The following is a 1,003,811-nucleotide window of genomic DNA, read 5'->3' as shown; positions in this document are numbered from 1 at the left end:
TCAAACTTAATGCATTTGTTTGAAATGTGTTTGTTACATTTCTTATTGATAAGCAGTACCGAAATAACCCCACCTTACAACATTCAGCTAAACACATCTCCCCATTATTTTCATTTACCTATTTCTAGCCTTGAATAAATGTTTTCAAAATAGTGGGAAACCCTGGGACTGCTCATCAACAGTCAACCCTTCTCACCTTCTCTGAATCCTAGTATTTTGCACCCTAGAGCATCTTGTATCCTGTATATACGTGGTGCATTCGCAAAACACCATTAAGTATACACATAAGATAAATACATACTGATCCCAACCAGGAGATCCTTTCTATATTTATCGCTCCCTTTCCCCTCCTCTGACCCGCCAAACCCAATTTCCACATCCTCCACCCACCCCCAGCCCCTCTCCATTTACCTTGCACTCTTTATCACTTGCCGGCGCCATCCTGGTGCATCTCTGCCATGGCAATGGCCACCATGGAAAGGGAGAAGGGACTACATGTAGTTCCCTTCTCCCTAATCCATGGTGGCCATCTTGATTTGTAGTTCTTTTTTCAAGTTGAGAAATGGCACATGCGCAGTTTCTCAATTTAAATTTGCATCCCGGTACAACGTGCCTGGATGCTAATAGCAATAAACCCCTCTGGATGGGGGTTTTACTGGGGCAGATTTATCAGGGCAGGTAATTCCCAGGGGACAAGTTAGAAGCCAGAGCGAGAGCTTTTAACTCATTCGCAGAGCATTACCTGGCCCGGTAAACCCACGCCCATCAGGTTGTATTGCTAAATTAATAGACAGTATATATTTGTATTTTCATATCCCCCCACATACAAATGTCCCCATGGTCACTCGTGAACTGCTCTGACAAGGTAAGTAACCTGGCCTTGTCAGGTCGGGGTGGGAATCTCTCTCAGCCATGGGTAGGAGGCCTAACACGAGCCATCTAGAGCCAATTCTACCCTGAGGTGGACGGTGGCAGCAGAGAGGACCCCAAATCCTGCCCCACCCCTTGTGCCAGTATGTTTGTTTGCAGACCTTTGTCTCCAGCCTTGCCTCGGGTCTCAAAAACTGGCCAGTATCTCTTTTCATTTCCTGAGACCCACAGACGGTGCAAAATATCAACATATAAGGACAAGCAAGAAAATGCACATCAGAGCCCCCACGCACAATGGGAGAGAAGAGTGGCAAAGAGAAGCCACAATCCTGTCAAGACCTGATCACAGCAAGCACAGCAAAGCGAGAGAGAGAGATTTCAGCTGCAGTCACATACAAATTCAGCATAGAGCCTACTTCATGGGAAGAACAGAGTCTGCCAGCAAACCCACGTAATCAGTCACAGGTCCTCTTCAATACCAGGGACAATGACAGGGGATGGATCCATTCCATCCCCCCAAATGTACTAGGATACACCAAGGGAGCGAATCTCAAAACATGTACTTGAACATTGGCCTTCCTTGGCATCTATATTTGATATGCAGTGAGCCTGTGTGGAGAAAGTGGGCACGACTAAGCCCCTTCTTATGATTTTTTTTCTCACACATGCATGCCCCTGGTGGGGAACACAGGTCCGGATTGGCCAGGGGTAGAGTGCCAATCCACAAAGCGGAAGGGAACTTTAAGGAGGGGACAGGAAGCAGGAAGTGTGGCTTTTTTTTTCGATTGACATTAGAGATGAAGGTGGAGGACAACCAGGAGAACAGCAGGTGGAAAAAGGGTGTGGTGGCTCGTAGAGGAGATTTGTGGAGCAGATGTGGTACTGCCTTAAGAATGGAAGTGGTTCTGCAGGGTGAGTGCGTGTGTTTGTGTGATGAGAGAGCAGAGAGATTAGTATAAAGAGTGAATGTAAAATGAATGAATGGAACATGTGAAAGGAAGATGTTTAAGTAGCTAGCCGGAGAAGAGGTAGTAGTAGGAGGAGAGGAACGTAGGAGGAGAGTAGCAATGGTAGAGGGAGAGTAGTAATGTGGAAGAGGTGAGTAGTAGCGCGAAGGAGGAAGAGTGGAGTGGAGTGAGAGGAGAAGTAACATCAATGGGTGGAGGTAAGGCCAAGAGGAGTGAAACATTAAAGGGAAACCTGAAAAAAGGGAAGAGTGAGCAGGAAATGGTCAGTGTAGAGAGGCAGACGGTGAAAGTGGACATGCAAGAATAGCCTGACTCAAAGTAGAGTAAGCGCAAGGCTCTGAATCACTATTGGAAGATAACCTTTGCATAGAGCAGGGACAGTAAAGAAGTGACTGAGGGAGATTTGACAGTCAGTGTTTTAGAGTACCATCTGTAGCCTTAGATAGTTTTTAGACAGTATGCGTCAACATTCACTAGCATTCACTAGCACCAGCCAGGGAATATGGGGACCTGCTTTAGGGAGGAGGGTCAAATACAGATGAGAGATTGAGAGTGGGATGGCCTTGGACCCACAAAGAAAATAAAAAAGCCTTGAAATGTCTGGGTCACAAATATTCAATCTGGTAGGTACAGCTGTCCATTGGTATGAAATAGTTACATTTTTGGATGTTATAATAATATTGTTTCATGTTTATTTTCATTACAGATAACACCAGCAAACAGGCAGGTCCCACAAGGCATTGGGGGTTCCCAGATGCAACTTACCCTTTTGACCAACATGCCATAATGAAAATAATCCATGCCTTCTAAAGAATCCCCAGTAGTGCAGTGGTTAAGGTATGAGGTTACCCACTTCAAGGCCCAAGATTCAAACCTATTGTTTGGTAGGAGGCACTCAGGCAATTGATGAACGCTGTCCATTTGGAGGATGTAAGTTAAAGTTGCATTACTTTTTATTAACTCAGTGGGAGGCTGTAAAATATGTTGGTCCCACCTGGCATTGAGAGTTCCTAGATGCAATTTCATCCATCACCTCTTTGACCAACCTGTCAAAATGAAAACAGCTACTATTTGTAAAAGGTTTCCCAACAGAGCAGTGATATAAGCAATGCCTTTGCAATAGCAAGGTTGCAGATTCAAGCCTTTGTTGGAAAGGAGCCTTCCTGCACCCCCAAGCTCTTTAGAATTAGGCAAGACTTTGTTTGACTGTCTCTAGGCACTACAAGGGACCAGGGGGGAGGAGGAGCACTAGGAAAGCTCTCTCATGCAAATATAATCATATACACAGACAAGGGAATATACTAAAAGAAGATAGATATTATTTAAATATAAGGCACAATTAACTATTAGCTGAATACATATGTAAATGTCAAATCCTATGCAGTTCTAAAATCTCAAAACACGGTAGAGGCAAGCTCTCTGCCAGGAAGAATGCAGCCTGTGCTAAAAATAGAGTACAGGCTTCCACACAGTGTTCGTGCTAGCACTGCCAGCACAAAGGGACCCACCAGCTATTTGCTGTCTGGCAAAAGCCCATGCATGCTAAAATGGGATTTTACATGCTCAATGCACAACATGCGGAATTATGAAAACAAGGTTTAAAACAAATTACAGGACCACATAAAAACATGAGAAGGATGAGTGGAGTATGATAGAATGAATGAAAAGTAGTTGGAGAAATAGTTAGTTTTTCCTGGGGCTAGGCCTCAAGGTTTTTAAAAGTCTGCAGGGCTGCAGTGTATTTGTATGTAAGGTAGCAATATGTTAAATAGCATGTCCTGACAGAAATCGTTGACAATGAAGGAAGGAAGACTTTGCATCATCCCTTGTATGGAAGCAGGACGGTTTGGGATAAAGACATGCCCTTATCCAGTGACACAACTGCAGCAAGCCAGCAGTGTGTAAACCCCTTCCTTGCACCAGTTTGGGAGGAGAAAGGAACAGATGAGAGACAGAAGACCGTTAAGGGAGGAGAGTTCTTTGCCCCATCCTCATTTCTGTAAAGAATGAACTTGTTATCCTTGCAAGATAGACTCTTGGCCTTACTTCCCTAGAGGGGTGTAATTTACTCTGTTGTGCGCGCAATTAAGGGAACACCCTTATAATTAGGGATACCCTTATAATTAGGGCCTCCCTTACACTGGTTACCCCGATGTGATCTCAGTTTTGCGCCGTACGTTGTGAATCCCCAGGCCAGTCACCAGGAAAGAGCCATGCCCATCTATAGCGACCGCTCCCTTAAATCAAAAAACACGTGTATCCTGAGCGGTTTTAGTAGGAGCCATTTTAACAGAAATCCTCTCTGCTCACTAAAGCAGGGCGTGGCTCCAGAAAGAAAGACAGGCCAGCATTGGGGCTTCATAACAGAGAAAATTTGAGTAAACACGCATATGTGAGTATATTCTTGTAAGTGATAACAACAAGGGTATATGTATGTATGTTAGTATGGTGATGTCATGAAGTATGAGGTCAATGGAATAGATTGATTAGGACTTTTGGTGATGTGTTAAGGAATAGATTGAATAGGACGTTTGGTAATGTGTAATGGAATAGATTGAATAGGACTTTTGGTGATGTGTTATGGTATAGATTGGATTGTATTTCAGGTGATGTGTTGAGGAGCAGATTGGATAAGAGGTGGGTTATGTATTGAAATTGGCGCATATTTTTGTTTTTCAACATTTTATAATGGAAAAGGGGAGCCTCAGTGTATAAAAGACTGAGAGGAAAGGGAGCCTCAGTGTACAAAGACTGGGAAGTAAGGGATCCTCAGCCATAATAGGTTGAGAAGGTAGTACCATGCATTATTCTTTTATGACGATAAAAGCAATGGGATCCTCAGCATGTTAAAAATGCTGGGAAGGCAGTGTTACAAGGATATAAGGAAAAAAAGTTGTGTCTCGGTATAAGGAATGGGCCTGGACATTAGTCAACTATTTTTGTATGTTTTCTCTTGCTGTCTTTTGTGGTAAAAAAAGGAAGAAAGGTGGATGAGTCGCGGTGTTTGGGTGAAATCAAAGTGGGAAAAAAATAAAAAAGGGTGGGGGAAAAGTGGGTTGATCTGTATTTTTGTGTAACGAGCAGCAGAGTGTGCAGCATAGCAGTAAGGTTTATGTGCAACATTATGGGGGAAGAAACTCCATTAAAAGACATGCATACGGCCCCACCAGTGTATTGTGACAGGATAGATAAGCATCATAAACAATGGGTAGTGGAAACAAAGGAAGAGGGGCTGTCCTGCTCCTGGCCAGAGCAGGGCTCCCATAACAGACACATGCTAGAAAAAAATTCCATCTTTTTAGCAACAAAATATAAGGCGAAAGAAATTCTAAAAAAGAAACGAGATTCTAGATCTCTGCCAATTATTCGAGGGTATGGAAGATCAGGAAGATGAAAAAGTGATCCAACGTAAGGGGCTATACCCCAGGGGTTCACAAGTACATATAAACAACGAGTTAAGAGTGTTGCGGGAAAGGTTAATCAGGTTATAAGAACCTGAAGAAGTATCACCAGAAATAAGGGTACTGCTGCAGAAAATAGGGGATTTGAAGTCAGGAGATTTGTTGGTTAGATTGAACCCTGGGGCCATAAGAAACATTTGTGTTAAAAAAGATGATGGGGAGAGGGTATGGACAGTCCGGACAAGAAGTAGAACAAACAAGGGAAAATTAATGGGAAGATGAAGGTGGTAGGAATAATGAAGAGGCAGGGCTAGAAAGAAATGAAGGAGAGGAGGTGGCGAGAAACCCGTCCCCACCACAGGGGGCAGTGAGGAGGGACAGACCAAGAAATAGACCAGATTTAATGGTGGTAGTACAAGATCAGAAGAATACTAAAAATGGGTAGAAAACAAAATAGACATGCAGATGCCTCTTATACATAAAGGAGTAGGGATAACACAGTACGTGCCATGGCATCAAATGGACAAAAATAATTTGATTAAAGCTCTCCTCAGCTTACAGCTGGAGCCAGTAAATGGATCTATGAATTTGAAAAACAAACAGCAGGGGTAGCTTTAGCACAATGCTTACTAAAAGCAGACCCAGTAGCAGGGGTGTATTATTTAGTGACAAATTGTCTGTCTCTACACACCTAAAGCTACCATACCAATTTGCTAAATTTGTATGTGTTATATGTCTCTTCCCATGGGAGCAACAGAGCTCTTTGCTCCCCTATCCTCTACCATCAAGACCACAAGATATTTCTTTTTTTCCAAAATGTCCAGATAGATGGGGCAAGTATATACACTTTAGCAACACAGTAGAAGTGGTTACTGAATTGCTTAATTGGAGAGGCATGAAGATTTCCCAGGAATGTACACAAGCGACCCACCGTAGCGTGGGATCCCAAAACAATCAAGTGGGGTTAGTGTGGGTTCTTCACCCAAGAAAGTTTTTAAAATAATGTGTTCAAATGGTGCATTTTACAGCACACTTTCTCTGAAGAATTGGGGAAAAGCCTCACCGTTTATCAGCGATTCTGATGGGTAATAAACTAAAAAGATCCATTAAATAGCAAGTCACCAAAAGTGCAGAGGAGAAAGTTCCAACACATTTTCATGAGGTCTTTGCCAAAAATGTATGCCAGTATTATGCCAGTATAAAGAAACACTTTCATGCTGGGTCTGAACTAACATGTCTATGCTGGCTGCTCCAATATGTAACCTGTATGGCTACGTGATAACACTTTTCATTTTGACTTTTCCATAGTTCCAGAAACAAAAGAGTTAGACATGTCACAAAGCCTCTCGCATAGCAAATATATCTTCATGCATACAAACACACATACACAAAGAATGTGTTTTTCCTTGCCTGGGCTCAATAGGAAGACTCCTGCTGCATGCTACCACAATGGCCCTACAACTACCCCTCACACCACAAACAGTAATCGCCACAATACCTTCAACTCTCTCTTCCTAAATATCTTCCTTCTCAAGCTCTTCGCTCATCCGCCTCTAACTCCCTCAGTGTCAGTCGCTTCTCCAAGCAACGAGTTGGTGGCAGATTACTCTCTTCGGCTGGGGCCTCTCTCTGGAATAGCCTTCATGTCTCCCTGAAAATCGAGGAGAACCATCTCCGGTTCCGGAAGCACCTTGAAACCTTCCGCTTTGCCTCTGCTTTCTCTCCCCTCTCCCCTGCTGATTTCCTGACTGAAATTGCTCGGGTTACCTGGCCACCCTTTCTGATCTCTGGCCCAGGCCCCATCAATTGCCCACCTGCACTGCCTCCCTGGCAACCCTTGCACCTGGGGACCGTTGTTCTGTACCCCTACAGTCCCCCTACCAGCACTTTTGTCTGCTCTTCCTTGCACTTGCCAGCAGCTGGCCGTTTATTTATTTTCTTATTTATTCCACTTTTTCCCATGTACTGCACTTTCCCCTCTCCCTTCCCCCACACACTTTTCCTTTTCCCCCCTTCCCATGCACTTGCGGGATCTGAATGACACTTGGCCTAGTAGGATCGTCGTCTGTCCTCCCTTTGCTTCCCCCCCTTGCCTCGTCGCGCCTTGAAACACTTGTGTATAGGCGCGTTATAAATGCCATATCATATCATATCATATCATAATCAGGAAGCATGGAGAGCTTCCTGGTTCCTAACATGCACAGTAGAGCTAGAGCGCCACCATCGCACCACCCCAGGCCACAGAAATACATTTGGAGGTGCAGGAGCACCCTAAAGATAGTTCAACATGCAGCACTCTGGCCTGCACTCCAAATGAGCCATGCAAGGCTGTAGAAGCAAAACTCTCTGATTGGGCAGGCTTGCTGGGGTACTGTAATTTAATGACATGGAAGCCAGTCCAGGAGCGCTTCCTAAGCAGCTTAGGGAGTGCTCAGGTTTTTACTAGGCTTCTTTCCGCCGCCTCCATAATGGGTCATAGTTCGGTGCCTTGTCGTCAATTATGGACAAGCTTCCACTTCACAAATGGAACGGAAGATTGTCCAAAACATATTAGGATTTACCTACCTCGCTACAGAGGCTTTTAGGGCTTTCACTCTAGCAATTTGTGGAATATTTTGCAATAAATGGAGCACACATGAGGGCAGTAAAAGTAGCCAGCACTTTGTAGGATTTATGAAAGTGTGCTGTTACTTCTGGTTGGTGCATGTCCTAATAAATCAAACCAGTTTATAAATCCATTGAGATATTAATAAATCAAATCATGGTTGGTTGTCATTTAGCTTTTTTATTCCCGATTTAGTTATCATACAAAGTGCCAATTTGCACTTGCCCATTCTGCCGACATGTGTTTTGGCCAATACTTGGTCTTTCTCTAGGCAGGGCTAAATGGCATATAAGGTCATGCAGTATCTAACACTGCTTGGCTTGCTGTTCTGAATATAACCATCTGTAGTGTTCATACATCACTATTCTCAAATCGGCTTAATCCACAGTAGGGGGTTCACAAATTCTTACTCCATGGAGAAGTGCTTATATTATACAAAAAGAAGTTTAATAACTCACAAGTGCCTGTCTAAATAGATATCCTAACTGGCAATCAATACCATTCCATATTTTTTCAATGACATATACTTTACATTTTATTAATCACATATAGTGGAATTTTTAATAAAAACAATCATAAAAATGGTCATGTCACATAAAACAAATACAAAAGTAAAAAAGCAACACAAGTATATCTGTATAAGTGGGTCCTAATAATATGATTTCTCCAAGGTCAAAACAGTGTCAATAATTCACACGCAGAACCTCATGCCAAAAGCATATGGCTATTTTATATTCTTTAATGTATTCAATAGGTTCCCAACTTGCACAAGTTTCTGTCCCTTAAACACACAGAATGTAGGACATTCTTCAGGGGTATAAAATGTCTTGTGTCGATTCTATTCTAAGTATCTTCTAACAATGAGGGGATACCCTGTAGATCAAAAAAGGAGGCACTGATTAGAACCAAGTATCTCTATATTGGTCCCTTTACTTTAACCATTTCACAACTCTAGACCCTAAGGGTAAACAGTATATTTTTAATCACATACCTCTCTATCTCGTGGGATAATTGTCCCAGAGTCTCTTAAACCTTGAATGATTTTAAATTGACAGGTTCCAATTGATTTCGGAATGCTTGCCTATGTTTCCTCCCTACCTAGTGCTCAATAGGTAATCAGAACTAGATATTGCTAATGTCTAAAATGCCACCCCATCTCACCCATTTAAAAAAAGGAGAAGGGGAGAAGTCTTACCCAACGTTGGCTAGGTCATCAATTGTCCACTTTTGTAAGACACCTGCTGGATGTTACTGGTATAGAGTCACCCAATACAATTCAAAAAATGATGCTTGTTGTTATCTGCAAATTAAACAAACAGGCCACTGCATTTGTCAGCTTCAGTGCATACTGAGATAACCAACTACTAACGTGAATATCCAGAAATACACTTACTTGGGTATATGAATGGTTTTCCCCACTCTCTTCATCTGGTCCACCTAGTGAGATAATGTGCAATTCAGGCACAACCACTAATCTGTGGGTTTGTGAAGCCAAAAACAAAAAGCCAAAAAGACCCCACCTCTAGATCAGTGATCAAATGGGTATCCACACTGTCCTAATACACGTATCTTAAAGTGGCCTCTGAATACTCACTTGGGCCTTCCTTTCTCTATTAGCCAAACTCTCCTTACATGGAACTCCTTCTGTTTCTTGAAAAAACCTGCGATTGCAAAAGCAGCACTTTTCATGACGTCACCGGGTGATCGCTTCGTGACGTCTTCAGATGTACGTCAGGAAACGTCCGGGAACGTATGTCGCAATGGCGTGATCACGCTCCCATCTTTTAGAAACTTGGGAAACGTAGTCGAAACTCTGCCTAATAAAAAAATGTAATCACAACAAGGGACATACACCAAACTTCCCTACCAGGTACCATAATCTCGAATACATTTTAAAAGGTCCTGCTTCATTTCAATTCATATTGGATGCCGAAGTGGTCCTGTGTTCCAGCTCTCACTACATGTTGAAAATGAACCTAAATTCTATTTTAACCGTCCCAGGAGACCGAAGGGAGGGCCTACAAGCTTACTTTTTAATATAGGGTGCAATCTATGTTTTGTACAGGATCAACTCACTTGCAGTGCAGCTATTATCACTGTATGTTAAAAATCAACCCAGACTATGTTGGAACCATCCCAGGAGACTGAAAAGAGGGCATCCAGACTTACTTCTTAATCAGGGGTGCAATCTATGTTTTGTGCATAAACTACTAACTTGCAGTATGCAGCTATTGTCTCATGGATCTTCTCCATGTGGATCATGTATAGCATCTCTAGAGTGGAACCCATTGATCTCTCCTGATATAGATTATATATATGCATGCCCCCAAGTGGTGTAGGTTATTTATTGTAATGTAATGCAAGGGTATGTAGAGACAGGTTATTTTAAACATTACTTAATGGTCTACTCCTCATTGCCAATGATGCATAACAGGAGACTTGAGCTCGTCATAGATGAGCACACTGCAGACTCCTCGCTTCAATATCAAAGCTACATTACTTGCATCTCTATAGTGTATTAAACCAAACTATATACAAAATGTTTGTGCAATTCAGATATCTGCAAAAGGCCCAATGGAGTCAAATCAAGTCAAAACCATACCCCAATACATAAGGTACTGAATGGTGTTTACAACTCAGTTTATATTGCCCAAGGATGATCAAGCACCTCAAAGCTGTTCATGCATTGTGCTATTCCATCTACTCGTTAAGGCCTTGGATATGGCTTTTTGTCAACAAAATCAATTTGTGTTCCAAATGTAGCCGTTTTTTGTTAATCTCTATTTGAGAACAGCCCTTAATGTGTTTAAGGATCACCCATTCGAAATCATTACAGCCATGTTTCTTTTCCCAAAAATGTTTGACAAGGGGAGCATGTTCTACTTTGTTCTCTATACATTTTTTGTGCTCAATCATCTTTGTATTACATTTTCTGTGTGTCTTGCCTATATAGATGATCCGGCAGTGACATCTAATTAAGTAAATTACATTTGGCAGGGTTCCGTTTGATTCCTCTTTATCATGTCTTTAACCAGGTACACACATGAGGAAACATTCCCGCTCCTCCAACAGATTTACCAGTTAACCTATGAATTCAGGACTCAAAATAAGCCCTCAGAACAAATGTTCGTCCAGAAGTATGCGTTCCTTCAGAGAACGCTATGGGTTGCCCTGGAAACGCTGGCGCCCGTTGCATAAACGCATGCATTCAAGTTTATGGTGGCGCGTTGCGCGTGCAGTCAGCTGATTAGTCATTTAAACCCCACCCACTCTGCACAGCGCTCCTTCTGAATTTGTATTCTCAAAGCATTGCATCTTGTTACCTTGTTGTCCTGGTTTTCGATCCCCTGGTCCACCTTTCGACCTTCCTTGCCTCGTCTCCTGATATTGCTTAACTGGTTTGTTTGTTGCCAACTCAGAACGTTTACTGGACTGCCCCCCGCTTGAGTCCTCTACACCTGGCCTACCTGTTGCCGACTCGGAATGTTTACTGGACAGCCTCTGCTTGAGTCCTCTACACCTGGCCTGCCTGTTACCGACTCGTAACGCTTACTGGACTGCACCCGCCTAAGCCCTTTACTGCTTGCCTACCTGTTGCCGAACCGGAACGTTTACTGAACTGCATCCGCTTACGCCCTTCACAATTGTCCATCTGTTGCCAAACCGGAACATCCACGGAACTGCCCTCACCTCAACAAGCTACACCACGTTTGTCTGTTGCCAACACGGAACGCTTATCTGACTGCATACCTCCGCTGGATCATCCCGATCCCAGAAACCCTCTATTGTTCGTCACGCCTTCCCTTCTTCTCTTGTCTGAAGACTTTAAAGAACTCAAGGGACATTAGCGCAACGGCGCAAGGATCAAAGGCTTGTTTAGGTGTCCTCGTGCCGGCAGGAATAGTGAACAAGACTTTGTGCTCCCGGGATTAGCCCTCCATTACAGCAATCCCTTCTTCAGAAACACTCCAAGACACTCAACATCCTTCTATTGGTAAGCACAATTACTGCCTGGCTCTTGCTCGTCTCTACCTTGTTACCCTCAGTAATTGCTACCTCTCTTGTTCCAGGATACTCACCATTCTAGCCTGGGAATTCTCAGTCCAATGTTTCATTTTTACTTGTGAGTAACAGCTAATTATCTTGCCTAGTTATATCATTGTCTTGAGCTGTATACTAATCCTTGACTATTTTCTTTGCAGCCAGCTGTGTGGGTACCAGGGTGTTCCAAATATTTTCAGCCAATACTCACCTCAATCTGTCCTTTTGTACTCTTGAGAGGTATATTGTCAGAAAGACTCAATTGCTTCACGACGTGTCAACCCACCACTTCTGAATTTAGCCTTTGGGCCCTAACATATTCAGAATCCTTATAAAATGGAAGAAGCCGCTGAACATTTGGCGGCTTTGTCCAAAGTGGTGGCTGACCTCAGGGCCAACATGACAGCAGCACATGATGCTACTCAATATCGTATCAATGAGTTACATGCTGACTTGCAGTCAGGGGCTGGAACATCAAGTTCCGGTTCAGATACTGCTGCAGGAAGGGCTCAATCTAGAACTGAGTCAGGCCCTGTCTACATGGCAGCACAGTTTCCATTGGCCCCTCCAGAAAGGTTCTTAGGGGATCCTAAGACCTTTCAAACCTTCATTAATCAGTGCTGCTTACATTTTTTGTGTAGACCCACCTCTTTTCCAGATGCTGCTACAAAGGCAGCCTTTGTTTTGTCCAACCTCGGTGGCACTGCTGCAGTATGGGCCAATCCCCTACTGGAACAAAGCAGTCCGCTACTTTATGACAGTGAAGCACTGATTACGGCCATGACAAGTGTCTTTGATACAAGATATAAGTCATAGGCTACAGATCTGGAATTGCTTTCCTTGCAACAAAAAGATACTTCCCTTTTGGATTATTTGGCTAAGTTCAATCAGCTAGTCGCAGAAACCGATTGGCCAGATAAAAAGAAAGCGGCATTGTTTTATAAAGGTCTTTCGGAGAGTTTGAAGGACGTCTTAGAAACGGTACCGGTTGTGCCTAGTGGCTTCCCGGAGCTGATTGACCTTGTGTTGCAAATTGACGCTCGTAAGGCGGAACGAAAGGGCGAACAAAGAACAATCCTCGGTGTTCCTCCTGTGTTAACACCTGTCTCGACATCAGAGCCAATGCAGATTGGTGCCATTAGAGGCCCACTCACCCCCACAGAAAGAGTGCTTCGAAGAACCAATCATTTATGCTTCTACTGTGGGTCATCAGAACACTTTTTGAAACTTTGTCCCAAGAAACCCAAGAAGGCGGGAAACGCCAAAGCCCGACAATAGACGGGGTCTCTTTGTCGACTCAGGTTGTCATGGACCCCAGAGCCTCGGTGTCCTTCTCGGTTTTGGCTACCCTGTCCTATCCATCAAAGAAACCATGGTCTGTTGAACTCATTCTTGATTCAGGTGCAACAAGGAACTATATGGACGCTCAATATGTTCTTGATTATTCTATTCCATTGCTTTCAAAGAAAACGCCAGAATTAGTTAATGCAGTGGACGGTACATCGCTGATCTCCGGTCTGGTGACAGAACAAACCATTGACCTTGTGTTATCTTTTGGTACCACGCATTCCAAGGTAATCCATTTTGATGTCATTTCAGCTCTGCAATTCAAGCTTATACCGGGACTTCCTTGGTTAACCAAACACAACCCCGTCATTGATTGGGTGTCACGGTCTGTGGAATTTACCTCAGCTCAATTGCATGAGTCTTGTCGTGTATCTGAAGCTGACCCAGGAAACCCCAGTTCCATGATCCTGGATGCAGCCTTTACCATTGGGGCTATAACTACAGTGCTCCTTCCTAAGGAATATGATTCTTTTAGGGACATTTATGATTAAAAAAAGGCGGCAGAAAAACTACCTCCACATCATCCCTACGATTGCCCAATTGAGCTACTGGCTGAGGCCCGTATTCCTTCTGGCAGAACTTATTCACTTACGCAAAAGGAGGATATAGTTTTCAAAGAGTATTTGGATCAAGCACTAAGTACGGGATTCATTCGTCCTTCCAGGTCTCCAACTGCATCACATCTTTTATTGTTCCTAAAAAAGAGGGAGACCTACGTTCCTGTATTGATTACAGAGAACTGAATGCTATCACTGTCCGGAATCAGTATGCCATCCCCTTGATTTCAGTCCTGTTGGATCAACTGGGTTCCTCCAAGTTTTTTACCAAACTGGACTTAAGGGGCCTATAATCTGGTGAGAATCAGAAAAGGCGTTGAATGGAAGACAGCCTTCAAGACAAAATATGGTCTTTTTGAATATTTGGACATGCCATTCAGCTTATGTAATGCCCCTGCTACGTTCCAGTATTTCATCAATGATGTTTTCAAGGATTTACTGTACCGGTTCATGGTTGTCTATCTTGACGATATCCTCATTTATTCCTCTACCTACAAAGATCATGTTCAGCACGTCTCCACTGTTTTACAGAGATTGCGTGAAAACAATCTCTACACTAAATTTTTACTTGTGAGTAACAGCTAATTATCTTGCCTAGTTATATCATTGTCTTGAGCTGTATACTAATCCTTGACTGTTTTCTTTGCAGCCAGCTGTGTCGGTACCAGGGTGTACCAAATATTTTTGGGCAATACTCACCTCAATCTGTCCTTTTGTACTCTTGAGGGGTATATTTTCAGAAAGACTCAATGGGCCTCATTACGACCCTTGCGGTAATCTGCCGTCATTACCGCCATGGCGTAATGAACGTTAACGCCGTGGGACGATGGCGTAAAGTGCGCCACATTAGGACCCATCGCGCACGAGCATTACGCCATGGCGGTAATGTAAACAGCGCCATGGCGGTAATGCCCCCAAAACGGCACCTACCGGCATCGTATGCGGCGCAAGGTGCACCACCGCCACCGCCGTACATAGCGGTGACCGTAGTTAGCGGTCACCGCAATTAGCGGTGACCGTAGATAAGCGGAACCGGAAGTAGCGTCACCGCGGCGGAACGGGAAAGAGCACGGCGGCCATCTTTAAAAACACAATCCATTGCCATCCTCCGAAACCACTGGACATCCGAGCCTGAGACCCCGCCAATACCGTCTTCAACCTTCTACCTGCAGGAAGATGCCTAAAGTTTTGAAAAAAGCCTGTGACCGCCAGCGGCAAGACCGCTTCTCCAGAGAGGAGCTTACCATTCTAGCGGAGACCCTCCAGGAGAACGCTGCAGTGGTATTCTCCAACCAACTGACAAGACCGGCCATATCCAAGAAGAAGGCCATATGGGCACTGGTAGCTCAGCGGGTCAGTGCCGTGGGAACAACACCCCGCAATGTCAAACAGTGCCGCAAGCGGTGGGACGATCTCCGGCTCAGAGTCAGGAGCATACTATCAGCCAACATGAACCTGGCAATGGCAACTGGGGGAGGATCGGAGTCCCCTATAAAATTGCAGCCATGGGAGGAAATCTGTGCCTCCACAATCGGAATGCAGAGCATTGAAGGAGTAGGAGGAATGGAGAGAGGAGCCCCGACATCGGGCGATGCAGGTAGGTGGCTCAAATCAAGGCATGCAAATCTCACCTAAGTCCATTCATGTGAAGTACAATGTTGGCCCATAGTGTGAATGCAACACATCAGCAGGAGACTGCCCACAGATACATCCGATCTGCACCCTGTACACATGCAGCACGCACACCCTAACTGCAGGCACCCACATACCTCCATGCTACTTCCACACAAAAGGGAGACAACTTTTTTCCCCTGCATGAAATGTGCCACATGTACTAACTGATGAGATGCCAGTCGCCACAATGCCCGGCCAATGTCCGCAGACCCATCAATAACACTCTCCCTCCTCTGTCCCACCACAGGCTCAAATTCCGACCTTGAGGAAGAGGACACCACAGCCTCCACACCCACCAAGAGGGCCAGGCCAACTGTGCCAACGCCACAACCCTCCACCTCTGTCGTCCCGAGGAAAACACCACAGCAGGCAAAATCCCTGCAAGGGAAACAGGACAGGGCACAGACAGCCACCCCAGCAGGCAGTACAGCAGCAGCAGCAGCAGCAGACATCACACCAATCATGCCCACAGAAGCCACAGCCTCTGCTGCAAGCAGCACAATTGGGGAGAATGCTGCCATTGCTGCCTCCTCCGATAGCGAAGCAGGGATCTTTGAGGAGAGTGATGTCAGAAGCCCCACAGGCCACCCTCATTCCCCCTACCTGTCCCTAAGCAGCCCGCATGCGGATGCCACTCAGGGTCAGCCAGAGGATGACGATTGGCCAGCCACTCCATCCCCGCTGCAGGGGCAGATCAGCCCAATGGGAATACCACTGCCATTAGCCATGGGCCAGAATTCCAACCATTCTCTGGAGGCGATTGCCACCCGGCAGCAGCAACTTTCCTCGCTGCTCGAAGAACATGTTGCTGAATGTGGGGGGTCAAGTGCAGCAATGGATAAATGTGCTGAGACTGTGAAGGCAGCTATAGAGTCGTCCACAAAGGACATCTGCGCGGAACTAGCTGCTGTGCGGCACGCCATCACTGACCTTGTGCAGACAATACGGGCCATGCGTCCAAATGAGCAGGCAGGATCCTCCTCGGTTGCCAGCTCGACACCGAGCAGCCCCATCCGCCGATCGGGGAGGAACCTCCGCAGCACAGGCAGGGGTGCCCCGGGGGCCAGTGGAGGGGGCTGCCAATAGTGGCCGGACAGTGTAGGAATCCTACTACTGACACTGCTGCACAGACCAACTCACACCTTTGTTGGGATTCCAGGGGGGGGGGGAGGTGGGAGGTGGGAGGGGGTGTGTTGGGGTGTGCAGGGGGGTGGCGGGGTGGTGTGTTGGGGAGTTAAGGGGGGAGTTTGGGGGGGTGTGTGTGCAGGGGGGAGGTGGGAGGTGGGAGGGGGTGTGACACGACAGTTCATAGTTCAAATACACTTTTTCGTTTCAAAAAAGGAAATGTGTGGACATTTTCATTGCGTATGTGTGCTTTATTGGTGTCCAGTCCTCAGTGTGCATGCCCCAGAGTCACACAGTGCCCCAAGTGCAGTCTCCATGCGATGAACACCAGCCGTGTGTGCTAGAAGCAGTGGTTGATGATACTTTGGCGCATGGCACGCCCCTCCTGTGCATCGCCTCCTCCATGTGGTGGCGCCCCTTCTGCACCCTCCTCATCCTCATCCTCATCGTCAGGTGGTTGCAGTTCTGCGTCAGGGGGCAGGGGCACATTCCGTCTGACGCACATATTGTGCAGCATGACACATGCCATGACGATCTTTGCCACCTTCTCATGGCCATACAGGAGTGCCCCACCAGACCTGCTGAGGCTTCGGAATCGTGCCTTCAGGAGGCCGAATGTCTGCTCTATGACCACACGAGTACGTGTATGTGCACGGTTGTAGTCCTCCTCGTGCTGGTTCTGCGGGTTCCGGACTGGCGTGAGGAGCCACCTCTTCAGGGGGTAGGCTGCATCACCTGTATGTAGGCGAGAATGTATGTGTCAGTCATGTTGTCTGATCAGGAACATGATGTCCCACCATGGCTGGCATGGAACTGTTGCCTTGGCTCACTTCTACATGCACTAATTGATTCACACTATGCAACCAGTATATGCTCATTGCTGCCATGGCCTGTTTTGCATGCCATCACCCTATGTATGCAGAGGGGTTTTGTGCATTGTGAGTGGCCTTCCTCTGTATCCGTTCTCTGTGTTACTCACAGCCAGGTGGAGTATGCATCATCCCCCCCCCCCCTTTCAGCCAGGTGGAGTATGCATCATCCCCCCCCCCCTTTCAGCCAGGTGGAGTATGCATCATCCCCCCCCCCCTTTCAGCCAGGTGGAGTATGCATCATCCCCCCCCCCTTTCAGCCAGGTGGAGTATGCACTGGTACGTCATTCCCATGCCCACTTCCATGACATCGCACTCACCGAGTAGCCAGGATCTTGGGCCTGCATGTCGCTCCATGTAGCGTGGTATTGTGGAGTTCCTCAGGACCATGGAATCATGGGTTGATCCGGGGAATCGGGCACAACAATGTGTGATGATCTTGTTGGAGTCACAGACCATTTGCACGTTGACAGAGTGGAACTGTTTCCGGTTGCGGTACGGTACCTCCATGGCACGTGGAACCACCAATTCCACATGGGTGCAGTCGATGGCACCAATGCAACCGGGTATGCTGGCTAGTGCATGGAAACCCACTTTGGTGTTTGCAATCTCCTGGGCAGTCCGTGGTAATGAGATGTGGTCGTCTGTGTGCTTGAGGAGGGCATCGAGCACTTGGATGAGTGTTCGTGAGAATAATGGTTGTGAAATGCCATGCAGGTGCCCCACTGTGTGCTGGTAGGTGCCTGTGGCCAGGAAGTGGAGTACAGCCACTACCTTCAGTAGGGGGGGGATGGCGGTTGGACTTTCTATCATGCTGACGATGTCGTTGTGTGTCATGTCTACGATGGCGGTGATGGTGTCCCTGTCCAAACGGTACAGGGTGTGGATCTGCTCAGCAGTGAGGTTGTTTGGATTGGCTCTGATGCGTGGGATTGGGGGCTGCCTGCGTGGTGGCACTGGCTGTGCTGGTGGGGCTTGCTGGGCCTGCCTTGCCCTCCTTCTCCTCCTGCGTCTCCTCTGTGCTGCCTGTTGTTGTTGTTGTTGCTGTTGCTGTTGTAGTAGCACATGCATTGCTATCAGGTCCTCCAGCCCCAACATTGCTAGTCGTATTGGCATCATTGTGGAGTGTGACTGGGTGTGGGTAGGGGTGGGGTGTGCTCTTTTTATACTCCCCTGAGTCTGTATTGCCTTCACCTGTGCTGTTTCTGTGCACCTGTGGCAGCTGCATTCACTTGAATTGGCCCTTTACGGTTGGTTCGCGATGGCGTTATTTGCACCATGGCGGTAAGGTACTTAGCGGCCTCATTGATGGCGTTAGGTGCATGTCCGCTTGGGTCGGCATTTGCGTGCCTTTCCGCCATGGCGCTAAGTACGGTGTGGGCGGTCGCGTGCGCGCACCCTTAGCGCTGTTTGCGGCAGCGTTAACTACGATGCCGCTATTGGCATCGTAGTTAACGGTCACGGGTCATGATCGTACCTGGCGGAAAACGATGGCGGTAAGCATTTACCGCCATCGTTTTTCGCTTAGCGCCAGGGTCGTAATGAGGCCCAATTGCTTCACGACGTGTCAAGTCACCACTTCTGAATTTAGCCCTTGGGCCCTAACACATTACTAGTGTTGCAATTTGTCTGTTCACTGAGTTTACACACTATAGCAGAGCCCAGTTCTAGTTTTTGTTGTTTGGATCGCACATTACACAGTTGCCACACGGGCAATGACCTAATACCAGGGGGAGACCCCATAAATTGGTCTGTTGTTGGTTGCTCTTTTTGTTGACTACATCATTCCTCATGACTAGGTTTCGTACGGTGGTACTCTTCTTAAATGCTACAAGCGGTCTACCTGCTTTTTCATGATTTTTTATGATGATACTTTTAATTTTGTATGATAGATTGCTAAATGTTTTCACAAACACCAGGGCTGTCTCTTTTGTCTTTTCATCTCCTTGTATTTGTTTGTCCAATAGAGCTTCACAATTATTGTTAAACACTCTTTTGGCTGCTCTCTTAACCATGGGTACAGGGTACCCTCGATGTACCAATTTGTCAATAAGATTGTTTGCTCCATTTTCATAAGATTTGTTAGTACTGATGTTCTTCTTCAAACACAAAAATTGCCCAAAAGGCAAATTATTTTTCACATGCTGGGCATGATGACTGCTGAAGTGCAGTAATCCATTCTTATCAGTATCTTTAGTGTATGGCCTGGCTTCCTTGATCATGTTATATACAAATATCTAGATAGTGTACTTGTTCATTGCCGGTGTTGCTGGTGAACTTCAGACACCTATTGTGTTGATTCAACCAGTTCACAAAACCCTGTGCTTCTTCCTCATTACCATTCCAGGTGACGAAAGCGTCATCTATATAGCGCAGCCAGCATTCTATGCTGTCTTGAAATGGGTTCAAATTAGTGTACACTACCATTTCCTCAAACATGTTGACATATAGATTGGCCACATTGGGGGCCATAGCTGCCCACATTGCTGTTCCCTCAATGTGTTTATAGAATTGACCCATGAACTGAAAGAAGTTATTGGTAACCACCATTTCAGTGTACCATTTTATAAAGGAATTAGATACTGGATGCTGATCTTCTCTCATAAGTAGAGTCTCCTCCACTACCTCTAATGTTGCTAGTTGAGATATATTAGTATAAAGGGCTTGGATGGCTAAACACATCACAGAATTTCATTGGGATTGAATGCGTTGCCTTCAATCCTATTGATGGCATCTGTAGTGTCCTTTATATAGCTTTTCATGTTGGGAATAAAGGGTCTCAAATAGTAATCCACAAATTTGGAAAGGGGCTCCAACATGGAGTTAACTCCCGAGACAATGGGTCTCCCACAGGGTTTCACCAAATGTTTGTGTATCTTAGGGAGAATGTAGATTCTACCATTCTCTCTAATCAAGTACTCTCCTTCTTGTTTGCTAATCAAATGGAGGTCAACTGCTCCAGTGACCTTCTCCTTAATTATGAGGATCAAGTCATGACTAGGGTATTTGGCTATTTTCTGATAGCGACCCCCATCAGATAGGAGGTTCAGACATTCATCAATGTAATCAGTTCTGTTTAATATTACTATAGCACCACCTTTATCGGCTTGGCGAATAATGATCTTTTCATTGGTGCTGTGTGGGAGCGAGGGGCCAATGGAACAAGTGCCTCTAGTGGTGGGTATGCCCCTCGCCCTTATGCGATGTTAACTTTGGGTTACATTCGCGTAGATGGGACCACCGAGCAGGACACGGGGCATCCATTTTTTGTACCCCCTTTCGACTCCATCTTGGTGACCAGGACTCACTGCGATGGTACAAAATGCCTCTCTCCCTTTTCCCCGCCGCAGTATCTCGGAGCACATGGCCCCCACCCTCGTTCCCACTCCAACTGGAAGATTCCGCAGCTCCATTCTCACACTGAAGCCAGAGCTGCTTGCAACAAATAATAAATGTAACACATCCCTTTTCCTCTGACATCACTGTCCTGCATGTGAACCAAAAAGAGCCAAGCACATAGCTCGTCCATCTCCACAAAAGTGTCCTTGCCCTCTTACCCTTGCCAGTTGAAACTTATTGCCATTCTAACCCTGTGTCCTTGCAAGGCATTGCTTCCATGTGCCAGACTACCACCCATGCTATTAAGCCCACCCAACAGACCCCCAACTAACATTAGACCCCTGCTGCAGTATATCGTGCCCAATACTAACAAATGCCACATATCTGAGATTCTTGTGAGACTAACCCTATAGTTCAATGACAGTATTATAGTGGTCAAGGCCCGTAAACATGTGACCTGTATAACCCAAATGTTATAGATGATACAAACTCTTGAGTGATTTGTACAATGACATGATATACTACTGAGGGTCTTTTGATCAACCATTTTGTAGTGCATGCATTACTCAGAATGTATTTTCTTAGCTTAGCTTAGATAGTAACCACCGTGTTTCACAGCAACCTGACCTTCACCCATCCGGAGCACAGATGTCTGACATCAATCCTCCTGCCAACCAAGCAACCAACCCGGAGGAAGAGATGATGCCCACACCTAAGACACCACCCCGGCTGACCAATCCAGGTCCAATGTAGCATCATATGTTAAAAATGCCAATGTACTATATAAATGTGTTGTAACCTTGATGTGGTCAGAGAGCTCTCAGAGATCTAGATAAACCTTTCCTTGAACTCTCGCAGCCTGCTCTTTTGTGCCTTATTCCCTGTCCAGGCAGTGTCTGTATTGTTCATTTTTTACACGTATCGTCAGGGAGGGCACAAACAGTGCCTAGTGTTTTCAAGATCATTTGTTCTGATTTACTGAGGTTGGAGTAATGTGGAATTCCTTTAGATTCTAGAATGTTATCCTCCTCCATCACTTTTCTCTCAAAGAGCAAAGATTCTGGGGAATAGGTACTAGAAGGAGCACAGAATGTAGATGGATTTCTGAGCCCACTGCAGTTCTCCCCTTTGTTAAAAAGGCTATTGTAAAAAAACTCCCTTAGGTGTACTTTACGCATAAATTGGTTAAATTCCACCCTAAATTCAAAAGGGTTGTGGTACTTGGATATCACAAAATTGAGCCCCTTATTGAACACATCTTCTTCTTCTTCTTTGAATAAATGGAAAACAGAGAGATTTTCTACCAGCCCCTGTGTGTGTGTCTGCATCCGTGCTGGTGCCCATTGCCTCTGGTTTCTGCCCCTTCCTAAAAAAAAGAATGCCATTGGTTCTGACCCCTTCTGTTGTTGCCTCTAGGTCCTCTCCTTCGATTCATGTGAGTATCTCCACTAGCACTCTGGGCATTGACTTCTTGCTCATTGTATTCCTCATACTCAGTGGAACCCCCATCACTAGAGCTGTATGAGGTGTTGCGAAAACACACTCTACAATTTTTCTTCGAATTGGGTCTTGATTCTCCAAATTTGTAATCTTTATTAATGTAACCAAATGCTTTCTCATGTGTGAAGTTCTGTATATCTTTTTTCTTTCTTTTCACACGTTCTGAGATTGTTTCCATTTTTGGCATTAGCAATATCTAAGTCTGATTACATATTGTGCACTAGGTTGGGAGATAGGGGAAACAGAGGCAAGAATTCCGAAATCAATTGGAACCTGCCAATTATAAATCATTCAAGGTTTAAGAGACTCCGGGACAATTATCCCACGAAATAGAGAGGTATGTGATTAATAATATACTGTTTACTCTTGGGGGCTAGGGGTGCGAAATGGTTAAAGTAAAGTGACCAATATAGAGATACTTGGTACTACTCAGTGCCTCCTCTTTTGATCTAAGGGTATCCCCTCATTGTTAGAAGCTACTTTGAATAGAATCGACACAAGACATTTTATACCCCTGAAGAATGTCCTACATTCTGTGTGTTTAAGGGACAGACACTTGTGTAAGTTGGGAACCTATTGAATACATCAAAGAATATGAAATAGCCTGATTTGTTTTGTGGCATAAGGATCTGTGTGTTAATTATTGACACTGTTTTGACCTTGGAGAAATCATATTATTAGGACCCACTTATACAGATATTCTTGTGTTGCTTTTTTACTTTTGTATCTGTTTTATGTGATATGATCATTTTTTATGATTGTTTTTATTAAGAATTCCACTATATGTAATTAATAAAATTTAAAGTATATGTCAATGAAGAAATATTGAATGGTATTGATTGCCAGTCAGGATATCCATTTAGACAAGCATTTGTAAGTTACTAAACTTCTTTGCGTTAATACATCACACACTATATATACATATACAAAAACCAAAATAAAAAATTAGCGAGGAGCAAAATAAAAGGACATATTCATCAATTTAGCAAAGATGAAAGAGTATTAAAGAGGGTAGGGATGGGAGGGACTATTAAGGGGAAATTATAAAGATACAAATAAAAGAAAACAATATAGAAATAGTAAATGAAGATTACAGGAGATAAACATAATGATCAAGTTACATTCGCAATATACCCTTGAATGGTAAATTAGTAATTATCATATTCTATTGTGTGTATAGGGCCTAAACTATGTCCAACATACTATTTTAAATGTTTGGTGCATCCCGTGACCTCAAATGGTTATTTATAGAATCCGATTCATGGCTCAATGCCCTTTGTGACCGTGTTGTCCATATAAGCTATGGTATCTGTGCATGCCATTATCACCAGAGATCATATAGCACTACACCATCATGTCGAGTGTCATACTTATTGTTATTGAAAAGTTTAGTATCAGATCATTTAGACAATCTTAGATAAAGTGATGCTATAGATTTTATGAGTACCGCCTAAAGATATTGTGATTGTATCTATTTGCTAATTATAGTTATTCATTGGTAATCATTCATATTATTTATTAAATATGGCCTATTTATTTATTAAATATGGCCTCTTGCCAGTCCTGAACTAAAAGTGAATAGTGATGTGCTTCTATTGTTCACTAATCTAATTAAAAAGTGTGTTGCACAGAACTCAAATACATGTTTACAGATTATTCATATTGTTGCGTCACTGTGTGTGACGTATAATGGTAATAATTCACGATATTGATCATATGTGGCCTCTTAACAGTCCTAAACTGTATTAGATCAGCCATGATTCACATGACTTATTATATGAAGCCTCTTGCTGGTCCTATATTGTATGTGATTATCGATGTGCGTATCTATTCAGTGGTATAATTAAGTGAGTGCATGTTGCACAGACCACGGACACATGCTTACAGTGTGTTTATATTGTTAAGTCTTGATGCATGGCATAAATTGGTGATCATTCCAGATATGTGTTATGTAAGGCCTCTTGCCAGTCCTGAACTTTAACTGATTAACAATGTATTTAGTCAATTCAGTGGAAGAGCACAAGCATGTATTGCCATATGTCAAGTATTCTTCTTTATGTTAATTAGCAGTGATGAACCTCAAAACTGTAGGATTTCAATACCTCTTAACAAGTGGGTTTTGAGTGATTTTCCACAGGGAATGTTTTCATAATTTTGCAACAAATGGCTCATGATAATAGTAAACTCAGAGGGGGTGAGGGTTATCATCCCCCCAACCCCAAGGATTTCTTTGGGATTGTAATAGATGAATCATGTATACGCTTTTAAGAATCCAAGGCAAACGTCCCCTTTTTGCACCGCTCCTACACTAAGCCCGTGGTTAAAAAGGGTTTCTCTGCTTCCCTTACTTTGGACACTAATATGTCATGTCAAGCAGCAGGCATAGAGAAAATGACACCAATAGTACATCGGGGTAGTACTGCGATGAAGACGCCACATGAAGAGGCACAAGACTGAAAACAATGTGCTAGTTGTTATCTGTCACCAGTAAACAGAGACATGAAAAGCAAAGATGGACAAATGCTATGTTGTTGTTGTAGTGGTAGCAGGGGCAATGATTATAGACACGGAAGTAGATGGAATGAAAGAAACATTGTACCGCGATGGAAAATGGATGATCCTGGCAGAAGTTCTGAAGGAAGATTGTATAGCACGGATACATTGTGAAACGCGGGACAAAGAGAGAAAGGAAGCACTTCAAAAGGGAAGTTTAAACATGTGGAGTTATTTGCCGAATGAAAGCAAAAGAGGAGAAGCATGAAATAGAAGTTGCAGACCAGTACATCATTGCCAAGAGTGGGGGGAAACCATACTTATATAACACTGCAAAGGCTGCCTGTGAGCCGAGAGCGAAAACAGCTGAAGACGCCACCCTGAATACGCAAAACTGCCTTAGGCAGTCTAGGTGCCTGTGGCACGAGAAATATGAGTGTGGCAAACCCAAATCAGTTTCCAGGCAAACTCAAAGCTCAGCCTCGGGGCTGGGAAAATGCTCTGGGTCACAGTGGTGCCGAAGGGGCTGGAACAAAAGTCGTACCACGGAGCGGCTTAACCAGGCAGCGCTACTGTATACAAGCACAGCTGGAGGCCGAACCAGGCAGAGACAGTGCACAGAAAGTGAAATAAAAGGGGTGCTCTGGGGAAAAGGGTATAGAAGGCTAAATATGTGACAAGGAAGGCATTAAAAGAAGTGATCTAGACATTACAGCACACCTATCTTAACACTGATAGGAAAACAAAAACCTTTTAACAAACCACATGAAAGTTAAAGGCAGAACAAGTAAAGAGTGATGCTATAAATACTCAGGAGGTTAGTGAATCAAGTATTTCCAGGTCGAATGGTATAAGAATATAGTCCTTGACAGGAGGATACCAAGCCTGTAGCTTAAACTAAAGCCACAAATAAATAAACACGTGAAAAGAAGCGCACTATTTCTCATAGTAGTATGAGGGAGAGAGACTTATACAATTTGCAGGACACTGAAACCCCATTTGCCCGCACAAAACTGTTAACAAAGGAAAGACCAGGGGATTGTCCCTCCTGGCATTTTAAGATCCCAAACAGTGGAAAACCCAACAAGTAAGAGAGTCTTGCTTGTGACTTTGAGTAGCGTTGTTCTGAAACACGTTTGGGGTGCGTTGCTGTGCATACCAGGATATTGTGTGCATCGAACTGACAAGGGCAGTAGGAAAAACAGCCAAATACATATGATTTCCCTTTGTAGTATGTTTTGGAGCATGTGGAGTGTGAGGGTCATATTAGGGATTTGACACAGGACAGTGGCCATAATTGTGGACATCCTGACAAAGACTGATCCATTAGTTCTTTTTGTTGTGGCATGGAAACCCCTCATAGAGTTAGGGATAGTGAGACTTGTTTCCAAAACCTTTTATTATTTAAATAAAAAGCATTTGGGCAAACTATCTAGCTGTGTCTGTCGCCTTACTCTGACCCCTCTCATGTGGTGTCAGTAGAGGGATAAAGCCTGGCTGACCCAAACCAGGGATCCCACATGAGCTGTAAGCCAAAGACTGCTATGCTAGGAGAAGAGATGACTAACGTCTTCTTTTCCCGCAGTATATCGACTACCCAAAAAGAGAAAAACGAAGAATCCCACTATTGGGCAAAGACCACAATGGCAAAGTCAAAGTAAAAACCACAACTCCCAGAGATATCTTGACCCTAGGATGCGAGTCATCTTCAACATATTGTCCCCAAAGTCCAATAAGAAGAACCCTATAGGGGAACAGTTATGATCTCCTTTGCTCTTGGGGGTACACGCTCCCAGCCAGAGATAATTGTATCGCCTCTTTGGACATTCATGTACAGTCCTTACTAATTTGATCATCTATATTATGCCTCCTACGGGACAAGAACGAAAGAAGGGAGCAGATTCCTACTCCTCCTGTCTTGTGCAGATGAAATTAAGTTTGCCTTTTTGAACTTTTCGTCCACTCCAATTAAAATTGAAAGGGGTGACTTGATGGGACATTTGACATATCAAAATCTGTGGAACTTTTCAGCCATTTGAATCCAACAGGAGGAAACTAAGCTCAAACAAATAAATTCCGTCACCTGAAAATCGAGGTTGAACTAGATTCCAACATTGGTTCTCAACGGGCAAACAGGGACTCTGTCTGGGAAGAGAACAACCCTCCCTGTCTTTTTACATCCCAGCAAAGTATTGTATCATCGGATATAGAAACTCCCTTAGAAATGGGAGAAACTGAAAAGACCATTACATGCAAGAGAAGAGTAATCCCGTCCCCTAGACCGCAACACAAATGTTATTCTTGCAGAGGCTTTAGACTTCCCCCAAAGATTGTCCTTTGAATGTTATCCTTCCAACCTTGTTGGCTTAATCAGATAAGTCAAGAATGTTGAAAGCGGAAATAGGTGCAGAAATCCGAGTTCTTAACTTCTGATGATGAGGAAGAGGACAAAAAAGCTACTCGAAGGAACATTTTGAAATAAAACACCAGATAATGGATGATCCATTCAATGGATATCCCAGGCATCCATAAATGTAATTCCAATTTGACTTCCTTCACAATTTAATAGCATTTAGTTTGAATATTTTATTTTTTTATTTTTATTGTTTTATTCTTTGATTTTTTTATTGTATTTGGTTATAAACCTTTTACAAAATCAACATACCAATTTACATTAACTTAAAACATAATCACTCATATTAAATTTACATAATCATTTTGAAATAAAAATTTCGTAAAGAGAAAAAATAAAAATAAAAACAGCAAGTAAATAGAAAATAAGAAGGAGAAGGAAAAGGGCAGAAGAAAACAAGGAAAAGAAAAAGTCTGTAAAATGAAACAACCAGAGAGGAACAGAGAAGAAGCCTCCATAAGTCGACAGTCATCAAAATAAGAGCAGCAGTCATTAATAGCAGTAATTCACCCTGCAAATGGAACAACCAGGCACAACCTATCCTCAGTGGCTGCCTTTAGAACTCAGGCTTTTTGAAACACAATGTTGTTTCTTTCCAAAACCTGTATCACTGTGGTTGTCAGTACGCTATTTTGCCCGGAGATTAACCTGTCCCAAAACATATCAGGTAAGAAGCCCTCCTTGTGAACTCCAAACCTGGCAAACAATAAAAGCCTGGCCGGCCAGGTCACCTCACACTCCATCAGTAAGTGTTTAAGTGATTGGTTGGCTGGATTTTTACACACATTGCATAAGATATTAGTAGACTCCCCTAAGCCCCTTTTAGTCAGAACCTCCCCAGTGTGCACTATATTCAATCGTATTCTGAGGAAGTTTGTCCTAATCCTCCAGTCTGGGAACTTTGCAAGATATTTTGCTATGAACCCCTGCTTCTTTGCGATTTTCCGAAAAAGATTTACTGGCAATAGGGAGCGCATATTGTCGATTGTGGTGCTCCAATCCATCTCATCCAAAGGCTTTTTTGACTTCACCGGATTGTGAATTAAGGTCTCTATATCTGTATTTGCTTTAACCACCCCCCCTTTCGCCCTTTCTTCCAAGTTTGACAGCATTTTCGATTTCTTATCTTCTAAATAGGCTTTAACATCCACTTAAAATGTACTTTCCTGTGCGATAATAATGAGACAGAAAAGAGAGATCAACTTCCAGTCTGCTTGACTCTTTAATGATGGTAGGCCCAGTTCAAACCTAAGACTGGACATAGATAGACTCATAGGGAGACTGAGGACTTTCTTCCAAACAAGACCTTCTAGCCTTTGCCACGCTACATTCCACAGACAGGGTTTGGCCTCCAACCCATACAAGATAACAGGGATAACCTTTGCTGAGTAATACTTGATCAATTGGAGGATTGAGAATTTACAGTACTTTGTCAGCACCTTTTTCATCTGGTGTATTAATTGCGAGATCTTCATCTAACATCCTGCTCCACCCTGCATAATGATGGAGAGGCGTACACTTTATAAACCAGATAGATCAAATCTTCAACTCTTGGTATATGCTGCCCTCCCAACTCCCAATGGGTAAAGATCACCCTTTTATGGATATGTTTGAAGACAACTATTCTAGATTTTTTTGGGTTGATGGCAAGACCATTCTCCCTTGCATAACAGTCCAGTTTGTCCAGAAGGCGCTGCAGCTCTACTGCAGTTTTGTCCAGCAGGACCATATCATCAGCATAAGCCAGCCAGTGGATCTTAGATCGATTAATCACTGGGCTGGCCAATGCTGATGATTCCAGGAATGCCCCCATGTCCGCTAGGTACAAGTTGAAAAATAGGGGTGCACCTAGGCAACCCTGGTGGACACCCCGTTCCACCCTAGTGGATTCTGAAGGGTGTCCTTCATCATCCAGTCTCACTCTAACAGGGGTATCCTTATGGAGTTTAACCAGCATCGCCAGAATACCCTCTGGGATTTCCTAACTTCTAAGCTTTGACCATAGCCCATTTCTATTTACTTGGTCAAAAGCTTTAGTAAAATTAACACAGGCACCATAGAGTTGTTGTTCATCCGTGATCCTTGTTTTTTTGCTCAAGACATTCAGTACCAGCCCATTCAAAGCAGTAGAAGGCCCTCCTCTAAACCCCTTTTGATGTTTGGAAAGGATTTTCGCCTTCTTCACCCATCTGTCCAATTCCCCCAAGAGGGTCCTCCTAAAAAGTTTACTTTCAATGTCAAGGAGGGTGATCGGCCGATAGTTTATTGGTGACAACCGGTGCCCCCCTTGAACAGCGAAATAATAAACACAGTTTTCCATGAGGGTGGAAATCTTTGTCTCGCGAGGAGCTCTCTAAAAATCCAGAATAGTAATTTGGCCCATAGATATCGATTATTCTTTAGGACTTGGTAGGTTCGTCCATTTGGACCGGCTGTTTTCGAGGTTGAGATTTGCCAATCAATTCAACCAGAGACTGCTCATCGAATGGGAGACACCAGGTTACATCCTTCAATGGGCCGAATGTAGTCTCCAATGGGTTTTTAAAGCTGAGAGACAAATAGTCTATCCACCCCCTCTCCGGCACCAAATTGCACAGTGTGGTACCTGAATTACCCTCTAGTTGGTGGATGACCAACCAAAGGTTTCTAGAATCTTTGCTGCCTGTTAGTGCTGCCTGTTAGTTTTAGCATTAATTCACCGTCCTTTTGTAGTCGCAGCATCCTCCTACCCACTGACCATTGTTTATAAAGCTGCGACAGCCTTCTGGACTCCCGTCTATAATCCTCCCAACTTAGGTCTAGTCTCTTTATTTGTCTTAGTTTCTGATTCAACAGGTTTTTCCTGCATTGCTGCCTCCTCAAATGAATGCCGATGTTGTTGTTTTCTCCCCCTCCTCCCTCAGGCTGGCAGTTTTGCCACTGGATATGCTCCGGACTGTCCATTAAATAGTCATTAAGTACCCCCTCCTGCCTTTTGTACTTTGGCAAGCGGATTCTGCCATTCCTAATCATGTGGACTTGAACCTGTCTGTCTGGAAGCATGATGGCAAAGTCAGAAAAGGTCAGTTCTAACCTAGAGTGGTCACTCCCCCCATCCGACTTAATGTTCAAGGATACATCTCGTGTAAAAATATCTGCTGTCATAAAAATGTAATCCAGGGTTGAAGCAGAAGAGCCTCGGTGCCAGGTTGGGCCTGATGGAACATGCCCGGTAGACATCCATTTGTCATCTGCAGCCCCCACCCAGCCAGAAACTCCACCCAGATTTTCCCCTTTTCCGAGATTCTCTGGGATCTTTGATTCACTAGGTCCCTTGCCGATGAGACACATTGAGTATTTAAATCCCCTGTGAGTATCACTTGAACACCCCATAAAGCATTTTAATCTTTTCTAACAATATAGCGAGAGAATCCATAAAATCCTGAATTCTGGAACAGGCAGTTTTCCAATACACATTAACAAGGATCACGTAGAAAGCTGGCCTCTGGTGTTTTAGGGTTACCTTACTGGCTCAGATGCCCATTTTGTTTTTAAAGATCACTAAAGAGTCTCCAATCGTGGCATGTTAAAGCGCCATTAGCATCACCCCTGAAGACCTACCTTTGGATTTTTGGAGTGCAGGCAAGGAATATATTGTGTATCCTTCAATTTCAATCGGATTAACCAACCATGTTTCCTGTAAAATCAGGATGTCGGCATTTCGGAACAACTGATCTTTCATTTTTTTCGAGGTGAAAGTGTTGGGACCCCACATGTTTCAGCAGATCCGGGAGAGCCCTGTCTATCTAAAGAGATTGCGTATCCACACCCAGTCTCTGTAGAACTTGTGTTAAAATTTCCGGCAATAGGGAGAGGGCATTGTTTTGTGGGCTTTCTCCATTTTTCTTTTGCCTCCTAGATACAGCCTCACTCTTCATAGTTTCCCCAGATCCCATTCTGGCCTTAGGTGGCCATTCTGGAGCATAGAGGTTCAGCTTAGATGATTTTGATGGTGCTGTATGAGAAACTGAGAGACCCTGACTCTCCAACTCTCTTGCTGCCCCCATTATAGCTTCCAGGCCCTCTTGCGATGTAAGGCTCACTTCAACAAAATAGGGGTTCTGGACATTAGGGAACCGCACAGATTCAACATCCTGCGAATTTAAGAGGTAAAGATTTGCAACCTTCTTAAAGTACGACAGGATTAAACTTCTACAGAGGGACTTGTGTTTATTGTTCTTGGATGACGATGAGAGACAGATTTTTGCCATCGCAAAAGTTGAGATTTCTTCTTCTTCATTCCAATATTCGCCCACCAACTGTGTCAGACTTTGCTGGATCAGGGGCGCAGTGATTTCAGTCCCCCCAGCCTCTGCCAAACTTCCAACTCCATTATATTTCATGTCATCATGGAGTGCTTGCCTTGCCCAATTCTCACTTCTTCTAACATCGTGATTTTATCTGGCTCCCTATTTCGATGTTTCAGAAAGATTGGTGCTGTTTTCACAGATGCCCCCTGTACCTCAGTCGCCACTGCCCTGGAAAGAGTTCTTGTTATCACTGCAGGGCATTTATTCAACAAAAAGATTGGCGCTATTGGCAATTTGGGATTGGTTGGGACACTATAGTTTGCTGAACGATGGGGCTTCCTCATATCATTCTGGATCAGCTTCACCCCTTTTACTGATTTTTTGTTGGATTGCAGGTTATTATTATTGCTTCTCAGCTCTTGCCAATCCGTTTGAAGCCCCACACTTACATTGTTGATTTCAATCCCTTCCCGTGGTATGCCTTCACTGGGCAGCCCCTTAGCTTTCTGATTTTCCTTTCTTTTTTCGTGGTTCCCTTCTTTTAAAGCTTTTCCCTTGGGTTCCTTTCTAGTAGTAATTTTGGAGTTCAAGATGTCTTCTCCCACTGAGGTAACTGATGTTGTGGATCTCAAGAGTGACTTAAGGAAGGCGTTTGTTCCCATTTTTTATGTTTCAGTTTTTTTTTGCTTCTTTGTTATTTTAAACTCTTTCATAATTAGAAGAGAGTCTTTGTTCCTTGTTCTGCTCCTTGCTTCTCTCTTCCTTGCCCTCCTTCCTCCCTTGGTATGGAGGTGTCAAGTTTCTGTCCTGATTTGTGGAGCTAATTCCAAGTTCTGGGGGGGGAGCATCTGATGAAATCAACTCCACATCGGGATCCCCCTCTATTGCTCCCTCTGCCATGTTAGTTAATCTTCTAAATTCCTCTAGAGTTGACTCCGATAGGGGGGTGTCATCGAAGGATAGATTTAGCTCCTCCGCACTATCCCCTGTTATATCCGCCTTGCGACCTGCTACGCGGTGATGCAAGGCGCTCAATAAAGGCCCCGCCCTGCGCCGCAGAGGCAGTCCCGGGGCAAGGCAGCAACACCAAGGTGTCAGTGTCTTTCATGCTCCAGCCGGAGCTGCGCAGTGAGGACCACCCATGTGGGCCTACCTCTTCCTGATTCCCGGCGACGCCTCGGCCGGGACAGGGACACAACACTGGCGATGAAGGAAGCGAACACAACGGCACGCGTGCCGCCTCCAAACAGCTGTTGAAGCCTCGATCAACTGCGAAATGTTTGGAAACACGGTGGGGGGGCACACAAACCCCCACCCACCCAAAAAAAAAATATTTTCTTTTTAAAAAAACATTTTTTTCTTCTACATCATTCCTCCTACATCTCTCCTAATCCGCTTACAATATCGGATTGGCAACGCCACACAGCCATACGGAGCCGGAGGTCATCTACACCGTGCAGTAGGAACCTGGAAGGGGAGAAAGCACTCCATCGTGCCCAGCACGTGGAAACACGCAAAGAAGGCCGAAGACTCCCACAGCGGAACGCCAGGTGAGGCATCGACCCCCATACGTGACCAAGTGACTCTCAAACTTGGCGACAGGCATATGCACCCCCAGGCCCAGCACGCCATCCCGAATGGACGTAAAGCTGTCGGTGTCCACGCCACAAGCCCGCCCACAAGGTGGCTCATCAGTGACACTCTATCCTTTTGACCCATACACTGACCCATCATCAGTTGGCCGAAGATGGCAATTGTGGCTACAAAAGTTTGAGATGGCAATGGAGTGTAAAGACATTACCACTGCAAGGAAGATGAAGTCGCACCTATTGTTAAATGTGGGGGATGAAGTATTACAAATTTTCAATTCACTGACCATCGATGAAAGCCTTGATGTCTACCAGCAGACGAAGGACGCCCTAACGCCCCATTTTCTTCCCCAACTCAACCCAGATTACGAGACATTCATATTCTGCACAACACTCCAGCTGGAAGAGGAGACGCTAGATGCCTACCACACCAGACTACAGAAGCTGGTAATATCGTGTGAATTCACGGACATTGAGAAGGAAATCCGACGACAACTCATAAACAGAATCCAGTCAGAAAAACTGAGAAGGATGGTACTGAGCAAGAAGGGCATGTCCTTGACCCGAATCCTTGAACTGGGCCGCCAGAGGGAACTAGCACATGCCAGGACAGCACATATGGGCACGACCCTTCAGAAACCACAGCCAGCCCTAACTTCAGCCACCGTGGCCCAGATCACGAATCGCCAACCTACGAGGGATGAAACCGGTGGAATCTACACGCACCACAGATGGCAGCCCCGAACCCCGGGACCCACGGAATGTGGGTGGTGGTAGGGCCTCGCCACGGAACATGCAACTGCCCGGGTAAGGGAACGACATGCAGTGCATGTGGCAGGAAAGACCATTATGCCAAGGTATGCAGGTCGTCAGCCTTACAACAACAGACACCACAAGCATCCCAGGACAGGAGTGGGGGAAAGAAGAAAAAACAGGCCAAAGCCTGGCGGATCCAAACCACAAACTCTTCCACAGAGGAGGAAGGAGATGATGCAGCACAGCTCCAACAGGACTCCACGAATGAGCAGTGGAAGAGAGGAAGGAAAGTTTGCCTGGTGTCTGCCCTCAACCACAGAAACACTACGCCAAAGAGGAAACTTAGAAGACGAAAATGCCAGGTAGTGATCCAGGGCCAAAACATACTGATGACCATAGACACCGGGGCCTCTGTAAACGTGATGCCACTTACCACGTTCAAAACACTAGTGCCCCCACCGGACATGAAAGCAATAGACACGCTACTATTTGCATACGGATGCAAGACCCCACTGCCAATAGTAGGCAGGTTCCGTACCACCATCAGCCACAGCGAAAAGTCACTGCAATCAAAAATCTATGTGGTAAATGCGGGAATTAAATGCCTCCTAAGTGGAGATGCAGCAGAGGACTTAGGGCTGGTAAGCTTCATCTGTGAAGTGAACGACTCGCAAGAAGTCGAGAACTTGTTGGAGAAATACCCAACCTACTCAAGGGCATAGGATGCCTGAAAGGCAAATCGATGAAATTACACATCGATGAGTCAGTCCTACCAAGAGCTGTGCGACACAGAAGGACGCCCTTCCACATACGCAACCAAGTGGAAACGGAACTAAGGGCACTGGAGAAAGCAGGCATCATCGAGGAAGTGACGGGGCCCACGCTGTGGGTCTCTCCCATTGTCGTCACGAAAAAGCCAAAACAACCTGGGAAGGACAGAATATGCATGGACATGCACCTACCCAACGAAGCAATTAAGCGGGAGCACCTTATCACCCTGACTCTGGATGAGATAGTGGCAGACCTCACAGGGTCCAAGATATTCTCTAAGGTCGACCTGAATGCTGGTTATCACCAGCTGAAGCTGCACCGGGACACCCGGTACATAACGACATTTTCAACTCACATTGGCCTACACAGGTATAAGCGCCTGAGTTTTGGAATCTCCTCAGCCTCCGAAGTCTTCCAGCAAACAATACAGGAGGTGATCCGAGACATACCGGGAGTCTTAAATGTCAGTGACGACATACTGAACCATGCCAGCAACAAAGAGGAACACATGAGAAGGCTGCACATGCTACTCAACAGGTTGGAAAGCACAGGCCTGACTATACACAAAGAAAAATGTGAATTTCTGAAGGATGAAATCTCATTTTTTGGGTACACGTTCAATGGCACAGGCATCTCAGCAGACCCCCAAAAAGTGGTGGACATCCAAGCTGCCACACCCCCCACCACACCAACAGAGGTGTGCAGTTTCTTAGGCATGGCCACCTACTGTGGGAGGTTTATCCCGAATCTGGCCATGCTCTCGGAACCTCTGCGAGAACTCACAAAAGCCAACACGAAGTGGGAGTGGGGACCCGCCTTCCAAGAGGTGTTTGAACACATCAAAACGTCACTGTCAGCTGATACCACAATGGCTTATTACGACCCAGCACTTCCCACTGAATTGTACGTGGATGCTAGCCCCCTGGGCCTAGGGGCCATTCTTATACAGGTGACAAACACGGGATAGCAAATTCCGATTGCCTATGCCTCCAGGGCATTAACACCGACGGAGCAGCGATATTCCCATATCGAAAAAGAGGCGATAGCCGTACTATGGGGTTGCCGCCACTTCCACCTATATCTGTACGGTTGGAAATTTAAAACGTACACAGATCACAAACCGCTGATCCCCATCTTCACGGGCACATCATCTCACCCTCCTGCCCGGATTGCCAAGTGGTTATTGCACCTCCAGCAATATGACTTCAAGCTGGTGTACCAGCCTGGCAGCGGCAACCCGGCAGACTTCCTCCCAAGACACCCGAGAGCAGCAACACCAAAGGAAATCCACGTAGCAGAAGAGACGGAAGAGCACATCTGCCAGGTTGTACACGCTATGATGCCTCGAGCGATCAGCTTAGAGGACATGAAAGAGGCCATGCAAAGAGACCCATGCTGCGATCGGATAAAGGACACGATCATCTCAGGGGAATGGAGGTCGTTCCTGCGAAACATCCACAACAAAACAGCCGAAGCCAAAGAATTCCTCAATGGGATTTTCGTGGGCCGGCAGGACCTCTCCATCACGGAAGAAGGACTAATCCTACGAGGAACCCGAATCATAATACCCCTGAGCCTACAGGACAAGATCGTGGCCTTGGCACACGAGGGCCACCAGGGAGTGGTACGGACCAAAGCCCGTATAAGGCACCATGTGTGGTTGCCCCAGATTGATGGAAAGGTCGAAAGGCTGGTCAGCACATGCCTCCCATGCAAAATAACAGGGCCTCCGCCCGATCCGGAGCCAATCCAGGCGGCTGTGCAAGGATCCACCAGATGGGACACCATAAGCATAGAGTTTTGCAAAATAAAGGAAGGCACACACCTACTGGTGGCAATTGACGGCCACTCCAGGTACCCAGAGGTCGAGATCGTCAACTCCACAGCAGCGGACGTCATCATACCCGCGATCGAGAAAATGTTTTTTCTCGATCGCGGGTATGATCGCGGGCTAATTCCAAGTTCTGGGGGGGAGCATCTGATGAAATCAACTCCACATCGGGATCCCCCTCTATTGCTCCCTCTGCCATGTTAGTTAATCTTCTAAATTCCTCTAGAGTTGACTCCGATAGGTGGGTGTCATCGAAGGATAGATTTAGCTCCTCCGCACTATCCCCTGTTATATCCGCCTTGTGACCTGCTACGCGGTGACGCAAGGCGCTCAATAAAGGCCCCGCCCTGCACCGCAGAGGCAGTCCCGGGGCAAGGCAGCAACACCAAGGTGTCAGTGTCTTTCATGCTCCAGCCGGAGCTGCGCAGCGAGGCCCACCCATGTGAGCCTACCTCTTCCTGATTCCCGCCGACGCCTCGGCCGGGACAGGGACACAACACTGGCGATGAAGGAAGCGAACACAATGGCACGCGTGCCGCCTCCAAACAACTGTTGAAGCCTCGATCAACGGCAAAATGTTTGGAAACACGGTGGGGGGGGCACACAAACCCCCACCCACCCAAAAAAAAATATATTTTCTTTTTAAAAAAACATTTTTTTCTTCTACATCATTCCTCCTACATCTCTCCTAATCCGCTTACAACATCGGATTGGCAACGCCACACAGCCATACGGAGCCAGAGGTCATCTACACCGTGCAGTAGGAACCTGGAAGGGGAGAAAGCACTCCATCGTGCCCAGCACGTGGAAACACGCAAAGAAGGCCGAAGACTCCCACAGGGGAACGCCAGGTGAGGCATCGACCCCCATACGTGACCAAGTGACTCTCAAACTTGGCGACAGGCATATGCACCCCCAGGCCCAGCACGCCATCCCGAATGGACGTAAAGCTGTCGGTGTCCACGCCACAAGCCCGCCCACAAGGTGGCTCATCAGTGACACTCTATCCTTTTGACCCATACACTGACCCATCATCAGTTGGCCGAAGATGGCAATTGTGGCTACAAAAGTTTGAGATGGCAATGGAGTGTAAAGACATTACCACTGCAAGGAAGATGAAGTCGCACCTATTGTTAAATGTGGGGGATGAAGTATTACAAATTTTCAATTCACTGACCATCGATGAAAGCCTTGATGTCTACCAGCAGACGAAGGACGCCCTAACGGCCCATTTTCTTCCCCAACTCAACCCAGATTACGAGACATTCATATTCTGCACAACAATCCAGCTGGAAGAGGGGACGCTAGATGCCTACCACACCAGACTCCGGAAGCTGGTAAAATCGTGTGAATTCACGGACATTGAGAAGGAAATCCGACGACAACTCATAAACGGAATCCAGTCAGAAAAACTGAGAAGGATAGTACTGAGCAAGAAGGGCATGTCCTTGACCCGAATCCTTGAACTGGGCCGCCAGAGGGAACTAGCACACGCCAGGGCAGCACATATGGGCACGACCCTTCAGAAACTACAGCCAGCCCTAACTTCAGCCACCGTGGCCCAGATCACGAATCGCCAACCTACGAGGGATGAAACCGGTGGAAACTACACGCACCCCAGATGGCAGCCCCGAACCCCGGGACCCACGGAATGTGGGTGGTGGTAGGGCCTCGCCACGGAACATGCAACTGCCCGGCTAAGGGAACGACATGCAGTGCATGTGGCAGGAACGACCATTATACCAAGGTATGCAGGTCGTCAGGCTTACAACAACAGACACCACAAGCATCCCAGGACAGGAATGGGGGAAAGAAGAAAAAACAGGCCAAAGCCTGGCGGATCCAAACCACAAACTCTTCCACAGAGGAGGAAGGAGATGATGCAGCACAGCTCCAACAGGACTCCACGAATGAGCAGTGGAAGAGAGGAAGGAAAGTTTACCTGGTGTCTGCCCTCAACCACAGAAACACTACGCCAAAGAGGAAACTTAGAAGACGAAAATGCCAGGTAGTGATCCAGGGCCAAAACATACTGATGACCATAGACACCGGGGCCTCTGTAAACGTGATGCCATTGACCACGTTCAAAACACTAGTGCCCCCACCGGACATGAAAGCAATAGACACGCTACTATTTGCATACGGATGCAAGACCTCACTGCCAATAGTAGGCAGGTTCCGTACCACCATCAGCCACAGTGAAAAGTCACTGCAATCAAAAATCTATGTGGTAAATGCGGGAATTAAATGCCTCCTAAGTGGAGATGCAGCAGAGGACTTAGGGCTGGTAAGCTTCATCTGTGAAGTGAACGACTCGCAAGAAGTCGAGAACGTGTTGGAGAAATACTCAAACCTACTCAAGGGCATAGGATGCCTGAAAGGCAAATCGATGAAATTACACATCGATGAGTCAGTCCTACCAAGAGCTGTGCGACACAGAAGGACGCCCTTCCACATCCGCAACCAAGTGGAAACGGAACTAAGGGCACTGGAGAAAGCAGGCATCATCGAGGAAGTGACGGGGCCCACGCTGTGGGTCTCTTCCATGGTCGTCACGAAAAAGCCAAAACAACCTGGGAAGGTCAGAATATGCATGGACATGTGCCTACCCAACAAAGCAATTAAGCGGGAGCGCCTTATCACCCCAACTCTGGATGAGATAGTGGCAGACCTCACAGGGTCCAAAATATTCTCTAAGGTCGACCTGAATGCTGGTTATCACCAGCTGAAGCTACACCGGGACATCCGGTACATAACGACATTTTCAACTCACATTGGCCTACGCAGGTATAAGCGCCTGAGTTTTGGAATCTCCTCAGCCTCCGAAGTCTTCCAGCAAACAATACAGGAGGTGATCCGAGACATACCGGGAGTCTTAAATGTCATTGACGACATACTGAACCATGCCAGCAACAAAGAGGAACACATGAGAAGGCTGCACATGCTACTCAACAGGTTGGAAAGCGCAGGCCTGACAATACACAAAGAAAAATGTGAATTTCTGAAGGATGAAATCTCATTTTTTGGGTACACGTTCAATGGCACAGGCATCTCAGCAGACCCCCAAAAAGTGGTGGACATCCAAGCTGCCACACCCCCCACCACACCAACAGAGGTGTGCAGTTTCTTAGGCATGGCCACCGACTGTGGGAGGTTTATCCCGAATCTGGCCATGCTCTCGGAACCACTGCGAGAACTCACAAAAGCCAACACGAAGTGGGAGTGGGGACCCGCCTTCCAAGAGGCGTTTGAACACATCAAAACGTCACTGTCAGCTGATACCACAATGGCTTATTACGACCCAGCACTTCCCACTGAACTGTACGTGGATGCCAGCCACCTGGGCCTAGGGGCCATTCTTATACAGGTGACAAACACGGGATAGCAAATTCCGATTGCCTATGCCTCCAGGGCATTAACACCGACGGAGCAGCGATATTCCCATATCGAAAAAGAGGCGATAGCCGTACTATAGGGTTGCCGCCACTTCCACCTATATCTGTACGGTCGGAAATTTAAAACGTACACAGATCACAAACCGCTGATCCCCATCTTCACGGGCACATCATCTCACCCTCCTGCCCGGATTGCCAAGTGGTTATTGCACCTCCAGCAATATGACTTCAAGCTGGTGTACCAGCCTGGCAGCGGCAACCCGGCAGACTTCCTCCCAAGACACCCGAGAGCAGCAACACCAAAGGAAATCCACGTAGCAGAAGAGACGGAAGAGCACATCTGCCAGATTGTACATGCTATGATGCCTCGAGCGATCAGCTTAGAGGACATAAGAGAGGCCACGCAAAGAGACCCATGCTGCGATCGGATAAAGGACACGATCATCTCAGGGGAATGGAGGTCGTTCCTGCGAAACATCCACAAAAAAACAGCCGAAGCCAAAGAATTCCTCAATGGGATTTTCGTGGTCCGGCAGGACCTCTCCATCACGGAAGAAGGACTAACCCTACGAGGAACCCGAATCATAATACCCCTGAGCCTACAGGACAAGATCGTGGCCTTGGCACGCGAGGGCCACCAGGGAGTGGTACGGACCAAAGCCTGTATAAGGCACCATGTGTGGTTCCCCCAGATTGATGGAAAGGTCGAAAGGCTGGTCAGCACATGCCTCCCATGCAAAATAACAGGGCCTCCGCCCGATCCGGAGCCAATCCAGGCGGCTGTGCGAGGATCCACCAGATGGGACACCATAAGCATAGAGTTTTGCAAAATAAAGGAAGGCACACACCTACTGGTGGCAATTGACGGCCACTCCAGGTACCCAGAGGTCGAGATCGTCAACTCCACAGCAGCGGACGTCATCATACCCGCGATTGAGAAAATGTTTGCAACGCATGGGCTACCAAGAAGAATCAGGAGCGACAATGGTCCACCCTTCACGGGGGAAGAGTTAGAAAAATACCTTAAGGAGGTCAACATCTGATATCACCACATCATGCCGAGATGGCCGCAGGCAACCGGTGATGTGGAACGCTTCATGCGGACTATTAACAAGGTACTGCGCCTGCCGCGCATCAATTCCAGCCCATGGGTGGTGGACCTATACCGATTCCTACGGAACTACAGGTTCACACCCCACAGCACAACAGGGATACCGCCGGCAGACCTGATGTACGGCACACTCATCAATTCCTCCATACCACATCACCCGAGTAGGAGCCCAGACACGTTCAACCACGAGCGCACCGAATCAAGGAGGACAGGAGTCAACGCCCATATGAGCAACAAAAGGCGTGCCAAACAGAACGATCACCGAGTTAGTGATCATGTGGTCATGGTGAGGAACCCTTCCAAATCCAAACTAGACACCCGCCATGACGCAGCCCCGTGGACAATCAGTAGACGGCAGGGCACCATGATAACTGCAAAAAGGGGGCAAAGACAAGTGACAAGAAATGCGTCATGGTTCAAGGCTGTGCCAAGGAACTTGTGGACAGACGGCGAATGCCCCCCAGAAGAAGAAGATAATCCGTCGAGGGACGAGGGACAGCAAAGCCCACACAACGGAGAAAGCATGGACGAAGGAGCCGAGGAACCATGGAGTGAACCAGAACCAGGTGAGCAGGACAATGAAGGTGAGCAACCCGATGTGACACAGGGGGCCATGCCCAGGGGTGGAAGATATGGGTTAAGAACCACCACCCAGCCTCCAATCAGACTCAGAGACTATGAGTGGTAGAGAATCCCCATGAGAGACTTGATAAGAAGGGGTTAGCCCGTTGGCTGAGAAATGCATATTTGTTTGTTGTTCAGTTATAATAAAGGAGGAATGTTATATCCGCCTTGCGTCCCTCTACGCTGTGATGCAAGGTGCTCAATAAAGGCCCCGCCCCGTGCTGCGGAGGCAGTTCCGGGGCAAGGCAGCAACACAAAGGTGTCTTTCATGCTCCAGCCGGAGCTGCGCAGCGAGGCCCACCCACGCTGGCCTACCTCGCCCTGATTTCCGCCGTCGCCTCAGCCGGGACCAGGGACACAACATCCCCCTCTCCTCCTCCCTTTACTACTTGCAGCATTGTTTTCAATTGGTTCAAGAGATCCTGTAATAGGGTGGTGTTGAACTCTTCCTCCTTCCTCCTCGCAGCAAGGGACAGTTGAGTAGCTGACATATCCAATCTTTGTTTGGCTACTTCCAAGCGAAGATCCATCAGGGTGGGAACGAGGATGGAATTAATTGTGTTATTACATCCTACCAGAGATGAATCATAGTTTGCTGTTTCTTTTGTAAGTTCCAACAAAACCCCTGCTTGTGACTGGATATCTGCCTTTAATAATTCAAAGACAGACACCAGAGAATTCAAGACAAAATTGAGTGCTGATAGTGTGGCTTTGTTTTTTTGTGGCGCAGCCTGCGTGGTGAAATTGTTGGCAACTGGCGTGTCTCATCTAGGACTCCCTTAGGCCTTGCTTCTTCTGTTGGGTCCTCTTGGTCACCATTTCTAATCTCCAAACCATCATTCCTGGCAACCAAAACCTCCCTTTCCACTTATGTTTCAGTCAAGTGGGCAGATCGCCTTAGCTCCAAATTGTCCAAATTGTCTCATCCACTTGCCCCCTGCTGTGAGGTAGGTATCTGGTCAGGAGACCAGTGTTCTTGGTCGTTCACAATTTTGCTCCTTTTTTCCCAAAATGATTGTCAATTTTCCTTTGCATTTTCCTTGTGGTAACTGTATATTCAAGCCCTTGCTTCCAGGATTGCATAATTGGATTTCGCCCCTGGTCCAATGTCACATCTACCACAGGCGTGTGGGGCGATGATTGCATGTGGATTTGAGCTTGGATCTGCTGACCACCATTAACAACCAAATTAATATCAACATCCTGAGGGACCTGAGATACCTGTGGACCCATAGCCTAGGTGGACTCTATAAATGAACCATCCCACTCTGGGCATCTGATATCAGCCCTCATTAAAGTGCTGCGCAACTTCATTTTGGACTTTCCTGCACAGTATACATTAACTAATAGACAATTGTGTAAATTCCTTTTGCTTTGAGCAAATATGGATGGTGCACTTTCACTTTGTCTGTGACCTTTCCAGTCTTCTTTTGTCCCAGCTAATCACACAATCCAGTGACTGTATGTTATATCGGAGGACGTCGGTTTGGTGGCTACTGACATGGCTTATGCCTTCCTTCCACAATTCTACTGGCTCTTATAACAGAGTCCCAAGTGAAATCACATTTACGAGTATGGAAAAAAAAAAGGTCAACACACCAGCTGGAAGGACTGTTTGTGTGACAATGTAGCGGCATTAGAGGCCATCTTAAACCTATCTCGAGCAGGGTCAGGGGTACTCCTTAATTATTCAGTCTTGGTACCGTCATGGTCTCTCAGACCAGACGTGGCCTCAGCCCACTTGAAGCCTCCCTTCATCCGAACACTGCGCGGACTCACCGCTCACTTCAGCATACAAACCTCCTCCTCCTTCTGCTCCCACGCCAAGCACTCCCACATGTCACTGGGCGTTCGCTGAATGCTTCTTCCAACAAATCTTCTAATTCACTTCCACTTCCACTTCTCTCAAGCCCGCAGAGCATGAAGACAGGAAGACTCTTCCCCGACCCCGCGGTCTCTCTGCGGTATCAGACCCTTTTTGAAGGGCAGTAAACAGTAAAGCAAGACTTCTTTCACCGACCAGCAATAGAGTCTCTAGCAGGAAGACTCTTCTCCCTCCTCTGCGGCCGCTCCGCGGTATCAGACCCTTTTTGAAGGGCAGTAAACAGTAAAGCAGGACTTCCTTCACCGACCATCAATAGAGTCTCTAGCAGGAAGACTCTTCACCGGACTCTAAGGCCGCTCCGCTGTATGAGACACTTTTTGAAGGGCAGTAAATAGTAAAGCAGGACTTCCTTCTCCAACCAGCAATAGAGTCTCTAGCAGGAAGACTCTTCACCCAACTACGCGGCCGCCCCGCGGTATCAGAGCCTTTCTGAAGGGCAGTAAACAGTAAAGAAGGACTTCCTTCACCGACTAGCAATTTAGTCTCGAGCAGGAAGACTCCTCACCTGACTCTGACTTTAGTTTGAATTGAATATTAAATCACTTAGCACATTCTTTTAATGATTGTTTATCTTGCCGTGTGTAAAGGCTTAAACCTCATCAAGGTGACGTTAGATTAGAATAACTTACACCGCATTTGACTGCATTTAAAATTAAGTTGTTTTAGGACAATTGTAACACCATTTCAATGTAGTTTAGCGTCAAACCTGACACTGCATATTTTTGGACAATTTGTCAAAATTGGGAGTATAATGTGTTACTGCAAGTTTCTTTCATTCAGTCATTCAGATGTGCATCGGTCAACCAGGATCTCTATTTTCATTTCAGAATTTTCATTGTAGAAAATAGAGACTCACATGAGTAAGTTGACCAAAAACCAACAAACAAACACTGACAGGATCGCTTCATAAGTGGATAGTTGGATTTTTAAACAAGGGTCCACAATTTAGCGAGTGATAACCTTGCTCTCAGTTGAAAACCTGCTTGCAGAGTAATGATTTCCATTTCAAGGCCAAGAGTGCTTAATTTGACTGTTTTATTTTATTTTAGATGCAGTCTCGGTAACACCAGTCTCAGTGAAGGGTTTATTATACGAGTTGCCACAGGTTCAATGACACTGAAATCAGAAAAACCTTTTTCAAAGACTTTTCTAATCAAGTCAAGATGTTGAGCATGTATATCTTTCATGGATTGTGATTTCCATGATTAACTTTTCAGACTCGAAAAGTGACTCAGGACAGCCTTTTTTATTTGAGTCACCCATAAATTGAATTTCACTATAAATGCAGTAACTGACCCAATACATTATGTTATTGTTTTATCTTGCCCTTAGAGTTCAAGGTTAGAGCATTCAGGTTAGATGTCAAATCATTAAGAAAAGCCAAATCAGATAACAATTAATAGTCACTGAGTTGCTCAACTTGTTCCCATCTTCCTTCTAAAAACAGAATGATTTCAGGCAGGAGATTCAGAAATATTTGCAGCACGTTCCCCCTGCTTAACCATTAAACATCTGAATGTAAGAGTAAAGAACCATATTGAACATCCATTTCATCAAGAAGTTATTTGAAAAGTCTGTGTTTCAAAGACTCTACACAGAATTGACTATTCTCATAACTACACTCATGACATGCTGAAAATTGATTGCTTTTCAACACAGTGATTACTGGTGAACATTATAGTGATAACTCCTAAATTCTGAAAATTCTGGGCCTCTTCTGCAAAGACAAACAAACCCACTATATTGCTCTATCATAGCAGGTGCACTATCTGTTGTGATGGCCACACGTTTCTGTGATGATGATTTTAATGATTTTACATATGTCTTGAATGTCTGATATGTGTCTACTCCTCTTTTCTTTCATGTTAGAGGCACCGCTGCTAATATGTCTTCTCTCACATGGCTATCTTCAAACACCATTCTACTATAAATAAGGAAGGTATGGTATCAAAGTAAGACTGGCACAAGGGTGTTTATTGAACTTTTATCGAGGGTGTGAAAAACGCCCATCTAACCCTAAATCTACGATGGGAGCAAGCTACGACCATCAAATAATAATAATACAGTCCCAGTGGTGTCTATCGAAATAAAAAGGGCCTATACTAAAAAAAACTATTACCAATCCTTATGGCTATGCTACAAATAGTGTGGGATAATGTTCACAAAAAAGGTTTTCACAAAATGATAAATCAGGATGTTTTAGCCGATGGCCTCCCTTCCCCAGGTTTTTAGCACAGGACAAGGCGGGTCACTCAAGCCCAGCACACTCCTGGGCTTCTCTGGCATGAGGTCACAGTTCCTTTCACCAACACCAGGGCCTTCTGTGTCCAAGTCTCTTTTATGCAAAGTCTCTTGCCTCAGATGCCCTGTTCTACCAAAACAATAAAATGGTTCCTTTCTCAATATTCACGTCGGGCGATTTACTCTTCACCATGGATCCCCTCAGCCTTTCTCCAATCCTTCTTTCACCATTAGCCTCCCTTAGTCGTGTTCGGACCAACTTCAATTTGCAAGCATCCCTCAGTCGGGTTCACATTTGCTACAACAATTTTCTTGGGCCTGTTACTCTTCACCCAGGATACCCCTCTTCCGGGCTCTGACCCCTTTTCTACAATTAGTCCCCCTCAGCTGGGCTCAGACCAATTTCAGTTTACAACAATCGAAAACTTTCAAATATGCATGGGATTCAACATAACCCACTACAGGACCACTTCAATTTCACACTTCAATAATTCCACGCCGCTCAAAGGGTGGGGGGCACCAAACAGAGACCTTTGATAGAGCACCCGCATGGCACCGACCACTCTGTATCTAGTACCTATCTTGGTTCCACATCGTTCAATTGTATAGTAGTTATCTTTCTTCATACAATGTTGCTGCTTGCAACCTTGAGCACAACACAGTCCGGTCGGCTATCAGTTTCTCTAACTCACTGCCTGTGCCGAACTGAATGGTGTCACTTTACTGTTGGAGTCAAGGATGGTACCACAGCGGCGATTGCTTCTCCCAGCCCTGACTATCAGTGCGCGAGGACCCTGTGTACCTTTAACACACGCCACACCATTTGTCAGCTGCAAATCTCGGTCTTATGTTTCTTTTCCTTGAGGTTTATTGAAAGTCGCGGTTTTGGGTTGAAAAGGGCAAGGGTAATTCCCTTATTGTCATCCTCTCTGATCTTGCTGCCTTTCTCCTCGGTTTAAATTGCCCTCTCGGAATTGCTGATTCCTCATGCTTTTTGTCTTGCTTAGAGTGTGCTTTCGTGTTCCGCCCTTTATCGCTGTGGGGAAGTATGATGGAAGTCAGGTGTGTGTAATTAGCAGTAATTGCCTAACTCTGCCTGACTCTTGTGTTGGGACATGCCAGGTGTACGGCTCTGGTGTTAGTCTGTTGTTGCTCACGATTAACTACCTGTGAGAAAGTGTTTGTGTCGTAAAAGGGGGTAGGGTTGAGTTTTTAGGTATCCTACCGGGTAGGATGAGGAAAGAGTGTTATAAGGAAGGGTATAGCATAAACTGAAGGACAATCCCCAACTTTGATTAGGACTGGAGAAATTATCAATAATTACATACTCAGGGTTGTCCCAACCAGCAATTGCTTTATCTTAAAGATTAAATCTGTTTTTTTTTTGTACCACGTCTCATCCTTCCACTCCCCGAAGACCCCCATCCAGTTGATCCTCCTGCACTGGTCCACCCCAGGAACAGGTTCCAACAGTGATCTCAGATCCGTGGGGACTAGTGGGTGAGACACCTTCAGGTTTCTCACACTAGGCAGTATCTTCTACATTGGTTGATTCATCAAACTTCTGACTCATAAAATCAAATTATTCCATATCGCTCTTCAATGTCAACATCTTCTGACAGCACTTTGATTCTGTGTACCACCCTTTATCGCTGTGGGGAAGTATGATGGAAGTCAGGTGTGTGTAATTAGCAGTAATTGCCTAACACTGCCTGACTCTTGTGTTGGGACATGACAGGTGTACGGCTCTGGTGTTAGTCTGTTGTTGCTCACGATTAACTACCTGTGAGAAAGTGTTTGTGTCGTAAAAGGGGGCGGGGGGTTGAGTTTTTAGATATCCTACCTGGTAGGATGAGGAAAGAGTATTATAAGGAAGGGTATAGCATAAACTGAAGGACAATCCCCAACTTTGATTAGGACTGGAGAAATTATCAATAATTACATACTCAAGGTTGTCCCAACTAGCAATTGCTTTATCTTAAAGATTAAATCTGTTTTCTTTTTGTACCACGTCTCATCCTTCAGTGTCTCACTTCCACTCCCCGAAGACCCCCACCCAGTTGATCCTCCTGCACTGGTCCACCCCAGGAACAGGTTCCAACAGTGATCTCAGATCCGTGGGGACTAGTGGGTGAGACACCTTCAGGTTTCTCACACTAGGCAGTATCTTCTACATTGGTTGATTCATCAATCTTCTGACTCATAAAATCAAATTTTTCCATATCGCTCTTCAATGTCAACATCTTCTGACAGCACTTTGATTCTGTGTACCACAGACTTTCATGAGAGCTGAACATCTTTAATGTCAGATACTGTATCTGGGTACATTTTTTAGGCAGGGAACAGTGAATCTGCAATTTTGAAAATTGATTACTGAGTAGTCAAAGCTGTTTTAAGCTCATTAACTGCTACTCATCTTATATTACCTTCGGTCAGATAGTATGTGTCATATGACTTATGAACTGTGGTAAAATGCCTTTCCAAATTACATTTCTTGCCACTGAAACATTTGCTTGGCACATTAAACATAAAACTTCCCTTGTGAAACTTGTGAAGAAATATTGTTCTTCCCATTCATCCCTACATATATAGGCATATGTTCTTTATTTCTTCAGAGATGGGTAGGTAAAAGTAGAAGCCATTTTGTTTACCCAAACACTGAACTACTTCTATGTATGTAGTGAGTCCAAAGAAATACTATGGGGTTGTCTCCCGCTTCCTGCTCAGGACCTTTAGTTTGTGAGTACATTGATATGTTCTCTTTTTTTGAAAATATTTAGTTATTTATATAAAGGAAGAAACAGTGCTCTTTTGATCACAAAAGAACATGCAGTGGATAAGAAATCAGATTTGACAGGGAGCAGTGAGCTTCTTACATTGGGGTAAGTTTGAGTGTATTCTGATTAGATTGTAGAGGGGAATAAATGGAACAGTCAACAGGGCATATACATGGGTGGGCATACGTAGATTAAGGACACATACTTTGGACATTTTGGGCAGGTTCAATTGAATTCTCCTGCTCTTGATTCTTGCTCTTGTAAGCATGATTTAATGGCAGAAAGAGCGGTGTTTACTGAGGTTAAAAGTCAGCCGCAGACAAAAGAAATCAAAACTAAAACACTTCACTGCCTTCTATTCAATAATTTAATATATTCTAGAAAAAAAGACACTTAGCTCTGCAATCTACAGCAAGGCCTTTTTCTTCAAGATTCAGACGTAAAGGTGTGTTGGCTATTTAAGATCCTTCACCCTCTATTGTCTTCAATAGCAAGCCCTATTTTCTTTTACTTCCAATTAGAATATTTCAGCATTGTGAGGTAGATGGGCAGTTTTCATGGATTTATTTTTCTTTTTAGGGCCAGGCCAATGCACACAAAAACATGCAGTCCATGCAAAGCGACAAGTGCTTGGTGACCTAAGATGCACCCATGTCTCTGGCTACTTAATTTTGATTAATTTCAGCCAAACCATTCCATTAAGCAGAGGGGGACTGTTGTCTGTGTGGGCTCTCTGCGTTTTGGCATGTAAGCAAGTCAGGTTGATCGCACCTCAGTTTCAAAGCACTGCCCAGCTTGCCTTAACCAGCCAAACACTGGCCAAAGGCCAGAAAGGAGCTTCATATTGTGCAGACTGCTGCCCGCTTATTGATTGGAATGTAACATTCTGATATTTATGTTGGCAGTGATCACCTATGTATGACACTGATGCCTTAGTTCAAGTTTGGGTGCTCAGTGACACCCTTTGAACATCCCTGACTAGTTCATTAATATTGCATGGCGCTCATGGTGGTGGTAGGCACCAGTGACCTCTTGTCGCCAACCCCTCATCCCCCTTGGGTACTACCAAGTCAGTCACAAAAAGAACACATTGCCATTTGCGATTGTGGGACACTTTCATTAGTGCCCAAGCCACTTTTGTGTCTCAGTCCTACCCTACTCCAATATACAAAAGATGTGTGTGTGTGTGTGTGTGTAGAACTGTGGGTAATACAGTATGCGTGCTGTAGGTAATGTTATGCATGAGTTGCAAAATCCAATTATTAACAAGCCATTGGGTTATTTGTGTCAGAATGGGTACAAAGAATTTTGGACTGCAGATTAGAATGTATATTTTACCATTTCTGGACTGAGCTCTTAACTTGTCCAATTCAGGCCGGAGTAGCCTATCCAGTACTGATTTTCTATGCAATATTACAGGGCATGCGGTAGCGGCCTTGTAGTTATTGTTAAGTTGCTCAACCCATAGAAAGAGCACTTTTTGGGCGGTTTATAACTTTGTCCCCCCACTGGACGAATCCTATGGCTCCGTTAGATTGATCCTGCATATATATTTATTACAGGGCGGCGATAGTCTCCCTATAGTCAAGGTGAGTCGGACTCCCACAGGAACCACATCAACATTCTATTGTTAATAACTTTTGATTTGAGTAACGGAATTGATCGACATCTCGAAAGTGATTAAAAGAACGTGGGCCCCACCATGCTGCAAAGTTTCGTAAAGATTAGTTAAAAAGTAAGAACGTTATTAAGCATTAAAAACAATAATTTTCTACAAAAGTTGGGCCAACTTCCTATTAATAAAAATATAGATAAAAAGGTCAGTTTTTGCCAAAGTGTACAGCCCAAACAGCTGGACGGATTTGGACCAGGTCCAAAACAACTTGGGCACCAAGCATTGACTCGCGATACGTGCATGGTTTGGGGTTATTCCGTGCAATTGTTATTTAAATATTTGATGAGAAGGTGGTGCACCCTTCTCAAAAATAGATAGCTATATCTTGGGGATTTATCCATAGTTGGGGGGTTTCAGAAATGAAACGACCGCCATTTTGTTTTTCTCTCGATGCAAGAGATATCTGCAACTATAGCCGAGGATATAGGAAAAAAGCTATTTGCAGGTAAATAAAACATGCAAATGCCATCAGGGTAGAGGTGGGAGGCTAGCTAGAGGGCACTGATTGAAATTTGGGAGTTGGAGGGAGTCTGAGGAGTGAGTTTGCAATACAAAGCTTTCTGCAGCTTTGGCTATAGCCTCAAACAGCCGACATCTGAAAGCAAACTGTTTCACAGAAACAGCGTGTGTTGTGGGGGGAAAGGGAGATGGCAGGGTAGGTGAAAAGGCCATCTGGGGAGTGGAGGGAGCTGATATAGATGAGTGGGGCACTTGGTGAGGGCAGTAAAGCATTTTTTTCTGTCCGGTTTGCCAATATTCGCGGCTATATCCGGGGCTATAAAGGACTACATATACCCGCGAGTAAGAGTAGTTCCATGCCCACAGCTATATATTTCGGTGTGTCTGTTTTATTTATTTTTTAAAGTTTTTTATAGGTATAGTGATGTTGGGGGGTGACAAATCACTGGCCATGACCAAAGGCCATGGCCAGTGAAACGGTAGGTGTTTGTGAGTCTTACCTGTTTAGGCTGTGTGTTTTCAGGTATTCGTACATGTGAGAGTGTGGAGAAAAACAGAAGAAAATAGTTTAAAAAATAATACAAAAAGGAGCCACTGTACTCTAGTTTTAGATGCCCCATACACTGTAGTTTAGTCTGTGTATTGTCACTCATGCTATTATATCTTGTACCTACTAAATGTAAGGGACACACGTCGTATATTCCCCAAATCATTGCCTCCACAATGAATTAGTATGACGTCGGGGTGCCCTGTACTTCTCAGACTGAACAATTTTGGAAAAATTTGGAACCAACACATTCCCCGCAACCCAAACCACTCAATCTCTCGAATCAAGGTCCATGTTACTATTTAGTTTCTCACAAAAAGCTAGTAACCAAAACAGCCAACTGTCTCCGATCAGCCACACAGTTTTCAAACCAGCCATGATCTCTGCATCCTTTCTGTGTTGTAGGAAAATGATCCCTAGTTTGAATTTCTAGTAGTTTGTATGAGCAGGGTACGTATGATGTGTGTGTTTTGGAGTTTGTAATTTGTTGATGGTGCTGTTGTAATTATCCACAGCTATCCAGCAGCCATCCAGTGTGCGGCCTTGCTACCTGCAGGTAGTTGTGGTCCCCTGTGCAGCCGCGGATATATTAGGGCAAATGAAATGTCGTGTGTTTGTGGATGTGTGGTAGCCACGGCTATTCGACATTTTAGGTGGAGTAGCATTATAGATGCATTGAGTGTTTTGGGGAATAGGGAGAGAACATTGTAGTGAAGGAGGACCATGGGGAGAGGAGGGAGCCGGTGTGTGTGTTAGGGACACTTGCTTGGAGTTTCGCGGAGTGGAAATTCTTATTTTGATCTGTAGTTTTAGCAAATAGCTGCGGCTAACAACAAACGTCCATGAAGGACTTTTGTATAACCGTGTGTATAAAAATAATATCATGTCATCATTGTGGTCAAAGGTTGCGCAACAGGGGGCGCGAAGTTGAGGTGGCTTTAGCTGAATTTCAAGGGTTTTGTTGTGTTAAGTTCTCACCTTAACCTCCCTGCAGCTGAAGGTATTTGCTTGAATTTCAAAGGTTTTGTTACAATGTATTGCTCACCTTAACATCCCTAAAACTAAAGTGTATTCCTTGAATATGCAATATTTTCCATTCATGCACTCTCACACCTTCTCATCCTTGCTTACTCGCGCACCCTTCTCACACTTGCTCGCTCCTCGCTCTTAAACACTTCCATCTTCCTACACTCTTCATAATTTTCACAACTTCATTAATTCTCACTCACCCTTACATCAGCACATCCAGACCCCAGTTCGTTCTCACAAACGGTGCACATTAAACATAACACAGTTTAAAGCTGTACAGGGGCGTGGAGCAAACAGGAGAACTACCTGGCCTAATGGGTACGCTGGAACCCAAACGTGGCCCTTGAAAAATAAATCTAAGTGGCCCCACATTGTAGACAGCATGCGCATCAAGTAGCCTTCTCCAGGTACACACGATGCTTTATGTTGATAGATTCGTGTTCATTGAGAGATCATAGTAAATGCAAATACGAGAGCACAACCACATCACATAGCACCCAAACATCTTTACTATATCATTTGTACATGTATAATACGAGTGGCTTGCCACAATAAAAAACATACCCAAGCTGGCTTCAAAAATCTATGCCAGACTAGATACGAAATAATACTTATCATGCTTGCTATATCATAGATATCCAGGAAAGAAATGTCATGACACAGTACATATTACAGATGGATTGGCTGCAACAAAATGCCAGTCTCAACACATAATAATGTGTATCATGCTTGCTTTATCATAGATGCCCTGTAAAAGACATCATACCACAGTAAGAAAGGGCTAGACTGGCATTTTGATGCAGCACTTATCATACTTTCTATATCATCGAGGTGTGCGTGCGAGGCGCTGTGGGCATAGCGGACAGGCATGACACTTTTGACTGGCCATCTACAAGTTGCCCAGTAAAAAGTGTCATGTCTGCCCCTTGGACCATTAGTGCTTCGCAGGGACACATAATCACATTCAAACCTATTCACCCAGTAGTTATTCACCCATGCCTTCTCTCACATTCATTCAAATGTGCCGTGCAGCAAGAACATTTACACTGCATTCTACACACATGCACCTAGAACATTCACACACACTGCATTCTCATTGACACGACACGCACAATCACACCCTTACATACATACTCATCAACGCACGCATATGTACATGCACACATACACACATACATACATACATACATACATACAAATATGACATGCTCACAAACATAGTACACACATACAGACATACATACATACATACATTAAAAAAATCTTCCCTACCTGTTTCTTGCTGGACTCAATGCTCTGTCTGCCCTTCAGGCCTCGGATGCTGCGCACATGCAGACAGGAACCTGGAAGCAGGAAAGAGCTTCCGGAGTCCTGTCTGACATGTGCAGGGGTGCTAGAGGGGGAATGCTCTCTTGCCACGCCCCCAGCCAGTCGCAGTCAGCCCAGTCCAGCCCTAACCCCTGTGTTAGTCAGAGTGAGGACTGGACATGATGCAGCAGGGCCCACATAGGGGCAGGATGAAGTACCAAGTGCTGTCACAGATAACATTGGAGCAATACTGAACCTGACCCTCTCAGAGCACTGGTGAGCAACATAAAAAGGTGCTGCAAGAAACATGTTGCTCGTCAATGGGTTGGTGACCAATGGGCTTACCAATAGCAAGGTTGCTGGTTCAAACAGTGCTTTGGGTAGAAAATACAGACGCTTTTAATTAGAACTGTAATTTGGGAAGAAATATTATTAAATATTGTTTCAAATTTATTTTCTTTACAAATAAAACAGGAACAACAGATTCCCTGTCTGGCAATGCAAGTTCCTAGATGCAGCTTCATCCATCACAGATTTGACCAACATGGCAAAATGAAAATAGCTATCCATTTCAAAGGGAACGCTATTAGCCCAGTGGCTAGACCATGAGGGTACCAATAGCAAGGTTGTAGGTTCAAGCCTTGAATTGGGTTAACAATAGTCATAGCTGGTAGGTAGAGTTGTCCATTGGGAGAGAGATGAGTTGTATTTTTATTTTTCAATGCTTTTTTCTGCTATACAAATATTGTTTTACATTTATTTTCATTTCAAATAACTCAGAGAGATGCCACCAGATATTCCTAGATGCAACTTCATCCGCTATAGCTTTGACAGACATGTCATAATCAAACAAGCTACACTTTCAAAAGAGAGAACCATTAGAGAAGTGGTTAGAGAAAGTGCATACCTGCTGTAAAGTAACAGATTCAGGCCCTACGTTGGAATAACAATTCCCCAGCTGAAAAGCAGAAGTTTTTTTCTGTTATAAAAATATTGATTTATATTTATTTTCATTACGAATATCTCAGAAAGAGGCCAGTACATATATTGTTCCAACCTGGCATTGCTCATTCTCAGATATTACTTCATCCACTACCTCTTTGACCGACATGTCCTTTTGAAAAATGATCTGCTCAAAAGAGACACGGTAACACGGTGTTTAGATCCTGGGCTTACCTATAACAAGTTTGCAAGTTCATCCATGTATACTCAAGTTGATAAGTAGAGCTGTCCATTGAGAGAAAATAAGTTACATTTTTAAATGGTATTGTTTTTTACTGTTATAAATATATTGTCTCATGTTAATTTTCATTCCAAGCAACTCAGAGAGAGGCAAGCAAATATGTTGCTCCAACCTGGCACTGATCATTCCGAGAAACAATGTCAACCATTGCACCTATGACCAACATGCCATCATGAAAATGCTTTGCTTTCTAAAAGGATCTGCAGTAGATCAGAGGTTAGAGCATGGAATTAACAATACCAAGGTTAAAGTTTTGATTCTTTGTCAAGATGGAGGCGAGCAACCAAGAGTAGCTACTATACAAATATCGTTTTGTTTCTTTACTATTAACTCAGATAGAGACCAGAAGACATGGTGATCCCGCCTGGCATTAATAGTTCCCAGATGCAACTTCATCCATTACGGATTTGGTGTCATGTCATTGAAAAAGCTGTGCTGTCAAAAGGGAGGCCCAATAGCCCAGTGGTGCGAGCCTGGGTTTGCGTAAAGCAAGTTTGCAGGTTTCAGCCCTTTATTATGTAGAACATACACAAGCTGTTAAGTAGAGCTGCAAATTGGGAGCAAATAGTTTTAGAAAGGCCAGAAAGCATGTTGTTCCCACCTGGCACTGACAGTTCACAGATGTAACTTCAGCCATTGCCACTTTTAGCGACTTGTCATAATGAACACAAATCTATTTCTTTTTTATTTGTTTTATTTGTTATTGTTTAGTTGATAAAATCAACCTTTCAAATTATAAAACAATTTTGTGTATCATCTTATATTACATTATAACATCAACACATTCATACAACACAAGCCAAATAAAAAGGAAATGAAAAGTAAAAGGGAAAACCATATGCTATACTCCAAATAAATACATAATAAAACATAATTTCCTTAACTGTATAACAATCTGTATAACACACTGATATAATTTCTCTGTAAATTTACATACATCATTTCAATTTTAATTTCATATTTCTGGATATATTGCGTCCAAAAACTGTACTATTGCTACTTTCGTGGCCAATTTGCAACATGAAAAAATGCGGTGCCAAATTTCTGTCTGCACACACAAGTTTTGCTCTTCAAATATATTTTTAATATAGAATTTCCAATTGAATTCAATTGGGGACAGTAAACTATACAGTGTTCCAAGGTCTCTTTTTGGTTTGCATTGTTACAAAATCGACACAGATTTTGATCCTTTGAGATTTGTTTCCTTCCGGCCAGTACATCCAAAGTTGGCCATGGATTCAAGCGAAATCAGAGGTACTTATATCGCATCTTTGGTGAAGGGAATTTAACCAAATAGTCGGCAGTTGCTCTGTATGGTCGATGACCAAACAATTTACGGTTGAAATCTTTGTACTGCAAACATTTTAGATTCATTGACGCACCAGTCATGTTGATGGATCTTTAATTTTGCACAAACTTCATTGGCTAGAAGAAGTTCTAAATCAATCGAGGCGTCCGCCAGCGCATCCAAGGTGAATTTACACCATGTTTGTGAGAACAACTGATTCCGAGCCAACAAATGGTTAGGCATTATTCCTAATAGATTTGGATGATTTAAGGATAACAGGCATTTTCGCAGCAGAGCGCAATATTTCCAGATGACATAAGAATGCATTGATAGAAAACCCAATTCAAAGCAAATTAATGGTAATGGAGTGCACACAGGGAGATGTAAAACTTGCTTCCAGAAGAACGATTCCAGTTTTTCTCACCACATGGAATCTTTTGGTTTTGTGGCTTCCGTTCCATAAGTCAAAACCGGAATGACTTTTTGCTGATAAAAGGTCAGCACATGCTTTACTGAAAATTTGCCAAACTTTCCCATTAAGGTTTTCGCTTGTGAGACCAAAGAACGTAGTTTGCCTCTTAATTCTGGCTAGTAAAATGAATTTATCAAAGTGTCAGAAATCGTTATGCCCAAGTACCTGTATTGGGATACTTTTACGAGAACAACATTCTGTAAATTCCATTTAAATAATTTTACCTTTCTGCAAGAATTCCATTTGCATACCATCGTTTGAGTTTTAGCTGTATTAATTACTAGATGATTATCATTTACATAAGTTTCCAGACCATTTAATAAATTCTGCAATCCTACATGGGTTTTAGACACGAGCACTAGGTCATCTGCATATAACAGATAAGCGATTTTGTGATGACTCAGGCTCGGTGAGGCGCTCCTAATCTGACTGAGTGCCACTCCCAAGTCATATATGAACAGGTTAAATACTGTGGAGGCAAGTATACACCCTTGTTTTAAACCTCTATACATGGGGAATTTAGATGACATGTGTCCCCCCAATGATAATCTAACCTGCATAGTTGTATTTGTGTGTAAAAGAACAATTAGAGTCACAAGAGATCGAGGGCAATTGTATTTTACCAGTTTGTTGTACAAAAGAGTCCGATCAATGGAGTGGAACGCCACCCGGAAGTCGACAAAAGCCAGTTATAAAGTCTGCCTCCGGGAGGCGTAGTCTGATAGAAGCATGTTCAGAGTAATGATATTTGGTATGGTGCCCAAACCGGCAACAAAGCCTGACTGAAAGGGATCTTTATACTCTGCTTGACCAGACCAGATATTCAACTCTCTCAGGATTAAACTTGAAAAAAAATTCCCCGGCGCGTCTAATAACGCAATGGGTCTATAACTGGAGGGCTCTTTCCTGTCCCACTTTTTATAGATGGGGACTATAATGGAATGTTTCCATGTTGGTGGTAATATTTAAGTCTTATTGATGATAGAGAATATATCAAACAAAATTTGAGCCCAAATTTCCGGATGTTCTTTTAAAATTTTATTGGACAGCCCATCAGGACCGCAGGCTCTTGAATGACTAGCTTTTTTAATGTGTAGTCTGATGTCGTCCAAATCAAAATTTAAATAAAACTGTGTAGGAGTTTTTATAGATTCTAGGATTTGCCCCCGTCAGGGACCTTATAAGGATTTGTAAAGTGTTCAATTCAAGAGAGTTCTGACACTTCATTGGCTTGTATAGACACTTGAGAACCCACACTGGCTTGATTTAGTAAGGTCCACGTTTTTGCTACATTCTTACTTTGAACACCGCTTAATAATAGTTGACCATCTATATGGAATAGCTTGGCACGCCTAAACTTCAGCCAGTTCTTATATCTAGTTCTAATATTTGTTAGGGCTCTGTACCTAATCTCAATTGGTTGATTCATTGCTTCACGTTTCTGTGATCTATACAAGCATTTTCATAATTTTTATTCATGATCATACACATGCATTTTTTGTATACTATCACCCTGTTTGTTTGAGGTTAAGTTCAATTTCGTTTGGAAGGCTTGCATCATGTCTTAATAAAACACATTGTTAGTACCATTACTTGTACAGACTCTTAATGCTTCATGACTCAAACATGTGTAAAAATCACCCAAAGACTTCTCTGACCATCATAGTCTATTACAAGCGTTATTGAGTATAAGAAGACCTTGAGAGTGAGTATCTCTCTCCGGGGTAAGAACACTTTGGAACTGCCACTTGGCTGTTAATTGTTTGTGATCACTAGCTGTTGTTTTTCTTTTAAAGAAGACAAGCAGACCTGTGATTAGAACACAGGTTTACCAATAGCAAGGTTGAATCCCTTGACTGGGCAGGAAATACTTCAGCTGGTAGATAGAGCTGTTCATTGGGAGCGGAAAGGTAAAATGTTTAGCTTTTCACTGTTTTCATTACAAATAACTCATTGAGAGACAAGCAAGTATGTTGAACTTGCCTGGCATTGAGAGTTCCCAGATGCAACCTTGTCAATTACCCCTTTGACCAACATGTCATAATGAAAAAATCTACACTTCCTAATAGGATTCCAAGCAGCTCTATATTTAGAGCATGGGATTGCCTCTAACAATGTTTAAGATTCAAACCTCTCGTTTGGTAGAAAATACTAAAAAATCTGCAGAGTAGAGATACTAATTAGGAGGTAATAGGTTCAATTTCTATTTCTTTATGCTTTTTCTTTAAATAAAATATTGTTGCGTGTTTATTTTTGTTATAAATAACTCAGAGAGAGACCAGAAGATATGTTGTTCTGACTTGGCATTGTTAGTTCCCAGAAGCAACGTCAACCATTGCCACTTTGACCCCCATGTCATACTGAAAAATGCTATGTTTTCTCAAGGTAAACTTAGTACCACAGTGGTTAGAACCAGGCCTTGCCAATGCAAGGTTACAGGTTCAAGCTATGCATTGGTCAGCCAATACTCAAGCTGTCCATTGGGTGGAAATAGATGACATTTTTACTTTTTAATATTTTTTCTGTTATAACATTATTGTTGTTTGTTTTATTTCATTACAAATAACTCAGAGAGAGGCCAGAAGATATGTTTATACTACCTGCCATTACCAGTCTCTAGATGCATATTCATCAATGAAACCTTGGACGGCATGTCATTATGAAAAAACAATCCTGTCTAAAGTGAGCCACGGTAGCTCAGTCTCCAGAGCAAGGGTTTACCAATTGCAAGGTGACAGTGTAAGCTCCTCATTGTGTTGGAAATTCTCAAGCTAGAAGGTTGAGTTGTCACTTGGTCAAAAGTAGGTACTATCTGTAATGCTATTTACTGTTATAAAAACATTGTTTTATGCTTATTCCCATTACAAATAAGGCATAGAGTGCAGCAGATATGTTTATCCCAACTGGCACTGCTAGTCGCCAAATGCATCTTCATCCATTACAACTTTTAGAGACATGTCAAAGTGAAAAAACAATGATTTGTAAATGGAGACCAAGTAGCTCTGTGATTGGAACACAGGCTTCCCAATAGCAAGACTGCCAGTTCAAGCCATGCATTGCGTGGAAAATACACACACTGGATGTTGTGCTCACCATTGTTTGGAAACATATGCTTTTTTTTAAAGTTTTCAATATCTTTTTTTCTATAATACAATTATTGTTTGATGTTTATTTTCATAACAAATAACTCCGAAAAAACCCACCAGATATGTGTATCCCAACAGGCACTGCTCAATCCCAGATGCATCTTCATCCATTTAACCTTTGATCGACATGCCATAATAAAAAAACTATCCTTTCTAAAGTGAAGCTCAGTATTCAGAGGCTGTGTTTATCTATCACTAGGTTACAGAGTCAAACTCCTCATTGGGTATAAAATGCTCAAGCTGGTAAATTGCGCGGTCTACTGGGAAGAAATAGGTAACATTTATAATGCTTTTTACAGTTACAAAAACATTGATTCAGGTTTACTCCCATTACAAATAACTCAGAGAGCAGTTAATATGTTTACCCCAAGTTGCACTACTAATTCCCAGCTACACCTTCATCCATTACACCTAGATAGGCGTGTCATGATAACATAATAAAAAACGCAAGCCCTTCCAAAGTGCTACCCAGCGGTGAGGGCCTGTGGTTCAAACCTGTCTCTGCCTACAAATCCTCAAACTGGAAGGTACTCCACTCATGTGAAGTAGGATACAATTGCATGGTTTCCTGTTATAAAGCACTGTGTTATGTACATTCTCGTCACAAATAACTCATTATCCCAAGTGGCTAATTCCAAGAGGCATTTTGACCTACTAGACCTTTGGTAGACATATCATAATGAAACAAAGTACATTTTTGACTGTAAGACTCAGTAGCTCAGTGTTTGGGCATAGGTTTACCAATAGCAAAGTTGCACGGTCCAGCCCCTCATTGCTAGAAAACAGTCAAGATGCTAGGTTGAGGGGTCTATGTGGATGAAATAGGTTAACGTTTTAGTGTTAAATGCTTTTTACGTTCATGCAAACATTGTTATATGTGTATTTTCATTACAAATAACAGCGAATGTGCAGCATATATTTATTCCCAACTAACATTGATAGTTATCCTATGAATCATCATCCGTTACACTTGCGAGAGACATGGCATAATGAAAAGGCAATGTTTCCTTAAAGGCCACCCAGTAGCACAATGGTTAAAGCATTGGCTTACCAATAACAGGATTGAAGGTTCAAACCCCTTATTGGGTTGAACACGCTCAAGCTGGAAGTTTGAACAGTCCATTGGGTAGAAACAGGTTACATTAATAGTTTGTACTGCTTTTTACTATTATAAACACATTTAATGTTTATTTTCATTAAAAATGAGTTACAGAGAGAGCGAGAGAGACAGAGAGAGAGCAGGTTATCATGGGTCATATTAACACACTAAATATTTGAATGCCATTAAGAAGCTTTGTATATTATGCCTATAAAGTCTGTCTGGCAAAACAAATACAATTATGTATACAATTACAGCTAAACATATATAATTACATAATTCTGCATTTTATGTATCTCGCATACGCAATACTTGGTTTTCCATAAAGCAGGATGATCATCTGTCTACTAATGTCAATTTATTAATTTTCGTTTAATCGGTCTAATTATTAGACCTACACAAGTAAAACTCAGCCTGAGATCATCCATTTCTGTTAAGTCAAATTGTCCAATTCTGCTTTGTTAAAAGCCAAATGTGTTGTTCAGGAAAGGGCACGTGGATGCAAAAGCATGTAGTTAGAGGCTGTCCAGTCAAATGGTCGAATATATTTGATCGAATGACAAATTGGTCGAATCAATTTGGTCGAAAAAAAAAGGTCGAATTTTTTTTTAAAAGTATTTTTTTTTTGCTCTAGTATAGGTAAAAATAGGTTAAAAAAAAGTTGTTTTAACACCAAAAACATGGGTTAAAAAAAAAAAAAAAAAATTCGACCATTTTTTCCACCAAATTGATTCGACCATATTGTAATTCGATCAAATGCATTCGACCAAATGTCTGGTAACCTAGTTAGAGCAAAAGTCAGGTTGTCATAGAAATATCAGGGTGACTACAATACAGACTCGATCGGCTCTGACTAACATCTATAGACAGATTGAAGTATGTATCGCATCACATTGCCTCTGCCTTAAAGGCAATAAAACAGAGATTTTGATCTTTGGATCAAAGCAAGCCCGTGCAAACCTCAGCTCTGATTACACAAGCTTCCAATTTGGACAGAACTTTATCCCTGTCCAGAGTAAGATGAACACTTTAGGTATCCAATTGGAAGCGATGCTGAATTTGGATGCATATGTGAATTAACTTAAGTAAAAATTGCAGCTACCCCCTTAGTCTTCTTAAAAACATCCGCCCCTACATCTCGGAAGACAACTGTGCTTTCACTGCCCAAGCTACCATCTTATTTAGGCACCATTATTGAAACTCACTTCTAATCAGAGCCTCAGCAGCTAATCTAAGAAAATATTAAGTACTGCAAAACAATGGTGTACACATTGTGAAGAAAGTAACCAGGCATGAGAGCATCTCCAATCATATACGGGCTCTCCAATGCTTACACATGCGTTCATGGTGTTGCTCCCACCTATCTCAACGTACTGATACCAGAATACCGTCCAATCAGAACACTGCGATCGACCAACAAAAAGCAGACCATCTGCCAGAATTACAGGCAGATAAAAGCCTTGGTAGATCTTTCATGGTTAAAGCTGCTAAGTTTTGGAATACTCTACCCTCCACTCTGATAGCTGAACCCAATCCCCAAAGCTTCAGGAAATCTTTAAAGACCTTACTATTTAAGAAATGTTTCGGCTCCTGGCTAACCTGTCAATCCTTGTCCCGTTTTTTATGTATGTAATGGTGTTTTGTTCTTTTTGCGCCCAAATGGCGGCAGGCTTTTTCTGTGCATTATAAATAAATAAGTGGCGACGGTTGGTACAGTAACCGTCCAGAGCATTTGGGGCGGCTTTATAAGTGTACGCATGTGTAGAGGCAACCCATGCACATCTGCAACAGAGCACTGATGATTCCCCTCTCCTTGAACACATAAGGTCGGAGCTGCCCCTTTATGATCAAGTCCAGCATCCTGCAGAGAACATAATATGGTACAATACTGCTCCTGAGGAACATCCCTCCCCCCCGATCCAGTCAAGTGGAGGCAGAGAGGGTGGGACCAGACTTCCATGAGGGTCTCAATCACATTTCAGGGTCTCACCTCCCAAGTACAGGTTTGTGCCAGGATCTTCCGGTGACGCACCAAAGGGGCCCCTGCCTTTGGTCCAGGTCGAAGCCAAGGTTGCTCGCCTACTCTCATGGGGTTCGTGATACATGATCCACTGTCACACTAGTCCAGCAGAGGTTACAGGAGACCTTGTTGAAGAGAGGGAAGAGGACCCTCTAAGGGAAATGGGGTGGGCTGCAATTGAAGAATTGTATGCATAATAATTTGGGAGAAGGTTTAGGGGAAGGCGGACTGGCATTGGAATGGGACGAGGAAGAGAGGGCAGTGCAGCCTTGCGAGCAGTCAAAGCAGGCTGACAGATATACTGCTGGTTATGAGAAATGGCTTAAGGGAAAATAAAAGCATCTGAATTGTTGGAGCATTTTCCTTTCCAAGATGCTTGCTTTGCATAATTCAAACAAATTATTGGACATCAATACCCAGCATAAAGCTTTAAGAATTTGGCTGCATGATGTTACCTCCTTTTTTGAGGACATTTGTTTTGTAGTCACCTATCCCATAAATCTAGGTAGTGCAAACAAGGAAATTAAACAGAAGGCTCCTGTATGGGATAGAAATAATAACATGTTAAAATTAGGTCAGGAGGCTTCTTTTGCTAATCATGTTAAACAAAATTTATTGATTGATATTCCATGTAGCTATATTATTAAAATCAACAATGCCATAGTCAAAAGATTTATCCTTCAACTACGTTTAGAGCAGTTGCCTACAATGGTTCGCTTGGGTGCGTGGGCTCATATTTCTGGACATGAGTGATTATGCAGGATTTGTAAGATGGAAAAAGAGACTGCGAGACATTTGTTAACTGGTTGTCATAAAATGAAGGAGGTCTATGGAAGGGGCTACCACGGTTATATGAATATAGACAGTGATCAATCATGGGCATATATTTTTTCTGGTGAAAATCTTGTCTTGAATTTCAATGCATATTATGTGTGACCATTTTTGATGTCATAAACAAATTCACCCTTTGACTGTCTCTGAATCCCCGCCCCCATGCCCCCTTTGATTGTTTCTCTGAACCACCCCCCACTCCTGCCCCTTTGTTTTTTCTCAGACCCCCCACCTCCCTTTAAGTGTTTCCGGGCCCCCCCACCCGCGTACCCCATGTGAGTGTCTCTTTGCCCCCCACTGACACCCTGCTCACCTGTTAGTGCTGTGTGCCCCCCTACCCTTCACCTCCCCCTCCCTCTTTCTACCCTCCCCTTCTTCCCTTCCTTTCCCTCCTTCTGTCAAACTCCGGCACTACCCCAATTGCCGTCAGGCATAGTAATCGTAGCTGCCTGTTTTGAGCAGCCGCCTGCCCTCCACTCCTTCCTGTCCATCCCCTTGTCCTGTGAAAGATCGGCACTACACTAATTGCCGTCAGGCATAGTAATAGTAGCTGCCTGCCTTTTGCAGCCATCTTGTCCTCCCCTACCCCTCCCCCACCTTTTTCTTTTTATTTTACCACTTACTCTTATCATTTGTCCCTCGATCTCTGATAACAGCTTGTCTGTCTCCCCCTTCCCTCCTTGTCTTCTCCTCACTCTCCCTCCCCAGCACTACTTTCAATAGTCGTTGACATTTTTTAGATGGTCACTTTTACTGTTCCTCTCCTTACCCTTTCTCTCCACTCTCCTCACCTCCCCTCCACCCCCTCCTCTTGTCATTCATGCACTGCAACAATTGTCGTTAGGCATAGTAATGTTACTGCCAGTCTTGTCTCCTTTTTTCCTTCCTCTTCTCTCTCTTATTGCTCCATGCACTTGTACTATCTGGTATGATATGATAGTTATTTTTCACATTCTGATTTGTTTCAAGGACCTGTAAGAATGTAACTGTATTCTCCCATGTTCCCTCCCTCCTTGAAGCGCTTTGAAACACATTGTATAGGCGCTATACAAATAAGGCGCTATACAAATAACCAATCAAATCAAATCAGTGCTTGTACAACCATGTGCTCTCGCCTAGCCCTAATCGAGCTGCTTATGTTACATCATATTATTAGTAATCAATACTCAATTTTAAATCCGTAAAGTATTCACTTCAACAGTGTGGAAAAATGATTTCACACAGTTTATTTTTGTCATCAAGTGAGGCAGTGTTCATACACAGGTTTAGTATAGTCAGTGCATTTCGGGCCTAGTCCGTCTGCAGTGCTAAAACCCTGACTATAGCAAACAAGATAAAGGAGAAAAGATCAAATGGGAAAAAACAGAGTACAGCGCTTACCTAAACACCCTATTCATCAACTGTGTTTCCCGGGCCACGTATAAAACCAGTCTACAGGTGGCGGTCTTCCAGAAAAACATAGAGCAAAACGAAACGATTTGAAAAACACAGGCTTCCAAAATCCAAAGTTCTAAAACATAGTCCCCTCGTGTTTTCTATTTCACCTCTACTTCAGTATGTGCTCAAAACGAGCAGAAACTCGGAGCAGTGAAGACGACTGCCTTCATCATTTTTGATAAATACCATTACTGATTCTTAAAATGTATTTTAGCTGATTTTACATTATGAATTGTTACTTTTTTGGGTATATTTTTAATTGTTATTCGCTATGAATTTTTATAAAGGTGCATGAATTGTTGTTTGTTAAGATGTCTATTTTTTTGTGTTTAAAGGTGATATTTTAACGACAAACGCATAAATAAAATAAAAATTAAATCAAAGACAGCTGTGTCCATGCAATCAAGGGAGAGCAAAACAAAACCACGACTGAACCACATTACGGACTAGAGAAAGGGGGCGCCGGCGCATTCCTTTGTGCTCGCAGCTACAGCTACTGTGACTTATTATTGATGAAGCAGGGGATGTGTGGGAGCTCCAATAATCCCTTTTTGACTCTGGAAACCCGAGGATTCCTCCAGGGGGCAATGCTCTTGCAATGCTAAACCGCCTGGTATTCTTTATTAGCCGTTAAACGGCAAAGTGTGCTGCCCCCACCACCTCCGAAGCGAAGGGCCCACCTGCCAATGAGACAACTCAGAGGGCCTCATTACACGGTAGGCGGTAACCATGGCGCTATTAGCCCCATGGTTGCCGCCGGTATTTTACCGTGTCCGCCTTGGTGGATGGCGGAATTACCGCCCTACTCTAAGGTGAGCGGGGGCGGTAATTCCCCATTCACCAAGGCCCTTCCCCATTCCCATTTTTGCCCCCATTGGCAATAATGGGAATGGGGAGGGCGCTAATTACGATACCGCAAATTGCGGTACAGTAATTAGCACCAAGGACCCTTTGCGGGTTTGTTTTTTAACACCTACTAAAGCAGGCGTTAAAGTACCAACCCGCAAAGGGACCTCGTAATAAGGCGATAAGGGTTAACGGTCACCGGTAGCATTACCGGTGACCGTTAACCCTTACCGCCTTCCATGTAATGAGGCCCAGAGTTATTAAATATTGCCTTGCAGACTGCAAAGGGAAGACAACAGTGGCCCCAGAGGGAGATTCAAATGATTCATGGCAGAGGCCAAAACCGCCTTACGTAGTCATGGCAATGCATTGAGGATAGTGCTCCTTCATCAAGGAGCATACATTGCATTTATTTACTGGTATATAAAATTATTTTGGTTTTGTGATCATCCCCTTTCCAGATGCTTCTAGACATCCAGAAATCCAATTCTTCACTATTCTGCATTCTAATGCAGATCTAGGTCACACAACTCTTGTAGCACTCTATTGTGCATCCTAGCTCTCCCGCCCTACGGGCACAGGGACTATAGAGCTTACAGGTTGCAACAGTGACTTGTGTGAGGGGTCAGAAATGTGTGGCGGACAACTTTTAGATGATTTTTCAACAAATGCCATTTTATTAAATGATATGTTTCAATAAATGCCTCACTACCCTGACAAGGATTTCCCTGCCTAGAATAAACTGAAGGAAACACTCTAACAAAGGATATCTGGCTCTCACACTTGCACATAGAAAACACAAGCATGTATATGGCAATTCATAACAACATTGATTACAATGAATTGACAACCACAGTCTCTTCTTATAACCTGAGTGAATTCCCCTTCTTCAGGTTTTTAAGTGGACTTCGGTTTCAATGTTCCACAAAAAGAAACAAGGAAATACTGCTTTCTAACAAAGTTACAACACAGTTGTTTGCATGTGGTTTAAGTCAGGCACTCGTGGCTTTACCACTGGTAGAAGTCGCACTGTTGTCTTAGGGCAATGCCCGTGGCAGGGTGCACTCGGAGGGCGTGCCGATGCGTAGGCGCCGTTAAACATGCACTGGGCCAAGCAAGGGTTAATGGGATTGTGCGCTGCGTTCCAGGCTTTCCACTTGCTTGGTGCAGCATGCAGCGGCAACCGGCACTTATCTCAGTGGGAGGCAGAGGCCAGGACTTTACTGGGGCTGGGCCCCCTGCGCAACCCCCTGATCACCCGTGGCAGCTGAAGTGCTTGCTGGACTTATCTGAGGCATGCGAGGGGCATAGGAGGGGCCAGGCTCTCAATCCGGTGGGCTGTGGCCACTCGCGTGTGGGTTTGGTGCCATAGCTCCTGATGACACATCTTGCTAGCGTAAAGTCTTGAGCACAAGCTCTGTGCTCCCTGCTGCGTGCATGCGCAACGCATGACCACTCCCAACATGGCATGCATTCTGTAATTCTTAGCCCAGGGGAATGCAGTCCTGAGGTGTGTGCCCTGCAAAGAGGGCAAAGGAGTCTTTGTAATGGCCTGATGGGTTTTCTAGTCAGGCATACTTGCTTTGTTTGTCTTTTTCCTTTGCTTTCTGTTTCGAGAACACCCAAGGTGGCGTTTCCCAGTCCTTTTGGCCTTCTCATGCGCTCTCCCTGGCCTCGAGCCCTGACAGTGTGCGTGTGTGTGTTGGTCCATGGAGATGATTTATGATTTTGGCGAGTGGGGGGGTTGTACAACAAATGCATATAAAAATGCTTTGTTGCACAATCCCCCTACCCACCTGCCAAAATCAGTTCTCCTTCTGAGGCAATGTGGGGGCGAGGGGGTGAGGGGACAGGGATGGTATTTCTTTACTGGACATCTGTTATAGATGTCCAGTATTAAATACCATGCCTGCCCCCGGTACCTCCAGCGCCTCACATACACACATAATCTCATTGACGGGACGGGGATGGTATCTTTCTACTGGACATCTATTATAGATGTCCCGTAACAAAAAGCATGCCTGCTCACTGGGCCCCCCAGCACCAATTGCGAACTGTTTGGCTTTTTAACCAAAATCCAACATTTTAACTGATTATTTTGCAAAGAATTCCTAGGGAGAGAACCACCCCAAACCCCCATGATTGGTTCGGGGGCCCTCGATTTAGCATATCTGGGGAAAAATGTATGTCTATCCACTTTCAAATTCAGCCGTCACCACTGGCTGCTGGGACTGTGCTGGGACTGGGGTGAGGGCATTGGGGGACTGTGCTGGGAGCAGGATGGGAGGGAGCCATGGGATAGTGGTGGGAGCAGGGTGGAAAGAGCCCATGGACTTTGGTGGGAGCAGGGTGGGGACACCCCAGGGACTGGGCTAGGAGTGGGATGAGGGAGCCCATAGACTGTGATGGGAGCAGGTGGGGGAGCCCAGAAACTATACTGGGAGTACAGTGCGATGATGGCTTGCAATAGTTCATAGCCATTTGGACATACTGTCCATTTGCCATTTTTGAGCAGAGGGGCCCAGGCCCAAAATGTTTGAAGAACACTGGTTTACAGTCTGAAGACACAGGCAATTCACCCTGTGAAGAGACATAGCTTTCAGGAATATTCCGAATAACTGTGTTGTTTAAACCTGCATTGTAGTATGATTCTTGCATTGCCATCCCTCATGGCGCACCTTCTTTCAAGTAACTATCCTGACATTCTTTGTTATCCACAAGTATTCGATTGGGACCTCTCAAACTTTCAATAAGGTTGTGCATTCACATTCTAGCCCCTGGTGTGTCGTAGATTCATTGAGACACACAAATGCATCGGGCTCCTTCGTTTTCTGTCCCTTCCTGTGCTTCAATGCTACTGTAAACTGCCTTGTAAACGCAGGAATCGTAACATCCTTCTTTACTTGAAGCTCAACTGCATATGGCATTATTTGTGCACAATGGTATGCTTGCCTTTTATCCTCAAATTCAGCTGCTGCTCCACCCATTCTGGACCAAACTTTTTCATTCAAGAAATCTGAAACCATATCAATTCCCAGATAGAATCTGGCTTTGGTTCCACTTACAATCCATATGTTGTGATGAATGCTTTTGGACCCTGTTATTTTCAACATGCATATGCCCACAATTCTTCGTCCCAAATCAGGACCATGTAATCCGTATATTTGTTGATTTTTTTATTTTGAAACTTGGTATTTCTTCTCTGGCAAGCATTTGTTTGAACACTTTCTCATTTATGAAACTCCTCTCCTGTTCCAGGGCCAACAGTGCCTCAATCATTTCTGGTTACCATTCATGTGCATAAGTATGCCGGCCTGACCTTCCTTCATGTGTATTTCTGCAATGGTTGAAATGTACTTTTCCTGATCTTGCACTGAATCGTCACATTGTTCACAGTCTTCATCACTTAGATAGAACCGCAATATGTTTTAATCTATCTGTGCTTGCCAGTTCTTCTTGGGATTCAAGTGGATCTCTAATGACTGCTTTTCATTTTCTCCTTGCTTTCACCCTGGCATATAAGAATGACAGTAGGGACACAGCCATTTTAAAGATACACCTCCACTGCTCTCTCTGACCTAGTGATGGTGTGACATTCTTTTGCATTGCTAACCTGGCACACCACTTTTTGAGGCTTTAGGGGATGTTTGTCTAAAGACCACAGGATCCCATTTACCCCTTCAATCAGAGGTGACAGTCTCTTCAAACTATTTTTTCCTAATAGGAATGGGGTCTCCACAATGGGCGTGACCACCACTTCCTGCCTCAGTATATGCTTTCCTACTTTGATGTCAACTTCAGTGGAATGTATTAATACTCACTTTACTTCACTTGAGACTCTTGTGAACCCCACCCTTCTGGCCTGTCTGCACTCTGGGCTCCACTTGGCAGCTGCCCCCACCTTCCTTCCAGCTGCCAGTATCGCAGGACACCACGCTGCTCGGAACTTTGACGTTCTGCCAGCTACCCAGATATAGTCAGCTCTAAGACGACTCCCATCAAGTTTCAAGGTCTCAGTCTTTCGTTTGTGCTTGAAGCAACTCACTGAACAAGCCAGTTCTCACTCCATGCAAATAGAGGGAGCAAAAAGCTTTCTGGTAAGCCCCAAATCTCTCTCAAGATCCGGCAATAAACAGCCCCAGTCCTTGTTAGAAGTTAGAGGCCCTCATTACGAGTTCGGCGATAACCATGCCGCTATTGGCGGCAATCGCTTCGGGGTCGGGTCCTCGGAATGAGGACTTACCGGGCCATTCCGAGTTCGGAAGGCCCAGTAATTCCTCCCTCCGAGGACCCGGACACGGTCCTTCCCCATTCCCATTTCAGCCCCCATAGGGCTGAATGGGAATGTGAGAGGGAGCAAACAACGGGCCATTACGAGATGGCCCGTTGTTTGCTCCCTCTTCCCCTCGCGGGACCCGGTCAGCACATCTGGTTTTCCCAGGCGTGCTTACCGTGTCCCGCGAGGGGACCTCATAATGCGGCAGTACAGAGTGAACGGCGCTGGCACCTTTTACAGCGCCGTTCACTCCGTACCGCCAGGGTCGTAATGAGGCCCAGAATGTTTTAAAGCTCATTCCAGTTTTAAAGTTTCAGCCAGCCAAAGCCCAGCCACATACTCTGTCACAGCCCAAAGCGGAAACAACAAGAAAACCACTCCTTCCAGCTGACAGACCATTATAGGCACCTCTACAGAATCATCTCTTTCTCCTATATCGCATATGGATTGTGAGGAACCTTAGGGCGTCCTCACTAGTTTTCCCTCTGTATCCTCCTCTCAGGTTGCCAGTGAAAGGCCATCGCTTTTGGATCCTGACCCAGGGGGTGGATATGCGAGGGAGGATCACCTGAGTGGAGGGAACTTGGGGTGTGGGGAGAGGACGTCCTTAGGTGAGACATGGTATCTGTCAGTATTACGTACCAAGGATCAGGTTGCCAGGAGGCGATCTGATGAAAGTAGAGCTCAGATCCTGATTCAAGAAGGGCCGTCTCAATAGAGGGCAACCTTTCTCCTGAGGCACTGCGCCACCCGTAGAATAAAGATGGCACCACAGTGATTCAAGCGAAAGAGCAAGGTACTACCAGTACACGCCAAGTTGGGGAAGAAGAGATAAATCCGAGTTAATACAGAAAAAGGAAACAAGGAAAAAACAATGCCCACACAGAATACCGGGCTACCCTAACCTTGGTAATAATGTCCAGGTTCCAACTCCAGGTAAAGTGCAGAAGAGAACTTGCCAAAGTACTAGAAGAGAAAGACGGAATAGGACCAGACAGGAATTTCAGATTTAGGGAAGTTGATGTTAGTGGATTAGTAGGACCTATCAATGATGGATCGAGGACACTCTAGTGAGAAAAAAGGATGTCCAATGATGAAGAGCTGCATAGCGTCCATTTTAGTCCCATGCAAGAAGTTGATCCAAGGTAGGAAAGAAAAAAGGTACAATCCGCTACAGATGTTTCTTCAATAGAAATGAAAGAAATAATGAGTTGCAGGCAAGGTTCTTACCTGGAGTTACTTGGTGTTGGCAAGCAGGGGAGTAAGGGTTGCTAGTCCGTGGAACGTACTGGGGTTTGTAATTATCAAGAGTGAGAGGTAACAAGGGGTTAAGCAGAGGCAATCCGTAAATGTTCTGACGTCTGAATGGCAAAGGTTGACAACAAACAAGGAATTTCCACGAAGCAGTCCGTAAACCTTCCGAGGTCTGAGATGAGGGCTGAAAAAAATGAGGATTCCACAAGACAGTGTTCGTAAATGTTCCAAGGTCAAAGAGGAACCAGTAGACACAGAAACTAGAGGGAGCTTCTAGAATGGGAGTCAGAAGTTGGCATACTGACTTCTATCAGAAGCACCGCGATAAAGAAGGACAGGTTATACATTAGACTCGCAATCACATGCTCACAAGGTTCTGCGCATTAACCAACGTGATCAGTGTGGTTACCAAGTGGCTACTGTCTGCGTGTCTGGCACTGCAAGAGACGCCATGGTAACTGCCAGGGAAGCGGACAGAACGTAAGTTTGCCAATTGTTTGTCTAGTAAGAGAATGACGAGTCCTGTGAATCGTGACAGTATCCCCCCTCAAGGGACGACCTACCCCCTCGAGAGGCATGAAAATGGGCCAGAAGAAACAGAGCATGGAGGTTTCTAAGGGTTCCCAGGACCTGTCCCCCAGATCATATCCCTTCAAATCCACATAATAGTAGCGTCTGCCTCTCCTTAATTTAATATTGAGAATTGCCTGCACCTCGTATTAATCAGAAACATGTGCGGCAATAAAGGCTGGGCGAATAGTTAATCAAGTAGAAGGGGGACAGGTTTTCAACAAAGAAACATGAAACACTGGATGGTCCCAACAGTGCGCAGGTAAGTCCACATGGACAGCGACAGAGTTCAATACATGAAGAACAGAGTAAGGTCAACATACTGAGAAAGGAGTTTATGTTTACCTGGAATGTGCAGATTCTTGGTGGACAGCCATACCTTAGACCCAACCTGATAAAGGGGAGCCGGGAGATGATAGGCATCGACATATCTCTTTGCCTGATTTTGAGCCTGTACTAGATGGTCCCTGACATTAGCGTGAACGAATGCGAGGTCATGTATTCAGGCGTCCGCTTCTGGATTGTCTAAGGGGAGAAATGGGTCTAATGGAATCGACCTGGGTGTAACGCTTACCTTGTCTCTGCGGGAGCGTAAGTTGCCTGAAAACTCTATGGGCTGCAAATGCTGGATAAAGGGGGGGTCTCCCTGTGTCAATGAGAGATAAAAAGAACAATGAATGATTCTAATGTGAGCTCATAATTCTAAGGCTCTTCTCCACCCTCCTGCGCTCTCTTACAATAGTCTGGGTGCCCGCTTTCCTTCTCACCTGTGATTTTGGTTTAAGAAGCTCTCCGTCCTGCTATTGTGCAGGGGTGCGTTGGTAGGAAGGCAAAGAATTCTCCAGATTGAAGAGTGCTGAAGAACCTCTAAGGTGGCAAGTATCTTGAAGTTCAGAGCTTTGCTGTAATCTGATATTGTGTTCTAATCTCTGGGGGAAAATAGTGTCTGAGGGATGGATTCTCCTGTTAATGTTTGAAATCTCTCTCTCACTCTCTTTTGCAGTGTTAGCGAGGGAAAAAGTCACATGTGAGGATTCACAGGCGTTTTTAATAAACACCACCAAGTCTTGTTGCTGAGGTAAAGCTGCGCGTGTAACAAGGAGGGTGCGCGTTAAAACTTGGCTTCGTGGCCTGCTGCAGTTTTTTCGCTGCGTGGCCGAGTCTTAGAAAACTTGGAAAAAGTCTTAGGAGAATGTGGTAAGTAAGGGCGTAGTTTGTATTGTGCGCGGTCTGTGATTTAATATCTGTTTTAACTAAATACCTTGTCTTGCAGGTTGACGGAGTGTTGGAGGGCGAAGAATAATGTTGTGGTCTGTGATGCGGAACTCAGAGAGGAGCTCTACTTACTGAAAAACTGCTGCTGTGAGAATTCTTATCAGGTACGTAGAATCTTTAGTCTGTGTAGACATTCAGGTAACTCGATAAGTTCATAACATGACTTTTCTTTTGCTTTTTACAGGACTGTGATCAGAGCGCCAGTAAGCGTTGCACTGGAACCAACGCGAAGTGCGAGCTAAGGCGAAGGCGGGTCTTATATAGTTCTCCGATCCCAAATATTAGTTCCTTCATGCTATTCTGTCCGTGACCCACAAGGCAGCCATCTTAGAGGGAATCTTCTACCATTGAAGCTCTATCGGGGCCCACTGTGGATTCTGACACTGATGAATGGCAGGAATGTCTGGCACGCCATGCTATTAACCATCTAGTCACCGCATTTCTGCACAATGAACGGTTGTTAGCTTGCATAAATGGTTCCATCCTCTTGACCCTCGAGGTGATCATGACACTGGGATGTTGACTGTAGAGAGCAAAAAAAGGAGATGAACTGGTCGAAGAATGATGAGAGTTAATTTTGTATTTATTAATCTTCTTATTACATTTGTTATACGCCCAAACCTAGGGGTATCACGGCGTAGGTTACGAAAGCTTACATGTCTGGTTACATTGAAGGAAAAGTTACACAAATGGCAGACAGAAATACAGTACATTCCGAGGTAAGGGTAGGTCATTGGATATTTTAGGGAGCCAGAATCTACTCCAAGTAAGTTGACATGGGATTGCAGAGAGGTACTGGATCTAAGTCACTGGTCATAGTGATAGGGGCTGTCTTACTCTAGAATTTATTGAAAAGCTAGGTTTTTAATGTTTTTTTGAATCTTGGGTGGGATGGTACGTTTCGCAGTATCGCTAGGAGGGAGTTCCAGGATTTTGGGGCTAGGACCTGAAAACTGCTCCCCCCTGCCCTTGTGAGTTTAAACCGCGGGACACGGAATTGGGAACTGTTGTTGGATCTCAGTAATCTTGTTGAAGTACTCAGTGCAATTGTATTAGTGAGGTACGTAGGGTGAGTCTTGGCTAGGCATTTGTGTGTGATACGAAGTGTTTTGAAAAGTATTCTTGCTTTAATGGGCAGCCAGTGGACTTCCCTTCTTTGAGATATGGGGCCTCATTACGACCCTGGCGGATGGGTTTAACGGCGCCGGTAAAGGTGCCGGCGCCGTCAAACATGTTCCGCCCTATTACGAGGTTCCCTCGCGGAACCCAATCTGGACATCTGGTCAGACCAAGGGAGGTGTCTTGGTGAGAAATGGGGTCAGGCATGGGAGGGGGTGGTGTCGGTGGCAGCCTACCATGGCTAGACCGTCATTAAGGGGGAAGAATGTGCCCCAGGACTGGCATTCTGGGTGTGACGAGCTGGGTACGTCATGAGGGTAGTGAGGGTGGGGCAGATCTGTAAGAGACTGTCGGTCTGAAGGCGGACTAGTGGGGGCCCTAGCTAGATAGATTTAGTTAGGGGTAGGCCTGGAGCGAGAGTGGTGGTTGCGTGGGTGAAGGGTCCAGTGGGTACCAGGCCTATAGTTCTAGATCATTAGCGCGGTGCTAGATGGGTACAGACACAAAGGCATTAAAGCATTAGGTACATATGAATCACAATATCAGGCAGCATGAGCAAGCACGTGTTGGGCACAACACATAAGCATTGTAGCATCAGCTAAAAAATGGTCTCAGTGTCAGCTGGATTAAACATGCACAGATCATGAGGAGGCATCAGTTTCATGCATGATTCTAAAGTATTGTCATACTGCAGGTGTCGGGGGTGCAGTGTGCAAGCCTTGGGGGGGCTGGAGCACTATAGGCAGGCAGTACAAGTGTAAATAATGCCATACGGTGTAGCTTCATACATTTCTTAGAATTATAGCACTCAAAATTGTCGGCGCATAGTGCGGGTGCCGGGGATGCAGTGCGCAAGCCTTGGGGGGTCTTCTCACACTATAAGCAGGCAGTACAAGTGTAAATCATACCATACGGTGTAGCTTCATACATTTCCTAGAATTATAGCACTCAAAATCGTAGGAGATTAGATGATCGACTTAACAGTTCATAGCTAACACCAGGCTTCTGCAGGAAGCACCTGTGTGGAAGTTACATAGGCGAAGAGTGGAGGCTCTTAGATGGGGAGATGTGCACATCAGTCAGCGAGTTGTGGGCAGGCATTAAACACATTCATATGGAAGTACAACAAATATGGCTTTACAACTATTGATACAGAGGGAACCTATGAGCGTGCTAGGTTGTAAAGCATTTCGCAGCGTATGCAGACGCTTGGCAAAGTTTTGGTGTCGGTTGAATTAGTAAAGGATCAATGGGTCGTCACTCATTTCATATGTTTAAGTGACTGGAAGGCAAAGTACTGCACCGGTGCTCAAGGGTAACCACCCAAATAAAGTTAGGGGGTTTGGTGCGTAGGAAGACCGGCAGAGTAGTTGTTGTATGCAAATTCGCAGTGGGGAATAGGGACAGCCAGTTGTTCTGGAACTGCAGACAAAGGCACCAAAGGTACTGCTCGCTCGAGAGTGGCATTCAGTATGTCCATCTGTTTGGGGATGATAAGCACTTGAATATCTGTCCTCGATTCCAAAGGAAGACGTCAATGATTTCCAAAAATGTGAGCTAAACTGAGATCATCTATCCGAAACAATAACAGAAGGCAGGCCAAAAAAATGCAAAACATGCTTGATATACCAATTGGCCAGTACAGGAGCCGTGGGATGACCCACATATGGGACAAAAATGGCTAGTTTGGTGAAATAGTCTATCACGCCCCAAACGGTATCATGGTTTGATATGGATGGAAGTTCTACGATAAAGTCCATGTATATCATGTACCAAGATTTGTGTGGAATAGGAAGGGGGTGTAAGAGGCCCATAGGTTTGTTGGTTTGGCCTTTGCACTGAGCACAGATCGAGCATGTCTTATCATAGTCTATAACATCCCGTGACATGGTGGGCCACCAGCACCATCTCTGCAATAGTTCCAGTGTCTTTTGTCTGCCCGGGTGTACAACGAGAAGTGAATCATGACAACATTGCAGAGCAGATAACCGTGTCTCCTCGTTAGACATGTTAATTCGTTGCTGGATATAAGGAAGGTTCTGGATGATAGAGAGATCCAATTCCTCCAAATTAGCGGTGTTCTGAAGCACCCAATCTGTAATTTTTCTCAAAGTGAGCTCCATGGGGTACAGGCACAAATCACGTATTGTGGTAATAGAACATTGGTGTCCCCTTTATTAGGTCGGACATGATTCACCCAAGCGAGACAAGGAGTCAGCTTTGGAATGCAGTATAGCCGGCCTAAAGGTGATAGTGAAATCAAACAATGCTCAAAAAGAGTTCCAGCAAACCTGTCTAGCGTTGAGACACTTCAGAGATTTGAGGGCCAGGAGATTACGGTAGTCAGTGTATACAGAGACAGGATGATGGGCCCCATCAAGTGATGCCTCCATTCAGTAAAGGCATCCTTAATAGCCAAGAGTTCACAATCAGTCACAGAATAGTCACAGAATAGTTCCGTTCAGCGGGGGTATGTTTACGTGAATAATACGCCATGGGGTGAGTCTCCCCTGTCCCCGGACACCTCTGCGAAAGAACAACACCCAACGCAATACTAGAGGCATCAGCTTCCACAAGAAACGGTAGTCACAAATCTGGATGCTGTAAAGCATGGGCAGTGGTAAAAGCCAATCTAAGGGCCTCGAGGACCTTCTGAGCGGCATTGTTCCATTCAAAGGGTACTTTAGGGCTGGTAAGAGCAGTCCGAGGTGCCACAATAGCAGAAAACGAATCAATGAAACATCTGTAAAAGTTAGCAAACCCAAAAAAGGATTGTAATGGCTTCAGGGAACAGGCCACTCCAGGATGGCCTTTACTTTAGAACGATTCATTTTTACTCTGCTATCAGTTATATCGTACGCTAAGAACTCAACTGATGAGGCGTGAAAGACACATTTTTCTGCTTTAGCACAGGGGTGATTATCTCCTAATCTCTGAAGGACGGAACAAACGTGTATCCGATGGTTATTGTATGGATCAGAATAGATTAGTATGTCATCTAAGTCGACAAACACATAGTGATCTAACATATCCCTTAACACATCATTCATAAAGTGTTGGAAGGTGGCTGGGGCATTGCAAAGCCCGAAAGGCATTACTAAATATTCAAATAACCCATAACGGGTTTTGAAGGCAGTTTTCCATTCATCGCCCCTGCGTATCTGTACTGGGTTATAGGCCCCCCTGAGGTCCAATTTGGTGAAGATAACAGATGAACCCAGCTGGTCCAATAACACAGAGATGAGCGGCAAAGGGTACTGATTCTTGATGGCGACCACGTTAAGGGCCCTGTAGTCAATACAAGCCCTTAAGTCCCCTTCTTTCTTTGTTACAAAAAACAGAGGAGCAGATGCCGGGGATTGAGAGGGCCGTATAAAGCCATTTGCTAGTGATTTATCCAGTTATTCTTTCAGGATTTGATCTTCCCTGAGAGTAATTGAATAAATGCGACCGGTGGGAATCCTGGAACCAGGGAGAAGATTGATAGGTCAATCATAGGTACGATGGGAGGGGGGCAGCTGTTCAGCCTTTCCTTTATCAAACACATCAGAGAACTCTTCATACTCCTTAGGGATACCTGCAGTAGAAGCACTGGATATAGCACCAACGGAAGAGATGGAATCAAGGATGGCGACACTAGGTGTTTTAACAAATCAAGACTGGAATCATAACAATAACTGTTGCAATACTCTGACGTGAATGGGACCTGTGTTTCCCAATCCATATGGTGATTGTGCGCTTTCAACCAGGGGATACCCAATATCAGCTTATATTGGGGGGCCAAAATGAGGTCAAAGGAAATTCTCTCCATATGTCCAGAACCCATGGACATGGGAATAAACAATGTTTGTTCTGTGACAAGACCCAAGAGCAAAGCTGTGTCATCAACTGTATTAACCATTTCTGGTTGTTGTTTGGACTTATTAGTGGTGCCTATCTGTCGAGCAAAGTCAAAGTCAATATAATTTCATGTGGCCCCTGAATCAATGATGGCTTGAGCTTGTAAGAGAGTGTAATCAGACAACTGATGAGAAACCGACACATGAACCAAGGAATGATAAGACGAGAGGAGTCCAACAATTCACCACTTGACTGCAGGACTCCCTCTGCGGTCGAGTTTTGGTGTTTCCCTGTTTCCTTACAGGTTTCTTTGGACAGTCCCAAAGAAAAAGGTCAGGAGAAGCGCAATACATACATAGATTAGATTTCCATCTATGTATGTCCCTTTCAATACTAAACAAAGGGCCTCTAAGGGCACCTATTTGCATTGGTTCTGCACCGTTAGGTGAGGACTTAAGGGATTCAGTTTTGTGGGCTATGGATAGAGTGGTTATTTTTTCATTCCTCCTTTCCGACCTGTGGGCGTCAATTTGAAGGACCAAATCAAGCAATTCCGGAAAACCCACAGGAACCACAGGAAAGGTAGATAGAGCATCCTTCAAATCGTCAGATAGACCCTTGTAAAAGACTGCTGCTTTCTTTTCCTCAGGCCAACCAGTCTCTGCGGCCAATTGGTTAAACTTGGCAAAATAAGTAAAAAGAGAGAGATTAACTTGTTTTAAACCCAAAAACTGAAGGACAGTTGCTTGAGTCTTATAACGGGTATCAAAGACTTGATTCATAGAGGTAATAAGGAGATAGCTGTTAGATTCTAACAACAGATTAGCCCATGCAGCTATGGTGCCCCAAAGGTAAGAGGGCACAAAAGCTGCTTTTGTTGTTGAATCAGGGAAAGAGGCAGGGTGACACATTGAAAATGCAATTTGCATCGATTAATGAAGGTACAGTAATTCTTAGGATCACCCTGGAATCGTTCAGGTGGTGCTAATGGGAATTGTGTTAACATTAACATAGGAACTGGATTTTGTGCAGGGGCGGGATAAGTGGGTGCAGAAGCTGCAGGGGCCCCTGCATAATCAGCGCCTTGGGGTGGATATTCATACAAAGTGTCCAATCTATGACGGAGACCTGTATGAACATTTGTCATATCAGTTCTCAAAACAGCAACGAACTGTAACAAATTGGCCAGTGTGTCGGTAGTGTCCATGGCTTCTGATTCTGTCAGCATTACATAACAAGGAACAGGTTCCCAGGAGGAGATCAGATGAAAGTACAGCCCAGATCCTGATTTAAACCCAAGAAGGGTCTCCTCAATAGAGGGCGACCTTTCTCTTGAGACACTGTAACACCCATAGAAAAAAGATGAGCACTACAGTGATTCAAGGGAAAGAGCAAGTTACTACCAGTACACACCAAGCTGGGGAAGAAGAGATAAATCTGATTTAATACAGAAAAAGGAAACAAGGAAAGTCGAATGCCCACACAGAATACTAGGCTACACTAACCTTGGTAATAATGTCCAGGTCCCAACTCCAGGTAAAGTGCAGAAGAGAACTTGTCAAAGTACTAGAAGAGGAAGAGGGAATAGGAATGGACAGGAAGGTCAGATGGAGGCAAGTTGATGTTAGTGGATAAGCAGGACCTAACATCGACGGAACAAGGACAGTCTAACGAGAAAAAAGGATGTACAATGGGGAAGAGCTACATAGCATCTGTTTTAGTCTCATCCAAGAAGTTGATCCAAGGTGGGAAAGAAAAAAGGTACAATCCGCTATAGAGGATTCTTCAATAGAAATGAAAGAAATAATGAGTTCCAGGCAAGGTTCTTACCTGGAGTTACTTGGCAGTTGGCAAGCAGGGGAGTAAGCATTGGTAGTCCGTGGAACGTACTGGGGTCTGTAATTATTGAGAGCGAGAGGTAACAAGGGGTTAAGCAAAGGTAGTCCGTAAATGTTCCGAGGTCTGAATGGCGAAGGTTGACAACATACAAGAAATTTCCACAAGGCAGTGTCCATAAACGTTCCGAGAACGATGAGGAACCAGTAGACATAGAAACTAGAGGGAGCTTCTAGAACTGGAATCAGAGGTCGGTATACTGACTTCAATCAGAAGCACTGCGATGAAGAAGGGAAAGGTATACATAGGACTCTGAGAGCGCAATCACATGCTCATGTCGTTCTGCGCAGTAACCAAGGTGAACAGCATGGTTACAGCTTGGCTACCATCTGTATATATGGCGCCGCAAGAGACGCCATGCTAACCGCCAGGGAAGCAGTTGAAACTGAGGTTTGCCAACCGTTCGGCTAGTGAGAGAATGAGGAGTCCTACGAATCGTGACAGTATCCCCCATTCCCTTTTTATAATGAACCCTCTATCCCTAAAGCCTCTGTAGGCTACTGTCAGCCCTTTACCTTTTCTTGGCTCAAGAATGTCCCCCAGAAACACCACCTCAACACTGAGATGAGGAAGAGACCAACTAGGAAGACAAATCCTCATTTGGTTAAGAAAAACACCTATCAGCCTTATATTGTTAATACAAACACACATCAGTCAGGTACCAAGATGAGGCGGACACCACACAGAATAATACAGACCTCCTTTATTAATTCAAACATCCCCAAACACTGCTCTGGTACTGAGACAAAGAAAAGGGCTGTTGAGGTATAGAGGTGGAACAGCCAGGCACGTCAGGCATTGGACTTAAGGACCCACACCTCTAACAGATATACAAATGCTCACCACATGGAGCCAGAAGGAACGGGCTGGAGAGAAGGGAACTGTAGACACAGGAGTTGGGAGCCATGTCAAGCAGGAGAGAGAGACACTGAGGCAGAGGTCAGCCGTGAATGGGTCTGGTAGTCCTGCAACCCTCCTTATCGGGTACGCGCAGCAGGAGCTGTGGTACACCAAAGAATCCCAGCCGCCGCAGGAGAGGGAGAGGTGCTCTCTGTGGTTGCCACGAAGGAAAGGCAAAGCCTGTGGAAGCCGGAAAGTAAACAGAGGAGTGAAGATCTGCTGTGTGCAATCAGTGAGTGGAAACCAGGGAAACACTCATACCGGGGTGCTCAGGGAACTTGAAACAGGTACCTTTGAATACTGAATGAACTGAAAGTTATTGAAAATACTTTTGAATGCTGAAACAAGTACTTTTGAATACCGAACAAAATGAAAGTCAATATAGGCACTTTTGAATGCCACAGAGAGTAAAGACAAGTTTTGAGCACTCGTGAGTGGAGTGAAAGTAAGGTGGTGCATGTAGCAGATACCACAGAATGTATTGTCTGAGACACAGGTGGTGGCAAAGCCAAGAGGATACCAAGAATGGTATGAGATCAGAAACCGAGTATTGGCCATAGCGAAAAGAGTTCAAGGAACTGCAGGTTAAGAGGAAACCTGTATTAGCAAGAGGAAGAATGCAGAAATGTATGACAAAGTGCATCGTAGCCAATCAAGCAAAGGTAGCGTGACACTGATCAAAGAACAAAGCTTAACTGTCAAAAGGGAGCAGTGGCCAATTGTTGATGGAAAGCAGTCACAAAAGTGTATCAGTTGCGTGATCTGTAATGGGTGTACCATGTGGTCCGACAACTGCTCCTAGACTGAGTGCCCCCCTTCATGGAAAAGCCAATGAAAGTATCCATAAAGAATCTTGTGTTTTACAACATCCGTGTATGTGCTTTTGAAGTCAAGAAACAGAACTACTTATGTGAACCAGTGAAAAGTATTGATGTTAAAAGGAAGTGTCCCAAGGAACTGTGTTGTTTTTAAAAGCTGGAAGATTTGAACTCTTGGGGAAGGGAGCCTCAATATCTTGTGAACTGTTTTGAATTTGGGCAAGTGGAAGCTGATTACAAGAGCTGGAAGAAGCTCTGAACTTTATACACTATTAATTGTGATGCTGACATCCCTGCACATTGTATACAGTTATTTGTGAGGGAAAGTATAGGTTTTGGACACAGAGACATTTGATTTGGACTTCCTGACACAGACTATCCTTAGTTTTTCTCACGTAGGGCAATCCCACCTTAGCATAGCGCAAGTTAGGCCTTATTCCGTCCTGCCTTTTAAGTTAATAAAACTATTTGAGAACAAATCTTGAACCTGTTTTCTGTGTCTACTTCATGATGCCTTCTCAGGATCTTGAACATTTGTACCCACCTATCTGATGTTGTCAGCTGCTACCTCCTTCAAACTCCAGCCCCTTTTTTGTCTAAATCCTAACTTCAACATGTGACAGAGCCTTTGAGAATGTACCTGCCCTTCTTGCACCCATCTCATGTAATTTTCCCACCCAGCCCTAAGCAACCTTTTTGTATCATTCAGCACATCACCCGATAATGTAAGGTATTCCTTCCTTCCTCTTTTCTACTCAGAATAATGGCATGTGTCTTCAAGTCGCCTTTTTCGCAACCTCAGAGCACCAGCTCTGAATCTCACCTGCAAATGTAGTTTTCACTCTTCGCTTTATTCACTGAAACTGTCAAACCACAGCCAGCGTATTTGTTCATGCACCTGCTGCAATGTTAGTGTGTTGAGGCCTGCAGCTCACAAATCTAACCCCTACATCAGCTGTTTGGTTCAAAATCACACCCATTTTATTTCCTAATGCTACAGTGACCCCCTTTTTAGTAATTCATGTTACTAATAATTCATGTTAGTAACCCATGTATTACACTACAGAGCACATAGCATGTGCTGCACTATTAGTATATGTCTAAATGATTGGCACACAACCACCCTTAAAACACATACATTTCAGATTCCAGTGCAGTGATATATAAGATATTTCTTATTTAGGTTTACTGGGGAACATATATTAAACTATGAAAAAGGGTATTTAAAAGCAGATTTAAAAAATGATTTTTTTCCATAGGTTGATGTATAAAAGACACTTCTAAGTATCACACAATAGCACCCCTTTATTATGGACAACAGGCAGCAGTTCCACTATGACATCAACAGCAAGGCAATAGGCATCACTTCACAGGCAGCACTACCACTATGGTTCCCCAGCTACCTCTGAATGATTTGGAAGTAGGACCAGAGGCATATATTCTAGAGAAGGGGTGTGCAACATGCAGCTTTAGAGATGTATTGGACTACAACTCCCATTAACTCTCACCATTGACTATACTGGCTAGGGTTGATGGGAGTTGTTGCACATAACATCTGGAGAATCACATGTTGCAGACCCCTGTCCTAGAGAGTTGGGTTTCCCCAGGACGGAAATAGTGGGTCAGGAAGTTCTACACTGGGCATGCCATAGCTGTAGTCAAGATACTCTAAGGCAAATATGTGCCAATGGACTTCCTGACTCAGTCCAGTATTATCTGCAAGACCACACGGCAGTTCTTAATCTATGTTGAGGCTTTAAATAGCATATTACTGTTACTTTAGGGTGAACAGCACATATGACGGGAGCAGCTGCCCATGTGGGGTTATACCCCAACATTTTATGACACTACCAGGGATACAATGGCATTCTGGGAGCATCTGAGGCTGCACCTGACGAATGACACTCAATCCCTATTGGATTAGCCAGCGTTTCTTTGTATCCATATAGACCCATGTCTGCCAATGTGCTCTTAAAAGTAATGTTATTATTATTTGAAGGTTAAAAGTGATCTATTAGATTGAATTACTTTTTCACATTTTTGACAGACCTTATGACAGCATTTATATGTATGTTTTAATGTATTAACATGTTAACGAGTTTTCATGACTTTCATAACAAACAAACATAAAAGCACATATTGGTAACTCGTGTCTGAGTCCCAACCACTCTTCAACCTTTACCTGGCAGTCTAAACCTAGGACCACGCCCCACCCCCCATGAGGTGTTCCGTTGTTGGTTAGGGAACCAGGTAATTCCACCCCAAATATACTCACATGGCGATCACCAAAAACCTGCTCCATGAACGTCATATGGTTTAGAATGACTCTTCTGTTTCAACAATACCATCAGCGATGTCATGCATAGCTCCTGGCTATACTCCCCCTTTGTTGGGGGTATATCAAATTTCCAGCCCATCAGTACAAACTGCTTATCTGACATTGCTGCCCTGAATAGCACAATTGTTGTGGGTGTGATGTCCAGGAAGATGTCCTCCCCTATGAGTCATGTTCCAGTTCTAGCCTAAGCACTTCATTTAAAGGACCAGCCACCTCTCCTCTGAAGGAGTTCACCCTACTACATTCCCTTATTTGATATAACAGGTACCTTTTATATGTTTACATCACCAACAGGCATCTGAGTCACACATTCCCTCAGGTGTCCAGCAAACTCTTTTCAGCAGTTGTTCTACCTTGTCCTTTCTCCTCAACTCGTGGCATGTTCCGTCAAAGGCCTTCCCATCGCTCCACATTCATGTTTGTTTCTAGACTAGAGAACAAGCATCTATTTGTTTTGTTTTCCTAGTCTTGTCCCCTGTAAAATGTTATACGTTACAGAGCCCATGTAACCTTGTTGTTCCATTTGTAGTATAATGTCCCCCAGATCCATCTTTGCATTTGGGTACCAAGGTGCTTAATGCTGTTCTCAGAATATGTTACTCACTGTACATACAATCCTCCCGCCACCCTTCTATTTGCAACCTCTCAAATAGGATGCAGCCTCTCAAATGGGATCCATGCCCCGTCCTCCACAAGGCCTTCAAGCCATTTTATACCCTTGCCCAGATACCAAGTAAACCAGAATAGTATCTTCTTTTTTACCCTCATGCTGGGTTTGAACCATATGGAAGCATTATTTCTTTTAAACATGTCATGATCCATTATTCTCAACATTTCCCTTCAGCAATATCTAATGGGGGAATGATACTCTTCACTGCTCATGCCAATTCAGTGGATTCAGTTTCCAGAAAAGGCAGTATGTGTTTTGCAGTAAATGCTAGATGGTATGTGGTATAATTATGTATGTTCATCCCTCCATTTTCTGATGGTAACTACAACTTCCTCAGCACCAGCCTTGGTGGTTGTGTAAGATTATTTAGCATCTTTTTTTCATGCAGCACCACTGCATGGGTTTGGTGCATTGCTATAATGCGGTACAGCAAGGCATGTGTTACCAGTGTGACATGGACATGTAAATGAAAACAGGCTATTCAGTCAAAAACGATTTCTACATCTAAAATAATTTTTTTCACAGTTAAAAGCATATATTTTTTTTTCTCACCTGAAATTCCTCTGTTGCAGGAGACATATTTGAAGATTAATGAACTAACCTCATTAACAATACCAACATGATTCTAAATCATTAATAATATAATGTGTTCTCCAGTGCAAAATGAGATGGAAAAGACAGGCTCTGAAAGTCATTTTAAACGTGCATCCAGATTTTTTTCTCTTTGCTTCTATCTGTGCTCTGTCCACAGTATTTGCAGGAAGCAAAGACTCGAATAAACAGGAAATCAGTTTTGTTACAGTTGCAACTGTATAAGCCAAGCCATTGTTGAAAGTAGGAGTATAGGACATGATGAATTTTTATTGGATGCACGTCACATTAAGGGAGGTAACACAAGTTTTCCTGTAGAATCTCAGGGAAGAAGAGAGGGGGAAGACATTTTTACACAGCTCGGAGAAAGACCTGGCTGGTGGCTGGGGAGTTTCCTGATTGAAAAAGCAGATGCCAGTGCACTGCTGCAGAGACTGGGAATTCCAGTCAATAAGCCCCGGTTTGAGTGACGGCAGATGCTCGTCCTTGCTGGGGTGCTTTAAGAGGGAGCATTGAGCCACTACCAGAAGGCGACCAGCCGAAGAATTTCACATGCTGGACAGGCTTGGTAATTATATTGCAGAGTGCGGGGGCAGTGTGTATGTGTGCGAAACTATTCAGTCAGAGTAGAAGAGGGAATTCCAGTGTTTTATCAACATGTTTAATGTTGCAAATTGAATATGTTCTTGCCGCTCTCTTCTCATTTTGTTACAGATAATGTTGTTACTGTGCAATTTCCATGTATTTCTGTAAAAAGAGTAAGATCGTGTTGAAATGCAATTTTTTATAATACACAAAAATATCTGAAAGCAGACGGGTAGTGTGTTTTATTTTTCTCTTTTCTTTGTGCATCTACCATTATAGCACTGATAATATGGGAAGATGTTTAGACAGTGCATTTGTCATTTTTAAGGTAGCTAAAAATAAGACTTGGCGGTAGCTGTGTGCACGATCCCATTCCGTATATAAGTGTGTGTGTTTTCTGAACGGAACATAATAATAACATAATGAAATAGCCTGCTGCTGGAGGTACATGAGTCAGCAGAAAGCGAGGCCCTGGACATAGTTCACTGATGTAGGTAAATTGGTGATGAATACCACATGTTAGCTTGCTGTCGTAGATAAGTCAGTGAGAACAGCCCATGGTGGCACTCCAAATGAAAATGTGGTGTTCCTGAAATGTAAGCCTGAGGCCTCTCTAGTGATCAAACGAACAAACTAAACAAAAATAAGGGGTTCTGGATATTGGGGCCACATATAAAACAAAGGAATTATGCTCACCAGAAATACCACCAATAACGCCTACCAACATAATGTATACCACTAAATTATCTGTGTGCTGAAATAATGTATGTATACTGTAGTACTATATACCAAATCCAATCTGAATGCAAAGAGTGATTATTACTGAATTATTTTCATTTTGGCGGTAAGAAAATACTGCTATGCCCCAAATCTATACAAAATACCCAACAGTTTCCAGTCCAACAAGAAAGCTTGAATCAACTTGTCTAACTCACTGAGTATTACCTTGTCTGATGGGAGTGGGATCATCCCCAATACATAGTCAACTGCAGGGGCCACTGTTGTCTTTGCCCACAGTGATAAATTCAGCACTGTCCATCTTTTCAAATCTGATCTCTGTCTTGCCATCACCATGTGCATGTTCTAGAGAATCAGATGGGATTCCCCCCAGGAACCTGGTCTGGGACCCTTCTCATGTCACCTCTGCCAGGAGAAGGCAGATGCTCTCTAATTCTGACCCTGGGGGTGGTGTACTGTGGGAGGATCACATGAGGGGGGAATCAGACCGGGAAGACTGGGAGGAACCACTTTTTATCTGTCCCTGTAACTCCACCCTTCTGTCAACCAAACACAGAAAGAAAACTGAATTTCCCTAAAAAGGATCACATGTCACAGAATTCCTCTGGGACTGTGATGAAGGAGAGGGATGAAGAGGAAGGTAGATCTAAAGGTCAGGCAAGCAAGCCTAACAGCTTTTGGCATGGTCAGGCAATTAAGATGAAGGGCCTGCACCTGAAGCCAATCGACCTACCTGAGCATAAAAGGCTGCTGCAGGAGGGAGCATTAGCGAGAAGCTGGAGCAGGAGCTGGAAAGTCGGCAGTAGTAGCAGAAGAAGAGCACAAGGCTGTCTGTTCACGAGTAGGTGTGACCACAGAAGGGACGCTGGAGTGAAGGAAGAGCAGGTTTCACCTGCAGGCTCTGAGATGGTCTTGTGCTCACAAACCCTGTTTGGCTGCAGCTGCATTGGAAGAGACTGGAAGCACTTGGCAGTCTTTCCAGGTGCACCTAATTGCTGCGAACACAGAGCTGATACCGTGTGTTTTCCTGAGGCCTGTGTGTAGAGGCAAGCCGAGGGAAGTAGAAGAGAAGTAAACTCTCCCCTATCAAGGCCGGATTGGAGACACCATACAGTGGAGGGGTATGGGTCCTGAGAGGGCCTGTACCGGCGCTTCCTCCAGACAGACCCTTAATGGCATCCTCTTTGTTGTTCCCTCTCCAGGGCTAGAGACCCCCATATGGTCTCTGTTTTCTACCCTTTTTCCTCCTCTCCGATTAATGGTGGCACTCTTTGGGAGGTCCTCCTGGTCCAATTCCACTCCTCCAAGACCATCATTAATGTCTATCTGAAGGGCACCATCTTGGTCCAGGACTCTTAGCCCAATCTCCTCCTTTTTGATAGGTGTTTCTGACGTCTTATCAACTTCCTTCCTTCTCCTGCTATTCCTACCTACACCCCCCTGGCTCCTCCGCCACCTTCCTCTCCCGCTGCCTATCTGGCACCTTCCCCATCCTCTCCCTCTACTCTGCCATCTCCTTCTTCCTGCTCTGCCCAATCTCGGACCTTTCTACCACCTCCGCAGGGCACACCTCTTTCCTGTACCCCTCCAGAGAAGTCTTTGAAATGTGGCAATCTGCTCTATGTCGCTACTCTCAACTCTCGCTCTGCATCTCCTGACTCCTCAAAGAACTTAATCTGGATGTCCTCATTGGCACTGAGACATGATTCACGGCCAGCTCTGTTACGTGTTTTGACACCCTCCTCCCCGATGGTTACAAGATCCCTCTGAACTCAGAACTAACTATCCAGGAGGTGGAATAGCTCTCATCTTTCTGGAGTGGTTCTCTGCTTCTTTCATTCCTATGCAGGCCTACTCCTCCTTTGAATGCCTTGTCTGTAGACTCACTATCTCTCCTGGCCTCTCTCTGACTATGGCCACCATTTTACAGGCCACTGGGGCAGGTCGCCCACTTCCTCTCTGAGCAGGCTGAACTCTCCTCCTCTGTCCTTGCCTCTACCTCTCAACTTCTCCCCCTTCGAAACCTCAACATCCATCTGGATGCTTCTAATCCCTCTTCTGGGCTCTTTTGCAATCTCTACAACTCTCTCTCTTTCTATTCTACCCTCAGGCCCAACACACTCAGCAGGGCACACCCTGGATGTTCTCATCCCTTCTGACATCCCCCTCTCAAACCTCTCACCGCTCCTCTCTCTTGGACTGACCACCTTCTTCTCTCTTCCCACTTGACGCTCTCTGTCCCAGAGGTGAAGTTGATATCAGCACTTCCACCCATCTTCTCGGCCATCCATCCCATGAAGCGTGTGTCAGTGGAGGATATCGCTGCTACTTTCTCACCTCCTCCTATGACTGCAGCTGATTCACACTCTGACACAGCCCTCTCTATCCTGCATCTCTATATCACTAACACTCTTGATGACCTTGCCCCTGTCATGAGAGTCCGTCTAAAGCCCACATCCAAGTGAAATTCTTGGTGCAACTTCGACCTTGCCACCCTTAAACGCAAGTGCAGGTTGGCCAAGAGGAAGTGGGGGGCATCAGGCATATCCTCTGACAAGCTGGCCTGTGGCCTGTTCCAAAGGCAATACAGACTCTCTGTCCTGTCCAAGAAGAAAGCCAGCATCCAAGCCCACGTCTCTGCAGCCTCTAACCATGCTGCCAAACTCTTGAAAATCTGCAAGGAGCTGGCCAATCCTGCTGCAGTCTTCACCTCTCCTGTGCCCTCCCAGGCCTTCTGCATGGCACTGGCTTCTCACTTCAACACTAAAACTTAGGACATCCTGTACTGTCTCTCCTCTCCGTCTACCTCTCTCAGCCCCTTCCCCGCCACCTCTCCCTCTCCTCCTCCATTCTCCTCTTTCCACATGTTGACTCCAGATGATGTTTCTAGACAAGTCCAATCTATGAAATTATCATCCAAGCAGGTGCCCCCCTGCTCCTCTGGAATCATTAAGGACCACACTGACACCCTCACACCAGCCTTGACTGATTTCTGCAATAACTCTTTTGCCACTGGTACTTTCCCCTTCCCGCTAAAGCACTCCCTTGTGCACCCCTCCTGAAGAAACCTTCTGCTGACCCTTCCTCTCTGGCAAACTACCACCCGATTTCTATCACTCCTTTCCTGGGCAAAGCATGGAAACTGCTCTCCTGAACACCTGTGAAGACATGCTCTCTAATCCTGAGTCTAGCCTTCCTTCTGCCCTCATTCTCCTTGATCTTTCCTCTGCTTTCGACACCGACACGGTCAACTACACCATGCTGATCAATCGTCTCTGTGACAACCTGGGCATCACTGATCAGGCCTTAGCCTGGCTGACCTCCTTCCTCTCCCATCGACCCTCTGAGGTCCAACTGGGGTCCTTTCTCTCCACATGTGGTATTCCCCAGGGCTCTAACCTCTCACTGTGGCTCTTCAGCCACTACTTGGCTCCTCTGGCCTATCTCATCTCTACCTTCTCTCCTTACTTTCAGTGTTATGCGAATGACACTCCTCTCTCCTTCAGGCTCCCCTCAGCCTCCTCTCCTCTCTCGCTCATTCCTGACTATCCGCAATTTAGAAATGGTGTGTCTCTAACGATCTCTGCCTGAATGCCAGTAAGACCAAGAACCTTCTCATTGGGACCCCTGCTCCCGCTTTCCCTCTTTCACTCTGGCCGCCCTCCTTGGGCCCGCTACTTGCACCTTCCTGTGAGGCAACAAACCTTGGCTCCACCCTCTCCTCTCTTCGATTCCACCCTCTGCTTCTCTCCTCACATCACGGACGTCTCTAAGAAGTCCCACTATCAGCTGCACCTCCGCAGAAGTATTCTTCCTTTTCTCACTATCCCCCAGAAGCTCCTGTCTCCAGAGCCCTGGCTCTCTTTATGCTATACTGCTTTATTCTGCAACAGTCTCTTTCTAAATCTACCTGCTTCTACTCTTCGCACTCTGCAACTAATCCGGAACAGAACTGTGAGACTTGTCCTTGGCCAGAAGTCCAGGGATTGTATCTCTCCAGCTCTGAAATCCCTCCACTGGCTCCTGGTGGCTGCAAGGATCAAGTTCAAGACCCTCTGCATTGTCCACAAGGCTTTCTGGGGCCAAGGACCACACTACATCCAACTCTTTCTTCCAAAGTACTTTCCTTCTCGAGCCCTCCGCTCATCCACCACCAATTCTGTGAGGGTCAGATGCTTCTCCAAGCAGATTGTGGGGATAGATATCTCTCCTCGGCTGGTGCCTCCCTGCATCTCTCATACTGGAGCAGGACCACCTCAGGTTCCGGAAGCAACTCAAGACCTTCCTTTTCGCATCTGATTTCTCTCTCTCTTTCCCCTGCTGATTTTCTGTCTGCTGCACTAACTGCTTACCTGGCCTCCCTCTGAACCTTATGGGGACCAGAGTCATTCACAGTGTCGGGAGGATAGCTCAGGGGCAATGCACACGCCTTGGAAGCAAGACAACGTGGAGCAACACAGGTTCAATCCCTGGGTCTGCGATTACAAACCTCTGGGTATTAAGCGCGTTATAAATAAACAATTTTAACCAGTAGCCCCATGCACTGCCTCTGAGCCCTACACACTAGGGACTGTATCAGCAACCCTGCAGTCCCCTCCCTCCCTTCACTTACTTAGAACTGGGCACTATGGCGGCACTTACTTGAGCTTTGCTTGCACTCTCCCTATTCCCTCCCCCTGGCACTTCCCATCTCCCTTCCCCTCGCACTTGCACGATCTGAATGACACAAGGCCAAGTAAGATTGTTGGGTTTTTTTGTTGTTTTTTTCTTTGTTTTCTCCTTCGTTGTCTTGTCGCACCTAGAAGCACTTGTGTACAGGTGTGTTACAAATGACTTATATCATATCATCATAGAAGCAGTATCAGAAATCTGAAAGTTAGGAGGTGGAAGCAGCCCGCAACTGTTGTGATTTCAGAGCTGGTGAGTGAAGCTCCGCACTTCGAATCACTTTAAAATACCTTGCTGGTAACTGTAACCAGCATAGTTTATATTTGCGTAGTAGTGAAAGCGAGTGGAATCGTTCACAGTTGTGGGAAAGTCTTGATTGACTAAGGGAATTGTAGCGCATGCTTGTTCAGCATTAAGCAAAGTGCTTGAGTATGAAGAAATCTTTCCTATTCTCATTGTTACTCAATATTCATTACCGGAGAGATTGCGTGTCTCCTATTAAGTTGGAGAACATTATCGGTAATGGTTTGAGAAGCCGTAGTCGACTTTCCCAAAGTGGTACAAGGATATTTCATCAAAGAGAGGTTGCGCATAAGATATTTTGTTAACCGATACCTGCTAAAGCAGAATGCTGTTTAAATCAAAAGGGAACACAAGTTTATGAGTTGAAGTTCTTCATTAAAAGAAGATTGCGAACACCTAAATCTGCTTCTGAAGGGAAACCTGAATCTTGTAACACCCAGAATGAACTTTTTAATAATTACAGAAGTTGTTGAAGTCACAGAACTAACATTCATTGCCCGGGCCAGTAGAAAGGGCCTTCTCAAAGTTAAACCAGCAAAATTAAGACTTGATCACCATAGTTTTGTAGTTTTTGAAGTTACTATAAACCTAAGGTCCTCTGATACAAGAGTGACAAGGTTACCCATGGCTGGATGAGTGGCAATACAGCTTTGGGATAACTACTGGAAGCAGAAAGGTGTATCTGAAGCTGGGGAAGGGAGTTGGGTGATTGTTAACCAAATAAAATCTGTGAAGCTGAGACTGGTGGAGCAGAGAGAAGAAAACAGTCCAAAAGCTCAGACAGATTTCTGCGGTAGCTGCAAGGCGAGACTGAAAGTAAAGACAAAGAGGCTGCCTTTTCTGTTATTATAGAGTGAAGAGTGCCTTGCCAACCTGTAGAGTTCGAAGAGCCTTGTATGAAGTTGCCTGATACTTTTTTTAAGCAAGTTGCAGCAGAAGCAGTGGAACTGTGGTTGTTTATCATTTTGTCAGAATATTTTCAGTTGAATGAGGTTGAAGCAGTAGTAGACTGTGAAGCAAAGGAGCCTGCTTTCACACAGTACCATTTGTAAAGGCAACCTCCTTAGAAGAAGCAACCTGACAAATTGTATTCACAAGGCTGCAGAGGTTACAAAGAAATCATTTTTATTCAAGTTAAAGTGGCACTTTTGTTTTGACTTTTTCCATTTTATCGTGGAAGGAGGTTATCCAGGATCACCATTGGCACTGTGTTGTTTCTGGAACATGGAAAGAGGATCCTTTCAACAACCGAAGAAGGAACTGTTATCAGTGAATTTTTGTTTGGGTGAACTTTTGTTCATCTTAGACATGGCAGTATCACAGCAGTAATTGTGCTGGGATACCACCAACGCTATTAGCATTACCGCTACTCAGTCCAGCGCTGGATCCCGAGTAGTGGTAAGGCAGTAATTCCCCATTTTTCTTAGAGTAATTTTCGGTGCTAGTAAATCTCCAGCTTTCCGGCCAAACTCGGGATTGGGCGGAGCGGTAATGCAGCGGCAGTGTTACCGCCACATTTTTGCTGCTCCACCCAACCCCTGATGAGGCCCATAGAACTTATTTATTTCTATTTTCTAGAAAAAATTGACTTTGGACATTTCTGAGGGAACAGAATGTACCCAGGACAAGTAGAAATCATCCTAGACACTGGTTGTGTGGTAATCTTTTATTTATGTCATTTATGCTTTGTTTTAATTGTACTGTTGTTTAGAGTGAGGGCCGGTTTGTCATATGCTAGGGGTTTTCCCATAGACCATAGACTAGGTAGGGAATTCCCTGGTGGAGTAGGCTTAGTTAGGTTTCATGTGCACCTTTTTCTCTGGAATAAAACTATGCACAGTCGTCCGCCTCGCATTACTGACCCCTCACAATGTTCTCTTTCATCATTTCTTCCATGTCACTGGTGGGCCAAATAACCAGATATTTAATTTTCAACAGGCACCAGCAGAATCTGTATACAAAGGTGTCTTCTTCCTTGGAGGAGAGCGATGTCAGCATTGCCTCAGACTTCAGCCAGTTAAAGGATAGTTCCGGGACTTTTTTTTTATTGTCCCTACGGTTCGGCCATGTGTTTTTAAGCATAAATCGGTAGATCGTAGAAAACTTTCCTATGGACCTTACCCGACTTTTCGTCCATTAACGCACTCAAAATCATCCGCCATTTTCTGATAATCCTATCATTTCCCCCCATCGACCTGGCTCACCTGCTTTTGCGGCACTAAATCAAATCCCCCGCCCCTGAAACAGACTTTATCAAAACATTCATATTCCCCGCCTCTATCCGTGACGTGACTGTGCTGCGTAGGCAAACGCGCCCAGGCGTCTTCTACGCGACTCCACACAGAACCCGGAAACCAACACAGATCAGCTCACAACACAGCGCGCCACAATTCGGAATATGAAACTGTACTTTTAAATTAAACCGCAAGATTGTAAATTTGGTAAAGTACATTTATTTGACATCAAATGTTTAGAGAATATTCAGCGATTTGCATTTTTATTTGCTCACATTCCAAAAAGTTCGTTTTGAGGCACGCGATGTTCCTTTGCTGTACACAGGGTCTTACATCATCTCACAATACAGCGCCACAATTTGGAATATGAAACTGTGGTTTAAAAGCAAACGGCAAGATTGTACATTTGGCAAAGTACATTTATTGGACATCAAATGTTTAGAGAATATTCAGCGATTTGCATTTTTCTTTGCTCTCGATCCAAAATAGTTCGTCTTGAGGCAAGCGATGTTCGTGTGAAGTACACAGGGTGTTGGTTTACGATAAAATAAGCTCTTCGGTCGCACTGATAATCGCATGGCTGTTCCAACAACGAGGCACTAGGCCACCACAACGGTCTGTATGTTGCATCTAGCCGTTAGTACCGCGTAAGGGCATACTTGTACTTGGCGATCGTCCCATAAAATGGTCAGGGTGGTAACGTTGTTCACGCGGAGAAGCAACTGGCGGTTGTAAAAGCCATCCGCCGGTGTCTGGTACTCGTGACACATACAATAATGAAGGATGTACCTGTTTTAAAAACATAAAAAATTAAATTAGTCTCACCATCAGATCTTTATTAAAATTATTCATTTTATATATTAGGTCGGGAAATTATTTCATAGCTAGGACAGTGCAACTGGGTATTATACATCAAGGGGGGGCTGTAGGATACTGAGACAGTCCCCCAGTGCAGGGGTTGACAGGGAGGCAGTGCAGGTGGAGAGTGGAAGGGCCCAGGACCGAGGTCGCAGACAGTGGACCAGTTGTAGCAGGGGAGAGGGAGAGAGAAAGCAGAAGCAAAGAGGAAGGTTTTGAGGTGCTTCCGTAAAAGGAGATGGTTCTCCTCAAGATAGTGCGCGGTACAAAACAATATGCCACATAGAACGAACAAGTACAACTTAACCCGTCTTTAAAGCTACTGTATAGTAATTAAATTGCGGTATAAACTCATCTAAAGAGTTACTTACATTATATTTGCATTTTCCATTGTGTCTGTGCGTAGGGCAGCCCCGAAATACCACTCCTTCTATGCCGACGTTATTTCTTCTAATGAACGAACATTAAATGGCTTTCGTTTCTGAAATTATATTCATTATCGTTTCTTACGTTATTGCCCCACACCCCCAAAAAGAAGTCTTTCGGGATGGTCCCGGCCTGTCAAGGTCAAATAACAATAGAACCTTATACTGAGTCGTGGGCCATTCCGGCACCCGAGCAAAAAATCAAAGCAGCTGACCTTCACTTTGAACGAGCACACATTCCTAGTTAGCTACATTCAGTGTAAGGCCATCTCACATGACTTGAAATTTACACTCCATCTTTGCATTTTGGCTGCGTGCATTTGCAGCCCCAGCGAACCATAAATACGGAGACATTCTATATTTTTTGAAAAATGATTTATATTACTGTTTGGTTTAATTTAATGCGCAAATGAACAAGGGTGGAGAGACACATTGCATGTACACTGAGCAATCACTTTTATTTACACAATACATAGCTACACATATTCAATGGGCCTGCGACATGAGGAGACTCGAGAGAACAGACAATCAAATTACAATCATTTAAACCGTGATGTGTATTTCTCAATGAGCTCTGCTTTAGGTGGACATGGAACAGAGGCAATGTTGGGTGGCAATGCAGTTGTCCCCTGCACAGGTTCGTTCACAACTCCATGTATGTGCCTATCTAGGACATCAACAATAAGTCTCTCAATAAACTCATATTGCATATCCTCAAACACTGGTTTGATCACCCATTGTTTACTTCTTTTAGTGAAGGCCTTATTGTAGCGAAGCGTCCCTAAAGTTCCGGTCGTCCTACTTTGTTGACGGCCAACATTATGGTTATGTGCCAAGACCGCTAGAAGAGTCCGATTTATCATGCCCTCCATGCCAAAATGCAATCGTTTTGGCCTGTACTTTAGGCACATATTGTGGAACACCTCCAAATCTCCTGTGTGGCAGAATTCCGTGAGTCCCCTCAAATCTCTTGTTATAGTTTTATCAAATACAATCTTTTCAATGGCTTTGTGAGTGGGTGATGAAGGAATGAACCACTTCTTCTTCCGTGCCTCCTCTGTGGACAAATGGCCATGTTCACAATTGTGGAAATGTTGGTTTGTGGTCCAGCGGTGAACGTTGCTACAGTGTAGCATTACTGGCCGCCATTTTTCCAGTAGAATTTCCAACGACCCTCCACATGTTTTTGAGCTCCACCAAAGATGGTTGCTGATTGACTTGGACCACTGTGAAATACCTTGCATATCTTTTTTTTTACCTGCAGCCGACATTTTTTTATTGATTGTTTTTGCAAGATGCCAAACGTCAAATTGGTGATTTATATTTTTGTACTCTTCTCTCATTGTCTTGGCAATTGAAACGTGTCTGTCCGTGGCTATCAGGTCGATCACCATTCCCCGCGATTGTAGTTCTTGCAATGATGCTACAAAGCCAACTTTCTCCATGGCCACTGAGGATGTACTTTGTGACACCTGCACGACCACCGAACTCCCAATTTTCTTACTTTCCATGTCCTGAAAGTGGTAGGTGCAGTACTTGGCTGAAAATCCTGGGCTGTCGCACTGTCCATCACCGGCTAGCCTGAACCGTTTGCCTGCGAATGTACTATCAATAGACATTTTTTCCATTCTCCAAGCTTCGCTAATGGCTGGAAATAGATAATCGGTTTGGTATTTGTAGAACTGAGTTTTCGCAATGAAATGGATTCCCACAAACTGAAAGAAAGACTCTAACTTTGTAAAACTTGAACCACTAAAAAGTGCGGCCGCTGCACAAAGTAGATTGCCTGCTGGCAGTTGCCCCAGCATGGGTTGTGCAGACCATGAGAAAGGATGATATTTTGTACAGGTGGCATGTATTTTAAGGTTAGTGCCTCGAATTGCACGAGTCACATTAATCAATGGCTCCCCACATACTTCCCCACCAACCGAATGCCCACATTTCATCCGAATAATAATATCAATCAAACAACTATCGAATACAATGAATTTGGCCTCTTTCCTTATACTGTCACTCTGCATCCCAGCTGGTTCGGCCTGTAACGTTGAGGACATGTCACTCACATGAAAAGTAGAATCTCTGATATCGTCTTCCGCTATGTTCAGTGATATTGATGGTGTTTCATTGTCGTCCACTTCATTCTCTTCCATTGCAACATCTGTTCCTTCTCCGGCGATGGGTGAATAAAACAATTTCTTCAACTTTCTCGCGGTCTTAGTTTTTGCGGGTGTGGATTCTGTGAATTGATCTCCGACTGCATCCGAACTACCAGGAGGACATTCACTATCAATGGCTGGTGGTGGTATAGCTCCGTTGTCAATCACTTCACATTCTTCCCATTGGCACGATGCATCTCCAGTCTCAAGTCCCTGCCAAAAGGTTTGACAAGCAACATCTCTCGTTCGCTTCACTGTCTGTGTAGATCTAGTTCGTACACCCACTCGCAACTAGAGGACAGATTGGAAAAGGGATGTTCAGTTTAAACACAACTTACAGTATTGAACTATTAACAGTGAAAAACAACATAATATAGTGACCAGGACACTAACCTTCTTTTGCTTTCTTTTCTTTGAAACTTTCTTGCCTCGAACTTCAACATCAGGACGCTGTTGCTCCGACTCGTGTGTGCATGTCTCCACTTCCTCTTGCGCTGCAACGACTATATTTTCATGATAAGCACATCCATCACGCACTGACGCTCCATCGACTCCCTGAAACTTAGAACTTTCATTAGTATGTATAATAATATTGAAAACACAAAATGTACTTGGGGACCAATACCCACGTACATCTCAATAGCAAAACACGAATGAACGCTTTGTGTAGAACATTCAAACGACAATTATTCACGCATTGTTGATCTAGTTAGATGGAACTGTCAAGATCCATACCTCGGGCTCCTCATAGACTTCCATTGATGATATTATTGAAGATGATGCTTCAGTAACTCCCTGAAACACAGTAATTGCATTAGTATGGTTTTCTATTTTGTTAAAAAGAACATAAACTTTGTGCAGGCGTCAACGGCTCATCTAAATAGACCTGCACAAATGATCAGTTGTCTAAAATAAATAATGGATATCTAAATATGATTCGATTTGCTCGATCGTTGGAAGTGTCACCACCCAGAGATCTGCATCAACTACTAGGGGTGATGTTCTTGTAGAAGAAGCTCCGTCATCTCCCTGAAACATAGTACTTGCGTTAATAAAGAAGGAAGTATAGCGGATGTAATCACGTCATATGATCTCGCTTGATCGAACTGTCAGTATCCATACCTCGAAATGCATAAGAACATCAAGGGACGATGTAACTGCGGTGCACACTTCTGCAAGCTGTTGCGCCGACCCGTAACTGCATGCTCCCCCTTCTTCTTGGACTAATGCCCCATCGACTCCCTGAAACATAGGACTTTCATTAGTAATGAACACAATATTGAAAAAAGAAGACACATAGGAGGGCGACGACAGAAGGACATATCAATGGCTAAAAACGAAAGAAACATTGTGTGTAACAATCACGCTACAAGAATGCAAGATCTGATGATCTCCATCGATGGAACTGTCCGGAAACGTACCTCGAGCATCTGAGTGACATCAACGGTTGTCGTCAATGCGTTGGACTCCTCAGCATCTCCCTGAAAGACAGTACTTGCATTATTTTGGATAACAATAATTATAACTGAAAACAAAGACTAGAGGACGAGTACAAGGGTGTACCATTAGGTAAAATAATTAGACGATAAATTAAAACTATTGATTTACATGCCTAAAACAAGTCAGTGGCAGAATAGCTAAGTAAGATTACCCGATAGGCGCTTGAAGTGGCTGATGACTGCAATAACGACACGGATGGAGAATCTTCCGCCTTCATATTGAGTGGATACATAAATGGGGAAATTATTGTTAGCTAATGCTACACACTACCGCAAGGCCGAGAGATAAATACGTAAACTTGACTCACCAGTGGAGGGATGTGGACGAATAGAGTGGGAATAGGGGTTGAGAGCAATTTTCGCTTCGCTCGCGGTGTGTTCTTCCTTATTAGCAATGATGTGGAGTACATGTCTGAGCTAAAGTGCCTGCTGCAGATGCGGTATCGATCACCCCTCTTGTCCGCAAAGACTTCTAGGACTCTACTTTCAAGCTCAGACGGTGGATATCCGCAATATCGGACCCATTCTCTTATCTGATCTATTGTCTTAGGGAAAACATGCATTATAGTACCTTCAGATTTTTTATGGGTCTTCGAAGGGCAACCGCCAATGGAACAGGCAGGCATTGTGGAAAGTTCTGAAAAGTAAAGATCAACAATTCTATATGAATACCAATGTGTTAAAAAATTAAATGACACATAAAAGGTTCAATGCAAGGTTCGTTTTGGTTCTTGGAACTATACACGTTATTCACATGCGGATAAGTATTTGAATAACTTTAAAAAAATAGAAAAATAATTTGACTAAACTCAGAACATGTGACTAGTTCCTTGCATGTACTGTCTTGAACGAAAAGAAATTGGACGCAAAATGATTATGGTACATGGCCTTACCTTGACGAACAAACAGTTAGATGCAGGGATCAGAGTAGTTTCTTGTCGTAGAACAGGGAGCAGTTCACAGGTTGCAAACTGACGAGTTTCCTCGAAGTGGTCACGGAAGTTCACAGAGACGAAGAGCAGATAACCAGCACCTTCACGGGTTGACTAGCAAAGCGCAAAGAAGTTCTCATTAGAAATATGAAGTGGGTTATAAAGAATTCGAAACAGGGGTGTGTTTGTGAATGAATGACGTGTATATGTCGTGGCATTATGCGGTTTGCAGGGGGGCGTCCAGCGTGAGGGGGGATGCTTGGCAGGAGACACAGGGTCTGGAGGTAGACATGGGAACAACAACCCATGCTCTATAGACCACTTTGAAGTGTACATGGTCTTTGGCACCTCTTGGCCTTTATCGCTCCCTGACAGCTCCACTTGCTAGTGCAAGTACCCCGGTGCGAACTGCCTTTGATAGGGCGGGGGGTGGATTGGGGCGGTGGTCGTGCAGACAAGACTCGTTTGCCGCAGGGCCTCACCAAGGAGAGGCCATCTAACTGCATGTAAGAGGCAGGCTGCAGGATCTAGTACATGGAAGGCAGGGGGGTGAGTTTATAAATACCTCACCCTCCCAGGAGAATATATGGGTGCAGTTCACCCTGGAGACCCTGGATGCCTAGGCAGTTAGTCAGCAGCAGGCTGGCCTGTGGTGGCAAGGCGGCACGGGCCAGAGGGGGTCATCTCTGTACCCGGTGCCCAAAAGGATGATTTATTATGATCAACCATATTGATTATTTACCTATAACCATGTTTTGTATCAATAAAATCCAACGGCCTTTTATTGCCAACGCTTGAACAAAGTGGTGTGGTAAGTATTTTTGGGGGAGGAGGCAAGGCCGGGAGGCTTGATGCCAACCCGCAAAATAACATATGTATGTCTGCTGCATATGGGTTCAACGGTTATGTGGATTGAAGGTGGGCGGCCAGCGTGAGGGAGGATGCTGGCCGGAGACATTTGGTGTGACAAGACAAGGCACAGGAAGACTATTCAATGGAGACACACTAGATTCATTTAAAAAATCAAAACAACCATTGTTAAAATATATGTTGGGTTTTATTTTAGATCTTAATTTCAATTGAACATAAATGATAAACATTACACATTGTAAAGTTCCGGTTGCAGCACATCCAGGGAAAATCCGCGGTATTGTCCACTGTCGCTGGGGAAATGTTGTCTAATGGCAAGTACCGCACAGGCAGGTATTACTCTCCGAACGCGGTGTCCGAGCCTCCCGTGAAGCCACCAAGTGAAGCAACGATAGGCCACCAGCCTGTACCACCTGTGAAAATGAAAGATGCAAACTGTATTAAAATGACAAAACTTTCTTATCACTGTCGATTCAGGTAAAAAATGTCATTCTGCTTTGAAAAAAATTCTATCTAGAAAATGCACAATATGGAACCAATTTACATGCATTCGAATGATATGTAGATGTAATTGTATATGTGGGAGACGACCATGAAATAGTAGTGGCATCACTGACATCACAACCAGAGTATACTTACTCGTTACTCGGATTACGCGGACGAACAGTGCCGCGAAGTTCGTGCATAAGCACCATCATCATCCTCAACACGGTCCGTGAGAGGCAGGCTTCCCTGAATTCTGGCAGCTCGGTGATGCATTGCGGACTTGGCTCGCCTTCCGAAATGTAGGCCAAGCACCCGGAATTTTCACGGCAGCAGCAGTTCTCCTCCTCAGTTGGCATTAGCTCGCACCGATTGCACGTGCACCAGGTGGAGACGCCGTCCATGCGACATGGTCCAGGCTCTTCATCCGTTGACTGGTCCTCCCAACTGCCGTCCGAATCCCCATCGTTTTCGCGTGCTTGCCTTTCCAGTAGTTCTTCCTCGGTGTACTCGGGCTCGTAAATATACGGCATTATTGTAGCCATTGTGTGGTAAAGAAAGTAAAATAATTTACAGAGATGGTACAGGTGTTCACAAGGCCTAGAAGCGGCGAAGGTAGCTGACCAGAGCACAGAAACGAGTCACAGAATACTCAAAGTAACACAGAGAGAGTAATGGAATCGAAAATCTGCTGCTGTGTGTTGTGAAACGGTGTGTTTATACTTATTGAGGAAAGAGGCGTCCTGCCATTTCCATGGCGACACTTCAGTAGCTGAGGCGCAGCGATTGTTGACACGAAACGTGCTTTGGCGTTGGGAAATGGGCGGTACGCGTCTGCTGATGTCAGGCTCAGGGGCGGGGGATTTGATTTAGTGCCGCAAAAGCAGGTGAGCCAGGTCGATGGGGGGAAATGATAGGATTATCAGAAAATGGCGGCTGATTTCGAGTGCGTTAATGGACGAAAAGTCGGGTAAGGTCCATAGGAAAGTTTTCTACGATCTACCGATTTATGCTTAAAAACACAGGGCCGAACCGTAGGGACAATAAAAAAAAAGTCCCAGAACTATCCTTTAATTGTTTCATATCCTGAGACATTCCTGAAGCATTCAATCTTGTCTGTTTGTGCTGGGAGGGAAGGTGTCATATTTTGTAAGGGTAGCAGCAGGTCACCAGTAGCACAGAGCCATAGATTCTGCTCTACACCACCAAATTTCACCTCCATAACCCACTCATCTCCCCTTATTGTAATCACCTATGGCTCAATTGCAAGTACAAATAGAAATGGTGAGAGGGCATCCTAGTCTGTTCCCGCTTCCCAGGGTGAAAACCTTGGTGCATTGTCCCTTAGTCACCACTGAATTTATTGGCTTGGTATATAGCAGTCTGACCCATCCAGAAAATAGTAATCAAAACGATTCAGTCTCTGGAAAAGCAACATCCTGTCAATGCAGTTGAAGGCTTTTTCTGCATGTAAGGATAGTGCTGTAACCCCTGCATCAAGCAGCCAACCTTCTATCAGCATATCTATCTCCTTTTAGTCATAGCAGCATGCTGTCCCTTCAGGAAGCCCATCTGGTGAGAGTCCATCAGCCTCAGCAAGATCCCCTCTAGACGTCTTGCCAACACCCTTGCCAGTGTTTACTGTCTGTCTTAATACAATGTGAAGGCATCATGAAGAAGGGTAGACTACAGACTTAAATTTCAAACAAAAGATATTTATGAACTCAAATTTCAGGATGGTTGAAAGCCAAACGTGTCCAATGCTATGGTAGGATTTCCCTACCTGAATAAAACTAAGGAAAGTCTGCGTCAAAGAGTTCAACTTAAGAATCCATCTGTGTCCAAAACCTATCCTTGCCTCTCGCAACTAGAACCAATAAATGTGTAGGGATATTAAAGTCAAAAGAAACAGTGTTTAACATAAAGTTCTTAGCTTATTCCAGATCCCCTTCCCCAAGTATATGAAAGTTCTCCACAAGTATATGAAAGTTTCCATTAACAAAAGTCTCAAAGTTTACCTTCTCCAGTTCAAGGTGATATAGTTAAAAAACAATCCTTGGGGTTCCCTTCCCCAACCTTTAAGTTGCACAATCCAAACAAAAAGAGTCTCAGGATTTTGTTCCCAAGAGTAGAAATTTTATATCTCAAGCCTCAGGATTCCCTTCCCCAACACTTCACTTGCTTCAGTCTTTTCAAAAGTGATGCAGTGGATTTATTGGGCTTGCTTTGTGGTGTCCTTTAATTTCCACCATTTAGGGCTCAATGGTATAGGCGCAGTTATCAGACCGCACGGTCCACCCATCACAGGTCGCGCAACCAGGAACCCTGGTTTCCTTAGACCACATGCAGGTTTCTTGACACTGGCTCCTTTGTACCAAGTCACCTTCACTTGACTCCTTTTATAGGCCTCTTGGCTTTTGGGTGTACTCTCATATTCCTCTGGCTTCTCTTTGGTTGTCTCGTAGCTCTGCCACCATGTATCACACACCCCTTGTCAAGTTGTAGCTTTGCCACACGTTGCCACAATGCACTCAGTCATTACAGTTCATGGTTTAGGCTTCCTTTACCCTTTAATATATTCAGCTTTCAGGTTACATGTAACTCGTTGTGCAACATAGATTTGTTATGGTTAAATTTCAGTTCAGAGTTCAAAAGTGGTTTTATGTTGTTTAATTATATTCGGTTTGAACCGTACACATGTTTGCTTCGAAGCCAAATTATGAGTGAGTTTGATATTCAATATGTTAAAGTTTCATATAGTTCGGCATTCAAGATGTATTGGTTTTCTTTCAAAGTTAAGTTTTCATATAGTTCAGTATCCAATATGTGCTCAATTGTTTAAGTTCACCAGCTTCTTTTGGGTTTGTCTGATGGTTCCCGGGCTTCCTTTTAATCTGCCGAATCAGGGAAACCCACCAGTGCGAGCTTCACTTGCTCGCTGCATCGTTTCTCCTTCGCATCGGCACCTCCGATGCTTCTTTTCAGACGTTGCCAATGCCCTCAGGGTCATGCACACTCCAGCAGCTCCTGCTGCCTTTGCCGAGCATTTGAGGTCCAGGCTCAGGGAAATTACAAAGCCCATTCTCACCTAAGGTCCCACAGGTCCTCCGGGTCTTTTACGGGTGTCTTGGTTCTTCCTCCTAGACCACCATTGCTGCCTCCTCATAGGTCTCCTGCTGCTCCTCTGTGCTCTGGTCTCCCTGCTCCCCCACACTCTGGTCTCTCCATTGCTCTTTCTCCTTCTCTTTATACATCTGCAGCCCCTTGACTGGCTGCAGGTGTGAAAACCTAATTGGCCCTGTCTGACCATGATTAGAGGGACATGCCTGACCCTCACAGCTTGTTGCAGGCATCTTCTTCGTCCCAGTACCAAAGTGGTGAAAAGAGGTAATCTTTATCACTCTCAGTTGCGTCTTTTTCATCTCAGTACTGTCAGGTGTTGGATGTGGAAAGATAGGGGAAACTGGTTTGTGATAGCCCAAAAAAGTCGGGGGAGTTTTAGGTTGACTGTCACAATAGAAAGAAGGATACCATGTCTCGCCCAAGGGTACCCCACTCCCAATCCGTAAGGACCCTCCACTCAGGTGATCCTCCCTCCCTTTTCTGCCCCCAGGGTCAGGATCCAAGAGCGATGGCCTTTCCCTGTCCATCTGCGCAGAGGATCCAATGGAACTAGAAGTGAGAATACCCTCATGTTTATCACAACGGCTAACTGGCCTTTAGCTTACTAAGAGGGTGGATTTCTTATCCTTCTTCAGCAAGCCTGAGGGGCTGTTGTGTCATACTAATTGTGGGACCTGCCCTTCTTCCTGAGAAGCTTTGACCATATCTATGAGGAGACTGACCCCACTTTTTGGAACAGTCCTATAAGATTGCAGGGGTAGGCCGTCTGAGCCTGAGCATTTGTCAGTATTTAGGCTGTTTACTCCCTTATTCTACACAGAGAGTTCCACCTCGAGTGCCATCTTTTTCATCATCAACAGCTTCGGTAGAGTTGCAGTGCCAAAAAAGCTGTTCATGTCCTTATTATAGTCCTGTGTTTCTACAGTGTAAAGGTCTTCCTAGTATGCACAGAATTCCCGATTGTATGTCTGGATCATATGACACAGCCGCTGATATTTTCTCAAATGTACTTGTCGCCTAATCATTAATCATAATGCTCAGCCTGTCCACCAAGTCGGCTACACTTCCCCCATTCCTCAAAGTATGTGTAGAGTGTCCTAAAGAACACATATTCAGACATTAATTTGTTAAAGTCAGACTACTTCAGGGGTTTTCTCATTTTTTCTTCATTTAGGGATCTCACTAAATCATTCTCCAAAACCTTGACTTCACCCTCAAGTGTCTTAGTCTCTTGCGCCTTATCTTTTGTCTATTGCTGGTTAGACCAATCAGTAGGACATGCATGCTACATTCAAAAGCCTCCCATACTTTCAGATCCCTAACTCTAGATTTCTCTTTGATGCCCCAAAGTGCTCCACTTCCTTCACTATATATTCCTTCATCTCTTCATCTTCCAGTATAGATACATTAATTTTTCATGTCCATTTCCTTTTGAGTGGTAATCTAGGACTACCTGTAGTGTTCAGCGCAAGGTCCAAACAATGCATGTTACCTATTGCACTCCTTAGACAATGCTCAGTGGACCTCCTAGCCATTAGTATGTACTCTATTTGTGAATGTACGTCATGGGCATCTCAGTGGAATCTGTTGTCTCTACTGGTTGGGCGCTCCAAACTCCACAAATCTAACAGATGTAATTCTGAAGAGCCTTTAATGTCTCACAGTTCCAGTTCCTTTCAAATCGAGTTACCTCTTTACTTCTAACATTGGGCTCATCGCTTCCTTAAAATCTCCACTTGATTTGGATATCATTCCGAGAGAGGTCTTGTAAGTACTGTGCTACCCTCAAAAACATTCCCCTCCCCCACACAGCTGTTGGGGCGCAAATATTGTAGACTGTCACTACTGCATCAAACATTCTTAGCAGCAACAATATGATCCTCCCTCCCTTATCCTTATTATGGGCCTTCACCATTACTGGGAGGTTCTCCAGTAGTAGAACCACTGCCCACATGGACTTAGAATTGTCAGGTGATGCAAATACCTGGCCAACCCAGTCGTTGGCTTTCCCAAATACCTAGCCAACCCAGTCCTTGGCTTTCCCAAAGGCTTTTCATCTTTCAACTACCTCCTTTGGAAAGTCTGACAAAGACAGAAACGTGCATGCTTCTGTACAAACACTGATTAAATAGATTGTGTACAGACTTCATGGTCTCTGCGCGACTCCCCCATAGAAAAGGACAGCGAAAAAGACTAGCTGACCCTCAAAGAAGACCCATCACCCTAGTGTGTGGTGGTGTGCCTGTCTGTCTATAAGTGGATAGAATAAGAAAAAAGCATCTCCGAGTGGTGCAATTCAGTGGACACCTACCAATACAGTATCTTATTGTCGGCAGTGTGTCAAAACAGGAAATTCAATGTAAAATGGAAGATAGCGATAGACAATCAATATTGTTCATCGAGGGACAAGAGGGAACGAAAAATCAAAGCAAAAGTACAAAAATGATTTTAAAAAAGAGAGAAATGTAGTTTAAAAATAGGAACAAGGTTGAAGCAAATTAGTTTATTGGAATCGTGCATATGGTCCATACCATATGGTCCCTACCAGAATACCATTTGTTTGTATGTGGCAGCATTTATGCAAATTCCGCCGCAGGAAACTCTGACTCATGTAAATAAAAAAATGTCATAGTTCTTCTCCAGGTTTGCGAGGTCTGAGGGAGTCATAAGTCAGACCAATTCTCATGGCAGTTATCAAGAGATTTTATCATGAATACATCATTGGGCAATCAATACTTTCTTGACCCACTATCCAGCACTTTCCCCACGAGGACTGGAGCGTGTTTACATATTTGTACCAGTCCTTAAATATGTTGGGAAGGGTGCTTTGTTGGTGAAAGAAAATATCGTTTACCCAACAATATATCTTTTTTTCAGTGTTACATTCTCGTGCAACCCTCATAGCTCATCAGGCTCAGAACGAGTCACAAAGAGCGGGCCAGATTGCAGTGCCCAAGTTTGCATCCGCGTGGTACACCTCAGCCCACACCCTGCCCTACTGAACTGGTACACTGAGTATCATTAAAATGGATAGCATCTAGCATTAGAGCGGTTACAAACGGGAGGAATCTGGCATCAAGCGCAGTATTAAAAAAAAATTATAGTTATGTAAACGGAACTGTCAGTTGGAATAAACGCCTGGACCGTCCAACAAGCTAGAAACTGTGTAGGAGCAAGACATTGTAACTGACAGACTTTTCCGGGCAAAAACAGTTACCATCCCCCATTAAAATTCCCAACTAGCATTACTGCCCTCAAGGGGAGAGGACGGACTTCTGTCCCTTAGGGCTGTGCACAGTGGTTGCTATAGGGAGAGGGCCAGCGAGCAGGGCCTCCTCCCGCCTGATAGGGTCGTGACGTCAGCCGGCTGAATGCCTTTTGTGACACGGCCCTGCCCTAACGTATAAAGCAGGTGGTTGGGCGACAGCACTGGAAACAAGCACGGAAGCCAAAAGGGACCTGTTCTTGCGGCAGCGCTTTGTGTCCCGGAAACATGAACGACTCAAGGCCCTTCCTTATCACGAAGAGCAGGTGAGGAGGAATTGGGGAAGAGTTATTTCTACAAGGGCAATCGAATGATTGATAGGCTAAACAAGTGGGTTAATGTGAAGAGCCAATAGAGCAGCAGTGAGCGTGGCGAGATAACACTAGCAAAACTTTAAAAAGAGAACTCACCATATATTTTCATCGTTTGGTGAAGTTCTAACCTAGCTCACAATAGTTCACTTTTGAGAATAAAAAGTGTGCCACTTTTAATTTCTGCCTCGGAATTTATAAACCCAGAGATGTCAGGGAGAGGTGGAAGGTACAGTATACAGGGAGTCACCCACATATTTCATTGACTTTCCAGGCGGAAGTCAAAATATTTTATATAAGAAACGGGTCAAACCAATATTAGGGAAATATTTACAGAGTTCATGTGTTTTTCTTTTGCTCTGAACGAGTGCATTGTCATTATTGGTTTAAACAAATGCATCGAAAGTATAAAAAATTACAATACCTTGACAAGGAATGATTTTAATATCTATTTTAATGTGCACTACTATTACCGTTGATTCTTGACTATCTTATCTTACTAGTATTTGTAGAGCGCAGCGCACGCCCTGATGGCGCTAGAGCAACCTGCAGGTAGTCAGCAGTGGGAAGTTATTTAAATAGAAAGGTCTTCCAGAGACGACGGAACGAGAAGTGGTCCTCAGTAGCACGTAGTGCCAGTGGAAGTAGGTTCCAGTGGGGTAGCACAAATATGGGGCCCCACCTGCGAGCTCTGCAGAGGGCCCCCCCCCCAGCGCAGGAACAACTCAATGGTCGCGGCACACTCTGGGCTGTGAGATAAATATATATGTGTTTTAATGCAATATACAGCACACTTTCTGAGAAGAATTGGCTAAATACCTCCCTGCTAGAGCCCTTCTGTCGTTCTGCAGATTAGATGCTTTTCCAAGCAGAGAGACGGGGGTCGATCTCTCTCCTCCTTGGGTGCCTCCCTCTGGAATGGCCTTCCTGCCCCTCTCAGAATTGAGCCAGTTCTCCTTAAGTTCCGGAAGCTTTTCAAGACCTTTAATTTCTCTTCTTCCTTCCCTTTCCCCAGCTAAATTCTCCATCTGCCTGTTGACTGGCTGCCTGGTTCCTTCAGAGTCTTACAGGGCACTAGGCCCCCCTTATCCAGTCTACCCCTGCATTTGGCTCCCCTGCCCCCTCAACCTGCACTTGCCTTACGGGCCCCTCCCCCTGCACGAGCCTATTATTTTATTTTTTATTTTATTTATTTGCATTTATCAAGTGCGCTTGCAGCCCAGGAGGCATTGAGGCGCTGTTACAGATGATAAGCAGACTTGAGTTACAGGCGGGTGCCCAATGGGCTCATGGTTACACAGTAACAAACAAATATGCAGGGAATTGCTCAAACCAATTCGTGATAGATATTCCATGAGCTAAGTGCGAGATATGGGGCTGGAAGGGCTACAAGGGTGCAGGCCTAGCTGGGCCTGCACCCTTGTAGCCCTTCCAGCCCCTTATCTCGCACTTAGCTCATGGAACTTCCATCCCCTGCACTCTCTGCTTTCCCCTGGCACGGTTCCACCTGGCACTCGCTTTTTCTCATGGGTCTTTCCTCCCTGACCGGCACTTCCCCCTCCTCCCCTCTTTAATGCACTTGCACAATCCGAATGTCACAAGGCCTAGTAGGATAGTTTTTGTTTTGTCCACTCTGTTCCCACACCCTCTTGTCTTGTTGCGCCTCGAAACACAGTGGCCCTCATTCCGAGGTTGGTGGTAGTCATGGCGCTATTTGCGCCATGACTGCCACCAATAACGGGTCCGGCACCGGTATAGTTCAATGGGTAATTACCGGTATAGTCAGACCTTTGCGAGACCGGTAAGTCCCCATTGAAAATGCCATTCCCCATTCCCATTAGAGCCCCCAAAGGGCTCAATGGGAATGGGGAGGGCGCTAATAACGGGCTTGCGACTTGCAAGCCTGTTATTAGCGCCCTGGTCCCTTAATGGGTCCCGTCCAGAACGGCTGGTGAGACCTGCCGTTCCTGTTGGGACCCGCTAAGGGGCCTTGTAGTAGAGCGGTAAGGGATTACCGGCACCGGTCTCCTTACCGGTGCCCGGTTTCCCTTACCGCCCAACTTGGAATGAGGCCAATTGTGTATAGTCGCATTATAAATACCCAATAAATAAAAATTCAAAAAATCCAATACATGCAAGTCACCAACAGAGCACAGGAACATTAATGCTTTAATTGATGTAATGCTTTGCTATTAAAAATGCCATGCCACACTGAAAACATATCCAACCGGCTGCACAATATAGACCAGTTTAGACAAGTAATGGCATATCACAGTAAAGCATGCAAGGCCACATTTAGACATACCCAGAATGGTTGCACTAAAATGCTAGTCGAAGCAATAACACTTACCATGGTTGTTTTATCACAGATGCCCAGAAAAATATACAATGCCACAGTAAGAAACGTCTAGACTGGTAGCACCCAAATTCCATTCTACCAAGGTAACTACACCTAGCAGAACTGCTTTATCAGAGAGGCCCATTAAAAAAAAAAGTCAAACCAAACTAAGAAATGACTAGACTGGCTGCACCAAAATGCCTCTCTAGCCACCTATACCACATGTCATGCCTGCTTGGACTGGAAATGGATGACCATTAGGATTGAAAGCACAATCTCCACCCCACCCCAACACCCTGCCCCATCCCCCAACATCAAAATTTCACTGTTAGTACTTGCATTGAAATGCATACTTTCTTTTGGCAATTGAAATCATGATATAGGTTTGGTACTTGCATGCTAGGGGAGTAATCTGAAGGGTAAAGAGGAAGGAGACCACTCATTCTCACAGCAGTCCATAAGTGGTTGCTTTCAGACTTAAAGGAGAGAGTTAATTGTTTGTAACATTGAAGCTGCAATAGCATAGTCTCATTAGATGGCATAAAGAGGGTAGATGTCCTCACACACATAAGATTGCCCCTCCCCGCTGCCTGTGTAGTTAGCTCTCCTCCCAACATTTGAAGGGTTAGTCTCTTCAGCACAAGCACACACACCATTCACCATACACACATACGCACACACAGCCATTGGTACATTTAAGTGTCCACACTTTTCACCATACAGGTACACCCAGCAGCCACCCATACGTTTAAGTGTGCACCCTTTCACCATAAACTCACACAGGCACACCCAGGAAGCCACCCATACATCATGCACTTACTCATTCATGCACTTTACAATATATACATATATATGCACACTACATGCACACACACACATTCAAAGAAAATATATTTAACTTACCTTTAATCCGTTGGTCCAGGGAACAAGGCCTTCAGCTCCCTGCAGCAGCCAGGAACACATGTTCCCTTCATCTGCAGAGGATCTGGAGGGGAGCCCTATTACTTAAAAAAGAAATGATTTCTTTTTTAAGTAATTCTGACTTCATAAAGAAATTATTTCCATTAAGGGAATGGACCGTAACGGAAGTAATGTCTTTATGAAGGCAGAGTGACTACAAAAAGAAACTATTTATTTTTGAAATCCTACGTCTCACCAAACCCCATGACATGGAGACCTCCAGCTTGAAGCCTTCCATTTCATGGGCTGGGGTAAGCCCTCGGACTTCAAAATGAGTTTCTTTTTGTAGTCACTCTGCCTTCATAAAGAAATGATTTCTGTAGAAATAAGTTCTTTATGAAGGCAGAGTGACTTAAAAAAGAAGCAGTTCTTTAACTTTCTTTTTTCATGAGTGGGCCCACTCCCAGGACATTGGGTGGCAGAGCCCCCCGCAAAGTGGTGGCTGCAGGGTCCAGTGCAAGTTCCACTGCTTAGCTGCTGCCACAGACAAAGCACAATCACCCATCTGGGTAAGCCACACCCAAGGCACTTGGATGGTGAGGGATTGCTGAGATTGAAAAGGGCTACTAAGCACATAGGGGCAGAATTTAAGCTGAAGATGTTCTGCTCCAGAGCCATATGCACAAGGATTAAATTGAATTCTCTGAATAACAGGGAGCCACTGCAATTGTCTTAAGATGGGAGAAATGTGTATAGAAAAGGGTCTGAGTAACTAATCTGGCCGCTGCATTTTGCAGGAGTTGAAGACGGTGTAACAGATAAAGAGGATGGGCCAAGTATAAATAATTACAATAGTCAATGGTGCACAGCACTAGAGAGGCCACTGCCGAGTCATGCAAGCATAGGAATAAAGGGAAGAACCTTACGCAAGACCCTAAATTCGTAAGGCCGAGATTGACACACCAACGCGACCTGCACCTCACTGGAGAGAGAAGATGAAAGTTTGATACCTAAGTCTTTTGCTGATGACACAGGTGATGGAAAAGGACCCAGGGAAGGGGGCCAGTAGGAGGGGGTCCACAAAGAAGAAGCAGAGAGGTTCAACCACCAAGACCTCCATCTTGTCCCCATTCAGTCTTAACCAGTTTCACTCATCCAAAAGCCCACAGCCTCGAGGCACTCTCGCAGCTGAGAAGCTGGACCAGGATGAGATAGGTCCAGCCAAAAGATTATCTGAGTGTCATCAGTATACAAGCAGCACCGGAGGCCGTGTGAGTGGACGAGGCCAAACAGTGGTTGAATGTATATATTTAATAGGGTGGGGGACAGGGCAGACCCCCGAGGAACCGCACCAGACACGGGGATAGAAGAAGAACAAAAAGGGGGAGAGAGAGAGATTAAGTCCGCTCCAACAGAAAGGATTTAAACCAAATCTGTACATGCCTGGTAATTCCAGACCCTGCCAAGCAGTTGGCAGGATGGAGTGGTCGATGGTTTCAAATGCAGCCGACAGATCTAATAATATCAGTGCCCCCACTCCACCCTGATCAGTGAGGCACGTTAGGTCATCTACAACAGATACCGGCATGCTCTCTGTGCCCCACCCGAGGCGAATACCAGATTGAAAAGGTTCAAAGAAATGGGAAGATTCAAGAAATGAACTAAGAAGTAGAGAGATCAAGGGCTCGAACAATTTCATGAAAAACAGAAGTAAAGAAATAGGACAGAAATTAGCCAAGCCTGAGGGAGCTGTTATGTATATGCTTTGTGTGTGTTTATATTATGACTATAAGGAACACTCATGTAAGTTCCTATCTGCTGCAGGGATGAGGTCAGATGATTCCAGAGTGTACAATCCCCAGCGTTGTTATTGCTTGATAAACAGCAGTTGGCTGTGGGCTGCAAAGCTGGTTGGGGGTCTTTATCCTTGTGTCCTGTCTATGACATTATATTCAATAAAGTGATCGTCAAACATACCTGGTGTGGTTTGTGGCCCAACAATGGCGAAGAGGATGGGATGCTGAAACGAGTGGCATCCACCATCTGGTCCCAATTAGTGGATTTCCCCAGTGGTAGTGGTGAAAAAAGGGAATGGTGATCTGAGAGTTTGTGTTGACTTGAGAGAACTGAATCGGTGTGTGATAGCTAATCGACACCCACTTCCAAATATGGGGGAATTGTTAAGTCGAATTGGAAATGCGAAGTTCTTTGCAAAATTAGATATTTCGAGTGCGTATCACCAGATAAATTTGGATGTGGAGTCTCGCAAGCTTACAGCTTTTATTACGTATGAAGGGATCTATCAATTTCGCTGCATGCCGTTTGGTTTGATATCAGCTTCTTCTGTTTTTCAAAAAGTTATGGATAAGCTTCTGAAAGACGTGTGTGGTGTATGGTGTTTTCAAGACGATGTATTGATATGTGGGAAGAGCAAGGAAACATTAAAAGAAAGTGTTGAGGTGGTGCTGGAGATTTTCAAAAAAAGAGGTATAACGTTGAGAGGGGAGAAATGTGTTTTCTCAACCCGTGTGGTAGAATATTTGGGTCATGAAATATCAGAGGATGGGTTGAGGCCAAAAAGAGACTTGGTGGACGGGATTGTGAGAATGCAATCGCCGAGGAATAAAGCAGAATTGAAATCGTTTTTGGGTACTATTGAATTTTATCATCGTTTTGTAGAAAAATACGCTGATAGTGTGACTAGACTAAGGGCATTGTTAAAAAAGGGAGTAGAATTTGAATGGGACAAAGAATGTGAGAAGGAGTTCAGTGAAATTAAAATGAAAATTGATATGGCAAAACCCTTAGCTATGTTTGATACCGGAAAGAAGACCATTCTCTCCGTAGATGCAAGCGGTATGGGAATTGGTGTTGTGATGTCCCATTTGGGACCAGATGGTATTGAAGCAGTTGTGATGCATGCCTCTCCCGCATGTTGAAAGGTGCTGAACTCAACTATTCAGTTTTGGAAAAGGAGGCCTTAGCATGTCATTGGGGGATAGAGAAACTCAAAAATGTTGTGTGGGGTCAGGAATTTATCCTGAGAACCGATCATAAGCCCCTGAAGGCAATATTTGAAAGCAAGGGCCTTGATAAAGTCTCAAGAAGAGTTGCATGCTGGGTAACCAGACTACAATGTCATAAATTTGTCATAGAGGTAGCATCGGGCAAAGAGAATGTGCTGATCATGCATCTAGAGTAAGAAGAGAAGAAGCTAATGTAGATGATTATGACAAGTTTGTGGAGGTAAGAAATATGGTGTTTGCAACTGTAGAGGGTGGTATACAGTGAGAGGAATGGCTTTTTGTATTGGAGTCGAATGAAATGTGGAAACGCATAACGAGTTTTGTCAGAGAGGATTGGCCGGAGAAGAGGTTATTATCTGGTGAAGAGAGATCACTAGGGGAGGTGAGATTTGAGTTATCAGTGAAGGATGGGTTATTGTACCGGTGGGACAAGTTGGTTGTTCCTGGATGTTTATGGGAGAGATTGATAAACATTGCTCATCAAGGCCATATTGGAATATACAAAACTAAAGAAATAATAAAAGCTGACTATTGGTGGCCAGGTCTCGATCGAGAAATTGAGAGAAGAGTTGGGGAATGCCCCGATTGTATTAAATCAGGAAAAAAATTGTCAGCTGTGGCCCAGCCAGTGAGGAAAGTGCATGCACCTAATGGGGTATGGCAGGATCTTGAAATGGATGTTCTAGGCCCAGTTGATATGGGAAGGGGGCGAGGAAGATTTGTGATTGCTTTGGTAGATACATTTTCGAGGTGGACAGAGTTCAAAGTGATGAGGGAAGTAACATGCCAGAATATTGTGGGATTCTTAGAAGCGGTATTCGAGAGGGAAGGCTTGCCTAGGAGTGTTTGTATGGACAACGGTCCACAGTTTACTGGGAGATTATTTCAAGAGTATTTGAACAAGTGTGGAATAAGGCACAAAAGGACTGCACTCTATTATCCCCAAGGGAATGGCATGATTGAGAGAGTAAACAGGTGCATTATGGAAGGGATTAGAGGCGCAGGTGCATGTGGAATGGATAGGAAAGTTGCAGTAAAAGAACGCTTGTATGCCTTGCACATGGCACCATGTATTGAAACGGGAATCAGTCCATTTGAATTGATGAGAGGTCGAAAGAGTAATACCTTACTGTCTCCAGCATGGCTGGGTAGGGCGAGAGAAACGGATAATGTGGTGGATGATGTGAGGAAAAGGATGGGTGTCCGAAAAGATAAATGGGTCAAGAAGATAAATGAGAAGTTTCCTAGAAAAAGGATGATTGTTGAAGTATGGGATTTCATAAGGATAAGGAGGGCAGTGATTCCCAGAAAGGGTGAGCTTCTTTATTCAGACCTTGTTAGAGTTGCCCAGGTGTTTGAGAATGCTGTGAGACTAGAAAGTGGACAAATATGGAATATGTCCAGGGTTGCTAGGGTGAAGAAGTAAAACACATGTTGATTTAACTGTGGAGTGTTGGTTACATAGGGTGATGCTTAATATAGATACTATTTTTTTATACGTTACTGTCTACACTGCTTTCTGAACATATTTGTATTTTATTTGAGTAACAAATAACCAAAGTTTGATATTGCTTTAGATAAGGGAGGGGGGGGTGTTATGTATATGCTTTGTGTGTGTTTATATTATGACTGTAATGAACACTCATGTAAGTTCCTATCTGCTGCAGGGATGAGGTCAGATGATTCCAGAGTGTACAATCCCCAGCGTTGTTATTGCTTGATAAACAGCAGTTGGCTGTGGGCTGCAAAGCTGGTTGGGGGTCTTTATCCTTGTGTCCTGTCCATATATATACCCATGTATATATTCAATAAAGTAATCGTCAAATATACCTGGTGTGGTTTGTGGCCCAATAGGAGCCAATGAGGATTTCTTCAGGAGGGGGATTACCAGGGCGTGTTTACCATCAGAGTGGATGACACCTGTGCAGCAAGAGTGATTAACTGCCTAAGCAACCCACAGGGCAATGAATGGCATAACATCTTTACAGACGGCCAGAGGAACGGGATCGAGAAGGGAAGATTTTAATTTCCTAGTGTCCGACAGTATGTCCTCAGTAGAGAAGGACAGAGTGACCAGGAGGCAGCTAGGGCAGGTACAGAAGGGGCAGAGTCATATTTGCCAGTCTTTAGGTCAGACAGGAGGATTAGGTCACGAATGGATGCAATTTGTGTATGAGAACAGGTGGATAAACACAGCTCCTGTGATGAGGCAATCCCTGTCCGTTCAGCTAAGAGGGAGGAACGTGCGCAGAGAGCCTCAAACAGTTCCCTGGGTTAGTTGATGGGAGATTCAACTTTACCATAATAGCATGTTGATTGCCTTATAATATGCTGAGCGAAGCAGCATTCGGTCATCCAGATGGTACGACTTCTTCCACCTTCATTCAGCTTGCCTCCCCCGTAGCCTCATACATTTTAAGTCTTCATCGTGCCATTGTTCCGAGTCACAACCTCGCTGTTAACACCATTTAAGGGTTGCAAGACAGTCTGCTGTAGAGGAAAATAATAAGGCTAAAGAGGAAAAAGTCTGTTTGCAGTGCCGTGCACCCAGCAGAAATCTCATTTGCTACCTGAGCTGTTGTAACCGAGTGCCAATTGTGTTTCAAAGTCTTAGGTTTGGGATGAGCTACAACATTTAAATATGTATTGATCATGAAAGGGATAAAATAAGGTGGTTAGACCAGTGCAGCTGCTGAGCTGGAGATATAGTGACTGGATTATGAGATGCGAAGACTAAATCCAGAGTATTTCCCTTTCGGTGGGTAAGCCCAATAACAGATTGCTGGAGACTAAAGTCCCCCCGGTGACCCTCAAATTGAAATTCCCCACTATCACCTGACCAGTGTATTTAAGTTGGAGCTCTGCGGCCAGCTCAAAAAAAGCATCACAAAAAGAGGGGTCCTAGCAAGGTGGCCTATACACAGTTAAAACATAAACCGATACAGAGGAATGACCAAAAGGCGGACCAATACAGCTTCCACTTTTAATCCGTGATCAAGGGGTATGGCAATCGCAGGCAGAGTCAATTTATGGATTAGTGCAACTCAACCCCCAGGTTGAGCAGAGGCGTGATCTAACTGGATAATACTATAATTAGTCCGAAGAGCCTGCACCAAAATAGTGCCGTAATGGCTTGCTAACCAAGTGTCTGTGATGCAAGTCACATCAGGAAAAGAATCTGAAAGAAGATCCTGGCAATTTAGTGAATGCAGCACTAACAAGCGGGTGTTAAGCAGCAAGCATGATACATTGTTTTTTAATAACATATTTTATTTATTTTATAAACGTAAACATATACATACAAGTTAATAACAAGTCATCGCTCGGGCATACAGGCAATCACTAAGCATAGCTCTTCATGCACATTGCAAGTTTCAGAGTTTTAGGTCCTTCATGAAATGGGTTACTAGGCGTCCAAATTATACATTGTGCAGATGAGTCTTCGCAGGACTCCAAACGTTTATCAAGTCTATTCATGGGTTCGCAGATCCCTACGTGTCTTCCCATTTTTGCCAGATCTTGCGTGCTTTCCCTGTCAAGTCTATTCATGAGTTCGCAGAGCCCTACGTGTCTTCCCATTTTTGCCAGATCTTGCGTGCTTTCCCTGGGCACCCTCTGGTAGTGTATATTCTCATTTCCATTTGCACACAGATATCCACGTCTGTTATCCATTGGTCACATTGAGGGGATAAGGGTGAGCCCCACAATTGGGCCAGATTCCTCTTTATGAGTCCCGTGGTTGTTGCCAGCATGAGTTTCTCATATCGGGGGATGTCTAGGTCGTCATCCATCCCTAGTAATAACAATTTGGGGTCCATGGGCATTCGTCGGCCGATGACTGCCGATAACCTGTCACAACATTTCTGCCAGAAAATTTGGATTCGTGGGCATTCCCACAAGATGTGAAAAAAGGTCCCCCTCGCCTGTTGGCACCTTAGACAGTTGGGATCAGTTGCTCTCCCCCATTGATGTAAAGCTTCTCTCGGATAGTATACCCTGTGTAGAATTTTGAGTTGGATCAATCTGATTCTAGCCGAGATGGCAATTTCCCTCGGATACATGAGTGCTTTGATCCATTCTTCCGGTTGTATTGGTCCCACATCTCTTTCCCATTTTGCTTTCAGATCTGTAAGTTCCGTTGTGGCGAAAGAGGCTATTGCATTGTACATTGTGGAGGTTATTTTATTATCGATACGATCTACCACGATGTTTCTCTCAATTGGTGTGCAATCTGGAATGTTCGGTGGGTCGATCTCACATGTGATAAGTGCGTGATGTATTTGTCTGTAATGGAAGTGTTCTGTGGGGGGTAGGTTGAATTTGTCCTGCAGGGTCTGGAATGGTATTATTGCTCCATCTTGTATTATGTCTGCTAGCCTTGTTATCCCAGCTGATTCCCAGGTCGCCCATTTTGGGATTTTACTTAGCTCCGGCAGACGTTTGTTACGCCATAGGGGCTGTGCCAGCGTGAGTTTCCCATCCCATCCCAGGTGCTTGTGTGCATCTAGCCATATTTGCGTTCTATGTGCTCTAATCGTGTTGGGGATCATGCGTACCCTACTATTGTAGAGGGTCTCTAATGGGGTGAGCCCGGCACTCATCTGGCTATCCGCTTTAATATGTGGTAGTTCAGGGTTGTTATGCAGGATATCATTTATCACCGGCATCTGGGCTGCCCAATAATATGTTTGTAGGTGGGGCAGTCCTATACCTCCTTCCCATGCGGAACGTTGTAGGGTTTTGAGCGCGATCCGTGGATGCCCTCCACCCCAGAGGAGCTTTCTGAGAGTCTCATCTATTTTTAGGAATTCTATCTTGGGTACATACAGTGGGGCGTTTTGGAGGATGTACACGAATCGTGGCAGAGTGAGCATTTTAAACATTGCCGCCCTTCCTAGCAGGGTGAGGGGTAGGGTCATCCAGTGTTTCACATCATTCGCAAATCTATCTCTGATTGGATGGAGATTTTGGGGAACATATTGCGTGAGGTCCGTCGCAACCTGTACCCCAAGATATCTGAAATGCTCGGTTTCTACTCTATATGGGCAATTGTGTAGAGCTGTCGTATCAGTTCCTTGGATCGGAAAAAGGATGGATTTGTTATAGTTTACCCGTAGACCACTAAATGCTCCGTATCTATTTAGTATTTGGGTGACGATGGGGTATGATACTAGTGGATCACTCATGTAGATCAGTAAATCGTCGGCATAGAGGGAAACCCTATCCTCCCAATCTCGGGCCCACCGGAACCCCTTCCACAACTGTGATTCTCTCAGCATTATTGCCAGGGGCTCGATTGCCAGTGCAAATAGCATTGCCGAAAGGGGACAGCCCTGCCTGGTCCCTTTACCCAGGTTAATACTACGTGATGTCCACCCGTTTACCCTTATCTCAGCTGTCGGTGTGTTGTAGAGCAGCTTGACCCAGCCTATGAATTGCTCACCCAACCCCATTTTACCCATAATGCTCCACAAGGCCTCCCAGTGGACTGAATCGAAGGCTTTTTCGAAATCAATCGCGAGGAGTGCTAGTGCATCCCGCAGCGATGGAGACTTCTCAATGGCGGCATGTAGCCTGTGGATATTCATTCGTGTGGATCTCCGTGGCATAAAGCCACATTGGTCTGGATGGATAAGGGTGTGTATGACTGTCTGGAGCCTGTTAGCCAGTGTCTTGGCCAGTATCTTAGCTTCTATGTTTATAAGTGAGATCGGCCTGTAGGAGCTGCATATGTTTGCTGGTTTGCCTTCCTTATGTATCACCACTATAGTGGCCTTTCTCAGATCCGGGGGCAGAATTCCTTTACCTTTGGCATATAGGAACATTTTATGCATCTGTGGTACTATGTGCTCATTGCCGATCTTTTTCCAAGCTTCCACTGGGAAGCCGTTAGGCCCTGGGGTTTTCCCATTTTGGAGTTGGGATAGGGCTGTCGACAGTTCTTCCTCTGTAATCTCTGTTTCCAAACTCGCTCTTTGCGTATCGCTTAGGTGTGGAATGGTGAGTGTGTCCAGGATGCTGGGATCCAGTGCAGTCGTCGGGGGAGCGTACAATGCCTCATAGTACTCTGCAAAGGTTTCAGCAATGCTTGAGTCGGTATAGGTCTGTTCTGCATTCCTGGTAGTGATACATCTTATCTGGTGTTGACCCTCCTCTCTTTTTTCCAGCCACGCCAGCATTTTGCCGGCCTTGTCTCCAGTCTCGTATAGCCTGGTACGCATTGTCCTGTGTGCCTGTTTCGCACAGGTAAGTGTGACATCATGCAGCTTCTTTTGTGTCGCTTGTAGGGCTCTGTTGTCATCTGATGCGCCTGTGTTTATATATCGCACTTCAGCGTTTCTGACCTCTGTTTCAGCGTCTTCAACCTCCTTCCTGTGCGCTTTTTTGTGTGCAGCAGTCCAGCTCAGTACTACCCCTCTCAGGGTTGCTTTGTACGCCTCCCATATGGTTCCTAGGTCCTCTATCGAGTCCTGGTTTGTTTCGAAATATGAGACAGTGGCTTCCTGCATCTTTTCTACTAACTCTTTGAACCCTAAATAATACGAGTTCAGGCGCCAAGTCAGTGGAGGCCTGGGTCGTTCTGTTTCGAGTAGGATCTTCAGCGGTGAGTGGTCCGAGATCCCCCTGGGCTGGAGTGTTGCCTCCGTTACTTTATGTATGTCTACACCAGGGAGGAAGAAGTAGTCTAGTCTAGACAACGATGCATGCGCGCCTGAATGGAAAGAGTATTGTTTCTCCATCTGGTGCAGATCCCTCCATGCATCCTTCAGTCCCAATGCTGTGGCAAAGATGGCTAATTTCGTCGGTATCATCGGATTTCTCCCCCTGATATGTGTACGATCTAGATTAATGTCCATTACATCATTGAAGTCTCCACCTACAACTAGTATATCCGCGGTGTTGTTGGCTATGATCGGTGTGATGTCGTCGAGTAAGGTATTTGTGAGCGCCGGGGGAGCATAGACCGCCAGTATGGCAATGGTTTGATTCCATAGCGTTCCATTTATGTGGACAAATCTCCCTCCGGTGTCCTGGGTTATGTTGGATATCTCTATAGGGATTCTTTTGTGTATTAATATAAGCACACCTCTCGAGCCCATTGAGAAACCTGCATGTATTGCTGTACGGTATTTGGTTCTTTTGAAAAATTGGCATCTTGTGCCGGCCAAATGTGTCTCAGTAAGCAGTATTAGGTCCGGGTTGTTTCGATTCAGGTATTGTGTTACTAGTCTTCTCTTGATACTGCTTCCCAGGCCATTGACATTCCATGTCATGATGTTAAGTTTTTTGGTGTCTGTCCCTTTCGCACTCATTTCTTATCTTGTTCGTATGTCTGTGCCATTGGTAGCAGTTTAGACGAGAGGAGTCCTGCTCTATCGGTGTTTGGACTGCCCTGTTGTCTTCCCATTTCAGCGTGCTTGTCTAAGTCGTGCTTTCCTTGTTGCCAGCATAGAACGTGAACAAATCCCAACTTACCCCCCTCCCTATACTCCTTCCCCAACTGAAGCATCTGTCGCCCACACAACCAAACTTAATCAAACCGTTGAACTTGGGGTATCTCTTGTCACTGTGGCGGTGGAGGTGCCGTAGTGAAGAGTCCGTAACTTGCTTAGGCCGCCGTGGGTTGGTGGTACCACGGCGGGTGATTGCAGGGTCTGTTCTATACCGATTGCAATCGGGGGGGTGGCTTGCGTGATGTGTCTTAACGCAGCCGCCAGCCGTTCTGAGTAGTGTTCTTTCCTGCTCGTGCCTCCGTATGTTTGTCGGTTGTGTTTAGGCGTCGGCATTCTGTGCTATTTCTTCCATCGGTTGCTGTGGCGGCTCATTTGGTGGCCTGTTTGGTCGGGGTCTATTTCTACGGTTTTCCTGTCTTCTCCATGGGCCCCATTCACCTTCTAGGTTGCGTTCTGCCCAGCTCCATGCCTCTCTTGGATCAGTGAAATGCACAGTAGTGCCCTTATGAAAGATTTTTAGCTGGGCTGGGAATAGCAGACCATATTTCACATTCAGCCCTTGTAATCTCTTTTTGAGAGTGTCAAAGGATTGCCTTGCTCTTTGTACCTCTTTGGTGAAGTCGGGGAAGAAGGCTATCCTGGAGCCGTTATAGGTCATGGCTCCATTCGTCCTTGCCATGTGGAGTATCGCGTCGCGATCTCTGTAATTTAGGATCTTGGCTATTATCGCTCGTGGCGGTGCTCCGGGAGTTGGTCTGCCAGTTGGTATCCGGTGTGCCCGTTCAATTGAGAAGAAGTTTGAGAGAGATTTAGGAGCGAATAAATCGGCGAGCCATTGTTCGAGGAACAGCTCCATGCTGGGTCCTTCTTCTTTCTCTGGCAGGCCAAGGATGCGGATATTATTTCTTCTCGATCGGCCCTCTCCCTCTTCCACCCTCTCCTCCAGTAGTTTAATGCGACCTAGTGCTGCATTCATTTGCTGGCCCATGCCTCTCACATTGTCTTCTGCCACTGATATGCGCGCCTCCGCCTCCCCTGTACGAGATGATAATTTCTGCAGGTCATGGCGCAGCAGAGAAGCATGATACATTGTTAATTTGAGCCGCACTCCTGTGCCAGAATGTATTATTAGGCACTAACTGTAATAACAACTCCAGTGAAAAAGTTATAGAGGCAGTCTTGCATGTAGTGCACCAAGGAAGCGACCACAGTTGGTCCGCAGCACGGATGAGCAAAGACAGGCTTGCCTTTTGGGCGCCTTCGGCACATAAGGTGCGACTGTTGCGCTCCACTGCTGCGCTGTCTACCTTCTCGACACATAAATGCGTGTCAGAGAAGTCATGTGACCACCCTGCTGGCAGTGTGAGAAACCAGAAGGTGTCTCACCCGCTAGTCCCCGGGGTCTCTCTCTCAGGTGACCAGAGCATGGCCATCGCCTTTGGATCCAGACTCTGGGGGCAGACCAGTGCTGGAGGATCAAGAGGTCTTCAGGGAGTGGAGGTGGGACACCTGAAGGTGAGACGCGGTACCCCCACCCTGTTCCACCTTTAACTCCATCCTATCAGGTAGGATACCTAGGAACTCTACCCACGCCCTTCCCTACACGAACACTTTCACACAGACAGCCCGTTCTGGGAGAAAACAGACTCACACCCGAGAAATACACCTGACATGGCTCAAAACTGTGGTCAGGCAAAGCCAGACAAATACTGTTAACACCTGAATTCCATTAAGCTGCCCCACACAGATAAAAGGCGCAGCACAAGAACACACTTTGAGGGAGGCAAAGGACACAGAGGAACAGCATTTTCCAAATGGCAGCTGAATGAAGGGAGAAAGGCATCAAACCAAGATGGGAAAGCATGGAGGGAGATACCCTTGACCTTTCCAGTGGGAAACTGTTACTTTCCAGAAACCTTTCAATTAAATGGCATAAGGCCAGGAAACCAGGCCGAAGAACCATGCATTGTGTGTCAGACACCCGGGGCCCTCGTGCATGACTAGGTGAGTCATGGAGGAGCTGCATCCACTGTGGTACCATCCTTGGCTCTAGGAACAAAGCAGCACCAGAGAAATCAACACAGCAGGTGAGTTGGGGAGACCAATGCAAGACCGGTCTGTGTTGAAGTCAAGGTTGCAAGCGGCAACATTGTATGAAAAGTGAAGAATATTAATGCGTGTGATGAAAGACGCGAGTAAAGCTCAATTGCCGATGGATGTTTGAACTTTTAATGAAAATGAGAGAAGGTACGAGACAAAGTAACAGAGTGGTCCAGCATCGCAGGTGTGCTCACTCGAAGGTCTCTGTGTTATGTACCCAGCCAAGAAGTGGCAGAAATAAAAGTGATAAAGTGAAAATAATGAATGCAGTGAATCAAAGTGGTCCTGCAATAGTTTAAGAAAAACCCATTGCACAGTCGAAAGTCTTAGAGTTTTGATAACAAAAGGAAATCAAGATTATAAGGTCCGAGCTCGACTGAGGGAGACCATGGTCTAAGCCCGACTGAGGGAGACCAATTGTGAACTTGTGTTTAAAGTGGTCTGAGCCGACCGAGGGAGACCAACTGTGAACTTTTGAATGTGAAAATCCTGATGAGATAGGAACTTTGATAATTGCTTGTTACACCAGGCACTCTGCAATAAGAGACTTTTATTGGGAAAGAGACTTTGGCACAGAAGGACCAGATACTTATATTTTGAACTGCATCCCCATGGCAGAGAAGCCATAGTGTGTGCGAAGCTCAGGTGTGTCACCTTGTGTCAGGAAATGAGATCCACGTAGTCTAGAATACCTCCGTCCCCGACTACCAGTCAGAGAGATATGAATATACTCGCTGACTGGTCGTTGAGGCCACAGGTGGTGACAGGAACAGGAACCTCCAGAACCCGGAGGACTGTAAGGAAAAAGGTAGGTAAAGAATGTTAACCAAAACACCAACCTTATCTCCCACCTCCAAGAAAAGAAAACTTAAAGTGTCCTACCAGTAGATGTCTGCTGTTCCCTCCAGAAGTCAAGAAGAGGCTAATGTAATAGTACCCAAGATGATACTCACACCAGACAGCCATGGGAGCCCACCACAAGTACATTCTGATGGGGGGTAACTTGAAGGGAGACAGGAATAGGGCCAGAGCCAGGAGGGGTTAGGCAGGAAAGGTATCCAGAATCCAATGGCCAAGTGTTCCAAAAACCAAAAAGGAAGATCCAAAGGCAATCCAAGTCCGTAATCCAAGGTCAGAGCAGTTCAGAGTATCAGTACAGAATAAAGGTGCCAAATCCAAAGGGTAGTATCCAGCAGGAGTCCAAAGAACATAAGCCAAGGTCCAACATTTCAAGATAGAACCAGAAATGAGAACAAACGCCACACGCTGCAGGAAAAACAGCTGAGAAGCGTATTGCAGCGTATCAGGTATTCCTTTATACTTCCTGGTTTTAATCAGGTGAGTACGTAGGTAGCGTGCATAAGGAGACACGTGGTCGTAACCTATGGTGATGATTGGAGGCGTGGAAGGGATCAGTGAAGGCCCCGCCCCCAAACACGTGATCGCCTCTTTCGTCCCGGGGCAACTGTATGGATCGGCCGGTGCGCCCGCCGTAGTTGCCATGGAACCTGCCAGGATCGGAGCGGCCAGCGCCGCCAACCAAGACCCCCCCAGAAGTGCCCGGGACGCGAGCGTGACCCCACGCTGGAGCGGGGCGGGGCAAGTGCAGGCAACCTGGAAGGCTGTAAGTGCATGACACCTTGTCTCGTGCTGAAATCATGGGGAAGGGAGGCCAACTGCTTATCTATCCTGACATATTGTTTCTTGAACACTTTTCTTTTGCATACATCATTTTCCCACACCATTTGTATTTAGTAGTAAGGATTGGCATTAGTATAGGTCCTTTTATTGTTGATAGGAATATCAATTACTGGTACTCCACTGTGCCATCACCTGCATCTTCTTCAGGATCAGCATCAAACATTCACATATAAAATGAAACAATTCACCCCTGCCCATAGCCACCACTGATGCTGGGTCAGGTGCCCATCGAGTGGTGAAGAGTTCTCCAGCACTGTCTGGTTACTCTATGGCCATTCCCATCAATTGTGACTACCACTGCAGAGGTCTCCTGTATCTGAAACCACAGCTGGGAGTGTCCCACCTCAAATAACCCATGAGGGACACATAAAACCAAAAACACATCAAACTGATCATTTCTGAACCAATACTACCTGAAACTCTTCACCCATGGGTTGTGGTGACAGGCAGACACTGGCATAACGAATTGTGGAAGCCCTTATTTGCCTGATTTGCCATTCAAAAATGCGCCTGTGTCTTGTATTAAGAAATACGCAAAAGACCAGAATCTCAGAATCTATGCAACTGTGAGACCAGGTTTCCATCCAGCCCGCCATGAATAGTGGACGTACAAATGTGCCCCAGGATTGGACAGAATACATTTTAGTATGCAACAAATGCATGTCTACTGTTTTATTGTTGACAGACTCCACTAAGACTGTGTTATTATTATTTGATGGTTGTTTCTTGCGCCAATCCTTAGATTTAGGTTTAGATAGATGTTCAACCAACCCATTGAAGTTCAATAAACACCCTTGAACTGTGATCACTTGTGTCGGTCTTCACTGTTTAATACAATGCCTTCCTTACAGCAAACACAGAGAAAGGACTCCGCTCTCCGGCAGCGCAGAGAGAATGGATATAAGCAGCAACCAACAAACGTAAGTACAGGGAGTATGGCGGGAAGGGAATACAATCTAGAAACAATTATGGAGATTTAAAAGTCCACTCCAATGACAAATATACATTTAGAAATGTTAAATGCAGCAAACAGCAGCGCTCAGCAGCTACCTGCAGAGAAGCCAACTTCTGACTCAAATGCTTGTCGGAGAAGTCATGTGACTGCCCTGTCGGCAGACACGGAGAAAAGACTCCGCTGTCCAGCAGCGTAGAGAGAATGCATATAAGCAGCAACCAACTATGGTAAAGGGTGGGAGGGCAAACCAAGCAGAGCTCATGTTTAGACAATTAGTTAAGGAGGCATTGTCCCAGCGCTAAAATCATAATGACAAATGATAAAGGAGAAATGAAAATATTGATGTTGCACCTGCAATTCAGGATTAAAAGAAAATGTAGTGGGCTTTTACACAATGGGGCTATGTGAACAACCGTGTTTCCTTTCAATTAATGGTAATAATCATTTCAGCTAAATATGTGTCTTGAAATCAAATTAGCAGAAATGTACAGTTTGTAGGCTCGACAGCTGCACTGTCTTCCTTATTATCGAGGTGTATGGGCTCATGTGGGAAAATAATTAAACCATACCATTAAATGACTATCTATGCAAACTAGGCCTTACACATACGCTAATCATCTCCTCTAATACCAAACCCAAATCACAAACCATCATTCTGGGTGACTTCAACTTAGGCCTGAATGACCCACTCGACAACAACGCTCTATCGTTGGCTAACACCATGTCAGCTCTCGCTTTCTCGCACAAGATTCAGAATCCCACTCTTGTGAAAGGTTGCATACTCGACTGGCTTGCTGACATCAACTGCATTCCACCATCACATCTAACTCTCCCTGCCCCTGGTCTGATCACCAAGTTCAGCCCAAACAACCTTCCCACTCTAGCCCCAGAGGCTGCATCAAGAAACAAAAAGAACATCACAGCCAACGACCTGCTCCTACTTATGCAACCTGTCTTGGCAACACCTCCTGGTGTCAAAAAAGAACAGTGATAGGTCGACTACCCCTTCTTTAAGTCCCTGAGTAACACCAGGTGAAGTCCAAGGTAATCTAGTAAACTCTTAGAGTAATCATACCACAACTACTTGACTTTGAAATAACACTTCTTCACGGCACACATAGAAGGCACGTATAACAACTAGGAACTGACGGCAGGGTACTTTGAGCAGGTGAAAAACTCACATTAAAAGATGAAGTTAACAACGCATTGATAAAATCAAGTTGGTCTACCAGCATCACGTTACGGAGACAAGACAATAACGACTGGTCTCTAACAGACATCTAAGGTATGGCGAATGAACACACCTTATGAACTAAGCATCCGTTAAGGAGCCTGACGTTGTCAAGAACTGTCCTATTAAGATTCCTCCTAATACGTCCCGAAGAAATCTGAGTCATATACAGACTGCAATAGAAGCATTAGTAAACTTGGGAAAGTACAAACTACATGTTTGAAAAAACATGTTATCTTCTCCTGAAGGCAGCCAGTACCAACAAAACAAACTGCACTGTCAGAGTGAACCGTATGAGTTAGTAGGGCCGAAACATATGTCGACTTTATACTAGGAAATTGTTACCATCTTCCTAGTATAAAGTCGACATATGTTTCCTGTCTCTCAATCTATACCAAGAACACAAAAAGGGTACTTTAGTTGAATATACAACCTTATACCCTTTATCGACATTGTAGAACAACATAGAGAGGTTGCAAATATGTACTAAATGAATAAATTAACAGCTGCCTCTATAGACCTTTGTTGCATGCATGAATGCAGGAGGGATCAAGGCTATTGATCCCATAATTGGTGAATAAACTAGTTTTAGTGAACAGTATTTTATACTGCTTTTCCCTGTTTCGTTAAAAACGTATTTTGCATATCTTCATTTGTTTTCATTCACTATGGCAAATATGGTGTTTTTACACCATTTAGATTGTAAGTGGTTAGCACAGATTAGTTTGTTTTTAGTCTTTTGTATACAGGACTCACTAATAGTCCTTTTTAAGTTTTGCACAAGATGTATTAAAATAAATGAAAAGAGTTTACTAGATTACCTTGGACTTCACCTGGTGTTACTCAGGGACTAAAGGAAGGGGTAGTCGACCTATCACTGTTCTTTTTTGACATATAAGTCTCCCACTCGATAGAGTCGACCCCCCGATATAAAAAAACAGGGAGTACCCATTTTTTGCAATAACACCTACCGGTGACACTGCCGACCCTACCTCAATGCCAAACTCTACAATGACACAATTTTGGCAGCAGTAAACAAAATACCTCTGCTCGCGATCCGCAAAGCCAAACAACAGGCCCACCTTATTGGCTTGTTCACCCCTGAGTTCAAAGTTCTAAGATTGACTAAAAGAAAGGCAAAAACACTTTTGAAAAAATCACCCACATCAACAAACAAAAACATATTTGACACTGCCTCCAGGGAGTACAAAAAAACAAGTACTCCTCACTAAAGGCAAACTCTACAACAATAGAATATCCAAGGCCAGCTCCAACACTAAGGAACTATTCTTAATCCTTAAAGAGCTAGAAACCCCTATCTCACCACCAGAAAGCTGCAATAACGATACAATTTGGTGCAAGAACATCCAAAACGCTCTCCAAAACAAAATGATTTGCCTCCAAGCTACTATTGAAGCCAAAAAGAACAGCCTAGCCAACTCACACAAACCACCACCGCCATCCGAGTCAGCCACCAACCTTAACGAGCTCCCTCAATTCAAATTTATGGCGGTCACCATCCCAGAAGTCCTGAAAATCATCCTAAGCCCCAAACCCTCAAGGTGCCAAGGCGACCCCTGCCCACCTACATTCATTAAAGACTATGCACCCCATCACCAATCTTATCAACTCCTCATTCAAAAACAACTGCGTCCCCACGGTCCTCAAAAACGCGTGGGTACTACCACTAAAAAAAAGAAACACACTTGACCCTAACATTCCCACACACTTGACACTAACATTCGTACAAACTACCACCCAATAACAACTGTACCATTTCTCTTGAAAATTCTTGATAGAGTAGCATACTTGCAAATCCAGAAATACTTGGAAGCTAATAAGATCCTGGAGCTTTGCCAATCTGGGTTCCGCCCGAGACACTGGACGGAAACCTCACTACTGGATCTAAAAATCCAAGTGGATAACCTGAGGGACAAAGGGAAACTAGGTATTGGCCTGCTCCTAGACCTCTCCGCTGCATTTGATCTGGTAAACCATAATATTCTTTGTAAACACCTATCCTCAGCAGCAAACTTCTCTAACGCCACACAATGGATAAAATCCTTCCTCAGCGACAGAACTATGAAAGTCTTCTCCCCCAAAGCCGAAGCACCCCCCACCTTAGTCACATGTGGAGTACCACAAGGCTTGGGTGTGGGCCCCACTTTGTACAATATTTTCACAAAGCCACTCTTTGACCGTCTTGATGACCTGGGTGTCACCTACACCAACTACGCTGATGACACCCAGATCCTCATCCCAATATCTGGGGACCACAACGCTGACACAACCACCCTTAACGCCATTTACCACACCATCCAAGCATAGATGCTGCAGCACAGGCTATGCTTAAATGATGACAAGACGGAGCTGCTCATCATTGGTTCTCAATACAGAATCGTCAAAACTAAATGACCTCTTCAAGTCTTTCATAATTGACGGTAACACCATTAAAGTTACCAACAAGGTAAAAACACTTGGTTTCTATTTAGACTACTCACTCAATCTACATAGACAAGTAAACGCCACTACGTCAGCCACCTCATACACATGTAAACTCATCAGTGCTTGCAGAAATTTCATCACACCTGATAACTGTCTGACCTTAGCCAGAGCCTTAGTCCTCACACGCCGTGATTACTGTAACGCCTTATACGCCGGCACGAAGACCCAGAATATCCGGAAGCTTCAGGTTCCTCAAAACAACGCCCTCAGAACTGTGCTCAACCTCCCAAGATCAGCACACATATCAGCCATTAGACATCAGCAACACTGGCTATCAGTACAAGAACGCATCATGTTCAAATCACTCCACTTCTCCCACAAATGTCTTCACCAGATGGCCCCCGCTACCTATCCAACAATATCACATTGACACAATGCTCGAGACCAACCAGAGCTGCCTATCCACACTGCCTTGCCACTCCCAGGTTCAAGCTCTAAAATGCGGGTGGTTGCAGCTTCCCCAGAATTGCCAACAAACTCTAGAACGCGCTGCCGCTCCCACTCAGAGCGCAAGAATCACTCAGGATATTCCGGCAACAACTCAAAACGCATCTCTTCACACAAAGCCTGAGTAACTAACTACCCCCACCAGCCCATCTAACCACCACCTCCTCCTGGTTTTCCTTTAATCTGGCTTTATCTGTATTTCACTATGCCTTTGTTAACTACCTGTATTGTCATCACCGTGTAATATGTCTGTCTCATTTATGCTCCTTGTAACAAATCTAACCTTTCCACTATGTAAGAAAGCGCCCGGATGCCTTTGGGCTTGGCGTGCTATATAAGCTTCAAAATAAATAAAATAAATAAATGAACTATTTATTAATGTTGCATTTTTATTGTTTAAAGCACAGACCTAGTTCGAGAGCAGCGAACATTGTACAAAATGTGGCTAGCCAGCATTTGGGCTGCCATCTTTTCACAATAGCGCAGTACTGTGAGATCTGTGTGTGTGTCGGTATGTGCGTCCATTAGAATTAGTCTTTGGTCAGGTGTTCTTGAAAGAGCCATGTTCAAGATGTTAGATATGTGGAGCTTAGCCGCCAGGTACACTGGTGTGCTACTCATGACTGCTTTGTAGATGATACACGCAGTCTGGAACAGTATCCTGGCTTGGAGTGGAAGCCAATGTAGTTCACGTAGGATGGGGTAATTCGGTCAAATTTCCCTAATAAGACATGCTGCAGCATGGTGAACTGCTTTTAGGGGCACCAAGTAAGCAGCTGGGAGCCCTCTCAGGAGAGCATTTCCCCCATTGATGTGTGAGACCACAAGGGCCTGCACTACGGTCTGGATATCCTGCGGCTGGTTGAAGGGTTTGATTTTTCAAAGGGTAGAGATTCTGAGCCAGGCTATTTGGGCCTTCTTCGCTATGTGTTTTCTAAGAAACCAAAGGGTGTCTCAACGACCAGTGTCTGGGGATCTGTCATCCAGGTGGCCGGGGGGGGGGGCATTGCTATTGGATCCCGAGCCTGGGGGTGGACCAGTGCGGGGGGATCACCTGGATGAGGGATCCCAGGGGAGTGGTGCACCGAGAGGAGAGACACAGTATCCCTGTTCCCATTTTCCTGCAAAACCACCCTCATTCCATGTACTATATAGGAACATTACCCCCCCTTTTCCTTCACACACTCTGCTGCATGGCCAAAGCGTTTCAGGGAAAGACACACTCACATACGACCAGTCCATTTGAAATGTCGCAATGTTAGGGTAAGGCAGAGTCAGTCACTTAACCTTAATGACTCGCACCTGAATCCTGTTACTTTTCCCCCCTGGGATAAAAGGCAGAGCAGAAGGGCACCCGGAGAGCGAGGCAAAAAAGGCAAGCGAAGTGAACAAGACCAGCAGAACGGAAGGGCAGGAAATCCCAGGAAGGCAACACGACCATGGAAGCAGAACAGACGGAACCAGGAGGCGAATGAAAGGCTGTGGACCTACCAGCTGTGGGGAGAAGGTCACTGCAGAATCCTAAAGGGACAACTCCCTGCTGCTGCAGAAGGTCAAGGCAGTACCTCCTTTATGTGCAGTATGAGGACTTGAAAAGAGGCTAACATTGCTGGGCCAAAAGCCTTGCCTTGACGGAAGGTCTTGATAAACTATGTCAGCCGCTGCTGGTGAGTGGACATTCACATTTGAAGTACTCGTTGGGTTGTTGAGAAACCGCAAGCAAAAGCAAATTGTAGCAAGAAGGAAGAATGCTGAGATTGTATGTGTGAGAAAAGTCGCAAAACAAAATAACAGAGAAAGGAGGCGAATAGTCAAAGTGGCCATACAAGGTTAAAGTCAAGGGAACAAACCTCCCTGTACAGTTGAAAGTTTTTAACAAAAAGTGAAACGAAGTATAAAGCCAACCTAAGTGTCATGATGCCTACCCCCGGAGCACCAGGCCAGGCCCAGCACCCCCGGGAGCAGTCATCATGCCCCCAGGTAAAAGCCCAGCGGCCCCTTATAGGGGCTCTTTGGACTCTGTCCTGGCGCCTTTGGCGCCAGGCTCATGTTGGACATCAGTCCTGGTGCCATAGGCGCCAGGCTCATAAAGGAAAGTGTTTGGTGCACTTACCTGATGCAGACCATGCTGCATACTCACCTGATGCAGACCATGCTGCATGAAGACCCAAGCCAAATAAGGCTTAAGAGGGACTATTTTTCTGAAGGGACTATTTTGTTACTTGGGTGGGGCTGTGGAAGAATACTTACCTGGGACTTCTTCCAAGGCTATTTAAGCCACGCCATGGACAGCCACACTTGCTTCGCGTTGTTCTGCATCCCAGCAGCTGAACGCTCACAGTGTCTGCTCCTGCACCTGGACTCCAGCCACGCCCGCCTCGAACCTGGAACACCTGTAAGGAAAGAAGAGAAGAGAAAGGTGAAAACCAAGAACTTATTCAAACTTCTTACCTGCAACCGGAATCTTCACGCCAGCATTCTTGAAGAGAGACTTCCATTTAAAAGCATTGCGTTGCTTGCTGCAGTGCCGCGCTTCACTCACCTGTCCTCGAGACATCTCCCGGCTCCATCGCGGCTGTCAGCACCGGTCGCCACATCTCTGCACTTAGGGGAGAGAAGAAGAGACAAAAGGTGAGCAGAGGGAACACAGGAGGAAAGCCTAATTTTCAGCCATAATACTTACCGGCTTTTCGTGGTGAACCATTCCACATTTCGGGTCGGCGCCGCTTCTTTGGCAGGTACCGCACCCCGGCCCCTGTGGGGAAAGGACAAAAGACATTACTGGGGAATTATAAAGACATTTAGAGGGGTCGCCCTCATCACTAACTCACCTGATTTTACCGTCGGCAATTTAATCCCTCAACGCATCGCCTTCGTTCTGCACCTGAAATAAAGGACAGATCACAGGTTAGGAAGACAACATTAAAAGAGGCTCACACTTGAACTTTTGAATCTTCATACTTACGGCGTATCGCTCCGAAAAGTCAAGTGGATTTTGCCAGCCCCATTCTGAAAACCAGTGAAGTAACTGGACGAACGCGCGCCCCTGCACCAGAAGCAGGATGGAGAGTTCATCCTTCCAAACCATAAGGTGAGCTTAAACCGGGGGTTTTGGAGGAAGTCAGAGAAGAAATAAGGGGGGAAAAGGGGAAGCAAGCACACTATTCTGCAGACAGTTAATTCCCCTTTCTCATCTGCAGAAGGATATTCCTACGGGCCAGACAAGCAAGATTTGGGGTCCTGTTCAATCGGTGGTCCGAGTTCTGCGCTTCACGCTTGAAGAGGCCACAGCAACCCAGACTAGACCAGCGCCTCCGTGGGAGCCAGGTGAGCGTTACAGAACGCGAAGCCTTCCTACAAATTCCCACCCAGGCGCTATGGAAACTTCTGAGACTGACCAGTTGGCCCATCTACTGGGGGAATTACGGGCCGAAGTACACGCCGCTCGTCAAGAGACTAATGCTCTCAGGAGGGAAGTGATTGTAACAAAGGAAAGAGCTGATGACCTGGCTAGACAGCTTTTGCAAGGTCAAGCTGGACAAACTCCTTTACCCGGTTCCGGGGGGAACCCCGCTCCTGTGCTTTCCAGTAACCCGGTGCAGATTAATCTACCTGGAAACATGCCGCTGGCCCCACCCGAACGCTTTGCTGGGGACCCCAAACGATTTGCCGTATTCATGAATCAGTGTCGTTTGCATTTCCTATGCAGACCTGGGGCCTTCCCTAATGACCAGACCAAGGTAGCCTTTGTATTGTCATATCTCAGCAGCAGTGCTGCCGATTGGTCAGTTCCACTGGTAACTCAAGATGACCCGATTCTTCGTGATTTTCAAGGATTTCAAGCAAGCATGGAAAGGTTATTTGCTCGTCACTCCCAGGGGCAGGCTCTGGATGACGGACTTCTATCTCTGCGACAGGGCAATCAAGACCTCCTATCCTACATTGCAACCTTTAATAGACTAATTGTGGAAACTGGGTGGCCAGAGGATAAAAGAATCACGTTATTTTATCGAGGTCTACGCGGAGAACTTAAAGATGTCCTGGCCCAAGTTGTAAATCCGCCCCAAGAATGTTCAGAATATATAGACTTAGTGGTCCAATTGGATCACAGACTGCAAAACAGAAAAGCAGATGGGTCCAAGTTTGAGACCCGGGTGTTGGTCAAGACCCACGCTAACCTCAAGGGGGCTGAAGCCTCTGAGCCAATGCAAATCGGAGGGGTTAAAGGACCTCTAACTCAAAAGGAACGTGAAAGAAGACGGCAGATGCACTTATGTCTTTATTGTGGGTCCTCTGGACACTTTCTACGAGATTGCCCAGCAAAGCCACCCAAGAAGGTGGTAGGAGCCGCTGATAAAATCCATGAAAACTCTGTATCGGGAAACGACCACGCCCGACAAGCGTAGGGGTCCGCTTGCCGAGCTTGAATACGAACTCTCAGACCTCGCATTTCATTGCGCCAATGGTCCTCGTAGATCCAGAACAGCCTAAGCGGTTGCATGCAATAAAGGCATACATCGATAGTGAGGCTATAGGAAACTATGTGGATCGTGAATTGGTCTCCAGGATTAACCTCCCTCTGCGTCCTAAAACCAGCAAAGATGTCATCACCACAGTTGATGGAACTGAAATTGCCTCTGGACCGGTAACACATTCCACAGCTGAGATGACACTTGTAGGTCCGGACGGCCATCGGGAGGCAGTTGTGTTTGATGTAATCAAGGCTCCACAGTTTCAGGTTATTCTCGGAATCCCTTGGTTAGAGACACATAATCCTCGAATTGATTGGCGAGCGAAGAGAATAACCTTCCCGGAGTGTGCACAAACCTGCTACCCAGAAAATCTGAAGATCAGTCTAGCAACAGTAACCTCAGTCTCCATGCAACTACCTCCGAATACCAAGACTTTCAGGACGTCTTCCAAAAGGAACAGGCCAACACGTTACCTCCTCACAGATCGTACGATTGCCAAATCGATCTGGTGCCCGGTGCACAACCCCCTTGTAGCAGGATTTATGCCCTTACTGAACCGGAGAATCTGCATTTGAGACAATATTTAGATCAATACCTAGCCAATGGTTTCATTCGCCCGTCAAAGTCTCCGGCATCCTCGGCTTTGTTCTTCGTGCCAAAAAAAGAAGGTGACCTTAGAACTTGTATCGATTACCGCGCATTGAACCAGATAACTGTTAAAAATCGTTACCCACTGCCTTTGATCCCTGAACTCCTTGACCAGGTGAAGGACGCTTGCGTATACACCAAGTTAGATCTCCGGGGGGCTTATCATCTGGTATGAGTAAAAGAAGGCGACGAATGGAAAACGGCCTTCCGTACAAAATATGGACTATTCGAATACCAGGTGATGCCTTTCGAGTTGGGCAGCGCACCTGCTGCCTTCCAATTCTTCATGAACGATGTCCTTCGGGAACTCATCGATGTCTGTGTTGTCGTGTATATCGATGACATTCTGGTGTACTCCTCTTCGGAATCAGATCACAGAAAACATGTCAGGGCCGTCCTAGAGAAATTGCGCCAGCACAAACTGTTTGCAAAGCTGGAAAAATGCGTTTTCCATACCACCGAGGTTGAGTTTCTTAGATTCATCCTGACACCTAAAGGGGTCCGAATGGACTCACGGAAAGTGGATGCCATCCTCAAATGGCCATCACCTAGTTCGGTGAAAGGTGTCCAAAGCATGCTTGGTTTTGCCAATTTTTATCGCAGGTTTATCCCGGAATTTTCACGGGTGGTGCAACCCATCACTGCACTCTTGCGGAAAAATACACGTTTTGAATGGACCGAGGAGGCTGAACAGGCCTTTCAGGAATTGAAAGCTAAATTTACGTCTGCACCTATTCTGAAACACCCGCGTCCCGATCTCCCATATATAGTCGAAACCGACGCATCCAGCTTAGCCATGGGAGCTGTCCTGTCTCAGAGAGACCCCGAAACCAACCAACTGCACCCCGTAGCATTTTGGTCCAGAAAGTTCTCGCCGCCGGAGATAAATTATGCAATCACCGATAAGGAATTATTAGCCATTAAGTCCGCCTTTAAGGCTTGGCGGCATTATCTTCTTGGCGCCAGGCATACCATCACCGTGATCACTGATCACCGAAATTTACAATATTTAAAAACTGCCAAGGCTCAGTCTTCACGACAGCTCCGATGGGCATTGTTCTTTGCTGAGTTCGATTTTGTAATCACTTACCGTCCCGGCTGTAAGAATGGCAAAGCGGACGCGCTATCTTGAATTGGAATGGGAGAAATGGACACAAACTCAGAACCTGTGCCGATAATTCCCGAACAAAGAATTTTGGGGATAACCACTTTACAAACCCTTGAAGACATTCAAGCACGGGTAAAACAATTCCTGGACTCTTCAGCCTTGCAGGATTGGATCAAAAGGGGGTCTTACTTTTCAGTCAACGATGGCTTACCTTACTTCCAAGGACGCTTATTTTTTGCCAGAAAAGGAATTGCAAGAACTGGTTATTTCCTGTCATCATGATACTCTGATGGAAGGACATCCTGGCATTGCCAAAACAGAGGAAAAAATTAAACGACAATTCTGGTGGCCTTCCTGGCGAAAGGATATTAAATCTTTCGTGATGTCCTGTGGAGTTTGCCCCCAGAACAAAGGTCAAAAAACAAGACCCGCCGGTCTTCTTCAACCCTTAGACATTCCACCAGCACCTTGGCACACCTTGTCACTAGATTTTATCACGGACCTGCCCTCTTGTAATGGATACAATACTATTCTGGTTGTGGTGGATTTATTTTCCAAGATGGCCCATTTTATTCCGTTGAAAGGATTACCTTCAGCTTTTGTTCTTGCCAAGGAATTCCTCGAAAATATCATCCGTTTGCATGGATTCCCGTCCATACTAGTCTCCGATCGGGGAAGCCAGTTTATTTCTCATTTTTGGAAAAAGTGTTGTCAACTGGCACAAATCGACGTAAGACTCTCAACCAGCCACCACCCACAGACCGATGGTCAGACGGAGAGAACGAACCAGACTCTTGAACAATATCTACGATGTATGTTGCACCAATCGGAGGGTAATTGGAAGGATATTTTATGGGTATGGAATATGCATAAAATAACTCGATACACTCTGGAACTGGTCAGAGCCCCTTTTATACCCTATATGGACATCACCCTCGTACTTCAGACTTGGACTCACCTTTGAGCCTTGAAATGCCCGCAGTGGACCATTTGCATTCTACGATTACTCAAGCCTTCAAGGATGCAGCTGCACACTTACAACATGCGAAAGGAAATACAAAAAGAATGCGGATCTGCATCGAAGAGAGGCGCCTCCATACCAAATAGGGGATCAAGTATGGTTGGCTACCAAACGCTTATCGCTCAAGGGACCTCGGACTGTTAATCCAAGGTATTTAGGCCCTTACTCGATCAAAGCTATAATTAACCCAGTGGCAGTCAAGCTAGATCTACCAGCTAACATGCGGATTCACCCCGTTTTTCATCTGTCACTTTTGAAACCAGTGCAACCAGGAACCAGATTAATAAAGCCACCAGAACCAATCCAGATAGATGGGGAGCCCGAATTCGAGGTAAAGAACATTTTGGATTCTAAGATCTCAAAATCAAAACTTTTCTATCTAATTGATTGGAAGGGGTACGGGCCTCAGGAAAGGTCTTGGGAACCCAGCGACCACGTACATGCACCTCGGCTAGTTAAAAGGTTCCATCGGAATTTCCCAAACAAACCGAAACCTCCAGAGGGAACGACCTTGGGAGGGGCCTTGGGGGGGGAGTGCTGTCATGATGCCTACCCCCGGAGCACCAGGCCAGGCCCAGCACCCCCGGGAGCAGGCATCATGCCCCGGGTAAAAGCCCAGCGGCCCCTCATAGGGGCTCTTTGGACTCTGTCCTGGCGCCTTTGGTGCCAGGCTCATGTTGGACATCAGTCCTGGCGCCATAGGCGCCAGGCTCATAAAGGAAAGTGTTTGGTGCACTTACCTGATGCAGACCATGCTGCATACTCACCTGATGCAGACCATGCTGCATGAAGACCCAAGCCAAATGAGGCTTAAGAGGGACTATTTTTCTGAAGGGACTATTTTGTTACTTGGGTGGGGCTGTGGAAGAATACTTACCTGGGACTTCTTCCAAGGCTATTTAAGCCACGCCCGGACAGCCACACATGCTTCGCGTTGTTCTGCATCCCAGCAGCTGAACGCTCACCGTGTCTGCTCCTGCACCTGGACTCCAGCCACGCCCACCTCGAACCTGGAACACCTGTAAGGAAAGAAGAGAAGAGAAAGGTGAAAACCAAGAACTTATTCAAACTTCTTACCTGCATCCGGAATCTTCACGCCAGCATTCTTGAAGAGAGACTTCCATTTAAAAGCATTGCGTTGCTCGCTGCAGCGCCGCGCTTCACTCACCTGTCCTCGAGAAATCTCCCGGCTCCATCGCGGCTGTCAGCACCGGTCGCCACATCTCTGCACCTAGGGGAGAGAAGAAGAGACAAAAGGTGAGCAGAGGGAACACAGGAGGAAAGCCAAATTTTCAGCCATAATACTTACCGGCTTTTCGTGGTGAACCATTCCACATTTCGGGTCGGCGCCGCTTCTTTGGCAGGTACCGCACCCCGGCCCCTGTGGGGAAAGGACAAAAGACATTACTGGGGAATTATAAAGACATTTAGAGGGGTCGCCCTCATCACTAACTCACCTGATTTTACCGTCGGCAATTTAACCCCTCAACGCATCGCCTTCGTTCTGCACCTGAAATAAAGGACAGATCACAGGTTAGGAAGACAACATTAAAAGAGGCTCACACTTGAACTTTTGAATCTTCATACTTACGGCGTATCGCTCCGAAAAGTCAAGTGGATTTTGCCAGCGCCATTCTGAAAACCAGTGAAGTAACTGGACGCACGCGCGCCCCTGCACCAGAAGCAGGATGGAGAGTTCATCCTTCCAAACCATAAGGTGAGCTTAAACCGGGGGTTTTGGAGGAAGTCAGAGAAGAACGAAGGGGGGAAAAGGGGAAGCAAGCACACTATTCTGCAGACAGTTAATTCCCCTTTCTCATCTGCAGAAGGATATTCCTACGGTCCAGACAAGCAAGCTTTGGGGGTCCTGTTCAATCGGTGGTCCGAGTTCTGCGCTTCACGCTTGAAGAGGCCACAGCAATCCAGACTAGACCAGCGCCTCCGTGGGAGCCAGGTGAGCGTTACACTAAGGAATTATTAGGCCTGTGATGCTTACTGAGAACTGCAGATACCAGAAGGCATCGCGAAAGGAGGCAGTATGAACCTTTGAATTGTATACAGTATTGTGGGTTGTACGTAGGACCCGATCACCTTTCGCCTATCAGAAGACTCTGTATCGAACTGGCAAGTTCTTTGAAGTGAAGGTGTGAAAGATTGCAAAGTAACAAGTATTATGCTGGCAGTTTGAAGGCTCATGCCCGATCGAGGGAATCCAGAACTGCCTACATAGGAAGGTCTGAGCCCGAAGGAGGGGGACCTGAGTGAATCAGTGAAAGTGAACCAAATATTTGTTTAAAAAAACATTAAGAGCTCCTGAATGTTATAAGCTAGTAAAACTGGTAAAGTTAACTGAACTGTGATTTGAAGGCTACAGTGAACCCGACAGTGGGGTGCCAAGTGAAAGCAAAGGAAAGTGAATCCCACATTTTGATAAAGTGACTGAACAGTGGTGTAAAGACAAAAGTGAACCCAATGACGGTGTATCACAAGAAAGATGGGGAAGAGGGGAAGCCTGCATGGCGAGAGCTTGGGAAAAGTCTTGTGGCACCAAGCAAAAGACACTAATTCGCGGGATTCTGCTTTTCCTGAAGAAACTGCTTCCTGATACCTGTAGACTCAAGGGGTGCTCACAGTCATGCCACTGTTTCCCGCCGTGTCTCGTTATGTAACGTGGGGAAACAAGTGAATTAGTTCAGCAGTCCTGAACTACCTAAACCCTTTTGGACCTTTCAGTTTGAGCTACACTCTTTTGTTATACATATCATTGCCCCACACCCTTTTGTTATATAGAGTAAGGATTTGACAATAGGTTTATTAGTATAGGCCATTTTGTTTTGACACAACACCACTAGGACAGCATTTTCTTTACTTTGATAGTCGTAGCTTGCTCCCATCTTAGATTTATGTTTAGATTAGGCGTTTTTCTCACTGCTGTACTGTTCAATAAACACCCTTGTGTCTGTCGTACTTCTGATAACCAGGCCAGGCCTTCCTTACATATGGTGTCAGCAGTGGGATATGACTCAATTGAGAAAAATTGTGGGACCCTAAAGTTTCAGAAACTTAGTAGTCAAGCCTCCGATCCCTCAATTGTCACAACACAAGGGAGTTGATCAGATTTCACATTTGCAGCAGTAGAGAGTCCTCGATCCCTCCAGGAAAGAGAGGAATGGTGCCCACCGACTTGGTCCCGATACCCCCTGGTTGTTACATCAGGTTGGCTCTAAAGTCTGGCCTAGCCTGGACGTCTGGTATAGACATATTGGCCAGAGTCATAGACCCAGAATTTAGAGGGGACGTAAAGGTGTTGATTCAGAACCATGGGGAAACCCTGTTTGAAATAAAACCCGGAGATAAGATGACATTTGCAGCAGTAGGGAAGCCACGATCCCTCCAGGAAAGAGACGAATGGTGCCCACTGACTTGGTCCTGATTCCACCCTGGTTGTTACATCAGGTTGGCTCTGAAGTCTGGCTTAGCCTGGAAGTTTGGTATAGACATATTGGCCGGAGTCATAGACCGAGATTTTAGAGAGGACGTAAAGGTGTTGATTGAGAACCATAGGGAAAACATGTTTGAAATAAAACCCTGAGATGAGATAGCCCAGGGGATTCTTGAAAAAGCAGTGTTCCCACTGTATGAAAAAGTAAACCAGGTTGAGGAGACCGAAAGAGGGAACCAGGGCTTTGGGGAAGCAGATAAAACTGTAGACATCCAGAATTTCAGGGATGGTGAAACCACCCTCCTCCCGGATTTAGCATTTGTCCAACTAAACAATCCCATGCTCACTGAAGCTTTCCTACAGGCCCTACCCGAAGAACGACGGAGGAAAGGCAGCCCTTTCTTCTTCCTAAAGCAGGGGCTGTTATACAGAGCAGATACCACTATGAATGATCCTGTCTGAACCCAGTTGGTGATACCTAGGAGTCGCAAGAAAATTTACTGGAGATTGCCCACTCCCATCTGACAGGGGACATCTAGGGCAGGCTAAAACCCAAGCTCGTGTCGGGGGGAGATTCTGTTGGCCAGGCATTCATGCAGACGTGAAAAATGATATCTCAAATTGCAAAATTTGCCAAATAGCTAGTGCCCATATTCCCCTTTGAACTCTTTTCTCATAATAGAAATCCCCTTCTCCCGAGTTGGGATGGACATTGTGGGTCCTCTGGAAACATCCAAACTTGGAAATAAATACATCCTACTGATAATGGACTATGCCACTCTGTACACTGAGGTGTTCCCGATGAGAAACCACTCTACCCAGCAGATTTTAAAATATCTAATACCATTCTTTTTCTGAGTGGGCTTCCCCAAAGACATCCTGAATGATCAAGGATCCAACTTCATAAGCAAGTTAATGGGAGAAGTAAAAGAGTTGTTGCATATTACCACACTAAGAACCTTTGTCTACCATCCCCAGACTGACGGATAAGTATAAAGATTTAATAAAACCCTGAAAATGATATTTAAGAAATTAGTAGGCGAGGATGGAAAGGATTGGGATCGCATGATACCCTGGTCCCTGTTCGTCGTGAGGAAAACCCCTCAACCATCTACAGGGTTCTCTCCCTTTGAATTCCTCTATGGTAGAGAACCCTGAGATGTCTTGGATATGCTTAAAGAGACCTGGGAAGAAGCCACTATACCTCTATCGCAAGCAGCCACTCGTTTAAAGGAACATATGACCTTAGTCAGAACTCTGGTGCAAACCCATATGGAGAAGGCCCAAGCCCATCAAAAACAAGCATATGATAAGAAAGAAGATCTCCTCCTTCTCTGTAGGGCAGACGGTATTAGTTATTTTACCCACTTCAGAGGATAAGCTCATCTTGATGTGGCATGGTCCGTATGAAATCTTAGAACTTACAAGCACCTGCACATACAAAGTGGCACAACCGTATCAAAAAAGAAGACCCAGTTATACCACATTAACCTCCTCAAGGCGTGGAAGGAGAACCCAAAAACCACAACCTCCTCCATTCTAGCTTGCCGAGCCCTAGAGGAAGGAGATGATAGTGATCGTATTCCCCAAGATATATCTAAACAAAGACGGGGAGACTTAAAGGAACTTATTGAATCCTTCCCGAATGTATTTAGTGAAAAACCAGGTAGAGTCCAGGGCACATATCATTAAATCCGGACCTCTAGAGGAAGAATAGTCCATCTTAAGCCTTATCGACTCTCTGAGTCCCAGAGAAAGATAGTCAATGAAGGGGTAGAAGCTATGTTACAGGCCAATATCATAGAACCCTCCTAGTCCCTGGTCTTCCCCAATCATTCTAGTAACCCAGCCAGGTGAATCCTGTCAATTTTGTATTGACTTTCACCAAGTAAATACCATCTCAGTCTTTGATACCTATCCCATGCCAAGAATCAACGATCCGATCGACAGGCTGGGTAGTGCCTTCTTCTTATCTACACTGGATTTAACAAAAGGTTACTGGCAGGTGCAGTTGCATGCACCCGATAAAGAACAAAATGCTTTTTCCACCCCCATTGGATTGTTCCAATTTAAAGTTCTACCATGTGGACTCCATAGGGCTCCAGCAACCTTTGAAAGACTCATGGATACCATACTCAAACCATACTCCCATTTATGTGGAGCCTATATCGATGATATTGTCATCTATAGCCAGACCTGGGAAGAAACATCTTTGGCATCTCAATACAATCATGAGAGCCCTCCGATAGGAAGGACTCACAGCCAACCCAAAAAAATGCAGACTCACCCAGTCGGAAGTCAAATATCTAGGATTGTTTTGTGGGTAATTGCTGTGTCCAACCACAATGCAAAAAAGTAAAAGCAGTCTTAGATGCTCCTACTCCAAAAACCAAGAGAGATCTCAGAGCTTTCTTAGGCCTAATCAGGTATTGTCGAAAATTCATTCCGAAATGTTCAGATAAAACGGTCCGATTAACCGACAAACTTAAGAATGTGGGACTGCAAAAGGTCAGTTGGACCGATGATGATGACATTTGTTATGCCAACTTAAAACATGCTCTGTATCAAGCTCCTATCCTCAAAGTACCCGATTTCTCCTGAGAATTTATCCTACAAACCGATGCCTCCTTAACAGGTTTAGGAGCCATGTTATCCAATGGTTCCCCTGTGAAACAGAAACAGTCAAATTGCATAGGGAAAGGGTATGTGAGAAATGAAAGGGTGTCTTACCGACCAGTCCCTTGAGCTCTGTCATCCAGGCGGCCAGGGCACGGCCATCGCAGTTGTATCGAGACCCCGGGGGATGGACCAGTGCAGGAGGATCACCTGAATGAGGGGTCCCTGGGGAGTGGGAGTGGGGCACTCGGAGGAGAGGTGCAGTATCTGTGGTCCTATTTTCCTGTAGAACGCCCTCATTCCATGCACTATCTAGGAACTTTACTCCCCCCCCCTTTCCTTCACGCACTCTGCTGCATGGACAAAGCACTTCAGGGAAAGACAGACACACACAACTAGTCCGTTTGACATGTCCCAACATCACGGTCATGCACTTAACCTTAATGAGACAGAGCATGAGAGCACCCGGAGAGCAAGACCAGCAGAACGGAAAGAAAGGAAATCCCGGGAAGGCAACGCGACCATGGAAGCCGAACAGACGGGGCCAGGAGGTGTATAAAAGGCTGTGGTCCTACCAGCTGCGCAGTGAAAGTCGCTGCAGAATCACAGCAGTACCTCCTTCATGTGCAGTATGAGGACTTGAAAGGAGGCTAGCCGCGCTCTGCCAAAAGCTTTGACTTGACGGAAGGTCTTGATAAACTGTATCAACCGCTACCACTGAGTGAAATGGGAGACCGGCTTGTGTTGATAAATGAAACGGACATTAACGTTTGAAGTACTTGTTGGGTTGTTGAGAAACCGTGAGCGAAAGCACATTGTAGCAAGAAGGAAGAATATTTAGATTGTATGGGTGAGAAAAGCCACGAAAGAAAATAACCGAGAAAGGAGGCGAGTAGTCAAAGTGGTCATAGGAGGGTAAAGTCAAGGGTACAAGCCCCTTTCGTACAGTCGAAAGTCTTGGACAAAAAGTGAAACTAAGTATAAAGCCAACCTAAGGAATGATTAGTGCCGGTGAGATGGGGTTCCTAGTTAATTGTGAGCTCAGGTCCTTGGACATAAACAAACTGAATGAATAAGGAAGAAAATTGAAAAAGGTGGCACCGGTACAGAAGGGAACGCGGGTGCCCCTCTCCACCAAAGACTTAAGACTGTAAGGTTGTTCCCTAGCCCGTGCTATGCTCCAATGTAGAATAATTTGACGACAAATATTGGCTCCTGAATAAGTTTTGATGGGGAACAGTGTCAGAATTTATCAGTATTGTTGATGCTATACACAAATGATATTGAATCAAAAAAGAGCAACACTTTTTAGGTAGACAATTGGTTCCATACTGACCCAGTAAATGGTGATATAGTCTCACATTTGAAAAATAAATTAAGTAAATGTGTGTACCAATTTCATGGGTGGTTTTTATTGAAATGAAAAAGAAAATCAAAGCAAAAACAGAAAAATGCCTGTATGTGAGAGTACCTGTATTATAAATGTGCCATGTGCTGACACGTGTTTCAACCCAGGAAAGGGTCCTCCTCAGGGTATGCACTATTCAATTGCACTCTTAAAAGTTCAAATTGTACATCCACAAAACATATGTTTAATCTAGCCAATGATTCATTGTACTGTAAAGTCACCTTTGATAAACAATTGCAAACATAGCAACTTACAACTTTGAGAACTTAATAACCATCCACAAAACTAATAATTCTTTGATACAGTGATCCACTAATAGTTAACACTCATGTTGGAGAGTTCAGGGGTGTAATCTCTAAATACAAATAAGCGATTAATTATTGAGTCAATTGGCTTGTCTTAGTCCAAAGAAGCACTCCAAATCAACGTGTTCTCGTATTCTTGATTGATGAATTATTAAGAGCCACTTTGAATTAAGCACATCATTTCTGTTAATCCGTTACATAAGTCAACTGTCCGTGACAAGGCAGATAAAGCCCTAGAAACATGTTGCAAGGCTTTAACCTGGCATAGCTTTATTTCGTTTTTACTCCGTTCACGGTCAGAAAGGTTAATCACTAGGTTTTGAGAATGGGTTTAGGGACCAGATTTTTGGAGCGCGACCTGAGCAGTCTTGTGTTGGTGCTTGGTTGCATGCCCTTTGGTTTGCTCCACTTCCTCTTCCTTCTCTGATGATGTGGGGGTGGTTACGGTATTGCACGCTAAAGGGGCACAGAATCTTACTTGCTTCATCGTAGGGTTATGTGGTGGTAATTTCCCTTTTTTGTACTTTTTGATCTCTGCTAGAAAGCCTCTTCTATTGTGTTTCGACCTTGCTGAGTCAGTACAGGAAGCTATGCTACTGTCTATAGTGGTTCCATTATCTACTTCCGAGTCCATATCTTATGTTACTGGTGTACTCGTTGGTGTTTTGACTTGAGTGGTGTCTCCATCCATATAAATTCTGACACTGTTCACCAACAAACCTTATTTAGAAGCCAATATTTGTCGTCCAATTATTCTACAGTGGATCATAGCGCGGGCTAGGGAACAACCTTACAGTTCTAAGGAATGATTAGCCCTGTGATGATAACTAAGAACTGCAGGTACCAGAAGGCCTCAGGAGAGGAGGCCGTGATAAACCTTTGAACTGTAGTCAGTATTGTGGGTTGCACGTAGGATGGCAGCCATGAGAAAGAGAAGCCTGATTGTTGAAAGTAAATATACTTGCTACAGTATAACAGATTGTCCCGGCGAGACACGATCGCCTATCGGAAGTCTCTGTATCGAACTGGTAAGTTCTTTGAAGTGAAGGCATGAAAGATTGCAAAGTAACAAGTGTGATGCTGGCTCACGCCCAATTGAGGAAAGCCAGGACTGCCTACAGAGGAACGTCTGAGCCTGGAGGAGGGGGGCCTGAGTGAATTGTTGAAAGTGAGCCAAATATATGTTTAAAAAATCATTAAGAGCTCCTGAATGTTGTAACCTAGTAGAACTGGTAAAGTTAACTGAACTGTGATTTGAAGGCTACAGTCAACCGATGGAGGGAGGCTAAATGAAAGCAAGAGAAAGTGAATCCCGCATTTTGATACAGTGACTGAACAGGGGTGTAAAGACCAAGGTGACCAGAATAAATGGGTATCAGGAGAAAGCCGGGAAAGAGGGGAATCCTGTATGGTGAGAGCTTGGGAAAAGTGTTGTGGTGCCAAGCAAAAGACATTGATTCGAGGGATTCTGCCTTTTCTGAAGAAACTGCTTCCTGATGCCTATAGACTCAAGAGGTGCTCACAGTCATGCCACTGTTCCGCTTTGTCCCGTGATGTTACGTGGGGAAGGGAGTGCATTAGTTCAGCAGTCCTGAACTACCAAACCCTTTTGGACCTTTCAGTTTGGTTTTCTTTCTTTTTTATACATATCATTGCCCCACACCTTTTTGTTATATAGAGTAAGGATTTGTCAACAGGTTTATTAGTATAGGCCATTTTGTTTTGACACGACAACACTAGGACAGCAGGAGACCCGAGGCCGGGTATAATGCAACAAGTTCATTTGAACAGCATGGTGTCTGCCTGAGAGGTATGATATGATATATGGTAGGTTATTTATAATGCGCTTAATACCCAAAGGTTTCTAAGCGTGGACCCGGGGATCAAACTTGTGTTGCTCCGTGTTATCTTGCTTCCAAGGTGAGCAAGTTGCACCTGAGCTATCCTCCCAAGCCATAGGAGCTCCAGAGAATCCCATCCTGTCATCAAGGAGGGAGAGAAGGATGTGGTGGTCGACGGTGTTGAATGCAGCTGAGAGGTCAAGCAGCTGCATTCAACACGACGAGGAGGCATGAGTTGCCTGTATCTATGATTTGGAGGGCATCATCCACCACCTGGATGTTGGCTGTTTTGATGCTACACTTGGAGTGGAACCTTGACTGATAGTAATTTAGGAGGTGGAGTTGTTCGTTTCTGGCAAGTAGTTGTGTAGCAACTACTTTTTTGAAGAATTTGCCAATAAACAGGAGGTTTGTAATGGGCCGCTAGTTGGCTAGGTCATCTGGATCTAGGGTTGGTTTTTTCAAAAGAGGTCTTATGAGATCAGTTTTGAAGGTGTCCTTCTACGAGGGAGGCATTGATGATGGGGAGGATGCATTGTGCGCCAGGTCCGTCAATTGTTTAATGATGGAGGCCAGAATTATGTTGTCAGTGTAAGAAATACGTTTGAGGGAGGGAATCATTTTTAAGAGATCCCGGGGAAAGGGAGGAGAGAATTCAGTAGAGGGGCAGTGTGCATGTCTGGGTTCTAATGCTGTGAGATGTTAATTCGATGATCTCTTAGATTTGTCTATTTTTTCAATAAACAATGTGTTGATTCCATTGCATTTTTCCTGAGTTGGTGGAGTAGTAAGCAGCTTTGGCCTCTGTAATCAGAATCCTACGGTTTGTGTAGAGAGATTTGAGGTTGGTGAGGTCTCCCGAGTTATGGTTTTTGCGCTGAGCATTTGTTGGAGGCTATCTCATCCGTGTGAACTAGTCCTTGAGGCCTGAAGCTTTCGATTAGAGGAGGTAAGTATATGCAATCAGCATTATGCAATGACAGTTCGGTTAATGGGAGAGTTTTAACATTGATACTCATCATGGACAGTTGTTTTTTGGGCTCTTTCCTGAAATGGGTGAGGTCAGAGGCAGAGCGCAGCTCGATCAGAACTGAGTTCCAGATTCTAGTGGCGAACCTCAGAAGAATTGCTGATGTTTCCCATTTCCTACATTTTAGAGTTTCCAGGTGAAGTATGGCTTTGCTGTGCTTTCTACTTGGAGCATTGGGTTTAAGGACCTAGTTACATAGGCAAGCACCCTTGAAAACTCATTGGGTTTCAGATATGAGGTAATAGAGGGAAATCAGGATGGGAGTTCTATGGACATAACTGCAAGTGACAGAAAAGGCCAAAGCTGCTTCATGTTTGAAATATTTTAGAGGAGGTGAGATGGTTAAAGTCTTGTCAAAAGCACATTTCCAGAATCCAGTCATGACATTAGTATCTCCACAACTGTACGGTGATTTCCTTTTCGGGAAATTTCTCAAAATTCACAGTTAAACCCCTCTATTGACATAATAGTTACTTCTCTGACACGTGTGCTACGTTCAGGATAGGGATGTTTTCTAATGTTTTGATCCCACCTTGTACTCATACTGGAACTTTATATCTAATGATTAAAAGAATACATGGAGGGGTGTACATATGTATATCACTTGGAACATTACGCATCTGGCATTCTGGTATTTGTTTTTTTAGAAAATGTTTTTTTAAATATTTCAATAACTTGATCAATTTTGAATGAAAAAGGAAAGGTGTTATCCCCAGTGGCCTTCCAAAAATATTTACTCCCTAAAAACCAGAAACTACTCCACACAGAACAATATAGGGAGTACAAACACTCCAACAAAAAAGGGAATAGTTGAGACATAGTCCGCACAGCTCCAAAGACATTCAGATGTCTCCAGGCCCTGTCATGTATTCGCGGATCCCAACCTCTAACACCCCTGTTGGTGCAAGAGTGTGTGCAGGCAGGTCCCCTCCCTACCTAATGATGGTACATCCTACCACATGGGCGCAAGGACGGTGTGGGCGAAACAGCGGCTGCAGTGGAGGCCATGCGATGCAGGCCGTGTGGACAGTGCAACGCCAGCCTGTCAGTGCAGCAGTTGAAGGCGTCGGAGCCTGAATAAAGGCGTGTGCTGGTGCAGCAACCTAGAGAAGAGTGCAGCTCCGGCTGGACCGCTTAGTAAATAGGCCGGGGCTTAAAGCCCTTAGAAAGCCTCCCATAAGCCCTCCTGTGGTACACACCCTCGGCTCAGGTAAGTGAGTGGCTAGTGAGAGATGTACAATCCTCGGAAGGGGAGGGTTTTTTAAAAGGTAGTTTGGGAACTGTTTAGTGTGGGTTGTAGGCGTATAGAGGTCAGGATGTGGAAGGAGGAAGACCAAGAGATCAGTAGGAGGATAGAGGAAAGGCGAGTGGAGGTGGTTGGAGAGGGGGGCCCTGTGGAGTGGTTGTGCATGAGTGATAGGAGCGAGTGAACTAGTGGTTTATTAGGAGTAAAGAGCAGTGGTAGTGAAAGAAGTGGAGCGGTAGTGCAAGAGCGAGAAGTGGTAGTGGTGGGCAGTAGTTGTAGTGGTGGTAGTGAGTGGAAGTGAGAAGAGAGAGGAGAGGGGTTAGTAGTAATATAAGAGAAATAGTCCTGGTAGTAGCAGCGGAGAGTTAGTAGAGGTGGTAGCAGTAGAGGAGAGAGTAAGTAGTAGGAGAAGCAATGTCAAATGTAGTGGGTGGAAGTAGTAGGGGTAACAGTGGAGTGGTAGTATGGAGAAACTGTAGTGGAGTAGTCGTAGTGGCAAAGAGGTGAAGTGTTGGTAGCGGAGGGAGTTAGAAGTAGGAGTAGCATATGGTAGTGATAGTGAGAGGAGAGAGGGGAGATGTACTAGTAATAGAAGAGAAGTAGTAATGGTAGTAGCAGCAGAGAGGTAGAAGTGGTAGTGGTGGTGGTAGAGAGAGGGGAGAGGAAGTAATAAAAGCAAAGTCATAGTGGTAGAAGAGTGTAGTGGTTGAAAGTAGAGGTGGGAGTAGTAGCTGTAACAGCAGAGTGGTAGTAGTGGCAAGGAGGTGAAGTGGTAGCACATGGAGTTAGAAGTTGGAGTAGCATGGGGTAGTAGTAAGTAGTGGTAGTAGCGATTGGAGGAGTATAGAAGAGAGGATGTGAGAGGAAGAAAGAAAGTAACATCAAAGTTGGTAGGAAGGCAGAGTGTAACATCGGAGGGGTAGTAGAGTGGTCGGAAGAACTAAAATTCCTGAAATGTCTTTAACAGTGTGAACGAAAGCACTAGGCCTGAACTCACATAGAACACTAAGCAGGCTAGGAAATGGAAAGATAGAAGGCTCAGAGGGGGCTAGTTAGCCTGCATTTAGAAAAACCACTGAAGTTTAAAAAGGATATCCTGGTCTCCCACCCAGGCCTCCCTATCGCTGACACCTATACCAGTGCCACCTCTAGCCAATCCTTCACTGATATCCTCTTTGTCGTTCCCTCGCCAGACCTATGGACTCTTCATATGGTCTCTGTACTTTCTCCTTTCCATTCTTCTCCCATTAATGGTGGCACCCGTTGGGAGGCCATCCTGGCCTCCTTCCACTGCTCTAAGGTCATCATTAATGTCTACTTGAATGATACTGTCTTGGTCAAAGGCCCTCAGGCCAATCTTCTCCTCTTTGATAAATGCTTCCCACGCCTCATCAATTTCTTTCCTTCTCCTGCTGTCCCCTCTCTTACCTCCACAGCTTCCTTGCCTCACCCTGGTGTCTCCTCCTTGGCTACTTTGCCCTCTCTTCTTTCCTCTTCTACACCTCTGCAGGGCATACCCCTGATTTGTACCCCTCCCCGGAAGTCTTTCAAGGACGGCAGCCTTCTCCATATTGCCACTCTTAACTATTGCTCAGCTGTTAAACACTCCTCGGACATCTGCCGCCTCCTAGAGGAACTGGACCTCAATGTCCTCGGTCTCACCGAGACATGGTTCACGGCCAGATCTGTCACAAGATTTGAAACTCTCCTCCCTGATGGCTACAAGACCCTCTCCGCGCCCAGGTCCAACCGTTCCGGAGGGGGTGTAGACCTGATCTTCCCCAAGTGGATTCCTGCCTCTGTCATTCCTACGCAGGCCTACTCCTCTTTCGAATACCTCATCTGCAGGCTCTCTCTCTCCTAGCCATTACCTTACTGTGGCTACTATCTATCGGCCACCTGGTCAGATCTCCTCCTTCCTCTCTAAATGGGTGGACATTTCCTCTTCCCTCCTGGTCTCGACCACTCAACTACTCCTTCTTGGAGACTTTATCATTCACCTGGATGCTTCCTGTCCTTCCTCTGGACTCTTTCCAACCTCTGCGACTCTCTCTCACTCTTTATTCTTCCCTCTGGCCCGACTCACTCTGCAGGGCACACTCTGGATGTTCTGATCTCCTCCGACCTTCCCCTTTCTATCCCTCTCACCACTCCACTCTCCTGGAGTGATCACTTTCTCCTTTCCTCCCAGCTCACCATCTCTACCCCTCAGGCCAAGCCAACTCCAGCATTGCCACCCACCTTCTCGGTTATCCGACCCATGAAGCGTGTGTCAGTTGAGGCTTTTGCTGCCACTTTCTCACACCCTTTCCCCCTGTGGCTGACTCACACCCTTTCCATGCTCCACTCTGCTATATCTGATACTCTCGATGTTCTTACCTCTGTCATGAGGATCAGCTTGAAGCCCAAAGCCAAGTGCAATTCCTGGTACGACTCAGACCTCGTCACCCTCAAACGCAAGTGCAGGATGGCTGAGCATAAATGGCATGCTTCTGGTACATCTTCCGACAAACTGGCCTGCCGCCTTCACCAAAAGCAATACCGGCTCTCTGTCCGCAACAAGAGGAGAGCTCACATCCAAGCCTGCGTCTCTGTGGCATCTAACAACTCGGTCGAACTCCTTAAATTCTGCAAACTACTGGCCAATCCCGCTGCAGTCTCTACCTCTCCTGTCCCTTCCAGGCCCTCTGCACGGCTCTGGCTTCTCATTTCATCTCTAAAACTCAGGCCTGTCCTCTCTCCTCTTCCTCTCCTCCCTCTACTCCCTGCTCTTCCTCTGGCCCTTCTTCAGTCACCTCTCCTCCCTCCTTCTCTGCCTTTACCCTGTTCTCCCCAGATGAGGTTTCTAGAGAAGTCCTATCTATGAAAGTCTCATCAAAACAGGTTCATCCCTGTTCCTCCAAAACCATCAAGGACCACATTGACTCCCTGGCTCCTGCTCTGGCTGACTTCTGCAACCACTCCTTCACCACTGGAGTCTTCCCTTCCCCTTGAAGCACTCCCTTGTGCACCCTCTTCTCAAGAAACCCTCTGCCGACCCGTCCTGCCAGGCTAACTATCACCCAACCTCCATCACTCCTTTCCTGGACAAACTCCTGGAAAAGCTGGCCATCTCCCAGCTTAATCTTTACACTGAATCTGTTGATTGTCTTCATATCCATCAGTCTGGCTTCAGAGCTGCCAGAAGCATGGAAACTGCTCTCCTGAACATCCGTGAAGACCTGCTCTCCAACCTCGATTCCAACACCCCCTGTGTCCTCATCTTACTTGATCTCTCTTCTGCCTTTGACTTGGTCAACCATGCCAACCTACTCAACAGTCTCCGTGATGACCTGGGTATAACTGGTCAGGCCCTGGCGTGGCTGACTTCTTTCCTCTCTGATCGACCCTCCCAGGTCAAACTTGGGTCCTTCCTCTCCTCTATCTCTATCGCTACCTGTGGTGCACCCCAGGGGTCCAACCTCTCTCCCTGGCTGTTCAAACAATACCTGGCACTTCTTGGCCACCGCATTGCTGTTCTCTGCCCCCACTTTCAGTGCTGTGAGGATGACACTCAGCTCATTTTCAGGCTACCTTCAGTCACCTCTTCTCCCTTTCTCATCTCTGACTGTCGGTCTGCTATCCAGGAGTGGTGTGCTGCCAATGATCTCTGCCTTAATGCCAGTAAGACTGAGATTCTCCTCTTCGGCACATCTGCTCGCTCCTTTCATGTCACTCTCTGGCTGGCCTATCTTGGCCCTCCTCATGCTCCCACCTGCAAAGATAAAAACCCCATGGTCATTTTTAACTCCACTCTCTCATTCTCTCCTCACATCTCTTACGTCTCTAAGAAGTCACACTACCAGCTACACCTCCTCAGAGGCATTCTCCCTTTCCTCTCTTTCCCCCAGAAGCTCACTGTCTCCACAGCTCTGGTTGTCTCTAGGCTGGACTATTGCAACAGCCTCTTTCTAAATCTGCCTGCTTCTACTCTCCGCCCTCTGCAACTCATCCAGAACAGGAATGCGAGACTTGTCCTTGGCCTCAAGCCCAGGGATCGTATCTCTCCAGGACTGAAATCTCTGCACTGGCTCCCAGTGGCTGCGAGGATTAAGTTCAAAACCCTCTATATTGTCCACAATGACTTCTGGGGCCTGGGGCCTCAATACCTTCAACTCTCTCTTCCTAAATATCTTACTTCTTGAGCCCTTCACTCATCCGCCTCCAACTCCCTCAGGGTCAGTCGCTTCTCCAAGCAACGAGATGGTGGCAGATCTCTTTCTTCGGCAGGGGCCTCACTCTAGAACAGCCTCCCTGCCTCCCTAAAACTTGAGGAGAACCATCTCCGGTTCTGGAAGCACCTCTAAACCTTCCTCTTTGCTTCTGCTTTCTCTCCTCCTCTCCCCTGCTGAATTCCTGGCTGAAACTGCACTGGTTACCTGGCCACCCTCTGATCTCGGGCCCAGGTCCCCTCCCTCGCCAGTTGCACACCTGCACTGCCTCCCTGGCATCCCCTGCACTTGGGGACTGTTTTCTGTATCCCTACAGTCACCCACCAGCACTTGACACTTGATGTCTGCAGTTACCCTTGCACTTGCCACAAGCTGGCCATACTTCTCTTATTGTCTTTATTGATTCTTTCCCCTTGTACTACACTGTCCCCTACCCATCCCGCACTTTCCCCTTCCCCCTCCCCTGCACTTGCGCGATCTGAATGAGACCGGGCCTAGTAGGATCGCTGCCCGTCTTCCCTCTGTTCCCCCTCCCTTGCCGCTTCGCGCCTGGAAACACTTGTGTATAGGCACGTTATAAATGACATATTATATCATATCAGCATCAAGCAGAAACAGTAGATGTCTCCTGGTGGTAGCACTAACATCCATTATGGACGCCTGGCATAGGCAGTGGGGAAAACAAAGGGAAACAAGAGAGCAAGGGACAGCCAGGACGCCAATCAACCAGCAGCCCGAGGATACCAGGAGAAACCGAGGGGTTGACCTAACCTACGAGTATTTAAAAAAAGAAATAGGAAAACAAAAACCTTTGGAAGATATACAGGAGTCTGAAAAAAGTTCAGGTACTAGCAGTGCAGTGCCACATTAAGAAACTCTAGTGATCTGAAAAAAGCTTTACTCTAAATATGCATCTTAATTTGCATGGACTTCTAGGTGCACCGAAGTACTCTTCTAAATAGCCCCTTTGAAAACCATTTTACTCCCAATTATAAAAACTGAGGAATACAATATTTCCACTTAAAATCCTCATCTGGAGCTATGTTAACACCCATAAATTGCAGGCCATAATATTATTTCTATGTTGTATTTCCCTTCAATTATGGATTTTCAACCAATGAAAAGCATAAAATACATAAAAGACAATGCATATTAGTGGACCTACATTACCATTTGGGGTTCTGGCACATTTTGCTGTCCTGTACCATATGTGGTTTATTGTGACACTGGAATGCCAGAGTGGCTGTGCAGCATCAGTGTCCATGGTGGACCTTACATATATTTGGCAACCATTCTTCACCCCAGTTGTTTTCGCTTCACATTCCACAGTGCTGCTCCTTGCCATGTGTGCGGCAAACAGAACTGGTGTGCACTTCGGGGGCGAATCAGCTTTAAAAAGTAAAGGAAAGCCTACTTATCCCTAACTCTAAGAGGGGGGTTCCCTGCCTCACTGTAAATTGTAAGGGTCTTGTCTGGATGTCTGAAATCATAAAAGTCCAATGTCCTGTGTGCACAAAGTTCAATCTGTCCCGTACATCTAATTCTTAAGTAAGCTAACAGAAAAGGGGGAGGTTGGTCCAGAAGAATGATTCTCTTCTTCTGGACGTCTTGGAGGGGGTTGGTTCTCCTCAGCCTGCGTGAATGACTCCCTTCAGCAGGCAGAGATTATTCTCACTGGAGGTACTCATTGTCCTAGAATGCAAGGTTCACTGTTCCAACTAACACCAAGGATGGTTTCTAATCCTTTCTTCAGGATTGTATGCATTACAAAACAAAGTCCCCAATGCCAGGTGGGATGTCTCCCTTCCCCAGGTCTTTCTCAGGATGTCCAAGGTATAACACAAAGTTCTCAATGTCAGGTGGAAAGTCTCCCTTCCCCTGGCCTTTCTTGGGCTCTCAAAAGATGCAACACAATGTTCTCCCTGCCAGGGGGAATGTCTCCCTTCCCATGGCCTTCCTCAGGCTTTCAAGAGATGCAACACAATGTTCTCACAAAGACAACACCAGGGGGAATGTCTCCCTTCCTCTGGATTCTTACAGTATCCCACAAGTGCCAAGAGAATGCACCCCTTCTCTTGGCAGCACACAATGTCAGGCTTCTTAACACACTCCCCAACATCAGGCTTCTTAACACAGTTCATAATGCCAGGGGAATTACTTCCCCAGGGCTTTCCTTCCCAACTGTAAAGTCTCGTAGGCCCCAGACCTTTGCTTCTCTCTCTTTCTGCATGGGTTAACTTGGTTCACTTCCCTGCCAAGTATGATCCTTAGGAAACTACTCAATCCCTTATTCTCGTGGGAGTGGGTCCCAGACCCCTCTTCTTTATGTTTGGGTACATGGAGCCCTTTTCTCCCAAGTACCACCACAAGGAAGATGACTCGTCTGGTTCTCGTGTAGTGGGTCCCAGACCCCTCTTATTTGCTTTTGGGTACTTGGGGCCCTTTCCTTCCAAGTAGCACCACAAGGAAGATCACTCAAGTTACCTTTGTTTGGTGGGTCCCAGACCCCTAAGTTTCTCTTGTTATGGGACATACGTGGTTCACTAACCTGCCATGTACTGTGGCTATGAAGGTGCTGACTGCACCTTCTTGGTTTTACACCAGCCAGCCAAGTGCCCCCATTTGCTCTGGTCTATTTGGGAACTCTGCAGTATCAATCTTCCTCCGGGCAGCGCTGCCTTTCCTTCACACACTTCCCAGGCTTCAGGAATGCCGGTAGCTTCTCTTTGCCAGCTTGCTTTCTGGTCCTGGTCCTTCCTAGTCCCTTCTTGGCATCCTGGTCTGCTTCTTTCCACCTTGCTGCACCGGGCTGGCTCCTGCAGCTCCTCCAGGGAGGACTAGACAACTGCTTCCTGGGCCTCTCTTCCTTTTCTACTCTACATGGAACAATGTGCAGCCGGCGACAACTAGACTGCTCATTATGGTTCTTAGGAGTACACTATATGGTTCTGCACTTCCTCCTTGCCACAGTACTTTTAATCTTCATGTTCTCCTGCGAGTCAATGTAGTTCTTCTTCATCTCAGTACTTGACACTGAGGCTCTACCTAGGTAGTTCCTATTCTTCCCCGTCCCAGTACTTTCAAAGGGGACCAAGTACTTAAACCTACAAACATAGATAGGCGAGTCTGGTATCAAGGTGAAGTAGATAGATTAGGTGTGCATGTGGGATGGCGGGCTATAGTTAAAACACTGCGTTCTCACGGGATAGTCATCACTGGTCCAATGAGAAGGGGCTCTCCCTAAGGAAAAAGGGACGACATCCAAGGATTTGTCATATCACCCTTTCTCCACAGCTCCTTTTTGTTACATGTTCACTTTTAAATACAGCAACCTTCAACCTCCACCTGAGTCTATATCTTTCAAATCAGTAGGTAGCTTGCTCCAGGGTGTCCAGCTTACCACAATGGTGATGAGGGGGCAGAGCAAAAGGACATGAAGGAGAGATAAAAGCAATCCTCCCAAGTGACCAACAAGCAGCAGCAAGAAGACACATATGCAGACGTAAGCCAAGTGGAAACTAACCCCCATGCAGTACAAATATTCCAACGCTGTTCCTGTGCCGTCCAGATAAGCCCATACCATTACACTGAGGGCTTTCAATGTTACCCACAGACCTAGAAGCAACTAACAAACTTTAATCTTGATGTTGCCTTATTGCTGCAGCAGTTGACTTGTCTCACTAAACATTACATCAAAGTATTAACATACATTAGCAGGAATTCTGGAATAAGTATTTTTCAGAATTCTTTTTTTCTTCCACTTTTGCCAGCCAACACGTGTTTTACACTGGCTTGGCCTTTGTTAAGTCTCTAGACATTGTGTTGCATTACTTGTGTTAACAAAATTATCCTGAAATGTTCTCTTGATGCAAACATGAAACGGCCACATTGGCATACCCCTATATTTTCACCTTCATGCTCGAAGCATGAAATGTTGGCAGCACAGGAGCATATTCGGTCTATATCTGTGTTTCCGGAAACTAATTATACACAGTTTTGCAAAAATAGGCTTTTCATTTTTGCGTAATATGCTTCCTTACTCACTGGGAACTAAAGCACACCCAAGTGTTACTTGATCTTTTTTTGGGGTCCTATTAAGAAACCAAAGATTCCATGCCCCTCTCTCAAAAAATCTTTGGTTATCCATGTGTGAAATATTAATACCAAGTGTTCACCTTGCGTGGTCTTGCATGGTCTTCAGTCAGGTGGTTAATCCCTTGAAACAGGAACCCAAATGGAGTACTGTTTAATAATGTGTGTCCCCAACAAAACCTGGAATTCTCCTTATCACAAAACTCCTCCAGCAATTGTTCCTACATTCATGAATGGCAAATAATGTTCTTAAAAAGAAATACATTACTTTCTCCATCAAGACGCTTTGCTTTGTAAATGCATTGCTAAAGAGGTCAACAACTGATCTTTAAATCGGAAAACAAAACAAGTTTGTGAAATTTTGGCAAAAGATTGTGGATGAGCTTTGAATTTCTGAAATTCAAATGCAAATTCAAATAACACGAGCCAATGGCCTTCAATCAGCCTATCCATCACCTCATATTCATGCCATCCCTTCAAGAATCCCATCTGGTTTGAGTCCTCCATCCTCAGCAAGATCCCCTCCAGATGTCTCAACAACACCTTTGCCAGTATTTTACAGTCTGTGTTAATAAGGCTCCCCTGTACTGTGGGGTCCTTGTCCTTCTTTAGTGGGATCAAGATATTGCTGTGGTGTACCTATCTTGGAAGCTGCCCTTCTTCCTGTCATTCTTTGTACATATCTGTGAGCAGGCTGAACACACTTTTTGGGAAAGTCCTATACAATTGCAGGGGTGGGCCGTTCAAGCATGGGCATTTCTCATTATTTAGGCTATTTGCTGCCTCATTCACCTCTTTTTCAGAGAGTTCCATCTCAAACTCCATCTTTTCCGTCATCGGCAGTTTGATAGAGACACAGTGCCAAAAAAGCCCATCATGTATTAATTAATGGCTTGTGTATCCACAGTGTAAAGGTCTTCAGAGAAAGCATAGCATTCCTGATTCACTGTGTCTGGATTATATGACACTCTTCTGAACTTTTCTGAATTGCATTTATCGCCTCATCATTACACATAACCATCAGCCTTTGGGGTAACCGTGAGCTACACCTGCATGTTCTGCCCTCTCAGACATTCACTTTTTCAAGTAATACTTCTTTATGAGATCCCTAAATTTTCTTCACTTGGGCTTCTTTCTCATGAAATCCCTCTCCAGACCTTGGCTATTCCCTCAAATGGCTATCTATTGCACCTTTACCTATCACCTTTTGCTGAGTAGACCAATCAGTAGGCCACGCATCCTGCATTCTGAAGCCTCCCATACCGTCAGATCCCCAATCCCTCAATTTCTGTTTGAAACCATAAAGTGTTCAGCTTCCTTCACTCTCAGTTTCTTCATCTCATCCTCCAGTCTAGATACATTCATTTTCCAAGTGAATGACCTCTTGGGTGTGTAGTCCAGAGCTATGTCTGTCGTAATCAGGGCATGGTCTGAAATATGCATATTTCTTATCACACGCCCTACACAATTCTCAGTGACGCTCCCAGTTAGCATGTAATCTATTTGTGAATAAATGTCATGTGCATCTGAATGGAAACTGTAGTCTCTACTGGTTGAGTGCTCCAAACTCAACACATCTAACGGTTACATTATCAAAGCAGAGCCTTCAATATCTCACAGTCCCTGCTCCTTTAACATTGAGTTATCTTTTACTTCTGTCTAATTTAGGGTCCGTCATTATTTTTAAATCTCCCCCCACTAGGATATCATCCCCAGGGAGGTCTACTAAGTGCTGGGCTATTCCTACAAAAAACGTCTCCACGGTTGTTGTGGCATAAATATTACAGACTTTCATGATCACATCCAAGATTTTTAGCAGCACCAAAATGATTGTCCCTTCCTTGTCCTTATTAGATGCCGTCACCATTACTGGCAGGTTCTTACATAGTAAAATCACTTTGCACCTGTACTTAGAATTGTTAGTAGAGGCACATACCTGCCCAACACAGCCCTGTGATTATGGTAGAATGCCCACATCCATTCGCAGTCAGCCAAAGAATGACAGTGTTTTTTCCTCTTGACTGGTTTGTTAAGACCATTTATGTTCCAGTTCAAAGATACATTAATTTTATTAACATCTTAGTGAGGGAGGTTCCTCTTGGGTTCAAGAGCTGATTAGACATCCTCAGACATTCTGCTTCAGTGTGAAAAAGAGCCTGTGGAGACCCCTATGTCACCTAATAAAAATGTACTATGCACCTCAAACTTTCCCTAGCTAAATAGCCAACTGTACCTCCCTCCTGATCCTCCGTGATCACCCCAGTATAATCAGAAAGGGTTGTCTTCATGTCAGAGTCCACCTTCACTGTTTCAAAAACTACTTAAACCTTGAATTTACAAGACAACTTGCATCCTGTATCTTCCACCAATGCCACATAAACCTCCCCAGTGCCTCCTGTATTGACCAGTCATCAGTCTGCTACTCTACAGACTTTCGAGGAAAGGATCCACACCTCCAATGTGTGCGAGCCCAGCCATCAACTTGCGGCCATGTCATGATATAGCAGCAGTAACGGCCCAGGTGGCCGTTAAACCGCCCAGTTGTGGCAGTGCCATCTTGTCCCATGGTAGCCCCTAACAGCTTGAGAGCAATGAGTCAAAATACAAAACAAGTCCAGACCTTCATCTGGGTGGGGATCAACACCCTGGGCACCAATTACATTACCTATCAAGAAGAGAGTCTTCATCCAAGCCCGCCTCTCTGCGGTCTCCAACAACATGGCTGAACTCTTTAAAATCTGCTGGCCAATCCTTCTGCAGGCTCCACCTCTCCTGTTCCCTGCCAGGCCCTCTGTACAGCCCTGGCTTTTCACTTCACTACTAAAACTCAGGACATCCTCACTCTCCTCTTCCTCTCCCTCCAGTGCTCCCAGCTCCTCTCACGCCACCTCTCCCTTTCCTCCTTTCTCCTCTTTATTGCTGATAACACCTAACAATGTTTCTAGATAAGTCCGATCTATGAAAGTGTCATCCAAACAGGTCCTCTCCTGCTCCTCCAGAACCATCAAGGACCACATTGACACCCTTGCTTTAAGCTTGGACGATTTCTGCAGTCACTCTTTTGCCACTCGTGCTTTCCACTCTCTCCTCAAGCATTCCCTTGTGCACCCCCTCCTTAAAAAGCCTTGTGCCAATCCTACCTGTCTGGCTAACTATCGTCAGATCTCTATCACTCATTTCATGGGCAAACTGGCCATCTCCCAGCTTACTCTCGACACTGAAAATGTTGGCTGTCTCCATGATCACCAGTCTGGCTTCAGAGCAGCCAGAGACACAGAAACTGCTCTCCTGAACACCTGTGAAGTTCTGCTCTCCAATCTCGACACCAGCACCCCTTCTGTCCTCATCCTCTTTGAACTTTCCTCTGCTTTTGACATCACACCATCCTGATCTGACTCTGTGAGAACCTGTGCATCACAGATCAGGCCCTGGAGTGGCTGACCTCTTTCCTCCTGGACGGACCTGGGAGGGTCCTTTCTCTCTACCATGTCACTCTCTCCACATGTGGTGTTCCCCAGGGCTCTAGCTTCTCGCCCTGGCTCTTCAATCTCTACGTGGCCCCGCTGGCCCACCTTATCTCCACCTTCTGCCCTATCTTTCTGTGTTATACGGGTGACACACAGCCCTCGCTCCGGATCTCTACAGCCTCTTCTCCTCTCTTACATGTTCTAGACTGTCCATCTACTATTCAGGATTGGTGCGCCTCCAAAGAAATTTGCCTTAATGCCAGTAAGACAGATATCTTTCTCATTGGGACCCCTGCTGCCGCCTTCCTTCTCTTACTCTGGCCGCATTCCGTGGGCCTCTTCCTTCACCTTCCTGTGAGGCAAAAAACCTTGGTGTCATCTTCCACTCTCTCCTTCCAAGAAGACCCACTACCAGCTGCACCTCCTCAGAGGTACTCTTGCTTTTCTCACTTTCCCCCAGAAGCTCATTGCCTCTACTGTCCGCCCTCTGCAACTAATCCAGAACTGGACTGTGAGACACTGTATCTCTCCAGCCCTGACATCTCTCCACTGATTCCTGCTGGCTGCAAGGATCAAGTTCAAGACCCTCTGCATCGTCCGGAAGGCTTTCTGGGGCCCGGGCTCACACTACATTCAACACGTTCTTCCTAAATACCTTTTTTCTCGAGCCCTTCACTCTGCTGCCTCCAACTCTCTGAGGGTCAGACGCTTCACAAGGCAGTGAGTAGGGGGCAGATCACTTTCCTTTGCAGGTACCTCCCTCTGGAACGGCCTCCCTGCCCCTCTCAAACTTAAGCTGGATCACCTGAAGTTCCGGAAGCAGCTCAAACCCTTCCTTTTGTCCTCTGCTTCCTCTCCCTCCCTGCCCTGCTGACCTTCCTGTCTGCTTCACTGATTGGTTGCTTGCTTACCCTCAGATTCTCACTGGGTACCTGGCTTCTCTTGACCGGTCTCAGTCTCCTCTGCACTGCCTCTGGGCCTGTTGAGCACTAGGGACTGTGTTAAGAATGAGTTTCCAGACACGTTGCTTGTGAATGATCTAATCCTTTATGAAGATCATATGTATAGAAACGACCCCCAGCTAAGAGGCATCAGCCGCTCCCTTCTCATCAGCAACTGCTTCTCATCTCCTGCACATTCCCTTACAGAATCATATGATCTTACAGTGGTTCCATGGTTGCCATGTGACCAGGATCAGAACAAAGGCTACTAGCAAGAACTAATCATCAAAAGAGCTACTTACAAGATAAGAAATACATATATTTGTATAGTGTGGTGGTTAATGGTAAGCAACAGAATGAATGACATATAATAACTTAGCACAATAACTTATCATTCCTAACAGGCTGTAACTAGGGGCTGTAACTGTAACCTCTACATTCACCTGCCTCCTTGCACTTACCCAGAGCTGTGCTGTCCTGGCTGCACTTACTCAGGGCAATTTTGCCCTGATTGCACTTTCCCCTTGCCCCCTTGCACTTCCCCCGTCCCCTTCCCCTGCACTTTGCTTCACCGCACTTGCATGATCTGTATGACACAAAGCCTAGCATGATCGTTCTCTTGTCCTCCCTCTGTTCCCTCCCTTGTCATATCGCACCTAGAAACATGTGTACGGGCACGTTATAAATGAGTTATCAAACTCCCCGCAGCCAGGCAAGGGCTTTCTGCATGAACATTTCAGCCCCACACCATACTGAAGTCGTTCCCTGAGTATAGAGTCAAAAGGATAATAACAACATGTATTATTAGAGCACATACAACCGGGTTAAATGTGGCATCAAGCTCTATATAAATAAAATGTGATAGCAACCTGAGCTGTCAATTGGAATACACCTCTGGGCCATCCAACAAGTTAAAAACTGTATGAGCAGGACCATAGAACAGAACTACCAACAAACATTATGTTTCCAGGCAAACAGCTTCTTTCCACCCTAAAATGTCCCCAGGAGTGTGACATTCCTGCTCTCAAGGGTAGAGGACAGGCTTCCTCTACCCCTCAACCACACAGTGGTTTCTCTATGGAGAAGCACAGCAGGGCTCACTCAGGCTTGCTCTCTGCCTCCCTCCTGACATGGCTGTGATGTCAGCCGGCTGAATGCCTTTTGTGACATGGCCCTGACCCATGCATAAAGTAAGTAGTGGGGCGACAGCACTGGAAACAAGCACAGACAGCACAAGGGTACCTGTACTTGCTTGCGGCAGAGCTTTGTGGTCCAGGAAGATGAACGACTCAAGGCCCTTCCTTATCATGAAGAGCAGGTGAGAGGGTGAAGTGGGGAAGAGTTCCTTCTAAAATGGAGATTGGATGTTTTATAGGCCAAACAAATAGGTTAATGTGAAGAGATAAGAGCAGCAGTGGGTGTTAAAGGAGGGTTGAGTTGATACTAGCAAAACCTTAAACAAGAGAATTCCCCAATGTATTGTGCCATTCACCTTTTGGTGAGGTCCTAATCTATTTCAGAAATGGTTCCCTTTTGAGAATAGAAATGATTTTCTCCCAATCCCTCATAATTTATAAATCCTGCAGAGCCATTCTGTGCCTGTTTCCAGTCTGTTCTATATTTTAAATACAACTGGTCCCAAAACAAAGGCGCAATTGGGGGTGGCAGAGGAGATTCCAGGCAAAGGCAGGTGGAAGGAACAGTACACTGGGATACTTCTACATATTCCATTGACTTTCCAGGCAGCAGTCAAAATATTTTATAAAAGAAATGGGGTAAACCAACATTAGGGAAATATCTACAGAGTTTATTTTTTGTTGTTGTTGCTCTGAATAAGACCAATGTAGGTTTCAGAAATGCATCGAAAGTTTTAAAATAAATTACAATACCATGGCAAGGAATTATTTATTTTCACTATTATTAACATTGATTTCTGACTAGTAAAGGGTGGGAGGCGAAACAAAGTAGAACTCGTGTTTAGAGAATTAGTCGTCCCTATGCTGAAATTTAAATGACAATGATAAAGGAGTATGGAAAATATTGAGAGTACACCAGTGTTTAGTGGGCACTTGTAAATATCTTAAAAAGATGGATCTACATGATAAGATGTGTTTGCTTTTGTTTAAAGGTAACAATCTTTTCAGCTGAATAAATGTGTATTGACATGAAATTACTAGAAATGTACAGCATGCTAGTGCATACACGTGCATATAGGTGGCAGTAAACATGTCTAAACAAGGGTTCAGGAAAAGTGGGTAAAGGATGGTGGAGGGTCAAGGAGCATTCATGGACCTCTGCAATATCTTGCACCAGTCTTATGTGTAGAGTTTATTGGATCACCTCTGTTGATGATTGTGTTTTTTTTTTAAATTGTGAATCAGGACTTTTTGTATGGTCTACAAATATATGAAATACGTAGGCATTCACATGTGTAGACAGTCACCCGAGTGCACTTTAACAATCTATTGAAGGGTGAGCATGCAATAACGACCATGTGCATAAGTTGAATCTGGTAGGCGTTGCACATTCATACATTTGATATCCAAAGATATGTGTGTACTTATTAAGAGTGGTTTGACATTTGGCTACAGAGCTACAATTAACCAATATATATTAGGCGTTTGTTTTACAGGTTGTACACGAGGCACTTTAAATATCTGAATGGTAAATGTAGGCATCATATTTTGACAGCTGTTTCCAAATGGTTGGTTTTGGCGAGGTGAGTGTTGATGGCCTGGCACATTTATAGGTTTGCCAAAGGTTGGTGAATACAACAACTATTATCAATGTGCAGGGGCGCACTGGCCGACACGGAGCTCTGGAGATTCCCTCATAGGCCTCGGCACCCTGCGCCTCTGGTGTGGTTATCTATTTTATTTCCAAATGTTCTCATAATGTGTAATAAGGGGCACCCTTTGAAAATATTTCCAGGGCCTCTTTTGGTTACCAGTCCACCCCAGTCGAGGTGTGTGGGTTCATGTGGGAAAATAACTAACATTGTCTTTAAATGGGAATATGTCGGAGTAATCCTTGCACATATGCATGACCTAGTCTCTGAGGCCTAAAGTTTTCGATTGGAGGAGGTAAGTATTTTGAATCGGCCTTATGCATCCTTGAAAGTTCAGTTGATAGGAGAGCTTTAAAATTGCTACTTGTCAGGGACAGTAGTGTTTTGGGCTCTTTTGCTGAAATGGATGAGATGGGAGGCGGAGCGCAGCTTGATCAGAACTGCGTTCCAGATCCGAGGGGCGAACCAGGGAAGAATTGTTTCCCACATTTTAGAATTTCCAGGTGAAGTATGGCTTTGTGCTTTCTGCTTGGAGCATTGGGCTTAATGTGCTCATTACATAGACAAACACCCTTGAAGACCCAATGGGCTACAGCAGAAAGCCAGTAGAGGGGAATCAGGTTTGGAGTGATATGGACATAATTGCAAGCGACAGAAAAGGCCAAAGCTGCTACATGTTTCAAAGATTTTTGAGGGGAGCTTGTTGAAGACCTGCCAAAATCACATTTCTGGAAACCAGTCGTGACATTTGTATTAGTAGTTTGTGCACTACTTTATTTTCTTTTCGGGTAAGTTTCCAAAGTCCATTATTCACAGGAATAATGTTCTACCTCTCCGTTGACATACTAGATACTGTCTGACACGCTGTCATATGTTTAGGATAGAGATGTTTTCAGACGTTTAGATCTCTCCCTATACCCTCATACCTTCGAAGTTGGTATCTGATAATATAAGAATAAATGGAGGGGTGTACAAATGTATATGACTTCGAACCGCAGCTTGCACTCAGTAGTATTTTCTTTTTAGAAACGTTGTTTAAAATATTTGACTAACTTGATAAACTTTGAATTTAAAAAAGCAAAGCTTTCCCACCCCACCCTACAGATAAGCGGCGTACCCGAAATGTTACCTCCCTAAAAACATGCAACTACTCCCAAATGAAAAATATAGGGAGTAAAGATGCTGCAATAAAAATAGGCAACAGCTGACACTTAGGAGCCTGCACCCTCAGTCCACACGCACAGCTTCAATGATATGTTCTGATCAGTGGTACCAGCAGAGTAGAGCTACAAGAAGGAAATCCATTAATAATGTATGATCAGAAAAACCTTTATGGTAAAAAATCATCTTAATTTGCATGGGTCACTAAGTTTGTATATTGATCACACAATCATGTACTTGCCTAAAAAACCTTTGAAAATGAGACAATGTTTTAACACCCTAAAAAAAGGTTTAATTCCAATTGTAAAAAATGTAGTAAGAAACGTCCAATTCGGAGGAACCGCATTGTCCAGTTTGATAGCCAAACTATGGAACTCGTTACTGAAGCAAATAAGAATGACAGAAGATCACTTAGCCTTCAGAAAACGACTGAAAATCTGGCTACTAAATTCACTGAGACAAGCATAAAAACAGGCACTTCCACAACTCATACCCTCACCCAAGGCAATCATGGGACAGTACGGAACCCGGGAACCGACAATAAATAAAAAAAATAAGTCTACTAACTACTAACCACCTCCTGCTCCTCTCCCGCATGCCTTCCATGTACCACACACGCCCAAAATGTCTAGCCATACTAGACACAAAACACACAAGTCACACATCCGCCACGAGAACAGCTGCAAACACCCCAGAGAGTGGACGATACCCCTTCAGACACACCAAGACCAGTGTACTCAATCAAAGCACACTCAGATAAGCCGACATGCACAGACTAAAGTTTCTCCGGGTTCTGCAAGCATCAAAAGAAGAGCACAACCTCTATCCGATCCCTCTACCCTCACTAACCTATCCCACCCACTTTCTTACAGAACCAGTTGTCCGCTTGGAATCCATAAAAATGGTAGCAGTGCGCAATATAAATCAACATGACATAACATAACTTAAAGTTCTCATCTGGAGCCCTGGTTACTCACATGAATTACAAGCCATAATGTTATTTATATTGTGTATTCTCCTATCTATTCATTTTTAAGCAATGAAAATCATAAATGATGAAGCTTACTATTGGACCTACATTACCATCTGGGGGTTCAGGCAAATTTACCATACACTGTCCTATAACATTTGTGGTTTATGATGATACTGAATGCCTGGGTGGCAGTACAGCATCATAATACATCGTGATAAATATGGCAACCATTCTTCAACCAAGTTTTTTTCCCCTCGCATTGCACAGTGCTGCTCCTTGACGTGTAGGGCATGCAGAACTGGTGTGCACTTCGGACCACAACTCTGCAGTTAGTGGACGTGAACTGTTCCCATCCACGCATTTCCCCAAAGCTCTGTATTTTTGTATCTTTTTAAATAAAACAACCTTCAGCTTGCTCCTGGGCATCTTGCTTTCAATTCAGTAGGCAGCTTGCTATGGGGTGTCCAGCTTACCACAATAGCGACGAGGGTGGGGGGTCCACAAGTTCATGCACTGCAAAAGGACATGAAAGAAAAATAAAAGCAATCCTCCCAAGTGACCAACAAGCAGCAACAAGAAGACATATGCAGACAGGCAAGGATACAATAACCGCCATGCAAAGTACAAATATGCCAACGCTGTTCCTCCAGCATTCAAGTAAACCCCATACCATTATGCTAATGTATTCAATGTTCCCCACATACTGAGAAGCAACTAATACAATTTAATCTTAAAGTTGCTTTAATACTACAGCAGTTGGATTGTCTCCTTAAAGTTTCCATCAAATTGTCAGCAAATATTAATATGAATTTTGCAGTGAGTATTGTTCAGAACGATTCTTTATTGTCCTCCACTTTTGTCCGGCAGCACGTGTTTCATACCGGCTTGGTGCTTTTTCAAGTCGCCTGACATTGGTCTGTTGTGTTTTGTTAACAAAATGATCTTGAAGTGTTCCATGGACTCAAAAAATGACAAGCCCACCTGGCATAACTGTATTAGATCAAAGTGTTGACCTTCATGTTTTAGTGAGAAATGCTGGCAGCACAGATGGTAAAACCTGCAACCAAATTCAACAGCTCAATGAGCCTGTCCGATCCATGTCTATGTTTCCGGAAACTTAATGATTCAGTCATGCCAATAAGCATATTACACGAAAATGAAAACTGAGTTTTCGTGTTCGTGAGGCAAGCTTAATCACCTACTGGGAATTAAAGTACATCAACATTTTCTGAAAAAGAGGGTGAAAAATGGATGGTGCTTTAATTACCCATCTGGGAACCATTATTACAAAGTGTCCACAGAGCGCAAGTCAGCACAGTCAGGTGGCTAATCCCTTCAAATTGGAATCCAAATGAACTATGTTAAATGCCTTGAAATAGTCTCTTGTCAAGTTTCTGCTATTTCCGCTATATAAAGGGCTTTCCAGAGCATTCTCTAACACTGGGCCTCATTCCGAGTTTGGCAGAATTACCACCAAGATCAGTGACTGTGTCTGCCTCTTGGTCCTGTGGGTTTACCATGGGATTATAAATGGTCGCAGGGTGCTGTTAGTCCCCCTTTATGGAGTCAATGGATTTCATAGGATTTTTGGTTGAACTTCTGCCAGCGGTAATTCCATCGATTTTTGGTGGAAAAATTGAGGATTTTGGCAATGGAGTAAAAATGGTAACAGAATTACTGCCACTTTTTTACTAGACCGCTGAACTGTTAATGAGGCCCAGTGTCTTAAAAGTCTTTGCTGGTTGGTTTGCCTGACTCTAGGTTCCAGCCATGCAGTTAGCCGAATCCATGATATGGCTATGGATATGGATAATGACCAGGGGAATGAAGTATATTTATGAATCCAATCTGAATTACAATCTGAATTACAGATGCTCATTTTTTTATGATTTCAAGGCTGAATTTCCTTTTCGGATTTCCCATTAAATGAACCTATTAAGGCTGCATATTAGTACAATATGTTACTGACACATAGGTTAAGTAGTCCTTCAATTGTGAGTTAATGATGGCCTCATGCGTTTAGGGGTCATTGTTTGGGGGTGCCTACCTATCATGCAAAAGGGTTGGTGGAGGATTTGTATTAATTTCATGATCAAGTACTTAGATGTCTTTTGTGTGCTCTTCTACTGAGACGTTAGCGGATTAGCACCATAATGTACTCTCATCCCCTGATGGAGCTATGCCTGTATTTAATAATAGACAAAGGAGACTATGGGCCTCAATATGAGGTCAGTGGTGTGGTAAAAATAGGCGGGAATGCATTGGTATTTCCGTTACCGCTGCCTTCCCGCACTGCCAAACTACGAGATTGGCGTACGGTGTCAGATTTACTTCCAGCAAAAAGATGAAGGTAAATCTGACCCCCTATAACCAATTTTTTGTGCAATTACCATGGCGGAACTACTGCCGGTGGTAGTTCTGCCAAAAACCCCATGGAGTCCTATGGACTCAGAAAATGAGGATTTGCACCGCCAAGTCGCCACTTGTAATCCCGTGGTAAACCCATGGGACCAAGTGACAGTAACAGTAATCGATTTTGGCGTTAGTTCAGCGGAAGATTATAGTAGAGTGCCAAATTTATATGAGGTCCACAGATTCTTAGAACTATTAGTTGCCCAAATTAAATCAAGACCAAATGGCAATAGGTTCCCTTTTATTCAGATGACATCATTTGTGGGCATGTTCTCACAAAATGACAGATTTATTGAATGTAACTCAGACATTCTCTGCAGTGGCTGGTTTGAAATTGAATGCTGCAGATAAAGAAAATGTGAGTCAATGCACAGGAAATAGTGATTCCATCTACCCTTTGTACATGTGAACCAAAGAGTCTGATTGGATATTTGGCAACTATCACTAGGTGTGTATTACAAATCACGCAACACACAAGGATAGTTCAACACTTTCATTTGTTCTCTGCATGAGGGGGGTGAAAAATTACCTATCAGAGGAGCCAACCCAAAAATGGAGATTCTCAGATAAAAGTGTCAGGATCGAAGAATACATCAAAAGCGTACTTAATACCTCCTAATCCAGTATTGATTATAATCAACAAACAGCTATGGGGCATCGTACCCAGGAGAGTACCCCAGCACGCTTCTTTACTTGGCCTTGGCATATGATACAGTAGATGATCTGCCACCTGGGACTCTAAAACCGTGTGACATAATGCCTACTGGGGCAAGAACTTGCATTTTCCCCTTTTCGCTTGTGGTCCGATTGGGTTGAATTTTCTGACACCCATCTGGGTCCTTTTCAGTCTGCAGTAATTGTAACCTCTGTGAGGCAGGCATGGTAACACAAGTAAGGACACAGACCTAAAATGTACAAGTTTCAAAACCTTTATTAGGTTTGACTGGGTTGGAGAATTCCTAACTGGCCCTAATTCTATAATGGGAGTAATCTCAAACATCAAAGTAAAATAAAATGGTCCAGGTCAGTCAGTCAAACAAAGGAGAAAGTGTTTGTCATCAACCAATAATCATCCTAACGTTTCACAATAACTAGTTGTGGGAAAATGGATGAAAATAAAGTGTGTATTAAAAGAATGTCAGAATGGCAATGAAAGTGGTTCACTCCTCCATTCCCCAAGTTCAGCTCACTGCGGTTCTTACAAAGTCCCTTTAAGGTGGGTAGTGTGCACAGTTCAAGGATTTCCCATGAATCTGTTAGGCTTTCCTCGCCTATTACAATGTCAGTTCAATATGCATCACAGTTCTCTTCCGTGGATTCTCTCAGGCTTATCTCACCTGGCTTCATAATTGTCAAACAAACAAATATTGACAATGTTCCTTCTTAGTTACTTTTACAGGCTGCCCTTGCCTGTCTTCAAAAACATAAACGTGGCTGAAACACTTTCCAGCTAAACAGCTCAGTTTTTCAGAGCTCAGGGAAAACAATGTTCACCTGCCAGAGACATTTGCAACCGCATAGTATTATCACCCCCATGCGTGACAACTCCGACAGCAGAGTCATTATTATTATCGCCTTGCCCAAGACCTTCGCAACTGCACAGTATTCTCACCCCTATGCATGACCACTCAGACAATAGGGTTAGTTTCTTTTTATCCGTGCCTCTTGCACTTAGTTCGCAGAACGGGCCCTCTGCCACTCTGTTTCTCATTTCACGAAAGCATATACTTCATTAGGACAAGCCCATGGCCACTCTTCTTCGTTTCACATCTATGATATATGATAGTTTATTTATATAGCGCCTATACAGAATGTGTTTCAAAGCGTTTCAAGGCAAGGGAGGGAACAAAGGAAAATACAATGACATTCTTACAGGCCATGAACAGTAAGGATGTGAAATTGACTATCGTACTCAGCCTGACGACATTTCAGATAGTGCAAGAGCTAAGACATAGGGCCTCATAACACGGATGGCGGTAAGGGTTTACCGGTACCGGTATTTTACTGGTACCGGTAAATCCTTACCGCCTTACTACGAGGTCCCTTTGCGGGTTGGGGAATTTAACGCCTGGTTTTTGCAGGCGTTAAAAACCAACCCGCAAAGGGACCAGTGGAGCTAATTACGGTACCGCAATTTGCGGTACCGTAATTAGCGCCTTCCCCATTCCCATAGAGCCCTATGGGGTAAAAATGGGAATGGGGAAGGGCAATGGTGGAAGGGGGAATTACCGCCCTGCCAACCTTGGAATGGGGCGGTAATTCCCCTTTCCACCAAGGCGGTGCCGGTATTTTACCGGCATGAACCATGGCGCTAATAGCGCCATGGTTCACCGCCATCCGTGTAATGAGGCCCATAGAGTGGGAAGGAAATTGAAACAGACAGGCGACTACCGTACTAGGCCTGACAACATTTCTGGTAGAGCCAGAGGAAAACAAAAGGGAGAGGGGTGCAGAAAGGGAGGGGAGGCACAAAACAAGACACTAAGGGAAAGAGGGAGGAGACAGACAAGTTTGCTATCATAATAGGTCCAGGGACAATTCTGATAGAGTAAGTGCATGGAAGAAGGTAAGGGGAGGAGGGGAGGAGATAGGAAAAGGGAGAGGAGAGAACAGAGGGTAAGCAGTCAAAAAGAGTGGAGAAGCAAGAGGGGAAAGCTAATACAATTGCAGAAGTCAGTAGTAACACATAGGGCCTCATCACGAGTCTGGCTGTAACCCTTAAATGCGGCGATAGCGCTATTACCGCCGCATTTAGGGGTCCACCAGATCATGGCCTTGGCGGATTTCCCCCCAGCTCTGAGCTGGGGGAAATCCGCAGCAAATTTGCTGATTTTCGGCGCTATTACCCCTGGCAGATTTCAATAGCGCAAATTTTCCCTATTGGGCCCAATGAGGAATGAGGAATTCCCGAAATATGGAAATATGGGTAAACGTGAAGATTTGACAGAATCTTCTGAAATGGCCTTAACCAGTAGAGGGATAGGAAGTAACAAATAAACATGTGTAGTGGAGTTTGCGTCATTTGGGTGTATTTTAGAACGGTGGTGCAAGGAATGACAAGGGAGACACAGGAGAAATGTATTTTTTATGTGAGTTTTTGCTTAACCCAGAATAAGGTCTTTTGGTTTCAGAGCTCCATACAACACACACACTGCACGCTTATAAAATATAATTTCTAGAAACGCAGAAATTCGGTCGATTGCAATTCATTCATTTTACAACATTATGGTAATGCTTAATTAGATCAATAAAGCATTACTAGTTTGTGAAATTAATTTGACTATAAGAATTGTAATAAAATGTTCTATAAGCGTCTAATTTGTACACATTCTGTTGTACTGTGGACACCAAGTTTCCATTAAAAATGGGGCTGTGTGTAATAACCCAGAAGAGTTTTGAATCATGAGTTTACTGATGTGTAAGGTATATAAATTACAAATAAATATACTTGATAGTGGCAATCAAAAGTAAGAACACAGTATTATTCATTATTACAAATTGTAGTGTGATCCCACTCAGGAAGGGGAGAAAATTGCAGATGAAGAAAAGGGCAACATTCCATGGCAACCCTGGTTTGGCCCTGCAAGGACCACATATCCATGCTGCTCTACTCCACTTTGGTACCGGTAGGCACCATCGCTCCATGCTTGCCTGTGTTTACCTGCTCAGGTACATTCCTTGTCCTCTGCTGTTCTCCCATCACCATCCTCCAGCATACCCTCCTCTTCCTTGTAAGCACAGTAATGAAAGATCAGTAGAACCCCCAAGACAAGATAGTGAGTTTAAACACTTTATTCACTATAGCAGTATGGGCGGGGTTGACTTCTATCAGGCATAAAGGGACCAATCAAAAAATCATAGAGAATGCCGACAAGTGTCATGAGGGGTTAACGTAAAGGGAAACAAGGACCTGCCTGTGTAAATTCTGGTCTTCCCTAGTATTCACTAAAACACAGTCTCAAGGATATAGCAGATAGTATGCTTCTTGGTGCCAACTTACTGTCTCAAATATAGCAACTTCAATGCTTCTTGAAACAGTCTCATGGTCACAGTGCCCAGTTTAATTCATGGCTCGCAAACTATTGTCTCAGGGTTATAGCTCCCTGTTGCTTCTTGGATTTGATTATCAGGAAGCATTCTCCTTTGGGGTCAATTCGTTTTAGAGTTCTGGTCAGGGCCAGATAGTATCACCCTTTATTTGTCACACTGCTGGGTTGATGATAGTTTTTTTTTTAAAACTCTGACTTGGAAGTATTTCTTCTTTCTTAAGGAACAGGTCCAACTCAGGTATTGTTACCCTATTGAGGGCTCATGTTGATACTTTTGACACACCTACCAGCATGTTTTTCTTTCCCCTTTCATATGGCTTTATCAGACTTTTATTGTACAACCACCAACCAAAGGTTGCCCACCTGGGCCAAGGTTTCCCTTCACTTTGTCTTTGTCTTTGGTCTCATATAGCGTCTGGGATCTAGCTCTCAATGGTCTGTCTGGTTTCTTTCCTCTGAATATGGTCTACGCCAGTGGCTGAGATATAGCCCCCAAAGAGCCTGTTGCATTGCACTTCTCGTTTTCTCATCTCTACAAGGGTCTGAGATATGACTCTCAACAGGCTTTTGGTTTTCACTTTGTTAACCTTTTTGGTTCAGCCAATGCTTGGGATGTTGCTCTCAGCATGATTGTGGTTTTCTCTCATTCCATCTTTCATATGTCTGCCAGCATTTGGGGCATAGCCCTTGGCGCACGTGTGGTTTCCCCTGCCTATGGGGCTGAACTCAGACATTGTCTATGATCCATACAACCGTCAGTTGGCTCTTAATATTGTCCTCTTTCTAGATCTGGTCTCTGCTATTGTGTGGGATATAGACTGGAGAAGGCTGTAGGTAGTCTTACTCTGTCAGGGGCTCGAAGGGGGGCCAATAACCACAAACGTTGAGGATAAAAAAATATAAAAGAAGGAAAATTAGTCCTACAGACATGAAAGAAATGGCTATAAGCATAGCCTAGCAACAATGTCAGTGAGCAGAAAAGGGCAGAAGTCCAACTAAGTCCAACACATTTGATGTGGGGGGAGTTACTAATTGGTTGTTCCCCCTTCTATCTTGAACCGCTTACTGATTGGTTATTCCCTTTTCCTAATCTCCCTCTGACAGATATTTCCCCTAATCCTTTAAGTAACTCCCCTTGTATCTATCAATGTGCTACATGGTGGCGTCTGAAGACTTTAAGGGCCATTTGAAGTTAGAAGGAAGCAATGGCATGGCAGACATACACAGCTCTGCAGAGGGAGCTTAAATTCTGACTGCATTCAAATGTGCTGCCTGGGAGGTTGCCAGTGAGTTTTCTTTCCAGCTGATGCAGGAGCATGAAAAGTATGTGTTGTGCTGGCTCACGCGATTGGCCTTTACCCATCACAGACGCAATGCATTAGCCCCTCTCTGACTGTGCTACTCTCTTTTGTGCCCCTACGTCTGTTCAGCAAACACAGAGTTGCAGCAATGCCTAGCCTGCGAGATTGGAGGGTGAAGGACTGCCACATCAGAAGGAAGGTGTTTGCGGGAAATACAAGGCCACTCCCATTACTTGTTCTCCCTCACTAGCTGCGAGATAAGGGCCTACTCAGCATCAACCCTTGAGCTTAATTGACGAAAGGCCCACGAGACACAGGGAGAGGCTCCTGGTCATTCCCTGTGTACTTCCAGGTAGCACCTCACATGGGGAAGTCTGCACCCCTGGTTCCCATAGGCCACCTTAGGAATTCATCAAACCACCCTCTTCCAATTTTTCACCTTTGATAACCCTTCTCTGTTTGTGCTGCTCTTTTTTGGGCTGCGGCTGCTATTCAATAAAAACAGAGCTATATTAATACCTTGTGAATGGGGGGAGGACTGCCACATCAGAGGGAAGGTCTGTTTGGGGGGATTGAGGGCCATTCTCATTGGTCCTTTTACCTCTGGCTACTAGGAAGAGGCTGTGTGTCATTGTGCTTAGGGGACACAAATGCCTGGAGACTTAAGGAAGTGCCCTTGATCATCCTCTATGTTATTCCTCCAGGAAGCACTTCATGTAGTAGGTTCGCTTCCTGGTTCACCAGAGCTGTGCTCCCAAGTCCAAACTGAGGGCTGTGCAATGGGACCAGAACCTGATCCATATACCTATCATTCACCTGCAGGCAGCATGCACTCACAAACATAGACCCTCTCTGCTTCTCTCTCATCTCTCTTCCCAATGCTGAATCCGATCCTCTCCCCCTCTCCACGATGACACTTAGGTCACCCAACCTACATCCACTCCCTGAAGGAGCACCACCTCTTCCCCCTCCCCCCTCATACTCTTCTACTGAACTCAATCCGACTCTGGAATGACACATTTCTGTAATAAAACATCTTCCAACCAAACACTTTGACATCCACCCCTCCCAAATCTACCATGATGAGTCACTGAAACATGTATCCCCTGCATGACGCCTGTCATTCTCGCAGTTTTACACACTGGCTCTTCTACATTTACCTACTTCCGCCGCCTATCTAAGGAAGGCGTTAGCATTGGCCTCATGATCAATTAAGCCAGCCCATCTACCCCCTGGCTACCTCTGAATGTTCTTGAACACATTGCGGTTCAATTTCTTGCAACAGCTTGTACTATCAAATACTGCTCCTTGCACAATCCTGATCTCCACCTCAAATCTTTTTCTACTGAACTCCTAGAAGTACCCTGGGGGAAATCCACCTTCCCAGCAGCATGACCTACGCTTATGGTCTGCAACTGGACTCCACTCTCTGACTATTCTTTGGTTGTCCCTGTAAACTGTAATTCCATAATTGTGGCAATCCACTCAATCTCACGTTCCTCTCCTCACTCTATTTTTCTCACTCTGACTGCTCACCTTCTAAATTTCACGGCCTGTCCTTCCTCCAATGCCCACCTCTTCCCTTCAGGCTCTATCTACATCTCTTTCAGAGAGATGGCCCTAGCATCTCATTTTGAGCACCATTTCCCTAACCTCTATTATGGCTCTCCCCATCTGTCCAACAGCCAGGGATAACTGTGTGCCTCAACCTGTGGCACCACTGCAAAACCTACTCTTTACTTTTTAAGGAATCCCTCTGTATTCTCCCTACTGCAATTGTCAAGCCCAACTACACTATTACACTAACCATATTTCCTTTCCATACCCTCACAACACAAGCTACGACTTTCCAGGCAATACTTGTCCCCCACTCACTCTCAGCTGATGACTTTGCCAGCTACTTCTCTTCCTAAATTTCAAGTGCATGCGGCACCCTAGCTGTCCTTCCACATCTCCCACCTCTTTCCTTCCCTCTACCAACCCTTAATATCCCTCCTCAAATATAGCAGACTTTGCGCCCACCACCCAGGCTCTGCTGGCACTTACCTTAGAGTTGGCCAATCCCTACTGTACTCCTGCTGACCCTTCAAACCACATAGTTTTCATCCTTGACCTACTCCTACCCCTAACCCCTGCTCAAACCACTGTCATGCCTGCCGGACATACCTCTGGACCAGGAACAACTTCTCCATACAAGATGAGTTACGCCCATAGAACCAGTAGACCTTTTTACTCAAAATGGAGGTTGTTCGATACATTGCCCGGAAAACGACGTCTGCATTTTGCACGTCGTTAATTTTCACGTGACTTAGGTCCGTCACGTGTATCACGGCAGTGCATACATAAGCAGCGTGGAAACTCCATTCGCTGCTTCTGATTAAGTCAATTTTGGCGTTTGTAGCTGAACTCCGGACCTGCGTTCTCGCATTCCTTTCAGCAAACTTCTTTGGCCTAATTTGAGCTTGTTTTCCTCCACACGCTAATTCCTGAGCTGTGTGAATCATGTTTGCGTGCCAAATCTCCACGCGGACGCTGTCTGCAAGCGCGGCTGTCCTGAGCTGCGTGAAGCCTGTTCGCGTGCCAAATCTCCACGCGGACGCTGTCTGCAAGCGCGGCTGTCCTGGGCTGCGTGAAGCCTGTTCGCGTGCCAAAACTCCACGCGGACGCTGTCTGCAAGCGCGGCTGTCCTGAGCTGCGTGAAGCCTGTTCGCGTGCCAAATCTCCACGCGGACGCTGTCTGCAAGGGCGGCTGTCCTGAGCTGCGTGAATCCAGTTCGCGTGCCAAATCTCCACGGGGACGCTGTCTGCAAGCGCGGCTGTCCTGAGCTGCGTGAATCCAGTTCGCGTGCCAAATCTCCACGCGGACGCTGTCTGCAAGCGCGGCTGTCTTGAGCTGTGTGAATCCAGTTTGCGTGCCAAATCTCCAGGCAGACGCTGTCTTCAAGCGTGGCTGTCCAGGGCTGCGTGAATCCTGTTCGCGTGTCTAATTCTTCACGCGGATACGCTGTCTACAAGCGCGGCTGGCTTGGCTGCGTGTATGCTGTCGCATGCAATCCTGCACGTGTTTTTCTGAACTACTTCGAACTTTTGGTACCTGTGACAGTCAACAGGTGAGATTCTTATTTGTTGTTTGTGGGAAAGGAAGTATTTCATGAACTATTGGAAGGTGAATGTGCACAGTACATTGGACGCTATCCTGTGGTGCACCAACCCGGTATCTAGCGAGAGCCTCGTGCCGTTCGGGATAAGTCTCCCTTACTAATCTTCCCTTCCTTTGTCATTTGTTGAACTCTTGGGACTCTTCAAGAAACTGTCCTGGAATTCTTCAGTTTAGCCTTAAGGTCAGTGTTTGAATTAATCCCAATTCTGTGTTTTCTTAGTATTTAACTTGGGACAGTGTCTTATGATACTTATCTATTCTAGGCATACTTCCTGTACAATTCCCACGCCCTTTCCAGTGATCCATCTCTCTGCCTGTTTTATTCAGTCAGAGAGTTGTATCATTTGGAAGGTCTAATTTGACCTGCCTACAATCAAGTCGTGTGAAGATAGGATCCGGAAAAGCCCTACCAAATTGTATCCTTTTTGGTTACTGTATCCTTTTCAGTTGATACTTTGGTGATTTATGACAACCACACTTTGTTTTCATCCCAGCCTGTCTCAAGGGAGCAGCAATCATACCCATTTCGAAGCAAGTTACTGCTGTCCCCAACAACCCTGCCAACTATCGACCCTTCTCTTTCGCATCACTGACTACCTCAAGGCCAGCAGACACCGTGGGTGGCAGCACAGGTTGGGCAGAGCACAGTTCGGTTGAGGAGCATTTGGGAACAGAGTAGGGATACATTCAGATAGATTTGGGGTGGATAGATGCTAGGTCCTGGATGGATGTAAATACAAGAAGGAATTTGACTAGGGACCCATTTTGCAAAGATAGCCGCCTGGTGTGATGTCAGTGCACCTTCCATGACCACTCTACCCCTAGGAATTAAGAACATTCCAACAGTGACTGCTTTCATTACCCTTACAAAACAACTTCTCACACACCAAAAATCCCCAGACTCATGTACTACTCTCACCGACCACCACCAGTTATTCCTAATATACACCACTGCTTGCTGCATATCTGTATTTATGTCAATAATGTAGTCGCTCAAGATGTATTTCATGTCTGTCTCGTTCTATCGTCATTTACTGTTGTTTGAATCTCCTTGAAAACCACCATTCAGTTTAATGTATTAGCTCCTACATAAGGCACCCACCACAACATTTCCTATTCATAAAGTGCTGATGGGGAGTGTACAATTGGAGGTTTGAAGGCACCATGACAATGTAAATCACCCTGGAATGGGACTGCGGCGTCATGACAGTGTAAATCATCCTGGAATGGGACTGTGCCTGCCACCAGAACGCCCTTTGTACAGTGCTTCTTAGTGAAGCCCTTGTAATGTTCAATGAATACAAAAACAAAAAATGGGAAACTCTGGTAGGTATTCTTTTCCTAGGTAGATGGAAAGCCAGTGTGATGGGTCTGAGTCTCATCATGGCACTTGTATATGTATTGTACCCTTTCAATTTGAGCTGCACAAGCAAGGTTCTACAACCCAAGCTTGCTCTCCTCGATATTTGGGCTTTATTTGCGATTTTTCTATAAGGCATACTAAGGCTGTCATTCTAAAGGTATGCTAGGTTTGTGCAAACTGGGAGTGTATTGGGAATGTGAAACATTGAATGTACTAGGATTGTCAAATTCAGAATGTACTCAAATTGTGTAAAGTGGGAGTTTATATACTCTGTCAAACGTCGAAACAGTGTGTAGAATGGTTTTGTCTAATTGGGAGTGTATTGGCTTTTTCAAATAAGGAATACACTGGGATTGTATAATAAGTGTTTTGGGATTGCGTATATTGAGAATGTCCATCTGAAAGTGAATTTAAAATTTGGTATTATACTGGGGATACTGGGAATCGTGCAGTTGTCCAAAATAGGAATGCACTGATTTGTAAATTAGGTGTTTTCAGGGATTGTCATAATTGCAATATACGAGGATTGTGCAAACTGGGAATACAGTGGGAAGGATCAAATTGGCAATACACTGTGTTTGTGAAAACTCTGAATGTACTGGGATTGTCAAGCCAGGAGTACATTGTACTGGAATATCAACTGCGAATTTACTGAGTTTATACTTTGCAAACTGGGATTATAGTGAGGTTGCCTCTCTTGAAAAAAATGGGGTAAACCAAGTCCATATTTTAAGAGTTGTCAAACAAGGACCCAGGGATGTCAAACAGGGTGTTTGTTTATATTTTACAGCAGGACACAGGACACGAACATGCTCTCCTTTTCAATGCTGCTCTATCCGAATCAGCACTTGGGTATTTCCAAGACAAGTTAAAATAAACATTGTGCGGGTCATAAAGAATGACATTGCAGACAGTGCTTAATTTGTGAAAAAATAATTGCCAGCGCTCAAATATTTTCGATATTTGAGCCCTGGCACTTATTTTTTCAGCACAGGTGGCTTCCCGCTCACTGTTGCCCACCACCCATGGCTACTCCCCTCAGTGCCTTTAGTTCTGGGGTTAAAGCTGCAACTCCCACTGGCTCATTGAGGTTGCTGGATATACTGACTATGGCAGAAGTGCGATTTATAAATTCCAATCAACATAACATAATATTCTTGTGCTTTGATATGAGTCATTTGTTTAAATGTGTCTTTAAACACAATCATGTTTAACATTTTGCTCGGATTTTATAGGTGCTTCTTAGGTGACTGTTTCCAAAACAACACATCACAATTCAACTGAGTCTGAGACAATAAGTAAGGGGCTTAGAAATAAGTGCCAGAGCTGAGCCCTGGCAAACACCCGCACAAATTAAGCACTGTTAAAGATTAGCACAGTCTAATAACTTCAAACTATACCGCCCGTTCATCTTTTCTGCTGCACAAGAGCAGTTTGGTATTGTGCTGTGCTTTCATTGCTGCCCACATTTCGATTTCCTATTGCCCTTTTCCTTTATTCCTTTCCTTTATTCCTTGCGTAGGAAGTATTTTCCCCACCTTTGGGATACATTTCCCCAGCTTTGGATGTTCTAGTCCTCTTTTAGTTAATTTGTTTCTTGCCCTCTGCCTCCTGCTGTTTTTTCCTGCTTCCCTTAATATTTTCCTTTCCGCAGCCTTTTTATTTCTTGTTTACCCCTTGGCATAACATGGGGACTGTCTATAAGGTTTGAAAACCGCCTCAAGTTTATTTAGATTGGAGAGAAAATATGTATGTAGCTAATCTATCCTTGGTAATCTATCCCACCTAACCTATCTGATATATCAATATATATTTTAAAAGGCTGTGGAGGTCTGCGGCAATCGGTTGTATTAACACAAAGTCGCCACTAGATGGCGGTGCACTGGACCATGCATTCATTGCCAGTCACTGCACTGGCAGAACACAATATCCCATCAAGGACTCTCTGAGAGTGTGCATTTGGATAAGACGCTAAATTCATGAATGCAACCTGCAAGAAACTGCACATTTGGCAAATGAGTGCACTGTTGAAACACCATGCATTTGCAGATGCACACAATATGTGAAACTCCCTCTCAGACACCCACAAGGGTCTTGCGTCGGCAGAAGAGCGCCCTCTTATTCTAATCCTTCTCCCATCCCCCTTAGCCACAGGCCAACAATCGTCCAAAGGTTCTGATACAGCAGGCCCGACCAAGCTACCTCTGCTAGAAGGCATATAAACTCAGCCCACTATGCCTAAAGCCCACGATGGGCTGCAACATGATAACTGTACCCAGGGGTGTTTCTAGGTCTGGAAAAGACCTGGGGCTACGCTGATGTCAGAACTGTTGGGACCGGGGGCTAGCTAGCCTTTTGGCTGTAGCTCCTGAGATTCTATCCTGGGCTACAACCAAAAGACTAGGGGCTATAGCCACCTTAGCCCCCCCCCCCTAGCAACGCCTCTGACTGTACCACACACAATAGAAGAATAAAATCCTAGCATCCACATTGAAAATACATATAATCATTGCGATAATGTGGAATTTGCAAAATAGATGGCACAAACAATATTTAATGACCCGCACCTCTGGAAAAAACAGATACTTCAGAGATTCAAATAACCAACATGACAAATAAGAGGCTTAAAGTGACCTGGTAAAGAAGATAAGTCACTGTGGGATTTTGATGGCTCTGAAGAATGCGATCCATTCCACGATGTTGGTGAAACCGGTCGACCAACTATTGGGATATGCTTTAGAGGTTTTGGGTACCCTTTATAAAAGCAATTATAATGTACGTTTTAACTGTATAAAATAGCAGTCAGTTGACGGTGGAATACAGTTAAATAACCTGGGACTTTATGTCTCAGATCCAGAGTGAAAGCTCAGATAAAAGCAGATACCTGAAAGCAATGTCAGTGTCACTTTAAATGTAGCTGACCTATATATATATACAGACATATTTCAAACCACCTTTCACCCTGTTTGGGGACATTACGTGTCCACTATGTGGGGGCTTTTACACTAAATGGTCTATCATGAGGCAACGTGTGCAATAAAATGAACGGAATACAACTACTTGGAAACCCTTACAAATCAGCGAATATATTTTCTCGTTGGGTAGCAAGGGCTGTACTGCGTACAAGTTTAAACATATGAAACAAATACTTTGCTCCTCAGTGAGAATTAATAGGGGAAGGGTTGTGGAAGCAATCCTGAAAAGCTGTGAAAGTATGCAGCTGAACTTTACATGAGGCAGTATGTTCTGAAAATATCTAAACATATTAAGAGGAGTGCTGTAAGTCTGACTCCTGGTTTTCAGTTGGAGACCCCTAGAGCAGCAAAGCACAGAGAGTGGAGACAAGGGGGCAAACTCAGAAGAGGGTAAAATGAAACAATAACGTGAGTTGAAGGGTTGAACGACAGGTTTCTCATTGGTGGTCTTCAAAAACAAATAAACGAAATGTTTAAGAAACTGCATTCTGGGAATTGGAGTCTCACCGAGAATGCATTGTTTAGTGTGCTCCATCTAGTGGCGACTTTGTGTTAATACAACCGATTGCCACAGATACCCACAGCTTTTTTAAATATATATTGATGAATGAGAAAGATTGGATACAACTGCATTGTGCGAATTGGGAGTCCAAAGAATTCAGCGAATGAGAAAGAAGTTTGATACTAATATCAGTATGTATTGTGGGAGCTAGAGAATTGGAGTCAAATGTTCTGTCATTGGGCAAGGGATTCAATATAAGAGGATCATGCCACATTCTGGAAATTGGGAGTGGAAGCATTCGGTGAATGAGAAAGAGATTTGATACAAGACAAGAATGCTGCATTTCGGCAACAGAAAGCAAAGGTCCAACGTGTTTTACAAGAATATAACATTGCAATGAGAAAACTGCAGACCAAGCGTTCTGTGAATGAGCGTCGGAAGAATACAATACTTCATTCTGGGAACTGGTGAAAAAAAAAACAAAGAGATACTCAAGAACACAGCACTGCATTCTGGGAATTGAAGGCAAAGTCCCGAACCATTTTGTAAATGCTATACACGGGTACAACATTGCATTCTGTGAATTAAAAGCCAATATTCTCTGAGCAAGAAAGAAATTGTGCATATGAATAACAAAACATTCAGGCAACTTGACCAAAGCATTTTGTGAATGAGAAAGAGAATGAATTTACCTGAACAACAACTTATTCTGGAAACTGAAAGAACCTGTTGGGGGCTTTTGACTCCCACGAAGTAATGACACTGCCAAGACGATATTCACCTGTATTCAGGTCAAAGATAACACAAGGACCCCACTATTTCAGAGCTGCAGCACAAACTCCAGTCGTCTTCCAGGGTCTGCCCTTCCATTGGAACCTTCTTGTGCCTCCACATTCCAGTGTGAGCTCACAAGAGAGGATGTAACAGAAGAGTCATCCCAGCTGAGCAGCTGAAGGCTGCTGACTAGGCAAATGGCACTGAGAGTATGCATATGCAACCCCTGTTGTAGACGGTCTTGCTCAGCTACATAATCAGGGCAGTGTGGGAGTGTTAATCTTACTTGACTTCTGTGCCACCTTTAATCCGATCGACCACGGGGTCTTGCTAGGGATCTACGTGATCCGACCGCGGATTATTTTGCCACGGCCGGAAAGTTTGCATGAGACGTGTACGAACTACAAAAGGTTTGTACATTTCTCATACGAACACATGTTCAAAACCCCTACATACCCACACCCCCACCCACACCCTCAACACACCGCCACCCACACGCCCAACATAAACATACACGACTTACCTTCTCTTCACGCTGAGTCCGTGCAGCGCCAGTTCCCTTTCACTTCCGTGATCGGGAACCGGCGCCGCAGGGTTCTTTTCTTGTTTTCTTTTTTATTTGGGAGCTGCAGGGGTTTCCCCCGCAACCCCTGCTCACTGTACCACACAGTATAGTGAGTGGGGTGTTGCGGGGGACACCCCTGCAGTCTTTTTTTATACTTACCTACAATGCTACCACCAAAGGTTCAAACTTTTGGTGTTCGAACCTTTGGTGGTAGCATTTTTCAGACTTTTTGTATGGTCTGACCTTTTTTTTCGGTCCGATCGTACAATTCCCTTGCTAGACCGTCTCTCAGGGGCCAGCCTTTCAGGAGCAATTCTCCAATGGTTGACATCTTTCGTGCCTGGGCACTCACAATGTCTTTCTCTTGCACCTTTCTGCCCTGTCCCCATTGCCCTTCCCCAAGGGTCAGCCATCTCCCCAGTTCTTTTTAATATCTATATCCAGACCCTCACCAAATTCATTCTCTCCCATGGCTTCCACTACTACACGACACAGACGACACTGAAATTCTAGTTTGTCTTGATGTCTCTGGTCCTAAGACTGCTGCTAGGCTTAAGGCCTGTCTGGAGGCCGTGGGACTATGGATATGTAACAACTGGTTGAAGCTTAATGGTGAGAAAACAGGTGCTGGTGGTAGGCCCCCCTTCTACTTCGGTTCTCTGAACTCCCCAATTGTGGCCTCCATTTCTTGGCCCTTTCCGCTCTACTGTTCCAGGGGTTCAAATATCTGCCTCTCTCTCTGCTGAATCCCAGGTCATTGCAATTTGTCAAAAAAGTTTTTTTCATCTTAAAATTCTTCGTAAGGTTCTTGCTTTTCTGTCTCTCCCACCTGTAGCTGCATCACTAGTGCCATCTTCCTTGGACTACTGCAACTCTTTGCTCTTAGCCCAGCCAGTTTATCTGATTCGGCGGCTTCAGGGGTTACATAATTATGTGGCCAGAGTCACTACTTCTACGCCTAGGCTCATGCACGTTTCTCCCATTCTTCATCGTCTCCATTGGCTCCCGGTGGCCAAACAGATCCAGTTCAAATCTCTTTGCCTGGTCCATCGTGCCTTTATGGTCCTGGAGCTTAAAACCTACAAGCTAAGATGTCTCCATATGTCCCAGCTCGAACGCTTCATTCTGCGAATGCGTGTTTTGTTGTTACAATTTTGCTCGTATTGGCAGACATTCTATTTCTGTTGCCGCCACTCAATTTTGGAACTCCCTTCCTCTTGCGCTTCAGCCAACAAAGAATCATCCATCCTTTAGCCGTCTCCTCAAAACTCATATATTCTCGTTCCACCTTTTTGTCTCTTTCTCAGAGTTAGCGCCAACTTGCCCCTGAGTGTATGTGCACTTTATAATTAGTTTAACATTAACATATGAACACTAAGAAAACCTACTTGAAATGAAGGAGCGTGTTGGGCACAGGACTTTTTTGTCAATTGATTGCCAGCATACAGCATTCAGCCTATAACTTATGAGCCTCTCAATGTTCATATACTCCAAACACCTCATGCTATCCGTGTGATCATCTTAGGTGATCACACAGTCTGCCCATTTGCCTCCAAACCCGGGTCCAGGTCCGGTCTGACAGAATGGGGACTTACTGGGTCATTCCGACCTTGGAGGACCCGGTAAATCCCCATTCTGTAGACCATTCCCCATTCCCATTTGAGCCCCTATAGGGCTCAATGGGAATGGGGAAGGCGCTAATAACGGGCCTGCAAATTGCGGGCCCGTTATTAGCTCCAAGGTCCCTTAACGGGACCCGCAGAGAACTGCTGGTCAACCAGCCGTTCCTGCTGGGACCCGCTAAGGAACCTCGGAATAGGGCGGTAAGGGTTTACCGGCACCGGCATCATTACTGGTGACCGGTAACCCTTCCCGCCAACTCGGAATGAGGCCCTGTGTCTCAATCCCCTTACACAGTTTAGACATGTGTGCCAAGCACCTCACACTGGTTTATACTCAAGCCTCTCGATGTCAATGCATATGTTTAGAATGTGCGCCCATATGCTGCAGGCTCCTCACACTGCCATATGTTTTTACTGTATCCATGTGTGTTTCAAGCGTCTCATACATGAGCCTTAAGACCTTAGAAGGTCTATCTGTTCCAAATGTCCCACGCTGACAAACCATGTCCTCTGAGCTCTCCGGGTGCCACAAGATGCTCTCACTGCATGCCCAAATGTCACACATATTTTTTTTACACTATCTGTGTATGTTCTCCAAACCCATTGGTATTATAATAGTGGTCCTAATTGGCCAGTGGGATCCTTTTTACAAATGTGGTGGACCTGCCCGAAGGTCCATAATTTTTGGAAACAATGTTTAACTGTCATCAGAGAGATCACCCAAACGACACTTCCTCTGGAACCTGAACCTACCCTCCTGGAGACTCCTGTCCCAGGAATTTACCCACGATCCGGAGCAAAGTTACTAACTATCTCAATGTCTCCTAGCGGGTAGTAGTAGACTAATAGTAGTCGCCCGCACATGGAAATCTGTTGAGGGCCCTCTTATGCCCCTCTGATGGGTAAAAATCGGGGACTTTCTGATAGCGGAGAGGGTAACGGCAGCCAGAGCGGGTCTACTCCACCGCTTCCGGAACATCTGGGGACCAATAATTGACTCTTACCAGGAATTCCCGACCTTGACCTACAAACCACAACTTTCCAGGAGGATCCTCGAGGACGGTCTTGCTTCCTAGGTGCTGGGGGAATGAACGGAGGCTTTCGACACATACCCGGGATAAACAACTGTGTTGTTCTAAAAATAAACATATTTAAAAAAAATAGTGGTCCTAATTGACCTTCTGCACAATTGACCTTTACCTTCATTTTACTTTTAAATATATGTGTGGGGTGGGTTTGGTGTAATAAATAATATAATGGGATTTCGTAAGGGGTTTGCGGGGGGTTGCATTGAGTGGGGGGTTTACCCCTGCATATATGTCCTAATTGACCTTCATGTCCTAATTGACCTTCATTTCACGATCAACTGTGAAAAGGTAAATTCTCCCGCGATCAATTGTGAAAAGGTCAATTCATATACATCCAACCCATCACTGGTGGAGTGTCCCAAACTCTAAACACTGTCCACCACATGCCCCCAAGCATATGTCATAATCTGTACTTGTATTCCAGTCATTTAACACAGACTATCTCTGTGTGCCAAGCTTGCAATTAAGCTGTCAGTCCCTGTGCCCTACATCATCTCCAAGTGCCCCAAGCAGTGACTTGTCTTTTGTTCTGTGCAAACTCCGCTTATGTGTTCAACATCAAAATGCCACTGGGAGTCATTTCAAATGGAAATACAAAAACACGAAAAGGTAATCCAATACAAAATAAGGGGCATCAAAGTAGCACAGTGCAAAAAGAGAGGGTGTGAACAAGGGGTACTCCCCGGTTTAAAATCCTAACAATCCAAAGAAACCCGAAATGTAAAGGCACAGTACAAATGCACACAAAAAGATCACTGATAAAAAGACCTGAAACCCACCATACGCTGCTTTCACTGAGTGCCCATGTGCCCCAAATCATTCTCACTGTCGGTCCACACGCTGCTTTCACTGAGTGCCCATGTGCCCCAAATCATTCTCACTGTCGGTCCAGATGCCCTAAGCTTTTCACATTGTCTGGATGCATTCCCCCTTTGTTCCTTACACTATCTGCCCATGTTCCCCAAGCTCCCCATACTCCCATACTCTCTGTCCATGTACCCTTAGGTCCTCGGCAACTATCCAGAAGTAAGCAAGTACTCGCTCTACCGCTGTACTCGCACGAGTCCCTGAATTGGCCTCTTCACTCGCGCTATTTCCATGGTGTCGTTCTGAAGGTTTGCCTGCTTCTGTATGCCTGGAGCTGCTCTGACATTTTGCATTTCTCAGGGACCTTGGTGTCCATTTACTGAACGTTCTTACCCTGTTTTTTCTTATCCTTCAGGGATTCGCCAGTGGATTCGCCCAGTGACGAGGGGAATAGTCACGTACAAGGGAATAATCGCTCACACCATTCACCAGCTTTCATGGGATTCACCTTGATGAAAGTAAACAAGTAAGTGACGTCAAGCCTCAGTTGAGCACCTTCATGTCATAGGACCCATAAACGATGTTTCCTCAGCAAGGCAAGTACACTGGGCTACCACATCCAGAATAACAATGCAGCCATCACCAATATTGGATGGTATGCGGTGGCTGCAACCTTAAAACAAGTCGGCGCTCCTTGGTGTTGTAGTTTGCTGATGATTCCAAGACTGCTGCCAGAGAACGTTACCTTCATTCCCAGAAGTAGAGCTGGGTGTCAAGGGAAACCTGAGCATCTTCCTAGAAGGGCCTGCCTGAAGAGGCCTATGCCTGCCATTACATTGCATGCACACGTATACTCAAGGTGGAGACACTATCCCTGTGGATTAAACCACATATGTTATTAAGGCTGGGGTCAGGTAGAACACAATTCTTGCTGAGGACACCTTTAGACAAACCCTGGTCACTTTCAAGTGGGACTGGGCACCAGAATAAGGTATTTCTGTCCATTGGCTCTTCTGGGTGTCTACCTCATGCTCTTGTCACACCAAGAAACAACTTTTCTCTTGACAAAGGTATGCAGATTCCATAGGAAGCCCCAATCCAAATCCAGATTTCACAGCATCGCACCAATCCTGAGGTTCCACTGCTTTCTTTATATTGTTGGTGAGCAGAGGTGCATGGGGGGCAGGGGGGGGGGGAGGCCTGGCCCAGATTCTGGGAAAGCTGGTGCTTCTCTGCAAGGTTCGTAGATGGGAGTTGTGGGTGCACAGCAGAGGTGATGTCGGATTCCTCTGCACACGCCTGAATGGAGTGACAGCTGGAAAGGCCTAGTGCAAGCTAGTGGTTTCTTCGTATAAGCTCACAAGGGGCATGATGGATGCTTCACAAAATCATCTTCCATTGACAGGGGGCTGGGGTGGTGTGTGGAAAGCAACACATATTAAACTTAGGAAACTGTACCAATAATGCCATTTACTTGACCTATGAAGCGGACACAGCAAGCACCGTAGACAAAACAAGGAATCATTTCAGATTCTACCAGCTATAGATTCCGCATTGTTTGGGGACAATTGTGTGCTGTTAACTTCACAACCGCTTAAAGGTTGCACCTAGAAGATCTGCCCTAAGTTCCTATGTGGGTCTACAATGCCCCTGGTCTTGTCCACACTCTCCCGCCAGGGTTGTCACATGGTATGCTGCTCCTAGCCTGCCCATTGTGAGTCACAATGCTGATTTCGCTGCTCTGCTGGGCTGCAGATTAGGGAGGCATTACAGATAGTTCTAGCCATAGCTAGTCCTTGTGAATCACACCAGCACACCTGAATGAGAAAAATGCACATGGATTTCAGTACAGGTTATTAGCATGTGGTTGGCCATTTTACTATTTGATAAGTTGACGAGCCCAGTACTATCCGGAACTTTGAAGCGGAACGGGCCCGTCGGTGTTATTCAGTACAGTAAAATGCTCTCATTTTTGCAGTAAGACCATGAACTATTATCAGTCTGCGCTCAATGGAGTCGCACCACCATGCTAGACATAGGGCCTCATTAGGACCCTGGCGGAGAGGGTATTACGCCAGCGTAGTGCATGGCGTACCTCTCCGCCATACTACGAGTTCCCGTAGCGCCATGGAGGTTTTCTCCGCCTGGTTTTACCAGCCGGAGAAAACCATGGCGCTACGGGACCTCGTTGTTAATTACGCCACCGTATTTTACGGTGGCGTAATTAACTCCTTCCCCACTCCCATTATACCCTATGGGGCAAAAATGGGAATGGGGAAGGGCAGAATGGGGATTGGGGATTTACCGCTCCGCCGAGGTCGGAATGGGGCGGTAAATCCGCCAACCCCCATGGCGCTATCGGCGGCTTTCCGCCATGCTTCGCGGTGCATTTAGCACCGCGAAGTCCGCCTGGGTCGTAATGAGGCCCATAGTGTTGTCTTGCCAGCCACGGAGTTGGTGTAAAATAAAACAACAAAACCTTAAAGCACCTTTGCCACACTAAGCACCTGCTGCTTTTATGTTTTAGAAGCTTTGGTGATTTATTTATTTGGAGCGGTGTAAATGTTTCCCATAGATATGCTGGAGCAAATGCAATGACGGAGTTCAGAACAAACCAAGGAGTTTCCCCCCATTTTTCCTAAAACATAGTTTAAAATGTTGCATTCTACAGCACACATTCAGTAAAAAATGTGATAAAAATTCACACACTTTGCAATTGATTTTGTGAGGTAAGACACAAAGGGCCTCATTACGACCCTGGTGCTAAGTGGTTAACGGTGCTGTAAAAGGCTGCGGCGCCGTTAACCACTAAGCGCCTTACTACGAGGTCCCTTTGCGGGACCCGACCTTAACGGCTGGTCTACACCAGCCATTAAAGTAGGGACCCGCAAAGGGACCTTGGTGCTAAGGACGGTACCGCAATTTGCGGTACCGTACTTAGCGCCTTCCCCAGTCCCATTGAACCCTATGGGGCGAAAATGGGAATGGGGAAGGGCCATGGTTCAATGGGGAATTACCGCCCCGCCAACCTTGGAATGGGGTGGTAATTCCCCATTGAACCACGGCGGACCCGTTACAACACCGGCACCAACCATGGTGCTAATAGCGCCATGGTTTAGCGCCGGTGTTGTAATGAGTCCCAAAATTATCCAATCGATGCCAAGTTACCGACAGTGCACAGGAGCATTTTCCAACACATTTTCCTGATACATTTACCCAAAATACATGCCAGCATAAAAATAGGTGTATGCTGGCTGTGCCCGTTCATGCCCATTCTGGCTTCACCAAGATATGATATGATATGATAGTTTATTTATATAGCGCCTATACACAGTGTGTTTCAAAGCGCTTCAAGGCAAGGGAGGGAACAAGGGAAAATACAATGACATTCTTACAGGCCATGAGCAGTAAGAAGTGAAATTAACTATCGTACTCGGCCTGATGACATTTCAGATAGTGCAAGAGCTAAGACATAGATAAGGAAGGGAGGGGGAGAGTGGGAAGGAAATGGAAACAGACAGGCGACTACCATACTACGCCGGATGACATTTCTGTTAGAGCCGGTGAAAAACAAAAGGTGAGGGAGGGGGTGTAGAACAAAACAAGCGACTATCATACTTGGCCTGACAACATTTCAGATAGTGCTGGAGGAGGGGGGAGAGACAGTAAGGGGAGGGTGGGAGGAGACAGATGGGGTTGCTATCAAACTTGGTCCAGGGACAATTATGATAGAGTAAGTGCATAGAAGAAAGTAAGAGGAGGAGGGGAGGAGATAGTGAAAGGGAGAGGATGAGAGAACAGGGAGTAAGCAGTCAATAAGAGTGAAGAAGCAAGAGGGGAGAGCAAATACCATTACAGAAGTCAGAAGTAACACATATGGCCTCATTACAACTCTGGCGGTAGCCGTGCCCTTATTAAGGGCACGGCTGCCACCGCAGTTGCATTTTTTCCGGCACCCGCGTATGGGCAAGAACAGGGTCATGCCGAGCTTGGCGGACCCAGTAATTGCCCATTTTCAGGTGCCGAATCAAGGGCGTCCCGATCCCCATTCTGCCCCAGAGGGCTGAATTGGGATGGGGACGTCGGATGCACCGGCACATTCAGAGTTGTGCCGGTGCATCCGACGTGCTCTGCTCGCGGGTGCCGTTACACCCACCAGGAAAAACCTGGCGGGTGAAAATGCACCCGCAAGCAGAGCACGTAATATGGCGGTCCGGGAACTACGGTACAGGCATGCTTACCGGTACCGTAGTTTCCGGTCCGCCATGGCTGTAATGAGGCCCATAATGTTGCAGCCGGGATATAAGATGCAGATGGGAACAGCATGATTCAGGGCCACCATGAGGAAGTCCAGCATGAGAGCTGAGAAAGGGTGACGGGCCGTGAATCAATGAAGTCCATAAAAGTCAATCCAGCATTGTCCACAAGACGATAGTGGTGAAACCAGAATGTATCAGGACAGACTCCTGCAGAAGTAGGCTGGAGGGCAGGGGGGAGGCAGGGTAGAAGAATCAAGCAAAACAGGCAACACCTGTGTGCGAGAAAGGGGGGCACAAGGGAACATCACGGGGGACTGGAGTGGGTGGGGGTGGCCTGAGGGGACAGTCAGTATTCTCATATAAGAACACATTAATGTTTTCCTTACCAGCCATGCCAATAGTGATTCTGTAAACAAAAAACAGGTCCTTGCTGCCGCTGCCAGTATATTTGCATTTCTATTTTGTATTTGCATTTATTTGCAGAACAGGGATGTCAATTTCGATCACAAATGACTTACAGTAACACATTTACAGATGGCGGAAGCATTCTCACGAAGGGTTCCTGTACAATAGCACAAAGATGAGAACAAGTGGTGAGCTAGTTTATGAGGTTGTAAATAAGTGGCACCTATACCAGGGGCAAAGAAAAAAATATAAATAAGAAAACAGGTGACTTACAAAAGTGACATTAACCTATTAACCCATGGGGGAAAGTGCTTCAAACTAAAGAGGAATACTGTATAAGCACATGCCAACATCCCCCTGTAAGAACATACTCTTGTTTATTTCGCCAGTAAAAAATGCCATGCCACAGTAATAAACATGTTTATACTGACTATACATCTATGTAGGTCTGTATAGCCACGTAAGAAAACTTATCACATTGGCTTTACCCATGATGCCAGTTAAATTTGCAATATCATAGTAAGAAAACATGCCCATACTTGCTGCATAAAAGTAGGTTAGTATGGTCACGCAACAACATTCTTTATGTTGGCTTTCCCCTTGATTCCAACTAGAAAGACTGAGGTGAAAACCCTCACTATTTAACCACCACAATTTAAACAACGTGTCTAGTGACTATATAGTTGTAGTTCTGGCTTTGACAATATTTCATTACTTGCTTCTGAATGTGTTTTCAGCACAGTTGTATAAAATAGTGCAGTCAATACTGAGGGTTTTTACCTCAGTCTTTCTAGTCAGATTAATTGGTTTACCCAGGGCGTTGGGAACATGGTTGGCTAGCACCTCGAACATATAGTACTTTGTGAAGCCATCAATTGACCTATAGTTATTTGTCGTGGTGCTGACCCCTTTCACTTGGCTTTACCCTTGATGCCAGTAACGAATGCCATGCCACAGTAAGAAAGCATGTCCCGACTGGCTCCACCAGTGTAAGCCAGTAGGGCCACATAAGAAACACTCATTATGTTTGCATATCCCTCCATCCAGTAACAAATGCCACTGCACCAATGTGTAGGCCAACACCTATCCAATCATAAGCCTGTGCCTTCCCTGTCGTACACACAAGCAGGCACATTAATTCTGCACAAGCACACCCATGCTACATTTTCTCATTTACATGAGCTCCAAAACATAGTCTCATTCACGCAGGCACTCAAACAACATACACTGTATCACATTCACATGTGCACTTATAGACACAAACCTTTGCATGCATGCATACACAAATACATGCGTACATACATACATAAATGTATTTCTATTACCTAAAGCCCCAGTATGGACGTCAAAACACTGCTTCACGCTGCCTGCTAAGATGGTCCTTTGGTTCCCAGGCAGCATGCAACAGGAACAGTGGGTAGATCTATGTGGATTTGCACCAAGTAAGAAACAAGTTGGGCACAAAGCGTCACAGATGTGGCTTTTGTTGGTTTAGGGTAAATCAGTCCATTCGTTTTTAAATATTCAACAGAGAAGTTGGTGCCTCCATACCATTTTATATATCTCCTATGGTGCATTGCAGCAATTCTGGCTCTTCAGAAATGAGAAAGAGCCATCTTGTTTTTTCATCAATAATTGCCATTTTCACTGTCATTTTGTGATAAATGTTCAAAAGAACAGTGCAAATCATCTATATTCTGATGGCCGTCGCCCAGGAAAACCCTAAGAAGAAAAGAGAACGAAGAGAGGGCTCCCTAAAACTCTATTCAAAATGCATTCTAAAAAATCAAGTGAGTCCTTTCGCAATAGTATTTCAATTGCATGTAGGGGACGAACAACATTAATACCTATGTGATGTTGAGTCACCTACTTGCAATTGTAAACATGTACCAAACAGAGTTTAAAAGTGAAAAGTAAAACCACAGTACTCTACATTTTTATTATTTTAAAAAAAAAATAATGTAAATGCTGCCTGAAAATGATGCTTTGCAGACAGCATTTCCAATGGATTCCTATGGAATCTGCACCTTTGTCAAGAGATTAGCAATCCCATGCAGAATAATAAAGAAATCTTGCCAGCACAAGAGAAGAGAGATGAATTGCGGTGCCGGATCAGCCTGGGCTGTGGGCAGAGGGAGCTGGAAATGATGATGGCCTCAAACCCCACCTGGGGCCTAGCAGGAAGAAATCACTGGTCACCTGACGCTGCCACTGCTCATGGAAAGAAACTACCTGAGGGTTCCAGGTTCCACAAACCCAAAGAGCAGTAGGGCACTTTTTGCAGGAACTCCAGAAGCCACCTACATGCTTCACTTCCGGTTGTAGAACTTGCAGTAAGGGCAAAGATCGAAGCACAGACTGATAGCCTTTAACTTTGCTGTCAGCTTTACTCCAACAGAGCAGATCATTAATGGAGGCCCCGGGACACAGTGGCACACAACCCTGAATCTCTTAAACACAAGCGCAGCAAAGTTATCCCACTTAAGCATCCAATGGGAATACAGCTTCATAAATGCATTTTTTTCTTTTTTACTAAATATTTTCACAAACCCACTTTTACTTGAAAGGTTCATACAAAAAGTTTGAAAATACACATGTGTTGCATTTAAGTACCAAAAAATACCAACGAATTTCAACATCCCAAATGGGGATGAGGAAATTTGTTGCCGTTTTCTGTCACACGATAAATACTGCATAGGACACATCTGCAGTGTGTTTTTCAATGCTACAAACCTGTAACTGTTTGCATGCAATTTTCAAATAAGAGCTGGTAGAAGCCAATCTGCACAACTTCAAAGTATTCAGTGATAAACTTATACCATGGGAGTGCATTAAGGCATATTTAAGAGGAGCCATTCTAAGATGATAGGCAAAACGACAAGAATCTAAAAAAAAAGTCATAACATAACTGGGCGTGGGTATGGATATGGGTATCTAAAGTGCACAATCACTGAACAGTGACTAAAGATTGAAACAGGAGTACATTGCTCGGCCAGAATATGTACAGTTTCTGGTTGGAAAAAGGGAAGCTCATTCCATAATGTGGGGCCTCAAACTGAAATATCGACAACCTACGCAAGCTTGACAAAAAATGGCTATAGTCAGTGTCACAGGTTTCCCCTTTTCGCACCTGTTTTCTCTGTTTAGCGGAGTCCTTTGTCGGGGGTTTCCTCCGAGCAGTTCGGGTCTTGTACAAGCCCGCTTGGCCGTCTTCGGATTCCAGGATTCGTTCAGCTTCTTCGTCCGGGATCTAGGAATTTCAAGGAAGCTAGGAATGAAGGCAGCAGCCGGAGGCGGTCTGCGCGGAACGCGGAAGAACAGGATCAAGGAAGGTAGAAAGAAAGGGGAAGGAGGAAGGTCCGGGAACTGGGAAACAACACACTTCAGGAGAACAAACTACAGAGCACGTCAGGCCACAGCTATCAGTAGCGTTGAGACGCGCGGAACCGCAGGGGAGTGGCTAATTTATAGAACGTGCTGCATAGGACGTAAAGGTCGATAGACCGCGTTCCGTGTATACGGCCATGTTGGGTGTACTACAGCGAGTAACCCCGATGTGCCTGGGACCAGGAAGACCAGAAAGGGCGTGATCAACGGATCATGACAGTCAGTCGCAGATGATGGAATAACTTAAGACTACGTGAGGTGATCTATGAATGGCCCTATAGGTAATACAAAGGGGCATTTCTTTCAGACCGGGAAGTCAGAGATGTTTAGCCAATAATGGTCTTGAGAGTGTGCGCTGTGACAAGAAAAAGTGGCTAGCCTAGCTGTGGCATTCTGAATTATCTGCAGGCAGTAAATTATATGCTAAAAATAAGGAGTTATCATAGTCTAGACAAGCGGAGGCTGCAGTAGAATTCGCAATAGCTCTGAGATGCATGGGAAGATGGCCACAAACCTTTAAATATATTTTAAATTGCATTAAGCAACAGCTGGATAGAGCTCCTATTTGGAAACAGAGGGAGAAGTCCTGATTATTTTGAAAACCCAGGTGACACACCGTTGGTACAGGAATAGGTGCAAAAGTTAACTATGGGGGTCTGAACTGAGGGCACCACTGATCTAATCTGCTTTCCATTACAATCACCTGCACCTTGTCTGTGTTTTATCTTTACTCAGTGCACAGCCATCATCCACTCGTCTATATCATGAACTCATTTGGAGATGTTTGAGTGGCCGCCAGATCCCAACTAAGTCAGAGCAGGATCTGGATGTCATCAGCAAAAAGGCTGAAGATAAACAGACAATCAGACCAAGTGCAATGAGGGGGCAGAGAAGGGAACTAAGGCCATTGAGTTTGACAAAAAGAAGGAGCACGATCAGTACTGTGCTCCAAAGCCTTGTAAGACTAGAAATGCTCTGAAAAACACAATATAACAAGAGATGGAGTGAATCACAAAGACACAGGAATCAGATTTCAAAACAAAATGCACCTTTATTTATGCACGACATTAGTCACTAATCTCTAACAAGCAACACTTTTAGAGCAAGAGTGCATTTAGCAAATCCCAACCCTTCCAGCATTGGCTCTATCTACCCCCAGACAGCCAGCCTCCAAGACTAAAACTGTGAGACGATCTACCTTCTCTCTCAACCAGCTGTGAGACAGCCCCCTCGAGCTCGCTAAATCTAACCTACTGAACAGAACTGCAATCCACTGTTTATGCAGAGCAATGACGCATTCGCCAATCCCTGAAGAAGAAAGCTCTAATGCCTCCAAAAGCTCTAATGATAAGAGAGCAGAGACACGGTCGTCCTCGCCGGCTAGGCAGAGGTCAAGGATTGAGACCAGCACTGACTCTGTGCCATGTTAGGGGTGAACACCAGCCTAAAAAGAATGCAAAGCATCAGTGGATTTGATAAAATCCTAGAATCAGGAGCATCCACAAACTCTTATCACCTTGCCTATGTCCAGAAATCATGGGATCTCCCTAAAGTTAGCTAAGGGCAGTGGATCTAAAGATGTCTTTTTGGTAAAGGTAACTGGATAGTTGTTTTCCATGGTGCAAGAATCATCCCAGAGAGAAAAGATGAGTTCCAGAGAAGCAAACAGATGAGAAAAAAAACACAAATACCAAATAACCCACAGTAAAATGTGAAAGATATTGGGCCTCATTACGAGTTTGGCGGTAGCCATGCCGGTAAAAACAGCACGGCTGCCACCAAAGTCGTGAAATTACCGGCACCTGGCAATGGGGACATAGGGCTCAATGGGAATGGAGAGGTCGGATGCACCATTCATGAATGGTGCCGGTGCATCTGACGAGTTGTGCTTGCGGGTGCCGCTGTGCCCGCCAGGTCAGACCTGACGGCCAGAAAGCCACCCGCGAGCACAACTTGTAGTTTCCGGTAGCTTACCGGACCGGCAAACTTATAATGAGCCCCATTGTAAAGAAAACATCAATAGAGCAAAAACAAGGCAATGCTATAAAACGACTCACGTTGTATGCAAAACAAAATCAATAAATTAATCCAGCCTCAGCAGAAATTTACAAGGACAGTCATAAATGACATGACGTGACATGCGGAAATGAGCAATTCATCTTCATAATATGTATTTATAACATCTTTATGATGACACCTTAAAATGACACGTAGGTGCATGATTTCCACATCCTTGCCGTTTCAGGAGCAAGCGGGGCATTGAACAGGAAAGTTGCTGTTTCCCCGCTTAGTGCAGGGAATCCAACAGCATCTCAGCCACCTCACATTAGGGTCTGGACACAGGGGATGGATTCTATCTGCTGCTTTTTCATTTCAATAGAGCAGGTTGTGCCCATAGGGATCCTGTGTAATGATGGCTGCCTTGTGTACATGGTGGCTGAAATTACTAATCACTGCTCTGCAGGAACAGCTGTGATCCTAGTTAAGGCATTTACTGCATGAGGTGGATAAATGTATAGAATTCCATAGACAGCTCCGATTCCTATGCCATTATGCAGCCGTGATAAAGGATCACAATCAAACAGAACAGACGATGGGTAAGGTCCATGTGAGGGTCTGCCGCATTTCAAAGACTCATCAAAATGCGGCTCAAAAAGAGCCTGTTAGGGAATTTGAAGAAAAAGAAATTGACTATCAGTTGAAATGTATACATTCTTAAAGTAACTGGCAGGTTGTCGCAACACCAACTAGTAGCCATCCCTGGAAATTCACATCCCTTTCGTAGCCATAGAGCAAAGTGGTATAGTCAAACAACCATGAAATGCTTGAATTTCTGCTCCACGTGTGATTTCTGTCATTGTCTTCCAGGTTAGGCCATTCTATACATAACTTCATTAGCCCAAAACTGACAGCTCTCACAAATGCAAAATACACATGTGCATTTCATTAGAAAAGTATAAACGACAGCATTAAAAAAATTAGATTTTTGGAAGGGCATGAGCCATGGAACATGGAGGAACTCGGATTGTCTTCTGAAAGAAGTTTAAATGCTATATGATGTGGCTCCTGCCCAATAGCACTTTTGAACAACAACTTCTTAATATTATTCAAAACTCAATCCATGTCACTGAATCTCAATACCAATGAGAATATTAGGAGTTCAATGGCAAAGATTTATAAATAGAACACACACAATCGTGGTCCTTTGATATAAAGTGTTAATTGCATGCAACGGACCGACTATTTTAGCAGTTGGGTGGCTGTTAGGTCCCCTGCATACAATTATTAAAGGATAGTCCCGGGACTTTTTTTTTTATTGTCCCTACGGTTCGGCCATGTGTTTTTAAGCATAAATCGGTAGATCGTAGAAAACTTTCCTATGGACCTTACCCGACTTTTCGTCCATTAACGCACTCGAAATCAGCCGCCATTTTGTCATAATCCTATCATTTCCCCCCATCGACCTGGCTCACCTGCGTTTGCGGCACTAAATCATATCCCCCGCCCCTGAAACAGACTTTATCAAAACATTCATATTCCCCGCCTCTATCCGTGACGTGACTTTGCTGCGTAGGCAAACGCGCCCAGGCGTCTTCTACGCGACTCCACACAGAACCCGGAAACCAACACAGATCAGCTCACAACACAGCGCGCCACAATTCGGAATATGAAACTGTACTTTTAAATCAAACCGCAAGATTGTAAATTTGGTAAAGTACATTTATTTGACATCAAATGTTTAGAGAATATTCAGCGATTTGCATTTTTCTTTGCTCTCTATCCAAAATAGTTCGTCTTGAGGCAAGCGATGTTCATGTGCAGTACACAGGGTGTTGGTTTACGATAAAATAAGCTCTTATGGTCGCACTGATAATCGCATGGCTGTTCCAACAACGAGGCACTAGGCCACCACAACGGTATGTATGTTGCAATCTAGCCATTAGTACCGCGTAAGGGCATACTTGTACTTGGTGATCGTCCCATAAAATGGTCAGGGTGGTAACGTTGTTCACGCGGAGAAGCAACTGGCGGTTGTAAAAGCCATCCGCCGGTGTCTGGTACTCGTGACACATACAATAATGAAAGATGTACCTGTTTTAAAAACATAAAAAATGAAATTAGTCTCACCATCAGATCTTTATTAAAATTATTCATTTTATATATTAGGTCGGGAAATTATTTCATAGCTAGGACAGTGCAACTGGGTATTATACGTCATTTCCAGTAACCCACCCCCTCTCCTCCGCCTTTTTCAGAGCCGCCTGAGCGCCAGTGGACCACTTCGTCACTGATATGATATAATATGGCATTTGCAACGCGCCTATACACAAGTGTTTCAAGGCGTGGCGAGGCAGGGAGGGGGGGGAACAAGGAGAAGACAGACAACGATCCTACTAGGCCAGGTGTCATTCAGATCGCGCAAGTGCAGGGGTAGGGGGAAGGTAAAAGTGCAAGGGGAAGGGGAGGGGGGAAGTGGAGTACAAGGTAAGTAGCATAAAATAATAAATACATAGGGCCAGCTGGTGGCGAGTGCAAGGTAAGTGCAGAACAAGTGCTGGGAAGGGGGGGGGCTGTAGGATACTGAGACAGTCCCCCAGTGCAGGGGTTGACAGGGAGGCAGTGCAGGTGGAGAGTGGAAGGGCCCAGGACCGAGGTCGCAGACAGTGGACCAGTTGTAGCTGGGGAGAGGGAGAGAGAAACCAGAAGCAAAGAGGAAGGTTTTGAGGTGCTTCCGTAAAAGGAGATGGTTCTCCTCAAGATAGTGCGCGGTACAAAACAATATGCCACATAGAACGAACAAGTACAAATTAACCCGTCTTTAAAGCTACTGTATAGTAATTAAATTGCGGTATAAACTCATCTAAAGAGTTACTTACATTATATTTGCATTTTCCATTGTGTCTGTGCGTAGGGCAGCCCCAAAATACCACTCCTTCTATGCCGACGTTATTTCTTCTAATGAACGAACATTAAATGGCTTTCGTTTCTGAAATTATATTCATTATCGTTTCTTACGTTATTGCACCACACCCCCAAAAAGAAGTCTTTCGGGGTGGTCCCGGCCTGTCAAGGTCAAATAACAATAGAACCTTATACTGAGTCGTGGGCCATTCCGGCACCCGAGCAAAAAATCAAAGCAGCTGACCTTCACTTTGAACGAGCACACATTCCTAGTTAGCTACATTCAGTGTAAGGCCATCTCACAGGACTTGAAATTTACACTCCATCTTTGCATTTTGTCTGCGTGCATTTGCAGCCCCAGAGAACCATAAATACGGAGACATTCTATATTTTTTGAAAAATGATTTATATTACTGTTTGGTTTAATTTAATGCGCAAATGAACAAGGTTGGATAGACACATTGCATGTACACTGAGCAATCACTTTTATTTCCACAATACATAGCTACACATATTCAATGGGCCTGCGACATGAGGAGACTCCAGAGCAAAGTCACAGGTGACACCCGGGTGGTTCGCACTACTGCACGGTGAAGGGAGGGGCAAGGGTGGAGAGACACATTGCATGTACACTGAGCAATCACTTTTATTTACACATTACATAGATACACATATTCAATGGGCCTGCAACATGAGGAGACTCGAGAGAACAGACAATCAAATTACAATCATTTAAACCGTGATGTGTATTTCTCAATGAGCTCTGCTTTAGGTGGACATGGAACAGAGGCAATGTTGGGTGGCAATGCAGTTGTCCCCTGCACAGGTTCTTTCACAACTCCATGTATGTGCCTATCTAGGACATCAACAATAAGTCTCTCAATAAACTCATATTGCATATCCTCAAACACTGGTTTGATCACCCATTGTTTACTTCTTTTAGTGAAGGCCTTATTGTAGCGAAGCGTCCCTAAAGTTCCGGTCGTCCTACTTTGTTGACGGCCAACATTATGGTTATGTGCCAAGACCGCTAGAAGAGTCCGATTTATCATGCCCTCCATGCCAAAATGCAATCGTTTTGGCCTGTACTTTAGGCACATATTGTGGAACACCTCCAAATCTCCTGTGTGGCAGAATTCCGTGAGTCCCCTCAAATCTCTTGTTATAGTTTTATCAAATACAATCTTTTCAATGGCTTTGTGAGTGGGTGATGAAGGAATCAACCACTTCTTCTTCCGTGCCTCCTCTGTGGACAAATGGCCATGTTCACAATTGTGGAAATGTTGGTTTGTGGTCCAGCGGTGAACGTTGCTACAGTGTAGCATTACTGACCGCCATTTTTCCAGTAGAATTTCCAATGACCCTCCACATGTTTTTGAGCTCCACCAAAGATGGTTGCTGATTGACTTGCACCACTGTGAAATACCTTGCATATCTTTTTTTTTACCTGCAGCCGACATTTTTTTATTGATTGTTTTTGCAAGATGCCATACGTCAAATTGGTGATTTATATTTTTGTACTCTTCTCTCATTGTCTTGGCAATTGAAACGTGTCTGTCCGTGGCTATCAGGTCGATCACCATTCCCCGCGATTGTAGTTCTTGCAATGATGCTACAAAGCCAACTTTCTCCATGGCCACTGAGGATGTACTTTGTGACACCTGCACGACCACCGAACTCACAATTTTCTTACTTTCCATGTCCTGAAAGTGGTAGGTGCAGTACTTGGCTGAAAATCCTGGGCTGTCGCACTGTCCATCACCGGCTAGCCTGAACCGTTTGCCCGCGAATGTACTATCAATAGACATTTTTTCCATTCTCCAAGCTTCGCTAATGGCTGGAAATAGATAATCGGTTTGGTATTTGTAGAACTGAGTTTTCGCAATGAAATGGATTGCCACAAACTGAAAGAAATACTCTAACTTTTTAAAACTTGAACCACTAAAAAGTGTGGCCGCTGCACAAAGTAGATTGCCTGCTGGCAGTTGCCCCAGCATGGGTTGTGCAGACCATGAGAAAGGATGATATTTTGTACAGGTGGCATGTATTTTAAGGTTAGTGCCTCGAATTGCACGAGTCACATTAATCAATGGCTCCCCACATACTTCCCCACCAACCGAATGCCCACATTTCATCCTAATAATAATATCAATCAAACAACTATCGAATACAATGAATTTGGCCTCTTTCCTTATACTGTCACTCTGCATCCCAGCTGGTTCGGCCTGTAACGTTGAGGACATGTCACTCACATGAAAGGTAGAATCTCTGATATCGTCTTCCGCTATGTTCAGTGATATTGATGGTGTTTCATTGTCGTCCACTTCATTCTCTTCCATTGCAACATCTGTTCCTTCTCCGGCGATGGGTGAATAAAACAATTTCTTCAACTTTCTCGCGGTCTTAGTTTTTGCGGGTGTGGATTCTGTGAATTGATCTCCGACTGCATCCGAACTACCAGGAGGACATTCACTATCAATGGCTGGTGGTGGTATAGCTCCGTTGTCAATCACTTCATATTCTTCCCATTGGCACGATGCATCTCCAGTCTCAAGTCCCTGCCAAAAGGTTTGACAAGCAACATCTCTCGTTCGCTTCACTGTCTGTGTAGATCTAGTTCGTACACCCACTCGCAACTAGAGGACAGATTGGAAAAGGGATGTTCAGTTTAAACACAACTTACAGTATTGAACTATTAACAGTGAAAAACAACATAATATAGTGACCAGGACACTAACCTTCTTTTGCTTTCTTTTCTTTGAAACTTTCTTGCCTCGAACTTCAACATCAGGACGCTGTTGCTCCGACTCGACCGCAAGGGCTATATTTTCATGATAAGCACATCCATCACGCACTGACGCTCCATCGACTCCCTGAAACATAGAACTTTCATTAGTATGTATAATAATATTGAAAACACAAAATGTACTTGGGGACCAATACCCACCTACATCTCAATAGCAAAACACGAATGAACGCATTGTGTAGAACATTCAAACGACAATTATTCACGCATTGTTGATCTAGTTAGATGGAACTGTCAAGATCCATACCTCGGGCTCCGCATAGACTTCCATTGATGATATTATTGAAGATGACGCTTCATCAACTCCCTGAAACAGTAATTGCATTAGTATGGTTTTCTATTTTGTTAAAAAGAACATAAACTTTGTGCAGGCGTCAACGGCTCATCTAAATAGACCTGCACAAATGATCAGTTGTCTAAAATAAATAATGGATATCTAAATATGATTCGATTTGCTCGATCGTTGGAAGTGTCACCACCCAGAGATCTGCATCAACTACTAGGGGTGATGTTCTTGTAGAAGAAGCTCCGTCATCTCCCTAAAACATAGTACTTGCGTTAATAAAGAAGGAAGTATAGCGGATGTAATCACGTCATATGATCTCGCTTGATCGAACTGTCAGTATCCATACCTCGAAATGCATAAGAACATCAAGGGACGCTGTAACTGCGGTGCACACTTCTGCAAGCTGTTGCGCCGACCCGTAACTGCATGCTCCCCCTTCTTCTTGGACTAATGCTCCATCGACTCCCTGAAACATAGGACTTTCATTAGTAATGAACACAATATTGAAAAAAGAAGACACATAGGAGGGCGACGACAGAAGGACATATCAATGGCTAAAAACGAAAGAAACATTGTGTGTAACAATCACGCTACAAGAATGCAAGATCTGATGATCTCCATCGATGGAACTGTCCGGAAACGTACCTCGAGCATCTGAGTGACATCAACGGTTGTCGTCAGTGCGTTGGACTCCTCAGCATCTCCCTGAAAGACAGTACTTGCATTATTTTGGATAACAATAATTATAACTGAAAACAAAGAATAGAGGACGAGTACTAGGGTGTACCATTAGGTAAAATAATTACACGATAAATTAAAACTATTGATTTACATGCCTAAAACAAGTCAGTGGCAGAATAGCTAAGTAAGATTACCCGATAGGCGCTTGAAGTGGCTGATGACTGCAATAACGACACGGATGGAGAATCTTCCGCCTTCATATTGAGTGGATACATAAATGGGGAAATTATTGTTAGCTAATGCTACACACTACCGCAAGGCCGAGAGCTAAATCCGTAAACTTGACTCACCAGTGGAGGGATGTGGACGAATAGAGTGGGAATAGCGGTTGAGAGCAATTTTCGCTTCGCTCGCGGTGTGTTCTTCTTTATTAGCAATGATGTGGAGTACATGTCTGAGCTAAAGTGCCTGCTGCAGATGCGGTATCGATCACCCCTCTTGTCCGCAAAGACTTCTAGGACTCTACTTTCAAGCTCAGACGGTGGATATCCGCAATATCGGACCCATTCTCTTATCTGATCTATTGTTTTAGGGAAAACATGCATTATAGTACCTTCAGATTTTTTATGGGTCTTCGAAGGGCAACCGCCAATGGAACAGGCAGGCATTGTGGAAAGTTCTGAAAAGTAAAGATCAACAATTCTCTATGAATACCAATGTGTTAAAAAATTAAATGACACATAAAAGGTTCAATGCAAGGTTCGTTTTGGTTCTTGGAACTATACACGTTATTCACATGCGGATAAGTATTTGAATAAGTTTTAAAAAATAGAAAAATAATTTGACTAAACTCAGAACATGTGACTAGTTCCTTGCATGTACTGTCTTGAACGAAAAGAAAACATGGATGCAATTTGATGACTACTAGCAAATAGATATAAATTAAAATATTGGACGCAAAATGATTATGGTACATGGCCTTACCTTGACGAACAAACAGTTAGATGCAGGGATCAGAGTAGTTTCTTGTCGTAGAACAGGGAGCAGTTCACAGGTTGCAAACTGACGAGTTTGCTCGAAGTGGTCACGGAAGTTCACAGAGACGAAGAGCAGATAACCAGCACCTTCACGGGTTGACTAGCAAAGCGCAAAGAACTTCTCATTAGAAATATGAAGTGGGTTATAAAGAATTCGAAACAGGGGTGTGTTTGTGAATGAATGACGTGTATATGTCGTGGCATTATGCGGTTTGCAGGGGGGCGTCCAGCGTGAGGGGGGATGCTTGGCAGGAGACACGGGGTCTGGAGGTAGACATGGGAACAACAACCCATGCTCTATAGACCACTTTGAAGTGTACATGGTCTTTGGCACCTCTTGGCCTTTATCGCTCCCTGACAGCTCCACTTGCCAGCACAAGTACCCCGGTGCGAACTGCCTTTAATAGGGCAGGGGGGTGGATTGGGGCGGTGGTCGTGCAGACAAGACACAGGAAGACTCGTGAATGGAGACACACTTATGTGGATTGCAGGGGGGCGGCCAGCGTGAGGGGGGATGCTTGGCAGGAGACACGGGGTCTGGAGGTAGACATGGGAACAACAACCCATGCTCTATAGACCACTTTGAAGTGTACATGGTCTTTGGCACCTCTTGGCCTTTATCGCTCCCTGACAGCTCCACTTGCCAGCACAAGTACCCCGGTGCGAACTGCCTTTGATAGGGCGGGGGGGGGGGTGGATTGGGGCGGTGGTCGTGCAGACAAGACACAGGAAGACTCGTGAATGGAGACACACTTATGTGGATTGCAGGGGGGCGTCCAGCGTGAGGGGGGATGCTTGGCAGGAGACACGGGGTCTGGAGGTAGACATGGGAACAACAACCCATGCTCTATAGACCACTTTGAAGTGTACATGGTCTTTGGCACCTCTTGGCCTTTATCGCTCCCTGACAGCTCCACTTGCCAGCACAAGTACCCCGGTGCGAACTGCCTTTGATAGGGCGGGTGGTGGATTGGGGCGGTGGTCGTGCAGACAAGACTCGTTTGCCGCAGGGCCTCACCAAGGAGAGGCCATCTAACTGCATGTAAGAGGCAGGCTGCAGGATCTAATACTTGGAAGGCAGGGGGTTGAGTTTATAAATACCTCACCCTCCCAGGAGAATATATGGGTGCAGTTCACCCTGGAGACCCTGGATGCCTAGGCAGTTAGTCAGCAGCAGGCTGGCCTGTGGTGGCAAGGCGGCACGGGCCAGAGGGGGTCATCTCTGTACCCGGTGCCCAAAAGGATGATTTATTATGATCAACCATATTGATTATTTACCTATAACCATGTTTTGTATCAATAAAATCCAACGGCCTTTTATTGCCAACGCTTGAACAAAGTGGTGTGGTAAGTATTTTTGGGGGAGGAGGCAAGGCCGGGAGGCTTGATGCCAACCCGCAAAATAACATATGTATGTCTGCTGCATATGGGTTCAACGGTTATGTGGATTGAAGGTGGGCGGCCAGCGTGAGGGAGGATGCTGGCCGGAGACATGTGGTGTGACAAGAGAAGGCACAGGAAGACTATTCAATGGGGACACACTAGATTCATTTAAAAAATCAAAACAACCATTGTTAAAATATATGTTGGGTTTTATTTTAGATCTTAATTTCAATTGAACATAAATAATAAACATTACACATTGTAAAGTTCCGGTTGCAGCACATCCAGGGAAAATCTGCGGTATTGTCCACTGTCGCTGGGGAAATGTTGTCTAATGGCAAGTACCGCACAGGCAGGTATTACTCTCCGAACGCGGTGTCCGAGCCTCCCGTGAAGCCACCAAGTGAAGCAACGATAGGACACCAGCCTGTACCACCTGTGAAAAAGAAAGATACAAACTGTATTAAAATGACAAAACTTTCTTATCAATGTCGATTCAGGTAATAAATGTCATTCTGCTTTGAAAAAAATTCTATCTAGAAAATGCACAATATGGAACCAATTTACATGCGTTCGAATGATATGTAGATGTAATTTTATATGTGGGAGACGACCATGAAATAGTAGTGGCATCACTGACATCACAACCAGAGTATACTTACTCGTTACTCGGATTACGCGGACGAACAGTGCCGCGAAGTTCATGCATAAGCACCATCATCATCCTCAACACGGTCCGTGAGAGGCAGGCTTCCCTGAACTCTGGCAGCTCGGTGATGCATTGCGGACTTGGCTCGCCTTCCGAAATGTAGGCCAAGCACCCGGAATTTTCACGGCAGCAGCAGTTCTCCTCCTCAGTTGGCATTAGCTCGCACCGATTGCACGTGCACCAGGTGGAGACGCCGTCCATGCGACATGGTCCAGGCTCTTCATCCGTTGACTGGTCCTCCCAACTGCCGTCCGAATCCCCATCGTTTTCGCGTGCTTGCCTTTCCAGTAGTTCCTCCTCGGTGTACTCGGGCTCGTACATATACGGCATTATTGTAGCCATTGTGTGGTAAAGAAAGTAAAATAATTTACAGAGATGGTACAGGTGTTCACAAGGCCTAGAAGCGGCGAAGGTAGCTGACCAGAGCACAGAAACGAGTCACAGAATACTCAAAGTAACACAGAGAGAGTAATGGAATCGAAAATCTGCTGCTGTGTGTTGTGAAACGGTGTGTTTATACTTATTGAGGAAAGAGGCGTCCTGCCATTTCCATGGCGACACTTCATTAGCTGAGGCGCAGCGATTGTTGACACGAAACGTGCTTTGGCGTTGGGAAATGGGCGGTACGCGTCTGCTGATGTCAGGCTCAGGGGCGGGGGATTTGATTTAGTGCCGCAAACGCAGGTGAGCCAGGTCGATGGGGGGAAATGATAGGATTATGACAAAATGGCGGCTGATTTCGAGTGCGTTAATGGACGAAAAGTCGGGTAAGGTCCATAGGAAAGTTTTCTACGATCTACCGATTTATGCTTAAAAACACATGGCCGAACCGTAGGGACAATAAAAAAAAAGTCCCGGAACTATCCTTTAACTTTTACAAGACTGTTTCCAAAAGTAAAGAGTAAACAACCACAGTGGCCTTGTAGCTTTACCTTCATTATCCGTTTTGGAAAAGATGTAGTTGCTCCCTGCAATACGCATACTTCATGGAGTTTTATTTCTTTTACACCTAGACAAAAATCTCATGCCCTTTAACATTGGAGGAGAAAAGAAGGTACAGAAATCTTATTTCCGTTTATTCTATCATGATGGCATATGTTCCTTAGTGATTCAAAAGCATTAAAAAGTGTATCTAATGGTGAGAGATGTTTCTTGACCACTGAGAATTTAGAGGTGGCATTAGACCCGCCTAATATGGTGGGCCTCATTGGAACCTTACAATCACCTGACATCAACAATACATATCTAGTCGTGAATAACTGTACCGAAACTCAACATTTTGACATCTCAACTTCATTGCACTCCAGAGAAACTCAATAGATTTAAACAAAGAATAAATCATTGGCATTATGAAAAATCGACCCATTACAACAATGTCATTGCACCAGTGGTAAGGGTAGGGGAAACTATACATATATATTATAGTGAGTTGGTCTCCAACATATAGTTAAGATATATATTGAATTTCTTTCCATTTCCACCCTCATTCTGTTGTGTAAAATGACTGTACTGTGTACAGTAGAGGCTCAGATCACTTTTGCACACTTTTATTTAATGCACTTAAGGATCAAGTCTCATACTTTTACTCATTACAGGGGACAGGTGATCCCATTCCAATATCCCCATGAAAGACATTTTACTTTCTGTATTGATGTTTAAAAACTTCAGGGGGACTTTTCTTTACCTCCATCGCTTGGGTGGATGTAAACATTGGCTGATTTTTAGGGAGGTAGTCCACCTTGTAATATGATGGAATTTACTGGCTGTGGTACTCGATTGGAATGACCCTGGAAGTACATATCCTCATGCCTGTAATATGGTGGATCCTAACACAGGCCGTATTTTGCAAACACGGAAGTTGTAAAGAGATCCTTAACCTAAGCTTCAACTATGATGAATCCTATGGATCCCTCACCAAATCCCTGCTTAAAGTGTCCTCCCACGTGACCAGGGAAAGGCTGACGCTTCCTGATCCTGACCTTGGGGTGTTGCTCTGTGGGAGGATCACCTGGGAGGAGAAAAGGCTCAGGGAGGGAAGAGGAATCAGTGGGGTGAGACACAATATTTACCTTCCTCTAAGGAAGAGATATTACTACTCCCAAAATACCTAATGTCTTTTTGCCACAATAGCTGTTTCTCTCGTTGAACACCTTGGGTAAAATGAGCCAAAACTCCTGCGGTATAAAAGTGAATAAAACCCCTTCTCATGCCCATAGACATAGAGACTTCCCTAACTCCAAAGGGGGTAATGGAAAGACATCTGTGAATAATAATCGCCAAAAGCATAGAAACCCATATTCCTCCTTTCAAACAAGACTGGTAAATGATTTGTATGATATTCCTTCAATGAATGCTGTAGCGAATGGAAGACAAATCAGTAAAACAGAAAGAGATAGAAAAACTAACTTTGTTGACAAGGACTTCAAGTCCAATAATCCCCTCGGTACTCGGACGAGGAAGAGGGATGCAGAGGAACACCACTGTGGGAGTGGTCAACCAATTAGTATAGATGACCTACAACCGACGTGGACTCAGAGGCTTAAAAAGTCCCCTCAGGTGCAGGCAAGAGTAGTAGAGCAGCAGAAAAGGAAGAAACAGTGCAGGCCGCAGCTGCAACTGAGAGGCCAGAGATGGGAGAAGCATCAGTAGCAAGGCATGTGTGCCCTCTTTTAGAGTATCCAGGTGGCTGAGTTGCACCTGACCCTCTCCGGAGCAGTAGAAGCTCCATTTCCCAGTGCCCTGAGTGGAGGAGGAACATGGGAGGCTGTCCGCCGACTGCGAGGAGCCACAAGCACCAAAGACCAAGCAGAGCATGATCAAACGACTTACCCAGTGAGTACACAGCTTGCAAGTGACTCCAGAGCCCTCCAACACTGTTTGCGTGTTCATGGCAGGTAGTTTCACTCGCGTATGAGTGAAAGCAACAGTAACAATAATTTTGAATACCGAACTATATGAAACCAACAAAATGTATACCTGTTGAAGCAAAGTGACTGGGTAAATAAGCATATGAGATTGGGGAAAGCCCAAAAACTCTGTGGAAAAGTTTCAGAAGATCCAAAAGCTTACAGGCAATACCCAAGCCAATATAACAAACTCGTTAAAAGGCAAGAGGGGAATATTGGGAGGCGTAATGGTTGTAAGGCTTGCTGCTTATGTTCTATAAATCACCAACCATCAGGTGATAGAAACCTACATTGCCAAAGCCAGGATAGAAGACAAGTGAGACTATCTTTTGATCAATATTTGGTTGTTGTTGCAGAGGGGAAGAAAGGTGCAAACAGGGTGCCCTTCTGGAGACGGTTATCCAGAGGGAGAGGAGCATAGTTGCCAACGAGTCTGAAAGCGCACTAATGTGGTTCCTTGTTTCCCTGGCACTTGTTTAGCCAAAGAAGCCTTATGTAGTTGTTGTTATCCTAAGATGGAAGTTACGACTGACGCACTTTCTGTTATGTTTGGTGAATAAGTAGACGGGCAGGCGAGTATACCCAAATGGCAAGTAGTTGTTGCCTAAAATGGCCTGGCAAAGGAATAAACCAGGTAGTAATTGATACACATCCTGAAATGTGATTCCAATGGAGACAACTCATGTTAAATTGTGACATTTGAAGAATTGTGAAAACTTGTTGAGGAACAGTAACAATTCTTTTGAAACCAAAGTTGTGGCAAATCATCCTGACAAAGGGCCTCATTACACAGATGGCGGTGAACCATGGCGCTATTAGCGCCATGGTTCATGCCGGTAAAATACTGGCACCGCCTTGGTGGAAAGGGGAATTACTGCCCTATTCCAAGGTTGGTGGGGCGGTAATTCCCCCTTCCACCATTGCCCTTCCCCATTCACATTTTTGCCCCATAGGGCTCTATGGGAATGGGGAAGGTGCTAATTACGGTACCGCAAATTGCAGTACCGTAATTAGCTCCCTGCTCTCTTTGCGGGTTGGTTTTTAACACCTGCAAAAAGCAGGCGTTAAATTCCACAACCCACAAAGGGACCCCGTAGTCAGGCGGTAAGGATTTACCGGTACCGGTAAAATACCGGTACCAGTAAACCCTTACCGCCATCTGTGTAATGAGGCCCAAAGACTGTTGTTAATTATCTAAAGAATACAAGGTGAAACCTGTTCTTCAGGAGGAGATGAAACAGACTATTTCTTTGTGGTTTGTGAGAGAAGCTGCGAGAGAAAATAACTAAGAAAGGAGGCGAATAGTGAAAGTGGTCATACAAGGGGAAAATCAAGGGTGCAAACCCCCTCGTGTAGTCGAAAGTCTTTGACAAGAAGTGAAAAGAACTCTAGATACCAGAAGGCCTTGGGAGAGGAGGACGGTATAAAGCTTTGAACTGTATTCAGTATTGTGGGTTGCACATAGGATGGCAGCCATAAGAAAGAGAAACTTGATTGTGAAAAGTAAACGCACTTGGTGCAATATAACAGAGTGGGCGGCGAGACGCAATCGCCTATCGGAAGTCTCTGTATCGAACTGGCAAGTACGTAAAAGTGAAAGCATGAAAGATTGCAAAGAAACAAGTGTGAAGCTTGTGGTTTGACTGCACGCGCCCGACGGAAGGAGTCCAGTACTGCCTACCGAGGAAGTTCTGAGCCCGGAGGAGGGGGACCTGAGCGAACCAACTAATTGTTTAAAAAGATACTCAGAGTTTCGAATGCTATAAGCTAATAGAACTGGCAAAGTTAACTGAACTATGATTTGAATGAAGGCTACAGTGAACCCGATGGAGGGATGCCAAGTGAAAGCAAGGGAAGGTGAATCTGGCATTTTGATAGTGCCTGGACGTGAAAGTAAGGGAAGGTGAATCCTGCATCTTGATAAAGTGTTTGAACAGTGGGGTAAAGACAAAGGTGAAACCAACAAAGGGGTATCACGAGAAAGCCCCAGAAGAGGGGAATCCCGCATGATGAGAGCTTGGGAAAAGTCTTGCGCTGCTAGGCAAAAGACGTTGATTCTAAGGATCCTGCCTTTTCGGAAGAAACAGCTTCCTGATGCCTATAGACTCAAGGGGTGCTCAGTCATGCCACTGTTCCGCCTTGTCCCGTGATGCAACGTGGGGAAGGGAGTGTATTAGTTCAGCAGTCCTGAACAAAACCGAAACCCTTTTGGACATTTTAGTTTGCATTACACTCTTTTGTTATACATATCATTGTCCCACACACTTGTGTTATATAGAGTAAGGATGTGGCAATAGGTTTTTTAATACATGCCATTTTATTTTTACATGATACCACTTGGACATAGTTTTCTTTACTTTGATGGTCGTAACTTGCTCCCATCTTAGATTTAGGTTTAAATTAGGTGGTTGTCCACCCATGTACTGTTCAATAAACACCCTTGCGTTATACTGCTTGTGTCTGTCGTGCTTCTGATACCCGTGCCTTCCTTACACAATATATTCCACTTTTCACCGCAAGCACTGTCACTTCTCTTCATACAGTCGGATGACATTTGATATGGTCTTTTATGACACGGTTTCCAGTGTAGCATTGTGAGCATCATCCTAAAACACCATATACATGTAAATCATCGTGAAAAATAGAACATTGACGAAGGTGTACAAGAGGTGAATCACTGGCTGTTGAAATACTGAAGGCACAGATGAGAGTCCCAAATGGCATCCTGGTATACTGCAGCACTCCATCCGGGTTGATAAATGCTGTGAGTGGATAGGTGTAGACGCACCTCACCTAATTCTCAGGTCTAATTTTGTAAATAATTTAGCATTTGTTAATAGGAGTAACAATTATGTAATGTTTCACAAAGTAAACCATGCAGGGATGTTTGCATTCAGGTGTCTAAGGTCGACACAGTGGAGCAGACCCTTGCCATTTGGTCTGCGGATGAGCACCCCTGGGCTGCCTCACTGAATGGTCTTTACCGGGTTAATGATGCAGTAATCCATGATTATATAAAGTAGTTTTGACAGTTCTTTGCAAACTATGAGGGGCATGGGATGCACTTTGTGCTTGCTAAGCTTGCGCTTGATCTCAAAGAAGTAGGGTTTAAGCAGCCCTGCTCCGTGCCAGAATACTGAAGAATGTCTCTCAAAAATGTCCTGACAGAAGAGAAAAAACCTGTTCAGCTAAGCAGGAGTCAAGCTTGATGGCTAGCTACCCTTGTTCATCCCAGCCCAGAATGCAAGGGCCACGTCTGGACATGTGCAGCTTCCCTGAGGACCTGTATCCCATGAAGAGAAACAATCAATAAAATCGATTACATGAATATTGTGAACTTCATTGGCCAAGGAGGAATGTTAGGTGGGTGCAGAGAATGAAGTAATTCACTGAAAGCTTGAAGGAACATTGACTTGGGGACAATGGCGTGATCAATGCCAGAATTCGTCAATAGCTTGAGTGAAAAACGAATTGACCACCACAAAACAATACAGTTTCTATTTTTGTTGCTGATCCATTGGGCACATAAAGGAAAAGATTGTTCATGATGACAAAGCAGGTATCCTCATCTCAGTGGTCCTCTATGACAGTAGCTGTTTGTGAGCGTCTCATGAGGAGGACTGCAGCAGAAGGTCAATTTCTTCCACTGTGTGTGCGCTCTCAGTTGCAAGCAGGGTAAATCACATGATTGGCAATGTGTGACTGACTACCTCGTTAGAAATATTCACACCTCCCTTGAGAGGGAGCGTGATTCCAGGTGCCATTTGCATAGGCGCATGCTTGAACCCCATGTTACAGGACGTTTGGGGCCATTGGTGGATCAGCATTGTACGGTACACACTGCCTCAGTGGATACTCACTTTGTGGACTTCTTCATGCAACAATTGAATGTTCTACAGTCTTTCCAGTTTTGGTTCCTTGTTCCATCAATGAATCACTGTGTATCCACAAGTGTTCTTGCACTTTTGGGCCACAGCAATGTGGGATAAGTTGATATCTGATCAGCTGATTAGTGACAGCTCCAAACACATATGCTTCCCTACATAACATTCAATGCGTTTCAAGGCTTGGGCATGGGGAGAGTCAAAAGGTGGAGCCCTCAGAATGCTTTGCGTTTTGCTCAAAAGAGAATAGGCTTTGGCCTAACCCCCTAAATCAGTCAGTAAAAGTTCCCAATTTGTTGTGGGCTGGGCACAGACTCCCAATTTAGCAATACCATCTAGACACAACACAAATGTGTGCTTCCATTGCTCCCGGGATGCTTCAGAAAGGGAGCAGGAATGCTACATGGACCCTCTATCCACCTTACAACAGATAGGAACATAGCAATGGGAAGGGGCCACTTTTCCTCCCGTGGGTGCAGAGTTAAGTAATTAGGGCAGGGAATACAGCATCCATTAACACTACAGAGACGTCATGGGCTGACTGGCACCCTGTGCGGAGTTGAGCATTCATCAGTGCATTAACACATTGAAGCATGCCACTAGCCCCATGTCCTCAGGCAGTGTTTGGGATCCATCATTGTTTGTATTTACAAAGAATGTATATATGTATGTAGCTTGTTTGCAAGTGTTAGACAAATACTTGCTGTTGCTCAACTTAAGCTTTAGTGTTCAGGGATTCAACACAGTACTGAAAATTTAGGGGCAATGCACCAGTCACCTCTGTTTAAGTGTGTAATATCCTTACTTACTGAAGTATGGCATAACATGTTCTCGCTCTACTTCCATGGTAGAAGTCCTTGAGTATTGTGAAAAAGTCCCTTGCCTATCCTTGGCAACTCAAGGTGGTCTAAAGGGCCAGGCACTGCCCCAAGCTAGTGGATGAACCTCAAGGCCAGACCACTACATTTGGGTCCCTGCGCTAAGGCTGAGGGAATTCGTAGGAGCATACCCAGCTTTACAAGCCCCAGTGACCACTATGGTAGGGGGGTAAAGTTGAAAGCATGTGATGACACCCCTTACCAGAAAGACAACACCTTTAAGAGCCCTTCAAACCCACTAGCCCAAATCCTGTGTAGCAACTGATGCCTTCCCTTTTAAGCAAACAATGGTACAACATTTCAAAAACACTATGCTTGTTTGCAAGTGTTAGACAAATACTTGCTGTTGCTCAACTTAAGCTTTAGTGTTCAGGGATTCAACACAGTACTGAAAATTTAGGGGCAATGCACCAGTCACCTCTGTTTAAGTGTGTAATATCCTTACTTACTGAAGTATGGCATAACATGTTCTCGCTCTACTTCCATGGTAGAAGTCCTTGAGTATTGTGAAAAAGTCCCTTGCCTATCCTTGGCAACTCAAGGTGGTCTAAAGGGCCAGGCACTGCCCCAAGCTAGTGGATGAACCTCAAGGCCAGACCACTACATTTGGGTCCCTGCGCTAAGGCTGAGGGAATTCGTAGGAGCATACCCAGCTTTACAAGCCCCAGTGACCACTATGGTAGGGGGGTAAAGTTGAAAGCATGTGATGACACCCCTTACCAGAAAGACAACACCTTTAAGAGCCCTTCAAACCCACTAGCCCAAATCCTGTGTAGCAACTGATGCCTTCCCTTTTAAGCAAACAATGGTACAACATTTCAAAAACACTAATCACAAAGGAAACTATTTGAACATGACTGACTTGTGTAGACCACAGGAGCCCCGCAGATCCAAAGTTGTTCTTGCATACGCCGAATGTGACTTGCATTTCTCATGCGAGGAACAAAACAAACAAACAATGGCCGTGTTTCTGGATGCAACAGCGATATAAGCTGCAAATTCCCTGTGACAAAGGATTTACAGTTATACTCACCAGTTCCCCATGCTTACCAGAGGATTTTCAGAGTACCGAATTACATGCTGGGTAATCAGAAAGGCGCAGTTTGAAGCAGTCATTGGAAGCGGAAATGGCAGGGGGAAGCGGATGACACTTATCCTGGGAATTTCTGGAATCGAAGATGGTGATAGGCCTTAATGTGTTCTGGACACCGACTTTAGTGACCATGGAATGTTGAGGGCTTCCTTCTTACTAGAGTGCTGATTAGCTTCCGCTGATGGTCCTAGAGACCTATGGGTGAATAATGCGGGCAACAAGATATTATGGTCCTCGCAGAATCTTATCTGAGTTAACATTTCGCTTCAGGTGTTTATGATGTAGACTTCTTATGCTCTAACATTAGAAACCTTCACAGTAGGTCATTTTGAGCCTTTTGTGGCTGATCTCATCAATACGTCTGTGGGCTCTAGATCGAGATCTAAACAGTGCAATGTCTGAAATGTCCACATCTATGATGTGGAGGTAGCAGATATAAAGCTGGTGCTAAGAGCACCGATCAAGGCTATTAAAGTGAGCTGCTAAGAGCATTGCTGCTATTAAGAGGGTTACATTGGCCTACAGCTACTGGTTAAAGGGTCATAGAGAGGGACCCTGTTACAGCGGGACAACAAGGCTATATATAAAAAAATAAGAATACCCATGAGTTCTAGGATCTCATGAACAGGTGCCCCTCTCAAACACAAGACTTGCAAGTAATCGTATCAAAATGGAGAACCCATTCAGATTCAGAAGAATCTGAATGGGTTCTCCATTTTGATAAACAGTTTTGTGTTCCATCTCTCGACTGTGGAGGTCTGAGCCCCCCACTATAAAAAAGCTGACAACGCCTGGACTCTTTCTTTTGTTTTTCACCAGGTCACCATGGAGGGGATCTTAACAAAGATCAGATCCTTTCGTGCCCCTTGTTCAAAAGCTCCCGGGAAAACTGGTTTATTGTATTAGACTTGCTGTTTAAACATATACTGGCCACTAACATCTTTCCGGTTTCTTTGCAAGTGGCCCATGTGGTGCCCATGTACAAAAAGGGGTCCCTCTCAGATCTGTGTAATTATAGGCCAATAGCCATTCTGGATTCGGACAGCAAGTTCTTTGCGACCTTGCTGTTGGTTGAGCTGCAGTCCTGGGCCAGGTTGGCCAGTATTTTGAAGAAATGGCAGAGCGGCTTCCGTAAACATATGAGCACCTCGCTGAACGGAGTATTACTAAAATCTGTTCAATCTCTCATGTGGGCAAAAAAGTACAACTCTGTTTTTATAGTCACCATCCACTTATGTGCTGCATTTGATGCAGTCTGCAGAAGTCTAATCAAAACTGAACAACTGGGGAATTTCAAATGGTCTTCGTTTATTGATTGCTTTCCATGAACAGTCTGTATTCATGGTCAGATTTTTTTTATTTATTTATTTATTGTGCATTTGTTGACAGCCACATCAAGGGGTGTCAGACAGGGTGCATTTTGGGCCCCCTGTCTTTTCAACGTTTACATATCTGATGTGGAAGATTATCTACATCCGGGCAGCTATTGTCCCACCTAAACTGAATGATCTGAGAGTAACTTATTTAAGCTATGCCGATGATTTCTTATTATTTGACACCACAGAAATTGGCCTCCAAAGACAGTTGAAGGCTTTCGGCAGCTCTGTAGAGAGTCATGCATTAACCATAAACTCAAAGAAGACAAAGATTATGTACTGGTCATGGAGAAAGAATTCAACCACTTATCGATGGTGGGTAGAAGATGAACCCCTAGAACGGGTTGATCATTTTATCTACCTGGATTTACCGATCATGTCCCGGCCATGTAAAGTTCAGATTAGCCCGTGGCTGCAGGCTCGTTCCATTGGTTTAACAAATCAATTGATAAGAGTGGGCCTAAAATATGGCAAGTTCTCTCTATTGCAATCACTTCAATATACAGGAAAATGGTTTCCCCTTTGGCAGAGTGTCTGTATCAAGACCTGGAGTTTGCAATGGGGAGCGGAAGGGTGCCGCTTTCAAATGAAGTCTATGGGCCTCATTACGAGTCCGGTGGTAACCGAGGCGGTAAAACTGCCTGGTTACCGCCGGACTCGTATTACCATTCCGCCTCTGTGATTCCCGGAATTACCGGGGCATTACAACCCCGGTTTTCCGGGAATCACAGAGGCGGAATGGTGTTAATCCCCATTCCCATTGAGTCCTATGGAACTCAATGGGAATGGGGATCATGGAAACACCGGCAGCATCTCGTAATGCTGCCGGTGTTTCCTCGTCCGCCTGCAGGTGGGCGGTGTTAAACCCGCCAGGTCAAACCTGGCGGGAACATCACCTCCCGCCTGCAGGAGTCGGGATCAGGTGGTCCGGAAACAACGGTGGCAGCGGGTTTACCGCCACCGTTATTTCCGGACCGCCTGATTTGTAATGAGGCCCTATGTCTTGTGTGATTCGATCTTGGCTCAGCTGGGTGTCTCCAAAGATAATCTTGGGGAGGGACCCAGCTAGGGTAAAGACTGCACTCTTTCGCCAGGACTGGATTAAGATTGTTGAGCGCATGCACTCTTATGACTCCTTAAAACATTTGAATAGGGAACACAAGAATCACGGTGTGCTTGAGCCTTACCTGTCAATTTATCCCAGTCGTAGTGTGAGGAGGACCTTTATGCTGTTTCGACTCAATTTGCAACAGACGGCCAGTGCGTGGTTGCCATGGGTAACTCGTTTTTGTGGAAATAATGATGGGGTGTGTAGGGTATTTTGTGGAGATTTGGGGCCTGACGGTATTTTATTACCGCCGAAAAATAACTTAGCAATAATCACTCCTTGTATTCAGATTTGGCCATGTGCAACAATAGTACAGTGGACATGCACTATTTCAGCACCCAGGCATGCATATTTGGTATGCGTGGTTGGTAGGCGTGGTTGGTGGTATTTTGGTGAGCATTATTCCCTTGTTTTATTGGTGGCCCCAATGTCCAGAATCCCTTATCTTTGCTTAGATTTTTCGTGTAATCACTAGAGAGACCTCAGGCCTACATTTCAGGAATACCACATTTTCAGTGTTAGTGTTAGTGTTAGTGTGCCACCATGGGCAATCTCACTGACTTATTTACGACAGAGAGCTATATGCGGTAATTTTGTGGTAATTTCCACTACCTTATATACGGTAGGGTACTATGTCCAGAGAGTCTTTCCTCCCGTTGGCTCATGTACCTCCAACGAGCTATGCTACAGTCACTCACAACTGTTCATACTGAATCTGACATGCACACATCTGTCTTAAAATGACCATTGCATTGTTTAAAAATCTCCCCACATCGTCAGCATTGTAATGGTAAATAGTAAACACACCACCCGTCTGCTTTCAAATATTTTTCTGTATTATAAAAGTTGCATTTAAACACGATCTCATTCTTTACAGAAATAAATACAATAGCACAGTAACAGCTTTGTCTATGACACACTGCAAAGAGAGTGGCGGAGAACAGAACTCAAACTGCAACATTAGCATTTGATTAAGGCACGCACAGGAGTCTCCTTCCCTACACTGACTGCATATTTTCATACATACTCAGCTCCCACACTTCTGTAATTACCTTATCTCTTTAGTTGTCCTCTTTCTGAATGTGGCTCCCTTGAAGATTAACCCCAGTGAAAACGAACGCTTTTCGTTCTCAAACCGGGGTTATTATCTGGAATCCTCAGCTTTTGCAGATAGGAATGCCTCAGCCAGGGGAAAGGTCCTTCTTCCAGCTCTGCCAAATCTTGACTGCCTTTCTCCTTTCTCAAACTCCCCCCAGCAAAAGCCTGATCACTCCCTCTAGCATGATACTTGCTATGACGCTGCTCCAATCAGAATTAATCACGCCATCTCCTCCTTCTCTACACAATGGCTCATTTTTATAGTAATACTTTGTAACCAACTGATTTCCTGTCCTTTCGAGCCCATTTGCTTCCTGTAGTTATGTGGACAGGGCAGCAGAGAGAACAGAAAAAAAAATGGATGTGCGTTTAAAAGTTCACTTTCAGAATAGGCCTAATTCTGCAGTGGAGACACATTTTTATTAGTGGATTATGTTTCATTAGTCAGGTTAGTTATAAGTTATGTTAGTTGTTATTTTCAAATGTGTCTCTCGCACCATAGGCATTTCAGGTGAAAAATAGTGTGCATTTTTAAATGAGCACGTGTGCTTTTAACTGTAAAAATAGATTTGCATCTTATATGTTAAAATCGTTTTTGACTGAATAGCCTGTCTTTTCTTGTTAATCTGGTAACACATATAGCAATGCACCGCACCCTTGTGGTGGTGCTGCAAAAAAAAATTGCTACTTGTGCAGTAGTACTGTACTCTGTGCTGTTTGCTACCTGTGTAGTAGTGCTGTACTCTGTGCTGTAACACGCCAAATATCCTTACATACCCTCCTTTTGTTTTTAGAATTTGGCTACGATCCAAGCCAATTCCTAAAAACAAATTGTTCTTTCTTTTTTTCTTTTACAATATAGCAATCCAACAACATGAATATTCATGTGCATCAATGAAAAATTTGCAATCAACACAGTATTCATCTGAGTTCATTAGTTTACAAAATGTTCTACATTTGCCTTCTCAGTTGAAGTGGCATTACTTTAAGTTTAAATTTTCCAAGTCAATTAAAAACAAAGAAATAAAACAACTAACTAAAACAAATAATTAATATAACAAATTAAAATAAATAATTAAAATAATAAATACGTGGAACTCCATATGTCATCACTCTTGTCCGCTTCTGATATGTCCCGACCAGCGATGTTATTCGGTTCATTCGATTACACTTCCATCTTGGCAATCTTAGATCAATAGGAGTCATCCTTTTTAGCATTCTGGTTATCTTGTCTTCACCTCCACCTGGAGGCAGGCATCTTTTGGTCTTCATCCAGGGGACTCCAGGACTCCATCGTCTCTCCCGTGGGCTCTGATCCCGGAACCTCCGACCAAATAATGTTAATTGTCTAAATCAAAATAGAAAATAAACAAATTAAGTACATAGCATAATACTAACTTCATCCTTTTGCCAAAAATAAAACATGCTTGGTAAAAATATTTCATTTTTTTTATTATTTTTTTTTTTCTGAAATTAAACACAAGTTAAAAGAAAACAAGCAGATATTCAATATTTAACACACTTTCTCTCTGCACACCAACCATGAGCTTCCATTATATGTGCATTTATTTATTTATTTATATTATATATTTTTACATATATTACAGTGTTTATGTACCATCATAACAATCAACTTTTTTTAACTTCTTTGTCACTGCCTCCTGATTACACCCATTTATTTTCTCTTTTTGTGTTCAAGGGACTTTATCTTTTTCTACATGCTCAAGCTGCCTGATCTCATGGCTGGGATGGCATGGTTTGATTTGATTTACATGGACAAACTGCTCTATTGCTGTTTCACCTTCATTTTTCAAAATGTTATACACTACAGGAGAGACCTTATCTATAATTTGAAATGGCCCCTGCCAGGCTGCTAGAAATTTAGAATTTTTCTGTTTACTTTTTCCAAAATGAAACTTGTATACCTGATCCCCTACACTGTATTCCTTTACTGATGTCTTTTTATCATAATAAGACTTTTCACTGTCAGCAGCTCTTTCCAGATTTCTCTGCACAAAAGCAAATGCATGTTGCAAATGCTTCCTCAGTTCATCAATATATTCATGAACTGTGGATGCACTCACAAGGGTTTGCTCATGTGTTCTGTATAGTAGGTGTTGTGGTAACACCATTTTCCTACCTGTTAAGACCTCATGGGGGCTAACACCTGTTGCTTTGGCAGGAGTCGACCTGATTGCCATCAAAACCAATGGTAAACGCAAATCCCAGCTCGAACCTGCTTCTGCCACAAATGTCTTTAAAATATCCACAACAGACCTATTGCTTCTTTCAACTGTACCTGAAGACGCCGCCCGATATGCGATATGTAGTTTCCTTTTCACACCTAGTATTTGCCATACCTTACTCATTAGAGTACTTGTGAAATGACTTCCTCTGTCTGACTCAATTCTTTGTGGCAACCCAAACCTTGAGAACACATGGTTCACCAGCAATGTGGCTGCTGTTTGCGCACTACAATCTGGTGCAGGAATGCACTCAATCCACCTCGACATCAAACATACCACACTCAAAATATAACGGTGTCCCCTGCTCGACCTTTTTAAAGGACCTACATAGTCTATTTGCAAATCTGACCATGGGAGAGTTAGGCCTCTTTTCATCAATGGTGCTCTATGCATTGGTGAAGCAGGTTTAAATTGGGCGCATACTAGACATCCTCTAGTATATAATTCCACATCTTGGGACATATGTGGCCAGTAAGCATAATCTTTTAGTATTTCTAATGTTTTTTGTGAACCTCTATGGCCTGCAGTTATGGCATCATGTGCATGGTGTAGCATTAGTCCTCTGAATGAAAGGGGTACTACCCACTGTATTTGCCCTGTTATGGACTCTCTAACCATGAGTCCATCCTGTAATCTAATTCGTGTTTTGTTCTTTAATAGCACCCTCAACTCTTCTTTTCCCATACAGTCATTTTCTGTTAAAGGATTTTGTTCGGGATCTATCAAATGATTATAATAGATTCCCAAAATTTGATCATTCTTTTGTGCCTCAATCAAATCTTGGTCTGGCGTGTCATGACTCCACTGCACCACCGGTTGATCTACGTCCTTTGGTGCTTTAGAACGTGTGACTGCATCAATTTGTATTTCACCCATTAAATAATCAATAGGTAGCAATTCTCCCATCACAGCCCCAATCTTAGCCAGGTGGTCTGCCTTATCATTTCCCTCCTTATCCTCTCCTGGTGTTTTTAAATGCCCACAAATTTTTCTCCAGTATATTGTTAAATTATTTTCTGACACCAATTTGTCTATGGCTTGTATCATTTTTCCATGTTTAAGTGGCTTTTTGTTGTATGTAACCATGCCTCTTGCTTTCCAACCAGGCAAATACTCCACAAAGCTATTCCGTGCATAGTCAGAATCAGTCACCAGGACAATTTCACTGAACTTTTTATCAACTGCAGTAGCAATTGCTTTATAAATGGCTGCCAATTCCGCCACCTGACTGCTTCTATCTCCAATCCTCATCCCTATACTGGGAACGCCTTCACATTTCAACCAGACATTTCCTATTCCTGCCACTAATTGTTTATTATTGTCATTTTCAATGTGAAAAGCACAACCATCCACATATACAGTTGGCAAATCCTTGCATGTTTTTTCATCAAAAGCTTTGTGTGGTGATTGTTCAAATTCTTGCAAACTAGTTTCCACTTCCATTTCGTTTGTTATTTGTTCAGCTGCACAGTCATGTAAGTCAGCTAACCCTTGAGCAATTGGGCTCTTTTTATTTTGTCCATATCTCACTTCTACGGGAAAACCTTGTAATGCCAGCGTCCATGAAGTGATTCTGGATTGTGCTAGATTGCCTGATCTAATTCTTTTACTCTCTAAAAATTGCAAAGGTTGATGATTTGTTTCAATAATCACCTTTTCTCCCTGAACAATGGGGCGGAAATGTTGTAGCGCCCACACAGTGGTTAATAGGGCCTTTTCACATTCATTAAATTTCATTTCAACTTGGGAAAATGCCTTACTTGCATATGCAATGGTTTTGTGATTCAAATCGTGTTTTTGTGATAACACTGCTGACATACAATGTTCAGAAAAACCTATTTCTATAAAGAAATCCCTGTGCTTTATGGGGTATGCTAAACATGGTGCCTTTACAAGACATTCCTTTAATTTAGCCACTGCATCAGACTGCCCTCTTTCCCATTTCCAGGGAGTATTCAGTTTAAGCAGTTTAGTCAATGGTTGAGTGATTTCTGCATAATTTTCAATGAACTTTCTGTTATAGCCTGTCATCCCTAATAAACTTTTTACTCCTTTCACATTTTTAGGATCTTTTAATCTTTGTATGGCCTCTATTTTCTTCTTTTGTGGATTTAGCCCATGTTCAGTCACTTCATGCCCTAGAAAGTTCACTTTTTTCCTGCACCATTGTGCTTTTTGCAAAGATACTTTGGCGCCTGCTTTCTGTAATTGGCCAAGTACATGTCTTATTTCATCAAAATGGCTTTTCAGGCTTTCATTTTTTATCAGGACATCATCCACATAAACTATTGTTCCTCTTTCCGCTGCATCCGGCATGGCCTTTCTCAAAAATATGCCAAATTCACTCCCACTATTGATGTACCCGAACGGAACTCTAAGCCAGGCATATTGAGTCCTGTCAAATGTAAAGGAAAATAAATTCTGTATCTCCTCTGCCAATGGCATGCACCAATATCCAGAGGTGAGATCTAATGTGGTAAATACATTTGAACCATGTATCTGAGCTAGGCCCTGATCAATGAATGGCAGTGGCCATCTAGATATTGGTACTCTTTTATTCAACTCTCTCAAGTCTGCACACAGTCGCCATTGACCATTTGGTTTTAACACACCTAAAATAGGCGTATTGGATGTGCTATGAATGGGCCTGATTATTCCCCGTGATTCCAAATTTTTAATAATCTCAGCCAATGATTCTAAACATGCCAGCGGTAGTCTATACTGGCGTACAAACACTGGATTTCTGCTACAACCTTCTGGTAGTGTGGCCACATGTAAATCAGTTAAACCACAGTCATAAGCATCTTTTGCAAATACATCCTTAAACTCCATAAATATTTCCCTCAGGTTGTCCCTATCCTTATCGCTTTCACATGCATCCGCTAAGGAGACCTGCTCTTCTACCATTTTGGAAAATTCTGTAAAATCTTCTAGTGAGGGAATCTCAGCGCTTTCCTCTAACTGTGTGGCTGTGTCTTTTTGTAAAGCTGCCACTTTTAAATATTTTGGCATATCAGCTTCCACTTCAATGGGCTGATTTTCTGTTTCATTTTCATTTAAATTAAATATTATGCAATCCTCTTGATGGCAGCACACCGTCTCATTTGAATCATAAGGATACACAGAATGAATTTTAAATATTCCTTTGGGCTGAGAGTCCAGGTGTTCTGGCAACTCGCCCTTGGCATCTACATATTTTTCAGGAATATTCCCAATCACCATGTTATTTAAATCTGCCGTATAATGTGATTTTTGTATGGCCATTCCTAATGGGGAGTTTTCCTCTAAATGAATATCCTGACAACCTTTATTATTTACTATGATTTTTACAGATCCCTCACCAATGTCTACCAATGGAATGTATTCATAATCCAGGCCTTGCTGTTTTATGGATTCATTCAGGCATACAAATGCATCAGAGCCTTTGATCTGCTGTCCATTTTTGCATTTTAGTGTTATTGCAAATTGTTTTGTAAATGCAGGAATAATAGTATCTTTCCTCATTTGTAATTCGATTGCATAAGGAACCAGTTGTGCACAATGATAAGCCCTTCTTTTGTCTTCAAACTCAGGTGCCGGACCACCTAGGCGTGACCATATTTTTTTATTAAGGAAATCTAACACCATACACATTCTGTGCATGATGTCATTTCCCATGTAAAATTCATTTTGTGCTCCACTCACTATCCAGACATTATGGTAAATTGTTTTCTGCCCAATGCCAATTTTAAGCATGCATCTGCCTGCAATTCGGTTTTCAAAGTCTGGACTGTCCAACCCAGAAACATATTGGTTTTTAATCCTAAATTTCGGGATTTCTTCCCTTTCCATTATTTTTTGCAACAATTTCTCATTAATGAAACTCCTTCATGTTCAAGTGCTAAAGTGGCTTTTATTGTTTTAAAATAATCATTTATACCAACATGAACCCATGGTTGCTCATCTTCCATGTGTATTTCTGCCAGAGTGGTAATGTGTTTTTCTGAATCTGTTTTAGGAGCAATATTCTGTTTGCACGTTTTCTCTTTTAGATAAAAACATAATGTGTGCTCATCTATGGCAGTCTGCCAATCTTTCCTTGGGTCCAAGTATATTTGTACAGGTAGTTTTTCATTGTCGCTCTGCATTTTGTCTTGACACATTAATATGACAGTGACACTAGGTATGCAGCTATTCTGGAGATATACCTCCACAGCATCATTTGTTTTGGCAACGGTGTGACATTCATTTATATTGCTGTTTTGTGATTTTAGTTTCTTAGGCCTCAATGGTTTTTTGGTTAAGGACCACAGCACTCCATTCACCCCATCTATGAGAGGAGACAATCTTTTCAGGCAATCTGTCCCCATCAGAAATGGAATTTCACAAATAGATGTGATCAATACCTCTTGTTTCATTCTGTGCTTTCCTATTTTTATGTCAACCTCAGTTACACCTATGATGGGCACCTCCTCCCCATTAAAGTTATGCACTGGGCCTTGATTTTCCTTCACTGTGATCTGACTCTGTGGAGGCCTCCCTTCATTGATACTCTTTACCAGCTCCTTGGACATAATTGTGGCCTGTGCGCCAGTGTCAATCATAGCAAAGGTGTGGCATTGTTCTTCTACAGAGATGGGTGCATAATATCTGTCCTCAACTTCCTCTAATACACATAAGAAATGTGAATTCTTACTGATTTCAGGGCTCACCTTTCTCAGATCTTTTTCACTTTTGGCTAAGCACATTGGTAAATGAAAAGACATTTTTCCCTCCTTTTTACCCATTTCTGCGCGAGAGACTTTATTCATTTCTGCATGATCAGAGGTTTTTTTTGGAGTGTGGCCACTGTTCGCCCATCCATCTGGGTAACATCAGGGACCACATTACAATCCTCCAACTGAACATGTGTAACAACATCATTCAGCAATTTGTCATTTTTTAATTCTGTGCATTTGTAATCATTTAGTGTCAGACCAGCCCTTTCAGTCTCTTCAAAAATATGTGGCTCAAAGAATTCTTCAGGTGATTGACTTGTACCCTCCTTGTGAGTATTTCCTTTTTCTGTCTGTGTTTGGTCATTGTTTTGCTTGCCCAGGGAAGGAGCTATGGCATCCCCACTTACTCCCTGTTCACTGGTATTCCCCATGCATGAGTCATTTTTCTTAAATCTGTCCCTTTGTTCTTTTGGAATTCCTAATGTTTCTTTTTCATTTGTGCAAATCTTTACTGTTTTATTTAGCTCTAAGTTAAACCGTACCTCTTTTTTAGAAGTATTTGCACTTTCTGTCACAATTTCATTTACTGGTACTTTCATTTTTAATCCATTAGGCATCTCAGAGTCGTTATGCAAAATTATATTAGAGCAATCTGTCATCTTGGTACTGCAGTTATCATGAGTACTTAGTCACTTTTCGGAAGCCCCCCGGTCATTGCTATGGCCATCAGCCCCCTCTTTGGAAGGTTGTTTTTGCGCTGTATAGAGCTTTCCTATTTGCTCAGCTAACATTTTCACTTGGGCCTCAAGGCACTGGAACCTTTCCATCTCTCTAGGATCCTCTTTCTGTGGCCTAGGTCGATATTGGTTGCTTTCCCCCTGATTGGATCTATTCTGATACCTCTCAGGTGATTGATGTCGGTTGGGATGGTTTCTGAACTCTTGATTCATTTGTGGAGGGGAGCGGGTTGCACCCATCCTTTGATTATAGTCCCCTGGTGGGGAATCATTGTACTGGCGTGGACTGTAGTTCACGTTTTGCCTCATGTCCTGTCTCTCAGATTGTGGGTACTGGCCCCTATGTTGATTTCCATTATCAGTAAATCGATCCACATATCGGGGCCTATCCTGATTACCATATATCATGGTGCTGGGATCAAATCTGCTCTGTGTCCCCAATGACTGGTAGGGACCATCATTTCTTTGATCTTGATTTTGTCTCTGGTTATTGTTCATACCTGCCATATCAGGCCGATATCCTACCCGGGGTCTGTCCCCTAAATACCTAGGGCTGATGTAGCTCTCTCTATTACTAGGATCATGTGATTGGAACATTGGTACAGGAAATGGCGATCTTTGTTGATTACCCCTTTGTTCAGGTGTCACATTATTTTTACCTTGGCTTTGAGCAGACTCAAAGGACATTTTGGCTGACCTGATTTCCATTACTGTGGCTGAGGGTTCTTTAGATGTAGGTCTAGTATCTTTCATTTTATCACTTTCTCTACCCTGACAATAGAGTACCTCATATAGTTTTGTGCTTTGATGTACAATCCATTCAAGGGACTTGTCACGGTCAAATTCACGGACCAATTGGGATATGATGTCTTTCTGTAGCCCATAGAAGTATGCAGTTTTAAACTCATTGGAATTTGAGTCAAAAGATACATCAAAGCGAGAAAATGCTCTTTTTAAGTCTTGTAAAAATTGGCGAGGGGATATATTAGGTCCAGCAGTAATTGTGTACGCGACTTTCTTTGCCTCCTGCAATGACTGAAAAGGAGAAAAATGACGCCTAATTTCTTTTTCAAACTCCAGCCATGTCATATTCTGCTGTTCATTTAATCCCCTTATGATGCTGGCCGTCGGGGCATCTAAAGTTAAATGAAAATATTGTCTGTACTGTTCCTTAGGTATCTGGAGTGCTTTAAAAATGTCATGCACCGCTTCTAAGTGATCCTCAATGCAGCATTCACCTCCCTTTTTAAATGGTTTGATCAGGGCTTTAATGGATTTCATTATTTTTATGGGGCTACTTGTTGCAATGCATGGAATTGCACTATTTTGTGATTCAATTCTGTTTTCAGGTGTATGATATTGGTGGCTGCCCCCAATGGGAGTATCAAATCCCCCAAGGGCGCTGCAACCAAGTTCAGTCACCGGCCCAGTCACTGGAGCACTAGCTCTTTGGGCAGAGCTAGAATTCACCTCCACTCCATTGAATGTGGTACCCTGCCGCCTCTCCTGGGACCTGGGAATGCACATTTGCTGTTCTAAGTCCTTACACTTTTTAAGGAGTCTGGTTGCTTCATTTTGCAAATAATTATTTTCATCACTCATTTTATTAATCACCTCCTGCATTTCGCACATTTGCATTTGGCATTCATTGAACTCTTTATTTCTCTTGTCTCTTTCTTGGATCATTTTAATCATTTCTTGTTCTGCACTCTGGAGATCACCTTCTTTATCACAATGTTCTATTTGTAAAATCTGCATTTCTGAAACAACCTCATCTTTATCCTGCCTAATGTGATCCACTAAGGCTTTTAAGTGTGCCAGTTCTTGCTCACTATCTTCAAATTGTTTCTTGCTTTTGGATAACTGAGTATCAAAGTCTCTGCATTTTAATTGCATGTCTTTTTGGCATACATCCAATTCTGCTCTCAACATTTCCTGATTTTTACTTGCCCCCTCTAATTCAGTCTTTAACCTGTTAATTAGCTGAGTATCATTCTCTTGCATTCGCAGGGACTTGTTTAAAATAAACCATATTTTGCCGCATAGCCGTATTAAACAGTCTTTCTCTGCACTTTTATCGGCTGCATTCAATAATCTTGTAAGGCAGACCTGAATTATGCTGCCTTCTGCAAAAATATTGTCTAGTTTTTCTTTCTGCACCTCACCCTGAATGCGGTTACTCCATTCTAACGTGCTATTCGAAGACCAATTCCCATGTGCAAATAACTTTGCCTCTAAATATTGCACTAGATCTGAGAATGTGGTTTCCCTTTGTGACATTCTGAAATTCGTTTTTAGTGGCACACTGCTATTATAAAATGGGTTCCCTTTAATGTGCAAATGGCAGTGTGAGACATACTTGCCACGCCCAGTAGGTACTCTGATCACTTTCCCGGCCTGCAACGCACCATAAATATGTAGGGTATTTTGTGGAGATTTGGGCCCTGACGGTATTTTATTACCGCCGAAAAATAACTTAGCAATAATCACTCCTTGTATTCAGATTTGGCCATGTGCAACAATAGTACAGTGGACATGCACTATTTCAGCACCCAGGCATGCATATTTGGTATGCGTGGTTGGTAGGCGTGGTTGGTGGTATTTTGGTGAGCATTATTCCCTTGTTTTATTGGTGGCCCCAATGTCCAGAATCCCTTATCTTTGCTTAGATTTTTCGTGTAATCACTAGAGAGACCTCAGGCCTACATTTCAGGAATACCACATTTTCAGTGTTAGTGTTAGTGTTAGTGTGCCACCATGGGCAATCTCACTGACTTATTTACGACAGAGAGCTATATGCGGTAATTTTGTGGTAATTTCCACTACCTTATATACGGTAGGGAACTATGTCCAGAGAGTCTCTCCTCCCGTTGGCTCATGTACCTCCAACGAGCTATGCTACAGTCACTCACAACTGTTCATACTGAATCTGACATGCACACATCTGTCTTAAAATGACCATTGCATTGTTTAAAAATCTCCCCACATCGTCAGCATTGTAATGGTAAATAGTAAACACACCACCCGTCTGCTTTCAAATATTTTTCTGTATTATAAAAGTTGCATTTAAACACGATCTCATTCTTTACAGAAATAAATACAATAGCACAGTAACAGCTTTGTCTATGACACACTGCAAAGAGAGTGGCGGAGAACAGAACTCAAATTGCAACATTAGCATTTGATTAAGGCACGCACAGGAGTCTCCTTCCCTACACTGACTGCATATTTTCATACATACTCAGCTCCCACACTTCTGTAATTACCTTATCTCTTTAGTTGTCCTCTTTCTGAATGTGGCTCCCTTGAAGATTAACCCCAGTGAAAACGAACGCTTTTCGTTCTCAAACCGGGGTTATTATCTGGAATCCTCAGCTTTTGCAGATAGGAATGCCTCAGCCAGGGGAAAGGTCCTTCTTCCAGCTCTGCCAAATCTTGACTGCCTTTCTCCTTTCTCAAACTCCCCCCAGCAAAAGCCTGATCACTCCCTCTAGCATGATACTTGCTATGACGCTGCTCCAATCAGAATTAATCACGCCATCTCCTCCTTCTCTACACAATGGCTCATTTTTATAGTAATACTTTGTAACCAACTGATTTCCTGTCCTTTCGAGCCCATTTGCTTCCTGTAGTTATGTGGACAGGGCAGCAGAGAGAACAGAAAAAAAAATGGATGTGCGTTTAAAAGTTCACTTTCAGAATAGGCCTAATTCTGCAGTGGAGACACATTTTTATTAGTGGATTATGTTTCATTAGTCAGGTTAGTTATAAGTTATGTTAGTTGTTATTTTCAAATGTGTCTCTCGCACCATAGGCATTTCAGGTGAAAAATAGTGTGCATTTTTAAATGAGCACGTGTGCTTTTAACTGTAAAAATAGATTTGCATCTTATATGTTAAAATCGTTTTTGACTGAATAGCCTGTCTTTTCTTGTTAATCTGGTAACACATATAGCAATGCAACGCACCCTTGTGGTGGTGCTGCAAAAAAAAATTGCTACCTGTGCAGTAGTACTGTACTCTGTGCTGTTTGCTACCTGTGTAGTAGTGCTGTACTCTGTGCTGTAACACGCCAAATATCCTTACAGATGGAAAATCTTGAACACCTGATCTTGCTTTGCCCAGCGTTAATCAGAAATCGGGTATTATATTTCAGTAAGTTCTTTCACAGAATTCATGGTATGGGTGTTGGGAATCTACATCCTGATTTGTTATCTGGGTACACTACCAGTACAGTTGTTACTGTAGTGGGTTTTGTTAAGTCGCAACTTAGAAGGAATTTTGAAGGTTGCTTTTAGCTCTTTACTGGTACTTTGTACATAGTCTATTGAGGGTCTCTCAGAGTGCAAATCTTGCAGTGCTGTGTACTAGTGTGTCAGTTGTGCGTGTGCTAAAGAACTTATGATGAATTAATTTGTATGCATTTAATAGTTACGAAATAATTGTTTAAACTTTATATGTATTCTATGTATATTCTTTGTATTTTTAATTGTTTTTGTTAAAGGTTTAATTGCCAACAATTTTTAAAACTTAAAGAAAGATAGGCCTGAATGTAAGCTTAGTCCAACCCTTCCCAAACCACATGACCACCTACTCATGCCCAATCACAGACTAGCACAGCCCACACTACACATGTCCTTAAGCTACATCCAGAAGGAGGAGAGACCAGGCCAAAAAAAAGCCAGCAAGCTCATTTAAGGAGTGGAGTATGTTCAAGGAGGAGAATGGCAAGCGAGAGGTGGTCTGAGAGGAGTACTGGAGAACATTGGAGGTTGGATGGAGCGTATAATGGTTGTTGGAGTCAGACAGGTTACCATCTGGAAGAGAAAACTGTAGATTGGAGGGAGTATATCAAGAAGTTTTAAAGGAGAGATTGTAGGGGAGGCATGGTATCACAAGTATGACACTGGCATAATGGGTACAATTTGAAAAACCTTTATTGAAGTTTCTGGGTTTGGAAAAACTTCCACTTTGCCCTATAACTAGGATGGGAGTAGTCTGGACCATCAAACGATAAACAAAACAGTCGTACTGGAGTCTGTCAAATCAAAATGGACTATGCTAACAAAACCTAATGCCTGCCCTATCTCTTGTACAAAAAGTGTATAAATGAGAAATGTATGCAAAGGACAAATAAGTGTTCAAAACAATAAAGGTGGCTGAATCAGCTGTCCTCCCCACGTTAGACCACACAGAGTAAGGCGGTCCTTGTAGGATGACCTACTCCACCTCAGGTTTTCAGTACAATAAACAGTTCCGAAACATAGATCGAGGCCTGCCTGGCCTTCCACATAAAAGTCTCTCTTTCAGACCTCCAAATAATGTTTCAACACAAAGTTCACGTAGGTCCCCCTCTATCGGGCTCAGACCTCTTCAAACACAGGTCACATGGGACCCCCTGTGTCGGTCTCTGGCCTCTTCAAACACAGTTCACATGGGTCCCCTCAGGCTCAGACATCTTCAAACACAAAGTTCACATAGGTCCCCCTCTGTCGTGGTCAGACCTCTTCAGCACAAAGTTCAGCAAAACTTGAAAAGGGGCTCCATTTCCCAAGCGTATTACACTTCGGGTCTCCCTCAGCCATGCTCAAACCACTTTCTGGTGCCGAAGACTTTTGAATGTGCGTGGCTTTCTTTACAGACCTCCGCAGGACCACTTCGACTAAAGGTTCAAGATTCATCTTCCACTATCCCTTTCTCTAGGAGCTAATTCTGCTTACTTTGCTGTTGCACTTCATTTGCTTTATCGTTACAAACAGTGCACTTTTCACAGAGACTTTCAAGTGGGGTACCTCCTTTCACCGGACCACTCCGTTACTCAGTATAGCTGATTCTACAGCTATCTTTCCTTCAAAGTTCATTCACAGGTCTGCCTTTCTTCGCGTCTCATCCACATGCATGCAGCCTTCACTTGCGATATAATTTTAACACTTCAATGTTTCTTTAACACACACCGGTCTCTCAGGTCACTTGCCAACACACCGGCTGTGTGTGTTTCTTTCTTGGTTTTACGATTTCCAAATTCACAAGTCAAGGTTAGTACCACAGGATTGGCCTCACCTCCCCAACTCTGTTGTTCACCCGGGAGGGTCGCTGGTGCCCTTGAAACACAATGCAGCCTTCGCTTGCGGGACCTGGTCTTGTCCATGTTTTTTTCAAGGCCTGTCTAAGGCAACGACCTCCAGTAGGGAACTCTTGGGGTTTTTGACCCGCTGCTCTCGTCCCTTGGTCCGTCGCTCTGCTCCAGTAGGTGTGCCTTTGCCCCGGAGTCCTGTTTGTATTCGTGATCTGCCTTGCTCAGATTGTGTTTTTAGGTGTTGCCTTTTATCCGTGAGAGGAGAGGTAATTGGTCCTTAAAGTCAAGTTCCTGACTTTGCCTTACCCGATTAATGGGACATGTCCAGTACGATGTATGAGAGTAAGTCTTATTACTTTCAGTCATGCTCTTCCTTTGCCCAGTGTTTGTGTAAAAAGGGGTCGGGGGGAGTTTGGGACCTCAGAGAATCCTACAAAATAGGATGGGGTAGATGAACATAAAAGGGAGGAATACCACGTCTCACCATCGGCTGCCTCACCCCCACTCCCCGAAGACCCCTCACCAGGGTGATCCTCCTGCACTGGTCCACCCCCAGGAACTGGATCCAAAAGCAATGACTGTGTCCTGGCCAACCGGATGACAAGTCCCTGAGGACTAGCGGGTGAGACTCCCTTTGGTTTCTCACAAGATTCACTTGCAAGAGGCAAAGGATTTCCATCTGAATAGAGTTGTTTTGAGGAAATTCCTCATCAGAGGGAGAGATATTTGTATGAAAAGGAGTAGGGTCACCATTTCGAGCAAGTGCTGTTTGGAGAGAGAGCTCACCCTCTGAGAGTGATTCTTGCTGTGAGAAGGTGAAAGGATGCCAGATAGAGGGGGTGACCAAGTTGGCAAGTCTTTACGAGGATGAGAAGGGATAACATTAAGAGGGAGAGTTGTTGAGGTTGGAGAACAGTGATTGGAGGCAAAACAGGTGAGGAGGTTGTGGGAGGTGTAAGGATGCAGAAGTACAAGTGTGACACAGAGGTGGCATATTGGTTGTTATAGACTTTTTTTTTTACAACAACAAACGGAAAAGAAAGGCCTACTTACTATGAGGAGTTGCCCTACCTCAACAAAAATACTAAGGACCCAGTCAAGATGTCCGTAAAGTAAAATAGCCTCCATCCTGTGTTTAAACCTATTTCCGTCTCTTACACTTTCAAATTAACTAATGAAACCTGGATGTCTCAATCATCCAGGAGTCCCCTCTCACTCTGGATGTAGACTCCAAGGCACAGTTCTTGTAAAAACACTATATAGTTAAATGTTCACTGCTTTCAAACCAAATAAAAAAAACACTGGTCCTCAAAATCCTGGGAGGAACCTCTTCCTTGGATCGTGCTTCCACTTATGAACATAGCACATTTCCTCACATCTTCTGGAGGAATCCTTTTCCTCTGCCTGTAAACAAAAGTGAGCCTTTCCATTCTTTTATCAGGTCTGGTTCACTAACCTGCCAGGCCTGACTGTAGACTTTCTCAATGGTATATCAAGTCTGCCAGACTTGATTTCACAACGTTTTAGTCCCAAAGGAAGTTTGCTTTGTCACTGGTTTTTTGTTTTATCTTTTCTTCCATAGTCAGGGTCTCCCCGACTGCTTCTGAGCTCCAGCCCTCTGTTTGTAGGTATCCCTGCTCTTATGAGGATCTGGTTGGCCTTGTCTATTTCCATTTGGGTCCCAGACCTTGCTGCACGCTGGCAGGGCTTACCTGCTTTCATATGGGTCCCAGACCCTGTTGCTCTGTTTGTTTCTGTGGGATCCCATTCCCTGCTTTACCTAGTGTACACCTGGACAGACCTGTTATACTCTCCTGCCAAGTACTATCCCAGATAGGTGTACTCCTAATGTTCGTATCAGCTTGAATAATCTCTCTGACATCCCTCTGGGATCTTCAGCATGTGCTTATCTGGTTTACAAAGTACTTATCAAATTGTGTAATGCCGCTTTCATCCCCTTGTGCTCTTTGAGATGTATTTGCGTGGTTTACAACGTTTGTATCAAGTTGTATAATGTCTCTTGTATCCACTTGTGCTCTTTGGGATGTATGTGCGTGGTTTACAAAGTTTGTATCAAATTTTATAATGCATCTGGTATCCCCTTGTGCTTTTCGGGATATATTTATATGGCTTTTCAGCTCCTCTCGCTCCCTCAGTGCTGCAACCACCGGTCCAACCACTTCCCTACCTTTGAGAAGGCTTGGGGCAGTCTCTGGTCTCTTCGGGTGGTGAAGCAGAGCTTCTCTGCTGCCGTGCTCAGCGTTATACTTCTCCTCAGGGCACCGCAGCTCCAGATTCTCCCTAAAGTCTACGGCTGCCTGCGCCTTAGTTCTCAATTTGCTTTTGCCGGTCTGGTCTCCTTCCTCTCTGCACCAGCTAGGACCACCTCGCCTGGACCTGTCAGGTAGTCACAACTCTCTGTGTCTCGTCTCTCAGCCTTTTGGTCTCCTGCCATGGAACGAGCTTCTTGTTCCTTGCTCCTCGAGGGATGGCTCGACAGACCATTGAGTCCTTCTTTCCTTTTCAGGATTGGGTCTGCCTCGTGACAACTGTACCCCGTGTGTTGGTTCCGTAGTGGGCCTGTGCCTCCTTGCTCCATCTTCTCTGTCTCAGTATTCTTCTGCATTAAGCTTGGGTAAGTATCCCTCTTCCTCATCCCAGTCTGCTCAGCAATACCGTCTACTCTACAATAACATATAGATTTATGGGGGACCAGAGGGACCTGAGTTGGGGGATAAGGTGAGTGGGGACACCAAAGGGGTTAATGAATACTGTGTTCTCCCAGAGCCATTTGTCACCAGTCCCATGAAGGATTTCTCTCCCCATGAGGTCCACCCACTGAGGTCCGTCCACCTCCAGGGGGAATATCGGGTAGTGGCCTCAACTCCCTGCTCCATGGGAAGGTGCTTCCCCCATGGAAGAAGTGACAGTACCCTGAGATTCATCAGAGCATAACACTGTGGATAAGGACGGAGGAGAGCTAGAGGGGTAGATAAAGCTGCTGTACCTGAGAAGGTGACAGCAGAACCAGTTCCCCTACCACTCAGAGTCCGGGGAGGCCAAAAGGAGAACAAGTCAGTCTAGGTCAAAACTCTTCAGAGGTGGGATGAGGTACAAGATGGTGTAATTACACCAGAGATCAGGGTTTTTATAACAAATTCTCAGGAATAGGGGAGAGGAGGTCCCAAAGACCAGCTTCCTAGAAAACAGATGGTCAGGTCACAGCTACTCCTTCCTCTCCAAGATGCTGCGTATAGCAAAGCGATGTTGGGGAATATTCCCCACTACCTCGAACTTCTGGAGAAAACGTTTCTGCATTTCTAGGTCCTGGACCTACTGACCTTGTAGGTCCAGGCCCTAGACTCAGTGAGAGAATGTTTGTTGAAGAATTACAAGCAGATGCTGCAAGAAGATTAATTTTCCCAGTCTGCGGTGCGGTTCCTTAACAAAGGAGAGAACTTTAACCCCACTAAACTCCAGCAAACTTCTATTTTTCCTTCTTTCTACACTTTTCAGTCAGAGCTATTCCCTGTACTCTCCCTACCTGAAAACATATTGTTTGTTTGGCCAATAAAATATTTAAGTTACTCACATCAATTTGTCTTGTCTACGCTGTGTCACTGTGACACTTCCCACTGCTCATTCCCCTGGCATGGTAGAAGTCCCACACTCACTTAAGTGTAGTGTCATGTTCTCACTCACACTGCACATATTCTGTCGCGTTGTAGTGTGTACAATTCTCAGTCTTCTGAAACTCTAGAAGTCTCATGCTCACTAAAGTTGAATGTGTCTGCAGTTTAGAACACGAGGCCTAGGAAATTTCGGCAGCAAAAAGGTTGTTGTGCCTTGTTTGTCTTGCAGGGTTCTCCCTAACCAGAAAGAATCGATGTCCTCAATGCTGGAGAACCATTACTGCAAGTAAGTGATTTTCTTCCCATTATTTTGCATGTCTTATTTATATGAGATTTAAGATGTACTAAATGTTATCAGACCACAAATAGGTTGTGGAGATTTCTGATCTAACGTTGGTATGCACTGTAGGAAATGTATTTTTATCAGGTTGAAAGTAAACAGAGCATACCTTCTTGGGCAAGTGAGGACATTTCGGTATAGTGAGATTTGACACATTTGCAAAATGTTTATCTATTATATAACGATATTAAATGGAAAAAGAAGGCAAAGAATTCCCAATCATAATACTTTGGAAATTGTATTTTTCTTCCAGTGGGGCACCAGAACTCCAGAGAAAGCCCCCAACTCTCGAAGTTCCACCCAAAACACTGAATTCACAAACTGTGGTACGAGAGCCGCCGCCCTACGCCAGCATGAACCTAGTACCACCTAAAAGCGGCTCAGCAACCTCCAAGATCCATAAACGTTACAATAACGTAAGGACCAGCAAGCCAAAGAAGACGCCAGTCGGCCCTGTGCAAGTCCGGCGATATCCCTTGAGGCTGCGCCGGCCACCCATCCGATTGAGCTTCTGAAATGAGGGGGCAATGATGGTCCTATAACCTATTAACCTCTTCCTAAGGCCATCATACATATGGCCAGGTTTCTGAGGGGACAGTTCATACAAGTTGAAAATCCTATCATCTATGTGTGTTGGGCTCATCTGTTTACCCATATGGGTGATAATGTGAGGTATCTTTATTGCTATTTTTGTGCGCATTTAACACCTTCTGTGCTACAAACGTATATAACATAGGAAATCAGTGTAAGCCACACTCTCACACTTACGAATGACCAATATGGTTTACATTCAAATGTTAGGAGATACTGAAAGAGAACATTTACATAAGAGTTGAAAGGTTGTTTACCTTGGTTTAGGGATTCACATTTAGAAGGTTTATAAATAATAGACTAGAGATTACAGGGAAGGATACAGCTGGAGACCACGCATGGTCTATGTGGAAAATGGAAGTGGTAAATGGGCAGGCGTGATGACTTTACACCAGGTTCATGTCACAATACCTTTTCAACAAAACAACCAAAATAAATGCTGACACACTTAGGGGTCATTACGAGTTTGCCAGTCTGGAAAATAAGTGCTGGTAATAACATATACTGCCACTTTTTTGGACCGCCTGACCATTCTTTTGCCGGTGGGGTGACCTGACTTACCTCCAGCTAAAAGCTAAAAGCTGAAGGTAAGTCAGGCACCCCACCGGCAAAAAACACCCAGTATTACTGTCCCCGGTATTACAGGGGCCAGTAATACTGGCATGCCCCCCCCCTGGATTTCTATGGACTCCAATGAATGGGGAATACCATGCCTTTCCGGCACCTGTACTCTGCCGGTAATAACGGCAGGTTAGGCACCGGTAACTGTATTACCGTTTGCGGTTATCCTGGCGGATTTACCACCAGGATACCGGCAAACTTGTAATGACCGTATGCCTTACTACGTTAAATAGCAACCTAACAACTAGGTAAAGTAAAAAGAAAAATAGCAACCACCACCCCAAGATACAACATTTTATCAAGCATGGGCAAAACCAATAGGTCTTTGCTGTCATTTGTCAGGCGCAATATTGAATTACCCCAACAATGCCTTTGTACCCATGTATTGTAATTTACAGGATATTCACAGTGCAAAAATGCACAAGGAAGGGAAATAAGCTAACACAAAGAGGGCTTGAGAAATCACAAGAGGGAATACACCATAGGCTGAGTGACTTGATAAGGTTACAAGACCCATGAGTTTTAACTCAACTTTGTTTTCCTAAACACATGCAGCAAAGACATGTGTAAAGGGAATGTTTCTCCATTTGATTAGGACTTTACATTTCAAGGTTTTTGTAGTTTATTTGGACAACCATTGTTTCAGATTACATTTTTAGCAAGTAATGCCGTACCTCATTAAGGCCAGAGGGTTAAAACTATGGGCTGCTGGTTACCTTTGCTTGTTTACCACTGGCAGAGAGAAAATGCAGCTCACGCTCTCACCTCACCCTCCCGCCTGGTGTCCTTCTCCCATCCCTTTCCTTAGGTTGCAACAGGTTCAGCTGGGGAGTGAATGGTACAGGCTGGTGAAGAATGCAGCAGTAATCAGTGTCCCTTCAGTAAAGTAAAGCTAATGGTAAAGCGTGGTGCTTCTGACATGAAACATCATGACATGTCTTTGCTGCATGTGTTAAAGCCGTTCCAGTATATATACATACTGCATCATGCCAAGGTTATCCATTAAATTCAAATTAATGTTTGGTTTTCCTGATCATGGAAAGGAAAATATGTGCAAACAAAGAAAACCTGCCTAAGTGCCCACAGGATTCCACATCCTAACCACCCTGACGGTTGACCAGTGAATCTGCCAAGTTCCTTGCCTTTAGCACCAGCATGTGCTCTACATATGCTCACAACCATGCTGTCTTCTCATGTTAATGTCTACTGTGACACTATACGGCCTACATAGCCTCTGTATTGTTTTTCACCACTAGTTTTTACATGGATATTTTTTCGCCACTCATAAAAATCCTGCAGTTTTCAGTACATTAAACGATAAGCTTAAAAGGCAGAAAGCTGTGTAAAAACTGTGTTAGGTCCAATTAGCCTTTTATGCTTACGATGCTAATAAAATATGACTTTAATTGAGTTAAATATGTGTACCTCTTATCCAGAGCCTTAAGTGGGATATTTAGGTGTAGGGTCTGAAACGTTTCTGGCATGGCCACACACTCACAAGTAGCCTTTAAAAATATGGGGCCCATGTAATTAAAGGAGTGGCCTAGGATTGGCAGTCAAGACGTTTTCATAACTGGAAGGAAAGTGAGTCAAATCTATTTTATATAGTGTTTTAAATATGTTGTGTATGGGTTGGGAATTCTGCAAAACTCTGATTGGAGTTTTTTAACGAAATTAGAGGCAATCCTGTGCGGAAAAGGTTTCACAATGTGTTCCATCTGTTATAATTAGATTTGAAGTTGGACTAGCTTCATTGCTGGTCCATGTTAGGTGGCAAACCCTCAATGTTTTCTCTAAGATGTTATCACCTGTTCATGATTCACTATATGAGTTTTGCACACCACCATGTTGAATAAAAGCTCTGTTCCTCTATCACTTTTTGGTGATAAATGTGAATTGATCCTTCGAGGGATTGGTGCAGATGAGGCTATACTCATAAACAATCCGGCCACAGTTCAGCAGAGGCTTGGGGAGTTTGAATGGCTGAATACCTGGTTATTGGTCAAATAATAGGTCTTGCCAATAGCTTTGCATTTGTTGGTTATGCAAGTTTCCAGGTTCTGTAGAAAGCATTAACCACATCTTATTGCATTGTTCTGTACTTCATTTACAAAGATTAGCCTGTTCATGGAAATGTGTCTATAATGTTTTATCTCTCTCCTGGTTGAGTTTGTGGAACCGTATTGTTACTGGTGAACATATGACTTTGAACGTAGCAATAGATAGATTTATATATGAAATGATTTCATAAGAAAGCACATTTATTTTTATGTTAGCTCTGAAGTATTTCCAAGTATAGAGAATGGTGAATGTATTGTTTGATTTTTCTGCATTTAAATTGTCAATCTGTAAGATATGAATTGACCCCTGTATCGTGTAGTTTTTAAATGTTTGCAATGTTTTATATTTTTGTGTAAGGTTTCTTTGTAACCCCACTACAATGAATACAAAAGCATACATTTATTTAGTGTGCAAAAAATTGACTACAATTAATTTATTTAAATATAAAATCAAAATTAAAACAAAATTCGTCCATATGCATTACAATCCCTCAGTAGTTTGGCGATTAGAGTATTCTAATGACAAGACTTGAAATATAATTTGTTGTACAAATGTATTCTTTGTCTTACACTTTCTCTCTCCTTCAGTGTTTAAAAAAGACTTCCAAATGTTTGGGATGTGATTGTAAACATGGTTTATGGTGACATTTAATGGTGATTCTCTGTATTTTCTCTCATCTTATGATTTATTCTAGCGTGCTAGGAAATCAGGTCAGGAAAGTTTTCTTGTACATTTTAATTTTGGATTGTTGTAATCCATAAAACGTCAAAATACATATAATAATAATAATAATAATAATAATAATAATAATAATAATAATAACCGTTATTTGGCACAAAGCCATGAAAGGAAATCATCATGATACATTCTAAAACAATGGACAGTATACATAATGTTAAATTTAAGAACAGATTTTATCACCAGAGGACACATCATCATACATTAAAAATCTAGCAAGGATAATAAGAAGCTACACAATGCCTTCATTTAAAATTAAATCCATCAGCAAATTGTCATTAGAAGCAGATGTAATAAGGTGTACTAGAAATACATGTGAACATTTAATTCCAAACACAATAAGTTAAAACACATGAAAACTACTTCTAAATGCTATCAAATCTGTCAAAATAAAATTATCAAACGTGCATCACAAATAACTAAGTAATACTCATGTTAGTGGAATGACCAATAGAACAACCAATTATTATTTAAATTAAATGATAACTTGTCTAAATTAAAAATACTGGAGGAAGAGCAATATCAACATGTCAAAAAAATTGCATAGACAACCGTAGTTTAACTGACCAAGCTGGGTACGGTGTTAATTAAGTTCTCCCATTATCTATTTACAATACAGTTATCTCGCCTAATGGGCTGCATCTTATAGGTAATGTTTGATGGGAGAAAGATATTTAATCGAATTTTAAAATAATTTACCTTGTGGGATAGCTCAATCTAATCTAAATTTGCCTCCCTCCCCCAGCTCCCCTTTGTCTTCAAAAGATTTATTTTAGAATATTTCCATAGAAGCATTTACTCCAAAGCATTTGTTAACACAAATGCCATGATAAATGATACTAATCTATAAATAATACAGTATTCTTCTATAAAATTCAATCCCCAATTCATTAAAACACATGGAAAATATGCTACTGTATCATACCAAATGCTACATTTTTCCGTGCTTCGTTCTTAATGCCCAGGCCCGATTGATATATCTAGCAATCACTTTCCAGACAAAAATGCTAACAGTAAAATGCCCATTCTAAATTTAACAGAAAACAATCTTATAATGGGAGAACACATTCTATCCAGGAAAGTTATTTTCGGGGTCCAGGAGGGCCCCGGCTCAATGGCATTTTTTCTACACTGCTAGGGAGAGGACAGGCTAACCCCAATCCACTTTAAGCCCTGCTTTTAGAACAGCGCTGTGTAACATGCGGGTCACAGGCTCAAAATTCAGTGAGAATGAAATGCATGCTCCACCCACTCAGGAAAAAGCTATGTGATGATAATAATAATTGGCTGCTTCACTATATAAGCAACCATTGTTTTATTACATAGATTTCCACTCACTCTGCATAGCACTCATTTCAGTGTGACTGAGCGTTGTGCCTGTTGTACTCAGATATCTGCACCAGGTGCTATGCCCACTATTGTATCTCACTTGTATTGGAACTCGTGCCCTGCAGATTCTAGATAGACACACACACAATGATGATGCAGGAGATCAATCCAGTGAGAGTTCTCAAACCCACATACTCTATCATCAATAAGCATGTTCTTTAACTTAACAAATATGTACACCAACCAATGGCAAACAACCACCAACAAAAATGTCCTATCTAACCTCGCCTGTTTCTTGCCTGAAACACCAACGTCCACTCTACTTAGTATCCAGCTCTGTCTTTGCTTTACTTTAGATAGAGTTATTAGTGTGACTGCATAAAATGCAGGTGGCATTTTATTGACTGCCGAATACCAGAATGGCAAAGATAGCAGAACCCTGATCAAATAATTCTAGAAAACAGTAGGTATGAATGCCACTATCAACTGGGAAGGACTGGAAATCTATCCACTAGAATTCACATTAAAGGAACCAAAACATACATGTCGGTTGACATGGGCACTGCAAGAATGTAGCTATTTGGGCATTTATATATAAAATGATGCAAAAATCTACTTGAACCTGTTATTGTCAAAGTCCTTATGAGCGTGTTAAGTCTTTGTGTGGATGGGTATGGTCATTAGCGTGGAGTAAGAGCTATTGATAAAACGTTATGCCTGGGGTGGACTAACTGGACAGCTTAATTGCAACACTGGGTAACATTGACGTGAATTCCACTTTTGGTGACTTTGCCCTCTTATCCTGAAGGCGATTAACTCATTCAACGCGAAGATTACAAAATGTCTTATTACCAAAAGCGCCCTTTATATTTTAGATTTATCTGGGAGCTGTGGTCAAATCAAATTCTGTTCAGTATAAATGTAAAATATAGTTTTTTCCAGCTGTCAATAAAAAGTAGAAAGACTGGCTTGAGTGTGTGCATCTGTTGTGTCTCTACTTCCAGTCCATCTTATACCATGCTTCTTTCAGGCTTTGCTTCAATTGCTGGAGGGAGGAAATGGCCTGCCCCAGGATATTTACATGTCAATTTTATTGACAATGAATATATCCATTTTAGCTCGGAGACAGGTCTTTGTTTTGAATAAATTTGAAAGACTACTTGAGTTGGTATATTACAAAAATGTATTTTTTTTTTAAAAAAAGAATCAATCTTCCCGGTACTTCTAACTATCTCAATTAAAACTAAACACATCTTAGGCAGATGCACCTTCTTACAAAAGATATCAACCCTTCATGAATCCAATCTTCACAATAAAGCACTATACAACAGTTGCAATTGTATTTTGCTCTATTAAAACATGTCTCACTGTTTGTGCATGGTATACTTAAAAATGTAGTGCTGCACAAATGTGTGCTGTTATGTATTGTTTCCACACTGAACATGGTTGATACAACCTGAATCATGCTTAGTGTATGGGTCTAAATCAAAAATGAAATGTAGGCCTCTATTTGTGCACCTATATTGTACGTTTTGGGACTTCAAACTATCATGCTTAAACTGCTCTCTATACTTATTGTACTGTGTAATCAAAAATACGGTTTCTCAAAATGCTCCCTTGTATCTCACTATATGAACGCTGAAAATGCTTTCCTGAATACGCTTCATTGTGTCTTCGTTGTGTCTCTTTGAATGTTAATTATTAATTACATTTGAACAGTATGTGGGCGCTTCTAAAAACATAATTCCAAATAATGTGTTTCTATTTTGGCCTGGCTTGATCATACCCATGTCCAGATTTGCAAGAAGCTTTGTTAGATTGCATATCTGCAGTTCAGCTAGACTATTGCAATGCCTTGAAAAGGATGGGCCATCCTGTGCTAATCTGGAAACCATAGATTTCCAGAAAACTATTTGATTGCAACTGAGTAATTTAATGTCAGTATTTGTAATTATACTGAGTTACATATCATTTGATTTATATCTGCTCAATAGAATTGTTTGCAAATTATGTTCATATTTTTAATTCAGTGTTTTCAGAAATTAGAATAGTTGCACTCTTGACAAACCATATGTGTTAATGTGGGTCATTGCTCATGTAAAATTCATGATAGGCAGTATTACTGCTTGCCCGAGAAGCCACTTATTTACCGAAAACATATAGTGTACAGGACTTGGTATCATAGTATGTTGAGGAGCCCATTTTAAATCCAGTGTTTTTATTCCATATATATATACCTTAATCTGAAACAGGATGGTGTGATGTGCCTTGTAATTTGTAAGGGTGTTGGATTTAAATTGAGTTGAACGCCTGTGTATCTAGTAATTCTATTTTAGCTATGTACAAGCTAATCTGTGATAGAATGGTGTACTATCTCTGATTTTTAAGGATGCTTGTATCCCCTTCAACAAGAGAGTGTTTTCTCTAAGAAAAGTATGTGTTTTATTTACAGAGAGTGAGCTTTGTCTCTAGATAGGTTTGTTTTGTAGAGAGTGCTTATTTCTCAGATTGCCAGTCTTCAAAATGTGTGTTTCACCCCCTAGGGGGGGGCCCAAGGACAGCCGCTGGGTTGGGGGTGGGGGCGTGAATCCCACCGCTTGAAGACCCAATTCCACCTGCTGAGCCTAATTGCGGCATTTGTGTCCATGTGTGAATGAGGCTTCTGGGGTTAGGAAGAGCAGTACTTTTTGCAAAAATAAACATGGCGGGGAACCAACTTCGCGGCTTTGTTTATTTCATTCATTGGTGCATTTCCCTAACTGGCTCACCAACTAATATCTCAAAAATTAGGTTGGTGCACTTGAGTTTCTTTCTCATCAATACTTAATTATAATTTAGCATGTGTGGCAGCCACACACTTTGGGGAGGAACTTGTGCTTGACAACCATGTTCTTATCTTGATTACCAATTGTGCTTACACAATTGTTATTGAAAAACGATATAGAGGAAGCGCCATAGGAGAGCTCTGTAGGCTGCAAAATGTATTTCTCATTGGTGCAGTCGGTATGCCTCTTTTAGGGAGGAGGCAGGCAGTGTGAGAAACATGAGGGCGTTGTGAGAAACCTGACAGTATTCTCCCACTTACTCCCCCGGGATCTTCCATTCAGGTGGCCAGGGAAGGGCCACCTCTTTTGGATCCTGACCCTGGGGGTGGACAAGCGAGGGAGGATCAACTGGGTGGAGAGTAAGGGGGTCACAGGACATTGGGAGGAGAATACCCAAGGGTGAGACATGGTACTCCCCCTTTCCGAATCACATCCCATCTGCCCCTCCCCATTTCCAATTAGTACTGGGACAAAGAAGAGGCGGTTGGGAGCAATGAGGATTACCCATAGAAACAGCATAAAGATACAAAGTGAGACCTGCCATATATTACCTTTGAATTGTCCTACTAATAAGGTCAGGCAAGGTCAGGACCTTTCCCCATGTGTGTAAACCTGACTCCAATTGACTCTCACCTGCAGTATAAAAAGGGTGGTTCTGCCACAAACAGAGAGTGAGCTGGGGATGCTTACTGGACCAGAGGAGCCAAGGAGCAGGGAGCCGTAGGAAGAAAGGCCTGCAGGATCAGGAGGAGAATGGCATGCTGATATGTTAGGCCGGTGTTTGTGAGGGGCTGCAGAGTGGCTAAGGAGCTTTGTCTCCAGGGAGCCGGAGCAAGGCAGCCTGTATCCTTCTGGCAGTGTTCAGGGAAATGCTTGTTCCCTTTGGATGTGTGCCAGTCCCAAGGGTGTCTGAGGGGCAGGTGATGAGACCCTGACCTGGACCCAAACCCATTTCACCTGCTCCCCCACGCCACGGTACTGTTGGTGAGTTTCATGAGACAGAGAGAAACTCAGTAGCGTGTGGGTGGCCGGAGCAGGAGCGTTGTTGAAAGAGCCGGTTAGAGAAAACGGGACAAAAGCAAACGCTGGAAAGCTAGAGGCGCAGAAGTAATGTAAAACAGCGCCTTGAAACACTTCTGTATAGGCACGTTATGAATGTCATATCTTATCATATAAAGAATGCTGGTGGCAGGGAAACAGCCAAGAGTGGGTGCGAGAAAGACCCACAAGTAAGGAGAAGAGTACAAGCAACCCGAAAGTAAAGAGAAGAGTGCAATCGACCCAAAAGAAATACAGTGAGTGCAAGAGGCACGGTAAAGGGCAAATGCTGGTGCAAAACAGCATTGTGAAAAGTAAGGAGAAGTGTGCAAAAGGCACAGAAAGATGGAAAGAAGGTTCAAGTGTGCGTGACAGAAAAGGGTGTGCAGTAAGCACAGTAAAATGGAAAAGAACAGAGTGAAAGAGGCACAGAAGAGGAGACAGTGCCAGAGAATAAGGAGAGGGGTTAGAGGTCAGAGTGGTTATGTCTGGGAGGGACAAAGAAGCCAGTGTTCTCCAAAGTCTCTGATACTACCCCCATGAAAGAACTGTACAGTGAAAAGGTACATCCTGACAAGGAGAACTTTGGCTGTTTGAAGACAAAGGGGCATACGCTTAGGGAATGGAGCCCTAAGAAGCCTGAATGAAACTGTGAATCCTCAGTTGAGTTTTTAAGTAAGAAACAGAATATTTTGACCCACAGGGGCCTAGGCTTGGGCAAGGGAACCCTAAGAGGCCTACTAAAGACACTGTTGAACTTTGTGAAGAGAGGCATAGACTTGGGGAAGGGAACCCTGAGAGGCCTAACAGGAACTGTGTCTTTTTGTTTGGAACTGGAAGGATCGAAGCTTGGTGACGGGAACCCCAAGAGACCCAGGGACTTTATGAACTCTATCTGTTTGCTGCAAGAGCCCTACGTGAAAGGTTGCAAGGGCAACCCTTTTGAGTTTAACTATTTTTAACTGGCAGAACTACACCTATTTACACCTATTGGTAAGGCTACCTGAAACCAGCTGTGTTTTACATTTCCTTTTGAATCACCATTTTTCCTTTACAAAGACCCCCTATCACATTTGGTTTAAGAGTGAGGGCAAGCAATGTTTTGGGCACATACTAACTTTGGCTTTGGACTCACGGACATTGAAGGCCTTTAGAAACACTAGTTGAGAGTACAACCCCCTTAGAGTTAGGGCGAGATAGGCAATACAGCAACCCCTCAAAGTTTGACAGTTTTTGAGTCTGTGTCTCTCTTGATACCAGTCCTGTCTCAAATATGATGTCAGGCTTGGGATGCAATTCAAATGAAACAACTTGGGGGACCCTAAAATATGAGAAATTAAGTAGTAGAGCCTCCAACCTAACAGTGGCCATGAAAGGTGCTGTTGGGTTTGATCTTTGTAGCAGCCGGTCAGAAACCATACCTCCAAAAGAAAGATGTCTCATCACTACTGATGTTATCCTTATTCCACCTCCTGCAATCTACTTCGGGTTGGCACCCAAGTCAGGACTTGTTGAAGTTTGGCATCGATGTCCTAGCAGGGGTGATCGACCCTGATTTTAGAGGGATGTGAAAGTATTACTCCACAATCATGTGGAAGAGGCCTTTTAGATCCAGGCAGGGGATCAAATAGCCCAGGGGATACTTGAAAGGATGATGCTTCCTGTCCTCAAAGAGGCTGAGAAAGATACCACTGAGAGGTACTTTAGGCTTTGGGGAAGCTGACACCCAACCTAGTTCTATCTAACCTCCACCCATCAGTGACGAAAGTTCTGACATACTTCCCAATTTCGCCTTTGCTCAACGAAACCAGGCCTTACTCACTGAAGCCCTCCTACAAGTTGGACCTGAATCTGAGGGTCAAAAGGGAGGAGGGCGTTTTTCTTTTTAAAGAAAGTATTCCTGTATAGAGGGGATGTTACTTCAGAAGGGATACCAAAAACAGAGTTAGTCATTCCCTGAAGTCACAGATAGTGCTCAAGATCACACACTTACATCTTACAGGAGGATATCTGGGCCAGGCCAAAACTCAGGCTCATCTAGCCAGAGAATTGTATTGGCCAGGGATATGATATGATATGGCGTTTATAACGCGCCTATGCACAAGTGTTTCAAGGCGTGACGTGGCAAGGGGGAACAGAGGGAGGACAGACAACGATCCTACGAGGCCAGGTGTCATTCAGATCGCGCAAGTGCATGGGAAGGGGGGGAGGAGAAGTGCGCGGGGGGGAGAAGTGTGCGGGGGGAAGGGAGAGGGAAAGTGCAGTACATGAGAAAGTGGAATAAATAGACATAAATAGGATAAACAAGACAAAACAGCCAGCTAGTGGCAAGTGCAAGGAAGTGCAGACGTAAGTGCTGGTAGGGGGACTGAAGGGATACTGAAAACAGTCCCCAAGTGCAGGGGTTGCCAGGGAGGCAGTGCAGGTGGGCAATTGACAGGGCCTGGGCCAGAGATCAGAAAGGGTGGCCAGGTAACCAGTGCAGTTTCAGTCAGGAATTCAGCTGGGGAAGGGTGGGGAGAAAGCAGAAGCAAAGAGAAAAGTTTTGAGGTGTTTCCGGAACCGGAGATGGTTCTCCTCGAGTTTCAGGGAGGCAGGAAGGCTGTTCCAGAGAGAGGCCCCTGCCGAAGAGAGTGATCTGCCACCAACTCGTTGCTTGGAGAAGCGACTGACCCTGAGGGAGTTGGAGGCAGATGAGCGAAGAGCTCGAGAAGGAAGATATTTAGGGAGAGAGAGTTGAAGGTATTGTGGCCCCAGACCCCAGAGGGCCTTGTGTACAATGCAGAGGGTTTTGAACTTAATCCTTGCAGCCACTGGGAGCCAGTGCAGAGATTTCAGTCCTGGAGAGATACGATCCATGGGCTTGAGGCCAAGGACAAGTCTTGCAGTCCTGTTCTGGATAAGTTGTAGAGGGCGGAGAGTGGAGGCAGGCAGATTTAGATAGAGGCTGTTACAGTAGTCCAGCTTAGATAGGACCAGGGCTCGGGAGACAGAGAGCTTCTGGGGGAAGGAGAGGAAAGGAAGAATACTTCTGAGGAGGTGCAGCTGGTAATGTGACTTTTTAGAGACATCAGAGATGTGAGGGGAGAAGGAGAGAGCAGAGTCGAAGATGACCCCGAGGTTTTTAGCCTTGCAGGTGGGAGTGGGAGGAGGGCCAAGAGAGGCCGGCCAGAGAGATGTAGGGAAGGAGGGAGTGGGTGTGCCGATGAGTAGAATCTCAGTCTTACTGGCATTAAGGCAGAGGTCATTGGTGGCACACCATTCCTGGATGGAAGACAGTCAGAGATGAGAGAAGGAGGAGGCCGAGGGTAGCCTGAAAATGAGCTGGGTATCATCCGCATAGCACTGAAAGTTGGGACAGAAAGCGGTGATGCGGCAGGCAAGGAGTGACAGGTATTGGTTGAACAGCCAGGGAGAGAGGTTAGATCCCTGGGGGACACCGCAGGTAGAGAAAAAGATGTCGGAGAGGAAGGACCTAAGTTGGACTTGGGAGGGTCGGTCGGAGAGGAAAGAAGTCTGTCAAGGATACTTGTCAACACGAAAAATGGCATCCAGACTTGGGAAATATGTCAGCGTACTAGCACTCACTTACCACCACCAGCCCCTTTAAATCCATTAGCCATTATCGAAATACCATTCTTGAGGATTGGGAAGGATGTTATTGGGCCCCTTGAAAAATCCAAGTTAGGGAACAATACATGCTAGTAATACTCGACTATGCCACACGATAAGCAGAGGCATTTCCCCTGCGCAATACCACCTAGCAGCTACTAAAACATTTACTTCCCTTCTCTTGAGTGGGTTTCCCTAAAGAAATCCTAACGGACCAGGGTACCATGTATTTGAGTAAGCTCATGGGGGAGGTAAGAGCTACTTCATATAACCATCTTCAGGACGTCCGTTTACCATACCCAAATGGACAGATTAGTTGAACGGTTTAACAAGACCCTTAAGGCCATCCTTAGGAAATTAGTTAACAGGGATGTAACCAACTGGGATCAGATGATTCCGTGGGCCCTGTTTGCCATAAAAAAAGGCCTTAACCCTCCACTGGTTTCTCTCCCTTCAAATTACTGTATGGGCAAGAAGCCAGAGATGTTTTAGACATGCTTCCAGAAACATGGGAGGAAAAGGGAAGAAGCTCCAATACCACTCTCCCAGACAGCCTCTCGGTTAAAAGAATATATGACAGCTGTTCGATCCCTGGTACAAGACCAACTTTGTAGAGCCTAAAGTCAACAAAAGGCATCTTATGACAAGAAAATCTCCCTTAGGTCATTCTCCATCGGGGAAAAGGTCCTTGTACTTCTCCCTACAACAAGGTTATTTCTAAATGGCATGGGCCATCTGAGTTATTGGACATGAGAGGACTGTGTAATTATAAGATCGCCCAACCAGACCATATCCAGAAGACGTAGATCTACCATGTAAACTTGTTGAAGGAGTGGAAGGAGAACATCTCTGAGTTTAATGCCACGGTGTTATCTTGTTTGATATCTGAAGAGGTGAACAATAACACTCTAATTCCCTCTGATATTAATAACACTCAACAAGATCTCTCTGAGTTGCTAGAACAATTCCCAGATGTTTTCTGTGAAGAGCCTTGGAGGGTAAAAGGAATATGCCATCATATCTGCACCCCTGCAGGCAAGGTAGTACATCTTAAACCATATCGACTACCCGAGGCCCATAGAAATATTGTCATCAAAGAGGTAGAGCAAATGCTCCAGGCCAACGTAATTGAACCATCTACCAGTCCCTGGTCTTCTCCCATTGTGCTAGTGGAAAAACAAGACAAAAGTTGGAGGTTCTGTATAGACTTCAGAAAGTTTAACACCATCTCAGCCTTCGACAACTACCCAATGCCTCACATTGATGATTTTATCAATAAATTGGGTCTTGCTGTCTATTTGTCCATCCTAGACTTAACCATGGGTTATTGGCAAGTCCCACTACACGGGCCAGATAAAGAAAAGACCGCCTTTGCCACCCCAATAGGTCTATATCATTTTAAAGTCTTACCCTTTGGGTTAGATGGCGCCCCAGCAACTTTCCAAAGGTTTATGGATATGTTTCTCTAGCCCTATTTGGAATTTTGCGGGGCAAACAACGATGACCTTGTTATCCACAGTTCAACCTGGGAAGACCGTTTGTACCATCTATACACAGAGCCTTAATAAAAGTAGGATTAACAGCCAACCCAAGAAAATGCAGGTTTGCTCAACCTGCCGGTAAACACTTAAGAGTTTTTCTCAGAAATGGCAGCTTTCAACCTCAAGAGGAAAAGGATAGAGATGTCTTAGAATCCCATATGCCCAAAAATAAAAAGGATTTAAGATCTTCCCTAGGGCTAATTGGGTATGTAAGGAAGGCATGGCATCAACAGTAAGATAGACGCAAGTGACCTGTCATGATCTCTGCTTCCAAAAGGTCAGGGTTTTCCCAACTCCCTTGGAAGCAGATCCATAACCCAGGTTCCGAGTGCCAACCAGTCCCAATTGGGACCTTTTGGACCCAGTCCTGGCGCCAGTGGCACCAGGCTCATAAATATGCCCAGTCCCAGTGCTGGAAGCGCCGGGCTCATAATGCTTGGGTGGACTTACCTGCAGCAGACCATGCTGCTTACTTGCCTGCCAGTTGAGCCTCTGATCCTCTTCTGTTTGGAACTACTTTTCCTGTTGGGTGGGGCAGGAGCCACTCCCTAGATTCAGAACACTGGAACTCTTCTGGAAAGCAGGAACTCTTTTCTTACCTAGGCGTGGCTGTGGAAGGAGACACCTAAGCACTACAGGAGGCTATTTAAACCACACCCGATGGATGAATCTTGCTTTGCGTTATTCTGCATCCTCTGCAGCAGAACGCTCATCGTGTCTTCTGCATCTGATCCTGGGCCTAAGGAAAAAGGCTTACCATCCTGAATCCAGTCTTCAGCAACACCTATAAAGACAAGAAAGAACAGGTTAGCATTACGGGCTTCAGTGACAGCTCTTCACTTACCTGGTCCATCGGCTGTCACCAACGCCTCGCGCTGCATTTCGGCACCTGAAAGACAAAGGCTTACCTACTCTTCGTGCGCTCCGGAGGTCTTCACACTGCATTCCGGCATCTGAAAGACAAAAGCTTACCAACTCTTTGCACGCTCCGGAGGCCTTCGGCGCTGCATCCCGCATCTGAAAGACAAAACAAGGTGCGTTTAAAGACATTGGGCAACTTTAATACTCACGTGCCATTACTCCTTTCCACATCTAACCTTGTCGGTATTCCGGCACCCTGCAGCCGCTCCGAACTTGTACCTGCAAAATAAAAAGACAGTTAGAGCGCATCGTGAAGCAGGCAACAAGCGCTTACTTACGTGCTTCCAGGCGCTTCTATTCATCACACGGGCTCCATCTTCAACTCACTTCAGCCCATCATCCGCCATCGCCGGAACCCTGCAAAACAAGAAACATCATTACTAAAGACTTTAAAGACATTAGAATTACTCGAAACTTACCGTTCGTGCAGTAAACGACGGACAGCAGTCCTCTGAAGTCAAGAGGCCTGCTCCCCTTATCCAGTGAAGAAACTCGTTACAGCGCCCTGCCCCGAGGCAGATGGAGAGCACAGCGTTCACTTACCTAAGGTGAGAGCGTTAACCTTTGGGGTTCTACAGGAGAAGAGAAAGGGAAGAAGAGAGAGACATTCAATAACCCAGTTCCTTAATCCCATATTTTCTATCTGCAGACATCTTACCCTTCAAGTCAGACATACAGTGCACAGAGGTCCAGCCCAAAGAGCCAGCCGTGTGGTACATATCACCTTTGAAGATACGGTATACGCCCAGTCAAGACCGGCGCCTCTACGGGAATCAGGTGAGCGTTACAGAACGCAAAGACTACCACAAAACTCCCGTCCAGGCGCTATGGAAACCTCGGATACCGACCAGCTAGCCCAGTTACTTGGGGAACTAAGGGCAGAAGTGCATGCAGCCCGTCAGGAAACGAACGCTCTAAGAAGGGAACTGATTATTTCCAAGGAGCGAACAGATGATCTCGCTAGACAATTGCTACAGTCACGAGCCGGACAGACCCCGTTACCCGCATCTGGGGGAAATCTTCCTTCTACATCCTCTATGAATCCAGTGCAGATTAACCTACCTGGGAATGTACCTCTGGCTCCGCCCGAACGATTTTCTGGTGACCCAAAGAGGTTTGCAGTATTTATCAATCAGTGCCGGTTGCATTTCTTATGCCGGCCAGCAGCCTTTCCAACTGATCAAGCTAAAGTAGCTTTCGTGCTTTCGTACCTTAGTGGCAATGCGGCAGACTGGTCGATCCCTCTAGTAAATCAAGATGATCCGGTCCTCCATGATTTTCAAGCTTTTCAGCTCAGTATGGAAAAACTGTTCGCAAGACATTCACAGGGGCAGGCCTTGGACAATGAGCTTCTTTCGTTGCGACAAGGTAATCAAGACCTTTTGGCTTATATTGCGTCTTTCAACAGACTGATAGTGGAAACTCAATGGCCTGAGGACAAAAGGATTACGCTGTTTTATAGAGGTCTACGTGGAGAGCTCAAAGATGTGTTAGCCCAAGTAGTGAATCCCCCACAAGATTGTTCGGACTATATAGACTTAGTCGTTCAAATAGATCACAGACTGCAGAACAGGAAGGCCGATCGTTCCAAGTTTGATGCTCGAGTATTTTCCAAACCGCCAACTCCTTCCAAAGGAGTAGCCTCCGGGGAACCCATGCAAATAGGGGGTCTGAAAGGTCCTCTAACACAAAAGGAGCGGGAAAGGAGAAAACAGTTGCAATTATGCCTCTATTGCGGAAACTCAGGGCACTTTCTTCGAGACTGTCCGGTGAAACCTGCCAAGAAGGCAGTAGGAGCTGCAGTTACCAAAGTTACAAGCTCTGAGCAGGGAAACGACCTCGCCCGACAAGAATAGAGGTCCTCTTGCCGAGCGTGAAAACCAGTTCCGTGACCTCGCATTTCGTGATACCTATGGTCCTCATTAGCCCTGAACATCCGGATCGATTACATGCAATTGAAGCTTACGTCGACAGCGGTGCCATCGGCAATTATGTGGATCATGAAATGGTTTTGAGGATGAATCTAACTCTTTGTCCCAAGGCTGTAAAGGACGTCATTACTACGGTGGATGGTACGGAGATAGCCTCCGGGCCAGTAACGCATACCACTCAAGAGGTGACGCTAGTAAGTCAAGATGGACACCATGAGAAGATCGTGTTTGATGTGATCAAGGCCCCTCAGTTTCAGATTATTCTAGGAATACCTTGGTTAGAGAAACACAATACTCTGATCGATTGGCGAGCAAGAACGGTCCAGTTTCCAGAATGTGTCTCTACTTGTCACCCTCCACCTGGTGTTGCACTGGCAGCAATTTCTTCAGAGACTCCCCAGTTACCTCCCGAATACCTAGAATACCAAGATGTTTTCCAGAAGGATCAGGCTAACTCTCTACCTCCTCATAGGTCTTATGACTGCCAGATAGACCTGATACCTGGATCTACTCCTCCTTGTAGTAGAATTTATGCCCTCACCGAGCCTGAGAACCTTCACCTTCGACAATACCTGGATCAATACCTGGCAAATGGGTTTATTCGTCCTTCCAAGTCCCCTGCTTCTTCAGCTTTGTTCTTCGTTCCAAAAAAGGAAGGAGACCTTAGAACTTGTATAGATTATCGCTCCCTGAACCAGATCACCGTTAAGAATAGATATCCGTTACCTTTGATCCCTGAACTCCTGGACCAAGTCAGAAAAGCATGCATATATAGAAAGCTGGATCTTAGAGGAGCTTACCACTTGGTACGAGTAAAAGAGTGCGATGAATGGAAGACGGCCTTCCGCACCAAGTATGGGCTATTTGAATATCAGGTCATGCCCTTCGGACTTTGCAATGCCCCGGCCGCCTTTCAATATTTTATGAACGATGTCCTCAGAGAGCTCATAGATGTGTGTGTTGTCGTTTACATTGACGACATCCTCGTTTATTCTTCATCGGAATCTGAACATCGGAAACACGTGAAAATGGTCCTCGAAAGATTGCGTCAACACAAACTTTTCGCTAAGTTGGAAAAATGTGTTTTCAACGTGACTGAAGTTGAATTCTTGGGATTCATATTATCACCTGGCGGAGTGCGTATGGATTCAAAGAAGGTCGATGCAGTTCTCAAATGGCCATCACCATCTTCCGTAAAAGGTGTGCAAAGCATGTTAGGCTTCGCTAACTTTTACTGCAGGTTTATCCCCGAATTCTCTCGAATAGTCCAGCCCATCACTGCCTTGTTAAAGAAAAACAAACGTTTTGAATGGTCTACCGAGGCGGAACAAGCTTTCCAGGATTTGAAGACTAAATTTATCTCTGCACCAATCTTAAAACACCCTCGCCCCGAACTCCCCTACATCGTGGAAACTGATGCTTCAAGCCTTGCCATGGGGGCAGTTCTATCACAAAAGGACCCGGTAACCAATCATTTGCATCCCGTGGCATTTTGGTCCCGCAAATTCTCGCCTCCTGAAATCAATTACACGATTACTGACAAGGAACTTCTGGCTATCAAGTCTGCCTTTAAGGCTTGGCGGCATTATCTGCTGGGGGCCCGACACACCGTTACTGTGATTACGGATCACCGAAACCTGCAATATTTGAAAACCGCAAAAGCCCAATCCTCTAGACAACTCCGTTGGGCATTATTCTTTGCCGAGTTTGACTTCATAATTACCTATCGACCTGGTACAAAGAACGGTAAAGCTGATGCCCTTTCTCGGATGGGAGTGGAAGAACACTTGATCAACCCTAAACCTGTACCAATCATTCCCGAACAAAGAATTCTGGGTGTAATCGCCACAGAATCCATAGAGGAAGTTAAGGATAAAGCCAGGCAACTTGTAACTCCAGCAGACATACAGAATTGGCATCTGCAGGGAAAGGACTTTGCAGTAAAGGACAACTTATTGTATTTCCAAGAACGATTATACCTACCCAGCACAGATTTACAGAAAAAAGTAATCTCTAGTTATCGCGATTCTTTAATGGAAGGACATCCCGGTATGGCCAAGACCTCAGAAAATATCAAGCGCTACTTCTGGTGGCCGTCTTGGAAAAAAGATATCAGAGACTTTATAATGTCCTGTGGAGTATGCACCCAAAACAAGAGTCAAAAGGAAAGACCAGCAGGCCTCTTACGCCCTATTGACATCCCACCTCGCCCTTGGCATACGCTTTCTATGGACTTCATCACCGATTTACCTCCATGCTCCGGATACAATACGATTCTAGTAATCGTGGACTTATTCTCCAAGATGGCGCATTTCATTCCGCTCAAAGGCTTGCCAACAGCAGCAACTCTGGCCCGAGAATTTCTCGAAAACATCGTCCGACTGCACGGTTTTCCTTCGGTTCTAATTTCGGATCGAGGTAGTCAATTTATTTCTCATTTTTGGCGATGTTGCTGTCGGTCGGCTCAAATTGATGTGAGACTATCGACCAGTCACCACCCTCAGACCGACGGACAAACCGAGAGGACCAATCAAACTCTGGAACAGTATTTACGCTGCATGCTGCAACAAACTGAAAAAACTTGGAAAGACATCCTTTGGATAGCCGAATATGCCTACAATAACACTGTCCATTCGGGAACTGGGAAAACCCTGTTTTTTCTTTTGTACGGCAGTCACCCTCGAACCTTGGAGTTGGATCCCCTCCAAGATCTTGAAACACCAGCAGTAGACTACCTGCATTCTACAATCACCCAAGCCTTTAAGGAAGCTGTTTCTCACCTTCAAAGGGCTAAAGAACAATACAAGAAAGGAGCAGATCAACATCGGAAGGAAGCCCCTCAATATCAAGTAGGGGATCAAGTCTGGTTATCCACCAAATATCTACCTCTAAAAGGGCCACACACATTCAACCCAAGATACCTTGGTCCCTATTCCATCACTACCATAGTAAACCCGGTAGCGGTCAAGTTGGACTTGCCCCCGCACATGAAGATACATCCGGTCTCCCACGTCTCTCTATTAAAACCCGTGCAACCTCAAACCCGACTAACTAAATCTCCAAAACCTATCCTAGTTGATGGAGAACTCGAGTTTGAAGTCAAAAGCATTCTGGACTCCAAGATCTCCAAATCTAAACTATTTTACCTAATTGACTGGAAAGGCTACGGCCCCCAAGAGAGATCCTGGGAACCTGCTGAATATGTCCACGCTCCTTGCCTAATCAAAAGATTTCACCGAACATTTCCTGACAAGCCAAAACCCCCGGAGAAGCCCGGTTTGGGAGGGGCCTTGAGGGGGGGTACTGTCATGATCTCTGCTTCCAAAAGGTCAGGGTTTTCCCAACTCCCTTGGAAGCAGATCCATAACCCAGGTTCCGAGTGCCAACCAGTCCCAATTGGGACCTTTTGGACCCAGTCCTGGCGCCAGTGGCACCAGGCTCATAAATATGCCCAGTCCCAGCGCTGGAAACGCCGGGCTCATAATGCTTGGGTGGACTTACCTGCAGCAGACCATGCTGCTTACTTGCCTGCCAGTTGAGCCTCTGATCCTCTTCTGTTTGGAACTACTTTTCCTGTTGGGTGGGGCAGGAGCCACTCCCTAGATTCAGAACACTGGAACTCTTCTGGAAAGCAGGAACTCTTTTCTTACCTAGGCGTGGCTGTGGAAGGAGACACCTAAGCACTACAGGAGGCTATTTAAACCACACCCGATGGATGAATCTTGCTTTGCGTTATTCTGCATCCTCTGCAGCAGAACGCTCATCGTGTCTTCTGCATCTGATCCTGGGCCTAAGGAAAAAGGCTTACCATCCTGAATCCAGTCTTCAGCAACACCTATAAAGACAAGAAAGAACAGGTTAGCATTACGGGCTTCAGTGACAGCTCTTCACTTACCTGGTCCATCGGCTGTCACCAACGCCTCGCGCTGCATTCCGGCATCTGAAAGACAAAGGCTTACCTACTCTTTGTGTGCTCCGGGGGGCTTCACACTGCATTCCGGCATCTGAAAGACAAAAGCTTACCAACTCTTTGCACGCTCCGGAGGCCTTCGGCGCTGCATCCCGCATCTGAAAGACAAAACAAGGTGCGTTTAAAGACATTGGGGAACTTTAATACTCATGTGCCATTACTCCTTTCCACATCTAACCTTGCCGGAATTCCGGCACCCTGCAGCAGCTCCGAACTTGTACCTGCAAAATAAAAAGACAGTTAGAGCGCATCGTGAAGCAGGCAACAAGCGCTTACTTACGTGCTTCCAGGCGCTTCTATTCATCACACGGGCTCCATCTTCAACTCACTTCAGCCCGTCATCCGCCATCGCCGGAACCCTGCAAAACAAGAAACATCATTACTAAAGACTTTAAAGACATTAGAATTACTCGAAACTTACCGTTCGTGCAGTAAACGACGGACAGCAGTCCTCTGAAGTCAAGAGGCCTGCTCCCCTTATCCAGTGAAGAAACTGGTTACAGCACCCTGCCCCGAGGCAGATGGAGAGCACGGCGTTCACTTACCTAAGGTGAGAGCGTTAACCTTTGGGGTTCTACAGGAGAAGAGAAAGGGAAGAAGAGAGAGACATTCAATAACCCAGTTCCTTAATCCCATATTTTCTATCTGCAGACATCTTACCCTTCAAGTCAGACATACAGTGCACAGAGGTCCAGCCCAAAGAGCCAGCCGTGTGGTACACATCACCTTTGAAGATACGGTATACGCCCAGTCAAGACCGGCGCCTCTACGGGAATCAGGTGAGCGTTACATGACCACAGTTCAAGGGTGTTTATTGAACTTCAAAAAGGGTATGATAAATGCCTATCAAAAAGGGTATGATAAATGCCTATCTTAGCCTAAATCTATCGATGGAAGCAAGCTATGGCCATCAAATAATAAAACGCAGCCCTAGTAGTGTTTTGTCAAAATAAAAGGGCCTATACTATAATAAACAGTTTGCCAATCCTTACCTCTAAATACAGATAGTGTGGGGAACACTATTATGAAAAGAAGTGTTCAAAATGCTATGTCAGGTTGTTCAGGCCGTTGGCCTCCCTTCCCCACATTTTCAGCCGGGACAAGGTGGATCACTGGAGCGTAGCACAGTCTCTGGCTTCTTAAGCATGCGGATACAGTTCAAAAACAATATGTTCTTCTCATTCGATTTGCACAAGTATTCACTTCAGATGATTTACTATTCACCGTGGATCCCCCTCAGCCGAGCTCAGATCCCTTTCCACAATAGTCATCACTTTAGACCCCCTTCATCCATGCTCAGATCCCTTTGATAAAATATTTGTATTATATAATTTTTCTCGGGTAACTCAGGGTTCACCCCGGATTCCCCTCAGCCAGGCACAGATCCCTTTTAACACACTATTAGTCTCCCTCAGCAGGGCTCGGCCCAATGTCACTTTTACATCAAATATCGAAGATTTTCGAATGTGCACGAGGTTTCACTTGACCCGTTGCAGGACCACTTTGATTTCACAATTCCTCTTGTTTTAACGGTTCTCACCTTCTCCTTGGATACCTGACAGAGACTTGTTTTCGAATGAGCACCAACGTGGTGCCGTACCAGTCCGTCTATGGTATCGTATCTGAGCTTCAAAGTTCCATCGCTCAACTGCTGTTTTAATTATATTCGTGTTGCTCGCCACATATGTTTCATATACTGATCTTGTCAATATTCTTGACACAATGTTGCTGCTTGCAACCTTGGTTTCCACACAGACCAGTTTGGTATCAGTGTCCCCAAATCACAGACTATGCTGGCTTCACTAGTGCTGCTTTGTTGTAGGAGCCAAGGACAGTACCACAGCGGCAATTGATTCGCCACGCCTTGACTGTCAAAGCAGGAGAGTCCCGGGTACTTCCAACACACAATACAGGTTCCTTTAGCTTTGCGCCCAGGTTTTATGTTTCGTATTCTCGAATGCTCAGGAAAGATACAGGCTTTCGGTGAAAAGGTCCAGGGCACTTCCCTCCTTGCAAACCTCTTTGGCCTTGCCGTCTTCAACCTTGTATTAAACTGCCATCTTGGAACTGCTGTTTCCTCGCGTGCTTTGCTTTGCTTAGAGTGCGCTTTCATGCTCTGCCTTTTATCCGTGTGTGGAAGTGTGATGGAAGTCAGGTGTGTGTAATGATCAGTAATTGCCTGACTATTGTATTGGGACATGTCAGGTATACGGCTCGGGTGTTAGTCTGTTATCTTTCACAGTGCGCTGTCTGTGGGAAAATGTTTGTGTCGGAAAGGTGGTGGGGGGTTGAATTCCTAAGTAGCCTAACAGATAGGATGGGGTAAAGGTGTTACAGGGAAGGGGATACTGTGTCTCGCCATCCGTTGTCCCACCTCCACTCCCCGAAGACCCCTCATCCAGTTGATCCTCCCGCACTGGTCCACCCGCAGGAACTGGATCCAAAAGCCATGGCCATGTCCTGGCCACCTGGATGGCAGATCCCTGGGGACTAGCGAGTGAGGCACCTTCAGGTCTCTCACAGGTATTATCGGAGATTCCTGACTGACAAACTATGAAACGCAGAACCCCAGAAACTTAAATGGGATGCAGACGACGAAGTATGCTATCAGGCCCTCAAACGAATACTATGAGCCTCATCACAAGTCTGGCGGTAACACTTAAAAAGCAGTGGTAACAGAATTAGCGATGCCAATACTGCTCTGACGGATCATGATCCAGTGCAAATACTGCTGTCAGGAAAATCAGCCGGCGCTATTACAGCTGGCACAGTTATAGCCGGCGCTATTACAGCCAGCGCTATTACAGCTGGCCACACGAGGCGCAAACACAGTTGCATCACAAGTCCATATCCGGCTGTATTAGCACCGAACACCGGCGCTAATACCGCCGAAAACACGCTGCAGTTACCTCCAGCTGGAGGTAAATGAAGAAAAGTGCCTGAAATCAAGCCACATGTGATTCCTATCCACCCCAGAGGGCACCATAAGGCACACCACTAGCCTAAACATTGTTCCCAACACCATGCTGCCACTAGCTACTGTGAGCTGGGGCAGGCAGCTGCTCCTGCTGCGCTTTGAAGTAGAGAGGCTGGACAACCAGGACAGGGCACAGTGAGTACAGGCGAGGGGAGGGGCAGGAGGAGGAGAGGCCAAGCAAGGCATGGACCCTCATTGACAGCCAGTTGGTCACCCTCACCCTGTACCGCCTCAACTGGGAGACCATAACAGAGCTGTTCACTACAATATAGGACGACATAGGGAGCATGATCAACATCCGGACAGCTGTGCCCCCACTGCTGGAACTAGTTTCCATCCTACAATTCCTTGGAACTGGCACCTTCCAGCACTCTGTGGCCTTGATGCACGGCATGGTACAGCCTACATTTTGTGCAGTGCTTGCCCAGGTGCTTGAAGCCCTCCTGCGGTAGGTGCAACGTCAAATCTCACTGACTACCACCCCAGCCCAGGTCAATCCCATGACGGCACAGTTCTATGCCATTGCCCGAATGCCAATTGTGATTGCTGAACTGTACCCATGTTGCGCTGGCGGCCCCTCAGACCCATGAAGCAGTGTACCGAAATTGCAAGCAGTACCACTCCATGAATGTGCAGGTGACATGCAAACACAACCTCCTCATCACCCACTGCTGGCTGTGCCCGCTACCCGGGTTCCACCCACGATGCCATGGTCCTACGGAACAGCACATTGCTAGGATACATGGAGAGGTACAGAGGACAACGGACATGGATAGTGGGTGAGTAGACAAGCTTGCACACGTGTGTTGTGGGTCACATGCCCAAATGGGGGATTTGAATGACCACACAAAGGCTGGCATGATAAGCAAATGCAAAATCCGCACTTGACAACCTCCTGCACCAGTGTCACAGTACAGACCAGGGAGCATGCACATGTCAGATTTACCTGCATGGAGAAGCAGTGGTACAGATACAGTATCAACCAAATACACCAACATGACTACAGGTATCACAATGCACCATGCACCCACCTAAGCAATCCAGACAAATAGCCACATTCCCATACAGCACAACATCCCTGCCAGTGGCATGGCCATGCACCCATGTGTGGCCAGCTCACAATACCCCCCCTTGCCACCAGATGTCCAGGGAGGATCCATGGGGAACCCAGCATCATGCCCCATGCACGGTTGAATACACATCCACATGACAGCCACCATGCCCGCTGGACATGTCGCTGACAGACACCCTATGTAACATATTCTGTAAGGGAACAGGGTGCATGTGAAGCACTAACAATGCATGGCACGAGTGGCACTGCATGAATAGAGACATGCTGTGAAATGATGGCCCATCTGCATGCACGAGTAGCCCATTTACCTGATATTGTGTAAGTCTACCCGACACCCTACACCGTGACTAATGCCTGTGCCTCCCCCCATGCAGGTGACTTCGGATACCCACAGCTGCCCTGGCTAATGACCCCTGTGCATGATCCACAAAAACTGCAGGAGAATACCTACAAACACGCTCATAGCAGGACCCGGGTCTGCATCGAGCGTACCTTTGGCCTCATGAAGGCCTGTTTCTGCTGCCTCGACCATAGCGGTGAAGCCCTGATGTACACTCCAGAGAAAGTTAGGAACATTGTGCTAGTGTGTGTAATGTTGTACAATATATGTCTGAAGAGAAACGTTCCATTACCCCCTGACGTGGATATGCCACCCCCAGGGGGTGAGGATGCAGTGCCTGTGGCAGAGGCAAATGCATGCATCGACAGAGATAACTTGAGGGATGTGAGAATGGCATGCCAGGGACTGATAGACAATTTATTTTGTCACTTACACATGGCAGGAACCATGCACCACTGTGTGACACCCCCAATCAATAAACACGACAATGACACAATGAGGAATGTCCTTGCATTGATTAATGTTAATGTTTTTTATAGAATGAAGTGCTGTAAGAGGATTCAATTCAACACTACAGCTAAGACAACGCCTAGTCTAGAATACTGAATGAAAACCCTTATTGATATATCTTTATGTCCAGTTCATGCGTTCTGGATGACTACCCCTATATAACACCCCTCTCTTGGAATCCCCCTGAACCCACTGAGCCAAGAAGAAGTTCTGTTCTGCAAGTTTAAAATGTTTATTTGATAATTTAAACAATAGATATATATATCACACTTTATAATTATTAATAATTGAATATCACACTTAATCTGAGCAGTAATCAATAATGGATAGTCTGGCACTAGCACACTTCTTTATAATCAATGATGAGTGGTTATAGGATGGATACGATAGCAACAATACTTTGATGGTTTCAAATGGATGCAATGTGGAATGAAATGCAGTACAGAAAATAACTTGATAGGCTTTCAGCAAAAGACAATGTAATCACTTTCTTGGACAATTCACCCCCCCACCTTTATGCAATGCAAGGAAATGGAAGGAAAGCACACAGTCCTCAGAAATGCAATCAAATGTAATTCAGTTCAATTCCCCCCCAGCAGCTTATACAACAGATAGGAGTTTTGAAACACAGGCAAAAATGCTTTGAATATGGTGACAATGCAGTGAGAAATATGCTGAAAATGCTTTTAATTCCCTTCAGGAGGTTCAGGGTGAGTGAAATATACTTGGGATGAGTTCAGGATCACTTTAGCAAGGATCTAGGAGTAACTAGCAGGTTAAACGAATTTTTGGCAAAGGAAAGCAATGAAGCTGCTGTTTTCACACGTGGCTGGATTTTTAACCAAATTGCAAATCGCTGTAAAATTCGCGAGTGCGAGAATCGTGATTACGGTGATTTCAGAGGAAAGTTAAACCAAGTTCCTAGGCCAAACGGTTCCAGAGATACGGACGATTAAATAAAGGTAGTTTTTCGGATTTGAAATTTTAAAAGTTCAAAGCGACAGGTTACAGCTTGCAGCTAGAAAATGACAGGTGACAGCTTTGCAAATGACAGGTGACAGTTAGGAGGCAGTTCTGGTTAGATTAAAATAGATTGAATTATATTATTTTAACTAAGAGATTGGTTCTGCACAGTTCTGCTAGGTACTCACAATATATTTAGAAATAGGCCTCGCCACGGATCTGGTCAGGTTTTGGACTGGACTCCGGTTCCGGTCTCTGCACTTCACAGTGATCTGGGTCAGCTCTCTGGTTCGGCTAACAGCAGTCTGGGTCAGCTCTGCTCTGCTGGTCTAGCCTCTCTGGATTCTGGATACTGCTCTGCTTTCTAGGTACTGCTACAGGTTCTGGAGATTGATGGATTTGAAGTCTGGATCTCTGGATGTGGTATGGTCCGGCAGCATGCTCCGCAGCAAATGGAATTGAAGGTCCTCTCTAGCTTCCAGTGGCTCTTTTTTTTTTTTTTTTTTTTTAAACTTTTATTTTTAGCGGCACAAGGTTACATGGTGCAGGCATCAAGGGCACGAGTCCAGCACGTGTAAAAGACGTAACAATACAATACATTTAACATGGTACATTGGTCACAGCAATACAAGGCAGTGGTCGCATGAGATATATACAAATAAGTGTGCACATAGTAGGGGTAATTACAGAGGGGTGGGAGACAAGCCAGAGCTGGAGGCACTTGTACTTCTATTGTTAAGGTATGTGTTGAATTCCGTCCAGATGTTACGGGGGCGAGATGTAACAGGGAGCATGGATATGAATTCCTCCTCGCAATTGCGTGACCAGGTAAGCATATGGAGCCATTTCCGGTGAGCCGGAGGGGAGGGATTTTTCCAATTCTGAAGAACGCATTTCTTGGCAACCATACATGCAATATTCAGAAATCTAGCTGAACATCTAGTGTCATCGGTCGTCCAGGCGCCAAACAGGACGGCCAGAGGATCTGGGTCAACAACAACTCCAATGATAGCAGAGAGAGTTTCTAGGATACCCTCCCAGAAACCAAGCAGTTTGTTACAAGACCAGAACATGTGTAGGTGATCGGCCTCTGTCGCCCCGCAGCGGGGGCAGGGGCGTGTCGCAGTGTGTGCGAACCTAGAGGTTCTGTACGGAGTATAATAAAGTCTATTTAGGAGTTTGTACTGCATGGCACGAAAACGGAAGTTGAGGGAGACTCGTTGGGTGTGCAGGCACATGTTCTCCCAGGCCCCATCTGATATTTCCAGGCCCAGGTCTTCGGCCCAGTCATCGCGTGCCTTGAGGGTGGGAGTAGGGGAAGCAGCCTGAAATATCTTGTAGAGTGAGGAGACCACGCCGCGGGCGCCCCCTGAGTTGGCAATGTATGCGATGGCTGGGTTGTCTGGGGGCTCGTCCGGGAATGTGGGCCATTTGGACCTAAACGCGGCCCGCAGTCTATAATATTGGAGGGTTTCCAAAGCGGTCCCGGTGTGACCCGGTTTCCAAGATCGGGGGTCAATAAACCTGCCTTCAGGGTAGAAGTCCGTCAGTGCATGGTATCCCAGCTCCCCCCAGTGTCGGGCCAGCGCTGCGTCGTGTGTGGGTTCCAGGCCAGGAAAGGCCCACACGGGAAGCCACTTGTAGTACGGGAAGGCTCCAGGCGTCTGGGATAGCATGCGAGACCAGGCCAAGAGAGTTGTGTAGAGAGGGTCAATAGGAGAGTCGGGTATGTATTGGTAATGCAGTAGCGCGGACATTAGGTTGATGCCGGTGGTCGCCAATCTCTCCAGTTTGACATGGGGACGCATTGGTGCACCAGGATACCAGTGGGTGGCATGTTGGGCCTGAGCTGCGTGCCAGTAAAGTGATATATTCGGGGCTGTGAGTCCCCCTAGTTTGTATGGAAGTGTCATGTCCGTCCACTTTTTGCGTACTGCGCCCGCGTGCCAAAGGAACTGAGCAAACAGTGTGTGCAGTCTGGCAAAGTAGTTATTCCCAGGCCACACGGGTACGTTGCTAAATGTGTAGAGGAGTTTGGGGAGCAGAATCATTTTAATGAGGGAGAGCCGTCCAGCAATGGAGAGCGGGAGGGCACGCCACCTGAGGATTTTAGTTTCGACCATGCGTGTTACCGCAGAGTAATTGTCAGCGAGAAGGGAGGACTTGGCCAAGGATATGTGCACGCCCAAATATCTAAAACCATTCGGTGACCAACGGAGGGGGTATTCAGAGGCCGGTTGCTGGGTGGCCTTAGTGAGCGGGAAGATCTCCGACTTAGAATAATTGATAGTGAAGCCGGAGTGAGTGCCTATGCGAGTAATGTCCCTTAGTATTGAGTCAAGGTGTGTTGCAGGGTCTCTGATGTATAAGAGAACATCGTCCGCATATAGGGATATAATTTCGGGGCTGTCTTTCAGTCTTATACCCTTGCGGGCGTGGTGAGCACGGACATAGTCTGCCATTGGTTCAATTGCTAAAGCGAACAGTATTGGAGAGAAGGGGCATCCCTGTCGGGTACCTCTGAACAGTGTGAAAAGATCAGAAGTTAGTGTATTGATCCTAACCCGTGCCACAGGAGAAGTGTAAAGCAATTTTATAAACTTAATCATGTTCGGGCCAGTACCCATATTCTCAAGAACCAGCCAAGTGTATCTCCAGGAGACCATATCGAAGGCCTTCTGGGCGTCCAGTGTGACCGCCACTGCTTGTGCCTCTTGATCAATGCGGGACATTACGTTAAACAGTCTCCTGATGTTGTGGGAGGTGGACCTACCCGGTACAAAGCCGGCCTGGTCATCATGGACCAGATATGTCATAATGGGCAGAAATCGGTTCGCTATAATTTTTGCAAAGATCTTTGTGTCGAGGTTCATTAGGGAGAGGGGTCTATAGGACCCACATTCGTCGTCGGGCTTATCGGGCTTGAGCAGCACCGTAATGACTGCCTCGCGCATAGAGAGGGGAAGAATAGAGACTCGGAGCGATTCATCCCAGACCTCGAGTAGCTTGGGGGCGAGTATAGCGACGTGTTCTTGATAGAAATCGGCAGTCAGACCGTCGGGCCCCGGGGCTTTGCCTTTGGGTAGGTCAGAGATGGCTGTTACTATCTCGTCAAGCGTGACTGGAGAGTCCAGTTCGTCACGGGTAGCGGAGGAGATCTCAGTGGTGGGGATCGAGTCAAGGAGTTCCCGCATATGCTGTTCAGTGTGCTCAGCAGGCTGGGAGTAGAGAGATCTGTAGAACTCGGTAAATGTGTTCAGGATTTGTAGGTCAGCCCATTGAGTATTACCTTGTTCATCTTTAAGTGAGGTGATTTGCGTTCGGCCAGATTCCCATTTAGTTAGTGTCGCTAACGTTCTCCCGGGCCTCTCTCCCTCACCATATTTCCTGGCCGCTTGAGGGCGACCAAGGAAATGTATCTCGCTGACGGCGAGTTTGTTGAAAGCTTGGAGTTCCTCAGAGATCTGGGCAAGAGTGGCGGGGTCGGCACCAGAGGTGCCTTGCAGTTCCAGTTGTTTCAGTTTGCTTTCTGAACGGCTCAGCGCTGTTCTGATTGATTTCAGCACTCCAGCTTCCCGGGAGATAGACATTCCCCTGATGTACACCTTAAAGGCGTCCCACCTCACGGCGGCAGAGGTATCTCGGAGAGTATTCAGTTCGAAGAAAGACAGAATATCGTCGAGTATTTCAGCCTTAAATACCACATCACGCAGGGCGTCGGATTTAAAACGCCAGGTGCTGAACGTCGGGACGGGTACTCCTAGTCTGGCTGTGAGTGTGATCGGGGCATGATCAGAAAGCGTGCGGGGTAGGATCTGGGAGCCCAACACCCCTCCCATGACACCTTTCGAGACAAGAAACAAGTCTATCCTAGAAGAGCTCCCATGCACTGATGAGTAGTAAGTGTAGTCTCTAAGATGTGGGTGTAGCGACCTCCAGGCATCGCAAATGTCGAGGGTCTTAATGTGAGAGTGCAACCTGCGTGCGGCACTGGACAGAGGCCGTGGGTTGGATCCAGTCCTATCCAGGGCTGCATCAAGAATAAGATTCAAATCTCCCCCCCAAATGACCAGAGTTCCCACGTATCCCAGCAGTATAGTGGCGATCTTGTCAAAAAAATCAGGAGAATCGATATTGGGGCAATAGGTGTTGACGAGTAGATATTCTTTGTTGGCCAAAGTGCAATGTAGTATGACATAGCGTCCCTCAGGGTCAGTGTAGTTTTTATGCAGTGTGAACTTGATGGATTTATGGATCATGGTTAGAACCCCCCTGGATTGAGTGGAGTAGGAGGTAAAAAATCTAGTAGGTCCCCATGCCGGGGCCATTGTTCTGGGGATGTGGCCATTGGAGTGTGTCTCCTGCAGGAACAGTATCTTGCAGTTATGTCTGTTGGCATATGCCATGATTTTGCGCGCCTTAGTGTGATTGCTTACCCCTCGGACATTCCATGACATTAAGACGGTTGCCATAACTGTGCCAGGTATCTCATTATGTAACACGTGTTCTCAATGAACGTCTCGGACCCAACAATAGTGTGCGCCCCAAGGGTGGGGGCAAAATTTACGAACGTGGCCCATTAGTGCCGGCCACATGCAACCTCGTGTGCCTTTTGTAGATAACACCCAGTTTCCCCCCCACACCCTCACCACCAACCCATGATCAGCAGTGTACATCCCACCCATCCCCAACAGTGCACAGTCGGACCGACCCCAACATGATCCAGCCTGTGCAAGAGCCCAACAGGGGCGAACCAAAAACAAAGAAATAGGAAGCAGTGCAAACGCAATGGGGTGCGCCATTGCCGTGTGTTAGCACGCTTGGGACACTAAGGCGTCCGTGAGAAAATAAACAGTGTTTGCGGTTTAGTGATGCATGTCACAGCCATTACTTGTGGCCGTGCCGGCCTGGATGTGAAATGGGGAGATATTGCATTTGATGAAGACAGGAATCAACATGATCACTATGAGTGGACCAACAACATGCAAAATAGAAAGTGCGTATCTGAGGGCTAAGGAACTGTGAGTACAGCCCGGAGGGCATGAAAAGTAGGAATACAACAGCAGGGTGGTAGTGTGGGCGGTCCATGGATGATGAAGCCCTCAGACCGCTCGAGTAGGCGGCGATCCGGGAGAGCAAGTTTCAAATTAAGTTCAGTCATTTTCCATATCATGTCCGGCAGGTGAATGCAGAGGGATGTGTGCCTCTATGAATTTCACCGCTTCTGAGGGCACCGTGAAGAAATAAAGTTTGTTGTTAAATGTGAACTTTAGACGGGCCGGGAACAGGATGGCGTATGGAATGCTTCTCTCCCTGAGCAGGTTCTTGACCCCGAGAAATTGGCGACGCTCCTGCTGTACTGCAATCGAGAAGTCGGGGAAGATTCGGATCACCTGCGAGTCCAATCTGAGTTCACCCTTCTCCCGCGCAAGGCGGAGGATTTGGTCCTGATCTCTAAAACTCAGAATTTTGGCGATGATGGGCCGCGGGAAGTCTCCTGGTTTGGGACGTGGGGCTAACGCCCTGTGGGCCCTTTCGATTGTGAAGAAGGGGGACAATTCCGGATTGCCCAATAGGTCTTTCAGGAGGTTCTCGACTGCGGATTCAAGTCGGCCCTTCAGTGCATTTTCCGGGACTCCAATGATGCGTATGTTATTCCTCCGTGATCTAGATTCGAGGTCGTCGCATTTAGCGCGCACTAGTTTCATGTCCGTGACAAGGGTGGACACTGTGCTTTGCAGTGTGTTAATATTGTCCTCGTTGGAGCTGATCCTGTTTTCGGTTTCGGTGATACGCGACCCTTGTTGGTCCAGTTTGGTTCGTAGAGATGCCACATTTGCATTAATGTCATCTAGCTTCTCGTGAAAAGCTGCGAAGTTTCTGGCCATGGATTCCATAACGACCGTCAGGTCTGCGGGGGGGGCCTCTGCAGGGAGTGGTGCTTCGATTTGATCGCATGATGTATGGGCCGAGTCGGGTCTCGGGGTGGCCTTAGCAAACTTGTCCATGGCGCCAGATTTACCGGTGTTCCTGGACCTGTTGGACATCGTGGCGTGTTCCAGGGAGTCAGACTCGTGTGGTTATCGTGAGACGGGGCAATGCACCGGCAGGGCGGGGAGGGCCTTAAAACCGAGTGCCGGAGGTAGTGGGCGAGAGGTTCGTCCTGACGGAGCCCCGCACGGCGCTCAGGGCGGCAGACAGATTGACCCAAGGGGTTGTGGAGAAATGCCGCACATACAGGGCCCACCAGCTCCTCACCTCAGGCTCAGTTCGCAATCGTTAGTTGGTTCAGGCCAGGAGCGTCTTCAGCGGAGTCTTCAGCGGAGCCTTCCGCGGCGCCGCGCCGGGTCGGCCCACGCGTATCAGCGTAGGCCGCACAGGCGGCCCCCGCGCTCCGGCCCCGGCCCCAGTCACAAGGCAGGTGGGCGCGGTGGCGATAGATAGGGAGGCGGCCCGCCGGGTCGCCCGCTGCGACGGAAGGAAGTCTGCGACTCCGTCCGCGGCGTCGACCGGCAGCGCACGGGCCTGGTTCGAAGCACCGCGAACACAGGGTCAGAAGGTCCGATTCAGGGCCAGATTTCACAGGCGGGTGGCCCCGAGTGTCAGCTATGCGTGGGCCGAGTCTGGAGACGGGGCAGAGTAGCAAACCGCAGATGGAAGCAGATGTAAAGCGGCAGCACACGGAGCTGAAAGGCTAGGCAGCCATCTTGTCGGCTGCTCAACAGCGCCCCCCCAGTGGCTCTTTTTATGTCTTTTGAAAGTGGGTGTGTGTGCAGCATCACTAGCCAGCCCCTCTTTCAACTTGTCATTGGCCCAATTCTCCCCTCTCCCATGATTGGGGAAGGAACTGTGAGTCAGAGTGATGCTGTAGGTTTTATGGGTCAGAGGATCCTCCCCTGGTCAGTTTGCCCACAAATCTATATTTGATCAAAATGCACACTTCCCCGATAGACAGTTGTTTGGCATTGCATACACACATCATGCATTTACTGATGGTAGCCCCTGTTCCAATTCTGTCGTTTCTAGGAGCTTGGGTTCAAAAATGGCAACATATTTCACTTTTTGGTCGGGTTACCAATATTGGATTTGTCCCCGCATTTACACAAATGTTCGCAAAGCATGTGGGCATTAGGTGGTGGAGTGTCAGATTTTTAACATACATACATTTAGAGTAATATCCTCTTTTCCGCTAAAAACCCCCCTGAACATACCATCGGGTCCTAACACGTCTTCAAATGTGCACAGAAAAATCACAAGAATAATGATATCACTTATAACATTTTCACAAGTCCGCTCTATGAATGATCCATCTTTTTAGATTTATGTTCTGGCCCCAAAGGGGTGTGGTTTCCCCCCAGCACAAGGTTGAATTTCTGGTTTTTCCAGTTCTGCCAAGCCAGCTTGCTCTCACAGGCAGTGCTCCTCCCCTTTCCTTCCAGGAGGAAGCCACTTTTACGACCCCCCCAATAAAACATTTGCCTGAGTCAGGACAGGGCTTTGTTCAATTTCCTGCAGAGCCCAGGTAATTCAATCAGAGAAGTGTCATATCCCTTTTGGTGGGAACAGCAAAAGGCAGCTAGGCCTGGGAACACAGCTGTTGTGCAAGTCTCAACTCCTGTCGAGGGTAGCTGGTGGGCAAAATTCCCTCTCTTTTTAAGCCAGGCCTCAGCTAAATGTCTCTTTGGCTGCCAGTTTTCCTGTCCAAATCAAACTTCCAATTTTTACGCATGCAGCTACAATGCTGATTCTAAGTTTAAAACTCTGACATTTCAACAGTGACAAACTATGTGACACTCAAAAGTAGGTCACTCAGTTAATTTAAACATTTTCGATTTTTGGTAATTTTAAATCCAGTTTCAGTTTAAGCCGCTGCAGACCTACAGAGCTCAGCCAGTCGTGTTATAAACCTTCAAGTCACTTCAGAATATAACTTTACATTGTATCCACCTCTCAGTAAGTCTTTCTTTGGCCTGCTTTGGGTTCATTTATTCAGTTTTACACAAAAGTCTGGTGGTTTTAAAACGCCGGCTTTCTGATAGTGGTGAGTACTGGTAATGCAACCATTTTTGGGATTTAAGAAAATGAATTCCCCACAGTTCTAGGTTGCTTTTGGCAATCAGCATTGCCATTCCCAATGGTTTCAGGCTACTGTGTGGGTAGTCCAATGGTGGTTTTAGGCAGTGCCCTTCTGTGCCCATAACATCGGCAAAAATGTGTGGCAGCCTATTCTTCATGCATTTCCCTGGGCATTTTTCTGGGAAGCTCTGGCCATCATGATGTTTTCAATGCCAGTACTGCACAGTTTTTGTGGTAGGGCTCGGATGCATGGGTAAAAACATCCCACAGTGCCCCAACTATCCCCCCCTCCCACCACTAACTCTTCATCACACTATCCCCCTCCCGCCTCCCACCACCAACTACCCATCACACTATCCCCCTCCCACCACCAACTCCCCATCACACCACCCCCTCCCACCACCAACTCACCATCACTATCCCTCTCCCTTCTCCCATCACCAACTACCCATCACACTATGCCCCCGCCCACCACCAACTCCACAACATTGCCACTCAAGGAAATAAGTGTCCCAGAGTCTATCACAGCCGTGGCCTCTTCCCAACCCTGCCATCCCCTGGTGATCTTGAGCGTAGAAGGTGCACTGACTGTCGCTGCGGAGGTGCCCTGATGTGTCCCTTCTGTGGGTGTGGATGGGACGAAGCATGTCCCCATGTTTTGCTGCCGTTGCACCTCTGTGCTCTGGCGTATGGCCTCTGCCAGTACAGAGATGCCCTCTGTCATCTCCCTGACACATTGGCCGTAGAGCGTTAGGGCGGACCTGTTTGCTGCTGTCTCGGCCCTGTTCCACACCATGTGGCGGACAACCCTGCAGGTAGCCCCCTGGATGTTGTCCCTGATTGCCTGCAGGTGTGCAGTGTGACCTGCAATGCTCCTGGTGGTCTGTGGTGTGGATGTTGACTTGGCCCAGCTTCTGTGTGGCGTTATGCGCTGGGACATACACATTGGTGTGGCCTGTGTCATCTTTTGCAGGGTGTTGGTGGCAGACCTTGAGGGCCTGGTAGCGGCACACCCTGATTGCCCAGCATCATCCTCCTCCTCTGCTGATCCCTCTGGTGATGCATGAGGGCCTGTAGGGGACATAGGAAATGTCGTCAGGTTTGGTTCCCCCAAGTGTGTTGGCATGCAAGACACAATTGCTATGGTACAGAGTGTGAACCCACACATATGGGCAAATGGACATGGTTGGTAATGGAGGATGCATGTGGTCCCAGCGTCATGGGGTTTCTTGTAGCAATGGGTGTGTGACCCATGGTCTGTTGGTCATTGGCCTGTGTTTGGGTAGGGCAGGGTGTCCATGATGGGGCAGCTTATGTCTGACATGCAGGCGTGTGGTCCATCATGGCCCCAAATCCCCTCACTGGGTGGCATTCACATGTTGGGGGGTGGGGTGGCTTGTTCCATGTCACTGCCATGGCTCTATGGGGCACTGCTGTGCAGCCAGCAGGTTTACACTGTGGTTCACAGAGATTGGCAGTGTCTGGGACGTGTACTTCCCTGTGGCCATGCAGTCACGTGGTGGGCCTACTGGGCCTGCAACATGCTGGTGGTGACTGCTGCACAGTTTTGTGGTCGCTCATGCACCTCAATCCCACTGGCATAGGGTGCACCTGCAGGGGTCTGGTGTGCATGGCATTTGTTTGGTTCAGTTGACTGCCTTTGCCCCTGCTGTAAGGCTCAGTGTTGCCCTTGGTGCCCTGCTCCATGGCTGCTGCGGAGGGTGGTTGATGTGCCACCCCGTCATTCTGCCCTATTTACAGGCCCAGCTTCTGGGTCCGATGACTTACGTCACTGTCCACTGGGGCATCTTGTGCTGGGCTATAATTTGTGCATGCATTTGTGTGGGGTGGGGGTTGGCTTGCCTCCTGGCTACAGACACCTGCATCTGCACTCCCGACTCCCTCTAACCCCTCGAGGTCCAGCACCTTGCTACATTTCTCCTCCCAGGCAGTGAGGACAAGTGGCTCAACAGTGTATCCTGTCATCAGTGACTCCCGGCAGTGTTGGCACAGCAGTCCCTGCACCCCGACGCTCAGGTTGTTCCACTGCTTGGTGCAGTCATCTCCATCACGAGGTACACTTGCGACTGCTGTCACCTTCTGGGCGATGGTGTTCCAGATGGTGGCCCGGCGCTGCCCACTGGTCTTGCGTTGGTGACTGCCATACAGTTCCTCGCAGTGGGAAGTTACCTTATCGGTGAGGACCACCAACTCCCCCTCATTAAATTGGGGTTCACGCAGGCGATTTTCGGCCACCTTGCCTCTTGTCCTCTCCTGAGACATTTTTGCTGCTTACCAGGACTGGATGGCTGCAGGAAGTAAAGATATTTAATGGATTGTGTTTTTCAAAAAGGCCACCGCAATGCTTCCCGTTCCGCCAGTGATGCAATTTACGCTGGTGTTAATAGCACCGAGATTGCCAGAGGTAGCGCTATTAGCTCTGCTTTCTCAGCAGTAGCCCTTGTTTCGGCACAGTTACCGCTGGGTGCTTATAGCGTTACCACCTGAGTCAGAGGCACGTTCACGCCAGGTTGCGATGCAGCGCTAATTCCACCGCTCAAACCAGCGTTAACGCTATTAGCACCCGGCGGTAATTGTGCTGGATTACCGCCGGATTTCTGATGAGACCCTATGTCAAAGCCCTATTTTGAAGGTAGCAGACTTTTCTAGAGACGTCTTATTACAGACTGACGCTTCTTTGACTGGTTTAGGTGCAGTATTATCTCAGAACCATGACGGACTTAAACATCCCAGGTTAGAGCTGTCTTAGAATCCCCTACACCCAAAACTAAAAAGGATTTAAGATCTTTAATAGGGTTTATTGGGTATTATCAGCGATTCATACCTAACTTTTCCAGTAAAACTGCTAGACTGACTGACAAACTATGAAACGCAGAACCCCGGAAACTTAAGTGGGAAGAAGAGGGCGAAGTGTGCTATCAGGCCCCCAAACAAACACTGTCAAAGCCCTGTTGTTAAGGTAGCAGACTTTCTAAAGACTTCATATTACAGACAGACGCTTCTTTGACTGATTTAGGTGAAGTATTATCCCAGAACCATAACGGACTAGAACATCCCATTCTATATGCTAGTCAAAAACTGTTCCCCAGGGAAAATAACTATTCAGTGGTCGAATTAGAAGGTTTAGCGATCAAGTGGACCATTATGCATATCAAATATAACTTATTAGGCCGAAGGTTTAGATCCACCACTGACCACTCCCCCATAATATGGATCAGTGAAAGGAAAGTGTCTAACCCAAGGGTTATGCAGTGGTTCTTGGACTTGCAACCCTAGTGCATCTCAGTGGAACATCGAAAGGGCTGAGAACAAGGAAATGTAGATTTCCTTTTGTGGTTTCCCTGTGAAGCAATTCAGTCCACAACGCATAGAGGGAAGGGTCTGTGAGAAACCTGGCGGTATTCTCCCACCTACACCCCTGGGAGCTTCCATTCAGGTGGCCAGGGAAGAACCATCGCTTTTGGATCCCAAGCCTGGAAGTGGACAAGTGAGGAAGGGTCATGGGGGATTGGGAGGAGAATACCCAAGGGCGAGACATGGTATTCCCCTTTTCCCAATTATACACCAACCCACTCTCCCTCAACCTTAATGGGGTATTTATAATCGCACCCCATCTTCTCCTCCCCATTTCCAATCAGCACTGGGATGAAGAAGATGCTATCGTGGAGCAACGAGGACTACCCATAGAAACAACATAGGGATACAAAGTGAGGCCTACCATCAAACACATTTGAATTGTCCCAGAGTCAGGCCAGGTCAGGCACTTTTCCCCAACTTTGCACACCTAACTCTCACCCGTAGTATAAAAAGGCTGGTTTTGCCAGAATCAGAGCGCGAGCTGGGGATGCTGACTGGACCAGAGGAGCCAAGGAGCAGGGAGCTGCAAGAAGAGAAGCCTGGAGGAACCCAGAAGAGAACAGCGTGGTGACATCCTGGCCCAGTGTATGTGAGGGGATGCAGTGTGGCTAGGGAGCCGTATCGCCAGGGAGCCAAAGCAAGGCAGCCTGTATTCTGGCAGCGGTGCTCAGTGAAATACTTGATATGATATGTGGGATGTGTAGCGGTCCGAATGGAATCTGAGGGGCAGGTGGTGAGATCCTAACCTTGACCCAAACCCATTTGACCTGCTCACCGGCGCTGCGCTACTGTTGGTAAGTTTCATGAGACAGAGAGAAACATAGTACCATGTGGGTGCCTGGAGTGGGAACAGAAGCGTTGTTGAAAGAAGAACCCAGTGAGTGAAAGTGGGACGGAAGCAAGTAGAAAGCGGTGAAAGAAAGCAAAGAGAAGCAAGAGAAAGACAAAAGCAAAGCGAAACAAGCGAAAGCTGGAATGCGGAATGCAGGGAACGAAAACAAAGCAGAATGACAGAAAATGTGCACTAGAGGTGCAGAAGTAATGAATGATAGCAAAGTGTGCTGGCGGTGCGGAAACAGCCAAGAGTGGGTGCGAGAGAGACCCGAAAGTAAGGAGAGGGGTGCATTTGACCCAAAAGAAATACTGAAAGTGCAAGGGGCACAGTAAAGGGCAAATGAAGGTGCAAGAGAGCACCTTGTGAAACTGAAGGCTCAAGAGAGCATGATGCAAAGTAAGGAGAAGTGTGCAAGAGGCACAGAAAGGTGGAAAGAAGGTGCAAGTGTGCACAAAAGAAAAAGAAGGTGTGCAGGATGCACAGTAAAGTGGAAAAGGACAGAGTCAAAGAGGCAAAGAAGAGGAAAAGGTGTCAGAGAATAAGGAGAGGGGTTAGAGGTCAGAGTGGTCGTGCCTGGTTGGACTGCAAAGAACCAGGCATTCTCGAAAGTTGCAGATACTACACCATGAAATAATTGTACAGTGAAAAGGTACACCCCGACAAGGAGAACTTTGTTTGAAGACAAAAGGGCCTACGCTTGGGGAAGGGAACCCTGGTAGGCCTGAATGGAACTGTGAATCTTCAGTTGAGTTGTAAAGTAAGAAACAGGGCCTATTAGCTCCATGGCTGCCGCCAAACCAGGCTCCTTTACCAGGTTCCCAGAATGAGGAATTACCCCCAGAATGAGGAATTACCGGGCCATTCCGAGTACGGGGGGCCCGGTAATTCCTCTCTCTGGAAACCCAAGCCCGGACCTTCCCCATTCCCATCTTAGCCCCCATAGCGCTCAATGGGAATGGGAGTGGGAGCAAACAATGGGACGATTACTAGCGGCCCATTGTTTGCTCCCTCTTCCCCTCGGGGAGCTTGTAATCGTGCGGAATGGTGTTAACGGATCCGCACCCATTAGCGGGACCCGTTAACCCGTTCCGCACAGGCCGTAATGAGGCCAACAGTGTCTTTTGACCCTAAGAGGCCCACTAAAGACATTGTTGAACTTTGTGAAGAGAGGCCCAGCCTTGGGGAAGGGAGCCCTGAGAGGCCTAACAGGAACTGTGTATTTTTGTTTGGAACTGGAAGGATTGAAGCTTGGGGAAGGGAACCCCAAGCGACCCAGATACATTGTGAACTCTATTGACTTGCTGCAAGAGCCCTATGTGGAAGGTTCCAACGGCAACCCTTTTGAGTTGAACCATTTTGAACTGGGAGAACTACAGCTATTGGTAAGACTACCTGAATCCAGCTGTGGTTTACATTTCCTTTTGAATCACCATGTTTCCATTATGAAGACCCCCTATCACATTTGGTTTACACCAACCCCACAAAGTTTGACAAAGGTTTTCAAACAGTTTCTATTGAGTCTGTGTCTCTTTTCATCTCATGCCTGTTTCACAGCATCCTCAAATTTACTCCCTTTGGGTTTTCTTAGGTGGCCTGGGAAAGGCCATCGCTTTCGTAAACGTGACCCTGGGGGCGGAGAAACGAGCTACAATCTTCCGGGTGGAGTGGAGGGTCCTTGGGGATTGGGGATAAGATGTCCTTGGGTGAGACACAGTGTCCCTCATTTCTATTTCAGGAGGAACCCTCAATCTCAGACGCAGTCATGGGGTATTGCTACCCCTGTCCCACTGGCCAAGAAAATACCAGGAGATATCAGTATAGAAGCACCAGGAAGAGGCAGAAAAAGAAAAGGTTTAAGGGTGAGACAGGCTATCCCCCTTTCCTTATGAGATCCAACCCAACTGTCACCCGGCATTTATGGGCTATTGTAAAACATCTCCCCACATTTTCCCTCATTCAACCTACTACAGTACTGGGATGAGGAAGAGGCGACTAGGATTAGTGAACACTAGTAAGTCATTTCACCACTCTAGTACTAAGACGAGGAAGAGGCCTGCCGAGTATTGTAAAAGTCATGCATGTCCCGAGTTCTCTTCTAATTGCAGTCAGGCAATTTCAATCGGGAACTCACACCTTCAACCTGTCAAGAGCATCCAAAGTGCGAGCAGGGCTAGCGGTTGAAGGCAAGCCAGCAGGTGGGGCAGAAAATGAACAGCACAGCTGCCCGGAGGGATCGCCAGGGACCGGTGCATGAAGGGGAATGTCACTCGAAACCGGGATGCTCCTGGGGGGCTGTGTGGAAGCGAAACGAATGCCGAATTAACAGAATAGAATGCACACAATGAAACAAACCCGAAGCCACGGGTTGGAAGAAAATTAAGCGGCAAAGTAAACGTTCACCAATATTGAATACCAGACTGAATTAAAACGTTATGGGCAAAGCTACAACCTGATGACAAATGAATGTGAAATTGCCCATTTGAAAGCAACGTACGAGATAAGAGAGCAAGTGTGGAAGATTGTAAAAGAGCATAATAGAAAGGTGGGGAAGCAATAAAACCTCCACAAAGTAAACTCTATGCATGAATACAGTGTGGCAAGACCAGCGAATGGCAATGGATGTGTGACACATTGTGGCAAAGCCAAGAGGTTAACAAGGAGAAACCAAGTAAGTGTGAACATTTACACAAGGGCAGATACAGAAGATCCTGTTTGGCCGGGAGAGCCTAGCGTCCCTGGTTGTGCGACCTGTAATGGGTGGACTGCGTGGTCTGAGAACTGCACCTTGCCCGGTATACCTCAATTGTGGAAGCAAAAGACATTGTAGAAGTAAACCAAGAAGGAGTAATCTGATTAAACTGTTAAGCCAATCCAGAAGGAGTGTCAAGTTGATCTGGAGTTGTTTTGAACATTGAGAGACTGAGATTAAGTATAAGTTGGCCTGTTGAAGTCTTGGGGAAGGGACACCTGAGACTTAATGAAATTTAGTGCTGTCTTGAGGATGGGAACCTCAAGACCCTTTGGAAATGTGTTGTCTTGAATTTGGGGTAAGGAACCCTGAGGATCTGTGGAACTGTCTTGAACTTCGGGAAGGGAACACTGAGGATTTGTGGAACTGTCTTGAACTCGGGTAAGGGAACTCTGAGGATGTGTGGAACTGTTTTTGAGAAAGGTAATCCTGAGACTTTTGTGGAATTGTCTTGAACTTGGGGAACGGGAGCTGAAAAGCAAGACAGGAGCTGGAAGAAGTGCAGAACTTTATTTCGATCACCATTTCATTCATTGCTGACATCCCTAAACATTGTTTAGCTTTAGTTGTGAGGGCAAGGATAAGTTTTGGACTTCATACATCCTGACATTTGAGTTAATAAAGCAAATCTGTTTGAACTTTGAATCTGTTGTCTGTGTCTTGCTTCATGATGCCTTCACAATAGGCACTGGGACCCTGCCAAGAGGACATAAAAAACAGTATAGCGCGAGAAGGAGAGAGGCTGGACAGAATGAATGGAGTGTTAACAGCGAAAAAGGCAACTGAGGAGTGTAAAGAACTGAGGGAGGAAAGAAAAAGGGAGTGCGAGAGGTGTGAGGCAGAAAAAGTGAAGAGACAATAGGAAAGGGAGAGAGAAAACAGGAAGAACAGTAGATAGAGAAGAGAAACAGAACAACACAGACAAAAAGGGAGCAAGAACAAAGGAAAAGCAATGAACAACAAAAGGGAAATTAAAAGTCTAAATGGGGAGAGATAACGGATAGGGTAAGAGGGTGGGAGGACGAGGAACAAGAACAAGGGTTAGACAGACAAGACACAGAATGCAGGGGAGAATGGAGTGAAAAACGAGAAAGACACAGTGGAATAAAGAACAAACGTAAGAGCAAGTAGTAAATAAGAACATGTCTCAGAGCGACTTGGTGAACTGGAGCAGAGCAAGACAAGATACTCAACTAAAGTGAGAACAAAAAGGGAGGAGAATCAAAGGGACTGAGAAAGCAGTGCAGGAGAACTGAAATGGAAGGTGATGGCAAAGAGCTGGGGAGATACAGAAGCAGGAGTAAAGGGAAAGAAAAGAGACAGAAAGAGGAGAGAGTGGGACATAAAAAAGGAAGCAGGATAGGAATGGGTGGAAGAGAAAAGGAAGGGAAGGGAAGAGACAAAAGAAGTGAAAGAAGAGGTTCAGCTAGTGGAAGAACAGGCAAAGATCATAGACGAGCAGCAAAACAGGAGGGAAGAAAACAATGGATTGGAGGTGAGGGAAGAATAGGCAGCAGAGGAAGGGAAAGGTAGAAGCTAGGGAGATTGCAAAAGGGGAGGTGAGAGAAAGCAAGAGGGAAAGTGAAGGAGGCAGCCATAGGATATTCAGGATAGGCAAGGGAGAAAATAGAGACAAGAGGCAGAACAAGGATGTGAGTGTAAAGAAGAAAAGGGGCAGTGGGTGGAGAGTGGAGAAAGTAGGGATATAGGAGAGGGAGAGAAGGGTCGGGGAAGAGGAGTGAAGATAGAAGGAACAGGCAAGTGGGTACCACACCATAAAAAGACAATATAAAGATGTATAGAAAGCCTATGGCTATGCTGCACTGCCTAAGTTCCACTCTTTTTGAATAACCTTTTAAGGTGGTCAGCATGTGACCTATGCTAGCTCAGTTCCTCCCAAAAAGAAACAACCCTGGGCACATGAGGCTCCCAGAGCAGCAGAAACGTTCCCTCATTAGGAAGATGTCACAGTCCTGGTGTCTCATTCCAACCTTCCCAACAGAGCAAAGACTACGTATTGTAGCTGATTTACAAAGCATTTTGCAATTGAAAACCACTTTTGTAAATCAGGCCCATTGACTTCATTGGGATCAGTTAATCTGAATTCACCTGCATATATTCAGAGCTATGCATAAACCGCTGCATTAGTGTATGGGAAATATTGACCCACTCAACAGTATTTCATCACATCAACAAGCTGCATTTGCGCAAGAAAAAGCAATATGGCTGCGATGGCTCCTGGGCGCCCCAGGACCTCCAAACTGCATTTTTGCAACAAACAAAACAATGGCTGCACCATCCTGCCAAGCACACTTCAGACAGGATGGAACAAGGGACACACTGAAAGAGCGTGCCAGTGTGTTCTGAAACATAAATGGAATGAAGTGAAAAGGCTGCACTGCTTTGCTGAAATCCCAAAATTTCCTTTCAAAATTAATCTTTTCACCCTTTAAAAATGCTGCTTTGACGCTAATTCCGTCTGTTCATTCTGAAACCACTGTGATTAAAAAGGACCTATCAGGCCCGGGATATTTCACTGTGCTTCACCAAAACCAGGCATAATTCCTGAGTGACAGGCCCAGTGAAACCAACTCTGAGATAAATCAATAAGCAACTTAACTTTCACTCGCACAGGAACACTTGTTCTTTTTTTCCAAAAGTATCCAGGCTCAGCAGTTCAAAGAGACTTTAACTCTCTGAAACAGGTCATTGTCAATGTATCTATGCTTCAGATAAAACTCCTGCATTCAAGGAAATGACTATAGCTGCAAAGACAGCGTGGAATCTGAGGGAGCTGCCAAACCGAATTTAAAGAAAGAAATGCTGGCAGTTTTCAACACATGTAAAAATGGGCTTTGCTGACTGAAGGAAAAAAATGGCATGTTTAAAAATAACTGTTGAATGAAAGCCTACTTATTTAGCAATGTGAAGGGGTTTTGTTGCTGGTGAAAAGACATACACAGGATATTTTCTTTCACAGGTTTCTTTAATCCTGGGCCCAAAATAAGAAAATTAAGAGTTTAAAACACATGGGCTGAATTAGCAAGATCTAAAAAAAAAAACAGCTATTCCAGTTGTCAGCCCTGAAACTTCCCCCCTGGGGAAGGGGGATCACACCATAAACTCTCAGTAGAGACAACCCTCTGATAATTACAGGGTGGGACAGAATCTAGTCTACAAAAACCCACCGACAATGGGACTCCCAGGGCAAGGTAGCTGGAAGTGTGATGGGGGAATAAAACCTCCAATCAAGATGAGAAACCCCCACCTTGTCTTGAAGGAAATGACAGTTGGTTGCAGTTGAAGGAAGAAAAAAATGATCTAGTGACAATGGACTGCCTTTTGGTTCCAAAAACTGTTTCATAATTAAACTTTAAAGACTTTTATCTCAACAGCAAGACTTTGTAAAAATGTAGAATTTTTGCAGCATAAAAGCGCATTTTTGGGATTTCTTTTCAGACACCTTGGGGACAGAAATGGGAGAATATGGCATATTACAAGAAAAGCATCCATGTTGCAAATGTGAATTATTGCACATACATCACTGATGATCATCCACATCCATGTATAAAGTTATAGAATTCTGAGTAATATAAATCCCTTTGAAAAGTGCAGAAAAACTGGTAGAAGGGCGAGACAAGGTCTCACAGACTGGAGGGGTGGACTACAATGTGCTGCACAAAATATGTAATCTGTGTTTATAATTTGCTAAGAGATTGTAATTGTATGAATGTATGTTTTTCCAGAATTGGATTTTGGCTAAAATAACTGTGGGAGGTTTTTGGACATTGTAAAACTCACACCATAAATCTGACATCATTTTTCTGAAATCCAACCAACTGAAAGCGAGGCGGAGACTATCACCCTTGTCCGATCTTATTGTTAGAGGCAGGTTTAGTCAAGCCTGCCCCAGTCATATACTGTGATTATGTCAGTAGGCATTATAAATGAGAGTCCCTGGCACACACTATTCCTGATTTTCCTGCACCGGCGTCCTGTTACTGTTTCATCTGTCCAGATTACAGATCCCAACTATAAGGCCAAAACATTTCTGACCCTACTCCAGGGCCCACTGCAAAACCCAAGCATTGCTGATCCTGCTCCAGCAAGGCCACAATTTTGAAATCCCACTAAAATTCCCAAATAACCAAGGGGAAAAGCTGTGGTGTTTTTGGGAAGCATCCTGATCCCACTAACTGCATGCATACTGCCATCCAGCTGATCTGTAGTATCCAGTGACCAGAATTGCCAGTCCAGAAGTGCTAACTGGTAACCAGAACTGCCCAGCTGTTTTGCCAGGTGACCTGCCGTGTAGTGACCAGAACCGTTGACTGTCCAAAATCCAAAAACTAAAAAGTGGACTGTGAGTATCAATTGCCACCCCATCTGAACCCAAAGCCTTTCTTGTCTTTGTCCTCATCCCACTCTCTAAGTCACCCTATCCATATCCTGATACCTTGTTCAAACTGTCACCATCATTCTTGCAATCCTGCCCTTGATTTCTAGTGTTAGCGTCACATTTCTCTTCATTTCTGTCTTGCATAGATCCTAGGTCATTATCGATATTGTGTTTAAATGAATTCATTTCCCTTAAGAAAAGGGGTACACTGCGTGATGGGTTACAACTGCAGCGTAACTTTTGAGATTCACGGGTGGCGTTCCTCTTTTCATTTACCAGCTAGAGACCGAATTTCACTTCCATAGTGTACCTGTGATCTATAGCTACACCCCAACCAAAAGACCGCACTCTATTAAAAATCATTTGGGTAATTTCAGGCGTGAATCGCAAAGTTTGCAACGTGTCTTTTGCTACAACCTGTTTCAACCCTGCCACTCATTTTTGAACTGTATGCTTTTGGTAATCCATGCTTTGTAATTGTTAGAGTAATTGCATTGTGGCTTTAGTGAGGAATTATATTTTCTTCAAGGTTTTTCACACACATTCATTATTTATTTGTCCTTTTCCGAGTGTCATTTTACAACAATGCAAGGGGTTTAAAATCAGTTTTTCTCTCTTATTTGGGGAGGGAAGGACAGATTTGTATTCTGTTTCCTACTTGTCATTCCTGATTACCTGCTGCTTCTGTTTATCCACTCCGAATTGATTATTTGTGGGTTGAGGGAACATTGCAGGGGGAAATTCTAACTTAAATGCTATCTTATCTAAACCAAAAGGGTTCCTACTCTGCTGTGCTGTGTATATGTTTCATTAGTAAGTTAAACCCAGTGCATTGTTCACCTTCTCGTTGTTATTATCATCCCATTGGTGATTGCTGCCCCATATTAAAAAGTGTATGATTTCTTTTGAATGTTCAAATAAATAAATGAATATTGTATTTTACCAACCAGCCTGGTTCCTGGTCCATTGTGACCCAGGGTATTTGAAAAGGGGGTTTGATATGAGTGGTGTACCATCTCAATATTGAATCTAATTTAAAAAATAAGCATTTCAGTTGAGCGCTGCATACTGGGCCGAGACCAAGGTGTGTGTCGCCGGGTTTGAAATCCTTAACAAATTTGGGGGCTCGAGTCCAGGATTGAGTTTGGTTACCACCCATGACAGTCTAACACAGCAGACTAACCTGCAAGGTAGTTATACTTTGTGGGGTGGGAATATTGGGTTACACTGTACAAGCGCCTCCCCAAAACAAATACTCTAAGTACCAGGCCTGTGTCTAGAAAACTAAAACTAAAGTCAACGCCAAAATAGAAAGAATATGTCCAGGTGAGTGGGCAGAACAGGATGAAAATGTCTGGCTACAAGAAATAACACAACAGGTCACCGCCATGAACCTGGATATGTGGCAGGACGGGAGCCTATTATACCAAGCTTTGAGTGAGCTATATATGACACCAAAAATTAAAGAGGAGCAAATAAAAATTAACAAAATCACGCCCTACATGTATCACCACATGGGAGTGATGCGGGAAAGGCATGAGGAAGACACCACTCTAGCGCAGAATCAATTTGAACTGTTAAATAAAATCCACACTGATCTAGATTTAGCAGAACGAAAATTACAGAAGAGCCAAGAGTTGGAGGTAGAATCTGGAAATTATACCATAAAATTAAAAGAAAATTTGGCTCGCCAACAGCAAAATAATGCAGATCAAGAGGCCAAATTAGACTCAGTCAGACTAGAGTGTCAGGAAAAGGTTGACTCTCTAGAAGAGAGTCAACAGAAGCTGACTCAACAATTAACCTATAACAGGGCCTGCTCAGGACAAATAACCATGTTGCAAGACCAGATGGAGAAATTGAAAGAGGAAAATAATAAATTAACTATGAGAGACCTACACTCTCAAACTGAATTTGATGAAGAGCGCCAGAAATTCAATATCATCAAGCAACAAAGGGATGACCTGGCTGAACAGAGAGGCACCCTATGTCAGGAGGGAGACGCCCTAGGCCTAACACCCAGGCCAAATATTCAAAAACCCTGGAGGTGAGTCTCCTGCAACAGAAAGTGTCTCATTATTCCCAAAGCATGCAGGAAGCCCAGAGAGACCATGAGGCTCTCTGTGAAAAGAATGATAAGCTCCACAAACAAGTGGCAGTGCAAGAGAGGGTCGTAGAGGTCAGTAAACCCTTGCTAGCTGAGCAAAAGGCTAAGATCTTTGCTTACTAACAAGATGTAGGGGCTGAGAAGGAGAACCTAGCAAGGTTGGAGAAAGAGGGTGCTAGATTTAATCCTAACTGGAGGGACCCTGAACAGGTAGAGAGGAACAGGGCAACCCCTGATCATAGCATAAAGACCTCTGTACTAAGGGAGTCAAACCCATTTCACACTTTGTGCAATGCTGACTTCATGGCTGCCAGCAAGGAGCCGGTAACCATGAGCCCATCAGAAATGAATAGGCCAAGCATGATGGAACTGAAAGGTCAGCACCCCACAGGAAGATACCCAAACATAAAGGTTGATGTCTCTGACAAGGAAGACTCCTATGAGGGGAGGGTCAGGGAATTAGATCCACAGAAATATTACTTTCCAATGGACCATTTGGTCCAATTCAATGAAAAACCCAATGAAAGGAGGCCCAAAAAGAGCATCCTGAAGACCTCTACCCAATTAGGGCATTGGGGAGAATACTCTGCCAACCCTGGGAGTAGGGAGGAGTCAGAAGACTATTCTCCTGTGCCCCACAGGAGCGGAGAAACTAGGGCCCATCATTCTGCGAGCTCCTCTGAAGCTCACAGAATCCGGGAGAGCCTAAATGATCATGAGGGGACCTCAAGTAGTAGAACCTCTGAGTCTGAGAGTGAGTGGACTCAGGTGACTAAGCCAATGAAAGCAAACAAACTCAAGAGGGTTTTGACAAAAGACCCTATTAGGCAGATTAAGGCCCTTAGGAGTGTCATAACCCCATACCATAAAAATGCAAAATATTCTGTATGGGAACACTTAGAACTCTATGAGCAGATGATGGACACTTTTCACATGAAAGACAACCAGAATTGCATAGAATATGTAAAATGGACATTCTCCCCTGAGTACTCCAGTTTCTTTGCTGGACTGGAGGACCAGAACCATTCAAGATGGTCCACCTACAGGGCGGCCATCTTGAAACACTTTTCCACCCACAGAAACCCCCAGGAGTCTTGCAAAGCGGCCAACAATCTGCAGTGGGGGGAAGATCAGACCCCCTGAGAATTTGTGCAGGAGCTTAAACGTGCCTTCGCACAGACCACAAGGAGGGTGCACACGGATAGCAGGGAGTTTGTAAACACCTTTTTTCACGCACTCCCCAAGTACATTATGACCCAGCTGGTGAGGGACTTACACAAGAAAAGATCCCTGGACTGGGTCATAGAGCAGGCGACCCGCATTTATGAGGTCCAAAAACCTACGGAAAATTAAAATGTGAACAAAAACCCCAAACCAGCCAACACCCCTGCTGCTGCTAAGGTGGCGGGGGTGAAAGTTACCCCATCTTAGATCTAGAGATGAGGGGGCCTAAAAATATACCTGCACAAAATCAACAAAATCCAAGACCCAGAGGCCTTCAGACCAATCACAAAAAGGCGGCAGTCAAGGAGGTAATCCCACAAATGGGACCCTTAACTCCCCTGATTATATAAGCCCCCGGTGCAAGGGCAACCGACCAATCATGGGGTATGTATGGACTCCCCAGGTCAAGGGGGGATCCAATCAGGTAAGTACTTCCCCGGGAAACTTCCCTCCTAACTTCCCCCAGGAGGGCAGTAATTCCCCAAATGCTGGGTTAAGTTTCTTCCCCAGATACTCACAAATCCCCAACCTGCAGGACAACCCTCCTTTCATTCCCCGATTTCCGGAACTCAGACAACCCATTCTGGGAGAGGGGAGGCCAAGGGTGGAGGGTTCCTAAATATCACCATATCCAGGGTACTACGGGAGAAGGGATAGTTACCCTTCCCGTGATCCACCAAGGGTTGACCAGAGACCCCCATACCAGCTGGAACGGGTGTCTTAATTGGAACAGTAGGTCCAAAACCTTACCCAGGATCTGGGTCGTATGTTGAGGGCTCAACAGAACCCTCAAATAAACATGGCGGCTCAGAACCCCACAAACCAAGGGTCTGGTACCCCAGAAAAATGACTGGGAGAGAACCCCAACAATTCACAGGTTCCAGAGGAAGAGGCAGAGGAGGAAGGGGGGGTCTGAAGCCCTAGAGAAAGCTTCCATCCTTACTCGTGAAAAGCCTCTGGACACTGAGGAACTGGAACAAAAATCTCCTGCCCCCGAAAATCTGCAACCCAAGGAACAGAGGGTGGGTAGGAGAAATAAATAACTCAAAAAGACCCATTTTGTGGAGGAGGTTAGTGTCCTCCAATTGGAAGGGGAAGAATCCTTAGAGGATCCTGGGAAAAAGATCTTCTCCTTCAGGAACGGGGGGGGACTCCTCCCAAAGAAAAATGGGTCCCAAGGGATTTAAATGAAGACTGGGTGGATGTGGGGACTAAGTCAGAATCGGCCATCCTGAACCCCAGAATGAGCATCCAGGAAACCCAATGTTAACAGAGGATTCCCAAACGTCCCCAACCAATTCTGCTGACTGCCTCCAAAAAGGGCGGGGGCACCCAGAATCAGAAAAAGGGAGCCCAAAACTCCCCAAAAATCCAAATGTCAATTTTTTTTCAGATCCCCAGACTCCCACAAAGTATTATGCCCAAAATACCCCTCTGCCGGAGTCAAAAATAAGGAAATTGACCACCCAGCTTGCCCAAAATGCACATTATCTTTGCCCCCTTCAGGAAAAGGTGCATAGATTTTATGCCCCGGTCCAGGTGCAAGGGCAATGTACATTTCCGACACTGGTGGACACTGGATCCCGAGCCACTCTTCTGTCAAAAAGGGGCTTTGATCAGTTAAATTCAGGAATGGGGGAGAGATACCAGATCCCTCTCACCCCTCTTCCTGGACAACTCCAGAACTTCGATGGGAATAAAATTCCTGTTGAGGGGACTACGGATTTGGAAATAAAAACTGGGCGACATAAGGTGAAACACCCTGTCATAGTCGTGACTCCAGAAGGCACACCCTGTGTACTGGGGAATGACATCCTACGTAGGTTGTCCCCCCTAATAGACTGTGTGAACAAGGTCCTCTGGACTCAGACTAACAGGCCAATAAAATTGAAACAGAGCGTCAACCATGTTAGTTTAAATGGCACATTCCACATGGTTGAACAAAAACCTGACCATATTGAGTTTCATTCTCAGAACAATCAAATACCCGACGTGACAGTAATTGCTGTAGGACAACAAACTGGTGATGGGAACTCCTCTCCATTCCTGAAAATCAACCTTCCTTCCAGTCTTATGTGGCATTCCACACTGGAAGGAAATACTCTGAAATTTTATACGGATCCCCAATCTGAAAACCCCAATCCTATAGTCAAAAGTGAGGAGAAACCAGCTCAAAGGTTAGCTGATATTCAGAAAAGTAGAGAACAGTTATTCATCCCTGTTCAGTTAAATGAGAAGGAATCTGTTCTCGCCCGAGTGTGCGTGAACAACTGTAAGAGCTTCATTAGCAAAGCCATGTTCCAACAGCTCCCAAAAGATCCAGCCATTCCCATTTTTAAATTGATCAATAAGTGGGAAATGGGCCTGGAAACTCCCAATTCCAAACATCTCCGGCCTAGCAGGTGTATGTTCAAAATTTCTATTAGAAACAAAAGCATAGTACATCATTGTTGGGTTGTGTGAGATCCCTGCTGAATTCTATTTAGCCAGTGATATTCTTAATCGGTTTGCCATTAATTTGGGCCTGATCAATTACAAAGCCTGGTCCCGACTAGGGGTAATCCCATGGAATTTGAGGATTTAGAAAAAGCATTTCGGTCAGCCCAATTGCTGCCATATGTAGTTGAAGTTAAAATTGGAGAGGAGGTCACCATCCCAGGACGACTATTCCCACTTGAATTAAAAATTAAAAGAACACAGAAACTGCAAAATCCTGACGCATATGTACACATCAATGCCCATCTCCAACAGCAGGGGTTGGGGTTAAACCCAACACCATTAGTCAATGTAGAACTTTTACGCTCACCTGGTATCCACAGGGACGCCACCCAGCCGGGTTACTCGATGGTATGCTTCTCAGCTTTGCCCTGATGTGGTCTGCGGGGAAGGTTCTGCCTGTGGTAGAATTAGGCGTGCTCTACGTCCTGCCTTCTTTGCAGGGGCGCGTTGTCTTTCATGGGTGAGTGCGGTCCAGTTATTTCACTGACGCCAGCCCGTTTGATATTGATCAGGTAGGTCTTATTGCTGTTCTTTAGTTTTGTTGCAATCCTGCATGCCTTTCTTTGTTTAAAATGTCTCTTTTTTCTCCCTTAGGTATGCGGAGCTTCAGTGTGGCGAACTGGCTTGGTTTAGCCCCGCTGGTAAATGATGGCGCATTAAGAGCGCTATAATGCGGTAAGTAAGTGCTATTCGCAGCGCTGCAAAGTCTTGCCTTTGCTAACCTGTGTTTTCCTTCCTTGTAGATCACGGTGTTCTTCAGCGCGAGTGGAATGTCCTGAGTAGTGCCAGCCGAGAGGCGACCAGCCAGTTAAGCCTTTTGAGCAGTTCGTAATTTGTAAATGTCTCTACTGCTTTCTTTAATGTTGCCTCTATCTTCCTCTTTCAGGTCGTTCTGTCCGGGAGGCGTGCAGATTCGAGGAAGCTGTTCTCAGTAGCTGCGAGTGTTTAAAGATGAAGACTGCAGGTAAGATGCTGCTGCTAATGATGTTCCTTTTGTCTCCTTGCAGGTTCTGCTTCTCCGAGGTTCGAGGGAATAGCTGGGCACGGTGAGCGTCACGTTGCAAGCTGCAAAGTAACGCTAAGCGTGTTGTCTTGCTTGGGTGTGGTTTAAATAGCCCCAACAAAATAGTCCAGGTAAAGTAGTCCCTAGGCTACCACACCCAAAACACTAGACCGCATAGCTTGGTTCTTAGGACTCAGGTATGATAAGACAAAAGCTACCTGAGCTTGGTCGTTTGGAAATGCGCCAGGCCTACAAAGAAAATGAAGGCGGCACTGATTGATGAATGCCGCATACTTCCGTGTGTCGCCTGAGAACCTTTCTGGTGGTGAAACCAAGCTATGTGGATGCCTCCATGTTGGCTGATAATACAATAAAGTAGTTCCCAAGCACATTGTTTTTCATGGTGTATGAGCCTGGCGCCATAGCCGCCAGGACTGGCCCCATGAGGGCTTTTGAAGAGAATGCCAGGCTCTAGAGGCCAGAGTCCTGACTCCACCTGGCCAATGGGTTTGCCAGAGGGGGTTTTGGGCGAGGGTCGTGACGTGAACACACCACCATTCCAATATTGATGGATAACAGCGACCTTAGGAGTATCATTATGGGCGCAGGCACCATTATTTGAATGGCGGTTGATGACCGACATTTTTCCATGGATCTAGGTGATGAACTGATATAACCAATCCCCAATGACTGTTTTGACAGTAATAGTGACAATGACGTACCATCAGACAGGGTCTTCACCCGGCAAGGGGGGAATTTCCTGGTGTACTCTTCCTGCCCTTACGGTGAGGAAGAGGTGACCTATGAGTTTAGGCAGGATGAGGTGATCTTCCAGGTCCACAACGACAGCCTCTCCTGCCTGAAACCCTCTGTCCAGGTCAATACTCTAACCAGGGACCTCTCCACCCAGCTGGAGGAGGCTGCTGAGATGGCAAAACCGGAAGTCTTTCCAGGCTTCAGGCAAATGATTGAAGAGCGAGTCAACCTAGCTGATGCCTGTGAGACTCCGGGGCGAAAGCAAAAGATTTTCAAGATCTCTTTGCGGTGGACTCGTATGACTGTAGTCGCATCGAAATCCATACAACAACAATTCCCACGGACACTGGAATGACTCCAGTATTTGTGAAACAATACCGGTTGCCTCTCGCATCCATGGAGTCCCTGACAGAAATAATCAAAAACCTTGAGTCCCGTGGGATAATTCATCCAGTCCACAGCACCTTTAATAATCCGGTGCTGGGGATTTTAAAACCGAACAGCCAGTGGACACTCTGTGCTGACCTTAGGGAGCTGAATAAACAGGTCCCTACGTCCCGATGGCCTCTCCCCTATATTGACATGGGGCTGTCCCAGATCCAGGGGTCAAAGGTATACACTGCCATTGACCTGACCAATGGGTACTGGACCGTGCCTGTCAGTAGGGAGGATCAATACAAGCTGGCCTTTACCTTTGGGGGGCAGCAGTACACCTGGACCCGGACTCCCTTCGGATACATCAACTCCAGCAATGAATTCAGCATCTTCCTACATAAGGCCATGCCCGACTTGGGTGAAAGGGGTAACCTGGCCTATGTGGATGATGTCCTGATCAAAAGCTCAACTGTGGAGGAACACATAGCGGAAATCCGTTATGTTCTGACACAGTTGAGGGTTGCCAAAGCAAAACTATCCTTTCAAAAAGCACAGTGGTGCAGAACCCATGTCAACTTCCTGGGACATGAGATAACTCCTGAGGGTCTCTATCCCCAGGAAAAGAAAGTGGAAGCACTCCTAAAACTGAAAGACCCCACAACTCTGCATGAGCTAAGAAGCCTCCTTGGACTGACTAATTACAGTAGGAAGTTCATTGAGGATTACGCAGAGATCACAAGACCCCTGATCCATCTGTTGAAGGGGGGGTCAAGTGGGAGTGGGATCCAGAACAAGCCGAGGCAGTAAAGCAACTCAAAAGAAGCCTCTCACAAGCACCTTGTATAGCTTACCCTGTCAAAAACAAGGAAATCTTCTTGGAGACAGGGTTCTCGAATACATGCTTGACAGCAGTATTGTATCAAATGCATGACAAGGAAAATAAAGTAATCTCCTATGCAAGCAAGACTTTATCCTCTGTGGAGGAAAAATTCAACGATTGTGAGAAGGTACTCCTGGCAACGGTGTGGGCATTGAAGAATTACCGCCCATTTATCCATAAGGAACACATCATAGTGGAGACTCCACACCAGGTCTGGCTGACTTGCATGATTGTGCCAGAGAAAACTGTCTCGAGGACGAAAGTCTTAAAACCCAGGACAACATGGAGGCGTACCTGAATTCCCAGCACAAAGTCTCTGATGAAGACAAGTCCGTGGGAATGCCCATAGTTTATGTGGACGGGTGTTCCTACCACGTTGACAACAACGGGGAAAAGGAACTGGTGGCCGGCGTTGTGAATGCCTGGGTGAATGATGCTCCGGAACCCTCCGCTGGGTACAAAATCAGTCCCCATAGTAGTCAGGTGGAGGAGTTGATGGCAGTTCATCAGGCTATCCTCACTGCCATCCAACACAAACTGGTCATAATCACTGATTCAGATATGTCCGGAACGGTTTCGTGGAGCACCTGGTAAATTGGAAAACCAGAGATATGCTATGTGCTAACAACAAACCACTTAAACATGGAAAGCTTATCAAAATATTGATGATCTGGTCACCTCTAGTTGGATGACCATCTATTGGAAGAAGATCAAGGGTCATTCCAGAAAAGAGGGACCAGACAAAACTGGAAATTACATAGCTGATCAGCGGGCCAAAAACAGAGCCATCCAGGGGGATCTCCTTGAGATTGAGTTCCTGTTGGGGGAAATCCAGGTCACTGCTATCACTAGGTCCCAGACAAATGCTCACAATGAACTCTCAACTGCCCAATGGAGTAAGTAGACCCCAGATGCTGATTTAATCACGGCACAAAAAGGGAATCCGATTATTGGTAAATTTTATCAACACATTGAGGACCCTAAGAACTTCCCCCTGACGGATACCGATTACATTGGGAAAGTGGACCATAGAATGTTGATGAAATGTCCAAAATATTCTGAATCCAAGACGGTTTGTTGATAAGGAGATCCATATCTGGCTGTGACCAGTGGGTGGTCCCTACCTCAATCCGAAGCCTGATGCTAAGTCATGCCCATGATGCGGCCACAGCCGGTCATCGGGGTTTCACACTACTTTAGAAATCTTGCGAGAGGTTGAATACTAGCCACACATGGGGCAGGACCTCGACCAATACTTGAAGAGGTGTCTTGTGTGTGCACAATTTCCGCCAACTACACTCACACACTGAGCTCCCCTCCAGAAGAGGGGGATGACACTGCTTTGGTCAGATTTACAAGTAGATTTCATTGGGCCCGTGATTCGCTCCTCTAGGGGGAACAAGTACATGTTAACTGCAATATGCTTGTTTATCAAATGGGTGTAATGTCTCCCGGCCCCAAATTGCAAGGCAGAAACAGCAGCTGCCCTGATGATCAACCACATCTTCTCTTGTTTTGGCCTATCCCAAAGTATTGAGTCCGACCGAGGTAGTCACTTCACCAGCGAAGTAATGACAAAGATGTGGGAGATACTTGGGGTAAAAAGGAAACTTCACATTGCATACCATCAGTCCTCTAGTGGTGGAGTTAAGAGGTACAATAAAAACATTGTGAGCATTCTAAAAATGTTTGTGGCAGACTCTGGGCCAAGTTGGGACATCTGATTACCGCTTGTCCTGATGGCCATCAGATCTACACCTTCTTTTGCAACTAAGATGTCTCCATTTGAGCTGATGACTGGACAAAGGATGGTGCTACCTCAGCATCTGCTCTATAGAACACAAGAGCAGACACTGATCAACGCCTCCACAACTCATGAGTATGTTGAGAATCTAAGAAAACACCTTCAACATGCGTTTGCGTACGCTCAGAGGAATCTAGAAAGATCTGCAGAGGTGATGAAGACTCAGTAGGATCTAAAAACAACCTAAAAGGAATACCAGGTAGGAGACAGGGTCTACTTGTACAAATTCCAAAGGAACCAGACCAAAGAGAGTACATTTTTGCCTAGCTGGCGAGGACTTTTAGAAACTGTAGACAAAATCTCACCTGTCGCCTACAGAATCCGCATCCCCAAAGACAAATTGACAGAAGAGAAATGGGTCCTTATTAATCAGCTAAAGAGTTTTCACCCTAGGCACACTTTGCAACAAATTGAGGATCCCAGAGAGAATCAAATAGAGGAGACATCTGAAACATGAGAATAATAAAAAGACGAACCAAAAGGGAACAGCTAGAGTTCAGTATAATTATGTAACAGGGAGTATTTTTCTTCATTATCAATTGTTATTATTGAATGCCTGCATATCCCACTGCTGTCAACCCAATTGGAGGGCATTTAGTGGGAAATGATAGTAACCAGTTTGTGTTCTTTTTCATAGATTTGTAATCATTGTTTACAGTACGAACTTGAAACGCTGTGAAGTAATCGCGTGTGAACCGACAAGTACAGAATTCACCCACTCGCTCTCCACAAAAAGCACGTACAAGAAAATGGGGTCCTACACGTACCTTTTAAAGCGGCACACACGTACAACATCACTTACGCGTATACACGAGCTGACACTCAGACGTGCAGTTTTTGGACGTGTACGATGAACATGCACCCATGTTGATGGAAACGCCCGCATGCGTCACGTCACAGACACGTAGGCCCTTTCCTCGGATTACACGCATTCACACGCGGACGTGCAGTTTTTTCACATGCCATGAGCCACTATGGCCACGACACGAGGAAAACGCCTGTGCGCGTCACGTCACAGACGCGCTTACGCGCTAAGGGCCTTTGGTCCAATGAAACCGCGAAATCACTCCGTATCAAGCTGGCCACGCAACAACACACGGAAGACCACACTCCTGCCCAGAAGGCCGAATTACTGCCCCCCAGATCCCCGAGCACACTCCCACCTGCCATCTGCTGCTGCCTGCCTGCCGCCCACGTGCCCTGCTATTTGCTGCCTGCACATCATCCATCTGCAGGGGTGCAGTTGTTGTGACCACCCCTGCTGGAACTGAAGACTCCCGACTGGGATACCATCGCTCCACAGCCCAGCCCCAGCACCCAGTTGTCCACCCACACCTGCCTCTGGGGTTGCCATGTCGGGCACACCACCATCTGGCACCACTGGCAACCCCCAGCCAGAGAGGCAGAGGGCCACCAGCTCCAGTGCCAGAGAAGTTGGTGTCCTGGTGGAGCAAGTCCTGGGGCAGTATGATGCCCTCTTTGGAAGTTCTCACGCCGACTATGAAGGACAGACCAGGATCTGGATGGACATCGTGACTGCCATCAACGAGGAGGGGGTGGCAGTCCGCGACATCAAACTTGTCAAGAAGCGCTGGGAGGACTTCAGGTCCAGGACCCTCGACAAGGCCCGGCGCCTCTTGAAGGCAGCGGATGCCAAGGGGCGCCGGGGCCACCTGTCTGACCACCAAATGAGGGTCCTGCAACGCATATGCCCAGCGCTCCACGTCCAGGTCCTTGAGATGCAGACCCATCTGGAGTCGAGCAGTAAGTGTACATGCATAATGATTGGACGCTGTGCGTGTCGTGGTGTGCCAGTAGTGTGCAGGTTGCACATGTGTTTTTGTAGGGCCATGTATGGATGTGTATGTACAGGGGCATGAGGCTGACACATGCAAGTCCTCTCATGTGTGAGACACATGGATGCTGTATGTGTGGGTAAGCATGCCGGCCAAATGCAGATGAGGGAGCACACTTTGAATTACTGTGTATGTACGTTGGCATGGTTGTGGTGTCACACATGGATGTTGGTTCCAGCTGCATGTATCTGCACTGTGTACATGTGCATGTGTGTATATGTGACAAGTGTGCAACTGTGATGCAACATGGATGCATGTGGCACTGACATGTAGAAGGCTCAATGCCAGATGTGACATGGATGTTGATCTCATCACTCTGACAGCTGGCGGACATGCACACATGCATGTAAGTGTGTTGGTTTGTGTGCATGTGTTGTGTACTCCCCGTGTTTCATGTGACGTCAGGCTCACCTTCGGATGCTGATGCTGTTGTATGTGTATGGATGGTGCAGCCTGGTGCAATATTGCTGTGGAATTGCTCATGTGTGTAAGTAGAAATGACATGTGTGTTAGGGAGTGCGATGCCATGTCTGAAGTTTGACACTGCCACTCATGTACAACTGTCATGTGTGTATCAGTCCATTGTACAGTGCCCTGATGCCTGTGTTCTATCTTTCCCTGTCTGCAGCATCAACTGATGAAGAGGGCGGAGAGGGTGCTGTGGAGCAAGGTGGCAGGGATCGCACCGCCAGCCGGAGACGCAAGGCCCGGCTCCCCTCCCAGGTTGTCATCTCGTCAGAGAGTGAGGAGTCCGGTGCCGCGTCCCAGGCCGCAGCTGCCGAGGGTAGGTCCAAGAGGCAAAGGTCGGAGTTGGACTCCTCGGCAGCAGAAGGGGCAGCTGAGACCCCACAGGGTCCGACGGAGGAAGATGGCACGGAGTCATCCAGGTTGGTGGGGGGTTTGGTGGAGGAGGAGGCCGTGGAAGGGACAGACACAGGGTCTGGAGGTGGGGATTCTACTGGTGCTAGTGGTGCAGTGCAGGGGCAGGGACAGGAGGCAGCACAGGCCGCCGCAGAGGTGCCTGTGTGTAATCCTGTCCCCGATCCTGTGACTGCATCATCCTGCACCAGCAGGGATGCCTACGTCCAGACCCGTTTTCAGGGAGGGGATCCGCTTACAACAACTGGCCTTCCTCTCCCTGCGGACGTGGCTATCCGGGACCGGGTTGAGCCTGTCCTGAGTGGGATGGCGTTGCGTCAACGGGGCATGCAAGGTGACCTGCAGTGTTTTCGTGAGGACACTGCACGTCATCTCGAATGCTTCGTTGACCGTGTTGACCTACTGGGACGGGTCAACAGGGCCGGATTCCTCCGTTTGGTGGACCTTGTTCCGATCCCTTCCTCACCTGAACCCCCTATGCGCCAGTCGTCCTCCATGCCATCTTCCCACCCATGTATCACCTGGGTACCCTGTGGAGCTGCCTCTGACCCTGCGGCCAGCCTGGTGGAGGACACATCCGTGCCACAGTCGGGAGTCAGACATCCAGCAAGGGTGGCCACCTCAACAAATGCACCCCAGCCGGAGGAGGATGTGCAGGCAGCAAGAGCCAGGGCACAGGCACAGCAGCAGCAGCAACAAGGTGGGAGCCATGATGGCTCGGGGCCTTCAACATCGAAGGGGCAGGCATCGGCCAGAGGGCAGGAGGACCCAGGATTGGAAGTGTCTTCCGTGTGGCAGCGGTTGGGTCAGGCCATAGATGCGGAGCGGCAGCGGGCGGAAGAGGCACAGCTCACAATGGTCAGGGCGGAGAACTCCATGCGGACGGCTCTGAGGCGGGCCGAGTGCCTCGAGGCAATTTGCAGGGAGTTGGAGGTCCACATGTCATCGTCCCTGCGAACCCTCGGGGCCATGGAAGAGGACCGCCTCCGGGACATCGAGCAGGAGTTCGATGATGCCCTGGCCCAGGAAATCGGGAAGTGAGCCGTTGGACTAGCCCGCTGCCATTGTAAATAGTTTTTAGAGTTAGGTTTCCTTTTCCTTTTCCTTTAAATTGTGGTGAATGGACTATGCCACACACATTTGTATATAGTTTTTTTATTAGGTAGTTTCTTAGGTAGGTTTAATTTCTTTCATTGGGCTCATGGACCCTTGACAATGGAATGTACATAGTTGGACAATGGATTTATTTGAACTTTTTCTTTTGATTTCACCATGGATCAATGGATTTATCTTTTTACGTTTCCTTTGGATTTGCGTTGGTGGAGGGAGAGTTTGGACTATTTTTCTTTTGGATTTCTTTGGATTGGTTATACTTTTCATTTACTCATCTTTTGCACATGCTTTTCATTTCATGTTTGCTATTTTGTTATGCTTTCATTTCATTGCTTTATTTTTGTACATAATACATTTTGATATTTTAGTTCCATGTGTGGGATTCGCTCATTGGGTTAATGCATGTGAAAATGTGGGTTTACACAATCAATGCCAATCAGTGTGTGTGTGTGACGGACATGTGTTGATGTACATAGTTGACTTTTGGTTTGTGTCTTGAAATAGGCATGTCAGTGTGGGGTGGATTGGGAAATCATTGCGTCTCAAGAATGGGGTGGCGTGCTGTGGTATTTTGGTGTAGAAGTGGGCCATGATTGTGCATCTTTATTTCATGTAGGGGGGACATGAGTGGGGGCCTGCTGGCAGGTGCCCCTCACTGCTGGGGGGTGGGGGTGCTGGGGGACATGAGTGGGGGCCTGCTGGCAGGTGCCCCTTACTGTTGGGGGGTGGGGGTGCTGGGGGAAATGAGTGGGGGCCTGCTGGCAGGTGCCCCTCACTGTTGGGGGGTGAGGGTGCAGGGGGACATGAGTGGGGGCCTGCTGGCAGGAGCCCTCACTGCTGGGGGGTGGGGGTGCAGGGGGACATGAGTGGGACATGAGTGGGGGCCTGCTGGCAGGTGCCCCTCACTGCTGGGGGGTGGGGGTGCTGGGGGACATGAGTGGGGGCCTGCTGGCAGGTACCCCTCACTGCTGGGGCTTGGGGGTGTAGAGGGACATGAGTGGGGGCCTGCTGGCAGGTGCTCCTCACTGCTGGGGGGTGGGGGTGCTGGGGGACATGAGTGAGGGCCGGCTGGCAGGTGCCCCTTACTGCTGGGGGGTGGGGGTGCAGGGGGACATGAGTGGGGGCCTGCTGGCCGGTGCCCCTTACTGCTGGGGGGTGGGGGTGCAGGGGGACATGAGTGGGGGCCTGCTGGCAGGTACCCCTCACTGCTGGGGGTGGGGGTGCTGGGGGACATGAGTGGGACATGAGTGGGGGCCTGCTGGCAGGTGCCCCTCACTGCTGGGGGTTGGGGGTGCAGGGGGACATGAGTGGGGGCCTGCTGGCAGGTGCCCCTCACTGCTCGGGGGTGGGGGTGCTGGGGGACATGAGTGAGGGCCTGCTGGCAGGTGCCCCTCACTGCTGGGGGTGGGGGTGATGGGGGACATGAGTGGGACATGAGTGGGGGCCTGCTGGCAGGTGCCCCTCACTGCGGGGGGTGTGGGTGCTGGGGGACATGAGTGGGACATGAGTGGGGGCCTGCTGGCAGGTGCCCCTCACTGCTGGGGGGTGGGGGTGCTGGGGGACATGAGTGGGGGCCTGCTGGCAGGTGCCCCTCACTGCTGGGGGTGGGGGTGCAGGAGACATGAGTGGGACATGAGTAGGGGCCTGCTGGCAGGTGCCCCTCACTGCTGGGGGGTGGGGGTGCTGGGGGACATGAGTGGGGGCCTGCTGGCAGGTGCCCCTCACTGTTGGGGGGTGGGGGTGCTGGGGGACATGAGTGGGGGCCTGCTGGCAGGTGCCCCTCACTGTTGGGGGGTGAGGGTGCAGGGGGACATGAGTGGGGGCCTGCTGGCAGGTGCCCCTCACTGCTGGGGGGTGGGGGTGCAGGGGGACATGAGTGGGACATGAGTGGGGGCCTGCTGGCAGGTGCCCCTCACTGCTGGGGGGTGGGGGTGCTGGGGGACTTGAGTGGGGGCCTGCTGGCAGGTGCCCCTCACTGCTGGGGGTTGGGGGTGCAGGGGGACATGAGTGGGGGCCTGCTGGCAGGTGCTTCTCACTGCTGGGGGGTGGGGGTGCTGGGGGACATGAGTGAGGGCCTGCTGGCAGGTGCCCCTTACTGCTGGGGGATGGGGGTGCAGGGGGACATGAGTGGGGGCCTGCTGGCAGGTGCCCCTCACTGCTGGGGGTGGGGATGCTGGGGGACATGAGTGGGACATGAGTGGGGGCCTGCTGGCAGGTGCCCCTCACTGCTGGGGGGTGGGGGTGCAGGGGGACATGAGTGGGGGCCTGCTGGCAGGTGCCCCTCACTGCTGGGGGTGGGGGTGCTGGGGGACATGAGTGGGGGCCTGCTGGCAGGTGCCCCTCACTGCTGGGGGATGGGGGTGCAGGGGGACATGAGTGGGGGCCTGCTGGCAGGTGCCCCTCACTGCTAGGGGGTGGGGGTGCCTGGGGACATGAGTGGGGGCCTGCCAGCAGATGCCCCTTACTGCTGGGGGGTGCGGGTGCAGGGGGACATGAGTGGGGGCCTGCTGGCAGGTGCCCCTCACTGCTGGGGGTAGGGGTGATGGGGGACATGAGTGGGACATGAGTGGGGGCCTGCTGGCAGGTGCCCCTCACTGCGGGGGGTGCGGGTGCTGGGGGACATGAGTGGGACATGAGTGGGGGCCTGCTGGCAGGTGCCCCTCACTGCTGGGGGGTGGGGGTGCTGGGGGACATGAGTGGGGGCCTGCTGGCAGGTGCCCCTCACTGCTGAGGGTGGGGGTGCAGGGGGACATGAGTGGGACATGAGTGGGGGCCTGCTGGCAGGTGCCCCTCACTGCTGGGGGGTGGGGGTGCTGGGGAACATGGTTGGGACATGAGTGGGGGTCTGCTGGCAGGTGCCCCTCACTGCTGGGGGTGCTGGGGGACATGAGTGAGGGCCTGCTGGCAGGTGCCCCTTACTGCTGGGGGGTGGGGGTGCAGGGGGACATGAGTGGGGGCCTGCTGGCAGGTGCCCCTCACTGCTGGGGGTGGGGGTGATGGGGGACATGAGTGGGACATGAGTGGGGGCCTGCTGGCCGGTGCCCCTCACTGCGGGGGGTGCGGGTGCTGGGGGACATGAGTGGGACATGAGTGGGGGCCTGCTGGCAGGTGCCCCTCACTGCTGGGAGGTGGGGGTGCTGGGGGACATGAGTGGGGGCCTGCTGGCAGGTGCCCCTCACTGCTGGGGGGTGGGGGTGCTGGGGGACATGGTTGGGACATGAGTGGGGGTCTGCTGGCAGGTGCCCCTCACTGCTGGGGGTGGGGGTGCTGGGGGACATGAGTGGGACATGAGTGGGGGCCTGCTGGCAGGTGCCCCTCACTGCTGGGGGGTGGGGGTGCAGGGGGACATGAGTGGGGGCCTGCTGGCAGGTGCCCCTCACTGCGGGGGGGTGGAGGTCCTGGGAGACATGAGTGGGGGCCTGCTGGCAGGTGCCCCTCACTACTGGGGTACTGGGGGGTGGGGGTGCAAGGGGACATGAGTGGGGGCCTGCTGGCAGGTGCCCCTGACTGCTGGGGGGTGGGGGTGCTGAGGGACCTGAGTTGGTGATCATATTGCAAGGTGACATGTGGCTTGGTTGGGACATGAGTGGGGGCCTGCTGGCAGGTGCCCCTCACTGCTGGGGGTGGGGGTGCTGGGGGACATGAGTGGGACATGAGTGGGGGCCTGCTGGCAGGTGCCCCTCACTGCTGGGGGGTGGGGGTGCAGGGGGACATGAGTGGGGGCCTGCTGGCAGGTGCCCCTCACTGCGGGGGGGTGGAGGTCCTGGGAGACATGAGTGGGGGCCTGCTGGCAGGTGCCCCTCACTACTGGGGTGTGGGGTTCAAGGGGACATGAGTGGGGGCCTGCTGGCAGGTGCCCCTGACTGCTGGGGGGTGGGGGTGCTGAGGGACCTGAGTTGGTGATCATATTGCAAGGTGACATGTGGCTTGGCTGGGGGGCATGCCCATGGTGGATGGGCTGCCTGTGGGACATGACCAGGGGTGCAGGGTAGTCCCCTGTGGTGTGGGCTGCCTGCAGGGGCCATGGAGGGGGTAGAGGGAACACCTGGGAGGACCCACACTGCCACTTCATGTGTAGGACTCGCCGCGCACCACACTGGATACACGTACCCCGCACTGACAGCAAAATCGCGTGTGAAACCTCACGCGCACCCCAGAAATACACGTACCCCGCTCGCACAGGGCCAATCACGTGTGAAACTTCCCGCGAAACCCAGTAATACACGTACCCCGCTCGCACAGGGCCAATCGCGTGTGACACTTCCTGCGAACCCCAGTAATACACGTACCCCGCTCGCAAAGGGCCAATCGTGTGTGAAACTTCCCGCGAAACCCAGTAATACATGTATCCCGCTCGCACAGGGCCAATCGCGTGTGAAACTTCCCGCGAACCCCAGTAATACACGTACCCAGCTCGCACAGGGTGTGTGAGACTACCCGCGCAGCGGGGTACGTGTATTCGGAGGGGTGCGCAGGGAGTTTTACAGGCGTTTTTGAGGTTGTGAACCTGTGCGCCATGTACGGGATTTGTGCGCTGTACATGGCGCACAGGGAGGTGTTGGGGGAGTAACTGGCGCTGCTGCAGGATCGATGCGCCACTCTGCACCACAGCTGGTTTTGGATGTTAAAATCCAGGAATACGCTGTGCACGGAAATGGATTTTAGTGCACGCGGCTGGCGCAGAAAGTCGCACGCGCACACTGTGCGCCAGCCGCGTGCGCCACTTATGCGCTGAATTCTATGAATTACCCCGATAATTACCCACTCAACAATATTTCACCATATCAACAAGCTGCATTTGCGCAAGAAAAAGCAATATGGCTGTGCTGGCTCCAGTGCGCCCCAAGATCTCCAAACTGCGTTTTTGCAACAAATAAAACAATGGCTGCATGATCCTGCCAAGCACACTTCAGGCAGGATGGAACAAGGGGACACACTGAAGGAGCGTGCCAGTGTGTTCTGAAACATAAATAGAATGAGGTGAAAAGGCAGCTCTGCTTTGCTGAAAACCCAAAATTCCCCTTCAAAATGAAACTTTTCACCCTTTAAAAATGCTGCTGTGACGCTAATTCCATCTGTTCATTCTGAAACCACTGTGATTAAAAATGCCCTGTCATGCCCAGGATATTTCACTGTGCTTCACCAAAACCAGGCATAATTCCTGAGTGACAGGCCCAGTGAAACCAACTCTGAGAGAAATCAATAAGCAACTTCACTTTCACTCGCACGGGAACACACGTTTATTTCTTTCCAAAAGTTTCATAAATTTCCACTTACGGTGAGGCTCCTAGCTCCCCCCCGTGCTTGCAACTGTGCAGATTATTCCATGTGTCCTCCCTTTTTCATCACGTAAGATACCGGGCGCTCCACGCCTTCACCTAATCTCCAGCCCACTCCCTAGCAGCTGATCGTACATGTAGAACCTCCTGAGAGACTCGAACCTTTGGGATACCATCAAACTACTTGCCCACTTCTGTCGAATCCTCCTCAACGACGATAGAAGCCCAAACTTTACCGATCACTGCATGAGGCCCGCGGATGATCAATTCGAACACTTTGAACGCATATTTTGCCTGTAAATTAAGTGTATCATCCACAACATCTGCACAAGTATGCCTAATGTCTGCCTGTCTGTCATGCCTAATATTGCCCTCTGGTAGTGCCTTTTTGCCTGATTAACCGCGCATGACCCTGTTTCTACACGAGTACAACGCCTCCCAATGCAACCTCGATCTAATCTCACATGTACATTGTTCCCATCACGCTCTATGACGACCGCACTTGCACTGAATGTTTATCTCACTGCATGCCGTCTTGAGGCCTGCGCATCTCATGTCTGCTTGCCCCCTAGCCTTGAATGACCTATGATTGCACTGCTCCACTGTTCTAATTGCTCACCTGTATAGCCAATGACAGTTTATTTCTGCTTGCCCTAACTGGCCTTGAATCCGCCTATGTCCCGAATTGATGTCCCGCATGTCCCACCGTTTGCCTAGAATTTGCTACCAGCACAGTACTAGCACCTTTAATGATCTAAACGATCTGCCTAGCCTAAACTTGACCTGTGGTGGCTCATGCCAGTAAGGACTGCTCGCTCATATACGGAGTGTTTGTGCATGCTTGCTGCCCTACCTATTGCTTTGCCGCATTAACTGATTGTGAAATCTTCGTGATTGTGAGGCCAGCACCCCTCTTTATCTGCCGTGTTAAGTACTGATTGTATGCTCCACCTCCTCTCTGGAAACTATGGTCAAAATCACGGTCAACTCCTCCAAGGACACTGAATGATTTGCCTTTCCTTACCTGTTCCCCGTAGGCCTATTACCATACCAATTGCTCACCTACCCATTGCTCACGAAAGCTTTGCCACCGCTACTTAGCATGCTTTTATTAGCCTCGAACCAGACTGCTTACACCATAGCCCTGCTAAATTGTATCATGGTATACACCATGTCACTACACTTACCCATCCCAACACACACCTCTAACCCTTATAACATTACAACCTCCAATCCACTCCTAAACATGAATGACTCCCAACCCCCACTACCAAGTAATCCATGCCCAACTATAGCTAGGAATTTATGTCTTAGAACTAGACTAGCTAAAATCTATGAACCTCCCATTAGTTCTATTCCCACCACAATAGGACGAAGGACTAAGCCAACCTGGCCTATCCAGACCACCCTTTCGAACACTGTTCGTAATTCTGACCTTAGGCCTCTAAATCTAATCAAGCATAGTAAACCTAAAATAACACAATCGCATCATGCTACTACCACAACCACCGTGAGCCCCCAGATCAAGGGAGCTCTAATCAACTCCAGATCGCTAGTAGCACACGCTACAGACATTGCTGACCGGATCTTAAGAGAGGATGTTGACTTCCTCGCCATTACAGAGACATGGCTACACCCAGCAGCAGGCCCTATGCTTATGCTAGCAGTCCCGGATGGTTACTCCATACTGAGACAAGACAGAATAAAATCTAGAGGAGGCGGTATCGCTATTATTCACAAAGGTAGCCTCCCCATGAGATTAGCCACTCCTATTGATATCCTCTCATGTCAATTACTATCTGTCAAAGTTCCACTCACCAACGCCCAAACTCTTAACATCCACTTAATATACTGCCCCCAGGTCCCTCTGGAACCTTCAAGGATGACATCAACACCATTCTGTCCAGTAACCTCAAAGGTTCCTCACAAGTACTTATTCTTGGGGACCTCAATATGGGCTTTAATGACCCTCTAGACCAGCTTGCCCTCACAACAAGTAACACCCGTGCTGAAATAGGCTTCACTCAAAGAAGCAACGCACCTACCCACGACAAAGGCAGAATACTCGACTGGGTGGCCGACTACAACTGTCATGCCGATATCCTCTCTATCTTACCTCTAGCCTGGACTGACCACCACCATGTCTCATTCTTGCTCTCTACCAATAGACCCCCACAGCCCCAGCCATTAGGGTTCCACCGACTCTAACCAGAAATAAAAAGAATATTACCATGGAGAGACTTATCCCGAACTTACTCCCTACCCTCAAAATGCTCCTTGTTAATTCGGATCCAGAGTCTTCGGTCGAAGAATATAATAAAATGATGTCCACATCCTTGGACTTGATTGCCTCCATCAAACCTAGACCAAGTAAGCCCACAACTCATCTGAATAAATGGTTTACACCATTCCTCAAAAACCTAAGACAGCAAAAAAGAAATTGCCAGGCCGCCTGGAAAAAACTACCATCAGCAGCTAACAAATACAAACTTTCTAAACTTTCAGCCTTTTATAAAAGAGAAATTTGTCTAGCAAAATGAACTTCTTTCGACACGCGCATCTCCCAAGCCAAATCCAATACGAAGGAGCTCTTCACTATCCTCAAAGAATTAGAGACCCCCATAGCATCACCTGACACCTGCATCAAAGATAAGAAATGGTGCTCAGAGATCCAAAACGCACTAGCTAACAAAATTTCTACCCTACAAAATAAAATTGCTAGTAAAAGAGCCTCCTTAAACAACCCTCTCCCATCGAAAACAACCGAGAGTACTACTACCAATGATTCTACCCGTTTTAACTTCACCAAAGTTTCAACCCTTGTGTTATGTATGGGCACTTGTTCCGTTCTAAACTACGGGCTCGTGTCCCTTTAAGAAACGCGAAACCTGGTGCCTGGAAATTGGCATGGCAACGCTGGCGTCCGCTCCACTCCTCCCAGGGATCACGCCGAGTAACGCGCTGTGTTGTCACGTGATTTGCCTCCTTATTAGCACCTCCTCCCTCGAGGTCGGTGCTTCTGATCACGGATTAGTGGCGTTTCGAAATCTGTCTAAAGTTATCTTGTTCTCTCTGTTCCTGTCCTTGTTTCCCTGTTTTTTCCCACAGTTTATGATCACCTTGGTTCCTCGACGCGGATTGTTTATTGGATTGCTCTTCTTATCGCCTTGCCTTGAATTGCCTCGTCTGGTATCTTGATCACGGACCGCTACTGGACTTCTCTTGCCTGCTCCTTGGATGCCACGTTACTTCAGGCCAGACCTCGTCTGCATACGCTTTTCCACCTTTGGAGTGTTGTTCTTGGAATTTCTGGTTTTCTCCCGCTTACCTGGAACTTTGGAGTTTGCAATTGGTACACGGACTAGAGACTCCCTGTGTGTACTACCGTCCTCGTGCAGTCGGGTTAGGGTGTTATTAGGCGTCCTCGTGCCGTCGGGCTAGGTTGGACTGCTACTTTGTGGATTGCTTGGATCTTGCCTACGTGTGAATTTCCTCTCCTGGTATGAAACCACCGGTAAGCGGTTAACCTTTTCTGATAAGCCTGGGTGGAAGAAGGGGGGTGGCTTGTGTATCTTTTTCCTTGCATGGTAAATCTTTGGTATAACGCAACTCAAATCTTGCTGCTGTGGTGTGTTGTTATATCTCACCTTTGCAGGTCCGGCTTCGAATTGCTGTTGTATTATTCATCTCCAGTCCTCCTCCTTTGACGTCCCGCGTCTCGACCTGAGTTGTTCCATTGATACTCCGGGACTTCCATCAGCATCCATTCTTTTCTCCAATAGATCGCTCTGGTTCTTTCTAAACCAAAACCAGAGGGGCACATTGGGAAGAAGAACTCATCGGCTACACTACGAGGGCAACTCTGGTATCTGACAGAATCAGAAGCCTTAAATGGATGCCAATGAGACTTTGGCCACCATTTTGCAATTGGTGGCCGAACTCCGCAATGATTTGACCGCTGCCCATAATGCTACGCAGCGGCGCATAGATGATTTGCAAGCAGGTTTGTCGCCTCGGGGGGCCGAGGCGGCTCCTTTGGCGGGTATCTCTGACGCAGCTCCTCTCCCTTCTCAACAGGGCACGGGACCTGTTTATATGACGGCCCAGTTTCCCTTGGCTCCTCCTGAACGGTTCCAAGGAGACCCCAAAACATTCAGGACCTTCCTGAATCAGTGTAGGTTGCACTTTCTTTGTCGTCCTGCCTCTTTTCCTGATGCAACCACCAAGGCAGCATTTTTGTTGTCCCATTTAGGGGGCACTGCGGCCGCCTGGCGAATCCACTGCTGGAAGAAGGGAGTCATCTTCTATATAATTGTGACGCATTAATAGACGCCATGAGTCGTGTCTTTGACACACGTTATGCTACAGAGGCTACTGACTTAGAACTGCTCAATTTGCGACAAGGCGGTCTCTCTCTGCTAGCCTACGTGGCCAAGTTTAACCAACTGGTGGCAGAGAACGGTTGGCCCGAAGATAAGAAGGCCTCGCTCTTCTATAAGGGCTTGTCTGATTCCTTGAAGGACACCCTAGCTACGGTTCCACTGATACCCAAGACATTCCCCCGAGCTATTGGATTTGGTTCTTCAGATTGATTCTCGACAGGCAGCAAGGAAAGGAGAGAAAAGAACAGCTCCTCCGGTTTCTCTTTCTGTTCCCGTTCCTGCTTCGGGATCCTCTGAACCTATGCAAATAGGGGCTCTGAGAAACCCTCTATCGGCAGAAATCAGGGAACACCGTAAGAAGAACGGCCTATGTTTTTACTGTGGAGCATCTGAACACTTGCTCAGGGAATGCCCCAAAAGACCTACCAAGAAACAGGGAAACGCCAAAACCCGGTGACTGAAGGGATCCAGACGCCGGGTGTTTCATCTACAGATCCCCCTTTGTGTAGCCCTTATTGTCTGGCTGTGTCACTCACGGCCTCCGGTCTTGAGAGAAAGGAGGTTAGCATGGTATTGGACTCCGGAGCCACAGGGAATTACGTGGATGCCTCCTATGCGAGGGAATTGGGTCTTCCGATTGTCCTTAAATCTTGTCCTGAAATGGTGAATGCTGTTGACGGTTCTTCCCTGGTCTCTGGGCTAGTGACAGAACGCACTATCGATCTGGTCATGACCACGGATTGTGGTCATTAGGAAAGCATATCCTTTGATCTTATTGCCGCACCACAGTTCAGGTTTATATTAGGTCTGCCTTGGTTCAGGTTGCATAATCCTTCCGTGGACTGGTGTTCAGGGGACGTGTGTTTTCTCTCTGATTTCTGCGAGAGTCATTGTCTGACAACCCCTGCGATGGTCAATCCAGGCCGCGTTCTCTCTGAGCTAGCTGGTACCGTAGGGGCAGTTATCAATACTACGCTTCCTGTGGCATACCAAAAGTACAAGGATGTCTTCGATGCTCAGGTGGCGGAGGTGCTTCCACCTCACAGACCCTACGACTGTCCTATTGGATTGGTCCCAGGGGCCAAGGTACCTTCAGGATGCATATACTCCTTGACCCCAAGGGAAGACTTGATTTTGAAGGACTATATTAAGCGGTCCTTGGACTCCGGGTTTATACGCCCTTCTCGTTCACCTGCTGCCTCCCCCTTGTTCTTCGTCCCAAAAAAGGAGGGAGACCTTCGTCCTTGCATCGATTATCGGGCATTGAACGCAGTCACAATCAAAAACCAATATCCGATCCCTCTGATTTCGGTTCTACTGGATCAGTTGGGTTCGGCCAAGGTGTTTACTAAACTGGACTTAAGGGGTGCATACAATCTTGTACGGATACGCGAAGGCGACAAATGGAAAACCGCTTTCAAAACCAAGTATGGCCTCTTTGAGTACTGCGTTATGCCTTTTGGCCTGTGCAACGCTCCAGCTACCTTTCAGTATTTCATCAATGAGGTATCCCATGACATGTTGGACCAGTATGTTGTCGTATACTTGGATGACATCTTGATCTATTCCCCTTCGATTGCCTCTCATGTCACTCATGTTTCTAACGTATTGCAACGACTAAGGGATAATCGTCTGTACGCTAAACTGGAGAAGTGCATGTTTCATGTTACTGAGGTGGAATTTCTGGGCTATAACATTACCAACCAGGGCGTGCAGATGAGCCGTTCCAAGGTCTCTGCTATTTTGGACTGGCCGCGTCCCAACACATTGAAAGCCTTGCAAACGTTTCTTGGTTTTGCCAATTTCTACCGGCGGTTTATCCAAGATTACTCTGCCCTAGCTTCTCCACTGAAGGCCCTCACCAGCACTAAACATCCGTTCAAATGGAATGCGCAGGCACAAATTGCCTTCGAAGCCCTGAAGTCCGCCTTTACTTCTGCTCCTGTTCTCCAGCATCCGGATACGAATACACCATTTGTTATTGAAGCCGATGCCTCTGATGTAGCCTTGGGCGCTGTTTTGTACCAGCATTGTCCAGACACCTAAAGCCTCCATCCAGTGGCTTATCACTCCAGAAAACTTACGCCCTATGAAAGAAATTACACTATCACGGAGCGCGAGCTATTGGCTGTCAGAGACGCTTTCTTGGTTTGGAGGCATCATCTGTTGGGCTCTCCTGAGCCGGTACAGGTCTTTACTGATCACAGGAATCTCTTAGCCCTGCAGTCGGTAAAATGCACCACGGCTCGCCATGCTAGGTGGCATGAATTTTTCTCGATGTTCAATTTCATCATCACCTACCGTCCCGGTTCCTTGAACTCAAAAGCAGATGCCCTTTCTCGACTTCATGGACCTCCGACTCCTTCCAGCCTTCACGGCTCCCTGTTACTGCCTACTCAAGTGGTGTGTGGTTGCACGTTACGTCCCTCATTAAACGTAGCCATCAAGGATTGGGCGAGTAACCATCCTTCTGAGGTTGCCAGCCTTGGTTTGGAGCTCGTTCACTCACTACCCTATAAACAGGGTAAGATATTTTTGCCAGATGTTGATACCCGGCGTACCGCCATGCAGTGGTGTCATGATGCTGCTACAGCAGCCCATTCAGGGGTTGGAAAGACCTTGGACCTCTTGAGAAGATGGTGCTGGTGGCCTTCTATGAACCAAGATGTAAGGGAATGTATAGCTATTTGTGCCGTTTGTGCCCAGTGCAAACATCATCATGGGAAACCTGTGGGCCTGCTGCAACCCATGCCTATACCTGATGCCCCATGGAAGATGCTTTCTATGGATTTTGTCGTGGAACTGCCTTTGGTGGACGGTTACAACACTATCTGGGTAGTGGTTGACTACTTTACCAAGATGGCTATGTTTGTACCCTGCCATGGTGTCCCTACTGCTCCGGTGTTGGCGGATCTATTCTTGAAGAACGTGTTTAGAAGGTTCGGCCTACCTACTATGATCGTCACGGATCGGGGACCGCAGTTTACTTCTCGCTTTTGGAGGTCTTTGACCACAACCCTAGGCATCGATGGCAGATACTCCAGCGCTTATCATCCTCAAACAGATGGTCAAACGGAGAGGCTTAATGCAACCATGGAACAGTACCTCCGTTGCCTCACCTTCCAACGTCAAGGTACCTGGGTCTCCGTATTGCCGTTGGTGGAGTTTGCCTACAATAATTCCCTCCACTCTGCGACCCACATGTCCCCGTTTTACGCGATGAATGGTCGACATCCACGTTCCTTGCCTCTTGGTGCCGAACCACCATTCCACAATCCCGCTGCTTTGAGTTGTTTTAAGAGACTCTCAGACACTCATGCCTTAGTGAAGAGCCAACTGGTTCTGGCCCAGAGCCGTTCGAAAAAATATGCGGATGCACACCGCTCCCCGGCTCCTATGTATGCTCCGGGCATGAAGGTCTGGTTGTCTACGAAAAACCTACGATTGCCAGGTTGACGGGCCTTGTTACCACGTTTTGTGGGTCCCTATAAAGTTCTGCAAGTCATAAATCCGGCAGTGGTTCGTCTAGCCCTACCTTCTACTTGGAGGATACATCCGGTGTTTCATGTGTCCTTGGTGAAACCTTGTCACCCATTGACCAAACTACCTTTACACCCGTCTCCTGTTAGGGTGCATGGTTTTGACGAATACGAGGTGGCTGCTATCCTGGATACCAAGGTGTGCAGGGGACGGCGTTTGTACTTGGTCGATTGGAAGGGCTATGGTCCGGAGGACCGCACATGGGAACCGACTGAAAACATTCACGCCCCTGTCCTTATGGCCCGTTTTTGGTCCGCTCGGGGGTGAGGGCCCCTTTGCGGGAGGATACTGTTATGTATGGGCACTCGTTCCGTTCTAAACTACGGGCTTGTGTCCCTTTAAGAAACGCGAAACCTGGTGCCTGGAAATTGGCATGGCAATGCTGGCGTCCGCTCCACTCCTCCCAGGGATCACGCCGAGTAGCGCACTGTGTTGTCACGTGATTTGCCTCCTTATTAGCACCTCCTCCGTCGAGGTCGGTGCTTCTGATCACGGATTAGTGGCGTTTCGAAATCTTCCTAAAGTTATCTTGTTCTCTCTGTTCCTGTCCTTGTTTCCCTGTTTTTTCCCGCAGTTTATGATCACCTTGGTTCCTCGACGCGGATTGTTTATTGGATTGCTCTTCTTATCGCCTTGCCTTGAATTGCCTCGTCTGGTATCTTGATCACGGACCGCTACTGGACTTCTCTTGCCTGCTCCTTGGATGCCACGTTACTTAAGGCCAGACCTCGTCTGCATACGCTTTTCCACCTTCGGAGTGTTGTTCTTGGAATTTCTGGTTTTCTCCCACTTACCTGGAACTTTGGAGTTTGCAATTGGTACACGGACTAGAGACTCCCTGTGTGTACTACCGTCCTCGTGCCGTCGGGTTAGGGTGTTATTAGGCGTCCTCGTGCCGTCGGGCTAGGTTGGACTGCTACTTTGTGGATTGCTTGGATCTTGCCTACGTGTGAATTTCCTCTCCTGGTACGAAACCACCGGTAAGCGGTTAACCTTTTCTGATAAGCCTGGGTGGAAGAAGGGGGGTGGCTTGTGTATCTTTTTCCTTGCATGGTAAATCTTTGGTATAACGCAACTCAAATCTTGCTGCTGTGGTGTGTTGTTATATCTCACCTTTGCAGGTCCGGCTTCGAATTGCTGTTGTATTATTCATCTCCAGTCCTCCTTTGACATCCCGCGTCTCGACCTGAGTTGTTCCATTGATACTCCGGGACTTCCATCGGCATCCATTCTTTTCTCCAATAGATCGCTCTGGTTCTTTCTAAACCAAAACCAGAGGGGCACATTGGGAAGAAGAACTCATCGGCTACACTACGAGGGCAACTCTGGTATCTGACACCTTGAAGTGGAAAGAATCATTCTGTCTCTGAAACCATCTAATTGTCAGGGTGATCTGTGTCCTGCACAGCTTATCAAGGATCCTGCTAGAAACCTCTCTCCCTTCATTACAAAGCTTATTAACTCGTCCTTTTCCACCGGTACTATCCCCACTAATCTTAAACAATCTTGGGTACTTCCACTCTTAAGAAAACCTACCCTTGACCCTACCACACCGACTAATTACAGGCCTATCACGACTGTACCTTTTCTCCTAAAAATCTTGGATAATGTTGCCTATCTACAAATCCAGAAATACTTGGAAGAACACCATTTACTACGAGCTAGACAATCAGGCTTCCGTCCACAACACGGAACCGAGACAGCACTCCTCGACCTCAAGTCCCAAATCGATGAGATCAGAGACAATGGCAAAGCCACCTTACTCCTCCTCCTAGACCTCTCGGCCGCATTCGACCTGGTCCACCACAATATTCTCTGCAACCACCTTAACACAGCTGCTCACTTCTCTGAAGAAGCAACTACCTGGATAAGATCCTCCCTAAATGGCAGAACCACGAGGGTCTTCTCTCCCACAGCAGCGGCAAACCCCATACCAATCACCTGTGGTGTGCCACAAGGCTCCTGTGTCTCGCCCACATTATACAACATCTTCACCAAGCCTCTTTTCGATGATCTGGATCATCTCGGTGTCACCTACACTAACTATGCAGATGACACCCAGATCCTCTTCCCGCTTTCTGGGGATTATTAAATGGATTTGGCCTTGGTGAACAGAGTGTATATCATCATCCAGGCATGGATGGCCACACACGGGCTATGCCAGAATGATGACAAAACTGAACTCATCATTCTGGGCACCACCACTAGCCTAAAAAAACTAGGTCCCAATTACTCTTCATTTATAATTGATGGTAACAGCATCAGTGTAGGACATGAGGTAAAAACGCTTGGCTTTTACTTAGACTCAAAACTCTCATTTACCAAACAGGTCAATTCCTTAGCATCCGCTACGGCCTATATGTGCAAATTGATCCGCACAGCTAAACATTTTCTATCTGACCATAGCTGCACGATCTTGGCTAGAGCCCTCATCCTGTCTCGCCTGGACTACTGTAATGCCCTCTATTTAGGGTCCACCAAAGCCATCACCAGAAAAATCCAAACCTTACAAAATAATGCCCTTTGAGCGGCATTAGGTATTTCCAGAAGTGATCACATCTCTGAGAGTAGCAGACAAAATAACTGGCTCCCAACTAATGACAAAATTCTCTTAAAAACGTTGTCACTCACGCACAAATCTCTTAACAACGCTGCACCTATCTACCTAGCCGACAGATTCCACAGACAGACCTCCCTGACACCCTCCAGAACAGCCTACAAAGATTGCCTCTCTATTCCCAATTTCAATCGATCCATAATAGGTGGCAACAGCTTCTCAGTGAAAGCAGCTAAATTATGGAACTCCCTACCTCCCACTTTGAGAACTGACCTTCCCTACAAAAACTTCAGGACCAACACCCTCCTGTGGCTGAAAACCAATGCTATAAGTAGCTATCTCCCACTGTGAGGACTACCTCCCCTTACCCCAATGCACTCCCTACACATTCACCCACTATCACCCATACATGCTTACACCTCCAACATCAGCTAGTTGCCATGCACCAGTTATATTATCACCATTGTTCTACCTGTCTGTAACAGGAATTACTGTATATATTTTTTTGTAATTTCCGGTAATAGGACTTTACCTGTATATTTTTGTATTTAATACCTGTATGTAAATAACTTCTTTGTTGTAATCAAGCTTCGCATATACATGTAACCGCTGCGCCCTGTTACCCGAGGGTATGATCATGCATTATATATAATAAACATAAACACACAAACATAAACAGATCCAGACTAAGACTTCAATGTATCTATGCTTCGGATAAAACTCCTGCATTTAAGGAAATCCCTATAGATGCAAAGACATTTTGGAATCTGAGGGAGCTGCCAAACCGAATTTAAAGAAAGAAATGCTGGCAGTTTTCAACACGTGTAAAAATGGGCTTTGCCGACTGAAGGAAAAAAAATGGCCCGTTTAAAAATAAACTGTTGAATGAAAGCCTACTTATTTAGCAATGTGAAGGGGTTTTGTTGCTGGTGAAAAGACATATATGGGATATTTTCTTTCACAGATTTGTTTAATCCTGGACCCAAAATAAGAAAATGAAGAATTTAAACCACATGGGCTGAATTGAATTAGCAAGCTCTAAAAAAAAAAAAACAGTTATTCCAGTTGTCATCCCTAAAGCTTCCCCCCTGAGGAAGGGGGATCACGCCATAAACTCTCAGCAGAGACTAACAACCCACTGATAATTACAGGGTGGGAAAGGATCTAATCTACAGAAATCCACTGACAATGGGTCTCCCAGGACAAGGAAGTTGGAAGTGTGAAGGGGCAATAAAACCTCCAATCAAGATGAGAAACCCCCACCTTGCCTTGAAGGAAAAGACAGAGTTGGTTACAGTTGATGTTACGATTTCCCGTCGGCACGGGATTTTTCAGCGCTTCTCTCTGTGGCGCCGCTGGCGTCACGTTGCTAATCTCCAAGTAGCTACTCCCAAGATGGCCGCTGTTTCTCAGAGCGTTGGTCCAGAGGATCGGGAGACGGGAGAACCGACTCCGCACATCCTCGAACCGAAAGTACTTCTGCGCCCGACACAGAACGGCTTCACGTTGCTTCTGCTATCAGAGACTGCGCTCCATGAGTATCGCTCCTAGGGACCTTCAATCCTTACGAACTTGCTATCCTCACAGACCCACCTACTTACTTCCTTTTTCTCTCTACCCTTCAGGGTTACATCCCGCGCGATCGTGAATCTCTCCCCTCTCTCCCAGGATCTACGTTATCCAGCCCATTCACCTGATTCCGCTCTACTAGGTAAACACGGTACAACCCTTGTTCCTTTCCAACTATCTGCCAATCCCTGCACTCATTCAATCTGCTTTCCCCGTCTCTCAGCACTCGCCACGTCGATTCAATATCGAACTACAACACCCAGGCAATCCTTCTCCCTGGATGCAGATTCCTCTTTCCTTCACGTCTCTCTTGTTGGACATTGAGCAAACCTGTTCGGCCTCCTACTAGCCTTCCTGGGTAGAATCTCCCTCTAATTTTCACATTTAACCTTTCTTGTGATTTCTGTCCCCATTACTAACTGTTACTTCTTGTTCTAACTACAGACTTCTGACACCCCACGGACAATTTAACAGAGAACATCACATCTCATTAGAAGTCCACAGAAGACAGCACGCTTCCAATTCTTCATCACCTCCATTTCGGGGTTTTCTTCCCCTAGAGGGTTTCCCCGGCATTTTCACACAGTGTCGAATTTTACCGAGCTGTGAGAGAGCGCCGGGTGGATTACTCATATCACTTGAAAGCGAGAGTTGAAGAACAGGTAGGATTTTGCTCTTTATACCTGTGTGCATATTGAGGGGGTGATTGAGACGTATCGTATCCACCAGGGGAATAGTTTTAACAGTTGAAGGAAGAAATAAAATGATCTAGTGACAATGGACTGCCTTTTGGTTCCAAAAACTGTTTCATAAATAAATGTTAAAGACTTTTATCTCAACAGCAAGACTTTGTAAAAATGTACATTTTTCGCAGCGTAAAAGTGAATTTTTTGGCTTTCTTTTCATACTTGGTAGAATTCACTGACACCTTGGGGACAGAAATGGGAGAATATGGCGGATTACAAGGAAAGCATCCGTGTTGCAAATGTGCCAGGTGATCATCCACATCCATGTGTAAAGTTATAGAATTCTGAGTAAAAATCCCATTGAAAAGTGCGAAAAACTGGTAGGAGGGCGAAACAATAAAATGTATGTTTTTGGCAAAATTGGATTTTGGCTAAAATAACTGTGGGAGGTTTTTGGACATTGTAAAATTCACACCATAAATTTGACATCATTTTTCTGAAATCAAACCACTGAGAGCGTGGCAGAGACTATCACCCTTGTCCAATCTTGTCATTAGAGGTGGGTTTAGTTAAGCCTCCCCCAGTCATGTACTGTGATGATGTCATTAGGCATTATAAATAAGAGTCCCTGACACACAGACACACACTCTTCCTGATTTTCCTCCACTGGAGTACTGTTCCTGTTTCATCTATCCAGATTCTAGATCCCAACTAAAAGGCCAAAACATTGCTGACCCTACTCCAGGGCCACTGCAAAACCCGAGAATTGCTGATCCTGCTCCAGCAAAGCCACAATTTTGAAATCCCACTAAAATTCCCAAATAACCAAGGGGAAAAGCTGTGGTGTTTTTGGGAAGCATCCTGATCCCACTAACTGCCTGCATACTGCCATCCAGCTGATCTGTAGTATCCAGTGACCAGAATTGCCAGTCCAGAAGTGCTAACCGGTAACCAGAACTGCCCAGCTGTTTGCCAGGTGACCTGCCGTGTAGTGACCAGAACCGTTGACTGTACAAAATCCCCCCCAAAAAAAGTGGACTGTGAGTATCAATTGCCACCCCATCTGAACCCATAGCCTTTCTTGTCGTTGTCCTCATCCCACGAAGTCACCCTATCCATATCATGATACCTTGTTCAAACTGTCACCATCATTCTTTCAATCCTGCCCTTGATTTCTAGTGTTAGGGCCACGTTTCTCTCCATTTCTGTCTTGCATAGATCCTAAGTCATTAGCGATATTGTATTTAAATAAATTAATTTCCCTTAAGTAAAGGGGTACACTGCGTGAAGGGTTACAACTGCAGCGTAACTTTTGAGATTCACGGGTGGCGTTCCTCATTTCTTAGCCATTAAATCTAGTTTAAGTAAGATTTGCCTTTCAATTTCAAAACCGATTCCTCATTTCACTGCTCTATTTTCCTAAAAACGAACCTCACTCTATCTTGCATAACTCACTCAATTTACCAGCTAGAGACCTAATTTCACTTCCATAGTGTACAGCACTCCAAATCAGTGTATTTCACCCATTTTTTATTAAAAATCCTTTGGGTAATTTCAGGCGGGAATCGCAAAGTTTGCAAAGTTTCCTACGTGTCTTGCTACAACCTGTTTCAACCCTGTCACTCATTGTTGAACTGTATGCTTTTGGTAATCCATGCTTTGTGATTGTTAGTGTAATTGCATTGTGGTTTTAGTGAGGAATTATATTTGCTTCAAGGTTTTTCACACACATTCATTATTTATTTGTCCATTTCCGAGTGTCATTTTACAACAATGCAAGGTGTTTAAAATCAGTTTTTCTCTCTTATTTGGGGAGGGAAGGTCAGATTTGTATTCTGTTTCCTATGATCATTTCCGATTACCTGCTGCTTCTGTTTATCCACACAGAATTGATTATTTGTGGGTTGAGGGAACATTGCAGGGGGAAATTGTAACTTAAGTGCAATCTTATCCAAACCAAAAGTGCTCCTACTCTGCTCTGCTGTGTATAAGTTTCATTAGTGTGGAATGTATTTACCCATGCATCCGAGCCCTACCTCAAAACTGTGCAGTACTGACATGAAAACATCATGATGGCCAGAGCTTCCCAGAAAATGCACAGGGAAATGCATGAAGAATAGGCTGCCACTCATTTTTGCCGATGTTATGGGCACAGAAGGACACTGCCTAAAAACCACCAGTGGACTACCCACACAGTAGTCTGAAACCATTGGGAATGGCAATGCTGATTGCCAAAAGCAAACCCATAACTGTGGAGAATTCATTTTCTTAAATCCCAAAAAGGGGTGCAGTACCAGTACTCACCACTATCCAAAAGCCGGCGTTTTAAAACCACCAGATTTTACTTTTTTGTAGAAAACTGAATAAATGAACCCAAAACAGGCCAAAGAAAGACTTACTGAGAGGTGGATACAATGTAAAGTTATATTCTGAAGTGACTTGAAGGTTTATAACAAGACTGGCTGAGCTGTGGATTTCAGCAGTTTAAGTAAATTTGGACTGAAAGACACTAAAAAAATCTAAATGTTTAAATTGACTGAGTGACCTACTTTTGAGTGTCACATAGGTTGCAATTGTTTAAATGTCATAGTTTTAAACTTAGAATCAGCATTATTACTGCATATGTAAAAATGTTTAGTTTATTTGAATGCAGAAACTGGGGAACAGAAGTGACATTTTATCTAAAAAAAAAAACTGGCTTAAGGAACTGAACTTTGCCTGGCAACTACCCCCATCAGGAGTGAAACTTGAGTCACAACTGTGTTCCCAGGCCTATCTGCCTTTTGCTGGCCACACTAAGGATATGCCATCTCTCTGATAATTGAATTAGGGGGAGCCCCACAGAACACAGGAGCTCTGAACAATGCAACCCCCTTCACCCAGGCAGATGGTTTATTACAGAGGTCGTAAAACAGCTTCCTCTTGGCAGAAGCTGGGAGGGGCACTGCCTGTGAGAGCAAGCTGGCTTGGCAGAACTGGAAAAACCAGAAATTCAACCTTGTGCTGGGGAAAACCACACCCCTTTGGGGCCAGAACATAACGCTAAAAAGATGAATAACTCATAGAGCGGACATGTGAAAATTGTATAAATGACACCATAATTCTTGTGATTTTTCTGCCCACATTTTAAGAGGTTTTTAGAACCGGTGGTATGTTCAGGGGAGTTTTAGCGGAAAAGAGGATATTACTCAAAATGTGTGCATGTGAAAAATCTGACACTTCATCAACTAATGTCCATACTCCTTGCGCACATGTGTGTAAATTTGGGTTAATGTCCGAAATTGCAAACCAGTTAAAAAGTGCAAAATATTGCCATTTCTGAATGCAAGCCCCCAGGAAGAGCAGAGTTCGAACAGCGGATACCTCCTGTGATATGTGAGGGGTGCGTGTAATTTTAAAACAATATGTACCTCTGCAAATATGTATTTGGTTCAAATCTAGATTTGTGTGCAAGTTGACAGGAGGAGTGGACTTTCTGCAGGCTGTAAAATGACATCACTCTGACACAACTTAGCTCCCCCAATCAGGGGAGAAATGAAAGCTTGGCCAATGACAAGTGGAGAGGGGCTGGCTAGTGATGCTGCTCACACACACCCATTTTGAAAACACATAAAAGCAGACAGACAGGACAGATAGGGACCTTCAAATCCATTTGCAGCTGGAAGCTCTGCCGGGAAAATCCATACTTTACCTCCATCAACCTTCAGAGACCCAGACCAGACCAGCAGAGTAGAGCTGACCTGTTAGCAGAACCAGAGAGAGCTGACCCAGATCACTGTGAAGTGCAGAGACCAGAGTCCCGTCCAAAACCTGACCAGATCCGTGGGAAGGCATATTTCTAAATATATTGTGAGTACATAGCAAAACTGTGCAGAACCCAATCTCTTAGTTAAAATAATATAATCCAAGCTATTTTTATCTAAGTAGAACTGTCTCCTAACTGTCACCTGTCATTTGTAAAGCTGTCACTTGTCATTTCTAGTTGCAAACTGTCACTTGTCTTTTTGAAACTTTAAAATTTCAAATCTGAAAAACGACCTTCACAAAATCGCTCATATCTCCGCGACCGTTTGTCTTAGAGACTTGCAGTAACTTTCCTCTGGAAGCTGAGATCCTAGGCTTTCCTAGGACCCCAAAACGATAGTGCTAGTACTTGTAGTTCCTCTGTAATCGTGCCAGACGCATTCGCAATTTTACCGCGATTTGCAAATTTCTTCACGTGTGAAAACAGAAGCTGCTTGCTTTCCAGTTGCCAAAAATGTGTTTAACCTGCTAGTTACACCCTAGATCCTTGCTAAAGTGAGCCTGGACTAATATTAACTTGATTTCACTCACCCTGAACCCCTAGAGGGAATTAAAAGCATTTTAACATATTTTCACTCCATTGCCAGCACATATCAAAGCATTTTGCCTGTGTTTTCAACTTCTGTAGTCTAAGTTGCTGGGTGAACTGAATCACATTTAATTGCATTTCTGAGAACTGTGTGCCTTCCTTCCATTTCCTTGCATTGCATAAAAGGGGGGGGGGTGAATTGTACAAGAAAGTGATTACATTGTTTTTGCTGAAATCCTATCAAGTTATTTTCTGTACTGCATTTCATTCCACATTGCATCCATTGGAAACCATAAAAGTATTGTTGCTATCTTATCCATTTCATGTCAACTCCTTAGTGATTATCAAGAAGTGTGCTAGTGCCAGATTCTCCGTTGTTAATCTTTATCATACCAGATTAAGTGTGATATCCAATTATTAATTTATTATAAAGCGTGATATAATATATATTGTTTAAGTTATCAAATAAACCTTTAAACTTGCAAAACAGAACTACTTCTTGGCTCAGTGGGGTCAGGAGGATTCCAAGAGAGGGGTGTTATATAGGGGTAGTCATCCAGAACGCATGAACTGGACATAAAGATATATCAATAAGGGTTTTCATTCAGTATTATAGACTAGGCGTTGACTTAGCTGTAGTGTTGAATTGAATCCTCTTACAAATTGGGGGCTCGTGCCGGACGTTTGGGTTAGATCTACCATTTGTGCAGATTAATACAGCGTGCCAGCTGACCAGATACACATATCCGGTCGGATCACCACGCTGTGTTACGCTGTAAAGCACTCCTCATAGGAACACTCCAAGAAAAGTTCTGTTCTGCAAAAATAAAATACTAACTTCTGTAAGTCAGGACAGAGACCAATCTCTAGAATGACGACCTTGGTAGATATGAAAATAGCCAGAGAGCACTTCTTACATAAACTATTTGTGAGAGGTGAATGGGCTGAGCAGGGCCAGGATGCCTGGTTGCAGGCCATCACGCGACAGGTCACTGAAACAGGGTCAGACTTATGGAGAGATCAGGGTCCATTACATGTGGCCCTGAGTGAACTATATATGGCTCCTAAGGCCAAAGATGAACACGACAAGATCGTTAGGATAGCGGCATATTTATATTTATATATGGGAGCCATACAGAATAAATGTGCTGAAGGCCATGATCTGGCAAAAAGGCAACAGATGGCGTTAGAGAAGGCCCAATCTGATCTGGACTCTTCTGAGCAAAGGCTGCACAGAAGCCAGGAGTCAGAAAATGAGACCAGACAGTACATCACTAAAATAAAGGAGGATATGGATGTGCTGCAAAAGGAAAAGTCAGACCAGGATACCAGATTTCTGGCCTTGCAGAAGGAACACCAAGAAGGTTTGGACTCCCTACTGCAAAGCCAGAAAAAGCTGGAGCAACAGCTAGACTTCAATAGGGCATGTGCTGAGCAGGTAGTCACCCTGCAAAGCCACCTAGATAGGGAGAAGGCAGAGAGCAATAAACTGATTCTGAAAGACCTGGATACCCAGGCAGAGTTTGATCAGGAGCGCCAGAAAGCTGGTGCCTTCCAAAGGCAAAGGGACGACCTGACGGTACAGATGCAGACTCTTAGTCAGGAAAGGGACACCTTAGGCCAGGAAGTCTGCCACTTAAAAAGAAAAATGGAAGAAAATCACCTGGCCCACCAGGGACTGGGTGACCTCCAAAAAGAACACCAGAACTTGCTAGAGCACACCAGGAGGGTGGAGGATGCTCTAGCAAGAAAGGAGCAGGCCAATAGGGACACAGCTCAGGAGGTAACCCTCCTGCAGCAAAGACTGGCCCAGTTCTCCAGGACCAACCAGGAAGCACGGAGGGAAAATGAGGCTCTCTGCCAGCACAATGAGAGGCTCCAGCAACAGGTAGCGATGCAGGAGAAACTGATAGAGTCGAGTAAGGCCTTAACAGAGGAACTGAAAGCACAAATGCAGGCTCTTGCATTGCAACAGGGAGCAGGGGCGGATAGAGATGAGGTCCGCTGGGAAAGAGAGATTCCTGACCATAACCGCAGGAGCCCTAACACCAGGGGCCTTCATCTCCCCCAGTCCCTGGACTCTACCACCCCCATGTCCCCTGGCGCACATGAGCACAGGGCCACAGGGATGGCAGATTACTATCCAGCTAAGAGTATGGGGCTCATTGGCCAGTACCACTCAGGAATGGAGGGGTGGGCATCCGGGTATGGGCACCCAAGTACAGTACAGTTCAATGGGGAACCTCAGGAGAGTAGGCCCATTAAGGGCATCCTGAAAACCTCTGCCCAGTTAGGTCAGTGGAGGGGGTACCCATCAAATCCTGGCAGCAAGGAGGAATCTGAAGACTCCTCTGAACTGCGCAGGACACAGGAGACCAGGTCCCCACATTCTGCCAGCCATTCCCAGGCTCGCAGAATCCGGGAAAACCTGGAAGAACAGACGGGAACCTCTGGGAGCAGTGCCTCTGAGTCCGAGGACGAATGGACAAGGGTTACCCGAACCAAAAAGGCCAATAAGGCAAAAAGGGCCTTGCTTAAGGACCCCTTAAAGCAGATTAAGGCGATCAGGAGCGTCATCACGCCTTACCATAAGAACGCTAAGTATTCTGTTTGGGAGCACTTAGAGTTGTTTGAACAAATGATGGAGACTTTCCATTTGAAGGACAACCAAAGCTGTATTCAATATGTAAAGTGGACCTTCTCCCCGGAATACTCCAGTTTCTTTGCGGGGCTGGAGGACCAAAATCATTTAAGATGGTCCACCTATAAGGCGGCCATCTTGAAACATTTTTCCATTCATAGAAATCCTCAAGAGGCTCGCAAGGCAGCCTACAATTTACAATGTGGGGAGGATCAGGCCCCACAAGAATTTGTGCAGGAGTTAAAGCGTGCTTTTGCGCAGACCACCAGAAGGGTGCACACAGACAGTAGAGAATTCATTAATACATTTTTTCATGCCTTGCCCAAATACATAATGACCCAGCTCGTGAGGGATTTTCACGAGAAAAGATCTTTAGACTGGGTCATTGAACAGGCTACCCGGATATATGAGGTGCAGAAACCGGTAGATAGCAAAAGTAATGCCCAGAAAAACCCCAAAGCCAACAGCACCCCTGCTGCTGCCAAGGTGGCAGAGGTAAAGGTCACCCCCGTTTTAGATTTGGAGATGGGGGGGCCTAAAAACCTACCTGCACCTAATAATGCTAGGCCCAGGAGGTCCTCGGGTCAGTCACAGACAGGGAGCCAAGGAGGCAGCCCCACAAATGGGGTCCCTCGCTCTCCTGATTATGTAAGTCCCCGTTACAAGGGAAATCGACCCATCCTGGGTTATGTGTGGACTCCTCCAGCCCAAGGGGGGGGATCAAGCCAAGCACCTAACCCAGGGAACTTCCCTCCAAACTTCCCACAGGAGGGCAGAAATTTACCAAACCCTGGGCAGAACTTTTTCCCCAGATATCCACCCGACTTTCAGCCCCAAAACCATCCATCCTTCTTTCCCCAATTCCCTGAGCCCAGACCACTGAATCCGGGAGAGGGGAGGCCAAGGGTGGAGGGGGTACCCAAATCTTCCCAACCCGGGGTATTACCAGAGGAGGGACAGCTACCCTTCCCGGGATCAGCCCAGGGGAGAAAACAGGGCCCCGTATCAGCCTGAGCGGGTTTCCCAGTTAGAGCGCCAGGTTCAAAACATGGCGCGGGATCTGGGTCACATACTGAGGGCTCAGCAGAACCCTCAGATGGGCGTGCCGGCGCAGAACGCACCCAACTCTGGACCTGGTGCTCCAGAACAATGACGGGGGCAGCACCCCGATAACTCACCGGTTCCCAGGGAGGAGGCACAAAGGGAAGGGGGGTGTAAAGCCTTGGAGGAAGCTTCCTTCCTCACTTGTAAACAGCCCCTGGAAACCCAGGAACCGGAAACAAAATCTCTTGCCCCTGAAAGTCTGCCTCCTAAGGAGCAGAGGGGGGGTAGGAGAAACAAAAGACCCAAACAGACTCAGTTTGAGGAGGAGGTACAGGTCTTCCAATTTGAGGGAGAGGGATCCTCAGAGGATCCTGGGAAAAGGATCTTCTCCTTCAGAGAGGGGGGAACTCCTCCCAAAGAAAAATGGGTCCCTAGGGATGCAAATCCAGACTGGGGAGAGGTGGAGACTGAGCTACCGCCGCCCACCATCTCATCCCAGAACCAACAGCAAGAAAATCCCCTGGTTCAAACCCATCCTGGTGACTGCCTCCAAAAAGGGGGGGGGGCGGCCCAGAACCGGAGCCAGGGGAACCCACAATGGCTCTGATCTCCAGTTGCCAATTTTTTCTTTCAGATTCCCAAGGCTCTCCACAGAATTCTGCCCAAATCTCTTCGCTAGCGATGTCCAAAACCAGAAAGTTAGCCCACCAGTTGTCCAAAAATGTACATTACCTGTGCCCCCTTGAGGAGAAGGAGGGAAGATACTATGCCCCGGTACAAGTACAGGGGCAGGGTACAATTTTGGCACTGGTGGACACTGGATCTCAAGCTACCCTTCTGTCCAGAAGGGCCTTTGACGAACTGAATGCAGGAAGGGGAGAGAATTACCAAATTCCTCTCACCTCACTTCCTGGACAACTCCAGAACTTTGACGGGAAGGAAATTCCCGTTGAGGGGACTGCAGATTTGGACATTAAAATTGGGCGACACAAGTTGAAACACCCAGTCATAGTTGTGACTCCAGAGGGCACCCCTTGTTTACTAGGGAATGACCTCCTGAGAAGGTTGTCACCCCTAATAGATTGCGTAAACAAGGTCCTCTGGACCCAGACTAGCCGACCAATAAAATTAAAACGGAGTGTCAACCATGTTAGTTTAAACGGCACCTGCCACATGGTTGAACAAAAATCTGACCAAGTAGAATTTCACTTCCAGAATAGCCAAATTCCAGACGTGACAGTAATAGCAGTAGGACAACAGACTGGTGATGGGGGGTCCTCTCTATTTCTGAAAATCAACCTTCCTTCTAGTCTAAAGTGGTATTCCACGCTGGAAGGAAACACTCTGAGATTCTATACTAATCCACAATCAGAAACTCCCACTCCTATAGTCCAGAAAGATGTGAAATCAGCTCAGAGCCTGGCTGATATTCAGCAAATTGGAGAGCAGTTGTTCATCCCTGTCCAATTAAATGATGGGAAGGACTCTGTTCTCGCTCGAGTGTGTGTGAACAACGGTAAGAGCTTCATCAGCGAAGCCATGTTCCGCCAACTCCCAAAAGATCCAGCCATTCCCACATTCAAACTGATAGACAAATGGGAAATGGACCTGGAAGCGCCTAATTCCAAACATCTCCTGCCAAGCAGGTGTATGCTCAAAATCTCCATTGGCAACAAGAGCATAGTCCACAATTGTTGGGTCGTGCGAGACGTCCCTGCCGCCTTTTACTTAGGCAGTGACATTCTCAATCGCTTTGCCATTAGTTTGGACCTAATAAACTTCAAAGCTTGGTCCCGATTAGCGGATAATCCCATGGGCTTTGATGATCCAGAAAAAGCATTTAGGTCAGCTCAATTGCTACCTTATGCAGTTGAAATTCAGATCAAAGAGGAAGTCACCATCCCAGAAAGGACCCGACAATTCTCCCTGGAAGTGAAAGTTAAAAGAGGACAACATTTGAAAAACCCTGATGCTTACATATATCTAAACGCTTCTCTCCAACAGCAAGGGTTGGGGGTAAACCCAACTCCATTAGTCAACATAGAACATGACACCATTCTAATAGAGGTGGATAACAGCGACTTAAAGAGTATTACTCTAGCCGCAGGCACCATTAGTGGAATGGCGGTTGATGACCGACATTTTTCTATCGACTTAGTAAATGAACTGTTAGGACCAATCCCCAAGGACTGTTTTGACAGTGACAGTGAGGACAATACAACACCAGACAGGATTTTTACCCGGCATGGGGGGAACTTCCTGGTGTACACTTCTTGCCCTTATGGTAAGGAAGATGTGACTTGTGACTTCAGGAGGGATGAGGTGATTTTCCAGGTCCATGAGGGCTGCCTTTCCCACCTGAAGCCTCCAGTCCAAATCAGCACTCTGACCAGGGACTTCTCCACCCAGCTGGAGGAGGCCGCTGAAATAGCCAAACCAGAAGTCTTTCCAGGCTTCAGGCAGATGGTGGAAGAGAGAGTCAACCTAGCTGATGCCTGTGTGACTCTGGAACAAAAGCAAAAGTTGAAACAAGTTTTCTTGGATTTCCAAGATCTCTTTGCGGTAGACTCGTATGACTGTGGCCACACCGACATCCACACAACAACAATCCCCACGGACCCTGGCATGACTCCTGTGTTTGTGAAGCAATATCGCTTGCCTCTCGCATCAATGGAGTCCCTTACTGAAATAATTAAGAACCTTGAGTCCCGGGGAATAATCCGTCCAGTCCACAGCACTTTCAATAATCCGGTGCTGGGAATATTGAAGCCAAACGGCCAGTGGAGACTCTGCGCTGACCTTAGGGAGCTCAACAAACGGGTCCATACTTCCCGATGGCCTCTGCCCTACATTGACCAAGGGCTGGCCCAGATCCAGGGGTCACAGGTATTCACTGCAATAGACCTGACCAATGGATACTGGACCGTGCCTGTCAGCAGGGAGGACCAATACAAACTGGCTTTTACCTTTGGGGGCCAGCAGTATACATGGACCCGGACTCCCTTCGGATACCTCAACTCCGGCAATGAATTCAACATTTTCCTACATAAGGCCATGCCCGACCTGGGTGCGAGGGGTAACCTGGCTTATGTAGATGATGTCCTCATCAAAAGTTCATCTGTGGAGGAACACATAGCGGAGATCCGTTATGTTCTGACGCAGTTGAGGGCCGCCGGAGCAAAACTTTCCTTTCAGAAAGCACAGTGGTGTAGAACCCGTGTTAATTTCTTGGGGCATGAGATTACTCCTCAGGGTCTCTGTCCCCAGGAAAAGAAAGTGGAAGCACTTCAGAAACTGAAAGACCCCACAACTCTGCGAGAACTAAGGAGCCTCCTTGGACTGACTAATTACAGCAGAAAGTTCATTGAGGGCTACGCCGAGATTACCAGACCCCTGATTCATCTCCTGAAGGGGGGGTCAAGTGGGAATGGGGTCCAGAACAATCCGAGGCAGTAAGACAACTCAAAAGAAGCCTCTCACAAGCGCCTTGCCTAGCTTACCCTGTCAGAAACAAGGAGTTCTTCCTGGAGACGGGGTTTTCTAATACGTGCTTGACGGCAGTATTATACCAAAAGCATGACAAGGTCAATAAAGTAATCTCCTATGCAAGCAAAACTTTATCCTCTGTGGAGGAAAAATTCAACGATTGTGAGAAGGCACTCCTGGCAACGGTGTGGGCATTGAAGAATTACCGCCCGTTTATCCAGGGGGAACACATCATAGTGGAGACTCCACACCAGCCTCTGCAATATCTCCAAAGTGACAGAATCCGGGCCGGAAATGTGAGTAATTCCCAAATTACTTTCTGGATTCTGTCAATGCAAGGCTTTCCTGTGGAGGTCAGATATGGCCAAAACAAGAAGAGTCCCCTCGCGCAAGGTCTGGCTGACTTGCATGATTGTGCCAGAGAAAACTGTCTCGAGGACGAAAGTCTAAAAATAAAGGACAACACGGAGGCATACCTTAATTCCCCACACAAAGTCTTTGAAGAAGACAAGTGTGAGGGAATGCCCACTGTCTATGTGGATGGATGCTCTTACCATGTTGACAACGACGGGGAGAAAGAACTGGTGGCTGGCGTAGGGAATACATGGGTGAATGAGTCCCCAGAACCCTCCGCTGGATACAAAATTGGTTCCCGAAGTAGTCAGGTGGCAGAATTGATGGCTGTGCATCAGGCCATCCTCACTGCTGTCCAGCATCAACTCCACGAACTGGTCATAATCACAGATTCGGATTATGTACGGAACGGGTTCGTGGAGCACCTGGTTAATTGGAAAGCCAGGGGCATGTTATGTGCTAACAACAAACCCTTGAAACATGGGAAGTTGATCCAAAACATTGATGATCTGGTCACCTCGAATGAGATGACCATCTATTGGAAAAAGATCAAGGGTCATTCCAAAGTAGAGGGACCAGACAAAACTGGAAATGACTTAGCTGACCAGCTGGCCAAAACCGGGGCCATCCAAGGGGATCTAATTGAGATTGAGTCCCTGTTGGGGGAAATCCAGGTCACTGCTATCACTAGGTCCCAGACAAATGCTCACAACGACCTTTCAATTGCACAGTGGAGTAAGGAGACCCCTGATGCTGATTTGATTACAGCTCAGAAGGGGGATCCAATTATTGGTAAGTTTTACCAACACCTTGAGGACCCTGAGAACTTTCCCCTGACGGATACCGATTACACTGGGAAAGAGGACCTAAGAGTGTTGATGAAATGTCCAAAAATGTTCCGAATTCAAGATGGTTTGTTGGTAAGGAAATCCAAAGCTGGCCACGATCAGTGGGTGGTTCCTACCTCATTCCGAAGCCTGATGTTAAGTCACGCCCATGATGCGGCCACCGCCGGTCATAGGGGGTTTCACACAACACTGGAAATCTCAAGAGAGGTTGCATACTGGCCACACATGGGGCAGGACCTCAACCAATACTTGAAGGGGTGTCTTGTGTGTGCACAATTTCAGCCATCATCCCTCACGCACCGTGCGCCTCTCCAAAAGCGGGGGATGACACTGCCATGGTCAGATTTACAAATCGACTTTGTAGGCCCTGTGATTCGCTCTGCTAGGGGGAATAAGTACATGTTGACTGTGACATGCTTGTTTACCAAGTGGGTGGAATGTCTCCCAGCCCCAAACTGCAAGGCAGAAACGGCAGCTGCCTTGATGATTAACCACATCTTTTCCCGTTTTGGTCTACCTCAAAGGATTGAGTCAGACAGGGGTAGCCACTTCACCAGTGAAGTAATGACAAAGATGTGGGAGATACTGGGGTTCAAAAGGAAATTGCATATTGCTTATAGACCAGCTTCTTCTGGGGCAGTAGAGAGATATAACCGAAGCATTGTGGGCATCTTAAAAAAGTTTGTGGCAGATTCTGGGCAAAGTTGGGATATCCGATTACCTCTGGTCCTAATGGCCATCAGATCTACCCCTTCATCTGCAACCAAAATGTCACCATTTGAGTTGATGACTGGACGCAAGATGGTGCTTCCTCAGCATTTGCTCTACAGGACCCAAGAGCAGACACTGATAAATGCCTCCACAACTCATGAGTATGTGGAGAATTTAAGGAAACACCTTCAACATGCTTTTGCTTATGCTCAGCGGAATCTAGAAAGATCGGCTGATAGCATGAAGACCCACTATGACCTGAAGACTTCCAGGAAGGAATATCAGGTGGGGGACCAGGTCTATCTATACAACTTCCAAAGAAACCAGGCAAAACAGCGGAAATTCTTGCCTACATGGAAGGGACCCTTTGAGATCATCGACAAGATCTCCCCTGTGGCCTACAAAATCCACATCCCCAAAGGTCCTTTGGCCGAGGGGGAAGACAAGTGGGTCCACATAAACCAGTTGAAATGTTGTCATCCCAGGCACACTCTGCAACAACTGGAGGAATCCTCTGGAATCGTAGCGGGTACTGTCTCAGACTAATTCAGTTCCAACCATAAAACATACCACATCTAGTCTCTAAAATATTGTGATTTGCATGAAACTGTCTCTTAGTTATACTGTTTTTTTTTAAAAATAAGAATGTAATGTTTCGTTATGATGAAATGCATATGCTGCCCCACTATCTCAACAGTGGTGGAAAAACGTCTATGAATAGGTATTGCCGCTCTTCCTTTGTCGTCCTAGGAGAAAGAAAACCTTGAGACGGGCCAAGGAGGACGATCCGGAGACCGGGAGCAGAGACGCAACAGGCCCGGGGTACCGCCCAATTTTCCCATCAGGACCGGCGAGGAGAACCGATCGACCAGTACCGGATGGAGGAAGAGATGCTGAACTGGCCATCCACCGGAAGAAGATGAGAACTACATCCCAGATCTTGCGGTTCCCACCAGTGAAGGATCAGATGGCCACCGCAAGAAGGGGGGCTTGTGGGATGTATTTACCCATGCATCCGAGCCCTACCTCTAAACTGTGCAGTACTGACATGAAAACATCATGATGGCCAGAGCTTCCCAGAAAATGCACAGGGAAATGCATGAAGAATAGGCTGCCACTCATTTTTGCCGATGTTATGGGCACAGAAGGACACTGCCTAAAAACCACCAGTGGACTACCCACACAGTAGTCTGAAACCATTGGGAATGGCAATGCTGATTGCCAAAAGCAAACCCATAACTGTGGAGAATTCATTTTCTTAAATCCCAAAAAGGGGTGCAGTACCAGTACTCACCACTATCCAAAAGCCGGCGTTTTAAAACCACCAGATTTTACTTTTTTGTAGAAAACTGAATAAATGAACCCAAAACAGGCCAAAGAAAGACTTACTGAGAGGTGGATACAATGTAAAGTTATATTCTGAAGTGACTTGAAGGTTTATAACAAGACTGGCTGAGCTGTGGATTTCAGCAGTTTAAGTAAATTTGGACTGAAAGACACTAAAAAAATCTAAATGTTTAAATTGACTGAGTGACCTACTTTTGAGTGTCACATAGGTTGCAATTGTTTAAATGTCATAGTTTTAAACTTAGAATCAGCATTATAGCTGCATATGTAAAAATGTTTAGTTTATTTGAATGCAGAAACTGGGGAACAGAAGTGACATTTTATCTAAAAAAAAAACTGGCTTAAGGAACTGAACTTTGCCTGGCAACTACCCCCATCAGGAGTGAAACTTGAGTCACAACTGTGTTCCCAGGCCTATCTGCCTTTTGCTGGCCACACTAAGGATATGCCATCTCTCTGATAATTGAATTAGGGGGAGCCCCACAGAACACAGGAGCTCTGAACAATGCAACCCCCTTCACCCAGGCAGATGGTTTATTACAGAGGTCGTAAAACAGCTTCCTCTTGGCAGAAGCTGGCAGGGGCACTGCCTGTGAGAGCAAGCTGGCTTGGCAGAACTGGAAAAACCAGAAATTCAACCTTGTGCTGGGGAAAACCACACCCCTTTGGGGCCAGAACATAACTCTAAAAAGATGAATAACTCATAGAGCGGACATGTGAAAATTGTATAAATGACACCATAATTCTTGTGATTTTTCTGCCCACATTTTAAGAGGTTTTTAGAACCGGTGGTATGTTCAGGGGAGTTTTAGCGGAAAAGAGGATATTACTCAAAATGTGTGCATGTGAAAAATCTGACACTTCATCAACTAATGTCCATACTCCTTGCGCACATGTGTGTAAATTTGGGTTAATGTCCGAAATTGCAAACCAGTTAAAAAGTGCAAAATATTGCCATTTCTGAATGCAAGCCCCCAGGAAGAGCAGAGTTCGAACAGCGGATACCTCCTGTGATATGTGAGGGGTGCGTGTAATTTTAAAACAATATGTACCTCTGCAAATATGTATTTGGTTCAAATCTAGATTTGTGTGCAAGTTGACAGGAGGAGTGGACTTTCTGCAGGCTGTAAAATGACATCACTCTGACACAACTTAGCTCCCCCAATCAGGGGAGAAATGAAAGCTTGGCCAATGACAAGTGGAGAGGGGCTGGCTAGTGATGCTGCTCACACACACCCATTTTGAAAACACATAAAAGCAGACAGACAGGACAGATAGGGACCTTCAAATCCATTTGCAGCTGGAAGCTCTGCCAGGAAAATCCATACTTTACCTCCATCAACCTTCAGAGACCCAGACCAGACCAGCAGAGTAGAGCTGACCTGTTAGCAGAACCAGAGAGAGCTGACCCAGATCACTGTGAAGTGCAGAGACCAGAGTCCCGTCCAAAACCTGACCAGATCCGTGGGAAGGCATATTTCTAAATATATTGTGAGTACATAGCTAAACTGTGCAGAACCCAATCTCTTAGTTAAAATAATATAATCCAAGCTATTTTTATCTAAGTAGAACTGTCTCCTAACTGTCACCTGTCATTTGTAAAGCTGTCACTTGTCATTTCTAGTTGCAAACTGTCACTTGTCTTTTTGAAACTTTAAAATTTCAAATCTGAAAAACCGCCTTCACAAAATCGCTCATATCTCCGCAACCGTTTGTCTTAGAGACTTGCAGTAACTTTCCTCTGGAAGCTGAGATCCTAGGCTTTCCTAGGACCCCAAAACGATAGTGCTAGTACTTGTAGTTCCTCTGTAATCGTGCCAGACGCATTCGCAATTTTACCGCGATTTGCAAATTTCTTCACGTGTGAAAACAGAAGCTGCTTGCTTTCCAGTTGCCAAAAATTTGTTTAACCTGCTAGTTACACCCTAGATCCTTGCTAAAGTGAGCCTGGACTAATATTAACTTGATTTCACTCACCCTGAACCTCTAGAGGGAATTAAAAGCATTTTAACATATTTTCACTCCATTGCCAGCACATATCAAAGCATTTTGCCTGTGTTTTCAACTTCTGTAGTCTAAGTTGCTGGGTGAACTGAATCACATTTAATTGCATTTCTGAGAACTGTGTGCCTTCCTTCCATTTCCTTGCATTGCATAAAAGGGGGGGGGTGAATTGTACAAGAAAGTGATTACATTGTTTTTGCTGAAATCCTATCAAGTTATTTTCTGTACTGCATTTCATTCCACATTGCATCCATTGGAAACCATAAAAGTATTGTTGCTATCTTATCCATTTCATGTCAACTCCTTAGTGATTATCAAGAAGTGTGCTAGTGCCAGATTCTCCGTTGTTAATCTTTATCATACCAGATTAAGTGTGATATCCAATTATTAATTTATTATAAAGCGTGATATAATATATATTGTTTAAGTTATCAAATAAACCTTTAAACTTGCAAAACAGAACTACTTCTTGGCTCAGTGGGGTCAGGAGGATTCCAAGAGAGGGGTGTTATATAGGGGTAGTCATCCAGAACGCATGAACTGGACATAAAGATATATCAATAAGGGTTTTCATTCAGTATTATAGACTAGGCGTTGACTTAGCTGTAGTGTTGAATTGAATCCTCTTACATTAGTAAGTTAAACCCAGTGCATTTTTCACCTTCTCATTGTTATTATAACCCCATTGGTGATTGCTGCCCCATATTAAAAAGTGTATGATTTCTTTTGAATTTTCAAATAAATAAATAAATAAATATTGTATTTTACCAACCAGCCTGTTTCCTGGTCCATTGTGACCCGGGGTATTTGAAAAGGTGGTGTGATATGAGTGGTGTACTATCTCAATATTGAATCTAATATAACAAAATAAGCATTTCAGTTGTGCGCTGCATACTGGGCCGAGACCAAGGTGTGTGTCGCCTGATTGAAATCCTTAACAACTGCTCCGCCCAATCGCAAGTTTGGGCGGAAATCTCCAGCTTTCCGTCCATTTTTGGCACTGTTAGCGCCAGCAGTAATAGTGCCGAAAAGTCCCATAGAATCTTAGGGGAATTACAGCATCAATGCAACTCAGCAGCAGACCGAGTTACAGTAGCGCTAATAGCCTTGCCGGTATCCTGGCTCAATTACTGCCAGGATACCACCAAGGCCCTGATGAGGCCCATGGTCCTTGTGGCCTCTGCCTCTCCTTATCCACCCTGGTACCTTACCTTGACATGGGTGGATTCACAAGGCTTGCCTTTGGGACAGATTTGCTTCTTCTGTCCCTGTCTCTGCTCCAGCGCAGAGTAGCTCTCGGTGTCTCGTTATGTATTCGTGCTCAGCATAGGTTTGCCAACTGGATGTTTTGTTCCTTCAATTCCTTCTGGTTTTGGCATTGGTGATCGGGTCCTGGGCCTACCTAGGCCTACCTAGGCTTTCCCCTGGTCACGCCACCAGGTAAGACGGTCTCTGGGACTCTGTCCTGACATCGGTTTCCCCAGTCTGTTAAGATGGACCTCCAGCATCCTTCTCTGGCATGCTTTCCATCACGGGGTGCCGTGGATTCGGCTGCCCCTCCCTGCTTCGCCCCTCCAAGACCTGGCCATGCCAGAGGGCTTCCCCTGCGTATGCTTGCTCTCTCTTCTCGATTGGTTCCTCACTGTTACATACAAGTCCCTTTTCAAAGGAGCGTTCCATTTTCCTTCAGGCGTCGTATTTGATCCTGCATTACCTGAAGCTAATGGAGAGGAAGGCACATCGGTTGTTATTACAGGCAATCCAATATAGGCAGATTGTGTTTCTTGCATAGGGAGTTCCATATGTGAATGCAAGTCTTTGTCCCCTAGAGGGGACTCACTCCCAGCAAGGTCCCACTTGCCCAGACCACTAGGGAGGGTCTTGCTAAGCGGGCTCACCTACCTAGCTTCCAGGGGGTGGCTCCCCCCTGGTGAGAAGGGACGAATAAGTGGAGGGCCTGGTGGGCAACCCTGAGCATGCATCTGGTGTGGCTATGGCAACGTCTCTATATTGGTGCACTTCAGGTAAGGTAATTGTGTGGATACATCCTGAGGCAGTCTTGAGTAGGCTAGTGTATCTGGCATTGGACAGTGGGCAGCGGCTGGTCCTGGGTGAGAGCGGGGGTACACATGGAGAAGCAGAAACCATAGGCAGCATGCATCAGTGGGTACCAGGTATACATTGGGTGAGAATAGCTCCTGAGCAAAGTTCAGGTTAGATATTCCAGAGGCGACAGAGTCCTGGTGGGGGTCCCCAAGAAAAACTCAGCATGAAACGAGGTCAAGGTGAAATATCTAGGACCCATTTACATGAATTACATTGGGCATTGGAGAGATAAAACATGGTACATCACTAATTGCATTTGGCAACAGGTGGCCACATCACAGCGGGACACCACAGAGCAAACCTCAGAGGGCCAGAATTGCAGTGAGACACACAGGAGCAAAGAAACAGTGGGACACACCAGAGACAATCAACGTGTGGCATCTGGGAGCAGTACAGTATAAGGTAGAAAGTAGAATGTTGAGCAGTTTAGGGAGGTGCACAAATAATCAAGACCCACATAGCATGGTATAGCAAGACTTTGTGAAGAATGACAAGGGCATGACAAGGCATAACAAAGCATTCAAAGTCATGGTAAAGCATGCAAATGCCTAACATGGCAAAGCAGTCTGGTTTTCTACCAACACTCCTATGACTGGCCTTTGCAGACAGCTGCCACTTCACTCGCTCACTTTGTCACTGTCTATGCCGCTCTCTCAGTCTGCCAAATAAATACATTGTTTTCTGTGTATGACAATTATCTGGTATTCGGCAGAGGAGTTGAGGGGGCAATCTGGTGATGCCACTCATTACCCTAAGCAGAGTGCTAATGTGCTATCAGAGGCACAAACCTTAGGCTTCAGAAAACAGGCTTCCAGAAACATGGAAACCCTAGATTCTTACTTCCCCATCCTTTGTATATTGCTTTGCAAGCTGAGTGCCATCTCAAAGCATACTCTAACTAGCTTCCGGTGCTGTGCTTCTTGGGCTCTGCTTGCACTTTTGTTTATCAGACAGCACCCTTTGGGAAATGTGTTTGCCGGACGATTGGGCAGGGGCAAGAATCCTTGGTTGTTTCACGTAGAAGTCTAAACCAGTGTCTCCAAAAGGGATCACTGTCTTCTCCCACAGCACATGCAGCCACAGGGCAAAATGGAATCCCTGCATACACCCATCTGTCCCTCTCACCCTATTTTGAGGTAGCTCCATAACTTCAGTTTCAGAATGATGTTGAAGTTGAAGCCCTGCTGGAGGATCTCAGGGGGTACTCATGGAGAAGGGGAGCTGGCAGCATAATAGGTGGACTGTGGATTCCTCAGTCAAGTACATCACAAATCTAGGCACAATATTCCTTCCCCATTGAGGGTGCAGAGCCTACAGGAAAGGGAAGAGAAGAATGCTGATATTGAGATAATGTAGCATGTGTGGGAGGGGCCTGTGGAGAGATGGAGGAGTTGGCAGCAAAAAAGGTGGAGTGTAGATTGCGCAACTGCCCCACGAAGCTGGGTGCACCATTCCTTCCCCGGTAGATGGGTCAGAGGCTGCAGAAAGGGGTAGATAAGCTTGCCGAGAGCAAGATTACACAGTGGGTGGAAAGTTGAAGGCAGAGGTTGGATGGAAACCTGAAAATTCTGAAATCTTGAATTTGCAGCATCTGTGGCCAATTGTTATGTACTGATATCTGGCAGATCTCAATGGAAGGTTCTCTGCTCTGTGAGAAACCTGACAGTGTTCTCCCACCTTCTCCCCCAGGATTCTCTATTCAGGTGGCCAGGGAAGGGCCATCACTTTTGGATCCCAACCGTGGGGGTGGACAAGTAAGGGAGGATCACCTCAGTGGAGAGTCACAGGGGATTGGGAGGAGAACACCCAAGGGTGATACATGGTACTCCCCCTTTTTCCATTATACCTCAAAACCCTCTTCCTCAGCTTTCATGGAGTATTTCCAAAGCCATTCCATCTTCCTCTTCCCATTGCCAAATAATACTGGGACGAAGAAGAGGCAACCGGGAGCAGTGAAGAGTACCCATAGAAACAACATGGGGAAAGTAAGGGCAACCTACTATAGAAAGAAGTCAAGTTGTCCCACTAATAGAGTCAGGACGGGACAGGCATTTGATAATGTCAACTCACACCTTACTCCACTTGACTGTTCAGAAATAAAAGGTGTGGTTTGTGGTTTTTTACAGCGGAATGCGCAAGCTGGGGATGCTATTCGGCCCAGAGAAGGCAAGGAGCAGAGAGCAGCATGACTTGAAGCCTGGAGGAGAGCGGCGTGCCGAGACACTGGCCCAGTGTTTGTGAGGAGCCGCAGTGAGGCAGCCTGCATCCTGCTGGCGATGTTCATTGGAGGGAGAAACTCTGGAGCATGCATTTAACTGCAGCAGAGCGGGAGAAAAGCACAGTTTGCAAAGCACAGAACAGAAAGAGAGAGAAAGCATAAGAAGTACGGAAAGTGCAAGAAATAATGGAAATAGGGAAAACAGAAAGAAAGAAAAGGCGCCAGCAGCACTGAAGGAAAGTAAAGCAGAGTAAAGGTATGTGAATTGTGCAAGAGGCAACAAAAACAAGCGGTAGGTGAAAGTGCGCATGATAAAGAAAGGAAACTTTGCAAGAGGCGCGATATAAAGACAAGAAACCAAAAGGAAAGTGCAAGTGTGCATGGTGAAATAAAGGGAAACAAAGGAAAGAAGTGAATGTGTGCACAGTGAAGAAAAGGGTGCAAGTGTGCACAGTGAAATAAAGGAATCAAGTGAAAGCATTAAGGGGTGCAGGAAGCACCTGAAAGTGAAATGTTGAAAAGAAAGAAACAAATGGGTGCAAGTGTACACGCTGTAAAGAGGAAAGTGTGCAAGAGGCACCATACAGAGAAAATAAAGCAAAGGAAGGTGCAAGTGTGCACGATGACACAAATGAAACAAAGTACAGCAAGAAGGAGGTCAGGAAGCACCTGAAGGTGAAAGGTTCAAAAGGAAGAGCAATGAATAAAGAGAGGGGTTACTGATCAGAGTAGTTGAGCTTAAGAGGAGCAAAGAATGTGGCGTTTTCAAATGTCTGTGTTGCTACCCCGTGAAGGGATTATATGTGAGAGAACTGTATATGAGAGAAAGGTACATCCTGACAAGCTGACTGAACGTGTACTGAAGGAACTGTATATGTGAGAAAGGTACATCCTGACTAACCTCACTTTTGTTATAAACTGAAAAGGGCCTATGCTTGGGGAAAGGAACTCCGAGAGGCCTACAAAAGTGGAATACCTATTATTTTGTTATGCAGAAAGGATTGACGCTTGGGGGAGGGAACCCTGAGAAGCTTAAAGAGAAACTGTGTTATATTTCTTTTGTTGTATTTGAAACTTGGAAGAATTGAAGCTTGAGGAAGGGAATCCCAAGGAACCAAAGACATTGAAAGTGTTTGAGAATATTGCAAGAACCCTGTGCAGAAGGTCTTATAAACAGCCCTTTTTGAGTGAACTCATTTTTGTGACATTGACCAACCTACACCATTTTTGCTTTGGACTTTCAGACATCAACAGTCCTTACAAACATCAGTTAAGCAAACCATCCCTTTAGAGTTAGGGTCAGTTAGGCATTACACCAACCCAGGAACCGTAGTAAATGAAGGTTTTGAAACTATCATGTTTGAGTCTGTGTCTCTCTTGATGCCATGTATGTCTCACAGTACAAGATAATGGATAGGCGATTCTATAAGGCAATAAGGACAGAGGGTTCCTTTGTAAAAGAGAACACGATTTGTTACCCCAAAGGAAAGGAATGTGGAGGCTGCTCTCAGCAGATGTCAGAATATAGTTGGAGCTGTTGGAGGTGGGTCTTCAATGTGTCCTACAGATCAGAGAACATTGTCTCTTGGTCGAGGGTTCCCCAGTTCTCAAAGGAAGCATGAATTCTCAAGCAGGTAAGATCCATTCAGAGGCAGGTACGTGCTGTCAGGCGTCCTCCAGTGCACAAGGTTTCAACTATCCCCATAGGGATGGCCTAGAGTCAGGAAGAAACAGCCTCACCCATCAACAGCTATTTGCACTACATAAAAGGGGAGGAAGGGGCTGCCTTTCTGTAATAAGACGATTTCCAAACTATAGTTGTCACCCAAATATGTAAACTTTTACTCAATTTTGGTATGATTTCCAACCGGAGTGTTGAACATGTATTTACATAGTTTTGAGACTAGTTCTAAAAGCTACAAAATTACATATTTTTGTCATGTGGGCTCATTTGATGGCCTGGTCATTTTCAAATAATCCATGTTTTAAATTGGGATTAGTTCTACCAAGATTGTAGAAACTTCAGCCATGTCTCATTGCACTCAGCTTGAATTGCTATTTTGGACCCCCCATGTCAGACCAACACCATTTATGTGATTAACCTCTCCCCCGACATGTGAAGTGGATATGCTTTGCGTTTTTGGACACAGCGTCAAATTCCCCATTAAAATATAGTTTATCTGGACCATTTGGAGGACTTTGACATTTTTATAACTCCTGATACCCAGTAATTGTGCAGATTTTGGACTTCGCCGAACTACAGGCTTGAGGTGTAATTTCCTGTCTGTATACTTCAATGATAGTGAATGACTCATTTCTAGACCTCTAGACTGCAATGTTACCGAGGTGTATGCATTATTTATGTTAAGTTACTGACATTTTATACAAGTGTCAATCACCATTGAGGCATTCCTACGGATCTATTTTTAGTGCCTTGCCTATGGTGGTTGCTGTTAAGATGGATTTGTAGAACCTGGCCTGGTGGGCAGATTTTAGGAGGCCACCGTATTTATAGTGAACAGGGTAACTCTGAAAGGTTTGACAAAACGCAGTCAAGGTATCAATGGACAGCAGTCAAGGCTCATCTCAGGAGCATGGGAGTGAGGTCAGGGGTCTACAATGAGTCCACACAGTGAAGCACACAATAATTCAATTTTGACAGGTAAGTACAAAAATACAGTATTTATTCTAGGCACTTAACACACACTAAGAAATGAAACAAGCAGGGGATAATATTGCATAACACTCCATTATAAACATACTTACAGCCATCAAAGGTTCTTATAACTACATTCAATAACTTAGCCAACAAACCAAAGCAAGTAAGTGATGCTGTAACATGGAACCAAGTCACAAGAAATAGGCCCTAGCTTCGGAAGTCCAGTCCCTATGAAGAGTGGGGTCTTGTGCCCAAATGTCGCAATGCTTCTCCCCAGAATGTGTCTGATGTGGGTAAAGGTCTTGTGTTGATGAATGTTACAGAGAAGATATGCAACAAAGCTACTGGTAGGTAAAAATGTGTTTCTCTCTTTCCGGTACAACTGCTTTAGACGCGATGACCAAAAAGCAGCGGAATGGAGGAATACCTCAGGTTTATTCTTTTTTTTTGTAAATTTTTTTATTGATTTTATAATAGTTACAAACAATGAAGGATATACAACAGGCAACTAAAAAAAAATCATTTGAAATATATTAGCAACAGTAGATCAGTCGCTCGTAATGGAAAAAAGAAGAGAAAAGAAAAATGGAAGAAGAGAGAGAGAGAGAGCGAGAGAGAGAGAGAGAGAGAGAGAGATAGATAGAGAAGAAAGGAAGGTGGAGGGTGAGTATTCAAGCATATAATTCATTAAAAGTGTCACAAATATCAGAATATTCATCTTGTTTTTTTTCATCTGAGAGGACACCTTCTCCCTGCTGTTGCTTGTTGATAAATCATGCAACCAGTCATCAACAGTAGGTTTAAGATCACTCTTCCAAAATTCTAAAATGCCCAGCACACAGATCATGGGTGTACGGTGGAGAGAAGAGCCTAACACAAGATCAACATGCTAAAGGACCTCCCCCAAAAGGACTGCATTTTTTGCCAAAGCCTAAACATAGAAAGAATTGTGCCCACCTCCCTCTTGCAATTCCAGCAAATGTCCTCTAGACTAAGCTTACAATGTTTCATTTTCCAAGGAAACCAGTAAATACAGTAAGAGATCCTCTGCTGGTTGTACCTGAACACCAAATCAACCTTGAATCTGCAGGGGTCCGCACATACACTACTCCATTCATTGTCGGAAATTAAACATGCTAAATCAGAACTCTAAGTGATCTTACCATGTTGATAAGCCATATCAAGCCATGCCAGTGACAGAAGATTGTAAAGTAAGGAAGCAGAAAATGGCATACTCCAAGCTGAATGTAAAACTTAAGGCACACCGTGCAAGATGGCATTTGGCAGTGAAAACAATACTTGAAAAGATTATTTAGAGCCTGATAACAGAGTTTCCAAGGACCACAGTTTATTTAAAAAAAATGATGTTGTGGATTTTTAAGGCGCTTATACATCAAGTAAAATGTGTTTCAAAGCACCCACAGGACAACGGGGGGAGGAGGGGAACATGGGAATGAAAGACAAATATAACAATGAAAGAGAGAGGCAGTCCTACTAGGCCTTGTGAGCATCAGAATGTGCAAGTGCAGAGAGAGAGAAGGGATGGTGTGGTTAAGTGCTAAGAATACCATGGAGGGAAGTGCTAGGGAGAAAATTGCAAGCAGCTGTTAAGTGACTGACAGAGATCACTTGGTAAGAGTGCTCAAATGCCAATAAATAAGTGCTGGCCTGTGATAGCACAGTCTGGTGGGCGCCAAGGCAAGTGCTGCGGGTGAGTGGAGTCTGGAGGCGATTGGGGGTGGCAGGCCAGGACCCAGGTGGACACATAAGGTCCCTGATCACCAAACCCAGTGACTGTGGGGTTCAGCAAAGGAGGGAGGGATGGAGGGAGGGATGGAGGAGGTGAAAAGGAAAGTCTTGAGTAGCTTTCCGAATTTGAGGACATCCGGCTCAAGACGAAGAGGCACGGGGAGGCTGTTCCATAGGAGGTAGCCAGCCGAGGAAGGAGATTGGCCACCAGTTCGCTGTTTAACGAAGTACTTGACACACATAGAGTTGGTGCCAGAGCAACGTAAAGATCTGGAGGGAGAATATTTAGTGAGAGCCAGCTGTAGATAGCATGGTCACCAGCCCCAGGCAGCCTTATGGATGATGAAGAGGGATTTGAATTTGATCCTAGCAGCAACCAGGAGCCAGTGGAGAGATTTTAGGGCTGGAGAGATGCGGTCCCTGGGCTTGAGGTCAAGGATAAGTCTTGCAGCCGTATTCTGGATTAGCTGGAGGGGTCATAGAGAGGAAGAGGGTAGATTAATGAAGGGGCTATTGCAGTATTCTAGCCTAGAGAGGAGGCAGAGTTGAAAGTGGGCCTTTGTGGCACGGTCCTGGATGTGAGGGAGGAAGGAAAGAGGAGTCGAAGATGACTGAGGTTTTTGGCTTCAGATGAAGGAGAAGGGGGAGTGCTCATGGAGGGTGACCAGACTGAAGGGAAGAAAGGGGGATCAGGAGTCTTAATGGGAAGGATCACAGTCTTGCTGGCATTGAGGCTGTCATGACCCGTGGAACTTGCCCCTTCTGGACCTCCTGGTCCTTATCGCGCCGGGGCTTGTATTCCCTGTTACTCCAAACATGGCCACAACAAGCGATTAGCCTCACACCAGCATTCACGACGCATACGGCACGTCCTATAAATTGGCCACGCCCCGCGGCCCCGCGCGTCTCAACTCTATCAATAGGTAGTGACTCGACGTGTGTGTGCTGTTCGACGATTCTTCTTTCCGAGATCCTTCCTCCTTCCTTCTCCGTTTCCTTCGACACGACTCCTGGAAACTCCATTCTTAGCAACCGCTACCTACTTCCTTGGACATCCTGGAACAACGACCTTCCCGTAACTCTGAACGCTCTCTGCAGCCGGACGAGACTTGAGCGAGTCTATACAAGACCCGATCCGTCCACAGAGGAATCCTCCCGCGGAACAGAGTCAGAAGCGATCCCAGGTGAGACGGGGGGAGACTTATGACAGAGGCAGAGATAATTGGAGGCACACTAGGACTGAATGGCAGATAGGCAGTCAGGAATGATGGAGGAAGTAAGGAGAGGATCAGAGGGAAGTTTGAAGAAGAGTTGTATGTCATCTGCATAACAGTGGAAGTAAGGGAAGAAGGTGGAAATTAGGTATGCAAGAGGAGCAAATTAGATGTTAAAGAGCCAGGTGATTGGAGAGCTGGGGCGGGGGGCACTGCAGGTGGAGATAGAGGTGGGGAGGAGAAAGAGCCCAGGATAACCTGGGAGGGACGGTCATTGAGGGAGGAAGTCAGCCAGTCCAGTGCCCGCTCCGGAATACCTACGGTATTGGGGAGCTGTTTCCTGAGGATGGGGTGGTTGACTGTGACAAATGCAGAGGAGAGATCAATTAGAATGAGAACAGCTGGAGAGTTAGAATCAAAAGATGTGAGCAGCTATTCACAGGTGTTCAGAAGAGCAGTTTCCGTGCCTCTGTATGCTCGGAATACAGTCTGATGGTTGGGTAGGCAGCCAACAAGCTCAGTGTGCTGGGTCAGTTGGGGGAAGACCAGCTTTTCCAAGAGTTTACCAAGGAAGGGGGTGATAGAGATGGGGCGGTAGTTAGCTGGACAAGACGGGTCTGCAGAAGGTTTTATTAGGTGGGGGCTTAAAAGAGAGTGCTTGAGGGAAGAGCAGAAAGATCCAGTGGCAAAAGAGTGATTGCAGAAATGAGCAAGTGCAGGTGCAAGAGAGCCAATATTGTCCTTGATGGTTCTGGAAGAACAGGGAGAGAACTGTTTAGAGGAGACCTTCCTAGAGCAGACAACTATAGTGACCTCATCAGGTGTGATAGGAGAGAAGGAGGAGGGAAAGGCAGAGGGGGGATGGGAGACCATAGGAGGCAGGGGAATGAAGCAAAGGTGCTCCAGATGTCCTGAGTTTTTGAAGTGAAGTGTGTGGTCACTGCATTGCAGAGGGCTTGGGATGGAAAAAGTGAGGTGGAAACTGCAGAAGGCTTGGCTAGTTCCCTGCAGATTTTAAAGAGTTCAACCAGGTTGTTGGATGCACCAGAGACTCAAGCACACAAAGTCAAGCATGGAATGGCCATCATTTACATTCCCCAATCTCCAGATGCCTACCTTCTGCCAGGAACCCATGAGAGAGTGTGGTTATCAATCTGTATTGCCGGGTTTTTTCATAAAGAGGAATCAGCGCTAAACAGATACTTCACATCACAGACAACACAACTTTTCTTAGGTTTATTCTAAGGAGAACAGGTGGGGAAAAATGCTTTTCATTTACTTACCCCCCAACTCAATTGTTCCCAGAGGACTAGATGGGTGGACTCTGGGTTGCTGTAGGTAGGTTTCGCCTTTGTTGGTTCCCAAGAGGTGCTCAGGAGCTGCAGGTGCAAGGATTCTTCCCATCAATTACAGGAGCAGAGTGCAACCATTAGCGATGAAGAAATGCAGAAAGCGCTGGTGCAGACCTCCTCAGGACACTTCACCAGGCGGGCAAGGTGTGTTCTAGCAATGACCACAGCACACAGGCGTCAGCAACCATCATTCCAGTCGCAGTTGAAGAAGAGCTAGAGCCGGATCCCTTTAAGCTGGGAGATTGAAATTCGACAGAAAGGCGACTTACACCATGTGCTAGTGACTACTGAAGTTCTGGCAGCGAACGTGGAACAGTCAGGGGTCTAGCGAGGAATCCCAGTGGAGAGCATGTCTGTCCACCGGGTGGTCCAGAGTCAATTTCCGAAGGCGCAGGACAGCTGCCTCCTCGAGAACACATAGATACTAGTCAGAACTTTCATAGATCAGGTAGTCCAGCAGGGTTTCACTGGGCCAAATGCAGGAAGGGATGCTGGGCCTCTTCGGGAGTCCACGGACCTTCAGTCAGCTGCCCTTCTACACAGGATACTTGGCTCCAATGCTGATCTGAACAAATAGCTTTAGGAGTCATCTTTTGATCCAAGATTCTGTCTGGAAGCAAGTCCAAGGCCACCAGTGGTAAAGATCTGCACAATTCAAACATGCAGCAGTGGTCCAATCAGGGACCACTATGGGTTTCACTCGTGTCCCATACACACACATACACGCACGCACGCACGCACACACACACGCACGCACGCACGCACGCACGCACACACACACACACGCATCATTAGTCCACGAAAGCAGCAGCTTTCCCGGGCAGGTGCATGACCTTATAATGGATCTCCTGACCTGGCAAGGCAGAAAGAAGGTCAAACAACAATATGGCTAAAGAACAAGCCAACATCTTGTGGTGCAGCCATTTTAGGGCATTAGCCATGTGCGGGGAACGTGAATATGCACACTAGAAGTAACACAAACATTGTATAAATATAATTGCTGCCACCAGCTTGTCTTTAGGCACATATAAAAGTAACCAAACATCACAAGTGTAAAAGGTGTAAAAGGGTGATACAAACATATCCCCACTGCACTGAATTGTAAGATGCTGTGTGCACTATTAAAAAGTTATCAAAAAGGTAAAAGGATAAAAGACAAAAGGGAAACATAATTTCCCAGTACTGATAGTCTGAAGGACTGATCGGTTTTCCCATAACAACATGAGCCAGCAAAGGCCAGGAGAGTTAAGCTGAAGCCTTCCCTTCCCTGCAAAAGGCAGGTTTAAAAAGAAAAGCAAAACGTTTGGGGGTACATAGAACTATGGAGGGAAAGTTGCAAAAAGATAAATCGTTCCCAACTGCTGCACCTTGCATACATCTATTTCCCTGGTGTTTGCTTCGTGCGCACTGAGGCCTGAGGGCGAGTGGAGCTTTATAAGAAATTCAATAAACCAATAAATAAATAAATAAGAAAGGACAGTCTGGAACAAACGAACAATCAGTGCAAATGAGGTTGCTGGATAGATGGAGAAGCACCTTTTAGGACCATGGAAAAATGTGTGAGCCCCTCAACTGTGATTAAACACAGACAAATAACCTGTTTTATTGGCTGGCAATTTTGGAATGGTTGAGGTTTCACCATAGGGTAATACAGACCGGGACCCCTAAACACAAAATGTGTCCACATTAGTATGAGGGCAGCAGTCATCTTTAAATGCTAATTTATTTATTTGAGAGGTAATACAAAAAGTGATATTCTGTATACAGCTGTAGTTTACTATCTTCATGTCCCGAGTCTTCCTCGTGCCAGTACTTACTTTGAAGGCCTAGTTTCCACTGACTGGAACCTTCTTTCAAGTGCAATGTTCCTTCCCCTTCAGGAGGTATAATGCCCCCCTTTCCCACTTCTGCTCATTGAATTTTTTCCTGTCTTCTAAACAGGGACCTTTATCATCTCGCTGCTGGGCTTTTTTAGGGGCAACTTTGATGAAAGTGTGCATACCTTCCTCTGTACATGGGCGAGAAGAGAAAGGGAAAACATCTTGTTGGACTTCTCCCTGCTGGGTCAGAGGGCCCTGTTGATATTATGATCATTCCACGGAGTCCTTGTTACTGCTGGCCTTGCAGATGGTGATGGTGTCTGTTACGTTCTGGCTCCGCGCGGAGGCAGAACGTTGAGGGCCTCTGAAGTAGGCCGCAGTGGCGCAGTTCCGGCCGGAGCGAAATGAAACACGCCACACGTTGTTAGTGTCTGTGCCCGGAACTGCCTCCCTTGCGCGGGGGCGGGGCTTTTATTGAGACGCCCTGCGTCACCGCGTTGCGGGGCGCAGGGCGGATATAACATTCCTCCTTTATTATAAATTAACTTAACAACTAAACACAGACACACACAAATATGCCAATGCTTGTAAACACAACAACCCAGGTACTTTTCGCTTTAACAGTTCTCGTGATGCAAACTAGCACACCTAGTCCTTGAGCCGAGCTGGTGGCTTGGTGGCGGTTCTTAGTCCATATCTCCCACCCCGGGAGCTGGGCTCCACAGTCTCATCTGATCTCTCACCTTCCACCTCCGGCTCACACATGTCGGGTTCACTCCACTGCTCCCACGTTCTGTCACCTGCATTTTCTTCACCCTGAAAGTTGGTGGGTTCGTCTTCGAACAGCTGGGAGTCTTCATCTTCTTGGGGACAGTCCCCATCAGTCCAAAGGTTGCGTGGCACCGCCTTGAACCACGACGCATTACGCGTCACCTGACGGTGCCCTCTTTGCACGGTTATCATGGTTCCTTGTGTCTCGCTGACGGTCCATGGGAGAGTCTCATAGCGGGAGTCCAGCTTGGACTTTGTCGGGTTCCGCAACATGACCACATGGTCGCCCACCTGGTGGTTGGATGGTTTCGACCTCCTCTTGGCACTCATGTGGGCATTGGCATCTGCTCTCCTTCTTTCGGTGCGCCCATTATCAAACTCGTCCGGTCTTCTGCTGAGGTGATGTGGAATGGAAGACTTTATGACGGTGCCAAACATGAGATCAGCTGGCAGGACACCAGTCGTGCAGTGAGGGGTGACCCTATAGTTTCTCGGGAAACGATAGAGGTCGACTTTCCACGGACTGGCATTAGCTTTTGATAACCTCAGCACTTTGTTGATTGTTCTCATGAACCGTTCCACATCCCCATTCGCCTGGGGCCACCTTGGCATGATGTGGTGATACCGGATGTTCAGTTCTTGCAGGTAGTGTTTAAACTCCTCCCCTTGGAAGGGTGTGTCGTTGTCACTCTTGACCGTAGTGGGTAGTCCATGTGTCGCAAACATCTTCTCGATGGCCGGGATGACCACTTCCGCCGTTGTGGATTCAACCACCTCGACTTCGGGATATCGGGAGTGATCATCGATGGCTACAAGGAGGGGTTTGTGATCCGTGATCGCCGTGAATTTACGGCCATACAGATAGAGGCGGAAATGGCGACACCCCCACAGTACGGCGATTGCCTCTTTCTCAATGTGAGAGTATCGCTGCTCTGTCATTGTGAGAGCTTGTGACGCATAGGCGATGGGTCTCTTCTCACCCTCTTTGGTGACCTGCATGAGGATGGCCCCCAGGCCGACAGGGCTGGCATCCACAAAAAGTTCAGTCGGAAGCGCGGTGTCGTAGTACGCCATTTTCGTGTCCACGGATAGTGACTCTTTGATGCTTTCAAATGCTTCCTGGCATGCTTTCCCCCATTCCCACTTCGCGTTGAGCTTGGTAAGTTCTCAAAGGGGTTCTGAAAGAGTGGCCAGGTTCCGGATGACTCTCCCACAGTATGCAGCCATCCCCAGGAAGCTGCGGACGTTGGTGGGTGTCATGGGCGGACTCGCGGCCTGTATGTCAGCCCCTCAGAAGGTGAGCCTGTTAAGATAGTTTTGAAACATGGAATTGAGCTGCCACGCATTCCCCAGTATAAGATTTCGGTTGAGGGCAAGCGAGCTTTGAAATGTATTGTTTCCGATTTTGTGCACCGTTGTGTGATTGAAGAAATCTCAGGAAGTTTGTGTAATAGTCTGATTTTACCCATGTACAAGAAAGGCAACAATGTAATTCCATTCCGTTTTATAATTGATTTACGTGCCATTAATAAAGTTGTGGCACCGCAGTTTCCAATTGTGCCTGATGTGACAACGAACTTAACCATGATTCCCGCTACAGCTACTTACTTTAGTCTTGTGGACCAAAAGAATGTGTTCTTTAGTATTCCTATACACAAGGATAGTAGATATTTGTTCGCCTTCACCTTAGGAAGGTCCGGTGAAATGCCAGTGCTGCTGAACTTGTAGCCAAAGAACGATATCTCCGTCTTGAAAAACTCACATTTTTCCTTATGGATGGTTAGGCCAGCATCTTCTAATCGGCCCAAAAGCATCTGTAATCTTCTCGAGTGTTCTCCTTTGTCCGGAGCATGGATCAGGATGTCGTCACTCACATTTAGGACCCCTGGCATTTATTTTATTTTATTTATTTATTTATTTTATTTATTTGTTACACGCCCAAACCCTCAGGTGTCACGGCGAGGATAAAAGATGCCTTAGGAATTAGTCATATTCATACATTACATTAGTTGCTTTACATGATATAGGTTACAAACATATTCACAAAAATATACAGTGGCCTAAGTATTCACAGCAGTATCCGGTGGGAGGGGACCTATCTTTGGGTGCTAATATTGGTTGAATAGCCAGGTTTTTAGCTGTTTCTTAAAGATCGTGAAGGAGGATGCTTTTTTGATGGTGGTGGGTAGGGTGTTCCAGTGTTTGGGGGCTAGAGTGGTGAAGCTGCTGCCCCCTGCTCTTGCGGTTTTGAATCGGGGAGGGTCCAGGAGGAGTTTGTCATTGGATCTCAGTAGTCTTATATTAGTTTTAGGATGCAGAGTGTTGTTGAGGTAGATGGGTCCTTTTTTAGTGATGCATTTGGGGGTGATGCATAATGTTTTGAAAATGATGCGGGCTTTGATGGGGAGCCAGTGGGCATCTTTCCTGATCTTGGATATATGGTCTGATTTTTTTATACCTAGCGCTGCCCTCAGGACTTTGTTTTGCAGAAGTTGCATTTTGGCTAGGTTGGTGTTGGAAGTGCCCAGTAGTAATACATTACAGTAGTCCAATTTCGATAAGACCAGTGCTCTGGCCAGGGTGAGGCAGTTAACTGGAGTCAGAAATTGGCGGCTGAGTGCAATTAATTTGGAAGTGTAGGCCGTGGAGGAGGAAAGTACATTGATCTGTTTAGTCATGGTCAGGCTAGCATCGAAGTACACGCCCAGTGTTTTTACTTGTTTTGATACTGGAATATTGGTGCCGTCGATGTTGATGGTTGAATATTCTGGCTGAAGGGTTGCTAATTTGGCTGGAGCTCCTACGATGAGGACTTCCGTCTTCTCATCGTTAAGACATAGGCTGTTTAATGCCATCCAGTTTTGTATGATGGCGTAAATTTTATTGATGGTTGAAGTGTCCTGGTCATAGTTGCCTGTAAGGGGTATAAGGATCTGAGTGTCATCCGCAAAATTTGTGTATATGACACCCATATCGTCGAGTGCTGAGAACAGGAGCTTGGTATTTGCGTTATACAGCGTGGGGGAAAGGCAAGAGCCTTGGGGCACTCCTATGGGGACTGGGATGGGGTTGGCTGCTTCTTTGCCTATGGACACTCTGGAGGTGCGGTCAGTTAAGAATGATTTCACCCAAGCAGTGGCTGCCCCAGAGAAATTAAATTCACGGGCAAGTGAATTACAGAGTTTGTCATGGTCCACCAAGTCGAACGCAGCTGAGAGGTCCAACAGCAGGAGAATGCAGAGTTTCCCTGAATCTCTAATGGCATCCATCTGGATTTTGAGGTCCAAGAGAGCTGTTTCAGTACTATGGTTGGGCCTGAAGCCTGATTGTCTGGTACCGAGGAGCTGGTTAGATTCTAAATGGGCTTGAATTTGGTGGTAGGCTAGTTTGTCGATGATTTTGAGTAAGAATGGGACCGTGGTTATGGGGCGATAGTTGGTTGGAATGGTGGGGTCTAGATTTGGTTTTTTTAGAAGTGGTGTAACCCAGGCTTCTTTAATGCAAGTCGGAACTGTATTGGAGTTGAATGAGGCATTGACAAATTTAGTGATGAGGGGTGTCAGGGTGGGTGCACAGGCTATGACTAGTTTGGCTGGGACAGTATCTCCTTTGCAGTTGGATGCTTTTAGTTTGGAGATAGTCTCGAGTACGAGTTTGTGGGTGACTGTTGTGAATTGGAAGGGGGGGTTGGAGTTGTCACTGGAAAGGGTACAGGGATTAGAGGAGGGGGGGGGTTTTGTAGCTAGGAGTAATTTTTTGGAGTTGATTTTGTTTTGTAACATAGTGATTTTGGAGGCAAGAGCATCTTGTATAGTGGTACACCATTCTTTGCTTGTGTTAATGGGAGTGTCGGTCGGAAGTGGGTTTTCAAGTTCTCTAAGGATGGAGAAGAGCTCTTTGGAATCAGATGCTGCATTGCTAATGCGGGCATTGTAGGCGTTAGCTTTATGTGAGATGATAGCTGATTTGTAGAGGGTATTTGCGTCTTTGAATGCTTTAGCTGAGTCTGGGGAGGGATGTTTATTATGGGCATGCTCAAGAGAGCGTTTTTTCCTTCTAAGGGCGATTAGTTCCTCGTTGAACCAGAAGTTGGATTTTTTTATTGAGGCGCCTTAGTTTGGAGGTTACCGGTGCTATGGTGTTAATCGCTGTGGAAAGGCATGTGTGGTAGTACTCAGCGATAGTAGTTGGGTCATCACTGAGGATAGATTGGGTATCTAGCAATTTATTCAAAGTGGGATCGAAGTTCTCAGCTGTGAGCTTTTTAGAATTTCTACTTTCGATGATGTCCATAGGTATGTTCTTGGGTATGCAAGGTTCGTCACTAGTGATTGTAAATTCTATGCAGAAGTGGTCTGTCCAATTCAGTGCGGTAATCGGGCCTAAGGTGATGTTGGTGTTGAGGGTGAGGATCCAATCGAGGGTTCTGCCCTTGGTATGGGTGGGGGCATTGACGTGTTGGCAGAAGTTCATGTCATTTAGTGCCAGGAAGAGGGCGGTTGCTTTGGAGTCTTGGTTATCATTAAAACCTAGATTCAAGTCACCAATGATGATACATTTCGTTTTAGGTTTGAGGAAGGGCGCCAGTATTAGTGGGATGTCTGTTTCTGGGTGGCTGTTTGTGCTAGGGGCTCTATAGATGACAACTATGTTAATTGTGGTGTTTTCATTCAATGAGAGTTTGGCGAGTAGTAGTTCGTACCCTGAGATCATTTCAATGGAACTTGATCTAAGTTTGATAGTGTTTTTTGCAATGATGGCCACACCGCCTCCTGGAGTGGTGGTTCTGTCAGATCTGAGAATGGTGTAATCTGGTGGAATAGCCAGTGCTAGCAGAGGGCCTGAAGCTTGGTGTAGCCAGGTTTCTGTAATTACTAACATGTCAAGGTCAAGTTCGATGATGAGGTCATGAATATCAATGGCGTGGGCTCCAAGGGAGCGGGCGTTAATGAGTGCATTTTTGAGACTAATGGGGGGGTTGGGCTCCTTAGAGGGTGTATTTATGGTTGGTGGGCCACCTAGTGGAGTGGTTTTAGTTGCTCTAGGCTGGGTGTGTTTGTCGTTGGTTGTGTGGGTCGTGGGTTTGGGTGATCTAGGAGGCTGCGTCTTGGTGGTAGGGTTGTGGTATGGTGGTCTAGTGCGAGTTCTTAAATGGGATGTTCTTTCATATCCTAGGATAGGGTGTGTTTTACCATTGCTTGAGGGGTTGGGGTATACATGTGGAACATCAGTGATGGTCGAGGTGGGATGGTTTTCCTTACTGGTTGCGTAGGTGTCCTTGAGCCTGGAAAGGAGAATGGAGGAGGATGGGAAGGGAGGTGTGGTAGGGAGGAAGGGGGTAGGACAGGGGATGGGATGGTGTCTTGGGCAAGCTAGTTTGGAGAGCCCATTACTGAGGGCGAGGAAGTGAGTGCCAGTGCACGGGGTGTCCGCTCGGACAAGGCAGAAGGGGAACATGATGCACAATATCCAACTTAACATAGCTAGGGATATAGGGAGGCGGTGTAAAGAGAGGCTCGGCTCGCTTTATTAGCACCAATTGGGCTAGATACAGTAGTCAACAGTAAAATCCTGTTAGGCTAATAGCAGAGATCCTAGGAGGGCCTGTGATAGGTCAGGGGCGACAATAAGGCACTGCACAATATCACAGTGGTCTCTAAGCGACCATAGGGCACAACACAATATCACAGTGGTCTCTAAGCGACCATAAGGCACAACACAATATCACAGTGGTCTCTAAGCGACCATAGGGCACAACACAATATCACAGTGGTCTCTAAGCGACCATAAGGCACAACACAATATCACAGTGGTCTCTAAGCGACCATAAGGCACAACACAATATCACAGTGGTCTCTAAGCGACCATAAGGCACAACACAATATCACAGTGGTCTCTAAGCGACCATAAGGCACAACACAATATCACAGTGGTCTCTAAGCGACCATAAGGCACAACACAATATTACAGTGGTATCTAAGCGACCATAAGGCACAACACAATATCACAGTGGTCTCTAAGCGACCATAGGGCACAACACAATATCACAGTGGTCTCTAAGCGACCATAAGGCACAACACAATATCACAGTGGTCTCTAAGCGACCATAAGGCACAACACAATATCACAGTGGTCTCTAAGCGACCATAAGGCACAACACAATATCACAGTGGTCTCTAAGCGGCCATAGGGCTAAATTCCTATAAGCATGGAGAGCTGGATAGTCTATTTCGATTGGGCGTACTGGATGGAGAATAGCAAATGCATAGTAGGCTACAGTAGCTGAGGTTCAAGTAGCATAGGGGAACACCTTATTGAAATAGTGCGGACATTATGGAAAGTCGAGCCTCATGCTTTGGGACTGTGCGAGTTGCACGATAGTGGGCCGAGGTATATGAGCGCAGCTCGCTGCAGCGCAAGAAATGTTACAGAATGGCTCAATGTCATTAAGTAGAGCGTAGTTACTGGATCACAGTTTCAAGGTTTTTTGTTTCCCTGCTAGCAAAGCAAAATAAGGCCCCAAGGCTTACCGTGATGGGGGCCCATCGTAGAGTAGGACGAGGCTCCCTCCGAGCTACCTTTAGGAAACAGAGGTGAGGGGATGGGCACTTCCTCGCCTTCCAGTCGCCAAACAGGCGCAAACAGGGCCTTTATACGGCCTTCATGCAGGCCGCCGGCGCATCCGCCTGCCGGCGGATACTGCAAGCCAAATATGGGGCAGATCGAGGCTCAGCCTCGCTGTGGTGCCGCGTCGCGCCCGGCATGGGCGGGTCAGGCGGAAGAATAAGACACGGTCAGGCAGGCCGTGTGGAGCTGGTCTGCGCTGGCTGAGGGATGCAGCCTGGTGTCCGTGGCTGCAGGATGGGAGGGGGGCTCCTGCCCGCTACCCTCGAAGGTCGTCTTGATGAGGGGGACCTGGGCGCAAACAGGGCCTTTATACGGCCTTCATGCAGGCCGCCGGCGCATCCGCCTGCCGGCGGATACTGCAAGCCAAATATGGGGCAGATCGAGGCTCAGCCTCGCTGTGGTGCCGCGTCGCGCCCGGCATGGGCGGGTCAGGCGGAAGAATAAGACACGGTCAGGCAGGCCGTGTGGAGCTGGTCTGCGCTGGCTGAGGGATGCAGCCTGGTGTCCGTGGCTGCAGGATGGGAGGGGGGCTCCTGCCCGCTACCCTCGAAGGTCGTCTTGATGAGGGGGACCTGGGCGCAAACAGGGCCTTTATACGGCCTTCATGCAGGCCGCCGGCGCATCCGCCTGCCGGCGGATACTGCAAGCCAAATATGGGGCAGATCGAGGCTCAGCCTCGCTGTGGTGCCGCGTCGCGCCCGGCATGGGCGGGTCAGGCGGAAGAATAAGACACGGTCAGGCAGGCCGTGTGGAGCTGGTCTGCGCTGGCTGAGGGATGCAGCCTGGTGTCCGTGGCTGCAGGATGGGATGGGGGCTCCTGCCCGCTACCCTCGAAGGTCGTCTGCCCCGGATGACTTCTTGAATTGTCTGTTGGAATACTTCGGCCGCCGAAGATATCGCAAAGCTTAGCCGCTTGTATCTTCGCAAACCCAAGTGTGTTGAAAAGGTGGTTATGTACTGACAGTCCCTATGCAGCTTCAGCTGGTGGTAACCTGCTTTCAAATCAACCATCGAGAAGACTCTCGATCCCGTGAGGTCAGCACAATCTCGTCGGGGGTTGGCGTGATGTGGCGCTCCCGCTTGATGGCAGTGTTCGGGAGGCGCATGTCTATACAGATTCGGACCTTTCCCGGCTGTTTGGGTTTCTTTGTGACCACCATCGGGGACACCCATGGTGTCGGCCCCATTACCTCTTCTATAATGCCAGCTTCTTCCAGTGCTTTGAGTTCTATCTCCACCTGTTCACGCATGTGGAATAGGGTCCTCCGGTGTCTGACGGCCTTTGGCTGAGCGACTTATCAATATGGAGCTTGATCGTCTTTCCTTTCAAACACCCAATCCTGTTTTGCAGGTTGGGATACTGTGCAAAGATGTTTTCGACCTCTTGGGCTTCCTTGACTTGACTGACGAACTGTACCAGCCCTAGGTCCTCAGCCGCATCGACACTCAGAAGGCATTCAATCCCCGCATTAACTACGTAGATCTTGGACGGTAGCCTGTTTTCACCATGGCTGAGGGTGGTGCGGAATCTGCCAACCACCGGTAATGGTTTTCTGCAGCCATATGCAAACAGAAGGGTGTCTGTGTTCTTGAGGGCTGGTCGTGGTTGCAGTGTTTGAAATGTGCTTGTGGGCATGACGTTTACCAAGGCTCCCGTCTCTATGGCCATCCATACCTGCTGGTTTTGGAGGGTGACCTGGCATTTGCGCCTCCGGAGCCCTTTCTTCTGCGTAGCGTGTCCACGATCCAGAGCTGACACCAGGTATACTTTTCTCCCTTTGGTCCACTGCTCTCTACCAGAGTCTTGTAGAGTCCCTGTGATGTCATCCCCTTCTTCCTCGGTTGAAGAGTTGGTTGTTTCGACTCGCCTTGCGATCGCCTGCTTCTTTTTCTTGGTTCCACTCTTCTCCTGGGGATTCTGCGGAGGCGGTAGTGGAGTGCCCAATGATCGGCACATCTTGGCATAGTGGTCCATTCTGCCACATGCCCCACATGTTGTCCCTTGCGCCGGGCAATTTCGCCATCCATGACGCGATCCACCACACCATCCAGACTCCGTAGGTCCCGGGATCCGTGGCTGCCATCTGGCTGGTGCGTAGTTGCCGCCAGATTCATCTCTTGTGGACTGTCTATTGGTGACATGGGCCACCATGGATGATGCAAGGGCAGGCTGTAGTTTTTGCAGAGTCATTCCCATGTTGGCGGCCCTGGCATGTGCCAGCTCCCTTTGACGACCCAACTCCAGAACGCGTGTTAGAGAGATGCCCCTCTCACTCAGCACCATCCTTCTTAGTTTCTCCGATTGGATGCCGTTAATGAGTTGTCTCCGGATTTCTTTCTCGACATCCGTGAACTCACACGAAATCGCCAGCTTCCTGAGTCGGGTGTGGTAGGCATTCAAGGTCTCCTCTTCTGCCTGAAATGTGGTGCAGAACATGAAGGTTTCATAATCCGGGTTGAGTTGTGGGAGAAAATGAGCCTTCAAAGCGTCTTTTGATTGTTGGTAAATGTCCTGGCCATCAGCAATGGTTAGCGGGTTGAAGATTCGTAGCACCTCGTCCCCCACATTTAACAATAGGTGCAATCTCATTTTCCTGGCGGAGGTTATGTCCTTGCACTCCATTGCCATTTCGAAATTTTGGAGCCATAGCTGCCACCGGGGGCCAACAGATGATGGATCCCTGAATGGGTCAAATGGCTGAATCATTGGGGAGGAGCTACCTTGTGGGCGAGCTGGCGGTGACGACATCGACAGATTTGCCGCGAGTCTAGAGGGCGTGCCGGGCCTGGGGGTGGACGTGCCGGTCGCCATGGTGGGGCGTTGCCGTCACTTGATGTGTGAAAACAGAAACAAAATATCGAGGCTGAGTACCCCAAAAGGAAATACACCAAACAAAGTTTTCAAAGGAACATACAAAGTACTTTATTCTCTATCGAATACAATTACAAAGCAGTGCAAAGTCAGATAGCTATCAGCCCTCAGTACAACACAACGAACTCCAGCGTGGTTCAGTGTGTTCAGTGAGAGACTGTACATTACAATGCATTCGTTTTTTATACATTTTGTGAGCGATATGGCCAACCCCTCTTCGGGTTAATATTCTACTTTATACATCATCAATTCTAGGGTTCGTTGCCGAGTCTCAAATAACCGCATCTAACTGGTTCGTTCTTTATTACATGTAACAATAAGCGTATGCATTAACTGTGTATTCTAAGTTTCATATTGCAGGTCTTTTTAAACATTAATACAATATAGTAAAACAGATGTTCTTTGTCCAATGTGTAAATACATTATCATAATACATACTCGTGGATTGGTTTACTTTCGCGAGTAATCTTTTTACACATAGGTCAACGTAGGACGAGGTCTCAATTCATGACCTCAACAAGTAGCCTGCAGGCAGATTACACATTAGCGATGTACAGAGGTCAAGACGGCCATGTTGTATTTTGCAATGACATCGTCCACCATTTTAGCTCACAGGGTGACTTTTCCACATAAATCCTAAAATGGCGGTTTGAAAGGTCAGGACCTTGTAACACAGATCTCGCAAATGACTTCGAGCAGCTTGGCGTAGGCCAATATTAATATATTTATTACAATAGGAGGCATGATATACTTTTTATTCCGACAAACCCTCCTTTAGGCCTATGCCAAGTGCTAAAAACTATTTTGGGTCTCCTTATGAATAACTCCATACATCAGTATCCATGTACCCTGAATCACTATCTGAAATATCTATTGCCATTAGGTCTTTTACTAATATATCTTTTAACACATATTCTTTGGAAGTTTTATCCGAGGCATACACCTCATGTCCTATTGAATTAATCCTTGTGCACAACACCCCCCTAGCCTCGAACACATACCAGGCAGACACTGAATACAGCAACAAAGGAACAACAGAACTCCTAAAATAGTTAATAAAACCGAAAGTACCTTCCAACCCAAAAAGATCGCAAGAAGTCCCAGAACCAAGCGTTTAGATCCCAGTTTCCCTTGGGGAAAATGCACTTCGGAACCAAGGACGTGCAGATTTTGTATTGCCTTAAAGATAGTTGGGGAGGAATCTGGTACGAAAACACAGCAAGCGGACCCCACTAATTTACATACTCCACCACGCTCAGCTAGAATGAGATCTAATGCCATTCGATTTTTGAGTGCTACTAATATTTTTGCTTTCTGCTCTAATGTCATATTGTAGAGTATATCTGTGGTCCGGCTGATGGTTCTCTCCAGTACTCTTGCTAGTTTTCTAATATCTTCTGAATTCGCTATCTGCCCCGAAAATGGCACAACTGATTTTGCTATATCTCCTAATACTTGTGCCGGGGTATCACCATTCTCATCCCGTCTTTGACGAGCCTTCGAAACTTCTTTAGTACTCTCTATAAACACCCCAGGTAACAGGATCCCTAAATAACAGGTTCCTTGCCAATCCCTGGGCAACCATGGAAACGCTATATTACCGCAAACAAAATAGACAGGTTTGCCTACATACAAAGGTCTGTCTTCCCCAGTCAAATTTGCAACGTTGGCACAACCTTTAAAATCTCCCATTGACCGAGTGCCATTCCTCTGTATGCAAAAAGAAACTGAATCGGGGCTATGGTTAACAGTGTAAGAAGGAGGCATGGCATCCTTATTGCCTATCGGAGCCATTTTAAAGGGAATCAAAGATTGAAAAGGACGAAACAGTCTATCAGAAGGCCTAATAGAAGCAACATTCGGTCTACCCCTATTCGAAAAAAAAGAGAGCATCCCAGGGGAGTCAAAACACGTTTCTCAAAACTATTCAATTTGGTGCCATCAAAGTTCCCTGAGACGCTATCATTCCATCGGCCAAAGAACAGTGCTCTAAGAGAAGCATAGCATGGGCCTTCGTACCGCACAGGTAAGGCCTCTTGTACCTGATGGTAAATCAAATACAGGTTTTTAGTCAATTGGCTACAATAATCTGAAAGTAATACATTTTCAATGTCTCTTAACTTTCGACATTTTGGCAAATTCCAGATATTGGCAGGTCTCCCCATTACCACCTCAAATGGAGAGAGCCCAGTCTTCGTTTGAGGGGTTGTACGCATCGCTAATAACACAATCGGTAAGGCGTCCGGCCATTTTAGTTTGGTGCCGGCACACGACTTAGCGAGTTTGCTCTTAATGGTACCGTTGTGTCTTTCTACGAGTCCGGCGCTCTGAGGATGTCTGGCCGAATGGAACCGTTTGTCAATTTGTAACACTGTACATATCTGTCGGATTACAGCGGCGACAAAGTGTGGACCATTGTACGACCAGATAACTCTCGGCAAACCGAACCGGGGAAAGTATTCTTTTAACATAGTTTTCGCAGTGGTCATAGCTGTGGCATCTTTAACAGGGAAAGCCTCGACCCACTTACTAAAAGCACAAATGACTACCAATACATATTTTAAATTATTGCATCGCTCCATTTCAATGAAATCAAAGTGAATTACTTCAAATGGGACAGAGGGTGGCCCAAAACTTCCCCTCTGGGTTGCTGTCCCCTTTCCCATATTATGTTGTAGGCAAATCATACAATTCTGAACATAGTTCTGAGCAATTTTTGAAATTTTGTTGTTTACCCACACTCTTTCTAACATTTTCGTCACCTATTGAGCACATACATGCGTAGGACCGTGTGCCATTACAACCATCATTAGCACATACGCACCGGGGAGTAACCATTTCCCATCCACCGTGTCCACCCAACACCCATCGTCATCAAGTTCTCCCAAGCCCTCAGCCCACCTCTTGGCTTCTTCTACTGTGGCATCGGCTTGGATATCCCGTACAGACCCCACTCCCTCATCCATCACATCAGCATTTTCAGTCTCCCTAGAAACATATATCTCCGTACAGAGATCAGTGGCAGTTTGTTTGGCTATTTGATCAGCGAAAGCATTCCCTTTTCCAATGTTATCTACAATCTTGCGATGTGCTGCACATTTCACAACTGCTAACTGGGTAGGGAGCGCAAGTGCTGAGAGATCTTGCACTATTAGGGTGCCATGTTGGATCTTGGTGCCATGCAAGGTTAGGAATCCTCTTTCCGACCAAAGTCTCCCAAAGTTATGAACCACCCCAAAGGCATACTGACTATCAGTATATATATTCACTGCAAGCCCTTTGGAAAGTTCACAAGCTCGGGTTAAGGCTATAATCTCTGCGGCCTGCGCAGAATTATGTGTAATTCTCTTAGTTTCCACACCGTGCTTAAGGTAGTGATTGCATATGTGGCTGTGGATGTACCATCCGGAAGTTTAAAGCAGGAGCCGTCACAAAACAGCTCTCCTTGCGGATTATCCAAAGGGGTATCTTTCAAATCAATCCTGCCCTTTGTTTCTTGCTCGGTCGTGTACAAACAATCATGTGAATCTTCATCGCCGCAAGTAATATCTTGCGGTAAAGGTAGGAGTTCCGCCGGATTAAGAACACAACACCTCCTAATTTGAATGTAAGGGGCAAACAAGATCAATTCGTATCTCGTCAACCATGCGGAACTGAGGTGTTGCGTTTGAGTTCGGTTCAATAGAACATCTACAGAGTGAGGCACCATCAGGGTCAAATCATGGCCTAGGACCATTCCCTCACTCTGTTTTACAGACGCAGCAGCAGCAGCGACAGCGCGCAAACATCTTGGCAAAGCGCATGCTACAGGATCAAGGGCGGAGGAATAGTAACCGCACGGCCTATTCTTCCCTCCATGCTCCTGCGTTAATACAGCCAAAGCACATCCATCACGTTCATGCACAAACAATACGAAGGCCTTTTCATAGTTTGGTGTGCCCAAAACTGGTGCAGAGCATAATGCAGTCTTAAGCAAGTCAAACGATTGCTGGTGTTCCGAAGTCCATGGCAACGGCGAAGAAATGCCCTTCTTCGTCAAGGCCAACATCGGTTTTATCACTAGTGAAAAATTTGGGATCCACAACCTACAGTAAGAAGCCATACCTATCAAGGCCCTAACTTCCTTCTGCGTATTTGGGCAGACATACCAGAAATGTGTTTTATTCTTTCGGGTGTCAATCTTCTTCCCTCCTTTGACAGGAGATAGCCTAAATAGGCGACCACCTGGCAACAATATAAAAATTTCTTAAGCGAAGTTTTGTGACCATGCTTAGCTAGATGAATAAGTAGTAACACAGTGCCCTCCTTACAGGCACTCTCAAAGTCTGCAGCGAGAAGCAAATCGCCAACGTACTGAAGCAAAGTACAAGTAGAGGGCAATTCAAGGGTATCAAGTTGCGCTTTCAAAGCCCTACTATAAATACTAGGACTCTCTGTGTACCCTTGAGGTGCACGAGTAAATGTGAACGAGCCTCCCCCTAAGGTGAAGGCGAACAAATATCTACTATCCTTGTGTATAGGAATACTAAAGAACGCATTCTTTTGGTCCACAACACTAAAGTAAGTAGCTGTAGCGGGAATCATGGTTAAGTTCGTTGTCACATCAGGCACAATTGGAAACTGCGGTGCCACAACTTTATTAATGGCACGTAAATCAATTATAAAACGGAATGGAATTACATTGTTGCCTTTCTTGTACATGGGTAAAATCAGACTATTACACAAACTTCCTGAGATTTCTTCAATCACACAACGGTGCACAAAATCGGAAACAATACATTTCAAAGCTCGCTCGCCCTCAACCGAAATCTTATACTGGGGAATGCGTGGCAGCTCAATTCCATGTTTCAAAACTATCTTAAGAGGCTCAATCTGCAAAACACTGACACCATTGTCGTCAACAGCCCATAAGCTCTCTGGTACATCAATGAATTCTGGAGGCAAAGGTATAGTCAGAAATTGCGAGGTGGAAGATTGCTGCGGTGAAATTGTCAAGCGTACTCCATCAGAAGAACAATAAATCATTGCATTTAATTCTTTTAACAAGTTCAATCCCAGCACGTTTTCCCCGCAATCCGAGGTCAATAGGAAAGGACACTGGTCTGTAAAAGGACCCAAAGAAATAGGTACTGGCATAGAGACCGGACAAATAACTGGAGTACCGGAAACCCCTACAGAAACATTGGTTTGCCCTGACAGTGGAACGTTTGGAACCCGTGAACAATCATTGGAACACTTCTGCGCTCCAGTGTCTATCAAAAACTGATGTTTCCTATTTCCCACTATCATTTCAACGAAGGGACCTTTCGGATTGACGGGAATAGGTATAGGTTTCAAACCCTGCTTCGGGCAATCCTAACGAAACAGAATATTGTCAAAAGGAAGCTCTTCAGACAAATATGCAACGGAAGGATGATCAAATATGTTCCTAGTATCCACAATCGGAGTCTTATTGTCCTGCGCAAAAGGTTGTTAAGAGTCCTCTGTGAACTGACCTCAACCAGGGCCCCCTACGCACGGGCGACCTCTAGATCGCCTACCCATGTTATTATTCGACCTCTGTTGAAGGACGGGGCATTGTGCTCGCCAATGACCCTCTTGTCGACATAAGCACATTGATTAATGTTCACAGGACCCAAGGGCACATTCCCCTGTGGGACATACTGACCTCTAACCTGAGAGTTACCCCCTCTGGGGCCTCTAACAATTTGCTGCAATAGCACCTTTGTTTTTAAATCACCTTTCCGTTTTTCAATCCTATCTTTTTCATTGTTGACACGATTTTCATAATACTGAGCCATATGCAGTACTTCTGATTGTGATTTCGCCTGCCAAGCGCTCTCAGAGGACATAATCTGTGACTGGATGTCAGGCAGCAATTCACGTACAAACATACCCACAAATAACCTTTTTGCAGACTCTGTGCCTAAGTCTTGTCCACTGAAATCCAAAAATACCTGTTCGAACCGATTAAAGGACTCGGTAGCACCCTCAGACTTTCCTTGGACACAGGCCGTAAGCTTATCCCATATAATTCTTTTTTCGGGAATTATGGTTTTTAATTTAGCAATGATTCTTTCAGGCAAGGTTAATATCACCTGCTGTGGTCTTTCACCAGCTGGCCTTTCCCCATCGAATCTAGTTAAATTTGCCCATGTATCTCCCAAACCGGGTACATCGTCAATAGTTCTAACTTGTTTCCATAAATCTACGGGCAGGAGTACTGGAAACAACAAATCAATGTCACCCAAGGTGAACACTGAGGATTGCAAAACGGATTCCATCTCTTTATAGAACCCTGTCGGATTTTTCCTAATATCAGGAATATACTGTCTAATGGTGTTCACTTCCTGTGGTGAAAACGGGACGTGAACAAACTGTGATACATAATGTGAGGGAGTGTCCACAGCGACTATACCTCGTGCAGCATCGGCCGCAACCTCAACCTTCGGGACAAATGTCGGAGGAACCTCTCTCATAGGCAACTGAGATATAGGCAACTCCGAACGCTTACTAAGCAACAGAGCCAAATCGAGCGCTAAAGCAGTTGAAGAAGTGTCAAACGAAAAAGCTCTCTTATAAATATTCAATAACTCTGTGGGACAACTAATCTTCCTCTTTACACATTCATCTTGCAGGTACTCTATCATTACCTGTATCACTTTTCTCTGCATTTCCAACGTATATTGACTATATGTGTCACATACCTCAACTGGAGTTATTGATATGTCTGAAATCCATCTAATCGCATCTTTCTTATAAATTCGCATTTCCTCCGATATCGGTTTACGACACGGAAGGTACCGTTTCTGTACATACATACTTTCTTCTTCATCATCCTTATTCTGTATCCTTTCTAACTCCTTTCCATATTCAAATAGCCTTTCGACATGCTCATTTACCTTCTCCACAGTATCTCTGGAAAGTGCTAAAGTATTTAGATCCCTCAACCCTTGCGGAACATCCGTATTATTTAATCTTCCCCACATTATACATAACTGAATCCCCAAACCTTCAATAAAAACATTTTTCTCAGGAAAATTATCCGTATTAGAAAGTGTGGAAAAAACACTAGCCTGATCATCCTTCTCCATACAATGTTTAGCCCATGCAATTAACTCATGTTTCTTCTCCGGTGGTACAGTACTGCGAGTGACAACCTTCGAGCCTGCACCATGATCGATTACAAGCGGCCCAAGACCACTTGGAAGAGAGGGGATAGGAAAATTCGATGGAGGAGCTATAACTGGTGCGACAGGAAGAGGCAGAGGAGCAGGTGGAGGAACAACAGTCAAAGGAATAGGAACAACAGGTTGAGCAGGAAGAGTAGGAATAACAGCAGGAAAAGGTACCGCAGCAGGAAGAGGAACATACGGAGGTGGCGCAGAGGCACCAGGCCTTCGTTCATTTAATATTTTCTCAAAAAACTCATCAGAATCATGGAGATCTTTGGAAGGATAGATTTTCTGAATACCAAGTGAAAAAGCCCTTTCTATATTTTTAGCCGACTCAGCCTGTTTATCCTGATCATATAATAATGCTTTTTCGGCAACCGTCTTATGACGGCGCGCATGTTTTTCTCTACTCTTAAGCTGTTGTAACGCTTCTTTTTTCCAATTCTGTAAAACATCAAATGCTGCAGGTCTAGCCTTTTTCTTTAACAATACTGACTCCAAATATTCAATGCGAGGGATCTCAAAACTACCATTGATTGGCCACTGATGTTCGGAGGTATGTCTGGTTTGTCTGCGCCAAATATCATTAAATACTATACTTCCAATGCCATGCTTACAGTACATAGTACATGCTGGCGACCCCTCCGGACGGCTAAATTACAAAGATTGTCTATCACTGCGGAATAATGCCCTAAAGCAGGTAGACAATTTCCCAGGCATATCTCAATTTCTTGGTGTTACCTGGTCAATAATTGTGTCTGCAGATACAATGTGCCAAAATTCAAATTGCCAGGGTTAAATTAAGAATCGGGTCACGACTCACCTGGCCAAACCTAAGGAGGAACGATCGGTACTTCTAAGAATCTTACCTAACTAATCTTACCTCGTGTATGGTGATTTCGGCAAATCTGCCCGCCTCGATAAGTGGACCCTCGTCAAGATGCCGTCTCAGACCACAGGCTAGTCGTCCAGGGATCGGATCGTGCAGCGCTGCTGAGGTGTCGTGTCTCATCCAGGGGCCTCTTACTTTTGTACACCGTCCGATCCCGGTCAGATAGTAAGTGTCAACCTTCAACAATCCCGCATCAATCTTGAGGGTCCCTATTCGGGCGCCAACTGTGAAAACAGAAACAAAATATCGAGGCTGAGTACCCCAAAAGGAAATACACCAAACACAGGTTTCAAAGGAACATACAAAGTACTTTATTCTCTATCGAATACAATTACAAAACAGTGCAAAGTCAGATAGCTATCAGCCCTCAGTACAACACAACGAACTCCAGCGTGGTTCAGTGTCTTCAGTGAGAGACTGCACATTAGAATGCATTCGTTTTTTATACATTTTGTGAGCGCTATGGCCAACCCCTCTTCGGGTTCTTATTCTACTTTATACATCACCAATTCTAGGGTTTGTTGCCGAGTCTCAAATAACCGCATCTAACTGGTCCGTTCTTTATTACATGTAACAATAAGCGTATGCATTAACTGTGTATTCTAAGTTTCGTATTGCAGGTCTTCTTAAACATTAATACAATATAGTAAAACAGATGTTCTTTGTCCAATGTGTAAATACATTATCATAATACATACTCGTGGATTGGTTTACTTGCGCAAGTAATCCTTTTACACATAGGTCAACGTAGGACGAGGTCTCAGTTCATGACCTCAACAAGTAGCCTGCAGGCAGATTACACATTAGCGATGTACAGAGATCAAGACGGCCATGTTGTATTTTGCAATGACATCGTCCACCATTTTAGCTCACAGGGTGACTTTTCCACATGAATCCTAAAATGGCGGTTTGACCTAAAATGGCAGCCTACATAGATCAAAGGTCAGGACCTTGTAACACAGATCTCGCAAATGACTTTCGAGCAGCTTGGCGTAGGCCAATATTAATATTAATATATTTATTACAATAGGAGGCACAATATACTTTTTATTCCGACAGATGGTGTCTATCGTCCTCACCTTGGTGTGTGGTTTCAGATGTCAGTGGTCCCTTTCGAGGCCGACCTTCGACGAAACAGTAGCCGATGGGACCGCTGCCTCGCTCCAGGTGCCTGCTGCCGTGATCACACGTGCGCACTGCATGTGCGGTGGACTCACACGTCGTGTAGTGGTGCCTATGGCCCCTGGATGCCAGTGGGTTGTGTGTCGCAGCGCCCTGGGACCGCTGTTGAAAACAAATACGACGATGCAGCCGAAGGGACGGAGCATAACAAATATATATTATTATTTTTTTTTTTTTGGGCGGGTGGGTTATGTGTGTCCCTTCCCACCGTGTGTCCAAAAATTGTGCGTGTCGCCGCAGGAATAATCAGCTGGTAGGGCATCAAGCACGTGTGCTGGGTTGCGTTTCCCTCGTCGCCAGTGTTACGTTCTGGCTCCGCGCGGAGGCAGAACGTTGAGGGCCTCTGAAGTAGGCCGCAGTGGCGCAGCTCCGGCCGGAGCGAAATGAAACACGCCACACGTTGTTAGAGTCTGCGCCCGGAACTGCTGCCCTTGTGCGGGGGTGGGGCTTTTATTGAGACGCCATGCGTCACCGCGTTGCGGGGCGCAGGGCGGATATAACAGTGTCTATGGGGCAGAACAGGGAATCGCCCTGCACCTGGTCAGAGGTGAGGTGGGCTGGACTGTCTTCAGGGGCCACCCAGTTTCTTCTAGCATTTCTGCCTGGTTTGAACAGGGAGCGCAGTCGCCCTCAGGTCGACCTCTTCCTGGGGTCACACGCCCCTCAGCTCTGCTTGGTGACAAGCTGCATGCTGCTTGGTAACACTGGTGTCCCCGTGGCCGGACGCATGCTGTTTGATTTCTATGTGTTCGCGACTAGAGATTAGTTTGCCTGGTACCTCATGCTCCTGATGTTACTGAACCGAGGAAGTGGGACACAAGTCCTGCTTGGTCTTTGTTAATGTTTCTCTGCCCCATGCAATCCTAAGAGCACCTGGCCCTGTCACTGGAATCAGTAGATTCCTGATGGAAACAAGATGGCCGCCGTGGCCTCTTGCCTTCCATCGCCTGTTACCTTGGTTTTCCCGAAATCCCGGGAAGCCCTGACTCTGTCCCTTCCCCCTGATTGGCTGTTGGGTGGAAGTTCCATATATGGTAGTGTCGGGAAGTGCCGACCAGACTGGCTGGAGCCTTCCCAACTACCGAATGTTGTGGGTACGCCTGTGTGTGGGACCTTGGTGAATGGAGTGTGTGACGAATACGCATTCTGTGTTGTGATGTCTAGTATCTGGTGCTTCATACAATAACTGAGACAGCTTTGCCCGAAACCGGTATGAATGCAGTGTGTAGTGTTGAATGGCGTGGTACTTGTCTGAATCCATATTCTGTGTTGCGAGTGTCTGGATGGAGAAGAATGGCATGAATGCACTGTGCGCCTGATTGGCTGACTGACTGCCTGAATGCCCTTCTGAGTGATTGGTTGCCTGAGTGTGACCCATCAGAATGAATGGGAGATCAACAGTATATCTGGGGGCCTCTCACTGCAAGAAATTGTTCAGAAGCTGGAGTTGAAACTGACATTGAAACTGAAGCTTAAGCTTGAAGCCCTGCTGGAAGAGAAGTATTGCTGTTGCTCTACTTCGTTGATCTGAAAACTGCTGTGTCTTCAAGAACTGATCCAGAGAGGACCTGGTTAGGCGCCCTCTTCCCGAGCTATGTGGGACCATCGTGCACGGCTAACCTTTGCTAAAGCCTATGAAAGACTGTCAGCCGGAGACGGGGACCGCCGACGAGAAACAAAGAGAAGCACCGGACAGCCATCCACCGTCGTCGACCAGGGTTCGCAGGTTTGCTATAACCGCTGGAGGCCCATCAAAGTTAGTTGCCCAGAAGCGGGGACAGCTTGATGCTGTGCCGTCGACGACTGGAGCCGGAAAGCTCCTTTGCCTAAGACATTTGATTCCCAGATGCGCCCGTAAGCACTGCCGACCGCCTTATCCCGCCGGAGAAGGCCAGGCCGTCGACGCGCCGAGGAGCATCCACCGGTGGGTTTCCCACCACCCAAAGACCGTAGAGACGCCGGACGACTCAACGCCCTTGCTGGGCCACAGTTCTTCACAAACTCTTTGTGGTCCTGAACTATCGACATCGAGATGCACTGCACGCCTCTTCCTTGCAGGACCGAAGCTGCTGCCTCGTCGCCAAGTTCACCTTCTTCGAGGCCCATCGACGATCCGTGGCTCCTGCTTTAAAGGGAGTCACTCAAGAAGGATCCATCGACGCCTCCTCGAGGAACTCTGCTATTCCAGGTACATTCGGGTGGTAGAAACACTGTAGAAGGTAATAAGAATCACTGAACAATATATGGACTGGGCTTGTGGGATATCTTGATCTTACAGGTTGCCCAGGTGGGGGGATCTCCACACAGAGCTGTGTCTGTGTAACAAGGCCAGCTTTCTGCCAATTGTTCTAACCAACTGCTTTCCTCCTGTGCCTAATGTTGGTTACCTTTATTAATTGATTTGTGTGACATTTGACCAGAGTACAGTGATGCACTTTAAGATAATAATTGTGGTACCACTTAGAACTGTATATATTTGCCATTGTAGATTAACTGAGCACAAAGTGAGTTATTGTGATATTGTATATAACATTGAACACTAATTATATAAAGATTGTGATTTAACTAATACAGTGTGCGGACATTCTTTTGTGGGTGCTTAGGGACTACACTGTACTTAAGAACCAGCCTGCATCACCTCCTGAGAAGCTAGGCCTTGATTGCTTGTCCATTGCTACCAACAATAGAGAATCTTGGCTGGGGTCCTCTGTGTCCTCTGTGCCTCTCCTCCACCATATAGAGTGCAGGAGTACAGACACCCCCCTCCAGTCTTTACAGCAAGGTTGGTAAAGTTTTTCATGAATTGTTGTGGAATCATCCTGACATAACTTTGCTGTTGCTACAGACGAATTGTAAAAGTGTTTTGTTTCTCAAAAAGAAGAAGTTGTATTGAACTTTTTGTTATAAATGGAGAGATAAAGACGTCATCTCACTGAATTGCTGGTTAAAGTCCAAGTGAAAGGCTTTTGGAGCAACTTTAAGATCCAAACTTGGCTACAAAAAGAAATTTGCTTATTTGTACTTTTGAGTAAAAATCCTACTTTGAATTTGGGGACGGCGAGCCAACCCAGATTACGGTATCAGGTAATAATGTCCCCATACATAATGGCCCCATACATAATGTTACCGGGAAAAGCCATTGGTGACATTACAAATGGTGACATTATGTGTGGGGACGGGTTGCAGAGATGTCCCCTTGTAAATTTGGGGTTGCGGGGGTGTCCCCCACATGTTCAATGTAATAATGTCTCAGCAAAAATCAGCTACTTTTTTGTCGGGAGACATATTTACAAGGACATTATTACAAGGAAGCCCAGATTACAAGGATCTACAGTTATTGGGTCCATGTTGAACTTAACTGGTATTTATGTTACATTGGAATTGCCATATATTTCCTTTAAGAGTTTGTTGTATGTATAGGTGTAAAGGACAGATTCCTTTTGTTAGTTTATTTTGATAGGCATAGAAAATTCATGATAGGTTAGGGATAATGAGGCGTTTATCAAACCCTTATGAGTAAATAAAATGGCTTCTTGTGAAAAACCTTTAACAAGGTGTCCGTCTCACATTTCTGAGCCCTCTCATAAACCAGTGATATTTGAATGGGCACTGTGGAACTGTTAGTTTGTGGCTGGATTACTAGATGGTGGGTTGCCGGTGTGCCGTACTATAGCTGTTTGTTCTGGAGGTGGGTACTTGTCCTTCCCACTATCAGCTACACTGGGATAAATTATTCTTGCAAGCCCAAGCATGTGGAGCTGGTTTGCGCTGAGGGGTCTGGTTCCTCCAATTCCAGCTCTCCTCCGGTCCTAGGGCAGAAGAAGAGCAGGACGTGTTAAACCGTATTTGAATAATAACTGCTTGTTATGAATATTGGCCTAAGCCCATTTGCATAAAAACTGAAAAACGTGTTTGAAATGCTCCAATTCAAATCAACTTCGCCGCCATTTTAAGAACCATCCACCATTTTGATTTTAACTCTTGCTTGTGACCTAAAATGGTGGACTGTGTTTTCAACTACAGCCGAGCCGAATGACCTATGAGTTACGTCAACATTTAGCCCCTGATTCATGGAATTATTTGCGCGTAAAACGCATATTTGCGCGCCATTCTGCCTGAAAATCCCTGTTTGAAGTATGGGGATTTTCGGGCAAAATGGCAAGCAAGTGTGCGTTTTACGCGGAAATAATTCCATGAATCAGGGAGTTAGGCTGCCGAAAGCAGAATGTTTGTTCTGTGCAAAGAAACCTTGCGACTCGTATGAACTGCAATCTAAGTGTTGTCTGCGCTCACAAGCCCCATCCTCATATAAACAACAAAACAATGTAGAACAAAAACAGATTGTGTTTTTTTGCTGAACTGCATTGTGTTCGTTCTTGAAACAAGGCTTACTGTGGATTGGATAATCAACATTACCATTGAATTCTCATGGACGAGCAAACTTGTTAAATATGTTAAACAATATTGTCATATTTGTCATGTGAACTAGGCACGAACCCTAGCATGTAAATTATTAGTTTGGAGTGGGGCTGGAGATTGATTAAACTAATGTATAAAAGAGCCTGCATTGACATGTCCAGCACTCTCACCCCTCACTGTGTCTGCTGGTACACACTGCGAGGTGTTGGGAGACAGAGAGCTATCTGTTTTGCTTTGAAATCTGTACAGAAATAAAGATACTTGTATCTTTCAACCCGTGATTGGCGTATTTCATTTTGTGGTACTAAGCCTCGATATTTCTTTGGTCTTTCAGATGGCGCCCGAATAGGGACCCTCAAGAAGAAGACGCGGCTATCGAACCGGGATCGTAGAGTGGAAAAAAGGGGGGCCCTTTGTATGAGATGCCACACCTCGACAGTACTGCACGATCCGATCCCTGGACGATGAGCAAGCGGTTTGAGAGGGCTTCTTGATGAGGGTCCCCATATCGAGGTGGGCTCTTTGCCAAAATCGCCAACCACAAGGATCCTTTGTAATCCGATCGGACCTCCATAGACTTTGAAATCAGGTGAGTCGTGCCCCGATTCCTAAGAATCCTGATATTGGTTGCAGTTTTGCACTCGCAAGTGAAAACGATGCCAGGTAACAGTAATCTGACATGCCTGGGAAATTGTCTGCCTGTTTCAGGGGTTTATTTCGCAGAGACAGACAATCTTTAGGAAGAGGCCAACCGGCGCCACCTGTTGGCTCACCGGCTTGTTTAAAGTACTATAAGTACGGCCTAAATAGTATTGTATTTAACGATATTTGGCACAGACAAACTAGACGTGCTTCCGATTTTCAGTGGGCAGTTCATGGTAGTTTTGAAATTGCCCGTATAGAGTATTTAGAGTCTATATTGTTGAAGAAAAAGGCTAGGCCTGCAGCATTTGATGTAATTAACGATTGGAGAAAGGAAGCTATGCAGCAACTTAAGAGTAAAGAGAAACATGCACGTTGACATATGTCTAATACTGAAAAAGCATTATTGTATGATCAACAGAAACAGAATCTATTAGAAGTATGGATACGGCTTTTCAACTTGTAGTACAGAAAATATATCTGTCTCAGGATTTTCATACCTCAGATAAGCTGATCGATAAGCTATTGAAAGAGTGTAGGACTGTTGCCACTGCACCACCTCCTCATGTGACTCTCCCTGTTGTTGTTCCTTTTCCTCCCGTTGATGTTCCTCCTCCAGCTGTTGCTCCTCTTCCTGTTGTTGTTTCCCCTTCTGCATCCTCGCCCTTACCAACAGTTGTCGTTCCCTTAATTCTGTCTTCACTGCCTGCGGTAGTGTTTCCACTGCCTATTGAACAAGATTTGTCTGAGCTTTCTTTTCCAAGTGGTACTGCTCCACTTGTAGTGATTGAAGGGGCGAGTGCTGATTCAAGAATAGTGACTCGTGGTACAGTATCTAAAGCTAGAAAAAGAGAATTGTATGAATGGGCTAAGAAATATACAGAAGAAGGTGAAGAATCAGCTGTTTTAGTTGTGATTTCTGTCCAAGAAAGTATTGCAGAACGGAATATTTTGATAGAGGGGATGGGAATGCATTTGGCTGATATTTGGAGTGATTTGGCAGACATGAATGTCCCACAGGGGTTCAGGGATTTGAATGTTCTAGCTCGCTCAAGGGATACTGAAGAGAAAGTACATGAGCATGTTGAGAGGGTATTTGAGTTTAAGAGGGAGTGAGATCGGTTACAGAATGATGAAATAGATGGTAATAGATTGGAAGCCTCATATGTGCAGAAACAATTTCTTCCTTCATGTAAACCAATGAGTGAAGAGACGCGTATTTGCACAAGAGACGTGCTTAGATGGATTTCGGATGTTTCAATTTCTCCCATAGAAGTGTATGACACGTTCAGTCAGTATGCTCCGGCTATGCAAAGGAAAGTGTTATAGGTAACGGTACAGTATCTACAGGATGAGTTTATAAAGAAAAAGGTTTGTTGTCCCGCAGATTTGATGGTCATTTATAAGAGAGCATTTTCGCCGATACTGCTTTGGCTCCTTTGTCACTTGATTTAGCTTTGTTGCTTAATGAACATTCAGAATTGCCTACTTCTCAATTGCCAATGAGGGAGGTTCCTCCGACATTTGTTCCTGAAGTAGAAATTCCAGCTAATTCTGTAACGGGCGCAGCAGCCACTACTATTGAGACTCATTTTGTGTCACAGTTTGTTCATGTCCCATTTTCTAGACAGGAAGTGAATACCATCAACAGACAATTCCAGATATTAGGAAAAATCCAACAGGATTTTATATAGAAATGTAATCTGTCTTGCATTCGTCAGTTTTCACACTGGGTGATATAGACTTGATGTTCCCTGTGATCCTACCTGCTGATTTATGGAAACAGATTAAAACGGTAGATGATCAGGCAGGACTGGGGGACACATGGCTTAACTTGGTATGGATAGATGGAGAAAGGAATGCTGGTGAGAAACCGCTGCAGGTGATATTGACACTGCCAGATAGAATAGTAACTAAATTAAAAACTTTGGTTCCAGAGAGAAGAATAGTTTGGGACAAGTTTACAGCTTGCATCCAGGGGAAATCTGAAGGTGCTACTGAATTTTTTAATCAGTTCGAACAAGTATTTTCAGATTTCAGCAGTCAGGACTTAAGTACCGAGTGAGGAAAAGGGCTGTTTGTAGACAAATTTGTGCGTGGATTATTACCTGATATCCAATCTCAAATGATGACTCCCGAAAGCGTCTGGCAAGCAAAATCGGAGTCTGAAGTATTGCATATGGCTCAGTATTATGAGAATAGGGTGAATACTGAAAAAGAGAAGACAGAAAAAAAGAAGGGAGACTTGAAAACAAAAGTATTGTTGCAGCAAATAGTAAGAGGAACCAGAGGTGGGAATACACAGTTTAGAGGTCAATTTGGACCACAGGGTAATACGCAAATGGGTCCTGTACACATGAACCAATGTGCCTATTTCAGACAGGAAGGTCATTGGCAAGCACAATGCCCGATCCTTCGGCAGCGATTGAATAACACGTATGGTACCATGGGTAGACGATCCAGAGGCCTTCCTGGGACAGGGGGTCCTGGTAGAAGTCAGTCTGCTCAGAATCAACAGTCATTTTCACAGGATAGTCAACAGCATAGTGTTAATAATGGGAACATTTTTGATAATCCTTCAACTGTCTATTTTTCTGAGGATCTTGCATTTGATGATGTACTGTTCCGTTAGGACAGCCCGAAGCAGAGTCTGGAACCAGTACCTATTCCCGTCAATCAGAAAGGGCCCTACGTTGAGATGAAAGTGGGGAATAGGAAGTATCTATTTTTGATAGATACAGGAGCACAGAAGTGTTCCATTGATCATTCGCGGGTTCCAGATATTCCACTGTTGGGGCAGAACAACATTTCTGTAGGGTTCTCTGTTACGCCAGTGGTTAGTCCGGTCTCTCAGCCGGTACCGATTTCACTGGGGCCATTCACCGTTTCATGTCCATTTCTTTTGACAACGAATTGTGGCGAGAACTTGTTGGGGTTGAATCTGTTGAAAGAATTGAATGCTGTAATTTACTGCACTCCGGATGGGGTGCATTTAACGATTTCACCTCAACAAACTTCTGTTTCACAATTCTTGACTAGGCGTTTACCGACTGAATTGGATACGTTTCCGGCATGTTTATGGGCGGTTGATGATAATGACGTTGGTATTTTACAAATTGAGCCTGTTAAAATTATGTTGAAACCAGGTGTTAAACTACCACGTATTCCACAGTATGATTTCAGTTGATGGTGAACAAGCTTTGGAGAGTATAGTTTCTGATTTTGTACATCGAGGAGTGAGTGAGGAAATTGCAGGAGGTTTGTGTAATAGTCCGATCCTATCAGTGTATAAGAAAGGGGATAATGCAATTCCTTTCCGTTTCATTATTGATTTGCGCGCTATTAATAAGATTTCTGCTCCACAATTTCCGATTGTGCCTGATGTGACTACAATATTGACAATGATTCCGGCTTCATCTACTAATTTTAGTGTTGTGGATCTAAAGAATGCTTTCTTTAGTATTCCTGTACATGTTGACATTAGATATTTGTTCGTGTTCACCCTAGGGGGACGCTCATTTACATTAACTCGTGTGCCACAAGGGTGCACTGAGAGTCATGCATTTATAGTAGCACATTGAAGGAATAGCTTGATATGCTTGAGTTGCCTTCTACCTGCACGTTGCTGCAGTATGTTGACAATCTTCTTTTAGCAGCAGATTCTGAAGTTGATTCCAAGGAGGGCACCGTGTTGCTGCTTATTCAGCTAGCAGAAAATGGGCATAAGGCTTCATTAAAAAAGTTTCAATATTGTCGACAGGATGTCGCCTATCTAGGCTATCTCCTGTCAAAGAAGGGGAGAAGACTGACACCTGAACGGATACAAAGCATCTCCAGCATATCTGTCCCAAATAAACAGAAAGAGGTCAGAGCCTTGATAGGCATGGCTTCATACTGTGGACAGTGGATCCCTAACTTTTCGTTCATGATAAAAACCAATGTTGGCATTGACAAAGAAGGGCATTTCTTTTCCTTTATCGTGGAACATGGATTGACAGAAAGCTTTTGATCTGCTCGAGGCTGCGTTGAGTTCAGCACCAGTTTTGGGCACACCAAATTACGACAAGGCCTTTATACTGTGTGTGCATGAATGTGATGGATGCTATTTGGCTGTGTTAACGCAGGAACACTGAGGGAGGCGAATAAGATCACAACCCTCCAAAGCAAAATCTCCAGCAAAAAAGCCTCCCTCAATGTCACTCTCCCTCCGAAAAATTCCGGACGAACTCACGCCCACAGATATCTCCCGCTTCAAGTTCTCCAACGTCAACACACTTGAAGTTGAAAAAATCATCCTGTCCTTGAAACCATCCAATTGCCAGGGAGACCTGTGCCCAGCACAGCTTATCAAAGACACTGCCCGTGACCTCTCCCCTTTCATTACGAAACTGATCCTCCTTCCTCACAGGCTCCATCCCCACCAATTTAAAAGAATCTTGGGTACGTCCACTACTGAAAAAACCTACACTTGACCCAGCCACACCCACAAATTACCGACCCATAACGTCCCTTCCTACTAAAAATCTTGGACAAGGTCGCCTATGTACAAATACAGAAGCACTTTGAAGATCACCACCTCTCAGGATCCAGACAATCAGGGTTCCGTCCTCAACACGGGACTGAAACCGCAATCATTGACTTAAAAGCCCAGATCGACACGCTCAGAGACAATGGACAAGCTGCCCTACACCTCCTCCTCGACTTATCTGCAGCTTTCGATTTGGTCGATCACTCTGTCCTATGTACACACCTCCACTCTTCAGCGCACTTCTCTACTGAGGCCATCACCTGGATCACATCATTCCTAATGGCAGAACCATGAGGGTCTTCTCTCCCACTGCTGCAGCAGACCCTGTACCAATCACCTGTGGGGTACCACAGGCCTCCTGTGTCTCCCCCACATTGTATAACATATTTACCAAGCCCCTTTTCGATGATTTGGATCATCTCGGTATAACCTACACTAACTATGCAGATGATACCCAGATCCTCCTTCCGCTTTCTGGAGATTATGGAAAGGATTTGGCCTTGCTAAATAGGGTATACATCATCATCCAGGCATGGATGGGCACTCATGGACTATGCCTGAATGATGATAAAACAGGGCTCATCATCCTAGGTACCACGTCCAGCCTAAGGAAACTGGGCCCGGCCTACAATTCTTTTATGATTGACGGGAACAACATCACAGTCGGACAGGTGGTCAAAACATTGGGATTCTACTTGGATTCCAACTTTTCCTTAAAAAGACAAGTGAGCTCCCTAGCATCCTCCACGGTATACACATGCAAATTAATCCGAGCAGCCAAACCATTTCTGTCAGACACTAGTTGCCTTACACTCGCTAGAGCCCTCATACTGTCCCGCCTTGACTACTGCAATGCCCTCTACCTGGGATCGTCCAAGGTCACCACCAGCAAGATACAAACCCTCCAGAACAACGCTCTCAGAGCAGCCTTGGGCATCTCTAGAAGAGAACATATCACAGGAATTAGCCAACAGAACAACTGGCTCTCCACTAAAGATAAAATTATTTTAAAAACGGCATCACTCACCCACAAATCTCTTAACAATGCTGCCCCAACATACCTGATCAATAGATTCCACAGACAGTCCTCTCTAAGACCCGTTAGAACAGCATATAAAGACTGCCTATCCGTCCCCAACTACAAACACGCCACCATAGGAGGAAACAGCTTCCCAGTGAAAGCAGCCAAACTGTGGAACTCCTTGCCTCCAAACCTCAGAATGGACTTGCCCTACCAGAACTTCCGTTCCAAGGTAGTCTCATGGCTGCAATCGGAGGCCCACTAGGATTACTAAATGCTGCGCTACCCACACACACTGTAACCATGTGTGCCTACCTGTTTACATGTATATAATTCCTATCTGACTCAATGCTGCTTTGTATATAACATTGGTTTACCTCATTGTCTGTATGTATATTTTATGATGACTGCAACTAAGCTTCAAAAATTCTTGTAAATGCTGCGCCCTGATACCCTTGGGTACTCTCGCGCATTATAAATAATAAACATAACAGACTGTGCGGTTATTTTTCCTCCATGCTTGACCCTGTTGCATGCGTTTTGCCGAGATGTTTGAGAGCTGTTGCTGCTGCCGCTGCATCTGTAAAACAAAGTGAGGGTATGGTTCTGTGTCACTCCTTAACCGTGATGGTACCTCACTCTGTAGACGTTCTATTAAACAGAACACAAATGCAACATCTCACATCAGCACGACTAACAAGGTACAAGCAGATTATATTAGCACTGCATATCCAAATTAAGAGATCTTGCTAATTAAATCCGGCCAAACTATTGCCTCTTCCACAAGAAATTGATTGAAGTTACAAAATGTCACATGACTGCCTCTATACCACAGAACAAGAGACTAAGGGCAGAATTGATCTAAGTGATACACGCTTAAAAGATCCACAAGGGGAGCTGTTTTGCGATGGCTCCTGCTTCAAACTCCCGGATGGTACATCCACTGCTGCTTACGCAATCACTACATTAAGCACTATTGTGGAAACCAAAAGAATTCCGCATTACTCCGCGCAGGCCGCAGAGATTATTGCATTGACTTGAGCTTGTGAACTTTCTGAAGGGCTTATCGTGAATATATTTAAGGACAGTCAGTATGCCTTTGGGGTGGTTCACAACTTCGGTCGATTATGGGCAGAGAGAGATTTCTTGACCTTGCATGGAACTAAGATACAACATGGTACTCTGATACTTCGGCTACTTTCAGCACTTGTGCTTCCTACTTAGTTAGCAATAATGAAATGCGTAGCACACCAGAAAGTAACAGATTATGTGGGAAAGGGAAACGCTTTTGCTGACAGAATATCCAGACTGCCACCATTTGTATTCCAAAATGTATATAATGAAAGAGGTCACTAACACTTGTGTGATAGACGTAGGAATTGGTTGCATACAAGAAATTCAGGCTGATGCCACTCCAGACAAATTTAAACAGTGGGCTGAGGGTTCAGCAAGTTTAGACAATGAAGGTTGTTGGGTAGATAATGGAAAACAAAAATGGATGCTGCCCGATGCTTATGTCACCGCTATAGTTACGATGGCTCATGTTCCAACTCACTTATGTGCCAAAAAAATTGTAAATTGTTAGAACCTATCTGGGTTAATGTAAATGTTTCAAAAACTGCTGAGCGTTTTCTTCAAAATTGCATTGTATGCTTACAGTATAATGTTGGGAAAGGTACATCGACACCGAAGGGTAGTTTTGTCCCCCCCCCTCTATGCCTTTTGAGGTTATATACTTTGACTTTATCGAAAAGGAGCGTTGTCAGAATTATAAATATGTTCTAGTAGTTGTCTGGGCTTTCAGTAAATGGGTTGAAGCTTTTCCTCTAAAAGATGCCACAGCAATGACAACGGCGAAAACCATGCTGAAGGAATATTTTCCCAGGTTTGGTTTGCTGAGAGTCATTTGGTCGGACAATGGTCCACATTTTATCGCTGCTGTCATCCTGCAAGTATGCGAGGGATTGCAGATCGATAAATGGATCCATTCGGCCAGGCACGCTCAGAGTGCCAGACTTGTAGAACACCATAACGGTATACTAAAGAATAGTGTGCGCAAACAGCAATTTGAAATGGCCAGATGCCTTACCGATAGCTTTATTGTAAATGCGGCCGACTGCATAATCAAAGACAGGGCTCTCTCCTTATGAAATAATCATGGGGAGACCAGCCAATATTTGGAATGTACCTAAACCCAAGCTGCTAAAAGATGTAGAGCATTTGCTCCTTTCTGAGTCCTGTGACCAGTTAACTCAAAACTTGTATTTGATTTATTAACAGGTGCGAGAAGCCCTCCCAGTAAAGTACCAGGGTCCAGGTCATCGACTCCGACCTGGTGACTGGGTGCTCATTAAGTCGTTTGAAAGAGCCTTCTGTCTCGCACCTCGCTGGAGAGGACCGCACCAAGTCCTCTTGGCCACACAGACAGCCGTACGAGTGGAAGGGAAAAGATACTGGATACACACAACGCACATCAATAAGATTCCTTTTCCTCTGCCCCACGACAAAGTGGAAGAGAAGGAGATTGTTCAATTTGATGCTCATCACGAGCCTGTTTTGTCTACGAAAATCCTTCCTGAGCCTGTGGGGCCTGGGGAGACTTCTACTTTGGCTTTGAGTTCTTCTTTGAATCTTTCTTCACCGTTGAGCAACCTTGCTTCCGTTTCATCACTTCCTTCAGGAAGCGACAACACTCTGTTCGCAGATCACACGGTACCTGGAGTCTTGAGGTACGATCTGTGACCAAGACATCGGGCTTACAGCTCAGCATCGGCTGTGCCTAAAAGTAATCATCATTGAGCCAGTCCCTCGTCACTCTTCCGCTGAAAAATAAATAAGAGACAGGGACCGGCAAAGTTACCTTCAAGCAAGATAGGCCACGTGGTCAGGAGCCACCGACGGATGAACTAAAAGAGCCCAACGGAGAGGCTTCTAAACGCACTCTGAGAAACAATGTCCTTCCCTAAATCCACTCGTGCGGAGCAAGCTATTGGTCTCTTAGCTGATAAAGAATCTGTTCACCGAAGATCATGGTCCTTGAGGACCCACTGTTTTCTAGTCATAGTACTGATCTGTTTCATAGTTATATTTGGGCTTGGGTTCTGGTACATAGAACGGGTGTGTCCACTTGATACTTTGTTACCCACTGAAATAAACCCCACTGTGTCTCCATCTTTCGTGCATCTGCACACTCTTCCTCCTCGAGACTCCCAACATAGACAGGGTTACCATAATAACACTCTCTTAATGATTATGAATGCGAGCCCTACGATTCTGAACAGAACGATTTGCTGGGTGTGTTCACAACATGGGGAAAAGGGACTGGGCTGGTATATTCATCCTCTTCCTCTAACTACTGCATGATATGCCTCGCTCAGGGCATTATTATTTGGCTGTTGGAATGATAGTATATCTGGGAACTTGGATGGGACTAATCTGAATGAATTTGAAAAGCGAGTTTTAACACCCTTGGGATGTTCTCTCTTTGTAAATAGAAGCAAACTCAATGTTGCTTCTATTAGGTCTTCTGATAGACTCTCTAGACCTTTTCAGTCATTAATTTCCTTCACGATGGCTCCTGTAGGCAACCGGGATGCCACGCCTCCTTCCTATTCTATTAATCATAGCCCCAACTCTGTTTCTTTCTGTATACAAAGGGAAGGTTCTCAGCCAATGGGTACATTCGAGGGTTGTACTAACATTGCAAATCTAACCAGTGAGGACAGACCTTTGTATGTAGGAGACCCTGTTTACTTTGTGGCAATGAGGCCTATCCTTGGTTACCCAGAGTTTGGCAGGGTACTTGTTACTTGGGTATCTTGTTACCAGGGGTATATGTGGCTACCACCACTAAAGTCTCTAGAGCTCATCCAAGGCGGGATGAGAATGGTGATACACCTTCACAAGTCATGGGTTATGTAGCAAATCTGCCATTTTGAGGACAGATAATGAACTCTGGGGATATTAGAAGATTAGCAAGGGTACTGGAAAAGATCATCAATAGGACCACTGATATTCTGTACAACATGACGCTGGAGCAAAAGGCAATTAGATTAGTAGCCCTCCAAAATAGGATGGTGTTAGACGTCATCCTAGCTGAGCGTGGTGGGGTATGCAAATTGGTGGGATTCACGTGTTGTGTTTTTGTACCTGATTCCTCCCCTGCCATATTCAAGGCAATACAAAATCTACATACCTTGAGTACTGGAGTACATGTCCCAGAGGGAAAATGGAATCTTAGTGCTTGGTTCTGGGACTTGCTACGATCATGGGGTTGGAAAATCTTTGCAGTCCCAATGATAGTTCTTGGTATTCTACTGTTTTGTTGTTGCTGTGTACAATGTCTCCCTGTCATATGTTCGATGTTAGGAGGATGTTGTGCACAAACGATAGGTACACTAGGACCTAAGATACATACGCAAGAAAACTGCTAATGCCTTAGTAACAGAGGATATTGCCATCAAAGAACTCATGGTGATTGATATTTTTGAAGAATGTGATACAGGATGTACGGACATTGAGGTGTGGGTTTTTGAATAAATCAAAAGTTTGGGTAATGCTCTTGGCTTAGGCCAAACAAAAGTTTGGGTAATGCTCTTGGCTTAGGCCAAAAGGAGGGTTTGTTAAACCGTATTCGTATAATGCCGTCTTGTTATGAATATTGGCCTAAGCCCATTCGCGTTGTACAGAAAACCTTGTTTGAAATGCTCCGATTCAAATCAACTTTGCCGCCATTTTAAAAACCATCCGCCATTTCAATTTTAACTCTTGCTTTGTGTCCTAAAATGGTGGACTGTGTTTTCAACTACAGCTGAGCCGAATGACCTATGAGTTATATCAGCATTTAGGCTGCCGAGAGCAGAATGTTTGTTCTGTGCAAAGAAACCTTGTGACTCGTATGAACTGCAATCTAAGTGTTGTCTGCGCTCACAAGCCTCATTCTCATATAAACAATGAAACAATGTAGAACACACTCAGACTGTGTGTTTTTGCTGAACTGCATTGTGTTCGTTCTTGAAACAAGGCTTACTGTAGATTGGATAATCAACATTACCATTGAATTCTCATGAACAAGCAAACTTATTAAATATGTTAAACAATATTGGTATATTTGTCATGTGAACTGGGCACAAACCCTACCATGCAAATTATTAGTTTGGAGAGGGGCTGGACAATGATTGAACTAATGTATAAAAGAGCTTGCATTGAGATGCCCAGCACTCTAACCCCTCACTGTGTCTGCTGATACACACTGCAAGGGGTTGGGAGCCAGATAGCTATCTGTTTTGCTTTGAAATCTGTACATAAATAAAGATACTTGTATCTTTCGACCCGTGATTGGCGTATTTCATTTTGTGGTACTAAGCCTCGAAATTTCTTTGGTCTTTAAGAAGCATAGGAACAGGTGTCCTGCCTCTGACCAGAGGGTGCAGAAAATAGTCCTGTGGACTTTGAAGGAGGTTTGAGGCATCAGCAGCAGTCCAAGTTGGTGGTCTTCATCTTCTTTGTCTCAGTCATCCCCTTCTTGAGATTCTGTTTTGTCCAGTGGATCTGATGATTCGGGTGGGGGGAGGGGCAGTGACACCAGAAGAAAATATTTGGACAGAGATCTATTGGGGAAGGTGCTGGCACAGTAGAAAAGATAGCGGATGTCTTGCGGTTTCCCTCTCAAGAGGTTCCTGGGTCTGGGGGTACCCTAGAGTCCGGTAGCTCAAGAAGCCGCCCAAAGAAGGGTTGCCTCTTATACCTGATATAGGGGACAAGTGCCCTCATCACGGGGATGGTTGAAAACCCGCTGGTAGGTGGTGAGTTTCCGGCAATCCTGTAACAGCCATACCGCTGCCTAATATCCCGGTACCATCGGGATATCAAGGGTGGCAGTAACGGTTACTCCCCATTTCAACACAGAAGCACCAGCGCCGCTCCTAATGGTGCCAGTGCTTCTGTGACAACCACGCCACTAGGGGCCTGAAACCCCGCAGGTCAGGCCTGTCGTGGGACCCGTGGCCCCTACCGGCATCATTGTAGTTTGGCGTCCAGAAATGGTGCTGATACATTGCTGCCAGCACCCTTATTTCTGGACCCCCATACTTATAGTAAGGCCCCTTATTTCAGTGGAATGACCCTGAGCTCATCTGTATGTTTCTTTTTTCCAAACGTTATCATTTGAATGGCAAAGATATGTCATTGCAGGAGGTTGTGGTGATTGATCCCATTTTGTCTAGATTGATGGGTAGATACTACATAGCTTCTGAAGAAACAGCAGTGTGTTGCCATCTGGAGAAGCATAATACAACTTTTAAATAGTCCTATCCTGGTACTCATCTGGCTGCTAGAACAAATACATATGCTTCCTATGCTGGTCAGGCTGTCCTAAGGGGTTTTCAGAGACTGGACAAAGTGATTACGAATGGAGTTGACTGTGCACCCATTTTAGAGGACATGCAGCTTAAAGTAAAATGCTTGTCGGACCTCACCTTTGATGCATTGTAGGCTGCAGCAATGACTTTGAGTGCATGTGTATCTGGCAGGCGGCATCTGCGTATCAGAGACTGGCACTCAGAAGGTTCCCATAACTCGACTGCTTTGAAACTTTTTTCCGAGAGCCAAGTTGTTTGGGGACCTGCTTGCGGTCTTTGAGGAGGACAAGCACACCGATCTGCTCAAAGTAAGATTAAGGCACTGTCTCTGCGGCTTGGGTTTTGCAGGTCTGGCAAGTGTGGTGAACCAGAAGAATGACTCCGACAGCAAAGGGTCATGTTTCAATATGGTTTATTTAAATTTAAAGAAAAATGCCTAACTGACCCTATCACTATGAGGGAAGTTCCCCACCTTCTAAAACAAAACTATAGAGTCCAAATCCTAATTACTAACTGGCCCTACCACTTTAGAAAATGAAACTAAAAGGAAAAAGGGAGACTTGCACAAGAGCCTCGGAATGTTCTTCTGCCTCACCCAACTCGTAGAAGACTTGTTCTTGCTCTCAAAGTTCCTTTGAAATATATTGACACAGTTCACAGTCTTAGAGTTTGTTCATTAAAAACAAAAATGTCTTGCATATTGTTTTCTCTTTCTCCTTTTGTAAAAGAAGAACTCTTCTTATATTCGATACTTTCAGATCTCTAACAGTGTTCAAATTCCTCCAGGATCACTGTATACACACTTCTCGGTATCCCATGTTTGTGGCACTCCGACTCCCCAAGGTCCTGTGGCTCTTTGGAGGGGTTTTTGGTTCTCAATCCAATTTAATAAACGTAGCACCTGTGCCCACTTGGGTATTACAGGTTCCCGTTACCTGGTTGTCTTGGTTAGCCTTGTTGGAGAGTGTCCATACTCTTTTCCCTCTTTACCACGTTGGACATATGTCCGTCCAACTTGATCTGTTCCTCATATGTTTGCCGGCTTTCCCAGCCTTTGAAAGAAGCACACGTATTCCTGTCACTCTTCTTTACATAAGCTATGTACCTGTTAAGTTCTCTTAGGCTCTTGTACTGTTGGCGGCTTCTCCAGCCCTGATATACAGTGTTTGTATCTCTTTCAATCTGTTTTACCTTAGTCATGTGCCCATTCCATTTTCTTATGCTCTCATACCTTTGTCGGGTTCGGCTATCTTTTCTGGCCCTCACTGGCATCCTCGTTGGCATTCGTCTCGTCGGCAAATGCACTTGCCGGCTGAAGCTAGGGGATCTGGGCCCCTTCCTTTTATCTGGTCTTGGCGTTGGTTGCAGGGCACCAAGACCACCACTGTTCTCCAGTGGTCGCACCACTAGGGAAGACGGTTCTTGTTCCATCTTGGTCCCTCTCCTGACCGGAGCCCCTTGCTCGGTCAGAGCACCTGCTTCTCAGCCTCCAGCTAGAGGGTCTTGCTTCACCCATGCCACTGCTGGCTTGGCAAAGCTCCGCCCCTCCAGGATGTCGTCTCAGAGGCTCACCTCTGTGTAGTGATGCCTCTCCTCCCTCTGTAGGAGTCGCACGCCCATTCGCAGTCTGCGCTGCTCTTCTACACGTCATTAGAACAAAAGGAATTGTGTCCATCTTCTGTGATTATTGCCATCAGACACTATTCAGCATTACCTGAAGCAACAGAGTGCCCAAAGGTTGTTTGTTGGTTATATTATGACAGGAGATATCAAAGTCTTTCCAGCGCCCATATATTCAGAAAGAGTGCTTTGTACTGTGAGTTTTCACAACTTGCTCCGTTGCTTCCATTCCCAACACTTGGGAGTCTGATTTGGGTTTTATTCCCTACCGGACTTTCTTTCAGAACCTCATGCAACAGTGCTGTGGTGAATTGGGAGCACTAAATGCCTATTTTCCATGTTACTTCCCTTCCGGATCCAGTCCAGATTTTTGTCAGCCAGTGTCCTGCTTTGATCAAAAGGCTATGCTTCCATAATGCCTGGCCCACTGCTTCATTTCCACCATTTCAGCACAAGGTTGGGTGGAGGAGAAGCAACACCTGTGGCTGGCAGGTGCAGCAAGCAGCACAGCTGAGGCGTGTGCTCGTTAGCCAGCTTTAAAAGCCTCAGTTTGCTTCAGTCCAGCACTGGTCATTGATGCAGTGCTCCTGTTTTTGACTGGTCCCGTGTTCCTGGATCTTAGCTTAGTGTCTAGTTCCTAGTTTCTACTTTCTTGTTCCTTTTTCCCTAGATTTTCGAATTTAGTGTGTTTATTAGTAATTTCTGCTTCCTGGATTCTCTTTCTGTCTTCCTCTGTTTTTCAGTCAGCACTTCCCAGTGCTTTTCTTTTTCTGTGCAGCCCAGTTTGTCTGTGTTCTTTATTCCTTTGGTTTTGCCTTTTGCAGCAGTGAAACCTTGATCCTTTAGTCACTACTCATTTATAGATTTAGTATTCTGTCCCAGTTTGCCTTTCCTTCCCTAGGTGGGGATGGAGGAGGTTTTGCCTTTGTAATTTCGTTTTCCCTGCTCTGCTCCTGTTCCTTTACTTTCTCTTGGAGTCTGTTCCAGATTTTCCCTTGCACTTCTCCCTTTGTTCCCTATTGATTGTTAGGTGTGGTGTACTGTTGTAGCCAGCTCCTGTGTGAATGCCTATGTTTTCCTCATTATTCTGTAATCACTATTCATACTTAACCCTTATCAGGAGGCTGATGTATTAAGTTATCCTCCCTTTGCTGTAATAGCCTTTCTGGGTTCCTGTTTGATCAACAGGGTGTGTGGCGTTCGCTGACATTTCAGGTGGTATTTCTCTCCCTCATGAGTATTGTCTTTTAACTACCTTACACAATACCATGAAGGGTGTAAGCTCACAGATCCTGTCTATGCTTGCCCTGTATGTGGGTTTAGCGCTGGCAGTACCTGTAACAGGACAGCAATTGTGGGAAAGGAGCCTGCTGACTTTCTTTGTAACTATAAGGAGTTTTTTAGTGCTTACCCCACATCCCTTTTCATATATTTGTATTCTTATCATGCTCTACTTGCACATCCTGGGTTTTAGAGTACATGCGTCTTGGTTCCCGAGTGCATATTATTTGACTCAAAGGTATTCACTGTGTGATTTTGTGCCCATTTCCCTTGCCATATTCACTGCCTTTGTCCTCTCATGACAGGAGTTCCTTATTGGAATGGGAGTCCTTGTCCGCAAGAGGGGAGTCCTTCCCAATGAGGTCCCACTTGCCCAGACCCGTGGGGAGGGTCTTGCTTTGTGGGCTTACCTCCCTAGTCTCAAAAGGGGTGGCTCCCCTCGTGAGGGTGTGGGGGGGAAGAAACACATGGCCCAGATTTGTCACACAATCCAGTGTCTTCCTTCCTTTCATGGCAATTACATTAGGGGAAGGGGAGAGTTGATTGGAGATCCTCCAAGTTCCATTCTCAGCAGGAGAGGCCGAGGGTCGGATGACTATGTTATTTCTGCGACATGTGGGACCTTTGGTCGTCCAATCCCTGGGCCAATAGAGTGGTGCGGCTGGACTCAGAATCTGTCAATAACTCCTTAGCCCGGCACAAACCCAAGAAACTGGCTATGCAGGAGGGGGTCCAGGAATTGTTGGCCCTGAAGGCCATGTGGAGAGTATGCAGGGCCTGTATGGGTCAGGGGTTCTATTAAATCACATTTCTGGTCCCAAAGTGCTCAGAGAAATTTCACTTGGTGATGCATTTGAGAAGCCTTTACAAGTTTGTGTACACACTGCCCTTCAAGGTGGAGGCACTTCAGAGGATGATCCCTATGGTGCATAGAAAGAACTCCTTGGCCTCCAAATACCTGAAGGTTGTGTTCTTCCACTTCTCGATCCGGAGGGTACAGCAGCAGTTCTTGTGATTTACAGTGTGGAGGTACTATTTTCATTTTCAGGTTCTCCCGTTTGGTCTACACTCAGGTCCCAAGTGTGTTCACAAGGGTTTTGGGCCCAGTGGTGGCTTTGCTGCATCTGGAGGTGGCTCTGAACTTTCCTTACCTTGACAATTGCGTGGTGAAGGCTCCCATATAGGTGCTTATAGAGGCAGTGGTGCAGTCTATATGCTCTCGATTGAATGGTCTAGGCTTCTTGTTCAATTGGGGGAAATCTTGCCCAGTGCTATTGCAGGATCTGATGTTCATTGGGCAAACTTTTGGATGGACCTAGGACATATCTTGCTCCCGTTGGAATGAGCGGTTTGTCTTCATTAGTTGTTGCAGTAATTGCGCAGGATGGAGGTCGCATTGGCCAGGATGTTGCTCAGGTCACAGGGGCATATATCATCCGGTGGTATGGGGGTTGAGGGCACGATTGCACCCGAGGCCCCATGTAGCTCATCTTCACTGACATTGGTGCTGGCTCCTCAAGACTTTGAAGTTCTGCTGCCAGTGACTCAGGAACAGAAGGGCAGTTTTCACTGGTGGATGGAATATGGGCAACTAAGGAAAGGGTTTTCTCTAATGCAAACAGTGCTCTCTCACTCTTAACACAGATGCCAGTGACACGGGCTGAGGATCAACTCTGAGGATCCCACTCATTAGGAGGACTCAGTGGTCACATTCCTTTAACTGGAAGGAGTTGATGGGGTTTGCCAGTGCCCTAGTGTTTTTTCAAGCAGTGTGCAGGTGTATTCTTGTTGGTCTCGACGGATAATATGACAGTTCATCCATAACATTCCACATCAACATTCTGTCAGGGGCTCATACACACAGATCTATCAAGCAGGAGGAAAAGTACAAACATAACACATCTTCCCCCTTTATAAAATCAGGAAAACAACAAAGGAAGAAGCAAAGGAACAATATTATAGAACTCTGTAGAAACGATCCAAGAAAGCCATCTAACCTAGACTTCCATACCAAGCAATATGCTCACAGCAAAGCTGCTTGCTCAACTCCACCAACCCTTGAACTAGCTTACAAATAAGCTAAACTCCAACACATACATGCAACCAACTCCATAGCGGGCCCACAACGGACAACAAACACAGGGAACCAGCCCTCACTCACAAGACCAAACCAACAACTCGGACACAATACCATCATCATCCATCATCCCTTAACAAGGTGTGCAAAGACACCATAAGAGGTTAAGTACCTCCAACTGTATCCACCAACACAGAATACCAAATCCCACAAATGACAAGATCAACATATTTCACGCTCCCAAACAAGCGTGAGCGGGTGTCACGTCTCCCGCACCGAGTGCATCTCCTACAGGTGCTCTTTCTCCGCCCCTCCTGTTCTTGGCAGCTGAACTGGAGGATTTCATCTCGCCATAACGCCAAACGCTGCCCACGGAGACCCGCGCGTCACGGATCACGTGATTTTCCATCACGCAGCAACGCTTACGTGTCACGTGACTCCTGACATTGTTTAAAAGGCTTCCGGAAACAAGGAGCGTTGCTTCACAGTTGTTTTCCTCCTGGATCACGTGACGCTTAGTTCTACGGTTTGACTTACGGATTGTTTTCCTCGACCACGCTTTGTTCCACGGATTGCTTTGCCCCACCCTTCTACTATTTGAACTTTGGACCTCCTGTTGCCTGACTACGCTTTGCTCCACGGACTGCTCTGCCTCATCCTGCTACTGTACGAACTTTGGACCTCCTGTTGCCGAACTACGCTTTGCCCCACGGATTGCTCTGCCTCACCCTTCTACTGTTCGAACTTTGGTCCTCTTGTTGCCTGACCACGGTATCTTCCCTGGATACTCTACGGATCACGTCTCTTTGTCTTGGAACCTGACCTCAGGCCTCCACGCTAGGTGTTTACCTGTCTATACTCCTGACCTCATACAGCTCCTGCCCTGGGGTCCAGTCCCTCCTCACGTCTCTGGGCAACCTTTTCGTACACATAGGTAAGCAGTGCCAAGTTACCTGTGTTCTTGTGTTATTCTTCCTGTTCTGTGCATAACCTCATAAGCCTTTGCTTTACAGCGTTCAAGGGGTTCTTCTGGCTGTTCCTGAATCAGGCCCGACGGACTACCACCTGTGGCCTCAAAGACCACACGTTTGCCAGCCAGTCAACCCCGGCCCCGTCTCCCACCGGTTCCGAACCCATGCAAATTGGCGGGATTCGAAGCCCGATAACACAGTCCGAACGGGAACGTCGGAGAACCGACAACGCCTGTTTTTATTGCGGGCTAAATGGACACTACGTAAAGGAATGCCCCCGACGACCAAAGAACAAGGCGTCGGGTTTTCAGAAGGCTTGCCCATGATATAGGGGGCACCGGCGAGCCTGTCCACGACCCCCACTGAACCCGCCTTCGGTCCTATCAGACCGTTTGTGGTTCACGCCCTTTTCAAACCTACCAGGGAGATCGTCCATGCTGTTCAGATCGTGATCGACTCCGGGGCCACGGGTTGTTTCATAGACATTGCATTAGCCTATCGTCTCAATCTGCCCCTGATTAAAAAAGAACACCCGGAACCAGTGCAAGCAGTCGATGGCACATCCTTGGCCTCTAGTCCGATTAAACACCAAACTGCGCCTCTGGAAGTGGTGATACAGAGCACTCATAAGGAGAACCTGTCATTTGACCTCATCACCACGCCACAGTTCGGTGTTATTTTGGGTATCCCTTGGTTAAGGCACCACAACCCTTTGATTAATTGGGGAACGGGACAAGTAACGTTCGAGTCGGAGGAATGCCAGCACTTCTGCCTAACAGAACCAGAATCACTCTCCTCTCCCGCCAGGATCCTCGGTGCTTTGGCTTCCTCCAGTATCAGGGACATAGTTCCTGACACCACGTCATCACACACCGTGGGAGCTGTTATGGCAGGCATTCCCGTGGACTACCATGACTATCATATGGTTTTCGACAAAGTCACAGCGGAAGGTCTACCTCCACACAGACCGTACGACTGTCCTATCGATCTTCTCCCGGATGCTCCCATACCAAGGGGTAGGATCAACTCGTTATCGCAGTCTGAGGAACGGGCCTTAAAAGAATACATCCAGCAAGCCTTGCGTTTGGGTCATATCCGCCCTTCCTGTTCTCCAGCTGCCAGTCCTATATTTTTCGTCCCAAAAAAGGAAGGCGATCTGCGCCCATGCGTAGACTATAGACGGTTAAATGCTATCACCGTAAAGAACAGGTACCCCATTCCGCTCATCTCCACGCTACTGGACAGGTTGACAAAGGCGTCCCTCTTTACCAAGCTAGACCTGAGAGGGGCATACAACCTAATCCGCATGCGGCGTGGAGACGAATTGAAAACGGCATTTTGCTCCAGACAGGGATTATTTGAATACACCGTGATGCCCTTCGGGCTCTGTAATGCCCCTGCAACGTTCCAGCGTTTCATCAACGACGTATTCTCTGACATCCTGGATACGTACGTGGTGGTCTATTTGGACGACATATTGATCTATTCGTCCTCCTTGAAAGAACATATCGCTCATGTCAGAGAAGTCCTCTCCCGCCTCAAGAAGAACGCCCTATTCCCAAGCCCGAGAAATGCTTGTTTCATACGAGGGAGGTGGAATTCCTGGGTTTTCACATCACCCATGGAGGGTTATCCATGAATCAGTCAAAGGTCTGTGCTGTCACAGAATGGCCAGTCCCTGTCAACCTCAAACAACTCCAGTCCTTTCTCGGCTTTGCTAACTTTTACCGGTGATTCATCGCCGGCTTCTCTTCCATTGTATCTCCACTGACCGCGCTGACCAGCCCTCTTGTCCCTTTCGCCTGGTCCTCTGTACATCAGGAGGCCTTCGAGGCGCTTAAATCCAGGTTTGTTTCTGCCCCTGTGTTACAGCACCCTGACCCGGACCTCCCGTTTGTAATAGAGGCAGACGCTTCCTCGTTCGCTCTGGGTGCTATACTGTCCCAGCCATGTCCAGCCACGGGTAGTTTGCATCCGGTAGCATACCACTCACGGAAGTTCACCGTAGCCGAGTCACACTACACAGTGACTGAGAAAGAGCTGTTGGCCATCAAGGACGCCCTCCAATCATGGCGACACCACCTCATGGGGGCGAAACACCAGACGGTAGTATACACGGACCACAAGAACCTACAGGACCTGGCCTCTCTTAAATGCATGAATAGCAGACAAGTGCGTTGGCACTTGTTCTTTGCTGCCTTTGATTTTGTGGTTAAGCACAGGCCAGGTCTTGTTCATGGTAAGGCGGATGCCCTTTCCCGCTCTCCCAGGGGGGCACCACTGTCTTATTTGTTTGTGTACACCATCCCCGCCCCTGCTTACCGCCATTAGACAATGGGTCTCCCAACACCTACATGCACTCACTGAATGGGATATTGTACTTCAGGAGGGGTTGCCGTTTGTCCAGGGCAAGTTGTTCTTTCCCACGTGCGATGTGCGCAACCAAGCGCTTGCCTGGTCTCACGATGCTGCCATAAACGGTCATCCAGGGCAGCAACGCACCCTGGATCTGCTACACCGGTGGTGCTGGTGGCCGTCCATGAGAAGGGATATAGAGAACTATGTAAACACCTGTTCGATATGTGCCCAAAGCAAGTCACGTAGAGGACGTCCCCTGGGTTTACTTCAGCTGCTGCCCATTCCCCTCCGACCGTGGCATACTATCTCAATGGATCTTGTCACGGACCTACCACGCAGACAAGGTTATGACACCATCTGGGTTATCGTGGACTCTTTGGTCTTCCGCAGGTCATCATATCGGATCGCGGGTCGCAGTTTAATTCCTGTTTCTGGCGTGCCCTTACCAAGCTCCTGGGTATTGATGCTCGCTTCTCCTCTGCCTATCACCCAGAAAGTGATGGGCAGACCGAGAGAGTGAATCAGGCCATGGAACAGTACCTGCGGTGTTTGACCCTTCAATACCAAGACTCCTGGTCCAATCTGCTCCACCTCGCTGAATTCGCATATAACAACTCACGACACTCAGCTACTGGTTTCTCCCCTTTCTATTCTATGTATGGACAACATCCACGCACCCTCCCACTCCCTGATCTCTCCTCCGCCACCCCTGCTGCCAACGCCTGCGTTCGCGACCTGGCGGATGTCCATGCTCAGACCCTTATCCATCTCCGTGAGGCCCAGATGGTTATGAAGACGAAGGCTGACCGGAGACGGTCAGTGGCCCCTGAGTATCGCGTGGGTGACCGGGTGTGGCTGTCGACCCGGCACTTACGTATCCCTCGGTGTCGCAAGCTGCTGCCTCGTTTCGTGGGTCCCTACAAGATCGCAAAGGTCCTGAACCCTGTGGCCTTCCGCCTTGCTGTTCCTCCTGCTTGGCGGATCCACCCGGTATTTCATACCTCTCTCCTCAAGCCCTGCCTTGCTCCTACCCGTGTCAGTGCTCCACCCGCCCCTGTCTCGGTGTCTTCCCCGGATGTCTTCGAGGTCAGTGCTATCCTGGGTTCCCGCTTTCACAGGGGTCACCTTTAGTATCTCGTGGACTGGGTGGGTTATGGTCCTGAGGACCGCTCTTGGGTTCCCTCCCGTGATGTCCATGCCCCGCTTCTTGTTGCCCGTTTTCATAGGGACTGCCCTACCTGCCCACGGGGTCGTGGGCCTTTGAGGGGGGACTCTCTCACGTCTCCTGCACCGAGTGCATCCCCTACAGGTGCTCTTTCTCCGCCCTCAGCCTCCGTCCCTCCCACTACCCCACACACGTACCCTGGCTCACGTAATCCCTTGCATCCCTTCGCCCATCATGGTAGATTGCAGCATGGCAGACCTGGCGTCTATCGCCCCTCCCGTTCTTGGCAGCTGAACTGGAGGATTTCATCTCGCCATAACGCCAAACGCTGCCCACGGAGACCCGCGCATCACGGATCATGTGATTTTCCATCACGCAGCAACGCTTCCGTGTCACGTGTCACGTGACTCCTGACATTGTTTAAAAGGCTTCCGGAAACAAGGAGCGTTGCTTCACAGCTGTTTTCCTCCTGGATCACGTGACGCTTAGTTCTACGGTTTGACTTACGGATTGTTTTCCTCGACCACGCTTTGTTCCACGGATTGCTTTGCCTCACCCTTCTACTATTCGAACATTGGACCTCATGTTGCCAGACTACGCTTTGCTCCACGGACTGCTCTGCCTCACCCTGCTACTGTTCGAACTTTGGTCCTCTTGTTGCCTGACCACGGTATCTTCCCTGGATACTCTACGGATCACGTCTCTTTGTCTTGGAACCTGACCTCAGGCCTCCACGCTAGGTGTTTACCTGTCTATACTCCTGACCTCATACAGCTCCTGCCCTGGGGTCCAGTCCCTCCTCACGTCTCTGGGCAACCTTTTCGTACACATAGGTAAGCAGTGCCAAGTTACCTGTGTTCTTGTGTTATTCTTCCTGTTCTGTGCATAACCTCATAATCCTTTGCTTTACAGCGTTCAAGGGGTTCTTCTGGCTGTTCCTGAATCAGGCCCGACGGACTACCACCTGTGGCCTCAAAGACCGCACAGGCAGTATTTCTGGTGTTGTCTGTGTGGTACTTGGGGACGGGGGTATTCATACTCTGCACGACCATCAAGTCCATAACAGCGGGACACACATCCCAATACACTATGACAATTGTCGGAACCACTAATCCCAACACAACTCAGCAACGGTGTAAAAACCTCAAATCACCACAATGCACATAGTGCGATTACACCAAATCACTGAAATGCACCTAGTGCGAAGGACACAAATTTCACCAAACTTGCACCTAGTACCGGGACCACACCTCCCACCAAAACATCCAACTCATCAGAACGCACCTAGTGCGAAGGACACAAATTTCACCAAAACTCGTACCTTTTTACCGGGACCACACATCCCATCACACACATCTCACCAAATGCACCTAGTGCGAAGGATACAAATTTAACCAAAACTTGTACCTTTTTACCGGGACCACACATCCCATCACACACATCTCACCAAATGCACCTAGTGCGAAGGATACAAGTAACACCAAAACTCGTACCTTTTTACCGGGACCACACATCCCATCACACACATCGCACCAAATGCACCTAGTGCGAAGGATACAAATTTCACCAAAACTTGTACCTTTTACCGGGACTACACATCCCACCAAAACACATATCTTATCAGAATGCACCTAGTGCGGGGGCCAAAATCCCAACGGAATAACCAAAATACTCATTGTCACCAGAACACAAACACATCATTCACCACATATCCCTCACCATGCAAGCAAAGATAAATTGAGCGTATAAGAATGGTAAGCGGGAGTTCAACACTACTACCGAGTCCATATTCTTTACCCTACAAAGTCCTTTATGTTTGATGAACCTGTGAATGTAAGATATGGTTAACCAAAATAAAATACATAGTACAACTGATTATGTCACACATAAGATACTCACACAGAGGCCACGGCAAATCAACCTCAACATCACTCACTTTCAAAGCCATTCAACCTTGCAAGCCATAACAACCACATACATGCCAACCCTCCCGATTTAGGCGGGAGACTCCCGATTTTTCAGTGAAAATTACTTTTATTTGTCACGTCCACCCTCCTAAAATAATTATTTCCCCAATGCATTCATATGGGGAAATTGTTGTCTCCCGATTTCTCTATAGAAATCTCCCTCCCAGCTGCGTCGGAATGTTGGCATGTATGCAACCACTCTGCAAAGAAATGAGCTAATAGGCCTCACATGACATATTAAGCCCTTCAAGATCTTAATACCACAGTAAGACCTTAGGATATCATCACAGCAATACATATCCTCCTCTTTTCTTTTCCTTTAACCAAGAAAAACAAGACCCCAATCAGTAGAAAAAACTATCAGCAGAGCATCTTTAAACTTGTTGAAATGTAAGAACTCAACTGAAATGGCAGCTATCCAGCATATATCCCATTACTCCTCAGAAACATGTGGCACTTTGACTGTGAACGTTATTTAGGACAGTACCATTTTCAAACAAAGGTTGCTGCACTCCACTTCTCCCCAGCAGCATCACAGTCTTTGAAACGCCAAAAAACTTAAGCGCCCCCATAATGAACATGAACAGTACCTTGCATCTCCAAAACGGCAACAGTCGATGTTGTAATAATTAAAACCCACCAATCCCCTTTAGAGTTTTACACGCTCATATAATTCAATGAGCTCTCATCTGCCCAAAACAAAACCGTCTCCCTTCATCTGGCCTGGAGCCCTATAAAATTGGTGGTATGCTAAGCACTGTGAGGAAGAAGACTGGGACTATGAGTAATGAAGATTATCAGTAAATATTCTCGGCATTTTACCACAAACTAACGTTTTCTGACAATGTAAGTAACGGCTATTAGTTATTTCTGAAGGCTGTTGGGGTGCTATACCAGCACCTTAACGGTATGGCAAAAGAAAAGGGGTAACTCTAATAGACCTCTAGGTGCTCCCCTCCTTGGGAAGTGGCAAAGGCAGCGTTATCTAAATTAAAGACCACATACTGTAGCAAATATAAGGATTATCTTGCTTTAATTTTAACTAGTGTCCATTTACATATTATTTACTTCTACAATATTCAAAAATATACTACTTTAACATTTTAAATCAAAAATTTTGAAAATTACTCTAAAATCAAAGATCACTATAAAACAATTCATGCAATATATAGCATCTCTGCAAAGGATCTTGTTTTGTATTTTAAAATGTGTTGGTGAGGCGATCATAGTCTTTTCCAAGATGGCTCGCTGTTTGCAGACTGCGGAGTAGCGGATGCCCTTGCTTAGCTTTCTTTGACAGCTCGTAGGTTTACACCAGCAGCAGAGGGCGGGACTGCGGGTTGAACTGCTCGCTGCGATTGGGTCTCCCCAGTGCACCTCAGTTATGGGAACGCCGGGATCTAGTTTCCGGCAGTGAGTTAGGATTGAAAGATGTCGCTGAGGGCGCTTGTAGGGGTGAAGCGGGTTATTGATTACGCCGTTAAGGTGAGGCATTGACTGGGGCATAGCGAATGCGAAGGGTGTTACGGGGGTATTTATCCAAAGGTTCGGGGGCCTTCCCCCCAAAAGTTGACCTTCAATAAGTTTGTATCTCACATGTTTAATTCTCTTTCAAAAGGTCGAGTTATGAAACATTAAAGTTGTTGGGATTATAAACTCCGAAACAAAAATATTCCTGAAGACACATGTTTTAGGAGGTTTAAGAGGTCTCGCAAGTGTGATTGATTTGGTTTTTGGTCTAGACATAAGTATTTTAAACATACATTGTGGTGAATGATAGGTTTGCGACTGCAGTAAAGGCAAAGGGGGTCTTTTAGACTGTCGGGATTATTTACCAGTACATTTAATTACTCCTCATTTTACTCTTTTTCGCCCCACTCCGTATCTTCGTTGCGATATCATTCAACTGCAAGAGCCCCTTTCCAATGTTATCCCTCCAACCTCCTGTTTTTTAAACCATCCTTTTACCCGGAAAGTAGTATAAAACTAGTCTTATGCCATCCTTCCACCTGGGATCCTTCCTACTATTTTGACTGGGCCGAGGTCCTGGTGAGAAGAGAATGGCGCAAGGGAGGAACTTGGCAATATGACGTGGAAGCCTAGAACTGCGACTAATGAAGATTATCAGTAAGAAATCCAATTATTCCCCCAATACACATCCTTCGCTTTGGGGCAAACCAATGCATGTGACTTAGGGCAAGGAACCTTATCCTTCAGACTGAACCATCGGAAAAAACCATCTGGTGCCAAACCACTGCTGCTCCTCCTAATAACTTTTCTCAATGCTTGTATTACTTAACAGGAATCATAGTTACACCTAGTCGTTCTCTATCAGCACATTCCTGACATATGAACGCAGCTTACCTTCCCCCAGACATTCTCCCAAATCTTAAGAAACCAGACCCTACTCCTATTGTACCTTTGTGTCTCCTAGAGGTTTAAAGGGGGAGAGTTTGCGCATGATCTTTCTCTATTTATCCACTTGATCTGGGTAATAACCCACGGGAGGGAGAGGTGGGAATCTGGACAGCAACTATGAATAGAGAGACTAGGTGTAATAAGTAATGGTGCATTAAGGTTTTGGGCGTTTCCCCGATAGCAGCTCTACCAATGACCCTGAGTGATGCTCCCTGCACTTCAGCGCAAGAGATATCCAAACACTTAGTGTTCCAGGGAGAGGGGGTGCTGCTATGGAATAGGCCAAAGAGATGTTAGCCCCGTTCTCCTCAAAAAATAACCAGTGACAAATAAACAATTGGAGGTTCTGAAGGATGTTTTGTGATCAAGCTAGGGCAGTAAGACAGAGCGGACTTCAGGGTTACCAGGAGCTGCCCCTGAGTGAGATCTACTAGGAGGGAAACAAGACGCATGAAATGTGGATGTCCCCTTCGGATGAAAAGCTGGATAACAATGAAATGTGACTACTTTGGTGGTGCCCACCATGTGGTGGTGGTGGGTTGTAAAAAGGAGGGCTAATGGTTCACAAAGTGGAGTAGTTGAGGTAACTACCACCAAGCACATGGTTTTCAGTGTAGGGTACCTGAGAGCTTTGTAAACCAGTGGCTCAAAGAGCAAAGGGGGTGGAGAGCCAGTAGAAGCCAACACAGGTTTCAAGGAGGAGTTGAGTTCTTTATCCTTGGGTGGAAATGGAGAAGCTCTTAAGGAGGCTAACAGTGCTGTCATCTGTCGAGTAAAGAGGAACCTAGGGTGCCTGGAAAGTTTGAATCGGCGCTCATTGATCCCAGAGAGAGGAGTGAGCTAGTTCAAGGTCAAGTCCTTCCAGTAGAAATTGGGCAATAGCTGAGGACCCACATCCCAAAGGAAGGAGGTAATTACGACCGCAGTATACTACAAATGCCCTCCAAAGGCACATATAGATCCATAAGGTAGAGGGGCACCTGGAGCCCTGCATTGTTGAGAGAGGGCGTCAGAGACTCACTGTCGGCGAAGGCCAAATAGCCAGGTCGTCCAACTCCATCTGCTGGTTGGGACCAAAGGACTCTGGGGAGTTGGAGCCATGAGACCCAAGTGGTGTAGGGGGGTAGAGGAGAACAGCTGTAGGAGCAGGGAACACCGGGATCTCCTGGTCCGGTGAGGGGATATTAGAATGACCCTGGAATTTCTGTCCTTGATCTGCTTGAGAACCCTGGGAGCAGGGGAATGGGAGAAAAGACGTACGGAAGGTCATCCAGTGACCAGAGGAAAAAGGCTTTGGCCCCCCAATGCTGCTTCAAGAATCCTCAAGCAGGAGTGTAGGCATTTGGCATTGTTTGCCGATGTAAACTGTTGCAGTGATGGGGTGCATAACTTTTCATTGATACTTTAGAAGGAAGCCAGGATGATAGAGCCTCTGAGAGGAAGGAAACAACGTGCTGAAAATAGTCTGCCAGGGTGTGCTCAGTAGACCTGATCTGAGAGGCATCCAGAGAGGGAAGATTCTGCTGCGGCCAAGGCCCTTGTGGAGGAAGATGGATCGGTTAGTTGACTGGCTCCCTGTCAGTTTAGCGGTTTATGTATACTTCTGCTTTGGTCTTGTCCATGAGTATCCAAACCAAGCTGTTTTGGATTGAGGGGAAGATGGTCAACTGAGCCCTCCTCACGGCTTCTGGTACCTTCCGATTTGGAGGAACTGAGGACTCCTGGGGAGACCATAATACCTTAAATGATGCCCTGGCATTGGTGGTAATCGGTGCAAGGCAGGGAGGGTTAAGAGGAAAGCCCCTTTGCAGATTGTCCAGGATGGTCCACCATTGAAGGCTAAATCTGAGTACCTGGTGGAGCTGGAAGTGGCTCTCAAACCACCCCAATGGCTGTGTACAGTGCCGTTGAAGATGGACGAGCAGGCGATGTAGGTGAAGACTTGCTCATGGGGTGACAAAGATTAAGGATCTGTCAAACACTACATCTTCAGCCAGGCTGGGGTTGGTGCACTCTGCTGGTGACAGAGGTTCTTCACTTCCTGAATGATGCCGTTTGTCCTGGCCCGTGGAAGGTGAACCCAACCCTGATCACTTAGCTACTGTCCCTTGATTAACTGGAGATCCTGAGAAGATGGTTGGGAGTTTGTTTATCAGAAAACCATGAGGTGAAGCAATTGAGTCATGTTCACACCATTGTTAACCTACATGAGGGAGGGCCCAGGATGAGAACATTGTGTAGGTATGGGAGAATGGTGATTCACTGCTGTATAGCTTTACCATAAGAGGAGACTGGGTGTTTGGGTGCTGATCATAAACTGAATGGAAGTATGGTAAATTATAAGTTCAGGCTTTAAGTATCAACAGTCATCTGGCATGATGGGGACATGGTGATGCTTAGCATGAATCCTTTTGTCTTTGAGGTTGATCTTTCTGTAACCCCATGAGGCTTTGGGGACTAGGGAGATGATTGAATTAAATGCCTCTCCCTTTCTCCTCCAGAAGATCACGGAAAAAAGTCTTCTTTTGGAGAAGTGCTCTTTAGTTGCATGGATGTCCTCTTCAGAGAATTATTTTGCCATAGCATGTTCCTGATACCAAACTTATGGGGGGATGGAAGAGTTAGATGAAGTAGACCCTCCTGATGCATCCCATGACCCAGGTGACCATTGTGGAGTTTGGACCATTGGGTAAAGAACTGGGATAGCCTGCTCCCTAGCAGACCTGAGGATACAAACCTGGCCAAGTCAGAATTGAACCATCTTGGGTAGAGAAGCATACCTGGTTTTTAATGGGATAGCCCTAGGATTTCTGCTAAAGCGAGGTGGATCTGAAGAGATTTTACTGTGGCTCCTGAATCTTGCAGGTCTCTTTCTCCCAAAGGGGTTCTCCAATCCTTGTCTTCCTTATGGACCCGATGGACTTTCTCCTGAAGCTGTTCTCCAAACTATTTTTCCCTCTGAAAAGATAGATGTAAAGCAACTGATTATTGTGCTTATTCGGTCTGTCGATCCTGTATGTGCACCTGCCTCCTGGCCATGACTGTAGTGTCCACGATGATGACGGTTGCCTTGACTCTTGAGAAACCCTGCCTCCCTTTGCATCATATCTAGTATGGCAGTGCAGTCTGATCTCCTTTTCATCTGAGAATAAAGGTCTCAGAAATCGTCTATGGGAACCTGGGCAATGTAAAATGCGTAGGTAGAAGCCAGCAAGCAAAAGTGAACTGAAGTGTAGGTCTTTCTTAGGGCACTGGTCACATTCTTGTCGACTGAGTCACGTACCACGGCCTCCTTGTGGGCTATTGATGGACAATCCATGAAGCCGGAAAGGAGAGTCCACTTTTAGTTAACTATGCATGGCCAGTGTTTTTTGTTATATGGTTATAAAATAACTGTAACAACCTTCATTAGAAAACAATATCTTATTTACATAACTCATTTTCGCCATCCTTATTGAGAACATTTACAGTTTAAATTCAAGCTAAATCAAAACAGAAGCAAAACAAATTTAATTTACATTTACAGAAATCCTAAGAGACTCAATCAATTTAAGACCAGTCAGTCCTACAATCTCTTTAAAGAAATAAATTGCTGCCGTCAGCCAGTAGTTGGTACCTTGGGAACTCATGACTCGCTGCCAGACTGTACCCAGTCCTCCAATAGATCATTTTTCAACCAGATGATCAAAATAATGACGCCTGTTATCTAGAGCCCCACAGTATAACAACAAATGCTGCAATGTCTCAACCTGGCCGTGCTGTAAGCATTAGCGGCAGGACTTTAACTCCCACAGAATCCCAACTTTGATACCCCCAATTTCTTTTGTTGGCAGTAGGTTGACTCTCAGCCACGTAGCAGTTCTGCGCTATAGCTGGCTCAGGGATTTTTATATATATATATATATATATATGTGCCAACAGGCCTGACATCGCATATCTTTGAAATGATTGTGATCTTATATTTCCAATTGTCAGGATCCAATCCCTTTCTTTTAATTTTGTCCTGGTTTTCAATGGGGAGTACAGGAACATGTCCATTGAGATTCCGCTTTCCCCCAAAATTTGTTAACATTCCTGTTCCCATTTTTTGAAACGGGGCCAAGTTTTGAGTCCAGGAGCAACCTCCATTCCCACCAAATGGAGCCCTGCTCAGCGCATACAATGTTTTTCAGTATTGCAAGATGTTTTGACTGAAGATGGTACTTAATAGAGGGTAGGCCTAGTTCTTAGCGGCTCAACGCCACAGGCACACCATTTGGAAGCAACAGGACTTTCCTCCAGAAGATGCCCTCGAGCATGTCGCTGCATGGCACTACTGGAAGACCCTGGGTTTCCCCACCATATAACAGTGAAGAAATAACCTTCAGTTTATAGTGTTTCAGCACAGGTGTTAGTGAAAAGTAACCACATTTCCTATTTGTTGCTGCTGCCTGAGATGACAAAATGTTTACTTTTGAGGTTAGATTACCCTGTTGTTCTGCATTGTTCTGCAGTGCCTGCAATCTAGTACCGAGGTAAACAAAAGTTGGAACATTCTCCAAGAACTCCCTATTCAGACACCAGCTGAAATTCTTACGTTTGTTTCTGGCCAGGCCGAAGAATTTTAGATTTTAAATTGATGGTAAATTTATTCAGACATGCATATGCTGCCAATGTGTCCAGCTTCTGTTGAAGGCTGATAGGAGCGTAGTCAAACAATGCCAAGTCATCGGCATAGAATAGAAAAAGTAGTCTAAATTTAACAGACGGCCGAGGCGAAAAACGATGGATCTTTTTGAAAATTCCACTGATTTCGGCGGAAAAGAGAACAAACGGAGCAGCCCTGTTTCAAGCTTCTACTAGTTTTCAAAGGCTGCTGAAAGTTTACCCTGCAAGTTTAAGTGCACCCTGATGGTCGTATCTGAGTGAAGAGCCATAATCGTATTTAAAAGTGCAGCACGGCAACCGCACCTCTGCAATTTGGTCCATAACAGGTGTCGATCCATAGGCCATTGAGAAATAAACGCCATGTATACCGGCTTAGATCTCGCCATGGCCTCCCTCTTTAGCAGTCCCAGTAGGAAAAGATTGGCATTTGTACCCACCCCCTCTCGGAAGAAAGTCTGCAGTCCCCTTTGCCCAGCCTGTTAAATTCCTTAGCACAAGGTTGCAAAGATCTTGTAGGGGATGTCCAGCAGTGCAATCGGCCTGTAGTTGGAAGGGAGCACCCTGTGGCCCTTCTTGTGAATTGACACAATAACCGCCTACCCGGCAGATGTGTTTTAGCGAGGGTGTCTCTAAAGAGGGTGCTCAGTAAACGCGCCCATAACTGAGGCTGACATTTTAGGACTATATTTGACAGGCCACCAGTGCCTGGTGCTCGTGAATATTTACTACGCAAGATGACTGACTCAATTTCATCTTACGTAAATTCCAAGCTCCAGGGCTCTTTTGGACACACCTCCCTTTGCACAGCCTCGTGGGGAACCTCCCTGTAAACCTCTGAGTAGTGGGACACCCACTCCTGTTCCCTGGTGTGATGTTGAACGACCCCCACTAGTTATTGCTCTCCAAAAGGCACCTATGTCCCTAGACCTGATTAATGATAACATTTTTGCTGCGTTGTTTAATATCAACTGCTGTTTGTTAGTCCGTAGCCAGTTCCTCTAGACACTTGAAACAAATCTGCGATCCTCAGAGGAGTTTTTTTCATAGATTTCAAGGATCTACGGTTGTCCCTCTTCCTCTGTTGGGACCATGGGATCGTAAAAATGGATTCTGACCCCCGGCAGATTTTGTTTTTTAGGTGGCATTTCTACATAGATGCTGTTCACTATTGTTTGATAGTAGTCGAGATAGACCGAAGGTCAAGATTCCCCATTTCTAACAAACTTTCCAGGATAGCAATAAACCTCTGCACATTCTTGGGGTTCCAAGACATTTTATTTTTCCCAGCGTTATTGTGCAAAGCGGTCCTATAGTTTTTTGGATGAAAGGGGTTGCCTTTCCACACCCAAGCTAAGAGCGGTTTATGATCACTGAGGTCAGAGTGTACAACTGAGAGTTGATAGTTTGAAAAATGTCGTCCCCCCTGTGCCAATTCTCATTCGAAGGGGAATCCCCTTTGATGTTGCAATTTAATATGCAAAGGCCCCATGCGTCCATAAACGCCACCCATGCTACACCTCTGGCTAACTGTTTTGATTTTGCGGTTACACGTCCCCCAAGCCACATGGAGTGAAGCAAAGAGCGTTTAAGTCCCTGCAAATCAGGATTGAATTAGAATTCCCCTTAGTTTGCCATGAGCATAGAATCTCCTCTATAGAGCATAGGAAAAGCTCTGGGTTCCAGTAAAGATTTAGAACCAGAGTGAAACCCCTATCCGAGTAGAGCAGACTATCCCACTCCAACTCAACGGCCTGTACAAAGGCATTTGGGGTTGCATAGTCTGATACCAAGATCTTCCAAGTCATTCTGGATACCAAAAAGCAACCCTGAGGCCGGCCTCCCTTTCTCACCCTTGTAGGCAGGATTCAACAAGCACTCGTACCCATTGACTGAGGGAGGAGTTCTTAGCCACGTTTCTTGCAAACGGAACCAATCTTTTTCAAATATGGGTGGAAAACAGGTGGACAAAGCCTCTGGTGTTCCATGATGCACACGTTATATCATGCCAGGGGGTCCCTGTCTATTCCACTCAGACCCTCCACATAGATCGATGTTAGAACCTAGATGATTAGTTACCAAACAACCCCCCTATTTCCGCTACTTGAACATTTTACAGGCATAATAGATGAAAAATCGGGGGCTAAAGGCACGCTTGGAGGCAGATTTTGAAGCCTCGTGATTCAAAAAGCTTTTTGGATGAACAGAAGCCGTGACCAAAAAACCCCAAGCATTCAGCTGGTCAGAGGCCAACAAAACCCGATTTAATGCCAGGCGAGAACCAAAATGCAAAATAACCTTGTCCAGTCTGATATTATTCCAAAACTCCACTTGAATGCCTGCATAGGTTAAATGCTGCATGGATGGTATTCTGGTCAGTAGCTTCATTACTCGATCTATTTAGAGTTAGCTGAACACTATCCCCCAGGGACCATTCAGCAACCAGTGATAGAGGTGGAGGCGCATCTTTAGAGGGTGCCACAACAAGCTGCATGTTGACAAGGCTTTGACTCTGTCTGCTTTCTATTGTAAGAAAGCCTTCGACTTCCTCAGGGCCTACAGGGCCATCTTCTCATACTCCTGTACCAAAGGAAGAGTGGAGGAGGACTCCAGAACTGCAGGGGGTGCCTGAGAACAGGAGGGACCTGCTTGCAAAGCCTGGGTGCTACTGCTTCTCTCCCTGGGGTTGCTTGGAGCAAGCACTCCCATGGCCTGCAGCTGGCTCACCAGGGCCGCATGGCCAGAGCCCCCATCAAGGGAACCGGAGAGGGAGGCGAACAGGCCCCAACCTGGTCGCTCTCTTGGCCTGGATCTGGTGTAAGCTCACTCACAAGATCAACTGGGGAGATAGTTGAAAGCTCACTGATTTCTTCGCTTTTCCCCGTGTAGAGTTTGATTGGTGCAGGCCTGGGGTTGGTACAGGGCCGTAGAATTAATTTTTTCCAAAACCTGTTTAGAGCTTCTCCCTGCTTTTCTATAAGCTCCCTTTTTGTTTGCTAACTTTTTAGGAAGAGCAGAAGGAATGTTTTGGGTTTTGTTTTTGTTTTAAAACCATTTCTTTGCCGTTTGAATTCAGTCTGAGGCCCTGGTTGATCAAAAATTGGAAAAGCCCTGGTTAATTTAGCTCGATCCTCTAGCATTTGTTGATTTTGGGGTTGATTACACCTGCCTTCAGCCATTAATTCCCTTGCTACTCGAAGAACCTCCACGGGAGACGATAGCACAAACAAGACTCCCTGAGAGTTTTTTAAAAAAACTGGCAGCTGCGTCACACACAGGATGAAGACGGCATCATCTAGAAGATTTAGCCCACTCCAATGAATGTACCCCTGGGAAACGGGGGCCGAGCTTGGAGCGGATGGGGGCCCTTCATTTTGACAAAAGGAGGCCTTCGCTAGTTTTGGCGAAGCTTCAAAGGAGAGGTACCGAAGCAGGTCTTCGTCCACAGCCATCTTTCCCATTAAGAGGTCCAGGCCAGGGTATAAGTATTATCGCTGATGGCTGTTGATACCAATTCATTTTGATCATAGAGCGCCTTCAACTCTGTTGATGAGCCTGCACAATTTACGGTGGACCACTTCAATTTAATTGCTTGATGTTGCTCTGTTTGACTTTCTTTGCACAGGTTAGAAGCCATCATACCACCAGAGTGTGATAGAGGCCGCACCTGTTCTGATGAAGGGTCCCATTGAAGGGGAGCTGGAAGGTGGGAAGGCGAGGGCAAAATTGGTGGTAAGCCACATAAAACAAGACCAATGGATAGAGGGAAAGAAGGGGCAGTCAATATTGGCATTTTCCTGGCAGCACATTGTTTGCACCTTTGGGCACAACAATGATGTGAAAGCTGTCACCGACCCCCTCTACCGCAGCCTCTTCGCTCAAAAGCATTTGGTGTCCATCAGGGCTCCAGATAAGATTTTGAGGTGGGAGTGTTTTAGGCATACTTTTTCAAATTGGAGAGTAAGTGCAATTTCAAGAGAGTAAAAATTAGTTTTCTCCTCTGCAAGAGAGTAAAATGTATCCAACACATACGATTGAATAGTATATTTTAAAGCGCAATATGCAGAGAGGTGATGAAAGTCTTTCTTGAAAGAAACAGCTTTAAGGTTTTACTGCGTTTGTTCAAATACATTTTTCTGAACAAACACAGTAAAACTTTGACGCCCCAGTTTCAGGGCAAAGGCTTCCCTCACCTCTCTGCCTAACAAAATGCAAGTGCGCACATCCAGGGCTAACCCTTCAAATGTTGGGAGAGGCACTAACTTCAGAGACGGTGTAAGAGTTGCAAACTTACTTGTGTAGGGGCATGTAACTTCATTACTCATAATGAGACTATTCTAGTGCAACTTCAATGTTACAATCAGTTAACTCTGTCCTTAAAGTCTGAAACACCCACTTCTTGCAGATCCTGAAGGTCCTAGAAAGTGTGAAAATGCCAGATGGTGTGCAATGAAAATTAAATATCATAGCATAACAGGACATTGCAAAGTGTGGGGCAGTTCTCTGGACTGGCCAAACCCCTTCAGTGGCTGGGAGCAACAGGGGAGAAAATGTAATGTTGGTTCTACCACCTTCTGCTATACTAGAATCTCTGGTGCACTGATAATCTGGAGAATGTCTGCCTTTCAAATCCAGTGTTACGAGACTGCGGGAGGGCCAGTGCAGCAATAATGCAATTCTTTGCAGCAGTATTGGAGCCACTAGCAGAGTAGCAACACGGTACACTGATGTGTCCCTACGCTTAAAACTGTCCTATTGTAAGGGAGTAAACATAATCATTTATAAGCACTCCATTTTGCAGTTGAAGTCTGGGTGAGATTACATTATGTGCCCAGGATCACACCCTTGCGCTAAACAGCGAAGCAGGGATTTTAACCCACTCTTTCAATTTGGGCACGGCCACCTTCTTCCACGCTTTACTTGGAACAAATAGTTTTGGATGTCAAGACCTACAAAAATACTGTCCAATAGAGTTTACTTGCAAAATACACAAATTGCATAGTAAAGCATCATGACAACATGTAAATCCTTATAGCAGCGTGTTGGGCCAAAATATTAGCACTGTGCTTTTTTTTTTTTTTTTTTCCTTCACATCCTGAATGGAAAACGAAAAGATGCAAAACAAAAAATATCCTGATTCATCCACTTTATTTTCAGCTTTTTAAAACGCACAAATAACTTGTACCATAAACTCACTTAGGTTTGGAGATTCAGCACAAACCTCCAGTGTGTTATGTATGGTTTAAGAACATTCAACTAAGGGCATCCAAGCAAATGTAACTTTTTAGCATATCAAGCTATTAGACGTTATTGGTATGAACACCTTTTCAAAGGGTGTGCGCTTTATTGTGTTGCTCGCTTTATCTGTCACAGATTTGCAAGGGGACTTGTGGTCTTTCAGTTGGCAATTCACCATCATTAATAAGACGGGCTATACTGCTGATGACAAAAGAAATGTGTTTCCCAGAGTCAAAGCCCCCCTGAGACACACAGGCTGCGTCCCTGATGAACTCAACAACACAGTGTTGTCGACACAGCCTGTGTGTGTCGGGGGGGGGGCAGGGGCTCTGATTCTGGGAAACATGTTCCTCATCCTTTCAACTGTTTTAATTTACGTTTTTATATTCTCTCTGACAGCCCGCACCATGCGAGATTAGATCTCGAGAAAATGTAAGTGCCAGCAGCAGAAGGGTGGGATGCTTAACTGGCTGGGGTCTCCTGGTGGCACTGCGCTTGTGGCCTCCTCCTCTCAGATTACTCTTCAAATGAAAAAACGCAGCAGAAGGACACGTGCGTTTCTGGAAATGTCTTCCAGGGCTGATTGGGTGGGTTGAGCCCTGGATACATGTCTCAGAGAGAGACTGGCAAGGGAAGGGTCTGCCTGCCTCAGGAGCTTGCTTGCTACAGTGCCATCTAGTGGTGGAAAGTATGTTTTTTAAAATTAATAAATACAGGGTATGTGGTACGCAGTACAAAATTAAATCCTCAGTATTTTCTATAATTACATGCGTAAAAAGGCATGATACACACCTTATCTGGAGGGCTGGTCTCCATGAATCTAAGGGGGCTTCTGCTCAAGCCCATACGCCAACTCCAAGTTGGTGATTTCCTTTAGGATATCGATATTCTCGTTCTTCAGGGCCAGAAATTAGTCAATTTCTTGCTCTGCATTTTCATCTAAGGGAGGTGGAGAGAGCTCCACAGGCACATCTTCAATCATTGACACGTCTCGAGCCAAATCCGCAGCAGGGGGGCATGAGAAATTGTGACTTTGATCTTGGGAGTTTTGTGCAAGCACCTCCTCAGCCACAGTGATTTGTGATGTCATTTGGAAGTGAATAAACGATTCACAACGCTTACCAAAATAAAATTGAAGGGGTTTAGAGGCCGTGGGTAAACTAAGGGGCGCTGACTGGGGTCGCTCAGAATTGTTGATGGCATCCAAAAGGTAATTTCGGAGTGGACGATGAGGTGCTGGCGGGAGAGCAAAGAGAAAAGGAAGAAGTTATTTGAATACGTTTTGAAAAGTTAACTGACAAAGCCCCTGTTAGAGATTTTGTTTTCGCAAAAGAAGCCACCTCCCTGTTAGGTGTGCATAAGCCCAATTGAAGATTTGAAGGTTGAACTTTAGGGGGCTCCAATGTGGCGACAGCAAAAATGGTCCTTCAGAGGGCCAGGGTGGAGATTGGACTGCTAATTCTGGCGTTGTTGTAGGTGTCCTAAGTTATCTTTCAGAGGAAGGCAAACACGGTGGAATGGATCGAGCACGGTATGCGTAACTTATTACTTTGTAACCGCAACGCCACTAACCCATTGGATGTGCTGACCTTTTATTGTTTGCCCCAAAGATTAACGATGGAGAAAAGGGAATTCAAACCTGCTTGAAAAGTCCAAACCAGCCTCAACCGTAGGCACAAAACACACAGTTGCACACCGCTTTCACTAGGGGCTTTGTAGCAGGTGCTGACTCTGCCTCCTCATACAGACACAGAAAGAGTACTTTGGTAGAGGTAAGCAGCAAAATGAAATAAGTCCACGGCAGTAACAGCAGACAAAACAAACCAGTTCTTCACCACCTGAAGGGTAGAGATTGCCTGTGAATCTGGGTAAGACAATCTTGTCCGGCTCCTTCTCTTCCCTCCAAATCTTTTCCATTATGCCAGGAATCAGTCAAAGGCATTTCTTTACAGTCTAAAAAGTAGTAGAGTTTAGGCTTGGTAATGGGGTTAGGCCATTCTTCATTTATGAACTCCATGCGCTGGGCCACATGGTCTTGTACCTGCCCTGCTACCTTAAGGCTCTTCTGTGAAGGAGAGGATCATGATGAGGAAGGACTCTGTGACTGGCGATGGAGAAAAACGGAGGGCCTTGATCAGTGCCCACCTCCTTCTGGCTCAAACTCTTGCCTCTATTTCATCTTGCATGGTCTACCTGAGGAGGAATTTGTTTGTCAAAAGAGATGGCTTTGTTGTCTCTGACATGCCACTTAGTATGGGTACATACTTGGACCAATATACCCCATGCTTCTTGTTTCCAAATGTTTTGCCATTTGATTTCCTTTCCACTGATCAGTCTAGAGTGAAGAACAAGAAGGTAGGTCGCCAAGGCAGTAATATGAGCCCTTCTGGAACATCAGTGAGCGCAAATCCAAGAGGGCAGGGCCAGGCCTACTTTTGCATGAGGATGTTGAAACACTACATGCTCACTTCTCTACCCACCTTCAAAAGGGTGGGGAATAATGCACACTGTTGCTCCTTGCTTTGGTACTCTGTGGTTACTACGGGCTGAGCACGGTGCATTCTCCCTCCCCCACACCCCCTGTACCTGGGACAGGGTTGACCATCCTCAGATCCTGCATATGTATGCATCAGTGTCCCTTGCTCTCAGGCCAGCTAGAGATCAGGGGACTAGCTATTCTTACCTGGGCATCAGCTTTCTGCCGCTGTACCCAGAGCTTGAGTCCAGCAAAATCTCTCGGGATGCTTGTCATTGGTGAAAGGGCGAGGAGCTGCCCAAGACAAATCTTTCAGATCAACGGTTTTGGTGGGGTCAAAGTGAAGCTTCTGAAGAGCCCCTAAACCAACAATGGATCCTAGTCTGGTAACCAAGCAAAAAGAAAAACCAGAGAAGGCAGTTTCCCAAAAGCTCACCCTTTGGAAAGGAAGGAACAGCCCACTTAAATCTTTTATTACTACCTCCTTGGAGAGACCCTGCTTCCTGGGTCCCTCCTGAAAATCCAGAGAATGCAAATCCACCTGCAAACTCTGTCACTGGACGAGGGACTGAGGTAAGGATCTGTGTGACAGGGATATTGTTGTTTGTACCAGGAGAAACCACTTTTACCCTGCGTTCCCCGATTTTTCTTTTTTTATTTTATTTTTTATTTATTTTTTCTTCTTCTTCCCTGGAACCTTGCAATCAGCGGGGATTTAGAAGGAACAGAACTCACTCTGATGTTCTCACGCCAAATCATTCATTCTGTAATCTGATGCAAAAGAAGGGGATAGCAAAGCATTTGTTGTGGTGGGGAACAAATCTGTTGTTGGTGGCACAAATCTGTGACACATCCTTTTCAACGCTTGATTTCCCATGTATAGGTCCTGTGACGGCTGACATCTCTGGCAGAGATGGTCTGCCGTTAACATTTTCCACTCCTGTGATGCTGAGGATGCATCTCCTGGGCTGCAGGAGTCCAACCTTTTGTTGGCATTGGACACGGGAAGTTAGCTCACTGTTGCTCTTTTTGGAACTGTACAAAGTTGTCCCAATACAGGGACCAGGTGGTGGGAAGAGAACTTTGTTCTGTGATCTGAAAGGGGTCCAGGAATTAATACTTAATCTGCACACTGAGGTTTTTTTGCCTGCCTAAAAATAAGAATCTCTGGCTATATTGATGCACAGAAGTCTCTTTACTATGTCTAACTTGCACATGTTTTTAAGACTAGTTTATTTACTTGGTCTAGTCGGCATTATTGCTGTACTTTTTAAAAATGTACAGCGCTATCTGAGGTGGTAATGTCACCATCTCTGGATGTAAATTCAGTGTACTCAAATAATGCCTGGTTGGTTTACTGCTAATCTTCTACTCTTCCTCATCGTAGCACTCCTTTATGAGGTGGCCAGGCCCCCTCTTCTGCCTGCCTCTCTCAATCCACAACAGTAAATAGCACTACCGAAAGGCCCATCGGAAAACTGGGGAGGGGGAGGCGGGAAACGTGTACTGGGACGAGAGAGTACTAGGAGTAAGCAGGATTACCGGTAAGTAATCCAGGCATTACCTCCACGTCCACCCTTCTTTGTCCCAGCACTCAATTATGAGGCATACCAACTCCTGAGAGAATAGGCTGATATCAAAAACGCCACAGACCAAACTGGGATATGCAACCCGACCAATACAATTTATTGAAGTGCACAGTCCAAGACTAGAGCAAAAAAAGCAATTCACAGGAGCGCCACCTTCAAGACCCCCATCCCCTAAAACCCTAGCTTCCTTACCGTGGAGGTTTAAACAGTAATGATGAATAAATGGGTTGGGGGTCAGAACAGGTCGTGGTGCGAAAAATGTCCTGAATATGTACCCCCAAGTGCCTCTGTCCAAGAGGAAGCCTTCCCCCGAGTGGACCTACCCTGCACTCCCGACCAGAGTGAAGAACCCACAGAAGAATAAGCCAAGGAGATGGCATCCCGCATGCACTGACTGATTGTGGACATAGATGCTTTCCTCCCAGGGGTCGCACCACCAAATGCGACAGACAGGTTGGAGGAGGAACGAAAGAACTTACTGCTTTCCAAATAAACCAGGACAGCCCTCCTGATATCCAAAGTAGACCAGCGGACCTCCTCCGGGGAGGAGGGAGAGGGGAAAAAAGGAAGAAGGGACAAATCTCCTGTGAGAAGTGAAATTTGGAAGCCACCTTAGGAAGGAAGGAGGGGTGACACTTTAGGAATAAGGCGGGCGCCAATCTCACCAGCCACCAGGAAGATTAAGATGTACCTCCTGCAATGGTTCAAAAGGAGAGGACTATAGGGCCTGCAGAACCGAGCTGAAATCCCAGGGGGGCAACCCAGAAGCAGAGGGAGTCCTGGCCAAAGAGAAACACTTGCATTCACCCCACCAAAAGTGACCTCCCACATCAGAACCCTCCCCCCCCCACTCCCCCACAAAGAAGCCCACTGAGCATGCAGGGTGGAGACAGACCCATGTTGAAGCCTTCCTGGAGAAACTGTAGGACAGGAGCCCCAGAACTCGAGGTAGAGAAACAGCCCTGAGCCAGGCACCAGGACATGAAGTGCCCCCAGTGACGCTCGTAGGCCTTCAAAGTGGAAGTGCGCCGCTTCCGTTGAATGTAGGACACCACCTCCACAGAGAGACCCACAGATACTAGGCGAGCCCTCTGTTTCCAAGCCCCCTAGAACAGGTTCTTTGGCCCCACCAGCCCCGTTGGGCAGAGCACCGGACCTAGACCTCCTTAGAGAGAGAGAAAGCATGGGGGAAATTGTCATGTCCAGCAGGAGTGGGAACCAACACCTGTGGGGCCAGAAGAGCAACGAATATGACCTCCGATAAAGAATCCTGGATCTGGAGCAGAACCTTCTGGATCAGGGGCAATGGGGGATGCATACAGAAGCCCCGCTGGCCATGGGGAGGTCAGGGCATCCACCCCCGCCCATGCCGCTGGTGAAGGGAACCTGGAGAAGAACCTGGGAACCTTGGTAGTAGGCAAATTGGAGACCCTTGCACACCCTCCGGAAGGCCACATCCTACAGCACCTAATATTTTGATGGGAACATGCCGATAAGGACAGAAGGTGAGTCTGCACCGAGGTACACAGACTGAGAGCCAGCGCCCCCAAGGACAGTGAGCGAGAGCTCCCCTGATGCTTGACACAGGCTAACGTGGCAGTATTGTCTGATCTAAAGAGGACTGCCTCCCCTTGCAACACTTGTACGAAAGTCCTTAGAGCCCTGAAGGCCGCCGCAAGCTCCCTCCCATTTGGAAGACCTGGACGCCTCCTCGTTGAACCACAGTTCCTGGTGAGTCTGTCCCAAAGAAACCTTTCCCCACCCCAATAGGCTGGCGTCTGTGGTAACGATGATCGGAGAGGGCAGATGGAGAGGAAACCCTTTTAGCAGATTGGGCAGATGGAGCCACCATTGGAGCTCGTCCCTGAGGAAGGAAACCACTGGAATTGGGGATTTGAAGTCCAGAGAGGATTCCTTCCAGAACCTGTGGACTTAGAGCAGCAAGGGACTAAACTGAAGCCTGGTGCAGGGGACAAGGAACACACGGGCCGCCATGTAATCTTGTTTCTGGTTGGAGCCACCTTCTGAGAAAGAAGAACCAAGCAGTCTCAACTTCTGAGCTTCGTCGTCCAGTTGACGAGTAAGTCCAAGTAGTTCTGGAGGGCACAGATAGTTTACACATGTTGAAGCAGAGGGTCCACCGACCGGCCTTTCAGGAGCCAATTTCCGAGATATGGAAAAACCTCAATCCCCCCAGAGGTACAGAGCAGCTACGACTGGTCCCAGAATCTTGGGGTAGACACCGGGTGCAGATTTGAGGCCGAATGGAACTGGAAATGATCCCTGCCCACAGCAAACCTGAGAAACGTCTGAAGCAAGAACCAGACGGAAATGTGAAAGTAAGCGGTTTGTAGATCAAAGCATGCCAGGAAAACCAAGTCTCTCACTAGCGGAATAACAAGTTGAAGACTTTCTATCTTGAAATGTTGAGTCCGAATGTGAAGGTTCAGGGTGCTGAGGTCTATGAGAATAAGGTATGGCCCGAGGGTTTTGGCACTAGAAACACAATGTAGTACACTCCCAGACCCTGCTCATTCTGTGGAACCCGTCGAATGACCCTCTTGGAGAGCAGAGCCTGACGCATGGCCAACCTCTTGATGGGGCTCCTGGGGAATGATGTCCAAATTGTGCCAGACGGAAAAGGTGGACACAAGTTCCAGCTTGTACCCCCAGCGCACTAGCCGATTGACCCGGGCATCTCCAGAAAAACTGGTCCATAGGGTCCAGAAGTACTTCAGTCGAAGCCCAACTGGCCTGGCATCAAGATTCTGCTGCCGTGGTGGGGAGACCCGATGAGTGCCATTTCTTTCCCGTCACAGGATGACCCAGTAACTAGAGCAACCCCTAGAAGGCAGGAGCTGCCTAGTAGGCATATGGCCCCTGGAAGCATGAGCCGACTTCCTCCGTTTCTGCCTGCATGTTTGTCAGCTTTAAAAACCCTGTGCACCTTATCCTTAAGGTTATCCCCAAACAACCTGCAGCCTTCAAAGGTAAGCTTCACTGCTGTAGATTTCTGCCGAGTCCGTCCTCCAATCCCTGGTGTGAAGGTGCCTGCGACCCACAATGATATGCTAGTTCTGACAACTCCACTTGAGCCTTGATCGCCTGTAGAATCGGAGTCGGGTCAGAGCCCTCCTCTGCAGCATTGATGGTGGACTTCAAGCTCCTGAGTGCAGCTTCGGCTGTGCAGGGCTTTGGGGGGGGCAGTATGTGGTAGAACACAACGCCAGATGGGCACTCCCATCTGCCTTCTTCGCGGCAGAGGCCACCTTCTATAAGTTGGTTCCTTGATGGCATCCCCTGCAGACATAGAAGACCTCCCCACCAGGCTAGGGATGTCATCGACCTGTGGAATGGCAGCCTCTTCTCCCTGCAAGGGATATAATTTAGCCAAAAATATGGGGACCATAGCTTTGTCTGTTTCAGTCCGTTCCCGCAGGATTTAAGCCTTTATCTCAGCCCGGAGTGGAAGGCCTCGCTTGAGCGTGTGCTTGAACTCGGGCGGAGGGGGTCTAGCACTTTGTCGACATGGTTGGCAGAGGCTTGAGTCATCAGCAGTTGCCTCTTTGTCCAGGTATTTTCCCTCCAGGTATTTTCCATGAAACTCTGCCGACCTGGGTGAGGGAGATTTGCTCAAGCTGTAGGACGAGGTGTTGAAAGATGAAGAGGACGAAGGGGACTGGACACCCCCCTACTGTGATGACCCTGGACACCCTCCTGCAGGGCCTTCCTAAAAATCCGAAGTAACTTATCCTCTGGCATTCTGCTCCCTCTTCTTCTCTTGGGAGGGGGAAGAGGACGAAGAGGAGGTGGAGGTGAAAGGTGAAGAAGAGCGAGTCTGTACATGCCTCATCTTGGCAGAAATGTTCCCCATGAGCGGCACGACACAGTGACAGCAGACAGAGGGACTCCTGACTGGGCAAGATAAATATGGAGCTAAAACCCAACAGAACATGGAATAATTCCTCGCTTGTTGCCAAACAGAAGCGTTTCCCCAAGTATATAGGGAACAGGCAATAAAGGTCAGGGCAATGAGGGGACTTGAACCCCATTACAAGCATTGTCAATAATGCTGAGCTCCACTGAGCTTCCCCCAACCCCCCCCCCCCAATCTCCTTATCTCCACCTTGGGTGCGATCACCCCGGCCCAGTAGGTCCAGCAAACCTATCCGCTGTGCGGTCAGGAACAGCCGGCCACGCCTCTGACCTGGGGCGGGACTCCTCAACCACCACGGCTATGCTGGTGAAGGTGGGGGGGGGGTCCCCCGCTATGATATAATAGGTTATTTATAACGCGCTTAATACCTATGCCATAGGAGTTTGACAAAAGCGAACAGGAGTATCTCCCAGAAGCATGAATAAAAAACTGTTGTGGCTCAGGGGAGGTGGGCTGTTATGCCTAGAGGCGGGAGGAGGGGGGTGGCTAAGGGAAATGAGCATTAAAAAAGGTGTTCCTGTCGGAAGTGGGCCGCCTCATAATTGAGTGTTGGGACGAGGAAGAGTGGACATGGAGGTAATTTCCCTGTACCTACTAGGAACATGATGGGTGCATGGAAGTCTTGTTACCATGTCTATGCTTAATAGTATGCACAGATTGTTGCCTATGTTTTTAAGCTTAGTTGTGCATTTAATTGACATGTGCACACTATTTAAGTAAACTTAATGAATTTGCAGTGCTTTTAGAGATGGTAGCAAGACCATCTCAGCGCAGTAGATTCACAAAAAATGCCCCTCTACCAATTAATTGCACAACAAAGCTCAAAACCGTGTGCGCTATTATATTAAGCATAGACATAGTAAAAAGACTTGCATGCACCTGTGAGTACACTGAAGTCATATGTCTATAGTTCAATCTACTGGCTATTGGGTGCTAGTGGTGCGCAACCTTAAAAGCCAGGCACATTTCTTAAATAAGACACATTGGTGACCATTTTAGTTGCACCCTGGAGGCCTTCAACCCAAGGTAATATCCGACATGTTAATGCTCCTGTTTTTTGACAGATCTTACTGCCAAATCGCGTGGCCTGTTTTTAAGGTCTCCACTAGTTTGGGAGATACAGGAACAGATGTAATGAGAGAAAATGATTTGCTTTTCATCACACTATTTGGTCGACTGGAGAAGCCTCTAGCTAATGGTTTCACAAAGAAAACTGGAATGAAAATGCAAGTCAGATCATGGTGGCATAAAGGCCTACTAATATCTTGCAGGTATTGGAACCTGTAGAGTTGAGCAGGACTGTACACTAAACCGCTATATTCCAAAAGGTGATTAATGAAAAGGCACTGAGATTTCCACTGCGTAGTGCGTACTTGTTTTTTTCAGAATGGGACCAAACAATAGCAAATCACTCTTGGTCGTTAGTGCCTACTGTGCCCACGCATGGGGGATCCAGACCTTAGTCGGCAGGAGGAAAGAAAAGAACAAGGGGAAGATAAGCGGATATGAAAGCAGTACATCGATGCTCTGAGCGAGGGACGGATGCAACAGAGGGAAGGATGTTATGTGATAGCAACGGTGCATGCCAGTCTTATCAGTTGGACCATAGTTCTATAGGGTGGGAGGGAGATCTAGTAACCTTTGGAGACTCATGCCCCACGCTCCCTCTGTCCTCCCTGCACCCTCACCAGTTGCCAAGTTACCTGTTCTGTTTGCTGACAGTTTAGTAATATAAGTAATTCATTTACAGCAGCTATCCTTGATCTCCCCCGCTGGAAGCGCACCCTTTGCTTCTGGTTATACACACTGCATGATGTCCTCGCTCCTATTTGGGAATCATGCTGAGATATACTAAGCCATTCAGATGTCCTTTTTGCTTTTTCAGACTCAGAGTGTATGCCAGATTGCTATAGAGCAAGCTCTGCAACCGTACATTGATGTACGTTGGCTGCAGGAAATGTTAGCTGAAATTGGAAATGGAGCTGGACGCTACAGACTCACTGGCCTTTAATCCTCTTTAAAAAAAAAAATAATAATCCACCAGGGAAATTTTGTCGTGGGAATTAAATTCCTCCTGGTGGCCAGCAGCTTAATTTGCTGCATCTTTTTATTTGGTCAGTGGGGTCAGATGTTTATTAGCTTTGTCTTGCCGACATATCGTTCAACATACAACTTTAAAGCCTAATTTTATTTTAATGAATTAATGACTTCTAAGAAAGGAGTTTGGCAGGAACCTATGAGGACAATCGGGTAGTGCTAGCTTAGGTGGTAGCGATGGGGGAGATGCTGGAAAGAAAAAAGGGCGTTCTTCTAACACGAGTAACATGCTCAGCATCGCTGGACATATGCACCCAGTCTGGCAGTTTATGGAAGTTAGAACTTTTGCTGACAAGTGCCTGCAATTTATCATTCAAGCTGCCAAAGTAATAGGGCCAGTTTTTAAAATAGCTGCCTGCCAGTTTTAAATGTGTGCCTTGATTCAGCCCCCAGGGCCAATACCGTATTTCTTGAGGGAAGGTTTTGAAGTAATAACTACTGGAATTGTTCTGGGCAACCTTCCATACTGTTCCAGCCCCTCTTCTCCAGTAGAGTAGTGAACCAGCCATATGCGATGGCAGTCTTGGTCTTACCAACAATGGGCACATTGCTTTCCCACATCCCCTCCATAGGAGCGTAAGCAGCCTTTACTAATGAGGCTGATGCATGTCTGAATTTGCCGGTCTTCCCATCCATCACTTTTTGGTTTTAGTATTTCAAAGTGAGGAAGGCTATGCCTGCATTTGGATACTGTGCTTGCCTCTCCATTTGGATCCAAGGTGGACGATCTTGATGAATCCCAGTAAGGCTGAGCTATGTCTGATGCTGCTTGTGTATCCACTTGCGGGGTAGGTGCCATGTCTCAGTGATTTCTAACATGTCATAATTGACAAGTGTGCACAATTTACCATGCTGCTGCTTTACGTATTTCTGCCAAAGACCCACCCTTTGCTCAGGAAGTTGTCACTCTTCTGGTTGACCTACCTATGTACCCTTTTAACAGTGGGAAGGAGAGAAGGGCAAAGAAGTGTCCTTAATCCACCTTCTCAGTTAATGCTAAAGCCATGATCTCCCTTGTTTTGACAGCTGTGAGGACTGTGTGCTTGGGGACGAGCACAGTGTGGTTTTGCATTGGAGTTCTACTTAAGAATGCCAATCTTCGGTGGGGGGCCTCTTTAGCAGTAAGGAGCAGCCTGTGGAAGAGGGACACAGGTGTAATACCACACTCAAATGTGTCACTTGCAGTATGGCGCATGTATCAGCTCACCCACTGGCGATTTTAAACTACAGGATGGGACATCACTCTCGACAAGGATAAGGCTCTATCTGCCTCTTTTTCAGCAAAACTCTTAAACCTTGCTTTTTCCTCCCATAATACTTCCCACTATTGACTGATGTACTGTGATTTCCATCATAGAAAGTGATTGTTTGCCACACCCAGCACTTATGCTCCATATGTTAAATGTTCGGTTCGAATCACACACTATTGATCAATGCATTGTTTGTTTGTGTGTCTGTGGTAATAGCTGCTTGTACAATATTATTATACTATAAGCAGTCTGTAGCAAGTACATGTCACAAATGTCACTGAGAGGAGCATAACATTTTGCCAAGGATGTGAAAAAAAATACTTTTCTTTATTATAACTATAATATAATCCCAATAATTATGACCTAGAGAGTAGTGGGTACCAGGTAGCACTGACTAAAGTGGCAATTAATAGGAAACTTTCATACAAATCAACAGTATTTTATTAAATGTAAACTATCAAAATTGGGACGTGCTGTGAGAGGATGTGTTGATATTCCGGGTTCTGGGTCAACTGACGTCAAGACGTAGGTGATGAATGGGGTGCATTTAGCTGCGCTGCCCAGTAACGTCATGGAGATAGGCGGAGAATATCGCTAGGAATGGTGATGTCAGCCTCAGGGGCGGGGTGGATATGATTTAGTGCCGCCAGGGCAGTTCACCTTAGTGCGATGCGGCAACAGATAAGATTAGCACAAGATGGCCGCGCCCTGCTGCCTGATTTCGCATTTGTAAAAGTGAGGAAAACTACGGTAAGGTATATAGGAAATGTTTGTCAACGTATGCTTAAAACCACATGCCCGAAACCTCGGGACAATAATATTTTTGAGTGCACTATTCCTTTAACTTTCTCTGCTCCAAAACCTTTTTGTTTTCTTAAACCCAATTGTACGGAAGAAAAAGGTGAATGAAGACTGGAGAGGTGTCTTCCCAATTACCATGAATAATACAAAGGCAGGTAGAAGTTACATGTTACCCTGCCAGGCAGTAACTAGAGATGTTAGTTATCCGCTATCTCTATTAGACATGCACACGTGTGTTCTGATTTATATGTTGGGCTCGGGCCATTTTATGCTGAGGGTAAATAACTTTGAGTTATGAGACTAAGCAGTGTAAGAAGTCTGGCCTTTTGAAAACATGGTCTCTGTTTAGTGATCTACTCTCATTGCATTGCTCCATTTAGTTCCACCAGCACTCGTGCTTATGTGGTGTTGGTAAATGCCCAAAGCAGAACCTGTTGAAAAAAGGAATTGAGAGTTGTTACCTTGAGGAGTGTGACGGAAGCAAGTCTAGCAGCTGTTCTTGTTAACGCCTTATCACTCATATCTTTGGCCTACCAGTGAGGGACCTGTCCCTGTTTTCAGCCAGTTCCTTTTTCATCAACCCCCCCCCCCTCCCCGAGAGCTATTCAGCCCCATCCGCTGTCTGCTGGGTCGCATTTTGTCAGGGGACCCTGATGTATACAGGGCAGCCATTGTTATTTCTCTTCCCGTTGTTTACTGGTTTCTAAATCTACACTCGAATAAAGAGTAGCAAACCCTCCGACGAGGGCTCAGATTTACCGTGCTCCAGCATCTCTTTTGCTGCATTTCCTATTCAGCCCACATACCGTTGTCTTGCTGTCACCCTGGGTGGGGACGCAGATTGCCTCTGTATGGACAAGGCTTGGTGCTTTCAGATCACTGCGTTTGTGATGATCCAGTATAAAAGACTAACGCCATCATGTACTTTCCTGCGTTATTCTGTATTTAGTGAATATTTCCGACTCTTGCACTATCTGTGTTTTTGTTGATGGTTACATTTTTAAAATCCACCCTGCTACTATTAGCAAAAGAAAATATTTCTTGTTTTTATGTCCATCTTTTTACTCTAAGACCGCTGAATGTTTATACTGTTGGGATCCTTTACTCCGATTGCTTTTCGCAGAGCAGGACCCAGAGTTTTGCCTTATTATCTCAGTTGGTTGCACTTTGATATCCAAACCAACAGCCTATGCTTGTATTCTCCTCCCATCAGTTATTAGTGCTGGTTGCAAGGCTTATTGCGTCATTTACTGACGGATCATACCATTTCCCTCCAGTATCAGTCTATGCAATGTTCTCTGGGCTTCTTAGAATGGAGTGTGTGACCAAACTGTCCAATTTGTGGAATTGAGTATTAACAGCCATAGGTTAAACCTGTCAGTGTTTGCAGACTTTGGGCATTTGATTATATTACAAATCCCAATATGTATGTGTTCGGATTTCCATGACACACTGACTAGGAGGAGCATTTTAAACCCATGTACAATTTTGGAGACATGTCTCCACATCCCAGTCTGTCGTTATCAGTCTTGAAAATGACCTCCATAAATGGATGCAAAACACAAGAAGATGCTTTCAAACACCTTTGTAAACCCATTGAACAACTATATGAATACTGCAGACTCTGTTCAGTTTTGGAAACCTAAATTGCTGCATTCAGTTAACATGTATCAAAAATATGATGTTGGCGTTGATTGTCAAATTGTTATCCTTAACTGCCCCAAAAATCACTATTTGAGGAGATGACCCACTCGTAGCCACCTTGCTTTGAAGTATTTCACAATTTTTTCACTACTTAAATTCTTGCGGACCTCAGTAAATCTTGCCCGTGATTGAACTCTGAAGTCAATTTGGTTTGGGACATATCTAGTGGTATTTGTCGTCTTTCTGACAATTTCATTGTTGGAAATGGAGGCACTTCTGGCAAAATCAAAACCATACAGGGTCCCCTAAATACTATCCTCTGGCTAAATTGGCCAAAGATCTTGTCAAGCTTTGGTTCCTGGCTGTCTCTGGATTATGTATCTATATGTGTATATAACATAATTATTTATATACAGGAGGAACAATGCTCTTTTGATCACAAAAGAGCGTACAAATGAGATTTGACGGGAAGCAGTGAGCTTCTTACAAGCGGGTGAGGTGCGGGACATTCTGACCAGGCTGTTGGAGGGGAGATTATGAACCAGGAGAAGACATTTAAATCTGTCCCTGTTTTGCCTAGTCAGCCATCCAGCCTGGTGACGGTACAAGGAAGTAGGTGTGAAGTGAGGGAGTTCAAAGAGAGCCCTGCTAGCATCTTGTAGTGAGTATAGACAGCATGGTTGGGAAGACCAAAGAGAATGCTGGTACAGTCCAGTTTAGCGACAAGAGTGGTTAAGAGATGCTTGGCAGTGTTGAAAGGAAGGAGATGCCTGATTGTCCTAATATTTAGGAGGTTGAGGCGAGCTGCTGTTCCAGTTTTGGACATGAAAGCAGAGAAGGTGTGAGACGAGTCATAGATGACGTTGAGGTTTCTAGCTGAAGAAGAGTAGGTGTCAGTGTCAGGTTGGAACTGGATAGGCAGAGGAGAAGAGATGAGAGGGCTTTTGGCAGGGAAGAGAACCTCTATTTTGGATAGAGTTTAACATCTGTGTGTGTGAAGCCATCCAATATTTATTGTCAGACGGTTGGACATTTTGATGGAGAGAGATCTGAGGAGAGTTCAGGAAAAGATGATGATTTGGGTGTCGTCCACAAAGAGTTGGTATGAGAACCCAAAGGAAGAGATTAGTGTTCAAAGAGCAGAGGTGTAGAGTGAAAAGGGGAGCAGACCCAAGACAGAGCCTTGTGCAACATCAATAGTTAGAGTGAGTTGAGGTGTTGAGAATTGGCGAAAGAGACAGAGAATTGGCGAAGTGAAAGGTAGGATTCAATCCAGGCAAGGGCTTGATCACGAATCCCAAGAAGAGAGATAGTGTTAAGGAGATCAGAGTGATCAACGGTGTGAAAGGCAGAAGACAGGTCAAGGATAGAGGATAGATGATAGGTTGGAGTGCTTAGCCGAGGATGCTGAAGACATTGGTATGACTGTTGAACACAACCCTTTCTAGCACTTTAGAGTAGCGTGGAAGGAGAGAGACCGGGTGGAAGTTAGCAGGTACGTTCGGGTCAGCCTCTTGCTTTTTTTTAGGAGAGAGATGGCCGTAGCTCTTTTGAAACCATAGGGAAAGCAAGCAGAGTTGATGGACAAGTTGAAGAGTTCAGTGAGATGAGGCCACTAAAGGGGCAATGGGCCTGACTAGCTGAGGAGCAAGAGGGTCTGATGGGACACAGCACTTTTGTCAGTATTGGTGTGACGAAAGTGTGAGATAGAGGCAGAGGATGATGGAGTAGGCAGAGTGTAACATTTAGGAGGGAGTGTGAGGAAGCTCAGGAGATTCTAATTTTGTAAATGTTTGCAGAAAAGTATTCAGCTAGATAATTAGCTGTGAGAGTGGAGTTGATGGTCCTAGACGTAGTAGTGAGTTTTAGCCGTCAAGGATGGTTGGAGTGAGAGTCAATCAGGGTTGGGTAGAATTCCATTTTCTCTCTGTCAAGTGTGGATTTGAGAGCGATCAGGACAGAGAAGTAGAGTTGCAGATGCTGCAAGTGGGTACACTTCCATTTGCGCAGTAGCTGACAAATGTCTGTGCGGTGTGAGCATATAAGTGGGGTGACCCATGGTTGAGGATGCTGAGACTTGGTGGTGAAAGTAAGCAGTGGGAAATGAGAGGGGAATGAGTCCTATATCAGGGATTGGAAGCTGGAGAAGGCAGTGTTGGTGGAAGAAGCATCAGGGTGAACGAGGAGAGTGAGAACTGTAGGTTAGAGAGACTGGGGAATGGCAGAAGGATTTCATTTTAGTAATGGGTGAAGTAAATGGTGACTAAAGGTCAGCGGGTGGAAAGGAGGTGGTGGGGGAAACATTGAGTGATCAGATATGGATGGTGTAACAGTAATATTAGTGGCTGAGAGGTGGAGATGAATTACAGATCCATAGTAGGTTAGGGAGTGGAGACTGTTGACACTACGTGAAGTTCAGATTTCTAAGAAGTGGTTGGAGAGAGGTTAGTTGCCTAAGAGAATTAGGCAAAGTTTAGTGGGAAGAGAATCAAGGATTTTCCCAAGCTCATGAAAGAATGGCTCAGTGGGACCAGGAGGGCGATCGATGGAGATGTGAGGCAGAGCAATAGTAAAGATGGTGTATTCAAGAGAGGTAGGAGAGGACGTGGCATTGGAGATTTGTGAGGCATTGAGGCAGGAAGAGAGTAGTTGTCCACCTCGGACAGTCGAGGAGAGTGAATGAAGGATAGCTAGTCATGTAGGGCCGCTAGAAGATGGAGATATCCAAGTTTCAGTGATAGCAAGGTCGTCTAGGGGAGGAGAGCTGGAGTGAAGGTAGTCGGTGATGAAGGAAGTTTGTTGCATACAGATAGCTTTCCAGAGTGCAATGCTCAGTTGATGAGGTAAGGAAGTGTAGAGAAGTCTCCGAGGAAGAGGGGCGAGGTGGATCGGTGTTGGAGAAATTATAGTTAGCTCGTCAGCTTTGCTCGTTGGAAGGAGGTGGAAGATAGATGGTGTAGTGTGTTTCGAGTTGTGGGTTTTATAATGGGTATAGTAAAGGAGGATGTTGAGCGTGATTGGAAAAAGCGTAGGGAAGAGGTGTGGGAGGAGGAGTGAATGCATTATAGGTGAGTAGCACATTGTGGATAGACTGTACAATAATTTGGTGAGTAGCTTTATTAATGATCAGGATGGTGTAATGCCTAACTAACCCTATGCTTTCGTGGGATTTTCCCTGCCTAAAGAAATCTAAGGAAAGTCTGTGTCTATAAGTTCAGACCAAAAGTCTGTCAAAACCTATGCTTTTCCTCACATCTACAACAAAATCTAGTGGGGCAATGTTCTCAACCAAATAGAAGTGTTCAAGTTTAATATAGTTTGATTTCGTTATGAAGTTACCTTCTGTAGGTTCACTGGCATCACAGTTTGCATCAAAAGAAGGTCTTGGACTTCCCTTTCTGAAGTTCAAATGTAATAAAGTTCATAAAACACTGATCTTGGTACTTCCTTCTTAAACACTCCCCAGTTCTTTGTTTCTCAGGGTTCCCTTCCCCAAGATTTATACTGACAGTTAACTTACTTCCTCTGGTCACAAGTTCATAAGAGAATACCTGGTCCGTTTGATCGGTCCTTTGGTTAGCTTCATCCAGGACACACACTTCACACAGTCCACCCATTACAGGTCACGCAACCAGCAACCACATGCCTTGTCTGTGATTTGACTCTAGATGTTGGTAATATCTGTGTTGGGCTACTTCTTGGTCTAGGCTCAGTTGTCAGACCACACGGTCCACCCATCACGGGCCACGCAACCATGAGTTTCTCCAAAGCCGTTGTTCAGTTCGTGTTTGTCAACTCTTCACTTTCACATTATTCTCAAAGTGCTTTCCTGAAAGTAGGTCACATTATATACTTGATTTCCAGAATGTGTATGCAGTCTTTAGCACTTCAAATTCTAATCAACTACTTTGTTTTCTTTCAGTATTTCACAAATATAACAATTGCTTGGTTTCGCTCAAACCACGAGTTTCCTTCTGCTCAAGATTCAGGAAATGTAAAGCTGTATTTATGAGTATAGCACCTTTTACTCCGTTCAGCTTTCAATAAATGTAACTTCAAAGTTGTGCAAACATGAATAACGCCTTTTTTATGCATTCGGTATTCACTAAATGTAGTTTTGACTACTTCTGTGGACCATTACCAATTCCAAAGCCCCTTGGAATGCTCCGGTGTTCCTAGTGTCTCCTGACACTAATCTGTTCTCTGTGGCTTTGCTCTGCGGCTTCTCCCTGAGCGGGAGTTCGCTGGGTACTTAATTCAGCACACACTGGCCTTCAGGATTGGCTGCGCCTCTGCTCCCTAGCAGCGCTTGCAGTACTCCTTCCTTCACAGTTGCTCCCAGTCCTGCCCTGTCACCTCGGCAAGATTCTCGGGTTCTTCGTCATCGTGTCCGCTTCTGGCTCCTTGTCATGGCACCTGCGACTGCACCTCCTATGTTTTTTTGGATGCCATATTTTATTCTTTCCTCTATTACTTACCGGCTGCAGGTGAAATGATGCATCCTCAATTGCCTGACCCTCCTTGAGTCTATTAGTGTGACATGCCTAATCTTCATTTCCACAAACCTTCAAACCACTCTTCTTTGTCTCAGTACCAGAGTGGTGTATAATAATAAATCTGCACTACTACTAGTTGCCTCTTCTTCTCAGTACTTCAGGGTAAATTATCGGGGAGGATGGGATGAGATTTGCAGTAGCCCATAAAGGCTAGGGTAGGTCAGTATCAGGGAAGGTTGGATACCATGTCTCGCCTTCAGGTACCCACTCTCCAATCCCCAGAGACCCTCCACTCAGGTGATCCTCCCTCGCTTGTCCACCCCAGGGTTGTGATAGTGATTTCCCTGACTCCCCGACATATATTTGCGCGCAAATCTAGTTAGATGAAAAATCTTGATCAAATCGGATTCAACAAAATAGATTCGATCAACCTGAACTGATCCAAGATGGCAACAGGAAGTGATGTCCCCAATCCAAGATGTGCCTGGAAATGATTACCAACATCAATTCAGACCGAATAATTCCCTTGTGAATTTATACATGCTGTAGTATTACCGCTTTTTGAAGAATCCTCATATGTGTTCGATGGAGCTGCCCATGTTTAGGCTATTACACTTGACCTACTTGGGTAAAATCATGGAGCCAGTAGTAACATGTCAGCTACAATCATCAACATCATATCAAAACTCATGACATCCTGGCGCCCCTCAAGGCAGGGTTTCAACTAGGCAGGGGATTACCTCTGTGACAGGTATTTAGGGTATTGTCAGACTGAGGTAAGGCAACTGCCTTTCTCTTTATCTATCCATGGCTTTCTCATACCACACGTCCTGGCTGATTATTAAACGTAGGAATCCTCCAAAAATTGCTGGTGTAGATCGCCTTTTATTTAGGGCTGCTCCCAATCAGTATACGGGGAGGCTGTACATCTGAGATCTATATTGTCTCCAGTGGTGTTCTGCATTGTTTTAAGTCGTGCAATATCCATCTTTAGCCTCTCACTAAACTTTTCCTTGCCTTTGACATGTTTTTCCTGCATGTGTATGGCACGCAAATCCTACTAGGTATGGGACATTTTGGGAACGCGAAGACTCCAATTTTTGCTAGCTAAATGTACAAGGGTGGATGAAACTGAATTGTCTAAAATTTAACACAGCAAACACAGATGTGTGACCCACAACCAGCACCCTGGTATCTAGCTGTGTGGCCTGGTGAAATTGAAATGTCTTGGCATCAAACTGGACTGTGCGTTGTATGTTTCACCATATCAACAAAGTCAAACAAATTGCCTGCTCCATCTTAATCATCTAAAAAGATGACTGAAAACTTGAATACTTCAACCTTCTCCAACTAGTAATGTGTACTAATGCTTATGTTGCCCCAAGATTGCGCTATGGCAATTCTATCTTTTCAGGGCTGCCAAAACAGCCCATTAAGTTGCAGAGAGTTCAAAATGGTGCAGCAAGACCTCTCTTGAAATGGCCAATTCTGGAGTCCATTTTTCCAGCACTGCGCCTGCTACGGTGGCTTTTAGTTGTACGACATTTTGAATTCAAAACCCTGTGCATTATACAGTCTTTAGATAATGCCATTCCCCTATTTATCACCAAGGAAATTTACAAATACAATCCATTCAGCATTCCAGTATACGTTTGAAAGAACAGGTGCCAGATTCCTTTTATATCCAGGGCTCCAAATTGTGAACAGTGTCCCTCTTACATTGCTAACTAATGCATTGTGCTGAATTGCTGTGGTGTACCTTAGCGCTCAACTTCCACTTGCCATTGACTAGTAAAAATGACTCCTTTAAGTAAGTAATGGTGTGCTTTGTGTATCTGTAGAACTGACTGTACAAGTGACGTTTATGCCTGTCTAGTAACATCCCAATGTTAGGACATCAGTGTCTGGGCATACCACCTGCCTGGATGCCTCTGCCGTATATCATCCGGTCTTACATGGTTTCATGCTCATGGGCTCTAACTGGCATGGTCCCTAGTGCTGAGGGTTCGGGGGTTCACACTTCCATATTCTCTGCTACAAATGACTTGTGTTTAAGTGGCGCTGAAGCACCACCTACATGAGTCCTAATTAATGCTGGCGATGTGCACAGAATGGGTATTTGCAAATCATAATTGGATGGTGTTTGACTCAATTGCAGTGCGTCTTAGTCATTTTAGAGCTGGTCATTAGATGTTGTTTGTATCAGCTTTATTCGGGCATTGGGCACCCGCTCTCACCCGCGCTATTGTCATCCACTATTGCAGACCATCGTAAGCTATAGTCGTTTATCTCTGAACTTTGGAAACTATGGACAAATTAGTTTTGTCTCGTCGGTGGTGTTTTAGTGCCACAGGTATATTTGGCTCATAGATTGCTTTTAGCACTTAACTTGTTTCGGCTCATAGATAACTGTTTAGTGCCACAATTATTTTTGATTCATAGGTGGTATTTTAGCTGCAACATTTGTTTTGCGCCTAATTGAGGGTACATCATTTCGTGTCCGAGTGAGCTTTAGCACCCCAGTTGGTTAGTAATGCCAGTTCTGTGCTACATTTCGGCCTAAAGCCAGACTGGTTTTTCTTTTTAAGGTGCTCTATTTTGTCAAGTATTTTTAATAGAAGTACGTTTTGAGATGGGTCTATAGTTGGAGCTAAGGTGCGGCATTTTAAGCAAAGCGGTGATCCATATATATTTAAGGTAGGTATTGAGGGATTATGTTTTCAGCAAAAGAACAGTTTATAAGTAAGTGCGGGTGCGGCTGATCTCTTTACGTTATGGGCTTACAGGAGGTACTCGCCGCAATCGAGGCAGCAAGAGGTAGGTCTTTAGCCCGGACCGCTGAGATCCAGACTAAAATGCTGGCACTATCATCACTGGTAGCTCCAGTTGGAGATGAAATGACATTGATACTTCCCCACAGCTGATTAGCCAGTCCAACACATATATTAGTCCCGCTTCGAATAAAGTCCCTGCTGTATGTAATGATAATGTGAAATCCACTAATACTTACACTAGGTGGAAAAGAAAAACGTACTGCGGGTAAGGGAAATACTGCATATGATATTTTGCAAAATCGTATGGTAAATGTGTCAATTGCCCTTCCCCTTACTCTACTAAGGCTTCACCCTCTCACCTGGCCACTTCAGTGTTGAACCTAACCCTCTTAAATACTAGATCTTTGGTTAAGCATATTTCTGATGTCCGGGATTACATCACTGAGAATAATATTGATATTATGTGCTTAACGGAGACCTGGTTATCCGAGGCGCATGGTCCTACTATTGAGCAAGTTATGCCACCAGGCTATACCTTCTTTGGGAAACATCGTAAGGAGGGCCATGGTGGTGGTGTCACAGTTATCTGTAAGGAGAACTTTCAAATTGACTGTCGAGGTTGTGATATTTTGCATACTAAGTTCATTGTAAACCACAACTTTAGTATTCATCTGGTAACTGTATATAGACCACCAGGAATATCACAAAACTTTAACGAGGAACTCATAAACATACCTAATGCCATTCAAACCACTAACGCTGCCACTATACTAGCAGGAGATCTGAACCTATGGAAAGGAAACTCCGTAGATGATAAAGCTAAAGAGCTTGAAAAACTGCTAAAGAAAAATAGCATTTTGGTGCACAACAATGATCCCACACATATTAAAGGGAATATCCTGGATTGGATGGCCAGTCATAACAGCATTTTATCAGGGATTACTACTACACCCTGTATCTGGTCAGACCATTTTTTTGCTTTCAAGCCAAATACTACTCCCTAACACTAATAAGATCAAGCATGAACCACTGTATAAAACTTTACATAGGGATTATAAGGCACTTACCACAGACAATTTGTCTGACTGTATGAATCTCCTTATGCATAAAACCAAAGAATCCTGATATACTTGTGGGAGAATATAACGCTCAAATGACAAAACTGCTGGACGATGTGGCTCCCATGAAGTTAAAAACTACTAGGAAATCTGTACGCCAACAAAAGTGTTTTACACCAGAATTAACTAAATTGAAGGCTAGTAAAAGACGTGCAGAACTCATTTGGCTCAGACCAAAACTCAAATAACAAAGCCACTTGGAAACTAGTCGAAAAATTATATGAAGAAGCTATTCTGGAGGCAAAGCGGACCTACTATAATGACCAAATCGACCTGGCAGATAATGATACTAAGGAACTCTTTCGCCTTTTCAGGTCTTGGGAGAAACCTGAAGTCCTAAATCATGCCATCACCCCTACTGAAAAAGATTGCAGTAGGACTCAGAAAGCCTTTGCAAATAAATTATGCGCCCAAGATAAGATTAGGAGAGAATTAATCAAACACCAGATACTAACTCCCTTGACCCAAAGTTTGATGAAACTCAACCTTTGATTATCCATTATCTATAAAGGAGGACTTTAAACCCCCTCATATAGGATTTAGATTCCCGGAGATTCAAGTAGCTGAGATAGAGGAAATTATGAGAAGTATGAATCCGACTAGTTGTCTGGGAGATGTCATACTTTCCAAGATTATCCTGCACCATCTGACCATCTTTGCCCCATTTCTTTGCTGATTTGTAAATGCATCTTTTAGACACTGCGTGGTCCCCCAGGCTATTAAAACAGTAGCAGTGTCTCCTCTTTTAAAAAAGGTTGGCCTAGACCGTAAAGATGCTACCAATTTTTGGCCAATTACGAATACACCATTCTTTCTGAAATTTGTAGATAAGGTAGCTACTATTCATCTTCAATTGCATATTGAAAATTCAGGTCGGCTACATGAAAAGCAATCTGGTTTTCGCCATTTCCACGGCACAGAGAGTGCACTGGTAGACCTCCAAACACACATGTTAACCTTAGTGGAAATTAGTAGCCCGGGCTTGCTGATACTGTTAGATCTCAGTGCAGCCTTAGATCTTCTGGACCACAAGATATTAAAGATGTTGCTAGACACGGGTGGTCTAGCCACCGAGACCATAAATTGGGTTAGATCTTTTCTGGAGGGCAGAAGATCTAGGGTACACTGGGGAGACGCATTTTCTGAGCTAGAAATCATCATGTGTGGCGTCCCCCAGGGAGCATGCCTATCGCCCTTACTCTTTAATATCTATATCGTTCCTCTCTGCTGAGAATTGGAAAAGATGGGCTTTTTCTTTACCAATTATGCAGACGATTTCCAGTTGTCTATGGAATTGTCGGGAGATCACCAGGATGATCAAACTAAACTTAATGAAATCTACAAAGTGATAAAGAATTGGATGACGACCAATTGGTTGTGCCTCAAAGCCGGGAAAACGGAACTCCTGAGTTACGGGTCAAATAAATCGAGACCAGCATTAGCACCTGCGTTTTCTAATTTCCTGGTTGAGGACACCCCTATCACAGTAGTTGACAAGGTAAAAACCCTAGGTGCATATCTGGAGGCTCACTGGATGCAGGAGCACAAGTAGATGCCATTGAGAAAAATACTCTATCATCTGCGTGTCCTGAGACAAGTTGCTCCACTAATTTCCAAAGGAAATCGAGCTAAGCTAGTAAGGGCAGTTATTCTGCCACGGCTAGACTACTGTAACGCGTTACTGGGGGGTGCCAGTATAGCAGATGTTTCAAGACTGCAGAAAATTCAAAACATCTCGGTGCAAATAATTTATGGCCTGAAAAGGCATGAACCTACGTCTTCCGCCAGAAAGGAACTACATTGGCTTCCACTATCGGCCAGGATCTCCTTTAAAATGCTGACCTTGTGCCATAAATGTATGTATGGGGCAGCCCTGTCCTATCTAAGGGATAAAATGAATATATATCAACCGACAAAAAATCTTCGCTCCACCACCTCCTGCCTTCTACAGGAGGTAAGGTCTAAGAGAGATCGTGGAAATGGACGTTCTTTCCCAGTGCTCGCGTCTAAGGCATGGAACAATATACCGCTGGGCCTGAGAGAACAAAGCAACCTTCTGGCTTTCCGAAAATTGCTGAAAACGACACTCTTTAACTAAACTTCGGATCATCTTCACTGAACCTCTTTTCTGCTTGTGAAAGAGTGCTTAGATGCCCAGGGCTTTGGTGCTATAGTAAGTGTTGTAACATAACAGAAAGAGCAATTAATATGGTACCAGTGCTCCAATATGTTCCTTTATAAAGGATGGACAAGGGTCGCCAATTCGAAATGTGGGCTTCATTTTATTAGCAACCACAACAACCTGTTAAGGAGAAATGCTGAAGAAGTAAAGTGTTCTCTTAGGGATCTATGTTCTCACCTTTTTGAAACTTCTGCTTTTAACTGTAGGAATGGCAGTGAAATCCAGAAAACCTGATTTTATGAGGTTCGATTGCTTAATGTTCGATTGAATAGCAATCATTTTAGATGAGAATGCAGACTCTAGTGTATTGTACCATTACTCAGAAGTTATTACTGAGGTTCGGGCCGGAAAGGGGTTGGCAAGTTTTGTTATAATTTGAAAGTGTTTTGTGTGTATTATGTGTTTTTAATCTGCAAAATATTTCTTCTTAGCTTGTAATATTAAAATGTTGTATTGTTTGCAAGTAGCTTTCATGAGGCCTTCCATAAGGCTTCTTACTTTTATGCCATTTTTCTTTCCAGCTGCCTAATTGTACACTTTATAATGGGGGTAAACCTTTCAAGTTGCAAGTTACTAGCCTGCCATGAAGCTGCTTGCCACTTCAATTCTATACATACAGATGGCACACCATTTCTTACTTGCCAAGAGTCAACTCTCACCAGGCAGTTGCTACTGGTGAGTGCAGATTTAGGACCCTGATTTTTACTTTTAAGAACTGGGGTGTACCATGGTTTGCTTGTAATCGCCTATTAAAGAAATGGTGCGCTCAAAAGTATTATTGTCCCAAGTGTTCAGGCATGTGTTTTTAAGCATACGTTGATCGATCGTACAAACATTTCCTATGCACCTTACCGTAGTTTTTTTTTTTTTTTTTTTTTTATTGTAAAACTTCAACTTGATAAGATATATCATGTTTTTGTTACATTTCGGTAAGTCGGGGAGAAGGATGAGATGCTCATCTCAATCGCACCTTTCATCTTTTCATTAGATGTTACCAAAGTTCTGGTAAGTGATTCCACTTTATAGTCATACAGTTATCCGATTGCCTAAGCCATCTGATGTGTGGGCACTAAGATTAGAATTTCATCGAAGAAATTGATTAAATTGCAAGACAACTTGATGTTGTGTCCTGCCACAGCATAGTCCCACCAATCGTCTTCCTCGTTAGTTAGTGATTTAAAGTCCTTTAGATGTATTTCGCGTAAGTTGGTTAGCGAAGGACATACTGCTGCTAGATGTTTTAAGGACTCGATTGCTGATGTACTACAAAAGCGGCATTTGTTGTCGGTTGCGTCTTTGTTCCTACGCATCCAGAGCATCTCGTTGGTGTTTAGAGCATTTAGGCGTAACTTCAAAAATTGTGCCCTATGATGCCGCGAAGGACAGTGTGTAAGGAATTTCGGTTGGCAATGAAGCTTGACTATGCTTCTCGAAGGAGGTAGCGTGGATTTAAGAGCTGAGCGGTTGTTATAAGTTGTAATCCAATCCCAAGAGGCTAATTTTTTTTTAGCATGTTGGGGACGTTGGATTAGCTCTTCCTCGGATATGCCTGCTTCAATTGTAATCCTATTTAGCTTACTCCTCCATGTATTGATCAACACATTTGACGTCACATCTTTGCTTGGTTGAAGGATGTGATAAGCAGAAGTAGAAGAGCCAAGTTGTATCTTACGCAGCAGTGATAGAGATTTCCAAACTACTGACATATAGATTGAGTTTAAGGCTAACTCATATCTTAATGCTGATATTGAAATGTAGTTTGGAAGATTCAGAGCCCTTCTCCAGAACTTTCCTTCCAGTCGACTCCAGACATCATGGTTGATATTCAGCGCAGCTTCACTCCCGAAAGTGATTGTAGGGACAACTTTTTGTAGATAAAACATTATGACGGGGGTGATGGAGAATTTCCCGTAATCAGAGTTAATTTTAGCCGCTTGAAGGCTTAAGATCTTTGTTTTAGCTGTCAGATCTTTAATCCAAGCAGTTTCTGAAAGTGAGTCATTGATCATGACGCCTAAGTAGCGGATCGACTGGACGACCTCAAGTACTTGTTCGTCTATATGCCATCTAAATGCTTTATCTTTTCTTGACATAGATCGACCGATACACAAGATCTTTGTTTTCTCAGTGTTTATGGTCAGCTCGTTTGCAGATAAGAACTCTTACAAACGAGAAAGAAGGTGCTGAAGGCCAATTTGTGTTTGATCTACCAGCACTATGTCATCAGCATAGACCAGATGGTTAATGACCCGGCCATTGAGTTTCGGAGGAAAGCAGTGAGTGGATTTCAGCCAATCTGGTAGATCAGCAATAAAGAGTTTGAAGAGGTCTGCTGCAAGCGGACATCCTTGTTTAACGCCTCTGCACGTTCTTATTGGTTCTGTGAGGTCTCCTTGTGAGTTAATTCTGATTTGAATTGAAGTATTCGAATGCAGGGCAATGATTGGTTCTAGCAGATGGTTAGGGCAATCCCACAGATGTAATTTTGCCCACAATTTGGACCGATTGATAACATCGAAGGCTTGACGAAGGTCAATAAAAGCAAAGAAGATTTTTTTCTTCGCCTCCATTGCTGACAGTTTCAGGAACGATAAAAGTGTGAGGTTTGCGTCAGTGCCCACATTCTTCGTGAAACCTGTTTGTCGAGGATCGAATTTACCAGATGAGAAAGCCCAATTTACCAATTGTTGACGCAAAAAGGATCCGAAGATCTTGCTAATTGTATCCAGAAGGGCGATTGGGCGATAGTTCACAGGATCGGCCCGACAGCCCTTCTTGTAGATTGGAACCACTATGGCTTTGGACCACGAAGATGGAATCATCTTGCGGAGTGCAGTCTGAGAAAAGAGTTCGTGAATGAATACGGCCCAGAATACTCTATGCTTTTTCAGCGTCAAATTTGAAATTTGATCAGGACCAGCAGCTCTGGAGTTGTTGAGTTTAGAAATTGCGAGCTCAATCTCATCGCATGAAGGTGTAATGCTCCAACTAGAGCTTGATAAGGTGAAAGGCATAAATACTTCGGACACAGAGTCTCCATATATTGAGGTAAAATGGTCGTGCCATTTTTCGCTTGATATTTCATTGAAAATTGATGGATTAGATTTCGAGCGACCTTTGTTTAAGATAGCCCAAATGTCACGAATATTTCTATGAGCCAGTAGTTTTAACATAGTTTCTGCTCGTCCTTGATCAATTATTACAAGATGTGATCTTAACCAATTGCGATAGACTTGCCTGCGCCTCTTTATCTCCATAACCTTGGAATTTTGGTCACAATGTGTTCTTTTGATCAACTTGATATCTCTTCTCAATTTTTTTTTTGCTTCTGCAATTTCCAGACTGTATAGATGTTTCGGAGTTGTTCCAACAACTCTTGAGTTAAGATTTATCTGGGTGAAATCTGACAAGAGTGGAGTGTATTCCACGGTCTGAAGTATATGCAGGCTCCGGCTTATGTGGTTGATCTTTGGACCACTTACTCTCAGTCTATTTCCTGCGGCAGTTGATTGGAGTGGAACTAGATGTTTTTCTGGCGAGTTACCAAGGTCCTCACACCAGACTAGTCGCAACAAGTCATGATCACTCGATGTCGTTGGCAGCACGTTTAGAGAGGTTTCTTTTTCGAGCACATCAGACGAGGCCCAGATATAATCCAACGTGTTTTTCCGATTCATACTGTGCCATGTGGGATTTGCAGGAGAATCGCCTCGAATTGTTCCATTTAACATGTAACAATTGCGATCTAGAAGATCTTTCGCCCAGAGTTGTCCCCTCGAGATAACACCAGAATCTGGGAGCCGAACATTTAATTTAGAAGAGGGCTCAAATTTAAACCAGCTGCAATTTAGATCCCCGCATATTATTACTGAAACATTTTCATGCTTCAGAAAAGTATGATCAATTTCAGTCATAACAGATTGGATGAAAACTGTAGATGAGATCATGGTGGGATTCCAATAACCATTTACGATCAAAATATTAGAAACCACGGTTTTTAATGAAGATTTGATTAAGGTGCTTTGCACGAACGGATTAGGGTTCGTGGATTTAACCAATGACCACTGGTTCCCAATTTTTAGAAGAGTTATTAGACCTGCAAATGGTCTTCCTTTAGAGTTCTTTTCAGCTGGATTGATTAGGATGGCAAATCCATCGCAAATAGGTGGGTCGCGTAACCACGTTTCTTGTAAGCATATGATAAAGACTTTTTCCAGGGATTCCTGGAATGTGTTGAATAGATGTTTGAATCCTCTGGTATTCCATGATAATAAGATTAACTCCTGCTTGGTAGTTTGTTGTCGTTGTTATTTGCATAGGCCTTGTGGATATCTTTTGAAGTTGTTGGCTCTTCTTTCAAAAGATTGGTGCATGGCAGCGTCTAAGATGTCAGGAGAGGAGACTAAAGACTGACGTAGGGCTGCACGCACAGCAGCTCCGCGGTTTGCCTCAAGGGCCATCTTAGATGCAGATGACAGAGTTGTTCCCAGAGCAGATGGTTCAAGAGTGAGATCGAAGCCGTACACCAAAAGATCTTCATTTGCTTGGAGTAACATGTTTTTTACTGCTGCAGAGGAAATGTGCAGTAGCACATGATCAGAAGCTGATTCGGATACGTATTCCACAATTTTGATATCGTCAGATGATATGGCTCGCAGTGGTGGAATACAAGCGAGCAGTTTCAAGATGTTTCTTCGGTTTAGATTGACTTCATTTCCGTCTGAGTGAACATTTTGGAGACAAAGTTTCCACTTGCAATTTCTGGCTTCAGGATTTCCAAGGTCTGACATTCTTTTAGTTGGAGGTACATGCGATTTTAATTGATTTGATGTTTGTTTGGGATTTAACCTTGCACTTAGCGATTTTTGCTGTGCCTTATTTGGAGCAGAGGTAAGCTGATTAACAGCTGAGTTTACTTGTGGTAGCTTTGTGCGTTTGCCTGCCTCTTCAATTCTCCTTAAGATATCATCAGGTGGTTTGACAGTTTGAGCTTCTACAGAAGTAGGAGTGGAATTTCCAAGGTCGTCCGAATAGGTTGATAAGTTACATAAGTCAATTGCAGAAGCTGAGGAGCCATGAGCAGAGGATGACAGACTCGAATCGATCCGCCTGCGTTTTGCCGCTAACTTTGGCTGGTTCAATTTGGTACGCGGTGAAGTTTGTTGCTTATTGCCATCAGTACTTTTGGCAGATACAGTCAGAGATGGTCTTGAGAATAAGCTTGACTTCTTTGGAGTAGTAAGATTTCTTACAAACTTGTTCGTCATTTGTTGTGATTGTTTCGGTAGAGTACTTTTTAATGGATTTGGTGTGTATACTTGTTTTCTACATGGCTTTTTCAGTTTACTTTTTATCGTGGTAGTAATAGATTTTGCTGAGCCCTTGAAAATGTTAAATGAATTTACTGGCATAGCAGTTGATTTAACTTCTATTTTGCCAATTGAAGATGCTTGGGGTTCGAGATTATTCACATGTAAGCCTGTGTCCTGAGTGATTGGAACTGTTTTTAAAGCATCATGAGTTGAAAATGGCAAGCTCGGAGCAGAGCCAGATTGTACAGGTTCAAGTGAGGCTGTCACTGAAGCTCTGATTGGAATAGAGTCAACAATTTCAGGTGACGTGTCTCGAGTCGAGTGATCAAGAGCTCGGGTGGGTGCATTCTTCCGCATCCACTTCACTGAGTCTAAGAGACCCTCCATTAGAGCATCATTTTGACAGTGATGCCTTGCAGCAAGATCGCTCAGCCTGTCCTGCCATCTCGTGGCGGTCTCGGCATTGATTGTCATTTGGTCTTGAAGAAAACTCGAAGTGTTCTAGCTTGTCAATTTTAGACATTAGGTTGCTTATTGCAGTGCCTTGATCGCCGATTGTTCCAATAAGCGATTCAAGAATTTTTGTAAATGGAGCCAAGGCAATCGCCGAAGCAGCCAGTACATTATTATGAATTTGAGTAAGGGCTTCAGTTGCGATCCCAGAAGCTTGTGGTTCGAATTCATGAAAAGACGAAGAACAGTTCGAGTTGTCTAGATTATATTGTAGTTTAGCTGATCCATATTTCTTCGCAGGATTTGAAGATTGAGCTTCCTCGCCAGAATGGATGTTTGTGGCATGCGGAGTACTTGCGTTCTGAGTGGAGTGTCCCAATAGAGGAAGTTTGATGTGAATGCTTTTCCTCTTGAGCTCAGCTACTCTTTGTAGGCGGCTAGCACGCGCAGCTGCACTCCGCTCCAAGTGTGTAGACAGTGGGTTAAGAGACGGTGCTAACGGATGGATGGTGTGTTCAATGTTGTTACCATGTTGTTGATCGCTGGTGATTAGCGTGGAGGAGAGTCCTACCTCCGGTGCTTGACATGCTAGACCACTGTTGTTCTCATGGTCTGAAAAATCAGGAATGAATCCTGAGGACTGAGGACAGTTTGAATTGACTTTCAGACTGCTGCGGATATTTTCCTGATGTAAAGGAATTGCGACAGATACTTTCGAAGTTTGTGCCTTCAAGGGTGTTGGTGATGGTTTGGTAGTCACGGCATCGTTAGAAGACGAAATCTTTGTCACTGGATAATCCAAGCCTGAATTGGAAATTTTTAGCAATTCCTCATCGGATACCAGATTTGAGGGGGGTCCTTTATCTTTCCAAGGGTCAGCCTCATTGGTTGATTTGCCTGAGTTGAGAGATGAGAGAGTCGCCGGAATCCTTGTCGTTGGTTGAGAAGGAGGTGTAGAACTTGTGTCTGACAAAGAAACCGAGATGACAGATACAATATGAGCCGATTGTGGCTGATCGACTTTTGTTATTTTAGGTTCAGAAGAAGCGATGGTACTGACATGCTCACAGTCACATGAAGCATCAGTAAAGGGTGGATTGTTGATAGGTGTGAAAGTGCAGGAGCTAGATGACACTAAATTAACTTGTGAGGTTTGGAGGGCACCTGATTGAATATTGGACTGTTCTGAGAGACTCGGTGCGTCTTCAGGTGTAAATGGCTCGTCAGAGCACATAAGTGTCGAAGGTGACAATGGTTGACTGGCCCCAGTCATTATTGGACTTGATAAGATTTGTGATTTGTTTGCAGCCAGTAACACACGTCCTTGCTTACCTTGATTCCAGCCGTACCTTTCATCATCGACCAAGGATTTGTCGAACGACGTTGTTGTGTAGTTTTCTTTCTTGTTTGCGGGCCTTCTGCTCGTAGAGTCATTGTTAATGTCACTCGAACAGGAACAGCAGTAAAGCAGCAAACAGCCAAACAGTAAGATTCTTGCAGTCGCCCTTAACGCAGCCGGGCTTCACCGTAGTTTTCCTCTTTTTTTACACATGCGAAAACAGGCAGCAGGACACGGCCATCTTGTGATAATCTTATCTGTTGCCCCATCGCCCAAGGTGGACTGCCCTGGCGGCACTAAATCGTATTCCCCGCCCCTGAGGCTGACATCACCAAACCTAGTGATAATCTGCGCTTATCTCCATGACGTTACTGGGCAGCATAGCTAAACGCGCCCAGTTGTCACCTATGTGTTAACATAGGTTGATGCAGAACCCAGAAAATCAACACGCATCATCTTGCAACACACCGCGTCCCAAGTTTGAATATAAAACTATACTTTTAAAGGAAATAGCGAAACTGTACAATTTCGTAAAGTACTTATTTCACAAACTCTCTGAGAACATCCTGCGATTCCCATAATCAAGCAAATGGGTAATTTTTTTCTTTGTTCTCGATCCTCAAATGTTAATCGTGAGTCACACGTTGTTCCTTTTGGGTATAAGAAGCACATTGGACACACTGTCAATCGAAAGGCTTGGGCATTAACTTGGTGCTAGGCCACCGTAAACGATGTCCGGTTGCTCCTTATCGCTGGTACCGCATAAAAGCATATTGGCCCGTGGCGATCGTCCCCAAAAAGCGTCATTGTGATCCAGCCATTCAAGTGTATCTGCAGCTGCCGGTTAAAAAACTTGTCAGTTGGTATCTGGCAGAAAGGCAGGATGTAGCTGTTTGAAAAACATAACAAAAATGTGTCTCAGTAGCCGATCTTTATTACAATTATTATACCCATTAATTCGGCCCAGTGTTAAAACTAATCATGAACACAGAAGTGGAACAATGACAACACAGAGAAAACTGTGGAAAGTAGTCTACAATTTGATTCAGACCTTAGTGCTATGGAGTATGTTCAGCTCGAAATGGGATGCGGAAGCTGGGGCTACAATTCGAAGAACACACAGACGGCATTTTAATTAAATATTAGCGTTGAACCGGGGGGAACCGAGTTGTGGACTACATGCATCTCGATGCTGGACTGCCCATGTGCCCGGGACAAAGACAAGTACACACGCAGGTTGGATTTGCGTGTCATTGCAATATGCCACAAAGAACAACTCAGTACAATCTAAGCCAGCAATAACTGTCGGCTAATGAGAAGTTGACTCGTTGGTCTATAAAATCGTCGAAAGTAAAACTTACGTAATATTCGCCATTTCCATTCTCTCTGCTTAACGCAGAGACTCCGTTCAGATCAATGATTTTTCATAAAATGAAATTACATGTTCCTTCGTCCAGTTTTTGAATGGTGAACCTTATCATATTTGACGGTATTACACCCCTCCTTCCTTTCGGAATTAACCCCTTCTCTCAAGGTTGAAAATCAATTGAACCTTATACTGTGTGCGATGCGTGGGCTTGCTCAGCTCGCAAGCAAAAATTCAAAGCCGCTGACCTTCACTCAGAATGGGAGGCAATAGCCCTTCAGACCACAGTGGCATTAGAAATATTTTTGAAAAACATTGAATTGTTTGCTGCCATTCACCAATGGTGCACACAAATTCTAGTGTTTTACTTGTTTCCTCTGGAGAACTTCGCACTCTCCCAGCGACTCCCACAGCCAGCACACACCACCTGTCAGCTCAGCCCGTCTCATGTTCACACGGCAAATCATGTAAACATTTTTCGCAAGGAGCAAGTCTCGAGCCCTGACAAAATGTGTTCATACGAGAATGTCCGAGCAAGCCCTGCTGAAACCCCCTCCTGCCAGGCCACGGTCCCCTGAACCCATGTCCGCAGTTATATATTAGAGGCCTATAAATTGCACATGTGTTTGTACTATCCCACTTTGGGTCACTAGCTAGGTGAAGGGTGTGGGGGTCGTGCCCCTGAGGAAACCAGTGGGGGTCAGGATTGATAGCTGACAGGTCTGGCACATCAGAGCTAGAAAGGGGTGGAGTGACACATGTTAGTTTAAGACAGAATATACTGTGACTCTGACTGGGATCTTGTTTTATTGGGAGGCACTCTATGGTGGTCCGCAAGGAAGGGTCACACTTCTGGTACATGAAAAGAATAGCTTTGGAGGGGCACACGGTTGAACAAGCAGTAATCTTCCAGCAGCGGGAGTGAGAGGTGCAGGAGAACATTTGTTGATATGGATGAACTACAAGTCACGGTTTGGCCCTGGCACACACAGGACCGTGATCTCGGAGGAAGAATTAAATGAATACATTTTGTTCGGGGCCATCTTCCCCATGGCTGCAGCAGGGAAAAGGAGCCATCCCCCACAAGTGCAAGCGCAGGGTATAATGGCTGGGGGCTCAACCGACTCACTCCTTCCTTACATTAGCAACGACCCACCCCCGCCCCCCCAACACATGCCCTCATCAATATATTGGTCAGAGTGCAGCTATTTTTCATCACCAACAACCCACTTTGATGCGCTGTTTTGCTCACAGTCAGTAGTTCTATCGTGCTGAGTATCTTATCTAGCCTAGGTCACATCCCTTTTGTGGACGAGTAGTTATTCAGTTATTTGGGCAACTGTTTGAAAAGGCAACTGCAGAACCCCAAAGTTGGTTTCATGCTGTTATCCATCTGGCCCGCCCATGATCAGCGAAGGTCCCACAGTAGCTCGACGAAAGTGGGAAGCGTGAAAGCACAGCGCTACATTGTATGGCATTCGTAAAAATGGTACTTGTTGGAAAAATAATTGACAGAGGATAGATTTCAAAAGATAAATTGGATGCTTTATTTGGACACTTTATATAAACATTGTTGATCAAAAAACAGATGGTAATCATTTGTACCTGGAAGTGAACTGTTGCATGAGCTCTGCTTTAGGTAGACGGAGCACGTTTGCAATGTTTTGTGGCAATGTATGTGTCCCCGGAGCAAAATTGCGCGTGATTCCGTGAGCATGTATGTGCAAGACAGTCATAATAAGATCTTTCACAAAATCGAATTCCATTTCCTTGTATATTGGCTTGACCACCCATTTTGCTTCTTTTCGTAAAGGCCATTGTGTAGCAAAGCATCCCAAAGTTTCCCACAGTCCTCGATTGTTCACGCCCTACATTCTCGTTATGCACCAACACCGCCAGTAATGTCCTATATCGCATCCAGTCTATGCCGAAATGCAATCTCTTGGGCCTGTACTTTAGGAACATATTGTGGAACACCTCCAAATCTCCCGTGTGACAGAATTGTGTGAGTCCCTTCAGATCTCTTGATAGAGTTTTATCAAACGCAATCTTCTCAAGAGCTTTGTGTGGAGGTGAAGATGGAATCAACCACTTCTTCCGTTCCTGCTCCGGCGACAGAGGGCCATGTTCATGTTGGTGGAAATGTTGATTTTCTGTCCAAGAGTGGACGTTGGAACAGTGGTGCATTAGTGACCGCCATTTTTCGAGTAAAATTTCTACAGACCCACAGCAAGTTTTGGAGCTCCACCAAAGATGGTTGCTGAAGGACTGGGACCACTGTAAAATATCTTCAGAACCTTTTTTTTTTTTCTGCAGCTGAGGTTTTTTTTATTGATTTGGCAACGTGACATACATCAAATTGATGGCGAATATAGGGGAAACTGCTCTCATTGCCTTGGCTATTGAAACGTGTCTGTCCATGGCTATGAGGTCGATTTGCATTCCCCTCGATTGGAAATCTTCCAGGGATTTTATAAAACAAAGTTTCTTCATGGCTACTGAGGATTTACATTCGGGCACCTGCACGACCACTGAACTCACAATTTTTTTAATTTCCATGTCCTGAAAGTGGTATGTGCAGTACTTTGCTGAAAATCCAGGGCTGTTACACTGTCCATCACCAGCTAGCCTGAACCGTTTTTCAGAGAATGTACTTTGAATAGACATTTGTTCAATTTTCCAAGCTTCACTAATAGCAGGGAATAGATATTGACGTTGATATTTGTAGTACTGCATTAGGAACTGGAGTCCCACAAATTGACAGAAACTGGACAACTTGCTGAAACTAGAGCCACTGAAAAGTAAAGCAGCTGCGCACAGTAGATTTCCAGCTGGCAGTTTCCCCAGAATCGGTTGAGCGGACCATGAAAATTTTGCATGGAGCATTCCACAGGTGGCTTGTATTTTGAGGTTACTGATTTGTGATACACGAGTTACATTCACCAATGGCTTCCCGCATACTCTCATTGAATGCACACATTTCAGCATTATAATATCCATAAAGAAGCTGTTGAATACAATGTATTTGGGCTCCTTTATTAGACTATCATCCTGCATGAATGCTGTTTCTGACCCAACTGTGGTTGACCTATCAGCCCAAATGGACAAACTGTAGTCGAGATCTTTTGTCTAATTCCTCGGTCAATTGTGTTGATGCTTCAGTGTATACTAGGGATGTAAAGGTATTACGGTATACCGTTAAAGATACCGTGAACCACTTAATTGAACAATAATAACCGTCACATTTTTTATACCGGTATACCGTTCATACCGTTAAGTGTGCTTTTCAATCTGATTTGGAAAGGCTGCAGTAAGCAAGTTCTGCGCAGTCTTGGTCTTGCACTGTTGGATGTGCCGTCTGCCAAGTAGTTTCAGTTTGAGCAGTTTTTAATGCCATTCCATAAACCACACGTGCCTGACACAAAATCAACATGTTAGCAATAGGAAGAATAAATACAGTGCCAAGAAGGAAAGGGGTTTACTTTTTTTTATTTACATTTTTTTTTAAAGCGCTCACACAGCCCCAGGGCATCGAGGCGCTGTTAAAGAAATTGGTTTTGTTTATTTAGTTGCGTAATTGTTTTTGTCTTAGTTGCGTATTTCGAACCTGTGTTGCTTCGTGTCGTCTTGCTTCCAAGGCACGCACGTTGCCGCTGAGCTATCCTCCCGGGACTTTGGGTTGGCGGCTTTGGGGTTTATATATTTATAATGGATAATGTTTTCTAAACATATGACAATGGCGGATTTCCCTGGTTCTATCATTGAATTTACATATAATAAGTCACACTGCGAAATGTAATCATCTCTGTGGGTATTCCCTGCTGCCATACCAAAGGGTAACATGTCCGTGATTACTGAACACCTTTTGGCCCAGAAGTAAACTAAAGGCTGTAACGTAAAGAGAGTGCGTGTGCGTGTGCATGTGTGTGTGTATGCGCACAAGCGTATACTACCATCAGACTCCATTGATCTGTGTCATGCAGATTATCAATATGGCAACATGTTCATCTTCACCAGTAGCCAGTGGGGGAGCTAAAAGCCTAAATGACCACTTAAGAAAAGCTATTCAGTTTGCTTTGCCAGTCGCAGCAGGGCCCCCCCCCCTCTCCCCCTACTCTCCACACGTGTGTTTGTGTTTGGTGCAAACAAGGGGTGGCATTTCAGTGGAAAGTATGTTGAAAAGCCCAATTCTGGCCCTGGGTGCATGGTTTTGTTTGTGATGATAAATCTGACAATTTATGACCTTTTTAGAAAATATTTGTTAAGATTAGTTAACTCCACCTGCTATACCGCGATAACCATGATATACCGTCATTTGGCAAGAAGGTTATTTTACCGTCATAAAACTAATACCGGGACACCCCTAGTGTATACTATTTCAGTTTCTGTTACTTGAACACAAATCGGAGTAAACTTCAATGTCGATTGTTTTTTGGGTGGCCCTTTTTTGGTGGGTCTCGATTGTGTCAAGTGATCTGGGTCTAATTTTAAAGCATCTTCATTATATTAAGTTTCATCTTCATCTGGTGGAGCTCTCGCATTGTAGCAATGGTCCAACAACACTTTGCTTGTTTCGCCGGTCACATTCAATTCATTTTCTGGCCATTGGACAAAAGCATCTCGCGTCTGCATATTGATTTGAACACGCTGCGCCTCAAATAGTTGCTTCATGGTCAAATCATTTTGGCAAGCAGCATCTCTGATTTCTGTGTCTGCATACTTCGTATACCATCGGGGAACTACTACAAGACGGGTTGGATAAAAATGTTCAATGTAAATCCAACATACAGTATATGGCACTTTAGATTTGAAAAAAAAGCATGTTATGAAGGCACCAGCACAGAACACTGTTTGAAAATTAAATTGTTTGTAAATTACCATAGCTTTCTTGGTTTTCTGTGAAACCTTCTTTACTGTAACGACTGCACCAGCGAGATGTTCCACCGACTCGGATCCACATGCCTCCTCTTCTATATCCCGATCTTGTAAACCTCCCTAGAAAAGAGTATCCATTAAAAAGAAGTCATTTGTATTTGAAATCAAATTATTCCATTACACACATGGCTTACACAGATACCCTCGTACACCGTGTACATCACTTAGTCAAAATATTTATTTTGAATTTCACCTGATTGATGGATAGTTTACTCGATGAAAGATGACTGTGCGAAACCCACTGATTGAAATGTTGTACTGAAGCAATTTGCAAAAAGATGCTTGTTTATAATGTCAATGTCTAATGGTATCAGATCTTGGACCAACTTTCTTTCATTTGAGGGAACTGTCAGTTCGCATACCTCTGGCTCTGTATCCGCTCCGAAGGATGATGTAATTGTAGTCGAAGTACCAGCATCAGCCTGTAAAACGGCACTTGTTTTAGTATGGATGAAAAAGTGAAATTGAACACACAAAATGTGATGCAGACCATGGTACATATCAATAAAAACCCATAAATGAAACATTATGTAAACAAACGACAGGAGATATACATTTGATCATATTATCTCAAATTCCATGCATAAAACATTTCCGGCACTGAATAGCTAAATAAAACTACCCGATGCACGCTCAAAGTTGTTGACTCCAGGAAAGACATGGATGCAGAATCTTGCTCCTTCATATTCAGTGCATTGTCATGGAGTTGTAAAGGGAAAATTAGATTTGATTTGGAAATGCTAACCTAAAAAATTGACATGTAAAGCAACCGATTACGAAAAGATTATGCTTATTTCCAAGGGCCACTATAGCATAGTTACTGTGCCCACAAATCGTTTTCTATGATGCTCCTAAAACCAAGGACAGATGTTTAGCAAAATAAGGTTTGTTTATAAAGCAATCCAATCTTGTAAATATGGAAAGTATTATAAGGGACATTTACACCTAAAACACCAATCTGTCCATGTAGTTACCTGTTCAGTACCCCAAAGCCTAAAGCTAAATCGGGAACTGTGACTCACCTGAGGCAGCATGTGCATGAACTGAGTCGGAATTCCATTTGGAAGCAATCTGAGCCGATGCATGTTTGTGTACTGCGATTGGTCGTACATATTCGTGGCAAAGTGCAGGCTGCTGATGCGGAATCGATCACCCCTTGATTCACCCAAGACTTCATGGGCTCTACTTTCAAGCTCTTCTGGTGCAAATCCGCAATATCTGGCCCATACCCCTTATTAGATCTATATTCCTCAGGAATACATGCATTGTAGTCCCTTTAGGTTTGTTATGGGTCTTAGAGCGGCAACTGTAAACCGTACATGCAGGCATTGTTGGAAATTCTGTTTTAAAAAAATAAATAAAATAAAGTCAACATTAGAAAATTACTTTGCATAAAAGCGTGAGAAAGATGGATTTATATCGTACATTTTTTCTATGCAATCTGTGTTTTGGTCCGGCTGTATTATAGGATAACTTTCATACACAATTCATTGATGTGATGCAAATCGTAACATGTTACTCGTCCCTTGAATGTACTACCGTGCATCAAATGTAAACATGCTTATAGACACGGTCCGCGAAGAATGCAATTCGATCCCAATTGACAGTCATGACAATTGCTATATATAGATAACATAAATTAAAATCAAGTCAATGGCAATGAGATGAATGTACATTACACTACTGGGTATGTTCGTTAAAAATGGATAGACATTTAAAGATCAAGGAGGTATAATTAGGTGATCTGCCCTTACCTTGACCAACAGTTATATTCAGCAAGCAGGGTAGTTAGTAGCAGTAGAACAGGGAGATGTTCACAGGTAGTACGATGACAAGCTGACTCTCATTGGTCACAAGTTCTCGGGTAGCACGTTCACGAGTTGACTTGCAGTGCTCAATGATGTACTCATGAAAAATATCAAGTGGTTTATAAAGAATTAAAAAAGTGGGTGTGTATGTGAATGAATGATGTGTATATAGAGTGGTCTTATGTGGATTGGAGGGGCGTGGCTTGCTTCAAGGGGAGCATGCCTGGAGAGACTGGGTCTGAGGAGGGCATGTGAACAATGACCCCTGCGCGTGAGATACCTTTTGAAGTGTACATGGTGTTTGGCACCTTGGCCGTTCCACCCCTGCCAGCCCCCATTGGCAGCGCACATCCACTAGTGCCAACTGCCTTTGATAATGAAAGGGGGATGGATAGCCTGAGGCGTGCATGGAAGGGCCGGAACACTGCTGAATGGAGACACACTTGATTCACTGAAAAACTGAAACAACCATTGATAAAAGTTCTGTTGTGTTTTATTTTGTTGCTGATTTTGATGGCACAAATGGTTGCAGCACAGTGTGGGAAAATCCCCTGTACTGAAGGCTGTCACTGGGGAAAGTTTCTCTAATGGCACCAACGACACAGCTGGGTATTACTCGTAGAACGTGGTGTCCAAGCCACCCATGAAGCCACCATGTAAACGAATGATAGGCCACCAGCCTGTACCACCTGTGAAAGTGCAAGATACAAAATGTTTTTAAATGAAGTGTATTAAACCTTAGTTGACGATGACAAATCTTGTATCCAATGGCATTGTTTCCAGTACAATTTTACTTACACTGTACAATATTAAACAACTGCATTCCATTACATTTGGGACACAAATATTGCTTCATGGCTGTACATGAAATAAACATAAGGAGGCCACTATGATTTCCCCAAATTGCGAGTGATGTATAGAACTGCAAGACTACATTCGTTTGGCATTGATAGATCAAAGTTACAACAATATAGGAGACACGCCACTACCTAAGTGACATTACAACTAGAATACAATTACTCTGTACTTGGATTGCAAGGGTGAACTGTTGCTCGAAGTTCGTGCATAAGCACCATCATAATCCTCAAAACGGACCGTGTGAGGCAGGCTGCCCTGAAGTCTGGCAGCTCGGTAACGCATAGCGGCCGTGTCTTGCCTTCCGATATGTAGGGCAAGCATCCAGACTTTTCTCGGCAGCAGCAGTTCTCCTTCTTGGTTGGCATTAGCGCGCACCGATTGCAGGTACACCAGATGGAAACGCCGTCCATGCGACTAGGCTCAAGCTCTTGATCTGTTGAATTGTCCTCCCAACTGTCGTCCGAAGCCCCATCGTTTGCACATCTTTCTCTTTCGAGTAATTCCGCCTCGGAATACTCCGGCTCGTACTGGTAGGGCTGTATTGTTGCCATTATGGGGCAAAATAAAATGGCTAGTAATGTTACTAGTATCTGTTCGCACGGGCTACGAGCAACGAAAGTAGCTGACCAGAGTACAGAAATGAGGCACAGAATACTCAAAAAAAGACAGTGAAACGATTGGAAAAGCAAATCTGATGTCTCTTGAGAAGCGGTCTCTTTTATACCTATTGAGGAAAGAGGCGTCCTGCCGTTTCCATGAAGACACAGCATTAGCTGAAGCGCAGAGAATGTTGACCCGAAACATGCATTGGCGTTGTGAAATAGGCGGTACGCCTCTAGTGATCTCAGCCTCAGGGGCGGGGGATATGATTTAGTGCCTCCAGGGCAGGCCACCTTGGGCGATGTTGCAACGGATAAGATTATCACAAGAGGGCCGCGCCCTGCTGCCTTTTTTTGCATGTGCAAAAAAGAGGAAAACTACGGTAAGGTCCATAGGAAATGTTTGTACGATCGATCAACGTATGCTTAAATACACATGCCCGAAACACTCGGGACAGTAATATTTTTCAGCGCACTATTCCTTTAACTAATTTCAGCTTCAAAGGGGCAACTGTATTAGCATGGTTACCGAGGGTGCAGTTATAATGTGATATTAGCTCGGAGAATTCAAGGGACTGATCAATGTGTTGTCACAGATTGTTAGATTGTTGAACACTAGAAGGACTTACACTCTGGCCAGAAGTCGATAATTTCTATGAGGTATGTAGTTTCTTTTTCATTATTGATGCCATCTTGGGTGTGGAAAATACAGATTTTATGATCTGTCCAATCGCCATCAATCCATTAGTGCTAGAATTATATCGAGATTCTTATGTAAGATCCAGTCCAGGGTGCGGACCTTTTTCTGGATGCTTTCGCGTATGGCTTGCTTAATGCCTCATCCACTAAAAGCAGAGCAAAACTGTACAACATGATGGTATTGGGGATCATAATACCCTCCGTTGAAGTCTTCTAATATTGGTTTAATTGGAGGAAGCGTTACTTCAAACCTATCACCTAGGACATTTTTCAGCAGGCCTGGTTGGCGATAAATGATGTGTAGTGCTGGGTCATATTGGGATAAGACATTTCATGCTAAGCAATTTCGCAATCCTCTGGTGGCACAGGGACAAAGGGCGGGTTGAAAACAGGCTCTATATATAATAGGAAGCCCTCCACCTCTACCAGTCAGATAATTGATTGATAGTATAGCCAGGTGCAATATCTGCCCTCGGCACTAGTTATTGGCTAGTGAAATTTGACTCTTGGCAACTAAGAAATGGTGTGATCTGTGGATGTATAGAATTGAGGTGGCAAGTGACTTTTATGGCTCCTAGTAGCTTGCAACTTGAATTTTTGCATCATGGTAGTCTTAAGTAATGGCTAAAATGAGGTAGGGGGAAGAATGGGATTCTAACCACGTCTCAGAGATGGACAGCCAGTCTACCAATGCATGCTTAGGTAGTAGCTTTGCATTGAGCAATATCAGACCTGCCATGGTTACAACTGTAGTCTCTTTGGAATCACGGAGGAATGTCCCCCAAACCTAGTAAAGAGAGGCCTCGCACCTCATGAAAGGAAACGCAGAATAAGTGACACCCTTTAAGGAAATGGCGACTCATGAATGTGCCCCTGAGAGAAAAGTACCATGGCCCAGGAGCTGTATAGGGTTAGAAAAGGAAAAGCGTGAGATCAGAACATATATCCACAATATACCCTCTTACCCCTTACAGAAGCAATCTAGAAATGATTAGCATACCTGGTATTCCTGTTAACCTCACAAGAACTGAGACACAGAGCACAGCTCATTCTCCTCTGTTTAAATCAGTAGTTGAGGCAGGTTATTAGGTCGGAATGTCCAGCGTTCTGACCTACTTGGCGCTGCCATCTTTAAATGGGAATCAACATTATTTATTTATAGGAAATTTATAAGGTGTCTATACAACTGAAGGCGCCACAAGGCAAAAGGGTAAGGAAACAAAGGAGAATAAAACAATAACAATGACAATAAATAATAAAAACTAGCAGTGGCCCTACTAGGCCTTGTGACATTCGGAATGCTGTGACATTCGGAATGTGCAAGTGCAGTGGAAAAAGGGGGAGGGGGGTTAAATCCTGAAGGGTTCCCTGGGGGAAGGGGGACACTAAGTGCAAGAGGTGCCTGTGGGGGAGGCAACAGGTAAGTGCAAGGGCAGACAGATGATCCAAGGTGGCGGCAGTAAGCTGTGTTCCCATAGGGCAGTGGAGCGGGTGGTGCTGGTGGCGACTGGGCAGATGGCCTGGACCCTGTTGGACGCAGGAGGGACGAGGCTGCCAGTTTCGGTGGCAGTAAAGTGGATTATTGTGAGGAGGTATCTCCATACCGTAGTCATCTTGGAATGGAATTTTCTGAGCAACCTTCGCAGTAACTTTAGCAATCCGGCACCCCATTGCCAATACATACCTACAGGTCCAGCAGCGTTGCCACAGACGCCCTGGAAGGAGAGGGTCATGTCTCCTAGTTCTGTCTCTGGCTTTCCTAAGAAGAAGGGTGGATGTGCATAAAAAGTTGAAATCTTAGATACCTAAAAGATCCAAGAGAAGAGTCGTTGGGAGAGTAGATGGGCAGAGTCGTTGGGGGAGTAGATGGGCCCCATGACAAGAAAGTTTCTGGGAGCCTTGCAAATTGTGCTATGAAATGGCAAAGCGGTGGGAGTCCAAAGAGTGCTGCTTTCCACTTGATGCTGCATGGCTACATCACTTGTGGTTAGTTACCTTAGCATGAAGAGGAAGAACCAATGCATTTTCTTTTTTTGTGGATTACTCCTAAGAGACATTGCAAATGCTCAGGTCCTTATTAAAATGTGGTTGTGTTGAGAATCGATGTTTAGCGTCTAGACTGTAGCACAACAAGAGGTGGAAGGTTTAGAATTAATCTTAACCTCTGGCATTGCTCTGGGCAATCCTCAAGACTCTTTCTTCAGCCTTCCAAGCCATTACAGAAGGGGGGAAAGACCCTATACAAATTAAGCTTGGTCCCACCCCAAACTGCTTGGTCACATCCCTTCTGAACGAGACCACAAGCAACACCAGATATGTTTTGGCCTCATTGGGTGCCATCAGTGAGGTGTAGCTTGGGTTTCTAGGCCCCGCATGATCGGAACGCACGTCTGGACACAGCACAACAAGAGGTGATGGCCGGAAGGTTTAGAATTAATCTTGACCTCTGACCTTGCTCTGGGATTAGAGACCTAAACTACACATCACTGATGACGCCCAATGAGGCGGAGAAACATTTCTGGGGTTGCATTTTGGGAAGGGATGTGACTAGGCAGTTTGGGTTGGACCAAGCCTGATTTTCATATGGTCTTTCCCCTTTCTGTAATGGATTGGCAAGCAAAGAATGATGGTCTGGAGGGTTGCCCAGAGCGATGCCAGAGGTTAAGATTAATTCTTAACCTTTCAGTCATCACCTCTTTTCTTTGGCATCTAGACTGACCAAATGTAAATAATAAGCCAAAAACTCTGAAATGTGGTAAAAGCAATTGTAATCCTAAAGAAGTCATAATGCAACAATATACCAAATTAGTATAAAGGAAAAAAGGGCCTCATTATGAGTTTGGCGGTAAATCTGCAGAATTGCCGCCAAACTAGATTACCGTTACCCTCCCACCCCCCACTTAGTCCTTTGGATTCACCATTGGATTACAATCGTGCCTCGAAACACTTGTGTATAGGTGCGTTACAAATGCCATATCATATCTAGGGGTGTCACAGTATTAGTTTTATGATGGTACAATAACCTTATTGCCAAATGACGGTATATCATGGTTATCGCGATATAGCAGGTGGAGTTCACTAATCAACAAATATTTTCTAAAAGGTAATAAATTGTCAGATTTATCATCACAAACAAAACCAGGCACCCAGGGTCAGAATTGGGCTTTAGGAGGAGGAGGAGGAGGAGGAGGAGGAGGAACATGTTGCCATCTTGATAACCTGCATGCCACAGATCATTGGAGCCTGATGGTAGTATTGTGCACACACTCACTCTATATCTATCTCCCTCTCCGTTACAGCCTTTAGTTTACTTGCGGGCCAAAAGGTGTTCAGTAATCATAGACATGTTACAGTTTGGTATGGCAGCAGGGAATACCCTCAGAGATGAGTAAATTTTGCAGTGTGACTTATTATATGTAAATTCAATGATAGAACCAGGGAAATCCCCCATTGTCATATGTTTAGAAAACATTATCCATTATAAATATATAAACCCCAAAGCCGCCAACCCAAAGGAAACCCTTTTCCTTCGAAGGGATTGTGTCCTCCGACGTATTCCTTATCTTAGATAGAAATCCTTCAGCTTTGCTGGCCTCGGAAAATTTTTTCGCCAGAGGGCGCTGCGCGTCGATGATCGCCGAGTCGATGACCCTCGACGGCCTCCGTGCCGACGTCGACGTCATCCTGCCTATAAAGGCCGCGCGCAGCGTCCGTTGCTCAGTTCCGTTTTTCCGCGCTTCGTTGTGCCTCGGAACACCGTTGCTCAGTTCTCGTCAAGATAACGTATATAATAACTACTATTTACCTCGATATCGATGGCATCCTCCTCCGACCCGACGACCCCTCGGTCCGGTTTCAAAAAGTGCCGAGACTGCGGGAAGAAAATGTCGTTGACGGACCCTCACAGGGTCTGTTTGTGGTGTCTGGGAATCACGCACCAGAGTTCGGAGTGTGAGGAATGCCTTTCCATGACGGCGAAAGCCTTGAAGGAGCGTAGGGGGAAGCTCGAGAGAGGTAGGTCAACTTTAACTTCCTCGAAAGCTTCTTCGGTAGAGTCGAGACGTTCGTCTCCTCACCATAAAAAACACTCTCGATCTAGATCACGAAGTGGCTCCCACCACTCGTCGACATCGAGACACTCGAAGAAGAGACGTAGGAGATCCCCTTCGTCATCTTCGTCGAGTTCTCCTGAGAGAGTTCATTGCCCCACAAAACGCAGCTCGCAAGCTGAGTGGGAGGAATTCAGGAAAAAGATGCTAAGCGTCTTCGAGAAAGCGGCCTCGTCCCCCTCGAAGACAGCTGAGGGTGATACCCCGGGTAAAAAACCCAAAAAATCTAAACGCCGCGAGTCGCAGTACCCGGCGGAAAAGTCAACCCGAAAGCGCCTCGAGCCATCGGGAGATAAAGCATCATCGACGCCATCGTCGAAAACTCCTTCGAAACAGAGGTCGGCGCCATCGACGCCGTTGTCGAAGGATTCATCGGCGCATCAGTCGATCGAGTCGACGCCGACGTCGACGCCGATATCGACGCCGGTGAAGGAAAGAACCACGGCTACTCCACAGCCAACGGTTAGACAAAAGACCTCCGACTCGACGCCGAGAACGTCGACGTCGTTCTCGAGCAAGACTCCGATCCTTTCGAGTTCTTCGAGGCCTAGTACACATTTCTCGACGCTTTTCACGGCGCCTTCGAGTACTTTCACGTCGGTGTCGACGACATCGACGTTTTCAAGGCCTGTGATGATGGCTCCTTCTGCATTGGAAATGGGGTTTATACCATTCCAAAAACCAATGTATCCCCCTTTAACCTCGATTTTTGAGGAAAGGGAGGATTCAGACCAAGATATTGATTTACAGAGGACCACATCACCAGAGCCAGAGACTTTCGCCTCTGAGGAAGGAAGATTAAAAAATCTTCAGGATGCACTTCAGGAAGCTAGTGGCTTGGACACTTCTCCTGAAGCAGAATTTATCAAACCAGACCCAGGAGAACATGCGGAGACTCCATATAGAGCTCTGATGTCTAGAATCATAGAATTTATGGGTTGGTCTGCACCTTCTCCTGCCTTTCAGCAGGATGACCTCACTGACATACTGGACAAGGGCCCACAGGAGGATCCTGTGGTTCCATTTCACTCTGCTCTACAGAGAAGGATTTTGACAAACTGGGAAACGCCAGAAATTATCCCGGCAGTAAATAAAAAACTGTCAACAAAATACAGGGTGGCTAGTTCTGACCCTGAATATTTGTCAAAACACCCTACTCCTGAGAGCTTGGTTGTACAGGCTGCAACCTCATCAGGCAGCACATCTGCATACCCCACTGCTCCGCAGGATAGGGATGACAAAAAATATGATGCCATGGCTAAGAAGGTTTTTTCTGCCTGTAGCATGGCGTTAAAGTCTATTAACGCGACCTGTACGCTCGCTAGGTTCAGCCACACCCTTTGGGAGTGCGCTTCATCAGCGGCTGACTGCCTCCAAGAAGGAGAGGAAAGGGACGCATTTTTAAACATCATCAGGGATGGTAAAGATGCGATGTGCGAGACCCTACAAACTGGCCTAGATTCTGCTGACAGTATCAGCAGGGCCATGGCGGCAAGTACCACAATCCGCAGGCATGCGTGGTTGAGGAAGTCTGGTTTTGCCTCTGACGTGCAGACCAGGCTTTTGAATATGCCCTTTGACGGTTCTACCCTCTTTGGAAAGAAGGCGGATGACAGTTTGGAGAAACTGCAAACGTCCAAGGCAGCAGCCAAGTCATTGGGAGCTGCTATCCGTCAGAATACCTTTCGTCCTTCGGGATCATCGTGGAGAGGACGGTCCTTTCGTTACTATTCCTCATATGGAAGGGGCAGGGGACGACCGGCTCAAAGAGGCCAAGGAAGATTTACCCGTGGTGGACGGGGTAGGGGAAAGAAAGCCGCACCCGCAGGAGCAGGAGCCACTTTACCTTCGGCAACTGCATCAGCCGCTTCAAAACCACTCTGAGGTCTCCCCTCACAGAACACCAGTAGGGGGCAGGTTAACTCACCATCTGACGGAATGGCAGGCTATTACGTCAGATGCTTGGGCTCTGGAGACAGTAGCCCAAGGTTACTGCCTGCCCTTCCTACATATCCCTCAGAGTCATCCACCGGGGAACAACCCTTTGAAGCTTCCAGATCCGCTCCTCTTGCAGGAGGTTTTAGACCTGCTAGAGAAAGGTGCCATAGAACTGGTACCTGTAGCGGAAAGGAACAAGGGTTGGTACTCCCCCTACTTCATAATACCGAAGAAGGACGGAGGACTGAGACCCATCTTAGACTTACGGGAATTGAACAAATTCCTCCGAAAGGACAAGTTCAAGATGGTGACTCTCTCTCAGATCCTTCAGGCCCTCCAGCTTCAGGACTGGTTGGTATCTCTAGACCTCCAGGACGCTTATTTCCATGTGCCGATCCATCCCAGGCACAGGAGATACCTGAGGTTCGCAATTGGCAGCTCTCATTATCAATTTCGAGTTCTGCCATTTGGGCTAACCTCCGCCCCGAGGGTCTTTACCAAGCTAATGTCGGTTGTGGCTGCAAGTCTAAGGAGGGAAGGGATTCATGTCTACCCTTACCTAGACGATTGGTTGATCAGAGCTGTATCTTCGGAACAGGCTCAGAGACAACTAGATTATGTTTGCCACTTCCTTCACAAGCTGGGCTTCTCCCTCAATTTAAAGAAGTCACAGATGATACCATCACAGAGACTCCAATTCATTGGAGCAGTCCTGGACACTTCCCTGGGAAAAGCCTTGCCACCAGAGGTGAGGGCTCGAGATATTCTGCAGATGGTCATCAGATTTCAGAATGCCCAATATCTCCCAGCCTACGACTTTCTGAGGTTGCTAGGCCTCATGGCATCCTGCATATTCCTCGTGCCGGAGGCTCGCCTGAGAATGAGATCCCTCCAGTGGGCACTGAGAACTCAGTGGTCACAGTTCTCAGGAAGGATGACAGATCTCCTTCGGATCCCGGTCAAAGTAGCCCGAGACCTTCAGTGGTGGGCCTGTCGGGAGAACATCCTGAAAGGAGAAATGTTTTGGCAACCATGGCCGGAGATAACAGTAGTCACGGATGCCTCACTCACGGGGTGGGGAGCTCACGCCAACGACTTGACCATCAGCGGTCGTTGGTCTCCATCGGAGTCCAGACTACATATCAACCTGTTGGAGCTGAGAGCCATCAGACTAGCGCTGAAGGCTTTTCTGCCGTCTGTACGGGGAAGAAACGTCCTAATAATGACGGACAATACAGTGGCCATGCACTACCTCAACAAAAGAGGAGGCGTAGGCTCACTACCACTGTGCAGAGAGGCGATGCAGCTCTGGTTTTGGGCAATTCAGGAAGGAATCTCTCTATCGGCAATTCACCTAGCCGGAGAGAAGAACTTGACAGCGGACGCTCTGAGCAGGCAGAGCACAGTCTCTCACGAGTGGGAGATAGCTCAGGAAGTCCTTCAAGAGATCTTCGCCCTTTGGGGAACCCCTCAAGTGGATCTGTTCGCCACCAGTATCAACAGGAAGTGCGACAGATTTTGCTCAAGGGAATTTCCCCCGAGAGGAGCTCTAGGAGATGCGTTCGTAGTGGACTGGGAGTTCCCACTTCTGTACGCGTTCCCTCCGGTCCCTGTCATTCCTCAAATGATCAGGAGGTTGAGAAGGTTTCGGAAGACCATGATCCTAATTGCCCCGGATTGGGCCAGGAGAACGTGGTACCCGGACCTTCTAGACATGTCCATCTGCCCTCCAATTCGACTGCCATACAGAGAGGATCTTCTCTCGCAGAAGGAAGGTCAGGTTCTCCATCCAGCCATCAAGACCCTCAACCTTCACGCTTGGTGTCTGAAAGGTTGAGGTACAAGGATTGGGACCTTCCGGATGATGTTATGGAGGTGTTGCTTTCGGCCAGAAGGCCGGCAACTAAAACTCTATACCGCTGCCGTTGGAACAAATTTTGCAGCTGGTGCAGAGAAAAGAATATTGAACCCTTTTCTTGTGGTACACCTATGGTGTTGTCATTCTTACTTTACCTGGCTAATTCAGGCCTACAGGTTGGCACAATTAAGGGCTATCTCGCAGCGCTATCAATCTTTAAGCGCACTGCAGAGGAGCCTTCATACTTCAAAATTCCATTGGTAATACAATACCTAAAAGGATTAACTAATGTTTATCCCCCGAAACCTTTTCAAGTTCCCTTATGGGATTTAAACCTAATTTTAAACTTCCTAAAGGGTGCCCCTTTTGAACCACTACACTCTTGTTCATTGAAGCTTCTCACCCTCAAAACTGTTTTGCTAATAGCATTGACATCTGCTAGAAGGGTTAGCGAGTTGCAAGCCTTATCGTGTAAACCTCCACATACAATCTTTTACAAGGACAAAGTTGTTCTTCAGGTGAAGCCTAACTTCCTCCCGAAGGTAGTCTCGGAGTTTCACATCACTCAGAAGATTATATTACCTTCTTTCTACCCTCCTCCTCATCCGGGGAAGGAGGAAGAGAGACTGCACAGGCTGGACCCTAAGCGAGCCTTGAGCTTCTATATCAGCAGATTGGCTAAGATCAGACAAGCAGACCAACTCTTTGTAGGTTATGCAGGACATAAGTTGGGCCTTCCAATAACAAAACAAACCATCTCCAGATGGATTATTTTAGCCATTCTGGAGTGCTACAAATTGGCAGGAAAGGAGCCTCCTCAAAATCTAAGGGCTCATTCTACCAGGGGTATCGCAACATCCTCAGCCCTTCAAAGAGGGGTGCCAATTCGAGATATATGTGCGGCTGCCACATGGTCGTCCGCACATACATTTACCAAATTCTATAGCCTGGATTCCTCCTCTAGTCAAGAAACTAGATTCGGCAAGGCTGTGTTACACTCTGTCCATTCTGGAAGGGTAACATAACTTTTATTACTCCCGCCTCCAGTCACAATACCACTGCTATGGGAGTCTATCTAAGATAAGGAATACGTCGGAGGACACAATCCCTTCGAAGAACTAGTTACTCTTACCTTGTAACGTTCTTTCGATGGGATGTTCCTCCGACGTATTCCTTATCGACCCTCCCATCCATCCCCGCAGTATGACTTCCTGTGGGTTTGCAGCCTATGCTCCTTCAAGGTGATTAGTCTAATCCAAAAACATTACTGGGGACTACAAAACGGAACTGAGCAACGGACGCTGCGCGCGGCCTTTATAGGCAGGATGACGTCGACGTCGGCACGGAGGCCGTCGAGGGTCATCGACTCGGCGATCATCGACGCGCAGCGCCCTCTGGCGAAAAAATTTTCCGAGGCCAGCAAAGCTGAAGGATTTCTATCTAAGATAAGGAATACGTCGGAGGAACATCCCATCGAAAGAACGTTACAAGGTAAGAGTAACTAGTTCTTCTTGGCACTGTATTTATTCTTCCTATTGCTAACATATTGATTTTGTGTCAGGCACATGTGGTTTATGGAATGGCATTAAAAACTGCTCCAACTGAAACTACTTGGCAGACGGCACATCCAACGGTGCAAGACCAAAACTGCGCAGCACTTGCTTACTGCAGCCTTTCCAAATCAGATTGAAAAGCACACGGTATGAACGGTATACCGGTATAAACAATGTGACGGTTATTATTGTTCAATTAAGTGGTTTACGGTATCTTTAACGGTATACCATAATACCGTTACATCCCTAATCATATCAAGTGATGATAATTCACAATTGTTTTGAGACCATAGGACTCATGGGGATATATTTGCAGATATACAGCTGGTAGAATTGCGGTGCGGTACATCCTAACATTTTTGGCTGTAAAGTGGTGGATTCACATCAGACTTGGTGGTGCGGGAAAATTGGCAGTAATTCTGTTATTGCCAAACAAGTGGTGGTAATGGAAGTAACCCCCACTTTTTTACTGCACTTATAATGAGGCCCAACGACTTTGATCAATACCTGGAAATACAGAAAACCTAAAGTGCCATGCCCCCATCACTCTGACTCGAACAGGCTCAAATAAGCTTGGTGTAGGAAGTTTATCATTATGCTATTTATTGAGTGTGGACCTAGCTTCGAGAAGAAACGGAGTTTTACACTTTGTGCCTATGCAAGTCTTTTGACCCAGGTGGGCTCGGACAGATGAGCGAGTTTTCCCCATAGAGCAGGGGAATTTGGGAACCGTAGTCCCCGGCTACAGATGAAGCCACTTAAAGATAAAACGGCACAATAGTTATAAGACACAATTGTAAAACAGATTATACCAAACCTAAAATAGCAGTAAAACAATGAATCCTGATTTAGTTAAAGGAGGTAGAATAAAAAACGTGAGGCAGAATGCAATTTCAAATTTAATTAAAAGCAATTGATGAATACAGTGCATAAAAGTTTAAACTAACCTCACAGCGGATGACGCAAAGCCCCGGGGAATATGGGGGCGTGTAGGGCCAGACTACAGAGCGAAAAATGGTACAATAGATATAAGACACAAGTTATGGAAGACCTAAAATATATGGATTGTGGCATGCACTTGGGATCTGCTGGGAACAGAGTTGGATTGAGTGGGGCTCGGGAATTGCAGGGACGCTTTAAACTTATTCGTCCATTCGGGTCACCTTCTTGGTCTCTCTCCCTGGCACATGGGAGGCAATCTGCGCGGCTGAAGTGGTCCCTCTAGCAAAGCCAAAACCGTTCGCTTACTAATGCTTGTTTTTGTTCTCCTGGAGGTCGCCACTTGTCACGCTTTTTCTTGGAATTGGCATTATTGATGCTTGATTGGATTCTGGCACCTCGCGGTGACAAGATACTGTTTAATACTTCCTTGGCCAAATCACGCAGGTAATATAGTTAATATTGTAGTTTACAGCTGCCACTCTTATTTTCTTCAAAAGGGGCCGCGTTCTAGGAATGAGAGATTCAACCGGGAAGTTAGTGATGCTGCTGAACCCAACCTAATCCTATGATGTATCCAGTCCGGGCAAATAATGTACAGTTTGTTTTATTATTTGTCCATTAACACTGTTATAATTCCACTTTTGAAATGTATAATTGTTTCCTCTTCCCCTATACATTGAAAGCGGGTAAGAATGATTTCATAAAACATTTTTGCTTTGGCTATAGAATTACATGTAGCAAATATGAGCTGCAGTGTGTACATTAGAATGCCGATTAGTCCTTGTATTAATGGCACAGGTGCAATATGCAATCTGCTTTCCTTTAAATATTGCAGTAAGCAAAGTATAAAGAATTTAGAATTTAACCAGATGTTCACTCCATCGCTATCCAGTAACTCCAGTATGTCCTTGCTACCTAAAATGTTCTTTCTACTGAGACACTGCAGGTACTCGAGTCACCTTGGAAAGAAATGCCAGAATAGCCACAACTATTGCAGAAGGGAAACTATACACCATTCTCGAAATAACATCTGGGCTGCATCTGTATTCTCTGTAGTTGAAACAAAATGTAAGGGAAGCCAAAAGATTAGATTAGGGATTTATAACGCGCACATCCTTTCAGAACCAAGCAGTAAACTGCATCTAGGCGCAGATGTTAAAATCCTTAGCTCGCATCGGGACAACGTCATTAATCACTGAAACAAATGTGTTTTCAATTTTTTCCGAAAAGGAATGATAGATGACGTATTCCGCAATTCTGCTGGGAATCCATTCCAGAGTTGAGGATCCCTGATGGAAAAACATTGATCTCCCCGGGAGAGGCATTTAGATGAAGGGACAGCCAGGAGATTTTTCCCAGAAGAGCGCACGGTGCGCAGTGGCTGATGGGCCTTTTTTGAGATCCAGTACCTGGGTGCGGTTCCTTGAATGCACCTAAAAATCAAGCATAGCAGTCAGAATTCAATTCTTTGCCGGACTGGTAGCAGATTGTACACTAATCTGACAGCCGCGTTCTGAGCTACCTGAAGTTGTTGCAGTTCAGTGTGGGGCTCCAAGTAGCAGTGTGCCGCAGTAGTCCAATCTTGAGTTTACCATAGTACCTACAATCGTTGCACGATCTGTTTCAGAGAGCAGAGGTAGAATAGGTTTCAGGATTCTAATTTGAAAATAGACAAATTTGACTACCTCTGAGACATGGGCATTACTGCCCAAAGATGCTTGCCAAATAGAAGTTCTTAACCTTATGAGAGAAGGATGTGGCTGAGTCAAAAAAAAGGCTGTACATGCGGTGGAGACATGGTATTTGCTGAGATGATTATTTTGGTCCAAATACTATAACCTAAGTTTTGGTGGGATTTAACTGAAGCTTACTTTCCACCATCCAATCCTTTATAGCATTTGCTTCTGGTGCAGATTTTAATCTGACATATTTGTGGATCATCTGCATATGAATGGTATTTCAAGTTAAACCTGGAAAAGTTGTCCATCACTGTCCCAAGATAGATATTAAACCATATCGGTGACAGTGTGACCCCTCTGGAGCTCCACATAATACTGGGAGAGCTTCGGAGTCGTAACCTCCCAGCTTGACTACTTGGGTCTGATTTTTCAGGAAGGAGAACCGTTTCAGGCAAATCCAGCATAATCCACATACTCCAATCCCCTTTATCAGCTGCCATGAAGATGTCATCCCACATGGCCTGTAGCGCTGTTTCAGTCCCGTGGCCGGGCCTGAAACCGGAATGGAAGGTATCAATTAAATATTCCTTTAAATGGCTCTGCAGCTGCGTGGTAACCATCTTTTCCAAAACCTTTGTGGTCCACGGTGGACCTGCAATTGGATGGTAGTTCCCCAAGTCCTGGAGGTTCAAAGTGATATTTTCTTTTTATACCAGTGGTGTAAGAACAGATTTGTTTAGAGCTTGGGGTACAAATCCCTGCGCTTAAGCTACTTTCACAAATTCCGTCATAAAGCTACTAAGATAAGATGAGCATGTTTCACAGCCAGATATGCTGGAATTGGATCGTAGTCATGATTTGTAGGTTGGAGTCGAGAAGTCTGATCTTTAATCACCTCAGGATTGAATGGGGAAAAGGGGGGAAAAAGGGGGACTTGAGAAATAACCCGCCTTTGAGGGCCAAGGCCACAGCAATGTTCATTTGAGAGTCCAATCGTATACGAATAAGATTTATCTTGTTGTTAAAAAAACTCATTGAATTCATTTGCCAAAGCATGAGAAAAGGGCAGCCCAGATGCAAATGCCGGTGACGTAAGGCTCCTAATCAAAGCAAATAGCCTACTCCAAGAATCGGTCAAAAGGAACTAACTGCTCTTGAAGGAACTGAGATTTAGCTGAAATAATTCCCTGTTTATAGATGGCCAGTGCCACTTTGGCACTTTGATGGGAGGGTGTGTCTTTAAATTTCAGCCATATTTTTTTCTTTAATTCGATAATTCTGTTTTAATTCCTTTAGGGAATCTGTGAACCAAGGGCTATTTTTATTCCTTATTTGACTCTTTACTTTCAAAGGTGCTTTTGCATCACATTTCCTTAATGATGACTTATTAAGCTGACATATTTTTTCACAGTGCTTTACCAAGGACAATGGCAAAAGTTCTGCTGTTAAATGTAGTCATGTTATAGCATCTAGCACCTTTTTTGCTGCTTGACAGGACAGAGTTAAGTAATGGGCCTGTCGATGAGCCTGCTGAATCGAACAAGATATACCATTTCACCACTGAATGGTCTGACCAGGTAACTGCTTTGTTTTCCTTATGGGAAATGTTCATCCATCTACATAAAACGATCTAAACAATGACCCATGTTATGCAAGGTAATTGAAAGTCATGGGCTATTAGTATCTTGCTCAATCGAAGCCAATCTGTATTAGTGGAATCATTGCACACATTAAAATCACCTAAAATCAGCAATTTGGAGCACTGTAAAGCTTCTAAAGACAAAAAATGTTCAATTTCTCAAAATATGTGCCAATGGGACCTGGTGGTCGGTAACATAAAAGTACCCGCATGGAGGCATTAGCTGACATGGAAAAAGTGCTAACAAGTACCTGAGTATTATTGTCCTATTGCAAACCCTGAAAATTGGTTATAGTGAAAATTGATTTAAAAACAATTGCATCCCCCCACTTCTCTTGGAGTCCCTGTTTTCAAATTTTATTGAGAAGCCAGGTGGGACCAATTGATGGAACTGAGATGCAGAGTTAGCCTGAAACCAAGTTTTTGTAACAAAAAGGCAATCTAAACTGCATGAGGTAATTAAGTCACGCAAGGCCACAGCATTTTTTACTGCAGCCCTAGCATTAATCAATGCACCCTGCAGTTTAAAGGATGAGATAATACTTGCCTCTGAACCAGTAATAAAGTTCCGAGACACATTCATCATTGCTATGAATAATCAATATTTTATAGTATGGCACAGAAGCTTCTTATCATGCACGCTGCAAGCTGTTTAAAATTAGTTGAAGTGTTAACAGGTTTACAATTGTGAAATGTGTTGGATCAGTCAGCTGGCCTAAGACTGGCTCCAGACCAAAAAGTCTTGGACGGCCACCAGCATAATGAGCACAGAAGAGGAAAGCATCACTTCCCGTCAGAAATATAACCTACCTGGCCAAGGTCCGAGAAGAATCCTGTTGAAAGAGCTTAAAGAAGGAGATAAAAAATTGGTCACCCGACATTTCCGAGCAGCCTTACGGTACTCATACTTCCTAAAACCTCTCTAAACACAGAGCTTAGGAAAATCAATTAAACAGGAAAATTCAATAAACCTAGTCTTTAATGCCATCACATCTGCCACCACCCAAAGGTAATCACACAGGAGGATGACTACATCATCGAAAAGAGACTGCAATGACAGATCAGTTGTCTTGCCACGCCCTGTAAAGGGACAATCTGTTAATATCCAATAAGCGAGAATATCTGGCTGAAGGAAGGTTAACTAAGCATTATGCCCCTACCTAGAAGTGTTCAATGTATGATTAAAAAAAAAGCCTGTAGCAATTTGTTAAAGTTGATCACCTGAAATAATCTAGATCTAAGGGGGGGTGTAAATCACCAGCGCACCCAGGCCTCCTAGGCGTAATCATAGACTTTAACAATAATAATTGGGGGAGCCATGAAAGCCTTCTGAATCTTGAAGCCTCTGCCAAAATTCCTTCGGATAACCATCTGCATCCAAGCTCTTATAGGCCATTAGATGAAGGGAGCCACCAGCACCACAGGTGATTGTGAGGAAATGGCCTTAGTAGGGATGTCCCTGAACATGGGCAATACAACTGGGATGCCACAAGTGCACTCTGGCTCCAAGCTTGAGCCGACCAAAACAGCGCTACTAGGACCAACTTGCTTCCCTGCAACTGAGCATGAAGAAGAGTCTGGATTCTTGTGGAAAACCTGTGAAAATGCATATTGGACGACTGCCCCCCTGAAGCAACATATCTATCGGTAAACACGTCTGGTCTCTAACTGAAAAACATGGGATGATGGGGAATTTAGCCGTGGCGCAAGAAGTCGATCTGTACAGGATCCTCCCACACCAGACTTGAAGATTCCGGAAAAGTGACCTGTGGAGTCCCCAGTCGCTTGCGTCTGACCACTGAGACAAGCACCAATCTGCCACTAGATTCAAAGTGGCCGAAGGAACTTTGCCTGGACCTTAATGGAATACTGAAAATAGAACTTGCACCATCTTTCAGCAGATCTGACGAAGACCTTTACCAAGTCTTGTCCAACTTATTGATATTTTGCACCACTGTGTATGGTTGTCCATTAGTTTGATCACACATTGAGCATACCAGTCTGCAAAGCATCTTACTGCAAACAACCCTGCAAGCATTTCTAAAGGTTTTCTGGCAGAGAGTCTCCTGTCATGACTATAGTCCCCCAGTCAAGCTCTGACCACATCTGGTGCCCCATTCACAGATTTGTATATGACTTTAATTGAAACGGTGGTGAAAGAAGTGAAAAGACGCTTCCTTTCCAGGCATCCGTATGCCTTATCCGCCAGAGCAATTATTTGCTTCTCACTCTCCAACCCATCTCATCTCTTGGCCTCAACATGCCAATTCTTTCCATTAACATCTCATGAAGCTGTTTATCTGGCAACAAGTTAACAGGTTCTACATATAGGCCATTAAAACACACAGAACCCAAGCACAATTTGTTTTCAGTGGCATATCTTGTAGTAGTTATTTTGTTGGTTTTACCTGGCTTTATGCCCTGATCAAGGTACCTCATCCTGTATGGTACTTGAACACAGTTCCTGGGTGTTCTGGCCAATAAGCCCTAGAGCTGCAAGCTTCCTCTAACTTTCAACTGATTACCTGGAAGACTGCATTTATGGCCATGGCTTATCCATTAGAGGCATCAGAGCTACAGGCTTTTGGCTGAGGCACCTTCTTTTTTTAATTTTTAAACCCAGGATCACCTCTGTGAATTTCACATCATAGGATTTTGGAATAAGTAAGTTATTCACCATGGTCTCTTGTACTCCTTGTAATCTTTCCCCTGTATGGCCCGCCCTACTTTCCTGCTGCTTAGTGCTAGCTATAGCCAGTTATTTGTCTAGACTGGTGAAAAGACAGAACAGCAAAGCAGGCAAAGTGCAGAGCTGGGAATAACTGCACTTGTGCAACCCTGCTTTGTTGTTCTTTTAATTAGTTTTTATTGGTTGCTAAGCAGTGTTCTGGTCCGGGCCCAGCAGATAGGTATCCACACAATATGGAGAAAAGCAGTTTGGATTAAGCGTACAAGTCCCTACAGTTTGTAACTTGTACTCTTCGACAGATGGTGTGTGCTGCACAAGCCCTTCATTTTACAACAATATTCTACTTCAGTGTCATGGAAAACAGATGAATGACTCTATTTCTGGTGTGGTTGGTTCATCAAATCTTTAATAGCAGCACTGAAGGGTGAATACAGACGAGCACACATTTCACCCGTGCAACCCCAGACTATTTCATTGCTCCAAGTTTCATTAGCCTTTATGCACTTTCCAGTACATTTGTCACAATGCTCTGAATGGAAGATTTCATTACCTCAGGGAGGATGTGACCCTTCCCCCTAAATAACTCAATAGCGGACTCTGTAGAGCCAGGCAAACTTAAACTCTCACAGTTCTGCATGTTAGTCTATACAGATGTGCACCTCAAATAGAATTCTCTGACAATCTTCTAACAACATTCATTTGAAATAACATTAGGAGTGTGCTGTAATGTATTTTTAGTACATGTTTCTAAAGAATAATAGTGCAGCAGATGACGAACGTAGAAGCGAATGCATTTAGTTTCCAAGATGCCTTTCTCCAGGCTGCCTGCAGACACACGCTTTGAAAATGGATTGTATATTCAGCTGAACTGGGTCGAACTGGGCCGAATACTAATGTTTAGGCCTAGTGTTTCTGAAATGAACATACTCTTTATAGTTCCATTAAATTACCTTTTCTATTACATTTCCCATCAATGTCCTTTAGGAATATGTTTGCATATTTGGAGATTCTAATGGCTGCAGAATCATCCATTGAAGATTTGGTGAGATCCCCATGAAGTTAAGACGGCACTATTGAGAACTTGATTGGATTTCTACAATAACTATGAGACAGTATAAGTTGTACTATAGTTTGGCTCCACTGTATAAGCTGCATCTCCAACATCCCCTACCCTGCAAAACTACTCAAAAAATACGTCTATGGAATAACACAATTCTTAGAAGAACATCTACTGCTGGAACAGGCACAAGTAGGCTTCAAACCGATGAGAGGAACGGAAACAGCACTGCTCTCAATCTGGGATGACCTAAAATCTAATGCAGACTCAGCCAAAAACACAGCTCTAATACTTCTGGATCTCTCTTCAGCATTCAACACAATTGACCACTACATCCTCATCGGGAGATTGGAAGAAATAGGAATCATTGATCAAGCCTTACAATGGATTAACTCCTGGATTAACAAACAGAACAGAAACCATATGGATTAAACCTTTCAAATCTACTACAAGGGAGTATAACTGTGGAGTGGCACAAGGATTATCCCTATCCCCATTGCTCTTCAACATATACCTGACTCCACTAATTTGCCTCATTAAATGACACAGCCGCACATGCTACAACTACGCTGATGACACTCAGATCGTCTACAAGATAACCCAGGAAGGAGAAACCATGCTGGAAAGCTATCTAAAAGAACTCTGCGGCTGGATGAACACCAACAGTCTCGAACACAACCCAGGCAAAACATAAATAATGATCATATCCAAAAGCTGGGAAATAAACCACTACAACTCATGGTCGCCAGAGCTGGGAACAGCACTGACCCCACAATATTAAAGACCCTGGGAGTCCTGATGGATGACAAACTAACACTGGAGCCACAAGTTAACGCTATAAGAAAAATGTTTCTTCCTCCTACGTGCAGTAAAAAGATCCTACCTTTCCTCTCTTTCACCCATAAAATAATCGCCATCATCGCTCTCATGTCCAGAGTAGACTATGCCAACGGCCTATACCTAGGAATGCCAGAGCCATTACTTAAGCTTCAGCCCATCCAAAACGCTGCGGCGACACTCAAACTACCACAAAGAGAACACATTACCCCAGCTCTAAAAATGCTACATTGGCCACCAATAAAACAGCGAATAAAGTTCAAAACGTGCATAACGGACAGAGCAATCCACAACCAAGGAGCAGATTTCCTAAATAAGAAAACTACCATTTACCACCTGACAAGACCACTCTGATCAAGCAACGACATTCACCTGGAACCAAAACCATACAACAAAAGAAAATTCAGAGGATTGTCTTTCTCTCACCTGGCAGCAATAACTTGGAACAACCTACCCAAAACCATAAACAACACAAGAGATCATCTGGAATTCAGGAATTTACTCAAAACCTGGCTATTTGCTCCCGAACCACAAGGAAACGACTAGGAACCACAAACCCATCGAGAAACTAGATTTCCAACGAGCAACCCACCAATCCAGAGGGCGGGAGGACACCCTTTCAACCCATGTCCACATACCGCTAACACCTAGAGGAAACCTAGATGGGTAAGAACCCCCACACTGATGGGCAGGGAAAGACCAAAATCCTTTGACCTAAACCACACAAACCCTGAACTGGAACACGCCTTCACTAGCCAGATACACATACCACTAGAGTAATAAAAAGGATCCCATAGCATCCAACTTTAACACTACCTAACCGGAGGTCAGGGGGCGCCCTGTCAACCCTTGTCTTCATTGTGGCTATCTCAGAGGAACTTGGATAAGTAAGACAGAATAGCCCAGGCTAAATCCCACTATCCCTGAACAAGGGCACTCTCAAACACCAGCCAGGTACACATCCCACTAGAGTAATACAAAGGAAACTGCCACTCTGCAACATGCCTGCTTACTAGACAAACAATTTACAAATGTTAGACACAGGATAACCATACATGCTGAATGCAGAAACGCAAAGAAAAAGGTAAGAAAAGCCAGCTAACCAAACTCTAACTTTCTGCATACTCCTCCTACTGAAACGCACACAACTACTTCTCTGGACATCAATCCGCACATACTTCACCACATTGCAACAGGCGAACAACACATAACCCAGTACAACAGCACATGGGAATTTGCACCAACCCAAAAACAAAGTTAAGCTCGGCTAACGGTGCAAACCGAAGCGGCCAACAGGACATCACTGCTCTCACTATCCTATTCCCACTACACTCTACTAACCTCCCTCCCCTTCCCTTTTCATATCCGCCAGAGCACCTGGGGACCACTTCCGGTGGTGACGAAGCGCGGTATAAAAGCATAAAACTGCCAAATTCCTGTTGAGTTATACAATTCTTACGTTATCCTCTGAATCGTCTCTGACAAATGAGATTTGTCAGATTAGAACGCACGATAAGGAAAAGATATTTAGTTGTGCCATATGTAATAACTTGACAGTGGTGCAAAATAGGAAAAATCTGTACGGCACTCACAAAAATTTGAACTCCATATCTAGGCCGCTTTATTTACAATTGTGTAGTGCTAATTGTTGAACAATTTGTTTAAGAATCTCTAGTGGAGAGGAAACATAACTATGATTGCGGTTTTAATTTTTCAAGAAGCAAAACTGATAAAGCTATTCTAGTCCTATTTTTAAAGGAAACTCTGCTTGGGAACAATGAATTGTTAGTTGAAGATGATTTGATATATTTTATTTAGCGTGTGTACATTTTGATTGAATTAATACTTTTTAACTTGAGTACATTTTGATCAATGTGCCCAATTTGATGTAGTTTTATCTTATGTACATTTTCACTAATGTGGTAAAACCGTCAAGACTTTGATTAATGTGATGAATTTTATATAGTTTTAGTTTGTGCAAATTTTGATTTTTGTGATGAACTTGCTAAGACTTATTACTATGCTTCTTTGTTTGTGTGTAAGGTTGTCTTCGAACAACCAGGATCCCAAATAAAAAATTGCATTTTTCCCTACCATTTGGTAGTTGTGCCAACAGACCAAGAAGCAGAGGCAACAGCCTCACAGGAATATACTCTGTAAAGTGCTCTAAACCATCAGGTGACTGGCTTTTCACTCGCATCATGATCTCTCAATCTGTTGTCCAAATTAGATGTAGTAAGCTGCTAGAATTATCAGTTGAAATGGCAAAATTCTATAGTTTAAATATGTAAGCAACAGATTTTCACCTCTTGTCATGTTTTTCTCTCCCGACTGGTGGCTGTAAATAAACCATCCCAAGTTTACACATGCAATCAGAGGTTTTGTATTGTGGCATGCTGTCTGCTGGGGTGAATTGGTCACAGGCACATACATAGCTTTAATATTTAGTTAATTACCGTTTTTTCATCTGAATACCTGTTTGGCAACTTTGCATCACATAAACGGGTTGTGGTGAGGTTGCTTTATGTAGGAAGTCTTCATGAATGGTACTTCAACCTTTCCTGGTCCTTCCACTCACAACCTTATAAATGATTTTGTTCTTGTCCTGTTCAGATCCGAGTGAAACCAGATAAGACTGGTGTAGTCACAGATGGCGTGAAGCATTCTATGAATCCATTTTGTGAGATTGCTGTGGAGGAAGCTGTTCGGCTGAAAGAGAAGAAACTTGTCAGTGAGATCATAGTTGTAAGCTGCGGCCCCCAGCAATGTCAGGTATGTTTCAGTATCTATGTTCATCGAACATAGCTTACCACTTGCTGGGCTCTTTTAATATAGTGCTTTCCTTAACTTGTAAAAATATAACCCAACTTATTCCAACAGATATCCCCAGTGCCACCTATTGCCATGAATTGTATCCCCACTGCAATTGCTATCACCTGATACATGCAACCTAATGTTGGAAGGGAATTTGCTTTAATGGGCCACATTGAGTATATTGGTAGTCGTGGTAAAAATGTGGCATTTGAAATGCCCTCCCTTAAACTTTCACCTTACTTTGAGTTGGTATCACATTGGGAGGGAGAACTACAGCATGGGTAGATGGAAAATACCACATAGGGTAAATGTGAACAAGTAAATTCCAAGTACCCCATATCCACTAAATAACCATGAGATCCCAGCTCACCGTAAGGTGGCATTTTGAAAATAGGAAGTATTTAAAAAATCACATGTTTTTACCTTATGTGGATTGGGATGAGAGAGCTATTGAGAACCCCCCCTAGTCGTTGCCTGCAGATGAATTGAATTGGTGGGAGATGGCCCCTTGGCGGGCACTTGCAATAAATGGAGAGAGGCAGGCATCTGAAACTATAGACAGAGGTCAACAAATAACACCAGGAGCCTTAAGACCAGAACAGCACCTGACATCGGGATTAAGTCCAAGACAAATCTTGCAAGGTAAGAGGGACCAAGAAACACAAAGAGCTGGCCTAAAAAATCAGCATGCAAGTGAGGCTACTCTTTCAGCACTGAACTTTGTATTGAACTCTCTAGTGACAGTGTTTGACCGATTGAAGGGTGACGTCCAGTCCCATGTAGGAATTCTGCTGTAGCTCACGAAAGAAGTGGCAAACTGTGATTCATCTATAGTGGGTGTAAGCAACGCAATTGATACTGCAACATCATTGGCTTTGTGACATAAGAATGGAAGTTACTAAACAGGGACTGGACATAACTGCAATCTTGCAAATCCTACGAAACATAGGGAATGATGGAACAGAGCTTAGTCAAATGATGAGTGGGGTCATAAATCAGCTCAATGGACCAAGTGATCCAGTAAATAGAGCAGAAGATATACACATGGAGGAGAGGATGAGTCGCCCACTAGATGATACCCCCCCTTTCAGAATTGATTTTGGAGGAATTCAGAAGAATGGCTCAAATAGCTGAGGTGGGGTGTTGGTGTGACAGAGAGCCAACAAGAGCAGGCGCCAAATCCAGCTGAATATGAAGTGCCACGTGAAAAAAACATGGATAGAAGGCGCACATCAGAACTACCAAAGAAGGAAAACTAAAAGAAAAGTCTAGATAAGAGGCTGAAATCATTGTCCCCAGTGAATAAGAAAGATGCTAAATAAAGCAGAAATCAAAAATATCTGAAAAATGAGAAACACAAGAACAGCAAGTTTTATTAAGGGTCTAACAGTACCAACAGCAGAGGACTTGAGTTCGACAGGACGAGAGTCTAGACAACCCATTCAAGAAACATCAGAAACATAGGAGATTCTCCCTGTGGGCCGAGGAAAAAATGGTCTCTGTACTCGAAAGAGGACTATCCATAAGAGACCAACATTTGAGGAAACGATGGAGCCACAAAGGCAGGAAATGCTCAACGACAGGCGAACACCGTATCTACGCAGGAAAAATATGCTGCATAAGTTAGTAACATCGGCACCTATCTTCGTACAGAGGAAACATAAATTGTCAACATCGACCAACCATATGACTGCTCCAACGCAAAAGAAAGATGTGAAATTGGCTCTATTGTTTTTGCAAAGAGGAAAATGCACCAACTCGGAAATTCAAGAGAACAATGTAATGTCCATTAAACACACCATACATCAGGAAAGGCAGAATTTGGAATCCACAAGGGGCCATCTGAGTAGTGTTGGGGGCGAGTTGAGTGGCGCAAATGACGTTGGGGCTCTAGTGGTAAAAAAAACAAGAGGAAGATCTAAAACACAAGACCCAAGTGTCAAACATAGAAGAAGATCAAACCCCATTTGCTATTCAAAAACTTTGGTTTAAAATCTGAAGAAAGCTATGAATTACAAATCTTTGAACCGGAGAGCTATCTTGTCCTTCTTTAAGCAGATCCCACACCTATACTGATTTTCCACTGATGATATGGAATGATTCTGTACCAATATTATTACGTTGTTCTAAGATGTTTTAAGAGCAACGTTTCATAAGGCTAGATTTATTTTCAAAACATCTTTGTATAATTCATTTACGCCCCACAACATCCATATGCTCAGTGCTTTGCAATTCGACATTTTAACATCGGCAGCAAGTTAAAATGGTACTAAATAATCCCCAAGTGGGAATGACACATAAAAATATATAAAATCCATTATATATACATAACCTGCTAAAGTGCTAACACATAGTGCAAATCTAGGCCGCATTCTCATACAGTGATGTTAATATGCTTTTCTTTTCGTTCAGAGATGTAAAAGACATTACATTAAAACTTTCGTCGTTTTATCTTATGTCAAGGTATTGGGTACATACAATAGAATTCTGGTACCAGTGTTTCATGTAAGAGTAAGCGATTTCTTTCCCTCTCATCTGTTTATGTATGTACCTGTATATCCTCATCTAATAAAGTGCAAGTGCATCATATAGCCATGATAAAAACACATTCTACAATATATACATATTCAATAGTAAAGTGCTAGTAAAGTCTAAAAACCATTTAATTACCATGATGGTACCCATGCTTCATGTGTGGTCCAGATTTTCACATAAATGAGTGACATAGTGCTCATTTCTTATGTAATTCCTATGAAGTACCTTGATACTTTTATACACCACATTTGCAGTTATTCTACTATCTCTTCATTTATAGACCACATTATATTAAATTACATATTTTGCCATAAGTCGTTAAGTTCTCCATCTCAATGTGTGTAATCAAAATAAGAAAGAATAAATATAAAAAATAGCCAAGGAATGCCATCAGTACTTATCAAACAAAGAATGAATAGGAAAGAAGGGGGGAAACAAAGGCAAGAGAAAATAAAAAATAAAATGTAAAATAAACTCTAAGAAAGAAACGTAGAACGTAAAGACAAGCAACGAAAAGGAAAGAAGAAAGAGAAGAGGGAAGGGACATTGTCAAGACCATTTAGACCCCCAGAAATGTGTACAATTCTTCGTCAATATTGTGACCCATTGGGTGTTTACTTTCAAAGCCCATTATATATTGAATGTTTTCACTGTCGCCTCCTCTTGGGCCAGTTATAACTTTGTAAACACCAAAGAATGTAAGGCTCTTAGGGTCGCCATTATGGAACTCTGAGAAGTGTTTAGCAACGGGATATGAGTAGTCCTTATTAACAATTGCCCTTATGTGTTGCAGAGTACGCACTTTTAGTTTGCATTTGTGCTGCCCACATATCATTTGAGGCATGGGCACATCAGGACATAAACAACCAGCTTGGACTCACAAGATTTTGCCCTTAATTTGTATTGATGTCTTGAGGATGGGATGGCTAGAACTGCTACAGTTAAAAGCATATTTACAAATTTTGCATTTACTGCATTTAAAAAAAACATCAGATTCCCCCAGCGAGCCAATTTCTGCCTTTGTGTGTATTATCTGAAGCCATATAACTTTGCACTACTAAGTCTTTGATGGACACGCTCTTACAATATATCTGGGCGTTCTGGCAATAAATTGCCTAAATCTTTGTCCACTTTTAAAACTTACCAATATTTGTTGATAATGTTCTTTATATTGGGTGCATGGCTTCCAAAAGTTAAAATCAGTTTGGTTGGTATTTTCTTCTGTTGTGGTGTTCGCATCTGATTTTGACATTGTCAGCCTGTCTTGTCTGTTCATATCGCGAACTTTAATATAGGATCTCTCGATGACTTTCTTTGGGTACCGTTGTAAGAAATTTGGGGCTGTAGTTTGGCATGCTAGGTCGAAATCATTAATATCACTACAATTTCGCCTAATGCGAATAAACTCGCCATATGGGATACTCCACAGGAGACTTTTTGGGTGGGCACTGTTTGCATGTAGAGGGATATTAGCACCCGTAGTTTTCCTGTGAAGCTCACAACCAATCTTCTGTCCCAAAATTTTGACGTTTACATCTAGAAATACAATCAAGTTCGTGCTATGTTCTGTGAATCGTACATTTAAGTTGTTAATGTTCAAAAGTTTCACAAATTCGCACCAGGATTGTGCTGTACCATTCCAGATGATAAATAGGTCTATGTACCATAGCCATAATACCATTTTTTCTGTGTCATTTTTCTCTGCCCATACCACTGTCTTTTCCCAGCTGCCCATCATAAGATGGCGCAAATGTGGTACCCATTGTGGTGCCTTGGGTTTGACGAAAGACCTCATTATTAAAGAGAAAAACATTATTTTCTAAACAGTCTCACCATCTCAAGAATCATGGTCGAATGTTCAAGGTAATTCAAGGATCGAGTTTTTAGGAAGGTTTCAAACCTTTATCCCAGCCTCATATTGAATTGATGTGTAGAGTGACACTACGTCCATGGTAGCCAATAAATATGTCGGTTCCCATCATAGGTCATCAATTTTACATAAAAAGTCTGTAGTGTCTCTTATATAGGATGGTAGCGTGGAGACAAAAGTGCAAAGTATTTTGTCCACAAATCTGGACATATTTTCAAGTAATGACCGCATAATGTAACAATGGGTCTCCCTGGTGGTTTAGTGGGATTCTTGTGGACCTTTGGGAGGAAATAGCGTTTTTGGTGAATAGGTATTTCACCATTTCTTCCTCTAAGATGCCTGCGCTTTGCCACTTGGTTAGGAAATCCCACATTTTACTCTCGGTTTGTTTAATGGTATTTTTTGAGAGTTTTTCATAGCACCTCACATCGTTCAGCTGACGATATGCTTCTTTTACATAGTCGGATTTATTCATTGTAACTATGTTACAACCTTTGTCCGCAGGTTTTATTATGTATTTGTCCATTTTACATATATTTGACAGTGCCTGCTGTTGTTTCCAAGATAGGTTATTTTTAGTATGTTTCTGTTTTCTCCTTTCTAGTTTCAGATCATCAGTGACCACACTGGAGAATGCTTCAATATGGGTATTTTGGGCGCTTAGTGGGTTGAAATATATATCTGAGGCTTGTGGAATCACTGTAGATCACATGCTATGCATAGACTGACATTTAATGGTAGCTGCGGAGTATAACTGTGTTTTTGTTTTTCGAAACTTGACAATGGAAGTCGACAGGGGGTGCCAGTAATACGATCTCTAGTGACGTCTACTGTACCCATGCTCCTTCACGCGTCTAGGTCCCTCAGATAGTTTTTTCCGCCATCATAGTCAGACGCATATCGCTGAGTTCCTTCTTGGCTGATGCCATTATTTAGAAAAGTTTAATTCTAGTATTTCTTTCTGTCCTTTTGATATCTGTCTAATGCAAGATCTAACACCTGTCTTGAAGATCCTTTGCCTACGGCCGCTGAAGTCCCCACTGGGCCTCGGCCCTCCACAGTAGAGAGAGCGGAGGCGGATGTTCAGAGAATGTATATTCCCCTTTCCTCCCAACCATTTCGCCAGGCTGCCTTCGCCATATATCATGGAAAGCGCACCTTTTCCATTTTGCCCTTCCTGTAATAGAAAGTTCCTCTGGAAATACTTGCACCGGGTGTGCAATCTTTGTCTCCCCAGGGATCACGCTGCGGGACAGTGCAAGTCTTGAAAACTGTTCAGGCCTAAAACCCTAAAGGATCACAAGACCAAGCGCTGGACACACCGTGCCATGCAGACTGAGGCTGCCATGGACGTCGAGGTAGTTTCCAGCGACGGCAGCATCAACATCTTAAGTGACGCAGAGGGTGATCAGGATCCATCGGATTCCCGCGTGCGTGCCCCCCGACCCCACCAGGCAGGCCGGCGGTTCTGCTACGGGGACTCCCGGCTGCTCAAGCACTACCAAGTCTCATCACACCAAGCACACCTCCCATGCTGCCGGCCGATGGCCCACACGTGGCGTTGAGGGGGGAGGTCCAAACTTTCCCTACCCTCTGGGACATCGCAATCACCACACAACAGGCCCCCGAAACAGACGGTAAAGTCAGTTTTGGACACTGCGTCTAATCCTACAAAGTCCTCAGGAGCCGCTGACTGGGCGTCGAAAGACGTGTCGACGGCCTCCAAAAAAAAATACGAGTTCGAAGATGAGCAAGGTCATCAAAAAACGAGTTCCCGACACCCTGTTAAAGACCCTAAAGTTGAAAAGCAGGGACTTCACTACCCCAGAGGGCACTGTTTCAGGGGTTATGCACCATAAGAAAACCCTTGTCCCAGAGCCCCCTTCTGCACCTGCTACTCCTACTCCCTCTGTAGTACCAAGCTCCTCACAGTGGACCACAGAGCAATTTGATAACGTTATGGGGAGGATGGTCTCTTTAATTTCTTTGACCACCCCGCGGTCCTCCAGCATCTTCATAGAACCCCACAGGGCGGGGCAGCAGCCACTCGCAATGAGGCAGCAGTCATTTAGCCCACCGCCAAAAGACCCCACCTAGACACCATGCAGGCTGCCACCTCGCATCAGGACCTAGGTGAAGATACTTACCATACCATGCTCACAAGACCCTGGCACATACACAGACCCAGAAGACGAAGGGGACATGGTGGACTAGGACGAAAATTAATATCGATTATGAGGATATATGTCTTCCAGTCCCTAGATCACTCTGACCCACCGGTGGCTGACTCCCTGGTAGACAACCAGTTATTATGACCTGCTGTTAAAGGCAGAAGACAACTTCAAAATAGACACACAAGAAGCCCAAGTCAACAAATACTTTGTGGAGGACATCCTTGAGGATAAAAAATCGGCAACCCAATTTATCCCCCCTCACCCCCCCTGTTAAAATCGGTATATAGAGACGTATTCAACCCTCTCCGACACCCAATTTAACACGGGCAGTCAACCTGCGCATCTAGAAGATGTTCAGACCAGCCCCCTCAGTTTCCTTATCCATCAGGGGGTAGTTAAAGCCCGACTCTCTGGTAGTAGCTACTACAAGAAAGAGGGTGGGAACCCCTCTAGCCTCTGCCGAAACCCCTCCTGACAAGGAGAGTAAGAAAATCTACACCCTCAGCAGGAAGGTAGCTTCCACAGCAGCCTACCAAACGAGAATTGCTAAACACTGTTCTTAGCCAGTTATAATTGTCACAAGTGGGATGAAATCAATTGTCACAAGTGGGATGAAATCATTCAACAGACTTAGTCCCAGAGCCACTCAAAACACAGCTCTCACTCATCGCACAGGGGAAATAAGTCAACTGTATCCTCAAAACCAAGTTGGACGCAGCGGACAATGCAGGGAGAATCGTGGCAGAAGGCACACTGATTAAACGCCGCACATGGCTATGCCAATCATGCTTCAAACTAGAAACCCAGGCAACCCTCCTAAACATGCCCATTGAACCCAACGCTTTGTTTGGCAAAGCGGTGGTGGATGCTCTCGAGCATGAAAGAGGAATATGACACACTCAAATCCCTAGGGCAATTTAACAAAAAATGCTTTGGGCAAAGAGGAAGCTCTTAACTCTTGCTGTTTCAGAGGACACAACTCCCAACGGGCCTCAAATTAAAATCGAGGTGGCCAAGGTTTGTCCTGGGGTTCGTCTCAAGGGCAGTCCTCGCAACAGGGTTTTCAAAGAGGACCAAGAACATCTCCAAATAGGGGCAGATCCTCCTCCTAAAGGCTGGGCTCAACCCCCCCTAAGCAATTACCACCCGCTACAGGTTCCTTCCCATGCCACTCCAGTAGGAGGTTGTATTTCGCACTTTACCCACGCATGGGAGGGGATCACTTCAGACAAGTGGGTGCTTTCCACTGTGGCGGGGGATACTGCATAGAACTGATCCAAACGCCAACCAACCACCCACCAAGACAAAGTCAGTCTTCTCAGGAAGAACGCATCCTGTTCAAAGAGGTGACGGCATTGCTTCTAAACGACGCCATAGAAATCGATGCGACAAACCAGGCAAACAAGGGTAGTTAGTCAATGTACTTTCTTGTGCCGAAAAAAGACTTAACAATGCGCCCTGTCCTAGATTTGCGCCCTGAAACACCTGTGTGAAGCCACAAAAATTCAACATGACAACGGTACAGGAGGTAATCCCACTGCTAAAGCCGGGGGGGGGGGGCGACTACATGGCAACCTTGGATTTGAAAGATGCATACTTTCATATTTCAATGTTATCAGTGCACAGAAGGGTCTTGCGTTTCAAAATGGCGAACCAGCACTACCAATTCAAGGTGCTACCCTTCGGCATAGCCTCAGCTCCAAGGGTATTCACCAAGGTACTAGTGGAAGTGGCAGCACATCTATGCAGGGATCAATCCCAGTGTACCCTTAGCTGGACTACTGGCTGATAACAGGGAAATTCCCCCCAAAAGTGCAAGCAGAACACCCAGAGAACAATCCATCTCCTGTTCCGATTGGGATTCTCAATCAACCAGAAAAAAATCAAGTCTCGGTCCAAGCAAGACCAAACTGTTCTTAGGGGCTGTCATAAAAACAGAAGAGGGTCTAGTCTTTCCGTCAAACGAAAGAGTACAAAACATGCTGCTGCAAATACCTCAGTATCTGGCCAGTCGCCAAATAACCGTACGCAAAGCAATGTGCTTGCTCGGCATGATAGCATCATGCATTTACCTGGTTCTGTACGCACGTGGAGTAGAAGGTGCATAGATGTCTCTGCTTTATTGCAATCTTCTGCTTTACACACCTGTACTCACGCTACACTTCCTGCTACCTCATGTCAGAAACAAAACAATCTGACGCACCTCGACATGTGAAGGACCATGGGTAGAGTAGACGGCACACTAGGGATAGCATTACTGGCAAGCCCTGTTGAAGTACCTTTTCGAGTTTCGAAAGCAAAAACTGTAATACTCTGCAGCTACCACTAGATGGCGGCCTTTGCATAGCATGTCAATCCAAGCAGATAAAAGCATCATAAATACGATTACGGTGAGTAATGTATCCCATATATCTTTATTTTCTTTATTTGGTTTACCAACCTTTTCAAATTTCTAACACAGTATATCGTTTCCACATTTGTTTTATCAACACATGTTTACATTAGGTAAAAAATGAAAAACGGAGAAAAACACATTGAGCATGACACAGGATCCCTTAAAAGTTGTCTCTTAAACCCTCGCCCTATTCCGACTTTAAAATCTGGTCCATAAATGTAATTGTTGTAAGAATCGAGGACAGTTTATCCCCAATCGAAAGCATGTCCCACCAATCTGATGCCGACGGTGATTTAGACTCTGCAATCAAATGTCCCAAATACACAGATCCCACCTCATTTGAGCCTGTACAGGCTACAACAAGATGTTCTAGTGAGTCCCTGACACCACTTACTCTGCAGTGCCTACAGATGGATTGTGCCTGCGATAGCGGTTTACCAAATTCCAGGACCTCTCTATTTGGGAGTATATTTAGCTGGAATCTCGTGAATAGATCACGATAAGAGGATGGAAATTTGGAAAAATATCTCGAAGTTGTTTAACCGTTCTCTTATCAAGACTTATCGAGGTTAGAGATAGTTTATATTTACTTCTTTTAGCTAGCATGTCTATACAGTCATGAATCTGGATTTTTCTTTTGTAATCCGGTCCGGATTAGTTATTAACAGGTCAGTCGATGCTTCCACATACTCTTAACCACCTTCCACCACGCTTTTGCCAATTTTCCAATCGCAAATCTACTTTCTTTTTACTTGTATTGCTTAAAATCTCAGAGGCAGGGAGGTAATCTGTTGTGAGCAGTGAGATACATTTCCACAACATTATAGACTCCATTGTTTGTAGGCCAAGTTTGTATCGAATACAAGATACTGGAAGACTTCTGGGTAACTGCAAAACACCCTCCTCCAGAAGAATCCCTCTAATATGTCCCATGTTTACCATGCAAGATTTGATAGAGCTTCTGTTCTGTAGGGTAGAATTGGCACTAACTTCTGTTTCTACAAGAACAAAACGGTGATGGCAGTGTATTTTCCATATCAAGTATGTAGGGCCATCCCTTGGCCTGCTAGCCTCTTGACTTTAGCTCTGCCAGATACCAAGTGTTCTTGTTTGTATTCTTGTTTACCACCACCACTAAGTATATGATTGAGTCTACTTGAGTCAATATTTCTCCCCCTATGGTCCATTTGAATCCAGCTTTGGACATCCTTTGTGCCGCTGTCGGGGTTAAGATTTTGGATTTTCTTAATATTCACTCTCAACCCCTTTTCTGACCCATATTTTGGAGGATAAGGACTCGCCAAGGTCCGACATGTGCAAGTTAAACAATGCAGGAACCAATGGGTATTCTTGTTTTACTCCCCTGTAAGTTTACATTTATTTTAAAGGCCTCCCTGCAGTGTCATTCAAATGGTTATTGAAGTCCCAGAGTATAGCACCCTGATTGCATCAGTAGCTCTTGTGGACAGTTTCCCTGTCAACACTGTCAAAGGCCTGCTCCAAATCGATAAAGGCCAGGTAGTTACTTGCCATGTTCTTAATTGCGTTTCATTTCAGCAGGTTCAAAAGAAAGAGATTTAGGGTAGTCCCTACCTGCCCTATGCGCCTAGCTTCAATAACCCACACATTCAGATCACATAGGCGTATAGACACAAACATATTTCCCAAGATATCGCCTAAGGCAATGGGGTGATATTTCATGGGTCTTCTCTATTGCCCTTTTTAAAAATCAGAACTATTATGGCTATTTTCCATGAGCTGGGTACTTCTTTGGTCGTCATTGTTTAAAGACTAAACCAATCAACTCAGCTCAAGGTCCTATGGTTTCTTTTAACACACAGTTGGTAATTCCATGCAGACCAGGTGCATACAAGGGTTTTAGGTCCTAATCAACCTTTTGATTTCCTCTTTATTAAAGTCAAAGGTCCATTTTGAATGTGGGCTTCTGGTATCTGTGATTTCATTTATGCAGTGACCTTGAGAACAGCGTTGAGAAATGTTTTATCCAGTGATCTGCGACACCATTAGTGCTTGCTTGTAACCTGCCATCGTTGTTTTAGTTCCCTAAAAATGTTTATTTTTACAGACAGTTTTTAACATATGTTATCTCAATGCTCTCGCCGAGATCAGCCAATTTCCATATTTTTTTCGTTTAAGGTCCCGAAACTCCTTCCGCTCTTAAGTTTATTATATCTGAGCAGTACAATTTCATTACTTCCATGACCTCTTTGTTCTAATGTGTTTGGGTTTAAAGTCAGGGTTTCCTTGGTTGTGTCTGATCTCGACGAAATCGGCTAACGACCATGTATAATCAGTCACCCCCTTAAACTCTCCCTGGTGTTTGCTAAAATTTGCTATAATCTTTAAAACATCCCCTGGATTTATCCTCAGTCGATTTTTGCTCTTTCGAGATCTGCATCACTGGTCCTGATATAGGGCTTACCCAGGCCTGTCTCCCTTCGCAATTTCTGGTCACTAGTTGGCATAAGGACCACCTGAAGCAGAGCCACTAATTGTAAGATGTTAAGGGAGACAAAATAATAGTCTAGACCAGCTTTCTGCACACCCCTGGACCATGTTGGATTTCCTGGCATGTCCCCCTTAGTTTGTCCCATTAGCATGTGCAGCCCTCGAGAGGATGTTTCTTCAAGCCTTGATGCTGCACTTTTCTGGAGTGTAAGCTTGTTTCGCAACTTCCCCGGGTTGTCTAGGTATCTCACATTTAGATCCCCACAGATGAGAATGTGCGGGTCTTTATGCATCATCCATCAACGTCATTACAGATTCGATGACAAGATCATCCTCGCACCTAGCCTCACTCCAATATAGGTTGAACAGCACCAGTGTTTATTTTTCATCTCGATCATTCTTGGCTCTCTCCATTATCAACATTTGGATGAAAGGGTTGGGATTCACTACTTCTCTTACTACGATGCCAATTTCTATAACTGTCAGTAGACCGGAGTAAGGTCTTCTGCCAATCCTTTTTTTGCTTGATTCAAAAGACAAAACCATCCAAACAGGTGTTGACCTTAGCCATGTCCCCTGGAGACATAGTATATCGTAAGCCCCCAGATCAATGTCTTTGTTAAACAAATGGGTGAAGTCCCTTGTGTTCCACAATCCAATTCGAAGTGCCAGGGCGTCAATGTTTTTCTTGGTGTCTGTAGTCTTTCCGTGTTGTCAGAGCTCTAGTTGTCCGTGAGCAGGCGTGTTTGTTCAAATCTGATCGTGTTGGTTCTTGGCCTTCTCAGACTTGGCGTGAATGATCTTTTCTGCAGTCAACTCTCAGCGATGGATACTTTAAATTAGTTGGGTTTGCCGAGTGAATCCTCTCTGACACGTCACCTTTAGCCACGTGAGAGACCTGCTCCCAGCTGGCGTGGATGGGCCATGTCATTGTGAATTAAACTTGGTAGCTCCCTTTGGTCTCCCGGGTCGAACCCAAGAGATGGCAGGTCCAAAGTGGCTCCTGTTAAGTTAGATTTCACCAGTGCTGAGTTTAGATGGAGAATTACTCAGTGCAGCCTTTGCTAATTTACAAATTGCACCTCGCAAATATCATATGAGTTAATTAATCTTAATTTTGGAATATGGTGCTGCAGTTTCAGGACGTTTCTTTGATTATCAAGTTATCTGTAGGCAAGATGCACTCCAATGTAAGCTGGGCCCCCTGCAAGCTAGTTGGATAACGGCCTGAGAAGATGTTTTCTGAAACCTTTCCTACTGTTTCGTTAGGTTGTCCCCAGAGCTTGAATTGGCTTTCCTGGCCAGGGATAGCCTTTTCTCTTCTAGTGTTTGGAATATCAGCGTGTACATACCAATCCTCTGATCGTTGTCCAAATTGCATTAGATTGTGGGAGAGTTAGTTGCCACATGAGTTTAAGGTGTACTGATGTTATTGTTTCTGTAACTCGTCTCGTTCCATCCGAAACATCTAGTGCTTCTTTCTACCCCACGTGGAGAAATTTCTTCTAGCAATTCACTCAACTGTGACTCCTCAAACGAGAACATCTCTTGATCATTACCGTCCAGTTCTATTCTTGTAGGAGACAGACACTCCAGCTTTGGTGCTTGTTTTCGGTGCAACAGCGTCCCTAGGTTGTGCCTTTGTTGGTGATGGTTTAATCACAAAAAGGCTTGAAACGTTCTGTCTTTACGGTTTGGTCCCTCACGGGTCTCTTCATGGGCCATCTCCAATCCTTGATCTCGCTTTTCTAATATTCAGAGATCATCCTTTGTGTCTCATTTGTGGGCAAAGCACCCCACGGGTTAGTTTCTGTGGGTCTTGATTGAAGATCTTCTCTGGGCCGCCTAGGCATGACTTTCTTCTGATGAACACTAATAGGCTCACTTATGTTCTTATGTTGCGATCGCATCCACTTAGTCCTCTAAGAGGGCCGCCATCAGTGTGCTTTCAGCTAGCTCTTCTCGCCTAGCCAGATCAGTCTATTTTGCCAATTAAACAATGTTTTGGCCTCTTTATCGAGCCTACTTTGCACATTGGTCTTGAAACTCTCCAAGAATATCATCTTTGAATGGATCATGGCCATAAGTGTTGCCTGATCCTTGAGCGTGTCATTAACTGCTTCATAGAGCTTTGTGAATGTGGACATTGAGATGGTTAGAGCTGACATATTATTTTGTAGTTGTATTGCAGCCTGGGAAAAATAGGCCTCTAGTCGGTATCCTTCCCTTCTAAATACTGAGTTTGCTCCTACATCTTCTGAGGACACCAAAGAGGAGTCTTGTGACTGATCTAGCCACCTTACTGGTCCAGTGTAGTAGGTTCTTTCGAAGTGGGGCACAGTTCGCACATGTGATCACCGTTTACCAATTGTGCGGGCTCTTCAGTAGGATTTAATCTGAGTTTTTACCTCGTGAGAGACTACTTTCAGCCATTGCTAATTTCTTTTGGCCGTTCAGTTTTTTTTTATTTCCGCAATATTGCGGGATAAACAGGCCGCCAAGAAGGAGGGTGGGCCTTCCAATTCCTCCCCTATTATCAGCGTGCCGCTCCTCTTCTGGCTTATAGGTAGGATATCGACGACTCAATGATCCCCTCAAGGAACTTGATACCTCAGAAATTCAGTTCAGTGATGCACACTAATTTGGTGGGTCAGAATGTTCTTTCACCCAAGCAGAAATCTGGGGGCTTTTTGAGAACGCCACATCCAGTTGTAACTGAAGTTGATAGTTAATTTACGCAATCAGCGGGTCAGCCGAGTAGTGGCCCTGCAGATCATTCCGTGATGGGCAGGGCAGCAATACAGGGTAGGAGCTTATTTTGGGTGCCCAAATGTCAGCCGACTTCACAAGCCCTAGTCCGTCCACTAGCGTCTGTGAGTCGCAAGTGAGTTTCTCCAGCATGGGGTCTGGCATGGATTCACATGCTCATGAATATTCCCTGTCGTCAGGCTGGGAATCCTCGGTAAAGAAATGATCAGTATCAGTTTCGTTTCTGATCTGTCTTTCGTAGTAGTAACCAATCACTGATCTCTGCGTCATACTGACCACAGCCAATGACTGCCCTCTACCTAAGCCCCGCCTCTGGCAGCCATCTTCAGATTTTTACCGCACGTTCAAGTGTTGGGAGTCCTTGTGCTTAGCTCTCGAGCTTTTACTGTGTGTTTCGCCCTTTTTCAGGTGAATTTTCCCATTTTTTCGGTTAATCGAGCCTCAACCTCCACCGTTTCTACTCCCCTTAACGGCTACCCGTTGCGGGATTTTCCTACGCCCCTCAAGGGTGAAGATTTTGTCGAATCAACTTCTTGGAGGATTCCAGAAGATTCGCGGCCTACTTCGAGATGGCCCAGGATGCGAGTTTGTCGCCCGGACCCAAGCTGTTTCGCAGCTGCCCTGGATGCGAGCTGCAGAATGTGTTTAAGGAAGACGAACATTCGCGATGCCTCTACTGTCTTCATGGGGACAAGACTCATGTAGAGAAGGACTGCCAGTTCTGCAAGAACTTGTCGGAGCGGACCATGAGGGACCGTCGATCCCGTCTCGCCAGCTGGTTGGAGAAGGGCTCAACGGGTGAGAAGAAGAAAGGGTCCGAGCGGGCTTCTAAGTCCTGTGCGGGTGCCCTGGCGACGGGGGCCCAACACCAGGCCAAGCGCCGCGAGTCCGCTGGCTCCGGGAGCGCCAAAAGGTCGGGCTCTTCGGTCGCCAGGCAGGGCGCACCTTCCCCGGCACCGTTAACCACGAGCCAGCGCTCCGGTTCGGGGAAGAGGAAGTCCGAGACCCCGGGTAAGCTTCTACTCCTATTTTCTGCACCCTCTGTTATTTATCCCAAGCAGACACTACAAATAAGGCAGAATTCAGTCCTGCCCTATAAGAAATAAAATACAAATGTTCAATTTTCTTCTGTTAGAATTCTTTTATTTTTTTATTTTTGTTGTTGTTACCACCTGTTTGTACATTTGCTACACAAAGCAGTCGTATGCTTATGTCTATATTGCACGCGCCCAACAGTATTACAGAGTTAGACCCTTATACCCAGTGAATAAGGTTAGCTTTTGTATTGATGTTACGGATGAGAGAGATTCGAACCACAGCCAGTAAGTAAAAAGGAAACCGTTCACTTGTTCTTTCTTTATCTGTCTGCTTAAAGCACAACCATTCTCATGACAAGATCTAATTGTTTGCATAATGTGTCTGCACCTTTGACCTGTGTATACTTTGCCCTAACTGATAGGCTCACTGTTTACAGACCCTAACAATCCTGCCGCAGAAGTGTAATGGCAAACTACCATTAGGTTGACAGATGTATTCAAACTGTTCCAGACACCTATCTGGGATTAGGAGTGCCCAGAATACCTCGCGTCTTTAAGCAACACAAATTCACAACCCATCTATCAACCACCCAATCCCCAATTTGGGTACTCCTACGTCGCGTCCCCTTTCCTCCATACTTGTGGGACATGCCGTCCTTCGGGACAGGACCGGAGCACTTTTGATAAAAAGCATAAAAATAGAATTTTTGTTTTGTCCTTCTCTTTTTAAGTGGGGTTCTGCATGCAGCCGTAACCCCGCCCTCCTGAGCTCCGCCCTGCGCATCGCCCTTTAGTCCTTTTCTCTGCGCCGTCAGGGCTGGATGCACTTGCATAATCAGGAGTTTTTTTGGTTCCCGTTGTCCTTCTCTCCTGCTCCAGTTCTGCGGTTGCGTAGTCCTCTGTCTATGCCGGAGCGTCTGGGATTTGTGTCCTGTTCTTCGTGCGAACATCGTTTCACTAGGGCGGATCCCCATTATCTCTACTTGGAGTGTCTCGGGCCAGACCACGGCTGGGGTTTGTGCTTCTGTTGCGATTCCCTTTCCGTCCGGGCACTCCAACACGGTCTTCTTCGGTGGGAGAATGTCTTTCAGTGTTCCTCATCTTCAGCTTTTCATTGAAGAAAAAAAGAAACACCTGGTAAGTTCCTTACTTTATGGACTCTCCAGCCGGGGGACTCCTTCCCGGGGTCTTCTCGGTCTGGGAGGGGCTCGACTAGTTCTACCACCAGGATTTCTCCTAAGGTGCCTCATAGCCCTAATAGAGGCTAAGTTTTGTACCGACAAAACGGAGACACCTGTTCCTAAGGTCTTGTCTGTAAGGGTGATTCCTCTGTTTTCCCGCGCTCATTACGGTGTTGCAGGTTCTGTCGAGGGGGCAAAGAGGGCAGTCATGCACCAAAACTCCTGTTACCGGCTTTGCTGAGGTTCCTCCCCTGGAGGCTATTGTTGGGGCCACCTCCAAGATGTCAAGCACACATCCGAGATCCACATGTACCGGCTCTGCCACGATGCTTGTGTCAAGGCTAAAGTGTTACTTAAGTCCCCTGACCAGCCTGTGGAGACGATTGCCTCAGCTGCACGTGACGCAATTGTCTTCAGGCATCGACAAAATGGCGACCCACCCCTCATGGTCCACGGCGGGCATTTTGGATTCTTCCCTTACACCTACGTTCTCGACGGCGGGTTCTGGGAATCTTTGTTTTGGGGCTGAGCAGCCTTTTTCTCCTCAGGTGGAATGTAAAAATCTGTTCCGCCCTTCTTATGACTGGCATGCTCGGATGCCGCTGCCACATACTGTCTCGCTTCCACCTACTTCTGCCCCGCTTGTGTCTGTGGACCCGATTAGTGGGGGGCCTTCCTGGCAACCATCCTCATTGTGTAGGTGGGGGTATGCCTCATATGATTGGCCTCGGCCTACCCCAGCGCCTAAACCTTCATCAGAGGATGTATTTCACGGGAAATTTCGGAGGCTCATGCATTCTGACCCTATGAAAGACTACTTTAAGGGTCTGTTCAAGGAAATATACCCTGAACCTCCGGCTCCCCTTTCCTCCCCGGTGGCACCTGTGGTGGTACCACCTCTGCCTAGCGTTCCGCCTCCAGCGCTTCCTCACATACCCCTGCTGTCTCCCGTAGAGAAGACACTAGTAGAACGGGATAGCACTTTAAAACCTGTGGCGGCCAGCTGTCTTTTCCCGATTCGCTGGATTACCCTCAAGCAGATCCGAATAGTGATGAGCAGCCCAGCTCTGTCAGAGCATTCCATGACCGGGTTCTGGATAGGATGGCCCTCCTCGATATTCCAGTACCTGAGGCCCCCGCTCCGCAGGAAGGGGTGCTTTCGAGAGCATTCACCTTGTCACCACAAGAGCGTACTGGCCTGTTCCTTCAGAAGGACGTTTTGGCTGAGGCCCGTAAGGTCTGGGATAAGCCCCACACTGGGCTCCACATCAATAAGAGAATAGACGCCTGTTACAGGCTTCACACCTCTGAGGAAATAGGTTTGACATTGTTTCCGCTCCCCTTCCTCGTCGGTGGTAGCTGCGGCCACGCTTCAATCCTTCAATGCTTCAATCCAAGTGGCTCAATCTACGGTTGCGACTCAGATTGTCTCCAAGGAAGACAACTATCTGGACTCCTTGGGCAAGAAGTCCTCACCAACTCAGCACTGCAACTTCAGCAAACAAATACCGAACTGATCCTGGTGGAGCTAGCTGATTGCCAGGAGTGCATTCCTATGGATAGGCTAGACGACTTCAAGGCCAGTTTGTCGGACGCTCGAAGCTGCGGCACACCATGAGGATACTTCAGCTCGAGGCCTGATGGTGGGAATTGACACTTCCTGCCAACCGTGGCTTCATGCGATTAAGTTTTCAAAGAAGGTGCAAGATAAAGTTCTGGTCCTTCCCTTCGATGGAAAAGAGTTGTTTCATTCTTCTACGGATGACGAGCTCACAAAGACCAAGGAGAGTACCCAAACTGCCAAATCCTTGTCGGTCCTGGCAAAGGTCCCAGCTAAGGCCCCTTATACTCGGAGGTTGGGGGTCTTAGTCTCGATCCTTCTCTGGCTTCAGGGGGTTTCTGGACCAACAGGCGCGCAGATCTGACCCTCAGGTTGGTGGCACCTGTCGAAAACAACAACGTTGTCGGTTTTTCTCTCTGTCTTCAGCCTCCTCTCCAGGAGCAGGTAGTCTCTCTGCTGACAAATCTGCAAAATGATATTTTTCGGTCGCACGGGACTCCGGTGGTAGGGTGAATCTTGTCTCATTTGGAGGCGTGGCAGACCATTACTGACGATCGGTGGTTTTTGCCCGTCGCTCGGGCGGGCTTTCGCTTGCACCTCCCCGCTACCACACCCTTCAACCCTCCCTTTCAACAGGTCGGGACACCCTCCCTCAGAGCTGAGGTTCTGAAGCTTCTAGACCTCAGGGCAGCGGAACCTGTTCCCCTTGGCGAGCAAGGGGACTGGGAGGGCTTCTACTCTCGACTTTTCACGGTGCCCAAACCCAACCAGGCTGGCGTGCGCCCCATCCTCAACCTTTCCAAGTTCAACCTTTCTCTTCCCCAAGAGAAATTCAAGATCTTCTGTCACATCTAGACAGGATTGTGAATGTTAGCATGTGCTACACTTGAATGAAACTGTGAGTGATGACAAGTGGCACACTTGGATGGAATAGTGAATGATAGCGGGCATCACACCTAGACACAATTGCAAGGACAGCAATGCCAACTAACCAATCCACTAACAACTTAAGCCCTCTGCATACACCTCTCAAACTCTAACCAAACACACCCACAAGTCTAAATACAGCAGTCCGCACAGACTTCACTTCATTGCAACAACAAAACAAACCACACATGGACTTGCACAACAGCACACGACTACCAACGTAAAACGCCCCAAGCCCAGCCAACGGACCCACCGGGCTGAGGCTGCCAACAGCACATCACTTCTCTCTTGCACTTTTCCAGCTTATTCCCACTAACTAAGACCCCCCCCCCTCTCCCTTTTCCAGAGCCGCCAGGGGACCACTCCGGTGGTGATAGTGCACGGTACAAATATCTTTTAACATTAACATTATCACACCCTGCCAAATAAAGTCCTCTCTTCAGAAGGGTGACTGGCTCAGTGTAGTGGACCTTCAGGACACTTATATGCACATCCTGATATGGCGGCTGCATCGAAAGTTCTGTGGTTCTCCCTGGGAGGGGAGCATTTCCAGTTCTGTGTGCTCCCGTTTGGTCTCAGCTCGGCACTGCGCGTCTTTGCGAAGATGTCAGTCATAGCAGCTTTCCTTCGGCTACACAGCGTTCATGTATATCTGTATTTGGACGATTGGCTCCTACTACGCCCTTGTCCACAGACGGCATTGAGCAATCTCCAGTCTCTCCTTCAGCTACTGTTCAACCTTGGGCTTTCGTTGAACTGGCGGAAATCTTCCATGACGGTCTCCCAAGACCTGATCTTCCTGGGTTTTCGTTGGAACCCGATCGACTCCAGGGTGTATTTGACAGCAGACAGGATTGGTGATCTTTTCGCCACGTGTCAACTCCTCATGCAGTCAGAGCACATGACGGCTTGGTGGATCCAGAAACTTCTCTGCCTCATGGCCTCGCTCTTGCTTGCTCTTCCTCTTGCGTGTTTCAAAATGAGGCATACGCAGCTGGTTCTTCGGAGCTCTTGGTGTCAGGCTTCGGAATCGGATTCCAAGATGATACTGGTTCCATCCTACTTGATGGCGGACCTTCTGTGGTGGTCCTCGACCAGCAATCTTATAGTGGTGGCCTCCTTTCAGGAGCCCAGCCCACAAGTGACTATTACCATGGACTCCTTCCCTCCTAGGTCGGGGAGCAACTCGATCATCACCACGTTTTCGATTTATGGACACCGCAGGACTGGCAGTTTCATATAAATTATTTGAAACTCCTGGCTGTATTTCTGGCGCTGAAGGCATTCCAACCAGCCATCACGAACCAGGTGGTCCATGTCCGTATGGACAACTCAGTGTCGATGTTTTATATCAACAAGCAGGGTGGTACCAAGTCACCACCTCTTGTGGACCTTGCCATTCAGATTTGGGAATGAACCATCTAGCACGGTATTTGGCTGCTGGCGGTACACATTCCGGGGCAACTCAAGGTGACTGCAGACCCACTCAGCCAGTAGACAGCGGCCAGCTACGAGCGGGAACTGAACATGGAAGTCCTCTCCAGTATCTTTCACCAATGGGGCACTCCAGAAGTGGACCTTATTGCGACGGGCGCAAACAGGAAACCTTTTCTTTATGCATCCAGGAACGGTCTCGGGGCCTCTTCTCTAGAGGATGCTCTTGAGATCCTGTGGCACAACATGAAGGCATATGCCTTCCCGTCTCTTCCTCTGAATCATCGGTCACTCGGCAAGCTCAGGAATGCATCAAATTACGCACTCCTGTTCATAGCTCCTTGGTGGCCAGCCAGATTCTGGTTTTCAGAACTTCAGCATCTGTCTCTCCGATCAGACTACCGTTGATTCCCAACCTGTTTCACCAGTGCGATCAGCAGATGTGGCACCCCTCCCCACAATCAATTCAGCTTGGCGGCCTGCTGCCTGAATTCAAATCCCTAGCGCAGTTTAACCTGTCTGAAGACAATATGCACATTATCCAAGCTGCCAGGAAGCCTTCTACGGGGTCCCAGTATAGGAGCAAGTGGCTCCAGTTCTATCACTGGTGTTTAGCTAAGCGGTTAGACCCCAGACATGCTAGTATTGACCCTGTCCTTTTGTTCATTTCTCATCTGGCTACGTCGGGCATTCGTGTATTATCCTGTAGGACTTGCTTGTCGGCTATTGCCACCTACCTGTCCACTGAAACCTGTTCCTTTTCTTTGACGAACCTAGTCATTAAAAGGCATTTCGCAGGTTGTTTGCATCTTTTTCCACCTGTACGCAATCCTCACCCAAAGTAGGATTTAACTGTTGTTTTGACCGCCTTATGCCAGCCATAAACCATTTGAGTTCATGGCTACGACGGATCTAAAGTACCTTGTCTTGGAAGGTCGCCTTTTTGATTGGTGGCTTCGGCAAGGCTAGTAAGCAAACTTCAAGCTTTGTCCGTGGAACACCCGTTCCTTACCTTTCATAAGGATAAGGTTTTGCTCTGCACGCATCCTTCTTTCCTGCCTAAGTTAGTGACAGATTTTCATTTGAATCAATCTATCTCATTACCTGTCTTTTTTCTTAACCTGGCCTCAGACGCCGAGAGAGTGTTATACACTTTAGATGTCGGACGTGCTCTGAAGTTCTATCTAGACAGAACAACTGAACTCGGGGGCTCCTCTCCTCAACTCTGTTACGTTCTGAGACCTGAAAGGGAAACCCGCTTGAAAAGCTACGATCTCCCGATGTATTGCCTCCTGTATTTCAGAAGCGTATACCATTCAGGGCCTTCATGCTCATCTTGTACGTGGCAAAGCAGCTACTTGGGATTCCCCATCAGCTTTTTGTAAGCATTACTACTTTGGACCTGAGCTCCAGGGCCGATGCTCAATTCGGTCAGGCTGTTCTTAAGAACATTTCTCAAAAGTTCCGTCCACCTGTATTACCTGTGAGGAGTGCTTTGGAATCTCCCACAAATATGGAGGAAAGGGGACGGGACAAAGGAGTATGACAAACTGTAGTGACTAACTTACTCCTAGTCCCCTTTCCTCCATCATAGTCCCCTTTCCTTCATACGCCCGCCGTCCCCTCTAATAAGTATCCTCTATTATTGCTTAAATCGTCTCAACCTGACGATAGAAAAGGACTGAAGACCGATGCGCGGGGCGGAGCTCAGCAGGGTGGGTTTTTTTAATGCTTTTTATCCAAAGTGCTCCGGTCCCGTCCCGAAGGACGGAATGTCCCACAAGTATGGAGGAAAGGGGACTATGGACTAGGAGTAAGGTAGTCACTACGGTGAGTAACTTTGTCAAAACTATCTACCGCCAAGAAATATGCAAGCGATGCTTCCCGAAATATTGATGCCAGATACCTTTTGACCTGACGACATGAAAACGCACTAACCTTAATTTGCGCACCTGTAAAACATTCCTTCGCAATTGTCAAACATAATGTTTGGAACATAATTAGCAGACCAGAGCAAACGTGTTGACAACATAGAACACATAATATTGCTTGATATTTATAAGAGTTGATTATTTTGGAGAGGGAACCTCAGATGGCATGTAGCTGGACACAATCTCCTTTTTTCTCTAAGTGGGTCACTTGGATTTTTCTGCATCTTCATGCTGTGTCCTCATTAATTTCTAATTGTTCTTTTCATTATTTCCTCATTTTAATTTTGATGTTCTTTCATTCATTGCTTCATTAGAGTTTTGCTTTTGGGCGGTTTGAATAATTAAATAGGTTCACTTAGAATTCGTAAGGGTGGTGGAGTTGTCCATGTCTTGTTTTACTGAAGGAAACAACTTTCATCCATTTAACAGGATATAGTTAATTAAAATGGAGAAATGGTTGATCGGAACATGGTAGGTGTGTAGATCGATACAAAATGGCTTTGTATGGGCTATGCAAAGAAAATGAACAAGAAAAAAAGATTACATTGGTCCTTTGTAAAGAGCCGGCTAAATAAAATGCGTATTAGAAATATACCCAAATATGGCACACTATTGAGAAATCGCAGACTGGTAAAGTATGTATACTTGAAAACCAACACCTGCTTGTCAAACCTATTGATGACCACACAGGTTAGTCCCTGTGACTTTGCTGCGGTTGCGTGCATGTTGGGTGTCTTGCTTTAACGCAGTTGCTCAAGAACTGTTAAACTAATTATGATTTGCATTTCTAAAACTGAATTTGAATGCAATGCATGCGTGTATTGTAAAGCAGTGTATTGTAACGCTGGGTAATTTTTTAAGAGGTACATCCTTGCAGCACTTGACTATTTATGATCATACTGCGGGTTGGTGGCAAGTCATGGAAACTTCTGGACCAGTTGGTCCGGTCACACCACCTAGAGAAAGGCCTACCTCTTTTATGCGAGGCACACAGGCATTTACCATCAAAATTGTTGCTGGTTGGTGCTCTGTGATATGAAAACCTTGTTGCCTAGGCTGGAACGACTCCTTGTACAGGTTGGATTGATTGTTGTATATTATGCAACCAGTGCCAATTTCGTTTTGGGACATTGCTTTGTTTATGGTACGGCGACATCCATGTCCAGATTCAGTAGCAAGAGGAGGCATTGCAACATTTCTGAACAGGCCAGGTAATGGCATATGTCATTTGGGACTGACCAGATTTTTTTTGTTTTATGTATATACAGTTCTGCTGAACACAGATGGTAAGACCCTTACTTGTAGGGATAGTTGCACAAGGCGCTGGATCACCACATAGTAATTGTCCTCGAATTAATTTTAAGTATAATCCCGTTTTTACAGTGTGGTTGCGGCCAGGAAAGACTGCTGACTCATGAAGGGTGAAGAAATGCATTTGAGTGGCACTAGTTGATAGAGAGGAAAATAGTATCCAATCAAACCTGGCAGAAGCACTAGTTGTGGGTACTCATTAAAAAGGAGAGTACATCTCTTCTGTGGCTGCAGGGAAATATGGAACAAGGCATAAAGTAACAGGGCAGAAGTTCAGATATCAAAACTGGCGGTGCTCATATAAAGACCTTCACGCTACATAACCCAAACTACCTGACGTGGCCGTTCAAGACCAGAAGTCATCCCTGACCAGCTACAAGATCCTAAAATACTCTTTCAAGAGCAGATCTCATGGGAGGATTCCCTGCATAAATTGGCTTGTAACCGATGCTTGCACTGAATAGGCATCATCTGTATTGGGTGACCTTAAATGTCGAGCTTTGCCGTTCACCTACCCCTTCAGACCTTTACACTTTACTTGGCAGACAGAATTGGATTTACACTGTGGCACTGCTTCAAGGTGCAAGCACACTGATTTCATGAACAGGCGTTAACAGAAAATAAATGTTTTAAAGTATATTTATGGAAGGGTGGAGAGGTTACTTGCCTGGCGCAGTGGCAGAGAGTGCATTCTAGAAATGTGATCCTGCCACTGCAAATCTTTGATCACTGCATGATTTCAAAATGGATTTAGTAAGAGAAATGAGAGCCTTGTTTAAGGTTTGGAGAGAACAGCGTAGTGCATACTGTTGGATCTTGATCTTATGTGCCAGATATGTAGGTGCCTGGTCATGCAAGCATTAAAGACAAGCACAGCAACTTGAAAGAAAATTCTCCATCATACTGGAAGTCAGTGGAGTGATTGAAGAAAAGATGTTATAGGGTCAGATCTGAGATTATTTTTTTTTCTTCAGTGAAACACTGAACCTGTAGACGCCAGTTGAATGGTGAATACTACTTCAAAGAGGTACAGACATTCAATTTGTATAATTCAAAATGTCGAGGTAAAAAATAAACCAGATTCTACGGTTTCTGTATTTGACAATCTTCTTTTTAATTTTCAGTTAATTTCGTGCAGAAGCCTTTGCTGATGCATTTCGGACTGAAAGTCCTTCAGTGCGACTCTATAAGGACACAATAAATGTAGTCTTGCAGAGGTTATTACTTATAGCAATGTATGTAAAATATATATAACAATGCAGTTATTCATCAAAGTGCTGATCCTGGCCAGGTTGAAGATGAGGCAAATTGCAGCATTTTGGACATTTTGTAATCAACTGGATTGCCGAGATTCCAAGTTAGATTAAATTACAATAGCCCAATTTAGAGTTAATGAAGGCCCCTACTAAAATGAGGTAGTCATTCTATCCACAAGGAATAATATTTTCAAAAACCCAGATGGCCAATGCATGGAACCTCATTGGATCTCCTCCCATTAGATTGGAAAAAACATCTGTTGCAGTTCGATATGACACAAATACGGTTTCAGCTTTGTTTATTGCTATCTGTGTGAGGTTGGGATACATGGATATGGGGTATTAATGGTTTATGTACAACTAAAAAGGGTGTTCCTATCCTGGAACCATCTAAGCAAATAATATCAGGATGGGTTAAGTGTCTGCAGTTTTCTCTAATGGGTATATTGGTCTCCTCTGGATTACTATTCGAGACACAGTATCAGGCATTTAGCACCCAGCTTGCTTACTTTGTCACAATCAGTCACTGGTGTGTTGTGCCCATCTTGGTATTTGAAATCCAAACCGGGTTATTGTGACGAGTCAACTTCTGGGGTACCAGTGGTCCAGGGGTGGATATCTTTTTCTAAACCAACAATCAGCCCTACACCTCTAGTACACCAGAAGGGATCTGGAACAGGTTGGAAATAAGCAGGTAACGTGGGCCTAATGGTAGGCTTATATCCGAAAGGTTGTTGGTTAGTTGCAACACAGCGAAAATACAAGCCTTACCCAATGATAAAAGGGACTGTCCAGTCAAGGTTGTATGTATACACTTTATTATCACAACAGCCAGTTCTAGCACACTACAAAATACAACTCACCCTGTAAAGGTATTCAGAGGACTGACAGTTTCAAAGAAGGAAAAGGGATGCACTCTGGATACTTACAGGAGGGTAGTCAGTATAGTAATTAATCGCAAAAGTTCAATGGTACTTGGTTTCAACACAAAGGCGCAATAGGTCGTATGAGGACCATTGGGGACAGATCCACAAGGTACCTTGTGCGTTAGGAGTTGGTGCTCAACATTGTTGAGTTGGTTTCGGGGCGCTTCGGCGACAGACTTCAAGACGGGAGACGGCTGCGGGTATCAGGCGGCAGGCAATTTGGCGATCAAAGCTGGACGAGCGACTGCAGGCTAGCCTACACAGCGGCTCAGGATCAGGAATCGTTGTCTTGGTATTGGTTGGTGGTTCTGAAGCACTGGTCGAGGTGTCTGATGGCTTTAACGACTGCGGCGTAACTTGCGGCAGTGCAGTCGGTTGCAGCTTGAGGGGTGGGGTCGACTGGCTCGAAGATTTCCTTTAAGGTGGACGTCGGTAGATGCTTGTCAAGGCACTCCTCCTTGCTTCTTCACTGGGCTCGTGTCCTTCAAGGCAGACGGCCCAAAGCCGAGGAGAGTGTTGCAGGCAGCTGCCTTGTCCTTGGTTTGGTTGAGACACTGGCACTTCCCACTTAGGAAGCTTGCTGCAGAAACTGGCTGGGAACGCTGTGCGCTGGCTCGGTACTGGGTCTGGAGCTGCTGGAGGGTCCTCTGGATTCAGTTTCTACTTTTGGTCCATCAGATGTTTAGGGGAGGGATCATGCTTCCCGTTTTGGGGGTTCGGCCTTCCTGCACTGGCAGAAGATATAAGGCAGACTGTACCTTCAGCCAGGGTCTAATGATGAGTTGTTCCTTCTTCTGGTGAAACCTTCAGATCTTCCAAAAGAGGGCCCGGCCCTCTTTTAAAGCCAATTGGACCACAGGGATTGGTGTAGACTTAACCTACCTTAATGAACCAATCCTGAGTCCCCACCAACAATCTCCTGTATGTGTGAAGTCATAACCAGAGTGCTTAGCAACTGACAAGGTAAAGGGGTGAAAACATGCAATACTAAGTCGCACCCGTCTTCCCATCTGTTGTGGATCAAAGGGTCCCTCTGGTTAATTGAGTCCCAGACATTATAAGTCACTGTCAATCAATACTGAGGGCGGGAGCTGGCATCAGGTTGACACAGTGCATATGAAAGGGTGTTAGGGTTTCCGGTCTCCTTTGTTAGCCTCTGCAGCCAGGCCCCATGTGGGCCTGTTGGAATTAAACTAATTAGCATCTGAAGGATGCCACCAGCTACAGGGATCAATGAAAGGACAGGCTAGATCAATGGAGCCTTTGTTAATTAGATTGGGCATGTCGGGGGGAAGGCCCCCACCCCTTCCTGGAGATATATTGTGTACTCCACCTGTCATTCCAACTAAATATGACGGGGGGGACTGCACCTGTAGGCTGTGTCCACTCAGAGTGCATAGGTCTATGCATATTGTGTGCAGTGAGCATAGGAAAATGTGTGTGGGTTAGCCCTACCCATTTTCTGGAGGTTGATCTACCATCATTCAATTTAATTTAAAATTTCTAAGAAGCCCAGGAGAACACGCACCCACTGTGCGGATGCTCGAATTCCTCAGTTATAGTGCTGTGCTTACAGCTTCCTCCTCCAAGGGAAATGTTGGCAAGCCTAATATACAGGGTTATAGTGCTCAGCTCCTCCATTAGCGCCATCATGCCCAGTTCACTGTTCAGCAGTTTAAGCTCTTTACAGCCTCTCAGCTTTGTGCCAAAAGCTTTATCAGGCTGCTAAGCTTCCCCTGGACGTTCAGCTCTGCTAGTCGGCATAGTCAAACCCAGTTGCTGCTCCTGGAATGCTTTCATGTAGTCTTTTGGTGTATTCTCCATCCTGGCTCACTGCTTCACTTCTTTCCTATCTTCTTCTAGCCTTTAATAGGGAGAAAACCACTCAAGCCAAGGGAGCAAGTAATCCAGTTTCCAGCCATTAACTATTGAAACCTGAAACTATTAGGGGTGGGTCAAAAGGCATATAAAAGGATAGGAAGAGAAGTGGTGGATTTTTGGAGTAAGAGTAGCTTTGGAGATGTTTTGAGGAAAGATTTGGAAAAAGTAGGAGGTGGAAGAGACGAGGAGCTGTTGCAAGAAGGGCAAGGAGGGAAGTGTTGGGGAGAAAAAGAAAATGAGATGAGGCAGTGGGAGAACAGAGCGGGAAAAGGTGTGTAAAGCAAGTGGAGGGGAGGGGAAGGCAAATGACTTGGAAAAAAGAGAGCACCAGAGATTGGACAGAAGAACTCAGAAGAGAAGGGGCATCGCACCTCAAAGCAGTTAGGGGTGCCTTCTAAACCCACTACTTAAGTTAATAATGGCAACCCTAGGTAGAGTGGAGGAACAAGCATGTGGCAGTATATCAAGATGGTGCAGGTGAAGTCAGTGGTTGGGGAGGGGGAATAGGAGAAAGTCTCATACTTATGAGTGTGAGGTGTCGATTGAGCGGGAGACTAAATATGAGGGCATGGAACCAGGACCCTGGAGAAAAAAGGTGGGGCAAGGCCTAGGATAAAGCCAGTGGACACCAATTGTAATCTCCCCTTCTGCCTAAGAGTCAGGGCAGCCACGAGAAATGTCCTATCTGACACACTGACACTGCATTACCAAGAAACCCCTATTACTGACTGAAGGGACTGGAAGGAAATTGCCCCACTGCACTAGAGCCCAAATACAGGCTCGAATCAAGAAAGCAGGAAGAGCAGAAGGATACTTCTTCCACTGAATGTGTACCAGGCTGGCACCCAAGGTGGAGGATATGCAGGAGACTTTCTACTTTTTCTTCTTTTGATTTCCCGACTTTTGACTGAGCTTATACAAAACATAATTAAACCTTTATGAACTGTTGTACCTCTTTTTTTAGAAGCATTCTGCTTTGTGGCAAATGTCGTATGTGGGATACACGAAAGACAGTCTAGGAACCTATCCAAGACCTCCAGTAACCACCTCAAGTATGTTGAGAGCTGTGAGGTTGGCCATGCTTCCTACTAAAGCTACCCAGAATCTGCTAGCTTCAACCTATATAGCGATGAAGAGGTCGCCATTTCCCCCATGCGGCTGCTCCCTGGTTTGCATTGGCTTGAGTAGGCATCTCAATTCAGGTACCTAGGGCTCAAAACCAAATGGCGATGGCCTACCAACCCAATACTTAGGGGGAAAGTCAATATGCAAATTATGCTTGGACCCACCCCAAAAGGCAGTGCAGCCCGAACTGCTTGGTTGCATCAATATGAACAAAGTAAAGGTATGAAAAATCCGGAAAGAGACTGCGCCCAATATTCAAAAGGTGGTTTTTATTGTATTTTCAAAGTGCCCCTTGGTGATGACACGTGTTTCGGTCTCCCTTAGACCTTTCTCAAATCGGGGCTATTGATTAGTCATAGCACCATAAATATTAACAAAAACAATGGGTTGTGTACCACAAAAAAAATGTAATGTTCACACAATTACATATAAAGGAGCCCAAGTAAACAATTGCAAACGAAAATATTGAACCGAAATCATGACAATTGCAAAAGAGAATTGAAAAAATTAAAAGCCAGACAAAAAGAGGGATTGGGGAAAGGGTGGTAATAAAAGGGTAATTTTTGCAAAAAATGAATACAGAAAACACTTGTTAGACAAAGTATTGAATCCTTGCTATGGAAACAAGAATTGAAGTCACCGATACTCAGTTACTATTGAAGTAGTTTTATTGCTCTAGTGCCCCTATGTCTTATGGAATAGTACCGCCACAATAACCGGGTTAGATCCCTACAGGTATAAAAAATTGACAATGTAGATCGTTGCTACAGCAGTAGTTGGTCATATCCTATAATTATTATGCATTAATTATTTTTAACATAGTTCATTAGTGCCCGAAACGGCTTACTGTCATTAGTCTAAGTAAAAATACTCTCATGTGCAGTAAAGCTTGTGATGTGCCTCGTATGGAGAAGGAAACATGAAATAAAAATAAGCGCCCGGTGTCGTGCGAGTGAAACCCATAATGGTACCAGTAGCGCAGTCTCTTTCTGGATTTTTCATACCTTTACTTTATCAAATGGGTTCTCCTTGGCTTAACCCACTTTCCGGTGAGATGCGACCTTTTGAAATCTATTGAATTTCGTTTGAATCAAATATCCAATTCCAACTATGTTGATGTCGCCATGTTAGACCAAACCGCTCTAGCCAAGATTGTTTGAAGATCAATGTGAACAAAGTCAGGCCTGTCAGTGAAATATGGGATTCATGTCCTACTGTTCAATTATGGCATGAAACCCTTTTTTGCCCAATATTCGGAAGCTGAAGTCCAGCGTATCGAGTTCTACCTACCCATCCTACCATAGGAGTTTACCCACTTGCCACCCAGCGAGAGGAGTATAGGGTTTTCCCATTCCCTGCATGACTTGCCCAGGGGTTCCCCACTGGAATCGGGTTATTCTTCAGACCTGTCTCCACTGTAAGAGGGCAGGACAAGAGTAGCGCATAAAAGATGCCTCTAACTCGCTTACTCATAGCACCGAATTGGCGGCCACCCAACATAATCCATCCCTCATATTTGCAAGCGATTTCCTTAGAAGAAGGCAGACTTAAAACCTTTCTAATTTTTGTAAATACATGTGGACTGTTGTATCTAGTCGAGAATAACCTTTGAGAAACCTGAAGGTGTCTTACCTGCTAGTCCCCGGGGGATCTGTCATCCAAGTGGCCAGGACACGGCCATCACTTTTGGATCCAGTTCGTGGGGGTGGACCATTGCGGGAGGATCACTTAGATGAGGGGTCTTCAGGGAGTGTAAGTGGGACACTGGATGGTGAGACACGGTATCCTCTTCCCTGTAACAACTTTTCCCCATGCTGCAAGATAGGATTCTTAGGAACTCCATCTCCCCCCCCACGCCACCTTTTCCGACACACACTTTCTCACGAACAGCTCACTGTGAGAGAAACCAGACTAACACCTGAACTGTATACCTGATATGTCCCAATACAATGGTCAGGCAATTACTGCTGACCATTACACACACCTGACTTCCATAACACTTCCAAAAACGGATAAAAGGTGGATCACAAAAGCACACTGAGCCAGGCAAAGCACACAAGGAAACAGCAGTTCCAAGGTGACAGTTTAATCCAAGGAGAAAGATGTCCAGACCGGAGAGGGTTGCAAGGAGGGAAGTGCCCTTGACCTTTTCCGAGAAAGACCATTACTTTTATGACCTTTCGAGAATAAGAAACCAAAGACCCGGAATCAAAGCTGAAGAAACATGCATTGTGTCGGAGGTACCTTGAGCTCTCCCGCATCGATAGCCAAGGCGGGGAGGATAGTTTGCCGCCGTGGTATTGTCCTTGGCTCCTACAACAAAGCAGCGCCAGTAAAGTCAGCACAGCCGGTGAGTTCGGGAGACTGATACTGGTCTGTGTTAAAGTTGCAAGCGCCAACATTGTATAGAGAAAACTGAAGAGAACAGTGTGCGAAGCGTGTGATAAGCGACACAAATATAATTAAGCAGCAGATGAGTGACTGGAACTTTTGAAGCCAAGACAGATACTGTAAACCGAGTGGTCCGATGCCACTTGGGTGCTCATTCGAAGGTCTCTGTATGGTATCCAACTGAAAGGTGGCAAATGTAAAAAGGAATTGTGAAATCGAAGTTGTCCTGCAACGGGTCAAGCCAAACCCTGTGCACATCGAAAGTCTTTGATAGTTGATGCTAACTGAAATTGGTCCGAACCCGGCTGAGGGAGACTAATTGCATTAAGAAGGGGATCCGATTATGGTTGAGAGGGTTCCGAGGTGAACTGTGAGTCACCCGAGAGAGAATATCCTATGAACATAGGGAAAGAGGATCTGAGCCCGGAAGAGGTGGGGATCCAAAGTGAAGATCGTTGTATTAAAGGGATCTGAGCCCAGCTGAAGGGGTCGCAGGCTGAATAGTGAATCACTTGAATTCAGAACTTGTAAGAGTAGAAGACCTTTTTGTTTTATCTTATCAGGCCCTGAAGAGACTTTGATAGGCAAAGAGACTTGGGCACAGAAGGCCCTGTAATCAAGGTGAAATCAAGGTGATGAAGGAGGTAAAAACACTAGGTTTTTACCTGGACTCTGGTCTCACTTTAAGTAAACGCCATGGCAGCTGCCACGGCTTACACGTGCAAACTAATCCGATGAGCTAAACCCTTCCTATCCACAAGTAGCTGTACCACACTATCAAGAGCACTTGTGCTATCCAGGCTATATTGTAACACTCTCTACATCGGGGCAAACCAATGTATCACCAAGAAAATGCAACTACTCCAAAACAACGCCTTAAGAGCGGTGTTAGGAATGTCTAAAAAATATCACATATCCCCAGCAAGGCGAAATAACTGGCTCTCCACAGTTGATAAAATCAAACTCAAAACAGCCCCACTTACCTTCAAAGCCATTAACAATGCAGCACCGCCCTATTGCACCAAAAGATTCAATAGAAGACCGACATTCCGACCTACCAGATCAACTTACACCAACTGCTCGACAGTTCTCCATTTAAACGAGTCACCCTTGGGGGAAATGGCTTCCCTGTCAAAGCTGCCCAACTATGGAACTCCCTGCCTCCTCACTTGAGGGAAAACCAAACATACCGACTCTTTAGGAGTAACACTATCAACTGGCTTAAAACCAATTATATCTAAACCTAGACTAAGGAGGATATGGCCTCCCACCTCTCCTGGTAACTGATGTCTCAATACTGTCCCTATTACTTTCTGTACATTCTTGCCCACTCCGACAAGTCTGCAGCTGCAACATGTATGCTTTATACCCAACAGTCTGTCAACCTTCTACTTATCCTGTAAACATACACTTATAACTTGTTAATCTGTATTTTCCAAAGGATCCATCTATGTAACCTTTGCAAATATGTATTTAACTCTGCCAGCCCTATACATATCTTGTCTACACCTAAACCTATAGTATGTAAACTTGTAATTTCCACTTGACCTTCCTAGGCAATCTTTGTAAACCTTTTACCCAATATGTATATTGTAACTCTGTAATGTTCATTGTACTATATTATGTAATTTTGTAAGCTTAAAATGTGTCTCCGTGCCCTGATACCTGGTGCGCGCTATAAATAAACATAATGATTGAACTGTACTGTCATGTTAAAGAAGCCGGAGATTGTGCTCCGCTCGAGTGAACCGCCTTGTCCCGTGGGGAAGGGAGGCCAACGGCCTGAACATCCTTGCATATCATTTTGTGAACACTTCTTTCTTTTTCATGAACACTACCCCCACATTATTTGTATTTAGAGGTAAGGATTGGCAATGGGTTTCTTTAGTATAGGCCCTTTTATTTTGGTAAAACACCACCTGGACTGTTATTATTTGATGGTCATAGCTTGCTCCCATCTGTAGAGTTAGGATTAGATAGGCGTTTACCATACCCTTGTTGAAGTTCAATAAGAAACCTTGAACTGTGGTCACTTGATACGCCTATACACAATGTATTTCAAAGCACTTCAAGGAAGGGAGGGAACAAGGGAAAATACAGTGACATTCTTACAAGTCCTTGATAAATTCAGAATGTGAAAAATTAACTATTGTAATCAGCCTGGCGACATTTCAGGTAGTGCAAATGCTGTAGACAATGAGGAGGAGTGGGGGTGGGAGGGAGAACGAGACAAGTGGCTACATTACTATGCCTGACGACAATTGAGGTAGTGCCGGAATTTAACAAGGGGGGGGGGTTGGACTAAAAGGGAGAACGAGAAGAACAAAACAAGTGACTATCATACTAGGCCTGACGACATTTCAGATGGTGCTGGAGGGGGAGAGGGAGGAGAAAACAAAAAAAAAGGGGCCGGGGGAGAGGCAAACAAGCTGCTATCACTTAGGTCAGGAGACTTAAGTGATAGAATAAGAGCAATAGACAGTGATAGGGAGGTGTTAAGAGAATGAGACCACCGACAAGCGGCTATATTACTATGTCTGACAATTGAGGTAGTGCCGGCATTAACAAGAGGGGGGATGGGGAGGATGGAGTAAAGGGAGAAGTACAAAACATGCGACTATCATACTAGGCCTAACGACATTTCAGATAGTACGGGGGGGGGCCAGGTAGGAGAAAACAAATGGGTGGGCGGGGGTGAGGCAAACAAGCAGCTAACAGACAGGTCAGGCAACATATCTAAAAAAGCGTAAGTGCTAAGGATACAGTGTGGGGAGGAAGGGAGAGCAGAGGGTGGGACAGCATGAAGAGGGAAATGCAATTCGGCTGACATCACAAACCAACGGGGGACCAAGAGGGCGTGAGGGGGTACAAGGACATCGCGGGGGACAAGCGGGATGGGTGGAGAGCGGTGGAGAAACAAGAGGGGGAAAAATTAATACAGTTGCAGGAGTCAGAAATAACACATAATGTTGCCAGAGAACAGTCCAATGCAAAACCGGGAGACAAGATGAGGAGGGTCAGAGCATGTACCATGGACACCATGAGTACAGATGAAGTTGAAGTCCATCATGAAATTTGAAGAGGGTGAAGCACCATGAGTCCATAGGAGTAAGAAATACCAGTATTGGCAACAGGACGGTGAACAATGTATCAAGAATAGCTCCTGAAGAAGGGGGGGGGGTGAGGGGACATCAGGAAACATCACAGGGCAGGTGAGGGGACATCGGGACACATCACGGGGCAACGAAGGGGGTGGGGAACATGGGGACACATCACAGGGCAACAGAGGGGGCTCATCTCACAATCCGGCAACGGACAGGAAACAAAAAGGGGCCTTTGAAGGTGGGCCTTGGGGAGGGAGCCGGAGTTCAAATGCCGGCATTCAGGTTGCCAGTGAAAAGCAGAAAGTGGGCTAGTCACGCAACAGAATCAGCTGTTGCAGAAAGCCAAGGGTGAATGTTGCGGGCCGCCATCTTGCAAGGTGTTGTGGCCCAGGACAAAGGAATGGCTGGGCAGCAAGAGCGGGTGAGGTCCATGCCGCACACTCACCGTGCATGATGTAAAAATGCTGGAAGTTCAAAGCAGTGCTCGCACTGCAGTGCATTGTTGCTGGTGCCGGTTTATAGTGATATTTTCGAAACTCATATTTTCGAATGCCATTTTCTCGACACCAAATTTGCCAATTCTTTTTTTTTAATGTTTTTATTTTATTTTTCAAATGGGTGGGGGTTCCCCCAAACCCCTGTTTTTAATTTACACTTTTATTTTACTAACGAAACCCAAAAAAAAAAAGCAATTTTTAGGCAAAATGTTTTCGACATGGTCATTCGAAAATGTTTTCGAAAATATGACCGGATACCTCTGGTGACATCGTCTGTCGGGCAGCGAGCTCCAAGTGGAGCCTGCCCAGCTCAAGTGAAGCAGTCCCAGGTGATCTGCGCAGACTTGTCTGTCTTACTGTTGAAACCATGCCTTCCTTACAAACCACAGACAGAGTGGGCAAATCTGATACCAGAAGGTGGTCCCTCCTTCTTTCAGAAAAACTGTTGTAGACTTGGCACACTCCTATTTGTCTGCAGGCCACCAAGGGACTGCAAAGAAACAAGAGCTCATAAGCAGCATTTTTTTAAAATATTCGCCCGGCATCTTCCACCGTATAAAGAAAATAATTTGATGCTTGCAAGATTTGTCAGAAGTCCTCTATGGGGATTTGGAAAGAGCCCAATTCTGTCCCTTGCCAATCATTGAGTTGCCCCTCAAAATTAGGGATGCATATTGTGGAACCCATAAACCCCTCAAAGCAGGAAATAAATAAATGCTAGTGTTTGTGGGCCTGCCACCATTAAACCTGATCCATTTGCCCCAAGGAATAACACAGTGAAACAGATTCTTCAACATTTAGACCCTTTTTAAAATGCTTTATTTAGAAAGTTAAACCATTTCCGTAAAAGATGCAGCAACATAGAAAAAGAATGCAATGTCCCAGTGATCTAAATAAGGATTTTGGTAGGAGCTAAAAACAGCCCCTGGGTATCAGGCATCACCCATTAAAAGCGCGATACCTCTGGGAACCAGGGGCTAATATATAGTGTCGCAAATTTAACTCATGAGTAGCAAACTAGAACTTTTTGTCAATTATATCTGACCGATTATGCTTGAAATTTCTTCTGACGGTGTCCTAATGCTCATTTATCCATTTCCCTGAAGGCACCGGGTTACGTTCATATGGAAATATTTGTATGGTACCAATTGGCCTGTGGAACCAAATGTAGCTCCTGGTAGCCGTTTGTGTTCAGTCAACCAAGGGCTCCTGGGCTAGGAGCAAAAAAGCTCCATCAATTTCGATCCCTTTGTGACAAAAGCTTTAGTTTACAATAAAATGATGTCTTTTGCAAACAAGTGTCCATAGGAAATTAAAAACCACATTTCAAACTAAAAGAACAGGCTTATGCAAACGCAACAGTAAACCACCTTGCTCCACAAAGCAGTACAAATTATGTGCACAGTATGAGAGAAATATATATTTCCTCCTTTATAATGACATAAATTGAACAACACTGCAAAAAAGAGGCAAATCGAATACCAAAAGCCCATCAACAATGCACTTACAGTTAACAACTTCATTTTTACCCAATTACCCTGTTATGGCAGCTAACGGAGTGTTTTCGTTCTCAGTCTCATTAAGAGTGCCCAATGCATCAGCTTCGTCACCATTTCCAAATGATGTCCTCAACAAGTTTGCACTGTGTGTGTGAGATAAATGTTTGTTTTGCAGAGTGCGTAATTTCTCTCCTGGTAACTGACCTCCATAATCTGCTTCCAGATCTCTGCCACTTTTTTACATCCACTGCTATTTGCGTATACGAGCGTGTAAACCCTGGCTTTGCCAGCTCACTTTCAATGTTAACTTGAGCAGATACCAGAACATGGGACCTCTCAAACCAGCTGTTGTTCATTCCATATTTTTCGTGTGCCACAGACTGGTCCAATAAAACTACCAGTGGACTCACTGCAACCTGGTCTTCAATTTAGCAGAAACCCATTTCCTGATGTAGTGGGTGAGCCGGAAAGCTCTGGAGGAGTCCCACTGTTGTGCGCAGAAATTCATTGTTTAATCTGCAGTGGTTGAGGCCTACAGTGTTGCCAAAGGGCTTGGCAGTAGGTCGCAGGCACCATAGATGTTGCCTTATAAGGCCGATCGCACGGTCTACCGGCCCAGTAGGTCGCAGCTACCACCCATTTTCTTCCCAAATATAGCAAGAGACCCATTCACATGGTTTTGTTTCTGATGTGCATGCCAGTACGACTGAGATCCTCCTAATTGGGACACCTGCTCCAGCCTTCCCCTCTCTCACGCAGGCCGCCCACCTTGGGCTCTCTACCTGCCCCTTCCTGTGAGGCTAAGAACCTTGGTGTCTTCTACTCCACCCTCTTTCTCTCCTCGCATCTCTGATTTCTCTAAGAAGTCACACTATCAGCTGCACCTCCTCAGAGGTATTCTTCCTTTTCCTCACTGTCCCCCAGAAGCTCACTGTCTCCAGGGCCTTGGTCCTCTCTACTCTGGACTACTGCAACAGCCTCTTTCTAAATCTACCTGCCTCTACTCTTCGCCTTCTAACTGATCCAAAACTGGACTGTGAGACTAGTCTTTGGCCTCAAACCCAGGGATCATGTTTCTCCAGCCCTGAAATCTCTCCACTAGCTCCCTGTGGCTGCAAGGATCAAGTTCAAGACCCCCTGCATCGTCCACAAGGCTTTCTGGGGCCAGAGACCACGCTACATCCAACGTTCTCTTCCTAAGGATCTTTCTTCTTGAGCCCCCCGCTCATCCACTTCCGACTCTGAGGGTCAGACACTTCTCCAGACCGAGAGTGGGGGGGTAGATCTCTGTCCTCGGCTGGGGCCTCCCTCTGGAACAACCTCCCTGCCTGTCTCAAACTTGAGCAGGACCACTTAAGGTAGCAGGAAGCAACTTAAAACCTACCTTTTTGCTTCCACTTTCTCTCTCCCTTGCTGATGTCCCCGTCTGCTGCGCATTCTGGTTACCCACTGAACTTACGGGACCAGGCTCCTGCGCAACCAGTTGCCCTTGCACTTCCTCCGGGCCTCCCAACCACTTGGGGACTGTATCTGCAACCCTACAGTCCCCTGACTATCTGCACTTATGAGCCACCTCCTTGGAGGCACTTACACATTTCTTTGCACTGTCCCCTCGCCCCTGGCACTTCTCCATCTCCCTCCTCCCCGCACTTGCACAATCTGAATGACACAAGGCCTAGTAAGATTGTTTTGTCTTTTTGTCTTCCCTTCCTTGTCTTGTTGCATCAAGAAACACTTGTGTACAGGCGTGTTATAAATGACATGGCATATATCATGAGCCACTTTCTCCGGTACTCACCCATTTGAGTTTTCACCCTGAAATCCCCACTGGGGGCAATGAGCATCTGGGCTTGTCCACGCACATCACCTTAGGTTTTGCCACAATTAGCTTGAAATCCCTATTTATATACTCATCATAGCCTTTCACAAGGGCTTTGTGCGTCGTGTCAATTAGGAATACATCATTCACATATGCCAAGGCACATTTGTTTTGACCCCTCCCACCCCTCAATTCTTGGTGTATTAACTGCAAATTCACTTAGTTTTCAAATAATTAACTAACATTAATTCAAAGTTGTGGCCGGACTACAGCCCTGCCTTACCCCTAGAAAGGAAGGCATATATGTAAGCTCCCCCCTCCAACCATTACTCTTGTTGGGAGACGGAGGTACTAACTACGAGGGAGGCATTATCAAATCTCACAGGGTGATGTGAAATTACTTTCCGATTTGATACTGTTGCCAATGAAAGGTCCATGAATTCCAAATAAACCCCTGAATTATAGCCATGCACGTACATATCATGGATCAATGTTAAATTAAGAACTTGGTCTTTGCTTCCCCTTCCCATATTGAAGATTTGATAGCATTTGGTGCTTTCCTGTCCATTCCAATATTATGGTATGCAACACCCTTCAAACAATTTTGCAGAGGAGTCGAGTAGTAAAATGAGACGGTAAGAATTAGGATTGTTCCCGTCTACCTTCTTAAATGGGTCAATGATTGCTTCCTTTCAACTGGGTGGAAAAACTCGTAGATGAAGCATAACGTTAAACGGTGCAGTTCAGATTGTGGACTAAATCTTTGCCTCATATTATACAGTTTGTTCGTCACTGTCTGGTCCTGCAGCCTTCCCGTTACCTCTGCTGAATAGAAAAACATGCATTCTTCTGCCTCAACTGCGAGCTGTTGCGTAACCGCTTCAGGCACGCTATTATCCCCTTTTTTTTTTTTTTTTTTTGTGTTGGCTCTCATGCTTCATAGTGATAACGATTTAGCTTTCTCCCTGTGCCAATGACTTTTGGCATAGTAGGTGAGGCCGTGGACCAATCTATGCCTTTTTTTTTTTATCCAAAACTCTTTGGAATTATGTGATTGCCTGTTCCAAAATAGACCAACTTTTCCTCAATTCAATTTTTTCTCCCAATCACAGCATTTTTGGAATTATGCCTAGCCCACGATATCTGCAGGTTACGCCAAACCGAGCTTTTTAGTGAGGTCAGGAGTATCATCTTTGCCAGCCTGCAGTTATTATTAAATCGGGTCTCATAATTTACTTGATGGCCAAAATTCCTCCTGTGAACAGTGAAAGAATGGGATGCTGACCGTTATATCTCTGTGCAGAAAGTATTATTTTGTGTCGAAAAGCCAAATCTACTAGGAGTTCTCTCCGGGATTGTGCAATAACATAGGACGACTTCAAGTCATGATCAACAAATTCCCACTTGAATGCTTTAGGAAACAGGTCTTTGTTAGCTTAAAAATCTGGTAGCATCACTTTCGAGGTCAATGCCACCAACAGAGTTAAATTCAGTGGATCATGGTTGCTCTCTATTCTGGATTTTATTTCGAGATCACCGGAGACTAACTTCCCACCTCTACCAGAATATAATCGATAGATCTTTATCTCATATTGCAAAAAGTAAATCTCCCCGGTATATCTGAGGTAAATCTTCCATTAGCTGAACGGACACGAAGTTCTACCAACTTAGAATAAAAGGTTCTACTCTGTGTTTGATTGCTCTTCCCACATGAATGTGGGATGTGGTAAGCCACGTTTCCTATCTGTGAACCTGTTCTATTGAGCAGGCCCCTAATTTTAAAGGGACATACCCCCACCCCACAAGGTTCAACCAAAAAAATGTTTTTATGTCAATGCCAAATTGAATGTTTTTACTAGATCTCAGGGCATCAATGAGGCCGATCACAGGACCTCCCTAGACTATGTTAAGAAATGTAAAAATGGTATTCAGCAACATTCCTCTCTCTGTAGTTCTGCCCACTGACACGAGTTGGAGTAGAGATGGAAGTGCCAACAACTTTACACTTCATATTTGACCGTGTATGTTGCTAGGCCACTGCTATTACTTTTAACATATGTATTTTCAGGAAAGAACCAGTTGTTCTACAGATGGCACAACTTGACATGCTTATCTAAATGGATTTCTACCTCTGTCTGCCTTGTTTTTTGTTTGCTCCATCAGGACTGATGCAATTCTTAAAATCTGCTGTGCCTTGTTGGAGATACCCATCCTCCCTCCTGAAATCCCCAAATTATCTTTTTACATATGTAGATGTTTTTGTGGTATCCAATGATGGTCTAAGAGGAAAAGGTTGCCAGGGGGCGACATGTCAACAAATTTGCGCTCTTAGGAAATCATCACTTTCCCCAAATATTCTACGACTGGAGGATAGAATAGTAATTAAAACCAGTCCTAGAATATGTTGGGGAAGGCTTTTTGTGGTGCGTAGAGAAGAATTGCCCCCCCTGGCGACACTTCCCCACCCGCCGCCAAGACTTTTTCACATGGAACTATTTTTGTTACCAATGAAATACCCCTTGAATTTGCAAATGTGAGTTAGCCTTCTCCAACCATCTAACGGATCATACACACCCATATTAGCGTGTCCATTGAGTAATATTACATGAAATCGAAAATTACTTCACAATTATGGGTTTCTCTAAAGAAGTTGACTCCATCTCAACTGTCTGCGACACAGAAAGCTAATGAGCACTCCTATCGCAACTGAGGAGTGATAGCAGTGATTAAAAAATAAAAACATAATAAGTGCTCGTACTCGAAATCCAGTACTCCATTGTTGGCCTGACCACTAGCTGCTTTATTTCGTCCTTTTCTGGAAGGAGTAGAGCTGGCCAATTTAATGTTGGTGGCACGGATATCTGTTATTCCAAACCTGGAAAAGGATGCGAGGTTTTGTGATTTGCATGTTAACATATTCCCACATTAATGCTGACAGGCCTGAGCAAGTTAGTCTACCTGTTCAACCCAGAACAGTCTATAGGCCAGAGGAGCTTATTTGATAATATTGGACGAGTTTTACATTTGACAGGCAAGGCGATTACAACCCCAGATCCAAGTCTGTAAGATAGCTCAGCGGGTTGAGCGCTCGCTGCTGCGATCTGAGCGTGATCTGCAGGTCGCAGGTTCGAATCCTGGCAAGGCCAACATAGCCTTTCATCCTTCCGAGGTCGATAAATGAGTACCAATTTCGGTTGGGGGATATTGTATGTAAATATGTTCTCTGTAAAGCGCTTTGGATTAAGGCGCTAAATCAATAACACATCGTTGTCCTTGATGTTTGCTTCGATGTATGGAAAAATTATTTTACAGAATGGACTGGGGTTTTCTTAAAGCACTTCTTTGTAAATTTAGTTTTGACCCCAGTATAAGTAATACGATGTTGGCTAATTATAAACATCCCTGCTCAAGGTTAACAATAAATTGGGTGGATGCAGAAAGAATCGTACTGGGTATAGGAACCAGAAACGGACATTGGGGCCACTAGTAGAAAGGATTAGTGAGAGTGATTTGCGTGGCAGGATTACAAATACTTAACAGCCAACATACGTTTGGTCCTATTGTAGATTTAATAATTTCTAATGGCTCATTTTAAGAATTCCGAAAGTAATTAGAGGCCTTTGGAAGGATGTTAGGTTTTAAAATAAAATAAATGCTTCCATGTTGGCGATTTTGAAGATTGTTTCTGTGGAAGGAGGAACATGAGCTTGTAAATCAAACCTCATTCAGTGTGCTACAAGTCCAATGAGTGGATTAACGTCCCTTCGCAACCGTCGAAACTATTTCAAGCTAACTACATCCCCTTCTTAAAACCATAAAACAAGAAAACGGTAAGAGACTTTACATGGTTTGGTAGGTTAACGTTAAGTAAAATGAATATGCTGCCTCAGTTATTATACCTCTTCCAAGCTCTACTGATACCACAACCACTTAAAGAACAGCAATATTTGCTTGTCCGTTCTTTATCTGGGCAAGGGACAAAATGCACTCGCAGCAAATAGGGTCCTGTGCAGACAAAAAAACACAAAGACTGGAATGTTAGTACCTATAGATATTGCTTGGCATTAAAATGGCTATAGCCGAATGGATGCACAATTGGTATTAAAAACACTTTTTATTGAACAGGCTATTTAACAGGTTGGTATATGTAGATCCAGCTGTGCCTCCAGATAAGCATGCTCCCAGAATATATACATCAACGCTACACTACAATCTTGAGATGCCCTAGCTAAGCTACAAGGCTTAATCTCTTCCACTCTCCCTTTCACTGCCCTTAGGGTAAATGTAGTCTTCTTCCCGAGTCTTAATGATAAATCTTTTGAAGCGATGTAAAGGTGGGGTGCTTGAAATTGGTTGTCTTGAGGGATGTAATACAATCTTTGATTAAAAGAAACTTCAATTTAGATGCAGTGGATCGCTTTTACTATTTGCAGGTTAGGCATTGGTCTCTCCTCCTGACCCATTAGGGCAGCCGTCTGACATCTTTCATCTTAAGAAACGATACTTCAAAAAGTGGAGTCCACCAAGGAGCTGATTTGACATTAAGTGTTATCCGGCTGGGGAACGGATGCATAACGAGAGATTGGGGATTGACAATACAGGTGCAAACCGAAATGTAACATATGAGGGAACAAATGGGGACTTTAATGTGTGCACCACTTGTTGAAACCCAGATGAAAAACTGTAGATGGTACTTGATTCAGGACAGTCTTCATTCTAACTGTTCTGAATCGGATCGATGCGCAAGTCTGTGGCAATAAGGGAGCACCAGTGCACATTCTCTGGAACTGTCTGAAGTTAAATAACTTTTGGTTGGAGATTAGATTCAGCATTAAACTGAATGGTGACCCTGATATTCTTTGATAATCCACCCTATGGGCACACAAGATTGTCTCTTGGCTGCACAGTTATTCCTGGCAGCCAAAAGTTGTAATTGAGACATTTTTAAGAAATTATCTCCTTTCTGGTGGGCTAAAGTTTGGCATATTATTTTTATGATATATGGCATTTTTAACGTGCCTATACACGTGTTTCAAGGCTCGGCAAGGGAGGGGGAACGGGGAGGACAAAGGCAACGATCTTACTAGGCCTAGTGACATTGAGATCACGCAAGTGCAGGGAATAGGGGAGAGGAGAAGTGCCGGGGGAGCGGTGGGGAGGAGGATGGGTAAGTGCCATACATGGGATCACAAACAAGTAGTGCAGCCAGCAGGTGGAAAGTGCAAGCGTTAAAGGTGCAGACAACAGGTGTCAATAAGTGCAGGTAAGGGGACTGTAGGGTTGCAGATACAGACCACAAGTGCAGGGGATGACAGGAGGCAGCACAGGATTGCAACTGGGCGGGCAGGGTCCTGGGCCAGATTTCAGAGGGTAACCAGGTGGCCAGTGCAATAACGGACAAGTAATAGCAGGAGCGAGGAAGAGAGAAGTCAGAAGCAAAGAGGAAGGTCTTCTGGTGCTTCCGGAACCAGAAATGTTTCTGCTCAAGTTTCAGAGAGGCAGGGAGGCTGTTCCAGAGGGAGCCGACAGCTGAAGATCTGCCTCCAACTTGTTGCTTGGAAATGCGACTGACTCTCAAGGAGTTGGAGGAGCGAAGAGCTCGAGTTGGAAGATATTTCCGAAGAGAGAGTTGGAGGTATAGCGGTCCCAGGCCCCAGAAATTGACTTTCCCAGAAAAGACAAGACTGCATGTGGACTATATGAATCTACTGAGGCTCTGATCCCTGAATTTGTTGGTTATTGCTGTAAAACGTGTCTCATATCTGAGATCTGGATATTTGACAGTGAAACTTTGGACAAATGCCTGTTTCTAGGATTGGGGGTAGTTTTTGTGAAGAGGGGGTATGGTCAGAGAACTTTCTTATTGATTTTCCATACTCTAAAACAAAACGAGTATAGAAAAGAAATCTCCTTTTATCACTTTAACCATGTCTGAATATTTTAATCCAGGGAAGCCCACAAATCCCTGCAGAACCCCTTCCAGACGTGGTCTTAAAACCACATTCTGCATTCTGCATTCACCCTCATCTTAAGGTGGATGACTGTGAAACATATCGCACCTAAAACACCAGTGTCATCTGACCACGCACTGACTGGCTTATTTCTGCAAGCTTTCCACAAAGTCCTGCCATGGGTTCACTCATCTGCAAATGCGTTGTCTGGTTGTTTTCCCTATGGCCACTTGTCAGCCTCAAAATCGCTCTCTGCACTGTATAGGCCAGATTGTTAGAATGCAGATCCCTTTTCGTGGTCCTCTTCTTTTACATCACTTGTATTCTGCTTACTTCAGGCTGCACACAAGAATAATTTAGGAATACCTCAGCACGAGGTTACAGTCAGTCTCAAGTTCATGGGAGGACGGTCACATTGGATTGTGATTGCAGGCCGGCTGTGTTCTAGTAAGATATGCAGCATGTACTCAAGTGAGCGCATTACAGAAACCAACTACCACAAGAACAGTGGCGACAGTGAGTTGGGGTGATCCCTGTTAAGTGTTCGAAGCTGAAAGGGCATTGTATTCCAGCAGAAAAGAACTTCTGCATAAGCGTTTTGGAATTAAGGCTAGGCAGGTGGGGACACTACTTTGTACCATGTTAAGTGTTGTCCTATTCCTAACCGCTCCCAACAAACAATACTACTGTATTGCTTATATCTAAGTCTAGTGTCGCTCTGTATATAACGCTATTGCTGCAGGACCAACAGCCCTGGCAATAGACAATTCAAGAGGGCATGTTTCATGAACTCGAGACCTACCAAGTGGGAGCAACAGCTTGAAGACACTTAAAGCAGGGATTTTATCTTGTGCCTTGAATGGGAAGTTATCTAGCGGCAGCCTAGATGAGGTGAGAACTTCAGTTCGACTGCTTGCCCCAGCTCAGAACCAAAAACGTCCATCCTACCCACGTCTCGGGAGGATAACTCGGGGGCAACGTGCTCGCCTTGGAAGCAAGACGACATGGAGCGCCATAGGTTCGATCCCTGCATCTGCGCTTAGAAACCTCTGGGTATTAAGCACGTCATTCATAACCTATCATCTTTCACAAGCAGGTTCCTGCAGCAGGGCTCTGCAACCAGTTGCTCTCCAGTTGTTTTGTGCTACAGCACCCATGATCTCTGACCATTGACTATGCAGGCAAGGGCCGATGGGAGTTGTAGATCAAAACATTTGGTGATCCAAAGGTCGCAGACCCCAGCTGTAATCCGTTTACTGCTAATAGTGCAGCAGGGACACTGTACCATGATTTTGATGGCTCCTGTAATGGCCTGGTCGTATTTGTTTTCAGATCTGCTTCACCTATTATAGGAACATGTTATTCCTTAGCCACTCTGGGATCTTTCATTAACGTACAAGTTATGTACCACAACTGTGTTCGTGAACTGTGTCCAGAGCATTGAGTTCAAGGAATTCATATATTTAGTACTCAGTGGAATGCAGGGCCATCCTGCATGAAGTGAGGGAAGGCTTTACAGTTCAAAGCTACGAATGGAAATTAATGTGTGTCTGGGTTAAGGAAATCGACAGATATCCTACGAGAAGAATGAGGGAAATGCAAGGGGTTGCAATGGATGAACCCTTCTTTGGGCATCGTGCTTGCATTGTACTCTTGCCTGTTGGCTTTTTTGCGACAATCCGTGCTCAGTCTACTCGAGAGATGTCGATGACGACTGTGATACCAGCAGGCATCCAGTTCAGAAGTTATTTGCTGAGCACACCAACCTTTTCAGGCAAGGTGAGCCTCTTAATCCCTAATTTCCTTTTTCTGCTAGCTGGGGCACTGCTAGTTAATCTATTAAAAGCATGTGACTTCATGAAAGATTCTATGCTGGAAAAGAAACCAGTTCATAATCATTGTGATTTGAAGTTTTGGAGCTATCATAAACATATTATAAAAAGAACAGAAAGTAGGATCGGCTTAGTTTTACAGTTGGTCTGTCGGGCGACCTTAATCTCCCTCTGATTCCAGCTTTGATATTTGTAACCAAATTTATAGTCTGGGGACAGGAATAACCCCTTATTTCCTCATATGCAATGTATCGTCGCAGGTCACTGGGTTGACGGTAAGCCAAGGAAAACCCGTCTTAAACTTGTAGTAACAAAAATGCCGAAGCATACAAAAAGACCCAGGACTTTGCGCACTCTTTGGTTCAAGAAAGGTTTGTTTTAATTTCATCTAATATTAAGCATCCAATCTTAGATTATTGCCCTTATTACGATTACACGTGTTTCGGCCTTTCCTGGCCTTTATCAAATCAGGGCTAGTATGGCATATGTATACCGGACATATAATATACAGTAGGGAGAGTGGGGGTCGTGGGACATCTCTGGTTCTTTTCTGAGAATCCCTTTCCTTTTCCCCTTCCTTTCCCTTGGGGTGGTTATCACGATTTATTGCCTCGGCTATGGAGAGGACACCCTTTAGGTTTTGCCCGCTTTGCAAGGGCAAGTTTACTTGGAAGGACAAGCATTCACGGTGTAACCGCTGCTTGCTCCTCGATCACAAAGAGGAGGGTTGCACGGCTTGTCGGCTTCTTAAGCCAAAGACTCTAAAAGACCGTAGGGTCAAGAGGTGGGCGGCCTACGCTATGTCGAAGGCCGATGCTTCACCCACCGTTGCTACCTCCGACAGTGACGAGGAACGTGATAACAGGACCTCCGCTACGGAAGTCGAAAACCCCCCTAAAGAGCGCTCACACGCTTCGTCGTCTGTCCCCGGCCCCGACGGGCTCGGCTCACGCCCTGCTTATGGGGATGAACACCCCGGCGACATTGACGCACACAAGTCCACACATAAGCACACAACCCATGGCTCTTCTTCATCGAAGGCGAAGAGAGCATCAGCGCCCAAGGAGACGCAGGTTCCACCGGCTGCCTCCTCGGACCGTTCGGGTTCGAAGCCCCTCTCGCAACCGCAGCCGCGACCAGCGACTGGGCTTTCGGCAAATAAGGGTGCCGCCCCCAAATCATCGACCGGCGCGCATCAGCAGAAAGCGCATGCTGCCGTAGAGCGATCGACACCCGTAACGTCGAAACCACAGCCCTCCGCTGACAAACGAGTCGCTGAGAGCTTGGCGAGGATCGTGGTAGCAGACGCCCACAAGCGTACGCCGAAAGACACGTCGAGCGCTACGCAGAGGTCGAAAGACACGCCGAAAAAGGCCGAAGAAAGGCAGGGACTACCCCCTTCAGTCGAGGGGACCCCCGACACACCTGAAGGCTTTTCGGAGGGCGACGGGACACTTTCCTCGACGTTGTGGGAGAGGTCGAGCCGTTTTCAGCTACAGGACACTATTTTTCCCCCGCTAGACCGCTCAGGGGTACCCCATGAAACCATGGAAAGGCTCCATCTCTGCATGGAAACAATGGAGAGGTTTATGAATACCCAGAACCCTCCCACTCCCAAGAGAACAAGAGAAGGGCCTCAGGAGGACCCCAGGGCCAAAATTCCGAGACAGGACACAGCCTCAGACTTCCATAGTGTGTATGACCTCACTGGGGAGGAACATTACTTGGAGGAGGATGATTTTATGGACGATGAAGAGGGACGGAACCAGGAGGCAGGTCTGGAAGACAGCCCAGACTTGGTAGGAGAAGGCTTCGGAGAAAATCCAGAAGAAGGACCTTCTCACCCCTGGCAATCCCCATCAGTATATTCCGACACTGATGTCCTGAACCTAAATCCTCCTGACAATTCACCTGTTAGAAACACGTCTCCCATTGACGACCAGCCCACATTCAATGCCCTGTTGCGCAGAGCAGCAGCACATTTCGAACTGGACACTGGGGAGCTCTCTCCCGAATTAGACTTTGTGGAAAGAGTAATTAAGGAGAAACCCCCGGTCAGTCAGACCATTCCCCTCCTCGCTTCGGTGAAGAGAAGAATCATCCCTTCGCTGTCCACACCCGCACTAATCAGAGGGGTTAATCCTAGAATTGAAAAACTTTTCACTCCTTCACCCTCAGACCCGCTGTACATCACGGGACATTCCATTCCGGATTCCCTGGTATTAACCAATACAAGAAAGAGGGCAGGGGTACCACTTTCCACCAGTGAGGTACCACCTGACAAGGAGGGCAAGAGGTTATATGCCCTTGCAAAAAGAGTTACATCCTCGGCTGCCTTTTCGGCACGAATTGCGAACAACAATTCTTTGCTCGCTAGCTATGCGGACGCGCAGTGGGCCAAACTGCACAAAGACGCCGAAGAAGCGCCGGAACCTCTACGTACACGCCTGCTAACAACTATTGGCGAAGGAACCCAGGTCAACCAGAGTATTGTAAAGAACTCTCTGGATGCTGCAGAAACAGCGGGACGTTCCCTGGTTCAGGGAATACTCCTAAAACGCCACGTATGGCTGCGCAACTCGGGGTTCAAACCGGAGACACAGGCGTCTTTAATAAATAAACCTGTTGAAGACTCAAACCTCTTCGGGAAAGCAGTGGATGAGGCTCTGGAGATGGCTAAAAAAGAGTTCGATACTATCAAAACTCTTGACCAAATCTCTAAGCCCTCTACCAGACGCGGCTATGGCAACAAACGCTTTTTTCGTGGCCAACGCCAACAACAAAACCAGCAGCAACAGTACCCTGCCACCAATTTCCAGACCAATAGTGGCCAGTACAGCCAAAGAGGCCAGCGCCGGGGCAAAGGAAGAGGTTGGGGGTCCACCCCCAGAGGCTCCCAAGCCCCCAACAACACCAAGTGACGCGAAGATTCGCGTCCCCTCCCATGCAACACCGGTCGGGGGCCGGATAACATCCTTTCTTCCAGCATGGGAGGGTATAACGTCAGACCGCTGGGTACTTTCCACCGTAGCCCACGGATACTGCATCGAATTCAACAGTTCCCCAACATACAAACCCCCGAGGGGACGACGCATGACACCGGAACATCTTGCCATCCTTCTCCAAGAAGTACAACTACTGCTGGAAAAAGGAGCCATAGAGGTTGTGCCTCTATCTCAGGTAACGGAAGGTATTTATTCAGTGTACTTCCTTGTACCCAAAAAGGATCTAACCATGCGCCCTGTATTAGATCTGCGCCCAGCGAACAAGTTTATCAAACCCCAAAAGTTTCGTATGGTGACCTTACAGGAAGTGATCCCACTGCTATCACAGGGAGATTACATGACAACATTGGACATGAAAGATGCATATTTTCATATTTTAATGTTGCCAGCGCACAGAAAATACCGCAGGTTCATGATAGAGGGCAAACACTACCAGTTCAGAGTGCTACCCTTCGGCATAGCATCAGCACCAAGGGTATTCACGAAGGTGCTGGCAGTGGCAGCGGCCCACCTGCGCAGGTTGTCCATCCCAGTTTACCCTTACCTCGACGACTGGCTCATAACAGGGGATTCTTACGAAACATGCTTCTCCAATACCCAAAAGACTGTAGACCTTTTGTTCCAGTTGGGCTTCTCCATCAACGAAAAGAAGTCCAGCCTAGACCCCAGCCAAATCAAACAATTCCTAGGGGCTCTAATTCAAACAAAGGACGGCCTCGTCTTCCCCTCCAAAGAGAGGGTCCAAAACATGCTGTTTCAGATCCCTCAATATGTGACCGGTCGAGAGGTGACGGTACGCAAAGCAATGCGCTTGCTAGGCATGATGGCGTTGTGTATTTATTTGGTACCTAACGCGCGCCTGCGCATGCGCCCAATGCAAGAGTGGCTCAACAGCCAGTGGTGTCAGGCCAGCGGACTATGGGACGATCTAGTGGTGGTCTCGCAGGCCTTGGTTCTCTCGCTACAGTGGTGGACAATGGAAAACCTGGGAAAAGGGAAACCCTTTGCCACACCCGCGGCGGAAGCCACTCTAACCACAGACGCATCCCTCACAGGATGGGGGGCTCACCTATCCCATCAGACTGCTCACGGAGTGTGGACTCCGAACGTAGCATCCAAACACATCAATCTACTGGAGCTACTAGCGGTGTTCAAGGCGCTAAAAGCCTTCCAGGAACGCCTACAAAGCAGGACAGTGATGGTCCTTACAGACAGCACCACAGCCATGTATTACATCAACAAGCAGGGGGGAACCCACTCTCCAGGACTGTCCAAACTGGCCCAAAATATATGGAAGTGGGCTCTCAAACAAGACATGTTCCTACTGTCACAACATGTACCAGGGGAACTCAATCTGCTGGCAGACAAACTCAGCAGAGATTTCCCCCTGCCCGAAGAGTACAAATGGCGACTGCACGAAGACATCGTCTTCGATGTCTTCACACAATGGGGATTCCCAGAAATAGACCTGTTCGCAACCCTGGAGAACTCACAATGCCTAAGTTACGCCTCCAGGTACCCCCAGAACCAATCCAAGCGGAACGGTCTGTCGATACAATGGTCAGGGAAATTTGTTTACGCTTTTCCCCCGACTCCCCTTCTCAACAAGGTGGTGCACAAGATGCACCAGGAACAAGTAACCATGATACTGGTGGCCCCAATGTGGGCCCGACAGCCATGGTTCGCTCACTTGATGGAGATGTCTCTATCTCCCCCAGTGAAACTTCCCTGCCCGTACAACATGCTGTCACAAGACAAGGGCAGGACCCTGCATCCATGCCCCCAGAACATGAACTTAGCAGCTTGGCTCCTGAGATCATAGAATTCGGACATCTACAGCTCCCGCAGAGATGCATGGACATCCTCAAAGAAGCCAGAAAACCTAACACTCGCCACTGCTATTCTAGCAAATGGAAGAGGTTTGTCATCTGGTGCAGGGGTAAGAGCATCAACCCGATTGACTGCTCTCCCACACATATTGTTCTATACCTGACCCACCTATTGGATTCAGGTCTAGTGTTCAATTCCATTAAAGTCCACCTAGCGGCACTTTCTGCATACACCACTTCCCAACTCAAGGTGTCGTGGTGGAAGATCCCTGTTATAAAGGCCTTCATGGGGGGAGTAAAGAGAATACACACCCCGATAGCTGACCCAGCTCCCGGATGGGACCTTAATGTGGTACTTACCAGACTCATGGGCTCACCATTCGAACCCATGCACAAAGCATCTCTTAAACACCTCACTATTAAGACTGCTTTTTTAATAGCTATCACCTCCATTAGGAGAGTAAGTGAACTTCAGGCTCTTTCTGTTCTAGACCCCTTCGTTACAGTTCAGAGATAAGGTGGTTCTACGCACTAACCCAAGGTTTGCTCCGAAATTCATCTCAAAATTCCACGTAAACCAGTCTATAGAACTACCAGCGTTCTTTCAAAATCCTTCCAACTTGGGAGAAAGGACTCTGCACACACTAGATGTGCGCAGAGCGGTCATGTTCTACATGGAAAGAACCAGACCACTGAGGAAGACTAATCAGTTCTTCGTCTCGGTGGCAGCAGGAAGAGAAGGGGATGCAGTTTCAAAGTCCACTATTTGTAGATGGATTGTTCAATGCATCACTCTCTGCTATACTCTTGCTAAGAGAGAACTGCCCTTTAGGCCAAGAGCACATTCTACTCGAGGCACGGGGGCGTCCATAGCATTCATTGCAAATGTTCCCCTTGAGTCCATCTGCAAAGCGGCTACCTGGAGTTCTGTGCACACCTTTACAAAACACTACTGTCTAGATGCACACTCTAGATCTGACTCCCAGGTGGGACAGGCAGTATTAAGACATCTTTTCTCTACTGTTCCTTCTCATAACCCACCGCCAACTCCGGGTACTGCTCGCTAGTCTATGCACAGCATGTGATTCTAAGCAGATTAACAAACATCAGAAGACCATGCATCACTTACCGTAAAAGCATTTCTGATGGTTGTATCTGCTTAGATTCACATGCGCCCACCCTTCCTCCCCGCTCGGATGGAAGGAACATAGACTTCCTTTTATATCTCTCTTTTCTGTACTCACTCACGTCTAGAAGGCTCCCTCAGGGCAGAAAAATAAAAACAGAGGGACCTCGACGCGTGAGGGATTGTGGGTACAACGCACGTCACTATAGGGATAGTGTTTCAGACACGCCTTGTCGACGTCCCTTTTTTCGACTACGAAAAACAAAATGCAATACTCCGCAGTGACCACTGGATGTCGGACCTATGCACAGCATGTGAATCTAAGCAGATACAACCATCAGAAATGCTTTTACGGTAAGTAATGCATTGTCATATGTCGGTGACCCGTTAGATGCCAATTCATCAGAGTAATTACAAGAAAATCATGTATTACAACAGATTCCATGAGAAAAATGAAGTTATCCCAAGGTGCATCATTATACATGAAATAGAGTAACCAATAATTCATACAATTGAAAAGTAAAATGTGGGTGGGGAAAAAAGGGAGACAAACATACAGAGACAAGAAAACGAATAAGGAATTAGTCTCGATATGTCTCAGACTTTAACATGTATGCAAATGGGTGTCAGTAATTATCACGACTTGCCCATACCAGGGGTCATTAATTCCTTGTATGTTATGTTATTTTGCACTTATATAGCGCCTTATATACCATTGGTATGGTCTGAAGGCGCTGGTAGGTTGAACGCCCTTGGGAACCGAAGTTCAGATCAGTAGAGAGAGTCCAAAGGTGCGTGTGCGCACCGGGTATGTGTGCAGCTAGTGCGGAATTCATGTGGTAGCTGCTTCTTAGCGGTAGGTGTGGTGGTTGAGATCATGAGTATGTGTTCGCTCTGGCCGGAATTATCCAGACCGAGTGTGGCAGCGTTAGGCCTGAGGGGAACGCCTGGCTGGGGGTGTGGGACCAGCGATGTTTACTTAGAGTGATGGGGAGTGAGCGGCAGATGTTGATATAAGAACAGTTATACTGAATGGTGTCATAGTATCACTGTGTTCTAGTTGAGTGGTGGTGTAAGGAGAGAGTAAGCGTGGGGTGTGATATGAAGGATGTTCTTTCTAAGGTTCCATGCATTCCGAGGTATACTATGTATGCCATGCAATTGAGTGGTCGGGTCAGTTCTATGCATTTTGGTCATTTTAGGCGTTCAAGATTGCACTACACACTCACGCGCTCTGGTTCACAATGCTCGTTCTATACTATGCTTTATTCTCTGGTGTGCTCCATGTGTGTTCTCCAGTATTCCATACGCATGCACTGTGATCTACACACTCATCTGGACAACATACTCATCCGCTTTATGCACTATTCTTCTGCTCTACATAGTCATTCGTTCGTCGTACTCATCTGCTCTACCTACCCATCCGCTCCATACACTTGTTCGTTCCACACTTATCCGCCTTCCACACTCATCCGCTAACTGCATTCATCCTCGACAGTCGTCCAGCACTCATTCGCTCTCCACACTCATCCGTTCTTGCTCTCCACCCTCCTCTGCTCTCCACCCTCCTCTGCTCTCCACCCTCCTCTGCTCTCCACCCTCCTCTGCTCTCCACCCTCCTCTGCTCTCCACCCTCCTCTGCTCTCCACCCTCCTCTGCTCTCCACCCTCCTCTGCTCTCCACCCTCCTCTGCTCTCCACCCTCCTCTGCTCTCACGCTCTACACCCATCCGATTTTCCATATTCATCCGCACTACATGCTCATCCGCTTTCCATGCTCGTCCGTTCTCCACATTCATCTGTTCTCGCTCTCCAGACTCATCCTCTCTCCTCAACTCATACGTTTTCCAGATTCATCCGCTCTCCATACTCGTCCGTTCTCCACGCTCATCCGTTCTCGCTCTACACACCCATCAACCCTCCATATTCGTCTGCTCTCCACGCTCCTCCGCTCAGATGTCCATCCAGACTATACGTTTGTCCGGTCAGATCAGTTCTACACGTACTCATCAACTCTACATGCTTGTCCACTCTACATACACCTCCACTCTGCATACTCATTGGTTCTAGTATGTTCCTCTATTTCCACTGATCTCTATATTCATTTGATCTTTCTAGTCGTCTGTTCTTCTATTCTCGCACCCTTCGACTTAGTGTGTTCATCTGTTCTATATGTTTTGTCTATTCTAAATATTTCGTCTGTTAGTCTATGGTACGGTGGGTGATGCTAGACTGGAATAGTGGGCGGGCAGAAAACTTGGTAGGTTTCGGGCGGGGCTGGGTGGCTGAGTGTGATGGGATGATCGGGTTTGGGTGGGGGATTTGAGGGAGGGGTGTGGGTGGTTGGGAGTTTCAGTTGCAGTTGATGAGAAATCGAGGGATAGGGGTTTCCGGAAGGGGGAGGGCGGAGAATGCAGGAGAGAGGTGGTGTGTCGTGACAGGGGAGGCGAGGAGTGCTGAGAGATTGAGGGGGACCAGGAGCGTTTCCTCTTTAGTTTCTTTGCTGCGACTGGTGTGTGGGAGAGGGCAGGTGGGTCAGATGGGGAGAGGGAGGCAGCTTCGGTTCGTGCTAGGGCTAGGCGCGCAGTTTTTAGGGAGGGGAAATGGTGCGGGTGGCAGGGGTATGAGGGCAAGGCGGTGGGTGGGTGGGTGGTTTCGGGGTGGGGTGTGCCAGGTCTGATAGTGAGGGGAGCGGGTGTGGGCCATGCTGGCGGGTCGAGGGTGGGGTTCAGGGGATGAGTGGTCTTAGGGTGAGAGGCTCGCCATTGTGCTCCTCTGGCTTGGTGTTTGGAGAGGGGGGTGGTAGCGAGTGTGGAGGAGGGTGGGGTGATTTTGGAGGGAGGGGGCTGGTGGGAAGGCAGAATGGAGAGTGGGGGTGGTCCATTGGGGTCGTTTCTGACAGAGACTGGTGGTGTGGGTGCGCTCATGATTGGTGTGGGCTTTTGGTTGATTTAGGGGGGTTTTGTGGTTGTACTTCTAGGATCGGGGGAGTTACGCCTTTAGGCACACTTCTAGGTTCAACTTGTCACAGACGAATATTAGACTATTTGATGTTCTCTAGATACAGTTGAGTTGTCGGCGGATGATATTAGTTTATTAGGCACATTTCAGAGTTGCCTTTACAGAGTCACCTGTACACAGGAGATTTTCGGTCGGTCTCTAGATTCACTTTACATAGAGGGGGTATTAGATTATTGTCGTCGTTTTAGATTCTACATTATACAGCTAAACTGTTAGTTGCCCTAATAGGATTGAGTAGGGCAAGCTAGTGGGAGTACTGCTTCCAATTCACCTTTATACTGGGAGGGTGTTGGGTATGAATCTAAATCAAGTTTGTATTGGATTATTAGTCGCCGTTTAGGTTCTACGTTACGCAGCTATACTGCTTAGTTATATTAATACGATTAGTTAGGGTATGCTAGTAGGTGCAGTTCTTCAGTTTGGCTTCATACAGGGAGGGTATTAGGGACTTTGTAACTTTTGTCAGAGAGGCTATTGGTCACAACTTCTAAATGCAATTGGGAACACTTCTAGATGCAATTGGGAACACTTTTAAATTCAACTTTCTCAGAGAGGCTATTGGGCGCAACTTCTAAATGCAATTGGGAACACTTCTAGATGCAATTGGGAACACTTCCGAATCCAGTTTTCCTCAGAGAGGCTATTGGGCGCAACTTCTAAATGCAATTGGGAATTCTTCTAAATCCAACTTTTCTCAGAGAGGCTATTGGGTGCAACTTCTAAATGCAATTGGGAATTCTTCTAAAATCAACTTTCACAGAGAGGCTATTGGGCGCAACTTTTCAATGCAGTTGGGAACACTTTTAAATGCAATTGGGAACACTTCAAAATTCAGCTTTCTATTGTGAAACTTTTCTCAGAGAGGCTATTGGGCGCAACTTCTAAATGCAATTGGGAACACTTCAAAATTCAGCTTTCTATTGGGAACACTTCAAAATGCAATTGGGTACATTTCTAAATGCAATTGGGAACACTTCTCAATGCAAATTTTTATTGGGGCAAATTTTAAATGTAATTGGGAACATTTCTAAATTCGAGTTTTCTCAGAGAGGCTATTGGGCGCAGCTTCTAAATGCAATAGGGAAACTTCAAATGCAATTGGGAACACTTCTAGCTGCAATTGGGAACACTTTTAAATTTGAGCTTTCTCAGAGAGGCTATTGGGCGCAACACTACAAATGCAATGAGATGTAAACCATAACACTAGATCTAAATATTTTTTCTCTGCATCTATTTTTGGATATCAGAACACTCTTAACTGGGATTTGTCCCATCAAACTACTACCACATACAAGGAATTAATGACCCCTGGTATGGGTAAGTCGTGATCATTATTACCGACACCCGTTTGCATACATGTTAAAGTCTGAGACATATCGAGACTAATTCCTTATTCGTTTTCTTGTCTCTGTATGTTTGTCTCCATTTTTTCCCACCCCCCCATTTTACTTTTCAATTGTATGAATTATTGGTTACTCTATTTCATGTATAATGATGCACCTTGGGATAACTTCATTTTTCTCATGGAATCTGTATGTTGTAATACATGATTTTCTTGTAATTACTCTGATGAATTGGCATCCATATAATGGGTCACGTTATGGTCACGTTAACGGCTATATATATATATATATATGTGTGTGTTTTTGTAATTTTTTGTATTTGCCTTCACTTTTTATCATTTTCAGCATGACCATACTAGCCCTGATTTGATAAAGGCCAGGAAAGGCCGAAACACGTGTAATCGTAATAAGGGCAATAATCTAAGATTCGATGCTTAATATTAGATGAAATTAAAACAAACCTTTCTCCAGCATTGGATCTTTCATGGATTCACATGCTTAGAATATTCCCCGTCGACAGACTGGGAACCCTCGGTAAGCTTATAAAGCCGTTTCCCATAGGAAAACATTTGACACTTTCGTGTCCTATCAACATCCTTTTGGGCCACGCATGCATGCCCCACTAGGACATGGCGGTATAAAAGCCCCGCCCCCGCGGCTCCCTTCAGATTTCAACAGTCTCCATGTAGTGGGAGCACCTTGTGTAGTCTACTATTTTGTTTAGGTTGTGCTGTTGCAGTTTTCTCCTGATGTCGGGAAAAGCGCTGTTCCGCCCGTGCACTACGTGCGGGTTGAAGGTGGTGTACGAGGGTGACGGACATATGGATTGCATATACTGTCCACACCCTCATCATTCGGCAGACAAGTGCGACATATGTAAGGGCTTCTCCCAGAAGACTCTTAAAGATCGGAGTCGAAGGCTTTTGGCATGGTTGAACGACAGAGCGTGGGCATACCCTCCTTCGGAGGTGGGATCCACGCGCAGCGCTGCCTCAGTGTCAAAATCTTCAGGGGCCCCGCGCCGCTCAACATCGTCGGAACCCCCGGTGAAGAAATCGCGACCGGCGGGGAGAGAATAATCGGAAGGCCATTCCAAGGACTCTTCGTCGAAGAAGGCCTCGTCATCCTCCTCTTCAACGAGGAAAGACAGAAAAGAAAAATCTAGATCCTCCTCGGGCGATCGTCATAGATCAGCCTCGGGTCGAGATGCAGAAAAACGCAGGTCAAGTTCGGAAAAGGCGGGAACGCCTCATAGGCCTGCACGACCACCACCGTGTACTACTTCTCTGCCGCTGACGCAGTTGGCCTCAACCGTTCCTGGACCGCAGACGACGACGTTGATGACGGAGCCGACTATCGCTTCGTCGACGGAGATCCCGCAAGTGGCCTGGCGTCCAGAGGTATACGACCCAATTTTGCCAGAGACACTCCTGCAGCAAGAGGCCTTGTCGGTGTCCTCGGGAGACGAGGATGTGAGAATAGCTGGCCCTGCAGACCTAGGGTTACAATGGGTTACCAGGCCTCTCTCCGGGAGCATTCCGGGTTCTACCCCTCTGCTCAATCCACAGTCACTTTTGTCATTGGAAGTCTTATCCACGTTGTAAACGCTGCTGAAGACACTGGATGACAGACTCCCTTGAACAACTCCGGCTAGGTCGGTCATCGACGACCCGGGCCCGTCTCGTCGACCACCGCCGTCAACCCCCGCGGCAGTGCCGCCGGATGCAAACCTCTTGGGCCCACGCCGCGAGGAAGGGGAGCTGATGGATTCGGACTCGGACAGCAGAGCCTCGTCAGCTGTCTCCCTTTCCCCCTCCAGGGATCCAACCTGGGAGTCTGAAGCAGAATTGGAAACCCCGAGAAGCCCGGCTCAGCCATCTCCCCCAGACGATATTGGGTCATTTCACACCATGATGGCCAGGGCTTGTATGGAATTCGGGCTGGCCCAGGAAGAAGAGAAAAAGGACCGTTTTTTCTTTTCGACCACATGGGGAAAAGGTCAGTGTTTTCAGTACCCATCCTGGATCATGTGTGGAAGGAAGGATTGTAGACCATGCGCCACTCTTTCTCGGAGCCAGCGATAAAGGGTCATCTAAGGCCCCGGACTCTACTCCCAAGTGCCTTTCCTCCCAACCAACTCTTGACTCGGTGGTATCGGCAGCAGCGGCGAGGAAAGGGAGAGCCCAGCACAAGTGCATGACCCCCCCGGAAAGTGATGCCAGACGACAGGATGCTTTCGGCAAAAAGTGCTGTCGGTAGGTGCTACCACAGTGAAAGCGGCCAATTCTCTAGCCATAGTTGCCAGATACGACAGGGAGATGTGGCACCGGCTGGCTCCTATACTGGAACACCTTCCGGATGAACATCGCAAAGCGGCTATGTTGCTGGTCAGGGAAGGTGAAGAGGCTTCCAATCATGCCATAAACATCGCAGTGGACCTCGTGGAGTCGGGGCTTAAGCAGGTGAATAACAGTGTGGTTCTCCGACGGCAGGCATGGCTAAAATGCACCAATTTCCGACCGGAGGTGCAGTAAAAGGTACTGGATATGCCTTTTGAAGGAGACCTCCTCTTTGGCAGAAGGTGGACGGAGCCCTGAAGGGCATGAAGGAGGACTCGGAGCGTTCCTTGGGGGCCCTCCAGTGGTCGGAGTTTCCGGTCTTTCTGGCCCTTCAGGGCAGCATCGGGAAATTCCAGATTCTCGGCATTGAGGGACAGATCCTTCAGTAGGCCAGCATACCCCTCCCAGGGATACAGAAGGGCTTCGCAAGCAGGTAAACATCGCCGGGACTACCAGGCCCCCAAGAAGGGAGCAGGCTACTAGTCGTCGACGAGGGGGTAAGCAGACCAAGGACCAGCAATGACAGGCATCGGAACGTTCTGGGGGGGCAGAGTATCATGTTACATCAATGAATGGGAACAAATAACGGATCAATGGGTGTTGGACACTGTAAGATACGGACATTCCCTGCAATTCAAAAGCAACCCTCCGCACATTCCACCGGCGTTTGTAGCTCAATCCCATCTGAGCGTGTTGCAGCAGGAAGTAGCACTTATGCTACAAAAAGGTGCTATAGAATTGGTTCCGTCGTCACAAAGGGGTCAAGGGGTTTATTCCCGATACTTTGTGGTGAAAAAGCCAAACGGAAAATGGCATCCCATCCTAGACCTGCGCGAGCTAAACAAATCATTGAAAAGCAGAAAGTTCAAGATGCTCACGCTCCAAGAAGTGATCCGGTCAGTTCAAGATGGAGATTTTCTGGCTTCTCTGGACCTGCAGGACACGTACTTCCACATACCGATGTGTCGGCGACACAAGAAGTTCCTAAGGTTTGTGGTAGGGCTGACTCAAGTTCACAGTACTTCCCTTTGAACTGAAATCTTCTCCCAGAACGTTCACGAAATGTTTGGCCCCAGTGGCAGTCTGGCTGAGAAGGCAAGGCCATCATGTATACCCGTATCTCGACGACTGGTTGGTGAGGGGGTCCTCCCCTAGGTCGACGCACAGAAGTCTGCAGGCCACCATGAACCTCTTACAACGGCTGGGGTTTGCGATAAACCTCGAGAAATCCTCATTAACACCGTCAAGAAGCTTGGTGTTCCTGGGTGCACAATTCGAGACCCAGTCAGGGTTAGTGAGGCTATCCCTCGACAGGATCACCAAACTCGGACGATTGGCAGGTCAGTTGAAAATCAATACCAGACTGTCAGTGAGAAAATATGTTGATCCTGGGCGCTATGGTGTCCTGCATTCCTCTGGTGGCCAACTGCCGCCTGTTCTTGCGGCCAGTGAAACGGTTTCTGGTGGACCGATGGACGCAGGCTCAAGGCCTCTGGTCAGACATACTGACCGTCGACGAGCTCATACTAGCTCTTCAGTGGTGGAAAAGTGTCCAGAATCTATCCAAAGGAGTACCCCTACAGGAGCCGGAGTTTCGGTTAACCATAGTGACGGACGCATGCCTAACTGGCTGGGGGGCACACATGGGCACTCCGCAAACACAAGACCGTTGGTCTCAGAGGGAATCTCTTCTGCACATCAACATTTTGGAACTGAGAGCAGTGCGCTGGGCCACATCAGAAGGTCCACAGTGAGCGTTTTAACGGACAACACCACAGCGATGTTTTACTTGAGGAAGCAAGGCGGCACACGATCCAGAACCCTTTCCATCGAGGCGTAGAAGGTGTGGCACTGGGCTATGAAACACGATATATCCATCGTAGCTCATCACCTTCCAGGAGTAAGGAACGAACAGGCGGACTTGCTCAGCAGAAATATGGACCAGATTCACGAGTGGGAAATGGGCACTGGTCAATTGTCGAAGGTCTTCGAGAAACTGGGGCGGCCTCCGCTGGATCTCTTCGCCATGAAGAGGAACAAAAAGTGCGAGATGTATGCCAGCAGGTGGCCACACGAAGATTTGCTGGGGGAAGCGTTCTCCTTCCCGCGGACGGAGCCTGAATATAGTGCTAGCAGGGTTAATGAAACCACCCTTTGAGCCAATGGCCACATCGTCGATGAAATTCTTGTCATGGAAAGTGGCTTTCCTAATAGCTATAACATCAGCTAGACGGATCTCGGAGTTGCAAGCGTTGGTCATAGACCCTCCGTAACTAAGATTTTTCAAGGACAAAGTGATTCTGTCAACAAGTCCTCGTTTCATCCCAAAAGTTCCTACAACTTATCATAAGCACTCATCCATTGTCCTGCCCACCTTCTTCGTGACCCCCTCATCGGCTGCGGAAAAGGTCCTACATACCTTGGATGTCAAGAGAGCTCTAAAATGTTACCTTCATCGAACTCAACAACTTCGATCTACGCAGCAACTCTTCGTTGCATATGGCCCTTCGGCAAAAGGGAAGGCAATTTCAAAACAGGGACTGGCCCGATGGTTCTCGTCGACGATTGCCTTCTGTCATTCAAAAGCGGGAAAACCGCTACAAGGAAGTCTGTGAGCTCATTAAACCAGGGCGACTTAGTTGTTGACGGCGTTGTAGGCAGGGGTACCACTGACAGACATTTGCCAGGCGGCAGCATGGTCAGTGCCTCACACATTTACCTGCCACTACTGCCTCGAATGACAGCATGCGGACGAAATACAGATGGGAAGAGCAGTCTTGCGACATCTATTTCAATAAGGTAAGCCCTTTTTCAAGAAGGGTTTATGCTGATCTGGACATGTATGTATTATGTATGTATGTATGTATACACATATATATATATATATCTGAGGCTTGTGGAATCTGCTTAGATCACATGCTGTGCATAGGCCGACATCTAGTGGAAGCGGCGGAGTATTACAGTTTGTTTTTCGAAACTCGAAAATGGGCGTCGACACAGGCGTGCCAGTAATACTATCCCTAGTGTGACGTCCACTGTACCCAAGATCCCTCACGCGTCTAGGATCCTCAGATTGTTTTTTTCCGCCATACTGGTCGGAAGCATTTTGCGGAGTCCCCTGGGCTTAGCCATAATTTTGCTAATAATCGAAATTTATAATTCTTTATTGACATCCTTCCCCCACCCCAACGTCGACCCTCGACTACGGCTGGAGAAGACATCGACCGTCGGCTGCTGCACGACGGATCTGGGCCTCGGAAGGCCGCTGGCCTCGGCCGGGCCTGGTAGGCCGCTGGCCTCGGCCCTGCAAGTAGGGAGAGTGGGGGGTGGTACATACTCTTCACTCTTGGTATATAGGTACACCTTATATATTTCCTACACTTACCAGCCCGCTGCCTCAAGGTGCGTATGGAGGGTACCCCTTTCCAATTCTGCCCCAGGTGCAACCGCAAATACCCTTGGGTCGACAGGCACACCACGTGCAATCTCTGCTTGCTGAGGGACCACCCCGAAGCGAACTGCAGAGCGTGTAGTAGGTTTAAACCTAAGACACTTAAGGACCGTTCGACAAAGCGTTGGGCCCACCACGCCAGGCAGGCGGCCATGGCAGCGGAGGGCGCCTTCAGCGATGGCAGCGACACCGTACTTTCGGATGGCGAGGGCATTACGGCGTCAAAAGACAGCCGAGCGCAGGTCCCCGACTTCGGAAGGTCGTCCGGCAGGGCGGCTATGGGGAAGACCCCCGGCGACGCAAGCGCTACACACCCTACACACACTAAGCACACTAAGTCCAACCGAACCTCGACGACGTCGACTTCTCGGAAAGAGGCACAGATAGAACGGTCCGACTCAGTGTCCTCTGGGCGCTCTCGATCGAGATCGCCTCATGACGCAAGGCAATCATCCACTCTTGCCAAGAGTGCCTCGCTCCCTAGACTAATGGAAGTTCGATCGTCGGAGGACGAAGACGACTTCCACCCCCAGGCCGCGCTCCAAGAGACGGAGCCCGCAGTTAACACCAGCGAGGCCCCACGCTCGAAAAACACAGATACCTCTTCCGATCCTCGACGCCAGGCGTCGAAAGTCTCCGGGGCCTCCAAGGGACAGGGAAAACATTTTTCCACGCACGGGGACGGGGGGAAACAGCGGAAAGCACATTCTTCCACTCCTGTAAGACCATCCTTCCCCCCCGAAGCAGACAGACAAATACAAGTCTACTGAGAGATCAACATCCAGCAAGGGTACCCTTGATAAGTCCCCTAAATTGCCTACTAAAGTCATCCCCTGTTCCAAAGAATGGTCCAGTGAAGACATAGACAGGGTCATGTCAAGGATGTCTTCCTTGGCAGATTTTTACGACAAGAATCCAGAGCATTTCCTCTCGTATGACCCTCAGAGGGCCACACCCTCAGGTTCCACTGATCCTATCCCCCCAAGTAAAAAGGCCCGGTTCGAAAGACCTGAACCCTTTGAGGTGCAGCCTTACTCTACTCCATACTCTACTCCACACCCCAGGTACCAAGGAGAGCTTTTCCCTGAGGGGGACCAGGAGTTTGAAATTATGGAGGAACAAACCGGGACGGAATACTATGCGGATGAGGAGGACCAGGAGGAGGGAGAAGATGAGCAGGAAATTTACAGAGTAGATTCCCCGGTACAGAACGAAGCCCCAATTACCGACTCGCCAGTCGATAACCAGCCCCTCCTTAATGAGGTTCTTGCTCGCGCGGCAGAACATTTTCAAAGGGACTTCGCAGAAGAGTTGGTGGGAGAGAGGAGGCCGGTCGCTCAGACCATCCCTATCCTTAAATCCATCCAACGAAGAATAGATCCGTCCCTGGTGAACCCAAACCTCACCAGAGCAGTCAACCCCAGGGTCGAAAAAACTTTTCCGGGCAGCCCAGTCTGACCCTCTCTATATAAGAGGACATCTTAAACCAGACTCCCTAGTTGTTACCAACACTCGGAAGAGGGCTGGAACACCCTTCTCTTCGTCAGAAGCTCCTCCCGACAAGGAGAGCAAGAAACTTTACGGGTTTGGCAGGAAGGTAGCCTCAACGTCCGCCTACCAAGCAAGGATTGCTAACTCCACCACCCTGTTGGCCAGCTACAACTGCCATCAATGGGAAGAGGTCGCGGCACTCGTAGCCTCTGCTCCTGAACCGTTAAAGGGCCAATTGGCTCGGATCTCGGCAGAAGGGAGAGCCGTGTCTGGTTGCATATTGAAAGCAACTTTCGACGCCGCGGACAACGCAGGGAGATTGATAGCAGAAGGTACTCTTATCAAAAGACATGCGTGGTTACGGCAGTCGGGGTTCAAAACAGAAACTCAGGCTTCATTAATAGACAAGCCGGTGGAACCCGATCTATTGTTTGGGAAAGCGGTCGAAGACGCACTGAAAAACGCCAAGGACGAATACGAAACACTGAAATCCCTTGGCCAACTAACCAACAAACCCCCTAACCAGAGGGGGAACAGTAATTTTCGTCGCCCACGCGGCCAAAATTCACAAAGCGGCAACTATGCCCAGGGACAGGGTACACAGTGGAACAACAGCCAACAGTCTACCCAAAGTTACGGCAGGGGTAACAAAAGAGGTCGTGGGGAGAGGCAGAGGCAGCCCCAACAAGGGAGGTGGCACGCCTCCACCAAAGCAGTGACGCTCAGTTCAGGGTCCCTTCTCACGCAACCCCAGTAGGGGGACGCATTTCCAACTTCACCCAGGCTTGGGAAGGGATCACCTCAGACAGATGGGTGCTGTCAACAGTGTCCACAGGATATTGTATAGAATTACTGCAGCGTCCCCGGAACCATCCTCCACGACAAAGAGTACACTCCTTAAAACATCAGAAGATCCTTCTCGAGGAGATCGCCATTCTGCTAGAAAAGGACGCGATAGAAATCGTCCCAGGACACCAGGTAAACAAGGGTATCTATTCAACTTACTTCCTTGTGCCAAAGAAAGATTTGACAATGCGCCCAGTATTGGACTTACGGCCTGCCAACAAGTATGTCAAGCCCCAAAAATTCCGTATGACCACGCTACAAGAGGTAATCCCCCTCCTAAAAAAGGTGGATTACATGGCAACCTTGGATATGAAAGATGCTTATTTTCATATTTCCATGCTCCCGGCGCACAGAAAGTACTTGCGCTTCAAGGTGGACAGTCGCCACTACCAATTCAAGGTACTGCCCTTCGGGATAGCTTCAGCACCAAGGGTATTCACCAAGGTACTGGCGGTGGCAGCTGCACACCTACGCAGGGAGGCAATCCCAGTGTACCCTTATCTGGACGACTGGCTCATAACGGGGGAAACCCCAGGAATTTGCAGGACAAACATTCAAAGGACTATCGACCTCCTCCACGAATTAGGCTTCTCAATCAACGAGAAGAAGTCAAGCCTGGTGCCAAGCACCTCAAAACAGTTCCTAGGAGCAATCCTAGATACTCAGAAAGGGTTGACCTTCCCTTCGGAAGAGAGAATTCGGAATATACTACTGCAAATTCCACATTATCAGTCCGTCAACAAATAACGGTACGCAAAGCAATGCGGTTACTGGGCATGATGGCGTCATGCATTTACCTGGTCCCCCACGCGCGACTGCGCATGCGTCCCATGCAGGAATGGTTGGCGAAACAGTGGTCTCGGGCAAGTGGTCAGTGGGACGATCTAGTGGTCGTTTCGCCAACACTTGTACAGAGCCTACACTGGTGGACAAGAGAGAATCTCGCAAGGGGAAAACCCTTTTACGATCCCGAAGTACAGGCAGTGGTGACTACAGATGCATGCCTGACTGGGTGGGGAGCTCACCATCTCCACCACACAGCTCAGGGTCTCTGGTCTCACTCAGTAGCCAAGAACCACATAAACCTGCTAGAGCTTCTGGCAGTATTCAGAGCGCTTCGGGCGTTCGAGCCCCATCTACTAAACTTGTCGGTGCAGATCCGGACGGACAGCACGACAGCCATGTTCTATCTGAACAAGCAAAGAGGGACTCGTTCGCCAAATCTGTCCAAGCTTGCCCAGAAAATTTGGATATGGGCACTCAGACGGAACATCCTCCTGTCATCGCAACATGTTCCAGGGGAGCTCAATTCCCTAGCGGATGCGCTAAGCAGAAACTCCCTCCCAGAAGAACACGAATGGGTCCTTCACAGAAAGATCGTAGAAGATCTCTTCTTTCAGTGGGGTTTCCCCACTATAGACTTATTCGCCACAAGCGAAAACAAACAATGCCCAGGATTTGCATCCAGGTTCCCCCAGCCAGACTCCCAAGGGAACGCCCTGTGGATGAACTGGTCAGGGATGTTTGCGTACGCTTTTCCACCAACTCCTCTCATCAGGAAGGTGGTGTACAAGATGAACAAGGAATCGATGACGCTCATCCTAGTTGCTCCCATGTGGGCGAGACAACCATGGTTTCCACACCTACGCAGGATGGCGGTGTGCGAGCCCATCAAACTTCCAGCCTGGTACAACCTACTGTCCCAGCAACAAGGTCAAACAGTGCACCAGCAACCCAACTCAATGAACCTGGCAGCATGGCTCCTGAGGTCATATAGTTTGGACATCTCAATTTACCACAGAGGTGTATGGACATCCTAAAAGAATCCAGGAAACCAAACACAAGGCACTGTTACTTTGACAAGTGGAAGAGATTTGTTATTTGGTGCCAGAATAAACAAATCAACCCTGTTGATTGCACTCCTTCCAACATTGTGACATACATGCTCCACCTGCTGGATGCAGGATTGGTTTTTAACTCTCTGAAAGTACACCTGGCAGCCCTCTCGGCTTACACCACATCCCATAACAGGGTGTCGTGGTGGAAAGTACCAGTAGTTAAAGCCTTCATGGAAGGAGTAAAGAGACTTCACCCTCCTATTTCGAACCCACCGCCAGGATGGGACCTTAATGTGGTGCTAGCTAAGCTCATGGGCCCCCCCTTTCGAACCCATGCATAAAAGTAGTCTCAAACACCTGACTTATAAAACGGCCTTCTTAGTAGCCATTACCTCTATAAGAAGGGTCAGTGAAATTCAGGCTCTGTCAGTGCAGGATCCTTTCTTTACTATCCACAAAGACAAACTGGTTTTACGCACACACCCTAGGTTCTCACCTAAATTTATATCAAAGTTCCATGTAAACCAGTCCATCGAGCTTCCGGCTTTTTTCCAGAACCCGCAAAGCTCGGCTGAGGTGAAACTACACACCCTAGATGTGCGTAGGGCGGTCCTCTACTATGTAAATAAAACCAGACCGCTAAGGAAAACAGATCAACTGTTTGTCTCCGTAGCTACAGGCAGAGAGGGAGATCACGTCTCTAAAGGCGCTATCTCGAAGTGGATTATCAACTGTATACAGCTGTGTTACTCTCTTTCTGAAAAAACTCTGCCTTTTACGCCAAGAGCCCACTCAACTAGAGGCATTGGGGCCACTCTGGCTTTCATTGCAAATGTTCCCCTCGACACCATTTGCAAAGCAGCTACTTGGAGCTCTATTCACACTTTTACTCAGCATTACTGCATTGACACTCATTCCAAGACAGATACACAAGTGGGACAAGCGGTTCTAAGACACCTGTTTGCTCATGACCCTTCTCACATCCCACCTCCTTCTTCTGGTACTGCTCGCTAATCTATGCACAGCTCGACTGTGACTCAGGATTTTCTTGGCAAAGTCAGAGGCACCTGCAAGGAGGTTTATCAGATCATTGGGCCACGATAGGTCCTGTGTATTCCTAATGCCATTTGACTAGCTCCATCTACTGGACCGCATTCACCAACTCTGTTGAGATGCCGAGCAAGACTTCCCCTATCTCTGCCTTGGGCGATCATTGTTAAAACCAATGCCAGCGAAAAGTGCTTGGGGGTGGTGTTCAGGCCTGTGAAAGGGAATTGCGGAACTGGGAGGCTGCACACTTTTCCAATTGGAGGGAGATGGCTGCAACCTTTCAGGCCCTCAGGACATTTTGGCCAACTCTGAGGGGGGAAGGCGGTGATGGTACAAACGGACAAAACCACAACTGTTTTGTATATCAACCGACAGTGGGGTTGCCAAACACGATCACTGGGGAACCTGGAAAGATCTCTAAGGTTCTGGGCAGAGCAGAATCTGTTGTTTTTCAAAGCAGTACACAGGGGTCTGCACCTCACTGTGGCAGTCAGGCTCTGCAGGGTATTCCCGTCAAGAGACTGGGAACTAAGCAAGAATGTTTTCTGGGGAGTCTGCAAACGATTAGGTACCCCGTGGCTGGACCCGTTAGCTTCTCCCCAGAATGCTCAGACGTCCCTGTTCTGCTCCCAATGTTGCTGCCAGGGGCGTCGGGAGTGGACGCTTTAGCCATCGCATGGCCAAGGGGGTCTGCTATACGCATTTCCCCTCCGTCCCCGATTGCCTCTGATCCCAAAGGTCAAAACCAGGGACTCAGAGGTGGAGGTTATTCGGTTTGCCCCGATCTGCCCATGCAGGGGGCTAGTTTCACTTGGTGGAGTTGGCGGTTCTTCCGCTTCCGAGATTCCCGGCCCCAGTGCTTCATGCTCGAAGGAAGGGGCTCTGATGGTGGGGAGGGCATGGAAGTTGAAAGGAAAACGTTGCGGCCCAAAAGGCTTTCCGTTTGTGTAATTAACTCGATCCAAGTGGATAGACGACTGTCCTTTGTGAAATCCTACTCTAGACACTGGAAATGTTTCAGGTCTTCGTGCATCAAGAATGGTACGGGGGGGCTCAAAGTCCTCCTATTCTTGCAGGATGGGTTTGACCTGGGTCTGGCATTGTCCTTGCTACAGTCTCAGTGGGCTATAATCTAGGCCTTTTGAGGTCCCTCGGGGTGGGGGGGGGGAGGGCTGAGGATTACATGCTGGTTTACAGGTTGAGGTGTATTTCCTTAGACTTAGACCAGTGGTAGTTTTGTGCTTGGGCCCCTGAGATATTCCCCTGGTGATCAGAGCCCTTAAGAGAATCTGTTTGATCCACTGGTGGAAGTACCTTTGAAAATACTCTGCTACAAGACTGCTTTTCTTGTATCCATCGCGTCAGCCAAGAGACTGGGGAAAATGTGCACTCTGTTGTGTAGGCCACCCCTCTTGGTGTTCCAGGAGGAGGCTGGTTCTCTGATATGCCCGCCTTCTTACAACCAAAGGTAACCTCTACATTAAATTGTTCCCAGGAAGTGGTGCTCCCTGCCTTTTAGCCCAACCTGGGCTCCACTGAAGAATAAGCCGAGCTGTCTGGATATGGGAAGGTCTGTATTGGTGTACTTAAAAACGCTCAAGGATTATGCAGTGTGTTGACAACCTCCATCACATTTAGATGCCCTCAGCCCAGACTGAAAGCTTTGGTTAAGACCATTAGCTGTTGGGTTTGTGAGTCTATTGTACTGGCCTATCTGTCCATTGGGGGTCCCTTCTCCTGAAGGAATACAGGACTGGGCCAAAAGAGCTGTTGCCGCTTGCTGGGCAGAGGCTCATGGTGTCTCAATTGAGAAAATGTGTAGGTCTGCCACATGGGCAACTCCAAATACCCGTATCAGCGCTATAGGTTGAATTTGCATTGGGTGGGTGCTGGGTCCTTCGGTTCAGGTGTGCTGGGGTGGGGACCTTGTGAGTCACTTGTTCTGTGAATAAAATGGTGCTGGGAATTTGCATATCCTATTGGTTGTGCGTCTGGTTCTTGCCCATTCAGAAGTCTTCAGTTAGTATACTTCGCACCTAAGTACTGGAAAGAGAAAGAGGGACGTGGAGGTAATGTGGAAATTACTTTCCAGTAATCTTCTTTACTCCTTAGCCTACTCTTTCTTGGTACAGTACTCTAGTCCCGCCTCTCCCTCCTGACATGGCTGAATGGGGTTATGGATTGGGTATAGTTATCTAAGGCTGGTTGGGTGGGTGGATTATATCCCATGGGGAGGGGCAGGATCTAACAAATAAGAGATGGAAAAATGATTCCTGGGTAGCTCAGACCCCTCACGGGCAAGTACTTTTGTTAAGAATTTCAATCGAGTGACACACACCTTGGTCTCGGCTGAAATGCTTATCTTTTTATATTGATTCAATGTTGAGATGGTACACCACTCATATCACACACCCTTTTCAAATACCCTGGCTCACAATGGACCAAGAACCAAGCTGTTTGGTAAAATACAATATTTATTTATTTTAAAATTCTAAAGAAATCATACACTTTTTAATATGGGGCAGCAATCACCAATGGGGTGATAATTAAAATCAGAATGTGAGCAATTCACTGTATTTAACCTGCTAGTGGAACATGTACACAGCACAGCGGGATAGGAGTACTTTTTGGATTAGGAAAGATAGCACTCAAGTTAGAATTTGCCTCTGCGATGTTCCCTCAACCCACAAATAATCAATCCTGAGTGGGTAAACAGAAGCAACAGGTAATCAGGAATGAGAAATGGGAAACAGAATCCAAATCTGACCTTCCCACCCAAAATAAGAGAAAAACGGATTTTAAACCCCTTTCAATGTTATAAAATGACACTCTGAAATGGACAAATAATGAATGTGTGTTTAAAAACCTTGAAGCACTAATAATCACAAAGAATGGCTTACCAAAAGCATACATTTTGAAATTGATTGGCAAGTTTAAAACAGATTGCAGCAAAATTATGTGTGAGTTGCATTTTCCCATTCCCGCCTATAATTAACCAAAAGTTTTTTTTTAAATAAAAATGGGTGATTCAGAGTTTTTGGTTGGGAAATAGCTATAGATCACAGGTACACTATGGAAGTGAAAGTCTCTCTCTTACTGGTAAATTGAATGCGATATGGAAGGTAGAGTGAAGTTCGTTTTTAGGGAAATAAAGCAGTGAACAGAGGAATCGTCTTTAAAATTGAAAGGCAAATCTCACTGAAACTAGATTTAATGGCTATGAAAAGAGGAACGCCACACATGAATATCAAGTTACGCTGCAGTTGTAACCCTTCACGCAGTGTACCCCTTTTCTTAAAGGAAAATTAATTTATTTAAACACAATATCGCTGATGACTTAGGATCTATAAAAGACAGAAATGAAGAGAAACGTGGCGCTAACACTAGAAATCAAGGGCAAGGTTGCACAGATAATTCTGACAGTTTTACAAGTTAGCCGGGTAAGGATGGGATGACTTGGAGAGTGGGATAAGGAGCAAGACAAGATATACTATGGGTTCAGATGGGGTAGGGATGATACTTACAGTACACTTTTAGTTTGGGATTTTGGACCGTCAAGGGTTCTGGTCACTACATGGAAGGGCGCCTGGCAAAAAGCTGGGCAGTTCTGGTCACCGGATGGCACTCCTGGACTTAAAATTCTGGTCTCTGGATACTAAAGTCAAATGGATGGCATGGTAGCAGGATGGCAGGATGCATGCAGTGAGTGATATCAGGATGCTTCCCAAAAACACCACAGCTTTCCCCTTTGGTTATTTGGGAATTTTAGTGGGATTTCAAATGTGAGGCCTTGCTGGAGCAGGATCAGCAATGCTTGGGTTTTGCAGTGGACCCAGGAGTAGGGTCAGCAATGCTTTGGCCTTGTAGTTGGGGTCTGGAATCTGGATGGATGGAACAGGAACGCAGCGCAGTAACATCAGGAAGAGTGTGTGTGTTTAGAGTCTTGTCAGGGACTCTTATTTATAATGCCAAGTGACATCATCAAAGTATATGACTGGGGCAGGCTTAGCTAAACACGCCTCTAACAACGGGATAGGACAAGGGTGATAGTCTCCGCCTCTCTCTCAGCTGGTTGGATTTCAGGAAAATGTCGGATCTATGAGGTGAGTTTTACAATGTCCAAAAACCTCCCATAGCTGAACTACAATCGATTTTTCCATACATTTATACAATTGCAATCTCTTAACAAATTATATACACGGGTTACATATTTTGTGCAGCACATTGCAGTCCAATCCTCCGGTCCGTGACACCTTGTTTCACCCTTCTACCAGTTTTTCGCGCTTTTCAATGGGATTTATATTACTCAAAATTCTATAACTTTATACATGGGTGTGGATTATCATAAGGGATGTATGTACACACAAATTCACATTTGAAACATGGATTCTTTCCTCGTAATCTGCCATATTTTGCCATTTCTGTCCCCAAGGTGTCAGTGAATTCTACCATGTCTTAAAGGAAAGCCCATAAGATTATATTTAAAACTGCAAACATTTTACATTTTTTTACTAATTCTTGCTGCAGAGATAAAACGTCTTTAAAGTTTATTTATAAAATAGTCTTTGGACGCAAATGGCAGTCCATGTCACTGGATCATTTTTTTTCCTTCCTTCAACTGTTACCAACGGACATTTCCTTCAAAGCAAGGTGGGGGTTTCTCAGCTTAATTGAAGGTTTTATTGCCCCTTCACACTTCACAAGTTAGTGTCCCAGGACTTCTATTGTCCCAGCCTGGAGCACAGACGAATGTCTGACGGGCGTGTGAACTTTCTTTGTCCTGGCCCATTCAAAGTTATTCAAGCTGGCAATTATCACTTTCGTGTCCTGGAAGTTTATGGTGTGTCTCCCTTCTTGGGGTGAAATTTTAGGGCTGGCAACTGGAATAAGTTTTTTTTTTTTTTTTTTTTTTTTTGGGAGCTTGCAAATTCAGCCCATGTGCTTTTAAATCTCTTTTTTTATTCTGGGTCCGGAATTAAAAGAAACCTGTGGAATAAAAATAGCCCCTGCATGTATTTTCACCAGCCACAAACCCCTTTGCATTGCTAGGTAATGGCAGGCTTTCCTTCAACAGTTTACCTTTTTAAATGGCCATTTTCTCCTTTAGTTTTGCAAAAGCCCATTTTTACACATATGTTGAGAACTGCTAGCATTTCCTTTCAAATGTGATTTTGCCATCTGACTTCCCAATATTGCCTTGCAGCCATAGTGAGTTTCTTGTATGCAACAGTCTGTACAAGGCAAAGGTGTCCTGGAATGGACATGTGCACAGAGCAGAAAGTGAAGTTTCTTGTTGATTTCCCTGCGTTGGTTTGGCAGGGCCTGTCATTCAGGGATTATGCCTGGTTTTGGTGAGGCACAATGAAATATCCTGGGCATGGCAGGGCCTTTTTAATCACAGTAGTTTTTAAGACCGAACAGATGGAATTGGCGTCAAAGCAGCATTTTTATAGGGTAAAAATGTTTCATTTTGAAGGGGAATTTTGGGTTTTCAGCAAAGCAGTGCTGCCTTCACTTTATTCCATTTATATGTTTCAGAACACACTGGCATGCTTTTTCAGTGTCCCCTTGTTCCATCCTGCCTGAAGTGCTTGACAGCACGGTGCAGCCATCTTTTTGTTGCAGCAAAAACGCAGTTTTGAGGTCCTGATGCGCGCACAGGAGCCAGCGCAGCCATTTGCAGTTTTCTGCAGACAGGCAGCTTGGTGATGTGGTGAAATAGTGTTGAGGCGGTCAATATATTCCACACTGTAAGGAGGAAGAGTAGGACTAGGAGTAATGAAGATTACCGGTGAGTAATTCCCACATTTGAAACTAACAGCCATTCTTGTAATAAAGTTTGCATTGTCTGCATAGAGCAAGTGGAGATGCAACTCGCCCTTGTCCCCCTTACCGCACAGTTTCCAGAATTGGAAGTCCCGGCCACCTCCATGGTTGCATCAACGAACAAATTAAATATCTGGGGTGGGCGAGGAGGGGTGTAAATGCAAGTTACATAATCTGCAACTAAAGTTCTCCAGCCTTGATGTTTTTCAGAGATTCACACATGACTAGTATTTTTCGGTCTTCCCAGAGAGGCTCAGTCTGAGTTTAGACTGATTCCATGCTTTTCAGAATCTGAAGATGGCCTCTGTGGACAGACAGAATGGTGATCCGGGAGGTGCTGCTGAGCAGCCAAACATGGTGGCTGCCTGATGAAAAGCTCTGCACTGTACAAAGTATCCTGTGGAGAAAACCACTTGTAGCAACACATTGTTCGATGCAGCGGTCCTGATGCAGAGGGTCTGACTCTGTTGATGACCCACTGGAAAGAGACATTTTTGGACATTTGGGCTGGGGGCGACATTGGAGGCCAGTGGTGTGCCTCCATGGCCTTCAATAGCTAGTGTGGCTTGCCGAAATTGCGCCGGCTGAAGGCACTCATGGTGGCAACAGTTAAGACAGACACAAGTTATCACAGTTCAAGGGTGTTTATTAAACTGTATAAATGGGTGAGAAAAACACCCTACTCTAAACCTAAATCTTAATAAATAAAACTATTGCCAATCCTTACGGCTAAGGTACACAAGAGTGTGGGATAGTGTTCACAAGAAAAGAAAGAAGTGTTCACAAATTATAAGTCGGCATGTTCTAGCTGAGGTTTTCCATTCCCCACGTTTTTTGCACAGGACAAGGTGGGACTCATGACCACAGCAAACTCCTGCGGTTCTCCAGCACAAGGCTACAGTTACTTTCTGAGATATGAGGACCTTCAGTGTTGTCTCTTTTTCTGTAAAGTCTCTTGCCTCCGAGGGCCTGATGTGTCCAATACCAAAATAAAAGTTCTTTCTGTATGTACGTTTTGGTGATGGCTCTTCACCCCTGGATCCTCCTCTTCTGGGTTCAGACCCTTCTCGAATGTTGGCCTCCCTACATCGGGTTCACTATAGCCTTTTTACTCTATTTCACTTGTATTCACGAGTCTCAATGTCTTTTTTTAAACAATATTTCACTGTGGACATCCCTCAGCCGAATTCACCCTCATCAACACAAGGATCATGGGGGTTATCGCTCTTCTAGCCCCCCCAAATCCCCCATTTTATAGGCATCCCTCAGCTGGGTTTACATTTGTTAGTTACTCAGTTCACTTTGCTTTACACAATGCAGAATTTACTTCCCTTAGCTTTCCTCTTGGTTACAATAGTCTCCTTCCGTCAGGCTCAGACCTGCAATTCACTGTAAATATCCCTCGGTTGAGTCATGTTCGTCATTCTAACAAAGTTCATGATTTTAACATCTCGTTAGAAATGCGAGGTGCCCTTCCCCTAGCTTTCTTTCGGCATCTCTCTGTCGGGTTCACACTTGCCTTAGCTCGTTAGACCTCTTAGGTTCTTTTCCTACTTATTCTCGGTTTCAGCTCCCAATCAGTGTTCTCGGGGTGTTACTGACCACCCTAATTCGCAGGCATCCCTCTGTTGGGTTCACATTTGCCACAAACACACTTGGTACCCTCAACGTGTCAACGACTTTCGACTATACAAGGCCTTTTCACTCGACCCTTGTGTGGCCACTTGATCTCTTATGTCACTCTCCTAGGGCCTTCTGGTATCGGCAGTTTCAACAAAAGTGGATCGGCCAGAATATTTCAAATGAGTGCCCATGTTACGCCAGACCACTCTGCAGCTGGTCTCCCCCTGGGTTTTTACCAGTTCTGTAACAGTCTTTGTTCATTGATTCACATTATGTTGCCATTTGCAAATTTCACTCAACACAGTTCAGTTTACTACTGGTTCTCCCTCTGACTAACCGGCTGTGATGAACCGTTTATTATTTCTTGTCTCTGGAGTCAAGGCTGGTACCACGGTAGCAAGCGTCTCTCCCTGCTTTGGTAATCCGTGTAGGAGGACTCAGTGCGCTGTTGACATCTGTTGGACAACAAGCTAGCTTTTGTTCCAGGCCTTCTGATTCCTTCCACTGAGGCTTCGCATGTCTGGGGGGAAAAGGGCTAGGGCACTTCCCTCCTTGTCCTTTTGGTTCTCGATGCTTTTCTCCTCCTCTTGAACTGCCGTCCTGGAATAGCTGCCTCCTCGTGCGGTTTGCCTTCCTCCAAGTGTGCTCTCTTGCTCCACCTTTTATCACTGTGGGCAAGGGAAAGGGCCATCCTGTGTGTATGGTTGTCAGTTGCTTGACTCTGCCTTATGCTTGTGTTGGGACATGTCGGGTAAACGGCCCTGGTGTTGGTCCGTTGACTTTCATGGTGTAAGTGTGTGTGTGTGTGTCGGAAAGAGGGGGGTAGAAATTCTGAGTATTCTATGCGGTGGGATGGGGGAAAAGGTGTTACAAGGAAAGGGGTACCGCGTCTCACGTGTCAGTGTCCCACTTCCTCTCCCCGAGGACCCCCTCATCCAGGTGATCCTCCCTCACTAGACCACCCCCAGGAACTGGATCCAGTAGCTATTGCCGTGGGCTGCTTCGGATCCCAAAACCGGGCCAATTTTGACTCTTCCTGGCATGCAGGCCTCAGTATGTGCCGCTTAGCTGCTGTCAGCAGTTGTAGCCGGGGCTCTGCACTGAGTGCATTCGGCAACTGTTGCCTGACTTTGGCCCTCCTGGCTGCTATGGTGTGGTGAAGTGCCACCCTCCACCCACTCAATGGATCCATGGTGTGGGGTGATGGTGAGTGGAGAGGCGCTTGGGTGCATCCTGGGTTGCCAGATCCCTGTGCTTCTTCACCACCCCTGCCAAGAAGTGACTGTGTCCCAGCACGGGGAGAGGAGGCAAACTATAGGGTACAGGTAGACTGGCAAGAGTTGTGGGGACAGCACCTGTCCATTGTCCTCCAATACTTGTATGGTGGGTGAGTTATTCCCCCAGGGAGTGGGCAAAAGGCAGAGCAACTTGGACACCTTCACCAAAGCCATGTTGAATGCACCCAGGAAAGAGGCTGTTTTGGAGAACCCCCCTGGGGGTGACGGAGATGGGGGAGGGTGCATGCTTGGCCATGCAACAATTATGCCGGGGCAGGCAGGAGGGTTTTGCCTCCGTGTCAAATTGGATATCACCAGCAATATTAACTTGCTAAAGGCCATGATATACAAAGAAAGAGCATGCATAACTGTAAGAGAAAGGATCAGCATAGCTGAGGATATCGCAGCACTGAGCACCACGATGGACTCAATGGCAAAAAGCTTGAAAGCAGTGACAGCCAAGTGTGAAGACCTAGAATTGAGGTCTCGGTGCAATAACATTCGGTTATTAGGGGTTCTGGAGAAACGACACCAAGGTAGCATGGGCTGCACTAACTATCATAGAGGGTATGAGGGACAGGGACTGTGTAAAGGTCTGAGGTTTCTTCACTCACATTGCAAGGAATACACTCACTACTCCTCGGTACATGACTCAGCTACACACATTGATTACTGGGTGCTTCTGCAGCCACTGAGATCTCAGAATGTCATGTAATATTCTTCCAGGCACTTATTCTGACCTCTTGCCAAGGTTACTAAAAATATGCCTGGGAACTGTGGTGCAAGGGAAGGTCACGTGGAGATGTAATCTACTTGGGCAGGCATTTTATTTTTTGAAACTTTATTTTTCGCTTGGCAGACAGTTGCGCAACAATACCAGAACAGGTCAGGTTATACATGCATCAGGCGCCAGGTCGGGGGCAACTTCAAACTGAATGGAACGACATACACATACATCCAGGACTGTGGGCTGTAACATCAGTCAGAGGGGCGTGAACCTGTCTGACAACCCATATACCAGCACTTGCATAGCCGTTGTTTAATCAGTACAGTGCTGTGCCGGATAACCTTGAAATTCACACCAAACGTCTTTCGGTTTGGACGTGCCAGGTAAGGTTCTTATATACACATCTTCAAAATACTCAGCCCAAATGAGGCCAACATCCAGTCCCTACCTGTTGGGGGATTCACATCCTTCCACTTTCTCAAAATACAGCCTTTTGCCATCAAGCACCCCCATATTAAGACAGGGTCTAACCCTCTGCTCGGGAATGTCTTCCAACAGCCAAAACCAAACACTCATGGGGGTAGTATGGCAGTGTATCCAAAACATACCCCAACGGTGGCAGCCCCAGAACAGATGCGTATGATCTATAAGGAACTCATGGTGGCAATAGTAAGACCGACACAAGTGATCACAGTCCAAGGGTGTTTATTGAACTTTTGTAAGGGTGTGATAAACCTAAATCTACAGATGGGAGCAAGCTACGACCGTCAAATAATATTAATGCAGTCCTAGGGGAGTCTTGGCAAAATAAAAGGTCCTATAATAAAAAAAAACTGTTGGCAATCCTTGCCACTAATTTACAAATAATGCGGGGTAGTGTTCACGAAAAAATGTCAGGATGCTCGGGCCGATAGCCTCGCTTCTCCATGTTTTCAGCACTGGGCAAGGCGGGTCACTCGAGCAAAGCACACACTCTGGTCTCTGCTACACAAGGATACAGTTCTGTTTTTACCAGTTCAGGACCTTCTGTGTCAAGTCTCTTTACTTCTGACCAGTCTCTTGATGCAGAGGGCCTGCTGTACCATACACAACACGCATACGTTCTTTTCCTTTTTTCTAATATTCAATTTGGGTGTTCACCCTGGATGCCCCTCTTCCGGGCTCAGATCCCTTTCATTTGTTCAATTAGTCTCCCTGAGTCAGACTCAGACCAATTGTGACATACATTACACTATCAAAGACTTTCGAATGTGTACAGGGTTTAGCTTGACCCACACATGACCACTTTGATTTCAGTATCTTTTTCTCTCGCATTCACCATCAGTTGGATACCTAACAGACTTTCGAATGAGCACCCACGTGGCGTGCCAGACCACTCTGTGTATTGTATCTTTCCACCCCCAGGCTGGATCCAAAAGCGATTGCTGTGTCTTGGTCACTTGGACGACAGATCCCAGAGGGCTAGCGGGTGAGACACCTTCACGTTTCTCACAGATCAGTCTTCTCTACTTTATGGCGAGGGTACCATGTCTGGGTAGATCTTACTAAGTTTACTTGGGGTATAGTACAATCTGTTCAATATTGTACTGCATAAGCTTAAATCTGGTATTTAATGAGTTTTAGTCAAAACCTACATCCTTCCCCACTGCTCTTCTGTGAGCTCAACTCCTAGCTCTTTCACCCATTGCTGCCCAGCAGTGACCACCCTCCTACTTGATTTGCCAACAAGCATCCCATAAAATGTTGCGCGTATTCTGCGACACCCAAAGGTATGCCTCCCATCGCTTGGACACTGCTGCCGTAGCCTGTAGTACTGCCGAATTCCTGCCATTGTACCCTTGTGCCCCTGTTTCCAGGTGTCCTTAGTAAGGAACTCCCCTCCCCTGGGAACAGATCCCCCCCCCCGTTTCCCCCAATCCCTGGTAGCCCAGTTTCTCCTACACTCCAGAGTTTGGCCTAACCTGGGGAAGTTCCATAGAGGGCAAACACTTGTAATAGGGGTGGTCTCCCCCGGTCAGTCGGAACATAGTGCGCCATGACCAAATGGTGGTGTGTATGGGGTCAAATGGACAGTCATACGTGTACTTGGTGTCGAAGGAGGGTTTTAATGTTGGCATTACTGGCGGCCAGGCGCTCCAATCGGGCGTGAGGGGAAGTCCCTCAGTTCCATACCAGTATGTTGCAAATTGTGCCTGCACCTCTAACCAGTTGTCTCAAAATTCGGTGCAGCAAACCCACCCATATTATATGGTACTGCCAAGTCTACCCACTTTTTCCGAGCCGCTCCCGCTTGCCATAGAAATTGTGACAATGAACCGTGGAGTTTAATTAAAAGTCCCTGCCCGGCCAAATGGGCACGTTGGTGAACAAACATATCGGCTTGGGCAGGAGAATCATTTTCACCAGTGCCTACTTGCCTGCCAATGAGAGCGGAATATTCCGCCATTTCAGAAATTCATTGGCGACATAGGTACCTTGCGCTTCATAGTTTTTGTTATCCGAAACCCTAGATATTTGAAACTCGGGTGTCCACTTCAGAGGGTACATCTTGCAAGGCTTAGCTGTGCCGTCTGTCAGGGGGAACATTTCTAACTTTGTATAAATAATCGTGAATCCCGAAAATGTGCCAAACTCCATGATGTCCAGCATAATTGGGTCCAGGTCTTCATGTGGATCCCTGACATATTAAAGTATATTGTCGCGTAGGGAGATGATTTCTGGAGATCCGAACAGTCTGACAGATCTCAGGCGCATTTCAATCATGTCTGTCATGGGCTCTGTTGCAAGCGCAAATAGCAATGGGGACAAGGGACAGCCCTGATGCGTTTCCTGCCCAACATCCAACGGCTCAGACAATTGAGAATTAAAAAGGACCCTAGCCATGGGCTGGGAATACAGGAGCTTAATAAATTGGATCAGGTTATCTCCAAGTCTGCATTTGTCAAGGACCACAAACGGGTAGTCCCACGAGACCGTATCGAAGGCCTTCTCGGAGTCCAACGTGATGGTTGAGGCACTGGGGTCAGATGGGAGATGACCTTGAAAATTCGAACATTCAAAGCTGTGGATCTACTGGGAATTAATCCCATCTGTTCACAACGGGAGCAGCCTCTTTGCTATAATTCTAGCAAATATTTTCATATCAATGTTTAACGACCGCGGCCTATATGGTCCAGTCACTGGCTGGCTTCCCCGGGTTAAGCAGGATGTTAATGGTGGGCTTGCAGAGTGATGCCGGCAGGATTGCAGCCTCAAGTGCCTCCTCCCACACCCGCAAGGGTTGAGGGGAAAGTATCGCTCTGTATGCTACGTAAAACTCAGCAGTTAGCCCATCTGACCAGAAGCCTTGCCTCTGGGGAGATATTTCCCCCGATTGCACACAGTGAATGGCTCATTGATCTGATCCCTAGCACTTGCTGATAGTCTTGACATAGGTATACCCTCCAGCAGGGAGTGAATAGCCCACTCCCGCCGCACTGGGCAAGCCTGATAGAAGGATTCATGGAAACGACTGAACGCCTCGTGGATCTCTCGATCCGTGTGCCTAAGCTCCTCACCCCCCACCCCTCACCCATCATCTAGGTTCTCCTCCACTTGTGGGGTACCAGGCTCTGCCCGCAGCAGTCGGACCAGCATCTGTCCCGGGCGGTCCCCCTTCCTGTAGTGTCGCGCTGCCGCTGGTTTCGCAAAGTATTTAGTCTCCTGGTGCGCATGTGCCTGAAAGAGCTCTTGCTTAGTGCAAATTTACGCCAGGACCAGCAGGTTTGACGCTGCATGCGTATGCATTTTCGAGGTCTTTAAGCTGGCGTTCACAAGCCTCAAGGTCACGCCTAATGATCCGGAAAACCCTGAATTCTTTTGACAATGCCATCCCACGAATATATACTTTAAATGACTCAAACAGCATGCCCTGTGACATAGCCTCAGGGGTGTTGTGGATAAAAAAGGTACAGATATCCTCACCTCAATATCGGATTTAAACACGGTCATGCAATGTCTCTGACTTGAATCTCCAAGCTGCCCCATTGTGCGCTTCCCCACCCAGCGTAAACTGCATAGTGAAGGAGGAGTGGTCTGAAAACGTATGAGGAAGAATATCCACCTGACACACCTTTCTCACTAGTTGCTTAGAGCAAGACCAAATCAATGCGGGAAGACATGTCATGTACCGATGAATAAAAAGTATACTGTCGATTTTACGGGTTCAGGCCTCTCCAGATGTCACGCAGTTCAAGCCACTCCATTTGGCTAAGTAAACTGCGGGCAGCTCTGAATGGCGGTCTAGGGGCTGTCCCGGTCCGATCCATAAACTGATCTAATATAGTTTACCCACTACCCGTAGATTACTGAGAATGCCGGATAAGAGTCAATCACTTTTGCTGCAACATTCTCATAGAAACCATGGGAATCCGCATTCAGACCATATGTATTAACCATCACGATTTCAATCCCTTCAAGAACCCCATGTACCACGACATGCCGTCCCTCGGGATCAACCTGCGTACCCTTAAATGTAATCTTAAGGGATTTGTGGATCGAGTGAGAACCCCCTCTGGATTGGGATGAATAGGACACAAACCTAGATTAACCCCAAGATGTGGCAACTGATTTATTAGTGCGAGATTCTGCCTCGGTCACATGCACTTTCCCGTTCCAGCTTAGCATTAATGGTGGAAAACATGTCATCCAGTTTACCACTCACCTCAGCAAATCCAGTTTGCATACTATTCATGCTCTGCCGCAGGCCAGGCATGTCGGAGGCGGCAGTCCCTAAAACTTCCCCCTGCTCTCCCCTAGGACATTGGCATGTTTTGCTCACCTGTCTAGCAAAGGAGTCGATCTTGCTCTGCTTTTTGGAGCCTCCACTCCCCTTTGTCATTGTTGCCCCAGGTGTGGATACATAAGTCACAGGGTCTCAATGGTGGTGTCCCCCGTACAGCTGAGGGGGCTCCTCACCCTGCAAGGTCTGCAGGTGGGAAGGGCAAATGATGTTGCCAGCACACAGTCTCATTGTCCAGGGCCTACTCGCATTCACCTGTGCACCAAAAGATGCCTGCCACTGTAGGGTACTCCCCAAAAGTGAAACTAGTCAAGCGCTCAAATGACAGGTCTCGGGGATCGCAGTGTGAGCACAGTCCAATGGTCAGCATCAGCAAAACTCACTGAGTGGGCCCTCCTCCAGCCCCTCATTCACCAAGCCAGCATCCAGTGACTATAAAGGGGCGTGTGGGTAGGGTGATCAGACGTCCGGGTTTTCCAGAGGTCCCGGGAGTTTTTTCTTTTTTGAAACCTCATCTGGGGTTTGCATGTTTGGGGGGGCTACGGTAATTAAAACCGTAATTATTTTTCACAACACTTTCAGAATTTTGATGTTGGGGGTTTACCTTGAAGCCCCAACCTCTCTGGTACAAGTCAGAACACTTACTGACTGTGCCACAGAGATTGGCTGGGAAATGATTGTACAGCAAGCCATGTAATATCAATCGGAGCTTACGATCGTTTTGGATTAACATGCCACGATTCACAGACAAAACTGCACAAATGAGATTATATACAGTTTATAGAAAGGAGAAGTGCTGGAAATATGGTTGGGGGTGGTTGTGGGGGCGTGTTGGGAGAGGGGCGGTAATTGGTGGGCTGCGACGGGGTAGTCCCTCTTATGATGTTGGCCGTCCAGATTTTCAACAAAAAAAACGGGTCACCCTGTGTGTGGGGCCTGCTGTACCCCTGAGCCCTCCGATCTCTATGCTGCGTGGTAAGCGCTGATGCAGCTGCAGCCCGTACACACCTCGAGGAGGCCGCTGCGAGGGAGTCTGCTCCGCTCGCTCAACTTTCGGTCTGCGCGAAGACCCAGGTGACAGACACATCTCCCACCCACCCCACCGAGCCTGTGCAGCCAGCGCCGCGGCACATGGGTTACCAGGCCAGGCTCACTTCAGGCCTCTTCTGTCCCGGCAGCATGCAAGTCACTGGTGCCGCCGGCAGCAAGCTCTCCCTCAGCAGCAAGGCATTCCGACACCAGTTGTGGTGTTTTAGGAACCCAGGCAATCTGGCTCACGTGTCCGCAATAGAGTCTGAGGTGCGGAGCACAGAGCTCAATAGGCTGAGTAGTGTGGGCTCCCCTTCGCTCTAATTCCCTAACCCTGGTACCCCTGATACCGCAGTAATAAAACAGACAGGGTTTTTGTTAGTGGAAAAAATTATGGCCGTAGGCTATTTTATTTTCTACAGAAAATAGCACCAACAATAAACCTAACAAGCAATAATGACACCAACTCGCTTTAGGGCACTTCGTGTCCAGGAGGTGTAGATGCCCCGCCCTCTCCTTGGCTGGTCTTAGTTATCCGGGGCATCCGATCCTGGACACGTGCCGCCGCCTACGACTTTCTGTAACCGTGTACCGAAGGAAGTACTCGGCGTTCCTGTTCCTTGTTCTTTCTCCTCGCCTTTTTGTTTGGTGGCAAAACGTTTCCTTCTCCCCCTGTTCCAGGCCCTGGGAGCCTACCCGTAGTAGGTGAGCTCCTTAACTGCTTGTGCTTGTCCTTCTTTCGTAGGGGTACTTATACCCCGTTGGCCCATTGTTGTGATTGCTGGGGGGCAGGACTTCCTCCTGCCCCCCTGTTGTTTTTCCCCACACCTTTCCCCCTGAATGTTTGCGTTGCCCTGGCAACGCCACGGGTGAGGGCGCCGCTTGGCTGCCCCTCCCCTTGCTATTCGCGCCGTTTGGTTCCCCCACCCCGCGCCTAACCCCCCAGGCCCTCTATCGTGCCGCACTTTGTGCCGCACGGGGCCTGGGGCATAGGCTGAGTAGTGTGGGCTCCCCTTCGCTCTAATTACCTAACCCTGGTATCCCTGATACCGCAGTAATAAAACAGACAGGGTTTTTGTTAGTAGAAAAAATTATGGCCGTAGGCTATTTTATTTTCTACAGAAAATAGCACCAACAATACACATAACGAGCAATGACACCAACTCGCTTTTGGGCACTTCGTGTCCAGGAGGTGTAGATGCCCCGCCATCTCCTTGGCTGGTCTGTTACCCGGGGCATCCGATCCTGGACACGTGCTGCCACACCTGAGTGGGTGACGCCTCGGCCGCTCAGGTCCCCCCAAAAAGCGTTCCTACTTGCAACCTCGTTCAGCTAAGGCTCTAAAAATGTTATCCGTAAAAATTCCCATCCCTTTGATGGATAGATGTATCCCGTCCTGGTGGAACATCTGTGGATTGTTCTGCGACAAACCATGCTTTATAAACTGGAGCCCCATGCTCCTACAGTACTTTTCTACTGCCTTGTTGAGCTTTTTCCTTGCGATTTCGATTGCATGCCTCCTGTGCGCGCCGTACCAGACTCTGCGTGTAACTTATCTCCGACATGAAAATTTCGGTTTTCCACCAGCAATGCTCTATCGCCCTTAGGGACTCGCACATGCTGCGCAACAGCTCGCCCTTATTTGTTTTGACCAGGTCCTTTCCGCCCAGGTGGATTACCAGATACTCAGGGGAGGGGGAGGGTCCCTAAACCCGATCAGATCCGATAAACAATTGTGAATGTCCTCCCAATTCATCCCTGGGAGGCCCCACCAGGATGTTATTGTCTTTTTAAAAGGCAGGCCCTCTTTGAAGTCTTCGATCCACCTGCCTGCCCGGGTTACAAATGAGTGGCCGACTAGCCATGCCGACTTGTAGGGGCTCGTATCTGCATTGGGTGGATAGGAGAGAAATCATCAAGTGTTCTCTTACATATCTTTTGAAGCATTGAGACCTCCACCCCCCTATTTTCCTCACTCCTTTTTCTCCCAAGCCTCCTTCCCATGCCGACGTGGCTGCCCCTATTCTGAAGGAGTGGGTCCCAAACTCCGCTGCATCCCACCCTGCTTCGGCTATGGTTTTCTTTAGCACTGCTCGGAATTGGTATCTGCTGATCGCCCTGCCGTCCCTGTGTATTAGTAGCTGTCCCCCGACATCGGGCCGTACTTCAGTAAATTCCTGGGTGATGCACCTGGGGCATGCTCCCTATCCTTAATGCAATTCAGCTCTATTGTTCTACCTTTCCCCATCTGGTCTGTTTTCGATTTCCTAAGTACTATTGACATGCCCTTGGACCCTAAGCTGATGTCTCCTCTTGCTAGGCCGTCCCCTGCAACTGTGTTGCGCCCTACCAGTTCCCCAATCCTTAAAGCCCCATAATACGCTAGTGCGAATGCCGCCCTGAACAGCCTTGTCTCATAATTGTTGCTGCACGTACCTTGCAACAGTTGTAACAGTTTTATCATTTTACCAAAATTCATGGGTCTCCTACTATTCGGCTTCTTTCCTTCCAATTTTGCCCAGCCCTTCATTGCATATTTTATCCGTGGGCTAAATGTTGGGTCTGTCACCCCTGCCACCTTAGAGGTATATGCGACTGTGGCCAAATGTGCTGCCGCCCAGCTTTTTCTTTTCCCTTGTGCAAATGCTTTCTCCAGGAAGTCACACATTTTGGAGATTGTAATATCCCCCACTTCTTGCAAACCAGTTTCTTTTAACACATTATTTACATGTTTCTTGTATTGCTTACCAGTTTTGTATGTTATGGCGTTCCTGGCCAATCTTTCTATCACTTGGCCTTGCACTTCCTCTTCTGAGTCAACCTTGTAGCTGACCGTTTTTCCTCCATTGCTTTTAATGGGACCCATGCCTTCTGTGGCGTGGGCGTTTTTATCTTGTTTGCATCCGGCCGCAGCTCTCGGAACTTGTCCCACTGGAAACGAGACAAGGCGTCAGCAACAACATTTGCATCACCGGCGATATGCCTCGCCTTTAAGACCACATTATTATTCAGACACTCCAATGTAATTGCCCTCATTAATTGCAATACCAGCGGGCATGATGCGCTTCCATTGTTTATTACATGCACTACTGCCATGTTGTCTGACCAAACATTTAGCTCTTTGCTATTCAGCTCTGCCTCCCATGCACATAGAGCAACCCAGATAGGAAACAGCTCCAGTAATGTAATATTACTCGTCCAAGCTGCCTCCTGCCATGCCTTTGGCCACTTTTCTGCGCACCAGTCTGTTCCTAATATTGCCCCAAAACCAAATCCCCCGGCTGCATCTGTAAATGGCACCCTCTTGCTCTCTTTGTTTAATGGTGAGCGCCAGATCACCGCTCCGTTGAATGTTTTAAGGAATACACCCCAAACTTCCAAATCTTTCTTGATTCCCCCGCCAATTCTGACTCTGTGGTGACCTTCTTTTGCCCCTCTTGTTCGCTGTTCAATCCTTCTCTGGAATAACCTGCCTTGTGGTATAACCCTACCAGCAAAGTTTAGTTTACCTGCCAGTGATTGCAATTCCTTAACCGTGGCCTTATTTTTCCCTTTTAGGCTTTTGATTGTTCTCAATAGGTCTGCTACCTTTTCCTCCGGGATCCTGCACACTCCCTTTCATGAGTCTATTTCTATACCCAGAAATTGGATTCTGAGTGGGACCCATTGTTTTTTCTTCCGCCAGCGGGAAGCCCCACTCTTCTGTTAATGTCATGAATTTATTCAAGGTCGCCCTACATAATTCGGAACCCTGTGGCCCCACGAATAAAAAATCGTCCAAGTAGTGAACTACTTGTGCCTCCTCCAGCTCCTTTGTTAGTGACCATTGTAAGAATGAACGTACTTTTTCAAAATATGCGCACGAGATGGCGCAACCCATTGGTAGGCATTTATCAACATAATATTCACCCTCCCAGTGCATGCATAGCCACCTCTGTGATTCCCAATTGACTGGGAGTAAGCGAAATGCTGACTTTATATTTACCTTTCCCTGCCTTCCTGACCACCTGTACTGCGTCCTGAAAATCTGCATAAGTCACTGATACTGCCTCTTGTGATATGCCATCGTTCACTGATGCACCTGGGGGATATGATAAGTGGTGAATCAGCCTGAAACCGCCTGCCTCCTTCTTTGGGACCAGCCCCAATGGTGAGCATATGTATTCTTCAAATGGGGGAGACCTGTATGGGCCCCCTATCCTTCCCAGTTCTACTTCTTTCTTGATTTCCTGGCCCACTAACACTCTGTTTTCTAAGGCGGATTTCAGGTTTTTCGGGATATTCTGGGAACCATGACCCTCAAATGGTATGTTGAAGCCATCCTGGAAGCATCTTCTGATCGTCTTTGCGACTTCTTTGTCTGGGAATACCTGCAGCCACTTCTCCATTCTTTCAACCCTAACCGGCGTGGCCCCTTTCTCCTCGTTTTTCTTAGCTCTGTTTTTCCAGAACCCTGTGTGTGCTGGATGTTGTTCTGGTACATTTTGCTGTACTATGTTCGCCCCTACAATTTTCGCATCTGTGGCTGAATTTGCATTTCTTGCCCCAGCTACATGGTACCCCATTCTCAAAGTTTCTACATTGCGCTGCCTCTGTCCTAGTTGGCCCATTGGTACTTCTACCACCCCCTTGCGCTGTTGGCAATATACTGTTCTGCCAACTTCTCGGTGTGCTGTATTGCCTGCTCCGAAAACTCTGATCCCTTGTTCTGTCATAATTGCTCTCATATCTTCTGTTACTGTATCTATAATCGTTTCTAAAATCGTTCTGCCAATAGTGCCTCCTTTGATAACCTCCCGTACTATTCTGTTCCCTGGCGTCCCATTTTTCTTTTAGCACATTAAATATGTACAGATTGAAGTTCTCTTCATCCCAACCTATGCCTGGGAAGCAATCTATTTCCTTTCTAAATCCGTGGTCATATTCTTTCCATGCATCTCCCCCAAATGCTTTGTAAACCTTCAACACCCTCTGCTGGTATGTTACCAGTGACAACCCGTCTTCTGGGTATTTTTGCAGTATGATAGTGGACATAATTTGGAAAGACGCTGTCCAATTAACATTCCTAGCTACTGGTGCCCTCCTCAGTAAGCCCTTCTCATCCTGTTTTATATCTTCTAATGCTACGTTCTGACCTCTCTTCTGTACATCTAGCAATGAAAAGATATCTATAAATTCTTTCCTCCATATTTTTTCCTTCACCTTCTCGTTAATGTACCATGCCTGGGCCTTCATCGAACGCCCCTGGGCGTCCTTCCCGACCGTGGCCCTGCCATATTTTCATTACTGTGGCTGGTTCTTGTACTGCTATGCTCGTAAACCCGGTCCGCGCCACCGGTATGCTGGTGTTCCTCCCCTGAGGAGTAGCTCCTGGTGGAACCCCTTTTCCCTCCCCCTATGGGATGGGTACCCCGCTGTCTGCTGTGCCTGGCCCATCAGCCCCCTGACCGTCTCCAGCCCCCTCTGCCCTGGTGGTCTTCTGCTTATCTTTGCATATTACACCCTTCCATCTCACCCAAGCCTTCAAGTGCTCCCTTTCCTCTTCCTCGCTACTCTCCTCCTCGTCGGATGTTACTGCCGTTTGCTCGGCCCTGTGGTTTTTGTGTGTTTTTTCTTTTCCCTCCTGAGTGACTTACCCTGAACCGTGATGCATTCTTTCAACATTTTAACAATTTTTTCCCCAATGTTATCAATTTTTTCTTTACCTTTTTTGTTGGTTTTCTTTTGCCGCCTCTTAGGCTCCTCTGGCTGTTCTTGTGGCCCACCTGCCACCTCTCTCGCCCTCTGCTCCTCTTCGCTGCTGCTGGACTCCTCGTAGCAAAGGCGACATTGCCCTTGCCTTCTCCTTCTGCATCAGCTCTAGCACCCACTGTGTTCCATATTCCTTTTCTTCTTTTTTAGCCCATGCGCTAAATTCCTGCGCTCTTCTTGCCCTTTCTTCAGCCATTGTTTCCAAAATTTCGTCCTGAGATCTTCTTCGCTATATGGTTCTTCCAGGTGCTGCCTGTGTCCCCGGGCTGCTGTTCAATATGCTATTTGCCCTTTTGCCCTGTAACTCAGGCTCCCAGCGTGCCTAACCAATTAGCTGCTTTTCTTCTAACTGTCCGGGTGTCTGCACTTTATAAAAAAGTTCCCAGCACAAAATGCGTGCTCCGCCGGGCCTTTCACCTCCCTTGAGGGCCCCTCGTAAATCGTGCCTTGTGCCCGTCTCTTTAAATAATCTGTAGAAGGCAATATGACCCTGACGTGATTTGCGCACGCGGCCTTCTGATCTGGAGTCAAACGCCCTCACTTGCACGACGAGGTCCTTGCAGCCTCTTTCCAATGATGCTTTCCCCGTATGGGCCACGCCCCTTGCCGCCTCTCCGTTCGCGGGCTTTGTAATGTGCCTGTATTCGCGTCCTCCGACGCGGCTCGTCTTGCTGCCCGCCTGCTGCTCCCGCTCTCCGCACCTCTTCGCCCGCTGCCGCCGGCTTCTGCTGCGGCTGGTGTTCCCTCGCTGACGCCCTGCAGCTGCTCACGAGGCTCCGTCCGGCGCTCTCAGCCCTCCGGCTCCTGGGAAACCCGCGGCTCTTGGGGAAACTCTGCACGGCTCCAACGACGCACAGCTGTCCCCTCCTGGCAGTCTTCTCCACGAGGCTCCGGCGATGCTCTGCTGTCCGCTCGTGGCACTCTTCTCCACGTTGCTCCGGCGGTGGTCAGCTGGAGTGCAACTCCAGAGGGGGAGAACCAGAAACCCTGAAAAGCCCGTAGAGGCAAGACGCAAAACGTTTTCTTCTCCCCCTGTTCCAGGCCCTGGGAGCCTACCCGTAGTAGGTGAGCTCCTTACCTGCTTGTCCTTCTTTCGTAGGGGTACTTATACCCTGTTGGCCCATTGTTGTGATTGCTCGGGGCAGGACTTCCTCCTGCCCCCCTGTTTTTCCCCACACCTTTCCCCCAGAATGTTTGCGTTGCCATGGCAACGCCGTGGGTGAGGGCGCCGCTTGGCTGCCCCTCCCCTTGCTATTCACGCCGTTTGGTTCCCCCACCCCACGCCTAACCCCCCAGGCCCTCTATCGTGCCGCACTTTGTGCCGCACTGGACCTGGGGCAGAAGATGCAGGCAGCTCAACAGTGACCCTCACTTTGGCAGGCATTTAAGTATATATTCAGGACATTAATGCCTTACGGAATATGAGGTTATTTACACTATCCGGAAGGAGCTGTCGAATTCAGAGCAGAAGCGTAGGGTAGAGTGCTAGAATGCAAGTAAATTCCCGAAAGCCTTGAATAGACTCCCCCGACAAATGGGAACACTTGATGTGTGTCATGGTAATGATGCTCCCATATTCGGATGTCCCACCTACAACGGACAAAATCGAAGCCCGGTAAAGAGGGGTGCGTTTTGTGGTGGTAAGCGATATGTTTGTTAACAAAATATTCATATTGTTAGAGGAAGTGCAGCAAAACTTGGGGTATAGCTCATTGCAATATCTCCGGCTGAGATCCGCCTACCACACCAAATCGAACTGCCTCTTAGCAGATCCTCCTATCTAGGCATGCATACAACTCTTGGTGGGCAAGACCGCGCAGCCATTTGATTTCCAGTCTTTACACCATGGTGGCAGTGCCGTCTAAGGCCCAGGGAAAATGGTTAAGGGCGTTGAGCACAGAATTGGAGGATGTAACATGTACTCAAATATGTAAATTAGCTAAAGAGGTGTCTTTAAATTCGAATTGCAATGCAATTTAAGGTACTCCGTGAGATTCACTATACACCAGCAAAAATTAATGCTGAAGCAAATGCTAAATGCTCTAGTTGTAACCTGCCCAGTGCCAATTATATACATCTTGTGGCAATGTCCTACATTAAGAATTCTGGTGCAGTGTTGTTCGTGGTGGTGGCTGTGGAAATCCCACAAGACCCCTTGGTGGGGTGTTATAAGATGTCGGTAGTAAAATTCAAGTTCTTGTACTTAGCCTTTCTGTTAGCAAAAGGGGCAATAATCCTGTTGAGGTGGAAACGGCAAAGCCCTCCCACGTTCAAGCAATGGTTGAAAGACCTCACCTGGCCCAACAATAATGAAGAAACCTATTTATCATTAATACATTCGATTAATCGACAGAGGGATATCTGGAAGGACTACAGTGATGCCTGCGTTCCAAAGAGACCCCTTCTGAGGATGTGGAATGAGTACTGACAGTCTGGTCATCCTCTTCAGAAATTGTATATGTTAGTGCCTGTAAACACCGACAGCAATGTACTCGGTGCAAATGTAAATATTAATGTATCAGTAGAAAGTGTATGAGAGTCTACATGATAAGATTTCAAAATAAATGTTTAAAGAAAAGAATGGTAATCCACTTCATTGGCGGCACGGCAAGTTGCCAGTAATGGGGTTGCAAGGCTGCACACAGTGCCGCAATTTTCTTTACTGACTATGGGAATATTCAAAGCATGTCAATCCATGAACGGTCCAGTCGCTGAGAAACGGATTTACAGGTAACGTGTTTCTTAGTGTCTTCTGTACTTATTTGTGGTCGATATATGGTGTTTGCTCAGTAGTCTTTGTGGACTGTAGCTGCATTTTTTTCTTTGGTTTCCACTTAATTTACGTTTTAAACTCGCAGCATGGATGTGTGGAGAATAGCGATCAGTGTCGACTAACAATTATAGTTGGGAACACAGTAATACTTTAAATTAACTCTAATTCGACAGATGCAGAAGTTCTGAACAATCATTGCAGTGTAAAAGTGTACATGCATGCTCAATACTGCATCAGTCTAGTGCCGGCGGAAACGCAGGGCCTTTTAATGATTATGTAGCCATTGTTAGCATTATGCTGTCTTTGTGCTAGTATAATTGACGTTTATGCACTGCAATTACCGCACATGGTAGAATAAGCTCCGCCCATGCCCACCGACCATTAAAATGTGTAACTATAATACGTTACATTTAAGTTTCACTTGTACTCCATTGTCCCGGGGAGAGCAATTTAAGCTGAGTATTGCGATTACCCATCTCTTTGCCTATAGAAGCCTGGCAGTTGATGTTTCTCAGGTGCCGTTCATCAATTGATTGCTGCCTCTTTCTCTCGGCTGGTGAACCAACCAGGATGCTGATCTGCTTAACAAGCTATGCAAAAAATAACAAAAAGATCAAATTGAAATACAAAAATAATTGAAAAAGGAAATACTTCCAGCAGGTATCGTTGTGGTGATCAGAGCGCAACACTTATTAGATTGGGCTATAAGGTGTCGCTTGCGACAGCTATAAGTTGAAACTATTGCATTTGAGTACAGATGGGGAGAAATGGCCTGTCAGCTTGTAGGTGGTGTTTGGCTATTAGCCCACCCATTGACTGCCCATTTCCATTCCTACCCAGTTCCTACCCAAAACACTTCATCATGGGAACTCTTTGAGCTTGCTTTAATCAAATTTGCTTTGCTTGTTCTAAATATATATAGAGAAAGGGTATTTAAACTCACTTCTAGTTCCTTCAAAAACTGGAAAAAAGCTTGAGCTGCTCCAATCTTTGAGAAAGGCTGAAAGCGAGTAATGGAACTTACTGAGCTAATGCTTCCTAACCACTCCTAATTCCTCTTGGTAGTGTTGCATTCATAGGTGGTCTAATTGCAAAGTGGCCTAGCAATCGGATTGGACTACTCTTTCTAGGCTGAGATGTGCATGTGATTTTCCTATGGTTTTCCCTCCTGTAATTGCACAGGCATGCTAAATACTAATCTGAGGGAAAACTGTCTAGAGAACCATCCAGTAGTTAGCAGTCATTTAATGTATTGTAATGTAACAACATTAATAAAGCGTAACTATTTAAAGCTTTCCGTTCATCACCATCTGATTTTCTAAAACAGTTGCCTGGTTATAACTAGAACTGTCCTGAGCTTGCTTTAAGTTCCTAATGTACATCTCACCGACACGTAATAAAGCTAAAACATGCTTACGTCGCCAAGCCCAAGATGTCAATGGTTTATGGTCACTATGCCTCATAAAAGGGATTTCCCCACAAATGGGTCCTAGAATAATGCTGCCCAACAGCAGGCTCAGGCTTGCCTCTCAATGATCGAGAATTTAGTCTTGCTTTACTGAGTGCCATGGACGCAAAAGCTATGGGCACTTCCCTCCACTCTTGCAATTCAATGGAATGGCACCCACCCCACCCCCACATGCATAAACATGTTCTGGAAATTGGAGACGTGTCCAATGGAGAGAAGGGGCCTATTGACGTCTTTATGGTAAATGGCAGAATTTTGTAGCTACGACAACTGCCGACAACCACTCTGATCTTTCCACACCTTCTATGATCCCCTCTAGAGCAAAGCTTCAATCTCTGCTTCAATAAATGGCAGAATTGCCACCATGAAGGTGGACAGTTGTTCCCAGTGGACAATAATGTCTAGACAGACATTCGAGAATACTGTAAATGGCAAGATGGGGCATCTGAAGCAACCTGACATTGCGCCCTATGCATACAGCAACGTCAAGATAGATGTACTAGGAAAGTGCCCTGCCACTATCAAGTTTAAGGGAAGGAGTTGCAAAGCTGAAATATTCGTTACCAGAGAAGGATCATCGCTGTTAGGATGGAGCAAACAGAAGAAGCTGGGGATACGAATACAGGCCGATGCTGAGTTCCCGGTCTCAATTGCAGAAGTGAGAGACCAGTGGGAAAATAGTTCCCGAATGCATTTACAGAGGACCTAGGGAGATTGAGAGGCTATGAGCATGAAATGAAGTTAAAGAAGGGTGCTGTCCCAAAAGTACATAAAGTCAGACTTGTTCCACAGAATCTTAAAGACAAAGTGAAAGCAGAGATTGAAGCTTTGCTCTAGAGGGGATCATAGAAGGTGTGGAAAGATCAGAGTGGTGGTCGCCAGTTGTCGTAGCTACAAAATCCAGTGGGGACATAAGACTATGCGTGGATTTAAGGGATCTTAAGAACATTTTGGTAGACGGTCATCCTCTGCCCATAATTGGTGATGAGCTGGCTACTTTGAGCAAAGCGAATAACTTTTCAGTAATTGACTTTTCGCAAGCATACCACCAGGTTCCACTCTGAGGGGAGTCAACATCTGACTGCTTTCATCACCACTGAAGGAACACTCAGATACTGCAGTATGCTGTTCGGCATGACATCGACAGCTGTGTTCTTTCAGAGAGTGATGGAGATAGTGATGGATGGTGTTCCGAATGTGATCATCTTCCAAGATGAGATCTTGGTATTTTCTGATTCTAGTGAGGAACATGACCAGCTATTGAGAGTTGTACTGTCAAGGTTGGGTGAGGCTGGACTAACAGTAAGGAGGAGCTAATGTAAATTGTCTGTAGACAGTGTTGAGCATCTAGGTCATGTTTAATCGAGTCAATTTATCAAACCTAAATTGAGTCTCGTGGATGCTATTGAGAGAGCTGTGTCCTTTTGATAAGGATCAAGTTAGGTCATTTCTTGGGTTAGCAGAGTATTACCATAAGTTCGTGAAGGATTTTACTAGCATTGCCACTCCTATAAGGGCTTTATTAAGAAAAGGGGTGGAGTTTCAGTGATCCACGCAATGTGAAGAAGCATTTGAAAAGATTAAACAAGGAATTGTACGAGCTCCTTCCATTGGGAAATTTGATGCCAATGACTGAACTGTACTAGTGGTTGACGCCAGCATGTTGGGTTTAGTAGCCACGCTAATACAGTATGATGCCAATAAGGTTGAGGGAGTTATAGCATTTGCCTCCAGGACCCTCAAAGGAGCTGAGGATAATTATTCAGTTATAGAACAAAGTGTTGGCCACGTTCTGGGCTGTCAATCATTTTAAATGTTAATGGGTGGCCTGACAAGGAGGTTCTTGAAAAGAGGTGTGAGACCTGGTGGGAAGTCGAGAAGAGTGGAGTATGGTGGAAAATAGGTTGAGAAGGGGGAGCTGCATTGTTACTCCAGAAGGGGTGAGAAGTTTGTTGGAGTTGGCACATCAAGGCCCATCTGGGTGAGGATGCTACCAAGAGGAGAGTGAGACATAGTTACTGGTGGCCCAGGATGGATAGAATGGCTGAATAATTTGTAAAACATTGTAATGCATGTCAACTGAGTGATAAAAATAAGGTTGTGCGAGAAGTACCTTCGATTCCTAATTCTGTGCCAGTTCAACCATGGCAGAAACTGGCTGTTGATATTTTGGGACCCGTGGCGGGTTTAGGAGACGGGTTCAAATGTATTTTTGTTCTTGTTGATTTTCATTCCAAATGGGTGGAGTGTGAAGCAACCAGGGAAGTGACGGCTACAGATTTGGTTTCTTTTAGTTTTTCTCAGGGCGGGTTGTCCTTCTGAATTAGTTTCCGATAATGGTGTGCAATTTGTTTCCCACTTTATGAGAACATTCTTAGAGGGATATGGCTTTAAACATATTAGAACAGCACTTTATCATCCAATGGCAAATGGATTGGTTGAGAGGGTCAACAGGTAGATCAAGGGAGGTATTCAGCTTGCGATGCATACGGGTCAGTCCTGGAGAGATGTATTAAATCACATGATGTGGAGTTATCTAACTACTCCTCATTCCACTACTAAAGTGTCGCCCTTTGTGTCACTCAAGGGTAGGGAGCCAGGAACTAAGCTTTGTCCCGGTTGGTTAGGATTGGCAGGGGCAGTTGTAGTGGATAAAAACACTATTATGAGATTTATAGAACAGGAGCAGAGAATCAATAGTCATTTGACAGTGTGTGTGAAGAGTAGTGAGTGGAAAGTTGGAAACTGGGTGTTAGTGAAGATCCCCAGGTCTTTATAAAAGTGTGTGGATAGTAAATTTATTGGATCAAAGAAGATTGCTGCGGTGCGTGGAAGCGTTGTCATCTTGGAAGGAGGTGAAATGTGGTCTCAAGGCTGGTTGGCAAGAGCTGAGACTGCAAGGGGCGAATATTGTGAGGAAGATCAGGGTGTGAGTGATGAGCAAATCACATGTGAGGAGGGGGAAAGTGATGCTTCAAGCACATGTTGTAAAGTGACTAATAGTAATGCTGCAAAGAGACTTGCACGTAAACCAAGAATTCTTTTAGTTCTTGTAATTTCATACATGTTACATTTTGTTATCTTGATTTTGTTGGGTTTTAACTTTCTGTTCTGGGTGAGGGAGATATGTAATGAACTGTTTGTTTATTAATTGTGTTTGTTTACATTTGTTTTGCGTTGCAGTTTCACAAGCTACGTTGAAAGTTCTGCGGGGCTCGTGAAACTGGGACGCGGCATTTGAGCAGTTGACGGTTGAGCATCTGGACTATGGTGGGCCCGCCTTAATAAAGGAACCTACCTAAATCAAACTGATAGTAATCTTTACACGCCTCCTCGTTTTTTGTGCAGTGGTTCGCTCGCAGAGTGGTGAGCTGCATACTCCTGGATCTCCCCGCCTAGGCTGCTCGAGCCTGCAATTTTACGTGGCACACTGTCCATAGCTCCATGTCTCCTGTACCTTTCACTGCTTACCTCCATGACACGGCATTCCGGCAGCTAATGGGTTCGCTGTGGGCAGACAGGAGCGGTCTTATCGACACTGCTGCACCCCTTCCGACAGCTGGGGTCCCCAGTTGTCACCCCACATTCCAAACCCTTCCCTGCATCTCTAGTACATTTGTAGCACTGGAGAAGGCTGCATTCCAGCTTTCAAGACGTGCACTAAAACAGAGTTAAGAAGATGGACAGGCATTGGTGAAAGTCCCAGCACCCTGCCAACTGCATTGCTTGCCTCATACACTACAATATTTAGACTAACCTTGCTCAGTATAAAAAAAAAGCCTTTGCTGGACTTCAGAAGCCGGTACCTACATAAGGTATTCCAGAAGTGCAGAGAAATGATTAACACTTCTAGCACCTCTACATAGCTTGTCCCTACTCAGAACAAAGTTGGTCAGATTTATAAGTGAGTGCCATGGCGCAGATAAAATGTGAGCATCATTCATTTTCTTTTGAAGTGCAAAGCCGTCAAACTCTGTGCCGGAATGAGCATCAACACAGGTGGTTGATGGAGGAGGTTGCGAGTATTTGTTCAAACTGAAACTGTTTGGTTTATGCCCACAGTTCCCAATTCTCATCATTGCATTTCATGAAAGTGCATCTGCAAGTATTAGTGAATGGACTGTCTTTCCAAAGGAGGACTTGGCCCAGTTGCCCCCTTAATATAAATTCTTGCCTTGGAACCTCTAGCATCAGCAACCAGCCTTGAAGAGGGTTTCTGAGACATGGATGTGAGGGGGAATAGTCTATACTAACACTATATGCAGACGATTTGGTAGTGCTTTCGTTTGAGCTGGACACCACTGTAGCATCTCTATTTTCAAACTTTGGGTCATCTTTTGTATTTTAAGGTTAATCTCTTAAAAACCGATCCCCCATTCTCATCTTATCACAGGGGGGTGAGTTTGATGGCTTGAACGTGAATGGGGTAAGGAACATGTTGACCTATTTAGGAATCAATGTCATTAGGGACACACATCATATCCTCTTTAACAATATAACTAAGCAACTGTCAAGCATGTCCCAAGATATTAGACACTTAAAAGAGCTGTATGTTATGTTAAGGTGGAAACTATAAAAATGGCTTTCTGCCAAAAATGCTGTTCTGCATGCTGCCTTTGGCATTAAAATGCAAAGGCGTGGAAAGTCTGTAGAAGAACTTCACTCGTGTTCTATAGGCCAACACTAATACGCTAAAAAATTCTGAAGGTCGAAGTAGTGAAGGGGAGGGGCTGCTTGGCTTCCCATATGTGCAGTGGTATCACTAAGCCTTAGCTTGTGCCGCCACAAACTCACCTGGCTTGATTAACAGCGTAAGATTGAGAAGCCTCAAATCTTCAATCAGACCATAAATAACCACTGACTGTTAACCGCTACTCATGCGTGCTGTTACATTGATCTGATTAAAGATAACGACCTCTTACCTATGGGAACCTCGCTAATGAACAATCTGGGGCTGCAAGTTAACAAAAAGCTGTCCTGTCCACTTTGGAGGAGGATAGGATGATCTTATGCCTTAATGTATAGAACACTGGCCACCTCCTGTCCTTCGAATACATGAAATTCAAGCTCATGTTCAACAAAAGCAGATGAGATTCTGGCAGCATATTTTGAAAATCTGGTGAATATCCCAAATGTCATCCATCATGTACTCCAACTTTGCTTCTAGTGTGGCACAGGAGTAGACTTTCGGTCTGGCATTTATAAAAATTAAGCCCACCAAACCCTTGGCTTGAGTTCACTTGCTTCAGAGATAGATGGCGAATGAACTAGGTGTGACTCACTGATAGCCTCGGTAAAATGTTCTACCCTCTTAACAATGAAAACAGACCTTGCCCTACAATTTACATGATAGTGTCTTTATACAATGTCTCTGTTTTGTTATTGTAACAGCATCAGGGGCCCTTTCTGGGCAGCTGTGCTGGACCGGCTCAACATGGTCTTACAGTTGACAGTGTTGCAGACTCCTTTGGTGGTAATCCTTGGCCAGTCTGTTCCAGCTACACTGGACATCTTCTGAAATAAGGTGGTTGTATGGAACTCTTATCATATTCTTGAAACAAGTTCTAGAACACTGGAAAAGTAACAGCAGGCCCCAACCAGATAATTGGATTCAAGACCTGCTACTTTGGGCCTGATTCACAAAGCATTGTATAATGGTGCATTCCCATTGGAAAAGGCTCTGTTAATCAGGCCCTCTATCAGGTAGCGAAGATATTCTAGAAGTACTGGTGCAAGCTGGAAGAATGGACCTCATTTTCACATAGAATCAATGGTAAAACGCTGTTGCAACCATAGCTTGTTCTGTGATGATCACTCAACCTTAGGATTCACATCTCGCTTTTCCAGGATCAAATTTCACTGCACTTTGCCACGTTAGCTCTTCAGCATCATGAATTCATGAACTGTTATAAATATTTGCTTCGATTAGTGTGAGAGAATTGCCACTTTTACGTGCTCTGGAACCCTAGCCCTCGCCATCACCCTTTCCTTAACACCACTGTCTCCTCCTAACATGTACCACACACAGGGTTAATACTGGGCTTAGATCCAGCAAGTTTATAGCTTCCTTTCTTTATGCTATGGTTTTTCTGTGCAATGGTAGGCTTTGCTATGTTTCATTCTATGTTACGCTTTGCTATAATCAGTTTTGTGTTATGTGAAGCACTTTCTATGCTTTTATTTGCATGATTCATTGCCACAACACATTGCCTCAGCACTGACACTGCTTGTCAAAGTCTGGATATTAAGCTGGAAGTGGCTTTTAAGTGTACAAACATAGGCCTACTGTATGTATAACATTTAGTGTGCAGACTCTGCCCTAACACAGTAGCCTGGTTCCAGCTCTTAAGTTATTTGGGCCTGCTTTAAAGGGCTGCTAAAGAAGTGAAGGATGTGCTCTCATTGTCAGCAGACTTGCGGACCATAACAATTTTCTCTTGTTTGAATACCCTAGATCAGGATGAGAGATGGCATGATTCCATTTAAGAGAACTTGGATTTTCATTTGTGGTTGGGGATGTTCTGTTGGTGCCTTGAGGCTGTGTGCTGCATGCTTCTGTTGTGGGCGATGCAGCTGTATGCTACATCGATCACCGACAAGGGTGTGCTGCATGGTTCCTTATTAGGCTGTGGTTGGTAATGGTGCAGTGGAGTACTGCAAGGGTTAAGCATGGTTCTGTTTTAGGATCTGGCATGCGGCCACATGTATCAACAGCAGCGATGTGCTGTATGATCCTGTTCGAGCATGTGACGGTACCACGTGGAAAACCTGCCGTGGTGCTGCATGGTTTTGGTTTTAGTGTAGTTGTGGTTGGGCGTATTTGCAGTGGTGAGCTGCAAAATCCTGTGGTTGTGCTTTGTGTGCCTGGTGGTGTTTGCTCCTGTTTTACCTGCCCATTCTAGGTCTTCTGGAGGCCTGCCTTATTTGCTGGCTAGTGCTGGTTTTCTCCCTCCCTGCATTGTGTTGGTGTTTATGGTATATCTGTGAAGAGGTGTTGCAGTGTGATGCTTCTGGTGCAATGCTGAAGCATGGAGGTCCTATTATTTCAGTGACTCTGATTTCAGAGGTTGAATGAATGGGTGATCCAGAGTTACAGTTGGATCTGGATGCTGGCCTGGAGTCAATGGGCTACTGGTTCTGCCAATTGTCCCTAGATGTCTACATGGGTTTACTATAGATTTACCTTGTGTACTTGCATTACATGTACCTGGTGTACCAGCGAACAATAAAGTGTACTCTTACATTGACTGATGGATCCTGTCTGGCCTACTGACTTTGTCCCATTGACTCCTATGGAACATTCTACTGGCATTAGTACTACCCAGGAATTTTTCATTTATGTCTGAAGGTCTGCTTTTCTCTCCTGTAAAAGTAAATACTTGCTTATGCTTTTAATTTTGGTGACTGTAACTATTTTTCTGGTGAGTAAATTGAACTGGTAATAGTTCCTAAAATGTATGCATATTTCATGCAGTCCTTTGGCTGTGTCCTCTGTCTAGCCCTATCTTTGATTGGGAGGTGTGCATTTAAATCTTTATATACTATGTTGTAGAGACCAGAATTAAAGTGGATTTTCAGTGATGGCTTTAGGGGCGCATGGCTATATATATTTTCTTCTGTGATGATGTTTTGCTTCCTACCTTTTTCTCTATATGTACTGTGTTCATACCACCAGTTGTAGGGTCTACAGGTCTTTTGGCGATTGTATTGTTGTGCAGGCTCCACAGATTTGTAACTATTCTAGAATGTCTGGTTCCTTTTTACTACAGCTTGTCACTGTATGGTGTGTGCCTATCTGTGTTTGTGTCCCCACATTACAATTTGGTAAATACTGATGCGATTGAAACCAGAGGTCAAAAGCCAAATAGCCCTCTAACTGGTATTTGTCAAAAAAGAGACCACACAGAGCGATTGTGGTATGCCAAATGCAAGGCAATCAATTTATTGCAGTAGACCGGGAAAAAAGCAAGATAAAAGCCAAGCTCTCACTCCAACATTCTCCAACGTTTGAACGAAAAACAGAGTTTATATAACATGAATGAGTCATTGTGATGTCAGTTATGAAAAACCTATTGCTCCCAATCATTGGCTCCCTCTACTAAACTACATATGGAATCTATATGTGCCCAACTAGGGATTGGACAATCGTTATCCAAGATCCCACCCATGGCACTTCCCCTAAAACAGTGTGTTACTCATCACATTTGATTGTTGGTAGCCCCTGAACTACTTCTGCAGTGGAAAAAAAGACATGAGCTCATCAGTTTAACAGACGGCCACACTGTCCATGAACTGGCTGCATGCTGACATGTTTGCGTGGATGAGAGAGACAAGCATATTGCCTTATTTTAATTTAATGAAATAGCGCATTTTTACCTCCCATGCCATGAGAAGCCGAGGCTCAAGGCCTTGTTCGCAATCTGTTATCGCATCCTGCTCTTGACAGATTTATGAATGAGTCATCCTGCTCTTACCATGCTGATTTCATCGCAGCATTTAGTTTTTTCTTTAGCCGCTTCTTGCGTCCTCCCTTCACGCCCATGGGGTTGTAGAATACATTAATCTGACAATTCTTTCTGATTTCCAGGGATGCCCAGTAAGTCCCGTAAACTTGAAACAGTTTGCTGTGTCTTTGCGACTTGTCTTATTGACATCTGACCGAACACAATAATAGCTTATTCCACCATGTACACTCCCTGCAAAGGCTTGGCCTTGACATTCCTTTTGGTAGCCACCATCTAGCATGCTCAACTGGGTTTTTCTTAAAGCAGCAGGCTGAATTATCTGCTGGTGCAATTTGAACATGGCACGTTATGATTCTTCTACAGGACACATTTGCTCTGCATTTATTTGCTTCCATCCGGGAACATGGTGCATGCCTGGCACATATTTCTACCTATAGGTATGCTGCAACCTCCTATAGAAATACTGCCCTATTAGTGTCTGGAGTCTCTCATCCTTGGTACACAACTTAACTGCCACCTAGTCTATTCTATTTAAAAAGATACACTAATTGTGCAAGCTAATGCCTCCTCTGCCCCTACTTGTGTCACAAAACGAACTTTTCTTCGTGCCAGCTGTATTTCCAGGAGATTTTAAAGTGAAGTTTCAACTGGGTCCTTTCTTAATGTGTAATTCGTTTTTTTTTCTGGGGAAGGAAGGGGGGCACCTGCTCTCTAGCCAACAATTGCCCCACTACATTCCCCCTCTGGTGGAGTCCTCGAGTCCTCGACCACACCGTCATTTTTCTCATATCCTTGGGCAGCCACACTCTGGTGACCCCCTTCATGTTACTTCCTTGTGCTACGTATTCTGCTGAACTGCATGTCATAAGCCAGCACCTGCATTGTCGTCACATTTCATCTAGTGCTCATTGAAGTTATCGGTATCTTTTGGGCATGTAAACAATGCTCCAGGTTATCTAGTTGGCTGCCCCAATGGGTACATGGGATAGTAAACCTCATCAGTTTGAGTGTACCTATATACGGTGTCAGCCACATTAACCATTACTATTATTTGGAGTGCCTTCTTGCCAGTCCTTCCTTGGGTGGAAGCTGCATATACGCTCTCGTACCGCAAGCCCAGTAATGGTCCATTAGTATAGCTGTGCCAACTTTCATACCTGGCAAATCCATAATGCGTTTGCACCCTTCATTGTCACCAAGCTTTATTGAACCATTATTTCTAAAGCATAATGTTGGCGCTTGCAGTTTGGTAATGGGTAGTGGTCCTGCTTAATCTTCCACCCATGTTAAAAAGTTTGCAGTTTCTTTCCATTCATCACGGCACACTTGGTTTGTGTTTTCTATCACTTCTATTGTTGCAGTCCATACTGCCTCTGCTTTGTATCCCATTATTCAACCAACCCATCCTCCTGAGGAATATCATTTCCCTTTTATTTGTAATTGCGGTCTGTCGGCACAATGAGGTATCACATTAAATTGGGCATCTGTACACCTGAATATTTGGTTATCCACTACTTCAACATCAACCTGATAGTATGTACTTGAGAACCTTACTTTTCATTCTTATACTCTCAATCATATGTACTTCTTTTACATATTTGTCTACGTATGGGAATTCTGATACTGTGACATACTTTATCATGGCCTATTACCCCTGAAATTGTCCTCTGGTCTGGCATACTGCAAGATGTACCAATCTTGCCCCCCTCTTTGCCCCCCTCTCTCAAAATTATCAAAATACCTTCTCATGAAATACTTATCTGTAATACTTCTCCTACCCCTTACTGTCTCTACAACTGGGCGGAATACAATTTTCCTGCTCAAACTGGAAATCTACTTGTTTCCTAACTTCTTTACTAACATTATGCCATAGGGACACATTTATCAGTTAAATGTAACGTGAGATAAAATAAGAAAACAAAACAGAAAGGAAAACAGAAGTACTGCAGTTGCCATGATGTCAATTGATTGGGGTGTTATGAAGAGATCAGGATCATAAGGATATGAAAACATTTGTACAGTTTGCTTAGTATGGGGCAATAGTGAATTTAGTATTGAGCTGTATATACCGATTTTTTTTTTTTCAAAACATCTTGCATCCAATGACAATAATACAATATTGGATTTTCAAACCACTTTCACTATTATGTGGTTCATTGAAAAGTATAAAAATAGTGCTGATAAAAATATAAAAATAAAAATTTGGAAAATAGAAATGGTCCCAATAAAAAACGTGAAGATAAAAAGTATGAAAAAGAGTCCATTGTAGGTATATGCTCGTGTGTAAAATAGTATTAAAAAAAAATAGTTCCAATAAAATGTAGGGATGGGAAAGTAGAGAAAATAGTCTGTTATAGATTATTGTCCCTGGGGGGGGGGGGGGGGGAGAGCGGAGGGGGGTTTCGTTCTCTTCTCCCTTGGGATCTTGGTAGCTGGGCAGGGAGGCAGCACTCTTTTATCGTCTTTATGTTGGTTATGTTGAAATAAAAAAATGTTACTGCCTATTTCGTCTTTGTGTCTTGTGCGATACCTTCCCACCGTTCCTTTCCTGCTAAGAACCGAATAAGAGGTATTTAGTCTTGGACATCAACAAGTCCTGTAACACATTTACAAACAGTCGCAGTGCTTTGGCAATCTTTCATCGAGCATGTGGGTGAGGTAATGGGCACATGCATCCTACAACCTGTCACCAACTTATAAGGAGTCGGATACAATCTTGCTAACCCGTGATGCCGAGAGTTTTGTGCTTTTTATAAATGTAAAATAAATAGATCTCCATGACGCTCCCTGATAGTAAAAAAAAAATAGTATACAGCAGTGTTGCAAGGAGATTCTGATGGCACTATCACTCCCTGCTTAATGAGCAAATGTATTGTTTCATAGATAACCTCATCTGCTTCTTTGGACATTTGGGTACTGCGTTACTGAGGTGAAATTGCCCCTTTTATTTTTACTGCTTCAATTCATTTTAACAACCCCCAACATATGTACTGGTCATCCATAGCGTGCCGTGTACCCTTGACAAATCCTTTTCCATAAAAGAGGCACCTCTGTATAATCTATTTTCAATTTTAGCCTGGTATGTATTCTTTTGCTGTCTGGAAATATATGCCTGGTGTAGACCATATTATGCTGTCCTCTTTTAATGATATTGACATATTGAGTTTGGCCATAACATCTCTTCCCAATATGTTAACGGGTGTATTCCAGAAATATAAGAATGGGATAGCTACAGCCTACTCTCCTACTGTCACAGGATGTTGCTGTCCCAGTGTAAACTAAGAGAGAGAGTCTGGTCACCTATAGATATCTCCACCCTCTGTTCCAGTTCAGTGTCTGTGGTTGCTGATAGGATAGGGCATATCAAGTTATTCTGCGTTCTGTCCTATTGGGGATACATGTTCAATCCTGTCCCTGTAAAAGGGTTCCCCCAACTGCTGTTACTCCTCCTATTCGTGGTGTCTGTGGCAGAATATTGGTATACCACTGTGTCACTACTTGCTGTGATTTGCACTGCACTCTGTGGTTTCTGTGTCAATGTCTGCTGCGTTTGTTGCGGCACTATCTGTGTCTGTGGCCCTTGGGGTTGCTGCACCTGCTGTGCTTGTGTCTGATCTGGTGAATATTGTGTGTAGTCATAGTACTCAAAGTTTTGCTGCGGTGCACCATATTGTGCTGGATATGCCACCCCCCTCTTGGCCCATAATGCATTGCACCTTGCTGCATTGCTCCTCTACTTCTGCACACTTGTGAAATGTGTCCTATTTTCCCACATGTACAGCATACTGCTCAGTTCCCCCAGGGCCTCCAAAGCGGGGCTGTCTCCCCACCAAACCCAAAAACTCTCCCTCTGTGAACAAATACTCTTCCTCCTCTGGAGTAAAAACTACTCTCCTCTCTTCCTGCAAAATAAGCACCCATGCCATGCTGTGGCATGATAACTCCCTGTCCATTATTCCTGTCTTCTGCATTTCTCAATACCGCTATTTGTACTGCCATTTTGCATAATTGTTTCTGTACCAATTTTGCCTCTCCTCTACTTTCTCTTGATCCTTCACCTGTTTTAACCCACAGTGATGGACAATAGTTAATAGCATTGCTGGCCATGGTCTCATTTCAATCCAGTCTTTTTTTTAACTATATCTGTACTTCTTCAGGTAGGCCATGACATAGAATATGATAGAACACTGGTATATTTGTATCCCAATTGTCTTTAGTTTTCAAACGTCAGTGTTCTTTAATGTCTTGCATATAGGCAGCGGGCTCCTCAGTAAGCCCCATGTTTCTAGTCATTATGGCACTCAAGTCAGATTGATCTAGAAATAGCTCCCTCAGTGCCTTCCATACATTAGCTCTGTAATTATTAAAGGGTGACCTGTCATATTGAGTGGTTTTATGTTCTGTTACTGTTTTATGTTCTGTGTCTCGCACTAGCTTGTAGATCCAACGGCCCGCCCCTGCTGTCAGTGATGGCACCTTATCCATCAAGTTATTGACCACTATCTTATTCTGCCATGTACACTCCCTACAAAGGCCCGGCCTTGACATTCCTTTGGGTAGCCACCATCTAGCCGGCTACAGTATTTTCCCTGATTTTGTTAAAGGGTGCTCAACTGGGCTTTTCTTAAAGCAGCAAGCTGAATTCTCTCGTCATGCAATTTTTCTTTTTAAAACATATTTTTATTGATGGTCTCAACAGTTGCATTAGCGCACAGTCAACACAATATACAATCGCATACATAACAATATTTTCGTTAAATGATTAACAGTTGTCATTTAAATAGTCGTTTCATTATCTGACAGCATATCACAGAGGTATGCCCTAAATGGGCCCCAGATGTCTTTTGGCCTGCTCATGCTCGATTGGGTCAGTACATATTGCTCCTTGCATTCGTTTATGTAGGTTAACTCCCGTAGGAAGGTGTCCATGGTGGGGGCGGCCGGGCTCTTCCAAGCCTTCAATATACATCTTTTAGCTATGACACATGACACATTAAACAGCCTTCTGATTTTTTCGGAACATTTACCGATGTCACCGAATAAGTATTTTTGTGGGGTCAAGTGCGGGGGGGATCTGTGTGACTTTGTTTAGCATATTCGCAACTCCTTCCCAGAACCTGCACACTCCCAGTACATATGATAGGACCCCGCTGCCAGGGGCCCACACTTGGGGCACTTGCCTGGGTCGTCAGGCGTGGATGTAGCTATCCTAGCAGGGGTATAATGCAGTCTGTTTAGAATTTTAAACTGTATTTGACGAAGCCCGGCATTAAGGGAGACTTTTTTCGTAAGCGCACAGTATCTTGCCCACTTTTCTTCTGGTATTGGCATTTTCATGTCGGTTTCCCATTGCTCCCTCACCTGGTTTACCACAACGGAATGAATCTGTATTGCCTTGTAAAGTTTGGAAATTCCCAACCCGCCCTGTGTAGTGGCCAGCCGCACGCACGGGTGGGAAGGGGGTTCATCTGGAAATGACGGCCAGCGCCTTTGATATGCAGATCTCATTCGATAATACTGCAGTGTCTTGAGCTGCCCACCTCCCATGCACCTAGTGAACACCTCAAGGGTCAAACTTCCCCTCTATGTACATGTCACCTATTTTCATCTCCATGCCAGGGTCCCAGGTTTCCTGTATGTCGGTATCAAACGTGGGGGGGGAGGCCAGGGTATTTCCACAGGGGTATGTCAGGGTTATATGGGATCTCTATTTTCAGTCTTTTGTATATTGCTCCCCAGGCTTTCACCGTACAACTCACAGGGTCGAATTTGCAAGAGTCTTGACCTGATGTTCGTGGGCTCGGTGGTGTATTCTTCTATTTGTGTATGAGGGGAGTTGTCAGATTCATCGTACCAGTACTTTGCAAATTGTGCTTGTGACACAGTGTAATAGAGTTCAAAGTCTGATGCAGCTATTCCACCCCTTCTCATATGGCTCTGTCATCTTCTCCCAGCTGATTCTGGCTGTCTTTCCGTTCCACAGAAAGGACACCACCATGCAGCGAAGTCTAGAGAAGAACTCTCTCCCCGGCCATATAGGGATATTTACAAATAAGTATAGTAGTTTCGGAAGTACAATCATTTTAAGAATGGCAATTCTACCGTGTAATGAAATTGGAAGACGCCGCCAGACCTGCAATTTAATGTTAAGTGTATGCAGCGCCTGGTCGTGATTATCAATGTATAATGTTTGTTTATTGCAAGAGACCAGCACCCCAAGGTATCTGATGTGGTGTTCCGACCACTTAAGGCCACACATGTGAGCTGGGCATTTTGTGGAGGGGGTGAGCGGGAACACTTCTGATTTGGAGCTGTTGACCGTGTATCCAGAGTATTCTGCAAATTCGTTGATGTCTGCCATGATGGGAACAATGTTTTTATCGGGTTCTCGAACATAGAGTAGCGTGTCATCCGCATATATTTGGGTGGCTCCCTTCAGCGTTATGCCCCTGTTGTCATGCCTCGACCGTATCGCCGCTGCCATGGGTTCAATTGTCAAAGCAAAAAGGATAGGGGAGAAGGGGCACCCCTGTCTGGTACCCCTGCCCAGTTCAAACATTTGAGACATAGTTCTATTTGTGTATACTTTCGCGCATGGAGCTGCATAAAGCAATTTGACATATTGAATGAAATATGGGCCAACCCCAAATGCCTCCAACACCAAGAACAAATACTCCCAGGAGACTGAATCAAACGCTTTCTCGGCGTCAAGGGAGATCGCCACTGCTTGTTTGTTCGGGTTAATCTGTGACATTATGCCAAATAGCCTACGCAAATTTAGGGCGGTGGACCTTTGGGGAATAAACCCGCTTTGATGTGTGTACTAATAATGGCGTGATGGGTAGCATACGGTTTGCCAGCACTTTCGCAAAGATTTTTGCGTCCACATTTATCAGGGACAGGGGTCTATAGGATGACATATCTTGCGGCGGGCGTCGAGGTTTGGGCAACACCGTGATTATGGCCTCGCGCATTGTTTGTGGCAGCGTTTGTTTACCCAGGGCTTCCCCCCCCACACCTCCAGCAGAACAGGGACTAGTTCTTTCCGGAATTCCTTGTAAAATTCCACTCCCAGGCCGTCCGAGCCCGGCACCTTACCAGACGCGAGCCCCTTGATCGCCTCAGTGAGCTCCTCTGCCGTGACAGGTTGCTCCAATATCAGCCTATTTTCTTCTGTGAGTTTGGGGAGCTCCAAGGTGGCCAAATAAGCTTTGATCTCATCAGGGGATTTCCTATCTTTATTTGCATATAGTGTTTTATAGAACTCTACAAATTCATCGTTTTTTCCCTGTTCGCTTGTTACCATCACATTTTGCGCCGTATGGATCGATGCAATCGGGGCCACATGATTTTCCTGCTTAACCAGATTGGCCAGCATTTTCCCTGCCTTGTTCCCCTCCCTGTATCTCTGAGCCCTGGAAGGGGCTGCTATATAGTGCACTTCCCTTACCGCCAGTTTGTCAAATTCCCTGAGAGAGTTATGTATTTCAGCCAGGGTGTCTCCGTGTGTCTGGCCATGTGTCTCCTCCAGTACATTCAGTTCCCTCTCCACCGTCTCCATGTCCCGCCGTACCTCCCTTAGAAGGCCCGTTGTTTTAGATATTAGGACCCCTCTTGCCCACACCTTGAATGTTTCCCATACTGACGAGATATGGTCAACAGACCCTATGTTGTCTGCAAAGAAATTGGCGATGTCTGTGTGTGTGTAGGCCTTCCGCTACGTTTGGGTGTTTTAATATACCAATAGGCATTCTCCGGCTTAGGGACGTCCCTGAGGGTAATCTCCATGGTCACAGGGGAGTGATCAGATAATGTACGGGGGAGGATTTCGCAACTCTGTAGGGCGTGTGTAGTATTTGAGGGGACAAACCAGTAGTCTATACGTGACTCACTATCATGTACGGAGGAGTAGAACGTGTAACGCTTGCTTGTTGGGTGGAGCACTCTCCAGGCATCTAGCAGGGACAGCTGCTGTATTTGCTTCAGAGCAAGTGCCGTCTTAGACGGTGGCCTAGGTGTCTTGGCGGACCTGCCAGGGTCTGATCTAGCACCACGTTGAAGTCCCCCTCCCCACCCCCCCACATAGTATGGTAGTCGCTTCATGTTTAGCAAGGATTTCAAATGTGTAAGTAAAAGTCTGGCTCTTCAAGGTTGGGACCATAGGTGTTTACCAGGGTTGTCTGTTCTCCAGCAATTTCCCCCCAAACAAGCACATATCTGCCCATCGAGTCCACCAGGTGGCCTTTCTCGATGAACCCTAACGATTTGTGAATCAGGATGCTTACCCCCCCTAGACTGTGAGGAGTAATTTGTGTAATAGCACTGCTTGCCCCATTTCATCAGTATTTGGTCATTAATCGAGCCCTGAGCATGCATTTCCTGTAGCAGTAGAATTTGGGGCCCGTACAAGTATTACAGGTTAAGATAATGACCACAACTGCATGCAGAGTAATGTGATGAGTCCCTCAGTAGTCCCCTTGTCTGACAACTAATGGTTAATTTATACGTGACAAGGTAGGAACAAGTTTATGCCCCCCCCCCATAGAAGAGGAGGGCGTCTAAGAATCGGATACATCGGAGAGGGGACAATTTCTTCTTGTTGGAATTTGGGGCCCGTGCCTGCTGACGTAGTTGCCCACCTTTCTGGCTTTCATTGGATTGTTTAGGCCTCTGACATTCCATGTCATTAGTTTAACCTTTAACCCATCACCCATTTCCTACGTGTATTATGCATTGTACTGTATTGTGACAACCATAGCTGCATGTGCAATCGGGACTGGAATGGTGCCTGCATCTGAGACCTTTTTCCAACAAACCTACAACCTTCAACTGCGCAAACTCTCCACCCACACTGAAACTCGCCTGGGCGGTGATCATAACAAGGAAACTTCCCCTTTTGCCATTTCCCGCCCGCCACCCACATCATCTGCCCCAACTTGACGATGGACCCAAGCAACTGATTGGAACGTTCCTGAGGGTGCTTCATCGCAGTGCAATGCCCAGCCGTCTGGCCGCCCACGCGGGAGACTCTACGGCCCGGTTGCACCGGATTTTAGTCCAGTTTAGCTGCGTCGACTGCACAGCGGAGAGAACATGTGTCATCTGTCAGGGGGATGCCTCATCCGTCCACCAGATCGCCTCTGCCTTCACCCGGGCAGGGCCTTGCATTTGGGTCTCTTGCGCGATCTCTGGGGGGGAAGCGGAATAGAGGCCTCAACATATGCCATCGCCTCTGCAGGGTTTTCAAAAAAGTGGGCTCTGCCCCCATGTTGGATTCTCATTTTCGCAGGGAAAATCAAGGCATAGGGTGTATTGCAGAGTCGTAACTGTTTTTTGACCATTTCGTAGGATCTGCGCTGTGCTTGTATACTTGCAGAAAAGTCCGGATATATATGTATCCTGTTGTCTTAGTGGTGTAGTGTCCCCTTTTCTCTTGCTAGACGAAGGATCGTGTCTCTGTCCCTATAATTCAGGAGGCGCGCAATGATGGTTCGGGGTGGAGCGCCCGGCTTGGGGTTGGTGCCAGGGTGCGGTGAGCCCTTTCAACGAGGAAGTGGTTGGACAGGAAGTCTTCCCCTAATACGGATTTCAATAATTCTTCCACCCTCCTTTCCATGGAGCCCCTGCCAAACGACTCCGCCACTCCAACAATGCGGATATTATTCCTGCGGGACCTGGATTCAAGATCCTTGCACTTATTCTGCGTCTTGCGGAGCTCCGTCTGGAGTAGGGCTTTATCACGACCGTGTTGTGTGAGCACGTCTTCATTTACACCTATCCTGTTATCTACCTCCGAGATGCGTGCACTTTCCTTTTCCACTCGCGCTTTCAAGGAACCAATTGTCGCCACTATGTCATCTAGTTTCACGTTGACGGCCAGGAATCCATTTTGCACAATTGTTGCCAAGCGGTCCAAGGGGTCTGTATTTTGGACTTCAGAAGTTTGTGTTGCCCCTCCTGCTGTTGGGGAGCTTGTGTAGGAATCCATTGGGCCGGTCTTTCTTACCCCTGCAGCTTTCTTCTCAGTGCGGCCCATTAGGCGACGTCGCAACTCCCAGGGTGGACTGTGCTTTCCCACGTATGTGTTGCTAGCCGTCAATGACTGCCCGCAGCAGTTATCCTGTACGTTGTTAGCGCACCACAATGCAGGTGTTGGGACAAGCACTGCCTCTCTGCGAGTATACAATCTCGCCCCAGGGGTGTTGTGTTGGACTGCTGCTGTCTTCGTATGGAAAAGGGGCTTGGTCCGGGGTATGTCGGCAGCGTGAGCACCGCGTAGCTGCCCTTGACCTCGGGAGGTTGCAGCGCTCAGCCCGTTGCCTCGTCTTTCCCCTCTATCCAAGGGGTCCAGGAGCACTTCTGTCCCGCAGCTCCCAGTGTGTCCGCTGCGTTCCTCAGCCGGGGTTTGACGGAGTGCCACAGTCAATATTCTGTAGCAGCGCGAACCTGGAAGGATTTATAAATTGAAGGATTTCGATCGAGCCGGAGCTCTTCACCTAGCCGGCCATCTTAGCTGTGCACAACAGTGCCCCCCCCGTCATGCAATTTTAACATGTTATGTTTCTCCTGCAGGACACTTCCTCTGCATTTATTTGCTGCATACATAGAACCTGCTGCATGCCTGGCACATAACATTTCTATCTATAGGTATGCTGCAACCTCATCCTTGGTACACGCTTACCTGCCACCTAGTCTGTTCTATTTAAAAAGACTCACTAATTGTGCAAGCTAATGCCTCCTCTGTCCCTACTTGTGTCGAGAAACTAACTATTCTTTGTGCCAGCTGCATTTCCAGGAGATTTTAAAGTGCAGTTTCAACTGAGTCCTTTCTGATTTTGTAATTCAGTCTTTTCTGGGGGAAGGCAGTGGGGCACCTGCTCTCTAGCCAACAATTGTCCCACTACAGGATAGATTTGGGCCATTTTTTTGATCCACCCTGGACTACATTTGGGTTTCCACTTGATTTATAGTTAAGGAGATAAGTAAAACCAAAAAATCATGAGAAGATATTATATTTGCCCATGTTAATCACTCAGAAATTGAGGTGTTGTGTAACAATCTTTCACTTTATTTCCCTGTGTGGAATTTCCTATGCCCAGCATTTTTCTGGTCTGTCTCTGCACTGGTTTTCCCTGTCCTCTTTCACTAGCTCTTTCCTTGCCTACGTTCTGTTCCACAGACTGGAGGGTCAAGGAGCCTGATGGTCCTCATGGGCCCTTCCTTAGTGTATCTGTTCACCCCATATATCTGCTTCCGAACCTGGCTGCTTAACATTATATATACAATTAAATTGGTGCTCTACAGACTCCGCTCACCGCAGCACTGGTTGCTCTAGGAGTCACGTTTTTTTAGAGGAGCATTGACGCCTAGGAAGCCCATTTTCTCACCCACATTGGGGGAAGTTCCTGCTGTACTCCTTGCCTCACAACATGGGGGAATGAAGTGATCCAAAACGTCTCAATTTAAGTATCTTATTGAAAAGTCCAACACCTCCCTTCGTCTCAAGTCTGCTCAACGTGAAGGGCCTGCAACAAAGTGGTAGGGTTCAGCAGCGTAAGCAGAATATCTGCAAACATATCTAGTTTATATTCTGGCTGCACAAATAGAATTCCCTGTATGATGTTTGCCTAAACTGTTCTTACTAAGGGCTATATAACAATTCCTAAAAGGTAAGAGAAGGATTAAGAGTTCTCTGTTGAAATCTTTAGAAAAGTGCATCAATGAGGCTATCTGGTCCTATAGGTCTTTGTTTGATTCCAGGTTCTTAATGTCCAACATACTTCTTCTTACTTGATCTGTTTGTCAAACAATTCTTTCAGTCCTAAGGTGATCTGAGAGAGGGTGGCCCTGGCAACAAGGCCAAACGTGTTTCATGGCTGGGACAATCCGCTGAGTATAGAATTTTTATACGTTGTAAGAAGCTTTTTTCTCCAGCATGGGGTCTGGCATGGATTCACATGCTCATGAATATTCCCCGTCGTCAGGCTGGGAATCCTCGGTAAAGAAAAAACCAGTATCAGTTTCGTTTCTGATCTGTCTTTCGTAGTAATAACCAATCACTGGTCTCTGCGTCATACTGACCACAGCCAATGACTGCCCTCTACCTAAGCACCTCCTCCGGCAGACATCTTCAGATTTTTACCGCACGTTCATGTGTTGGGATCCTCGTGCTATTGCTCTCGAGCGTTAGTGCTATTTTTCGCGCTTTTTCACAAAAAAACTTCGATTCTTTCGGTCAAAAGAGCCTCAAGCTCCACTGATCCTACATCCGATCTACGGGGACCCGTGTCGGATTCATCTGTGCCCCTCAAGGGTGAAGATTTCGTCGAGCTACACTTCGGAGGACTCCAGAAGCTTCTCAGGCCCGATCTCGGAGATGGCCCAGGAGAAGGGAAGCTCGACGCCCGGAAAGCTGTTCAGGGTCTGCCCTGGATGCCAGCTGCAGAACGTCTTCAAGGAGGACGAACACTCTTTCTGCCTTTACTGCCTTCATGAGGACAAGACGCACGTGGAGAAGGACTGTGCGTTTTGCGGCAACATGTCGGAACGGACCATGAAGGACCGCCATCAACGTCTCGCCAACTGGCTGGAGGGTAAGAGCCCGTCTGGCGAGAAGAAGAAGAAATCCGAGCGGTCTTCTAAGACCTTTGAGGGCGCCCCGGCGACGGGGGCCCAACATAAGGCCAAGCACCGCGAGTCCGCTGGCACCGGGAGCGCCGAACGGTCGGGCTCTACGGGCGCCAGGCAGGGCGCACCCTCCCCGGCACCATCAACCACGAGCCAACGCTCTGGGTCGGGTAAGAGGAAGGCCGAGCACCCGGCGAAGCTCCTGGAGAGGCCCCGGTCGAGCTCTAAGGCAGAGGAGGAGCGTGGCAGTGCCCCCTCCCTCAAGGATAAGGCGGTGAGCGCACCTAAGGTGGTGAAGGCCTTGATCCATCCGACCAAGCCCTCTATCGAAACGGTCGCGGCGGCCCTGGCTCAGCCTGTGGTGGCTGCACCAGTGGTGGCGACCTCAGGGCCCAGAATCTCCCTGCCTCCTCGGAGGGAGTCTTCCTTTGTGCCCATCGATAGGACCCCCGTGAAACCCTCCGTGGGGAAGAAGGGGGGGGCAGGGCGTCGTCGTAGATTCGGCCTCAACCTCAGAAGAGGAACTGATCGAGGTCTTAAGCCACGGCCTAGGCGTGGAAGAAGGCCAGCCCGTCGGAATGGACCCCGACGCAGGTGACGACGACATCGTCGAGGATACCGACGGGGCCCCTGCTCGCCCGTCGGATTCCCCTCTGCCAGCGCCGCAAGACAACTCGGCGGCCATTTTGTTGGCCATACAGTCCTTATGCTCCGAGATAAGGACGAGGCTACCGTTACCGACGGAGGAACCTCTCCCGTCGGGGGATCCAGAACCGGGACCTTCTGGTGTTCCCCCTACCAAGAAAAGAAGGATCCATCCACCACCTCCTTTTCAACCGTCGCGCCCCGTCCAGCCCTCCTCCCCGTCCACTCGAGGGGATGATACGGGGACTGACACGGCAGCGACGGGTACGGACGACGAGGCATACGACGAGGATTTTCCGTCGTCGCCTCCCACCAGGGCTTCTCCGCCCGACGAGATCGGATCTTTCCACTCCATGATCTCCAGGGCTTCCGAGCTTTTCCAACTCTGCCCTGAGGAGAAGAAAAAGGAAGGCTTCCTTTATCAGAGGCGCGAGGCCAAGAGGAAGACGGTCCTCGCAGTGCCTCTGTTGGACGACATTTGGGATGAGGGCCTTTCCCTCCTCAAGAACCCTTCCACGACGCCAGCGAGAAGAGACCGGTACGAGAAAAAGTACCGGGTCCCGGACACGGCCCCCCTATGCCTCCGGGCGCAGCCTACCCCGGACTCCGTCGTCTCCGCGGCAGCCAGGAAGAAAGCGGGGGGGGGGTGCGGCCTCCACGTCGACTTCCCCGCCGGACGGCGAGGGAAAGAAATTGGATGCTATGGGACGTAGAGTCATCTCGTCGGCAGCGACGACGATTAAAGCGGCCAACGCCTTGGCTATCGTGGCCCGCTACGACAGGGAGCTCTGGTACAAGATGGCTCCCCTGCTGGATTTTCTGCCGGACGACAAGAGGGCGGAGGCCCTTGAGATCCTGCAGGAAGGTGAGGTGGCTTCGGACCACGCCATCACCGTGGCGACGGACATCGCCGACACTGGGTTCCGCCAGCTGGGCAATGGCGTTTGCCTTCGACGTCGTGGATGGCTCAAAGCTACGGACTTTCGGCAGGACGTCCAGACCAGAGTCCTGGTCATGCCTTTCGACGGGAACAACCTGTTTGGGAAGACAGTGGACGATTCCCTTCAGGCCATCAAGGCGGATACTGAGACGGCCCGGGCCCTTGGAGTCCTGCAGCTACGACGGACGCCCTTTCGGAGCGGCGGAGGCAAGGGCGCCTCCAAAGGTTCCGGCGGCGGTTTCGCTTCCTACCGTCAAGCGGCCCGCTCGTCGTCGCAAGAGGCCTACAGAGGACGAGGCAAGTTTAGCGGACCCCGCCGTCGTCGCCAAGGAGGTCAAGGCGGCAAGGCCGCGTCCAAGCAGGATTGAACCGGCCGTGGGGTCGGGCCCCCACCGAAGCACCCCGGTGGGAGGCCGGCAGGCGGGCTTCGTCAGCGTGTGGGAGTCCATCTCCACCGACCGTTGGGTGCTGGACGCCCTGGCCCGGGGCCACGCGCTCGAATTTCAAAGAAGGTGCCCGCGCGTCCCCCCCGTGGCCAGGAAAGAACTTCACGTCCCTCAACTTCTCCTGGAGGTAAAGGCGATGCTCAGAAAGGGCGCCATCGAACTCGTCCCAAAGAGGCTTCGGGGCTCCGGAGTCTACTCGCGATACTTCCTCGTGAAGAAGAAGACGGGAGGATGGCGCCCCATCCTGGACCTGCGACGTCTGAACAAATTCATCAAGGCGCAGAAGTTCCGGATGGTCACCCTCCAGCACGTCCTGGGTCAGCTGGAGGAAGGAGACTTCCTATCGTCGTTGGATTTGGAGGATGCCTACTTCCACATTCCCATCCTAAAGGGGCACCGAAAATTCCTCAGATTCGTGGTCCAAGGGCGTCATTACCAGTTCAAAGCCCTTCCCTTCGGACTACGGTCGGCACCCAGGGTTTTCACCAAGTGCCTCGCACCGGTGGCGGCGCAGCTGCGCCGCGAGGGGATTCACGTCTACCCCTACCTGGACGACTGGCTCATCCGCGCCAAGACGAGGGAGCTCGCCGTGGTCCACACGGCAAGGACCGTCCAACTCCTCACGGACCTGGGATGCTCCGTGAACTACGCCAAATCCCACCTGGTGCCCGCGCAAGTCGCACTGTTTCTGGGAGCGAGGCTCGACACAGTGTCCCTTCTGGCCTCCCCGTCGGAGGAGAGGACCAGGACCATCTTGGGCAAGGTGCAACGGATGTTGGTGGCCGACGCGGCCAAAGTGAGGTCCATCAAGTCCCTCCTCGGGATGATGTCTTCCTGCATCTACCTCATTCCCATGTGCAGGCTCCGGATGCGCCCGTTGCAAGAATTCCTGGATGCGCGCTGGATCCAGACGACGGGCAGCTTCGAGGAAAGGATCAAGCTCGACGAGAGTTTCCGACGAGCGATACGGTGGTGGGGCACCCGCGCGCATCTGACGGCGGGCATGGACTTCCAGACCCCAGCCCACCAGGTGACTGTGACCACGGATGCCTCCCTAGAAGGGTGGGGAGCGCACACCGAAAATCTGCACGCAAGGGGACTCTGGCTCCCGACGGAGAAGTCCCTGCATATCAACGTCCTGGAGCTCCGTGCAGTGTTTTGGGCCCTCAGGTCCTTCCTTCCGTCCCTCAAGGGCAAGGTGGTGAGGATCTTCACCGACAACACCACCACCATGTTTTACATCAGGAAACAGGGCGGAACCAGGTCCCCAGCGCTGTCCAAGGAGGCGCAGGACCTGTGGCATTGGGCCGTCGCCCAAGGGATTCTTCTGGTGCCGTTTCATCTGGCAGGGATAAAAAACACCATCGCCGACTCACTCAGCAGGGAGCTGCGCTCGTGCCACGAGTGGGAACTACGGCAGGATCTGGTGGATCGCCTCTTCCGACGGTGGGGCACACCCCAGATCGACCTGTTCGCGACGGCGACGAACACCAAGTGCCGGAGGTTCGCCAGCAGGTTTCCCCAGACGAGGAGCATGGGCGATGCTTTCTCGTTCCCCTGGGAGGGCCTGTTCCTCTACGCGTTCCCTCCCTTGCCTCTGCTAATCCGGCTCGTCAACCAGCTCAAGAGGTCACGGTGCAGGATGATCCTCGTCGCACCTGCATGGCCGAGGCAGATATGGTTCCCGGACCTTCTGGACTTGTCAGCGTCCCCGCCGATCAAGCTGCCGGCGGACGCGGATCTACTCTCCAGGGAAGGAGGCGCCATCCTCCACCACGACCCGAAGTCGCTGAACTTGCAGGCCTGGCTCCTGCAGCGCTAGAGTTTGGAGGATACGACATACCGGCCGATTGCAGAGAGGTTCTTGCAAAGGCCAGGGCGTCCTCGACTCTTAAATGCTACGGACACAAATGGAAGAGGTTCTCTGTCTGGTGCCACGCACAGAAGATTAACCCTCTACGGATTACGGCTCCCCAAGTACTGCCGTACCTGCTGACGCTGGCCAAAGCTGGTCTGGCACACGCGTCCATCAAGATTCATCTTGCTGCGATCTCCAGATACACCAGAACCACGGGCCGGACGTCCTTGTGGTCTCATCGTCTGGTGAAAGAGTTAATGAAGGGACTGTTCAGATCGTTCCCGCCGGTGAAGGCTCCGGCCCCGGCGTGGGAGCTCAACGTGGTGCTGACCAAGCTCATGGGACCTCCGTTCGAGCCTCTGCACTCGGCCCCGTTGAAGTTTCTATCGTGGAAAACAGCTTTTCTCGTGGCCATCACCTCCGCACGACGAGTGGGAGAGATCCAGGCCCTTTCCTGCAAGGCCCCGTACTTGACTTTCCACGACACGAGGGTAGTGCTCAGGACGCACCCCTCCTTCATGCCCAAGGTACCGTCGGACTTCCATCTCAACGAACCCTTGGTGTTACCTGTGTTCTTCCCGTCGCCTTCGTCGCCGGCTGAGAGGACTTTGCACTCGCTGGATGTAGCTAGAGCGCTGAAGTTCTACGTGGACCGCACGAAGGGTTTTCGGAAGACGTCACAACTCTTTGTGAACTTTGGACCTGTCAATCAGGGGAAGGCTCTCTCGAAGGCTTCCATCTCCAGATGGCTCTCCGGCTGTATCATGTACTGTCACCGGTTGGCAAACCGACCGCTGCCTGGCCGTCCGAGAGCCCATTCCACCAGAGCGATCGCAGCTACCACGGCGTTCCTATCTGGTGTGCCCCTGCTGGACATATGCAGGGCTGCTACGTGGAGGTCGACGCACACTTTCACGAAATTCTACTGCGTCGACCGGGATTCCAGGGAGGAGTCCAGGGTCGGCCAAGCAGTGCTGCGCAACCTGTTCGCCTGAGGTGAGCCTGGTGAGGAGGTAAGATGCTTAATGTTGAGTTAATGTGATGCTTAATGTTGAGCCTTTGCCACCTCCCGTGGTTGTGCATGTGTGTACTGCTATGTATTCTTTATTCATGAGCATGTGAATCCATGCCAGACCCCATGCTGGAGAAGGAACAAGTTACTTACCTGTAACTGTTGTTCTCCAGCATGGGTCTGGCATGGATTCACATGCGAACCCTCCCGCCTACCCCTCTGCGGCTCTTCACTTGGTCATACTGCCACTTCACGTGCTTCCAAATCTGAAGATGGCTGCCGGAGGAGGTGCTTAGGTAGAGGGCAGTCATTGGCTGTGGTCAGTATGACGCAGAGACCAGTGATTGGTTATTACTACGAAAGACAGATCAGAAACGAAACTGATACTGGTTTTTTCTTTACCGAGGATTCCCAGCCTGACGACGGGGAATATTCATGAGCATGTGAATCCATGCCAGACCCATGCTGGGGAACAACAGTTACAGGTAAGTAACTTGTTCCAAATTGAAGGTCTTGTACATTCTTTTACACTCAGATTTTTTTCCTGACCTGCATAGGTTCCCTATTGATTTTGGATTTCAAGCAGTTGGCCAAACGTTTGCCTGCTTTTTCTCATAGAAAATATAAAGTGTTTCACATTTAAAAACGTTCTCTGCTTTATTAATGTAAAGCATATTGGTCTGAACCCTAATTGCAATACACCTGCAAAGAATTTCAATGGAGCTAGATGACTTCAGTTGTGACGAAGGATCTGAACTCAAACAATTGGCTTCTAATTTTCTGGTCTTAGCCGGTTTCATCCCCTGCTTAAGGGACCGTCCCCTAATCACTGTTTTAAAAGCATCTCAGTTATTATGGGACATGTCTTTGGGTTTATTGAGATATGTAAAGAAATCTTATTTGGCCACCAGTCATCTTTGTCACCAGTGGATTTCTAAGAAGTGCATTATCCACCTGTTGTCTTGAGGTGCGAGTTTAAGATTTAGCTCTTCAGCTCAGTGATTGGAAATGCCCATAACCCATGGTTCTAACCAGGGCTCAAGTCGAGGGTACACGAGGGGGGGACGGAGTCCACCCACTTTATTCAGAGGGTGGACTCAGTTCCCCCCAGCAAAAATGAGAAACATTGAATGTCCTCTTTGAATTTATGAATTAAAGTCGTCCTCAGCAGTCGGCAGATTTGCAGGCCGGACACTTCACCTCTACACTATAACCTGATGTAAAATAGCAAACAACTAAAAGTGAAATGTTCCATTACGGTACTACAAGTTCCAGGGTAAACATTTGTACTGGTTCTTGGAGGTTAAAACATGCACACCTTTTAAAGTTTAAAAAAATACTATTGGCTTTGTGTGTGTTGATTTTATGAAAGGCAATTGCCCTTCGTCTTGTTCAATTTGCGGGGTTATCCAAAACCAATTTAATGAAATGTGCATATTTCACCTTGATAGTTTAATTACTGGTGACGTCACATCCCATCGCGTTTGTTGATGTGTCCCCCCACTTTCATTTTTAGGACTTGAGCCCTGGTTATAACCCCAGTTGAGTCCTGCAGTGTAACGGATGTAAAAATATCCATTCTACTGTGTAGTTTATGTGAGTAAACATAAATTCTCTATCACGAAACGTTCTCTCATTAAGTTTACAGCTGCTTATTTCTTTGATTAGATTTTCTTAATTGCACACTACTCAGCTTCTGCCAACAATGCTGACATTGTCACCAATTGGATTTCCCATCTTTTGGGCAGACCAAACAAACATGCTTCCCCTAGCAAGGTATTCAGGTTTTTCCGCCACATCTATTTGGTTTCACTAACCAGTGCACGGTCCAGGCCCAATCACGGTGACGCCCATTTTCCTTTTCCTTTTTTTGCTTTTTGGTGCATGGGTGATTACAAGGAGATCACTAATTTATCTCTGATATTAATGTCACAGCGCTTAGTATGAACCTCGCTCCCTGTAGAGAACTAATTCCTTTTCCTCTCTACTGAATCTATATTCACCTATTGACAAGTTGATTCGAACACCCATCTGAGCTACCTGTTTCTTTTTATAGCACATTTATTTCTTGATTTAAAAAAAAAAAAAATGTTTGAGACTTCCCGTTTGCTTTGCAGAACTCATCACTGCTGCCCTGAGGAAGGCGGAACCAACTACTTTTTGTATTCTGGTTTTCTCCGCCGAAACGCAAAGAATTGTGAGGGGCCCATAGCTCTCTGGAATTGTTCCAGGATATCAGACTCTCTATAATTACCTTTGAATTCTTTTTCCCCCCACTGCGTTGCCAAACAGTTTTGAGCCTGAGAGGTATGATGGTCAATTGATAACCACCTTGATGAGCCACACTTGAAAGACTCAGCTTGAGTGCTCTGTTTACCCTCTGTGGGACTTCCCCACAACTACAATGGGTTCCATTATTGTATATGATTACCAAGTCCTTAATGTTGTACTTGTTTGCAATCTGATATTTTCCCCATCTACCCCCCCCCCCCCGGAGCCTACCCCCCTCCCTTCCTTGGTTTCCTTTGGTGTTACCCCTAGCTTTATGATTCACATTAGTTCTTTGTACAACCGAAATTGTAGTTTGTACTGGTTTTGAACCAACACATGAATTCTCTTTGTATTAACATAAAAAGTACTCTGTGATTTTATGTCTTTGCATGTTTGATGTTGGATTTTTCGTTACTCTGGAATATATTTGTTGATTTACAAATAACACTCCAACTCTTGAGGTGTTCTGATCTTTTTGTCAATAGGTTTGAATGTTATTGGTTCCAATTCAACAAATGAATATTTGCACTCCAGAATATGAATATTTGCACTCCAGAATAGAAATCAATTTTCTGGACCAACAGAGGTTGACTTTGAGAGGTTACCCTAATTTATCTAACCCAGTCCCTCTTTTCTGGCAAAGCAACAAACCCCCCTTTTTCTGTCACAAACAAACATGCTTTGAAAAAGAAAAAGGTGTTTTACATATCAAAGGGAAGGACCTGGTCCCAAATGCTTTCAGTAATTTAGAACACATGGTGTAATCCCTTTTACACAATAGTAATGGTGGGACGCTAGTGGATCCGCCAGGAAACCAGCATTAGTGAAGCAGAGGTACAAGGAAGACTGACCACCATCTGAAGGGAACACCAGTGTTGCTTTGACCTACAGAGGGTGCCTAAAGGAAAGTGCGCCCTGAATGCTCGGACTAAGAAGCATTGAAAGGAGGCTGCTGTACCCACTGCCTACATATAGCCGCAGCTTCCAGTACACCAACTGGCTCCATTCTCTTTTGAGATGGTATTTCACCAGTCTATTTCAATTTCTCCTCATCTAGATACAGGTCACTGTTACACTATACAGAAATACAAGACTGAGCTTCTTTTTGAGACCCTCAGATCCCACACTGCAATATGGGAGGCAGCCACAACCAGTGCAAGAAACATCCAGAAGTCACCAACTCAGCAACTGACCACACAAGTTTGGAGACTCGGGTGATCCAGATCGCTCACTGGCTGAAATGTATGACCTTCTTCAGTCTTTGACCAATGACTTCACAAGAATCAAACGTGAAGTAAAGGAAACTATGGCGGAGGGCTTTTGTCCGGGATGGTAGGTTGGATAAAAGTGGGGAACTGGGTCACAACTCTGGAAAAATGGCCAAATGCTCAGGAATGCGGCCCGGGAGCACCAAAGCTAATTATGAAACTGACACTAGGAGACAACCGGGATAACATTAAGAGATGGCAGATTAATAGTATAAAGATGCTTGTGATCTTGAGGAAGAAGAGGCTTCCAATTTGAACCTGGTGCTACACTCCAATTGCAACAAAAAAAAAAAATTGTATAGATTGGGCACACAGGAATACTTGCCCCACTTGATGGGGAAGGTCAAAAGGTCTAGTTTTACCAGGACTTGACACACGGAACCTTAGAAAAGCTGATGAAATTCAAAGAGAATACTTTTAGAAGGACGTATGCGATGCATGAGGCTTCGCTCTCATCACCCTTCTGTGCCACATCAAAGACGGATCTGTTGACATCTTTGTGCCAAAATCGGAGGGATAACAGTAGATTAGCATGTAAACAGATAAAGATCACCCAGGCAACTTCAGTCCAAACAAATCGGGAGAGAAGACTTAAAAACCAACAAAATAAATTGCCATTATGAAAGAAGCAATGCAGCAACAGCTACATCATTCTCAGCTACTCCCTTGATTGGTGCGCTCTGTGGCAGGACATGAATCATCGAATATGACAAGCATCACAAGATCGCTGTGCCTTCAAAATGGAAATCTAGCCAGAAGTATTGCTCAACCCTCTGCTCACCAACCATGCTAAAAAATAACGATCTGATTTCAGCATTTAAGCAAATTACACTTATCTGGCTAGCAAACTCAGCAGATGATCTCCCCCTATCACCAGCCACATTGGGTGTGGTAGGGATGCAGGCAACTCAAAATACTGAATGGCTAACATCAACTTTAAAATGGATTAGGTAGAATATCAACTGTGCAAACAATCCCATAAAAGAACCCAATTACCATCTTATCTACACAAAACCGGGACATACGTGACTTTTTTTTTTAAAAAGCGACTTACTTACCTGATGAACATGTTAAGATGCGGAAGAGAATGATCTTCTATAACTCAGTGTTCATAAAGAATTTTATTTTGGTTGTGGAGCGAAGTCCTTGAAAACCCTCGGGCAGATGGATCATGGTGTCTGGAACGATCAGTATTGCAGAACTAACCCTCATGTCTGGATACAGTAAAAATCCATCAGACCAGTTCAACTTTGCTGACCTTAAAATAAGTGCAGCAGAAGGCCAATTGACATTTGGTAATTGGTGAAGACTGGCAGGCAGTAATGGACCAGATACTGACCAAATCCATTGAAACGATGGCCAATCCAGGTAGCTCTGCTGCGAGACATATGATTGAGGATCCTGCCTTGCAGAAATATGTAGGTGCTGAACTCTGATTGGGACTACACCTTCTCTTTAATAATGCACAACACATTTTCTAGAAAGAAAATAAACTACTCATAGGCAACAAACCTGGAATGTTTCAAATACTTTGACTGGGATGATAATAGACCATGCTCCAGGCTTTGTGCAGTATTCTCTGCATTCAATAATAAGACCAACAACTGCTTACAAATTCAATGCATGTATATTCAAATCGACACCAGTGCTATTAGCCCAATCTCAAACAATACTTTCATCTGAATGACTGGGTCTGAGTAGGTGTGAAAAGCTGCATACACTTTTGGTGATCAGAAAGTGGGCAAGGGAGGGCTTGAAATGCTAGATGTCTCAGAATATGTCAGCACCTATTCTTGGAAGCAAACGCAAGAGACTTGCAGAAATCTTAACAGCGCAAACACTAGCGGAACAGGTTTACACTGAGAAGTCCATGTTCACATATAAGAAATGTAGGTGGACATTCTATGAGCAGAGGCACTAGACTGGTTGTCTTTTAGATCAACTAACAAAATGAACAACTTTCTTGAGACATTCTGGCACTATGAAACTTGCAAGGTTGCATCACAACAGATCAGGTACAAATTATATATTTCTTGAAGTATTTTGACTCTTTAAATTCCCCGGAACTTTGAAACAGGGAAACCAACTGTATGGGAGGTTTCCAGGATCTTGTACAAACTCCCACCAAGCTGCGCAGAAGAAATGGTTTCACGATGATAGATATTTAAATCAAGGAGACCTTTGAAAAGCTGAAGACCCAGCAAAGCCTCTGTACTGTATGGTCCCCCAGAATGTCCAGCAGTGAATAAAAATCCCTGTACCTTACTCCACCATGCTCTATAACATTCTGGGCACCTTGTGAGAGGCACACACATTCCTATTTCCTTAGCCAGACCCGTACCATATTGCATCCAACAACTACTGCTCAATATCCCTGTTCCATACAAACCTGAAATTGTTGATCAATGTCAATGCAGACATTATTTTAAAAAAAAAAGGAATAACACCGATTATTCACACAGACCAAGTCTGCTTAATCAACATCCGAGGAATAAAGCATATCCTCCATCACATGCTGTCTTTCGCGTGGTCCCTGTAGTATAGATTGATGGCAAAAAATGTTAAATTGAATCCTGCCCCTTTCTACGACATTCGATGAGAGTTTGACCACATACTTTTCCCATAGATGGAAACCATGTATCACTCAAATAGCAGGCACCTTGCGGTCTAAACCTTTTACATTGAGAGGTACGAGACAAGGGTATCTCCTCTTCCCTGTCATTTGCTGTAGCCCTAGACCTTTTTATTTATAAGATTTGAAAGCCTCCAGATATTTAGAGGGATTTTGTTAGTGTCCGAAACCTGCAAACTACACCAATTACATTCTTTTTAACCATATATGATCCAGGAGCCAGCGTCACAAAGATTCAGCACTTGGTGATATCTCTGGGTACAAAATATGTTACGCTCACCTGGCTCCCACAGGGGCGTCGGTCGGACCCGGACTGCTGCGGCCTCCACCCACGTGATGCGTAGTGCAGCGATGACTGACTGGATCTGCCCTCCTAATCTTGTCAGCTTGACCCGTAGAAATATTCTCCTACAAGTAGAGATGGATTTAGCCACTTGTGGATTCAAGTGGTAGCACCCCCACTCTCCTCCCCACTAATCACCTCTGAAGCACCCTCTCAGCAATCTCACCTTATATTCTTGAAGGATGAGCCCTCCATCCTGCGAAGCACGCAGGGGCGCGTTGATGATCAGTTACTTCACTGGCCTGAGGGTATTGGAAGAGTTGTAGACTAATCCGGACTCCAAAAGGTCCTGGTGAAGAGCCGTAAGTATCTAGTTCGTAAGAGTTCAAAATGTCTGGAGTTCACTCCTGTCCAATTCCTCTTTTATCTTGCAGCTTTGACCCAATAAGAAGATTGACAGCTGAAAGCGCTCCGGTAAAAGTCTGTTACCCAACACTGTCCGGAAAATAATGCCAAGGGTTAAATTTGCTGCTTTCTCCTTATCTTACAGGTGCGGCATAAGATGTGGCGTGCTGATGAATTATACCTCCGGCGGTAAAATCAGGTAAGCATATGGCGGCTAAAGAGATTGTCTCTGTCTGTCCTCTCTGCTCACCTTGTTGTTTCTTGTCCCCCTTGGGTGCCGGGATTCGGCGATGTAAATATGGAGACAGCGCCGGATCGAAGAGATGCTGTGTGGAACGGTGAGTATGGCGTGGTGCTGCTGCTGGTGATGCGACGCTTTTAAAACAAAATCTTTCCTCTGGTTTGAAGATGCGATGAATCCGGAGTCGGGTAAGAAATCGGGTAATACTGTTGTTCTAACCTTTGCTTCTTTCCTTCTTTCTAGGTGCTCCAGGTTCGAGGCGGGCGTGGCAGAAGGCTGGATGCTGTTGCTGGCACAGTGAACGTTACGCTTCTGGATGCAGAATAACGCGAAGCGTGTGTTGCTCTTCGGGCGTGGTTTAAATAGCCTTCAAAGTAGTCCCAGGTAGGTATTCCTCCCTGACCACACCAGAGTAACAAAATAGTCCCTAAGGTAAAGTAGTCCCTTCCAGGCCTCACATGGGCTTGGATGTTCTTGCAGCATGGTCTGCATCAGGTAAGTGTGCACTTACGAGCCTGGCGCCTATGGCGCCAGGACTGAACCCAGCCAGCCCCTAGCAGGGGTTGCTGTGTTTTCTCAAGGCAACATGATGCTTGCTCCCGGGGCTGATGGACGTGGTCTGGATGCCCGGGGGTATGCATCATGACAATATTGACAAAGACCACTCTGGGCTTGAAGAGAAGGATCCTGTAAGGCAACCTTGTGAGATGGCTGGGGCTTAAATACACAGATACTTGGGTATAATGCATCGATGGACACAGAAACCTTAGGAAACTGATTTCCATAGGCTTAGTCTTTGGGGATAGCAGATTCTGACTTTTAAGTGGGGAATCTTGGAATGTCCTTAATGCGGAAGGTGGCTCTTTTTAAAACGATCGCAGCTCTTTTCAGATACATTACCCATTTAGTGGATGCCTCTTGCAGTTAATGAGCACAAAATTAAATGGCTAGTTTTGTGGAAAGGTTACAGAACTTTATAAAGATAACAAACTAGGGCTTCGACTGCAGAACATCAAGCTTTGTATGTGAGCCGTGAGACTAGTGAAAAACACAAATCCGCAGAAGCACTGTACCCATGTGGGTTGAATAAGAAATCCACCTACTTAAACCCCTTTACATACTACAATAACCAGAGCAATCAGCACAAGCCCCTGAGCAGCATTGGATCTTTCATAGATTAACATGCTGCAGCGATGTGCCCCGAGGTGGCGGGCCCCCCCTGTGGGTAATGGCCCGCTGCCCAAGTTAAGGATGTGAGCGAAGCAAGGGTCTCTTAACGAGGGTGACGGCTGTTACCCACAATGTGGGACCTGCCACAGAGGGGCATATCGCCATTATCAACTACGTAGCACGCTATGCAGGTGCTCATTTTCTTTGCTTTTAAAAAAAAAAATTCTTTCCATACACGAACGTCTCCCGGTGTTCGTAAACGGAAAGAGAATACTCTACCAACACGGCCGTCATTGATTAGGAGCTCTGGGCTCCATATGGAGCCCCTCGTCCATTTTCATGGCAGCCAGAGAGGATGGGAGCAGCCGCTGTGCGACTCGCCACTGCATCGAAAAACGTACAAGGGATTGGGGGGAGGGATTTAAAAAAAAAAGCGGGTGAGGGCGGGTGGTGGAGCCGGCCATCAGGCAGCATAGAACGCTGGCTTTCACTGGTAGCGTCAGCCCACGTTCCTAGTCACCTGATTAGCTGCCTGGACGGGGGAACCAGCCAATGTTGAATATTCCCAGTCATCGGGCTTGGAATCCTCTAACATTAAGCAGTTTCATATAAATACAAGAAACTGTGTTTGCTGTAGTGTTTATGGGTCATTTACCCTTCAGGCAATAGCCAGTGCCTCCTCTAGCTCCACCCCTGTAGGCCAGTTTCAGATTATTTAGCCCATTCTTAAAGTTGGGTGTTCTCTTCTGTCACTTTGATTTCTGTAAAAATCATCACCACTCTGCTTTACTTCAAATAGTTTAAAATATCCAGGTAAGTATTTTGCTATTGTGGGGTTTGGGAGTCCTGCCTACAGGAGAAATATGTTGCTCTAGTTCCTACATGGTTGAGCCCAGTGAAGTGTCCCCTTGCACACCTCACTGTAGCTGAGAAAAGCCTTTTCAACATGACTTGTACTTGTAAATTAAAAAAACATTGATATGGAGAATAGACAACAAGAATGCATTCATTGCCTTTCGCCGGACGATAATTTGGATTTCTCCAGCATGGGGTCTGGCATGGATTCACATGCTCATGAATATTCCCCGTCGTCAGGCTGGGAATCCTCGGTAAAGAAAAAACCAGTATCAGTTTCGTTTCTGATCTGTCTTTCGTAGCAATAACCAATCACTGGTCTCTGCGTCATACTGACCACAGCCAATGACTGCCCTCTACCTAAGCACCGCCTCTGGCAGCCATCTTCAGATTTTTACCGCACGTTCATGTGTTGGGATCCTCGTGCTATTGCTCTCGAGCGTTAGTGCTATTTTTTTCGCGCTTTTCACAAAAAACTTCGATTCTTCGGTCAAAAGAGCCTCAAGCTCCACTGATCCTACATCCGATCAACGGGGACCCGTGTCGGATTCGTCTGTGCCCCTCAAGGGTGAAGATTTCGTCGAGCTACACTTCGGAGGACTCCAGAAGCTTCTCAGGCCCGGTCTCGGAGATGGCCCAGGAGAAGGGAAGCTCGACGCCCGGAAAGCTGTTCAGGGTCTGCCCTGGATGCCAGCTGCAGAACGTCTTTAAGGAGGACGAACACTCTTTCTGCCTTTACTGCCTTCATGAGGACAAAACGCACGTGGAAAAGGACTGTGCGTTTTGCGGCAACATGTCGGAACGGACCATGAAGGACCGTCATCAACGTCTCGCCAACTGGCTGGAGGGTAAGAGCCCGTCTGGCGAGAAGAAGAAGAAATCCGAGCGGTCTTCTAAGACCTTTGAGGGCGCCCCGGCGACGGGGGCCCAACATGAGGCCAAGCACCGCGAGTCCGCTGGCACCGGGAGCGCCGAACGGTCGGGCTCTACGGGCGCCAGGCAGGGCGCACCCTCCCCGGCGCCATCAACCACGAGCCAACGCTCTGGGTCGGGTAAGAGGAAGGCCGAGCACCCGGCGAAGCTCCTGGAGAGGCCCCGGTCGAGCTCTAAGGCAGAGGAGGAGCGTGGCAGTGCCCCCTCCCTCAAGGATAAGGCGGTGAGCGCACCTAAGGTGGTGAAGGCCTTGATCCATCCGACCAAGCCCTCTATCGAAACGGTCGCGGCGGCCCTGGCCCAGCCTGTGGAGGCTGCACCAGTGGTGGCGACCTCAGGGCCCAGAATCTCCCTGCCTCCTCGGAGGGAGTCTTCTTTTGTGCCCATCGATAGGACCCCCGTGAAACCCTCCGTGGGGAAGAAGGGGGGGCAGGGCGTCGTCGTAGATTCGGCCTCAACCTCAGAAGAGGAGCTGATCGAGGTCTTAAGCCACTGCCTAGGCGTGGAACAAGACCAGCCCGTCGGAATGGGCCCCGACGCAGGTGACGACGACATCGTCGAGGATACCGACGGGGCCCCTGCTCGCCCGTCGGATTCCCCTCTGCCAACGCCGCGAGACAACTCGGCGGCCATTTTGTTGGCCATACAGTCCTTATGCACTGAGATAAGGACGAGGCTACCGTTACCGACGGAGGAACCTCTCCCGTCGGGGGATCCAGAACCGGGACCTTCTGGTGTTCCCCCTACCAAGAAAAGAAGGATCCATCCTCCACCTCCTTTTCAACCGTCGCGCCCCGTCCAGCCCTCCTCCCCATCCACCCGAGGGGATGATACGGGGACTGACACGGCAGCGACGGGTACGGACGACGAGGCATACGACGAGGATTTTCCATCGTCGCCTCCCACCAGGGCTTCTCCGCCTGACGAGATCGGATCTTTCCACTCCATGATCTCCAGGGCTTCCGAGCTTTTCCAACTCTTCCCTGAGGAGAAGAAAAAGGAAGGCTTCCTTTATCAGCGGCGCGAGGCCAAGAGGAAGACGGTCCTCGCAGTGCCTCTGTTGGACGACATTTGGGATGAGGGCCTTTCCCTCCTCAAGAACCCTTCCACGACGCCAGCTAGAAGAGACCGGTACGAGAAGAAGTACCGGGTCCCGGACACGGCCCCCCTATGCCTCCGGGCGCAGCCTACCCCGGACTCCGTCGTCTCCGCGGCAGCCAGGAAGAAAGCGGGGGGGGTGCGGCCTCCACATCGACTTCCCCGCCGGACGGCGAGGGAAAGAAATTGGATACTATGGGACGTAGAGTCATCTCGTCGGCAGCGACGACGATTAAAGCGGCCAACGCCTTGGCTATCGTGGCCCGCTACGACAGGGAGCTCTGGTACAAGATGGCTCCCATGCTGGATTTTCTGCCGGACGACAAGAGGGCGGAGGCCCTTGAGATCCTCCAGGAAGGTGAAGTGGCTTCGGACCACGCCATCACCGTGGCAACGGACATCGCCGACGCGGGGTTCCGCCAGCTGGGCAACGGCGTTTGCCTTCGACGTCGTGGATGGCTCAAAGCTACGGACTTTCGGCAGGACGTCCAGACCAGAGTCCTGGACATGCCCTTCGACGGGAACAACCTGTTTGGGAAGACGGAGGACGATTCCCTCCAGGCCATCAAGGCGGATACTGAGACGGCCCGGGCCCTTGGAGTCCTGCAGCAACGACGGACGCCCTTTCGGAGCGGCGGAGGCAAGGGCGCCTCCAAAGGTTCCGGCGGCGGTTTCTCTTCCTACCGTCAAGCGGCCCGCTCGTCGTCGCAAGAGGCCTACAGAGGACGAGGCAAGTCTAGCGGACCCCGCCGTCGTCGCCAAGGAGGTCAAGGCGGCAAGGCCGCGTCCAAGCAGGATTGAACCGGCCGTGGGGTCGGGCCCCCACCGAAGCACCCCGGTGGGAGGCCGGCTGGCGGGCTTCGTCAGCGTGTGGGAGTCCATCTCCACCGACCGTTGGGTGCTGGACGCCCTGGCCCGGGGCCACGCGCTCGAGTTTCAAAGAAGGTGCCCGCGCGTCCCCCCCGTGGCCAGGAAAGAACTTCACGTCCCTCAACTTCTCCTGGAGGTAAAGGCGATGCTCAGGAAGGGCGCCATCGAACTCGTCCCAAAGAGGCTTCGGGGCTCCGGAGTCTACTCGCGATACTTCCTCGTGAAGAAGAAGACTGGAGGATGGCGCCCCATCCTAGACCTGCGACGGCTGAACAAGTTCATCAAGGCGCAGAAGTTCCGGATGGTCACCCTACAGCACGTCCTGGGTCAACTGGAGGAAGGAGACTTCCTATCGTCGTTGGATTTGGAGGATGCCTACTTCCACATTCCAATCCTAAAGGGGCACCGAAAATTCCTCAGGTTCGTGGTCCAAGGGCGTCATTACCAGTTCAAAGCCCTTCCCTTCGGACTACGGTCGGCACCCAGGGTATTCACCAAGTGCCTCGCACCGGTGGCGGCGCAGCTGCGCCGTGAGGGGATTCACGTCTACCCCTACCTGGACGACTGGCTCATCCGCGCCAAGACGAAGGAGCTCGCCGTGGTCCACACAGCAAGGACCGTCCAACTCCTCACGGACCTGGGATTCTCCGTGAACTACGCCAAATCCCACCTGGTGCCCGCGCAAGTCGCACTGTTTCTGGGAGCGAGGCTCGACACAGTGTCCCTTCTGGCCTCCCCGTCGGAGGAGAGGACCAGGACCATCTTGGGCAAAGTGCAACGGATGTTGGTGGCCGACGCGGCCAAAGTGAGATCCATCAAGTCCCTCCTCGGGATGATGTCTTCCTGCATCTACCTCATTCCCATGTGCAGGCTCCGGATGCGCCCGTTGCAAGAATTCCTGGATGCGCGCTGGATCCAGACGACGGGCAGCTTCGAAGAAAGGATCAAGCTCGACGAGAGTTTCCGACGAGCGATACGGTGGTGGGGCACCCGCGCGCATCTGACGGCGGGCATGGACTTCCAGACCCCAGCCCACCAGGAGACTGTGACCACGGATGCCTCCCTGGAAGGGTGGGGAGCGCACACCGAAAATCTGCACGCGAGGGGACTCTGGCTCCCGACGGAGAAGTCCCTGCATATCAACGTCCTGGAGCTCCGTGCAGTGTTTTGGGCCCTCGGGTCCTTCCTTCCGTCCCTGAAGGGCAAGGTGGTGAGGATCTTCACCGACAACACCACCACCATGTTTTACATCAGGAAACAGGGCGGAACCAGGTCCCCAGCGCTGTCCAAGGAGGCGCAGGACCTGTGGCATTGGGCCGTCGCCCAAGGGATTTTTCTGGTGCCGTTTCATCTGGCAGGGATAAAAAACACCATCGCCGACTCACTCAGCAGGGAGCTGCGCTCGTGCCACGAGTGGGAACTACGGCAGGATCTGGTGGATCGCCTCTTCCGACGGTGGGGCACACCCCAGATCGACCTGTTCGCGACGGCGACGAACACCAAGTGCCGGAGGTTCGCCAGCAGGTTTCCCCAGACGAGGAGCATGGGCGATGCTTTCTCGTTCCCCTGGGAGGGCCTGTTCCTCTACGCGTTCCCTCCCTTGCCTCTGCTAATCCGGCTCGTCAACCAGCTCAAGAGGTCACGGTGCAGGATGATCCTCGTCGCACCTGCATGGCCGAGGCAGATATGGTTCCCGGACCTTCTGGACTTGTCAGCGTCCCCGCCGATCAAGCTGCCGGCGGACGCGGATCTACTCTCCAGGGAAGGAGGCGCCATCCTCCACCACGACCCGAAGTCGCTGAACTTGCAGGCCTGGCTCCTGCAGCGCTAGAGTTTGGAGGATACGACATACCGGCCGATTGCAGAGAGGTTCTTGCAAAGGCCAGGGCGTCCTCGACTCTTAAATGCTACGGACACAAATGGAAGAGGTTCTCTGTCTGGTGCCACGCACAGAAGATTAACCCTCTACGGATTACGGCTCCCCAAGTACTGCCGTACCTGCTGACGCTGGCCAAAGCTGGACTGGCACACGCGTCCATCAAGATTCATCTTGCTGCGATCTCCCGATACACCAGAACCACGGGGCGGACGTCCTTGTGGTCTCATCGTCTGGTGAAAGAGTTCATGAAGGGACTATTCAGATCGTTCCCGCCGGTGAAGGCTCCGGCCCCGGCGTGGGAGCTCAACGTGGTGCTGACCAAGCTCATGGGACCTCCGTTCGAGCCTCTGCACTCAGCCCCGTTGAAGTTTCTATCGTGGAAAACAGCTTTTCTTGTGGCCATCACCTCCGCACGACGAGTGGGAGAGATCCAGGCCCTTTCCTGCAAGGCCCCGTACTTGACTTTCCACGACACGAGGGTAGTGCTCAGGACGCACCCCTCCTTCATGCCCAAGGTACCGTCGGACTTCCATCTCAACGAACCCTTGGTGTTACCTGTGTTCTTCCCGTCGCCTTCGTCGCCGGCTGAGAGGACTTTGCACTCGCTGGATGTAGCTAGAGCGCTGAAGTTCTACGTGGACCGCACGAAGGGTTTTCGGAAGACGTCACAACTCTTTGTGAACTTTGGACCTGTCAATCAGGGGAAGGCTCTCTCGAAGGCTTCCATCTCCAGATGGCTCTCCGGCTGTATCATGTACTGTCACCGGTTGGCAAACCGACCGCTGCCTGGCCGTCCGAGAGCCCATTCCACCAGAGCGATCGCAGCTACCACGGCGTTCCTATCTGGTGTGCCCCTGCTGGACATATGCAGGGCTGCTACGTGGAGGTCGACGCACACCTTCACGAAATTCTACTGCGTCGACCGGGATTCCAGGGAGGAGTCCAGGGTCGGCCAAGCAGTGCTGCGCAACCTGTTCGCCTGAGGTGGGCCTGGTGAGGAGGTAAGATGCTTAATGTTGAGTTGATGTGATGCTTAATGTTGAGCCTTTGCCACCTCCCGTGGTTGTGCATGTGTGTACTGCTATGTATTCTTTATTCATGAGCATGTGAATCCATGCCAGACCCCATGCTGGAGAAGGAACAAGTTACTTACCTGTAACTGTTGTTCTCCAGCATGGGTCTGGCATGGATTCACATGCGAACCCTCCCGCCTACCCCTCTGCGGCTCTTCACTTGGTCATACTGCCACTTCACGCACGTGCTTCCAAATCTGAAGATGGCTGCCAGAGGCGGTGCTTAGGTAGAGGGCAGTCATTGGCTGTGGTCAGTATGACGCAGAGACCAGTGATTGGTTATTGCTACGAAAGACAGATCAGAAACGAAACTGATACTGGTTTTTTCTTTACCGAGGATTCCCAGCCTGACGACGGGGAATATTCATGAGCATGTGAATCCATGCCAGACCCCATGCTGGAGAACAACAGTTACAGGTAAGTAACTTGTTCCTTCTACTGTATTTGCCAGTCTTTCTCCAGCAAAACTTTGAAGGCTAGGAACAGGAGACTGGTGGCTTGGCTTGATGGAGTTACTGTGGCCCCAGAATCTGCTTGTGTGGAGCTGTGCTTCACAGCGTCCGATAAGGCTCAGAGTTCCCTCTTTGAAGAGGTCAAAATCCCATAAAGGGCTTTAATGTGGGAAAAGGAGGAATACAAGTATTTTCCACCAAGGCTCCAAATGTCCCTGACCTGCTTCTCCTCCTTCATCTGCCAAACCATCCACCTCATCAATGCAAGTCTATTAAATCCTCAATTATTGTCCTGGTGTCAAGTTACACCACTCCTTAAGCATTGAATGCTCAGTTAACAACCAAAACACCACAAAGCACAAATTGTCGACCACTTAGTTGACTACGGCTGTGAAAACATCCAGGCCTCCTCCATGAATAATCTTGTCGGTGACATCATCAACTCTCAATGATTATAACGTCCAGTCGACTACCTTCTCAATGGTCATCCCGTCTGTTATGTCTTTGCGGACGTCTTTGTCTGCGTGCCTCTAGTCAGCGCTTCCGCACACTGCCCCTCTACTGCTCAATTTGCTGAAAAGGCCTAAACCGCCTCCTTTCAAGCTCCAGACTTTTGCACAGTCTACCCTGACATAGCCTGCCATTTTTCCTGCAGAGGACATGCTAGAACACACCATTGATCCTGAATTTGCAGGGCCAGGCAAATAGTTTTCTGGGGTTTAGGTGTTTTCTGGTTGCTTTACCAAGATAAGATGCTTCTGGAATCGACCTCAACTCATCTGGATCCACGGACGAGTTTGATGATCTGGTTCCCGCTGCTGGAGAGCCGAAGGAGTTTCCACCAAGAGATTTGCTACTGTGAGATCAAAGCTTTCCATTGCCTATAACAAAGGTGGCAAACATGTTTTACCTCCTCCCTACTGAGCAAAGGAAGGAAGGCTTCATTTTTCACCAGAGGGAAAAGTCATGAGGGATTGTAGTGTCCATTCCAATCCTGTGACATTCAGGCGGATGAGCTGTTTGCCATGAAGAATCCCTTTGCGGCCTGCCGTAAAAGGACCGATTCAATAAGTGATACAAGGGACCAAAAGATGCCCCAAAATGCTTGTGCATTCAACATAGCCCCACTTCTGTCTCTGCGGCAGCTAGAAAGCGGTCTGCTGACCCTTCTTCGTCCTGTGCAGTCCCTTCAGATAACGAAGGCAGGCAACTTAATGCTTTCAGCAAGTGCTATCTCCATGACAGCAATGACTATAGAAGCTACAAACTCGATCATTCTGGTGAGGTATGACTGAGAACTCTTGTTTAAAATCGGTCCACTGCTAGAGTTCCTCCTGGATGGCAAACAGGAGGCTTTTGCACTGCTTTGGGAAAGTGAGTCCGCCTCTGGCTGTCGATATTGTCGACACAGGAATTTCATAGATGGGCAATGGTGCAGTCCTGAGATGACAAAGTTGACTGAAGGACAAACATTTTAGACCTGATGACCAGGAGAAGGTCATGTCATTCAACGGGCAAGAGCATTTGATAAGTCAGTGATACTCTGCAAGCCATTGAGAACGACACGGCCAGATCTCTCTCCAGCAGCGGTGACTCTTTCAGTCCATTTTATTTTTTTATTTATTGTTTTTTTGTAATGCCCATCACTACAGCAAACATTGTTTCAAGGCGCATGAAGACAAAGGGGTTGGTGGGCATAGGGATGATAAAAAAAGGTATAAAACAAAACGTTCTCCATGAGAGCAGGGTAGAGGGGGTGGGGGTGGAAGTGTAGGAGGGGATAGGAGGGGGTAGAACGGAAGAAAACAAACAAGCGTCCTGACTAGGTTGTGAGCCGATTTGAAACGTGCAAGTGCTGAAACATGAGAGGCGGGAGGAAGAGAAGTGCAGGAGGGGAAGAAGGTGAGGGGTACTACATTAAATGTAAAACAAGTTAAGAAAAAAAAGTGCTGGAACAAGTAGGTAAACTGCATTACGGAAAACCAAACGTGCAATTAAGACAAGCAGGCATGAGTGACTGCAGACTGGAAAAACCTTGCCTCATGGAATGAGGGGCTACATCAGGCACGCAGACAAACAATTAAGCAGGTAAGAATGAGAAAGTAAATCTGGTGTTTAGGGTAGGCACGGCTGTGAAAAATCAAATCTGGTGTTTGGGGTAAGCAAGATGCAAAACACAGCGCAAGGTTGTGAAAAGTCAGTCCGGTGTTTAGGGTAGGCAAGAAGAGAAACCGAGCTAGGCAGTGAAACAAACAACCTGTGATTATTGGGGTGGCTGAAAGCCACCAAGCGCAGGGCTGGAAACTGGCAGTCAGAGGTTGCTGGGAACACAATAGGAAGTTGAAAATAGCCTCATCCTGTCGGGCAGGGGGTTACATGAAATTTGTAGGAACAGGTAGGCAACATGCAACAGTTGGGGGTGAGTGCACAATTTGGGGAAAAGGTGAGATTATAGCAAGGGAGCAGGTTAATGCGTCAACTTCATGGTGCAAAGGGCCAACATCAAAAACACAGCAAGAGATGACAAAAAGCGAAAATGAAAGGCTAAGTGTGAAAGCCAAACCACATATTGCAAGAATAATGCACTAAACAGCAAACCACACAAGCATGGGTGGTCAAGCAGAATCACAGGATCATAGTAGGGGGTATGCAGGTGGACAGTATCAACCACTACATTGGTATAGTCAACACAATGCATTTACAAGTTGGTAGTATGCAATAATGGGACACCACAATCTATGGTGTAGGGGACTAAACATAATGCTGTTACAAGGTGGTAGTATGCATGGACTAAATCAAAATTAGCGGGAACAAGTGCAGGCACATGCCGTAATGTGGTAGTGCCAGAACAACCAACAAAACTGCCTAAATATACAGGATGGTAACAGGCTGCGTATAACTGGCTAGGCAATGACAGTGATAGTCAGAGGTGGCGGCCAGTACCATCAACGGCAGGAGGTAAAATAAAGTGGACCGGGCCGCATCAGCTTATCAGAGCAATAATTGCTGATGGACTTGGACGGAGCAAACATCAAGTCTGCGAGACATTGTACAGAGTGCGGAGGCATGCAAAAAGATGTGACCACAGGCTGAGACAACGCATGGATTCAGCAGGGCATAGTTGCTGGGCAACAGTGGCAGTGCAGAGCACAACACAAAGGCAGATGAGTGTTATAGGCAGCAGCAACATAGTGAGGGCGAAGTCCAAGGATCAGCAGGCAGGTAAGAGGCAGATCAATTGGAGGAGTGCAGCGTGTTCAGGGAGGTATAGGTGTAGAAGGTGAGTGCTGTGAACATCCCGTGACACGCCCTGCGAGCAGAGGAGGGATCCAGTCATTGAAGGTATAGTGGATGCTATGCTGTGGCACAGAAGCAGCATAAAGAGACAGGGGATCAGGTGGCAGCAGGGAAGACCGAGATTGGCAGGGGATGCCGTGTCTGGTGCCGCAAGAAGGATGACAAGGGAGCGAGGTAGGAATGATAAGGGGGGTAGAATCAGCTCTTGCAGGAATCAGAGTAGCAAAGGCATAAGTGGAAGGAATGTGGCTAAAGGGAAACAAGAGGGCAGAAGGAGAAGAGCGAGGAGTGGAGCAAGTGCGTTTCTTACCTTGTTTAGACAGGAGGCAGGTGAATAGTAGAATCCCGGCTTATGGGAGGCCTTGGAAAGTGAGGCTCACTTTTTAAGATCCTGCAGAGACTGTCACTCTCCATACTGCTCCCGGTCATATGGGGGTGGGAGGCACGTCATACACCCCAGGTAAGCATTCTAAAGCTCAAGATCAACCCTAGAGGTTCCCACAGGCACTGAGGCTCATTTCAGCACCCTAGTGAGAGGGTGTCTGTCTTCGTTCCAACTTCAATGGAGGCAAGTCACGGCTGAAAAAACAGATGCGTAGAAAGGCCACAAACAAACCCCCTCCACCCTTGCCAGCAAGCCAAAAAAACACCTTAATGTGCTCCTATTACAAGTGCTATCACTCCTGTCCAAGGTAGCTATAGAGCGAGTCACTCTGTTCTCAGAGGAATTGGGGCATCTACTTGTGCTTCCTGGTCCTAAAAAAGGTGTGTGGTGGAGACCCATTCCCGACCTACGTTATCTCAACCAGTCCCTCCACTCAGGACGCATATTCACAGGTCCCCATTGTGGAGAATCGGGAGTCGTCGTCGGACGAGAGTGACATGTTCACAGGTTTTTAGTAAAATAAAAGGAAAAATGTCCTACCGCTATGAGGGATGTACCTTCCTTTTGAACTAAAACGAATTGTGCTCAAAAGAAATCAGTCCTTAGTCCAAAATCCTATCGGACTAATCTAGCCCTGCCAGTTTGGAAAACATAACTAAAAGATACCAGAGCAATGGCCTCTTTCTTCTTCTTCTGCCTGGTATAATCACTTGGTGGGTTTGTCGTTCAAAATTCATTGTTATAATAAAAAAGTTCACCATTTTCTTGCAGACTTGCTTGCTCAAAAGAAAGCATCTCTGTAAGGTTCCCTTTTTGACACAGTTCTTTTTACAATACGTCTGTGGTTCTTGGACTCTAAGTCCTAAGGCCTTTCATCAGACTTGCTCTCTCGCAAATTAACATAACACAAATAGGGTGAATGCCCACTCAGGATTCCCAGGCCGGGCTCCCGTAATGTTGTCGGCTTTCCTAGCCTGGATGCAAAGTGTTTATATCTATTTTCATGCTGATTCACATAGGTCGCATGCCAATTCTGGTTTCCAGGGTCCCGTAACCTTGTCGGTTTTAATTTGCTTCCCTGGTGCTGCTTCTCTCAGCAGCTACCGTCCTTCGGGCATGGAGCATGGGTATTCAGGTTCTCCTCAGCAATCTGGTCTTTTCCGGTTGCTGGGCCCCAAGCCCACCACGGCTTCCTCCTTGTGGCCATGCCACCATAGGAAACTGGTTCTTCCACGGCTCTGCCTCTTCCCCTGACCATGGCTTCTCGGTCAGACGGGACACCTGCCTATAAGCGTTCAGTTAACGTTACACTTGCTGTTCGCGCTACCGCCGGCTCCATGGTCTGGCGTGGCTCTGCCTCTCCAGGATGTCTCCTCCAGAGATTCCCCTCTGCGTAGGTATGTCTCCTCCCTGCGTAGGGGATCCCCCTACATTCACAGTTCTTCCTGGGTTTACATACGTCCTCACAATCAAAAGGGTTGTGTCCTCCTTCCTTGTCTATGGTGCTCAGGCGAGAGTCAGCGTTACTCGAAGCCAAAGAGGTTGATGAATGTAAAGTGATACCACAAATAGGAAGGTTCTGTTGATGCTCTTTGGCAGTGGCAATCAGGTGAGATTCAGCATTACCTGAAACCAAACAGATAGAGGAACCGCCACTGTTTGGTGGTTTCAAAACAGAAGTATTCAAAACGTAAGTAAGTCTTTCCAATTCCCATGTAGGCAGATAATGTTCTCTTGACCGGGAGTTCCTTATCGGAATGTGTGTCCTTGGCCCCAAGAGGGGAGTCACTCCCAGTAAGGTCCTAATTGACCAGGAGCCTAGAGAGGGTCTTGCTCCTCACCTCAAAGGCGGTGGCTCCTCTCTTGGGAAAAGTAACGAATAGTCCAGATTCGTCACACCATTCACCACTATGATTGCAAGTTCCTTTGTTTCGTAGTGACAGGCCATCACTTTTAGTTCAAGGTCCTACCCTTTGGCCTCAAGTTCGCTCCAAATCAGTTTACAAAATGCCTTGCCCCAGCTGTGGTACATCTCAAAAAGTCAGGAATGCACATCTACCCCTGTTAAGACTGGCTTATCCAAGCGCTATACCTCAAACGAGATCTACTGCACATGAAGACCACAGAAGTCAGTCTGACCTTGTTGGGCTTCTCACTCAAATTACAAAGTCATCTGCGATTCTGTCTCAGCAAATGGTGTTTTTAGGAGCACACCTGGGCACCCCAACTTCCGCTGCAAACCCGTCCTATGACAGTCAACACAATACCATCCAAGGTTCATTCAGGTGTTTTCTGAAACCCTCAGTACGAGTGATGAAATCCCTTTTAGGCATGATGTCCTCATGTATTCCGCTCCTCAAAAACCATAGGCTCCGCATGCACACTCTGCAAGATTTCCTTGATGCCCACTGGGATCAGTCTTTGGATGTTGGGCTAACAAGTGCTTCCTGACTAGTCCCTTTCACAATGCTCTGTTGGAGGAAAGACATTGCCACTCCTACCAGCGGGATGCCTTTCAAAGTCTTTTTTCATCCAGTAACTGTAACCAACCCCTGCGTGGAGGGCTGGAGATCCCACATTGCAAATACGCCAATGAAGAGGAGAAGGTTCTCCTATGTAACGTTTTGGAGGTCAGTGCAATGGTCTAGGCCCTCTTTCCTGCCCCATCTGCGGACAAAAGTGGTATGTGTGTATATGGACAACACAACCGCAAAGTTCTACTGCAAATCCTGCAGGGTGGAACCAGATCTCAAATCTCATCTGCTGAGGCGCAGTCTCCTTTGAACAGGCAATGATTCTGTCCCCCTTTCACCTTCTGGGCATATGTAACTCTGTGGCAGATTCCCTCAGCCGTGAACTCTGCTCCTGCCACAAATGGGAGCTTCTACAACGGCAGGTGGAAGTCCCCTTCTGAACTTGGGAAAGGCTGGAGGTGGACTTTGTTTGCCACAAAGGATAACTCAAAGTGCGACTCGTTCCGCAATTAGTTCTGACAGCCAGCTAGCCTGGGAGACGCTTTCACATTTCCATGGAATGGGAGACTCTTTTATGCTTTTACACCGTTTCTGCTCATCCCAAGAGTCCAAACAGCAGTCCTGCAGACTAATCCTTGTGGTGCCCCAGGACAGAGGCAGTTTTGGTGCTCGGCGCTTCCAGCTCTCTCCTTGGCTCCCCCCATCAGGCTTCCGCTGGTGCACAACCTCCTTTTCATAGACAAGGACGAGGTATTCCTCCACGACGCATCATCGCTCAACCTCACAGCCTGGCTTCTACATCCCGTGAATTCGACCACATCTACAACTCGCAGGAATCCCTTGTTCCAGGCTCTGGTCCCTTCCACCATTTCCTATGGAACAAGAAATGGCAGGTGAATGCCCTGGATTTCTGAAGGCAGCAAATCCTTCCATAATTGCTTTCCTTCGCTACTGGTGGCCTCTCCTTTTCTTCCATCAAAGTCCATTTGGCTGCTATTTCCTGCCACATGTGCACACCAGTGGAGGCTTTGAAGTAGTCACAGACGCTCGTGAAGGAATTAATTAGTGGAATCTTAAAGACATTTTCTCCGATACCAAGCCTGCACCTTTTTGGGAACTAAAAACCCTTCTCCCAAAATGAATGCCCCTTTAGAGCCCATGCAAAAGGCTAATGTTAAGTTAGCCACCAAAAACGCTCTCTTCCTAGAGACCATCTCTGCAGACGAGTGGTTGATATTCAGGAGCTCTCATCGTAACCATCTTACCGCACTTTACGCAGGAAAGGATAAGCTCCTTCTGCAGGTTAATCTGGGGTTTTATGCCCATGATGCCCTCTCCCTTTCACTTGAACGAGCCGTAGGTCTTTCCCATTTTTTCAGCTCGGTTATGTGACATGGCCTGCTCTAGGGCCTCATCAAAGGGGGTGGGTGGGAGGGAGCCCTCCCCACGACAACAACCCGACCGGTGTCAGTATGGAGGCAGCCCCTCCTTACCTAATGCGGCTCCAGCACTGCAGAGCAAAGCCGTAAAAAATGACGCCAGGAGAAGCAGAGTCCACCCTGCCATAGGGAGCAGAGAGCCACAACACCGGCCGCCCAATGCTGGAGGACCAGGCATTGGGGATACCCGGCACCAAGGGGTGCCTTAAAAAAATCACTGCGCTGAAATTAGGGATGCAGTGGAGGCTCCAGGAGTCGATGCAGCATTCCAAAATGGAGCCTGCACATCACCACTAGCCCACCAGGGAATAATGGTTCGAAACCATGGCCTAACTGTCAAATGAGAAATTATATCGTGCCTCCTATCGCAATAGATATGTATATTGGCCTACGCCAAGCTGCGTATAAGTCGCTTGCGAAGAAATCTGTGTTGCAAGGTCCTGACCTTAAAATCAATGTAAGCTGCCATTTTAGGTCAATCTGCCATTTTAGGTTTGCTTTGTAAAGTAACCCTGTGAGTTAAAATGGTAGACGATGTCATTTCGAAATACAACATGGCTTTCTTGACCTCTGTATGTAGCTAATATGTAACTTGCCTCCAGGCCACTTGTTGAGGTCGTGAACTGAGACCATGTCCTTCGTTGACCTGTGTGTAACGGATTACTCGTGCAATGAAACTAATCCATGAGCATATGTTAAGAACAATGTATTCAAATACTGAACGTAGAACACTTGTTTACATACATTGTATTAATGTATGAGAAGACCTGCATGGGAAATCCCAGAATACACAGTTGCCGTATAGGCTTGTTGATATATGTATTAAAAGCAAACCAGTTACATGTGGATGTGCGAAACTCGGCATGAACCCTAGATTGGTGATGTATTAGTGGAATATTAACCCGAAGTAGGGCTGGACATCGTGCTCACGAAGAGTATAAAAGACCAATGCATTCTAATGTACAGCGTCTCATTGAACACACTGAACCACGCTGGAGTTCGTTGTGTTGCCCTGAGGACCGATGGCTATCTGATTTTGCTCTGTTCTTCGTAACTGGATTCAGTATAAAATAAAGTACTTTGTATGTTCCTTTGTAACCCGTATTCGGTGTATTTCCTTTTGGGGTACTCGGCCTCGATATTTTGATTTTGTTTTCACATAACAAACCCCATTAAACCACCAGGGTAACCTTAGATAAAGGCCCCCATAGAGGCCTGCGGAAATACCTGACACCTGGGAGCCATTATCTGCTCTAGATCAGGAATACCACGAGAAGGGGGCAGGGCTTACTAGCCCATATGAAGCCTCGGGGAAACCCCTCCCCGAACACTCCTCCAGGTAAGCAATTTATTGAATAAGGTAAGTGGCCAATCCTGGGAGGGAGTGGGGGTATTTAAGTGACTGTGTGTGAATGGTTTAGTGTGAAGAGGGGGGGGGGGGATCTGTGGAGTATTTGTGAGTTGAGTGGAGTAGGAGCAGCAGAGCGGTAGTGGTGGTGGTGGTGGTGGTAGTTGCAGGAGTAATAGTCGTCGTAGTTGTGAGGTTAGAGTGGTGGTGGGAGTAGGGGGTGGTAGTTGGTGATATTGGGCAATATGAAGTCTTAATGAGAGGTAATTGAGTAGGGAGCATTAGTGATTAGAAGTAACAGTAGAGCAGTAGTAGAAGGCGATAGCACGGGTTAAGTATGGAGTAGAAATAGTAAGAGCAACAGAATATTAAGGGCGACAGCGAGTGGAAGAATAAGAGTGACTCGGCATAGAGTGAGATCACGATCATAACATGAGGAATAGCAAGAGACGAGGAAGTATTGAGAGCGAGGAGATAACGGAGGTAGAGGGGTAGTTGGAGGTACCAGAGATAAAAAGAACAGGAGTAAGAAAAGAAGATCAAAGGATGAGTGAGAGATTGGAGGGGACAGTGACGTGGTGGGAAGAGAACATCTGAAGAGGCCAGTATAGTGAAGGGTTGGGTACAAGAGGGTGCGAGAGAAGTGAACGTCACACCGGGTGGATGAAAGCACCATCTCTAACTCCCTAAAACTACTGACCGAGCAAGGTTAGGGAAAGCCTAGAAGACCCCCTAGGGAGCCAGACGGCCATCGCTTAGGGATATCCCTAAATAGAGTAAGTCAGAAACAGACAGCTCGGGGTCACCGATCAAATGGCCTCTAACATCCCTGCTAGGGACACGTGAATTAGGGAGGCAGGGACAAGGTTGAGGTAGAGTGGGACGGCCCAGCGCCAAATTCCTAAAGACCCAGCAGACCCTGTGAGCCCATTAGCATCTAAACCCATCCTATCTGTTGTACAGTTCCAATAAAGATCGTTGGAACTACTGACATTCAGTGTGGTTCTTTGTGGTGGGCCGCCCCGTCGCAGTAAACGCCTACTGAATGCTCACTTGACTCCCTGGATATCATGGGTCCACACAAATACTATGTTGTATCATCATAGCTGTTCATCACTTTTGGGCCTACTGTTTTTGGCAAGGGCCCCAATCTTCAGATGGCTCTCAGCCTGCATTGATTTCTTCCAACAATGTGCAAATAGGTATGCATGGAGGCTATGTGTGGAGGTATTTGTATACTCTCACCAGGTTCTACTGCTTTGACCAGAACTCTGTTCAGAGTCATAATTGGATGAGCAGTTCTTTGAACCCCGTTTGCCTGGGGTGAGACATCTTCCTACTCCCTGTGTGCATGTATGTGCATATTTATGCATGCTTGCTGCTTTTTAAACTATTCAACATGTGAAAGATACAGTGCTGGAGAAGGAATAAGTGACTTGACCTGTAATTCCTGTTCTGCAGCATGGCCTGCTGAATTTCAGTATTTTGTGGACATATGTGATTCACCAGCTGCTAGACAAGGCCCTATGACCTGCATCTGCTCTGGCTAAGAGAAAGGGTTTGGGATTGTTTCAACCAGGAACATTTGAGGGGTCCTTAGTTTCAGAGATGCCAACACAAAGCTTTTTTCTAATACTCTACACAAAACCTATTGGTACTTTCATAAGCTCCATAAAATCAACCACTCCTTCCCAAACAATATATGTGGGCAAGATGGTTCCTACAGTTGCATACTGTAAGATTGCCACAGGATTACCCATGTGTGGTAGCCAGTTTCCAACACCATAGACCTTATTGCGGAACATAAACTTCACTAGAGCTAACCCTGTTTGGACTGTACCTTTTACTAAAGCCGCTGCAGAGGGATATTCAAAATCGAAGTGTAGCCCTGGCGCCAGCACAGACACTAGTCCTTGGTCAGTGGAAAGGCAAAACTTCAGACACGTAGAAGGAATGGAATGACCAAGACAGCAGCTTATGCAAAATTATTTTGAAAGTGTGGGGTACAATTAACTGCGTAACAGACTTTTGGACATGGTTCTTAATTGTAAAAGCTAGATAAGCTATGGGAAGAGGTTTCCGTTTTGGGAATTACAAGTTAACGTTCTGTCATTTTACTTCTCATGCTTTTCAAAATCCAACAAATAATGTTTGTTTAAAAAGAAAACATGGTAGGACCCAAGCAGTGCCTAATTTGGCAAATCTAGTCATTCTCTTTTAATAGGATAAAGAAATGTATTTGTGTGGGTTCTTTGTGGTTCATCAGAGAAGCCTAATTTTGAAACAAACCCCCAAATCACATCCACTTGATAAACTCTATTGGTGAGCCACGTGCTGGATTACTAAGAAACACAAGGGGCTCAAGACTGTGTTTGCAACCTGCTCTTTTCAGAGACAGTTGCTGAGAAATGTGATCCAGGAGTAACAAGCTGAGGAAAAGGGAGTGCAAACGGTTTAGTTGACCACTCGCCCTACAGCATTCAGCCTTAACTGAGCTAGCAAGCCTTTCAACTAAGTAGGCACCAGTTCAGCTTAAACCCAGAATGGTGGCGATTCACACTCATTGCCATTTTGCACAGTAGAGGGAAAGGTTTGGTGACCCATCCAGGTCAAATTGGGAGCATCTTAGTTTCATTAACTGACAGCGTCACACGTCAGTGAGGTGAATTAAACAATGTGTATAGTTTTCTAGACTGCAAGGCAGTATCGCCTGTGTTGATCTGGTCAGATGTCGCGATGTGAACAGGTATGGCACATGACCAATCATATTTCACACTATAGCAGATATCCTCATCTAATGCAAACAACAATGCATCTTCTCAGCAGTTACGTTCAGCAGTTTCATAATTCCTACAACCCTGCATCGATTATGGCACCCTGCAATTGCTGCCTCCACCTCCAAAAGCACTCTGCCATCTTTGCAAGTCATAGCATAGTGTGGAATCTCAAGATGTTAGATCAGCGTAGATCGGCTAAATTCTTTAGAATCGTCACTGGTGTAAATGTGCTCCAGCGTCTGTATTTATAATGTGCACACTAACCAGACATCCTGTGTAAAATTGCTTGCTTACCTTAAACAAAACACAATATGTGATTTGTAAAGAGCACAATAGAACAGACATATCGGTAGAATGGAATAGAAACCAGTATATGACGAGGTTCCAAAAAACATTGTAAGGACTTTTAAAACCTTTGTTTTGTTAAACTAGCTGGACTGGAATCGGGAGTGTGTGTGCCATAAGTCAACACCCAAAAATTGTAAACGTGTCGCCAAACGTCTTATGTTTAACTGCAATACGAACAAGATGTTTTTTTAATGGAGGAATGGAACGATCTGGACAGGTAGTCGGGCATGGCTAAATTTGAGATCATACGGTCCTGATCTGCTCATGACTTAGCTGGAAATATGTGCTCGCCTCTCATTGTGCTAACTTAATAGTAAGCCACTCTAGTTAATTCCTCAAACACAAAATATGGTCATGGTCACAGATGGCCTCAAGAATTTCACAACTCGTTTTGGTGGATTAAAGTATATATTGTTAGTTTGGTTACAATTGGGTTGCAGGAGGGAGAGACGGAGTCCCTGGTATTATTTCAACCTTCCTGTTTTTTTCCATCCTAGCCCAGACTTCTGTAATTCCCGGGAGGTTGAGTTGGTACCAATGACAGGTAACACCTACTAATTCTGAGATGGTCTATAAGTGAGGGTCTAAAGGTTACAGCATTCTCTTAAACCACTACCTGTGGGAATTACTAATGGCATCTCAGATAATGATGCCGTTGTGCTTTGTGTCTTTCAGATCCTTTCATACTCTCCCCTTTCCCTATTATTTTCCTCTCATCTGCCCTCCTCCTGCTCCGTCTTCTCTCCATGTCTCTTTCAATCGATATTAACCTATTTGAGCTAAAACAATTGGCCTAATGGCCAATTTGATTGTATTTGGAATGGGTGATTTGGCTTTTCGGGGCAATTTGTTTGCATACATTGCAAAATACCAAGCCTGATGGAGAGCAGGTGTTGTGGGGGGCCCAACATAAGGCAAAGCACCGCAAGTCTGCGTGCACTGGGAGCGCCGTTGGTACAGGCTCTGCAGCTGCAAGGCCGGGAGTAGCATCGCCGACACAGTCAACCACAAGCCAATTCTCTGGCTCGACGAAGAGGAAGACGGAAAACCCGGGTAAGCTTCGGGAGAAGCCCCGGTCGACCACGACGGAGAATGGCAAGGGGGAGCGAGGCAGTGATCCTCCCCCCACGGTGAAGGCCTCAGACGCGCCAAAGGTGGCAAAGGCCCAGATTCACCTGGCTAAGGCTTCGATTGAGGAAGTGGCAGCAATCCCAGTGAAGACCACCTCAAACCCAAGTTTCCCTGCCCTCCCGGCGGGAATCGTCTTTCCTGCCCATCGAAAAGACCCCTGTGAAGCCCCTGACTGAGAAAAAGGGGTTGTTGCAATAGTCCTACCGGACTCGGATATCTCCTCCGAGGATGAGCTGGTTGGTGTCAAGTCGGTCTTGGACAAGAGATTCGTCGAGGTCAGGTCCTACGAGAAGGACCCCGACGAGGCGGATGTTGAGTGACGCGGGAGCCGTCTAGGAACGGCATATCGACTACGAACCAGAGGACACCACACCGCTGCCGACGCTCCCGTCGCAACCACCAACGGACAGGTCGGAGGACATCTTGCTAGCCCTGCACACCCTGTGTTCAGAAATAAGAACAAGGATGCCTTTGCCTCCGGCGAATGGTCCAGCGGCGCCTGGACCATCGGGAAGCCCTTCACCCAAGCGGAGGAGAGTTCATCCGCCCCTACCCTTCCATCCTTCACCTCCATCCCCCTCCTCTGAGGTACAAGACAGCGGGGACGGCGGCGGCGGCGACGGAACAGATCTCCTGTCGCCCCCACCCCAGGCTTCTCCTGACGAAATTGCCTTGTTTCACACCATGATCACTGGGGCCTCAGAGCTTTTTCGGCTATGCCCCGAGGAGCAGAAGGAGGGATTCCTTTATCAGTGATGAGAGGCCAAGAGGAAGACTGTGCTCTCGGTCCCGCTGTTGGACGACATCTGGGACGAGGGGCTGGCCCTCTTGAAGAACTCATCCTCGGCCCCGGCGAAGAGAGACCGGTACGAGAAGTAGTACCGGGTCCCAGACTCAGCACCAATGTGCCTCAGAGCGCAGCCGTCTCCGGACTCGGTGGTCTCTGTGGCTGCCAAGAAGAAATCTGCTGGGATGATGGCGTCGACTTCCACTTCCCTGCCGGACGGCGAAGGGAAGAAGCTGCATACCATGGGACATCTGGTCATTTCGGCGGCGACGACCATTAAGGCGGCCAACGCTCTTGCTATCGTGGCCCACTACGATAGGGAGCTGTGGTTTAAAATTGCCCCCCTCCTGGACTTCCTCCCAGGCGACAAGACGGCAGAGGCCCTTGAAATCTTACAAGAAGGTGAGGTGGCTTTGGACCACGCCATTACGGTGGCCACGGACATCGCTGACACTGGCTTCCGCCAGATGGGCAACAGCATTTGCCTTTGCTGGCGTGGCTGGCTCAGGGGCGCCGACTTCTGTCAGGGCGTTCAGACGAGGGTAATGGACATGCCCTTCGATGGGAACAACTTGTTTGGCAAAGCAGTAGATGAGTCATTGCAGGCCATCAAGCAGACAGACGGCACATGCCTTCGGCACGCTCCATCAACGACGGCTGTCCTTTCGGCCCTCCGGAGACAAGTCGCATGGTGCCTCCAAAGGATTTGGCGGCAGCTCTTCCTCATACCATCAGGCGACCCGTTCTTAGTTGCAGGAAGCCTACAGAGGCCGCAACAAGGCTGGCGAACATAGTAGTCGCCAAGGGGACCAAAGCGGTAAGGCCTCTGCGAAGCAGGACTGAACCGGCTGTGGCGTTGGGCTCCTACCTGAGCACTGCGGTGAAAGGCCGGCTGGCGAACTTCGTCAGTGCATGGAAATCCATCACCACCGACCATTGGGTGTTGGATGCTCTTGCCCACGGGCGCACTCTGGAGTTCCAAAGAAAGTGTCCCTGGCCAGGAAAGAAAACCACATTCCTCAACTACTTCTGGAGGTGCGAGCAATGCTAAAGAAGGGCACGATAGAGTTCGTCTCGAAGAGGCTCCTGGGCTCCGAGTATACTCGGGGTACTTCCTCGTTCGGAAGAAGACCGGCTGTTGCCGGCCCATCCTAGATCTTCGCCACCTCAACAAATAGATAAAATCCCAGAAATTCCGGATGGTCACCCTTCAGCACGTGCTGGGACAGCTGGAAGAAGGGACCTGGAGGATGCCTACTTCCCCATTCACAAGGGGCACCGAAAGTTTCTGCACTTTGTGGTTGAAGGATGGCACTACCAGTTCAGGGCCATCCCCTTCGGTCTGAAGTCGGCCCCAAGGGTCTTCACCAAGTGCTTGGCACTGGCGGCAGTGCGGCTGCGCCTGCAGGGGATCCACGTCTACCCCCATCTGGACCATTGGCTCATCCGAGCGAAGTCAAAGGAACTCAGTCGACCATACAGCGAGCACCGTCCGCCTGCTCATGGAACTGGGGTTCTTGATAAACCATGCAAAGTTCTGCTTGGAGCCATCGCAGGATGCCCAGTTCCTGGGAGCCAGACTCAACACAGTGGCACGCTTAGCTGCACCGTTGGAGGACAGGATAAAGGTCATCCTGGGCAAGGTACAACAGCTGTTGGCCATGAATGATGTCGTCATGCATCTACCTCGTTCGGCTGTGCAGACTGCGGATGCGGCTGCTGCAGGAGTTCCTCGGCACCCTTTGGATGCAGGCGAAGGGAAGCTTCGAAGACAGGATCGCCCTCAAGACTTTCCGTTGGGCGATTCTATGGTGGGGGGTCCACGCACATCTAGCGGCGGGCACGGACTTCCTGACCCAAGTGCATCAGGAGACGGTGACAACGGACACCTCCCTGGAGGGATGGGGCGCACACACCGGAAATCTCCACGCAAGAGCCCTTTTGGCTCACGGAGAAGTTGTTGCACATCAACGTCCTGGAGCTACGGTCCGTGTTTTGGGCTTTCAAGTCATTCCTTCCGTCCCTCAAGGGTAAGGTGGTGCGGGTCTTCACCGACAACACCACAAGCATGTTCTACATTCGGAAGCAGGGGGGCACCAGATCCCCTGCTCTCTCTCCAAGGAAGCGCAGGACCCATGTCACTGGGCCGTTGCTCAAAGGATGTTTCTGGTACCCTTTCATCCGGCAGGAGTGAAGAACAACTTGGCTGACTCACTAAGCAGTGAGCTGCACTTTTGCCACAAGTTGCAACTTCGGCAGGATCAGGTGGACCTGCTGTTTCGACGATGGGGCAATCCCCAGATTGATCTGTTTGTGACGGCGACAAACACCAAGTGCCGGAGGTTCGCCAGCAGGTTTCCCCAACCGGGGAGCATGGGGGATGCGTTCGCATTCCCCTGGGACAGCCTGTTTTTCTATGCTTTCCCACCGTTGCCGGTGCACCTACGACTCATTAGTCAACTCAGACGGTCCCGGTGCAGGATGATCCTCGTCACACTGGTGTGGACGAGGCAGATATGGTACCCGGATCTTCTGGACTTGTCAGCATCCCCTCCAGTCAAGCTTCCAGCGGACGCTGATCTTTTCGCCAGGGAAGGAGGCGCAATCCTGCCCCATGAACTGTCATTGCTGCACCTGCAGGCCTTGTTCCTGCAGCAGTAGAGTTTGGAGGATACGAGATCCTGGCGGACTGCAAGGAGGTGCTTGCCAAGTCCAGGGCTTCTTCGACTCTTAAGTGCTAAGGACATAAATGGAAGAGGTTCAAGGTCTGGTGGCGTGCACAGAAGATGAACCCTCTACGGATTATGGCCCCTCAAGTGCTGCCGTACTTGCTGTTGCTGGCCAAGGCAGGGCTTGCGCATGCCTCTGTCCCTCTCCTGTAAGCCTCTGTACTTGACGTTCCACGCAATGAGGGTCATGCTGAGGACGCACCCCTCCATGTCCAAGGTGCCGTCGTACTTCCATCTCAACGAGCCCTTGGTGTTACCTGTTTTCTTCCCATCGGCTTTGTCGCCGTTGCACTCACTGGATGTGACTAGAGCGCTGAAGTTCTATGTGGACCGCATGAAGAGTTTTTGGAAAACAACACAGCTGTTTGTGAACTTTGGCCCTGTGAACCAGTGGAAGGCCCTCTCCTAGGCCTCCATTTCCATGTGACTCTCTGGCTGCATCACATACTTTTGCCAGTTAGCAAATCGACCGTTGTCTGGCTGTCCGAGAGCCCATTTGACCAGAGGGATCGCAACAACTACAGCGTTCCTGTCTGGTGTGCCCTTGCTGGACATCTGTAGGGCTGCTACGTGGAGGTCGCCGCACACCTTCACGAGATTCTACTGCGTCGACCCGGATTCCAGGGAGGAGTCCAGAGTCGGCCAAGCAGTGCTGCACAACCTGTTTGCTTGAAGGTGAGCCTGGTGAGGAGCTAAGAGATGATTAACGTTGAGTTGTTGTAATGCTTAATGTTGAGTCTTGCCACCTCCTGTGGTTGTGCACGTGTGTACTGCTGTGTATTCTTTTATTCATGAGCATGTGAATCCATGCCAGACCCCATTCTGGAGAAGGAGCAAGTTACTTACCTGTAACTGTTGTTCTCCAGCGTGGGTCTGGCATGGATTCGCATGCGAACCCTCACGCGGGGCTCTTCTCTTGGTCCTACTTGCACTTTGTGCTACCAAATCTGAATATGGCTGCCAGAGGAGGGGCTTAGGTAGAGGGCAGTCATTGGCTGGGGGCAGTATGACCCAGAGACCATTGATTGGTTATTAGGAGAAAGACCGTTCAGAAATGAAACTGATTTTTTTCTTTTACAGAGGATTCCCAGCCTGACGACAGGGAATATTCATGAGCATGTGAATCCATGCCAGACCCATGCTTGAGAACAACAGTTACAGGTAAGTAACTTGTTCCCTAGACTACAAGCAAGAAATGTAATGTCCCTAAGCAGTTTCCATCACTGATTTAATACTCTCCAATCATGTGAGACAACTTTGGGCATGAGAGGTGGCGGTTTTACTCTGCTAGCAACTAAGTGCTTAAAAAAATCTCCTACCCACCTCACTCTCATATCTGCAGCATCAAATAACATCTAGAAAGTCTCTGAAGACGCTCTGTTTATCGGGTAATATGTTATGTGCTTATGCTCTGTATACATTGATGTCTAGAAGTCATTGTTCGAGGGGATTGGGTCCTCCAACGTATTCCATATCTATGACAGTAATCACTACAGCTGTGCTGCTTCGGAAAATCTTTCTGCGTCGATACGCCGTCCTCGAGGACCTCCTCCGACGGCCGACGTCACCAGATGTTATAAGTAGGACGCACGACGCCCGTAGCCTCAGTTCTGTTTTTTCCACAAACGTGTTCGCTTCGGAGATCTCGGTGCGCCTCGACTCTTTGGAGTTTCTGTTCTTTCAGTTCTTCGAACCTGTTCGTTGTGAAGTTTATCGGGATGTCGTCCTCTTCTACCCCGTTTCCGGGCTTCAAGAAGTGTGGGGACTACGGGTCCAAGATGTCGGTGACGGACTTGCACGAATCCTGCCTCTGGTGCCTCGGGCAGGCCCACGACACGGATGACTGTCGACTGCCAGTCGCTTACATCCAAGGCCTTGCGGGAGCATAAGAAGCTGTCGGTCGGTAAGGTGTCCAAGCCCCAGAAGTCGAGGTCCACTGGGCTTTCGACAGACGATTTGAGGGGTGACTCTCTGCATCGTCATCGTAGGTCTCAGGGGTCTCGGTCCTGGAGTGGGTCCCGCCACTCCTCTGCCTCTTCGAGGCACTCCCGGAAGTGGTGTCATCGGTCGCCTTCCCCGTCCTCATCCGAGGACTCCGTCTGTCGGCGGGTTGCTTATCCCACCAAGCATGCGACTCTGGAGGAATGGGCTTCCTTCAGTAAGAACATGTTGGCGATTCTTGAATCGCAGGGCACTGGTCTGTCCGCGCCTCCAAGTGGGGTCAAGCGTGACCGTACTAGAGACACCGCTCGTACACCTTCGGGCTCGGGTGAGCGGCACGATTCGCGGGAAAGGTCCCGCTCAGACAAGGGGAATCGTTCTAGTCATGCCCGTTCCAGATCCCGGTCCTCAACGCCCTCAAGACCGTGTGCACCTGTGAAGTCTTCGAAGAAGACGTCGACGCCTGTGGCGCCGAGGTCGTCGAGGGACTCTCGAGGCTCCGCCTCCGAGGAAGTCGTCGACACCATCGGCCCTCAGGCTGTCGAAGGACACGCTCTGCCCTCGAGGCCTGTGTCGATGCTGTCGACACCGCGCTCGACGTCGACGCCGCTTCACTCGACACCCTCAACGCCTTTCGGGGCTGTTTTGTCAGAGGTACCCCGTGGCACGATGGAACCCCCTACAAAGGCTCTGGCCAAGGCCAAACATGTCTTTGTCCCCCATTCTGTGCCCACTTTCCACCATCTTGATTAGATTTCTGAGGTGGATGAGGGTTCTGAAGATGGGATGGTTCCTGATACGGTACCAGACGAGATTATCTCTGGTCATAGCCAGATGGAGGACCTGCGTCAGTCGCTGCACGATGCCAGTGGTCTGGATACCTCTCAGGAGGTGGAGTTCTGTAGGCCTGAGCCTGGCACCCATGCCGAGTCCTCGTACCGGCGCCTTATGTCAAGGGTCACCGAGTACTTGGGGTGGTCTGCTCCACCAGGGGATTTTCTGCAGGATGACCTGACTGATATCCTCGACCAAGGTCCGCCAACTGACCCGGTACTGCCGTTCCATATGGTTCTGCAAAGGAGGGTGTCAGCGGCTTGGAGTGCTCCGGAGAGTCTCCCGGCAGTGGGCAAGTCTTTGCCGCGAAAAAAACGCCCAGCCAGTAGCGACCCCTGCTACTTGACCACGCACCCCACTCCGGAGAGTTTGGTGGTGCAGGCGGCTACTGCCCCAGCAAAGCAGGCGTCGTATCCTACCATCCCTCCTGATGGGGACGACGAGCGTTTTGATGGTTGGGCGAAGAAAGTGTTTTCTTCAGGGATGGCTCTTCAGGCAGCCAACTCCGTATGTGCCTTGTCAGGTTTCATGCGCACTCTGTGGAACTGTTTCCTTAGCGGCTGAACATATTCCCGAAGGGTATGAACGGGGATGGTTTTCTTGCTATGATACAGGATGGCAAGGATGCCATGTGTGAGGCCATTCAGTCGGGTCTGGACATGGCAGATTGCGTCAGCCGGTCCATGGCGGCGAGCACCGTAATACGCAGGTTTGCGTTGTTGCGGAAGTCGGGGTTTGCTCCTGATGTGCAAGCTCGGCTCTTCAACATGCCCTTTGATGGTGTACATCTTTTTGGCAGCAAGGCTGACGAGAGCCTTGAGAGGTTGCAGACCTCAAAAGCTGCAGCGAAGTCGTTGAGCGCTGCAGTTCAGCAACCTCCGCCTTTTCCTCCTAGGGGACAGCAATGGAGGGGAGGTTCCTTTCGTTATTACTCATCTTTTAGTAAAGCGAGAGGAGCTGCTAGTCAAAGGGGCTACCGTAGGAGTGCCAGAGGTGGAAAACAAGGTACTCAAAGTGCCAAGGCCGCTCGGGCAGTTGCCTCTTTGCCCTTGGGCAAAGCCGCAGCCACTTCAGCTCAGTCATGAGGCCATGTCCCATGGTTCGCTGGTTGGGGGAAGGCTGGCACAGCATCTTGTAGAATGGCGTGCCATTACTTCAGATGTGTGGGTTCTGGAGATCATAGCCCACGGTGACAGTCTTCCCTTTCGGCAGAGGCCTCACGACAGTCCACCAGGAAATCTCTTTGAAGAGTCTGGATCCGTTCCTTGCGCAGAAAATTCAAGCCCTGCTGGAGAAAGGCGCCATAGAACTGGTGCCTGTAGCGGAGAGGACCAAGGGATGGTATTCCCCTTATTTTTTGATTTCAAAGAAAGACTGGGGATTGAGACCCATCATGGACTTGCGCTGTTTGAACAAACTCCTCAGGAAGCACAAGTTAAAGATGGTTACTCTTTCTCAAGACCTCCAGGCACTTCAACTTCAGGACTGGTTGGTGTGTCTCGACCTCAAGGACGCTTATTTTCATGTGCCGACCCATCCAAAGCACAAGTACCTGAGGTTCACGGTTGGCGACTCGCTCTTTCAGTTTCGGGTCCTGCCGTTCGGATTGACTTCCGCCCGAGGATCTTCACCAAGCTCATGGTAGTGGTGGCAGCGCATCTCAGGCAAGGGGGGATTCATGTCTACCCCTACCTGGACGATTGGTTGATCAGGGCGCGCTCTCCCGAGCAAATCCTGGATCTGTCCGTCACCTGCCACTCCCTTCACAAGCTGGGCTTCTCCCTCAACTTAGTCACACTTGACGCCAACTCAGAGGCTCCAGTACATCGGAGCAGTGCTCGACACGTCCCTGGGGCAGCGTTTTCCTCCCCAGCTGAGGGCACATCACATTCAGCAGATGGTGCAAAAGTTCCAACATGCCCAGAGTCTCCCTGCGTTCGAGTTCTTGAGATTACTCGGCCTCATGGCATCCTGCATTCTGGTGCCAGAGGCCAGGTTGCGGATGAGATCTTTGCAATGGGCACTCAAGCTCCAGTGGTCTCAGTCCTCTGGCAGGATGTCGGACCCCGTTCAGGTGCCGCCCTCGGTCGCCCAGGACCTTCAGTGGTGGACCGTCGAAAGCAATCTGATGAAGGGGGCTCTGTTTTGGCTGCCTTGGCCTTAGGTGACGATCGTGACGGACACGTCCCTCACGGGATGGGGAGCTCATGTCAACGAACTGACAGTCAGCGGTCGTTGGTCTCTGTCGGAGTCCAGACTCCATATCAATCTGGTGGAGCTGAGGGCCGTCAGGCTTGCCCTGAAGGCTTTTCTGCCGACTGTGCGAGGAAAGAATGTCATGATTGTGACGGACAACACAGTGGCCATGCACTACTTCAACAAAAGGGGGCGGGCAGGGTCACTTCCTCTGTGCAGGGAGGCGATGCAGCTCTGGTTCTGGGCAATCCAGCAGGAAATTTCGATCTCCGCATTTCATCTGGCCGGACGAAAACGAGACGGCGGACGCTCTGAGCAGGCAGAACTCGATCTCTCACGAGTGGGAGTTGGCTCAGGAGATTCTCCTGGAGATCTTTACCCTTTAGGCGACCCCTCAAGTGGATCTCTTCGCCTCCAGTGTCAACCGGAAGTGCGAAAGGTTCTGCTCGTGGGAATATCCTCCAAGAGGAGCCTTGAGAGACGCGTTCATAGTGGAGTGGTCATTCCCACTGCTGTATGCGTTTCCTCCAGTCCCCGTCATCCCGCAAGTGCTGCGGAGGTTAGAGGTTTGGTTCCCGGATGATCCTCATTGCTCCGGCATGGGCCAGGAGTACGTGGTACCCGGACCTTCTCGACTTGTCCATCTGCCCTCCACGTTGTCTTCCCTACCGAGACAATCTGCACAGGAGGGGGGGTCAGGTTCTCCATCCAGAGGTCAGATCCCTCGACCTTCACGCTTGGCTTCTGAAAGGTTAAGGTATAGGGATTGGGACCTCCCTGATGACGTGATGGAGGTGTTGCTTTCGGCCAGACGGCCGTCGACAAAGTCCCTGTGCAGTTGGAGCAAGTTCTGCGACTGTTGCAGGGTTAAGAATGTGGATCCCTTTTCATGTGACATTCCTGTGGTTCTGTCTTTTTTGCTTTCTTTAGCCCACAGGGGCTTACAAGTGGGTACCGTTAAAGGTTACCTGGCGGCGCAGTCCATAATTAAGCGTTCGTCTGAGTGTTCTTTATTTTTAAATTCCTTAAATTTCTCAGTTTCTAAAAGGGCTCAGTGTTCCCTCCGTCACCTTTCCAAGTGCCCGGTTGGGATTTGATACTTGTTCTCAAGTTTCTAATGGGTGCTCCGTTTGAGCCTTTACATTCTTGCCCTTTGAGACTGTTAACTTTAAAACTGTATTTTTAGTTGCGGTTACTTCCGCTCGCAGAGTGAGTGAGTTACAGGCACTTTCAGTTAAGCCACCCTTCACTGTGTTTCATAAGGACAGGGTTGTCCTTGGAGTTCGTCCTTCCTTTCTTCCGAAGGTGGTGTCAGAATTTCATTTAGTCCAGAAGGTTTTTCTTCTGGCATTTTATCCTCCTCTGCATCCTGGTAAGGACGAGGAGAGGCTCCATAGGTTCGATCCTAGGCAAGCTTTAAGTTTCTACATTTCACGCATGTCCCAGGTCAGAGTGGACGATCAACTCTTTATTGGTTACACTGGAAGGCGTTTGGGACAAGCTGTTACTAAGCAGACTTTGTCTCAATGGATTATCTTGGCAATTTCTGAATGTTTGCCGCTTGGCCGTTAAGGACCCTACGGTAGGCTTGCGGGCCCATTCTACCAGGGGTATGGCTGCCTCTACTGCCCTGCAGAGGGGTGTTTCTATTCGTAACATCTGTGATGCTGCCACCTGGGCTTCGGTCCAACATACTGTTGTACGTCGCTACTACCTCGATTCTATCCGTGGGCAGGATCTAGCCTTTGGCAAGGCAGTCCTTTTCTCTGCAATTTGATTGGGCATTCTAAATTTCTAATTTCTTTTCCCACCTCCTTCGTTGGTACTGCTTTGGGAGTCTGTCATAGATATGGAATCGTCAGAGGACCCAATCCCCTCGAAGAAGTTACTCTTACCTGGTAACGTTCTTTCGATGGGATGGTCCGAAGATGTATTCCATATCGCTCCCTCCCTACCTTCCCCGCTACAGAATTTCTTTTGCGATTGCAGCTTATGTTTCCGCAAGGCTTCTGTGGTCAGACTGGCAGAAGATTGGTGCCACACGTTCTGGGAAAAAACTACAACTGAGGCTACGGGTGTTGTGCGTCCTACTTATAACCTCTGGTGACGTCGGCTGTCGGAGGAGGTCCTCGAGGACGGCGTATCGACGTCATGGACGCAGACGCCGAAAGATTTTCCGAAGCAGCACAGCTGTGGTGATTACTGTCATAGATATGGAATGCGTCGTCGGACCATCCCATCGAAAGAACGTTACCAGGTGAGAGTAACTTGTTTGGCATTGGTTTGCCCTCTAAATGTTATATTAACCAAGTGGAAGTGGCCTCAGGTCTTGTACCTTTGAACAACAGTTACCTCAACTCCCTAAACGCTGAAAGAAGCTCCTAAAAAAACATTTCAGATATGTCTATTATATATTTTATTTTTGGTAGAACTTTTTGTTTCTCATATTTATTTGCTCTATTTGTTTATAGAAATCCAGGAGAGACTCCCCGCAACTGCTCCACTGCAACTATGGTTGTAAATTTGAGGCCTATCGTTTTGTAAAAAATACTCCACTTTTTGATGTTACTGTGACAAAGATTTTCTCATAACTAGGTAAAATAGTTAGTATTATATTCTGTTTATGTATAGCGCTTCATGTCTGATTTCTGATTCTTCCATTTAAGTGCAGTAAAAATAGGTGTTATTACAGAATGTAATAGTACTTAATTTATCAACAGTGGAAGGATGCAGGGCTCATTCAGCCCTGCTTAAATATAAACCTGGAAAGTGTTGCCTCCCCATCACACTCTCCTGTTCGCTCCAGCTCTTTTCAAAATAAAATGTAACACTACCGTTTTCAGGTTAACTAGTGGGCCATGACACATTCCTCCTGCTTCTCAGCACTCATTATGAGTGTTCTGATAATAGGAAATGTAACCCACGAAGCCAATGTAGTACCAAATTCTATGTGATGCACCTTTGAGGAGAAATAGCTGGTAAGATAGATCCCAGCTGTGAGCACTTAACCTGCTGAGCTCTGTGTGTTCTGCATGTCACAGGTTTGAATTCTTGTCTGCTAAACATTTTATCCTCCCGGGGGTGACAAATGAGTATTCATTAAATTTGCGGGGGTAATAGTGTTATAAAATATTGCTTTGGTGAAAGCACTATATAATGGATTATTATAAATGCCTAGGAGTTAGCATCAATATATCCAAACATAGGTTTAGAATGTCATAGTCTTAAATTTGTGTCACTTTAAAAAGCGTTTCTTTGCTTCCTTGAGAGATGTGTGAATCTTATTTTATACAGGCATTTCTGAAGCTGAATCAGATGGGATTATGAATGCATTGGAACAAAAATATATATACATTTCTGAGACTTGTGGAATCTGCTTAGATCACATGCTGTGCATAGGCCGCCATCCAGTGGAAGCTGCGGAGTATTAGTTTGTTTTTCGAAACTCGAAAATGGGGGTCGACACAGGGCGTGCCAGTAATACTATCCCTAGTGTGACGTCCCCTGTACCCATGCTCCCTCGCGCGTCTAGGACCCTCAGATTGTTTTTTTCCGCCATACTGGTCAGATTTCCCTGGCCATAGCCATAATTCTTACAACAGTCTTAATAATTCACCATTTCTCCACCCCAACGTCGAGACACTGAACTTCACACACACTAGCCCGCTGCCACAAGGTGCGTTTGGAGGGTACCCCTTTCCAATTTTGCCCCAAGTTCAACCGCAAGTACCCTTGGGTTGACAGACACGCCACGTGCAACCTCTGCTTGCCGAGGGACCACCCCGAGGCGAACTGCCGAGCGTGTAGTATGTTTAAACCTAAAACACTAAAGGACTGTTCGATCAAGCGTTGGGCCCACCACGCCAGGTGTCAAGAGGCCATGGCAGCGACGCCGTGCTTTCGGACGGCGAGTGCAACGTGGCGTCGAGACACCCAAGTGCAAGTCCCCGACCTCGGAATGTTGTCCGGCAGGGCGGCTATGGGGAAAACCCCCGGCGACACGAGCGCTACCCACAGCACTTCCACTAAACACACGAAGTCCCACCGAGACTCGACGCACACGTCGAGTTCTCGGAAAGAGGCACACAGAGAACAGTCCACCGAATCAGTGTCCTCTGGGCATTCTTGGTCTAGATCGCCGCATGACTCCAGGCAGCCATCCACTGTTGCCAAAAGTGCCTCGCTCCCTAAGTTAACAGAGGTTCGATCGTCAGAAGACGAAGCCAACCTCTATCCCCAGGCCACACTCCAGGAGTCGGCGTCAGCAGACCGCTCGACAGCTGTTCCCGAGTCCCAACCTCCACACTCTAGAGATAGGGACACTACCCCCGAAGCTCGACGCCAGATGTCGGAACGCTCAGAAGGTGCTAAAAAGCATGGAAAACACTCTTCCACCCACAGGGAGGGGGGAAAACAACAGAAGCATTCTTTACCTTCCACACAGTCAGACAGATCTCTGTCTTCCACTCCACAGAAACATACAGACAAGTCTTAGTCTTCTGTCATTTTAAAGACTCCTGCACAAACCCATATTTCCAGTCAGGATAAAACAGGGAAACTCTTCCAGGAAAGAGTTATTCCCAGCTCTAAGGAGTGGTCTAGTGACGACAAAGACAGTCATGTCTAGGATGTCTTCCTTGGCAGACTTCTATGCCAAGAATCCTGAGCACTTCCTCTCATATACCCCTGACGGGGCATCATCCTCAGGCTCTAGGGACCCGATAACCCCAAGTAAGAAGTCCCCGGTTGAAGCCCCAACATGGTCTTCGGACCCTTTCTGTTTACAGACATACTCTCAATATGATCCACCCTTTGAGGATCCAGATTTGGGCACGTTGGGAGACCAAACTGGGACGGGCTACTATGGGGATGACGAGGACCAAGAAGAGGACGACCCAGAAACCTACAGGGTAGATTCCCCAGTAGACAAAGATCCCCCGGTTACCGACTCCCCGGTCGACGACCAACCTCTCCTGAATGAAGTTCTGTCCAAAGCGGCAGAACACTTCCACATTGACACCCAGGGAGTACAGGAAGAGATGGACTTTGCTGAAGAATTAGTGGGAGAAAGGAGACCTGTTGCCCAGGCCATCCCTATCCTTAAATTGATGCAAAGGAGGATAGACCCTTCCCTTGTAAATCCCAACCTCACCAGGGCGGTAAACCCCAGGATAGAGCAACTTTTCAGGGCAGCCCAATCAGACCCGCTGTACATAAGGGGGCAACTGAAACCGGACCCTGGTAGTTACCAACACACGAAAGAGGGCGGGAACACTCCTGTCATCGTCCGAAGCTCCTCCCGACAAGGAGAGCAAGAAGATTTATGGCTTGGGTAGGAAAGTAGCCTCCACTTCCGCCTACCAGGCAAGGATCGCCAACTCCACCACCCTACTGGCGAGTTACAACTGCCACCAGTGGGAGGAAGTCGCGGCACTCATAGACTCCTCCCCAGAACCCTTAAAAGGCCAATTGGCACAGGTTGCGTCGGAGGGAAGAGCTGTGTCCGGTTGCATCTTAAAAGCAACCTTTGATGCAGTGGATTACGCCGGCAGATTGATGGCAGAAAGCACTGTTATCAAAAGACATGCTTGATTACGCCAATCTGGGTTCAAACCCGAAACACAAGCATCATTAATAGACAAGCCGGTAGAGACAGATCTACTGTTTGGGAAGGCAGTAGAGGATGCCCTGAAAAATGCCAAGGATGAGTACGAGACTCTCAAATCCCTAGACCAGTTAACCAACAAACCCCCGAATCAAAGAGGGAATGGCAATTTTCGTAGCCCACGCGGACAAAATTCCCAGAGAGGAACAAACTATTCCCAGGGGCAGGGTACACCTTGGAACAACAACAACCAGCAGTCTACCCAGGGTTATGGCAGGGGTAATAAGAGAGGACCTGGTAAAGGTAGAGGCAGCCCCAGTAGAGGCGGTGGCACGCCTCCACCAAAACAGTGACGTTCCGTTCAGGGTCCCTTCTCACGCATCCCCAGTAGGGGGACGCATTACCAACTTAACCCAAGCTAGGGAAGGGATCACATCAGACAGATGGGTGCTGTCCACGGTGTCCGCAGGATACTGCATAGAACTTTTGTTGGGAGCGTCCCCGAAACCACCCGCCACGTCAAAAAGTACACTTATTAGACCACCAGAAGATCCTCCTCGATAAGATTGCCAATCTTCTAGCAAATGACGCGATATAACTCGCCCCGGGACACCAGGTAAACAAGGGTATTTATTCAACTTGCTTCCTTGTGCCAAAAAAAATTTGATGATGCGCCCAGTATTGGACTTAAGGCCTGCAAACCCCCTGTCAAGCCCCAAAAGTTTCGCATGACTTCTAAGAGGTAATCCCCCCCTCATAAAAAAGGGGGGTTACATGGCAACATTGGACATGAAAGATGCTGCTTATTTTCATATTTCCATGTGCCCAGCGCACAAAAGATACTTGCACTTCAAGGTGGACAGTCAGCACTACCAGTTCAAGGTACTGCCCTTTGGGATAGCCTTGGCTCCAAGGGTATCCACCAAGGTACTGGCGGTGGCGGCGGCACACCTACGCAGGGAGGCAATCCCAGTGTACCCTTATCTGGATGACTGGCTCATCACCGGGGAGACCCCAGTAATTTGCAGAACAAACATTCAAAGAACGATCGACCTCCTTTTCGAATTAGGTTTCTCCATAAACAAGGAAAAGTAAAGTCTGGTGCCAAGCACCTCCAAACAGTTCCTAGGAGCTGTCCTAAACACACAAGAGGGGTTGGCCTTTCCATTAGAGGAAAGAATTTGGAATATGCTGCTGCAAATTCCGCAATATCAGGCCGGTCGCCAGATAACGGTACGCAAAGCAATGCGTTTGCTGGATATGATGGCGTCATGCATTTACCTGGTCCCCCACGCGCACCTGCTCATGAATCCCATGCAAGAATGGTTGGCGAAACAGTGGTCTCAGGCAAGTGGTCAGTTGGACGATCTAGTGGTCGTTTCGCCAACACTTGTACAAAGTCTTCATTGGTGGACAAGAGAAAATCTGTCCAAGGGGAAACCCTTTTACGATCCCGAAATACAGGCGGTAATCACAACGGACGCATGCCTGTCAGGGTGGGGAGCTCACCATCTCCACCACACAGCTCAGGGTCTCTGGTCTCACTCAGTGGCCAAGAATCCTATCAACCTGCTAGAGCTTCTGGCAGTATTCAGAGCGCTTCAAGCGTTCGAGCCCTACCTGTTGAACCTGTCAGTGCAGATCCGGACGGACAGCACTACAGCCATGTTTTACCTGAACAAGCAAGGAGGGACTCGTTCGCCAAATCTGTCCAAGCTTGCCCAAAAAATTTGGATATGGGCACTCAGACGGAACATCTTCCTGTCATCTCAACATGTTCCAGGGGACCTCAATTCTCTGGCGGACGCTTTGAGCAGATATCCCCTCCCAGAGGAACACGAATGGTGTCTACACAGAGAAATTGTAGAAGATATCTTCTCTCAGTGGGGTTTCCCCACTATAGACCTATTCGCCACAAGGGAAAACACAGTGCCCAGGATTCGCATCCAGGTTCCCCCAACCAGACTCCCAGGGGAACGCCCTGTGGATGAACTGGTCAGGGATGTTTGCGTATGCTTTTCCACCAACACCTCATCAGGAAGGTGGTCAACAAGATGAACAGAGAATCGATGACGCTCGTCCTAGTTGCTCCCATGTGGGCTAGACAACCGTGGTTCCCACACTTATGCAGACTAGCGGTGTGCGAACCCATCAAACTCCCGGGCTGGTACAACCTACTGTCCCAGCACCAGGGTCAGAAAGTGCATCCTCAACCCACCTCGATGAACCTGGCAGCATGGCTCCTGAGGTCATAGTTTGGAAATCTCAAATTGCCGCAGAGATGTATGGACCTCCTAAGAGAGTCTAGGAAGCCAAACACGAGGCACTGCTACTTTGACAAATGGAGAAGATTCGTTATCTGGTGCCAGAATAAGCAAATCAACCCTGTTGATTGCACACAATTGACACATTCATGCTCCACCTGCTGGACGCACGGTTGGTTTTTAACTCACTAAATGTACACCTGGCAGCTCTGTCAGCATACACCAGCTCCCATACCAAGGTGTCGTGGTGGAAAGTACCAGTGGTTAAAGCCTTCATGGAAGGAGTAAAGAGACTTCACCCTCCAATTTCAAACCCACCACCAGGATGGGACCTTAACGTGGTGCTAGCTAAACTCATGGGCCCCCCATTGGAGCCCATGCAGAAAAAGTCTCACAAGACACCCTTCTTAGTAGCAATTACATCGATAAGAAGGGTCAGTGAAATTCAGGCTCTGTCAATGCAGGATCCTTTCTTTACAGTTCATAAAGATAAACTGGTTTTACGTACACATCCTAGGTTCTCACCAAAGTTTATTTCTAAATTCCACGTGAACCAGTCCATCGAGCTTCTGGCTTTCTTTCAAGACCCACAAAGCTCGGCTGAGGTGAAACTACACACTCTAGATGTGCGTAGGGCGGTCATATACTATGGTAACAAAACCAGACCGCTAAGGAAAACAGACCAACTGTCTCCGTAGCTACAGGCAAAGAGGGAGATTGCGTCTCTAAAGGTGCCATCTCTAAGTGGATTACTGTATCCAGCTGTTTTACTCCCTTTCTGAAAAAACCTTGCCTTTCACGCAAAGAGCCCACTCTACAAGAGGCATTGGGGCAAGTCTGGATTTCATTGCAAATGTACCCCTTGACACCATTTGCAAAGCAGCTACTTGGAGCTCTATTCACACCTTTACTCAGCACTATTGCATTGACACCCATTCCAAGACAGATACTCAAGTGGGACAAGCGGTTCTAAGACATTTATTTGCTCATGACCCTTCTCACATCCCACCTTCTTCTAACACTGCTCGCTAATCTATGCACAGCATGTGATCTAAGCATATTCCACAAGCCTCAGAAGGGATACATTACTCACCGTAATCTTATTTCTGATGCTTGTATCTGCTTGGATTCACATGCGACCCACCCTTCCCTCCTCTGAGAGAGGGCGCATGGATGCTTGTAGTCTTATCTATCTGCTTGGATTATCTGTACTCGCGCTACTCCTCATGCTACCTCATGTCAGCAAAAATACAATCTGAGGGTCCTAGACGCGTGAGGGATCATGGGTACAGTGGGCGTCACACTAGGCATAGTATTACTGGCACACCCTGTGTCGACGCCCATTTTTGAGTTTCGAAAAACAAACTGTAATACTCCGCAGCTTACACTAGATGTCAGCCTATGCACAGCATGTGAATCTAAGCAGACACAGAAATACAATTACGGTGAGTAATGTATCCCATATATATATGTTGCAACTTTTGTTAGCAAATCCACCTCCAAAACTCCTGAACACAACACAGTCAACTTCTGCCCCCCAGCCCTTCTGGTGGCCATGAACCACATGAGAAATGTCTACAAAATAATTCATATGGACGTGCTGCCTCCTGAATATTTGATGCAAATGTTGGCGTGAGGGTTCGGTGGGGGGGGTCAAAGAGAGGACTAAGGTCATAGATCATGTAGGAAGCAGGTCTTTCTTGTGAGCTGCATAGACCAGGTGGCAGGGACTGGAACAATGGGAGCTGCAATCGCGCTTCTTTTAGCCAGCTTGCACCATGCCATGTCGCTAGGGGAGGTGGTGACACCAAACTCCTCCATCCCCCTCCCCCGGTAACATGCACGCTGAAGCATATATACATTCAAAGCCTATATACATTCAGAGGTAGGTGTTAATGAATGCACTGTCAGTATTGTATGCAGTCCTGCTTCCCTGTTATTAATTGGATAAGCAAGTCTAGGATCACATACCACGCTGGCAGTGGGATGACAGTAGGGGAGCCCTGAGAGGCCTCCTGACAGGTGTGTGAGACTCGGTGAATGTTTCTAAGGATGCAGAGCATGATGTACCTTTTTGGCGAGAATGGCAATACGTAGTAAGATGTTGTTTTGGATGAATAGTATATGGCTATAGCAGAGCATTTCACTGCATACGTCGATCTTCACCAAAATCTTTCATTGTGTGGTTATGGTAAATGTGAACAGAGATATGGTGCTGAGTGGCTAGGTGTTCATTACAATGCAAGAAACTCTCATCCCGCTTTGATCCTTGACATCGCTTCACCTTAGCAGCGGCTGGTACTTAATGAAGCCAAACAATTGCTTGTATGTTAGTGTTTTCTATTTATTTTTTAGTTTATTATTCACAATTTATACATTTTAACATTACAGTTGCAGAAAAAACCCCACCCTCCCTAACAGTGTCACATAGATTAATACAGTCCAGGAATCTGCTCCAAATGTCCTCAAACTACTTATATTTCTTTTGATGCATGTAGATTTCGTCTAACCGGATGCTCTACTCGGGACGAACCGTCAATTTCCAGTGTCTAGTTTCTTTGCCATCAGTTAACCCCCTAAACAACCACTTCTTTTGTACACTAAAACCGTCAACATGATGATCATCTCCCAGTATCAGGGTATCAAATCGTAATCAAATGACGTCCTCAGCACCCTGTTGAAAATCATAGACAACAGACCCCAGAAGCCACTCACTCTATTGCATTCCCAGAGCATGTGTTCTAACCTTCTGGCCCTATGAGAACATCCCCAAACATGTATCCGTATCGGACATCCCACGCTTAAACAGGTGTTCCGGTGTCCATTACACCCTGTTCAGAATCTTAGCTTGCCTTTTTTTTTTTTTTTTTTTTTTATTTCTTTATTATTTTCTTAACAATAAGAACATACAAACATAGTGTCCCCCAAGCCAATGGGGGATTGGTCCATTTCCCTCCCACCTCCCCCCCGACCAAGTCCATAACCACGCGCTGCAGTCTTGCGCCTCCAGGTCAGTTTGTGCTGTCTGTCTCCATCGGTGGAGCCGTCTTCCTTGGGGTGGAACAAGGACACCGTAAGAGCCACCCACTGCAGTAGATCGTCCGAGGTGTCGATTTTCTGGTGTCTTTGCGCCAGTTCCCATGCTCCCGTCTCGGCTGTGGTCCATCTGTGTAGGTCCTCCCACCACGTTGCCACATCGGGTGTCTTGGGGCTTTTCCAGGCCATAGCAATTCTTCTTTTTGCTAAGATGTACATGAGGTCTTTGAGTCTGTTCAGTGACCTGTTTTTTTTGTTCCTGGGGTATCTGCCCAGGATGCAGGATTTGGGGGATTGCACGTCAAGCGTTATGTCCACATTAGCTGCCCTGGTTTGGATCTGTGACCAGAAGGTTTGGATTGCCGGGCATCCCCAGAACATGTGGGCCATCCCCGCAGAGGGATCCAGGCATTTGGGACATTCTGCGGCGCTCGTGTCGTTGAATCTGGAGATGACACGTGGGGTGAGGTAAGCCCTATGAATAATGTAAAATTGTATGAGCTGGAACCGTGAGTTCCGGGATACTTTTTTGTGGTAGCGCGTCACTGCATCCCACTCTGTCTTCGAATCTCTCGCCGAGTTCAAGTTCCCACTTATCTCTACTCTTGAGACTTTGTTGCGTGGCACAGTTCAGTAGAGTTTCGTAGAGCCTCGAGGTTTCGTGGCCTCCCTCCGCCGCACTTAGTAGGTTCTCGATGGGTTTGTGGCCGGTGTCAAGGGTCTCCATCTCTGGCCATCGTTTTGTGAGTTTGTTCGCTGCTGCCCCGTGTAGGAGGAATTGACCGGGCGGTATTCCCGTAGTTTCTTGCAGTTCGGTGAAACTGAGAATGCCTCGGTCGTCTACCAGGTCTCCCAGGGTGGCTATGCCTTGGGGTTCCCATATGTTCCTGATCACTTTCAGGTCTTCTGGTCTGTGTGACATCATTGCGGCTATTGGAATTTGTGGGGAGTAGGGGTCCGCCAGGTTGGCGATTCTGCAGGCCCTCTTCCAGGTACGGATGCCCAGGTGAATTAGGTATGAGTCTCGGTGACTCCTCTCCGACTCAGTCCAGAGTAAGTCTCTAAGCAGCCATGGGGAGTTTCTGGGCTGTAGTAGGTGGGTATCTGTGGCTGCATCGTCCGCCATCCACTGTATTACATGTTTCAGTTGGCCCGCCAGATAATAGAGCTCAAAGTTGGGGATTTTGAGGCCTCCTTTGTCATACGGTCTTTGTGTGGTTTCTAGGGCTACTCTGCATCGCCCCCCGTGCCATAGGAATTTTCGGCAGAGTTTGTTAAGTTCTTTGAAGAATTGTGGCGGGATGTAGAACGGGACATTGGTGAAGTAGTACAGCAGTCGCGGTAGTGCCACCATTTTGAGTAGCCCCGCTCTGCCAGCCACCGAACGGGGCAGCTTGCTCCAGAAGTCGATTGATTTGGCTAGGCCCTCCTTAGCCCCTACTGTGTTTATTATATGCTCTGTTCTGGGGTCGCGGTGGATGTTGATGCCCAGGTATTTGAATGTGGTGGGTTCCCACCGGAGTGCTAATGGGGGGAGATTTTCTTTCCTGGTATTGCTTAGGGCTGCCAAGGGGTATAGGCAGGATTTATCGTGGTTAATTAGGATCCCCGTGCATCTAGAAAATCCTTCTAGGGTTTCAAGTATGTATGGTAGTATGTGCTCGGGGTCTTTCAGGTAGAGGAGCATATCGTCCGCGTACATGGACACCAAGTGGGACACTCCGTTTATTGTTATGCCCCCATCCCCATATTCGAGCCTAAGGTATGCTGCCACTGGTTCGATGGCCAGGATGTAGAGTAAGGGGGATAGGGGGCACCCCTGCCTGGTTCCTCTGGAGAGGCACCATTTATCTGAATAGGTGTTGTTGGTTCGGACTCTGGCGGTGGGATGTGCGTAGGTGAGCTTGACCCAGTTTAGGAAGGTGGGCCCGATTCCCATCTTGGTCATGGTGGCATAGACCCATTTCCACCTGACCGAGTCGAACGCTTTAGTGGCGTCGAGGGACACCACCGCACTTCTATCAGGTTTGTTGTCCGTGCTGTGTATGACGTGGTGTAGTTTCCGCAGGTTTTCAGTGATGGAACGTCCATGCACATACCCGGTTTGATCTCTGTGTATCAAATGTGGGATGGCCGCCTGTAGTCTCTTAGCTAGCAATGCTGTTAGTATCTTATAGTCTACATTGAGCATGGACAAGGGCCTGTATGCACCGCAGTCCTGGCTATCTTTGCTGGGCTTCAGCAGGGGAATGATGACCGCTTCGTTCATGGTGTCGGGGAGGTGGCCTAATTTGTATGCCTCGTTGTATACCTGGGATAGCAAGGGGGCCAATATATCTTCGTAGTTCTTATAAAACTCCCCCGGGAGCCCGTCGGGTCCTGGTGTTTTCCCCGTGGGTATTGATCTGATGGTGGCCATGACCTCTTCAGGCGTGATGGGGTTATCTAGGGCCTCGGTTACGTGCTCATCCAGGTGTGGTAGCCTGATACTGTCGAGGGCATCCTCTATGTCCGTGTCCCTAGGGGGGGTGGGGTCGGAATATAGGGCCTGATAGTACTTTTTGAACGCTAGGTTAATCTCGGCTTGCGTGTGGATGTTCTGGCCTTCCTCGTCTCGGAGTAGGCAGATGGGTGTTTTAGGGATCTCACGTTTGTATAGCCACGCTAGTAGTTTTGCCGGGTTTGTCACCTAGAGCGTGGTTTCTTTCGGTGTATTTCGCGTGGCTTAGCTTTCCTAGTGTCTCCCAGTGTTTTAAACACGCCTGTTTGAGTTCGATCACATTGTGTAAGTGGGAGGGGTCAGGGGATGGTGCAGATTCCAGGTCCCTCAACTCAGTTTCAGTGCGCTCAAGCAGGGATGTGATGTGCTTTTGGGCTCCTCCCGAGGCGGCTATCATTTCGCCCCTTATTACCACTTTGTATGCCTCCCACGCTGTGCTTATATGTTGGACACTGTCGATGTTAGTTTGCCAGTAGTTCGTTGTACCCTGTCGTATTTGTTCATTAAAGGATTTGTCGAGGAGTGCCTCGCTTCTGAGCCTCCATGTCGGGACGGGGGGCCTGGGGGTTGTCAGGGACCCTGTGGTGATCAGCGGTGAGTGGTCAGAAAGCACCCTAGCCAAGTATTGGGTGTGTTCAAAGTAGGGCAGGTGTTCCTCGCTGACAAAAAGTGTGTCGATTCTAGTGTGCACGTTGTGCGGTGGGGAGTAAAAGGAGTAGGCTCTGGCGTCAGGGTGTTGTGTTCTCCACAGATCTTTCAGGGCGAGTTGCTGTGTTAGGGCGATGAGTACTTTGGCTGGGGGGAGGGGTGGGAGTGTTTGCTGTCTGCTCTGTCTATGCGCGGGTCTAGGGTGCAATTGTGGTCACCTCCCCATAGTATTAGGCCTTCCCTATAAGGGCTCAGGCGAGCGTATAGTGAATGGAAAAAGACGGTGGCGTTATGATTGGGGGCGTAAGTGCAGATTAGGCACAGGTCTTTTCCTTCTATGGTGCCTTGTATCAGGGCCATTCTGCCTTCGTTATCTGTTTTGGTGTGTGATAGGGCGATGGGGACGGATGGCGCAATCCAAATCAAGACTCCTCTTGCGTATGAGGAGAACGTGGTGCCAACACAGGTTCCTCTCCAGGCTTTGGCCAGTGCAGCGAGTTTGGGTGCGTTAAGGTGTGTCTCTTGAAGGAGGGCGATACTGATTTTGTGTCGCTTCATAAAGGAAAGGATGCGATGTTGCTTGACATAACTATTCAGACCCCGGACATTCCAGGACATTATTCTAATTTTGTCAGCCATGGTCTATGCATTGTTTTGGGCTTGTGGGTGGTTTTGGGGTGGGATTGCGGGTGGCTTCAGCGAACCTCGAGGTGATCCTGCAGCGGATGGACCTGGTCTGTAACCCATGTAACCGTAACTGGGTACCTCTTCTAGGATACCCTTCTAAGTGAACAGTAACCACTAACTTAACGTTCGTTAATTTCCAACTGGGTCCTCTAAACTGGGTTTCCCTTCCCAACAAACTTAAACTTCCCTTTAACTGAACACGTCTAGCGAGGTTCCCCTCGTTCTGACTCTACCGTTTCCGCACCATTGACCGAGGTCTTCAGGCGCCCTACGGGCGGGTTAATGCACCCAAAATTCTGGGGGTCCTTCAGCAGGAGCTCTCCGGTTGTTGCCTTGTGGGGAGTTAACGGACTCCCATATCGCTCCTTTGGGTATCGATGTTGCTGCAGTGCGGTGTGTCTTGATTCTCATGTCAGTCGAGCTCCAGGGTTGAGTGGCCTGTGTCACCTGGGGCGTTGCTTCCGCGGTTTGTGCTCTCTGGGTTCAATGTCTGGGATTTGCTCCCTGTCCATCCATTCGCTGGCTTCCGTTGTTGTATCGAACAGTAGTGCTTTGCTGTTGTGTAGCACTTTCAACCTGGCCGGGTAGAGTAGCATATAGCGTAGGCCTGCGTTTTTCAGTCGTGCCTTGGTGGTGATGAATTGGGCTCTCGCCATTTGGACTTGGAATGTGTAGTCCGGGTATATGGCCACTTTGGCTGAGTCTCGTTGTATGCGGCCACCCGCTCTCGAGAATGCGAGGATCGCCTCCCTGTCTTTGTAATTGAGTACCTTGGCTATTACAGGCCTGGGCGGGGCCCCGGGGGGTGGTCGTTTGGTGAGGGAACGGTGCGCTCGTTCGATGGTGAAGCCCTGCGACAGCTTGCCAGCTCCGATTTCCTGCAGCAAGAGGTTTTCAATATAGTTCGTGGGGTCGTTCCCCTCAATACCCTCAGGGAGTCCGAGGAGTCTAACGTTGTTGCGGCGCGCCCGTCCTTCGGCTTCCTCTGCCCTGTTTTCTAGATTTTGTACCTTTTGCACCAAGGCGTCCATGTCATTAAGCATCTGGGTTTTCGCCTCTGTGTTTTCGCGGACCTGGGTCTCCAGTGCTTCGGTGCGATTAGCTATGGCACGGACATCCTGTCGCAGCAGGTTTAGGTCGATTGCCACGGCGTCAATTTTGGTCTCCATGGTCTTCTGTAGGGCTTTAATGGCTTCCAGTAGCTGTGAGTTTGCCGGTACCAGGGTCTTTTCCTGAGGAGATGTTGTGCTGGTGGTGTCGGTGTCCTGGTTGGCTGGGCCGCAGGCCGCATATGTTTCCATGGTTGTCTGCCGCTGTTTATTTTTGTTGCCTCTTGCTGACATTTCGATCGGCTAGGCCGGGCTGGCCGCTGCGTGCTGTGGGGCCAGTGGAGTGTTTTGGCCGCAACACCCTCAGTCTATGGGTGCTGTGCCTCTTGGCCCAGTGGAGGAGGGGCGCGCCCCCGGGCTTGGCGTACGTGCCCCGGGCAGTGGCCGCAATCGTAGGTCAGCGGCTAACTGGGTCGAGGGCTGGCCCCCGCCCTCAGGGGGCGCCCCTCCCGGTGCATCAGCCCCGGGGTAGGCTCCTTGTTGGTGCCGCGCAGGTCTCAGTTGTCTCTGCGGATGATGTAGTGCAGCGAGCTGGGGCGCCTATGCGGGGGGGGGCGCTTATTTCTTGTGGGGCGCTGGTGATGGTGGTTGGGATCCCCTTTTCGCCCCCTCCTTACCGCGTGTGTTGGGCGGACCTCTCCGCGCTCGCTTCCGCTTTGGGTGTGGTGCTGGTCCGGTCCTTGGAGGCTCCGGTGACTCGTCTCAGGCCACTCGGAGCCGGATTGCCGTCCGGTCTCCCTAGCCCTTGCCAGCAGCTCCGGATTGCGGGTCTTTCCTCTGTGGGCGGGCTCGATGGGGCCTTTCGCACTTCTTGTTTCCCAGGGGGTCTTGCAGCGCGTCGCTGGCCGCTCCTCGTCGGGGTCCTCAAGAGCCCCCCCGGGGCTCGGGGGGGGACACCGGAGCACAGGACGCCGCCGCGGAGGGCGCACAGCCCTCCCCCCGGGTGCTGGTCCGGTGCACGGCTTCCCTCTCGGGTGCTGGTCTGGTCTCTGGAGGCTCCGGTGACTCGTCTCGGGCCGCTCGGGGCTGGATTGCCGTCCGGTCTCCCTCGCCTCCGCAGGTGGCCCCAGACTGCGGGTCCTTTCCTCTTGCGATGCGTCGCTGGTCGCTCTGTGTCGGGGCCCGTTAGAGCCACCCCGGGACTCGGGGGGGGGGGGGGGGGGGGTGCGGGGGGGGGACACCAGAGTGCAGGCCGCCGCCGCGGAGGGTGTTCAGCTTCGTCACGGGCGCCGCAGGCACCACCAGTCCACGGTGCTGTCAGCTTGTGCGCGCCGTGTCTCCCGTGCGGCGTCCTCGGCTAGGTGGGCGCCATTTTACTGGTGCCGGCGTAGTTCGGTACTAATCAGATATCTTTGTTCCCGAAGGTCGTAGCGTCTCCAGACTTGGCATGCAGGTGCTCTGGGTGCTCAGCTCCGGGTGTCGCGAATTGCAGCGGCAGTGGTGGGGTAAAGCCGCAGTTCGGCAGCAGAATCAAGGGCACATCATGCGGAGCTACAAGGAGAGAGTCCTGCTTACATGGCGGCTAGCCACGCCCCCCCAATCTTAGCTTGCCTTGACCTCTCTCCAAGACTGATGGAAGACAAAACCACATTCCCGCAGACATTTGCCCATTTCACCTTGGACAGTCTTGTAGACCACTCTTGCAGCAAAGCAGAATTGCCTTTCGCTGATGACAAAACCAGTTTGTAGAACTTACTTGCCTGATGCCCTTCTGATTCAGTCTGTGCAATCACCTCTTCAAAATCTATTTCATACTTTTCAGAAACATCTGAAATGCACCTCTTTAGAGTAGGGAACTCCTGGATTTTGCAATTAGGAATCCTTTTAGTAGCCTGCAGTTGGGTGAAGATAAGCCATTTCCCATTAGCCCCGAGATCTCCAATCCACTGAACCCCACCAAGGAAGCAATCCAGCCAGAACAACATTTTCTTTCGATCCCTGACCTGCGGATTGCACCAAGCTGTAGAGTCCAGACTTCGAAATGGCTCCCCTCTCAAAAGTAGTACAAGCTTCTTCCAAGACTCCCTCAGGAACTCTGTTAACAATGAAAAAATAAAAGGCTGCATAGATTTCATAGAAAGTAGAGACGGAGGTATCAATGATTTACACATGCTAGCCTCCACCCTAGTCGGATGCCTCACAGTGAAAGCTGGATGGTAGGCCTGGAAGTTAGCACCCAAGCCACCTCTATCAACCATTAGTTGAAGTTTCCAGAGCTTCATTCTCGGCGGCTTGTTGTCCCACAGAAAACCCTGTAACGGAGCATAGATATCCGACCATAACTTGCTCCCTAAGGGTAAAGGCAGTACACTAAGAATATATGTAATTCTAGGTGCAGAAGTCATCTTCGGTGTGTTTACTTTCCCCAGAGTGACAACTTCAACCTCTCCAGATCTGATTTTAGACCAGACACTAGCCTCCCTATATTCTCCAACATAATCTTGTCCAACCTGCATGTCAGCCAGACACCCCACCCTTACCCCCCTCTCAAGTACTTTATTCTTCTTTCGTGGCACCACTTGAAACCAAAATCCACTATTACATTCTTACGGCAGTTTGGAGATGCAGGTAACATTCCGACTTTGACCAGTTAATCTTATAACCTGAGCACGCATTAAACCCAATCTTTTCTATTAAAGCCGGCAACGAGTAGTCCCGATCACTTAGCAGCAGTAGTCATCCGCATGTAACCAAAGTTTGTGTTGCCCCTTCATAACCGACCCAGTTATCCTCTGATCCTGCCTGATACTGGAGGCCAGGGGATCAATTGCAATGACAAATAACAAAGGTGATAGAGGGCAACCCTGTCGAGTCCCCTTTTCCAGTTTGAAGGGTTCAGAACGTATCCCATTAGTGGACACATCCGTAGTAGCACTAGCGTATAGCAATCGACCCATCTCATGAAGGCCTCTCCAAAGCCCATCCTCCTCAATACAGCATACAAATAACTGCAGCTCACCTGATCCAACGCCTTCTCCGCGTCTGAGGACAGCTGCCTCCCGATCCATTCCGTTTCTTTGCGACAGTCGGTAGTAGCCTCGGCGTATTAAATGCCACATGCTTTCCTTTCACAAAACCAGATTGATTAGAGTGTATCAGTTTTGTTAAAACTGCCTCCAGCTGTCTACCCATAGACTTCACCAGGATTTTATTATCAGTATTAATGAGGCTTATTGGACGATTTGCAGACGACGTCTGAGCCTCATCTTATTCCAGAATCAATGAGATCTATGCATAACGCGTCGTTCTCGGGAGATTCTCAAGAACGTTCAAGGCCTTGTACATGTCCCTTAATAGCTCAAAGACAGAATTTGGCATTCTGTAAAATTCCATGGCCGACCCATCCAGGCCCAGGCATTTACCAGAATTAAGGCATTAAACCGACTTCAACTCATCAACCGTAAATTGCTCATCTAAATACGCCCTTTCTTCAATGGAAAGTTCAGCGAATTCCAAGTCTGGACTAAGTTCAGGGATATCTTGCATAACATTTTCTTTCCGAGCATAAAGGTCCTTGTAGAAATTATGAAATACCTCATTGATCTCCACAGGATTAAATGTCACAACCATCAATTTCTCAATAGATGAGATAGCCCTGTCCTTCTCCAGAGTCCTAAACCTATGCACCTGCCACCGTTAACACTTTTCTCCTTTTTCAAAGTGCGTGCATCTGGTGCGAAATGGCATATATTCTGCCTTTTTTTCAGACACTAATTTATTATATTAGCATTTAAGCTGCCGCAATGCTCTCTTCTTCCCTTTATCCGTCGACATCATCACCTCCCGCTCCAAGTTCGTAATCCTGCACTCCATTTCTATCATGGCCTCCACCTTTTCCTTCTTCCTTCTGCTTGACCAATGAATCAAGAGACCTCTCATTGTACATTTGAATGACTCCCAAACCGTCACACGGCTCGACCCCTCCACCACCCCCCCAGTTTGATTTCTCCTCCACAAAGTAATTTGCCTCCCTCACGATTTTGTCCACCTCTTCTGTCTCTTCCAGTAAAGAGGTTTTCAGCTTCCATGGCAAACCTCTGTGGCTAGGAAAGCTTTGAGAAATAACCATTTGAATGGGCACATTATCTGAAATGCGAATGGATCTAATCACACTCCCAAAGTAGTTTGAGGTAGCCAAGCCGGCTGTCGGCAATAAATAAATCCACCAGTATGTATTATGTGCATTAGAAACTATTGTCCCATTCAGCCGGATGATCCAACCTCCAGGCATCCGACAAATTATGCTCAGAAACCACATTTTTCAAGGCCTCTGCCTCACGACCACCATACCTCACCATTTTCTCGTCACTCCTATCCAAGGAAGGGTTCAGCACCTCATTGAAATCCCCATCAAGTATGTTATTGCTAAATCCCTGATCTTGTAAGGTCTGTGCTATCCCCCTGAAAAATGAGCCATAGTCTACAGTTGGGGCATATATATTGCGCAAAGTGAACATCGCCCCCTGCAGGCACACTGATGTTGATCATTCTACCCTAGTCTTTCAGCTCGGAGAGCACCTGGATCGCCAGGCTCCTGCGAACCAGAATGGCCAAACCCCCAGTGTGGGAATTCTGTGCTGTGTAATCAATACAGTGGTCATTTTGTGCAGTATAAAAGCTTTCTTACACTATATAACTTATGTTTGCCAGGGTTTTGCACACCGAATATATATACTGGTATCATTCTGGCATACATTTTGGGCACAGGCACCATTCTGAAAGTGTTTTACGGTGACAATAGTGGCATATATGTGGACACAGGTGGAATGACAGTGTTTACTGGGCCATGCTGTTATATATATATATATATATATATATATATATATTCCATCATGAATGTGTTTTACAGTATACTTCTGGCACATAGTTTGCACTGGAATCATGAAAATGTTTTAGATTGCCATGCTGGCCTGTTTTCTGAAAAAAGGCTAAGCACTATGAGAATGTGTCACAGTGGCTGTGCTGGCATACATTGTGGGCACAGCATCATGAAAGGGTTTTCAATTGCCTGGTGTACTGTTGCCCTGCCATCCATTTGCTTTTTTCCATTAATTGCCCTAAAGAACAGATTGTAAACGTAATGATTTTTACTCTGTTATTCTCACAAGTTATAGTGTAAAATTCACCATTTCATTGTATGTCAAAACTGTTCAGGGTAAGATGCACAGCTTGGTCATGCGTGCTAATTCAAGTGAATATTAATGGCCCTATTGAAAATGTGCACCCACTGCCACTTCAATCATTTTAAATGCTAGTGCCACCACAGGACTCCTGCACCCAGACCACACCCCATCCCCCCCAACCCCAAAAGCTGCCTTCACCACTGGTCGGAGGGGTGGGCGCTGTCTGCGCTTCTCCTCATGTACACCTATTGCTGAAACTAATGTCGAGGGCTTTACTTTCATATTTTTAATTGAATCAAAGTTCATTTGTGCATTCAATGTCATTTTGGTTTGCTGGAATAAAATGGGGCTCATGGAAGGACACAGTGAGTTGAATCAAAAGGTCTTTTGTCCGTATCAAGGTTTGTACTGCTTTCTTGAGGGAGTCAAGAGGTTGAGCTAAAGAGCGAATTATAACTTGAGAGTTGACTTGAAAGGAATGAGCCAAAAACATACAAGTGATCAAGGCTATTCATGTCACACACAAATCATTCAAACAGACTTTTTTTCTGTTTGTTCCAAAACACAAGTATTTTTTAATTTATACCAAACACATATTTTCTTAAAAACAAGTAATCTATACACATTCTATGGCCTTTAGTTAGGGCCTCCATACAAATCTATATTACAGACAGTAAATAATCCTTTCAATTTCAGAAACAAAAGGACATTTGTATACAGTTGAGATCTATTGGTAACATCTCTCCTCTCAGTGTAGTATTCTAAACCCTGACGCAGTCCAAGATGGATTCAATTTATTTAATTTTTATAGGACCTGCCCTATCTTTGCAGTGTTGATGGTTGCTATGTTTGTAGTAGACACTGTGTGTTTCGGCAGTTTCGTGAACCAGGACTGTGGTTCTCCAACTATGCAGCCTTCATCAGGATGGGTTCAATTTTGGATACACATAAATGTGTTTTGTGTCTACAAGATAGACAAATATGTGTTATAATGAGTATATGACATGTATTTTCAAATAGGATGGCTTAGTGCGTCTAAAGTAATTCAGCAAAACAACCACTGGAAGACGTCCTACCTTTTTAGTAGTAGCCCAGTGTCGAGGGGATGCTGATGGCCCTCGTGTAGGTGATCCAGTCGAATGTGGACCCTCTGGAACACTGTTCAAATATATATATATATATGAAATGTGCGTAGTGCTCATGTTAGCAATTGGCAACTTCCGGAGCCTCCCTGGAGCTGAGCTCTCTCATTCAGGATAGAGTGAGGGGGCAGGGAATGCCCGTCTCGTGGGTCCTGTAAAGGATTAACCCAAGATTAACAAGGATTGACAAAATGTGCCAACTCCCCATAGATTTAAACAAATTCCCAACAGGGACCCACCATATATTTTGGACGGGAGCACTGTCCACATGTATCAAATACAGATTCCCACTTAGTTGCTAAAGAATGGAGGAAGAGGGGGACCCGACCCTCCTAATCGAACCAAGCGTCAGACAATAACACACACCTGAAAGCGTGATGTAACCCACCTTGCAGTGCTCCCTTTCTGAAAATGTTCCAAACCGCTCACCTAGTAACCAGTGCGGTGCTACGTCGTGGGCTGGATGCAGGCTGACTGTCAGGAACCAAAAGTTACTGTTGCTAGGAGACCGTGCTGAAAAAGGAGGATATAATCTGTATGTGCTGAAAAATGGTGTGGCCATCTTGCAATGGATCGAGGTGGTTAAAAAACCTGTATCTACCTACCTAAATGAATGTCAGCCCAGCATATATTCAATTATGTCCAGAGCCAAGTGGAGAAGGCTCATTATTAATTATTTGGAAATACCAAAATGACTGTCCGAAATAAATATATTCTTAATGGGACGCAGTATGCCCAAATCAGAGCCATGTGAATGTAACTGTCTTATTTATTTAGGAACCCACATAGTGTACCAGTGAGGGATCCGAGACGTGATGCCCTGTGTAACCTCTACACCACGATATCTATAAAAATGGAGAAAGAATGGGCAGACGTCAGACCACTGTAAGTGGCCTAATTGCACAGAAAGAGCACTAAATTAGGCAAATGCAACAAGGTCCATGAACAATATTTGCAGTTTACGGAACCAACCCAAGAAATATTTGTTTCCAAAGAGCTGTTTAACATCATTATATGGGGAAACACCCTGAAAGAATAGTATGGATAGTGTGGTGCTTAAAGGCTGCTAGGCAGTTTGTGTAAATGTCACATCCCACGATGTAGTTCGAGAACCACAGTCATGGTTCACGAGGCGGCCGAAACAGTGTCGATTACAAACATAGCAACCATTGACACTGCAAAGATGGGGCAGGTCCCAAACAAAAACATTTGAATCTATCCTGGACTGCGTCAAGGTTTAGAATACTACACTGAAAAGAGACCTGTATACTACCAATAGATCACAACTGTATACAATTGTCCTATTGTGTCGGAAATTGAAATTAGTTATTGTCTGTAATATAGATTCGTATGAAGGCCCTACTAAAGGCCATACAATCTGTATAGATGCATTGATTTTAAGAAAATGTGTTTGGTATAAATGAAAATATAGAAAAGTCTGTACCAATTGAATATTTGAAAGATTTTGGTGTGACATAAATAGCCTTGATCACTGGTATGATTTTGGTTTGAGTATTAACTGGATCAAGGCTTACCAGGTATCCTTAATATATAACTCTTGAAAGGAATGAGGACACTCCCTTTCCCCCATGTTTTCTTTTGTCCCTCAGGGTTCGAATTTGCTCTGAGCTATTTAGCTGGTTTTTCTCGCCTAGGAGTTCCTGGTTGGCTTGAAACTAGCTGCTACTTTTGGCTCCCCAGGCCAAATGGAACCTTACAAACTTGCAAATGTCACATTAACTTTGAGAATGTAAAGGAGAATTAGGACATATATAAACAGAATGTTCATATATAATGGGAAAAAGGTTAGTGTCCTCGCCTGTGGAAGATACATTTGTGGTGCATTTAGTAGTTGCTCCTGGTTCACCTGTGGTAGCTCCTGCCTTCTGAGGGATGCCCGACACCAAAAGCTGGTTTTAGCTCCTGCTCATTGATTCTTCATTTCTGATCCTGACCCTACTCAGCCCTCAGTCTCTAGAGCCACTCATCTGCATCTTTTTGTGAATGCTTTTGCTTGCACCCTTTCCCTTTCCTTCCCACACCTTCACTCTTCCTTCACTGCATCAGTCAATTTCTTATTTTTTTTCCCCTGGCCCTGTATAATCTGTCTCTCTGCAGTCTCCTCCACTCTACACCTCCTTTTTTTAATATTCCTCATCTGCCTCTTCCTCCATCTCTCCCTTTATAAACTAGCATTTTTTTGGCATTTGAGACCATGCTTGGCCTATGATAACAGTAAATGGACATATGAAGCTGCACTCACCTTTTACAGTGACCTTCTACTGTTGCATCACCTTATGTTTTTGACTGCATCTCCGATCAGCCTTACAGGATAGTCAATTGTGAGAGATATTAAGAGCCATAGGCCAATACTTCTGTTTAGCCATAGGCTGCAGATACCTGATGTTAAGATGCCATACTTATGGTATGTTACTTTGCATTTATGTAGCGTCTTATGTACCATTGGTAAAGTCTCAATGTGCTGGTAGGTTGAACGCCCTCAGGAACCAAAGTTCAAGTCAGTAGAGAGAATAGAGAGAGTCAAAGATGCGTGTGAGCACCGGATATGTGTGCAGCTGGTGTGGCATTCGAGTGATAGCTGCTTCTTAGCGGTAGGTGTTGTGGTTGAGCGATCAGGAGGATGTTTGTTTTGGCAGGTTTTATCCAGACCGATTATGGCAGCGTTAGGCCTGAGGAGAACGCCTAGGCTGGAGGGTGTGTAGCCAGCAGTGTTTAGTTAGAGTGATGGGAAGTATGCGGTAGATGATGGTATGAGAACAGCTATACCGAATGGTGTCATAGTATCGCTGTGTTCTAGTTGAGTGGTGGTGTAAGGAAGAGAGTAAGCATGGAGATGTGAATGGTGGTTTACATTAGGTGTTTGAGATCAGGCCCACTCCAGTAGTTCGATACTCCACCTGCTGTGCACTCAGCATCCAATTTTCGCTCCACACTCTACAGGCGCTCCGCAATCAGCATCCACTCCGCTCTGCGCACTCGTCCGCTCTGCGCACTCGTCCGCTCTGCGCACTCGTCCGCTCTGCGCACTCGTCCACTCTGCGCACTCGTCCACTCTGCGCACTCGTCCTTTCTACACATTCATCTGCTCTATGCTCCCATCTGCTCTACACACTCATCCGCTCTATTACTTATCTGCTCTACACACACATCTGCTCAACGCATTCATCAGCTCCGCACACTCATATGCTCTTATGCTCATATGCATATGAGGAACTAAGTAGTGCTTCATAGGCATTTCAGACTGCATTTGGCATATGATGGCAGCAACTGGGCATGAGGCTCACATTACATGTAGTGACACATCATTGGAATTTCTTGGGGAATTTGAGGGTGCTAATCACCTGTGGTAAAGATTCCATGCATATAAGAAACAATATGGTGTTTATGGCTCACCCGTAGCAGAACTTGGTGACTGATGGAATCAATTCCACGTAAGGTTGCACATATGTTATCTTATACCATGCATAAAAGGCATTAAATGGCATTACTGGGCCATGAATTGACGTATTCCAACGTTTCGAGTCTGGGGCTGCAGTCTGTCGAACGTGCTTTCCAGATGACAAAACCATAGGGCCTGATTCACAGAACGTTTTTCTATAGATTGCGCCATTATAAAACGCTTCTATGAATCAGGCCCATAGTTGACTGCTAACTTTAATGAAAAGACCTAGCCTTATCTGTTTCCAAATACTCGAAGCAGCAAGAGCACAAGTTACTGCATCACGTGAACTGTTCGGTATTTTCCTTTGTAGAGAGTTCACCCTTCAAGAAATAGTTAAATGCATAAATGAAGGTCTTTGGTGAATCCCTCTACAGCCTCCAGGACTAAAGGAGCTCAACATAAGCAAAACCTCGTGGGGGCCTGCTTCTCTCAACCCAACACATTACCCCCTCAAACCAACCTTCGACCCTCCTCACATTACTTGCAGTGCTAATGGGGAGGGAAGAGCAAGACATGCTGATGTCAAAAGGTCAAATAAAATGGAACAATGTTTGTTCTTAAAATGTCGTTATTCTATTTTCCTTTCCCTCCTTGTTTGTTCTTACAGATGCTACAGACATAAAGTGATAGCTGCACGCCATCCAAGGCTCGAATTGAGTTTGACCAGTTTGCTGGTTGAAGTACAAAGATTTCGCTATTCTGACTGATGTGACGTGCAACCTAGAAGGTCCAGCCGAGCGTGACATTCCTGGGGGAGCCCGCAGAGGGTAATCGAAAAGCAGTAACAGGCCCTGTGCACACAGTTGGGACGTGGAAGGTCGCCGTCGCAATTAGTAGAGCAGAAAACGATAACTGACAGGTCTGAGATTAGTCAATCGGGCCGCTCTGGGAGATGAAAGTAGGACACAGGTGCTGGTGTAGGATGCAGGGAAGTTCCATTAGCGAAGAAAAAAATCTGTACGGTTGCATTTCTCGTCGTAGTCGGGGTATTTATTATTTAGACCTCAAGGTTCATCTCATGCTGGAGTCTTCTATACGTGGCACTTTCCTTCCAAAGCAGCAGATCGAAGCTGGCATATTACCGAGCTCCACTTTGGCGTGCAAATAACACCCAACCAGGAGGTTCTCTTCAGTCACATGAGATCAGAGGTAGAAGTGGGCGGGAGAGGTGCTCCTAGTGTTTATTTTTAAGTTTCACTGTTCCTGTACTTTTATTTGAAAAAGAAACCGTTCTGGAATGGTTTAGTTTTAAAATAAAACAGTAGCAAGAAGTTTGCACTTAAGTACAGTGCACTGCACTGATCATTCCTTTGAATAGCAGGTGTTTGTTTGGGGGTTTGGGTTGTGTGTGGGAGGGGGTGCAGCAATGGGGTTTCTGTAGAGGGGGGCAGGCCAGAAGGGAACATACTTCCACTACTTATTTTGGTACACTTCGACCACTGCATGAGAGGCTTCTGAAATTTCATTTTAGTGCTTTCAAAGCCATAGAAACGTCGATGAAGATACTACAAATGTATGATGAATTACTCCAGTCCTGGTTTTCCTTTGCTTTCTGTGGCTTGTAGTCTTTATTTTAAAATATGGTAGAGTAGAACTAAAAGTCTCATAATTCAAATACTAACACAACAACGGATGACCAACTCACGTATGACATGGAAAATATTGAGAGTTGTGATATCACAATTTTCAACTTCAAGACTCAACTCCTCTATATTGGCACTGATAGGATGACTCAAAATTCATCATTCGTACTGTAGCCAACATCATGTTGTAAAGATTGGCGGCATTGTCGAGTCCTTACTATACGCGCTTTAAATCACTGACTTCCTCCAGGTGATATATTCTGTACCTTGCATTGCAGATAACTTCAGCTTCCCATCTAAGACCCACTCATAATTTGAACATCTTCCTCGTTCCAAAATATAAAAAATAACACACCCCAGAGAAATACTGCACATGTTCTAAATCTAAAATATGCATATTGTGAAAATATTCACAGCCATAAAAGTTGCAAATTGTTCAGTTGGCAATAAGTGGCTTGCAAACTCTGATACCGCTAAGGGAAAAAGGCCAAGAGATTATTGCAAGGATAACACGTTTTAATCACACAACAAAAAGTATGCCAGCAAAGAACTCTGCTGCTCAAGGACGTTCTGCTAAAAAATGGTACAAGCAGAATGTTATAAGGATCGTCATCAGTGACGTAAACATATACAGTAAAAACCCACGTGTTAGGTTGGCGATACCTTGTACATGGTCAGCCTGCTCTATAGCAGATGCAAGGCCATTGGCCCCAGCCCGTCCGTCTTCCATAACGTGGAGTCTGCTGGGCTCATCCTCTCCAGGGAACCAAGGTTGAGTTCTCAATTAGTTACTATGTGAGACACTGCTACTCTATCATTATGGTGTGCACCTGGGAGGTTTGGGGACTGGCACAGGGTGAGGCTTAAGATCAGGCTGACCCACACATTCTTCACTTATTCCGTATCGAACTATCTGCACCCAAGGTTTCCACCCTTGCTTTGGACTATAATTTATTCCACTTCTTCCTCGCATTACACATCTTGTCATTGTGTGATAAAGCGGAATGGTCGTGTTCTACTATGGCCAGTGGGTTTATGGTTGGTGGTCTGGGGTCACCTACTCTTGTGGAATTCAGGGGTCTCTGGACTGGGACAGTGATGAACGTGCACTGTGAGGCGCCTGCTATTGTCTTGTGGCCTTGCAGGGCACATTCCTCCTCGGGATAACACGTATTGGCAACAGTTGTAGAACAGGGGAGAGTTTCTATGGGAGCTAAACGCATGGGTCTCTCGATCATCGGCCCTTGGGCCTATTCAGGTTTCTTCGTTGGGTCTGTGTTTACTGGATAGCCATGCAGGGTCGAATGTTTCTACCATAGCTACAAAAATTGCAAATACTTACCATCAAATACAAATACTGACCATCTACATCTCGCATAATATTGTGTTTGTGCAGGATCTCTTGGCACGCTCCCCGTACACCCTCGCACATCACATGTGTATTTGGGGGATTTGCCTTACTATAAAGCACATAGGGGGCAGGGAGGTTAATTTCCTTCGCAACATTCTCCCCTCTCATTACTTCTACAGATAAATTCCTCTGCATTGATGCGTTCATTTTCCTTTCTTACTGCAACTTCATATGGTGGGGTTCCTTTTATTGGTATCCAAGCCCTACATACTGACTGCACGCTTTCTCCCACTTTTGCATATTCTTAGTGTGCATGTCATATAAATGCATCCTCCCATTTCTAGCTAGATCTACCCAAACTGCCTCATAATTTTCATGGTCAGGGGGTGGGACAATGATGGTGTGGTATAAGCAGTCTAATTCATCTCCATAGTAAATAGGGAGCATTTGTGGAGTGGCATGGTCGGTTTGTATTCCACTATCTTTTGCATTGCGAGGTACTTTTGAAACACCAATTGATACCATCATCATTGCGCTACTAGACAGTGCTTTGGCAAAACAGCAGACTCCCATTTGGCAGGTGCAGAAGATGGCTAGGATGAACATAACCAGTACCAGCATCTTCACAAAGACTACTAACCCGGACGGGGCTCAATCAAAGGCCAGATCAAACCAGCCCCCCCCCCTATTCCTCCTTTCTTCATGCGAGAACCTAGTCCATGTATTGCTGTGATTATATGAGGTAGTGACCCGTTCTGTCTTCTGGGGGCATGAACGTGCAGCAAGAATCACCAATCTTGCAGCAAACTCTTCTTTCCATCGCCGTCAGCATGTCGAGCACATACCTATTCTGCATCGTCCTCAGTATTGCCGCTCTTAGTTCAACCTATATGACGTTGACTCTGTGTTCAGTGTCATTTGCCAGCTGTACCAGTTCCCTGCGCACAATTTTCAGCCATTTGGTGTTGGTTGCTGCTTGAACGCCAGGCAGCAGAAGTGAAGCAAAGAAGGTTTCCGCCAATCGGAAAAGTCGGTTTTCATCTAGGATCTCGGCAAGCAGTGTAGATGAGTCTTTGGATAAGTATTTTGACGTATTTCTTCTTTAGTTTCTCGTACTGTCCGCTTCAGGTTAAGATGCTGAACTCGGGCGATGGCAGTGGGTTTTTTTCTTTGAATGTTGGTGGAACGGTAGGGGCGGTAGCTGGGATTGGCTCCCCTTTCAGGTGTTCTTCTGGGACTTCCAGTAGCGCGGAGTGCAGCGTGGCCAGCGAACAATAGCCCCTCTGTGATGGTGGGAGGTGCAAGTATGCTTGTTGGCCACATACCCAGTATCAGTCCAGCACTGCCGCCGTGCCGCTTTTTAAAGCTGTATTCAACAATGTTCTCGTTAGAACCGATGAAGACAGTTCCCTCACTGTGGAAACAGTTCATAAGTCTCTTCTCGGTGCACTTTCACTGGCTTTTCCATTTCCACAATCAATGTCTGTTTTGTAATGTGTTATGTCCATAAATGTGCAGAGGTTCTTTCCGCTAAAGCCAGTACTTCTTCCTCGTATCCCAGAAGGCCTTCCACCAGGCAGCTGAGCGTTGTTTCTTGTCATTTGTTGTTTATGTACTTAAGTCAGTCAATTACTAAATATGGTTTCTGTATGCCGTTGAGGTTTCTTGGGTTGTCATTGAATTGCAGGGGATCTGTATCCACAAGCTCTAGTCACACGCTCTGTGCTTGGAATGTGCCTTTTATTCTACATAGCAAAATATGAACTAGGCATATTGCCTTTATAATTGGAACTTCCTGTGGTACTACAACCTTGGGTGCCCCTCATGCGTGCAGTATTATTGAGCATCCATAGCAGCTGCCCGTGTCTTCCTACTGCACTTCTAGCTGTACCAGCTATTGGATAGCTCAGGGTGTCTGATATCTTCAATAGCATCCAGGCCTAGGCCATGGTATGCATCATGTTGGGGCCTACGCGCTTGCCTTCTCCTTTTATCATGCGTTGATAGATATCTTTTCGTTAGTGTACTACTGCTAACATTGCTATTGGTATTTGTGTTGCAGAAAATGTTTCTCAAAATGGTAGGAAATAAGTTTTCTAATATTTTACTCACACTCATCAGTCCAGATACATTTGTATGTCAACAATTGCTCCCATTGAAAATGTTATAAATATTTACAGTGGTGTTGGTTCTGTTTAACAATACAAATCCCTCTGACCCCACCCCTCTTTTAGAATACTTGCCCAGATATAAGATGTACCCCAATAAATGCTTAACATAAATAGTAAGATTATAAATAATATTGTGGTAAAGTGTAACCCATGAATATAACCTCTAGAATTAAAATTATACTTCGTTTTTTATTATGAAATGAATCTTTTGACGTTGAGGGTTCAATTTCCTTTGCTCTTGTAGAGGAAACAAAAACGGGGGTCGCTGGGAAAAAGAGAGGGGGGAGATTTTTCTTTTTGATAAAGTACATGTTTATTATCTGGGACATGTAGCCAGGTTAATAGTTCTGAGTTAGTCACATTAATTTTGAGGTAGGTGGGTAGTAGGTTTAGGGCAATTATGAGGAATTTGTGGGTGCTCTACGGACATCAAATGGGTGAATCCTATACTGAAGCCCCTTTACTTTTACAGAGATAGAGAGGGGGGTAGAAAACACAATTTCGTAGGGGCCATGGAATCTGTGGTTCATCCCCTTACGCAGAACGCTTTTTACGTACATTTGTTCTCCTGGCAGCAGCAGTTGGGTGGGCGTGGGATCTGCGGTTGGTGGCTCTGCAGTGTTCGGGGTGTCTTCTAGCCACGGTGGTGCAATCTGTCGGGAGACATGTTACAAATACCATATCATAATTGCACATGTTAGGTTTGTCAAATCTTTGAATTCTTCCCCTAAAACCTACCGCTGCTGCCCTATGGTTATCCGATGCCCTTCTAACAGGGGAAATGGGCGTATGCATGCATCTGCCAGTGGGGTCACGCATGGTGGTCTTTACTTGGTTATGTGCATCAGCTGAAAAGTGCTGAGGGCAGGCAGCGCACCCAGTTTTTCTTTAATGTGGTACAGAGCATGGATAGTTTTTCTTTTAAGAAGGCTGTTGATTATCTCAACAACGCAGTTTGCTTGGGGTGGTAAATTGAGCACATCCGGTGTTTAATGCCAAGTAGCGCTGTGATTTCCTTAAAGAGGTCATTGAAAAAATGGGTGCAGTTGTCTGACTTCAATACATTGCACACACCCCATTGAGGGAACACTTTGCATACCAAAAATGTAGCACAGCATTTGGCATCCGGATGTGCACATGGTCCAGCCTCAATCCATCGTGAAGGGCATACTCGAACGATCGGATATCTGGAACCATTGCATCGTTCCCTCATGGCTGCATAGTCTCTGTAGCTCACAGAACCTCCCAATGGCGCGGGGCAAGTGCCTCGTAATGTCCAGGGTGTCATGTAAGTTCAGGAGGTGATGAAGTGTACAATCATGTTTGTGGGATGTTCTTGAAGGTTTGGTATAAACCAATCTTCTTGTATGTCTGCTCTGATGTGCTGTTTGGAGTTGTGTGATGGCTGGTGTAGCTGATCGAATGCAATTGCCAGTGCAATGTTGTCTCCATAGTAGATCAGTAGGGTATTGTGTACACCCCTTCCTTGACCAGAGTTCTTTCTTTTCAAGCGGTGCCCTGCCCTGCAGCTCAATGAGCTGGAGCGGTGTGTATGGTGTATTTTGTTGATCGTGTGTTGGTGTCATTATGACATACTCAGAAATCACTGGACAGGGATATAGGCCGCTGTTTTAGCTGCAGCGTCTGTTGTGGTGTTCCTAATGAAATTTTGTCCATGTTATTGGTGTAGGCGGCGCATTGAACGACTGCCACCACAGAGGGTTGTTGCCATGCGGAAATCAGTGTATCTAGTAGTGCGGTGTGTTGTACTGGGGAACCGTCTGCTCTGCGGAAACCTTTTCCTTTCCACCGTGACAACCCGGCATGCACTGTTGTAGTGACTCATGCCGAGTCATAATAAATGGTCACTTGGCATCCATATGATGCATGTAGTGCCTCGATAAGCGCCAAAAGCTCTGCCGCTTGTGCTGAATAGTGCATGGGTAATCTCTTCATCACTAGCGTCTCATAGTCCCCTCCCAGGAGGCGCACAACTGCCACGCCCTTATGCCTTTGTCCTGGTCAATTGTCGCTGACCTGTCAACAGAGTACTTTCCCTTCTTCTAATGGTCTATCGTTTGCTTTGGGGGCATCATCCTTTTTCCCCTCATATGTGGCACAGTCGTGTTGTTGCAAGTCTTTGTACATATGTCTGGAATGTGGCAGGATTTACTGTTTTGGATCACACATGAATCTTTGGGCTTGTGATGTCTCGTATGCCGATGCTCTTTGTGTGGTCAGGGTAGACTTCGATCTTTCTAAGTTGGCGAATACTGAATGCTGCATGTACAGTTACTGAGCATCCCTTGACAATTGTTGAGGTTTTTTTGATTGGAAAGGCACGTGCAGCATGTACTTGTTCGCATGCAAACTATCGCTGTAGTAGGCCAATGGCGTTTGGCCCTTTGCGCTGTTCTCAGGTCAGTATGGCGGTCATAAGTGTGCCGTTAGAATGCAAACCTATGTATAATTCTTGTGTATAGTCTGGGGTGGCAAGAACTGGGGCTTTGGATATCACTTCTTTCAAATAATTTAAATTTTGTACCATGTCTGCTGTCCATTCAAGTTTGTGATTGACTTTCTGTGCTTCTTTGAGACCCTGTAGCAGCGGCCTTGTGTATGCTGCAAAATCTAGAATCCATGCTTTGCAGTAACTGCACAGCCCTATGAACTTTTACATTTCCTTCACTGTCACCCTACTGGGCGTGGTGCGCACGGATGCTGCTCTCTGGTATTATTCTCTTGCTGTTTGCTGATACCCACTGCCCCAGGTACAGTACTTCCAGTTGGCAATACTGGAGTTTGGCCCTGTCAACCTTGTACCCCTTGCGGACCAAAAGTTGTAGGCGAGTAATGGAGTCTTTTCGGCAGTTCTGCTCACTGTCACTACAACAAGCAAGTCGTCCACATACTGGATGACCGTGCTGGGCACTTGAATGTTACCTAGGTCAGCGTGTAGGATTCTGTTAAAAAAATGCTTCTTTTATTCCATCTTCTTGTCATGATGCCTACCTCCAAGGAGCCAGGTTCGACCCAGCAACCCCAGAGGCGGCATCATTGCCCCCAGGGAAGTGCCAGCGGGCCCAAGCTGGGGCCCTTTGGACACAGTCCTGGCGCCTTAGGCGCCAGGCTCATAAAGCTAGACATGTGTTCAAGTGTTTTAAGGTGCACTTACCTGATGCAGACTATGCTGCTTCATCCAGGCCCTCTTGAGGCCTGAATGGAACTACTTTACCTGTGGAACTACTTTCCCCTGGGTGTGGTCAGGGAAGGATACCTGGAATTTATTCCAAAGCTATTTAAACCACGCCCGATCAGCAACTCACGCTTCGCGTTCTGCTCCTCGCAGCTGGACGCTCACCGTGTCAGCTCCTGCATCTGGACTTCAGCCACGCCTGTCAGCATCCTGGGTCACCTGCTAAGAGAGAATTGGGGAGAAAGAAGACCTTACCTGCTAAAGCTGCATCACGGAGACTTCACACCGACGATCCTGAAAGGGAAGACATCATTTTAAAAGCATTTCGCTTGGATCGCTGCAGCGCTGCATTTCACTCACCTTTCCAGGGCATTTCCATCTTCAGCAGCGATCGTCCGGATCCGCAGCCACTTCCCAGAGCCTACAGAGAAAAAGACAAGAACACAAGGTGAGAGGAGGAAGGGAATAGGAAAAGCTCAGTTTCCTTCTAAGACTTAACTGTTGGGTCATTCCCATTTCATTTCGGGTCCTGCCGCATCCTGGCATTCCGGACCCTGGCCCCTATGGGGAAAAAAGACAAAGACATTGAATGAGCGAATGCAAAGACATTACCCGAACGCTCATCCAGAATTTACCTGTCATTTACTGGAACTGCACGTTTCACTTCGGGTCGGCGCAATATCTCCGGCATTCCGAACCCCGGCCCCTAAGGGGAAAAAGACATAAGCGTTGGCGCTTGCTGGAATAAGACAAAGAACATTATTATTAAGCTTGAACTTTTGAACTTGCTGCAGAACTCTTACAGCGCCTTACCTGAATAGTCAAGCTTATTTGAACTCCCATCAAACCTCAAACCAGTGAAGTAACTGGGTTTCAACGCGCCCCTGCATCAGAAGCAGGATGGAGAACTCATCCTTCCAGACCCTTAGGTGAGACTTCACGGGGAATCAAGGAAGGGTATCGTGGAGGGTTGGAAGGGAGTGGGAGACTTGAGCATTGTTCCGTCAGTAGGTAATACTCCCTTTTCACGCACAGGGGAATATTCCTGCGAACCAGTGAGGCCATCTTCAGAGTCCTGCGCTTCATCAGCACTCGAAGCCAGACCAGCGCCTCCGTGGGAATCAGGTGAGCGTGACACTTCTGCCTCCCTTCGTAGTGGGTACTGTTTCACTCTGGGTAATACTGCTCTAACCATACTGCAGCACCCCTGCCTTTCCCCCCTCCACCACTGGGAGGTAAGCCACTTTGCTGGGCTCAAAATCGCAGCACACAGCACCTGTGCCTTATTGCTATTTGATTTGCATTTTTGTGTGAGCTGTGTGACATGCGTGCCGCGATCTGCGCTGATTGCGCATTTATGCGGAAGGGGCATGCCCATCTGCCCTCACTCCATATGCAGCAGGGGTGCTTCGTCATTTTCTTCTTCCTGTCTATTTGCATGCACCACCTTCTCTGCTGGCTGGGTCCCGGACTCTCCATGATGGCTGCCTTCTCATAGGGCCTTGAGCCATCCCCCTGCCTGGGCCATGAACAAGCATGATTGGGTGCCTACTCCAATTTTAGCCCAATCAGCTCGTCCGGGAGGCGAGAGCCGTCCCTGGCAAATGAAAGGCCCGCATCGAAGGCCCTGTCTGCTACCTGTCCGCTGCAGGTATGCCCCCCCCTCCCCCCCGGTCGTCTGTAATGCGGTGTTCCCTCTACACCCCCGCCTGGTCGCCTGTGATGCTGTGTATCCCTCTACCTCCCCGGGCGCCTGCAATGCTGTTTTCCACCAACACCACACCCCCGGTCGCCTGCGATGCTGTGTTCCCTCTGACCCCCACCCCAGGTGACCTGTGATGCTGTTTCCTCTACAACCCCCGTCGCCGCTGTCGCCTGTGATGCAGTGTTCCCTCTACCTCCCCCATGTTATCTGTGATGCTGTTTTCCCTCTAACCCCCCCCCCCAACTCACTGCCGTTCACCTGTGATGCTGTGTCCTCTACCACCCCTGGTCGCCTGTGATGCTGTGTTCCCTCTACCCCCCACCCCCCTGGTCGCTTGTGATGCTGTGTGTTCCCTCTAACCCCATCCCCCCCCCCCAGTTGCCTGTGATGTGTCCCCTCATGCCCCTTCCCCCTTACTTGGTTGCCTTTGAGGCTCTGTTCCCTCTACCCCCCCCCCCCGTCTCCTGTGATGCGGTGTGTTCCCTCTGCACCCCCCCTTCCTGGTCACCTGTGATGCTGTGTTCCCTCAACCCCCCCTGGTCACCTGTGATGCTGTGTGCCCCCACCTCCTTCCCGCATCCCTTTCCTCCAAGCCCAATAGTGCCCCCTATTTGTTTTTGCATCTATGTGCTGCTGTCCTGCATGCAACATGGGGTAGGGACCATGTATTTGCCCATTGCTGGACTTTCGCATCTGTGTGCTGCTGCAGCCCTGCAACATGGGGTAGGGACCATGTATTTGACCATTGCTGGACTTTCGAATCTGTGTGAAATGTACCTATTATGTCCGTCATACATACTTGGGAAAGTTCACCTCTTGTTGCAGGGACCTACATCTGGAGTAGGTATTAAATGTAACTATTATGTCCCTCATGTGTACTGCTGAAGTAGTTCCCTGCGGATCTATGTGATTGCGACGGCCGAAAATGCAGACTTACGTTTTGTTTTTGTTAATTAAACCCCCTTTACTCCACATAGATACCCCCCGCATCACCTCCCATATTACTATAATAATCCCATACCCCCCCCCAAATGTAAAGGGGGTGGTTAAAGAAAAAAGTCGGGCATTTCGGCCATTGCAATTGTGAGGGTGACATTTTGTGCCGTTTCCTGCAACAAGAGGTGATCTTTCCCAAGTATATATTAAATGTACCTATTATTTCGAAGGGATTGGTTCCTCCGACGTATTCCACATCTATGACAGGTAATCACCACAGCTGTGCTGCTTCGGAAAACTTTCTACGTCGATACGCCCCTTTGAGGACCTACTCCGACGGCTGACGTCACCCAATGTTCTATGTAGGACACATGACGCCCGTAGCCTAAGTTCTGTTTTTCTGCGAACGTGTTCGCTTTGGAGATCTCGGCGCGCAGCAGTTCTTCTGATTCTATCGGTTCTTCGAACTTGGTTTGTGAAGTTATCATGTCTTCTTCTACCCCGCGTTCAGGATTCAAAGAGTGTCGGGACTACGGTTCCTAGATATCACTTACGGACCTGCACGACGTCTGCCTCTGGTGCCTCGGCGAGGACCTTGCCACCGTTGACTGTGACGAATGCCAGTCTTTGACGTCAAAGGCCTTGCAGGAGCGAAAGAAGTGGTCGGTTGGTAGGGTTTCCAAGCCCCGTAAGTCGAAATCCGCTGGGCTTTCGACCGACGATTCGAGGGGCGACTATCCGCGTTGTTGGCATAAATCCAGGGGGTCTTGGTCCCGGAGTGGTTCCCGCCATTCCTCTGCCTCTTCGAGGCACTCACGGAAGCGCCGTCACTGGTCGCCTTCCTCGTCCGAGGACTCCGCCAGACGGCGGGTTGCTTGTCGCAACAAGCATTCTTCTCCTGTGGAATGGGATGCATTTTGTACAGAGATGATGGCGATTTTCCAATCGCACAGCTCCGTTCCATCCGCACCTTCGAAAGAAGCCAGCAGGGAACGTGCTAGGGCCACTGCTCGCACGCCTTCGGGCTCGGGCAGTCGGCGCGATCTTTGGGAGCCTTCGAGGTCCCGATCGGACAAGGTTGATCACTCTAGCCATGCCCGGTCCTGGTCCTCGACGCACTCGAGACCGGCGGAACCTGTGACGTCTTCTAAGAAGTAGTCAACACCATCAGCGCCGAGGCCGTCAAAGGACACGCTCGGGCACCGCCCTCGAGGCCTGTGTCAAAGCCATCTGCGCCACGCTCAACATCGACGCCGATTCCATCGAAGCCTTTTGTGGATACTTTACCGGAGGTACCCTGTGCATCAGTGGAAACTCAGAGGAAGGCTCTGAAAAGTCAGTGAGGCCTTTATTTGAGCCTTTTTCTGTGCCCTCATCCAGGGATTTATTCAAGCCTCTGGATTATATTTCGTGGATGAAGGGTCTGAGGAAGGTTTGGTTCCTGATGAGGTTCTTGACAAACTCCTGTCTGGTCTTGGCTAGTTGGAAGACCTGCGTCCGTCTTTGCACGACGCCAGTGGTCTTGATAACTCCCCGGAGGTCGAGTTTGGCAGGCCTGAGCCTGGTACGCATGCTGAATCTTTGTATAGGCAACTCATGTCGAGGGTGACGGAGTACTTGGGGTAGTCTGCGCCAACACTTGATTTTCTGCAGGATGACATGACATATATCCTTGACCAAGGTCCACCCACTGACCCGGTGCTGCCATTTCATATGGCTTTACAGAGAAGGGTGGCGGCGGCTTGGACTGCTCTGCAGAGTCTCCCGGCAGTGAGCAAGTCGTTGCTGAAAAAATACCGTCCAGCCCGTGGCGACCCCTGCTACTTGACGACGCACCCCACTCTGGAGAGTTTGGTGGTGAAGGCGGCTACGGCTCCGGCAAAGCAGACGTCGTACCCTACCATCCCTCCTGATAGGGACAACAAACGTTTTGATGGATGGGTGATATGGGGGGTATGGCTTTACAGGCAGCCAACTTTGTGTGTGCCTTAGCACGTTTCACTCACACTCTGGAATTGTGTCTCTTTGGCAGCTGAACATATTCCCGAAGGGGAGGAACGGGATGGTGTTCTTGCCCTCATTCAGGATGGCAAGGATGCCATGTGTGAATCTGTTCAGTCGGGTCTGGACATGGCAGACTGTGTCAGCCGGTCAATGGCGGCGAGCACTGTGATGCGCAGATTTGTGTGGTTGCGGAAGTCGGGGTTTGCTCCTGACGTACAAGCCCGGCTTCTCAACATGCCCTTTGATGGTGTCCATCTTTTTGGCAGCAAGCCTGATGAGAGCCTTGAGAGGTTGCAGACCTCAAAGGCTGCAGCGAAGTCGTTGAGCGCTGCAGTTTGCCAACCTCCGCCTTTTCGTCCTAGGGGCCAGCAATGGAGGGGAGGTTCCTTTCGATACTACTCGTCTTTTGGTAGATCGAGGGGAGCGGCCAGTCAAAGGGGCCAACGTAGGAGTACCAGAGGTGGAAAACGGGGTACTCGAGGTGCCAAGGCCGCTCCAGCAGTTGCCTCTTTGCCCTCAGGCACTGCCGCAGCCGCTTCAGCTCAGTCATGAGGCCATGTCCCATGGTTCGCCGGTTGGGGGGGGAAGGCTGGTGCAGCATCTTGTAGAATGGCGTGCCATTACTTCAGATGTGTGGGTTCTGGAGATCATAGCCCACGGTTACTGTCTTCTTTTCCGGCAGAGGCCTCATGACAATCCACCAGGGAATCTCTCTTTGAAGAGTCCGGATCCGTTCCTTGCGCAGGAAATCAAAACCCTTCTGGAGAAAGGCGCCATAGAACTGGTGCCTGTAGCGGAGAGGAACAAGCGATGGTATTCCCCATATTTTTTTAACCCGAAAAAAGACGGATTGAGACCCATCATGGACTTGGGTGATTTGAACAAGCTCCTCGGGAAGGACACGTTCAAGATGGTTACTCTCTCTCAAGTCCTCTAGGCCCTTCTACTTCAGGACTGGTTGGTGTCTCGACCTCAAGGACGCTTACTTTCATGTGACGATTCATCCCGAGCACAAGAAGTACCTGAGGTTCGCGGTTGGCGACTCGCACTTTCAGTTTCGGGTCCTGCCGTTCAGATTGACCTCTGCCCCCAGTGTCTTCACCAAGCTCAGGTTGGTGGTGGCAGCGTATCGCAGGAAAGGGGGGATTCACGTCTACCCCTACCTGGACGATTGGTTGATCAGGGCGCGCTCTCCCGAGCAAGTCCTGGATCATCTGTCAGTCACCTGCCACTCCCTTCACAGGCTGGGCTTCTCCCTCAACTTGAAGTCCCACTTGACACCTACGCAGCAGCTCCAGTACATCGGAGCAGTGCTCAACAAATCCCTGGGGTTGTTTTCCTCCCCTGGTGAGGGCTCATCACATTCTGCGGATGGTGAACAAGTTTCAACATGCCCAGAGTCTCCTGGCGTTCGAGTTCTTGAGGTTGCTCGGCCTCATGGCATCCTGCATTCTCTTGGTGCCAGAGGTCAGGTTGCGGATGCGATCTCTGCAGTGGGCTCTCAAGATGCAGTGGTCACAGTCCTCCAGCAGGATGTCGGATCCCGTTCAGGTGCCGCCCTCGGTCGCCTAGGATCTTCTGTGGTGGGCTGTCGAAGGCAATCTCTGGCCGGAGGTAACAATTGTGACGGACGCATCCCTCACGGGATGGGTAGCTCATGCCAACGAGTTGACAGTCAGCGGTCGTTGCTCTCCGTCAGAGTCCAGACTCCATATCAATCTGTTGGAGCTGTGGGCTGTCAGGCTAGCCCTGAAGGCTTTTCTGCATTCTGTGCGGGGGAAGACTGTCCTGATCCTGACGGACTATACAGTGGCCATGCACTACCTCAACAAAAAGGGGGGGGGCAGGGTCTCCCTCTTTGCAGAGAGGCGATGCGGCTCTGGGCCATCCAGCTGGAAATGTCAATCTCGGCAGTTCATCTGGCCGGAGACGAAAACGCAGCGGCGGATGCTCTGAGCAGGCAGAGCAGTCTCTCGGGAGTGGGAGCTGGCTCAGGAGATTATCCTGGAGATCTTCGCCCTTTGGGGGACCCCGCAAGTGGATCTCTTCACCACCATTGTCAACCGGAAGTGCTAAAGATTCTGCTCGCGGGAATTTCCTCCAAGAGGAGCCTTGGGGGACGCATTCGTAGTGGATTGGTCCTTCCCACTGCTGTACGAGTTTCCTCCAGTCCCCTTCATTGTGCAAGTGCTGCGGAGGTTACGGAGGTTTGGTTCCCGAATGATCCTCATTGCTCCGGCATGGGCCAAGAGAAAGTGGTACCCGGACCTTCTCGACATGTCCATCTGCCCTCCACGCCGTCTACCCTACCGAGACGATCTGCTCTCACCGGAGGGGGTGGTCAGGTCCTCCATCCAGAGGTCAAGTCCCTCAACCTTCATGCTTGGCTTCTGAAAGTTTGAGGTATAAGGATTGGGACCTCCATGAAGACGTGATGAAGACGTGATGGAGGTGTTGCTTTCGGACAGAAGGCCTGCAACGAAGTCCCTGTACCGTTGCCGTTGGAGGAAGTTTTGCGACTGGTGCAGGGTTAAGAATGTGGATCCTTTTTCATGTGCCATTCCTGTGGTTCTGTCTTTTTTTGCTTTTGTTGGCCCACAAGGGCCTGCAAGTGGGTACCATTAAAGGTTACCTGGTGGCGCTGTCCATATTTAAGTGCTTGTCTGAGGAGTGTTCTTATTTTAAAATTCCTTTGATTTCTCAGTTTCTGAAAGGGCTCACTAATGTGTTCTAACCGTCTCCTTTCCAGGTGCCCGGTTGGGATTTGAACCTGGTTCTAAAATTCCTCATGGGAGCTCCGTTTGAGCCTTTACATTCTTGCCCTTTGAGACTGTTGACCTTGAAAACTGTATTTTTAGTTGCGGTCACTTCCACTTGCAGAGTGAGTGAGTTGCAGGCACTTTCCGTTAAGCAACCCTTCAGTGTTCCATAAGGACAGGGTTGTCCTTAGGGTTCATCCTTCTTTCCTTCCGAAAGTTGTCGGAATTTCATTTAAGCCAGAAGGTCATTCTTCCGGCGTTCTATCCTCCTCCGCATCCTGGTAAGGAAGAGAGGCTCCATAGGTTGGATCCTAGGAGAGCTTTAAGTTTCTACATCTCACGCATGTCCCAGGTCACGATCAGCTCTTTGTAGGATACGCTGGTAGGCGTTTGGGATGGATTATCTTGACAATTTCTGAATGTTACCGCTTGGCGGGTAAGGACACTGGTAGGCTTACGGGCCCATTCTACTAGGGGTGTGGCAGCAGCCACATGGGCCGCTGTCCATACTTTTGTCAAACACTACTCCTTGGGCAAGATTTGGCCTTTGGCAAGGCGGTCCTCTGGTCTGCAATTTTATTGGGCATTCTAAAATTCTAAATTCTTTTCCCACCTCCTAACGGTACTACTTTGGGAGTCTGTCATAGATGTGGAATACGTCAGAGGAACCAATCCCTTCGAAGAACAAGTTACTTTCTTACCCAGTAAGTAACAAGTTACTTTGTTACTTGGTTACGTTCTTTCGATGAGATGTTCCGACGACGTATTCCACATCTCTGCTGGGTAATCACCACAGCTGTGCTGCTTCGGAAAATTTTCTGCGTCAATGACGTAGATACGCCCCTTCGAAGACCTCCTCCGACAGCTGACTTCACCCGATGTTATATGTAGGACGCACAATGCCCGTAGCCTCAGTTGTAGTTTTTCCCCAGAACGTGTGGCACCAATCTTCTGTCCGAATGACTACAGAAAGCCTTGCAGAAACTAAAGCTCCAATTGCATAAGAAATTCTGTAGAGGGGCAGGTAGGGAGGGAGCGAGCGATGTGGAATACGTTGTCGGAACATCTCATCGAAAGAACGTAACCAAGTAACAAAGTAACTTGTTCGTCTCTCATATATACGCCTAATGTAGCTCCCTGCAATAAGAGGAGAGCCCTTCAAGCATGTATTTTTGCACTATCCAGGTCCAATGTATGCCTGGTCTGTAACTATTGTAACTTGTTTTCTTCAAGCACTTACTGTAACCATATTAAGTTAAAGTGCCTATATGCCTCTGGGCTTTGTGCGCCATATAAATATCAAATGCATTTTTTTTTTTTTAAATGTGGCTTGGTCGTCCACAGTTGTGCGGGCAGATACTCCAAGTCTGCATCAATGAAGGGAGGTGGTGCAACAACAGCCATTAGGGGGAACGGTACCCTGCTGTACTGCACCATGATCTCACAGGGAATACACATCTCCAGTATTATCTCCTTGTCATTGTTTTCAAAATGTCTTGCATCTGTTACTACTTTAAGGGGTACTGTGGGATAGATGTGCAGTACTGTACGCCATTTGCACCCTTGCCTGTCTGTCTCAGGACAACCACTTCTTTTGCAGATGCAACTAACCCATGTAGGTCTAGAGACCAGATTGTACCCGTCACCAATTCTGGGGACACTACAGGATGAAAAATGAAATGGGTTTATACTCTCTAGCAGGCCTTGACAATTTGTGGCACTGCATCCATGAGTACCGTTATGCCGTAGATGAGCAGGTCTGTGTCCACGGGTATGCCTTGGACCACTAAGTCACGTGCCATGGCGTGTATTATGACCATTGCTCTCATTGCACATATCCCTGGTGTGGCACAAACAATACTGTGATCAGTAAATGAGATTGTCTTGTTTAACTTGCTAAGTAGATCCCTGTCAAGCAGGTTGACAGGAGAACTCAGAGTACAATAGGGAGTGAGTTTCCAGCACCCAAATCAACCATAACATGAATTGCTTGTTTCCCATCTCTGCCCCCACCAAGGGTTCCTCTTCAGGGTTGAGGGTCGTCTGGAACAGATATGCAAGTGCTCTGTGGGCTGTCCTAATCCGGGTATGTTTGTCCCCGGAAATGAGAAGGGGTTTCTCCCTAACAGGGTTGCGCCCTGGAACAGGGCAACTGTGCCATTGGGCGCTCTGTTAAAGGGGTTCATGTTATCTGTCGGCTGGAAAATGTTGTGGGGCATATATTGTTGCGTCCTTTGCTGTGGCTGAGGGCTTGGTATTTGCGGGGGCAACTGCATGCAGGCTTGATGTATTTCATGGGGTATGGTGGTCATTCTGGGAGTTGGCCCTTGAGGGTCACCTTGAGGCAGCATACCATAATTGTGTTGACCGTAATTGTACCCATCTCCTGTCTACTCCTTGAAAATGACCCCATTTGCCACAGTTCCAACATTGTGATGGACCCATTTCTCCATATCTCCTTCCCCTTGATCCTCGGATCCAACCTCTTCCTCGCCATTGTCCTCCTTGCCACTGCGGCCCGGGGTTCTGGGTGTTCGCACCTCACTGTCCTCGTCCTCCTTCTGACCACACTGTGGCTATTCTGGGGTTTGTGAAATAAGTGGTGTATCGTGCCACTTCCGTCTGTGCTGGCATCTATACTTATGCCTCCACAGCGACCATAGCTAATTTATTTTGTACTACTTTCGCACCCTCTGCTTGTTTCCTTATCACGCTCCTTTATTCTTCTGCAATGGTGAACTATTATACTCAATATTTCGGCCACCCCTTTGCCTCAATCCCCACAATTTTGTCTAGTGCCTTTTGCACTTTTTTGGGCAGGCCCTGTTTGACAATGAGGTAGACAAAGGGTATTGATTGATCCATGCATTACCCGTTTTGGCTCTCCACGTCGCCTGAAATTTAAGAATCAATTGAGCGGCGTGTTCATCATTGCCCACAGTACATTGCATGATCGGTTGTAAGTCGGATGTGTCAGGAAATGCTCGCCACAGCGCATCCCTATTTTCGCTCAAATCTAATTAAAGGAGGCCCCGTCATGTGCATAGTTTCCCAGAGTTACTCCTGTGTACCCTGCTTTTATCCACACATCGGCAGCCTGATGGGAGCTGCTAATAGGCTTTTGATGTCTCCTACTGCTAGGGGCACTCATGCTGTCTGTTTTTCAAATGCATAGATCCACTTCCTGTGCCCGCCTTAAGGGCAGTGAGCACTTTTATTTGTTCTTGTCCATTTGTGCCAATGGCACATAGTGAGCCCTGTCGGTCCCCTTATGTATGAGGCATCTGCAGTTTTAATTGTGCCCCTCTTTCTTCTTCCCACTTCCTTTTTTTTTTCTTGCTGCCGCCATTCGGCCAAACCGGCTCAACCTCCCATCCCATACATTTTCCACCCTAGCAGTTTGTTCAGGTGCCTGTTCTGCCTTCTCATCCTAGTCATCCTCAAACTCATAGAATGTACTCCACCCGTCAGCATTGTCATAGCCTAGGCTGTCCGCTTTTTCACTTCCTTCTACCTCCTTTTCCACATGCAAGTTTTTTTTATGGGTGTATTATCTACCCTGAATAGGAAATCTCATCCATCTGGTACCTGCTCTACCTGTCGGTCGACATTCACTGCGTTTTGCACTGTTCGCAATCTCTTCAATTCAGCTCTTGCTGAGGCCAATGCCATCTCTAAATCTGTCCTGGGGCGTCCGGAGGGGACACATATGGGGGTGGTGGGGCTGTCGCTGCTGTGGAAACATATGTTGTATTAGTATAGCCCACAGCGGGGCGGGCTGTCGTGGGTATATCCCTATGCTCTGTCACTGCCTCGCTCTCTCTGCCAAGGCAATCTCCCTTGCTAACGTCCTGTCCGTCCTCTCCTTTAAACTCTTCGAACATCTTCCAAAGGTCTAATATTTACTTCCTTTTTTGTAATTGGTTTCCCTTATATTTGGCTGTTAGGAATATGGACTCATGCTCTAGCATACCGTTATTATCGGAGCCCTGCTCTGGCCACGAGCGGGCAACCCCCCCGCTGCCCCCCAGCCCCCTTGTTTGTCACCCTCTGCTTATGGTACTTCGGTCTTGATACAGCAGTGCCTTACACACATACTCTATTGGGGTTTCTCCTCCCATGGTAGTGCCCTTCCTGTCCTTATGCTTGTACTAACCCGCTACACACACTGTTACTTTGTCAAAAACACTATCCATTTTCACCCCCTCTCTTCTGTCAATAAATTCAAAAAATGCTTTTCATCTACCCCAAGCCCCTTGTTGAAAAGCTCTATCAAGAGGGTTCCAAATTCCATAGCTATTCAGACAACAGGTACTCTTTAGGTTGGATTGAGACCATGTCATCATTCAAACTGAAGGGCCTTTTTACTATCAGTGAAACCTAGATGAATTATCAAGTGGCTCCTCCTTAACCATACCACCCTACTTCACTCTGGACATACTAGTTTCAAAAACATGTTGCCTCCTTCATCTCAGAGTACTACCATCCAATTTGCCCTGTATTGTACTTGCACAGACTACTATCTGATGCTAGTGTACCTGAGGCCTTATCAGAACAGTAGAGCCCAATGCCATAATTTGTGCTTACTTAAAGTGGTTTTCTTGGGAGCAGCCGAGAAGTTGGTGAACCGTTTGCATGTTCTGTTCAATCTGGCTGCTAGGATTATTGCACCACTCCAGACCTAACCACATGGCCCCCTTTCTTCTCAAATTCATTGGCTCCTGCTAAGGGGTTGAGGCAAGTGGGCCCTGCCTGTGAGAGACACTCCCTTTGGGGACAAGGACTCTAGTTCCTGTGAGGAACTCCTGATGGCATCCAAGTGATGGTTTATATGGACTTGTATAATACACCCGAATATTATCAGCTTCCTGAAGATAAAGTGAATTTATAAACAACCCAAAACTGAGGCTGTCCCTTTAAATCCAAGTATGTGGCGTGCAGAGGAATCTGAAAAGGGATGAGGCACCATAGAACCAGAGAGAGGGTGAGAAGCACAGGGGGCCGAGACACGAGAGAAAGAGAGACTGAATAATCCCCATGGCATAATCCCCCTATACGTAGCGCAGTGTAAGGAGGTGTGGCTGTTGCCGAACGCAGAGCCTGCATATGCCTTAGCAGCTAAGACTCAGAGAGAGAAACGCTGGAGGGACCGGCGTGTGAGAGCAGAGGAAATCCAAGGAAGGAGGAACAAGGAACTCGGTGGTGTTCCCACAAAGCAGTCCTGGTGGACAGCCCGCTCGTACAATGACACCCAGACTACCAGTGGGAGGAGCTGCCTTCCGATGTGGGTCACAGCACCAGTGATATCCCAAAAGCAAGAATGAAATGCAGATGAGGGATTCTGTGGAAAGGAAGCGGCAGAGCCCCGAAGAACAGTTAAGTGTCCTGGGTTCAAAATTGAAGTGCGCTGAGAGCTATTTCGCTCCTGCTTATAACCCAGAAGAGCCTGGCTAGCTTAAAACCAAGTTACCAGGGGCTACCTTTTGGCTCCCCAGGTCAACGGAACACGCACACCTCACGCACAGCCTCGTTTTTATTTTTGGGTACAATCTATAAATAAGCATTAGTACACACCTATATAACATTTAAAGCATAAAGGGACATAAAAAATGAACAGATTGTTATGTTTGCATCTTATGTTGAAGTTAGATTTGCGGGACGCTATGTACTAGCCCCTGCTTCCCCGGTGGTAGATCTTGCTCACAGATTAATTCTGGTTACCCAGAAGCTGCTTTAGCACCTGTTTATCTAATCTTAATTTTAATCCCTGAGAGTCCAATGTCCTACAGGTTCCGGCAAAGTTGCCCCTGAACACAGAAGGTAATACGGGCAACGGGAATAGAAAGACAAGTGGCACTCATTATAAGCTAAACAAAACTCGTCCCAGTACTAATGCTAAGAGGTGGAATTAATTTGATGAACTAAAACTGTGAATGAGGTCAAAAGAAATGAGACTCCTAGAGTGAGAGAACAATAGAGGTGAAATCGTACTGCCTCATAAATATGTTAAGGTGGAGAGAAACAAGAAAACCAGAGTGTGAGCGAGATAAAGCTTGTACTTTGTTACTGTGGGAAAAGTTACCCACTTTCTGAAGTGAAGCTAGAGAACCGAATAAAGAGAGACTTTGGGAGCACAGACCCCTGGGGGGGGTCAGAAAAGACCACTCATTCCCTGGAGGTAAGAAAGTATACCAAATAGACACTTGGGGAGCACAGACCCACAGGGTCAGAAAAGACAGCCCATATCCCTGAAATAAGAAAGCAAGTATACTAAAGAGATACTTGGGGAACACAGACCCGTGAGTCAGAAACAAACAGTACCCATCCCAGGGATAAGAAAGATTATAGTGGCGAAAGATACTTGGGGAGTGCAGTCCTGTGAGCTCCGAAACTCACAGCCCTCTGGGAGGAGGTGAAGTGTAATGGGAAATTGAGCCATCAAAATATCAGAGGAACACAATATACAAAAGGGTCGCAAGACTGAAAGGAGAGGGAGAAAGTACCTGAAGAGAACTAAAACAATCTGTACGAAAGAGGACAGGGAGATGAATAGTCTTCTAAAAACTGCAAAACTTAATCCAGAGGATAGCGAAAGACTATTTACGCTTGTTCTATTAAGCGGTACAAGAAAGACAAAAGCACAGCAACCAGTACAAGGGAGTCCTTCTCCTGGCCTTAGTTATTCTAATGGTAGGGTAAGATAGGATAGATTTGGACAGCAGACAGACTTATTTTGGACATTCACTCCGACAGACAAGCACCTTAGTAAAGTAGGTAGGGCACACTACCCCGTAGTTATCAGGAAAGATGGGGCTTATTTTACTTTAAATAAACACAGTAAACATGTCTTTACAGTATCTGCGTCCTCCTTCTGATTCTCCACAGAACCCAGGCACGAAAGGGAGTCTTCTCCCTTCAATGTAAGTGACTGTTGCACCCAGTGCCTGTTCAAATTAGCTGAGGCATGGGAGGGAGTCTTTGCCAAACTGGGCAAGTGATTCTGCAACGCCCGGGCCCTCTCAGAAGAGCGCCTGAATGGGAGGTAGCACTCTCCTCACCACTTGAGCATCTCTGTTCGTAAGAACAATGGCTCAAGAAGGAAGGTTGTCCTTTCTGCAAGAGGAACTCCAAACCCTTCTCTGATTCAGCTGCTTGCCTTGGGACAGGGAGAGGGCATTATCCTTCCATATGTATAAGACATTAAAAATATAAAGGCATGAAGCATGCACAGGAATGCACAGGGCTCCTACATTTGCCCAAACAGCTTAGTGCTGGGCCAGAGGCACCCTTGGAGTCGCCAATCACGGGTTTACACAAAAGCGTACCAATATTGGGGAGCTCTGTAGAAGGCCACTTGGGGCCAGAACCCAGACCCAGCCTACGTGATACCTCACCTTCCAGGATGGCCGCAGCCTTAGTGCCCTTGCAGGCCGTGTGCTGGCACCAGTCCAGGTCACGTGTCCACACTTCTTTCAGCCCACATACAGTGTGCTGCTCCTATACCTGAGCCTCTCATGAATTCACTCCTCTGGCCCCTAATGCATACGCATCATTCCATCATGTCACAACGCACACAGGTACTCTCACTATCGCCAATGTGTGCTTCTGTTGTGGAACCGATGACTACCTGGATAGGGGGACAAATCCCTTATGAGAAGATTTAAGCGCTTCATGGCCAGTCCGGACTGAGACTTTTGTTAGAGTATGATGCTAGAAATCTTGGCATTTGTCTGGGCCTTTAGCACTAACTAATGCACAGATACAGAAAACAATGCAAGGGGTATCCATGGCCTCCATTTCTCCTGCTCTTCAACACTCACAGATTCCCTAGGCAGTCTGGAGATGAGGAAAAGTGGGGATGAAACAGCATCTTTTTTTCCATGTCCATGAAAGGATGTTGGACATTATGAATCTCCTTGGGCTCTCTCGCCCCCTGACACACCATTTGTGGCAGCAGGTTTATTGGCAGTAGTCCTGACTAGACAACTGAACAGAAGAGGGATTGCCATGCAGCTGAACATCCCGGGCAAAAACATATGGGAAAAGCCACACTGTGGCTCCAACAAACATGAGGTGGGACACCCACTGATAGCAAATCTCAGCCGAGACTCCACCAGCTGACTCTGCAGTTGTCTCAGTGGTGCTGGCATGAGGAAACTGCCTTCAGCTTAGACTGGATTGGGCAGTTCCTCTCTGATGCCTTTGGGCAGAGAAGAAAGGTCTCTGGATGGAATAGGTTAAAGAAATCAACAATGCACTACATTTGTAACAGGCTAATTTAGATGTGACTAATGCAGCCTGAAATACATTTTGACGAGTTGGAGGACTTCTTGGGTGACCTTTCAAGAAATGGGAAAGGGCAGTTTCTGGCTGCTTGGGAGTGGCAAAGCTAGCCACACAGGACATGCTGGACTCTGTGGACGCGCACATGGATAGAACCGCAAAGTGCATGGGTCTAGTCTTGGACCTCATTAGACTTGGCCTAAAAGTACAAAGTTGTTACCAGAATTGCAAGTAAATGTACAAGCTCTACCTTTTCACGTCCTCATCCTCTTCCGCTTGACAACAGATGAGGAATTGACTTAAGAAAATAAAAATGCACTTGACACAAAAAAGTTAATCTGCAATCACCATGCCTGCCACTAAGTTGGCTGCATCTTCAGCTCAACAGTAGAACCAGCATTCAACTTGAGGCTTCCTATCCCATGGCCAAAGCAGGGATGGGAGAAGACATTGTGCCGAACCTCAGGCAAGGAAAAGGGTAAAACCAGGGGAAAGGTTTTGGGCACTGCATCATGCCAGGTGGACAAGCCTAAGATTTGACGTTCCAAGGCCTGGCAGCATTCTAGGTCCGTCCACAGACACCCTAGGTATGCAAGATGCTTGTGTGCACCAACTAATATGAAAGCTGCACACAATTACAATGCTTTTCAATACTAGATTTTCACCACAAATACCAAGTCCTCCCCTTTTGGGCTGAGTACAGCTTAAAGGGTTTTCACCAAAGTGATGGGCACACTAATGTATCTGCATCTGCACAGGATCCACATTTACTAGCTGATAACGCAACGCTACCTCTTTGCAGATGGTGGATTTTGTCATCTGTCATATGACTGGCATATGCCCTGTGCCTTCCGATCAATATGTACAAGTCAACAATTATTGCTACTAAAAGGTTAAAATACACCAGCAGAGTCTGGAATTGTGTGCACAGGAGATTGTCCATACCCCGAGAAATAATGAGTCTACATTCTATCTGCTAGAACTTCCTGAGGGGCTTGTTAATACGAGCAGGGCAGTTTCAACACCTACTGGGACTCATGGTCTTGTGTATTCTGGTGGTGCGTGCAAGGCTGCACATAAGAATTACATCACTTTATCTGGCATCTCGGTGGTTACAGGAGACCCAGCCACAGATGGAATTGATATCGATCTCGTCAATCTCCTGATCAATCGACTCAGTGAGAACCTGGGCATCACGGATCAGGCCCTGTAGTGACTGACAACCTTCCTCTTGGACTGCCCCTCCCAGGTCCAACTTGGTCCCTTTCTCTCTGCCACACCTCTCTACCTGTGGCGTTCCCCAGGGCTCATCTCTACCTGGTTTTTCAACCTCTACTTGACCCACCTGATCTGTATGTTCTCCTCTTACTTTCAGTGTTATGTAAAGTGCTCTCAGCCACCTCTCCTCTTTTGCTCATTCTTGACTTGTCTATCCGCGATTCAGGATTGGTGCGCCTCCAACAATCTCTGCCTTAATGCCAGTAAGAAAGAGATCCTTCTCATTGGGACCCCTGCCCCTGCTTTCCCTCTCACTCTGGCCGTCTGCCTTGGGCCCTCTTCCTTCGCCTTCCTGCAAGGCAAAAAACCTTGGTGTCCTCTTCGATTCCACTCTCTCTCCTCACATCTCCGACATCGCCAAAAAGTCCCACTGCCAGCTGCACCTCCTCAAAGGGGCTCTTCCCTTTCTCACTTCCCCCAGGAGCTCACTGCCTCCAGAGCCCTGGTTCTCTCTAGGCTGGACTACTGCAACAGCCTTTCTCAATCTGCCTTCCTCTACTCTTCGCCCTCTGCAACTAATCCAGAACAGGACTGCAAGACTTCTTGGCCTCAAGCCCAATGACTATCTCTCCAGCCCTGAAATCTCGCCACTGACTCCCGGTGGCTGTAATGATGAAGTTCAAGACCCTTTGCATTGCCCACAAGGCTTTCTGGGGCCAGGGGCCGCCCTACATCCAATGCTCTTCCAAAATATCTTCCTTCTCGAGTCCTTTGCTTCGCTACCTCCAACTCTCTAAGGGTTAGACAAGTCTCCAGATAGAGAGAGGGGGTAGATCTCTCTCCTCTGCAGGTGCCTCCCTCTGGAATGTCCTCCCTGCCCCTCTCAAACTTGAGCTGGACCACCTGAAGTTCCGGAAGCAGCTCAAAATCTTTCTCTTTCTCGCTTTCTCTCTCTCTCCCCCCCTGTACAGACTGGTTGCTTGGATACCCCGAGTCTCACTGGGTACCAAGCTTTTTCTTGATCAGTCACCCTTGCACCGTCTCTGTGCCTACCACACACTTGGGGGCTGCAACTGTAACCCTACAGTCCCTTGTTCTTGCACTACCCAGAGCCATGCTGCCTTGGCTGCACTTACTCGGAGCATTGATGGCCTGTTTTCCCTTCCCCTCTCCCTTTCCCCTTGCAATTCACGTTCTCACACTTACATGATCTGAATGACACACGGCCTGGTAAAATAGTTTATCTTGTCCTTCCTCTGTCTTCCCTCCCTTGTCGTGCCTAGAAACACTTGTGTACAGGCACGTTATAAATGACTTGTATCATATCATTATCCCTGCATTTGGAACACCATTGAAAGAGAGGAACCTCAAGATAGGGGGTACTGTTCCCACCTTGCTCCACCTACCTACCAAGAACAAGGGTTGGGCCGGTGGGCGATCTATAATCTCTGCGGTCCCGAAAAGAAACTTCAGCACAAAGTATTTACATTTAAGACCTCTTCCTTGCAATAAAAGCTTTTCTACCATCCCTGCTGGGGCACGGAGTGCTGGTCTATATGGCCACAACCACAGCAATATTCTACCTAAACGTGCAAGGGGGTATGAGATCCCTCCCCTGCCCCCTTTACCTATGTATATTGGTCATACACTTACCATTTGACAGATAACCTCCCATTTAGCCAGGGTGGATATCCTCTTCCTTGAACGCTGTATTTGCTTTTGCCCCGCCTACCAATGCCACAAGTGCTGCACACAATGAAATGGTGAAGTAATTGTCACCTCATTTTGATAGCCCGAAAATGTCTGAAGAGAATCTGGTATTGGGCCCTACAGGATCTGAGGTGCAAACTTCCTGGCTATTTCAGAAATGACTGGGCATTTTACATCAGCAGGATGGAATGGTTCTGCAATCTGTCCTTGGCAACCTGGTCCTGAGGACCTAGTTTATGGTCACTGACACAAACATTAATATCATCAGGTAACCAAGGAAAGGATTCACACTGTCACAATACACCAGCAAATGGGTGCACTTCTGTTACTGGTGTCTATAGAACAGCAAATAATCCCTAGGGGCAGGTATAGACGACCTGCTCACCTTCATTGCCTGTACCTCTGGGGACCAAAGCAGTGCCTGACCTTAGCCAGAGCCTTTCTAGGGGCAAACCCTGTGCCACGGGGCCCCTCCGACACCACCGCCTCGAAAGGCGTCGACGTCAGCTGCAGCGCCGCCAGCATCGGCGGCGTCGACACAGACCTCGAAGCCGGAGCTCCGAGCGTGTCTCTCGACGACCTAGGTGCCGACGGCATGGACGACCCCCTTGGAGGCAGAGACTCGAGAGAAATTGTCGACGACATCGGTGCCACAGGCGTCGACGTCTTCTTCGAAGACGGCACAGGATCACGCAGTCTCGAGCGCGTCGAGGACTGGGACCTGGAACGGGCATGGCGAGAACGGCTACCCTTGTTCGAGCGGGACCTCTCCCGCGAGCCGTGCGGACCACCCGAGCCCGAAGGCGTACGGGCAGTGTCTCTCGACCGGTACCGACCCCACTCGGAGGCGCGGACGGAACGGTGCCCTGCGATTCAAGAATCGCTAGCATCTGCTTCCCGAAGGAAGCCCATTCCTCCGGTGTCGCTTGCTTGGAGGGATAAGCGACCCGCCGACGGGCGGAGTCCTCAGAAGAGGACGGGGAAGGCGACGTGTGCCGGCGCTTCCGGGAATGCCTCGAAGAGGCGGAGGAGTGGCGAGACCGACTCCTGGAAGGAGACCCACTGGACTTCTGACGATGACGCAGAGAGTCACCCCTCGAAAGCCCTGCAGACCTCGACTTCCGGGGCTTAGACACCCGGCCTACCGACAGCTTCTACTTGCGTTCCCGCAAGGCCTTTGCCGTGAGCGACGGGCAGCCGACAGTCGCCCGTATCGTGGGCCTCCCCGAGGCACCAGAGGCAGGCGTCGTGCGAGTCCGTGACCGACATCTTGGACCCACAGTCCCCGCAGTTCTTGAAGCCCGCACGCGGGGTTGAAGATGAAAGACATCGCCACAAACAGGTCTTCACAACAAACCGAACAGGTTCAACTAACCGAGAATTGAAAACCGCAAACTCCGAGTAGAGGCTTACCGAGATTCACGAAGCGAACACGTTTGTGGAAAAAACGGAACTGAGGCAATGGGCGTCGTGCGTCCTACTTATCACATCGGGTGACGTCGGCCGTCGGAGGTCGTCCTCGGGGACGGCGCATCGACGTCATCGACGCAGGAGCCAAAGATTTTCCGAAGCAGCACAGCTGTGGACATTACCTGTCATAGATATGGAATACGTCGGAGGACCCAATCCCCTCGATAGGCCATAATAAACAGTTTGGGCAAAAATTAACAAATTGAGTAATCGAGTGCAAGAGAAAAAGCACAGGAACGTATAACAAGCAAAGAAAATTTGTGAGTGACTCCCACCCACCACCTGATAAGGTACACAAGCAAATTGTCCCTAAAAAAATAAATTAAAAAAAAATCATCCAAGAAGACACATTTCGAATTTATCAAAATGAGAAATTCATCATTCTAGCAAAACCAAAAAAACTTTGCAATGCCCACAAGTCGTGGCCAATATCCTTAATGGTAGCCATAAAGCACTTTATAGAAGAACAAATAAATTAACCCCTGCTGTAATATTACACCTTATCCCCACTTCTTATAAAACTGTTGGGATGCTCGGCACTCAAAATCCAAGGACTGGAGGATATTTACCCAGAATATAGTTGGAAATCCTTTTATATACAAGTTCTATTGAATATAACATTCTTAAATTAGCAGAATTACGACCCAGAAAGTGTAGCCAAATACAAAAAAAAAAGTTACTCACTGTAGTGACAACAGTACTTGCTGTCCATAATCCCCTTTCCTCCATACTCTGGGGATGTCCCACGGAATGGGGACTGGACTATGTTGCAAAGCAGCATTTAATGGAGCTTTCTAGCACTGCATTTAATGGAACTTTCTAGCACTACCAGCGTAGGCGGCCCTAGCCAGGCCAACGGGTGGCACCTTCTCTGTGCACACTGCAAACGGTCAGTCCATTATCAAGTCTGATTTTGAGACTTATTGGCAAGCAAGGAAAGTGAGGGGTGGAGTAGAAAAAGGTATGGACAAAAGGGGACAATGGACGAAGTGCGATTTGCCTTTTTATGCTCATGCCCAGCCCCCTTTCCTCCATACTCCCCTAGGCGATTCTAAAGCATCCCACAAGGAGAAAAGGGAGCTGGAAAACTGTTGTCCAAGAGATTCTTCAGAATAGCTTGCCCAAGGGCAGTATTGTTTCTTGAACTGTAGCCTAATGAGCAAAGCTTGCAGAAGGAATGAAGAGTGGCCCAGGTGCCTATTTTGCATACATACTGTAAGAGAACCTATGTCTGAAATGCCATTGAAGAAGAATTCCACTCATAAAATGAGTAAGCTAACCCAGAGGGTGGGCTTTCCCCTTCAATCTGTAGGCCTCGTGAACAGTTGATAACAGCCAACAAAGCCAGTGTGGCCTTTGACATCCCCGAGCTCAGCATCACACCCCATAAGGTCAAAGATTTTGCTCCTTTCCTGAAATCTTTTGTCCATTGCAACACTGAATTTTATGGTCCTTGCCACGTACATGCAAGGCAATTGCCACCTTCGAGCTTGGAGAAGGAAAGAACATTGGTACAGAGATGTTCTTGTTGACATAAAAACTAGAAACCATTTTCGTCAAAATGTTGGGCTGGGCCCTACAAACCGCTTTATCCTTGCGACATCCAATATATAAGCATCTCGCTGCTTAAGGCCTGTAATTCGCTTATTCTGTGGGCTGAAATAATGGCCTCCAGGGAGGCTGTCTTCAGAGTCACAACTGTAGCTCTACAGAAGCCATAGGCTCATAGGGCTTTTGCATTAAGATCCCAGAAGCCACTGGGTCACCTCCTTGGTGGGCAAAGCCTTAGTATGCCACTGAAAAATGCCTTTTTACAATAGTGTTTTGCCAAAGACTTCAGGCTAATAATTAGGTAGGCCTCGATTTCTGCCAAGTAAGACCTGCATCGATCCACAGACAGACTGGACTCTTTGCCCTCGTGCAACGCCGCAGCCGCTACCACTCAGTCATGAAGCCAGGTCCCATGGTTTGCCGGTTGGGGGAAGGCTGGCGCAGCATCTTGTAGAGTGGCAAGCCATTACTTCGGATGTGTGGGTTCTGGAGATCATAACCCGCGGCTACTGTCTTCCTTTTCGGCAGAGGCCTCGCGATAATCCACCAGGCAGCCTCTCTTTGAAGAGTCCGGATCCGCTCCTTGCGCAGGAAATTCATGCCCTGCTGGAGAAAGGTGCCATAGAACTGGTGCCTGTAGCGGAGAGGAACAAGGGATGGTATTCCCCTTATATTGAAGAAAGACGGGGGATTGAGACCCATCATGGACTTGCGCGGTTTGAACAAACTCCTCAGGAAGGACAAGTTCAAGATGGTGACTCTTTCTCAAGTCCTCCAGGCCCTTCAACTTCAGGACTGGTTGGTGTCTCTCAACCTCAAGGATGCTTACTTCCATGTGCCGATCCATCCCAAGCACAAGAAGTACCTGAGGTTCGCGGTTGGCGACTCACACTTTCAGTTTCGGGTCCTGCCGTTCGGATTGACCTCTGCCCCAAGGGTTTTCACCAAGCTCATGGTGGTGGTGGCAGCGCATCTCAGGAAAGGGGGGATTCACGTCTACCCCTACCTGGACGATTGCTTGATCAGGGGGAGCTCTCCCGAGCAAGTCCTGGATCATCTGTCCGTCACCAGCCACTCCCTTCACAGGCTGGGCTTCTCCCTCAATTTAAAGAAGTCCCAATTGACACCAACGCAGCGGCTCCAGTACATGGGAGCAGTGCTTGACACGTCCCTGGAGCAGTGTTTTCCTCCTCAGGTGAGGGATCTTCACATTCTGCAGATGGTGCACAAGTTTCAGTTTGCCCAGGATCTCCCAGCGTCCGAGTTCTTGAGACTACTCAGCCTCATGGCATCCTGCATTCTTCTGGTGCCGGAGGCTCGTCTGCGGATGAGATCTTTGCAGTGGGCGCACAAGCTCCAGTGGTCTCAGTCCTCCGGCAGGCTGTCGGACCCTGTTCAGGTGCCGTCCTCGGTAGCCCGGGACCTTCTGTGGTGGGCCGTCGAGGGCAATCTGATGAAGGGGGCCCCATTTTGGCTGCCCTGGCCGGAGGTGACGATCGTGACGGACTCATCCCTCACGGGATGGGGAGCTCATGCCAACGAGTTGACAGTCAGCGGTCGTTGGTCTCCGTCGGTGTCCAGACTCCATATCAATCTGTTGGAGCTGAGGGCCGTCAGGCTAGCCCTGAAGGCTTTTCTGCCGACTGTGCGCGGAATGAGTGTCCTGACTCTAACTGATAACACGGTGGCGATGCACTACCTCAACAAAAAGGGGGGTGCAGGGTCACTTCCGTTGTGCAGGGAGGCGATGCAGCTCGAGTTCTGGGCCATCCAGCAGGAAGTTTCGATCTCGGCGGTTCATCTGGCCGGAGACAGCTCTGAGCAGGCAGAGCACGATCTCTCACGAGTGGGAGCTGGCTCAGGAGATTCTCCTGGAGATCTTCGCCCTTTGGGGGACCCCTCAAGTGGATCTCTTTGCCTCCAGTGTCAACCAGAAGTGCGAAAGGTATTGCACGTGGGAATTTCCTCAAAGTAGCCTTAGGAGACGCGTTCGTGGTGGAGTGGTTGTTCCCACTGCTGTACGCGTTTCCTCCAGTCCCCGTCATCCCACAAGTGCTGCGGAGGTTTGGTTCCTGGATGATCCTCATTGCTCCGGCGTGGGCCCGGAGGACGTGGTACCCCGACCTTCTAGACTTGTCCATCTGCCCTCCATGTCATCTTCCCTACCGAGTCGATCTGCTCTCACGGGAGGGGGGGGGCGGGGGGGGGGGGGGACAGGTTCTCCATCCAGAGGTCAGATCCCTCAATCTTCACGCTTGGCTTCTGAAAGGTTGAGGTATAAGGATTGGGACCTCCCTGAAGACGTGATGGAGGTGTTGCTCACGGCCAGGCGGCCGGCAACCAAGTCTCTGTACTGTTGCCATTGGAGAAAGTTCTGCGACTGGTGCAGAGTTCAGAATGTGGATCCTTTTGAATGTGACATTCCCATGGTTTTGTGTTTTTGCTTTCTTTGGCCCACAGGGGCTTGCAAGTGGGGACCATTAAAGGTTACCTGGCGGCGCTGTCCATATTTAAGCGCTCGTCTGAAGAGTGTTCCTATTTTAAGATTCCTTTAATTTCGCAGTTTTTGAAAGGGCTCACTCTGTTCCCTCGTCACCTTTTTTGGTGCCAGGTTGGGATTTGAACCTTGTTAAGTTTCTTATGGGTGCTCCGTTTGAGCCTTTACATTCTTGCCCTTTGAGGCTGTTGACTCTGAAAACTGTGTTTTTGGTTGCGGTTACTTCCGCTCGCAGAGTGAGTGAGTTACAGGCACTTTCAGTTAAGCCACCCTTCACTGTGTTTCATAAGGACAGGGTTGTCCTTAGAGTTCGTCCTTCTTTTCTTCCGAAGGTGGTTTCGGAATATCATTTGAGCCAGAAGGTGGTTCTTCCGGGCGTTCTATCCTCCTCCACATCCTGGTAAGGAAGAGGAGAGGCTCCATAGGCTTGATCCTCGGAGAGCGTTGAGCATTTATATTTTTCGCGCATGTCCCGGGTCAGAGTGGACGATCAACTTTTCATTGGTTACGCTGGAAAGCTTTTGGGACAAGCTGTGACGAAACAGACTGTCTCGTTGGATTATTTTGGCTATCTCCGAGTGTTACCGCTTGGCGGGTAAGGACCCTCCGGCTGGCTTGCGGGCCCATTCAACCAGAGGAGGAGTGGCTGCGTCTATTGCCCTGCAGAGGGGAGTTCCTATTAGTCACATCTGTGATGCAGCCACCTGGGCTTCAGTACATACTTTTGTACGTCACTATTCCCTCGATTCCACCAGAGGGCAAGATCTGGCCTGTGGCAAGGCAGTTCTCTATTCCGCAATTTGATTGGGCATGCTAAATTTGTCTTTTAAATTCTTTCCCAACTCCTTGCTTGGTACTGCTTTGGGAGTCTGTCATAGATATGGAATACGTCGGAGGACCCAATCCCCTCGAAGAACAAGTTACTTTCTTACCTGGTAACGTTCTTTCGATGGGATGGTCCGACAATGTATTCCATATCGCTCCCTCCCTGCCTTCCCTGCTGCAGAATTTCTTTTGCGATTGCAGCTTGCGTTCCACAAGGCCTTGTGTGTCTGACTGGCAGAAAACTGGTGGCACACGTTCTGGGAAAAAACTATAACTGAGGCTATGGGCGTCGTGCGTCCTACTTAACACATCGGGTGACGTCGGCTGTCGGAGGAGGTCTTCGGGGACGGCGCATCGACGTCATCGACGCAGACGCCAAAGATTTTCCGAAGCAGCACAGCTGTGGACATTACCTGTCATAGATATGGAATACGTCGTCGGACCATCCCATCGAACGAATGTTACCAGGTAAGAAAGTAACTTGTTCTTCTAATGCATTCTCCGATTAATTTGTCAGTGAGAATGTATCAGATTGACCATGTTGTGTTTTTATCTTCTTGGCATTACATTCTTGGTTTGTATACCAGGGGCATGCTCATGTTGCTTTTGTTCCTAGCACTTTCTTGCCTTTTTCCATCCTGGTCCCAGCTCATTTTGGTACTTGCCAGTTGATTTGAAACACTTTGTCATTCTGAAATGTCTTAAAATCAATACCTTTCTCTGATTATCTTGCATTTAAATATTGTGCTGATTGATGAGGCATGTTCAGCATTTAAGAATCTAAATGAAGACCTTTTTATGTTGTGTTTTCCAGGAAACCCTCCGCACAGCTTTGGCCATGGGGGCCGACCGTGGAATACATGTTGACATTCCAGCAAAGGACTACGAAAATCTAGGTCCCTACCACGTTTCCAAGATCCTTGCCGCTCTGGTGAAAAAAGAGAATGTAAATCTGGTGGTGCTTGGTAAACAGGCAAGTGTACTTTGTTTGTCTCCTTCACATTTCCTGCATGCCGCTTTTCCCTGTTCTTGTCTGAAGGCAGTATACTCAAAAAAAAAAAAGCAAGCTCTGATGCTTGTTAATCTGCTTAGAATCACATGCTGTGCATATGGTCCGACATCCAGTGGTAACCGCAGAGTATTGCATCTTGTCTTTCGGGGACCGAAAGGGGACGTCAGCATAGGCGTGTCTGTAACACTATCCCTATTGTGACATGTGTAGTACCCAAAATCCCTCACGCGCAGAGGTCCCTCAGATTGTTTTTTTTCCGCCCATATAGTCACCCTACAGCACAGCTCTTACTAGAGACATTGTTTATCTTAACTGAATTTTCAGTTTATGCCCTGTTAAGTCACTTCGCCTAATAACCTCTTCGACGAAGACTACGGAGGAATAGTCTACGGCTGTGGTCTCGGTGCCTAAGATCCGGTGGCCGGATTTCCACGTGGTCGGGCCCACTGGCCGACCTATACAGTAGGGAGAGTGGGTTCGGGGTGGCCATATTGTTATGTCTTTCCTCCTTTCCACTTCTTTCCCTTTCGGTCTGGTCATCCTTCCCTTTTGCTATGGAAAGGACTCCTTTTAGAGTCTGCCCTAAGTGTAGGGTCAGATATCCTTGGAAGGACGAGCACAGGACGTGTAATGCCTGTCTCCCCCTAGAGCACGACGAAAGGCGGTGTTCGATGTGCAAGCTCCTTAAACCATTAAGGATCGCTGTGTAAAGCGGTGGGCCGCGTACGGCATGTCACGCGTGGTGCCTCCCTCCCCTACCGCAACACCAGCCGAAAGTGACGGGGGTACTACGGATGACCAAACGTCCAACGCGGATGTTATAGACCTTGAGGTGGACACTTCTAGGTCCGCCACACCCATCCCCGACCCTTCCAGGCTCGACTCTGGTCTTGCTAGAGGGACTACACCCGGCGTCAAGGGCGTACATAAACATTGCACTAAACACACAACCCCTACGCCATCTTCGGCGCCTTCGTTGAAAAAGGCGAAAGCGCCAACGGGTCCGTCGAATGTTGACGGTTCCCTCGGATCGTGTAGATACAAAGCCTTCCCCGCATCCGCAACAGCGCATGACTGGGCAAACAAAAATGAATAAGGGCGCAACTCCCCAATCTACACGCGCCGAAGTTTTGGATTCCGAAACTTCGACGATTTCCAAGGCCTCAATAGGCCCGAAAGTTACGACTAGGCCTCTACCCGGCACTCCGACCGCTGGGCCTTCTGGTGCAGTGGATGTGTTTCGGCTACCGCTACATCATCGGAGGCTTTGTCTCACGAAGATTCGGTTACTATCCGGAAGAGCATCGGTAGGATCGCAGCGGCGGTGGGCCTTATCCCGGTCCCGCAGAAAGTTATGGGAAATTTTCCGCTGACTTGGCCCGCGATTCCCATGACTCTTACGTGGATAGTCAAGAGCCTCTCTGACACCCAGAGAAGTTTCTCGCCGCCAAAGGGCGGAGAACGTTGTTTCTCCCCACCTAGGCCCTTTTGGGTCCTCGAAATGGACTGCTGAAAAGTTTGAGGGATGTATGGATCGGCTGGAGCAGATTATCAGTTCTGCTGACCAGCCTCTGCCGAAAAAGGCTCGGGTAGACCCTAACCTTCAAATACAGGATGTTCAGCCTCAGGTTTTCCAACAGGAAGACGGGCCCCACATGGACACATACAGGGACATCTATAGTGAAGAAGAGGAATCCTCTTTTCTCGAAAATTATGAAGATTATCAACAGGAGACGACGGAGAACTGGGAGGAAACCCAGCAAGAAGGACAGGATCCTTTGTCGCATCAAGATCAGGACTCTGATATTTTGTGCATCGATTCTCCTCCTTCCACCCCGGCTCGCCAGGCCTCCCCTGTGGATGACCAAGTGGCTATCAACACCATGTTCAAAAAAGCAGCAGAATTCTTCAAAATTGCCACTCAAGAGGCTTTGCCTGAGCAGGATTTTGTGGAGGACATTAAGGAAAAACCTCCGGCAAGTCAATCCATTCCCTTCCTTAACTCTGTTAAGAGGCGGATAGCTTCATCTTTAGTCACACCTGCCCAGACGAGGGCCGTGAACCTGAGAGTCGAAAAAATTATTTCGGCCATCTCCTTCCGACCCTCTCTATATCAAGGGGCATGCCATCCCGGACTCACTGGTGGTGACCACTACTCGTAAGAGGGCAGGGGTACCCCTTGCCACTGGAGAATCACTTCCGGACAAGGAGTCTTAAAGATTGTATGCCCTAGGCAAACGTGTCACGTCAGCAGCTGCATATACATTTGGGTCGCTAATAACACTACGATATTAACAAGCTATGCCGATGCCCAATGGAACTAGCTCTAAGAAGGCCTTCAGGAGGTCCCGGAACCGGCCAGGACCAAGCTTCGCGCCATTGTTTCGGAAGGAAAACTGGTTAACCAGAATGTGGTTAAAAACATCTGGATACTGCAGAAACATCTGGCCGGTCCCTTGCACAAGGGACTCTTCTGAAAAGACACGCATGGCTATGTACATCGGGATTTAGACCTGAAACTCTGGCCTCCCTCATTAATATGCCCATCGAAGAGTCAAACCTCTTTGGGAAAGCAGTTGATGAAGCGTTGGAGACAGCCAAGAAGCAGCATGAGACCTCTGCAACAAATTACACAAAAACCCTCTTCCCAGAGGAGTAATGACTCTCGGCAGTCCTTTCAAGGACAAGCTTGTGCCGGTCAAAACTGTGGCACGGGCAGCTTCAACAGTAACTAAACATCTAGAAGCCCCTCTTACTATCCCTCAAGGGGTCAGAAACACGGTAGAGGCAGAGGCCCCAATCCCAGAGGAGCCACAGCCTCGGTTCAGAAATGACCACTAAGTCCAGGTCCCCTCCCATGCCTCCCTGGTCGGGGGGCGATTAACCTCTTTCCTCAAGGCATGGGAGGGGATAACTTCTGACCAGTGGGTCTTAAAGACGGTCGCCCACGGTTATTGCGTGGAATTCTCCCGACCTCCACAGTTCAGACCGCCGCGCTCACGGCGCCTTTCACTGGACCATCTAAACATCCTGATTCAAGAGGTGGAAGCACTGCTGGGAAAGGACGCCATAGAAGCCGCCCCTATTCTTCAGGTAAACGAGGGTATTTATTCAGTGTACTTCCTTGTACCCAAAAAGGATCTCAGCATGCGTCCTGTTCTAGATCTGCGCCTAGCGAACAAGTTCATAAAACCCCTGAAGTTTTGCATGGTAAAACTACAAGAAGTGATCCCATTGCTGAAACGGGGGGACTTCATGGCAACATTGGATATGAAAGCTGCATACTTTCATATTTCAATGTTGCCAGCGCACAGAAAATACCAAAAGGTTCATGATCCAGGACAAACACTACCAGTTCAAAGTACTCCCCTTCGGCATCACCTCGGCGCCAAGGGTGTTTACCAAAGTCCTGGCAGTGGCAGCAGCACACCTGTGCAGACTATCTGTCCCAGTTTACCCTTAGCTCGATGAATGGCTCATTACGGGGGACTCCTTCGCTTTTTTTTCGAACCCCCAAAAAAACAGTAGATCTCTTCAGCCTGGGCTTTTCAATCAACGAAAAGAAGTCCAGCCTAGTCCCCAGCCAAGTAAAACAATTTCTGGGGGCACTAATTTGGACGGAAGACGGTCTTGTCTTCCCCTCCAGCGAGAGGGTTCAGAACATGCTCTCTCAGATTCCTCAATATGTAGCCAGTCGAGAGGTGACGGTATGCAAAGCCATGCGGTTGATGGCATCATGTATATGCTTGGTTCCCCACGCGTGGCTGCGCATGCGTCCCATGCAAGAGTGGCTCAACATCCAGTGGTGTCAGGCCAGCGGACAATGGGAAGATCTGGTAGTTGTCTCGCCAGCCCTCGTTCTCTCTGCAGTGGTTGTCGAGGGAAAACCTCCTGAAAGGGAAAACCTTCACCACCCCTGCAGTGGAAGCCACTCTCCCGACACGCATCTCTCATGGGGTGGGGCCCTCACCTGCTTCAGCAGACAGCACATGGAGTGTGGTCCCCTCAAGCAGCGTCCAATCATATAAACTTACTGGAGCTATTAGCAGTGTTCAAAGCATTGAAAGCCTTTCAGGTACAACTGCAAGGGAAGCCGGTGCTGATCTTAACCGACAGCACTACAGCAATGTATTACCTGAACAAACAGGGGGGCACTCACTCTCCAGGGCTAACCAAGCTGTCGCAAAACATTTGGATATGGGCTCTCAAACACAAGATGTTTTTTGTTGTCCCAACATGTTCCAGGGGACATTGTATCCAGTGTCTTCGCAGAATGGGGGTTCCCAGAGATCGACCCGTTTGCTACTCAGGAGAACACCCAATGCCAAGACTACTCCTCCAGGTACCCCCAGAACCGGTCCAAGGGGAACGCTCTCTGGATAACCTGGTCGGGGAAATGTGTCTACACGCCCCCCCTACCCGCCTAGCCCCCCATTGACTCCCCTTCTCAACAAGATAGTGCACAAGATGCACCAGGAACCAGTTACCATGATACTAGTGGCCCCCATGTGGGCCTGCCAACCCTGGTTCGCTCACCTGATGGAAATGTCCCTCTCCCCACCAGTCAAGCTGCCGTGCCCGTACAACATGTTGTCTCTGACAGGGGGGAGACCCTACACCTGTGCCCCCAAACCCTGAATTTAGCAGCCTGGCTCCTGAGATCATGGTGTTTGGACACCTGCAACTCCCTCAGAGGTGCATGGACAAACTCAGGGAAGCGAGGAAACCTAATACACGTTCTTGCTATGCTAGCAAGTGGAAACGTTTCGTCATCTGGTGCAATTCCAAGGGTGTCAATCCTATCGATTGCTCACCCTCACACATTGTGTTGTATCTAACCCACCTGTTGGACTCTGGGTTAGTCTTTAATTCCCTAAAGGTTCTTCTGGCTTCTTTGTCAGCCTACACCACATCACAGCAAAAGGTATTGTGGTGGAAGATACCAGTGATTAAAGCCTTTATGGAAGGAGTTAAGAGGATTTATCCTCCCATCTCTCACCCAGCCCCTGGATAGGATTTGAATGTGGTTTTAACCAGGCTCATGGGAGCTCCCTTCGAGCCTATGCATAAAGCAAGTCTGAAAGACCTGACTTATAAAACAGCCTTCCTAGTGGCTATCACTTCTATCGGAAGGGTTAGCGAACTACAGGCTCTTTCTGTTTTAGACCCCTTTGTTACAGTCCACAAAGATAATGTAGTTCTGCGCACACATCCCAGGTTTGCGCCTGAATTTATTTCAAAGTTCCATATGAACCAGTCAATCGAACTACCCACTTTCTTCCAGAACCCTACTAACATGGCCGAAAAAAGCCTTCACACACTAGACGTGCGCAGGGCAGTCATGTTTTACCTGGAGAAAACTAAACCACTAAGAAAGACTAAACAATTCTTCGTTTCAGTGGCAGCTGGTAGAGAAGGGGATCCTGTCTCTAAATCAGCTATCTCAAGGTGGATTGTCAAATGCATCACACTATGTTAAACTCTTGCGAAGAGAGAACTGCCCTTCAAGCCTAGAGCTCATTCTACTTGAGGCACTGGGGCATCCATGGCATTCATTGCAAATGTTCCTCTTGAGTCCATTTGCAAAGCGGCAACCTGGAGTTCTGTACACACCTTTACAAACACTATTGCCTAAACACTCATTCTAGGTCTGATTCTCAGGTGGGACAAGTACTAAGACATCTTTTCTCTACTGTTCCTTCTCACAACCCACCTCCAACTCCGGGTACTGCTCGCTAGTCTATGCACATCATGTGATTCTAAGCAGATTAACAAGCATCAGAAGACATGCATTACTTGCCTTAATAGCATTTCTGATGATTGTATCTGCTTAGATACACATGCGCCCTCCCTACCGCCCCGCTCGGGGTGGAAGGAACATAGACATCTTACTACTTTCTCTCTTTATGTACTCACTCACTATAGCCTTGGGCTCCCTCATGGCAGAAAAGACAATCGGCGGGACCTCGGCGCGTGAGGGATTTTGGGTACTACACACGTCACGATAGGGATAGTGTTAGACACGCCTATGCCGACGTCCCCTTTCGGTCCCCGAAAGACGAGATGCAATACTCCTCGGTTACCACTGGATGTTGGACCATATGCACAGTATGTGAATCTAAGCAGATACAATCATCAGAAAGGCTATTACGGTAAGTAATGCATGTCATATCATGAGTCGACAAATTAGCCATGTAAATTCATAACTCTTGAATGTCCATTTTGAACTAAATATTAAGAACGTGTTCATCGAATAAGCTGTTGTCCGATTTGGACATTTGTCATTCGATTTTGGAGAGTGTGACTTACCAATAACAATACACCACTTTCTAAACTAAGCAAGATTAAGTATCTATGCTCAGAAATAACATATGCCCCCTTTGTTTAAGGTGGAGTTTAAACTTTAATCTTCAATTTTGTATTTGCGGATCTACCTTCATACGTTTTCCCCTTTAGGAATGTTACATGTAAATTTCGACCATTTAGTAAATGTTTGTTTAGTCAGCATTAATTATGCACCCATCACCACCACCCTTGTCTTATATTGCTGAGCCTTTTTTGGAAAGTGGTGTATTGTACCACCTTTATAACCCAGACCAATCTGTGGGGGAAATGGGAAAAGGAATGTGATGGGGCCTGCTTGGGGTGGGGAGGGAGGGAGGGAGGGAGTGAGTCAAGGCTCCACACCCAGACAGTGCCAGAATGCATGTACAGGCTCCCTCCCAGGCCCTCCTTACCATGAACACTGCGGCAGGGCTGCAATGGACCCTGCCACAAAAAAAGGGGTCAACCGGCAGCCAAGACTGCCAGAGCACCAAGACTGCCAGAACACCAGGAGAGAGCCAGGATGAGGTATGCCGTAAATGCAGCAACGTGGCATGAAGAGCCAACACTAGGTGATGTGGCGACTTGGACACGACAATGGTCGATTAGGAGCAACGTGCGGCTCCAGCTGACGGCGTCAGTTGGAGCCCACACACCGGAGGAAAACCACTAAACCACCAGAGATTACTCAAAGGCCTCTGGGAAGGCCCCAGAAGTCTAACAACCCACCAGGGAATTTCAAGTGAATGCCTTGAGATATAAAACCCTCTAGCCCACCAAGGATATTTGGGGCGAGATTTAGTCGGCAAGAAGGCCTGGAGCACATCAGGGTTGGTGTTAAAAATGCATCAAGGGGCAGGGCTTGCAAGCCCTTTTAAGCTTTCCCTCAGCCCTTTCCCTGTCACACCCTCATAGTCTGGTACCTTTATTGGTCAGGGTAAGGGTGGAGAAGAACAACTCCGACTCAAAGGTGGCATGCTTGCGGCTAAAGACTTCTTTCCCTATTCCTAAGAGGGGTTTCTCTGCCTCAACTAATGATCTAAGGGGTCTGACGGGATGTCTGTTAAAGTAAGTGTCCACTGTCCTGTGTCCGGAAAACCTTACTTCTGTCCCGTACACTATATAAACTAAAGAATAAAGCAGTATTGTTCTGGTCCCAGGAGAATACCTCCCTTCTCCTTGGTTCGGGTTAAAGTTCCACACAGTATTGGTCCCGGTCAGAGATACCGGGAGAATGACTCCCTGGTAATCGCAAAAACAATCTCTTACAACCATGGTGGAATAACTCCCTTCCCCTGGTCTTCTCTTCATTAGGGTTGGCTTCTCTTTTGTTTGACCCACTTGGTTCACTTCCCTGCCAAGTACTGCCACAAGGAAGATGACTTGTATCACTCTCTTGGTTTGGGTCACCGACCCTTGGTTCTCTTATTTAGTTTGGCCCGCTTGCCAAGTACTGCCATGAGGAAGATGACTCGTACTCTCTTGGTTTGGGTCTTCCACCCAGGTTTTGCTCCCCTTCTTTGTCCCCTTGGTTGCCAAGGACTGACACAAGGGCTGCTTGTTACATGCGTACATGGTCTTTGCTTCCTTTACCTTCCAGCCCCTACCGGTCCCTGTCGTTCTCCTGTTGCCTTCTCTGTTCCCGTGATGCACAGCCAGCTCTTCCTGGGGTCCTTCTTTTACTTTGTATGCTGCATGGGCATCTGTGTGCCTTCACCACACGGATTTCTTGCCCAGCCCTTGGAGCGACAGTATGGACGCTGCCTCTTGCGTTCGCTTCGCTTCACTGCCTGCCAGCCTCCCGTGGGGTCAAGGAGTCATGTTGTCCTTTCGACTCTGGGAGCGGACTGCTCTTGGCTCTGTCCTGGTCTTCTCTACGTCTCTTTTGTACTTCAGTCTCTAGTCCCGGTTGGCTGTCTCTCTCCTATAGGTAGTCCTTCTTTGGTATTCATGGCATAAAAGGAATCGCACCTCTGCCGAAGTCTATACCGCTGCAGTTCCTTCTTGGTACTGCAGTACTTGGATTACCTATGCTCCTGATGTTATTCGTCTCATTACTTTCCCGAACCTTAAGGTAAGCTGCCTTTTAACATGACTTCTGTTCTCATAAGGGCTACACCCTAGATAATAGTCTTTCTCCATGAGGGGTTGTGTCTTTCCCCATGAGATCCTTCGACATTATACAACTCCCAGTGGGACTATCGGATAGTGGTTTCAGCTCACTGGCCTCATGGAAAAGGGCTTCTCCCCTCATCATCCCCCCCCCCAAGGGGAGAAGTGACATGTAGTGAATTGTCAATCCTGGGAAGGGGTGGGGGTATTTCACTGAGTGTGTGTGGATAGTTCGGTGTGGGTTCGTTTGGTGAGAACAGGAAACCGAGGAGGACGTCAGAGACAAAAGCGCAGAGGTTACTGAAGAGAGGGGCCTGTGGCATGTTTTTGTATAGGAGGGAGGAATGACTGCAGTAGGAGTTAAGAGGTGGACGTGATAGGTGGTAGTTGTGAGGAGTGGTGGTTGGGCGTAAAGGAAGTGGTAGGGGGGAGTAGTAGTGGGTGTTAGTGGTAATGCAAGTAGCAAGTCGTAGTGAGATGTAGAATCAGAAGCCGAGTGGTAAATGGTGATGGTGGAAGCAGAGTGACGGCAGTGGTAGTGAAGTAGTGGTAGAGAGGCGGTAGTAGTAGTAGTAGCAGCAGAGAGGTAGTGAAGAGTGATGAGAAGATAACTACAGAAGTAGTAGGCGGTAGTGATAGTACTGAGTGGAGGAATTGAGCAAGATTGAAGGATGGAGGTAGGAACGCGGAGTGCGAGAGTCGAGACACGGCTGGCAGGAGAATATCTTGGGGCCCAGTGCAGAGAAGGGTCAGGCAAGGCAGTCTCTACAAGGAGAGTGAGCGGCACAGTGCGAAATAAGTCACCATCCCTGAACACCATTAGAGTACTAAGTCCCCATCCCCAGAACACCCTTTGAGTATTAAGCATGCTAGGTTAAGGGCATCTAGAAGACTCCTGGGGAGACAGGTAGCCAACGGCTTAAGGAACACACTGTTGGTCCCCACCAGAAACAGATGGCACCATTCAGCAGAACTAGCGCCCACAAGGAATGCATGGGTTAGGACGGCGGGGAGAATGGGAAGCGATAGAGGGAAAGGGATGGCCCGAGAGCCAAGCATCCTGGTACACCCTCAGGGTTACTTGTTAAGATATAATAAACACCTTTGGACTGCCAGACGGTGTCAGAGTGGTTATTTGTTGCAGACACTCCATCACAGGACATACCAAGAGAAGGATAGTCCAAGTGGTAGTGGCATTAAAAAAAAGTAAAAGGACTAAGATCCACCCATAATGCTGAGCATTTCCATGCAGGCATTTTCTAATACATTGTTTGTGAGTACTAGAATTAGTGTGCATATGGTTGCATAATGGATGAGTTGTGATCAACCAGAGGATAAAATGGGAGTGCCAAACCAGTTAAGTGCTAGAACCAAATGTCAGCTGGGTATAGGTGAGCGCAGAGAACAAAAAAGGGAAAGTGTTAGAGAGAAGCCAGGGGAAAGCTCATCCAAGAGCCAGCCCTGCTTGCCCACTAGGTGCAGGATCAAGTGATTGTGTACAATGATGGAAGTAACTGCGTATTCCTATTTAAAGTCATGCAACCTGTCGAAGTACCCTAGTTGGGAAAGCCACATGATTCAGCCTGGAACCTGGGGTGAGAACAATAATCTTAAACCTTGTAAGTCTGGGCATCAATCGGTATCCTCCGCTTAAAGAAAAAGATTTGAGCACATATGTCCAACCGCACTTTGGTTCGCCTTGGTCTCCCCAAAAGACAAAGCCAGAGAGCAATCACAATGGGGCACAGCCTAGAAGCAAAGCCGCAGTGGGGTACAACATATGAGCTAGATCACAAAGGGAAACAAATGCAATGGGTGCAATCTAGGAGCAAGAATCATAAATTGGTAGGAGGTAAAATATAGCGGGACATAGCATAGGAGTATATCGTAATTGGGTGCCGAAATACATTGAGGAACAACATAGGGGAAAACTCTCAATGAGACACAACATGGCAGCATAGCAGCAAGGCCACAATGTGGCAGAACGTAGGAAAATATCAGAATGGGGAACAGAAATACAAAAGGTACAACTTAGTATAAAGGATGGAAGGGTGGCACGTTTTGCATGTAAGCTAGCTCAATTGACTAAGACATAAATTGTAAAGATTTGTTTCATATGAAGATAACAGATTTTGGAAGGATATCTCTGCATTTCATCCTTCCAAGGACATTAAAATGAGTTGGGTAATGGTTATGAACACCTGTAGACTAGTCTGAGTATAAAGAGTTCCACAGAAATACAATGTAATCATTTGGTGAAATGGGAAGCCATACCTGGCAATCGGATCGCCTGCTTCTATATGCAACAATTTAGTCACTAGACTATATCCTTTCACAAGTGTTTTTTTCCATACTTTGAAGCATAATGCCCCCTAGGTTTCCATACAGAGTACCCTGTATAGCTCAGGAATGAGACGTTTACATGTCCCCCACAAACTATTGTTATCCTTCCCTGCACTTTGTATGATAGTCTCGCACAGAGCGCTCAAACATGCACTATCCTGATTCAGGTTGGCCAGTGTACTGCGTTATCATTAGACTCTCACAATACACCCATTATCCTGGCTTGTACTGCATTCTGCATCGTGATGTTATTCAGAGGGCTTACGAGGCACCTCAATCTTGTTTTATAGTGTGTACTGGTATTACAATATTGAAGCATTGAGAGCCCTCCCAATGCTCCTCTAACCGTACTTGCCATTCCAAGACCTCTGCTTTTTTTTAATTAAGCTGACACTGTTGAGGCTGGTGCAATAGATTTTAACAGTCTCCATGATGGGACATTATTGCATGCTGTTTTGTTTCCCCAAAAATAACACCACAAAGTAGGGATGAAACGATTTTAGTAATGGAACATATCTTCCGACAGTTTCGCAGCAAAAGGTCAAACCTTTTGTACAGCCAAGAATCTGTCTGTAGTCACTAGTGCGTTTAGATAATGCCACCAGTCCTTCAATTGTGAAGTATGCCACTTAAATGGATTTTTAACTCTAACCTTTTCGAATGGCCATGGGGTTGTGAAAATGTAAATAAGCAAACGTATACAAATCATTGCCTATTGAGTTCTGCAGTCTCTCATGGGTTTCAATGAACTTTGTGCAACATTACTCCTGAAGGTTGTTGTGGACTGATCTAGTCCAGAGTGGAAGAATGCATATGAGCAAGGCCTGAAATCGACAATTGTCTGTCTATTCTCATCAGATCTTCATTATTAGAACACCCTAGCGGGTGTTTCACAATGCTGATTGGTCAATCTGCGGGCTATACGAACTGGTATAGCCTGCAGATTGATTACAGCCCGCAGTTCTTGTTGCAATGGCTTATGTGATCCCGCAGAGCTGTGGACAGGCGTGTGAGCCTGGAAAGTGGATGCGTTGGCCGGCATGTTATTTCGGATCGGAAAGAGTTAACTTGCTGTTCCGAAATGCACGTTGCAAGACCAACGTGTGCCACATAGCCCCGCCCACGGAAACGAAGGAAATGCTTTCGATTTTGATGGTGCACGGAAAGCGTTTCCATAAGGGGAAAGGCGTACACATGTGCGGAAATGTTTCCGTAATGTGGAACGCAAAGAAAGCTTTTTTGCCAGCAACGAAATGACAGGGAATCTTGGGCTCGCCGCTGCACGTCCAGTGCTGCATGGAAATGGCAATGGAGAAGAAGGGCACAGAAAGGTAAGTGAGTAGCCCGCTAAATGAATGCATGTGCAGATGCTGCTTGCAAATATCTAGTAACTGCATCTTAGAGTGCAGTAATTGGTAACTTATGTAGTGGGGGAAAAACACACCTGAAATATCCTTAATTCGAACAGGGAAAGGCATACCCACACCAGATTCTACAAAAAGAGCATACGCCTCCCACCCTAGCACCTTCCATCGACCTATAACAAAAAACACAACCAAATGAATGGCTGCAGCATAGTAGCTTGCACTTTAGTGTGCTTCACTTTGCTGTGTGATAGAAATGGCAGTGATATAATTAAGCCTCCTGGGAAATAAAACCCTTGAAGAGTGGCTGAAGGAACGAGTAAATGCCTCAAAGATACAATTGTGTGTCTGATGATTTGAATGCCCTGGAGATTAACGGGTGTGAAGCCAACACTCAAAATGCTACTAAATTGGAAACCAACATCTTTAAAACCTGGCTTCCGCAGTGCAACTCCCACTGTTGAACAACTTGCTGCGGAAGTTCTATGCAGAGGTACGTAATTCATCTGGTGGTGAATATCAACCGGCACGCCTAATTTCAATCTGTGCTGGCCTCAATAGATATCTGAACCACCCTCCATTTTCGCGAAATGTGAACTTGACACATGGGGAATTGTTCCAGAGCGCCAACAATATTTTTATTGCCATGATTAAAAAAGCAAGATGTCAGTGCATAGATCATAACCACGCACAAACCATGATTTAGCGGGAACGATCTGCACACACTGAAGAGGAATTTTCAATACAGACCATCCAATAACATTCCAATTCTACCACAAAAGTGGACCCAGGCTCCTACAACAAGCAGGAAAAGACAATATCCAGCAGTGACGGACAGTGAAAAACCAACTGCAATAACTTTATCAGGTCAATGTCCAAGCACATCAATAAAGGTGAATACTATAAGTGGCACCATATGCACTGCTGCTGGCAACACAAATGATAAATATCATAAACTGTCCCAAAAAAAGAAACGGAGGCAGAACAAAGTGGTCCAGATGTACTACCAAACACATCATCTGGGCATCATTTCCTGCCTACCACCCCAACCCCAAATATAAGCAGAAGTGGAGTCCCCAATCTTGTTCCACATGGGCAATTTATCAATTGCACCCTTATTTTCTATGGCACCACACACTTAAACATGAGATGGAAGGGGGGCGTGGCCAACTGCGCGATGCAGTAGACGTGTGCTCCCGGAGCTCCCGCGGCCCAACATCCTGCTACATTCGACCATTTGCAGTGCTTGGAAGACCCCCAAGATAACCCCCCCCCCAATGCCCGACACCCTGGAGCGCATCTGGGGCAAATTCCAGCCCGAAACGCTCAAGAACCGCGAGGACAGCAGCGAATGTGGGGAACGCCGGTGCGGCCCTACGGGGGAAACAAGATGGCCGCCGGGGCGCGCTCTGGGTGAGGAGCGGCTCATCTCTGCATCTCCGTAGCCGACGGGGACGAGGAACCAGAGTGCCTGTGCGGGTTGGAAGCGCAGGAGAAGCCTCCCCCGTGGGAACCTGTGAGGGGAGCCGCCCGCCCGGCCAAAGTAGGGCGCGGACAGCGGAACGCAGCGAGGGAATCCCATCCACTGCCGTGGGAGCCTGCGAGGGGAGCCGCCCGCCCGGTCGAGGAAGGGCGCGGACAACTGAACGCTGCGAGGGAGTCCCGTGCACTGCCGAGGCGGCCCCGCTGGTGAGTGCCTGCCGCTGGTGCTGGGGGGTCCCTGCGCGAGACTCGCTGGGAATCTGGGAATCCCGAAACCCGACCTCATCCTGAGAAGCCGGCACGATATCTTGGGACCTGCTGGCCCGCTTGCTCACTTGACGGGCTGAACCATCCGGCAAGGCCCACGCCTCCGCGGGGCTCTGTTCTCCTAGGAGATACTGGGTGTTGACGTTGCGGGGGGAGGCGGGCAACGCCTGGAGAGACAGCTGGGGGTTTCTGCTGCAGCCGAGGGGGCCACTCGGGTCTCTCCTGCCCCCCCCTGGGATTACAAGCACCGAGGACCTAATAACGGAAGGTGGGGATACGCCGATACGCGGCCTCCATCCCAGCGTGGTACGACAACCCCCTAGCGCCGGTGGTCGAGCCAACACATCCACTGACACGAATTCGCCACCCGACTCTCTACGCCCTTCCTTTCCCCCCGCCCGCTTCGGTCGGGGGGGCTGCCCGCGTCCACATAAGGTGTGGGCAACGCTCATAACCCAGTGTAAGAGGGCGCCCGTGAGGCAGTGACCATGGTGAAAGACAAGATCAGAAGACCGGCCACGCAAAACAGAATCGACCAATATACGATTCCCCCATCGCAATCTCCTGACACTCCACTGCTGCCGTCGGTCGAAGAGGACTCTGCTTCTGGGCTCTCCCTAAGGGATGTCATGGCAGCTATAGCGGACTCCCGCTCATCGATGGAGCAAAAGATGGACGGAATCAGTCTTGACGTGTCCCTCCTCCGACATGACCTGCAGAAACTATCGGCGCGCACTGGGGAGGCGGAGCAGCGCATCTCCAACACGGAGGACGGGTTGCAAGCAGTACAACAGCAGCTCCAAGGAGTCACCGCCAAACTTAAAACTCTGGAAGCCAAAGTCGAAGAAGGGGAGGGCAGATCCAGGCGCAATAACATTCGTATTCTCGGTATTCCCGAGAAAGCTGAAGGCCCCTGTATGGAGCTGTTCTTGGAGCAATGGCTGATGGACCTGTTCGACCAACGATCCTTTTCTAAATTCTTCTCCGTAGAGAGGGCACACCGAATACCCACTGGCAGACCAGTGCCTGGTGCTCCACCGCGAACGGTGATAGCAAAACAATTGAACTACCGAGACCGAGATGCGCTGCTGCACCTCGCACGAACCAAGGGCACGACCACATTCAACGGGTCCAAGATAGCCTTCTTTCCGGACTATACCCGAGAGGTCCAGAAGGCGAGGCAATCCTTTGAGAAGCTGAAACGACAGCTGCAAGCGATGGGAGTCAAGTACGGCCTGCTTTTCCCGGCCCAGCTGAAAATATATCACAGGGGTACAACAGTCCATTTCAACGACCCAAGGGAGGCCTGGCGCTGGGCAGAACAGCATATAGAAGGGGACTGGTCGGCGCCCCGGCCCAACAGAGACAGAAATCCTAGACCACCACCGGCACATCCTCCGGACCCGGGTCATCCACCCTCACCGAACCAACCGGCAGAGGCCGCAGATTGAACATGATTGCTCCTTACGGAAGGGCCTGCCCCCAAAAGCGGGAGCACGCCCAAATTGATGTTGGAGAAAGTGTGGGAGAGTACCATACCACAGCACTGCTATAAGTTGTCTAGGTCATTAATAATGCGGCCTGCGGGGGCACTTCTTCCGCTGCAAGTGGGAAAGCAACGGGGCCCCCCCCCATTCGTTAACTTCTTCTAGTGTTAATTTGTACAAGGGTTTGTAAGGCTGTCACCTTACAGTTGTTGAGGGTCAGCGATGTTGGGGCGACAGGTACTTCGTGTTGGGGAGGAGTATGGGGTGGGGGCGGGAAAGGAAAGTTTCAATGGGTTAATTGTTACCCCGGGAGCAACGCGTCATCGCAAGCTCCGAGGTTTGTTTAAGTTGAAGTTCATGGTAACACGAGGCTACAAATGGTTCAGGCAGCACATCACTCGACATTCACGGCACATACTGCGATACACCACTGTTGACGGGGATGCCCTCCTCGGAATACACCTGGTCAATCTCTTGTGTGGGTCCTCAGATGGCACCCTTGCAACCCCAGTTGACTCCGACTGAACGTCCCAAGTCTCTCAAGGTGCTCACCTGGAACGTAAATGGGATGGGCTCGGCGATTAAGAGGCGCTTGATTAAACAACTTCTCAGTAGACACTCCCCTGACGTGGCCCTACTATCCGAAACCCACTTGGCGGGCTCAAAATGTTTGCATTTCCAACGCACAAACTACAGGGCTGCCTTCCATGCGGGATATACAATGGGATCCAGGGGCACTCTCATCCTCATACATAAACGTGTCCCTTTTGCCCTCCAGAGCTTAGAGCAAGACCCACGGGGCCGCTATGTGATGATCCTTGGTACGCTTGGGAACGTAAGGGTCGCCTTCGTCTCTGTGTACTCCCTGCCCGGACTGGGGCGGGAGTTACTGGACGAATTGACTGCCCTCATAGGTAAACATCAACCTGATGAGCTGTTTCTGGGGGGAGACTTTAATGATGTCATGTGCAGTTCCACTGATCGTACACATCTCAGACATCGCAACCCGGACACCCCCACAGGGCTCTCTAACTTTGCTTCTGCCTTGGGCCTGGGTGATGTATGGCGGGAGCTGCACCCGGACATCAGGGGATACTCCTTCCACTCTGGTGCCCATGGTTCCCTCTCCAGAATTGATTATCTCTTTGTTCCGCGTGCGGATCTCTATAAGGCAGTGGCAGCGGAATTCCTTCCCCGGGGCATCTCAGACCACTCGCCTCTGCTGGTGGAGATCCGCGCGCGGGGCGTTTCCCCCCCTAGGACATGGAGACTGAATACCTATTATCTGGGTTCCCCTGAACTTGTTGACCACCTTACTGAAGTCTCTACCGAGTACTTTGAAGTTAATGACAACGGAGAACAAGATCCAGTAGTGATTTGGGAGGCCTATAAGACCGTTTTGCGGGGTGCCTTGATCTCCTGGGTAGCAAATAAAAGGCGAGAGAGGCTCCGGGAAGTAGCAGAGGCGGAGGGTGAACTGGCCCAATGTGAGAATAAACACACCCTTGACCCATCCCCGCAGACCCAGCTCTCCCTTAAACGAGCCACCGAGCGGCTCCGAAACCTCCTACTAGATAATGCTAAACAAGCCCATTGGGACTCCAGAGCCAGAATCTATGAGCACGGAGACAAAGCTGGCCGAATGCTAGCCTGGTTGGAGAGGAGGGATGAGGGACAACGATGTGTTCGTGAGATTGTCAATTCTCGGGGTGAAAGGTTTCAGTCGGATGCAGAGATAGCTGAGGCTTTCGCCCAATTTTATGAAACACTTTATCGGGCTCCGACCTCGCGGCTGGACCCGTCCCTCCTAAACGACATACCATTTCCGGCTCTCTCAGTACAACAAAGGGCGAGGCTGGACTCCGATCTCTCAGAGACCGAGGTGGCTGACGCACTAGCCCAGCTGCAGACCGGGAAGACGCCGGGCCCGAACGGGTTTCCGGTGGAGACATGGCAGAAACTGGGAGGGGTCAACATAGCGTCATCTCTCCATAAAATGTTATTGTCGGCCCGGGAACAAGGCGCTCTCCCGCAGGATCTGTGTAAGGCCACCATCGTGGTCATACCCAAACCGAGCAAGCCCCAGGAACACTGTGCCTCCTATAGGCCGATCTCGTTAATCAATGGTGAGGCTAAGGTCCTTGCCAAGCTCCTGGCCAATAGGTTACAATCAGTGGCCGATACCCTAATACACCCGGACCAATGTGGCTTCATGCCACACAAATCGACCCGAATGAATCTGCGTCGACTCCATTTAGCGCTAGAGAGGGCTCCCGCCATTGACACTCCGCTCGCCCTTCTGGCAATCGACTTTGAGAAGGCTTTCGACTCGGTCCGATGGGATGGCCTCTGGGAGATCATGGCACGTATGGGCTTTGGGGAGGAGTTCATGGGATGGGTGAAATTACTGTATACAAACATATGGGCGGAGGTCAAGGTGAATGGGTGGACCTCTCGCTCCTTTCGACTGGGTCGTGGCACACGGCAGGGGTGTCCCCTCTCCCCCCTTCTCTTCGCCCTGGCGATAGAACCATTAGCTATATGGCTTCGTCAGAGCACATCCTGGATGGGATTCAGATGGCCAGAGGGACATGAGGACCGGATATCTTTATATGCGGACGACCTCCTGTTATACCTGGGAGACCCTGCCCGAGCTTGCCCCATAGTGACCCAGATTCTTGTCCGATATGGGAGATTTAGCGGTCTAAGAATCAACTGGAAGAAATCTGTTTTCTTCCCAGTGAAGGGAGGGGAACAACCCGACCCACAGGAATGCCCTTATCAAATAGAACAACTTGGTTTCCGATACCTTGGGATTTGGATCACATCGGACCTAACTGGCTATTGCAGGCATAACCTCAGGCCAATCCTGGATCGATTCTCTAATGATGTACAGCACTGGAAGCTTCTCCCCCTGACCCTCATGGGTAGAGCCGCTCTCTTTAAAATGCTGGCTCTTCCGCGATTTCTTTACGTCCTTCAGAACGCCCCCTTGCAGATCTCGGGGGCTGAATTTGGCCGGGTGGAGACTCTCCTTAGGGAGCTCTTGTGGGGTGGTGGACAAGCGCGCATAGCCCTGGTTACACTTCAGAGGTCGATCTGTGGTGGTCAATGACCTACTGCACGGGGACCGGGAACTACCCCACATTAAGGCAGAGGTGGCAACCATGCACGACACTGATCCACTACAGCTACTGTATGACACCCCCCCTAGATCCTCCCGACTAACGATGAGGGCACAGATCACTGCCACTTGGAGGCAAGTGCACAACTTTGTGGGATGGGGGAACAAGATATCAGCGGCGCAACCCCATGGAGAAATGCCAATCTGAAGGAAATGGCGAGGCTCGGACCCTGGCCGTGCTGGGTGAGAGCTGGGATACAGAAAGTGGGAGATGTTCTTAGCGGTGAGAATCTTGCCCCGTTTGCGGACCTGCAGCACAGGTTTCGACTCCCTGACACCGAAAGATACCACCATATGCAAATGTCCCATGCCCTAAGAGTCCACATAGCGTTGGACGACAGCATACCGGAGTACTCACCTATAGAACGTAACATTCTACCTGAATACATCCCCTCCAAATGCACATCTATTCTTTATAATGCCATTACATCCTTTGCGACTCCTGAATTGATCAGCTTAAAGGCCAAGTGGGAAACAGATGTAGGGAACATTGACCCTGAGGACTGGATACGGGTACTAATGCACCCCAAGGAAATTGCCATCTCCTCGAGACTCAGGCTAGTGCAACTTAAAATATTACATAGTGTATTATCCTAGAACTGCACTGTTTGGGTGGAAGAGGGCAACGAACCCGAACTGTCTTCGATGTGGTAACGAGGAAGGGACCTTCTTTCACATTCTGTGGTCCTGTCCCCGCATCCGAACTTTCTGGGGGGCCTGTTGTCGTGAACTGACCCGGATACTCTCCACTTCAATAGAACTTGACCCGAAGGTCCTAATCCTGGGAGCGCCGGGGGAGTATGAACTGAATAAATGGGGAGAACTCTTATTGCATACGGCGACAGCCCTGATGAAGCGGAATATTGCACAAAAATGGGGGGTCCCCGAATCTCCGACGATGGAGCAATGGGCGCTAGACATGGACACATGTGCTATGTTTGAAAGACGGGTCTATAATGCAAGAGGCTGTCCCAACAAAGCCTCTAAAATATGGGCGGCATGGGAGGAGGGAGGGCCTTGAGGCGTGTGGTCATGAGAGATGCCCTTTTGAATACTTACACTGTTAACTGCAGATGTGTCCTATGGGAATGGTAAAGATATATCACTACTGTTGAATGGGTCATGTTGCCCTCATCTGATGTAGCTGCCTCTTTTCTTCTTTCTTCTTTCTCCTTTCTCTTTTCTTTCTTTTACGCCTCTCTTTTGGCTTTGGCCTATTATGTCTATGTTATGACTAAATGAAAATAAAAAATGTTTTATCAAAAAACATGAGATGGAAGCATTTATTTTGTAAGCTGCACTTTCCAACCTGTAACACTTTTCCAAATAAATACTTAATGTCTGCAACATTTATGTACCATTTAGCAATTTATTCTACTTTAATTAAACACTGAGGGTGTTCTAATAGCTTTATAGACCTGCAGCTCAGGCCGTCCCAGCCTTTATGGTCCCTCATACTTCGTTAAACATTACCTCGGTCTTAAGGGCCTGGTAGGGCCCTTGCTACAAGTCTATAAAGCTATATTATAAACATGTCAATATCACACTTAAGCTGGAATCCAGAACCCATTTCAACAAGAGAAAGCTGTCTATACACAATTATCTGGAAACCTTTTCTTTAAATTCTTTCAAATATACTTTTCTCTTGTTGAAATGTATGTCTGGTGTTTTGATCAATTAGTTGAACATTGGTTTGCAATTGCAGTAGCCATGATAAATAATTGATTACGAGCTAGCAGCAGCTCCTGTGTATGTGGCATCACCCAGTGAGCAGGAGCTTCCTCAATTAAGCACTGAGGTGGTACAAATCAGGACGCGAATCACATTTCCATAAATTAAAAGCAAACCTCATTGTTGATTATTCTTTTAAATACCGTCCAGATGAATCTTGGTTTATGTGTAACAAGCTGATAGTTTGCTAACCCACTTCTTAAAATTGTGCAGAGTTAAATTGGAATGAATGAATGAGTGGCTACTTTGTATTTTTCTTTTATCACCACCTCATCTTGACGCTTCGCAAATGCTTAAAAGCAGACTGAATTATTTTCTTTGTCTAGTACATCCATTCTCAGTCTGAAAATACTGAAATTGCAAGTCCCATAACGTGAGTAAGATGCATATTTATCTGAATGTTTGCCAAATGTACAACAGAGCGGGCAGGTTTGCGAATGTAAGCAGAAAAGCAAGCCTGGAGATCCAAATGATCCCCCATACAGTTATTACAGAACAGTATTATCGTATGGTTCGCAACACTGTGTGGAACCTGCTCCTAATTATAGAGGTCCATCTATGTACACCATATTTAATGAAGCACTGGGGCCTTTTTCCCTCACATGCAGTGTGGTTCTATAGTGGTCAGAATAGACATCGCCTCCATCTATCCTTCCATCCCAAGCTTCCAATCAGCTTTCCAATTTCGTGGGGTGGACTTCTTTCCTCAGCCATTCCTTATACCCTCTGTCCATTGGAGGTAAAAGGTGGGGAGCAGGGTAAATGTAAGCACTGTGAATGGGGTCAGGGAGATGCCTAGTAAAACAAAATACGGGCTGCAATCAGTGATTACTTGGGTAAAAACATAGGAAAAAACTATGTGTATTTCCTATATGATTTTTTGATCACCTCGGGAACCTACGGTATAGAGACGTGAGTGTAAATGTACTCATGACACAATTAATATGACAAAAATAGTCCTGCTCGACATGTTTTGATCCCTCCAGAATATAGGATCTTTTTCAGGGTAAAAAATTATAGTATCTGGTGATGGGTACAAATGAGGAAACCTCCTCCCATAAGGATTGGTGTAATAAGCATGATTATTATGCTTGTATTCTATTTTCCAAGTGAATGTCAATCGCGGAGCTGCGAAACCTCTGAAACCTCTGAGGGCCCTGTTATTCAACCAAGGCTGTTCGGTCAGCTTGGATACCAGTGCAAAGGACTCAACTTGATACCTCTCTATAACCTGCCCATCAGAGAGCCTTCCCTTGAACAGATCTCTGTTCTCAAGCAATAGCTTTGCTCTTCAAGATATACATTCACTATGTCCATGTGCTTTCTGAGAACTGCATACACCACTGTCACTTGTGCCCACTTGGCTCAACTTGCCAGATTTCACTTGTGGGAAATGGAGCTCCATCTAGTCTACTACAAGCATCGGAAGACATTGCATTAACTAGACCCAGATATGTTCCTACTGTAAAAATAAAGTCTATAGAACGTGATTGGAGGCAAGCATCTTATAAAAATGAAAAGCTATTTTTGACTTCAAGCAATCTTTCCTCAGCTGTGTAGCAAAGGGATGTTGATTTTCACAGAAAACATCTGTTATACACATTAAACATCCAGCCCTCATTCATTAATGAAAACCGGACATCAGGTAAAGGAGGGGGGGTAGCTATAATAGCTAAACAGAGTCTGAAGCTGTTCACTACTAAAATCCTTTGCACGGGTTGCGAAGTTCTTCATCTAAAACTCACGCCCTCCAACAACCATTGCATCAACCTCATCGTCCTATACAGGCCCCCTTCATTGACCTCAGACTTCAATGACGAATTATGTCACATTTTGAAGAATCTGAAGGGAACTAACACTGGGACTATCCTCCTGGGCAATCTGAATAGATGGCAAGATAACTGTGATGCTGGAAATGCATCAGAGGGACAGGGCCTCTGAATCCTTGTCCTTTACTGTTTTCTATCGTGTGTTCTGTTGTGTTTTCTGCCCAGGAGTCCATGTGGGACTCCTGGCAGTGCAGCTCTCTTTTGGTTTGGTGAACAGACCCATGGGATACCCTTATGGCACCCATGGGTAGGGGTACAACCCTGTGCCCCTAGTGTATGTTTTTGGGCATCTGTGGGTGGCCCACAGAGCAGGGTATGGGCTGGTGGCAGCTCCATGCCGAATTTGACAGGTGCTCTGGGTGTCCTCCATTTTGGGATACCCAGGCCCTGCCATTGGGATCAGTTGATTCCTGATAGGAAACAAGATGGCCCCTGTGGCCTCTTGCTTTCTATTGCCTGTTACCTTGTTTTCCCAAAGTCCTGGGAAGCCCTGACTCTGTCCCTTCCCCCTGACTGGCTGTTGGGTGGAAGTTCCATATATGGTGTTTTTGTGAAGGCCCAGCTAGACTGACTGGAGCCTTCCCAGTGACTGTATGTTGTGGGTACCTCCTGTGGGTGGGACCTGGGTGAATGGAGTGTGTGACCAATATACACTCCTTGTTGTGGTTGTCTGGTTTCTGGCATGAGAGACAAAGACTGAGACAGCCCTGCCCGAAACTGGCCTGAATGCAGTGTGTAGTGTTGAATGGCTGGGTACTTGTCCCAATCCACATTCCTTGTTGTGAGTGTCTGAAAGGGAGGAGTGTGGCCTGAATGCACTGTGTGCCTGATTGGCTGACTGACTGCATGAATGCCCTTCTGTGTGATTGGCTGCTGAGTGTGTGCCAGCAGTGTGGATGAGAGACAGAATAGTATATCTGGGGACCTCTCACCACTGGAAATTGTTCAGAAGCGTTCAGAAGCTGAGTCTCAACTCTAAGAGTAACGAACTGCTGATCCTCGACGCCCAGCTGGAAGAAGAAGACTTGCTGTTGCACTTGCTTCGATCCGATCTGAAAGCTGCCGAATTCGTCGATGACTGACCCGAGAGAGGACCTGGTAAAGCGCCCTCTTTCCGTGCTCCGAGGGATCATCGAGCACCGCTACATCTTCGCCAAAGTCCCCTGGAAGTCAGACCCTCAAAAGGCTGCCGACCCGAGACGGGACCGCCGAGGAGATCGAAGTGAAGCACCCGGACATCGCCGCCGTCGAAGTCCATTGCCGTCGACCAGGGTTCGCAGGTCTGTGTAACCGCTGGAGGCCCGTCGAAGTTGTGTTGCCCAGCCGTGGGAACCACTTGACGCCGTGCCGCCGACGACCGGAGCCGTCCGCTCCTTGCCTAAGAACATTTGAATCGAAGGACTCCCTCGTCTGCACCGTCGACCGCTTTATCCTGCTGGAGAAAGCCGAGGACGACCAACGCGCCGAGGAGAAACCTGCCGGTGGGTTTCCCGCCACCCGACGACCACAAAGACTCGAACGACTCGACGCCCTTGCTGGGCCCCCGTCTTCACAATCTTTGCGGTCCAGAACAATTGTCATCGAGGTGCCCCGCACGCCTCTGCCTTGCAGGACGCCAACGCTCCGTCGTCGACGAGCACCGCTTGGATCGAAGCTGCCGCCTCATCGACACCGTTCGACCCTGTTTGTTGTCGGACGTTCGACGCCCCGTGTCTCCCGCTTGAAAGGGAAGGCATTCAAGAAGGGCCGTCGATTCCCCGACGCCGAACGCCGAGTTCCTCGACGCTTCTCGACGCCTCTCGACGATCCGTGACTCCCGCTTGAAAGGGGGTCGCTCAAGAAGGATCTGTCGACGCCTCTTCGAAGAACTCGACTCTACCAGGTACATTGGGGGGGTAAAAACATTATAGGAGGGAATAAGACTTGCAGAACAATATATGGACTGGGCTTGTGCTATATCTTTATTTTACAGGTTGCCCAGGTGGGGGGGATCTCCACACAGAACTGTGTCTAGTGGTAGGGGCCAGTGTTCTGCCTATTGCTCAACCATCTTATTTTCTCTCCTCTCTCTATTGCTGGTTTCACTCTATTGATCTGTGTGACATTGTTACAGTATTGTTGATGCACTTTAATGAGATCTAATACAAAGGGTGGTACCACTTTAGAATTGTATATATTTGCCATTGTTGATTTTCCTAAGTACAAAGTGAGTTATTATGATAAGTGTACATAACCTTGAATATTGATTATATAAAGACTGTGTTCTAACCAATACAGTGTGTGGACATTCCTTTGTGGGGGCTTGGGGACTACACTGTACTTAAGAACCAGCCTGCATCACCTCCTGAGAAGCTAGGCCTTGATTGCTCGTCCATTGCTACCGTAATAGAGAATCTTGGCTGGGGTCTTCTGTGCCTCTCTTCCACCATATAGGGAGCAGAAGTACAGACACCCCCTACCAGTCTTTACAGTAACCCCTGCGACAAAGAGGCTGTAAGCCTAGAAAACAGCCTAACAAACATTAATTACCACATCGCTAATAAGGGCTCCACTTGCATCTCTGGTAATCAACTTGACTGGATTATCACAAATAACGTTCAATTGACAGTGACCGATACCATTCCATGCATTTGGACAGATCACTACAAAGTAGAAGCTACATTCTCCCTCACTTTCAAGGCTGATCATTTTGACAATTCCCCTAAACCAGTTCTAAGCATAAACTTTAAGAAAATCACACATGACATTCTCAAAGAAGGCCTTACTCATGTCATGAACAATACTGCAGATAATGATTCTTGTGAAAACATCCGCAAATTCAATAATCATTTCCAGGAGATTCTCGACAAACATGCGCCACTTAAAAATAAACCGGCTCGCCCCAACCCTAACCACCAGCATTGGTACACACCTGAATTGAGCACTTTCAAAATAGCTAAAAGGAAATTAGAAAGAACATGGCGCAAAACCCCTTCAGAGGAAAATAAAGAAAACTGGAAAAAATGTGACCTCTTATACAGAGCCAAACTGGTTGAAGTAAAAAATAATACTATAATACTCAAATTACCAGTGCTTCTAACTCCACTGGAAAATTGTTCCAAATCCTTCGAAAAACCACCCACTCTCTCCTCACCCTTTCAACCAACCTTGACCGACTGCAAAGCAGTTCAACTTGCCTTTTCGAATAAAATCAAAAAGCCAGAGACTCCATTATAAATTGCAAAACATCGGATCCGTCACCACCTGCGCAACCCAAGGTGACGTATCCTGCTCTAGACATCCCTAAATTCACATTCTCACCAGTTTCCATCGAAGACATGAATGACACTCTTTCTTCCATAAATTGCACCACCTGCGCCGAAAACAACATACCTCCCAAAACTGATTCTTGATCATGTTGAAATCTTTTCCCCCTTTCTCTGTCGCATGACAAATGCTTCCTTCAGGGACCGACAAATTAAAACAGTTAGTCACCCCTCTAGTCAAGAAACCTGGACTAGATCAACAAGACCCCACCAACCTCAGACCCATTACTAATTGTAACTTTCTCCTGAAGGTACTTGACAAAATGGCGACCAAGCAACTGCAAGATTATGTAGATCAACACAGCCTGCTACACCCCCAACAATCGGGCTTTAGAAGTGCCCACAGCACAGAGTCAGCACTGTTGGACTTGGAGTCAGAAATGCTGAGCATCCTCGACAGAGGTAAAACAGGATTGTTAATCCTCTTGGACCTCTCAGCGGCTTTTGATTTGTTAGATCACGGAAAGCTCCGAGAGGGCCTAGGTGCAGCTGGTAACTGCTCCATGATGCAATAGATTGGGTATCATCATTTCTAGAAGACAGGAATTCAAAAATCAATTGGACAGGTCATTCCACCTCACCCAAACCTGTAGATTGTAGCGTCCCTCAGGGAGCCAGCTTCTCTCCCTTGCTCTTCAACTTATACATCTGTTGCCTCTGTACGCTTCTATCTCAGCTTGGAATCTTTTTCACCAATTTTGCTGACGATACACAGCTCATTCTAGAGTTGAGTGGAAACCATTCCTTAGACAACGAGAAGTTATCGGTTATTTACAACACCATTGAAAACTGGATGATAACACACTGGATGTGTCTTAATAGCTCCAAAACAGAACTTATGACCTTTGGAAGCGCTAAAGCCTTAAACAATCTTGGCTCGGACTATTCCACCTTCCCTATAAAAGACTCCACCATTAAGGTATCAAATAAGGTCAAAACCCTAGGTATTTATTTACAATCTTCCCTAGGTGCAGAAGCCCAAACCGCTTATTTAAAGCGAAATTGTCAATATTACCAAAGGCTTCTCTGCCAGATCAGACCATTTCTAAACATCAAGAATAGTGCCGCGATAGGGAGAGCTACCATTCTGTCTCGCTTGGATTATGGGAACGCGTTAATGCTTGGCGCCAGCAACAACTGCCTGAAACAATGCCAGATTATCCAGAATAATGCTGTCCGGTCCATCACTAACAAATCTAAGCGTGAACACATCATCAAGGACAAAAATGATCTCCATTGGTTGGCAGTGAAGGAACGGATCCTGTTTAAATCACTGACCCTAACCCACCAATGTCTCTATGGCACGGTGCCATCATACCTCAGGAAAAAATTCAGCTGGTATGAGCCGAGCCATAGTTTGAGATCCGCCAAACAAGGACTGATCAATCCCAGCCTTCCAGGTAAAGCCACTGGTCTCGGTCGAGCTTTCCTGAGCCTGGCGACTTCCCACTGGAACAAAGTGCCTTGCAGCCTTAGACTGGAAAGCAACATCCAACTCTTTAGGAAACAATTAAAGAACTTTCGAGGGGATTGGGTCCTCCGACGTATTCCATATCTATGACCGGTAATGTCCACAGCTGTGCTGCTTCGGAAAATCTTTGGCGCCTGCGTCGATGACGTCGATGCGCCGTCCCCGAGGACCTCCTCCGACGTCACCCGATGTGATAAGTAGGACGCACGACGCACATAGCCTCAGTTCCGTTTTTTCCGCGAACGTGTTCGCTTCGTGAATCTCGGTATGCCTCGACTCGTTGAAGTTTGCTGTTTTCTATTCTCGGTTCGTTGAACCTGGCACTCGGGCCGATTCGTCATATCGGCGCCTTATGTCTCGGGTTACCGAGTACTTGGGTTGGTCAGCTCCCCCAAGGGAGTTTGTTCAGGATGATCTCACGGACATCCTTGATCTCGGTCCACCCACTGACCTGGTTTTGCCTTTTCATATGGCTTTGCAGAGAAGGGTGGCGGCGGCTTGGACTGCTCCGGAGAGTCTCCCGGCAGTGGGCAAGTCTTTGTTGCGAAAATACCGTCCAGCCTAGGCACTTGTCTAGGCACCCCACCCCGGAGAGTTTGGTGGTGCAGGCGGCTACGGCCCCGGCAAAGCAGGCGTCGTATCCTACCATCCCTCTGGATAGGGACGACAAACGTTTTGACGGCTGGGCGAAGAAAGTGTTTTCTTCTGGAGGTATGGCGCTTCAGGCAGCCAACTCCATATGTGCCTTGTCTCGTTTCACTCACACTCTGTGGAACTGTGTTGCATTAGTGGCTGATCCTATTCCCGAAGGGGACGAACGGGATGGTTTCCTTGCTATGGTTCAGGATGGCAAGGATGCCATGTGTGAGGCCGTTCAGTCGGGTTTGGACTTGGCGGATTGTGTCAGCCGGTCCATGGCGGCGAGCACCGTAATGAGCAGGTTTGCGTGGTTGAGGAAGTCTGGGTTCGCTCCTGATGTGCAGTCCCGCCTCCTCAACATGCCCTTCGACGGTGAACACCTTTTTGGCAGCAAGGCTGACGAGAGCCTTGAGAGGTTGCAGACCTCCAAAGCTGCAGCGAAGTCGTTGGGCGCTGCAGTTCGCCAACCTCCGCCTTTTCGTCCTAGGGGACAGCAATGGAGGGGAGGTTCCTTTCGCTATTACTCGTCCTTCAGTAAAGCGAGAGGAGCTAGCAGTCTAAGAGGCCTTCGTAAGAGTGCCAGAGGTGGAAACAAAGGTACTCGAGGTGCCAAGGCCGCTCGGGTAGTTGCCTCTTTGCCCTCGGGCAACGCCGCAGCCGCTACCACTCAGTCATGAGGCCAGGTCCCATGGTTTGCCGGTTGGGGGAAGGCTGGCACAGCATCTTGTAGAGTGGCAAGCCATTACTTCGGATGTGTGGGTTCTGAAGATCATAACCCATGGCTACTGTCTTCCTTTTCGGCAGAGGCCTCACGACCATCCACCAGGGAACCTCTTTGAAGAGTCCGGATCCGCTCCTTGCACAGGAAATTCAAGCCCTGCTGGAGAAAGGCGCCATAGAACTGGTGCCTGTAGCGGAGAGGAATAAGGGATGGTATTCCCCTTATTTTTTGATTTCAAAGAAAGACGGAGGATTGAGACCCTTCATGGACTTGCGCGGTTTGAACAGACTCCTCAGGAAGGACAAGTTCAAGATGGTGACTCTTTCTCAAGTCCTCCAGGCCCTTCAACTTCAGGACTGGTTGGTGTCTCTCGACCTCAAGGATGCTTACTTCCATGTGCCGATCCATCCCAAGCTCAAGAAGTACCTGAGGTTCGCGGTTGGCGACTCGCACTTTCAGTTTCGGGTCCTGCCGTTCGGATTGACCTCCGCCCCGAGGGTTTTCACCAAGCTCATGGTGGTGGTGGCAGCGCATCTCAGGAAAGGGGGATTCACGTCTACCCCTACCTGGACGATTGGTTGATCAGGGGGAGCTCTCCCGAGCAAGTCCTGGATCATCTGTCCATCACCTGCCACTCCCTTCACAGGCTGGGCTTCTCCCTCAATTTAAAGAAGTCCCATTTGACACCAACGCAGCGGCTCCACTCCAGTACATCGGAGCAGTGCTAGACACGTCCCTGGGGCAGTGTTTTCCTCCTCAGGTGAGAGCTATTCACATTCAGCAGATGGTGCACAAGTTTGTTTGCCCAGACTCTCCCAGCGTCCGAGTTCTTGAGACTGCTCAGCCTCATGGCATCCTGCATTCTTCTGGTGCCGGAGGCTCGTCTGCGGATGAGATCTTTGCAGTGGGCGCTCAAGCTCCAGTGGTCTCAGTCCTCCGGCAGGCTGTCGGACCCTGTTCAGGTGCCGCCCTCGGTAGCCCGGGACCTTCTGTGGTGGGCCGTCGAGGGCAATCTGATGAAGGGTGCCCCATTTTGGCTGCCCTGGCTGGAGGTGACGATCGTGATGGACGCATCCCTCACGGGATGGGGAGCTCATGCCAACGAGCTGACAGTCAGCGGTCGTTGGTCTCCGTCGGAGTCCAGACTCCATATCAATCTGTTGGAGCTGAGGGCCGTCAGGCTAGCCCTGAAGGCTTTTCTGCCGACTGCGCGCGGGAAGTGTGTCCCGATTCTGATGGACAACATGGTGGCCATGCACTACCTCAACAAAAAGGGGGGGGCTGCAGGGTCACATCCGCTGTGCAGGGAGGCGATGCAGCTCGAGTTCTGGGCCATCCAGCAGGAAGTTTCGATCTCGGCAGTTCATCTGGCCGGAGACGACAACGAGACCGCGGACGCTCTGAGCAGGCAGAGCACGATCTCTCACGAGTGGGAGCTGGCCCAGGAGATTCTCCTGGAGATCTTCGCCCTTTGGGGGACCCTGGATCTCTTCGCCTCCAGTGTGAACCGGAAGTGCGAAAGGTTTTGCTCGCAGGAATTTCCTTCAAAAGGAGCCTTAGGAGACGCGTTCGTGGTGGAGTGGTCATTCCCACTGCTGTACGTGTTTCCTCCAGTCCCCGTCATCCTGCAAGTGTTGCGGAGGTTACGGAGGTTCGGTTGCTGGATGGTCCTCATTGCTCCAGCGTGGGCCCGGAGGACGTGGTACCCGGACCTTCTAGACTTGTCCATCTGCCCTCCACGTCGTCTTCCCTACCGAGACGATCTGCTCTCACGGGAGGGGGGGTCAGGTTCTCCATCCAGAGGTCAGATCCCTCAATCTTCACGCTTGGCTTCTGAAAGGTTGAGGTATAAGGATTGGGACCTCCCTGAAGACGTGATGGAGGTGTTGCTCACAGCCAGGCGGCCGGCAACAAAGTCTCTGTACCATTGCCGTTGGAGAAAGTTCTGCAACTGGTGCAGAGTTCAGAATGTGGATCCTTTTGAATGTGACATTCCCATGGTTTTTTCTTTTTTGCTTTCTTTGGCCCACAGGGGGCTTGCAAGTGGGGACCATTAAAGGTTACCTGGCGGCGCTGTCCATATTTAAGCGCTCGTCTGAAGAGTGTCCTTATTTTAAGATTCCTTTAATTTCGCAGTTTTTGAAAGGGCTCACTAATGTGTTCCCTCCGTCACCTTTTTTGGTGCCAGGTTGGGATTTGAACCTTGTTACGTTTCTTATGGGTGCTCCGTTTGAGCCTTAACATTCTTGCCCTTTGAGGCTGTTGACTCTGAAAACTGTGTTTTTGGTTGCGGTTACTTCCGCTCGCAGAGTGAGTGAGTGAGTTACAGGCACTTTCAGTTAAGCCACCCTTCACTGTTTCACAAGGACAGGGTTGTCCTTAGAGTTCGTCCTTCTTTTCTTCCGAAGGTGGTTTCGGAATTTCATTTGAGCCAGATGGTGGTTCTTCCGGCGTTCTATCCTCCTCCACATCCTGGTAAGGAAGAGGAGAGGTGCCATAGGCTTGATCCTAGGAGAGCGTTGAGCTTTTAGATCTCGCGCATGTCCCGGGTCAGAGTGGACGATCAACTTTTCATTGGTTACGCTGGAAAGTGTTTGGGACAAGCTGTGACGAAACAGACTGTCTTGTTGGATTATTTTGGCTATCTCTGAGTGTTGCCGCTTGGCGGGTAAGGACCCTCCGGCTGGCTTGCGGGCCCATTCTACCAGAGGAGTGGCTGCGTCTACTGCCCTGCAGAGGGGAGTTCCTATTCGTCACATCTGTGATGCAGCCACCTGGGCTTCAGTACATACTTTTGTAAGTCACTATTCCCTTGATTCCTTCAGAGGGCAAGATCTGGCCTTTGGCAAGGCAGTTCTTTATTCCGCAATTTGATTGGGCATGCTAAATTTGTATTCTAAATTTCTTCCCACCTCCTTGCTTGGTACTGCTTTGGGAGTCTGTCATAGATATGGAATACGTCGGAGGACCCAATCCCCTCGAAGAACAAGTTACTTTCTTACCTGGTAACGTTCTTTCGATGGGATGGTCCAACGACGTATTCCATATCGCTCCCTCCCTGCCTTCCCCGCTGCAGAATTTCTTTTGCGATTGCAGCTTGCGTTCCGCAAGCTTGTGTGTCTGACTGGCAGAAAACTGGTGGCACACGTTCTGGGGGAAAAAACTATAACTGAGGCTATGGGCGTCGTGCGTCCTACTTATCACATAGGGTGACGTCGGCCGTCGGAGGAGGTCCTCGGGGACGCCGCATCGACGTCATCGACGCAGATGCCAAAGATTTTCCAAAGCAGCACAGCTGTGGACATAACCTGTCATAGATATGGAATACGTCGTCGGACCATCCCATCGAAAGAACGTTACCAGGTAAGAAAGTAACTTGTTCTTCTCTTCAAATAATTAGGCAACTACTACACCACATCATGTTGCCATCTTTCTGCTCCTCCTCTCTCTGCTCTCTTTTTGCGTCGTCCCGTTAATCTTCGTCCTTTTGTCTTTTTTCGCGCCCTGATGCTTGCGAGCTTCGGTGCGTTACAAACAAATAAATAAAGGTATTATACAACTTAAAAATCCAGAAAGCAGAAATTTTGCTGGCTCTTACATGGATCCCCCTTTGAGATTGTGGATAACTGTATCTGGAGCTCCTGATTTGTAACACACCAATGCAGAGATTTCACAGCGACTTTGTACAAGCTGAAATATTGAAAAATGGTTTGTACTCAAACGCCTTATTCATAGGAGAGGTGGCCACAATATTGAGAGGCCAGTGTCTGTATATTGGACAAGCATTCTGTATATGGCCTAGCGGTACTCCCTGAGCCAATGATGAGGTGGTGGACTCATTTGAGTGTAAATTATTGCGTTCTATGCTTGGAGTTACCACCTCTGTTCTGGTGGAGGTGCTCCGTTGTGAGCTTTGGGTTCCCTCCATTCGCTCCCTATGGGTTGTAAGCTTTTCCTTGCTATTAGTATGCCTCTCGCCTCGGCGAACAATTTACTTAGCTATCTAGCCAGAACATATTCACAAGCCTGCACTAATCTCTTTTTAACACAGCATAGAGCCACTGCCATCAGCCACCTTCGTAACATTGATTTAGTACTAGAGGAACTAGTTTCTATCCCTAATTTATCGAATATTTTAAAGAAGAAAACTAGTGATTTGATGTCCAATATTTCCTGTTTAAGTAATAAGGCAAATAATGCAAGCTTTAGCTCACAGAGAATCCGTCCTGATCACCTCCCTACCTACTTAACAAAGATGTGCTCTCATTATAGCCGCAGATTTATCGTATATCTGCGTTTTTAATATTATTCCTTCCAGAGAACATACTTGTCGTTGGATTAAATTAGCACGCAAAGATAGGATTTGCCGACTTTGATTCGGAGCTTGAATCGGCTCACCATCTGCTTACATCATGCCCCTTCCTAAGACCCTGCTACATGATGAACTATGGCAGCCTTGTTACCGATATCTGCTCCATTGAAGGTGATGCATTTTGCAGCTTGATCTATGGGGCTCAATCCATTGTCTATACTGCAGCTGCCTGTCGTTCATGGAAGGAAGTGTTAAGTTTTATCTGTTAATAAGGATGCCTAATGTTTACAAATTGATGTCCATGCATTTGCACTTTTGATCACCTCTTTCTGCAATGCTCTGCAACGTATGTATTGATCGCTTTTATGGAGTTAGGTATTACTATGAGTTTTTTATTACGTGTTTCAATATGAATAATTGTATATTCTCTTTTCTCTCTTATAAATCTCGCTGTGCAAAAGGTTTGTATTAACATGCACAGGAAATAAAAAACAATATTTTTTAAAAAAAATCTTGACATCCATATTAATTATTCAATTTAGCTGCAGGGCTGCCTAGGCCATTCAGGCCTGGTGAATTGCTGTTCTTGAGATCTCGGGTTTGCCACGTGATCTGTGATCATGGCCATCAAAGTGATTGATTTGTTTTTAACATCTTAATTTATGTAGCTTGATCTTGATGAAAAATGCATCATTTCACTGTGTCCTTGGGGAAATTGTGTTTTTGGATTATCTGTAGAAAGGCACTGAAACAAATCGCCATCTAATTCGCAGTGGAGAATCACACTTTCTAAACTCTTTATTTTTGGCAACTTGCTTTTTTTGATCGGGGCATCAGTTGTGTGCAAGCTTTGTTGCAATTCCCGTAAAATGTGCAGCCATCTTTTTTTGTTTTTTCTTTTCATTGAAGGAAGAGGGCTTGTGCCATGAACAGTTCCTATAGTCGTATTTCGCCTAGAGTGCTCTACAGTGCCTGGGAAATGTCTTCTCGGTAACTCTGAAAACAAACAGGGGTTTTGAAGGCCAATATGCAAAAATGCTTTAAAATTATTCCCATGTAATCTAAATAGCTGTCAGTAACTGTTCAAAGATCACGTGTAGCGAGACACCACCTGCTATGCACAATTAATCGAAATAGATAAAAGTATCCATATGAGTGCACATCGCATCATGAATAAACATGCATATAGTGCAATGAGCTAGAAACATGTAAAAGAATGAACACAATGCAAAACAGTTTACAAAAAGAAAAATGAGCGTGAAACACGTTTACAAAAAAGGATAGTTTTATGTAACAATGTACATGATTAATTTTTCCATTTTTATAAAATTGTTTTTCCTTTCCTTACTCAGGGAACCTTTTTCTATTCCCACTCCTATCCGAGATCAGGGAGGGAGAAAAGGTGACTGAGGGTAGCCTGAAAATGAGTGTCATCCGCATAGCACTAGAAGTTGGGGCAGAGCGCGGCAATGCGGTGGGAAGAAGTGCCAGGTGTTGGTTGAACAGCCAGGCAGAGAGGTTAGACCCCTGGGGAACACCACAGGTAGAGATAGAGGAAGGACCCAAGTTGAACCTGGGAGGGTCGATCAGAGAGAAAAGAAGTCCGCCAGGGCCTGACCGGTGATCCCCAGGTTATCACGGAGACGTTTGAGCAGGAAGGCATGGTTGACCGTGTCGAAGGCAGAAGAGGGAGCAAATAGGATAAGGACAAGGGGTGTTGGATTCAAGGTTGTAGAGCAGGTCTTCACAGATGTTCAGGAGAGCAGTTGCCGTGCTTCTGGCAGCTCTGAATCCAGACTGATGGGTCATGGAGACAACCAACAGATTCAGTGTGAAGATTAAGCTGGGAGATGGACAGCTTTTCCAAGAGTTTTCCTAGGAAAGGAGTGATGGAGATTGGGCGATGGGCCGGCAGAGGGTTTCTTAAGAAGAGGGTACACAAGGGAGTGCTTCAGGGGGGAAGGGAAGACTCAAGTGGCGAAGGAATGGTTGCAGAAGTCGGCCAGGGCAGGAGCCAGGGAGTCAATGTGTTCCTTGATGGTTTTGGAGGAACAGGGAAGAACCTGTTTTGACGAGACTTTCATAGATCTGACTTGTCTAGAAACCTCGTAAGGGGAGAACAGGGCAAAGGCAGAGAAGGAGGGAGGAGAGGAGGTCAAAGAAAGGCCAGAGGAAGAGCAGGGAGTAAAGTGAGGAAGGGGAGATGAGAGGACAGTATGTCCTGAGTTTTAGAGATGAAATGAGAAGCCAGTGCCGTGCAGACGGCCTGGGAAGGGACTGGAGAGGTAGAGACTGCGGCAGGATTGGCCAGTTACTTGCAGATTTTAGAGTTCAGCGAAGTTGTTGGATGCCGCAGAGACGCAGGCTTAGATGCAAGCTCTCTTAGTGCGGAAAGAGAGCCGGTATTGCCTTTGGAGCAGGCAGCAGGCCAGTTTGTCAGAGGATGTACATGAAGCACGCCATTTCCTCTCAGCCACCCATCACTTGCGTTTAAGGGTGACGAGGTCTGAGTCGTACTAGGAGTTGCAAATGGCTTTGGGCTTCAGGCGGATCCTCATGACAGGGGCAAGAACATCGGGAGTGTCAGATATAGCAGAGTGGAGCATGGAAAGGGCTGAGTCAGGGTGTGAGTCCGTCAAAGGGGAACGGGGGGTTAGAAAATGGTGGCGAAAGCCTCAACTGACGCATGCTTCATGGGGCGGATGACAGAGAAGGTGGGTGGCAGTGATAGAGTTGGCTTGGCGGGTAGAGGAGGTGAGCTGGGAGGAAAGGAGAAAGCGATCACTCCAGGAGAGAGGAGTGGTGAGACCGATAGAAAGGGGAAGTTCTGAGGTGATCAGAACATCCAGAGTGTGCCCTGTAGAGTGAGTTGGGCCAGAGGGGAGAATAGAGAGAGTCGCAAAGATCCGAAAGAGTCCAGAGTAAGGACAGGAAGCATCCAGGTGGATGTTGAAGTCTCCAAGAAGGAGTTGAGTGGTCCAGACCAGGAGGGAAGATGAGAGGTCCGCCCAGGAGGAGGAGGAGGAGGAGGAGGAGGAGATCTGACCAGTTGGCCAATAGATAGTAGCCATAGTAAGGGAATGGCTATGAGAGAGAGAGAGCCTGCAGACGAGGCATTCGAAAGAGGAGTAGGCCTGCGTAGGAATGATAGAGGCAGGAATCCACTCGAAGATCAGGGCTACACCCCTTCTGGAATGGTTGGACCTGGGCGCAGAGAGGATCTTGTAGCCGTCAGGGAGGAGAGTGTCAAAACTGTGACAGAGTTGGCCATGAACCATGTCTCGGTGAGGCCGAGGACATCGAGGTCAAGTTCCTCCAGAAGGTGGCAGATGTCGGAGGAGTATTTGAATGCTGAACGAGAGTTTTGAGTGACAATATGGAGAAGGTTGCCATCCTAAAGACTTGCGGGGCGGGGTACAAATCATAGGTACGCCCTTCCGAGGTGTAGAATAAGCCCAATTCGGAGGGGGGAGCAGAAAGGGGAGGAGGAGAGGTCAAGGTAGCCAAGGAGGAGGCGGCAGGGGGAGGCGAGGAAGCCGTGGAGGGGGGAGAGGGGACAGCAGGAGAAGAAAGGGAATTGATGCGGCACGGGAATAGTCTATTGAAGAGAATGTGGGCCGGAGGGCCTTGCATTAAGAAAGTGCCATTCACATAAATATTGATGAACTAAGAGGAGTGGAAGGAGGACAGGAGGGCCTCCCACTGGGTGCCACCATTAATGGGAGAAGAGAAAGGAGAGGGCACAGAGACCATATGTAGGGTCCATAGGTCTGGTCAGGGAACGACAAAGAGGATGTTGGTGAAAGTTTGCCTGGAGGAGGCACTGGTATAGGTGTCGGCGATAGGGTGGCCTGGGTTGGAGACCAGGATGTCATTTTTAAACTTCTTCCTACCAGATTTAGTGGGGAAAGCAGGATAGTCAATGGAGAAGCAGTTAGAGAAAATAAGAGACAGAGAGCACCATAGAGTAGGTAGGGAGAGGAGAGTAGAGTAAGGGAGAGGGAAGGGGAGAACACTAGGGAAGGACACAGGGCAGGGTGCACGCAGACGAGACGGAGGCGAGGCAAGTTGAACAATTAGACAAGACGACACTCAGATTTACAAGACTATCACAATGCAGTTTTATAAAACAGGAGAAAAAAAAACACCTAAGTTTGAGAGTCCTAATAGAGGGGAAAAAAGGTCAGTTTCACAATTGAATTGATTTGAATTGTCATTGTATCACATTGTCCCTTCAGGGAGCTGTGAGTTTTCGAGAGCAGTTTCTGTGCAGATCAGGGAGGGTTGGCTTGGTCATGATATGATCTGGCCTAGTCGAATGTTTGAACATGACTGCTGTTTGGTTCCAGAGATCGTAGTTCTGAGCGTTAATTCTGAGTGGGATTGAGACTGGTTTAACGAGAGGTGGCCCAGTGATGTTTAAAATAAAGAGCCTTGTTTATAAGTGGTGGTGGGCCCATTTTCCGGGTCCCAGGTATTGGGGTGCGATTGGTTTGGTGGCTGGGTATTCTTGCCTTAGTTTCTGGTTTGAATTGTGTTTTGAATTGTGGAATTGTATCGCATTATTCACCCTTCCGGGGAGTGAGACAGAATCCATCTATTTTCGGAGCTGTGTTATAAGAACTGGTGCTGTTGAGAATGGACTGTTCACTGGAACCGACTTCAGCATCCCGACTGTTCTCGTCTCCCTGTCTTTGAGCTGTTCCAGCCAATGTAGGCCATTGGTGGTGGATTGAGTTGTCCCTTATATGATTTGGGAGAAAAGCCACATTTTGAGTGCTTTCCGGTAGGCCATGTAGTCTTGGCTGTGTCGAATGTGGGGAGGCAGAGTTCCACAGTGTTGGCGTTAGGGTTGAGTAGGCAGACCCTCCAATTCTGACCGAATTGGAGGTGGGGACCACCAGGAGGAGGGCTGTGCTTGACCTTTAGTGTGCAGTTTGGGAGATCAGGAATAATCTTTTCTTGTAGGTATAGGGGGCCTGTATTGTGCACTGCTCGGTGAGTAATGCACAGGATTTTGAAAGTGGCCCTTCGCCCAACTGGGAGCCAGTGTAGGGTGCAGAGAGCAGGTGAGATGTGATCCCTTTGTTCTAGTGCAAGAAGCAGCCTGGCAGATGCATTTTGGACTCTTTGGAGTTTGTTTAGTTAGTAGGTTAGTGCACCTAGGAAGGTGGGATTCGCATAGTCCAGTCTAGACATAACAATGGACATAATTGTAGCCTGTCTGTTGGGGTAGGAGAGGTAAGGGAAGATGCACTGTTTTCCATTCTTATAGTCTATTTATTTGCTTTGCAGTACAATTCTCAAGAAACTCACCCACTCTCTAGCAGTGTTAGTCCTGCACATTTCTCAGCATAACAAAACTAGTATCTGTTTCCCTTTGTATTTTATTATTCCTGTTCTACAGCAGTGTTATTAACTTTTACCTGGTAACCCAGCATTCAAACTTGCAACCATTTCCTTTTTTATCATAGTTTATTCCCTCTTCCTTCAGGTTCTCTTACAGATGACCATGTTACCAGTGCCTCCTAATTGGTAACTTTTTGTCCATCCTGGATACTTCCTCATACTTCCCTTTTTGTGGTTCCCACGTGTTCCCTTTCCCTTTTCCGCTCCTTCTCCCTCTAGTTAAGATTGTACTGTTTTGGCTACCACTTCTTTGGTTTATGTCCTTAGTCTGGCCTTCAGGAATCTTGATACTTGTTTTCCCTTTAACTCATCATTCATCTTCGCACCAACATGCTCCATTTCGTGTGTTCCTGTTGACTCCTTGTTTCCAATGCAAGTTTGCTGAGGTTCCCCCTTTTAATACTCTGCAGCTGTGGACTCCTGCAGCATGCCTGCTCAGACGTACACCAAGTTTGCCTTCTGTCCTCACTGTTTTTGAGCTGCTCAGTGTTGAAAATTGCCTGTTCAGGACGTGGCAGTGTTTCCCTCCGGTCTTCACGGCTTCCCCTGATCAGGTTAGCTGCCTCTTCAGAACCAGTCCTGCCTGAGTCTTTTCAGTTTTCCCCGATGCATCCTATTTTTCCAGAACTTCATTCCGGTCGCCTCCAACAACCATTTTTCAGCTGTGATTTGGAGTATGCACCGTCTTTGTTAGGCCATATGCAGAGATCAAAGTTGGATCTCGATTTCTAAAGTTATCTTCTGTGTTCAGCCAACTGCCCATCTTGATCCATCATCTTATCTGTCTTTACTCAACTCTTCCTGTGTATCAGGATCCCTTATAGTCTTCTTTAATACTGCTGGAATGGGAAGGTATCCCCCTTTTCAACCAGTACAGAGTTTATTTTTCACATCCTTCCTCGGCGGGTTCCTTGAAAGTAGCAACATCCTCCAATACGTTCCGTTTATGCCAAGCATTTGCCATCATGAATGGGGTTGGGATGGAGTCTGTTCACCATGTGCATAGTGGTGACAAGCTTTTGCCATTTTTAGCACATGCTTTTAGTCTTTTTGGCCCCGTGCTCAGAATGTATGCCTCTCTGCCTGTCTTTGCTACATAGTCAATAATGTGATCTTCTTGTTGCCCCTTTTCCTCACCATTCAATGGGATCTGCTATAATAGTTTTTTTCTCTAAAAATGTTATTGACTTTGACATTTCTATTTCACATTAAACAGTCTGACTGGAGCAAACCCCCACAGGTATCTTACCCATCACAGGATCTTATTTATAATTCATAAACCTTGAATAACTGATAGCTCGTGTGCAATTTTGGGGGCGTGTAGATATACACCTTTTTATGTTTTAAAGAGTTTTCTTTATTTGAAGTGTGTTTGAGATGTATATACTGTACATGTGGCTGCACACTCAATGATCATCAAAGGATGGAATCTCAATCACTGCAGTTACTCCAAAGTAGATTCATTATGGCAATGTTAATGTCATGTTTAACGCAACCCAACACTTCTAACGCATGGCATTTCATATAGCAACTGCTGTGCCTCTTCCTTGCAAATGTTCAGTTGGCATACTTCTGCTGCATTTAAAAAGCCCACATGTCCCAAATGCCAATTTAATCCCAGCCCAAGTTTAAAGGGACAAACATTTAAAACACCAAAGTGTAAAATTAATTTCAAGTGCAAACTGGTAATCCATAGTTCTACACTTACGACACACGCAAACAGTGAATGCATCAACTGAACCTACAGTAGTTGTAAGAAAAATAAATCAAACTCCTGTTGAGGGGAGCGTTCTGGTGTCAAGATGGCAAAGAAAAAGTCACTAAAGGGCAAAGTAGTGACCCAAACACAATGGACAAAATCATGAAGCCCTAAATGGGCAACATTTCCATCTTTACCAAGTCAACCCTTCTCAGAAAAAACAATTCACAAATTTCAGTGCAGCAAAAACTCCTGGTTTTTAATGCAAATAGCCACCATCCTAAAAAGCAAGACCAACTGACAACCTATAACATAATGTTCTCATCAAACCCTAACAAATTATTGGTCTGATTGATATTGAGACATAAACATGTTTATATAGAGTTGAATGATCCATCTGCTTTCACCCTTTCTTAAATATGTACTACCCTTTTAACATTTTAATATGCATGTGAATCTATTTCCCTTTTTTTTAAATTGTTTATTGAATTTCCAAAAAGAACGACATCCACTATTGATCATAACGGGCAATTCAAAACGCACCCAGGGTATAACAGGCCTGTTAATCAAATGCAAAAAAGGACAAATCCTTAAGGAACGGAACAAAAAAACTAAATGGGGAGAAGAAAAGGGGCGTGGGCTAAATATATCCCAAATGGCTGCAAACCTATCAAGTCGCTTTTTATACTTGGGCACCTTCTCCATGCCAGAAAGGATTGCTAAGCTGTGAAGCCAGTCAGACACTGTAGGGCCTGGCATCAATCTTCCAATACAACAAAATATGCGTATTAGCCACCACAAGAGCTCTATAAACCTAAGAGAGTTTACCAACAGATAAGCCAATATCTGCTGTAAATTGGCCCAAAATGCATAACGTAGGCGTGCAAGGAAGAGAAAGGCCCAGCACAAGGTCCATACGCTGGAGAGCCTACCCCCCAGTACGAATGGATCTTCTGACAATACGAGAGCATATGCAAGGTGGTACCTGCAACCCGCTTACAATTCCAACATAACTCATAAGACTCAACCTAAAGAACACCAATTATTTGGGGGACCAATTGATCCTTCGCAGCGCGAAGCACATATTTAAGTCAATCTTGAATCTGCATGGACCAGCACACATACAAGACCATTCAAGATTGGAGCATTTGCAACCTAGATCTCGGTCCGAGCCGTGTCTGCCACAAAGACAGGAAGTTATTTTCACATGGAGTAAGTAGTTGATAGAGCAAAGAAGCTAAGAGTGGCATACAATTGGTCAAATACAGGATCGTAGGCAAACGATGCAGACCAGCGTTGGTGTGTATGAAAAGTACACCAAAAACGATTCTGTAGTGCTGAATAACGATTACAATCTTCGAATTTCAACTTGTATGAAGCGCAAAAACTCACAATCAAGAAGAGAATGGCCATCATGAACTTGACCTTTTTTCCAAATGCCAGCCCTCTGCCAGGAAACAAAAGAATGTGTCCTATTGTTAATCTGCATAGCTGGGATCCTCCACAAACAAGAATCTGCCACAAAGTAAGAACTTCTCTCCCCGCGGTAGCATTGCTCTAGGGATGAGAGACCAATGTTTTACTAGGCAGGCTTTTTGGGAGCAAAGCGAGAAATCTGGCACGCTATTATTGTTCAATGCCAATGTAGTGTTATCAGCCTATAACCAGGTTGTAATTGTTTATTTGTAAAGCGCTTATACACAAGTGAAGCTCTTCAAGGCGGGAAGGGAACAGGGGGATATAGTCATTCTTGGGCCTTCAACATTCTGAATGATCTAACAATAACTAGCCGCCTAGGCCAGCATTTCTACTGGTATAAGTGTGTAACAGAGAGGGGCGGGGGGGGCATACAAAGACAGAAAACGTTGGTCAGCAATGCACCTATGCATGAGTATTTCAGGCACAAGCTAGGGAGGGGAGGCAGAGGAGGACAGTACAGACATACCTGCTAAGCCTAGTACATTCAAAGTCTGGCAAACCAAGTGTGAGGGCGTGGGACAAGTGCGCCCAGTCCAGCAGGGGCCAGTGGTTTCCACTCTCATGGAACGTATTCTGAGTGCAGTAGTGCAAGGCAGAGTGCAGAGGCCCGGAGGCAAGTGCAGGACTGGCGGTGGAGCCTGGGACCTGCGAGCGAAATGCTCTCTATAATATGAAAGCCAGGTTCTGAAGGTGTAGATTGTGAAGGATATTCATTGGGTCCGTATTCTGTTACCTCTTCTGTTAATGGCACCTTTGGGAAGATGCATTGAGGAGCAGCAGTGGTCTTTCATCACCTTCTAAAGCACTGCACAGGTATTTACCATACATTTAGGCCAGTGCACCAGTAGACCTCCTTCATGAGTACATTGCGTGGTTGTTTGAATTGCTGAAACATCAATTCTTTGCAAATAACCATTGTTTGACGGCCTGCTTTCTTTATTTGTGGTATGGTCTGGGTTTTCCTTTTCTTATTCCTAGGCATGTAGACTGTTTCCTAAATATTAAGAATGGGAAGGATGCAATGTGTGACTCCCTTCAGACTGGTCTCAACTCAGCTGACGGTATCAGCAGAGCTATGGCGGCAAGCACTGTGATGTGCAGATTTACCTGCTTAATAGTCTGGTTTTGCTCCAGATGTGCAAGCCAGACTTCTTAAGATGCCCTTTGATGGCACACATTTATTTGGCAGCAAGACTGACGGGAACCTGGGGAAGCTGTAGACCTTCGAGGCATCAGCCAAATCCCTTGGTGATGCAATCAGACAGCCACACACTCGCCCCACTGGAATAACTTGGCGGGGCAGGTCCTTTTGCTATTACTCCTCAGTTGGAAGAGGGAGAGGACTGTCGAATCAAAGAGGTCAGAGAAGATTCCCCCACGGTGGACTGGGAAGAGGTGCTAAGACCGCCCAGGCAACATATGCTTTACCCTCAGCCGCTGCATCAGCTGCCTCAAAACCTCGGAGGCCTTAGTCCATAAAACCCTATTGGGAGGCAGACTCTCACAGCATCTTCAAGAATGTCAGGGTATTACCTCATGGGTATTGGAAACAGTAGCCCAGGCTGCCTTCCTCTTCTAAAAAGGCCTTCATTATCATCCACCTGGGAACAACTCTTTCAAAGTTCCAGATCCACTCCTTGTGCAGGAAATGTTGACCCTGCTGGAGAAACGTGCTATATAACCAGTTCCTGTAGCGGAGAGGAACAAGGGTTTGTACTCCCCTTACTTTCTAATCCCAAAGGAGGACAGAGGTTTGAGACCCATCTTGGACTTCCTCAGAAAGGACAAGTTCAAGATGGTTGCCCTTTCTCAGATCCTTCAGGACTGGATGGTATCATTAGACCTTCAGGATGCTTACTTTAATGTGCTAATCCTTCTCAAGCCCAGAAGGTACCTGAGGTTCGCCGTTGGCGAATCTCTTCCGTTTAGAGTTCTGCCATTTGGGCAGACCTCTGCCTGAGGGCTTTCCCCAAGTTGATGGCGGTGGTAGTAGCGAGTCTCAGGGGAGAGGGGGATTCGCATATACCCCTACCTGAACAATTAGCTGATCAGGGCACGTTCTCCCGAACAGGTCCTAGAACATCTCGACTCCACCTGTCAATCCCTCCACAGACTGGGTTTCTTCCTAAACTTCAAAAAGTCCCACATGATACCATCTCAAAGGCTACAATTCTTTGGGGGCACTCCTAGATGCATCCTTTGGGAAAAGCCTAGCCGCCTGAGGTGAGGGCTCAAGACATTCTGCAGATGGTCATGAAATTCCAGAGTGCCCAGCATCTTCCAGACTTTTTTGTTTTTGAGGTTGCTCAGCCTCATGGCATCCTGCATTTTCCTGGTGCCAGAAGTTCGCCTAAGAATATCTCTCCAATGGGCTCTAAGGACTCTATGTTTCTCAGGCAGGATGTCGGACTTTCAAGTTCCAAACAGTCGTACAGGACCTTCTGTGGTGGGCCTGTGAGGAAATCATTCTGAAGGGAGAACCCTTTTTCAACCATGGCTAGAGATAAATGTAGTTACTGACGCCTCACGGGGTAGGGAGTACATGCCAACAATCGGCGGTCGTTGGTCTCCATCGGAGTCTAAACTACACATCACCCTTTTGCAGTAGAGCAATCAGACTAGCGCTGAAGGCCTTTGTGCCCTCTGTAAGGGGAAGGAACTTCCTGATAATGACGGTCAACACAGTGGCCATGTACTACCGCAACAAGAGAGGAGGCGTAGGGTCACTACCACTGTGCAGAGAAGCAATGCAGCTCTGGTTCTGGGCAATTCGAGAAAGAATCTCCCTATCGGCAGTTCACCTAGCTGTAGAGGAGAACCCAGTGACGAACACTCTGAGCTGGCAGGGCACAAGTCTCCAAGGAGTGGGAACTAGAGTTCTTCTGTTCCAAGACCTTGGCTGTGAAGCCAGCGGTGTGGGCTGCACTCCCGTGAACACTATGTGGTGTCTCTTTACTTATACTGAGTGTATGTACAAATTTTAGAATTTGCATGAGTTTGTTTTGATGCAATTTTTCTGAATATTTATTATAAAAGTGCAAATAACAAAATTTCTAAGTTAGACGTTATTATACATCACGTATAATACTTATCTTGGTGTGGAATGCCGTTTAGAGCGGGGGACTGGATACCAATTAGAAGTGTAATTATACTAATCAGTAGCATAATTATACTACGATTCAATCAACATTGCCCATTTTAGTGCCCCATCGAAAACTGGATCCTGCATCAATACTACACGCCATGAGCGAATATATTTTTCACACGTTTTGCCACTGACACACATGAGAACATGTTGATTGAATTGTAGTATAATTATGCTACTGATTAGTATAATTACACTTCTAATTAGTATCCAGTCCCCCGCTCTACATGGCACTCTACCCCAAGATAAGTATTATACGTGACATATAATAACGTCTAACTCATAGAAGTTTTGTTATTTGCACTTTTATTATTTTTAAATTGGTGCTTTTCGCCTCTAATTTTCTAACTCTGCAGACTTTAGCTCATTACAAATATACACAAAACAAATACAGCACGGTATCACGTAGAGACGGGCTCCGACATTACAACATGACCGCCACGGTCACATACTGCTTTCATGCCTTCACAGCGTCACCATAGCAACCTTATAACATTGCCACTACCAGAGAAGCGCGCGTTCACGCGGCTTCGCTGCGTTTTTCACTAAATACGAGGTAAGATTAAAACTACAGAATTATGTAAACTTTCAGATTACACATATTGACAGGGAACAGTGACCATTTATTTACTTTTAACACTTTGTAGATTCGGCCCGAGAGATTGTTTAGGCGCCGACGAACACACATAGCCCCTGATGTTCCATTTCTATGTGGCACACACAGAGGTTACTCTATTGTAACAGTAAGGTTAGTTTCAGTATTTTCCGATGCATACTTTACCTTATTTGATATGGATCTAAGTGTTAACTTGTATGATTTTTTTCTCTTTCTTCTGCTACCGCGATTATGTGAACAACTATACAATTGACCAACACAACTCGTAGGAACATCTAAAATCTTTTCAAAAAAACTTTGTTGCACTTTATTGATGCTAACTATAACTAGTCACCTGATATGGGATGACTGCATTTAATGAATGGGGACTATTTTTCTTTAAAAAAAATTGATTTATGGAATGTAACTCCAATGGCTGTTACATATGTTGTGTGTACATAATGGAATACTCACATGTAATGAACATGGTTAATATTTTTCTTGTGTGATACCGATGTATGGGTTACAATCAATATGGTTGTTTAAATGATTCTTTTTCGTTTTACCTTGGTAATTATGATTTTGTGTTGTTAATAGGAAGACCAGATGAATAAGGCCCTGATGAAGGAAGTTTCTTTCCGAAATGCATTGGCCCATCTAATGGCACCTGCATGAATAGAGTATATATTATCTCAGAACTTTATGAATAAATAGTCAGAAAAATTGCATCAAAAAAACTGGTTATGCGAATTTTCTTAAATTTGTACATACACTCAGTATAAGTAAAGAGACACCACATGGTGGTCACAGGAGTGCAGCCCACACCGCTGGCTTCACAGCCAAGGTCTTGGAACAGTTGTCTATTTTAGTGCTACATCACAGAGGTACTTTTTATGGTGGGTTTGCACCCAAAATCATACGAACGTAAAACAAAGAGAACTTGACTAAATTGAGAAATAGGTTGGGCACACTCACCTCAACTCCAACTAGAGTTCTTCCCTCTTTGGTGAACTCCTCAACTGTATCTGTTCACAACCACTCTCAACCGGAAGGGCGAACTGTACTGCTCCAGGAAATTTCCTCCAAGAGCTCTAGGAGACTCACTCGTGGTGGACTTGGAGTTTGCACTCTTGTGCTCTTTTCCTCCAGTCCCCTTCATTCCTCACGTGATCATGAGGTTGGGGAGGTTTGGGGAAACACATGATCATAATACCCCGGATTGGGCCTGGAGGACGTGGTACCTTCTGGACATGTCCGTCTGCCCTCCAATACGTCTTCCACAAAGAGAGGACCTTCTCTTGTGAGAAGAGGGTCTGGTTCTCCATCCAGAGGTCATGACACAAAGCCTTCACACATGGTTTCTGAGAGGCTGAGGTTTAAGGATTGGGTCCTCCCAGATGACGTAATGAAGATTTTGCTTTTGGCCAGAAGGCCAGTAACTAAGTCTTGGTATCGCTGCCGTTGGAGCAAATGCTGCAGCTGGTGCAGAAACAAGAATGTGGACCCTTTCCTATGCAAGACACCACAGGTGTTCTCATTTCTCACTGTACGTGGCTAATCTGGGGCTCCAGGTTGGGACCATTAAAGGTTATTTAGCCGCACGTTCCATCTTCAAGCGCTATTTTGAAGAAACTTCATATGTTAAGATGTCCTTTGCTGATACAATTTCTGAAGGGACTCACTAATGTGTTCCCTCCATCTCCCTTTCATGTTCCTTTTTGGGACCTTAATCTGGTGTTAAAGTTTCTTGTGTGCACCATTTGAACCACTCCATTCATGTCACTTAAGGTTATTAATGTTCAAGACCATCTTGTTGCTACCACTAACTTCAGCCCATTGAGTAAGTGAGTTGCAGGCACTATCCTCTGAACCACCATTTACAGTATTTCACAAGTACAATGTCATCCTCGGGGTCAAGCCTTCATTTCTACCTAAGGTCATTTCAGACTTTCATTTAGGACAAAGGATTGTGATACCCACTTTCTATCCTCCACCTCATCCTGGCAAGGAGGAGAGATTGCACATGCTCGATCCACGAAAGACTCAGAGCTTCTACATTTCAAGGTTGTCAAAACATTGTCTGGACGACCAACTATTCATAGGTTATACGGGTTATAGCCTCGGTAAGGCTGTAACCAAGCAGACCTTATCCAGATGAATTATTCTAGCTATTTCATAATGCTACAGGCAGGTAGGCACGGTTCCTTTAGAAGGCTTGAGGGCCCATTCCACTAGGGGCATGGGTGCTTCTTCTGCTCTGCAAACACTTGTACCTATTAGAAAAATTTGTGAGGCAGCTACGTGGCCGACAATACACACTTTCACTAAGCATTACTGCCTTGATTCTACCCCAAGTCAGGATGGAAGCTTTGGAAAAGCTGTCCTCCATTCTGTTCATGGAAACCATTGATGGAAAAATTCTTACTGCCTCCACCAAAACATACACAGCTTTGGGAAGTCGATAAAGAGGAGGAATACGTGGGAGGACACAATCCATTCGAAGAACAAGTTATTTACACCTGGTAGTGTTCTTTCGACTGTATGTTCCTCCCATGTATTCCTCATCGCCCTCCCAGCCTGCTCCTCAGTAGAATGTCCATGCTATTACAGCTTTTGCTCCTTTAAGCCTAGTAGCGTCAAACCCTGTGTTGATGCGGGTTGTTCTAGCTGAGAATGACATGAAAAAACAGATCTGAAGCCAACAGGCGCTGCGCCTGCTATATGTGCCTGTGATTACATCATCCTCGAGACTGAGGCCCTCGAGGGACATAGAGTTGACTGCATCGACACACAGCACCCTCTGCCGGGAACAAAATTCCGAAGCAGCTGAAGATGTATATTGGACATATCAAAAATTAGGAATATGTGGGAGGAACATCCAGTCGAAAGAACGTTACCAAGGGTAAGTAACTTGTTCTATGGTTTTTGTCATCATTCTATCTACAAAGGTTAATTTTTGGTGTAGCCTTTCACAAGACGGACCGGTCTGCATGTTTGTATTTCAGAAATCTCTTGGCACTTGATTTTCTCCAGTATCAAGACAATTATGCTACCAGAGAGGAGCTAGCTAACAGCCATTTGTCAATCATTTTTCTAAATAATAATTTTTCTCCATCAAGACCAGTATGGTGTCCAAGAGAAAATGATTTAAATTCAGAACAATTCTTTCTTTTTATTTAGCTCTTTAATACAAGTGTGAAGTTGTAAATGTGGGAACTATGTGTAAGCCATGTGTATTGAACAAAGGCTTATGGTTAGAATTTTAAATTGCTTTTCAATAATATATTTACCCTGTTCTGAACCCACAAGCATCCTTGTTTCTCAATACACATGGGCGTGGCTTTCTCAGAACATGTACAAGTGACCTTCACTAAATAGAGTACTGTTTGCAGTATGTATAATATATATATATTCAGATGAGCATACTATGGTACACTGGGGATTGCAGTCCCTCGGAGCAGCAGATAAGGGCAACATTTGTTGTTCTGCATGGATCAAAACAGCTGCGTGCAATAGTTTCCATGTAACGTAGTTTATTTCGCGTCAAGTGGGCAGTGATGAAATACAACGCGTTTCGCAGTTCTCCAACCACTTGTTCATGTATAGGGAAACAATGTGTCACTGAGCCTTTAATACACCATTACAACTCTATGGTTGTACCAAAGGAGTAAGTCCTGTTTTTCTTTTTCTCTGCAGCTCCATGTGCTCATTCTGTTAATGTGTCGGCCATGTTGGAATGTTCGTCTTTTCCATGTATACATACACTTGTGATATGCTCAGTATATCATACAATACATCAATGACGATTTTATAAACATATATCAGCACGTCCAAACACCTTCCATACGCAGAAGGTATAAGAATAATGCGGACTAGGACTTCACATTATGAAGGCTCTTAATAGAAGCCTTTGAAGTGCCATGTGCATGTAAACACGGAGTGTGTGATGACAATGCTTCGATATAGTGCTGTATAAGCAGTATATGCATTACATCATGAAGTGCAAAGTGCATTTCTATGTAAAACCAGCTTGATTGTAAAGTGCATAATGCATGTAAACATGGTCATTGTATTGAACCATACAGTGCAGTTCTGTACAAAGCCTACTTGATTCCAGTGTGCATGTAAACATGGTCATTAAGTTAAGAACAGATAAAACACAGGCAAAAGGGAGGAAGTGACTTGACAATGCATTTAAATTGTTCGATAAGACAATCGGATATCAAAATACTGTAAATTCAATGCATTGATGGAACCATAAAGTGCATTTTGTGTGTGGGTATATGTGTGCGGCTTTCCTTAAACAGGTATGTATTCCTTTCAATTTAAATGCATGCCCGATTTTAAAGAGGCCTGGAGATGCTTTGTCGCTTTATATTTCTGAGTTGGAAATTTACTATTCTCAGTTAACAGATACTTAGTTGAAGACCCCCTTCTCTCCAACATTATGCCTGTCTGTGCATTGAAAGACAAGGGAATGCAGACGATTTGCATTTCAGACAGTTAATGAATAAAATTAGTTCTTTCAGCATGCGTTTTGTTGCGCAAACATCCAGTCTATACGACCTTAACTCTATTATAGACATGTCACGATGCCCGCTCCCGGGGAGCCGACTCAGGCCCTGCATCCCCGAAAGCAGACATCAAGTCCCCGGGGAAGGTCCCAGCAACCCCTTATAGGGGCCCTTTGGACAGCGTCCTGGCGCCTATGGCGCCAGGCTCATAGAAAACATCAGTCCTGGCGCCATAGGCGCAAGGCTCATTATGAAAGTGTTTGGGTGCACTTACCTGATGCAGACCATGCTGCAGAACCCCGGCCTCCTTGAGGCCTGAAAGGAACTACTTTACCTGTGGGACTCATTTACCACCCGGGCGTGGTCGGGGAAGGATACATACCTGATTGGAGGAAGGACACATTCTAGGAACTTCTTCCAAGGCTATTTAAACCACACCCGATCAGCCACACGTGCTTCGCGTTGTTCTGCATCTAGCAGCTGGACGCTCACCGTGTCTGCTCCTGCATCTTGACTTCTGCCACACCTGCCAGCATCCTGAATCACCTGCAAAGGAAGGGAACAAGAGAACAGAAGAAGGAAAAGGCCTCACCTGCTAAATCTGCATCCCAGAGACATTTCGCCGACAATCCTGAAAAGGAAGACATTTATTTTTAAAAGCACATCGCATCGATCGCTGCAGCGCCGCATTCTACTCACCTTTACAGGGCGCCTCCATGTTCAGCAGCGACCATCCGGATTCGCAGTCGCGCCCTCGCGCCTAGGGAGAAAAAGACAAGAACAAAGGTGAGAGAAAGAAGGGAAAAGGGAAGCTAAAACTCCATGTCAAGACTTACCTGTTGGGTCATTCCCTTTTCATTTCGGGTCCGCGCCGCATCCAGGCATTTTCGGACCCCGGCCCCTAAGGGGAAAAAGACATCAGCGTTAATGAGTGAATGAAAAGACATTACCAAAACACTCATTAAAGACTTACCTGATTTCCACAAGGATTTCACCGCTCACCTCGGGTCGGTGCCTGTTCCCCGGCATTCCGTACCCCGGCCCCTATGGGGAAAAAGACACTAGCATTAGAACATTAATGCATGGACACAAGGGGAACCACTTATAGAAAAACTTACCTGGAAGCCAAGCAAGTTTGGTTCTCACCCATCCGAAAATCCAGTGACGTAACTGGATACCAACGCGCCCCTGCATCAGAAGCAGGATGGAGAGCTCGTCCTTCCAGACCATAAGGTGAGACGCTACGGGGAAGCACAGAACGGTTTTGTAGAGGGTGAGAGGGGTAAGTGGGAGGCCGATTGCATTACCCCGCAGACAGTTAACCCCCTATTCTCACCTACAGAAGGATACTTCTGCGAGTCAGACAAGCCAGATCTGGGGCCCGGTCCAGTCCGTCTTCCAAACCCTGCGCATCACCTTAGACGAGGTCACAGCAGTGCGAACCAGGTCAGCGCCCCCGTGGGAGTCAGGTGAGCGTTACAAGACAATAGTGGGCCATGGTTCCATTATGATCTAAATGACAATACCGGCTTCAACCACTAACTATATTTGCAACTCATAACTTTACAAAGGCAATCCCGCTTTAAGTGGTAGCCAAAATGCATTCTAATTCGGATTTCATTTTTTACTGAAAAGTGGACTGGGCCATACAGAAACATCCCACTTTATTTTCAATGTAAGTAGAGGACGACAAGACCTAGAAATCTTAACTCCTGTCTAGTTTTCAAATTGCATCGCCCTGCAATTCCCTTGCCTTAGTCTTCCCAGATTTTACTCTGGTTAATATGGACAATTTGGGGATGGGTAGCGATCTTATTAATTTACCTTTTTAAGATGTAACTTCTGATTTGGGATATCCAGCAGGGAACCCAGTAAGCCAGAAAACATTCTTACATCAAACCCTGAGTTAAGGTTGCTTATTTGGAAATCAATCTCCCAGCACAGATTGGTATTCCCTTCTATGGGTTGTTCTGGCATCCTTCTCTCAGTGGACAGGTCTGCCCTCTGGGTAGAGTTAGTCTTTCTGCTCTCCAGTCTGTTCCCCTTCTGAATCTTCCCCGCCCAATGTTCCATAATTATCTTGCTGTCCCATTTGTATCCTATTGTATTTGCTGCTAACTCCAACGCCTGCTTGTTTTGCGTGTGGTTTTTAAGCCACATGGTTAGCAAAAGTGGGAGGGAAAGAAACTACTTCAGTTCAAAATATGCTAATTTCGTTTTGGGGCATAATTATTTGACCATACGACAGAAGGATAACATTTATATTTTTAGGTTCTGCAAATGGGGTAGAATATTTAAGACTGACTAAATTCTGATAATTTTGGCAATTTTATGCATTGGCCATTTTGATCAATTCAAACATGGATTACCATATATATTTTACAGAATCTGATAGGATAGGGTATTACTTGTATTTACAACCTATCCAAAGTTTAGGACAATCAGCTCTACAGTTACAATGCATCCATTAATTTTGTGGTTACACATTTTAGGTACTTTTTCTTCATCTTAAATGCATTTATTCTGTTGGTGTGCAGTTGCAGCTGTTCTCTACGTGGTGACAGTGACTATGTAAAGCCTTTCATATTCCATCTCTATATTCTGACTATACTAAGCCAATGCCTGGGTATGCGTTTTGTTCATCACCTTTCGCCTGGACTAATTCAAGGCAGATTGTCTGTATGCCGGGCATCTGAATGTCAGTCACCTTTTCTTTGATCTTTTGTGGCTAATGCATTTTTTATGATTCATGTTACGTCAAGCATGTTAAAGATTTCCTTTGAAGGTAAACGTTGGACCTGTCGCAAGACATCTGGTGTGTAATGTGTGTTGATACTATCTTGGGAGCCAGCCAAAACTGTACTGAAAGACCCATTATTGTACTGTTCAAGTGCATTTAAATTGTGTCTGACCAGGAAAGGAAAACATGCAAAGTATTTCAAGTTTTGTTCTCAGTACTTTCCAGGTTTCCCCCTTCCGGCTTGCTTGGCAAAGCAGAAATGAAACCCAAAGGCTGCTTCAGTGTTGCACATGAATTTCAGATCCTCTTGATTGAAATGACATCTAAATAACCTTGAATGGTGAAATTAGATTATAGTAGGCCTTACATGTTTTTATACACTTGTGTTCCACTCTAAATGAAGACAGTCACTTTAAATATTAGTTTACTGTGCTTAACGCTGCAACAGGCCTTGTATCTTCTTACTATTTCGTTCTGTACTCAAAATGTATAATATCCTGTGTTTGATATTTTGGGCTCAGGAATACATACACAATGGGGCTATGCTTTACCAATATTAATCTGTGTACTCCAAACTCATATTGAACATGGACATTGAATAGGAAATATATTTCCAGTACACTTTTTGTGGGTTGCGTAATGGCTGAAAGAAAAGTGTATGTAGGTATTGTGAAGTCTGGCTTTGAAAAATAAATACAGTTCAAAAGTCATTTGGCCGTGCTACACAGTTCAATTGACAGGCGTCCTCTTTAACTGTGAAAGCAAGCAAGAGGTAGGACCCTCTAGTAAATGAGTCAGTGCGTATCATTTCTCTTACTCTGCCAGGCCTCATTTTTATTAGCTTTATGATCATCCACAGCAACTGAAACCGTAGTTTACAAAAGTAATGATTTGTCATTTGGGGCATTTGACCATTTTATTAATTAGCCTCATAAAGTAGGCATGCTGAAGACAAATGCATTCATATTATGGGTGAGGATGGATGGGTGGCTTGCCTCTTTTAGTGCCATCCTGTATTAAGGAATGCATTTTGTAGGCCTGGGGAAAGTACAGTAATGTTTGGCAAATATTTGTAAAAATAGTTGTAATGTAATTCAAAACTTAATAGGACATACAGACTAACTGTGCCCCGAAGTTCATGCACCAATGCCATTCGCATTAGAAGAACAACGGATCAGACATGTTGCCCGAAATTCCGTTTGCTTTGTAATTCTCTGTGGGGGATGGGGCAGGGGGGGGGGGGTCTTCTTTGGCTAGATAGGGCCCTATGCGTTCTCCTGACAACAGGTGGTTTCAGCAGCTCACAACGATGACATTAACACAATGGAGACCTAATCCATTCGACTGGGTTCGGGGTCAGGAGATTTGTCGTCCTCGTCATTGCCTTGCTCGGTTAGTTCTGGACTTGTCTTGCTTCCATTTCTTCATCTGTGTACTCCGGTTCAAACATGAATTTATGAAGACCAGCCATAATAAATTTGAAATGGGTTTAATAGATAAGACGTGTTATTGATGACAGCCAACAGAAAATTTGTTTAAAAATAAAAACGTATATTTTCAAAACTTGTTATAAATGATGTAAATATGCTAATCAAATAGTTTGATCTAAAAAGTTGACAGGGATTTGTGGCAAAAAATGCCTAACATGCAGTTATTTCATACTAAACAAGTTATTCATCTTTGGTTAATCTCAAATAAACAGATTAGCAGAAAATGCGAAGTGAAATGTGGGCAAGATAGCTGAACATCTTTTTATTGTTCAGCTATCCATTGATGCATTCCTGTGAAAATTACAAGGTGCATCGTTAACACAAATGTTAAACCCTAATGTGACTGTAGCACGTCTTCAGGTGTGTTATTTTACCAACATGTCAGAAATGATTTGGTAAAGCTAAAAATTAGTTAAAGGCAAGGAACAAAGGACAAGACGTGCATTTGTATAATGGGGCGAAAACTGAGTGAAGCTATGTTGATATGTATTACACGTGCAAGTGGCTTACTAACTTTCATGGAAACCCATTATTGCGTAAATAAGATGTTTTGCTCCGGCGGCCGCAGGTGTTGCCAACCGGGGCTTTTGCTCCAGTTTGTTACACCAGAGCATAGAAACTTAACGCAACCATGTCTGACTTGTTACCACAAAATGGCCCTGTGGAGCAAGTGTGGCTTCCAGTAAGTGCATTGAAATACAAGCAATGCTCTGTAGAAATCACACTTATAAATACATCGTAATGCATTGTGTAGCGGTTAACTGATGATTATCGAAGGAAAAAGTACTGGGGAGTGACCATGATTTTATCACTGCAGAGCATATACACACAACTTTAAAAAGGAAAGCGATTATACATATTGAATGCCATCTTAAAGCAACAAAAATGCATTATGGCTCGTTAAGGTGTTAGGCTAGTGCATGCTCACATCCTGCACTTCACTTGGAGTTGGAGCATAGTTAGGTTTTCCGAAAAAGTGTAGTCCGGATGTTGGGGGTCACTGCATGAAAGCGTTTTCTACTTCCGCATTTCAATTTTTAGATTTCCTTTTGGTCTTTACTGAGCAGTTTTTATCCTCTACTAGCTGTCTGACTTTTTTTTTTTGAAGAGAAGGAATGTTGTTCCTACTTTACCTTTTAAGGCTCCATCCTAGTTGGCTGTTCATACTCCATTTGTAATTATAGATGATGGAGGCACGGGGTAGTGATAAAGCGGGTAAGAAATAAGAAAGTGGACTGCATTGTGCCGACTTCAGTGGCAGTAACATGTTCAACCTCTCAATGTCTTCTATTCAATGCTGAGGTCTGAGAATGTTTATATTCTTAGACTTCTCTGGGTTAGTTTTCTACAGGTACACTCCTTTTTAGCCACAATTGTAGGTTTAGCCTCATTATTGCAAAAGTTGAAGTGTGGTAAAACAATTTTGTTGGTGCATCCTCCCTATATACTTTTGATATGATATGGCATGTATAAAAAGCGCCTATACACAAGTTTTTCAAGGCGCGACGAGGCAAGGGAGGGGGAACAAAGGGAGGACAGACAACGATCATACTAGGCCAGGTGTCATTCAGATCGCACAAGTGCATGGGAAAGGGGAAGGGGGAAACTGCGGGGGTGGGCGGGGGAAGGAACAGTGCAGTACATGGGAATAAAATAACAATAAGTAACGGCCAGCAGGTGGCAAGTGCAAAGGTGAGTGCAGGCATCAGGTGTCAAGTGCTGGTGGTGGGACTGAAGGGATACAGAACAGTCCCAAAGTGTGGGGGATGCCAGGCAGGCAGTGCAGGAGTGTGACTGGCGGGGGAGGGACCTGGGCCCGGGATCAGAGTGTGGCCAGGTCACCAGTGCAGATTCCAAATCCGCCAGGAGTTCAGCAGGGGAGAGGAGGAGAAAAGGCAAACGCAAAGAGAGGTTTTGAGGTGCTTCCGGAACTGGAGATGGTTCTCCAGGAGGCTGTTCCAGAGGGAAGCCCCAGCCGAAGAAAGAGATCTACCGCCAACTCGTTGCTTGGAGAAGCAACTGACCAAGGGAGTTGGAGGCGGATGAGCAAAGGAAGACATTTAGGAAGAGAGAGTTGAAGGTATTTTGGGCCCGGGCCCCTGAAGGCCTTGTGGACAATGCAGAGGGTTTTGAACTTGATCCTTGCAGCCACTGGGAGCCAGTGCAAAGATTTCAGTCCTGGAGAGATACAATCCCCTGGCTTGAGGCCAAGGACAAGTCTCGCAGACCTGTTCTGAATGAGTTGCAGAGGGTGGAGAGTAGAGGACGGCAGATTTAGAAAGAGGTTGTTGCAGTAGACCAGCCTAGAGAGAACCAGGGCTCTGGAGACAGTGAGGTTCTGGGGGGAAGGAGAGGAAAGGTAGAATACCTCTGAGGAGGTGCAGTTGGTAGTGTGACTTCTTGGAGACATCAGAGATGTGAAGAGACAAGGAGAGTGTGGAGTCAAAGATGACCCTGAGGTTTTTAGCCTCACAGGTTGGAGCAAGAGGAGGGCAAAGAGAGGCCGGCCGGAGAGTGACAGATGAGTCATCTAGATTCAGTTGCTGAGTATGGGTGTTTGCACATTCTTGTTCCCGCTGCTATTCCTTTGTCTTGTATATTTTCTGGAGTAGACAAAGTGGTCTATCACATTATGCCTTTATATGCAATTAAAACTGATTGCTCCATTAAAACTAACAAAAAATGTCCTCTTTCCGGAGGTAATCATGCTGGAATTATTTGTCAGACGTCCTTGCTGTTATTGCAGAAAGACACCCGGGTTGTCTTCCCAGTGACCACATCATATACTAGTATACAATGTGTCATAAAATGTCTGACAGATGACTGAATGTTTGTGAGAGAATAAAACTTCAGAATTTGATGGGATATTAATCTGGATGACCAGCTTCTGAATCCCAGACTTCAAAAAGGTTGACTGGAAACCTCAGGTCCTCCTGACCTTCAGTGACTCATTCAGACAACCCTAGTGGATCACTCAGAAGACCACAACATCTTTGTCACAGCAAGTGCTAGATGTACAAAAAATAAACTGAGACCATGCTCATCCTTGTGAACTTTTGCCAAAAGCTTTGTTGAAATGGTTGATTCCCAGAAGATCCTTCCTGTTTTTCAATTGTGCAGTTAAATTTGGACATAGTTGAGCTGCCAATGACAGTTGAGCTGTGGGAATGCTCGCAGGAACCGCCAGGGGAATCTTGTGTCCTAAGAAGAAACTTTTGAGTACCCATCGGGTGGGGTTGGGGGGGTGTCGCTTCCTTGAGCCCCCATGGAGAAGACACCACCAGTAAGGCCACAAACTCCACCAAGGTTCAGGTCCCCATCTTGGCACGGATTTCCTGTTTGCAGACCAAGAACACCTCCCATGATTCCCCCAAGAGTCTATGCACCAAATTGAGCCCTTTCTATGGTTAGGGTGCACACTTGGCAGCATTATGAGAGTTCATTGCATCACGTATTGCACATCCTCTGACATTGTCAGAAGACTGTGGCATCAGAATGCATATTGACCGCTTCAGATGTATATCCTCAGATTGTAATTTTAGACAAAGCTGATTAGTCGCCAATTTATTATATATTTTTTGCTACCAAGCTAATTATGAACACGTACATCATTGATTAATTGGCTTATGAGTTCAGATGAGACACAAAACTTAGGCCACCTCCCTCAATTCAAAATCTGGTTTAAAGCGGTTTTAGCAGACACATTCCCCTGCATCAACACCACCAAGTAGTTTAGAAGGATGAAATCCGTGGGCAAGAACACTTTCCCTACATTTCCAGCTACTCCACGTGGGACAAGACATTTAACTTTGGTGCAGAGGTGCTCACAATAACTCATGATATGAATATTTTGTAAGTGGTCAGGGAGGCCTGTTATCAGACAACCTGGGCATCATTTCTAAAGATTTTATCAAATTTCTCAGACCAGTAGTTGCCCAGCCCTGTTTGTGATGAGATTGTCAAATGTAGGCCTCACCACTCTTAAATCTGATGCAGACAACAAAATACCAAATCTCACATTTTCTGGCAATTTTCTGTTTGGCTCCTACCTAGACAACAAGGTTTTGAGGTGGAGGAATGCGGCATAAATGTAGAAGATGAAGAAGAGTTACATGCTTTCCTTTGTCAGACCGTGGAAATGGGGTGTCAGCAGGTCTGCAGTGCCCTTAGCAGTTACCCCAGTTTTACACACAGGTGTCACAAACTGAAGAGGGGGGGGGTCATCCTCTGCCTCTTTTCAATGGTGCCTGATGCTAAATGCTGGTAGAACCAGGCTATCCTGTGTGGAATTTGGTCTAGTAGCAAAGTATAAAATAAAGTATAATTTTAACATGCTTTGGGCCCACACAAAAGACCTCGTTTATTGTTAACTAACAAAGTACCCGTTCTCTGAACGTGTTTATTAGATATAAATGACAACACATCAATTGTTGAAAATTGGCGATCCTGTAGGTCAGTGGTCCAACTCGCTTATCGATTGATGTGCTATGCACCCTTAAGTAAACTGCACTGAGAATGGGTGCGTGTGGCTGGCTGACACCACCAGCCAGCCACACGCAGGCAGACGTTCGTGGGTAGGTGATAGTAGGCATGCTGCTGCATACTGGAACCTTCTGTGCTCGCTCCCCACCTGTTGCCTAACCCTGGTGTGGTGCAGTTCATTGCAGTTAGTTGCGGTGCAAATATCTCAAACTGCATCGTAGATCCTTGAAACGTGGTTTTTTGAGGTCCCATAGGGACCTTGAGTTTTGTTCCTCGTGTCGAGACTGGTCTTTCTACGACCACATCAATGTTTAACCGATTTCAGGCAACTGTCTCGTCTGGAGAGTCCCAACAGGTAGCTATGCAAACTTCGGTGGATTGGTGAAACGCTATGGAGTTGTATGACGAACGTTTCGGCAAGCACGCCCTACACCCATATATTTTGACGTTTATTAATATAGATGTAGCTTTGAGTCCCACAAGGGATAGGGGAGCACAAACCTCCATTGATCTATTCTTGCCAATTAACACGAAACACTTAGGTTAAGGTCTGGAGCACAGTGGTGGATTGGCAACACAGGCTTTGCAACTCTGCCATTGTCGGTGACTTTCAGTATTTCATAAAGAGACTGGATTTTAACTTTGGGGAACGGAGTAAATACATTTCTCCAGCATGGGGTCTGGCATGGATTCACATGCTCATGAATATTCCCCGTCGTCAGGCTGGGAATCCTCGGTAAAGGAAAAACCAGTATCAGTTTCGTTTCTGATCTGACTTTCGTAGTAATAACCAATCACTGGTCTCTGCGTCATACTGACCACAGCCAATGACTGCCCTCTACCTAAGCCCCACCTCTGGCAGCCATCTTCAGATTTTTACCGCACGTTCATGTGTTGGGATCCTCGTGCTATTGCTCTCGAGCGTTAGTGCTATTTTTTTCACGTTTTTTCTCAAAAACTTTGTTTTTTCGGTCAAAAGAGCCTCAAGCTCCACCGACTCTCTATCCGATCAACGGGGACCCGTGTCGGATTCGTCTGCGCCCCTCAAGGGTGAAGATTTCGTCGAGCTACGCTTTTGGAGGACTCCAGAAGTTTCTCAGGCCCGGTCATGGCCCAGGAGAAGGGAAGCTCGACGCCCGGAAAGCTGTTCAGGGTCTGCCCTGGATGCCAGCTGCAGAACGTCTTCAAGGAGGACGAACACTCTTTTTGTCTCTACTGCCTACATGAGGACAAGACGCACGTGGAGAAGGACTGTGCGTTTTGCGGCAACATGTCGGAGCGGACCATGAAGGACCGCCATCAACGTCTCGCCAACTGGCTAGAAGGGAAGAGCCCGTCCGGCGAGAAGAAGAAATCTGAGCGGTCTTCTAAGACCTTTGAGGACGCCCCGGCGACGGGGGTCCAACATAAGGCCAAGCACCGCGAGTCCGCTGGCACCGGGAGCGCCGAACGGTCGGGCTCTACGGGCGCCAGGCAGGGCGCACCCTCCCCGGCACCATCAACCATGAGCCAACGCTCTGGGTCGGGTAAGAGGAAGGCCGAGCACCCGGCGAAGCTCCTGGAGAGGCCCCGGTCGAGCTCGAAGGCGGAGGGGGAGCGAGGCAGTGTCCCCCCCCCTCAAGGATAAGGCGGTGAGCGCACCTAAGGTGGTGAAGGCCTTAATCCATCCGGCCAAGCCCTCTATCGAAACTGTCGCGGCGGCCCTGGCTCAGCCTGTGCAGGCTACACCAGTGGTGGCGACCTCGGGGCTCAGAGTCTCCCTGCCACCTCGGAGGGAGTCCTCTTTTGTGCCCATCGATAGGACCCCTGTGAAATCCCCCGAGGGGAAGAGAAAGGAGGGGCAGGGCGTCGTCGTAGATTCGGCTTCAACCTCGGAGGAGGAACTGGTCGAGGTCTTAAGCCACGGCCTCGGCGTGGAAGAAGACCGGCCCGTCGGGATGGATCCCGACGCAGGTGACGACGACATCGTCGAGGGTACCGACGGGGCCCCTGATCGCCCGTCGGATTCCCCTCTGCCAGCACCGCAAGACAACTCGGCGGCCATTTTGTTGGCTATACAGTCCTTATGCTCAGAGATAAGGACGAGACTACCGTTGCCGACGGAGGAACCTCTCCCGTCGGGGGACCCAGAACCGGGACCTTCTGGTGTTCCCCCTACTAAGAAAAGAAGGATCCACCCTCCACCTCCTTTTCAGCCGTCGCGCCCCGTCCAGCCCTCCTCCCCGTCCACCCGAGGGGATGATACGGGGACTGACACGGCAGCGACGGGTAGGGACGACGAGGTATACGACGAGGATGTACCGTCGTCGCCTCCCACCAGGGCTTCTCCGCCCGACGAGATTGGATCGTTCCACTCCATGATCACCAGGGCATCCAAGCTTTTTCAACTCTGCCCTGAGGAGAAGAAGAAGGAAGGTTTCCTTTATCAGCGGCGCGAGGCCAAGAGGAAGACGGTCCTCTCAGTGCCTCTATTGGACGACATTTGGGATGAGGGCCTCACCCTCCTCAAGAACCCTTCCACGACGCCAGCTAGAAGAGACCGGTACGAGAAGAAGTACCGGGTCCCGGACACGGCCCCCCTGTGCCTCCGGGCGCAGCCTACCCCGGACTCCGTCGTCTCCGCGGCGGCCAGGAAGAAAGCGGGGGGGGTGCAGCCTTCACATCGACTTCCCCACCGGACGGTGGGGGAAAGAAATTGGACGCTATGGGACGCAGAGTCATCTTGTCGGCAGCGACGACGATTAAAGCGGCCAACGCCTTGGCTATCGTGGCCCGCTACGACAGGGAGCTCTGGTACAAACTGGCTCCCCTGCTGGACTTCCTGGCGGACGACAAGAGGACAGAGGCCCTGGAGATCCTGCAGGAAGGTGAGGTGGCTTCGGACCACGCCATTACCGTTGCGACGGACATCGCCGACACTGGGTTCCGCCAGTTGGGCAACGGCGTTTGCCTTAGGCGGCGTGGATGGCTCAAGGCTACGGACTTCCGTCAAGACGTTCAGACCAGAGTCCTGGACATGCCCTTCGATGGGAACAACCTGTTTGGGAAAACAGTGGACGATTCCCTTCAGGCCATTAAAGCGGACACTGAGACGGCCCGGGCCCTGGGAGTTCTGCAACAACGACGGACGCCCTTTCGGAGCAGCGGAGGCAAGGGCGCCTCCAAAGGTTCCGGCGGCGGTTTCTCCACCTACCGTCAAGCGGCCCGCTCGTCGTCTCAGGAGGCCTACAGAGGACGAGGCAAGTCTGGCGGACCCCGCCGTCGTCGCCAAGGAGGTCAAGGCGGCAAAGCCTCGTCGAAGCAGGATTGAACCGGCCGTGGGGTCGGGCCCCCACTGAAGCACCCCGGTGGGAGGCCGGCTGGCGAGCTTCGTCAGCGTGTGGGAGTCCATCTCCACCGACCGTTGGGTGCTGGACGCCTTGGCCCGGGGCCACGCGCTCGAGTTCCATAGAAGGTGCCCGTGCGTCCCCCCCCGTGGCCAGGAAAGAACTTCACGTCCCTCAACTTCTCCTGGAGGTAAAAGCGATGCTCAGGAAGGGCGCCATCGAACTCGTCACAAAGAGGCTTCGGGGCTCCGGAGTCTACTCGAGATACTTCCTCGTGAAGAAGAAGACGGGGGGATGGCGCCCCATCCTGGACCTGCGACGTCTGAACAAGTTCATCAAGGCGCAGAAGTTCCGGATGGTCACCCTCCAGCACGTCCTGGGTCAGCTGGAGGAAGGAGACTTCCTGTCGTCGTTGGATTTGGAGGATGCCTACTTCCATATTCCCATCCTAAAGGGGCACCGAAAATTCCTCAGGTTTGTGGTCCAAGGGCGTCATTACCAGTTCAAAGCCCTCCCCTTCGGACTACGGTCGGCACCCAGGGTATTCACCAAGTGCCTCGCACCGGTGGCGGCGCAGCTGCGCCGCGAAGGTTCCACGTCTACCCCTACCTGGACGACTGGCTCATCCGAGCCAAGACGAGGGAACTCGCCGTGGTTCACACGGCAAGGACCGTCCAACTTCTCACGGACCTGGGATTCTCCGTGAACTACGCCAAATCCCACCTGGTACCCGCGCAAGACGCTCTGTTTCTGGGAGCGAGGCTCAACACAGTGTCCCTTCTGGCCTCCCCGTCGGAGGAGAGGACCAGGACCATCCTGGGCAAGGTGCAGCGGATGTTGGTGGCCGACGCGGCCAAGGTGAGGTCCATCAAGTCCCTCCTCGGAATGATGTCTTCCTGCATCTACCTCATTCCCATGTGCAGGCTCCGGATGCGCCCGTTACAGGAGTTCCTGGACGCGCGCTGGATCCAAACGACGGGCAGCTTCGAGGAAAGGATCACACTCGACGAGAGTTTCCGACGAGCGATCCGGTGGTGGGGCACCCGCGCGCATCTGACGGCGGGCTTGGACTTCCAGACCCCAGCCCACCAGGAGACAGTGACCACGGATGCCTCCCTGGAAGGGTGGGGAGCGCACACCGAAAATCTGCACGCAAGAGGCCTTTGGCTCCCGACGGAGAAATCCCTACATATCAACATCCTGGAGCTCCGTGCAGTGTTTTGGGCCCTCAGGTCCTTCCTTCCGTCCCTCAAGGGCAAGGTGGTGAGGATCTTCACCGACAACACCACCACCATGTTTTACATCAGGAAACAGGGCGGAACCAGGTCCCCAGCACTGTCCAAGGAGGCGCAGGACCTGTGGCATTGGGCCATCGCCCAAAGGATATTTCTGGTGCCGTTTCATCTGGCAGGGATAAAAAACACCATCGCCGACTCACTCAGCAGGGAGCTGCGCTCGTGCCACGAGTGGGAGCTACGGCAGGATCTAGTGGATCGCCTCTTCCGACGGTGGGGCACACCCCAGATCGACCTGTTCGCGACGGCGACGAACTCCAAGTGCCGGAGGTTCGCCAGCAGGTTTCCCCAGGCGAGGAGCATGGGCGATGCTTTCTCGTTCCCCTGGGAGGGCCTGTTCCTCTACGCGTTCCCTCCTTTGCCACTGCTAATCCGGCTCGTCAACCAGCTCAAGAGGTCACGGTGCAGGATGATCCTCGTCGCACCTGCGTGGCCGAGGCAGATATAGTTCCCGGACCTTCTGGACTTGTCGGCGTCCCCGCCAATCAAGCTGCCGGTGGTCGCGGATCTACTCTCCAGAGAAGGAGGCGCCATCCTCCACCACGACCCGAAATCGCTGAACCTGCAGGCCTGGCTCCTGCAGCGCTAGAGTTTGGAGAATACGACATACCGGCCGACTGCAGAGAGGTTCTTGCAAAGGCCAGGGCGTCCTCGACTCTTAAATGCTACGGACACAAATGGAAGAGGTTCTCTGTCTGGTGCCACGCACAGAAGATTAACCCTCTACGGATTACGGCCCCCCAAGTACTGCCGTACCTGCTGACGCTGGCCAAAGCTGGACTGGCACACGCGTCCATCAAGATTCATCTTGCTGCGATCTCCCAATACACCAGAACCACGGGGCGGACGTCCTTGTGGTCTCATCGTCTGGTGAAAGAGTTCATGAAGGGACTGTTCAGATCATTCCCGCCGGTGAAGGCTCCGGCCCCGGCGTCGGAGCTCAACGTGGTGCTGACCAAGCTCATGGGACCTCCGTTCGAGCCTCTGCACTCAGCTCCGTTGAAATTTCTGTCGTGGAAAACAGCGTTTCTTGTGGCCATCACCTCCGCACGACGAGTGGGAGAGATCCAGGCCCTTTCCTGCAAGGCCCCGTACTTGACTTTTCACGACACGAGGGTAGTGCTCAGGACGCACCCCTCCTTCATGCCCAAGGTACCGTCGGACTTCCATCTCAACGAACCCTTGGTGTTGCCTGTGTTCTTCCCGTCGCCTTCGTCGCCGGCTGAGAGGACCTTGCACTCGCTGGATGTGGCTAGAGCGCTGAAGTTCTACGTGGACCGCACGAAGTGTTTTCGGAAGACGTCACAACTCTTTGTGAACTTTGGACCGGTCAATCAGGGGAAGGCTCTCTCGAAGGCTTCCATTTCCAGATGGCTCTCCGGCTGTATCATGTACTGTCACCGGTTGGCAAACCGACCGCTGCCTGGCCGTCCGAGTGCCCATTCCACCAGAGCGATCGCAGCTACCACAGCGTTCCTATCTGGTGAGCCCCTGCTGGACATATGCAGGGCTGCTACGTGGAGGTCGACGCACACCTTCACGAAATGCTACTGCGTCGACCGGGATTCCAGGGAGGAGTCCAGGGTCGGCCAAGCAGTGCTGCGCAACCTGTTCGCCTGAGGTGAGCCTGGTGAGGAGGTAAGATGCTTAATGTTGAGTTTGATGTGATGCTTAATATTGAGCCTTTGCCACCTCCCGTGGTTGTGCATGTGTGTACTGCTATGTATTCTTTATTCATGAGCATGTGAATCCATGCCAGACCCCATGCTGGAGAAGGAACAAGTTACTTACCTGTAACTGTTGTTCTCCAGCATGGGTCTGGCATGGATTCACATGCGAACCCTCCCGCCTAACCCTCTGCGGCTCTTCACTTGGTCATACTGCCACTTCACGTGCTTCCAAATCTGAAGATGGCTGCCAGAGGTGGGGCTTAGGTAGAGGGCAGTCATTGGCTGTGGTCAGTATGACGCAGAGACCAGTGATTGGTTATTACTACGAAAGTCAGATCAGAAACGAAACTGATACTGGTTTTTTCTTTACCGAGGATTCCCAGCCTGACGACGGGGAATATTCATGAGCATGTGAATCCATGCCAGACCCATGCTGGAGAACAACAGTTACAGGTAACTAACTTGTTCCTTAGTTGAACAATTGATATAGAAATGTGGTGTCTGCATGAGGGGTTGTCCAGGTAAACGGGTGCAATTCAGAAACAATTTTACTTTCATGCACGTTTAGCAATAGGCCTCCAGATCAAGCTAATGACACGAGTTATGCTGAGCCCGAAAAATTTGATAATTGATGAACACAATATGAAAGAATTCTGCTGATCTAAACTCCAGTCTCCTGGTACGTATGCACAATGCATCATGTACCTGCCTCTGTACATCTATTGTTCATTGCACCATCACAAAGGAAATACTTGTTTTTACTTTGTCCAATCATTTATTAGAGCTGTTCAAAATAAAGCAAGCTACGGTTGTGTCCAAGCAGTTCTGAAGAATGTCCCTCGGTTTCTTTACCTAAGATTATCCTTCCGCATTTGTGCAATTATGGAAACTGGTATGCACCTTCTAATTGAATATTATTCACATCGTATAAGTAATCGTACTATATAGTGGTACCCATTCCTCCCTAAACAGGTTATTCTGTTTTCTTCGCGTGGATGATGCAGTCAGATTATTTCATTCTTTGTTCATTAAGTGCAAGATTTTCTGCTGAGCTACAGAAAAGAAATGGATTTCCACACTTGCGGGAAATTTCAAAATTCTGCAACTTCGTTTTATTTAAAGGTTTTAATTCTTAGGCTGGGTGTTTGTCTGCCTAGGGCGCTGGACTAAGACTAGGAAACCTACTATTATGCATAGCGGTTTATTCAATGGATTTGGAGTTGACCCCCTTTACCTGATTGCCATTGGTTGTGGTGGTAGGCGGGTTGGAACTCCTGTGACTTCCCACTGCTATAGTGCGCGTAGCCAGTGAGTGTTGTAGTCTAAGAATCCCCTGTATACTCCATCTGGTTCTAGCATCAACTAGCAGAGTGACCCTGGCCACTTGCACATCCCACTCTTGTGGCTCAAGGTTAGGCAGGGAACTTTGTCGCATATGATTGACCACACTTTTACTGCCCTTGCACATTACATTATTTTATTCCAGATCAAGGTACACCCACTTTACTTTGTTAGTGTGCTTATTTCCTCATCGCAATACTCTTAGTAATCTAGTTTTGGATTTGGCACTATTCTGTTTCTTCAGTTGTTTGATATTATGAAAACCTGCTTATGCATTTTATGTGAAATGAACTTTCATTTTATAAGGCAGATGTTTAATAGACTGAGGTTGCGTGAAGCTCCAGTTTAATGCAGTATTGTCACTTTAGTGTTCCAACCCTGACCTGTAAGCCACCCTCTCGCTACTAACCTGCTTTTTTTGGGATTGAAAATGTATGCCTGCTTGTCTTTCTGAGCTCTTTTCTCTGCCAAGCATAGCTGCACATGCCAGTTAAAGCTTGTCGGCTCTTGAATTCATTGTGTTTACTTTTTTGCAGGCTATAGATGATGATTGTAACCAAACTGGACAGATGACTGCTGCTTTGCTCGACTGGCCACAGGTAGGCTCTGTATCAAATTGGATTGTCACCTTTTTGTTCATCTTGCCAGTCTTGTAGGTTAATGCCTGAAGTACCTGACATTGTGGTAGATCTGTCAACCCTACTGAGTATTAAAGTAGTGGCATAACGTAAGTACATCTTTAACAAAGATGAGCAGTCTTTGGGAGAGTCAGAATTTACTAGCCAGCACATGCACCAGACAGTCATGGCGCACACTTTGGGCTCTTGGGGTTTAAGTACCAGTCTATCTGCTGCCATCAGTTGTTAACATGGCTGCTGTGTCCTGAGTTCCTGCCTGCTTGAGGCCTTCTTTAGCATAGCTGGGTCTGGCCTGCATGAGCACGGCCAATGCTTCTTTTGTACCATATGTATACTGCCACAGGACTTTGCCCGATAGCAAGATGGGTGCCAAGACCATTTTTTGTAGTTCACCATCTTTATTTGGGTGGGAGGGGGATGTGTTGCAGGCAGGGAAAACTTAAATAAAAATGGACTCTTCTCAAACAAAATAAAGGTTAAGATTGTTTTCTTTAGTTGGAATCAGTCCCCTTTCTCTGAGACTCTCGCCTTATCCAGTGGGTTTTCCACGATTTGCAGATTCCTAAGCCTTCCTCACCACTAGATAAAGTGTCCTTTTTTGACAGTCTAAGATGAGTTGCATGACCCTTTCCTGGAGTTGAGCTTTAGGGTGACCAAACACTTCTCTGCCTTATCTGGGTGTGAGTTTTCAGGGGACCCCTTCCCCACAACTCACTTGTGTGTTTAGTTTCTTTAGGTGGGTCAGTAGACGGCACCATGAGAAGGGTCCTTGGGGTGCAGCCTTGCTTGGGCTGCCGCCTGAATTCTTTCTCCACCTCTGTAATCAATAGTCTCCTTTTTGCTGTCACATTCCTCCTCCCACCATCTGGTCTGCCTAGGGTTGGCCTGATCCAACACCACCTTCCTGCTGTGAATATCTAAGTGTGGGAATCCCACTACTGACTCAGTCCTTCCTTTACCTCATGATGTTCTTGCCTTCTCTGCCACCTCTCTGGATGTTGTCAACAGGCCAGCTCTCTGCATGCTATTGCTGCTTCTAACCTTCATCCTCATGTGGTATTTGTCCTATGAAGCACCCACTTCTCTCCCTGATGTTGCACGTCCCACCTCTTCCACCATACCACCTTCAAGGTAGTCTTTCCGCCACCTCTTCCATATCACAAACACCCCTAAATGTTACCTCTTCGGTGTCACTTCTGGCCTCTGATGCTACCACTGCCTCCTTTTTCTAGAGGTTTTTCACCTCCTGCTTCTTGGTTATCTCCACTCCATTCTCTTAATGTTCCCACGTCTTTCTGCAACTAGCCTCCTTCCTCCTTTTGATGTTACCTTCTCTTCATATATAAATTAGCGAGGAAAAGAAAGAACATGGACGAAAATACATTTGCAATATATTAAAGGTGCATAAGATTCATAATTCATACAATACATGATTAAATCGATTCATAGTTGATTTGATTTTAAAATGTTTTAAAGTATGATACAATTGAGATTTAAAGATTTGTGTTTAAAACTAATTATAATAATTAATAAAATACCTGCTTTAATCACAGGTTTAAAAGTAATACATCATTCAAAAAGAATTGCTAGGAGTCTACAAAGTGGCAATATTAAGGAAACCATCCCCAAGCATCATTCTTGCCCACAAGCCCTCTCCTTCATCCACAAAAGGAGAGTTTTGAAACATGTCAAGATCCCTCTGTCTCAGGTTGCTGGTCTGAGTACAATAGATGACCAGTTGTTTTAGGGACTCCATTTCTTTTTTGTTAACACACCACCTACATGTTCTATCTTTTGTAATGGCCGTTCTTGGACCAAGACAATCAAGTGTTGGCAGTTAATTAAATTTAAATCTAATACACCATCTGCTCAATGTGTTACAAGGAAATAGATATACTTTGATTAGAATGTCCAGATAATCATTGAATATTTGCTATATTGTGAATAGGTGCAGCCTATCCGTGGTAAGGTGCCAATATCTAGCAAATAGTTTTGAGGGGATTGGGTCCTCTAACGTATTCCATATCTATGACAGGTAATCACCACAGCTGTGCTGCTTACCTGTCAGATATGGACTATGTCGTCGGACCATCCCATCGAAAGAAGGTTACCAGGTAAGTGAGTAACTTGTTCTTCTATCAAATAGTTTCTTCTTGTCTTTCGTTGGATTATTAATCAATTCAGAAATGTAAGAACCTAACTCAGTTAAAATACGATGGAGACAGTAAAATTTGCCACTGCACTTTCAGCTAAAATTATATTGTGGTCTTCATATAAACTATTGAGAAGGGGGGGTGTCATGCAACTTGGCATAGATAGACTGCCTCTTCCAGATTACTAAGGATTCAAGTATCATGAGCCCCAACACATGACGCGGAACATAGGTAGGTATTGCAAGAGCCAAACAGTGTTCTTTTCATTTCAGTCCTTCAAGGGAGTTTATGAATGGCCCCACATCTGCAAACACAACTTATAGGCCATAAATCAAAGTGGGTACAATTTTGGCACTATAAAATCACAACTCAGGCAGTGATTGAGAATTTACAATATATTGAATAAACATGTTTTAGTTGGGCAGATAGGGGCTGCATAGATCTTAATAGATGAATCTTGCTGCATAGTGAAAGACAAATATTCCAAAGAGGTTACGCTCTCCACATTTTTAAGTCCCCCATGTTCCAAGACCTCGTTGTTGGGGATCTTTTGATAGAAAAAGTGTATCTTAGGCTTACTGCCATTCACTAGGTTATTGTCAACTGCATAAGAGGTGAAAGTAGAAAGTTTACTTTTTGACTAATGGGGGATTAGTCAAAAAAGAGCAGGGCATCTGCAGAGGCAAGCCATTGGAAGGTCATGGAATTCAGTTTGAACGGCAAAGTATTGAGTCCTACAGGTTATTGATGTCTAATCGATTCAGGTTAAGATGTAGCAGAGTGAGCATGCAGTCCTGCCTCAGGCCCATGGTGTTGATTGGGTGGGACAGAATACCATCTGTACTCAGTCGGATACTGATCTTGGTTTCCTCATGATGGAGTGCTGTTAGACGTTGGGTTATCTCAGAAGATTTAGTGAAACTAAGTGTAGCCCATAATCTTTTACGTATAACCCGGTCAAAGGCACTAGTGATTTCCGTACTGGCTAAATAAATAGATCTAGCTAGTGGTCTCTTAGCTGCAGTGTATAGATGGGAGAGAATGGAACCATTTTGCAAGTTTTGCAGCTTTTCAAAAATCCCACCTGAAATGTACTGAGCCAGGTGCAGGATTGTAACTGCCTGATCCAGCTCCTTTAATAGCAATGAAGCAAAAACTTTGCTGCAGGCATGCAGAATCTCGATAAATCGATAGTTTGCAGAATTCTTTCTGTCCCCTTTTTCGTATATCTGGATTATGTTAGAAAAATGCCACGATGAAGCAAGCTTCTGATTATCAATAACTTTCACAAAAACCCCATATAATGTGTGACCAAAGTTCCGGATCTTGTTTTAATGTTATCAAGCCAAGATTGTCAGGACTGGGGGCTTTGGAAGGCTTGATTTCTTGAATCGCCTCCTGGATGTTTGCCAAGGAAAACACCCGTGTCCAGTCTATAGCTGGACTATTGCTCGGAATCTGGACATGAACATTTGTATGGACCTTCGCAAACGTTTCCTCATAATAGGCCACCCATGTAGATTCTGCAATTATATTGATATGAGATTATTGGGGGCTGTTAGGCCTTTTAAGGCAGTTTTTGCACAACCCTCTGGATTGACGACCACTGACCTAACACACATGGCAAGAAAGGGAATCAAAACCTCTCTTAAAGAATAAGTAATATGGACAAGTAACAAGGTGTTACTCTCAGGTGTAAGCTGACACAAAGGTCCAACTAGTCTACACAATTATCACTAAAAAATACACCAGACTGATACACTGAAAAATATATTTTAAATGAATTGTATCCTCCCACGTGTTCCTCATCTATGGTATCTTAGTTTCCAGCTTCAGCTGCTTTGAATAAATTGTTCTCTCGGCAGAGGGCGCTCTGCGTTGAGATGGTCGACTCGATGTCCCTTGAGGGCTTCCATTTCGGCTGACATCGTCAACTACATATCACATGCAGCGCCCGTTGGCTTCAGTTCTGTTTTTCCAAGAATGTGATTGCTTTGAGATTAACGGCACACTTCAGTTTTCTTCATATCGAAAATGGCCTTGTCTTCAGCTCTGAATACTCTGAAGACTGGCTTCAAAAAGTGCCTAAAATGCGGTGCCGTAATGTCCATCATTGACCCGCATAAGTTATGCCTCTGGTGCCTGGGCGTTGAGCATGTAATCGACAACAGTCGATCTGTCAGTCGATGACAGGTAAGGCCTTAAAAGAGCGCAAAACTAAGCTTTCAGTGCGTAGGATTGTCCCCAAATCCCCTTCTAAATTTGGGTCATCCCACGAGTCGAGAGATTCCTCTCCTCGCAAAAAAAATCCAAAAAAGATCTCACTAGAGGAGCAGACGCTCTTCATCGTCATAAAAGAAAATCGCAGAGTAGGCATAGATCACCTTCTTCCTTGTCTTCCTCAGACAGGAGCGTAGTCTGCTCGATGAAATCTTCCGCCAAAGAGGAGTGGGTACTCTTTAGGAAGAAAACTTGCAAAATCTTTTACGAGCAGGCCCCGTCCTCCTTGAAGCATAAGCAAAGTGGCCATGCTGCAGTTGAAGACCAGCATGAAGCCAAGGCGAAATCCTGCGCGCCCTCGAGCCCAGGTCATCAGCTTAAGTCTACTCAGGAATCTGACTATTCAACGAGATGGAAATCATTGAAGAAACTGTTGAGCCGAGGGTCAGGTCCCTCGAAGCACAAGAACAACGTAGAGCCATCAGGATACAAACAATATTGGTCGTTTGTACATTCTTTGATGCCTTTTGCACAAAAAAGCCAAGAAAAGGTTTTTAAACCTTTACCTAAAAAGGATTTCTTCAGGTCCTTGACTTCTATATATGAGGGCTATGAAACCTCTGATACCCCTCCATGTTTCCAATTGGAAACACCTAGTATTCAAAAGAATACTAATATACCTGAATGTTTTATTTCAGAAGAGACCAGGGTCTGGGAGCCGAAGGAAACCATTCAGACATCTAGTGAGATGGACACCACCTCAGAACAAGATTTTGGGAAACAGACCGACTGATCATGCAGATGCATCCTACAGAAGCCTAATGTCCAGAGTGGTGTAATTCCTGGGCTGGAGTAGACCAGCTCCTGCATTTGAACAGGATGACCGGATTGACATATTAGATGAGGGTTCTCAATATGACCCTATTTTACCATTCCATGTGGCATTGCAAAAAAAGGGTTGCAGCAAACTGGGAGTCTCCAGAGTCCAGCCCTGCAGTAAATAAAAATGTGACTAGAAAATACATGCCATCCAGTAGCAACCCTGTCTACCAGTCAATTCATCCAATTCCGGAAAAGCCTAGGTGTACAAGCAGCTACATCTGCCTCCATGCAAGCTGCATACCCAACCATATTCCCTGATAGGGATGACAAACGTATTCACTCTTGGGCAAAGAAAGTATTTTGTGCTAGCAGCAAGGCTTGTCTGCTAGTTCCACATGTGCCCTGGCAAAGTTTACATTCACCCTGTGGGACTGCATAGCGATGGCGGCTGATCACATCCCTGAGGGTGAGGAAAGAGACGGCTTCATGAACCTGATATAAGGGATGACAAAGAAGCCATGTCTGAGTCTCTGCAATCAGGTCTGGACACTGCTGACGGTGTCAGCAGGGCCATGGTGGCAAGCACTGTCATACGCAGATTTGCGTGGTTGAGGAAATTAGAATTTGCACTTGATGTACAATCCAGACTCTTTGCAATGCCTTGGACGGCTCCCATTTATTTGGAAATAAGGCTGATGAAATCCTTGACAAGCTGCAGACCTCAAATGCGGCAGCCAGGCAGCCACAGCCTTTTCACCCCAGTGGATCATCTTGGAGGGTAGGTCTTTACGCTACTACTCAGAAGAGTGAGAGAATAGGCTGGTCAAAGAGGACCGAGGAGATTCCCTCATGGTGGGTGAGGGATAGGTGCAAAGCCCACCCAAGCAGCAGCGTCTTTACCATCAGCCGCTGCTTCAGTCTCCTCAAAACCACTCTGAGGTCTTGACTCACGACACCCTGGAGGAAGGCAGGCTGTCACAGCATCTGAAAGAATGGTGAGGTATTACTTTGGATGCTTCGGCACTGGAAGCAGTAGCCCAGGGTTACTACCTCCCCTTTATACAGAGACCTCGGGATCATTCACAGGAAAATAATTTGCAACATTTTCCAGATACATTCCTGTTGCAGGAAATATTGACCCTGCTAGCGAAAAGTGCTATAGAACCAGTATCTATGATGGAGCAAACAGAGGATGGTAGTCTCCCTATTTCGTAATCCCCAAGGACAGAGGACTGAGACCTATCTTGGACTTGAGACACTTGAACAAGTTCCTCAGGAAGGACAAGTTCAAGATGGTCACACTTTCTCAGATCCTTCAGGCCCTCCAGCTCCAAGATTGGATGGTATTGTTGGACCTTCAGGATGCTTAATTTCATGTTCCAATCCATCACAAGCACAGAAAGTACTTGAGGTACGCCATTGGCTGTTCTCATTATCAGTTTTGAGTTCTGCCATTCGGGCTGACTTCTGCCCTGAGGGATTTCACCAAGTTAATGGTAGGGGTGGCTGCAAGTCTTAGAAGGAGGGGGGATTCATTTCTACTCCTACTTTGAGATTGGCTGATATGGGCATGTTCACCCAAACAGGCTCAGGAACATCTCAGTATCGCCTGCCACTCCCTCCACAGACTGGGCCTCTCCCTCAATTACAGGAAGTCCCACATGATACCATCTCGGGAGACTCCAGTTTATTGCTGCAGTCATGGATGCATCCTTGGGGAAAAGCCTTGCCACCCGAGGTGAAGGGCTCAAGACATTTTGCAGATTGTCACCAAGTTTCAGAGTGCCCAGCATCTTCCGGCCTTTGACTTGTTGAGGTTGCTCAGCCTCATGGCATACTGCCTTTTTCTGGTGCCAGAGGCTCACCTGAGAATGAGATTCCTTGAATGGGCACTCGTAACACAGTGGTCCCAATTCTCAGGCAGGATGTCAGACGACCTTCAGATTCCGAGCAGAGTCTTGCAAGACCCTTCTATGGTGGGCCTATGAGAGCAACATTCAGAAAGGAGAACCTTTCAGGCAACCATGGCCAGAGATAAGTGACGGACACCTCACTCAAGGGGTGGGGAGCCCAAGCCAACGATCTGACAATCGGCTGTCGTTGGTCTCCAATCGGAGTCCAAACTAAACATCAACCTTTTGGAGCGGAGGGCAGTCAGACTAGCGCTGAAGGCCTTTCTGCCCTCTCTACGGGGAAAGAATGCCCTGATAATGACATGAAACAGAGTGGCCATTTACTACCTCAACAAGAGGAGGCGTAGGGTCACTACCACTGTGTAGAAAATACCCTTTCAATTTCTTAAAGGGCTCACAAATGTGTTTCCTCTTACACCATTCCAAATACCAACTTGGGCCCGTAACTTGGTTTTAAAGTTTTTTGGCGTGCTCTCCTTTTGAGCCACTCCATTCCTGCCCTTTAAGGCTGCTAACCTAGAAAGCTATTTTGTTAGCGATAACTTCAGCCCGCAGGGTGAGTGAGTTGCTGGCATTATTCTGAAAACCTCAGTTTACCACCTTTTTAAAGGAATGGGGTTGTCCATCAAGTCAAACCCTCACTTCTACCTAAAATTGAACCGGATTATCATTTAGCACAGAAATTTGTGCTTCCCGCCTTCTATCCTCCCCCCTCATCCTGGCAAGGAAGAGGAAAGATTTCATAGACTTGATCCGAGGAGAGCTCTAAGCTTTTGTTTCAAGGATGTCAGTTACCACAACGCAACCAACTTTTCATTGGTTATACAGGGCATAAACTAGGTCTGTCTGTTACCCAGCATACTCTATCCAGATGGATCATACTGGCCATTTCAAAGTGCTACAGGCTAGCTGGGAAAGATCCCCCAGAAGTGTTAAGGGCTCATTCCACTAGGGGCATGGCAACTTCCTCTGCCCTTCAGGTGGGAGTTCCGATAAAGGATATCTGAGGCAGCTACCTGGTCCGCCATCCACACATTTATCAAAACATTACTGTTTAGTCACCTCTAACAATTAGGGAAGATTTGGGAAGGCAATTCTATGCTCCATCCTAGACGAACATTAACTCTTCAAATTTTTACTCCCTCCTCCAAAGGAACACAAATACTGCTTTGTCTATCATAGATGCGTAATGCGTGAGAGGACACAATCCATTCGAAGAACAAGTTACTTACCCCTGGTAACGTTCTTTCGACTGGATGTTCCTCCAACGTATTCCTAATCGCCCTCCCAACCTAGCCCACTGTAGAAATTCCGAGCTTTACACCTTGTGCTCTGATAATTTAAAGGCATGTTTGTTGAAAAAACAGAACTGAACCCAACGGGCGCTGCGAGTGGTATATGCACTCGACGATGTCAGCGGAGATGGAAGCCCTCGGGGGACATCGTATCGACCGCCTCGACGCACAGCGCCATCTGCCGAGGGAGAGAATTGTTTCAGAAGCAGCTGAAGCTGGAAACGAAGATATCATAGGTGAGGAATACGTGGGAGAAACATCCAGTGGAAAGAACATTACCAGGGGAAAGTAACTTGTTCACCTTTTATTATATTACACATATAGACCCCCTTCAGGTCAAATAAGTACTTGGCACATAATACACAGTGTAAAAGAAGATGCATATTATAAAAACAGGGAATATCTATAAGGACTCTCACCCTATTATTTTTTTGTGGGTCTACTATCTCAGATAGGCACCCAACATAAACATGGGGAGGTTGAGAATGAATGAACTACACAAGCAGGTAAAATCCCTTGGATCCTAAACAGTGTCCTAAAGACCTATTTTGTTTGTTATTCAGACTGGAGCTACTACCCAATGGGTTTCACAGCACGCATCTGCATACATCAGAACACAGCAAAATTAAAAGAAGCTATACAAAAACAAGAGCGTTTTCACATTTTTCCGAATTAAAGTAAAAAATATGTTTCTCTAATATCCAGTGGTAGACTGTTCCATAATTTAATGCTTTCAAATGGTGCAAGAACTATCATATGCCCTTGGTTTTCCATCTTGAAACTACCAGCGTACAGCACATTGCAGATTTGCAGATCTCGATGGTCTAGCGGCAACAGGCCAGTAAAATCATTTTGAAATGGAGGAGAGTTGCTATAAAGAGTTGTATGTATGATAGTCAAGAGTTTGGAATTAATACGAGCTTTGATGGAAAGCTAGTGGTTTTTAGTAGGAATGGCACTTGGAGAAGGTTCTAGAATTCCTCAGATTTTCAGGATCCAATGTGGGATTTTTAAGTAGTGGTGTTACCCAGTCTTGTTTCAGGATATTGGGGGGGGGGGGGGGAGTGCGGAAAGACTTGGTCACAATTTTCATTAATCATCAGAGCCAAAACATCAATGCCGGATTTAACTATCTGGGAATTACACAGGTCGCTTATACAGTTGGTGGTGGTCACACTTAAAACTATATTTTTAGGGTCTTCCATAGATGTTTCTAAGGCCCATAAACCCGCTGCAATCCCTACTTCTTGCTTGTTCATATGGTCACTTCCCACCTCAGTCTTCCGATTTATTCACTTTTGATATATTGAGGGGTTTCTGTTTAGGCATTCCCAAATGGGGTGCACTATGTGACTGAGATGAAAGGATACTATTACTAATCTCGCATATTTTTTGCTAAAGGTCCTTTGTGTTTGAACAAGTTTTCAGTTTCTGTCACTTTTAATTAATCTGAGCTATCCTCCTGTTCCTGCAGAAATGTGAATATGGCAGTGTTGGAGTTTGAAGCTTTTGATATCTATTCTGCAAGACAATTTTTTTTTTTTGCTGTAATGATTGATGCCTTATATTTTGCTCTATAGCATTTCCATGTCCAAGCATTCTGTAGATTTGGCAGTGCGTTTTGGCAGCGATCCAAGTTCTCGCGCCAACACAGAAACCAGAACCTACTCCAGGTAACTTGGACAATTTCTTGACCGTGGGACATTCACTAATTAAGACAGACATGTGCAGAATCGCAACTAGCACTCAAAGCCACAATAACTGTATGCCCTTTATACTATTATGGTCTCCCACTAACGTTACAGCCTTAAGTGTTGCAATGTTATTTTTTTATTTCTAGATCTTCGGCTAACGGTCCAAATTCGGGTATTTATGTATCCGTGTGGTTTCAGTCACCACGGTCGTATCAACCCCTGTAACGCAGGCCCTATTATCTGAACAATATATTAGATGGAAGGCTTTCCAGCTTGATGTTTGTCAAGTCTGTGTGACATAACGCAACATATTTATCAATAATGTGAGCTAATTGAGATGTGTTGAGTCATTTTTCCCATTACAAATGCAAAAAGGGAGAAATAACAGCTTGCTAGATAATGTAGGAGAGGTCAGAAGGCTTACCAAAAGAGCTGAACGTGCAGAGCTACAGAACCCACCCTTGTTATATATGATGGGTGCTGAACACCTGGTCTAAGATATAAAACACATAGGCATGGGATAGGAATCAAAGGGATTTAGACACTTTAACCAATAAAGAAAAACACTCCTAAGACCAACACCAACAAGCCACATTATTCTAGATCATCTAGGGTATAGCATTAACATACAAATGCACACATGCAAATTAATGATAGGGCTGGAAGGTGGAAAAATGTTCTATATGCAGCCAAGAAAATCAGGTTACATTTTAGACACTGAACCGTGCAATTCAATCCCAGGAAAAATTAAGTTTCCCAAATTAGCTTTAGTGCACAAATTTATTCTTTGACTAGAGGGGAAGAGCAGAACTTTAAAGATAGATTTAAAATCACAGGAAAGTCCTACAATTCCAGTTCTTTGTCTAGAACGCCCTGAACCTCAAGTGGGCCCGGGATAAATGTGCAGGGCCAGGTATGCCCCAAGATAACTTTAGGAATATTCAAGGACAGATAGAACGTTGCGTAGGAGTCAATACGACAATCAGTGGGCCATCTGCATGTATGGGAAAAAAGAAGGTAAGCCTGTTTTACCTCTCTGGTGAATATTCTACTGCAAGCAACCCAGGGAGGAACAGAGGTGCCCCCATGTAGAGATCCGGAGGTTGGTTGCAAAACCAGAACACCCAGGAAAAGTGAGGACCCGCTGTTGCAAGTCAAAAGGAAATGTGGTTAAGACTTGCCACAAAGAATCTTAACCCCAGGATCAGTGGGCAGCTCCACAAGGGTGAGTATCTTGAATAATCGCAAACCTCAGAACACAGAGGTAAGTGCATGCAGCAGCAGGTTCTCCAAAGACATCAAAACAACCCAGCTAAGTACAGGCTACTTTTGTAGGTGCAGTTTACAGAATCCTGTGGCCAGGGGTAATAAACCCTAAGCCAATGAAGATCCCCCTGATGCAAAAGAACAAACACCCTGCCAATCACTACCACTTTCAAGCAAGGAATGAATAAGCTGGCCAGGAAAACGTGGGATCCACATGACGATGGATAAGAAAGTGTGGCGGCCCAGCAGATGGAGAGGGGGCTTTTGCCGGCCCCAACACACTTCCAGGTGCCAAATTGTCACGCACTGAGGTGGCTGACCTTGGCGGGAGACTCATTCTACTTGGCTGAAGGAGCAGCGTTTTTCATCTTCCCAGCAAGGTAAGCCATCAAGGCTTGTGTGGTGGGGCAGTGCCTTAACATTGGATGGAGTGGCGAGGGCTCTTTCAAAATCATTGTTCTAGAAAACAAATCTCTACCTGATCAACTAAAAAGTATTTAAATACTGCTGCACTGCTGAATTGTGCATTTGTGTGTGCACCTCGTGGCTAAGCCCAGTGTGCTATTTAAATGTTCAGTTTGCCACTCTCCATCATGGCTGCTGCAGCAGGATGCACTGGGAGTGCCTGTCCTGATATAGCTCTGACTGGCCCAGCTTACCTCTTCAGGGCCTATCAGAGTAGCTGGCAGGCAAAAGCCGGCCCCTCTCCATGGCCCTCTTCCAGGGCCCCTGTCTGGCCCTGTCCGGCGCTGGAGGGAGCACCTCTCCCTGCCGGTACACCTTGTCCCTTTGCCTCTCGTCAATGCTCCCAAAGGATTCACACGGACCTAGTCCACTGGACGTTCTGACCACAAACAAAAATCTTGACTTCAGTTGCTCTGGTAAGCAACATGGTCTGGATCACCAACCTTCCCTGGACGCACTGACTGCTCTAATTGTTTCCTGCTCCTTCACCTACCTGCCTAACCTATAATCTCGGCACCAATTGAAATATGCATCACCTTCTACCTCCTACTTTAGTCCCAAATCATTTAAATCTTTTTCTATTCTATGATGTACTTCCAACTGTGCATCCATTTCGTACTGCTTTTCAGTGCTTTCTGTCAAAATTCAAATTTAGGTGTGTTCCCAACTGTGCATCCACCATTTTGTAGTGATTTTTAGTGCTTTCTGTAAATTCTAATTTTGGTGTGCTTTCCCAATTTTCAGCATGCTCACTATTTTTGTCCACTTGGCCGCCAGGTGAGATTCTATTGTTGCATAGTGCTTCTGACACTCTCCCCTCCTATCCTCTGATTTCCCTCCCCCACCCCCTTTGTCTCTGCCCCCATGGTGCTCTGTCTCTCATATCCTAATTGCTTCACCTATCCTCCCTCTCGAAGTCTGGAAGGAAGAAAATTAAAAAGGCCCTCCTGACTTCCAACCCTGGTTTGCCATTGCTGGTGGCACCAGAAGGGTTGTGCTCCTGGCTCACTTCATCTTACAAATGGAACATTAATTTCGAATGGATTGTGTCCTCCAACGTATTCCACATCTTGGACCGGTAATGTCCACTGCTGTGCACTTTGGAAACTTTTTCAGCAGAGGAAGTCCTGTGTCGATGACGTTGGGTCGATGTCCCTCGAAGGCCTCTGTCGAGGGCGACGTCACCAGATGTTATAAATAGACCACACGGTGACCGTAGCCTCATTTCAGTTTTTTCCGCGAACATGTTGCTTCGTGAAACTCGCCACGCCTCGTGTGTTTCATCGTTGAGATGTCTTTTTCTCCAGCATGGGGTCTGGCATGGATTCACATGCTCATGAATATTCCCCGTCAGGCCGGGAATCCTCGGTATAGAAAAAAATCAGTATCAGTATCGGTTTCGTTTCTGATCTGTCTTTCTTAGTAGTAGTCTCTGGGTCAAACTGCCCCAGCCAATGACAGCCCTCTCCCTAAGCCCCGCCTCTGGCAGCCATCCTCAGATTTTTACCGCACATTCAAGTGTTGGGAGTCCTCGTGCTGTAGCTCTCGAGCTTTTGCTGCGTTTTCGCGTTTTTTCCAGATTTTTCTCATTTTTCGGTTAAATATAGCCTCAAGCTCCACCGTTTCTACATCCGATCAACGGGGATCCGTTTCAGAGTTTTCTACGCCCCTCAAGGGTAAAGATTTCGTCGAGTTACGCTTTTGGAGGATTCCAGAAGTTCCGAGGCCTACCCCAGACATGGCCCAGGAGAAAGGAAGCTCTACGTCCGGGAAGCTGTTCAGGACCTGCCCTGGATCCCAGCTTCAGAATGTTTTCAAGGAGGACGAGCATTCGTTATGCCTCTACTGTCTCCATGAGGACAAGACGCACACGGAGGAGGACTGTGCGTTTTGTGGGAACATGTCGGAGCGGACCATGAAGGATCGCCACCTCCGTCTCGCCAACTGGCTGGAAGGGAAGAGCCCGTCAGGCGAGAAGAAGGAAAGGAAGTCCGAGCAGTCTTCTAAGTCCTGTGAGGGCGCCCTGGCGACGGGGGCCCAACAAAAGGCTAAGCACCGCGAGTCCGCGGGCACCAGGAGCGCCGAACGGTCAGGCTCCTTGGCTGCCAGGCAGGGCGCATCCTCCCCGGCGCCATCAACCACGAGCCAGCGCTCTGGCTCGGGTAAGAGGAAGTCCGAGAACCCGGCGAAGCTTCTGGAGAGGCCCCGGTCTATCTCGAAGATTCCGGCAGAGAGGGAGCGAGGCTCGGACCCTCCCCCCAAGGTGAAGGCCCCAGGCATACAGAAGGTGACGATGGCCTTAATTCACCCTGCTAAGACCTCGATTGAGGATGTCGCCGCGGCCCTGGCTCAGCCTGTGGAGGCTACACCAGTGGAGGCGACCTCAGGACCCAGAGTCTCCCTGGCACCGCGGAGGGAGTCGTCTTTCAGGCCCATTGAGAAGACCCCCACAAAGTCCTCGTTGGAAAAGGTGGGGGAGGGGCTGGTGGCCATCGTGGATACGGACACAACCTCTGAAGAAGAGCTCATCGAAGTCGTGAAAGAGGCCCAGCCCAGGATCCCGACGAGGGCGACGACGAGAGCGACGGTGTCGCCGGCGAGGCTCCTCAAGAGCCCTCGCGCCCGTCGTTTCCGGCGCCGCAGGACACTTGATTCAGTCCTTATGCTCGGAGAGGAGGACAAGGTTGCCCCTCCCCCTGACGGAGGTACCTGAGCCAGACCCGACGGGGGAACCGGAGCCAGGACCTTCAGAAAGTCCACCGCATAAGAGGAGGACGACGCATCCTACGCCACCTCTCCCACCTCTGCGGCCTGCTCTGCCTTCCCCCCGGTCTACTACCCAAGTGGATGATGCAGGCACAGACATGGCTACGACAGGTACAGATGACGACGGAGGCGACGACGGGACGTGTCCCCCGTCGCCCCCTGCTCGGGCGTCCCCGCCCGACGAGATTGGATCCTTTCATGCCATGATTTCCAGGGCATCCGAGCTCTTCCAGCTCTGCCCAGAAGAGAAGAAGGAAGGGTTCCTTTACCAACGGCGCGAGGCTAAAAGGAAGACGGTCCTCGTCGTACCGCTTCTTGATTACAACTGGGATGAGGGGCTCGCCCTCCTCAAGAACCCTGCCACGCGCCGGCAAAGCGGGACCGGTACGAGAAGTACTGGGTCCCGACGCTGCCCCCTTGTGCCTTCGGGCGCAACCTACCCCGGATTCGGTCGTCTCGGCGGCGGCAAAGAAGAAAGCTGGGGGGGCATCGGCCTCCACATCAACTTCCCCGCCGGACGGCGAGGGCAGGAAGCTGGACACGATGGGACGAGGGATCATCTCATCCGCAGCAACGACTATCAAGGCAGCCAACACCCTGGTTATCGTAGCCCGCTACGACAGGGAGTTGTGGTTCAAAATCGCCCCTCTGTTGGACTTCCTTCTGGACGCCAAAAGGGCTGAGGCCCTTGGAATCCTACAGGAAGGTGCGATTGCTTCGGACCACACCATCACGGTGGCAACGGACATCGCCGACACCGGTTTCTGTCAGTTGGGCAGCAGCGTTTGCTTGAGACGACGAGGATGGCTCAAGGCCACGGATTTCCGCCAGGACGTACAAACCAAGGTTTTGGACATGTCCTTCGACGGGAACAACCTGTTTGGGAAGGCGGTTGATCGTCCCTTCAGGCCATCAAGACAGACAGACTGCCCGGGCACTGGGAGTGCTGCAACGACGACGGCCGTCCTTTCGGAGCTCCGGAGGCAGACAAGGTGCCTCCAAGGGATCCGGCAGTGGCTCCTCCATGTACCACCAAGCGACAAGATCTTCGTCCCAGGAAGCCTACAGGGGGCGCGGCAAGTCAGGTGGTGCCCGTCGACGTCAAGGAGGCAAGGCGGCCTCCTAACAAGATTGAACCGACTGTGGGGTCGGGCCCCCACCGAACCTCCCCGGTGGGAGGCTGGCTGGCGAGCTTCGTCAGCGTGTGGGAGTCCATCTCCACCGACCGTTGGGTGCTGGACGCCCTGGCCCATGGGCACGCCCCCGAGTTAAGTGCCCTCGCCTTCCACCCATGGCCAGGAAGGAAAATCACGTCCCTCAACTACTGTTGGAAGTAAGGGCGATCCTCAAGAAGGGTGCCATCGAGCTCGTCCCAAAGAGGCTTCGGGGCTCCGGAGTTTACTCAAGGTACTTCCTCGTAAAAAGACAGGAGGATGGCGCCCCATCCTGGACCTGCGACGACTGAACAAGTACATCAAGGCACAGAAGTTCTGTATGGTCACCCTCCAGCACATGCTGGGACAGCTGGAGGAGGGCGATTTCCTGTCGTCGGACTTGGAGAATGCGTACTTCCACATCCCCATTCTAAAAAGACACCGAAAGTTCCTCAGGTTTGTGGTCCAAAGGCGGCACTACCAGTTCAAGGCCCTCCCGTTCGGATTGAAGTCGGCACCCAGGGTGTTCACCAAGTGCCTACAGGGGATCCACATCTACCCCTACCTGGACGACTGGCTCATCTGGGCAAGGACAAGGGAGCTCGCCGTGGAGCACACTGCGAAGACCGTCCAGCTGCTCACAGACCTGGAATTCTCCATCAACTTTCCAAAATCCCACCTGGTTCCGTTGCACGTCGCCCTGTTTCTGGGAGCCAAGCTCGACACAGTGGCCCGGCTGGCCTCGCCGTCGGAGGAAAGAACCAGGACCATTCTGGGCAAGGTGCAGCGTCTGCTGGCCACGGACATGGCCAGGGTAAGATCTATCAAGTCCCTCCTCGGGATGATGTCCTCCTGCATTTATCTGGTGCGCCTTTGCAGGCTTCGGATGCGCCCCTTACAAGAGTTCCTCGACGCCCGCTGGGTCCAGTCGACGGGCAGCTTCGAGGACAGGATCCCTCTCAATGAGACGTTCCGTCAGGCGATCCGGTGAGACTGTCTCCCAGGGCATGTAAAGTCACCATTGGCTTTACTAGTCCCAAATTATGAACAGAAACCAGTACAAACCATCCTATTGTGGACGTACTGGTCGGGGCAATTCGATTGCCCCGGGGTCTGTTTGAAGGGGCACGTCTCCGTCCCCCCTGATCGAGTTTTGGCTGGTGGCAGTGGATACTACTTTTTATATTCGACCGCAAATATATCTATGGGATTTTCCCATTGTTCGAGGCTACCAACTTTAATTATTTAATTCTTATAGCCTCGAACATACCGCTGGTTTATTTAATTAATATTAATTCACCGGTTGGTATTTTTTGCCAGAACTCGATTCTAAAATGGAGTTTGTGTTCTCTTCTGTGACTCCAACCCAAGTGGAGCCCTTTGTTCCACTTTTTGGCGGGTTTCTCCACAGGAGCCTCCAAAAGTGGTGCCACTCTGTATGGGGAACCACAGGGGGTGTGGGAGGGGGTTTAGGCACCCTGGACTGAGTTACCTTGGTAACTCAAGTCGCACTCTTGGCCTGAAGGGACCGGCTCACCACTTAGCATGTTTGATTGACAGCTAGGCTGAGTGGATGGGGGGGGGTGTGCTGCATAAAAGCAGGGCTTTGGGGACTGGAACTTCAGAAATCGCCACAGGACCTAAGAATCCGAGGAGGGAGAAGCTGAGCCGACCTGCAACGACGACACCACCGGTGGAGCCCTGCTGAACCGTCTCACCACTTTTCCCGACGACAGAGGAGATCTCCAGTCCAGAGAGTCTTCTTCCTTTGACTGCTGGGGATAACCAGTTTTGCCTTCTTTTCACTTTCCTGGAGCATCTCGTGGCCGCCTTGCCCGTGCCAAGCACCCCGGCAACCGGAATACCACGGTTTACCACTACCGCGAAGAGAAGTACCTTTTTAACCAAAACTCTGCGGCTGGTTTCTTCCCTGGCAGTGCAACGACCTTCATCTTTCCTCCACAGCGAGACTTCTTCTTCCTCTGGACGAAACACTGACTTGCACCTGCTGCCAGGAACAACTGCCCCCGCTGGAGCTTCCTTCACACTTAAGGTACTGTGTCCCGCCTGGCTTCCCTTGCGACAGATCGTTCGGGGTGACTGTAAAGCCTAGACTTTCTAACCTGGGCTAGCCTGGGACAACCTAGCTAACTTTTCCTGACTTTGATTGCATCCTTTTTGTGCGAACGATCTACAAGACTCTTTGGGCATAACCCCACTGTGTGAACCTGGACCCCTTCTGCTTGCTCTCTCCAAGAGTGGGCCTTGCAATTGACTTCCTGGCTCCCCAGTAGAACTCTGCCTATCCTGCCTTACTGTGGTTCTTTTAAAAGTATTGAAACTTGTGTGCTTCCTTAACGCTGCCTTTTTCCCTCCCTTTCTTTATAACTGATTAGAGTGTCATCTTATGTTAAGCGCTCAACTCTGTCTGAAAAGAAGTGGTGTTTCTCACTAAGACTGGTCTAATAAGTGAATAGGGTTGTATATCTATGAGTGACTGTGTGCTGAATTTACTTACCTCGTTTTTTGCTAGTGTAAATCCCAAGTGTGTCTTTAAATAAATAATTATATACTTTTACACCAAAGCTCTGGTTGGTGTTTGTGCTACTGTGTCTCTGTACCTATGGTGTATACTCTGCATACTGCCTAACTCTTCTTGAGGGAAGTCTGACTGCTCAGCCACAGCTACCAAGTGAATCTGTTTGGTACCGACTGCTACCAAGTGGGTTTACTGCCAAACACCTGTAGTCTTAAATCTTTTGCAGTGGTTCCTAAGGGAACTGCACAGGTTTCTGCCTAACAGGGGCTCTAAGCACACTAAGTCCCAAGAGGGCGTTCACCGACAACTCGAGGGGCAACTCTCCGTGTCGGGAGGAGGCCTGGGGTTCTCGGTCCCGGAGTGATTCCTGCCATTCTTCTTCCTTGTCACGGCATTCTCGGGAACGCAGTCACCGGTTGCCTTCCCCGTCCTCCTTGGAAGATGGAGACGCGAGGAAAGTGGCATGCCTGACGCAGTCCTCGACTCCGGAGGAATGGGCTGCCTTTAAGGAGCAAATGTTGGCGATATTTCAATCGCAGGACACGGGTCCGGTCGCGCCTTGTAACGAAGCCGGCCAGGATTGGTCTCGTACCGTGGCTCGCCTTTGGGTTCGGGTCTGCGACGCGACTCGCATAGGGAACCTTATAGGTCCCGTTTGGACAAGGCTTCGGAGAGTCACAAGAGACGTGCTTATAGGTCTCGATCCACATCCCCAGCGAGACTGCTGCAACAGACTAAGGGCTCAAAGCCGGCGTCCGACTCGGATGTCAACACTTTGCCCTCTTATCAGCCCACGGTGCCGTCTGTACCAGTGTCGACGCCTTCGGCGCTCTAGACGCCAAGGTTGTAACGCTCTCGGCGTCTAAGCCTTCGGCGCCCTCGACACCTTTGGGGATTTTTGCCCGAAATTTGCCATTGAAGTACCCTGATGTGGTGGATCCTCCTACGAAGGCTACTGCGAAGTCTGTGAGGCCAGTATTGAACTCCAGGCCCTCTTCTCTCCCCAGGCCAGGGTTTCAACTCCCTCTGGACGACATATATGAAGAAGAAGAAAGGTCTGATTTTGAGGACCCTGGTGAACTTGGCGTGGCGCCAATCTTTTCTGGAGAGTCATTTGGAGGAGTTCAGGCAAAAACGTCATGCTGCCAGTGGGTTGGACACTTCTCAGGAAGTAGAATTTGGTAGGCCTGAGCCTGGGGCTCATGCTGAGTCTTCATACAGGAGGCTCATGGCTAGGGTCTCTTGAGTATCTGGGCTGGTCCAGTCCTCGTGAAGACTTTGTATAGGATGATCTAACAGACATCTTAGATCAAGGTCCGTCCTCTGACCCGGTGTTACCGTTTCATCTCACTTTACAGAAAAGGGTGGCAGCTGCTTGGGAGTCCCCGGAATCTCTTCCGGCTGTTAATACATCTTTGACAAAAAAGTGCCCCCTTCTGTGACCCCAGCTATTTATCCACTCACCCCACTCCAAATAGTTTGGTGGTTCAGGCTGCTACAGCCACCTCGAGGCAGGCGGCGTACCCTGCCATCCCTCCTGATAGGGACGACAAGCGCTTCAACGGTTTGGCTCAGAAGGTATTTTCTGCGAGGAGCATGGCATTGAAATCTGCCAACTCCACTTGTGCCTTAGCAAGGTTCTCACACACTCTGTGGAACTGTTTCTTTAGCGGCTGAGCTTATTCTCTAGGGTGAAGAAAGGGATGGCTTCTTGGATCTCGTGCAGGACAGCAAGGATGCCATGTGCAGTCGGGTTTGGATATGGCACAGGGTTAGCCGGTCTATGGCTGCGAGCACCGTTATCGAGATTCTGGACGCCATTCTTCATAATCGGCCTGCACCTACGAGGAAATAAGAACACAACAGGTTAGAACTCATATGCATATCGAACGCACGGCCACATCATACAAAAGACTAGAGTTCCCTTGTAAAGACCAACTTACCTGTCACTGTTGAAACTCCATCAGCCTCGAAGGTCTTCCGGACTCTTTGGTCCCGATTTACTGCTCCGTACCTATGGAAATAGAATGAGACATTGCAAGAATAATTATTAGACGAAATACAGACAGCCTAATCGAACAATAGTTATAACAAAAGTCTTATCTTCAAAGTGGATTGGTGGCAGCTGGTCTGGATCAACACTTCCATGGACCAGTGAAGCAACTTGGTCCGATCTACACGCCCCTTCTAGGATAAGCAGGACGGATAGCTCAACATTACAAAACTACAGATGAGCTTCTATGGGAAAGCGCTTGAACACCGTATTTTGGCACAAAAGGGCTGGGGGAAGTCACGATATCCCCACTCCATTTTCATTGCCTCTCCTCTTCACTCAAGAGCAACAACCATCTCCCGAGTTGCAGGTCCAACCACTATCTGGAGGGGAAGGCGATTCCGAGGAGTCAAGGGAGGGCTCCAACCGTGCCCCAACGCCCCCGCGAAGACCAGGTGAATGTAACAAGGTCAGGATTTTCAACCTTCACGCTTGGTATCTGAAAGGTTGAGATACAAGGATTGGGTCCTCCCGGATGACATGATGGAGGTGTTGCTTTTGGCCAGGCTGCCAGCAACAAAATCTCTGTACCGTTGGCATAAGTTTTGCGACTGGTGCAGAGGGCACAATGTTGATTCTTTTCAGTGCTCCATTCCTATGGTTTTGTCTTACTTTCTGTGGCCCACAGGGGCCTTCAAGTAGGTACCATTAAAGGTTACCTGGCGGTGCTGTCTCTTCAAGCGCTCGTCTGAAGAATGTTCTTACTTTAAGATTCTTTTGGTTTCCCAATGCCTTAAAGTACTGACTAATGTGTTCCCGCCGTCTCCTTTCCAGGTGCCGGTTTGGGATTTGAATTTGGTTTTGAAATTTCTCATGGGTGCTCCGTTTGAACCCTTGCGTGCTTGACCTTTGAGAATACTGTCCTTCAAGACTCTGTTCTTGGTTGCGGTTACTTCTGCTCGCAGAGTGAGTGAATTGCAGGCACTTTCCTCTAAGCCACACTTTACTGTGTTTCACAAGGACAGGGTAGTACTGTGGGTACGTCCTTCCTTTCTACCTAAGGTAGTATCTGAGTTTCATTTGAGTCAGAAGTTGGTTGTCCCCTCTTTCTATCCTCTCTCATCCTGGTAAGGCGACTCCATAGGTTGGATCTTAGGAGAGCTTTGAGCTTTAACATTTCTAGGATGTCCAGGGTCAGAGTGGACGATCAACTCTTTGTAGGATATGCTGGACACCGATTGGGCCAGGCTGTTGCCAAACAGACCTTGTCCAGGTTGATTATCCTCACCATTACGGAGTGTTACCGATTGGCAGGTAAGGACCCTCCTGAAGGGTTGCAAGCTCATTCCACTAGGGGCGTGGCTACTTCCACCGCCCTCCAACGGGGAGTTCCTATTAGGAATATTTGTGAGGCTGCTATATGGGCTTCGCTCCACACCTTTGTTAAACATTACTCCCTGGATACGATCCATGGTCAGGATATGGCCTTTGGGAAGGCGGTTCTTTATTCGGCAATCTGATTGGGTACTGTAAATTCTTTTCCCTCCTCCATTTACTGGTACTGCTTTGGGAGGCTGTCAAATGTGTGGAATACGCTCGAGGACACAATCCATTCGAAGAACAAGTTACTTACCAACTGGTAACCTTCTTTCGACTGGATGTTCCTCCAACTTATTCCACATCGCCCTCCCAGCCTGCCCCTCTGGAGAATTTCCTATGCGATAGTAGCTTACGTTTCCGCAAGGCTATGCAGTCAAGCAGGCATGAGACTGGTGCCACAGGTTCTGAGGCAAAAAACTTAAACTGAGGCTACGGGCGCTGTGCGTCCTATTTATAACATCCGGTGACGTCACCCTCGACGGAGGCCTTCGAGGGACATCGACCCGATGTCATCGCCCTATGACACCCTCTGCTGAAAGTTTCCGAAGTGCACAGCTGTGGACATTACATGTCAAAAATGTGGAATACGTTGGAGGAACATCCAGTCGAAAGAACGTTACCATTTGGTAAGTAACTTGTTTGTCGATCACAATGGCACTATCATGGCCCAGGGCTCTGTCCAACCTCATCCTTCTTGACGGGCGTCTTCCATCTCTCCCCTAACCCCCAATCCCCATTGGTGACACACCACCCCTGGTCCCCCCTTGCAAATCTTTTATAGGGGGCAACCAGCTTCACTTAGCTACCCTCAGTTCTCTCTGCCATCAAACACTACTCTCATCTGTCACCCCTTTGAAGACCTTGACCTTGATGTCAGAGATGTGGTTCAAGGCCAGCTCCGCCACTGCTTTTGACACTCTTCTCCCTGAGGGCTACAGGATCCTGTCCAATCCAGGCCGTCTCGGCCTGCTGGTAGGGTGGCTCTGATCTTCCCTGAGTGGGTTCCTGCCACCATCATCCCCACTTAAAACTGCTCATCCTTTGAAAGCCTAGTCTGCAGGTGTTTTGTCTTGCCTACTGTGATGCTGGAAATGCATCGGAGGGTCGGGGCCTCCGTATCCTTGTCCTTTACTGCTTTTTTATCGTGTGTTCTGTCGGTTTTCCGCGCAGGAGTTCAAGTGGGACTCCTGGCGGTGCAGCTCTTTTGGTTTGGTGAATAGACCCATGGGATACCCTTATGACACCCATGGGTAGGGGTACAACCCTGTGCCCCTAGTGTGTTTTTGGGCACCTGTGTGTGACCCACAGAGCAGGGTACGGGCTGGTGGCAGCCCTGAGCGTCCTCCATTTTGGGATACCCAGGCCCTGTCATTGGAATTGGTAGATTCCTGGTGGAGGCAAAATGGCCCCCCTGGCCTCTTGGCCTTCCATCACCTGTTACCCTGATCTTCCCTAAGTCCCGGGAAGCCCTGCCTCTGTCCCTTCCCCCTGACTGGCTGTTGGGTGGAAGTTCTGTATATGGTCATGTGGGGAAGTGCCGACCAGACTGGCTGGAGCCTTCTCAACTACCGTATGTTGTGGATATGCCTGTGGGTGGGACCTGGGTGAATGGAGTGTGTGACGAATATACATTCTATGTTGTGACTGTCTAGTATCTGGTGTTTGACACAGCCCTGCCCGAAAACGGTATGAATGCAGCTTGGAGTGTTGAATGGCTCGGTACTTGTCCAAATACACATAACTTGTTGTGAGTGTCTGGAGAGAAGTGAATGGCCTGAATACCTTGTGTGCCTGATTGGCTGCCTGCATGAATGCCCGTAGTCGTGATTGGATGCTTGAGTGCGACCCAGCGGAATGAATGGGAGATCAACAGTATATCTGGGGACCTCTCACTGCTAGGAATCGTGTTCAGAAGCTGAAGTCCACTACGAGTAACTGGAGTGAAGCTTAACCTTGAGCTCTGCTGGACGAGAAGAATTGCTGTTGCTCTTCTTCGCAATCTGAAAGCTGCTGTTCCTCAAGAACTGACCCAGAGAGGACCTGGTAAGGCACCCTCTTCCCGAGCTATGAGGGACCATCGTACACAGCTGATCTTTGCCTAAGCTCCCTGGTAGACAGACCTTCGACAGGCTGCCGACCCGATAAGGGGACTGCCGCAGAACACCAAGGAGAAGCGCACGGACTGTTGTCCGTCACTGTCGTCGACCTCCGACTGGAGCCGCCGTGCTCCCGTTGCCTAAGAAACTTCATTGATCCAAGGACGCTCTCGTCCGCATTGTCGCTGCTGTATCCTGCTGGAGAAGGCCTGACCGTCGACGCGCCGAGGAGCATCCACCGGTGGGTTTCCCACCACCCAAAGACCACAGAGACGCCGACGACTCGACTCCCTTGCTGGGCCACAGTTCTTTAACTCTTTGCGGTCCAGAACTGTTGACACAGAGGTGCCCTGCACGCCTCTTCCTTGCAGGACGTTTACGCTTCCCCATCAACTAGCACCACTAGGAGCGACGCGGCCACTTCACCGTCGTAGCTCGACCTGTTCTCCGTCGGACTTTCGACCCGTGACTCCTGCCTGAAAGGGAGGACACTCGAAGGGTTGTCGATTTTCCTGACGCAGAACGCTACAACACCAAGGTAATTTGGGGTTGCAGAACTATTGGAAAGTCTAAGGGTGAACAATATATGGACTGGGCTTGTATCTTTCTTCTACAGATTGCCGAGGTAGGGGGGGGGGGGAATCTCCACACCGAACTGTGTCTAGGTAACGGGGCCAGTACTCTGCCTATTGTTCAACCATCTTGCTTTCCTTCCTCTCTACTGCTGGTTACCTCTTTATTTTGATCTGTCATTCTGACCGTATGCACTGTAATAAGATCTAATAACGTTAGTGGTACCACTTTAGAATTGTACATATTTACCATTGTTCATTTTCGGAGTACAAAGTGAGTTATCGTGATCGTGTATATGACTTTGAATATTAATTATATAAAGACTGTGTTTTAAACGAAAGTGTGTGGACATTCCTTTGTGGGGGCTTGGACTACACTGTACTGAAGAACCAGCTCGCATCATCTCCCGAGAAGCTAGGCCTTGATTGCTCGTCCATTGCTACCGTAATAGAGAATCTTGGCAGGGGTCTCTGTGCCTCCCCTCTACCATATAGAGAGCGGAAGTGCAGACCCCCCCACCCCCCGTCTCCGGTTTTACACCTACCTTCTCTCTTACTCTCTCTACCATCTACAGGACCCCCGGACCGACCTTACTCTTCCTTTCACAATGGCCTGATCTGTCGTCTTCTCTTCTTGCCTTCTCCCTAAAGTTATCTTCCTTGGGGACTTTAACATCCATCTCAACTCTCCAGATGTGGCTACTGTTCCTTCGCGACCTCTGTGACACTTTCCCTCGCTGTCCTTCCCTCCGGCCCTACCCACTCTGCCGGACATACCTTCAATGCTCTCATCTCAACAGACCTGCCTCTCTCCAACCCTCTTACTGCCCCTCCCTTTTGGTCTGACCACTCTTTCCTCTCTTCCCACCTTCACCTCCCATGTACCCTGATGCCTCCTCCCGCACTGCCGTCTCCTTCTCTGTCATTCACCCGATGAAGCGTATGTCTGTCGCTGCATTTGCTTCTTCCATCATCCTTCCTCTGCCCTCATTATTTGACTCTCCTTCTGACTGTTATAGCTAATCTCCATCTCTCCATCGCTAGCACCCTGGACGCTCGATGCGCATGAAGCCTACCTCCAAATGCAACTCTTGGTATGACTCTGACTTGGCAGCTTTGAAACACAAGTGCTGGAATTGGCTGGCATCTAGCTCATCCTCAGACAAACTGGCCTGCCGCTTACTCCAAAGGCAAGATCGTCTCAGCACCTGCTCCAAGCCTGCACCTCTGCAGCTGCCAATAACACGGCTGAACTCTTTAAAATCTGCAAGGAACTTGCCAATCGCACATCGGTCTCCTCCACCCTCCTAGGCCCTCTGCTCTGCACTGGCTGCCCACTTCTCCTCAAACTCTGGACATCCTGTCCTCTGTCCTCCCCCACCCCCTCTGTTCTTGCACCTCCCTTGGCCTCCCTCATCCCCCATACACTCCTCCTTCTCGCCCATTGCACCAGATGAGCTCTCTAGAGTTGCCCTCTCTATGAAAGCCTCCTCTTAACAGGTGCTCCTCCAGAACCATCAAGGACAATATTGCATCTCTGCAACCACTCATTTGCCACTGGCTCCTTCCCACAACCCCTTAAGCACTCGTGTGTACCCTCTTCTAAAAAAAACAGTGGTCTGCTGACCCTTCTTGCCCTGCTAACTATCACCATATCTCCATCACCCCTCAAACTTGTGGAGAAGCTGGTCATCCCCCAACTGACTATGCACACTGAAGTGCCTGGCTGCCTCCATAACCACCAGTCCGGTTTCTGGACATCCAGAGGCAGGGAAACAGCTCTCCTGAACAGCCGTGAAGACCTCTCTAATCTGGACTCAAACACCTCCTCTGTTCTGAAACTCCTTGATCGATCTTCTTCCTTTGACACAGCCAACCACTTCATCTGCCTAAACCGTCTCCATGCTATCCTAGGCCTCACAGAAAGGGCACCGGTGTGGCTTACCTCGTTCCTTTCTAACAGACAATCCCATATGAAAATGGGACCTTTTCTCTCCTCCACCTCATTCACTACCTCTTGCGTCCCTTAGGGGTCTATCCTATCACCATGGCTCTTCAACATCTACCTGGCCCCTCTGGCCCACCTGATCTCCACGTTCTCCCCTCATTTCCAGAGTTATGCAGATAACACACAGCTCTCTTTCAAGCTGCCATCCTCTACCTCCTCCGCGTCCTCTAGAGGTGTTTCTAGGGGAGGGCTGAGGGGGCTATAGCCCCGGGTATTTTGGTTGTAGCCCTGGATTGAAGCTCAGGGGCTTGCATGCTAAAGGCTAGCTAGCCCCGAGTCCTGACAGACCCCGCCATTAGCGTAGCCCCAGATCTTTTCCAGACCTTGCAACACCCCTGGCCGCCTCCCTCACATCTGACTGCTTGACTGCTTTTCAGGCATGGTGCTCTGCCAATGATCTCTGCCTTAATGTCAGTAAGACGGAGATCCTTCTCATTGGGACGCCTGCTACTTGTTTCCCCCCTACTCACTGACCAGACTCCTTGGGTCCCCTCACCCACCTGTGAGGCAAAAAACATTGGGCTCATTCTCGCTCTCTCTCTCGCTCGCTTGCTCTCACTTTTCTATCAAAAACCTCTTATTAAATTTGTGTGTGAAATGCGATGAGAAAGCCGACATAACTGTACCTGTTTCTACATATTATATGAGAAATTATGCCAATTACATAAAGAAAAACAAGAGGTGATGGCTGAAAGGTTTAGAATTAATCTTAACCTCTAGCATAACTGTGGGCGCAACCCTCCAGACCATCGTTCTTCTGCCTGCTAAGCCATTATAGAAAGGGGAAAGACTTTATGCAAATCGGGCTTGCTCCCACCTCAAAAGGGGCAGTGCAGCCGGAATCACTAGGGTTGCATTCCTTCTGCATGAGACCACAAGCAACCCCAGACATGTTTCACCCTCATTGGACAACATCAGTGTGGTGTAGTTAGGGTCCTTGGGACCAGAAGGCTCAGACCCACATCTGGGCATAGCCCTCCTATTTGGTGATTATGTAAAAGAAGACTTGATGGCTGGAAGGTGTTGAATTAATCCTAAACTCTGGCATAGCTCTGGGCAACTCACCAGACCATTGTTGTTCAGCCTGTGTACCAATACGGAATGCTAATCAGGCTTGGTCCCACCCCCAACTACATAAAGAAAACACAGCTTGTACTATGTCTATTTTCAAAGCCACCTAAGCAAATTATTTCGCCTTTAATTTCGTAAACTAACATGTCGTTTATTTTCTAATAGAGTGCAGCTTTGTTTCATACATGAAGAAAACTACTTCTCCGAAATAAACTTCTTACTGCAAAGATCAATCCATATATTTCAAAATTGAACCAGTTTTTTAAAAATATTGTGCAATGTATTGCATTCAAAGCATTTAAAATAATGTCACAAGTAAAGTGTTTTGTTCCATTATATCAGAATTATGGGAGAGAAGTCAATGTGATGTCATTATAAATATAGGCCTGCATGTTAAATCAAAACACAAATAATTGTGCATTTAAAATGTTACAAATTTGGCATATTGCAGTATTAGATTGTAAATAATTGTCCCAAATTTGGCCTTTACGGAACTTTTCTGGTTCTTCAGTTTGTCTAATACACAGGTAAAGCTCAGTTGAAAGTGCTAGTGAAAGACAAACTATACTGGAGGTCCCAGGATATTAGTTCAGCCATCTCGAAAGCCAGATCTCCTTATCCAGTAATCGAACATTAAGTCCAGTGCAACAAAAGGATCATGTGCTCAAGCCTCAGAAAAATACCCAATATATAGATAATTTGCATTCCAAATTCTAAACGTGGACTCCCGAGTTAATGATTGTAATTGTTTATTTGTAGAGCACTTATACACAAGTGAAGTGCTTCAAGGCGGGAAGGGTGCAAGGGAAGACAAGTCATTCTTGGGCCTTGATATTTCCGAATGATCTAACAAGAATTAACTAGTATATTAGGCCAGAGTCATTTCTACAAGTGCATGACAGGACTGAAGGAGAGGAGAGGAGGGGAGAAGGGAAGAGCAAACCATCACAGGTCTATGCACAAGTGTTTCAGGCACCGGCCAAACTCTGGAGGGAATGCAATGGGAGGACAGGACAAAACAAACTTGCTAGGCCTAGTGCATTGAAGGTTGTGCACATGCGCAGACGGGACGTGTGAGGGAGGGAGGACAAGTGCGCCTAGTCAATCAGGGCCTGGGTTAAGTGCAGAAGAGGGTGCCTCTCACATGGAACGTAATTCCGAGTGCAGAAGTGCTAGGCATAGTGCAGAAGCCCGGAGGCAAGTGTAGGACTGGCTGGGGGGCCTGGTACCGGTGTAGCTCTGAAGGTGCACCAGGCGACCAGTCAGCAAAACTGAGCAGATTTAGGGAGGAAAGAAAGAGAGGAGCAAAGGGGATTAGTGAGGGAGAGGAGAGAGAAAGAGGAAGGTCTTGAGAAGTTTCCGGAACTTGAGATCTGACTCAAAATGGAGGGAGGCACCTGCATAGGATGAAGTTCTACCCCCAAATCTTTGTTTGGAGAAACGGCTCACTCGCAGAGAGTTGGAAAAGGCTGAGCGGAGGGCTCTGGAAGGGGAGTATTTAGGGAGAAAGTGTTGTAGGTAGTGCGGGACCCCAGAAAGCCTTGTGGACTATGCAGAGCAATAATAGTTTGTCACATGGTGGGCAGCTTTGGGTTTTGGAGCGTTGGCATCATAGGCAATAGGATGCACTGAAAGTTTTAACATTGGCATTAGCTTGCCCATAAAAAACCTCTACCTTGAGCTAATCGAAAAGCCACATGATTCAGCTGCTCACATGATTCATTATGCTGGCACAACCTTTTCATGTATACAGTTCAGCTGAAATAAAGCCGACAATGTAAATGACATTATTTGGCTCATCAAAACGTTCCAGTCTTTTTGAAGAAAATGTTCTGTTATCGTTAAATTCTGCCCTACAAAATGAGATTAAACAATGTTGATATTTATTAACACATTATATAAATATAGACAACTTCATCAAACAAATGTATGCCTGTATTCTGTGTGATCATGGTAATCTACAAATCTTTATTGCATTGATGGGGGGAAAAATCCCTACTGGAAGATATGGAAGAAATATGATCGAGTCCAATTTGTCTAGAACCAACTCTTTTCAGATGTTCAGAATGTGTGACCTGCCAAAATAAGGGTTGCATTCTCTGGGAGGGTCAGCCTGTTAAGCCAACCAATGGGAGTATTTGACCAATCAGAAATGGAGTTGTTATATGACATACTAGGAGGAAAAGTATAGATTATGTAAGCAGAAACCCACAGGAAGTAGAGAGCTCTGGTATTCTAAAGGCTGCAGAAAGGTGAACCTCTCTCCAAAGGGACGAATGCTGAGCTAGGATAATATCTGGAGATGGGAGCGACCATGTGCCTTGTTCAAAAGGAAGCCTGAAGCAGATATTTATTTTATTGAGACCTAATTTTCTTGAGGCACACCTGATTTCCAAAACGCGGATAAAGTGGAGAGTGGGCGGGCCTACCTGACTGGGGGAGGAGGGGATTAGCCAGGGGCTGAGAGAGTCCATCCTGGCTATGTACCTTAAAATAATTATCAAAAGGGGTTGATAAAAAGGCCCAATGCAATTTGGATGTATGCCTTCAAGAATCATTATCTGCCAAGTCCCTGGAATTGGTGGAACTGTCAGGGGAAGCAATTAAGGGGGCTGATTCCAAATAGAATGCTTTAGCCTTTAGTTGTTAAATGCACATTGATTTCTCACTATATACAAAGCCAAATGAGGCCTGATCATTGTGGAACAAATGTAATTTCGAAATGGATTGTATCCTCCCACGTATTCCTCATCTTGTGATAATTTGTTATCTCCAGCTTCGCTGCTTCGGAAAAATAATTTCTCAGCAGAGGGCTCTGTGCTCGAGGTCGTGTCGTCGATTGTCCCTCGACGTACTCCGTACTCTGTCGACGTCACCGATGGTATAAATAGCTTGAGCCGCGCCCGTTGCTTCGGTTCAGTTTTTCCGATCGTTTCGCTATCGATGGCGGCGCGCTTCTATTTTCTGTGAAGAAAATGTCATCTTCGACACCCGGAACTGGGTTTAAGAAGTGTTCAGATTGTGGATCTAAGATGTCGATCACCGATCCCCACCGGATTTGTCTCTGATGTCTCAGTTCCAGTCACCGAACCGACGACTGCGGGTCCTGCCAATCTATGACCGAAAAAGCTCTTCGTGAGAGGAGAGGTAAACTGTTGGTGGGGAGGGAGGCCTCAAAAAAGGTTTTGTCAAAAAGACACAAGAAAGCGACTGATTCTAAGGAATCGGATCGCCATAGGCATTCAGAGATCTCGATCTAGGAGTAGATCGAGACACTCTTCGTCGTCATCGAAAAAATTGAAGAGGAGACGTAGATCTCCCTCATCTTCTTCTTCAGAGTCGACCGAAGAAATTAGTTGTCCGAATAAATCGGATTCTCCCAGTAAGTGGGGAGAATTCCGCAAAAAGATGGAGGTTTTCGAGAATGCGGCCCGACCCCCTCGAAAGACCCTCGAAAAAAGCCATACCCCTAAAGTCGCTCCATTGGACGACAAAGGGAAGTCCAAGGCTACCATGGCTAAGACCAGTAGCGTCGAGGAATCCAAAAAACCTCAAGTCGACGTAAAATCGTCGAAGACTCTTCGAGAGTCGAGCACCTCTCCAGTGCCATGCAAGAAACACAAGTCGTCGAAGACTTCAACAACTTCGTCGACGCCCTCGACGCCGATAATTACGACGCCAAAGCCAAATGCATCATCGACGCCATTATCAAAGTCATCTTCGAAGACACCTTCGAAAAGTTCGAGGGATTTGCCAATTCCTTCGAAGCAGATGGAAGAGGAAGAAAGGAGATTCACTCCTTTGCCCAGGTCAGACTTTTTCAAATCTGTCAGCAATCTATGAAGAGTCTGCTTCAGAAGAAGACGAGGTTACTCCTTTGGGAGTTACTTATGGTACAAGACAGGTTCCTGAGGAACTTATTGACCAGGAATCTAGAATGAGAGACCTGAGTGATACTCTACATTCTGCCAGTGGAGCTGACACATCCCCAGAATTAGAGTTCGCTAAACCGGATCCTGCAGATCATGCAGATGCTGGGTGCAGGCGTCTTATGACCAGGGTAGTTGAATATATGGGTTGGGGTAATACTTTACCCATTTTTTAACAAGATGACATGACGGATATAATCGTCACAGGACCTCAGAAAGATCCTGTTCTCCCTTTCCACAGAGCCCTCCAAAGGACTGTGGAGAAAAACTGGGAGAAGCCAGAAACTATTGCTGCTGCAGATAGCACTTTTCCAAGAAAATATAGACCGGTTGGAACGGATCCTGAATATTTGAATAAACATCTGACTCCAGAGAGTTTAGTCATTCAGGCAGCATCTACTTCAAAACTGCTTATCCAACTATCCCTCCAGATAGAGAGGATAAAAAAATTAATGCCTGGGCACGTAAAGTTTTCACATCAGGCAGTATGGCACTTAAGTCGGCAAATGTCACCTGTACCCTAGCTAGGTTTACCCATACCCTGTGGGACTGTATTTCGGCGGCGGCGGATCATATTCCGGAAGGCGAGGAAAGGGAAGGCTTCCTGAATATAGTCAAAGACGGGAAGGAGGCAATGGGGGAATGTCTCCAGTCTGGACTGGATACTGCTGATAGTATCAGCAGATCCATGGCTGCAAGCGTTGTGCTACGCAGATTTGCGTGGTTGAGGAAGTCGGGGTTTGCACCGGACGTGCAAGCCAGACTTCTCAACATGCCCTTTGATGGCTCGAGGCTCTTTGGCAGAAAGGCTGATGAAAGCCTAGAAAAACTTCAGACCTCGAAAGCGGCAGCTAAATCACTTAGCGTCTCTTTGCGCCAGCCTCTAAAACCCTATTCTGGCTCATCTTCCTGGAGGGGTCGTTCTTTTCGATGATACTCCTCTTTTGGTGGAGGAAGAGGACAGGCTTCTCAAAGGGGAAAAAGAAACTTCCCTCGTGGAACACGAGGAAGAGGTGCAAAATCGGCCTCAGGAGCGACATCTGTACCCTCAGCCGCTCCTGCAGCCGCCTCCAAATCCCTCTGAGATCTTATTACACAAAACACCAGTGGGAGGCAGGATCTCTCAACATCTGAAGGAATGGCGGGGCATTACCTCAGATGCTTGGGCAGTGGAAACAGTAGCCCAAGGTTACTGTCTCTCCTTTCTAAAAAGGCCTCAGAATCATCCACTGGGAGCCAACTCTGCCAAATTTCCAGATCCACTCCTGTTGCAGGAAATTTTAACCCTGCTAGAGAGAGGTGCCATAGAATCGGTACCTGTAGCGGAGAGGAACAGGGGTTGGTACTCCCCATATTTTCTCATCCCAAAAAAAGGACGGAGGACTGAGACGCATCTTGGACTTGAGAAACTTGAACAAGTTCCTCAGGAAGGACAAGTTCAAGATGGTGACTCTTTCTCAGATCCTTCAGGCTCTCCAACTCCAAGATTGGTTGGTATCATTGGACCTTCAGGATGCTTACTTTCATGTGCCAATTCATCCAAAGCACAGAAAGTACCTGAGGTTCGCGATTGGCAATTCTCATTATCAGTTTTGAGTTCTGCCATTCGGGTTGACCTCCGCCCCAAGGGTTTTCACCAAACTGTTGGCGGTTGTGGCAGCAAGTCTCAGGAGAGGAGGTATTCACACATATCCATACCTGGACGACTGGTTGATCAGAGCAAGTTCTCCAGAACAAGCTCAGGAACATCTTTCGATCACCTGCCACTGCCGCCACAAATTGGGCTTCTCCCTCAATTTCAAGAAGTCCCACATGATACCATCCCAGAAACTCCAGTTTATCGGAGCAGTCTTGGACACTTCATCGGGAAAAGCCTCGCCTTCCGAAGTGAGAGCTCTCCACATCCAGCAGATGGTAAAGTTTCAGAATGCCCAACATCTACCGGCCTTCGATTTTCTCAGGTTGCTCTGCCTCATGGCATCCTGTATTTTCCTAGTACCAGAGGCCAGGTTGAGAATGAGATCCCTTCAATGGGAACTCAGAACTCAGTGGTCCCAGTTCTCAGGGAATATGTCGGGTCTTCTGCAAGTTCCGAGCGCAGTTGCTCAGGATCTTCTATGGTGGGCTTGCATCGACAACATTCTCAAGGGAGAGTCTTTTTGGCAACCATGGCCGGAGATAACGGTAGTGACAGACGCCTCACTCACGGGGTGGGGAGCACACACCAACGATCTGACAATCAGCGGTCGTTGGTCTCCATCGGAGTCCAAACTACACATCAACCTTTTGGAGCTGAGGGCAATCAGACTAGCTCTGAAGGCCTTTCTGCCCTCTGAACAGGGAAAGAATGTCCTGATAATGACAGACAACACGGTGGCCATGTACTACCTCAACAAAAGAGGAGGAGTAGGGTCACTGCCACTGTGCAGAGAGGCAATGCAGCTCTGGTTCTGGGCAATACGAGGAAGGAATCTGTCGGCAATTCACCTAGCCGGAGAGAAGAACACGGCGGCAGATGCTCTGAGCAGGCAGAGCATGGTCTCTCACGAGTGGGAGCTGGCTCAGGAAGTCCTTCTGGAGATCTTCGCCCTTTGGGGAACCCCTCATGTGGATCGGTTTGCCACCGCGATCAACCGTAAGTGCGATCAGTACTGCTCAAGGGAATTTCCTCAAAGAGGAGCTCTGGGAGACTCATTCGTAGTGGAGTGGAAGTTTCCACTGCTGTACGCGTTTCCCCCAGTCCCTGTGATTCCTCAAGTAATCAGGAGGTTGAGAAAGTTCAAGAAAACCATGATCCTAATCGCCCCGGATTGGGCCAGGAGGACGTGGTACCCGGACCTTCTAGACATGTCCATCTGCCCTCCAATACGTCTTCCGCAAAGAGGATCTTCTCTCGCAAGAGGAAGGTCGGGTTCTCCATCCAGAGGTCAAGTCACTCAACCTTCACTCATGGTTTCTGAGAGGTGGAGATACAAGGATTGGGATCTTCCGGATTACGTAATGGCAATCTTGCTTTCGGCCAGAAGACCAGCAACAGTCTTTGTATCGATGTCGCTGGAACAGGTTTAGTAACTGGTGCAAAGACAAGGATGTGGACCCTTTTCAGTGTGGCACCCCAATGGTGCTCTTTTCTACTACATCTAGCTAATCTGGGGCTCCAGATTGGAACAATCAAAGGATACCTTGCTGCGCTGTCCATTTTCAAGCGCTCCTCGGAAGAAGTTTCATATTTCAAAATACCGTTAATAATTCAATTCTTAAAGGGGCTTACTAATATATATCCTCCAGTACCTTTTCATGTACCAACTTGGGACTTAAATTTAGTATTCAAATTCTTGACTTGCATACCTTTTGAGCCTCTGCTCTCATGTCCATTGAGGCTTTTGACTCTAAAAACTGTCCTCCTTGTGGCCCTATCATCAGCCCGCAGGGTTAGCGAACTTCAGGCTCTCTCATGCAAACCACCATGTACTATTTTTTATAAAGATAAGGTAGTCCTTAAAGTTAAACCTTCGTTCTTGCCAAAAGTAGTCTCGGACTTCAATTTGTCACAAAAAATAGTACTACCAACCTTTTATCCTCCTCCTCATCTGGGCAAAGAAGAGGAGAGATTACACAGATTAGATCCCAAAAGGGCTCTTAGTTTTTACATCTCAAGGATGGCTAAATTGAGACAAGATGACCAACTATTTGTGGGTTATACTGGTCATAAATTAGGCTTATCGGTAACAAAACAGACCATTTCCTGCTGGATCATATTAGCCATAGTTGAATGCTACAGATTAGCGGGAAAAGAACCACCAGATGGGCTTCGTGCCCATTCTACAAGGGGAATGGCTACTTCTGCGGCTCTAAAGAGGGGGGTCCCAGCAGCAGATATTTGTGCAGCTGCAACCTGGAAAACAATGCATACTTTTGTTAAACAGTATTGTTTGGACACTGCCTCCTCTAACGAGGGTTTATTTGCAAAGGCAGTTCTGCATTCTGTCCATGAAAACTGAAATTAGTACTCCCGCCTCCAAAAATTGATACTGCTATGGGAGCCTATAACAAGATGAGGAATACGTGGGAGGACACAAGGTCGAAAGAATGTTACAGTTGGTAAGTAACTTGTTGTTCTGTGCAGTCTTGTTAAATCATAAGCTTAAAATGTAACGTTGCGTTTTCCCTGGTATAGTTAATATTTTGGTCTTTGAACCGGTGGCCAATGCTCCATAGTCTAACAGAGAATGTATAAATCAAAACCTGTGAAGGACTAGTCATTTAAAGAGTTATTGCGATCGGCCGCCAGGGGACGCACGGATGAAGTTGTGTGCCGTGTGAGCTCGTCCGTCGATGGTCCCTGAAGAGGTCTGAGCCCCCACTTCTTGGACCCCCCCACGACTGGGAATCTGTACTGAGCTGCATGAACGTGTCCCCCACTGGCAGTAGAAAATTTGGCGAAAAAAGGTGACAAATTTTCCCAGAAACGACCAACTGAACAGAACGGCCGTCCACGCAACCAGAAAGTGAAAGTAACCCTTCCCGCCACCCTGCTGGAGTTCCATACAGGCCCTGCTATGGAAACCAGGCCGCCCCTTAACGCAGGAATGTCTCATCGCAGCGCCTGTCCTGCGCCCCCCCCCCCCTCCACACACTTTTGCAGAGCCCATCCAGACGTTTTGGAGCAGCAAAGGAGAGCCCCCAGGACACCAATGTGCCGGCCTCACACGGGCGCTCGCAAAGCGGAAACCGGCAATACCTGGAGGGCTCGCAAATCAGAGGACGACAGCGGCCAGAGGCCATCCAGCCCACATAACGACAGCCCCCCCCCCCCCCCCCCGAGATTGGAAGTTGGCCCAGACGACCGGTGCGCCCCTAACCCGCTGATCGGCTTGGAAGACCAGACCAGCGCGTGATCCGAGGTGCCAGTCGTGCCAGCGCCATCACTGCACAACCAAAGCAGTCGAAGCGGGTGGCCGGCACACGCAGTAAGTAAATGCTGCAAAGCCTCCCATCCCCCCGAGGACGAAGAAGCTGGATGGTGGGTCCGCAGCACCGCCATAGCCCGCACACGGGAATCCTCGGCTTCCGGCTACACGTCGAGTCAGTCCCCAGGGATTGCTCTGATAACCACCGGGACAGCTGAAGATCTGACGGTTGGGCCCCCAGGGCGTGTGCCCTCCTCGGACATACCAGGTGTATCATTAATTCCTAGAGTGCATGGCGAAAAGATCAACGCTCTCCTTTCGGAGTCACCCTTGCACTGTGCCCCGCCGGCAAACTCCGAATCCGCAAGACGCATCCCATAAATTGTGTTGAGATATTGTTGGGTCGATACCCAAAGGGCTTCTACTGCACTTTGTCCACCCCAGCTCGCTCTGATCCCATCTGGTGGCGGCCAGAGTTACATCTACCGGTACTCCAGTGCCCTCCAGATTTATGGACGCTAAGCAGAAGTTGGCAAAGTACAAGTTTTCCCAAGCCCCCAACATACCGCCGACCCCTGACTTCACAAGCATGTCATCCAAAGGCCGTGAGGCAGTTTTAACCAGGGCAGATATCGCTGACCTCACTGAAATGAAGGGAATGAGAGCGGACATAGGGAACAAGATTGATAAAATCACACAGAATCGATAAAATGGAGGAGAGGCTAGAGGAGGTCGAACATAACCAAACCTCATCGAGCACGCTCGAAATGCAGATAGACCAACGTCTTGCAGAAATTGAACTTGAGGAAGAAGAAATCAGTCTAAAGGTCGACGAATTAGAAAATAGAGAACGTTGTAACAACATACGTGTATTTGGCATTCCGGAGATCGAGGGGGAAACCGAATCACACCTCGAAGTTCTACACGATATCCTGAAGCTACTCTTCAAAGATGACACGGTAGACAAGCCCAAAATTGACCGGATCCATCGTGCCGGGGGCAAACCAGGTGGCCCGAGAACATTACTATCCCGGTTTCACAACTATGCAGGCAGGGCTCGGATTCTGGAAACGGCCAGGCTCACACCGCAAATCTCGATGGGGGAGGCAAATATTGTCATTTTTCAAGATTTATCCTCCCTCACACTGGCGCTGAGAAGAAAATGCCTTCCAATCACTAAACTCAATCACTAAACTTCTCAAAGACTAAGGCATAAGATACCGGTGGGGCTACCCATTCTCGCTGTCATTCGAATGGGACAGAACGAAGACAAAACTAATTTCCGGGAGAGATCTTCAATTGCATCATGGACCTATTGGGCCCTCAGGCAGACGGTGCTGCCACGTGTACACAGAGGAATGAGGTTGGAGAATGGCAAATCAAGGGCCCTCGAAGGAGGATGATACAAGGATCCAGAAAGTTTAGGAGGAACACCTCCCCGTACATGGAACACTGACTGTGTTGCTAATCCGATTGCTTCTCTCGCGAAGAAACGGTGAAGTCGGAGCAAGGTAACACTGAAACAAAGGTGACCCTCGAATTACAGCCTACCACTGAAGAATGACAGCAGGCCTTGGTGAACTGAGGTACTGACAGGAAATAAGGGATCGTATGGCTATCTAAAAGCTACTGAAAACGTTGTATGGACACTCATCGAGTATCACCAGATGGGAGGGTTGTCACCCCCCTCACATCGCCCTACTCGACCCAGGTGGTGTAACCGGGAAACAGACAATGGTAAGGACACGATGTGCACCAATGCATTTCCATGGGCTCTGAAGGGGTTTGTGGGGGATTGAGGACTGGGGGTTGCCCGGTGAAGCAAGAAATGGAGGTGGTATTGAGAGCCAACATAAAACAAAAACTGCCCATACAATGTCTTACTGGGATTCTACTATTGGACTCACATGATTGAGATTCTATGGTTGAAACACAGTTCAGTTAGTTCATGTGTTTATATAATCTAGGGGGGGAGTTGGGGGGGGGGGGGGCCTCATGGTTAAGACGAAATGTATATGAGATCGGGACCATTCGAGGTGCGGTTCCCACTGGTGGTCCGAGGGCGACTGGGTGAACATAACCCGGCCAAATCGGACGCCGCATAGGTTGGGGGGGGGGGGGACAGTGCAAATCGAAGAGTCAGAGGACACGGCTGAGGAAGAAGGGGAGAGGGAGGGAAAGGCAAACTTCGAACTCTTTACGGCAGAGCACCAAGGATACTCATCAGCCTGTGTAGGGCCAGGCAAAACTCGGCTCATTAGACATGTGGCAGGTACCTAGAGCACAGACATTGAGATGGGCGCACTTACTTGGCTATTCCGCGCATATAAATAACATTGGCGACCGCACCTAGACACTGCATGCTACGCATGTGCACACTCAATGTGAAAGGCCTAAACTCCCCCACAAAACGCTCATTAGTAGCTAGAGAATTTAAGAGATCCAATATTGATATTATGTTCCTGCAAGAGACAAAATACCAAAGGGGCACCGAGAAAGGGATCCCCAGTAGTCTGGTGGGGCACGCTTACTGGAGTTCGGGCGTCACCAAAAAAGCTGGGGTGGGAATCCTGATCTGAAAAAGCCTCTGCATGAAGATCCTGAACTCCTGGTCCGACACAGAGGGCAGAGCCACGATAATAGTGGGATCCATCCGGGACACAGTGATGACCCTTGCCACAATTTATGCTCCCAACGAAGGTCAAAAGAGATTCCTTCTTAAAACGACCGAGTGGCTTTTCAACAAGTCGCAGGGCCACAATATTCAAGGGGGGGGGGACTTCAACACATGGATGAACAGCACCATGGATAGGCAAACCACACGTGTCTCCCCAACCCCCCTCCCCCCAGACAAAAGACCACGTAGAAATTAAATCGACCCTGGCCTTGTACGGCCTCTCAGACAGCTGGCGTCATCTACACCCATCTGACAAGGAATTTACCTTTCGGTCCATCCCCCATGATACGCTCACGAGAATAGACTGTGTTTCTCTCTGAGGGCCTAATGAGAATACTGCAGACCGCAAACATACACCCCATTGCCTGGTCTGATCATGACATGGTCGTGGTGGACATGGACTGGGATGGCCTGGTCCGTCGCAATACAAAGTGGAGGTGTAACGAAACCCTGTGGTCGGATGTGGTTTTCAGGCAGGAACTGGAAAACGAAATTAAACAATTCTTCATAACCAATGACATGGGTGAAGTCACAAAAGTAAATGTATGGGAGGCGGCAAAGGCCACTTGGTGCGGGGTCCTAATCAGAGAGGGAGCGAGTAAGAAGAGAGAATGCACCTTATTGGGGACTAACATCAGAAAGAAACTAGACACATCACAGAGCCTAGCACAGACGTCCCCACAAAACAGAGCCAGACACCTTGCTGAAGCCAAAGACCTAAGGGAGGAGCTAAAAGCCCTGGAAATGGGTAGGGTAGCTCAGACCTTACAATACCTTGAGCAAAAATACTACGAGAAGGGAGACAAAGCTGACGCCCTCCTTTCGGCAAGGCTTTGTGCACAACGGGCAGAAAGATGGGTGGACACGATAGAGAGGACAGAGGGTACCTTCATAGACACAGTTGAATCTTCCCCAGAAGGCATACAAGAGGCATTTGCCTTCTTTTATGAAGACTTATTTCTGATGTTTGTTAATCTGCTTAGAATCACATGCTGTGCATAGGTCCGACATCCAGTGGTCACTGCGGAATATTGCATTTTGTTTTTCGTAGTCGAAAAGGGGACGTCGACAAGGCGCGTCTGTAACACTATCCCTATAGTGACATGTGTTGTACCCACAATCCCTCACGCGTCGAGGTCCCTCAGATTGTTTTTTTCCGCCCAGCTACTGGTCGCCTTTATGCAGAGCTCCTCGAGAGACATTGCCAGATAGTTTCTTCGACCTTTGGTCGTTTGTTATTAATATCAATAAGGTAGATCCCTCCCTCAACGCAGAGCCGTTTCTCCGCCGAGCAAGATCTTCGACGGAAGGACGAGCGGAGGGGATCCTTCGGCGCTGCCGAACACGTGGCCTGGCCTCGCCGGCCATACACAGTAGGGAGAGTGGGGTTTTGTGGTCGGTCTTTCTTTTCTTTAAGAATGCCTTTCTCTTTCCCCTCCGTCTTTCGAGGTCGTAGTCACACTTATTACCCTCAGCTATGGAGAGGACGCCATTTAGGTTTTGCCCGCTTTGCAAGGGTAAATATACCTGGAAGGATAAGCACAAACGGTGCAACCGTTGCTTACGCTTCGGTCACCAGGAGGACGGCTGTGCGGCCTGTAAATTACTAAAGCCCAAAACTCTAAAAGACTGCAGGGTCAAAAGGTGGGCGGCCTACGCCATGTCTAGGCCTGACTCCTTGCCCGCTGCCGCCGCCGAGTGTGACGAGGACAGTGACTACACGGCCCCCGTAACGGAGGCTGTAGACCTCTCAAAGGAGCGTTCACGCTCGTCGTCCGTCCCCGGCCCCGACAAGCCCGGCTCACGCCCAGTTTATGGGGATGAACACCCCGGCGACAAGGACGCACACAGAAAAACACCAAAGCACATACCCCCCGGCACACATTCGTCGAAGACAGCGGCAGCCATAGCGCCAACGGGGACGCCGGGCCCACAGACGTCTTCCGCCGACCGTAAGGGTCGTCAGCCCTCCCCGCCACCGCTTCCGCGACAGGCGACTGGGCACTCTAAAAATAAGGGCGCTAACACCAAAATTTCCGGCGACGCACATCGCAAGAGCGCTCACGTTGCCAACAATGACTCGACGGGCAAGGACTCGACGAGCAAAGGCTCGACGTTTCATAGCGCGACGGCGACCGATCCCTCGGAAGAGAGAATGATCGCCGAAAGCCTCGCGCGCATAGCATCTAAGGACGGCCCAAGACGTACGGCGAGTGAAACGCCGAAAACCGCGCACAAGGCCAAAGATACGCCGAAGGCGCCGGAAAACAGATCAGGCCAGTTCCCGACGCCGATAGAAGGCGAAGGCTCTCTTTCTTCGACGTTATGGGACAGAACCAGACAATTACAGGAGGAAGAAACCCCCTTTTCTCTTTTCTTTCCCAGACCGTCCTGGCCGACCTCAGTGGACCTTTGAAGGGTTCCAGACCTGTATGGACAAACTACATAGGTTCATGTCCATCCCAGAAGACAGGGCACCCAAGAGACCAAGGGAGGCACCCCTGGAGAGTCCAAGGGCTAAATACCAGAAGTTTTATAACCCCATACAGGAGGACATAAACTCTTACAAAGCCACTGAGGAAGACACCTGAGGAAGATGAGTTCACCTATTTTGAGGACCAACAAGAAGAGGAAGGTTTTCACGAGGAAACTAACCTATGTGAGGAAGGATTCCAGGAAGACACAGGCGAGGGCGACCCAAATCCCTGGCAGTCACCGGCTAGGTCGATGACACAGGCAGTAGCAGTATAGTCATCAGGTCTACTGAAACTACACCAGTCAGGAACCCTTCGCCTGTCGATGATCAACCTACCTTCAATGCACTGCTGAAGAAGGCAGCAGCACATTTCAAAATCGAAACTGGGGAGGTCACCCCAGACACCGATTTTGTGGAGAGGATTATCAAAGAAAAACCCCCCACTAGCCAGGTTATACCCATCCTCGCCTCAGTTAAGAGACCGGTCGTGACCAACACCAGGAAAAGGGCAGGAGTCCCACTATCTACTAGCGAGGCACCCCCAGATAAAGAGGGGAAGAAGCTGTATGCCCTAGCCAAGAGAATCACCACCTGTGCAGCATTCTCTACCAGAATCGCCAATAATAATACCCTATTGGTAAGCTACGCCGATGCTCAATGGGCTAAGCTCAGACAGCACATCGAAGAAGCTCCCGAACCCCTAAGGACTCGTTTACTGGCTACAGTTAACGAGGGCTCTCTGGTCAATCAAAGCATCGTCAAGAATACCCTCGATGCAGCAGAGACGGCTGGCCGCACTTTGGTACAAGGAATTTTACTGAAGCGTCACGTCTGGCTTCCGGATTTAAGGCGGAAACACAAGCGTCCCTTATTAATAAACCCATAGAGGAGTCCAACCTCTTTGGGAGAGCAGTGGATGACGCGCTGGAGAACGCGAAGAAAGAATTTGATACAATAAAGACCTTAGACCAAATTTCAAAACCCCCTAACAGGCGGGGATTTGGTAATAAGTGCTTTTTTCGTGGCCAACGCCAGCAACAAAACCAACAGTACTCTGCCAGCAACTACCAGAGTAATAGCGGCCAGTACAATCAGAGGGGTCAACGTCGTGGCAAGGGAAGAGGCCGGGGTTCCACCCCCAGAGGCTCCCAAGCCAACAACACCACCAAGTGACGCGAAGATTCGCGTCCCCTCCCATGCAACGCCGGTCGGGGGCTTGTTAACATCCTTTCTTCCAGCATGGGAGGGAATAACATCAGACCGCTGGGTACTTTCCACCGTAGCCCGCGGCTACTGTATAGAGTTCAACAGTTCCCCAACATACAGACCCCCGAGGGGACGCCGCATGACACCAGAAAACCTCGCCATCCTTCTCCAAGAAGTAGACCAACTGCTGGAAAAAGGAGCCATAGAGGTCGTGCCTCTATCTCAGGTAATGGAAGGTATTTATTCAGTGTACTTCCTTGTACCCAAAAAGGATCTAACCATGCGCCCTGTATTAGATCTGCGGCCAGCGAACAAGTTTGTCAAACCCCAAAAGTTTCGTATGGTGACCTTACAGGAAGTGATCCCACTGCTATCACAGGGAGATTACATGACAACACTGGACATGAAAGATGCATACTTTCATATTTTAATGTTGCCAGCGCACAGAAAATACCTCAGGTTCATGATAGAGGGCAAACACTACCAGTTCAGAGTGCTACCCTTTGGCATAGCATCTGCACCAAGGGTATTCACGAAAGTACTGGCAGTGGCAGCGGCCCACCTGCGCAGGTTATCCATCCCAGTATACCCTTTCCTCGACGACTGGCTCATAACAGGGGATTCTTACGAGACATGCTTCTCAAACACCCAAAAGACTGTAGACCTTTTGTTCCAACTGGGCTTCTCCATCAACGAGAAGAAGTCCAGCTTAGACCCCAGCCAAGTCAAACAATTCCTAGGGGCTCTAATTTGAACAAAGGACGGCCTCGTCTTCCCCTCCAACGAGAGGGTCCAAAACATGCTGTTTCAGATCCCCCAATATGTAGCAGGTCGAGAGATGACGGTGCGCAAAGCGATGCGATTGCTAGGAATGATGGCGTCGTGTATTTATTTGGTACCTCACGCGCGCCTGCGCCCAATGCAAAAGTGGCTCAACAGCCAGTGGTGTCAGGCCAGCGGACAATGGGACGATCTAGTGGTGGTCTCGCAAGCCTTGGTTCTCTCGCTACGGTGGTGGACAAAGGAAAACCTGATAATGGGGAAACCCTTTGCCACAACCGCGGTGGAGGCCACTCTAACCACGGACGCATCCCTCACAGGATGGGGGGGCTCACCTATCCCATCAGACTGCTCACGGAGCGTGGACTCCGAGCTTAGCATCCAAGCATATAAACCTGCTGGAACTTCTAGCGGTGTTCAAAGCACTAAAAGCCTTTCAGGAACACCTACAAGGAAAGACAGTGATGGTCCTCACAGACAGCACCACAGCCATGTACTACATCAACAAGCAGGGGGGCACCCACTCTCCAGGACTGTCCAAGCTGTCCCAGAATATATGGAAGTGGGCTCTCAAACACATGTTCCTACTGTCACAACACGTACCAGGGGAACTCCATCTGCTAGCAGACGAACTCAGCAGAGACTTCCCCCTGCCCGAAGAGTACTAATGGCAATTGCACGAAGACATCGTCTTAGAAGTCTTCACGCAATGTGGATTCCCGGAAATGGACCTGTTCGCAACTCTGGAGAACTCACAATGCCAAAGTTATGCCTCCAGGTACCCCCAGAACCAGTCCAAGGGGAACGGTCTGTCGATTCAATGGTCAGGGAAATTTGTTTACGCCTTTACCCCGACTCCCCTTCTCAACAAAGTGGTGCACAAGATGCACCAGGAGCAGGTTACCATGATACTAGTGGCCCCAATGTGGGCCCAGCAGCCATGGTTCGCTCACTTGATGGAGATGTCTCTATCTCCCCCAGTGAAACTTCCCTGCCCGTACAACATGCTGTCACAGGACAAGGGCAGGACACTGCATCCATGCTCTCAGACCATGAACTTAGCAGCCTGGCTCCTGAGATCATAGAATTTGGACATCTACAACTCCCGCAGAGATGTATGGACATCCTCAGGGAAGCCAGAAAACCTAATACTCGCCACTGCTATTCTAGCAAGTGGAAACGATTTGTCATCTGGTGTAGAGGTAAGAGCATCAACCCGGTTGACTGCTCTCCCACACACAATGTTCTGTACTTGACCCATTTACTGGATTCAGGTCTAGTGTTCAATTCCATTAAAGTCCACCTGGCGGCACTTTCTGCATACACCACTTCCCAACTTAGTGTCATGGTGGAAGATACCAGTTATCAATGCCTTCATGGAGGGGGTAAAGAGAATACACCCTCCGATAGCTAACCCAGCTCCCGGATGGGACTTAAATGTGGTACTTTCTAGACTCATGGGCCCTCCTTTTGAACCCATGCACAAGGCAACTCTTAAAGACCTCATTCTTAAGACTGCTTTCCTAATAGCTATCACCTCCATTAGGAGAGTAAGTGAACTACAGGCTCTTTCTGTTCTAGACCCCTTCGTAACAGTTCACAAGGATAAGGTGGTTCTACGCACACACCCAAGGTTTGCACCAAAATTCATCTCGAAATTCCATGTAAACCAGTCAATAGAACTACCAACGTTCTTTCAAAACCCTTCCAGCTTGGGAGAAAAAAAGTCTGCATACACTAGATGTACGCAGAGCTGTCATGTTCTACATGGAAAGAACCAGACCACTCAGAAAGACTAATCAGTTCTTTGTCTCTGTGGCAGCAGGAAGAGAAGGAGATGCAGTCTCAAAGTCCACTATATCTAGATGGATTGTTCAATGCATCACTCTGTTACACTCTTGCTAAGAGAGAACTACCCTTCAAGCCAAGAGCACATTCCACTCGAGGCACTGGGGCTTCCATAGCGTTCATTGCAAATGTTCCCCTTGAGTCCATCTGCAAAGCGGCTACCTGGAGTTCTGTGCACACCTTTACAAAACACTACTGTCTAGATGCACATCTGACTCCCAGGTGGGACAGGCAGTATTAAGACATCTTTTCTCTACTGTTCCTTCTCATAACCCACCGCCAACTCCGGGTACTGCTCGCTAGTCTATGCACAGCATGTGATTCTAAGCAGATTAACAAACATCAGAAGACAATGCATTACTTACCGTAAAAGCATTTCTGATGGTTGTATCTGCTTAGATTCACATGCGCCCACCCTTCCTCCCCGCTCGGATGGAAGGAACATAGACACCTTTCTACATCTCTCTCTCTTTTCTGTACTCACTCACGTATAGAAGGCTCCCTCAGGGCAGAAAAAATACAAACAGAGGGACCACGGCGCGTGAGGGATTGTGGGTACAACGCACGTCACTATAGGGATAGTGTTACAGACACGCCTTGTCGACGTCCCCTTTTTGACTACGAAAAACAAAATGCAATACTCTGCAGTGACCACTGGATGTCGGACCTATGCACAGCATGTGAATCTAAGCAGATACAACCATCAGAAATGCTTTTACGGTAAGTAATGCATTGTCATACCAGCGACTCCCCCCCTCCCCCCCAATGGGGAGTGTAGACGCTTAACTCAGAGACAGATCTCCCTACACTCACACGTCTCGAGGCTGAAGCCCTCGACGCACTGGTCACCGGGGACGAGGTTGCCGAGGCCATCAAGTGTCTTAAAGTCAGGGAAGGCACCAGGAGATGATGGCTTTACACCCGTCTTCTATAAAACGTTCACTGCGTTCCTCACTCCCTTCCAAGTTACCCTATTTAATAATATCTTTGAAACGGGACAGGCACCCCCGTCCTTTGCCCAGGCCCTCCTAAGAGTCATTCCGAAAGAAGGTAGAGACCCAAAACATTGCATCATTTCGTCCCATATCACTCCTCAACATAGACGCCAAAATATATGCAAGAGTAATCGCAGCCAGACTAGAAACGCACCTACCTAAATTGATACTCTCGGATCAAGTTGGCTTTGTAATGGGAAGACAGGGAGCGGATACAATGAGGAAAACACTACACCTGATACGTGAGGCGCAGGGGAAAAGTGACGACCCATCCGTCCTGTTGCTTGGTGCCGAAAAGGCCTTCGACAGAGTGGACTGGGAGTTCCTGGAAAGGGTCTTAGTCTGGATAGGTCTCGACCCCAAACTCTGCCGCGCCATCAAGGCAATATACTCATCTCCCATGACCTCCGTGACAGTGAACGGTGGCTACTCAAGATGGTTTCCACTGGAAAGAGGAACCAGACAGGGCTGCCCACTATCCGCCATACTATTTGTGATGGCCCTTGAACCATTGGCGCTGAAGGTTAAGGCTTGACAAAAGGGTGGAGGGAATTATAGTTGGGGACCAAGAATACAAACTAGGCCTCTCTGCAGATATTCTCCTACACACAACCAACCCCCTAAGTTCGATACTGGCTGCTATGGAGATAATTGAGGAATATGGCCAACTGGCGGGCTTGAAAATTAATACAGCAAAATCGGTCCTCCTTCCGATTGACAAAAATAGGGACTCGGAGGTTGATAGATTTGCACCTCTAGGTATGAAGGTCCGTCTCGCCACGATGCGGTACCTGGGTATCAATGTGTCTCGAAACCTAGGTGACTTATTTGAAGCCAACTTCCCCCCGATACTATACACGCTCCAAAAAGATATTGCCCGGTGGACAAAGCTTACCATCTTGTGGATGGGCCATTTGAACACCATTAAAATGGTAATTCCACCGAAGCTGCTCTACTACCTAAAGAATCGTTGTGACCGCTAAAAAAGTTCTACACACCTTTCTTTGGCAAAACAAAAAACCAAGGGTCCCTGCTGCTTTAATTCATCTTCGGAAAGACGATGGGGGCGGGGGGGTGTAGGCCTCCTGAACATAGAGCTCTATTATAGGGCAGCTCAATTAAGAGTGCTAATCCCGCATGTCAGACAACAAAAAGACCTCCAATGGATAGCTCTAGATAACTATCACCTGCGCCCATTTATCGTGGGAGAATGGTTATGGGTACCCAGACCCCAGTTACGAAATAATATTAAAAACCATCCCATCCTCGGAACCTTATGGGCCATATGGAAACAAGACAGGGGTATGAAAGGAGTCACGACATGGCCCTCCCCACTAGCACACTTATGGGCACCCGGCATTCGAGATGATATCCCTGATCCAGGTAGGATTGAATCATGGTACCAGGCGGGGCTTGAAAGGGCAGGGCAACTACGGCGAAATAACACATTCATCTCCATCCAGGAACTGGAAGAGGCCCTTGGCATAGGCCCACTCTGTTTTCCTATATTTGAGACTGAAAGGCGTCATGACCCGTGAGGTCTGGAAGGAGGCCCTACAAAGAGACTTCTCCATTTGAAAGCATTCTAGATACATATCTGTGCTCCAATGGCCTCATAAGTGCAATGTACACAGCGTTAGTAGGAACCAATATAACCCCCTCAACCACTTTGCGACAGAAATGGGAAAAGGACCTTGGCAGACATCTCTCCCCAAAGACATGGCTTAAGATATGCAGAAGGACCTCCAAAACCTCTAGCTCATGCCAGTACAAATTGCATGGAATCAAGCTCCTCTACAGATGGCAGTACGACCCGCTTAGACTAGCTAAGATGTATCAGGATGTAAGTCCTTCTTGTTGGCGGGGCTGTGGCCAGAAAGCAGATTACTGGCACATGTGGTGGGGATGCAAGGCGGTCCAAGCTTACTGGGACGAAGTCCTCAGCTTTATCAAAGAGCTCTAAGGGGAGGAGAGGGAGAAGCAACCACTCACGATCCTATTTAGCCTGGTTGAGACGGATGAACAAACACCTGAGGTACCCAAAATGACAAATGGGCTCCTGCCTCACGACTGTGTGGAAAAGGGCAAGTCTACAAACCAAAGCGGAGTGGATCAATGTCTCCCGTAATATTTACAATATGGACATGCTCACAGCCGCCATCCATGGCGATCGCACCTCCATTGACAATGAGTGGTCCGAATTTCCGAACCAAGTACATTACTGTGTGCAGTACATTGTAGCCAAGTCGCCAGTTTTTTGTTCTGTCTAATGCTTCAATGTTAATCCCAACATGTCATATGTAAGTACCATTGCTTCAAATTACGAATGTGCCTACTAACTCCGCCGTCGATCTATGCAAATCAGTGAGACCATCTCTCGCCTCAAGGGTTGCAGGGTGGGGGAGAGGGGTAGGGGTTAAGTTGGGTTTACGAGATTTTATGGGTGCTTGTATTGCACATAAGTTATTTCACAATCGTAATGTAAGCTGCAATATCCTTGTTGAAAACCAATAAAACCAATTTTCAAAAAAAGTTATTGCAATGAAACCGAGCTTAGCTGGGCCATTTCCGTTGCATAAAAAAATGAGGCAATTTTAAAGAAAATTCAAGCCTGGTGCATACCGCTCCGTAGAAAGAGGAGAACCCTGCTCTTGTTGGACCTAATCTGCAAAGTGAAGTGAGAGGGATACTTATCATTACACCATCAGAAAAATCATAAAACGATATACTCCTATGTCCCGTCCCCTTTCCTCCATACTTTTTGGGATATTCCTCTTCTGCTCCGGTTCAGCGGTCGCGTAGTCTTCAGTCTATGCCGGATCGTTTGGGATTTGCCACTTGTTCCTCTTGCGAACTTCGCTTCGCTAGGGCGGATCCCAATTCTATCTGCTTGGAGTGTCTAGGACCGGATCACCGTTGGGACATTTCTACTGCGACTCCCTTTCAGTCCGAACACTTCAGCGTCATCTTCGTCGGTGGGAGAAGATCTTCCAGAGTTCCTCCATCGCATTTTCAACTTTTCATCGAAGACGCCTGGTAAGTTCCTTTCATGTCGACTGCTCATTGACTTCTGTAAACTAAAAGGATCACCCATCTTGACTTATGCTGCTGAGGCGAACTCTTTTCTGGCTCCCGAGCTCTGGCGCTTGCTGGAAGGATTGTTTTGGAAAAGTTTTGAGGCTTCCAACTTCTCTACCCATTGAATGCGTGAGGAAAGAACTGGGGCTAACCTCCAGAAATCTGACCCTATACAGCAAATGCGTTGTGCCTCTGGAAAGAAGTGGCTTTTTGACCATTAACGAAGCGCTGTCCACTAAACAGGTTCCATTCTTAATACTTGGCAGAAAACTTGCAAGTGCGTCTTGGACAATATTTCTCAATCACGCTCCCCTATTTAGACAGATTCCCTTCTCCTAAAGAAAGTCACCAATTCCTGAGATTCCGCCTGAACCTCTACCCCACAAGAGAAGTTATGGAAAAGGACCAAAAACGGGGATGATCGGACCTTGTTATGTCGTTGCTGTGGTCAGGAGACTGAAACGCTATACAATTTGATAATGAGTTGTACCTCATTAACACTTCTCAGAGACAAATGGTTGGCAAAACATTTTGAGAATTTTAAACTTAAACCGCCTTTAGAGAGGTGGTCTATCTTAAGATGGGGAGGAAAAGTTTCTCTGACTTTGGCACTGTTGAACTTTGTGAGAAATATTTTTAACTTTGGACACTTAGTTTTTCTATGATCCATGAACTTAATTATGTATATATTGGTCCAGTGCCTCCGTTCTTCAATACTGCTTTGTCTGAACATTGTGATTTGTTTACTTTTTTAACTTTTTTTATCCCCTTTTAGAGTTGGTTCACTTTTTGTCCTTTTTCTTTTTTATTCACTTTCTTTTTTTACATGTGTGCATTTAAAGTTTTTTTGGAAACTCTGATGCAATAAAAAGAAAGTTCCTTACTTTTCAGGGCACCCCAGCTGGGGGGGGGACTCCTTCCAAGGGTCCTCTAGGTCCGGGAGGGGCTCCAAAAGCTCTGCTACCAGGGTTTCCCCTGCGGTGCCTCGCAGGCCTAACGGGCGTACCAGGGTTTTCGCTGAGGGTTCCTGTGAGGGGCCTGCCTATACCGGATCACGATCCGAGGTCCACCAATCAGGTGCTAATAGCCAGCATAGTCGTGCTGAGGCGTTGGGTACCGGAGTTCGCTCTGAGGCCTCCTTGTTTGGAGCTTCCCACACAGACACCGGGGTACGCCCTGAGGCCTCTGTTGAGATTTTCTGTACTGAACCACGGTTCTAGGCCCCAATCAGGGGAGCTGTAAAGACCGGACTCTGTTCCGAGGTTCCTCTTATCGGGGCTAAGGTGTGTACCAACAGAACTGAGAGGCCTGTCAAGGTCTTATCTGTGAGGTGGATTCCTCGACTTTCCCGCGCTTGCTGCTTTACCGGTTCTGTTCAGGGAGAGGTAACCGTAACTCCTCTGCTACCGGCTGTGTCGAGGGTCCTCCTTTGGAGGCTAATTCAAGGGACAGGATGTCCAGTAAACATCCAAGGCCCCATAGTACTGTCTCTGCCGAGGATCCTTGTGTCAAGGCTAAAATGTCAGTCAAGTCCCTTACCAGTCTGGGCATTCAACTACATCATCTACACGTGACGTAGTTCTCCTCAGTTCACAAAATGGTGGGCCTTCCCGCATGGTCTACGGTGGCCATTTTGGATTCTTCCCTCACACCCACGTGATTGTTTTGGTGAACTGTTTCCACGGGTCAGTGCAAACCCGTTCTGCCCTTCTTATGACTGGTGCGCTTCCTCGCAGCCTCTTTGTTTCAGAGACTTATGCACTCTGACCCCATGAGGGGGTACTTTAAGAGCGTTTCTTGTAGCTCTGTCACCCGGGTTTCCCAAAGGGCCTAACGGGTGTACCGGAGATTCCTCTGAGGGTTCTGACGGACCTGCCAGTACCGGGCATTGTTCCGAGGTTCACCATCACAGTGCTAAGGTTAAGCCCAGTTCGGCTGGGTGCTGGGAGACCAGAGTTCACCCTGAGGTCTCAGTTTCTGGAGCTTACCATGCTTTAACCAGGATGAATCCCGACTCGAGGCCCCTTTTAAGGGGGCTTTGCGTACTGGGTTGAAACCTGAGGTTCCTCTTGTGGAGGCTAGTCTATATCGTCGGCTCCGAGGGGCCTTCTTGGAGGGTCTTGTCAGTGAGGTATTGTCCTCAACTGTCCCATGCTCAGGGTCGTGGTGGTATCGGTTCTGTCGAGGGGGCAAAGATGGGGGAAGGGGGTCATGGACTGCATTCCCTCTGGTACTGGCTTGTCCGAGGTTCCTCCGGGAGGCTAATTTTGAGACTGGTTCGATGATGTTGACTAAACATTCGAGACCACCCACTACCGGCTCTGCCGAGGTTCCTTGTAAGGCTAAAGTGTTACTTAAGCCCCTGACTCTCCTGAGGAGGCAATTGCCTCAGCTATGCATGTGACGCACTTCTCTTCAGGTGGCGACAAAATGGCGGTCGAAACTGCGTGGCCTACGGCAGCCATTTTGGATACCTCCCTTATACCTACATTCGCAACGTATGGTGCTGGGAGCATTCTTTTCGGTAATAGTAACCCATTCCACCCTTCTTTGTCCGGTGTGCGTGGGCTCCGCTGCCTCATACTGTCGCGCTCCCTCCTGCTTTTGCTCCTCTTATCTATGTGGACCCGGCCGGGGGTGGACCCTCCTGGCAACCATCCTCCTAAGCCCTCGGCTAAGGATGGGGTTTTTGGGAAGTTTCAGATGCTCATGCACTTTGACCGTATGAGGATGTATTTCAAGCGTCTTTTCACTCCTGTTCCACCCTGTCCCTGGCAGCTCCGATTTAGTTTTTCTTTTATAACCTGAGGCGGTAGGTCAGGACGACCAGTCTTCTGTTTCTGCCTTGTTGGAATGAGCCTTAAGCGGATGAGGACGGCGATGAGCAGCCCCTCTTGGTGAGAGCATTCCATGACTGTGAGGGGGCTTGTGTAGCTCTGTTACCAGGGATTCCCCTGAGGTGCCTTAAGGGCCTAATAGGCGCATCAGAGTGTTCTCCAAGGGTCCCTCGGAGGACCTGCCAAAACTAGACTTGGTTCCGAGGTTCACCATTGTGGTGATAAGTTGTCTTTGGCTCTGGGTACCGGGGTTCGCCCTGAGGTCTCCATTTTTGGAGCTTTCCACACTGATACCAGGGTACGCCATGATGTCTGTTTCTGGTTTCTGGTGCTTGTCACACTGAGCCACAGCTCGAGGCCCATCTTGAGGGAGCTATATGTCACGGGTTAAAACCCAAGGTTCCTCTAAATACAGTACTGACTGAGTCGAGGGATCCTCTAAGGGGCCTGTCGGTAGAGTACATTCCTCAACCGTCCCACTCCCGGGTTTGTGGTGGTACCGATTCTGTCGAGGGGGCAAAGACGGTGATCAGCAACAGGCCTTCCAGTACCGGCTCTGCCGAGGTTCCTCCATTGGAAGATAATTCTGGGTCACTTCCTAGGATGTCCAGTAAACATCCTAGATCTGCCAGCACTGGCTTGGCCGAGGATCCTTGTTTCAAGGCTAAGTGTTTCTTAAGTCCCCTGACTCCCCTGAGGGGACAGTTGCAACATTTCCTCTTATGACGCAGCTCTCTTCAGGTGCTGACTAAATGGCGGCCCAACCTTGGTCCATGGCAGCCATTTTGGATACCTCCCTTACATCAACCTTCATGACGACTGGTGCTGGGAATGTTTCTTTTGGGGCTGAGCAGTTTTTCCACACTATGTGGACAACAAAGACCCATTTTGTCGTCCTGGCGACAGCTTCAGCTAAGGCCCCTTGTACACAGAGGTCAGGGTCCCACACTTGGTGCTTCTCTGGGATCAGGGGGTTTCAGGGGCACCGTGCGCGCTGATCTGAAACTACTTTTGGTAGCCCTGTCTTAAGCGGCACCGGCAAGGTGGTTGGTTTTCTCTCGGCCATCAGTCTCCTCTACAGGGACAGGTAATCTCCCTGCCGACAAATCACTAAATTATATTTTTTGTTGGTCACACTACACTTCGATGAGAGGACGAATCTCGTCTCATCTGGAGGCGTGGCAAACTATAACCGAAGACTACTGGTGTTTGTCCATCATTAAGGCGGGTTTTCCCTTGCCCTTTCCACCTGCCCCACCCTTCAAACCTTTTACGAAACTTCTATACCTCAGTGGGGGAACCTGTTCCCCACATGGAGCAAGGGAGGGGCTAGTATTGCTGTCCTTTCACAGTGCTCAACCGGGCTGCCCTGCGCACTATCTTCCATCTTTCTGAGGGAAATTCAAGTTGGGCACGCCCTTGCCAAATAAAGTCCTATCTCTGGAAAGGCAATTGGCTCAGTGTGGTGGTCTTCCAGGATGCGTAAATGCACATTCTCTGGAGCCCGCTTATGAAGTATCTGCGGTTCTCAGTGGGAGCAGAACACTTCAGATTTGGGTACTCCCTTTGGTCTCAGCTCAGTGAGACGCAACGGGAACTCCTCTGAGGTGCCCCACAACGGTCTCCCAATACCAGATCTTCTTCCAAGACTCCCCATTTGGGGCTAAGGCTGACCCCAGTTCTGCTGTGGCTTTGGATACCAGGGTTCGCCCCGAGGCTTCTCCATCTGGAGCTAACTGTACCGAGTCTTGGCTTGAGGCCCCTCTCGGGGTGGCTGTAAGACCAGGGTTAAACCTGATGTCCCCTGATTGGGGCTAAATTGGTCACCAACAGAACTGAGAGTCCCTCATCGATGGTCCTGGCTGTAAGGTATATCCCTAAGCTTTTCCGTGCAAGTGGCCGTGGTGATACCGGTTCTGTTGAGGGGACGAAAGAAGGCGGTCACGTACCACGGACCTTCCTGTACCGGCTCTTACGAGGATCCTCCACTAGAGGCTAATTCTGGGTAAGCCCCTGACGTGTCGAGTAAACGCCCTAGATCTGCCAGTACCGGCTCTGCCGAGGTTCCTTGTTTCAAGGCTAGGATGGCACGCAAGGCCCCTGACTCCCCTGGGGAGACTATTGCTTCACTTGCTCCTGTGACGAAGTTCGCCTCTGGCGTGTGATAATAGCGGGCCAAACTCTGCAGGCCACAGCGGCGTTTTTGAATACCTCCCTTAAAGCGAAGTTTTACATCAACAAGCAGGGCGACACACTCTACTCTCCTTGTGGATCTTGTCATGCAAATTTGGGGTGGGCCATCCAGTATATTGTTTGGCTCCAGGCTCCACACATTTCGGGTCAATGCGACCGCAAATTAATTCAGTCACCAGTCGGCATCGGTTACGAGTGTGAGATGAACAGCAATATCATCTCCAACTTTTTCCAGCAATGGGGCACGCCAGAGGTGGTCCTCTTTGCAGCGCGTGGGTCAACATGAAAGCTTATGCTTTCCCCTCATTGCCTCCTATATATTGGTCGCTCTGTAAACGCATTGAACCGTTGCCAAAGCAGCTATGTGGGCTTTCCCACCAGCTTTTGTGAAACATTACTGCTTAGACCTGAGCTCCAGGGCTGATGCTCAGTTCGGGCAAGCTGTTCTCAAAACCTTTTTCAGTAAAGGAGTTCCATCCACCCGTTATTCTGTAAGGAGGGCTTGGTAATCTCCCAAAAGTAAGGAGGAAAAGGGGACGGTACGTAGGAGTATAACAAAGTTACTCACCATAGTGACTACCTTACTCCATACGCCCGCCATCCCCTCTAATAAGTATCCTCTATTATTGCTTAAATGGTCTCAGATCTGGCAAAAGAAAAGGACTGATGGGCGATGCGCGGGGAGGAGCTAAGGAGGGCGGGGTTATGGCCTTGTGCAGTACCCCACATAAAAAGAGGACACATTTTTCAATTTGATGCTTTTTTTACAAAAGTGCTCCGGTCCCGTCCCATAGGACAGAATGTCCCAAAAAGTATGGAGGAAAGGGGACTATGGACTTAGGAGTAAGATGGTCACTACGGTGAGTAACTGTTATTACTACTTAGAGTAGATGAATCGATATTCTGTGTGTTCTAAATTAATACCACAACTTCCCTAAACCCAAACTTGTAGTTACGAGCGCATTCCACTATCACTTGCATTTCACTTATATGTACATGCTAGGAACCCAGAGAACATCTACGCACATGTGTAATTCACGACAATTGTGGTTTATGGTCATGTTTATGTAACCTTCATGTAATACCAATACCTGTCATTGAAATTGGGGGGAAATAAAATGTTTTAAGATTCTGTTAGTTTTTATGTATATGCTCTGCAAATTATTTCAACGTATTGGCTGACAAGGGACAATGTAAAGATTGGATTACGTTTTGCTGTATAGAGGGCATTGCATTGAATTAACATTCAGAAATGGAAGTATTTGATTTATGGGAATGATTGTATGTGGGATTTTTGCAGACTGCTTGATTTTCTTATGTAGACTTATCTCCCTATGTCTGCAAGAGTTTGGGGTCACCTTGGTTTTGATTTTAAATCCATGGGAGTTTCAAATCTGTATGCAGTCTGTTTCTTATCCCATAATTCTGGGGTGGGATTGTATGCTAGGGGTGTTCAATCAAAGTGTGTTCCTTAACGAAATGAAAACTTGTATTCACAATAGTTTCAAAGAAATCACTGTCTGGCAAAAATGGGATGCCACTGTACCACTGGGACTGGTTGCCTTAGGCGCAACCTAATTGTATATTCCTTAGACAAGGTAAACAGGGTTACCTTGGCCAGGGGACTTCAGGAGAAGTCCTTCTGGCCATCCGAAATTAGTGATCCAAAAACATAAGGAGAGAAAACAACGTTGATGGGCCTCAAAAGTTGGCCCATAATCCCCAAAAATAGCAATCCTCCCTTAACGAAACTACAATCCACTCCAAAAAGATTGCCAGCACGGAAGAGATTCATAAGTCCTTGCTGTAATAGACTTCAGGAGGGGAAAATACTACCATGGGTGGTGTCCCTTTCTACCCTCTTTTGATGCAGTTCACATTCTTTAGTGAATCACCTACATTCGGATAGAGGTTTAAATATCAAGACCTTCAGAGACCTGACCTTGGAAAGTAAAATTCTCCAGCATTGGATCTGGGAAAGTACTATTCCCTTCATAGTTATTATGCACTGTCCTTGCTGTCTCTTTAATTCACAATACCCTCCAGCTATCCCCTTTCATATACTGTACAATAACCTTCATGTTACAAAAATGTGTTGAAATTGGGAGGTGCCAGTTGGTGAAGCATTGGTGAGGGCAGGGCGTTTGCAGGTATGCTCGCTTGCGGCATCCCTTTTTTCCTCAGTCTGCTCTGCGGGTGTGGGTCTTACCCAACCAGTTGAGGCAGAAGTGCAAGCAAGGACTAGGAGTACTGAAATAGCCATGAAGGTCATTTTTCCTGTTTCTGCGCCCCCGTCAATGTGACCTCCGAAAATGTCATTTTTTAAAAAAAAAAAATGTGATCCCCTTTACACCACATATGTATGTGGTGGGGTGAATGGTATATAATGCAATTATTGGGATGTGGGGGGTGGGAGGGTCTCCCCTCACACATCTGTGGTGTAAAGGGGGTAGAAATAAAACAGTAGGCAATTTCAGGGTTGCAGTGATGGGGGTTGCAGTAATCGTATGGATTTGATTGTCACATTTCTCCATGGGTGAGTTGCACGGAGCATGTTTAACATGACTTAGAAAATTAGTTTGGTACTGGTTCCACAGGTTACCCTTGTAGAGGACTTCACACTCTCTAACAGAGGTAAGGAGAGTTCCGTATCGCAGCAGTGGCTTTTGGTGTTGGTGTGAAACTTGCTGCATCTGTTTCGTGGCATTCCACCTCAATTAGGGGAGAGTCATCCAGGACACTGACGCAAGTTAGTACCTCCTACTGGGAATGCTCCCAATTCCACGACAGGAGATCCTACAATAATGGGCCCTGTATTTCAGCTTAGAAAGTTGAGTGGAAATGCAGATGGCACAGTTTCGACACCATGGCCCACACACGGATACTCTTGGAGTTGGTCATGTGCTTTCCAGTATGAATACTGCTAAATCATGCATCCTTTCTTCACAATTCTGATGTTCGGAATCCTGGTTCATCTCCTCCCAGGGTCACATTACCAAACCCACAGCTTCCATTTGCCCTAGACCAGGTAATTGTTTCAAGCCAGCATTGCCTAGCAGAAGGAAGATTAAGGCTTCACAAACTCACCTTCACGACAAACATTTTAAAAAAAGAAATAAAAAAAACATAACCACAAGGACTACGACAGTGGGTCCAAATAACCTTATTGACAATAAGAAAGAGAACATTACTCTTTTGTTGAGCACAGCTGCCTTTGAACGAAGATGTGGATCAGTCATCCTCAGTACCAAGGGTTGATGTAACGAAGAGCCAGTTTTTGACCCCAGAATTGATTCCATGTTCACCTTGTCAGTTATGTATTACTCAAATAAGAGACATTGCCATGTCGTTTTTTCCTAGACCATTTTTAGGCCTGTGACAAGCTCACTCCTGGCTGCTGGAAGGTTAGTGAAATCTTGTGCTGCCAGGGGATGCCACTTGCTCCAGTATGCAGTCATTGGAGGCAGTAGACAGAGTATTGTTTAGAGTTCCCTGAGCACTTCCTTCATGAGATCAGGGGGAGCAGATAGCAACTAGCATGTTAAATGGACAGAGTAGACAGTGGGGTATCTATTTCATGGTGAGTACAATGAAGGCTATCCCTATAGTGCTGGGGCCTAGAAACAGCTTCCCAGTGTGAATCCCCCAAAAGAACTAGCACTATAAGGAAAGGATTTTTCACTGGTTGTGAGTTATGGCCATGGGTTGATGCACAGAGCGGAAATGCGGGGTTCGCACATGCTGGATCCACAAGCTCTGCATGGACTTTAGGCCGGGACCAAATGGAAATCGTACAGCAGCGACGGAGAGCACGTGTAGCAAACACTTGTGCACGGCGCTACCAGCAAAGAACAAAAAAATCCACAGGCACATGGAGAAATAGGAGCTCTGGATCGTTGTTCCATTTGATGGACATTTATAACTTTGAGGAACAAGGGTACATGCCGATCCTTATTAGTACAGTATGCACAACATCTGCAGGAGTTAACTAACGTTGCAAATTAAAATGGAGAGGAGGTGGAACCCTCTAGACCAGACTAATCTCTAACCATGAGGTTGAACACACGCCCCTTAAACGCTCACACCAGAAAAAATACAACCAGCAAGGGAGAAAGGCCTAAGAAACTCTTGCAAGGATAAAACGTTTTTATTTCTACAAAATAGGTGTTCCAGCAAAGAACTCTGCTGCCAAGGAACATTCTGAGCAAAAGGGGTGCAAGCAGAGACTTGAAAAGGGACACAGCTTCACTCGTATACAATAAAACGTGCACAACATAGTTGACTGAACCCACACCCGTGAGGGTGTGGCAGCGTGAATCAGTCATCGAAGTATGGGTATTTGTGGCTGTCCAGTGAAAATGTTGTCAGCAAAATTGTAGTCTGTAAAAAAAGTTGTGGTGAAAATAGCTCTGCAGTGAAAAGGTTGCCAAGCAAAAAGTAGTCTAAAAATGCAGCTGAAAAGTAACCGAAAATGTAATGCTGCTAGGGTAATTGCTAGGGTTGAGGAGGGACTTTATGGTCTTGCAACTACCTGGTTTAGTGTTTAATAAGCGTAAGGGAAAGGATAGCAGTTAGGGTAAGGATTTTGGATAGAATTAGGGTAAGAGTTAGGGTCAGGTTGGTTGCTGCAGGGCTGGTGACATTTGGGTTTGGTTAGTACATTAACTGTCGGTAATTGTTAGGGTAGGGGTTATGGTAAGGATAATACAGTAATCGTTTCGCTAAGGGTTAAAGGGATGGGATATGGAAGTTGAGGAGGACTGGTAATGTTGGCGTAGGATCGGGGTTAGAATAAACCTATTGGTTAGAGCAAAGTAAGCATTGGGGTAAGTGCTCGATTTGTAGATGGGGTAAGGCTAAGGATAGAATTAGAACAAGGGTTTTGGTTAGGGCAAGGACTGTCTTTTGTGGTGAGCTAGTGATGAGGTTATCATTAGGTTCACTGTTCATTTTCCATTGATTTAGTATTGAGTAATATGCAAATAAAATGCTTTAGCGTGCAGAAGGGTTAGTGTTCTGGAAGAGTTCAGGGTAGTAATTGGAATTAGGGGAAGGTTTAGTAGAACAGAGTTGGGGTGCTTGTGGAGTTTGTATTAAAGGTTTGGGTCATTAGTAGGGTTACAGCCTTTTTGGCATTCTTATTACTGGCAACATTTTCACACTTTGTATTGATTGTATTGAATGACTACCTTTATTAAAATGACATTTTGCTGGCTGCACTTTCACATAACCACATTTTGCTTGGGACATTTTCACATAGCCATATGTGGATACCCTGGTGCATCCATTACTTTGTTTAAAAAAAGAAAAACTTGGTGAGGAACTAAGTCGAAAGGTAGTACTTTGTACTGGTAGTGGGGATTCTGGAAGGAAAAGCGGAGAAACTTCCTATGGGTCCTCAAGATCTGTATGTGCATACAGGCATCCTGCAGGTCTAGAGCACATAACCAATCCCCTTCTGTTAGAGAACAGAATCTGTGCTGGAATCGCCACTATGTTCAACTTCTTTTATTGGTTATTTATAATGCGCCTATCCAGCAAAATGGTGTTTCAAGGCGGCAGGCTAGTCCTTCACCCCGCTTTGTCCTCCTTGTGCAGGCATCCAACTTCAACAGTTCCTGAAGGCCTTCTGAGAGTTTGAACATTTTGGGGGAGGAGGTAGGTGGGTAGAGGTGTTGGTAGAGGGAAGGGATGCAGAGTATAAAGCCGCTCCTCACTACTGATAAAGAGGGATGTTATTTCCCTCCAAGATTACCTACTTATTTCCCTCCAGACACATCTGCCAACTGGTGGTGAATACTGCTGGGCCTAGGAGATTTTAGCCTGGCTCGACACTGAAAAAGAAGCCTTTGCTGGTTCTGACTAGTTTCCTAGCTTGCAGTCAGGCGCAACACAATTGATCCCTGTATGGGTACAAGCGAGGAAGCCCCTGAAACCTCCCTAATGATCTTCAGCCTCTCTAGTGACTTAAAGGCTGGTTTCACAACAGGCCTGGAAAAGGCCAACATGCTTTTGCCGCTGACATTTTTCTGGCCAACAGACTTTTCGTGCTGGAGCAAAGAGGGTAAGTCTGTCAAAAGCCAGAGCCCTGACCACCTCCGATACCAGCTTGGTGCTCTGTGTAGGTTTACCCAATACATATTCTGCGATCCGCTGTGTCTACATGGCCTGCTACAAATTCCAGCATGTTGGCCAAAAACCTTACTTCTGAGAGGCTGGCCAGGAACAGCTCTTTAATTTCACTGTTAAGATTTTCCCCCAAACTTTTGCATTTCCCTCTAAAGTCTGTTATTTCAGGCCGCTAATTGTCAGTTTTCCTGACGAAAATGCAGAGCACTCTTCAGATATATTCTGTCTGCTCCCTGCCCAAGGGAGTAAGGGAGGGGCTATCCGTCCCAGAGGATGAGAAAGAGGGCACTTTTCCTTGTGCAGGGTGGCCAAGACCACTGCAAACTAGAAACTAGGCCAGTGGGTTTGAGCTGATGGGGGGGGGGGGTCGGGGGAAGGGGGTGCGCAGACTATAGCAGGTATCCGCAATCACTTGTTCGCATGGATGTTTGGGAGATATTTTTTACCTCTGTCAGGATGTTTGGTTGCAGTGGGATTCCAGTTTTCTTCTGGCTTTCTAGTGAGGACCGCTGCTAGTATACCTTTTTCTAGGGGCAGATCCAGTTATTCCATTATTCCATGGTGTCTGACATTCTGCCATGAAAAAGATCAAATAGTGTGGCGTCTCTTGTTATTCCCGGACCATATCAGCAGGCTACTTTGGGTCCATGGGCATTTTCCTCTGCGGCTCAATGCTTACTGAGGGGCTTGGTAGGGTAGTGAGAGGAAGTTTGCGGCTGTGCAGTGACTATTGTGGGGGCATCTCCTTCATGAGGTCTATAAAAAAGGACCTCATGTCGGGACTGGTCATGAACTGCTTGAACCTGCTCATCAGAGGCTCATACGCCCATCCAGGTAGCATCCTTTCACCCTCTCCTGTTGAGCAAATGGACTGCTGCTGCAGTGCTTGAGTGCTCTGTCCAGTCTAAAAGGAGTGTGCATCCACTGGGTGCCAGGAGGGTGCACCCAGTAGGGTTTCCAAACTGGAGCCATCCCCTGCAGCTCAAACAAGTGTTTGTGTGGTGCATGTGTAGGTCCCAAAGACTTGCATAGTCGTGATTATTCCTGAGGATTGAGGGTCCCTCTCGGGGTTGGGTGCAGTGTCTTTTGAGGCCGAAACATACAGTCTGCGAAGTTGCCCCATGCGCCACTCGCATGTGCAGACCTGTGCTTGTTTTTAGCAGGGATGCATTAGTGCGGGCGTTCCACTAAGGGTAGAACCCTGTTTTTATGTTGGTTTGTGTTTATATAGGGCTTTATGCCAAAGCGCTTTACATTATAACAAGGATACAGTAAAAACTTTAGAAGCAACTACAAAATATGAATCAAACCAGTAAAACAGTAAGTAGAACAATTTGCCAGTGAAGATGAACTAGAGGAGTTGGTGGAGAAGGGGAAGGCAGTGGGAAACAGGAAGAGGAATAAACTGAGGATGAGAGAGGAGGAGAGGGGATTTAGGAGGAACGGAGCAGGAAGAGATGTAAGAAGAAGAGTGTAAAAGGGAGGAGAGAGGAAGGTGAAAGGAGGGGATAGGAGTGTCGGGGAGGGGAGTGGAGAGAAAGATTTCAAGGAGACACGAAAGGAGGAATAGGTGGGAATGGAACAGATAGTGAGAGGTAGGGAGTTCCAGTGAAGGGGGGCAAGGAGCTGAGGAGTGGTTTTGCACTCGGGGCTCGGATAAGGCTCTGTCCGAGCCCTCCTGTACATGTATGGGAGATGCTGCACTTTTCTTTTCAGGTCTCTGTTCTATCCCAACATAGGCAGTGGAGTTTGCACAGGGCCTTAGATGCAGGCTGCAGGAAAGGCCTCCTTTGCGTGGCGAGGCTCATGTGAGTAGGCACAATGAGTATTGTGTGGTTCATGGCAGTTAGGAGAGCGCTTCCTTAAATGCCAGTGTTAGGATTTAGTGCGTTCTTTGGAGCAGGCAAGGGGTGTGGCTGTTGCACTTGGAGAGCAAGCTCTCTTCGGTGCCCATGCTCTCCTTCAGGGGCTCACAGTAGCTTTCTCCCATCTTTAGATTTAGGATTAGATAGGCGTTTTTCAAACCAAGGTTATTAAATCTTAATTGGAACAGTGGTCCCTTGAATCTGTCTTACTGTTGATACTATGCCTTGCTTACATGCGGTCCAAGGAGTGGGATGTGACTCAATTGAGACAAATTGGGGTTCCTCAAGGGAAAAGTCGACCCGGTCTGTGTAAGGCACCTGCGCGGTTAGGCCAAAACCTGCGTCCTGTCCTGTGACTCGTGGGTGCATCGGGGCAAGGGTAGAGTGGAGTGCAGACTTATCCTGCAGGACATGCCGTCTTCACCCGTGCCACCATGTGTACGCAGCCTGGGGCATTAATCGCCTGCAGTCCACCCGGACTAGCCCCCGGACAAACCCTACGCCCCAAGCTGTGCCGTTTGCCTTGGGTCGTGCAGTTCTCAGGGTCCCGTGCTGGGGCGCATCTTCTCCTGGGCTGAACTCCACATGTGCACCAGTGCTTGGATCTGCTCTGGCACTTTCGTGTGGCCCCCGGTCATTGCCACCATTCAAATGAAGGTGGCTCAGTAAGTTCAGAGGGTTTTGTGTCTCTCCACTTCCCAGGGTGTCTTTATAAACGTAAGACCTTTTCACTGAATTCTGCTCAACAGTTCTCTCGTAATGGTTTCTTTTGTGACACGTTGCCTACAAGGCTCCTCTTCCACTCGATTACACTAGAGGCCAGGATTTTGGTCCTCGAGCCTTCATCTGCTACAGGCACCCTTTGGGCACTCCGGCTCAAGACTGATCTGATATCATGATTGGAGAAACTTGTTCTTTAAACTCACTTCTAATACCATCCTTTATCCATCAGAATCTATGTGCTTAATGCCTGGTTTGGGGGGAGTTCTTTTGGGCACATTGGCTTATCCAAGAATAACCTCAGAAATCTTCAAGCAACAAGAACGCAACGGAATTGCACCCAGTACTCTAGCAAATGGGTCAGGCTTTGAAGTGGGTGGATGTGTCTGTACAAGCTCCAAGCCCGAGTCTTCTGACTAGCATTAAAGCAATATTATGGAATAGAAGTACAGCAATACAGTGAGTAATGTGTACTAAATGCACCAAGTCCTCTCACCCACCAATAGCAATGGTATTTTACGGCTAATGATCACTTACTTGAAACTACTATGGGGATAGTTATTTGGAGAGCCTAATTTCTTTTGTTTTTTCTGATGAATGGGTGTACTAAATATTACCAGTGTTTTTACCAGGTGTACAACATTTGTTTCCATTTTGTGCATGACCGCAACCACCTATTTGTGCTATTTGGATCTGTATTTGCATGTTGATTTTTATTTGTAGATATCTGTGTATCTATTCAGTTTCCTTTCATTTAAAATTCCAGGGCACCTTTGCTTCTGAGGTGGAAGTGGAAAGCGACAAGCTGAAGGTAACCCGTGAGATAGACGGTGGTCTGGAGACTATCAGCATCCATTTGCCAGCAGTGGTTACTACAGACCTGAGACTGAACGAGCCTCGCTATGCCACATTACCAAACATTATGGTTAGTGGAGGATTTTTAAAATGAGTGAGAGACAATAAGTAGCTGTCACAAGATTATTGTACAGCAGAACTGTAATCTTTGTCTTTGATAGCCACAGTTTCTCTAATCTCAATCGGGACTTGGTCTTCAAGTTCCGGTGTGTTGACCCAATCTCAAGTCTGTCTCTCTCATGCAGCACTAGAAATCTTGAATCCAAGTGTTGAAATCCATGCTTCTCAGCGTAATCTTTCACAAATGGCTCTAGAAACTCTGCCCCAAATTCTAGGATTGTTGCTTCTGAACTACCCTTTCTTTCAATGCTTGACTCCCTCCTCTGAGGTTTCATTTGGTCATCTTGCCTTTCTCCATTTGATTTCTGATGTCTCATCACTATCCCATGGCCGTCCCATTGTCCCACACCTCTACTTACAGGCATCTGTGAACCCCTCCCCATTTTTGACTTTGCTTGCCGCTTTCTCTATTTCACATTATGGTCTCTCGTGCGCAACTCCGTCAGCCAAATCTAGTGGCTCTGCATCCTGACATTGTCAAGCAAATCTAATCCACCTCTTGCTCTCAGTACCTTTTCATTATTGTGTTCAGTTTGTTCATGCCCGGTATGGGATATCAGTTTTTTCTGCTGCAGGGTGTATCTTTTGTAACTCCATCAGCCCCAGGATTCTCTAGCAGTTCGGCTCCATCAGTACTCCTTCATTTGACAATTCATCTGAGTCCCTTTTCTGATGTGATGTTGCGGCCAGTGTCGCATGACCATGGAAAGGGAAATGAGATTAATTCATCTGTTTTTATCAGTCTCACGAAGGTCAATATTGGAATACCTTTTGCATTAATAATGGAAACATTTTGTATTCTGCATTACAAGGCACGATTTTGAGCGTAAATAAACACCCCACATAATTTTGTGAACATTAACATGCAGAGCGTTTCCTCCTTTTCAGAGAGGCATTTAGCAATGGGTAGCGTTAAGTTATCCAGACGATGGACATCACCAACGTTCTTTATCAGTGGCTTCTATGACCTTTTAATACATTACAAACACAAAAGAAGGGCTGAACACAAATCAAAGGTGAAGAAGTTTATTAGGACACACATTTAGGTTGGTGCCTGAGCCTTTCGGATCCCTTACACTCAGGGAAGAACCGACGACCTTAGGCCTGGCGGGCAAGCGTACTATTCTGGCCCAAGCTGTGGTGGCCAAAGCCCACAATGCAGCAGCCCCCAACTTCCAGAACAATTAAACTCAATACCAACCTCTCCCCCACATTTTCAGGTATATTTAAGTAGCCATTTTCTTTTTTTTTTCTTCTATTAGCATTTATTAATACAAAGAACAAACAAACGGCAGAACTACTTGCCAGCAATACCCTTACACTTCCCACCCCTCTCCCAATACATCTCTATCATACCAACAGTTTATCGCATCCCTTGAAATCAATGTCTTTAAAGTTACGACCATTAAGGCGCCTCCAGTTTGGCCCTGCAATAGATATCAGTGCTATTCCATATTGGTCTTGCAGGTACTACTACCATAGCGCATTGTTCTGTCCACCTTGGCCAACAGTCTGCTCCCGGTGTGGGCGAGCTTTCCCCAGTGTCTTCAGATTGCTGGATTAATGTGTAGGCATCCCAAATACTACTGCCGCTTGTGCGTCTTGGAGTCGACGATCCCCAGCCATGTTTCAGGTCCAGACAATGTTATGTCTACCATTGCGAGTGCTTCGGCTCCTCGTCCCTCCCCAGTACATTGCCACTCGCTGTTTGGCCAATATGAGTAGCAGACTGACCGTTTTTTGGTGTGTTTGGGGACATATTTGGTGTAGCCTAGTAGGGCTGTTAAAGGGTCTAACTGTGGGCAAACATCTCCACCCAGTATTGTAGCACAGCTGGCCAGTTCCAGTATACGTGGAGGAAATCTGCTTGTTCAGAGTTGCATCTTTTACACCTCCCCGTACTGTCTGGGTAATCTTTTAATTTAGCCGGGGTGTGGTAGAATTGAGGAATGTATTTCAAATGAATCAACTTAAATTGTGCATTGATCGCCCTGTTTCTGATCCCCATGCAACAGAAGGTCCATACCTTGTTCGGAATTTCCCTCCCCAAGGATATTTCCCACCTCGACTTCGGTGCAGCCCAAGCACTGCTCCTTGTGTTCATATACATAGCATAGAGCCCGGATGTAACTCTGCTCCCCACTATCCCTTGCAGAAGTTTGTCTAGCATGGGGGAGATCTGGGGTTGTTCCGGGAATGTAGCAAATACCCGAGTCAGACTGACACGTAGCCGACAATACGTGAATACTTCCAAAGCTGACATCACCCCTTTCTCCTTTAAATCCTCCAGAGTCACAAACTTCCCCCCAGGGAAGAGGTCACAAAACTTAGCAGCCCCATACTTTTCATCAGAGCCCCAAAGCCTGGTTCAGCAGTGATCGGAATCCCAGGCACATGAATCACTGGAAGTCTAGGGGAGTAGAGAACCTCACCCCTCTTTATACATTCAAGACGCATCCACGCTTGGCAAGTCACATCCACCAAATTTCCTGCTAAGCGTGTTCTGCTCGATGCCGTAAGTATGACTGATTGAAGAAGATTCGGTGCCGCCACTGCACTTTCTACTCCCACATGTCTCCTCACCCCATCTGTCTCATACCAAAACTTTAGGTACTCCGCCTGTGCCACGTCATAGTACGCCTCAGTCAGGCAGCGCCAACCTGCCCGCCGCGATCGGTGCAGTCGGCATATCCCAGGAGACCTTGGTAGGTTTCCCTGCCCACAAAAACTGCAAAAGGATTAATTTTACATTTTGAAAGTACACCCCAGGCACCTTAATTGGAGCATTCATAAACACATACAGGAATCTGGGGAGTAGTGTCATCTTCACTAAGGATGCCCGCCCATACAGATTCAAGGGAAGGTTCTTCCAGCGTGCCACTGCCTCCCGGGCCTGGTCCAACACCCTCAGATAATTACCATGATATACCACATTCCTATCTCGAGACGTTGAAACCCAGGTAGCGGGTCTGAGTCATGTGCCACTGAAAACCCCAGCCATCCTGATACTGTACAACTGCATCTGTCAATGCAAAAAGTATAGATTAAGAGGTGTTCACCCTCGGGCCGGATACCTCCCCCAAACCTCTGGACATCTTCCTTTACTCATTTCATATTGGATTCAGGATCTTTGACAAACAGCACCATATCGTCTGCATATAGTGAGATTACTATTCTGTGTGTGTACAACTTCACCCCTCGGTGCATGTGTTCATCACGTATCTGCTCGGCGAATGGTTCGATCGCCATGGCGAACATCAGAGGCAATAGCGGACCCCCTTGTCGGGTCCCTCTCTTGAGCGCCATTTGGGGCATCACCTGGCCGTTAACCCTCACCCTGGCCACCGGCCGCGTATATAGCAGCTGAACCATAGTTATGAACCCTGCCCCCAACCCCATTCATTTCAACACTGCAAATAAGAACGGCCACTCCACCTAATCAAACGCTTTGGTGGCGTCCAATAGGCTGGCCACTGCCGATTCTTCGGGTGATACCGCCGCCATCATCCCAAACATTCTCTGGAGTCCATGAGCAGTGGATCGCACCGGGATAAAGCCTGCCTGATCGGCCTGGACCATCGCCGGTGCTAACCGTGTTGCCAAGACCTTCGCCAGTATTTTGTTCAAGTTAATCGGTGATATCGGTCGGTAGGACAAGCAGTCATTACCAGGCTTGTCTGGCTTCAGCAGTTTTATCACTACCGCTTCCTTTAGCGAGTCCGGTAGAAGCCCGATCTCCAGGCTCTGTTGATACATCTCCAACAGATGGGGGGCCTAGTTTATCTGCAAAATATTTATAAAACTCATCGGGTCCCGGGGACTTCCCATTTGGAAGTGACTTGATAGCATTCAGTGCTTCGGGTAGTGCTAGCGGTTGGTTCAACATTTCCCTCAGGTTATAGGAGCACCAGTGTAGGGACTCCCACTCCAAGTATTCGTCTATATCAGATTGTGAGGCACGGGACTGAGAGGAGTTTAAGTGACTGTAAAATTTGAAGACCTGCTGCACTCTTTCGATATCTTCAAAGCAGTCCCTCCCCATATCATCTTCAATGGCCAGAATTCTGCCGCCCAACCCGTCCATCCTGGTGGCCCTGGCTAAAGTTCGACCGGGTTGTGACCCTCCCTATACTGGTGCACGTTAATCTGGTTGGTGATAAACTTTACCTCCCGTAGAGCCAATTCCTGAAACTCCTGTAGCTGAGTCCGAATTTCGGCCTGTTCCTGATCCATTGGTTTCAGGGATGACATCTGGGACCTACTTATGCTATGTTCCTTAATCTCTAACTCCCATCTGATCTGTTTGAGAATCCCAGTTTCCTTGGAGATAAATTTCCCCCGTATCACACACTTAAAGCTATCCCACAGAGTCCCTGCTGACTGGATCGACCCCTCATTCTCCTCAAAGGAGGAGTCTACTGCCGTGGTTAGCCCTTCCCGAAAAACCGTGTCGGTGAGTCCCCCACTCTTAGAACGCGATGGGGGTCTTCCATTCGCCCTCCCTAGCAAATTCATCTCTAGCATAACAGGGGCATGATCGGATAGAGCACGGGCCTGAATTCCCACTTCCACAGCCCTGTCCATTAGCGAGTGCAACACCAGGAAAAAGTCTATACTCAACGCAGAATTATGGGGACATGAATGGGACGTATACTGTCTCACCTCCTGGTTGCGAACCCTCCACACATACACCACATCCCACGAGACGGACATACCCTGTAGCCTGTTGGACGCTTTGTTCCCAGAGCCCTGTGAGCCTCCCATCAGATCCAGTGCTGGTTGCATCACTGCATTAAAGTCCCCAGCCCAGATGATCTTCCCCAGCGGCGGTCCCCCAACTGCCGATCCACCCATTCCAGTGTGTTTAGCTTGTCCTGGTTAGGGCCATAGTAGTTGGGGTGTACAACTCTCCCTGGATAGTGCCTTGAACAATGAGGCCCCTTCCCTCACTATCCTTCACCGCTATAGTCTTATGGAATCCCACATTTGTGTATTAGGGTACTTACCCCTCTTGCATAAGAAGAGTATGAGGAGAAGTACCTGTGGCAGCCCCATGCCCTCCCAAATCGAGATTCTGTGTTTGGTGTGAGGTGTGTTTCCTGTAGGAATGCTACTCCCACGTTGTGTCGTTGCATGTATAGCAGTATCTTCCGACCCTTGCTGGGGCATTTCAACCCCCTTATATTCCAGGTGTCAAATTTAAGTGTGGCCGTGGCTCATCCACACCATATAGACAGATTATCTTTTGGTAATGCTCATATACCGACAGTGTTCCATGTGGAGCACCATTGCCTGACCCCCTTTGTAGATGAATGGCAGCTCTATGCACTCTTTCATAACCTGGTCTCAGTAGTGTCTGTATGAATCACAACCATTGTAAGTTTCTCATGCTCCCCCACCAACATCCCAACTTGTCAGTGAACCCAAGTGTCCCTCCCTCCCCTCTTTCTCCCTTCAACTGCATCAAGCCCCCAAATACCATATATGCCCCCTCTCACTAAACTGAGCCCCCCAACCATTCAGCCTCCCGCCCCAAACATTTGCCCCATTATGCTTCCGCTCAGGGGACCTCTATGAGCCTGACCTTTCAACACTGTAAGATTAACCATTGACTCCTAGAGCCAAGCAGGACTTGGTGACACAGGTAGTGACCCTGCTACCGCACCAAAAGGATATAACCTAGACAGGCGTGATCAGCCGTTGTTCCCCCGTGATCTAGGGTTCCTCTGTAATGTCTCCAGAAACTCTGTGGCCTCCTCCGGAGTGGCAAAGAAATTCATCCAGCCTTCATATTCAACACGCAGTTTGGCCGGGAACAGCATTGCATATTTCAGCCCCCGATCTCGTAACGATTTCTTAACTTCGCCAGCATTGGATCTTTCATCGAATCAGATGCTCGAATATTCCCCGTCGGCAGACTGTGAATCCTTCCCAGTCTGACGACTGGGAATATTCGAGCATCTGAATCTATGAAAGATACCAATGCTGGAGAAATAGTTGCAGGTAAGTAACTAAAACTTCCTCTCAGCAGTCCACCACCTAGGGGAATCCAACCTGGAGGCAGACAGGCTCAGCAGGCTGGAGGCGGACAATTAGGAGTGGCACCTAAACGACCTCGTTATTCAGGATATCTTCAACAGGTGGGGTCATCCCCAAGTGGATCTCTTTGCCACCTGGCAAAACAAGAAGTGTCCCCTGTTCGCATCCTAGCAGGGTCGGCCCTCTGGGCGACGCATTTCACCTCCAGTGGTCCGGCATGAAGGCCTACGCCTTTCCGTCTACTCCCCTGATCCACCGGGTAATTTGCAAGATCAAGGAGTCTCACTGACTCATCCTTCTGATAGCTCCATGGAGCCCGGCCATTGTTTTCGGAACGATTCAGCCTCTCGGAGGTGCCCCCGATACACATTCCGACGGGCCCAGCACATCTTCTGGCGCAGCAGGTAGGCAGAATCATCCACCCTGCGCCAAGGAAACTAGCCCTCACAGCGTGGTACCTGAGCAGGTAACACTTCGGCACCTTAGCCTCTCACAGGCCAATCTGGAGATCATGCAGGGTGCTAGGAGCAAAGCCACCAGGGCTCAGTACAAAAGCAAATGTACCAGATTCTGCCACTGGGCAGACTCCAAGGGAATTGATCCCTTGGCATGCAATTTGGATGACGTGCTCTCCTTTTCGGCACACCTCGCTCATTCGGGCGTACAGCTGGACACCTGCCGTACGTGCCTTGCAGCCATTGGGGCTTACAGGAACTCGGAGGAAGGCATTTTGTCCTTCTCCAACCCTATCGTCAAACATCCGACTAGTCTCGCTAGGCTCTACCCGCCCGTCAAGAGACCGCATCCTGTGTGGGACCTTAACATAGTCTTGGGCGCACTGGCGCACAAACCATTCGCCATTCTAGCAAATGGAATCCGTGGACATAAGGCTGGTCACCATGAAGACGACCTTACTAGTCGGGCTTACCTCGGCTCGCAGCCAGCGAGATTCAGGCGCTGGTCACCTCTGAACCTTATACCACCTTTCACAAGGACAAGGTAGTCATGAGAATGCACCCTGCATTTCTGCCCAACGTTCCATCTGCATTTCACTTGAAAGAAGAAATAGTCCTTCCTACGTTCTTTCCCGATCCCAAGGACGAAGCACAGACTGCTGTACTGCCTGGATGTCGGGCATGCCCTAAAATTATACTTGGACAGGACCAAGGGCTTCTGCAAGTCGGACGCTCTGTCACTTTCGGAGGATCGAGGCCAGGCTATCTGGCCTCTAAGGCCTCCATATCCCGCTGGATGGTCTCTGCCATCAAGGAAGCTCCCTGCCAACATGCACGCCCACGCAGTCAGGGCCAAGGCAACTGCCATCGCATTCCAGCGCCATGTCCCTTGGCAAGTCATAAGCAGGGCGGCACTTTGGCCTCTCTCTCGGCTTTCTGCAAGCATTACTGTTTGGATGCCGGCTCTAGATCTGATGCGGCTTTCGGACAGGCAGTTCTCTGGAACCTATTTGCTTAAGGAGGGTCTCCTCTCCACCCTGGGGCTACAATCAGTTGTAATCGCCCATACAGTATGGAGGAAAGGGGACAGGACGCAAGAGTAATTGTAAGTTACTCACCGTAGTGACCAAAGTACTCTTAGTCCCCTTTCCTCCATACATCCCACCAACCTCCCCCCTAATAATAATGGTGTCATTAGGCAATATTAAAACTATTGTTGACGCGTCAATGGGGACTGGTGTGTGGCGCTAGAGGGCGGAGTCAGGGCAGGGCATGCTCACTGGGCCGCGTGCCCCTAAATTTAAAGGGGAATGTTTTTTCTGGTGAAAAGGGTTCTGTCTCCTGTCCCTTGGAAGGGACGCCCATACAGTATGGAGGTAAGGGGACTATGGACTAACAGTACGTTAGTTACTACGGTGAGTAACTTATTTCTAATTCAACGTTTCCCACAAACAAATTTGCATATGAGGGGCCTTATTTAACTCCCATAGCTGTACCTTGTTATTGATGAAAAATGTCAACAATGAAACAGATATTGTTGTTTAATGTGAACTTTAACATCTTTAGTATCATTTGACTGTGTTGCTGAAAAGAAATTGACGTTGACGTAAAGTATTCTGTTGAGTAAACAAAATAGGGGTGGGAGGCACAACTGTGTCGTAGCATTCACTTGAAGTGATTCAGCTAAACTATTTTTTAGAGATCTATATGGTTAATTCAAGTTAAATTTTAGGTGCAGCAGGGAGAACCTCGAGGCCACTCGGGGTTCAGAAAATGAAAGCACAAGACACGCACCCACCGTTGCCAGCTGGTAGCCCTAGGCTGCACTCCTCATGGGACAAAAGTCCCCAGCATTACCTCAACCTCGCAAGTCCAGTTCAACTCCCAATGGGAAGTACTATGACTTACGTTGGTTGCTTCTGTAGATATATTTCAACATAATAAGTTTCACATCAAAAAGATGGTATTCCCTTAAAGCATGTGTATTAACCTCTGTCAGTCTGCTTGTCTACAGTCAGGAACCACAAGGCTGAGACAAAACCGGTGTTAACCATATATTTTATATTAAAAAAAAATCAGTTAGTACCACACTATTGACATAGTGTGGGATAACAATTCAGCAAAATTATGTAGTCAAAATAATGACAGTGATGTGGTTGAGCTGAAAACAGCGTTTAGGATTAATCAAAATCCATTTTAGGGCAGGACGTGTTTTTAATTTCAACAGTTTTCAATTGCAATTCCTAAAATTAATAAAGATAAGCTAATTAGCCCTCTGAGGTAGCAGGGAGATTTATCAAGTGGCTCTCATGCAAGTTAAAGTGCACTAACCTCAATTACTGTCTAAATAGGAAATGCTGGCAATTACCTGCATGGTAAAAGTAAAACACAAATTGTAATTGTCCATTATAGGGCAAGAGTCTCACTCTAAAGTGGTACACATGTTGCTTAATCCACTTAACCGGTTGGAAGACCAACTCCTCTTCCCGGGTAATGTGATGGTGGCACGCTGTGATTTCCAGTGTAGGAGGCTAAAGCCAAGGAGAGATGAAAGGTCATGTCTAGGGGTATGCACCTTGGCTTTTAAATAGGTGTAAAACCTCATCCGGATTTATAGTTAAAGAGGGTTCTGTCATGGGCCAGATCAGTGTGAATACAAGTAACTGTATTCATGCATGGGTAAAGCTAAACTCTGTATTAGCATACACTAACAATAGGCTAACGCTGAATGCCTGCTTTCCGTATTGTTCCCCTCGACGAGTGTTAGTTCGTCTATAGAGGGACAAGTGTGCTTCTGCAACTATTAGCCGTCCGTATGAGAGCGGCGAAGATAGAGCTCAGGGTCTCTCGCTAAAGAGGCTTACCTTCAAGGACCACGATACGAAGAGGAAAACAAGCAGCCCGTCACTAGGACGCGTTGCTCGTCTCTGACTTGTAAATAAGGTTGCCATGGAGGCGGCGCGCATGCGCGTCCCGGCGTCATCTTTGTGGGACATTTCGTCCCCAGCTTCATATGTGCAGGACATCAGTATTGACCCTTGCTCACAGGGACTTAGCTCTTTGAAGGCACAGGTTCCGAAAGGGCCAAGTTAATGAAGCCCCACAGCATGGGGCGCTAAAGCTAACAAAATTGCGACGTGCTTGCGCATCGGTACTGCAGTTTGACGTGCTCGCGCATCGGTACTGCAGTCCTGAAGGTAGCACAACGGTGTGCGCATGTCCTATAGATTGTATAATAAAATGTTACAGCAGCGTCCCATGGGGCGCTGCTAACTCATCACACATGCCGCTTCTATAGATGGAAAATTGTAAATACTGGTAGAAGAGAGAGACATCTGTCTAGGTGAGTCCTTGTTCGTGCCTTAGTCGAAGCAAGTGATTCAGTGATGGAAATGGTAATAATGGCACTTGTGGAAGACTAGAGGCGGGAGGAGGGGCACCAAAGCAGTATTCAACTGTGTGGTGCCCCTACCTCCCGCTAACAGTTATGGGGACAATCTAGCCAACGTGAAAAGCCAGGAGTTATATACCCTAGCTATACAATTGGCTATTGAATAGGATTGCTGCAGAACTTAAGTAAGATTAAAGATTGAAGATTAAAGGCGGGAGGCGGGGCACCACCGCAGTACACCTGCCTCCTGCTATAATTAAAGTGACCACATGTTGAACGTGGGGTCAAAAACTGGCAAACTGCCACCCCCGTTATCTTTAAGGGTCACCAGTTAGGTGGCATTGGACAACGATCTGTTCCTAGTGTAAACCAGAGATACATCAAAACTTATGGGTCTCACTTAGACTCCTGTACATAATCAACAGTTGCATTTCAATTTAATCTCCCGGTGTCAGCCTGTCGCAATCTGGAATATCACAGTGGAGCATGACAGCTCGGTCATGTTTAGGCAGGTTACAATCAAATCAAGTGATAGCAGATATATATTCAGCTCAATTTTAACCACCCCTCTTGGTCAGGAAGTGACCCCAATCATGCTGTAATGGGTCCTATAAACTGCACTATTAAAAGCACTATGACAAGACACAACAAGCAACACTATAAACGAGCACTATGAAAAGCCCTATAAAAACACCATAAAAAACACATCAGGTCAAATTCACAATTCATTCCTCTTTGGCTCAGGCAGTCCAACAGATCAATCCAAGCAATCTCCCTCTGGAGTAATCTCTTATGGACATCACCCCCCCTTGGACCCACTTTCACTTGTTCCAAAATCATGCATTTTAATTGGGCAATGGAATGCCTCGCTTCCAAAAAGTGCGTTGACACTGGTGATCTGAGACATTTGAGAGCATAAATGACATTTGTGGAATCACAAGTACATTCATGTTTTAGTGTTATCGGCTTTCCTGTGTGTGGGTGTGAGATTGTATTTCCTGGAAGGATATTACTGCAATGCTGGCAGTTGTGACAGGGTTGCGTCCCTTTGTATCTTGTGGGTGTCTCATGGGGCACCACTAAATCTGCTCTAACTAGACTGTTTCTAAGAGAATTGCTGTTTCTGTAAGCGAAAATTGGAAGTTGGTGAAAGAGTGGTTGTGTCAGGGGGTCCATTTGCAACATTGGCCAGTTTCTTTAGATGATACTCCTGATTTTTTTTTTTTACTCTGAGCCAATTATGTGGTAACATATACCATTGCATCTTTGTTCCGTTTTTTGGGCGTGAGCAGGGTAACTCTCTCAATGGTTGCCACTTTCTCCTCGATTTGGGCTATAGTAGTTGGATTATACCCTCTGTTGTCGTTAGTCCTTTTTGATGTTCAATCCTCGTACACAGGGAAGTAACATCCACTGTTACTAATCTATAGTAATCTTGCCACATAATGGTCTCTGTTGGTTGAATGACATGTTTCGTATCTTTTAATATACGAAGCTAGAGTAGATAACATGTGGCTTAAATACACATCTATATATCCAGAAAGTCTTTTGGTGGTCAACCCAATCCGATTATTAATTGGTGTAGAGGATGGAAACCTCTCATTTTTTTAAGGATTTTTGGTGTGAAGTATATTGTAGCCATAGTAGGATGTGTAGCATTCATATAGTTATATTAATCATTTAATAGACCAATCTCATGCAAGTTGTTGCTCATTTCATGCCAAGTATAGAGGGTAAATGGTTAGACTTAATTTTACTGTAACATTTAAGGTTATTCAGGTGCTTGTTTGCTTCTCGAATATAATGCATTTTTCTGATGTTTGTTAATCTGCTTAGAATCACATGCAAATAACAATTCCCTACTAGCTAGCTACGCAGATGCACAGTGGAGCAAGCTGCGAAGCGGAGGACGCACCTGAACCCCTGCGTTCACGCCTGTTAGCTGTAATATCAGAGGGAACGCTTGTAAACCAGGGCATCGTGAAGAATTCCCTAGATGCCGCTGAGACGGCTGGCCGCTCCCTGGTTCAGGGAATACTTCTCAAACGCCATGTCTGGCTACGCAATTCAGGTTTTAAGCCAGAAACCCAAGCCTCCCTCATAAATAAGCCCATAGAACAAACACATCTGTTTGGGAAAGCAGTTAATGAGGCCCTAGAACATGCGAAGAAAGAGTTTGATACCATCAAGACTCTTGACCAAATTTCTAGGCCCCCTAACAGACGCGGCTATGGCAATAGACGCTCCTTTCGTGGCCAACGCCAGCAGCAGAACCAACAACAATTTTACTCTGCTACCAACTGGCCCTCTAACCAGGGTAACACCCAGTCCAGTCAAAGAGGCCAACGGCGTGGCAGAGGAAGAGGTCGCGGCTCCAGCCCCAGAGGTTCCACGCCCAATACCAACAAATGACCCGAAGATTCGGGTCCCCTCCCATGCATCACCGGTCGGGGGCCGGTTAACATCGTTCTTATGAGCATGGGACGGAATATCGTCAGACCGCTGGGTATTATCCACCATAGCCCACGGATACTGCATAGAATTCAACGGTTCCCCGAAGTACAGACCCCCACGGAACCATTGCATAACACCGGAACACCTCAACATTTTTCTTCAAGAAGTAGAAGAACTACTGAAAAAAGAAGCTATAGAAGCTGTCCCCCTATCTCAGGTAACAGAAGGTATTTATTCAGTGTACTTCCTTGTACCCAAAAAGGACCTAACCATGCGCCCTGTATTAGATCTGCGCCCAGCGAACAACTTTGTCAAACCCCAAAAGTTTCGTATGGTGACCTTGCAGGAAGTAATCCCACAGTTATCACAAGGGGATTACATGACAACGCTAGACATGAAAGATGCATACTTTCATATTTTAATGTTGCCAGCACACAGAAAATACCTCAGGTTCAAGATAGGGAACAAACACTACCAAGTCAGAGTACTACCCTTCGGGATAGCTTCTGCACCGAGGGTATTCACAAAAGTACTGGCAGTAGCAGCGGCCCACCTGCGCAGGCTATCCATCCCAGTATACCCTTACCTCGACGACTGGCTCATAACCGGGGATTCTTACGAGACATGCTTCTCCAATACCCAAAAGACCGTCTACCTTTTGTACCAACTGGGCTTCTCCATCAACGAAAAGAAGTCCAGCTTAGACCCCAGCCAAGTCAAACAATTTTTAGGGGCTCTAATTCAAACAAAGGAAGGCCTCGTCTTCCCCTCCAACGAGAGGGTCCAAAACATGCTGTTTCAGATCCCCCATTATGTAGCAGGTCGAGAGGTGACGGTATGCAAGGCTATGCGCTTGCTAGGGATGATGGCGTCATGTATTTATTTGGTACCTCACGCGCGCCTGCGCATGCGCCCAATGCAGGAGTGGCTCAACAGCCAGTGGTGTCAGGCCAGCGGACAATGGGACGATCTAGTGGTGGTCTCGCAGGCCTTAGTTCTCTCGCTGCGGTGGTGGACAAAAGAAAACCTGTTGTTAGGGAAGACTTTTGCCACACCCGCAGTGGAGGCCACTCTAACCACAGACGCATCCCTCACAGGATGGGGGGGCTCACCTATCCCATCAGACTGCTCACGGAGCGTGGACTCCGAGCTTAGCATCCAAGCATATAAACCTGCTGGAACTTCTAGCGGTGTTCAAAGCACTAAAAGCCTTTCAGGAACACCTACAAGGAAAGACAGTGATGGTCCTCACAGACAGCACCACAGCCATGTACTACCTCAACAAGCAAGGGGGCACTCACTATCCAGGACTGTCCAAGCTGTCCCAGAATATATGGAAGTGGGCTCTCAAACACATGTTCCTACTATCACAACATGTACCAGGGGAACTCAATCTGCTAGCAGACAAGCTCAGCAGAGACTTCCCCCTGCCCGAAGAGTACGAATGGCAATTGCACGAAGACCTCGTCTTAGACGTCTTCACGCAATGGGGATTCCCGGAAATAGACCTGTTCGCAACTATAGAAAACTCACAATGCCAAAGTTACGCCTCCAGGTACCCCCAGAACCAGTCCAAGGGGAACGGTCTGTCGATTCAATGGTCAGGGAAATTTGTTTACGCCTTTCCCTCGACTCCCCTTCTCAACAAAGTGGTGCACAAGATGCACCCAGGAGCAGGTTACCATGATACTAGTGGCCCCAATGTGGACCCGGCAGCCATGGTTCGCTCACTTGATGGAGATGTCCCTATCTCCCCCAGTGAAACTTCCCTGCCCGTACAACATGCTGTCACAGAACAAGGGCAGGACACTGCACCCATGCCCTCAGACCATGAACTTAGCAGCCTGGCTCCTGAGATCGTAGAATTTGGACATTTACAACTCCCGCAGAGATGTATGGACATCCTCAGGGAATCCAGAAAACCGAATACTCGCCACTGCTATTCTAGCAAGTGGAAAAGATTTGTCATCTGGTGTAGAATTAAGAGCATCAACCCAGTTGACTGCTCTCCCACTAACATTGTCCTATACTTGACCCATTTACTGGATTCAGGTCTAGTGTTCAATTCCATTAAGGTCCACCTAGCGGCACTTTCTACATACACCACTTCCCAACTTAAAGTGTCGTGGTGGAAGATACCAGTTATCAAGGCCTTCATGGAGGGGGTAAAGAGAATACATCCTCCGATAGCTAACCCAGCTCCCGGATGGGACCTAAATGTGGTACTTTCAAGACTCATGGGCCCTCCTTTCGAACCCATGCACAAGGCAACTCTTAAAGACCTCACTCTTAAGACTGCTTTCCTAATAGCTGTCACCTCCATTAGGAGAGTAAGTGAACTACAGGCTCTTTCTGTACTAGACCCCTTCGTAACAGTTCACAAAGATAAAGTGGTTCTACGCACACACCCAAGGTTTGCACCAAAATTCATATCGAAATTTCATGTAAACCAGTCAATAGAACTACCAACGTTCTTTCAAAACCCTTCCAGCTTGGGAGAAAAAAGTCTGCATACACTGGATGTACGCAGAGCTGTCATGTTCTACATGGAAAGAACCAGACCACTGAGAAAGACTAATCAGTTCTTTGTCTCGGTGGCAGCAGGAAGAGAAGGAGATGCAGTTTCAAAGTCCACTATATCTAGATGGATTGTTCAATGCATCACTCTCTGTTTCTCTCTTGCTAAGAGAGAACTACCCTTCAAGCCAAGAGCACATTCCACTCGAGGCACTGGGGCTTCCATAGCATTCATTGCAAATGTTCCCCTTGAGTCCATCTGCAAAGCGGCTACCTGGAGTTCTGTGCACACCTTTACAAAACACTACTGTCTAGATACACACTCTAGATCTGACTCCCAGGTGGGACAGGCAGTATTAAGACATCTTTTCTCTACTGTTCCTTCAAGGAACATAGACATCCTTTTCTATATATTTCTCTCTTTTCTGTACTCACTCACGTCTAGAAGGCTCCCTCAGGGCAGAAAAATACAAACAGAGGGACCTCGACGCGTGAGGGATTGTGGGTACGACGCACGTCACTATAGGGATAGTGTTACAGACATGCCTTGTCGACGTCCCCTTTTCGACTACGAAAAACAAAATGCAATACTCCGCAGTGACCACTGGATGTCGGACCTATGCACAGCATGTGAATCTAAGCAGATACAACCATCAGAAATGCTTTTACGGTAAGTAATGCATTGTCATTCATAAGAACCACTTTTCCTCCTTTGTCAGCATATTGAACTACAGTTTCCTTCTTGGCTTGCAATTCTTCTAATGCATTTCTTTCTTGATGGGTTAAAGTCATTATTTTAACTTCTTTTTTATGTTTAAGATTAATTTAATGATCGCATGTGACAGCTTGATTAAAAAAAAATATATTACATTATCCACTGGGAGCTGTGGTATGAATTTAGATTTTGGTTTTAATTCGCTTTCTTCTGAAGTATAGGTTCATTCTTCCTCTATTCCTTTAAAGTTTAATAAAGTAACTGCATTTTCTGCCAATTCGACAGTTAATCTAGATGGTCTCTCCTGAACTTCTCCACAATCCTTTGTATCAACTTTCATTTCCAAAACGTTTTTTTTTTAATTTCAAGCATCTACAAAATGTGTAGATGTCAATGTTAGTCTGAAAGCAGTCATACTTGTTTGTTGGACTAAATGATAGTCCTTGATTCAAAGCAGAAACTCATTAGTAGGATGAATATTAAATAGGTTAACAACTAGGTTTTCTTGTACTGAGTTCTTCTGTGTTCTTGTCATTACCTGTTTGATTTCCTTAATCGCTTCTTCTTTCCTGTCCTTTTTCCTTCTTTTCTGTAACAAGATGAAGTTGAAGTATCTACTATTTCAAGAATGAGGCGTCATAAATAATGGACAAAATGGCATGCTTGCGTCTTATGTCGAAGTTGCATTTGCGGAATGCTATGTACTAGCTCCTCATTCCCTAGTGGTAGCTCCTGGTCAATGCTGGATACCAAGGAGCATCTTTTAGCTCCTGCCTATCCAATCTTATTTAGACTACTGCATTAATAACCCCTCTATTGTGAATTGCTACTTCCCAAACTTTTTGATCAAGTCTGTAATCAGTGGTTACTATTAATAACTTTAACAAGAAAGCATCAGGTCTGGCTTGCATGGTTAATTGGGAATTTACTACTTAAAAGCAAAAATCAACCCTTAGTTGCTACATATCAGGAGCATCTCCCAGGTGTTCTTCAATGACCCTCTCTTTCCAGGACCATTTAGCAGCGTGTGGTGATCCTAATGATCAAAATGGCACAGAGAGTGGGGCACAAATACAATTAGGGAAATATTATGAACAGTCCTTGAGGTATGTTGGAGATCCTGGACAAAAAAAATCAAATGCTCCATTTGCGAAAGATAGAGAAACAAAGGTTATGCAGATGTATGACCAGGAACAAGCAAATCCTTTTTTAAGACCAACTGCCACCAAGTATGCAAAAAGAGGCAGTAAAATCAACTGACATGATGGAATTAAAAGATTTAAATGTGATCTACCATGATGCATAGAAAAGCTGTGGGTCAAATGTGAGCACAGAAGACAACATTCTTAGTCCCTCAAACAGAAAGAATGGTGGAACGTTACCAAACACCAACGTGTTTGCTCCACCTTCCCCCCGGGAAGGGTGACAGGGAAAATGATTGTTTCACTCTTTATCACAAACTAGATAAAAAGCAGCACCGGCAAGACCAAACTTTATGCTAATGGGTTTTCCACTGATTAATCTCAACCCAACTAACAATAGATGACAGGGCAATAGAAGCTTTAGGTAAACATTTGTTCTGATGCTTGATAATCTGCTTAGAATCACATGCAGTGCATATACTCCGACATCCAGTGGTAACTGCAGAGTATTGCATCTTGTCTTTCGAGAATCGAAAGGGGACTTCAACATGGGCGTGCCTGTAACACTATCCCAAACGTGACGTGTACCCAAAATCCCTCACACGTCGAGGTCCCTCAGATTGTTTTTTTCAGCCAGGCTGTCTGGTCGCCCTAATGCGGAGCTTTTCATAAAACATTGTGTTATTGTTATATTTCTCGACCTTTGGTCGTTTATTCTCATTGTCACTCCCTTCGACGGCTGATTCCTGTGCCACTGCTGAAGACTGCTGACGACAGAATTTCGACGACTGTTGACCCGGTCGGCCCTGCCGACCACGTGGCTGGGCCCTCTGGCCGGCCTTTACAGTAGGGAGAGTGAGTCAGGGTGGTCATGTTCTTTTCAAGAATGCCTTTCCTTTTCCCCTCTCTTTGTTCCCTCAGGTTTGTCGCTAGCATGATCATGCGCTATGGACAGGGCTCCATTTAGATTTTGTCCTTAATGTAAGGCGAAATACCCATGGAAACACGAGCACCATCTGCAACAATTGTCTTCTCCTCGACCACAGCGAGGCGGCCTGTAAACTCCTACGGCCTAAGACTCTTAAGGCGTGCCGTTTTAAGGGTGGGTGGCCTATGGTATGTCGCAGGCCGATTCCCCCGCCACCACAGCCGCCGAGTGTGATGAAGGGATTAGCGATGACCAAGGCTCCACTTCGGAGGCCACTGACCTTACAGCGGAAAGTTCTCGTTTTGCAGCGTCCGTCCCCGATAGGCATTTCATGAGTCCTGTTATGGGGACGATACATCCCGGCAACAGGGACGGCCCTGTTTCCCACACTAAGCACACAACCCACGGTTCTGCTTCGGCGGTCCAGTCAAAGCGCTCCAAGATGCCAATGGTCAGGTCGGATACTTTGACGGTGCCCGCAGAATCTCATGATTGGTAGCCGTCAGCGGCATGCTTCCAGGCAGTCCAAAAGTAAGGGCGCTAGCACCAAATCGCATCACACGCGGTCATCGAGACACTTCAGAAGAAGGCTCCGACACCGCTTAAGGCCCCAGTGGCACTGAAAGCCACCGGCCCAACCGCCACACCTCCCTGAAGCCCCGAGCATCAGCGATATCGCTTCGGTGGTTAAACAAAAGGAACTGTAGAAACAGAAGTCGAAACAGAAAGAACGGCCTAAATATACGTCTAAAGACCTGTCTCAATGCCCTGAGCCTCGAAAAGGGTACTCTGAGAGCCCTGTCTTTATCCAAGACTTTACCCAAGACTTTAGAAATCTCGACATTCTGAAGAGTAAATTCGTCAAGAGTAAGAGTACATTCGTCAAGAAGATCCCTTTCCTCCCCTGGACAACTCCTGGTTCATCATCATGGATCAGGGAGAAGTTTGACGAGTGCATGAACAGACTGGAGAAGTTTGTTGAATTTTCAAAGAGGTTTGCTCCCAAGAGGCCTCATGAGGAACTTTATACGCCTATGGCTCTAAGTTTGAGGACCTTTGAGGATCCTCATTAAGTGTTTTTGCCCGTACAGATGACTAGGTGCCTATCAATACCTACATACAGGATGATGATACCTTTGGGAACCCTGTGGATGGATCCTGCTGATCCAATGGACAATTGGGAAGACAGCAATCCAGTTGATGATCAACCTTGGCCATCCCCTACTCCTACCACTCCAGTCCATCAGGCCTCACCTGTGGATGATCAAATGGCATTTAACGCCATCTTAAAGAAGGTGGCTGAACATTTTCAAATCGCCACATTGGAGGCTGTGCAGGATTCAGATTTTTAGAGGACATACTGAAGGAAAAGCCGCCTGCCAGTCAGGCCATTCCCTTACTGAACTCTATTAAGAGACGTCTAGCGCCTTCATTGTTAACTTCAGCCCAGACCAGGTCGGTTAATCCCAGGGTAGAGAAGTTTTCACCCTTCTCATACCGACCCCCTTTACATTAAAGGGCATGTCACTCCAGATTCCCTGGTAGTTACGACTACGAGAAAGAGGGCAGGTGTCCCCCGGTCTACAGGGGAGGCACAACCTGATAAAGAAGGCAAAATGTTGTATGGACTGGGGAAAAAGGGCCACTGTTGCTACTGCATTCGCCACCCGAATAGCCAACAATACCACTCGGTTGGCTAGCTACTCAGAGGTACAGTGGAATTTGTTGCAAGAGGACCTTAAAGAGGTCCCAGAACCAGTGCGGGCTAAACTGAAGGCGATTGTATCGGAAGGCAAGCGAATCAACCACAACATTCTGAAGAACACTTTGGACGCTCTTGAAACAGTGGGAAGGACCTTGGCCCAGGGTACACTACTTAAACGGCACGCCTGGTTGAAGAACTCTGGTTTTAAGCCTGAAACCCAAGCAGCCTTAATAAACAAGCTGGTTGAGGAGACCAACTTGTTTGGCAAGCCCGTGGACGAAGCACTTGAGCCAGCTAAGAAGGAGCATGAGTCTCTCAAAACCTTAAACCAGATTACCCAAAGGCCTTCACAACAAAGAGGGGGTGGTTCTCATTCCTTTCGCTGCAATCTCGCTCCCTTCAAAACCAGTATGATCCAGGAAACAACTGGTCTTCATGACAAGGATCCAACACCACCACCACCATGTATCCACCTAGAGGAAAACTCAGTTGAAAGGGTAGAGGTCGGAATTCCACTCCCAGTGGCTCCCTGGCCTCATGTCATTAATGACCCTCAGACCCAGGTCCCCTCCCATGCCTCCCCGGTCGGGGAACGTCGAACATCATTTCTTCATGCATGGGTGGGGATAACAGACCAGTGGGTGCTCGAGACCGTCGCCCACGGGTACTGCATAGAATTTTGGCAGACCACCTCAATTCATACCGCCAGAACACCTATGTCTCCCTCTGCAAGAGAAGTCGTCCCTCTTCTAGAGGTAAACAAGGGTATTTATTCAGTGTACTTCCTTGTACCCAAAAAGGATCTCACCATGCACCCTGTGCTAGACTTGCACCCAGCGAACAAATTTGTTAAAGCTCAAAAGTTTCGTATGGTCACGTTGCAGGAGGTAATCCCTCTGCTGAAACGGGGATAACATGGCAACACTGGATATGAAAGATGCATACTTTCATATTTTTATGAAGCTGGCACACAGAAAATACCTAAGTTTCATGATAGAGGATAAGCACTATCAGTTCAAAGTACTCCCCTTTGGGAATTGCCTCAGTGCCAAGGGTGTTTATGAAGGTACTGGCAGTGGCAGCCGCGCACCTGCTCAGAGAATCTGTTCCGGTTTACCCATACCTTGACAACTGGCTCATAACGGGATTCCTACGGAACATACCTGTTGAACACCCAAAAGACGATAGACCTCTTATTCATCCTGGGATTCTCCAACGAGAAGGCCAGCCTAGACCCCAGTCAGGTCAAACAGTTTCTAGGGGCTCTAATTCGGACAGAAGACAGCCTTGTCTTCCTCTCCAACGAGAGGGTTGAAAACATGCTGTTTCAGGTCCCTCAATATGTAGCCGGTCGAGAGGTGACGGTACGCAAAGCCATGCGACTGTTAGGAATGATGGCGTCCTACATTTTACTTAGTTCCACACGCGCGTCTGCGCATGCGTCCTATGCAAGAGTGACTCAACAGCCAGTGGTGTCTGTTGGTTGTCTAGCCAGCCCTCGTTCTGTCTCTGCAGTGGTGGTCGAAGGAAAACCTCTTGAAGGGGAAAACCTTCACCACCCCCGCAATAGAAGCCACTCACGACAGACTCGTCTCACATGGGGTGGGAGGCTCCCCTGCTTCAGGAGACAGCGCACTGCGTGTGGTCCCCAGAAGTAGCATCCAACCACATAAATCTGTTGGAGCTGTAAGCCGTATTCAAAGCACTGAAAGCCTTTCAGACAGTTACAGGGGAAAACCGTCCCGATTCTCACAGACAGCAACACGGCCATGTATTGCTTGAACAAGCAAAGAGGCACACTCTTCGGGCTTTCCAAGCTGTCCCAGAACATTTGGAGATGGGCTTTCAAACACAGAATGTTCCTGTTGTCTCAACGCGCTCCAGGGTAACTCAATTATCTAGCGGACATGCTCAGCAGAGACTTCCCTCTGCCCGTAGAGTACAAATGGCGACTACACAAAGACATTGTCTCCAACATTTTCGCACACTGGCGTTTCCCAGAGATCTACTTGTTTGTTACTCTGGAGAACGCTCAATGTCAAGATTACGCCTCCAGGTACCCCCAGAACTGATCCAAGGGGAACGGTCTCTGGATAACAAGGTAAGGGACATTTGTTTACACCCGCCCCCCCCCCCCCGACTGGCCTACTCCACAAGATGCACCAGGAACCAGTCACCATGATATTGGCAGGCCCCATGTGGGCCCACCAACCCTGGTTCTCCCATCTGATGGAGAAGTCCCCTTCTCCAGCATGGGGTATGGCATGGATTCACATGCTCATGAATATTCCCCGTCGTCAGGCTCAGAATCCTCGGTAAAGAAAAAATCAGTATCGGTTTTGTTTGTGATCTGTCTTTCGTAGTAGTAACCAATCACTGATCTATGTGTCATACCGACCACAGCCAATGACTGCCCTCTACCTAAGCCCCGACTCTGGCAGCCATCTTCAGATTTTTACCGCACGTTCAAGTGTTGGGAGTCCTCGTGCTTAGCTCTCGAGCTTTTACTGCGTGTTTCGCGCTTTTTACAGGTGAATTTTCACATTTTTTCAGTTAATCGAGCCTCCGGCTCCACCGTTTCTACTCCCGTTAACGGCTACCCGTTGCGGGATTTTCCTACGCCCCTCAAGGGTGAAGATTTCGTTGAATCAACTTCATGGAGGATTCCAGAAGATTCGCGGCCTACTTCGAGATGGCCCAGGATCCGAGTTCGTCGCCCGGGCCCAAGCTGTTTCGCAGCTGCCCTGGATGCGGGCTGCAGAATGTGTTTAAGGAAGACGAACATTCGCAATGCCTCTACTGTCTTCATGGGGACAAGACTCATGTAGAGAAGGACTGCCAGTTCTGCAAGAACTTGTCAGAGCGGACCATGAGGGACCGTCGATCCCGTCTCGCAAGCTGGTTGGAGAAGGGCTCGACGGGTGAGAAGAAGAAAGGGTCCGAGCGGGCTTCTAAGTCCTGTGCGGTTGCCCCGGCGACGGGGGCCTGACACCAGGCCAAGCACCGCGAGTCCGCTGGCTCCGGGAGCGCCGAAAGGTCGGGCTCTTCGGTCGCCAGGCAGGGCGCACCTTCTCCGGCACTGTCAACCACGAGCCAACGCTCCGGTTCGGGGAAGAGAAAGTCCGAGACCCCGGGTAAGCTTCAGGAGAAGCCCCGTCCGATCTCGGAAGAGGGGGAGCGAGGCGTCGCCCCTCGCCCGAAGGAGAAGGCCCGGGACGCACCTAAGGTGGTGAAGGCCCCTACCCAGCAGGCGAAGGCCTCTATCGAGGCTATCGCGTCGACTCTGGCCAAGCCAGCAGAGACACCGCCAGCGGAGACTGCCTCCGGGACTAGTTTCCCTGCCGCCAAAGAGGGAATCCTCTTTTCAGCCCATCGTCGTGGCCGCCATGATTGAAGAAGCGAGGGGGGGGCACGGTGCCCTCCTCGAGCTCGGAGTCAGCCCCGGAGGAGGAACTGACCGAGGCCGTGAGGAACCTCGAAGTCCAATTTGAGAAGGTTCGATCCCGTCAGGGAGATCCTCGGGAGATAACCGAGGAAGACGACGGTGGTGAGGAAGAGCGGCCTTCCCTTCCGGCGCAGCCAGATCCTAGGCCTCAGGATGGCTCGGTGGCCATTTTGTCTGCCATCCAGTCCTTATGCTCTGAGTTAAGGACGAGATTCCCACGGCCCAGGCCGGAGGACCCGCAACCTGGCCCGTCGGGAAGTCCTCAGAACAAACGACGGAGCACCCAACCCTCTCCTCCGCCAGCCCCCGTGAGGCCTACAGTTCCCTCCTCATCCTCCCACGAGTCGGGAGATGACGGTGCGTTGGGCTCGACGACGGGTTCTGAGGGCAACGACGACGGAACGCGTCTCCCGTCGCACGGGCCTCGCCGCCCAACGAGATTGGCTCATTCCACGCCATGATCGCCAGGGCGTCCGAATTGTTCCAGCTCTGCCCGGAGGAGCAGAAAAAGGAAGGTTTCCTCTATCAGCGCCGGGAGGCCAAGAGGAAGACGGTCATCCCGGTGCCCCTAATCGATGACATCTGGGAGGAGGGCCTGTCGGTTCTCAAAAACCCCTCCACGGCACCAGCCAAACGGGACCGGTATGAGAAGAAGTACCGGGTCCCCGAAACCGCTCCCCTGTGCCTCAGGGTCCAGCCAACACCAGACTCGGTCGTCTCGGCGGCGGCGAAGAAGAAAGCGGCGGGGTCAGGAGCCTCGGCGTCGAATTCCCCGCCGGACGGCGAGGGAAAGAAGTTGGACGCCATGGGGCGGCAGGTCATTTCGTCGGCGGCGACGACGATCAAAGCGGCCAACGCCCTGGCGATCGTGGCCCGTTACGACAGGGAGCTCTGGTTTAAACTGGCCCCCATATTGGACTTCCTGCCGGACGACAAGAGGTCCGAGGCCCTGGAATTACTGCAAGAGGGCGAGGTGGCGTCGGACCACGCCATAACGGTGGCAACCGATATTGCCAATACCGGGTTCTGCCAGCTGGGCAACGGTGTTTGCCTATGACGACGGGGTTGGCTCCGGGCGACCGACTTCCGTCAGGACGTCCAGACCAGGGTGTTGGACATGCCGTTCGACGGCAGCAACTTGTTCGGGAAGGCGGTGGACGAATCCCTCCAAGCCATAAAAACGGACACGGCCCGCGCCCTAGGAGCCCTTCAGCAACGACTGCCCTTTCGGAGCTCCGGAGGCAGACAGGGTGCCTCCAAGGGATCCAGCGGTGGCTCGTCGTCCTACCGCCAGGCGGCACGCTCCTCGTCTCAGGAAGCCTACAGGGGTCGCGGCAAGCAGGGAGCGCCTCGTCGCCGTCGGCAAGGTGGCCAGGGCGGCAAGTCCATCTCCACCGACCGTTGGGTGCTGGATAGCCTGGCAAGAGGACACTATCGAATTCCTGAAGAAGTGCCCTCACGTTCCACCTGTGGCCAGGAAGGAAAATCACGTCCCGCACCTGCTGTTGGAAGTACGGGCGATGCTCAGGAAAGGCGCCATCGAGCTTGTCCCGAAGAGGCTCCGGGGTGTACTCGAGGTACTTCCTCGTCAGGAAGAAGACGGGCGGCTGGCGCCCCATCCTGGACCTTTGTCGTTTGAACAAATACATCAGATCAAAGTTCAGGATGGTCACCCTCCAGCACGTACTGGGACAGCTGGAGGAAGGCGACTTTCTATCGTCGTTGGACCTGGAGGATGCATACTTCCACGTTCCCATCCTCAAAAGCCACCGAAAGTTCCTCAGGTTGGTCGTCCAGGGACGCCACTACCAATTCAGAGCACTGCCGTTCGGATTGAAGTCGGCCCCCAGGGTCTTTACCAAGTGCCTAGCACCAGTGGCGGCGCGGCTGCGCCTGCAGGGGATTCATCCGCTCAAGGACGAGGGAACTCGCCGTCGAACACACTGTGAGGACCGTCCAGCTACTCACAGACCTGGGATTCGACATAAACTACCCAAAGTCCCACCTGGTGCCGTCGCAGGTGGCCCTGTTTCTGGGAACGAAGCTCGATACAGTGAGGCGCCTGGCGGCCCCGTCGGAAGAACGGACGAAGACCATTCTAGGCAAAGTGCAGCGCCTGCTAGCCACGGACGTGGCCAGGGTGAGGTCCATCAAGTCCCTCCTGGGGATAATGTCCTCTTGCATCTACCTGGTGCGCCTCTGCAGACTACGGATGCGCCCTCTTCAAGAATTTCTCGACGCCCGTTGGATGCAGGCGACGGGCACCTTCGAAGACAGGGTCCCCCTCAACGAGGTGTTCCGGCGGGCGATCCAGTGGTGGGGCGTTCGAGCGCACCTCACAGCGGGCAAGGACTTTCAGACGCCGGCGTACCAGGAGACGGTGACGACGGACGCCTCCCTGGAAGGTTGGGGCGCCCACACCGGAGATCTCCACGCAAGAGGCCTCTGGCTCCCGGAGGAGAGGCTCCTGCACATCAACGTCCTGGAACTCCGAGCCGTGTTCTGGGCTCTCAAATCGTTCCTCCCGTCGCTCAAGGGCAAGGTGGTGTGGATCTTCACGGACAACACCACGACAATGTTTTACATACGGAAGCAGGGAGGCACCAGATCCCCAGCCCTATCGAAGGAGGCACAGGACGTGTGGCACTGGGCAGTCGCCCAGGGGATGTTCCTGGTTCCCTTGCACCTGGCAGGAGAAAGAAACACTATCGCCGACTCGCTCAGCAGGGAGCTGCGCGCATGTCACGAGTGGGAACTGCGCCAGGATCAGGTGGATCAACTCTTCCGACGATGGGGCAAACCCCAAATCGACCTGTTCGCAACAGCGACGAACTCAAAGTGCAAGAGGTTCGCCAGCAGGTTTCCCCAGCCGAAAAGCGTGGGCGATGCATTCTCGTTCCCCCTGGGACGGCCTATACCTGTATGCGTTCCCTCCGTTGCGACTCATCAGCCAGCTCAAGAGGTCCTGGTGCAGGATGATCCTCGTCGCACCGGCGTGGCCGAGGCAGATCTGGTTCCCGGACCTTCTGGACTTGTCAACGTCCCCTCCCATCAAGCTGTCGGCGGACGCGGACCTTCTCTCTAGAGAAGGAGGCGCCATCTTCCACCACAACCCGGCGTCGCTGAACCTGCAGGCTTGGCTCCTGCAGCGCTAGAGTTTGGAGGCTACGATATACCGGCCGATTGCAGAGAGGTTCTTTCAAAGGCCAGGGCGTCCTCGACTCTCAAATGCTACGGTCATAAGTGGAAGAGGTTCTCTATCTGGTGCTGAGCACGGAAGATCAACCCCCTACGGATTACGGCCCCTAAAGTGCTGCCGTACCTGCTATCGCTGGCAAAGGCTGGGCTAGCCCATGCCTCCATTAAGATTCATCTGGCGGCGATCTCCAGATATACCAGAACCACAGGACGGACGTCCCTGTGGTCCCATCGACTGGTAAAAGAGTTTATGAAAGTACTGTTCCGGTCGTTCCCGCCGGTGAAGACCCCGGCCCCGGCGTGGGAGTTTAACGTGGTGCTGACCAGGCTCATGGGGCCCCCATTCGAGCCGATGCACTCCGGACCGATGAAGTTTGTGTCGTGGAAGACTGCGTTCCTGGTTGCCATTACCTCCGCACGACGAGTGGGAGAGATCCAGGCCCTATCCTGCAAAGCGCCGTACTTGACTTTCCATGCCTCGAGGGTGGTGCTTAGGACGCACCCCTCCTTTATCCCCAAGGTGCCGCCGGACTTCCATCTTAACGAGCCCTTGGTGTTACCTGTTTTCTTCCCGTCTCCTTCGTCGCCGGCCGAGAGGACTTTGCACTCGCTGGATGTGGCTAGAGCGCTGAAGTTCTACGTGGACCGCACGAAGAGTTTCCGGAGGACATCACAGCTGTTCGTGAACTTTGGACCTGTGAATCAAAGGAAGGCTCTCTCGATGGCTCTCCGGCTGCATCATGCACTGTCACCGGTTGGCTAACCGACCGCTGCCAGGCCGTCCGAGAGCCCATTCGACCAGAGCGATCGCTGCTACTACGGCGTTCTTATCTGGTGTGCCCCTGCGGGACATCTTCAGGGCTGCTACGTGGAGGTCGACGCACACCTTCATGAGATTCTACTGCGTCGATCGGGATTCCAGGGAGGAGTCCAGGGTCGGCCAAGCAGTGCTGCGCAACCTGTTCGCTTAAGGTGAGCCTGGTAAGGAGGTAAGAGATGCTCAATGTGGAGTTTTTTGTATTGCTTAATGTTGAGCCTTTTGCCACCACCCGTGGTTGTGCATGTGTGTACTGCCATTTATTCTTATATTCATGAGCATGTGAATCCATGCCAGACCCCATGCTGGAGAAGGAACAAGTTACTTACCTGTAACTGTTGTTCTCCAGCATGGGTCTGGCATGGATTCACATGCGAACCCTCCCGCCTACCCCTCTGCGGCTCTTCACTTGGTCATACTGCCTCTTCACGTGCTACCAAATCTGAAGATGGCTGCCAGAGGCGGGGCTTAGGTAGAGGGCAGTCATTGGCTGTGGTCAGTATGACGCAGAGATCAGTGATTGGTTACTACTACGAAAGACAGATCAGAAACGAAACTGATACTGATTTTTTCTTTACCGAGGATTCCCAGCCTGACGGGGAATGTTCATGAGCATGTGAATCCATGCCAGACCCATGCTGGAGAACAACAGTTACAGGTAAGTAACTTGTTCCATCTCCTCCAATGAAACTGCCTTGCCTGTACAACATGTTATCTCAAGACAAGGGGGAGACTCTTCACCCATGCCCACAAACCCTGAACTTACTGGCTTGGCTCCTTAGGTCATAGTTCGGACACCTGCGACTCCCTGAGAGATGCATGGACATACTTAGGGAGGTGAGGAAACCTAGCACCAGATACTGCTACTGCAGTAAATGGAAGCGCTTTATCTGGTGCAATTCCAAGGGCGTCAATCCTATTGACTGCTCTCCTACTCTTTGTATTGTACCTGACTCACCTACTAGAATCAGGCCTGGTTTTTAATTCCCTGAAGGTTCACTTAGCTGCTCGCTCAGCCTACACTACGTCACAACAATGTGTTGTGGTAGAAAATACCAATTATTAAGGCTTTCATTGAAGGGGTTAAAAGGATTCATTCTCCCATTTCTAACCCGGCTCCCAGATGGGATCTAAATGTGGTTTTGACTAGAAGTATGGGGTCTCCTTTTTTTGCGCCTATGCATAAGACGAGTCTCAAAGATCTTACCTATAAGACAGCCTTCCTAGTGGCTATCACTTTTATAAGGAGAGCTAGTGAACTACAGGCCCTTTCAGTTCTAGACCCTTTCATTACAGTTCAGAGATAAGGTGGTTCTGCGCACGTACCCTCGATTTGCGCCTACATTTAGTTTCAAGTTCCATGTGAACCAATCAATAGAACTGCCTACTTTCTTCCATAATACCACTAACATGGCCGAAAAAAGCCTACACACATTAGATGTGCGCAGGGCAGTCATGTATTACCTGGAAAGAACTAGACCACTGAGAAAAACAAACCAATTTATCAGTTCAGTGGCAGCTGGTAGAGAAGGGGATCTGTCTCTAAATCGGCCATCTCAAGGTGGATTTTCAAATGCATCACACTGTTACACTCTTGCTAAGAGAGCACTGCCCTTCAAGCCTAAGGCACAGTCTACTCGAGGCACTGGGGCTTTCATTGCAATTGTTCCTCTAGAGTCCATTTGCAAAGCAGCAACCTGGAGTTCTGTACACACCTTTACAAAACACTATTGCCTAGACACTCATTCTAGGTCTGATTCTCAGGTGTGACAAGCGGTATTAAGACATCATTTCACTACTGTTCCTTCTCACAATCCATTTCCAACTTTGGGTACTGCTCACTAGTCTATGCACCGCATGTGATTATAAGCAAATTAACAAGCATCTGAAGACATGAATTACTCACCGTAATAGCATTTGTTATGATGGCATCTGCTTAGATTTACATGCTGCCGCCCTTCCTCTCAGCTCTGGTGGAAGGAACATAGACGTCTTACTACTTTCTCTTTTATGTACTCACTCACGATAGTCATTGGGCTCTCTCATGGCAGAAAAAATACAATCGGAGGGACCTTGACGCGTGAGGGATTTTGGGTACACTACACGTCACGTTGGGGATAGTGTTACAGGCACGCCCATGTCGACGTCCCCTTTCGATTCTCGAAAGACGAGATGCAATACTCTGCGGTTAACACTGGATGTCGGACTATATTCACAGCATGTGAATCTAAGCAGATATAATCATCAGAAATGCTATTACGTTGAGTAATGCATGTCTTCTTTTCCACCAGTCCCACAAAAGTTCCTATTTTAGGCAGTAAAGTAAGTTTGTTTCTGGGAAAAATCAGATTACAATGTTCTTTCAAATGCTCATTTAATATGGAGTCAAAAGTGGATCACACACCCAACTTGAGCATGAAGCCAGAAGTACTTGCATTTGAACAGTTAATTTGGAAAGGGGTAGCAGGAATGGAAAAACACTCCTTTTTACTAAAGTGCAGCATGAACCTGTACATGCTGCTGTAGAGAAACTAGCATTTAATAACATAGCGAATAATTACAAAGTGACAGTGAAATTGCCTGTCAAGAGGGTGTACTAATGTTGCAAGATACTGCTGAATAAGATGTGGAAATTTACCGACATATGAATGCAGAGATCAATCAGTCTGGTAAGGGGGGTCCTACAGTGGTGATCATGAAAAAAAAGAACCATTATTTAATAAAGGTCCAGAGCAAGGATGTTTTAGCAGTTGAGAGGGCAAGTTGATTAAGATTCCGGATCCATGCACTCCCGTTTTTTGCAGTCAGATGAAGTGCCATAACGATTCAGCTAATCCTCTGGGACACCAGATAGTGTCTGACATAGGTTCAGATTTGGAACTGTTAACCCATTTTGGAGCTTTGTAAACCTGCTTGTAGCACAGATTTCCTCATACATAAGGTGTGTAAAGTATGAGTGCACTGTGAGTGTGCTGTCTCGCTGTTAAACTTTGGTTTTCTACTCCCCATGCCTGTTTTGTTAATGCTATGACTAGGGGTGTCACGGTATTAGTTTTATGACGGTACAATAACCTTCTTGCCAAATGACGGTATATCATGGTTATCGCGGTATAGCAGGTGGAGTTAACTAATCTTAACAAATATTTTCTAAAAGGTCATTGTCAGATTTATCATCACAAACAAAACCAGGCACCCAGGGCCAGAATTGGGCTTTTCAACATACTTTCCACTGAAATGCCACCCCATGCTTCCACCAAACACACACATGTGGAGAGGAGAGGCGGAGGGGAGCCCTGCTGCGACTGGCAAAGCAAACTGAATAGCTTTTCTTAATTCTTCATTTTGGCTTTTAGCCCCTCCATTGGCTACTGGTGAAGATGAACATGTTGCTATCCTGATAACCTGCATGCCACAGATCAATGGAGTCTGATGGTAGTATACGCTTGTGCGCATGCACACACGCACACGCACTCTTTACATTACAGCCTTCAGTTTACTTGCGGGCCAAAAGGTGTTCAGTAATCACGGACATGTTACACTTTGGCATGGCAGCAGAGAATACCCACAGAGATGAGTACATTTCGCACTGTGACTTATTATATGTAAATTCAATGATGGAACCAGGGAAATCCCCCATTGTCATATGTTTAGAAAACATTATCCATTATAAATATATAAACCGCCAACCCAAAGTAAACACTTTTCCTTCTTGGCACTGTATTCTTCCTATTGCTAACATATTGATTTTGTGTCAAGCACGTGTGGTTTATGGAATGGCATTAAAAACTGCTCCAACTGAAACTGCTTGGCAGACGGCACATCCAACAGTGCAAGACCAAGACTGCGCAGCACTTGCTTACTGCAGCCTTTCCAAATCAGATTGAAAAGCACACTTAACGGTATGAACGGTATACCGGTATAAACAATGTGACGGTTATTATTGTTCAATTAAGTGGTTCACGGTATCTTTAACGGTATACCGTAATACCGTTACATCCCTAGCTATGACCTGCCCAGCTGCACCACCTGACTGGTAAGGGACAGAGGGTTTAAACATCAAGCCGTGCGCATTCAGGACAAGTGCACTGTGCTGTCTCGCTGTCTGCCTGCGTTGAGCGGGTGTATAAGATTGCTGTTACTGGATTCTAGGTAAGTTTATACAGCTGGGTTTCAGAAATCTGCCTTTTTTTTGTGGCTGGTTAAGAATGAAAAAAATGCTGACCAGGTCAAGGAAGTACTAACTCCTTTGTACCACTCGACCTAAACAAGTGAAGTAAGGCTCGGCAGTGGCTAGTAAATCTGTTTTGGAAAGTCGCAGCCACCCTTGAGACGACTTATACTGGTCGCAAGGATGGTAATAGAAATACGTTGGGGGAAATAATTTCATTTTTTCGAACTGAGAGTTCTATGACGGATGGTAATTGGGCGACTGCCTTACCAATTGCCTGCTCTTCCTCTCCGAGACCCATTGAAGTGCCAGAATCCTCAGCGTTTGTTGAAATTGATAACAATCACACATTACATAACCTTTGCAACTCTCCAACGTAATTCCCTTGGCCCGCAGGGGATGAATGCCCTTCGGAGTGTTTCTGAGGAGTGTAATATCATTGGCTTTAACATTTCAAAATCTCCAGACCTTGGGAAAAGCTGCAGAAACAGCAAATGGAGAAGATGTTGACGATTCTTCATTTAGTTCGCTCTGAGACAACTAATTTAGTTACGATTGTAAAGGCTCTTCATGCTCTGCACTTATATGGCTTGAAAACAAAAAGAACTAACCCATGTGGTGTATTGTAGACATTATACTAGAAAACAGCTGTTCAGACGCTAGACCTATTTGTAAAATAAATGATGTTGAGAATACCGAACATTCAGAGGAAGCACTAGTGGAGAGTCGACTGAAAAAGTAGTCACATTTGAATCAGGGAGAAGGGTGCCCCTTTTAAGGGTGTACCAGGGATTCACGCTGTAATTACGACACCTGTTCAAGTTATTACAGTACTGCCGGGTGACCACCTGGAATGGCCTGAGGCATCCAAGATCAAGCGAAATAGGAAGAAGGGTAACGGGAGTAGACAGAAGTTGCACTAGCGTGCACACAATTCAGTTACGTCTTTCAAATGGTAGCATTGGTCAATCCAGAGCAAATGCAGGTTCGTGGGCAGCTACTGCATCTATTAAGATAGCTTGTGTGCAGTCTTCGGTGGGGTTTGAGCTAGTGCAAATCCCTAGAACTGATAGGCCTATTTGTCACACTGTGGCAGGACCCCTGTATAAGTGGATCCAAAAACCAGAGGCAACAAAGTGTTATGGATGATCCACTGGATAAGACATTTTTCCACAGTCTTTGATTAGTTAATTGCCTCTGGAGGTGAATGGCCATCACTTGAGGACGCAAGCTAATGTTACTAAATCACAGGGGGCCTTTATGTATTTTAAAACAGTGGCACTGAATACAAGGACCATGTTAAATAGGAGAGGTGCCAAAAGAATATGGATAATTGAATAGTTTGCCACCAATGAGAGCCCTTTCTTCAATAGAAATATGGTCCTGCAATTACTGCATTGTGTATCCCTCAATAAAATACGGTTGCAAACAAGGATATTGCCCTGGTGGAATTACCTGTAGTGTGCAGTTCCACAAATCGGGCAGTGATCCATTTCATGTCACCGGCATTGGTGGAGTTTTTATTGTCCTTTTCTTTAAACTTATTAAAAATGGGATTTGAGCTCACTTTGAATGCATAAACACTCTGGTTTTGCGACAAATTCTCAGGGGAGAGCCGATGACCTGAGATATTTGCAAAATGTTTAAAACATATCTGGAAGAAGCATCCATTAGCTAACTTCAAAGTTAAAGCATTTTAAGTTGTCGGATGGCAACAATAACTGGGTTTCACTACCGGCTGCATTGTGTTCTAAAAGTGATTGAACTTGTGATTAGTGTTGCCTTTTCTATGTATGACCGTAGGGTGAACTTGATATCCTGGAATACACAAGATTTTCAATCATCTTCAGTCAAACAGGAGGGGATGAAAGCCAATATTAAGTATGTATATATTTATATCGCAAGAGACATGGTTGACTCATGACATATGATGGCCTCATACATCCAAAGGGAGGGCTGGTTATTGGTGTAAGAGCTAATATGTCAGTTATTGAATACATGCCCCATATTGTGAATTTGAATGCAATGGTTGCAGTTTTTAACCATCCATTTTGCAAAACCTTTATTGAAGATGTTAGTCACTAACCCTCCGGGAAATGGTTGTCCATGGTCCATTTTAGAATACATTGAGCACATTCTGGCTTCCTGGACTTTGGAATCTGTGTTCTCTAATCATGGTTTTATGTGACTTTGACACTCAGTACTTTACTCTGGAAGAAAGTCATATCTCGACTAGTTACCAGAGGATGAGTGCTGAGGTTTGTTGGTTCTTTTTTTAGATTCATATGGTTTGGGAATACTAAAACCGATAGATGTAGATTTGGACGGTTGTCCTATGTTTGCCTGAAAAAATGGGCCTTATGAGTCTCAAATAGACTACATCTTTATTACAGATGCTTTGGGGAGGTATTTATCAAATTACACTCCTGTGGTAACTACGGTTAGTGACCATGTGATCTTAAAATGCCAGTTAAATGTACATAATGAGGTGATCAAACAATACTGGATGGTGTGTACACTAACTTTAAGGGCAATAGATTGCAATGGTCTGTACGAAATGTTGTAAATCTTAATAGGATTTTACAGGCCAACTTTCCTTTGGGTGGTATAACTTTGAGTTAGGAGTGTGTATTAGTGGAACTAGGTGTTTTTGTCGGAAAACTGATCTTAAGCCTTGGAAATACTGAGATTAAGATGCATTATAGTAAGGTAAAGGCAGGGTCAGTATACGATGCAGCAATTGCGTCAAGGAAGAGAGTTTAGAACCAATGCTAGGCATGCAAAAAGATGGATATTTGACCCAGTTATGAGAAATCGGGCAATTAATGAGATTCAAACTAAATAAAAACTGGGCGTGGGCGCCCCAAATGTCTATGCAATACGTTAATTCGAAAATTAGGGAGTGAGAGCCATAAGTTCTGGTATCTCCTTAATCATTAAAGGTAGCTGCAATCACAAAATTAACTGTGTACCTAAAAAGACTTGGGTTGATTATGTGCATTTACTTTATTACGAAGATCATGTCCCTGGCACAACTTTACCCAATTGCAATTGATCAAGAGGCTGTATCTAACGAAGACTGGTATACCTTTACCGTTGAGGACTTATTGGATATTATTGTGAACCTGAACCCTGAAAGCGTTGAGCACTGGGCCTAGATGGCCTGCCGAATGTGGTTTTTAAATCTTTTGCTCTATACTGGGCCAACTTATTGCAGGTTATTTTTAAGAATGTGACTCTTACAGGCATCATTTCAGGTAGTTGGAAAAGGGCTCATCTGTTATCAGTGTTTAAAAAAAAAAAAGGTGATGGAGAGAATTCCAGAAATTAATAATTGCTGGCATTAACTGATTCCGTCAAAGATCTTCTCAACTTGTATCTTATGCAAATTAAATGATTGTGTAGCAGAAAGAGGACTTTTAAGTCATCAGCAGATGAGTTTCCAAAAAAGGCTTATGGACTTTACGTTGGTGTCTACTTTATTTGATGAAAACTACGCTGTCGGAGAAGGGGTATAAGCTATGTATATGCTTTGTGGACTACACTGTAGCGTTTGATTAGTTTGTGGAGGTAACTGGCTGCATCCATTCATGCTATGATTAGGCAGTTGTATCAAGAAAGCTCTGTGAATGTTAGGCTTGACATGGAGGGTCATCTGTCTTCTAACATAAAAATGAATCCTAGAGTAAAGTATGGCTGCGTGCTCCTGCCACTACTACGTAATTTATACTTGGCTGATTTTCCTCTTTGTATCGTGCCAATAGTGTCCTGCCTTTCTTATGCAGATGACACCATCCTGTTGTAGAGGAAGCCCATTGGGCTGCAGCGAAGCATTGACGCCCTGGTCCTCTATTCTAAAGCTAATCGGGTTGTCCTTTATCCCCCCCAAAACAAGTAATGGTGGTTTCCTAGATCCAATAAAACTAGGAAATGTGAATGGAAAACTGGTGAGTCATTGGTGGAAACAGTTGAGGAATATGGTATACCTGGGTGTACTGATTAGTCTCTATCTGAATCTACATTACCTAGATTCATAATGCCAAGAATTGTGAAAGAAGCCTGCCTTATTAAATCATTCATATCTGCAAGAGGAGGGTATTCACTGGAGTTTTCTTTTAACCCTGTATAAAACCAGCATGGTGCCAAGTATATTGTGCAGCTTAGAGGTGTTTGGAGAAAAGGAAGCTCTCTGGCTCCAGCAGATTGAAGGAAAGATATGGAAAAACACTTTTGGATTACCAAAGTGTGCCAACCGAAGCAATCTGCTGTGAGCTGGGGCTTACCGCTTTAATGACCTTATGGAGAGTGTTGAGAAATTCGATTATACTTGACCAAAATAATGTAAATTCTTTGCTCGGATGCTTTTCCCCTATGCTTCGGAGTACAGTAAAACTGCCTGTGGCAATCATTAATTCTTTTGATGAAATATGTATTTTTATGACTTACTTGATTTGAATGTGATCTTGCCTTTTCATTTGTGGGCTAGTATTAGACAAACGAAATTGAAATATTGGGATGGAGGGATCTTGGGGAGAAATTATCTTCCAAGTCTAAGTACCAAATATATTCTAGACAAGGGTTCCCTTTCCCACGCCCATTTACGTGTATCGTAAAAACTGAATGTGTCTCTATAAGGAGATTTATTATGTGACTAAGGTTTACTTATTAGAAACCAATGAAAGTATTGGCATTTATTCAGGGAATTCCCTTGGTTATGACATACGCAGCCTATTTTATGGGGAAAGAATTTGAAAATTCTAAGAGGGTAGTTTTAAAGGTAATAATGGATTGTGGAAGATTTTAATAATGGTGTTTGATATGTTTATGGAGAGAATGTTTATTAAGAATAGGTAATGATGCAATATGAGATGTAATGTATAAATCTCATGTGAAAGTTGATTATGTAAACATAATTTATTCTGTATGTGTAAAGGTGTTCAATATAACCAAAAGCACAGGGATTATGCAGTTTATCAATGTGCTTGTGGGATTGATTTTGATAGATCCTTTCACATTTGGATAACGCTTGATGTGACAACTCTTTATACTAACATCCTCCAAAACAAAGCAGTAAAAGTGTTCTTTAAACTTAAAGAAAATACTAAACCATAAAGTTGCTAGCAAATTTCACTGAAATTGCAAGAGTTGCGTTTACCAGGAATTTCTTTAAATCCAAACTCTATAGCCACGAAAGAGTGCTTTGACCCTAGGAATTCACACACAAAATTCACAATTACCTACGGCCAGGTGGAAATAGTGTTCCGGGATGTAATAGTTAAACATTGGTGGTAGCAGTTGTATAACACCATGTACTTGAAAATAACATTATTAATATATTTGAGGGGATTGGGTCCTCCAACGTATTCCATATCTATGACAGTAATCACCACAGCTGTGCTGCTTTGGAAAATTTCCTGCGTCAATGACGTCGATACGCTGTCCTCGAGGGCCTCCGTCGAGCCGACGTCACTGGATGTTATAAGTAGGACGCACAACGCCCACAGCCTCAGTTCCATTTTTTCTGTGAACATGTCCGCTTCGGAGATCTCGGCACGCCTCGGTTCTACTGAATCCTGTTATTTGAACCTGTTTGTTTGTGTATTAATGATGTCTTCGGCTTCTTTCACCCTGCGGTCGGGTTTTAAGAAGTGTCGGGTTTGCGGGTCCAGGATGTCGTTGACGGACACGCACAACGCTTGCCTCTGGTGCCTCTGGGAGGACCACGATACGGATGACTGTGTCGACTGCCAGTCGCTTACATCGAAGGCCTTGCGGGAGCGTAAGAAGCGGTCGGTGGGTAATGTGGCCAAGCCTCGGAAGTCGCGATCCACTGGACTTTCGACGGACGATTCGAGGGGCGACTCTCTGCATAGTCGTCGTGAGTCCGGGGGGTCTCGGTCCAGGAGTCGGTCTCGCCATTCCTCTGCCTCTTCGAGGCACTCGAGGAAGCGCCATCACAGGTCACCTTCCGCGTCCTCATCCGAGGACACCGCCCGTCGGCGGGTTGCTTGTCCCAACAAGCATTCCACTCCTGCGGAATGTGATTCGTTCCGGCAGGAGATGATGGCGATTTTTCAGTCGCAGGGCCCCGTTCCGTCCGCGCGGTCGAAAGACGTCGGCCGTGAGCATGCTAGAGACGCCTCTCCTACGCCTTCGGGCTCGAGCGGTCGCCGCGACCACCGGGCGCCTTTGAGGTCCCGGTCGGACAAGGCTGGTCGCTCTAGGCATGCCCGTTCCAGGTCCCGGTCCTCAACGCCCTTGAGACCGTCGGAGCCTGTGAAGTCTTCGAGGAAGACATAGACACCTACGGCACCAAGGTCGTCGAGGGACTCTCTCGAGGCTCTGCCTCCAAAGAAGCCGTCGACGCCATTGGCGCCCAGGCTGTTGAAGGACTCGCTCGGGGCTCTGCCCTCGAGAACTGTGTCAACGCCGTTGAAGTTGTCGGCGCCACGCTCGATGCCGATTCCGTCGACGCCTTTCAAGGCTGCCTTGTCGGAGGTACCCCGGGGCACGGTGGCCGCCCCCCCCCCCCCAGGAAGGCTCTGGTCAAGGCAAAACATTTTTGTCCCTTTTTCTGTGCCCTCCTTCCAGCCTCGATTTATATTTCTGAGGGGGGTGAGGGGTCTGAGGATGGTATGGTGCCTGAGGAGGTGCCTGATGAGATTTTGTCTGGTCATAGCCAGATTGAAGACCTGCGTCAGTCGCTGCACGACGCCAGTGCTCTGGACACCTCTCCGGAGGTGGAGTTCTGTCGGCCTGAGCCTCGCACCGATACCGAGTCCTCGTACCGGCGCCTTATGTCGAGGGTCACGGAATACTTGGGGTGGTCTGCGCCACCTGTGGATTTTCTGCAGGATGACCTAATGGACCGCCTCGACCATTTGTCGACCAATTTTCTGTCGACCAAATGACCGGACAGCCACATTTGCAGTAAAGTGCTACTTTTTGCCTTCAAAATGGGTAGAAATATAAGACAAATCCTTATTTAATCATGTAAGGAATAGGGTGGGCCAATTAGTATCTGTAAAACAATTTGGGGCCCTTATGCCAGATTATGATGATCATAGAGCTTAACATTCACTTCACTGAACTATATATCCGGTATATTCTACACTGTGGGAATTGGGCTTGCCAGATTTTATTTTGCATTATGGCATATACGATCGGGCCTGTCACTTCGGCCTGAATTTTGTCCGTACCACCACGACGAAGGTGACAGTTCGCATTAGTGAACATAGGTAGAAAATTCTATGTGAGCTTGCCTCCACCAAACTGGTATAATTTGTTTGCATAAAGGATATAAAATGCAGATATTCGCTGGGTAACAATAGAGAACATAACCCTGTGAAAAAGAAGCATGCATATATTGAGTCTACTGTCCAATAACAATCTACAGTATCCACATCCTTGATGTTATAAATATAGGTGTAAATGTGAGCAAGAAGACCCTTCTAGTATAAAATACATGTAGTCTTGCCATGTTCCACGCAATTTCAGCAGTTGTATTTGGAGCACCTAAGGCACAAGTAAATAATGTAAAAAATGTGGAGGCAAAACAGTTGCGTACGAATGATGTCAAAAGCAAAAGGTATAAATTGAAAAAGAAAAACTATTTCTAAATAGTTTCCAATCAATCTGATAACACTGATTTGTTGTGGCAGTCAGATTCACAGGCATGGTAGATGCACACAATGTGGGACATGGAATTGTTGAAGAAGCCATAATTCGGGGATCCAGTGATGGTTGGCGTAGTGTACATTTGAACAGATGAGTAACAAGGTGTCCTGTATTTGTTTGAGGGGCTCACACCTGGACCATGTGATCACACCATGTGTAAACACATTTTACCGCTGGACAATAGATACAATTTACACTTTTGCATTAGACTCCCTGCAGATAATTGGCATTCCAGGAACTATTTCTCAATTTAAAAAAACTAAATATCCAAAGCATTAAAAAAGTAAAACAAAATTTCAAAACAGCTGGCATAAAGTGGGCTGCCCTGCTTCCCCCCACAGATGTGTTCAGATTAGTGGTACCATAAAAGCATTGTCCGATTAAGGTGGATCTAATATTATTACTGCCTGATATAAAGTGGGAACCTTAAGGTAAAAATGCATCTTTAATTTAGATTAATTGCTGTAGTCAACTAAGTGTGGCTTATAAAAAGATACCCATTTTAGAGTAAAAATATATTTGTACTCCCCTACACAATACTCCAATGGTAACTCTAAAAATACTTACTCCCAACTTCAAAAAATACTCGCTTCAAAATCTTATCTCGTGGCCCGTCAATACCCCTGCTGATAAGCAAGATCGAATAATGCTACACAGAGCTGAGGCACATGATGATAAAGGAATGCTACTTCCTTAGTTGCAGAGGGTTTTGTGTTAAACACACATGTATAAGGAGATGTACTACAAATGGGATAGGTCCAAATAAAGTGTTTTGGGATGGAATGACTGCAGCAGGTGATTACATGATTGTCGATTTGCTCATTGAACGTGATGATGGAACACTACATGAATATCATAGCTGTTAGGAGGGAGTAATTCTATTCCATTTTCGAACAAGTACTCTTAGTTTTGCTGTTTTGTTGCAGGAAATATTAGAAGATCAACTAAGAACCTGCATCTGTTGTAAGCTTAGTCCTGTTGAAGGCAGAGTGGCATATGGAGGGGTTCCCTTGACCATGCTGTATAAACCATTGAAACTTGGGTCGCATTTGAGTTTGTTTTAGAAGCTTGAGAAATTGAAGTAACGCTTTTCCAATGTGGGAAATTATGTGAAGATCACACGAACAATGATTTATGATTTGAAAACTCTGAATTGTCAATGGAGGTGTTATTTGACACATTCTGAGCACACATAACATTATGCATACTAAAAATGCACAAACAATCCTGACTGGGTGGAGGTTATTGTATTACTAATCGTTCCCTTCAGAATGTTTTCATGTTTTAAGTGATGCACATTGGGACCCTTGTACCTGAATAGGTGGGGCCTTGAATGCAGATTTTCGATATCTGATGACTAGCCGGTGTAAGGTGGGGTCAGAGAGGTGCTCTGAAATAGTGATGCAAGATTGGTACTGCAGCTAGATTGCACTCCTATCGACTGTTGGGCGACAAGTGAGAGTATGGTGACCAGGCTTGTGGTATTGAGTTATCTGCATAGGAGTGTGTACAATATCTGTACAACAGAGTCCTTTATCAGTGAAGGTTGTATGTAGCTCCGCTTAGCCGTTTGTGTGGGAGGGGTGATGTGCTCTTATGACTGAGCAGGCATGTGTAGTGGTTGGATGTTCATATCTTCATCCTGGCAATTGCAAGTTATTGTAATACAAAAGGGTGCAAAATGTACACTCTCCACCATTGGCTTGTGATCTTTGACTCCTTGACGAGTACGAAATGGTGTGCTGTGTGTATGTATATAATTGAGGTGCCAAGTAACTTTTTTTATGGCTGACTTGTAGCTTGCAATTTGTATTTATGCACCTAGAGTTCATCACTTCGTTGCTTCTGCCATTGTTGCTGGGGTGATTGACTGAAGGAGGATAAGTGTTGGAGTTTGGATTGATGGGAAGTTGGTCGTGCGTCAGATTAGTGGTTTCTGTATGGGATTTTTAACATTTCTGGAATTCTTGTCATCCAAGGTTTAGTGCCCGTTGGGTAGGATGGGAGTGTTTTCAATGAAAATGTAGTAGAGGTTTTCAGGTTCTGATCATATTTATTTGGTCGAAAGGTAGGTTGTGAAGAGCACTGGCAACCTGAATGACCCCACACTAGAACGGCCTAGGAATTTGAGCAGTTGTAATAGTTATCTGTCATGGAGTAAGGCCACAAAGTGGGAATGGGGGAGCCTTCACAAGATGTCAGAGCAAGTTTCCCTTGTCTGTTGTAATCTAGAAATCCAAGCAGGCCTGTCTCACATCTGTTGGCTAATTTAGGAAATCGCCATAGATTTTAGCGTAGGGCTTTCTCCTTGCCATTGATAGTAACGCTGCATGTTTTTTCCCCTATTAGATTAATACAGGGGTTAAAGTTGGATGTGAAAATTAAATTGCTTTACATCACATACAACATAATGCTGCATGTGTATAGTTCTGGTGTTTAGCTACAAGCTTTGTGTCAATGTGATTAGTCAACCTTTCAGGCATCTTAACTGTGTGTTTTTGATTAAACCAGAAAGCGAAGAAGAAGAAAATTGAGGCTATGAAACCTTCGGACCTGGGCATTGACCTAACTTCCCGACTACACATCCTGAGCGTAGACGAACCACCACAGAGGCAGTCCGGTGTGAAAGTGGAGAATGTGGAACAGCTTGTAGCCAAACTGAAAGAGTGTGGCCGGATATGAAATTGTTATGGTAGGTCTGCTTTACTCTTTTAATTAACTATCCAGTCACTCCTCCTCTTAGCTCATGGTCATTTATTGTCTTATATTTTAGCAGCTATTTTGCATGATTGACTTTGGCTATCGGTTATCCGGTCATTGTGAGTTTTGAAAACATTCAGTGCTAACAAAGTTCTTCACACTCTGCAGTCCCCTACCTTTCAGAAACGTATGGCCTTGCTTAGTTTCCCCGGCTGCAGAGGCCCCCGGAGGAGAAACTATGACCATACAACGGTTAGAATTTGGATTGTAAATGAGTTTCAAACCCTTTTCTTCCTATTTGCAGCTTGAAACCTGAAAACCTAAAAGAAAATCACCCCACATCGGTAGTAAAAATGTATTGCAGTTGCTGTTGGCAGAGTAGGTATTCAGACATGAGAAAATTTGCTTTTTCACAATATACTTTGTAGCTCAAAGTAAATTATGAGTAAGTTCAGAGGAACATCTGGGTACTTGTGAAAAATAGGTTTCTTTGGTGCAGTCTGCATTGATTAAACATACCATATACAGCTTGCATCACTGTTAAACCCGAGGCACATCCTCATATATATTGGGGTTATGAAATCAGGAGCCCAAGCCTTCGAGAACATCTCCCTAGTCAATCTTCCTGCATTGTTGGTATGTCCATTATGGTTATTCGCCAGACTCAATCAAGCACTCCTGATGAAAGTTCATGTCCACTGTTGGTGTTTCCAAGTGACCATCTAACTGAAATTCAGTTTAGAATGTATTGTGTCCTCCCACGTATTCCTCATCTTTGATAAACATTTTGTCAGCTTCACTGCTTCAGGAATATTTTCTTGGCAGAGGGCGCTGTGCACGATGTGGCGTCTGTCCCTCGAGGGCCGTAGTAGCATGTTGACGTCATCAGTAGTATAAGCAGCTTGTGCCGTGCCCGTTGGCTTTAGTTCTGTTTTTCCGATGGCTTCGAGTTAAGGGCGCGCTTCGTTTTTCCTTCTGAAAAAATCTCTTCAACCACTTTGATCCCCAAAGTCGGGCTTTAAGAAATGTCACGACTGCGGGGTGAAAATGTCAATAACTGATCCTCACCATAACTGTCTTTGCTGTTTGGGTTCCAGTCACCGAGCCGAAGACTGCTGGTCCTGCCAGAGTATTACTGAGAAAGCTCTCAGTGAACGCAAAGGTAAATTAGCGGTGGGGAGGGAAGCTTTGAAGGTTTCTTCAAAGAAATATAAAAAGTCTGGGGAGTCCAAGGACTCTACTCGACATAGACATTCGAAGAGGTCCCGATCGAGGAGTTGATCCAGACAATCCTCATCGTCGTCTTCCAAGAAAGCTAAAAAGAGACACCACAGGTCTCCCTCTTTGTCATTGGTTACCTCTCCTGAGGTTATACGATGTCTGACTAGGTTGGATTCTCCCAGTAAATGGAATGCCTTTAGGCAAGAGATGATGCAGATCTTTGAAAACGCTGCCTCAACCACCTCAAGAGTCTCGCAAGAGCCAGACCGCTGTCGCCCTTCGAGCAAGAATAGTAGATCGGAGGCTCAACGCGCTCAAACATTTTCCCGGTGGATTACAGTGGCTATTGGAGAGTGTTACAGACTTGCTGGACAAGACCAGCCAGAAGGGCTTCGAGCCCATTCCACAAGGGGGTATGGCTACTTCCACGGCTCTTCAAAGGGGTGTCCCGGTGATTGACATTTGCTCAGCTGCAACTTGGGCGTTGATGCATACCTTTTGTTAAGCACTAATACTTAGACAACTCCTCATCTCAAGAAGGCCTTTTTGCTAAGGCGTCCTTCATTCCATTCATGATAAAAGTAAATGGTACGCCCTCCTCCAAATTGCGACTGCTTTGGGAGAATATCAAAGAGCACACAATCCATTCGAAGAACAAGTTACTTACCAACTGTAACGTTCTTTTGACTGGATGTTCCTCCCGCGTATTCCTCATTGCCCCTCCCAGCCTACCCCACCATGCAATTTACGTGAATTACACTTTGCGTTCTTCGGAGAGCTTGCAGTCTCGGGTATGCTGAATAGTTCCTCGAATAATAAAATTAAAAAACAGAACTGAAGCCGACGGGTGCGACACAAGCTACCTATACTACTGGTGACGTTGACGCGCTACGGCAGCCCTTGAGGGACATCGACGCCACATCGTGCACAGCGCCATCTGCCAAGAAAACTTTTCCGCAACAGCGAAGCTGGTGAAACATATATCAAAGATGAGGAATACGTGGGAGGAACATCCAGTTGAAAGAAGGTTACAGTTGGTAAGTAACTTATTCTTCTTTCCCCCGGCTGTTAGAAATGTCTGTCGCAGTTTTAAAGAAGTGGTCAAGTAAAAGGTTATGCTCGTTAAAAGGCTAAAGAAATATTAATTGTTTAGATTAGAGGCATAGATTTACCCCAGTTAGGGGCCATGAGGCCCTGGTCAATAGATTTGAACATGTAATCAAAACTTTGACGTGCAGCTGTTAAAAAGCTAGGTAGTAGGTTGCAGACTTGCTGCAGCAATGAATGCATAACTTTCATGTCACTGGTTCAAAGCCAGACAGCCTTGATTCCTCTTTCCGAGGTCGATAAACTGAGATTTGTCATAGGAACATCTACTTTTAACCAGACATTTCACTTTGTGGTTTGTTCTACGTAACCTGACAGTTTTCCTGGGACCTGTCACCTTCCTCGAAGGAAATCATGCAAAGTTGGTTTGTCCTGAAATGTTAATGCCAGGGATTTCAAGGGGAGTGTTCTTGCAGTTACTTTGCAGCATTCCAATTGACAGATTCTTTTTTTGTTTGTTACCCTTTTGCTAAATCGGCGTTCCTGTTTACTGCTTCAAAGATGCCTCATTACTGTATCAAGTTGGAGAAACATTCTTTTTCCAACCCTCTTAACTATGTCGATAAAAGCTACTATAGTACCGTGTATGTTGTATTGTTGTTTAAGCATCTGCACACTGTGATGACTCGACGGGTATCGTCACTTCTCTCCAGGGCGTAGCCCTTTCCCATGAGGCTAGGGAGGTGCGGGAGCTACCCAGTAGTCTCCCTAGGGATGGTTTAATGCGGGAGGACCTCATGGGAAGTGACACCCCTCCCACCCCCCTTCTGGGGATAGTGACGACTACCTTGGGTATAACCCATTGTACACCATCACACCCACATATTCCTTAGCACCGCCCCCACAGCTCCATTTCAAACCACTTTATTGAAAGTAAACTAATGTATTTCTGTATTGCCTGGGGTACAGCAAAGACAGAAAATACTAGGACGAAGAAGAGCACAGAAAACATGCGGGATACTGACTGTGCGAGTACTGAAACGAGGTGGCTGTCAGGAGGCATGAGGAATACCAAGAAGCCATTGACAACAGGTGTTGACGTTACACTGGGCTGGAGTAAATCCTATAAAGTGGGAGGAGAATCTGTGAGTTTCGAAGACCGCACTTGACCTGAAGAGAGGGCTCTCCAGAGAACGCAAGCGAGTGGCTGAGGGAGTCAGACTGGTCATGTGTCGGCAGGACTGATCTCAGCAAGAAGGTGAGGAAGTGTCACAACCTCCAGGAGGAGGTGGACTGCGCAGTTCCCCAACAGTGCCAAGACTGTAAGGAGCCACAACATGCAGCGTTACCACAGAAGTATTAACAAAGCAGACATCTGCAGGAATGAGGCTGATCCCAGTCCCTGGAGAAGACTGGTGCCGTGCAAGCAAGTCCCAGAAGGCAACGAGCAGAACGGATGGCCGGTAGGGAAGTAGAAAGGAGTAGAGAGGTTTCTGCTTCATGCTGGTGCAAGCTTCAGGCCTATTATAGGGCCATCAAAGTTCAGAGACCCAAAACAAGGCAAAGAGTACATCTGAGGAAATCTTCCTTGTACCAGTAGCAGAGATGAGCCCACTGGCCACCAGAGAAGGATCTGGGACCCTACCATTTCTGAAACAGGCATCCAAGGACATCTTCCTCGTTGCAGTGGCAGAAATCAGTCCACTGGAATTCAGAGGACTGGCGACTTTGCTGATAGAGTGCCAAGATAAAACCCAAGTTGAAAAAGAACTCTTAAACACCAGGAGAAGGGTGTCCTTCTCCTGGTGAGAAAAAGGAATATTTTCAAGTACACTGAAGAGACACCATTGGAAGGCCTTGTTGTGAACTATAGTAGAGAGTGCAGACCAGTACCAAGAGAAAGGAGCCATACCCCATGTCCAGAAAGTTGACTGTATAAAGTGCAGGAACTAAATACCAGGGCAAGGGACTCATCCCCCCTGGCATCAGTTTACAAGAAGACATTTTGGGAACGCCACCCGTATACCAGGAGGACGAGGCATTCACCTGGTGTAAGAACTTTCTGTTGGGTTATATTATTCTTTGCTTGTAGTGTAATGGATAGAAGAAGTTTGTGACACAGGACGGTGGACTTTGAGTTTGACAGACATTCTGACAGATCCTTTAGCATTAGTTTGAGGCAGGGAATCCCCTCTTAAAGATGGGGCTAGTGAGGGTTCTTTTTCTAACAATAAAAGTCTAGAGCAATAAGCATGCCACCCTTGTGTCGGCTTCCTACTTCGACACCCTTACAACACCTGGAACTTTGTCTCGACAACTCAGACTGATTACTTGCTTTTTTCAAATGTATTTCTCAGTCTATTGGCATTATACATCAGTATGTGGCACTTCATTTTGTGACGTGATGGGTTGTTTATTCATTGTTATATAATGCTCAATTAACAATGTGTCAAGTGTAGTATTCGCAAAATAGGACAAAAACATTAAACCCACAACCGTTGTAACGATGCTAACTGTACCTAATTGATGACGTTGCAATTTGACTTAATGTGTGCATGGCTGTTAATTTAAAAAAATATAAATCTCTAAGTTTGTGCTGGGATTTGTTTTGTATAGTGCAGAATTCCTGGTTTAAAGCCAAGCAGCTGGCAAGAAGTGTGTATTTAGACCTACTGAAAAATGAGAACCATTATTTCTTGCGTTCTTTGGAGGAAACGAGAATCCAGCACAGCCAGGAAGGTCCCAGACCTTTTGGTGGAACTGAAAGAATTGTGCAGCAGTGTAGGCAGCTTGCAATTCCCATTTGGTGCAAGAAATCAAGCAACAGTTGATGGTGAAAGAATCCTGGAAAACATCCATTTGTCATTGACTGTTTGCTGTGCTCCAGCAATCGTCAGAAGATGGGCACTTTTTGTTGACTTGAAAGACCATAATTCCAGTTCTCTTCATGCCCAACGATCTCTCAAAACATGCCCTTTCAAGAGCTATCCCAAGCGGTATTTTAAAAGAAAACTCCATGACCATGTTCTCAAAAAGATTTCATTTCAACGTTTTCGTCGAGTAATGTGCTATGTCGTTGTAGGCCGCCTTAGTTAATTTTTCAGAAATTAGCGTAAGGTTTTGATAGTGTCTGTCCAAAAGGTTCGTTCTTTATCTGAAAGTCTTCAAAACGGTCAGAGATTTCCCGAGCACTGAGCTCCTCTTTCATCATTCTTACACTTAGCAATTCATCTTTCAAAGTAAAATACTTTTAAAAAAAAAAACTCGTCTCTGCATGGTTGAAAATAGAATTGTTGAACATGAAACTCAACAATTAACTCACTGAGGCGAAAGGGTCTATGCTGCACTCGAGAGTGAAAACCAGCAAGCTGGTGTGGATTTATGCATGAGTTGCTTCTAGGTTTTACAGACCAGCCAAGCCCATTTTTTTGATTACTACTATTGTATTCAAAATCTCTGCAGTCCCACCTGGATTTTTTTGTGGATGAGTTGATTGTTCACTGCTGCTTATTACACCTCTGTGCATATGTTAATTGCATTGCCATTGGTTAGCCCTCTTTAAAAAATACATTTCGGTGTACAGTTTTTGGTGAAATGTGCCATACCTCCTTTTTATTTATTTTTTAAACCAATTTATTCAAAATTTACAACAGGTTAAAAAAAAACAATAACTTACACATATATATAACTAAAATCCCAAAGATTATAACAATGTATAGACCCTAAATCCACCCCGAACAACCAACTACGATATCATGACCATACCCATCATTGAGGGGAGGGAGAGGGGGAAAGACGGAAAAAAAACTGCCAAGGGATTATAATATTCAGTGTTCAAATTCACATTAATCAAATAGCAATACTCATGTGTATATATATTTGATGCTTGTTAATCTGCTTAGAATCACATGCTGTGCATATAGTCCGACATCCAGTGGTCATGGCGGAGTATTGCATCTGGTCTTTCGAGAATTGAAAGGGGACTTCGACATGGCCGTGCCTGTAACACTATCCCTAACGTGACGTGTAGTGTACCCAAAATCCCTCATGCGTCGAGGTCCCTCCACATTGTTTTTTTCCGCCCAGCATACTGGTCGCCTTATGCGTAGCTCGTCCAGAGACATTGCTAATTGTTCCATCGACCTTTGGTGGAACATATTAAAGATTACCCTGACCGTCCTTCCTATCGATGGCTGTTCCAGATCTCTGCTGAAACCACCACGGACAAGGATCCAGTCGGCATTGCCGACCATGTGGCCGGGCCTTCCAGCCGGCCTACACAGTAGGGAAAGTGGGGTCGGGGTGGACATTTCTGTAAAATCTGAGAATGCCTTTCCCTTTCCTCCCTCTTTCCTCTTGTCTTCGTCACTTGCCATATCCTCAGGTATGGAGAGGACCCCCTTTAGGTTTTGCCCCATTTGCTAGGGCAAATTTCCTTGGAGAGATGAGCATCTACGGTGTAACCGTTGCTTGCCCCTCGATCACGACGAAAAAGGTTGCACAGCTTGCAAGTTCGAAGACTTTGTAGGAGCGCTGTGTCAAGCGGTGAGCGGCCTACGGGAAGTCAAAGGCCGAGTCGAGTTCTGCCGCAACTGGCAATTGCGACGAGGGCATCAGTGACGAGCAGGCCTCAGATTTGGAGGTCGTTGACTTTTCGGCGGAGCGCTCCCGCTCTGCGCCTGTCCCCAGCCCCGCCAGGTACAGCTCAGGCACTGCGATGGGGACTGTACACTCGACAAAGACGATCACTCTCAAATCACTGAACACACAACCCCCAGCCAGTCTTCGACAAAGTCAAAGCGGACCACAGCGCCAACGGGCACACCTGAGGTTTCGGCCATGCCCGCTGACTGTCAAGATCGGCAGCCCTCCCCGCAGATGCGCCTAGCGACCGGGCACTCTAAATTGAAGGGCGCTACACCCAATATTCCAAGAACTGTTGAGACGCATCGTAAGAAGGTGTCCGCTGACATGGCCCCGGTTCCGCTGAAGATTACACAACCGCAGGCCTAGACTACGCGTCTCCCTACTGCGGAGGACGTTAACAAAAGCATTGCGAGAATTGTTTCGGCAGACGCTCAGAAGCAACAGTCAAAGAATTAGATGACGCCCACTGGGAAGCCCAAGAATTCGTCGAAATCCAAAGGGAAATATCAGAACCCTCTGCTAAGCTTAAGGAGAGAAGCACAGGGACACGCAACCTCTGTCAGTCCCCCGGGAACAGTTTTGGGAAGGCGAAGAAGGTATTTCTTCGGTGTTGAGACAAAAATCTCAACGTTTGGCGTTGGATGATGGTATACAAGAGCCCTTTTAACCTCTAGACCCCTCTAGTTCTTCTGTTTGGACTAGGGAAAAGTGTGAGAGTTGTATGGAGAGGCTTCACAGGTTTGTAACCCTCAGAGCAAACCACCCCCAAAAGACCACAGGAAGAAGACCTTTTGACCCCTGTGGCTAAATTTCCAAGACTCTTTGATCCCTCTAAGGAGGAGGATGTGTACACGTACGACCTCACTGAGGAGGAGGTTCCTGCAGACGCTCAGGATGATGATTCTTTCATTGACCCTGAGGATATACAGGACCCCACAGAGGGTTTGGGGGAAATCCCGGATATGGGTGACCCTCAGCCTTGGCAGTCTCCAAATCCTTCACCAGATCCTGATGCCCTGTGTTTAGTTTCCCCCAGACCACTCCCAGTAGACAGCCCTCTCCAGTGGACGATCAAATGACGTTTAACACCATGTTGCGCAAAGCAGCAGAACATTTCAAGATCGCCACTGATGAAGCTGTTCATGAGGCTGACTTTGTAGAGGACATTCTTAAAGAGAAACCGCCGGCCAGCCAGGCTCTTCTAAACTTAAAAAGCATCTGACTCCCTGGTTATCAACACCTGCACTCAAAAGAGCAGTTAATCCAAGGATAGAAAAGCTATTTTGGCCTTCCCCCTGTGATGCCCTTTACATCAGAGGTTACTCCACCCCAGACTCACTGGTGATGACCACTCCAAGGAAAAGGGCAGGGGCTCCCCTGTCAACCGGGGAGGCACCCTCTGACAAAGACTTACACTATGCCCTAGGAAAGAGGTTCACGGCTGCAGCTGCCTTTTTTGTGCGCATTGCTAACAATACTACTTTGTTAGCTAGCTACACGGACGCTCAATGGGCCATGTTACGGAAAGGCCTGCAGGAGGTTCCTGACCCGACTTGTCTTCTGTCCACGGTAACAGAGGGCAGACGAGTAAACCAAAGAATACTCAAAAACACTTTGGATTCCACTGAGACAGCGGGTCGATCTTTGGCCCGGGGCACCCTCCTAAAGAGACAGGCGTGGCTAAGAAACTGGGTTCAAGCCAGAAACTAAAGCGTCACTTAATAAACCATTGGAAGAACAGTCGACAAAGCTCTCGAGACTGCAAAGAAGGAGCATGACACCCTTAAGATGCTAGATCAAATCACACAAAAGCCCTCCACAAGGTGATGAACTGGGTCCAGACACCTTTTTCGTGGCCAACGCTTCCCTCATAACCAGTAGACCTCGGAAAATAATTGGTCCTCTCCACAAGGAAACAGCGGATACATCACCCCGTATCCCCAGAGGGGTCCGCGTCGTGGGAAAGGAAGGGCCAGAACTGTACCCCCAGAGGCTCCCCCGGCCTCGGGTTCGAATTGACTGGAAGATATGGGTCCCCTCCCATGCCTCCACGGTCGGGGGCTGGTTAACATCATTCCTTCAGGCATGGGCGGGAATAACTACAGACCAGTGGGTACTGAAGATCGTGGCCAGTCCCCAAAGGTCAGACCTCCACGAGCAAGACTGACGCCAGACCATATGCGTATCCTTCTTCAGGAAGTCGAGACACTACAAGAAAAGGGAGCCATAGAGGTCGTACCTCTTTCACAGGTAAAAAAAGGTATTTAGTCAGTGTACTTCCTTGTACCCAAAAAGGATCTCACCATGCGCCCTGTATTAGATCTGCGCCCAGCGAACAAATTTGTAAAGCCACAAAAGTTCTGCATGGTCACTGCAGGAAGTAATTCCCCTGCTCTCACAGGTGGATTACATGGCAACACTGGACATGAAAGATGCATACTTTCATATTTCAAAGTTGCCGGCGCACAGAAAATACCCCAGATTCATGATACAGAACAAACAATATCAATTGAAGGTACTACCCTTCGGCATAGCCTCTGCACCGACATAGCATCCAACCACATAAACCTGTTGGAACTGTTAACGGTATTCAAAGCGCTAAAAGCTTTTCATACTCGACTGCAGGGAAAGACTGCCCTGATCCTCACAGACAGCACCACGGCCATCTACTATCTGAACAAACAAGGGGGCACTCACTCTACAGGGCTGTCCAAACTGTCCCAGAACATTTGGAAGTGGGCTCTCAAACTCAACATGTTCCTGCTATCACAACATGTTCCAGGGGAACTCTATCTTCTTGCAGACGTACTCAGCATAGATTTCCCACTACCAATAGAGTACTAATGTGGATTACACAAAGACATCATCTGCAACGTTTTCGCGGAATGGGGTTTTCCAGAGATCGACTTGTTTGCAACTCTGGAGAACGCTCCATGCCAAGATTACACCTCCAGGTACCCCCAGAACCGTTCCAAGGGGAACAGACTCTAGATAACATGGTCAGGGAAATGTGTTTACGCTTTCCCCCTTCGGGCTCCCCTAGTCAACAAAATAGTGCACAAGGTGCCCCAGGAACCAGTCACAATATTGGTGGCCCCCATGTGGGCTCGCCAACCCTGGTTCGCTCATCTGATGGAGATGTGTCTATCTCCTCTGATGAAACTGCCTTGGCCGTATAACATGTCGCAAGACAAAGGGGAGACACTTCACCCATGCCCGCAGACATTGAATTTAGCAGCCTCGCTCCGGAAGTCAGTTTGGGCACCTGCAACTCCCTCAGAAATGTATGGACATACTCAAGAAAACCTAACACTCTATATTGCTATTCCAGTAAGTGGAAGTGTTTTGTCATCTGGTGCAACTCTAAGAGCATCAACCCCATTGACTGCTCTCCTACACATATTATTTTGTACCAGACTCATTTACTTGTCTTAGGCCTGGTCTTTAACTCTCTAAAGGTTCACTTAGTTGCTCTTTCAGCCTACACTGCATCACAACAGAAGGTGTTGTGGTGGAAGATACAAGTTATTAAGGCTTTCATGGAAGGAGTAAAGAGACTTCACCCTCCCATTTCTAACCCAGCTCCCGGATGGGACCTGAACGTGGTGTTGACTAGACTTATGGGGTTTCCTTTTGAGCCCATGCATAAAGCAAGTCTCAAAGAACTCACCTACAAGACTGCCTTTTTAATAGCTATTACTTCCATTAGAAGAGTAAGTGAACTACAAGCGCTCTCAGTTCTAGACCCCTTTGTAACAGTTCACAGAAATAAGGTGTTTCTGCGCACTCACCCTAGGTTTGCACCTAAATTCATTTAAAAGTTCCATGTGAACCAATCTCCATAGAACTACCAACGTTCTTTCAAAACCCCTCAAACATGGGAGAAAGAAGCCTGCACACACTTGATCTACGCAGAGCAGTCATGTTTTACATGGAAAGAACTCGACCACTAAGAAAGATAAATCAGTTTTTCGTTTCAGTGACAGCAGGTAGAGGAGGAGACCCGGTCTCCAAGTCTATCTCTAGGTGGATTGTCAAATGCATCACACTCTGTTACACTCTTGCTAAGAGAGAACTTCCCTTCAAGCCTAGAGCGCGTTCTACTCGAGGCACTGGGGCTTCCATAGCATTCATTGCAAATGTTCCTCTACAGTCCATTTGCAAAGCGGCAACCTGGAGTTCTGTACACACCTTTACAAAACACTATTGCCTAGACACTCATTCTAGGGCTGATTCTCAGGTGGGACAAGCAGTACTAAGACATCTTTTCACTACTGTTCCTTCTCACATCCCACCTCCAACTCCGGGTACTGCTCGCTAGTCTATGCACAGCATGTGATTCTAAGCAGATTAACAAGCATCAGAAGACATGCATTACTTACCGTAAAAGCATTTCTGATGATTGTATCTGCTTAGATTCACATGCGCCCACCCTTCCTCCCCGCTCAGATGGAAGGAACATAGACATCTTACTACTTTCTCCCTTTTCTGTACTCGCTCACGAAGGTCATAGGCTCCCTCACGGCAGAAAAAATACAATCGGAGGAACCTCGACGCGTGAGTGATTTTGGGTACACTACACGTCACGCTAGGGATAGTGTTACAGGCATGCCCATGTCAATGTCCCCTTTCGATTCTCGAAAGACCAGATGCAATACTCTGCAGTGACCACTGGATGTCAGACTATATGCACAGCATGTGAATCCAAGCAGATACAATCAGAAATGCTTTTACGGTAAGTGATGTATGTCGTATACATGCACAATCATTTTGCATAAATACGGAATATCAGAAAGTTACTTATTTTAGCTGCAAATTTCTCATTGGAACACATGTTCAGTCCAGATCCAAACTGAAGAAGGCCCCCCACATTCTTTGAAACATGGATTCTTTTGCATTGATAAAACCACCTTTTCAATATTACAAGTTGTGTACATTTCTTCCACCCAAGTATTCCATGTCAGAAATCGGCAAGATTTTTTTTTTTTTTTGCCACTAAAGCCCCTTTTAAAATCCAGGTTATTTGATGATTGTTTAGATCCTCCAATATCGTGGTTTCTCCCAGGATCAGTGCCTCAAAGTCAAAATCCAGATTTTCCTCCAGCACTCTTCATCAAACCGGTAATTCCACTCCAAAAATCTCTCACCTTAGAACACTCCCAGAACATGTGTTCCATTGTTCCTAGAGCATGGCTACATCCCCAACAAAAGTCTGTCATAATCAAACCTTGCTTATGCATTTGAACCGGTGTCCAAAACACTCTGTTCAGGATCTTAAATTGATGTGCCTTTTCTCCTATGTTAAAAGACATTCTATTGATGTTCCCACACAATGCTTCCCATCTATCTTGAGTCATTTCTTCTTTTAGGCTTGCCGACCATGTATCCAGGATCTTTTTATTCCCTTCTGAGAACCCGCTTAACATGAAGTACATCTTGGATGCCATGTTTTAGGGACTGCCTAATTTCTTAATAGTATTCATCAACTCTGAATTGTCCCATGTCGGCATATTCACTGCCCTTTCAAACTCCGATATTCTCCATACGTGCAGTCAGCCAAGTTGTATTCTACTTTCAGCTCTTGGGATGTTTTCCTCCTTCCTCCTTCAAATACATCTTTGATTTTTCTGATTCCAGCTGCAGCAAACCATTTTATCCAAAATATGGTTTTATTTATCTTAATTGCTGGATTCATCCATATGGAGGAAGTGTTGGTTCTACCTGTCTCCATTCCGATGCAACTTCATATGCCCTCCCGGTAGATCTCAAAAATTCTGTTAAGACAGAACAAACCCCACAGTCTATATTGGAAGTTGATGGAATCTCCTGAGTGTTCAATGGACCTGCCCCGTTTGCCTCAGCGATTGCCCATTCATCATCATCTTCTACTATGAAAGGCATAACATGTCGCAGCATGAACACTTGATGGTAACGTTCAAAGTTTGGAGTGTTCAATTCTTCTCTGTCAGCCTGTAGTTGTAGTTTGCATAGTTTCAATTGCTGAAACTTTTTATTCCATAAAAAGATTGGAGTATGCCATCTACCTTCTTCAATATTGATTTCTTCACCGGAAGGGCAATCATACTCAGGACATAGGTTATTTTCGGTGTTAAAATCATCTTAATAGCGTTTACCTTGCCGCCTAATGACAGGTTGAGCGGCTCCCATCGTTCTATTTCCAATATTATTTTTTGAATTGGCGGGTCAATATTTAGGATCATAATTTCCGCAATATTGTGATCCATATTCATCTTATATGGGCATCATCTGAAGCCAAAGTTGCTTATCAGTACTTTGCTGGTTGAATGAGTACAGGGCAGAGCCTCTGATTTGCACCAATTCATCTTATAATTTGATATCAAACAAAATACTTCAATTAACTTCATCAGTGCCCGGATTGATGATGTGAGCGCTTGAATAACCACTAGCAGATCATCGGCGTATAGCCAAAGCTTTTGACAAACACCATTATAGTTAATTCCAGTAATCTTGTCATCTGCTCTTATTGCCTCCACCAGTGGTTCCATCGAAATCACAGAGTAATGGGGATAAAGGGCAACCTTGGCGCGTCCCACTTTGCAGTTCAAATTTGTCAGATATTTTCCCGTTTATCTAATCTCTGCTGTAGGGTTTTTATTGAGCACTTCTAATCCAACTCAGGTATTCAGATCCAAAATTCATCCTCTCCATCGTTCTCAGCAGGAATTCCCATTTTACTCAATCGAAAGCCTTTTCTTCGTCAAGGGACAAGACCACTGAGTCTAACTTCATTTTCTGGTATTCTTCCAAGGTAAGTAACCACTTCCGCATGTTCGAAGCTAAAACTCTACCCTTTATAAAACCTGCTTGGTTGGGATGTATTCACCTTGGGAGTATCTTCTCCAGTCTATTAGCCAGGATTTTGGATAAGACTTTGCTGTCTGAATTAAACTAATCGGTCTATAACTTCCTGGTTCCAGCTCTGGACAACCTTGTGTAAGTAAGAGAGATATTGTTGCATGTCTTAGCGTAGGTGCTAAAATGCTCTTTATTTTAAAATTTACAAACATGTCTCATCAGGATCAGAACATTTTCTGGCATTGCACGATAAAACTCCACTGGTAGACCATCTGGCCCTGGACAATTCCGTAAATTCAATCTCCAGACTGCCTTCTTGACCTCTTCTAAAGATATTTCTGATTCTAGATATTATTTCTCTTCCTCTGTCAGTTTTGTAATCTGCAAAGTCGTTAAGAATTGCTCCATGCAATCTGGGTCTACCCTCATGGACTCATTGTATAAATTCATATTGAAATATTTAAATATCTCATTTATTTCATTTGGATCCCTAGTCACCCCTTGATCCTTTTTAATCGCACCAATTGTTCTATTCGCTTCTCTTACTCTCAAATAGTGAGCCAATAATCTCCTGCATTTCTCTTCCTTCATAGTATCTGCATTTTGACCTGAAGATTGCAAACTCTGCCTTCTCGCTAACAATTTTCTTTAAATCATATTTTAATTTCATCAAATTCATCCGTTTCCCTTTCTCAGATGAACCCATTAATTCTTGAGATATTTAGTTCTTGGACTTCCTCATCTCTCCCTCCTTTTTAATTCCAGACTCTCATAGCCACCCCATGCTCACACATTTAAAACCTTCCCTAACGGTATCAATCCCCACTTCCCCATTCAAATTAGTTTGAATGAATTCCTCTGCTTCCTCCACTAAAATATTCCTTAGTTCCTCTCTCAAAATGGTGGTGTTCAATCTCCAAATTCTTGTTTTGCCTGACGACTAATTGTGAAAGTTCTAATATGATGGGTGCATGAGCTCAGATGACAATGCCCTCAATCTCACTGCTCATAGCATTTTGTCACTTTTCCTGATGTCATCAGTGTCTAGTCGTGAATAGATATTATGGGCTCCCGAATGGAAAGTATACTCCCTCTCTGTCGGGTGTTCCAATCGCCAAACATCTGTCAATCCGAAATCTTGCATTAACAACTTAAATGCCTCTTTTTTTCCTGCCATCTCTTACCATCGGACTGTTTCTATCCAAAACTGGGTCCACCACCATGTAAAAGTCCCCTTCCACCAGCGGGAGTTGGCCAATCCACTGAAAAATTGAACGCTGTTCATATTAGGAGCATAGATGTTACAAATGGTAAACTCCACCCTTGGATTTGGATTGTAACTGTTAACCAACAACCCTCCTTATCTGTCTTAGAACCTAAAATAGTTCCCTGCAAGTTCTTTTTAAACAATGTCAATACTCCTCTTGAGCTTGAAGTGTAGGTGGAATTAAACATCTGTCCTGCCCAACCTTTCTGGAATTTAGTAGCCTCTGCATCCGTCAAGTGTATCTCTTGTAAATGAATATCTGCTTTTAGATGTTTCAATTTATGTTCCAGGACGCAATGGGCAAAGAATCAATAATAGGTCTACTTGGAACTGACATAGTTAGTGTAAAGTCTTTGGTTGAACTAAAACTAAATACTGATATAGAAATAAAATAAAGTAAAAATATTACCAGAAACAAAACGTGTAAAAATAAAATTAAACCGAACTTAAAAAACGTACTATAACTCGGGCCTGAACTGAGGTTGAGAACATGTTATTTAACTGTGTTCACCTTCACCTGATCGAGCTTACTTCTCCCTAAGCCAATGAACATAGTTTCATAGTTTTCCTTCCCCAAAACATGTAGCTTCTCCAGCATGGGGTCTGGCATGGATTCACATTCTCGTGACTATTCCCCGTCGTCAGGCTGGGAATCCTAGGTAAAGAAAAAATCAGTATCACTTCTGAACTGTCTTTCTCTTAACAACCAATCACTGGTCTCTGGGTCATACTGCCCCAGCCAATGACTGCCCCCTACCTAAGCCCCTCCTCTGGCAGCCATCTTAACATTTTTACTGCACGTTAAAGTGTTGGGAGTCCTTGTGCTATAGCTCTCGAGCTTTTACTGCGTTTGCAATTTTTCTTAGTCTGCTCTAATTTTTTCGGTCTATCGAGCCTCAAGCTCCATCGATCCATCATCCGACTAACAAGGACATGTTTTTCAGAACTTTTTATGCCCCTCAAGGGTGATTTTTCGTCGAGTTATCTTGGAGGATTGTCTGCCTGTAGAGAAAACGTTGGTGAAGACGATGTCGGTCATCTCCCCTAGACCGTCTCCCCTGATCGAAAAGAGGGTTGTGGCGGGGCACGGTAGTCCTGCAAGGCACGGACATCTCAGAGGAGGAGGAGCTTGCTGTTCTTAAGACCGTCTTGGATGAAAAGTCAGTCGAGGCCAGCTCCTACGGGATGGACCCCGACGAGGCAGATGTGGAGAGTGGCGAAGATGCCAACGAGGTGGAGCAGGGCGTTCAGGATCCGGAGGACACTACGCCACTGCCACCGTCCCTTCCGCTGCAGCCACTGCAGCAGCCTCTGCTGCCTCGGCAGACATTTCGGTGGACATCCTTCACTGTGCTCTAGATTTGGACAAGGATGCCCCTGTCACCGGCAGGAGACCCGACGATACCTGGGCCATTGGGAGAACCCCCGCACAAGAAGAGAGTTCACCCTCCTTACCATCCATCGCCTCCCTCCCCTCCACCGAGGGACGAGATGGAACGGGATACGGTGACGACAGGCATGGGTACGGACGACAAGGGCAGAGTGGATCTCCCATCCCCGCCACCCAGAGCCTCACCACCCAATGAGATTGGCTCAGTTCATGCCATGATCTTGAGGACCTCAGAGTTGTTCCAACTGGCTCCCGAGGAGAAGGAAGGCTTCCTGTACCACCGCAGGGAAGCCAAGAGGAAGACCGTGCTGTCTATCCTGCTGTTGGACGATATTTGGAATGAGGGACTGTCCCTCACGAAGAACCCCTCCTCGACGCCGGCAATGAGGGAGCGGTACAAGAAAAAGTAGAGTGCCGGACTCTGCACCGAAGTGCTTGAGATCAGTCTTCCCCAGATTCGGTGCTCTCAGCGGCGGCTAGGAAGAAGTCTGCAGGTTCCTCTGCATCAACGTCCTCTGTCCCCTGGACAGCGGGGGAAAGAAGCTGGACTCCATCGGGTGACGAGTTATCTCGTCGGCAGCACCGACCATCAAGGCGGCCAACGCCCTCGCCATTGTGGCTCGTTACGACAAGGAGCTCTGGTTCAAGATCGCTCCCCTCCTGGACTTCCTCCCCGACTACAAGAGATCGGAAGCGTTGGTGTCATCGGACCATGCCATCACGGTGGCCACGGACATCACTGACATGGGGTTCTGCCAGATAGGCAACGGTGTTTACCTTCAGTGGGGTTGGTTGAAGGCCACTAACTTCCTCCAAGATGTGCAGTCGAGGGTGTTGGACATGCCTTTCGATGGGGATAACTTGTTTTACAAGACTGTGGACGAGTCTCTTCAGGCCATCAAGGCGGATGCTGAGATGGCGCACACTTCAGCAGCGACGGCCATCCTTTTGGACCTCCGGAAGAAAGTCCCAGGGTTCCTCCAAAGGCTTTGGTGGCTTCCCGTCATCCTTCCGCCAACCGTCCCGCTGTTCGACCCAGGAGTCCTAAATGGGCTGTAGCAGGCACGGAGGAGGTCGCCGTTGTCGCCAAGATCCCCAAGGCGGCTCTGGCATGGCTAAGCAGGACTGAACTGGCTGGGACGTCGGGACCCCCACCCGCACACCCCGATGGGAGGCTGGCTGGCAAACTTTGTTGGCGTGTGGAAGACCATCTCCACCGACCGTTGGGTGCTGGACGCGCTGGCCCACAGACACACTCTGGAATTCAACCGAAGTGTCCGGGTATACCATCCGTGGCCAGACAGGAAAACCACATCCCTCAGCTTCTGCTGGAGGTGCGGGCTATGTTGAGGAAGGGCGCGATATAACTCGTCCTACAGAGGCTCCGGGGCTCCTGAGTGTACTCTCGGTACTTCCTTGTCAAGAAGAAGACTGGCGGTTGGAGGCCCATCCTGGACCTCCACCGCTTGAACAAGTACATCAGATCCCAGAAGTTCCGGATGGTCACCTTTCAGCACGTGCTAGGACAGCTGGAAGAAGGTGATTTCCTGTCGTCGTTGGACCTGGAGGATGCTTACTTTCACATCCCCATCCACAAAGGACACCGCAAGTTCCTGCGCTTCGTGGTTCAAGAGCAGCACTATCAGTTCAAGGCCCTTCCCTTCGGAGTAAAGTCAGCGCCAAGGGTCTTCAAGTGCCTGGCGCCAGTGGCAGCGCAACTGCATCTGCGAGGGATCCATGTTTACCCCTACCTGGATGACTGACTCACACGAGCAAAATCGAGGGAGGTCGCCCACACGATGGAAACCATCCAGCTGCTGACAGAGCTGGGGTTCTCTGTAAACTATGCGATGTCTTGCTTGGTGCCATCACAAGACACACTGTTTCTGGGGTCTCGACTCAATACGGTGTCTTGCTTGGCTTCTCCGTCGGAGGAGAGGATAGCAGCCATCCTGGGCAAGGTGCAACGGCTGTTGACCCTGAAGATCGCAAGGGTGAGGTCCGTAAAATCCCTTCTCAGCATGTCATCATGCATATACCTTGTTCGAGTGTGAAGGCTGCGGATGCGGCCACTGCAAGAGTACCTCGACATACGTTGGATCCAGGTATCGGGAAGCTTCGAGGACAAGCTCTATCAAAGAGCTGTTCCATCTACCGATAGTGGTGGGGTGTCCGCATCTGTCGGCGGGCACGGTCTTCCAGACCCCACCTCATCAGGAGACTGTCACAACAGACGATTCCCTGGAAGGATGGGGCCGTACACCAGAGGTCTCCACGCAAGAGGCCTGTGACTGCCGGAGGAGAAGTCTTTACATATCAACATTCCGGAGCTACGGGCAGTGTTTTGGGCCATTAAGTCCTTCCGTCCCTCAAGAGCAAGGTGGTATGGGTCTTGACGGACAACACCACCACAAAGTTCTACATCCGGAAGCAGGGGGGCACCAGATCCCCAGCGCACTCCAGAGAGTGGGAGCTTCGGCAGGATCAAGTGGATCTTCTGTTCCGACGATGGGGCAATCCCCACATCGATCTGTTTGCGACAGCGATGAACACCAAGTGCCGGAGGTTCGCCAGCAGGTTTCCCCGGCCTGTTTCTCTATGCGTTCCCTCCATTGCCATTGCTTCTGCGACTCATCAATTCAGACGGTCCCGGTGCAGGATGATCCTCGTCACACTGGCATGGCCGAGACAAATATGGTAACCGGACCTTCTGGACTTCTCAGCGTCCCCTCCAGTCAAGCTTCTGGTGGTCGCAGATCTCGCCAGAGAAGGAGACGCAATCCTGCATCACAACCCAGGGTCACTGAACTTGCAGGCCTGGCTCCTGTAGCACTAGAGTTTGGAGTATACGAGATCCCGGCAGACTGCAAGGAGGTACTTGCCAAGGCCAGGGCTTTGTCTACACTGAAATGCTACGGACATAAGTGGAAGAAGTTCACCCTCTACGGATTACGACCCCCGCAGGTGCTGCCGTACTTGCTGTCGCTGGCCAAAGCAGTACTGACGCTTCCATCAAGATACATCTGGTGGCTATCTCCCGCTACACCAGAACTCCTGGCCGGTCATCGCTGTGGTTGCACCGCCTGGTCAAGGAGTTCATGAAAGGACTTTTCCGCTCATTCCGGCCAGTGAAGGTTCCAGGCCGTGGCGTGGGAGCTCAATGTGGTGCCGACTAGTCTCATGGGTCCTCTGTTCGAGCCTATGCATTCAGCGCCACTGAAATTCTTATCGTGGAAGACCGTGTTTCTTGTGGCCATCACATCTGCAAGACGAGTTGGAGAGATCCAGGCCCTCTCCTGTAAACCTCCGTACTTAACTTTTCACGAAACGAGGGTAGTGCCTCGCCCCCCCCCCGACCCCGTTCATGTCCAAGGTGCCGTCGGACTTTCATCTAAACGAGCCCTTGGTGTTACCTGTTTTCTTTCCGATGCCTTCGTCGCCGGCTGAGAGGACTTTTCGCTGGATGTGGCTAGCATGCTGAAGTTCTACGTGGACCGCACAAAGAGATTTTGGAAGACGTCACTACTGTTCGTGAACTTTGGCCCTGTGAACCAAGGGAAGGCCCTCTCCAGGGCTTCCATTTCCAGGTGGCTCTCTGGCTGCATCACCCATTGTCTTGGCATACCGCTGCAACTATGGTGTTCCTGTCTGGTGTGCCCCTGCTGGACATCTGCAGGGCTCCTACATGGAAGTCGAGACACACCTTCACGAGATTCTACTGTGTCGACTGGGATTCCAGGGAGGAGTGCAGAGTCGGCCAAGCAGTGCTGCGCAACCTGTTCGCGTGAAGGTGAGCCTGGTGAGGAGGTAAGAGATTCTTAATGTTGAGATGTTGAAATGCTTAATGTTGGGCCTTGCCACCTCCCGTGGTTGTGCATGTGTCAACTGCTATGTATTCTTTATTCATGAGCATGTGAATCCATGCCAGACCCATGCTGGAGAAGTTACTTACTTGTAACTGTTGTTCTCTAGCATGGGTCTGGCATCGATTCACATGCGACCCCTCCCGCCTACCCCTCTGCAGCTCTTCTCTTGGTCCTATTGCCACGTTACGTGCTACCAAATGTGAAGATGGCTGCCAGAGGAGGGACTTAGGTTGAGGGCAGTCATTGGCAGAGAGCAGTATGACCCAGAGACCAGTGATTGGTTGTTAGGAGAAAGACAGTTCAGAAGTGAAACTGAAATTGATTTTTTCTTTACCAAGGATTCCCAGCCTGATGGGGAATATTCATGAGCATGTGAATCCGTGCCAGACCCATGCTGGAGAACAGTTACAGGTAAGTAACTTGTTCCTTATTAACTCAATTTTGAAAGTTCCTCTCTAAGAACATTCTATTGATGATAATATTGCTCAATATAATAATCACACTCAATTAAATACAATAAACTCGCGCACTTTCTATGCGCCGTGTTTATTTTCCATTTTTCAAACCCGTATTTTCCTCTCTAAATTAGTTAACTCTAGCCAATAAGTGAGAACCTCACCTTTTTGTAGATTATAGTTGGTGATTAACTACCGCATGATTTATCATTCTTATCAGCTCCCCCTGTCTAATAACACTGGTGTACTGGGCACACTTATTGGCACAGTGATGTCAGATGTTCCAACACTTAGACCGCATACTATCAACCTAGCGCAGCACAGGAACTACAAGCATTTGCACACCTGTGCAGACATTAGACACTAAAGCCAGATCGTGTGTACATACTGGTTTACATGAGGCGCGGCACTGTTCGGTTTTCATTGTCAAGCCTCCTAAATCCCATCAATATTGAATCTGCAGCTCCGACATGAAACAAGCTGTGCTTCCGTCAGTGTAACTCTGGAACTGCTTCCTCTGATTATGTAATCATCACGCCGCTTTAAGAGCATATCTGTCCCAATGCATGGGGCTCCATAACTTGCGGCAGCCTTCTAGACTGTACCGGCCCCCCGGACCACGTCCGCATCACGCACAACATACCTCCTATAGGTCCTGAGGCCCCTACAACTCACACCTGTCAGTCTACATCAGTGCATGCAGTAAGCGTAGGCCGCCTCCCAGCCAGCCATTCTGCAATAAACCACCACCCTCCTCCAGCCGCACGTTCCAAACCCTCCATCTTGGTTATACCAACTTCCTTCTTTCGCCTCATCATAGCTAGGGGAAGGGACCTAAAGTGCAACATGTTTGAAAATCAAACAAACCTTGTTATATTACGTATTTGAAAAACTAAACGGATAAAGATTCTAATCTGTTGCACAGCGCCATTCAATCTGAAAATATACTAATTAAAAACCAATTTAATTTTAATAAACCATTAAAGTAGAAATATCTAAACCTGAAAAGGGAATGAAGATAAATGTGCCAAGTTGTGAAATGCCCTAAATTGTTTGTTTACTAAGACCTTTCAAACAGTCATTCAAACACCATCCAGCAGCCCTAACCCCTAAAAACCCTATTAAAACATTGGTTTTAGCGGTTTTGATAGCCCATAATCCAACTCTTTGCCTTTTCTGGGTCGTCTGTTGACTTGAGGCCGGTCAGGAAGTATATTTTTAAGATTGCTGGTTTGACCACAACAGTTTTATCCCCTTTTCCTTTGCTAAACTCCTAACTTCCAAAAATAATTTTCTTCTCTCCACTAGATCTTTTGGATAATCCGGAAATATTGCCAGTTTTGATTTATTAAAAGTTACTTTCACCTTTTCTCTTGCCACCTTCAGTATTCTCCTTGGCGCTTACTCTTGTAAAAACCATTAGTATTTGCCTTGGTCTTACACTGTCCTTCCTTCCTACCCTGAAGGCATAATCCAAATCCCCTGATGAAAGAGTTCCTTGACCATAACTTTCTGCCATTATTCTGTGCCTTTTTATTTGCCCATTTTTAGTTGGATCTTCTGGGAGGCCCATGAGCCTAAGGTTCTGATTTCTGGATTTCAAGTCCAACATTAAGATTTATACCTTCAGCTCTTGCATCTCCTTTCTTAGACCATTATATGCCCTGTAGCTTCTTGAAATTGCTGTGGGGGCCTGCTGAATCCTTTTCTAGTTGCCCGACTCTACTATCCAGATTTAGACACCTTACCATTCAAGTCAGCAAAGGAAGCCTTCCTCTCCCCAACATCCTGGGAGACCTTCAACAACAGCATGTTAAATATCTTGGGCGCAAGGAGTCTCCTCCATATCAGCCTTAGTTTTCTTAGAGGCTGGGTCCTCAAGGGAATCAATGTTCTTTTTTGAATTCATTGTATCTTTGGATTATCTGATAGCAGGGAGACGGGAGCGCCTGCTTCAGCCTGCTGCCAGCTCAGCCAGCATTCCTGAATCCCATAACTCCCTTTTAATGGTGTTGGTAGGAATGCAAATGCGTACAGATGAACAGTTTTCAAAAAGCAGCTGATTGTAAAACAGACAACTAGTATTGTTTCAAAGATTGTACAGAATTGCACAATGACATTTCAAAAGGTAGACAACTGAAGGTGGGAGCCAAATAAAATTGAAAGCATATTGAATTTCTCTATACTCCTACTGTCCTGCCCATAATACTCATGCTTCTTGGAATTTGCACCAAACCTCTTAATCTCTTCAAAGGTCATTACTTTGCTCGAGCCATCAAGCTACCTTTCCAACTCTAGATAGACATTCTTGGCAAAATTGCCCTTCCTAGGGGCAAAACTCACAACTTCTCTGGCATTGAGATTTTTCCCTATCGCCAGAAAGTAGGTGAGGTTATCTCACAAAAACCCAGAAGAAAACTAGATGATCCCTCTTGCTCAACAACCTACTGGCCTTCCATTCCTTGCAAAACCACTGGAAAGCTGTGTGGACAAGGAGCACACCAAATTCATTTCGGACCGCAATCCCCTGGGTGAATATCAATCCGGCTGCATCATGGACAAAAGTGACATTTGTTCATATCCTTCCAGTCTATCCACCAAATCAAGCAGTTTGTCATTATATTTGAATGTTTTTGTTTTACTGTGCAAACCAACTCCAAAATGTATAATAGTACTTGTCATTAGTCTTTGGTGATGGTCATTTGCCCTTTTCGAGTTATAATACCCTATTCCTTAGAGAGCTCCCTCTTGCAGATTTCTTACTTTTTCTCTATTGCGGATACACCTAAAAGAAAACTAATTGCATAACTCCACCAGTTGTGGCGCAAGATGCATATTGCACTACCCATATGCAAATGTTTAGCCATAATCAATATGGTGCTTTATCTACAGTCTTGCAGCATAGGCAGTAATTTCGGTCCCAAAAATGACATTGGCTGTCCTTTTTAAGTTGCTTTACGATTGTAACCACATCATAACCTGAGCAGTGGCGTTGAAGAATTTTACGTAGACCCAACTTTAAAAAAAGGTGCTGCCATGTGAAATGTGGCCAAACAACTCTATCTGTACCTTACTGTTTTCCTCAATATAAACCGATTGACTGAGTTGTTCAAAATAAAAGGAAAGGAGCGTTGCTCTGTTAAAGGGCTACCAAACTTAACGACTACTTTGAAAGGTTTCAGGACTGTCTTCAGGATTGTTTTGGGTCTCTTAGGCTACCAAAGCAGTGGTTGGACTTCTGTGTTCCCACTTGAAATAGCAGCAACTGTCTGTTAGAATCTATTTCCTTTTTTAACTTTTATTTTCAACTTCTTCTGTATCACATAACACACCACCACCAATGTGCATGCGATTTACACTTTAACAAAAGATTTAGCAATTTTTCCAGCATTGGACCTTTCATAGATTGAACATTTCCTGTTGTCAGGTGGGGAATCCCGCACACATTACCAAAGCAGTTTTACATTTGCACGACAAGAAATTGCACTCACTTAAATGTTCTATAGGGACCCATTATCGGCCATTTACTCCAATAGGCACCCACTCCCTGATCTCCACCCCCTGGTGGTTATCTTCAGATTCTTTACTTCACGTTTAAAATTGGGAGTAGATCTCACTTCATTTAACATTTTCTGAAGTATGTTAAAACTCACAATCTCAAACATCCCTGTGTGGAGCACTAGATGAGTTAGATTTTTTTTTTTGTCTGTGGGGTTGTGAAATTGTCACTCACTGGATCTTCCCTAGTCGTTATTCCATTAATCAAAAGTAGTAGATACTGAATATTCAGTAGGCAATCCTGATCCTTCTACCATACAGAGGATCTTCCTATGCGACTGGAGGCACTACAAGGCAAGATCTCGAGGCTACAGAGGTAGCAGCAAGTAATTGGCTCCTTGCAGCCTAAACGACAATAGATCAAACGGACACAACTCCTTTCACCATCCACCCCGCGCTTCAACCCCATAGAGGGATGGGGGGTGGCGTTTGTCGGACCACCTAGATCAGTGTAGAGCGATACCATTGGGTCAATAGGTGCTGTCCGTAGTTGCCTTTGGCCACACCCTAGGTACACCTCCCGTGCAAAGGAAGGAGCAGAACCTGGTGGTCCTGCAAGTTCCTCATGCGCAAAGAAATCAATGTGTATTACTGCTATTTTCTGGTTCAGTTCCAGAATCGTGGCTGGAAAACAATTCCGGATCTCGGATTCCTCCACAATTTCTTGACATCCTGTGGTTTCAGATGGTCACTTTGCAGAAGTTGTTTCTGGGACAGCTAAAAAATGTGAATTTTTTATTTTTACCTGCTTTTACCTGAAAGATCCCTGCACCCACATCCTCATCCATCCCAAACACTAAAGATTTTTCCACTTTCTAGTAGCGGGTCAGCATTTTCAATTAAAAGTGCTTCCCTTTCAGCCTAAAATCAGTCCCAAGAATCTTCGTGTCTAGCATTGGTGGCTGCCCAAGTGAGAATGTCTACCCTTTACGTAGAAGATTGGCAAATCCGAGCACTTATGAGTGCATGCCCACCGTGCAATGTAACGTAGCATGCCTGAAGGTGCTAGGCTCCTCCATCAACTACAAGTAATCATCCAGGATTCTGTCAGGAAGAATTGTTCCTTGGAGCGGTCTTAGACACCGGGGCCTCAAAGGTGAAACAGTCACAGGAACAGATTGAAGGGCATCCGTCAGATCTGCCTATTAAAGTCAAAGCAAGTGACAGTCCCAACGTAAAAGTCTCTTCTGGGCATAATGTCGTCATGAAGCCATCTCATACAGAATTGCAGACTTCAAATGTGCCCAGAGCAAGAATCCTAGATTCCAAATGGTGACCGGAAACCAGGATGGCAATCTCTCACATAAGCTTTTTGCAAGAGTCACTGATGATGGCAAGAGGTCCTCAATCTGACAAGAGGCGCTTCATCCGCAAACTGTTTATGCTGACAACGGATGCTCTGATGGAGTGTTGGAGAGCCCACCTGGAAGACCTCGATGCCAAAGGGCTCGGGTCTGCGAAAGAGAAGTGGTTGCACATAAAGGTAGTAGAGCTCACATCAGTGTAGTGCTGAAGTCCTTCCTAATTAACTTTGAGGAAGTACGTTCATAGACAATGGCACAATGTTTTCTATTCGGGAACAAGGAGTAACCCGCTCCCAAGTCCTGAATCTATGGAGATGAGCCCTCGGTCATGCCTTGTTCCTAAAACTATTACACCTACTTTGGTAGAAACACAACTGCCATTTTATTGAGCATGGAGCAGGAGGCTTGCAACAAGTGGAAATTAAAGCAGGACTGGGCTAACCTATTCAAAACTTGGGAAAACCAGAAATAACCTAAGATTTCACTTGTATAACAGTAATAGAAAGCACATCAGACGGGCCCTGAAGTAAAACAATGAATTCACAAGAGTGATTACAATAGCATAACATCATAGGCATGTTATTTACAATATTAAGCCTTGCTTCAAGTGTTCAATGGCACGCTTCAGTTTTGTCAGAAATGTCTTCATCTTCCAACCCTTCTACCCCAAAGTCTGGGTTTAAAAAATGTCATGACTGCGGGAAAACGATGTCCATCACTGACCCCCACCACGTCTGCCTGTTGTGCTTGGGTTCCAAACATCAGACCGATGACTCCGGGTCCTGTCAGGCCATGACAGGAAAAGCTCTCCGGGAGCACCAAGGTAACCTGGCGGCGGGGAGGGAGGCTTCGAAGGCCTCTTCGAAGAGGGATAACAAATTCAGGGAGTCTAGGGACTCATCCCGGTGCAAAAAGTCCAAGAAGTCTCGATCGAAGAAAGCAAAGAAAAGACGCCATAGGGCTCCCATTTCTTCTTCGTCTGATTCCTCTACAGAGGTTATCAGGTGTCCAACCAAAAATGATTCCCTCAAAAAATGGGAGGCTTTTAGGAGTTCAATGTTGCGTATATTCAAGAATGCGGACTCGACCCCCTCAAAGGAGTAACCCAAAGACCATGCCCTGATCCATCTGTCAGAGGACAGATGGAGGTCAAAGGCGAGTGTCAAATTGGCGAGTCGCTCTAGGTCTGGCGAGTAATCATTGAGGGTATCGTCGAGAGAACGTAGCCCTTCTCTGATACCTCTAGTAAAGAGCAAACCGTCGACAGAGAAGCCTATCAGTGCATAAATCGAAGGCAACGCCAAGTAAACTCAAAACCTCTGACACCTTTGTCGAAGGTTTCATCAATACCATTGTCGGAGGCGCCATCAACGTCATTGTCGAAGACCACGTTGACACCTTTAACATAGACGTCATTGCTGAAGACTGCGTCGTTGCCATTAGCGTCAACTATTGTCGAAGGTCACTTTGATCATTTCGAAGCCTCTGCCCAATACAGAGAAGGCCTATAAGCATATACCGAAAAGACATTTTCTAATCTATGGCCTCATTTATGAGGAAGGGCAAGGCTCTGAGCAAGTTTCTCCACCATTTGGCTTGGGTTATGATACCCAAACTGTTCCTGAGGAACTTTTTGATCAGGAATCTAAGATAAATGGTCTTTACGATTGCCTATAGTCGGCTAATGGCATATAGACCCTTCGCCAGAGCTTGAATTTGGCAGACCCGATTGGGCTTAACATGCAGATTCTGCATACAAGAATATCATGAATCGGGTCATTGAATTCATGGGCTGCAGCAGGAATTCTCCTACCTATGAACAAGATGATATGACGTATATTCTAAATCAAGGCCCTCAGAAAGATCCAGTATTACATTTTCATGCAGCCCTTCAGAGGAAGGTCATGGCAAACTGGGAAACTCCAGAATCTGGTCCTGCTGTAAATGGGAAGTTTGCCAAAAAATATAGGCCTTCTAGCATTGATCCGGACTATTTGACCTAGCACCGTACACCTGAAAGCTTTGTGGTTCAGGCAGTCTGCTTACCCCTCTATTCCCCCAGATAGGGACGACAAGAGTTGCTGCCTGGGCGCATAAGATCTTCTCTTCAGGCAGTATGGCCTTGAAATCGGCTAATGTTACTCGTATACTTTCAAGATTTACTTTCACCCTGTGGGACCGTTAGCATGGCGGCTCAGCACATTCCGGAAGGCTAGGGAAGAAACCGCTTCCTGGCTTTAGTGAAGGATGGAAAGGAGGCAGTCGGACAGTGTCTCCAGTCAGGACTGGACACTGCTGACCATATCAGCAGGTCCATGGCTTCTAGCACCGTACTACGCAATTTGCGTGGTTTAGGAAGTCCGGCTTTGCACTGGATGTGCAAGCCAGATTACTCAATATGCCCTTCGACGGCTTGAGGTTGTTTGGCAGCAAGGCAGATGAGAGCCTGGAGAAGCTGCAAACCTCCAAAGCGGAGGCTAAGTCACTTGGCGCCTCCATACGTTAACCTCAACAGCAATCCTATTCAGGCTCATCTTCCTGGAGAGGTCGTCCTTTTCGTTTGAATCCTCATTTGGAAGGGAAACAAGGCTGGACAAAGGGGACAAAAAAGATTCCCTCATGGTGGATGAGGAAAGGGTGCTAGATTAGGACCAGCAGCGGCAACTGTACCCTCAGATGATGCTGCAGCCGCTTCTAAACCACTTTGAGACCTTGACCCACAAGACCCCGGTGGGAGGCAGGATCTATCAGCATCTGAACAAATGGCAGGGCATTACTTCAGCTGCTTGGGCACTGGGAACAGTAGCCCAAGGTTACTGCCTTCCTTTTAAAAAAAAAAAAAAAGGCCTGAAGATCATCCACCAGGAACCAACTCTGTCAAAATTCCAGATCCGCTCCTTGTGCAGGAAATTTTAACCCTGCTAGAGAAAGGTGCAATAGAACATGTACCTGTAGCGGAGAGTAACAAGAGTTTGTATTTCCCCTACTTTCTCATTCCCAAGAAGGACGGAGGAGTGCGACCCCTCTTGGACCTAAGTAAATTTGAACAAATTCCTCAGGAAGGACAAGTTCAAGATGTAACCCTTTCTCAGATCCTTCAGGCTCTCCAACTCCAAGACTGGTTGGTATCATTGGACCTTCAGGATGCTTACTTTCATGTGCCAATTCATCTCAAGCACAGGAAGTACCTGAAGTTTGTGGTTGGCGGTTCTCGCTATCAGTTTTGAGTTCTGCCATTCGGGCTGACCTCCGCCCGAGGGTTTTCACCAAGCTGATGGCGGTAGTGGCAGCAAGTCTCAGGAGAGGGGGATTCAAGTCTACCCCTACCTGGACGACTGGTTGATCAGGGCTCATTCACCCGAGCAAGCCCAGTAACATCTCGGCATCACCTGCCACTTCCTACACAGACTGGGCTTCTCCCTCAATTAGAAGTCGTCCCATATGATACCATTCCAAAGACTCCAGTTCATCAGAGCGATCTTAGATACTTCCTCTGGGAAAGCCTTGCCCCCCGAGGTGAGAGCTCAACACATTCAGCAGATGGTAGCAAAATTCCTGAATGTCCAACATCTTCCAGCCCTCGATTTTCTGAGGTCGATCGGTCTCATGGCATCCTGAATTTTCCTGGTGCCAGAGGCCTGAATGAGATCCCTTCAATGGGCTCTCGGAACTCAATGGTTCCAATTTTCAGGGAATATGTCGAGTCAACTGCAAGTTCTGAGCAGAGTTGCTCAAGACCTGATTTGGTGGGCTTGTGAGGACAACATTCTCAAGGAAGAATATTCTTGGCAACCATGGCCGGAGATAATGGTAGTGACGGACGCCTCACTCGGTGTGGGGAGCCCACACTGATGATCTGACAGTCAGCAGGTCAGCGATCGTTGGTTTCCATCGGAGTCCAAACTACACATCAACATTTTGTAGATGAGGGCAATCAGACTAGCACTGAGGGCCTTCCTGCACTCTGTACAGGGAAAGAATGACCTGATATAGACGGACAACAGTGGCCATGTACTACCTCAACAAGAGAGGTGGTGTAGGGTCACTACCACTGTGCAGAGAGGCAATGCAGCTCTGGTTCTGGGCAATTCAAGAAGGAATCGCTCCGTCTGCAGATCACCTAGCTGGAGAGCAAAACATGGCAGCAGATGTTCTGAACAGGCAGAGCACAGTCTCCCACGAGTGGGAACTAGCTCAGGAAGTCCTTCGAGATCACCACCCTTTGGGGAACCCCTTAACTGGATCTGTTTGCGACAGAGATCAATCGGAACTGCAAACATTATTGCTCAATGGAATTTCCTCTGAAAGGAGCTCTAGGAAACGCGTTCGTAGTGGACTGGGAATTTCCTCTTCTCTATGCGTTTCCTCCAATCCCAGTCCTTCCTCAAGTGATCAGGAGGTTAAGAAAGTTCAGGAAATCCATTATCCTAATTGCTCTGGATTGGGCCAGGACAACGTGGTACCCGGACCTACTGGACTTGTCCATCTACCCTCCAATACGTGTTCCACGAAGAGAGGATCTTCTCTTGCAAGAGGAAGGTTGTTTTCCATCCAGAGGTCAAGACACTCAGCCTGCACGCATGGTTTCTGAGAGGCTGGGATATAAGAATTGGGACCTTCCGGATGACGTAATGGAGTTCTTGCTTTCGACCAGAAGGCAAGCAACCAAATCCTTGTACCTGTGTCTTTGGAATAAGTTCAGTAACTGGTGCAAAGATGAGAATGTGGATCCATTCCAATGTGACGCACCTATAGTGCTTTCTTTCCTGTACATTTAGCCAATCTGGGGTTTCAGATTGGAATGATAAAGGATACCTGGCAGCGGTTTCCATTTTTAAGCGCTCCTCTGAAGAAGTCTCTTATTTCAAGGTACCATTGATTGTGCAATTTCTAAAGGGTCTCGCTAACGTGTACCCTCCAGCCCCTTTTCATGTGCCTGTTTGGGACGTAAATTTGGTATTAAAATTTCTCATATGCATTCCATTCGAGCCATTACATTCATGTCCTCGAAGGCTCCTTAAATTAAAAACGGTCCTAGTGGCACTAACAGCCCGCAGGGTGAGTGAGTTACAGGCTCTTTCTTGTAAGCCTCCTTACACTATTTTCCATCCTTAAAGTCAAACCATCATTCCTCCCTAAGGTAGTCTCGAATTTTCATTTGTCTCAAAAGATTACACTGCCAACTTTTTAACCTCCTCATGCAGGAAAGGAGGAAGAAAGACTTCACAGGCTAGACCCAAAAAGGTCTCTAAGCTTTTATCTGTCAAAACTTGCTAAATTTAGACAAGATGATCAACGCTTCATTGAGTATACTGGCCACAAATTGGGCCCGGCAGTAACTAAACTAAATGGATACTTTTAGTAATTGGAGAATGTTATAGACTGGCAGGCAGGTAAAGAACCACCAGATGGGTTAAGGGCCCATTACACTAGGGGCATAGCATCTACTGCAGCTCTGCAAAGGGGTGTCCCAGTAAACAGTATCTGTGCAGCGGCCACCTGGTCGTCTATGCATATGTTCATAAAGCATTACTGTTTGGACTCGACCTTGTCTCAAGGAGTGTCATGATGCCTACCCCCGGAGCACCAGGACAGGCCCAGCACCCCCGGGAGCAGGCATCATGCCCTCGGGTAAAAGCCCAGCGGCCCCTAATAGGGGCTCTTTGGACTTTGTCCTGGCGCCTTAGGCGCCAGGCTCATAAAAGAGGGTGTTTGGTGCACTTAGCTGACGCAGACCATGCTGCATGAAGCCTCAAGCCAAATGAGGCTTAGGAGGGACTATTTTATCAAAGGAACAATTTTACTTGGGTGGGGACCGTGGAAGAATACTTACCTGGAACTTCTTCCAAGGCTATTTAAACCGCGCCCCGACTGCCACACGTGCTTCGCGTTGCTCTGCATCTAGCAGCTGAACGCTCGCCGTGCCTGCTCCTGCATCTTGCCTCCAGCCACGCCCGCCTCGATCTTGGGATACCTGAAACGAAGGAAGGGAAGAGAAAAGGTGAAAACCAAGAACTTAATCTAACTTCCTACCTGTGTCCGGAACCATCACGCCAGCGATCCTGAAGATAGACATTCTTTAAAAGCATCGCGCTACTTGTTGCAGCGCCGCGCATCCCTCACCTGCCTCGTGGGCTCTTCACTATCCACCGCGACCTTCTGGCCATTCCGCCACATCTCTGCACCTGCAGGGGAGAAGAAGAGACAAAAGGTGAGCAGGATGAACAAATGAGGAAAGCCTGATTTTCCGTCACAAGACTTACCTGGCCATATTTGACGGAACCACTCCTCATTTCGGGTCGGCGCCACTTCTTGGCCTGGTACCGCACCCCAGCCCCTAAGGGGGAAAAAAGAAAGACATTACTAGAGGGATTCAAAGACATTTAAAGGGATCATTTTATCACAAACTCACCTGAGTTTATCTCCGGCAATATCCCTCGAAGCATCACTTCCGCTCTGCACCTGAAAATAAGGACAGATCGCAGGTTAAGAAAAGCAAACAAAGAGAAGACTCTACTCTGGAACTTTTTAAACTGCATACTTACGGCATTTCGCCTTCCGAAATCAGTGAAGTAACTGGTCAAATACGCGCCCCTGCACCAGAAGCAGGATGGAGAGCTCATCCATTCAAACATTAAGGTGAGCCTTGATTGGGGATTTCGGAGTTGGTCAGAGAAGAGCCAAGGGGAGGTGGGAAGCAATCACAATACTCTGCAGTCAGTTAATCCCCTTTCTCCACCTACAGAAAGATTTTTTCTACGGGCCAGACAAGCCAGATTTGGGGGTCCAGTTCAGTCGGTGTTTCGAATCCTGCGCATCACGCTTGAAGAGGTCACAGCAATCCAGACCAGGTCAGCGCCTCCATGGGAGCCAGGTGAGCGTTACAAGGAGGTCTTTTTGCAAAGGCTGTTTTTCATTCAATTGGTACTCACTTCTCCAGATTGTCACTGCTTTTGGAGTCTATCGAAGATGAGGAATACATGGAAGGACACAATCCATTTGATGAACAAGTTACTTAACCCCTGGTAACGTTCTTTCGACTGGATGTTCCTCCCACGTATTCCTCATCGCCCCTCCCAGCCTATCCCGCCGTACAATTTACATGCATTACACTCTACATTTTCTGAGAGCTTGCAGTCTTGGGGTACGCCTGGTCAATCACTCGATTGACGGGAATGAAAAAACAGAACTGAAGCCAACGGGTGCGGCTCGAGCTATTTGTATTGCTGATGACGTCGACACCTTTCGGCAGCCCTCGAGGCACATCGACACCACAACATCGAGCACAGCACCCTCTGGTGTGGGAATTATTTTTCCGAAGCAGCAAAGCTGACAATGCATTTATCAAAGATGAGGCATAGGTGGGAGGTACAGCCAGTCGAAAAACCGTTACCAGGGGTAAGTAACTTATTTTTTTCAGCTGCATAATGACCTCCCTGTCTACAGCATCTCTAAATTCATGCAATTCAATGTGGGTGAATTTCAATATGCTACTTTTGCCATTATACACACTTCTTATGAAGCATGTAAATGCCTCCCTCTTGATTGACATACTAAACTGATTATTTTGTTTTGGAAAAAACATGCAGACTGCTACATTTTGCCTTTTCATGGGCGTGTGCATCCTATTTGAATCTTCAGTTTTTATGCATTTCAGACTGAGTTGTAAGATGTTAGGTCATAAGAACTGGCGAATAATCAGATAACATTCTCTGCTTGGAACAGGAGGCGATCTTGTTTAAAAAGCCTGAATTGGTCATGATACAACCAATATGTTATCATGCTTCATTTACTGTACCGTTTTGTATACTCCCTGCAGTTTAATTTGCAGTGTTGCCACTCGGACACTGATGCCAATTTGGCATTTTCCTGCTTTTAAGTAAGATTTTCATTATGATACATCTTCCTGACCCCTGTCAACCCTGTAACTTTTTGCTTGGACCTGGTCATTATTTTACCTTGTCCCTAGGTGAGTGGGAAACGTTCTCCCCTCTCAAATAGTATTGTACTCTGTTTATGGGTCACCTTTTTATGTCTCTCCATAGTGTGTGATTGCAGTTATAGTTTCCTATAACTTTGGACTGACTGTAATGCACTTTGGCAGCACACAGCATTTTAGATGCACTTGCTTCATTTTAATTATTTCTTTGGTAAACTACTGTTCCCAAGAGGTAAAGTGAGATTTGCATCCCCTTTACATTGATTTTAGTGAGCCATCACACCCCCCACCTTATGTGGACTGATGGGGGGGGATACAATGTATCCCATTCCTCACTTACCTGTACCATTTTCTTTACAATTGCAAGTTTACTTGAATTGCTAGTGGCAGTGGTTTTACCTTAGTGACTTTTTAGTCTTATTACTCGCAGGCTGTTAAATCAGCCTCGGTAATGCACGGAAGGGCCAGCGTTTTGCTAGAATGTTGGGCTCATTCTTTTTTTTGCCATTTCTCGTTTGCTTGTTGTTTCTGTGGTCTTCCCCTGCCATTCTAGGCAGGAACGACCTTGGTTGAAGTTTTGTCTTTCGCGGGAATCCTTTGTATTCCATGCGTAGGCTCAAGGGTTTTTGAGAAGGCAGGAAGCGAGGGATGAGTCCAAAATTCGGCACCTTGCCTGAAAGAAACCAGTTCCCAATGGGGGGCTGGCTGTCCTGATTGGACAGCCAGACCACCCCTTTCTGTCAACTGCAGGGAAAGTTTGCAGAAGTTGTGCTGTAGTTCCTCATGAACACTCTGATCCAGGAAGCTGTTGCAGTTGGATACTGGCGCTGTATCTGAAGAGAAAGATGAAGATAGAAGTCTGTAGCAATTTCCAGCTACCAGAGAGCCTGCTGTGTAACCGGAGCCTGATGTAACCATTCCTTCTACTCAACCTGGGGGGGTCCCAAAAACCACTCCTACCCAGAGGCTGGTGAGATCCACTCGGTGCATGGTCTTTCGAAGTCTGAAGCTGCTGTCTGAAACTTTGAACTCCTGCTGGATCTCCAGAGACATGATTCAAATCCTTGAAGTCCCCTCAGCAGACTGCAGGACGCAGATTAGTGAAGAGAATCCGACTGGCAATATATTTGTTCATCTGGCTCCTGTAAAAGGGCGCCAAATCCAGAGCCACAAGAATTTGTGAAGAAACCTTTGCTAGAAGCCTCCTGACTGCTGCTGCAGGTTCCCATCCATTGTCCAGTTATTTTGTCTCCAGACCAAAAATCCAGAGACAAGTCCCTTTGCTGCTGCATCCTGAAGGCATCCACCCAGAGGTTATTTTCTCCTAAGGTACTGTGTGGGCTTGGGTAATACCTTGGGTCTGGTGTGAATCCTGTGATTCTGAGTGGGTGGGAGTTTGCCCATACCACCTGCCCAGCCCTAATGCTGGAACACATTTAAGTTATCCTTCTGCGAAGTCCCTGGAGGGTAAAAGCTTACCAATAGGGTTTACCTACCATTGGGGTTTGCTTTCCCCGATCTGCTTTATACAGATCTAAAACAGTTCTGAAGTTAATACTTGTTTTATGAGTTGCTTGATGCCACTCTTAAAAGTATATGGTTTTACTTATAGCTGCTGCTCTTCTAAACTTATAACACTGGGTTGTGATTTCCCTGAATTGCATTAGTGCTATTCTAAAATAGTTTCATAAAGCTCTTACTTACCTTAGAAACTGCATTGTACACTTCTTAAAAGTATACTGGGTATAACTAGCTATTAGGTAGCGGATAGTTATGTACCAATTGGTCAATTACTTACCTTGAAATACATTGGGCCTCATTACAAGTTTGGAGGTAGCCATGCCGTTTTTAGCGGCATGGCTACCCCCAAACTCGGGCCAGGGTCCCGCAAAAGGGGATTTATCAGGCCATTCCGACCTTGGAGGGCCAGGTAATTCCCTTTCGCGGGACCCTGAACAGGTACGTCCCCATCCCCATTCCCATTTGAGCCCTCATAGGGCTCAATAGGAATGGGGAGGATGCTAAGCTTGTCCTGGGAGGATAGCTTAACGGCAATGTGTGCGCCTTGGAAGCAAGAAGACACTAAGCAACACAGGTTCGATCCCCGGGTCCGCGCTTAGAAACCTCTGGGTCTTTAAGCGCGTTATAAATACGCAACTAAGACAAAAAAAATATGCAACTGAAAAAACTAACAATTCTTGTAACAGCGCCTCGATGCCCGCGGGCTGTGTGAGCGCTTTAAAAATGCAAAATAAATAAGCAGGCACGTTAATGACGGGCCCGTTAACATCCTGTACTGCTAGCGGGTCCCGCTCTGCACGTCTTGTCTGGCCAGGCGTCCAGAGCGTGACCCGCTGCAGAACTTGCAATGTGGCGACCCGGAATTACCGGTGCTGGTAAGGGACTGGCACCGGTAATTCCGTGGCTGCCACAGTTGTAATGAGGCACATTGTGTCTTAAAGTGTAATTGGATTTTGCTTTCCCTGAATTGTTTAGTGCATTCCAAAATAGTTATTAAGTGTTCATACTTCTCCAGCATTGGATCTTTCATGGATTCACATGCTTGGAATATCCCCCGTCGGCATGCTGGGAATCCTCGGTAAATTATATAGACATTTTCCATAGGAAAATTTCGACACTTTTGTGTCCCACCTACGTCGTTTTGGGCCGCATACGCCTGCACCATTAGGACGTAGAGGTATAAGTAGCCCCACCCCTGCGGCTCCCTCAGATTTCAACCGTCTACCAAAGTAGTGGGATTACCTCGAGTATCTACTATTATATTAGGTTGTGCGTTCTTCTACTTCTGCTTCGACTATTTCTTTTCGAAGTATGTCTGGAAAGGCGTTATTTCGTCCGTGTGCTACATGCGGTTTTAAGAAGGTATATGAAGGAGACGGCCATATGGACTGTATTTACTGCCTTCACCCTCATACGGCGGACACGTGTGAGATCTGTCAAGGCTTCTCACAGAAGACCCTAAAAGACCGCAACCGACGCCTGGTTACTTGGCTCAATGACGGAGCGGGTGCGTACCCGGCATCGGAGGTAGGCTCTACAGCCTCGAGATCTAAGTCTCCTGTCCCCCCTCCTCGATCAGGGTCGGCGGAGCCTCCGGCGAAGAAATCGCGCTCATCTGAAAAACGCCCCTCGGAGAAACAATCTGCGAAGTCCTCCTCTTCGCATAAGGCTTCGTCTTCCTCCTCATCTAAAAAAGAGAGAAAAGACCCATCGAAATCCTCCTCAGGAGACCGTCATAAGTCTACCTCGAGTCGAGAGTCCTCGTCCCACAAGTCGAGGCCGAAAACGGCAGGAACGCCTCAAGGTCCTGCTCCACAGACTTAATTGACGACGGTCCGATCGTCGATGCCTGCTTTGTCTTCGGCGACAGCTCTTCCGACGGCTATTTCATCAGGTCAAACAGAGCCTATTTGAAAGATGTCATCGTCGACGGTGGCCCCGTCGGTGGGATGGCAACCAGAGGTTTTTGACCCGATTCCGCCTGAAGCCTTGCTGCAACCAGAAGCGGCTTTCTCCATCTCGTCGGCGGAGGACGACCGTGATCCGGTCGCACATCCAACCGATCTGAGACTACAACCAACTGGTTCGGGGTCGCTCTTTAGTGAAAGTGCCATTCCAGTTACCTCTTCCTTACTGAATCCCCAGGCTGTTCTGTCCCTGGAGGTGTTGAACACATTACAGAAGCTGTTGGAGCGGTTGGACAATCGGTTACCTCAGCTTGTCCCGACAGCGCCGCAAGCCTCATCAGTCGTCGAGGAGCCAGGCCCGGCTCCTCGCCTCCCACCCAGAATTCCTACCGCTTACCCGGTTGAGGAAGATCGTTCTCGTCCGCAGGAAGAAGGGGAACTGTCAGTCGGAACGTGAAGGGTCGGGTTCAGACATCTCATTATCCCCCTCAAGGGACCCTACATGGGACTCTGAAGCAGAGATGGAAACTCCGAAGAGTCCAGCGCAGCCATCACCACCTGATGTGGGTGCTTTCCATGCCATGATAGGTAAGGCATGTGCGGAGTTTGGCCTAGTCCCAGAAGAAGAGAAAAAAGATTGTTTTCTGTTCGATCATATGGGCAAGAGAAGAAAGGCGATATTTGCTATCCCCATTTTAGACCATGTCTGGCAGGAGGGACTGAAAACCATGCGTCACCCTTTTTCAGGACTGGCAGTAAAAGGTCGATTGGAAAAGAAATTCAAGGCTCCGGAATCGACCCCCAAGTGCCTGACGTCTCAACCTTCGCCGGAATCAGTGGTATCCGCGGCGGCGGCCAGAAAGGCAAGGTCGCGACACAAATGCACGACCCCGCCCGATAACGAAACCAGGAGACAAGATGCTTTTGGAAAGAAAGTGCTATCGGTCGGAGCGACTACAGTTAAAGCAGCTAACTCCCTGGCTGTTATGGCCAGGTATGATGGGGAAATGTGGCATCGACTAGCTCCTATCTTGGGCCATCTGCCGGAGGAACACAGGAAGTCTGCCATGCTGCTCGTACGTGAGGGAGAAGAGGCCTCCAATCATTCCATTAACATTGCTGTCGACCTGGCGGAATCAGGCTTTAAGCAAATTAACAATGGCGTAGTGTTACGGAGGCAAGCCTGGCTTAAATGCACGACGTTCAGACCAGAGGTACAATATAAGGTAATGGATATGTCGTGCGAAGGAGAACACCTGTTTGGGGAGAAAGTCGATGAAAAACTGAAGGGCATTAAAGAAGATTCTGACACGGCTCGTTCCCTTGGAGCCCTCCAGAGTGGTAGGAATTTTCGTTCCTTTCGTCCCTTCAGAGGAGCATCAGGTAACTCCCGGTTTGGATCATCTAGAGACCGAGGTTTCACCAGGCCCTCCTACTCTTCCCAAGGCTACAGACGTGCAGCCCAAGCTACTTGAAAAGGCAGAGATTACCAAACCTCCAGACGACGAGGCGCCTACTCCTCATCGACGAAGGATAAACAGACCAAAAGCCAGCAATGACAACTTACAGGGCGTCCTGGGGGGGCAGAGTGTCTCGTCACGTCGACGAGTGGGCACGCATAACAGACCAATGGGTTTTGGACAACAAGCCGCCACGCATTCCACCGGTGTTCTCGACGCAGCCCCACCTTCAAATACTAAGGCAAGAGGTGACGCTTATGCTGCAGAAAGGCGGCTATAGAACTGGTCCCGGTGGCAGAAAAAGGACAGGGAGTGTACTCCTGTTACTTTGTCATCAAGAAACCCAATGGAAAATGACATCCCATTCTAGATCTACGAGCACTCAACAAACTGCTCAAGAATCTAAAGTTCAAGATGCTTACGCTCCAAGAAGTGATCCGTTCGATACAACCGGGAGACTATTTGTCGGCGCTAGATCTTCAGGACGCATACTTCCATATCCCGATGCGTCGGCGTCACAAAAGATTTCTAAGGTTCGTCGTCGGATGGACCCACTATCAGTTCTAGGTCCTCCCATTCGGTCTAAAATCGTCTCCCAGGACGTTCACCAAGTGTCTGGCTCCAGTAGCAGCCTGGTTAAGGAAAGGTCATCATGCGTACCCTTATCTAGACGATTGGCTAGTGAGGGGGTTGTCTCCAGAAAGAACACAGGAAAGTCTACATGCCACCATGTGCCTCCTACAACGTTTGGGCTTCGCAGTAAACTTCAAAAAGTCCTCCTTATTGCTATCAAGGACCTTGGTCTTTCTGGGGGCAGAGTTCCAGACGCAGTCAGGACTGGTAAAGCCATCCGTCGAAAGGGTTCTGAAACTGCAGCAAAAAGCATCGGAGTGGAAAGTCAACACCAGAGTATCAGTGCGAAGGTACATGTCCCTACTGGGGACCATGTCGTCCTGCATACCCTTAATCAACAATTGTCGTCTCTTCATGAGACCGATTCAAGAATTCTTGGCAGATTGATGGGCACAGAGTCAAGGGCTTTGGTCGGACAAATTGACCATCAACAGCAAACTCGTGCAGGCACTTCAGTGGTGGAGAGTTTCCATAAATCTGACAAAGGGAATGCACTTACTGGAACCGGTGTTCCATATGACAGTGGTGACGGATGCTTCCCTAACTGGATGGGGAGCTCATCTGGATTCCCTACAGGTTCAGGGGCGTTGGTCATCGGAGGAATCCGGCCTGCATATCAATGTGCTGGAATTAAGGGCAGTGCCTTGGGCCCTGAAATCCTTTATTCCACGGATAAAAGGATTGGTTGTACGGATTATGACAGACAACACAACAACAATGTTTTATCTAAGGAAGCGGGGAGGAACTCGCTCCAGAACTCATCCGAAGCCCAGGAGATCTGGCATTGGGCCATTCAGCAGAAGATGGATCTATTGGCGTTCCACTTGCCAGGAGTCAAAAACGTGCAAACACACTCTCAGCATGGAAATGAACCGAGTACACGAATGGGAATTGAGCGACCAACAACTACACCGTGTCTTCGAGAAATGGGGTCATCTGGCCCTCGACCTCTTTGCAACGAGAGACAACAAGAAATGGCCACAATACACAAGCAGGTGGGCGCAGCAAGACTCACTAGGGGAAGCGTTCTTTCCCGTGGATGGTTAAGTTTCTGTATGCCTCCCCACCACCCCCTCCATTTCCGCTCATACGTCGGACACTGCAATGGATCAACAGATATCCATGTCGGGTGATCCTGGTGGCCCCGTACTGGGCCAGACAAGTGTGGTTCTCCGATCTACTCCCATCTTTCAGCGGCAGAACCAATGAGGTTCCAGAAAGTCCCGAACCTTCAGTCTTAGGAGAAAAGGGTTGTTTGGCATCACGACCCCGACAGCCCCTGGCTCCTGATTTCTCCGAGTTTGGTACGTTAGCGATTCCAGCGGACTGTCGTTGCATTTTGCAAGCGGCAAGGGCGCTGTCCGCGAACGCTTCATATTCATACAAATGTAGGAGATTCTGCATAAGGTGCGCAGGTCAACCAGGTCTGGTCCCGCTGGATATCACACCGGAACAGCTTCTACCATACTTGCTACTCCTAGCTCAAAAAGGCTTGTCTGTTTCATCCATAAAAGTGCATCTAGCTGCCATTTCGAGATATACTCGGAAGAGACATTGAACTCCGTTATTTAGTGACAGGCTGATTAAACATTTCCTTAAAGGGTTGTTCCGAACCTTTCCTCCGGCGAAAAACTTCTCTCCAAGCTGGAGTCTTAACCTGGTTCTGGCAGCGCTGATGAAGCCCCCTTTTGAGCCGATGTCATCGTCACCATTGAAATTTTTGTCATGGAAGTTGGCTTTTCTGGTAGCTATTACTTCGGCTCGACGACTGTCAAATACAAGCTTTAGTGATCGATCCACCGTACTTGAGATTTTTCAGTAATAAAGTTGTGTTGGATACTAATCCTCATTTAATTCCTAAAGTACCTACCATGTTTCATAAGCACTCTTCTATAGTGCTGCCGACGTTTTTTCCAACACCTTTGTCGGTTGCGGAGAAGACTCTCCATACATTGGACGTGAAAAGAGCTTTAAAATTTTACCTCCATCGCACTCAAAGCTTCAGAGACACGAGACAGCTATTTGTGGCTTATGTCCCTTCGGCTAAAGGTCAGCCGATCTCGAAACAAGGACTAGCCCGATGGGTGTCTACTATTTCCTTTTGTCACTCAAAAGCCGGAAAACCGCTGGAGAAGCGTCCAAGGGCCCATTAGACAAGATCCACTTCCTCATCGACGGCGTTGTGGTCCGGAATTCCACTGGGAGACATCTGTCAGGCGGCTTCCTGGTCGGTACCACACACGTTTACCCGGCATTATTGCCTCGAGCAGCAACATGCTGAGGATACACAGATGGGTCGCGCAGTCCTACGGCACCTGTTTCAATAAGGTAAGCCCCAATTAAGGGGTCACATCCTTTGGCTAATGTAATTTGAAGTGTGATGTTGTCACTGTTAACATACTATACGGTGATGTTTTGCCATGATAAATATGCCTTATGGTTATGGAGATATTGGTTTGCATACACACTTCCATCTATGGGGGATACTGCTGTACAATCTATTCTAAGCATGTGAATCCATGAAAGATCCAATGCTGGAGAAGGGAATAGTTTCTTACCTGTAACTCAATTGGTATTGGCATTGGTATCTTTCATGGATTCACATGCGCCTGCCAGCCTCCCCTGGCATGCAAACCAGATGTCCCCCCCCAGACTATTTTTGGGGTTAAAATCTGAGGGAGCCGCGGGGGGGGGGGGGCTACTTATACCTCTACGTCCTAATGGCGCAGGCATACGCGGCCCAAGACGACATAGATGGGACACAAGTGTCGAAATTTTCCTATGGAAAAGGTCTATATAATTTACTGAGGATTCCCAGCCTGATGACGGGGAATATTCTAAGCATGTGAATCCATGAAAGATACCAATGCTGGAGAAATGGAGTTACAGGTAAGAAACTATTCTCCAGCATGGGGTCTGGCATGGATTCACATGCTCATGAATATTCCCCGTCGTCAGGCTGGGAATCCTCGGTAAAGAAAAAACCAGTATCAGTTTCGTTTCTGATCTGTCTTTCGTAGCAATAACCAATCACTGGTCTCTGCGTCATACTGACCACAGCCAATGACTGCCCTCTACCTAAGCACCGCCTCTGGCAGCCATCTTCAGATTTTTACCGCACGTTCATGTGTTGGGATCCTCGTGCTATTGCTCTCGAGCGTTAGTGCTATTTTTTCGCGCTTTTCACAAAAAACTTCGATTCTTCGGTCAAAAGAGCCTCAAGCTCCACCGATCCTACATCCGATCAACGGGGACCCGTGTCGGATTCGTCTGTGCCCCTCAAGGGTGAAGATTTCGTCGAGCTACACTTCGGAGGACTCCAGAAGCTTCTCAGGCCCGGTCTCGGAGATGGCCCAGGAGAAGGGAAGCTCGACGCCCGGAAAGCTGTTCAGGGTCTGCCCTGGATGCCAGCTGCAGAACGTCTTTAAGGAGGACGAACACTCTTTCTGCCTTTACTGCCTTCATGAGGACAAAACGCACGTGGAAAAGGACTGTGCGTTTTGCGGCAACATGTCGGAACGGACCATGAAGGACCGTCATCAACGTCTCGCCAACTGGCTGGAGGGTAAGAGCCCGTCTGGCGAGAAGAAGAAGAAATCCGAGCGGTCTTCTAAGACCTTTGAGGGCGCCCCGGCGACGGGGGCCCAACATAAGGCCAAGCACCGCGAGTCCGCTGGCACCGGGAGCGCCGAACGGTCGGGCTCTACGGGCGCCAGGCAGGGCGCACCCTCCCCGGCGCCATCAACCACGAGCCAACGCTCTGGGTCGGGTAAGAGGAAGGCCGAGCACCCGGCGAAGCTCCTGGAGAGGCCCCGGTCGAGCTCTAAGGCAGAGGAGGAGCGTGGCAGTGCCCCCTCCCTCAAGGATAAGGCGGTGAGCGCACCTAAGGTGGTGAAGGCCTTGATCCATCCGACCAAGCCCTCTATCGAAACGGTCGCGGCGGCCCTGGCCCAGCCTGTGGAGGCTGCACCAGTGGTGGCGACCTCAGGGCCCAGAATCTCCCTGCCTCCTCGGAGGGAGTCTTCTTTTGTGCCCATCGATAGGACCCCCGTGAAACCCTCCGTGGGGAAGAAGGGGGGGCAGGGCGTCGTCGTAGATTCGGCCTCAACCTCAGAAGAGGAGCTGATCGAGGTCTTAAGCCACGGCCTAGGCGTGGAACAAGACCAGCCCGTCGGAATGGGCCCCGACGCAGGTGACGACGACGACATCGTCGAGGATGCCGACGGGGCCCCTGCTCGTCCGTCGGATTCCCCTCTGCCAACGCCGCGAGACAACTCGGCGGCCATTTTGTTGGCCATACAGTCCTTATGCACTGAGATAAGGACGAGGCTACCGTTACCGACGGAGGAACCTCTCCCGTCGGGGGATCCAGAACCGGGACCTTCTGGTGTTCCCCCTACCAAGAAAAGAAGGATCCATCCTCCACCTCCTTTTCAACCGTCGCGCCCCGTCCAGCCCTCCTCTCCATCCACCCGAGGGGATGATACGGGGACTGACACGGCAGCGACGGGTACGGACGACGAGGCATACGACGAGGATTTTCCGTCGTCGCCTCCCACCAGGGCTTCTCCTCCCGACGAGATCGGATCTTTCCACTCCATGATCTCCAGGGCTTCCGAGCTTTTCCAACTCTGCCCTGAGGAGAAGAAAAAGGAAGGCTTCCTTTATCAGCGGCGCGAGGCCAAGAGGAAGACGGTCCTCGCAGTGCCTCTGTTGGACGACATTTGGGATGAGGGCCTTTCCCTCCTCAAGAACCCTTCCACGACGCCAGCTAGAAGAGACCGGTACGAGAAGAAGTACCGGGTCCCGGACACGGCCCCCCTATGCCTCCGGGCGCAGCCTACCCCGGACTCCGTCGTCTCCGCGGCAGCCAGGAAGAAAGCGGGGGGGGGGTGCGGCCTCCACATCGACTTCCCCGCCGGACGGCGAGGGAAAGAAATTGGATACTATGGGACGTAGAGTCATCTCGTCGGCAGCGACGACGATTAAAGCGGCCAACGCCTTGGCTATCGTGGCCCGCTACGACAGGGAGCTCTGGTACAAGATGGCTCCCCTGCTGGATTTTCTGCCGGAGGACAAGAGGGCGGAGGCCCTTGAGATCCTCCAGGAAGGTGAAGTGGCTTCGGACCACGCCATCACAGTGGCGACGGACATCGCCGACGCGGGGTTCCGCCAGCTGGGCAACGGCGTTTGCCTTCGACGTCGTGGATGGCTCAAAGCTACGGACTTTCGGCAGGACGTCCAGACCAGAGTCCTGGACATGCCCTTCGACGGGAACAACCTGTTTGGGAAGACGGTGGACGATTCCCTCCAGGCCATCAAGGCGGATACTGAGACGGCCCGGGCCCTTGGAGTCCTGCAGCAACGACGGACGCCCTTTCGGAGCGGCGGAGGCAAGGGCGCCTCCAAAGGTTCCGGCGGCGGTTTCTCTTCCTACCGTCAAGCGGCCCGCTCGTCGTCGCAAGAGGCCTACAGAGGACGAGGCAAGTCTAGCGGACCCCGCCGTCGTCGCCAAGGAGGTCAAGGCGGCAAGGCCGCGTCCAAGCAGGATTGAACCGGCCGTGGAGTCGGGCCCCCACCGAAGCACCCCGGTGGGAGGCCGGCTGGCGGGCTTCGTCAGCGTGTGGGAGTCCATCTCCACCGACCGTTGGGTGCTGGACGCCCTGGCCCGGGGCCACGCGCTCGAGTTTCAAAGAAGGTGCCCGCGCGTCCCCCCCGTGGCCAGGAAAGAACTTCACGTCCCTCAACTTCTCCTGGAGGTAAAGGCGATGCTCAGGAAGGGCGCCATCGAACTCGTCCCAAAGAGGCTTCGGGGCTCCGGAGTCTACTCGCGATACTTCCTCGTGAAGAAGAGGACGGGAGGATGGCGCCCCATCCTAGACCTGCGACGGCTGAACAAGTTCATCAAGGCGCAGAAGTTCCGGATGGTCACCCTACAGCACGTCCTGGGTCAACTGGAGGAAGGAGACTTCCTATCGTCGTTGGATTTGGAGGATGCCTACTTCCACATTCCAATCCTAAAGGGGCACCGAAAATTCCTCAGGTTCGTGGTCCAAGGGCGTCATTACCAGTTCAAAGCCCTTCCCTTCGGACTACGGTCGGCACCCAGGGTATTCACCAAGTGCCTCGCACCGGTGGCGGCGCAGCTGCGCCGCGAGGGGATTCACGTCTACCCCTACCTGGACGACTGGCTCATCCGCGCCAAGACGAAGGAGCTCGCCGTGGTCCACACAGCAAGGACCGTCCAACTCCTCACGGACCTGGGATTCTCCGTGAACTACGCCAAATCCCACCTGGTGCCCGCGCAAGTCGCACTGTTTCTGGGAGCTAGGCTCGACACAGTGTCCCTTCTGGCCTCCCCGTCGGAGGAGAGGACCAGGACCATCTTGGGCAAAGTGCAACGGATGTTGGTGGCCGACGCGGCCAAAGTGAGATCCATCAAGTCCCTCCTCGGGATGATGTCTTCCTGCATCTACCTCATTCCCATGTGCAGGCTCCGGATGCGCCCGTTGCAAGAATTCCTGGATGCGCGCTGGATCCAGACGACGGGCAGCTTCGAAGAAAGGATCAAGCTCGACGAGAGTTTCCGACGAGCGATACGGTGGTGGGGCACCCGCGCGCATCTGACGGCGGGCATGGACTTCCAGACCCCAGCCCACCAGGAGACTGTGACCACGGATGCCTCCCTGGAAGGGTGGGGAGCGCACACCGAAAATCTGCACGCGAGGGGACTCTGGCTCCCGACGGAGAAGTCCCTGCATATCAACGTCCTGGAGCTCCGTGCAGTGTTTTGGGCCCTCAGGTCCTTCCTTCCGTCCCTGAAGGGCAAGGTGGTGAGGATCTTCACCGACAACACCACCACCATGTTTTACATCAGGAAACAGGGCGGAACCAGGTCCCCAGCGCTGTCCAAGGAGGCGCAGGACCTGTGGCATTGGGCCGTCGCCCAAGGGATTTTTCTGGTGCCGTTTCATCTGGCAGGGATAAAAAAACACCATCGCCGACTCACTCAGCAGGGAGCTGCGCTCGTGCCACGAGTGGGAACTACGGCAGGATCTGGTGGATCGCCTCTTCCGACGGTGGGGCACACCCCAGATCGACCTGTTCGCGACGGCTACGAACACCAAGTGCCGGAGGTTCGCCAGCAGGTTTCCCCAGACGAGGAGCATGGGCGATGCTTTCTCGTTCCCCTAGGAGGGCCTGTTCCTCTACGCGTTCCCTCCCTTGCCTCTGCTAATCCGGCTCGTCAACCAGCTCAAGAGGTCACGGTGCAGGATGATCCTCGTCGCACCTGCGTGGCCGAGGCAGATATGGTTCCCGGACCTTCTGGACTTGTCAGCGTCCCCGCCGATCAAGCTGCCGGCGGACGCGGATCTACTCTCCAGGGAAGGAGGCGCCATCCTCCACCACGACCCGAAGTCGCTGAACTTGCAGGCCTGGCTCCTGCAGCGCTAGAGTTTGGAGGATACGACATACCGGCCGATTGCAGAGAGGTTCTTGCAAAGGCCAGGGCGTCCTCGACTCTTAAATGCTACGGACACAAATGGAAGAGGTTCTCTGTCTGGTGCCACGCACAGAAGATTAACCCTCTACGGATTACGGCTCCCCAAGTACTGCCGTACCTGCTGACGCTGGCCAAAGCTGGACTGGCACACGCGTCCATCAAGATTCATCTTGCTGCGATCTCCCGATACACCAGAACCACGGGGCGGACGTCCTTGTGGTCTCATCGTCTGGTGAAAGAGTTCATGAAGGGACTATTCAGATCGTTCCCGCCGGTGAAGGCTCCGGCCCCGGCGTGGGAGCTCAACGTGGTGCTGACCAAGCTCATGGGACCTCCGTTCGAGCCTCTGCACTCGGCCCCGTTGAAGTTTCTATCGTGGAAAACAGCTTTTCTTGTGGCCATCACCTCCGCACGACGAGTGGGAGAGATCCAGGCCCTTTCCTGCAAGGCCCCGTACTTGACTTTCCACGACACGAGGGTAGTGCTCAGGACGCACCCCTCCTTCATGCCCAAGGTACCGTCGGACTTCCATCTCAACGAACCCTTGGTGTTACCTGTGTTCTTCCCGTCGCCTTCGTCGCCGGCTGAGAGGACTTTGCACTCGCTGGATGTAGCTAGAGCGCTGAAGTTCTACGTGGACCGCAGGAAGGGTTTTCGGAAGACGTCACAACTCTTTGTGAACTTTGGACCTGTCAATCAGGGGAAGGCTCTCTCGAAGGCTTCCATCTCCAGATGGCTCTCCGGCTGTATCATGTACTGTCACCGGTTGGCAAACCGACCGCTGCCTGGCCGTCCGAGAGCCCATTCCACCAGAGCGATCGCAGCTACCACGGCGTTCCTATCTGGTGTGCCCCTGCTGGACATATGCAGGGCTGCTACGTGGAGGTCGACGCACACCTTCACGAAATTCTACTGCGTCGACCGGGATTCCAGGGAGGAGTCCAGGGTCGGCCAAGCAGTGCTGCGCAACCTGTTCGCCTGAGGTGGGCCTGGTGAGGAGGTAAGATGCTTAATGTTGAGTTGATGTGATGCTTAATGTTGAGCCTTTGCCACCTCCCGTGGTTGTGCATGTGTGTACTGCTATGTATTCTTTATTCATGAGCATGTGAATCCATGCCAGACCCCATGCTGGAGAAGGAACAAGTTACTTACCTGTAACTGTTGTTCTCCAGCATGGGTCTGGCATGGATTCACATGCGAACCCTCCCGCCTACCCCTCTGCGGCTCTTCACTTGGTCATACTGCCACTTCACGTGCTTCCAAATCTGAAGATGGCTGCCAGAGGCGGTGCTTAGGTAGAGGGCAGTCATTGGCTGTGGTCAGTATGACGCAGAGACCAGTGATTGGTTATTGCTACGAAAGACAGATCAGAAACGAAACTGATACTGGTTTTTTCTTTACCGAGGATTCCCAGCCTGACGACGGGGAATATTCATGAGCATGTGAATCCATGCCAGACCCATGCTGGAGAACAACAGTTACAGGTAAGTAACTTGTTCCTTCCCTTATCTTTGAGTAGCTTGAGGCCCCTTCAGAAGGTATGAGTTTCATTACTAGCTCTGAACTGTTAGTTTATGAAGTGATTTCTGTAACTGAGTGTCACTGTATGACTGACCGGGTTTAATACCCTTGAATTACTGATTGTATTCTACAAGTATATATAACTTGGTTTTACGCCCCAAGAATAGCTGACTGAGATTCTGAATGTGCTGTCGGTTTGACTCACCTTGGCGGCGTGTAATCTAAAGGTTATACTTTGTTGTAACTCGTAAGTATTGCTGTTTTTTAATAATTATTTATATATGTTATAGTACTTCCCCAAGATTTATCTATGCCTACTTGTATTTAAAGAAACACTTTATTTTAACAATACATAGTGTTTGTGTTTTTTCGGACCATATGTATGCTACAATTTCTTTGTACCAAGCTAAAGCCCCCTCTCCCTCCTAAATTAGCCTGGCTGCTCTGTCCATGCTACCAACATTTTCAGAGTGGCGCTTATGTACTGTCTCTGATGCATGGTTTTATGAAGCCCTTAGTTGGACTTTAGTAAAACTATTCTAACACCTGCCTTGATTGCACTCCTCTTGGTAATGGTCTGGTTGAAGTAGATCTATTGCGGTCTAAATTTGCATCCTATTGCAATCTCCGCCCAAATTATTTCATAATTGAGATCATGTAATCTATACAGAAGGCCCAATCAATTATTTTCTGTCTAGATTCAGCATTGATGTTAATTAGCGACAGTTTTATACCTCTAACAGCCCTGTCTTAAGAAGTAGCCAGCCTTCTTTGTTTTAACAAATACTCAATAACATATTTGTACACTTATCCAATTCCTTTTGTTCCTTTTGAGGTAACCTTGCTGCATGTTCTCTCTACACACATTCCCACACCCCTTTTCTTGCAAATCAACAACCACAGACACCCTAGCGTTATGCTTTGTGTCTCCTACTCCAATTGCGCTGGTTTACTAATTCCCACTCGCTCGTCCGTTCATCCTAAGCATGGGGACCGTTTTTAAATGGGAGGGACCCTTTTACTCCTGCACCGGCAATATCTGATTTTGCTCATCATGTTTGTTTTGTGCCCTACACTATTCTGGGCAGGTATACACCATCTTCCCTAACCGTAAAGGACAGTCCACCGCTGCAAGCTGTTGTATGAAAAGGATTGAAGCCGTCACATTCCCCCTGTAGCCACTCTTTCAAGATTCACGCACCATTTGTTTGCTTAGCTAGTGGTGCATTTTGCAGGCCCTGCACATTGTCCTGTCACCCCTCACCCCAATAATGATTGTTGCATGCTTGGAATCTTGGATGATGGGGCATTCGGTCAGATTGAATGGCTAGTATTAGGTGTTTTTGTAGACTTTGGAAATGCTTCTACCTAAAGCTGAACATCGAATTACTCGCATTGCTCTCAAAAGTGTAATTTACCCGATTTTTGGCCTCCGGCAGTTTGGGCCTGTTCGGCAATTGAGGCACAGGGAAATGAAGCTATGGCAACAGGGAATATTCCACAGCATGCGTATGCATGAAAGATCCAGTGCCAGAGAACTGGAGTTACAGGTAAGCAATTGTTTTGAAACTTCTCTGAAGTCCTATTAAATCGTTCTTTTTTTGAGGTCCATCTTTATTAAATGGTATGAGAGTTACGTTTTAAATGGTCACTCTTGCCTATATTTGTGCATTAGGGCCTAATTCAGAAAATGTCTGCTGCTCATTTAGAGAGGGGAACAAATGGGTTTTTGTGCTTGGGCACTGGGCCATGGAGCCTAAATTTGTCCCAGTGCCACAGGCACTTATGACCAACCATTTGCCATTTGGGTTATTTGCTTTGTATTCTGTTTCCTTATTGACACATGGTGCTGTGGTGTTTATATTATGTATGTTTCTCAATTTTTTGTTTTGATATTGCTTCTTAGACCGGGGGTAACCAGTTTAAGAGCACTCCCAATTTGCTTTAGATCCTTGGAAGTGAGGCTTAGAAAGCCAGTGATTATCCAAGGATCATAACTTTGCCAAATAGTGAAGTCCAGAACTGAAAAGAGGACTTCAGACGGCAAATTAAACACTAGACCACTGTGTTTAAATGTTTTGTGCCAGAGTACATGTGATGAGTGGCCCCCCAAACTTCCCAAGCGTGCCCTTGACAACTTATAGACCACCAGTAATGCTTTGTTACACAGTATGTTATTTGAGACATAAATGTACAACTCAATATGGTAGCAAATACAGGAAATTAAAACCGGACATAATTTTAAAAAGTTAGTGTTTCTTTTTCTTTCAAGGTACCAGTCTAGAGGATCTGTGCCCAGGGCTTTTGCTGCTAAGCAGGATCCGTTGTCTGACTCCTGATAAGTGTTGCTGTATCTCAAGGGGAATCCGCACCTACTGGACACCGTCCGCGCGTACTGGACACAGTCACGTTGTTCTGACTCCAATCAAGATTGGGACCTTCTGATTTTTCTGGAACCAGAAAAGTTAATTTTCTATATAAACAATAGTACATTTAATAAATTACTTGCACAACTTGTGGAACTTTGGCATTGGCAGTTTTTTCTTTGGGAAGCCCATCACGGAAAATGCTAAAACTGGCCTTTGTACTCTACCAGACCAAGGGAAAACGTTTCGAGTTGCATGCTTCTTACCAGGCATAAGAAGTCACTTGCCTCCTCAGTTTTACCCAAACGCACACCACACCATGTACCATCAAGGCTCAATTATCATTATCCAGCTGCTAGTGGCAAGTTCACATTATGAGGCCTGACCTTACTAATGTTTAATTAGCTGTCCGGTTTTCAAAATATTGTGGAGAGTCTCTTCTCATTAGCTATCCAGTTTAAACATGCCCTTATCTTAGTTGCACTTTCGTTTCCTGTAGTGACGTTTACAAATTAGGATCATGAGTTCATGATATGGTACTAGATGTCCCCAATTGTGAAGCACCATTCACTTCCATTTAGGGCACACTATTAAAAGTTCTGCAGACAAGCAAGCCACACTACATTACTCATTTCTACTCAGATCACTGGACATGCCAGCATGCATTGCAAACTTAGTATGTCCCAGCACCAGTCACTTCAATCAGTGCTCTAAGGATGCTTTTGGATGCCATTTTTGTGTGTGTGCCAGCAATGTTTTCTAAGCTTTCTGGGATCATAATAAATGGGAATTGCCTTTCATGGAAACAGTTCCTGGTTCGTATCGGCTTTTAGAACGTTAAGAAGCTGTTAACATTTGTTCATCAAGATGGTTGTTAGACCCACTTTGGAGTCACCTGTGCCTTACATATGACTGATTCTTCCCTGCACCTATGGGATTTGTTGGGGCAGCCAACTGCAGGAAATCTCCCGTTCCCCAATCGCAAATCTATCTGAACACAAGCTGCTTTCAACATGAAAATTAAGGATTAAGCTTCGGGGGAGTGTCTTGCGCTCAAGGTCAGTCCTTTCAATGCGAAGAGTATTTTAAACAGACGTGGCAAATGTCCAAATCATGTGAGATATGAATGTTTATTTTCCAAAAGAACAGCATGAGTGTCTGTGCTACTTTCTGGATTAAGAGACATTAAAGTTTCAATATTCTTAATATCTTTTATGGTGTAAGTGCTAAGAAGTTCAAGTGAGGCTTTATGCTGAAATGTACGTACTTGTGTGGCAAAGAATTCTTTCAATTTAAGTTTTCTCAAAACTTAAAGAGATGAATTTGAAAATTAACAAAATCCGTGTCCATACTGGGTGCAAAAGATGAGCAAAAGATGAGCCTTTATTCAACACTGAAATTTCAACTGTACTCAGCTGCCTATTGGACAGATTAATTACCAAGTCTGATTGTGTCACTTGATCAATCGCTTCTTGCTGGTTGAACGGGTTAGAATCTCAGGATGTGAGATTTCTTCGTCTGAGCTTCCGCTCCCGATTTCCCCCCCTCTCCTGCCCCTGTTGTCGAATTTGGTGTTGGAGTAGGTGTTAATGGTGGATTTGCGAATCTGGCTTGTTGATAGTATATCATTGATTTCCTTTTTTGTACCTCATGATTTCTTCTAAAAAACTTTGCCCTCCTTGCTTTCTACATGGGACACCTATCTCTGCCTGCTTCAACAGTTCCCTATGAGGACACCCATCATGCTTCTAATGCCCTGTGAAGCACTGCATATAAAGATACTGGTGGGCATGCACAACTGACTTTAGTTTACAGAGCCTGGACCTGCATACCCCAAGAACTCCTAGAATCAGCCTGCCTCTACCAATCATGGATTTTGCAGTCAATCTTTGATCTGGGTCTGGGTGGTGTGACTCTTAGCCTTCACCCCTACTTAGCTGGTCAATCATTTCCCCAGCCAATCTCTAGATCACAGAAATAATGGTCACAGTTGTGGTACGATTCCTGGAAACACTTAAATATTTGTTTTACTAGCCTGCCTTATCTCCTGGTCATCTTTCACCAGCTTATGTTCCCATATATCCCCTTGGGCCGTAACAGACAAGGTCCAAGCTAAAGTGCACTCCTAAACCGCACAGAGTAGTTCCCAACCCTGAAAATGGGAAGGATATAATACAGACATAAATGTCTGTGTTTAGTTGGAGTTGTCGTTCGTGACCACTGAAAAGTGACTTGTCAAGACTTTCAACTTTGAACATAGATCTGGATTTTTGAGCCACAAAATCAATTTTTTTTCAATGTATGTTTTCAGTAAGGGTTTCTCCACTCAAATGAACTTTAGTTATTGTTGTAAAATGATGTCTCAGTTGTGGCCCATTTTGCACAGAGCATAAAACATTAATGTTTTGGTATGCACATGGAAGATGTTGCTTTGCTGGATTTTGAGATAATGCTGTGACCTTTGGAGGCAATAAATAAATGAGTTTGTCCCATAAAGGTAATTCGACTGCCAGGGCTCAATGGGAATCCAAACACAAACTAACAGTCTAGCCCAAGGCAAGTTTTACAAATATTGACATTTGGATGAAATCATGTAAGCTATGATGGGTTATACGAGACCATTCGAGCTGCAGTCTCGCAAATCTTAAACATAAATGTTTGAATTTATTGTGTTTTATATAAATATAACCAAAAACACATTAAATACATTGAAAAAAGCAAAAAAATGTAATGTACAAACACTGTGCACAACTATATAAGTTAACAATAGACCACCAACATTAAAAAAAAAACATTCAATCAATTTGGAAGTAGACTAAGCTCTTCAGATTCAAAGTGAGATAAAACCCATCTATCGCATCAAACCACATAATAACACAACCACCAGACTGGCAACCTCAACCACTCCTGGTCACATATACCTCAAAATATACTTCATCCTAATATTTCATTTACAAACAAGAAATGACATACTCGTAATGCATATTGTTAAAGAAATCAAAACTTTTAAATCTGTCCCAGTTGCTGCCACTCTTGTTTGAAGATTGTGCACCACTATTTTATACCTGGCATTGTCGAAAATGTACGCCTCTTTTGTACTTTTCTTGAAAATCTAATGAACAGTGTTTCAGAAAAAAGAAAATTGACACCTAGGGGCACACTGCTAACAAAAAGCTTCACACATAGAATGCATCCTTCATCTATAGCTGCCAATTCCAGTTTTGGGCAAACAGTACTAATCAGTTCATCTGAATACACCCGGCCTTCATCAGGGCAGAATGAAAGTCAATCGCTGGTGGATGCAACTTTTATATGTCTGAAACTACTCTAGTCCACTATTAAGGAAAGAAAAAAACAACAAAAATCATGCTTTAATAATGTACATATTAAACTCAAGTTTGGGCTAAACTGACCTGTGTAATTGTCTTTTGAAATTCCGACGTGTGAGAGAATAGAAACCAGCACCCACGCTTTCCAGCCCACACAGGGCAACTAGAGGCAATGGGTGCAATTGTAGATGTATCAAGCATGCAATGACACAACACATATGCTGTGTTTCAGTGTTTGTGTTCGTGACAGTCACAGACTAGTATATGGAAGAAGCTAATATCTCACGGGGAATGTCAAGTCATCAGTATTTAAATTGTATTGTAAAATCGTAATCTAACTGTTGATTGAAACAGATGTTTGTGTTTAAAAAAAATATGTAATTTATAACTTCGCCGGAGCTAAACCCTGTTAGTGGAACTTCAAATCTGCAGTTTGTATTTCATCACTTGCACTTGATAAATGTTTCTACCTGGAATGAAGAATAACCAGTTTGGGCAATGTGTGTTCGCCAAGCATTCTTAGGCATTCCTGTGTTTTTCACATTCTTTTTTGCATCACTGATGCATGATCCTAACCCCAGTTCACGTTAGCCGCATCACTTCTAATTTATACTAGCTTCTGGCTGGATCTAGCAGCAGTAAACTGGTCATTTAGATGAGTAGGATGGCAGGTGAATAAGTACATATCTAAAGCATGCTGGTAATTTCACTGAATCCGAACGGACTGTTGGTATCGAGTTTAGACGGACCTACTCCACAATAGATCAAGTGCTTTTCTAAAAATTTGAATTTCTTTTACTCCTACGTCCCGTCCCCTTTCCTCCATACTTTTGGGACAGTCCGTCCTGTGGGACGGGACCAGAGCACTTTTGTAAAAAAGCATCAAATTGAAAATGTGTCCTTCTCTTTTTACGCAGGGTACCGCAAGTGGCCGTAACCCCACCCTCCTTAGCTCCGTCCCACGCATCGCCCTTCATTCCTTTTCTCTGCGCGGTCAGGGCTGGGCGCACTTGCATTACCGGGAAGACCTTTTTTCCTTCCCATTGTCCTTCCCTCCTGCTCCGGTTCTGCGGTCGCATAGTCCTCCATCTATGTCGGATCATTTGGGATTTGCTACTTGTTCCTCTTGCGAATGTCGCTTCACTAGGGCGGTTCCCCATTCTCTGCTTGGAGTGTCTGGGACCAGATCCCCATTGGGACAGTTGTTTCTTCTGACTCCCTTTCGATGTGGGCACTTCAGTGCCGTCATCGTCGGTAGGAGGTGGTCTTCCAGAAGTATCCTCCATCGCATTTCCAACTCTTCATTGACGAAAAGAGACACCCGGTAAGTTCCTTACTTTTCAGGGCACCCCGGCCGGGGGACTCCATCCCAGGGTGCTCCAGGTCCGGCAGGGGCTTCAAAAGCTCCGCTACCAGGGTTTTCCCGTGAGATGCCTCACAGGACTAATAGGCATACTGGGATTTTCTCCGAGCGTTTCTGCGAGGGGCATGCCTATACCGGATCACAATCAGAGGTTCACCGGTCAGGTGCTAATAGCCAGCATAGTCGCGCTGAGGCGTTTGGTACCGGAGTTCGCTCTGAGGTCTCCTTGTCTGGAGCTGCCCACTGTAAGGTTTCATGGGGTATGGTTGAATGTGGTGAAATGAGCACATTATTAACATAAATTATGGTTTGGGCCTTAACCTTTAAGTACAGTGTGGAGAGCTTCCCAAGCCAAAATGGAGACTTCAAATAAGACCAGTGATTGGTCAGAAGTAAAAGAAAGACATTGTCAGAACATTCTAAACTGCCTTTCATTGTCAGCAGCCCAGCAGGAAGGTCCTATATTTGGAGTTCAGGTGATTTGAAGACTTTGGCTGGGTCTCTAGGTTTAAGTTAAGAAATTTGGAACGGGAGAAAGTTTGGAGAACAAAGAATCTGTACCAGAGGATCCTCAGATAAAGAAAGAAGCAAGCTAAGGGACTTTTTAATGAAACATGTCTTCTATATAGAATCTAGAGGGGTTGTTTACTCTTGTATAATATTTTCCCAGTTTTTCACATTCCTTTTTAGTGAGTTCTAAAACTATTTTTCATTTTGTTCCTGTTAAATTTTGAAGAGTTGATTGCAAAAGCATAATTGAACTGTTTTCTTCAAAAACCAAACTGTAAACTTTTTTTGTGCGCGTGCCGTGCTGTTACAGGATGTGTGATGTGAGTTTGGATCTTTTTTTAGAGAATCCTCGGATTGTATGCGTCGTGTATTTGCGGTGTTTTAGAGAGCAGTGTTCAATCTGAGCTCTCTCATAGCGTCGGTACTGGGGTGGAAGTAATCTTACATTGTCTGCGCAAATGACAACGGGTTAGGTGAACCTGCTGTGAACTTTCTTTTTTCTTCGGTTCGTTTATTTTTTTTTTTTCGTATTAACATACTAACCTTGCGCGCGTTCTCCTATATGAAGGAACTTGCCCTCATGGATAAAAAATAACTTTATTGCGCATGTGCTGTTGACTAAACTATTTTGAATCAAAATACTACTTCCCACGCATGCGTGTAATATTTAAAGGAGTTATTCTTGTGAAGAGGCCACTACATCAATTGCGCATGCTCAATCAGCGGTTAATGATTTTAGTTGGGCCGCTACACTTAAACAATTGCGCATGCTCAATCTGAGATTTATGCTTCGCTTTGTGAACGCTACATTTCACTCATGGGCACAACGAAAATACTAATTCTTTTCGTTTTTTAAGGAAGTGACTATAACAGTATTACATTACCTTCGCTTTGTTTTTTTAGTTACAGAGCAAAACAATACAGGAGGAAATATTTGAAAGTAACCTTATTTAAACTTACTGAAAACAAAAGCATCTTTACATAAAAACTAGTGTCCACATTCTCTTGGTGAACTAAATAACTGATGAGAAGGAAGTTCCATTTTTGTTTGGAATTAGGACTGCATTTAAACTTTTCTTTTGAAGACCATTCTAACCAGAGTGAGTTAGTTTGAGCAGCCTTCCTTAAAAGGAGTCCCAGATGTTGACACAGTGACTGTAGTCCTTCAATTTTAATTCAGTAAGGAAAAGAATCCTCTAAATAATTAGAGGTTATTCAGGTATGGTGGTGTATTTATTTTTCTCTTTGGGATTTTATATTGGAAGAGCAGACAGTACTTCACCAAAAAGGTCAGTGATTTAATAGTTATTTATAATTTTTCTTTCCATAGGTTGAAAGAATTCCAGAAGGAAGTAACCAGACCTTAGGTTTATTATTTTGTCCCATTTTCCCCCTTTCCCTTGGGGATGCTCTCAGCTAAACTGTTTACCAGTTGAGAGGTTAGCATCCAAAGGGGACCGTGGGGGAGGGGGTTCAGCAGCTTTCATGGACAATATCCTGTTTGAAGATAAAGCCCGACACCCACACAGACACCGGGGTGCGCCCTATGGCCTCTGTTGATGCTTTCTGTACCGAACCACGGTTCAAGGCCCCCTCTCAGGGGAGCTATTAAGACCGGACTCTGTTCCGAGGTTCCTCTTAACGAGGCTAAGGTGTGTACCAATGGAACTGAGTGGCCTGTTAAGACCTTGTCTGTGAGGTGAATTCCTCAACTTTCCTGCGCTTGCGGAGTCACCGGTTCTGTTGAGGGGGCACAGGGAGAGGTCATCGACCGTAACTCCTCTGTTACAGGCATTGCCGAGGTTCCTCCTTTGAAGGCTAATTCAAGGGACAGGATGTCCAGTAAACATCGAAGGCCCCATAGTACCGGCTCTGCAGAGGATCCTTGTGTCAAGGCTAAAATTTCAGTGAAGCCCCCTGACCAGTCTGTGGAGTAAACTGCCTCATCTACACATGTTACGCAGTTCTCCTCAGATATTCACAAAATGGCAGCCCTTCCCGCGTGGTCTATGGCGGCCATTTTGGATTCTTCCCTCACACCCATGCTATCAACGGTGGGTGCTGGGAATCTTCTTTTCAGTGAACACTCTTTTCCACGCGACCGTGTGAATCCGTTCCACCCTTCCTATGAGTGGCGTGATCGGGTGCCACTACTGCATACGGTCTTGCTTCCTGGTAGCCTCTTCGTCAGAGGATGCCTTTTTCGAGATTTTTCAGAGACTTGTTGTCATGGTCATGAAATCAGGGGCACAGGCATGCAGGGGTCGCATGCACATGAGACCTGGGTGAACACTGTCCTGGCACCTTTGGCGCCATGCTCAAGAATAAAAGTAAACAAAAACATCCATTTAACACCAAAAAGCTTTTATTATGGACATAGCACTTCAGATGCATTAACCTTGAACATTCCATCCATTAAGCAGGATGCATTAACCTCGAACATTCCATCCATTACGCAGCGCCAAGTGCATTCTTTGGTGTGGCTGCTAATCGATTACTGTTGCACGTGCTCACTCTCTAGGAGTGGCAGGGTGTGGCTGGTAAGTCGGCCCTAATGGGCGTGCCCACGATCTCAGCTATATAAGCTGCCCCGGTCCTCAATACAGACACTTCACGTTATTCTGCACTTGCAAGCAGGGTAACGCTCACCGTCGCTTGAGGTCAGACTTACCTTTGAAGATCCTGCTTCCTGGACATCCTGCTTCCTGCCAGCATACTTGCCAACTGTGGGAAGCTGTTCATACCTGTACATCTATTCGGCGAATCAAGTATTCATCTTTACACTTTCCGGAACGCCGAAATATTCATCTTGGCACCGCAGCATGACACGCTTCATCGTCGACAGCAGCGCCTGCAAGGAAAAACAGAAGACCAGTTTAGACATCCAAAAAACTGCTGTCGAACATTGCGGTAGCATCCATCTTCCATCTGGCCGCGTCTTGCGTCTCACAGCTGCATTGAGGCCGCATTTCCATCTAAGGGAAGAAAATGGAAGAAATACATTATTGCGGGCATAAATAGGAGCAACATATAAAGACATTAAAAAGAACGACAAGCATGACGAGTTCAAGAAAAACTTACCAATCATAAGGAGAAGCATAGTCGCAGCTGGACTGGACTAATCCTTATCGGGGATCAGTGAAGGAACTAGATCCCATTCGACGCTCCCCTGCCAGAAGTAGCAGGACGGAGAGCTTATCTTCCATAATTCAAAGGTGAGCTTTATGGGGCGACATATGCTCACAGAAACCGTACTTTTGGGTGAAGGCTTTGAGAGGTACAACAATCAGATTGGCACACTCACACACTCTTATCTCTACGCAGGAGCAGTATCACCACATACCACCACTCACAGCTTTTCTACTGAGGGATTGGCCTGATTCAAGTTCAGGGAGGGCTGCAACCATGCCCAACGCCTCCGCAGAGATCAGGTGAGCATAACAGAATGCAAAGCCTCTAATACTCTCTGCATGGGCGTTATGGACACTTCAGAAACAGGTCAGTTAGCCCTCTTACTAGGGGAATTACGGGCTGAAGTACACTCTTCAGGACAGGAAACCAATGCATTGCAGAGGGATCTTATTGTAACTCTAGAAAGAACTGACAAATTGGCAAGACAAATGCTACAAGCAGAAGCAGGACAGGTTCCACTGCCTGGAGTGACCCATTCTTCTTCCACACCACAAAAATCAACACCGGTTCAGGTGGTTCTTCCGGGAGCAGTGCCTCTAGCCCCTCCTGAACACTTCATCGGCGACCCAAACAAATTTGCTGTATTTATGAACCAATGTCGCCTTCATTTTGCCTTTCCTAATGACCAAGCCAAAGCGGCGTTTGTACTCTCGTATTGAGGAGGTAGTGCAGCAGACTGGTTCTATACCTTTGGTAAATCAAGATGACCCTTTACTCCGGAACTTTGAGAATTTCCAACATGAGATGGAGAAATTGTTTGCCCGTCATACTCTAGGACAAGCTCTGGACAACGAATTGTTGTCATTCAGACAAGAGAGTCGAGATCTATTAACCTATATTGCAACCTTCACTCGTCTCATAGCCCAGACCAACTGGCCAGAAGAGAAGAGGACTACACTCTTTTACCGAGGGTTATTTGGAGAACTTAAGGATGTGTTGGCGCAAGTGGTGAATCCCCCTGAGAGGTGTGTGGACTACATAGACCTGACAGTGCAACTCGATCATAGGTTGCAGAATCGGAAAATGGATTGAGCTAGATCAGAGGGACGGTCAGTTTACGTACAACCTAGTGAGAATCAGACTAAACCACATGAACAATCTGAGCCAATGCAAATGGGTGGATTACGAAGTCCCTTTACCAAAGCAGAAAGGGAGAAAAAGACAACAGCTTTGCTTATATTGTGGACAAGCAGGTCACTTCCTCCGTGACTGCCCAGTAAAACCACCCAAGAAAATGGTGGTGGCAACAGACAAAACTGATAAAGAACAGAACTCTGGAAACTCCAATGCCCGGCAAGTGTAGGGATCCGCTTGTCAAGTATAAAGGAATACGTACAGACCTCACATCTAGTCCTTCCTGTGCTTTTGGTGAATCACAAGCAACCATTAAAAATACATGCCTTGGAGGCATACATTGATTGTGGAGCTGTGGGTAACTACATTGACCAAGATTTGGCTCACTAAATAGGCCTTCCTCTCCGACAGAAGCAGAAATCTGAAAACGTCACTGCTGTGGATGGTTCTCAGCTATCATCCGGCCTCGTGACACAATACACTGAGAAAGTCAAGCTTCTGTGTCAGGACGGGCATCAAGAGGACATTACTTTCGATCTCATCGGTGCTCCTCAGTTCCAGATGATATTGGGAATGCCCTGGCTGGAGACCCATAATCCTAGCATCGACTGGCGAAAATAAGTTCTGACATTTCCTCATGATTGTGCCGACACATTTTACAAAAAAAGATGACACCAATCTGAAATCAAAGAAAGGAATCGTGGTGGGCCTAATCAGCTCCTTACTGCTTGAATACCAAGATCACCAGGATGTCTTCAAAAAAGAGCAAGCCAACGTTCTGCCCCCCGCACAGACCCTACGATTGTCAAATGGATCGTGTACCCGGAGCCCAGATCCCTTGCAGCCGAATTTACGCTCTTGACAGAACAGGAAAATCAGCATCTTAGAATTTAGCTGGATCAATACCTGGCGAACGGTTTCATTCGCCCGTCCAAGTCACCTGCCTCCTCGCCCTTCTTCATAGTGCCTAAAAAGGAGGGGGACTTAAGAACTTGAATCGACTATAGAGCCATCAATTAGATCAGAATAAAAAAAATGATATCCTTTACCACTTATACCAGAGCTCCTGGACCGAGTGAAACATGCTCAAATCTACACAAAACTGGATTTAAAAGGAGCATACCATCTTGTAAGAGTAAAAGAGGTAGAGAAGTGGAAAACAGCCTTCCGCACGAAGTACGGCCTCCTTGAATACCAGGTTATGCCCTTCGAGCTATGCAATGCCCCTGCGGCGTTCCAATTCTTTATGAATGATGTACTCCGTGAACTACTGGACGTTTGCGCTTTTGTTTACATTGACGACATTCTTATCTACTCAAATTCCATGGAAGAACATGTAGGCCATGTCCAGGCAGTCTTAGAGAAGCTTCAACACCACCAATTGTATGCCAAGTTGGAAAAATGTTTTTTTTCCATGTAACCGAGGTAGAGTTTCTCGGTTTCATGCTCGCACCAAAAGGTGTACATATGGATACACGAAAGGTGGATGTAATCCTCCAATGGCACTCACCAACATCCACGAAAGGAGTGCAAAGGGTACTCTGATTCGCCAACTTTTACCGTTGGTTTATACCTGGGTTTTCACAAAGTATACATCCAATTACGTCCTTGTTAAAGAAAAATCAAAAGTTCCAGTGGTCGGAGACCGCCAGGGGGCGCGGAGCATGCTGGACGTGTGAGACCAGCGCTCCTCCACCACCGCAGGGCCTAGCACTCTGAGCCAATCCCCGGACGGGAGTTTGGAGTAACCCCGACGTGAACGTGCACCCCCGCGGCCCAACAAATCGAGTGCTCCTCCGAAAGTGGATACAGCCTGGTCCCGATTTGAGGCCCTGCTCGCTGAGCAGCAGAGAGAACACCTTTTCGGATGCTGCGCAGCAGAGCCCCTGGGGGCGGCATGCCTCGCGGTGCCCCAGGCTTCAGCCAGATCCGCCCGGAGCTGCCGGTTGCTGCCCCCGTAGCCGCGGTCCGGGCCCGGAGGTTTGGGGGCTCCCCCCCGCCCAGAACACCAAGTGGGTGACTCCGGAGCACACCCCCCACTGTGCGCGGACGCCGCGCAGGCCCTGGAGCGCTGCCCTGGTGGTTTGGACATCGCGCGGGGCTGCCTGGTGGGAGCCCCCACCATCAAGAACCGCTCCAGTGCCGGACCTCAGGAGATCACCACTGGCAGCAAATCAGGACTCCGGGATTGTCCCGACACATCCCCCGCTCACAGAGGCCTACACGAAAAGAGATCTCCAGTGCAGGGGCCCAAGCCCACAACGGACATGTGGCGGCCCCCGGCGGCCTGAAGGTGAGGAGCGCAGGGGGGGATAATTGATACTTGAGACTCGGCGGCTGTGTTTGCCCGCCCCTCCAGCGCCCACCGAGCACGGACCAGTACAATCCACTCCACGAAAGCTGGCCCGGCCTCCCCCCTCACCCCCCTGGAGGACAGGGGGCCCCCTGGAACATTTCAGCCATGACGCATCCGGGGAAGCAGGCCCCAATTACAAACTCGGCTCCCCTCGAGAGGACCTGAGCCATCTCCGGGGTCCCCCCCCCACATGCGAGCTTGCCACCGCGGAAGCGGGGAGGGCTCAAGACAACCAGAGGGAACATTAAGGCAGGGTGAGGGGCGCCCCCTTCCTCCCCCATACTCCAAAGTGCACCCAGAGATCGGAGCCCTGGAACCGACCCAGCCCACATGTGCAATCCACTCCCTCCAACGCCTCCGCCGGTCCAACGTACACCTCGGAGAACCACAGTCACCATGCCTTAGTGTGACGACCCCCCCGCAGTGCTAACGAAGGACGACCTCAAGGACATCCTCCAGGAGATAAAGGCGATCCGAACAGACATACAAGCCTCGATAGTTGATCTCAGGGGGAGAGTGGAGACGCTCGAAGAAAAAATGGAGGGAATGGAAAACAACCACCTCCAAACAGACCTGTTAGACATGAAATACGAAGCGAGGCTAACAGACCTAGGAATCAGAGAGGAGGACATGGTCCTGAAAATGGACGACCTAGAGAACAGACAACCTGCGCATCACGGGTGTGACTCAACAGAGGCGAGACGGCCGCAGACGTGGGGAGAAAGGTTCAAGGCCTCATTAACCAACTCTTCACACTCAAGGGGGGCAAGGAAGTCCAGCTGGAAAGAGCTCACCGAGGGGGAGGTGGAGCGAGGGGCGGCCCAAGGTCCATCGTTGTGCGCTTTCTCCGCTACAGAGAGAAAATGGAGGTCCTCGAGAAAGCTGGAGAGCTTCTTGCTCGAAGGAGACAGTTAGAATTTACCAGGACCTCTCGGCTTTTACGCTTACCTGCAGAATAGAACCCCGGCCACTCACCCAGTGGCTCACCAGTCAGGACATAAAATACAGGTGGTCCTTCCCATTCGCCTTGTCTTTCGAGCGTGCAGGAGTGGACTATAGAGTGACCAGCGGCAAGGAGGCATCCCAAGTGCTGCAGGTACTCAAAGGGGATACCCCAGAGGACGGAAACGAGATGGAGATGGAGATGGAGGTGCAGGAGCCTTGGAGCGCCAGGAAGGGAGCCAGAGGGCCCCTGGTCCACAAAGAAGATGATAAAGGGCAGAAGGAAATTCAAGAAACTAAACACCCCCACAACGGAAGCCGAAGGGGACTAAGTGGTCAGAGGCTCGCCTTTAGAGAAATCGAGGGATTGAATCAAACAAGCTTTGGCCGGGGACGCTGAGGTTAACAAGGGGACTGCGGTGGATGGACTTGCATTCACCCTGGTGGCTTGCCCGTTGGCAGGCGTCGCGATAAAGAGGGTGAGGGGGTTGGGGATTTTGGGGACCCACACAGTCTCAAAACCACATGGGAAGGCGGCAGCATGCATAGATCTGGGAAGACAGTATACACAAGGCAAGGATCCAATGGCAGACAATGAGAATAGGGGCCGGGCTGAGTCACTGAGAATAGGTTCACTCAATGTAAAGGGTCTGAACTCCCCAGCAAAGCGCTCCCTCTTGGGGAGGGAAATGAAGAATGCTAAAATAGATGTCCTTTTGGTCCAGGAAACTAGAACGGTCACGGGAGAAGAGAGGGCCATACCGGGAGCGCAGGTGGGCCAGACCTTCTGGGCATCCGCTCCCACAAAGCGGAGTCGGGATCATCCTGCAGAGAAACCAGAGACTCACAGAGGTAACCAGGTGGGGGAGGGAAGACAGTAGAGCTATGATTATATCGGGTAACTTGCATAACTCCAGAGTCTCCCTAGCAGCTATCTATTGTCCCAATGTGTGGGCCAGGCTGAATTTCTCAAAGAGGCAATGGGAGAGATAATGGCCAAGGCAGAGGGGCTCCTTATACTGGGTGGAGACTTTAACATGTGGGCAAATCGGGAACTAGACCATAGTGGAGGGGCCATCCCGCTAGGCAGCAGAGGGAGTAGACCCGAGGGAAAATTCCGGGAGCTGATGTGGGGCTATGGGCTTGTGGACACATGGAGGGAATTACATCCGGAGGGAAAGGGATACACTTTCTACTCAGCGGTCCATGGTACCAGAACCAGAATAGATTACCTTTTCATGGGGCACCAGAACATGAGCCGAGTGGGGTCCTGCACCATCCGCCCAGTTAGCTGGTCGGACCATGATATGGTCTGGGCAGATATTAGTGTATCGGGTCTGAAGCCCAGAAAATACCTGTGGAAATGCAATGACCTCCTACTTAGGCATGTGGTTTTTAAGGAGGAGATGGAGAAGGCGATGAACGACTATTTCGAACTGAACAACACGGGCGAAGTTAACATAGAGACGGTGTGGGAGGCAGCAAAGGCGACCTGGAGGGGTGTCCTGATTAGAGAGGGGGCTTCCAAAAAAAGGACCAGGACCCTCCTGGCCCATAGGCTATGGGCGGAGATAATAGCACTGTAGGGATCTGAAGGGAAGGGTGACGAAGAGAGGGAAAGGGACTTGGGGGGGGGGGGGGGGGGGGGGGGGATGCAAGAGAGAAAAGGCAAGAGCTGAGAGCATTGGAGATGGGGAAAATTGTAGTGGGCCTCCAACACCTGCGTCAAAGGTATTATGAAAAAGGAGATAAGGCTGACGCTATGCTGGCGGCCAAACTCTGGGGCCAACGGAGAGATAGATGGGTGACAAAGATCTCAAGCAGGGAGGAGGAGGCAAAAATGGATCCCGAAGATATAGGGGAGGAATTTGCGGGGTTTTACGAGACTCTCTACGGGAGGGAAGGAGAAGTGGAGGCGGAGGCACTGGAAGCATATCTCGGAGGAGTAACATTACCTGTGATGGACCCCTCAGAGGCATCAGCCTTAGACACCCCAATAATGAGCGAGGAGGTACTCAAGGCAATATTGGGACTTAAGCTGGGCAGGGCCCCTGGGGAGGACGGATTCACCACAGGCTTTTATAAGGCCTTTGGAGGCCTACTAGCAGGGTTCTTGACGGGCCTATTCACAAATATCATGAGGACCGGGAGTGCACCCCCGTCTTTTGGCAAAGCACTGATAACAGTGATTCCGAAGGAGGGCAAAGATCCAGCAGACCGCCCATCATATAGACCAATTTCCCTCCTGAACGTGGATGCTAAATCTTTCACCAGGATCATAGCCACCAGACTAGACAGCCATATGCCGGTACTCATCCATTCCGACCAGGTGGGCTTCATACAGGGGAGACAGGGGGCGGACACCCTCCGTAAAACCCTGCACCTCATGAGGGAAGCGACCCCAAAGGGAGACAACTCTGTCTTGGTGGCCATCCACGCCGAAAAAGCGTTCGACAGGAGTTTCTACATGGTGTCCTTGTCAAACTGGGCTTCGGTGAGGGAATCGGACGAGCCATTAGGGCCTTATATACAGACCCCTCTGCTAGAGTCATGGTAAATGGTCACCTGTCACGAACATTCAGCCTTCAAAGGGGGACGAGGCAGGGCTGCCCCCTCTCCCCAATCCTGTTCGCCATGACCATGGAAATACTCGCGGAGTACATCAGATGTGCCCCGATAGTCTGCTGTATTGACGTTGGAGGTCGGACCTTTAAGCTCGGCCTCTATGCAGATGACCTACTGCTCCATCTGAGAGAACCTACTAGTTCTGTCCCGGCTGCCGTGCGTGTTATCGAACGGTTTGGCCAATTCTCAGGTTTCAGGATAAACATAGGGAAGTCAATGATCTTCCCCTTTGCCCCAGATGCAGACAGGGACCTGACGGAGCTGTCCCCCCTGGGTTTTCAAATCTGTACCGAAGAGATCAGATACGTGGAGATCAATATCGTCCGGCCCCACGAAGATTTAAGCCAGGCAAACTACCCCCCGCTGTTCGACAAATTATTCAAAGAGATGGAGACATGGGGTAGGGGGCAAATCTCATGGATGGGAAGAATAAACGCCTTAAAGTTGAACCTCCTCCCCAGGGTCTTGTATGTTTTCCAGTTCTCCCTTTAGAGGCCCCAGAAGCACTCCTTAAAATAGCCAAAAAACGCATAACGAAATTTCATATGGCAAGGCCAGAGACCCAGAATAGGTTATGAAACACTCACCCTCCCCAAGAATAGAGGGGGGGGTCGGCCTCCCAGACTTACGAACCTACCTCAGAGCAGCCCAGCTCAGAACCCTGGCTCCCCACCTCAGAGAGGACCCTTTCTTGAAAACTCCCTCCTGAGCCCTGTCACAGTGGGTGAGTGGTTATGGGTCCCGATGAAAAAGCTCCCAAGGAGAATTAGAGAACACCCAATACTAGTAACAATGTGGAAGGAGCTGGAAGGTAAGGGACACGGAGAGAATGTGACCACTTGGCCCTCCCCCATGAGCCACATCTGGTCCACACCAGTTTTAGAGGAAATCCCATGCCACGAAAACTATCAGCCCTGGTTCAATGCGGGCCTATGCAGAGTTGGTCAGGGAGGAGTCTTTTATAAGTATCCAGGAGCTTGAAGAGTCCCTGGGAATAGGCAGGCTCTCCCCACTCCTCTACCTGAGACTCAAGGGAATCCTAATGAAACCAAAACTAAAGCCCAAATTACAAAGAAAACTCACCCCATTTGAGAAAATCTCACACACACCCATGTAGTAATGAAAGGCCTCATCTCACTCCTTTATTCTGCCCTTCTAACCCCCCGGGAGGGAACCACCAAAAGCCTCAGAGGGAAATGGGAAAGAGATTTGGGTTGTAGGATCGGAGAAGGTCTCTGGGGGGCGGCTCTGTAGTAGATCATTCAAGACTTAGATCTCCTGCCAATACAAAACCCATGCTGTTACACTCTTGCACAGATGGCAGTATGACCCGATCACACTCTCTAGGATGTTTCCAGATGTAATCCCGCTTTGCTGGCACGGGTGTGGGGAAGGGGCAAACTATTGGCACATGTGGTGGTCATGCGGGAAGGTCCAAACTTACTGGGCCGAAGTGCTCAGCTGGCTGAAAGAGGCGGGAGAAGGGGTACTCCCACTGGACCCGATTTTGATATTGTTCGGCCTGCAGCGTAAGGATGACAACTGGGAAAAATTACCAGACCTCTCACACTCCCTACTGTTGGCAGCCAGAGCGGCCCGTGCTAGAACATGGAAGAGGCCCGCCCTCCCCGCGAAGAGAGAATGGGTGATGATAGCCAAAGACATATTCCTTATGGAAAGACTTACAGCGGCCCTACATGGTTCAAGCACCCAAATAGAGATGGACTGGCTGCAATTTCAAGAGGAGGTGTTTGGCAAAACCGAGGTCATGTCCTGACTCTGGCCCGGCCCAAACACAACCCCTGACATTGAACGAATGGACCTGGAACTTGGAAAGCCGGTTAACCACTGGCGGAGAAAACCCGGATCGACGCTGCCTTATGCCGCATGACTTTTATAAGCAGACTGAATCGCCTGAGATTCTGGGTGGGGTGGGTGGGTGGGAGGGGGGGGGGGAGTAAACGCAGGGAATCATGGCCTATAGTTTGATTTGTTGAGGGCGATTGACCAAATGTTGAGATTTGAGTACCTATGCTGTTAGTTTCCAAAATCAATAAAAATTGAATTTAAAAAAAAAAGTTCCAGTGGTCGACAGAAGCTGAAGAAGCTCTTCCAGAAGTTGAAACTAGAATTCACTACAGCACCAGTCCTTCGACACCCACGACCAGACCTACCTTACATAGTTGAGACAGATGTTTCAAAAATAGCGATGGGAGAAGTATTGTCACAACAAGACCCTGAAACGGGACAACTACACCCTGTCGTATTCTGGTCCCCGCATATTTTCAGCCCCCGGGTTGAACTACGCAATCGCAGATAAGGAATAACTGGCGATTAAAGTAGCATTCAAGCGCTGGCGACATTACCTTCTTGGGGCGAGACATACCGTTACTGTCATCACGGACCACCGTAACTTGCAATACTTGAAAAACGCCAAAGCACAATCCTCGCGTCAACTTCGTTGGGCTCTTTTTCGCTTAATACGATTTTATTACTTCTAGACCTGGAGCACGCAATGGGAAAGCAGACGCTCAAGCACACATGAGTGACGAAAGAGGCTTTTACAGCATCCGACCCCGTGGCCATAATTCCTGAGGAAAGGATTCAAACCAGAATAGCTGCCACCATGAATGTGGATGACCAAAGAACCAGTTTGCAATCCCCGATGGGTCAATCAACACAACAGGAATAGCTATTAAAAGGTGACCAGTACACCACTGAAGACAATCTACCATATTTCCGAGGACGATTATATGTCCAAGACCAAGAACTGTAAAAGCAAATCATCACAAATTACCACAATTCATTAGTGGAAGGACACCCAGGAATAGCCAAAACTCAGGCTAAGGTAAAACAAAACTACTGGTGGCTAACCTGGCGAAAAGACATTGCTTAATTTATTGAAACCTGCGGTGTCTGTGCACAACACAAGTCTCAGAAACCGAACCTTGCTGACTTACTACATCTCCTAACAGCACCTTGGCATACCCTGTCGATGGACTTCATCACGGATCTTCCACCCTGCAATGGATACAGTTGTGGATTTATTCTCCAAAATGGCCCATTTCATCCCTCTGAAGGGACTGCCAACTGCGTCAACTCTCGCTTCTCTGTTCCTAGAGCAAATTGTTAGATTGCATGGATTTCCATCAATATTAGTATCTGATCGTGGAACTCGATTTGTTTCTGCCTTTTGGAGAAAGTGTTGTACAATTGCCAAAATCAGTCTCCAGTTGGCCACAAGCCATCACCTTCAAACTGATGGGCAAACTGAACGAACCAACCAAACTTTAGAGCAATATCTCAGGTGTTTGTTGCAACAGTCTGAGGATTCTTGGAAAAATATACTCTGGATAGTTTAGTATGCATACAACAACTCAGTTCACACAAGCACAGGGCAAACTCCATTCTAAACTGTGCACGGAAGACATCCGAGGACATCAGTATTTGATCCACTCGATACCCTGGAAATGCCAGCCATAAAAAAACTTGCATAAAACCATCACTCAGGTTCTTAAGGAGGCGACAGAGCATCTGACCAAGGCTAAGGAAAGACAAAAACGGTTTGCTGATCGACATCGGAAGGAAGCTCCTGCCTAACAGATTGGAGAAAAGGTGAGGTTAGCATCCAAATATATTCCCCTGAAGGGGCAAGAGCTTTCCGCCCAAGATACCTGGGTCCCTATTGTTACGCTCACCTGGTATCCACATGGACGCCACCCAGCCGGGTTACTCGCTGGTATGCTTCTCAGCTTTGCCCTGATGTGGTCTGCGGGGAAGGTTCTGCCTGAAAATACAGGACTGTGTTCAAGACTGACCGACTGGGGTAAGTATCCTCCCTCCACCCCCTGTATGATTTCAGTCCATCTGGCGCCCTCTCCTCACCTTGTGGTAGAATTGTGCGTGCTCTCCGTCCTGCCTTCTTTGCAGGGGCGCGTTGTCTTTCATGGGTGAGTGCGGTCCAGTTACTTCACTGACGCCAGCCCTTTTGATATTGTTCAGGAAGGTCTTATTGCTGTTCTTTAGTTTTGTTGCTATCCTGCATGCCTTTCTTTGTTTAAAATGTCTTTTTTTCTCCCTTAGGTATGCAGAGCTTCAGCGCGGCGAACTGGCTATGTTGAGCCCGCTGGTAAATGATGGCACATTAAGACCGCTATGATGCAGTAAGTAAGCGCTATGCGCAGCGCTGCGAAGTCTTGCCTTTGCTAACCTGTGTTTTCCTTCCTTGTATGTCGCGGTGTTCTTCAGCGCTAGTGGAATGTCCGGAGTGGTGCCAGCCGAGGTGTGACCAGCCAGGTAAGCCTTTGGAGCAATTCGTAATTTGTAAATGTCTCTACTGCTTTCTTTAATGTTGCCTCTATCTTCCTCTTTCAGGTCGTTCTGTCCGGGAGGCGTGCAGATTCGAGGAAGCTGTTCTCAGTAGCTGCGAGTCTTTAAAGATGAAGACTGCAGGTAGGATGCTGCTGCTAATTATGTTCCTTTTGTATTCTTGCAGGTTCTGCTTCTCCAAGGTTCGAGGGAATAGCTGGACACGGTGAGCGTCGCGTTGCAAGCTGCAAAGTAACGCTAAGCGTGTTGTCTTGCTCGGTGTGGTTTAAATAGCCCCAACAAAATAGTCCAGGTAAAGTAGTCCCTAGGCTACCATACCAAAAACACTAGACTGCATAGCTTGCTTCTTAGGAACCAAGCTATGTGGATGCCTCCATATTGACTGACAATACAATAAAGTAGTTCCCAAGCACATTGTTTCTCATGGTGTATGAGCCTGGCGCCATAGGCGCCAGGACTGGCCCCATGAGGGCTTTTGAAGAGGATGCCAGGCTCTAGAGGCCCGAGTCCTGACTCCACCTGGCCAATGGGTTTGCCAGAGGGGGTTTTGGGCGTGGGTCGTGACACCTATACTATAAAGTCCATAATCATTCATGTCGCCATGAAATTGGAGTTACCATCTCGCATGCAAATTCCCCCCGTATTTCATGTCTCTCGCCTCAAACCAATGAAATACAATACACGGCTTAGTTCTCCGCCAGAGCCCGAAGTAATAGATGGAGAACCAGAATATGAAGTCAAATCCATCCTGGACTCCAAGGTGGTTTGATCAAAATTGTATTGCCTAATTGACTGGAAAGGTTACTGACCTCAAGACCGAACTTGGGAACCCAGTGAACACGTCCATGTTCCGCGTTTAGTCAGACAGTTCCATCGCAATAATCCCACCAAACCAGGACTGGGAGGAGAACCACCCTTGAGAGGGGCCTTGAGCGCAGAGTGCTGTCATGGTCATGAAGTCGGGGGCACAGGCATGCAGGGCTGCATGCACAAGAGACCTAGGTGGAGACTGTCCTGGCGCATTTGCGCCAGGCTCATGAACAAAAGTAAACCAGAACATCCATTTAACACCAAAAAGCTTTTATTATGGACATAGCACTTCAGATACATTAACCTTGAACATTCCATCCATTAAGCAGGATGCATTAACCTTGACCATTCCATTCATTAAGCAGCCCCAGGTGTATTCTTGGGTGTGGCTGCTAATGGATTGCTTTGTCACGTGCTCACTCTAGGAGTGGCAGGGTGTGGCTGGTAAGCCGGCCCTAATGAGCGTGCCCACGATCTCAGCTATATAAGCTGCCCTGATCCTCAGTACGGACGCTTTGCGTTATTCTGCACTTGCAGCGTAACGCTCACCGTCGCCTGAGGTCAGACTAAACTTTGAAGATCCTGCTTCCTGCCAGCATACTTACCAACTCGGGGAAGCTGTTCTTACATGTACATCTCTTCGGCGAACCAAGTATTCATCTTTACACTTTCCGGAATGCTGAAATCTTCATCTTGGCACTGCAGCACGACATGCTCCATTGTCGACAGCAGCGCCTGCAAGGAAAAACACAAGACAAGTTTAGACATCCAAAAAAGTCAATTTAAGGTTGCGCTTCGCCATACTTCATGCTTTTTCTTAAACCTTCACTTAAACCTTCACTTACCTGCTGTCGAACATTGCGGGGCCATCCATCTTCCATCCGGCCGCGTCTCGCATCTCACAGCTGCATTGAGGCCGCATTTCCATGTAAGGGAAGAAAACAGAAGAGACATTATTACGGGCATCAATAGGAGCAACATATAAAGACAGTAAATGGAACGAACAGCATCACAAGAACTCAAGAAAGACTTACCAATCATAAGGAGAAGCATAGTTACAGCTGGACTTGACTAATACTTATCAGGGATCAGTGAAGGAACTAGATCCCATTTGACACGCCCTTGCCAGAAGTAGCAGGACGGAGAGCTTATCTTCCATAAATCACAGGTGAGCTTTATGGGCCGGCGTATGCTCACAGAAACCCTACTTTGGGGTGAAGGGTTCGAGAGATACAACAATCACAGATTGGTGCACTCACACACTCTTATCTCCTCGCAGGAGCAGTATCACCACGTACCACTGCTCACAGCTTTTCTACTGAGGGAGAGGCCTGAAGGGGGTGATTCAAGTTCAGGGAGGGCTGCAACCATGCCCCAACGCCTCCGCAGAGACCAGGTTAGCGTAACTCATATGCACTTTGACTCCATGAGGGGTACTTTAAGAGCCCTTCTTGTAGTTCTGTCACCAGGGTTTCCCCTGACGTTTCCCAAGGGCATACCTGTAATATTTAGATTAATTACGAGAATTGAAATGACCAAAGGGTTACCTTAGAGAAACACCAGTCGTTATCTCTCCTACGCTTCCTTCTTCGGAAATGGTTTCCAACAGGGGAAGAAAATGAGTGCCTCCCTGAGACCCTTCCTCCGCCTCAAATACAAAGATTAAGGAGGGGAAGGACTCCAGGGAAACCCTCTGGGGAAGAAAACCCTGTGTTGATGGCCCCTGGATAGATGTTGTCTGTCTGGCGAGGTTCTTGGTACCCAGAATATCCGCTGAAGGTGAGCCGTCTGAATAAAGACAGAGGAAAGTGGTAAGTTGAGGCAAGGATATTAGAAGGCAGAATATGGGTAGAGGAAATGAGGAGTACCTGATTGAAATGGGGAAATCACTCATCAAGCTAGATTGCAGGTCTCCCGATGAGACGCGGACAGGAGTAACCTCGGGGGCGTCCCAGGAAGAGAATTGTTCTCATATCTCAATGCTGCAGATCGTACCCTGCTTTTCCCTGCTTCTGCATAGGTAAAACAAGGTTAGGTGTCAATTCTGATCTATATCTATCCCCGGGTATACTAGGGACTGAATATCAATCTTCACGTACCGCACGCCAGGGAGGGAGTCTCACTAGCGAACCGATCAGTGAGGTTCAGCTCGAAACAAATGGGGCTGAGGAAATCCGCTCGAGTCTTAGATGTTGTGCAAAAGTTGAGAGAAGGATTCAGGTCTGAAAACAGGTGAGTGAAAAGGGGTAGAGTTACACAGAAGGAATGACACACACTCTGGTAAGCAATAGATCCTAGTATCGAACTCACGAAGCGTTGTTGTGGAGGAGTAGCAACGCATCCGCGCGTTGTCCGCAGGATCAGATGAACCGGCTCCGGCGTCGGGGGGCGGTCCTTCCACCGCGCGGCCATGGTGTACGTCTAGACCCACACCCTCTGTAGCGGTGGCCATCTTGGTAGTAAAGATGGCCGCAATCCGTCTAATAGACCATCTATGCCACAGTGACCATGGTCTTCGCAGGGGCGTGACAGTATGCCCCCTCCGAAGGGCAGGGGCCCCCGGCTTTCCCGGATGGTTACGGAAGAATCGGCGAATAAGAGCTGGTGCATGCACTGCAGATGCAGGTTCCCAGGAACGGTCAGCAGGAGAATAACCCTGCCAATCAACCAAAAACTGAAGGCGACCTCGAAAGATGCGAGAGTCACAAATATCCGCCACCTCATATTCAGGACCCGACGGGGTAGACACCGGAGGAGGGTGAGTAGTCTTCAATCTTGAAAATCGATCACACACATCCTTCTTTAGTTGGGACACATGAAACACGGGATGAATCCGGGACCAAGAAGGAGGAAGCCTGAGTTTGAAAGCAGAGGAACCCAACTTCCGCAGAATGGGAAAAGGTCCGAAATATTTAGGAGACAGTTTGGATGGGACCAGATGCCGTGGTAAGAAACGAGAGGCCAGCCATACCAAATCACCCGCCTTCAGGGAGGGTGCTGGAGAACGGTGTTTGTCTGCAAACCGTTTGACTCTATCCTGTGCTTCAAGTAGCGAGGATTTGGCCGCCAAATGACCTGACTGGATAGCTTGAAGTAGGTTATCCACATCTGGAAATCGTGACGAAGAAGGAAGGCCAGTAGGAAAACAAGAAGGGTGAAATCCATATGAGCAAAAAAAAGGACTGGAACCCAGAGCGGAATGACGGGAATTATTATAGGCAAACTCCGCCAATGGTAATAGAGAAACCCAGTTGTCCTGTGAAGCTGAGATGTAGCAGCGCAAATAGCCCTCCAATGTCTGGTTCAGTCGTTCCGTCTGGCCGTTGGTTTGAGGATGGAAGCCAGAACTCAATGCTCGGGAGATCTTGAGACTTTTACATATCTGTTGCCAATAACGTGAAGTATATTGGGAACCACGATCGGAGATGATAGTTTCTGGAAGCCCATGGAGCGTGAAGATGCGTGAAAGGAAAACTTTCGCCATCTGGGCTGCAGTGGGAATGCAAGGTAGAGGAATAAAGTGTGCCATCTTCGTAAAGTAGTCGATTGTAACCATAATTACCGTACAACCATCTGAGATAGGGAGTTCGACTATAAAATCTGTCGAAATTATCTGCCAAGGTCGATCAGGAATCGGCATCAATGATAGAAGACCCACTGGGCCCGACCGAGGGGTCTTTGTTTGTAAACACATGGCACATGCCGACACATAGTCTCTGATATCTCTGCTCATCTTTGGCCACCAGAAATGGCGTTGAATCAAATCCTTGGTATTAGTCATACCGCGATGTCCTGCCATCGGAGAATCATGACAGAGTTGAAGTACCACTCTTCTTAATTCTTCGGAGGGAATGAATAACTGTTTGTTTCTATAGAGGCTTCCTTGAGAGGAGTTAAGCCTCCAGAGAGCGGCAAACCGTGGATTGGCCTGTATAAATCGAGAGGTATCCATAGCTACCAGTTGAAGAAAGGTGGTGATTTCCTGCAAAAATCTGGCTTTGGGAAACAAGGGTTCGGAACGGAAAGGAGTGGTAGAGTTGTAATCCTTTCTGGATAATGCATCTGCCTTGAGGTTAACTCTTCCCGGTATGAAGGAGAAGATGATATCATAGGGCGAAAAAAAATGGGCCCAACGAGCTTGGCGACTATTTCGGGTTTGAGAGTATTGTAAGGCTCGGAGATTGCTGTGATCGGTCCGTACTTCGATGGCAAATTTGGCCCCTAGTAACAGATGGCGCCACTCCTCAAAGGCTCTCTTAATAGCTAATAATTCCTTTTCGAGGACCGAGTAATTGATCTCTGAAGGTGAGAGTGTCTTAGATAGATAGGCCAAAGGGCACTCCTCTCCTTGTTCATTTTCTTGCAGTAGTACGGCACCTACAGCATGATGCGAGGCATCCGATTCTACAATGAACTTCTTATTTTGGTCTGGGGTCAAGAGTATAGGTTCCTTGGTGAAATCTTCCTTGAGACTCTCAAAGGCTATTTGAGCCTTGTCTGACCAAAAGAACTTTGCATTTTTCTTAAGGAGAGCCGTCATAGGGAGAATCTTCTCTGAATAGTGGGGAATGAAACGCCTATAAAAGTTGGCGAAACCTAAGAATCTCTGCAGGTCTTTAACACACTGTGGAACTGGCCATTCTGTTATAGCAGAGACCTTTCTGGGATCCATGGCAACTCCTTCGGTGGATAGTATATAACCCAGATAAGCCACTCTGTCCTTGTGGAATTCACATTTGTCTAGTTTGCAAAAAAGATGATTCTCCTCCAGTCTCTGTAATACTTCCTTCACATGTCGGATATGGTCGGATATGGAAACTGAGAAGACCAGTATGTCGTCCAAATAGACTATAACGGTATGTAGAAGGATATCCGAGAATATGTGATCCATAAAACGTTGGAAAACAGCTGGTGCATTGGAAAGTCCGAATGGCATCACTTTGTATTCATAGTGGCCCAAGGGAGTACGAAAGGCGGTTTTCCATTCATCCCCTGCGCGGATTCGGATAAGATGGTAAGCTCCGCGTAGGTCTAGCTTGGTAAATATCTTGGCACCCTTTACTGCCTCTAGAATATCTGGGATTAATGGCATCGGGTAGCGATCCGGAGTGGTGATCTTGTTCAAACCCCGATAGTCTACACATGGTCTGAGTTCTGTCGAATCCTTCTTGGGGATAAAGAACAGTGAGGCGCCGGCAGGAGAAGTGGATTCCTGAATGAGGCCGTTATGTAAATTCTTCTGGAGATACTCTTTTAGGACTTCCCGTTCGCGTGCTGAAAGTATATACATGCGCCCAAAGGGGATTGGAACACCCGGATCTAGCTCTAGGGCGCAATCATCTCTACGATGGGGAGGTAATTCGGCGAACTCAGAATTGGAAAATTCTACTTGGAATTCTTGGTAGTCAGGAGGTATTTCCTGGATGTTATGTAACACCGAAGTAGTGCAATCCCTTTCTTGGACGGAGTGTGTAGAACAAAACCCCAACGCTCCACCAGTAAGGCAGTGAGTAAGGCAATGTTCCGATCCTAGAAAAATTGTGCCGGCCTTCCAATTGATGTATGGATTATGGGCTCTGAGCCACGGTAATCCCAATATCAAGGGATAATGTGCAGTGCGAATGACATCGAATACGATAGTCTCTTGATGAGAAGCAATCTTCATTTGAATAGGTCTTGTTTGTTCCCGGATAGGACCGGAAGTCAGTGGACTTCCATCAACAGATTCTACTGGAACAGCAATGGTTTTAAGGGAGCATGGTATATTCTTGTCATTCTTCCAATGGGTGTCTACAAAATTTCCCGCGGCTCCGCAATCAATCAATGCAGGAACCAATATTGGCTCGGAAGTGCCCCATTCCAATGAAACCTGTATGGCAATCATGGGAGGATCGGGAGTGTCTGTGACTTGAGAAGTTACTGACATGGATGAGGAACCTGTTATTGGCTCCCTAGCCGCGGTTCCCCAAGCGGTTGGGAGGAAGCGTTTCCCTGTCGTTTGGTAGGGGTGAGGGGGCAATCCTGTACTGGGTGGTCCTTGGACCCACAATACATACACAAGCCCTTAGCCCTCCGTCGATTACGTTCTTCCAAGGTGAGTCTACCTCTTCCTCTTGTGATCCCTATTTGCATAGGTTCATCAATTGGGGTTTTCATAGGACTAGAAGGGTGCATAGTAAATGGTCTCACAGAACGGTTTCGACGTCGCTCTCTGAGCCTTTCCTGTAGACGGTAGTCCATTTGCATCACTAATGTAATCATTTCCGCTAGGTTGGGAGGTCGAGACACCCTAGACACCTCGTCTTTAAGTTCCTCATTCAAACCCCTACGAAATAGTGTTATCAGAGCATCATCAGCCCAAGAGGTTCCAGCAGCAAGCTGTTTAAAAGAGGTGATATATGACAGTAGATCCTGTGATCCCTGTTTGAAGTCTAATAATTGCTCTTGGGAAGAAACAGTGATCTCTTGTCTGCTAAACATGGACCTAAGACTGTTCAGAAAGGCGGGATAGGAGTCAAGCAGAGCGTTGTTTGTCACAACCAGAGGTGTAGCCCATGCCAATGCCGGTCCAGTCAAGTTAGCTATCATATGTCCCACCTTGTCACGATCATTCTGAAAGAAGGCCGTTTTAAATGAAAACTGGACAGTACATGCTTCGATAAAGGCTTTAAGTTTGTGGGGATTCCCATCATATAAACCCCCTGGAATAGGACCGGGAGGTAATTCTGAACAACTAGGTACCCTTCCAACCTGTTGTCTCAAAAATGCATTTTCCTGCTTTAATGCCTGCACTTCCGCAGTCAAAGACTGGACAGCAGAAACTAATTGCTGCTGTTGGGCTGCGTCCATGGTATCTCCTAGAACTATCGAGTTCTTTAAGGCAACCGTTCAGCACCTGGGAAGACCCAGTATCTTCTTTTTCTTTTGGGCGTTGCTAACTGTAATATTTAGATTAATTACGAGAATTGAAATGACCAAAGGGTTACCTTAGAGAAACACCAGTCGTTATCTCTCCTACGCTTCCTTCTTCGGAAATGGTTTCCAACAGGGGAAGAAAATGAGTGCCTCCCTGAGACCCTTCCTCCGCCTCAAATACAAAGATTAAGGAGGGGAAGGACTCCAGGGAAACCCTCTGGGGAAGAAAACCCTGTGTTGATGGCCCCTGGATAGATGTTGTCTGTCTGGCGAGGTTCTTGGTACCCAGAATATCCGCTGAAGGTGAGCCGTCTGAATAAAGACAGAGGAAAGTGGTAAGTTGAGGCAAGGATATTAGAAGGCAGAATATGGGTAGAGGAAATGAGGAGTACCTGATTGAAATGGGGAAATCACTCATCAAGCTAGATTGCAGGTCTCCCGATGAGACGCGGACAGGAGTAACCTCGGGGGCGTCCCAGGAAGAGAATTGTTCTCATATCTCAATGCTGCAGATCGTACCCTGCTTTTCCCTGCTTCTGCATAGGTAAAACAAGGTTAGGTGTCAATTCTGATCTATATCTATCCCCGGGTATACTAGGGACTGAATATCAATCTTCACGTACCGCACGCCAGGGAGGGAGTCTCACTAGCGAACCGATCAGTGAGGTTCAGCTCGAAACAAATGGGGCTGAGGAAATCCGCTCGAGTCTTAGATGTTGTGCAAAAGTTGAGAGAAGGATTCAGGTCTGAAAACAGGTGAGTGAAAAGGGGTAGAGTTACACAGAAGGAATGACACACACTCTGGTAAGCAATAGATCCTAGTATCGAACTCACGAAGCGTTGTTGTGGAGGAGTAGCAACGCATCCGCGCGTTGTCCGCAGGATCAGATGAACCGGCTCCGGCGTCGGGGGGCGGTCCTTCCACCGCGCGGCCATGGTGTACGTCTAGACCCACACCCTCTGTAGCGGTGGCCATCTTGGTAGTAAAGATGGCCGCAATCCGTCTAATAGACCATCTATGCCACAGTGACCATGGTCTTCGCAGGGGCGTGACAATACCGGAGATTCCTCTGAGGGTTCTGACGGACCTACCAGTACCGGACATTGTTCCGAGGTTCACCATCACAGTGCTAAAGTGAGCCCAGTTCCACTGGGTGCTGGCATACCAGGGTTCACCCTGAGGTCTCTGTTTCTGGAGCTTTCCCCGCTGTAACCAGGTTGAAACCTGAGGTTCCTCTTGTGGAGGCTGAAGTCTATATCGACAGATCTGAGAGGCCTTCTCTGAGGGTCTTGTCGGTGAGGTATTGTCCTCAACCGTCCCACGCTCAGGGTCGTGGTGGTACCAGTTCTGTCGAGGGGGCAAAGAGGGCAGTCGCGGACCGCATTCCCTGTGTTACCGGCTTGTCTGAGGTTCCTCCGTTTCAGGCCAATTTTCAGACTGGTTTGAAGATGTCGACTAAACATCCGAGACCACCCAGTTCCGGCTCTGCCGAGGTTCCTTGTAAGGCTAAAGTGTTACTTAAGCCCCTGACCCTCCTGAGGAGGCAATTGCCTCAGCTACGCATGTGACGCAGTTCTCCTCAGGTGGTGACAAAATGGTGGCCAAACCTGTGTGGCCTACGGCACCCGTTTTGGATACCTCCCTTACACCTGCGTTCGCAACGTCTGGTGCTGGAGCATTCCTTTCTGCAATAGTAACCTGTTCTGCCCTTCATTGACTGGCGTGTGTGGGCTCCAATGCCTCATACTGTCTCGCTCCCTCCTGCTTTTGCTCCTCTGATCTATGTGGTCCCGGCTGGGGGTGGTCCCTCCTGGCAACCATCCTCCGAAGCCTTCGGCTGAGGATGAGTTTTTTGGGAAGTTTCAGATGCTCATGCACCCTGACCCTATGAGGACTTATTTCAAGTGTCTTTTCACTCCTGTTCCTCCCCAGCAGCTCTGATTTAGTTTTTCTTTTAAAACCTGAGGCGGTAGGCGTGGAGGACCAGTCTTCTGTTTCCGCCTCGTTTGGATGAGCCTTAAGTGGATGAGGACGGCGATGAGCAGCCCCGCTCAGGGGCCTAATAGGCGCATCAGAGTATTCTCTGAGGGCCCCTCAGAGGACCTGTCAAAACCGGACGTGGTTTCGAGGTTCACCATTTGGGTGCCAAGTTCGTCTTTGGCTCTGTATACCGGGGTTTGCCCTGAGGTCTCCATTTCTGGAGCTGAGCTTTCCACACTGATACCGGAGTATGCCCTGAGGTCTCCGTTTCTGGTGCTTGTCACACCAAGCCACGGCTCGAGCCCATCTTGAGGGAACTATATGTCCCAGGTTAAAACCCAAAGTTCCACTTAATACAGTACTAACGGAGTCGAGGGATCCTCTAAAGGGTCCTGACAGTAGGGTACATTCCTCAACCGTCCCACTCTTGGTGGTGTTGTGGTGGTACTGATTCTGTCGAGGGGGCAAAGAAGGTGATCAGCAACAGGCCTTCAGTACCGGCTCTGCCGAGGTTCCTCCATTGGAGGCTAATTCTGGGTCAGCTCCTAGGATGTTTAGTGGACATCCTAGATCTGCCAGCACCAGCTCGGCCGAGGATCCTTGTTTCAAGGATGTTCCTCTCAAGTCCCCTGACTCCCCTGAGTGGACAGTTGCCTCATTTTCTCCTATGACGCAGTTCTCCTTAGGTGTTGACTAAATGTTTTGAAGGCCAAAACCTTCCAATTGTTCAGAAAATTAGTCATTAGCTGGCTTCTGGAGAAGGCAACCCACAGATAGATAAACCTATTACTAACTGTATATATTGTACATACCCTGAAATGTTTAACCGTGAAACCTAACTACCTGCTTATGTACTGCATATGGCATATTACTGCCACAACTGTATAATTGCAATTATTTTTTATATATACTGCAATAACGCCCATTTACCCCTGGGTCTTGAGCGCTATGCTAAATAAAATAAACAAACAAATAAATGGCGGACCAATCTCCTTGGTCCACGGCAGCCATTTTGGATACCTCCCTTACACCAACTTTCACGACTAGGGCTGGGAGCGTTCCTTTTGGAACTGAACAGTTATTCCACGCTACTTGGACAATAAAGACCCGTTTTGTCGTCCCTTGCAACGGCTTCAGCTAAGGCCCCTTATACACAGAGGTCAGGGTCCCAGACTTGATTCTTCTCTGGAATAAGGGGGTTTCGGGGTTGCCGTGCGTGCCAATCAAACTCCTGTTGGTAGCCCCGCCTTAGGCGGCAAGATGGTTGGTTTTTCTCTTGGTCATCGGCCTCCTCTACAAGGACAGGTAACCTCCCTGCCGACAAATCACCAAATTATATTTTTGTCGGTCACACTACACTTCGGTGGGAGGACGAATCTCGTCTCATCTGGAGACGTAGCAAACCATCACCTAAGATAGGTGGGGTTTGTCCATCGTTTAGGTGGGTTTTCGCTTACCCTTTCCTCCTACCCCACCCTTAAAACCTCTCTTCCGACACTGTTTCCCTCATGGAGCAAGGGAGGGGCTAGTACTGCTGTCCTTTCAGTGTGCTCAACCAGGCTGCCCTGTGCACTATCTGTCTTGATCTTTCCGAGAGAAATTCAAGTTGTTCACGCCCTTGCCAAATAAAGTCCTCTCTTTGGAAGGGAGATTGACTCAGTGTGGTGTCCTCCAGGATGCGTAAATGCACATTGACTTGGAGCCCGCATATGAAATATCTGCGGTTCTCTGGAGCCCGCATATGAAATATCTGCGGTTCTCTGTGGGAGCAGAACACTTCAGATTCGGGTACTCTTTTTGGTCTCGGCTCAGGTTCCCCTGCTTGGGGCTAAATTTGTCACCAACAGAATTGAGTCCCTCATCGAGGATCTTGGCTGTAAGGTATATCCATAAGCTTTTCAGTGTGTGCAGCTGTGGTGATACCAGTTCTGTTGAGGGGGGCAAAGAAGGGCGGTCACATACCACAGACCTTCCAGTACTGGAAGCCCCTCACGTTTCTAGTAAACACCCTAGATCTGTCATTATCTTGTTCAAGGCTAGGATGGCATGCAAGGCCCCTGATTCCCCTTGGGAGACTATTGCTTTACTTGCTCCTGTGACGCAGTTTGCCCCTGGTGTGTGATAATGGCGGGCCACAGCAGCCTTTTTGAATACCTCCCTTAAAGTGAGGTTTTACATCAACAAGCAGGGCGACACACACTCCTCTCCTTGTGTATCTTGTCATGCAAATTTGGGCTGAGCCATCCAGTATATTGTTTGGCTCCTGGCTCCACACATCCCGGGTCACTTCAATGTGACCGCAGATTCATTCAAGCACCAGTTGGCATCAGTTACAAGTGTGAGATGAACAGCAATATCAACTTTTCTAACAATGGGGCACGCCAGAGGTGGTTCTCTTTGCAGCTCGTGGGTCAACATGAAATCTTATGCTTTCCTCTCATTGCCTCCTACCTATTGGTCGCTCTGTTAACACATTGAACCGTTGCCAAAGCAGCTACGTGGGCTTTCCCACCAGCTTTGTGAAACATTACTGATTAGACCTGAGCTCCAAGGCTGATGCTCAGTTCGGCAAGCGGTTCTCAAAACCTCTTTCAGTAAAGGAGTTCCATCCACCCGTTATTCTGTAAGGGGTGCTTGGTAATCTCCCAAAAGTATGGAGGAAAGGGGACGGGACGTAGGAGTATAACAAACTTACTCACCGTAGTGACTACCTTACTCCTAGTCCATAGTCCCCTTTCTGCCATACACCCGCCTGCTGTTATTTCTTCTTACTTCAGGAATTGTAGTCAATCTTTACCGAAAAAAGCTCTTCCTCCCTTGGAGAATATCTTTTATCTTGGCTTCGGTACTACCTGCCTAAATTCTGATGTAAAAGCTTCATAAAGGCCTAAGATATATTATTTTTTCTAAGCATCTATGAATTAACTGCAACTTAGTTTTTGGTTATTTTTGCATTTTGTTTTAGTTACTGCATTATTGGCTCTTTGTAGCTTAGTAAGCAACTTATTTCAGCTGAATAATATGTTGGCGCAGTCTAAGTAGTAGTTTGGCATGAAACCTACCAACTACAGGATCCCTAATGTTTGCCATAAGTGGAGAGAGGGTAGAAATTAAGCTTGAAAACAATCATTTGTCACTCGCTATATGCTTTTATGTGGCCACCCGGCCCCCTGTATTAAACTAACTTAAAATTGCAGTAGCATGTGAAACATTGGAGATAAAGGTACAAACCGGTAAGGTTATGTGCATCTATTTGGCAAGATAAGCCCATCTCCCTATTAGTGTATCACCCCAAATGGATCTCTCCGCTTCAGCATACAAAGCCAAAAGCCTAGGACCTGTTTACTCCTACACTATCATTCATCCTAGAAGTGAAAACGCTCGCCTCCAGAGCCACCTGTCAAGCATGGTTATCCCAATGCTTTGTTTCCAGCACATGGTGGACCTGTTCTGCAACCTGTAAAGCAACCCGACTAGTCCTTGGCCTTTAACCAATGTCCCACATCAATCTTCAACATACGGCCCTCTAGCAGTCTCCTATTTAGTAGAGTTTAATATAAGATTTTGTGTGTCCTGTAAAGTTAATTGAAATCCAAATACCACATTGAGCACTTGTTTGCCTCTACAGACCCCCATCAGTATCAATTACCTTGGAAAGAAGTATCTGGATGACCGGCCATACTGGCTCGTAACCGCCTGCCAGCATGAGCCAAACGGCCAGAGCGAAGTGAGGACCATTACTGCAGGCTGCGGCGCTGTTACCATGTATTACAACTCACCAACAATCTAATTATGGGTGTTACCACCCTGCCACCAATTCTGGCGTGCCCATTTTTGAGGCGGGGCAGTTTCAAGCAGGGAGCGCACATAGTCTTCTCCCTCTCCCATCAAAAGAAATGAGAACATGGAAGCCTGGAAAAGCGAAGGGGACTCTGGGAATGTGCTTTTTTTCTCCTTGCATGGTGGCCAGAGCTATGCGTCCAAAGACTGTAGGCGGCATGCAAGGTAGATTTTGATTGGCTGCCATGCCAACAGTGGGATTTAATGAGTTAACTTGCTAATGGGTATGTTACTACTACAGATTCATCATCTTTTCAAATCTTCTCCATCTAAAGACAGACTAGAACAATTTTTTTAATAGCCACTATGGGGCAAAAAGTGGCACACTGCCAAATAGGTCATGTCCATGGTGGTGTCAATGCTGGGCATTGTCATTGTTGTAGGCATACAGAGTCACACAAGCACTATTGTAGTCTGTTTTTATTGTGGTTACTGACACAGGCATTCAGAACTATCACATAGGAAATCTTTTTTAATTTTTCACCTCTCAAGATGGCTTTTAAGCTATATAGGTGTTGTGGCCAGCAGATGTAGGCCTTTTACCCGCACACAAGCTGTCTGTACTGTTGTCTGTGCAGGAATATAAAGATTTAGAGTTGGGACAGTTTATATTCCATAAGGCAGTGCAGGAGTTGGTAGACTATGCTTTATGGCTTTAATCATTTAAGTGCAAGACATATGTTGGTAAAGAGTCATAGGGCCTCATTACACGGTAGGTGGTAGGGGTTTACCGGTAAACCCCTACCGCCTTACTACGAGGTCCCTTTGCGGCACCCGACTTTAACGGCTGGTTTTACCAGCCGTTAAAGTTGGGTGCCGCAAAGGGACCTCGGAGCGAATTACGATACCGCAATGTGTGGTACCGTAATTAGCCCCTTCCCCATTCCCATTATGCCCAATGGGGGCAAAAATGGGAATGGGGAATTACCGCCCCCGCTCACCTTGGAGTAGGGCGGTAATTCCGCCATCCACCAAGGCGGACACGGTAAAATACCAGCGGCAACCATGGTGCTAATAGCACCATGGTTACCGCCTACTTTGTAATGAGGCCCATAGTCTTTGAAAGCACTGGTTTTCCTCCTTTAGAATGCGATGAGAACAGTCATTGACTCTAGATTGGCTTTGGTTTAGGAATTGGCTCCTTGATTGGTACAGTTGAGTAACAGGCGTACGAACGTTACTACAAAATCCATCGAAATTGGGAGGATTTCAGACTGTTCATGCTTGATTTACTTAAGCAGGCCCTGAATTCTTGACAGACTCCAGGACCAATGATCCAGTTTGACTTTGCTGGACAGTGGAGGTTATCTCTATATTTGCCCCTACACTTTTCAAGGCTCTATTCAGTCAGCCGACCCGAGCTGGTACCAGTGGCACTTTCAAAGCAGATGCCATTTGCTTCACTCATTACTCCAGCATCTTAGTCTAGCAGCCCTTTCATGGCTTCGGTACCTTTTGATATCCATCATATTGCTGACAATCCTGGCATTGTTTTTCGTGGCATTATTGGACCTTAGGCAGAGGAGCTGTGTGTCCGGGCTCAAAGGAAAAGCTCCTTTGCAAGGTTTCAATTGACAACAATAATGTTATCCCTTTTCGTTTTGAGTTGGGTTTCTGGAACAGGAGAAATGGGGCTATCAAAGGAGTTGGGGCATGACCCATCATTTGAACAGGAATTGGCTGACTTCCTCATTTATGATATATTTTTCCAGCTGCTTCGGAAAAATGTTTGGTCAACCCCGATGTCCCTCAAGGGCTTCCAGCTCGGTTGACGTCCTCGTCGAGTACATCTGCATGCATCGCTTGTTGGCTTCAGTTCTTTTTTTCTGCGAATGCGATTGCTTCGAGAATTACGGCACGCTTCAGTTTTCCACGAAAACCTTTCTTCGACTCCTACTACTCCGAAGACTGGCCTAGATTGCCGCGCCAAAATGTCCATCACAGACCCGCATAAAATATGCATGTGGTGCCTGGGTGTCGAGCACAAAACTGCCAACTGCCGATCCTGTCAGTCGAGCCTCGAAAGAGCAAAAAGCTAGACTGTCATTGGGTACGACTGTCCCCAAATCCCCATCGACTCTTTCAAAATTTGGGTCATCCCACGAGCCGAGAGATTCATCTCATAAAAGTTCAAAAAAACAATCCTACTCGAGGAGCACACACTCCTCTTTGTCATGAATAAAATCGAAGAGAAGGCATCGATCACATTCTCCTTTTTCTTTTCTCAGATGAAAGGAGAGTAGCCTGCCCGAGTAAATACTCCTCCAAAGAAGAGTGGGAACTCTTTAGAAAGAAAATGTGTAAAATCTTCAAGCAACAGGCCCCCGTCCACATACGTGGCCGTGATACAGTCGACAACATTGAGGCCAAGGCAAAACCCAGCTTCTCCTCGAACCTGTGTCAAAAGTCTAACACTACTCGAGTTTTCATGTGCTCGACGAGACGTGAAATCGTCAAAGAAACCGTCGAGGGTTGAGTCCCTTGTAATACAAGTACAAAGCGTCAATACCATCACCGCCACGAACTTCGACACCATCAAAGCTGATGAAAAAAAATCGACGCTGGCTGTGCATTCATCGATGCCTTTGCCTCAAAGTTGGGGGATAAAAAAGTATTTAAACCTCTACCTAAAAAGGATTTTTTCAGATCCTTAACCTCAATATATGAGGGCTATGAAACTTCAGATGAAACCCCTCATTGTGGTCCTCAATTGGATACCAGTGGTATTCATAAAGATACTAATGTCCCTGAATGCTTCATTTCAGAAGGGTCCAGGATTAGGGAGCTACATGACACCCTAGAGACAGCTAGTGGGGTAGTCGCCGCTCCAGAGCTAGATTTTGGGAAACCGGGCGCGGATGCATACATGCAGAAGCCTAATGTCCAGCGTTTTAGAGTGCCTAGGATAGAGTAGGCCACCTCCTTCATTTGAGCAAGAGGGCCTCAGACATATTAGACAAAGGTCCTCAAAAGGATCCTATACTACCAATTTCATGTGGCAATCCAAAAAAGGGTTGTGGCAAACTGCGAAGCTCCAGAGTCCAGCCCTGCAGTAAATAAAAATCTCACAAAAAACCAGGCCATCCAGTAGCTACCCCGGCTACCGGTCAATACCTCTGACTCCAGAAAGTCTTGTAGTTCAAGCAGCTACATCCGCCTGTAAGCAAGCCGAGTATCCAACCATACCCCTTGATAGGGATGATAAACGCGTTGAATCATGGGCAAAGAAAGTCTTGTCTGCTAGTAGCATGGCTTTAAAGTCTGCTAACTCTACATGTGCTCTTGTACAATTCACATTCGCCTTGCGGGACTACATGGCGATGGTGGCTGATAAAATCCCATAGGTTGAGGAAGGAAACGGCTTCTTGAACCTGACAAAGTATGGTAAGGAGGCCATGTGTTAGTCTCTGCAATCCAGTCTGGACACTGCTGACCGCATCAGCAGGGCCATGGCGGCAAGCACTGTCATACATAGATTTGTGTGGTTGAGAAAGTCGGGGTTTGCACCTGATGCACAATCTACACTCCTCAACATGCTCTTTGCCGGCTCGCACTTATTTGATAATAAGGCTAATGAAAGCCTTGAGAAACTGCAGACCTCAAAGGCGGCAGCCAAGTTCCTAGGTGCTGCTATCAGGCAGCCACAGCCTTTTCACCACAGCGGATCATCTTGGACGGGTAGGTCCTCACTACTACTCCTCAGTTGGAAGAGCGAGAGGCCATGCTGGTCAAAGAAGATTCCCTCGTGGTGGATGGGGGGGAAGGTGCAAAGCCCACCCAAGCAGCAGTGTCTTTACCATCAGCCGCTGCGTCAGCTGCCTCAAAACCTCTGAGGTCTTGACTCGTGACACTCCAGTGGGAGGCAGACTATCACAGTATCTGAAAGAATGGTGAGGTATTACTTCGGATCCGTGGGCACTGGAGACAGGAGCCCCAGGTTACTGCCTCTCCTTCATACAGAGACCTCAGGATCATCCACCGGGAAGCCATTCGCTAAATGTTCCAGATCCATTTTGCAATTTTCAGACAGGATGTCAGATCTACTTCAGGTTCCGGACAGGGTTGCACAGGATCTTCTGTGGAGGGCCTGCGAGGACAACATTCCGAAGGGAGAATCTTTTTGGCAACTATGGCCAGAGATAACCGTAGTAATGGACGCCTCACTCACGGGATGGGGAGCACACGCCAATGATCTGACAATCGGTGGTCGTTGGTCTCCATCACAGTCCAAACTACACAACCTTTTGGAGCTGAGGGAAATCAGACTGGCACAGAAGGCCTTTTTGCCCTCTGTACAGGGAAAGAATGCCCTGATAATGACGGACAACACAGTGGCCATGTACTACCTCAACAAGAAGTGGTGAAGGATCACTACCACTGTGCAGTGAGGCAATGCAGCTCTGGTTCTGTGCAATTCAAGAAGGAATCTCCCTATAGGCAGCTGGCCTAGGCAGGGACGATAACACTGCGGCAGACGCTCTGAGCAGGCAGAGCACGGTTTACCACGAGTGGCAACTAGTTCAGGAAGTCCTTCAACAGATCTTCACCCTCTGGGGAACCCTCAAGTGGATATGTCAACCGGAAGTGCGAACAGTTCATCTACAGAGAATTTCCCCCAAGAGGAGCTCTAGGAGACTTGCTTGTAGTGGACTGGGAGTTTCCACTCTGTATGAGTTTCCTCCAGTCCACATCATTCCTCACGTGCTCAGGTGGTTGAGAACATTTGGGGAAACCCATGATCCTAATCGCCCCGAATTGGGGCAGGAGTCCATGGTCCTGTGCTTTCTGGACATGTCCATCTGCCCTTTTAATACGTCTGACAAAGAGAGGACCTACTCTCTCGAGAAGAGGGTCGTGGTCTCCATCCAGAGGTCAAGACACTGTCTTCATGCATGGTTTCTGAGAGGACTGAGGTACAAGGATTGGGACCTGCCAGATGACGTAATGGAGAGTTTGCTTTCGGTCAGAAGGCCAGCAACAAAATCCTTATACTGCTGCCGTAGGAACAGGCAGATGGTGTAGGGAGATATGTGAACTCTTTTCAATGCAATACACCTACAGTGTTATTGTTCCTGCTGCATTTGGCAAATTGTGGGCTCCAGATTGGAACAGTCAAGGGTTATCTAGCAGCACCTTCCATATTCAAGCGCACCTTGGAGGAGACATCCTACTTCAAAATACCATTAATAACTCAATTTCTTAAAAAGCTCACAAATGTGTTTCCTCCTACACCTTTCCAAATTCCAACTTGGATCCTTAATTTGGTTTTAAAGTTTTTGACGTATGCTCCTTTCGAGCCACTTCATTCTTGTCTTTTACAAAACTATTTTGTTAGTAGTGATAACATCAGCCTGCAGGGTGAGTGAGTTGCAGGCCTTATCCTGTATAAGTATAAGGTTGTCCTTAAGGTCAGATCCTATTTTTCTACCTAAGATTGTATTGGAAGGTTACATGTCTTTATAACAAATGATTTTATAACAAATGCACATATAATGAAAATGTTATAGCAACAAACCAGAACAGCTTTTTTTCTTCTTTTTTGGAGTCCCCCAAACACCTGTTTCCCACCCCCACTGTTTCCCCACAAGATTTAACCCTTTACCCCTCCCCACCTACATTTCCGTTATGTTTTTCGTTATATCATTTTCATTATATATTCATTCTACATAACATTTTCGTTATAAAGATTATACCATATTGGAATACCATTTAGCGCAGAAAATTGGGCTTCTATCCTCCACCTCATCCTGGCAAGGAAGAGGAAAGATTTCATAGACTCGATCCAAGGAGAGCTCTAAGCTTTTCTGTTTGAAGAATGACAAAGTTGCAACAGCAGGACCAACTTTTCATTGCTTATACAGGACACAAATTAGGTCTGTCAGTGTTGGAAACCCTCACCTGTTCAGATTCCCGGCATACTATACCAATGGTCACCATTCTCCTTGGCAATTAAGGACACTGAGGCAAAGGTGGCAGCTCCTTTGTACAACCTCTCATGGTGATGTTTGGGGACAGCTGCGGATGCGGAGACCTACAACAACCGCTCTGCGACTGGCCTCCCACTACGACCTTCAACAGTAGCTCTAGGCTAATTTCACTTCCTGATTTCCATAGGAACCACACGTGAATGTGTCGCTTCCGGGTCTTTTCCTCGGAAGCATCTTGTATCATGTGAATACTGCCGCATCCAGCAACCTGTATTTAAGTTACGAGACTCTCACTTAGCATTCTTGCAATGGTTTACAGACCTCCCTTTGGACGCCTGACCCTGGATTGTAAAATATCTTTAAAGCTTACCTCTTAGTTACTTAGGTTTCCTATTTTTCTTGACAAGACTGTTACTATGGAACAGACTGGAGTTAAGTATTTTCATCTTCATTGATAACCATAATCTCCTCCAGGTATATTGCTGTGCTTTTTCTGCTCTATTTCTTTTGCCATTTTTAGTAAACACTATACTTACCCCCTTTACTTTGCCCCCGCCCCACTGCAGCTCCTTTACCATTTAGTCCTTGCCTACAACCACCAGGAGGAAGACACTCCACTCTATAGTTTAATCTTACCAGTGGTTTTTGTTCTAACTGGTGTGCTGTGTACCTCTTTGTGCTCCTGAGACCCTCAGCTCATCTTAATCACAACAGTCAGTTACCAAACAAACTCTATCCAGACAGATCATATTGGCTATTTCAGAGTGGTACCGGCTAGCTGGGAAAGATCCCCAGAAGGCTTAAGGGCTCATTCCATAGGGGCATGGGAGCATCCTTTTCACGTCAGCAGGGAGTTCCGATAAAGGATATCTGTGAGACAGATCCCTGGTCCACCATTCATATGTTTACAAAGCATTGTTTAGACACCTCTAACAATGAGGGAAGATTTGGGAAGGCAGTTCAATGCTCCATTCTTGACAAACATCAACTCTCAAATTCTTACTCTCTCCTTCAAAAGAACTTAATTCTGCTTTGGGAGTCTATCATAAGATGAGGCATACGTGGGAGGACACAATCCATTTGAAGAACAAGTTACTTACCCCATGTAACATTCTTTTGACTGGATGTTCCTCGCACATATTCCTGATTGCCCACTCTAGAATTTCTGAGCTTTAGACTTTACGCTCTTTTAAGTTCTGATCATTAAAGGCACTTATCAATGGTGGTAATTCTGCATATGGGTGGCAAAAAAACTGAACTGAAACCAACGGGTGCTTCGCGTGGTATATGTACTCTATGATGACGGTAACCTAGATGGAAGCCCTCGAGGGACATCGGGTCGACCATCTCGACGCACTTCGCCCTCTGCCGAGAAGAACATGTTTTTTGAAGCAGCTGAACCTGGACAGGAAGATATCATAAGATGAGGAAAACGTGGGAGGAACAACATCCAGTTGAAAGAACGTTATCGGGGGTGGTAGGTAACTTGTTCTTCTGGAGTGGAGTACAAGAGTTACTCATGGTGTGTGTTGGGGAATAAAATAACAGTACTAAAACATCCCAAAGACACAGAGCGAAGCTCGGACACTGAATTCTGCAAATTGTGCTTAAATTGTCATAGAAAACTCATGTTGAAATTTGGAAAACTAAGTACCAAAATATTTCCACATGACTTTATGGAAGACTGATTTGAATGTGTAAACCATGCCTTTAAGAATGAATTTAAAGGAATTTCCTAGAGCGACAAAGGACTGGAGTGAAAGCTACAACTTGATGATATTCGAAATACCTTTCTGTTCATAAAGCAAGTAAAAGCAATTTGAAGAAAATATTGGTCATGTGCTCTTCTTTCACCAGTTACCCACAGTTGATGCATTGCAAATATTTACTGCACCATTTCCACATAAAGCGGGCACTGATTTATACCGGTCATAAATTGTATCTAATTTGCATATTTGCAGTGATCTAATACCCCCTACCCCAGCAATCCAGTCCAAAATTCAGTGACAAGGACCAGGCTGTTTTTTATCTGAATATTCAATTTTATTTAAAATAGTAAATCAAAACCAAGCCTCCTGCCCACTACTCTGACGGAGGACAGCAATTTGAAAACCTTTACGAAAGCCATGAAAACTCATTTATTTGGATTACTCTCCTGCACCTCCTGGGTTCTCCTGCTCAGTTCTCTGCCATGTATCATTTTTATATGGAATGTCCTGTGTGTTTTTGTTACAGCACCCCGATGCCTTTGGGCTTTCGGCACTCTATAAATAAATTAAAATAAAGTAGATTCAGAATACACAAACATCCATTCATATAAAATCAAATCTGAATATATATTGTAGACCAATATGCAATGAGCATTCAACTAATGTTACTTGTTTGGCTTTGTACTTTCTAATGGTTTCATCAGTAATAGTCTATATATAGTACACTTTATTTTCTCTAACACCATAAACAAGTGTTGGCATCACAGAAAGACATACCATGCAATCATATATTTGACTTTATTAATCGCAAAACAATCCTACCCTGAATGTAATCTATGGCAGAGTTCTAATGTTGGCATGTATTTAAACAAAAAAGGGTTTGATGGTGAACTACTTGCTACAGGCTTGGGTTTGAAATGGAAACTTTTTTATTTTTGCAGATCACAACATCTAGGTTTACTTAAAATGTTGTGCATACATGACAATATAACTTTGTGATAGGATTTGGATCAACACTTTCTTTCTACTGGGCATTAGAGGTCCACTTAACGCAAAGTACTCTTCACAATGTGTAGAAAAATGACATTGGACATTTAATTTTACATTTTCTTGGGAATAGAAATTGACAAAATAACCTTCTTCCCACGTTACTTAAAGGACATAGCTTCACTCTGGATGTTACATTTTATGTACTATGGCTTCCACAGGTCAACATTTAAATAGTCTCCTGAAATTCAATGAATATGTTGTTCACCATTTCCCAAATCTGGTCATCCATTATATCTGTGAAAAGAGTTCATTTATTTAGATTCTATCAGAGAATACTAAGTAGATATGCATTTTGCACTCCACATTCTGTGGCATGTTTCCCTTGCAGCCCAGTGCCCATTCAGTGACACAGCTGTTTGAATTGCTATCCAGGGTTTATTTAGTTCTAGGGACTTGTATATAAATGCACAGTAATTGTGATACTCCCTTTTGGTTTGGATTTTAAAAGCAGAGGGCCAAGTAAACTTTGGTCACAGTCCATCCCCTACTTTCAGAATCCCTCTCAGGCAATCTGGTCCTGTCTTGGGCAATATTTCGGGATAATGCTCCCTCTGGAAAAGGTATTTCGAATGGATTGTGTCCTCCCACGTATTCCTTATCTTTGATATTCATTTCCAGCTCGCTGGCCTTGTAAGATTTCTTTCAGTAGAGGGTGCTGCACGTCGATGTCCCTCGATGTCATGATGCCTTGATGTCTACCCCCGGGGATCCAGATCAAGGCCAGCAGCCCCGGAAGCAGGCATCAAGTTATTCCAAGCAAGCCCAACAACCCCTGCTAGGGGCCATTTGGGTGCAGTCCTGGCGCCATAGGCGCCAGACTCATAGATTAAAACTTACCTGATGCAGACCATGCTGCAAACTTACCTGATGCAGACCATGCTGCAGAGCTCCAAGCCAAAAGAGGCTTGGAAGGGACTACTTTACCTAGGGACTATTTTTTACTCAGGTGAGGTCGGGGGAGGAACACTTACCTGGGACTACTTTGGAGGCTATTTAAACCACGCCCGAAGAGCAGCACAGCAGCGTAACGCTCACCGTGCCTGCAAGTCTGCATCCAGTCTTCTGCCACGCCCGCCTTGAGTGTGGAGCTCCTAGAAAAAGGGAGAAAAAGGGAGAAAGAAGGAGAAAAGGTTAGAACAAGAGCAATACCTTTGATCCTTACCTGAATTCCCGATCCACTGCGCCTTCGAGCTGGAAGAAAAGTTATTTTATGCGCGTCGCCTTGCCTGCTGCAGCGCTGCGCTGAACTCACCGGCCTTCGCAGCATCTTCACTATTCATCGCCTCCTTCTCCGTGTTCCCGCCGCACTCTGGCACCTAAGGGGAACAAAAGAACAGCAAGGTGAGCCAAGGGAATAAACCGAGGCAATATTAGTTACCCCCCATAGACTTACCTGATTTTACCGCCGGGGGTACTATTCCTCTTCAAGGGTCGGCACAGCCTCCACCGCATCTTCGCCGTACCCTGGCCCCTAAGGGGAAACAAAAGGACAGCAAGGAGAAAACAAAGGGACAAACCAGGGGAATCCTCCTCACCACAATAGACTAACCTAATTTTACCGCCGGAGGCATTATTCCCCGAGACTTCATAATTTCAGCACCTGAATAAGGGAGAAAGCAACAGGTTACATACTGACATTATTTTATCGAACTGTGTTGGATAATACAAATCCTTACCTGAATGTTACCGGTTGCCACGAGGAACTCTTCGCTAGGGTCAAGCTGCAACCTGCAAGGAATCGGACACTAGTGAAAGTCAGACGTTTGAACTCTTACGAACTAGCGTCTTGCCGGAAATCTCAGAGTCAATATTGTTCTGGAACTCGCCTATTCCTTCGAACCAGTGAAGCAACTGGTTATCTACGCGCCCCTGCGCTCAATGCAGGATGGAGAGCTCATCTTTCCAAACCATCAGTTGAGACTATAAGAGGGGACATTCAAGGTAATCAGTGGGGAGAACAGCGGGGGTGGGGGTTAACGCTCAACTCCACGGGTGGTTAATTCCCTTTCTCCATTTGCAGAAGAATACTCCTACGGGCCAAGCAAACGAAGCTAGGTGGGCCAGTCCAGTCTGTCATCTCGGCACTACGCATCACATTGGTGGAGAACGCAGCTGTCCAGTTCAGATCGACACCCCTTTGGGAGCCAGGTGAACCTAACACTCAAGTCGATGTCCCTCGGAGGCCTCTGTATCGGCGTTGACGTCATCATGGGTATAAATAGTTGCGCGCAGCGTCCGTTGCTCAGTTCTGTTTTTCCCGCTTCATAGGCCTCTGAGACATAACGCTCGGTTCCTTTGTGAATCAAAAAACGTAGAAATTTCGTGAAGAATAAACATTGAATCTTCAATCCACTATGGCATCTTCGTCGGCTCCATCGACGACCTGATCCGGCTTAAAAAAAAATGTCGGGATTGTGGTAAAAAGATGTCATTGACTGATCCCCACAAAATCTGTCTGTGGTGCCTGGGCCCAGAGCACCTGTGTTCAGAGTGTGAAAAGAATGTCTTTCTATGACGCCGAAAGCCTTAAGTGAGCGTAGGGGGAAGCTGGAGAAAGGTAACACTGTTAAATCTGTTACCCCCTCAAAATTCTCTGACAAGTCCACAGTCGTCTCCTCATCGAAAAAGAAAGCATTCCCGTTCGAGGTCTCAAACCGATCACACCACTAAGCCGCTTCACCGACACAATAAGAAAAGGCGCCATAGATCGCCCTCATCTTCGTCCTCCAGAAAAAGTTGCTTGCCCCACAAAGTATAGCTCCCCGGCTCAGTGGGAAGATTTTCGTTAAATGTTAAGCATTTTCGAGAATGCAACTTTGCCCCCTCAGTTACCTAGAGGCGATACCCCGGGTAAAAAACCTGATAAACATAAAAGCTGAGAGTTGTCGACCTCTGCAAAACATACTCCTCGAGGGCGGCATGAACCCTCGAGCAGAGAAAAAGCCTCTTCGACGCATAAGGCGTCAACCTTACCTCCGAAGTCTAAATCTGCGCCATCGATGACGTCGTCGAAGGAGAAATTACCGGTGCCTTGTGCCCCTTCGATGCCATACGCACCCGAGGCATCAGAGCCTCCTTCGAGAATGTCGATCGGTGTCGACCCCATCAGCTTCATCGAAGAAAGTCCCAAATACCTAGACCACATCGAGGCCAATCTCAAGTACATTGACACCTTTCACAATTACGTCGAGACCTATGGTGTCTACCTCGATGATTTTGAGTCTTTCTCGGCCAGTCATGACTAATATAGCTCGATCATCACTTGAGATGGGCTTCACATCTCTTCCACGCTCCGATTATTTCAGGGTTTTATCTTCCATATGTGAAGAAGGGGAAGGCTCTGTCAGGGGTTTTGACCCACGTTTGAGTTATTATGCTGCAACATTTGGGGCTGTGGGTTCGGAAAATCCAAGATGGCCGAAAAAGCCCACATTTGCGCCAGAATCCAAGAAAACCGTGCAGTTGTGCGCACACCAAAATGGTCGCCGAACCTGCCACCCACCAGTGCGAGCGTGATGGGCCAGGAGTGCCATGAGTGGAATGTGTGCCAAAGGAAAAACAGCAGTGTCTGTTAGCTCAAAAACACTTTGAAATCACCTTTGTTTCTCTGAATGCAAGCTCAAAATGCCCATTTTAAGCATTGCAAGATAATCAAAAATCTCACTGAACACCAGCAGACATTTGGCAGAATGCAGTCTTGTGTGCATACAAAATCTGGGGAAAGAAAGAGCCTAAAATAATGTTCATAATGAAACTGGCTGAGCTGTGGATGTCAGCAGCTTAAATTGGACTGAAAGCCACTAAAATCTAAATGTTTAAAATAAATGAGTGACCTACTGTTGAGTGTCACATAGTTTGCAACTGTTAAATGTCATAGTTTTGAACTTAGAATCAGCATTCTAGCTGCATGTGTAAAAATTGTAAGTTTGTTTTGAATGAAGAAAAACTGGGAACAAAAGTGACATTTGGCTGAAGCCTGGCTTGAAGAGAGTGAATTCTGCCTGGCAACTACCCCTGTCAGGAGTTGAAACTTTATCAGCCACTCTTCCCAGGCCTGGCTGCATTCTGCTGCCCCCACCAAAAGGAGATGACACCTCCCTGATTGAATCGGGGGAGGAGCACCTAAAACTGGAGGGGAACAGAACAATGAGCCTTCCTTGGCTCAGGCAAATGTTAAATTAGGGGGGGTAGTAAATGGCTTCCTCTTGAGAGAAACGGGGAGGGGCAGTGCCTCTGTGAACAACTTGAGTTGGAGGAAGTGGACAAACCAGAAATTCCACCATGTGCTTTGGGAAACCACACCCCTCTGGGCCAGAGCATAATTTTAAAAAGATGGATAATTCATAGTACGGACTTGTCAACATTATATAATTAATATCATTATTCTTGTGATTTTTCTGTGCACATTTTAAGAGGTGTTAGGACTCTGTATCATGTTCTGAGGCAAAACCCCATGAATTATGGAGATTGCAGAAACGGGGTTCACACTAGAAAAATGAAAATTTACTGGAATATGTGTAGAAAGGCGGTGTACATCTGTGTAATTTTTGGTAAAAATCCAATATTGGTAAACCAACTAAAAACGAAAATAAGTTGCCATTTTTTAACCCTGGCTCTTAGAAACATCAGAGTTGGAACAGAGACCTACCCGAAGTGATATATATGATATGTACATGTAATGTCAACCACTTGTGTATTTGGGAAATATGTTTAGTTATGAAAATGATTTTCTAAGGTAAAAACAAAGGGGAGTGTTCTTTCTGTGGAGCCATAAACATGACACCTGATGACATAGGATGAATCACTGCTCCCTTCTCAAATCGGGTCAAAGAGAAATCCTTGACCTATCAAATCATGAGTGGGTTGGGCATAGAAAGTTAGCATCCACACCCATTTTCAAAAGACATAAAAAGAGCCACTGGAAGCCGGACAGGGAGATTCATTTTCCAACCTTCAACTCAATTCCTGCGCAGCACTCTAACGGAGAACTCCAGAGCCAGAACTCCAGAGATCCAGACTGACTCCAGAACCAGACTCTCAGGAACTCTAGAACCTAGAAGCTGAACTCCTATCAGCAGGCCTTCAGAACCTAGCAACCAAACCAAACTATTCAACCGCTGGGCTGTGCGGTTTGCTGCTTGCTAAGAATCCTGTGTATCCAGAACAGAACCAGTACCCAGAAAGCAGTGTGGTATCTAGAATCCACTTGATCCAGACCAGCAGAACCAGAGACCCAGACCAGACCGCTGTGAACAGAACCGGTGCCTGATTGACCCGCCGAGCAGAGAGAACCGCAGCTAAACTTGTTGACCAGATCCGTGACAAGGCCATTCCTTTCAAATTTATAGTGTGAGTACCCAGCTAGAACTGTGCAGAACCCATCTCTTAGCTTAAAATAATCTGATTCAAAACTATTTTAACCTATTTAGAACTGCATCATAAGAAATCGTGTGTTCCTCCTGTTGATTCAAACCTTTCAAAGTGCATCTGTCATTCCGAAACTGTAATTTCATTTCTGAAAAACTACCTTTACAAAATCGTCTATCTTTGGAACCGTGCATTCTAGGAATGAAATTTTATTGTAAAGCTAAGATTTCCAGCTTTCCAACAAGCTCTAAACCGACTTGCTACTCATTATAGCGCCTCCGTAATTGCACTCGACGCACTGGAAAAAAAGTGCTGCGATTTGACATTTTGCTTCATTTCAAACGCGTGTAGAAAGATCTGTCCTTTGCTTGCATTACCGAAATCCATTTTCAACCTGATAATCCCTCATTAAACATTGTTAGTGTGGACCTGAACTGATTTAAAGTATCTCTCACTCACCCTGAACCTCTGGAGGGAATTAAAATCAATTTTAGCATATTTCACTCCCTTGCAAATCACCTGAAAGTCTTTCGCCTGTGTTTCAAAATCATCCCTGGTGCTATAAGCTTGATAGGGGGGAACTGAATTCGTATTGTACTGTGATTGTATTCCTGAAGACTGTGTGTGTTACTTCCATCGCATAGAGGGGGGGGGGGGTGAATTGTCAGTGAAAAAGTGATCATATTATCTTTTGCTGAAATCATATCAAGTTTATTTCTGTACTGCCTTTTATTCATCTTTGCATCTCCTTGAAACCATAAAGCACTCTCAGCTACCTTATCCTCTATACTCCTCCTAAGTAATTAAACCAGTGTGCTAGTATATCATCCATTGTTGATCACTGTCATATGTCGAAGTGTGATATCAAATATTAATTTATTATAAAAGTGTGATATATATATCTTGTTTACTTTCTCAATAAACCTTTTAAATTGCAAAACAAACCTACTTCTTGGCTCAGTGAGGTCAGGGGGATTCTAAGAGGGGTGTTTATATAAGGGTTGTCATCCAGAGTAAACGAACTGGACATAAAAATACATCAATAAGGGTTTCCATCAGCATCCCAGACTAGGCATTGACTTAGCTGTAGTGTTGAATTGAAGCCGCTTACAGAGTGGGGGCTCGTCCGGGATTCTGGATCAGATCTACCATTTGTGCAGCTTAAATACAGTGTGCTAACTGACGGGATACATACATCCGGTCGGATCACCACGCTGTGGTACGCTGTAAAGCACTCCTCAAAGGGACGCTCTAAGGAGACGGTCTGTTTTGCAAAATAAAATACTAACGTCTGTAAGTCAGGAAGGAAATCAATCTCCAGAATGACGACCTTGGTAGATATGAAGATGGCTAGAGAGCACCTCTTACATAAACTGTTTTTGAGAGGTGAATGGACTGAACAGGACCAAAATGTATGGTTGCAGGCGATCACACAACAGGTCACTACAACTGGGTCAGATATCTGGAGGGATCAGGGTCCCTTACATGTGACCCTGAGTGAACTATATATGGCTCCTAAAGTTAAAGATGAACACGACAAGATTGACAGGATAGCGGCATATTTGTATCTATATATGGGAGCCATGCAGGACAAATATGCTGAAGGCCAAGATCTGGCAAGTAGACAACTTTTGGCATTAGAGAAGGCCCAATCTGATCTGGACTCTTCTGAGCAGAGGCTGCACAGGAGCCAGGAGTCAGAAAATGATAGACAGTACATCATTAAAATAAAGGAGGACATGGATATCCTGCAACAGGAAAAGGCTGACCAGGATATCAGAATTCTGGCTTTGCAGAGGGAGCACCAAGACAGTTTGGACTCCTTACTGCAGTGCCAGAAAAAGCTGGAGCAACAGATCAATTTCAACAGGGCGTGCACAGAGCAGGTAGCCACCCTGCAAATCCAACTAGACAGAGAGAAAGAGGAAATCAATAAATTGATTTTGAAAGACCTGGATACCCAGGCAGAGTTTGATGAAGAGCGCCAGAAAGCTGGTGCCCTTCAACGGCAGAGGGACGACCTGGTGGCACAGATGCAGGCTCTTACTCAAGAAAGGGATACCTTAGGCCAGGAAGTCTGCCACTTAAAAAAGGGAATGGAAGAAAATCACCTCGCCCTCCAGGGACTGGGTGACCTCCAAAAAGAGCATCAGAACTTGTTGGCGCACACCAGGAGGGTGGAAGATGCTCTGACAAGAAAGGAGCAGGCCAGTAGGGACGGTCCCCAGGAGGTAACCACCCTGCAGCAACGACTGACCCAGTGCTCGAGGACCAATCAGGAAGCAAAGAGGGAAAATGGGGCTCTCTGTCAACACAATGATAGGCTCCAGCAACAGGTAGCCTTGCAGGAGAGACTGATAGTCTAGTAAGGCCTTGGTTGAGGAACTGAAAGCCCAGGCTCTTGCATTGCAACAGGGAGCAGGGGCTGATAGAGATGAAGTTCGCTGGGAAAGGGAACCCCTGAGCATAACCTCAGGAGCCCTAGTACCAGAGGCCTCCACCTCTCCCAGTCTCTGGACTCTGCCACCCCCATGTCCCCTTGCGCACATGAGCACAGGGCCACAGGGATGGCAGATTACTATCCAGCCAAAAGTATGGGGCTCATAGGCCAGTACCACCCTGGAATGGAGGGGCTGTCATCCGGATATGGGCACCACAGCACAGTGCAATTTAGTGGGGAACCCCAGGAGAGTAGGCCCACTAAGGGCATCCTGAAAACCTCTGCCCAGTTAGGTCAGTGGGGCGGGTACCCATCAAATCCTGGCAGCAAGGAGGGATCTGAAGACTCCTCTGAGCGTCACAGGAGACCAGGTCCCCACATTCTGCCAGCCATTTCCAGGCTTGCAGAATCCAGGAAAACCTGGAATATCAGACGGGCACCTCTGGGAGCAGTGCTTCTGAGTCAGAGGATGAGTGGACCAGGGTTACCCGAACCAAAAAGGCCAATAAGGCAAAAAGGACCTTGCTTAAGGACCCCTTAAAACAGATTAAGGCAATCAGGAGTGTCATCACGCCTTATCACAAGAACTCAAAGTATTCTGTTTGGGAACACTTGGAGCTCTTTGAGCAAATGATGGAGATTTTCCATTTGAAGGACAGCAGTAGCTGCATCCAGTACGTCAAATGGACATTCTCTCCAGAATACTCCAGTTTCTTCGCGGGGCTGGAGGACCAAAATCATTCAAGATGGTCCACCTATAGGGCGGCCATCTTGGAACATTTTTCTGTTCATAGAAATCCTCAAGAGGCTTGCAAGGCAGTCTACAATTTGCAATGTGGGGAGGATCAGGCCCCACAAGAATTTGTGCAGGAATTAAAGCGTGCTTTTGCACAGACTACCAAAAGGGTACGCACGGACAGTAAAGAATTTGTTAATGTTTTTCCATGCCTTACCCAAATACATAATGACCCAGCTCGTGAGAGATTTTCCCGAGAAAAGATCTTTAGACTGGGTCATTGAGCAAGCCACCCGCATCTATGAGGTGCAGAAACCGGTGGAAAATAATCAGCCCAAAACCAACAGCACCCCTGCTGCTGCCAAGGTGGCAGACGTAAAGGTTGCCCCCGTTTTAGATTTGGAGATGGGGGGGGGGGGCCTAAAAACCTGCCTGCACCGAATAATTCTCAGCCCAGGAGGCCCTCGGGCCTGTCACAGACAGGGAGTCAAGGAGGTAGTCCCACAAATGGGGTCCCTCGCTCCCCTGACTATGTAAGTCCCTGCTACAAGGGAAACAGACCCATCCTGGGGTATGTGTGGACTCCTCCAGCCCAAGGGGGGTTCCAACCAGGCACCCAACCCAGGGAACTTCCCTCCTAACTTCCCACAGGGGGGCAGAAATTCACCAAATCCTGGGCAGAACTTGTTCCCCAGGTATCCACCCAACTTCCAGCCCCAAAACCATCCATTCTTCTTTCGCTGAGCCTGAGCCCAGACAACCGAATCCAGGAGAGGGGAGGCCAAGGGTGGAGGGTACCCAAATCTTCCCAACCCAGGGTACTACCAGAGAAAGGATAGCTACTCTTCCCGGGATCAGCCCAGGGGAGAAAACAGAACCCCGTATCAGCCTGAGCGGGTTTCCCAACTTGAGCGCCAGGTCCAAAATATGGCACAGGATCTGGGTCACATACTGAGGGCTCAACAGAACCCTCAGATGAGCATGCCACTGCAGAATGCCCCAAACTCTGGGCCTGGCGCTCCAGAACAATGACGGGAGCAGCACCCCGATAACCCACTGGTTCCCTGGGAGGAGGCACAAGGGGAAGGGGGATGTAAAGTCTTGGAGGAAGCTTCCTTCCCCCCTTGTAAACAGCCCCTGGAAACCCAGGAACCGGAAACAAAATCTCCTACCCCTGAAAGTCTGCCACCCAAGGAGCAGAGTGGAGGTAGGAGAAACAAAGGATCCAAACAGATCCATTTTGTGGAGGAGGTACAGGTCTTTCAATTTGAGGGAGAGGGATCCTCCGAGGATCCTGGGAAAAGGGTCTTCTCCTTCAGAGATGGGGGAACTCCTCCCAAGGAAAAATGGGTCCCAACGGATACCAACCCAGACTGGGTAGATGTGGGGATTGAGCTGTCGCCGCCCATCATTCTATCCCAGAACCAACAAGACCGAAAACCCCTGGTTCAAACCCATCCTGGTGACTGCCTCCAAAAAGGGGGGGGCGGCCCAGAACCGGAACCAGGGGAACCTAAAACCGCATCAATAGACTGGGTAGATGTGGGGATTGAGCTATCGCCGCCCATCATTCTATCCCAGAACCAACAATACCACAATCCCATGGGTCAAACCCATCCTGATGACTGCCTCCAAAAAGGGGGGGGGGGCGGCCCTGAACCAGGGGAACCCAAAACCATTTCCAGTTGCCAACTTTTTCTTTCAGATTCCCAAGGCTCTCCACAGAATTCTGCCCAAATGTCTTCCCTCTCAATGTCCAAAACCAGAAAGTTAGCCCACCAGTTGTCCAAAAATGTGCATTATCTGTGCCCCCTTGAGGAGAAGGAGGGAAGATATTATGCCCCGGTACAAGTACAGGGGCAGGGTACAATGTTGGCACTGGTGGACACTGGATCCCAAGCTACCCTGCTGTCCAGAAGGGCCTTTGACAAACTAAATGTAGGAAGGGGGGGAGAAATACCGTATTCCTCTCACCTCTCTTCCTGGACAGCTCCAGAACTTTGACGGGAAGGAAATTCCCGTCGAGGGGACTGCAGATTTGGACATCATAATTGGGCGACACAAGGTGAAACACCCGGTCATAGTAGTGACTCCAGAGGGCACCCCTTGTTTACTAGGGAATGACCTCCTGAGAAGGTTGTCACCCCTAATAGATTGCGTAAACAAGGTCCTCTGGACCCAAGCTAGCCAACCAATAAAATTAAAACCATGTTAGTTTAAACGGCATGTGCAACATGGTTGAACAAAAATCTGACCAAGTAGAATTTCACTTCCAAAACAACCAAATTCCAGACGTGACAGTAATAGCAGTAGGACAACAGACTGGTAATGGGGGGTCCTCTCTATTTCTGAAAATCAACCTTCCTTCCAGTTTAAGGTGGTATTCCACACTGGAAGGAAACTCTGAAATTCTTTACTAATCCACAATCAGACATTCCCACTCCGATAGTCCAGAAAGATGTGAAATCAGCTCAGAGCCCGGCTGATATTCAGCAAATTGGAGAGCAGTTGTTCATCCCTGTTCAGTTAAATGATGTGAAGTACTCTGTTCTCGCTTGAGTGTGTGTGAACAACGGTAAGAGCTTCATCAGCGAAGCCATGTTCCGCCAACTCCCAAAAGATCCAGCCATTCCCACATTCAAACTGATAGACAAATGGGAAATGGACCTGGAAGCACCCAATTCCAAACATCTCCTGCCAAGGAGGTGTATGCTCAAAATCTCCATTGGCAACAAGAGCATAGTCCATAATTGTTGGGTCGTGCGAGACGTCACTGCCGCCTTTTACTTAGGCAGTGATATTCTCAATCGCTTTGCCATTAGTTTGGCCCTCATAAACTGAGCTTGGTCCCGATTAGCGGATAATTCCATGGGCTTTGATGATCCAGAAAAAGCATTTAGGTCAGCTCAATTGCTACCTTATGCAGTTGAAATTCAGGTTAAAGAGGAAGTCGCCATCCCAGAAAGGACCCGACAATTCTCCCTGGGAGTGAAAATTAAGAGGACAAAAATTGAAAAACCCTGATGCTTATATTCATCTAAATGCTTCCCTCCAACAGCAAGGGTTAGGGGTAAACCCAACACCATTAGTCAACATAGAACATGACACCATTCCAATAGAGGTGGATAACAGCGACGTAGAGTATTACTCCAGCCGCAGGCACCATTATTGGAATGGCGGTTGATGACTGACATTTTTCCATTGATCTAGAAAATGAACTGTTAGGACTAATCCCCAAGGACTGTTTTGACAGTGATGACCATACTACACCAGACAGGATCTTTACCCGGCATGGGGGGAACTTCCTGGTGTACACTTCTTGCCCTTATGGTAAGGAAGATGTGACTTGTGACTTCAGAAGGGATGAGGTGATTTTCCAGGTCCATGAGGGCTGCCTTTCCCACCTGAAGCCTCCAGTCCAAATCAGCACTCTGACCAGGGACTTCTCCACCCAGCTGGAGGAGGCCGCTGAGATAGCAAAACCAGAAGTCTTTCCAGGCTTCAGGCAGATGGTGGAAGAGAGTCAATCTAGCTGATGCCTGTGTGACTCTGGAACAGAAGCAAAAGTTGAAACAAGTTTTCTTGGATTTCCAAGATCTCTTTGCGGTAGACTCATATGACTGTGGTCGCACTGACATCCACACGACAACAATTCCCACGGACCCTGGCATGACTCCAGTGTTAGTGAAGCAATATCGTTTGCCTCTCGCATCCATGGAGTCCCTTACTGAAATAATTAAGAACCTTGAGTCCCGGGGAATAATCCGTCCAGTGCACAGCACCTTCAATAATCCGGTGCTGGGAATATTGAAGCCAAACGGCCAGTGGAGAGACTGCGCCGACCTTAGGGAGCTCAACAAACGGGTCCATACTTCCCGATGGCCTCTTCCCTACATTGACCAAGGGCTGGCCCAGATTCAGGGGTCACAGGTATTCACTCCAATAGACCTGACCAATGGATACTGGACTGTGCCTGTCAGTAGGGAGGACCAATACAAACTGGCTTTTACCTTTGGGGCCAGCAGTACACATGGACCCAAACTCCCTTCGGATACCTCAACTCCGGCAATGAATTCAACATTTTCCTACATAAGGCCATGCCCGATCTGGGTACGAGGGGTGACCTGACTTATGTAGATGATGTCCTCATCAAAAGTTAATCTGTGGAGGAACATATAGCGGAGATCTGTTATGTTCTGACACAGTTGAGGGCAGCCGGAGCAAAACTTTCCTTTCAGAAAGCACAGTGGTGTAGAACCCGTGTTAATTTCTTGGGACATGAAATTACTCCTCAGGGTCTCTGTCCCCAAGAAAAGAAAGTGGAAGCACTTCAGAAACTGAAAGACCCCACAAATCTGTGGGAACTAAGGAGCCTCCTTGGACTGATTAATTACAGCAGAAAGTTCATTGAGGGCTACGCAGAGATCACCAGACCCCTGATTCATCTCTTGAAGGGGGGGGGGGTAAAGTGGGAATGGGGTCCAGAACAATCCGAGGCAGTAAGACAACTCAAAAGAAGCCTCTCACAAGCGCCTTGCCTAGCTTACCCTGTCAGAAACAAGGAGTTCTTCTTGGAGACAGGGTTCTCTAATACGTGCTTGACGGCAGTATTATACCAAAAGCATGACAAGGTCAATAAAGTAATCTCCTATGCGAGCAAAACTTTATCCTCTGTGGAGGAAAAATTCAAAGATTGTGAGAAGGCACTCCTGGCAACGGTGTGGGCATTGAAGAATTACCGCCCGTTCATCCAGGGGGAACACATCATAGCGGAGTCTCCATACCAGCCTCTGCAATATCTCCAAAGTGACAGAATCCGAGCCGGAAATGTGAGTAATTCCCGAATTACTTCCTGGATTCTGTCAATGCAAGGCTTTCCTGTGGAGGTCAGATATGGCCAAAACAAGAAGAGTCCCCTCGCTCAAGGTCTGGCTGACTTACATGATTGTGCCAGAGAAAATTGTATCAAGGACGAAAGTCTGAAAATCAAGGACAACATGGAGGCATACCTTAATTCCCCACACAAAGTATTTGAAGAAGACAAGTGTGAGGGAATGCCCACTGTCTATGTGGATGGATGCTCTTACCATGTTGACAACAAGGGAGAGAAAGAACCGGTGGCCGGCGTAGGGAATGCATGGGTGAATGAGTCCCCAGAACCCTCAGCTGGGTACAAAATTGGTCCCAGAAGTAGTCAGGTGGCAGAATTGATGGCTGTGCATCAAGCCATCCTCACTGCTGTCCAACATCAACTCCACGAACTGGTCATAATCACAGATTCAGATTATGTACGGAACGGGTTCGTGGAGCACCTGGTTAGTTGGAAAACCATAGGCATGCTATGTGCTAATAACAAACCCTTGAAACATGGGAAGTTAATCAAAAATATTGATCTGGTCACCTCGAATGGGATGACCATCTACTGGAAGAAGATCCGGGGTCATTCCAAAGTAGAGGGACCAGAGAAAACTGGAAATTACTTAGCTGATCAGCTGGCCAAAACCGGGGCCATCCAAGGGGATCTAATAGAGATGGAGTCCCTGTTGGGGGAAATCCAGGTCACTGCTATCACTAGGTCCCAGACAAATGCTCACAATGATCTTTCAACTGCACAATGGAGTAAGGAGACCCCTGATGCTGATTTAATTACGCCTCAGAAGGGGAATCCAATAATTGGTGAGTTTTACCAACACATTGAGGACCCTGAGAACTTTCCCCTGACGGATACCGATTACATTGGGAAAGAGGACCTAAGTGTGTTAATGAAATGTCCAAAAATGTTCTGAATCCAAGACGGTTTGTTGGTAAGGAAATCCCAAGCTGGCCATGATCAGTGGGTGGTTCCTACCTCATTCCGAAGCCTGATGTTAAGTCACGCCCATGATGCGGCCACCGCCGGTCATAGGGGGTTTCATACAACACTTGAGATCTTAAGAGAGGTTGCATACTGGCCACACATGGGGCAGGACCTCGACCAATACTTGAAGGGGTGTCTTGTGTGTGCACAATTTCAGCCAACATCCCTCACACACGGGGCGCCTCTCCAGATGAGGGGGATGACACTGCCATGGTCAGATTTGCAAATCGACTTCATAGGCCCCGTGATTCGCTCGTCTAGGGGGAATAAGTACATGTTGACGGTCACATGCTTATTTACCAAATGGGTGGAATGTCTCCCGGCCCCAAACTGCAAGGCAGAAACAGCAGCTGCCCTGATGATCAACCACATCTTTTCACATTTTGGTCTACCCCAAAGGATTGAGTCAGACAGAGGTAGCCATTTTACCAGCGAAGTAATGACAAAGATGTGGGAGATACTGGGGGTCAAAAGGAAGCTACATGGTGATCCAAGATGGCCGCCGGGGTGAGGAGACACAGCTAAACCGCGCTCCGCCCGGGCCGCCAAAATTAGCACGACCGAAGCCGTGACGGACCGTCCCTTTACCTCCCCCGATCGCCAATAGTTTTCCCCCCCCACATCCCCCCGAGCGAGGAACCGGCGCCGGAGCGGACGCAGGGTGAATATGAGGAGAAAGCAGACCGGCCCCTCCCCCATCGGAGCCGAAGGAGACTCTCCCGCGCCTCTGAGGACCACATGGCGCGGCACAAGGAGACCGTGAGGCGGCGGCCAGCGAGGAGGCTGGATCGGGGGCTCAGTGGAACCCCGAGTGGAGGGACCGCCCCCCCACCCCACCCGGCATCAGGAGCGGTGGAGAGCACAGTTGCTGCGGCCAGGGAAGTGGTGAGGCTTCAGGAGAAGGCAGCGCGATCAGGGCGGACCGCTGGAGAGGAGAAGCGGGGGCCGCCCTGAAACATGCGCATGAAGAAGTGAAGGTGAGCCAACCTGGGGGAGAAAATTAAACACCCGCTCATGCTCAGTTACCCCAGGGGGGGGACCCAAAAAGCACGTAAGCTATAAGGACATATAAAAAATAAAAGGGGGAGGAAGAAAGGGGAAAAAAAAAAACCCTCTACGGCGAATACACTCCGTCATCAAGTCGATCGCGGCTTCCCCCCCAGCCCTAAAGAATACACTACGCAAGACCCTCCCACGCAGGTCGGATTCAAGGAGAGGCCTCCTCCCCCGCAACCGTGGGGGAAACCGATTAAGGAGAAACACGCAACGGCCTACAGCATATTGGCACAGAGAGACGTAGGGGGGAGAAGCAGAAAGACAGACAGCACGACCTCCTAAAGCAAGAACCCCACGTGCACAAGAACATTTCAGAGGACAGGAATGGGTAGAGGGCCCACCTGAGGGCTACACGAGGGCGAAGAAGCCCCATAGACAAGCGGACGGAACACTCTACCATGTCCAGAGCAAAAGGAAAAGGGAACCCCATCCAACAGACCCCCCAACCTGCAAAACAAGGCGCGGATATACTGCAAATGTGGTCAACAGAGGGGACATCGCAACCGAGAGGGAGAACCCAGGGAGAGCCCATGGGGGAGGCAGAATCATTATCCCAGCACCAACAACAACCTTTGACTAGGGAGGACATGCAAACCTGGTTCATGGACCTGCAAGAAAAATTCATGTCTACAGTTCAAGAACAATTTGCAACCATGAAGAATGAAATGAAACAAGTGGTTCAAGACATGAGAATAGATATTAACAACCTAGAATAAAGAACGGACATAGTGGAAAAAACTGTGCAAAGTCTTGAAGAAGACACGAGACAAACAAGCGAAACGCAAGAGCACTTGGTGACACTCACTCACAACTTGGAGATACAATGTGAGGATCTGGAGAACCGCTCTAGACGCTCCAACATTCGAATCAAGAACATGGCAGAATCAGTGCTAGACAAATATCTGAAAGAAGCGGTAAAGGAGGTATTCAGAGACATACTGGGAACACAAAACACCGATGAAATCGGAGTAGACCGAATCCTCAGGGTTGGACCGAAAAGATCTGGGGCCCCAGGAGAAAGACCACGCGATGTCCTGGTGGCTCTCTCCTCTTACCCGCAGAAAGAACAGATCCTCAGAAGAGCCAGGGAAATGGAGCATATTAAAATGAATGGGCAAGATATCCAATTGTATAAGGACCTTGCTCTAATAACCCTCCAAAAAAGAAGAGCAATGTCCCCACTGGTGAAAGTATTAGTAGAAAAACAAATCCGTTACAAATGGACCTTCCCATTTGGCCTGCTATTTACGTGGGAAGGAAAACAGAGAAGAGTAACCATGGTGGAAGAAGGCCTTAGCACTATGGGCCTCCAGGATGAAGAGATGGAACGGGGGGAGACCTCAAACAAGAGAGATCGAACGAGAAGACCAATGGCTGGGAAACAAACACGCAAAAGAAGGCAAACGCAGGGAGGGAGACCTGGAGAAAAGTAACATGAAGAACCCAGGAAGACACAATATTGGGGAACGGACACGGAAAGGTAGCGGTTGAAACCCGGTCGGGGTGAGGGAGGAGAGCGGAACGGACAACACACAGATGGCGGCCGGGTTTAGAAACGACGGTCTGGGACTCAGCGAAGACCAATGGGGCAATGGGGTCTAGGACTCCCCACAACAGACCCTCCGAGGGTATGGAGGGCAGGGAGCAAAGGGCGCAACGCCCTGGCATCAATAGGAACCCTCGCCCTACTCGGGGGACAGTTTGGTTGGTTTAATGTTCAAAGTTGGGGGGTTGGGGTAGTTCAAGGGAGGGGAAGGGATCGGAGGGACCAAAGGAATGAAACAAGAACAGAAGGGGACCCGATGCAACGGCACTTAATCACAACGCAATGGGGATGATACGCGTATTGTCCTACAATATTGGGGGCATGAATCACCCAACAAAAAGGGCGAAGCTGGAGAAACAGTTCAATAGGGGGAATGCAGATATACTACTTCTCCAGGAAACCCATATTAGAACAAGGGATAAACAGAAAATACGGATAAAAAGATACAATATTTGGGCGCTGGCGACGGCAACTGAGAAAAATGCTGGGGTGCTGATTGCGGCGAAAACAGGAAAGGACACTAAACTGCTAGATACAAGCATAGATAACGAAGGGAGATATGCCTTTGCCAATGTAATAATCGAAGGATATCGCATAACACTTGCCTCAGTAAATGCACCCAATCAGGGACAGGATGGCTTTCTCAGAGAGGTGCTATCGAAATTAGAAGAATATGCTAAAGGGGAAGTGATTTTGAGAGGAGATCTTAATATGGCGTGGAACCCACATCTAGATAGGAGTACAGGGAACACACATGGCCAGGGGGCGCCATCAAAACGTCTGAGACGACAAATGGACCAGTTGGCCCTGAATGATGTCTGGAGGGAACTGAAGGGTGAACAGAGGGGGTACACATACTTCTCACATGTCCACAACACCATGTCCAGGATTGACTACTTCTGGGTCTCGGTGGACTACTGCTGGGAAAGATACACGGGCTAGATAAAGGCACAATAGCTCTCGCGCACCATGCCCCGCTATGGTTAGAAGTGACTCTCCCAGGGAGGAAGAATGGGCTCTGGAGGTGGAAGCTTCCGCAGGAGTTGCTCTTGGACCCAGCTACAGGGGAGTCCATAAGGGAAATGATAGAGGAATACTTCATACAAAATGACACCGGGGAGGTCGCAATGAGCGCAGTCTGGGACGCGTTTAAAGCAGTCCTGAGGGGGAAAATCATAGCGTTGAAAATCACAAGAGATAAACAAAGGTTTCAATGGGAAAAAGAGCTGGAAAATACAATTGAAGATATCCAAGCGAAATTACTGACACACCCCACTAAGACACTGAAAAAAATCACTGAAACATACACAAGGTCAACTAGAGATGCTACGCACGAAGGGCGCAGAGAAGAACCTACTCTATCTGAAACAGAGATATTACATGAGAGCGAATAAAGCAGACAGACTCCTGGCGAGACAACTAAGGGTAAAGCAGAAAGAAACAACGATTAAGGCCATATATGATGCGAAGGGTGATCTCCAAACACGCACACGCGACATGGGGGAAGCATTGAGGCAATACTAGAATTCCCTGATGCAAACGCCCAAGTCTCATACCTAGAAGCCCTAAAGCTCCCAAAAATTTCAGAAGAGGACAAACAATCGCTAGAGACCCCTATCAGTGAAGAGGAAGTCAGTAAAGCCATAAAAGGACTTCCGAGTAATAAAGCCCCAGGCCCAGATGGTTTTACGGCCCCATTTTATAAAAAATATGCAGACATCTTGACCCCGATCCTAACAAGGCTCCTGAACTCCTTCAAGAATAGCGGTAATGTGACCCCCCACCATGAATGAAGCGAAGGTACTGCTGTTCCACAAACCAGGTAAAGATCCAAATAGCCCAGCATCATATAGACCAATCTCCCTAATTAATCTAGATGCAAAAATGTATACGAAAATTCTGGCAACAAGATTATCCCCGCTTCTCCCAAAACTGATTAGTGAAGATCAATCAGGCTTTATTCCCGGCAGACAGACCCACGACAACACAAGGAGGCTAGCCCATTTAGTGGAAAAAATAGGTATAACCCACACCCCAGCGATACTACGGTCGGTAGACGCCGAGAAAGCTTTTGACAGGGTGGAGTGGTCAATTCTATTCAAAATTCTGGAGCAAATGGGGTTTGGGGACCAATATATTGCATACATTAGAGCGAATTACAATACCCCATCCAGTAGAATAGTCATTAATGGCGAGGTTACGAACATGGTGAAGATATCGAGAGGAACGAAACAGGGATGCCCCCTTTCACCACTGCTGTACGCCCTGTTCTTAGAACCCCTCCTAATTAAAATACGGGAATCAATACTCATTAAGGGGATAGATATGGCAGGTCAGCAACACAAAGTGATTGCGTATGCGGATGATATGTTAATAACCCTAGAGGACCCAGAATCCACATTATCAGCTGCAGTGAGAGAACTGGAAAATTACGGAGCCATCTCTGGCCTAAAAATTAATAGGAAAAAATCAGAGATCCTGATTCTGGCTGGGGATAGAGCAAACATAGAAAGGGAAGCAAAACTACTGGACCTTAAGATCGTACAGAGAGGTATAAAGTATCTGGGAATAATTGTACCCCAAAAAATAGAGCAATTCTATGGGGAAAACTACCCGCCACTAATTACAAACATCCGAAGGGAATTAGGCAGATGGAACCCACTACAGATATCCTGGTGGGTTAGAATTCAATCTGTCAAGATGACCATCCTCCCAAGGGTACTTTATTATTTTCAGGCTCTCCCGGTGGGTGTCCCAGACACGTTCTTCAAAACATTAACAAAAGTGGTATCATCCTTTGCATGGAAGGGGAAAACGCCTAGAATAGCCAGGATGGTCCTCACAGCCCCAACCAGAGAAGGAGGGATGGCGCTCCCCCATTTCAAAAAATTCTACCAGGCAGCAAAGCTTAAAGTTCTGAGGGAATGGGTGGGGGAGAATCCGCAGCAGATATGGGCCAAACAAGACCGAGCAGTAGCGAGGACCCCACTGGTAGAACTCCTCTGGAAACAGAGGCAACACAGACATGAAAACTTAGGAATAAGCGAAATTATGAAGACGACTTTGGAAGCATGGGACTACCAAACACGAAAAGGCATAATGACCACGGCATTAGGACCCTTTACGCCCATTTGCAGAAATCCACAATTTCCACCAGGGATGGAACAAGGGGCATATGATAACTGGGAAAAGGTGGGCATTACTAAAATAGGCGAGATGTTCGCAGATGAGGAAATCATTTCCCTTGAATCCTGCTTTGTAGGCATGAATATCCCCAAAAGTGATAGATCTAGATACGAGCAGCTAAAACACTGGCTAAACTCCCCGATTATCACTGAGGCAGCAACCAGGGACCTTACAGGATTCGAGACATACATCATCTCCAACACGGGGGAAAAAAAGTGGGTATCAACTCTGTACAAATACATAAACTCGCAAGGGGAAAGCATTAAATGGTCATACAGAATTAAATGGGGCAAAACATTAGGGGACGAACCAACGAATGGACAATGGGAAGACCAATGGAAACAGATCCCCAGAATGACCCGTTCGGCACAAACCAGGGAGATGTGGATCAAAATTATGACTCAGTGGCATTACACTCCAGAGAGGCACCACTCAATGTACCCAAACACAACAAACCAATGCTGGAGAGGTTGTGACGAAGTGGGAACATGGAGACACACATGGTGGGACTGTAAAGGCATAATACCCTTTTGGGAAGAAGTGAAAAGCGAAATGGGCAAAATGTTCCCGGAGGTGGGGTTGATGGGGGAGGAGGTGTGGCTCAGCGGAATAAGAGATGATACTGCTAGGCTACACAGCAAATCACAATGGAGAAGCTTTATGGGACTACTCATAGCGGCATGGACCACCATAGCACAAAATTGGAAAAATAAGAATAGCCCCCTGATCTATACATGGCTACAGAAGGTTTGGTCCCATATAACAATGGAGAAAATCACCCACAAAATTCAAGGCACTGGAGACAAATTTGTAAAAGAGTGGGAAGGGACCTTGCAATATCTCCAGTCAGACTTTATGGAACAATGGTGCCCCCATAATATCAAAGTATCAGACCTTTTCAACACATAATAAGAACACGGGACAATATGATTTATCCGAAGGGAGGGACGGGGAGGGAGAATGGAAAGTTATAAAGTTACAATGTTGTATATTGTTTTATTTATGTAAAACTAATAAATACAAGTTGCAAAAAAGAAAAAGAAAAAAAAATGGAAGCTACATATTGCTTACCGGCCAGCTTCTTCTGGGCCAGTAGAACACTACAACAGGACCATTGGGAGCATATTAAAAAAGTTTGTGGCAGATTCTGGCCCAAGTTGGGATATCCGATTACATCTGGTCCTAATGGCCATCAGATCTACCTCTTCATCTGAAACTAAAATGTCACCATTTGAGCTGATGACTGGACGCAAGATGGTGCTTCCCCAGCATTTGCTCTACAGAACCCAAGAGCAAACGTTGATAAATGCCTCCCCTCCACAACTCATGAGTATGTGGAGAATTTAAGGAAACACCTCCAACATGCTTTTGCCTATTCTCAGCGAAATCTAGAAATATCAGCCAGCTGATAGCATGAAGACCCATTATGATTTGAAAACTTCCAGGAAAGTATATAATGTGGGAGACCGGGTCTATCTATACAATTTCCAAAGGAACCAGGCAAAACAGCGAAAATGTTTGCCTACATGGAAGCGACCTTGTGAAATCGTGGAAAAGATCTCCCCAGTCGCTTACAAGATCCGCATCCCCAAAGGTAGTTTGGCAGATGGGGAAGACAAGTGGGTCCATATTAATCAGCTAAAGTGTTGCCATCCCAGGCACGCTCTGCAACAACTGGAGGAGTCCTCTGCAATACCAGAGGGGGCCGCTCCAGAATAATTCAGTTCCAACCCTAAAATATTCTACATATCAAAAATATAGTAAAATGATGTAAATGTCTCCTAATTATATCCTGTTTTTAAAATAAGACTGCAAAATGTATCCTGACGTATAAAATGTATCTGTTCGCCACACCATTAATATTGCTGCTTTGCTTTGTCATCCTAGGAGAAAGAAAACCCGGAGACTGACCACGGAAGACGACCTGGGGACCGGGAGCAAAGATCCGAGGGGCCCAGGATACTGCCCAATACTCCCATCAGGACCGGCGAGGAGAACCGATCGATCCACCCTGATGGAGGAAAAGATGCTGAACTTTGTCATCTGCGTAATCAGAAGAAGATGATGCGGACATCCCAGCGCGTGGATCAAAACATCCTTTGCACCCGACTCCCCCTCGACTCGAAATCAAAGCGCAGTCGGGCGGGGGGGCTTGTCAGGGGTTTTGACCCATTTTCGAGTTATTATGCTGCAACATTTGGGGCTGTGGGCTCAGAAAATCCAAGATGGCCGAAAAAGCCCACATTTGTGCCAGAATCCAGGAAAACCACGCAGTTTTGCGCACACCAAAATGGTCACCGAACCTGCCACCCACCAGTGCGAGCGTGATGGGCAGGAGTGCCATGAGCGGAATGTGTGCCAAAGGAAAAACAGCAGTGCCTGTTAGCTCAAAACACTTTGAAATCACCTTTGTTTCTCTGAATGCAAGCTCAAAATGCCTATTTTAAACATTGCAAGATATTCAAAAATCTCACTGAACACCAGCAGACATTTGGCAGAATGTAGTCTTGTGTGCATACAAAATCTGGGAAAAGAAAGAGCGTAAAATAATGTTCATAATGAAACTGGCTGAGCTCTGGATGTCAGCAGCTTAAGTTAAATTGGACTGAAAGCCACTAAAATCTAAATGTTTAAAATAAATGAGTGACCTACTGTTGAGTGTCACATTGTTTGCAACTGTTAAATGTCATAGTTTTGAACTTGGAATCAGCATTCTAGCTGCATGTGTAAAAATTGTAAGTTTGTTTTGAATGAAGAAAAACTCGGAACAAAAGTGACATTTGGCTGAAGCCTGGCTTGAAGAGAGTGAATTCTGCCTGGCAACTACCCCCGCCAGGAGTTGAAACTTGCTCAGCCACTCTTCCAGGCCTGGCTGCATTCTGCTGCCCCCACCAAAAGGAGTTGACACCTCCCTGATAGAATCAGGGGTGGAGCACCTAGAACTGGTGGGAAACAGAACAATGAGCCTTCCTTGGCTCAGGCAAATGTTAAATTAGGGGGGGGTCGTAAATGGCTTCCTCTTGAGAGAAACAGGGAGGGGCAGTGCCTTTGTGAGCAACTTGAGTTGGAGGAAGTGGACAAACCAGAAATTCCACCATGTGCTTTGGGAAACCACACCCCTCTGGGCCAGAGCATAATTTTAAAAAGATGGATAATTCATAGTACAGACTTGTCAACATTATATAATTAATATCATTATTCTTGTGATTTTTCTGTGCACATTTTAAGAGGTGTTCGGACTCTGTACCATGTTCTGAGGCAAAACCCCATGAATTATGGAGATTGCAGACATGGGGTGCACGCTAGAAAAATGAAAATTCACTGGAATGTGTAGAAAGGCGGTGTACATCTGTGTAATTTTTGGTAAAAATCCAATATTGGTAAACCAACTAAATATGAAAATAAGTTGCCATTTTCTAACCCTGGCTCTTAGAAACATCAGAGTTGGCACAGAGACCTACCCGAAGTGATATATGTACGTGTAATGTCAACCACTGGTGTATTTGGGAAATATGTTTAGTTATGAAAATGATTTTCTAAGGTAAAAGCAAAGGGGAGTGTTCTTTCTGTGGAGCCATAAACATGACACCTGATGACATAGGATGACTCACTGCTCCCTTCTCAAATCAGGTCAAAGAGAAATCCTTGACCTATCAAATCATGAGTGGATTGGGCATAGAAAGTTGGCATCCACACCCATTTTCAAAAGACATAAAAAGAGCCACTGGAAGCCGGACAGGGAGATTCATTTTCCAACCTTCAACTGAATTCCTGCGCAGCACTCTGACGGAGAACTCCAGAGCCAGAACTCCAGAGATCCAGACTGACTCCAGAACCAGACTCTAAGGAACTACAGAACCTAGAAGCTGAACTCCTATCAGCAGGCCTTCAGAACCTAGCAACCAAACCAAACTATTCAACCACCGGGCTGTGCGGTTTGCTGCTTGCTAAGAATCCTGTGTATCCAGAACAGAACCAGTACCCAGAAAGCAGTGTGGTATCTAGAATCCACTTGATCCAGACCAGCAGAACCAGAGACCCAGACCAGACCGCTGTGAACAGAACCGGTGCCTGATTGACCCGCCGAGCAGAGAGAACCGCAGCTAAACTTGATGACCAGATCTGTGACGAGGCCATTCCTTTCAAATTTATAGTGCGAGTACCCAGCTAGAACTGTGCAGAACCCATCTCTTAGCTTAAAATAATCTGATTCAAAACTATTTTAACCTATTTAGAACTGCATCATAAGAAATCGTGTGTTCCTCCTGTTGATTCAAACCTTTCAAAGCGCATCTGTCCTTCCGAAACTGTAATTTCATTTCTGAAAAACTACCTTTACAAAATCGTCTGTATCTTTGGAACCGTGCATCCTAGGAACGAGATTTAACTTTTATTGTAAAGCTAGGTTTCCCAGCTTTCCAACATGCTCTAAACCGACTTGCTACTCCTTAAGGCGCTTCCGTAATTGCGCTCAACGCACTCGAAAAAAAGTGCAGCGATTTGACATTTTGCTTCATTTCAACCACGTGTAGAAAGATCTGTCCTTTGCTTCCATTACTGAAATCCGTTTTCAACCTGATAATCCCTATTAATCATTGTTAGTGTGGACCTGAACTGATTTAAAGTATCTCTCACTCACCCTGAACCTCTAGAGGGAATTAAAATCAAATTTCAGCATATTTCACTCTCTTGCAAATCACCTGAAAGTCTTTCGCCTGTGTTTCAAAATCATTCCTGGTGCTATAAGCTTGATAGGGGGGAACTGAATTCGTATTGTACTGTGATTGTATTCCTGAAGACTGTGTGTGTTACTTCCATCTCCTTACATTGCATAGGGGGGAGTGAATTGTCAGAGAAAAAGTGATCATATCTTTTGATGAAATATCATATCAAGTTTATTTCTGTACTGCCTTTTATTCATCTTTGCATCTCCTTGAAACCATAAAGCATTCTCAGCTACCTTATCCTCTATACTCCTCCTAAGTAATTAAACCAGTGTGCTAGTATAACATCATCCATTGTTGATCACTGTTATATGTCGAAGTGTGATATCAAATATTAATTTATTATAAAAGTGTGATATATATATCTTGTTTACTTTCTCAAACCTTTTAAATTGCAAAACAAACCTACTTCTTGGCTCAGTGAGGTCAGCGGGATTCTAAGAGAAGGGTGTTATATAAGGGTTGTCATCCAGAGTAAACGAACTGGACATAAAAATACATCAATAAGGGTTTCCATCAGCATCCCAGACTAGGCATTGACTTAGCTGTAGTGTTGAATTGAAGCCGCTTACAACTCGGATGCAGAAAGGCCTTTTGTTCTACAATCTACAAGACCTCCTCTACTAGAGGAATTTGTACCAGAAGAGGTCAGGCTAAAGGATCTACAAGAATCCTTACAGGAGGCCAGTGGTAGTGCTACCTCCCCAGAAGTAGACTTTAGTAAACCAGAGCCTGGTGATCATGCTGAAGGAAGTTATAGGTTACTAATGAACAGGGTAATAGAGTACATGGGATGGACGAGACTCGCGCCCCCTTTTGACCAAGATGACCTAACGGACATTTTAGATAAGGGACCTCAAGAAGATCCTATAGTTCCTTTCCATACAGCATTGCAGAAAAAAGTAAGCCCAAATTGGGAGACTCCAGAAGTAATTCCTGCAGACAGTAAAAAAACTCTCAGCAAAATATAGGACATCACCTACAGACACTCCGTATTTATCTAAACACCCGACTCCAGAGAGTCTAGTAATCCAAGCTGCAACGTCATCAGACAATCTGCATACCCCACAATTCCACAGGATCATGACGACAAGAAATGTGACGCCATGGCCAAGAAGGGCTTCTCAGCATGCATCATAGCTCTTGTCTTCTAACGGCACTTGCACGCTGGCAAGATTCAGCCACACCCTTTTGGAGTGTGCTTCGATGGTGGCTGACCACCTCCCCGAACGAGAGGAGACCGTTTTTTGGGCATTATCAAGGACAGGATTGATACAATGTGTGAGTCCCTTCAAACTGGGCTCGACTCTGTTGACAGCATCAGCAGAGCCATGGTGGCCAGTACCACAATCTGCTGATTTGCGTGGTTGCGAAATCTGGCTTTGCTCCTGATGTGCAATCCAGACTTCTGAATATGCCCTTTGGAGGCACCTATCTTTTTGGTAAAAAAGCTGATGAGTTTGGAGAAGTTGCATACTTCCAAAGCGGTGGCCAAATCCCTTGGAGCTGCAATTCGACAAACTCCAAACCGCCCCATTGGTATGACCTGGAGGGGTAGGTCCTTTCGCTTATACTCCGGTTTTGGAAAAGGCAGAGGACAGCCAGCTCAAAGGGGCCAGGGACGATTCACCCGTGGTGGACAGTGCAAAGGTACCAAGTTCGCATCCGCAGGTGTTGCCTTGCCATCGGCATCTCCAAAAAACCTCTGAGGTCTTACTACAGAAGACACCAGTAGGAAGCAAGTTAACTCAACATCTGACAGAATGGCAGGCTATTACTTCAGATGCTTGGGCATTGGAAACCATTGCCCAAGGTAACTGCATGCCTTTTCTACAAACCCCTCAGTCATCCACGGGGAATAACCCTTTGATGTTTCCAGACCTGCTCCTTATGCAGGAGATTTTGGACCTGCTAGAGAAAGGTGCTATAGAACCGGTACCTGTAGCGCAGAGGAACAAGGGTTGGTACTCCCCATATTTCCTAATTCCGAAAAAGGACGAAGGAATGAGACACATCTTAGACTTAAGAGAATTGAACAAATTCCTCAGGAAAGACCATTTCAAGATGGTAACTCTTTCTCCGATCCTTCAGGCCCTCCAACTTCAGGGTTGGTATCTCTGGACCTTCAGGATGCTTACTTTCTGTGCTTGAGATGGATTGGCACAGGAAAGTACTGAGGTTTGCCATTGCCAGCTGTCATTATCAATTTTGGTTTTTGCCATTTGGGCTAAACTCCGCCCGAGGGTTTTCACCAAGCTAATGGTGGTTGTGGCAGCAAGTGTCAGGAGGGGAGGAATTCAGATCTACCTCTACCTGGACAACTGGTTGATTAGAGCAGTGTCCCCAGAACAAGCTTGATCATCTGGATTATGTTTGCCACTTCCTCCACATGCTGGGCTTCTCCCTCAACTTCAAGAAGTCCCACATGATACCATTACAGAAACTCCAATTTATTGGAGCAGTTCTGAACACATCCCTGGGAAAAGCCTCGCCACCAGAGGTGAGGGCTCAAGATATTCTACAGATGGTGACCAGATTTCAAAATGCCCAGTATCTGCTGGCCGTTGTCTTTTTGAGGTTGCTCAGCTTCATGGCATTCTGCATTTTTCTAGTACCAGAGGCCTGACTGAGAATGAGGTCTCTCCAGTGGGCTCTATGGACCCAATGGTCACAATTCTCAGGAAAAATGTCAGATCTCCTACAAATCCCAAACGGAGTTGCACGGGTGCTTCAGTGGTGGGCCTGTCAGGAGAACATCTTGAAAGGAGAACTGTTTTGGCAATCATGGCCGGAGATAACCATAGTGACGGATGCCTCACTTATGGGGTGGGGAGCCCATGCCAACGATTTGACCATCAGCAGTTGCTGGTCTCCGTCAGAGTCCAAACTACACATCAGGCTATTAGAGCTGAGAGCAATCAGGCTAGCACTGAAAGCTTTCCTGCCATCAGTAGAGGGAAAAAATGTTCTGATAATGACAGACAACACAGTGGCCATGCACTACCTCAACAAAAGAGGAGGCGGAAGGTCACTGTGTCATGATCTCTGCTTCCAAAAGATCAGGACTTGCCCAACTCCCTTGGAAGCAGACCCATAACCCCGGTTCCGAGTGCCAGCCAGTCCCAATTGGGACCTTTTGGACCCTGTCCTGGCGCCAGTGGCACCAGGCTCATAAAGATGCCCAGTCCCAGCGCTGGAAGCGCCGGGCTCATAATGCTTGGGTGGACTTACCTGCCAGTTGAGCCCCTGATCCTCTTCTGTTTGGGACTACTTTTCCTGTTGGGTGGGGCAGGAGCCACTCCCTAGGTTCAGAACACTGGAACTCTACTGGAAAGCAGGAACTCTTTTCTTACCTAGGCGAGGCTGTGGAAGGAGGCACCTAAGCACTACAGGAGGCTATTTAAACCACACCCGATGGATGAATCTTGCTTTGCGTTATTCTGCATTCTCTGCAGCAGAACGCTCATCGTGTCTTCTGCTTCTGATCCTGGGCCTAAGGGAACAAAGGCTTACCATCCTGGAATCCAGTCTTCAGCAGCACCTGTAAAGACAAAGAAAGAACAGGTTAGCACTACGGTCTTCAGTGGCAGCGCATCTCTTACCTGGTCCATCGGCTGTCACCAACGCCTCACGCTGCATTCCGGCATCTGAAAGACAAAGGCTTACCTACTCTTCGCATGCTCCGGAGGTCTTCGCACTGCATTCCGGCATCTGAAAGACAAAAGCTTACCAGCTCTTCGCACGCTCCGGAGGCCTTCGGCGCTGCATCCCGCATCTGAAAGACAAAAGAAGGTGCGTTTAAAGACATTGGGCAACTTTATTACTCACGTGCCATTACTCCCTCCCACGCCGAATCCAGTGGGTATTCCAGCACCCTTCAGCTTCTCTAAAGCTCCGAACTTGTACCTGCAAGATAAAAGGGACAGTTAGTGCGCATCGTGAAGCAGGCAACAAGCGCTTACTTACGTGCTTCCAGGCGCTTCTATTCCTCACGCGGGTTCGATCCTCAACTCTCATCAGCCCGCCATCCGCCATCGCCGGAACCCTGCAAAACAGGAGATATCATTACAAAAGACTTTTAAGACATTTGAAGTGCCCAGAACTTACCGTTCGTGCAGTTAACGACGGACAGCAGTCCTCTGAGGTCAAGAGGCCTGCACCCTTATCCAGTGAAGAAACTGGTTACGGCACCCTGCCCCGAGGCAGATGGAGAGCTCGGCGTTCACTTACCTAAGGTGAGGGCGTTAACCTTTGGGGTTCTACAGGAGAAGAGAAAGGGAAGAGGAGAGAGGCACCCAATAACCCCAGTTCATTAATCCCATATTTTCTATCTGCAGACATCTTACTCTTCGAGTCAGACATACAGTGCACAGAGGTCCAGCCCAAAGAGCCAACCGTGTGTTACACATCACCTTTGAAGATACAGCATTCACCCAGTCAAGACCGGCGCCTCTGCGGGAATCAGGTGAGCGTTACACACTGCCCCTGTGCAGAGGCAATTCAGCTCTGGTTCTGGGCAATTCGAGAAGGAATCTCTCTATCGGCAGTCCACCTAGCCGGAGAGAAGAACACAGCGGCGAACGCTCTGAGCAGGAAGACCGCGGTCTCCCACGAGTGGGAGCTAGCTCAGGAAGTCCTTCAAGAGATCTTCATCCTTTGGGGAACACCACAGGTGGATCTGTTTGCAGTGAGTCAACAAGAAATGCAAATGGTACTGCTCCAGGGAATTTCCCCGAGAGGAGCTCTAGGAGATGCGTTTGTGGTGGACTTGGAATTTCCACTTCTATGTGCATTTCCTCCAGTCCCCGTCATTCCTCATGTAATAAGGAGGTTCAGAAAATTCCAGAAAACCATGAACCAGGTGGGTCCACTGGGCCAGGAGGACATGGTACCCAGTTCTTCTAGATATGTCCATCTGTCCTCCGATTTGTCTTCCACAAGGAGAGGACCTTCTCTCGGAAGAGAAGGGACAGGTTCTCCATCCGGATATCAGAACTCTCAAGCTTCACGCATGGTTTCTGAAAGGTTGAGATATAAAGATTGGGACCTCACGGATGACGTAATGGAGGTGTTGCCAGAAGACCAACCACCAAATCACTATACCGCTGCCGTTGGAACAAATTCTGCAGCTGGTGTAGAGATAAGACTATTGACCTTTTTTCATGCAGCACACCAATGGTATTATCTTTCCTATTATACTTAGCAAATTCAGGTCTACAAGTCGGCAAAATTAAGGGTTATCTCACTGCGCTATCAATTTTCAAACGCACGGCTGAGGATCCCTCATATTTCAAGATGCCTTTAGTCATTCAATTTCTGAAAGGCTTGACTGTCTACCCTTCAACTCCTTTTCAAGTTCCCCTGTGGGACTTGAATCTAGTTCTAAAATTTCTAATGAGCACTCCTTTTGAACCCCTCCATTCCTGCCCATTAAGATTTCTCACTCTCAAAACAGTTTTCCTAGTGGCTATAGCCCCTGCTAGAAGAGTGAGTGAACTACAATCTTGCAAACCTCCACATACTATATTCCACAAAGATAAGGTAGTCCTTCAAGTGAAGCCTAATTTCCCCCCAAAGGCTGTGTCAGAATTTCATATTACGCAGAAAATAACATTTCCTTCATTCTATCCTCCCCTCATCCTGGGAAAGATGAGGAAAGACTGGACAGACTTGATTCGAAGTGTGCTTTGAGTTTCTGCATTAGCAGACTTGCAAGATTTAGGTAAGCAGCCCAGTTGTTTGTGGGGTATGCAGGACATATACTAGGGCTAGCCATCACCAAACAAACAATCTCAAGATGGATAATTTTAACTATCCTAGAATGCTATAAATTGGTAGGGAAAGACCCCCCTCAACATCTAAGGGCTCATTCAACCAGGGGTATCGCAGCTTTGTCAGCTCTCCAGAGGGGAGTTCCAATAAAAGACATCTGTGCAGCTGCCACATGGTCGTCTGAACATAACTTTACAAAATTCTATAGACTAGACTCCTCCACTAGCCAAGAAACTAAATTTGGAAAAGCTGTATTGCACTCTGTACACTCCTAAAATATACTAAATTTGACTATTGCCTCATGTACACATTACTGCTTTGGGAGTCTATCAAAGATGAGGAATACGTGGGAGGACACAATCCATTTGAAGAAGTAGTTACTTACCGACTGTAATGTTCTTTCGACTGGATGTTCCTCCCACGTATTCCTTATCGCCCCTCCCATCCTTCCCTGCAGTAAAACTTCCCTTGTAGTTGCAGCCTGCGCTCCTTCAAGGGTACTAACCATCTCATACTGGACAAACATTGCACTTCAAAACGGAACTGAGCAAAGGACGCTGCGCGCAACTATTTATACCCATGATGATGTTGATGCCGACACAGAGGCCTCCGAGGGACATCGACTCGAGGGACATCGACGCGTAGGGGCCTCGACTGAAAAAGAAAATTCTGAGGCCAGCAAGCTGGAAATGAATATCAAAGATAAGGAATACGTGGGAGGAACATCCAGTCGAAAGAACGTTACAGTTGGTAAATAACTTGTTCTTTTAAGGGAATTCCTATTGGTTACAACCAAGGTCGAATCCCACTGAGCACCTGCCCAGTTGGATAAAGCCCTATCTTTGGAGATTTTCGAAAAATACCCACTATTTTCGGTGTGTCTGGGCTTATCTAGCTGATCAATTTCATCCATACTGCACTGTGGGATATTTTAACCCTCTAGTCCTTGCCCTGCAACATTACTGTGCACTGCTTGCATCAGAAACCTCAGAATGGCCGCTGGAAAGCATTATGCATGCTAGAAATCTCCCAGAAGTGAGCAGGAAACCTGAAAAATAGGCCGCCAATCCACTTTTGCCTTTGTCAGTGGTAACACAGGAGACCACTGCCAAAACCCATCATTTGGCTTCCCACAGAGGAAAATAAAACTATTTGAAAAAGCAGTCCTGCATTGCAAGAGAAACACAGAGCTGTTTAAAAATCAGTTTTTCCTTGACTGTGGAAAGTGCAAAAATCATGGTTCCCAAACATCACAAGAGATCCAACCTCCTTGTTGAGTGTGAAACATCACTGTGTATAAAGAATTCACCTAAGCACAATGTCAGCAGAAACATATTTGATCAGAAGAAAATCCACATTTAAAGATGCTTGCTTGGAAGAATGTCAAAAATGGGCGCAGTACCGCTACTCGCCTGTGTCAGAAGCTGGCGATTACTTAACCTGTCAATTTAAACTTATACATTAAGATCTAAGTATGGAAAAGAACTCCTATCAAAAGCAATAGAGGTGGATACAATTCAAAACTATATTTTAAAAAGGCTGGAATTAAGAGATTTGTGGATATATTTGTAAAAATGTAATTTGTATTTTAGGACAAGACTATTTAAACACGGTTTTAAAAGTGAGTGAAGTTAGCCACACTCAACTTCAAAGATTTTCCACACCTTCTACCCAACAAAAGAATCTTCCCCCCTGCTCTGCTGAGAAACTGGCAGGGGTGTGTCAAAGGAACTGCGAGGGGGACTTTGGCCTGTTGCTTTAAGTGGAGACAAAGGACTCCCGTGAACTGAAAGGAAATGCTAATTTGGGGCGTCAATAGAAACCAGCCCTGGCAGGAAGAAGTTCAAGTTACTCTCTGGCTCAGCCAAGCCTTGGAGGCAGGCCCAGACTGAGATGTGGATTTTAAACTGAAGAAAATGTATGTTTGAGGAAAAGACTTACAGAAAATTGTGCCGAACTGGCAAAAATATGGAATTTGGATGTTCTTAAAAAGAAAAAGTTGCTCACAAGTAGAAACTACCCTGGAATGTGTGCGATGTTCAGAGACTGAACCACGAAAATGTTGATATTGTAGCAATTGTGATTATGCTAGGAATATGAAAATTTACAGGAATATGCCCAGATGGTATGTCCATGTATGTGAGAAAACTGGTACAGAACTGAGAGTAACTGACCAAAAGCGCAAAAAAACTGTCATTTGTGAACCGAAGCTCTCCAGAAGATGGGACTTTGACAGACACGTGCCTTAATTAATCTGTAATGTAAATATGTAATATTAGCAAGTTTGGGATATTGTGAATTTTTTTAATGAAAAATAGATTTTCTGGTTAGACACAAAGGAGTTTTTTCTCCCTGGACCATAAACATGACACACTGTTTCCTTCTCGAATCAGGAGAGAGGGAATACTTTGGGAAATACATAAATAGGGACTGTTGAGGGCACAGAGGAAACGCACACAGTCACCCATCACTGATCTACTGGCAAAGCGCTCTGAAGAAGAACCCATATCCAGAACCCTGAAGCAAAAGGCCCAATCCAAAAAGCTGAACCCTTCTCAGCTGGCCTTTAGAATCTTGCAACCTGATTTTAACCCCAAACTTCCACGGGGCCCAACCAATTCAACATCCTGGCTGTGCTGTTTTGGCTGCTTCTTGCCAAGAACCCTTGCTAGAACCCAGAGATTCAAACCTGTCAGATCCAGTCCAGGAGGCCGTGCAGACCAGAGTGCCCTGCTGAGAGCAGAACCAAGCGCCTGAGACCTGTCCGGTGGCGAGCGAAATCCAGTCCAAACCTTTGACCCGATCTTGACGGCCCATTCCATACCCATAGTTGTGAGTATTTAGCATAGAACTGTCCATAGCCATCTCTTAGTTTCAAGTAATCCTATCCAACCCATTCCAACATAACCAGAACTGCATTGTAGAATCTCTTTTGTCTATCCTGACCCCTCTCATCCATATAATCCTGTGATAATTGTAGTGATAATCATCTTTACGTTCATATTTTTGCTGAAGAAGGCAAGTGTCGCAGCGGACAAAGATCAGACAGAGGCGCCTCTGGACTGGTGGCTGTACCGTTGGTATCTCGCATCTCCATAGCCTCCCTTAGTGTTAAGAAATCCTTGTTTGTAATCTTCAAAGCGCATCTTTCTTTTTGAAATCTTGACTCTTGAGAAAAATCGAACTTTACTAAAACCTCTAACTGTTGAACCGTATATGCTAGGAACGAAATTTAAATGTCAAATTGAAGCTAACATCCTCAGCTATCACACAATCTAAGAACCACACTCCAACTCCTTACAGTTTTTCCGCAATCGCATTTCTCGCGCGCTGACAAGTTTGCCACGATTCTGCATTTGGCTCAGTTTCATTCCATATATAATTGCTATTTCTTGCATCCAACCTCTGAATTCAATTTCATATCTGCCAGTCATTCAAACATCATTGCTAGTGTCTACCTGAACCTATCCAAAGCAGCGCCCACTAGTTTTGAATCCCATTTAGCGAATTAAAATTAATTTTTAGCATTTTGCCCATTCATTTCAGATCACATTCAAAAGCCATTGACCTGTTTAAAATCATTCCTGTTCTCTCTAAGCTTGCTGGGAAATTGGGATTGAATTGCATTGTTGATTGTATTCCTGAAACCTGTGTGTCCTCATTCCATCTCTTCATACTGCATATTAGGGGGGATTTAGTAGGAACAGGGGGAAAAAAAGATTACATTGTCTTTGATTGAATTCATATCAAGTTTTATTTCTGTGCTGCATTATTGCATTTTATTGAACCCACAGTTATTCTCTGCTACATTGTTCTTATCACCCATACTCCTATTGATTAAAGAGATTGTTGATTGTTGTGATATCGCCCATTGCTGATCAGTGTATAAGTATTAATAAGCGTGATATCTAGATATTGTTCATATTCATAAGTGTGACATATATATTTAATTCATCAAATAAATCTTTTAACTTTGCAAAACAACGTAATTCTTGGTTCAGTGAGACCGAGGGGGATTCAAAGAGAAGGGCGTTATATAAGGGTACATCATCCAGAAATAAAAACTTTTGACATAAAAATATATAAATTAAGGGTTCCAGCTGGGCATCTCACGCTAGGCATTGACTTAGTTGGAGTGCTGGGTTGAAACCACTTACAGCACCATGTGATGCAACAGTAGGTCACTGGAATGGTCTTACCAGTGGTTCTCTTCAGATGCCGACATTCCCAATTATCCTCCCCTTTATTATGATGGGTCCAATGTATTTTGCCATGAGCAATAGAAGGTTCTGGTCAGATTTGGGCTCAAGTCCATTTTTGCTCCATAATTTCTGTTATGAACTCATCCGTTATTGAGGGATATATTTTTTAAACGGGGCCAGATTCCTGAATCTGTAGATCTGTTACATGCCCCAATAACACATAATATGCGAAAGGTATTGAAATATCTAACTATTAGATCCTGCTTAGTTTTGTGTTATGGGAAATGCTTCACAGAATTCAAAGCTTTCGCTTCCTTAATCAAAGATTTGAAGTAATAGGCAACTTTAAAGGCATTAAGCTACTTTCATTTTTGCACAGTCATATGAATGTAACATTGGAATTTAGTTGCTGTGCACTGTAGGTCCCATCTAAGCTAAATATTCGGCCTCTTGGGATCTGATGCCATAAAAACAGACATGCACAGATGGTATTTTATGGCTGAACTATAAGTTAAAAGGTTTAGACAAAGCTGGCAGTTAATCCATGTAATGCATTATATTCTCAAACAAGTGGGTTACTAAGTGGTCGGTTGTGGGCCATTCTACTGGAGTCTGTCCTCTGTGTTTGTTGGGGAAAAAGGAGCAACCAACAGAGACTCTGCTGCAACGAGGTTTAAACCTCATTCTGAGCACCACGCGGGTAACAAGTGGGTTACCAAGTGGTCTGTTTTGGTCCTTTAATGGACTGTTGTGACCTGGAGATCTTGAAGTCAACTGCGGTTTTTCTTCCATGCTTTGAACTTGGCCGACTGACCTGCCTTCCTGTCTCAAAGCACAGTAAGACTTGATCCATCATTTCTAACTAAATACACTATTTTTGTTTGCTTGGAGGCTGATTGTTTGCTGTGCGGCAAATATATGGTGAAAGTAAGCACTAAACAAGTTTTGCTCATAACTCCACTGTAAAAATGGCATATAACTTGAGGAAAGCTAAGCTTTGCAATAAGACTGGCAAAAATGACAAAACTAAGCAGGTTCACACCCTTGATACGGGCACAAAGGTTGAAGGGGGAGAAGTGGAAAGTGCCGAGCAGAGGAGAAACCGATAAATAATAAATAAATAGTGACATCAACAGAAGTGTTAGTGCAGCCAGCAAATGGCAAGTGCTGAGATTAAGACAGCAGACAGGGTAGGTCTGAATAAGTGCGGGCGGAAAAGGTGGTGGTGCTGTATGGATACAGATACAGACCCCAGTGCAGGGAGAGGCCCAGGAGGCAGTGCACTAGGGTGGCAGGATGAGCAGGAACCAAAGGCCCAGAGGAACAGAGGGTGTCCAGGGGTATGGTGTCTAGAGAGAACAGTTCAGCAGGGGATAGGTGGGGCGAAAGCAGAGGCAAAGAGGAAGGTCTTGAGGAACTTCCTGAACCAGAGATGGTTTTCCTCAAGTTTAAGAGTGGCAGAGAGACTGTTCCAGAGGGACATAACCTACATTGTAGCTCTAATAGATCTGTGCTTATTATTGACAACAATAACTCACGTTTGGACCTCTGCTATACTTTACCTAGGAAAACGCAATCAGTGACTGTAAATGATTCTGAACTTGCTGCACTTTCACACTTTCACATCTTTCACAATTAACTGCAAAGTCGCAGTCTCCTCAGCGAATAACGGGGCACAGTCAATGTATGCCCACCACTCCAAATGTATTCCCGACATCGAAGAAGAAGCTCAAGGGGAAACAAGCCATGCTGTAAGCCCTGCGAAGCTGCAAATGTCAGTAAAACTAGCTCAGTATCTAATCTAAACACAGGAGCTTTGGAATTTGCTGTTAAGATCTTACTAAAATTATGCAGCCGGATCCATGAAAATGTGAAACCGGATGACACTTTATTTAACTAATCTGCAAGCGCAAAACATGGCTATTGCAAACGGGAAAAACACTAAAATACAAGGAAGTATTGGCGAGGCTATTGGCAGCACTGTGAATGAAGGTGATCCAAACCGCGTCTTCCATGTGGTGGAAGAACTGGTAGAAGCCTAGCCCTGCTCACCTAGTAATCTTAAAACTCGTAGGGAGAGGTGCCAGGCAAAGTGCGCAGAACAGCTTGTAGTGAAAACCCTGCCATCAGTACCACGATTGGGAGTTATTAGTGAAAGTCAAATCAACTATAGTCTCGTCCTTGTATATAAAATCTAAAACCAAAAAGAAGAGACTCGCGGAGGAAAAAAAGACAAAAGCGAAACGCAGGCACATTAACTAGCTGGCTAGTCAAAGACAACCCTGTGCACATCTCCAATATAGCAGAAGTAACCAACTTGCAACCACAAAAAGCACTACCTAAAATCGCTGCTTGATCGACACATAGAGGACGAAGCAACTGTAAAAATGAATCATAAAGAAGACAAAAAGGTGAAAGACCTAATAACCCTTCTTTGGAAATCTTGTCTTCTATTGAGCCAGAAAACTGAGACCCTAAAATTCGTACAATCTGCCCGGTGAAGGTCACTAAGGATATCAAAAAACGTAACCGATCACCGTTCTTGAAGATTCTGGGAAATATACCCACCTAAAGGATACTGCACACAAGTGACTTCGACTACGTTGAACAGTTGACTGGAAAAATGGGCTTGTCACGAATACACTGTGGCCTTACAGAAAGTGCAACAATGATCAGATCACACTTAGCTACTATGGAAACCTGGGGTTATACCTTGGATCCCAAGGAGCCTAACGCTGTTGTCACCTTGTTCGAATCTATGATGAGTTTTAATGCTGGATTAGCAGCTGCAAAAAAGTAACATTGTTTTGTCATCTTCTAATGTGGAGAATGACCAGGTTTGTGAATAATTAAAGAGTTTCCTACCCAAGTCACATGTTATAAATAACTGATTGCTAAGGATGTCCAGGCTGCTGGAGCATGATAACTTCATGCTCCAGGAGACTTGGTTGATTGAGCCTATTAGTATTGATGGGTATTGCTTGTTTCAAGAACCAGTTGTCGCGCTTACCTCTGGTGCCCTGCAGGAGTGCCTGGTACTGCAGTGTGGCCCCTGCGCTGGTCCCCTTCGCCCAGTCGTGTATCCCAGCCACACCTTCCCCCACCGGCTGGATGGAGCGAAACCCTCCAAGAGACCGTGAGGTTGGGAGGGGGCCTTTGTGTGTTCAGAACTTCTGGTAGTGATGATCTGGGGGAATGCCGGATTTACCTAAGGAAGAACACAGGGTAAATCTACTGTAGAATAACTGGAGCTCCCCACCTCCCTTCTATCCCCTTAAGGAATGAGGCTGGCTGGAGCGCGTGAGCACGGCTCACCTGTGATTCTGTAATGATGACTCTGGCTTCTGAGATGGACGTTCCCCAGGTTATTCGTCGAAGAGATGCGAGCAGGGAATGCAAAACAGGTAAGTGTCTCTGTGATCGCCACTGCGTGTTGGGCGTGGCGCCGAACAGGTAAGTCTCTTTGCCGATCAAAGGGGGGCTGGCACTGAAGTGAGATGGTTTTCCCGATGTGGGTCTACCACTAACGATCTTGTGTCCTTCTCCCAAACCAGGAGCAGAGCAAACGACGTTGCATCAGCGGCGAAGAACCGAGAGAAGAGGACTGAGTCTCAAAACACAGGTGAGTTCTTAAGAGGAGTTTTAAGGTGCGAGGGGAAGGAGGCTGTATTCAGATCCTCACCCTGTTGCTTGCTTTCTTACAGGGCATCGGTACAAGAAGCGGGACTGGCCTCGGCGACGAAAGACAGGATCACACTCCGAACAGAGGTGCAAGGAAGAACCAGAGAATACAGTGGAACTGTGGTAGCCAGGATGCCGAAGGCCCGTGGAGCAGGACGGAAAACAGGATACTGAAGATTTCTGAGGATGCAGAAGAACCGAAGGGTCCTGACAGGATACTGAAGGATGCTGCAGACCAAGAAGTTTAACGTAGAAGATGCTGAGCGCAGGAGCGGTACGCGGAACACTTCTCTTGCTAGGAGCAGATGAAACGCTAAGCACAGGGTGCGGTCTGGGGCACGGCTTTATAGCCCTGAGCCACACCCTGTCAGAGCTAGATGTGCTGGGGCATTGGCTTCTTGCACGTGCCAGGTAATTCGCTGCATGTGCCGGGCTTGCACGTGTTTAATGTTCCTTAGCTCATGCTGGGCGGTGCCCTCCCTGCCTTCAGCTCTTCTTCATGGCTGCAACTGGGTCACGCCCACCCGCACGTTCGCGCCAGCCTGCCAGCATCCCTGTCCACCGCCTCCCTAGTGTACTACAGGAGGATACCCCCTTCCTATTAACCTGCCACCCCCAGGCCCTCAACGGGATCGTGACACCAGTCAAGAAAGGCTTGAAAGGCCAAGGCTGTGCCTCAGAGGGCCTAATAACTGGGGTAAAATCAACCATTGAATAGTTTTCTAGGTGAAAGCAACTGTAATCTGCCAGCAGTCAGGGTCACTTTCAAATTTAGCACTTAATGTAGAAAGCCGATGTTATTAAATGTGACTCACCCGCCGGGGCGGCTGTTTACAGATGGACTATTCACATGTATCAATGCATTGTTCTTAGATTGTGTAGGTAGTCTAAGAAATCTAACAATGGGTAGAGACTTAAATGCTTGCTGTTATGATAAAGAGACTCTTACTGCAATGTCTTTGGTATGTGCTCACTATTGCCAAAAATGCCAAATAACAGTAACAAGTGGATCTCTTTCCTTAAAGATTGGGAAATGACAGTCTTAAATGGCCGTACTAGGGGAGGACAATCTGGTCAGGGTACCTGATGCTGTGGCAAAAAATGGGCAACAATGGAACTAGTCTTGGAGTTGGTGGTGATACCTAATGTAAACCGCGATCATGCTAGATTAAAACTTACTATGGCTCTTCCCTTTTAGAAACCTATGCTAGCTAGCACAAGAGGTATTATATGTAATCATGCTGGAAACCAGATATATTGGTCAAAATTTGAAATGGTTAAAATTACCTGTATTATCTATGACCCAATTTACCACTGTAAAGTAACCTTTAGACCATTCAAGACTGATGAAATTGAGAAATGGCTGGCCAGACTTGTAGCTAGAATTGTGACATCTGGCCATACATTAACATCTGGCTATTGATAAAAAGCATACAAGACCATTAGATATTATGAACCGTTATTCTAAGCGGAAGATGCAGAGGGAGATTTGCCATCTTAAAACTCTATATTGCTCCCTAGTAGAAAGACCGGCACAAATATGCAAAGTAAAGACCGCATATAAAATTGAAAATGTTTGGTAAACCATGTTGAATGGCAAAAGCTGATTGGTGCTCTTAGTGGTACAGATATACGCACTATCTGGCAAATTCTTACTTTGGTCAAAGGCCCTTAGGAGAAACAGCTGATCCACCCAATAAGCGAGGAGACATGTATAAAGTACGGGATCTAAAAATGGGAAGTGCTGAGGGTCCCGCAAAGCTTGAGCCCGCGTTGAGAACCTGCTGGCCTTTGGGCATTAAACCTGCAACGTTAAGAGAATTGATCCTCAAACTTAAGAACTCTAGGGCACCTGGTCCATATGGGCTAGCAAATATAGTCCTTAAGAGGGACCCACGTGGTTGTGCCCCTCATATTAGCTACATTCTTTGAAAGGGTCTGCAGAGGTCAGCAAATTCCCAAAACTTGGCAGCAATCTATAATGATACTGAAAGCGTCCCCAATGAGGTAGAAAACCCCCCGTAACGAGAGGCAATAAAGGACACACCCCAGGAGGGAATGAGACCACGACCAAGTGCGGGTGAAGTTAAAAGTTTTTTATCTAAATCAAAATAGGGCATGCAAAGGACTCTGCAAACTCCGAGAGCGCTCTGTCTGACACTAGCAAAGACAGTCAGTTATATTACAAATGCACATCATGCATGAGGTAAGCTATAAGGGCAACACAGTCTTAGGGATTGGATGGCGATGGCTAGCTATTATGTAGACTATAGGTTCGGTGCTCCATGATTGGCAGAGATCCACGTGGTGGCATTGCGACGTGCTTGGGTCAGCTGGGCTCATCGAGGTGGGGCTCTCTGGCGCGGGCTCTCAGTGGAGATTCACCATGATAGTTCTAGAAACTTGCCCTTGTGGCCTTTCATACCCATTCATCACACTCAGTTATACCAAGTTGTTTTAAAACTTCTAACACGTTAACCTAATGCCTAGGTGGGGACACAGGAAAACAATATGGAATACGAGGCTGATTCCATACATCATGCAAGGGGTCCAGTCTCGTGGGTCTGGGTGTCTTTTCAGGGGGCAAGGGTTATGCTATCTTCATCATTTTACTCTGTTTGATGCAGTAAATGATGACTCTCGGCGATGTTTGCACAGGGGATGGTTAACTGCCTTTGTGGTCTGTTGGATTTGGGGCGAACTGGGATACCATTGGGTCAGTGTGGGGCACCAAGCTGGCACCTCAAAGGCGGTGAGATTTAGGACCAGGTAGCTCATAATTCATTTGGCCTGGCCATGGCGGTCTCTGCCATGGGGGAGGTAAATACTTGAAGCGGGTCCAGCAGGAATGTGGAGAGGTGAGGCTGTGCTGCTCGAACACCAGCAAGCCCCTGCGGGCCTTGGCGGGAGGAGGGGGAGATGGCCTTGTAACTCTGAGCAACTCTCTATCCACGGGCTGCACACTATACCATTGGAGGGGACGAATGTTGAAGCGGGGAGCATTAGGAAAATTACACATTTCTGGTGTTTACATTGTATACATTACTAAGTTCATGACAATGGGAGTTTTTCAATATCACATACAGTACATAATATTAGTCGGTCTTAATACTTGTAATTCATGAGAAAGGCGGACAAATAACAAAACATGAGGTAGTGTCAGGTTAGGTCATACACTCAGGAGCATGAAAGCAACATGTTAATCTAACGTTTCAATTATACTACAAACTGATTCGATACCCTGTATAGTTTTCATGTAATACATACATCATACACGAGCATTTTATGTATTGCTTTTTCAATTATCCTTTTTATAATAGCAGCAAACATTGGTTGGCATGGGGTAAATATATCGAGTAGTTATACACTGTCTTGGAACATGAAGGCATCTTGGGGGTGTACGGGGTCACTTTGCTTTAACATAAGTAGTTTGTATTCTACATCTACCATTGATTATTACTCACTTTTTAGCAACAGGAATAAGGCTGAGAGACTCAAGGGTTTAGTATGTCTCGTTAACACTTTATCAGCAGAACTGGGCAGGGGGGTCAGGAACACCATATATTACCTGTGCAGCGGTTAGGCGTGGGGTCGGGGATTGTTTGAGGGGGATGGATTTTGTTCTTTTCCAGACTCCAACTAAGAGTCCGGTCATTCCTAGGGCAATGATGTACTGCGGAAGGTAAATGATAGTGTTTGTTCTGTTACTTGTTCATGTCTAGTTGCTCGTGGGAACGGGCTTTCAGCGGTTCTGCCATGGGGTGGAGGCTGGGGGAAGTGCAGGCCTCTCCGTGTGCGGTCAAGTGGGGGGCCGAGCTGCAGTTTTGTATGCCAGCTATTCTGCATGGGCCTGGGTTCAGTACACTTAAAATGGAGTCTTGCTTATTACAAAATGGTGTCTGTGATGCCAGGCTACTGGCCGTGCAGCCTTGCATGTCAATCCGCAGCCGCCCTGCCTCCCAGGCCCAGGTGCATGGGGGGGTGCCGACGAGTCATGAGCCTCATGTAGGTGGGCAATGCAGGGGAGGGGGGGTCTTACAGACCTTTCCTTCGATACAATACCTATATATAAAAAAGGAGTAGATCCCTTCCCGAGAATTATAGATTGCTGTCAATGTTAGATATAACAGGAAAAGGTCTTTGCTATGGTAGTATTGAAAGAGCTGCAAGCCTGGGCAGAGGAAGAACGTTGTGACCATTTGATCCAGAGGACAAGAACAAAGGACGGCGCTTGTCTATACATCACCAAGTAAATTGGTCGTTGCTGTGGAGCAAAATGGAGATCTTAGGCTGCCCTCGGTGGCTGCTTTCCATCGTTAAATTGCTACACAGCAATACGATTGCAAGCGTTCGCTTGAGAAACGAGGGCCAGATAATGCCACCTATACGAATAAGCAGGGGAGTCAAGCAACATTGTGTGCTGGGTCCCCTGCTGTTCAATCCATATTTGGCTGATCTGATCGAGCGGTTATCAAACTCCTCAAATTGCTCTCCTAAGATCAGTGTTACCAGAGTCTCTAGCATATTATATGCTGATGACTTGGTACTACTTAATCACACCTACACAAGGATGAAATCTATGTTTCACAAACTGTTTCATTACGCTGACCAAAATGAGCTATCGATAAACCAAGACAATGTTAATTACAACCAGGACGATGAACAGAGCTGTGCTTATTACCCCACAAGGACTCGTAGAATATGTAAATCCACTACCCATACTTACGCTTGCAGGTCAATGTATCGGCTGACTATAGCTCTGTCAAGCAGTTAAACATTAGAAAAGCCAAACAGCTATCCTCGCTTTTCTATAGATTTGCTAATCAGACAGCAGGATACTCGCTGGAGGGAATCTTAAAGCTATATCATCAATGCTTTTGTCCCTCTATCCTACAAGGACAAGAGGCGCTGACCATGGATAATGTAGTCTGGCTAAATCGCCTTGAAGGTAGATTCTGGATAACAATGTTAAAACGCGGGCCTTCCACTCAGATGGAACAGCTTAGATTGGAATTGGGGTTGGTATCTCTGGGAGGTCGGGTCCAAAGAGAACGTGGGGAGCTATTTATTAAATCTATTGTTACTCCTAAACTCCTGCTTTTGAAAGTAATGGGCGCTGTTGGTGATGGAAAATCAGCCAGCCGAAGCAGCAATTATCGAGGATCTAAATTTTGCAATTTTCTAGCAGAAAAACTGGGACTGGAAAAACAAAATTGGAATTGATTGAGATACTTAAAGAATCCTTTAAAAAGAAATTAGGTTGATGGGATTGGAACAAATATCATATATGCAAATTAAAGAGCCATAAACATATATCTAATGTTATACTTCACATTCTACGTGCTCAGCTCTGTATACTCCAGTGCACCAACTCAGCAATTTAATAATTTAATATTGCACCTTCGAGTTAATCAGCTGCCTGTGTTATCGGTTCTCGGACCTCAACTGAAACTGCTACCTTTAAATCAAAGATATTGCATAATCTGTAAAATGACTGACATTGACGAAACAGCCAAACATTTATTTACAGAGTGTAAGAGTCTGGGACCCTCATATATGTGCACATGTGAGTATTTTGTACATAATTGCGTAACTATTAGGCCCAATGAGTTTGGGTGTTATTACTCTCCATCAACTTCTTTACAGATTGCACTCTGTCGCGTATAGCTCATAATTGAAAAACATAATGTTTGAGTAAGTGGAAGGAACTTAATGTAATTTCTTAGACTGTCGTTGTTGCACTATTGTAGCATTGCATTGCTATTGTATTTAGTGAATCTTGCCATCGGAAAAAAGGGAGCAGGTGTGTATGTATATATGTGGGTGTGTACGAGAGTGCACGCATATATGCACGTGTGTATACGTACATGTACGAACTGTTATGTTGACTGCTGTTGTGTGAATGAGTATGTTTGTATATACATGCTATCTTTTTCCTTGTCCTACGATAAGGAGTAGATGTGTATTGTGATGTTATGCTGTGTTGTTGTATTATTGTATGTATATATGAACATAATTGTACATGATATTGTATTTTTTGTAAGTCTAAATGACTATGTACAAATAAATATTAGCATTATATTCTGAAAAGACCGTTCCATTTCTTATGACCAGGCCTAGTCTATAAAAGCGCTCTTACACTGCAAAGTGCTCTGTACACCTTAATGATTGGCCTGTATTGTACCAGATGGTTTAACTTTGAACTTCATTGCCTTGGGGACGGATTTTCAATGAATACAGGCTGGGCTTTCACCTTGAATAACATTTGTCCTTTTAAAGTGACACGCAGAATAGAACACAAGCCAATTGTCTATTTCTCTCTTAATTCAGCGATTTATAATGTGAGGTAATAAAGTAGGTATCATGGCTGGTACAATTTGACTTGAATGTTCTGTCTTTCACGGTTTGTGAATTATTATTTAATGGGATTGCACAAAAAGAGCACTTTTAGTTTAAACATTTTGCTTAAGAACCATTTCATGAGATAATACAGTGCATATTACAACATTGGCTTACACATGTTGCTTCAGGAAACGTACCTTATAGAGGTGAACAATAATGCACAATACATCAGTTTAATGAGCGCGTGTTCCATTTCCATTAAATATATTCTAGAAATCGTACTCGCCTATTGTCCAGCAAAGGATCCGATTCACAGCAGTTAAAAAGCAACAGCAGAGGTGCTATTTTCGTGTGTCTCAAGGTAAAGGTCGAGGATGGCGAAACCACCCAACCTCAGTGCTATCGCCCACACTGGCAGCAAAGCCACTTTCACTTGGGCTCTTTGGACCACATATGCCTAAAAATGATTACTCATGTTTACTCACTCCTATTGCTAAAAAATACTTCTACAGAATCTCCATACATTTCTGATGGCCCCTCCAGATCCACTGCTGCAAGGGGAACCGTCCCTGCTCTCAATCAAGGTAGCAATGTAATGTGTCCTACCTTCTTTTTTTAAATTCTTTTTTTATTTGATTTAATTGTATAAAACAATTTTTACAAAACAAGATTCCCACATTAACTGTTGTAAATCCATAACACTTTCGCTCCTCATCCAGCTCCAAATTCCAGACCAAATTCTGAATCAAATTCAAAACCCCGTGGGCATGCCGCGCGGAGTAGGAACTAGAGATGGAGGGTGCAGAAAGTGAAGAACTGTAAAGAAATCGAAGTCGAAAGATGGAGAGGTGGGAAAAAGGATAACCGCCCTGAGAAAAGAAAGGCAAATGCTAGCGTGGTGGCATTTGCATTCGAACCGAACAGTCTCGGCCCTCAAGTGAGTAAACCGATGCCTCGAAAGAAACCCACCACCGCAATAACCCAAGTGGTTTTTTCCCCACTCATGAGCCGGCACCACCATTCCTCTTCATCATACAAGTGCAGATTTTCGAACAAGTGACCCAGGTGTATCAAACGGGGGCCGCGACCCCCAAGCAGTTTAGCAGAAGGTGTCTTATAGTTTCCGCCATCTCAGGTTGCTTGCAAAATCTGCAAGCTGCACCCGCTGCCAATTTTCTTCTTGCCAAGACTTCCCTTGTATGAAGAATGTTAAGTCGGATTCTTAGAAAGTTCTCCCGGAGCTTTTGGCCCGGGCCTTTTATCAAGTAAGCCTTTAATTCATTCACTTTTGACATCTGCAGAGGAAGTTCTTTCATCGATTTGGAGGCTGCTGCTTTTTCCAGGGTATCTATCCAATCTTTCTCCATAAGGCGTTGTTTGACCTTTGATGGGTTGTGGATTAGTTCCTCTTTAGAGCTACTGACCTCATGTAGCAGTGAATTGATCTTGGCTGCCCATTCCGATAGCATGTTGCAAGACCCCAGTTGTATTTCCAGCTGTATTTCTTTCAGAATCAAAGGAGGTTCTGGGAGTAAGGTCTTTCTGAACAACATGATTTTGTTACGGGCCACGATAGAACCCAGTGATTGTAATGAAAGTTCCCTTCTTATTAGGAGAGTTGGAAGTGAATCAGGAAGATTGAGAACCTTTCTCCAATAAAATCCTTTCAATTTTGTCCAGAAGGATGCTGGAAGATTAGCGAGGGCTTCAGCCCCATATGTGAGACTTGAGGTCACTTTCGACTTGTAGAAGATCAGTAAAGGCGCCATTGTAAAATGACAGTACTTATTTGCCCACGCCCGCTATGTAAGATGAGCAATCTTGCTTTTGTCATGATGCTTTCCTGCATCAGCGTTTCCTTTCTGCTTTTGTTTATGATAACGCCCAGGTATTTGAAGTTGTTCACTAGTTCAATTTGGGTGTTCTCTACCGACCATGAAAATTTCTCCGGCTCCCTTTTGTTTCCACCAAAAGTCATGATCTTGGTTTTTACCAAATTCATCAAAAGCTGGTTCTCTTTAAGATAGACGTCTAGGTTATTTATCTGCCTCTGAAGGCCAATTGGTGTCACATCCATAAGGATTATGTCGTCCACATATAATTGCGAAATTTTGCTGCTTCCAAATGTTGGGGGGAACATCCGGACTCTGTCTTCGCAGTCTTTATAGTCCGCCGTATATGCGTTATACAAGGAAGGAGCTAGGGGGCACCCTTGCTTTACCCCTTTTCCTGTCTTAATCCAAGTCAAAAGTAGGCCCTGGTTGTTCAGCCAGACACACATTGTGGTTTCGGTATAAAGGGCCTTTATAGGGTCCAGGATCCTTGGGGGACAGGCATGCCGCTGTAGTTTTGACCATAATAGTTGCCTGTCCACCCGGTCAAAAGCCTGGACCAAATCAATAAATGCCATATAGATTTTAGGCCTGCCCTTGAATACTTTAGCTTTGAATGTGCTCACTACCAAGATGTTAACCGTAGTTCTGATGTTTTTCACAAAACCAGCCTGTAAAGGATCAGACAATCCAGTCGTGGAAATCCATCTTCGAAAGTTGTCCAGGATTAGTGCACCAAAAAGCTTTCCTATGGAGTCGAGTAAAGCGATCGGGCGGTAGTGTGACGGGTTGTCTTTGGATCCCTTTTTAAAAATAGGCACATGACCGCTTTTTTACAGGAGACTGGGATGGTAGAGAACTGTACACATTTTGAAAAGACCTCCTTTATAAACAAAGCCCAGTACTCAATGTTGTTTTTTATGTCAAAGTTTGTTATACCATCCGGGCCTGGTGCCCTAGACCCATTGTGATGGTTTATTTTCCATTTAATTGTGTTCAGATCCAACGGAATTGCCCACTCTTCCTTTGGGCTTGATGCGTGGTTCTCTTTGCCAGTATCCAGGATTCCATACAGTTCTTCAAAATGAGATATCCATTTTTTCTCACCGATTGAGTTTTGTAATGCCTGGTTCACTATTTTGGAATTGCCCTTTATTAGTGACCAAAACTCTCGTGCCTTGTGCCCACAAATGGCACAGAGAATGTTTTCCGCGTCTTCCTGTGTCCGCTGGGCTTTAGATGATTTTAACCAAGATTCATAAGATCTTACTGCAGTGGCCGCTTCTTCCTTTTTTTTATGGAGATTGATTTTGCTGCCTCTCGTTTTAATTTTCTAACCCACTTTCTTCGGGCAACCAGCTGTACGTTGTATGCATGTTGTAGTGCATTATTTCCCACTTTTCCCACTCCTTTTTTTCCGTTGGTGCACTGTTAGGAGAGGTGAATAATCAACCAGGTTAGCAGGGTTTGAGAGGTCGACCGAACTGCGATCCTTGTATTGCTTCATGAGTTTGATGATTGCAGCGTCTGACAATCTTAACCTAGTACCGGTCTGATTCGGGACTAGGTTCGGGATACCGTGGACCGCCTCTTTTCTTCGTGAATACCATGAGAAAGTTAGCAAGTTATGGTCTCTGTGCTGTGTCCTGCTGACAAGAAAGGATTCGAGCAGTGGCAATAAGCTTCGGGAGACCTGGATATAATCGATCGTTGCCACCTGGTCCTTTCTCTCCCAAGTGGGGATGACTTCGGTCGCCACCGCCTTCCGCTGCTTGAGGTTATGCATCTCTCTAGAGTTCAATAGGTTGTTCCACAGGCTATTTCTACTTTGGGGAGAGTTGGAACGCTGGGATAAATCGATATCTGGACTTGAACGAAGTCAAAAAGGCGTCTATTAGAAACTCCACTTGAGAGAGGAAATAATCGTTTGTCACTCGCTTCGGGTTCCAATAAGTGTTAATCAGCAAGATCTCTGCGCTTTGATTAGATTCCAGGGGACTTTCCCACCTTTCCCACCTTTCCCACTCCAGCCAGAATAAATTCAGATGCCATAAGCACCTTTGACAATGTCAGACCAGAGACCGCTCTTATGGCAGTAATAAGGCCAGATCTAGGCCTACCCATCTCACCTTTATGGGCCGGTGAATGCGCCAGTTGAAATCCGTCCAGCGTTGGCTTTTCGATTAACCAGGTTTCTTGCAAGCATAATACATCGAAATTCCCAAAATTAACATCGGACGTGATGGTTAAATGAGAGAAGCCCCTGGTGTTCCATGAGCCCAGTTTCAGAATCACCTCGAGGCTCTCGAAGGGGGCTGATTCCAACCGTGAAGTATCACGGAAAGGACCATCTGGTGGCTACTTCCTTCTCGCTTGAGGCTTCGGGGTGCCCCTGCTGTATCTACTTCCCTCCTCGCAAGGAGCTATTTTCCTTGCAGGACTCCTGTCACGCTTCATCGCCTCATCCACTTTTTCCACCTGTTGGAAAATTCTACGAGAGGTCTTAGCCATTGGATGAGATGCAGGTGAATGACGCCTCTCCGGGCTCACTCTCCTATGTGCATCATGTCGAGTACTGGATTGGTGTGTTGCTCCAAAATCCTGGGTTTCAATGTTTTTGATAGGGACATCGCCCCTAAATCTATTCGTTTGATGGGGGCTACGATGGATGATTTCCTGATGTCCAAACCGGAAGGTGGATGGGCAGTGAGGAGCCCGTACCTGTGAAGACAGGGGCGATGTTTTTCCCTCCGTTGCCTTCGTCAGGTCAAAGCCAAGATCGTGCAAATTACCTCTTGCACTCCATATTTGCTGTTGGATATGGTTAGACCCTATATATTCTTCCATTGGGATTAGGTTCTAGGATGTTTATATCTTTTGTGATGTTAATTTGGGGCAACCGAATCTCCTGGAACAATTTGGTTAAGGCCTTACGATTCAGTGTCCAACTGTCCTGTTTTTCGTGTGTCCTTTGCAATTTGAATGATCTTGACAAAGTTTCCCTTTGCATAAATGAAGGGGAACAATTTGAGTGGTTTTCTCGATCGGCCTGCCTGGCTGAAGGAGGGATCTGATGTTTTCGAAAGAAGGACTCCTTTCTATCTTGCTGTGCCCAGGCTGTTTTTACAGCGGTAGGATAAATTCCCTGCTGTGAGTCAAGGTGATTTCCTTCACCTCAATGCTTCCCCTGTTGCCCTTTTCTCTGTCACGGACCCAACTTCAGGCTTTCTCTTATTTGAGGGCCGCGGCAAGGTCGAGGGGGAATCTAGGAGCAGGGCCTTTGATTTTGGTTCTTCCACTTCTGTTATCTCGACTTTCTGTTTTTTTTTCTTTTTTGTTGGGTGGCCAGCAGGATTTCTGACTCTGATTCTTCGACCGTATATATGGTCATATTCATTAGGTCAATTGAACTACAAGAGACCTCTCGAGACCTAACAGGGCTCAAGGAAGCAGACCGTGATTTAGCCGATGACTTTAGTTTGAACACTTTTTTATTTTGGGTTGGCGGAGTATCTTTTTGTAGATTGCTAGGCCCACTTTTCTCAGGCTTGTTTGTGGGCACAGTTTGCTGAGTTGAGTTGGTTTTCAAGACCTCCTTACGTCTGCAGACCGGTTCGCTGAATCCTTTATGTTGAAAGATTTCAAAAGTAGAGGGAATTTTAACTGTAGAAAAGTCTATTACACTTGCGACTGGTTGGATAGATGCATTCTCTGGAAGGACAAAAGCCACAGACCCATTTTTCTTTGATGTTTTACTTGTCAGGCCCCGCTGGGGTTGTCCCTCCTTTGAAAGCCGCTCCATCTGCACTAAGCGCTTCACGGGAGGGGAGGAACTTTCTAGTGGCCGGCCAGCTTGTTCATCCTCCGTAGGGAAGTGGTTGCCTTGCTCCGCCGAGTTCCGTGGATCCCATTCGGTCGTTTGTGTGCCTTGTGAACATGCAGGACTAATCCCGTTTGAGGAACGGTTGCTCCTTCCAATAAGGAGACTGGTCGCTCGCTGCCGATAGACCCTTGTAATCGCGCCTATGCTGTTGGTAAGCGGACATGAATGCCTCTAAATAGTTCAGTTTTGTGTGCATGTATGCAATCAGAGTAGTTTGGTCTTTTAAAGTATCATTGATTGCTTCATATAACTTCCCAAAAGGGGCCAGAGCAATGGTAACTGTGGACAGAATGGTCATGGGGTACAGTTTTGTGGAAGGGGTTTCATTCGCTAACCTGGGTGTAATTTCGCTTAGGCGTCTGGGGGGCAAGGGGGACCCACAGTTTTGGATATAACCCATGCCTTTGTCATTTGGGTATCCTCCCCACCCCTTTGGTGATTCCAAGCTGGAGTTAAGAGGCCGGGGAGGGATAGGTGAGGCCGCTTTGAGGGCCGGAGGAGAGCCGGTTTCTGAGGTCCGGGGCAGAAATACCACACCCCCTGGGTCCCCCGCCGGACTTGGTCCCCCTGCCTGCACGCCCGTGCGAGGCACAGGCAACGCCCGGGCCCCCTGCCCCAGGGAAGCCATCTCGGGGATCTGATGGACTGGAGCACTCAGCCTTTTATTCGGAGATCCATTTTTTCCCGGGACCAGGGGGGCGGTCCCCAGGGCCCCCTCCACCGGGAGAGCTGCACCATGGCCCCGCTGATTCGGAGTAGGCCTCGTGCTATGCAGGCCACTTTTTCCGCCAAGGTGGTTGAAGTCAATTGCACTCCTCCCCGTCGGAGCGTTGAATCCCATCTTAGTTGCTTTAAAGCACCGACTCCCTTGGGAGGTCAATTGTGATGACTTGTTGGCGTTTTTGTCTGCCAAAAGTGACGTTTTAGGTGGTAAGTTCAAGTTCGAGAGGTGCGTGGCGGTGTCTTCAACAATGGCCAATAGCTCCGTGTCTGATACGTCCTGGCGGTCTTCGCATTCCAGTCGTATTTTTTTGCCAAAAAACTCTTTCGATGTTGTCATAGAAATCACGCTGTGAGGGTTTGCTGGCCTTTTGCTCCCCACCAGCCCTCTTTTGTAAGGTGCTTTCGCCCTCGCCATCCTGCGTGAAATCATCTTTTGGATGCCTCCTAGTGTTTTCGGCAAAATGTCATGATTCAGATCGCCACTTACTAGCGGGGAATCCAAGCCCTGCGCGTCAGTGGGGGGTGCACTGGGTGAAGTTTGCAAGGATTTAGAGGGGCTAAGGCTCCGCTCTGGATTTTCAGGCCGTGAAAGGATCGATGGATCGAGGCCACTTCCTTCTTCCAATGCGGGCCCCACCCTCGCTGCCTCGCTGAATTCCCCCCCCCCCCGCCGAATGCACTTCGCATGCAAGATCAATCAGCTGGGAGGAGGATTGAAGAGCGTCTATTCCCGGGGGCGTCTTTAAATCCTCTGCTCCCTCAGTGTTGTGGATCATGATCACAACCTGCTCCCCCGACTGGGATGGCAGAGCTGGACTTGCCCGGGGTGCTTCCCTGTCACCAGTACTCGAGTCCAGGTCCGGGGAAGGCCTGGGCAGTCGAGACGGCGTCAAGCAGCCATCGCCCTCGGTGACCCGTAAGGGGGTCTTTGATCGTCCAGAGTCTATCGTCTGCACCACCTGACTGGGCAGTGAAGCCGACTCCAACGGTAATGGGCGGCTCTGGTCTATACCCTGCCCTGAACCCTTTGGCAAGAGTGAGGGAGAAACGCAGGGGGAGAACCACTTGAAGAGATTGCAGAGAAGCGCTGGGATCCCGCCCCGCAACGACCGCCGTAGGAGACGGCGTGCAGTTCATACCCAATGATTCTATCGGGGGAAACATAAAGTCACTTACTTCATTGAGCTTGCTTGGTCTCATGTTCGCATGGGCCGGTTTCCCAGATTGCTTATTGCGGGGATTGCTCTGCAGTCTCTGGTTCCCTGCCGGTTCCGCACCTTCCGGCGAGGTCGTATTGTCCTTGGCGCAACCCGGCGGGCGAAGTTTGGTGCTTCTGAGCAAATGCTTTTCCTGCTCCTCCAAACCGAGTTTCCGCTTTGCAGGCTCGTCCTAAGCTGCCATAGGCCGTTGGCTTCCTCGCTGGGCCGCTGCCGGTATATCGAGTCAAATGGATGGAAGGCAGGATGTTCTAAAATCAAGAGAGAAGTGAGTCCGGAGTTGAAGGTGTCATGCGGTCACCGCGGGCCCACGGACTGCAGACTGCCCTTGTCAGTCCCTTCGCGGTCCGCTTTGCGGGGGACTGAGAAGAAGAAGCTGGAGGGCTCGGGTCCACGCTTCCAAGCACACGCCTCCAGTAATAGAAATGGTACAGTCACTCTTGCACCAACACTACGTGCAAGTACAGCAGACTGCCCTTGTCAGCCTGTGGCGCTACTGCAGGTGTGCGCCGTGCCAATGATGCAGATCCATTTTTTGGCATGCTGGCAAGTGCTGGTGGGCGCCAAGGGGTACACGATTTGGTTTTGCTGGTATTTACAAGGCAGATTTCGCGTCTGTCAGCAGTGATGTCGATTCTGCTGGGAAACGTTGGGGCACTCTTTGCCCTTCCCCCTCTTTGGCAATCAGCTCAAGCTTAGTTTCGAGTTTCGCTTCTCGTTTTGGCAGATTAGGTGGCTGCTCACTGGCAAGTTTCTTTCGTTTCTGGGACCGCTGTCTCTTTCCGGTCATCAGTGTCAGGCAAGACTTTCAGTGCAGTTGGAATATTTTTGGCATGGGTGGCATGGATCCACGACTTCCTTCCATCCACCCGTATTGCTGTCTGCGTCACCAAAAGTACTTGATGGGGCCCGCGCCACCTGGGTGATAATGATGACTTTCTTTCAAAGTTTTCTAGCAGCACCCAGTCTCCGGGCTCCAGCGCGTGCCCCGGACCGGTGTATCTCACTGTTAATGCCTCCTGCACCTGCTGATGAATCAAACGCAATTTCTGCATTAAAAGGCCACAATAAGTACTAAGCACAGGATGTTCTATCTCACTAAGTCGTTTTGGCTAAGGTGCGCACCAAACATTTGCCGGCCTCCCCATTACGATTTCGTACGGGGAGAGCCCAGTTTTAGCCTGTACAGACTTACGCATGCATAATAGTGCTATTGATAATGCATCCACCCAACTGAACTTGCTTCCCGCACAAATCTTGCTAATCTTTGATTTAAGAATCCCGTTGTGCCTCTCCACAAGACCGGCATAACTTGGATGCCTTGAACTATGGAATCTCTTATCAATCTGGAGACCAGCACATATCTGTAATACCACTGCACCCACAAAATGCGGTCCATTATCAGACCATAGGGCCCGGGGCAAGCCAAATCTGGAAAAATGCTCCTTCAACATTACTTTTGCCGTACTCATTGCTGTGCAATCTTTCAAAGGATATGCCTCCACCCACTTACTGAATGCACAGATCACCACCAAGACGTATTTTAAGTTTTGGCACCTCTCCATCTCTATGAAATCAAAATGCATTACCTCAAATGGCATGGAGGGCGGGCCAAAACTGCCTTTTGGAGTCACTGTTCCCTTTCCTACATTGTGTTGTAAACACGTGATACGGTTCTGCACCAACCTCTCTGCATTCTTTTTTATGTTTACATTCTGCCATACTGTAGAAAGGTGCTGTATCATTTTCTTTGCACAGATGTGCGTAGGGCTGTGGGCTATTGTGACCATTGCAGTCACATACGAATTTGGCAACATCCAATTTCTAGTTCCCTTGTCCACCCAACAACCCTCCAAATCCAACTCAGCAGATC

The 1,003,811-nt window shown here is 46.7% G+C and overlaps 1 protein-coding gene across 1 annotated transcript; it reads left to right on the top strand.

Moving 5' to 3' along the window:
- Positions 1–395,987: 395,987 nt before the first annotated feature.
- ETFB (electron transfer flavoprotein subunit beta) lies at positions 395,988–907,578 on the top strand. The gene is made up of 7 exons (XM_069604796.1): positions 395,988–396,122; positions 469,585–469,743; positions 685,012–685,170; positions 751,502–751,564; positions 815,420–815,578; positions 856,791–856,971; positions 907,329–907,578. Exons 1-6 carry the CDS (start codon positions 396,069–396,071, stop codon positions 856,959–856,961), a joined length of 765 nt encoding a protein of 254 aa, XP_069460897.1. The 5' UTR covers positions 395,988–396,068; the 3' UTR covers positions 856,962–856,971; positions 907,329–907,578.
- The last annotated feature ends 96,233 nt before the right edge of the window (positions 907,579–1,003,811 follow it).

This window comes from Ambystoma mexicanum, chromosome 1p (genome assembly GCF_040938575.1).
Source record: "Ambystoma mexicanum isolate Mex_15411 chromosome 1p, UKY_AmexF1_1, whole genome shotgun sequence".
In the NCBI taxonomy this organism is placed as follows: domain Eukaryota; kingdom Metazoa; phylum Chordata; class Amphibia; order Caudata; family Ambystomatidae; genus Ambystoma; species Ambystoma mexicanum.
The sequence above is the reverse complement of the archived record's forward strand: the minus strand, read 5'-3'. Positions and strand labels throughout refer to the sequence as shown.

Bases quoted from the DNA above. Each gene is read 5' to 3' on its own strand.
- ETFB (XM_069604796.1), top strand. From the start codon at position 396,069: ATGTCGCTGAGGGCGCTTGTAGGGGTGAAGCGGGTTATTGATTACGCC. The intron at 469,744-685,011 runs GTATGTTTCAGT...TGTGTTTTCCAG, and splicing joins GCGGCCCCCAGCAATGTCAG to GAAACCCTCCGCACAGCTTT. The intron at 685,171-751,501 runs GCAAGTGTACTT...ACTTTTTTGCAG, and splicing joins TGGTGGTGCTTGGTAAACAG to GCTATAGATGATGATTGTAA.